This window comes from Acinonyx jubatus, chromosome D1 (genome assembly GCF_027475565.1).
Source record: "Acinonyx jubatus isolate Ajub_Pintada_27869175 chromosome D1, VMU_Ajub_asm_v1.0, whole genome shotgun sequence".
NCBI classification, from domain to species: domain Eukaryota; kingdom Metazoa; phylum Chordata; class Mammalia; order Carnivora; family Felidae; genus Acinonyx; species Acinonyx jubatus.
The window spans coordinates 47,596,696-48,664,346 of record NC_069390.1 but is presented as its reverse complement, the minus strand read 5'-3'; the positions used below and the strand labels follow the sequence as shown (position 1 = coordinate 48,664,346).

The 1,067,651-nt window shown below is 38.9% G+C and overlaps 11 protein-coding genes, 4 long non-coding RNA genes, 1 other non-coding gene and 2 pseudogenes across 38 annotated transcripts in view; 10 read left to right on the top strand and 8 right to left on the bottom strand.

Moving 5' to 3' along the window:
• Positions 1-16,182: 16,182 nt before the first annotated feature.
• TMEM41B (transmembrane protein 41B) lies at positions 16,183-41,340 on the bottom strand. Of its 2 annotated transcripts, none has more exons than XM_015084686.3 (8): positions 41,183-41,340; positions 40,936-41,058; positions 29,769-29,886; positions 27,397-27,525; positions 22,325-22,418; positions 21,662-21,766; positions 20,414-20,552; positions 16,183-18,568 (listed from the first exon to the last, which is right to left on the bottom strand). In XM_015084686.3, the coding sequence occupies exons 2-8, from the start codon at positions 41,054-41,056 to the stop codon at positions 18,399-18,401; spliced, it is 876 nt and encodes a 291-aa protein (XP_014940172.1). In that variant the 5' UTR covers positions 41,057-41,058; positions 41,183-41,340; the 3' UTR covers positions 16,183-18,398. The 2 variants fall into 2 exon arrangements, with proteins under 2 accessions (XP_014940172.1, XP_014940171.1); XM_015084685.3 differs by having other exon boundaries at positions 40,936-41,061; positions 41,183-41,338.
• Positions 41,341-47,765: 6,425 nt separating this feature from the next.
• On the bottom strand, positions 47,766-52,877 carry LOC106986494 (uncharacterized). The gene is made up of 2 exons (XR_003418718.2): positions 50,614-52,877; positions 47,766-48,443 (listed from the first exon to the last, which is right to left on the bottom strand). It is a non-coding gene; the product is annotated as an uncharacterized LOC106986494 (long non-coding RNA).
• Positions 52,878-57,802: 4,925 nt separating this feature from the next.
• Positions 57,803-75,463, bottom strand: LOC113603505 (uncharacterized). The gene is made up of 3 exons (XR_003425107.2): positions 74,801-75,463; positions 67,150-67,283; positions 57,803-61,583 (listed from the first exon to the last, which is right to left on the bottom strand). It is a non-coding gene; the product is annotated as an uncharacterized LOC113603505 (long non-coding RNA).
• A 28,758-nt stretch (positions 75,464-104,221) lies between these two features.
• Positions 104,222-150,761, top strand: IPO7 (importin 7). The gene is made up of 25 exons (XM_015077360.3): positions 104,222-104,487; positions 115,033-115,114; positions 118,700-118,853; positions 120,295-120,453; positions 123,988-124,144; positions 125,654-125,743; positions 128,486-128,580; positions 128,964-129,048; positions 131,439-131,573; positions 132,239-132,338; positions 133,811-133,887; positions 134,043-134,159; positions 136,395-136,484; positions 136,898-137,063; positions 137,216-137,376; positions 138,925-139,053; positions 140,952-141,018; positions 141,098-141,223; positions 141,652-141,749; positions 143,676-143,771; positions 144,435-144,655; positions 144,745-144,950; positions 146,119-146,325; positions 147,631-147,747; positions 148,612-150,761. The coding sequence occupies exons 1-25, from the start codon at positions 104,404-104,406 to the stop codon at positions 148,707-148,709; spliced, it is 3,117 nt and encodes a 1,038-aa protein (XP_014932846.1). The 5' UTR covers positions 104,222-104,403; the 3' UTR covers positions 148,710-150,761.
• On the top strand, positions 136,633-136,816 carry LOC113603531 (small nucleolar RNA SNORA23). Its single transcript, XR_003425126.1, has one exon. It is a non-coding gene; the product is annotated as a small nucleolar RNA SNORA23 (small nucleolar RNA).
• A 5,256-nt stretch (positions 150,762-156,017) lies between the features above and the next one.
• LOC113603482 (uncharacterized) lies at positions 156,018-158,357 on the bottom strand. Its single transcript, XR_003425085.2, has 2 exons — positions 157,222-158,357; positions 156,018-156,409 (listed from the first exon to the last, which is right to left on the bottom strand). It is a non-coding gene; the product is annotated as an uncharacterized LOC113603482 (long non-coding RNA).
• Positions 158,358-158,575: 218 nt separating this feature from the next.
• ZNF143 (zinc finger protein 143) lies at positions 158,576-213,369 on the top strand. 6 transcript variants are annotated; one of them, XM_053203490.1, is made up of 17 exons: positions 158,631-158,712; positions 171,630-171,806; positions 175,044-175,158; positions 175,473-175,565; positions 176,433-176,516; positions 177,271-177,354; positions 178,893-179,089; positions 179,659-179,733; positions 189,990-190,109; positions 191,879-191,954; positions 192,627-192,752; positions 195,444-195,623; positions 198,914-199,141; positions 202,590-202,738; positions 205,603-205,764; positions 211,009-211,155; positions 212,367-213,369. In XM_053203490.1, the coding sequence occupies exons 3-17, from the start codon at positions 175,047-175,049 to the stop codon at positions 212,448-212,450; spliced, it is 1,917 nt and encodes a 638-aa protein (XP_053059465.1). In that variant the 5' UTR covers positions 158,631-158,712; positions 171,630-171,806; positions 175,044-175,046; the 3' UTR covers positions 212,451-213,369. The 6 variants fall into 6 exon arrangements, with proteins under 6 accessions (XP_014932849.1, XP_053059465.1, XP_014932850.1 ...); XM_015077364.3 differs by having other exon boundaries at positions 175,040-175,158; XM_027073178.2 differs by lacking the exon at positions 158,631-158,712 and adding an exon at positions 166,434-166,654 and having other exon boundaries at positions 175,040-175,158.
• A 23,280-nt stretch (positions 213,370-236,649) lies between these two features.
• Positions 236,650-254,889, top strand: WEE1 (WEE1 G2 checkpoint kinase). Of its 5 annotated transcripts, XR_008290471.1 has the most exons (13): positions 236,652-237,499; positions 238,963-239,168; positions 239,669-239,732; positions 239,916-240,088; positions 240,581-240,702; positions 244,290-244,436; positions 247,778-247,873; positions 247,961-248,046; positions 248,874-249,044; positions 249,147-249,292; positions 250,400-250,488; positions 253,700-253,880; positions 254,077-254,202. XR_008290471.1 is itself a non-coding variant. In XM_053203491.1 (12 exons), the coding sequence occupies exons 1-12, from the start codon at positions 236,924-236,926 to the stop codon at positions 254,193-254,195; spliced, it is 1,995 nt and encodes a 664-aa protein (XP_053059466.1). In that variant the 5' UTR covers positions 236,650-236,923; the 3' UTR covers positions 254,196-254,889. The 5 variants fall into 5 exon arrangements, 4 of the variants coding, with proteins under 4 accessions (XP_053059466.1, XP_053059467.1, XP_053059468.1 ...); XM_053203491.1 differs by lacking the exon at positions 253,700-253,880 and having other exon boundaries at positions 236,650-237,499; positions 254,077-254,889; XM_053203492.1 differs by lacking the exon at positions 254,077-254,202 and having other exon boundaries at positions 253,700-254,070.
• Positions 254,890-296,751: 41,862 nt separating this feature from the next.
• On the top strand, positions 296,752-373,521 carry SWAP70 (switching B cell complex subunit SWAP70). 2 transcript variants are annotated; one of them, XM_027073173.2, is made up of 12 exons: positions 296,754-296,951; positions 322,165-322,305; positions 336,101-336,274; positions 350,782-351,009; positions 353,182-353,328; positions 354,467-354,575; positions 356,729-356,910; positions 362,992-363,099; positions 364,689-364,855; positions 370,691-370,889; positions 371,868-371,964; positions 372,290-373,521. In XM_027073173.2, exons 1-12 carry the CDS (start codon positions 296,853-296,855, stop codon positions 372,394-372,396), a joined length of 1,758 nt encoding a protein of 585 aa, XP_026928974.1. In that variant the 5' UTR covers positions 296,754-296,852; the 3' UTR covers positions 372,397-373,521. The 2 variants fall into 2 exon arrangements, with proteins under 2 accessions (XP_053059464.1, XP_026928974.1); XM_053203489.1 differs by lacking the exons at positions 371,868-371,964; positions 372,290-373,521 and adding an exon at positions 371,146-371,856 and having other exon boundaries at positions 296,752-296,951.
• Positions 373,522-382,765: 9,244 nt separating this feature from the next.
• LOC106979480 (60S ribosomal protein L37a-like) lies at positions 382,766-389,335 on the top strand (annotated as a pseudogene).
• Positions 389,336-392,931: 3,596 nt separating this feature from the next.
• Positions 392,932-872,577, bottom strand: SBF2 (SET binding factor 2). 2 transcript variants are annotated; one of them, XM_027073170.2, is made up of 41 exons: positions 872,352-872,577; positions 774,008-774,093; positions 658,646-658,783; positions 641,893-642,015; positions 640,030-640,140; positions 637,426-637,531; positions 605,633-605,765; positions 604,258-604,366; positions 602,013-602,126; positions 599,120-599,197; positions 597,888-598,001; positions 597,303-597,431; positions 593,876-593,974; positions 581,979-582,183; positions 575,160-575,269; positions 573,302-573,451; positions 520,057-520,125; positions 477,817-477,987; positions 469,706-469,968; positions 467,121-467,293; positions 465,995-466,068; positions 464,343-464,538; positions 454,797-454,924; positions 452,936-453,111; positions 450,848-450,993; positions 448,108-448,306; positions 440,319-440,515; positions 437,857-437,997; positions 436,878-436,973; positions 428,300-428,484; positions 424,566-424,742; positions 422,428-422,529; positions 421,546-421,731; positions 407,066-407,192; positions 404,256-404,383; positions 402,794-403,027; positions 401,621-401,725; positions 399,254-399,447; positions 398,447-398,534; positions 395,654-395,785; positions 392,932-394,671 (listed from the first exon to the last, which is right to left on the bottom strand). In XM_027073170.2, the coding sequence occupies exons 1-41, from the start codon at positions 872,404-872,406 to the stop codon at positions 394,573-394,575; spliced, it is 5,646 nt and encodes a 1,881-aa protein (XP_026928971.1). In that variant the 5' UTR covers positions 872,407-872,577; the 3' UTR covers positions 392,932-394,572. The 2 variants fall into 2 exon arrangements, with proteins under 2 accessions (XP_026928971.1, XP_026928972.1); XM_027073171.2 differs by lacking the exon at positions 436,878-436,973 and having other exon boundaries at positions 872,352-872,576.
• Positions 484,574-500,580, bottom strand: LOC128311829 (uncharacterized). The gene is made up of 2 exons (XR_008290470.1): positions 497,849-500,580; positions 484,574-497,794 (listed from the first exon to the last, which is right to left on the bottom strand). It is a non-coding gene; the product is annotated as an uncharacterized LOC128311829 (long non-coding RNA).
• Positions 590,513-591,651, top strand: LOC128311828 (mitochondrial calcium uniporter regulator 1-like; annotated as a pseudogene).
• Positions 830,461-831,008, top strand: LOC106971826 (10 kDa heat shock protein, mitochondrial-like). Its single transcript, XM_015068698.3, is given in 2 exon segments — positions 830,461-830,752; positions 830,755-831,008. Coding segments are annotated over 2 exon segments (408 nt in total). The 5' UTR covers positions 830,461-830,475; the 3' UTR covers positions 830,886-831,008.
• Positions 872,578-881,695: 9,118 nt separating the features above from the next.
• On the top strand, positions 881,696-884,043 carry ADM (adrenomedullin). 3 transcript variants are annotated; one of them, XM_027073168.2, is made up of 4 exons: positions 881,696-881,836; positions 882,308-882,426; positions 882,578-882,727; positions 882,939-884,043. In XM_027073168.2, exons 2-4 carry the CDS (start codon positions 882,329-882,331, stop codon positions 883,252-883,254), a joined length of 564 nt encoding a protein of 187 aa, XP_026928969.1. In that variant the 5' UTR covers positions 881,696-881,836; positions 882,308-882,328; the 3' UTR covers positions 883,255-884,043. The 3 variants fall into 3 exon arrangements, with proteins under 3 accessions (XP_026928969.1, XP_026928967.1, XP_026928968.1); XM_027073166.2 differs by having other exon boundaries at positions 882,936-884,043; XM_027073167.2 differs by lacking the exon at positions 881,696-881,836 and adding an exon at positions 881,960-882,099 and having other exon boundaries at positions 882,936-884,043.
• Positions 884,044-984,345: 100,302 nt separating this feature from the next.
• On the bottom strand, positions 984,346-1,010,255 carry LOC113603478 (serine/arginine repetitive matrix protein 1-like). The gene is made up of 4 exons (XM_053202531.1): positions 1,010,175-1,010,255; positions 1,009,735-1,009,837; positions 1,008,603-1,009,428; positions 984,346-996,297 (listed from the first exon to the last, which is right to left on the bottom strand). The coding sequence occupies exons 1-4, from the start codon at positions 1,010,253-1,010,255 to the stop codon at positions 996,234-996,236; spliced, it is 1,074 nt and encodes a 357-aa protein (XP_053058506.1). The 3' UTR covers positions 984,346-996,233.
• On the top strand, positions 1,008,177-1,055,436 carry AMPD3 (adenosine monophosphate deaminase 3). 8 transcript variants are annotated; one of them, XM_027073163.2, is made up of 15 exons: positions 1,008,177-1,008,298; positions 1,018,180-1,018,405; positions 1,029,451-1,029,655; positions 1,033,501-1,033,663; positions 1,035,782-1,036,001; positions 1,037,967-1,038,096; positions 1,042,352-1,042,546; positions 1,043,847-1,043,978; positions 1,044,511-1,044,674; positions 1,045,431-1,045,557; positions 1,048,261-1,048,424; positions 1,049,551-1,049,671; positions 1,050,860-1,051,033; positions 1,052,895-1,053,005; positions 1,054,045-1,055,436. In XM_027073163.2, the coding sequence occupies exons 2-15, from the start codon at positions 1,018,185-1,018,187 to the stop codon at positions 1,054,219-1,054,221; spliced, it is 2,304 nt and encodes a 767-aa protein (XP_026928964.2). In that variant the 5' UTR covers positions 1,008,177-1,008,298; positions 1,018,180-1,018,184; the 3' UTR covers positions 1,054,222-1,055,436. The 8 variants fall into 8 exon arrangements, with proteins under 8 accessions (XP_026928964.2, XP_026928963.2, XP_026928961.2 ...); XM_027073162.2 differs by lacking the exon at positions 1,008,177-1,008,298 and adding an exon at positions 1,008,459-1,008,562; XM_027073160.2 differs by lacking the exon at positions 1,008,177-1,008,298 and adding an exon at positions 1,008,803-1,008,937.
• Positions 1,055,437-1,057,592: 2,156 nt separating this feature from the next.
• The window catches only part of RNF141 (ring finger protein 141), a 27,228-nt gene continuing 17,169 nt past the window's right edge, over positions 1,057,593-1,067,651 (bottom strand). For both annotated transcript variants that reach the window (XM_015068707.3, XM_015068706.3), the window contains exons 5-6: positions 1,066,375-1,066,482; positions 1,057,593-1,061,171 (exon numbers count right to left, since the gene is read on the bottom strand). In XM_015068707.3, coding sequence (XP_014924193.1) covers positions 1,061,021-1,061,171; positions 1,066,375-1,066,482 — 259 coding nt within the window. In that variant the 3' untranslated portion in view covers positions 1,057,593-1,061,020. The remainder of the gene's footprint in view (positions 1,061,172-1,066,374; positions 1,066,483-1,067,651) is intronic.

Here is a 1,067,651-nt window from a genome sequence, read left to right as displayed (position 1 = left end):
ACTGGAGATCAGAAGCCAGGAAGGTAATATAGTATCTTGGTTACCACCATGGGCTCTAGAAATAGAATGCTCAGATTTGAATCCTGACTTTGTCATTTACTATGTGACCTTGGGCACTCTCCAGGTGCCAGCCATCATGTTTTTGTGAGGATTACATAAGATAAATGTGCAAACAGGTAAAATGGTCATAATAGTGCCTGGAACATAAAAAGCACTCCATAATTATTATAAATTATTATTATTCCAGCAAAAGGTTTGATCTGGCAGGCTGCTACTAAGAACTCTGGAAGGCAGCTGGTTTCCCCAAGGACTAACCCTGGGCTCTCTCCTGGGTTCTCTCCTGGGTACTTCTCTCAAGCATTGGTTCCCTTGGGGGGGTGGCCTGGAGGTCACAACTAACATCACTGGGAACCATAGCACCTGCCCCTCCCTGTATGTAACCTGGCTGAACTGAGGGGACAAAAAGTGGGGAGGAGAAAGTAGCTTCACAAAGTTTATTCAGGATGATATGAATAATCCTCCCCCATCCTGTATGTTGGAGACACAGAGAGTAGAGGGGGATTAGGAAGCTAAAAAATTACAAGGCATCTGGGCATCTCCCCAGGTTGGGAGATGGTCAGGGAAGGTTCCCAGAAGGAGGTATAATGTGACCTGAGTTCCAGAGGATCAAAAGGAACTTCTCAGGTAAAAAGGGAGAGAAAGAAGATGTTTCAGGAAGCATGGGCAACAACAGGGAGTGACAGATTAAAATGGTACATTCAGGCAACAGCAAGTAATTCATTTTAATGGGAAATGGAGAATTAAAGGGGGATGAAACCAGGGAAAGAGAAGAGGGACAGAGCAGGAAAGTCTTCAAATGCCAGGCTAGAGAATTTACTCTGTGAAGTGTGTGTGAAGAATGGTAACTTAGAGGAATTTAAGATGAAGAATGACAGATCTGACTGACATCTTAAAATGATTACTGAGGGCGATATGGAAAAAGAGACTTGAAAAAAAGCTTAAATGTCCTCAGTTTAAAAGTCCAGAGACTTTTGGGGCTCCTGGATGGTTCAGTTGGTTAGGAGTTGGTGAGTTGGTCAGTTTGAGCCCCGTGTCAAGCTCTGTGCTGACAGTTCAGAGCCTGGAGCCTGCTTCAGATTCTGTGTCTCCCTCTCTCTCTGCCCCTTCCCAGCTTGCGTGCTCTCTCTAGTCCAGAGACTTTTTATCCAATGCATCCAAGGCAATCAGGTGCTGGGAGATCTCTCACACCAAGTCAACTCATAAAACACAAATTCAAAACAAAACCCCAACTGTATTAATTTGCCTTGGGAAATGTAACTGCTCAGAGGCCCAGAATACTCAATTGTAAAGTGATCTCCTTCCCAGTAGGAAATATGTTTGGCAGAGTGATTGCTTCTATTGAGAGTCAGAGAGAAAACAAAGCTGGATGTTCTTTAGATTTAGTGTTTAAATCCCCACTCCTGCTTTTACTAGCTGTGTGAACTGAGGCACGTCAATTAACCTCTCTGGAGTAAGAATAATCATTCTTAACCTTTTTCACAAGATTGATTTGAAGATTATTAAATTAATTTTTAAAAATCAATGAAAAAAGGAATTTCAGATATCTGGGACATAATACATTCTTAATAAGTGGCATTCCAGGGCACCCATTTCATAATGAAGGACATTAGAGAGAGCAAGTGAACATGTAAGGGAAGGTAATTCCAGGAAAGGGCAGGAGGCAGAAGTGTGCCTGGAGTGTGCAAGGAGCTATAAGAAGCCTAAGGTGGCTGGGAAGGGTTGGGGTGGGAAGAGCGGTAGAAGACAGTAAAAGTTGTGGAGTTACCTTGTAGCTCAAAAAATCATGTTTCCCCTTAACACAGTGTGTGGCATTGTCCCTAGGAAACAACTGTCTGCTCATGGCAACATTTCCCAGTCCCACTTGCATCTAGATGTGGCCATGTGACTAGTTCTTACCAATGGAATATGTGCAGGAATTTATGTGTGTCACTGCTGGGTCAGTGTATTTAAGAAGTAAATGAGGCTTCAGTCTCTCTTGTAGGCTTTTCACCAGCTAGAAGAATTCTGAGGTTCTAAGGAAAGGTGAAACAGAAGACAGAAGGAGCCTGGATCTCTGAATCAAGCATGTAGAGGAAAGGCTCCAGAACAAAAATCAACTTGAGATGTATTAAGAAGTTATAAATGTCATGAACAAAAGTTTAAATCTTCTAAAGATAATATTAACAAATACATTTCTAACCCTGGGGAGGGACTTTGTAAACAAGTTACAGAAAGCACTATCCATAATATAAAAGATTGAGGGGCACCTGGGTGGCTCAGTCAGTTGAGTATCTGACTCCTGATTTCTACTCAGGTCATGATCCCAGAGTTGTGGGATCGAGCCCCTTGTTGGGCTCTGCACTGAGCATGGAGACTGCTTGTGATTCTCTCTCTCCCTCTGCCCCTCTCCCCCATTCGCGTTCTCTCTCCAAATAAATAAACTTTATATATATCTCCAAGGCACTGTTTTAAGCACTTTATGTATATTAACTCTGCCTAGAACTTGTCCCTGAACTCAAGATTTGTATATCTAACTGACTTCTTAACATCTCAGTTTGGAGGTCTAAAAGGCATTTCATATTCCAAATTGTATTTCTGATTTGTCTCCATGATGCTGCCCCTTCCACACTCTTTCCCCATATAAGCAAATGGAAACCCCATTCTTTCAGCTCATGCAAAAACCTTACACTCATTCTTGATTTCTCTCTCTCTCTCTCTCTCTCTCTCTCTCTCCACACACACATTAGAAAGTTCTCTTAGTTACAGAAAATAATGATTAAAGCATAGCACAATGCTTTCTAACTTATAATCCCTTTAAAATTGTCTGGCTCAGAAAATTATAAAAGGAAACTGAAAAAAGAACAAGCTACTGAAAGTGTGAAACATTTTGGTTATATTAAATCCAGAAAATTACTAAGCATATTTCAAAAAATACTTTGGAACTTTATAAGTTACCTCTACTTTTAATGAATGTTGCTAGATAATATCAATAGTGGAAAAACTGGGAAATAAAAACAAATTCACATTGAATAAAACACAATAATATATACAATGAATGTAATAAATCCCTCATTTTAATATAAAAATATACCATTTTTATTAATAAATCAGTTCTTTTTGCTTGATATATATCTATTTAATAATTTTTTTTAGGTAAGTTCTGTGCCCAATGTGGGGCTTGAACTCATGACCCCCAAATCAAGAGTCACATGCTCTACTGACTGAACTAGCCAGGCACCCCTCAACAAGTATTTTAAACTAGTTTGAAGGGTGGGAATGCAAGCTGGTGCAGCCACTCTGGAAAACAGTATGGAGGTTCCTCAAAAAACTAAAAACAGAACTACCCTACGACCCAGCGATTGCACTACTAGGCATTTATCCAAGGGATACAGGTGTGCTGTTTCGAAGGGACACAGGCACCTGCACATTTATAGCAGCACTATCAACAATAGCCAAAGTATGGAAAGATAGATGGATATTGGTTAAAGAAGATGTGGTATATATATATACACAATGGAGTACTACGAAGGAAATCTTGTCATCTGCAACTACGTGGATGGAACTGGAGGGTATTATGCTAAGTGAAATTAGTCAGTCAGAGAAAGACAAAAATCATATGACTTCACTCATATGAGGACTTTAAGAGACAAAACAGATGAACATAGGGAAGGGAAATAAAAATAATATAAAAACAGGGAGGGGGACAAAACAGAAGAGACTCATAAATATGGAGAACAAACTGAGGGTTACAGGAGGGGTTGTGGGAGGGGGGACGGGCTAAATGGGTAAGGGGCATTAAGGAATCTACTCCTGAAATCATTGTTTCACTATATGCTAACTAATATGGATGTAATTAAAAAATAAAAAAATACTTTAAAAAAAATTCTAGAAGTAAAAAATTTAAAAAAAAAGAGAATTCCTGCAAAAAAAAAAAAAAAACAGTTTGAAGGGACACCAAATTATTTGCCTTTTTATTACTCCCTTGAATGTTGGCTCTGCCCTGAAGGAATGTAGGAACAGCAGGGCTGTACCTTGTGAGCCTGTAGCCTGAAAAAGCAATAGCAAAGTAAAGGGGAAGGAGGATATGATCGCAACAGATCAGCCCAACAGCAGAGCCAAACCCTGCTTTGAAGGATGGGATGAGGTCATTGGTGTATCTTGGATCGTATATATGATGGATCATATTTAGATAGAGAGAGAGAGATAAGTAAATATATACATCATAGTATGTAGCAACAAAAACAAAACCAACGTGTAACAATCCAAATATCCAGCTACAGGGGACAAGTCAAAGAAACTAAAGTTTGTGCAAAAAATTGAAGTATTTTGTAAAACAAAAAAATAAAAAGAAGGAAAGATAAAAAAAAGGAGACACATTGTGTACTGATGTAGAAAAATATCCAAGATACACTGTTAATGTAAAAAGCAAGTGTAAAACAGTGTGTATAATAGCTAAAATGTGAAAGCAACCCAAATGTCCATCCATGAATGAATGGATAGGTGAAATGTAGTATATATACACAATGGAATATTTTTCAGCCTTAAAAAGAAGGAAAAGAAGACACGTGCTACAACATGGATGAACTTTGAGGACATTACACTAGATGAAATAATCCTGTCACAAAAAGACAAATACTATATGATTCCACTTACTTGAGTTGCCTAGACTAGTCAAAATCCTAGGGACTTGAAAGTAGAATGGTGGTTGCCAGGGGAGAAAAGAATGAGTGAGAAGTCATTATTGAATGGGTATAGAGTTCCCATTTTGCAAGATGAAAAGAGTTTTAGAGATGGACGGTGGTGATGGTTACACATTATAAATGTACTTAATACCACTGAACTGTACACTTAAACATTATTAATATGGTAAATTTTATGTTATGTACATTTATTTTGCCACAAATTTTTAAATTGAGAAAAATCCCACATTTGGAAAAATAATGCAATTTCAAGGTAACTCATCTTTATTTAGTTGTTCTGAACTTACTTCCTGGACACTAGTTTTTAAAAATGAAAAAGTAAGTGTGTCTGGGTGGCTCAGTCAGTTGAGCATCTGACTTCAGCTCCGGTCATGATCTCACAGCTCATGGGTTTGAGCCCTGTGTCGGGCTCTGTGCTGACAGCTCGGAGCCTGGGGCCTGCTTCAGATTCTGTGTCTCCCCTCTCTCTCTGACCCTTACACACTCGCGTTTATTTTTGAGAGAGAAAGAGAGACAGAGTATGAGCAGGGTAAGGGCAGAGAGAGTGGGAGACATAGAATCCAAAGCAGGCTCCAAAAGCAAGTTGTGGGACACTGTGCCAGGCAAATATGAGGACCCTCTGCTGGCCTGACATACTAGATAGGCAAGGAGGTTAGGACAACCTCCCTAACCTTTTCATCTATACATTCTTGCCTTGGTTCTATGTAGAACCTCTGAAAAGGAGGTAGGGCCAATGCTGGATTCCAAGCTAATACCAGACTAATTGTCCTCCTTCACTTATTGACCCCATTCAGGGCTGAGCTCATGCCCTGCCTCTTCTAAGGGTCCTCCACTGAGAACTCCCAGAGCCCTCCCCATCTCACCACACAGGGCCTTGATACCAGCTACTCAGTTTCCTTCCCCCAAAGCAATCAATGTTCGCAATGCTTTGTTTATCCTTCCAGAAATAGTCTATGGCCTATGCTAGCAGGAGCACTTCCTTTAGCAAGACCGGAATTAACTTGACTCCACCCAAGTAGAACCTGCCCACTCCCCAGCTCACAGCACAGTATTCAAGAAAGATCAGCTGATGAACCCACAGGTGCTCAAAATTCTCTCCAATGCTCAGTGAAGAGTTCACCATGTGCAAAATTCACCATGTGCACCATCCTATTGATGATCCAGAAAAATGTAAGCTTTACAATATGGGCTTTCTTAAGACTAGAGACACAAATTCAGCTAGATATAGACTGATACCCTCACAGCCATCTCTGGCAGCCAGCTGCTTCTGCACAGTGATCCATGTCTACAAAAGAAGTCACACAGGCTTTACTTTCCCATGCCCTATTGTCCCACCAGCCCCCAATATCTCATTCATAATGAGCATCAGGCTCGTTCTGTCTCTCAATGACACAAACTCCCTGAATTGGTTGAAAATTAGAAATCACCCTTTAGCTACCATAACCTATAGCAAGAGAGAAGCCCCAAGGAAGAGTCAGAATCAAGCAGCATCTGATGTCTTCTGGCATGGGGAAGTATGAAGTTAAACAACAGGAAGAGCAAATTGCAGACAATGTCCGCACATGTTGCAACTTTCCCAGAAGTTGTTCATGAGCACATGGATGTGCATGTCTACGTACATGTCTGAGTTTATATGTCAGTGAACATTTGTGCATAGGGTTGATCATGTATATGTATGTATTTATGTATATTAGAGATATTTTTGTGTATGTGCACATGTAAATAACTGTGTGTTGTGTGTACCTGAGGAGGTTAAGGCAGGGCAGAGTGGCAAGAACAGGTAAGTATAGGGTACCTTTGCCTCTTGACAAACCCAGGAGTGACTCACTGGTGGTCCACTCCTCCCCTCAATCCTCCTAGGTTGAGGACTCTTTTGAGAGTCTGGGTACATGGCCTTATATGTGCTGTTGCCAGCCCTCTCCCTTGGACTGTGAACACAGTGGCCTCGCTATTCCCATCAACTTGAGGGCTAAGAACTTCCTGGGAAAGGCCAGATGGTCTAGTGAGGGAAGTGAAAGGCCCTTGGACAAGATCCCAAAAGGAAGATATATTTAACTGTGGCTGAACTCTCAAAAATTTCTTTGGGGGTGATGGAATTGTAATACAACTTGATTGTGATGGAGGTTACATAATTGTTTCTATTTGTCATATCTCATGAAACCATACTAAAAAGGGTTAATTTAACTATATGTAAATGATACCTTAATAAAAAATGGGAAAACACATATAGAATTGATAATTGAATATTTTAGAACTTTTTTCCCAGCTGACTGTAAACAAAAACATACAGTTATACTATCAGTTTTCCAAGTTATATCAATCTGCTTTTAGTGTGACAGAAAAATGATACCAGAATTACTATAGAGAAAACTAATGGTATTTAATTATTGAGATGATTAAATTTACAGTAATAATATTGACAGAATTAAAACAGCACATCAAGGGGAGTCTGGGTGGCTCAGTCAGTTAAGCATCCAACTTGGGCTCAGGTCATGATCTCACAGTTCGGTTCCTGAGTTTGACCCTGTGTCAGGCTCTGTGCTGCCAGTGTGGAGCCTGATTGGGATTCTCTCTCTTGTCCTCTCTCTGTGCCCCGCCCCCAAATAAACTTAAAAAAAAAATAAACTGTAATCACAAAATGAACTGTATTTCCAAAGTTCAGAACAATATGTCCTAGACCGTATTTGGAGAACACTTTGTCTTTACCCATGCATAAGGAGACGCTCCACTTTTAAGAGTACAGTTTAATGTATTCTGTGGACAAAGAAGAGATATCATTGGTTCACTAGTAAGTGTGGAGCTTACAAAAGAATTCTTAGCCACTGTTATAAATGCAATGCAGTCACAATATCCAGTAATCTCTTGGCAAATGTTAATGAAATGGTTTGGGTTCTTTCTGAATCTGAATAAAGGTTCATGAAATTTCAGGAGGAAGAAGAAGAGAAGGAGGAGGAAGAAAGAAGCAGATGCCCACTCTTCCACTCTTGGGGATTGAAAAGGTGCCAGGCTCAGGAGCCACTTGATTCTGATGCCCAAGTCAGAATCCTAACTCTGCAGTTTACTCAGATGTTGTGACCTCAGGCAGACCCATTGCTCCCTCAAGTCTTTGGCTTACCCACATCTGTGAAGAAGGGCCTATGCATGAGCAGGGTTTCCAATAACTGCATCTTTGGGAGTCCTTTTATTGCTTTCCCACCCCAAGGGCCCTATAATTAGAAAGATCTCTGAACAAATTGCATTTATAGTCAGTTTTCCTATTTTTTATAAACAAAGGTACATTTATCTGATGTTAAGATTTTTTCATTAGCACAAGATATGTGGATCACAAAGAGTTAATGTAATTCCAGCCAAAAGCCAAAAAAAAAAAAAAAGGAAATTTTTTTAAATTTTATTTTCGCCTGTATAGTCTTGTTCTAGATAAAAAATACTATTTCCACCCACTAGGCTTTGTCAGATGTTGGAACTGGCCAAAAGCCCCCACCGTGACAATCTTCATGGGCTGCCAAGGGGCGGGACAATGTAAAAAGAGGAACAACTGGTCTTGATTCTCAATCGAATGCTTCTGAGGCTGGAATTCAGAGGTATGCCTGGGCCACCTGTAGGTCTGCCACCTCAACCCCTGCCCTCTGCCCACTGAAGTTGCCAAGCTCAGGTCGTGAGTTGTCAGCATGTATGCCTCTGGTGCCCAGGGACCCTGAAAGTAACAGGCAGGGCTGCCACTCACATTTTTACAGATTGAGCATTGCCCAAGAGACACCATTCATTGTAGTCAGCATTAATTTATAAAGTTATGACAGTTTTCCAACAGATGGCAGTAAAGTATCTTAAGAAAGGGCACCTTTTTCTAGTTCACTCAAAATCAGTAAGGTCTAACAGAGGGACTGCTTTTTTTCTACATTGCCCAAAGTGGTGCCAGTAAACAGCAGGACACAGTAAGCATACCGGGCTTCACAAAAGTAGAAAGTGGTTCACAGTCAACATCCATTCCTACCTCCTTTTGTTATGCCTAGGGCCAGCTTCATGGGTATTTCCTATGCACAGGGCTCTGTATTCAGAAGGCCCATGAACTTGGTTTAATGCTTTGCTGTTGCTGTTTTAAAATTCTTAATAACTTTATCTCTGAACATGTATTTTGTAAGTGAAGTCTGATGGGACAAAGTGGTGTGCACATGAGCAGATGCTATATAGGCAATGTGCACACCTGCTCTTCCTTGCTGCTTCATTCCCATACAGCATTTGCAATATTCCATGAGCAGACAATTCCAGTGTGCCTGTGATACCTGAGGGCTCAGCAAAGCTAGCATGTTATGGGGTGCCTGGGTGGCTCAGTCGGTTAAGCTCTGACTTTGGCTCAGGTCATGATCTCGCGGTTCGTGGGTTTGAGCCCCACTTTGGGCTCTGTGCTGACAGCTCAGATCCTGGAGCTTGGTTCGGATTCTGTGCCTCCTTCTCTCTCTGTCCCTCCCCTGCTCATGCTCTGTCTCTGTCTCTGTCCCTCTCAAAAAGAAATAAACATTAAAGAAACCCCAAAAACTAGCATGTTATATCCACAACTGCATAAGCAGGGGTGCTGACTGTCCTGACAGGACATGCTTTCCATTTAAACCAGAACTTGCTTCTTTAAAAAAAATTTTTAACTGTATTTATTTATTTTGAAAGAGAGACAGAGAGAGGGAGCAGGGGAGGGGCAGAGAAAGAGAGAGAGAGAGAGAGAGAGAATCCCAAGCAGGCTCTACACTGTCAACACAGAGCCTAATGCAGGACTCGAACTCATGAACTGTGAGATCGTGACCTGAGTAGAAACCAAGAGTCAGATGTTTAACCAACTGAGCCACCCAGGCTCTAACACAGAAAGAAGGCAATGGCATTCTAAGACACGAACGACAGAGGAATGCTACCACATTTTTATGTATGTGTCTTCCTTATAACAATCACTTGCTAAAAATGATGACATAGAAGGAAAGGGAAAAATAGGGCACCCATAGTTCCTTCTCCTTTGAGTCCTTCTTTACTCATCACTGAGTTGAAAGTAGAAGCTGTTGGTAGAATGTGCTCACATCAGAAATGAAATAAAAACAGTTGAGTTACCTTCTGCAGCATTTCTACTATTCATGTTAGAATTAAATACATATGCATGTATGAGCTTTAAAGTAGAACCGTATAATTTCAGAGATTCCACATGCAGTTAAATACTCTTAATATTTGCATTTAAGGCTGGCATGGCACAAAATAAAAATAAATGTAAATTTCAAGCTAACAAATTACAATTTTAATCTTTCTTTACTTAGAACAACATTAAATAGAAAATAAAAACACTAGGGGCACCTGGGTGGCTCAGTCATTTAAGCGGCTGGCTCTTGATCTCAGCTTGGGTCTTGATCTCAGGGTTATGAGTTCAGGCCCCGCATTGGGCTCCGTGCTGGGCATAAAGACTACTTAAAAAAAAAAAAAAAGTAAGAAAGAAAAGACAAACACCATATCCAAGTCAAGAGGAGACCCTGGAAGAAAAGAAAAATCTTTATATTTTACTACCTTTAATGGTAACTTTTTTTTCCTGCTTTTTAAATAAAGGGCTCTGCATTTTCATTTTTGCACTGAGCCCTGCAAATTATGTAGGTGGCCCTGATTATTTCTATATTGCAGAGGCTGGAAAGCTACAAACGCTAAAAACTAGAATTCTGCATGCAAAATAGTTTTCACAAATTAGATGCCCTTGCAAGAAATTTGAATGGAAAAGAAAAACAAAGGCTATTTTCCTGCTGCTTTTGGCAGTGTTCCACTGGCAGGAAGGATTGTAGAGATGCCAATGGTCCATCTCCAGCTTTGTGGATGATGTGACAAAATTTCAGTGACAAAAGTAGCAGCCTCTTTCTTCCAGGATCTAAGAAGCAGCAATGGTTGATACAGTAGCTTAGATCCTGTCCTCCTAAATTCTGAATCATAGCTATTTGGTGAATTCCTGAACACAATTACTGCCAGTTCTGGAGTTTTCTAGGAGTCATTCTTTGATCTTCAGTCTAACACCTGCTCCTCCAAACGTTTCAATAATTTCGTAAAACCTACAATTCCCTTCATTAGGTTCTCTTTTGCGTTTAAAATTTCTAGAATTTGCTCAAAATCAACTTGCTTGAAATCAACTCCCAAACATCACACGTTCTACTGGAATACACCCCTACCATACCACCATTAATAATGATGAAACTAAGCTAAAACATCTGGTCAATTAAAAAAAATACAATGCACAATTTGTAAGTATGCATTTATTCATTAAACCCTTTCTTCAAACAAACCTGGAGTAGTTTGATGACACTGATCCCTTGCTGTGATGGTCCCAACTCCCAGACTTCATGTTCAGAGCTTTTTCAACAGCACTTCTCTTTTTCCAAAGTATGAGTTGAAAAGTCCATTCTGCTCAAGATCTTCTTATGAAGCCCCAGATCTGGGCTTTGACCGTAAATAGAAAAGCTCCAGGCCCAGCTTCCACTCCCTGAAGTTGCACAACGCTGGCCCCACATCTTGTCCCTCCAACTACACTTTGTCCACACGCATACTACTTGCTCTCCCACCTCCTGAGGGTTTGTAGTTCCTTTACCCCTTCATTTCTTCAAGCAATACCAGTTGGTTGAGACCTCATCAACCTTCCCTCCCACCAGCAAAGGTCCTGTGCCCAAGGATCTCCCATGTTAAGAGAAGCAGAAGAGTAAATAAATCTAATGAGGAGGATGAGCTTTTCGAAGAGATCCTCGCCCAGCCCAGTCTGGGAACAAGCCTGCAGAGATTAGTCAGGTGATGGCCAGCTTCTTGCTGAGTTTCATCTCCTCATCCAGGAGCTGGCTCTGCAGGAAGTCACAGTGGTGGGGGTCTGTACAGGCAGAACCAAGGACATGTGGAACCAAAAGGGCTCGCAACAGGTTACCTATAAACTCTTGGTCAGAAACCCCAGTGTAGGAGGTAGTCTCCTTAGTTTATGATTGCCCAGTCCTTGATGGAGGAGCAGGGAGAGAGAAGTGATATTTACCAATTCTTCACCCCAACAGGGCTTTTGCACCATCCTGTTATTCTGGTGACATGGCAAGTCTGAGCTATCATTTAATGCAGGAAGGGAAAAACAGAACTTTAAAACTCCATTGTCTCATTGCCCTCTAGTCTTCCACCATGGCTATAGCTGCTAATATTAGTGACCACGCACATGCACACAGACACAGAGCTAACTAAAGCTTTCATTCTCCCCCCAGGGCTTTCTCATGGTTTGTTGTTGACTTCTCAGAATTGTGCTTCTCTCTTGCTTCCATCGTTTCTCTAGGGTTGATTTTGGAGAGGAAGCCAGCAGGCTATTCTAGTTCACCATTTTGATAGGTAACTTGAGTTTTGAAGAGATTGTGCTGGCTGCTGTGTAAAAACTGGAGTTTAGGAAGCAAGCTTGGGACAAGGCAGACAAATTAGGAGGTTATTGAGGTACTTCCGAACAAAGGTCATGATGGACTTGGACTAACTAGGATGCTAGCAGTAAAAATGGAAGAAGTTAGATTCAAGAGTTTTGGAGGTACAATTAATAAGTCTTGCTGATGAACTAACTGTTTTTGGATGAAGAGAGAATAAAGAATGGCTACTATTTGGCATAAAAAACTGGATGTGTGCATGGAGCCATTTTAGGATAAAGACTGACAGAGAGGCAAAATTGGGGGACTTTTACTTTTAGAGTTCTGTATTGCATATTCTTATTGCATAAACAGCAAAACCTCCAAATTGGGTGAGTTCCCAGGCAGGGTCTTCTGCCTGCCACTCTCCTCACCCTCGGAACCAGGTCTCTCTTTTGTCTCTGTCCCTTGCCAAGAACGCATATCATAGATGGACTTCCTGATGGTTTTAGGGTTTCATTTCAGAGTCTCTGTCACTGTTAGGGGAAAGGACATGGCATGGCATCTATGACCTCCAGGTTTTCTACTCGTAAGTTTCAGTCACTGCAGCTCTTTTCAAATTTCCCATTTGCTGCTTTTTAGTTACCTTGAATCCATTTTTCCTCCCTGTCTGCATTCCAACTTCTTTTTGCATTAGTCTGGTGAACTGTAATCAGGTGCCCTGGCTGAATGGTGGGCATGTGACTCCTGGAATGTGAATGCAGAGCAACTGACAACATGGTTAAGACAGTAATTTATTCATTCCATCAGCAGTAGCCTTTCATCCTGCTATGAGGTTATTCCAGTGTTTCTGGGTTCCAGCCTCCAGAGATGCTGATAAAAATCCTTTTGCTCAAGCCAGAGTCAAGTTTTGTTGCTTGCAATCAATGAAACCTAATAATAATCAGTTTATAAAGTACCAGGACATGAATGCAACCTGCCCCCCAAATGTCCAGCTTCACCACAACAGTAACAAATGGGTTAGTGTTGATCCCAACCCCTGCCCTCCCACCCCCAAGCAGCCCTTTGTTTTCTCAGAACCTTCCCCGTGTATTCTAAGGCCTCCTAGGCTTCTGTTTTGTTCATAACCATGCCTTTCCACACATTCATAGCCGAAGTAAATTGATATCCAGGGTAGCATTCAGGCAGCATTTTGACCAAACAGGAATGTGGTTATTTCCACTGCCCAGAACCTTACCCCGTGGGCCTCTGAACTCAATTCCAGCTCAAGTCTGAACTGAGGCCTCCCTTCCCAACAAGACTGGTTAGAATTACTATCTGATGACCAGTCTCTCATCCTGCTTCTCCTCCACCCAGATTACAGCCCTAAGAAAGATGATTTGACTGCTTCTCAGGTTTTTGGTGGTCTTAGTTCCTACACTTAACTCTTCACTCCTGTAAGGTTTGAGTTCAGCTAGGATTGATATTCTACGATGCATCTCCATAGCACCCTTATCACATGACTTGATGTAAAATCTCCCAAGCCTTACATAGATTCTTCTTCCTTTCTACTTTTGTGTAGCCAGAAGCTGTATGTATAAATTCTGATGATTATCCACGTTACCAAATACGTTATATGAGAAGTCATGCAAACCAGTACAGTGACATGAGCATTTATACCTTTAAGACCACATATAATTCTTGATGATAAATTGTAATGTTTTGTATCAATCACTACTCCTTCATCACTTCCAAAGCCTCTACTTATATAACATTTTGGCATGTTCTAGCCAGAAGTTCCAAGTTTCCTCTGCAATATGTATTGCTACTTCACGTCTCTAGTTAACAGTAGCTTAGAACCTTGAATTAGGGCTCTCCAGACAAACAGAACCAAGAGGAGATACATTGATACAGATACAGATATAGATATATAGATATGTAAAGAGATTTGTTAGAAGATATTGGTTAGTGTGATTATGGAGGCTGAGAGGGCCCACCATCTGCTGTCTGCAAGCTGGAGACCCAGGAAGGCCTGTGGCATAGTTGGAAGGCTTGAGAGTCAACGATGGCAGTTTCTAGTCCAGGTCTGAAGGCCTGAGATACAGGAATGGCAGGGGCAGATGATCAATGTCTCAGCTCAACAGTCAGACAGAGTGAATTCAACCATTTTGTTCTATTCTGGCCCTCAATGACTTGGGGAAGGCTATCTGCTTTACTCTGAGCAATTCAAGTGCTAATCTCTTCTGAAACACCCTCACAGACACACATAAAAAGGTTTAACGAGCTATTTGGGTATCCCTTGGCCAGACAAGTTGACACATAAAATTAACTATCACAAGCCTTGACTGGTATTCTAACAATTTAAAAGCAAGCCCAACTGCTGACCTAGTCACCAGGAAATCCTGTCTCAAAGGTCAAAGTAAAGTAGGTGTTTTGAACCCACACTCATGTCTGCCTTGGGCCTGTTAGTTTTCCAGGAAAGAACCCGTTTTCTCAAAGAAGTATCAGTTAATGCTGGACAAAATATCATCTTCCAGACTATAATTTCATGATGAAGATTCTTAGAGACTCACTCTAGAAAGTTGAGACAATGCTAAAATATGACTAGTTTGCCATCTAAAATGTACAAACTTGAACAGTATATTCCCTCCCTCCCTTGACTTCCATGTTATTATGTTGATCTGAGTAGTTTTTAAAACTCCCCTCAGACTTTGAGGTGGTGCTCCAGAACTCTCATGGTTAATATACTGGGTCAATTCTACTCCCCAGCCCTCTTTACCTAGCAGTTCAGTCATCATGACAAGAGTATCCATTTGGCACAGCTCCAGATGCTGGATGATACTGAACCTTGGATTTAGGAATTCAGTGAGTCTCCCCACCTTCTACTCTCAAAATACAGTCCCTGCTAATACTTAGTGGTCATCATAAGACTTGATATTATGGTTTCTGCTTTTCATACCAAATATTTCCAGGACAAGAAGACTTTTCTATTAGAAGAGTCCTTTTAGCCCCCTATACAATTTCCATCTTACCCTACTTTGTATTACTAGCAAAGTAAGCAAATAGAAATAGCCCTTTTGTTTTCTGAAATATTTCATTACAAATAAAATGGTTAATTTGTCTAAATGAGATAATGTACATGAAAGCACACTATAAGCTATAAAACAAGCTATAGAAGGCAAGATATGCTTAAATATTTTTATTTAGAAGGGCTTATTGGGGTGCCACCGATGGGGTTAAGCATCCAACTCTTGATTCGGGCACAGGTCATGAACGCAGGGTCAATGGGGATTGAGGCCGCATTGGTCTCTGCACTGACAAAACCTGCTTGGGATTCTCTCTCCCCTTTGCTTTCTGTCTCTCCCCCATTCATGCGTGCGGTCTCTCTCAAAACAAATGAACATTTAAAAAAGGGGCTTATTAATATTTTTCATTAATTTCAGAATTCTATCATGTCTGAGCTGTAAGGAACCTGGACCTTAGAACTCACTTGTTCCAGATGAGAAAAATGAGGCCTAGAGTTTAAACAATCCCTCCTAATGTCACCCAGCCTAGCAAGTTTTTCCCAGGTAAGGAAGAAAATATGTAAAATATTTTTGCACTAAGATCCACTTTCTAAACATCTAAACTACAAGCGGTGAATGATCATTTAAACATGAGGAAAGCTTCAGTCCTTTTGATTTATTCTAACCATTTTCAAAAGAACAAAGAATTTTTATAAAGAAATCATTAAACTAGAAACTTAGATATTTACCTGTATTTACTTACCTCTACAATTTTAATTTATTTATTTTGAGAAAGAGAGAGCGAGCAGCATAAGTGGGGGAAGGGCAAGATAGAGGGAGAAAGAATTCCAAGCAGGCTCCACTCTGTCAGCACACGGATGCATGTTTAATCAACTGAGCCATCCAGGCGCCCCACCTCTACAATTTGAAAAGTTGATTTAAGACTCTCAAAAGCCAACTATAAAAATAAAAGGTCTTCAAAATTTTCTTTGTTCTTAGAGGTGAAAATGTGCATCAGAATTGTAGGAGAATGTTACTTTTTATTCAATGCAAGTTTGTTTTAACATAAATACTTCCATGAAATAAATCCCAAGTACTACATTTAAATTTTTCAGTACAATTTATTCTTATTCTTATTACATTTTAATTTGCATTTATTAAGTATCTTGGAAATATTATATTCAAATAGAACTCCAGAGAAAGGCCATTAACTAATTATTTAGCAGTCTCAGTGGGTCAGCTACCTAGTTAGCCTATTTGCCTCTCCCAGTGTACACATAACTTGCTCTCTGGTGGTTATTATTATGTAATTGTCTTCAAGATGTGGCTGAAGCTTGAATCTGGTATCAGACCAAGTCTACATATCCATGAATATAGACCACTGACTACATTTAGGGTGCAGCCAATTACGATGAATCTAAAAAAGACTGGCTATTCTCTTGGGAGAAGAATATATACCCCACCCAAGTGGCAGCTCAGTTTTCTAAGAAACTCAGAAAAAAATAATCCGCGAAGGGATAGAATCAATGAAAAGGATAGGGATAATACTCTGAGAATAAACATAATATATACACACTGGAGTAAATAGGCTTCTCTTGAGTCCAAGCTCTTACTTTTATTTTTAAAAGTCTGATAAAAATGTACTCAATTACATTTTATACAGTAATATTAGTGAACTTTGTCCAAAAAGACTTCTGTTTTTAAGTTCATTTGTAAAAATAACAAAAGCTTTATCACTCAATCTCTGGCCAATAAGGAAGGAAGAAAAACCTTGCTAGAAATGAATACAAATAATTTCACACAAAAGGCCAGGTGACGTAAGAATAGTATATTAATTAATATATTTTCTTTGTATTTACAATAAATCCATTTGTTAATACTGTGATAGAAAAAATAATCAGTCCACATTATGTAGTAGAAACAGGCTTTGAGGATGACCATTCCTCTCACAATAAAAACATACAAGGATTTCTCCCACAGCTAAAGTACTTTTCAACATGACAGTCTTGGGTGAAGGTAAAACTGACAAAGTACCTTAGATATCAGCTATGTCCTAGAATCAGGAAATCAAGGGTATTACCATTAAGCAAGCAGCAGAAAGCTGTTTAAGCTTTTCCAGGACCATTTAAATAGAGTAGTTACCATGTAAGGATTTAATTTTACTTGGAGTTATAAAAAGTAAACACACTAAATTGGGTAACTGCATTAATCAAAAGCAGCCCCAAACAAAAAAGCTATCAAAAAAACCCAAAACAAGGCATTCTTATATCATGCATAAAAAGGATAATTATATAATACATATTTTAATGACCAGACCAATAAATAAATGAGGTAAATTTTACAGTTATTGAAACAAATAAACTATATTTAACCACTTAAGTGTTGCGCTGCCACTGCTTCCATTTCAAAATATAAAGTAATATAATTAACCTATCATCTAAAAACTGCATACTTTGAATGTTTGTTTTTGATCCCCTTTTGAGATAGTAAAAGGGGACTGTGTAACAAAATATTATCTGAATATAAATCATCAACACCAATATAATACAATTATCATGTAATTGCCATTTTTATATGCACAGTAGAAATACTGTGAAAGCTAGAAAAAAAGATGGAAAACAGACTGGCCAGAATTTTAAATTTCAGACTAACCCATGATAATCTAGAACAGGAATAAACAAAAATAAAATTTACACAACAGATACAGCTTGATATCCTTTCCAAATTCAGTAGTCCACCAGATGTACCTTCTAAACAAATCCATTACCTCAAAGTTAAAAAAGGAAGAAAACGTAAATCTCCTTTTTGAGCTTTAGTTTTCAAGTTTACGCTCTTGAAGAAGGCTAACATTACCAAGAACTGCAATACTGTTTTTACAAATCTAGAATCTTTCCTTTTGTATTTTGTATTTGCTTTCCCTATTTCAGTTATTAGTAAGGGAAAAGAGAGGAAAATATTAAATTATCAAGTCAAGAATAAATATGATAGCCAGTTCATGAAACTATGAAATTGAATCAGTTGGATCAAGAATTTCCCACTACACAGCTACTGATTATCTACAGCTACCGTTGGAGTAGTAATTTAGAAAATGTCTATCGTAACTACTGACAGTACTTTTCGTAATATATCAATTTCCACTTTTACTTTCTTCTCTCCCTTACCTCTTACATTAATTATTTTAACTGTGTGACAGGAAATTTTATTTTACAAACTCATTTTAATTACTGAAGAGGTGATTTTAACACCTAAGCCTGCCAATCCTGAGATGATGATGATGATGATGATGATGATAGGAAAACTGAAACCCAGATGATTTCTCACTCAAATTTCTGCTTTAGTTTTTTTTGGAAGATGGCTGGCAGAATAGAAAGAAGAGCCAAAATCATTAGAACAAATACTGAGTTCCAGGAAACAGCTTCCCCTGCTGTTGTAAGCTGGTACAATGTTGTTCCTGCCTTAATCGCTACAAAAGAGGGAGGTGCAACACCTAAAAGAAAAAAGAAAAACATAACCATTTTTAAAAAATAAAATTTTATAATATATTTTATATTCACAAAATTATTCAGAACTTAAAACAGCACTGACATTATTCTAACACTTTGTAATGTACTATTTTAAACTGATTCAAATAAACCCATGTTTAAATTTTAAAAAATTAAAATTTTCTGTGGGTATAAAATTTCTTACAAGAATATAGTAATCTCTGTTTTGGTACATTGTTATTTAATTTAAAGCCCCACGGGGTGCCTGGGTGGCTGAGTCGGTTAAGCATCCGACTTTGGCTCACGTCATGATCTCAGACTGTGGTTTCAAGCCCCGTGTCAGGCTCTGTGTGCTGACAGCTCAGAGCCTGGAGCCTGCTTCTGATTCTGTGTCTCCTTCTCTCTCTGCTCCTCCCCAGCTTGTGTTCTATCTCTCTCTCAAAAATAAATAAACATTAAAAATAAATTAAAAATAAATAAGGCCCCTCAAGTTTATTTCCATATAAAGAATTCAATCTTTCAACTACCTCTGGAGGATAAGGAATTTAAAAATTCAAGAAAATTTTCTAGAAAATAATTTAGAAAATTTCTTAACAGCTTTTAAAAAAAGAATGTGCTTTGATCCAGCAATTTGCACTTTAGGAAATACTAATGTACCTGAGCAAAGACCTAGGCTCAAGGATGTCCATCAAAGCATTATAAACAACAAAAAATCTGGAAACAATCTAAATGTTCAACAATAAGATTGAGTAAACGGTCATTCATCCTTGACAGAATATACTTAAAATAAAAATGAAGTGGTAGGAGATACTCAGATATGGAAAGATACTCAAAATATGAGTAAGAACAGTTTATACCACAGCATGGATGGAACAACTACATTTTATTAAAAACCAGAACAAATTGGAAAAGTCACTTTAGCCAAAGTTGAAGTTAACTAAATCTGTGGGTATTCCATCTGTAAAATTAAAGAGATGGGGACAAAATTCTCTCTTCTGATTCTGTAACATTATTTTACAAAATCCAAAATATCCCTAAGATTTTTAAGTTTCTCAATGAATTCTTTAAGAGCAGCAACAAAAAACTGATTTTGATTATTCTTTTCAAGATCTGTAAGTATTAACTTAAACTTTAACTGATACTTAATACAAGAGGCCTGTTCACTTCGTTGGTATCTAAACAACTCAAATTAAATTTGAAAGAAAAGCAGAATACTCTTACTAAAGAACCATCAGAATTCACAAAATACATAAGCATCTTTACGTCCACTAATTAATTTCAGAATTAAATGCCAGCTCCTTGAAAGCAAGAATCCTTGTTTCCCCCATACTTTTCGTAACGCCCATAATAAATACTAATGTCAATGAAAATAGAATCAACTCTATTGAAAATTAAAGTTCAGTATTTCAAAATGGGCACTTTTATTATGATTTAAAAAATATCCAATAAAGTAGTCTTCTTTAAAAGAAGTAACACAAGGGCGGCTGGGTGGCTCAGTCAGTTAAGCGTCCGACTTCGGCTCAGGACATGATCTCGCAGTTCCCGCACTCGGCTCTGTGCAGACAGCTCAGAGGCTGGAGCTTGCTTCGGATCCTGTGTCTCCCTCTCTCTGCTCCTTCCCCACTCATGCTCTGTCTCTGTCTCTCTCTCTCAAAAATAAATAAACATTAAAAAAAAAATTTAAAAGAAGGAACACTTAAATCAACACAATCTAGCAAACATTTCAGGATAGCTATTTATGTATGCCAGGCTCTGTGCTGAAATATGTGCAAAGAACATGAAATCTAGCCCAGCTGGACACTGTTAGGTATGTACACGAGTTCTAACACAGCGTGAACCAGAGGCCTTACCTAGAAAAGTGCCAATAAAAAAAACTTTCAATGGCACATTTATCACAGGGGATGTGATATTAATAAACCAATTCGGCAGAAATGGTGTTATTCTCAAAAATATAATGTAGTTAATGAGATGTTCTCTATGACGCTCAACCTGTCATAAGAAAGAAACCAGTTAGGATCAAGATAAGGCCAATATTGAGAAAAAGTTCCTTAATATACTTATTTCAAATTCTCATTCCCTGATAGTTCAGAACCTATCCAGCAGAAATGATCAACATAGGAACCTGAAAATGACAATGATCTCACTACCAAAGCTAAGTAACATGAGATGAGTTTTTTTTTTAATTGTATATATAGCTTAATGTTGCACTGTTAGATGGCTCAACAATGACCCTTTACACCTGAAAGAGCAAAATTAAATTTATAACTATACATAAGATACATATCATGTGATTAATTTTTAACTTCCTATAATGTAAAAGGCTAGTATAGCACATCAGTAAACCTAGCTTCTAATTTAATCTTTATTTTTGTGTTATGATATATATTACATAAGTGATTCATTCATTAGATAAGTGAGATTGAACAAGTATAGGGAGATATTTAGTCAATTAAATAAAAGCAGTTTATACTTCTAAATCTTGCTTTACAAATAATGATTGTGATTTGCAGCAAAATGCTTAATTTCTCATCTCCTAGTTTGTAAAACAAAAGGGTAAGGCAGAACGATTTCTGCAATTCCTTTGAGATTTAACAGGTTGTTTCTTCCAATTCTTTCTAAAAATAAGATTTTCTCAGCAACATCATATTAAACCTTTCCGTGTAGTGGTGCCTATATTTGTCATTGCATGTCTTTGTAGAAATCCTGACTAAAGAGAACAGTCATTTCTACTGATGAAATACATTCAAGGAGTTGGTTGATAAAAGTTTTTCAGTGACCCCCTGACAGTGGACTGCATCAACACAAAACAGGTGAGGTGTCCAAATATGTGAATGTCTTCACCAGAATGATGACTTACTTCTCTGCTCTGACTGAACTTACTAGGAATGAAGAATTACAATTACTGTTACAGTACAGAAACTGCATATTTGAAATGATTAACATTCATTATTTGCCTACTACTACTATAATTTACTTTGGTCAAAAATCATTTTTATTAAAGCCCTGAGTCTAGGTTAATTTATGTAGGGACTATACACTGACCTCCCAATTAGGCACAGAATGACACTAAACAACTTAAAAAAAAAATACATGTTTACCTGTTGTGACCATTTTACTGCTTTCTCTGTTAGGTATTTGTATACAACTGGCCTCCCAACTAAATAGGAGAGCATATAGCAGAATGAGGCACCGAGTCCAGAACACTAGGAAATAACAAAAAGCCATAAGCATTGTGTACTTTTCCATCTTAGTCACATGGATATAGTCACTTAAAGCAAAGCTCAACTAGTATATATTTTGGGGGGTTAAGGGAGGGTACTCTACATGACATCTCTCGTGCAGAGAACAAGAACCCATCTGATCCAGTCCCTTCTCAGACCAAATTATAACTAAAATGAGAATAACTAAAACAAACTGGCACTTATGATTAAACTTAGTGATTACATCCAAATAGTTAATAATAGCATCTAGCTAGCCTAAGAATAAAATTTAAAAGCGAATTTTTTTTCAACTGCTATGCTTGAAAATACCACCTCCAGCTCTGGACTTAAGTCTGTGATGCCCCTGTTCTAGGAAAAAAGCAAACTATAACATCTGCTTATGGGGGGACTTAAAAGATATTACTTAAACATTAATCACCTCTTAAAACTAATGAGTTTATGTTTACACAAACTAGTGGGACCAGATGCCATCCTTCTCCCTCATCATTCTATCAAAAGCTACTTTTTTTCTAGTCTCCCAAATTCATTTTATATACTTACCAAACAAACAAGAAATAAGGCTAGCGGAAAGGGATAAAGAAACCCTGAGAGTATACTGAGAAATATAGAGCCTGGAATAGCAAATGTTTGCAAGCTGTTAACTTCTAAGTTAAGGATTAAAACATAATACAATGGAATTTTTAAAAGACAAATCAAACATTTCAGAAAACAAGTATCAATACAGAAGTTATCATGTTAATAAGATTATATCTGTATCTCAGTATTAAGAAAGCAAAATTGTATCTAAAAGTTTAAAAAACCATCAGTTATGATGCCTTTAACTCTAAATTGACCATTTTCTAGCATTATTATAAATACAACGCTATTAAGAGTGTGTTACTGAAAGAAAAACCAAGACAAATATCCAATGTGTTCCAGATAAAGAACTGGGCACTTTGGCAAAAGAAACAAAAGGGAGGGGGAAAAAAAAGAGAGAGAGAGAGAGAAAGAGAGAGAACAAAGGTCTTCAGTAATCTTATATGCTTCTCTAATGCACTGCATTTACTCCTAAATGTGTTCAAGCAACATGGTTTCTGTGGAAATCTAGGGTATGATAATTACTTGTTTCTAATTTAACTTATAAACATTTACCTCAATGCACTACTCATTAAAAAAAAAGGATAGGGGTTACAGAATAAAGATCACAAACCTTACTTTTAAGAATTATGCTTTTTACTACTTCCTGTTTGCTCCCAGTTTTAGTCTGGAATCCCCCTACCCCCTTTTAAAATCCCCTAACATGATTTACTTACAAGTCAGAGTGAATTCCTTCAACGTCTATGTTCTTTTAAAATTTCTATCTTCATCCATTCTCCTACTCTATTCATGTTTTCATCTCAATCTCCTTTCTTTTTTCTGGCTTCTTTCATCTTCAGTTTCTTGCTCTTCCACAGGATCCCTGCTGTATAAACCCACTCTGATGCCTATGAACTCAAGAAAACCTAGGCTTTCCTTGACCATTGTATTCTATCCAGCTAGTGTGCCTCACCTTCACTTCCTCAGAGGAGATTCTCTCCCTGTCTCCTTGCAACCTGACTTACTCATCCACCCGTCTCACGGCCAAAAGTAATGATTTTTTCCTGTTTATTTTTTCACTCTGATTTAACTCATTTTATAATTATGTAAAATATTTACTTGGTTCTAAAGTCAAATCTACACAATAAAGTACATCTAGAGAATGACTTCCATCCCTCTGTCATCTCTCTCCCCACAGGTAAACACTGTATTGGCTTTTAAAAATACCCTTTCTTGGGACGCCTGGGTGGCTTAGTCGGTTAGGCATCCAACTTCGGCTCAGGTCATGATCAGGCTTGTGAGTTTGAGCCCCACAACTGGCTCTGCACTGACAGCTTTAAGCCTGGAACTTCCTTCAGATTCTCTCTCTTTTTGCCCCTCCCCTGCTTGTGCTCTCTCAAAAATGAATAAACATTAAAAAAAATAATTTTTCTTTTCAAAAACAGATAAATTATCTCCTTGTGTATGTGTGTACTCATATCCTCCCCTGCTTAGATAAAACATTGCATACTGACTTACTACTATTCTGCACCTTGCTCTTTTCATTTAACATTATATCCTGGAGGTAAGAATGCCTTAACCACATAGAGAGACATTTCTCATTTTTAAATAGCTAGAGTACACTCCAGTGTTTAGACTTGCCATGGCTTATGCAACCAGTTCCCTACTGACATTTGGGTACGGATACTTCTATTTGAATATTTAAAATTCTGCATGTCCTAAATCAAAGCAAATGTTATCTTCCTTTCCCAACCCTAAACAGGGTCCTCTACCTATTCCCTTTTTTCTCTAAACAGCCCAAAATACAAAGCCAAAGAAAGGTAACCACCAAGAACAAAACTGGTATAGTACTGATAACTACTGAAGCTGGATGATGGGTACACAGGAGTCCACTGTATGATTTTCTCTACTTTAGTATAGGTTTAAAATTTTCCATAATAAAAGAAATTTTTAAATTACCCTAAGATTTTAGCCTTAGGGAAATAAAAAAAGAGATGATGGTGACACATTTAATGTCATCCATAGCTCAAAAGTCTTCAGTGACTACCCAATACCACTGAATATTCTAAATTCCTCAGCCTGGTACTCAAAGTCCTCTACAGTCTGAGTGCAGTGTCTGTCCTATCTCCCTACACTTGTGTCTCTATCCTCCCCTTTTCACACCCTATAGTCCAACTAAACTGGATAACTGATCACTTGTTAACCACACCCTGTGCTTGTAAGCTCTGCTCTAGATTTGCTCAGAATGAGACTGTGCCATCTCTACCCATAATTCCTTAGTGCCCCAGATGGAAATAGTTGTTCTACCTTTGAATGCTCAAAACACTAGATTTGTACTTAGAATATAATTAGTAAATTAGAAAACTGAATATGAATAAAATAATTATAATGTAAAAAGCCATTTATATTCAAGTTTGACATTACGTAATACCAGTGAAGGTACTAATACTACACTGCTGAAGACGGTGGCCACTAGCCATATGTAACTATGGAGACACTGAAATGTACCTAGTCTGAACTCAAGTGCTATGAGTGCAAAACACACAAATTTCAAAGACTTAGTGTGAAAAAAGAATGTAAAAATACCTCAATTTTTATGCTGATTGCGTGTTAAAATGATAATATTTTGACATATTGGTTCAAGTAAAATGTATTACTTAAATTGATTTCAAGTGTTTTTTTACTTTTTCTAATGTCAACTAGAAAATTTAAAAATTACATGTTGTTCAATTATATTTCTATTAATTAACACTGTATCAGTTATATGCCCTAAGATAAAGTCTTTTCTTTTTTGTTCACTGAATTTTAAAAAGTATCTTTTTAATAAAGAGCTTAAGATTCAAAAGTGAAAATAGACAATTATAAGACAACATGAATTTAACAAGTTATGTTATAAAAATCTAAAATGAGATGTGAAATCATTACAATCACTTACATATCAAGGCAACAATAACAATATGCAATAAAACCTCCTGAATTGACAATATTAACCAATATATGTATTTTTACTATTAACCAATATTTAAAATGTAAAACTTAGGGGCTCCTGGGGTGGCTCAGTCGGTAAAGCGTCTGACTTTGGCTCAGGTCATGATCTCGCAGTCCTTGAGTTCAAGTCTGGCTCTGAGCTGTCAGCATAGAGCCTGGAGCCTGCTTCGGATTCTGTGTCTCCCTCTCTCTCTCTCTCTCTCTCTCTCTCTCTCTCTGCACCTCCCCTGCTCATACTCTCTGTCTTTCTCTCTCTCTCTCAAAAATAAACATTAAAAAATTGATAAAATTTAAAACTTCAAACCAAATGTATTTTGTAATAATAAAGCCCTTCTTATACTTTCAATTCACTTTCTATAGGACAGTTTATCCTTTTCTACTAATTTGCATATGGATATTAAGACAACTAGGCTATAACATTTATAACCCCAGAGATTGTCAAGATCCATTTATGCTAACTGGTTGACTGACCTTATGAGTGGGTATCTCCTTTATCCCTCAGACATGTTATCCCTCCCAAAGCTGAGAGGCAAAGTAGGGTAAAAAAAAAAAAAAGATGACTTTCCAAAGTAAACAAAAACTATATGCCTTGTTCACAAAAACCTTATAAATGCCAAATCAAAAAAAGGAATCAAGTTTTTATCTTACTTGAGGAAAACATTTTAATTTATGGTTAAAGTGTATAGAGGCAAAATAACCTTTAAGTCTAACACTAACACTATGGTTTTCCCAGATAGGTTCTAAAATGGAATTAGTAGGAAAGGGGAGCAGTTATGGATTTCTTAAAACAGCTTATGTATTATTAAATCACTTTACAAATAGCTGCCAAATAACCTGCTGAAAGACAGATGCATAATAATTATTCTCTAAATTTTTCCCAAATTTGGATTTTTCTCATAATAAATAAGATGACAAAGCACCTAAATAAAAATGTATTCTCACCAGGTAGATAAAGGAATAATGTTTGTATTATCAGCAAAAGTTTTTGTTAACATACTTAATAAACTGTTTATGCTAGGAATAACTGCTTCAGGGTATTTAAGAATATACTGACAACATTTATATAAGGAGGCAAATATAGAAAAACATATATATATGTTAAATACATAATATCTAGTCTAATATAAATCCAAGAAAAGAAAATGCTAATGAATTTTACAAGAAAAAGTTTTAATTGCGAAGTCCCATAAGCCAAAAGAAATTCAGGAAATAAAACAGGAAGCAAGAATATAAAGAGTTTGAGAGAATTAATAAAGTAACTAGTTTAACTTTTAAAAATAAATGTTGGTTTCAAAAGGAGAATGATTACCTTTACAGGATCAAGAGATAATGTGTTTCATTAAACGAGAAGATTTGAAAACAGGTTGGATTAAAATAAAAGATACAAAAATCAGATTGAAGTTAAAGCCCGTAACTGGAAGACTAATCACCAGTAGCATAAGCAGTTTGAAAATACGCAGGAAGAATAAAGCTATTTTCCTGACTAATTAATACAACATATATTTCTATAAAACAAAGAAATACATCCAAAAGTTATTTTAAAAATTTATATCCTTTGAATGACTAATTTTCCACTTAAGATCTTTTTACAAAGAAACCATTAAATGGAAGAAAAAAATCACAAACAGAAAGTTTTATAACACAACATGTATAAAAGCAAAAAATTAATTACAAATTATATCTTCAAACCTAACGGAGTATTTTTAAAAATTATGCTGTGGTGACTATTCAAAATAAATAAACTAAATTAAAATAATCAATTAACTAATACAATCATAAGTTAAATAGATAATTATCTTGAATAATGCAGAAGAGAGGAAAATGTTTATGATAAGTGAAATAAGCAGAATACAAAAAAACTGGTAGTAAATATTCAAAAATAATAACTGAGTTGAGGAGATAGGTTTAAAGTAAGAATTTTTTCCATTTAATTTTTCAATATTTTATTTAATGTTACATGAAATTAATAACTTTTAAAAGAAAAAATAGTTATGCATAACTAAACAGACCCTTTAAGACCTCTTTCTTGAACAAAACTAGATTAACAGTTTTTTTAGTTAAAAGGATACAAAATATATGTAGCAAAATAAGCTACAAGTACTTGTACATAAAAGGTGTCCTTATATTTGGATAAAACTTTTCCTAGAGCCTTGGCATCATCCATATCTCTGGGAACCTTCATATTCACTCTTTCTTCTCTAAAGAAATAAAATTAAAGTGAAAAATTTTAAAGCAGAAATTTGCCAAGATAATTAATATCAAAATCAAGTTCAAAACATGAAGTTTTATCCAAAATGATTTGGCGCTTTGATCTGTATTATATTAACCATAAATTCATAAGTTTTAAGTTCAAAAGTCTATAAATATTTGTTTTTAATGATTTAATATAATTTCTTGAGACATGTTATCTATGTATGAAAGTTCAGAATGACCCAAACTAAATTAGATTAAAAGCATTTGCTCCAACGCTGGTATAAATTTTGAGTTAAAAAGTGAACTACTGATGTTAGCATATTCAAAACATATTTAACATCATTTTGGGTAATCCTCATGAGAAGCTAAAATCAATAATTAATTACAACTAAAATTAAGTAAAATTTTTGATGAATTTACAGTTCACATATCTTCTGGAATATTTCGACTCAAAGTTCAGATAAAAACTTACACATTTTTCCTTTTCTATTAATCTTACTTTATATTTGGTGCCTTATTTGGAACTGAATTTCTTACTTATAAAAGGCTCAAATAATTACGTTTGTGTTTAATGTATATTGTGCCCATTTGTTTACATGATAAAATTTAACCAATCTTGCAGAACAATGATAGACTGCTGCCTAATTTCTATAAAAACAGTAGGTAAACTGTGATTTCTCATTTATAAATTTAAAAACAAAAAAACTCTTTTTAGGGGTGTGTACACACACACACACACACACACACACACACAAAGAAATAAGCGGAACATAACAGGTGTATAACAGCACACTTGTACACAAGTGATGTTATCATTCTTAGAGCAGATTGGGAGCAAAGACAACCTTTATATATTCTTGCCCTCTTTCAGTCAGCTCTTAACTGCCTCCTCCTTGATCAAAACCAGAAAGGATCTAAAATTCCATAACACTGATAGTAACCTAACAATATAACATGCTAGCCTCCCAAAGGCATTTACACTGACATAAGAAATCAAAGTATGAAAATAAAAATAAGTTTAATTACAAAAATTTCAAGCATGAGGAATTGTTATTGAAAGGAATTTAGAGGAAACGGGAACTTCCAAACACCCTGAAATCATATTTCACAGTTCTCCATTACCACACTAGTCTGGCTCTGGTTGAAAGTCTAACTACATTTTAGTAAGTCTTTTATGTAATCTATGATTAACATAGGTTGGTATTACTGTGGTTAAACAGACCTGGGATATTCTGCCTTCTTAAAGTATGTTTCAGTTCCATAATCTCTTCCCTAAAATTCAAAAAACTCTGAAAACCGAAAGTTTTTCATATTTTTGTCAGAAAAAATTGACCCACACTTAAATATCATAGTCTTTTATCATGCCCATTCCTCTGCAAAAAATATTAATAAATTTGATAATGGGATCCTTCCCCAGATCCTGCTGGAGGTACTACATAACAGACAGTATTCGTTCCATGTTATCTGTCCAAAAATGGAAAAATTCTAAATTCTGAAACACATTTCACCCCAAGGTTTTGGCTAAGGAGTTTTGGATGTATTTAAGATAATACAAGTTATTTTTTTTATAAAGTCCATTTCACTGTGAAAACTACCTATTCAGGTCATATCATTTCCATAAAACAGGGAAAAGAAAAAGAGCTAGGAGAGAGAGATGTGGTGGGGATAGAAATGAATGAATAGAAGCAGACAAACTGATCACAAGAAGGAAGGGAGAAACATAGATGGAAAGGTAGGGAAAGCAGAGAAGAAGAGCATCAATGGTTTTCAAACCACAGGTGTCTTTTATGAATTTTAAAATAAGCTTGCTTGGTCACTACTAGCATGAAAAATTAAATAAATAGAATAGTTTAGAAAATATCAGAGACCACCACCTGTTTCAGGAAACTTTAATTTTGTATGTATACATGTATGCAAGTGAGTGGGGTACAAGGGACAGGCACATGCCTGCAGGATCATGACATAAAAATCTATTTCTTAATATAGTTATATATATATTTTTAATTTGAAAGCCATTAGAAAGATGAGGCTTTAATTACAGGAGCAGTGCTAGGAAAACCCTGCACAGAAAATCAGGAGGCATGTTTGGGAAAGAGTATTTAAATAAGTGTCACTAGAGACTTGCTACAAATCATGATAGCTAATATACACTCACCATGACAGTTCTGTTGCTTCAAATTAGTTTAACTTTTAATCTACTTTATCTATAAATGTCTAGGCATTTTTCAGTTTCTTTCTGTATACTTACTCACTAAGCTGAGGAAAATTTTTATATACCAAAAACATAACAAAAGCTGCAGATAAGAAAATGGACACCAATATAAGAAGTGACATTCTTGCTGACCCAGCTTCTGCACAGGCTTTTTCTGAAAGGGAAAAAAAAAAAAAAAAAGCTATAATTAAGATATTTTTAAAAGACAGTATTCCAAGTCAGCAAATAATTTCCTTAACGACTTTCCTCCCCAATAAACTGTTCATACTTTTGCTCAGTTTTAACATAAAAATTTAACTCCTAATGTATTTGCCATTTATTAACCAGGCATATTGCTTCGGGGGGATATACCCATTTCAGAAGCATGAAAAAACAGAACACCAGAATTTGCAGCACTGATTTGCTGATAAGCCAAAGGAGAAAAGATGGCATTGCTCTAGTTACTATCACTGACTTTCAAATGTATTTATATTGGGAGTTGACAACATAGACAGAATGCCCTCTTAGGAAAAATGAGGTAAAGTGGCAATTACTTCAACTGTCACAAGAACCCAGAAACTGACTAATACAACTGGTGAATGTTAATACAGTACTTTTTACACCAAATGCTTCAGAATATAGTTGATCCTCAAATGTTTTGGGTGGCTCTCTGGGACTCCAAGAATGGCAGAATTTGTTCACATTCCCTCACAAGGTACTCTTCATGTTATCTAAAAAATTATATGCAACATAAAAGTATAGGGTACATGAGTGGCTCAGTCGGTTGAGCGTCTGACTCTTGATTCTGGCTCAGGTCATGATCCCAGCATCATGGGATTGAGCCCAGTGTCAGGCTCCTTGCTGAGTGTGGAGCTTGTTTAAGATTCTCTCTCTCTCTCCCTCTGCCCCTATCCCCCGCTCACATGCTCTCTCTCTAAAAATAAAAATAAAAATAAAAATAAATAAATAAATAAAAAGATAAAAGTATGGAATGAGATCCAGGAAAGAGCAAGTAGAAGAATGAGCAAGAATGAGCTGTTTTTATCAGGAAGTAGTCAATAGTGGGGAGGCAAGGCCAAGATACCTTAGTAGTGCTCTCTGTGGAAACAGAAGTGGTGGCATAATTTTTATTGCGCACATTTACCATTATTCCATGTACATACTTTTAACGCTCAGGGGATTAAAAAATATGTGTATACCATAAGAATTACTTTTAGTTCTCTGAGAATGAAAATACCACTATGCCCCTCCCTAACTACTGCCTGTGTAACTTTTATACATACTTTTTATGAAGTATCCTAAAACAAATGCCTGTACTCTATTCGTTCATTTGGCAAATTCTTCTTCTCAAACATTTATATAAACGTATTAGATAGGTGTCACTGCACAGTTGAGTAACACCCTCCTCCTCAGGGAAACTTTCTCATATTCCCCTTCCTCTCAAAGGGGCTAATCTCATTGGCCCTATTACAGTTTGATTCCAACACTCTACCTTCCCAAACAACAGAAGGCTAACTTGCCCAAGGTTGGACACCTGACTCAAGTAGAAACTCATTATTGGCTGACCAAATTGTCTCTTGAAAATTTGAACTAAAAGAGATACTGTTGTCAAGAGGTGGTATGTCTTGAGGCTGAAAGATCAAGCAGTGAAGGCCACAGATAATGACAAGGCAGGCCAAAGACATGTACCAGAAAATCTAAGAGTGGAGGTTAAAATAAAAACCCAGAGAGCCCAAGTGGGAGCTATAGCTAACCTACTTGTTAACTTCTAACTTTCCACTTCCCTTAAAGCCTAGCTATATTTCATTTCTTGCTCACGGATGCCAGTGAGATTGCCTCTTTAAAAAAAAAAAAGTTGGGGTGCCTGGGTGGCTCAGTCGGTTAAGCGGCTGACTTCGGCTCAGGTCATGATCTCGCGGTCCACGTGGGTTCAAGCCCCACATCGGGCTCTGTGCTGACCGCTCAGAGCCCGGAGCCTGTTTCAGATTCTGTGTCTCCCCCTCTCTCTGACCCTCCCCCATTCATGCTCTGTCTCTGTCTCAAAATTAAATAAAAAAAAAAAGTTAAAAAAAATTTAAAAAAAAAGTTTTAAACGTTTATTTTTGAGAGAGAGCATAGCAGGGGCAGAGAGAGAGGGAGACACAGAATCCAAAGCAGGCTCCAGGCTCTGAAATGTCAGCACAGAGCCCATGCAAGGCTTGAACTCACAAACTGCGATATCATGACATGAGCTGAAGTTGGACGCTTAACCAACTGAGCCACCCAGGAGCCCCAAGATTGTCTCATATATTTAGAAGAATCTCCTTTTTTATTGGTGCTAGTTTAAACTTATTTCTGCTCCTTTCAACCAAAAAGCCTTAACTAAAAGACAAACTTCATTTTTATACCTTGTCTCATTTTATTGTAGTTTTATATATTTTACAACTGAATTGGTAAGATTTTGCCCAATTCTATGTTAAACATGGAGTAATACAAACCACCTAGCTCCACGCAAGGTGTATTGTGTGAAGTACATGAATTGGTATCACCAGGAGCTTGTTAGAAATGCAGATTCAGAGGGCGCCTGGGTGGCTCAGAGTCAGTTAAGCATCCGACTCTCAGTTTCAGCTCAGGTCATGATCTCCTGGTTCTTGAGATCAAGCCCCGCATTGGGCTCTATGCTGACAGAGCAGAGCCTGCTTAAGATCCTCTCTCTCTGCCCCTCCCCTGCTAGCTCACTCTCTCTGTTTCTCAGAATAAACATTAAAAAATGCACATTCTCAGGCCAACATGCCAAAACTACTAAATCAGAATCTGTGTTTTAATAAGATACCCAGGTGATCTGCATGTACATTAAAACTTAAGAGAAAACAATATGGCCCACTTTGCCTATTTTATAGGTAAGTAAATAGAGGCCCTAAGGAGGTTGCGCTATTAAAAAAATTCCTAAGGAACCGAATGGCATAAAGTATATCCCCAAAGCCCTTTAATATCCATGTATAATCAACTCATAATTTCTGCTATAACACAAATTGCTTAGGTTTGGTGCTTTGATATACCAGATACAAATTGTTCTTATCTGTTCATTAAAGCTGACTTTCTGAAAGACAATATTAGGTTTATCAAGCTCTAGTATGTGAACACTAAAGTTAAAAAAAAAGACTTTACTTCAAACATTAAAAAAAAAAGGACTATACTTCAAAAACCAAGTTACAAATAGAAATTTACTTGCTCATATCATACTTTTTTTAAATATTATTTTTTTTTAAGTTTATTTATTTTGAGAGAGAGAGAGCATGAGCTGCAGAGGGGCAGAGAGAGGGACAGACGGAATCACAAGCAGACTTGGTTCAGAGCCCCATGTAGGGTTTGAACTCATGAACAATGAGATCATGATCTGAGCTGAAATCAAGAGTTGGATGCTTAACTGATGGAGCCACCCAGGCACTCCACTCATATCATATTTCTAAAATTTACTGCAGGAAGCAATGGGATCATAAAATACTACAAAAGATGGCTTCAATGGAGTAATAAACCAGGATGCCTGCCACTGAACACTATAGTTCATTAATCCACTAATGTATTTGTATGTTTTGCAGCACAGAAAATTGAACAGAGACCTTAAACATCTGAGGTGGGCATAATATGAAAAGATCTCTGCAGAATCTTATGATAACAAATGCCTAATTGTCCATATCTTTGCCTTGGTTATGATATCTAATTCAATGCTTCTCTTGAGAATTTAAGAAATCATATTTACTCACTCTAAAAAGAAAAGAATAATCAGCCAAAAGTGACAAAAAAAATCAGTGTGCAATAAAACCAATTCAACCAAAAATGTATTTTTTTAAATTTTTTAAATTATTTATTTATTTTTTTAAAGTTTCTTTATTTTGAGAGACAGAGAGAGCAGAGGAGGGGCAGAGAGAGAGGGAGCCTCAGGGAGCTCGGCACAGAGCCTGATGTGGGGCTTGAACTCATGAACCGTGAGATCATGACCTGAGCCAAAACCAAGAGTCAGACGCTTAACTGACTGAGCCACTCAGGCACCCCCAAAAATGTGATTTTAAATAGAAAATCTACTGAAACACAAACTTCTCACAAGGCTAAAATTTTATTTTCCTACTTTGTTAAATAAAGAGGTAATCCACAGGAAAAGAAATAAAAGTAATATATAAACATTGAGGTTTATAGCATAGTTTTCTATGGGCTGACATCAAAGCAAAGTGTATGTACACACACATACTCTGTACAATTATTCGAAAGGCCTGCTACTTCTTAAAGGCATGCTACTTTTAAATCTACCTGGAATTAACTTGCTCAGCCTTCACTTTTCACTTACTTTCCTGCTTGAATCAAGTCCAGAGTACAAAAAGGACTGATACAAGTAATTTAATATTACTGGCATCTTTTAAACTCTTCAAAACCACTGTTTTTTTTTTGTTGTTGTTGTTGTTTTTCATATGGCAGACATTTGTGCACACAAGAATTACTGGTAAGAATAAATGGCTGATATCCCCCCAACCCCCACCTCTTTCCCGGTACTTTCCTTTAGGACTTCTGCTCTGCAAGGTATGCAGTCAAATGTAGAGTTGCTTAGGATGATCTGCTGAGCATCTATTATGTACAAAATGTTTTCTTCAATCTCTGCTTCTAAGAAACTGATAGCACCATTAGCTAGATTACCAAGGAATGAATGGCACAAAGGGGTTTTGAGTATATAGGAAAGCAAGATTACTGGGCTGGAGTAATGGAGGCAAGATTCACAGAGCAGGTAGAAACATGGTTGAAGACTAAAAGATAAGAAGAATTTACAGCTTTCTAATCCATACTGTAGTTAAATATAAAAAGATTTCAACAGGTTATACAGTTCTCTTAAATTAATAATTAGGGGTGCCTGGTTGGCCCAGTCAGTAGAACAAGAGACTCTTGATCTTGGGTTGTGAGTGAGCCCCACATTGGGTATAGACATTACTTAAAAATAAAATCTTTAAAAAAAAATTAAGTAAGCAAGCTAGCTTTAAAGTTAAACTATAATATTTTCTTCCCATTATTCATTTGCCAGTCCTAAGTAAGGAGTCAGAGGGAAGAAAGGTGTCAGGCAACATTTAACTGGACTACAGAACACTACCCTGAATGCTCCCAGAGTACACATTTTCTCTGACTGCTACTTGTTGTCTTACAGTTGGATGATGAAACACATAGACATTTGAATAAAATTAACCTCCATGTTTAACTTGATACCTATTTTTTGCACTCTTTAAAATTAGGAAAATTTTGTCAAGCATTGTGTTCAACAGTAACACAGAAAACAAACTGATGAGAATGCAGAAACTAAATGACCTTCAATATTGAAGCTCTCCTTTCTTTTTAAAAAAAAATTTTTTTTTAACGTTTTATTTATTTTTGAGACAGGGAGAGACAGAGCATGAACAGGGGAGAGTCAGAGAGAGGGAGACACAGAATCTGAAACAGGCTCCAGGCTCTCAGCTGTCAGCACAGAGCCAGACGCGGGGCTCGAACTCAACAAACCGCGAGATCATGACCTGAGCCGAAGTAGGCTGCTTAACCGACTGAGCCACCCAGGCGCCCCTGAAGCTCTCCTTTCTTTCACACTAACTGGTAACTAGGGGTTGTTAGATATTATGATTCAACAATTATTCTTGAGTGTAATTCTATTAAGTCCAGAGACTAGCATGTAATTGATTTAGAGTTCTACACAAATAAAAGTTGAAAATCTTGTTTTAATAATAATTATACATCTACATGTATAGCATACATTTTTATAATGTGCCATGTCATTTAGCATTTAGAGCTACCCACAACAGTACTTTACACATTCATTAACCTTCACATCTTCCATCATACTAATTCCCAATCTGAATTATCCCCATATTCTGCTTTCCAACCTCCTCCCAGGGGAAAATCACTATTAGACTACTAGAGAAAGTCAAGATTATGTTCTCTTAGCCTACAAATTCACAATTTTTTCTATCTTCAAATAAGGTTATCACTAGCAAATAATCCTTTCACAGCACACTCCAAAAGGGCTATTTCAAGTCTCTTCAAGCCTTTAATTCTATCTTCATTAATTCTCAAACAATGACACTCCCTCCACACTTCAGTGAGCTTCCCAATCTCTACCTTAAGATCTGTTCCTCAAATTATCCTCCCTTGCTCCTTTCCCCTTATCTTTGCATTAAATGCCAACACACTTCCTTCCAGATTTTACTCAAAGAATTGTCTCTTCTCTATGCACCCAGTATCTTCAATTCTTCCTCTTAAGATCACCGTTTCTCTAACTCCTAATATGCATATATCCATTCTGAAAAGTCATAACCTTAATGGCCCTATAGTAGCTCCCTATTTTCGTTATTTTCATATCAAAATCTTTTGAGGGGCATAGGGGGGCTTAGTCAGTTGAGCACCCAACTCTTAATTTCGCCTCAGGTCATGATCCCAGGGTCATGGGATCAAGACCCGAGTCAGGTTCCACACTGATCATGGAGCCTGCTTTAGATTCTCTTTCTCTCTCTCTCTCTCCCCCCCTCTCCCGTGCTCACTCTCTCTTAAATACATACATACATACATACATACATACATACATACATACATACAAAAAAAACCTTTGAAAAGCAAAATCTTCCTAAATCTGCAAGATTTTAGGAATGACTCTACTGGTCATCAGGTCCATCAGGTCATCAGGTTCTCAACATTCAATGTTTTCTAAACTTACTTGATTCTACCATGAAGAAGCAAAAGACCCATCTCTTTACAGAAACTCTAACAAGTGTTCAAGGTCACAAGAATCTACTGCAGTATTTTTGTAAGTAAATTTTATTCCAAGGGCTTTAGAATTTTTTTTAATTTTTAAAAATAAAAAAATGGTAGCAGTATCATCAAGTATAAATGTAAACAGCTAACTATAAAATACAAATAATTGACTATTACACACACAAAACATGTTTGTAGGTAGCAGACAAAATGGCACTACCAATTTTGTACGAAAGCTCATTCTCTAAGGATTATGCCCTGCAATTGTGGTACCATTCAATCCACATACCTTCAGACTCAGTTAACCACTTTCAGATGCTTCCCACATCCATTCACCAAAGACTGAGATCAAGCTTATAATAAATTTCTTCGTAATCCTAAAAGATTCATCATCCATTTAGATGATCCACCCAGGCTCAAAAGTCTTTAAGGTTCATTTCTATTCAACTTTAGCCACCCACTTCCAGCAACACACTAAGTTCTCACATCCCGAGACTGCTCTACCTTGGACATTTTAAATTCCAACATGCTATTCCTTGATCACCTTTATTCTTTCGTGAGCTTATTCCCTCCACTTTCTCCCTTCTCTTGGGCTCCTCACTTTTCTTCCTTCCATGCCCAACCTTGATTTCATGATGTATCATCTGAAGCAACACCTTTGATTAGAATCCTTACCCTTTTCTTATATCTAATCTAACCCAATACCAGTTATAAATTCACCTTCTTCACGAAGATGGTTGAGCACAAATAGAGAAAAATCATGAGTGACCCATCACAGAGATCCATCTTTGGGAAAACTGAGTTAGCCTCATTCCTACTCCCATTTTTTTAGGTGTCAAACATGAATCAGGTTGAGCCAATCTGATAACAGTGATAGGTTCAGGGACAAGCATTTGATCTGAGACAGTCTAATCAGTGTGAATATTTAGATTTTTTATTGGCAATGCTAGGAAAAACATTACCAAAGTTATCAAGGACATATTTAGCTTACCTGGACCTTCACAAGAAATCAACCTTAAGGTAAAGCTGACATCAAAGATATGAAAGAAATCTGATCCTGATCACTGGGCTCATTGGGCCACTGGTTCCAGGCTGAAGCCAGGGAATCCCACTTAATCTATCAATTTTTTAGTTATATATATCAATCAACCTTCTTTCAGCAAGGGTTTCAATTGTATTTTCTATTGATAAGCACAAAAATCCTGATACATAATATTTTGGTTGAGACTGTCTCAACAAATTATACTAACACCTTGGTTGACATCCAGTTGCCAATTTTAGTCTTAACTCCCGGTTATCAGTAATCAGAGCTTCTTTCTTCCTCTAAGCCAGTACCTTGCTCACAGCAGATGCTCAAAGAATATTTACTGAACCAAATAAACAAGGCAGGATCTAGAACAGGCATCTGAGAGGGGTGTATTATCCAAAGTTGAACAATATTGTCTTCTAAAAGTAGTAAAATCAACTTTGAGACAATGTTTCTCAAACATTTTTGGCTGCAATCACAATAAACGGCTTTATATCATGATTAGTACACACAAAAATCTATAAAACGAAAAATAAAATTCCAAGAACACTTATGCCCTACTACATGTGAAGCACTCTATTTTCTCTTCCATTTTTTAAAATGACTCATCATTACCCATCAAACTGATCTCACAGTGCTCTTGCTGCTCACAAGGATGATGATCTATATATATTTAAAAAACACAGTCCTAGCAGTTCTCTTGAATCGAAGTGGGAAACTTCTATGACTTGCTAGTAAACAAATCAGCCAGAACAAATAACACAGAAGAAAATAAAATACCCTCATTCAGGCACTCTTGCATGTAGATTAGATCAAGAGCCTCATAAGTGCTTCTTACTTATTACTCTTCCTCATCATGCAAGAATTAGACTCTCAGTGTTATTATCTTGGTCAAGTCTTCACAGTGGTCCTCAGTCTGTAAGGCTCAGATGTTAGACTAGAGATCAGAGTCATGGCAAGGAATCCACTAAAACATACCAAACACTGCATGTAGAATGTAAAGTAGTTCAAGCATACACACAATGACAACTATTTGTCAAAGTTACCTAGATGTATTTCTCAATCAAGAGTTAACTAAAATTTGGGGCGCCTGGGTGGCTCAGTCAGTTAAGCATCCAACTCTTGATTTTGGCTCAGGTCATGACCTCACAGTTCACAACACTCAGCCAGCCCCACATCAAGCTCTTCTCCTTCTCTCTCTGCCCCTCCCCCACTTGCTCTCTCTCTCTCTCTCAAAAATAAACATTAAAAAAAAGTTATTAAAATTTTTATCTCTTCTCCAAAACCTTTAATTTTTTTGAGATGTTAAACCAGATACCATCTGCAATTAACAAAAATTGCTTTTCATAATCTGGAAAATTGGTTGCTAAGTAGTTACTAATGACACCACATCACCAGCTCATTACCATTACCATAAGCAACCAAACCCTATCATGTAAGGGATCTACAAAATCTTTTGCCCAGAGAAAGAATTCCTAACACTAATTAAAGAGAGAGACACAGAGACAGAAACTGAGAGGCAGAGAAGAAAAAGAAAACACTGGAAATCACTAATTAACAGGATGGATCAAAAAACTAACTTTGCAATGAGGCGCCGGGGTGGTTTGGTCACCTGGGTGGTTTGGTCAGTTAAGCAACCACTCTTGGTTTCAGTTCAGGTCGTGATCTCTCATGGTTTGTGAGTTTGAGCCCTACATCTGGTTCTGCGCTAGCAGTGTGGAGCCTGGTTGGGATTCTCTCTCTCCCTCTCTCTCTGCCCCTCCCCTGCTGTCTCTCTCTCAAAATAAATACATAAACATTAAAAAAAAAAAAAAACCCACTAACTTTGCACTTAAATCCCTCTGTACCAACATTATTTTGATCATGGCCAACCCAACAGAAATCCTCCATTCCTGACAAATTAATGTTAATAAGTTTGCTGACATAAAGATTCACACTAACTTTCCAGCTTAATGTTTCCTCCACCCAGAATCCCTTACCTTCTCTCTAACAATGCAAACCCTACTTCTTCCTGAAGGCATGCCTTCACATCTCCCTCTATCCTTCTATAGATGTGTAGTGCACAGGAAGTTGTTTGATAGCATCATAAAAATAATTGTGTTAATGGGTTATTCTAATGATAAAAGATAAACAATTATAAAAGCATTTTGGAGGTTTCAAGGTTTTATTTTCCAAATAGCTTTAGGTTAAAACAACAAAAATCAGTAATAAAAAAAATTGCTACTGCAAACCAAATGACAATCTTTAGAAATGATCTATCTGGAAAGGCTTCCTGAAGAAGTCTTCAGGACACACTTGGATTACTGTCACTCTCCATAACAGCATCTTCAAAACAATGTTCCTTTAATTTAGAGTGGATTTATACTTAAACAACAATTCATTTCTGGGGTTTTGAAGTTATTTGGCTCTACTGTCTATAAGATGGAGAAATACCCAAATACATAAAGCCTAAAAAGTCAAATTAGACTAAAGACATTTTAAACTAAAGTGTGCAATACATTATTGTTGTCTATACTTATGATGTTGCTAGACAGTCTTCAAAGACCCTCTCCCTACTCATCACCGGTGGTGGACCACAATGGCCATTTGTTACGATCCCTTCAAGTTTATGGGCTTTTTAAAAAATATTTAAAGAATTTAATCATTTTAACTTTTGAAAAGCAGTGAAAACCTCTATGCCAAGATGGAATCAAAGTATTTAGCTTCCAGGTATGCTTTCTTCTTAAAATAATATTTAAAGTTCAGAGAAATGCCAGAATGGTGTAATGGAAAAAAGCTTGAGAATGGGAGATCTCAGCTATGATAATAATTAACATTTATTTAGTCTCCACACAAGCCATTACACTAAATGCTTTACATCCATTATTTTTGCGTAATCCACACGGCAAGCTAAGCTATTATTACTATCACCTTTGTCATCCCCACTGTACAGTTTAGACACTGAGTTTTTAAAGATAACAAGTCCAAAGTCATAAGTGGTTGAGCAGGCCACTTGGAAGTGGCACCTGGACATAGTTAAATCCTTGCTCTTAACTACTACTTGACTAATCTTGTGACTTTATGCAAGTTCCATATCCACTCTGGGCCTCAGTTTCCTCATCAGTGAAAATAAAGCAAGAGTCTTTAAGTTCCTTCCAGCTCTGTCTAGCTTCAATATTATGAAGCTTACAACCTCTGAGCTTCAAACAAGCCAGTGTCATCACTTCTTTTAATTGAATTCAACTACAACAGCATTTACGAGCCACCTCCTAAGCGTCTGGCCTTGAGGTGGGCAGCGGCCCAAGCAAGCCCAGGTCCCTAACCCTCTCTGCTCCCACGCCCCTGGGTGCCAAGCAGGCCCCCTCGAAAATCCCTGGGACAGACCGGGGTCCTTTCTACTCCGAAGCCCCTCCGGCACACTACCGCCTCTGGGCCAACCCCAGCTCTGATTCCGGTTCTACTCACCCTTCAAGTAGTCTCCGCTGCCTGGCGTCATGAGACCGCGCGTCCCCGCTGCCCTGTCCCCCACAGGGGTCGTGTGGAGTGCCCCCGTCTGCGATCTTTCGGCGACTTTGCCTTTCGCCATGGCTGCTGCAGGGAAGGTGAAGGAAGAGAGGTGATGCTGCCCCAGCTTAACAACACCTCCGCCTCAGGCTCCTTACACCAGGGGCCGCAGCCGCAGCCACAGCCACTTCCGGGGCGACCACCTCACCTGAGACGACCTCAGCCCGGAGAGCACAGCGACGCTCGGCTGAAACCTACAGCGCCCACTCGGAGTAGGCTCCGCCCCGTGCCACCCCCGTGCCTCGCGCGCTCACGCTCGCCCAGTAACCGCGAGACAAGTCAGGGCCCTGGCCCACCCCGTTCACTGCCCCGCCCCTGCTCACGACTGTATAGAACATGCGCAGTCGCAGTCCCGGAGTTGGTAGTAGCTCGAGGACAAGAGGCATCTAATGCGCAGCTTTAATTATCCGGAAGTGCGGTCCTTGAAACTTCAAACCCTTTGTCCCGGCCGCCGGAAGTGCCCGCGAGTGATTAGTTGGCGTTTCGCAGCAAATGGTGATTCAGCTTACTGACTTCACCAATTCTTCAAGCGGCTGTCTTCAGTCGGGTCTAGATGTTTCGTCTGAAAATGTTGAAAAATACAAAGCCTGAAGCGAACCGATCGAGTTTAAGGAAAGTTAAGGATCAGAGAGGAGCTGTAACCTGTGAAGGTCACAGGATGGCAGAAAAGGGTTTAGAGGCTTTCCCATTGCCTCACCCTGTCGCCCCTCACTAGCAAACCCAGGTCACCTCATTTAGCTTTTTCTTTCACTGAGCCCAAACGTGCCGTTGTTGACTGTTAACTTTTTCCACACTTAAATCTCAGAACAGTGTTCAGCTTACTGGTGAGTGTATTGGAATTTCCTCTTGAGAGCAACTTGGCAGTCTGTATAAAATACTGTTCCTATCCAGTAATTCTATTTCTAAGAAACTATTTCATGGAAGTAAGGATACACAGGGAGTTATTCCTAACAGCATTATTTATTAGTATAATGGTAAATGTGGAAGCAACCTAAAAACCCAACGCTAAACAATAGTTGACTAAATTATGGGAGCTTATTGAAGGGAACTGTTCTATGTACACAACCTCTGCCTACTTGCATTAACACCTTAAGAGGCACCTGGGTGGCTCAGTCGGTTGAGCTTCCGACTTGGGCTCAGGTCATGATCTCACAGCTCGTGAGTTTGAGCTCTGCGTGGGACTCTGCTGACAGCTCAGAACCTGGAGCCTGCTTCTGCTTCTGTGTCTCCCTCTCTCTCTGCCCCTAACCCACACGCATTCTGTCTCTCAAAAATAAATACACGTTAAAAAAAAAAATTTTTTTTTAAAGACCTTCAGTGACCACTCTAGGAGGTAGCTCCCCATTTTATTTCCTTCATGATCGTCATTAAAAGCAATTATTATTTGGATTATTTGTTTACTTGTTCATTGTCTGCCACCTCTACAATGTAAGGGCCTTGTCTTTTTGTTCACCATTGTATCCCCCAGCAGCTGACAGAATGCCAGCATCTAAGTGGGCATTCAATAAATTCGTTGAATAAATGTTCAACCATAGAAAATTATATTTATGAAGAGATTAATAATGTGGAAAATGCTTATTCAAAAATTCAAAGAAGTGGGGCACGTGGGTTAAGCGACTGACTCTTGATTTCAGCTCAAGTCATGATCTCATGGTTGGTGGGATCAAGCCCCCAGTGCAGAGCCTGCTTGGGCTTCTCTCTTCTTCTCTCTGGCCCTGTCCTACTCGTGTGCCCACACTAGCGCACTCTTTCAAAATAAAAAAACTTTAAAAAAAAGAAAAGACAAAAATTCAAAGAAGTATAAAAAACAAAAATATGAAATACTTAAAGTAAATTTATATTTTTAGGATAAAGTATTTTTGTTTTCTGTATTTTTATTTATTTTTGTGATGTAATCTCTATGCCCAACTTGGGGCTCAAACTCATACCCCAAGATGAAAAGTTACATGCTCCACCCACTGAGCCAGCCAGGCATCCCAGGATACAGAGTCTTCAGTAAGATACAACGATTTTTTAGCATTTGATATATTTTATTACATAAAAAAGTTAAAAGTATAACAAAAGCACCAAAAGAAAAAAAACAAAACAAAACCCAGGAACAGACTGAGAAAAAATATTGCCACGTAAAAAAGAATTACTACAAATTGGGGGGGTGCCTCTCTGGCTCAATCCATGGAGCATATGACTCAATCTTGGGGTCGTGAGTTCAAGTCCCATATTAGGTGCAGAGATTAATTTAAAAAATAATTACCACAAATTAGTAACAAAAGCACAGCTCAACAGAAAAGCAAACAAAGGATATGAATAGTCAATTCTCAGAAGAAAAAGTTAAATAGCCAACAAATTAGGAAAAGATGAACAACCTCATTAATGCCGTGTGATAACACTGACTGAGAGGTACATAGAATGCACTAGCAGAAGAGGGGTAGCTAAATTAGAGTGGGTTGCAGTGAAGGTCTCCTAGGTAGAATGAATATTAAGCTGATTTAAAGGACGAATAGGAAGGGTGCCTAGGCGGCTCAGTCAGTTGAGTGTTCAACTCTTGATTTCAGCTCAAGTCATGACCTCAGGGTGCCAGATAAAACCCCTGCATGGAGTCTACTTAAGATTCTCTCTCTCCTTCTTCCCCTCTTCTCCTGCTCACAAGCTTGTTCTCTCTCTAAATACAAATATAGGATGGCTAGGAATTAGCAAAAGAAAGCAGAAGGAAACTTGCAAAAACTGGAAGCTACTACTAATCTCTGAAAAATAAGTGCAAGCAAAGAGTGGGAGAATGGAAAGAAATGAGATGAGAGAGATAAGACAAAGGACTTGTCACAAAGTGCTGGAAGTATGAACTTAATGCTCAAAGATACCTGAAGTCATTGAAGAACTTTTAACTGGAAAGGGACATATTAAGATTAGTATTTACAAATCTTATTCTGACTTCTCGGTGATAGAATTGAGGAGTGTCCCAATAGCAGCAGAAAGACAAGGTAAGAAATTATTTTTTGTTAATTATTTATTTTTAAATTTACATCCAAGTTAGTTAGCATATAGTGTAACAATGATTTCAGGAGTAGATTCCTTAATGCCCCTTTCCCATTTAGCCCATCCCCCCCCACAACCCCTCCAGTAACCCTCTGTTTGTTCTCCATATTTAAGAGTCTCTTATGTTTTGTCCCCCTCCCTGTTTTTATATTATTTTTGCTTACTTTCCCTTATGTTCATCCGTTTTGTACCTTAAAGTCCTCATATGAGTGAACTCATATGATATTTGTCTTTATCTGGCTAATTTCACTTACTGTAATACCCTCTAGTCCCATCCATGTAGTTGCAAATGGCAAGATTTCACTCTTTTTGTTTGCCCAGTAATACTCCATTGTATATAATACCACATCTTTTTTATCCATTCATCCATCGATGGAAATTTGCGCTCTTTCCATACTTTGGCTATTGTCGATAGTGCATGTGCCCCTTTGAAACAGAATACCTGTATCCTTTGGATAAATATCTAGTGGTGCAATTGCTGGGTTGTAGGGTATTTCTGTTTTTAGTTTTTTGAGGAATCTCCATACTGTTTTCCAGAGTGGCTGCACCAGTTTATATTCCCACCAGCAGTGCAAAAGAGATCCTGTTTCTCCGCATCCTCGCCAACACCTGTTGTTGCCTGACTTGTTAATTTTAGCCATTCTGACAGGTATGAGGTGTTTTCTCTTTGTGGTTTTGATTTGTATTTCCCTGAGTGATGTTGAGCATTTTTTCACGTGTTTGTTAGCCATCCGGATGTCTTCTTTGGAAAGGTGTCTATTCATGTCTTCTGCCCATTTCTTCAGTGGATTATTTGTTTTCTGGGTTTTGAGTTTGATATGTTCTTTATAGATTTTGGGTACTAACCCTTTATCTGATATGTCATTTACAGATATCTTCTCCCATCTGCCAGTTGCCTTTTAGTTTTGCTGATTGTTTCCTTCGCTGTGCAGAAGCTTTTTATTTTGGTGAGGTCCCAATAGTTCATTTTTGCTTTTGTTTCCCTTGCCTCTGGAGACACGTTGAGTAAGAAGTTGCTGCGGCCAAGGTCAAGGAGGTTTTTGCCTGCTTTCTTCTTGAGGATTTTGATGGCTTCTTGTCTTACGTTTCAGTCTTTCAACCATTTTGAGTTTATTTTTGTGTATGGTGTAAGAAAGTGGTCCAGGTTCAGTTTTCTGCGTGTCGCTGTCCAGTTTTCCCAGTACCACTTGCTGAAGAGACTGTCTTTATTCCATTGGATATTCTTTCCTGCTTTGTCAAAGATTAGTTGACCATACCTTTTGGGGTCCATTTCTGGGTTCTCTATTCTGTTCCATTGATCTGAGTGTCTGTTCTTGTGCCAGTACCATACTGTCTTGATGATTACAGCTTTGTAATACAGCTTGAAGTCCAGAATTGTTATGCCTTCTTCAGCTTTGGTTTTCTTTTTCAGGATTGCTTTGGCTCTTTGGGGTCATTTTTCTGGTTCCATACAAACTTTAGGATTGTTTGTTCTAGCTCTGTGAAGAATGCTGGTGTTATTTTGATAGGGATTGCACTGAATGTGTAGATTGCTTTGGGCAATATCAACATTTTAACAATATTTATTCTTCCTATCCAAGAGTATGTAATCTTTTTCCTTTTGTGTGTGTGTGTGTGTCTTCTTCAATTTCTTTCATAAGCTTTCTATAGTTTTCAGTGTATAGATTTGTCACCGCTTTGGTTAGATTTATATCTAGGTATTTTATGGGTTTTGGTACAATTGTAAATGGGATCAATTCCTTGATTTCTCTTTCTGTTGCTTCATTGTTGGTGTATAGGAATGCAACCGATTTCTGTGCATTGATTTTATATCCTGCAACTTTGCTGAATTCATGAATCAGTTCTAGCAGTTTTTTTGTGGAATCTTTTGGGTTCTCCATATATAGTATCTTGTCATCTGTGAAGAGTGAAAGTTTGACCTCCTCCTGGCCGGTTTGGATGCCTTTTATTTCTTTGTGCTGTCTGATTGCAGAGGTCATTAAGAAATGTAACCCATAAAACAGAACCAAATAAAAATTCTGGAACTAAAAAACACAATATCTGATATTAAAAATTCACTAGATGAATTTAACATCAGACCAGACACCATTGAACAAAAGACCAGTCAGTGACCCTGAAGACAGGGCAAAAGAATCTGTCAAACTGTAGCACAGAAAGAAAAAGGCTGAGTCTAACATAAGCCTAATTAGAACTTCAGAAAGAGAGAGGAAATAATTAAAGTATCTGAAGTACTTTAAGAAATAATGGCCAATGTTTTTACAGATTTGTTGAAAAAAAAAATAAGCCCAAAGATCAAAAAATTCATTGAACCCCAAGCAGGATAAACATAAAGAAAAACATAGTTAGGTATATCATATTGATACTGACAGTCAAAGATAAAAAGAAAATCTTTGGAACAGCCAGAGGGGACTTGGGGGAAAAGACACATTTCATTCAGGGGAACAGCAATAAAAACAAATGTGGACTTCTTATAAAACATAACACAAAGAAGAAAAAAATGGAATGACTTCTTTAAAGTGCTTAAAGAAAACAAAACTGTGAACTGAGAATTTTAAATCCAGCAGAAATATCTTAAAATATAAAGGTAAAATAAGGATATTTCAGTTTAACGAAAGATGAAAGATTTGTCATCAGCAGACTTGGAACATAAGAAATGTTGTGGGAGGGGCACCTGACCTAGCTGACCTAGCTCAGTCAGTTGAGCATCTGACTCTCAATTTTGGCTCAGGTCATGATCCCAGGGTTGTGGGATTAAGCCCTATGTCAGTTTCCCTGCTGAGCATGAAGCCTGCTTAAGATTCTCTCGCTCCCTTTGCCCCTCTCCCCTGCTCACTCTCTCTCTCAAAAATAATTATATAGGGGCGCCTGGGTGGCGCAGTCGGTTAAGCGTCCGACTTCAGCCAGGTCACGATCTCGCAGTCCGTGAGTTCGAGCCCCGCGTCGGGCTCTGGGCTGATGGCTCGGAGCCTGGAGCCTGTTTCCAATTCTCTGTCTCCCTCTCTCTCTGTCCCTCCCCCGTTCATGCTCTGTCTCTCTCTGTCCCAAAAATAAATAAACGTTGAAAAAAAAATTTTTTTAATTATATATATAAAAATATATATGTATGTATATATTTATATATGTATGTGTATATATATAATTTTCCTTCTATATAGAAGGAAATGCAGATCTACAGAGGAATGAAGAGTGCCCCAAATGCTAAAACACAGGTAACTATAAAAGAACTTTTCCTCATATAATTTTTAGAAGATAATTGGTAATCATACATTATTGGTGGGAGTTTTAAATGGTACAGCCACCACTTTGGAACAAGGTTTGGCAACTTCTTATAAAACTAAATAAACACCTACCTTATGACCCCTCAATGCCACTCTTAAGTATTCACCCATCAAGACTGAAAACAAGTGTCCACAAAAACAGTTATACACAAATATTCGTAGCAGCTATAATCACAATAGCTAAAATCACTGGAAACAAATGGTGTGAGGACAGTGTCCCTGAAGTGGGGTGGGCTGGCATAGGGTGTCAGAGTCCAGACAGAATGAGGAGGCTGGTTTGGCATAGAAGTTTAAAACCCAGGCAAGTGAAGAGAGTGTCCTTACAGAGAGGCAGCCCATTCCAAGTTTTCAGAACCCAAGCCAGGTTTGACAGAGGTCCCCAAGACTACCCCCAGGTTCAATGATTAACCAGGACCCAGCACATAGTCATACTCATGGCTAGGATTTATTACAGCAAAATGATACAAACCAAAATCAGCAAAAGGAAAGGTACATGAGGTAAAGTCCAGAGGACACTAGATACACGCTTCTGAGGGTTCTCTCTCCCAGTGGAGTCATACAGAACATGCTTAATTCCTCCAGCAACAAATTGTGACAACATGTATGAAATGTTGTCTACCAGGGAAGCCTATTAGAGACTCAGGACCCAAAGTTTTTGTTGGAAGTTGGTCATATAGGCACTCTATGCCTAGCCAGAATCCCAGATACCCACAAGGAAAGCAGTTTGTTCAGTATAAAGCATGTTATTTATACAAACAGTTGGGACACAGTGAGCCACCCTTCTCACAGGAATGCTGAAACCTTCCTGAAATCCAAGTTACCAGACGCTAGCCACAGGCCAACCTTTCAAGCAGGCTCTTCTATGGAGAGCAGTCTCAGGTCTGCTATATTAACTCTTCTCTGCTCACCAGGTGACAAGGGTATCCCTCAGAAGCAGCAGCTCAAACCAGGTTTTCAATGCCAAAGGAGGATGAAGAGAGTGTACCCACAGGAGGCAATGATGGCACAAGAAGTCAGAGGCAAAACTGGGTGAAAGTGCCTCCATGTAGGGCAACCTGGTGCAAGGTGTCTGTTGGAGTTCAAGTGGGATAAGGTGGGCATCTGCACAGGAGAGAGAGGGGTACAGGAATAAGACATTGGTTACAAACTAGTAGATCGATAAAAAATAAGTAATAGTATTAGGAATAATAGAAGCCTGGATTTTCTTACCAGTATTAGAGTTAGAAACACGGAAAGGTAGAAAAGTGGAATGAAACCCGTGATGTTGGATTGAAATTGGAGGTATCGGTGCAAAATCATAGTTTTCAGTACATGGATAGATGATAGGTAGATCAATAGATGATGGATCGATGTAGGAATGAATATAAATATAAATAAGTGTGTCTACTAAAAGGGCCTGGGGGTAGGAGTGCGTGGCTCACTCAGATGGTAGAGCATGTGATTTTTTAATTTTTAAAAAATATTTATTTATTTTTGAGAGAGACAGAGACAGATCTTGAGCAGGGGAGGGGCAGAGAGAGAGGGAGACACAGAATCCGAAGCAGGTTCCAGGCTCCAAGCTGTCAGCACAGAACCTGATGCAGGGCTCGAACCCACGGACGGTGAGATTATGACCTGAGCTGAAGTCGGACGCCCAACTGACTGAGCAACCCAGGCACCCCTAGAGCATGTGATTTTTGATCTCAGGGTCATGAGTTTGACTCCCACACTGGGCATAGAGTTTACTTAAAAATAAAATAAAATAAAAAATAAAAGAGCTTAGGGGCAATGACACCCAAAAACAATCAATATACTTAGTGTCAAGATCTTGGTTCTAAATAACATTCTCCATTTCTTGGAGAAATGGCTGATTGCAAGTTTGGGGCATGGAAAAATACAAGTGAGACTGGAACATCTTGTGCAAGAAACAAGGAAGTGCTCAAAGAATGACAGGGACATATCAAAGGGACTCGAGCAAGCTTGAAGAAGCTCTAGTGATGAAATCGCATGTAATGTGAGCTGCAAAATAAATAATGATATTTTAACAGACTATAGCCCATCAGATAAAATATGAAATTATGAATTTATATTAATAAAAAATCAGGGGCATGTAGGTGGCTCCATCAGTTGAGTGTCTTACTCTTGATTTCAGCTCATAATTCCAGGTCATAATTCCAGGGTCATAGAATTAAGCCTGACCCTGCTCTGAGCTTGGGGCCTGCTTAAGATTTCTCTCCCCCCACCCCCTCTCTCCCTGTGCTCCTCTCCCCCACTCATGTGCTTTTTCTCTCTAAAATGAAATAAAAAATAAATAAAAATTTAAAATCAATGAATAAATTAAAATTTTGATGAAAATATAATATTTACATAGTTTCAAAACACCATAAAATATGATTAATTACAAAAGGAGAAAGTAACTTTATATATCATATCAACAACTGCTGGTAACAATTATGAAAGAAATAAATGCACACATCACAATTATAGTTGAAGATTTTGCAATTCATTTCTCAGTAACTAACAAAATAAGTGATCTTCTGAATCCTGATTGTGACATTAGTTATGTAAATCTGTTTATTTGCTAAAATTCATAAAACAGCATTGCAAAAACTCAATTATACCGTAGGATAGTTAAAATAAAATAAAAGTAATACATACACATGTATATTAGAAAGAGTGGCAAAGTCAATTAACAACCTGATTTTACACCTTAAGGAACTAGAAAAAGAAGAGCAAACTGAGTCCACAGCTAGCAGTAGAAAGAGAACAATGGCGTGGAGGCAAAAACAAGAGAATAGAAAAACAACATGAAGAAAATCAACAACACCAAAAGCTGGTTCTTTAAAAAAGATCAACAAAATTGACAAATCTTTACCTAGGTTGACTGAAATATAAAGTGAGAAAAACCACATTACCAAAATCAGGAAAGAAAGTAGAACATCACTACAGATTTTACAGAAATAAAAAGAATTATAAAAGAATATTATGAACAATTCCCTTCAGGAGAAGAACCGGATGGCAGGGGAACAATGATGTTTTACTACTTGAATTTTATCCTGTGTGCACGAATAATATATTTAACCAATAACAACAAACTTCTGAGCACAAGAACAGATCAAGAAGAAAATAATAGTTAAAATATAAATTATTCTTACTGTATTCTCTAAAGTTTTTGCAATACGCTTGTGTCACTTTCATGATTAAAATAAAAATAATTTTTAAATGTTAGTAATGTCCATGTGCATACAATTTTGGCTGTCTTTCTTTAACTTACTATCATATCAAGTCTTACCTCTTCTCAGACTAGAGAAATTGAGTGAAAACAGCATCTTCTCCTTGGCTGGTGAGCGGGAACTGGAAACCCTAAGCTTTGCATTCCCAGGTGAGGAGACCTCAGTCTGAACTGGGAATGGAAGTAGTTTAAGAAACAGAAAAAGAAGAGTGGTTTCTCAGGGAGCCAAAGAAGGAGGATTGGTCCTAAAAATAGATTGGAATGTGGTGGCTGGACTCAGGCATTTAGAACTAATTTTTAAGTCCCAGTGTTCAGGCAGCTGTCAGACAGGGCAGGCCAAAAGCCAGCAGGATCAGGTCCCTGGAAACCAGCTGGTGAAGTTGGAAAGAAGCAGCAGGCAATGAATGTGGGGTAGGCAGGGTCAGTACCTTCAAATACTGGCACAGCAGTGAGTTCTGTCCCCAGACTGGGTGGGGAAAGGCCTGGGCTCCAATCAAGAGCAACTAGCCAGGTCAGACTCTCTGGACTGACATCACTCTTATGCCCAAAGAATGTAGGCAGCTCAGACTGCCTTTTCATTTATGCTGGCTGGAAAGAGTGCAGAATGAGTCCAAATGGTTCAAGGCTTTGAGGGTTGGCCCTCTGGCCCACTTCCGTCAATGCTATTTGCCCAGGCCAGTGAAGAATCCTGGTCTCCAAAGAGTCAAGAGTATCTGAACAAATCAGAATAACTCTTTTAGTTTTAAAAAGTATTTATTTTTTCCATAGGACATGTCATTGATCATAATTATATGGCATACTTGTGTGGACTATTTTGTTTTGTTTTGTGGTGCTTCTCCAGTTGGAATGGAAGTTCTGTGAGAACAGGGCACTTTTTCTGCTTCATTCATTGCTGTGTTCTCAAAGCTCAGAAGAGTGGCACAAACAGTTGCTCAGAAGACTTTTTAAAATATGTTTATTTATTTTGGAGAGAGAGAGAGAGAGAGAGGAGGAGGAGGAGGAGGGACAGAGAGAGAGGGAAACAGAGGATCTGAAGCACTGACAGTACAAAGCCCAATATGGGGCTTGAACTCACGAACTGTGAGATCATGACCTGAGCCGAAGTCCAACACTTAACCAACTAAGCCATCCAGGAACCCAGGGAAGATTTTTGTCGAGATACAAAAAAGTATCATGGCCAACAGCTTGTCACAAAAAGTTCAAATAGTAAAGTTCAAAATGAAAAATTAAGTGTCCTTCACCATGTCTCCATCTAATTCTACCCCCTTAAGATAACCATTATAACATTTTGGTGTGTACAATACTAATCCTAGAAAAATCTGTCTTGCTCATTTCTGCACATCTTAGCCAGACCACAGTCGCTGGCCCATAAGAAGTACTTGATAATAACTACTTGAAAATTCATTGAATGGGTTATAAGCAGTCTTAGGGTTGGGAAGGGGCAGCCAAAAAAGGGTTGGCCACTACAGGCTACTTCCCCAAACAAGTTAGGGTGAGTTCTTTGAATTAGGTATTCAGCTATACATCACTAGTATTGAGGAGAATGCCTGAACACTCTACCAATTATTTATTAAGCACTTAGTCAATGACCCACCCACATACTGGGTGGACAAATTTGATTCTTCAAATACTTCTGGCTTCTTTGAATAAGACTCTTTGCCCTATTAAACTGGTCCAGTGCCTTCCTACCAGAGCATGTTGGCCCCAGGACAGAACTCCCATCCCAAGGGGCTCTCTATATCTCTTGGCTGTTGGCAAAACAAAATGAGAAGACCCTCCCATAGGCCAACAGACACAGATAACCCAGGCTCATGCCCAGCATGTCTGGATGGAACACTGCCCAGTTAGAACCTCTGAGAGACAGAGATCTGTCAGCATCTCTTTGTGAGTGTGTCTCAGGGGATTTGTCTGAGTGCCAGCTTCTCTGTGGAAAATGCAATCAAAGCCAGAAAAAACCAGCAACTCAGCCACACTGAAAATACAATATTGAAGCATTAAGCTGGAATGTGGCAATTTACAGCTGTCACACCACACTCACTAAGTGAAATCACATTTTGTGCCAGATTTCCAAAGGCATAATCATATGAAAACTATTTTTATTGCCTTGATGCATGGTTAAAAGTAGTTTACCACAAATGTAAGAAAGTCTACTATGGGATCTCTGTTGAGAAGCATAAATACGGAGAGCAAAGTAGTTGTTTTCTACTTTACTTCAGGAAGCATTTAGTTATAAATAAAGTGATGCAATGAGCACAGAAGAGTGATTTAGGGTGGATTCTTTGCTAGTCAATAACATCATTGAATCAATAAAATGGAATCAAGTTGTAGAATTTACCTTCATTATAGGAAAGCTTCTTAGTAGGCCTGGACTACAATTTGGGCTTCAGTTCACCTTTATTTTCTTCTTGACTTCTGCATATTTCCCTACAGGCCTTTTAACTTCCAGAAGTTAAACACAATCTTTCAATCTCACACTGTACTTGCCATCGGGTTCTGTCAGTGAGGGTTGGGGGGAATGAAGAGAGGACTCATACTCTCAGTATCCAAAACATTAAAATTGCCAAATAATTCACAGGCCCTTGTGCCTGCTAGTTCCTTGGCTGGAGAGGCTCTTTTCCCAAATCTTTGAGTAGCTGCCTCCTTGTCATTCAGGTTTCAGTCAAATGTCGGTCCTTCCTGACTATCCTACTTGCTATTACCCTCTTCTCATCACTCTGCTTCATGACACTTAGTCTTGTTGTCCTCATATCACGTCACCTGAAATTTTATTATTCATCTGATTATTGTCCGTTTCCCTAGGTAAGACCTAAGCACCATGAAAGCAAGCACCTTGTCTCCCTTGGTGACCACAGTATTCCAGCACTGCTTGGTACACAGCAGGATTTTTATAAATATTTATTTATAATTGAATTGGTGGTGGTTCACAGATGGCAAGCAAGTGACTAAGAGAAAGAGCTTTGGAAGGGTGATTTATTTAAAGATTTAAAAAGAAAAATTTTTAATTTTCAGTGAATTATCTTCTTGCCAAAAAGAAAAAGAAATGAATTGGGATTATTGTGTCCATTGCCAACTTCTAACTGTGCTCTTGGCCCCAGTTTCTTTACATGGTATGAGTGTATAAAACACAGAGTGCTAGTTTCACCACTTGGATCTGAGATCAGAGGAAATCAAAAACCATTAGCAAATCTTAGAAACCATTATACATGTTTTCCTCATTAGCTCTTGCAAGAGTCTCCCTAAAACATACTGTTATTCAATGGAACATGCAAATTAATAATGAAAAAGTTTGCTCAACTAAGATGAAGAGATTACACATGTATGGAGAAGACACATTGTAAAACTTTTTCAAATTTACATCTGAGTTTGTTAGCATATAGTGCAATAATGATTTTAGGAGTAGAATCCAGTGATTCATTCCCTACATATAACACCCAGTGCTCATCCTCCTTAATGCCCCTTGCCCATTTAGCTCATCCCCCCACCCACAATCCCTCCAGCAACCCTCAGTTTGTTCTTTATGTTTATGTTACATTATTTCTTATGTTTTGCCCCCTCCCTGTTTTTATATTATTTTTGCTTCCCTTCCTTTATGTTCATCTGTTTTGTATCTTAAATTCCACATGAGTGAATTCATATAATTGTCTTTCTCTGACTAATTTCACTTAGCATAATACACTCTAATTCCATTCATGTTGTAAGTGGCAAGATTTCATTCTTGTTGATTGCCAAGTAATATTCCATTATACTTTGGCTATTGTCAATAGCACTGCTATAAACATTGGGGTGCATGTGCTTCAAAACAGCACACCTGTATTCTTTGGATAAATACTTAGTGGTGCAGTTGCTGGGTCATGAGGTAATTTGATTTTTAATTTTTTGAGGAAACTCTATACTGTTGATCAGAGTGGCTGCACCAGTTTGCATTCCCACCAGCAGTGCAACAGGGTTCCTCTTTTTTCCCATCCTTGCCAACATCTGTTGTTGCCTGACTTGTTAATTTTAGCCATTCTGACAGGTATGAGGTGGTTTCTCTTTGTGGTTTTGATTTGTATATCCCTGATGATAAGTGATGTTGAGCATTTTTTCATGTGTCTGTTAGCCATCTGGATGTCTTCTTTGGAAAAGTGTCTATTCATATCTTTTGCCCTTTTCTTCAGTGGATTATTTGTCTTTTGGGTATTGAGTTTGATACGTTCTTTATAGATTTTGGGTACTAACCCTTTATCTGATATGTCATTTACAGATATCTTCTCCCATCTGCCAGTTGCCTTTTAGTTTTGCTGATTGTTTCCTTCGCTGTGCAGAAGCTTTTTATTTTGGTGAGGTCCCAATAGTTCATTTTTGCTTTTGTTTCCCTTGCCTCTGGAGACACGTTGAGTAAGAAGTTGCTGCGGCCAAGGTCAAGGAGGTTTTTGCCTGCTTTCTTCTTGAGGATTTTGATGGCTTCTTGTCTTACGTTTCAGTCTTTCAACCATTTTGAGTTTATTTTTGTGTATGGTGTAAGAAAGTGGTCCAGGTTCAGTTTTCTGCGTGTCGCTGTCCAGTTTTCCCAGTACCACTTGCTGAAGAGACTGTCTTTATTCCATTGGATATTCTTTCCTGCTTTGTCAAAGATTAGTTGACCATACCTTTTGGGGTCCATTTCTGGGTTCTCTATTCTGTTCCATTGATCTGAGTGTCTGTTCTTGTGCCAGTACCATACTGTCTTGATGATTACAGCTTTGTAATACAGCTTGAAGTCCAGAATTGTTATGCCTTCTTCAGCTTTGGTTTTCTTTTTCAGGATTGCTTTGGCTCTTTGGGGTCATTTTTCTGGTTCCATACAAACTTTAGGATTGTTTGTTCTAGCTCTGTGAAGAATGCTGGTGTTATTTTGATAGGGATTGCATTGAATGTGTAGATTGCTTTGGGCAATATCAACATTTTAACAATATTTGTTCTTCCAATCCATGAGCATGGAATGTTTTTCCATTTTTTGTGTCTTCTTCAATTTCTTTCATAAGCTTTCTATAGTTTTCAGTAAAACCTTTTTTAAAGTTTATTTATTTTGAGAGAGAGAAAGAGAGAGAGAGAGAAAGAGAGAGAGAGAGAGAGGGAGTGTGTGTGGGGGGGAGGGGCAGAGAGAGAAGGAGAGAGAATCCCAAGCAGGCCCTGAGCTGTTAGTACAGAGCCTAATGCAGGGCTCAAATCCACAAACCATGAGATCACAATTTGAGCCAAAGTTGGACGTTTAACCAACTGAGCCACCCAGGCGCCCTGAGAAGACACATTTTAAAAGGATAGAAAGGGGCACCTGGGTGGCTCAGTCGGTTGGGCGGCCGACTTCAGCTCAGGTCATGATCTCGAGGTCCGTGAGTTTGAGCCCCGCCTTGGGCTCTGTGCTGACAGCTCAGAGCCTGGAGCCTGTTTCGGATTCTATGTCTCCCTCTCTCTGACCCTCCCTGTTCATACTCTGTCTCTGCCTGTCTCAAAAATAAATAAAAAAACATTAAAAAAAAATTAAAAAAAAAAAAAGGATAGAAAAAGTGCCCACCAGAAAAAAAAAGGGGGGGGGCATTGAACTAGTATGAATAAAATCATCCTTTTCTTTAGTTCTCTGTGGTGAAAAGACTATAAAGATGGATATGAACCAACAAGTGTTGGTGAGAGTGTAAAGAAAAAAGAACCCTTGTGCACTATTGGTGGGAATGCAAACTGGTGCAGCCACTGTGGAAAACAATATGAAGGTTCCTCAAAAAATTAAATGGAATTACCATATGATCCAGTCATTCCACTTACTGGGTAGTTACCCAGAGAATACAAAAACATAAATATGGAGAACAAACTGAGGGTTACTGGAGGGGTTGTGCAAGGACGGGGGATGGGCTAAATGGGTAAGGGGCACTAAGGTATCTACTCCTGAAATCATTGTTGCACTATATGCTAACTAATTTGGATGTAAATTAAAAAAAAAAAAAGACATATGTACCCCTTTTGTTTATAGCAGCATTATACAATAGCCAAGATATGGAAGCATCCCAAATGTCCATCTTTAGATGAATAAAGAAGTGATATACATATATGTATATACATATATATACATACATATGTATATACATATATGTATATATATATATGTATATATATGTATATATGTATATATGTGTATATATATATTAGAATATTACTTAGCATAAAAAAGGAATGAAATCTTGCCATTTTCAATGATGTAAATGTGATGAGGGACCATAAATCAAGCTGACACCCTGCAAAACCCTCCTCCCTCAGGTGGGGTATGTGTGATATTCCTGTCTCCATCAGTTTATAAATGTCTTTGTAAATCACCAGAAAAAAAGGCAATCTTATCAATAGTCTAGTCTCTAGAAACCTATAGACTCCGCTTCCTGGAGCCCTATCATCACCATCCCTTCCATAGTGATGTGAGGAACAAAGACAAGACGGAAATGGTAGATACAATTAAATTCCTTTATAACCTGCAGCCCATTGGCTAATACTTGAGGCAGGAGGAATATACCATTTCTCCAGAAACTCCCAACTATCTTAATGTTAATGATTGGCTAGAGGGAAAAACAACCTTAGCTTGACAATAGCTAGGCCTCCAGTATCTTATGAGTCATCTTTAGCATATCAAAGTCCTTGTGGAAATCTCCCTTTGGCCTTTACCAACTCCAAGGTATATATATAACCAGTCACTCTTCACAATCCCAGTGTAGCTCTTCCTGCCCACGGGTCCTGTCCCCATGCTTTAATAAAATCACCTTTTGCTCCAAAGATGTCTCAAGAATTCTTTCTTGGCCATAGGCTCCAGATCCCACCACCACTCCAAAACCGCATCAGATGGAGCTAGAGAGTATAATGTTAAGTGAAATGAGTCGGTCAGAGAAAGACAAATACCATAGGATTTTACTCATACGTGGAATTTAAGGAACAAAACAAATGAGCAAAGGGGAAAAAAAAGAGAGAGAGAGAGAGAGACGAACTACAGAGGACAAATTAATGGTTACCAGAGGAGAGGTGGGGATAGGCAATATAGGGGGATGTGCAATATAGGTGAAGGGGACTAAGAGCATACCTTTTGTGATGAGGACTGAGTAATGTATAGAATTGTTGAATCACTATATTGTACACCTGAAACTAACATAACACTGTATGTTTATTATACTGGAGTTTTAAATATAAATAAATAAATAAATAAATAAATAAATAAATAAGTAAATACTGAGGGAAAATACTATAAGAATGCTAAAAATTAAGATATTTTATGGCCTTTATACTTGTGATGAATTAATACCAAGTAAAGATGTATATTTGCATCATTAAAAAAATTAACATTAGCAATCACAGCTTTATCCTAAATGTCCAAAATACGACTTTGGTAATATGGCCTCTTTGAAATCTTTTTTTTTTTTTTTTAAGAGATAGAGAGACTGAGTCTGTGAGTGGAGAGGGGCAGAGGGAGAGGGAGAGAGAATCCCAAGCAGGCTCCACAGCAAGTGCAGACCCCAACTCAGGGCTCCATCTCACAAACCCTCTCACGAACAAGTGAGATCAAGAACTGAGCTGAAATCAAGAGTCAGAGGCTTAACTGAGCCACTCAAACACCTCTCCTCTCTGAAATCTTTTTGGATCAGTGTGGAAATTTTATGTAAGGAGCAAGGCCCTCAAAAATAATGGCAATTGATTTCATTCCTCTTACCTTCACTTTCCTCATCTGTAAAATAGAATTAGTAATCCTTATCATATACAATAGATAATGTATACCTAGCTTTAGGCATAAGTACCTAGCTTTAGTAGATATTCAATAAATGTTATTTTTGGGTTATCACTCTCTTTAAAGTAATTGATCCATGGGGCAACTGGACGGCTCAGTCAGTTGAGCATCCAACTTGAGCTCAGGTCATTGTCTTCTGGTTCATGAATTCGAGCCCAGGATCAGGCTTTGGATCCTCTGTCCTCCTCTCTCTCTGCCCCTCCCCCTTTCACTCTCTCTCTCTCTCTCTTTCTGTGTCAAATAAACATTTTAAAAAGCTTTAAAATAAAAATATAAAGGTACTTGAGATCCAGAAACCCTTTGAGTAGCATCTGGGCTTCTGGTCTGTGATCTGCTTCAGCCACACTGAGCTTTATTATACATCCTCCCTGGAGGCTTATTCAGCAGGCATGGTGGGAAATAAGAGTGTTCTAATTGTAAGCTGTCCCTCTTGTCAGAACAATAAAACAACAAAATCAAGCATCATTTCCAGTCTCCTCTCCAGCATCCACTGTGCTTCAGTAATCTAATGCTAAAGAGGTACCTAGGGTAAAACTAAACAGTGTGCACCCATCCAGTGGAGGCTACCATTTCATCAGAGGCCACAGCAGGAGCAGAACAAAAGAGAACCACAGCAGTGAGTTTCAGGGATGCATTCCTAACAAGAGGAAGCTAGCTATATAAGGAGAGCTCTGACTGTCTCATCTCTCTTCCTGACCCAGTCCTAAGAACTGGGAAGGGGACCCAGTGCCCCAGAACATGATCCAACGCCACCCCCCCCTCCAGGCACCCTCTAGGTCACTACAACAGGAGGATGATTGAAAAAGTCAAACAGTGTCCTCCTGCCAGTAAGTCTAGCTTGTATTGGGTCAGGCAGAGAACTTTGAACCAATCATGAGACTGATGTTTGAAACCAGATTGAACTGAATTGTAGTAGTCAAGCCATAGAATCTTCCAGGGGTGTCATTAAGGTACAGGAGACAGGGATTTGCCATCCCAGTTGAAAGTAGTAATTGAAAATAATAATAACACAGAATAATTACTGAATGCTTACCATGTGCCTAGCCTGTTCAAGAACTTTGCATACATCAATCTGTCTAACCTTCATAATAAGCTTGTGAAGTAGGTCCATTACAATCTCCACTGGATGCAAGAGGGAACTGAGGCACAGAGAAGTTAATTTGCCTAATTCAGGCTCTGGCAGTCCTGCTCCAGAGCCAAGCTTTCACTTAATATGTTCTACTGCTTCTTCTGTCCTGATAGGTTTAGATTTCGTCATAAGCCAATTAGTAATATATGTGGAGCCCACCACATATCAAAACCATATAATGTGATAATGTGTGAGTTCAGAGTTCTCTCTTCTGCTTAAACAATAAAATCTCTCAAGATATGAATTTTAAGAAATCTCAGCTTATTCAAACAAAACATTTTAAAGGGAAGGCCCACTTGGGTTTCAGGGTAAAGGCCAAATGAAAATCACCTGCTAAGAAGAGTTAAGAAGGAATCTGCCCTGTGTGCTACTGCCTGTCTCTCACTCTACTGTTATTTGTTAAGGAAGCTCTACAACCAATATGGGACTTAAGCTCACGACCGTAAGATCAAGAGTCACATGCTCTACCGATTGACACAGCCAGGTGCCCCTGTCACTCAATTTTTTTAACAGCAAAGACTTTATATAAGAGAATAGTCCTCCAAAGTATTAATGTCTTTCTTAAGCAACATTGCCTCTTATTAAAGATATCTTCATTTTTTTCAATTATTTTCTTCTCTGATTCAATTTGACAAATGTTATTGAGCATCTGAATTGTGCAGTGCACTGTTATGATGCTTCCTTCCCTCAAGAAAATCACACTCTACCAGGAGAGAAAAGAAAATACGTAACTCACAATAACTCCAAAAGGATTATAGTACTTGTTTTGGTGGTTCTGTGGGAGCCCAAAGAGGTGAATGCTTGGTTTTGACAAGGTGTGTCAGGAGGCTCCATAGAAGAATTAGCATTTGAATTGGATTTTGAAAGATGAGTAGGATTTAGATAGGTAACAGTGGGGAAACAGCGTTCCAAGGAGAAGGAAACAATAAGCAACTCATGGAAGCATAAAAATGTATGGCATGTTCTTGGAAAGCAGTAGTCAACAAAGCAAAAGGAGGAAAATGAATATTGGACAAGGCAGGATTTAGACAAGAAAGTGAGAATGGAATGGGGTAGAGGAGAAGCAGTGTTGGTGAAGGAAGCCTATAAAACTGAGCTAGAGCCTGGAAGAGAGTGTGGATTGCCAGTATTAGAGGTACTGGTAACTAAAAAAGTGTTTTGAGACTAGATTAGGGTAAGGAGAAGTTCAGTTTGGGACATATTTATAGTCTTTGCATCTTATGCAGGTGGAGGTATTCACCAGGACAGTAAAAATCAGGACCTAAAGCTCAGCAAACTTTAAGGCTATGAATAATAAATGAGGAAATGATACGTAGGAACAGCCTATGAGTGAGACAGAAAATTGTGGGAGTAAATAAAATTATTCAGCAAAGTGGGTAGAGCAAGAGGATAGGATGTCCAAGAACAAATCTCAGAGATCTGTATAGGGCAAGTGGAGAAAAGAAAAGACTGAAGGATACAGAGAGAGCTGTCAGAAAAGTAAAAGGAGAATCCATGGATGGGGGGAGTCACAGAGGCCAAAGTAGAAGAGATTCAAGAAGGCAAGGACAGATGGGGCACCTGAGTGACTCCGTTAAGCAACTGACTCTTGATTTTGGCTCGGGTCATGATCTTGTGGTCAGTGAAATTGAGCCCTGAGTTGGGCTCAGCACTGACAGCGTGGAGCTCGCTTGGGATTCTCTGTCTCCCTCTCTCTGCCCCTCCCCTGCTTGTGCTCCCTCTATCTCAAAATAAATAAATAAACAAACTTAAAAAAACAAAAAGAAGGCAAGGACAGTCAACATGGCAAAGAAGAATGGAAACTGAATGAGAATCATTGGGTTTGGAAACTAGAAATTGATGACCTTTGAGAGGTTTCCCTCTCAAAGCATAGATGTTTTCTCTACATCTTTTAGAGAGTATACAACAAAGGCTATTACTAATTTTCTCTAGTAGTTTTCTTAGTCATTGTCCTAGTCAGCTCAGGTTACCATAACAAAATACCTAGACTAGGTGGCTTAAACAACAGATGTTTATTTCTCACGGTTTTGGAAGCTGGGAAGTCCAAGACCAAGGTGCCTGCTGATTTGGCTCCTGGTGAGGATTTTCTTCCTGATTTGCAGACAGCTGCCTTCTTGTTTCCTTCTTCATCTGGCAGAGAAAGAGAATTCTAGTATCTCTTCCAATGCTTAGAAGGGCATTAACCCATCATGGGGGCTCTACCCAATCACCTCATTTAAATCTAATCATCTCTCAAAGGCCTCCCCCCTCCAAATACCATCATATTGGGGATTAAAGTCTTCAACATATGAAATTTGAGGGGACACAAATATTCAATCCATAGCAGTCATGATTCTTTGGGTTGCAACTAAGAGAAATTCACATCAAACTAGTGCAAAGAAAAGGTATTTCAGCAAAGCATCATCCCCTTACCATCTTTCTATTTCTTTCTGCACAGCTGTTTTGGCATCCTCTGCCATCAAAGACTAGCTCTCAATGTTTTGACCATGCATATGGCCAAACATGACCATTCCACAACTTCTAAGAATGTGCCTCCTCCACTCAAGCATCATGCAGGTACTGAAGTAGAATTTCTCGAATCTAATTATAATTCCCAAAGAAGTTTGTATACCTGAAACCAACTCTACCTTTGTCAAGTGTTAGAGGCATGAAACAGTAACCTTCCTTTTTTCACAGAAGATTGTCTGAATTAAGTTTCTGTTATAGCAATCGAAAGAGTTCAGAATTTTTCTTTCTTTCTTTTTCTTTCTTTCTTTCTTTCTTTCTTTCTTTCTTTCTTTCTTTCTTTCTTTCTTTCTATTTTTATTTTATTTATTTAATTAATTATTTATTTATTTTTACTTATTTATTTATTTTAGAGAGAGAGAGCACACATGAGTTAGGGAGAGGGGACAGAGGGAAAGACAGAATCTTAAGGCTCCATGCTCAGCACAGAGCCCAACTGAGGGCTCGATCCCATGACCCTCGGATCATGTCCTGAACCAAAATCAAGAGTTGGAGGTTCAAATAACTGAGCTAGCCAGGTGCTCTGAAAAAGTTCAGGATTCCTGATGGTAAAAATTGTTAAACCTCAGGATGGGTTCCAAGAAAGGCTTTCTTTCTAAGGAAATTCTCCAAGAATTGTCTAGAATGGACAATTCCTTTCTTAAAAAGGCCTCAAATCTAGATTTTTTCCCCTGTCATTTCAAAAGCAAGTGACCAAGAAGAAATCACCCAACTGCTTCATTACCTGTCTAGGGAGTCAGGAGGTGTTAATATCCCAATCTGACAAGTACACATGGGCACAAAGATCCTGAATTATTTTCCTTTTTTTAAAAATATAATTTATTGTCAAGTTGGCTAACATAAAGCGTATACAGTGTACTCTTGGTTTTGGGGGTAGATTCCTGTGATCTTAATTATTTTCTATTGTTATCTACCAGGTCAACACACCTGCTAGGAATAGAAAACCCTTTTTAGCCTCAGGAATACACTTTTTTCTTTCCAAAAGTAAACTGCAACATATCAACAGTTAACAAGAATGAAGGTAAACTTTTACAGCTTATTTATTCCACTGAAGTGAACACTAGCCACCCACTTAGCCAAGTACCCTAGATAGCTTCAGGCAAGTGAACCCTTGAGCAGGAGACATAATTGGGAATTACCTCCTTTAGCATTTAATCTTTTTCACCCAGTTATTTCTGTATAGCTTTCCTTCTCTGAATACTCTTTCATCATTTACTCTTTGGGGAATCTGAGCATTGCATTGCCTTTTGAGATCTGGTTGTAAGGCATTTCAAGTCCTTTGGTAAGAGCAGGATTTCCCACTGTGAGAAAGGTATTTTACTAGCAACAGCTGTTACCTCGGGGTGAGGGGTAAGGGGTGGATTGTGCAGGACTTTTACTTCCTAAATGAAATATTTCTGAAATGTTTGAAATGTTTACAATGAGTATCAATTGTTTTTGTAATCAGAATATAATGTGAGCTCATATTTCTTTAGCATGTTCAATGCCAAATAAGAAGGCAACCCACACAGAAGATATTTCAGCTGTGGAACTCTCCAAGGGGATGGTATTCTCTCTAGCATCTTGCACATTTTGTCCTTTTTCTCTTCTAATGATGAAATCCTATGTTTTTTCTACAAATTTTAATGTCTTAACGGAATTATGATAACTTCAGGTCTCTGCCTCCAGTCTTGGCGTTTTCAAGTAATTACCCACACTTTTACCAGATTGATCTTTTTAAAACACAAATCTGAGCATGTCACATCCCTTCTTCAAATTGTCTGAGACTCCTCTGCCCCTGCAAGCCCCAGGGACTCCATGATAACCAGGCCTACCTACCTGCTTCTGTAGCCCCATTGCCCTTTACCTCCAGCTCTGTTCTTTAAGTTTCCATAATACCAGACTGTTATAAGACACAGCATCTCAAGGTTTAAACTGAGACATCTCCTTCTCTGTGTAGGTGAGGAAGTACAAAGGCTGCTCCAAAAACTTGACTTTGATGGCGCTGGACTCAGTTGTGCTCCTGTGATTAAGACTGAAGTCATAGGGATGGAGGCAGAAGTGTTGGCACTGAAGTGGGTGGAGTGTCATCACCCTACTGATCATCTGCAAACATCTCCTCATTCCTACCTTAACAACAGTAGAATCACCAGTACATGTCTCTATCCCCCTTGATACTAGTTTTCTCTGTGGTTTTCAGTGCTTGACATAACTCTCTGGTGGCTGTCGTGATGTCTGCTAAATGGATCATCTGGTATTTCTAACCCAGAAACAACCTCAGAATGAATGTCATGTAGATCACAGGCTGCTGTGGCTTAGCCCTACTGGGCCTCTTGAGTTCCTGTTGTTGCTAAAGGATCAGGAAGTGAGGGTGGGGATGGGGGGAAGGGGACTTAAGAAGAAAGAGAGGCTACACCAGAGTAGTCCTGTGCCCCAAAAGACTGTATTATCAAAGGCCAGCTTGTTCCTTGCCTACTCTTATTGTGCAATAATTGGAAGCACTCTAAGCTTTTTCCTCTTGGTCATGAACAGTTTATTATTGAACTGTGCTATAAGAACACAAAAAGTCTGTGGTAGTGATTGCAACCGGAGCAAATACATGTGTAAGTGGTCAAGATCTGGAAAGGAAAGTACCAAAATATAATTAGTTATATGTCAGGTTGGTGGTATTATGGGTGACTTTTTCCTATGAAGTTTTTGAGTTAGTTCATCTTTTAAATACTTGTTAAGAGAAAAGGGGGGTGGGGAAGGGGATAATGCTGTACCCTTGAGACCCGAATTTCTAGCATCTAGTGTAATAGAATGTATATATACTATAATAATCTGCTCTAGTCCAGGAGTCACCATAGAGTTCAGCTGAATACACCCATGGAATTAGAAAGTCATGGAAGGTAACTTGAGGACAGTCCAGTCCAGGGGTGCTTACTGGGTTGAGTGTCCTACTGTTGATTTTGGTTCAGGTCATGATCCCAGGGTCATGGGATCGAGCCCTGCATCAGGCTCCATGCTGAGCATGGAGCCTGCTTGAGATTCTCTCTCCCTCTGCCCCTCTCCCCACTCACTTTCTCTCTCTAAAAATTAAAAAAAAATTTTTTTTTAATTTAAAAAAAGACAGTCTAATCCAATTTTTCTTTTTATAGAAAAGAAAGCTGAAACCCAGAAAGATCAAGTGGTTTTCCACACTCGCCCAGCTAATTTGTGGCACAGCTAAAAAGAAAACTCAGTCTTCCCTTTTATACAAAGGAAAGAACAATTTTATTCTTTCTTAATTTATTCTTTCTTACTACTGCCTTTCAAACTCACTCTGTCAACTCTCCCTTCCAATCCCTTTAACTTACAGTGTTTGGTCCTCCAGCCTCTGACCTAGCCCTCAGGACTGAGATAAAACATCAGTCCCTCTACCTCACAACTCTGGACACTCAGGTCAGATTGTTCCAAAAACTCTATCTCCATACACTCTGCTCTACCTCCCAGCTACCTCGGGGGCATTTCTTCCACTCAGCACACATGGCCATGAGATGTCAGTCAGTCTCCTTTCCTGGCAGATCCCTCACTTGACTAGAAAGTGAGACAAACACAGGACTCTGAAAATTGTCTTCAAAGAAATCCTTGCTTTTTAAGCCTCTTCTCCTAGGGTGCAAGAGTGGCTCAGTCATTTAAGCGTCCAACTCTTGGTTTTGTCTCAGGTCATGATCTCACGGTTTGTGAATTAAAGCCCCACCTCAGGCTCTGCGTTGACAGCTCTGAACCTGCTTAGGATTCTCTCTCTCTCCCTCCCTCTCTCTCTGCCCCTCTCCTGCCTGCACACTCTCATTCTCAAAATAAATAAACTTAAAAAAAACCCTCTTCTCCTTAATTTTCTTTTCTCAGGACAAAAGTGGGTGACAGTCTACAGGTTTTAGAACCAATTAGGGGGCTACCTCCTGAGCAAGTCATGCTTAAATAATCTGACACATCTCCTTGCAACACGGGGGCACTTGTAACCTATTATTCTAAGCTCTGAACTAAGGAAATAGGGATATCTCATTTAACATTCAATTAGAAGTGCATCTATTTCTTTCCCAGTTCTTTGTTTCTTAATACATTCCAGCTGAAATTTTTCAATTTAATTTTTACTAAGTTATGCATTCCAATGAGAGAACACATGCCTTTTATATTTTGTAATTTGTTAGACCTTGTGGTGGGGCCATCTTCTGTCTCCCTCCTTCCCCTTAGCTGAGGCCATCAATAGCACCTGTAGGCTCAGGCTTGATCTGGTCATTGGATCCCACACAGAAGGAGGAATTTATGGCACTTTAGTCCCTCACTCTAGCTAGGGTTGCTCGTCTGAACTTATACCCAAGTTCTATCAGATAGATGACCTTCAGTTTCATTAAGACTCAGCCCTGCCTTGGACTCCAGACCCAGTCCTAGTGCCTTACATCCAATCCTGATAACCCCGCAACTGGGGCATGCCTGCCTGTTCCTTTCAATTACCCACTCCTTGGGACTGGAATGTTCCCGAACTTTAGTCCAGGGACTGGGGTCCTACTACCAGCTGACCAGACTTATCTATTTGTCTGAAATCCTGAGTATCTACTATCTCAGAATTCTTCTCAGTAAGACAACACATCATTTTCTGTTTGGCTTCAGATACCAACTGCTGGCCTATGTTACAGCTTGCTATCTGTCAGTATGCCCTCCCAATGGCAGATTTGGCCTGCTCAGTGCTTCTGCAGCTGACACTGTGTCCCCTTGTGGTATTAGATACCTGTCTCTTTCACTCAGCTGGCCCAGGCCACCACAGAACTCAAGCCAGGCATGAGCCATTTCCCTTGAACAGAATGCTTTGTTATATAACTGGTCTGTAGAACAGTGCAACCCTTGAGACCAAACTAGGAAAAGCACAGCCCTGTGTAGTGACCCCTTTGAGGATAGATCAGAGAATCACCCATAGTGTCTATTCAGGCATAGGCAACCTGTATCAGAGACTGTTGAGTCCCACTAGTTCAATGGATGTGTGTGTGATGGACATCCATTTTACCTGCCCATCATCCCTTCTTTTCTGATAGCATGACTTTTGCATCCCCATTCTCAATCCATAAAGTTCTGGTTGGGCTGACCCAAACTCCAGCATTAGTCCTGGCCAACCAGAGCTACACAACACACCTCAGACACAGTGATTGTTTCAGAAATGTCCACGTGACCCAAGCTGGACCAATGACAGTCTTACCTGAGAATGATAGAGATGCTTTCTGCTAGGGTTACTAAATTGGTAGAATGTAACCTGGAGCTGCTGGTGGCCATCTTTTTTCCCACATAGGGAAAGCCTGCCTGAGAATGAAGTCAACTCAAAGGAAAGCAAACCTGAAAGAAGCAAATTGGTTACAACATTGATCCAATTCTAAAGCCAGCAATCCATCAATGGAATCCTTGGTTTATCAGACAACATATTTACTTTTAGTGTGTAAGTCAGTAGGACTTGGATTTCTATTACTTTAAAATTAATACAGTTGGGGCTGTCTGGCTCAGTCAGGATAGTGTGCAACTCTTGATCTCAGTGTTGTAAGTTCAAGTCCCACACTGGGTGTGGAGCCTACTTAAAATAAAATAAAATAAAATAAAATAAAATAAAATTAAATTAAATTAAATTAAATTAAATTAAATTAATACAGCTGACAAGACTGACTGGTATTTCCTTCTGCTTGACCAGCTGATTAAACCTCTAGGCTGAAAATAGTGAAGAAAAGCAAGTTGAAAAAAAATGCTCAAAAATGTATTCTTTTTTAAATTTAAAATTTTTTTAATTTATTTTTATTTATTTTTAGCATTTATTTATTTTTGAGAGACAGAGACAGAGCATGAGCGGAGGAGGGGCAGAGAGAGAGAAGGAGACACAGACTCTGAAGCAGGCTGCAGGCTCTGAGCAAGCTGTCAGCACAGAGCCTGATGCAGGGCTTGAACCCACAAACTGTGAGATCATGACCTGAGCCGAAGTCGGATGCTCAACCGACTGAGCCACCCAGGTGCCCCTTCTTTTTTTTAAATGTTTATTTATTTCTTTTGAGAGAGTGAGAGAGAAAGAGTGGGGGAGGGGCATAGAGAGAAGGAGAGAGAGAATCTCAAGCAGGCTCCATGCTGTTAGCACAGGGTCTGATGCAGGGTTCAATCTCATGACCATGAGATCATTACCTGAGCTGAAATCAAGGGTCAGACACTTAACCAACTGAGTCACCCTGGTGCCCCAAAAATGTATTCTTTCATTCATTCAACTATTACATAAGAATAGCAGCATAATACAATGAAAAACAACACAAGGTTCAGAGCCTATCAGATCCCTGTTCAATCTTAAATCTTCTATTTTCTAGCTGCCTATATGGGGCATGTTAATTAATATCTCTGAGCCTCTGTTTCTCCTTTTGTAAAATGGGAATAATATTACCTATGTCCTAGGGTTATTATGAGAAACAGATATAATGTATATGGTGCCTGGCACTAAAAGGTTTTCAATAAATGGTGCTTATTTTAATTACAAAACATCTTGGGGCGCCTGGGTAGCTCAGTCAGTTAAGTGACCACTCTTGGTTTTAGCTCAGGTCATGATCTTACGGTTCATGGGTGTGAGCCCTACACTAGGCTCTGTGCTGCTGGTGTGGAGCCTGCTTGGGATTCTTTCTCTCCCTCTACCTCTGTGCCTCCTCCACTTATGCTCTCTCTCTCAAAATAAATAAATAAATAAAACCTAAAAAAAAAATTAAAAAAAAATACAGAACATCTTGAGCTGCAAGGACTTTGGGCTAAGGGGTTTAAAAAATAAAAACAAGGTGCACCTGGCTGGCTCAGTCCATAGATCATCTCTTGATCTCAGGCTCATGAGTTCAAGGCCCAAATTGGGTGTGGAACCCACTTTAAAAAACAAAAAAATTAGAGAAAAAAAAAAAGCAAAAATACTTGATCACTACCTCCAGAGATTCAAATTTTAACTAAAGAAAGAAACACAATGTTAAAGACAGAGAGGCAGTGTAAGCTGTCTTGTGATTGGCAGAAGCCTCCATAACTCAAAGGAAGGAGATAATTCCTTTCTGGGGTGATCAAAAAAAGGCTTCATGGAAGAAGTCGAATCTGGGCCCTTGAATGAACAAAAGTTTTGGTAAGCAGAGATTGGGAGAAAGAGCATTCCAGTTAAAAACAAAACAAAACAAAACAAAAGGCGGGGGAACCTGGGTGGATGAGTCAGTTAAGCATCTGACTCCTGATTTTGGCTCAGGTCATGGTCTCACAGTTCATGGATTTGAGCCCCACATCAGGCTCTGTGCTGACAGCTCAGAGTCTGCTTTGGATTCTCTCTCTCCCTCTCCTCTGCCCCTCTCTTGCTCACTAACTCTCTTACTTATTTTAAATAAACTTTAAAAAAATGTTTTTTTTAAGAGGCAGGAGTGAGAAAATGGCTCTATCTGCAGGATTACAAGGCATAGCAACATGGCTGAAGTATAGAATCCACATAGAAGAGGAAGCTAAAGCTGGAGGAGTTAACTGCTGCCAATTCAGGGGTGGGGTGTGCTGAGGGGTGCAGCTTCTATCCTGTCCTCAGGGACTTAGAATCTTTCAATAGACCCAGGCGATGGGAACCTTTGAACATTTTTGGACAGCATTTATACAGGACGAAAGTTCTGATTGATCAGCAAATCACTTGAATCCTCTTCCAAACTGCACATTTCTACCAGCTGTCCCTAGAAACCCTGCCTCAATGAACCGCTGTAACTAAGGAGAGCATGTTATAACTCTCAACTGCATGTGGGGACATGAAAAATGGTTGGGAAACATCCGCCCAGAGGCAGACATGCTTTTTCAGAGAATATTGTGTGTGGTCAAAAGGGCACCAGGATCAGTAAAGCTGTGAAAAAAAGGGGGAAGGAGAAGAGACGGCCTGCATTCATCCCTCCCTTGGATTCGTACAATCATTTCCTCCTAGCTGCTCTTTCTGCCTCTGGTCCTTCTCTATTTCTTTTCTTTTCTTTTTTTTTTTTTTTTTTTAATGTTTATTTATTTTTGAGAGAGACAGAGACAGAATACAAGTGGGTTAGGGGCAGAGAGAGAGGAAGACACAGAATCCGAAGCAGGCTCCAGGCTCCAAGCTGTCAGCACAGAGCCCGATGCGGGGCTCCAACTCACAAGCTGTGAGATCATGACCTGAGCCGAAGTCGGACACTCAACCGACTGAGCTACCCAGGCGCCCCTGGTCCTTCTCTATTTCTAACTATTTTATATTTCACTATCAGATTAATCTTCCTGTTCTGATCCTGTCATGCCAACTTCAAAACCCTTAATGATAAGTCACAAGACACTCCCTACAGAATAGACTGAAATTCTTTGGTTTCCCATAGAAGGGTCCTTTTGGATGAGGCTGAAACCACCTTTTAGACCTCACTTCCTGCTACATGTTTCCAGGTATCTTCTGGTCTAGCCAATATGACTACTCAAGAGTCCCTTGCTTTCCTGTCTCCATGCCTCTTTTGTGCCACTCCTCCTGGCTGGAATACCACTCCACAGTCCCCTACTCATCTATTTCCAACTTCTCCATCCTTGAAGGCTCAGTTCACATATTCTGATCTCCTCTTTCTCCTATTCTGCCTTTGATAATGTCTTTTTTGAGCTCCCACAGAACTTTACCTGTATCTCTGTTTATGTATGCATCATTTACTTTAAAACAAACAACAAAACTTGTAGTCGTTTATTTTTTTTTAAATAAAAAATTTTTAATTTGGGGCACCTGGGTGGCTCAGCCAGTTAAGCATCGACTTTGGCTCAGGTCATGACTTCACAGCTTGTGAGTTTGAGCCCTGTGTCGGGTTCTCTGCTGTCAGCACAGAGCCTGCTTCAGATTCTCTGTCCCCTCCTCTCTCTGCCCCTCCCCTGCACTTTCTCTCAAAAATAAACATTTTTTTTTAAATTTAAAATTTGGTAATACATTTTACAAGTACAGGACAGTGTAATAAAAGTTGTTATAACCTCACCACCAAGAATTGCCAATTTTTTAAACATATTTATTTATCCATTTATTTATTTAACATGTTAAAAATGTACATACCCTTAGAGTTTCAGTTTTGCAGGATGAAAAATGCTGGAGATTTGTTGCACAACAATGTGAATGCATTTAATACTACTGAACTAACACTTGCACATGTGCATAAGTGGTGGAGGGATAGAGAGGGAGGGAGAGAGAGAACTCCAAGCAGGCTCCACACCTCTAGCGTGAAGCCTGTCTCGGTGCTTGAACCCATCAACTGCAAGATCATGACCTGAGCTGCAATCAAGAGTCAGATCCCCAACCGATTGAGCCACCAAGGCGCCCCTAAAATCACCAGTTTTTAAGCTTCATATTTGCTTCCATATTTCTAATAGAAGTGAAATATTACAGATAAAATTGTTTCTTTTAACCACATACTCTCCCACTTAGTCCCATTTCTCCTCTCAATGTCCAGTGGCAATTGCTAACATGAGTTTTGTGTGAATCCTTCCATTATAGTCTCTATAATTTTATCTGCATGCATATATGTATCCATCACCAGTGGATTATGATGTTGTGTCCTCAAATTTACATTAATGGTATCATGATGAATGTGTCATTTTGCATCTTGCTTTTATCACCCAAAGTTTTTTTGAGATTATTTCAGGTTGATTTATGAATATACTTTTATTTACCTATTACTCTTTGTTTTTTTAAGTTTGTTTATTTATTTTGAGAGAGACCAAGATAGTGCAAGTGGAGGAGGGGCAGAGAGAGGGAGAAAGAGAGAATCCCAAGAATTCATTGCTGTCAGCAAAGAGCTCAATGAAGGGCCCAAACTCATGAACCATATGAACCATGAGATCATGACCTGAGCTGAAACTTAGAGTTGGACACTTAACTGACTGAGTCATCCAGGCACTACTACCCTTACTCTTTGATAACAATTTAGGCTGCTTCCATCTTTCTGCTTTTATAAACAATGGAGCAGAGAATATCCTCATACTTGTTTCTTTGTACACATGGGTGAGAGTTTCTTTGGAATACATACCTCGAAGTATTATTACTAAGTCATAGGGTATGTACATTAAAAATTTTTTTTAGGGGGCACTTGGGTGGTTCAGTCGGTTGAGCGTCCAACTTTGCTTCAGGTCATCTGATCTCACAATTCATGAGTTTGATCCTCACATCAGGCTCACTGCTGTCAGCGCAGAGCCCGCTTTGGATCCTCTATCCCCCTCTCTCTACCCCTCCCCAGCTTGCTCTCTCCTTCTCTCTCTCTCTCAAAAATAAAAATAAAATAAAATAAAATAAAATAAAATAAAATAAAATAAAGTAAAATAAAATAAAATATTTTAAAAATAATTTTAAATATATATGACATAAAACTTACCATCTTAACCATTTTTAAGTATAAAGTTCAGTAGTGTTAAGTGCATTCACATGGTTGTGCAACTAATCTCCAGAACTCTTCATCTTGCAAAACTGAAACTCCAAGGGTATGTACATTTTTAACATATTAAGGGCATGACTTATTTCATCTACTAAACTATAAGCTTTGTAAGTGTATGATCAATATCTCATTAATTTTTACATTGAGCAAAGTGCCTAGTATAGTAGTTTAACAGGTAGAGACTTAACAAATATTTGTTGAATAAATGAAAGAACTAATCAATCAAGAGGAATAATAATATTTTCACAATTTTGGTGAGATAAGATTTTCTTATCACACAGATGAGATACTAGAACTCAGCTCTGGCAACCTTACCTACTTGGAACATAGCCTGCAAACCAGAAAGGGACAGTAATGACCTCTGACCAAAAAAGAAAAAAAAAAATCATCAATGCTTTAAAAACACATGTACTTTACCTAAGGAGATCCCTTTTGAATATTTATTTATTTGGAGTCTATTTACAATTTTCAAATTTGCATTATAAAAACATGGCATATTTGGGGCCAAAATTAGGAGATCACAGAAAAATGTCTAAAAATAGGTTTTAAAAAAAAATCACCCTTCACTGCAGTTAGAGAGATGCACTGGTCAGATTTCCCCTCAAGAAAGGACTTACTGGAGCACCTGGTAGCTCAGTAGGTTAAGCGTCTAACTCTTGATCTTAGCTCAGGTCACAATCTCATGGTTCATGGGGTCGAGACCCACATTAGGCTCTGTGTTGATGGCAATAGCATGGAGCCTGCTTGGAATTCTGTCTCTCCTTTTCTCTGCTCCTCCGCTGCTTGTGTGTGCACTGTCTCTCTCTCTCTCAAAATAAATAAATAAACTTAAAAAAAGAAAAGGTAATGTCCAGCTGCAGGCAGTGACAAAATTCAGCTGTTAACTTTTTGGTCATCCTCAGCTATCCAGCCAAGGTCAATCTGTTCTCAGAGTGGCCCCAACCAATGACTGTGGAAGGTGGTGGTACAAAGGCCTGTTTATTTCTACCCATCATAGGACACCTCCAGTTGGCAGTCTTTGCTCCAAATTTCCCTGCTGGGCTGGGAAAGATTTTATATCACATCTGCCCAATTCTACTTCCTCCCCTTTCTTTTCATTGGTGTAGCTCCCCAACAAAGTTTTTCACTAACTCCAGCTCAGCATTTGCTTCATAAAGAACCCAACTGACACAACCTTAATTCTATAATCCTAATTCCCAGAGATACACACCATAGCATTCTTTTTGTTTAGGTTTTTATTTATTTATTTTGAAAGAGAGAGAGAGAGCAGGAGCAGAGGAAGGGCAGAGAGAGAGGGAGAGAAAGAATCCCAAACAGGCTCTGCACTGTCAGCACAAACCCCACGTAGGGGCTTGGACTCATGAACTGTGAGATCATGACCTGAGCCTAATTTAACGCTTAACCAACAGAGCCACCCAGACACCCAACACACACCATAGCATTCTAAATTTTTTTTATATATAGAGAGAGTGTGTGTGTGAGAGAGCAGGGGAAAGGGGCAGGAAGGGAGAGAGAGAGAGAGAGAGAGAGAGAGAGACAGAATCCCAAGCAGGCCCCATGCTCAGTGCAGAGTCCCCATGTCAGGCTTGATCCCATGACCCTGGGATTATGACCTGAACCAAAATCAAGAGTCCAATGCTTAATGTACTGAGCCACGCAGGTGTCCCTGCGATGTTCATTTCTCAACCCAAATTTTATTTCCCATAGTACTTCTAGACCTGAAAAAAAATCAAGAAAAGGGGCTCAGTGTTGCAAGCATTCCACAACAGTAACAGTCCAGAGCACAATACAACCTCCAGGCTGTGTACCAACCAAGGTACTGCTGGATACACTATCAAGAGTGCTGGTACACTGCTCATCTGTCAAGCCAACCCCACTCCCACCCCCTTCCTCAGTGAAACCTTTCCTCTTTCCCCTCTGTAGTTGCTTCCTGTCCTGCTCATACTTAGATGGGAGCAGTTATTACCCAGTATTATAAGTATATGCTTATGTGTTTATCTTCCCTGCCCCCAGCTTCTGCAGGACAAGAATCTATGTACCACAATGTAGGATGAAGACTAAGCATAAAATATTTATGGGAGGCATGGGGCTTGTGAATGAACCAGGCTTTATGCTTTAAATACTAAGGAAAGGACAATAGGAAAAGTGTTACATTTTCTTAAGCGGGTCTTGAAGACTATAGTGTGCTCTGTAACAATGTACCAGGTCATTGTGTGAGTTGGATGGGAATGTGGCAAAACCAGTTAGAAGTCCCTGCAGTGACCCAGCACTGAGATGTAAGAAATGCAAGATGGCTGCGGTGGCATGGAGAGGAAGAACTACATCTACAAGGTATTTCAAAAGAAAAATAACAAAAACTGGGATTCGCTGAGTTCCCAAGATTTGCTAGAAGTGCCAACACCGCTAAGGTGGGTGTGGACTCACCCCCATTTCGCCCACGTGCGAAGTGAGACTTGGCTAGATGAAGTGACTCTCTGGGGGTCACACGCCATGCAAGTGGCAGTGCTGAACTTCCAACATAGGTCGTCCGGCTCTGAAGACCTAGACCTCAATTGCCCGGGTCAAGATTACCCACTCTCTGCACTGCGGGCTGAGGAATATTCCTGAGCTGAGGCCTCAACTCCTCTACTTACGGAGAAGGACCTTGCAGGGCCCAAGCACCGCACAGGGACGCTTAAACGAGCGGTCAGGACCTTGCAGGCCCGCACCTAAGGGCGGAAGAAGGCGCGTCGCGGGGGCGGCGGCGGCGGCTCAGCGCGCGGCCCGGGGCGGAAGCGGCTGAGTCACCGCAGGGCAGAAACGCAGCGCGCGAAGACAGGGCCCGGCGGCCGGCGGCTCCCGCACTGGTGAGCAGTGACGCCCGGCGTCGGCACACGCAGGGAAGCGGACGGCGGCTGGCGGCGGCCGGAAGAGCTGAGTCAGAGCGGGCACGCCCGCGGGGGCCGCGCGCCGCAGCTCCAGAGCGCCGGGGCTGCGCTCGGATCCCGGCCAGCCATCCGTACGGCCCCGCGGAGACGCGGTTGGGCGCAGGGCTTCGGCGATCGCGCCCACACGCTGGAAGCCGAGACTGAAATTTGAAGTCTTGAGATGGCCCCAAGCAGCGGATCCTGTACGCATGTTTCGGTGGAAGCTACTGACCTTGTGAAAGGAGACAAGCTTTGGGTCTAAGACGGGGCAGATTTTGAAGATCAAAAGGACTTGCCCGGGACCAAAAATGATTTGTCTGCCTCAGTTCCAAAATGCAATAAATAATAATTAAAACAACACACACACACACACACACACACACACACACAATTATTTTTTAATGCAAAAGCGAAAAATCCGGAATCCCAAGAGAGGATAAACCTTGCAATAAAGGTTTACAGAAAATAAAGTTCTCCCAGGATGGGAACATTGCACAGGGACTTTCTAGAGGTCCCTGATAAACTTGATTCATAGACCTTTCTCCAGTTTCTCCCCACTACTACGCTACTGAGGCCAGAAGCCCATTGTTTTTATTCAAGTTTTCTCTTTTTAGTCAAAAAAGATACTATAGAAATCCCGGGGGGGGGGGGGCCGGAGGGGGGAAGGAATCGTACCCAATTACATAGTCCCTGAAACTAGAAACCACAATTACTTTTGCTTCTCCCCTTACATTTTTGTTCACAATAAGTTTTTTATATAGCTGCATCAGAGGTATCATCTTCTATTTTACTGTCTTAAGGTAATGTTATATAAACATTTGCCCATGTCTCACAGATCTTCGGGATCATTATTTTAAATAACTGCATTATGCATAAACTACTAAGTAATCCTCCTGTGGTGTGCTTGTAGATTATTGACTGGAATTGCTCTTTTCTTGTTTCCGATTGTCCATGTTCGTCCTCCATCAGGAAACCTCACTGGGCAAAATGGTGGAATCTAATGTGGAAAAGTGTCTGTGGACCATTGCACTATAGGAAAGCTTATTTTCTTTTTAAGAGCTGCCATAATTTCCCCAAATATTCTTTTAATATTTTATCCCACTTGGATAATCACAGCCTTTCTTTAATGCTTTAAGGTATACATTTGAAAAGGCTAGACCTTTGCAGGAGTGTGACAGAAGTGGAATTCAGAGTTGTGTCTGAGACATTTTCAGATTTTCATCAAGCCCTTTATGCTGAAGTGCCACTGTTAATAGTCTTCTGTGTGACTTGGAACATTATTTAACCTATCTCAGTCTCCCATTTTCTCATTTGAAAAATGGGGATAATAATAACACGTCATATACTGTTGTGAGACCTAGATAAGATAACATTTGTACAGTGCTAAGAATGATGCCTGCACATAGTAGTTCAGAAGTGTTATAAATATTGTCTGCTATTAAAGACAACAATAGCTGTGTATTGAGCAGTGACAGGCACATCTACCATGGCTACCAAGGCTGAAAGAATAAAAGTATTTCCTCACAAACTCTCCCCCCCCCCGCCCCCGATTTAAAAATCACTCAAATGTGTAAACCTTTTCTATCAACTCAGTGATTTTGTTGTTAGAGATAATGGATAAAACTGAAAAGAGATAATATCACAAGATCTTTGGAACAAAGTTTATATTTAGAAACTCGGACCTATTGGAGACAGTGGGAGTGAAGGGGGGGCGGGGAGAAGGAGATCAAGAAGCTGCTACTTTTCATCTTAAACTCTCCAGTACTACATTGTAAGTATGCAAATATACTACTTATTTCTTGTTTTGTTTTGAATGTGTGGCCTGAGTCAGTAAGCTGAACAGTTCTTCAAAACTAATCTGATTCCTAGATCTGGTTCTGGTGTGATACACACTAGAATTTGCCTTTTTCATTTCTCCTTCTTAGGCACTTTTTCAACTGTTGTTATTCATTCATCTATTCAACACATATTTGTTAAGTGGCTATTATGAGCCAGACACTATGCTATGTACTGAAGATTTTTTTTTTAAATAACCAACCAAAATTTGGAACATGTGTGCCAGCTACATATAATGGATTTTTGTTAAAGACTTCTGTTATTGTGGGTCCTTGGGTTTGTTGCTAGTGAATCTTAAGATGACCTAATAGAATATAGTTTTTTGTTTTGTTTTGTTTTGTTTTGTTTTGTTTTGTTTTGTTTTGTTTTGTTTTGTTTTTGATAGACCTGGACCTAGAAATTCTGCTTCAGACTTCAGGGTCCTGCACATGGGAAATAGCTGTGGTGAGGGAGTCACTTTCACTAATACTGTCTTTCTGGAGCTCTGCCCTAAGATAATGTGATGCCAAAGGGCCCTGTGGGTACTTTGCTGGAGCAATTATTTGATTCAAATCAATTCAATTCAAAATCACATACTGAGTGAGTACTACTTATAAGCACTGGGGTAGGAGTAGGAGTTGAACCAAAGATGAAAACAGCCCAGAGCTTGAAGCTTATAGTCTTTTAGGAGTCTTAAATTTTCCTGAAGTTTGTTCTGAATCAGACACTTGTCTTTTTAAAATCTTTAATGTGTATCTTCTGCTTTCAGATTTTTTATCATCTCAAAAAACACAAATTTAACTGGACACTGTGCGAGGGGTTGATGATACCGTTTTAAAAAGCTGCATTGCTGATTGCAGTGTTGTTGATGGCATCTGAGTCACCAACACAACCAGCTTATATCAGTTCAAATTGCAACTGTAACATTTATAGTTTTGCTATGTATAGTTGTAAGCATCTGACTACTGCTTTATGACTTCTGGTATAGCCATGCACGAGCAATTACATTTTGAAGTACATATTATTTTATTATAAATAACTTTCCTTTTTGTTTTGTTTTTGTTTCTTTGGAGGGGGCTGGTAAGACAGAACATTGTTGATTTTCTTAAAAATGTGTGTATGTGTAGTTAGACTATAGTATGTATGTACCCCATTTAGGAATAGTAGAGAGAGCATTACAAAAAGGCATCTGATAGGGTTGGGAACTAATGGCCTAGTCAAATAAATCTAAGTGACTTATCCTGGCACTTATGGCCATCATTATCTTGTCCCAGGTTTATTCCTCTTTGTTATATCTAAGATCAGGCCAAGCTGTTTTACTTAATATGCCTAGTTTTTGAGCGGTGCCTTCTACTCCCACAGCTGTGAGGTCACCTTGTTCTATACCACAGGACCCTGTCACCTTTGACACATCTAATTGACCATTCTATTCATAGCCTGTCCAATTGCCTAAGGGAGTTGCTCAATACGACTGATAATAATTAACTAGATCAATAAAATTTTCTCTTGCAAAGATTGAATTTGAGACCCAGACAGTAAAGCGGTTAATAGCAGGGTCAGAAGATGAAAGGCATACAGAGAAACAGGTGTAACTAGAAGTTAGGACACAGCAGAATAAAGAATAGACAGTCTTGAGTATGTAGAAACAAAATGAGAAGTTAAATGGTGGTAGATACAGTGAGAAAATCCCCATATAGTGACAGACCATAGACAGGAATCCAGATAAAATACCTGATCCCTTGAGCTGCCTTGGATCTGGTATAACCTCTAGTTCCCAGATGGAATTCAATCTTTCGTGAGGCCTCAGTCCTGCATGAGTGACATTCCTGTCTTCTTTATTTTCCCACATAGTGTTGGAAGAAATCTTTATCACTTAAAGTAATGTGATCTTTGCAATCAAAGATCCTAACTACCACATTGTCATAAAGCATGGTCTCCTATTTCTGTGTCTTTGTCATCTCCTCTGCTTGCATTGTTCTGCCCTCAGTCTTGTTATTGCAGCTTTCAGCGCTCTGTATCCAGAGTCCAGCTCAGATGCCACCTCCTCCAGCCACGACCCCCTCTCTCCTCAGAGCCCCCATTTCTGCCTCTTTTAAGAATATTTTTCACTCCCGGGGCATCTGGCTGGCTCAGAGGAGCATGCAACTCTTGATCTTGGGGTTGTGAGTTTGAGCCCCATGTTGGGTGTAGAGATTACTTAAATAAGTAAATAAGTAAATCTTTTTTTTTAAACATCACGCCCAACTCTGTATTATATAAGAACATCGTCTCTATTAGATTATGAGCACCTCGAAGTAAATACAAAGACTATTGTATGTTTCCTTCGCAGCAGAGCTAAACATGCGCAGAGTAGATGCTTCATTATTTACTGCTCCTTCTACTGATATATTGCTTATCTTCTCCCTGTTTCATGGTGTCAACTATCCTCAAGAACATGGCATTGAACCAAAACTGGTTTGCACATAGCGGATTTTTAATATATGTCAGCTGAAAGGAAGATCTATCTTTTACTTGATACCTGGTAAGCATCACATCCTGTGCCCTGGGCATCAAAAAGATATACCCAATATTTCAAATTAATGTTTCAGTAACAAACATGTTCTTCCTACTGCAATGCTGAGCACCCTCTAAGTCACTCAGGCTTAAAAACTTTAAGTTGTCTTGGGGTTCCTGGGTGGCTCAGTTGGTTAAGTGTCAGACTCGACTTCAGCTCAGGTCATGATCTCACAGTTTGTGGGTTTGAGCCCTGAGTCAGGATTGGTGCTGACAGTGTGGAGCCTGCTTGGGATTCTCTCTCTCTCTCTCTCTCTCTCTCTCTCTCTCTCCCTCTGCCCCTCTCCAGCTCGCACACACACACTCTCTCTCTCTCAAAATAAATAAACTTAAAAAAAAAAACACAAACCTTTAAGTTGTCTTTCTACTACATCTAAAGTTCCATTGTGATAGTCTGAGTTTCCCCCAAAGTAGAACCTGAGACATAATGCCGGTAATTTATTTGGAAGTATAATTCCAGAGAGCAGGAGTGAGGACTAAAACTAGGAAGGGGAAAGAGCCAATACAAAGAAAGGCTTTTGGTTGTCTCCTACTATGGAAGACTGGCCTGTGGGACTGTGAGATTTATGAAATGCATCTCAGGACCATCTGACCAAGAGAAAAAAGAGAAGAATCAACTCTCCTTCCTCATTGGTCAAGGATTGCCTCACAGACTGTTAACTTCCCTGTGCTTCCAGGTTGCACATGCATAAGAGCCAAGCATGTTTCTGTGGGCATACTGTAAGATGGAATTACAGAAGCCCTAGGGTAGGAAGTGAGAGGCCTGGGTTCAGGCATGAGGTGAGGCCCAGCCACACAGACAGGTTGTATAGGTATATGTCAAGAGCTGTATTTACAAGCCACAGTTACAGGGATGCTGACAGAAGATCTGAGACTCCTAGGCCAGAGGCAAAGGAATTTATTACTCACTACACAGTAGGCAGCATCAGGTTGTTTTGTTTTGTTTTGTTTTTTAAAGTCGGCTTCACATCCAGTGCAGAGTCCAATGTGGGGCTTGAACTCACAACCCTGAGATCAAGAGTCAGACCCTTAACTGACTGAGCCATTCAGGTGCCCTCGGCAGCATCAGTTTTATGTTCGTATCAGTACTCCATTTCTGGACTAGTTGTCAATCTCATTAAGAACTAATTGCTGCCCCTCCAGGGTGGAAGGGATCTTATGGAATCAATCTGCTACCAAGTGTCTGGCTAGTTTCCTCAAGGGATGGAGTGATATTGAGTGCTCCGCATTAGTCTCTTCTGCTGTATAGTCTCCATCCCTGCTATTTTGGCCACTCCCTTAAGAGGCCTGTTGTTTAAGCACTGGCATGGCCAAGGAGAGTCTGGCTGGCATCCATAGGACAAGACATCCTGCCTACCTGGTTTCTGAGCGCATTTTTGTAATGTTTAGTCTCTGGTGGGCATCATAATGAGGCACAAAGATCTACACACTTTGAGCATATTTCTTTAATTCCACCCATTTACCTTTCCCCAGTTCTCTTTGTCCCATCACCCAATTTTTCTTCTTCCAGAACCCTTATTAACCAGATAAAACATTCACCACTAGAATCCATATATATCCATATCTCAGGCCACTTATCCCTCCATATAAAGTGATGAACAAGTATACTGTTCTCAACTCTGCCTGCTCGGAGACTTTTCCTTCACCACCACGGGGTTCTTTAGGACTGCACCTGAGTAGAGTTGTGGTTTAGCATAGTCCATTTTTTATTAGGACCAACATAGTAGCTGATCTTTCTGTGAACCAGGCCTAAGTTTCCTGCCCCCATCATTGAAGTGAATTGAAAGAGAGGCTTTATAGTACTACAGAGGTAAGTGACACAGGAATTTAGGTCACTTGTTAATTATAATTTACTCATGCCTTCTCATCCTGCTTAGACCCAATCCCAAATCTAGCATTTCTATTGTACAATGGAATACTTGAGCTTATTTTTTAAAATATTTTATTTTATAGAATTATCCTACGACCCAGCAATTGCACTACTAGGTATTTATCCAAGGGATATAGGTATGCGGTTTCGAAGGGACACATGCACCCCCATGTTTATAGCAGCACTATCAACAATAGCCAAAGTGTGGAAAGATGTCCATCAGTGAATGAATGGAAAAAGAAGGTGTGGGATATATATATATATATATATATATATATATATATATATATGTATACATATACATACATATACATACACACACACATGCACACACACACACACACACACACACACAATGGAGTATTACTCACCAATCAAAAAGAATGAAGTCTTGCCATTTGCAACTACATGGATGGAACTAGAGGGTATTATGTTAAGCAAAATTAGTCAGAGAAGGATAAATATCATATGATTTCACTCATATGAGGACTTTAAGGTACAAAACAGATGAACATAAGGGAAGGGAAGCAAAAATAATAAAAAACAGGGAGGGGGACAAAACATAAGAGACTCTTTAATATGGAAGACAAACAAGGGTTACTAGAGGAGTTGTGGGAGGGGGATGGGCAAAATGGGTAAGGGGCATTAAGGAACCTACTCCTGAAATTATTGTTGTACTATATGCTAACTAACTTGGATGCAAATTAAAAAATAAATTTAAAAAAATAAATATTTTTTAATATGAAATTTATTGTTATATTGGTTTCCATACAACACCCAGTGCTCATCCCAACAGGTGCCCTCCTCAATGCCCATCACCCACCCTCCCTTCCCTCCCACCCCCATCAACCCTCAGTTTATTCTTAGTTTTTAAGAGTCTCTTATGGTTTGCCTCCCTCCCTCTCTACCTTTTTTTTTCCTTCCCCTCCCCCATGGTCTTCTGTTAAGTTTCTCAGGATCCACATAAAAGTGAAAACGTATGGTATCTGTCTTTCTCTGTATGACTTATTTCACTTAGCATAACAGTCTCCAGTTCCATCCACGTTGTTACAAAAGGCCATATTTCATTCTTTCTCATTGCCAAGTAGTAATCTGTTGTGTATATAAACCATAATTTCTTTATCCATTCATCAGTTGATCGACATTTAGGCTCTTTCCATAATTTGGCTATTGTTGAAAGTGCTGCTATAAACATTGGGGTACAAGTGCCCCTATGCATCAGCACTGCTGTATCCCTTGGGTAAATTCCTAGCAGTGCTATTACTGGGTCATAGGGTAGATCTATTTTTAATTTTTTGAGGAACCTCCACACTGTTTTCCAGAGTGGCTGCACCAGTTTGCATTCCCACCAACAGTGCAAGAGGGTTCCCATTTCTCCACATCCTCTCCAGCATCTATAGTCTCCTGATTTGTTCACATCCAACGTGGGGCTCAAACTCACAACCCTGAGATCAAGAATCGCAGGCTCTACCAAGTGAGCTAACCAGATGCCCCGGAATGCTTGACCTTATGACATAGCAGATTTTGTAACATGCAGCATGTGATTGGGAACTCTGATTGCATTGTCACTCATGTCCCATGGAAAAGCAGTTGGGCTCTACTGGGTCCCAGTTACACATTGGAAACTGTTTCTCAAACAACTACTTAAAGGGTCAGGTAGTAAATATTTTACACTTTGTAGACAACATACAATTTCTGTTGCATATTCTTTTGTATAATCTCTTTAAAAATGTAAAAACCATTTTTAGCTTCTGAACTGTAAAAAACTAAACTCTAGTTTAGTATAAGCCTGGAGCAGTGAAGGGGGACAGACTTAGATCTTAAGAAGGAAGGGGTCATCTTATGAGACATCTGCCTCAGCTTAGATCTTAGCAGGATCCTCAGGTGAAGGGAGGGACCTCTCCTAGCTAGGCTTCTTCCTTCCTGCTTCTACTAGCTTGGAGGATTTAAGAGAATCCAGGGGTTCAAAATTCTCATGCTTACCCATCTAATTACCTTTATCCTAGATCTCAGAGTTCCACTTTCTATCAGGGACCGACTTTGATGTAAGAGATCTGTTGAGGCTTTGAAGCAATAGTACTCTGATGATCATAATACAGGCCTGATTTTCAGCACAGGCTACAGTTTTTTACAGGCATTGAGGGTCTCCTGAAATGCTGTCATAGAAGCCTTCACTTTCATAGCATAGAGTGGTTGATTGGCTTAGAGGAGTTTGTCCTTTTCCCTTTTTTTATTTTGATTTTGTAAATGTTTATTTGTTTTTGAGAGAGAGAGAGAGAGAGAGAGAGAGAGAGAGAGAGTATGAGGAGGGAAGGACAGAGAGAGAGAGAGGGAGAATCCAAAGTAGGCTCCAGGCTCCAGAATGCTGTTAACGCAAAGCCTGATGCATGGCTAAAACTCACGAACCATGAGATCATGACCTGAGCCAAAGTTGGACACTTAACCAATGAGCCACCCAGGTGTCCCTGTCCTTTTCCTTTTTAATTCCACTTTTCCAGTACTAATAAAAGTGAACTCCAACCATAATCTCATAGCTATCATTGTCCTATGCTCTTCAAGTGCCACAGCCATTGTATACATAACCAATACTTCCCTTTCACCAGCACCACATGCCAATCAACCACAGGTGAGATTCTTAGTAAATGTGATTCCTGGGCAGGTCAGAGGTCATCTAAGCCCTCTAACTAAACTTGTTATCAACAGCAATGAAATCCTCATTAGGTGATACAATTCTTTCCTGAGGGTCTGCTCTCTCTCTCTCTTTTTTTTTTTTAAGTTTATTTTGAGAGAGAGAGTGTGTGTGTGTGCATGCATGAGCAGGGAAAGGGCAGAGAGAGAATCGCAAACAGGCTCCATGCTGTTAGTGCAGAGCCCAGCTCAGGACTCTATCTCTTGAACATGAGGTTATGACCAGAGCCGAAATCAGACAGTGAACCCGCTGAGCCACCCAGGAACCCCCTTAGGGTCTGCTTTTTAAGACTATTTTATATAGCAATGCTCTTAGCCTGGGTTGCCAGGATAGCAGACCCTGAGACAAAGGCTTATGTGTTTATTTTATAGTGTGATTCTAGAGGGCAGAAGTAAAAGACAACCATTATATATATAAATATATAATGCTCTGGATAACTGGGTGCTAGATCCCATGAGGACATCTGAGGAATTATTTGAAATGTATCTCAGGACCGTCTACCTTAGGGAAGAGAGAGGAAACATTTTCCCATTCCTGTTTTCATTGGGTAAGGGTTGCCCCACAAAGCTTAAAACCACCTGGGCACTTGAGTTTTACACATGTACAAATACCCAAGCAGGTGCCCCGAGGATCCCAAAATGGGAAATAGAGAAGTCCTAGGGCAGAAAATGAGAGGTAAATTGCAGGCTTGAAATGAAGTGTTGTCAGGTTGCACCCTGACGTGAAGATAGATGAAAACTGCACGGAATTGGTCAGTACAGCGGTAGCTATAAGGATTTGAAGTGGTGCATAAGAGGTATATAAAATACCCATGAACTTTACTTCCTGAAATATTGCTCTCTGGCAACACTTAGATCCTTACTATCGACTGCAGCTCACTTTTATCTGGTTTACCTGCTCTTGGTCTCACTCCTTCCAAGTCAGCTCTCATAGTACTACCAGAATGCCCTTTCTAAAATATAGGTAATTCTCTGGTTTAAATAATAATCATGATGATGACAATGATGGTGATGACAAAATAATAACACTAATAATAGCTATCATGTCATTTACTATATGCCAGGTGCAGTATTTAGAGCTTCATGAGCTTCATGTGCATTTACTCATTTTTCACAACTCACTGAGATAAATATCATTATTATTTAAATGTTCATGATGAGAAACTGAGTCTCCTTGAGATTAAATAACTTGCCCCCCATCATATCCCTGCCATATGGGACAGTTCAAATTAAATTCCAAGTCTTTTTTATTTAAGTCTGAGCTTTTAAACCACTCCACAGTACTGTTTTTTTTTTTTAAGTAAGCTCCACACCCAGCATGGAGACCAATGAGGGACCTGAACCCTGAGATCAAGATCTGAGCTGAGATCAAGAGTCATTTGCTCAAACGATTGAGCCACCCAGGCACCTCCACAGTAGTGTCTTAACAAGTATTTTTATCTATAGCACAAAGTTTAATATAATACTTTAACGTTTTCACACTAACTGACCTTTCTGAACTCAACTCTCATTATTGTCCTCCCCTTTCCTCTCCAATGTGTCCTGTGCTCTCATTACTCTATGTCCTGAAACATTCTTTGTCTTAACTCCATTTGCAGAAGCATCTGTTTCTCATCCTCTAAGTTCAGAAACCATGACATACAGTCATCTGAAAAGTCCTCCTGAACACCTTAAAAATTAATAATCTTGGGGGCGTTGAGTGGTTCATTTGGTTAAGCATCTGACTCTTGATTCTGGCTCAGGTAGTGATCTCACAGTCATGGGATGGAGCCCCGCATCGGGCTCTGCATTGACAGCATGGAGCCTACTTGGGATTCTCTCTCTCCCTCCCTCTCTCTGCCTCTCCCCTGCTGGCACATGTCCTCTGTCTCTCAAAATAAATAAATAAACTTAAAAAAAATTAGCAATTTTGAACTATAGTTTGTTCTTCCATCTTTCTAGGCTTAATATTTTTTCCTTCTACCTTCCCTACCTCGCTTTCTTTCTCTGTTTCATTCTTTAATTTTTGGGTCTCAGTTGTGAAAAGTTGACTTAATTATATATAATCTCAGTTCTTAGTGCATCTCATCATCAGCCCATGTGAGACTCTTCTACTTTTCCTTTTTTCATCTCTCACATTAGCATCTCATTCCCTTCCATGGGCAAGCACTTTAATATGTTTGATATGCATCCCTAAATAATTATAGTCCTTAAAAAAATTTAATATTTATTTTTGAGAGAGAGGGAGAGACAGAGTGTGAGTGAGGGAGGGTCAGAGAGAGAGAGAGACACAGAATCTGAAGCAGGCTCCAGGCTCTGAGCTGTCAGCACAGAGCCTGACACAGAGCTCGAACTCACAAACCGCGAGATCATGACCTGAGCCAAAGTTGGACACTCAGCCAATTAAGCCACCCAGGCACCCCAATATTTATAATCCTTGTAGAATATATAATATTATTTTGTGTGAGGATAAATTTTTAAATGTCAAGTAAAATATACTTTAATGAGAAAAGTTACTGAGATAAAGAGAATTATTTCATAATAATAAAAGTTTCAGTTCAGGGTGACTGGCTGGCTCAGTTGGAAGAGCATGCAGCTTTTTTTTCTAAGTTTACTTATTTATTTTGAGAGAGACAGAGAGAGGGCGCAAGTGGGGGAGGGGAAAAGACAGAGGGGGACAGAGGATCCGAAGTGGGATCTGTGCTGACAGCAGAGATCCTGATGTGGGGCTTGAACTCACAAACGGAGAGATCTTGCCCTGAGCCAAAATCTGATGCCTAACTCACTGAGCCACCAATGCAACTCTTGATCTCAGGATTGTGAGTTCAAGTCCTACGTGGGGTGTAGTGATTACTTAAATAAATAAAACTTAAAGAGTTTCAGTTCACCAGGAAATAACATAGCCCCAAATATGTAATGTAAAAAACTTATTGACAGAATTATAAGGACAAATTTAGAAATCCACAATCAGGGCAGCTGGGTGGCTCAGTTGGTTGGGCATCTGACTTCAGCTCAGGTCATGATCTCTGAGTTTGTGAGTTTGAGCTCCACATCAGCCTTGCTGCTGTCAGCCTGTCAGTGCAGATCCTGCTTCGGATCATCTGTCCCCTCTGTCTACCCCACCCCTCCCCCACTTGCACTCTTCCCTACCCTCCTGCCACCAAAAAAAAAAAAAAAAAGAAAAGAAAAGAAATCCATAATCATAGTTGATTTTTATTTTGAAAAAAGTTTCAAAAAACTTTAAAAATAAAAATAAAAAATAAAAATAAAAAAAATTTTAAAAAACAAAGAGGATTTAGAAAAAATAAGAGGATTAGAGATGTTATGTTGCGTCCCCCTACCGAGTTCATATGTTGAAGCTCTATCAGTACCTCAGAATGTGCCTATATTTGGACCTCTTTGGGCCTTAAAAGAGGCAAAATTGAAATGAAGTCATTAGGGTGGGCCCTCATCCAATCTGACTGGTGGGTGTTCTTATAAGAAAAGGAGATTAGGACATACAAAAAGAGATGCCGGGGAAGCAGATATGCAGAGGAAACACTATGTGGGGACATGGTGAGAAGGCAACCATCTACAAGCCAAGGAGAGAAGCCTTGGGAAAAACTAGCCCTGTTGACTTTTTTTTTTCTTTAAGTAATCTCTACACCCAACCAGAGATAAAGAGTTGCATGCTCCTCCTGACCAAGCCGGCCAGGCACACTGCCCTGCTAATATCTTGATCTTGGACTTCTCGCCTCCAGAACTGTGAGAGAATAAATTTCTGTTATTTAAAAAAAATTTTTTTAAGTGACAATGTGATATATTTTTTCATTATGTTTTACTTTTGTAACTCTTTACATTGAAAGAATTTCAGACTTTACAGAAAGACTCCAATAATTCCCGTATATCCTTTACCCTGATTCTCCAAATGTTAACATTTTACCTCATTTGCTCTATCATTCTCTTTCCGTATATTTTTCAAAAAGGTTGAGATTGAGTTGCAGACATGATACACCTTTACTACTAATTTTTCCATGTGTATTTCCTAAAAGCACATTAGACATTTTTAAGGGCTTGTTTCTAGATTTTGTTAAGGTGAATCCAGTGTAGATTTTTCTTTAAGACATGGTCTTTACACCTAAGGCACTTCCTTTCTAGTGTTTCAGCTGAAGCCCAGGGGTGTTGACGAGATTTCTCCATTTTCTCAGGGCTAAAATTCCAAGGACACCCAGACTGCCTGATCTCTAGCATCTCTGTTCCATTCTTAAGCTCCTAGGAGCTTCTCTCTGGCAAGACTTCAATGGTCTCACTGTGTGTGTGTGCAGTACAACCAGCAACCGTGTTCTCATGGGAGACCACTACACAGACTTCCAGGGATCATCTCGATAAAGCTCTCTCCTCCATGAAATTTCATCCCAAAGATTCTAATAATTTCACCTGTCTTGAACTCTGATCTCTGCCTTTTCAGGTTGGCAGGATCCCTGTGTTCTATTAAAACCTAGTTCTGTGAGCTATAGGTAAGAATTATTCTTAGACAGGTAAATGGACAATCATGGGACTCACTTTGTAAGTTTCCTTACTCTCAGGGATCACAGTCCTACACTCTCTTTTTCTTTATCTTTGCCGAAAAATCAATACCTCACATACTTGGTACAGTTTTATAGCTGTTCACAGTGAGAGGGATATTCCTATAGCTATTCCATTGTGATCAGAATTGGCATGTGTATGAGTTTGTAATTTACATCAATGTCATTATGCTATAAATTTCATTGAGTTGCTTCCTTTCCAACACAACAGTGTGTTTTCAAAGATCTGTTCCTATGGCTGTAGATAGGAACATAGATACTGTTGCTTTTACTTGCAGCATGGCGTTCCATGGTGTGAATTTATTACTTTTATCTTTTCCGGTGCTTAGTGATAGATATCTGGGTTGCCTCCTACTTCCCCCTATAACAACAAAAAGCCATGAAGACTAAGTTCTGAAATATAAACCTTAGGACTGGGAGTACAGCCTTATAGTATGTAAGCACTATTTGATTTTGCAAAGCGCTAACAGATTATTTTCCAAAATAGTTGAACCAGTTTATATTCTCATGAGCAGTGCACAAGAGTGCCAATTTTCTCATATACTTGTAAATACTTGGTATCATACAACTTTATCTTTATTCTAACAGAATAAAAGTGGTATTTCATTGTTTTATGATTCACTAATTACTAGTGACCTTGATCATTTCTGTATGTCCCATTTTGTAACTCAAGCCTCCCCTTCCATGAATTGCCTTTTAATAACATTTTCTTATTTTTCTTTCGGGTTTTATTTCTACTGATTTTCAAAAACTCCACACGTATGTGACAACCCATAGTAATAGTCCTCTGTGGGTTTTAGATGTGGTAAATATCTTTACAGAGTCTGGCATCTGTCTATTGACCTTGTCTATGTCATCTTTTATTAGACAGAAGTCCTTACTTTCATGTAGACACATTTTTGGTTTTGGGTTTCAAAAACCTTTCCCTTTTTCTAAGTAAAAAAAAAAAAATCTGTTACACTTTTTCTATTAGTTAGAATTGTGCTTTTCAAAATGATGTCTTTGATCTATCTGGGATCCACTTATGTACATAGTGTGAGGGAGCCAGTTTTATTTCTTTCCTTATAAAGAACCAATTTTTTCCAAAACTACCCACTCTACAACCTGTACCTCCCTATTACTTTGGGGTGTCAACTTTGTCATTTATGAAATCCCCATTTATATAAGGATCCAGTCTATACCTTTGGTTCTGTCCCATTTTCCTATTTGTCTGTTTCTGAGCCAGTGATGTTGATGCATGTTTTTAATTACTATGGTTTTACAGAAATCAATATGGTGTTATAGTGAATCATATCTTATTTTCTGTTATCTTTTCTAATTGGTTATGGTTGACATAGGCAAATGCTATTGATTGTTTCTTTTAAAAAATTTTATTGAGATATAATATACATAATGGAGTATACAAATTGAGATTCACTTAAGAATGAAGGGTTAGGTAATTTTTGCATGTGTATATATAACAGTTATAACCACTATCTACACAAATAGAAAATATCCCAGAAGTTTTCTTGTGCCCTCTCTCTGTTAGTATCTCCTCCAGGGGTAGCTTCTATTCTTACTTCTACAACCATTGATTAGTTTTGCAGGTCTTTGAATTTAATATAGGTGGAATCATACAATATGTACTGTCTTTTGTGTGACTTTTTTCATTCAACATTGTCACGGAGATTCATCCATGTTGTGTGTATATCAATAGTTTGTCCTTTTTCATTGCGGTGTAGCATTCTATTGTATGAATTTATTTATCCATTCTATTAATGGATATTTGGGTCATTTCCAGTTTTGAGCAATTACAAAGAAAACTGCCATCAGTATTCTCATGCTGGTCTTTTGATGGACACAAACATTGATTTCTTTATGATGTATATCCAGGGTCATATGTACGCTTAGTTTTATTTATTTATTTAAAGGTTTTATTTTTAAGTAATCTTTTATACCCAACATGGCATTCAAACTCACAACCCCAAGATCAAGAATCGCATGCTGTACTGACTGAGCCAGTCAGGTATACTCTTGTATGCTTAGTTTTAGTAGTCACTGGCAAACATTTTTCCAGTGATTGTACCAAATTATACTCCACCTGAAAAGCATGAGAGTTCTAGTTGTTCCACATCTTAATCAACCCTTTGAATTGTCAGTCCTTAAATTTTAGAGGTTCTTTGGTGAGTAATGCTACCTAATGGTTGTAATTTGCATTTCTTAGATGACTAATAGTGTTGAACATCTTTTTACGTTTCTTGTCAATTTTGTTTTTCTCTTTATTGAGATGTCTATTTAATTTTTTGTGCATTTTTAAATTGAGTTGTCTGTCTTTTTTTAAAAAAAACTGATTTGTAGGAATTCTTTATTACTCTGGATATAAGTCCTACTTAGATTTAGATTTATGTATCTTATTAGCTTGCCACTATTTATTTGTTATTTTTAAATAACAGTTTTATTTTAGAAGAACTTTAGATTTGCAGAATCATTGCAAAGATAGTATAGAAAGCTCCCCTATACCCCAGACCCAGTTTCCCCTATTATTAACATTTATATTAGTATGGTACATTTGTTACAATTAATGAACCACTTCTGGTATATTATTACTAACTAAAGTCCATATTTTATTCAGATGTCTTATTTTTTCCTAGAGTCCATTTTTCCTTCTAGGATCCCACCTAGGATACTAAGTGGCATTTAACATTTATATCTACTTAGATTTCTCTTGGTTATGCTATCTATTTTTAAAAACTTTTTTTATTAGGGGCACCTGGGTGGCTCAGTCGGTTGGGCGTCCTACTTCAGCTCAGGTCATGATCTCCTGGTCCATGAGTTGGAGCCCTGTGTCGGCCTCTTTGCTGTCAGTTCAAAGCCTGGAGCTTGCTTCGGATTCTGTGTCTCCCTCTCTCTCTGCCCCTCCCCCACTCCCGCTCTATCTCTATCAAAAAATGGATAAACGTTTTAAAAAATTTTTTAAAAATGTTTGTTTATTGTGCAATTACAGATTCACAAGAGATTGTAAAGATAGTCCAGAGAAACTGTGGAAAATAATATTGAGATTCTTCAAAAAATTAAAGATAGAATTACCAGGGTATCTGGGTGGCTCAGTTGGTTAAACATCCAATTCTTGATTTTGGCCCAGGTCACGATCTCACAGTTTGTGGGATAGCCCCGAGTTGGACTCCACGCTAAGAGCATGTAACATGGTTACAATTTTCTCTCTCTCTTTCTCTCTCTCTCTCTGCCCCTCCCCTGCTGCCATGTGTGTGTGCACATGCACGTTCCCTCTGTCTCGTTCAAAATAAATAAAAATAAACTTAAAAAAATAGAATTATCATATGATCCAGTAATTCTACTACTGAGTATTTACGCAAAGAATATGAAATCACTAATTCTAGAAAATATATGCACCTCTGTGCAATAAACCTCTGTGTTTATTGCAGCATTATTTATAATAGCCAAGATACGGAAGCAACCTAAATGTCCATATAGATGAATGGTTAAAGAAGATGGATATCTATATTCATATCTACATCATCTGTATATGTATCTATATAATTCAATGGAATAGTACTCAGCCATGAAGAAGAGTTGAAATCTTGCCATTTGCAACTACATGGATGGATCTAGAAGGTATGATGCTAAGCAAAATAAGTCAAAGAAAGAGAAACACCATAAAATTTCACTCATATGTGGAATTTAAGAAACAAAACAAATGAACCAAGAAGAAAAGAGAAACAAAAAAACAGACTCTTAAATTTAGAGAACAAACTGATGGTTACCAGAGGGGAAATGGGTGGGGGAATGGATGAAATAGGTGAAGTGGATTAAGAGTACACTTATCATGATGTGCAGTGAGTAATGTGTAGAATTGTTGAATCACTATATTGTACACCTGCAACTAATATAATATTGTTAATTTAAAAAAAAAGAGTACAGAGAAATCCTGTGTACTCCTTGCCCAGTTTCCCCAATACATCTTTTTTTTAAATTTTTATTTATTTTTGAGAGAGAGAGAGAAAGAAACGGAGCATGAGTGGGGGAGGGGCAAAGAAGAGGGAGACACAGAATCAGAAGTAGGCTCCAGGCTCTGAGCTGTCAGCACAGAGCCCGATTTGTGGCTCAAACCCATGAAACATGAGATCTGATGTGAAGTTGGATGCTTAACTGACTGAGTCACCCAGGCGCCCTGCCATTACATCTTAAGTAGCACAATAGTAAAACCAAGAAATTGACATTGGTGTAATGTATGTGTGTAGTTCTGTGTTATATTATCACATGCATAGATTTGTGTAACTACCACTGCAATAAAGATATAGAACTATTTTATCACCATATCTCCATTGTGCTACCCCCTTTACAGTCACACAACTTCTTTCCCCCCTTCTCCATTACCATCTCTAACCCTTGATAACCACCAATTTGTTCTCTACTTATATAATTTTATCATTTCACCACTGTTTACTTTTGAATTGACTTTATTTTTCTCAGGGTAGTTTTAGGTTTATAGAAACAGTGAACAGAAAGTACAAAGGGTTCCATTTGTCCCTTCACTGCTCCCTACATAGTTTCTCCTTTCATTAGTATCTCTCATTAGTGTGGTACATCTGTTATAATTGATGAGCATGTATTGACATATTATTAACTAAAGTCTATGGTCTACATTAGGATTCACTCTTTGTGTTGGACATTCTATGGGTTTTGACAAATATATAAGAACATGGACCCACTATTACAGTTTCATGTGGAATAGTTTTCTACCTAAAAAATCCCTTGTGCTCCATCTGTTCTTCTCTCTTTCCATCCCTTGAGCCTCTGCCAACCATTAATCTTTTCATTTATCCCATGTTTTTGCCTTTTCCAGAATGTCATATAGTTAGGATCATACAGTGTGTAGTCTTTTCATGTTGGCTTCTTTCACTTAGCAGCATACACTTAAAGTTCCTCTTTTTGTGGTTTAATAGCTTATTACTTTTCATTGCTGAGTAATATACCATTGCATGGATGTACATCGTTTATTTATCCATTTACCTATTGAACAATATCTTAGTTGCTTCCAAGCTTGGCAATTATGAATAAATCTACAGTAAACATTCATTTACAGATTTTTGTATGGTAATATGTTTTCAGCTTATTTGGGTAAATACTAAGGAATGCAGTTGCTGGATTGTGTGGTAGCAATATGTTTAGTTTTTTAAGAAACTGCCAAACTGTCTTCCAATGTGGCTGTGCTATTTTACATTCCCACTAGCAATGAAAGATAGTTTCTGTTGCTTTACATTCTCACCAGCACTTGATGTTGTCAGTGTTTTTTATTTTAGCCATTCTGATAGGTGTATAATGCTATATCTCATTGTTTTTTTCTTTTTTAAGTTTATTTATTTTATTTTCAGAGAGAGAGAGAGAGAGAGTAAGTGTGCACAAACTGGGGAGGGGCAGAGAGAGGGAGAGAGAATCCCAAACAGGTTCCATGCTGTCAGCACAGAGCCTGACACAGGGCTCGATCTCACAAAACATGAAATCATGACCTGACCTGAGATCAAGAATTGGATGCTTAACAGACTGAGCCACCCAGGTGCCCTGGTATCTCATTGTTTTAATTTGCAATTCTTTAATGACATATGATGTTGAGCATCTTTTCATGTACTTATTTCCCATCTGTTTATCTTCTTTGGTGAGGTGTCTGTTCAAATTATCACTTGTTGAGTTTCCTGTACCTGTGCATGGCTTGTTTGGTATACATGATCTTACAATAATCTAATGATAGAACTACTATTGTTCCTATTTTACAGAATAAAACATTGAAGCATTAAGTCATGTCAAAGCTAGGAAATTGAAAAAAATTTTTTTAACATTTATTTTTTTTGAGAGAGACAGAGAGAGACAGAGAGAGAGAGAGAGCGAGAGACAGATCATGGGTGGGGAGGGGTAGAGAGAGAGGGAGACAAAGAATTCCGAGTAGGTTCCACGCTGTCAGTGCAGAGCCTGACTGACGCAGGGCTCAAACTCACAGACCACAAGATCATGACCTGAGCTGAAGGATGCTCAACTGACTGAGCCACCCAGGTACTCCAAAGCTAGGAAATTTTAGATCTCCTCCTCTCTCTGTCAATATAAATAATGGAATATTACTCAGCCATTAAAAAAATGAAATCTTGCCATTTGTGGTAACATAGATTGAGAAAGGGGTATTAGGTTAAGTAAAATAAGTCAGAAAGAGAAAGAAAAATACCATGTGATTTCACTTATATGTGTAATCTAAAAACAAAGCAAACAGACAATGTAACAGAAACAGTCTCATAAATACTGAGAACAAGCTAGTGGTTACTAAAGGGGTGGAGGTGGGTGAATGAGTTAAATACGTGAAGAGGATTAAGAGATACAAACTTCCAGGGGCACCTGGTTAACTCAGTCAGTTAAGCATCCGAATTTGGCTCAGGTCATGAACTCACGGTTCCTGAGTTTGAGCCATACATCTGGCTCTGTCCTGACAACTGGAGCCTGGAGCTGCTTTAGACTCTGGCTCCCTCACTCTCTGCCTCTCCCCCACTCTCACACTCTGTCTCTCTCTCAAAAAAATAAACATTAAAAAAATTTTTTAAAAAGAGATACAAACTTCCATTTATAAAATAAAGAAGTCATGGGGAATATAGTCAATAATACTATAATAACCCTGTAGGGTGACAGATGGTAACTACACTTTATCATGGTGAGCATTTAGGAATGTATATAATTATTAAATCACTATGTTGTACAACTAAAATTAACACAATATTATATGTAAATTATACTTCAATTTTGATAATTTTAATTTTTTAAATGCTTATTTATTTTTCAGAGAGAGTGTGTTGCAAGAGGGGCAGAGTGAGACGAAGACAGAGGAACTGAAGCAGGTTCTGCACTGACAGCAGAGAGCCCAATGCAAGGCTTGAACTCATGACCCATGAGATCATGACCTGAACTGAAGTCTGATGCTTAACCAGCCAAGCCACCCAGGCGCCCCATGCTTCAATTTTTATTTTTTTATTTTTTATTATTTATTTATTTTAATTTAAAAAATTTTATTTTAAGCAAAGTTAGTTAACATGTAGTGTAATAATGATTTCAGGAGTAGAATTTAGTGATTCATCACTTACATGTAACACCCAGTGTTCATCCCAACAAATGCCCTCCTTAATACCCATCATCCATTTAGCCCATCCCCCCACTCAACACTCCTCCAGCAACCCTCAGTTTCTTCTATATATTTAAGGGTCTCTTATGGTTTGTCTCCCTCTCTTTTCATCTTACTTTCCCTTTCCTTCCCCTATGTTCACCTGTTTTGTTTCTTAGATTCCACATGAGTGAAATCATGATATTTATCTTTCTCTGACTTATTTCACTTAGCATAATACACTCTAGTTCCATCCACATTGTTGCAAATGGCAAGATTTCGTTTTTTTGATTGCTGAGTAATATTCCATTGTATGTATATACCACATCTTTATCCATTCATCAGTCGATGAACATTTGGGCTCTTTCCACAATTTGACTGTTGTCCATAATGCTGTTATAAACATTGGGGTGCAGGTGCCCCTTCAAATCAGCATTTTTGTATCCTTTGGGTAAGTACCTAGTAGTGTAGTTGCTGGGTTGTAGGATAGTTCTATTTTTAAGATTTTGATGAACCTCCATACTGTTTTCCAGTGTCTGTACTCTATAAGATGTGACTTAATCTCTTACAATCTCTGCCAACAAGAAAAATAACCAGAAAGTTAACTGAAAATAAATGAAAATTATCTATAAATTACTCATCCTAAGAATTCCTCTAGCAGATTCAGTTTGCAATCCCACCAGCAGTGCAAAAGGGTTTCTCTTTCTCTGCATCCTCACCAACATCTGTTGTTTCCTGAGTTGTTAATTTTAGCCATTCTGACAGGTGTGAGACTCTATCTCATTGTGGTTTTGATTTGTATTTCCCTGATGATGAGTGATGTTGAGCATCTTTTCATGTCTGTTTGCCAACTGAATGTCTTCTTTGGAAAAGTGTCTGTTCATGTCTTTTGCTCATTTCTTCACTGGATTATTTGTTTTCTAGGTGTGGAGTTTAAGTTCTTCATAGATTTTGGATGCTAACCCCTTATCTGATATGTCATTTGCAAATACCTTCTCCCATTCTGTTGGTTGCCTTTTAGTTTTGTTGATTATTTCCTTTGCTGTGCAGAAGCTTTTTATATTGCTGAGGCCCCAAAAGTTCATACTTCAATTTTTAAAAGTTCATCAAAAAAAAAGTGTTAAAGAAATAACTAAAAAAATAATAACAACAGAATAAACATTTAGTGTGTTTTCCCCAAAATCTAAATAGTCTTATATCTATTAAAACTTACATTACATAATTTAAAATCTTTCCAAAAAGCAAACTCCAGGGCTCAGATAGTTTCACTGATGATTTCTACCAAATATTTAAGGAAAAAATAATGCCAGTTCTACACATATTCTTTCAGAAAACAAAAGAGGAAGGAGAACATACTCCTGATACTAAAACTAGGTAAAGACATTTAGGAAAAAAAAACAAAAAAACAAAAAAACTACTGACCAATATCCCTCATGCACATAGATGCAAATGTCTTCAAAAAAAGTAGCTAATGGAATCCAGCAATATATAAAGTTTTTTCCAATGTTAACACATTATGACCAAGTGAGGTTTAACCCAGGAATGTAGCATGTGAAAATCAATCAGTATAATTCACCACATTAAAAGAATAAAGAAAATCCATATGATGGTATCAATAGCTCTAGAAAAATATTTGACAGAATTCAACATCCTGTTCATATTAAAGACTCTAAGAAAACTGGAAATTAAAGGGAATCTTTTCAATGTGACAGAATCTGTGGAAACCTTATGGCTAAAGAATGGGAAGAAAGTAAAACCATTTTTATTTTTATTTTTTTAAATTTTTTTTAATGTTTTATTTATTTTTGAGACAGAGAGAGACAGAGCATGAGCAGGGGAGGGGCAGAGAGAGAGGGAGACACAGAATCTGAAGCAGGCTCCAGGCTCCGAGCTGTCAGCACAGAGCCTGATGCAGGGCTTGAACTCACGAACCGTGAGATCATGACCTGAGCCAAAGTTGGACACTTAACCGACTGAGCCACCCAGGTACCCCTAAAACCATTTTTATATGAAGAATACCTTATTATATGCACAATTCTAAGGAATTTAGAAAAGAAACTATTAAAATCAATAAGTTAGCTTAGCAGGGCTGTAGGATACAATGTCAAATATGAAAATCAATTGTATTTCTAGATATAAGCAAAAACAGTTGGAAATGATATTTTAAAATATCATTGACTATAACATGAAATATTTAGGGATACAGCTAAGAAAATATGTGTGAAATCTGTGTACTGAAAACTAAAAATATAGCTGAGAAAAAATTTTTAAATATTCAAATAAGTGGAGATATATACTGTGTTCAAGGATCAAAACATTCAATATTGTTAAGATGTTAATTTTACCCAAGTTGATGTGTAGTTTTTTTTTTTTAAGTAGGTCTATGCCCAACGTGGGGCATGAACTCACGACCTTGGGATTGAGAGTTGCATGCTCCACTGACCGAGCCAACCAGGCACCCCTGTAGATTTTGTTTTAAGATTTTTTAAAAATAATCTACACACTTAACATGGGGCTCTAACCCACAGTCCCAAGATCAAGAGTCACCTGCTCCACTGACTGAGCCAGCCAGGCACCCCTGATGTGGAAATTAAATGCAGTATCTATCAAAATCTCAACAGACTTTTTAAAATTGAAAATTAGCAAGCTGAATTTTCCAGATGTATTTTGAAATGCAAATAACCCAGAATAGTCTAACCAATTCTGAAAAAGAGTAACAAAGTTAGAAGATTTACACTGCTTGACTTTAAGACTTATTAGAAAGCTACATTAATTAAGACATTGAGATACGGGCATAAAGATAGATAAATAGATCAATGGAACAGAGCAGAGAATTCAAACATAGATCTACACATATTTGGTCAATTGATTTTCAAAAAAGGGCCAAGGTAATTCAGTGGTCAAGTACAAACTTTTTAACAAATTGTGCTATACTAACTAACTGGATATCCACGTGCAGAAACAAATAACTTCAACCCTTACTTTACACTGCACACACAGACACACACAGACACCTCAAACTGAACCACAGTTCAAAACATTAATGTTAAAACTACAAGATTTCTAGAAGAAAACATAGGAGAAAATCTTAACAATCTTGATGTGGGAAAGATTTCTTATATAGAATACAAAAGGCACAATTATAGAAGAATCAATATATAAATTGGACTTTATCAAAACAGGAAACTGCTTTTTGAAAGATAAGTTAAAAAAATGAAAAGACACAGACTAAAAGAAAATATTCACAATATAGAAATCTGACGAAATTGTACCCAGAGTATCTTAGAACTCAATAGCAGTAAGACAACAACTCAATTTAAAAAATGGGCAAAACAGACACTTCAAAAGATGATGCAAATGGTTAATAGCACATGAAGAGATACTCAATGTTATTAGTCATCAGAGAAATGCATATAGTGCATTGTCACATACAAAATGACATAACCACTACACATTCACTCTACTATATACACTTAAAAAGACTGAGAATTCAGGGGCACCTGGGTGGCTCAGTTGGTTAAGCCATCCAACTCTTGATTTTGGCTCAGGTCATGATCTCACAGTTCATGGGCTCGAGCCCCACATCGGGCTCTGTGCTGACAGTGTGGAGCCTGCTTGGGATTCTTTCTCTCCCTCTCTCTCACTGCCCCTCCCCCACTCGTGTTCCCTCTCTCAAAATAAATAAATAAACACTAAAATATATATATAAAAAAAGACTGAGAATTCAAACTGTTGGTGGAGATATGGAACAATGGAATGTTCATAAATTGCTTGTGGGAATGTAAAATTGTACAACCAATTTGAGAAATGATTTGGCAGTTTCTTATAAAGTTACATATACACTTAGAATACAAATCATCCATTCCAGGGATGCCTAGCTGTCAGTTGGTAAAGCATGTGACTCTTGATCTTAGGGTTGTAAGTTCGAGCCCTATGTTGGGTATAGAGATTACTTAAAAAAAAAAATCTTTAAAACAAATCAGCCATTCCACTCTTTCCTATTTACCAGAAGAATGAAAACATATATCCACACTCAGACTTGTACACAAATGTATGTATCAGCTTAATTCACAACAGCAAAAAGCTATAAATGACCCAAATGTCCACCAATAGATATATGGATAATTGTTGTATATGCAGGCAACAGACTGCCATTTAGCAACATGGAGGGAACTACTGATAACCTCAACATTATGTAAATAATCTTAAAAACACTATAGTGGGTGAAAAAAGCCAGACACAAAAACTACTTACTGAATGATTCCATGTATATAAAATTGTAGGAAAGGCAAATCTAATTGATAGTGATAGAAAGCACATCAGTGGGTGTATATGGCACAGAGCTGAACATTTAAGGATTAACTGGGAAGCACTGATGGAGATAATCTACATATATGTAGACTGTGGTACTGTGAAATAAGTGTATAACTGTATGAAAACTCATTGAATTTTATGTAAATTATACCTTGATGAAGTTGATCTTTAAAAATTTTTATATGGTTTAGGGCACAAACTTCAATTTCGTGTAGGTCAGTGTACTTAAAAGAAATACAATAAAGAAATGGTCTTCATGTGACAATTTCAGTACAACATGGTCTTTACCTTGTCTTGCACATACTAACCTTTAGACACATACATACCAAGTTGCTGAACATTCAGCATTATAGCTTCTATGAAGGATGCTCTGCAGAAAGTCCTCATTTCTTCGCTTTCTTTAACTCTCCTTCCTTACCCTCTTACTTGACTTTCTCCTCAGCCCTTTCCTTAATGCCAATAACAATTTACTTTTGTTCTGAGCTTTATAATTACAAAGTACTTCCCAGACTCATTTGATTCTCAGAATAATTTTGGGAGCCCAGGCAAGATTATTTATTCATTTCACAGGTGGAAACAAAAAATGAGGACCAGTGAGATAAACGTTTTACCCAAGGCAGCACAGTGCCTCAGAACATAATCACTCTTTTTTTAGCTTCTAGGTCTTTTTTTAGCCCCCTTCACTTTTTTTCCCATTGTGGTCCCAGGAGTGAGAAGACACCTGGGAAAGGATAAGTCACAGAAAAGCTTATTTTACTTACTTATTTTTAAAGTAAACTCTACCCCCAATACGGGGCTTGAACTCACAACTCCAAGATCAAGAGTCACATGCTCTACCACTGAGCCAGCCAACCACCCTAAACCCCTACATTTTGAATTGTTTAGAACAAAAATCTTACCAAGGTGTAAAAATGAATTCCACTCAGTTATAAGTATAATGATTACTATTAGTGAAAAAACAAAATTTCATGAAAAAGTTTGTCTAAAATATTTTTGATATCTGAAATGGGGCTAACATAGGATTATAGGATGTGGAGTTTCAGTAATTATGGGATGTCTTGACAAAATCCAGTCACCTCAGACAGATCAGTCTAGGCCTTAAGATAACTTTGGGTGCTCGGTATTTATCATCAAAGCCTTATCACAGGTGTTCACCCATGAAAGCCTCTAATGGAGGCTTATACAGGGAAAATTCATTCTTTTATTTCCTTATGTTACAGCTGTATGGTCATTTCCTGAACCCTCTTTTTCTTTCATACCTGCAGGAAAACATGGGTTGTTTTGTTTTGTTTTTCTGTTTGAACAGCGGAACCATTGTTTATAAGCTCAGATAACCAAATCACCTCTTATATTGTTCCTTACCTCTATTTTTGTCCAATTCCATTCCAGTTCAAAACCAGCTCAGAACTTTGCATTTTCTACTTTTCTGATTTCCTTAGACTAATCTTGCCCAAGAAGGCACACATATCTATATTGGCTATAGTGGCTCTGGGAATTGGGATTGAGCAGTGAGGTAAGGTTATCTATGCTTATACTGGCCTAACATAGCACTTTTTCTTTAATCTTCACACATTTGTTTATTGAGCACATGCTCACTTCTGCATTTGTAATGGGGAGATAGACATGGTCCCTGCCCTGGAGGACCTCACATCTAAATTTCCAGTCTTATTGAGTCACATTCTTTGTGTCAACAGCTGGACAAAAACAAACAAACAAACAAACAAACAAACCTATAATAAGTTGGGTGTGCTAATCACACTGCCAGCTAAGCTTCTGAAGTGTCCTGGAACAAAGCTCCTTGTGTGAATAAAGGAACTCTGGTTCCCCAGATGGTATCTAGTACCCTATGAGCTCTATTCTCTCTGAAGCATGAGACACTGCCTAGTGCTCACTTGGGCAGCACATATACTATGAATTGGAACGAGACACAGGCCCCACTCCAGCTTTGGATCTGCAAATCTTGCTGGCTCCCAATTCCCAGTACTATAGCTTAGAAACCATATTTTTCAACACCACTTCTCCCTTTCAGTTTCAGGGAAAGGAATTGATATTTTTGGAGCACTTTTTATGTGTCAGGTCTTTTACATGCATTGTGCTATGCTGTAGTTGTCACAATTTCATGATGGATAAGTCAATTCTAGAATCTAAAATAGATATGTAGTAGTGCAAAAGACTGGCTTTGGAATCATGAAAGTTGAGGTTTAGATTCTGGCTGAGCCACCACAAGTCATTACTAGTTCATCTATTCTTTTTCATTTATTAACTAAAACATTTATTGAACTCTTAATAGACATTCAAGCTTCATGGTAGGAGGTAAAGATACAAAAGTGAATAAAATATAATCCTTATCTTCAAGGCCCTCACTATCGAGGGATGGGTAGGGAGAGGAAACCTTTCCTTTTTTTCTTTTTCGGTTTATTTTTATTTTTAAGTAATGTTAAGATGTAGACCCAATGTGGGGCTTGAACACACGACCCCAAGATCAAGAGTCACATGCTCTTCCAACTGAGCCATCCAGATGCCCCAGGGAGAAGAAATTCTCAAACAGGTTGTATCAGTACACTGATGGAGCTAACAACAGGTTATATTATGGAAATTTTATGACCTTTCACAATTTAAGTAGCTTATGTGAGCCTTGATTCTTCATTTGTAAATTAGGGATAATTATGTAAACCACACTTCCAGGCACAGTGGTTGGCATATAAGGGATATTAATATTGCAAAGTCCACTATTCCAGGGAAAGACTTTTGTGCCCCCTTTTCTCCTTTTTTGCAAACTGAAAACAATAAGTGATTTTTTAACAAGTTGCATTTAAAATTTATGATTCATTTTAAGGATATATGTTTACCTAACTTTATTATAATCAAGACAGTTATGAAAGGAAATTACTCAAAATATCACCATCCTAGAAAATAACTTCATTTGCCAGCTTTATTTCCCAAGTCTTTGTCCATGTTATAAAGCCATATCCTCACATAACTGTTTCTGTGTTGTTACAAGGTATATTATGTATATATATATATATATATACATATATTTTTTTAATTTTTGTTTTCAACGTTTATTTATTTTTGAGAAAGAGAGAGACAGACTGTGAGCAGGAGAGGGACAGAGAGAGAGTCGGAGACACAGAACCCAAAGCAGGCTCCAGACTCTGAGCTGTCAGCACAGACCCTGATGCAGGAATCCACCAACTGTAAGCCAAAGTGGAACGCTTAACCAACTGAGCCACCCAGGCGTCCCAAAGTATATGATATTTGTAATTTTTAATGCCTGTGAAATATTTAACTGACTGAATTCTTTTAATTTGCTTAACAATTCCTATATCACTCGACATTTCTCTTGAAAGGCAGAGTGATTCAGTAAAGAGAATGAAATCTTTTAAAACAGAAACATCCTAGGTTTGAAATCCTGGGTGAACTTCTTACTACCTAAGTGACCTTGGGCATCTTATTTAACTTTTCTGAAACTGTTGCTTTAACTGTTTTAAAGAAGGTAGTGTTCCAATAGGGATTATGCTCTTATTCTGCATTTACAGTTGATTTATAGAAAGTTCCTACCAAAATTTGGATACTCCATAAAAACCATATTTTTAATATTTGGTAATCATAAATATGTAATGTTATAATATCTTTTACACATAAATCAGATTTAATCTTTTGTGTTATTTCCTTAAGATAAAGTCTCATTAATGGGAATAGTTGGGGCAAAGATTATGAATACTTTTATGGCATCTAGAAACACATCTCAAACTGCTTTTCAAAAGATTACCTTCAATTACAAAGCTACTAGCAATGGATTGCATCATACATTGCATTAGATTCACCTCACAATCACCAGAGGTATATTATTATGGGAAATCCTTGGGTTTGTTTTAATTTTTTTTACTGTGGAGTTTGAACATTTTCCCTTTTTGAAAAGCAAGAGTTGCCTGTAGGAGCAACAGTTCAGGGCCACGTGGGATGTGGAAAGCTCACGAGGACTACGTCTCCCAAGGTGCCCCGCGGGCGCGCCGACAGGAAGTGGCTGGAGCATCTCCCGCCTCCACGCCGAGGCGAAGAGGTTCTATCCGGGGCCTTGGCGCTTCTCTTTCCTTTCGCGCCGGTTGCCGCTGCGGAGCGCGGCAGGTCCATGTGCGCAGTGAGCGGCGCTATTCCTGGCCCAGTAGCACCCGAGCTCCGGGTTTGACCGAGTCCGCGCTGCGATGGACCCCAACACCATTATCGAGGCCCTGCGGGGCACCATGGACCCAGCCCTGCGTGAGGCCGCGGAGCGCCAGCTCAATGAAGTAAGGACGCCGGGCGGGCGGTGGACTGTGGCAGGCCGAGCCCTCCGGGCCTGGCCAGAAGCGCGGACGGCGTCGCTGAGGGGCCCAACTGGAGGGGTGGGGCGGGAACCTAACTGCGACTGCCGCGCCGGGGCGCCTCAGACTGCTGCGGTGGTGGCGGCGGCTAAGGCAGCCTTTGCGTCGGATCCTGAGCTGGGCCTCTGGCTGCGGTCAAGGCATGAGGAGCCGGCTGAGGCGAGGCGGGCGTGACGGGCTGGACACATGGCTGGCTCGGGTGGCCGGCCGCCCTCTGGCTCATACCCAGCTCGTTCCTCGCGCCCAGGAGGGGGCGAAACTCGCTGAAAGGTTTTTCAGACGTTTCCGGGAGCATTCTCGCTGGCGTCGGGTTTGGAGGGGCTCCTGGGAATGCAGAAGCTGGTCCTTTGGGGGCTGCGCCTGTCATCCTGTCACTTAAGTGGGCTGATCGGTGATCGGCACAACTTTCTTCTCTGCGACTGAGCTGTTAGGGAAAGCTTTCAGAGGCAAGCCCCCTCTTTGGCAGGGCGAGGGTAGTGCTGGATACCAGTCTGATTCACTGCTCTTTTACTCTAATAATGCCTCAGTCGGGGAGGCAGGACAATGTAGTAGAAAGTCAGGTGAAGTACACCCTTCTAGGTAGAGCTGAACCACTAATTTTCTTGACTGACCTTGGGCAAGTCGCTTAACCTTTTAATGCTGAGTATCTCCCATTCATAACATCAGGCCACAGGGTTGCCGTGACGGTCAAGTGAGACAATGTAAGGCCGAGTGCCTTGAAATGTGCCAACCTCCATATCAACTCGCTCATGACTGGTTCCTTTTTTCTCCCTTATTTTCGAGGGACCACCCTTTGGAAAACAGCTTTAATATGTGGGCATACTATTGTACTACCTTAAGTTTCATTATTTCTAAATCAATGCAAGTTTTTATATTTTAGTGAGTATTTTAAAGGCTTCTTAAAAGGACCCCTGTAATTCCTATGCCAGTTAATAATTGTCTTTTGGTATACTACTGAGTGCAAGCTTTAGTGAAGTTCAGTGTACATTTATTTTTAAACGGAAAAAGAAGTCCCTTTTTAAAGTAGAAATTCAGTTATTTTATGCTCCTCTTAACTGGTAAGTAACTTATTTAAAAACATTACTTATTATTGACTTTGCAGAAGCCACAGGAATATTCCTAACAGGACATCATCAGTGTACAATGCTATGTCAGAGATCTCTGCCCTCAAGGAACTTGTGTTTTAAGAAGACCACCCACAGAGTTTAGACAAATAAAGTGTAAAATTATTTCAAAATAAAAAAGTTAAATTTTTTTTTTAATGTTTATTTATTTTGAGAGAGAGAGAGAGAGCAAGCACGTGAGCAGGGGAAGGGCAGAGAAAGAGGGAGCCAGCACAGAGGAAGCCACACATATGGTGAGATCATGACCTGAGCGGAAATCAATAGTTGGTTGCTTAACTGACTGAGCCACCCAGGCACCCCTAAAAAAATTAAGTCTTACGTATATAAATGAGACCATCATTAGATCATACCAAGAGTGATGCTCAAGTTGTTGTTTTTTTTTTAAAGATGTTTTTAAGTATTCTCTCCACTCAAGGTGGTCCTTCAACCCACAACCCTGAGATCAAGAGTCCCGTACTTCACCCACTGAGCCAGTCATGCCCCAGTGCTCAAATTTTTAGGCTCAAAGTCACCTTGGGAGGAGCTTAGATTTCTTTTGGATATAAAATAATGCACTGAAACAAATTCCCATATTGAACCATTATGAAACTATGGAGGTAGTTATGGATCACTTTTTATTTTGATTTATTTTTGTGATAGACACAGGTTAAGATTAACATTTTGTTTATGAAGTATTAATACATGTGTAAGTTTAGGCACTCTAAAAGTTCAGTCACAGTGATTTCTACTATGACTTTATTATCCTGCCAAAACATGCTGTGTGTAATTATTAATTTTAAAAATTACTATTTGAAAAAAAAAGTTGATTCCCTAATAGAAAAATTTGAAATTCATTCATTCTTCAAGCAGTTATTAAATGTCTGGTTATATATGCTGACATTTTGCAATTGAGACCTAGGATAAATATTTCACAATCTGATTTTTGGAAGATGAATAATCAAAATAGTATTCATAGCATTTTTTACTTAACTGTTAAGCTTCTTTTAGAGTTTTGGAATACTTTGGAGTAGTGAACACTGCTTTACTGTGAAAGAAAATTTGGTGTCTAGCCTGTATTTCTGTAATTGTTAGCTGTTTACATTTTGCAAATTTCTTTCAATTATCACACCTCGATTTTTTAGTAAGTTTCCTAAGGTAACTTTTCTTTTAATTAGAATATTCTCATCTCTAGTCTTCATTCCACTTTAATGAAGTGTTCCCATTTGAATACTTTCTTGCTTTGACTTTTTTTGTGGCAGAACCTTAATTTAGGAAATAGATTCCAGATAAGTCTTGAAGAAGCTTGACTGTAGCAAGAATGAGGAAGTAACATTTTATTTCCATCAGGCTCTTCTTGATTTTGGATAAGACAGGATGAAGCAATCATTCCATACTGGTTTTTGTTTTTTTTTTCAGCAAGTTATATTTTGGTTCATTTTCATTAAAAGAAAAAGATTGACATTTGAGTGAATCTTTTCAGCTAAGTGAAGTAATCACGAACTGTAAAAATTGTAAATGTTATCAAAGTATTAATAGTGCAGATAAAACAAAAACAAAGTGCTCTTGCCTCGCAGTGATTACACTTAACTGTTTCATCTGTGTGGAACCTCTTTTACTCAGTTATCTCTCATACTTGTTTTCTTACTTCCCTCTATCATTGTTCAGCTGTCTCCATATCACTAAGGAGTTCCCCTGGCTATGACACCCCAGACACACTATACCTCCCTTAGTTTATTTTTCTCTGTAACACTGGTTTGTCATACATATTTTACTTATTCTCGCCAGTATAATTTTCAAGTTTCATGAGGTGAGGAATTTTTGTCTTTTGTCACTGCAATTCTTTGATTTGTTAGTGTTAGGCTTTACTGACTTTATTATGACAGATAACAAACAGTAAGACTTTAGCTGTTATACCATCTCTCATTAGAGAATTTTTTAGAGTATTTATATGTTTTTTATATTTCATATAGATAAAATTAAGAAATTTCCATGAGACTGCTGGAGACCACAGTAAGGAGACTGTTTTTTGGCAGATATTTTCAAGACACATTTTAGTATTCACCACTGATTTACACTGTAGCCTGGCACGAATTTTGATCCTTTTTTTTTTTTCATTGCTGTTATAATTTTGGACTACATTATCATGTCTCAATTTGAAATTTCTTCATGTAACAAACTTTGCCTCAAAGACTGGAGAAAACCATTAAAAAGTACAAGCATTCTTGGAAATATAATTGAAAACCTCCTTAGTTATTTGATTTTTTTTTTTTAAACGATGAAGCATTTTGCACTAATTGGAGGATCTTAGTTAGGAAAGTTATTTAACTTCTAAGCATCATTTTCCTTATGTACAAAATAAAAGTAGTAATAGTGTGTATATCATTGTGTCATGTGAGTTGATGCATGTAAAAAATTCAGCAAAGTGCTTGGAACCTGCTAAGTTCTCTCCAGGTTATTTGAACCACTGCATCAGTGCCAATTGATTAACCACTCTACCACACTATACATTTTATTTCTTGTCTCAGTCTAACTATAGTAGTTTCATATTTTAGTGGAAAATGGAGAAAGAATACAAGTACGTATTTGGACACTGAGATTGTTAGTAGATAGCATTATTGTATCATGAAAATTGGCACAATTATAAGCACAGTGCCTGACACTCAATGGACTCTCAGTAAATATTTTGTTGTATGCATGGAGAAATAAGAACTTGAATAATAGCCAGAAATGTCTTGTAATCTTTAAAGTAGATTTGTGTACAGGAAACTCATTTGACATGTGAATTATATACTTTGAGATTGACTTCTATAGATCTAGAAGTACAGTTCTAAAAAATTTTAGGAAATTAAAATATATGACATTTGGTATTTATTCATTCAACATTAATTATTTGTTATGTTTCCAGAGACTCCTACTTCCTACTCTTGCTCTCAGAAAAACTTGTTTCTTCCTTTATAAGATAAAGTTAAGACATTTGTGAAGGTTTTTGGCAGATTATTATAATAGACAAAGTCTCTGCCGTTCTTTCTGCTTTAGCTGCCAGTGTTCTTCAGTGGAAACCTTTCCATATAAACCTTTGCTCATGCTACTCATTCCTCCTATTAAGCTCTTATAACCTAAAAATGAAAGTTTTCCTGTTCACAAATCTCATCAATACCATCTTAAATGCCATCTTTTCCTACTCTGACCTTCTGTGGTACTTTGTAAACTCAAAACTCACCTTTTTAATACCTAGTTGTGTATATTCTTAAATTTTAACTATTTTAATTTTATTTGAACTAGATGGTTGCTGTCTTTTCTACTCTAAAAGTGCATTGACTTTGAACTTAATCTCCAATGAGAATAAAATCTGTAGATGAAGATTTTTTTTTTTTTTTAAATCTTCGGAGTATTAGTTGAGCATAGATGTTCAACAAATAATTGCTTCTGTTATTTTTAAAATATTTGGAAGAGGGCCACCTGAATGGCTTAGTCGGTTAAGCATCTGATTTTTCGTTTCAGGTCAGGTCATGATCGCATGGTTGTGGGATCCAGCCTTCCTTTCCTGCTGTCTGTCCGTCTGTCACGTGTGCGCGTGCTCGCTCGCTCTCTCTCTCTCTCTCTCTCTCTCTCTCTCTCTGTCAAAATAAATAAACTGTAAAAATATTTGAGGGGCGCCTGGGTGGCTCGGTTGTGTTAGACTTTGGCTCAGGTTATGAGTTCCAGCCCCACGTTGGGGCTCTGTGTTGCCAGTGCTGAGCCTGTTTCGGATTCTCTCTCTCCTGCTCTCTGGCCTCCCCCTCATGCTTTCTTTCAAAATAAATAAACTTAAAAAAAATTTGAGTGACTATCATGTGGCAAATCCTATCTTTAATGCTGGAGATCTGATACCATACATAAGACAAAGTCCTCACTCTCATGAAGTTTACATTTGAACTTAAGTTTTAAATGTAATGTCAGGAAAATTTTTTTGAAACGTTTATTTAGGATGACAGCTTCCAGTCTGGTGTATTTAATAGCAAATGTCTTTGTGGTAGGTACTGAGTTAAGTAGATGGAAAGATTCTTGATTCCTACCTTTCTGGAGTTTCATAGTCAACACGGCCCTCATAACACATGTGGTTGGACTTACAGTAGAGCTATGTGTAAGTTTTGGATAAAGATACTTTTAAATCTGACTTTGGTTAAGGCAGATAGAATCTAAGTATCAGTATCCCTTCCCCTCTTACACTTGCAGCAAGAAAAATTGCCATAAGTAGAATTAGAAAGCTTACCTAGGAGCATTTTAAACCTTCAATTCCTAAGCTTAATGTGCTATAAAATGGTCATGTGATAGACATCCTGTTTCTCACATTCGTTATGTGAAAAAGTAAGTGGACTTAGCTTTGATATGTTTCTTGATATTTTGTGTTTATCTTTTAAATACATAAACTACCTGAGTCACTTCTAGGGTTTTCACAGATGATTACAATTACTAGTGTAAGTGATAAATTTTTATTTATAAATGGTGAATTTGATTGTTTAATTAAAGGACTTTTGAAATGTTCAATTAATGAAAATCTTAGATCTGGAAAAGTGCAAACTGATGGCATGTTTATAGGACAATTTGGCATGTCTAGAAATTCAGCAAAATACTTATGAGAATAAAATATGTGTTTTTGGAAGACAGAGTTGTCTGTACTCTGAGCAGGTAAAATTCCTTAATTAGGAATATCTCTAAGTAGATACTCTTCTGAATTTGGGAGAGGGAAAGTCTCTGGATACTTTGGCTGTTAGATAGGAAGTTATTCAGTGACACAGCATGTTAAAGATCTGAAAGAAAGATATTGCCATATTAACGTTTATAAGAAAAATTTCTTTTTCAGATAGAGTAGATGCATATATTATTTTACTTATTGTTTGCTTCTATCAGTGGCACATTAATGATATTTGATTTAAAGTGGGTTTTTTTTTCTTTTGGTTATAAGTCCTTTATAATTAAGTTTTTTAAAACTCCTTAGTGGGAAAGCATTTATGTATTACCGCTATTTAATGAAAGGCTGGAAGACTTAGTGAAGAGCCTCAGACTGGTCCTGATTCCATCACTATGATGATGTAACCTCACTATGCCTAATATTTCAGGTAGATAAAATCGGGATATTTGTCAGATTCTCTAGTAAAACAGAAAAGTTAGAAATCCCTTTGCTCTTGAAATTATCTGGCTGTATTCATTTATGTATTCTGATGTCACAGTGCCCTTATGCCCATCTTTTTCCTTATAAATAGTGTTAAGTACAGTAGCTAATTGAAGGTCTTTCAGATTGCATTCCACTGGAGAGAAATAATAAAAAGTTACCTCTTAGAGTTAGCTTTAAAAGATATTGACATTAGGTAATTACATTGGAAAATGTAGGTCTAGAGGGGAAACTGATATTGGAGAAAACATGGCTTAAATTTTAAGTTGGGTTTGAGGAGCTGGTAAATATCAGAGAGAAAATGTGTAGCAGGCAATAGGGAATGTGGAATTGAAGGTTAGGAGAGAAAGCAACAATGGAAAGGAGACTTTTCTTGGTGAATTGAGAGGGAGGGAGTGTCATCTGGAGGTGTAGGGTGGACTGGAGGGCTTCACTTTTGGCCATTCCTATTTTTGGAACTTTGAGAAACAGAAAAAAGGAGACTGGATAATTGTATATAAAAGGAGGAAGCCAAGAAAAGGAGTTTTAAGTAAGAAGGTTGGTTGTGGGTAATTTCGTTTCCTTTTTACTTCAATGATTAGTTTTTCTACGAGTCAACACGAATTACTTATGTATTAAGTAAAAAGCTATTAGAAAAAGAAAGGGTTGTTATTTTTAAATGAGGGAGGTTAAAGCAAAATTTAGACTTTTTTGATGGAAAAAGCGTTTAAAATATTGGTAACCTTACAGAAAACAATTTTCTGAATACAGAGTTAGTGAGTAGAAAGCTAGTAAGGGGGTGGGGATAAGATTGTAGGTTAAAGGGTCTGGCGAAATTTGTTTATGTGGGTATGTGTAATCATTTTTTCCTTTTGTAAAGTTAGACTTACTTGGGGAAGTGGGGGAAGCTGCCCCTAGAGTAGAAGTTTTTCAGGCCTGTTATTACCTGTTATAATAATAGCTTTCCACCTGTGATGTTTTATATTCATTTATCCTAGAATTAAATCCTTGATACTGCTTCAAGACCTTATTATCTTCCTTATCAGGTTGTATAAAAATTTCAAAAAAAGTTCACACTTAACTAGATCTTGATGTCACAATTTATTCATTTTCATCTTTCATTATTGTCTTTCATTCTCCTAATAATCTCTTGAACATAACCCATACTTCTTTTCTTTTTAAAAATCCCACCCCCCCATCTCATCTCTATGGGTTTAAGTCCTTTTGGACCTAACTCAAAATTTTACGTCGAAATAGAATTAATACCCCAACCTACCTTATAGTGATCTTTTATCTCTGTAGTGTCTGACACATCGTAAGTACCAATAGGTGGAGTGGAGTTAAAGGAAATGGAATTCAGGTTGTGGCTTTTGAAAAATTTTGATGAAATGGGTTTAAGGGTGAATGTTGAATTGTCTGGGTTGATGACAATGAGAAGGTAAGAAGTTGTCTTGAAAGGTAATTTTGTGTTGTGGTTAGCAGCTTTTAAACTTTAGTATTAGCCGGTGTAGCTCTACCTAATGATGTATGATGACCCATTTGTTGCTTCAGTTCTTCTGGTTCTCTGATTGCTGGAAACGAGAAGCTTGAAGAAGGGCCTATAATTAGTGTCAGCATCTCTAACTCATACTCTAAAAGATTTATTGTAGCATCTTGAGGCCCATATCAATGTTTGCCAAACTGTTGAGAGTGATAACATAATTACTCAGATTTTATTATTTTTTTTAAGTTTATTTTGAGAGAGAGAGAGAGAGAGAGAGAGAGAGAGAGAGAGAGCGCGCACGCGCGCGCGCATACGCATACCCAAGGGGGGGGAGGGAGAATTCCACGCTGGCTCAATATCAGCTCAGTGCGCAATTTGGGGCTCAAACTCAACAAACTGTGAGATTGTGACCTGAGCTGAAGTCAAATGCTTAACCAATTGAACCACCCATGTACCCCAATTACTCAGATTTTAAAAGGTTTTTGTGATGAAGAATGAGGCTAGTGATTAAAAGGAGGTTTTCCTGTTTGAACAGTTAAAGTGTATCTTTATTTGATCTCTGTTTTACAGTTGTACCAATCCATGGTCTTTTTTTCCTTCATTTTAAAACTTTATTGAGGTATAATTTACATGCCATAAAATACAACTATTTTAGGTGAAACTCAGTGATTTTTATTTTTAGTAGATTTAGCAAGTTGTACAACTGTCACCACAATCTAGTTTTGGAATATTTTTGTTTTCTCAGTAAACTCCCTCCTTCCAGTTTAATCTTGTATCCCAGGTCTAGGTAATTGCTAATCTAATTTTGCTCTGGATTTTCTTGAGAATGTCATGTCTGATATTTAGTATTACTTTATGTCTATTTGTTACCTTCTTTGGGAGGATACAAGGCATTAGGTATTTCAGCTGGATGGAAATTTGTACGGGGGCAGGTATATAAATATAAATGTCCCAGGTTGAGTTTGCTTGTGCTGTTTCTGCTGTCAGAAACATCCTTTTTTTTTCTTACCACGTGGTCTAGCTCAGTTGTCTGAAAGGAACACTTTTTTTCCTCACTTGCACTTCTGAGATATGTGCTTGTGTTTCTGAAGGCAAAGTAACTTAAAGAGTAATAAAATAAGCATTTATTTTCATGGTTCAGTTTTTTTTATAACTTGAATTCAACCACTTAAAGTATCCAATTCAGTTGTTTTTAGTATATTCAGAATTATGCAACCATCACCACAAACTTTAGAACATTTTCATCACCCCAAAAAGAAACTCTGTGCCTGTTAGCAGTCACTCTCCATCTCCCTCTCTGCCCCCTGCCAACTCCCAGTCCTGGAGTATTGGCATCTTTCACACAATATATATATATATATTTTTTTTAATTTTTTTTAACGTTTATTGATTTTTGAGACAGAGAGAGAGCATGAACAGGGATGGGTCAGAGAGAGAGAGGGAGACATAGAATATGAAACAGGCTCCAGGCTCTGAGCTGTCAGCACAGAGCCTGATGCGGGGCTCGAACCCACGAACTGTGAGATCATGACCTGAGCCGAAGTCGGATGCTTAACCGACTGAGCTACCCAGGCGCCCCTCACACAATATATTTTTAAGGTTCACATATGTTGTAGCATGTATCCGTACTTCATTTTTTTTACTACCAAATATTTAATCATTATGTATGGGTAAGCCACATTTTGCTTGTCTATTCATCAGTTGGTAGACATGGGTTGTTTCCACTTGAGGGCATTATAAATAATGCTGCTGTTAATGTTCAGGTAAAGGTAGTCTTGCCTTTTTTGTAGTTTTGGTTTTTTTTAGAGAGAGAGAGAGAGAAAGGGAGAGTGGGTGCGTGGGTGAAGGGCAGAGGGAAAGAGAAAATCTTAAGCAGGCTCCATGCCTCGCATGGAGCCAGATCCCACGACACTAGGATCATGACCTGAGCTGCAATCAAGAATCGGACACTTAACCGACTGAGCCGTCCAGGTTCCCCCAGTTCTTTTTTAGAAAACCAGAAACAAATATGACAACTTTAGGAGTCTTTAACTTTTTTGTACTGTTAATGAAAGTGACCAGGGTCCATAGTATAAACTGGAAAATAGAAAATGTGTGAAGAATAGCTTCTTTATAATCCTACCACCCAAGATACAACTATAGTAGCATTTTGGATATATTTCATTATTTTCTGTGTATGTTGCACTGGAATTTCATATAAGTGTATTAAATAATCCTATAGTTTGTATACTACTTTTATCATATGTTCAAAGCTATTGATTTTTAACTTTGTATTTAAATGTAACATGCATACAGAATAGTCATAAAGGTACAGTTGATTAATTTTCACAAACTGAACACACTATGTAAAATAGCCATATTCAGAAATAAAACATTATTAGCCCCTTGTAAACCACTTTCCAGGCTGTTAATTTTTACTGATTTCGTTTGTGTGTAGCCACTTAGTAGAACATCTCTACTGGGAAATTATTACTGAATTGGGGAAATAGACATTACCGAGGATACGGTTTTTGAGCTGTTGGTGCCAGTGTAGGTTAAGAATGCTAGTTGGGATAAATGGGAAGGCAAATACAAACATCCAAAATATTTTAGGAGGTAGGTTATTAAATTTTTCTTTTAGTTCATAGTTGGTGAGTGATGGGAAATAAGGCTGGGACCAACTTCCAGGTGGGTAGCCTTTTGTGCCAAACAGTGGAATAAAGTACTGAGAATATTTATTTGCAGAAATTTAAAACCTGTTTTTTTGTTTGTAGGCACACAAGTCTCTGAATTTTGTTTCAACACTGCTTCAGATTACTATGTCGGAACAACTGGATTTACCTGTGAGACAGGCAGGCAAGTTACTAAATTATTTTCTTGGGTTTATGTAAGTCATTTATTTAAAAGGTTGATAGTTGAATAGCAGAGGTATGTTGGGATGGCCCTTCATTGATTTTCTTCCCTGAAACTTGGTTTGCCCTCTTGTGTTTACTACAAACAGCTAGTGCCTTGATACTTGGTGGCAGAAAAGAATGTGATATTTCCTTGAATTAAAAGAGAAGCTAAAAAGAGAAATTGATAAGGTTTATTAAAAGATTGTTTATTCCCTGTTTATTTGCCCAGTGGATGATTCTAAGATACAAACCTCTTTGTTTATCAGTTGTTCCTTTAATTTTTGCCTTTATTTAAATCATTTAAAAAAATACTACAGTAGCCCTCACTTATCCATGCTGGATACATTTTAAGACTCTCAGTAATTGCCTAAAACTGTGCATAGTACCAAATGCTATATATACTACATTTATTTTTATACATACATGCTTATTGATAAAGTTTAATTTGTACATTAGGCGAGTAAGAGATTAGTTACAGTAACTAATAAAAATTAGAGCAATTATAACAATATACTCTAATAAGAGGTATGTGAATGTGGTCTCTCTCAAAATACCTTCTTTTCCTGTACTTAACCCTTGTGATGGTGTGAGAAGATAAAATGCCTGTGCAATGAGATGTGGTGTGGTAGATGATGTAGGCATTTTGACATGATGCTAGGCTACTGTTGGCCTTCTGGTAATACGTCAGAAAAGATCATCTCATCTGCTTCCTGACTGTGGGTGACCGCGGATAACTGAAACCACAGAAAGTGAAACTGCAGAAGTGGGGGGGACTACTGTATTTCTTAGTTCCAGTTTCAACAAGATATTGAGCAATTCTCTCAGTACCAAATAGTGTGTGAAAATGTGGTACACTATTTCTGATATTAGCTGTTAGTATGCAAAATAATGGAATTCCCATCTTTAGGGTCCTGTTACTTAATTTATTTGCAGATGTATTAATTTTGTTATAGGAAATATAAAATACTAATAATTGCACCATTCTAGGAAAACCAGTTATATTCTGGTATTATTTCTTGCTGTTCTTTTTCCCTACATCAATTTCGTTAAATTTTTTTTTGCTTCATTTAATGTATAGTAATCATTTCCCTTTTCTTCACATAGTGTTAGTTTTAAAACTTATATTTCAGTGGCTACATAATTTACCATAATGTGCCATAGGCAGTGAACCATTTCTCAATTGTTAGCATTTAATCTTAGATTTGTTTCATTAACAATTGTATTCCCAGTACCTAAAATACTGCCTGATACACCAAAAGCAATTAAAAAATAAATGAATGCCTATAAGTTTATTATTTTTTACAATATTGGTATATAAGTAGCACAATAATAGAATATTTTTTATGTTTATAAAATATAGTGATTTCACTGGACCCTGGTCAGATGTAAATCTTTATTTTAACTGTCCTTTCTCTTTTACCAGTGAAGTTGGCATTTTCCCATTCGGTTATTCTTTTAAATAAGAATCTTTGACTTTAAAATATGAAATTTTTACTTAAGATGTTGAAAGTGGCATTTAGGGGCCTTAATATTTTGAGACATGATTATGTGCATTAACAAAATTAAATTGTGCTAGAAAGTTGTTTAGTATGTACAAAACCAGAAGCAGCCAAACTGTGGAATTAGTAAAAATTTTAAAATATAATAACTACTTTAAAAGTTGCATTCTTATAATAATTGAATGATCCTGGGGCACCTGGGTGGTTCAGTCACTTAAGCATCCGACTCTTGATTTTGGCTCAGGTCATGATGTCATGGTCCTTGAGTTCGAGTCCCATGTTGGGCTACACACTGACAGTACAGAGCCTGCTTGGGATTCTCTCTCTCTCTCTGCCCCTTCTCCATGTGCACGTTCTCCTTCTCTCTCAAAATAAATAAACTTAAAAAAAAAAATTGAATGCTACTCTTTAGTATAGGGCATATGGTGATAGCAGCTGCTAGAGTGTATCAAGTCTTAATTTTAATCTTTGTTCTGTTTTGGAAGAATCAAAATTCTGGAAATAGTAGTAATCTAAAATATGTTACATATACTGAGTCTGTGGTTTTTTTTTTAATTATTTATTATTATTATGTTTTTGAGTAGGGGAGAGGCAGAGAGAGAGGGAGAGAGGATCCCAAGCAGGCTCCACACTTAGCATGGAGCCCTAACTGGGGCTCAGTCTCATGATCTTGAGATCACAACCAAAATCCAGAGTCAGATGCATAACTGACTGAATCACCCAGGCTCCCTGAGTCAGTGTTCTTTATTGTAGATGTAGTTTGTCTTAAAACTTTTGTTGAAGGGTATTTTAATGTGTAGTATTAATCTCTTTTGCAATACTAAGGGTATTTTAATGTGTAGTCTTAATCTCTTTTGCAATACTTTTAAGGCGGGATATTATTTTAATTCCCAAGATAAACAAAGTAGAATGTAAAAATCATAGATGTATTAGTTATCCTTATTCAAATAGGTGTAAAACTCCAGGTAAGTGTTAATTACTAATCAGAGAAGAGCTGGTATTTTTTAGAATTTAGTAATTGATTAATTTTGAATAATTTCCCTTTCCTGTACATCTTATGCATTTGTGATTGAAGGTTCTCTCATGGGAAGGGGAGGACTGGATTAAAAGCACTGTTAGCAATCTAGTTCATGTTAACTAGCAATGTTCAAGATAGCAGTGTGATCGGTAACACAAAATAGGTAATCTGTAATTTTTGAACATAGCAAATTCTCCCATAAAATAAAATGAATTTGAAGTAGTACAATTGCATATTAATGAAATACTTAAATTTGTAGACTAGAGATTTTTATACTATAATTTTTCTGTGATAAAAATAACAGCCTTTGTACGTCTTAGTTTGGGCTGCTGTAACAGAATACCATAGACTGCATGACAGAAGTTTATTCCTCACAATTCTGGAAGCTGAGTAGTCTTAAGATCAAGAAGCCAGCAGATTTGGTGTCTGATGAGAACCCACTTTCTGGTTCTTAGAACCTCACATGGTGGAAGGGGAAGAACCTCTAGGGTTTCTCTTTTAAAGGCATTAATCACCTACAAAAGGCCTCACCCCTAATGCTGTCATTTAGGGGGTTAGGATTTTGACATAAACTTGAGGGGGGCCACAAACATTCAGTCTATAGTAGTGTTACTAATTGTAGAAGCTATATTGGTATGTGTATGTGGTTTTATCTTTAGAGGCTTCGTTTAGAAAATTGATAAGGTGAAATTAAATAGCTTTCCGACAGAAAACAGGATAAAAAATATTAGGAATAAATGTGATGTAAAAAGTCTTTAGCAGTTTTGTTTGTATAGTGTGTTTATTTCCAGAGTTCTCTAAGGCTATATGTTTAATAATAACTTTATGGATCATAACAGTAGCTAAGAATTAAACTTGTATTTTGATTATCAACTTTTAAAATAATAGAAGGCAGTATTTTGTTTTTAAAAAAGGATAGCTTTACTGACAGTGGTTGGTCCGAAAGAAATAAATTGAGGTGTGGACACTTATAGGGGTATTCACAATGCTTTCACAGTAAATACTGTTGTCAAATTTATCTACATTTTAGGTGTTATCTATTTGAAAAATATGATAACACAGTATTGGCCTGATCGGGAAACAGCACCAGGAGATATATCTCCTTATACTATTCCAGAAGAAGATCGACATTGTATTCGAGAAAATATTGTAGAAGCTATTATCCACTCTCCTGAGCTCATCAGGTATATGTATATTTTTAAAACTTACCCATTGTTGCAGGTATATAATTTGTGGAGTTTGGGAGGGGGTCTTTCCAGAACATAAAAACCTGTCTTTTTTTAAATTTTTTTTATTTTTTATTTTAGAGAGAGAGGGAGAGAGCGCGCGCAGAAGCAGGGAAGAGGGGCAGAGGGGGAGATAGAGAATCTCAAGCCCCTGCTTCGGGCTTGATCTCACATAACTATAAGATCATGACCTAAGCTGAAATCAAGAGTCAGGTGCTTAACTGACTGAGCCACCCAGGTGCCCCTAAAAACCTGTCATTTTTATAGCAGTAAACTTAACAAATGCTGTTACAGGCAGATTTCTTTTTATTTAATTTTCTTACTGTGATTTTTACAGTTATAAAACCTAAAGGTTTTAAACTTACTGTAAAACTTGTGAAACATAGTGTGATCAGGTGGACACAGGTAAAAGAAAACTTTAGAATGCTGTCATATACGTTATATTTTATAGTCTTGGTTGTTGGTTTTTTTTAAGTTTATTTATTTTGAGAGAGACAGAGACATGTAAGTGAGGGAGGGGCAGAGAGATGGGGAGAGAAAAATCCCAAGCCGGCTCCATGCTGCCAGCATAGAGCCCAATGTGGAGCTCAAACTCACGAAACCGCCAGATCATGACCCAAGCTGAAACCAAGAGTCGAATGCTTAACTGACTGAGCAACCCAGGTGCCCCATATTTTATAGTCTTGATATTTAAAAGCTCTTATTTTTATATGATTCTGCAGAATTTTTAATGAGAATAACTATGTTCTAAATGAAACTCGTCAGTTGATGATGGGGTGAAAAATAAAAAAATAAAATCACCTGTATTAAAAAAATTTTTTTGAAGGGGCTCCTGGGTGGCTTGGTCGGTTGGGCAGCCGGCTTTTGGCTCAGGTCATGATCTTGCAGCTCGTGAGTTTGAGCCCCGCGTCTGGCTCTGTACTGACAGCTCGGAGCCTGGAGCCTGCTTTGGATTCTGTCTCTCCCTCTGTCTCTACCCCTTCCCTGCTTGCATTCTGTCTCTCTCTGTGTCAAAGGTAAATAGACATTAAAAAAATTTTTTAAATTTTTTTATTTTTGAGACAGAGGCAGGGGAGAAAACAAGGGAGGGGGCAGAGAGAGGGGGAGCCACAGAATCCAAAGCAGGCTTCAGGCTCTGAGCTATTAGCACAGAGCCTGATGTGGAGCTTAAACCCACAAACCACAAGATCATGACCTGGACTGAAGTCAGACGCTTAACCGACTGAACCACCCAGGGGCCCCCAAATCACCTTGTAACATTTGTTGGGTTTCTTTTAAATCAGTAGGAACAGGTAGATTTTGCTCAGTGGCTTACTTTTGTCTAAACAGCAATTTTCTTGGAGCAGAATTTTATCTAGGTAGCATTTCTTCCTCTTTATTGTTTATTTTTGACTTTCAGGGTACAGCTTACTACATGCATTCACCATATCATCAAACACGATTATCCAAGCCGCTGGACTGCCATTGTGGACAAAATTGGCTTTTATCTTCAGTCTGATAACAGTGCTTGTTGGCTAGGAATTCTTCTTTGCCTTTATCAGCTTGTGAAAAATTATGAGTAAGTGTTTCTCAATTCCTACAGAGATTTGAGAAGTAGGAAAAGCTTGGAAATTTTAAGGTAGTCTGTTTGAACATCTAAAATTACATTTGGTATATAAATATTAGTGAATTATATGTTGGTTTTAATTCAGTATTTTCTTTTTGAAATAGCATTCTTATTTTAATTCTGCAATTGCTTCTGTTGATTCAACTAAGAAACTCCTTGTGCCCTTTTTTCTTGCTATGTTTCCCTATTCAAAAACTGAGTTATCTTTAATTCCTCAATATGGGCTCATCAATTTGTGCTGATTAAAGGCCTAAACTAAACATGAGCTTTTTTAAAATGTGAAGGGTAGCAGAGTACTTTGAGCATTAGAGCTCTTTATTTAACTTCTGGCTTTCTGTGAATTTTTTATCTTAATTTGGGGTCTTGATAAGATCCTTTAAGAAAGATATGTTGAAACTTCATATGATCATTTGTAATCATTGTATTTTGAGGAATCCTGTTTCAGTGTTTGCATATTTCAACAAATTATAGTTCATATAAGTAAGTAGTATCAGTAAGACACATTTTAGGTTAAGGGATCATTTTAGATTTGGGGTTAGGGATGAGAAAAAATACATAACCTTGGAAGTTGAGGCATAGCACTAAAGGTGGTAAGCCAAATGTTGAAGGGATTATCTCCAAGTGTATAGTGAAAGTAATGAAATTTTTAGGCACTTAAAAGTTTTGACACTAGAAAATTATGAGGAAGGCATGAGGAACACTTAACACCATGATGGTGGCTTTATTTCCAGTCCTAACAGCTACACAGATGCCATTGTGAGCCCTCTAATTCTGGGGCTTGTAGTTAGCCTCCAATATAAATACCCTTTTTGGGTCCCAGCTCAAAGTAGCTGATGAACTGCTGCTTTTCTTCTGAGCAGGAGAGAAATATACCATTTACAGCATTGGTACTGGTGTTTTCTTGTGTTCCCACCAGCTACCCATCTTCCTGCTAAGGAATGTTCCAGCTGTTGCTCCAACCTCTGTCAGAGTGCCAGTTGTTGTAGTTCTGGTAAGTGAGTGATTAAAATGAGAGAGAATAACAATAATCTGTTATTGTCATTGAGGAGGTTCAAGTCTCTCCTGTCCTATAATCTTAGCAGGAGAGAGCGTGACAGGGATTTTTTTTTAATGGGAGACATAGGAGGCTGCTACAGTATTGGAATTCCAGTTCATTTTCCGCCAGTGTTGGTTGTGGAGCACAAGGTGTTCACAAGGGATCTGTGTGGACTGAAGCAGTTCTAAGAAAATTCATGGAGAAATTGGAAGTTGTGGTGGTCTTCAGGAGCATAGATCCTCAGGAAATGCTTGTCAGTTGAAGGAGCACAGAAGGAGCATTTGAAGAGGAAAGCATGTCACACCATACGGAGTAGTATGAACAAAGAAAGGTACAGAGGTGGAAATGAGATACTGTCTTTAGTGGGTAGTGAGGAGACCACTAAATGGTATGGATAATTTCTGTTGAGAGGTGGGGGATAATTTTGGTCTGGTAATTGGGACCATGTTAAAGAGAGTTTTGAATGCCATGATGGAGAATTTGGATGTGATCCTTTTAGATGCTGATATACCATTGAAGATTTTTTTTGTTTGTTTTTTAAGAGAAAAGTGATGGACTAGTACTTAGGATTTCTGGTGAGCCTGGCTCACCAGATTGTCACATTGTAGCCTTGTGGTAGTCCGCTTTTATTAGTGTCATATTTTCATGCTTTCAGGAACTTTTCAGGTCTTATGGGATAGTGATTTGTTTCCTATCATAATTATTTTCACATACCAGTTAGTTTAGATTAGTAACTAATACCATCTAACTTCTAGTCCTCTCCTTGATATTGAGAGGGAGGTAGGAAAGAAGAATGTGTAATATGAAATGGGTAGTCAAACCCTCTTAATGTGAGTGATCATCTGGGTTGGATAAGTGGAGAGAAGCACCTAATATAGTTCTACCTTTATTGTTAAAAGGAAGTATTTTTTTTTAAGGAAATATTTTCTATAATTACTGTAGTTTATATAATCAGATTGGAGAGTGCAAATGGCTTCCTTTCATAAACTGTTGTGGTTTTTTTGACTCAACTGTGCAGATAATGTTTTAAAATGTATGCTACATGTAATTTCTTAGCACATTAAAATAGTACTTAAAATAACGTCAGTTTATTGTTTAATAGTCTCTGTTATTAGTGAGAACATTTGTCTTGGTGTTTTTTTATTGTGAGCAATTTACTTTGGTTCTAATTTCATCCAGTAGGGAAAAAGAATCTGGCTTTTTTACCTTTATCTTTTAAAAATGTGCTCAAATATTCAATTCTTAAATACATTTTCTTCCTTCAGGAAGGCTACCAGTAGATAAAACTGGAGTCTGGTAGGGAACACCAATTTAAAGTGGTTTAGATTAATCTGAAAAGATAAATTGTGTCTTTTAGAATAATGACTTAACAACTAGTCTGTATTTTGCAGAGCTTTTCTTCCTATTCCTTAATGAAGCTGGGGTGTCTTTCCTATATTTCTAGTCCATTAAGTTATTTAAAATTTTTTTCATTGAAGCATATTTGACAACTTTTTTAAGTTGAAGTATAGTTTAATTTTTTAAAAAACCAACAGACCTTTTTAAATAATACTGTTAAAAGGCCGAGAAATCTCTATGCGGAAATTTCTCACTTAGGTCAGCAATTCTTGACCCACATCCTTGAACAAATGTGATTCCAAATTCAAGATTTTTTGGATTTTAGAAAGGTAGCAAGGTTCACATAATACATGTTAAACACTCCTTTTGAAATTGAACCATCACTCAGTAGTCAAACACATTCTTGTTTTTTTCAAACACATTATTATATCTGCTGTGAAATGTGTGAATATCCACTCTAGATGGGATAAGTGAAGGTCATAAATAGCCTGTTGAGGTCAGTTTTGTGGCCAGATAGTTTACAAAAGACCTTCCTGTTTATAGTACTTTTAGAAGTAGAATATTTTCTGCCTTATAGATGCCATTTCTGCCTTAATGGTCTTGGTATGTAAATAACAAGGATGGTAATATACAATTGATTTTATGTCAGCTGCTAATATTTAAAAGTCAAGTCATTGTAGCTCCTCATTTGTATCAGTATTCACAAATAGAGATTGCATAGTGACATGGTTAAGAGGACAGACCTTTGATCTTGACTGATGAGGTTTATACCTCGATGAGTATACAGGGAAGGATACTTCTTTGTGCCCCAGTTTCCTCAAACCATGGAAGTAAGGATGCTAATGGAGCCTTGAAGATTATCGGCTTCATAATGAATGTTCAGAAAATTTTAAATATTTTATTATTATTTCAGGGTTTTCTTAAGTTGCTTTTGCTTGTGATTTGGTTCCATAGTTGGTTTTTCTTTTTCTTTCTAGGAATCTAAAGTTGCTTAGGAAGTATTTGTTTATATATTTATGTGAACAAACAAGCAGTTTAATTTTGTAAATCATACATATAAATAAAATTGTGAAATAAATTCTTACAGAATTAGTTTGTATTCCTACCCAAAGGTACAAGAAACCAGAGGAACGGAGTCCACTGGTAGCAGCAATGCAGCATTTTCTGCCAGTTCTAAAGGACCGTTTTATCCAGCTTCTTTCTGATCAGTCTGATCAGTCTGTCCTTATCCAGAAACAAATTTTCAAGATCTTCTATGCTCTTGTTCAGGTAATTTTTATAAAACCGTTTTTATATGTAATAAGTCTGTCTTTGCTACATTAAAAGATAAAGAATTTCCATGTCTTAATTTCATGTGAAAATCTGGATCAAGTAGATCTCTTGCTAGTCAAATATAAATCGCCAAAATTGTAAGTACATTAAAAGTCTTACCAAGCACACTTCCCTAAATACACAAACAACTCCAATAAATCTTAAATTATAACTGGTCAATCTTAAGCTCCCTTAAACCATCTAACACTATTTACAAAATCAGTAAAAAATTTTTATGCCTTTCACCTTAAGCATTCACAAAGTCTGAAAATCAATTACTGAAATTACAGTTTATATCTAGCATGAACCTGATATGCCAAATGTACCTAGATTGTCCAAGTAATTACAAAACCTATTCCTAAGCTTAACACAAAAATGCTAGCACTTTTGATTTACTTGACTGGCACACAATAATGGGCTTCATCATTTTTACATATTCTAAGTGTGCGATAAAAGATATCCACTAAGAAAGTGATTGTATGTATATTCTCAGTGGGATGTAATTATTTATATGAAACCGTTTTTGATCAGTATTAAAAGTCTGGTTCTTTTTGTGCCATGTAGCCAAAGAAGGATTCATCTCATCTACTAGGACCTTTGGTTCAATTCATGCCCTTGCTTAACTTTTAAAATATCATTTAAATAGAACTGTGACTTCCCCAAAGATTGTAACTGACTCTATTGTTTGGTTGGATTTTGCATTTCTTTGCTAAATCTGTAGATTTAATAGATTTAGACAATCTCTTACCTCCCAGTCTTAAGCAAAGGGCACTTGAAGTGATTCGGATATATACTATCTATACTGTTTTCGTTTGTTTTCTAGTTGGTAAGATTATAACTTTTTTAGATTGTTATTTTTATAAATTGTTTTAGGGCATAGGACAAAATAGTTACCTCCCCAACTAATTTTTTTGACACCAGCATACCCTGGTATCAAAATATAGCCCTGTCTCACTTGTGAAAATAGATAGATACCCTGAAATTCTAAATAGGATATTGATTTTATGAGCCCATTAAGAGGATTTATCCAAAGAACAGAGTGGATCAACAGATCAGTTTTTGTGATTAACTCATATTACATGAAAAAAAAAAAGACCTGTAATCATGTTTAAGAATATCAGAGAAAGCATTTGATCAAACTTAATAAGCTTTCCTACTTAAAACAACTCTTAAGAGTCCTGGAATAGATATTTTCTTCACTTGATAAAAGACATTCACTAGAAGTCCATAATGTCACTCCTGGGGTGAAAATAAAACATACTCCCAGTAATTTGGATGACAAGGATGCCTACTGTCATTGCCACAACTCTCCACTGTAGATAACTGACCAGATCAGCCGAATGAGAAATTTGGTTGGGTACTAAAAAATTAAATGAAATACTTTTTGTAGGTTTTGTGAAGAATTAAAGGAAGTCAGATTTTCTTTTGTAAGGATTTTTAAATAATTGATTCTTGATTTTCATTCAGTATACACTACCACTGGAACTGATAAACCAACAGAACCTGACAGAATGGATAGAAATTTTAAAGACTGTTGTGAACAGAGATGTACCTAATGTAAGTAAGTCTCCTTGTGTTCTTAACATTACTAAAATACTTAAGTATCTTTTGAAAATTTTAACTGATCTTTCCTGTAAATTTTTTAAGAGTTTATATAATTCATAATACAAATTATTCTAGATGGAGAGACCACTTTGTTTACATATGTGCATATACTAAGTAAAAAATTATAAAGGGTTATTTCATATATTATTATTTAGGTACGTATATATATATCTCTTTATCTTTATTCTTCTGTTTCTTTTCAGTTTTTATTTATTAATATTAAAAATCTTATTTAGGTTTTATTTTATTTAACTAAACTCTACACCCAGAGGTGGGGGTCAGACTCACGACTTTAAGATCAAGAGTTGCACGCTCTTCATCACCTCACATAGTTACAAAATTCTTTTCTTATGATAAGAATTTTAAAGATCTACTCTCTTAGCAACCTTCAAGTATACAGTACAGTATTGTTAACTATAGTCAGTATGCGGAACATTACATATCTAGAACTTCTTTATCTTATAATTGACAGTTTATATTTTTTGACTACCTTCTTAAATTTATCATGGTAATCATTTCACAATATATGCGTATATCAAATCATTGTGTTATACATGTTAAGTTAATACAATGTTATATATTAACTGTATAATTTTAAAAGACACTCATTGTTAGATTTTAACCTATTAATTTATCAGACACTTATGAACCAGGGGAAGAATTTGGCAAATTAGTAAAACTTTGTAGTTAGTTACATTACTTGTTTTTTTAAATAACAACTTTATAGAGATAAAGCCCACAGGTCGTAAAATTCACCTTTTCAAAGTATACGATTCAGTGATTTTTAGTACAGAAAGAATTGTCCAGCTGTGTTTTTAATTTAATCACAATTTTAAAAATAACAGCTGTATTTCTTTATAATCTAGTTCTCTAGAGAGGTAGGGGAATTCATAAGTCCCAAATACATAAAATGTTCTTAGTGTTCTTACATACCTTATTTAATCCTCAAAAAAATCCCTCTGAATTTATTTAAAAAAATTTTTTTTAATGTTTATTTTTGAGAGAGAGAGAGAGAGCGCACGCATGAACGGGAGAGGGAGAGGGAGAGGGAGAGGGAGACACAGAATCTGAAGCAGACTCCAGGCTCTGAGCTGTCAGCACTGAGCCCGATGTGGGGCTTGAACTCAACTGTGAGATCATGACCTGAGCCGAAGTAGCACACTTAACCGACTGAGCCACCCAGGCGCCCCTCTGGATTTATTTTAAATAGAGACCTAGAAGGGTTATGTAATTTATCCAAAATAATTTTATTAGTGGCGTAAGTGAGACCAACCTCGTGTTCTGTGGTTTATCGCTTAAATTTTTATCTTAAAGAAAAAAAAACCGTGTAGAAGAAATAAATAGGACATTTCTTCCACTCTGCAGGAAACTGTACACATTTAATAGGTACAACATATAATTTTGTTTATTTATTTTGAGAGAGAGAGAGCATGGGCAGAGAGATTGAGGGAGAGAGAGAGAATCCCAAGCAGGCTTCACGCTATCAGTGCAGAGCCTGAAGCAGGGCTCAGTCTCACAAACCATGAGATCATAATCTGAGCCTTAAATGAGTTAGATGCTTAACCCCTTGAGCCACCCAGGCACCCCTATAATTTTTACTTTTTATTTAATTTTTCATTTGGATTTTAGAAAGCATGAGAGGGGGAGAGAGAAAGAGAATGAGTCTTAAGCAGGCTCCACACTGAGCGTGGAGCCCGACATGGCGCTTGATCCCACAACCCTGGGATCAAGACCTAAGCTGAAATCCAAGAGTCAGTTGCTCAACCCACTGAGCCACCCAGGAGCCCCACAAAATATAATTTTAAAATTTTCATTTATATACTCTGTACTTTTTGGGTATAATTTATAAATATGCACATACTATAAATAAATATCCCAGTGAGTTAGCAGTTATATGTATCCATGTAATCACCTAAAATATTTGCTGGTAGTTAGCTTTAGTCATTCCTACCATTACCATTCTTATTTATGGCACCATAGATTAGTTTTGCCTGTACTAGAACTTAATAGAAGTAATTATTTGTATTTACCTTCTTTTGCATAATGTATTTATGGTATGTATTCATGTTGTGTGGTAATAGTTTGTTTCTTATGTATTCATGTTGTATTGTAGTAGTTTGTTCTTTTTTATTACCAAGTAATATTTTGTTGTGTGGATATACTACAATTACGTATTCATTCACAAGTTGAGGGACATCTGGGTGGTTTCAGGATTTTAGTAGTACAAATGAAGCTGCTATGAATGTGTTTACAGAAATCTTATAATCACAAATTTTCATTTTTCTTGAGTAAATAGTCTCTAAGACTACCTCCAATCTCTAGACTATTTACAACTGAATAACCATGAGTAACACTGTTCTTACTTTAGAAACATTTCATGTTACCTTTTAGAGAACTTTACCCAAATTTGACTTAAGAAAACTGAAAATTGAGGGGCACATGGGTGGCTCAGTCAGTTAAGCGTCCGACTCTTGATTTCAGCTCAAGTCATGATATTATGGTTTGTGAGTTAGAGCCCCACCCCAGGCCCGTTCTGACATCATGCAACCTGCTTGGGATTCTCTCTCTCCATTTCTCTCTCTGCTGCTCTCTCATTCTCTCAAAATAAATAAATAAACTAAAAAAAAAAAAAGACTTATTAAAAAAAAATCTATCTCGTTATTTATTTATTTTTAAATAAATATCTCTTTAAAGGAAACACTTCAAGTTGAAGAAGATGATAGACCTGAGTTACCATGGTGGAAATGTAAGAAGTGGGCTTTACATATCTTAGCAAGGCTTTTTGAAAGGTAAGTTTCTCTCAGTATATGATGATTTAAGTTTATTTTTTCAAGCATTTGGTTTTATAAGTGTTGATATATAAAGCAATATAGAGAAACAGTGTGGGGGCACCTGGGTGGCTCAGTCAGTTTAGCATCTGACTCTTGATTTCAGCTCAGTTGGTGGGATCAAGCCCTGCTCACAGTTGATGGGATCTCTATCTCACCGGTCACAGTTGGTGGGATCAAGCCCTGCTTTGGGCTCCATGCTGACAGCAGGGAGCCTGCTTGGGATTCTCTCCCTTTTTCCGCCTATCCCTGCATGCGCACATGCTCTCTCTCCCTCCCTCTCAAACATTAAAAAAAAAAAAAAAGAAAGAAAGAAACTGGGTGTTTTAATAATGTTTTTTTAGATATGGAAGCCCTGGCAATGTTTCCAAGGAGTATAATGAATTTGCTGAAGTATTTCTGAAGGCATTTGCAGTTGGTGTCCAGCAGGTAAGTCTAAGAATTTTTCTAAGTTGAAACATGGCATTATTGGGTTAATTGCTGTCTTTTCATAGTTCATTGGTATCCAAAACTGCATGAACTCTGTAGCAGTTGTCATTTTTGGTCTTAGGTGTTTACTATTCTCTTTAACTTTTTGAGAACCTCAACAAACTTCTATTTATGTGAGTTATACCTAGTGGTATTTATCATATTAGAAATTAAAATTTAAGAGTTAATTCATTTAAAAATAATAAACTTCTTATATATTAACAAACAATACATGTTTTTTTTTTAATAACTGTTCCCCAAATGAAAAGTTTTTAGCAAAAAGAAATGGCATTGTTAAACATTTTTACTAATATTTTTAATGTCTGGCTTAAGAAAAGACAGCTATATACTCATCTACCTATGTAATCAGTCTTATGTTTTGGTGGACATAACTGTGGCATGGACTCAGAGATAAGTTGGAAAAGGAAAGGCTTTTTTTTTTTTAAGTTTATGTATTTATTTTTGAGAGAGAGTATGAGCAGGGGAGAGAGAGGGAGAATGAATCCTAAACAGGCTCAGCACTGTCAGTGCAGGGCTTGAACTTAAAAACCGTGAGATCACGACCTGAGCTGAAGTCAGAGTCAGAGTTTAACCAACTGAGCCACCCAGGTACCCTGGAAAGAATGTTTTAATAGACTTTCACATAGTTGTGGAAATTCTTTGATAACCACATCAAAATTTGATAGTGGTAGTTTCTCTCTCTCTCTCTCTCAGTCTTTTTAAGTAAACTCTACACCCAACCTGGGGCTTGAACTCACGAGTCCAAGATCAAGAGTTACATGTTCTATAGACTGAGCCAGCCAGGTGTCCCAAGTGGTAGTTTCTTAAAGGTTAATTGCAGTATAATGTTTGTAAGAACAAATATTTTATATTCTGTTACATTAACACCTGTTGATCTATATTGCACTTTATTTTTTAATATATGAAATTTATTGTCAAATTGGTTTCCATACAACACCGAGTGCTCATCCCAAAAGATGCCCTCTTCAGTACCAATCACCCACCCTCCTCTCCCTCCCACCCCTATATTGCACTTTAAATGGATCTTTTATCCATACATGATTTTGTAACATACAGTCATTTGGAAAATTGAGTTAATGAAGATTTTCCAAATGTTAATACATTGCATTATTCATATTAAAAAGCAATTACAGGGACTCCTGGATGGCCCAGTTGCTTAGGCGTCTGACTTTTGATTTTCGCTCAGGTCACGATCTCATGGTTCCTGAGATCGAGCCCCTTGTCAGGCTCTGCACTGACAGCTCAGAGCCTGCTTGGGATTCTCTCTCCCCCTCATTCTGCCCCTCCCCCACTGACACGGTTTCTCTCAAAATAAATAAATAAACATTAAAGAAAAATAAAAAATCACATTAACTAATGTCACCACTGATGTTATTAGAAATATCTTTAAATATTGGAAAGCTGATTAAGTAGATCTAAGTGTTTAGGTATAAGATTTTGAGAATTCTAATTTTTGTTTGAAAGCTTAGATTTTAGCACCAGGAATGTATTTTTGGTTATTTTCCTTGAAAGGAAAAGGCACTTTCTGTTCATTTTTGAGGAAAGATACACAAGTCTAAATAACACAATTTGTCAGGTTTTCTTTCAAGTATATGGTGGTGTTTGATGGGAAAAGCTATTACTTATTTCATGTTTTCTTCCAACCCCTGTACTTTGGTATGTAGCAAAAGTGCTACACATATACTCCTCATTTAATAATATTTATATTTCTGATTCATTAAGAGTGTTCTTAAGGAGAGGTTGTTCTGCATTTAATATGGCTATAAAGAGTATGACAGCTGCTTGTACACTTTGGTGCCTGCCACTGCTTTATTCGTGTTAGGCACCAGAAGTTTTGCCACCATTGCTTTTGTACCATCGATGTAGATGTCACACAGTAAAAAGGGCAAATGAAGTCTTAGCATTGTTATGAAAATAGTTTTGACCTCATAGACCTGTGAGAGGTCTGTGGGCCAAATCTTGACAATATCAATTAGAATTAGAACTCATGGCAGACATGGTTTGAGCAAGGTTTTTCAGGGAGGTAACTAATAATATTGGGCTGTCACAAAAGATTGTGATGTGTTCAGTAAGTAACCTATGATTTTCTCTTACTATACTTAATTGGAAACTAGTCCTTTGAAATAGTATTATTTCAGTTTGTTTATAGGAATACCTTGGGATTAAATATGGTTCTCTAATACATAATTTTAAAAATTCTTTTTAAAATATGGTTATTTTATAATGATGATTTGGGTATTAAGATATGTGTGTCAGGTGTTTTGGCTGGCTTAGAAGTGGTTAAAATTTCTATTTAACTTTTGGTTTTTGCTCAAAAATTTTTTTCAAAGGTTTTATTAAAGGTATTATATCAGTACAAGGAGAAGCAATATATGGCTCCTCGAGTTTTACAGCAGACATTAAATTATATTAATCAAGGAGTTTCACATGCCCTCACCTGGAAGAATCTGAAGCCTCATATACAAGTAATAATTTTCTATCTGAAATGTTTTTCTGGAAAATATAATGGAAATAACATTAATTATCATAAATGTTGAAAAATGCATATTTTGTTGACTTATGTTAGTCTAGTTCTTTTAATTGTTTTGAGAGTATAGTAGGAATGAGACCATACCTTGACATAAACTTTTAAAACGTACTTTTTTAATATTCAGAATTTTTTTAAATTTTAATTTAAAACTATTATCTTAAAGCTTGCCTTTAAATTCTTTTTTTTTTTTTTTAACTTGCCTTTAAATGCTTTTGGTTGGCTTAAGATTATAACATTTTAATTATATAATTTGGAGTAAGCAAAGGACTGCTTCACCAGATTAGTTTTGGGGATAATTAGCTTATATACTATTTCTATGAGTAATGTATTTGCTTTATTACAGCTACAGGATTTGATGGACTAAAATTTCATATTGTATTTTTCTCAGAATATTAATTGCTACCTATATACACATAAGTCTTATTTTATAATTACTTGTTTCACAAAGGGTAATAGTTGATCTGAGAATCATTACTAAAGTTTGATATTAAGCTTAAAATACATATTATAGGGTTGGTTTTGCTTTAGCACTTAAACAAAATTCGGGGTTTAAATTTGAAGACTGACTTAAGGTTACTTTTCTTAACTTTTAAATCGCAGGGCATTATCCAAGATGTTATTTTTCCCTTGATGTGCTATACAGATGCTGATGAGGAACTTTGGCAAGAAGATCCTTATGAATATATACGCATGAAGTTTGGTAAATTTTCACTTTCTTTGAAATAAAATGTCAGTAACTAAGTTTGTATAATAAAACCTAGGGGAGTTTTAAGGCCTCATCTTTGGTATGGTACTGAAAAATCTTTATAGACCCCCACTTTTTGGGGTCTTTTCATTAGTTATGGCATGATTGTCTTTATTTATTTATTTATTTATTTATTTTAACCTTTATTTATTTTATGAGAGACAGAGCATGAGCTGGGAAGGGGACAGAGAGAGAGGGGAAGTCACAGCTTCTGAAGCAGGCTCCAGGCTCCGAGCTGTCAGCACAGAGCCCGAAGCAGGGCTTGAACCCATGAACCATGAGATCATGACCTGAGCTGAAATTGGCCACCCAACCAACTGAGCCACCCAGGCGCCCCACCCCCCCTTTTTTTTATGTTTGTTTATTTTTGAGAGAGAGGAAAGAGACAGCATGAGCAGGGAAGGGACAGAGAGAGAGGGAGACAGAATCCAAAGCAGGCTCCAGGCTCTGTGCTGTCAGCACAGAGCCCGACGCCGGGCTCAAATTCACAAACTGTGAGAACTGAGATCATGACCTGAAGCAAAGTCAGACAACTAACCACTTGAGCCACCCAGGCACCCCAATGATCTGCATTTTTAACAGACACAAATATAGTAGTGTTACTGAGTTACAGTTTGTGGATGTGTTTCTGGCATATGCCAGAATTGCTGCAAATTCAAGATTACACCTTAATACTAAGTGCCTAAACTATACTTTTGGATCTCATGTCAGTCATCATATGTGTGGGAATTGAGAAGATGCATATTGGAAGCTGTATCACATGGAGTCTCTGCATGGAACTAAGGAATTGTAATTTGGCTCATGTTGAGTATTAGTTCTTCTTCCTACCAATATCTTTTGTATTTGCAGATTATTCTTTTGTGACCATATTGTGGAAATTCTCACATTTGTAGTGTTTTGTATTAAAGAAAATAATCACTAGGAGAAATTGATGGATTAACATTTTAATTTGTACAGAAAAGACATGAAATTAAGCTGTTGCAAAATTATGTAGGAATCTGGGTTCATTTTCATACCTTGCATGTAGATTTAGACAACTTTTTTATTTACTTATATCACAGAATCTTATTTTTATTGATTTTCAACCATTTAAGAATGTGAAAAACAATTCTTATCTTATGGGCAGTAGAAAGACAGTTGATGGCCTGGATTTGGTCCAGGGCCATAGTTTGCCAACCTCATCTTGGAGATAAAGGAGATACAAAATGAGAGCGATTTGAAAGGCAGTGCTTATTTCTGCAAAGGTACTGTTGTAGCAAACTTCAAGGGACTTAAAAGTTAGCATTTAGAATAAACTTATCAGAATACCCATCTGACACCTTTTAAGGTCTGTTTTTTACAGAGCATCATTTGTAAATTTTGTGAAAATGTTTGTTGAAGAAATTGAAATTACTGGGTTTCGTATTAATTTTAAATTTATTCTTTAGATGTGTTTGAAGACTTCATTTCTCCTACTACCGCTGCCCAAACACTTTTGTTCACAGCTTGTAGCAAGAGGAAAGAGGTAGGTTGTTTAGGTTAACTTTTGCTTTAATATTTAAAATTTGTTCAGGTGTATGCTCAGCTTTTAATGTTAGCCATGTAAGTCACTTTGTCTTTTTGTTTTTGTTAAGGATTGTTTGGAAATCACTTAAGTATTACTTTTCTTTTTTAATCTAGGTACTGCAAAAGACAATGGGATTTTGCTATCAGATTCTTACAGAACCGAATGCTGATCCTCGAAAAAAAGATGGAGCCCTGCATATGATTGGATCTTTAGCTGAAATACTTCTCAAGGTATTTCTTTTGTGTGCAAGTGATTTAGTAACAGTTTTATTGAGATACAATTCACATACCATAATGTCCACCCATTAGAGTGTATAATTCAGTGGGTTTTATTCACAGAGTTGTATAACCATCATCCCCAAAAGTGTTAGCAGTCACATTCCATTTTTTTCCAGAGCTTTCAGCCCTAGGCTACCCCTAATCTACTTTTTGTCTTCTGTACAGGTTTACCTATTTTGGACGTTTCATGTAAAGGGAATGTGCTCAATTAGGAGTAGGGCTTTTTCAGTTAGCACAATATTTTCAAAGTTCATATTGTGGCCCGTGTCAGTACTTCATTCCTTTTTGTTGCCAAATAATGTTCCATTGTATTGATATACCACATTGTATTTATCCATTCATCAATGGATGGACATTTGTATTGTTTCCATTTGAAGCTGTGATCATTTATATACACGTTTTTGTGTGCATGTAATATTTTTACTTCTCTTGGGTAATACATACCTAGGATTCATATTGCTGTCATATTTTGAGAAAGTGCCAGACTGTTTTCTGAAGTGGTGTATCATTTTATATTTTTATCAGCCATGTATGAGGGTTCCAGTTTCTATGTCTTCACTGATTCTCAGCAATCTTTTTTATTATAGCCGTCCTAGTTGGTGTCAAATGATATTTCATTGTGGTTTTGATTTCCATTTCCCTGATGACTAACAACATTGAGAATCTTTTTTGATGTACATATTGGCCATTGTTTATCTTCTTTGGAGATATTTTCAAATTCTTCACCTACTTTTAACTGGATTGTCTTTTCATTGTTGAATTATTAAGAGTTCTTTGTATATTCTAAATACTAGATGGTTTTTATAATGATTTGCAGGTATTTCTGCCATTTTGTGGGTTATCACTTTACTTGATGCCCTTTGAAGTACAAGTTTTAATATGATTTTGAAATTGTGTCCAGTTAATATTTTCTTTTGCTGCTTATGCTGAAGATACTTCTTTTTGTAGGAGTTATTTTCATATTGCAAGGTAATTGTAAAATAGTGGGGTTTTCTCTTTGAAAAATTTATCTTTTAAGGAAATTTATAAACATGAATGTATCCATTTGCAACTTAGGAACATCATGCTTTTTGTGACATAAATTTTCTAGTAAGTAATGACCCTGGGTTAGATTTATGTTTAAGAACCTCAGCTTAGTTGTACACATTGTGTCTGGCTTCATAAATTTGAAATTTGTTTTTGGTTAAAAGCTAATAAATGATAACAAAGTTCAAATAAATATTTAGTCACAGAATCATCCAACTCCAAGGAACCTTGTTCCATGTCACCATTTGTAGGTATATTTTGTGTATTTTTCAGCTTTTCTATATCTGTCTATCCATCCTTCTGTTAGTTTATAAATTAAAGACAATGGTTATTTGTTGTATGGAAGGCTGGGAATCTTGAGTGAGTGATCTTGGCAAGTTCAGATTTTTCTGTCTTTTTATTTTTAGGTAATTTTACACTCACTGAAAAATTGCAAAAATAGTTCTCATTACTCTTCCCCTAATGTTACCTACCATCTTAGATAGCCATCCACAATTCTCACAACCAGGAAATTAATGTTGCTGGGATACTATTCACTAATCTTACAGACCCCTTTCATGTTTTGCAAGAATTCCCTCTAATGTCCTTTTTTCTGGTCCATGACCAGTCCAGGATCCCACATTGCATTTAGTTCCCATGTCTTAGTCTTCAGTTCTTGAAGTGTTTATTAGTTTTTAATGTTGATGTAGTATGCAATTCCAGGAACTCTTAAAAGCTTGTTACCACTTAGAAAAGACCCTAATTTAAGACTAATGAGAGTCTTTTTAGATATCCAGATTACCTTGAAAGCAAGGTCTTTTCTCAGTGTATGTTATATTCCTTTAGAACTTTTCCAGAGAGGTTTTTTTCATTGTGATAGTTATTATAAGGTAAGGAATAAAATTAACCACACTTCCATCCTTCAAACATAATTACTGTTAAGATTTGGTATAATTGTTTTCTAAGTAAATGAGGTAAAAAGATGAAAGAAAAGGTATTCTGTGTTTTTTGATGGTTACGTTTGAGAATGAGAAAATTAGATATTGATACTGAGGTACAAGGAATCAGAATAAATGTATGGTTTGACATTAGTAGTGATTTTTAACATTAGTGTATTTATTTGGTATTTAAGATGATTACATTTGGAATTCTATCAAAAATAATTGTTGTTTATATTGACAGAAAAAGATCTACAAAGATCAGATGGAATACATGTTGCAGAATCACGTATTCCCTCTCTTCAGCAGTGAACTAGGCTATATGAGAGCGAGGGTATGTGTTAAAGCTGTATTAATTTATACATTTTTGTCTTGTAATGAATAACTGCTTATGTGGACTTTTATGTGGAAACTTTTTAATGTTCACCTTAAAAGCCATGTTTCATGTTAGACTTCTGTTTCATGTAAGTATTTAAATGGCTGATATAATGTGTGCATAGTTTTCATCTGTGTCTGATAGCAGTGTCTGCCTGTGTTTTGCATTCAGATCTTGCTATCCACACAAACATCATGCAGCCAAAGAGTAAGTTGGGATCATAGTACTGGTCTAGTGTTGTCTCTTTGGACATCTCTACCACTGGCCAGCCTCCAGATTCCCACACAAAAAACTTTGGGAATAGAGGTACTGTAGCTTGTGGCAATTTAATATAGGATATCTATAGTAACTCATTGCATTTTTTTAAAAAGGCTTGCTGGGTCCTTCACTACTTTTGTGAAGTGAAGTTCAAAAGTGACCAGAATCTGCAAACGGCCTTAGAGCTGACTCGAAGATGTCTGATAGATGATAGGGAAATGCCTGTGAAAGTGGAAGCTGCCATTGCACTTCAGGTGTTGATCAGCAATCAAGAAAAGGGTAAAGGATTTTATCTCAAAAATAGTACAGTGTTTTTATACATAATTGTACAAGGCATCTTAGGAACTTGATACCTTGTGAAGGTGCCTATGTTTATTCTTTGATATATATAAGGTTTTAAGGAGTTTTGTTTCCAATTTTTTTTCTCACAGCTAAAGAATATATCACGCCATTCATCAGACCTGTAATGCAGGCTCTTCTTCATATTATAAGAGAAACAGAAAATGATGATCTTACCAATGTAATTCAGAAAATGATCTGCGAGTATAGTGAAGAAGTTACTCCTATTGCAGTAGAAATGACACAGCATTTGGTATGTTTTTTTGAACCAATCACTTATTCATTACTTACAACAAATATTTTCAGAGTGTACTGTGTATCAGGTAGTGTTCTAAGCCTCTGACATATATTTAGGCTCATTTAGTACTTTCACAGTCCTATGTGAAGAATATTCCTTTTTTTTTTTTTTTTTTTTAAGTTTATTGTGAGAAAGAGACTGCAAGCAGGGTAGGGACAGAGAGAGAAGGAGAGAGAATCCCAAGCAGGCTCTGCGGTGTCAGTGCAGAACCTGACGTGGGGCTCCAACCCATGAACCATGAGATCATGACCTGAGCTGAGATCAAGAATCTGTTCTTAACCAACTGATCCACCCAGGCGCCCCAGGAATATTCCTAACTGAGAGAAAGTGTGAACTATGAAAAGGTGAAGTAACTTGCCAAAGCTAGAACGGTGGATCTGGGATTCACCCTTCAAGTGTACACCTCCACAACACACTGGGGTGGGGTGTTTTTCTTTTTTTTTTTTTTCCAAGTCTATTTATTTTGAGAGAGAGAGAGCATGAGTTAGAGAGAGGGAGAGAGAGAATCTCCAGCAGGCTCTGCACTGGCAGTGCAGTACTTGAATACCATGGAGCTTGAACCCACAGAGCTGTGAGATCATGACCTGAGCCAAAACCAAGAGTTGGACACTCAACTAATTGAACCACCCAGGCACACCCCTCCCCCCTTTTAAAAATATTTTGGAGATTGAGAGTGTGAGTGGGGGAGAGGGGCAGAGGGAGAGAGACAATGCCAAGCAGGCTACACGTTGAGGGTGGACTCAATCCCATGACCCTGGACTCATGACCTCAGCCAAAAAGAAATCAAGAGTCAGACACTCGGGGTGCCTGGGTGGCTCAGTTGATTAGGTGTCCAACTCTTGATTTCAGCTCAGGTCATAATCTCATGGTTCGTGGGTTCAAGCCCCAGGTCAGGCTCTGTGCTGACAACATGGAGCCTGCTTGGGATTCTCCCTCCCTCTCTCTCTGCCCCTCCCATGTACATGTGCATGGTGCGCGCGTGCTCTCTCTCTCTCTCTCTTTCAAAAGTAAATAAACATTAATAAAAAGAAAAGTCAGACATTCAACAGACTGTGTCCCCTAGGCACCCTGTGCATTATTAGCTATGACTCCACCCTTTACTTCTCAGAAGTTTCTTTGAAAATGATTGAATTTTATAACAAAAAACCTTGATTAATATACCTGTATCTGGGCATTGTTGAATGTTAGCCAGTAAAATTAATAAAAATACTCATAATATTAAGCACTTTCTATGCCTTGCCTCTTTTAATCCTCACAGTTCTCTATCATAAATTTCTCAAATGCGATGTTAGGACTAACGGGTCAAGTAACTTTAAGATCACCTACTCAATGGCAGAGCCATTTGTTTGATTGTAGAGCCAGGCTCTTAATTATTATTAACCAGTTTGGTGATATTGATTGGTTTTTCTGTCCCAGTGAGAACATTTTAAAAATGAAGTTTTAGACCAAAATGTGTTTATACTGCTTTAATGGTAAGCCTAAGTTATATTCTTTTGAACGTAGGCAATGACATTTAATCAGGTAATCCAGACTGGGCCAGATGAAGAAGGAAGTGATGACAAAGCAGTTACTGCTATGGGAATCCTGAATACCATTGACACACTTCTTAGTGTAGTTGAAGATCATAAAGAGGTAAGAAAATGATCCAGTGTTACAAGGTTTTGATTCAGGTTTTAGGGAATTTAGAGCCATTCTTCAACTGTACTACTGCTTTTGTTTCTTAATTATGATATACTACACATAACATAAAATTTACCATCTTAGCCATTTTTAAGTAAATAGTTCAGTGGTTTTAAGCACACATTGTTGTGCTACCATTACCATCATCTTTCAAGTTTTCTTCTTATACAGTTGTCTTTTGGAAAGAGAATTGTAATCATGAATTTTTTTCTAATGAAATAATTTGGGGCACCTGAGTGGCTCAGTCAGTTAAGCGTCCCAACTCCTGACTCTTGACTCTTTGTCCCTGCCCAGCTCACATGCGTACTCTCTCAAATTAAATAAACTTCATATATTTTTAAAGTTTATTTATTTATTTTTGAGAGAGCAAGTGGGGGAGGTAGAGAGAAGATCCCAAAAAGGCTCCGCACTGTCAGTGCAGAGCCCAGTGTGGGCATCAAACCCATGAACTGTGAGATCATGACCTGAACCAAAATCAGGAGTCGAATATTTAACTGACTGAGCCACCCAGGCATGCCCCTCAAATTAAATAAACATTAAAAAAAAATAAAAATGAAATAATTTAAAACATAAAGGATAAAGAACAGAGAAAAACAAAACCAATAATACCCTTTAACCACCACCTATTAGATTTTAAAATTTCGTAGGATATCCTTTAAACTTTATTTCTTTTTTTTTTTTTCAACGTTTATTTATTTTTGGGACAGAGAGAGACAGAGCATGAACGGGGAAGGGACAGAGCGAGAGGGAGACACAGAATCAGAAACAGGCTCCAGGCTCTGAGCCATCAGCCCAGAGCCTGACGTGGGGCTCGAACTCACGGACCGCGAGATCGTGACCTGGCTGAAGTCGGACGCTTAACCGACTGAGCCACCCAGGCGCCCCTAAACTTTATTTCTAATAAGAAAAGCAATTTCAGATAGATGTAATCGAGGCCCTTGGGGTACCACTTCGCAATCTTATTTCCCTACTTCTTTCCCTTGGAAATAACCAGTGTCCTGAATTTGGTGTTTAGAATTCCAGTGCAGATATTTATATGCATAAATCATGTTTTCAGGTTATCTGTGAATTGCCTTTTGCAATATGAAATTTTTTGTAAGCTATTTATATTCTATATTATAATTGGAAATAGGTAGAAGCCATGAGGAATTCTGTAGCTGCCTTATGGTTAACAAATCAGTTTTCACTATATATTTGAAGAGTTGAAAATGTTGTAAGTATATGTATTTGAAATGGATGTCCTGGTTCTATACCCAATTAGTAAATTTTATTGTCTCGTCTCCCCACTTTTTAAACATTCTGATGTCTTCCAGGGATTTGGGATCTGATTGAGGACCATAATGACAATTAAAGAGCAATTTGTATTTTCAGTCTTTCTTAAATGGCTTGGGGCATGGTTCACTATATCTACTGTAATTACATAAATGGAGGTGACTTAAGCATTGGAGTGGTAGAAATAATGCCTTCTTTCAAATAATTTTGCTGTAAGCCACTGACAGTGATGTCTGGACTGTGATAATCTATATATAAACACAAAAAGGTCTGTAATCTATTTGCAAAATGATGTGGCTCCTTTATTTTCATAATTATTTACATTTTCCTAGGATATTATGTTTTCTTTTTTAGGTAAACTACACATTATTGCTCTTGTTTGTTTCGTCATAATGGTATTTCATTAAATTTAAATTCCTTATTGACCCACAATTTTATGAGTCACTTCAAAGCAAAGATTTAAAATGATTTCTTAAAATACTATATATTTCAATAAGCAGTGAATTACATTTATGTTATTTAATAATTTATTCAGTGGTGTGGGACAGTTACATACAATTTGTTTTCTCCTCTTTCAGATAACCCAGCAGCTTGAGGGCATCTGCTTACAGGTCATTGGAACTGTTTTACAACAGCATGTCTTAGGTATATACCTCAGTGTTTAAAATTTGCTGCTTTTTTACATCAGCAAGCGTTGTCCTAATGACTCCATACTCTCTTTTAGAATTCTATGAGGAGATCTTCTCTTTAGCACATAGTTTGACTTGTCAACAAGTATCTCCACAAATGTGGCAGTTACTACCTTTGGTATTTGAGGTTTTTCAGCAAGATGGGTTTGATTACTTTACAGGTAAGTCAAGTCAGTAACTCAGTAGAAATACTGAGGATTTCCCCCAATTTGATTCATTTTTAGTATATAACTTAAACATATGCTTTTGAGTATTATAAGTGCTCCATTGTTTAGATGTTATCACTAGCAGTTAATGCTCAAGGACAATAACATTGATACCCATTTTATATTTGATTTAGTTATCCTTTTAGGTTTGTTTTCTTTAACACATATTCTCACCTTCCTGCCCCCTATTAGTCTTTTTTGTATAATAATCATCTTTGTATAATACAGACCAACTATAAGGGACCAGACAGTCTCATATTTGCTTTCTTTTTCTAAGGAGATTTTTTCAGAAACAAAGCGTTTATATTAGTAAAGATATTTAAATTTTATTAATTTTTTGGTTTAATTCATTTTTAATGTTTTTATGCTTTTTATTAATACAGATATGATGCCTCTGCTTCATAATTACGTAACAGTTGATACAGACACACTTCTTTCGGATACCAAGTATCTTGAAATGATATATAGTATGTGTAAAAAGGTAGGTCATTTTTAGTAAATGTAAGGATATATTTCATCAGGCTGGTACTACAAAAAGTATGCAATTGTGAAGAATGAAGATACATGATACATTATGGCAAATATATGGGTCTGACAGAATAAGGGCTTTAAAAGCTACAAACTAAAAAAGACTGGGTTCTAGATGCCACAGTAATGCCTTTGACAAGTTTTGTCTTCTGTCTGCCCTGACATTTAATTGGAGTTACAAATTTTTTTGAATTTTAGAGTGCCTGGAACTTACTTACCTTAGCCTGGTTCTTTGCTAGGCTTTGATTCAAAAGAAGGAAAGAATCAACTGATTTGAGAGATACTTGAAAGGATCAGGAATAGTTAGAAGTGTTTATTATACAGAAAATTCTTGGAGGTTACAGGTTTATGGAGACTATACGGAAGTTATTTAGTAAATAGCAAGATTGTAAAAGCCAAGGATTTTTTTTTTTTAATGTTTGTTTATTTTTGAGTGAGAGAGAGAGAGACAGTGTGGGCAGGGGAAGGGCAGAGAGAGAGGGAGACACAGAATCCAAAGCAAAAGTCAAGGATTTATTTAAAATGAAAGTCAAATAGTACTGTGCCATTCCTTGGAAAATCACAAGTAAGTGTATGGTGAATGTAACTTTTTTTTTATGTTTATTGATTTTTGAGAGCGAGAGAGCATGAGTTGGGGAGGAACAGAGAGAGAGAATCCCGAGCATAGAACCCGATTCAGGGCTTGAACCCACAAACGGTGAGATCACGGCCTGAGCCAAAATCAGAAGTTGGACATTTAATGGACTGAGCCACCCAGGCACCCCAGTTAGTTAGTTTTATATAATGTTTTTCTTAAACAGAAGGTAGGGAATAAAATCGTTGAATTGGGGTCCTTCATTATCAGTCAATATAATTGAGTAGCATTTGCAGTTCTATCAGTGTTGAGAGGCAGCAGGGTGTTTAATACCACGCATTTAAAAAAAATGATTTTAGGGGCGCCTGGGTGGCGCAGTCGGTTAAGTGTCCGACTTCAGCCAGGTCACGATCTCGCGATCCGAGTTCAAGCCCCGTGTCAGGCTCTGGGCTGATGGCTCGGAGCCTGGAGCCTGTTTCCGATTCTGTGTCTCCCTCTCTCTCTGCCCATCCCCCGTTCATGCTCTGTCTCTCTCTGTCCCAAAAATAAAATTAAAAAAAAAAAACGTTGAAAAAAAATAAAAAAAGATTTTGTTCTATGGCATTTTTTAGATGGGCTTGTCTCGTTGATCCTTTTCTTTTTGAACATTTCATCACAAAATCATTATCTGGTATATTATTATTTATTGCCAGTTACACAGTTTATGTTACTACTCTGGGAATATTGATATCCATACCATTTATTTGCCTTTTCCAGAAGTTATCCTTAACACTTCGAGTCCTCTAACGCTAACTAGCACAAGTCCAAAAATTTTGTCTGGGAACAGCATTTGCCATCAACAGGCTGCCTTTTCTTCTCTCTCACTTCAATGACACTATTTTTTATTTTGTGAGATTTATGTAGAGAAAAGGCTTTCCTAGCAATGTTAGCTTCTTAAAATTTATTCTTTCTTTCTTTATTTTCACTTTACATAAGAGCCAGATATCCTTAAGAAAGGTATGGTGCTTTAGCTACCAGGGTTGTATGAGAAGATAGTAGTTTTCAACATGCAGTAATCCAGAATGACACTATAGGGGAAGTGATTTGATTAGACCAGGAGGTAAGAGTGCTGAAATAAGACCAACCAGTAATTCCCAAATCCTCACTGTTGTTTTAGATTATAGTCTGTGTAATAAATATTGCAATCATATATATGAATTAGAATATCTTAAGAAAAACTCCAGACACTAGACAGGGGACAGAGAAATTCCTTGATATAAAGGTTTCATGAGGCCTCATTGCAGTTTTATATTCTGTATTGATCAGGTTCTTACAGGAGTTGCAGGAGAAGATGCAGAGTGTCATGCAGCAAAATTGTTAGAGGTCATCATTCTACAGTGCAAAGGGCGTGGCATTGACCAGGTCAGTGAGGCAATGATTAATATTTCCTATCTGAGGCTTCAGAGAGATAATCTTTCCCTCCAGTTTTTTTCTTTTGGGGTATTTTTTGTATATTTTGTATGTTATTATTTATTATGACACTGTAGATAACATTTTTTTAATTGTTGGCTTAAAGTTAATATATAATGATCATATGTTTAGTATGTCTGAAAATATGACAAGTTTTATGGCTACTTGTTATCATGCAGAGTGAGATTTTTTTTTTAATAGTATGCTGTGGAGTATTGTTTGCCACATTATTACTTCGCAGTAAGAAAGATTTAGTTGTTAAATTTCCATGGTCAGTTTCAGTAGGAGTTTTTTTTCCAGCTCTATTGATACAATTCAAACATAATGTTATATAAGTTTAAGGTGTGTAATATGATGAATTGATACACATATATTGTGGAGTGATTACTACAATAAGGTTATTAGTAAGAATATTGTGAATCCACCTGGCTATTGTGGTGAGGCTCAGTGAAGATTTGTCTTCTCTAAAGGTAGATTTCTCAGTGAATCCCTCAACAATATAAACTATTGGGTCATCCAATGGGGATTAAAAAGAAGTTGGTTGAGGCAACAAGTTAATATGGGTAGGATGGTTAGATTACTATTAACAGTTTTGGAATATTTTGCTCTTTATAGTGCATTCCCTTATTTGTGGAAGCAGCTTTAGAGAGACTGACAAGAGAGGTGAAGACAAGTGAACTTCGGACAATGTGCCTGCAAGTTGCCATTGCAGCTTTGTATTATAATCCACATCTCCTTCTGAACACTTTAGAAAATCTTCGTTTCCCTAATAATGTTGAACCAGTTACAAATCATTTTATTACACAGTGGCTTAATGATGTTGATTGTTTCTTGGGGTAAGTGACATACATTGGATCTTTGTTTATTTAACTTGGTGAGAAACTCTGCTTATTAAAAAAAAGAAAATATTTTGTTTATTTTTTAGGCTTCATGACAGAAAGATGTGTGTTCTGGGCCTGTGTGCTCTTATTGATATGGAACAAATACCACAAGTTTTAAATCAGGTTTCTGGACAGATTTTGCCAGCTTTTATCCTTTTATTTAATGGATTAAAAAGAGCATATGCTTGCCATGCAGAACACGAAAATGACAGTGATGATGATGATGAAGCTGAAGATGATGATGAAACCGGTAAGGAATTTGTGGTGGAGGAAGCCAGACTTACCGACTTCGAAATATCATTGGACTTGTTTTTTAGCCTGTCTCCTAAAGAAATATGGATCATAGCCAAATGCTTTCATGTTCATTCATTCATAGAAAGACTGCCTTATCTTCCAAATAGAGTAAGGTGTATGAAGGCAGGAACTGTGGATAGATCTCCAACATGTAAAGCAGTTCTAGGCATTTATGGTTTTTAGTGTGGGCAAACATTTATCGTCTGTTAGCGCTAACACCTAAGTATACCTACGCTATAAAATTAAGTCAATTAGATGTTGGCTAATACATTTCATCTGTAGAACACTAGACTATACGAGTATAAATTGATAGAAGGTTGGGTAATGGTTTAAAAAAAAAAAAAAAACTCCCAAAAGCTACTCTATGGATATAACATAAACTGTAATTTTTTTATTGGTATTTGTTTTGGTATATACCATAAGTTCCAGAGAACAATAAGTGCTGAATCTCATATTATGTAATCCTTTTTTCAGACCTCTAGTATTAAGAATTGTGGTTGGGTTTCTTGGGATTTCTATGAGAAATTTTTTATTCTAGGGGCGCCTGGGTGGCTCATTCGGTTAAGCATCCGAGTTCAGCTCAGGTCATGATCTCACAGTCCGTGAGTTTGAGCCCCACCTCGGGCTCTGTGCTGACAGCTCAGAGCCTAGAGCCTGCTTTGGATTCTGTGTCTCCCTCTCTCTCTGGCCCTCCCCCATTCATGCTCTGTCTCTCTCTGTTTCAAAAATAAATAAACATTAAAAATAAATACATAACATTTTTAAAAAAATTTTTTATTGTATTGCTGATTTTATATATATACATATATATATAATTTGTTTCATTATTTTGAGAGAGCGTGCATGTGAGCAGGGAAAGGGCAGAGAGAGAGAATCTCAAGCAGGTTCTGCACTGTCAGCACAGAGCCTGACACAGGGCTTGGTCTCACAAACCATGAGATCATGAGCCAAAATCAAGAGTTGGACACCTAACCAAGTGCCCCTGTTGCTGAGTATTTAAACGCTACTTCCTGAAACTTGAATTTATTCAATTGTGATTTGTAATTTATTGACTGTGGTCACTGTCACTTTGTTGAGTAACAGAATACTGTTAACAAACGCACCTATTTATGACTCTGTGGTAGAGGAACTGGGGAGTGATGAAGATGATATTGATGAAGATGGGCAAGAATATTTGGAGATTTTGGCTAAGCAAGCAGGGGAGGATGGAGATGATGAAGACTGGGAAGAGGATGATGCTGAGGAGACTGCTCTGGAAGGCTATTCCACAATCATTGATGATGAAGATAACCCTGTTGATGAGTATCAGATATTTAAAGCTATATTTCAAAGTAAGTCAACTTTTATATGTAACTCAGCTAGGTCTATATGATCCATTTTCCTGAATCCATCTGTTCTTGTTTGTGTCTGTCACTTAAAGAAGGGATTTAGGTATATCAAACCCAAACTAGAATATGATTTAGGGATTGGTAGCTAAAGTATACAAAGTTACTTTATGTTACCATAAAGTTTCAGAGTATTGCCTCATTTTATTATTTTACTTTTATTTAGATTGTCACGCTGAAACATGCACATTATAAGAAAATGGTGTAGTTCAAAGTTTATACAATGACAGTTCCTCTTTCCCACTTCTGATTCCTAGCCTTTCAGCATTTTCCAGAGGTATCCACTCTTACATCTGTTTGTTGTGTGTTTGTGTATTTGTGTGTCTTTCTTTTTCCTGGCCAAAACCATAATGAACTTTGGAGAATTTGACCATTTTTAACATTAGTGGTCTTAGAATCCCTTTTCTTTTTTCCTGTAGCCCATTGTATGTGGCTTTACCATCTTTTACTTGGACTTCAACAAAATATAACATCAGTGTTCCATCCAGCTTAAGAAATTCAAATTGGCACTATATTTGAAACACCCTTTTCTCCACAGTTAATGACTATGTTGACTGTCAGTTCTATATATTATGAGAACTTTGATGTAGAATAAATTTTCTGATAACCAAGGCATTACTCTTCCAATCCCATGACAAAGCATTTTTGATACAAGGTTACAGAAACACAATAGCTTTTCAAGTTGATCATTTTCAAGTTGCTTTTAACTCTGAATCTTTTATTTTATTATTATTATTTTTTAATGTTCATTTATTTTTGAGAGAGAGCATGAGTAGGGGAAGAGCAGAGAGAGAAGCAGACACAGAATCTGAAGCAGGCTCCAAGCTCTGAGCTGATAGCACAGAGCCCAATGTGGTGCTCAAACCCACGAACTGTGAGATCATGACCTGAGCCGAAGTCAGACACTCAGCCGACTGAGCCCCCAGGCACCCCTAACTCTGAATCTTTTAAATGGTTGAGGTACTTGTAAAGTTTCCCTACTCTATTACTTAATTATATAAGACCTGGTTTCAGTTCTGATTCTTTATTTGCTTACAGATATAAATTATGAGAATGATTAGATTTTTTTGAGGCATAAGCCAAACCAGAATTTTTCCTCCCTATCACAAATAAAGTAACTTCACTTATTATTGGGAAAATATAAAGTAGATCAGAATGTCGGTATTGGAGGTGAAGTAGAAGGAACAGAATAGAAAGGAACTACCAGGCCTCTCATAATTTCCCTTTTTCCCCTTGTTTTCTTTTTGATAGCTATACAAAATCGTAATCCTGTGTGGTATCAGGCTTTGACTCATGGTCTTAATGAAGAGCAAAGAAAACAGTTACAGGATATAGCAACTCTGGCTGATCAAAGAAGAGCAGCCCATGGTATGTCAATTGACCACAACCCCTCTTTAATGCAATTAATGACTTGATAGAGCTCTAAAATCTTTACATTAAATGATATAAAATTATATAAAAGCTACAATTGTTGCAGGTGATAGGAATTCTGAAGGAAGGAAATGTGAAGGAATGAAGAAATGAATTCTGTTTTTACCCACTGATTTTAAGTGTAATTGGAGACTACTTTCAGTATACAATAGCTTTGATAAAGTTGCTCAAGCTTACGGTGATGGCTTGATAGTAGAAAGTTCTATTAAAAGTGTAAACAAGTTTTTAGGTTATGAAAACTATGCATTTTCTTAGAAATATATTAAAGGAAATCCCAGACATCATCACATCTTAGCATCTTTAAACATTTCAGTATGCATTTTAGAAAAGGACATTTTAGATAATATATAGCCTAACAATTTTCTGTAGGTTTTAATACCATTAGCCAAACTAGTTTAATATAAAAAGAAGTATCCTCCTTATAGAGAAAGCATAGCTTCTTATTAAGGTATTTTATATTTGGATTTGCCAACACTAGATTCATTGGCTGTTACTCCCTTTGAAGACTAAATCCTGATTTAGTATTTGACTCAAAAAGGTTTATTAAAAAAATTTTTTTAACATCAGAAAGTGAAAGTTGGCTAATGTCTATAGCATACAACAGTAGAGTTTATCTTCTCCATATAATGTACCCCTCTTTTATTTCTATGTAAGAGAAGGGGGAAGAGGACAACTTTGGAACTTCCTAGCTAATACTAGTGGGTTAATAAGCTTTTGTTAATGTCTGTCAGTTTCTTCTCTTCTTCAAAGTAGTAAGAAGATCAGATACTCTATTAAACTTCCACGTACTTGTTTTTTTAGAATCCAAAATGATTGAGAAGCATGGAGGATACAAATTCAGTGCTCCAGTTGTGCCAAGTTCTTTCAATTTTGGAGGCCCGGCACCAGGGATGAATTGAATTATCACTTTGTTTCCTGCTGTGTGATTGTAGTGAAGAGCTTGTGTTCCTCCTAGTAGCGGTTCCAGAACTGGTTCATGTTATCTACTCTAAACTAATTGATCAATAGATGGACAAAAAAACCCAGGAGGTGGGACCTGATCATGCAACTTGGCACTGAAAAAGAAACCAGAGGGATTTCAGCAGGGGGGAGGGGGAGGGAGGTAATTTGGGGGCTGTATTTTCTTTATTTTTTGAAGAAAGTAAGATTCTGACTGAAAGTTCAAGTGACACTGTGGAAATCTGAAACGAGGGGATGTCATGAAGGCAGCTTTTCTTTTTCTGAGGAAAAAATAGGCATGGGCTACAGGACTATTTAAAATGTCTCATTTACAGTATAAGCTCAAAGGTAGATGTAATTTTTATACCTATGAGTATTTGTCCGATTTCTGTCTCTTCCTCACCATTGGGTATCTATTCTTTATATGTAAATAAGATAAGGTAATCGATAGCCTTATTCAATCTTCATCATTTTCATTCATCAAAGATTGTTCCTATGTAGATTATTGAACATTTATTGTAGCACTACATAACTGATTAAAACAAATCTGTAAATGAATTAGCACTTTCATATTGAAACAAGCCTGCTAGCCTATGTATAAAATAGCAAAATGTTTGCTGTTTATAAAAAGAAGGGATGTAATGGGGTGGGGGGCAGGGGTAATTTCAAGTTATTAATTTAAAAATGAACTAGCAATTTTGTACCTGGTGACTTTGTGGTGCACTCACCTCTGATAGTGACTTGAATTCGGTATGTTAAAAGGGGTTAGTGATATTTCATTGCTGCTAAAAAATGGCAACTCCCTCTGTGTCCTGTTTTTTCTTAAAGCTCTCAGTGTACAAGTGGATACTTGGATACAAGACCTTACTGTATCAAATAAGAAAGGTGATATTTGAAGCATGTAAATTGGATATAAAGTTCTACTCTTAAAGAGTTGATAAGAGAGTATGGTTAAACATCTATATATGCAATCTATTAAAAGAACTTAATTCGGCTATTATGTCTTGATTTGATTGCAGTTTTTTCCTAATTATAAAACTTTTTCCTTATTGGCCTGTTTTTATCCTGTACCTGGAAACAGTGCAAAATGCACACTTCTAAAATTTAACATTTAATACCTGCCCATATCCCCCTCTCCTTATCTCTCCTGCCCCTCTTGTTGATTGTGGTATCTGATCTTAGATAGATAGGCTGAAGGCACACGGTTCCCTCCAAAAACCACTATTGATACCACTGCAAAAACAAGCCAGCAACAAAGACAATGGAGAGGTTGGCTTGCTTCCCTCTCTCCTAACTGCATGTTCAAAAATAAGCCTTTATTGATCTTGAACATCTGTCAGATGAGTCATACATTGGGTTATTTTTTTATATACATGTATACACACAATATTTCAAATTGAAAGCAACATCTCAATGGATTCAAAACTATTAAATGCTGTTGTCTATAACAGACTAGGAAATTTATAATTGTAAAAATGAAACAAATGCACATATTGATATTTAAAATGCGGAATGAAGAAAACCCATTGGTGTTGTGCTTTTCTTGTATGCCAATAATTAAGCCACTACTGTTGGCACTGTGTGGTTTTCTATTTTAACACTGAAGGAGTGAAAGTATTTCCTATATTTATGAATTTACTATGAAAATCTTGGCAAAAAAAGAAAAAAAATTGTCTGTCTAAAATGTGTGGGTGAAAACTGTTAATCAAGTGTGTTTCTACTTTTTTCCCCCAAGTTGGACACCATCTGTATACCCTAGGTTGCTTAAGGGGATTTCACTATTATATAAAAATCAATAAAATTAAAATGGAGTAGTTGTATATATGCAACATTGTGTACAGAGGGGATATATTGAATAGTATTAAACATTTTCGTCTTCCTTTACCTTTTATCCCTTAATATCTAGTCTACTTTTTTAAATTTCAGACTTCAATGCTCTTTGAATTGATAATTCCAATTTTCACATTGTTATTGGAAAACCATATCTAATAAAGGTTTTAGTTATTCCCATGCACAGTATGAAAATTCTCATTTGCTGAGCTTTTATTCCAAGAAAACGTATTGTTACGTCTTTGAGAATTTTTATTGTCTCCTCTGTCATACAATCTAATCTCCATTTACAGATTTTAATTGAAAGTAAAGACCTTAAAATTAAATTACGTGAATATTAACTAGTACTCCAGTGTTAGTTTCTAATGTATCAAATATATATATCTCAGTTATTCACAGTATTTCCTTAAATTTAACATCAAATTATAGTTGTTGTGTTTTTTTTTACAGATTATGCACCTTGGTATTTGTCAGTGCTTCTGGACAAGGTTGTAGAACTTTGGATAACTTCAAGAGTATTTACAGACTTGTAATTGGTTGCATGTAGATAGTATTTATTCAATATACAGCCTTTTCCACAGTTTTGCTAACCTATAACTTAAACTTCTTAATTTCTAGAAGTTAATTATGATTTGGTTTAGGTTTCAATTTTTGTTTTGTTTAACGGCTTTCAGCGAAAGCATAGAAACTTCACTTTTTGGTAAACTTAAACCATCTATTTTTTAAAAATATATTCATTGATCATTGTTAAAAAAAGTTAATCTGTTTCTCTCCAGGTATAAATGGTGATTACTAAGCTACACACCTTGTCAAGATAGTGATTGCTGTGCTCACCTCTGGAAAAGACCAGAGTGTAGAGCAGGGGTGGCCAAACCACAACCCTATGACTATATGCCTTTATTCAGCCCAGATGTAGGCCCTGAAGCAAGCATGAAGAAAAGGTCATTAAGAACTGTATTAATAGGACTAAACCACATCTTTGGGAAGATCTAACACAATGCCTTAAGCATAGTAGGCATTCCATAAATGTTTGTAAAATGAATGACCTAAAATTACATTAAAACCTATCCATTATAAAAATGTCAGTTTTGTTCTATATACTTTTAAGTTCTGGTGAAGATTATCTGTGAATCTTTATTAGCATGCCTAAATTCTAGATTTTTACCCTTGATGAGGTTGGCCACTCTTGGAATTGCACTTTGGTGCTTGTGGTTCTTACAAAGGGAAACTAGATACCCAGCTAGAAATCCGGGATTTTATCAGTATGTAAGGGGAAAGTATCTTTTAAGTAACTTCTTTGTGGAGTAATCCTCCCTTTCTCGGTTTTTTTAAAGCATAGGTGATCATATATACGTCTAGATTTTGCTTTCGTGTATAGATTGAAATTTGTCAGTTACACTCAATATTTGAATCCTATATTTAAATGCTTCCTATCTGAGTCTTAAAAGATTTTTTTTTTCTTTTTGAGAGGGAGTGCATGTGCGCACGCAAGCAGGGCAGAGGGAGAGGGAGAGAGAATCTTAAGTAGTCTCCGCCACAGTGCAGAGTCCAACATGGGGCTCAGTCCCTTAATTGTAAGATCATGACCTGAGTCAAAATCAAGAATCAGACAATCAACTGAGCCACTATCCAGGTGCTCTTTAAGAGTTTTTAGGGGCACCTGGGTGGCTCAATCGGTTAAGTATCCAACTTCTGCTCAGGTCATAATCTCCTGTTTCATGGTTGTTCAAGCCCTGCATTGGGCTGTGAGTTTGAGTTGACAGTTCAGAGCCTGGAGCCTGCTTCAGATTCTGTGCCTCTCTCTCTGTCCTTCCCCTACTTATGCTTGCTCTCTCAAAAATAAACATTAAAAAATAAAAGATTAAAAAAATCGTTTAATGAACTAAAGCTAGAAATACAAGGGAACTCCTCAACCTGAAAAAAGGGCATTACCAAAACTCCTTTTTTTCTTAATTTTATTTTATTTATTTATTTATTTATTTATTTATTTATTTATTTATTTATTTTTGAGAGAGAGAGAGGATGCAAGCAGGGGAGGAGCAGAGAGCGGGAGACACAGAATCCAAAGCAGGCTTCAGTCTCTGAGCTGTCAGCACAGAGCCCAATGTGGGGCTTAAATTCATGAACCATGAGATCATGACTGAGCCGAAGTCAGATGCTTAAGCTACTGAGCCACCTAGGTGCCCCTCAAAAACCTTTTTTAAAAAGCTAATTAAAGGACCTAATGATGAAAGGATAAAAACTACAATCAAGAACCAGACAAGCAAGTAACCTGTTGCCAATTCTGTTCAACATTTTACCTTGAGATTGTGTAGCCAGGGCAATTAGGCAAGAAGAAGAAATAAAAGCCTTTCAGATTGGAATGGAAGAAGTGAAACTTTGCAGATGACATGATCTTATAGAAAACTTATAGGAATCCACATATAGAAAAGAGCTAAGGGCTTAATCACAGTTGCAAGACACAAGATTAATATTCAAAAAAACCCCTTATATTCCTATACAATAGCAATGAAAATAAAATTGCATTTATAATAGCATCAAAAATTTAGCAAAGCTGAACATAAAGTCTATAAACGCTGTTGGAAAAAGACCTAAATGGAAAGACCTCTCATATTCATGAGTTGAAAGTATGATGGCAACACTCCCCAGATCTACAGATTCTGTGTAATCCCTAAAAAATCCCAGCTACTTTTTTTTTTTTTACAGGAATTGACAAAATAATTGTAAAATTGTATGGAAATGCAAGGGACTCAACCATGACAGTGGTACTGGTGTAAGAATAGACATTTTATGCTGACTGATGGAATAAAGTTGAGAATACAGAAATAAAACTAAGTTTATAGTCAACTGATTTTTGACAAGGGTGCCAAGACCATTCAATATGAAAATAATCTTTTCAAGTGATTCTGAGACAGCTGGGTATGTACCCTCACACCGTACATAAATGTGGTTAAAAGATTTACATATAAGACCTCATTCAAACTTTGAAACTCTTAGGAAAAAATGCATTAATCTTTGTGACTCTGAATTAGGCAACGGTGTCTTGGATCTAACACTAAAGCACAAGCAACAAAAGGTTAAAATAGGTGACTTGAACTTCATCAAAATTTTAAACTGCTTCAAAGTGAAAAGACAACCCAGAGGACCTTTACAACTCAACAACAAAAAAAACCCCAATTGAAAAAATGGGAATCCTGGGTTGCCTGGCTGACTCAGTTGGTAGAAGATGCGATTCTTGATCTTGGGCTCAGGAGTTCAAGCCCCATGTTAGGCACAGAGCTTATTTAAAAAAAAAAAAAAATCTTCAAAGAAATGACCTGTATCAGGAAAAGATGCTGAATGTCACTGGCCACTAGGGAAATCACAAGGAGATATTTCACACCGATTAGCATGTCTATCATCGAGAAGGTGAACAATTACAAGTTTGAAGAGGATGTAGAGAAACTGGCACACTCAAATTGCTGAGAATGCTTACCTGTTGTAGAAAAGTTTGGCAGTTCCTCAGAAGACTGAAAATAGTGGAACACAAAAATGCTCCTAGATGTACATACCCACAAGAAATGAAACACGTTTGCACAAAAACATGGACATAATTGTTCATAGCATTATAGCCAAAAGGTGAAAACCCAAATAATCATTAATTGATGGATAAACAAAATGTATAGTCACAAACAGTCGGATATTAACAATAAAAAGTAAGTACTGTTAACGTGCTACAATGTGGATGAGCCTTGAAACAGTGAAAGAAGTCAAGTCAAAATGTTCCATTTATATGAAATGTCTAGAATTGTCAAATCCAGAGACAAATTAGTGGTTGTGGGAGTGGGAAAGGGAATGAAGACTGCTAATGGATAATGAAGGTTTTCTTCTGGTGAAGATGACAATGTTTTATTTTTTCTTTAGGTTTTATTTATTTAAGTAACTCTACACCCATGTGGGGCTCAAACTCACGACCCTGAGATCAAGAACCCAACCGAGCCAGCCAGGTACCCTGATGAAAATATTTTAGGTTGCATGTCTTGTGAATATACTAAAAACTGCTCAAGTATAGTTCAAAATGGTGAGTTTCACATGAATACCCCTATTTTCATTTTTTTTTTTTCAAAATATATTATTTTTTATTTACTTTTAGAGTGATCAGGGCAGAGGTGGGGGGCGGGTGGGAGCAGGGAGAGAGAATCCCAAGCTGGCTCCATGTTGTCAGTGCGGGACTGGATTCACCAACTGTGCGATCCTGACCTGAACTGAAATCGAATCTGATGCTTAACTGACTTAGCCACCCAGGCGCCCCTCAATTTTCAGTTTTCTTAAGTCAAATTTGGGTAAAGTTCTCTAAAAAGCATGAAATGTGCCTAAAGTAAAAAGTTTTACTCATGGTTATTCAGTTGTAAATAGTCTAGAGATTGGAGTCAATCTTAGGGATTGTACTCTCATACTTTGTTTTGTTACTAGTTCGTTATTTTTTAATTTTTATTAAGTAACTGTAGGCCTAAGATAGAGCTCAAATCCAGGAGTCCAAGATCAAGAGTCACACATTCCACCAACTGAGCCAGCCAAGTGCCCCGTTCATATTTTAAATCTCATCACCCTAACAGCAGCCCTACGACCTGTAGTTTTCCATAAATGGTGTAGCTCTGCTTTATCTTCTGATGTAATATATAGTATTAAGAATTTAAGACTGAGCCAAACTTTTTTTCTCAAGAAAGTTACAGCACTTAGTGTTTTTCTGTAAAATGGTGTATCAATCATACTGCTTATTTGGAGACATGAACTTCACTTAAAAAAAATCCCACCTTGTCTCAAGAGAATGTTTTCCCAGAAAAATAAAATCATGTTAAAACCAATGGTTGCATTCTTCGACTGCTCACTATCTATTATGTATATTAATTGGTTTTCCTTTTTTCTGTAATGTTGTACTTCAGATTTAAGTAAATATAATTAGAAGCCAAAATGATAGTCAGAATGTCATGGAGATAGTTTCAGAAGGACACTTGGAATCTTAAGGAGCTTCAGAAGATTTATATTTTGTAAATTGAGGGTGTTATTTTCCCTTTAGTTTGTCACTGAAGTAAACAACACACATTAACAATTGGTAAACCCTGAAGCTCATTAATTGGGTGATCTTTTCAAATAAGGTTGACAAATTGATCCAACAATAGAGTTGGTAAAAAGAAAAAAAAATGCATTCATATTGGCATTAGAGATGAGCTTGAAATAAGGGAAATTGTGCAATTAGCCACTAACAAAACATTACTAGTTGTATCATATCTATACTTCTACATATATCCTCCCAATTACACTGTGAAATAAGTGGTTTTACCTTACCAATGAGTTAACAAATTCTGAGACTAGGACACATCTACAGCCACAACTCCCAGAGGAGAGCAAGAAACTAGTTTGGTTTTAAATTTGTTAGTGTTGAAAATAAAATCTACAAATTCATGATAAAAAAATTCAAATTTATTACAGAATTTAGTAAAGTGAACTATAACAACTTCTCCCAGAAATCATTTCTTTGTTCTTTTTAATTTTAAAAAAAATGTTTATTTTTGAGAAAGACACAGAGCCAGAGGAGGGGAGGGGCACAGAGAGAGGGAGACAAAGAACCCAAAGCAGGCTCTAGGCTCCGAGCTGTTTGCATGGGGTCTGACCTGGGGCTCGATCCCAGGAACCGCAAGGCCATGACCTGGGCTGAAGTCGAATCTTGACTGACTTGAGCCCCCAGGTGCCCGTTTTCTTTCTTTTTTTAAGCATGCTTAACACCCAGGCTGCAGTCCAACATGGGGCTTGATAGGAGAAAATAAACCAGTTCTCCAGAAAGTTTTGGGTACTGAAAGGAATGTTTTAAAAAACATGATGGGAACAGTTTTTAAAGGAGGCTGGAAACGTCAAGCCTATTTAGGAAATTGGGGAAATGGTCCAGCTTTATCTAAGAGCTTGAAATAGCACTGAGTGGAAGTGAAATATTTTTAAGCCATTAATTTGAGATGTAGTAAGATAGAAGACAGGTGATTGGGGAAAATCTGAACATTATGAATGGCGTTGAATACCACGTGTACTTCAACTCTGTTCTACAGTCACTGGTAAATACTATTAACAAAGTATCATTACCTGTGACAAAATCAGAATTAAGGTTTTTTCTCTCAATCAGGTTACAATTATAGCACCCTATCCACCACCACCAATTTTTCAACCACTCAGAAGGTTCTGGGGATATAAAGATATCCAATAATTGCAATCTACAACTAACTACAGGGTGATTTTTAAGTTATTTTTGAGGTTCTGTATTATACTGTGTTTTAATGAGTAGACTGAAGGCAAGGGACTCAGTAATAATAACTGGCTAAACTGCATAAAAGTACAGATTCTTTTAATGACACTTATGTTTATACAAGTATAACATCCGGAAGGTACTGAAAGATTAATTAAAACATCTTGTTTTTCATCTAAACTCTCCATCTCTGTGACAAAGGGAATGTATCCATTGGGCACAAATTTGTTTTGTAAGCTTATTCTTCCAGCTTCAAGTAACCTAATCTAGTTTTGTGTAACATTTTTCATCTTTACATGGGCGTAAAAAATAGTAACTACTTTAAATTCCTAAGCAATACGTATTCAAAATAAATTCAAAGTCCTATTTACCTTCTAATGGAATTTGGGCACCGATTATGCAACTGTGCCTTGGTTAGGTAACCCGGCGGGCCGGTGAGTCGGCCTCCACACCCCGCCAAAAAGAATGTAACGTTAATGTCTCAAACTAGAATCCACAGGCTAGCTACCTCTAACACTCTAACATCCTTTTGCTTTAATCCTTCAGCCATAATCACCATTTGAAATCCAAGACACTAAATGAAACACCATACAGCTCTCTCCAGTTTTTCTAAGGTCACAAAAGTGTTAAAAATCTATCAGCCACCTTATTCTCTTAGTAACCCCCTCATTCTACATCTATAATGCTCGGTTTAACACATCTTGAGTCTTCACACCATCTCATCTTTACGCAGCTTTGTCAAAGCAAATAAACACTTACTGAATACTCCTGAAAACACTAGTATTTCCAATAGTTTAGAAAAAGTCTGGGTTGAAAGCTACAAGAAACTATGACCTAAACTTCACAACTAATTTGTATCCATTCTTAACGGTTTGGGGGAGCCCAAGTCAATGTTTTTCCCACCCTTTCAACCTTCCTTTAGCAACACAGACAAAAGGGAAAGTAAAAAACGAGGGTAGCGACACCAATACAGACTTAAGATTTTTAACCTAAACAACATGAAAGCGCAAAAGCATCCGAAGGGTCTCCCAGCAGAGTCTAGGACTACCGCCCCCCCGTTCGTTGCCGAGCTCTCTCGCAGTTTCGGCAAGGGCAAGAGGCCCACTCTCCCACCGAATGATGATGCCCCGGCGACTTGAGAAGCGCAGGCAGGCCTAGCAGCCAGGGACCGGCACACAGCAGCTCTTGGAAAACAAAGCCGTCGCCCGAAACCAAAGGCCTCAACTGGCACCGAGAGCCCCCAGGGAGCGGTCAGGCGTCTTATTCTGTACTAGCCCTCCCCACAACCTCCCTCCCAACGGGGCGACACTCGGCAGTCGCTAGGCAAGGCCCAACCAGTCTCCAGAACGCGCTCCAGCAAGCCCACCGGGAGAGCCAAGGCCACCTCCTAGCCCCTGTGGGGAAAATGGCGCCTGTCACCCCTTCTCCCTCCCGGCTAGTCACAAGGACCATCCTCCCTCCCTCGCTACAAAATGGCGCCTCCCGCTGAGGCCCCAGAATCGGCATAAATCACTTGTCAACGAGGCGGTGTCGGTCTAGGATGAGCGGTTCTGCCAACCAGTCAGACACAGGAACTTTGATTCCGCACTTTGCACAAGCCACTCAGGCGCTAGCTGCAAGGCCAAACGAAACTGACGTCAAGAAAAGGAGGCGTGAATAAGGCGGTCTCCTTTCGCGTTGCTTTAATTTGAGCCAATGGCAAGCAGGAAGCGTCTTGTGAGTGACGTAATTCTCGCCCAATGGAGGCTGGGGGCGGGCCTCAGACTGACTATGCGGGTTACGGGGCCTGGGGGCCGGGCGGCTGTTTCCTGTCCTGGTGCATGGTGGTCGGACGAAGGAATTGTTGGAAAATTTTCTCGGAGGTTCGTATATAAATGTGTTTTTACCCAGTGTGCATTATTCTCCGCCCGGCCGCCGCCCTCAGCGCGGCGGCGCGGGCCCGCTTGGGCCCGGGCTCTGACTCCGGCTGCTCAGCCTTCGCCGCAGGCCCTGCCGATCCTACGGCCGGCCTCGGTAGCGGCGCCTGGGTAGAAGCGGAGTTTATTAATAACCCGCGGCCGCCACTCTAGGGCGGCGGAGCTTTTCTCGCTGAGAACGCAACCTCCCCCCCCCCCCAACCTAGTCTCTGCGCGGTGCGCCCCGCCTGTTCCCCTCAGGGGACCGCCGAGGGGGAGGGAGTGAAGGAGGGGAGGGTGGAGCCCTCGGGAGCCTGGAGGCGCTTCTCGGCTTGACCTCCGCGCGGGGCGAGTCCCCAGACGCCGCCTAGGCGAAGCTCCTCCGGCTGGGACGCCGAGGCACGGTCAGCTCCAGGCCCCAGCCCAGCCTGGCGCCGGCGGCAAGACTGGCCAAGGGCCCTCTCGGGATCCTGCCTGCGGATCGCACCCAGAATTTCGTCCCGCCCAGATCGTGCACAGATTTCTTGTTGTCTCACTTTTTTTTTTCTTCCACTTTTAGATTACTGAGGCCTAACATGGAATATTGGAAATTGTCAGTTTTCCTTGCCCTTTTTTCTCGGTTTTGGCCAGAGTTAACGAATCTTTCAGTTGCTTTGTACTATGTTACCGTGGAACGGGAACCAATTTTTATTCCCTCCGCTTTTGCTATTTTGAACATTTTAAGCGTTTTAACCGCATTAACGAAGTTAAGCAAAAAATAGGAAAGAATACCATTGCTAAACCCATTATATTTGTTTAAAATCAACTTCAGCCGTTCCTTTTAGAAGTGTCTAATCAGCTGGTATAATAATGAAGTGGGGATGTGGTGAAAAATTGTAGGTTCAAAGTTGTCCTTTGGGTGATACGTGTTTTGCTGAATTAAGAAAAATCTGCAGTTAACAGAAATCTGCAGTATTTAATACTTGCTCTTACTGAGTGTCTAGTTTAAGTTCATTGTTAAAGTGTCTAGTAAGAATAGATGATCAGATCACTAAATACGATGCATAACTAATTTCTCCAGGCGTATTTTGACTACTTAGGAAATTAATTATTTGGCCATTTACAAATACTTGATCGGCTGTTTTTTCTATAGCCCCTTTTATTTTTTAAAAATAATATCTTTATTGATATAACTTACATATCTTACACTTCACCCATTTGAAGTATGTAATTAGGTAGGTTTAATAAATTCACAGTTGTGCTACCATCACCACAATCCATTTTAAAATACGTTCATCACTTCAAAATGAAACTGTACCGGTTAAGTTACTCCTCATTTACCCATAAACCTTCCCCAACCACTAATCTACAGATTTGCTTATTCTGAACATTTTATATAAATGGAATCACGTAGTATGTGGGCTGTTGTGACTTTTTTTCACAGCATAATGTTTGCAAAGTTCATTAATGTTTTAACTTGTGTCAGTACTTCATTTCTCTTTATTGCCAAGTATTATTTCATTGCATGGACATAACTTATTCATCCATTCATCTGTTGGTGGACATTTGGGTTTTCACTTTTTGTGATGCATAATGCTGCTGTGAACATTTGTGTACAAGTGTTTGCATGAACATGTGTTTTCTATTCTCTGGTATAAGTACCAAGGAGTAGAATTTCTTGGTTGTATGGTAGCTCTGCTCAACCTTTTGAGGAACTGTCAAACTCTTCCAAATTGTCTACACCATTTTATATTCCTCTCAGCAGTGTTTGAGTGTTCCCATTATTCCATATCTTGCCAACCCTTGCTATTCTGTCTTTCTGATGGTAGCCTTCTGTGTATGAAGTGGTATCTCTTATTGACTTGAATTTCCCAGTGGCTAATGGTGTTAAGCATTTTTTTCATGTGTTGATTGGCCATTGTGTATTTTCTTTGGAAAAATGTCTATTTGGATCTTTTGTCCATTTTTAAATTGGATTGTTTATTATTGAGTTGTAAGACTTCTTTACATAAAAGTCTTTATCAAATAGATGGTTTGCAAACTGTCCATAGCCCTTTGCTATAAGTTGGGATATTGTGAAGTGAACATTCATCACATTCTTCATGGAAGGATGACCTAGCTGGATTGCAGAATTATGCCTCCAGTATTACTTTAGCTTATATTTATAAAATGTATGCAGTTTTTGATCATGTAAGGAGAACTTTATGAGGCCTGAGGTCTTCTTCATTACTTAATTTTGAAATTTTTATATAGGTTTTTTTATGTTTATTTTTGTTTTTTAAAGTTTTTATTTATTTTGAGAGAGCAAACAAGAGTGGGGGAAGGGCAGAGAGAGAGGTTGAGAGAATTCCTAGCAGGCTCTGCACTGTCAGCATAGAGCCTGATGTGGTGCTCAAACTCACATACCATGAGATCATGACCTGAGCTGAAATCATGAGTCAGATGCTTGACTGACTGAGCCATCCAGGTGCCCCAAGTTTTTGGGGTTTTTTTGTTGTTTTTTTTTTAAATCTGAGGTTTTACTTAGTTCTGAGTCTTTTTGCTCCTGGCTTGGTTTCAGGACATAATGATTTCTTAAAGACTTGGGTTGTGTTCTGTCCTTGCTCCTTCCTATGCTTAATTTGCATTTATTTTATCTTATTATTTTTAAAAATTTATTTACTTAGAGAGTGCAAGCAGGGTAGGGGCAGAGAGACAATGAGAGAGAGAATCCCAAGCAGGCTCTGCACTGCAAACACAGAGCCCAACACGGAATTGGATCTCAGAAATGTGAGATCATGACCTGAGCTGAAATCAAGAGTCAGATGCTGAACCGTCTGAGCCACCCAGGTGCCCCTAGGATAGTGTTTTAAACTTTATTGTACTATCAAAATGATTTTGCTTTTAAGATGGATTTAGACTGAGAAAGCTCCCTCTCCCTCATAAAAAAAAAAAAAAACCCAGAAAACAATAATACACTTTTATCCACAGTTTTCCATAAATCTAATCCTAATTTAAAACTATGCTGCAGTGAGAACTCTGCAGCCTGTGGGAATAACTTGTCCATTAATGTGTAGACACAGGCATATAACTCCAAACTACTTTTGTGTGTGTGTGTACCTAAAATTCCACTTTACTTAGCACTTAATTTTGGCTAGGCACTGAGTTAAGTGGTTTGTTGAGTGGCTTACAGATACACATAAAACTATTCATTATGAACCTAAGGCAAATACTAGAGTTCTCCCTGTTTTGCAGGTGAGTTAACTGAAGTTTGGAGTGACTTGTCCAATTATTACACAACAAAGCTAGGACTTGAATCAATGATTGGCTCAAGCCTAGTCTCTCAGCTGAGTTATTCAGTAACATACCAAGTACCTACCTCTTTAACTTCTTTAAATTTTAAAATATAAGATGTCTGGGGGAAAAAATAAGGTGTCTGTAGCTCTAGAATGATAAAATATTTTGAGTGCTGTACATAATCTGGCATAGCAGGGATATTATTGTGTTATTTATGCACATCTTTATTTTTTAAAAATTGTTTAATGTTTATTTTTAAGAGAGAGAGTATGAATGGGTGAGAGGCCGAGAGAGAGGGAGACACAGAATCTGAAGCAGACTCTAGGGTCTGAGCTGTCAGCACAGAGCCTGATGGAGGACTCGAACTCATGAACTGTGAGATCATGACCTGAGCCAAAGTCAGACACTCAACCGACTGAGCCACCCAGGTGTCCCGATATTTGCACAACTTTAACGATGGATGTCTTTGGCCATGTATTGAAAAATAGAGATCTTCTATATAGTGTGGATGTAATGGTCACAAGAAGTTGGAATTATTAAAATTAATTGCAGTTTACATATGCTGTATACACACCCAATACAGTAGCATATGATAAAAAGTGTGGCACCATGAAAAGAGCATTGGAATAAAAGACGATGTAGTCTTTAGTCCTCAGTTAACTAGCCATGTCCTTATACAAATTGTATTCATTTGGTCAACAAATATTTAGTAAGTGTATACTATGCGCCAGGCATTCTTATAGGCACTGAGAGTTCAGAGGTGAACAACATAGATGGAGGCCCAGCCATGATGGAACTTAGAGTTCACTTAGAAATTCTGTTAAGTACTATTGAAGGAGCTAGAGTTCTGTGGTAAAGAATAAGGGGATGGTGGTAGAATGGATATTTTAGATAGGTGACATAGTATGTGCTAAAGCAGGAAGGTCAGCATGGCTGGATGTATACAATGGAGGACATTTGTAAAGCACTGTGCAACATGAATTATGTTAAACTCATTAGTTATTTATTGAATATATAACTTTTTTTTTAAGTAGGCTTCATGCTCAGCCCAGAACCCAGTGCGGATCCTGAACTCACCACCCTGAGATCAAGACCTGAGCTAAGATTGAGTTCAATTCTTAACAGACTAAGCCACCCAGGTGCCCTGAACATATAATCTTAGGTGTCAAAATTTTAAAGACCCATAGGACACAGTACCTACCTTAGAAGACTTGTAGTCTAATTGGGCAGACTGGATGTGGAGATTAAAGTTTTGGACTTTAAAAACTTTAAAGTTTTTAAACTTTAAAGGAGGGGTGACTCTGCGGCTCAGTCGGTTTAAGCATCCAATTCTTGGTTTCGGCTCTGGTCATGATCTCAGGGTTTGTGAGTTTGAGCCCCTCTGAGCTGACAGTGCAGAGCCTGCTTCGGATTCTCTTTCTCACTCTCTTTCTGCCCCTCCCTTGCGCACTGTCTCTGTCTCTCTCAAAAAAAAAAAAAAAAAAAAAAAAGAAGAAGAAAAAAGACTGTAAGAGGAGAGAGGAGCAGTAGATAACGAAACAAGCCTTACAGTCACAAACGAGGTTCATAGACCTCACTTTCCTCACCTGTAGAAAGAAAACTGGCATGTTTTGGGGTGCCTGGGTGGCTCAGTTGGTTAAGCATCCAGCTTCAGCTCAGGTCATGACCTTGTGGCTTGTGAGTTGAAGTCCTGCATCAGGCTCTGTGTCGACAGTCAGAGCCTGGAGCCTGCTTTGGATTCTGTGTCTCCTCTGCCCCGCCCCTGCTTGTGCTGTCTCTCTCAAAAATAAAACTTTAAAAAAACAACAACAACAACACACAAAAACTGGCATATTTTAAGTACATCTGAAGTGCTAAGGGCTTTATATACATTGTTTCACTTTTTTTTTTTTAACATTATTTTACTTCTGACAACAGTCCTATCAGACGGGTATTCTCCCATTTTTTCAAAAGAGAAAATGGGAATTCAGCAGCAGGTTAATTGCCTAGGAGCTGAGCAAGGAGTCAGATGCTAGAATACCAGCAAATTATTAAGCCATATACAGTTGGAATCTATGATAATAAAAATGTGACTAGTATCCATAGTGACCTGGGCTCCAAGCCAAATAACAGCAAATACTATAGGATTCAAATGATGACTGAGATCTGGCTAGTTGGGGACAGAGGCACCATGGAAGAGCCGGTGACAATTAAAGGTCTTCCCTGTGCCTAGACTGCTCTTTCTACTTTTCCTATTCCTAGGAAATGTTTACTTATCTTTTTATGCCCAAATTTCCATGTCATCATCTTTGCATCCTGAGGAAAAGTTAGGTGCTCCTTACTCTGTTAATGCCTCTGTTTATAATAACTTTTTTAAAAGTAGTTTTATTTTTTAAAGCCATGAGAGTCATACATGGTAAATATTTTTTTAACTTATAGAATGTGTACAGTAAAAATTAAAAGTCCCTTACCCACTCCACCACATCTCCTAATCCCATTTCTGGGAGGTAACCACTTGAATTTTTAAATGTTTATACAAGCATATGCAGATGTTTATATACATTTAAAAAAATTTTTTTTAACATTTATTCATTTTTGAGAGAGAGAGAGAGCATGAGCAGAGGAGGGGCAGAGAGAGAGGGAGACACAGAATCCGAAGCAGGCTCCAGGCTCCGAGCTGTCAGCACAGAGCCTGACACAGGGCTCGAACTCACAATCTGTGAGATCATGACCTGAGCTGAAGCCGGACGCTCAACTGACTGAGCCAGCCAGGCGCCCCTATATACATTTTTAAAAACATGAACACAGTCATACCATACATAAATACTTCTGCAATTTGCTTCTCCCCCCACCCCCACTTACAATATATTTTGGACATATTTCTTACCATTTCATATCCCATTCTTTTTCATGTCTGCATGTTTCATTTATGAATGTCCTATAGTTTATTTAATTTGTCCTTTGGGTGCACTTTTAGATTGTTGACCAATTTTTGCTATTATAAATAATACTACAATGAACTTTGCACACTTAAGAGAGTGTCTGTTTAATAAGTCCCAAGAAGAATTACTTTGTTGAAAATTGCATTTAAAATATTGATAAGTAGGGATGCCTGGCTGGCTCAGTCAGGAGCTTGTGACTCTTGATCTCGAGGTCATGAGTTGAGCACCACATTGGGTATAGAGATTACTTAAATAAATTTAAAAAATAAAAAATAAAATATTGGTAAGTGGTACCAAGTTGTTCTAATTATTGTGGTCCCTCCCTTAACATTGTGTTTAATTACCTGTTTTCACTTGTCTTGCACCATGGAATGAGTTTCTTAAAGACAAGAACTTCTTTTTTACTTCTCTGTATCTCTAAAGGGTTGTGTGCACACACACACGTATACACATATACATGTGCATACACACACACACATGTACATGTATACATATACTACTCAAAATATCAGTCCTGGGTATTTATCCAACAAATGTATATATATTTTTAGTAGTTGATCATGGTAAAGGTAAAGACCTATAGGAGAATAATAGGAGATGAAATTTGAAAAATGGATAGAACCCAGACTGGAGAGTAGCCTGAATGTCAGACTAAGGAACTGGAGTTTAGTTCTATAAGTAGTACAACTATAAAAGATCATGGGGGAGAGGCGCCAGGGTGGCCCAGCCTCCAACTGGTGATTTCACAGTTCATGGGATGGAGCCCTACATCGGGCTCTGTGCTGACAGCATGGAGCCTGCTTGAGATTCTCTCTCTCCCTCTCTGCCCCTACTCCACTTGCACTTGCTCTTTCTCTCAAAATAAGAAATAAACATTAAAAAAAAATTTATTTAATTAAAAAAATAAAGTAACCCAAATTGGAATTCATCATGCTAGTGATTTTTGTAAAAAAGTTGATGCTGAATAGAGAAATCCATACACACAATTTTCAGAGAAAAAGGCCTTGCTTGGCCTTCTATCAAGACTTGGTGAATATATGTATGTTTATATATTTAAAAAGTATATATAAAGCCTTGGGCTTTTCTGAGAGTGTCAAATAATCCAGTAGCTCATGTAAGAGTTGCTGGGCCAAATCAAATGGTTAGAAGATTGACTTTGCTACTTATGTTGTGAAGTTAAGGATACTGTTTATTTTTATTTTTTTAAGTTTATTTGAGAGAGAGTGAGCAGGGGAGGGGCAGAGAGAGCAGAGGAGAGAAGAGAGAATTGGAGCCGGATGCAGGGCTTGGATTCATGAACTATGAGATCATGACCTGAGCTTTGGCTCAGGGGTCAGATGGTTAACCAACTGAGCCACCCAGGCACCTCTAAGGATACCATTTAACTTTTCTTGAGTTTCATTTTCTTCATCTGCAAAACTGGGATAAAATGGTTCTTTATTCATAGGATTGCTAGAAGAATTATTTAAAAAAAAATTTTTTTTTTTAACGTTTATTTATTTTTGAGACAGAGAGAGACAGAGCATGAACGGGGGAGGGTCAGAGAGAGGGAGACACAGAATCTGAAACAGGCTCCAGGCTCTGAGCTGTCAGCACAGAGCCCGATGCGGGGCTCGAACTCACGGACAGCGAGATCATGACCTGAGCCGAAGTCGGCCGCTTAACCGACTGAGCCACCCAGGCGCCCCAAGATTGCTAGAAGAATTAAATGAATTAGTAATGTCTCGCATATGGTAAGTTTTATGGAAGGGTTAGTTATTATCTTTATCATTTGATATTTAATATATTAGTATTATTAATATTCTTATTAATCTATTAAATAATATTAGTATCATTAAGTACTAGAATTTTCATCAATATTGGTGGGACATAAGGGTGCCTGGATGCCTCAGTCTGGTTAAGTGGCCAACTTCGGCTCAGATAATGATCTCAAGGTTTGTGGGTTCGAGCCCTGCATTGGGCTCTGTGCTGAAAACTCAGAGCCTGGAGCCTGCTTTGGATTCTGTCTCTCTCTCATGCTCTGTCTTTCAAAAATAAGTAAACATTAAAAAATTTTAAAAAATATATTGGTGGGATGTGGAATGTGAGGAGGTTATGGCTAGAACAAGACCAGAGGATAGAATGACCAACTTGTCTTGATTTGCTCAAGACTATTCCAGTTTTAAAACCAAGTCCCCCACTTAAAGTGGAAAGTCCCATATTCGCGGAAACTCCTCAGTCTTGGGCCAATTGGAATGGCTGTCCAACCTGCTGGAGAAGTTACTAGAGTCTAGATTGTGATGTTTGCACTCTGGGGAAATGGGAGAGTACTAAAGGTTTTGAGACAGAGAACTGCTATGATTGGATTTAAAAGCACTTGGACTGCTATGGAGATTACACTGAAGGAAGGTAGGAGTGGACTTCAGGAGGCTGATGTAATAATCCAAGTGGGTAATGGTAGCCTCGATTAAGACAGTCTAATAGAAGTGAATGAATTTGACAGGTATTTAGGAAATAGAGTGATAGTTCTTAGTGATTGGCTGGAGAATAAGGGAGATTTCAGCTACTGGGTTGATGATTGCATTTGTTAGAGGTAGAAATGCAACAGGAAAATTTCATGGGAAAACCTGTTGGGATGGAGGTGACTATGGACCACGGAGGTCATTGAGGCCAGTAAGCAATGAGACATATAGATAGATCAACAGCTCTTTAAGAGAAAGGACTAGATAGATTTTAGAGAGCTTGCAAGTTTCAGAGATCTTTGAAGCCATGCGAATGGATGCGATTGTTCAAGAGGAAAAGTGCATAAAATGAAAAAACAAACTAGGACAGAAACTTGAGGATCCTACATATTTAGGACCCCATAGGAGAATCTGGAAAGGGTTAGCTAGGAAGTTGGAGAAAACCAGAAGCATGTGGATGCCACAGAAGCCAAAGCAAGAGAATGTTCCAAGGAGATAAAGGTCAGTGGTATTGAATCAAGTATGATACAACTGAAAAATAGCCATTACATTTTTTAAATGTTTAACTGTTGTCATATTAGGTCCTTTTTTAAACTTCTTAAAAATCTGAGGTATAATCTTCAATATGCATTTGATGAGTTTTAGCAGTTGTATTCGCCCAGATGGTCATCACTCAAAAGAAAATCCCCCAACCTTCCAACCACAGTTTGGTTTCTATCACTGTAGATTAATTTTGTCTGTTCTTGGATATTATATTAATAGAATAATACAATATGTATTGTATCTGGCTTTTTTCCCTCAACACAATACTTTTGAGATTTATCACTGTTATTGTATGTATAGTAATTTATTCCTCGTTATTGCTAAGTAATATTCCACTGTATAAATTTATCACAACTTCTTTATCCATTCTTTAGTTGATGGACACTTAGGTTCTTTTCAGTTTGGAACTGTTATGAATAAAACTGCCACAGACAATTCTTGTACAAGTTTTTCTGCAAGATACACATACATTTTCATTGGGTGAAAGCCTAGGAATGGCCAGTGAACTTTATGTTAAATTGGAGATTCGTGACAGCCAGGGCGATTTCCTTAGAGTTAGGGACAGAAACCAGATAGATGATAATGAGAAATCAGGAGGTATTCTCAGTAACAACTGTTAAGGAAATCTAGCTAAAGTAATCTAGTCTAGATAAAAAGGAAAGAGACTGGTAGCTAAGTCAGATGTGAGATTGTTTATTTGATTTTATTTTTGTGCTTTTTAAGTTCTTGATGGGAAGGAATTAGAAGAGAGAGGGATTGTTTTCAGAAGAGGTCCCTGTGATCCCTAAGGAGGAAAGACAAATGAAATGTAGGTTGGAGGGATTAGTTTTACCTTGTAGGAAGGTAATCTGGCAGGAGAGAAGGAGGAAGCATGTGGAAATGCAGTCAAGTGATAGATTTGTTGGCAGAGAATTCCTCTATGATGATGTCTATGTTTTCTGTGAAGTTGGGGACTGATTAATTTGTTGAAAATGAGGTGTCAGGGATAAGGAATGGGGGATAACAGGAAAGGGAGTGAGGGATAGAGAGGTTTGAGGCAAATGGAAAATATTTTAGAGGGACCTGGTTGGCTCAGTCAGTAGAACATGTGACTCTTGATCTCAGGGTTGTGAGTTTGAGCCCCACGTTGAGTATCGAGATGACTTAAAAATAAAAAATCTTTGGGGCACATGGGTGGCCTAGTCTGCTAAGTATTCAACTTCAGCTCAGGTCATGATCTTGTGGTTTGTGAGTGTGAGCCCCACGTCAGGGCTGACAGCTCAGAGCCTGGAGCCTGCTTCGGATTCTGTGTCTCCCTCACTCTCTGCACCTCTGCCCTCCCTCTCTCTCTCAAAAATATATGAAAACTTAAAAAAAATTTTAAACCTTAAAACGTATTTTAAATAGTTACCATGAAGAAACAAACAGTTTGCTGGACAACTTTGGAAGTTCAGAGAAGGTTGGAAGAGCTCAAGAACTCTTATGGCGCTGAAGGCCTGTTTCATTTATTTTTATTTTTATTTTTTTTAAGATTTTATTAATCTCTACACCCAGTGTGGAGCTCAAACCTACAACCCTGAGATCAAGAGTCGTATGCTTCCCCGACTGAACCAGCCAGGCGCCCCAGGACTGTTCCATTTAACTATCAATAAGTTATTAGATCTGAAAAGTGCTTTGTAAATGTGATACCTACAGAAATAGTTATTTCTAGTTATTTCTGTCTAGAGGTATATGTTTAAACTATCCACATTTAGTGTCCTATTCAACGCCTTTTTGGACAGAGGATCTATTTTGTTTAGGAGTTGTGTGTCAGGAATGCCCTCTGTAATTTTCATAATTGTCTAACAATTATGCTTTGCTTCCCTTACCCATGTAAAAATAGCAATTTGAATAATAAAATATTAACATATACAATGTTTATCTTAGAGAAGTAAAGTGCAATTTAGCATAGTAGTTTTCAAATGACTTTCTTATGCCTTTTTTTAATGGAGCAGTGCCAGAAGTGGCTTCTAAATATGCCAGAATCTTTCTCCTGCTTCTATTCCTCAAACTCCCTAGTCTCAGTAAAAGCAAACTGGGGCATGCTTAGCAACCTGCTGCCTGCAGGTGTGCCCTTACCAACCCATGTTGTCGGTGCTAATCTATTGAGGTTTAAGAGAAATATTTTTTAAAGCTCTTTTTTATATCAATGGTTCAGTTAAGATCAAACCATCACCAAAATTGGCATTCCTGATGATTAGACCTAGCTGTTCATTTCTAAATTCTTATCTCTGCTCTCACCTCTTTTTCTCATAAGTATTTTTAGCTTTAGGCCTGGTAGACCTTATCTCAGCTACCTGCCAGTCAGTATCAAATACTCAGTTTCTGAATGGTCCTGGACTTTGGCAAAGCCTTCAAGTTTCAGCATTTCACCCATCCACTAGAATATTCTTCCCAGTTAAAATTGGTAGTATATGGGGTGGGAGGGTGGGGAGGGTGGGTGATGGGTATAGAGGAGGGCACCTTTTGGGATGAGCACTGGGTGTTGTATGGAAACCAATTTGACAATAAACTTCATATATTGAAAAAAAATTAAAAAAAATAAAATTGGTAGTATAAATTCTATCACTATATTTTACCCTCCTATGGAACCTGTGAAAACTCCCACCTCATTTGCCAGCACATTCTAACTGCCCTGTATTTAACTGAATTACATTTCATCAGTGGAACATACTTAGTCCCTGTGTATATTTAAATAAAACTGAAGAGACTTGAAAGACAGTTTTCTACAAATGCTAACCAAAGCAGTATAACTAATTCTATAAACATCAAATGTACAGGATAGCCCACTATTTTCATGTTGCTGTATACTAAGGAACTTCCTCATTCCAGGTTAGGAGATGTCCTAAAATGTAGCACAAATGCCCAGGGTTAAATGAAATAGCACTTCCTTTTTTTAAAGTTTATTTATTTTGAGAGAAAGAGAGACAGTGTGAGTAGAGGAGGGACAGAGAGAGAGAGAGAGAGAGAGAGGGAATCCCAAGCAGGCTCCTAGCTGTCAGCTCAGAGCCCCATGTGAGGCTCTGTCCCACAAACCATGAGATCACCATCTGAGGTGAAATCAAGAGTCAGATGTTTAACCAACTGGGCCACCCAAGTGGCGCACGGAGCACTTTTTATAGTAGGAAATTTTGGAATTGAGAGCAGGTAATAGAAAGACCTAGCTTCTCTGTTATGGTTAGGTGAAATTGACCTGAAGTTAGGGCCTGAGTTTGACAATTTCTGAAGGACTGGTTTGTGTGGCTCCATGCAAAGAAACATCTAAGATTTGTTAATCTAGATTTCTGTTTGTATCATTTTTTATTGTGATAAGATTACTTGCAGTTAGAGTTCTTGCTTTTATACCTGGGCCATTAGATTTATGTCTTCATAATAATTTGTGGTAACAATGGTCTCTAACAAATTAAGCTAACCTTGAAATATATAAGGGCTTCACATTTTATTTTATTTTTTAAGATTTTATTTTATTTTAACTTTATTTTGAGAGAGAGAGAGTAGGGGAAAGGCAGAGAGAGAGAATCCCAAGCAGGTTCTGCAGTGTCAGCACAGAACCTGATGTGGGGCTCAAACCCACGAACCATGGGATCATGACCTGAGCTGAAGTCAGACCCTTAACTGCTTGAGCCACCCAGCTGCCCCTAAAATTTCTTTATATATTCTGTATATAACATTTGCTACATTTCTATAGTATGTTTGTTTTTCTTAGGCTGACATGCATCATCATCATCTTCCAGAAAGGCAGGAAGTTTATATATTACACACTGTCTTCATGGAGATTCCTGTAGTGCTTCAGGACAGCCTCCTCTGTGTCTGATTTTGGCCCATGATTCATGACTAAACCACATGAAATTGACTACCTTTCATAAGGTGGCCCTTTCTAAAGGTATCGTGTCTGTCTTACATGTTCATTTCCACACAACCTGAAAATGTCAATGACAGAAATGATCAAGACATGATGATGGATATGTGAGCAACTATGGGGTGTTTGATCTCTGGCTTGTTTACTTCTTTTCTTCACTATCGTTTTTTCCCCCATGTGATCTTTTTCTAACAAAGAGCTTTGTATCCCAGAGTCTTTCTGAGTACTTTAAAAATAAGAGGGACCTGCCATCACTTATTATCTCTGGTAATTGTAGTGCCATTTGAACTCCCCTGAATGTTTTTTCCCATCACTACTTCATGTATTTGCCAGCAGTTCATGTCCAGGGAATAGTTGTCTATTCATCTTTCTATTAATGTAGTTTTTTTCTTTTTTTTCCATTAGGAATGAAACTGTAGGTGTTGAAATCTTCCTAAAGAAATTTAACAGTTGAGGCGCCTGGGTGGCTCAGTCGGTTAAGTGTCCGACTTCGGCTCGGGTCATGATCTCACTGTTCGTGAGTTCAAGCCCCGCATCGGGCTCTGTGCTGACAGCTCGGAGCCTGGAGCCTGCTTCACATTCTGTGTCTCCCTCTCTCTCTGTCCCTTTCCTGCTCATGCTCTGTCTCTCTCTGTCTCAAAAATAAATAAACATTAAAAAAAATAAAAGTAATTTAACAGTTGACCAGCTTTCAGACAAGAAATAACTTTTTTATTACAGATATTGTCAGTTACCTTTTGATGTTATATATGGTAGTTATTTGGAAATTATATATAATTGAGTGAAAATGACAACTTTAGACATTTGTTAACATCACGACCCAAAGTACCTTGTAATCTGCGTTTTAAAAATTTATTTCCTAGGTGAATACTATAAAAATCACAATGCTTACTACATCTTATAGGTGTTTTTCTTTCCATTTCCCTATCTAAATTTGTTTCTGTTATATAGTGACAGAACTTGTTTTGAAAATTAATCTGTCCCAGTCCTATTCTCATCAGGGGTCTTTTTTTTTTTTAATGTCTATTTATTTATTTTTGAGACAGAAAGCACGCACAAGCAGGGGAGGGGCAGAGAACAAGGGAGAGAAAGCTTTCCAAGCAGGCTTCTCGCTGTCAGCACATAACCTGACATGGGGCTCAATCCCACAACCCTGGGATCGTGACCTGAGCCGAAATCAGGAGTTGGAGGCTTAACCGACTCATCGCCCAGGTGCCCCCTCATCAGGGGTCTTAACAGCAGTATACCAACGTATACTTTGAGGCTTCTCTGATAGTTCTTAGAGGTAGCAAGGAAGTGTTGAAGTTTCAGCCTGCTCTATGAACAGTTATAGATAGGAATCTTTCAGGACTCCCTAAAAAGTCAGCCTTTGATTGACTTTCACCATAGCTGTGATGCTTTTCTATGAGCCTAAACCACAGTTCCCGGCTCTAATTCAAAGAAGATACAGTTGGGGCACCTGGGTGGCTCAGTCAGTTTAGCGTCTGACTTTGGCTCAGGTCACAATCTCGTGGTTTGTGAGTTTGAGCTCCGTATCAGGCTGTGTGCTGACAACTCAGAGCCTGGAGCCTGCTTCAGATTCTGTGTCTCCCTCTCTCTCTGTCCCTCCCCCACTCATGCTCTGTCTTTCTCTCAAAAATAAATAAACATTAAAAAATTATTTTAATAAAAGGATACAGTTTATAGGGGTTTTTTTTGTTTTGTTTTGTTTTGGTTTATTTTGAGAGAGAGAGATTTAGAGTGCAAGCTGGGGAGGGGCAGAGAGAGAAGGAGAGAGAATTTTAAGCAGGTTCTGCACTGTCAGCACAGAGCCAAATGCAGGGCTCAACCTCATGAACTGTGAGATCATGACCTGAGCCAAAAGAGTTGGACACTTAACTGACTGAGCCACCCAGGTGCCCCAGTTCATAGTGTTTCTAAAACAAAAATGCTTTAAGTAGTCATAAATATAATTGCAAATTATTACAATCTGCACATTTTTCTTTTAAATATTGACACTGAAATCAAATCTTTAGACTTGGAAAGTCCTCGAGAGATCCTCTGGTCCAATTCCTTGGCTCAATGCAGCTAAGTTATCCCAGCTCCTATTTGAGACAACCCAAGGCACACAGAGATAATGGGACCACGAAGTGAGAGAAGGGAGGAAAAGGGTTGTGGTGGTAATTGGTAAAAGAGCTATCATTCATCCATTTATTCAGCACCAATTGTGTGTCTACTGTGTGTCAAGTACTTTTTAGACCTGTGAGTCAGCAGTGAGCAAGCAGATAAAAATCCTGGTGTATTGTAGGTGGGTGGGTGGGGTGGGGAGGATAGATAAGAAACAAAATAAGTAAATACATGTAATATGTTATAGTGCTATGCAGAAGTATGAAAGAGGGAAGAGGGTTAGGGTGTATCATGGTTTGGAGGTGGGAGGTGCAGTTTGAGATGAGGTGAACAAGGAAGCTCTCATTGGGGTGACATTAAGCAAAGACTTGAAGAAGATCAGGGAATACCAATGAATATACGGAGAAGTATGTTTCAGGCAGAAGGACCATCAAATGTAAAGGCCCTGAGGCAACAGAACACCCACTATGGGCAAAAGCAAGGACCCCAATGTGGCTGAAATGCAATGAATGAGGTAGAGAGTAGTAGGAAATGAGGGACAAGATTATTGGCCTCATAGGGCAGCATTAAGGACTTTTGGTTTTACTCTAAGTTATCAGAAGGTTTTGACCAGAAAAGAACACTCTGACTGTTGTGTTGAGAGGAGACTGGAGAAGTCACAATGGAGGCAGGAAGACCAGTTAGGATGCTGTTGCAGTAACGTGGGCAAGAGGTGGTAATGGCTGGAATCAGGGAAGTAATGGCAAACTGAGAAGTGGCCAGATTCAGGATAGATTTCTGAAGACTGACTCAACAGGACTGTGGGAATAAGTGGGGATCTTCAACTATGTTAAACCCAAAGAACTCTGATTATGGAAACTTTAGATATGTTACAAAACTGATAGGCAAGACTTGTCAGTGTGCTCAGTAGTTTACTGATGAATATGAAAGGCGTGCTCTGGACTTTGGGTTAATACTCTTAACCCTGCATATTAAGTGAAATCTCATTGTGCTCGTTTCGGCAGCACATATACTAAAATTAAGTGAAATTTCAGCCTATTTTGAATTCTGTTTACTTCTGTAGCAAATTTTTGTGGTTGATAAATATTCTTTGTAGCTTTTATTTCATATGCATTGTTCTTTGTTCTCAAGTGCCTGTATTTTTCTTCAAGGTAGAAAATGTTGTTAGCCCAAATAAATCGAGATTCTCAGGGAATGACAGAGTTTCCTGGAGGAGGAATGGAGGCTCAACATGTTACCCTGTGCTTGACAGAGGCAGTAACGGTGGCAGGTGAGCAGTTTTGTGTGAAGGGATCATGTGGGTTTGGAAATATCATTTATCTTAAGGGAGAATGAAAACTCACAACACTGTGTTTACTTCCCTCTTCCTTGTTTAGCACACGTGACCAAAACTAAGCCTTTCTTTTCTTGCTGTGGATACTGGGTGCAATAGGGCAGGGAAATCTTTTTTATAAATGCTAGAATAAATCCCATTTGAGTCTTAAGCAATCTGCCTTATGCCTAATTTTCATTAAAAATTTTTTAACTTAAACAGCACATACATGTGATAGTTATCTAAAGAAAATAACTATTTTTTTATAATAGATGGTGACAATTTAGAAAATATGGAAGGTGTAAGCTTGCAAGCAGTAACACTTGCAGATGGTTCTACCGCTTATATACAACACAATTCTAAAGGTATGTGCCTCATATACAGCTCATGGGTTAATACCAGCAATTCATAACCTCAGAGTTTGAACACCTGGCAGCTTACCCCCCTTCCCAGTCCATCCTAAAGATGCCTCGTTGCATATTACCATTGCATATGGTAATTTTTAAATAGTTTCAGGTTAACTTAAATTTGTTTTGATAATTTGGGGACTCCCTTTGAGATTTTTGGAATACACTCTGGGGTGTGAAAATTAGAGGGAAAGTGGGGGAGTGTCCCCAACCTATTTCTAGTAAGACCTTTCTTGCTTTTTTACTTGAGGTTATTATTTATTTAATGTTTTTACAAAACATGCATAGAAGTATAGACGTGTGGTTTTGTTTATATAACATCAACTGTAAATCAGTGTCTCCTTCACCCCAAGAAATAGCCCAATTCTCAAACTCCTTGTTTTTATGGACACCTACTGAGCACATGCATACATAGTCAAGGGACTTACAGCACCCAGGAATGAGAATGACAACTGGCCTCACATACACTGACATATCTGCCAGTATTCCCAGGTTCAGCTTCTCTGTAGTCAGGGTCACTGTTCCTAAGTGGCTCCAAAAGGTAAATAGAGATTCAGCTCACATAGCTTGCTGTGATGAGCCACTCTTCCTCTTGAACTTATTTAACTGAAAATTGGAGGGGAGGAAGAATGGCTGAGGGAGGATTTTCTGCTTTCTATAGGATCACTGGATGTGTTTTTGTATTGCTTCAGAACATTGAGGGAAGAATCAAGATGAACATGATCTTAAGTAGTGTATGTTTTTATAGTTGATACCATTTTGAAATTGTATAAAGTTTAAAGTTTTTGCTTGTGCTAATTTATTGGCTTAAATCTTTTGTTCCAGATGGAAAACTCATAGATGGCCAGGTCATTCAGTTGGAGGATGGTTCTGCTGCCTATGTTCAACATGTACCCATACCTAAAAGTAGTAAGTATTTGATACTTACTTACCGTCCTGATTCTCATGCTTCAGGATTTGTTACCTCCAGCTGCCTCTTACTGCCTAAACTTGGTTCAGGTCTCTAGTCTTCCTTTTGAAAGGGGAGATCCGTATGTGTGAAAGAGAGGATCTAAAGACCATTTTGACTTCATTGAGACATTCTCTCAAAAATGATACGAAAGACTGGGACGCCTGGGTGGCTTAGTCGGTTGAGTGGCCAGCTTCAGCTCAGGTCATGATCTCACAGCTTGTGGGTTCGAGCCCCGCGTCAGGCTCTGTGCTGACAGCTCAGAGCCTGGAGCCTGGTTTGGATTCTGTGTCTCCTTCTCTGTCTGCCCCTAACCCACTCATATTCTGTGTCTGTCTCTCTCAAAAATAAATAAACGTTAAAAAAAAATGGTACGAAAGAAGTTACTGGACTACGCTCCAGAGATAAATGGACAACAGTCCTAAGTGAATCTTTCTGTCACTTGAACTAATTCCTACATGTCTCTCATTTTCTTCTTTTTTTCCCTTCTTTCAACTCTCCTAATTCTCTAGTATATTTTCCAAAACAAGTGTTCTAATATCTTTTTACTAAGCACTTACTTAGAGCAGCTTTACTGAAAATACTAAACGTTCAAGGTCTCATAAAGCACGTATAGGTTTTTATAATGTGTTTAATGGTTTATTGACTCTTGCTGCTGAGTTATCAGAATGTACTTAGAAGACATGAGATCTAAATGTAAGCATTGTTCTTGAGCAGGGGACAGTTTGCGTTTAGAGGATGGTCAAGCAGTGCAGCTAGAAGATGGAACTACAGCATTTATTCACCACACCTCCAAAGGTAAAATAACTTTGGAAATAGGAAGAGAGAAATGGGAGTGTGGGAAAAATAAGACCTGCCTTTACATGCTGAAGTGCTTTCATGTAAAAGAAGATTTGTGTTTGTTCTCTGAAATATGGAAGATTTTGGCACAGTCCAAGGAAAAACTTTCTAGCAATTTGAACTGTCAAGTAACAGGTTGGAATAGAAAACTTTTAATAGAGGCTGCTTTTCAAATATGAAATTAAGCATTTGAAAGTTATTGATTTTTTTCCTCTTAATTTTTTTTTTTTTTTTAAAGCAAAGTCCTTTGCCTGTCGTGTTGGTCTTTAAAACTAAAGAGCACCATTTGTGTGCACCTGGGTGGCTCAGTCGGTTGAGCATTCCGACTCTTGATTTTGGTGCAGGTCATGATCCCAGCGTCATGGGATTGAGCCCTCGTTGGGCTCTGTGCTGAGCATGGAGCCTCCTTAAGGTTCTCTTTCTCCCTCTCTGCCCCTCTCCCATGCTTGCATGCTCTTTCTCTAAAAATAAATAAATAAATAAATAAATACATACATACATACATACATACATACTTACATACATATATAAATGAATGAATAAATGAATAAATCTAAATAAAATCTTAAACTTTATTTGAAGCAAATAGGACAGAAGTGTTCATGCTTTATATTAATTTCGTGTAGGGAGGACCAGGGTTTTGAGGTGGAATGCATAGGAGTAATGAACACCGCTCTGCAACCAGACTATCCGGGTTCAAATCTGGGTCAGCCGTCTTTTAGCTATGTGACCTTGTTCAGATTATTTAACCTCCCTGTGCTTTAACTTCATCGTCTGTAGAATGAGTATTATTATAAGTATCCACATCATAGGGTAGTTGTGAGGACAAAATGTGTGCAAGCATTTGTAAACCACATAGAACAATATTTGTCACATAGAAAATGCTCAATAAATGTTAGCTATTATTACCTTATAAAATATTTTATAGAATGATATAACATGTTTTAGAAAGACTGTAGTTGTGAAACCAAAGGGAGGAATTTTTTAAAATTTAGGATACTTAAACTTATAAGTAAATTTGTTTAATTAAAGTTGAGAACAAGTAAACTGAATTTTTTTCTTTAGCAGTGGGACTTAATCACAGGTTCATTGTAATTGTCTAGATTCATTATTTCACAATGCTGTATATATCTTGGTGTGGCTATTTAGAAGGAAAAAAAAGCTCATGGATCTTGGGGTCATACTGACATGAGTTTAAATCCTGGTTCCTCTACATACTGATTTTGACTGTTAATTGTTAGTTTTTGAAATTTTCTGGTTCCTAAGAAAAGTGGCTTTACTTCCCCAAACCTCCAGTTTCCCTTTTATGGAATGAGAGTGGTGAATATACCCACCTCTCACAGAACTGTTGTGAGGATTAAACGAAGTCACACATGTTAGGCACGTGGACTGGTGCTCATAGAACTACTCAGTGAAAGTTCATTCCCTCCTTCCTTTAAACATATAACTCTGTCAGACTTCCTTTAATTTAATGCCATTCTCTTCCACTCCCCCAGATAGTTATGACCAGAGCGCATTACAGGCAGTTCAGCTGGAAGACGGCACCACAGCATACATCCACCACGCAGTGCAAGTCCCGCAGTCTGATACCATCTTGGCAATTCAGGCTGACGGTACAGTAGCAGGTCTGCACACCGGGGATGCCACGATTGACCCCGACACCATCAGTGCTTTGGAACAGTATGCAGCAAAGGTACAGCATTTTACAATGTCAACAACATCCCAGATACGGCTTCTTTATTTTTCATTAAAATAAAATTAAAAAGCATACTTTATCAAATAAGAAACTAGCAATTCAAAGTCAAAATCAGATAAGCCTCGAGGAGAAGATCAGCATTTATCTTAAAAGAAGTGAAGTGTAGAAAGAACTATTTGAATAAAGATAAAAGGAATGAAATAAGAATTTCTAGAAAAGAAATGGTGAGAGGTAACTCACAAAAAGATGTATATTCAAGGATGAGTGCCGCGAAAGAAAAAATAAGGTATAGATGGAACAGCTTATGAATTAAGAAACAGAAATTAGAGATTGGAAAACATGAAGGAAAGTCTCAATTACATTTTACATCAGAAGGGCTGGGTTTTTTTCCCTATATTGAACATATATCTTTCATATGACTAAAAGGGTTCCCCCCCCCGCTTTTTATAGTAGAAAATTTCAAGCATACACAAAAATAAGTGATAATGAATCCCTATGTACTTGTCACCCAACCTAAAGAAATACCAAAATGTAAAACTTCGTTAAGCTTTATTTTATTCCTACAGGTGTCCATTGATGGAAGTGAAAGTGTAGCAGGTACTGGAATAATTGGAGAGAATGAGCAAGAGAAGAAAATGCAGGTATGGAAAGCTACTTTTTTATATAAGAATCTCTTTCCCTTAGCATTTCCAGGCCCTTCTGTGGATGAAAGCAATAGCTAACTCGTTGCCTCTCTAGGAAAATCTTTCCGGAGAAAGAGTGTATGTATTAGGCAGTAGCTTTCTTGAACTACCCCAGGTTTCAGGATTCATCATGTGTGGTTGCAGAGTGGCACTAAAGAAATAGAAATATCACAGAAATCCAAATGAAGTTTATGCTCTGGAATCCAAGGCAGTTTTGGAGACCAGATGGTCTTCTGACTGCCCCCACCCATGGTTGTTTGTGGATTCTTTTTCTAGGGCTCCACCTTTTTGGGGACTCACTCACCCTCACTACTTTCTTCTTTGTGTCTTTTTGTTTCTTCCACTCCCATCTGATTCCCTGCATACCCTGTTTTTCAACTTCTGAAGAGAAGGTCCAGGCTAGCTAGTCATCATTGTTCCTACTGAGTAAAACTGTTTATGCTTTTTGTACCAGACTGCTTCCTGGGCCACGGGTTGGCTGACTTTGCTTTAGATGCTCATCCTGGGTCCAGTCATTGGTCATCTCTTATCCAGACAACAGCCCAGAGCAGCAGTGCCTCTAAAAGTTTTGTGGAAAGGTTTTTGTAGGAAGTACAAAGTAGTCACAGATGCTTCCTGGGACATCTACAAGTCAAAAATCCAAAACTTAGATTAATTAAAGCTTCTGTTTTGAATTTTGTGTTTGTGGGGGACATGTTTGGGTTGGGTGTCTTGGAGCTTGTATATAATTAGTGTAGCACATTCTTGCTTTAATACTGCTCCTTGAGAAAATATCAGCAGTTATCTCTAATATTTTGCTGATTCCTCCCCCATGGTAGTTGTTTGCATTCTTTGAGAGTTTTATCATACTTAACTCCTATTCTAAAATTATTGCTTCAGGGCCACAATTTTAACTTGAGCATTAGCATCACACTTAATAACATGGAGTGATACTTTTAGGGGTTATCAAGAAGATTTTACATTTATAATAATAGTAAATGATAAAATAACTGAAATCACTGGTAGAAATTTCATGCTTCTAAACATTGCTGAATAGCCAGTATTTCTGTTTATTCTCTGAGATGGTATCATGAAGCGGCAGTAGTATAAATACAGTTTGCAATTCACCAAGCCCATCAGCTTTGTAACTGTGTGATTCTTGGCAAATTTTTCAAGTGTTTGAATTCATAAAATGAGAACTATTTTTTGAACTGCAGGATGTCAAATCCACCTAAGACATACACTACTAAAATGCAAGCGTAGTGTAAATACATTCAAGAGATGTAGGTCAGTGCCTTAGAGTCTATCTCCTATTAGTGACTAACAATTAAGTTTTTAAATAATGGAACATTTTTAAGGAGAGACAGAGCTACACTTGTAGTAAACTAATATAGAATGGGTCTTGTAAAAAATGAGTGAATTTACCACTGGGTTGTGTAACATTATAATATACCATTATCATAAAAGTCTATCTATTGCCAGCAGTAATTAATTTCTGGATCCAAAAACATAACTAGGAACTCGGTATTGCTAAAGCAAAATGTCATAAAAAGCTCTGTTACCGCAGACATATAACCGTTTGGTGTTGGTGGTAATAGACAAAGAAACAGAAGGAAGTTGACTAGGATTTTTTGCAACTGTAGCTTTTTCTCCTTTGCTCTTTGTACCTCTCCCTTACAGACTAGATGTAGGCTGTCCAATATGGTAACCACATGTGGCTGTTGAGCACTTGAAATATGGCCACTCAGAATTAAGATGTGCTGTGAGTGTAAAATACATATACAGCACTTGAAAACTTATTATGAAAAAAAGAATATAAAATATCTCAATAATTTCTCATATTGATTACACATTGAAATGATAATATTTTAGACATACTGGGTTAAATAAAAGAATTGCTAAAATTAATTTCACCTGTTTCTTGTTACTTTTTTAAAATGTTTGTTTATTTATTTTGAGAGAGCAAGAGAGAGTGAGCAAGGGAGGCGCAGAGAGGGAGAGAAAGAAAGTATCCCATGCAGGCTCTGCACTGCCAGCACAGAGCCTGATGCGGGGCTCAAACTCATGTACTGTGAGGTCGTGACCTGAGCCAAAATCAGGGGTCAGACACTTAGCCGACTGAGCCCACCCAGGTGCCCCTCTTTTTATTTTTTAAATGTGGCTGCTAGAAAAAAAAATTTTTTTTTAGTGTTTAATTTTGAGAAAGAGAGACAGAGCGTAGTGGGGAAGGGGCAGAGAGAGTGGGTGGGAGACACAGAATCCAAAGCAGGCTCTAGGTCCCGAGCTGTCAGTACAGAGCCAGACGTGGGGCTTGAACCCACAAACTATGAGATCATGACCCGAGCCAAAGCCAGAAGCTCAACCGGCTGGGCCACCCAGATGCCCCAAGAACATTTTTAATTATATATGTGGTTTGCACTTGTGACTCATAATTTCTTTTCATCATCTTAGTGCTGGACCAGAAATTCACGAATCCTTCATCCTTTATTTTTTTTAACGTTTATTTATTTTTGAGAGAGTGTGCACAAACAAGAGGAGAGGCAGAGAAAGGGGGGTAGAGGATCTGAAGTGGGCTCCATGCTGACAGCAGTGAGTCCAATGTGGGGCTTGAACTCATGAACCTTGAGATCATGACTTGAGCTGAAGTCAGACACTCAACGGACTGAGCCACCCAAGTGCCCCCAACCCCCCTCCTTTGATATAGTTTAGTATCATATTTGAGGTTGAGAGCCCAGTACATACTATTAAAGGGTCAAAATATCCCAAAAGAACCCCTGCAAATAAACAGCACCTGTAACTTCTTGGCTTATCTCTTGGTACTCCTACTTGTGCTAGAATGCTTAAGAACTGTAACTCTGTGCCTGGCTGAACTTTAAAATAAATAATGAACAATAAAAAGTCTGTAGCTAAAGCAGATTTTTTGTAAATAGTCTTGTTTCAAAGCTCTAGACTTTTTTCATTTTGATGCTTATAGTTGAGAACTTTTTCTTCCATCTGTAATATAAACATACTAGTTGTGCTGCTGAGCTGATCTCTTACATGAAACCAAATTTCTTGTCATAAGACAAGAAAGACCTAGAGTTTGAGGTGCTGGGTGGCTCAGTCAGTTATACATCTGACTCTTGATTTCAGCTCAGGTCATGATCTCATGGTTCACGGGATTGAGCCCCAGGTTGGGGCTGTCAGCAGAGAACTCACTCGAGATTCTCTGTCTCTGCCCCCTTCCTGATCAGGCTCTCTCTCAAAATAAATAAACTTAAAAAAAAAAAAGACCTAGAGTATGTAAAGCAGCTGTGCTCATATGGAGGTAGTTTTGCCGCCCCCACCAGGAGACATTTGGCAATGTCTGGAGACAATTTGGGTTGTCACAATTGGGGGAGTATTTTTTTTTTTTTATTTTTTTTTTTTTTTAACGTTTATTTATTTTTGAGACAGAGAGAGACAGACCATGAACAGGGAAGGAGCAGAGAGAGAGGGAGACACAGAATCTGAAACAGGCTCCAGGCTCTGAGCTGTCAGCACAGAGCCCGATGCGGGGCTCGAACTCATGGACCATGAGATGATGACCTGAGCCGAAGTCGGACGCTTAACCGACCAAGCCATCCAGGCGCCCCCACAATTGGGGGAGTATTACTGGCATCTAGTGGGTATATGTCCTGTAAGACATAAAGACAGCCCCCCCCAGAAAGAATTACCCTGTTCAAAATATCAGTGGTGCCCAATTTGAAAACCTTGATCCAAAGTACTCTACTTAAGAATGCCAATGTGTTCATTTGTGAGAACCGTAAGGCTGATGGGGTTAAAGTAGCACACATGTATAATAAAAAATCCAAGTAGAGTTTCTGTTTTGCCATGTAGTAGGTGTGTGACTGAGCAAATTACGTGACTTCTCTAGATCTGAGGTTTTTGGGGTTTTTTTTGATCTGAGATTTCTTATCCGCTAAATGAAAATAACAATAATCTTGCCTTACCCATCTTATGAGATTATGAAAACCAAATAAGATTTTCATTTGATTAAGATTCTAGCTAATATATGAGAACATAATTTGTCAGCGTTATATAGCATTGTTGATGCTTTATGTATTAGAATACTAAGACTTTTTTCATGAGTGCCATTAGTTTTGACTTCATTTGAAACTAATTTTATTTATATTGGAGATCAAAGTTCTTTGGCTTGGTACTTTTAATCAGAGCTCTAATAGTTGGAAAACACAGAAAGCCAGTCAAGCCAGTTTAGGAAAAAAGAGATATATTATGAGGATACAGCAGAGCTTATAAGAAGCAGAGAACAGGAACTGCTGAACAACTGTGGGGCTTCACAGGAACCAGAATTGCAAAGAAGTCAGGACCGGAGGTTAATCCCACTCCTTTCTCTTCCTCCTCGCCTCCTCCGTGGCATCTCTGCTCCCTTCTTTTCTCTGCAGACAGGCTTCCTTTTTGTATCATTGAGTTTACATGTAGCTCATCACAGCCTTGTTGTCTCAGGCTTCCCACCCAAAGCCAACTCAAGATTTTCCTTTATTTCCTAGGTCATGTTCCAGGGAGGGAAAATTTGTGGGTTTGACTTATCAAAATTAGCTTCACTTTATAAGCTAGGCCACATAGGGCATAGACCACTGGCCATCCTTACATACACCATCTTTTCTGGTTATCAGGGTCTATGGGTGGGGTGGCAGATTCTCCCAGAAAGTAGGCTGGAGAATTACCCCCAAACCTGCCTGTGGATATAGGCAGTTTGAATGTGGATCATATTTCATATGTATTTTCTATACTTTTATCTAACTATGTGATCTTGAGGAAATGAACCTTGCTTTTCTGAGCCTCTTCTTTTCATCTCTAAAAGAAAGGTATTTAATCAGTAGTTATTAATCAGGGACAAACATGAGATTGAGCTACAGAACTTTTAAAAAATAACTCATGACTGGGACGCCTGGGTGGCTCAGTCAGTTGAGCATCCAACTTCAGCTCAGGTCATGGTCTTGTGGTTCATGGGTTCAAGCCCCACATTAGGCTCCGTGCTAATGGCTCAGAGTCTGGAGCCTGCTTCGGATTCTGTGTCTCCCTCTCTCTCTGCCCCTCGTGAACTCACGCTCTGTCTCTGTCTCTCTCTCAAAAATAAATAAACATTAAAAAAAAATTTTTTTTTTAATAATAAAATAATAACTCATGGCTGAGATCAGTTTCCAGAGATTTGATCAGTAGGTCTGAGATAGAACCCAGGAATTTTTTTTTTTAATAATATTTTTAGAGGTTTTTTTTTTTTTTTTAATTCAGAAAAATACAAAGAAAAAACCCAAAATGACCAATGAACTTACTATATAGATAGCTGCTATAGACTTGGTTTTTTAAAAAAAGGTAATCATGTTTACTTTTAGAAAATCCATTTGTGAATTATCTTCAGTTTATTTCATCAGCGTTCTATAGTTTTCAGAGTATAGGTCTTTTACCTCCTTGGTTAGGTTTATTCCAGTATTTTATTCTTTTTGGTGCAATTCTAAATGTACCTGTTTTCTTAATTTCTCTTTGTGCTTCTTTGTTATTAATGTATATAGAAACACAACCAATCTGCATAATTTTGTATCCTGCTACTTTACTGAATTCACTTATTCTAATAGTTTATTGTGGAATCTTTAGGGTTTTCTGTGTATGGTATCATGTCATCTGCAAAAAGTGAAAGTTTAACTTCTTTCTAATATGGATGCCTTTTATTTCTTTGCTTGTCTGATACCATACACAAAAGTAAACTCAAAGTGGATTAAAGACTTAAATGTGAGGCCTGAAACCATAAAATTCCTAGAAGAGAACATAGGCAGTGATTTCCTTGACTTTGGCCAGAGCAACATTTTTTGTAGACGTGTCTCCTAAGGCCAGGGAAACAAAATCAAAAATAAACTGTTGGGACTACATTAAAATGAAAAGCTTGTGCACAGCAAAGGAAGCCATCAATAAAACAAAAAAGCAACTTACTGAATGGGAGAAGATATATGCAAATGATATATCCAATCAAGGGTTAATATCCAAAATATATAAAAAACTTACACAACTCAACACCAGAAAAACAAATAATCTGATTAAAAATGGTCAGAGGGAGGCACCTGGGTGGCTCAGTCGGTTAAGCGTCCGGCTTCGGCTCAGGTCATGATCTCGCTGTCTGTGGGTTTGAGCCCCGCGTCAGGCTCTGTGATGACAGCTCAGAGCCTGGAGCCTGTTTCAGATTCTATGTCTCCCTCTTCCTCTGACCCTCCCCTGTTCATGCTCTTTCTCTCTCTGTCTCAAAAATAAATACATGTAAAAAAAAATTTTTTTAAAAATGGTCAGAGGACTTGAAAACACTAATTTGAAAACATATGTGCACCCCTGTGTTTATTACAGCATTATTTACAGTAGCCAAGATATGGAAGCAGCCCAAGTGTCCATTGATAGATGAATAAAGAAATTGTGAGATATATAAAATGGAATATTTTGCAGCCATAAAATAATGAATTCTTGCCATTTGTGACCATATGGATGGGCCTAGAGGGGATCATGCCAGGTGGAATAAGTCAGAGAAAGACAAATACCATATGGTTTCACTTATATGTGGAATCTAAAAAACAAAGCAAATAAATTAACAAACCAAAAGGAGAATCAGACTTATAAATGCAGAGAACAAACAGATGGTTGCCAGAGGAGAAAGGTGTGTGGAGGGATGGGCAAAATGGGTGGAAGAGAGGGGAGATACAGGCTTCTAGTTATGGAAATGAATACATTGAGGGAATAAAAGGCATAGCACGGGGAATATAGTCAGTGGTATTATCATAGCGTTACATGGTGACAGATGGTAGCTACGCTGTGGTAAGCATGGCATAACATATAGAGATGTTCAGTCACTGATGTACACCTAAAACTAATGTAACATTGTGTGTCAACTATACTCAAGTAAAAAAATATTACATTAAAAAAATGAGTCAAATTGTATGTACACTTGAAAAAAAAAATCCAAATGGTGTAGAGGTAAAAATAAAGAGTGAAGGGACCACTACCCCATAGTAATCATTGGTAGAAATCTCTGGAGGTGTTTTGTTTGTGTTTTAAATCTTCCTGGCAATTCTGAGGTGTCTCATGGTTCCCTAAAGATCCCTCTGTTGCCATACTTTTTTGATTAATTCCTTTCTTGAAAGAGAACATACTTTAAAAAGTTCTTCAAGTTGCTTTCATTTTATCCTTCCTCAAGAGTATAAATTATTTACATCCTAAGAGAGAAATTTACCCACATCAAATAACAAAAGTTCTGTGTGCATCAGGACTTTATAATAAATGGAATTTTAAGTCCTGAACTAGGCAGTAAAATGACCAGTTATTCTCAAACCTGCCAGGTCTCTCCCTCTCTGACTACAGAGCTCTGCCAGTTCGTTACCGCTGGGTTACTGCATCCTGAACACTGGGGGGTTAGTAGAGTGAACTCTAGAGCTAATCTGCTTCAAGTCCTATTTCCCAGCCTTGGACCTTGGGCAAGTTACATTACTTAACTACCCTGAGCCTCATTTTTCTTATTTGTAAATCACAGGAAATATTTAATTCATTGGATAGTCTTGGAGGACCAGTAAGACAGCTCATGCAAAACACCCACCACAGCGCATCACATAAAGCACCTCCTCAATAAATGGTAGTTAACCTCTTGTATTATCGAAGTCACTTTGGAATTCAGTCTCAGATCCAGTCCTTTATTTACCAGTGGGATTTGCACCTTCTCAGAACTCTAGGATATTAAAGCTAGAAGGGACTTAGCACTGTCTTCTTGTACAGCAGTTTTCAAGCTCTGATTTTTGCGGGGGTGGGATCCTAGGGTTTCTTTGAGGTCCCTCAGGGACTAGCAGAGCTATCCATGCCTGCCTGGGCCAGCAGAAGCAGGAATGTCTTTATCTGTTTTGCACAGTAGACTGCTGTGTAAGATTTCATCTGGTAAAGGAATTTTTAAAATGTTTAAAAAAGAAAAAAAAAATCACTGATTTAGTACAATGTGTTCTCTATACAGACAGGCAAACAAGCCATACATGACTTGCTCCAGGTCACGCAGTGAATTTATGGCAGAGCTAAGGTTATCTCTTAATTCTCAGAACGTACGTTAAGCAAGATAGTAATAAAGTCATTTTCTGTAGATGGTTTTAGAAGATGGTTAGTATTTCACTGGTGTTAGCTTCTCTGTTGCCTTTGAGACATTTCCCTCATGGTAATATATCAGGTTTTTTTTTCACAAAGACTATATACATCCTTTACTGAAATAACCAATACAGCCCTGAAATACCTGTTATAGCATTAGCCTATTAATTTAGCTTTTGAAATTTGGATTCTGTCCGTCTTCACCGTTAAAATAGCTGCAGAATCATCTATTGCTTTGAATTCCATGGTCATTGTCCTAGGCTGGTTTTCATCACTTTTTCCTTCCATATTCATGATCATACAAGCTTCTTTTACTCTCCTTGCCTCTTTTGTCTTTCACTGTTTCACACCATTACCAGAGTTCTCTTTCTAAAACACAGAGCTGATCGTGGTCAATCCTTTACTTTAAAAATGTTAATGCCTGGGGCACCTGGCTGGCTCAGTCAGAGAAATGCGTTGCTCCTGATCTCTGGGTCATGGGTTGTGGGTTCAGGCCCTGCACTGGGTGTGAGAGTACTTAAATAAGTAAACTTAAAGAAAACTTTTTGTTTTTCATTTTTTTTAACTTGTTTTATTTTTTATTTCTTTAAATTTATATCCAAATTAGTTAGCATATAGTGCAACAATGATTTCAGGAGTAGATTCCTTAATGCTCCTTACCCATTTAGCCCATCCCCCCCTCCCACAACCCCTCCTGTAACCCTCAGTTTGTTCTCCATATTTATGAGTCTCTTCTGTTTTTCCCTCTCCCTGTTTTTATATTATTTTTGTTTCCCTTCCCTTATGTTCATCTGTTTTGTCTCTTAAAGTCCTCATATGAGTGAAGTCATATGATTTTTGTCTTTCTCTGACTGCCTAATGTCACTTAGCATAATACCCTCCAGTTCCATGCATGTAGTTGCAAATGGCAAGGTTTCATTCTTTTTGATTGCCAAGGAGTACTCCATTGTATATATATACCACATCTTCTTTATCCATTCATCCATTGATGGACATTTGGGCTCTTTCCATACTTTGGCTATTGTTGATAGTTCTGCTATAAACATGGGGGTGCATGTGTCCCTTCGAAACAGCACACCTGTATCCCTTGGATAAATGCCTAGTAGTGCAATTGCTGGGTTGTATGGTAGTTCTATTTTTAGTTTTTTGAGGAACCTCCATACTGTTTTCCAGAATGGCTGCACCAGCTTGCATTCCCATTAAAGAAAACTCTTAATGCCTGCCTTTGCTTTCATTGTCGAGGTTTACTCTTCATAATGGCATCTAAAGCTCTTCCCAAATGTGGTCCTAATCTTCCCTTTTTCTTGTTATTCATTCTGTCATATAGGCATGACAGTCTCATAGTAAGTTTCCACTTCCTCCAGGCACCCTTCCATACTTTTGGTCATACTCTCCCTTCTGCCTGGACTGCTCACCTCCACCCCTCGTTTTCACTTCGAGACAGCTCGCACTAACCTACAGCTCTGTCACCCCAGGGCCTGCAGAGTAGAAAGTCAGTCTTCCATTTTTATGGTATCTTAATTTCTAAAATAGGTGGCTGTCTTTAAAAAGCTTCTAAAATCAGTACAATTGTTTGAAGTCTCGTGGTGTTGAGTCCCAGAAAAATGATCTTCTACTGAATAAAGGTTACGGAGTAGGATCATATAGATTGTAATGTCTCCCGCAGGGGATCCCAATGTCATAAGCCTCTCTTTTTCATTGCTTTGAAATGCTTTTGAAATTGAAAGTGCTCTTTACATTGTTTTTAGGACACATGTCCTAAATAATATATAATATATCAAGATCCCTTGAGCACATCATGGAATACCTGCATACAATGGAGATGCTACTTGGGTTGATTTTTCTAGAATGGGAATATATCTGTGAGCTCTAGCTATGCCCCCTTGTGGATCTCCTTTTGATTTCTTCCACAGCCGCTGACTTCAGTCACAGAACAGAATTAACCTAGCTGGCTCAACATGATAGAATCTTTGTAAAATGATGATCTGAGTCTGGAAACGCACATTGCAGTTTTATCTTTTTTATTCTGAAAATAATAATTTCATCTATTTTATTTCCATGTAAATAATTTCAGTCGTACTTTTTGTTTCATCTAGATTGTCTTACAAGGACATGCAACAAGAGTAACTGCTAAGTCTCAGCAGAGTGGAGAGAAGGCATTTCGATGTGAATATGATGGATGTGGGAAATTATATACAACGGCTCATCATCTTAAGGTATATATAAAGGAAATGCTGTATTTAGTTATGACAGTACCTAAGACATTAAATGCCAACATGATATAGTTGTAGTATTCAAATGCCATTGTTTTCCCTCACTTACCAAGATATAGACACACACTCATGCTCTTACACAGATCACATGAAGCCATATGCAGATTTCAGAAACTCTCAACTCTGAGCGCTTGGATTATGTGTTCTTCATCTCTGTCTCCCTAATGTCCAAAATACTACCAGGCACACGGTAGATACTCTATATATTTGAATATATTTTTGTCAAATGGGAAATTTATATAATTTTATGAGAGATGTATGTGTAATCATTCTGTTAACAGTGATTTGCTGAAATCTAGCAGAAGTTGGTGTTAATGTGTTTCATGTTTCAAATATATAGGCCAGGTATTTTGCTTGCAGCTAAACACAACATACCACAACTCCGTAGCTAACATTTATTGAATAACTTAGTGTGTCAGGAAGCAGAAGTCTTGCTTCTAGCAAGGCTAAAAACATTTAGCATATTTGGAGTCGCAGCCCTAGAGCCCATCTCCATTACTTATTGCTGTGTCACCATGACATGTTACCTTTTTCCTTATGGTAAAAGTACCGTCCTCACACAGTGCTTGTGAGAAATAAATAAGTAGATACTGTATACATACCAGTACTGAAAAGAATGACCTGGTACATGGTAAAGATTCAGTAGATGTTGGCCATTGTCATGATCATTTGTCACAGCAGCCCTCTACACTAGATATAGTTATGTCTCGGCTTTACAGAAAGGACTTTGAGGCTTAGAGAAGGCAAACACCTCATGGTGACGCCTTGCCTCCTGGCAAGGCCCCTGTAGCAGCAGCCACCACACTCTTAACCTTACATTGCGTGGCCTCTGTCTGTGCTCTGATCCTAGCTTTCACTATGTATATGTTCCATACAGACACCTTTGACCACTGTAGGAAAACTCAGACCTCTAATGCTCCTGTTCCTTATTTAAAATGAGTACTTCTTGGGGTGCCTGAGTGGCTCAGTTGGTTACATGTCCGACGTCAGCTCAGGTCATGATCTCATGGTTCGTGGGTTCGGATCCCATGTTGGACTTTGTGCTGACAGCTCAGAGCCTGGAGCCTGCTTTGGATTCTGTGTCTCTCTCTGTCTCTGCCCCTCCCCGGCTCATGCTCGCTTGCTTGCTCTCTCTCTCTCTCTCTCTCAAAAATAAACATTAAAAAAAAATTACAATGCATCCTTCATAACATTAAGCGTTTAGCATATTGAGAACTGTTGGGCTACAGTTTTTGAGCAGGGTTGTCTTTTGTTTCTCCAAAAAAACCCCATACAAACAACAAAATACGGTTCACCCTTGAACAACACAGTTTTGAACTGTGCATATCCACTTATATGTGAATTTTTTTAATAAATACAGTACAGCACTGTAAATGTATTTTCTTTTATTATCTTAACGTTTTCTGTAGTTTACTATATTGTAAGAATATAACATACGAAATAATGTGTTAATCGACTTTCTGTTATCAGCTTCTGCTCAATAGTAGGCTGTTGGTAGTTAAGTTTTTTTGGGGGGTGGTCAAGAGTTCTATGCTGGTTTTTGACTGCATAGGAGGTCGGCGGTGGGGGGTGGTCAGCATCCCTAACCCCTGCATGTTCAAAGGTCAGCTGTAATTCAACAGAGAGAAAAAAAACAACCAAGTCCATGTTGAGACCATCTACCTGAGGAATTGCCTAAAGGAAGTAGAATCATGCCTGTATTTTCATGACAGGTCCATGAGAGGTCACACACAGGAGACCGGCCTTATCAGTGTGAGCACCTAGGCTGTGGGAAAGCATTTGCAACAGGTAAAAACATGAATTTTCTTTGTTTCCTGGTCTTTCTTAGGGGGCAAGCAGAAACAGGCCAGCTGTAGGAACTGACCCCTTGCCTTTGTCTGAATCTGTGGATGCACAGTGACCAGTTTTTCAGTCTCTCCCTTAACTTCCTCTTCTCCTGCTTGTTCTATTCTCTCTCTCTGTTCTCACTTTTCTCCTCAGGCCTATTTCTGCCTACTGCGTTTGGTGTTTCATTCCACACTCAGCTTTCTTTTAGCAAAAAAGTAAAAGCTGAGCATTAGAAGCTGACACAGACTTTAACGTTAGGATAGACCTGAGGGAACCATGGGCAACTAGAACTTAGCAGGGGTTGGGGCCTGGCCTCCTGACTTCTACCTTAGTCCTCATTTAATGTCTTTATTCCATTTCAAGCTTTTGGGGTATGAGTTGTGAACATCTAATAAGATTGGAGACGTTTAAAAAAAGAAACATATAGAACCTCTTCTAGACAGAGATGAAAGTATTGCATTTCCAGCAGGACAGTCCTTAGCTGTTACACTCTTACACGTTGTTAATGGTTGTTCTGTTGTGTTTGCCTAGTATTATATCCTTGGTGTTTACTATATTTTTCAATAGTTTAATCTCAGTGGGCATGCTTAGAGGGGTCTCATATAATTAAATTTCTTTACATTTTTCTTAAAGGTTATGGATTAAAAAGTCATGTCAGAACTCATACAGGAGAAAAGCCATATCGGTGTTCAGAAGATAATTGTACTAAGTCTTTCAAAACTTCAGGAGATCTACAGAAACATATAAGAACTCATACAGGTACTGGTATAAACAAATAACTGTATGTAGGCCAGGACTTTTTTTTTTTTTTTTTTTTTTTTCAGGTCAGGAATTAATCTGCAGGGAGGGGACTTGGGGAAGGAGTCTCTGGACATTTCAGAGTTAGCTTCAAGGACTTCTCTTAAACTCCAGAAATTCTTTCCAGGAAGAGGGCTCATAATTTTTTTTAGAATCTCAAAGGGGTCCATATCCCAAAAAAAGGTGAACAATGGTCATAGACAACCAGCCCATTCAATTTGCAGGTATTATCTGAGCAGCAGGCTTATTTACCTAGGATTGCATGTCTGTGTACTAGCCCAACTGAGACCAGAACCTAAGGCACCCAGTTCCTTCTCAATTCAGCATTGTTTCTCCTATATTAAGCTATTGCTTAAGAAAATGAACTCCTAACAGCCCCACAGAAAGAAAGGCTTGTTACTTCCTTGTGATCATATCTCGTTCCCTTTAAACTTCCTTCTCTCCTTTTCCTAAAGGGTACTTTGTTTATATCTCCCCTTCCCTCCCTTTCTTGTACTTGATTATTTGTAGAATTGGAAAACCAATTATAAAGGCAATTATTTGCTTTGGATGAGAGCTGGAAAGATTTCAGAAACTGTTGATAAGAGGTACTGTTACAAGCTATTGATTAAGCATATTATATATAGCTTAATAATTTAGTTTGAAATTTTACTACAGATGGTTTAAACATAGTGTGATAACTTTGTCCCCAGGTACTACTAAGTATTCTGAAATAGTTTAGCAAATTTCCATGGAGGATTTGTCCATTCATTAAAGTTTAACTTTTAGCTCAAATTTGATCCCAGATAGGCTTTGCTTTTTAATGTTCAGGGGGCACCCGGATGGCTCAGTCAGTTAAGCATCCAATTCTTGATTTCAGCTCAAGTCATGATCTCACAGTTTGTGAGTTCGAACCCCACATCAGGCTCTGATGACAGTGTGGAGCCTGCTTGGGATTCATATTCTCTCTCTCTCTCTCTCTCTCTCTCTCTGCTCTTTCCCTGCTCACAGGCTTGCTTGTGCTCTCTCTCTCTCAAAATAAATAAATAAACTTAAAAAAAATACATGACTATACAGTGTTTACAAACAAAGCTGTAGGTCTCTGCTTCTATTTCATTCATATACTTATTTTTATCCATTGTATCAGAAGCATGTTTTTCCAAATTCCTGCAAATTCTATTTGGATTTACTGTATAATGGCAACTTGTTATGTAAAAGTTATATAAAACCATAATCTAGTTCTATTAATATTTGGTCAAAACATTGAAATTGTGATTCCTTTGATAGTATGCATTTAGCAAACTACATATTTGTGTGTCAGTTTTTAAATCGTAAGTATTTTCGTTGGTAAAAAGTTGGGTTGTGTAAGGGGGCTTTAGGGATGACTTTTACAAACAAGTGATTTCAGTGCAAAAATAAAGCAAGGTCCTATAGAGTCAGAGGAGTAGTGTAGTAGTGTATATATCACCATGGGAATTGTTAGAACTCTTGATTCCTTATCATCCCAACATGGCAGAGCCGGGAAAAGGTTAAGGTTGTCTAGATCCAGACAGGAGAAGGGACTTACCCAAGACAAAGTACTTTCTTTAAGTTAACATATTGAAAGAAAACTTTCTCTAAAGAAAGGATCAGAGATTCCTGCTCCTTTTTAAATGATTTCAGATTTGAGGGCAGAAATCTTTTGGAGTGTTTTTTTTACCAGCAGGAAAATCTTAATTTTACTTGACCAAAAGAAAAATAACACACTTTTATATGTGCGGGTAAATATCTATATCTATTTATCTATCTATACACAGAGATTTTTATATATCACAAGAGTTGTTTGCTTAATTCGAACTCATTCTAAAAAAGCATCAAAAACAAAGGCTATTATTTCATGCTTGACAGTTTAGAGGCCCTTTGGGTTCTGAGGTTGTATAAAGCAGGTATGAAGAAAAGAAATATAATTGGCAGGTTAGACTTTTTCATAAGCTTAGTTTATGAGAATAGTAATAGTAATATATTCAGCAAGTATATGTGATGCATATTATGTGCTAGACACTGGATTTTTAAAAAACATAAATTTTTCTTTGAAGTATTACATAATAAATGAAATAGGAGATAAGCTTTTGGGGATTCTGGTGTTTTTCTAACATAATTCTTATTCCTTTTTTTTTTCTTTAAATTTTTTTATGTTTATTTGTTTTTGACATGGAGAGAAACAGAGCATGAATGGGAGGAGAGGAAGAGAGAGAGGGAGACACAGAATCTGAAGGAGGATCCAGGCTCTGAGCTGTCAGCACAGAGCCCGAGACAGGGCTCGAACCCACAAACCGTGAGATCATGACCTGAGCTGAGTCGGACACTTAACCAACTGAGCCACCCAGGCACCCCTAACTCTGTTTTTCTTTTGTATTTCTTTATGATATTTCTTTCTCTGCTTTTCTCAGCTCATTTTTAATATGCCCATCTGGATGATTCCTTCTTGGAAAGTTGTGCAATGATAAGTTTTGAATAATATTCAGATTCTCCTATATAAATTTAAGCTGGGAGTAGAAGACGCTATTCATAGGGGAAAAAAACCTGAAAGGGAAGTGCAGAAGGAGTATGATCCTAGGCAGAATTGAAGGATAAGACATTTCAATTTTCTGTGTATTTTTGTACTATTTAATTTATTCCTTTTTGTATTTTCAGGAGAAAGGCCCTTTAAATGTCCCTTTGAAGGCTGCGGTCGGTCTTTTACAACATCAAATATCAGAAAAGTGCATATTAGGACACACACAGGAGAAAGACCTTATTATTGCACAGAACCAGGATGTGGGAGGGCATTTGCCAGTGCAACCAATTATAAAAATCATGTGAGGATACACACAGGTAACAGTTTCTGATTTCTTTGCCTTCCATCTTTCTTCCATAAACCCATTTCCAAGTAATTCCTTCCTTCTCTCCTTCCTACCACTTGGCATGGTGGGGAGGGATTAAGCAGCTTAAAAAAACTTCACATTAGCATGTATACCTTCATTTAGTCAGCAGACTGAGCATCTGTTGTGTGTTCCCCTGCCAGGCATCAGAGGTACAGAGACAGATAAGACATAGTCCAGAGCAGTAGAACTGGGGAGAGATGGCAGATATTTAATTGCTACAGAGTGCAGTTTCTCCCATTGCATGGACAAGATGTTATGGGAGTAGAGAGGGGGAGCAGCCATCTCTGTGGGAATGGAGAAGTATTCAAGGAAGGCTTTCCCAGGGGAAATTGACTTTTAGACTGAGTCCATCACCATGTTTCCTACATTATTAAAGTGTTCTCTAAGAAAACGGAAAAGACTGTGAAAACCCAGAGGCCTGGAAAAGAAAACCGTAGATTAGAAGAAAAATGATATTTTGCTACTATAATTTTTATTCCTTTTAGGTCTTTAAGAGATTTGATTTTTACATGTTTGTGTTGTAGAAGGAAAACAGAATTCCTGTCTGATACTTACTGTATCATTGTGTGTTACAGACATATACCCACTACTGAGTTCATTGACTGTTAAATAATTAGATAATTGGGGTTTTTTTAAGTTTATTTTTTTATTTTTGAGAGAGAGAGAGAGAGAGCACGAGTGAGGGAGAGCCAGAGAGAGACAGAGAGAATCCCAAACAAGCTACGCACTGTCAGCAAAGAGCCTGACCAAGGGCCCGAACCCACAAACCGTGAGATCATGACCTGAGCCAAAATCAAGTCACTTAACCAACTGAGCCACCCAGGCACCCCTAGATAATTGGTATTTTATCTATATTATCTTAATATTATGTAAACATTCCTAGTGGATTATAACACAGGTGCTTAAGGGCCTTTTTATGATATTTGGGGAAATTGGCTGGGATTTTTAGATGGGCTGAGAAAACATTATTTTACTCATTTAAAGCAAATGGAATATAGACTCATTACCTGAAAGTTTGCTGTTCACCTGTTTAATGGGCAAATTAGATTCCAATAAGAGGGTTGCTCACATTAAGTTTAGCTATACTGATCTTTGGAACATTTAAGAAGAGCAGTGCTTTTATTTTTAATTAATTTTTTTTAATGTTTATTTTTGAGAGAGAGAGAGTGCATGCATACAAGAGCAGAGGAAGGGCAGAGAGTGAGGGGGACAGAGAATCTGAAACAGGCTCCATACTGACAGCAGAGAGCCCAGTGTGGGGCTTGAACTCATGAACTGTGCCAAAGTCTAATGCTTAACTGACTGGCTCCCCTAGCAGTGTTCTTAAATGTGGCTGCATGTTGAATTAAATAGAATTCTCCATATTCTATCTGCACAGTTCTGACATAATTTTACTGGGATGAGGCCCAGGCATCAGTTTATATTTTTAAAAACCCAGGTCTTTCATATGTGTACATGATTGAGAATTGTTGAAGTAGAGAGGTGTAGTAGGCAGTTAGAAATGTTGGTCTGACCCAAGAGGTAGAAAAGATTGACTAGTGATCATCAGGTAGATGATATAGTAAATGCCCACATTATGCAGTAAGTGGAGTACAAAGATTCAGCCATGTAAAATTCAATCCACTCTTGCAAGGTTGGTTAGATGACCCAGTTGAGGCTATGCAGATAACCAGTAGGGAGCTCCAAAGTGCAATTCAAATCCATTTACATCTTGACTGTGGTTTGGTGCCACCTAGTGGCGGTTTCTGCTCCAGCCTAAATATCAATGGGACTGGTTTTCTGTTGGAATTGCCTGCCCTTTCCGTGCCTGGGCTTGCCCTCAGCACATGTCTCCCATGATCATCTACCAAGATAAGAGCTTTACCTTGCCTTAGTTTGAGACTATAGACTGGGCAGAGGACAGGAAGCAATTTCCCATTACTTTATATTCAAGACTTATGTTACAGATTATATTAGTGTGAGATTTTTTTTACTATTTATGGGTGGTTTTACTGTGTTTAGAACCATACAAGAAAATGCAGTTATCCAAGGAAGGTATAAAATGAGAATAAAGTAAGACATGCACTTGTATGCACACATGTGTATGCACATTTTAGAAATTATATGAATATGTCCTTTTAGATTTACTGAAGTGTTCAGACTATGTCTAGTAGACTTTCTAGACCTTTTTTATTATCCTTATAAAACCCTTAGGGAAAGCTGCATTTGTTATAGTAATCATTGCATTTATTATTGTCATTTTTAATACAGCATTAATGTTACTGGCTTGTCTAGTTATAGGTAACAATAAATTAGTTTTATCAAGGCTTAGAGTTACCCTGGGCAACATCTCTATCCTTACTTTTCTCATCCCTTGAAATGAAGGGAAGAGTTGTATTCAGGCATGAGATAAGACTTAGAATGTAGACAGCCTTTTGAACAAAGACAAAATCATAGGGAGTCTTTTTTTGTGTTCTGCCTCGTAGCAGTATAGAAAGAGATTGGACAGTTCATTGGGGCACCTGGGTGCTCATTTGGTTAAGTGTCTGACTCTTGGTTTAGACTCCAGTCATGATCTCACGGTTCGTGGATTCGATCCCCAAGTAGGGCTCCATGCTGCTGGTGCAGAGCCTGCTTGGGTTCCTCTCTCTCTCTCTCTCCTCCACTTGGACTCTCCCAAAATAAATAGATAATAAAACTTAAAAGGGGGGGGCGCCTGGGTGGCTCAGTCGGTTGAGCGTCCGACTTTGGCTCAGGTTCATGATCTTGTGGTTTGTGAGTTTGAACCCCGCGTCAGGCTCTGTGCTGGCAGCTCAGAGCCTGGAGCCTGCTTCAGATTCTGTGTCTCCCTCTCCTCTCTGCCCCTACCCCACTTGTGCTCTGTCTCTCTCTATCAAAAATAAATTGTAAAAAAAAAAAAGAGAGGGGCGCCTGGGTGGCTCAGTCAGTTAAGCGGCCGACTTTGGCCCAGGTCATGATCTCATGGTCCGTGAGTTCAAGCCCCGTGTCGGGCTCTGTGCTGACAGCTCAGAGCCTGGAGCCTGTTTCAGATTCTGTGTCTCCCTCTCTCTGGCCTTCCCCCATTCATGCTTTGTCTCTCTCTGTCTCAAAAATAAATAAACGCTAAAAAAAATAGAGATTTGACAGACATCTATTTTTGCCATTAGAGGCTTTTTTTCCCCATGGGAGGAATGGATTGATTATGCCTTCATATATGTAAAAGTTGATTTTTGTGTGTATGTGTGTATGTTCTTTACTTAGGTGAAAAGCCATATGTTTGTACAGTCCCTGGATGTGACAAAAGGTTTACAGAATATTCCAGTTTGTACAAACATCATGTTGTTCACACTCATTCCAAACCATACAACTGTAATCACTGTGGGAAGACCTACAAGCAGATCTCCACACTAGCCATGCACAAACGGACGGCCCACAATGACACTGAGCCCATCGAGGAGGAGCAGGAAGCCTTCTTTGAGCCTCCCCCAGGTAAGTGTTCTTTCCAATAAATCTCTCTCTCTGGGAATCAACAGCTACCATCATTTATGATGCATAGCATTTTCTCAGATCATAAAGTTTCATTCAAATAATCACACAAATATATAATTTACAACTGTAATAAGTGGTAGCAAAAAATGGTACTTGGTGCTGTGGGATGTATAAGAAGGGAAGTTAATCTAGCCTGGGAGGTTCTTTTTCTTTTTACCAATGTTTAGTTCTCCTCTTGTTAAAGAAACAGAAAGATGGGAATAAAATGGATTTAGGAGACCCAGCTTGAATTGCTGTTTTTCTTCTGAGAAATGGCCAGGCTGTGGTGCCCGACCTCGGTCGTGCTTACATACGTGATGAAGGGTTTTTTGCCTCTTGAATGTGGCTTCCGTTTGGCAAGAAAAGCTGTAATTATCCCTAAAGAAGCCCTGGAACCTTCCAACTTTGAGATCACATGTGTTTCAAGTGACAGTGGCCTGAGCTGCAGGAGCAGAGGACCCTGGCACACCTGGAGGCAGAGCAGGGCACGTGTTACCCACTGCCCCCCTGTTGTCTAGAGCAGTCTGGGCTTTGGTTTGAGTTGAAGTTGAGTGATGTGAGTTATTTTGCTGCTTAATAAAGTGACCCCTACGTATAATTGGATGTGAATGCAAATAGTTGCAATAAATCCCCTGCAAAAACAGTGTGAGCCTTCTGGTATTTTTAAATTCAGTACAGGTTAGCTAGACACACTTCTTACATAGGTTAAAGTAACAGCTACTACGAGAGATCTAGAGAGTGGATAGGGGTTAATTAGGTGGAGACACAGGGATTTCGCAGGGAGGGGAAATAAGGAGCAAAGGTAAGAGAGCATTCTGAATAGAGGGAATGGCAAATACAAAAAGCCCTGAGGTCGGGGAGAGCAAAGTAAATTGGAGAGACTAAAAGAAGCCTGGCCAGTGTGGCACTTCTGCCTGGGAAGGCAGTATGAAATGAGGCTGGAGAGCAAGGTAGGGGCAGCTAGGCTATTCGGGTGCCCTAAGGATGTTGATCTTAAGCATGAGAACAGCAGAGCACTCCCAAATAACTTTTAGTTGATTTATGTGCTATTAGGTATTGTTGTAAGGAGACAAAAACCTTCATTTCATAAGAATAAACTCTTGGGGAAAAAATATTTTAGAGGATCACATTCTATGATATCACGTAAGTAACTTAGCATAGGTAAATAGGTAAAGTGAGTGAGTAGGTTTTCTTAAAAAAACACACACACCCAATAAAACAAAGCCTGGGCCATCCTACTGTTTCACTGAGTACCTCCTAAACAAAGTAGACTTAAAAATTAAAAGAAATCATATTTTCTCATTCTTATATTGAAGTGTTGGAGAGTAAGGGAAAGAACAGATCATTCACTCCCTGCTGAAATGATTCCCTGTAGTTCTAATTTGTTTTTTCAGATATCTGTCATGTGATGGTGAGAAAATAACAATTCCTTCAGTCCTGAATGCTATAGTACTTTGTAGCCAAAGCACTGTAAGTGGGCATGGTTAGAAAACCCAACAACTGCTGAATCCTTGCAGTTAGAAAGCAGGCTTTTTTTTTTTTTTTAAATAGGATGGACAAGCTTAGGTTTTGAAATTCTTCCTTTCTAAAGCTTCTTTAGTCTTTTTCCTTTAGTGCTGATTTTTCAGACTGTCTGAATTTCTTGTATTTTAGAAAGTAGTCTGTAATATAATGATACAGATTTTATTTAAAAAATAATAAAGATTATTTTTCCAAGAATAGGGATGGATTTGTACTCCTTTTCTCTCATACAATTCTCTAGGTATGGTAGCCCATTGGAATAATGATATATAAATAGCTGTGAAACAGGACGAAAAGACATGAAATAATGACTGGAGATTTTACCATGATGACCATAGCCATAGGAGTGCATGCATCAGCCACTAACTTTGAGAAGTACTGTTAAATTAGCATAAGTCCTTCTTTGAAGGAAGAAAAAAACATATTTACCCTCCTTCTGGCTTCCTGGGAGGTGAAAAGTGATGAAAAAATAGATCAGCAGACTTCCTGGTTGCCAAGTATAGCACTAATGGACTGTTGAAATTGCTGTCTACTTGCTGGTTCTTCATGACCTAAGGAAGTGGATGGGTGCTCCTGTTCTGTCCCTTATTAAATGATTAACCTCTCCCCAGATAATGTGCCATTACATTGTCTTTACACAATGTGGTCATTGTGTACTGATGACTTGTGGTCAATCACTTGTGTTAAAGAGTAAGTAATTTAGTATTAGTAGGTTCTGTTTACACACCATTCTGGTTTTGCGGCTAATGTTTATGAAGATTGTGTTATCATATTTAAAAGCTTCTTAAGTGACTGCAAGAACTTAGCATACTTGCCATGTTGGAAGGGTTATTTGCCAGGCAGTCTTCCTGTTCAGTACTCCCCCTGCCCCCCAGCACACATGCACAGTATCACATAATTACTCCAATTAAGAATAAGAGTGGTCTCCCAAAATTAGAATATTTAAATTTGATGTGGAAAGGTTTGGTTTGGTCTGCTTTGATTTGGCTTGGCTTTACAAAAGTAAAGGTAGAGGAATTAAAAGGAGGTGCTAGAAGCCATGTGATTTGGACTATAACATGTATATGCTTTAATTTGTATAAATGTCTCTGTCATATTTACAGTATTCTGTTTTTGAAATGCGAATCAAAACTATAATGTGATACCACCTCACACCTGTCAGAATGGCTAAAATCAACAACACAAGAAACAACAGGTGTTGGTGAAGATATGGAGAAAAAGGAATCCTCGTGCACTGTTGGTGGGAATGCAAACTGGTGCAGCCACTCTGAAAACAATATGGAGGTTCCTCAAAAAGTTAAAAATAGAGCTATTTTTAATCCAGCAATGACACTACTGGCTATTTACCTAAAGAATACAAAAACACTAATTCAGAGTGTTATACCAGCACACTGAAATATTATTCAGTCATAAAAAAGAATGAAATCTTGCCATGTGCAATGACATGGATGGAGCTAGAGAGTATTATGCTAAGTGAAATAAGTCAGAGAAAGACAAATACCATACCATTTTACTCATATGTGAAATTTAAGAAACAAAACAAGCAAAGAGAAAGAGAGACAAATCAAGAAACAGGATCTTAACTCTGGAGACCAAACTGATGGTTACCAGAGGACAGGTGGATGGGTTGGGGGAGGGATTACATAGGTGATAGAGATTAAGGAGTGCATTTGTCATGATGAGCACCAGATGATGTATGGAATTGTTGAGTCACTGTATTGTACACCTGAAACAAATACAACACTGTGTGTTAACTGGAATTAAAGTAAAAACTTGGGAAAAAATTAAATATTCAAAGTGATAAAAAAAAAAAAAGAAAGAAAATATCCTCTGTTTTCTAAACAGCTTGCTTGGTTGGTCAAATAAATGATTCATTTGTTTTAAATAGGTCAAAGTGAAGATGTTCTTAAAGGGTCCCAGATCACGTATGTTACAGGTGTAGAAGGGGATGATGTTGTGTCTACACAAGTAGCCACAGTAACCCAGTCTGGGTTGAGTCAACAAGTTACACTCATATCCCAGGATGGGACTCAGCATGTAAGTATCCACCAAAAGCCAAACAAGTTAAATATTGTTTCTCTGAACATGGGCATGAAAGGCAGGTTGGGCCTTAATCGAGGAAAGCCTTGAATATCAGCTTGCAAGCAATGCTAGATCTCCCGAAGGCTTTCTAGTAATCTGCTGAAAGAGGCTACATACAAGAACATTAGGAGAGACAGGATGGTTGTGAGCCCAGCATTCCCATGGTGTTATTGGCGTAGCTCAAAGGTGAGGTGGTAAAGGTCAGAACCACAGTGAAATGGAGGGCTTGAAACGTAAAGGATCTGTGTGAAAATATAATTCAGAGAAAGGATAGGATTTAGTAGCTGATTAGATCCAGGAGGTGAGATTGAGAAACCAACAGAACCTTGGCTGAGGGGTTGATCATTAAAAGATCCTGGGAAGTCAGTGATGGGCAAAACTTATAAAATTTCCAAAGTGTGTCTCTCTCCCTCCCTGGACTCATGGAAGTTCACTTAACTTATCTCCCAGAATTCACAGAAAGGTATCTTGATTTCCCCAGGAAAAGCAGTATAATGGTTATTCTCTGAACGTTTCTAGATGCCACTAGCCTAAAATAATCCAGACTTGATTTTATTTTTAGGTTCCAACTAAGGTTGTCTTTAGTACCTGGTAGAAATGAGCATATGGGGTTCTTTATCCTCCTATAACTGTCTCTTGCATGGAGAACTCTCTCCTTACTTGTCTCAGAGCTTACCTCCCATGATGAATCTGCCCTTTGTGTTGATAACTGTTACCATGCTGATGCTAACTAGGAAGCAGCACATATTCAGGATTGGAAAATTAAAAGTGCTTGTACCATCCCATTCATTCCCTTCCCCCTCACTTTTGATGGCACTAATTCCTCACCCTCACAGTATTCTTTGTCCACTGATTGCTGTGCAAGATTAAACATATTTACTAACCCGGTTTTAATTTAGCATCAATCCTAAGACTTTTTCTTGAATTAGATCATCACAGACAGAGGCCCTCTGGAAGTAATGTGATGTAACCTCCCTCCCTCCCTCCCAAGAGAATTCCCCTCTCCAGGAGCCCCCAAACAGATAAGGCAGTTTCAAAAGAAGCAGCCTGTTCCATTGTTGGGTAATTCTAATGTTTATCAGACTGGAACCTCCTGCTATGTCAGCCACTCCTGGCTCCTCTCTGACCACATAAAGTGAGCCTCATCCCCCTTCATGTGTTCCAGAGCAGCTATTTTCCTTATCCCGATGTATTTTCTCCAGATGTAACCTTCCCATTTCCTTCAGGGATTAGATTTCTCTTCCATTCCTTTAGTCAGTTAAATAGCAAACATTTATGGAATGTCTACGCAATGCCAGATACTTTGGTTGGCTTAATGTGGGGAATATAGGAAGGGGGGGGGTATCATAGTCAAGGAGGAGAGAGATATTTCTAAATGAACAATAACCTCTTATGATGGGTATGTAATTGAGGAATGTGTAAAGTGCAGTGGCAGCCTGGAGGAAGGAGTAAATGATTATTCCTGAAGGAATCTTGGAGACCCTTTTAGAGAATGGCCATTTAGTTGGATCTTTTTTTTTTTTTTTAACATTTATTCATTTTTTCCGAGACAGAGAGAGACCGAGCACAAGTGGGGGAGGGGCAGAGGGAGAGGGAGTCACAGAATCTGAAGCAGGCTCCAGGCTCCAAGCTGTGAGCACAGAGCCCAATGCGGGGCTTGAACTCACGGACAGCGAGATCATGACTCAAGCTGTAGTTGGATGCTTAACTGACTGAGCCACCCGGGTGCCCCCCATTTAGTTGGATCTTGAGGAGTTTTCATGCGTTTGTCAGGCAGAGTGAAGGGAAGGGAAAAGCCAGGAAAATAGAAGAGAATATGACACTCTGGGACTGCAAATGATTAGTTGTGGCTGGAATGCCAGATGCTGGTTTAGAAGTAGTGGAAGATGAGTCTAGAGATGCTGTTAAAGGCCAGATTGCAAAAGGTCATGAATACCATGTAAAAAGTCTAAACTCTAGTGATGGGGGGCGTTGGGGATTTGAACAGGGAGCATAATGAAATTTGTTCTTTTAAAAAGGTGTCACGGTAGAGGATGGCTTAAGAAAGGGTTAGACTGGGTACCTAAAAAGAAGTTGTATTATTGTGGAAAGTCAGACAAGGAAAAAGTAAGGGTGTGAATTGGCAGTAGAGATGGAGAGGAGGAAGTGCATTTAAGAAATAGCTTTGGGGCGCCTGGGTGACTCAATCGGTTAAGCGTCCAACTCTTTTTTTTTTTTTAAGTTTATTTATTTATTTTGAGAGAGATAGAATGAGCAGGGGAAGAGCAGAGAGAGAAGGAGACAGAGAATCCCAAGCAGGCTCCATGCAGTGAGCACAAAGAGCCCCACACGGGGTTCGAATCCACGAAACCATAAGATCACGACCTGAGCCAAAATCAAGAGTCAGATGCTTAACCAGCTGAGCCATCCAGGTGCCCCAGGCATCCAACTCTTGATCTCAGCTCAGGTCTTGATCTCAGGGCCATGAGTTCAAGCCCTGTGTTAGGCTCTGCACTGGGCTGAAGTCTACTTTAAATAAAGAAAGAAAGAATCAGTTTGGGGGTACCTAACTGGCTCAGTCAGTGGGACATGCAACTCTTGATCTCTTGATCTTGGGGTTATTAGTTGGAACCCCATGTTGGACATAAAGATGACTTAAAAATAAAATCTTTAAAAAAGAAAAAGGTTTTCTGACGATCTCTTTCTAAAGAGTTTATTCCATTATAGAATTCCTATTTGCTCCACAGAGTAGACTTATTTAAGGACTAGGCCTAGTCCTTACTAAAGATTGCCAAATAGAACAAGAAACAGACTGATATGTAAAATGCATTGTGTTGCAGGTCAACATATCTCAAGCTGACATGCAAGCCATTGGCAATACCATCACGATGGTAACGCAGGATGGCACACCCATCACGGTCCCAGCTCACGACGCAGTCATCTCCTCGGCAGGAACGCACTCTGTTGCTATGGTTACTGCTGAGGGCACAGAAGGGCAGCAGGTGATTGCTATTTTTTTTATATTAATCAATACATATATCATCAAAACTATTTCATAGATATACAGGGTAGTGTGGTGGTTAATCTCACACACTTTGGATTGAATTCCAGGTTTACGGCTTATTAGCCACATGACCTTCTGAGTCTGAGGTTTTCCTGCTCTGTAAAACAGGAGTGATTGTAGCATCTACACCATGAGGTTGATATAAGGATTGAATGAGATAATACGTACGTAGTACTTAATATAAAGCCTAGGTATATATTAAGGGTTCATTAATGGTTCATACAGTGTTCACCAGATACTTAGGAAAAATTCATCGGCAAAATTTATTTAATATTTTGAATAATATAGTCACATAGTTCAAAAATCAAAAAGTATATACAGGTATGCAGTGCAAAGTCTCCCTACTACCCCTGCCTCCATCAACCTCGTTCTTGCCTCCATAGAGATAATCCACTGTTATTAGTTTCTTGTGTAGTCTTCCAGCCATTCATTAGGCATATACAAATAAATAGAAATAGTCCTCTTCTCCACTTTTGTTTTTCTTATGGTAGTAAACTATACTGTTCTTCACCTTGGGTTTTTTTTTTTTTTTAACTTAATAATACATCTAGAGAATGTTTCTATTTCATTATGTAGAGAGCTTCCTCGTTCTTTTTTAAAGCTGTCTCATATTTTACTCTATGAACACCCTAATCGAAGTCTTGTGCTGTTTCAAACATGTAACTTTGTGCTCATGTGATTTTTGCATATGGGTGAGTATGTCTGCCAGGTAAATCCTAGAGAGGAGTTGCTGGGTGAAAAGATACATGCATTTGTAATTGGGGTAAGTAGTGCCAAGCTTCCCTTCTAGCGTTGTACAGTCCACAGTACCACCAGCAGCATTCCCTTCTGTATAGTCAATACAAAGATACTAAACTTTTGGATTTTTGCCAATCTCATGTATCTCTCTGTAGTTTTAATTTTTCATTTCCCTTAAAATCCATGATATTAATACATTTTACATCTTCTTGTACTATGCTGACAGCAATGTTGAGATTCACTGCAGCTACCTTACCATGTTCAATGAAAGAGTCTGTCAAAATTAGTAGCTCTCATTCATTCATTTATAAATTCAATACCATCACAATCAAAATTCCAGTGGCTTTTTTGAAGATATTAAATAATCTCACTTTAAAATATACATGAAAATGGAAAGGACCTATGATAAGCAAAACAAGAAAAAAGAACAAGGTTGAAAGAAGGTCTTCTATACCTTGAAATACAAAACTCAGAATCATAAAGCTTCTAGGAGAGAAGTGAATACTTTTGCAAACTTGGCTAAAGATTTCCTAAAAATGCACTACCAAGGAAAGAAAAGAACATAAATTGAACTTCGTCAAAATTAACTCTGCTACCAAAAGACACCATTAAGAAAAGCCTCAAACTGGGAAAAAGATAAAATAAGCCTCTTAAGAAGAAGATAAGCCTCAAACTGAGAAAAATATATTCACGCTATATATATCAGTGGAATTGAGAATAGATAACAAACTTCTACAAATCAACAATAAAAAGATGAATAATAGGCCATAAAAAATGAGCAAAATTAACTTAAAATGTATTTTTTGAGACGGGGGGGTGCACAAGTGAGCGAGGGGCAGAGAGAGAATCCCAGGAGGTGCAGAGAGGGAGAGAGAGAGTGTGAGAGGGAGTGAAGTGGGGCTCACCCGAAGTGGGGCATGGGCTCCTGAGCTGTGAGATCATGACCTAAGCTAAAGTCAGATGCTTAACGACTGAGCCACCCAGGCACCCTAAATAAAAATTTTTTTAATGAGCAGATCATTTGACCACTCACTTGAACAGACCTCTCATAAAAGAAGACTCAAGAACGGCCAATGACACAAAAAAAGTGTTCAAATGACTAAAATAAAAAAGACTTGACTAACATTTGGTAAAGATGCGAAGCAGCTAAAATATTTGTACATGCTAGTGGGAGTGTAAAATGATACAACCACTTTGGAGAACTGTTTGGTGGTTTCTTATACTCCACGACCCAGCAATTCCACTAGAATACATATTATACGATTTCACTTACATGAAATCCAAGAACAGACCAAACAAATCCATGGTGATGGAAATCAGAAAATGCTGCTTGACTGGGGGAAGGAAATTGATGGAATGGAATATGAAGGAACTGTTCTCTATTTTGTTTTAGGTGGTGGTTCCACAGATGTATCTAACTGTCAAAACTCAACAGAACACCTAAAGATTCATGCATTTTTATTGTTTGCTAATTATGCCCGATGCAAAAACAGAAACAAACTCGAAACCCAGCCACTAGCTTTCAGGCTGTCTTACGGAATGGTCCCAGTCATTTCCATGGCTCTAGGATTCCTGGATTGGGTGTATGACACAGCTTGGGTAAATACACCTTGTACCAGTTATAGTTGCAGGTCTGTAAGAATAGTGGCCCTAAACCAAGCATTCTTTTGTAGCTTATCTGTAGCCTGGGGACTAGGAAAATTTTAGGAGAGGCGGTTTTGAGGGCTGGAATGAAGGCAGGCAGCTTTCAGCAAGCAGGGGTATCACAACAGGAGCGGGGATTTCCCTTGAGGACCAGCTGCTGCCACATCTCCTTCTGCTGCAACTGTAGGCCATTGGGCAACTGATGACTATCCACTTGGGGTGTCCAGACACCACCTTTGAATTATCTGTAACCCTTAAATTACCTATTTCTTTACATGCACAGGAAGAAAGCAGGTGGTCTTTCCCTGCCTTTTTTTTTTTTTTTTTTTTAATTAAGGTCATTGGATTTCTTAGCCTCAGTTTTCCTGGTGCCTTGAAAACCTAGTTAGCAGGTACAGACAGTATCTATTTTTGTTAATTGTTTTTGTTAATTTCAGATTATAAAAGTAATATATATTCTTAATGTAATAGAATAAAGAGTCTAGAAGTAAACCATCAAATATATAGTCCATTAAATCTCAACAATTAAAATTTGACTAGTGGGAAAGGATGGTCTTTTAAACAAATGGTGCTGGTAAAAAAAATATCCACATGAGAAAGAATGATGTTGGACCCTTACCTTATATCGTATATAAAAATTAACTTTTTGAAAGAAAACATAGATGAAAATCTTCATGATCTTGGATTGGGAAATTATTTCTTATGTATGACAGTTATTTCTTATGTATCACAGCAGAGGCAGTGAAAGAAGAAATAGATAAATTAAACTTGTTAAAAATTAAAAACTTTGTGCATTAAAGGCTACTACCAGGAGAGTGAAAAGACATTCTACATAATGAGAGAAAATATTTGCAAATTATGTTATCTGATAAGGATTAATATTTAGAATAAAGACTTCCTATAACTCAACAACAAAAAAACAAGCAATCCAATTTAAACATGAGCAAAGGACTTGAATAGACATTTCTCCAAGGAGTTTTACAGATGGCCAATTAGCATATGAAAAGATGCTCAACATCATTAGTTATTAGGGAAACACAAATCAAAACCACAGTGAGATACCACTTCACCCCCATTAGTTTAGGCTGTTATCCAAAAAACAGTACCAAGTGTTGACGAAGATGCAGAGACATCTTGTGCATTGCTCATAGGAATGTAAAACGGTGCAAGTACTGTAGAAAGCAGTATAGCAGTTCCTCAAAGAGTTGAACATAGTGAGCATCTGGCTGGCTCAGTTGGTACAGTATGCAACTCTTGATCTTGGGGTCATGAGTTCAAGCCCCACATTGGTCTTAGAGCCTACATTAAAAAAAAAAAAAAGTTGACATAGAACTACATATGATCCACTAATACCACTTACAGATATATTTCCAGAAGAATTAAAAATAGAGATGCAAACTAAAAATCAGCTATAATCTTTTGATGTTATAATAACTAGTCTCAACATTTAGGACTGCTTACTTCGTGTGTGTGTGTGTGTGTGTGTGTGTGTGTGTGTGTGTATACAGAGTTAGGGTTATAATTTTGTATGCCTGTCATCCATCTAACACTACATTCTGAGCACTTTCTCATACCAATTAAATGTTCTTGTAAAAGGATTCTTATCATTTGTAAAATAATCTATCAAATGGAACTCATTCCACAAACATAAATTGTTGTATAAGCCTTTGATTATCTTCATAGGAACAAACTCTAGCATGGAATTACTGGATTAATGATATAAAGTATTTTAAGCTGTTTGCTACATACTGCCAAATTTTCTTCCAAAAAGTTTTAACAATTGCACCATGGATCTAAAAGCTTTCTTGGTTCACTGTACTCTTCTTGCTAGCATTGAAGATTTTTAACATATTTGCATAATTCACAAGCAGAAGTTGAATTCTATTTTATTTTCATTTGATCATTAACGAGGTTGAACATGTTTTTCAGATCGACTCACAATCTATTTTTTCTTAATTGAGGTAAAATTTACAGTGAAATGTACAAATTTTAAATTTACAATTCAGTGAGTTGTTACACATACACATGCATATAACACCATCCCCAACATTTTCATCACCCCCAGAAAGTTCCCTTGTCATCCCTTCCAGTCAATCCCTAGTCTTTTCAGTTTTCCTAGTTAAATGGAAATCTAATTTTAAGTCCCAACAGGTAGGGGTGCCTGGGTGGCTGAGTTGGTTAAGCGTCCGACTCCTGATTTCACCTCAGGTCACGATCCCAGGGTTGTGGGATTGACCCCCACCTTAGGCTCTGCGCTGAGCATGGAGCCTGTTTAAGATTCTCTCTCTCCCTCTACCCCTCTCTCCTGCTCATTCTCTCTATATATAAAATTTTTTAAAAAGTTTTTTTTAATTAAAAAAAATGCATCAGGTAAACAAGAGAAAATAGTATATATTATGTTTCACTGATCCCAACTCAGGAATAAATAGACATTTGAGATATGAATTACTCTACATGTGTAACGTACCAAGCAGCCACTTAGGGTAGGAGATCCTAAGCATGGTCACGTCTGTCCTGGTTAATGAAGCCTGGTGTAGCAGACCTACCTGCCAAGTGTCCTCTACCCTGTTACGTCATTGGTTCACATAAGCTTAGATAAATGCCTTCTTTTTGAGCCTCAACTTCTTCAAACAAAAAAGAGTCTAAGATAGACAATATAGAAGTTCTCTTCCAACTTTAGGCTTCTACAAGTCTGTGGTCAGAAGGGAGTTTTTCCTTTCAAATTTCAAGACAGTCCCTTGCATTAAATGGAGTTTAATGTATTTAATCATAGCTTTATTTTGTGTATTTTTTGTTTAAGGTCGCAATTGTGGCTCAGGACTTGGCAGCATTCCATACTGCCTCATCAGAAATGGGGCATCAACAGCACAGCCATCATTTAGTAACCACAGAAACCAGACCTCTGACCTTAGTGGCAACATCCAATGGCACCCAGATTGCAGTTCAGGTGAGTTCTGTAGCAGCTGTCCTCAGTCAACAGGAAGACTACTTCCTAGCTCTCAACCTTGCACATTGTGCTTTATTCAGAACCTTTAGGGGAGGCTGGGGACAGACTAATCTGTGTCACTTAGCCACTAGAAGGAAATTGCTGTGTTTGAGGTGGTTTCAAAGAGACTGGCACCTTGTTCGCTATTATCTTTATGTTTTTTAGGGGAATTTATAGTAAGAAAAATAAAGCTTCTGGTATACATCCCAGCATGCACCCAGCCAGCTATCTTTACTTTCAAAATAAGTCTAATTAAGCAGGATTCTGTAAAGCACTTGGAAATGAACCTAGTGTAAATGTAGACCCAAATTAGTCCTCTGAGAATCACTGCACAGCCCCATTTTATGTTGGGGGAACATCAGAAGACAGAAGAAACTATTCTTGGGGAAGTCACTGGATTCAGGAAGACAGTCTAGAATACAGATTACCTTTCCTTGGGAAGAGTTGTTTTTCATGTATTTACTTGGAAAAGAGTTAGAACACACTCAGGAAAATGCCAACCATTGTTTTTAATTTAGTTTATGGTATAGAAGCTAAAGACTCAGGAAGCTCTCTGAATACCTCCATTGGAAAAGATGAGCATCTTTTGTCCATTGCATGAGTGAAGGTTTATCAAAGTCCTAAAGGAAGAGGTGCCTGGTGGCTCAGTTGGTTAAGCATCTGACTCTTGATTTCGGCTCAGGTCATGGTCTCACAGTTTGTGAGTTCGAGCCCACGTCGGGACTCTGGGCCGATGGTACGGAGCTTGCTTGGGATTCTCTCTCTCCCCTCTTCTCTGCCCCTCCCTTGCTGTCTCTCTCTCTCTCTCTCAAAATAAATATATAAGCTTAAAAGATATAAGCTTAAATAATATAAGCTTAAAAGAAAATCCTAAAGAAAGATGGAGCGCCTGGCTGACTCAGTAGGTAAAGCATGCAATTCTCAGTCTCAGGGTCATGAGGTTCAAGCCCCAGGTTGGGCACGGAGCCTACTTAAACAAAACAAAACTGCAAAATCCTAAAGTAAGAAACTACATTATTCTCCTGCAAGAATTTTTTGTGTGCTCTTAATGATTGGATCAGCAGTCGTATCTTAACGAGTCCAGGTGTCAGAATTACAGAGATTTTACTTCGGGCATATACTGTTTCTTCGGTATTATCTTGACTGTGGCTTTGTGTCTGTTCCTGTTTCAGCTTGGAGAACAGCCATCTCTGGAAGAAGCCATCAGAATAGCATCTAGGATCCAACAAGGAGAAACACCAGGGTTGGATGATTAATCCTCAGAACAGTGGAGCATCGCAGCAGGAGGAGCCTTTCACCTTCGGGCAGCAGACACCCAGGAACCCGGGCCCAGGAAAATTAGAATTTTTCCATTCCTGAAATACTGTACACGTTTTTATGCAAGAGTGGAGAACATTTTATTCTTGACACTTTTGTGTATATAACCCTTGGAATAGATTCCCAAACTGATTCATTGTGTACAAGGATGTATGAAATTAGGGCAATACAGTAAATTTTCATGTTACTCTTTTATCAGTTCACAAACTTCTAGAGTCCACATGCAAGATCAGCAAAGTCTTATGGAGTCTTATGATGGATTTTTAACTTACTGTGACAAATAAAATAAAGGCTGTATCTAAAATGTTAAAGGTTCTATACTTCAAACAATCAATTCCAGAAGCCATCATGGATAATAAAGGATGTAAAGCCTTCAAATATTTCCCCAAGTTAATAGAGTGTCTGCAGTTTTTGTTCTACTGTATACGTGTCTGGTTTTTTTTTGTACCTCACGGTTTGAAAACTATTCATTATAGTTTTCCATCCCTGTTAAAATACCAACTCTTCAAGCTGAAATGCTAATTATATTGAATTGGATCCATTACATTGGATTATGTATAAAATAACAAAGTTTGGTTATTTAAAATTAAAAAGTTAAATCCAGTGCTTTGGTTTTGTTAAAGATTTTACTTAGCGTTCAGGTTTTTTTTGTTACTGTTTTTTAAAAATAATGAACTATCAAAGTTTGACCATAGGCTGGAGCCCGGGATAATAGTGCTGTAATTGGACATGGCTTTCCTCTGAAAATTAGGTTAGTGGGTCCGTGTAAATTATTTATTTTTGCTTATGTACTTTTGTTTTAAAGCTTATTTACCCTAAAGTTTATTAATTTTGAATACAGCAATTTTTAAAATGTTACCTTTATATTTGTTTTATTAATGTGGTATGGGTGTGGGAGAGAGTGTGGTAGAAAAGAGCACAAATGCCATCAGTTATAACCCAACACACATATATTGAGAGTATATTGTTTATCAAGCACAGAGTATTTTTTCATACATTGTTATGCTCTTCTAACAATTTTGTGAGATATACGGGATTTATTACCCCCATTATCCCCATTTATAAAAGGAGAAACAGAGGGTCCAAAGAAGTTGTGTCTCCACCCAGGCCCTCCGACTATGAAGAGGCAAGGCAAGACTTGAGAACCCAGGCTTTTTTTTTTCAATGCTTATTTTGAGAGAGAGAGTGCCCACACGCATGAGTGGGGGAGGGGCAGAGAGGGACAAAGAATCCCAAGGCTCCCCACTGTCAGCATGGAGCCCAATGCAGGGCTCCAACTCACGACACTGGGAGATCATGACCTGAGCCGAAAGCAAGAGTCGGATGTTCAACCAACTGAGCCACCCAGGCACCCCAGAGAACCCAGTCTGACCCCCATGTCCAGTGTGCTTTCACCATACCACAGCTGCCTTCTCAGATGATGCTGGCGGCAAAGATTATCAAGATGAGCTCTGGTATTTTCTGATTGCCCAATGACCAGAACACTCGAAAAACCATGTCTAATGTCAGAAATTTAGCTTAGGGTCCACCAAGTTCCAAAAAAGAAAGGACGGGGAGGCCTGCCCTGCAGTAATCATTCCTTCACCGTGTTCACTGTGCTTTGTTTGCCAGAGAGCTGAAATGCTGCTCTCATGTTTCATTTCAAGCTTTATGGTAAAAAAGGAAAAAATGTACTGTTGTATTTAATACAAATGTTATCTTTGATGAGGTTCTTTGAAGTCTTGCTAAAAAAAGGGTCATGACTTACTTATCTGAAATGGGAAACCCTTCAGGGTTGGGCAGGCGACTGGTTGCTTTCCCTTCAAAGCTCTTCACAGATATTTAACATTAGAAAGGGTCTTAGTCACACACAGATCCTGTCTTCTCTCTTGCCTGAGACCTTAAAGCACACAAAGAACTCACAGCTAAGGCCTGCTAAGGCTCAGAAAGGGGCTGGTATGGGGAGGCAGAGGAAGAAGAGGATCTGCAAAGTCACAGGGTGGTGCTCTGGCCTCCCAGCCCCAGTCCTGGCTGCTGACGGGGCTCCTCTGCTGGGCCCAGCTAGGCCTGCTGTGCTTCCCAGGACCAAGCCCACGCTATCAGCCTCCCTGGGCCCCTTACTGCCTGTGCTCAGATTCCAGGCTTTCTCCCTCACCCCAGCTCCTTTGCCAGCTAGACCAGACAGGGCTGAGCTGGACTCTGCTGGCAGGCCTGTTTATCCCTCAGCTCCAAAGAAAATGCCTTCCTACCGGCACCAGAGAAAAGGGCAGAGGGACGCTGCTGGTTTGTCCCCTACCTGCCTTCCTGGGGATGGGTGGTGGCACATTTCCCCCAAGGGAAGACTCCAGCTGATGTGCAGACAGTTGCTAGTTAAGCTGGTGCAGGGTTTCTTCAGAGTGTAGGGTGCATAAAGGAGCCCTCCAAAGTTGGAAAGTCCCCAAAGACCCTTGATGAAACACAAGTACTTTACAAATGGAGCCTGTTGGAGCATAACTGCAATGGGATCCAGGCAGTTGCTCAAGGCAAAGCTTAGTCTAAGAAAACCCCTCACTCTCCCAGACACAACCTGAGGCCACTACAGAGAAAAAGAACATTGCCTACAGTCTGCAGTCATTAAGAATTTAGGAAATAGAGTAAGAGAAGAACTTGGCTTCCTCAACTCTCCAAAGGTGGCAGCTGCCCCGAAGGCCGGACAGCTCTCTGTGCCCCTCCACCTCGGGGTGGTCATTTGGGTGATATCACATGCTGCCTTTCCTGCACGGCAGCTCCAGGACTAGGTAAGTAATGTCGGGAAACCATGCATTCAGCACTAAATGGACTGGACTCCAAGGAATTTGTGTTCCAGTGTTTCCTAGCTCACATAAGACTGTAGACCAGTTGGGGTACGTGCGTGGCTCAGTCGGTTACGCATCCAACTTTGGCTCAGGTCATGATCTCACGGTTCATGAGTTCAGGCCCCACATCAGGCTCTGTGCTGACAGCTCGGAACCTGGAGCCTGCTTCGGCTTCTGTGTCTCCTTCTCTCTCTGCTCCTCCCCCAGTCACGCTCTCTCTCTCAAAAATAAATATAAAAAGATATATATATAAAAGACTATAGACCAGTCAACTATCAGTAGATCCCAACAGTAAGAAAGCAGAGGGCAAAAAGGAAAGGGGCACAGCTGGAGTCTGTTGCCAAGGAAGGAAAGGGAGCATGTGGGAAGTGCAAAAAGGCTGCCTCAGCCCCTTCCACTTAAGCACTCTCTATACTTAGGTTTCCTCAGAGATCTTACAAAGAATACTCCAGCCAAATACCCTCTTCTCTTTTGACTGAGGAACAAGGCTGGCTCATGGACTTGTGACCAGTACAGTTGACCAGACTCTGCACTTGGGATTTAATGCACTGTGGTTGCAGCCTTGGAATTCTTTTTTTTTTTTTATTTTTATTTTGTTTTTACCGTTTACTTATTTTTGAGACAGAGACAGAGCGTGAATGGGGGAGGGGCAGAGAGAGAGGGAGACACAGAATCGGAAGCAGGCTCCAGGCTCTGAGCTGTTAGCACAAAGCCTGACATGGGGCTTGAACCCACAAACCATGAGATCATGACCCGAGCCAAAGTCAGATGCTTAATCGACTGAGCCATCCAGGCGCCCCTGCAGTCTTGGAATTTTTTTTTTTTTTTAATGTTTATTTATTTTTGAGACAGAGAGAGAGCATGAACGGGGGAGGGGCAGAGAGAGAGGGAGACACAGAATCGGAAGCAGGCTCCAGGCTCTGAGCCATCAGCCCAGAGCCCGACGCGGGGCTCGAATTCACGGACCGCGAGATCGTGACCTGAGCTGAAGTCGGACGCTTAACCGACTGAGCCACCCAGGCGCCCCCAGTCTTGGAATTCTTAATAGTTTTATCTTTGTGCGTTCTTTCTTTTTTAGGTTTATTTATTTTTGAGAGAGAGAGAGAGAGAGAGAGAGAGAATGCAAGCAGGGGAGGGGCAGAGAGGGAGACAGAGGAACGGAACGAAAGAGGGCTCTGGGCTGACAGCAGTGAGCCCATTATGGGGCTTGAACTCACAAACCTCAAGACCATAACCCGAGCTGAAGTCAGTTGCCTAACCTAACTGACTGAGCCACACAGGTGCCCCTGAATGTGTGTTCTGCAGGTGAAGTCTCATGGAGCAATGCGACACAGTCCCACCTGCAGCCTCTGTGGATGGGTTCTCTGTCACTCCCCTACCTGACCTGGTCTCTCCCTCAACTTGCAATTGCCCTCTGCTTTCAACAGGTCAGTGTCAGGCACATGCCCCTGTGGAGTCAGGCGTGGTGGTGGCCATCCTCACTCCAGGCAGGCAGCAGCACAGAGCTGAGGTGGGCAGCCGACGTTAGCCAAGTCCTGACAGGGATGAGGCCTCGTGCACACCCTGTACTGAATGTGTCCCAGTTCTGAATTTTGAAGATCCCTGGGAGTAGCCTGTTTCTCGTGGGCTGGAGGAGTAGGCCTGTGGGAAGGGGGACCTGATAGCTGTCAGGCCCAGACCGGCACCACCTCAGGCACCTGTGAAGTCCCATGACCCAGAGGACTCTTTCTATAGGCTCTGCGCCTGGGGGTCCTCACTTCCTCCTTCCACCTTTCCTGAGCCTGGCTGGTGTTTGATCCTTCTAGCCAGCTTGAGGTGCCCTCTAGGAGGAGCCACAAAATTTGAATCATGTAATTTCAGTGATTTCAAATACAAATTCAACACTATGATATTTTTATTTAAAACTGGCATTACAGGGGCATCTGGGTGGTTCAGCCGTTAAGGGTCTGACTTTGGCTCAGGTCATGATCTCATGGTTTGTGAGTTCGAGCCCCACATGGGGCTCTCTGCTGTCAGCACAGACTATCTTCCTCTCTCTCTGCCTCTGCCCCTGCCCCGCTCTCTCTCTCTCTCTCCCTCTCAAAAACAAACAAAATAAAGCAAAACAAAACAAAACAAAACCCTGGCATTGCATAATATAAAGATGAAAGGTAAAATTCATGCTAAAAATTTAAGATTAATTTTTCTTTACTTAGAATGATGCTAGATAGCAAATAAAAAACACCATCACAAGTCAAGAGAGAGAGACCTCAAAATAAGGAAAAAGCTCATGCATTCCTTCAGGGGGGCGGTGGCTGTAAAATACGTATAACATAAAATTTACCATTTCAACCATTTTTGAGTGTGCAGTTCAGTGCTATTAAGCACATCCACATCATTGTGCAAACATCCCCACCATCCATCACCAGAACTTTCTCATCACAAGAACTCCCACCTCCCCCCACCCCCAGCCCCTGGCAACCACCCTTCTACTTTCACTTTCTATGAATTTGACTATTCTCAGTATGTCATATAAGTGGCATCACTATTTGTCTTTTTGTGTCTGGCTTTATACATACCTTTAACAGAACTTTTTTCCTGTTTTTTGACCAAGAGGCTCGCATTTTCTTTTTGCACTGAGTCCCACAGATTATGTAGCCTGCCCTACTGGGGAAAGCTCTTCCATCAATCCTTCTCTTTTCACTGTCACACAAGAGGTATGACTTGTGTTTTGGAAATATATTATCTGTTTCTCCTTTTAGAGTATGGGCTCCGTTAGTATAACCTGGAACTTCGGCTCCCCCATAACTCCTGGAGGCCTTGCAGAGCAGTGGGTGACCTGTAGCTGCTCCCTCCAGCTCTAAACTCACCTGGCTTGAGAGGCACAGAGAACCCTCCAGTCCCCAAGCAGGGGTTTCATTTTGCTTCATTAGGTACAACCCTGCCTAACAAAGGGTTGTGAAAAACAGCTCTAACCTGGGTTACAGACTCAGTCCCCGTGGCAGCCAGACAATTCTATGGAGAAAGCAGGGGTAAAATCTCTGCTGTGGCAAGGAGGTTGTCTTATCTTTTTAAATAGGAAAGTTTTGCTCCAAGCCAGTGGCAGGCTTTAAGCGATAAGCGTCCTGAGAGCAGCTCTTAACATTCACCAGATCTTTTACCCAGATAAACTGATCAAGCAAGCAGCCTCTCAGCTGTCTTAGGGCTTTCCTAACATCCAGAAATTGCTTAATGTTCTTTTCAACAGAAAATCAGGAACAGTAGAAAAGTGGACCATTTTTTTTTTTTTAATGCAAAAATGATCTTCGCTATTGTGAAGCTGGCTTTGCTATTGTGGGTATTTCAGAGTCAAAAAGAAAGCAACTAGTTAATGAATTAAAGGCACTATGATAAGCCTTGAAGTCAGTCTCCAGCAGGAGGTTCTATGTAGGTCCAAGGAGCAATCCACAGCTATAACACTACTTGCTTCACCACCTCCTTCTGACTCAACCAGCTGTGCCTGGGCTGGAGGTAGAGGGCGAGGTGCTCTTTTCTCTACCTGGAAGGAAATTATTTCATTCTGGGAGAAAACAGGGTGAGTGATGGGAAGAGAAGGACCCTGACTGCCTCCCTCAGGTCGCTGGGATGATACTGAGAAGGACATGCCCACATCAGACCTGGGAGACTAGTTTTACCTCCTTGCCCAATCTGACAGCCACTTTTGGCTTTATAATCATATTGACCAAATAATTTTTTTTTCATTTTTTAATGTTTATTTTTGAGAGAGAGAGACAGACATACAGACAGAGACAGAGACAGAGCATGAGTTGGGGAGGAGCAGAGAAAGAGGGAGACACAGAACCCAAAGCAGGCTCCAGGCTCTGAACTATCAGCACAGAGCCCGACAAGAGGCTCAAACTCACAAACGGCGAAATCATGACCTGAGCTAAGTCATACACTTAACCGACTGAGACATTAAGGTACCCCATATATTAAAAAGTTGATTTATTATTGGTAAGGATATAGGGAAATAGGTTTAAAGTGCACATGTCCTTTGACCCAACAATTCTACTCCTAATAATGTACCCTAAGGATACACTCACGTGTGGAGAAGTGATGTCAAGTGATGTCAAGAATACTTGAAGCAACATTGCTCATAATAGCAAAAGTTTCAAAACAGCTTAATGGAGGACCACTTAGGTAAATTATGGGAGAGTCTTGTGTCAGTCTCCTCCAAGCCTCAGCACTGAGAGGGAGGCTTCTGAGTGGGGTGCTCTGGGAGTTCCTGGGGTGGACTGGTCGTAAGATTTGGTAGGCTAAATAATGCCCCCCCATGTCCTAATCCCCAGAATCTGTGAGTGTTATTTTTTATGGCTAAAGGGACTTTGCATATGTGATTAAGGATCTTGAGATGGGGAGGCAATCTTGGATTATCTGAGTGAACCCGATGTGGTCCTTATAAGAGGAATATGGGAAGAGACAGAGGAGAAAGTCCTGTGGTGACAGAAGCAGAGATTGGAGTGATGTGACTCAAAGATGGAGAAAGAGGCCATAAACCATGGAATACAGGTGGCTACTAGAAGCTGAAAAAGGCAAGGAAAATGGATTTTTTCCCTCAGAACTTCCAAAAGGAACCAGCCCTGATGTACCCTGACTTTAACCCTGGCAACTAATTTCTGACTTCTGACCTCCAGAAACATGATAGAATAAATTTGTGTCTTTGTGAGTGTGTGTGTGTGTGTGTGTGTGTGTGTGTGTGATTTTAAACCAGAAGTTTGTGGCAATTTGTAACAGCAGCAACAGGAAACTAATACACAGGGTATTTTAGCCTTGAGAGTTCAAAGCCACTGGTGCAGCCAAACCCGGCCCAGGGACCAGGAGGGTTTCTAAGAGAAGTGCCCACTAGAGGTGAAACTCCATCCCTGTTCTGGTTCTCCATGTCCCATTCATTCTCATCTATTCATTGGCATTGGCGTTGGAGCTCCTTCAGGAGCAAGGGAGTCAACAGAGAAGTCATACCACAGATGTCCAGGCTGTGAGGAAACAGCAACCAGGATCTTCTACTCAGGATTAGTTCATAAAAAGGCATGGAAAGGCCCCCACCCACACTGGCAGCTCTCACAAGCGCAACACTATCAAGTGGCCCACTGGCATTTGTACCTTCTACAGAGATTTCCTCGGACTCCTGTTGTTTCTGGTCCCTGAGTTGAGTTCTAAAGCACATAGGTGCTCTGGCTTGATGGTCTTCCTCTCTTTGCAAGTTGAGGCACGAGAGTCCTTCCCAGCAAAGGGAGGCCACCTTCCCAGCTGGGGGACTCTGAGGATGGTCAGGTAGTGACTTCCTCCTGCAGATGTACTTTCTCCCTTGACGGTCCGGGAGTGCTGATGCCCTGGTAGGAGCCAGCACAGTGGAAAAGGCACAAAAGACCTTCCTCTGCCCTCCACTAGTGCTCTATTTTGATCATGTCATATATCTGCTCTTCTCTCTTCCCTGTCAGAGATGAAGAGAACAGGATCTATCTACCCTGTTCTCTATTTTTTGACTGGAAAACTATTGATTTTGAAAATAAAATATAAATGAGACTGTATATTAACAGTAACAGAAAGGTACATAACTCTTAATTTAAAAAAAAAATACTTTAGGGGCGCCTGGGTGGCTCAGTCGGTTAAGTGGCTGACTTCAGCTCAGGTCACGATCTCGCGGTCTGTGAGTTCAAGCCCCGCATCGGGCTCTGGGCTGACGGCTCAGAGCCTGGGCGCCTGCTTCAGATTCTGTGTCTCCCTCTCTCTCTGCCCCTCCCCCGTTCATGCTCTGTCTCTCTCTGTCTCAAAAATAAATAAAAGTTAAAAAAAATTTTTTTAAATGCTTTATTTATTTTTGAGAGACAGAGAGAGCGCAGGGGAATGATGAGAGAGGGAGACACAGGATCCAAAGAGGCTCTGTGCCAACAGCAGACAAGCCAGAGTGGTGCTTAAACTCATGAACTGTGAGATCATGACCTGAGCCGAAGTCACACACTCGACCAACTGAGCCACCCAGGCGCCCCGGATTTTTTTTTAAGTTTGTTTATTTTGAGAGAGAGAGCATGTACAAGTGGGGGAGGAGTAGAGAGAGAATTTGAAGCAGGCTCTGCATCAGTGCAGAGCCCAGTGTGGGGCTCGAAACCACAAACCCATGAGATCATAATCTGAGCCAAAATCAAGAGTTGGACACGACCAACTGAACCACCCAGGAGCCCCATAACTCTAATTTTAAAACCAAGGAGGAAAAAAAGGCCAGAGAAAAACAAAAAATGCTCTAATTTTGGAAGAACAGGATCATAAAATAGAAGTTTTATTTGCACCGTGTATTTCAGTGTGATATTTCCCATTCTGGAGCACTAGCTATGGACAGCCTTATGTCTGAGGCAAGAGAGTAGTGAGTAGAACTGAGGAAAGATGGAGAACTACAGCCACAGACCATCTGATGACATTCTCATTTTCTGAACCATGTGATAACACTGCTACCACTTGTTCTCTTGCAGGTATGTATCCTCCTGCTTCCATCTTCGTATATCTGCTATCTTCCACTGAAGGTATGTATGCTTACCCTGGGTTAGGAGTAGAACAAGACACACACACTCTCTGATCAGCCCTGGTGACAATCCGCTAAATGAAGGGTGCCTGTCCAGGACAGAGTGTTAGTAAATATGGGGAGGCCACCTGCCTTGAACTGTGCACTTATCTCAGGGAGTTCTGTAGCCATTGTAACTTAGCCGCTGTTTATCACGACCAGCCATCTTCTGTTGGGAGTGAGTAGATGCTTGCCCGTTGCCTCCCACCTATCTATTGTTCTAAGACTACCCATTTTGGGGGCGCCTGGGTGGCTCAGTTGGTTAAGCATCCGACTTCGGCTCAGGTCATGTCTCGCAGTTCATGGGTTCGAGCCCCGTGTTGGGTTCTGTGCTGTCAGCTCAGAGCCTGGAGCCTGCTTGGTATTCTGTGTCTCCCTCTTTCTCTGACCCTCCCCCATTTATACTCTGTCTCTCTCTCTCAAAAATAAATAAACATTAAAAATTAATGTTTAATTAATAAAAATTTTTTTATTTTTTTTTCAATGTTTATTCATTTTTGGGACACAGAGAGACAGAGCATGAATGGGGGAGGGGCAGAGAGAGAGGGAGACACAGAATCTGAAACAGGCTCCAGGCTCCGAGCCATCAGCCCAGAGCCTGACGCGGGGCTCGAACTCACGGACCGCGAGATCGTGACCTGGCTGAAGTCGGACGCTTAACCGACTGCACCACCCAGGCGCCCCAATAAAAATTTTTTTAAAGAAATAAAAATAAATAAAAAGACTACCCATTTTGGGGACACCTGGCTAGCTCAGCTGGAAGAGCTTATGACTCTTGATCTTGGGGTTGTGAGTTCGAACCTCATGCTGGGTGTAAAAATTACTTAAAAATAAATAATCTTTAAAAAAAGGGGGAAAAAAACTACTCATTTTGTTGAAGAGAGAAAGAGTGAAAGCAAGCAGCTCACTGGCAAAATGTTCAGGATCTCTTACATCTCACTCTCCGAATTCATGGCAGCCTTGAATGAGAAGGAGAATGGCTACTCTTTAAAAGAGAGAGAGGATCAATACCACATAAGGTTTGAAATGCTCTCCTAACACACCTTCACCATTCCAAATCCTCTCTAGTGTTGTAAAAGATCATGACGCCAGTAAATGCTAAAATGAATTCAGCTAACTTCTTCTTTCTTTCTCACTGTGTATTAGAAGAACATGAGGAGGGAATAAAGCTCACTATTTCTTATTCATACTATATATTCTATGAGTAAGGACCCACTCATTCAGAGGAAAAGAGCCTGAAACTAGGAAGTTGATCCATGGCCTAGTGTGCTCAGAGTAGAAAAGTTTTCAAGTTGTCTTAAACAATTCTTCAGTCAGTGAGAAACCAAAACTGAATTACAAAACTGAATTACATAGCTGTAACCATACACCAATGAGAATGTATAAACTTCAACTACATGTGAAAGTACGGATGATCCTCACGAACATAATACTAGGCAATAGGAGTTAGACACAGAAGAGTACAGGCAGAGCTATTCTTGCTATCTGAAGTCAGGCGGGTGGGTACCTTCGGTGGGGAGGTGAGTTAGGGATAGGAACAGAGCCCAGAGGCATGCTGGCAGGGCCAGCTTCATGAGTGTGTACACAGGGCCCTGCACTTAAAAAGATCCCACGGTGGTTGCCTCCTGGGTGGCTCAGTCGGCTAAGCGTCTGACTTCAGCTCAGATGATCTCATGGTTCGTGGATTTGAGCCCCGCATCGGGCTCTGTGCTGACAGGTGGGAGCCTGGAACCTGCTTCAGATTCTGTTGTCTCCCTCTCTCTCTGCCCCTCCCCTGCTCACACTCTGTCTCTCTTTCTCTCCCTCTCAAAAATGAATAAACGTTAAAAAAGTTTTTAAGATTTTTTTAATGTTTATTCATTTTTTGATAGAGAGAGACAGAGCGTGAGTGGGAGATGGGCAGAGAGAGAGGGAGTCACAGAATCCGAAGCAGGTTCCAGGCTCTGAACTGACAGCACAGAACCCGATGCGGGGCTTGAACTCACGAACCGTGAGATCATGACCTGAGGTGAAGTCAGATGCTTAGCCGACTGAGCCACCCAGACGCCCCTAAAAAAGTTTTTAAAAACAAAGCAAAATGAATTATTTCAAAATCAGGAAAACAACATAATTGATGAATAAATCTAAGATCTATTCTTTGGGATGGGAGGAAGCAAACAAAACTGATAAGCCACTAGCTAACATAATAAAAAAGAAAGGCAAAACATAAATATAAATATACAAATTAGGAACGAGAAAGGGTTTACAGATGGGTACAGAAGAAATGATGAGAAATACAAGGGAGGGGATTCAATCAACATTTGCCCAATCCTATGCTAATACTATTTAAAATCTGGATGAAATGGACAATACTGAAGGAAATATAAATGACCAATAGAGACTCAAAGTAAGTAGAAAATCTAAACAGATAAATAATCTTGGACAAAAGTGGTCAAAAGCTATATACCAAAAAAGAAAGAAAGAAAGAAGAAAAAAAAGCAGAACTTAGATATGTTTATGAGCAACTTCTCTCAGATTTTCAGGAAATCAATCATTTTCTTACTATTAAAGCTATTCTAAAGCACACAGAAAGAAGTAAAACATCCCAGTGTTTCACGAAGCCAAAATCTTATAAAGATTGTACAGCAATCTTCATGGACCAGTCCGATTTAAAACTACAGATGCAAAATGTCTAACTGAAACATACTAACATTATTTTGCAGGATTTGAAAACAACTTGACTAAGCACATTTATGTCAGGAAGGATAGAGTGGCATAAGGAAATCCATTAATCCAATTCGCCATATAGATAAATCAAAAGAGGAAAAAGAATAAATAAGAGAAACATTAAAAATATGATATCATTTAATATTCATTCCTCATAAATATTCTGATAAAAGGAAAAGACCTTTTTAACATAACACAGGTGTAAATCCTGTGCGTGTGCACTCACACACACACATACATTCATCAACAAGTATTACTCTTGTCTTTACTTTTTTTAATTTTAATTTTAATTATTTTCAGAGCATGAAAGCGGGGGAGAAGGGCAGAGAGAGAGACAGAAAGAGAAAGAATCTCAAGCAGACTCCACACTTGGTGCAGAGCCTGACACAGGGCTCTATTCCAACACTGGAGCCAAAATCAAGAGTCTGATGCTCAACTGACTGAGTCACCCAGGCACCCCATGTTTATTTATTTATTTATTTATTTATTTATTTATTTATTTATTTATTTATTTCGAGTAAGCTCTACACTTAGCATGGGACTTGAACTCACACCCTAGGATCAAGAGTTGCAAGCTCTATCTACTGAGCCAGCTTGACACCTAACCTACTCCCGGTATTACTCTTCATATTCCCATTAGAGTCAGGAGCAAGACAAGGCTGCTCACCACCTCTCCTATTACTAGCACCATGCTCTAACCAGCTGAGCTAACTGGCCATTGAACACCTCTTTTATTATTTAATATTGTTCTGAAAGTGCTAGTTAATGCAATTGGACAATAAAAAATAAGTCTAAATACTGGAAGAAAATTATTATAAATTATATGATTATCTACCTAGAAATCCAAGATAATTAACTAAAAAATTATCAGAAACTATGTAAGACCACAGAACACATGCACGTGAGAGTGCACGTGAGAGCAAGGGCAGAGACAGAGAGAGAAAGAGAATCCCGAGCAGGCTTCATACTGCCAGTGGGGAGCCTGAATTAGGACTCGAACCCAGGAACCGTGAGATCATGACCTGAGCTGAAGTTGGACATTTAACTGAGCCACCCAGGCACCCTGACTTCTTGAGTATTTATTTTTTACTGGGCATTTCTCTGTGCTCTTGTGTTGTTTCTAACAACTGATTGACAAGCATACAGATACACAGGGCCCCGAAGTCAGCAGAGTTTGGTAGTGGTGGATGGGAATAGGGGTGGGCATCAAACACTTACAGCTTAGCTGCTTCAAAAACCAAACCAGGTGGTTCGGTCAACACTGGTGGGAGTGTGTGTGAGCAATCCTATCCCCCGACCTGAGCCCCTGGCTTAGTTAATATTCTGAAGCTGGTAACCAAGGATGAAGCCTTTTTATTCTGCACTTAGAAGTGAGCCTATAATAAATCAGAGGGGTTCTGGAAGCCCTCTTCCTTATCAGCACCTCATCAGACTGCAGCCAGAGCATAAAGTTGCTTGTCCAGGAGGGGCAGGAAAACCAGTCCAGATGGAGTACCAGGCTAAGAAAACAGAATTGCAGGCTCCTTTCTCAAGAGCAAAACTAGAGGAGGGGGATAGGGATGTGGGGAAGCAAGGAAAAAGGAGGGTTCAGACATCAGGGACCTGAGAGGAGAGCTCCAAGTACATCAGAAAAAGCAAAGGTATGGGACTTCAGGACTAGTGTCATAATTCTGTCCACCCTATCCTGTTTCAGAGGCTTTCCTCCTGACTCTCTCTTCAGTTGGCACCTAGGCACTTTGATTTGTTCTCTCATTCAACCCATACAACCACTCGTAACAGGTTTTTAAAAAAAAATTTTTTTTAATTTTTTTGTTTAATGTTTATTTGTCCTTGAGAGAGAGAGTGAGACAGAGAGTGAGAGGGGGAGGGCCAGAGACAGGGAGACACAGAATCTGAAACAGGCTCCAGGCTCTGAGCTGTCAGCACAGAGCCCGACGCGGGGCTCAAACCAAGAACTGTGAGAACATGACCTGAGCCAAAGTCGGATGCCCAACCGACTGAGCCACCCAGGCGCCCCTAAAAAATTTTTTTAATGTTTATTTATTTTTGACAGAGAGAGAGAGAGAGAGAGAGCGAGCAGGGGAGGGGAAGACAGAGAGGGAGACACAGAATCTGAAGCTGGCTCCAGGCTCTGAGCTGTCAGCACAGAGCCTGATGTGGGGATCGAACCGTGAGATCATGACCTGAGCTGAAGTCAGACACTTAACCCACTGAGCCACCCAGGTGCCCCTCAGCAAATTATCATCCATCCCCTTCCTTCTCCAGATCCATGTCAGTGTCTGTAAAACAGGGTTAAGCAGGCTCTTTGTTTTGCTCACTCTATATTCCCCCAACTTTTGCAGAGACAACCCTACGTGTCTCGCTCCCAAGGTAATGATGACTGAGATGGACAGGTGCTCTGACCTCACTGTGCTTATTGTTTTATGAGTTTTCCAGAAGAAGGCTGCTAAGGAGCTAATAAGGATGCTTGCTGTCTGGTCTGATGGTTGTCCTGCATAGGTTGTGACCCTGTGATTCCTTGGGGACAAGAGGGAGGTCACGGAAATGGGATGGCATTCCAAAGACAGTGTGGAGTGTGGTTGTGCAGTGTTCCCCCTCCAGTGGTGTGACTCCAGCACTATCTAATCCCACTGGTTCCCTCAGGCCCAAGGCCCGAGGTCCCAGGTTGCCATACCCCCTAGTATACCTCTGCTGGCATCAGCCTGGGAAGATGCATTACACACACACACACACACACACACACACACACACACACACCTTCTAGTAGCTTCTAAATCACCTTTTTTTAAGTTTATTTATTTTCAGAGAGAAAGATCACATGCAAGCTTGGGGGTGGGGGGTGGGACAGAGAAAGAGAGAGAAAGAGAATCCCAAGCAGGCTCCCCACTGTCAGCACAGAGCCCAATACAGGGCTTGAACTCATGAGCCGAGCCATGAGATCATGACCTGAGCTGAAGTCGGAAGCTTAACTGACTGAGCCATCCAGGCACCCCTCGTAACAGGTTTTTTGGCATTTTGTGTGTTTTTCTAGATGTTTTCCCTCTGATAAATATATTTGCTTAGGCTAATTTCTTAAAAATGGAATTATTATGCAGTTTTTGCAACATTTTTTTCATTATATCTTAAATATCTTTCATTCTGTACATATAGCTCTCTTATTATTTTTCAGACTGTGATTACTTAGTATTTAACAGACATTTGGATGGCCTCCAATTTTTGTTATTATAAACAATGCTTAGAATACACTTCCTCCAGATCTCCACTTGGCTGATTCCTTCACTTCATTCAGGTTCTTGCTCAAATGTTGCCTCCTCAGAAAGGTCTTCCCAGATGACACTATTTAAAATAGCACTTCCCTCCAACCCTCTACCACTTCATAATCCCTTACCCCCTCCCCTTTTAACAGCACTTATCACTACTTGATATTTTTTTGTACATTTGTTTACTTATATGCCTTGTCTGTCTCCACCAGAGGCCTCAAAAGTTTTCTGAAAGGACTTTGTTTTGTTTCACTGTTTTGTTTCACACAGTGCCCAGAGGAATGCCAAGCCCATAGAGGACCCTCCCTAAGTATTCACTGAATGAACTGATACAGTGATAAATATTCTTTTACATATTTTTTGCAGATCTATATAAACATTTCAGTAGAACTGCTAGGTCAAAGAGTATAAATACTTAAATTATAACAGAAAACATCAAACTAATCTTTTAAAAATGGTACCAATTTACACCCACCCCCATAGTAGACAAAAATGCATTTCCCCATATCCTCTACAACATACAATAGTATCAATTTTTGTAATATTTCTTCTTGATTTTAGAATTTAAAATACATGTGGGTTTTCTATGTTAAAACAAAGAAGTAAAGGCACAAGTCTAACTCTCTTTGGATCCCACTTCCCTCATTCCCACCAGACAAGATAATGTGCCCTGCTGTCCAGACTCTAGCATCACACTACATAACTGTCTGGCCCATCAGCTGGGTCCAGCAACCTTGCTTCAACAAGTCTTCCAATTAGTTATCACTCTCACCTTACCCCATTCTTGCTGGGGTAGAAAGAGCTAATCTTTAAGCCAGTAGTAATACAGTCTCAGGAATATTAGCCCTATGGCTGTATGTGCAGACATTGAACCTATTTGGGTTTCATTTTGTTCTATAAAATGTGAGTAAAAATACCTCTCTCAAAGGGTTCCTTTAAAGATTAAATAAGTTAGAGGCACCTGGGTGACTCAGTTGGTTAAGCACCCAACTTTGGCTGAGATCTTGGGTGGGTGACTGTGGGTGACTCACAGATCTTGCAGTCTGTGAGTTTGAACTCTGCATCAGGCTCTCTGCTGTCAGCACAGAGCCAGCTTTGGATCCTGTCTCCCCCTCTCTCTGCCCTTCCCCTGCTCACACTTTCTCAAAAATAAATATTTTTTAAAAAGAGTACATAAGATAAATATGTAAAGCATCTGGCTCAGTGCCTACCATATAGCTGGCAGTATCCCTTTCCCAGCTCCTTCAAGTACCCCAGATCTTTGTAGCACGGAAGACATTTATCATATTCTGACCTTTATAAAGGTAATGGGGAGTGGGTGCTTGAACCATGGATGGTGCTTGAACACAGCAGGCATTGAAAAGATGACTGCCAAGTACAGTTGATTTCTGCATTCAGGAACTAGTTCATCTTTGCTGGTATGATTTTTCCACATTCATATTTACACCACCAATCACCTGATGGTATCACACACTACTGGGTACTCTTTACCCAATGAGCTCATCTTAATCCTGTCTGAGCTGAACATGGCCTTTTACAGAACTTTAAAAGTGACTCACTACTGAGTCATCAAAACAGCAATACCCAAACACTTCTGTTGCTACACAAAAGAGCAGCATGGGATGTCTGCCTTATCTCCTCCTTTCCCTCTCCTAATGAGACAGAACCCCTTGACTCACTGAAGAAGAGTCATCACATCTTTTGTGATGCAGTAATAAGAAGAAAGCTGGTTTAAATAATCACAGTGTGGTCAGCAAACAACTGGCAGTCCTTGTGGTCATCCAGGTCATTTCCTGAGTATGTCACTAACCCAAGAGGCAATTAATCAATTACTCAAATGTGTATTGAGCACCAGCATTCTGTTGGGCACTCATGATTTCTCCTTTTTATAACATTTCTGTGAAGTGACCTTTTCAGTTATTGAAACTCACTAAGAGCATAGAGAAAAGCAGTGCTTTGTGCCTCTGTAAAGGAAAAACAAAGCATTATTGGAGAAAATGCTGCTACTCAGTTCCATCCCAGTAGAAAGGAGTTTTAAAAATATCAAAGAGGAAGCATGATGTTTTGGCTAACTGCTTTACAGAACTATAGTTTTAAATATGTTAACTGAGAACTCCTTTCTTATCTAGGGATGATACTGTCAGTGGTCAGTATTTTCTCTCGGGAAAAGTCTTGAAGTTAGTATCATTGCCACAGGCCTGACTGATTGCAGTGGACTATCAATTCTTTCAAGATTAGGAAGCCTGTGTAAGGGCTAAAATAACTGGGAGTAGGCCAGAAGGCTGCTTTCACTAAGAAGGCTGGTTATAGGCAAGGTATTGTATACATGCAGATACAGCTTTTGAGTGCCCCAGCGTGGTCTCTCACAGCTGAAGACCCTAAGCAAAAACTGAATGAAAATCTTAGGTCCTCAAACTTTTTGTATGCAGCCGATATAATTAATATAATCCACACCTAAAGGATATAATGAAATTTACACTTGATCTACCTTATATAAATGTTAAAAGCATAAACAGAAATAGTATGTTAGTAGTCATTAATGATTAATTAGGCAGGACAAGAAATAATGTTTATTTCATTAAAATATAAGCTTTCAACTGGCCACTGTTCCTGAGCCATACTTCTCAAGTTCTTTTTATATCAATACAGTTGACCCTTGAACCACATGGATTTGAACTCTGCAGGTCTACTAATATATGGATTTTTTCTATTAATACACTATAGTACTGAAAATGTATTCTCCCTTACAATCTTCTTTTTTTTTTTTAAGTTTATTTACTTATTTATTTTGAGAGGGAGAGAGAGCACAGGAGGGGCAGAGAGAAAGGGAGAAAGAATCCCAAGCAGGCTCTGCACTGTCAGCACATAGCCTGAGGCGGGGCTCAAACCCACAAACTGTGAGAGCATGACCTGAACCAAAATCAAGTGTTGGATACATAACCAACTGAGCCACCTAGGCACCCCTTCCCTTACAATTTTCTTAACATTTTCTTTACTCTAGCTTACTTTATTGTAAGAATATAATATATAATACATATAGCATACAAAATATGTGTTAATCAACTGTTTATGTTATCAGTAAGGCTTGTGGTCAACAGTAGGCTATTAGTTACATTTTGGAGGAGTCAAAAGTTATATACTGATTTTTTTAAAAAAATTTTTTTAACGTTTATTTATTTTTGAGACAGAGAGAGACAGAGCATGAACGGAGGAGGGTCAGAGAGAGGGAGACACAGAATCTGAAACAGGCTCCAGGCTCTGAGCTGTCAGCACAGAGCCCGACACGGGGCTCGAACTCACGGACCGCGAGATCATGACCTGAGCTGAAGTCGGCCGCTTAACCGACTGAGCCACCCAGGCGCCCCTATATACTGATTTTTGACTGCAAGGGGTCAGCACCCCTAGCCTCCATGTTCTCCAAGGATCAACTGTACTATATCTGTCCTGACTTGATTTGTATATAATCTCAACTGTCTATCCATATTAAGCAAACTTATTTTGGGGACATCAGGAGTTACATGTTCCATTTACTGACCATTTATAAAGCCATTAACAAGTATGGATTAGTCTCAAACAACATTGCTATAATTAAAAGCAACACATAACATTTATTGAACACTCTTTGTATGAACATTCTTTGTAAGGGACAGCACTAGTCTCACACTTAACCCATTGAACTAAAGACAAATTAAATTAGATTATACTGTATTCTCAGGGTGAGCTAATGAACACGTGGTAACACATTCAAACAATGTTATCCATCAGAGGGTAGGAAGGCAAGTGACAAGAGTAGAGAAAGCTAACCTAGACCTGAGAAGTCAAATAGGAGCAGGGATAGGAGTACCACATTCTAGCCTGAGATCTGGACTGCCAGGGCCAACAGGCAGTTAGAGCTGGGTGGAAGTAAGGTGAAGTTTGCTGAGAGAAGCAGCGGAAGGGAAAAAGTAAAGATAACCAGGAAGATGAAGAAAAGACAGTTGGACTTTATTAGCATAGTATTTGTTCTTGTTTTGTTTTTTAAAGATTTGGTCTGGGGAGTACCTGGTTGACTCTTTCTTTTTTTTTTTTTTGAGTTGACTCCACACCCAATGTGGGGCTCAAACTCATGACCCCAAGATCAAGAGTCACATGCTCTACCAAATGAGTCAGCCAGACACGTCCCTAATATGTATTTTTAAAATTTCATTTATTTACTTTGAGAGATAGATGTAGGGGGAGGGGGGGAGGGGCAGAGAGAAAGGGAGGGAGAATCCCAGAGCCCCCAGTGCAGGGCTCAAACTCACAAACCTAGAGATTGCAACCTGAGCTGAAATCAAGTGTCAGATACTTAACTGACTGAGCCACCCAGGCACCCCCCGCAACCCTCCCACTGCCCCTGCTAGTATTTGTTAAGTGAAAAACACATTTGACCAACATGGCTTCTTTTTCAAAAAAATTAGAAATTTATCAGAATAGGCTCCTATTTAGAGAGAGTTATTATTTCTCCAGAATCAAAAGCATAAACTAGAAAAGATTCAGCTTTGGGTAAAGCCTAGCTATTCTCATGAAACACGTCTGCAGACTGTGAAAAATTAGTCTCTAAGAACTAAAGGATAGTTCATTCAAAGTGCAAGACTTATGTTAATAAGAATATGAACATATATTTATGTACTTGCATATATTAAAAGAATTTGAGGGGCAACTGGGTGGCTCAGTAGGTTAAGCATCCGACTTCAGCTCAGGTCATGATCTCATGGTTGGTGGATTCGAGCCCCAAACTGTGCTGACAGTGCAGAGCCTTCTTGGCTCTCTCTCTGCCCTCCAGGATTTGAGCTTTCTCTCTCAAAATAAATAAATAAACTTAAAAAAAAAAGTATTTGAGAGGGTGATTTAGAATCTCAATTATAAATCTTCAAGGCAGGAATCTTGCTTATCTTGCTGCTAAGGGAGGTGAATGGGCTGACAATAGTGACATTAAAGCCTTATACTTGCTAAGTCATCTGTCTAAAGGGGATAAACAGGTTGTTTGTTCTCCCAACACCTAGAGGCAAGATTTTTACTCAGTTATTACAACATTACCACAAACTTGTAGATTCTGCAAAGGTTGCCTAGCAACATTACAGTTAGGAACATTGGGTGGTGAAAGAACAGGAAATTTGAATTAGATATGCCCGGGGCAGGTGGGCATAACTCCATCCCTCCAGTACAGTGAGTGCTGTACTCAGAGAAGCATGAAATTTAAAAAATCAGGACAATAATTTAGAATTTCAGTTAGGGCATTGCTGCAGTTAAACCATAACATTGTGCCATGTTCTCAGCTAGAGGAGGTAGGGCCTTGGTTTTGTACTCATTTTGGCACTTTTGTTTTAAAGAACACCAGCTTTTTTTCAATTATTCCAGAAACATTTATTAAGTACCTTCTCAGGGGCCAAGGCACATTGCTGGTCACTGGTGCTCTAAAGACAAATAAAACTTGATCTCAGCCCTGGGTGGAAGGGAAGCCAGACCAGTGAACAAAGACTGTTAACAGAGTCCATGCCAAGTGTGGTTAGAAAACCTGGTTCCCGGAGTGTCTCTTTTACCTAGAAGTGGAGAAACTTAAGAAAAGGCTTTATAGAAGAAATCGTTCTCCCACTGAATGTTGTTTCCAACTTTTAAAGAAATTCTTTCTTTCCTTCAGTCATTCTATGGAAATTTACCTCTCCCATTCCGTGGGCAGAACTTGGTGCCAAAAATTCAAAGTACTGGCTCTGTGGACCAAGAACTCTTCCCTCCCGGTTTGGAAGCCAGGCCCTTTTGCTCTAATCTACTTCAAGGACCTCCCAGTTTAAGGAAGCAGACAGGTGGCATGGTTAAGAGTCGAAAAAAAAATGTTAAAAGAGTATTTACCTCTAAGAAGAGGTAGCTGGGGTACTTCTGTACCATTTGAATTTATATTGAGATAGAAAAGTAAGCCAATCAACAAATATTTAAATAAGGGCTCTATTATCACTCAGAAGATATTGAGCACGTAAGCCATGTTAGAATACTGCAATAAACAAAATAGGAAAGGTTCCTATATTCAGGGAACTCATTTTCTAGAAGGGGATAGTAATAAATAAACAACCAACACACTTTGAGATAGATATAAGCCTGTTAAGGAAATAACAGGGTGTTGCGAAAGAGTGAGGGGGGAGGGGAAGTGAGCTTGCATGGATAGCCTCAGAGGATACAGAATTCCTACATAGAACGGGCTTAGAAGCAACATTTTAGTTGGGGAGAAGTTATCTACTGGGCTTTAAAATTTTGGTTTTTTTTTTTTAAGTTTTTTTAAAATATTTATTTATTTTTGAGACAGACAGAGACAGAGCATGAATGGGGGAGGGTCAGAGAGAGAGGGAGATACAGAATCTGAAACAGGCTCCAGGCTCTGAGCGGTCAGCACAGAGCCCGACGTGGGGCTCGAACTCATGGACCGCAAGATCATGACCTGAGCCGAAGTCGGACGCTTAACCGACTGAGCCACCCAGGCGCCCCTTAAAGTTCTTAGGAAACACACTAGTTTTACATACAACTCATGCTAATGATCAATAAAGGGTAGTTTTCTGAAGTTACTTTTTTAATTTTTTAAAATGTTTTATTTTTGAGAAAGTACAAGCATGGGAGGTGCAGAGAGAGGGGAACAGAAGATCTGAAGCAGGCTCTGTGCTGACAGTAGAGAACCCGTTGTGGGGCTTGAACTCATGAACTGTGAGATCATGACCTGAGCCAAAGTCAAGACACTCAACCAACTGAGCCACCCAGGTGCCCCTAAAGTTATTTTTATTTACACTTACATGAAATTAAGAAAAGCAATTCAATATGGTCAACTATCCACATCAAAGGCTTATATTGCCATGAGGAGTGAAGAAGAGGCGGTGGTATTGTAGGAAGAGTGCTAAAAATCATTCCTTGGGTTTGGCCACCAGGGATCAGAGAATGCCTCCCCTTGAAACATAACAAAAGGGTAGAGTTCCAGTCTTTCAAGAGCTTAACGCTAAATTTGGATTAACATACAAAAAAGACACAAAAGCAAATATCTGGAGAAGACAGCTGTTTTCCCCTCACTGCATCTTCAAGTATGTGATATCAGGGAATTTCCCATGTGGTATTTTTTTAAATACAATTTATTGTCAAATTGGCTAACATACAATGTATACACTGTGCTCTTGGTCCATGTGGTAAGTACTAAAATGTGTTTCCATTATTAAAAATTCAGCTTGAGTTCAGTCTTTGAAAAGTGTTAGAACAACATATATGGTCAAGTGTTAATATTCATAAAGTGCTACAATAAGAAAACAGACAATAGAAATAAACATAAGTGGCCACTGGCACATGAAAACTGTCCAACCATATGAGTCAAAGCAACAAAATTAGGGGGCTTGGATGGCTGAGTCAGTTAAACCATGGACTTCGCTCAGGTCATGATATCACGGCTAGAGCTCAAGTCCAGAGTCAGGCTCTCTGCCGTCAGCACAAAGCCCACTTCAGATCCTGTCTCCCCCATCTCTCCCCCTCCCCTGCTCTCTCTCTCTCTCTCAAAAAACAAACAAGAACACATTAAAAAAAATTACATTAACAAACATTAAATATCCACTTATGTCCAGAATTCATGAGCAGGGTACACTAATCCACTGCTAGTGAGAACGTAAATTGTCTTCTTTTGGAGGTCAGTCTGGCAGTTTATATCCTTTGACCTACTAATTCTCACTTCTATGAATCTATCTTTAAAAAAAAACAACAAAAAAACCTCAAACAACACAAAGACAAAAAACCACGCGAGGAGTCAGAATATTCATCACGGGGTTATTTACAACTGAAAAATTCCAGAAACTTTCCTGTGCGACTCTAAAGGGCAGATGAGATCACAGTTTGACCGGGCACTAGTGATTTCTTCTCAAGGTGCATTTAAGTTTGCTGTGAGGTGGGCCAATCCGTTTTGCCAACACTTGCCCACGTGCTGGCAAACAAATATAAACACCGTGGCCGCGTGGCGAGCACTTGGTTTCGTGCTGGGGCCGACTGTTGGTGCCGCTGGTATTTACTCTGGACAAGTCTCGGGTGGACTGCCACAGCTTGGGGGAACTCACCTCGCTGGGGACACACCCGACCCTAACAGCCACCCTGGGGGGAAACTGAGGCTCCACAGGCCTTCCCCACAGCCGTTTCCCCGCCTCCGACTCCCGTCTGTGGGCCTTCCTGCTGATTTCTGGGTCCGGCCTAAGCAACGCGCTCAGTTCTCAAAGCTCCAGAGGCCCGAGTCACCATTTCCGGCTCAAACCTCTACCGGGGAACGTGACTGCCTACAGCCACGCCTACAACGCCCCCAGCGGCTCGCACCGAAAGGACACGGGACTGGCAGGAGAGCCACGGTGGTTTCCTGCTCGCCCCGACCCGGAGGAACCCAGAAGTGTTCCCTGGCCCCCACCTCAGACCCGAGAGCGCTGAGGTACCACGAGCAAGCCGCCTCCAGGGTGGCGTTCGGCTGGGCCTAGTCGAGCCTAGCACCCTTCGCTCCTCCCAGAGGGCCGCCTCGGCTGTCCCGTCCGGCCCCGACCGGGCGGTGCCCGGCTGAGTTCCCGGAGGTCGGACTCCCTCATAGGCCCGTGGCGCCCCGCCCGCCCAGGCCGTGCCGCCGAGTGCGGGCGGAGCCAGCGGGTTCGCGCCAAAATCGCGTAGCTGATCCCTCCCCCGCGGGCTGCGTCGCGCCCTCCTTTTTTTTCAAACCCCGGGCTGGGCGGGGATTGGTGGGCTGGGCACTCACGTGGTTAACGGTCGCGGGAAGCCGCGGAGCCCGAACCTGCGGCTGGACCTGTGGGGACACCAGCCTCGGCGCCCGGGCCGCCCCGTCTCCGCTGGACAGTCCGCGCCGCCGCTGCCGACCCCCGCCACCGCCGCCCGCAGTCCCGAGCGCTCCGGAGCCGCAGCCCGCCGCCGCGCAGGTCCGCCACCGCGGCGACCAGGCGCGCCCAGTCGCACGTGGCGGACCCGCCCCCTAGGCCGTCCCGAGTCCTCGACTCCGCGGGCTTCGGCTCTCCGGTCCTCGGCCCCGGCCCCAGGGCGAGATGAGCTTCCTAAGCCGGCAGCAGCCGCCGCCGCCCCGCCGTCCCGGGGCTTCTTGCACTTTGCGGCAGAAGCTGATCTTCTCGCCCTGTAGCGACTGTGAGGAGGAGGAGGAGGAGGAAGAGGAGGAGGGCAGCGGCCACAGCACGGGGGAGGACTCGGCCTTTCAAGAGCCTGACTCTCCATTGCCGCCCGCGCGGAGCCCCACAGAGCCCGGGCCCGAGCGCCGCCGCTCGCCCGGCCCGGCCCCCGGCAGCCCCGGGGAGCTGGAGGAGGACATGTTGCTGCGAGGCGCCTGTCCGGGCGCGGACGCGGCGGGCGGCGGGGCCGAGGGCGACTCATGGGAGGAGGAGGGCTTCGGCTCCTCATCGCCGGTCAAGTCGCCGGCAGCCGCCTACTTCCTGGGCAGCTCGTTCTCGCCGGTGCGCTGCGGCGGCTCGGGGGACGCGTCCCCGCGCGGTTGCGGGGCGCGCCGGGCTAGCGAGGGCCCCTGCTCGCCGCCGCCGGACCACCCCGGCACCCCGCCGCACAAGACCTTCCGCAAGCTGCGGCTCTTCGACACGCCGCACACGCCCAAGGTGAGAGGACGCGGGGCCCGGGCGCCCCGAGCCCGCGCCCGCCCAGCCTTTTAAAAAGGCCGCGCGGCGCCAGGAGCCGAGCGCGGCGCTCCCCGGATTCGGTTACATAACCGCCCGGCCGCACCCCCACTCGCTCCCTTGAGCCGCAACAAAAAGTTGGCAGCCCCTCTTTTTGGCCCTGCCCAGAAGTTGTCCGTTAAGATTATGTAACTGAACAATGGGCCTCTTCTGGAACTTCTTCATCTTTCAAGATCGGCGCCGTCCAGGTGGCTGACGATTTCACGCCGGTCGAGTCGGGGCCGTGCCGAGCGTGTCAGCCCGGAGTGTGGCACTGATATAACGTGGTTTGGAAAGATGTTGGAGCGGTGCTGGCGCGGCCACCTGACACTCCCGAGGGCGGCAGCCATATGGTGCCTTTTAAACGCAGTGAGGGGCCCTGTAATTTGGGCGGAACACTCAGGAGTTCGGTTAAAAAATTTTTTCATGCGCTTACCGTTTCGTGTTATGTGGCCTTAAGGGGTTAAGTTGGAGGTATGCAGGGTGACTGCGCTTCGACTTGGGAGGAAAGGCTGGCTTCCAAGCATTTCCAGTCGTAAAGATCCCTTAATTCAGGGTAGCTTTTAAGAATCTATCCGTGCATATTTATCGGGTAAGCGTTTGTTTACACCCTTGGGTTTGCAGTGCCTATGTGTGGTCAGCCTGACTAATGATTGGGGACAACCCAACTGTTAAAGCCAGCAGTGGTGGTGTTGTTTGGACCCTTGTGCTTTCAAACTGCTGATAACGTATCACAATGAAGGAGGTGTTCACCTGTTTTTGAGTGGCAAGTGAGTATGCAGATTGCCACTTGTGGAACTTGAGAAGTAACATTTTAAAATGAACCCTACCTGAAATGAAGACAAGTATCATGTTTATAAGAGTAATATGGAAAATGGACCTTGTAAGTGAGTCGGGTTCAGTGCGGTTAATCCTAGACCTTGGGAAGAAGTGTGGGTTTTTTTTGTTTTTTGTTTTTTGAGTGTTCTTGTGTATTAAGGACATGCCCAAGGCAAGATCCCTTTAGAAGCGTGGGGAGGAGTCCAGCGAAGTTGGTTTTGAAAGCCCTATTTGGATGGGGGGGGGGGGGCGGGAGGGAGCTTTTATGGGGCTCCCTGACTGCTTTGTATTTTTAGATGGATTGAAAGAGTTTAACTTTTAGACTCTAGAATAAACTTAATTTTAGTCTGCATTTCTATTCTTTCTAGTGTTAGAGGCCTATTTTATGTGGCTGTCTTTTTCAGAAAAGGTGACTGGTATCCACCTTTCACTGTTCAAGTTAAGCACTGTTTATTTTGCTTGAGATGCAGTGGATTGTGTGTTGCTTTGACCTACACTATCAGCCATGAGAAAGGCTTGTTGAAGGTTGGGTTGAGAAAGCGGTCTATAGAATTTAGATACTAAAATTTTACTTTTCCTGCCCCTAGAGTTTGCTCTCCAAAGCTCGAGGAATCGATTCCAGCTCTGTTAAACTCCGAGGTGGTTCTTTGTTCATGGATACAGAAAAATCAGGAAAAAGGGAATTTGACATGCGACAGACTCCTCAAGTGAATATTAATCCTTTTACCCCAGATTCTGTGTTACTTCATTCCTCAGGACAGTGTCGTAGAAGAAAGCGAACACATTGGAATGAGTAAGTTATTTAGTTTGGTTCCCTAACCATCCAAGGTTGATTTGTGGTACTTATCAAAATTTAATTTCATCTGAATGACATGGAAATTTATGCTCTGAAATTTTTCTGTTACTAGCACTTGCTTCCCAGGAGAGGCAGGTGGGAAGTAATCAGCTGTGGAGAAGAAGTAGTGTAAGAAAGGAAGGAATAAAAAGCCTAGATGGCTTGTAGGAAATCTGGTGTCAAAATGAAGCAGGCAGAGAGAGTTATTTATTATTTAGAAAGACTTAAATTTTGATATGTGCAGTGGTATTGGCTTGTAGTTAATCTGCATTTTTTTTCAGTAGGAACAGCATTTTAATCAGCTGAGGTATATCTTGTGATTACAAAATTAAGTGCTTTCTTGTCTGTTTTTATTCATTAAAATGCATTTTCACTGTACATCTATCAGATAAAGTTTTGGATCTCTAGTTGATGTGTCTGTCAGATCTACTGATGGAAACATACATAATGTTTTCCAGTTCTTGTGGTGAAGATATGGAAGCCAGTGATTATGAGTTTGAAGATGAAACAAGACCTGCTAAAGTAAATAGATTTTTATTTTTTTATTGTTTCTGAAATTTCATTTTCGACTTCTTAACAAGTAACCATATATACATGTTAAATACACATTCAAACAAAACGTAATGATTTTTAAATTTCACACATAGGGCTATTATTATAGCAAAAATCATTTTCATGTCTTTGTGAATATGCCCCTTATTGCAGAGAATCACAATTACTGAAAGCAATATGAAGTCACGGTATACAACAGAATTTCATGAGCTAGAGAAAATTGGCTCTGGAGAATTTGGTTCTGTGTTTAAGTGTGTGAAGAGGCTGGATGGATGCGTTTATGCCATTAAGCGATCAAAAAAGCCATTGGCTGGCTCCGTCGATGAGTACGTATTAAAATTTTTGTCTTTTACTCTTATTCCCTGTGGTGTTGCAGATGTTAAGATTTTACATAACCAAGTAGTGAAATTAATTCTCTCACTTTTGAGAAGCCATAATAATTTAATCAGATCCTTTTCATTTTGTGCCATTAATTCTTACTGAACTTGGTAAAATAATATGAGTAGTCTGATTTTGAAGGCTAACTTAAATTTCTTTTTTCTGGGAGCATCCATGAATTCACAGTAAAATGGAGTTTTGTTTTTCCCGAGTCCTAGGGCCAGCAAGGTTCCTTCTTTGTAACTAGCATTTTTCTTTAATGGAAGCCTTTAGAAAAATCTGGTACAGAGTCTTAACACCCTCCCTCTCAAGGAAGTTATTTCTTCAGCATAATGATAGATAACAAGTCAAGTTTCTTTTATGAAGTTTCAGATAAATTAATTCAGTTTAGGCTTGAATAAAAATGATGTACCATTCTATCAATGTCAAATTTCTCCTAGGCAGAACGCTTTGAGGGAAGTGTATGCCCATGCAGTGCTTGGACAACATTCTCATGTAGTTCGATATTTCTCTGCATGGGCAGAAGATGATCATATGCTTATACAGAATGAGTATTGTAATGGTGAGTAATACATTGTTCTGTTTGAAACTTGTGAGTTCAGAAAAATGAACACCGAGGAAATGCTTATTTTTATCTGAAATCCTACTTTAACTCTGTGTTTCTTTTATTTCTTTTTTTAAAAATTTTTTTAAATTAAATTTTATTAAAAATTTTTTTTAACGTTTATTTTTGAGAGAGAGAGAGAGAGAGTGCGAGCAGGGGAGAGACAGAGAGAGAGAGAGAGACAGAATCCGAAGCAGGCTCTAGGCTCTGAGCTGTCAGTACAGAGCCCGATGCGGGGCTTGAAACCCACAAACCGTGAGATTATGACCTGAGCTGAAGTCGGCCACCCAACCAACTGAGCCACCCAGGCCCTCCCCCCTTTTATTTCTTAAAATGCAAAGATCAAGGAGCCTAACATGAATTTCAAGTTCATTGCCTACCTTGACGTTAAGTAAAAATTATAAACGTTGTCCCTTTTACCTCAGTAGTAGAATTGTGCATTTTGTGTGCATGTTAGTCACACTGATTTGGAGAGGACAGTGGACTTGCCATATGTATTTTAGCATCCCTAGCATGTAGCATAGTGTATGTGGGATATAGTAGTTAATAACGCAGGTTCAATGATCTAGTCTTCCTTTTCCATTTCATTTTATGTGCTATTAAAACTGATACTGGTTTAAACCAGTGACAGTGACTCTCCATTGTTCTGACTTCAGCCATTTGTCCAAAGTATTCTATAATCTTGCCCCCATTCCCGTTTATCCAGCCTAGTGTACCACTAGAATCCACTCAGACTTTTTTTTATTATGTTAAACTCTTTTAGTTCTCTAGCTTCGTTCGCCTCTCTCCCTCATTTCCCCTCCAAACCAACAAAACAAGCATCTAGAGAAGTTCAATTTTGGACTTCTGGAGAGCTTTCGATTTCAGCAAGTCTTTCAAGGACCAACTTGGTTCCCCCTTTTTTCATTAAACCTTAGTCAAAACCCTGGTCTCAATTCTGATTCTTGTAAATACCTGTTATTAAATAGGTAAATCATTATATACACTGGATTTCCATTTCTGTATATTTGAATAGTAGAGAATTTAGAATTTAGTGAACAGTTGAGAGGTGATTAACAATGATTTATGTTTGTGTTACTTATTTTTGTTGACTTTCATTATTTTTTCCTTAAATAAGAGCAGCCATCTCATAGCTTGTGAATAAGTGGTGTAGGTAGTGGATTCAGATTTTCAGTATTTAAAAACATTGAACAAAACAGAAGTAAAAGAGCCTTTTCTCATGCCTTATTTCTTACTGAACTGTCATTTTATTCTCTACACTTGAAAGAATTAAGTGCTCAGTATACAGCATTGCTGCTAATTTGTTTCAGACATCTCTTGAAATGTTTCTATTCATATCATCAAAATATGTGTGTAGCTGTCTCTCGTGGCCTTGTGGACTCTTCCGGTTTTTAACCTTCATTTTTCAGTTATTGTACTTAATATAGGGCTGTCTGACCATGTCTTCTCTACTCCGTGTTTGCTACATGCCATCTTCTAGTTTCTTTCTCTCTCTCACTTTGATGTGGCTGGTCCTCTTAACAAGGATTTCCGTAGCAGTCCGGGATCACAAATTTGTAACAATCTACCAAATAAATAATGTGGTGGTGTAATTCAAATAATTTTGAGAAAACTCTTGGTCCTGGGGGGATAGGGAGAGGTGAGTTGTCTTGCTAACCTCTCATTATGAAGACTTTGTCCTAACAAAAACAAAACCTTGTCCTGGTATAAAGTTAAATTATAAAATAATCTTCTGAAGCAGTTTATTATTTTGGAACAGTATAAAACAAAGAATATACAGATCTTTAAAAAATAAATAGACCTGTGTGAAACAGGATTGCCTCAGTATAGTTCATTCTATGTAGATGAAAGCAAATAAGGCGATCTAGATACATTTGTAAACTCTTTTTTTGTGTCCTTTTGCCACCATTCTTCTCTCCACATAAAACTTTGAATGTCCTAATAATAGACCTGATCTTCAAATCCTTTTCCATAGTTTCACAGGGAAATGATTCTGTTATTTCATTTGTACATGGTGATTAACTGATATCCTTTACCGTGACTAAGTTTCTTTATTATCTCAAACACTCATTTGCATTTTAAGTCTTTTGTCTGGGTTTGGTGAAAGACTGAAATTTTTACCCATGGTAAACAAGTGTGGAAAAATGTTGATGGATAGGGGAAGAGAAGCTGAAATATCAGTTGAGTGTCTTGCTCTTCTCTCACCTCTCTCTTTCTTTCAGCAATGAGATAGAAGGAACTGGCCTAGCTATAGGTGCTGGACCCACTAAAAAGCAGCTGTATTCTATCTTATTAAACTTGGTCTAGGACTTCAAGCCCACTTGTCTGACAAGCTTATTGACCTCTCTTCTAAGCCCTCTTTTTCCTGAAGTTCAAAATTTGTACAAGTATGGAGAACATACTTAAGCCTAAAATATCGAGGTGTGTGATTTATTTTTATTTTTAAAACACATTGGACATTTTGCTATTTAGCCTTTCCTGACTAACAACATGTATCAGTATACCTCTCTGATTTTATTACCCTGGCTCTGATTTTATTATTCCTAACTAAGCTTTAAACAGATGTGGTTTGTTTTGGTTTTTGTTTTGTTTTGCTTTGTATAACTCCTCTTTTCCTTTGAGATAAGTTATAAATTTATAATGTTTTTAATAAAACTTGTATAAACTTACAAAGTTTTTTAAAAGTATAAACAAATTAGCTGGTTGGTTTGATTCTATAAAAGCAAGTTAAAACTATACTAAGACACTGGTTTTTACCTATAAAATTTATAGACTACTGTCAAGGGTGTGGGAAAACAAGTATTCTCATATATTAATGATGGGAGTATACATTAGTACAGATTTCTCTATGGGGGATTGTGTGTGTGTAAGTAAAATTGCCCCAGATTTGTCTTCCAAAACCCTCTTAGCTATAAAAATTTATCCTGTATATAAGATAGTATCTTTCTCTCACACACACACACACGCGTGAGCCACATACTAGTATTGTTTTATGATTATACATACTCTAAAAGCCAGTAGTTTTTTTTTCTATGAGATATATTAAATGTATGTTGTATGACCAATGTACAAAGTTATTTCTTAGACCGTAGTATATAGTAGCAAAGGAAATTATTTTAAAATGTTCCTCAGGAGATTGGTTAGTTCCTTACCATTCAGTTATACGGTGGAATTGTATAGAGACTTAGGAGAGAACAAGGTAGTCTTTGTGTATTAGTAAAGAATGGTCTTCAAGATCATGAAAATGTTACCATTTGTGTAAAAAGGAATTGAAAAAGATATATAAGAAACAAATAACATTGGTTTATTCTGGGAAAAAGAACCAGGTAGGATGCTGGGGTATCTGGATGACACAGAGACTTTATATTTTGTACCTATGTGAGTATATTACCTGTTGAAAGAGTAAGATTTTGATATCACAAACAAGGAGGAGGGAATAGGTCCTATAAAATGTCACTTTCTTTGTTGAGTTTGTGACCATTCAGTAAAGATGGAGAAAAATATTTCAGAAAGAAGAAATTGCTAATTTTTTCCATGTTTGTTAGGTGGAAGTTTAGCTGATGCCATAAGTGAAAACTATAGAAGCATGAGTTACTTTACAGAAGCAGAGTTGAAGGATCTCCTTTTGCAAGTTGGCCGGGGCTTGAGGTATATTCATTCAATGTCTTTGGTTCACATGGATATAAAGCCTAGTAAGTATTACAAATTCTCTGACCTGTGTTCTTTAGTGTTATAGAGAATAAATGATTTCATTAAAACAACATGAAAACATACACGTCCATGGGGCACCTGAGTGGCTCAATTGGTTAAGTATCTGACTCTTGATTCTGGCTCAGGTCATGATCTCATGGTTTGTCAGTTTGAGCCCCACAATCAGACTCTGCGCTGTCATCACAGAGCTTGCTTGGGATTCTCTCCCCCTCTGTGCCCTTTCCCAGCTCGCGCTCTCTCTCTCTCTCTCGCTCAAAATAAATAAACTTTATATGTATGTATGTGTATATATACATATATCTTACTGTGTTTTTTCATTGTTTTAAATTTTTTTTTTTTTTTAACGTTTATTTTTGAGACAGAGAGAGGCAGAGCATGAACGGGGGAGGGTCAGAGAGAGAGGGAGACACAGAATCGGAAGCAGTCTCCAGGCTCTGGGCCATCATCAGCCCAGAGCCCGACGTGGGGCTCGAACTCACGGACCGTGAGATCGTGACCTGAGCTGAAGTCGGACGCTTAACCGACTGAGCCACCCAGGCGCCCCGTCATTGTTAGTTTTAAAAGAACTTTGAGCCACATGTAAGTATTGTTTTATGATTTCCAGACACCTTTTCCCTTGTTATCCCAAAATATTTGAGACAATAAACTAATTTTTATTAAAAGTTGGAAAAATTTGCCACGTCTTATGGGGAACTGTATAGTCATGAACTAGGTAGTACTCTGATTGGGAGACTGAGAATCTGTTGTTTAAAGCCCTGCTCTTCTAGGGTGCCTGGGTGGCTCAGTCGGTTGAGCGTCCGACTTTGGCTCAGGTCATGATCTCGCGGTCTGTGAGTTCGAGCCGTGTGTCAGCCTCTGTCCTGACAGCTCAGAGCCTGGAGCCTGTTTCGGATTCTGTGTCTTCCTCTCTCTCTGCCCCTTTCCTGCTCATGCTCTGTCTCTCTCTCTCTGTCAAAAATAAATAAACATTAAAAAAAAAAATTAAAGACCTTCTCTTCTGCTAGGCTATGAACCATAATCCTAAAGTAATGCTGGTACTGGTAATGGGGTTGTTAGAATCAAATGAGATATGTGAACATGTTTTTGGAAACTTAAGTGCTATACAAACATGGTGGTATTTCTAGCCTATATACCATGAAAGTGTTACTGTATTATGCAGAAAACAAATGGCACATGCAGTATGATTATCTTATATTAAAAAGATGCAAGTGCATGCTACAATGGCATTTTAGTGCAAATCCCTCTCATTTTGTTAAAATAACCTCATAATGTACATACTGTTTTAAAACTTGTCATATGTCACCTCTACCTTTTTGTTTCAGTAAATTTTCGTCTCCTTTAATACCCAGATCATGCTTAAATTTTCCCCAGATGTCCCAGGTTCTTGATGGCTGATTTGTCCATACTAGTATCCATTTCAGGACTATGTGTTGCATCTGCTTCTATCCTTTTTTTTTTTTTATGTTTATTTTTGAGAGAGCGCGTGGATGGGGGAGGGCAGAGAGAGAGGGAGACACAGAATCAGAAGCCGACTCCAGGCTCTGACCTGTCAGCACAGAGCCAGATGCAGGGCCTGAACCCACAAACTGTGAAATCGTGACCTGCGCTGAAGTCAGATGCCCAACCAGCTGAGCCACCCAGGCGCCATAATTTTTTATAATTTTTTAAAGCTTATTTATTTTTGAGAGAGAGCGACAGCATGAGCGGAGGAGGGGCAGAGAGAGAGAGAGAATATCCCACGAAGACTCCACACTGTCAGCACAGAGCCAGTGCAGGGTTTGAACTCCCAAAACCATGAGATTATGACCTGAGCCAAAACCAAAAGCCAGACGCTTAACTGACTGCGTCACCCAGGTGCCCCTCCCTTGCATCATTTAGCTTATTCCTCTTTCCTCTGTATTTCCTACAAAGTGGAAGTTATAAAAGGTTGATGAATTCAAGTATGAATTTTAGGCTAGGTGTGTGTGTGTGTGTGGTTTTTTTTTTTAATGTTTATTTATTTGAAGTTTTTTTAATGTTTTTATTTTTGAGAGAGAGAGACAGAGCAGGGGAGGGGCAGAAAGAGAGGGAGACACAGAATCCAAAGCAGGCTCTAGGCTCTGAGCTGTTAGCACAGAGCCCAATGCAGGGCTTGAACTCACAGACTGTGAGATCGTGTCCCAAGCCAAAGTTGGACACTTAGCCGACTGAGCCACCCAGGCACCCCCAGTGTTTATTTATTTTTGAGAGACAGAGCACAAGTGGGAGAGAGGCAGAGAGAGAGGGAGACACGGAATCCAAGGAAGGCTCCAAGCTGTCAGCACAGAACTCATGAGCCCATGACCTGAGCTAAAGTCTGATGCTTCACTGACTGAGCCACCCAGGCACCCCATAGCTAGGTGTTTTTAAGTTGACTTTAATGAAGTTTTTTGGTTTTTGTTTTTTTGTCTGTGGAAATGTGTGATTTATGAGAAATTAAATCATTTTACACAACCTACTTTAATTCTGTAAGTTACATGAAGAATTTCTTACCTATGTGTAAACAACTCAGATTTTTATTTTCAAAAGGGAAAATATAATATTTGGACTGAAGGCAGTAAATATGAATTAGTAAGATTTAAATCACTCACACCTTGTATTAAGTGTCAGACGAACACAGTGGACCCTTATAAGTACCAAAAGTTGAAAACATTAAGGCATGTGAATTTTAAAATTTCAAATTCACAAATACCATCGTAAAGTAAGTTGTCCTATAAATAAAGTGAAGTTGGAAAGATGACTTCAGTAAATATAACATTTATGAACTCAGTATTACATTGGTAGAACTGTTAAAGTGAAAACTGTCACTGAAACTTATGTCAATCATAAACTTACTAGAATTTAAAGAAAAATATGTGTACAGCAGAAATGAACCACAGAGCTACATTGGGATGTAGATGCTGTATGGTTAGCCAAACTCAAGTTCCATTATTTGTATGTTTTGCACCAGCCTGTAGCATTAGGTTAAAATTTATAATTTTGTAGCATCACAAATTACTACATTATTACTTTTTGTATTGTTTCTAAGTAGTTAAAGCGGAAGATCAATGTGTAGATGACAAGGGTCTAATGCAGTAGTTTCCAAGTGTTCAAAGATCAGTACTAGGCAAGAAAATATGTTCCTAGAAAATACAACCCCAGTTCCTATCCCCTGAGATTCTTACTCTCATTGGCTTTTGGGGTAGAACATATGAGAATCTGTATTTGAAAGCTTTTGTGATGATTCTGTTGCACGGCCTTGTTTTTTGAGCTTTGGTTATAGTATTAATTGTTAGTGCAGCTTACATAATTAATTGTTTGACAGGTAATATTTTCATATCTCGAACCTCAATCCCAAATGCTGCCTCTGAAGAAGGAGATGAAGATGACTGGGCATCAAACAAAGTAATGTTTAAAATAGGTAAGAAAAAAAGATGACCAGATTATTACCTTAAAATAAAGTAAGAGGTTGTTTAACTCTTGACTCTATTTTTTTTAATACTTATAGGTGATCTTGGTCATGTAACAAGGATCTCTAGTCCACAAGTTGAAGAGGGTGATAGCCGTTTTCTTGCTAATGAAGTTTTGCAGGAGGTAGTTTTTTTTCTTTAATAATCCTGTTTGCTTTATAACAATGCAGACATTAAATTTTTAAGCTAATAATAGGTAAAATGGTCAAAAAAAAAAAAGCCTAAACCATTAGCTGGGTATTTAATTTAGCAAAATTCAGTAAAGGCAGAGATTTATAGTATTCAACAATGGTGGAGTTGTGGTAAAAGAGAATTTCTCATACATTACTATTAGAACTATAAAATGCCATAGCCTTTTTGGAGATCAAAGAGTTTGTATCAATGTTTTAAAATCCTGTACCCTTTGATCCAGAATTCCCATTTGGGAACAATGTAAGTAAGTGTTTAGCAGTAAGGGAACAAAAATAAATAATGACATATAGTTAATAGTACTGTTTCAAAAAGAGTGTGACCAAAAAAAAGTGACAAAATATTCCGTGGTAAGAGTTTTGAATGCAAGTGGAACATGTAGAACAAATAAATTGTACTATCCCATTGTTCTTTTTATACGTGTATGTATATTTGTAACCTGTCCATATATACGTATTTTGTGTTTTCATATGAATGCCCCCAGAAGGATAGGAGTTTCTAAGAGTTGAATCAAACCACTGAAAAAGAGAAGGCATTTACTTTTAGAAATGTATTTACCACTCCCCTCCCAAAGTATGTATTACTTTGTAATTAAAAAAAAACTCCTCAAATTTAGCTTTTTCTCTGAATAGGTCTTAAAAGTTAAATGTGGCATTGGATATTTCAATTTAGTTCTATTTCTCACTTAAGCCATCACTGTAACTTTACCTTATTTTGGGTGTTTTTATATTAAAAAAAAAATTTTTTTTTTTAATTTTACAGAACTATACCCATCTACCAAAGGCGGATATTTTTGCCCTTGCCCTCACAGTGGTATGTGCTGCTGGTGCTGAACCTCTTCCTAGAAATGGAGATCAATGGCATGAAATCAGACAGGGTAGATTACCTCGCATTCCACAAGTGCTTTCCCAAGAGTTTACAGAGTTGCTAAAAGTGAGCATTTTTTTTTTTTGTATATAAAGCACTTTTTATTGAAATGGTTTAATGTTTTATTAAATTGCCTGTCTTTACCTTAATTTTACTTATCTTTTTAAGGTTATGATTCATCCAGACCCAGAGAAAAGACCTTCAGCAATGGCACTGGTAAAACATTCAGTATTGCTATCTGCTTCTAGAAAAAGTGCAGAACAATTACGAATAGAATTGAATGCTGAAAAATTCAAAAATTCACTTTTGCAGAAGTAAGTGAGGGTTTTTTGGAATGTTTTAACTTTTCATTTTCAAATTTTAATGAGATGACTTAGGCTTTTTGTCAGTGAAGGCTCTGGTAGTCTGGTATGCTATACAGTTAAAATTTGGGGATTTCTGCCTTAGTGTTTGTGATCTATTAATTTGTATTGTTCCTCAACTTTGAAATTAGGGACTTAAGAAATTTTTTAAATTTTAATTATTTTATTTTATTTTATTTTTTGAGAGAGAGAGACAGAGTGTGAGTGGGGGAGAGGCAGAGAGAGAGGGAGACCAAATCCGAATCAGGGTCCAGGCTCTGAGGCCGATATGGGGCTCAAACTCACGAACTGTGAGATCATGACCTGAGCTGAAGTCAGATGCTTAACTGAGCCACCCAGGCACCCCTGGACTTAAAAAAATTTTTAAGACTAGCAAGTATTTGCAAGTGGTAATAATCCCCAATCCCTTTGGCAAAAGCTAAGTGAGCCTGTACAGGTTTTTTCCCCCCTAAACGCTCACCATAAATCAACATTTTCCTTCATTTTTTTCTATTTATTTTTATGAAAGGATTAAATTCATGTCAATTAGGTTAGTAAATGAGTCTCATATTTGATCTGACCTTTGATATTTTCACTAAAATGATTGGAATGTTAATTCTAATTCATTTGCTTTATTGCTGATTTTAATCTAATAAAACTGTCTTGAAATATTAAAAGGTTTATTTGCAACTAGTTTGATAGCCATCATAGTTCATACAAATAGGAAGTAGAATTTTCCTTTTATCTCTATTATATAGAGATAGTTTCACAATATGAATTAGTAGTGTTGTTTGAAATTATTTAAGATTCATTGTCCTCTTTATTAGCATCTTTATTACTTGTGTTCAAGTGTATATGATATTTTAATTTTGAAAGCACAAAATAAAATCATAAATTTAAGTTGTTTGAGCAAAAGCAAAGTTAATATTGTAGTTTTTTCCTCAGTTATATCTTTAGAATAATGATGACATGCTAAGATCTCCCAACTGACAATATAGTTATATGTTTGGCCTCCTATGATCCCTTCCTGGGATTAAAACAATAGGTGAAAAGTCTTGTTTCCTATTTTTATGTTCTTAGAGAACTCAAGAAAGCCCAGATGGCAAAAGCTGCAGCTGAGGAAAGAGCACTCTTCACTGACCGGATGACCACTAGGTCCACCACCCAGAGTAATAGAACATCTCGACTTATTGGAAAGAAAATGAACCGCTCTGTCAGCCTTACCATATACTGAACTACTCATTTCCCACCTCCCCCAAAAAACTGTGACAAGAGGAAGCTAGGTTGAAATCACTGCTAGAATCCAGTTTGCAAATTACTTTCTCAATTGGTGTCAGTAGTTTTACTGAAATACCTTTAGGACTTTTACTTGTGAATTACAGTTGAAAGCTGTATTTTGACCAGTGCTATATCAGGCTTTCGTCTAGTCTTACTAGTCTGTCTTTTGTAGGATGTCAGTCACTGTTGGATGTTACACCAGCCTTTCCAGGGTTAACCACTGTGGTGGTGTGCTGCTTATGGTTTGCTGTTGCATTGTAATAAAAGGTGACTTTCCCTGTAGTGACCTGTAAAAAGGACTCAAGGGCTTTATTACAAACATATTCTCCCTTTGAAAAGGGAAATGCTAAGAGACTCAGTACTACTCAGCCTTCAGCGTACCTGTGTGTCAATCTTATATTTCTTTTTTTTTTTTTTTAATTGTGAATTATACTTGTATATCCAACTGGGAGCACTTTGTAGGCACTGCATGAACCATGGAATGATAATTCTGTGGAAGTATTGCCTTGTGAATTTGCTGCTATTTTAGTTTTGTCCTTGCTGTAAAATTGTAGCATTAAACAATCATTGTTGTTAATAGGCTTTTTTTGGAAAACAATTATGTGAAATATGTAGCTGCTCTTGATGACAAGCAGCTATTTGCCTTTTTTTCCTTTGAACTTTGAAGCTAGTGCATTGGAGTAATGCACCTTTTTTTCCCTTTTGGATTGCTGTATTAATGTAGTATAATTATTACTGGTTTTGTAATTTTTCCTGATAATGCCCTTCCCTGACCCTTTTTAAAAATGTTCTCTCCCTCCACCCAAGTTTTGTACTTGATTGTATTGTTAGTCTGTTTTTAAATGTTTTCCCCGGTTTCTCTTCAATATTTGTGTATATAAACTAATCTTGGTGATAGTGTACATAGCTGTTTGTAATGCCAGAATGACTTCTGACTATTCCAAGCTTTTCACAAAATATATTTTATCAATGATTAGCCATTTGACTAATAATACTGGCTAACCAGACATTGCAGAAGCAAAAACAACATAGAATTTGTCTGTGGTATGTTTGCCTATTAATTTTGGTTTGAAACATGTTTGCACATGTCTGCTTGACTTGTGTTTTACTAACATTGATTGGCATATTAAAAGTCACTCTGAGCTTACCATAATTGTCTAAATCTTGTGATGCCTGTTTTCTACTATTTTATGTCTACTATCACATTTTAACATTTAGAGTATAATGTATATAAAGTACTAAAAGCAGAGGACACATTTTTGATAGAATATGAAACATTTATTGTTTAATGATGAGCTTTAGTCTACATCAGTTACATTTTGTGATTGAAGAAAAATTTGTCCATCAATCATAAATGTTTTTCATTTGTCATATTTAATATTTGTTCATCACATTGTATATTATACATTTGATTTGCTAGAAATGTAATATAATGTAGGTTAAAATAGCTTTAGATTATTAAGTGGATGTAATGACTCATAATTTTCTAATTTGAGCTGAGTCACAAAAGAGAGCTTTAAAATGAGGTTGTAACTCAGTTGAACTAGGCTGGATTTTTTAAGAATTAAGAGTGCAGATTCAAGTGATAAACAGTGCTAATTCTACGTGACATCTTTTTCTGATGTAGATTAGAACCAGAGTAAGGTCACACACACACAAAAAAAGATGTTACAAGATCCTTGTGCTTTTTGATCATGGGTAAACAATTTGATTAGGGTCTATTCCCACTATAAACATTTCTAATAACTTTATTCAGCTTTTAAGCCTATGGCATGCTCAAAAGCACATTTTAGAGGTGTGAAAGGAATTAGTGTAGGCAGGAACAGTAGAGAAGAAAGCTGATCAGTGTGGGTGACAGCCTAAAAAGCTGCAAAGACTGGAGTAGGTAACACATTTCAGTAGTCACTGACGACAAAGCTATAAAAAGTATAATTGGTGTATATTGGGATCACTCAAAGTCAAGGTGCATTTTTCAAGTGCACTAGCTTCAAAGAAAAAATCAGGTGTTTTTCATCAAGTTGATATTTGCAGTAAAATTTTCACATATTTAAGAATATTAGATTAAGTAGGAAAAAATTGGTTTTCTAAGAAGGAATTCTTACCATTTGAAAGCTGAGGAGAGTTGGGCTTATATTCATTCACCACAGGATACTTACATTGAGTGCCTTCTATGTGCTAATTAGTGGCCCAAAGACGAGTAAAAAATAGTCTTTGCCCCTTGGTACTCAGGATAAAATAGGGGAGACCCAGGTAAACATAAAATGACAATAAAATGTAGTAAGTGCTATGTTGGAGGGTTTCTACAGGTAGAGTGGTAGCTCAAAGGACAATTACATAGTTCGGGAAGATGCTGGTGGTAGAGCAGTGAGTAGATGCAGGAGATTACATGTAGACTGGTTTCACAGCTATTGTTCTGACTCAGGGTAAGAGTAAAGAGGGCCTGAACTAGGACACATGGGATGGACATGTGGATGGACACATGGGAATAGGGTTTTCATTAGCTGCAAACACTGCACACTGAACAGGTTTTGTTTGTTTCTATAACAGAATGAGAACTTGTTAGCATAACACCAGGAGGAAGCTACAACTGCTAATATTGAAGCATTGAAGAATTTTCCAGAAAAGTTAACTGGAATGCAAAGTTAAATGCCTGTTATTTTTTGAGACATATGTAACAGATAAAACTGTTTTGGAAAGCTTACTTTAGTAAGGAAGAAGCATTTTAAATATTGACTATGCAGTTGGGTAGGAGGAATCCTACATTGCAGTTGAGTGCAAATGGAATTGTTGCCTTACATTAACTTGCCACGAATCCAAGGCAGTCCCCTTTAATTAGTGAGCTAATGTCTTGAAGGGCCAATTCTGAAGCTTTGGTTTTCATTTTCACTCTGTTCCAGAGGTCAAGAAATAATGGTATTTAAAATATTGCTAACAGCTTAATGCTTTAAGCTGTCTTCTAATTCTTAAAGCAGAAGCAGCATCCTGACATTAGAGTAGTTTTCCTCCCCAGTTCATCTCCACAAAGCATCTCCCTGACTTTAGCCAACAGATCAAATAAGTCATTGCATCCTTAAGGTATATTTATTTGTGAAATTTTTAAAGGCCAATGAAAGCGGTCGACAAGGAGGATGGATCAAAAAAGAATTTGGAAAGTGTTTCGGATATTGTGAAAATCCTAAGTGAAGCCTGAAACTAGGAATTTGGAGGAACCTGCCTCATTCAGTATTTTGAAGGCATTTGTAGAACTGTAAAAAGCATCAATGAACTGATTTGACATTGCAGAGTGAGTGGATCTAGAAGTTTCTCCCGCAAACCTGGTTGTATTGTTAGAAATCTCTCAGAAGCTCAGCAAGGTAGATTTTTGTAAAACTGGAGGAGTAAGACATCATTGAAACTTACCCTTTCCCAACATTAAGCTGTTAAAAACGTTGAGAAGCATTCATCTGAACATCATTGAACTTTTTTTTTCTTTGTGGCAGATGACCCTAATTTTCAATGCAGTTCAAAGGTCTCTGGAGTAAGGAAAAATGTCTATGTATGCTCTAGGAAGATTTACCAGGAAAAGATGACATGTTCTGTCCAAACTTCATTAAACTAAGAGTCTAAGAAACCTCGGCCAGTCCAGCCTATGAAGAAAAATACCTCAAGGAACATTTATATCATAGTTCATATTGTTTAGTTTCATATGGTTAATAAATATTTTGAAGAGCATTATATTTGTTTTGAGTTTTGACATTCTTATGAAACGGGTTTCCAGGTCTGGAATTCCAATTTGTGCCTACCAATCCATTATGCCAATGGGAAATTCAGTGTACAATGCCTCCATTAGGATGATTATCCAGAGAGGGGTCACCTTTTTGCAGATGAAGAGGCTGAGGTAAGTTAAATAACTTAGGAACTCAGTTTGGTAAGTAGAAAAGACAGAATTCTGACTCAGACGTTATAGCAAAGAAGCCTGCTTTTTCAAGACATGTGGAAGTTGATAAATACTATTTAAAAGAAAGAGTGCAGGCAACAAAGAGAAAGAAGGGGCAGTCTGAATATTGGGAAAATTGGGAAGTCTGGTGTCATGGAAACTAAAAGAGAAGTTTGAAGGAGAAATTAAGTGTGACTATATACAGAAAAGATTAAGAAGTGACTTAAAGCTCCCTGAAGGCATCTAGAGTGGAGATCTTTGGTGAGCAGTTTCAGTAGAGGGGTAAACAAAAGCCAGATTACAGTGAATTGGGATATAAATGGGAGATGAGCAAATAGAGACAAGTATAAATCATTTTCAAGGATCATGGCTTGAGAGAGAAGGGCAAGGGAGGAGAGGACTATAGTTAGAGGAGAACTGGGTTTTGCTGTTTTCACTACCACTTGTTGATCATCTATTATGTGCTAAGTGTTTTACAAACATATAATTTAATCCTCATAAAAACTATGACAAAATCCCCATTTTGCACATGATATTTAGATAGGTAAAAGGAATTTCCCAGATGATATTGCTACAAAGTTTCAGGATTCAAATTTAAAGTGTTTGCCTTGGGGGGCACCTGGGTGGCTCAGTCGGTTGAGCCTCTGACTCTTGATTTCAGCTCAGGTCATGATTTCATGGTTCGTGGGATCAAGCCCCACATTGGGCTCTGTGCTAACAGCTCAGAGCCTGCTTGGGATTCTCTCTCCCTCTCTCTGCCCCTCCCCTGCTCACACTCTTTCCCTCAAAATAAATAAACATTAAAAAAATATAAAGCATCATAAAGAAAAAAATTAAGGGGTGCCTAGGTGGCCCAGTCAGTTAAGCATCTGACTGTCTCAGGTCACAATCTCATGATCTGTGAGTTTGAGCTCTGGGTCGAGCTCTGTGCTGACAGTGCAGAGCCTGCTTTGGATTCTGTCTCCCTCTCTCTCTCTCAAAAATAAATAAACATTAAAAAAAATAAAAAAGTGTTTGTCTAGGGGCACCTGGTGGCTCAGTTGGTTAAGCGTCTGACTTGATTTCGGCTCATGTCATGATCTCACAGTTCCTGAGATGGAGCCTTGTGTCAGGCCCTGTGCTGACAACTCAGAGCCTGCATGGGATTCTCTATCTCTGTCCCTCCCCCACTCTTGCACATGCACACTCTCTTTCTCAAAATAAACATTAAAGAAAAAGAAAGTAAATAAAGTGTTTGAACCACTAACCAAGTTCATAGGAAATCCTCTAAGCCTAGAGCAGATGGATGTGGATGAGACAAGTTTGAAAGTGTTTAGAGGAATGCAGGAAATGGGGGAGGGGAATTCCAGTATGATGGCTCCTTTTCTGAAAGAACTGAATCCTATGAACTGAAGTGCCTGAGAACAGAGCTCATGTATGGGAGGAATGCTGACTCACTCCCACTGCCTTCTTTCCTTCTGAATGAGGTGGTTAAAAAGTTTTCAGAGTATAGGATATGGCTCTTTAAAGCAATGTTTCAAGGAATTTTTATGATTTGGGGAAATGCATGTTAAAGTGAAAAATCAGGAAGCAAAATTATATATAAGCGATTTTTTTTAAAGCATTAAACCAAAGAACAGAAGGCTAACATTGGCTGTCATTTAAGTGGTGGAATTATGGGATATTTCCCACCCCTTTTTCCTTTCTGAACTTTTGTATTTAAAAAAAATTTTTTAATGTTTATTTTTGAGAGAGAGAGAGACAGAGTGTGAGTGGTGGAGAGGCAGAGAGAGAGAGAGAAACACAGAATCAGAAGCAGGCTCCTGGCTCCGAGCTGTCAGGACAGAACCTGACGCGGGGCTTGAACTCACAAACTGTGAGATCATGATCTGACCTGAAATCGGAACCTTAACGGACTGAGCCACCCAGGTGCCCCAGAACTTTATGGATTTTAAACACTGAGCCTTTATTTTATAATCAGAAAAAAATAAACCTAAAAATATCTGATAATGGGCAGTCAGCACAAATTGAAAAGTCACCTACCTGGCAAAGGTTCGTCCAGTGATCATCCCTGTACATTTCTGGTAATGAAGACCTCTCCCTTGAATACAGGGGCATTTATATGATCTGGGCTGGGCCAAATGCAGTTTTCCCTGGAACCTTGCAGATGCTCCAATTGCTATGTTGGTCAAGCTTTCCACTGCTTAGAAAAGGCCTATCTACAGGAGAAGAGAGTGAATCAACATGCAAATAGAACTGAGAAAGGAGGACAGTATGATCTGACAGTGTATCAAGTCATCTAAGATGGTGGCAATATTTCCCCTGAGAACTCTGAGAGCCAGGGGCTCAAGTCCTCAGTGAATATCTGGAGGTAGGTAGATGGCGGTGCCAAGGAAGAGATGGCAGTCTCAAAGAAGAGTGGTGATCCAGGAGAGGCAGTGAGGGGTGGAAGGATGCTGATCCTTGTCCCATGGAAAGTGGGCTATTGGAGTGAGTTGGGATGTCTCAAGAGGTCAGCAAGGGAAGCCATATCTTCAGCCAGATTTCAGTTAAGGCAGAAAGTAGAAGGAGCTCCTTTGTGTAGGTGAACAAAGGTTCCAGGTGATAGGCTCAGGAGGCTGGGGGTAGTGGCAGGCAGGGCAGGGAGCAGCATCAGCCCAAGAGTGGAGGAGAAGCTAGGTTACTGAACTCACTTGCATTTGGAGAGTTAGCCTGGGATGACAGGGAGGGAAGGGGCACAGTGCGACTGATTGACCAGGAACCAAAGGAGACCATGATTGAAATGACCTCCATATTGTGCTATTTAGGGATTTGTACCAGGTTCCCAAAAGAAATTTAGTGACATTATTTGGGAGCCTTTACAGGGCTTGGCCCTGGTGAAGGGATGGGTAATTAGACCCCAGTAAGAATAGAAATAGACAGTGGTATCCAGCACCTCCAGCCCTGAATGGATATGCCTTTGTTGTGGATCTTGTGGCAGATCCCTCATCCATGCCACCTTCTCCCCTCTATAGAAGAGCCACGCTTTTTAGGTAGGATTGACTTCCCCTCCAGCCCCAACAGTATGTCCTTAACCAGTTAGAGAGACCTCATTCTCCTCGCCCAGTTGACTGGTGCAGGGAAGGACCTACGCCAGCTCTGCCCTCCTCTGCCTGTTGGCTTTTCTCTGGCCACGGCAGTTGCTTTGGGATGGGCACATGACAGACATTGGCCCAAATAGATTGAAGCCCAGTAATCTGTATGGATGGTGTGGTATAAGGATGTACCACCTGAAAGAACTGCAGCCATTTCTGTACCCATAGGAAAAATAGAGTAAGGACAAGGCCAACACACAGCAGAGGGCAGAACTGAGGGAGTCTCAAGAGAGTCCAAGCTCCTGAAGATGTTGGGAATTTCTGGATCAAACCATGAGTCAAGTACTCGTTGCTTCTGAGACAATAAAGGCCTTTTAGGATTTAAACTAATTTGAGTTGAATTTTCTGTTACAAATCTTGGGCATCCCTTTGTCCCATCAGCTCTGCCACATGACCTTTCAGGGCCAATGTGTGTCTGTGGGGCAGGGCATGGTGTAGATTCTGGTGTTCTTACCCCTCAGAAGACCGTGATTCTGACGATGGAGCTGGATGTAAATAAACTAGGAGCCAGGGAGGGAGCCAATCTTTGTCAGAGAATATATGGCTCATAGCTTTTATCTTGGTGACCCAGGCATTCATTTATATTTTGTAGAATCTTTTGCACTATCAACCTGTATTCTTAAGCAGTATCCCTAAGTTACTTTTCTGTTAATGTTTCTCCTTGTCTCTTATCTTTACCACACTGTTATCTTCTTTCCCTTCCCCCCTCATTTATTCAGTGAATATTTATCAAGCACCTATCATGTGGCAAGCACTATCATGTGCCCACTTCTGGGCACTGGGGATATGTCAGTGAAAAAACAGATAGATATAGATATAGATATAGATATAGATATAGATATAGATATAGATATAGATAGATTTTTAGATTCTGATAAACTGGAAGATCCAAAGCAGGGTGTTTTTTGTATGTTTGCCTCACTGAGAAAGTTGCTTTGACTTCTGAGTAAAGATCTGAAGGAAGTGAGGCACTGATCACACAAGAGTCTGGAGGGGAAAAGCATTCCTGGTAGAGGGAACAAGTCTGAAGGGCTTGAGGTAGGCATGCGCCTGGTATGTTTGAGGAGCAGCAAGGAGGCTGGTCTGACAGATGGGAGTGATGGAAAGGCTAGTGAGTATAAGGTGAAAAGGTCAGGAAGGTGACTGGGCCTTTAGGGCATGGTGAGCACTTCAGCTTTTACATCTGATGGAGACAAGAACAGGTTTAAATAGAGGACTGACATGGCCTGACTTGATTTTAAAGGAAAGAAGAGTCAAGGATGACTCCATGTTTTTGGTCGAGCAAATGAAAGAATTAACTTGCTATTAACTGAGACGAAGACTTGAAGACTGTTAGAGTCTTCTTTGTAGTGTGTGTGTGGGAAGTATGTGTGATGGGGGGATGGAGAACAGGTGGTCAGTTTTGGACATTTCAGTGTGGCATCCATTTGGAGAGGTCAAGTGGACAGACAGATGTTTGAGTATGGAATTCAGGGCAGAGGATAAACCCATTAAAAAAAAAACAACACTTGTTTTGTTTTTACTTTGAAGAGCTTTTCCATGAACTGTGGCAATACTCATATCTTTGGATACTTCATTTAGAAAAGTGCTGAGTGTACTGAAAATGAAGGAGTAGTATCTTATGGAAGAGGATGGGGGTGAGGCAATCTTTTTGTAATGTCAGCTTCCATGGAGGCTAAGGTTTTGTTGGTTACTATATATATCATCTCAGTGTAATGAATTCATCATTGCTGTAATATGTATATAAAGTAAACCCATTTTTAAAATATTTCAAGTATTTCTGCATGATTGAAAAGGAATCAAATGGTGTCCTACCAGTCATATGCTCTTGCTTCAGGGGCTTTGTACTTTCTGTTCCCTCTAACCTGGAGCACTCTTCCCACAAATATGAACAAGATTTGTTCTTTTGCTTTGTTCACGTCTCTGTTCAAATGCTATCTTATCAGAGAAGTCTACCCTCACCAGATTCAAACAGCACGTCCCATCACTAGCAGTTTTTCTTCTTAAAGTGATCACCACCTCATGCAGTGTATGTTTCTTGTCTGTTCTCCATTACTCCTCAATAGCTATTTGCTGGATGAATGAAGATCATCATACTGCTGTTCAAAAGAACTGTATGAAGCTATCATGACTTTGTTTAATTTTACCACTTTGCTAATATTATGCATTATAGTCTTAACATCTTTGCTACTTTAGTAAATGTAAGGTACTATGTCAAGGTTGTTTTAAGTTTAAAATTTAAACTTAAAATTAAAAAAATTTAATGTTTATTTATTTTTGAGAGACAGAGAGAGAGAGAGAGAGAGAGAGAGAGACAGTGTGAGTTGGGGAGGCACAGAGAGAGAGGGTGAAACAGAACCTGAACTAGGCTCCAGGCTCTCAGCTGTCAGCACAGAGCCCAACGTGGGGCTGGCTTGAACCCATGAACTGGGGGATCATGACCTGAGCAGAAGTCGGGTGCTTAACCGACTGAGCCACCCAGGGGCCCCTTAAATGTATAATTTTTGATTGTCAAGAACCACAAACATTTCCCCATGTTCTTGGGTACTAATTCTATTTCTCCTTGTGAATTGCATTATTTACATTCTTTGTCTATTTATTGTTATCTTAATTGTTTCTACATTCAAACAAGCTTTTATACATTTTTGGCACTTTCTGATTATTATTTGGCGCAAACATTTTTTTTCTCAAGCTTTTGTCTTTTTAAAATCCAGTTTTAAGTTTGTAAACGTCAGTTTTCTTTTGAAGTTTCTTCTGTTGTTACAAAGCCTCGAGAACGCTGACGTTTAGCCACAAACTTAACTGTTTTATCCCACTTAATGTAGTGTTTTCTATGTTCTTTAAAATATTTCGCATTTTAATCCTCTTGGAGTTTATTTTGATGCATAATGTGGAGCTTAGGTCCTCCCCCCCCCCCCCAAATTTTCATTCCTTACTAAGTAATCCTTCCTTACTGCCGTGTTTGGTGGTACTGCTTTATTCTTTGTCCCATCAGGATTATGTATATACACGTTTTGTTGGCTCAGTCTCATTCTTTTCCGTTGAGCTCAGCTTCTAACTTAGATCTCAACCCCTGCGCGGAAGAAAGGAAGGAACATTTCGCCCCCTGGAGGCGGACGTTGTCCTCCAGGACCAGGGAAGCCCGAGACCGGGCAGCAAAGGGCGCTCACCACTGTGGTATCTGCCTTTCCAGCCAAGTGGAAGTGTCGCTCTGCACCCCGCGGGAAGATTTGGGGCTTCCTTCTGTTCAGGACTCCTGGCCTTGAGCTTCTCCGATCCCACGTCTTTAGTACCCAGTAGAGCCGGACCTGTACCCTGCTGTCGAGTGAGGAGTGTCACCCCTGGGCCTCTCTTCTGTGCATCTTTCCACCCCCCTGACCCCAGGACAGGCGGCCTGCTGTTCTGACCTTCCGCTCTGGAAGTCTGCCGCACCGAGGCGCAACGCCCGGACAGGTTGTGGAAGCTGACTTTCGGGCGTGCTGAGAAGCTGCTCTCTGGGCCCGCACATTTCCCTCCACGTCCCCAGCTGTTTCCTCACCCTTCTTCGCACATCACTGACTATACCCACTCCTAACAGGGAGCTCGCTGTTGGAAGTGCTGTTGAAGCAGACACGGTTCACACGTGAAAAATAAAATAATTGATTTATTCAACAGATGCACACACTTAACTGTGTGCCAGATACTGTTGTCAGATGAGCCCCGTACTGAGCCAGCCCCAGGCGCCTAGAACCAGCCCTGTTTGGTTGCCAGTGTCGAAATCACTGAACAGGGTCTTTGAACGTCTCCGGAAATGAGTGCTGAGCCGGGAGGGGTGATGGTCCTGGAGCTGGCAGCAATGGGGAATGGGCTGCGCTATGCACCCTTCTCCTGCCTCTTCCCATTAATCCGCCAGCCGCGAAGATCGAGGATGTTCAGGGAGTGCATAGCCTCGGGCCCCGCGCGGTCCAGCGCAAGGTCACGGCGAGTCTGGAGCCAGAGCTCCCAGCGCCATTGCTGCCCCGCATTGCGTGCCCCTCCGGCAAGAAGCCGGTGAACTCCCCGGGTCAGGGCCCGGCGCCCCGGTGTGCCCAGGGGAGGGAGCTCGCGGGCAGGACATGCCGCCCACGCCAGGGCCCCTAGCGGCTCACCCCGGGGTGCTCGCCCGCAGCGACCTCAGTGGCTGCACCTCGAGCTCAGGCCCACGCCCGTAACTCTTTGGATTCGGGCTGACAGTCCACGTCCGGAAAACCCGGTCATAATTGGAGAATAAAACTTAAACACATGTGAACCAACCAGCAGCTGCAGCATTTCGGTGGGACAAAAACAAAAAAAATCCCGAAAAGCCAGGGTCTGCTTTGGCAGATCCTCCAAGGTTGAGATCCGGAGTCCCACGCCCTCCAATGCCTGGGTCCTGGGGCAGGGGACCCGCTAGCAAGAGACCGTCTTTCTGCAGGATGAAGGACACCTGGGATAGGAGAACACTTTCAACATGCTCCTGGACCTACCCACTTACTGTCTCTCTGGAAAACATAACCAACAACAACTCTCTGAATCCAGTATTTCTTTTAAATGAATTTGTATTTATTCATTACAGTCCTATTAACAGTCTTGAAAAATAGCGCTCATGTTAGATACTTGTGAGACATCGTATTTACTCGGGCCCAGTAGGGGTTCTTAATCTGGGGGATAAGTAGGATTGTTTAGGATTTTGGGGAGTGGGATCAATGAAAACCCTGAAATTGTTTCAAATTTTTAGGCTGATGTACACTTTTCTGGAAGAAGCTCTGTAGCTTTTATGATTACCAAAGTTCACCAACTTAGCTTGGTTAAGCAGGGCTGGTCTAAAGTGAAGGCTCAGTGGGTTTATGAACTCAGAACCGTTTGCACTAACTTAGGAATCTAGACCCCCCCTTGAAAGAGTTTGGTTCTCTGGTGAGGGTCGCTGGAGCCTGAACTTGACTCTCCCTCCTTACAAAAGGTCTTCCCACCCCCCACCTAGCAAAAACTTCAGGGGCAAGTTTGGTTTCCTTTTAAAGTCAAGTTAGGTTCAAGGAGATTTACTTCTGCATTTTTCTGTGCTTAAATAGAAATAACTCTCTGGTGGGTTTTTTCCCTGGGTTAGTCATGCAAATACCACATGTCTCATTTACACTTGGTTTCGGCCTCTGGGGCAGCCCTCTGCACATGCTTAGCCCAGGACCTCTCCCTTCAGGCATCGGAGTCTCTGGGGGAACTTAGGTGCTGACTTCACTGGGCTGGGATTTTCCTCAGCCGATGTGCCCAGGAAGTTAAAACGTGTTCCTTTTAAGGAAAAAAAGAATGCAAGTTGTGTGTGTGTGTGAAGAAAAAAACCTGCAAAACCACTCATAATCCCACTAATAGGCTTAACAACAATAACTAATTTTGTTTTTAATATCAGCTCTTCTATGTGTACACATAGGATTATGTGATTGTAGCAGTATAGTAATTACAATAATTGTATATTAAGAACTGTTCTTACAATTTACTACTTTTCCTTAGCATACCATAAACATTTTACTGCCTTCATAATCGGTGTTTTTTATTTTTTTAAATTTGTTGTTGTTGTTGTTATTTTTGAGAAAGACAGAGTGCGAGCTGGGGAGGGGCAGAGATAGAGGGAGACACAGAATCCGAAGCAGGCTCCAGGTTCTGAGCTGTCAGCAAATGGCCAACATGGGATTCGAACTCATGAACTGGGAGATCATGACCTGAGCCAAAGCTGGCTGCTTAACCGACTGAGCCACCCAGGCGCTTCCACAATCTGTGTTTTTAATGGCTGCACGTTTTTCCACTCTATAGGCACACTTTATCATCTGCCTTTGTTGTATGAACTGCCAAACATCTCAGAAGTGAGAAAAGTGAAAAAAGAGTGAAGTGAATGGCTGGTGCTCCCCTGGCCAATACAGCTTGCTCTCTTCCTGCCCAGGAGGGCAGCAGATGTGGGCTCTGAGCTTCAAAGCTTCCCAAACAGCTCTGTAGTGCAGCTGTGTAGACTGAGAGCCTACTCAGCCTTCCCTTCCCTCCCTCACCTCCTGTGAACTGAGGTCTGTCAAGTTCTGAGACAGGACGTGCTGGCCCCTGGAGGGGGTGCTGGGAAGACCTACTAATTAGACCATTTAGAGATTCAACTGGGTTACCAGCAGGGTTTTCAAACATGCAAGTTTCAGAAAGGGGTGAGACGAATTGGAACTAGGGTTAGCACTGCCCCAGGAAAAAAATCTGCCTGCAGGGGTTATGCACAAAGCTCACTGGGCCCCGGAATCCAGAAGCAACTGGACACACAAAGGGTATAGCAGTTTCATCCTTAACCTACACTGAGCATGTGCCTGTGTGCATAACTTACTCCACATCCTTTCCTACTTGGGGTGTGTTATCATAAAAATCATCCCGTTATGTAACTGTGGTTGCAGAAGAAGGATGGTGTGGGACAAAGATGACCTTTCACTTTTTATATTTGGTGTTATTTGAATTCTTAAAATGAGCAGGACTTATTTTTGTTTTTAAAAAATTGGTGGTTGGGGCACCTGGGTGGCTCAGTTGGACTCTTGATTTCAGCTCAGGTCACGATCTAAGAGCTCCACATCAGGCTCTGTGCTGACAGCTGGGAAGCTGCTGTGGTTCTCTCTCTCTCTCTCTCTCTCTCTCTCTCTCTCTCTCTCTCTCTCTCTCTCTTTCTCTCTGCACTGCTTGCATGCATTCTCTCTCTCTCTCTCTTTCAAAAATAAATAAACTTAAGAGAAAGGAAAATATGGGTAAAAACACAGACATGGCAGATAAGCCAGTGTCAGTATTGCTGACACCTGTCTGCTGAACTCCACCCTCGATATTCCTGCCATGTTTAGCCCTCATTCTCTTTCTCCAGGCCTGTGAACTCCTGAAGGCAAGGCCATGGTTATTATTTGATGTCAGGAGCATAGTACAGCTCCCAGCACAGACTGGCCAGTCAGCCCATCAATTAATATTCAGAGTGAATGGACTATGGTAACAATTTCCTATTGGTCTCCTGCCTCTAGTCTTACCTTTGCTGCTAATTAAATTCAGCAAAGATACATTGATGCACCTATAGGCCAGATATTTCCTGCTATTGTCTTCAGCCAGCAGTCTTTGAACTTTCGAGTTTCTGTGTTCTCCAAAATCAGTTTTAGAATTTGTATTATAAGCTTGAATAATTTCAAAGGATATAATAATTTCTGGTTTATTTCATATACTGACATTTAAAATTGCTATTACAGGGGCGCCTGGGTAGCTCAGTCGGTTGGGCGGCTGACTTCGGCTCAGGTCATGATCTCACGGTCCGTGAGTTTGAGCCCGCGTCGGGTTCTGTGCTGACAGCTCAGAGCCTGTTTCCGATTCTGTGTCTCCCTCTCTCTGACCCTCCCCCGTTCATGCTCTGTCTCTCTCTGTCTCAAAAATAAATAAACGTTAAAAAAAATGTTTTAAAAAAAATAAAAAAAATAAAATTGCTATTACAGGGGTGCCTGGGTGTCTCAGTTTGTTGCACATCCTACTTTGACTCAGGTCATGATCTCACGGCTCTTGAGTTTGAGCCCTGCATCAGGCTCTGTGCTGACAGCTCAGACCCTGGAGTCTGCTTCAGATTCTGTGTCTACCTCTCTCTCTGCCCCTCCCCCACTTGCATTCTGTGACTCTCTCAAAAATAAACATTAAAAAAATTTTTTTAAATAAAATAAAATTGGTATAAAACCTTTAAAAAATGTATCTAATAGAGGAGCGCCTGGGTGGCTCAGTCAGTTAAGTGTCCAATTTCGGCTCAGGTCATGATCTCACAGTTCGTGGGTTCAAGCCCCATGTCGGGCTCTGTGCTGAGAGCTCAGAGCCTGGAGCCTGCTTCTGATTCTGTGTCTCCTTCTCTCTCTCTGCCCCTCCCCTGCTCATGCTCTGTCTCTCAAAAATAAATAAATATAAAAAAATTTTTTTTAAATAAAAAATGTATCTAATAGAAACTAAATACCATCATAAGGGTGCCTGGTTGGCTCAGTTGGCAGAGCATGTGACTCTTGATCTCAGGGTCCTGAGTTGGAGCCCTATGTTGAGCATGGAGCCTACTTAAAAAAAAAAAAAAAAAAAAAAAAAAAAGAATCTAAATACCATGGCAGCTCAGTGCCTACCATTTCCATTTTTTTAAAATAATTTTTTTAATGTTTATTTTGGGAGACAGACAGAGTGGGGGGGGGGGGGCAGAGAGAGGGAGACACAGAATCTGAAGCAGGATCCAGGCTCTGAGCTGTCAGCACAGAGCCCGACACATGGCTCAAACCCATGAAGGGTGGGATCATGACCTGGGCCAAAGTCAGATGCTCAACCGACTGAGCCACCCAGTCACCCCTACCATTATCCATTTTTTAAAAAAACAGACAAACAAGTTCTTCTTTAAAGTTGGAATTTTATCTTGTGCCATTTTTTTCTTGAGTTTGTAAAATCCATTGCCCTTCTCCCCACAATATTTTATCTTGATGTAACATATTCTTATCCTTGAAAGTCTTTTACTGATTACCTTATTATTCTTGTTTGTAATAACAAAATACATAAGATTTGAAATAAAAAAAATTTCCTATGATCATTAGGTTACAGGTGCTAAATATCTTTTGGACTGAATAGCATTATAATTATTATTAGTACACAATTGATCAAAGCAATATATTATAAATTATAAATAATTATTAACAAGAAAACAAAATTTTAGTGAAAATGTCTCTCTTGGGCCTGTGTTTTTATTAGCCCATGTATTGGTGGTTAAATATTACCTTGTTTACATAAATAAGTAAATGAGTGGTCCCTGGGTGGCTCAGTTGGTTGAGAGCATCCTACTTCAGCTCAGGTCATGATCTTGTGGTTAGTGAGTTCAAGCCCCACATCAGGCTCTGTACTGACAGCTCAGAGCCTGGAGCCTGCTTCAGATTCTTTGTCTCCCTCTCTCCCTGCCCCTCCCCTGCTTGCCCTGTCTCTCTCTCTCAAAATAAACAAAATAATAAGTAAATGAGAATGGAAAGGGTTTTATTATTGCAGTCTTTCTCGATTATTTGTGCCCCTTCTGAGTTATGTGCCAAAAATCACATGGCAACCTATTATCAAAAATTAATTTTAATAACCTATCAGCTAATAACTCAATTTTCAGTTTTGTTGAAAGCTAAGGAATTGGAAACCACCTGACTTTCAAAAGGATTTGTTACCCAGTTAAACTCATTCACTTTTCAATTTCTGGGAAACATACCAAGAAAGGCTTTACCAAGACTTAACAAATTAATGTTACTTGTATCTTTTTCTTTCATAGAGGCATCTTATTTAACCCAATATACTCAGAATTTGGAACATAAAAATATTAATTTTAATATGCATTGCCAATATAACTTGTTTTAAGTTTATTTTTATTTTGATACAGAGAGAGAGAGAGAGAGCACAGTGGAGAAGGGGCAGAGAGAGAGAGAGAGAGAGAGAATTCCAAGCAGGCTATGTTAGTACCGAGCCCGACGTGGGGCTTGATCTCATAACCCACGAGATCATGACCTGAAGTCGGCCACTTAACCCACTGAGCCACCCAGGTGCCCTGCCAATATAATTTAAAAAAATAAAATGCTCTGGGGCCCCTGGGTCGGTTAAGCATCCAACTTTGGCTCAGGTCATGATCTCCCAATTCAGGAGTTTGAGCCCCATGTCAGGCTCAGTGCTGACAGCTCAGAGCCTGGAGCCTACTTTGGATTCTGTGTCTCCCTCTCTCTCTGTCCCTCCCCTTGCTGGCGCTCTGTCTGTCTCTCTGTCTCTCAGAAATAAACATTAAAAAAATAAAAAGTAAACTGTATCTTTTTTTTTTTTTTGAGAAAGACAGAGTTTGTGTAAGCAGGGAAGAGGGGCAGAGGGAGAGAGGGAGAGAGGGAGAGAGGGAGAGAATTCCAAGCAGGCTCCACACTCAGCAAAGAGCCCAACTTGGGGCTTGATCTCATAACTCTGGGATCATGACCTGAGCCAAAATCAAGAGTCCAACGCTCAACTGAATGAGCCACCCAGGCACCCCAATGTTTATTTATTTTTGAGAGAGAGAGAGACAGAGTACAAGTTGGGGAGGTGCAGAGAGAGAAGGATACCCAGAATTCAAAGCAGGCTCTGGGCTCTGAGCTTCTAGCACAGAGCTCGATGTGGGGCTGGAACCCATGAACTGTGAGACCATGACCTGAGCTGAAGTTGGATGCTTACCTGATTGAGTCACCCAAGTGTCCCCAGGCTTTATTTTTTCGATTTCAATACACATGTGTTTCCATCAAACACATGTCACCTGAATTCTAGATCTAAATTGACTGGCTAGGTAAGGCAAGAGAGCCTTGCCCTGAGTTTGTACCCCGATGATAGAAGATGCTTCCACTCTTAGTATTTCCTACCAAACTTCTCTTTGCTTTGCTCTCACAGGATTCTGCCTCTGAAGCAGCCCATTCTTTAACAGCAGTCTGGAACGGAAAGAAGTAATAAAGTTTGTGATTATTCCTGGGACCCATTCTACATATATCTAAATTGGAACACCTCAACATGTGCCAAGTTATCCCATTTCCAATGTGGTGCTTCAAACCTAACAGAAATATGTATAGAGCAGGGGAAGACACAAAGCCTTACTATAGGTTTCCTGTTTAAAGAGATGATTTTTTAAAAATGTTTATTTTTATTTATTTTTGAGAGAGAGAAAGAGAGACAGAGCACTAGCAGGGGAGGGGCAGAGATAGAGGGAGACACGGAATCTGAAGCAGGTTCCAGGCTCTGAGCTCTCAGCACAGAGCCTGATATGGGGCTTAAACCCATGAACTGTGAGATCATGACCTGAGCCAAAATCAAGAGTCAAATGTTTAACCAACTGAGCCACCCAGGTGTCTCACCATGGCTGTTGTTTTGAGCCACTTAATTTGGGGTAATTTGCTATGGCAGCAATAGAACATAAATCCACCATATTATAATTATTTATCTTATTATATTTTAAGACATTGATGTCACCACTTTATCATTATTGATCAGCCCCCTCATGCCTTATTTTCTTTTACAATTTAGACTCTATAGCCTGCCATTATAATTATTCCCTTATAAGAATCCTTAGCTTTCTCATTCTTCTTTCCTTTTATTGCAGTGCTGATCAGCCTTGACTGGGCGTAGCATTAGAATCATCTGAAGGGCTTCTAAAAGCACAGATTGCTGAGCCCTATTGCAGAGTTTCTGAATCAGGAGGTCTGGGGTGAGGTCTGGGAATATGCATTTCTTACCAGCTTTTAATGATTCTGACACTGCTGGTCTGGGGACCATGCACTGAGAATCACTGCTTTGCTGCAGTCACCCTGACTGAAACTAACTCTGTCTTCTCTGTACCTGCAACCAAGCAGCTGGATGCAGCTTAAGAAAAATTACAAATGGGGTGACTGCTTTTGTTGAAATTCATTATTATTGACCCCAGATGAGCCCTCCATGACTGCCTGGCTGTCCCTTCACATTTCCCTAGGAAGGTCTGTGTCTCCACACTCTTCTGCCTTCTCTTCTCAAATCTCCAATCTCCCACCCACCCCTTAATTTCACCCCCCACACGTCAGTTCAAGGGAAGGAAAGATCTCTGCCCATTACGAGCCAACCTCTCCTCCTAGGCTCTGCATCCTGTTGCTTACCTCTTCAAGAACTGTTTCCCTAATCCTCTTCGTTTTCCTATGCTAATAATGTATGTGTCAATCTGGATTATTCCTTTTATCCCCATTTGTAACCCTCCCTTGACCCTACATCCTTTTCCAGTCACCATTCCATTTCTCCACTTCCATTCACAGCAAAATTCTTGAAAAAGTTGTTGATTTCGGATGCCTGGATGGCTCAGTTGGTTGAGCGACTGACTTTTGATTTTGGCTCAGGTCATGGTCTCACGGTTTGTGAGGTTGAGCCCTACATAGGACTCTGTGCTGACAGTGTGGAGCCTGCTTTGGGGTTCTCTCTCTGTCTCTCTCTCTGCACCTGCCCCTGTCTCTCCCCCACATGCTCTGTCTCTCAAAATAAATAAATAAATTTTTAAAAAAAGTAAAAAAAAAAAAGTTGTTAACTTACTATGTTTCTACCTCCTTACTTCCCATTCACTCTTTTTAAAAAAAATTTTTTTTAACGTTTATTTATTTTTGAGACAGAGAGAGACAGAGCATGAATGGGGGAGGGTCAGAGAGAGAGGGAGACACAGAATCTGAAACAGGCTCCAGGCTCTGAGCTGTCAGCACAGAGCCTGACGCGGGGCTGGAACGCACGGACCGCAAGATCGTGACCTGAGCCGAAGTGAGACTCTTAACCGACTGAGCCACCCTGGCACCCCTCCCATTCACTCTTTTAAAAGATGTGTGGGATGGGGTTCCTGGGTAGCTTTGTCAGTTAAGTGTCAGACTCTTCATTTTGGCTCAGGTCACAATCTCACACTTCCTGGGATTAAGCCCTGCGTCGGGCTCCATGCTGGCAGCGCAGAAGCCTGCTTGGGATTCTTTCTCCTTCCCTTTCTGCCCCTCCCCTGGAGCCTGCTTTGGGGTTCTCTCTCTCTCTCTCTCAAAATAAATAAACTTTAAAAAAAAGTTGTAAAAAAAAGTTGTGTGGGATGTGTATTTATTTATGGAATAAATACTACATTGGACACTTGATATTTGTTGAGCACTGCTTTGCATTTCCCACTTTTCATGGAGTTCATGGACAGACCACGACATATGGCATTTGCAGCTGGTGACAAGTGCTATGCAGAAAACAGAGGGATGTGATTGTTTTTATGACTCATAAGGACATGCAAGAAATACACATGGAGTACCCACAATGCACCAGGAATAGCTCTAGTCACTGAGAATACATCAGTGAAGAAAGCAAAGATTCCTGTCTACACATTTACATTTTAGTGGGAGAATATAGAAAATAAGCAATGCAACAAAAAGTAAAAAACACATATTCAACAGTGACCTGATATAGAGAAAAATAAAGCGGAGAGAGTTAGGGATTCAGGGGGATAGTAATTTTCAATAAGGTGGTCAGATAAGGCCTCACTGAGAAGGTGCATTCAAATAAAGACCTGAGGGAAGAGGAGTTGGACAGCTAACTGGGGGAAGAACATTCCAGACAGAGAAAAAGGCAGAGCAAAGACCTCAGGACAAGGGCGTGCCTGGCTGTTTGGAATAACTGCAAGAAACTTCAAGGAATGACCAGGTGGCCAGTCTGCCTGGAGCTAGGTGAGTGCCAGGGATGGGCGAGCAAGGGGAGGAGATGAACCCAGAGTCATCAAGGGGCCAGACTGTGCTGGGCAGAGGTTGGCAAACATTTTCTGTAACATGCCAGATAGTAAATATTTTAGGCATTGCAGGTCACACATGGTCTCTGTCGTGTATTCTTCCTCTCATTTTTTTGTTTTTTAACAGTCTGTTAAGAATGTAAAAGTCTGGGGGTGCCCAGGTGGCCAGGTGGCTCATCTGACTTCAGCTCAGGTCATGATCCGAGCCAAAATCAAGAGTGGGACCTTATCAGACTGAGCCACCCAGGCGCCCCCACATTCTCTTATTTAATGCAGGGTTCAGGGCCAGCCCAGATTTGAGGGGAGGGGCCCCTTAAGAACATGAATACAGCAGCTGTAATTTACTGGGGGCAACCACAGTGACAGTCTAATACCACTGAATTGAAAACTAATAATTGAGGCAAGATGCAATGCTGGTTTGGACCAGGTGTTGGCAATGGAGATGGTGAGAATTCACTCGTTTCTGGGTATGTTTTGAAGGTAGGATTGAGAGGATTTGCCGATAGCACTGAATGCGGGTGTGCCACAACAGAGAGTTGAGGGTAACTCTGAGGTTTTCAGATTCAGCACATGGAAAAATGACATTTATTGAGAAGCAAAGGCTGAGGGAGAGGCAGGTTTAGGGGGAATATTAGGAGTTCAGATTTGAAATGATAAGTTTGAGGTTTCTATTGGACATACCCAGGAAGATGTCAAGGAGCAGCTAACTATGCAGGTTTGGAGAGGTCTGGTGTGAATATAGAACTTGCTAGTTGTCATTATAGATGGTATTTAAAGCCCTGAGACAGGACGATATCAGCAAGACAGCTTGGGAGCAAGAAAGGGAAATCCCCAGGTGCCAGAAATCAATGAATAAAAATTGGTACTCCGTGGAGAAATTCTAGAACAGTGTGGGAAAGGAGATGTTTCCAAAACCTTTTTAGACAGAAAGAACAGTTTTCCACAAAGGCTCATGGATCAGGATGCCTCTGAATTGTCAGTTTTCTCATGGAAAACTATGAGGCAATGGGAAAATGCCTTCAAAACGCTGAGGAAAAAATAATTTCCAACTTAGATTTCTAACCCTACCAAGCTATCAAGTGAGGGTAGGAAAAAAATATTTTCGGATGTGCAAAGTCTCAAAAAATGTTATTTCCAGTGCACTGTTGGGACATAACAGGAGAATTAGCTACACCAAAACAAGGAGATAAACCAAGAGGGAGGAATAATGGGAACCAGAAGAACTGGTCTTCATCACAAGAGAGAAGAGAAGGAAACCTCAAAAATGATGTTGCGTGGAAAATCTAAGGTGACGATGATGACACAGGCTTTGAGAACAGCCGGTACGTTCTGGAGCAAGTCAGAAGCCTCCAGGGGAGACTTCTTCAAGTAGATGGAACAGATAGAGGAGGGGAATAAATTCCCTAAGGGGAATAAATATCCTGGAGAGGAGATTTGCACAGCTGATCGAATGTCCAATGGCACATTAGGATAAGTACATCGAAAACTAAGCAAATAAAAATGTAGACATTTTAAAGAGAAAACAAAACTAAGAATATAAGTTGCCGGTTGATTGTAATACACATTATGATTTTGGAGATGCTAATATATGAACAGATGTATGTGTTAGAATAAAAATCTAGTAGTTCATCTAGTAAGGCCCTGTGAGTAGCAAACATTTCTTGTTTTATTTTTTAAATTTTTTTAAATGTTTTATGTATTTTTGACAAAGAGAGAGACAGAGCATGAGCAGGGGAGGGGCAGAGAGAGAGGGAGACACAGAATCTGAAGCAGGCTCCAGCCTCCGAGCTGTCAGCACAGAGCCCAACGCGGGGCTCAAACTCACAGACCACGAGATCATGACCTGAGCGGAAGTCGGATGCTCAACCGACTGAGCCACCCAGGCGCCCCACCATTTCTTAGTTTTTATATGATGAGATTCCCCTTCCCTCAACACGTGTGAATAATAATTTGGCTGAGTGTAAATTTCTTTCATTCCTAGGGCTTTTTCTTCAATTCTGGAAAAAAAAAAAAACTCAGCAATTTTCTCTTCAAATATTGTTTTTTTTTCTGTCATTCCTCTCAATTCTCTTTCTCTGGAATTCCTATTATATACATATTTAAACCTTTAAACCATATTTAATCTATTCTCCGTATTTTGAGAGAGAGAGAGAGAGAGAGAGAGAGAGAGACAGGTAGAAGGAGAGAGACAATCTCAAGCAGGCTCCACACCCAGTGCAGAACCTGATGCAGAAGCTCGGTCTTATGACCCTGAGATCATGACCTGAGCAGAAATCGAGAGTCAGATGCTTAATCCAGGTGCCCCTATACTCCATTAAAGAAAAAAAAAAAGGTTTATTTATTTATTTTGCGGGGTGGGGGGACAGAGAGAGAGAGATAGAGAGAATCCCAAGAAGGCTCCGTGCTGTCAGCACAGAGCCCAACTCAGGGCCTGATCCTATGAACCATGAGATATGACCTGAGTCAAAATCAAGAGTCAGACTCTTAACTGACTGAGCCACCCAGGCACTCCCTTCATATTTTTAACTGTTGTTTCTTTTTGTTTATCTCAAGCTACATTCTGAGTGAGTCCCTCAGTTCTCTCTTCCAATGTTCTAATATACTCTTTGAGAGTAGATGACTCTACAATTTCTCCCATTTATGGCCTCTTAGATTTCAATTAGGGTATTTTTCTCTTCTTTTCTTATTTTATTTTTTAAGTAATCTCTACCCCCAGCGTGGGGCTCTAACTCACGACCCCAAGATCAAGAGTCACACGCTCCACTGACTGAGACAGCCAGGCACTCCTAGGGTATTTTTCATTTCAAGGATTTCTAATTGGTTATCATTTATATTTGTTTCATTTCTGCTTATTTTTGCTTCACACTTTCCTTTTTGAAATGGTGTACATTCATCTCTGAACATTTTCAACATACCATTTTAAAGTCTTTTTATACTCTTTTCCAAATTTCCAGAGAAAATTTGAGAAAATGTCTGATTGGATTGTTAATTTCAAAGTCTAGCTTCCTCACCATTAGTTCTTTCATATGTTTTAGAACTACGATTTGTAAGCTTTTGAGTGAGAAAGTATTTGTTTTTGTTTGATTTTTCTCTGTTTCTCTTACTTTCTCTCCTCCCTTCCCAGGATGCCTCCATCTGACTGTCTGGTCATCAGTCCAGAGCCAGGGCCCCTAATCATGATTTTCCACCCCTGGATATTAGGGATATGGCAGATCTAGTTATGGAGCCAGTAGACAAGACGACTTGACAGTTTCTCTTTGTTCCTTACCTCCTTGGGCTCAAATAAAGTCAGCGCCCACAAATTGACAGCTATTTTCTTCAGCTTTTTTTTTTTTTTTTTTTTTTTTTTAAATAAGCTGTGGAGCCTACATCAGCCTCTGGTCTCAAGCTGTGAGCATCAGTCTCTTACACTGAGGGGAGCCCTTTATCCCCACAGAAGCTGAACTCTTGCCCAGCTGCCACTGTCCAATTTCTAGACCTAGAATCCCTAAGCCTGAGACTTCACCCCACTCGTTGTACTGTGTTTCTATTCCATTTTTGGTTCATGGAGATATATAAGAGTTAGCTATGTCTTTTTAAAAAATAATTTTTATTTTTAATTTTAAAAATTTTTTTTACATTTTAAATGTCATTGCTATGTGAAGCAAAAGGGTTTGAAGCAAAGGGGTTTTGGAGATATAAATGTACTTCCTTGTATTGACGTCAACCTCCTCACACCTGCTTTCTGTCCTCTACCCCTCTATTGAAACCATTAAGTCAGATTCACTTATGATCTCTATGTTGCCAACCCTAATGGACATTTCTCTGTCCTAATGTTCTTGACTATTTGGCTGGTTTTGACATAAGTTACTGCCTTTTTTTTTTAAATTGTGATATAATTGATGTATAACATCATGTAAGTTTTAGGTGTGCAACATAATGATTTGACATATGTATATATTGCAAATGATTACCACAATAGTTTTAGTTAACATCCATTTCCACACATATTTACAATATTTTCCTTGTAATTAGAACCTTTAAAATCTATTATGTTAGCAACTTTCAAATATATGATACAGTATTGTTAATTAGTTATCATGCTCTATGTTGTATCGGCATGGCTTATTTATCTTATAATTGGAAGTTTGTACCTTTCTAAAAAAATTTTTTTTTAAACATTCATTTATTTTTGAGAGACAGAGAGAAACAGAGCACAAGCCAGGGAGGGGCAGACAAAGAGGGAGACACAGAATCCAAAGCAGGCTCCAGATTCTGGGCTGTCAGCACTGAGCCCAACACAGGGCTCTAACTCATGGACTGTGAGGTCATGACTTTAGCTGAAGTCAGATGCTCAACCAGCTGAGCCACCCAGATGCCCCTGGAAGTTTGTGCCTTTTGACTACTTTCACCTGCTTTGCCCACTCCTCTAACCCTCACCTTTGGAAGCCACTCTGTTCTCTGTATCTATGAGTTTTTTATTTATTTATCTTTTAGACTCCACATATAAGTGAAATTACACAGTATTTGTCTTTCTCTGCCTTATTTCACTTAGCACAATGTCCTTAATATCTATCCATGTTGTCACAAATGGCAGGTTTCCTTTTATGTGGCCGAATAATATTCCATCGTATATATATGCATGTGTGTCTGTGAATCACATTTTCTTTATCTATTTATTCACTGATGGACACTTAGGTTGTTTCCATGTCTTGGTTATGGTAAATAATGCTGCCTTACTGCCTGGTTCTTAAAACATCACTCTGCTTGATTACCTGGCACTCTCCTGATTCTCATTCTTGTTGTCTTTTGCAGCTCAATAGATTAGCAGTTTTAAGATCTCTCTTTGTCTTCTGGCAATAACTGTCTCTGATAAAAGTAGCTTACTACATTCAGTTTGCTAGTCTTTTGTAGGTACTCTTGTCTTTTTTCATAGATGATAGATTTTTGTTTCTTGTAATTGATGTTCTCCAATTTTATTATGCTATCTAAGTATGAATTTGTTTGTATATTGCTCAACATCTTGTGACCTGGACCTGATGGATAATGCACAGGACCTGATATACCTGTGAGTTCAGGTCCCATGCTAGTGCAGAAACAGCCCTGGGGTTCCAATTTTTCACAGATGATTGTTTTCTCCCTGTGACCCAGGCCAATGGCAAGTTTTCTTGCTCCTTCCCCTGGCTGGTAAACAGGTTTTTTTCTATCTTCCTATGGGGAGCATGTAGGACCTTTGTTACAAGTCTAGGACTTGCCAGGGCACAAGGCCCCATCTTCTGTTGCCACATCAATGTTAAAATCTCATCCTTAATCTGTAAGGCCTATTCTGTTCCAGCTTCAGATTCTGCTCACCATGCTAGCTTTGACTCTGATTTCTGCTTCCTGAGAATTTCCCTTTCTTGCTTTCAGTCTCAGAGAGATCTTGTCCTGGTTTCAAGCTACCATTTTGGAACTCAAAGCAAAGAGTTTGATGCTTTCTCTTCACTGGGTTCTTTTGAGTCTTCTTTCCTGGGCCAATAAACCTCATCCTCAAGATCTTGTACAACTAAGCTAGCCAAAATTGAGTTCTGGTCACTTGAAGTCAATCTTTAATACAGTGGAATTTGGAGGGGTGCCTGGGTGGCTCAATCAGTTAAGCGTACAACTTCAGCTCAGGTCATGATCTCCAAGTTCATGAGTTGGAGCTCCACGTCAGGCTCTGTGCTGAAAGTTCGAAGCCTGGAGCCTGCTTCAGATTCTGTGTTTCCCTTTCTCTCTGCCCCTTCCCCACTCATTCTCTCTCTCTCTGGTCATTTGGAAATTATTGAGCTTCAGAATAAATTACAAGTTCCCCAAACATTCTATTCATAAATATATGTTCTGTTATCTTTTCTTATACACCCCATGCATTTGAGAAATTGAAGTACTTGCTATTGTCCAGCTACCCCTGAGTTTCTCATATCCACAATCTTGCATGTAAGGCTCCTTTTACCCATAATACCTTTTCCATCAGCTCTGGTGAAATCCAACCTTTCTTTCTTTCTTTCTTTCTTTCTTTCTTTCTTTCTCTTTTTCTTTCTTCTTTCTTTCTTTCTTTCTCTTTTTCTTTCTTCTTTCTTTCTTTCTTTCTTTCTTTCTTTCTTTCTTTATGTTTTATTTATTTTTGAGAAAGAGAGCATGAGCGAGTTAGGGGGAAGAGAGAGAGGGTGACAGAGGATCTGAAGCAGGTTCTAGGCTCTGAGCTGTTAGCACAGAGCCCGATGTGGGGCTGGAACTCACTGACTGCGACATCATGACCTGAACCGAAGTCAGATGTTTAACAGATCGAGCCACCCAGGCGCCCCCACCCTGTCTTTCAAAGTCCTGCAAATTGATATCAGGACTTGTGGGCTCCAGACAGGGCTCTGCTACTTCTTAGCTGTCCCTTTTTTACATATGTGACCTTCAACTTTTCTTTTATAACATGGAGATGGAAATATTTATCTCACAGAGTTAGAACCTTTTTTATGACTCTTTGTTTGGAGTGACAGAAAACCCAAACCAAATTGCTTCTAACAAAAGTGCACTTATTGGTTTACATAGGTCTAGGGACAGAGATGGCTTCAGGCATGGGTGAATTCAAAGCTCAAATGATATCATCAGGACATTTACATTCTTGTTCTGTCAGCTCTGCCTTTTACTGCCTCCTTCAGGCTCAAGTTCAAAGAGTGACAAAACGGCTGGCAGTAGTCCCAGAATCCAGAGTCTTCCTGCTTCAACTGCAGGGGACAAGCCTGAGAACTTCTTTTGCAGAAGTTCCAACTAAATTCTCGTTGCTTTCCTTAGGTCATGTTCCTGTCTCTGAGGTGGTCACTACAGCCAGGAGAATTGGATGCTCAGATTGGCTGCGACCCAGGAGATTTGTCCTACCTCAGATATTGGGGGTTGTCCTGGCAGCAGCACACGGGATGACAGTGGGTAGATGGAGATTCTCCAGTGAGAAGTTGGGTTACATTTATCAGGACAGTGAGAGGATGCTGAACAAGAATCACTGCAGATGTCCTCCACGGGTGTGCTGAGGAACAAATGAGTTGATAGAAGGAAACGGATTTCAGAAAGTCCCATTCAAATATAAGTAATGATTATTATGTGGTTCTCGCTCTCTTGTGGCACTTAGCGTTTTCTCCCTTCTATCTACACTCATCTAAGTCGTGCTTTGTCTCCCCCCACACTCTGAGCAGCTAGAGAGCAGGGTCTGTGCTGTAGTCATCTCTGGAGTACTCACCGCTCCTAACTCAGCACCTAGAAAATAGGTGCTACTTAATAAATGATTGTGGGATAACTGAATGAACCTAAATCCAAAGCATTCCCCAGAATTCTGTTAATCCATAGGTCAAACTCTGAGAAGGCTTTGGAGAGCTTTAGCCTTCCACTGGAGTCATAGATAAGACAGCTCTGGTTTTCTCCATAGTGAGTGGAGAGTGGGGTGAGAGAAATAATTTCAGGCAGATGTGTCCTTGCATTGATTTATTGACCTGGCCAAGCTAAGACCAGTCAGAAAAAAGAAAAGTTTGTTTGTTTGTTTGTTTGTTTGTTTGTTTGTTTGTTTTCTTCTTTATTTTTCTCTCCCTGCCCTTATTACAGAGGAATGTGCTTCAGGAAAGCACAGACTGAATGAAGAAACTTCCCAAAGGCACTGACCAAAGGGTAGGTTTGGGCCTGCCTCCTGATCCTGGAGGCCTGAGTTTCCAGGAAGTTTTGAGTTTGATGAAAGGAAGTGGCTATGAGTTCTAGTCGAAAGACTGGAAGCTCAGCCCAGCGAGTCTGTTCTGTGTCTCTGTGGTTAAGCTCATTTCCTTAGATTTCCTATTTGAGCACAGAGTCTGGAGCTGCTAAGGCCAACTGGAGTTTGGGAAAACAAGCTCTTAAGAGGTACAAACTTCAGGGGCGCCTGGGTGGCTCAGTCAGTTGAGCATCCGACTTCAGCTCAGGTAATGGTCTCCCAGTTTGTGAGTTCCAGCCCTGCCTCGGGCTCTGGGCTGACAGCTCAGAGCCTGCAGCCTGCTTCGAATTCTGTGTCTCCCTCTCTCTCTGCCCCTTCCACCACTCGTGCTCTGTCTCTCTCTCTTTCTCAAAAATAAATAAACATTAAAAAAAAAAAGAGGTACAAACTTTCAGTTATAAAATAAATAAGTCACGGAGATGAAAAGTACAGCATGGGAAACACAGTCAAGAAGATTGTAATAACATTGTATGTTGACAGATGGTAGCCACACTGGTGATGAGCACTGAGGAATGTACAGAATTGTCAAATCACTATGTTGTACATCTGAAACTAATGTAACACTGTATGTTCATTATACTTCAATAGAACGAAAAAGGGACCCAGATTATCTCTTGAAAACTCTCCAGAGTTTTCTTGGAGCTGCTCTTTGGCTGATTCTACGATAGAGAAACTCTTTTCAGCCACAAGTGTTAAGTAGGAAAGGCAGTGTGGCTTAAAGTGTCATATATCGGGGTTGTAGGGGCCCACTAATTTTCAGCCTGCCCTCTCTTATGTTGTAGCAATGATGCTATTCAGGGAACCCGGGCCCTAGCAGGGCAGAAACAAAAGGGACAATGTTTTAGAGAAGGGAAGTTTCACCCTTACAGGTATTCTGAACGTGAACATAAACACCTGACTACCTTGCAGAGTCATTGTTGGAAACAGTGTTTCAGCTCCTGTACTGGTGGGTGGGACGGTGGGAATGGGAATTGTCTAAGGGTATTGTTAGCAAGTCAGGAGTCACCAAAGGAAAATTTGAGCTGGGCGGGTCAGCAGCACCCAGCCTGGTGCTTGACAGATTTGGCAACACAAGCTGGGTGTTGCTTAAAAGGAACTCCCTGTTCACTAATTCACTTCCTAGACTGTCCAAGTCAGTGCAAACTCATTTCTAGAAGGATATCCCTTGACTTCCAGGATCTGACCTTGCCTCCCCTTTGTGTCTCTGTCTCCTCCTTGGTTGGCATCTTATCTTTATTCCTGACACTGGCTTCTTCTTTGGACCTCAGCAGTGCTCTCATAACTGTTTTGGATAATATTTTCTTTGCCTGAACCTGCCTTTGGTCTCTTTTCCCCTCAGGTAGTCATAGGTGCTCTGCCAAAGGACCTGCAGCAACATAGCCTTACAGAAAGGGCCTGGGCTTGGAAGTCATGCCACAGAATTAGGTTCTAATTCTAGCCCTGCCAGGGTGAACTTCAGCAAGTTATTTCATCTCTCGAGGTTCAGCTTCCTTATCTGTAAAATGGGGATAATTTATCTTACTGAATTTCTATGAGGACTTAGGAAGATAAGGGACTTACAACAGTGAGCATGTTGACCCTTTATACATGGCAGCTCTTATTAAGAGTGAAGAGCAGGGGGGGCGCCTGGGTGGCTCAGTCGGTTAAGCATCTGACTTCAGCTCAGGTCATGATCTCATGGTTGATGGGTTTGAGCCCTGCATTGGGCTTTCTGCTGATAGCTCAGAGCCTGGAGCCTGCTTCAGATTCTGTGTCTCCCTCTCTCTCTGCCCCTCCCCTGCTGGCTCTCTCTCTCTCAAAAATAAGTAAACATTAAAAAAAAAAAAAAAGAGTTAAGAGCCGGGCGTGCTTCAGTCAGTAGAACATGTGAGTCTTGATCTCAGGGTTGTGAGTTTGAACCCCAAATTGGGTATAAAGATTACTTAAAAATAAAATCTTTACCAAAAAAAAAAAGTGAAGAGCAGACTAGAGAAGACATACCACACAAACACCACTGACTTCAGTGATAACATCTGACCAACAGAATTAGGCGTTTACCCTAGTGGAAATGTCCAGCAGAGATGGAGCCTCTACTTCCTCATTCGTAACCTGCTCTAATGTTTCAGAACCTGTTAGTCAGGAAATTGTTCTTAATATCTAACCTAAGTTCCTCCTGCTATAATGTGTCATATCACACGTATTTTAAAATAATACACAAATAGACCCATGAAAATGAGCACACTTTTCTGTGAGTCAGAGGCATTCACAGGCCTTGGGTTTATTCTAGTCTTCAAGAAACCAGAGAATATTTGTTGTGTGATCCCTGCAGACCACCGACTGTGCCGGGTGATGCTGGGAATCTCCAGAGCCCTGTGATGAGACTCCAGCTCTCCTAAGACTCCTATCTCACTGGGGCTAGCAGTCTCAGTCTCTCTCAGTTTTTCATTTGCAAGTGAATGGTTGCTCCTAGTTTAGAAAGCCTAGGAACACAGCAAAGGAGTTCAGCAGGACTGATCACATTGGTGGCTAATCCCTGTTACCCAACTTGGCTCTGGCAAGGATTGAAATGCAAATTGTGTGTCCTGTCGGTCTTCAAAATTTAAGCAGAGGACAACATTTAAACAGCCCCAAGTAAACAGATCACTCCGTAGGTGCCTTGTGTTTTGCAGGTAATTCTTCTTGCTGGGCTGTTGCTAGGAATCACATCTTTCCAGCTATGTGGCCCTGAATGTAAATGTCTAAAAAGCACCTGTGGGAGGGAAATGTTTGCTCTCCCTGGCAACACAGGGCAGATGTCTCAACTTTTTCACTTGTCTACTCTATGGACATGCTGCAAACGTATGGGGTGAGTTTGCAAACTGGCAGCCCATGGATAGCCTATAGATGTGTTCTGTTTGGCCACACAATGTCTTGTTTTTGTTTTTGAACTTGAATTGGTTGCCCTGGTCTAAAAATTCACATGATCCAGGTTTCTGGCTTTTCTTGGAAAAGGGAAGATCTGGCAACACCGAAGCTGTAGGTTTTTCTCATATTAGCATCATCAGTCTGAGTGGGGAGGTGCTCCCTGCAGATGGGATCACCATTTCCTTCTGCCTCACTTCCACTCAATTTTAGTCACGGAAATTGCCTGAACCCTAAAGGCATTTGAGTTGGGGACTCTTGGCCTGTGAAATCCTCTTTGGTCATTGATGGAGAGCATGGCTACTAGTGTTTTGTTCCTTTGGGTTTTCTATAACCTCTCTTCCTCCACCAGAAATGATACCAGAAGAAGTCAGTATCTCTGACTTCTGCTGATTATGTCTTTTCTGAGTTTATACTTAATGCTACAGTTGAATACATGTGTCATGTTACCAGCAGGTCTTCATATGAGGATCAAGGGGATGAATCCCTCTCTTAAAAAAATTTTTTTTTAATGTTTATTTTACGTATTTTGAGAGAGAAAAAGCACAAGCAGGGGAGGAGCAGAGAGAGAGGGAGAGAGAGAATCCCAAGCAGGTTCTGTGCTCAGCATGGAGCTCCACAGAGGGCTCGATTCCACAACTGTGAGACCATGACCTGAGCCGAAATCAGGAGTAAGACGCTTAACCAACTGAGCCACCCAGGTGCCCCCAGGGGATGAATCCATATTTGAAATTTATCTCTTGGCACTATTTCTAGGTTGTTTAAAGTCCAAGGGCTTCTGTGTGTGCAGAGGAACACTGCAACTTCCAGTATCAAGACAACAGATGCACAATTTATCAAATTTACAAGCTTAATAAAACTTAGAAAATAAAAATTTCTTAAATTATGTTTTTACATTTAAATCCTGATTATAACATTTATTTATTTATTTATTTATTTATTTATTTATTTATCAAGGAACTTTCTTTCTTGTTTACGTCTAGGAGTTTTATGCTTTCAGGTGTTTTATTTAACTCATTGATTTTTTTTTTTTTTAAATTTATTGTCAAGTTAGCTAACATACAGTGTATACAGTGTGCTTTCGGTTTGGGGGGTAGATTCCCATGATTCATCATTTATATACAACAGCCAGCGCTCATCCCAACAAGTGCCCTCCTCAATGTCTATCACCCATTTCCCCCTTCCCCGCCCCCCATCAATCCTCAGTTTATTCTCCACATTCAAGAGTCTCTTATGGTTTGCCTCCCTCTCTGTTTGAAACTATTTTTCCCCTTCCCTCCCCCCCACGGTCCTCTGCTAAGTTTCTCAGGTTCCACATACCAGTGAAAACATATGATGTCTGTCTTCCTCTGACTGACTTATTTCACTCAGCCTAATACCCTCCAGTTCCATCCCCGTGTTGTTGCAAATGGCAGGATTTCATTCTTTCCCATTGCCAAGTAGTATTCCATTGTATATATAAACCACATCTTCTTTATCCATTCATCAGTTGATGGACATTTGGGCTCTTTCCATAATTTGGCTATTGTTAAAAGTGCTGCGGGTCACCTGGGTGGCTCAGTCGGTTAAGCATCTGACTTCAGCTCAGGTCATGATCTAGCAGTTCGTGAGTTCGAGCTCCCTGTGTCGGGCTCTGTGCTGACAGCTCAGAGCCTGGAGCCTGCTTCAGATTCTGTGTCTCCCTCTCTCTCTGCCCCTCCCCCACTCATGCTCTGTCTCTCTCTGTCTCTTAAAAATAAATAAACATTGAAAAAAAATTAAAAAAAAAGAAAAAAAGAAAGTGCTGCTATAAACATTGGGGTACATGTGCCCCTATGAATCAGCACTCCTGTATCCTTTGGATAAATTCCTAGTAGCACTATCTCTGGGTTGCAACTTATATTTATGTGGGGTGACAATAACAGAAAACCCTAGCTCAAAGTGGCTTAAATAACAAGGAAATGTATTATCTCATACAACATGAAGCCCTGAGGTGGGGTGGGCTGTGGATGTGGTACAGCTGGGCTCCAGCTCCATTTTGTTGTGGCTCTCTTGGGTTCTGCCCTTCTCTGTGTATTGGCAGCACCCTCAGGCTTGTCACAATGTGGCTGCTGCAATGACATTATCATATCCAGACACAACAATTCAGAGAAGGAGGTGGGACTCTTTTATTTCCTCTTAGGGAGATGTGGGGGGCAGGGCACAAAACTGTGGAAACCTCTCCCAGAAATTCCTAGGTGAACTTTGACTTACAACTCATTGATCAAAGCTGTGCCACATGCCTATTCCTAGACCAATCGCTGGCAAGGAGAATGGGACTGCCATTTGGCTTTTACTAATTATCCCAGAGTGAATGAGTGCTGGGGAGTTTATCTTCATGATCACTGCAAAAATGTAATTAAATTCCCTTAAACAACTCAAATTACATTCATAAATACAATATGATCACCTCTCTGAACATTTCAAACATCCTAACACACCAAAGGGCCGACAGAAACACAAAAGTCAAATAATCACAAAGGCTAGAGCTACATTTAAATCGAATTTGAAAATTTTAAAACCACAGTTTTATTTTTTCATTATTTCTATATTTATAAGTAATATTTATTTTGATACTTTTCTAGGGTTACAGTAATTTTACTAGATCCCAAATTAAAATAATACCACTAGATCCCAAAGTAAAATAATACCACCTCATACTGGCCAAGGTTATAGGTTATTTGTGTTTGGCTATTTTAATAGGTTGGAGTTATTTATAGTTGATTCTTGACCATAGCAGGGGGCTAGTGGCACCTTCTAAATCTGAACTGGCAGACATCAGGCTGCTCCCACCTTCATAACAGCTTTATTGAGATAAAATTCACATACCATACAATTCACCATTTAAAGTGTACAATTCAATGGTTTTCAATATCTTCAGAGCTGTGCCACCATTACCACAATGTTAGAACGTTTTCATCACTCCCATAAGAAATCCATCAGCAGTCATTCTCCATTTCCCCCTCTTCCAAGCTCTACTCAACCACCAATCAACTTTCTGTCTGTATGACTTGGCCTATTCTGGACATTTCATACAAATGGAACACTATGTAGAAGCTTGACTCCTTTAAATCATTAACCTTTGGGACACCTGGGTGACTCAGTCAGTTAAGTATCTGACTCGTGATTTTGGCTCAGATCATGATCTCCTGCTTGTGAGACAGAGCCCAGCATTGGGCTTCATGCTGAGCACGAAGCCTGGTTAAGATTCTCTCTCTATCTCTCTCTTCCCCCCCCCCCTGACCCTCTTCTCCATTCTGTCTCTCTCTCTAAAATAAAATAAAATTAAAAGTTAAAAATTAAAAACTTTACTTGCTCTATCAGTGTTACTTGTCATGCCTATACCTTTCACAGGGAATTTCCTGAAATTATGTATTTTTAAAGTTTTACTTAGTATTACATTATTGGTTGTATTGCTTTTTGTTATGTATTGACCCAATTGTTTGGAATGATTGGAAATATAAACATGCCATATATATTAGTCACTCCCTCCCTTCCTTCCTTTCTCCATGTCTTCCTTCTTTTTTTTTAAATTTATTTTCATTTTTTTCATATTGATTTTTGAGAGAGAGACAGAGTACAAGTGGAGGAGGGGCAGAGGGAGAGGGAGACATAGAATAAGAGGTAGGCTCAAGGCTCTGAGCTATTAGCACAGAGCCCGATGCCAGGCTCAAACTCACGAACCATGAGATGGTGACATGAGCCGAAGGTGGATGCTTAACTGACTAGCCACCCAGACGCCCCTCCCCGTCCCTTCTTTCTTTCCCTCCTTCCACAAGTATGTGTTGAATATTTTCTCTGTATCAGATATTGTGCCAGGCACAGGGGACCTAACAATGAGCATGCAGGTAGGCCTTTCCCTCCTGGACTTCTAGTTGGGAGGAGGCCCTGACCCTTCTGCTGATGACTTGAAGGGCACTATGTTAGTATTGCTGAGTTACCATTCCAGAATTCTTCAGTGGGCCCTCAGAGTAACTTGCTCCTTCCCGTATTTCTAATTTTTCTCCATCTCTTCTACCATCTGACCCTTAACATACCATCTTCATGTGCAATTATCATCATTTATATAAACTTTTCCATACATGCTGGATTATCTTATTAGCACAATAACAAATCATGAAATATGTGTCAGTTGCTTTGTTACCAAGGTTTACTTGATTACAATACTAAACTATTCATTTATTTTATATTTATATCAAGATTCTTGCAAAAAAGGTTATTTGTTATTGTTATCATTATTATTTTTAGAGAGAGAAAGAGATAGAGGGAGCACAAGCAGGGGAGACGGGCAGAGGGAGAGACAGAGAATCTTAGGCTCCATGCTCAGCACAGAGCCTGAGGCAGGGCTCAATACCAAACCCCTGGAATTATGACCTGAGCTGAAATCAAGAGTCAGATGCTCAACTGCCTGAGCCATCCAGGTGCCTCCAAAAAGGATTAGAATTGAGGCAGAACATAGGTCATTTATAAGTAATCAGGGTATAGATAATAACAGTTAACTGGAAAACCTTTCTTACTAAATTTACTCTGGACCAAAAAAAGAATGCAAACAAATTTGCACTAATCAAGAGACTTCTGAATAGTGATAGGTGATTCAAATAAAAATTATAAAGAAGAAGAGGTTATAATTATAGATTTGGCTAGAGGTTAAAAAAGGAAGTATATGGTAAATTAAGGAAGTATATTTTTATGTTAGAACAAAAGTAATTTCCAGCTGGATAAAAATGGAAAGTTTTATTTTATTTTATTTTTTAAATGTTTTATTTTTGAGAGAGACAGAGAGAGAGAGACAGAGACAGAGAGACAGCGGGGAAGGAGCAGAGAGAGAGGGTGACAGAGTTTCCAAAGTAGGTTTTGCACTGACAGCAGAGAGCCCAATGCGGGGCTAGAACTCATAACCTGTGAGATTGTGACCTGAACCGAAGTCAGATGCTTAACCAACTGAGCCACCCCGGTGCCCCCAAAATGGAAAGTTTTAATGCAAACTGATGGATTTAAAAAGAAAAATCTTTGGGTCTGTCACCTGGAAACAACTTTACTCACTACCAAATTGATTTACACACCCAATATCCAGATTTTGGATTCTGTTCTGCTCCTAAGAAGAAACCAAGGTTTTTTGAAGCATTGTCAATTCCATGTCTTGGAGCAGGGGAAAATCAAGAGGGGCTTGTAACATCCAAGAAAAGGATGCTTCCAAAAAATTTTGAAATCATGCTGATTGGGCAACAAAGCCAATATAAGAGGGTTCCCACTGGCCATGTCGTGATTCTTTTGAGCATCAAAAAGAATAATTAGTTAATGATACATTTGTAAAAGTTCGTGAGTCAAAGTGAAAAGTTTAAAAGAACTATTTAAAAAGTAACTATAATACAAAAGGATACATATAATAAAATGCATCAAAATTTGTATTAATTTTGAAAGTAGATGTTAATATTTTTGGCCATTTTGTTTCTTCTGTTGTGTATATTTTGCATATAAAGTATAAATATGTATTTCTCTGTGTGTAACGAGGGAGGAGTGTATGCAGCGGACTGTGAGTAAGCCAAAATTTATGTAAAAAGCAGGGATTGTACTAAGAACAGGAAAGAAAATGATTAACCTCATGGTCATATAATTACCAGGTTAAAAAAAAAAAAAAGAGTCTTTGGGTGCCTGGGTAGCTCACTTGGTTAAACGTCTGATTCTTGATTTTGGCTCAGGTCATGATCTCACAGTTGTGAGCATGGAGACTGTTTGGGATTCTTTCTCTCTGCCTCTCCCCTGCTTGTACTCTCACTCACTCTCGCTCTCGCTCTCGCTCTCGCTCTCTCTCTCTCTCTCTCAAAAAAAAAAAAAAAGGTGTCTGATAATGTGTTACAAGATGGCGTATTAATTAAATGTCATAAAGAAAGAAAGTTGACTCTGCAAAATCAATCCTTCCCTTCCTGGGAGGTAAAACTTTTGGATGACTCTACTAATATATTGAAAGTTAGATGATGGAGATACGGGGAAAGATTGGAAATATGGGAAGGAGCAGAAGTGCCTACAGAGCAGTTCTGGAATGGTAACTAAGTGGCAGTGGCACCCACATAGGGCCCTTCAAGTCACCAGCCAAAGGGACAGAACTTCCTCCCAACTGTGAGGAGTCTATGAGGGGAGAGGCTATATGCATGCTCACTGTTGGATTCCCAGTGCCTGGCACAATACCTGATACAGAGAAGATGCTCAATGCTTATTTGTGGAAGGAAGAAAGAAAGAAGGAAAGGAACGCAGGCATGGAGGAAGAAAGGAAAGGAGTGAAGAATGGAAGAAAAGATGATTTGTTTGTTTTCTTTGTTCTTTTGTATATTGCTGGTTTTCTCCATATCTTTATTGAGGTATAATTGACAAATAAAATTTGTATATATATAATGTCTATGATTTGTTGTCAGGGGTGCCTGGCTGGCTCAGTCAGAAGAGTATGCAACTCTTGATCTTGGGGTCAAGGGTTCAAGCCCCACATTGAGGGTAGAGATTACTTAAATAAATAAAAATGCACTTAAAAATAATTGCCACAATCAAAGCTAATTAATATATACATCATCTCACCTTGCCACCTTTGTGTGTGTGTGTGTGTTTGTGTGTGTTGAGAGCATTTAAGATCTATTCTTTTATCAAATTTCAAGTCTACAATACAGTATTGTAAACTATATTCACAATGCTATACATTTGATCTCCAGAATTCTTTCATCTTGTAAAACTTTGTACCCCTTGACCAGCATCTCCCTATTTTTCTCTCCCCCTTTCCACCTTTCTCTCCCCCTAACCACCATTCTACTCTCTGCTTTTATGAGTTTGACTATATTAAATTCACATATAAGTGAGATCATGCAGTATTTATCTTTCTGTGTCTGGCTTATTTTACTTCATAAAATGTCTTCCAGGTTCACCCATATCGTCACGAATGTCAAGATTTCCTTCTTTGCAAAGGCTGAATAATTCATTATATATGTATTACATTTCCTTTATCCATTCACCTGTCAATGGACTTTTAGGTTGTTTCTGTATTGTGGCTGCTGTCACCAATGCTGTAGTGAACATGGATATGCAGATATCTCTCCAAGATACTGATTTCATTTCCTTTGGATATATACCCAGAGTGAGATTTATGGATCATGAGATTTCATTCTATTTTTAATTTTTTGAGGAAACTCCCAACTGTTTTTCATAATGGCTATATCAGAAGAAAAGATGTTCGATGGTATTCCCAGAGGGAGAAGATGGGCAGAGAGAGATATCCTCTTCTCTCCTACTCTCTCCATCAGTTTCCTGTGTGGCGTCTGAGGGCCTAAGTTATTTTGTCCTTGCTGAGAGGCAATAAAGGGGAAGAAGCAAGAAGGATATTCAATCTGAAACTGAACCACACCTAGGGCACCAGTGTTTGGCTTGTCTGAGTTCCCAGAATTTCTAGGTATGCCTGCCTGTCAGTTAGAGGTTTCCACCAGATTCGAGACATGGATGCTCCCCATTATGAATGGGGCATGACCATATGAGTGTCACTAAATTAAGACTTCAGAGGGGCTTCATAGCTGCTTTCAACTCTCTCCTCTGCTTCTCTCCCCCAAGCTGAAGTAAATAGCCAGCACGGCCTCAGCCAAAGTTTTTTTTGCCATTTCCAAGTAGGCTGAAAGTTTACCTATTGGAGATTAATTTACATTTAGAGGTTAACACTCAAGGACTGGCTGAAGGTAAAGAAGAAATGGTCATTGAAACTCAAATGTGGATTGCTTTAATTTAGATTGCTTTCCTATACTCAGAAGAAGAGGAGTTTTGATGGAGAGGGTGGAAGGGAAGGATCAAGAATTAACTCAAGAACAAGGAGCACTATGAAGGGAGAGTGGAGCTGAGAGAAGTAGTAGAGGCTAGGGAGGCTTTGGATCTCTCTGGCTGAACTTTCTTAGGCCTTTTCATTAACTCCTCTTCAAACCACTCCTTAAAATTTGGTGTTCCCTGAGCCCTAGATCCTTATCTCATCTTCTGCTTTCTCTAGCTGTTCTTGCCCACTCATCTACTTGTATGTCACACCTAGGCTGGACATTACCCATAAGCCCTCAGGTCACACTCTTGTCTTTGAGCACTGGAACCATGTACAAATCAAGCACTTCTTCAGGCTCTGCCTCCCACCCTTGGGTTTGGAGTTTTGGTTTGGCTGCTCTCCCTGATTTCTCTCCTTTATTTTTTTTTTTATTTTATTTTTTAAAATTTCCATCCAAATTAGTTAGCACACAGTGCAACAGTGATTTCAGGAGTAGATTCCTTAGTGCCCTTTACCCATTTAGCCCATCCCCCCTCCCACAACCCCTCCTGTAACCCTCTGTTTGTTCTCCATATTTATGAGTCTCTTATGTTTTGTCCCCCTCCCTGTTTTTATATCATTTTTGTTTCCCTTCCCTTAGGTTCATCTGGTTTGTCTCTTAAAGTCCTCATATGAGTGAAGTCATATGATATTTGTCTTTCTCTGACTAATTTCACTTAGCATAATACCCTCCAGTTCCATCCACATAGTTGCAAATGGCAAGATTTCATTCTTTTTGATTGCTGAGTAATACTCCATTGTATATATGTATATACCACATCTTCTTTATCCATTCACCCATCGGTGCACATTTGGGCTCTTTCCATACTTTGGCTATTGTTGATAGTGCTGCTATAAACGTTGGGGTGCATATGTCCCTTTGAAACAGCACACCTGTATCCTTTGGATAAATACCTAGTAGTCTGCACCACTGCTTTTGCACCAAATTCTCCTCCCCTCTGTCTAGTCTTTACCAGTAGTGAAATCTAGTAGATTTCAGCCAGGCTCTGACTGGCTTTTGGATTCAGTGCTACCTAAACAAAACCCGTGTCTTGGTCATCCTTCTGACTGCAAAGACCAAGGTGTCTTAGCCTATGATTCTGACACCAGTTCTGATGCATGGGTTTTTTTCCCTACACCAAGCAATTCTCCAACACCAGCAGGTATCAATTCTGACACGATATACCTGGAGATAGAATCAGATGCCATAGGCTAAGGGCTAAGTCCCACAAATCAGATGCCAATCACCAGTGCAAGCATGGGTTATTACCAGTGTTTCTGACAGACTAGTTAGGAATCAGAGGTTCCTATACCCCTCCTCCTTGGGTCAAATTGATTTGCTAGAGTGGCTCACAGAACTCAAGAAACCAGTTTACTTACTAGATTACTAGTATATTACAAAAGATTTAAAAAAAAATTTTTTTAACGTTTTATTTATTTTTGAGACAGAGAGAGACAGAGCATGAACGGGGGAGGGGCAGAGAGAGAGGGAGACACAGAATCGGAAGCAGGCACCAGGCTCTGAGCCATCAGCCCAGAGCCCGATGCGGGGCTCGAACTCACGGACCACGAGATGGGGACCTGAGCTGAAGTCGGACGTTTAACCGACTGAGCCACCCAGGAGCCCCATTACAAAAGATTTTAAAGAATGTCAATGAATAGCCAGATGAAGAGATACATAGGGTGAGGTCTTGCACACTGAAGCTTCTGTTTCTGTGGAGTTTGGGGCCTGGCACATGGGTGTGTTCTGGTTTACAAACCCAGAAGCTCTCTAAACCTTGTTTTTTGGGGCTTTTATGGAGGTTTCATTACATACACATGAATGATTAAATGACTGGTCACTGGTGATTGGTTATACCTCCAACCCCTCTCCCCTCCTCAGTCAAGGAGTGGGACTGAAAGTTGCAACCTTCTAATAATATGGTTGGCTCCAATGGAAACCAGCCCTCATCCTTAGGTGTTTTCCAAAAGTTGTTCATTAATGACAACAAAAGACAATTTAATCACTCTTATCACTTAGGATATTCATGGGTTTTAGGAGTTCTGTGCCAGATATTGGATAAAGGCCAAATGCAGCTTACCTTTAAACAGCACAGGCCATAGTAAGGACTTATGATTTTATTAATAACATTTTCTTTTCTCTAGCTTACTTTATTGTAAGAAAACAGTATGTAATACATATACACAATGTAGGTTGACTGCTTATGTTATCCAGTCAACAGTAGGCTGTTAGCAGTTAAGTTTTGAGGAAATCAAAAGTTATATGCAGATTTTTAGCTGTGAGGTGGTTGGTGCCCCTAATCTTTACATTGTTTAAGGGTCAACTGTATATATTTCTTATTGTGAATCACAATATCATGTAGTCAAAATACCATTTTTTTTTTAAAGTTTAGTTATTTATTTTGAGAGATAGAAATCACATGTGCAAGAACAGGGGAGGGGCAGAAAGAGAAGGAGAGAGAAAATCCCGCGGGGCCAGATCTCATGAACTGTGAGATCATGACCTGAGACGAAAGAAATCAAGAGTTGGACGCTTAACTGACTGAGCCACCCAGGCGCCCCAAGCCAAAATACCATTCTACATTCCTCTTTCTCCCTCAGCCCTTCATCTCCCGTGTGCTTTTTTTCTTTTTTTGGGGGGGAGGATTTTATACTTCTGCACATTCAGCTACCTCTTTCTAGAATGCCCTTCCTTCTCCTCTACAGCTGTTTGTAAACTTGTACTAATTTTTGTACTTTTTTTTATATTTGAAAAAAATATTTATTTTGAGAGAGAGAGAGAGAGAGAGAGGGAGGGAGAGAACATGCACACGTGCATGTGAGCAGGGGAGGAAGAGAGAGAGGGGGAGGGAGAGAATACTGAGCAGGCTCTGCACTGTCAGCACAGAACCCAATGTGGGTCTTGATCCCATGAATCATGAGATCATGACCTGAGCGGAAACCAAGAGTCGGATGCTTAACTGACTGAGCCACCCAGGTGCCCCAACTAATTTTCAAGACTCAGTGTTCACCTTAGAGAAGGCTACCCTCATCCCTATCCTCAGTGGGTAACATTGACATTGATTTTCATGCATTCTGTGAGTCAGTAGATCTGGCCTTTTTCTCAGTAGGAGATCATTAAATCAGGATATTCCATGGACTACTGGGCTCGGCTAAAACTCCAGCTAATGTTGTCTGAGAAGGCTTTCAGAATTAGCCCTGTCACACAGTTATCATTAAAAGGTCAAATTTTGCTGCTGTTGCGTCTTGAGCAAACCGCCCAGCCCTAAAGCCTCAAGAGGCTTTTGTCCTTCTTGGCATCAGAACTCTATTATTATTCTCTTCCTTCTTGTTCGTCACTATTGCCCCTCCCATTTGGACAGGCTTTAGTGATTATGTCAGCTTTCACAGATGGTATCTTATTTGTTCCTCACAATAACACCCTCATGAGGCAGAGAGGGCTGTTGTTTTTACCAGGTGAGGGGACTGCAATTTCACCTGGGTCTGAGGGTGTGGGGCAGGCCTGACTCCCTGAGGTGCTACTGAAATTCTGGGACTGGTTTATGAAATTTCCCATGGAACCAGAAGTTTCCCCGCAAAAGCTGTGGGGGTACCCCACAGGAAAGCTGTGGGGTAATGGCAGTAATGAAGATGCTATCAGCAGCTGAGTGGCCAGAGGCTGGACACCACTCCCACATCTGCAACTTCAGGCACAGTTGTTCAGCATTTCTGCTTCTTGCTGCCAGATTGTGCCACTGATTTCAGGGTATTTCAGGCCCCTGGGGAAGATAAGAGCTCTACAGACCTAACTGACAGGCCTGGCGCTCCTGGCTTATTTGGCCTCAGATCCCAGCCTCTCCAATTTCTTCTCACATCTCTCCTCTCGCCTTTGTTCTCCACACCTTCTTTCACTTGGGTTTCTTGACTAAACCGTGCTTTGTCTAGGCTGTTATTTGTCTGGTGGAAGTTTCTTCTCTCACTTTTGCCCAGTTAGCTACAACTCATCCTTCAGGACTCAGCCTCACTGTCATTCCTCATTTGCAGCCCTCCCTGTTCCCGACAGAGCAGCATATTCACCTGTGTACACCCTCATATCAACCCATACTTCCCCTTCGTAGCACTTAGCAGAAAAACACAGGATGGTCTGGAATGCAGTCCAAGGGGAGGGCATGCTGTTTGTTTGTAACACTTAGAAAGCCACGAGTATTAGCCATAACTAAGCTAGTCTTAAATGAGAGAACAAAGTCTATCTAGTCAAAACTATTTGAATGGGTTTCAACTCCTTTATCTATACCTTTCAAACACTATGGAACTATGTAGTCCTCCATGAGACCTGTTAGAATCCCCCTTTTCTCACCCACTACCTTCACACACTAGAGCTGCTTTTTCTTTCTTATCAACAACTGTCCTTTCCCCCACCAAATGTCTGCATTGTGGTCTTTCTCTCTTCCTTTCTTCCTAATTCTCCATGACAAGAAACAACTGAAGAACTAGTCTGGGAAGGTAGGACTCTCTTGGAAGGCAGGGGAGGGGAGGAATGAGCAGGCCAAGGCAGAATCTTCTTTGGTGGGCAGGGGAAGGAAATATTATCTTGGGAACATATCTTTTCACCGTTGTTCAGTTATCTAATGCTACATAACAAACCACTCAAAACTTGGTGGCATGAAAGAACTACCATTTCATTATGTTCATGCTTCAGTGGCCAGAAGTTTGGGCAGGGTACAGAAGGAATGGTTTGTTTTTGCTTCCCAATGTCTGGGACCTAAGCTGCATTGGCTAGAAAACGGCTGGAGATGTCAGGGACAGCTTGACTGGGGTCATATGTCTCACGTTTGGGTTCTTTTCCATGTAGTGTCTGCTGGACTAGAATGTCTAAGATGGCTCCTTCATTCATATATCTGGTGTCTAGGCTGGTATGATTGAAACAGCTGGGATCTGGCCAGCATTGTTCTCTCTCTTTGTGGTTTTCCATGTGTCCTTAGCTGCTCACAGCATGGCAGCAAGGTTCCAAAAGGGAGCATTCTGAGAGTAAGAATTCCAAGAAATCCAGGTTAAGGTCGAAAGGCTTTTTATGACCTGGTTTACAAGTCCCAGGCTGCTACTTCTGTCACGTTTTGTTGGCCAAACAAGCCACTTAGTCCACCTCATATCTGAGGGGAGAGGAATTAGATTTGCCTTTTGATATTTAAAAAAAAAATTTTTTTTTAACGTTTTATTTATTTTTGAGACAGGGAGAGACAGAGCATGAACAGGGGAGGGTCAGAGAGAGGGAGACACAGAATCTGAAACAGGCTCCAGGCTCTGAGCTGTCAGCACAGAGCCCGACGCGGGGCTTGAACTCATGGACCGCGAGATCATGACCTGAGCCGAAGTCGGCTGCTTAACCGACTGAGCCACCCAGGTGCCCCTTGATATTTAGAGCAGTATGGATCCATAGAGAGGGACACAGTTAATTGCTGCCATCTTGGACATTATCCACCATAGTCCTCACCTCATTCCAGACACTACAATTCATGTCCCTTTCATGGAATTGGCTTGAAGTCTAGGATCACATCAAAGTCGGGTCCAGGTGTATGAGGGTCTTTAATTAGAGCTCCTCTTCATCCGAACAACTATGAATTAAAGAGACAAATTATGTGTCCCATCCCTGTCATTGAAAAAATATGATACAATGTTTCTTTATTTTTTGAAATAACGTTTATTATTGTTTTGAGCTAAATTTAGGGTTAATTGGTTACACAGCCATAGATAACTAATATAATCTGTTAGATTCCAAAGCACAGTTCTTTTCATGACATCATTCTGCTTTTAAAATTTGTTTGGATTATGAGAATTGAGATTGTGGAAGAAATGGGAATGTGGAAGTTCAGAATGTCCTAGTCATGTGATCATTAAAAAATGCTTTGAAATATTTATTTGGTGCTAACAGATACTGAGAGAACCATCTAGTGGTTAAGCTGAACCCTGAGAATTAGGAGAGTTTATTTATTTTTTTTGTCACTACCCAGGGAAAGCTGAGTTGGCATTCAGAAATTAAAGGTTGAATCATGTGTTTTTGCTGACTGGCAGGTTTGGATTGGAATTGGGGAAGATAAATGATAGAAACAATACTGACACAGCAAGAAAAATCCTGACAAATGGTGATGAAGTAGGGTAGGGCCTCAAGAGCCCTCACAGTGAAGGACCAGCAGCCCCTTGACTTCTGCTCCTTCCCTTCACCTAGGCTACCCTTTCCTCTGCCCTGCCAAGTTTCCTTTGGGCTCAAGCTCATTGAGCAATTTCTTCCTTTTCTGCTTTTTCCAAATCCCCCTCCTTTATATGAACTTTTCCTTTTTTATAAGGTACGTATATGTGCATTTAGGAACATAAAAGAGGAAAACAAAGCCAAACTTGATCTGAGAATTATCTCTTTGAAAACTCTTGGCACTTGTTCTCTTCATAGCGTCCAGATTCAGTCTTGGATTGGAGAGGCAAGGCACTGTGCCTGGTGACTTAATCAGATTGGAGTCAGCCAGCAATCCTTATTATCCTAGGATGTGACCCTTAGAAGACCCCCCCGCCCCCCCAGAATATCTGGTACAACATGCTCATTTTTATGTGGAGAATTTGAAGCCCACAGAGCTCAGGTGATCATTGTTAACAGATATTAATTGAACATCTACAATGAGGAGGACGCTCTTATAGGCTTGGACGTGTACTTTTAAATGGTCCACCCATTCTGACTAGTGAAATGGGTGGAGTGATTTGCTGGGATGCTCTCATAACTCCTATTGTGCCAGCACAGAAACACCAGGAACAGCAGAATAACCAGGGTCAAACTCTTTCTAAGTTGTAAACTGACCCCGAACAACTGAGGATTAGAAAGAAAAGGTTGCCTGACCGCGCGGCTTCTAAACCAACCTTAAACCTCGTCTCTGGGCCCCCAGAGCCCACTACATAGTAGGCATCAGGAAACGTTTGAAAAATGAATATAAACCTTCGCTCAGACGCCCTTCCCTGCCTCCCCTCCCCCTCTACATCCTCTCTGGCTAGGAACTGCGCTAGCATTGGAGCCCCAGCTCGGGGACTTTTCCGGCTCTTGTTAGTTCTCCTCAGACAGTGGCGCGTCCGCGGGACTGGTTGGTCCAGAGCTCCCTTTTTCACTGAGCAGCACGGACTGGAGCTGAGAGGCTGCTCTCGCCGATTCTCATATTTTAACTCGGAATGCGGGTCTTGTTTAGGGGCACGCGAGCCCCGAAGGTGGCCCGAGACGGTCTGGGGAACTCGAGAGGCATGCGGGGTAGTGCTCTGCGTCTAAGCCTGCAAGAAGGCCTGTATTCCCACCCGCAGGAGTGGGAAGTCCGGTCCACCCTAACGCTCCCACCCTAGTGCGCGAGGCTGCGGGCAAGCAGCGAGTGGGCGGGGCCTGGTGGGGGCGGGGCCTGCCACGGTCAGGTGACTGCAGGGCGGGCAGCGGCGGCGGCGGTGGCTGTAGAGGGGCGTCAGACTCGCCCCAGGGTCGGCGAGGGAGGCTGGCAGTCAGGATAGACACACCGCGGCCATGGGAGGCTTGAAGGACGAGCTGCTCAAGGCCATCTGGCATGCCTTCACCGCGCTGGACCTGGACCACAGCGGCAAGGTCTCCAAGTCCCAGCTCAAGGTGGGCGCCACCCCCCCCCCCCCCCTTTCGCTTCGGTCCCCCACCCGGCCCGGACCCGGTGCGCGCTCCACTGCCCCGGCTAGTGGTGACCCCAAGGAGGGGAGGGCAGGAATGCGGCCCGGCGGCCTGCTCTGGGCAGAGGGGCCAGAGACCAGGATTTTGCTGTTCTGCTTTCCTCTTGCCTTCAGGCCGTGCCCTCGGGCCGGCTGTTAGTCTCCTCAAGGCTCTTCGTGACGGTGGGGGGATGAGGGGGGTGAGGCAGCGATGGGGTCTGGGCGAGCCGGGCTCTTGTCGGCGGGGGGGGCGATCCAGAAAATCTCCGATTCGGACAGGGCTGTGGTAAACTCCCTTAGACAACATACCCAGATTACTGCTGCACTCTGGAAGAGGAGGGACTTACCCAAGGTCACTGGGCTGAGCCTTCTGTGGAGCGCACGCTCCACACCAGGGCAGCCCTTGAAACGGCCAGCTGCACCCCAGGCATTCTGGCTGTTCGGGGGGAGGAAGAAGTTCCCAGAGCCCGGTCTCCATTGGCTTCAACTTTGGGAGCTTTGGTGGGGGGGACGGTTTCTGACTAGTGAGGAAGACCTCCTTGCCTAGCGTCCTCAGGCCAGTCACGCGTGTGCTGTGCCCCGCAGGGACCTTGGTTCTGGGTGAGGAGCACTGATCTTTCTGGCAGATCTTTATTGGGACTGCCAAAGACCCCATCACTGAGAGGGTAAGGTATAAATAAAGGAATGCTTGTAAGTTGAGTAACCCCAAGCAGGGAAAGTGGCACTTAGCCAGGAGAAATTGGCAGCTTCTTGGAAGTATAAAATATAGAAACGGACAAGAAGACGCATTCACAGGCATTTTCTAATATGCACATTTTGGATCTGAATGTCTGGTTTTCTTAGCCTCTTCTGGGAATGAATTTATGAAGATTGGGTTTGCTTTGTTTATTTTGTGCAGTAATCAGGAGGTTCTTATGAGTGTGGTTTTTAGGCCAGTAGGATTTAGCATTTGCTTTCCCTCCCCCTTCCCCATCTTCCTTTCCTCTCCTTCTCATTCATAAAATCATAGTCTGGAAGGGTTCACAGAGATCATTCTCCTAATCTTTATTTTACTTTTAAATTAAATTAACATTCAATGAAGTTGACTTTCTTGGTGTACAGTTCTATGAGTTTTAACACATGTATAAAAATTTATAACTACTACCAAAATCAGTTTTCCATCAGATCTGTCATCTCAAAAAGCTTCATGTTGCCCTTTCACCCCCAGTTGGTGAGAGGTGTATTCTTAATTGCTTAAGTTTTGTCTTTTCCACAGTGTCATGTAAATGGAGTCATTCAGTATGTAACCTTTTGATACTGGCTTCTTTTACTCAGGGTAATGCCTTAGAGATTCATCCATGTTATTGTGTGTATTAATAGTCTTTTTTATTAAGTAATCCATTGTATTGTTGTACCCAAGTTAATCCATTCACCCTTGAACATTTGTGTTATTTCCGCTTTTTGGTGATTATGTATAGAACTGTGTTTTGCTTTTTTTTTTTTAAGTTCATTTATTTGGGGGGGGGGCACGAGCAGGGGAGGAGCAGAGAGAGAAAGAGAGAGAGAGGGAGAGAGAGAAGGGAGGGAGGGGGGGAATCCCAAGCAGGCTCCATGCTGTTAGTGCAGAGCCCAATGCTGGGCTCAGTCTCACAAGCTGTGAGATCATGACCTGAGCCGAAACCAGGAGTCAGAATCTTAACCTACTGGGCCACCCAGGTGCCCCTATTGTTTTTACTTTTAATTTACCTATACCACTATATTTAAAGTGGATTTCTTCTAGATAGCATGTAGTTGGGTCTTGTGTTTTAATCCATACTGACAGTCTCTATCTTTTAATTGTGTTTAGACCATTTACATTTAATGTAATTATTGATATGGTTAGATTTAGGGCTAACCTAAATTTTATTTTTATTATTTTATTATTTGGTTTCTGTTTTCCAATTTTTTGTTTCACTGTTTCTTCTTTCCTTCTTTCTTTTAGATTACTTGAATATATATATATATATATTTTTTTTTTTAATTTTTTTTTTTTAACATTTATTTATTTTTGAGACAGAGAGAGAGAGAGCATGAACAGGGGAGGGTCAGAGAAAGCGGGAGACACAGAATCTATCTGAAGCAGGCTCCAGGCTCTGAGCTGTCAGCACAGAGTCCGATGCGGGGCTCGAACCCACGGACTGCGAGATCATGACCTAAGCCGAAGTCGGACGCTTAACTGACTGAGCCACTCAGGCGCCCCACTTGAATATATTTTAATATTTCATTTTAATAATACTGAATTTTTGACTATATTTCTTTCTGTAGTTTTTAAAATGATTACTCTAGAGATTATAATATATACCTAACTTTTCAGTCTCCTTAAAATTAATATTTTACAACTTTAAGAGGAATGTGGAAACTATATCACTATTTAGGTCCCTTTACTCTCCCTGCTTTATGTTGCAGTTGTCATATTTATTAACTTACACACATTGAAAATATTAACAATATTAAAATTTTTTGCTTTGAACCACCAATAAATTATTTAATTTAATTTTAATTTAATTTTATGTATTTTTTAATGTTTATTTATTTATTTTGAGAGACAGAGAGAGAGAGAGTGAGAGAGCAAGCATGTGCAGGGGAGAGGCAGAGAGAGGAGAGAGAGGATCCCAAGCAGGCTGACTGTGCTGACTGTGCAGAGCCTCACCTGGGGCTTGAACCTATGAACCATGAGATAATGACCTGAGCCAAAACCAAGAGTCGGATGCTTAACCGACTGAACTATCCAGGTGCCCTATTTATTTATTTTTAAATGTTTTTTCTTTTTTTTTTAATTTTTGAGAGAGTGAGGGTGCATGAGTGTGTGAGCAGGGGTAGGGCAGAGAGAGAAAGGGAGACAAGGATCTGAAGTGAACTCTGAGCTGACAGCATAGAGCCCAGTGTGGGGCTCGAACTCTTGAACCATGAGACCATGACCTGAGCGGAAAGTCAGATGCTTAACTGACTAAGCCACCTAGGCACACCTAAAGTTTTATTTATTTAAGTAATCTCTACACCCAACATGGGGCTTGAACTCATGATCCTGAGACCAAGAGTCACATGCTTCTCTGACTGAGCCATCCAGGTGCCCTCATTTTTCCTCTTTTAATTGATGACATAAATGAGATGTTTTCTGTTACTTTTGTTGTACTCCATTCAAACTTGTCCTTATGGCTGCTTATAGAAAAAGAGGATTCTTGACTGAAAGGCTTGGCAAGAAGCATTAAATACCAGTACATACCTTTCACCCATAAGATGTTGATAATGCAACTATGCAATTGTATTTTGTTTGTCCCTTGTCTACTTAATTGAGAGACTTTGGAATTGATTTAGTTCTGTCCATCTTGCCAGTGTTTCTGGAATGGAAAATATTAAAAAAAATTCTATTTAGGTCTTTCCTTTTTGTTTTGACTTTGAAGTTTGATGTTCGCTGATTTACTGGCTAGGAGTAGAGTGTTTGCCTTAATTTATTCATTCATTCGTTCAATATGATACATTCATTCATACAATAACCTTTTGTGTGTTTACTCTGTGTAAGGTACCATGTTAATTTCCTAACAAGATTAGAATTTTTAGGCTCTTAAGAGTTAATATCTCCTTGGAGGAAATATCATATAATTGGTTTTATTAAATACAGACTGAAAATTATATATCCAAAACAAGTGTTAAAATTTATCACTTTGTGAAACTGTATGGGCATTTTAAAATATTTTTGACATTTGTCTTTTCGAATTACCTTCACAATATTTGACACAGTGAATGGATATTCACTAACTATGTAATGGATAATTCATGTGTTAGATACTGTGCCCAGTGCTAAGGATGATAGTAAAGGTGGCAGGGGGGAAAGCCAAATATAAATCTTTGCCTTCAAAGAGTTTAAGTTTTTGTAGGTAAATTAAGAAAATAATCAACCATTAGAGAAGGTTGGTATTCCCTTTCTCTCTCCCTCTCTTTTTCTTTTTCTTTTTTCTTTTTCTTTTCTTCCTTTCTTTCTTGATTATATTACTCAGTTACCTTATCCTTAAGCAATGTGAAGTGTGGTGGTAGAGATAAGAAATAAGTATTATTGGATAGAGGATGTTGAGTGGATTAGAAGATAAGGGGCCATGAAATTTTAGAGGAGGAGGTGATTACTTCTTACTGGTGGGATTATTTTATGAAAAAAGCTCCTTTGAAATGAACTCCTAGGGAAGACAGGTGGGATGTGATTATATAGAAATGCAGGATTCTGTTCATTCATGTTCATTCTATTCATTCATGCATTCATTCATTCAATGAATATTTGTTGACTGCTCTTAGCCCCAAGGCATCCCTGTGAAGTATTGCAGCTGACAGGAATTAATCAGGCATTTATGGGGACCTCTGTACAATTAATTAATTAATTAATTAAAGTTTATTTATTTAGAGAGAGAGAGCGCATGAGCCCATCCATGAGTGGGGAGGAGCAGAGAGCAGGGGAGAGAGAGAATGCCAAACAGGCTGCATGCTGTCTGTACAAAGCCTGATGCGGGGCTCCATCTCGCAATTGTGAGATCATGACCTGAGCTGAAATCGAGTGGGATGTTTAACTGGCTGAACCACCCAGGCGTTTGTTCCTGTCTAATTTATTTTGATTGCAGTGTAGAATATAAGTGTGTGTGTACGTATATATAAGAGAGAGTTATTGCTGGTGATAAAGCTATAGAAATAGATTGCAGTTAATATGCATGGAAAACTGAGTACCAGGCTAGTTAGGTAGGTGCCATACAGCCTGCAAGTTTTCTGAGAGGTGATGGGCCATGATCATCAGTACACTTTAGGAAGTCACTTGGGCTGTAGCATGTGTACTAGGTTAGAGTGGATTGGGCATACTGGAATTAGGAAACTGTTGCAGTAGCCCAGATGAGAGGTAATGGAGACTGGAGGTGGTAAGGATAGACAAGTAGGGGATGGTGGGTGAAGGAATTTTGCTGTCTACTTGCCTGGGCTCATGACTGGGTATGAAGAGAAATGAAAAGGACACAGTCAGAAATGTTTCACATTTCAGCTGTGGATGACCAATGGATAGTAGTGGTTTTTAATAGAAACAGGAAAGTTATGAAAAGGAACTGCTAGAAAAGAAACGAAAGTTAACTTTGAACATGTAGGGTTTTGTTTATTTTGTTTTATTTTTGAGGTGCTTGTTGGAGGTAATGTCCTTGGCAAGGGTGGGGCTGTCTGTACAGGATCTGGTAGTTGAAGCTTGGGAAAAGGAGAGGAGAGATTAACTGACGGTCTTGGGCAATGGCTAGAGTAGGTGGTGAGAGGAAGAATAGAAGCCAAGGGACCAGAAATGAGAGCAGGAACCACTTTGGGGCAACACTGGAGCTGAAGGAGAAGAGATTTCAAGGAATACATGGTCTATTATCTTTGAGAGTTATTATTATTATACATGTATTTTGGAGATTGTAAAGTAATGAGATTGATTCTTTCTTGCCATAGCTTATGAACTACATATTTCTTCTCTAAAGAGAAGTTGTGAAGAGTTTGGAATATTGGCATCATCTTGGGAATAAATTTATTTTTGCTTTATTTATTTATTTTGAGAGAGAGGGTGCAAGTGAGTGAGGGCAGAGAGAGAGAGAGAGAGAGAGAGAGAGACAAAGAGAGGCAGGGCTCACCCGAAGTGGGGCTAGTGTTCACCCAGTGCAGGGCTTGAGCTCACCTGAAGCAGGCCTCGAACTCACGAACTGTGAGATCATGACCTATGCTTAACTGACTGAGCCACCCCAGTGCCCTTAGTTTTTACTTTTAAGGAGATTACTTTGCAGTACGGTAATCGTTGAGATAAATGTGTGTTTGAGTCACTGCTATAGCTACTAAATATTTTCATTTAGGGTCCCAAGTTTAGTACAAAAATCTTATGTTTTTATACTTAATTTTTATTAATTAATACCATATTTTTAAGTAAAACCAAAATTACTACCTCAAGAATTAAAAAAAAAATTTTTTTTAATGTTCATTTTCTGTTTTTGAGACAGAGACAGCACATGAGCCGGGGAGGGGCAGAGAGAGAGAGGGAGACACAGAATCCAAAGCAGGCTCCAGGCTCTGAGCTGTCAGCGTAGAGCCCGACGCAGGGGTTGAACTCACAGACTGCGAGATTATGACCTGAGCCGAAGTCAGACGCTTAACCGTCTGAGCCACCCAGGCGCCCCACTACTTCAAGAAATTTTGAAACTTGAAATCCAAAGAATAAATTAACAATATAATATTATAATTATATAATTATTATTTTGTTGTTGCAAACATAGACTTTCATTAAATTTATCAATAAGATAAAAATATGGAACACAGAATTTGAAAACCATCTGTGACTTGCATAAGCTACTATAGAGGCAAGATGTTAGGGTTGTTTAGTCACACTGGTGCTTCCTTGTTGAGACAACCAGGTATGAGGTCTGCATAGGTCAGTATCTTATTGATTTTCATTAATGTACTCCCCCAACCCCCTGTTCCCTGCACCCTCCAAAAAAAGGGGGGACCACTTCTGCCTCACTTTTGTTAACCTTGATTCTTTCTCCTTCTTCTGCATTCCTTGTGCCCTCCTTGGGCTTTTTCTGTGCACCCTCTGCAGGAGACCTTTTTCTCTTGGGCTCCACTTGTGGCCTTTCTGGCTCCCCACCTGAGTTGCAGCTGTACAAGTCTTTACCCCACCAACACTCGGCCTGAGTACCCCCATAGAATTCATCAGCTATATTAGTTTAATTTGCAATTGGATTGTTAGAAGGCAACTCATTTTTTAAGTTGTCGTATTGATTTGGTGTTACTCTATTTTTCAGGCCGGATACAGGAGGACATTAAACTGAATTATTTTATTTTTTTAAATGTTTATTTATTTTTGAGAGAGTGAGCAAGCGGGGTGAGCGAGAGAGAGAGGGAGACAGAGAATCCCAAGCAAGCTCCGCACTGTTAGTGCAGAACCTGATGCAGGGCTTGAACTCATGAACCATGAGATCATGATCCGAGCTGAAATCAAGAGCCAGATGCTTAACAGACTGAGCCACCCAAGTGTCCCTGAATTATTTTTGAGAGAGAGACAGAGTGTGAGCAGGGGAGGAGCAGAGAGAGAGGGAGACACAGAATCTGAAGCAGGCTCCAGGCCCTCAGCTGTCAGCACAGAGCCCAACGCAGGGCTCGAACTCACGAACGGTCATGAGATCATGACCTGAGCCGAAGTCAGACGCTCAACCGACTGAGCCACCCAGGCGCCCCCTGAATTATTATTTTAAGTTAAGCTTTTCCTATGTGTACTGATCTACTTGTTGGCTGCTGAAGTAGATATCAATAGGCTAATGGTGGGGAAAAAAATCTTCAGAAACACATTCTCACTTGCTTTTAAACTTGTATTTATGAATAGTCTTTCCTTAGAACAAACTATAAGACTATTTTTTGTTTTGAATGCAATTTTAGTATACACTATAACTGATGTGAGGTTAAAAGCTATTGAGAGATTGGGGTGCCTGGGTGGCTCAGTCATTTGAGTGTCCAACTCTTGACTTTGGTTCAGGTCACGATCTCATAGTTTGTGAATTTGAGTCCTGCATTGGGCTCTGCATACTGACAGCCCAGGGCCTGCTTGGGATTCTGTCTCCTTCTCTCTCTGCCCCTTCCCTGCTGGTGCGTGTGTCCTCTCTCTCTCTCTCTCTCTCTCAAAATTAATAAAAATAAACTTAAAAAAAATAAAAAAAGAAAACTACTGAGATTGGTGGAAATTTTCCTTTATATCTGTAGGCAGGTACTACTAGGTACATATAGATAGCTAAGTCAATATTGAGTTGAATGGTACAATTTTCTTTCCACCTATTTTGTCCTTGGTTTAGTTTTGGTGTTTATGCTCTTGTTTTGTGTGTGTGTGTGTGTGTGTGTGTGTGTGTGTGTGTGTATTTAAAATTTTATTTTTAATTAATTTCTACACCTAATGTAGGGCTTGGACTTATGACCAAGAGATCAAGAGTCACACACTCCACTGACTGAGCCAGCCAGGTGCCTGTAATATATATATTTTTAATGAGGGACATTTGTATGTGGATTCTGTATGTTATGTATATGCCATCTGAAGCAGACATTGTTACGTTTAGGTTATGATGTAAATTTGCAGAAGTCAATGGAAATAGATATAGGGCATATTATTTGAAGTAGAGGCAGTAATTATTTTCTTCTCTACTTATTTATGTTTTAAAATGATCTTCAGATTATTTAGAATTTCAGTGGTCTTGCTGTAAGATAATAAATTTCCAGTGTTACTTAGACATACATGCAATTCTGACCTGAAACCATAATAATCCTAGAAGAGAGCCCAGGCAGTAATTTCTCTGACATTGGCCATAGCAACATTTTTTAAAAAAATTTTTAATGTTTATTTATTTCTGAGACAGAGAGAGACAGCATGAGTGGAGGAAGGGCAGAGAGAGAGGGAGACACAGAATCAGAAGCAGGCTCCAGGTTCTGAGCTGTTAGCACAGAGCTCAACGCAGGGCTCGAACCCACAGACCGTGAGATCATGACCTGAGCTGAAGTTGGAAGCTCAACCGACTGAGCCACCCAGGCGCCCCGGCCATACCAACGTTTTTTAAGGTATGTTTCCTAAGGCAAGGGGAACAAACACAAAAATAAATAATTGGGACTACATCAAAGTAAAAGGTTTTTGCATAGTGAAGGAAACAACAAAAATAAAAGGCAGCCTACTAAATGGGAGAAGGTACTTGCAAATGACATATCCGATAAAGGGTCAGTATCCAAAATATATAAAGAACTTATACAGCTCAACACCCAAAACCCCAAATAAGTCAACTAAAAAGTGGGCAGAAGACATGAACAGACATTTCTCTAAAGAAGACATACAGATGACCAACAGCCAAATGAAAAGATGTTCAACATCACTCATCATCAGGGAAATGCAAATCAAAACCACAATGAGATACCACCTCACACCTGTCAGAATGGCTGAAATTAAAAACACAAAAGGGTGCCTGGCTGTCTCAGTCAGTGGAGCATACAATTCTTGATCTTGGGGTTGTAGGTTCGAGCCCTAAGTTGGGTGTAGAGATTACTTAAAAATAAAATCTCTAAGGGACACCTGGGTGGCTTGGCCGGTTAAGTGTTCAGCTCTTTATTTCGGCTCAGGTCATGATCTCACGGTTTGTGAGTTTGAGTCCTGCGCTGGGCTCTGCACTGACAGCATGGAGCCTTTTTGGGATTCTTTCTCTCCCTCTCTCTCTATTCTTCTCCTGTTCATGCTAGTGTGCACTCTCTCTCCTCAAAATAAATAAATAAGCTTAAAAAAAAAGTCTTAACAAAAAACCCTACAAGAAACAGCAAGTGTTGGCGAGGATGTGGAGAGAAAGGAACTCTTGTGTACTGTTGGTGGGAATGCAAACTGGTGCAGCCACTCTTGAAAATGGTATGGAGGTTCCTCAAAAAATTAAAAATAAAATTATCATGTGATCCAGTAATTCCACAACTGGGTATTTATGAAATATGAAATACTAATTCAAAATATATATTCACCCCTCTGTTTATTGCAGCATTATTTATAAGAGCCAAGATATGAAGGCAACCCATGTCCTTTGATAGATGAAGGATAAAGATGTGCATATATATATCTCTCTATAAATAAATATATATCTATATGTATTTGCAACAACATGGTGGGTCTAGAGCGCATAATGCTAAGTGAACTAAGTCAGTCAGAGAATGACATACCATATGATTTCACTCATATGTGGAATTTAAGAAACAACAAATGAACAAAGAAAAAAACAAAACAGACTCTTACAAATAGAGAACAAACTGGTGGTTACCAGAGGGGAGGTGGGTGAGAGGGGATGGATGAAATAAGTGAGGGGGATTAAGAGTACATGTATTGGGATGAGCACTGAGTAATGTACAGAATTGTATCACTATATTGTACACCTAAAACTAATGTAACACTGTATATTAATTTTACTGGGATTAAAATAACTTAAAAAAAATACATGTAATTCCAAGAAGGTAAGATGATGAAGCCTGTTATTTAAACACTTGCACCTTAAAGAGAAACTTTGGAATAGTTCATATATACATATGGTATACAATTCATAAAGTTCAAAGGGCATTTACAAAAGTGAAAAGTAAGTTTTTTCCCACCCCTGGCCCACACTATTTTCCTGCCCTGGAGGTAACCATTATAACTAGTTTGTTATGTTCCTTCCAGAGATCAAAATGTACCTTAAAATTAATACTCTTATTGTTATAGTAAATGTTCTTTTTTTTTTTTTTTTTTTAATGTTTATTTATTTTTTGAGAGACAGAGATACAGCGTGAGCCAGGAGGGGCAGAGAGAGAGTCACAGAATCTGAAGCAGGCTCCAGGCTCCTAGCTGTTAGCACAGAGCCCAGCACGGAGCTTGAACTCACAAAGTGTGAGATCATGACCTGAGCTGCAGTTGGACGCTTAACTAACTGAGCCACCCAGGCGCCCCAGTGTTGTTCTTTTAAATATAGCAAAGTGTAGTGATATTTTCTGCAACCTTTATTATAACTTTACTTTGCAATTATGGTTGCAGTGTGAATTACATGTCATTCCCGGAAATGTCTTGAAATAAGCTTATTGGCTGTGCACTTTTATCCTGTTTTTAGAAACAGAGTGTTTTGTTTTAAATTGTGCCCTTTTGAAGTAAAAGAGGATCTAAGTGGAAAAAAATTTTGGGGAAATAACATGGGTAGTTTGAAGAAAAAAATTTTTTTAAAGTTTATTTATTTTTGAGAGAGAGAGACACCAAGTGTGAGTTGGGGAGGGTCAGAGAGAGAGGGAGACACAGAATCTGAAGCAGGTTCCAGGCTCTCTGAGCTGTCAGCACACAGCTGGACGTGGGGCTTGAACTTATGAGCTGTGAGATCATGACCTGAGCTGAAGTTGGATGCTTAACTGACTGAGCCACCCAGGCGCCCCAACAACATGGGTAGTTTTAATCTTTATTCATTTCTCAATGATAGATTTTCAACTAAATGTATTTTTTAAATTTTTTATGTTTATTTATTATTTTTGAGAGCAAGGGAAACAGGGCATGAGTGGGGGAGGGGCAGAGAGAGAGGGAGACACAGAATCGGAAGCAGGCTCCAGGCTCTGAGCTGTCAGCACAGGGCTTGAACCCACGAACTACGAGATCATGACCTGAGCCGAAGTCAGCTGCTCAACTGACCGAGCCACCCAGGCGCCCCAACTAAATATCTTTTTAAAAATAATTTTTAAAAAATGTTTATTTTTAAATGAGCATGCAAGTGGGGGAGGGGCAGAGAGAGAGAGTGGGGACAGAGGATCCAAAGCAGGCTCTGCACGGACAGCAGCAAGCCCGATGTGGGGCTCAAACCCACAAACCATGAGGTCATGACCCGAGCCAACATTGAACACTCAACTGCCTGAGCAACCAGGCACCCCTCAACAAAATATCTTTCATTTTTTGCTTTCCAGTTGGTTTATGTATCTTATGAATAATGTCACATGTTCTGTTCCAATGTAGGCATTTAGCCTCAAAAAATGTTTAACTTTACTAGTTACAAAAGTAATTGAGCCTGGCCAATGTATCAGTTGAAAATACAGTAGTCCCCACTTATCTGCAGTTTCGATTTTTATGGTTTCAGTTACCTGCAGTGATCTGGAAGCAGTATGTGTGTATCAGAAAAAACACGTATCTAGGGTTCAGTATTATCCATGGTGTCAGGCATCAACTGGGAATCTTGGAATATCTCCTGTGCATAAGTAGGACAACTGTATAAAGGAAGCAAGTTGCAGTAAAGGGCTTTTATTTTGTGAAACACAATGTAAAAATATGGTTAATTCTTGTGAACTTGGCATGTATATTTTCTCTGTAATCTTTAGTGTTACGTTTCTATTAATCACTGTGGTAGAAGTTATTTCTGTTGAGGAACTAAAAATCTGATTACAAAATATGGGGTTAGGGGATTGGAATCGGGAGTGAGCCTATAAAAGTCTTTGTAAATATTTTTTATATTTACCAAAACAAAGCAGTAAAGACAGCTCTCCAAATAAAGAGCATGTAAGAGACATTTAGAAATCTTAAAATGGTAATAATGGATTCTGGGTGATTTCTTTCTTCATTTCTTATTTGCTAATAACTTTTCAGTGAGATAACTTGGAAATTTGGGGTTTTTTTTGAAATAACATGTAAACTTATACTTTATTAAAGATAATACACAAACTGTGAGGCACTGTGTATGCGTATGGCCCTCCATCTGAAGCGCTAGTGTGCATTTCTAATCTTATGACTCAGAGTTCTTAACCTTCTTGATCACCATTTTGTATTTCCTTTGGGGTCTCACTATAATCTTGAGGTACATAGTACCTGGAAGCTAGAGACAGAAGAGGCTTTGAATGACCTTTTCTCACTTACTCTGTGCCATCACAGAGTAGCTATGTTCTCATTCCCTCCCGACAGGAGGGTTTTTATTATCTTATCCCCTCAGTGGATAATTAGCAATTGGGACTCGAGATATTCCAACTTGCCTACACAGTCTCTCTTATGTGTGTCCCGGTTCCTTTCCTATAACATAAGTCTGAGGTAGCCCTTTGTCTCAGCTTCCTTTATCTTCCCCAAGGATTCATTTCATAAATCTATTTTTCTGCTCTGCTTTCTGCTTTATTTCCTTCATCTCATTGTACCTTCAGGTTCCTTTTTTTTTTTAATTTAAACTCTGTCTACTTGAAACTTCAATTCTCAGAATTAATTGTGGAAACGTATTTAGGAGTAAATCTGCATATAGTTGAATTTCATATATAATGAGATCTTGTGATTAGGGAGACATTGCTACAATTTTGGAAAAACTGATTTTTTCATCTTAGGATTCTTCTGTGCCTTCTATACCTTTTGCTTCTTCAGGAATAATTAGCTTTGGTAATCAACTATGTTTGATTTGGATCAGGAGAGTGGTGTATGTGAACATGGTGTACTAGCCAGAAGAAGTGATACTAGTTAGGATAAAAGTTGTTCTGGTTAGATGGACAGTATTGAAGGTATTCTACTTCATTGCATAAGCAGCTCTGGGAGGATGGAACATTATCTGTCTTGCCATATGGATGTTGGGCTACATTTTAGATATTTTTGTTCTTGGACAGAATAGATGGTTAACATACATTTGTTGGCTGACCATATTAGAACCAGTAGTTCAGACCTGATCCTGTAAAGCGGAGAAGTTACTAAAACTTTTGGGTAGATATAAAAGTGGTAGAGTTTTGAGGTTATTCTGATGATATGGGTGTGGTAATTAGAGGTGAGAGGCTGAAGATGGGGAAACCAATTGGGGAGCTCTGTAACAGTTCATGAGTAAGTTGATGAATGCCAGACTGGGATGGTGGCGGTAGGAATCAAAACAGATATGCTCCTTACCTTTATAGAACTTTTAGTCTTATGAATGATACAGACCAGTAAACTGGTAATTCAAATATAGTGAGATAAAGAAAGTACACATTTCTCCTAATGCTTGTGGAATCTATTCATGACACCGGCATATAATCAATTATTTCATTGGTGGCTGCAAGATAGTGATTTTTAAGATCAATTCTATAATTTTTGTATAACGACAGGTGTTAATTTTCCTACTCTGTTTAAACTTTCACCTAAAAAAAAAAGTGCTGGAAGCATAGAAGAGGGGAACCTACCTTGTTTACGGCGAGGATTAGAGGAGTTAGGCCAGAGAATGCTTCTAGAGGAAGAGACATTTGTCACTGACCTTAAGGGATGTGTCAAACTGGTCCATAAGAATATCCGTGATGAAAGATTTGGAAAGTAATCCCTTGGAAATGCAGGAAAAAGTTCAAAGAGAGCACTAGTTGGGGAGTCAGGAAATCTGTCTGTGCTCTGATACTTGTGTGGCCATGGGAAGTCACTTCTTGCTGGGCTTGTTTTCTCATTTGTAAAATGTGAAGTACCAGATGAGATCTTTGAAGGTTAGCCTTCTAATTTAACTATGTTAGTTTGATGTGTTTACCACAGTCATATCCTGTTGAGTGTTTGCTATGCAGCAGCTCTTTGTTGGGGTCTCAGAAGGGAGAATGGGACCTGCTGCTGGGGGCAAGGAGCCCCTGTTTCCTCAGCGTTACATGCTCTGGTTAGCCCTAAGCCGATAGAGCACCTCACTCAGTGGAGAGAGGAGCTGGCATTAGATTTAGCAGTAGGGTAAACTGTAAGTAAAAGAGGTACAAGAAGAGGAGATTCCATAATTTTGTTGTTAAAGGAACGGTAGTGCCGAAGTCAGAATCAGGGTGGGAAACCTGTTTTGGGGAGAAGGATGATGAGTCCTCCTTTGGATTTTTTGGATGTGAAGCAGATCTAGTATTAGTTAGAGATATAAATCAGAGTTCAGTTGACAGGGCAAAACTGGAAGGAGACCTGAGAATTATTAGAATAGAGGTGACTTAGCGTTGTCCAAATAAAAGCACTTTTGAAGAAGGGAATAAGGAGAAAGAAGAACGCAGGACTGAAAATTGAGCTTTGGGAAATGTCCACATTGGGAGAATGAGGGGTGAGGGAGGTAGGCACCTTTGTGGAGGAAGGAGAAGAACCAAAATAAGTCTAAGAGAAGGGGGATGATCCAGATTGCCAAGTGCCAGAGACTTGGGAGAGTGACTTGTTCAGAAGGTATCTGTCCCATGTTGGGCTCTTCAGGAAGCAGATGCTGAGACAGAGTTGGGAGTACAAAAGGGTTATTGGGGAGAAACACCAATGGAAAAAAAAAGAGGAAGCAAGATTGGGAAAAGGAACTGTCAAACAGAGATAGGGACTTGACAAAACTGGGAGCAAATGATGCCACCATCTTGCTCAGTCCATTGGCTGAGGGGGACCCTGAAAATACTAATAGCTGGAGGCTCTTAGCTAACCACAGTCCTTGTAGCTGGGTAGCAGTTCCTTTCTTGAGGGATCTGAGTAGTACATCTCTGTCTGCCACAGAATCCTTTTGAAAAAGAAATTTCATGAGATTGATAGGGATGGAAGCCATATTATGGAGACCATAAAGACAGTGGTTAGAAGAGAGGACAGCAAAGTTAAACCTCAGATTTGTGATCTTTAACATTACCTTGGGTGTACATTGTGGCTTGAGATTTTCTTTTGGAGAAGATTGTACTATATTGAACTATTGTACTAATTTTTCTCTCTTCTGTTATAGAGTTCTCTCTTAACACTTATTGAGTCATTTCCTCAAAAATCTCTACTCAAATTTTGAGGAACTGGATTGCTTTACTAGACCTCAGTCGGATGAATTATGCCTGCTAGTTCTGGTGGTGTTAATAACTAATGGAGGCATTGTTTTTTACTCTAAAGGTGATCTGAATTAGAGATTCCAATAAAACAAAAATTCTCTCTTGTGGAATATAGTTGTAGTATAGTGAAATAAATTCAAAGACCCAGAACTAGGTAAAGATGGAGAAGCAAACTAAACCAAAAAAACAAAACAAAACAAAACAAAAACAAACACCAAAAACAAAACAAAACAAAAACAAAAAAAGAGAAAGAAAAGAAAATTCTTAAGTGGGGCTCATTTAGCAAACATTTGTTGAACATCAGGTACTGTCTGATCAGGTACTTTATTAGGTTTTGATATTGCATAGATGGATAAAATATAGACCTTCCCTTTATGGAACTTACAGAGTGGTGGGACAGAGACAGACACTTATTGGAGTTAAATCTTCAAAAAAAATTTTTTTTTCCTTCTGTAGTTTATTTATGTTGAGAGAGAGAGCAAGCACAAGCAGGGGAGGGGCAGAGAGAGGGGGAGAGAGAGAGAGAGAGAGAGAGACAGAGAGACAGAGAGAGAGAGAGAGAGAGAAAATCCCAAGTAGACTGAGCCCAATTGAGCCCAATGCAGGGCTCAATCCCATGACTGTGAGATCATGACCTGAGCTGAAATGAAGAGTCTGATACTTAATTGACTGAGCCACCCAGGTGTCCCATTTTAAGTGATTGATCTTCTTCTTCTTTTTTTTTTTTAATTTTGTTAAATGTTTTTATTTATTTTTGAGACGGAGAGAGACAGAGCATGAGCAGGGGAGGGGCAGAGAGAGGGGGAAATACAGAATCTGAAGCAGGCTCCAGGCTCCGAGCTGTCAGTACAGAGCCCGGTGTGGGGCTTGACCTCACAAGCTGTGAGATCATGACCTGAACTGAAGTCGGATGCTTAACCGACTGAGCCACCCAGGCACCCCAAGTGATTGATCTTCTTAAAGACATTTGTTTATGCTGTAGTCCAGTGGGAGGCTGAAATCTAAGGAAGCTATCCTACATTGGGAGACTTTGTTGCCCATTAAGTGGCTTCTTCAAGAGACATAGCAAAGGATAGTTCTTTTGGGTGACTGAACGGAGTTAATTTTATCAAGTCTATAGTCCTATAATGATCTCTCTCTTCATATTTTGTAATTTTATTGGTATTCTCTAGCTGGAACCCCTAGACATATTTCATTTAAAAATTTTCCACAACCTACAAATTTCACTTTTTCTGACTATAAAGATAATACATAGAATATTCAGACAACACATTGAAGTATAGAGGTAAAGGTAAAATACTGAAAATTCCATGACCAAAGGCAGATGCAATTAACTTTTCAGTGAATGTCTTTCTAACATCTGTATCCCTCCTTTTTCCTCCCCTTCCTTGCTTTGTACGCATACACACATGCATATACACATACATATATATCCTTTCATATATATGGGACTATATTTCATATGCTTTTGTAATCTCTTTTCTTGAACAAGTGTTAGGGTCATCCTTTCTCTTTCTTTCTTTCTGTCTTTCTTTCTTTCTTTCTTTCTTTCTTTCTTTCTTTCTTTCTTTCTTGTTTATTTCTTGAGAGAGAGGGAGGGAGGGAGGGAGGGAGAGGGAGGGGCACATAGAGAGGGAGAGGGAATCCCAAGCAGACTCGTGCTGTCAGCGTGAATCCTGATGTGGGGCAGGGCTCAATCTCACAAAATGTGAGATCGTGGCTTGAGCCAAAATCAAGAATCTGACATTTAACTGACTGAGCCACCCTGGGTACCCCAGGGTCATCTTTCCATTATCACTGCACATAGATACAGACAACCATTCTTAATAACGGCTGTGAACTATTTCACTGTTTTGATGCATCATGTTTTATTTAACCACTTTCCTGTTCATAGATATTTGAGATGTTTGGATGCTCTCAGCCAGGGATGCTGCTAAACATCCCGTAATGCATAGGACACATCTCCCCCTGCTCCCTGAATAAAGAATTATCGGATCCAAAATGTCAGTAGTGGTGGAGGAAACCTTCTCTATTCCTTCTCCAGTGTTGAGTGGTGGCAATCCTTACTCCCTTATATATCTGTTTAAATACCAGGTATTGTTACTCAGGCAATAAATAATAGCTCTTTTAATTTGCATTGTTTTGATTACTAGTAAGGATAAGCATCTTTTCCTATTTTTATTAGTCATTAGTTTTTTTTGTGAATTTTCCATACATGTCCATTGTCCATTTTTAATTTTTTTTTAATGTTTATTTATTTTTGAGATGGAGAGAGACAGAGCATGAACGGGGGAGGGGCAGAGAGAGAGGGAGACACAGAATCGAAAGCAGGCTCCAGGCTCTGAGCCATTAGCCCAGAGCCCGACGTGGGGCTTGAACTCACAGACCGTGAGGTCGTGACCTGAGCTGAAGTCGGACGCTTAACCGACTGAGCCACCCAGGCGCCCCATGTCCATTTTTAAATAGGCTTTCATCTTTTACTTAATTTCTAAGAATAATTTGAATTTTGGAGCTATCTGCCTTTTTATGGTGTCTTTATGGTGTCTCTTTTTTTAATGTTTATTTATTTTTATTTTGAGAGAGAGAGAGAGAGAGAGAGCGAGAGAGAGAGCAGAGGAGGGGCAGAGAGAGACAGAGAGAATCCCAAGCAGGGCAGAACCTGATGCAGGGCTTGATCTCATGAACGGTGAGATCATGACATGAACTAATATCAAGAGTTGGCTGCTTAACCAACTGAGCCACCCAGGCACCCCTATGGTGTCTCTTTTTAAAGAGAAATTAAAACACTTTTTATGTGGTCAAATTTACTGATATTGTCAGTTTGATATTTGAAGAGGAATAAGTTAATGAAGTATCTGAAATAACTTATTAAAGATGGTTCATTTAGAATGCAATCCTGTAGCATTTACTGTAGGTAGTTTAGTGGCATATAGTCTCTGGACAACATCACAACAGGTGGTTTTGAGTTAGATATGCTGCCATAGTCTGTTCATAAGTGTTATGCTCTTACTAGTAGTCTCTGTGAAGGATGTGGATATAAGTGTTATGAAAGGTTCCCTCCATCACTGAGCTGCAGTTAGGTATTTGAGATACTGCTAGCATATGAAGTCATTCATTCAAATGCTGAATAGGAGTTCAGTGGACAGGAGGGCCAGTAAAGGTTTCTTAGAGTTTGCGGAGAATGACCCAGTAACTAGACAGAAGGGAATGTTCTAGCATGCTGTTATTGTGGGACAGGCGGATAGACTGGGGTTCTCATCCTTGTTTTGTTACTAATCAGTGTTTGACTTAGGCTAAGCCTCAGGCCCCAGTGTTCTTATCTGTGAAATAAGGAGATAGGAGTAGGACATTCCCTAAGATTGTTGTCATTATTAAAATAATATGGTTTTACTGTTGAAAGAATTTTTAGAAAGAATTTGTTCAGCATTTATTGAAATTTATTTCAATTTATTGAAAGACTTCTGCCTTTTGAATAGCATGTTAGGTGCTGTGGGAATGCAAGGATAGGTAAGACATGGGCCTTTCTTTCAGAAATTTACCATCTTATGGGAGAGCAAAATCATGTGTGGTAGTATAAGATAAGAGCTACAAAGTGATTGGGAGATGCAAAGTGAGGAAAGCCTATCTTGATTTTGGGTGGTGGAGGCTTCTGAAAAGGATGGCACTTATTTTAGGTAGAAATGGAGGCATAGGGGTGGTTGGAGCAAAGGCCTTGAGGGAAGGGGGCGTGGTACAGAGTTTGGGTGGGATACAGTGAGTAAACTTGTTTGGTGGGATTTGTACAGTTGGTGCATAGCAGCAGGAAAAAAAGCTAGAAAGATAAAGAGGGCCTGACTTGTCTAGTGACTTAAATACAGGGCTGAGAACTTATTTGGGTCTTGCTTCTGTAGGCTTTTGATGAATTTTAGATGAGAGGATAATGTGATGGAAGCCTTACTTTAAAATTAATTTGGTAAAAGTGTCTAGGATGGTGATTGCATTTAGGGACTGAGTCAACATTGACTTTGAGATTTCTGAGACTGAATACAATGAAGATAATTTAAGAGAAAGCAAGCAAGACTTAAAACAGTGATAAGCAGGATGAAAGGATATTGTCAGGAAAGGGAAAATGACTCTATGTGGTAAGGGGCAGGACCTCTATTAAGACAATGCTCTTAAGGCAGGGCATAATACCGGTAGGAAATTGGTCATTCTGGTTCATTGTTAGGAAGAGTTTTCTGGTAATTTGCCATTAGCATGAAATTTTATAAATCAGACAGGAATTTTCATGTTTTAAAAAAAGATTGCTTACTATGAGTTATAATTCTATGATTGTGTTAGTTCAGATAAGCTTGTTGGAATGGAGATCCCCACCCCCCTTTTCTTCAGTGTTGAAGTTTGTCCATTACGCACATCCTGTAAAGGGAAACTGTGACTTGTGTGTGTGTGGCGGGGGGCACATTTCAGAGAACCTTTATAATCTCTACATCTTTGGGAGGGAGGAGGGTAAACATTATGGACTTGTATGTTAAAACACCATTTAGTCGTTCATCATCCTTGATTTCATTTTCATGATAGTTGGAGCAAAGCACATAAAAAGGGTAAATGGCAAACCACTGAACAGGAGCAGACCAGCGAACAGGGCTCATGCAGTTAATTAGTCATCTCTTGTCAGCAAAGGCCCTGCAGAGGCAATAGTAGATGGCTATGAAAGAATGGGAGAGATGGGTTTTTGGCATGGATGTGGATCTTTTATTTTAGTGACAATAGTTTATTCTTCAAATCAGGGGAATGAGAACAAAGTTGCTTAGCAATCATGTGGGCGCTAAAAGAATGGCCTTTGGAGGAGCTGCCATTTGAAGTTGGATAAATTCAACTTTTTTGAGAAACTTGCAAACACTCTGATTAGAGTGATTCAGGGGCAGTCCTTATACAAACTGAGAACTTGCAGCCTTGTTTCCTCCCGATTGCTTTTGTTCTGATCTGCTTTCCAGCTTCCTCATCTGCAGAGGGGGCTAGTCCCTCTTGGAACTCATTCCCCCAAAGGTAGATACTAGGAGATGGGGGCCCCTTGAGAGAGAATGGTCCCAGTGTTCTGACATACATTCTTCACCAGTGGATTTAACTCGGCTCCACAAAGTAGTGGAGCCATCTTGTTGGGTCCTGGAGAGCTGACTAGGTAGGGCTGGGGGAGCAGCAGTCAGTCCATCACTGCAAATTAGCTACAACGTGCATGCACAGCTACACAGTCATAGGGCTCTCTGTTTTTCCAGAAAGAGAAGGAAAGTGGCAAATGAGAAAAGGGCATCAGAGCAGGAGACTTGGGTTCTAGTCCCAGTTTCACTGCACATAAAACTCTGTGATTTGGGCACATCTCGTAATTTCTGACTCAGCCTCTTCATCTGTAAAATAGTAGTAATACCTACTTTCTCAGGGGCAAGACTAAAACCAACTGATGGATGATATGAGTCTACTCTGAAAAGCATAATAACCTACTGGACAAGCTTATGGAGTGTTTACTTCTTGTTAGTAGTTTATACTCTGGCCTTCAAGATTCTGGTTTCTTTATACATTTTATTTTTGTTTAAAAAAGACTTGAGATACTGTCTAGGCTTTTAAAAAATTGCTCATAAATTTTTTTTTTAAGTTTAAAGATAGCACACAATGGTTTGTTTTTCTTTTAGTAACAAAACCTTTTCATCGAAGTATTATCCAGTTTGTTATTTTGTTTGAAGACTTCCCTATTCTAGGCCATATTGAAAAAAGCTGAATTTCTGATCAAATTATAGCTCTTTTTGCTAAATTCATAAAATGAGTTTGGGTTGACAGTTAAGGATTGGACTTAAAAATTTTTTTTGTTAGAAGCAAGATTAACACCTTATTCTGCAGTAAGGATGCTGACTGAGCGAATAAACAGCAAAACATTAAACCGTTATAAAACAGCAAGTGGCAAACCACTGAACAGGAACACACTGCACGAGCAGGGCTGGTGCTCAGGTCTCCTCCGGGGTCCTTGTTACTATTGAGTCCTGTCTCTCTCACTATTTGTTTAAATAAAGATAAAGGCGGTTAAGAAAATTGTTATTGAATTCTGCTATCCCTCTGTTTCACGAAAGTGCTGTTTAATTGTCCAAGGCTGAAGTCTAGAGTTCAAATCTAAATCTTTAGTGGGATCACTGATTTGAACCAAGCACCTACACATACAAAGAACGTTGTTGATTTTAGAGAACTAAAACCATGATGTTCCTTATTACTAGAGAGTGTTGGACCAGGTATTACAAAACCTGAGTTCTAGTCTCAGTTCTGCTAAATAACCCTATTTAAAAAAAAATTAATACATTTGTATCTCTTTGAGCCAGTACTCATCATCTGTCAGATGAAAAAGATGACAATATGGCATCCAAAGACCCTGCCAGGACTTTAATTGGAAGATCTGTGAAACCCAAAGGTAGAGCAAGGGAGGTGTGGGAGAGATTGGTGTCTTCTTTTTGTACCCTGAAGCATTTACATTAATCATCTACTTTTCTCATGTTATTTCCCTATCTGAAAGCCTCCAATTGCCCTTTCCTATCCAAAAAGCTCTCCTTGTTTTTTTTTTTTTTAATTTTTTTTTTTAATGTTTATTTATTTTTGAGACAGAGAGAGACAGAGCATGAACGGGGGAGGGGCAGAGAGAGAGGGAGACACAGAATCGAAGCAGGCTCCAGGCTCTGAGCCATCAGCCCAGAGCCCGACGCGGGGCTCGAACTCACGGAGCATGAGATCGTGACCTGAGCTGAAGTCGGATGCTTAACCGACTGAGCCACCCAGGTGCCCCAAGCTCTCCTTGTTTTAAGGCCTAGGTTACATTTCATGTCCTCTGTGAAGTCATCTTAGCACACATTGTTTTTCCTTTCTGAACTCATTTATTGCCCTTACTTCTCACTCATCTGTTAATCATGGTACATTGCTGTGGAATATGTCTTCCTTTTATACCTAACCTCTAGAGAATAGGTTAATGTAGAAGAAAAAAATATAGACTTCAAGGATAGATTTAGCTGTATGACCTTAGGTCAGCCACTTTTTTTTTTTTTAATTTTTTTAACGTTTTATTGATTTTTGCGACAGAGAGAGACAGAGCATGAACAGGGGAGGATCAGAGAGAGGGAGACACAGAACCTGAAACAGGCTCCAGGCTCTGAGCCGTCAGCCCAGAGCCCGACATGGGGCTCGAACTCACGGACAGTGAGATCGTGACCTGAGCTGAAGTTGGCCGCTTATCCGACTGAGCCACCCAGGCGCCCCTAGGTCAGCCACTTTTTAAAAATACCTGTGTAATTTTTAAATAGTTAGAACACTTTTGAATAGGTAAAATTTTTTTCAAACTTAAGAAAAAGAGAGGTATAGTGAAAAGTCTTCTACCCCTGGTCTACCATCAAGCTAGTCTTCCCCCTACTGTTGTTAGTTTCTTACATATCCTCTTAGAGTTTCTCATTTTTTCTTTCTTTTACATAAAAGATGGCACACTATACATAGTCTTAAGCATATTGCTTTTTTCACTTTATTTTGGATATCTTTTTGTATCCACAGGGAGCTTCCTTATTGTTATTGTTTTATGAACACACCAGAATTTAACCAGTGGTTGGGAATTTTTACTTTGATTAAAGTCCTACATGATTTCAAATTGGAATGACCTTTGAGCCTTATCTGAGAAAATTGCTTAGTTCTCTAAACTCTTACTTCTATAGTACATTACAGTTTTTAAACACTTTATATTCTTGGCACCTGGCTGGGTCGGTTAAGCCTCAACTTTGGCTCAGGTCATGATCTCACTCTTCGTGGGTTTGAGCCCTGTGTCAGGCTGTGTGCTGACCGCTTAGAGCCTGGAGCCTGCTTCGGATCTGTGTGTGTGTGTCTCTCTCTCTCCCTGTCCTTCCCCTGCTCCCACTCTGTCGCTCAAAAACAAAGAAAAGTGTTTTTAAAAAAATGTATAGGGGCGCCTGGGTGGCTCAGTCGGTTAAGCATCTGACTTCGGCTCAGGTCGTGATCTCGCGGTTCGTGAGTTCAAGCCCCGCATCAGGCTCTGTGCTGATGGCTCAGAGCCTGGAGCCTGTTTCAGATTCTGTGTCTCCCTCTCTCTCTGCCCCTCCCCCATTCATGCTCTGTCTCTCTCTGTCTCAAAAATAAATAAACGTTAAAAAAATTTAAAAAAAAAAGAAAAAAATGTATAAACACTTTATATTCTTGAAGTTGATCCTCACAGAACCTCTTTGGGAGGAGATAATTACTCCCTAGGTTTTACTAGGTAAATAGTGAAAGGAAATATCTATTTGGGTCTTTGCTGACTGTGGTGCAAGATTCTTCAGTAAAAGCTCTACCGTGTTCTTTTCATGTGCTCTACTATTGGCAAATAGAGGTTTTGCTTGAGAAACACAGCCTGCTTTGTAGGGGCTGATAAAAGTCTTCATTACTTCATTTATAACCATTTGTGAATTTACTTCCTTTACTTTACTTACTTCCTTAAAACCAGCAGAGCATGTAGAAAAGGATCTCCACATAAATGAAGCTTTGAGAAACAAAACAAATATAGAGAGAAGATATGCAAATATTCTTTTTATAGGTTAAATTTTTTTCATCTTAAAAAATCCTAACTGAAATATGTGTATGTAGAAAAAAGTGACTTGCTTAATGGCATTGAAAGTCTTCAATGAGATGAATGTGGTTCTTCAAGTGATTAAATGCATACAGCCGAGAAAATATGGAATATTTTAACATCTGATTTAACATCTGATAAGATTCTCTGTTGAAGGAAGTATAGCCTTAGCTATGTATTTTGATGTGTTTAGAGTGCACAAATGAAATGGGAGGGATTTAAGTTTTATTTTGAAATTTTCATTTAATATGAAATGAGGTTAGTACTGAGATAGCCCAAACTGCTAATTCAACTACCTGATTGTTAAAGTATGCACTTAGGTTATGCCAAGACCAGTAATGCTTTATATATGGAATGCAAATTTTCTGCAAAAGATTTCAACCATTTTGGTGACTTCTGAGATATTTTGCAATTGATTTTTCTCCTCTTTCTAAACCAGGCCCTTGATTTCTTTTCGCTTTTTATATTCATGTTCTTTTATATTTATGCTGAAAACAGCCTTGTATCGTAGAATTTTAGAGACATTTGGACACTTAGAGATTGCTAATTAATATTTGGTACATTTGTGTATTAACTTGGCCCTTTGTGTTGAACAAGTGAGAACACTGAAGCCCAGAGAAATGTGAGTGGCTCAGGTCAGTCACTTTGTCCAGAACCCTGTGCTGCAGCTGCCCAGCACCACATTCTTTCTCTTACGGTTCTGACACTGCTCTACTTGGGGAGAAGTTTAATTTTGAAAACATCCTCTTGCTCTTAACCTCCTTTTTCTTTCTAATGTGGGCCAATTAATAAAAAACTATAAGGAATATTATAGTCACAGATAAAAATTTTTGTTTTAATTTGACTAGAGTTGAAACACGATGTACATTAGTTTCAGGTGTACAAAATAGTGATTCAGCTTCTTTGTATGTTAAGCTATGCTCACCACAAGTGTAGCCACCATCTGTCGCCATACAGTGCTATTACAATATCATTGACTGTATTCCCTGTGCTGTGCCTTTTATTCCCATGTATAGTCACAGATCTTGCTTGGAGCTGGCTCATTGTCGGTATGTAACAGAGACTTGTTTGAAGTGAACCAACACTGGGGAGGGAATGAGGTAACAGCCAAGTGAGGAGCTGGCAGCCAAGAAGTACTCACCCGATACTTGCTGGCTTATTCTCCATTTTTCTCTCCCTAGGGCAGGACCAACGCACACTGAGCCATTGTGTTCAGTGAAGCTGCCATGTGCTGGGTAGTGGATGCCTTTAAACTACTTTCTTTCCCCCATAGGTCCTTTCTCATAACCTGTGCACGGTGCTGAAGGTTCCACATGACCCTGTTGCCCTTGAAGAGCACTTCAGGGATGACGATGAGGGGCCCGTCTCCAATCAGGGCTACATGCCGTATTTAAACAAGTTCATTTTGGAAAAGGTATGCTTCTAATGTCTTCCTGTTTGATTCTTCCTGTTTGATTTGCACATTTCAAGTGGGTCCTAGAGCCCCTTTTTGGTGAGTTCACTGAGGAGTTCAGGTTTGAGCCATCATGAGATAAATCAGAAAGGAAAGAAAGAATGTGAGACATTGCTTCCTATTTCTTCTTCTTCCCCTCTCTTCTAAAACTTGGTTTGATGTTTTCCAGCTTGGTTCATTGTTTTGAAATTAAGAGCTACCTGTATTTTCTATTAGTCTGTGTAACTGTCTTCTCTCAGAGTGCTGTTAACTTCTGGTTCCACATGTGTTGGCAATGATTGTTAAAGAATGGGTATGTTAGGGTAAACTGTGAATACTAAAGGTAATGTTAATTATCTTTACTAAATAGCTATTGTACAGCCAAGTTTTCATCATAGACTTTTCAGGGTACCACTCAGATGCTTCTTGTGGGGTATATTATGAGTGAAGATCTACAAAAACCTATTATATATTTGGAAGCCAAATATAACCTTTTGGCATTTGCTGCCATGTTCAATTTTTCTCTGTTTGGGTAATTAAAAACTGACACAAAAAGGGGTGCCTGGGCTGCTCAGTCAATTAAATGTCTGACTCTTGATATTGGCTCAGGTTATGATGCCACGGTCGTGAGATTTAGACCCAATCGTGAGATCGAGACCTGATTGTGAGATCGAGATGTCGGACTTGTGCTGAGTGGGCATGGAGCCTGCTTAAGATTCTCACTCTCTCCCTCTCCCTCTGCCCCTCTTTACTCTCTCTCTCTCAAAAAAGAAAATTGGCATAAGGTGTTGAATTAATGTACTTTGATTTCTATTTAGAAGAAAATACTCTAAACTGTTGGCACCTTCAAGTAATTAAAAATATTAGTGATTAAAAAATTATGAAAGGTAGCATGTTCTTATTATTAAATAGGCAGTTAATACAAAAATATGTGAAATAAAAAGTGAATGTCCCTTTACTCTTTTTAGACTCATTCTCCAGGAGTAACCACTGTTAACAGTTTGGTGAATATCTTTTAAATATATACATGCAAACACACACCTATATAAGCGATAGTGTTTTGTTTCCATATGGCTAAGATGCTATACATATAGTTCTTCAAATTATTTTTTATAATTGAACAGTGTATTAGTGTCATCTTTCCATATTGTATATATTTAGTTTAGATATGGAAGTAGTCATATATTCACATGAACAGTTGAGAAATTCCTGCTTTTGCCTATTTATAACATCGAGCCTGAAAAGTTTTGGATGTATTTTAAAAATGCCTTTTTTTAAATGTTTATTTATTTTGGAGACAGAGAGCGAGAGTGAGAGACAGCATGAGTGGAGGAGGGGCAGAGAGAGATACAGAATCTGAAGCAGGCTCCAGGCTCTGAGCTGTTAGCACAGAGCCTGACATGGGGCTCGATCTCATGAACTGTTAAATCATGACCTGACCCAAAGTCGAATGCTTAGCTCACTGAGCCACCCAGGTGCCCTTAAAAATGCCTTTCAAAAAGTGACAATGATAATACGTTTAAACTAAAAATAAAGTATGTTTAGGGGTGCCTGGCTGACTGAGAGGAATATGTGACTCTTGATCTTGGGGTCAGGGGTTAGAGCCCCACATTGGGTATAGAGATTACTTAAACAACAAACTTAAAAACATTTAAAAACTGTATTTTCCTATCACCTAAATATCACAACTATTTGCATATTTGTTTCTATGACTTCTTTGGATTTTTATTGCTGTATACATTTTTTATAGTTTAGTGTTTTTTCATAATAGTAAAGTGCAGTAATTAAAATTTATGGTAGTAAGTTGAATTAGTAGTTTGGAAAATGCTAAAATGTTGGTGAGGATTCTTTTTAAAATTACATGTTTTTCAGAAATTTTATAGCAAAGGTTGTCAAGATTACAGTGTGTTCATTTATGTAGTGTTCATTGTGCCTGTATCTGTTATTCCATATCAGCCTCACAATACAATTTTCTGCTCTTTGTTTTATGTGTATCTGTGTTACGTTTTTAAAGTATTTCTCCTGAAAAGATGGTAACATTGCTTTGATCATGCCTAGTAATTAGGAAAAAAAAGAGAGAAACACAGCATAATGAAATATAAGATTTAATCAAACTCACAAAAGCTACAAATTATGTGATTCCATTTATATCATGTGTCCAACACAGGCAAACACATGGAGATACAATGTAGATTAGTGGTTGACAGAGGCTGATGGGAGGTGGGAATGGAGAGTAACTATTAATGGGCTTGGGGTTTCTTTTTGGGATGATGAAAATGTTCCAGAGTTAGGTAGTGATGATGGTTGCAAACCTTTGTGAATATATTAAAAACTACCAAATTGCATACCTTAAAGTACAAATTTTATGGTATGTGAATTATATCTCAATAAAAAAATCCTTTAATCAAATTGTACAGAAACTGATTAAAACTTCATAGTATGATGCTGTACTATTTTCTGAAGTTTTTTCCTGGCTGCTTGCTGTTCTATTCATTGATCAGGTGGCTCATTTATGGTCTGTAGTTGTATTATAAGTAAATATGTCTTTTTAAAAAATGTTTATTTATTTTTGAGAGAGTGCAAGCAGGAGAGGGGGAGAGAGGAGGACAGAGAATCAGAAGCAGGCTTTGTGCTGACAGGCTGACAGCAGCAAGCCTGATGTGGGGCTCAAATTCACCAACTGCAAGATGGAGATCATGACCTGAACTCAATCAAGTTGGATGCTCAGCTGAGCCACCCAGGTGCCCCAGTAAATATGTCTTAAATTCTGCAAATGTTTGATGACCTGCTGTGTGCATGTGTTTAATCTTAAAAATTATGTCCGTTATTAAAATATAGAACAGGGGCGCCTGGGTGGCTAAGTCAGTTGAGTGTCCAACTCTTGATTTCGGCTCAGGTCATGATCTCTGCTTGTGCGTGCTCTCTAAAATGAAAAAATAAAATAAAAATAAATAGAACATTGGGACATTCTCAGAAATCTGAAAATTGCCTTTTCAGTGCTAGAATTTGTGTGGGGTGGGCAAATGGATAGAGAAACATGGTTTCATATCTTGAAGTGCTGTACTCTTAATACTGCATTTTTTTCTCGTTGGTGTAACTTTCTTTAAATATCTTGAATTTTAAGTTTTAAAATGTTTTTTGTTTTGGTATTTAGGTATTTTATTGACTTATTTTTGAGCTAGCAGGAGCAGGGGAGGGGCAGATGGGGAGGGAGAGTGAGAATCCTAATCTTGATCTCAGGACCATGAGATCATGACCTGAGCTGAAATTAAGAGTCAGATGCTTAACCAACTGAGCCACCCAGGCACCCATATTTAGGTTTTTTAAAGTTTTTTAACTGGGGGAGAAAATATAGCAGTATTTTAAAAGTTCAAAATTAGCCACTAGATTTGGAGAAAAACTTATTCACAAAATGAGTGAGGATGTGATGAAACAGTAAGTTCTTGTTTATTATTGCTTAGCCACCTGGAGTGGAATTTTGGCAGACCTTCAGTCCAAGTAAAGCAGCCAGGGTTTCCATGGTGTGGGTTTAAATTGAGCAAAGATTATTGCCTTGTTTTGAAAGTTTGTTGAAAAAATGCCAATAGTAACTGGAGAATGTTAACATAAAATGTAGAGATGGTCATCAGTTATGCAAAGAAGATATAAAGTAATGATCAAACATTTGCAAGATGTGATATATGTGTCTGTGTCATATACATATGTGTATGACACACACATGTATACTATCTCATTTGATCCTCATGTTAATCCTGCAATGCATAATTGGACTTATTTCCAATTAGCTCAGGAGGAAACAGAGCATAATGTTGCCTAACTGATAAGGGTTAGATTTTTTTTAAAGTTTATTTATTTATTTTGAGAGAAAGAGAGTCTTAGCAAAAGTGGGGGAGGAACAGAGAGATGGAGAGACAGAATCCCCAGCAGGCTCCGCACCATTCTCGCAGATCCCAGTGGGGGGCTCGAACACATGAACTGTGAAATCATGACCTGACAGAGATCAAGAGTCAGATGCTTAACTGACTGAACCACCCAGGAGCCCCAGGGGTTAGATAGATTTTAGACCTGAGCCATTTAATTTCTCTTAACTGAGCCACCCAGGCACCCCAATTTTATTTTATTTTTTAAGTAATCTCTACACCCAACATGGGACTTGAACTCACAACTCTGAGATGAAGAGTTGCATGTTCTACCGACGGAGGCAGCCAGGTGCTCCCTTAAGTGTTTTTAAGATGATTCTTTTCTTGTGATTAGTATCTGGTGTTCTTTAGTGTTCATTCTTCTCAGTTTTCCCCCAGGTTGTCTTAGAGGTTTTCTGCCTTTGCCTAGAATTATTCTGAAGGGGTTGGGACCAAGAGATAAATTATGTTGAAATTCACTTTCTAAAAAGTAATTTTTCCATTTGATTTCTGTATTTACTTCTTCAGAGATTATCATTCCTGTTCTTCACATTGATAGAATTGATTTTCAGCTTTTCTGAGACATCAAATGATTAATATGCTTATGTTCTTGTATCAGATATTTTGCCTTCCCTGAGTGTTGGCTTTTTAATTTTTTTGCTTGTTTGTTAAATTCCTCCTTTAGTAAAGAATGGAATTCTATAAACATCTAGGAAGAGTGTTTTTGTGAACTTTCTCCTCTTTCTTTTTGCAAAGAGACATTATACCTGGATTATCTGACAGTGAATAATTGAAGAAAGCAGTATACTGTTACCTTTTTACTACTGATCCCCAATAGACTACATCAAAAGCTAGTTTGCTTTAGCATATTTATGTGGCAACCTAATTCTTGCATGAGATTTAATAGCCTGTTAGGCTTTTGGGTTCAATCATTGTCAATTCTTTTCCCTGATTCCGCATATTAAAGGTTGATCTGCACTATTATGATTTAAACCAGTAATCCTTTGAGAAGATACCAAGTCCTTATTGGGGAATCTGCTGCTTTTCTACCATAATCCTTTTCTTTTTTGGCCTTTGGCTTTTGGGAAACATACGTACATATAAAAGAAAAACAGAAACCTTTCAGTTCAATACAATGTCCCTTCTCTAGAGGTTAGTAGCCTCTGCATTGTTTTCCTAAGCTGACATCAGATGCTTGCTGTTCATGTCAGTTACAGTTCTTCCATAAAATGAGGTTTCAGTTTTCTGTTACTTGAATGAATATACCTTCAGCAATCAAAATGTCTTCAAATGTGTGCCTAACAACTATCATTTAATAGGAAGTCGTATTGCTCTTAAAAACCCAAGACTATGTTTTTGAGCAATTCTTCTTACTGTCCTTTAGCCATGTTATTTCTTCTTTCATTGTTGCTTGAAAGTTATATAGTATTATTTTGGCACAATGGCCAAGTTGGACTCTACATTTTCATCATATTAGTGAAGTTATACAGCACTAAAAACTTCTGAGTGAATAAAGAGGTTAAATGATAAAAACTATGGATGACTTTATGCCCTTGAGTACTGTGGCCAGCAATACAAGTCTAAGAGTGATATAATTTAAATAATTTTTTTTCAAATAACCAGTCTTATTGAGTATTCGCATGCCATGCAATTTAAGTATTTAAAGTGTGCAATTCAGTGGTTCTTGGTATAGTCACATTTTTTGTGCAGCCATCATCACAGCCAATTTTACAATATTTCCCCCACCTTCCTTCAAGAAAACTGTACCCACTAGCACTCACTCTCTCCTTCCCCACACTCCTAGGAAACCACTAATCTACTTTCTGTCTCTATGGATTTACCTATTCTGGATTCGTATAATATGAGGCCTTTAGTGTCTGCCTTCTTTCATTTGGCATAATGTCTTCAAATTCATCTACATTGTAGCATGTGATGGCACTTCATTCTTTTGATGGCTGAATATTTCATTATAATTATACTACCTTTTGTTTGCACGTTTATTCGGTTATGGATCTTTGTGTTGTTTTCACTTTTTGGTTATCGTAAATTTGCTGGGAGTGTTCATGTTCAGGTTTTTGTGTGGATATACATTTTCAATTCTCTTTAAAATGGATGATGATGGTATTTAACCCAAGAGTATACTACCTAGGAATGGAATTCTTGGGTCATATGGCAACTCTATGTTTATTTTATTTATTTAAGTAAGCTTAATGCCCCTTGTGGGGCTTGAACTCATAACCCTGAGATCAAGAGTTGCATGCTCCACCAACTGAGTCAGCCAGGCCCTCCAGCAACTCTGTGTTTATCGTTTTGGGGATCTGTAAAACTGTTTTCCAAAGCAGATGCACATTTTACTTTCCTACCAGCAATGTATGAGGGTTCCAATTTCTTCATATCCTCACAGTGCTTGTTATTTTCTATCATTTTGATTTTAGCCATCCTAGTAAGTATGAAGTATGGTATCTTACTGTGTTTTGATTTGAATCTTCCTGATGATTAACGTGAAATATTATAATAAAAGCAGTTTCTTTAATTGTAAAGGAAACAGTTATTGTTAGAAATTAAGAAAAAAGAGGAATTTATTAAGAAAACATATATCACCCATAACCTTACCATGTAAAGGCAGTCACTGTTATCATTTTGATCTGTTTGCTTTAAGTCTGTTTTTTTAGCTGTCTTTGTATATATTGTTTTTCAAATTTGGATCATATTGAAGACATAAATATTGCCTTTTCCATGCCATTAAATTTTTTTAAAACCTGAATATAAAGATAAAGTGGTAACATTTATTTAGAGTTTACTATGTATCAGAAACTATGCTAAATATTTTAAACAAATGTTCTAATTAATTCTTTATATTAACTCCATGGGTTAAGTACCATCATTAATACCATTTTAAAGAAGAGACTGGGCTTTGGGTTAAAATGCTTGTCTAAGGTTACCCAGCTACTAAGTGACTATATAATCGTTTTGTACCATGACTTTATAACGATTCCCTTTTTGGTGGGCTTATATTTTATTTTTATTTTTTTCCACTTTTATAAATAATAGTGACTATCCTATGTAAATCTTTATCTGACTCTGATTCCCTTTTTGGGGTAGATTATTTGAAGTCGAATTATTGATTGAAGAGTATGAATGCTTTCTGAGAAAACATATTCTCCAACCAATGTCTAAAGCATCAAATTGGCCAATTTCCCTGTCTTCTGAGAACTGACTCTCTGCCATAGGAACTTTAGTCTTTAGCTGGTTTGGATGAAAATTCTAGTTTAGAGAACACGTGATTTTAGTTTTGTAAATACTTTCAGAACTTTGAGTCAGAATTGAAATCTATAAATAGTATTGCTATCTTGTATGGATTTTAGTGAAAAGAAATATATATGTTGAAAATAAGAACAACTCTACATATTTCTTTCTAAGATATTATCTTCCATTTGGACACCCTGAAACCATTGGCAGCCATTATTAGTTTTCCAAAAGATGTGAGACAATTTATTATGTATGATATAAACTGGGATTTTGGAGCACAGTTTGCAATCTTAGATGGGGTAGAGTATGGAATCATAGATTCCTAGATCTTTTGTAGGTAGAACAGACCTTGTGATGTTCTCAATTTATAGATCTATTTTAATTTAGCAAGCACTTGATATTGAACCTATACCCTTCAATAGTTTGCTGTTGTTTTTAGGTAAAGTGCAACATCCTTATCATGGTGTACAGGGCCATGTTTGATTTGGCCTCTGCCAACCTCTCTGCCCTCCTTTTCTTCCTCTCCCCTTATTGTCCCCTTCTCTGCAGTTGTGTTGGCCTTCTCTCTGTTCCTCATATTACCAAGACTGTTCCTGCCACAGAGCCTTCAGACATGTTGCCTCCTCTTCTGTAAGGCTTCCTCTACCCAAAACATGCATCTAACTCCTGTTCATCTTTTAGGTCTCAGCTTGATCGTCACTTCCTCAGGGAGGGTTCTCCAGGTTGCACCCTGCCCTTCCCAGAGCTAACCTGCTGCTCTGTAATGTGGTTTCCCATTGTAGCATTTAGCACATTTTCATCATATAGATGGTTGTTTTGTTGCTCTATTTTTTGATACCTGATATGCCTCTTAGAGTGTAACTTCTGGGGTAGCAAGGACTGGTTCACCATCGTACAACTCTGTTGATTGTTGTCATTGTATGCAGAAGTTTTTAAGTTTGATGTAGTTGATTCTCTATTTTTGCTTTGTTGCCTGTGGCTTTTAATGTCCTATCTAAGAGAACATTGTGTATTCCAATGTCATGAAGATCTTCCCCTAGTTTTCTTCTAGTTTTATAGTTTTAGGTCTTACATTTAGATTTTTACTCCCTTTTGCATTAATTTTTATATATGGTGTAAGGTAAGGGTCCATTTTCTTCTGCGTATGGATATTCAGTTTTCCTAGCACCATTTGTTGAAGAGACTATCTTTTCCTCAATGTGTAGTCTTGGCATCCTTGTTAAAGATCATTTGGCCACATATATAAGGGTTTATTTCTGGGCTCTCTGTTTTGTTGGTCTATATGTCTCTCTTTATGCTAAGTACCATACATACTGTTTCGATTACTGTAGCTTTGTAATATGTTTTGAAATTAGGAAGTATAAAGCCTCCAGTTTTGTTCTTCTTAAGATTATTTTGGCTATTCATGGTCCTTTGAGATTCCATATGAATTTCAGGATGATGTTTTCTGTTCCTGCAAAAAAAAAAAAAAAAAAATGCCACAGGGATTTTGATGGGGATTGAACCGAATCTGTACATTGCTTTGGGTAGTATGGACGTTTTAACAATATTAAGTCTTCCAGCCCATCAACACTGGAGGTCTTTCCATTTATTTATATCATTTTTAATTTTTTTCAGTAACATTTTATAGTTTGCAATGTACAAGTCTTTTGCCTTCTTGGTTAAGTTTATTCCTAAGTATTTAATTCTTTTTGATGCTCTACTAAATGGGATTTTAAAATTTTCTTTTTTAGATTGTTTATTGTTAGTGTATTGAAACACAACTGATTTTTGAGAATCCTGCAACTTTGCCAACTGATTTCTGAGTGTTCTGCAACTTTGCCAAATTTATTAGTTCTAAAAGGTTTTCTTTGTGGAATCTTTAGAGCTTTCTGCATAAAAGAAAGAGCATGTTATTGGCAGATAATTTTACTTTTTCCGTTCTAATTTGGATGCTTTATATTTCTTTTTTCCTTTTTTTGTCTAATTGCTCTGGCTAAGACTTCCAGTATTGTGTTGAATTGAAGTGGTGAGAGTGGGCATCCTTGCCTTGTTCTGATCTTAGAGGAAAAACTGTTTTTCACTGTTGAGTATGATGTTAGCTGTGAGCTTTTCATACATGATCTCATTTTGTACTTTTTAAAAAAGATGCAAATGCCATCATTTAGTATGCTTTTACCATTGAGCATGATTAAACTAAAGAATAGTGCCAGTATATTTTAGAGAAGGAGTAAGCCAACAGACAACTTATTAAAATTAAGTAATATACAGTGAATTTGATTAAAAAAAAAAAAGCCACTACTTATTTCCTGGGAAAATTTATGGAAAATTTGTTTGGTTTCTAATGCCATTGCAATCTGATTTTTACCCAAACTTCTTGGCTCTCTTGAAGGTAACTAGTAACCCCTAAATTAGAAAACCAGTGGTCTGTTCTTAACTCCTTTTTAATCTCTGTAGCATGACACTATTGATCAAACTTCCTTAACTGTTTCCTCACTCAATTTTCATATCTTTGTGGTTCTCCTGCCACTTTGTTCTTTCGGTCATCATAATTCCTCTTCCTCCTCTAGTTTTGTAATGTCTGTATCCCCTGATGTTCTGTTTTTTGACCCCCTCTCTTTTCTTGATTTATGTTTTCTGTCAGTGATCTCATTTGACCATCATGGCTTCAGTCATCATCAGCAGGCAGTTGACTGACAAGTCTGTCTCTCCTCATTCGCTACAGTTCCACTTCTTTGTCTTTGGACACCTCCATCTGAATGTCTTACTAGACAGGTTGAAGATGCTCATAATTGAAAACTTTATCTTTCCTTCTGTCTTGCTTTTGTCTCCCTCATCCTGTATCTGTTTCCCAGACTTGGTTGGTGTGATGTTTCTGCCATACCTTTGCTCATGCCATTTCTTTTCCTGTCTTTTGTGTTACTTATCCTCATACTCTTCAATATACTTCAAGATCCGCTTCAAATACCATCTTTTCTGCAAAGTACTAATCTGAGCAGTAGATGACCTACTCATTCTCTGCTCTAAAACCTTTCAATTGGGAGTTTCTTATGGACTGTTTCTTAAAATTATGAAGCTGTTTGTGATTTGGTCTATGTTTGCTTTTCTAGCCATAAATCTAGGCACTCCCCCTCAGGAATCCTATAATTCGTCACATAATCCACATAGAATCACTTCTTGTTCCTCAGGTAAGCCTATATGCTTTTGTGTACATGTCATTTCCCCTTAGTGTTTTTTAGGGGTGCAGGTGGATAGAGTTGATGGTGGTGGCCTGTGAAACTAGTCCTATAGAGGTGTCTTACATTATATAGATGTCCTCCATCTGTTGAGTTCTATAAGCAGTTTAGCATAGTGGAAAGAGACAGCATTTGAACCTTGATTTAAATGCTGGTTTTGATATTTACCAGCTACATGAACTTGGTATTCAATTTTTCTGAACTTCTGTTTCCTAATATTTATAAGCCATGTGAACTTGGTAAAAGTACTCAATATTTCTGCACCTCTATTTCCTGATCCGTAAAATAGGGGCACTATTTAGCCTTACAAGGCTAATATCAAGTTTAAGTAAGCAACTGCATATAAAATGCCAAGCATATGCTAAGTCCTCATAAATGGTGTTAAAAAAGAAAAAGGAAAAAAAAAAGATGCTGCAGCAGCAACTACTGCTTTCCCTTCAAGGGATCAATTGTGTATGATTGTGGTGTGAGAAATGGTGTCAGACTGAGACAGGGTACTGCAGGCAGAGCACAAAGGATATCGTCCTACTCCTGGGGAACTGGTATGCCAACCACACGTCCTAGTCAGGGATCAAGAGAAATTTCTCCGTGTAGTCAGCTAGTGACTTCTTCCTTATGGTACACATAACGCTTTATTTCTATCTCTCCAAACAGAAATGCTTTGCACATATTGTCCTGCCAGCCACTCTGCCTTCTTTAGTACATCTTACTTACTGTCCCAGAATATGGCTTTTAAAATGCAGGCTGTATATGGTGCTCCTATCCATTCTTTCAGTACAGATAAATCCTAACTCCTTAATATGGATTATAAGGCTCTTTATGATCTGGCCTTCACTTCTCTCTCTCGCCTCATCTTTAGCTGTGCTCCATGCAGGGGTCACTTATCATTTTTTGTCTGCCCAGTATCTGAACTCTTATGTTTAGGAAATTGCACAGTGCCTTGGTGGGGGAAGGACCTGTCTCACATCTCAGATATTGAAAAGTTCAGACACTCATGAGTGACACAGAGGATCAAAGTCTGGGTCAGTGGCAGCAGTGATGGCCTCTTGTTACATTGGCAGTGACGTCTGTACTATACTCTTACCATGCATAGTTTCAGCTGTGATTTGGACTGACTAGCCTACATCGGTAATGACTTAGTTTCAGAGCCTAGATTTTCCATCCCTTGTGATGGATCTTTGAGGTTACCCATTGTTTTTTCGATGAATTCTTTTTATGTTTAAAGGAACCCAGGGTGTTTTCTGTTATTTGCACTTACAAAATAGCCTTGAATCATACCACTCTTTAGCACCAAGTGCTCCATTCACATTAAACTTCTACAATACTTCTGAACTGACCATGGTTGTCTCCACCTCTGGGCTTTCTCACATTGTTCTACCTAGAACTCTCCTTACCCCATTCTTGAACTGTTTACATTTTGTTTTCCCCCAGTTTTATTGAGAAATAATTAACTTGCATCACAGAAAAACTTTAAGCCTCACAGGATGGTTTGATTTACATATATTGTGAAATAATTACCATAATAGGTTCAGCTAACATCCATCATTTCATACACATACAATAAAAAGAAAAGAAGGAAGAAAAAAATAAAGGGGAAACATTTTCTCCTTATGGTGAGAACTCTTAGGATGTATTATATCCTTAACAACTTTTCTATGTCATACAGCAGTGTTAGCTATAGTCATTATGTTGTATATTACCTCCTTTCTACTTGTTTATTTTATAACTGGAAGTTTGTATCTTTAGACCACCTTATTCCAGTTCTCCCTCCCCCCACCACCTGCTTCTGGTAACCACAAGTCTGATCTCTTTTTCTATGAGTTTTTTTTTTTTTTTAGATTCCACATACAAGTGAGATCATACAATATTTGTCTTTTTCTGACTTATTTCACTTAGCGTAGTGCCTTCAAGTTCCATCCGTGTTGTTGCAAATTGTAGGATTTCCTTATTTTTTATGGCTAAATAATATTCCATTATATATATATGTGTGTGTGTGTGTGTGTGTGTGTGTATTACAATTTCTTTATCCATTCATCTATCAATGGATACTTAGGTTGTTTCCATGTCTGGGCTATTGAGAATAATGTTGCTGTGAACATGGGAGTACAGATATTTACCTGAGTTAGTGTTTTTGTTACCATTGGATTATTATTATGTATATTATAATATATATATTATTATATTTCCAGAAGTGGAATTGCTGGATTGTATGGCAGTCCTATTTTTAATTTTTTGAGGATCCTGCATATGGTTTTCCATAGTGACTATAAACTGACTTTTAATGATCCTTTGAATTCCACTCTGTTGTCATGTTACTTTTTCTGCAAATCTTCCCCTAGTTCTTAAGATGGGTTAGTTCCTCAGTGTTCCCACAGAACACTCTGCTTATTTCTATTATAGTACTTATCACACTGTATTGTAATTGTCTTGGCATTCCTTGGAGACATGGGCTACTACTACATTAAGTATCTTTGCATTGTCTCTGGCAGATCATAATTACTATCTAAATTTTATCTTTTGAATGAGTGAAAAACTATTGAATTACACATGGTGTTATATTAGAATTTGTCTATTTGCATATCTGTTTTCCCTAATAAACTGTGAATATTTTGTGAGCAGAGACCAAGTTCTTCTTCATCTTTATATCCTTAATTTGTAACATAGTACTTGGCTTATAGTAGATCCTGAGGGAATGTTGATTGCATGATTGAATGACTGAAGGGCAGACTGTCTTTTTAGAATTTCAGTTTAAGTTTTTTCCAAAAAAAAAAATCTTCTTTGACTATATGGGTAAAGATGAGATATCAGTATGTGGCTCATACTGAGTAATTGACACTCTCCACTCCTCTGTACCAGGGTTGGTAATTTTATTTAGAAGATAGTGTGTACATGTGAAAAAATAACTATTCAACAAGCTAGTATTTTATGTGCCAAGTGAGTGATATGGGCAGATAGATATTGCTTTAGTGTCAGGCTAACTATAACATTCTTAATTGGGCCTTTGAAAGTGTGGTACACAAGCAAATGAAATTAGAAAATGTCAGGGCGCCTGGGTGGCTCAGTTGGTTAAGCGGCTGACTTCGGCTCAGGTCATGATCTCGCAGTCCGTGAGTTCTAGCCCCGCATCGGGCTCTGTGCTGACAGCTCAGAGCCTGGAGCCTGCTTCAGATAGATTCTGTGTCTCCCTCTCTCTGACCCTCCCCTGTTCATGCTGTGTCTCTCCCTGTCTCAAAAATAAATAAACGTTAAAAAAAAAAATAGAAAATGTCTATTCATTAATTGGATTATTAGTTAATTGGATTGATTAGAATGAAAGCCTGTATCTGTTTTACTTGGCTTATATTCTGCTTATTTTGGAATTTTTCCTCCTTCATTGGATATTTTTCATTGAAATTTTAACTCATTCTTTTTTAGGTCCAAGACAACTTTGACAAGATTGAGTTCAATAGGATGTGTTGGACCCTCTGTGTCAAAAAAAACCTCACCAAGAGCCCCTTGCTCATTACAGAAGAAGATGCATTTAAAGTATGGGTTATTTTCAACTTTTTATCTGAGGACAAGTATCCATTAATTATTGTGCCAGAAGAGGTAAGGTGTGGCTCTGGGAAGTTCTTACATGGCCATCATAGCATTTAATAGATCTAGCTTGGAAGTATTGTTTTAATTCAAATTGTGTAGATACAGAGGGAGATCTTGGACTAGTGTTTTTGGACCAGAGGCAAAACAGCTTGAATCCAAGAAAGTCCAAGACTTAGTGATTTGGGGTCATGTAATAACCCCTGGAGATTTGTAGATAGGGTGGGACTTTTCCTCTCCAAATTGCTATAGTTATGAATGAATCCATCCTCATATCCAAAGAATTTTTATTCAGTACAAGTCACAACATAATTTTTTGTTTCCTTACATATTGGCAAACTAGTATGGCATTTTAGGAAAGCAGGGCAAAATTGGCTGAGTGATATTATCTGGGAAACACATAGGATCCACAATGTTGTTCTCAAGGCTGTTTTTATGTGAGGAAATACTGTTCTTGTTTCAAAGTCCAGGATGGTGACTTTTTATTGTTCTTTCCAAAGTAAATGAAAAAGAATATTTTGCTTGTTCTGTTCTGACTTATTTTCCCTAGCTTCCAAAGGAAAAAAAAAATACAGGAGTAAGATTTCTGTGCTATCTTACTGCCTTAAAAAATTATATATGTAATACATGCTTATTACAGTAATAAATATAAAAAGACTAATATGAAGAATTACAATTAGCTATAGTTCTCCCCTAAAAAAAAAAACAAAAACAAAACAACAACCTGTCATTCCTTAACTTTTGACAAATTATTTAACCTCTTGAGATTTAATTTCCTATCTATAAAATAGCGCTGGGACACCTGGGTGGCTCGGTTGGTTAAGCGTCTGACTCTTGATTTTGTCTCAGGTCATGATCTCACAATTCATGATATTGAGCCCTGCATGGGGTTCTGTGCTGACAGCACAGAGCCTGCTTGGTATTCTTTCCCCCCCTCTCTCTGCCCATCCCCTGCTTTCTCTCAAAAACAAAACAAAACAAAAATTAAAAACCTTTAAAAAATAAAATAGGGCTAAATAGAGGTTCTGCATTTAAAGGACTTAGCTCAATATCTGGTATGTAATAGGTACTCAGTAAATGTGTTAACTCCTATGACCACTATTATTGCATTTTTGCACGTAAGTCTGTTTATTTCCTTAGAACAGATTTCCAACAGTGGAACTCTGAGTCCTAAAAAACACACTTAAAAAAAATTTTTTTTAATGTCTATTTTTGAGAGAGGGAGACACAAAATCCGAAGCAGGCTCTAGGCTCTGAGCTGTCAGCACAGAGCCTGATGTGAGACTCGAACTCACGAACTGCGCGATCATGACAGCCAAAGTTGGATGCTTACCCAACTGAACCACCCAGGCACCCCCAAAACACACTTTCAACGTATTTGATGAACAGGTAGAATTACCCTTTGGAAAGGTTGTACCAATTTAGATAGCTATCAGCAGTGATTGAGGCCTATTGTTACCCATCCTGCCAATACAGAGTCTAGTCTGTGATTTCTGTGATTCATATTCATGTTAGGAAAATTTGTTTAAAAGTGCACACTACAAAATTTTATTTAAAGCCAGCAAGCATTTATTGACTGCCAACAATAGGCAAGGCACCAAGAGTAATGCAAAGTGCAAAAGATTACTTCCTGCCTTCAAGGAGTTTGTAGTCTGCTCAAGGAAAAAAATAAGTCAAATGTAATTTAAAGCAAAATAGACTACCTGTTACAAGAGAGATGCAAAGGGCATACAAATACAGAGAAGGGATAGATTCATTCTAGGTTGGGGGAAGTAAGGGATCAAGGAAAGCTTTTTAACAGACAATGTAGTAGTTAAAAGTAAGGTCTTAAATTTTTTCCATAAAGGGCCAAACAATAAATATTTGAGGCTTTGTGGCCCTTTAGGCCATCCTGTCTCTGTTGCAGCTACTTAAATCTGCTGTTATGGCGTGAAAGCAGCCACAGACACTATGTTGGACTAGTGCTGGACTTTGAAATGTGAATTTTGTATGATGTTCATGGATCATGAAATTTTTTTTTTTCCTCCCAACTACTTAAATGTGCAGGAAATGTTCTTAGATCATGGATGTATACAAACATGCCATGAGCCAGATTTGGCTGCTGGGCTAGAGTTGACTTGTGGACTGACTTTTGCTGTTCCCTGGTTAAGGGCAGGGGTCTGGAGTCAGATTTCCTGGATTTGACTTCTAGCTCTATCACTGTTCACTAGCTCTATGACTTTGGGCAATATACTTCATTTGTTTTTGCTTCAGTTTCCTCAACTATAAAATAAGACTAATGCTAGTATCTACCTCTTACTCTTCTTGTGAAGATCAGATGAGGAGAATGCCTGGCCCTGAAAGTGCTCATTTAGTATTAGCTCTTAAGTTTATGGGGAAATTAGCACTTGTGCTGGGCCTTAAAAGATGGGAAGAATTTTGATTAATGGAGAAGAATTCTGGGTGGAAGAAACAGTGGGCAAAATTATATGAGTGAACAAAATTATAAAAGCAAAGGGCATGTTCTTTTTTTTTTTTAAATTTTTTAAATGTTTATTTTTGAGAGAGAGAGACAGAGTGTGAGTGGGGCAGGGGCAGAGCGAGAGGGAGACACAGAATCCAAAGCATGCTCCAGGCTCTGAGCTGTCAAGCACAGAGCCCAGTAAGGGGCTTGGACTCACAAACCGTGAGATCACGACCTAAGCCAAAGTCAGTTGCTTAACTGACTGAGCCACCCAGGCACCCCCAAAAAGGAATTTTTAAAAAGGATATTGGGTAGCTCACAGAATTGTCATGATGACTGAGACCAGGTTTGAATGCTATCATTCTGGAACTATCCTGGTCACTCCAGTGAGGAACCACAAGGAAAAGCTGCTGCCACCAGGGGGTGGGTATTGTACTTGTGCCATGGAAAACCTCTGGCCCTGCACATTTGGTGCAGCCCAGGAACTCTGATCTTCTTGCAACTGTTTTTGCTACCAGAGAGAATTATCTGTGCCCACTTTTCAGTTCATAGTCAGAGGATAACACATGTAATTGGTATGGCCTATGTCAGGTACCATGAGATAGTTGCAAAGGAGTCCTGGAAAGTTGCAAAGGAGTCCATTTGCATTTTTATTGTCTGTATTGGGAGGTAGGGAATTGCCTAGATGTAAGAAGGGGGTTCGAAGCTAGGCAGTCAAAAAGAATGACACATGCCCTGTCTAACTGGAATATGCTAGAAGGAAGAAAAATGGTGGTAGATGAGGCTAGAAGGAGTTTTGACTTTATCCTGTAGGCAATGGGGAGCTGTGAGCCACTGATGATTTTTTAAAATATTTATTTATTTATTTTGAGAGAGAGAGAGAGAGAGAGAGAGAGAGAGAGAGTGGGGCAAGGGCAGAGAGAGAGGGAGAGAGAGAACCCCAAGTGGGCTCTACAGTCAGCGCAGAGCCTGATATGGGGCTTGATCCTACAACCGTGGTGAGATCATGACCTGAGCCTAAATCATGAGTTAGATGTTTAACTGACAGAGTCACCTAGGCACCCTGAGCCACTGATGATTTTTAAGCAAGAGAGTGTCAAATAAATAGATGAAATATGGAGAGATGTGAAATGGGAAGTTGAGAGAAGGTAAGTGGCATATGGGGACTGAAGTATAGTGATGTTAGTGAGAATGGAAAAGAAGATCAGATGGGAAGGACCTAGAGGTGACAGGACTAAAAGTTCATAGTGCCTGGTGTAGGCCTATAGGCAGGTTTCAGGCCTGGGCAATCAGGAGGTAATAGAGTGTAGTTGTTTAAAGCATGATCTTTGAAATCAGACTGCCTGCTTTAAATCCTGACTGTACCACATTTTAACTATGTGACTTTGAAGAGATTAATTCATCTCTTTGTTTGGGTTTCCCCATCTGTAAAATGGGGACAGGTACTTCATTCATTGGACTCTTGTGAGGACTAAAATAGTTGATATATGTGAAGCATTTAACATAATGTCTGGCCCCATGATGAGTGCTCACTAAATAGTGTCTATGTGTGAATGACAGGATGATGAATAAGTTGGAGATACGGTGTCTGATGATGGGTTGGGTACATTGGTATTTTAAGTGGGACATACTTGTGGAGCTGTCCTGTATTCAACTGGAATTACACTTCTAGAGTTTGTGAGAAGTTAGGGCTGGAGACAGAGATGGGGAAGCTATGGGAGTAGGTTAGATCAAGGAGGAAGAAACCACTGTGGGAGAAATGAGGGCTTAGGACGGAACCTTGGGACTGTTTCTGTAACAGGAAGAGGAAGTAGTTTTGGTACAGGAAGCTGAATTGAATAGTCTATAAGGTAGGAGGAGAACTGGGAGAGTATTGAGTCATGAGTGCCATAGAAAGAAAAAGTTCTAAGAAGCAGAAAAGTAGTTACTAGCATTAGATGCTACAGAAAAATTAGAGGGTGATACGTGAGAAGTTGCCCTTGGATTTACCAATTAGGTGATCATTGGAAATCAAGTAGAACACAGTTTTATGTAGTGGTGGGAACAGTTTTTTAGTGCTGAGTAACAATAATGATGTGATAGTGTGTCAATGTTAAAGGGGATATGAAGTGGGGCGCCTGGGTGGTTCAGTCGGTTAAGTGTCTGACTTCAGCTCAGGTTACGATCTTGTGGTCCGTGAGTTCGAGCCCCGCGTCGGGCTCTGGGCTGATGGCTCAGAGCCTGGAGCCTGCTTCCGATTCTGTGTCTCCCTCTCTCTCTGCCCCTCCCCCGTTCATGCTGTTTCTCTCTCTGTCTCAAAAATAAATAAACATTAAAAAAAAAGGGGGGGCTATGAAGAATAAAATGTGTTATGGAGTCTTGTCCATGAAAATTGTCTAGCTTAATACAGAGACATATAGAAGGAGTGGAATATTGATAGGTGTTGAAAAAGATGTATTGATGGTATTTAAAAGTAAAAAAAAAATTTTTTTTTAATGTTTATTTTTGAGAGACAGAGAGAGAGAGATCATGGCAGGAGAGGGGCAGAGAGAGAGGGGGACACAGAATCCAAAGAAGTCTCTAGGTTCTGAGCTGTCAGCAGAGCCCAACGCGGGACGTGAACTCACAAACTGTGAGGTCATGACCTGAACTGAAGTTGGACGCTCAACTGACCCAGGCACCCAGGCACCCTAAAAAAAATTAAAAAAAATTTTTTTTAACATTTATTTTTTATTTTTGAGAGACAGAGAGAGACAGAGTGTGAGCAGGGGAGGGGCAGAGAGAGGGAGACACAGAATCTGAAGCAGGCTCCAGGCTCTGAGCTGTCAGCACGAGCCCGATGTGGGGCTCGAACCCACGAGCTGTGAGATCGTGACCTGAACTGAAGTCAGACGCTTCACAGACTGAGCCACCCAGAAGCCCCGAAAAAATGTTTTTGATGTTTATTTTTGAGAGAGAAAGCGACAGAATGTGAGTGGGGGAGGGACCGAGAGAGGGAGACACAGCATCTGAAGCAGGCTTCAGGCTCTGAGCTGTCATCACAAAGCCCTACACGGGCCTCGAACTCATGAACTGTGAAATCGTGACCTGAGCCGAAGTTGGATGCTTAACCAACTGGGCCACCCAGGTACCCTCTGGTGGTATTTTAAAAACCTAGCTGTTGCTTGGAAGAATTATGCTAATAAAATCTCCAGTGTTGTCTTTTAAAACATTTTGTAGTTACGCTTAGTGTTCTAAGTTTATTTGTGTTTTCTTTGGAATTGGAGGTGGAGTGGGTCTCTTACCTGTGATGTTTGGGCTCTTACCATCAGTAAAATATTCATGGTAGACTTGAAATTGATCTCGTCTTGATTTCAGCGTTAGAAATTTCCTTAGTAACTAAGGAAACTTACCTTATTCCTCACGGGGACACTTGCTTGATATGGAGGACTTGTCATTGGCTTTAAATCATTGTTGAGCCATGGGCTATGAAGGGAGCCGGTCAGCACTAGCTTCCTGATTGCTCTGCCTAAGAAACTGCTCCAGGTGGCCTGAAGAACTGGGGCCCACATGAGCCTTGAGGTGTACCATGACTATCCACTTCTGTACTCTAGAGCCCCGCCAAGGCTCTGCGGTCTGTTAGGAATGTCTTTGGTTGTGTTTCTTCTAAGCAAATTAATCTCATTCCAGAAGGGAATAGCCTCTGTTTAGAATAGCCAGGCAGCATACCTTGTCATGTTATTGTTTGGACTTCTTACTCTGTTTTGACATCTTTAACTCTCTCAGCATTTCTTCTGCTTAGATTTAGAATTAGAGTTAGTTTTATAGATCCTTTCTCTGTGGCCAGAAGTACTTATGTGGAGAAAGAATCATCAGGACAGATTTATGTGGAATTGCTTTGTCTGGCTGCTGAGCCAGCCTCCTGTTAAAATATGGCTATGTATTTATTAAGCTCTTAGCACATCTCCTGTCCTTGGATGAAGCACTGTAAACTCAAGATCACACTATTTTATGGAAAATACTAGAGTCATAATATTTCTTAAGGTGGTCATTCTCTGTTACATTTTGTTTCCTTCCTAAATACTTTAATAACATTAAAAAAAAACTCATATTTTGAACTAGTTTTAGGCTTAGAGGTTTTAGTAAAATTTAATGTAAAGATAGATAAATTTTAAAAATAAATTTTGAAGTGTAATGTCTTAATTTGTCATGAGTGCATATATGAGTTTAATTTGTAATTTTACCAACAGTTTTTAGGTTTTATAAGTTTAAGGTAATTTTTATGTTTCCAGTCATCCATCTACCATAATGATTATTTGTATTTTGTTTGAGTCCAGAATGTTTTTAACTGAGATTTTATTCTCTAGTTTTGATTAATGCTATATAAGTAACAGTGGTAGTTATATGAGTAACATAAGTGGTATAAATGTTTGATTTTGATTCAGTTTCCCATGACCCAGAAAGTAGTATCAAAAATATTAAATAAATGTTTAAGTGACTTACACCATGCATAATTCAAGAAATAGTATGTTCCCATTTAAGATGGTTCCTTAATTTTTGTCAAATGATATTCCTGGAAATGTGTGTCTGTATAGTTTTTTTCATTAGCATTCATTTTCCGCAGAGCCAAGAACAAAACAGGATGTGTCTGTTGTGGACTTATTTGGAAGAATTGCTTTGATGCAATTAAATATCAAAACTGAAATAGTTTTAAGAGATCCTTAGTGAATGAAATAAAACCTAAATTGTTATTAAACCAGTAAAGGCCCTTTTTTAATGATGACAGGGAAAGAACTTTTAACAACATGATTTTTGGAGCCAAAGGCCTTGAAAATCACATGCAGCTTGAAAGTTTATTCTTTTGTTATTTTTGGTGAAACTTGCTTGGAAGGAGGAAGTAAGCTGCTTCCTGAAACTGAATGAGCTTTTAGAATTGATGCAGGCCACTCGAGACTAACACGGCAGCATGTGATTTATTATTTAGTGTAATTGAATAGTTGAGAGTGGGAATGTTTGTCTCTTCCTGGCCCAATATAATGAATTAAGAGATCCTTAAATTATTTGGTAATGATAAGTATATGATTGTGTTGAAAGTCAGCAGGAAATAAGTCTAGATTATTTGGGACAATCACTGGGAATGCTGAGCAGTTGCTGGGTGCGGATGACAAACTCAGGAGGGTTTGGGAGTGCGCACCTTCATAAAGGTTTAGGATGAACCAAGGAAGCTGCCTCTAGAGCTGAGTTTGCTACTAACAGGTACTCTCAGTTACTAACATTATTAAAGACCATTGGATATACAAGAGAAACTGAAGCTTGGAGTGGGAGGGACTTGGGTATATTCACAGTGGATGTATATTCACAGTAGATGAAGAAAAGCTAAGGCTGTTTCCCGATTTATAGTATGAATGGTCAGTCCAATGCACCATTTTGTCATGCCTATCCACGTGACCATATGCATATGCTTCTGTTGGCCTTACTACTAACACTTCTACTTGTGCTTGTACTGCCTTTATCCCACCTTGTGATCAGACAGCATGGGCCCTTCTTTTTACTGCATTAGGGAGATTGAACTTCTGTACATGTTAATGCCTCTAAGTTATTTTACTTTGGGCAGTTATTCATCTTAATGTCCTTTTTAACTTTTTCTCTCTTGTCTCTCTTTAGTCTCTTCTTGTCTTTAATCTTTTTTCCTTTTCTTTTTTGGTACATTCTGTCCTTTTTTCCTCTTTCTCTCTCATCTTTACCATTTTCTTTCTCTCTCCTCCACTGACTATCCCTGTTACTACGTCTTTTTTTTTTTTTTTTCTTTAAAGATTTTATTTTTAAGTAATCTCAACACCCAAGTTGGGGCTTGAATTTACAACTTCAAGATTAAAAGTTACATGCTGTAATTACTGAACCAGCTAGGCACAAATGAAATTGTTTTTTTTTTTTTTAATTTTTATTTAAAGTTTATTTATTTATTTTGAGAGAGTGAGCAAGCACGTGAGAGCATGCACAAGAGCAGGGGAGGAACAGAGAGAGAGAGAGAGAGAGAGAGAGAGAGAGAGAGAGAAAGGGGAGAGAGAATCCCAAGCAGGCTCTGTGCTATCAGTGCTGAGCACTCCGAGGGGCTCAATCTCACAATCTGTGAGATCATGACCTGAGCCAGAGTTAAGCATCTGATGTTCAACCAACTGAGACACATTCATTCAGTGGAGACATGCAGGCATCCTATGTTTTTGTTTTTTAAAGTAAGCTCTATGCCCAGCATGGGGCTTGAACTCACAACCCTGATATAAGGAGTCACATGCTCTACCAGCTGAGCCAGTCAGGTGCCCTGATCCTTGTTACTTGTTCTTCTTTTTTTTTTTAATCTTTTTAATGTTTATTTATTCTTGAGAGAGAGACAGAATGCGAGCGGGGGAGGGGCAGAGAGAGAGGGAGACACAGAATCCGAAGCAGGCTCCAGGCACCAAGCTGTCAGCACAGAGCCTGACTTGGGATTTGAACTCACAAACCGTGAGATCATGACCTGAGGTAAAGTCAAACCCTTAACTGACTGAGCCACCCAGGCACCCCTGATCCTTGTTACTTCTATTTAAAAACCAAGAAAATAATAATATCTGATAAACTTAACAGTAGATGTTATATCTCCAACAAGGGAAAGGAAAGACCTAAGTGTGTTTTTCTCCAACAAGTAAATATTTGTTGACTACTTACTATATACTTGATTTAGGAGATTAGATAATTTCCATATTAGAAGACTTTATAGTGTCTCATCAGATTTAATTACTAGAACTCTTGATATTTTTTGACTTTGTGATATTTTGTGGATGTACATTTCTTTGCAAGCATGTTTTTGCTATTGTTGGCATTCTTTTTCTGCTAAAATATGTTATTTCACAAACAGCTTTATAACCAAATTAGTAGAAGTGCAAAGGAGAGAAAGAAAAATTAACTCACAATCTTATCTGTAACAAGTTAGACTTACTATTTCTGTGTTTTCCTCTAGTATTTGTCAAAATATTTACAGAGTCTTTATGCAGTGGAAATTATAGGTAAATTTAATTGAGCATTCTTTTATTTATTTTTACATTTTTATTTTTTTGGTATTATTATTTTTATTAGAGAGAGAATCTTTTTTTTTTTTAATGTTTATTTTTTTTAGAGGGGTGGGGAGGAGCAAACAGAGGGGGACAGAGGATTCAAAGCAGGTTTGGTGTTGACAGCATAGAGCCTGATTTCAGGATTCGAATTCACAAACCATGATATCATTACCTGAACTGAAGTTGGACACTTAACTGGCTGAGCCACCCAGGAATCCTGAGGGGGTGGGGGGAAGAGGATGAATGAATGAATGAATGAATCTTAAGCAGTCTCCATGCTCAGTCAGAGCCCGATGTGGGGCTTAATCCCAAGACCCTGCAATTATGACTCGAGCCAAAGCCAAGAGTTGGATGCTTAACTGACTGAGCCACCCAGGTGCCTCTCTCAAATGTAATTTTAGCAATCCCTGTCAAAATAATATCAGCATTCTTCACAGAGGTAGAACAAACAATCCTAAAATTTGTATAGAACCAGCAAAGACCCCAAATAGCCAAAGCAATCTTGAAAAAGAAAACCAAAGCTGGAGGCATCACAGTTCTGTACTTCAAGCTGTATGACAAAACTGTAATCATCAAGACAGTATAGTACTGGCACAAGAACAAACACATAGATCAAAGGAATAGAACAGAGAACCCAGAAATGGACCCACAAACATATGGCCAACTAATCTTTGACAAAGCAGGAAAGAATATCCGAAGGGAAAAAGACAGTCTCATCAACACATGGTGCTGGGAAAACTGGACAGCAACATGCAGAAGAATGAACCTGACTGCTTTCTTACACCGGACACAAAAATAAACTCAATGTATGAAAGACCTAAACATAACACAGGAAGCCATCAAAATCCTAGAGGAGAAAACAGGCAACAACTTCTTTGACTTTGGCTGCAGCAACTTCTTACCTGACATGTCTCCAAAGGCAAGAGAAACAAAAGCAAAAATTAACTATTGGGACTTCATTAAGGTAAAAAGCTTCTGCACAGCAAAGGAAACAATCAGCAAAACTAAAAGGCAACTGACAGAATGGGAGAAGATATTTGCAAATGACATTGGAGAAAGGGTTAGTATCCAAAATTTATAAAGAACTTATTGAACTCAACACCCAAAAAACCAATAATCCAGTGAAGAAATGGGCAGAAGACATGAATAGACACTTATCCAAAGTCGACATCCGGATGGCTAACAGACACATGAAAAAATGCTCAACATCACGTATCATCAGGGAAATACAAATCAAAACCACAGTGAGATTCCACCTCACACCTGTCAGAATGGCTAAAATTAGCAACTCAGGCAATGACAGATGTTGGCAAGGATGCGGAGAAAGAGGAACCCTTTTGCAGTGCTGGTGGGAATGCAAACTGGTGCAGCCGCTCTGGAAAACAATTTGGAGATTCCTCAAAAAATTAAAAATAGAACTACCCTACAACCCAGCAATTGCACTACTAGGTATTTAACCAAACGACACAGGAGTGCTGATTTGAAGGGGCACATGTACCCCAAAGTTTATAGCAGCACTATCAACAATAGCCAAAGTATGGAAAGAGCCCAAATGTCCATCGACTGATGAATGGATAAAGAAGATGTGGTATATATACACAATGGATGATTACGTGGTGATCAAAAAGAATGGAATCTTGCCATTTGCAACAATGTGGATGGAACTAGAATGTGTAAGTCAGAGAAAGACAAATACCATATGATTTCATTCATATGTGGAATTTAAGATACAAAACAGATGAACATAAGGGAAGGGAAGCAAAAATAATATAAAAACAGAGGGGGAGACAAACCATAAGAGACTCTTGAATACAGAGAACAAATTGAGGGTTGCTGGTGGGGTGTTGGCTGGTGGGGGGAGAGCTAAATGGGTGAGGGGCATTAAGGAGGATGCTTGTTGGGATGAGCACTGGGTGTTAAATGTAAGCGACGAATCACTGAATTCTATTCCTGAAATTATTATTACACTACATGTTAACTAACTTGGATTTAAATTTAAAAAAATAATAAAAAAATTAAATGTCATTTAAAATGTTTGAATAATGCACCACTGAGTACAAAAGGAAATAACATTGATGGAGTACCTACCATGTCAGACACTGTGCAAAATAATCAGTATTTGTCTCATTTTATCCCCATAGTAGTACTATATGATAAATGTTGTTATGCCCGTTTCATAGATGAGAAAATTGAGGCTTAGCTTAGTTTATTTCAGTTTAATAAATAGTAATTGAGCTTTACCACATTCTAGGTATGGTGCTGAGTTCTGGATATTCAAAGATAGGTGGGACATGGTCCCGTCTACAAGGAATTCAGAAAATGGTGGGAATCCAAATGATTAAGAGATAATTTCAGTACAATATGCTAAGTGGAGTGACATAGAAGAACAACTGACCTGGGGGTGCCTGGGTGGCTAGGTTGAGTAAGCATCTGACTCTTCATTTCAGCTCAGGTCATGATCTCACTGTTTGTGGGTTCAAGCCCCATATTGGGTTCTGTACTGACAGGATGGAGCCTGCCTGGGATTCTCTCTTTTCCTCTCTCTTTTCCCCTCCCCTGCTTGTGCTCATCCTCTGTCTCTCTCTCTCAAAATAATTTTGGGGGAAAAAAAAAAAAAAGAACACCTAACTTGGATTTGGGTTGGTCAGAGCAGTTTTGCTAGAGTAGTGCTTTCTCAAACTTTAATGCACATATGGAAGTACCTGGGTTCTTGTTAAAATGCAGATTTTGATTTTTGGGTCTTTGGTGGGGTCCAAGATTCTTCATTTCTAACAACCTAGGTGATGCTGATGCTGCTGTTCATACCTCACTTTGAATAGGAATATCCTAGACGACACAGAATTTGAACGAATACCATTTAGCTTGGTGCAGAAATGAGGAGAGGTATTCAAGACAGAGAGGACAGGGTGGGGAAAGGCATAGAAGCATAAACAAGTATGTTAAATGGGTAAACTTATAATCTATGACAGGTATTGGCAGACTATGGCTATGGCTCATTGCTGAATGTAGCCCGTAGCCTGTTTTTGTTTAGCCCATGTGCTAAGAAGAGTTTTTACATTTTTAAAGCATTGTAAAAAACAAACCCAAACAAAGAGTAACTTATAATAGAGATGCACAAAGCCTCAAATATTTACTACCTAACCCTTTACAGAAGAAGCTCGAGACCCCTGATCTGTGGTATTAGTGAAGTGTGTAAAATCTGCAGTGGGAATAGTGGAAGACATGTTAGAGATAGTAAATGGGAGGGAGGAATGGTGGTCACCAAGGGACACAGGAGAACTTGGCCTTTATCTTTGAGGTGATAGAGAACCAGGACAGGATTTAAAGAGGGAGGTGAGGGGTGCCTGGGTGGCTCAGTTGGTTAAGCATCCAGCGCTTGGTTTCAGCTCATGTCGCGATCTCACGGTTCATGAGTTTGAGCCCTGCATTGGGTTCTTGCTGACAGCACGGAGCCTGCTTAGGATTCTGTCTCTCTCTCTCTCTGTCTCTCTGTCTCTGCTCCTCCCTTGCTCACTCTCTATCTCTCTTTCTCTCTTTCTCAAAAATAAATAAATAAACAAACATTAAAAAAATATAGAGAGAGGTGATAGGCTCAGGTTATGTTTTGAAAAAATTTCTCTGGCAGAATATAGGTACAAGGGAACAATGCTGGAGGCAAGGATACCAACTGGGAGGGCTGAACAAGGTAGATGGAGTAGGAGGGGATGGGTTTGAGAATTGTCTGGGAAAAAGTTTTTCATTCTCTCTCGACTATAACCCATAGGAAGATATTACTTCATGACCAGCACACATAGGCATACCCACAACACCAAACTAACCACAAAACATTTGTCTTTATTGTGAGTAAACTCAAATATTTTTATTCAATTAAAGAAGATGCTGGTGACTATGTAATAAGTTGATTTTATATTGGGTTATAACCTACAGTTTGAAAAGCACTGATCTGGGGAAGTGAAACAGTAGGATTTTATCACTGATTTGGAATAAAGGAATAGGGAACAAGGATTGGCATGGGTGAGTGGTGTTGTTCCCAACTGAAATCAATAATAGAAGGGAAAGCCATTTGGAAGGTAGAGGTGACGCATTCATTTTTGGATGTGTTGACTTTGATAGCATTGTAGGAAACCCAGGCTTTCCAGAAGATAGCAGTTTCTCATTCAGTGAGTATTATTGCCTGTTTTGTTTACCTGCTGTTATTTGAATAGCAATATTTTCTACTGTTCCACACAAAGGTATGTTTTTCAGGATTTAATAAGCTTTTTCAGCCCAGGGTAGGAATTTGGCCATTGTTTCCAACATTGTCAATGTTATAATGGGAGGAAGCATCATAAATTTCAAATAATTGGCTTACGTGGGAAATTTATAAATTGGGGACTAAGTTGTAAATACTAATTTGAGATGCTTATTTAATTAATACTTGCATATTAATTCAGTAAGATCGATATTCTGATATATTTAAGTATTTATCCAACAGAGAGTAGTCAAACCACATCAATTAAGTGTATGTGTACAGTTTGCTTTAGTTCTGCTATAGTATACAAATATACTATACTATTAGAGGGTTATAAGTTTTTGATTCCTTCAAAAAATTTTTTTGTAATGTTTATTTTATTTTTGAGAGAGCAAGAGAGACAGAGCACGAGTAGGGGAGGGGCAGAGAGAGAGGGAGACACAGAATCTGAAGTAGGCTCCAGGCTCTGAGCTGTCAGCACAGAGCTCGACTTGGGGGTTCAAATTCAAGAACTGTGAGATCATGACTTGAGCCAAAGCTGGATGCTTAGCCAACTAAACCACCCAGGTGCCCCTCAGTTTTTGGTCCTTATTCTATAAGGTTAATACAGGACTAGTGGCATTTTATCTATACCGTTCCTCTGATAATATCATGATTTTTTAAAGATATAATTTTGAAACTAAAAAGGAACATTTCCTAAGTTGACCTTATCAGTGTAAATAACATGGATACATACCTAAGTTTAAAAGTTACTATTTTTTTACTAGGAATTAATAATTAAAATTTTTTCTTTTTATAGATTGAATACCTGCTTAAGAAACTTACAGAAGCTATGGGAGGAGGTTGGCAACAGGAACAATTTGAACATTATAAAATCAATTTTGATGACAGTAAAGATGGTCTTTCTGTGTGGGAACTGATTGAACTTATTGGAAATGGACAGTTTAGCAAAGGCATGGATCGGCAGACAGTGTCCATGGCAATTAATGAAGTCTTTAATGAGCTTATATTAGATGTATTGAAACAGGTAAGAGTCCTGGAACACTGTGTTTCTCCTTACCTTTAGACTTTGACATGTTTGAAATAAGACATTTTCATTTGAGTATAAGTCATTTATACCTTTATACTGATTTAGAACAAGAATAAAGTTTCTTATTTTCCCAGTCTTGTATTAGGCTTAAAAAAAAATTACTGATACAATTTTGAAGTATACTTAAGCATTGGGAAGTTGCTATTTTGAAAGAATTGTTTAAATGACCACATTTCCAAACTATCTTTAAAGTACTTTCATGTCACGTGTACATCCATACTTGTTGATCTGAGAGATCCTCATGGCATGTTGTTCAGAGAAAAAAAAAAAACAGGTTGTTGAACAGGAAGTATATTGTAATCCCTTTCATGTAATGTGATATATATGTGTAGGGCTATCTGGAAGGATGCTCACCAAAATTTTAAAAGTGATTACTCCTGGATTGTGGGATTCCTGTAAACTTTATTTTATTCTTTATTCCTTTCTTGTTGATTGGATTTACTACTAGATTCTATACATGAATGTATGCATATGATTACATATTTTAATTTTTTTATTATTTTTTAAAGTTTATTTCTTTATTTTGAGAGAGAGAGAGAACCAGCTGGGTAGGGGCAGAGAGAGAGGGGGACAGAGGATCTGAAGTGGGCTCTGTACTGACAGCAGAGAGCCTGATTCAGGGCTCGAACTCACAAATTGTGGGATCATGACCCCAGCTGAAGTCAGACGCTTAGCCGACTGAACCGCCCTGACACCCCTATATATTTTTATAAAATTAGAAAAATACCCTTATTTTTGGAGTAAATACCTTTATATAGCAAAGTTGCATTTATCTTGTTAGATTATGACCTACGTAGCATCTGATATAAATATGGAATGCTTAATGATTGTTAAATAGAATTTACATGGTTTTTTTTTTTTTAGTGGCTCTTTCATATTTTTTACATTATTATACTGAATAATAATTCCAATTTGGGATTTCCTTACTTTGGTCCTTTATTTGCTCAGTAGGTGAAGTTGTGTCTTTGCTCTTTTTCCCTAATTGAACCCATCAAGAAACATTAATTGAAGTTTCATTTGTATAGGTTTTTGGTGCTACAAAGAGGTGTGAGACATGGTCTGTGTCCAAAGAGGACTTCTAGGCCCACCAGGATGGCAGGATAATTGGACTACAGATGAATTTCAATATGAGATAGCTTTTGCTTAAATGTCCAAGGATGAGGAAGCTGAACAAGTAATATGATTAGAACTTGGTATAATAACCAAATGATACAGTCAAGCTAATATTATATACTGATAATGAATAGTCTGCTATAGGGTATCAGCACTTGTACATTTACTATTTAAAATTCATCTATTCTCAGACAACCCTGAAGGGCTTTGGCCTATAATTATAATTTTGCTGAAGTAAAAATATGAGTTATATACCTTTGTGACTGATTTGTGGGAAGAAAGTATAGAAGTGCAAGTGTAGAAGCCAGAATCCTAACTACTTGGTCCAGTCCTTTTTCTTTCTGCTCATCTGGAGGAGTTCATCCTCCAGAATAGTGAGAGGTCAGGTAGGAAGGGTAGGTTGGTGCCAGAAGGTGATTGGTTGAAAGATATATTTGGCCAACTTTAATATTTTCATTGATTGAGGTTTTAGTTTGCTGAGAATCACTGTTAGGGTTGTGTGTGTGTGTGTGTGTATGTGTGAATCAGAATAGACAGAATAGTATAATGAACCCCCATATACCATTCACCCAGCCCCAGTAACTACCAACACATAGTTAATCCTACCCTCCTACTTTTGCCTCTCCTGTATCTTGAAACAAATCCCAGATATTTCATTTTATCTATAAATATTTCAATAGGTATCCCTAAAAGATAAGGAATTCTAAAAAATCACAATGTTTTTAGCACCAGGAGTCCTAAGGCTACTTACTCTCTGTATGTAGCATGGGGTGGAGTTAGAGGGGTTGTCTCTGCATGCCCAGAATTCTGTGTAAACTTTTGTGTGCATGTATTAGCATGAATTTGACTGGGTATAGTGCCCCTGGCCTTCATAGATCCTCAGTGGGTTCATGATCTCCAGAGGTCAAGAACCACTGATATTCATGTATTCAGGAAGAGATATCAGCTCTTATAAGAAAAAGAACAGGTATTTATATAAAATTTAATCTTTCATAGGGTTACATGATGAAAAAAGGCCATAGACGGAAAAACTGGACTGAACGCTGGTTTGTACTAAAACCCAACATAATTTCTTATTATGTGGGTGAAGATCTGAAAGATAAGAAGGGAGACATTCTCTTGGATGAAAACTGCTGTGTGGAGGTCAGTCTACTGTTACTTCTTTCTGTTGCTGCCCCCTGCTGCCCAAGTGTTTTATATTCCTTCTAGACTTTAGAGTCTTGAAAGAATCTTAAAATTTACATTTCTAAAATAACATAGGCATACAGTTGCCATAGTTTCTGAACCAAAAACCAGAGATAGCTGACCAAAGTTTTTTGTAATGTGAATTTATCTTCTATCTTATGGAAAAAGTATAGGGATTAAATCAGATTTGTTTGTACATTTAAGGAATCATTTATTGAATAAAATGGAGTGATAAAAAAGAGCACAAAATTATTCAGTAAGACAGTGTTTGAAATCATGAATATACCATGACATCTGGGCCATTTTGAGCATAGTAAATAAAACTAATGAAAATGGGAGCATTACCTTTGAGTATTTTGGGTGACTTTCAGTACACTTTATTCCCAGATATTAATTCGGTAAAGAAGTGAAGTCTTCAAGAACAGTAATTTTGAGTTTTTAATTTATATCTAAACTATCACCATATTTGTATTTCTTGAAGAACATTTAAAATACCTAACATCTCACTCATAAATGACAGTGTATTTTGATGGATGAAATAGTATAGATATATTAATGCCTCTGGGTTTGCACTGCCCACTAAGCGGTCTTCTTAGATTCAACTACACATGGATACTCACGAGGTTATCATAGGCCATACCAGTCTACTTATAAGGATATAGGAGAGGAGCTACAGCTTGCTAGCAGTAACATCCCAGGTCAAAGAGAGTGGATCTGCATCAGGCAGATGTGGGAATCACCCTGGCTTAGAAGTCTCATAGCCCATTGGAGTCAATACGTGGGTATACCTTCCAGGGTTCCTATAAAGGATGTGCTCACGTACAAGAGTCATTGTGCTTAGGAAAGCCAAAGCATAGTGTCCCTATCAGGTATTGGTGGTTCTCCTAGTCCAGATGAAGTATGCTAATCAGGGTTATTTATTACCATAGGTAATGTTGCCTAGAGGACAGCATTTTGTAAATTAGAGATATGCTCTTATGGACTTTTTTTTATTGATGTTGAATTTCAGCAAGATTTGTGTAAATAGTTAAGATTGAACTTAATTTCAATGCTTAGAAAGAAAATTAAAAATAACTAATTTTGCTTTCTTTGTTAGTCCTTGCCTGACAAAGATGGGAAGAAATGCCTTTTTCTCATAAAATGTTTTGATAAAACCTTTGAAATCAGTGCCTCAGATAAGAAGAAGAAACAGGAGTGGATTCAGGGTAAGGCAATTTTTATTATTTGTCATGATATAACTTGAGAGCTCTGACTTTGTATTTTTAAATCTCATTTTAATCTCATGAGGCATTGTTCCCTCATTGTAGTTATTTCTACATGCAGCATAGTAACTGAAAGAAAAATAAAGTGAAAGGAAGTCCCAAATTTTTCATCAATTTCATTTGTATAATGAACTTGTGGGAAAATTATAAACTATACATTTTAGGGTTTCTTTTTTTAACTTTTATTATTTAAAGATAATGGAATTTCCCATTTTAAGGACTATGAAGAATTTTAAAGTGATCATCATGAATTTTTAATAATACAGAAAACAGGAATAATACAGTCGCTTTTGAATATTTCTAATAATTTTCAAGATTTGTTATTTTCACAAGAAATCACTAGTTTCAAATAATTATCTCAAGAACACAAACTTTTGATTTAATAACTTTTTTAAAAGCTTATTTATTTATTTTCAGAGAGAGAGAGAGCACAAGTGGGAGATGGACAGAGAGAGAGAGAGAGGGAGAGGGAGAATCCCAAGCAGGCTCCATGCTGTCAGTGTAGAGCCGGACGTGGGGCTCGAACTCACAAACTGTGAGATTATGACCTGAGCTGAAACCAAGAGTTGGATGCTTAACTGACTGAGCCCCCCAGGCCTTCCAATGAGATTTTTTTTTTTTTTTAATCATGAAAAGGGATTCCGAATATGGTATTCTTGGACATAAGTAAGATACTGTTATGCTGAAAGTTGTGGTCATTTCGATGTGGTTTAAGAGTTTGAGGCAAGCGCACCTAGGTTTAAGTCCTCTTTCCTGGGTCACTTGAGTTGAGTTAGGAATTTTGTAGCTGTTTTTCCTCTTCTGTAGAATAGGGATAATAGTACCTACCTCTCAAGGTTTTTGTGAGGGCTAATAATTAGATAATGAAGATATACTTGCACATTAAAAATGTTTTTAGAATACTTATTTATTTTTGAGAGAGAGAGAGAGTGCGAGCGGAGGAGGGGCAGAGAGAGAGAGCGGGAGACACAGAATCTGAAGCAAGCTCCAGCCTCTGAGCTCTCAGCACAGAGCCCGACGTGGGGCTCAAACTTACAAACTGTGAGATTATGACCTGAGCTAAAGTGGGATGCTTAACCGACTGAGCCACCCACGTGCCCCTATACTTGCACATTTTAGAAAAGACACATCATTGCAGAAATGTTTGTGATAGATTGCAAACAGCCTAAGTATCCATTAATTGTGAAATGGTTGAATAAATTATGGTACAGTAACACAGTGGAGTTAGGTACATTATGTTTAATGTTTGATGTACTGATAATGGAAATCTCTCCAAGATAAATTAAGTGAAAAAAACCAAGGCTCAGAAGGGTGTATTATGTCAAAGGAAGGTGGAAGGTGTATATACCTCCTTATTTGCATATGCTTAAAATATCTCTGGAAAGATGCAGAAGAAATTGTTAACATTAGTTGGTAGTGGAGAGGGGAACCCAGTACTTGGGGATAAGAATAGGAGGGAGACTTTTCCTGTAGATCTTTTTATGCTTTTGAATTTGAACGTGAGAGTATTAGCTGTTCAAAAAATTAAATTTAAATAATTCAAACAATCAGGAAAATATGTAAAAATTAGATAATGCATATAAAAGGTATACATATAGCAACTATTCAATAACTGGTAGCTATTATTACCATCTCAGGAAGGGAGTGTATAAGGAGATGGTTTCATAAGGCATAGATAAGGGGCAGACTAAACCCAGCAGGTAGCAAGTCAGATATCAGGAACTAATAATCTCAACCCTAACTGTGTCTTGTTCTTATTTGGCCTTTTGAGAAATAGAGAGAAGGGAATTAATTGAAAGTATTTGAAGTTCTTCAAATGTGTGTGATATTCCTGAATCAAGTATCTTTTTAAGCACAGATGTACAGTTACGTAATTTTAGAGCTGGAAGGGACTCTAGAAATCATCTCTTTCATTTTAGAGATGAGGAAACTGATTCTGCAGCAGGTTATGTGGCTTGCTCAAGGTCACACCATTTCTCAGTGGCAGAATCAGAATCTACACTGGGTCTCTGGTTTTCTTCCCAATGTGCCATGTTTATGTTAGGCTTACAAAGAATAAACAGTATATTCCGTTTTTTATCTTACACTTTTTATAGCCATTCACTCTACTATCCATCTGTTGAAGTTGGGCAGCCCCCCACCACATAAAGAAGCCCGCCAACGTCGGAAAGAACTCCGGAAGAAGCTGCTGGCTGAACAGGAGGAACTGGAGCGACAGATGAAGGAGCTCCAGACTGCCAACGAAAATAAGCAGCAGGAGCTGGAGACCGTGAGGAAGGTGGGAATGGGCTGAGGGAGGGCGCTCTGTTTCATTGCAGGAGCCACAGCTTCCTTACTTACAAGCTTTGGTTCTACCAAGACCAGGTTCATGAAATTTTAGAGAGATTTTTTTGTTAATTGTTTTCTTAGGAAGTGTGTCTAGGTTACTAAGTGAGATAATCTGGTTTTTCCAGCCTTGGAAGTATGAGGATCTCAGGTCAGCAAGACATTTCATTGACCAGAAAACAACAAGAATAATTGATGTTCATTGGGAAACCTTGTTGCTCAGTTATATCATGGTTCTGGGGTGGTAGTGGGTCCCCAGTGTATGGGCACTTGAGCCTGTCTGCCTTCCATCAGTGAACACCTGCTAACGACAAGATCAGAGACCCTTTTGTGTCCTCCTATGTAGCACCTATGCCCTGGAGTATGGGAGATGCTCACAGTATAAGCCCCCTCATTTCTGTGGGGGTTCTCCCTTTGCAGTCCATGGAAATGCCACACTTTGTGCTGATATCCTCTGAATAGACTCACAAAGAATTTTTTTAATACTTTTGGGGACTCCTGGGTGGCTCAGTCTGTTAAGTGTCTGACTGTTAACAGTCTGGTAAGTGTCTGAACTCATGATCTTGTGGTTCATGAGTTCAAGCCCTATGTCAGGCTCTGTGCTGACAGCTCAGAGCTTGGAGCCTGCTTTGTATTCGGATTCTGTGTGTGTCTCTCTTTCTGCCCCTCCCCTGCTCACACTCTGTCTCTCTCTCAAAAATAAACAAACATTAAAAATTTTTTTTTAAACCCTATTCAGTCACTCTGTCTTTTGATTGGAGAGTTTAGTGTGTTTACATTAATTATTGATAGGTACTTGCTGCCATTTTGTTGATTGTTCTCTGGCTGTTTTTGTAGTTCTTCTCTGTTCCTTTTTTCTCTTGCTCTCCTCTTTTATGGTTTGATGACTTCTTTTAGTGCTATGTTTATATCCTTTCTCTTTATCTTTTGCATATTTAAAATAGGTTTTTGTCTTGTGATTACCATGAAGCTTACATATAACAACTTATATTTGTAACACTATTTTAAGTTGATAACTTAAGTTTGATCCCATTCTCAAGCTCAACATTTTTATTTTCCCCTCCCCAATATTTTATTTTATGTCTCATTTCACATTTTTTAATCTTGTTTGCTAATAAGTACGATACACTACATTATAAAAATGAAAGATAAAAATCATATGATCATCTCAATAGTTGCAGAAAAGCATTTGACAAATTCAACATTGACTTATGTTAAAAACTCTCAACAAAGCAGGTGTGGGGAGAATGTATCTCAAATAATAAATGCATACAAAGCCCATACCTAACATCATAAGCTTTTCCTCTAAGCTCAGGAATAAGAGAAAGACACCTACTCTCACCACTTTCATTCAGCATAGTATTTGAAGGCCTAGCCAGAGCAATTAGACAAGAAAAAGAAGAAAAGATCTGCAAATTGGAAAGTAAGAAGTAAAATTGTCACTATTTGCAGATGACATGATATTATATATAGAAAAAACTATTAACTCCATCAAAAAACTGTTAGAACTAATAAATTCAGTAAAGTTGTAGAATAAAAAATATGCAAAATTCTGTAACGTCTATACACATTAATAATGGACTATCAGAAAGAGAAATTAAGAAAACAATGCCAGTCCCCTGTTGATGAACATTTGGGTTATTTTTACTCTTTTGATTAAATAGGCAATGCTACAGGGAATTATTTTGTACCTGTATCATTTTATACACATTCTAATAATTCAGTAAAACCTTGGTTTGTGAGCATAATTTGTTCCAGAAACATGCTTGTAATACAAAACACTTGTTTCTCAAAGTGAATTTCAAGAACCATTGACTCATTTATGATCATGTGATGTTCGGCATCACATACTACTTGTATTGCAAGACGTTGCTCATTTGTCAATAAATTTATTAGAAATGTTTGCTTGTGTTGCGGAACACTGCAGAACAAGTTACTCGCAATCCAAGGTTTTACTGTATGTGTTTAGAATAAATTCTCAGAAATGGGATTGCTGGAGCAGAGTATATACACTTACAATTATGAAATCCAGGCTGATGCAACAGCTACTATTTCAAATCTTACTAATCACTGTAACAGAGGAAAAAGTGTTCAAGGGTTTGGCAGTTAACTACCCCAGCTCAGAAGTGTCACTTCTGTTTACAGTACTTTGCCCAGAACTAGTTACGTGTTTTTGACGAGAAGTCATCTGTCAATTTTATTGATATTTTCTTGTGTGTGATGAATCATTTTTTTCCTGTTGCTTTCAGGATTTTCTTTTTTACTTTGTCTTTCTACAGTTTTATTATGATGGGTATGGTGTATATCTCTTTGTGTTTATCCTAGAATCTGTTGAATTCTTGGATGTGTCGGTTAATGTTTTCCATCAAATTGGGAAAGTTTTCGGCCATTATTTCTTTAAACATTTTTTCCTGTTCCTTTCTCTCTTCCCTCTTCTTTGGAAACTCTCATTATGTGAATGTTGGTACGCTTAATACTGTCCCACATTTCTCTGAGGCTCTGTTCATTTTTCTTCATTCCTTTTTCTCTCTGTTCTTCAAATTGCATTTCTATCAATTGATCTTTGATTCTTCTTGCAGCCCAAATATGTAAGGTGAAAACATCTAGTGAAGTTTTCATTTTAGTTATCATGCTTTTCAACTCCAGAATTTCCAGTTGGTTATTTTTATACTTTATATCTTTTTGTTGATAATCTCTATTTGATAGGGTATTGTTATTCCTTCTATTACTTCCTTAAGCTTGGTTTCCTTGAGTTCTTTGAACATAAAACTTTTATGAAATCTTTGCTAAATCCACCACCAGGGCCCCTTCTATTGCCCGCTTTTTTCCCTGGACATTTTATTTTATTATTATTTTTAATACTTATTTTAAAAAATTTATTTTTTAAGTTCCAGTATAATTAACATATAGTGTCATATTAGTTTCAAGTGTTTAGTGATTCAACAACAATTCCACACATTACTCAGTGCTCATCACAATGAGTGTACTCTTAATCCCTTCCACCTATTTCACCCCACCCACCTCCTCTCTGGTAACCATCAGTTTGTTCTCTATATTTAAGAGTCTTTTTTTCTCTCTTATTTCCATTGTTTTGTTTCTTAAATTTTTACATATAACTGAAATCATGTTATTAGTCTTTCTCTATTTTACCTACCATTGTACTAGATCCTCTAGATCCATCCACATTGCAAATGGCAAGATTTCATTCTTTTTCATGGCTGAGTAATATTCCATTGTGTGTGTATGTGTACATATACACATACCACTTCTTTATTCATCTGTTGATGGGCATTTGGGTTGTTTCCATATCTTGCTATTGTAAATAATGCTGCAATAAACAGAGATGTGCATATATATTTCTGACTTAGTGTTTTTGTATTCTTTGGGTAAATACCCAGTAGTGTGATTACTGGATCGCATGGTAATTCTGTGCTTAGGTTTCTGAGGAAGCTGCATACTCTTTTCCAAAGTGGCTGCACCAGTTTGCATTCCCACCAACAGTGCACAAGGGTTCCTTTTCCTCCACATCCTTGCCAATACTTGTTTCTTGTGTTTTTTATTTTAACCATTCTGACAGGTGTGAAGTGATGTCTCATTTTGGTTTTGATTTCATTTCCCCGATGATGAGTGATGTTGAGCATCTTTTCATGTGTCTGTTAGCCATCTGTATGTTTTCATTGGAGAAATGTCTGTTCATGTCTTCTGCCCATTTTTAATTATTTGCTTTTTTTTTTTTGATGTTGTGTCAGTTCTTTATATATTTTGGATATGAGCCACTTATCAGATATATCATTTGCAACTATCTTCTCCCATTCAGTAGGCTCTCTTTTAGTTTTGTGGATTGTTTCCTGTGCTGTGCAGAAGCTTTCTATTTTGATGTAGTCCCAATAGTTTATTTTTGCTTTTGTTTCCCTTGCTTCAGGAGACGTATCTAGAAAAATGTTGCTATGACCAGTGTCAGAGAAATTACTGTCTGTGCCCTCTCTTCCACGATTTTTATGGTCTCAGGTCTCACATTTAGGTCTTTAATCTATTGTGTGTTTATTATTGTGTTTGGTGTAAGAAAGTGGTCCAGTTTCATTCTTTGGCATATTGCTGTCCAGTTTTCCCAACACCATTTGTTGAAGAGACTGTCTTTTTCCCATTGCGTATTCTTGCCTCCTTTGTTTTAGATTAATTGACCATATAATTGTGGGTTTATTTCTGGGTTTCCTGTTCTGTTTTGTTGATCTATGTGTCTGTTTTTAATGCCAATACCATACTGTTTTGATTACTACAGCTTTGTGTGGTATATCCTGAAATCTGGGATTGTGATACCTCCAGTTTTGTTCTTCTTTTTCAAACCACTTCTTTTGTGATTCCATACAAATTTTAGCATTATTCTTGTAGTATTGTGAAAAATGCTGTTGGAATTTTGATAGGGATTACATTAAATTTGTAGATTGTTTTGGGTGGTATGGACATTTTAAACAATATTTCTTCTTCCAACCCATGAGCATGAAATATCTTTCCATTTGGAAAACTGGACATTTTAGACAATATATTGTAGCAACTCTAGATATAGATTTCTCCCCTCGCCCTGGGGCCTGTTGTTGCTTATTCATTTGTCTCCTGCTTGGCTAGGCTGTTTCAATGAGGTCTGTTTCTTCACACTGTGAAGCCTCTGACTGTCTTCTTCATCAGAGGCACAGCCTTGGGCATGTACGAGATACCCTGAGGTGACCATGATGTTAAGGTTCTCTTTGTGTGTTTCTTTCTCTAATCTCTCTGTTAAGCTGTATGCCTCTGTTGCTATCCTATCTAGCTGTTAGAGCTCTATTGTTTTCAACAAGGGCTTGGGGCCTAACTTGCTCCACAGTCTGATATTATTTAAATTCAAGCCCATATGTAGTCTTTGAGACTTATTCCTATTACATGAGGGCTCTTTACTTTCTGTAACTGGTTCTCTCTGTTAAACTTCCACCTGGTGTGTGGTTTACAGTTTGTTGGTCTCTTGGAGCTATGAGCCTCCTCTTAATTCCTTAAAATCTCCATTGTTTTCAAGAGCATCTTTAAGTTTGAACTTCCACACATCTGTTTTAAATAATGTCATTTCTTTTGGGGAGAGCTCCAGATCTCTGCCTAGGCAAACCTCTGTGCCAATGCTCTGGAGCTGGTGGCAGAAACTAGTGGTCTGCTTTTCTGGGTGTGATACCCCTGCTTTCTGAGCCCATCACCAGGTAGAGGTGGTACCCTCTGGTCTTCTAGGCTTGCCTCATTTTTTTGGATAAATCTTCTCCATTTGCTATATGCAATTGGTTTAATTTCTGGAGACTTTAAATGGTTGTTTTTCGGGGTTTTTTTGAAATTATTTTCACCAGTTATGGGTGTTTTGCTGGGAAATGGGTCCATGGAGCTCCTCACTGCCACCCTCTGGAAGTCAAGCTCTGGTAAAAGTTTTAAAGGAGTAACGTGTGAGATGACAAAACTATAGAAGGAGCTGAAGAAATAGATGTTGAACCTCATGAATGCATTTGTAAGTGAATTGAACTCCATGACTATACAAAATTTTCTTTGCAAAATGTTGTTCAGACTTAACAAGTCATTCATTTACCTAATTCATTCTGTATGTTCACTGGGAAAATTGTTGGAATGGAATTCCAGTGGATCTAAAGGTTTTTATTCTAGCTTGATTGAACATTAAGAATGTTTGGCTTTTCCCATGTACTTAGGTGTGGCCATTTCTCTTTCCTAACACACCTCCACTCTAATACTTACTGCTTTTCTTTTTTTTTTTTTTTAATTTTTTTTTTTTTTAATGTTTATTTATTTTAGAGACAGAGAGACAGAGCACAAGCAGGGTCAGGGCAGAGCGAGAGAGAGACAGAATCTGAAACAGGCTCCAGGCTCTGAGCTGTCAGTGCAGAGCCCGACACGGGGCTTGAACTCACGAACCGTGAGATCATGACCTGAGCCGAAGCTGGACGCTCAACCGACTGAGCCACCCAGGCGCCCCTACTTACTGCTTTTCTGTGGGTGGGTTTTGATTGGATAGAAACTGGAAGAAGCAGCGTCTCGTGCAGCAGAAGAAGAAAAGAAACGCCTTCAGACTCAAGTGGAACTACAGGCGAGGTTCAGCACAGAGCTGGAGCGAGAGAAGCTTGTGAGTGCTACAGCTGGGAACCTGGGAACACTGCTGCATTAGCTCACAATGGTTCTTTCTGGGTGAAGGGGGAGGGGTCAAGGCCTGGGAGACTGGAGTGAGGCCATCTTGTCAGCTGGGCTATGCTATATAGACATGCAGTGGGCTATTGGGGGAAGTTCTGTGTTTGCTCATTATGGTTTTATTGAGCACCTTCTATGTGCTAGCCATCATGCCAGGATATAAAGGTAAAAGACATAAATCTTGCTTTTAGGACCCCAGAATAGAAATTCATGAATAGGGTGATAACTACTGTGATTAGGGTGACTGTATCTCTTGGTTTGCCTGGGACAGTCCTTGCCATCCTGATATAATTATTAACAGCATCCTATTTTTCTTCTCAGAAAGGCCTGGCTTGGAAAATAAATAGCTAGGGGGAAAAGTAAGCATGGGTTTCATGACCTTTCTCTTCTGTAATGAGCAAAGTGGGGGTGGAGTGGGGTTCTGAAATCATGAGAATATAGGAATTCTGGTCTGCTGCTCTTGGCAGCTCTGATTCATCTTAGAGGTTCCCATCCCCCAAGACATCTAAGAGTCAGGTTGCCCTAGGTGGTTAGATAGTTAGAACACAGGTCTTCTTACACAGAGTTGTAATTTGTGGGAGGGTACTGAGTCCAGTGCCCATTAAATAGCTGCTCATGATGTTTTTTTAAGTAACTTTTTGTTGCTTAGAGTTGAAACAGACATGTTTGTTTTATGAGAGAAAGTGCACAAGCGGGGCAGATGTGATACGAAGGAGCTGCTGTGTGCACAGCCAGAACATCTGGGTTTTTTTCCTCTCTGCTCCTTCTTCTGAGCATTAGTTTTCTCTTCTTTAAATTGGAGGCATTGTCATGTGATCTGTCATGACTCTTAGGATGATGTGAGCAAGTGTGAATATTTTATAAACCGCAGACACATACACTAATGTGTGTGCTATTACATTTGGATGTCCTTGTCTTTCAATTTTTAAGGCAGAGATTCAAAACTTTAATACAGAAGGGAGAAACCATTGAGTTGTTAGGGCACTAACGTAGCTGCGTGAGGCCCCCCAGGACTGGAGGTGCCCTAGGGCAGGAGTGGAGGGGCCTCAAGGCAGCCAGGGAAGCACCAAGGACTCTGCAGGTCTGTCTTTCCTTTCCCCTTTATTGTAACCCTTGGGCTCTTCTGACTGGACAGAGGTTCATTCCTTTTAGAGAAGATTGTGGGTAAAGAGGTTGTGGTTTTATAACAAAAAGGAATTTAAGGAGAAATTATACAGGGGAATGATTTTTTTCTTGACTCTTGAATCTTAACATGTAGAGTGGAAGGGATAGAAACTCAGAGAGGGCAGGAACACAGCATCTGGGGTGTACTTTGCGTCCTGGACTTGAGGTGTGTGTCCTGGACTTGGGTCTTAGTGTTGGTACTGGGTGTGGTGCCCTCCTTCCTCCATCTTCAGTTCCAGGAGCGAAGGACAGGGCCCTGCCCACCCTGGCAAGCTGCAAGGTAGGCTGTGGTGTTAGGAGTGGGAGAGTTTCCCTGAGGGTGAAGTTAACCTGAGTTTAAACATGACCCTTTTATATCATCAGATCAGACAGCAGATGGAAGAACAGGTTGCTCAGAAGTCCTCTGAACTGGAACAGTATTTGCAGCGAGTACAGGAGCTGGAAGACATGTACCTAAAGCTGCAGGAGGCTCTCGAGGATGAGAGACAGGCCCGGCAAGATGAAGAGACTGTGCGGAAGCTTCAGGCCAGGTGCCAGATCAGTTTGTATACTGTGCCTTTATGTACTTTTCTAGGAATTTCTAGGAATGACTAACGTTCTGGTGAAGAGGGAGGAGTGTCTCTGCTATTTTGGAGAGACCTTGGAGGCTGGGCGGGTTGAGTTGTTTATTCTCCATCTATGGCACTGGAAGGCCCTTGCTTCTGGGGCTATCGACAGGCCTTCTGTCTATTTTAGAGCAGTCTGGTGGATCTATTTGGTGAGAATGTCCATGTCTAGAATGAGAATGTCCATGGACCCAGGAGCAGCTCTGGTGAGAACCTTCCTCAACATGTTCCAGACCAGAGACGGCCACTGTGTGGAGGCCTGTTTCAGGCCAGAGTTACAGCTACTTTCTAGGGATAATGAGGAATTAAGCAGTTTCCATCTGGTCATTCAGGATTGGTGACATTCCTTAAATAATTATTACTTGAAACCTTAGTTTTAGAAGTTTCTTATTTTGGTAAGCTCTGTGCCCAATACAGAGCTTGAACTCATGACCCTGAGATCAAGAATCCCACACTCTACTGACTGAACCAGCCAGGCACCTCAGTTTTAGAAGTTCTTGAAAGCTAGATTCTTCTCTTCCTCAGAGCTTTAAAAGTCAGGTTTATTATTTATGATAGTCATGATCTCAGGTGAGAACTCTCAATTTGTGGTCTTCATGGCAGCAGGGAGGACAAAGTAGAATAAAGACCCCAAAGGGAAAATTTGAGCTATCTTCTTCCAGTTTCTAACTTGTTTCCCCATTTGCTTTCTTTAAGATGTCTTGTCAGGGGATGTCTATTATGGTTCTTAATTTTAATGTGATGATGGATGGAGGGTCCCCCCCACTCCCAACCCCCACAACATTAGCATGGTGTCTGAGAATTCATCTCAATTCTGAGTGGGTCTCGAACCCACAAACTGTGAGATCACGACCTGAGCTGAAGTTGGATGCTCAACCCACTGAGCCACCCAGACTCCTCAAGTCTTTTTTTTTGTTTATTTTGAGAGAGAGAGAGAGAGAAAGTGAGAAAGCGAGTGAGGGAGGGGTGGAGACAGAGGGAGAGAAAGCTCTGTACTGTCAGTGCAGAGTCCAATGCGGGGCTCGAACTCATGAACCGTGAGGTCACTACCTGAGCAGAAATCAAGAGTCGGATGCTTAACCAACTGAGCCATCCAGGCGCCCCTGTTCTAGAAATTTATTAAAGTATTATTTTGAGTTTGTAGAATGAGTGATGTTTTGAGTGAGAGACAATTTTGGGTCATTGAAGCTAGTATAGTAGTTTTTAATCAGTGTCCTGGATTTGTTGAATCAAATTATCTTTGGATAGGAGCCAGGCATGGGTATTGTTATTTAAAAAGCTTGAGCTAATTATTTTGCATAATCTGATTTAAGTAAATTGCAAAATGGTTTCAACCTTTGGAATACAAATATAACCAATACATGCATCTCTGCTCCAGTAAGTTGAAATTAGAGAACTTGGTGTGCAAAGGCCATTTTGTGAATTTTACTAAATTTACTGAATTCTGAATTTGTTTTTCATCTTAGTTTTTGGAACTTGAGATGAATAAAATTTGGTCATTTTTAGGTGAGGTGGATTTGCCTCTTTCCTGAAGTCACAGAAGCTGGACCTAATTCAGAGGGACATTTTGTCAGATTGTCAGAGGGGGCTTTTCTTCTTGCTCCCACTCCTCTGGGTAGGCCTTCCTGGGTTGAAAATCAAAGGAAAGCATCATGGAGCCGAGTAATACATTTATGTCTAGCACTGCTGAACTGAATCATAATCTTAGGTGGAGGGTGTTTGTAGAGGGCTTTTTAGTTAACTTTCCTGACCTTTCTTTAAGCAATAGCAAGTCATTCTCAGAATATTTGGTATCTCATTGTTCTTCTAGAAGATAGTCATTTCTCTGTCAGTGTTTGAAGTTTCCTCAGAGATATGTTTTGTAGTAAATTGTTTAAATACAAGAACTTTGACTTAAGCCATCTAGGGCACATGATTTTTTTTTTAAGTTTATTATTTATTTTGAGAGACAGGCAGAGAGAGAGAGGAAGAGAGAGAATCCCAAGCAGGCTCTGTGCTGTCTGTGCAGAGCCTGATGTGGGGCTCTATCCCACAAACTGTGAGAACATGACCTGAGCTGAGATCAAGAGTTAGACGCTTAACTACACTGAGCCATCCAGGCACCCCATATGTATATATTTTAATTAAATTGTAGCTGTTGTTGTTATTTTGATGTGTAATATTGAAGGTTGTCTAGAGTCTTCTAAATGGGACCTCGGAAGAAAACTGTTTAATATTTGGACAACTCAATTATTGGAAAGTTCTTGAGGCTTAGCCATAATCTGCCCCATTATAACTTTTACCCACTACATTTTTAGATCTGTTAAGTTATGTCTGTATTCCCAGCAACTAATGCAGTGCGTGGCACATAGTGAGAGATCAAGGGATATTTTTTGAATGAATGAATGAATGAATGAATGAATGAATCCAAGTTCTACTAATAGAGGCTACTCTTCTATGTGATACTACTTTTTCATATATTTGAAAGCAATTAGGGACCACGCTGTGGAGTGAGGTCTGAGTTTGATTCTTAGTTCTGGTACTTTCTAGCTGTAATTTTTGAAAAGTCACTTCACCACTTTGAGCCTTCAGTTCCTTATCTATAGAATTATGGATAGTTGCCTACCTTGCAGGGTTGTTGTGAAGATTAGAGGAGGAACTGCATGCACAGTATTTAGTGTAATGTCTGGTATTTGGTAGTTACTCAGTGTGTTGGTTTCTGTTCCTTTATTTACTTTGTAGATGAGGAAGATGTATAATGTATAGAATGTCAAAAGCATTCAAAAAGATCTATTGACAGGCTGGACTGATGGTTTTAGACCAAGGAGATAGTTGAAAAAAATTTTTTTTAATGTTTATTTTTGAGAGCGAGACAGAGCGTGAGCAGGGGAGGGGCAGAGAGAGAGGGAGACACAGAATCCAAAGCAGGCTCCAGGCTCTGAGCTGTCAGCACAGAGCCCAACGCAGGGCTCGAACTCATGAACTGGGAGATAATGACCTGAGCCGAAGTCGGATGCTTAACCAACTGAGCCACCCAGGTGCCCCAGGAGATAGCTTTAAAGTAACAACAGGAGTCTTGGATCCAGGAGACTTTGAGAAGATTCATGGTATTACTTTCCTGGGATACGATTGCCAAAAACCCCATACACTCTCAGGTAGTGTTAGTGAATACGAGGTATTCGGAGCAAATGAGGTATCAGTACTACTATAATAACACAAGCTGATATTTATCCAGCACCTAGATGTGGTCGTCCGCACAGTTCCAGGTACCTTACATGCACTATCACAACTGATGCATCCACAAACCTTTGATGGTGGATGTAGTTTCTATCCCTTTTTTATAAATGAGGAAACGGAGGGACAGAGTAGTTAGTCTTTGTTCAGGGGTCTTATTTGGAAACCACAGAAACGAACTGGGGTTTCCTAGAGCAATAAAATGGTTAATTGAAAGCTTCTTGAATAGTTCACCAATTCCAAAGAAAGGCAGGTGGCCAGGCCTGAACACAGGCATGGACCAAGGGAAGCTGAGCAGCCCAAACCACAGCCCAAACCAGGCCAAGGGGAGAGTCCACCCAGGATGCCGCTGATGTCAGCATTGGCACTGTGTGTTGGGAGTCACCATTGCTTCTGCTGCATGCAACACGGGCTGTTGCCGCCACCGGCAAGATAAATTCTCCACTATCTCTGCTTTGCATCAGTTGCTTCAGGGTCAGAGCTCCAGGAAGGGCATCTGCTTAGCCAAGCCCAGCTCGGGCTTCCACTGTGCCCTGGCTGCCACAGGGCAGGAGGGCAGGGGTTGGGCCTGTGGCTTATGTAGTGGGAGGTGGGCCCTACTTCCCATCAAGATGCCTCCTGTGGCAGATTCCTTGGACACATGGAGGGGATTCCGACTGGGCAGCCTGAACACCTGCAAATGTCCATTCCCCGTTCATACTCTCACCCCTAGGATGAAGAAACAGGCCTTTCCAGTCTTGTTCACTGTTGTATCCCCAGTGTCTAGAAAAGCACACAAAGGTGCACAATGTACACACACTGAGTGAGTGAAAAAACACTGGCCAGACCACATTTGCAGTGTTGTGTTCAGTTGTGGGTATCACACTCCAGGAGACATCTAAGGAGGGAGTGGATGGTCCTGTGTAGAACTAGGGATAGTGGGTGGGAAAGCTCTTCCTAGTTGAGGTGGAACTTTCGAAGGATTGAGGGTGCCTGTTTGTGAACCCACTGTGAACTCGCCTGATTCCTGAAGCAGTGAGTGGCCCATCCCACAGAGTATTTGAGCACAGTAGGATAACCACATTGCAGGATGTTGTAGAGGGAATTCTTCAGTGGTGGGGGCCGGGGGTGGAGGAGTTGGGAGTGGTGATATAAGGGGTGTCTATTCTGTTACTTTATGGCTTCAGTCATTGGTTTTAGAAGAGCATACTGATGGTCAAGCCACTAGAGATGTGTCCTGTCCTGGGCTGGCATCTAAGTACATTGTCTATACTTTGGGTATAGGTTTGGGCTGTATGTTAGTTTTATTTAAATGCCTGTGTAGCTGGATATTCTTAGATAGGTAGCCTGTTATTCAAGATAACATTTTAGAGTCACACAGACTTTGGTTAAAATTCACTACTACCGGGGTGCCTGGGTGGCTCATTTGGTTAAGTGTCCGACTTCGGCTCAGGTCATGCTCTCGTGGTTCGTGGGTTTGAGCCCTGCATCGGGCTCTGTGCTGTCAGCTGGGAGCCTGGAGTCTGCTTCAGATTCTCTGTCTCCTCTCTCTCTGCCTCTCCCCTGCTCATGCTCTGTCTCTCTGTCTCTCAACAATAAATAAATGTTAAAAAAAAAAAAAAATTCACCACTACCTGTGCGACATACTTTTAAATACCCTGAATTTTTATTGCTTCATCTGGAGGGATGATAAATACCTTGCAGAATTGATGGGGGGTTAGCAATAATGAAGTCAGGTATCTGACATGTAGTAATTGTTCAGTAAGTGGTATCTGTTTTATTCTGCCTTTTGTTGGCTCCTTTCCCCCTCATTTTCATTATCATTAGTTTGTTACCTTTTTCCTTGGTAGTATGTTTGTACTAGATGAGAAATGTTTTTAATTTTAATTTTTTTTTTTTCATTTATTTTTGAAGAGACAGAGTGAGACAGAGCGCGAGCAGGGGAGGGGCAGAGAGAAGCAGACACAGAATCTGAAGCAGCCTCCGGGCTCTGAGCAAGTGGTCAGCACAGAGCCCGACACAGGGCTCGAACCCACGTACCGTGAGATCATGACCTGAGCCGAAGTCAGACGCTCAACCGACTGAGCCACCCAGGCACCCCCAGATGAGAAATATTTTAATGTTGTAGCAATCAGGCAAATTTCAAAACTTGGCCCTATCACCTGCCAGTCAAATGATGTGGTACAGGTCATTAAACTTTTGTGTCTCACTTTCTTCATCGTTGAAGTGTGAATGTTGATAGCACTTAAGTTTACTGTGAGGATTGATTGGGAAAATACACTTAGCTCTTGGCCCAGTTGTGGCACATTAAACCTTTCATAAATGTCATTTTATTTTATTTTATTTTTTCAAAAAAGGGTGAAACAGAGAGGAGCAGGGCAGGACACGTGGGGCACCTTGCCAGCGCTGTGAATAAGGGCCTCTGTGGCCCCTAGTTTCCAACTTGCAAAATGAGGGAGGTGGATTAGATGACATCAGGTCTTGTCTGCTGCTCTCGGTGGCTCCGTCATCTGCTGGGTCGGGCATGGGGGCCTGGGCAGGTTTGGTCCTGAGCTCCCCACCTTGCAGGTTGCTGGAGGAAGAGTCTTCCAAGAGGGCTGAACTGGAAAAGTGGCACCTGGAGCAGCAGCAGGCCATTCAGACAACTGAAGCGGAGAAACAGGAGCTGGAGAATCAGCGTGTCCTGAAAGAGCGGGCCCTTCAGGAAGCCATGGAACAGCTGGAGCAACTTGAGCTAGAGCGGAAACAAGCGCTTGAGCAGTATGAGGTAATCCAACTGATCCCTGCAAACGCCCATGTAAAATTTTAAAAACAAACATTTAAGCACCTGAAACTAACGTAACATTGTTTGTTAACTGGAATTAAAATCAAAACTTAAAAAAACATTTAGAAATAACAGTATTTGCTTAGCTGTAAGAAGTAGTTTTTACAGGTGGTGAGGTGTATCAGGTAAAGTCCAGTCAAGAGGCACACAGTAATTTGAACAGGGAAAGTTTAATATAAACAATTATTAACTATAACAGGGGATTACCTACGAAGCAGTAAAGAAGACTCTACGAATACAGGAATGGCACGTACATGAAGCAGCCCCTGCCTCTGAGACTGAGGCAGAGCACCCAGGAAGGGAACACATCTGCTCTTCGCCCCTTCTGCGCATTGCTGTGATCTAGACCTTGGAGAGGGCATGGCCTTGGCCCCACAGACAGCAGAAAAGCCGTGACTGGGAAGCTGTCCTCTGGGGACTGGGGGAAGCAGCCCACAGGGCAATGACACTAAAATCCACTGGCGTGAGCACTGTGGATGCCCCACATGTCACAGGAGCTGCTGAGAAGAGCACAGTGGGACCTGGGAGCAGAGCCCCTTCTTCCAGTGACCCTTCAGTGCCCTTTACTGACAAAACTGAAGTCGTGCCAGCTGGTGAGGAGAGTCACCCTGGTGTCATGTGCAGGACAGAGGAGGCTGGATTTGGGGCCGAGGGTGGTGAGCCGTAATGCGTACACAAGGATCTTACACATTCATGTGTAGCTGTGTCATTAGGTCCTTTGGGTGACCTTGGGCACGTTACCCAAGCTCTCTGCATCCTGGTTTCCACATCTGTAAAATGGGGGTGATTAATAGTTCTTGCCTCTTCGAGTGGCTGGATTTCATGGGATAATCCACAAGAACAGAGTAAGTGCCCAAGCATTTTTATTTGGTCTTAAACTGCCTGTGTGTTTGCATAGTTTAACATCTACCTTTGTTTCAGGGAGTTAAGAAGAAGCTGGAGATGGCAACTAGTAAGACCAAGAGCTGGAAGGACAAAGTGGCCCAGCATGAAGGATTAATTCGATTGATAGAGCCAGGTAACACGCTCTTTGAAGTAGTAAGATATTTATCCAATTTATTCTTGTTTTATTTGTGTGTTTAAATTGTGCTAAAAATCCTCTTGAGCCCAAATATACAGAAATCACACTGTTTAGGGCCCATTTCTCTTGAATAACTTGCTCTGTACTAGATAAGAAGGCTCAGTTGATTCCCTTGCATACATCTTCTAGTTGTTTTGGCTGGTGTGACATTTATGGATATTCCTCAGAGAAGAAATCAAGTAGAAAGTTACTATTTTATTTGGAAAAATGGTAATGTTCATTGAAGAATGTGAAGAATATTTAATGTGTGTTTGTTCCTTAGGTTCAAAAAACCCTCACCTGATCACTAACTGGGGCCCCGCAGCTTTCACCCAGGCAGAACTGGAAGAGAGAGAGAAGAACTGGAAAGGAAAGAAGAACACAGAGTGACCAAGTGACCCGAGCGACGAGCTGGCAGGAGTCCTGTCCATTGTGCAGATTCCGGGTGTAGCTGGAAAGCTTGATGCTAAAGACAAAGGAACTGGCTTTGCTGCTTCTAACCATTCTTTCTTCAGTGCCTTCTATCAGGCCAATATACTAAGGAAGCCTTCTTATTTATCTTCCTGAAAATAAGGGCTTACCTGAAAAAAAAAAAAAAAGTCGACACTATCAAGCTTTTTATTTACTCTTTGAAAACTTTAGCTTCTGAAAATTCCCTTTCGCTCTCTCAGGTCCTTGTGGGATTGAGGCAGCATGCAAGCCGTGCTGTGGCCGCCATCAGCTGCCGATGTTGAGGTGCATGGGGTTGTGGGGTCAGGATTACTGGATAATCAGAACCTGAGTGGGGTCATTCCTTTCCTGTGGCAGCATGTTTCCTTCTTTGAGTGCATGGCCAGTCTGCTTGCCTTGGCATGCTGGTTGCCATGGATACTTTTGACCAGCTGCTCCCACAGAGCGGTCCCTGGCCACGTGTGGATCTTGCCTCCGCTAAGAGGGCGCAGTCCATGGATGCAGTTGTGCAGAAGTTTCTGCTGAATGCAGTGCTGCTGAGTTACTTCCTGGCTTCACTGGCACTAAGCTCAAGGAGGCAAACACCTTATTAAAGAGGCTTTGGCTAAGATAGATACTTAGGAATCAGCACAGAGATGAACTCAGTAAATCCCATTTGGAATGATAATTTGATACTAACTGAATTCTTCCTAATGTTTAAAAAGGTTTTAAGGGTCAACGTGCTGCCAGACCCCTTGCTTTTTCTTTTGTAGTTACTGTACAGAAAACTTCAGGAGTATATGGAAGTTTGTCATGATTAGGCCTTTTCCTTGATAAATATGGATATGATCATTTATAGGAATTATACATGAAAAAAGTTTTAAGAATGTATTTTTATGATGTCCTATGTTGAGAGGGAACAAATATTTATAATTTTCAAACATTCTTACCTAAATGTTGTACAATGTAATATGCTGAACTTTAATTTTTTTGCTAATTTTCTAAGATATATTAAAAATGTTTTGTATGTTTGTTTTTTTTCTAGTAAAATGGACTGAGTAAGAAAATAAAAATACCAGAACAGCATGCATTTTAAACTGTCTGATTTAATAGAACAGTAGGGTACATTTGTGTATTTTCATATAACGAGATGGACTTGAGTTTAGGGATGCTTCCTGCAAACACAGTTTGGAGCTTGGACCCCCGAACCAGTGCTGTGATGACGTTAGCTATGGCTTTGTGTTTGGTGGTTGAGTCACTCATGTGGGAAACCATGGCAGATGTGTGCATTCACAGACGGGAATTTACGATGATGATTTCTCCCTCATTGTTGCTGTTACCTCTGAATCCTGTTAACTCTGCTTTCCCGAATTTTCTTTTTATGCCTTTTAGTTTTTGTTTCAGTTTTACCAGAGTAAACAGTGTGGTTTTTTGTTTTGGTCTCATATGGTTGCCAAGATTAAAATACCTAGGGTGGACTAAGGCGACCCATGCTCTTTCCCTTCTAGAGGGAGACAGCACACTGGCTGGTGTTTTTAAACATCTTTCTGTACTGTAGTGGTTCTCAACAGGGGACGATTTTGCCCACCAGGGGACATTTGGCAATATCTGATCACATTTTTGGTTGTTACAACTGGGAGTGCTACTGGCATCTAGTGGGTAGAGGCCAGAGATGCTGCCGAACATCTTACAATTCATGGGACAGTTCCCTGTAACCAAGAGTCATCTGGACAGAGATGTCTGTAGTGTCAAGGTTGAGAAAACCTGCTCAGGAAAGGCAAATTCTGTTGTCCAGAACACAATAGTAGGGGTCAGGGTTTCCCCTTACGGAGTCTCAGGAGTTGACCTCTTTGGTAGAAATGGGAGGGAAAGAGGCCACTTGCTCTGTGAACTGGCGGAGAGCGGAGGGCAGGAGCTTTGGCACAGCCTGTGTGGGGACGCTGTGCTTCAGAAATTACAAATTTGCATTTTTAAACACAGATCTAAAGGGAATTGCTTTGAATGTGTTTTAAAGTCTTTGTGAGGCAGGTTGCTGAAGTGTGAAATAGGAAGATTGTCACAACCTTGATTTTCTTTTCACAAGAGGGAGGGTCCATCAGAACCATTCAGCGGCTGCTAAGAAATGAGCATTCAGATCTACTGCCCAGCTGGTGTCACACCTTGTACTGGTGCCTGTTCCACTTGGCAGAGCCTCTTGTACCTTCAGAGGAGTGTCAGCAAAGCACAGCTGCCTCATGGAGCGAGGATGAGGTTAACATGAGGCCATGTGGACGTGAGGAAGAGGCACTGCCCAGCTTTCACCAGTTCATAGTAGGTGCTCAAAATTTATTGAAAGGGTCAGTCTTGGGAATAGTTTAAGGAATAGGTTTCTTTTTTCTTCCCTTGTATTCCCTTGTTTATTTGTATAGTCATTTTGAGACCCGTTAAAAGTCACGTCTCAACTTTGGGAGGCTGTTTGGTGAGATCTACTAAGCTAAAGACAATGTGTGCACAGCAGTTCCACCCCCACGAGAAAAGAGGCACGTTGTCCACCAAGACTCTACAAGGAGGTTCGTTCACAGCAGCTTTGCTTAGGATGGCCCCAAACGAGAAACAACCCAAATGCTCATAAGCAGGGAGTAGATTGATGAACTGTGATATAGTCAAAGGATATTACATTTTAATTAGAACACATCACTGAGAGATGCAACAACATGAATGAATCTCACAGACATCATGTTGAACAAAGAAACCAGAGAACGGTCTGTGTAATTATATTAATTTCCAGAACTGGCAAAGGTAATGTGTGGATTTCCAAGCCAGAATTATAGTGATCTAGGTAGGGGTGGTTGTTGATTGCAAAATACCATCATAAGGGATGCTGGAAATGGGAAGCTGTTATATAAGTAAAATGTACCAACTTGTACAGATAGTAACTGTAGTGCGTCTAGAACGCTAGAATTGGCTGGTCCCCAGAGGTCAGTGGGTCTAAACCCCTCACTTTGCAGAGAAGGACCTGGAAGGGGAGGAGTCAAATCCACACTGAATGCCTCTCTTCTAGGATGCAGTTCTTTACACCCCCTGCCTCCTCTTTACATTTGTACATCAATCATGTTTATCTCAATGTGCTTCTGTCATCCACCGCCCGGCCAAACTGCATGTCCGGGCTTCACCTTTCTATGGAGGGAGGGCCCTGACCACTCTTGTCCTTCTGTTGGCTTCTGTTGGCGTGAGGTTGCTGAGTCTTTGGCCCTGTGCAGAGGCTAAGCTGTGGTGGACGCTGAGTTCCAACCAGGGCTAGCCTCAGATTCCTCTTCCATCCCCACCACTCAGATGCTGCACACTGTTTCTTAGGGTCATCTGCCCACAGGAATGCAGGCCTCCCTCCCTGTTTATGTCCACCTCCTCAAGAGCAGTCCACAGAGCCCGGCTGAGAGCCAGCAAGGTGTGAAGAGTAGGGAGAGGCAAGTTTGTCTAGCAGTCCCTGAGGCTAGCAGCTGACCCTTCCTTCCCATCTGAACCCCTCATTTCCTGTCCCATGTCACCCTGCCTCTTCCCCTCGGCCGACACTGCTTGGAATGGCCACCCACACTAGGTCTTTGAGAGCAGGCCTCCCTGGACTGCACTTCGTGTGTTTTTTCCCACTCTGATCTCAGGTGCTCTGCTCTCTTGATGGGCCATCCTGGGCCAGCTCCCTGGGAAGATGCACTGTGAACCCACAGGCTAGTTTTGAGGGTGCTGGGACTGCTGTCACCTCCACACTCATCTGTAGCTTTGCTACCCTCAGAAGCCAGGCCCAGCCCTCTCCTCCTGTTTGAGAAGAGGAAGCAGCACCACTGTCCAGTGCTGCCAAACTGGGCTCTCTGTTCCCATTTGTGTCTGAAATATTTGTTTGCCAGGAACACACAGGGAATCCAAAAGAGTGTGTAGAAGCGGAAGCTTTCATCCCTGTGTCCCAAGGCCCTGTACTCCCCACAGCAGTTAGCTGTAAGACGGCTAAAGGGACAGGGTGGATGAGTTCTTTCTAGAGTGGCTGCCCTCGGTCTGAGATTACAAGTAGTCAGGGCTTGGCCTCCAAAAGTACTGGAAAGAGGCTGGATTTCAGAGTGACAACAGACCTGGGTTCTACTCATGGTTCTACCTTACTGTGTCACTTTTGAGTTAGATTCTGTATTCTCAGAGGGAGTCCTGCACAGGTAATATGTCCTTCTGAGGGTGTCATATCTGGAGGCACATGATATTCATCTGTCCTTAACTGGTGAGAGAATAAGGACCTGCTCAGATTTCTTCACATCACAGAGACGTACTGTTCTCCTGACCCCTACCCCCCGCTGTCCCGCCTGCCGTTATTTCATCCTAGTGCAGTTTCCAAAGTCATGTGATGAAGGGCTTTCCATCTTGGCTGGGCCAGGACACATAATGGGGATTTTGCTGGAGAACTGGCAAGTTCTGAGAAAATTCCGCAGGTGACTGAGGTAGGTGATCATGCAGAGCTACTGGAGAGTCTGGGGACATCTTGAGTGCTCTGCATTTTCCATGGTCAGGTGTCACTTCTGAAGTGTCCTGCAAAGGCAGGTGCTTGGCAGATGTTTGAATGGCTGAGGTCCTAGGCAAGGGCTCCTGTCCGTGAAGACCCCCTACTTCCCAGACGTACCAGCCCTCTGGAGGGCTGCAGCTAGGCTTGGAAGTGGATCTAAAGGGCCTGGGACTGCCACCTCCCAGGGCCCCCAGGACCCCCAGCCTCTGCCTTCCCCTCTGGGATCTTGTGGAAGCCAGAGCTGTTTTCCACACTCCTCCCAGGGCCTCACCCAGGAGCTACCCCTTACACTACTTCTGATGTTTTTGCTGATTCTGTCTCAATGCCTGTGGGGTGAGGCTTCCCACTGCACTCCTGCTCTTTCTTAGAGATGAGCCCAAAGCCCCTTCAGGGCAGGATGCCCCCCTCATGGCTGTATTGCCAGCACATGGCACCTAGTAGCTCCTTAGTAAAGGCTGGCTTTTTAATGACTACTTTTGGGAAGACATCCTTGTCCTCAAATATGTCCTGGATGTAGTCCCCTGGGCTCAGAGGAGACAACAGTGACTGACCTGCAAACAACTCTTTTCTACAGAATTTCTGCTCTCTTTAGAGCATTTACCCCAACCCTGTCCTGGGGCTGAGGATACGCTTAAGAGAGTTAATGCTAGCGTATGTGAAGGATGGATCATCAATCCCAGGGCCTCAAGTCCTAGTGTCCATTTCTCCCAGTGAACCATGGGAGACTTCAAGAAAATAAAGATACTAGAAAGTCAAAACTTCCAGAATTCTCTGATGGACAGGCCAATTAGGACCCTCTCTCCCTCTTTGTGTGATTTTTTTAAAATAACGTTTGCAGTATTTCACAAAGTAATACACACCCAATGTGGAAAATGGAGACAAAGCAGGTATGCAGAGAGAATAAAATACCTCGCTACGATCCCACCCTCCAGAGACAATCGATCAGGGTTGTGGCGCAATCCTCCAAGCCTAGGTTTTGGGCTTGAAGGAGGGACACACCCGCCCCATAAGAGACAACTCCCCACCCCACCATCCACCACCTCCATGGCAGGTCGTGAATTGGCCCAGACCCAGGGGCAGTGAGCTGTTCACGCCTTTGTGGAAATGAGCCCCTGCCCAGGCACTCGCAACTGAGGCTGAGCCGGGACCTTGGCGCTGGCCTCGGCGACTCCGCTGGGGGCCACCAGGTGGCAGGCGTGTGCCACGGTCGCGCTCCCGGCCACCCTGCCCGCCAGGTGTCCCACTCGCGACTTGGTCTCAGCAGGGTGGCAGGGAGTGCCAGCGGTCACAGCCGAGTCCCTCCAATGATTGAGGAAACCCATGGAAGCTAAGCATAGCGGAGCCAACCGTGGGCAATCTCATTGTGTCTTCCAAAGCCAGAAAGTGGGCTTTTTTCCTACTTTACAGATGGGGAAAACGAGACTCAGACGTTAGGCAGTTGCCCAAGGAGATGGCAGGCGCAGAGGGATGGGGGACAAAAACCAGGGGTCCTGACTCCAGAGCTTCTCCTAGCCATTGGGCATGTACCACCTGCCTGCAGGGCAGACTGCCTGGAAGCCCATTGAGGGGAGAAGGTGGGGGAGCCCCCTTCTTCCTCAGGCCGAGGTTTCCTTTTGGGGGTCTAAGGAATGCCCTGCTGGTAGCTTGAGGCATTTTGGTCATGATTCATCCCTCCTCACGCCGCAGGCACACACACGGCCTGGGCCCTGTTCCTGTAAGAGCCTAGGAAGGGGCAGCCCTCTCCCCTTTGTGTCCTCTGTGGACAGGCTTGGCAGGGGGCCACGGCTGGGATGAGAGTGGGTTAGGAGGGAGGGGGAGCAGCCAACAAGCAGGGGCCTGTTTCCTGACTGGTCTGACCCTGGCTGTCCCTGGGGAGGCCCCAGCACACGGAGCAAGGTCATCCAGGGCGAAATTCCAGTCTGAGCCCTGAGCAGTAACTTCAGTTTTCCTGATAAGGCTCAAGAAGGGACACCGAGAGGCAGCCCCACACCCCCACTCTGTCAGCACCTCCACTCCTGTGAAGCCTCCGCTGCAGACAGTCGGCCTCGGAAAGAGACAAAGATAGACCGTTGGCCAGATAAGGAGAGAGACGGCCAGGGATAGACAGGGCAAGGAGCACAGAGGAAGAAGACAGGGAGGGACCAGGCAGGGCCATAGCTGAGGCAGTGGGTCTGGAGCTCCAGAGCCTGGAAATGCTTCCGGGGTTGTGCTTGCTAAGGTTGCGACTAGGTGCAGATGGAGAAAGATGCAATCATGGCTGAAACAGGAGGGGTTTTAGGTGTGGTGGAAACATGGACGGGATGGCTGGCAGCTCTGTACCTGTGGTCCTGGTTTCAATGTGCACAAACCTGGGACTGGTGGGCGAGGGTGATGGAGGAGTCCACGTGCGGCATAGTCTCTGAGCCTCCAGGCCAGGCCAGAGAGGTTAAGATGGGGGCCCTACACCAGTGGAGGGACAGATGCAGCTGGACCCAGATTGCTTACCAGAGGCTCCTGACTTGGGACTTCATCCCTGCACACTCTGTGCAGAATATTTGCACCCAACACTGGCTGTTTGGCTTGGCAAGTGAGCAAGGTGTAAAGTCACAGCTGGGCTGTGGGCATCCAGTCACCATATGCAGCTGAGTCAGTCTCAACCACTTCCCCCACTCCTGGGGGGCAAGAGCTCGTGCCTCCATGCACAGCCCTATCTGCACAGGTACATACAGACGCCATGTGCAGCTGAGTCATAGCTGCCTCTCAGAGCACGTGCCTGCATGCACACGCACGCAGGTGCCCACAGATGCCATTTACACCTGATCCTGAGTCACTGACACTGTTGAACCCTGAGAAAGAGTACTGAAAGTATGTTCTGCCATTCCTATTTCAACATGATACCCATATGTACTCACACACATGTACATGCCCACCATACATCCATTGTGCCTGTCACACCATATTAGGGGATCAGTAACCACAGGTGAAATGAATAAATGAGTGAACGAATGAATGAATAAGCAAACAAGTAAAAATGCGAGTGACACCCACACTGTTTGGCTACTTGGTAAAATTGGTTGGGGCAGTGCTGTAGGGTGGGTCTATGTCTATGTCTGTAGGGAGTTGTCTTGCTCCAAATATAGCCTCCGTGGGCGGCAGGGAGCCAGGGCTGCCTCCCAAACTGTGACTTCACTGGGCCTAAAGCCCAGCCTCTGAGGAGTTGGAGAAAATTAACAGAGAAGAGGCCCCAGCTTTCTGCAGCCAGGGCTGAGCTCTGACACTGGAGTTGGTGGGTGACAGCGTACTCTGGAAATATCACTTGCTCAGGGGCTTGAGCTATAGGATAGAGTACTCTGTAGATGGTCGCAGAAAGAACTGCTCCTGGGCTAGGCCCCTAGGAACTGCCTGTCCTGAACTTCGGGGGCCAAGCATGCAGGAGGCAAGGCCCCAGCTGAGTGAGAGCTGGGGCAAGCACAGTGCCTGGGCTCACCTGGGGGTTGCCAAGCCAAGGCCTATTAGATGGTTCCCCATCTGGGCAGGCTGCACCCACGGCTGCTCCTCAAAGCTTCCTTTCCTTAGCCACTCTGCTTCTGCCCTGTTTCATCATCTGCAATATTGTAATCTTACCACAACTGATCTTCCTGCCTTTAGATTCCCCCCTCTAATCCATCTTGTTCACAGCTGCCAGTGTTATATTCCTAAAATGCAGATTTGATCACGCTCAAAATTCTTCCATAGTTCCCCACTATTTATCAACAGAGTCAGATTGCCTTAGCCTGGTGTTCGAGACCCTTCACGGTCTGGTCCCATGCTACCATGTGTGTTCTGAGGGGCTGATGTGTGGAGGGACAGTTGTTGGTTCTATCTATTGGGTGGATGGGTGGACTCTGGGCAGGTAGGCACTCTTGGGCATGAAGGGCCCAGTGGGCTGTTTGACTTGCAGACAGATGATTAGATGTCTAGATGGTTGGGAGGCTAGCTGTAGGGTAGAGATGTGGAAGGTAGGTGGAAGGGCAGTGCTTGAGCCAAGGCTATTTTGGTTGCAAGGAAGAGAAACCCGTATCATCAGAAAAGAGGTGGGAGGCAGTTAAGGATAAAACAGGCAACCTTGTAGACCTTACCAACATTCAGGCCCCATGCATATTGGAACTGGCAGGTCAGGAAGGGTGGCTCTTCTCTCCATCTTTGGTGGATTGCTCAGTCTGTCCTCCCTTTAGGCTTGGGCTTCCTCCTCCGGGCCCAGTGGCCATTCTCTCAGCTACTCTGGCTCCTTCCTCCCACAAGTTTTTACCAAGTGCTTATTTACGTGCGTGTCTGTGCCTCCACCATGCTTCTATGTGCTGACAGGCAGGCTGCAAACAGGAAGTTACTGCCTTCAGGAAGCCAGGGAGGCAGCTGTGTGCCAGGGGGTAATGCTGCTGACACAGCAGAGCAGGAGAGGGGTGCAGGGTGCAAGGCCAGGGCTGGGTGCTGTCAGGCACGGGATGTGCAAGGAGCATCTCTGGGGGAGAATGGAGGCAAGTGAGGGGTGAGTTCTGCCAAGTCCAGGGGAGGAGTGTCCTAGGAAGAGTGCAGGACAACTGTGGTGGGTGGCTGATGCAGGTGAGCAAACGGCCCACGGCAGGAGATGTGATGGAGGGGCAGCAGAGTGAGGGATCACCCTGGGTTTTGTAAGCCGTTGTAAGGACGTGGAGACTTCCAGTCCAAGGAAGAGGGAGCAGCACTGGAGGATGCTGGCCAGACGATGCCGATGCCGTGAGCTTACATTTATAGGGGCGCCCCCTGGGCGCTGTAAAGCAGGCAGACCCCTTAGGAGGCTCCTGCACAAACCCAGGTGGGAGACGGGCCAGGCCGGCAGTAGCGAAGGTGACAAGAGGTCCGGTTTAGGGTGTACTTTGAAGGCAGGGTCAGCTGTGGCTGAGTAGGGAACATTCCGTCAAAGACAACTCAGCCCGTGGCCAGGGCAAGCGTAAGGACGGGGTTTCTCTTTCTGAGGAGAAAAAAAAAGTTTCTTTCTAGGCCGACAGGGAGTGCAGGGAGAGGAGGTGCACCTGCCCCACACTCGGGTGCTCGTGGAGGCGTCAGCAGGCACAGCTGGGGCTCGGCAAGAGTTTTAGGCCGGACTTGCGAGGACCATACGGGACCATGCCCCAGCCATCCAGGGAGGGGGCAGGGAAGAGACCGGGTCCGGGGTGGCCGGCCAGTGCTGTCGGCTCCAGACAACAGGCAGCACGGGCGCCCTGGGCGGAGTGGCCGACAGCCTGGAGGGAAAGCACGAGACACGGGGTGAGAAAATGAAGCCAGAGGGGGACTGACAGGAGCTGCTGAGAGCTCGGGAAAGGCGAGGCGGGCGACCCCTCTTTCCCGCTCACGACCGGTGTTCCCGCGCCCGCCTCGGGTGAGGTGCCGGCTCAGACGCGCCGCGCACAGGGAGGACCACTGCGGCGACGTGGCCATCAGGCTCCGCCCTGCAGCCCAGGCGCGGGCGTGTGTCTCGCGGAGCGGGGCTTAGCGCGGGGCCGCGGGGGCCGCGGGGGCCGCGGGGCCGCGGGGCCGCAGCGGCTCTGGCTCCGGCGCTTTCCAGGCGGAGGCGAACGGCAGGCTTCACGGAAAACCTGTGAGTGGAAAACGTAGTGCAAGAGTAGCTTGCCGTCATTCAGAATGGAAGCTGGCGCTGGACGCTACCTGACTTCTCAGGAATACTTCACATTCGTGCTCTCCGACGAGGACAGAGTGCGTGACTGTCTAAGACCGTCATCTCCAATACAGACGACCGCTTTGGGGCAGAGTTTCACGCCGCGCTACCCAAGCCTCCCGTCGTACGCGTGCGTCCGTGCGTGTGCGTGTGTGTGTGCGGGCGCGCGCGCGTAAGCGGCGCGTCCTTGCCCCTCCGGCCAGCGGCGTGGAGCGTGGAGCGTGGAGCGTGGGGCAAGGAGGACAGCGGCGCGCCCGATACCGCGCTCGCGTGGTGTTCTAGCTCAGCCTTGGGGCGCAGTGGGCCTCACAAGCCCCGCGCTGGCTCCAAGCCACCTTTCTGGTGGTCATCCCTGCTTTCGCGGCTATTATGAGCCCGCTCGGTGACAGGGCCCTCCTCGGCTGCATTTAAACACGCTCGCATCTCCTTCGCCCTAAAAGCGAACAAGCCAGAGCCTGTCTTTGACTCCACAGCCCTCCATCCGCTGCCGCAGCTCCCGCCCGTGCACGGGGCAATTCCTCCCCTTGCCTCTCTGCTGCTCACCTCTCATGGCCTCCCTGCCCACTGCAGCCTGCCTTCTGGGCACCTCACTCCCCTAGAACGCGCGCCCTTAAGTCGCCTGTGACCCAGGGACACTTCAGTCTTCCTCTTCGTAGTCGTCCAGCAGCTTCCAGCAGCGGACTCTTGAACCGCCCTTCTGCGGTCCTTGCAGGCACAGCATTCTTGGGTTCTTCCTACATCACAGGCTGCTCCTTGCCGCTCCCTCCAGGTCCACCCGTCACCAGCCAGCCAGCATTCCTGTCCTTGGGCGCGGGCTGGCTCTCTCTTCTCTGAACTCTCACTGGTGGCACCGTGTCTCTGCTTGGGTTACCATCTATTTTTCTGCCTCCCTAGGGTTCATCTTCAGCTCATTCCTCTCTGTATACAGATGCTCACTAGGACATCTGAAAGTCACCTCAGCCTCCATGGTGCAAGGCCAAACTTGGGGTCAATTCTCTTCTCCCACAGCCCTGCTCAGCCCCCGGTAATCACTGCCCCCCCCCCCCCCCGCCCCCCAAGAGGCACCACCAGGCATCCCGTTGTGCAACTTAGGAACCCAGGGGGCCTCAGACACCTCTCCATGCAGCCTCCATGACCAGACCACCACCTGTTTCATCCTACGTCCTCGGTAACTTAGGACTCTGTACAGTTCTTTACATCTTTGCTGTCCCTTCCTAATCCAAACCACTGTCACTGTTTCCTGGACCACAACAGCCACTTAAGTGGTCTTTCCACATCCCCTCTCACTTGCCTCCCTCCAAGCCATGTTGTAGCCACTCTGCACAATGGGTTCTGCCTTGAGCCTCAGACATGAGGATACTACTCTCCTAGAGAGAGTAGGGCCTCCTTAGGGTCATAGCAGGGCTGCAGTTTCCAGGGCAGGAAGGCTAACCCGCATGCAGGCTGGAGGTTAGACACAGAGCTCAGCCAGGCCTCCTAGGGAATGGAGAAGAGGCTCTGAAATTTGCAGTATCAGGTTTCAGAAAACATGGGGTCAGGGTCAGCAGAGCAGCTGGTAGTGGGGAAGGCCAGGCCCAGCTAATTTCCTGTCAGAATGGCCCAGAGGCCCCAGCCCCTCTCTGGGCTGGCCACAGGGGAGGAGATGCCGGGAATGGCTCACATTCCTCTGGCTGGGGCTGCACTGAACCTCGAACCTCGGGGGACCTGTGGGGAGTGAGGAGGTGGATCTCTGAGGCCAGAGTCGGGGACTCTCTGCAGGGACCAGGCATCTGGTGTGCAACCCTTAGGCTGGAATGGGGCCAGAGACTGTAGAGCAGACACAAAAAAGAGCATCACAGCTGCTGAAGCTTTAAGAGAAACGAGCCCAACCTCACTTTCAGATGAGGAAATAGGCTCAGACAGGACCAGCTCTCATCAGGATCACATGAGCATCCCTGTTCTAAGCCCTGAACTCTGTTTCTTCTGGCCAGGCCTGCATTTCCTGGAAGGCCCTGCTTTGCTGAGCTGTGTGACAGTGGGGGGCAAGCTGGGCCAGGCCTGTGCTCCTCTTGGCAGGAACCCTTGCTTTCGGATAGAGATATATGCTTCTCAGGCGGTCTGTGGGGTGGACAGCTTGTGCTGAGAGGGTGTAAGGGTGCTGAGTCGGCTGTGGGCCCCTCTGTCCTCTCCTTGGAGGCCTTAGCTCATTCCACCAGCAGAGGAAACTTTATGTCCTGGTCCAGTCCCCAGGAGGGTGAGGTCATAGAAGTGTGCTCTTGGCCTTGAATGACCTTCTAAGTGGCCCGGCCTGGCTGGGTGGGATGTAGAGGTTTCAGGTCCCCTGTACTGTCCATTCTCTGGCCCCCAGATTGGCCTGGTTGAAGTAAGATGGCTGGGGAGGGTGAGACCAGGACTCAGTCGCTCAAGCCTGGGTCTGAACCCACCTCCATCAGACACTATCGTCTGACCGGGGCAGGTCATCTGACCTCTCCAAACCATGGAGCCTTCTTCGCCCAGCTACCTCCTTCCTGGCCTAAGACTTAGCATAAATGTCATTTATTCAGGTGTCAACCTGAAAATAGTCACGACAAGAGGCAAACGAGTGTGTATTTGGGATCAGAGAATTGCAGTTTGGGGAGCACAGATTCTGGCAGTAACCAGCGAAGCGTCTTGCCTTTAGGTGAAAGCAAGGGGTTTTATGGGAAGGAGGAAGGCTGGTAATTCCATGACTTGGTACAAACAGGCTGCACTGCTGTGTGCACTGACTATTCTGTTAACACACAGAACTATTCCTGGTACGCTTTAGTTAACTGCTCTGTCTTCAGAAAGTCCACAACCAACAGTTTTTGGCCAGGATGCCTGCTGTCCTGTTGACTCTGTGGAAAATCGCTTAACACAACTGCTGTTTTGCCCAGTTCAAACAAGGGCAGGTAAGGCCGTTTCTCCGTAGTGGCCTCCCTGACTCTATTTTGAAATGACTGCAGTCACATCAGTTTTTCATGCTGGAAAGTCTTCCCTGGATGCCCACCCAGGGCTGAACTAGGATCTCTTCCCATTTTTCTGTAGGACCCTAGCTGTCCCACCAGGTCACAGCTCTGATTATGCTAGATATCATACCTTGCAGGTACGGATAATGGCTTATTTTACTTGGGGTCCAAAGTAGCCAGAACGGGCACCAGCACATAGCAACTACTAATAAAAGCATGTTGACTGAATGAATCATGGACAGACAAATGCACAGGAAGATGGACGGTCTGATTTGGGGTGACTGGCTCATTCATAGTAGGCTCCATCCTACAGTAGGAGGTTTGAGGGGAACATGTGCATGGTCAGGCTTGCCGTGGCACCTCACATACTGAAGCCCCAGCAGAGAAATAACTCCCAGCTGCCTCCCACTGGTGACGTCTCAAGTGATAGGGTCACAGCAGGGACCCCCAGCCCCACCTGCTAAACTCAGCTGCCCCTAGGAAATGTGGATGTTGAGAGAGGATGCCAAACACTGGTGGACTCTAGGTGACAGGTGGGCTTGTGTCAGTGTGCACATAAAGTGCCTGTGACACTAGGGTGGGTACATGTGCAAGTGTACATGGTGAACATGCATGCCCTTGTCTGTTGTCTGTGTGTCAGGATGTGTTTGCATGTATGTGTGTGAGTGCCCCCAGCCCCCCAGGGTCTTGCAGTAACCCCCTGCAAGTACAGCCCCCGAAGCCCACATCTCCCATGGCACTTCAGCCCTCTGCCTCCCTCTTGCCTCTCCTTGGGCCATCCCGCATCCAGTGTCCCTGTCCTGGGCTCCTGTGCCCTGCACACACTTCTGTCGCTGCACACATCACTGTGGGGCATTTGTGTCATGCCGCATTAGTTTCCTGTTGCTGTTCTAACACATTACTACAGATTTAGTGGTTTAAAACAACAGATTTATTGCTCTCTGGGCTCGGATCTAGTTTGTGGCAACATGGTTAAATGCACCAAGAAGGTTGGAATCATTGGTAAATATGGGACCTGTTATGGTGTCTCCCTCAGGAAAATGGTGAAGAAAATAAAAAATAAGTCAGCATACCAAGGACACTTTCTCCTTCTGTGGCAAAACCAAGACGAAGAGGTGAGCTGTGGGGATCTGGCCTCGTGGTTCCTGCATGAAAATGGTAGCCAGTGGTGCCCGGCCCTACAACACCACTTCTCCTGTTACAGTAAAGTCAGCCATCAGAAGACTGAAGGAGTTGGAGGCCAGTAGAAGCTCTACCATTTGAAACATAGCTAGCCTATAATAAATGGGTTAATTTCTGTAACAAAACAAACAGATATATTATCTTACAGTTCTGAAGGTCTGAAGTCCAAATGGGTCTCAAGGTGTCAGCAGGCCTGCATTCCTTCTGGAGGCTTCAGGGGAGAATGTTTCCTTGCCTCCTCCAGCTTCCAAAGGCTGCCCACATTCCTTGGCCCATGGCCCCTTCCATCTTCAAAGCCTTCAATGATTGGCTGTGTTTCTCATGTTGCATCTCTCTGCCACTCACTTCTGCCTCCTCCTTCAACTTATAAGCACCCTTGTGATGACACTGGACCCATCCAAGATGACCTTGAGGTCAGCTGATGAGCAGCCTTAATTTCATCTGCAACCTAAATTGTCCTTTGCCATGTCACGTAGCATGTTCACAAATCCTGGGGATTTGGATGCACACGTCTTCGGGCATGGGGGGCTTTATTCTGCACACCACAGATGGTCTGTCTCTTTTGGTTGTGAGCTCTTTGGGCCTGTGCTGTATCTTACTCATCCAGAGACTTCTTGAGACTGAAAGAGTGCCCATGCCCAGGCTGTACTAGGTGTTTATTACATATTTGAGTAAATCTGATTCAATCAATGCTATGTTGAGAATCCATTTGTCCTGGGTACTTTTATCCAGGTACACGGCTTTCATCCCCATTTTATAGGTGAGGAAAATATAAGGCTCAGAGAAGTTAGGCCAAAAAAGCTACTATGTGACAGAGCCAGAAGCTTCAGTATATACTGCCCTCAGGTAGAAAACGCTGACACCTTTGTTCCTTTGGGTCTAGAGATCCAAAAGAGAAGTACCTGGACCTTGGGTGGTGGCCATCAAAATGCACCTCTCAGATTTCAGACTAGCCCCCGCGACTGTGCTCCGATAGCCATCACAGTTTTTACGCTGAGGCCCACAGGCTGCTGTCAGCCGGTGACTAAGGTGGGTTTCTTCTAGGGAGATACAAGATTTCCCTGGTGGGCAGTTTTGGCACACAGGGCTCCCCACTGGCCTTGCTATTTTTAGATCTGAACTGCAGCCCAAGACTCTTCCACCCCACCTTCCATCCTCTTGTCTCTTGTTCACAGGGGTCAAACCTACATCACTGATGTCCCTCTCACCACCCCCACCCCACCCCGCTCCCTGACCAGTGTCCTGCTCACCTACTCTCATACCTGTTCACTCTGTAAGTCTTTTGCATGCAGAGTCCTGTCTTAGTGGAAGGACCAGAACTAACATAAGCGGTCTGAGGAAACAGTGGCAAGATGGGGATCTGGGACTGTCACAGCGGATGGGGAGGAGGATGCTGTCCTGGTTGATGGGGGCCCCAGATAGTCCCTAAAGCAAGGTAGCAGCTCAAATATTTCACTGGGAATATTTCATTGGGAATTTTCCAGTTTCCTGGAGGAGAAGAATGTTGAGGTAGGTGTGATAATCCAGGCATTCGAAAAATAAGGGGGTTGGGAACAATGCTCTCAAAAAGTTGGCTGGTTACTGTGAACTCATGCTGATGTTCTGCAGAGGGATGAAGAGGGACTATGGGCCACTGACAAGCAGTTAACAGGGAGGTGTGAGAGCCGGCAGGCCTCCACGGTAGCTTACAAAGAAGTCCTTATCTCTGGCAGTGGAGAACAGATATAGCTGAGAGGCAGGCTGGAGATAAGAGTTGCACAGATAAGTCTGATTGCTCAGCCAAGGTAGTTATGTGAAGGTCAGGCCCTGGTGGGGAAAAACTGGAACCCTGAAACATGAGCTAAAGACATCAGGATGGATGCCCCTGAAGATGTTGGTGCTGCAGCCTTCCTGACCCTTGATGCTTGCAGAGATGGCCATCCCTCCTCCTAAGAGCTCCCATCTCTGCTGTGCTGAAAGATGCCACAGAGGCCTCACCCTTGCTGGGCAACAGGTACCCTCTCAGGTGCTGCCCCCACTTCCTCTCCTGGTAGCCTAGGACAGTAATTAGGGTTGAATTCCAGACTAATCCAGCTGGGGACACACTGGGCCTGATAATGGAGGAAAGAGACGCTACATGAAAGAATGGTAACTATCATGGACACTGGCAGGAGCCAGGGGAATGCTCCTGGGATTGCATTTTGGGAATGCTTAAGGGGGCTGGGTGTGAGACTGGAAAAGCAAGCATTCAGGGATTTGGGGGCACTCTATTGAGACACAGATTTAATACCCTAGATGGGCCATTAAAGGATGGGGAAGATTCTGCTGGGGTGGCTCTTAGAAGCCTGGAAAAAGCAGTGGCCAACACTCGGTGAAATGGAAATACCCGAGTTTTCCTGGCAGATGGTAAAGAAGAAATTAAAGAAGCTGGCAAAAGTGGGTGTGCTGGAATGGATACATTGTGTAAGGCCAGTAATGACAGAGGGGCAGGAAAGGGGGCTCAACCCATAGAAAGTTGCGGAGAAAGCTAACAGAGCATGGTGTCCCTAGGGGCAAACCAGGCAGCCAATAAGGCTCTGCTTAATACCTGCAATTTAAATATTTAAAAAAAATTTTTTTTTAACATTTATTTTTGAGACAGAGAGAGACAGAGTATGAATGGGGGAGGGTCAGAGAGAGGGAGACACAGAATCTGAAACAGGCTCCAGGCTCTGAGCTGTCAGCACAGAGCCCGACGCGGGGCTCGAACTCACGGACCATGAGATCATGACCCGAGCCAAAGTCAGCCGCTCAACTGAGCCACCCAGGCGCCCCAATACCTGCAATTTAAAAAGCAGACAGGAATGGAGGTGCAGGAGGCAGGTGCAAGGGAAATTCTTGGTCTCTTGCTCAGTCCCCAGACCTGAACCAATTTGCAGATATGGGACCCACTGACTGAAGAGGAGGCCAGTGTCTAGTAAGAAGGACTCCGCAAAACAGCAACAAGTATGTATAGTGATGGTTCCTGAAGTTTTTCCCCAAAGGTGGGAAATGTATTTGGGCGACTGTTCACAAAAGAAAGGGGACTAGCAGACACAGAGGTTTAGTTGACATTAACATCTGGAGACTCAAAGTGTCATCGTGGGCCCTTTTTTAGAAGGAGGCCTGTGGAGGTCAGGTAGAAAGTGGAGTTGTGGCTAAGGTCTGGCTTGCTGGGTCCACAAAGCTGCCCAGAAGGCCCTTGTACCCGACTGCTTAGTTAGAACTTACATGCTCTGGCCTGAAGGGATCCCCACCTCAGGTCACTGGCTTACTGGGTGGGAGAAATCGCAGTAGAGAAGGCCAAGTACAAATTTCTGAAATTGCCATTTCCCTGCTCCTTTGCCTTGCCCAAGATAGAAAATAAAAAAACTCACCTCATACCAGGGGATGTGACAGAAGTTAATGCCACCATTAACAATTTAAAGGATGAAGGGGTCGTGGTCCCTTACCATTTCTCCTTTTAATTTGCCCATCTGACCTCTGCATGAATCGGCTGGATCTTGGAGCAAGACTAGACAGATTGCCTCAGGTATAACCAAGTAGGAGCCCTGCTGTGTGTCAGACATGGAATCATAGCTAGAGCAGATTAATAAAGCCATAGGTATGTGGTTTGCAGTCACTTGGTCAATGTGTTCTTTTCCATTCCAATTAGAAAAGATCAGAAACAGTTCCTATTCACATGGGATGGGCAACAATATTCATTTACAGTTTTGCCTCAGGGTTGTGTAAACTGCCTTTCCCTCTGTCTTAATCCTAAGAGGTCAGGACCATGTGGACATCCCACAGAATGTCACACCAATCCATTACATCGATGACCTGGTGCTGATTAGGCAGGATGAGTAAGAGGTGTCCCTAAGCTGGAGGCCATGGTTAAGTCACATGCACTTCCAAGTACAGCGTATAAAACCTATGAAGACCTAAGGACCTGCCACTTTAGTGAACTTTTTAAGCGGTTCAGTGGTCAGTAAAAGGAAGCAAAAGTAAAGAATAAGATAAATTGTTGCATATTGTATCTCTTGCCATGGTGAAGAGAGCACAGTGCCTGGCAACCGTCTTTGGGTTAGAGGCAACATATTATTCTGGGTGACGTGTAAAGCTGCCAGCTATGGGGGGTGGGGTCCCATGACAGGAAAATGCTCTGAAAAAGGTCCAGGCATGGTAGCCTGGAAGCTGGAGGTGTTGGAAATGTCAGCAGTGGGAAGAGGAAAGATGTAATAGCATGGAGCTTATGGCAAGCCCAGTGGGAGAATCCCAAAATAGGCCTCTGGGATGCCACAGCAGGGCCACGTTATCAGTGACTGTGGATTATGCACATTTTGAGAAGCAGTTTATGGCATGTTACTAGGCTCTGGTAGAGACAGAATATTTGACCAAGTTACACCAAGAGGGACATCTGAAACTGCCCATTATGACTTGGGTTCTGTTGGATACATCAGGTCATAAAAACGGATGGGCCTGACAGCATCTATAAGATGGAAATACTACTTCTGGGACTGAGCCTGAGTGAGGCCAAGCCCAATGGGTAAACTGCATGAGGACAGAGAGTTGATAATTTTTTGTACTGATTACATGTTGAAATATTTTTGATACACTGGGTTAAATAAAATATCTTGAAAATAAGATGAAATGTTATTAAAATTAATTCCATCTACTTCTTTTTACTTCAAAAAAGATACATTATAGGGGTGCCTGGGTGGCTTGGCTGGTTAAACATCCAACTTCAGCTCAGGTCAGGATCTCTTGGCTCAAGGGTTTGAGCCCTGAGTGATCCTCTGTGCTGTTGGTGCAGAGCCTGCTTCAGATTCTCTGTCTCCCCCTTTCTCTGCCCCTCCTCTCTCAAAAATGAAATAATATTAAGAAACATACATTATATGGCTCCCAATATGTACCTATTTTGCAGTGCTGCTCTAAGCTCTAGCTCTTCAGCAATACTGTCTTATTCTTTGCTTAATTCATAGCTTCTGTTGCTGCTGCTGAAGGCATTTCCCGGCTATCAGCTTGAGACTGTTCAGAAATTCTTTATAGGATGATGGGGTTACTTAACAACTCTTAAAAGAACTTCCAATGAAATATCTAGGAATGTCCATTTCTGTTGAGAAGCAAACCTGCCATACCATTCACAGTATAAGCTCTAGCTCTGGAGGAGAGCCACTGGGAAGTGAGAATAAAGAACTCGGGCCAAAGGGTTTGGGGAGTGAGACCTGTATGAATGTGCTCCTTTTGAGATCTGCATCTTTCAAGAGCCCAGCCACGGACAGGCTCTGTCACAGGTGCCAAGGTGGGGGGCTGGTGGCGGTCAAGCCTCTGACACAGTGCCAGGCCCTAGTCCTTCTTCCTTGGAGTCCAGTGCTTTTCTCCCCTTCACAGCTAAGATCTGAGGCATGAAGGGCATCTGGATATTCTTGTGCTCAACCCCTAATCTCAGTTGTTTCCCCTGTGACTGAAACTCAGGGACACAGCAGGGGCAGAATGGCAGGTCCCAGGACCAGCCATTAAGAAGAGAGGCCTGGGACCAACCCTTGCCTGGATCACATGAGCCCTCTAGACTGAGAAGATCTGAAGGCTCAACGGGCCCTTTTTGCCTGGCTCAGAGAGGGCTCCTGGATATCAACAGACTTAGAGGTTCAGCCCCGAGATGAGAATGTGCATTCTGTTGGCTACATGTTGAGATGTAGCTAAGGTCCCCAAGGTAAACTCCAAGGGTTTAGCTAGAAGTGCTGTCCAGAACTGAAATCACTGATCCCCATTTGTGCTATTTAACAATTTCCTGAAGCAGAAAAACCAGCCACCCAACCAGAGTTCACTTCATCCTGCTTAAAATTCTCACAAACTGTCACATACCATAGGTGGCAAAACTGTGACCCAGATGATGTAAAGGACCTCACCAATTTCACACAGCTCACTAGAGCACAAACAGTGGCTTCAGGTCTCTTACCTAAACTCTGCAGCAGCACGTCCAGAACCCAGAAGCTCATGCCAGTTTGTCCAATGTCTCTGGCAACCTTCTATGCAAAGGGCAGTGATGGCATTAATAGAACCAGGGCACCACATGGGCTGTTTTACTCTTGAGCTTTTAGTCTCGTATATAAATCCTGAATGTTGCCTGCTTAGTGCTACGCACTACACGATGAGTTTTATTTCACAGTAAACGAGGGATGCTCTTTCTTAAGAAATAAATTTAATTCGGGGTGGTTAGTGCATGTAAGGCATGTAACCTTTATGAAAGTTAAAAGAATCCAGTTATAAAAGAAGCACTGTATACAGTCTCAAATTGCTGAAGGTACAATGGGCTCCGTATTTTACAAAGTACAAAAAATTATTTCATATACAAAGAAAAAATACAAATAATGTGCAAAAATCATTTTCACAGGTGGCAATTTATAAAATGAAAATGGTAGAAAAATCCTTCATTCTTATTATCCCCAATTTCTTATATATTAACACAGGTCTATTTCCTAGCGTGTAGGTAATTTTAAATTTGAAAATCTGATTTATTTTTCATCTACAAAGACAAAGTGGTTTTTTTTTTTATTTTTTAAAAAGGGAACTATTTTCATTACTGAAATCTTATGCATGAATCAGTTACTTTTATATTAAATTATAAGTAGGCTATCTGAAAAACAAGGATATAGAAATCGTATGTACATATTTTTGAAATATTAGTTTGGTATTTAACATATTAACATTTCAAAACGGCGATCTAGCTACCTCTGACTCCAGTTGGGCTTCAATGCCTGTAGCAGAGATGCTGCTGCTCCTCACAGGGAACAAACAGCATTCCTCGGATCTTTAGCTGAACAAACACAAGGTTATCAAAAGTAGAGAAAATCTACAAACAGTTCTTACTGTTCACGTGCACAAGTGCTGTTTGGGTATCTGATTGTGCCACAGACACAGCCCCTGGCACAGGTGTAATGTGCTTGTAGACAGCTGGCTTCTGTCTTTCCAACACCTTCACTTCATTAGGAATTCAGTGCAAGTGTTTGTGAGTTAGTGCATTCAGCTTTTTGCATGTTATTCTGTGTAAGGAGCTGTCAGGGAACAGAAGAATACACAGGAACACAAAGTCCTGGATCCTCAGGGCACCTGTGGCCTAGAAAATTCAGTGTTTTGAAAGTAGTATTTTCCTGCATTGGCCTTGTCATTGTTGCATCATTCCCTGGACCGTCTTTCTCCTTCAGGAGAATCCTGCATGTTCCTCGTCTGCCACTGAGCACTCATGTTCTTACTGTGATCCCCCATGGCTGAGCAGGGGTTATGGAAGCACCTTTTGGCAGCACCAGATAGCTGAGCATCTCTAAGGTCAGGCAGTAGGAGTAGGAGCTATTCTGCTGGGAAATCTGTTCTGTGCAGAACATGAGATAGTGTTGCGGGGTTTTGATTTTTGCTTGTCAGAAAGCTCTCCAAGGAAATTATGACCTTGGGGAACAAAAAGGATCTAGTTTCATCAAGAAGGACTCAAGTAAACAGAAACCATTTATCTAGGGGATGGGTGACAGTTGGCTCAGGAAGCATTCTTCTGATCCCTAACCACTAAGACCCTGTTAGAACAACCTAGTGCAAGATACAGGGAGTGCCTGGGGTTCTTGACCAGACCTCTGTGACATATTCATTCAGGCTAAGCAGACATAGCACTTGTTCAAAGAGGGCACTGGGTAAGACTGGGTAGAAGAACCTCAGGCCTGGGATGACTCCTCAGAACCAAAGAGGAAGCTGTCAGCTCCTCAAGGATTCATGCACTTTATTCTATCTGACAGCACGAGGCTTTCCTCCCTCTCTTTTGCTTGGGTTGACCATGGGCATCAGGCGTCAGAGATACAGCTCTGGATCCTGTCCATCCACTGCTGGGCACTCTGTCCATCCTGGGCACAGAAGTTATACACACGTTTGCTGGTCTTGAGCTACAAAACCAAATGAACAGAAGCAGAGATGAAGGGCAGGCCTGTTTTATGGCTTTGGGCAAGTGTGTGAATCAATCTCAGTGAACTTCCCCTCCGTACTGCTTCAAAACCTCTCTTTCCTCCGCTACCATACTGTCACTGACATTATAGTCACTTTGTTTCTTTGGTCCCCAGAGTCACAGTAGATGTTAATAGAATGACACTGGCAGAAAAAGGAGACATACTAGGAGAGCCTTACTCCTAAGGAGGAGGGTCAGGAGCCTCGGGCCTCTCCCATGCACTGCACCAGGAGCAGTGCAGTGCAGCTCCCTGGGCTCCTCAGGGAAGCCGGAAATTCACCCCCACCAAGAAGTTGTCTTTCTTGTCCTCTTTCCATCCCCTTCTCTAAAGGCTTAAGTTAGGGACACACTGGAAGCCCGGAATCAGGTAAATGGCCTCATAGCTAGAGCAGAGCCCTTGCGTGTGGCTGTGCTCTTTATGAAACCCTGCTTGGCTATGGGAACTGGATGAGAACCCTATCATGTGGCCCATCAAATGCCCCGAGGCTCACCTAAGGGCTGTTGAAGATGTTAGGACCAACAGTCATCATATACGACTAAGGACAATTTTTATGGATGGTCAAACATGAAGACCACTGGATCCAAAGGGAAGTAGTGTCTGTTCTTGAATAGGTGGTGAATAAAATAACTAACAATGTTTTTATCAAGGAATTCATCTGCTTCCATGTGTGGCTGGACACCCAGTAAAGGAGTCCGTTGTGCAAAGCAGCGCACCACAGCTTGGAGATGGACAGCTTGGAGATGTCAGGTTTGGGGATCGAGTGCTAAGTTCAAGTTCTGGAGCAATTTCCATAGCCAAGGGGTTATCATCTGTCACCACCAATTGCTCTGAGGCCCCATAATTCTTGGAGGTGGATGGATTGTAAGGAATCATGTACAGACAGAGCCAGGTTTTCTAGTGAGATGTAGTGAGATCCACTTACATCAAAGAAAGCCTTGTCACTCGTGTGCTTTGGGGCTCCCATGCTAGGGCCAGCAGGGATGACCATTTCTACTTCAGCCAGATCAATGTGGCCTTTACAGCTTGTGTCCTCACCTGAGTCATAGTATCGCAGCTGGAACCAAAAGGATACAGATGGGAAATAAGAGACACAGAAAAGGAAAATGGTATGACTTTTCAAAATGTATTTGAATACTTGCCTCTGTACCTTGCTAAACTGTGTCTGAAATAATAAGCAAGAAAATAAAAACACTGTTGATTTTCGGAACGAGGACTAGGTGGCTGACAGAAAGGAGGAAAAAGACATATTTTTCTGAAATTCGAATGAATAAAAGTATTACATGTTAAAAACTAAAACTAAATGTCAGCTAACAATTGGAAAAAATATATGTAACATATAAAAGAGGTTGTTTAGAAAAATATGCAGAATTCCTAGAAATTGATAAGAAAAAGATAAACAATTTAGTAGAAAAATGGTCAAAAAAATCTCAACAGGTAAGTCACAGAGGAAATGCAAAAGACCTATAAACATTTAAAAAGATGGGCAACCTCACTGATGAAAGAAAAGGGATGTAATCAGTAAGATTTCACTTTTCACTTAGATTAAGAAATATTCACGGTGAGGGCAAGGCACTAGGTATTCTCAAACATTGCTAGTGGAAATATAATTTGTTAGAAACTTTTTGGACAATTTGGCAATATCATCTAAAATTTAAAATGTTTATGCCTATTGATATACCCTCTCACCTCTAGAAATGTATCCTACAGAAACAATCCCACAAGCATGCAGAGATACACATAAAGAGGTTTCCTTCAGCACTGTTTTGATCAGGTAAAAACTGAAAAGATGTATCTGTCTTTCATTGGGGGTGTTGGTTAATTAAATGATGGTTGGTTAATTATATCAATGATACAGACTACTATATATAGCTTGTCAAAAATTATAAGGAAGATCTATATGAACTGGTAGGAAAGTATGTTCAAGATATACCATATAAAAAATACCAGTTGCCAAACCACATGTAAATCTAAAGTGATTTTTGAGGGGCACCACCTGGGTGGCTCACTCAGTTACATGTCTGACTCTTGATTTCAGCTCAGGTCATGATCTCATGGGTTCATGGGGTCAAGCCACACATCGGGCTCTGTGCTGACTGTATGGAGCCTGCTTGAGATTGTCTCTCTCTCTCTCTCTCTGTCCGTCTTCCCTGCTTGCACTCACACACATACACTCTCTCAATCTCTCTCTCAAAATAAATAAATAAATAAACAAACATTTAAATTGATTTTTGAAAAACAATAAATAGCTCACCATTTGACTGAGTGGTTATCATGTGCCAGGACTGGATATCACTCTCTAACTAAATGAGTCTGGATTTCACTCTCTAACTTACACAGTAGGAAAGGGTCTGATGCCTCTGTCACTGTGGTTCTGGCCTCAGACTTTTCTGTCTCTCCAGTCAGGCATGGTATAAGTAGGTCTAAATGGAAAAACTATATACCTTTCGTGTTAAATCCAAAAGATTGGTAAGAATGCAAGTATAATTTGGTGTAACTGTAAATTACAGAAAAATTATGACATTGTCCTATGTTATATTTAGTGGTTTAATGGAACTTTTCTCCACAGTGTAGGCTCTATGATTTCAGACACATTGTTATTTTAAAGTACAACCCCCTCCCCCCACCCCCCACCAAGGGCTTCCATTGCATATTTGTAAATAAATTCTCTATATTCTTCCACAGAGACTGTGTAACTTTTATGAAATTCCCTGAGCAGAGGGAAATGTGATCCCCATTTCAAATCTGTATCTGGAAAGAGTTTCCTAGGTGCACGTACGACCAGAGCACTGTATAGGGGTACTAGTTTGTATCTTTCTCAGCAGAGTCCATTTTAGAAATGAATGCACTGAGAATCAAGATGTGTACCCCTCTGCCTCAGGCTGAGCAGTCAGTTCCAAGGTAGAGTGAGGCCCACAGTCAGAATATTTGGAGGCCATGAGAATGTCACCATGGAAGGGTATGGAGGGGCTGGAGGTTTGGGTAGGGATCCCTCACCCCTGAGATTACTGGAGCAAAGATCATGATACTAAGAATTGCAGGGGTTGCTGTAGCAATAGCTAAGAACCTAACAATGGACAAAGGACTTCCCAACATGGCCAGTGAGGTCCAGGCTAGTACTTGCTCAGTGAGAATTCCCTCTTTGAGTGGGTATAGCCCCTTCGGCCTATTTCAGGGCCCCCTCTCTCCACTGTTGCTCTCATTTTGAGGGAAAATGATGCTTGCTTTAGTAACCAGTACATGATGAGCAATAAATGTTTGTCAAATAAATTAATGCCCTCAGTTTTGAATGGATGCTTTATGCTGCAAAAATGAAGGTAATCTGTATTCTGAGGACTGCTCCCAAGCACAGGCTCTATATATGCATGTGGAATGCAACCCACTGAAAAGCTCAGGTCCTCTCCTGGCCTGGGTTTTTAAGAGCAGGCAGCAGAAGATATTTGAGCATGAAAAGCAGAGTTCTAGTGCTCTTAATGCTCTGGGCCCCAGTGTCACTGCCTCTGCCTGTATACATCAGGCAGAGCTACTTTGGACCTTCCCTCGGAAGGCTACTGCCCTAACTCAGGGACATGCTGAGTCCTTGAAGAAGCCCACAGGGAGCATATGTGAGGCCTTGTCTGAACATGAGGGATGTGTCTGTCTGTTTAGAGTTGTACAACAGCCAGGGACTGAGCCTAGCTTAGAGAAAAGTGATTTCTGTAGGCTTTGACAGTATTACCTGATGTTTTGTTACATCCAACACGAACCAACGGGGCTTCCAACCTTTCAGCAGAGCCCCTCTTTTGTAAAGTGTTCCTTCGAAGGACCTAGAAGAAATGATGACAGGTCAGTTAACTTTGGTTTTCATTTAAAAAGTACTGTGAAGAGGATGTCTGTTGTTTTTGTCTGCCAAGTCTCTCTTTCTCTCAGATAGTCCCCCAAAAAGGCAATCAGAATTCTCTCCAGAATTTTTCTACTAGACTTATGGGGGAAAGACTGCCTCTTTTTGCTGGAATTACCAAATTTGTGAGGTTTGGAGCTCACGGTAGCCATCTTTTGTGCCATGTTGGGAATGATGCAACCCACAGAGGAAAGCAGAGCCAGCAAATGAACAGAAGCTTGAAGATACTATGTGAGAAACTGGCACATCCTTGGCCCTCCCAGTCTACGTGAGTAAATTCCTTTTTGCTTGAGCTAGCTAGCACGAGCTGGCCTTCTGACGTGTGCCACCACAAAAGTGCTGACTAATATACGTTCCCTCAAGAGATCTGACACACATGAGATAACGATAATCAGGACTCAACCACAAATAGCTATAACCTCTTGGCATTATTTTAGTTGTAATTTTGATTTTTCCTCTTTAAAGACCCCTTTCCTCTGTAAAGACCCCTCTTTAAAGACTCCATTTAAAATAGGAACAAAGAAAGAATCGAGGCAAACCCAGTTATGTGGCAAACCCATTTAAGTTTATAGGAGGCAGTACCGCACAGGCCTGGCTGATTGAAGGGCCTGTGGTGCAGCCGCAGGCAGGGCTCAGCGTGCCCACCTGTTCTCATCATTCTTGGTTGTGTACTGGCTGTACAGCGTGGCCGCTCTCCGGTCCACTCCATTGGATGGGGAGATGCTGGCACTCTGCTCCTCCCCCGTGCTGCTGTCTGGCAGGTGCAGCAGAGACCTCTTCTGATAGGAAGGTAGGTTGGTAGACACAATTCCTGGGGAGCCTGAAGGGTGTCTCTGGGGCTGAAAAATAACTATACTTCAGGAAAAAACACACCCCTCCACCCCCCAAAATAGAAGGTAATACATTTGCATTTTAAGTGAAAAAAAAAAAGAGCTAGGAAAGTTTTACAAAGATTTTATTGAGCAACTAATCCAATAATTTCATTTCTGAAAATTTATGTCAAAGAAAAAACTGGAGCAAAATACACAAAGTATATGTACAAAGAGGTTTATTCTGCAGTTGTTTATAAAAGAAAAAATTCAGAAACAACCTACATGTCTATCATTAGGGGACTGGTTAAAAAAATATTTCCATCAATGGAATTCTAGAAGCCATTAAAACTACCATGCTGGTTTATATACAGTGACCAATGGGAGGCTATGTATGCCTCATAGTAAGTAAAAAAGAAAGCAGGTTTGAAAATAGTATGTATAGGGGCGCCTGGGTGGCTCAGTCGGTTAAGTGGCCGACCTCGGCTAAGGTCATGATCTCGCGGTCTGTGAGTTCGAGCCCCGCATCGGGCTCTGTGCTGACAGCTCAGAGCCTGGAGCCTGTTTCAGATTCTGTGTCTCCCTCTCTCTGACCCTCCCTGTTCATGCTCTGTCTCTCCCTGTCTCAAAAATAAAACGTTAAAAAAAAAATAAAAAAAAATAGTATGTATAGGGGGTACCTGGGTGGCTCAGTAGGTTAAGTGTCTGATTCCTGGTTTCAGCTCAGGTCATGATCTCACAGTTTGTGGGATTCAGCCCTGAGTCAGGCTCTATGCTGACAGTGAAGGGCCTGCTTGGGATTCTCTCTCCCCTCTCTCCCTGCCCTTCCCCTGCTTACTCTCTCTCTCTCTCACAAAATAAATAAATTAAATAAATAAATAAATAAATAAATAAATAAATAAATAGTATGTATGGCAAATCCCTTTTATATGTATGTTTTGAATGATACAATAAGCTTAGTGGTTTATTTCTAGGTTTTAAATTGTGGGTGATTTTTGTCCTCTGTTTATAACTATTTGTGTATTGTCTTATTTAAAAGAATAAGTATATCTCACTTTCATAACCAGCAAAAATATCAAGAAAGTATTTTATTTTTCTGAGAATTAAAGCAGTAAGACAGCACCCACCTGTGGCCTGACAGCAGCTCCAGAACTGCCATTGGAAGGCTAGTGCCCAGCTAGCCCAGCTAGTGCCCAGAGGATCCCTTCTTACCATGCCAGAGGCTTTCTTCTACACCCGATTCTCCCTGCCCTGCTGTGACATCGGACCCTGCTGACCTCTCCTTCTTTCTGAAATGCTCTTTTGAACATTCACATCTGTCCTTCTGTTGCATCTGGAGCTAGTGTGATGTGGATTTGATGGTGCCTGTCCCCTCACACATCAGAAGGGACACCACTCCCTCACTGTGGGGTAAGTGGGAGGCTAAAGTGTACAGGGTGCTCAGCACAGTCTTTTGCACGTATTACATGCCTGATAAAAGTTTAAATCAGAACAGAGAGGGGGGTTGTGAAAAACAGAAAACAGAGTGTTTTTAAAATATTAAAAAATTTTAATGTTGATTTATTTATTTTGGGAGAGAGAGTACAAGCAAGGGAGGGCCAGAGAGAGAGGGAGAGAGAGAGAATCCCAAGTAGGCTCTGCACTGTCAGCACAGAGCCCGACACTGGGCTCGAACTTGAGAACTGTAAGATCATGACCTGAGCTGAAACCAAGAGTGGGACGCTTAACTAACTGAGCAACCCACGTGCCTCTGTTTTTAAAATATTTTTATGATAAATATTTCTCAATTCAGAAACAGAAAAGGGGGTGTGAGCAACAGAAAGTAGCATAATTTGTCTTTTAAAAATATTTTCTTTTCTCTGGTTATTTCTCTGAAGCAAATACGGTCCGGGTGTTCCCCTCCCCACTCGTGGTAGAAAATCAGCTGAAACCACAGAGACACAGATAGAAAAGAACCCAGTAATTTTCCGTGGATGCGGGGCCCTGAAACACAAGTATTATGTCACTGCGGTGAAGTGAGACACTCAGGAACTATTCAGTCATTTGGAACTTTCTGCCCTGGACCTCCAGGGCATGACCCCTCCCTTTCTACCCTTCTCTTTGGCCATAAACTCACCTGGGATACCTGTGGCAGCGGGCCCTACCTGACCTAGCACCCTCAAAAAGCTCAGAAGTAGCTCCTCAAAGGATTTTACCAACTCACACGGTCTGTTCTGGGCTCTTCTTTAAGGTCCACAGTTACTCTTTCCCACAGCTGCTGCCACTTCTCAGAGGTTTGGTTTAATTTATGCTCCAATCTTTCAATTTCCTGCAAAGTAATAAAAAGGAGTTTTCTGATAGTAAGTATTTCATAGAAATCAGGACGTGTCCCAGAGCCACATCTCCTCTGTACTGGGCCCCAATGGACATCATGGTCAGAGGGCAGCTGAAGTCAATGGCCTCAGAGGTCTCCCAAGCCAGGAGCAGTGGAATGAACTCTAGCTGGTATGATGCACTATGGCAAAGATGATTTATTAGGATCTGTAATCAGGCCTTTTTGTACAGAATAGCTTAAATAAAGACATAAAATATGTATCCCAAACACCTTCACCTTTGGCTAGCCCAGAGGGAATCTGATGGCCACCGCAAAAGGCCAAGCACTGGGCTGGCATCCAAACCCTAGTAGCTGAGGTAGGAGTCTGTCCTTGACAGAGGAACCCCTAACTCTGCTGATTTAAAACCAGATGTGGAAAGAATGAACCAAGAAATGCACAAAGAATGGAATTTCCTCGGGACAAGGAAGCTGGGGATCAGAGCAGCTGCCTCTGTGACGCCTTCACTGCAGCACACTCCTCCCAGTCACAAGACTGCACGAAGACTCTTCAGGAACTGCTTGGCCCATATCAGGGCTCAAACCCTTTCCTCAGGGCTGCTGCTCTCAGCAGGGTGGCTACTGCTGGGATTGTTTCAGTTCAGAATATTCTCTGTAGAGACGCTGGCAGTATTCCCATCAGGCCATCAACTACCCACACTTCTGACCAGAGGAAGTAGAGCACCCACAAAAGCCATAACCCAGGCCTGACTCAGGCTGTTGGGCAGCTAAAACAGCTGGGAAGCTGCAAATTGCTCCATTTGCTTGATTGCTTCCTCATAATGCCAGAAAACTTACTTTTTTGAGACCCTTTTCCAGTAGTTGAGCCTGGTCCCCTACTGTTGTTGGGGAGCAAATTTGGTTTTCCTCATTCTCCTGGAATGCTACGTATCACACTGGCTCAGAGTGAGGACAGCCATGTCCGGAAGTGTGCGAACCACTTTTAATTTAGCCTGGTTTCTGATGCCTCGGGTACTACCAGGGCCCCTGTTGCCCTCTGTGCATGTCTACACAGGCCTGACTTACACTGAAAAGGCTGGTGAGAGCATCGGGCTGAGCATAGCTGATATCATCATAACAGGGCCACACTGTTCTCCTCCGGCTCTGGGGGCCAGCTCCTCCAGCCACTTCAGAGTCCTCAGAGGGGAAGTGCTTGGGGGTTAGCATCATCCAGTCATATGAAGGGCCTGTGGAAAGGGTCTCCTCTGTGTAGTAATCCCACTTCTTGAGGCTGGAGACATTTACACTGGGCTTCAGGGCCTGTTCAAAGAAAATTCTGAAATATAGTTTCATCTTGACCTCAAAGTACCCCAGCTTACTGGCAGGTCAGCCCTTAACATTTGCAGGGTCCAGGGCAAGAGCATGAATGGAGATTCAAATACCATATATGTAAATATTTAGATATTATACATCAAGATAAACTATTAAATAAAATATATCTCTCCTCCTACCTTGGTAAATATAACTTCCTAATGATCTGGAAGACCAGGCTGAAACTGAGAATTCTTGGACTCCTTGGAATTCTATACCAAGGCCCAAGGTGGCACTGGGAAAGCTTGTCCCAGCTCCCAGTCCTTGGCCTAATCCCCTGCTCCTCTCACCTTGGCTCTGTCCTATATTCTGAGGTCTTTTATGAATGTGTATATATATATATATACCCTAGTCCACAAAACTAAACTTGGTCTACTACCTGCCAAACAGCTACTTCTTAGGCACCCTTGAGGCTGAAGGGAACATGCACCGGCTTGGGAGACAGACTGGAAGAAGTAGCTTTGTGAGCAACTTGGATTAGGCAAGAAATTTTGGGTACATGGTTTAGATGAAGAAAGGGTATCTAAGCACATACCCTTGTTTCTTGTGGTCTTCATTTTATGAGGAGGGGATAGTTGGAGAAAGGCCAGAATAGGGTCCTAATGCATGGGACCCAGGGCAGGGGCATTCCTGCCCCTGAGTGAGGTGATACTTCTCACTTGTCATCAAACCAGTCTGTTCCATCCCAGAGCTTACTTCACATAGATGTGCATCACAGAGCATGGTTGCCCCTGAGACGTCATTCTTTTGAGCTGGGCTCCAAACATCCGGCGTTCCATAGGGGTTCTTCCACAGCTTTGGTATAAATGGACTTAGGGAAATCTTTTCTAAAGTATTTTAGATTTTTTCAGCTTAGATAACCAGTTGAGGTTTCAAGTTTTGTTTGGTCTTTCTTCCTGGAGAAAGTTGCCTCACTTTGACTTTCTTGAAGTTATCCCTCCTAGATTTTGGGGGCCAGCTCCTAATTTTTGTGGTCAAGAATATGATGAACAGTCTGTATTCCATCATAACCCAAACCCATAGTGTATATCAAATTTTTAAATAGCTTCTGGTATTTTAAATAGCTTCCTAATCCAATGTTTATAAAAAGCTTAAACAGCTTATATATACTTAAAAGTAAGGAAAACTTTAACACTAGATACTCAGAAAGTGAAACATAAATGCCTTCTTACTGTACCTCTATTTCCATTGGTGAATATAAATAATTAAAGAAAATGGGACTCCTCTTGTGCATTCTATCAATACACTCCCAAATACAAATTCCTTTTTTGGCATGCTTGTCTCCTTTATCGTCAAACAACGTTCCTGTAAATCAACCCCCCCCCCCAAAAAAAAAATCAACAAAAGTCAAATAAATCAACAGTTTGCCTAAAACTATGATGCATGTACCAGATGAAAAGCAAAATATATCTTACAGCTCTCAGAACAGCAATGTATGTGCAGAAACCTTAGGTGGTGAACGCAAAGCTAAGGATAGGAATGAACTTCACAGCCATATGGAAACAAACCCAAATGGAAGGAAAACATCTGGTAAGGTTTTCCCAAGTATTTAGCAGTACATAGCGACTCTCTTCTAATCTATATCCTACATCTATATCTAGATTCACAGAGCTCCATGCCAGGAGTCATTCTACATATTTTTCAGGAGAAATGGGAAGGAGTTAGAGTTATGTGATGAAGTTCAGTTAAAAACATAATTTTATGTTTCTTTTTTCAGTCGTTGGCTGTTCATTATGAAGCCATTTAAAGTGTTTTCTTATTTAGTAATTTATATACTGCAAATCATGGTCATGAAGACTTTGGATGATAGAAGGGTGTGGTCTGTATCCTTGAGTGACTTAACAAAAGCCAAATGTAGTGGGTGGGGGAGGTGCTTCAGGGAGTTTCTGATCCTATCTTTGCACCCATCAAACAGTCAATGTGTCACTCACATGAGCTCACTTTTTTTTTTTTTAAATAAGCTTTAAAAACAAAAGTTTTATTATTTATTTTGAGAAAGAGACTGTGTGAGCAAGATAGAGAGGGAGAGAGAGAGAATCCCAAGCAGGCTCTGTGCTGTCAATGCAACACCCAATGCAGGGCTCGATCTCACAAACTGTGAGATCATAACCCAAGCCAAAATCAAGAGTCAGATGTTTAACAGACTGAGCCACCCAGGCACTCCTTCTTCTTCTCCTTCTTCTTCTTCTCCTTCTCCTCCTCCTCTTCCTCCTCCCCCTCCCTCTCCTTCTTCTTCTTTTTTTTTTTTTTTAAGTAGGCTTCACACCCAGTGCAGACCCTAATGCTGGGCTTAAACTCATGACCCTGAGATCAAGATTCAGATGCTCAACTGACTGAGCCACCCAGTAGCCCCAGGAGGTTATTTCTTTAAAAGGCCAGGAAGGGTGCCTTCCTTAGCAGTGCTGTCTTGCTTTGAATGAAATGACTCAGTCAAAAGTCAAGAAGCATCTTATCAGTTTATCAGAAAAGATGGTCTCAAGCCCAACTCTGCACAAAATCCTGTAAGAGGCCCCCAAGACTAATTAGTCTTTCTAGTCTACCTTTTAACTGCAGAGTCCAGTGTGGTAGTTTTCAACCCTGGCCACACATTGGAAAAATCAAGGGCTTTAAAAACCCCCAATGCTTAGGTCTTGCCTCAGACCAATTAAATCAGAATCTCTGAGGATGAGTCCAAGCAGATATTTTAAAAGTTCTCCAAGTGACTCCAATGTCTCTTGTAACCAGCTTTCCTTCGTATCTTCCCAAACCATGGGTGCTTAAGAAATTATAAAGTTTCTGATTATGACGTGTGGAACGACAATTCTGAGTCAACAAAGGTCTAGAAGTATAAATAAGAACCAGTGCTGTCTCCCTTCCCAACAGTATAAAATATCACACTAGACAATTTTAACAGCATGCACTGGAAAGCAGTATGTCCCAAGACATACTGTAAACTGTAAACTGAGAACATCAGTAAATATTTTCAGGTACTAGAAGAGTCTTCTTTATGAAAATCCAGGTACATATACTGAAAATAGTTGATTTTTTTCTTTGTTGTCTTCTTAACAAGATCCTGTACATCCTCCCTTCTCTTCTCCCTATAACAACAGAATGTAAAATCCCTGTGGGAATGTTTTCACAGGGGCCGCCTGACTTTTAAAATCTACTCTTTACAAGTATTACTGCTCTTAAAAATTATAATATTGATGGAGATGTCTAAAATTTAATGAGTTATTATTATACACTATAAACTGTGCTAAGAAGTTTACAAATATTTCCTAATGTGATCATCATGGCCCAAAGGGGTAGGTGCTATTATTGTACTCATTTTAAAGATGAGGAAACTGAAGAAACTCAGAGAGGCACCTAACATGTCCAAAGTACTCAGTTGGTACTGGGAATACTAGAATTTAATCCTGTTCTATTTCCTCCAGAGCCTTTACTGCTATGCAAAGTGCCTCCAAGGGCAGGCACCTTTCCTACCAGAGTGTACCTGGGATGGAAAAACTAGGTCAAATGTTTCTCTTCAAACGGTGATACCACTTTGAGATATTAAAATAGTAAGCAGATTTCACCTTTCAAAGGTGCTACAGGGAAGACCACTTGCAGTCCCTAAGAGCTAGTACAGCACATAATCTCAGAATCTGGGCACTCGTTCCTACCTATTCTACTTTTATAAATCCTAAAATGGCCTTGCCACACTTGGGGGTAGTTATGTTATTGGAGTTTTCAATTAAAAACACAAAAAAATGGGGCATCTGGGTGGCTCCGTTGGTTAAGCTTCTGACTTCGGCTCAGGTCATGATTGCATGGCTCATGAGTTCAAGCCCCGTGTCAGGCTCTGTGCTGACAGCTCAGAGCTGCTTCAGAGTCTGTGTCTCCCTCTCTCTCTATCTCTCCCCTGCTCATTCTCTCTCTCTCTCTCCTTCAAAAACAAACATTAAATTTTTTTTAAAAAACACACAAAAACTATCAAAAAATATGAAACAAGGGCATGCAAACACATACCATGTTCTAATCTTTCATAGTCTGAATCCAGGAGAAATGTTTTAAAGCGATTAGACACATAGTGGAAAGCCAAGAACTTCAAGTAATAGAGATTGAATTCAAACTCAGTTGGATACTGGTTGTGAACCTGAAACACACAAGGCAAAGAAAAGAGTAAGACCCAAACTTAACAAAAACTGGATGCCACGCCACTGAATGATGTCCTGATATATGCAGGAGACCATGTGGTCACTCAATCAACTGAATCCCTACCGTAAGTGGAGGTGGGAAGGGAACCAGCCTTTCTGAGCAACTACTATGTGCCAGACACCATGCAAGGGGTTTTTAGAATCATAATTTCATTTACTCTCCATAACAACACTGTATGATAGGCATCATTCTTATCTGGTTTTATTGAGATATGACTGACATATAATGTGTAAATTAAAAAAATTTTTTTTAACATTTATTTATTATTGAGAGACAGAGAGAGACAGAGCATAAGCATGGGAGGGGCAGAGAGAGGGGAGACACAGAATCCAAGGCAGGCTCCAGGCTCTGAGCCTGACGCGGGGCTCGAACTCATAAACCGTGAGATCATGACCTGAGCTGAAGTTGGACGCCTAACCGACTGAGCCACCCAAGCGCCCCATAATGTTTAAATTTAAGGTATAAAATGTGATGATTTGATACACATATTTATTATGAAATGATTACCACAATACGATTAGTTAATACCTTTATCACCTCACAAAATTACCTTCTTCCTTGGTGAGAACATTTAAGATCTAGTCTCTTCGTAACTTTCAAGTATATAATACAGCATTGTTAACTATAGTCATCATGCTGTACGTTGGATTTCCAGAACTTATTTCTCTTATAACTGGAAGTTTGTACCCTTTGACTGGTATTTCCCCATTTTCCCCAAACCCCAGCCTCTGGCAACCACCATTCTACTGTTTCTATGAGTTTGGCTTTTTTAGATTCCACATATAAATGAGATTATACTGAATTAATTTTTCTCTGACTTATTTCACTTAGCATAATGTCCTCAAGGTCCAGCCATGTTGTTGCAAATGGCAAGATTTCCTTTTTTATTTTTTTCTCATGGCTGAATAATATTCCATTGTTTATATATATAACATTTTCTTTATCCATTCATCTGTAGATGGACACTTAGGCTATTTCCATATGTTGGCTATTCAGTGAATAATGCTTCAGTGAATACAGGATTAGAGCTATCTCTTTGAGATACTGATTTCACTCCCTTGGATAAATACCCAGAAGTGGGACTGCCAGATCATAAGGTCATTCTATTTTTAGTTTTCTGAGGAACCACTTTTTCACAGTGGTTGCACCAATCTACATTCCCACCAAGTATGCACAAGGGCTCCCTTTTCTCTACATCTTAATAGGTGTGAGGTGATATCTCATTGTGGTTTGGATTTGCATTTTCCTGATATTAGTGATGCTGACCACCTTTTCATATACCTAATGGCCACTTGCATGTCTTCTTTGGAAAAATATCTATTTAGATCTTCTGAAGATAAGCATTATCATTCCCACCACCTCTTCCCCCATTTAGAAACAAAGAAGCTGAGGATGAGTAAGATTAAGTAACTTCCCAAGGTCACTAGACAGTAACCAGTGAGACCAAATTTGAATCCGGCTTGTTAGATTCCAATAGTCTGTGCCTTATTCACTGCTTTATACTGTGCTAATACTTGATAGACATAAATTATCACAAGTCATAATTTTTCCTTCAAGTGTTTGTGGTGTAATAGTGGGTAATAAAACAAGCAATTTGGCAGTGAAAGGAATGAGAGAGGAGGTGGTGGTTTAGGGGACAGCAAGAGATCTTTTCTGGACAAAAGAAATACGACGTGCCTGTCTGAGGACAATGCAAGAGAAGCCAGTAGAGAGAGAACAAGTTGTGGCAAAAGAGCTGGAAACTAAGAGAGTAAGGCTCCAGGAAAGCAAGAATGAATGAGACTAGAGGCCCAGATATAGGGAAGAGCTTTGGAAATGAGGACGGACAGATGAGTAGAAGAAAGATACGTTCAAGTGCCAAGGGAAGGGGGAAGGGCTTATGCCATTTAACCTGATTGGTCATCATGAAATTAGACTGTGAGGTCCTTGGACATAGGAATAAGGATGAAAGCATGATATGGGAGGGAGGGAGCAAGGCAGAACTTGGAACCGTCACTGAGCTATAGTGTACTTTAGACAAGCTGCATGCAGACTCTGTGGAGCCATCTTATGGTGGCAGAAGGTAGGCTGATGACCTCGTGATACTCCAATCAACCTAGCAGTTTCACCTCTCTATGACTCAATCTCTCATGGCCCGTTAGAGAATTTTGTTTGGTTGAGAGAAGTTCCAATCATAATTATACTTGCTTAAAAGCTGTTTCAAATGAACACTTTAGGCAGGCTGTCTAGAAGCCAGCTTTTCTCTCCATGTTTAATTTGGCAATGTAGACCCACACTTGGTCAGCCAAAGTGAGCAGGCATGTATGTTGATATGACAGACTAAAAGATCAGTGAGAATCTATTTTTTTTTAATGTTTTTATTTATTTTTGAGACACAGAGAGACAGAGCATGAGCAGGGGAGCGGCAGAGAGAGAGGGAGACACAGAATCCAAAGCAGGCTCCAAGCTCTGAGCTGTCAGCACAGAGCCCGATGCAGGGCTTGAACTCATGGAGTGTGAGATCATGACCTGAGCTGAAGTCGGACGCTTAACCAACTGAGCCACCCAGGCGCCCCTGAGAATCTATTTTTTTAAAAATTTTTATGTTTATTTATTTTTGAGAGAGAGAGAGAGAGAGACAGAGCGAGAGCAAGGAGGGGGAGGGGCAGAGAGAAAGGGAGACACAGAATCCGAAGCAGGCTCCAGGCTCTGAGCTGTCAGCACAGGGCCCAAGGCGGGGTTTGAGCCCACAAACTGTGAGATCATGACCCAAGCCAAAGTCAGACGCTTAACTGGCTGAGCTACCCAGGTGGCTACCACAGATCAGTGAAAATTTAAAGTCACGATCTGGATATCACTGATTTATTAAAGTTTATCATTTGGTTAGAAACCTAGTTTTCTGTGATTAAAGGTGTTTTTTCCCCTTAACATTTTCTTATTGGTTTTTTAAGTGAACTAAAAATTTACCTCATAATATGAAGTAAAATGGATTTTAAGAAAATGTTTTAAAAGGGAGTGTGACTCACACAATGGGCTTATATACTGTGGAGTTGCTTCCCTTATCTGAGCCACCTCCTGTTGCATCAGGTCTCCATAAGACAGGAGAGCTTTCCATGGAACATGGCTCTGAATAGCTAGGTAGTGTGCCCTATTCTAAGGTTTTAGAACTGCAAGCTCTTTAGACTGAGCTTCTGGTTCAGAACCAATAGCACCACCCCAATAGCCATTGTGCACATGACAGAGAGGGGGTGACTCAGGTTGTGGATGGTAGGACAGAAGCAGGGGACAAGCCCAAGATAGAACTTGGTTCCCTTCCATTTGAGTCTCAGGGAGGAGAAATATTCAATGTGCTCAGGGAGAGTGAGCTCCAAGAACAACTTTGCCCCAACAGACATTGGAATACACTTTGTTACTCACAGGGGAAGAAGAGTTCAGGGCTATTTCTACAGACCCAGTCCATAATAGATTCTAAAAACTTTAAAAAATCTTTTTATTAAACAAAGCGCCAAATAACAAAACATTTCTCTTAATAACTATTTTCCATAGAAACCACTTGCCTCATACATGTCTGTATCTTTCCTTGATTATTCTGATACTTAATATGCTTAAGTATGTAATTTTGAAGACCCACTTATGAGGTAAAGTAGGATGGAAATGATAATGAATATGACCTTACGTTGAACTTACAGGCATTTCAGGGAGATAATATGCTAGGACTAGAAGCAAAACTCTACAAGTGGAAAAATACTTTCACAGCCCACTGTACTGAGTGACTGGCCTCACCACAAATCCCAGACCCTACAATTATGTTAGAAAGGTTAGACACTTCTCAAGGACCCTGGCACTCACCCTGCTTGAACTGGAATTGGTGCTTAGATAGCATCATCGTGAGGGTGCTTGGGCCACTATGCTTGTGCCTGTATGTGCCACAAGGGCACCTGCAGTTGCTAACTGCTTGGGGTTGAAAAACAATCTGCCCCCAAACTGAGGTTAATTATCAGGTTTACTGGAAGTAGAAAAGAAGAGGTAGAACAACTTTTTTTCTTTCTCTTTTTCTTTTCCTCTTTAGCAACAGTTTAAGAAATAAGCATGTGAGGATTTCTTCAATGGAAAAAAAGATTCAGATTGACCTGAATGCTGGATTGATTAATACTTAGATAACCACATCTGGAATCTGACATTAAGAAACACAGGAAAAATGTCTATTTAGATCCTCTGTCCATGTTTTGTTTTGTTTTGTTTTTTAATCATTGAGTTATAGGAGTTCTTTATATATTGTGGATATTAACCCCTTATCAGATATATAATTTGCAAATATCATCTCCCATTCAGTAGTCTGTCGTTTCATTTTGATGGTTTGCTTCATTGTGTGGAAGCTTTTTGGTTCAGTGTAGTCCCATGTGTTTATTTTTGCTTTTGCTTCCCTTGCCTTTGGAGTCAGATCCATAAATACATCGCTAAGACTGATGTCAAGGAGTGTACTGCCCATGTTTTCTTCTAGGAATTTTATAGTTTCAGTCCTTACATTCAAGTCTTTAATCCATTTTGAGGTAATTTTTGTGTATGGTGTAAGACAGTGGTCTGGTGTCATTCTTTTGCATGTAGTTGTCCAGTTTTTCCATTTGTTGAAAACTGTCCTCTCTCCACTTTATGTTCTTGGCTGCTTTGTTGTAAATCAATTGTCCATATATGTGTGGGTTTATTTCTGGGCTCTCAATTCTCTCTTCTAAAATGTCTTTTTACCATAATAAGAAATGAAGACTTGATTATATTCACATGGCAAAATCTGGTGCTTAGATTTCCAGTAAAAAAGAAAAATTATACTTTCTCTATTTAGTCCTATCTTCCAGAGACTCAGTTTGCCCAGTTCACTGGCTTTTTTTCCCCTCCTTGTCAATGTGACATCTAGACTCTTCCACTGTAAAATTCTACAGTGGTCTCCAAAAAGCACAATCCATGTGCTTCCTTCTCTCTGTTAAGTATTGTTTTAGTAGAAGAAATAGGGTTAGGCCAAAGAGATCTCATCTAAGGACTTAAAATATGGGGAATAAGTGAGAGATTAGAGGTTTGTTAGCCAGGAGACTTTTTTTTAACAGCTTTAATGAGGTATAATTGATGTACAATAAGCTGCACATATTTAAAGTGTACAATTTGATAAGTTTTGACATATCTATACACCCTGAAATCATCAGCACAATTAAGATAATGAATATATCATTCGTAACTCCTAAAAGCTGCTTTGGGCTCCCTTTGCCTCTTCCTGGACACTTTCTTCAAGCAAACATTGATTTGCTTTTTGTCATTATAGATTAATTTACATTTACTAGAGCTTTATATAAATGGAATCATAAGTATGAACTCTTTTTTTGTCTGCCTTCTTTCACTAAGCATAATTCTTTGAGATGCAGACATGTTGGGTTATCAGTAGTTAATTTCTTTCTACAGTTAGATAGTATTCCATTGTATGGATATACCACCATTTGTTCATTCATAGCTGTGGATGGGCATTAAGTTGCTTCTGGATTTCTGGTTGTTATCTATAAAGCTGCTATGAATAGTTATGTATAAGCCTTTGGATGGGCAAAAACTCTCATTCTCTTGCATAACTGCCTAGGGATGGAATGCCGAATCACATGGTAGGTACAGGTATGTTTAACTTTTTAAAAAACGGCCAAACTATTTTCCCAAATGGTGGTACAATTCTGTATTCCCTCCAGCAGTGTTAGAGAGTTCTGGTTCCTTCACATCTTCATCTACGCTTGAGGTAGTCAGTTTAAAATTTTTTATCCATTAAAATAGGTATGTAGTGGTATTTCGCTGTGATTTTAATTTGCATTTCCTAATGACAAATGATGTCAAGTATATTCTCATGTGCTTATCTGCCATCTGTACCTCTTGGTAAAGTCATTACAAATATTTTGCCCACAAAAAAATAGGTTGGTTGTTTTCTTATTACTGAGTTTGAAGAATTTTTGAATTATTCTGGACATAAGTCCTTTAAACAGATACATAATGTGCAAATATTTTCTTTCTCTCCGATTTGTCTTTTCATTTTATTAACAGTAATTTTTGAAGAACAAAATTTTAAATTTTAACTAGGTCTAACCTTTCAATTTGTTCTTTTATAAATCATGCTTTTGGTGTTGAATGTTAAGATACCTTGCCTAACCCAAGGTCACAAAAATTCTTCCTATATTTTCTTTTAGAAATTGTATAATATTAGGTCTTACATTTAGGTCTATGACCCCTTTTGAATTAATTTTTATACTGTTACTAGGTTTGGATCAAAGTTAATTTTTTTTTTTTTTTTTTTTTGCATATGGGAATCCAATTGTCTGGCACTGTTGGCTGAAAAAACTATCCTTTCTCTACCGATTGCTTTGCACCTTCATTGAAAATCAGTTGTCTGCATATCATGTATGTGTGGGACTATTTCTAGACTCTCTTCCTTTCCATTGACCTATCTATCTTTACATCAATTATCACACAGTCTTGATTACAGTAGCTTTATAATAAAATCAGATAGTTCAAGTCTTCCAATTTTGTTCTTTTTCAAATTTGTTTTGGCTATTCTAGATTCTTTGCATTTCCATATGGATTTTAGAATGAGCTTGCCAATTTCTACAAAATAGCCTTCTGGGAGTTTGATTGTGATTGCACTGAATCTTTAGATCAATTTGTGGAGACTGACATTTCAACAATATTGAGTCTTCTGAGCAAGAGGTATCTCTTGCTTTGGTTAGGCCTTTAATTTCTCTCAGTAAGGTTTTGTAGTTTTCAGTGTCTAGGTCTTTAACATATTTTGTTAGATTTCTTTTACGTTCTTTGATACTATTGTAAAGGTAATAATTTTTACATTTCAATTTTCCAATGATTCATTGTTATCTGTGGAAATACTAGTGAGTTTTGTATATTGATCATGTGTTCTGTAGCCTTGCCAGATTCACTTATTCTACTAGCTTTTTCTTTTTTTTTTTGTAGATTCCATAGACAACTGTTGTTTGTGAAAAAAGATAATTTCACTTTTCTAATGTGGATGTCTTTATTATTATTATTATTATTATTATTATTATTATTATTATTTTCTTGCCTTATTGCATGGCTAGGATCTTTATTTAGTACAATGTTGAATAGAAGTGGTAAAGCAGACATCCACATCTTATTACTGATCTTAGGGGAAAATCATTTAGTCTTTCACTAGTAAATATGATGTTAGCTGTAGGTTTCAAAAAAAATACTATTTATAGTTTGAGAAAGTTCTCTTCTATTCCTAGTTTCCTGAACATTTTTACAGAAATGGGTTATATTTTGTCAAATGGTTGTTTGAGTGTATTGGTTTTGACCATATGGTTTTTCTATTTTAGTTTCTTAATATGGTGAATTATAGTGATTGATTTCAAATGTGAAACCAACTGTGCATTCCTGGGGTAAGTGCCACCTGGCCATGGTATATTATCTTTTATTTATTAAAAAATTTTTTTATGTTTTATTTTTTTATATTTGAGAAAGAGAGACAGAGACAGAGAACGAGCAGGGGAGAGTCAGAGAGATGGAGACAGAATCTGAAGCAGGCTCCAGGCTCCAAGCTGTCAGCACAGAGCCTGATGTGAGGCTGGAAACTTGCAGTGAGATCGTGACCTAAGCTGAAGTCGGACACTTAACCAACTGAGCCACCCAGGTGCCCCTATTATCTTTAAATATTTTGTTGGATTAGATGTGCTAAAATTTTGTTTAGAAAATTTGCATGTGTGATCATCAAGTGTGTGATCACCACAGATACTGGTCTATAGTTGGCTTTTGTTGGCTTTCTTTTGTTGACTTTGTCAGGCCAGGGTAATGCTGATCTCATAGACTGAGTTGAGAAGTATTACCTTTGTTTCAATTTTCTGGAAGAATTTTTGTAGAATTTCTATTACTTCTTCCTTAAATACTTGGTAGAATTGACCAGGGAATCCACCTGGGTCTGAAGTTTGCAGTGTGGAAAGATTTTTAACTACAATTTCAATTTTCTTAACAGACATAGACTTCTTCAAATTATGTATTCCTCCTTGAGTGAGTGTGGGAGTTTGTTTCTTTCAAGGAATCTGTCCATTTAATCTAAACTGTTTATTTTATTGGTGTAAAAATGTTCATAATATTCCTTTACCGTGCTTTTCATATCTGTAGACTCTGTAGTGATGTCATCTTTCTCATTTCTTTTAAAAAAATTTTTTTTAACATTTATTTATTTTTTAGAGAGTGAGGGCATGAGTGGGGGGAGGAGCAGGGGCGGGGTACACAGAATCCAAAGCAGGCTCCAGGCTCTGAGCTGTCAGCACAGAGCCCAACACAGGGCTTGAACTCATGGACTGCGGGATCATGACCTGAGCCAAAGTTGGACGCTCAACCAACTGAGCCACCGAGGTGCCCCTCTCATTTCTAATATTGATATTTTGTGTCTTTCTTTGATCAGTCTCACTAGAAGTTTATCAATTCTATTGATCTTTTCAAAGAACAGCATTTGGATTCAGTATTTTATTCTTTCCTGTTGGCCACAAGATTTTTGGAGCCTAAAGGCAAATCTGCTTCAAATGAATTTAGCCTTATTATAATATGCAGAATTGGAAATGATAGGCATCTCAGTCTATAAATTAATTCTATATGAGCATTTCCCCAAATATGCTGATGAGTAGAGTTTAGGCCTTTGTCAGGCATCATCTGGATTCTGTTGTCCAAAATAATTTTGTATTTATCTTGATGAAAGACAAAAATATACAGATTTAAAAGACAAAGCTATGTGAGGTATTTTAGTTTTGTTTTCCATTATGGAGTGAAACTTGCCAATTTCACTTATTTATAAGAAGAGAATCTGAAATGGAATTTGGAGAAACATGAATTTATAGGGTCTTATATTTTGCCCATGTGCCATTAAGTACTTTATAAAATTTAAAGGCCCATAAAATAAGCTATGACTCAAATCCCAGGAAAGATCAACATTTTGGGAATAAAATATAGTAGGTCAACACTGGATTTTACTTTCAAGATTTAGAAATGTTAAGCTACAAGAGACCCTATATAGGATGGTGTCAACATTGGAAAAACTGTGGGTATGGTAGATACACCCTAGAAAAACAAGCAACTAATGTTAGTTTTTGTTATTTCAAGATTAAGATTTAACAAACATTAACTGTGCAGTTTCTACTGTACAAATGATTTTACGTAAGCTTTATAATCCTTCTGGGGTGCCTGGGTGGCTCAGTCAGTTAAACGTCTGACCGGCTCAGGTCATGATCTCACAGTTTGTGGGTTCGAGTCCTGTATTGGGCTCTGTGTTAACAACTCAGAGACTGGAGCCTGCTTCAGATTCTTTGTCTCCCTCTCTCTCTGCCCCTCCCCCACTTATGCTCTGTCTCTCTCTGTCTCTCTCTCTCAAAAATAAATAAACATTAAAAAAAATGATTTGTAATCCATCTGATAGCTATGTCTATCCATGTATCTATCTAGAAACCAAAGCACAGACAGGTTGAAAAATTTGTTAAAGATCAAAAATTAGTAAGACTGATACGTAAACTCAGTTTATGGGCTCAAAATATTAACAACTTTAATACAAAATTGGCTTGTTATAAAACAGCTTGGATTGTGTCAGTTTCTGCCAGTTTTCAGATGAATGAGGAGTAGGCAGACACCAGAAACTTTGAATATGCCATTAATCCACTAACTGCAGTCATTTTGTCAATATTAATGGATAAATTTTATAGTCCTGAAACTGTTTGAGGGCAGCCTAGCTCCTTACACATGTGCTCACAAGGAAAGTTCATATCTTCAAAAGGCAAATAGTATTTTTCTTTGGAACAGGACTTGGCATAGTGCTGGCATATGGTAACTGTGAGGACAACCATCTCTTACAGCCAGACCAGAGTGAGTCAATTTACGATTTGAATAAACTTCAAAAGCAAAGTTATAACTAGTATTTGTTTTTCTCAAACAACAGGTCCTCAAACAATAAGTTCTAAGTTCTCAAAGATTTACTCTAATGTTGAAGTAGAGAAGATGCTTTCCTATACTCCATGTTTTCGTTTATATCATACAGGTTTGTTCCTTTGGTATTGTATTTTAAAAATAAATTTTAGGTAAAAATTTCATTTTTATATTTTGGATGTATTTCTTTTTGAATTTGGTTCAACTATTTTAAGAAAAGGAAGCATCCTGTAATGATATCATTTGAACTAAGCCAATTTCTTTTAGAAGCAACAAAAAATTTGCCAGATGTTGCTATTATGAAACAGTGATCTAGCATTTTAATTCATCTGACACCTGGATATACTGGCATAAACAATGGCTTTTTATATGATGAGGCAGTTCTAATTTAAGATCAGTACTTCATCTGTTTTCTTTGTAACTCTATTAGTACTAATGGACAAGTCTAGGCAAATTTCCATAGACTGCCTTTTGGCATTCAGCATGTTAGAAATGGTTAATAAGCAGTGAACACATTCCACCTGGGAGTTTCGCTTGCTGCTGCACAATTTTGCACTTTTTTTTTCTTTTAAATGTTGTTGGGCCTGGCTCTGTTTTGTGTCCCCGAGAGACTGAGGACAGCAGTAATTCGAATTGTCTGGCAAAAGCCAGAGTCATGTAAAGCATTAGTGTTCACTTGAAAGGTATTCAAAGAAGGCGTTTTCTAATGCCTAAAACTAGTATGTAGGAGATGATGAAACACTACCTTATAATTAAGTCAGCAAGAGTCAGAGCACTATTTGTTAACTATAGTCTTCTTAGTCTTCTGTTTTTGAATGAATAAACAATCCCTTTTCAGCACAAAGTAATTTGCTTCACCAAAGCTGATACCTATCATAGTCAAGCATCCTTTAAATACTGCAATTAAGGTCATATGCTCGCTTTGCCATGACTTGCCTGCACTCAGGATATTATGTGTGAGGGTACTAAGGCAAATGAGAGTTCAGGAAAATTTTTAAAAATTCATATTTTAATTAAAAACATCTTAACGTGATACAACCAGATTTGAATGAATACTAAAGGGGTCTTTAGACCCTGAACAATATTATTTTCTACAGTTTGTGAAGCATTCACCTACAAATAAGTGAACTTTCATCAAAGTTCAATTTATATAGAACATTTGAATTTTGACTCATTATTTAAAATACACCTCAAGTTGTTTTATATAACTTAACATTACATAGTTTTAGCATCTGTTATAATGTATTCTGAAGACAACAGGAATATAATTCCTACTTCATTTTAGTTTATGTTAAGTTACTTTGTTTACATCACTTAAGAGGTACTCACAAAATACAGGTTACTTTCAAACATTCTAGACTATTCACACTCCTACACACCACCAACAATAAAATATAAGCATTACATTTCAAGTAATTATTACTATACTTGGGATACAATAATGTTTTCATTTTCAAGGACAGTATGTCTTCCATGAGAACCTCTCATTTCTTACTGATTGTGAGTGGATTCTTTAGCTGACTCTAATGTTTAGGTATGCAGAGTTCTGCAAGTTGAACATGGATATTTAACATATGTAATAGTGCATTTAACTTAAGCAAATACAGCCATACAAACTCACCCCCTGCAACTCTCCCTTAATTAAAGGAAAGGAAGTTTTAAAAGGTAAAAAACTAAAAGGAGGTAGGGAGAAGGAGAGGGGAGACAGTAGCAGGTCAAGAAAATTCAACACATTTGTGAATGATGAAAACAGAAGGAAGGACAGCAGTAAATGACAGAAGATGAGAAGCTACACTGGGATGCCTGTAGGATGACAATGATTTGAGAAGGCAACAGCTTGCCCTGTAAATCCAGAAAGGCCCAGGGCTCAGAGGCCCCCAAGTGCTGAGTAACATATATAGGGGTGAGATGAGAGCCCCAAATGAGGACTAGATGTAAGTTTATAGAGGAGGTGGTGAGATCTCCAGGGTCCTTTCCTACCCCAGGCAGTCATGTGATTGTCTCCTTGAAAGCAAGAGATTAGAGGTTTGTCCTCTGGAAAAACCAAACTTGATGAGCTCTGGGCTTGGGAACAGCAGGCACAACTGGGTTGGTGACAAGGCTTGAAGTTGAAAATAACATGGAAAAAGAAAAAATCTGCACACTCACAAGGGATCTTCCTGGACCCATTTCTTGCCTATTTCTAAAAATCAGGCAGTCAGGCTTATAAGTATTCTCTGGGTACCAGACAGACAAATTTTTCTCTGGAGAAACCACATAGCTGCTGTTTTCTTTTTCTGGAACTCCAGTTAACTGAGATGTTGGACTTCCTAATTAAAATTTTGTTTCTTAGGTTCATTGAAATATAATTTACATATAACAAAATTTCCATATTTTCAGCATATAGGCTGATCGATTAATTTTGGTCACTGTACACATCTGTGTAGTCACCACCACAAATAAGACAGAATAGTTCCCTCATCCTAAAAAGTTTGCTTATGCCCTTCCATCGTTCTTGACCACTGGTCCCAAGAAACCACTGATCTGTTTTCTGTCACTGCAGTTTTGCCTTTTGTAGAATTTTCTATAAATTAAATCATATAATGTGTAGTTGCTCTTACCTGCCTCCCCATACCTCTGTCAGTTATACTGAGAAATAATTGACATACATCACTGCATAAGCTGAAGGTATACAGCCTAGTTCATTTGCTAAGTGATCTAAGAAGGCAATAAGCAAGATAATAAGAAGTGTTTTCATGAAGAACTCATATGCTTTCACCTATCTAGATGTGAGAAAAAAGATGCTTGCTCCCTCCCTTGGTCTCAGTTAAGCTTTCTGTTTCAGAGACAATGGGGCTCCAAATGTCTTCCTCATCTATCTGCCAAAAGGAGTATGAAATAAAAAGACTAATATTAAAATAGTAAACAAATATATCATTTGCTGCAAAGATTTAAAATGTAAGCTCAACCTGGTCACCAGCTTCTCCAGATGCTGCTTGGACAGAATTAATTGAAATTATTCAATAGATCTTTTCTTTAAGAAGCCGATTAGAGCAATCAAAAACAACCACCAGAGTGTGTATGTGGGGGGTAGGATCAGGGGGATGGAAAGTTGCAGGTAATGGGTATGGAGTTTTTTTCAGAGTGATAAAATGTTCTAGAATTGATTGTGGCAATTACACAAATCCGTGAATATACTAAAAACTATTGAACTATACATTTTAAATAAATGAAAAATTACGTAGTGAATTAAAAGAGCTGATCAAATTATTAATAGACTAAAAAACCAAACCAAAACAAAACCCATATACCAACTTGGCCTCTTAAAAACTGAGAATAAACTGACAGTTGATTGGGGGGGGGGGTGGGAGGAAGGGGAGGGTGGGTGATGGGCATTGAGGAGGGCACCTGTTGGGATGAGCACTGGGTGTTGTATGGAAACCAATTTGACAATAAATTTCAAATTAAGAAAAAATAATAAATGAATACAAACTAAAAAAAAAAAAAATAGAAGACTTAGTTCCAGTTTTGGCTCCTAAAAACATTTCCACCTTTCCTTCCAATAGGTACCTGAGGCCAATCATTCCAAGGAAGCTCACTGTTCTGACACATATGTTTGATATGCCAGAACCCATTCATTTTGTGGTGCAGATGAAACAAAGCTGGAAATGTCAGTCCTGCTTTTCCTAGGCCAATTTAGCAAAGCCAGTGCCAGGCAATTCTCAAGCCCAATCCTGATTAAGGCCCCATTAGGGAGTTTATATCTTATGTGCATGAGATGAAGGCAGGAGGGAGCCTAAAGCATTCACACCTCCCCCACTCCCCTGCTCCTGCTGGGTTGGACTGGATTATATACCTGTGTTTCTGTCTGGTTCTTTGATTAGCCCTGAGTAGGTCACTGAGTAGAACCGAGCCAGGGTTCTCAACCTCATAGGCTTGCCTGATTGGGCCCGGATTCTTTCTCTAGGGGTTAGGCTCTACCTTCTATATTCCCAGGCACAAGCTAAAGTCCTCTCAAACTGGGAAGACCATCTGTTGCATTTCAGGCTCTGCCATTACCTAGAGATTTTTGCTGTTCTACCATAGGTCAAACCTTTCTGGACAACAAACCCAAGTTTGCTCCTCTTCTTGGGAGATGATAATTTAGAGTGCTGGCCACTTCACATGGGGGCCAGCCTAATAGCCAACTCAGTTATCCTAATTTCAGAAACCAACTAGTTCTCTTCTTCTCTATTACCAGCAAGCCACTGCTAAGATTTCATCAGGTCCATCAGAGTCATGACATGAGGATACCTGGCACAGCACTGCAATGGCTCGATAAATGCTAGTTCTTTTCTTTCCTTCATATCAAGTCAATTTAAGCTTGCTCTACTTACCTGGTGTACACAGTCTAAGAACTGCAGGAATATGGGAGTAAAACCACTACCCTGACAGTTGAGAGTCAAGCTGCTCCGCTGGCTAAATTTATGACCAAAAGAGAGCCACTCTTTTTCGACCAACATCCGGAAGCCTTCAAGTGTCCTATAAAAGGGATCACTGAGTAACTGAACCAAGGATGTCACCTAGGGCACAAGCAGGATGGATACTTCATTACTTTCAGTCCTGAAAAAATTTTGTTAGTAAGACAAGCAAAGTCACCTCAACGGCAAATTTGTTCACTAACTGCTCCACGACAGCCAATCATATTAATTCTGCAAACTTTCCAGCAAAAACTAAAACTCAGATTCATTTTGGCTACATGTTTTCTTTCAGAAATTATGATTTTAATCTTTAGCTGGCCAGTTTGCTGACTGCAACCCTCTCCTAGGTTAATTAATAAGGCCAGAGTATCAGTTCAAACCTACATCTACTTTTTGACAGGTATAGATTAATGTCTTACTGTAGTTTATATTTATACTTTTCCTTTTCATGTGGAGTGGGTAAAGGAGGGGCTTATTGAAAGCCAGGGAAAGGGCTGATAAAACCAGTAAGGATGATCCATGTCCTACCCTCTGATCAAGTGCTCCATTTGTATGCTCACATGGTGTATCCCTCATGTGGGAGCCTGATGCCCTGAGCCGGAGCTCCAGGCTATGTTGTGCTGGGAAGCTCAGGACTCAGAGCTTTCTCATGGATACTAGGTGTTTTTAACACAGGACTTTCTCTGTCCATAATTACATTAGTCATTATACAAAAGATTCATCTGCAGAACTTAAAAACAACTGAATTTCGATACAAATATAAAACTAAGTATCTGAAAATATGTTTTAAGAGTTTACTTGTGCAGTGATGTCCCAGCCTTCCTCCAAACAGACCAAAACTGAGGAACCATTCTCAAGTACTTCTGATATAACCACAGCCAGCTGCATTATCCTGTGAAGCTAAGAGATAAGAAAGGAGGCCACAATTAGACAAGGCACTTTCTGAGCACCAAGAACACACAGACTCATTATCAACCTTAGATAACAAAAACAAGTTAGGGATAAAGTATTTGGACAAAAGAACCATGTAAGTTTTAAATGCTTTAAGTTCTTTGTCAAAATCAAGATGAAACAATGACATAATTTAAAAGCAGACACATTTAAAAATAATGTGTTCAAATGATATATCATGAAATAAACTGACCTTACATGATCTCCTCAAAGTAGAAGAGTTATATAATTCCATAGAGTGGAAAAGAGAGATTCTATAAGTGGCCCTACCAAAACAGTTACTGGATGTAAAATTTGTTTTTCTATGATGTAGTCAGTTCTATTTCAGATACTCTTAATTTTTCTGCAATTAGATAGTGAGGATGGTTGCACAACTCTGTGAATATACTAAAAAGCACTGAACTGTACACTTTACAGGGTTGAATTTTATGATAAACGAATTTTGTATTTTAAGAAAGACACTCTTGTTTGTACTGTGTATTAAATGGGAAGAAGACTCAGATTTGTGCTCAGCTTTTTAAGCCAAGCCAACTGACTCAAAGTCCCTAATGAACAATTATGCTGTGAATAGAGCATAGAGATTCAAAACCAAATGTATATTGTAGTTTAAAACTATATTTTGAGTATCACTTGATGCAATTTGTAGATGAATCCAACTTTCAACTAACACAAAACAAAATTAACTCCCCCATATTTTAAACAGAGCTAGGGTATTTTAAACCCAGGAACAAGGCACATGTCCTCTCCAGCAATGGGAAGCTCCTCACTGTTCCTGTAACATAGCCTGAATTCTCTTGGGCTTAGCATTTGCTCTAAGTTAACTTTTAAAATGCCAATATCCCAAGTGGGGCAGTATTTTCCACTGTTTTTAGTCACGAACTTCTGGTATGAATCTACTTTGGAGTAAGAAGCAGAACAAAGAATGTACCAGAAGCACAGATAGATAGGTTGAGTGGTGGGAAGTTTGGGGCTGGTGCTCATAGCTTAGGGACAGAAGGGAGTTTTGATCAGCTCCTTCCATGAGTACTGAAAGTATCTAGATTTATAGCTAATTGTATATATGGCTTTTTTTTTTTTAAATAGTTTAAGTATCTTGAGAATAGTCACTGCCCTGGGTACTCCCATCGTTTCTTGGCTTATGGAAAACAACTCTTTTTCCTCCCTAAGAGAGGCAGGAGGCTTGGAGGCAGATGGGAACAGAGATCAGAGGGGCTGGGAACTCCTACAGGGGGCAAAGGAATAATGGGTATAGCATCAATGGTTTAAAAACAAGGCTGAAGGGTATATTGCAGAGATGCTTTGGCCAAATGTCTGCGTCAGTGTCTAAAACATGCATGTCATAAATACCTTTCTTATGTGGTTTGGAAGAAATGTGGGTTATGTGTGCTGGGATACCTATTTCTCCTTAATTTCTCAATAAGAGTTTAATTAAAAACATCCCAAGTTTGACTTAGCTGAAGAAGGGATATGTGTTTTTTTTCCTAAACTTTAGGCAGACTTTGGGGCATCCAATATGACTCTGGTGGATGGTTTGAGGGTGAATCTAAAATCTACAGACAAGGAAAAGGCAGAGACACATGGAAGGTGAGAAAGTAAGAGGGAAAGGCTCTTGGAATCATCTAGAAATCAAATTGTGTTCCTGGATCCTTACTCTGCTGACAAAAGAGCAGAAGTCCTATAAATATTTGATTAAATTTGCTGCATATCAAAAAGTTTCCATCTAACAATAAAGATCTCCTCCTTAGCATCCTGTGAAGATTAAGTTTTCAATTAGAAGAGATTGAAAACCCAGGGATGAAGAATTCTATCCCCTCATCTTCTATATCACATGTTTCCTGGAACTGAAAAACCTTTATGGAGTGTGTACAATAAGGAGAGAATGTCAGGTAATAGGGGAACACAATACTTTTTTCTCAAATACCAATTCTGTATATCCACTTGAACCTCTTGCCTTGAGTTATAAGACACACTGCTCTAGACATTACCTGTGGGAACCACTCAGAATCTCCCAGGGCTTTCAGGAAGGTCACTTCTGAGTCAGTAGGGATGGTGCTTGGAACACAAGCCCTCATCAATTTTTTAAAACTGGCTTTTACTTGTCGGATGTCATGAAATTCAACAGGAACAAACTCACAATTTAAAGCAAATTCTAACTTGAAGTTCTGTGGGTGAAGATGCATAGAATTAGGCATATGAAGTGCTATAGGTAAAAGAGCACTGTTTTTAATGTCAATACTTGATGATGTACAGTTAGTTGAGGCCAAGTTGCTATAGAGGTTGCAGAGGTCAAGAAAGTCAATCCTGTGGCTAATGTGTCAGTGTTACTGGAAAGAGCCATTCAGTAAGGTCTTGTGGTTTGACTTGGCTTGCTGTCATTCTGAGAATTTGGAGAGACTACTGGTAGGCTGGAACCTGCTGGAACTTATAACACCAAATATAAGCCAATTATAAGGCCATGAACCTGGAGTCTAAAGAGGAACCAATGACACGTGGACAGCATGATTAATCCAAAACTAAGTCTTCCAAGATATACACTGTAATGAAAAGGTAATATACTGTTGAGGTTTCAGAACTCTACAAATTAAAGTTTGTGGACATACACATATTTGTTTCTTATTATGTAAGTAAAACATAGTCATTGTAAAAGTGAAAAAAAGTAGAGATAAACATTGAGAAGGCAATAAAAATCATCATCCCACTGCCCTAACACTATTAACACTGTAGTACTCTTTTAAAGTGAATATACAAAATTTTATATGTAGTAAAATCTGAAAGGCTTTCTGACTTTTAGCTTTGCGACAATATTTTTTTTCACACAATATGACACATGTATCAATATATATTTATTTGAATACTCTTATCATTTATATCTTTAATCCATATGGAATTTATCCCATGTGTGGTTGCATTTGTAATTTATAAATGCTAAATTGATGGCCCTTTGATCTATTTTGTTTTGGTAATCTTGTTGCTTAGTTCTGAGGATTTAAAAACTCTCAAACTTCTCATGCCAAAAAATGAGTTAGTTTTCTCAGACTCTTTGCACTTTCTTCACATTCTGCCCAAATAACTCTATTGTATTATTTTTCTTATTTTTTAATGTTTATTTATCTTAGAGAGAGAGAGTGCTTTTCTATTAGTTTTTTTAAAAAACTTATAATAGATAGTTTACTTTCCAGGAGAACCAGGTTCCTTTCAATTTCTCAACTATACATGAGGTAGGTATGCTTATCTTATAAACCAGAAACTATCAACCATAGTGTTGACACACATTAGGTCACAATGAACTTGTTACTAAGTATAAGGTATTAAAGTATATAAACTGAAAAAGGTAAATAAGGGCAATTCAAGTTTATTTAGAATAAGCCACTCTCTACTTCCTTGCGTTTCTATATGTCTCCTTTGTGGGGAGAAGAAAGTATCAGGTTGCAACTAGACGGCACTAGGCTATCCAGAATGTGGCACATGTCAGACAGGTAAGGACTACACTCTATAGATACAATTCAATAAATAAAAAGAAAAACTTGAATGGAATATACAAAAATCCTAATTACTACTGTGCCAGGATGGTAGAATTATGTATATATGTATGTATGCACATATATATTAAAGTTTATTTATTTTGAGAGAGAGAGAGCAAGTGGAGGAGGGACAGAGAGGGAAATAGAGGATCTGAATCAGGCTCCATGCTGACAGCAGAGAGCCCGAAGCGGGGCTCGAACTCACACACTATAAGATCATGATGCTTAACCAACTAAGCCATCCAGGTGCCCCATTGGAATCGTTTTTAAAATATAATACTTTACTGATAAAAGAAAGAGAGAAAAGGAGAGAGACAAATAGAATGATAGCAAGAAAGAAAGAGAGAAAGAAAGTAAATAAAGGCATGAAGGCAGAAAGAAAGAAAAAGAAAGAAGGAAGGAGGAAGATGGGTGGCGTGTAGGGGGAGGGAAGGGAAGAAGGGAGAAAAAGGAGCATGAGTCCCAAGGACTCAGTCTTTCTTACTCATATATACATGATCATACAGCTAAACTGAGGACTGATGTGCAAAGGCAATGGCAGAGGTGAGAACTGAGGAGACAAACCTTGGAAAGCGATTCAGGTCATGAATAAGTGCTGTGCTGAAGTGTGGAAAGTCTGTGCTCTGGGAAAGACACTGGTGCCAAAGAGGCTGTACAGGCAACCCTGGATTACTGTTGAAAAGTGTTCCAACTATTTTCTGGATATAAAGTTATCTGCTGTATCAGAAGACACATGTGCATACTTAACAATTGAGCACTATACCCAGCAGTTTCATGCCCTCTCCCCTAAAGGTTGTGACTAAGTGATTGCAGCAGTCCTGGCAGTGGGAGGGGAGCTAGCAAAGCCAGCTTGCCATAGAAGAGATGACGCAGTCATTGGCATCTTGAAAACCGAGCATGTGGGATCCTGCTCACAGCCTCTGCTCCACAGTTCAACTGAAGGTCTGTCTCTATTGCCCAGTGCTGACTGGAGCACTGGGCTAAACTTTGAGGGGATTTCTGAATTAACAAATACTTTTATTTCCCACAAACCTATCAGTAGTAATGAAATCTATTTTGTAATGTGTGAATTGCAAAAACAAACCCAAGGAAGTGCTGCTTTTAGAGGTAGAGACTATCTTTACAATTTATAGGACCTGAGCATAGTGAAGCTCTGTAGCACAATCACTTAAAAGTAAGATAGGGGCGCCTGGGTAGCTCAGTCGGTTGAGCATCCTACTTCAGCTCAGGTCACGATCTCACGATCCGGGAGTTCGAGCCCCGCGTCGGGCTCTGGGCTGATGGCTCAGAGCCTGGAGCCTGCTTCTGATTCTGTGTCTCCCTCTCTCTCTGCCCCTCCCCCGTTCATGCTCTGTCTCTCTTTGTCTCAAAAATAAATACACGTTAAAAAAAAAATTAAAAAAAAAAAGTAAGAAAAGGGGCGCCTGGGCGGCTCAGTCAGTTAAGTGTCTGAGTCTTCATTTTGGCTCAGGTCATTATTTCACGGTTCGTGAGGTTGGGCTCTAGGCTGACAGTGCAGAGCCTGCTTGGGATTCTCTCTCTCTCTCTCTCTCTCTCTCTCTCTCTCTCTGCCCCTCCCCTGCTCTCTCTCTCTCTCTCAAAATAAATAAACATTTAAAAAACCAAAGTAAGAATAAAGTTGATTAGGGCTTCTAATATTTTGAAATTTCTGACATGTCTTAGGACATGTGTGTCTGACCTTGCAAAGTTAAAAAAAAATTAACTTAGAAAACAATCCTGGCCTTCCCTTGTCTCCATATGCAGGGCCACAGCTTTCTTTTGTTCACTTTTCTACCTTCCTGTAGCTTTCTTTATCAATAGGGATCTATTTTGCCAGGGGCACAGATTTCTATGGAAGCTGAACAAGACAATGGAAAAACACAGCCCGAATAAGCCTTATTTCTTTTTTGTATGTACACTTCCTAAGCTTCCTGATGTTTATGCTGATTTTTTCGTGATTATGTGTAAGTATATTTTCGTGGCTAATAAATATGCAGATATGCATATGTATCTCGATATAAGTATATGCAGATATACATACATATGTATGAGCTAAAATTTTTTTTGAGATTGATTATTAACTCCAGATTAAGAATCTATGCTGTAAAATGAAATTTCTAGGAAAGCTGTTTGAGATAAGTTTTATAGACTGCCTTTGTGTATCCATAAAGTTTCTAAGTGAGAAAAAGAAATCTTACCCTTAGTTGCGACTTTTCACCAAATATATAAAGGGCCGTTTGGCGTTTCAAGAGCTGGTTTTGCAGGTAGGTGCTGTTACTAAAGGAGGCCGAGTGGTCCCTGCCTGCCAGCCGGGCACCAACATCAATGAAAGATGTTGGAGAGCTGATGAGGCGAGTGCTAGAGCGAAGACTTGCCCAAACACCTTCACAAAAGCCAAAATAATGGAGTGAGATAACCTGATGTGGGAATGCCACTGAATAGGGAAAAAGATGTATGCTCTGTAGGGACAATTTTAGAGGTAATAGAAAGTTAATTCACCTAAGTAATCATGGATCATATCGGTCATTTGTTGTTTACTTTTGCAAATATAAGCATTATTCAATACAGCATTTCCAAATCACACAATCTTAGGGTTGGAGGGAGCTAACAAGTCACCCAAGTCAATCCCATTTTTTGTATTTCGATGTAAAGTCAGTATTTATAAGTAAATGCTGAGATCACAAATAGAAAGAGTGCACGGACACTGGGAAACAAAAAATGCGGGCAGAAGGCAACAATGTGAAAACATGGAGTGACTCAGTTTCTCAGGGTTTCATGAAAGAAGTAAGGAACACTCTTCTGCTTTAGTCAGTCAATGCAACAAGGAATCTAGATTAAGTAATAAATTAGAACTTTACTATACCTACTAAAATCTGAGGCTGGATCTAGAATATTTGTGTGTCATGCCCAAATGACATAATTTTAAATTAGTAAAGATAGATTCTAGTCTTTTTGTCCCAGTATCCGTGAAAAATAGAAGTTATAAATTTAGTAATGCGCATTTCACTGATATGTAGGAGCCTTTATTTAAAATTTACAGTCAAAAGCAGATGTCTTCTAAGGGAAAGGCCAAAGCTAAGTTACTAGAAAAATCTCATGTTATAAATGGACCTTAATTATATTAATTAGAAAAATTGCATTTCTAATAAATATTCAATATTCAAACACAAAGGCAAATATTAAGCCTCAAACTTGACCAGCACTGTAGTACCTTCAAAATAACAGAGCCCCTTATAAATGCCCATAGACTACGGCGCTCATGCTGGTGATAGGGTCATTGGGGTATAGGACACTATCACTGCTTGTCTATAGTGGGGTTCCTTCTCTAGACTTAGAAAGACTCTTTGAGAAGCTTTAATATTTGCCAAATCAAGTCATGTTTCTAGGGGACTGAAAGTCACCATAATAATGCCTGTCTCATCTGCTTCTTTCTTTATAAGCATTTATAGGGGCAGGAGACCAGTTCCCAAGAAAAGGTTTTGTTTAATGGATTTGTTTTTCAGATATTAGCTTAACATGAATGAATCTTTCTATATAACTTATAAGCTTGTCTTAGATATTATGGCAAGTGTTTATAAATGGAATCACAGAGCAAATTCAGAATGTGGATAAAAATAAAGGACATAATTTGACAAACAAATGTGAAAAAGGTTACTTGTAACAAATATGCTTCCAGATGAAGATGGTTCAAAAGAGTGACACATTAGGACAGATAATACAGTACCTTGATTATGGATTCTTCCCTTAGTTGAAGATTTGGGGTTTGACTGAATAAAACATTTATCTCTGTACCCATGCACTGGTAAGTAAGATTAAAGACAGAAGGAGGAATGAAATGTAGATAGCAGCAAACATCAGAGCAAATTGAGTAAGAGAAGAATAGGTTATTTAATTTTTGAACTTGAGTTAACATAGGGGGAAAATGTAAATATAATAAAAGTAGAAACTGCAATTAACAAATAAAAAGCTGCACAGTCACACAAAATAGATGAACTGAGCGCCTGTTAAATGAAATTTCAGCACCTGATTATAAGTATTATAAGCACAATGAAATGGACAGCACAGCAGAGAGCCACTAACAAATTATACCAAATGGAACACGCTTTTGAAGATTGTCATTTGGCAAGAAACAAATTTATATAATAAAATTAAGGAATTTAGAAGGGGGTAAATGTTAGGAATGCATTGGCCCTAGTATTTAAGGAGGCTGATTTATTGGCAAATGCTATGTGTTGTACAACACGTTTGTTCTTTGAGCAAGGTTATCACATCAGGAATGAAGCTCCAGTAACCATTTGGAATAACTAAGGGCATATTTTTGCAGTAAAGCATCAAGCATTGCCACACTATCTTCTTTTTTTCTTGTCATTTTGAAATTACATTTATTTTTAATACAGTTATGAGAAACAAAAATTCATGATCCTGTGACAATACCTAATGCCACTAAAAAATACAGCTTGTGATGATTAAAGTCACGACTCCTCCTAAAATCCCTACTTGCACCAAAATGATAGGCAGTATTAGAGATAACACTTTTGTAATTTGAGTAATATTGTTTTTTCCCGGCAGAAAAAAAGTGCTTCGTGAATAAGGCAAACTTAGCCTGGTAGTAACAAAAGCGATGAACAGTGGGTTACAGTTAATGACATTATTTCCTGAGCAAAGGAACTGCTCAAGTCAATTAAGGAAAATGACTCTGTATTTATTTAGGATTGAAAACTTTAACAACAGTATTATTAAGCTATATATTGCAAAGCTGCATATGACATAATTTGATAATAGAAAAATCATTAGCAGCGTTACTTCATTTCTGTCTCACTTCTCTGGAAGCAGAAAATGAAGGGCAATAATGGCTTTAGTGGCCAAAGGAATTCAGAAAGCTAAGGGTTGTGAAGGTGCTGGCTGACTGCACACAGGGAATTCTATTGCAAGACAGAACAAAGACCATGGGACAACATGGTAAAAGCACAAGGCTTCCTGTGTGCTGCCCACCTGCTCTCCTTTCTGCTAAGGTTTTGAGCTTCCCGATTGGAATATGGGACACTAAATACTTATAGTGAAGTTTTAGTGGTTGGTTCCTGATTGTGAGATACTGTTCCCTGAACATATACCACTTTTACATGTTAGTCTCTCTACCTGGAACTACTTTTCACATTTCTTTACCTGACAAACTCCTTATCCCTTAAGATCCAGGAACAATGTGAATTCCTAGGAAGTGCATTCTTCACTGTCCCCAGACTTGTAGAGAGCTCTACTTGAACTGTGATCACATTGCATTGTTATTATTAGCACATTTTATTCTACTAGATTTTGCGATCCAAAGGGTAGGGCCCTAATCATATTTATTCTTGTATCCATGCTGAAAGCCTAATTTATAGGTATTAAACACATTTGTTGATTATTTTCTTTTTGAAAATTGATACATTATGAGCTGTTATGGTCCTTCTAGTATATCTTCAACTCTGATTATCTGCCCTGATTATTTGCTCTGATTAATAATATAATTATTATTATAGAGGCTCATTAATGAAAAACTGCCAAGTATTTATCACATAGCAGAAAATCAGCAATAAGAAAATGGGCTGTATGGACATGGGGCCAGCAGAGGGCTTTGAGAACTGTAATCCAATGGGGCATTATGCTAGTGCTTTGGTGGTAAGGTCTACTTAGCTTCCTGAGTGTTTCCTAGGTGTCAAATACTTGTTCTGACCATGTACTACTGGCTTGGAGTCAGGTTTTTTCCCCAAGCTGTAGGGTCCCCCTTAATGGTTTTAGTGATCACTTTACTAGGTCAAGTTGGTATTTTCAAAAAAGTGAGATTAGAATTTGAAAATACAATGTGCACTGCATGTGGTATAGATACTGTTTCATGAAACTTTTGTTTTAGTATATATACATTTTGCCCCGTGACAGTATTACCTGATATAATACTTATATACTGTAATATAATATAAAAAGTATTTTTAACTATGATCATGATCAAAAAAGTTTGTTAGGTTTTGGCCTAGACCTAGAGCATATTTACCTTCTATCTTCTTGCCCTAGGCCTATGTAGAGCAACCTGGCTTAAGGCAATTTAAATGCAAATGTAGACTTTTCTCCTATTTCAGTAGAGTATTAGGCAAGTATAACTAATAACAACAACAATAATCATGGAACTAACGTTTACTGAGTTCCTATTATGAACCAGTTACTAAGCTAAGTGCTTTACAGATATTTCACTTATTCCTCATACTCTAAAGCTAATACTATTTATTATCTGCACTTTACAGATGAGGACCCTGAGCATTAAGAGGTTTCCTAAATTGCTTAATACTACACATTAAGTGGTAGTGCTATAGTTTGAATTTGAATGTAAGTGTTTTGTCATGTAAGGAACCAAGTGGCTCTGGGGCTGTCCAGCAGGGGCTGGCTGAGGGGATTGCTTCAGGGAAGAAGTGGTGCAGTTCACCCCACTGATGGGAATGCACTGGTGTTCAAAGCACGAGTGTTTCCTGAGCACTGGTATTGTTCCTTCTACTCTGTTCAGGCCAAGGAGGGGAGGAAAGATGCTTGGGTGGGATGTGGGGATGGGTACTGAATTTATCCATGTGTATGAGGTACAAGCTATATTCAGTGAATGCTGTATTGAAATGGACTGAACCAATCCCAGTACCAGTTATGCTGTTATTTGCTACGTGATCTTGGCCAAGTCACTTCATTTCTCAGAGCCTCTTAAAACACATATCCTAGAGATTATTACAAGGATAAAATATTACATGTAGAGAAACTGAAAGGCCACAGAAATGTAAAGGATGGAAAATTAAAAGGCTGCCTCCATGTGGCTACTTCTCAAATATACTGAGCTGCTATACTTTTGTTTTTAAGAGGTAGTAGTATTGATTTCCTCATGACATTTTTGTAGTCAACAAAATAATTTATCCAAGTTGTAAGTATATGTATTTTTCCCATGGGCCTCAAAAATGATTTTAATTCTAAATGAAAAGCAATGTGTTCTATTCACATCCTCACTTTTCCTTCACTGGTTCTTGTGTAAAAAAGGTTGCTTCCCCTGACTTAGGAACTCATCAACATGCACACAGAATGCAAAGTGGTCACCCTGACTGAGAAAAGGGTAAAGGAGAAGGTAGAAGTCAGTCTGAACTCTGGCTTATCAGCAGAGTGAGAAAGGCACACAGTGAAAATAACCTAAGGAAAATACCAGTACCTAAGACTCTATCATGATGAAAGGAATGAAAAGGTAGTAAAGATACATAGAAGAGAAAAAGGAGAAGGTTAGGAGGAAAATTTAGAACTAGGAGGCTCTTTCCATACAGGGTGGATGAGGAATTTCTGGAGAAGTGGTGCCTCACTATCTGGAAAAATGAAGAGACTCTCCTTGAGGGTAGGAAAGAGGAAATGAACTATTTGCAGGGTGTGGAAACATCCACACCTAGTCTGGCCCTGGCCTATGTGAGTGTGTGTCTGCCTGTCATGGTCATGTTAACAGGGAATCTTCTAAGACTTCCCAAATTGCTTGCCCAGTCCATTCTTGGTATTCAATGTGAGGAGGAATGACCCTGTTGGAAGAGACAAAGGAAGCAGCTCTAGGGATCAGAGAAGTTGAAGACACCAGGAAACAGCAGTATCTCATCTTCCAGTTAACCACTGGGACCTTGGAAGATCTGGGAGGCTTTGGCATTGAGGAATTAGGAGATGGAATAAAAGAGTAAGATATATGTTTCTGGATCCTAGTTTAGGATACTAGAATGATGAGTATCTGGTTAGGAGCAAAAAACTATCATGAGGAAACGCAGTAAGTTCACAATGATTTTCAGAAAAAATATTTGGGAAGGGTGTCAGAAATAATAATTATGACCTCATTATGCCCAGAATGGATCAGAAATTAAATGGGAGATTTTGACCCTAAGAGGTAAATACAGCTTTTTAGGTACTTTTGAGAATAGCAAAGAATAAACTCATGATTAGAATGTAACCACAAGTGGGGATCCCCTTGTATAAAAAAGGCTGAGTCTGAGGCCAGTATTAAAAAAGAGAAGATAATGTAGGTGAAACACATTGGTGAATGTCCATGAGCCTTAGGTGCTAACATAGAAGATGAGACCATTTTGCATCTGAAATTTATATTACAAGTCATCTGGCCAAATGGAGGAATAAATAATGTGTCCTTGATGAAGTTGACAAAGGCAAAACTCAAGAGCAGAGCATGGAAAAACTGCTGATATGCCTTGCTGACCATATAAACTTGCAGATGCTAAACAAAGCAATAAGGGGAACTGCAATATTGGGCCAAATTTGGATAGGAGCTCTGGGCAACAGAAATACTAGGCAGGAATCTTAGGAGAAAGTCACTGTACTATCTTTTAGTTCAAATTCACCAAGAAAGAAATGAGAAGAACGAGGCCTATATCTTAAACTTTAAAACAATGGTATTTAAAAAATTCCAAAGAAAGCTATGTAGGACTATAATGGGTTATAAAGCTATAAAGCTATATATGACTGTGTGCCTCCACCCCAATTCATATGTTGAAGTCTTAACGCCCAGCACCTCAGAATGTTGCCTCATTTAGAAATAGGGTTATTGCAGAGGTAATTCATTAAGATGAAGTCATACTGGAGGGCGATGGAACCCTAATTCTATATGATCAGTGTCCTTATATGAAGGGAAAATTTGGAGACAGACACAGAGGGAGAACATCATGAAAAGATGAAGGCTGATACCTGGGTGATGCTTCTACAAACTAAGAAAAGCCACAGATGGCTAGTGAGCTACCAAAAACTAGAGGGGAGGCATGGGACAGATTCTGCCTCATTGTCCTTAGAGGGAACCAACCCTGACAACATCTTGATTTTGAACTTCTAGCTTCCAGAAAATGATGAGACAAATGTCATTGAAGACAACCAGTTTGTGGCACTTTGTTAAGGTAGCCCTAGAAAACTAATACAGTGACCTTTATTTCACTAATTCACAAGATGAGTGAAAAAGGCTGAAAGCTATTAGGAAATCCTGTAATTATAGAACATCCTGATGAGGTGGGAAAAAAGTATCTAAAGAACCAATATGACTGCTAGGAGATGTGCATAGTAATCTGGTTTTTCAAAAGGGAAAAAAGTGAATTTTGTAAAATAAAGCTTTCCTGTATGTTGATTCTGAACTAAATTCTAGAATGGATACTAGTGAATAATTTGTGATTACTTAGGAAAAAGCACTAATTCTTATAATGAGTCATGGTAAACTAACCATATAATCTTTTGTGATATAATTAATACTTGGAAAGACTGGAAAATACCAAATTAAAGAGATTGGCAGAGATTTAGAAATATGGGTCAGGTGAGGTTGAACTGGTATATATTAACAGATCAATCTCTTTCTTCAGGGAAGCTTCTATATTAGTTTGATGAAGACTTTTGCCCTTAGCTCTGGCTGTTTAATATTTTTAAACAACAAATTACATGACAGCAGAGATCAAACTGATGCATGAGAAGAGGCTTGGGAAAATGTCTAATACAGAGGCAGACAGAATTAGGATCCAAAGTCTAAAACAATAGTCCATGTAAAACAAGATGGAATTTTGTAGGTATAGTATGTAGTACATTTAGGTTCGAAAACCAACCCTCAAGGCTAGTACTGTATATTGTTAAGAACAATAGCACATGGGAAGAGATTTCAAGTGATATCAATCTCAGTGTGGGTCAACCTAATGATGGGGCCATCCTCATATCTGATGTAATCTTAGGCTGCATGAGTTCAAATCCGTGGAGAGTTCACTGAGTGACAAAGATGGTGAGTGGAATGCAACTGTTCCAATTAGGGATATTTGGAGTTAATGGAAGCTCTCAGAGAGAAAAGATCAGATCAGTTTTTGAATCTGAAGGGCTGGCATGTGGGAGATTAAGATTTAGAATTTTCTGACTGTAGAGGGCAGATTATGCAAAGTTACATAGGGGCAGATTTTTCGATCAATATGAGAAAGAATTTTCTAACAAATATAGAGTTGCTTACAAATGCAAGGGACTACTTTTAGGAAGAAATGAGTTTCCCATTACTGATGATGTTCAAGCAGAACTTGGATCATTCACTTGGTAAATTTTCAAGGGGATTCAGCATCGCATAGATGTGAGAGAAAAAACCCAAGATTATATAAATCCATTGTAAAATAGGAAGTTTTACAATCAAGATACTTGCTCTGTAATTACCTCTGAAAAGTAAAAGAATCTCACATAATCTCCAGATACCAAAGTGGACCTCCTTTGGGGCTAGAAGAGCAAATACAGGCCTTTCTCTATTTCCTTATGCCAAAAGCTAAAAAGCCCAGAGGGAAAAAAAGAGTAACCTGGATATCATTCTCTTCTGTTCCCTAAACTAGCATTTCAGAGAACAGGAGTAAAAATTACAGGCATTGGGGAAGCACAACTCTTGGAGTCTGGGATTACTTCTCTCTAGCTGCTTATGCTTCAGTGATCAGCCTTTCTACCCTGCAAACCTGAAGCATTGTGGAGTATTCATGGGGCTGACCACTTAGACACGCTCCCCTCACCTCCCACTGCTTCCAAAATCATCAATAGCTAAGATTTCAGCAATTATTATACATTTTGTCCCATGCAGCTAAACTCATCTGCCACAACACCAGTAACAAATTAGACCATTTATTTCGAAAAGGGTAATTAAGAACAATTTGAACCATAATTAGTTGATTTAGAGTATCACTATCTAGAGTAAAGTTTTCTAATTTTAAGGTTGTATCAGTGCTCAGTTATAAAATCAATCTTACTAACCTCCTCGAGCAAAGCTATTGGATGGGTTTACATCCAAATGTCCTGGCACTACCTGCTTAAGCACAGTGGACATTCTTGAAGTCCTCCTTTCAGTCCCTGAAAGTCAGCCAAAAAGAAGAACAAAAACCATGTCGTTCAGGTTAACATTACTCAAATGACAAAAAGTTATCTTCATGTGTAGCATGTCTAATTGCTGCCAAACATTGTACTTTTTAAGTACCCAAAGCTTTAATAGAGATAACAAGGCACTGTTACTATTTCCTCAGAGATACACACATTTGCAAGATTATAGAGAGTTAGGTTTGGCAAGTGCAATCAGAGAATTTAATGATAAATGAAGCAAGGCATGCATGGTGTTACTTTACAAGAAAAGCCACTTTCTGCTTATGTTGAGCTAATTCAAATAGCTGATTAAGCCAAGGAGACCAACTTTTCAAGTCACATGCTCCTGTGTCTAACACATTAGGGTTACCTCTACATGAACCCTTTGGGGTTCCATCACATGATAACTGAAACAGAATATTAGTACAAGTCTTAATGGCTTCATCCAAATCTAATGAAAACAAACTGTACTACAAATCATAAAAGGTTGCAGAAATTTCAGGAATTTCAAACTTATACATGATGATTTACTACATAAGCATTTAATAATCAGGTGTTCAACTTATACATTCCACTTTGTAATAATACTTCAAAGTCTATGTAAAATAGATTCTAAGAAAAAAGAGATGACTTTATTTATGTTCCCCACTCCTATTATTCTTTTAAAAAGAAAATAATTGAATCTCCACATTTGGTTACTGTTACTAGACATTAACAGTGGTATGTTGATTTTTAGGTAAAAGAAGCTAAAGTTATAGTCCCATAGGGTAAAACTTCAAGGGGTCATACTGAAGGAACAGTATAAATAACTGAAGAGACTAACCCAAGGAATGAAGCTTTCATAGTTGTCAAGAAGAAAAGTATTATCAAATCTTACCTGGAGACAGAGCAAGTGCTGGTCTGACAGTAAGGGTGTTATTGCCACTGAGTTTCTGTTGGACAGAAACTGCATTCAGTAAGGCTTGCAAGTATTTTTCTTGTTCTATGCTACTGGAAGATTCTAAAGAGGAGGTAGGAGCTATAAAAGAAAAAGATAGTGAATAAAACAAACTGTCTCTATGTTAAGACATCTACCTACCTACCTACCTATCTTATTCTTTCTGTGTATCTTCAAATTACCACACCCAAATATAGAAACCAGTCCCATTTACAGCTGTAAACTATTAAATGGCTATCCTCCTATGATACTGGTTTCACCACACCTACTTCTTGCTTGCATCATCATCAGAGATGGCTCTGCCATCCTCCCAGAAAGAGCCTAGGTCTGGAAAACCAGCACAGGGCTGTCCTTCCAAGAATTGGTGTAGTTATCCTGTCCATACCACTGTTTGAGAGCAGAGGATGGAATGGGTTCCCTAGGCATCCCAGAATGGCACCCATACCAGTAGTTTTCTTCTAATTCTGCCACAAAGGCCTAACAGGGCACATGAACTTGTAGGAGTCTGTTGCAGGAAGAGTGGAGGAAGATGGGGAGAAGGTAGCAACAGCCACTGCCAGATTCCCTAGTCCCTCTAAGAGAAGGGCAGAGAGGGAATGCCTCTGTGTATGCACGGAGGGAAACAAATGTGAGAACAATTCTGGGTTGGAGGGAGTCTGAGCTGGTTTGTGTGGAACAAAGAATCACTAAAATTGGCCCAGGCACTTTAAAGAGGCATCATGGGGGACTCATTAGAAAGACAACAGATATCAACAACTTTTTTTACATCCTGAAGAAAAAATTAGCATAATTATATTTTATAAACTTTAAGGTGCCATTATTATATTTTATGAACTTTAAGATGTCATAAATTATAAGATGCACCATTATTTTATGTACTAAGAATTAAAAACTCTTTCATTTAAAGGGTGCCTGGGTGGCTCTGTTGGTGAAGTGTCTGACTTCAGCTCAGGTCATGATCTCACAGTTCATGAGTTTGAGCCCTGCATTGGGCTCTGTGCTGACAACTAGAGAGCCTGGAGTCTGCTTTAGATTCTGTGTCTCCTTCTCTCTCTCTCTCTCTACCCCTCCCCTGCTTGTGCTCTCTGTCTCTCAAAAATAAATAAATAAACTTAAAAACAAAAACAACTCTTCCATTTAAACTATGACAACTCTCTGATCACATCAATTTTAAGATGTATCCCAATTTCAAAGACATTAAAATGTGAGCATATGTGTGAGCTCAAAAATATGGAATACAGCAAATTTATATTAGATTAAAAAATCAGAAATCAGTGAATAAAATAGTTTCAACTTTTTCCAATGAAAAAATTAACATTGTCATCAATGATCAGTGATATATCCATCAATGCTCCCGAAATGATTCCCTCACTTTATGTAACTTACATATGCTGTGTTCTGTTATACCCACTATGTGGCTTGGGAGGATTCCTCAGTGTCAAAATAGTTAAAAACAAATTGCCTTTAATTATACTAGTGTTGAGACTCCAAGACAGGCAGGATAATGATGATGATGATGATGATGATGATGTTGTGTGTGTGCTGCCCTCAGCTGAATGATCAAAGATACGCTAGCCAACTTTTAACTTTCAGGAGGGAAATGGACGAGAATAAAGAAGAGATGTCAAAAGCACATGGTTCTACTGGCTGAACCACAGAACTTGACTTACCTCATTTCCAAAGAGTTAAGAACACAGCCATCCCTAAATTGGATCTGATATGTTGGTGGTCTATTGTTTAATTTTACTGAACATTTACTATAAGCTAGAAATTATAGGAAAGGTCTGCAAAATATAGCTTCTGACTGACTTCAAGACCTCAGACATAGTACTTAAAAATATCCTCGGAAAAAGAGACAGTAGTACTATCTGCTTTCTTAAGTTGGCCTTCTTCTAGCTTTCTAAAATATTCTTTTCTTGAGAGTTTCTTTTAAGGCAGCATTTTGGTCATTGGTTTGTGGACTTGTTTGTGTGTGTGCATGTTACTTGTAGGAATGAGATAAAATATCTCATATTACATGGGTCAGAGAATCCCTACTTGCCTCTGAAGCTGTTAAATATATTTGGATGCTCCCCAGAAGGAAAGAGTAAGATTAGTATACTCTAGTTTCCATCTGTGGATAGTTTGGTTTGCTGAAATAAAAATAGCCTAGAACAAAAGGCTATTATGATAATTTATATTAAAATACAAATATAGACAGACATATTTAGCAAGATGCCAAATTCAAGGTGGAAACCCACATTGTCAAATAGTACATGTTTCATATTGCACCGTGGAGAAGTCTGTGTGCGAGAGAAGGCCTGATATAAGGGCACAATTGACACTCCCAGATATCACTTCCTTTATTTTTAGGAATTCTCTAAAGTGAAAGGATCACAACTGTGCTGTACAGAGATGCTTACCTGCCTGAGGGGAGTTCTGAGATTTGAAAAGACCAACCACTCCCTTCCCATGGAATCCTCCAGATCGGAGAAGCAGGGTACTGCTTTTTGAATTCTTCCAACATACAACAGGCAGGCGATTGTGTCGATAGCAGCGGGCGACTCTTGGTAAACTACTGTCTTGTACAGCTTGAGGTACAACCAAAAGGCCAGGATAGCTTCAGGGACATGGAAAGGAGAAAAAGAATGAATGGGGTGAGAGAGTGGGAATGGGAGAGAGAAAGGGAAAGAAATGGGGAGAGAGGGAGAGAGAGACTATAAGAACATGAGTATCATAGTATCACAGTAATTTTCTAAGACTCAGAAACATACTGGTTGAGGGGTAAGACATTTATTTTCTTTTATTTATTTTTTAAAATTTATTTATTTATTTATTTATTTATTTATTTATTTATTTATTTATTTTTTATTCATTTTTGAAAGACAGAGAGAGACACAGCACAAGCAGGGGTGGGGCAGAGAGAGAGGGGGACACAGAATCTGAAGCAGGCTCCAGGCTCTGAGCTGTCAGCACAGAGCCCGATGTGGGGCTCTGCGAGATCATGACCTGTGCTGAAGTTGACGCTTAACCAACTGAGCCACCCAGGTGCTGCTACTGTTTTTAAAGTTTATTTATTTTGAGAGAGACATGGAGAGTGCAAGTGGGGGAGGGGCAGAGACAGAGGGAGAATCTCAAGCAGACGCCACACTGTCAGTACAGAGTCCATGTGGGGCTCAAACTCACGGGACCATGACATCGTGACCTGAGCCAAAATCAAGAGCTGGATGCTTAACTGACTGAGCCACTCAGGTGCCCCAAGACATGTATTTTAAACATGGAACTTAGTTTTAACTCAGTTCTTCAGGGTTTGAGAAAAAAAGCCCTAGATAGTGAAAATAGCTAATTTATCCACTAATCCGTAGTCTCTTTTGAAATAAGCCCCCTTCAATGATACTGCAGGTGGAATAATCTAAGCCTAGAAAATAAAAATTCTGGGGTGCCTGGTTGGCTCAGTCGGGTAAGTGTTGACTTTGGCTCAGGTCGTGATGTCACGGTTCATGAGTTGGAGCCCTGCGTCCGGCTCTCTGCTCTCAGCGCAAAGCCTGCTTCGGATCCTTTGTCTCCTTTTCTCTCTACCCCTACCCCGTTCATGTGTTCTCTCTCTCAAAAATAAATAAATTAAAAAAAAAAAATAAAAATCTTGTGTTGGGCGCCTGGGTGGCTCAGTCGGTTAAGTGTCTGACTCTTGATTTCTGCTCAGGTCATTATCTCATGGTTTGTGAGATCAAGGCCTGAGTCAGGCTCTGCGCTGACAGCACAGAGCCTGCTTTGGATTTTCTGTCTCCCTCTCTGCTCCTTCTCTGCTCTCTCTCTCCCTCTCACAATACATAAACTTAAAGAAAATTAAAAAAAAAAAAAAAGAAAGAAAAATGCTATATAGAATTACTAAAAAGGCCTCTGTTAAACTAATGATATCCTTTGTCTTACACACTACTTTTTGTCAACTTGAAATATAGATTGTAAGATTAGTGGATTAATAGCAACTTTATGAGGATGACAAGTCAAATTGTCAACTCATTAGTCTGCTGCAGCAACAGCTGAGAACAGAGCACACTAACATTAGTCTGCCTGAGATGGTGAAAGAACTAAAAATCAAAACCAAATGATTTTTGGTTATGAGAACAGTATGTTCAAAGGTCAAAATAAGTTTAAATATTTTATTGACACTACATGTTGATAATTTTTAAGAAAAGATTAGCTCATAAAGTTACAGGATATGACACTGGGAAAATACAAAACAAAGTACTTTGTTTTTTAGAATAGGAAGCACAAGAAGATAGGCAGGTTTCAGAGTCATTTCCTTTAGTTTATTTAGAAATATTACACTAAAGAGATTTCATATTAATAACCTCCCAAAAGGAGGTTATTACTGTGGTATTTTCTAAGACTCAGAAATATACTTGTTGAGGGGTAAGACATTTATTTTCTTTTATTTTTTTTTAATTAAAAAATTATTTATTTATTTTTAAAGTTTATTTTGAGAGAGATAGAGAGAGGCAAGTGGGGGAGGGGCAGAGACAGAGGGAGAATCTCAAGCAGATGCCACACTGTCAGTACAGAGTCCATGTGGGGCTCAAACTCACGAGACCATGACATCATGACCTGAGCCAAAATCAAGAGCTGGATGCTTAACTGACTGAGCCACTCAGGTGCCCCAAGACATGTATTTTAAACATGGAGCTTGAAACACAAATGAATTAACACAAAAAAATCCATATCATTACTACCTGGGTCAATAAATTGACCATTACCAGAATCCAAGAAGATCCCCTGTATCTCTTTCCAATCACTATTTCTCTCTCCTCCTCAAAATTTACCACTGTCCTTGACTGCTAAAAAACTGGATGAGTTTTCTCTGTTTCTGAATTTTAGATAAAAGGAACAAATAAAATGTATTCTTTTGTATCTGGGTTCTTTTAGTCAACATTATGTTTGTGAGATCCATCCATGCTACTGCATATAGCTGTAGTTTATTTTCATTGCGTATAGTATCCCACTATGTGATTACACTATCTCTTCTTCTATTGTTGATTTTGAGTAGTTTATTGTTTTTGACTATGTGAGAAAAATGTTGCCATGAACATTCCTGTAGATGTCTTTTGGGAGCACATATACATTTCTATTGGAAATTCTGGGCAAATAACAGGTTACACATATGGTCCATAGATGTTTAGCAGATACTGCGAGACAGCTTTCCAAAGTTGTTTAACCAATTTACAGTCCCACAAGCAATAAATGAGAGTTCCACTTGCTTGACATTTTTACTAGTACTTTGTATTGTTAATCTTTTAAGTTTTAGCCATTTTTGCAGGTATAAAGTAGTCTCATTGGGACTTTAATTTATATTTGTCTAAAGACTAATAGGTTGAACATCTTTTCAGATATTTATTGGCCACCAGGATGTCTTCTTTTGTGAAGTTCCTGTTTAAGTCCCCTGCCATTTTTTATTGCTTTTTACTCTTCTAATGTTTCCTGATGTTCTTCTGATATCTACAGAAGGTCTTAATTTATCAGTCTTTTATTTTATGGATAGTGCTTTTCCTGTCCTAAGCAATCTTTTCCTACTTCAAGGTTATGAAGATATTCTTCTATCTTCTAGAAGCTTTATTATTTTCACCTTTTACATGTAGACCCATAGACCAGTGGGAATTGATTTTTGTGTATGATATAAGGCAGGAGTCAAGATTAATTTTTTTTCATATGGATATCCAGCATATTGAAAAAACATCTTTTATTGACTGCTGTTAAGTGCTAGCTTTACCTTAAATCAAGTGTCCATATATGTTGAGCTGTTTTATATTCCCTATTTTGCCCCAATGGTCTGTTTGACTATCCTTGTATCAATCCCATACTATTTTAATTACTGTAGCTTTATAAAAAGTCTAGATATCCTACAGTATTATTCTATAAGACTATCTTGACTATTCCTGACCTTCTGAAGTTTTATATAACTTTATATATTAAAGTTTATATACTCTTTATATATTAAAAGAATCATCTTTTTAATTTCCATAAACATTTTGCTGGAATTTTGATTGGGACTGCACTGAATCTATAGACCAATTTCTGGAAAAATTATACTTTTAAAGGTTTTTTTAAAATGTTTTTATTTAGTTTTTGAAACAGGGAGAAAGCATGAGTTGGGGACAGGCAGAAAGAGAGGGAAACAGGAACCAAAGTAGGCTCCATGCTGCCAGCAGAGAGCCCAATGTGGGCCTCAAACTCATGAACTGTGAGATCATGACCTGAGCCCAAGTTGGATGCTTTGCTGACTGAGCCATCCCAGGTGCCCTGAAAAATTACAGTTTTAAAGTACTGAGTATTCAAACCCAAGGACATGAAATATCTATTTATTTATATCCTTAATGGTCCTCAATATTGTTCTGACTGTTCCACATAGAGGTCTTGTATATCTTTCATTAGAGTTATTCCTAAGTAATGCTTTTTAGAGCTACTCTAAGTAGTGTCAGTACCAAAATAACATCATTTAAAATTTCATTTTTTTATTATTTACCTTTGCTATGTATATACTAATTCTTGTATAATAATTTTGTACCAGGGACCTAACTAAATTCATGTATTAATTTTAAAGGTTTATTTGTAGATTCCTTCAGATTTTCTAAGTATACAAGCAAGTCATCTGTGAGTAATGATAGTTTTCCTTCTTTTCAATCTTTATGCCTTTTATTGTTTCTTTTTCTAGTCTTTTGGCACCTTTTAGGACCTCTAGTATGACACTGAGTAGAAGTCGTGATAGTGGGCATCCTTACCTTGTCCTGATCTCAGAGTAGAAGTTTTCAATTACAATTACTTTCAAAAAGTAATTTCTGCTGTAGGATTTTTTAGACACTAGATAAGGAGCTTCCCTTATATTTCAAAGTTGATAAGAATTCTTCTTTTAAAAATCATAAATGTACATTATATTTTATAAAGTGCTTTTCTGTATATAGTGAATTTATATTTTTCTTTTTTCTTTTTTTTCTTGGAATAAAAAAAATTATCAATTTGGAAATGTTTTTGCCCCATTTTCACAGTTCACTTGTTCTGCAAGTTCTGCACTTGAGTTTGAGATCCCCCCCCAGAGGCAAATATTCAAGCTTTGCGCACGAATTTCCATAGGAGGAGGGAGGGGTGGGCTTGAGGATCACACGCCCCTACAGTTTCCCTTGCCTCTCTGGCCTAGAGGAATCTTCTGTCTGGCTGTCCCACCACGTACTGTCTCCAGGACCTTCCATCACTGCATGCTTTGGACCAGGCTCACAGTAGCCATTTCTGCTTTGATTCCCCTCCTGTAATGCAACATATTTTTTCTTTTTAATTCTTTTAAGATGGTGAATTATACTGATTGTTTTTCAATTTTCAAGTCAGTTTTGTATTCTTACAATAAACTCCACTTGGTCATAATGAATTGTCATGTGTGATTTTGTAAAAGGCAGTTTTGCACGGTGTATTTGTTCTGTACTCTTACTTTCGACTTTTCTGAATTCTTGTATATTAGATATCTCCCTTTAAAGCAGCATAAAGCTTTAACAAAATTCTGGTAATATTTTTCTTTTAATTGGAACATTTAGTCAATTGATAAGTAATGTAATTACTGATATATTTGAATTTAAATTTACCATCTTACCATTTGCTTTCTATTTGTTCCATCTGTTCTGTGTTCCCTTTTTTCTCCTTTCTGCCTTCTTTTGGATTATTTTTTATTATTCCATTCCTATCTTCCTAATATATTATTTGAGGGATATATATTATTTTATATCACTATAAACATTTTATTACAAGGGCTCTAATAAGTGGTCTGTTATTTTATTTTGTTTCTGACAGATCAAAATGAGAAATGAGGTCTGTTTTCTCACTGGCAGGCAGGATTTTGATAGCATGCTTCCCAAACAGCAGAACATTACACCTTGACACCACGACTTACACTATCTACAAAAAGAATTTAATTAGAAGGATAGAGTATCCAGGAAAATTATTGCATACTCAACAGAATCACAATCTTTCAGTACTTAATGAAAAATTTTTATTTGGCCCAAATCTCAAACTGTATTTCCCACTTGTTTCTCAAGTTTCATAATGGTATTTTTTATTATATATGTTTTTGTTTTTCTGAAAATACTTTTAATTGCCTTATTTTTGAAAAATACTTTTGTTGTGTGTACAACCTAGGTTGATGATTATTTTCTTTAGCTTACTGAAGATTTGATTCCATTGCCTTCTTACTTTGTTGATACTGAAATGTCATTCATCATTGCTATTCCTGTTTTGGTGAACTTTCTCTTTGACTGCTTGGTGTCCTCTTCTTAGATGTTCTGCGGGTTCAGTTCAATACCTCTAGATGAGGAGTTATTTGCTTTGGATTCATTTTGGCTTCCTGGACCTGAGGACTGGTTTCTCTCAGCAATTCTGAAAAATTCCCTGCAGTTAGTTCTTTAATATTGGCATTTCCTCTATTATCTCCAACAGAAGCACCAATCACATTAAACCTCTCACTCAATCCTGCATGTCTTTGGTCTTTTTCTTTTTCTTAATTTTAATTCCAGTATAGTTGAAATAATGTTCAATTAGTTTCAGGTTACAATATAGTGATTCAACAATTGTATACACCACACAGTGCTCATCAAGGTAAATGTACTCTTGATCTCTTTCACCTATTTCACCCGTCCCCCCACCCACCTTCTCTCTGGTAACCATCTGCCCTTTATAGTTAAGAGTCTGTTAGTTTGTCTCTCTCTCTCTTTTATTTTCCCTATGTTCATTTGTTTTGTTTATTAAATTCTACATATAAGTGAAATACATATTCTACACACAAGTGAAATCATATGGTATTTGTCTTTCTCTGACTGACTTATTTTACTTAGCATTATACTCTCTATATCCATCCATGTTATACTGTCTAGATCTATGCTGCAAATGGCAAGATTTCATTCCTTTTTGTGACTGAGTAATATTCCATTGTGTGCATGTGTGTGTGTGTGTGTGTGTGTGTATGTGTGTACTTCTTGATCCATTCATCAGTTGGGCTGCTTTCATAATTTGGTTATTGTAAATAGTGCTGTTATAAACATAAGGATGCATATATCCTTTTGAATTAGTGTTTTCATATTCTTTGGTTAAGTATCCAATAGTGCGATTACTAGATCATATGGTAGTTCTATTTTTAACTTTTTGAGAAACCTCTATACTGTCTTCCAGAGTGGCTGCACCAGTTTGCATTGTGGTTTTGATTTGCATTTCTCTGATGATGAGGGATGTTGAGTACCTTTTCATCTGTTGGCCAAGTATTTATAAATTTAAACTGTCATTTAAAATGAGATACCTATAGTTCTTTAAGAACAGTGGGGTTGAAACTAATAGTAACATTAAGACAACTTTCTAAAATATGTACAAAGTGCTTTCACAGCATTATTCTGTTTAATCAAAGCAAGAATTTATGAATGCAAAGGAAACAGCTTACCCAGAGATGAAAATGATTAAACTTGTACATGGCAGAATGTAGTTTTAAAAAATATAAAGCATGAAATAGGGCCTTACTGATATAGGAAACAGTGAGAGATGACAAGAATAGAAACAAGAAAACATGTTCATTTACATTCTTTAAGTACTTTCCCTTGGAAATATTCTAATTAGACAGCATAAGAAAACCCTGCCTACACTTAGGTCAACAAATTACAGCCCGTGGGCCAAAACACGCCCTGCCCATTCATTTACTTACCATCTATGGCTGCTTTTTGGCAGAGTTGAGTAGCTACAATGAGACCATATGGCCTGCAAAACTGGAAATATACAGTATCTGGCCCTTTAAAGAAAAAGTTTGTGGACCCCTAGCCTACAGCAGACCTTCATCTCTCCTATCTGCCTGGGCAAATCCTATTTTTATTTCAACTTATCTTCAGGCATAGATGCTAGAAAAGATGCAAATGGGAAGAGAAAGACAAGAAAAAATCATATAGGAGACAAAAACTTTTACCTTTCACTCTTTGATCTAATCTAGGCACTGTTCAGTAATATAATTATACTTCTGAGAATGCCAAGGAGATGCTTACTCATGCTGCATAAAAAGTACCTCTTAAACACACATTTCCCTGGAGATCTTGCTCCTAGTTTTCTGGCATTTTTCTCCCTCTGGGCTATGGAGACAAATAGCCCATTCAAGACTCAAATGGAAGAAAGGAAAGGTGTCTTTTTAGAGGCCACTAACAGACTTACCTCCGGCAGAGTGAATACATCCTGTTGGAGGCAGTGATTCGAAAATACTCTGGTTTTGAGCGAGAAGAGCTGCCACTTATGGTTCCCAAACCTAAACGCTGATAGTCTCTGAAACAAGCTTTTTCCACTAACTGTTCCATTGTAGACTTCTCTGAGGCCTTCAGAGTGGTATTTGTGGGGAGTTCACTATCATCTGAAACTGTGAATGCAGAAACAGATTTTGAAAAAATGATATAGCTCAAAGTAGAGGATTAAAAGCTTCCCTCTGAAGAGGATTCTTAAACCAAGAGAGTTTTATATTAGGGCCACAGGCACTATGTATGTCACAGTTTAAATCATATTAATTCTTTGAAGAATCATTATGTCCAAACATAAATTAAAACAGTAATGGATAGTCAAGAAATAAAATATCAGAAGCTCAAAATGTGAGGGAAATTAACTTAAAATGCCAGGGAAGGGGCGCCTAGCTGGCCCAGTTGGAAGGGCATGCAACTCTCAGTGTTGGGGTTGTGAGCTTGAGCCCTGCGTTGGGTGCAGAGCCTTCTTTCTTTCTTTTTGTTTTTAATTAAAAAACTTTTAATTAAAACAATTTTAATTATGACAATAATTTATTGTCAAATCGGCTAACATACAGTGTGTACAGCATGTTCTTGGTTTCAGGGATAGATTCCCATGGTTCTTTTTTTTTAAAATGCTTTTATTTAGTTTAGAGAGAGATGGTGAGCATGAGCAATGGAGGGGCAGAGAGAGAGTGAGACAAAGGATCTGAAGCAGGCTCTGCACTGACAGCAGAGAGCCGGATGTGGGGCTTGAATTCACAAACTGCAAGATTATGACCTGAGCCAAAGTCGGATGCTCAACTGACTGAGCCATGCAAGTGCCCCAGGTGTAGAATTGACTTAAATAAATAAATAAATAAACTTTAAAAAAATGCCAGGGAAATTAACTCAAAGTTTCTAAAAACAATATAATTTTGAATTCATTAGCCGTATTTTTCTGTTTCAATCTAGCTTGTTTACTAATGTCAAAGTATAGTGATTTCTACTTAGGACTCTAGAAAATAAACACTCAAACTCTGTCAGAAGCTAACTCATCAGTAAAATTTATCTTTAATATAATCTCTACACAAACTTCATCATCCACATTTCAGTTAACTTTTCAGAACATAAACTTTTATTAGAAATTTCTAGATTAAGCAGAAATTCACTGGTGGGAAAAGACCTTTCTTAGAGGGGTATCAAGACACTATACTTTTTTTGTGGAAAATATTTTGTCAGAGGATGTGGTACACATGGGAAACTCCCTCACAATGTTGCAATCACAGGTTACAGAATCTCTTAAGATTTTAGATGTGGAAGGATTTACCCAATAATCAAGCATTTTAGGGAGGATTTAAAAAAAACCCAACATTCCTAATTGGTACCATTATGTTCTAACTGAAAAAAAAAGTCCATGTTAAGAACTGTCCTAATTTACTTTTTTATTTATTTCTACAGTGAGAGAAACCAAATTAAAGTTTCAGAATTTTTGGATATGTACTCAAAGATATGTAACCTAAAGGGAAATAATAAGGCTCTCTTCCATTTAAAAAGAAAAAAAAAACCCTAACAGCTTATCCCTACAAATACAAGACTTTGTATTTTAGTTCGTAAACTTCACAATGCAAACATATCATCAGGTATCAGCTTTGTGTTGGCCTCTTATTTTCAGAGAAGCACAGAACATTATGTAATTTGGTGTTTTGGTGGCATTATTATCATAGAATAATAGTTTTTCTTTTGTGTAATCATTAAAACTTCAAATTAGAAGAGTCAGTAGTGATGGATAATTTTTTATGGCTTTCCATGTGACTGTAAAGAGGCCAGAATTCCAAAAAATGGTTGTTTCAGTAATACATAGTGGGTCTGTTCATTGCTCTCGGAGTATGTAGCTACCCATACTGAAATGGAGACCTTTAGCCAGTGATCTCTTAAAACATGAGGTTTCTTTCTTCAAAAGGTTCTTTGCTATTATTATTAGTAGAAGTAGTAGTGGTATAGTTACTGGTGATTGATTCTAAGATCTTGAAAAGAAAAAGGGTGCAAAGGCATCCTGCCTCCTACTAGATCAGATTATCCCTAGTGTTAATTCCATAAGCATACTCTGTAGTGGGTTAAGAAATAGAAAACAGACATTTTGTGACTGTTTTTCTGTCTCTGTTTTCCCAACCGAGAAGAATCTTAGCTTCTCAGATTCTGTTCTTTTGAATATGTAGTAGGCATTTATTTTCTTACCATCTAAGGATCCCTTCATCTTTGGTCCCTCATTTTGATTAAGAGTATCCACAATGTTCTCATTCCAAACACAAATCTTTAATTTTGAATACCCAATGTCCTTGTTTCCTTATTCTTATTGCATAATGACAAGGTACTGGGGATTACTTTATACCTAAATTCTCTATGCACTGGGGTTTCTTTCTTTCTCCCTTTGATGAGACCCATGTAACAATGGCCAACCACCTCTGTGGATTTAGTAACAGAGAAACATAATTAAACAGAATCTTAGCTGAACAATGGAATATTGGGAAAATAAAATATTTTTTTTCCAATTCTGAGAAGCTAGTAAGTGCCTCCAATCTTCTTATGAGATCTAGGTTCTTGTGAGTCAAGGTTTAAGGGAAACGACATGAGTCTCTTATTCTTACTCATATAAGAAGAAAGAATAAAACTGAGTCATGAAGGAAAAAGGACTTCTCACATACCTGATACGTCATCTTCTTCATTCCATCCAGGACGATTCACTCTCTCTTCCACAATTGTCCCTGTCCTCCTCTTCAATAAATACTGCCGCCCAATTGTCATTTTTCCTGCCCTTTTGGCACCTTTCACAATTGTTTTTGAGAAGATACTGTAAGTCATAAAACCAAAGACAACATCAATTTAATAGGAAGACACCATTTACACTTTTTGATACCTACACAGCTCAACTTATTTCTTCTCCATTCCCACAGCTACTAGTATTGTCCAGACCTTCAGCAAGTCTGTTCTTCTTAAATCATTTTTTATATGGCAGCAGACTAATTTCCTATAAAACACTGTTGTCATCAGGAGGGCTGTAGGCAACAAGTGCAAGAACCTAGAGTGGGACATAAGCTACTTTCCCAAATCTAAACTCAGTTTGGCTTTTTGGTCAAACATGCCCCTCAATGCACTCTGGTTATCCATGCCACTGCTCCCACGAGCTCCTACAAACTATGCCGGTAGCAGTCCTCCTGCATGGAAGCCAGTCTGCCCCCTTCTCTACTGATTCAAACTCTTTCTACTAACTCATAGGCTTTTCTTTGAGATCATATGATAATTATAGTTAGCACCATGTTTAAGTGTGTATGCATAGTGTCCTGCCTTCTGACCCTGTAAATGCTTACATACTCAAGACAATTCTAAGATGTTTTAAATTTTAAAATTGCTATGTCTCTGTTGCAGGTGAATAGCATAAGCCTGATACAGTAAGGTTGATTTTGTACGTGGGTATACGTGTGTGTGTGTGTGTGTGTGCGCGCGCATATATTTCCTCTCCTAGTCCATAGGTTCTCAACATAAAATGCCACACAAACTTTTGTTTCTTCCATAGAAGGCTGGGATAATAGATATCACAGGCTCCTCTGTGATTCCACAGTGCTAAGACAAGTTGCTGGCCTCACCACTGTAAATACCTAGGAAGCTGTTCATGTTTCAATGTATCATTTCTGGATCTGCATGGTCTCCTTCACTTAGCAGGTAACAGTGGCACAGGTGGTCAGCTATGCCATTTAGTAATGACACACTCTTTGGGACCTCAACTCTTCTATAATCTCTAGCATATCTTACTTTCAGGCAAAGGGAAGGGCTTTTCTCCAAAGTCTTCATGCTCTTCCCTAATATGTAATTTGTACTGGCAGATGCCCAAATTCTAGGTGATTAATGGTGAATGAACTCAACTTTTGGCTCCTATATTTTATCACTAATTGAAGATAATTTTTATGCAATTGTCATTCTGTAATAACTAAAATGTAAAAGTTTCAACATAAATTACTAAAAATTTCATCAGAAAATAAGGGTTCCTTTAAAGAAATATGACAAGTAAATGCAATGCCTGATTCTGTACTAGGCAGAAAAAAATGTAGCTATAAAGGATCATCAGCAAAATTTGAATAAGGACTCTGGGTTAGATGAAAGTTTTATACCAACTAAGTTTCCTGGTTATATACTGTGGTCTGTTCTTAGAAAATATATATTGATATATTTAAGGCTAAAAAGGTATTATACATATAACTCAAGTGGTTTAGAAAACAATATATATGAGAGAGAATGATAAAATGGAACAAAACAAACAATTGGTGAATCTTGGTAAATGGTATACAGGAATTCTTTGTATTATGTTGTAACTTTTTTGTAAATTTGAAATTGTATCAAAAGAAAAAGTTATAAAAAAAGAAAAAATAAAGGCTCCCATCTCTAGGTCAAAGAAAAACTGTCTAGTAGGCCTGGACATCAAAGAAAACTGAAGGGATTGCTCAAAGGCAGTTAGAAAGTGATTAATATGGGGAAAAGGGAAAACAGAATTTCACTCTCTAAAAATATATCATAAGCAATGGACATATTGGTTAAAACTTCTTGTAGCTTTTAGTTGCTGAAACTTGTTACATACATCAGTGCTACTGTTCTATAACTTTCTGAGCTTGGTCCAATGGGCTTGACAGAATGGCAAACAAAACGAGCAATTATGCATACACTGACCCACAGGATAGGTCACTTCCCCTGACAGTCAGCTATGAAAACGCTGAAATGAAGAAACTTGACTGTCTTCTTACCGGAAGGAGGTGTTCTTTTCCTTCTGTTTGGGTAAAATTATTTGTGGGGTAGTTTGTCCAGCAGCAAAAGCAAAGGTGGTGAAAATGGACTGAGGATAACGGAACTTCATCAGCTGTTTCTTAAAGATCTCTACTACTTCTGGACTCACTTCTTCATCAAACGCTACTTTAATCAACTAGAGACAAAAGAGATAAAATACATTAGAGGCATTAAGGATTTCCAGGTAACTTCTCCTCAAGTTACTGAAATAAAAGAAAATAATACTAAATGGCAGAAGTCCAGAGGTTGAGGGGACCTTGGATATCACGGAATATAATGTTTTATTTTTTAAAAATAGCTCAGAAAGGTTTACTTGTCATAGATGGTTTGTTGGTAAGGAAAATCATGTATCTTAAAGTTGGGTTTCTTTAAGACCATCTTTTCTATGATGGGATAGGGAAATTAACTTATAGTGGATGAAGCAGGTAACATGTCCTTCTTTTTTTCCTCAACTGTTGGTTCTAGACAGGGAATCTGGCCACAGGAAGTCTCTTCTTACCCCAAGATACCATAAGTCTAGTAAGAAAAAAGTATGTTTGACTAGAATCCTAACCAGTATAGTCAAGCAATATTCTAGTTTAAAGTCCTTTGGCAGTTGGAACAGTGAAGAAATCCCTGGAAGGCTTCTCTCCCCAGGTGATGGGAGAAGGTCTGGAGTTTAGAGGTCAGCAGCCTCACATTTCACACAATAAGCACATGGAGGTTCTAGGGGTGGCTTCCTGGCTAGAAGGAATGATGCAAGAATTGGAGCACTTAAAAATCTGAGAAGTCAGAGACAAGGCATAAAAATAGGAAGAGCAAAATATCACAGACTCAGAATTGTAAAAAGGAAAAACTAAGAAAAGATCACTCTTCCAGTGTCAGAGTTTAAAAATTTATTCTTATTTTTATTTTGAGAGAGAGAGAGAGTGAGCAAGTGAGCAGGGGAAGGGCAGAGAGAGAGGAAAAGAGAGAATCCCAAGCAGTGCAGATCCTGACGTGGGGCTGGATCTCATAAACTGTGAGATCATAATTTGAGCCGAAATCAAGAGTTGGACAGTTAGCCGACTGAGCCACCCAGGTGCCCCCAGTGTCTGTTTTGCATCAATAATTCCATAAGTTATGATATGTTCAAAAACCCCTAGAAAATTCTCTGCCTAATTAGAGGTTATTTAGTTAGTACCAATAGTACTTTACCCCTGAGTGTAATTCTTAGAGATTTATCTCTTCCACAGAAGGGCCATAGGGCACTTCCTTCTGAAAGAGATGCCAAGAGAATTGCTTTCTATCTAAAGCTTTTATCAAACACAAAGGTATGAGTTGGCAGAGAACAACAGTCAATTGTGTGTGTCAGAATTTCTGGGATCTAAATATTGACAGATAATCTTTTGGTACTCAGTTGGCCAAAGGATTCAGGAAGTGAGGGATTAAGTACAAGATGATTCATGGGTTTACTCAGTTGAAGATTACCCTCTCAGACCCTCTAATCCTCCTTATCTTCTAACTTTGGACTCCATGATCACAGAAAGTGGCCACATCATTTGTAGAAAACTTTTATCTTTATTTTATTTTATATTTTTAACGTTTATTTATTTTTGGGAGAGACAGAGAGGGAGATAGCGTGAGCGAGTGTGAGTTGGGGAGGGGCAGACAGACAGGGAGACACAGAATCTGAAGTAGGCTCCAGGCTCTGAGCTATCAGCACAAATATAGAGCTGAATATAGGGCTCAAACTCATGAGCCATGAGACCATGACCTGAGCTGAAGCCAGATGTTTAACTGACTGAGTCACTCAGGTGCCAGAGAACTTTTGAACAGAAGAATGGTTCCCTTTCTTAATACCTGAAAGGATGCTGATGTAATTTGCAGTCCCTCTTGCATGTTCTGCTGGAGCTGGTTCTGCATCGTAATCTTCTTCTCCTTGGTGATGGAGGCAATGGGAAAACTCCGCACAACTGTCTGCTCCCCAACTACAGGAAAGCAAGACACAGGCTCAGCAATAACACTTTACAGGTTATTTACAGAGTCTCTGCTCCTCATTTTATCAGCCTCTGCTAAAGAAATGTATTTGGAAAGGACAATACCTAGGAATGCAGTGAGACAAAATGCAATAATTCTAGAATCACATTCATTAATTTTATTGCATGGCAATTCACTCTTGAAACATGATTCTTTCCTGGAGTGAAGCAACTGTCACAGTCTGTCTGTCTTCATTCTTTCTATTTCCCCAACCTGCCGTGTACTACGCAAGATCACCCGGCTTAAGGCAATTTTCAAGATTCTTAATCTTAAAGACATCCATGATATTTAATGTAAGTATAAAGCAAAAAAGAAAAGGTTTTTAAGATGTGTTTCCATATGTGGTAAAAAGTGTTTTACCATGTATTTGTACCTTCAGAAGATACAGGACTAAGCTTAGGCTGAAGAGTTTTAGGAATTTAAATATTAAAGCAAGGAAGGGAAAATATAAATAATTATTTATCAACTACCCAAGGTTGCAAAGATGCGAGTCTAGAAAATAAGTAGGACACACGAAGTCTCTCTTGGAGAGTCCAAAGTTCCCCATGGGAGAGGAGATTCACATGCAGAATACAACAACATGTAATTAGCTCCCAGATTTGAGGATACAAGGCTTTATTTCAGAAAGGGAGAAGATTTCTGAATGCTAGATGACTAGAAAATGATTCCTGGAAGAAGTGAGAGGGAAGGTGAGCTTTGAAGAGAGTATAGGTTTGGACTGGCAGAGGGAAAGAGGAGGGGATGTCAGGCGGTGGTACAAGTAACAGAACAGGAGCAGTGATGGGCAAAGCACCTTGTCTAGTAAGCCAGAGGAGGTGAGAAATGAACTGGGTTTATCTGAGTTCATACATACATCCACTTTTCATCATCAGAATTTTTTTATTTACTTATTTATTTTTTAATTTACATCCAAGTTTGTTAGCATATAATTCAATAATGATTTCAGGAGTAGATTCCAGTGATTCATCCCCTATGTATAACATCCATTGTTTATCCAAATAAGTGTCTTCCTTAATGTCCCTTACCCATTTAGCCCACCCCCTACCCACAGTCCCTCCAGCAACCCTTAGTTTGTTCTCTGTATTTAAGAGTCTCTTATGTTTTGTCCCCTTCCTTGTTTTTATATTATTTTTGCTTCCCTTCCCTTATGTCCATCTGTTTTGTATCTTAAATTCCATACATGAGTGAAGTCATATGATATTTGTTTCTCTCTGACTAATTTCACTTAGCATAATACCCTCTAGTTCCATCCACGTAGTTGCAAATGGCAAGACTTCATTCTTTTTGGTGTTGCCAAGTAATACTCAATTGTGTGTGTGTGTGTGTGTGTGTGTGTGTGTGTGTGTGTGTGTGTGTATACACCACATCTTCTTTATCCATTCATCTGTCAACCGACATTTGGGCTCTTTCCATGCTTTGGCTATTGTTGATAGCACTACTATAAACATTGGGGTGCATGTGCCCCTTCGAAACAGCATACCTGTATCTCTTGTATAAATACCTAGTATCGCAACTGCTGGGTCATAAGGTAGTTCTATTTTTAATCTTTTGAAACCTCCATACTGTTTTCCATACTGGTTGCACCAGTTTGCATTCCCACCAGCTGTGCAAGAGATCCTCTTTCTCCACATCCTTGCCAACATCTGTTGCTGCCTGAGTTGTTAATTTTAGCCATTCTGACTGGTGTGAGGTGGTATCTCATTGTGGTTTTAATTTGTATTTCCCTGATTCATCATCAGAATTTCTCATTCCCTGGATCTGTCAACTCTTAACCTGGAAAATTCTGATTATTCTTTAATGTTAAGCTCATATCCAGAGGCTAAACAAAATTAGGATGTATACAGAATTTAAGTTCTAGGGAGGAGTTAAGATGGCAGAGAAGTAGGAGGACTGGAATTTCCCTTGTCCCTCAAACACAGCTGTATTGAGGTTGGAACACTTGGAACACCCAGGAATACATGCTGCAGAGTGACAGAAAAATCTCCACAGGTGGAAAGAGACAGCTTGGCGGGACAGAGGTGCGTGTATGCAAATTGGGAGAGACAAAATGGGTGGCATAGGCACGGAGAGGGGGATGTCCTTCTGTGGAGGGACAAAAGGAAGAGAAAGAGAGGCTGTGGAAGTGTGGGATTGTATTTGGATAAGAGAAAAACCTCTCTGGGCCACAGACTGGGGAACAAAAAATATGGAGAGAGCCAGTTTCTACTTTGCAAACAGGCTTACAAGTCAAAGATCAGAGTTTTCAGGGGTGTGCAACTTTCTCCAGACCTGAGCTGCTCCTGTGTGCATGTGCCTGGTGGGAGGGAGCCAGCCCCAGAGCACAGTAGGGATCTCAGGGGCGCACTGGGAGATAAGAGTCCCTTCCCTTGAGTACTGTGGGAAGAGGGTTTATTGCTCCCCCCAAGGATAAAAGACCCTGTGGGCACCAGCCAGAGGTCCTTTGTTGGCTGGGTGGACTGGCACTACTCCAGAACCAGGTTCACCTGGGGTGGGATCCTGTGAGACATCAGGTTTTGAATCCCAGCTGAGTGCCTAGGAGGCGTGAGAGACCGTGAAGCAGGGCAAGCTGACTGCCCACACAATTCTGTGAGGGCTGCCTGAATAGCATGGCTTGAGACACCCTGTCTGGGGAGGAGAGACTGGAGTATTGCCATTTTTTTGCCCATCGCTAACATGGTGGGGTTTCAGGGAACAGAATAGCAGCCCCCAGTGGAGGCAGGATCCGCTTACACCAAACCTGGCTCCTCAGTGCTAGGTAACTGCTTATCTACTGAAGTGGAACTGTCACTGAGTGAACCAGACGGCCTCTCCTCCAGACCAGCCACCAGTCCCAGGTGCCAACAGACAACAGTCCTGTGGTCTTGCATGTTACTGTTCTCCTACCCCCTCCACTTTTCTTTCCTTCTTTTAATTTTTCCTTTCTTTTTCTTTTTATTCTTCTCTCTCTCTCTCTCTCTCTCTTTTTCCTTTTTTCTTTCTTGTGGAATCAGGCTCATAGTTTCTGATTTGATTTTTGGTCAATTCCTATTATATATAAATATATCCTTTTTCTTTATTTCTCTGTTCTGGTTGTTTGTTTAATCGGGCATTTTTACTCTATTCTTTTTACACCTTTTCTGTATCTCCTTCTTCTTTATTTTCCTCTCTCTCTGGATTAAGCCTTATAGTTTCTTTGATTCTCTGCTTGATATTTTTTTTTCTTTTTTTGCCCCTTTCACTTCCTTCTTTGTGTGGGATAAGGGCTCCCCCCACCCTTTTTCTCCAGAGTTACTTCAACAAACAAATCAAAGCAAATCTGGTGGAAGGTTCAAACAATCCACCACTATGAGCAGTGGGATAGAGCAGCCAAAGCGCAACAGAGGGCATGCAACACACTCCAAAAACACTTCCTAAAGTGCCAGGCCCTGCATAGTGTATGATCCCTATCTAATACAGTAGTACTCACAGGTACAGGACATATAACAAGCTTTTAAAACACATAAAAGACAGAAACTCAGCCAAAATGACAAAATGGAAGAATTCTCCTCAAAAGAAATTCTAGGAAGAAATGACAGCCAGAGAATTGCTCAAAACAGATATAAACAATATATCTGAACAATAATTTAGAATAATAGTCATAAGACTAGTGGCTGGGCTTGAAAAAAGCATGGAAGACAGCAGAGAATCTATTGCTACAGAGATCAAGGACCTAAGAAATAGTCACGATGCTGTAAATGAGATGCAAAATAAACGAGATGCAGTGACAGCAAGGATGGAAGAAACAGAGGAGAGAATAGGTGAAATAGAAGATAAAATTATGGAAAATGATGAAGCTGAGAAAAAGAGGGAAAGGAAATTACTAGATCTTGAGAGGAGAATTAGAGACCTAAGTGATTCAACGAAACAAAGTAATATCTGTACCATAGGAGTTCCAGAAGAAGAAGAGAGAAAGAGGCAGAAGGTTTATTTGAACAAATTATAGCTGAGAACTTCCCTAATCTTGGGAAGGAAACAGACATCCAAGTCCCTTCGAAATCAACAAAAACAGGTAAACACCACAACATATAGTGAAACTGGCAAAATACAAAGATAAAGAGAGAATTCTGAAAGCAGCAGCTAGGGACAAACGGGCCTTAACCATAAGGGTAGATACATAAGGGCAGTAGCAGACCTGTCCATTGAAACTTGGCAGGCCAGAAAGGAGTGGCAGGAAATATTCTAGTGCTGAATAGGAAAAATATTCAGCCAAGAATCCTTTATCCAGCAACGCTGTCATTCAGAATATTAGGAGAGATAAAGGCTTTCCCAGACAATAAACTAAAGTTCATGACCACTAAACCAGTCCTGCAGGAGATCCTAAGGGGGACTCTGTGAGTAGAAAGCAGTAAAGACTACAAAGGACCAGAGACATCACCACAAGCATGAAATCTACAGATAACACAATGACACTAAATTTGTATCTTTCAATAATCACTCTGAATGTAAATGGACTAAATGCCCCAATCAAAAGACAAAGGGTATCAGAATGTATAAAAAAACAAAATCCATCTATATGCTGCCTAGAAGAGACTCATTTTAGACACCTTCAGACTGAAAGTGAAGGATGGAGAACCATCTATCATGCTACTGGATGTCAAAAGAGAGCCGAAGTAGCCATACTTATATCAGACAAACTAGACTTTAAAACAAAGACTGTAATCAGAGATGAAGAAGGGTATTATATCATAATTGGGGGCCTATCCATCAAGAAGAGCTAAAAATTATAAATGTTTATTCCCCCAACATGAAAGCACCCAAATATATAAATCAATTAATCACAAACATAAATAAATATACAGATAAAAATACTGTGATTGTAGGGGACTTTAATACTCCACTCACAACAATGGACATATCATCTAGACAAAAAGCAATAAGGAAACAATGGCTCTGAATGACATATTGGACCAGGTGAACTTAACAGAGATATTCAGAACTTTTCATCTAAACGCAGCAGAATACACATTCTTCTCAAGTGCACATGGAACATTCTCCAAAATAGATCACATATTGGGTCACAAAACAGCCCTCAACAAATATAAAAGGATTGAGAACAAACCATGCATGTTTTCAAACCACAACGCTATGAAATTTTAAACCAACCACAAGAAAAAATTTACAAAGCCCCCAAATACATGGAGGTTAAAGAATATCCTACTAAATAATGAATAGGTTATTAACCAGGAAAGTAAAGAATATATTAAAAAATATATGGAAGCAAATGAAAATGAAAACACAACAGTCCAAATCCTTTGGGATACAGCAAAGGCAGTCCTAACAGGAAAATACATTGCCATCCAGGCCTATCTCAAGAAGAAAGAAAGGCTAATATCATTCTCAATGGGGAAAAACTGAGAGCTTTCTACCTGAGATCAGGAACATGACAGGGATGTTCATTCTCACCACTGTTGTTTAACATAGTGTTGGAAGCCCTAGCCTCAGCAATCAGACAACAAAATGAAATAAAATACATCCAAACTGGCAAAGAAGAAGTCAACCTCTCATTCTTTGCAGATGACATGATACTCTACATGGAAAACCTGAAAGACTCCACCAAAACCCTGCTAGAACTGATACATGAATTCAGCAAAGTCACAGGATATAAAATCAGTGTACAGAAATCGGTCGCATTTTTATACACCAATAATGAAGCAACAGAAAGAGATATCAAGGAATTGGTCCCATTTACAATTGCACCAAGAACCATAAAATACCTAGGAGTAAGCCTAACCAAAGAGGTAAAAGATCTGTATGCTCAGAACTATAGAAATCTTAGGAAAGAAATTGAAAAGGACACAAGGAAATGGAAAAACACTACATCCTCATGGACTGGAAGAACAAATATTGTGAAAATGTCAATACTACTCAAAGCAATCTACACATTCAATGCAATCCCAATCAAAATAACACCAACATTCTTCACAGAGCTAGAACAAACAATTCTAAAATTGGCATGGAACCAGAAAAGACCCTGAATAGCCAAAGCAATCCCGAAAAAGAAAACCAAAGCTGGAGGCTCACAATCCTGGACTTTAGCCCGTACTACAAAGCTGTAATCATCAAGACAGTATGGTATTGGTACAAAAACAGATACACAGACCAATGGAATAGAATAGAGAACCCAGAAGTGGACCCACAAATGTATGGCCAACTAATCTTCGACAAAGCAGGAAAGAGTATCCAATGGAAAAAGGACAGTCTCTTTAGCAAATGGTGCTGGGAGAACTGGACAGCAACATGCAGAAGAATGAAACTGGACCACTTTCTTACACTATACACAAAAATAAATTCAAAATTGATGAAAGACCTAAATGTAAGACAGGGAACCATCAAAATCCTAGAGGAGAAAACAGGGAACAACCTCTTTCACCTTGGCTGCAGCAACTTCTTACTTGAGGCAAGGGAAACAAAAGCAAAAATTAACTATTGGGACCTCATCAAGATAAAAAGCTTCTGCACAGCAAAGGAAAGAATCAACAAAACTAAAAGGCAGCCAACAGAATGGGAGAAGATATTTGCAAATGACATATCTGATAAAGGGTTAGTATCAAAAATCTATAAATAACTTACCAAACTCAACAACCAAAAACAAATAATCCGGTGAAGAAATGGGCAGAAGACATGAATAGACACTTTTCCAAAGAAGGCATCCAGATGGCCAACAGACAGATGAAAAGATGCTCAACATCGGTCATCATCAGGGAAATATAAATCAAAACCACATTGAGATACTACTTCACATGATTAGAATGGCTAAAATGAACAACTCAGGAAACAACAGATATTGGTGAAGATGTGGAGAAATTGGAACCCTCTTGCACTGTTGGTGGGAATGAAAACTGGCACAGCTGCTCTGGAAAACAGTGTGGAGGTTCCTCATAAAATTAAAAATAGAATTACTCTGCAACCCAGCAATAGCAATACTAAGAATTTACCCAAAGGATACAGGAGTGCTGATTCTAAGGGGCACATCACTCCAATGTTTATAGCAGTGCTATCAACAATAGACAAAGTATGGAAAGAGCCCAAATGTCCACTGACTGATGAATGGATAAATAAGATGTGGTATATACATACAATGGAATACTATTTAGCATAAATGAAAAAGAATGAAATCTTGTCATTTGTAACAATGTGGATGGAACTGGAGAGTATTACGAGTGAAGAAAGTCAGTCAGAGAAAGACACATACCACGTTTTCACTCATATGTGGAATCTGAGAAACTTAACAGAAGACCATAGGGGAAAGGAAGGAAAAGTAAACTACAAACAAAGAGGGAGGCAAACCATAACAAGACTCTCAAATACAGAGAACTGAGGGTTAATGGGGGTTAGGGAGACAGGGAAAATGGGTGATGGGCATTGAGGAGGGCATTTGTTGTGATAGCATTGGGTGTGGTATGTTAGTGATGAATCATGGGAATCTACTCCTGAAGCGAAGACTACTCTGTATGTTAGCTAACTTGACAATAAATTATTAAAAAAAAAAAAAATTCTAGGTCAGTAGGATCACAAAGTGATGTATTTCCATTAAGGGATAATTTCATTTCTGATAACTTTGGAGCTTTTCCTAAAATGTAAGATTATTCACAATAAACTCTATAAGTGTGTAAAGAAAAAGAATTTAAGTTCTAGAATGTAGTTGTTTAATATGTAAGTTGTTTGTTTAATACATAGGTTGTTTACCTATGCTTATATAACATATTTAAAATTATCAGATTTCTGTGTGTCATTAAAGGAGATATTTTAAATTAGAAGCCTAAAAAGAGAAACAAAAGAGGCAAATAAGAAGGTTTCTCTGATAAAAATAATTTCCCTAAATTACAACATTAACCCAAAAATTGACAGGAAAAAACAAGAGAACAATACAAACTTTCACACTAAATATGTTTTCATATTTTCTTTCTTTAAAAGAAATAAATTAGAATAACTTAAGTGACCAAGTATCTCATATATATGTTCCAAATGTATGTTTGTGGCCATTGAGCTCACAACTTGTAGTACAAAAAAATACATAAGTACTGGATATTTAGTGTCTTTTAAAATGACATTTGCTTTCAAATACAAATATAATTTATGTATAGTAATATGACAGGAGAGGGCTGAAAAAAGTTGCTCATTTTCGCTTTTTCAAAATGAATATAACTATACCTAAGGGTCCATTTTGTTTACTGAATTTTATGAATTTTTTGCTTATTATATGATAAACACTCTTTTATGAACAAGATAATAAACCATCGTGATTCTATCTAAGCAAGGAATTACACAATTGTCAGATTTCAAAGAAACCGCATTTTATACATCCAAATTCCACTAACAAAATGTACAGCACATATAGTACATATTCATTAAATGTTACTGAATGAATAATTTCAGATGAAGAAGGAACTTTAAGTGACCATTTATCCCTGGTTCTCAATCCTTACTATGCATCATAATCACTTCTGGGGTTTAAAAATGCACGGATGCCTGGGTCTCCCCATTCCTAAAATCCTATTTCGGGTATTAATTCAACTGTGTAAGGGTTGGGCACAATTTGATAGTTTTTTTTTTTAGAACTTCCCAGATAATTCAAATATGTGGTCAAGGTGGAGGGAGAACCACTGAACTATCACCAATCAAGCCCAGTTCCCTACTTTTATAAAAGGGGACTTTTATAACTTTATACCTTAAGACTTAAGATATCAAGATTGGTCAACAGCAATCTAAATCTGAGCTTCTTATTTGGAGACCAACAGTTTTACCCCAAATCTTACATGCTTTCCCATCAACCACAGTTTACATAGAGATTACAGTGATTTAAAAAAGATAATTCTGACTTGATAGGGCATGCTATTCCTTTCTAATAAGAAAGACTGCACACAGTAGTGGAAAAGAGAAGTAGAGGTTGAGGGAGTTTAGTGACAGAAGTTGTTTGCCAAGAGGGAAATGTAGTTCGTTCGTTATTCATCCCTGTGATGCTTAGCATATCCTTCCACAAAAGGGATCATGTGTCTGGAAGACACAGTTAACTGTAGGACTCAGAAAAGTGGCATAAATCAGCAGGAGACATTGTGAGCAGCTACATACTATGACTCTCCTTAAGTCACAATATGCTTCCTCATGAAATTATGATTGTTTCAGTCACTGAACCATTGATGTACTGTTTAGAAGATACCCTTGGTTCTTTAAATTAGACTCTACAATCCAAATTATCATTAGCTTTGACAGACAAAAGTATTCTAAAAATACTTGGTGACAAAAGGCTTACTTTGAATCTGAAATGATCTGCAAATTACTGCACACAAATGGAATCAAAACTCAAGTAGCACATGTATATCCATGTTCTGATGGCATTAATATGAGTCATACCCAGCTGATCATGGGGAGTTCCTCTGAACAGAATTCTGTATGTGGTGAGGAATAAGGCTCCTTCTGCTGGCAGTAGCTGAGGGCCTCCAAGAAGGCCTCCAGTGGCTTCTTCTCTTCCGTCAGGGTCTAGCAGGACTCGAAGACCTTCACAGACGATTTCTTCTCCTGGCAGTAGAGCAGGTCTAAGAATCTTGGGCTAACAACAGAGAAGGTATTTTAAACACAAATCTTGGGGGGTTTCCAACACTTAGACCAAAGTTATCTTTTCAGTCACAGATCTAAAAAACCTGAGACGGACTGCTTAGGTAGCCAAAAAGAGAAAATAGATTTGGGAAGAGGCAGAATTGATGTTTTTGCATCCAAATGTGAAAAGATTTTTTGCTAATTAACACTAAAATAATTGGAAATCACTAAAATGTTTAAAATATCTATTCAATGGAAAGTTTTGCAAGCATTAAAAAAATAACATAGATCTATACATACTGGCATGGAAAGATATCAAGGATACATTATTAAATTAAAGCAAGTTGCAAACCAGTATGTATATTTTAATTCCCTTTTCTGGAAAAAGAAAAAGTTGTGAGAAAATGAACCAAACTGTTAAAGGTGGTACTATCATGGTTAAGGGCGGAGGTGAGGTGGAGTTGGAAAAACCATGAAGGACTTTCACTTTGTAGAATGTGTATTTCTCTAATGCTTCAATTTTATACAAAGAACATTGTTACTTCTGTAAATTTAAAAAACAAATACTTAGAAAAATAGATGCATCTTAAAAAGGAACTGCCCTTCTAGACCTTTACTGAAGATTAACACAATAAATGTCCAAATAATGAACATTTACACATCTTGGGAAATACACAATCACATGATACACTCCTCTGAAGATACCAGTGCTAGAAAAAAAATTCATCTCTCCTGAAGATCTAATATGCTTATTTTTTACTAAGCAATAAAAACTACATAAATCAGTACTATTCTTTTTGTTGGCTCTAGGAAACTCTGAGCTAAATGTAAAGCCAAAGTTATAATGATCACTGTGTCTCAGATTTCTGATAGAATTACCTTTCTTGTCCATCCGGCTTCTGACTTTTCCTTTGAATTTATTTTTAATAGTTCTGTTATATAGGTAAGAGGGTCCTGACTGGTTTACAGACTGGTGCCAGACTAGCTGCAAAATAATCATCTGGGAGGCTTATTAAAGTATATATTCCCAGGCCAAGTCTCAGGGAACTCCAGTTTAGGAGGCTGAGGTGGGATTCTGGGCTCTCAATTTTTAATAGACTTCCCAGATGCTTGTGACGTATGCTTGTAATGTATACAGATTCAGGAACCTGGTATTTTTATGGTAACTCCCTTAAGTCCTTTTTTTCTGGAAGTAGGCAGGGCATAAAATCTTGGCTTGGGCTTAGAAGTTCAAATGTTCATAATTTATGCCCTGCCTATAAAAACTGACTCAACAAGAGGCTATTATTGCTTCTTTGCTGAATCTCCTATTCTACTTCAGTATCTGTTTTATGAGGATCTACATGATAAAACTGGAGTTAATCTTGTAAAAGGTGAGGGGAAAGTATTTTCTGGGGCACACCAGCCTATTGTTGCTGTTTTTAAGAAGAGATGTTATACCCTGAAAACATGTAGTCTAGAATAATTACCTTCTGTATCGGTGGGAGTCTTCTACTCTCTCGATGTACTGCTTCTAGGGTCTCAATGTGCATAGCTACAATTCCTAGAACAAGTCAGAGTATTCAAAATGAAAGAGCACAAAATAAGCAGAATACAAATCCTGAATATTTTACAATTAAAAACTAATCACAGTTTGGTGGTTCTTCAAAAAGTTAAACACAGATTTACCATATGATGCAGCAATTCCACTCCTAGGTATATACCAAAAAGATAAAAAAATAAGGACTCAAACAGATACTTGTATGTGAATATTCATAGTGGCCAGAAGGCAAAAAAACCCAAATGTCCATCGACAGATGAATGGATAAACAAAATGTGGTATATCCACATGGTAGAGTATTACTCAGCCATAAAAAGGAATGACATTGTGATACCTGCTACAACGTGCATGAACCTTGAAAATATTATGCTAAGTGAAAGAAGTCAGACAAAAAAGGACTAATATTATATGGTTTAACTTATATGCAATATTTAGAAAAGGCAAATTCACAGAGATATAGAGGTTACCAGGGGCTATGGGGATGGAGAATAGGGAGTTACTGACTAATGGGTACAGAGTGTGATATGATTTGGGTGGTTAAAAAGTTTTGGTAACAGGGGCGCCTGGGTGGCTCAGTCGGTTAAGCGTCCGACTTCGGCTCAGGTCATGATCTCACGGTCGTGAGTTTGAGCCCCGCGTCGGGCTCTGTGCTGACAGCTCAGAGCCTGGAGCCTGTTTCAGATTCTGTGTCTCCCTCTCTCTGACCCTCCCCCATTCATGCTCTGTCTCTCTCTGTCTCAAAAATAAATAAACGTTATAAAAAAAAAAAGTTTTGGTAACAGTGATGATGATTGCACAACACTGTGAAAGTAATTAATATCACTGAATTTTATACTTAAAATAGTTTAAAGTGCCATATTTTATGCTACATATATTTTACCACAATTTAGAAATGTTAAAAAATTTAATTAGAACATAAATAAATATTATTGCTAAACTACATTGAAGACAAATATTGTAGGTATTATGCCAAAAAAAAGTAAACCCCTAAAAACAATTCTCACCCAATTATCTCCAATATTCTGGTTCTCTAATTTAATCTGCAAACTGATTACCTGGTATCATGCAATGAAGGCTCTTGATATGATCCTGAGTAACTCCACTTTCTGTACAAACCTTGTCAATAAATCGGGTAATGAATCGCACAACAGAATTGGCGATGTCATTATTCTCTGAATCTTCAAACCCACTTTCTGTATCATAGCTCTCAGCTACACTTCCTGCAATACTGAGAAAGTCAAGGAAAGAAATCATGGTCAGTACTCAAATGTAACAAATGACTAATCTATCACAGTCAATTTCCATAGCAATTTAAATTTGCTTTCATTATGATATTCTACTTGCCTGCATTCGAAAGCTACTGTCAGGCATTGTCCTTTGGACCCAGATTTGTTTTTATAACAAATACCTTCTGTCATTCTCCTAAAAGGGAACTCAGGAACCACAGAAACTAAAACAAAATTAGACTCCTTCATTTATTATCTGATACTTGAACCTTCTAAAAGAAAACCCATAAAAACAACAACAATAAAAAAAACAGAAAAACAAAACAAAACAAAACAAAAACGCTGTTCTCTCTTAATTACTACATAGAGCCAGACAAAGTAATATGGCTATCTTTGGCCTCTGATAACTGGGGGACATGTTCTCTGGTGGACAAAGTAAAGGAATTTTTCCCAGAATATAGCATATTTTTCCAAATGGAAGAACCAAACTGACCTATCAACCATTCTCTTGACAATATTTATCTCTTTGAGTGAACCACAACCCTTTTAGTCACTGTGAAGCCATCGATCTTCTGCAGGTGATAAAATCATGCAACAGAAGGGAATAAATTTGAAATGGAGTAGATGTAAAAGCTCCATCCCTGTCCTGGCTGCTTATTCGGTTCCCACTATTCAACAGTTACTCCTGCCTCCATGCCTTCTTTTAGACTGCTAACCATGGGAAAGACTCATTTGCCTGTTCTAACCTACTCAGTTCTCTTTCCTCCAAATTCAACCACATTAGCTGAATCAGCTTTAAAGAAAAGCTAAACAGGGAATATGGCCTCACATCATACCAAAACATTAAAGAACCTGAGTGCCTTAGCCGCTCACTAGGCAGACTTTCAAGGAGCATGGTTATCTATAGTTTGAAGTGATGAAGGCCCAGGTTACATTGTTCACATAAAATAACTCTCTGCGGGAAGAAATAAGAGATCTGTGCAGCTGACTGCATGGTGCAAAAGACTGACTTCAAAACAACAAAAAGTAGACTAGCCTGGAAGACCAGAAGCTCTCAAGTGTTCTTGACAAAAATTAATCATCTGGGATAGGGGGATTGAGAAATTGGGGTCAGAGATGTGGGCTTGTGGATGAGTTTCTAAGAGAGTATGAAGAGCCTGGAAGAGGGATTGAAAATGGAAAGAGAGGAGAAGCTGCCTGAAAGAGTCTGAGAAGGATTTATGAGAGAAGAACTACCAGGATGTTAGAGCATCACTGAAGACCTAAAAGGTTAGGTCTTTCACTACTGTTGGGTATGCAGTTCATTTATTCATTCATTTAATCACATGTTCAACCAAATATTTAGTGAATGTCTACTATATGCAAAGAGCTGGGGATACAGCAATGAATGAATCATACAATAAGCAAATATATGAAAATAAATCGTTGTAGAAAGTGTCATGAAAGAAAAAAAATGCAAGGTAGGAGAAAGAGTGATGGATATGCTACTAAGATAGGGAAGTCAGGAAGACGTCTCTAAGTAGATGACATATGACCAGAGAATTAAATGAAGTGAGGGAGTGATTGTTGTGACTATTTCAGGGAGAGTATTTCAGACTGTAGGAACAAGTACAAAGATCCTGAGGCAGTATTATGCTTAGAGTGTCTGAGGATTAGCATTAGCAGGGAGACAGTTTTACTGGCAGAAGAATGATAAGAAATAAGGTCAGAGAAGTTGTCAGGGGCCAAATCCGGTTAGGCCTTGTAGCCCATGGATTTATTCTCCGTGATACTGGAAGTCATTGTAGGGTTGGGAGCAAGGCATGGTTGAGGACACGATTATAAACAAATGCAATGCATACACTGAAAAAAGGAGGGCCGAGAAACAAATAATCACTTTGGCAAGAAGTTGATTAGTAATTTTCCAGACTGCTTTCTGTAAATTGCTATGGCAGAAAGTAACTGAAGGGCTTGATCTGTAGTGGGTGAGACATTTGAAATATCAGGTCACAAAAGAGAAGAGAATGTGGGAGATGGTTAAGAACAGTCAGATACGGGGTGTCTGGGTGGCTTGGTTGAACGTCTGACTCTTGATTTCAGCTTAGGTCATAGAATCTAGCCCCACGTGGGGCTCTGCACTCCATGTGGAACCTGCTTAAGATTCTCTCTCTCTTTCTCTCTCTCTCTCTCTCTCTCTCTCTCATTCCCACCCCCTTTCCCCTGCTCTCTCTCGCAAATTAAAAAAAAAAGAAGAATTAGATGAAGTGAAGATCTTTTAATATAGAAGAGTTGAAAAAAAAAAAAGAGTTGAGCAAGTCTGAAGGTAAGGAAAATGCTTAAATTTTTGAAACATGTACAGGAGTATTTGCCCAAAATGGTTTATATTGTCTGCTAAGACAAGAATAGAAAGGTCTCGTGTGTGCACATTTTGGTACCTGTTTGTGACAATGCTGTTGCTTCCACTCTCCCAGTCGCCTGGTGCTGATGTTCTTAGGAGCTTATTCTTACTTGTATCCAATGGAACCAGCAGGTTCACCATGAGGTTTGCAAAATGAATAGCCTGACTGAAGACAGTGCTTTCCTCACGTTGCACCAGCTCCTGTTGAGTTGATTTGCTCAGAGAAGGCCAAAGGCGTAGCTGCTCGGCTGCCAGGTCCATTGCTGTCTTTTCCTGATATTGGTCATCTGGAAGCTTATCCTAAAAAAACAATGCAAATCTGTGACATCACACAAGCTCAGAAAGCATTGAACATGTTTCAATAATCCATCTATTAAATAAATATCTATGTCTCCAAAAAAAAAAAACACATATAAACAAAACGTAACAACAAAACAAATTCTAGCCTTTTTCTTCCAGTTCCAGCCAATCTTGAGTGGAACCATGTGATAAATTCAGGGAAGCAGCAGCAAAGCATGGATGGATACATTTTGCACTGCTAACATTTCATTGCATTTATTTATCTCTATGGCTCCACCTCTTTCAAGCTGCTAATTATAACAAATTGCTAATGCAAAATACCTATAAATGAATGAATGCACTCCAGCAGCATTTACTAATACAGTAAAACCTTGGATTGCCCGTAACTTGTTCTGCAAGTGTTCCACAAGGCAAGCAAACATTTCTAATAAATTTTAACTTGATAAAAGCAATGTCTTGCAATATGAGTAGTACATGATGCTGAATGTCACATGATCACAACTGAGCCAATGGTTCTTCTCTCTCTCTCTTGCTACGGGATTGTGGGTGATCGTCTCCCAAGCTCAGATGCTTGGTCTCAGGTAGGGGTGCTTGGAAGAAATCAGTGATTTTTCAGAATGTTGGAAGTGCCCACAACTGGCACTAGCGTACTTTTTGTCACTTCAAAGCACCTATGGACAGTTCTTTGCTTTTCCATACAAGCTTAGGAATGCTTTGCTTCATTCTAGGTCATTGGATAGATTCCTTGTTAAAGTTGCATGAAAAGAAAAAATTCCATGGAGCCAATAGATAGCAGTGATTCTGTTAGTGATAGTGAAAGTCATCCCGCACAATAACCCTTCCCTTCTTATCTCCCTCACACCAGCCACAAAGGTTTTCAAAGGTAAGTGCAGGTTAATTTATTTTTCTTTATATTTTGTATTTTATTATTTTATATTACAGTATTATAATAACTTTTATATGAATATTTTTGGGTTGTAGAACAAATCATCTGTTTTTCCATTATTTGTTTGGGGGAAATTTGCTTTGATATACAAGTGCTTTGGAGTACAAGCATGCTTCCAGAATGAATTATGCTCTCAAACCAAGGTTTTACTGTACTCTGATGCGTTTCTTCTCTTCTGTTGCTGGGAGGAGACAGAATGACCAAAATCACAAAAAATAGGGCTAATTTCCTTGTAAATGTGGGAGTCAAATATTATTAGGACACAGGTATACAGGTGGTAATGAGACATTTTATTTTTTATTAAGTTTTTAATTTTAATTTCAGTTTGATTAACATACAGTGTTATAGTAATTTCAGGTGTACAATGTGGTGATTCAACAAGTACATAATACGACAAGCACTCAGTACTCATCATGATAAGTATGCTCTTTAACCCCATCACCTATTTCACCCATTCCCCCACACACCTCCCCTCTGGTAACCACCAGGTTGTTCTTCATAAAGAGTCTGTTTCTCAGTTTCTCTCTTCTTTTCCCCATGATCATTTGTTTCTTAAATTCCACATATTAGTGAAATCTTATGGTATTTGTCTTTAACTGGCTGACTTATTTTTTTTTAGCATTACACTCTTTTTTAATGTTTATTTATTTTTGAGAAAGAGAGCAAGAAAGAGCGAGAGGGAGCACAAGCAGGTGAGAGGCAGAGAGACAGAGGGAAACACAGAATCTGAAGCAGGCCCCAGGCTTTGAGCTGTCAGCACAGAGCCCGATGTGGGGCTCGAACCCACAAACCATGAGATCGTGACCTGAGCCAAAGTTGGACACTTGACTGAGTCACCAAGGCACCCCTAGCATTACATTCTTTAGCTTTGTCCATGTAGTTGCAAATGGTAAGATTTTATTCCTCTATGACTGAATAATATTTCACTGTATACATATACCACATCTCCTTTACCTATTCCTCAATCAATGGACACTTGGGCTGCTTTCATAATTTGGCTATTGTTGATAATTTGCTATAAACATCAGGGTGCATGTATCCCTTTGAATTAGTGTTTTTGGGTAAGTACCCAGTATTGTGACAGTGTGATTGCTGGATTGTAGGGTAGTTCTATTTTTAATTTTTTGAGGAACTTCCATACTGTTTTGCACCAGTGTGCATTCTAACCAACAGTGCACGAGTGTTTCCCCACATCCTTGCCAACCCTTGCTGTTTCTTATGTTTTTGATTTTAGCCATTTTGGCAGGTATGAGGTGATATCTCATTGCAGTTTTGATTTATATTTCCCTGATGGTAAGTGATGATGAACATCTTTTCATGTGTCTTTTGGCATTTGTATGTCTTCTTTGGAGAAATGTCTGTTCGTATCTTCTGCCCATTTACTAATAATTTGCTTTTGGGGTATTGAGGTTTAGAAGTTCATTATATGTTTTGGATAGTAATCCTTTATAGATCTGTCTTTTGAAAATATCTTCTCTCATTCTGTAGATTGCTTCTTAGTTTTGTTGACTATTTTCTTCACTGTGCAAAAGCTTTTTATTTTGATGTAGTCCTGATAGTTTATTTTTGCTTTTGTTTCCCTTGCTTCTGGGAACCTTTCTAGAAAAAAATTGCTATGGCTGATGTCTGAGAAATTACTGCCTGTGCTTTCTTCTAGGATTTTTATAGTTTCAGGTCTCACATTTAGGGTTTTACTCAATTTTGAGTTTACTTTTGTGTATGGTGAAAGATAGTGGTCCAGTTTCACTCTTTTGCGTTGCTGTCCAGTTTTCTCAGCACCATTTGTTGAAGAGACTATTTTTTCCTATTGGATATTCTTTTTTCTTCTGTTGAAGATTAATTGACCATATAACTGTTGGTTTCTTTGTGGGTTTTTGATCTGTTCTATTGACCTATGTATCTATTTTTGTGCCAGGGCCATACTGTTTTGATTACTATGGCTTTGTAATATGACTTGAAGTCTGGAACTGTGATGCCTCCAGCTTTGCTTTTCTTTTTCAAGATTGCTTTGGCTATTTGGGGTGTTTTGTGGTTCAATTTAAATTATATGATTGTTTATTCTGGTTCTGTGAAAAATGCATAGCATTTAGTCTATTTACAATCACAGTAATTATTGATAGATATGTATTTACTGTCATTTTATTACTTACTTGTTTGGTTGTTTCTGAAGATTCTGATCCTTTCTTGTCTTTCTCTCTTTTGTGGTTTGCTGGTTTTCTTTACTGATATATTTGGATTTGTTTCTCTTTATTCTTTGAATATTTATTAGCAGTTTTGATTTGTGGTTACCATTAGCTTTGCATATAACCTCTTCTGCATACAACAGTCTATATTAAGTTGATGGTCATTTAAGGTTGAACTCATTCTTTACTCCTGGCCTCCCCATGTTTTAGGTATATGGTGTCATATTTTACATCCTTTTATTTTGTGATTTCCTTGAGTGGTTTTTTATAGAAATATTCATTTTAACTGCTTTTGTGATTCCTACTTTCCTACTATCACTTTTGGTCTTTCTTTTCCTCTCATGGAGAGGAATTTAGTATTTCTTGCAGGGCTGGTTTAGTAGTCATGAACTCCTTTAATTACTGTTTGTCTATCAATCTCTTTATTTCTCCTCTTACTTTGAATGTTAGCTTTGCTGGATAGAGTTTTTGTGGATGCAGATTTTTCCCACTCAGCACTTTGAATATGTTATGCCACTCCTTTCTGGCTTGGGAAGTTTCTGCTAAAAAAAACCTGGTGATGGCTTTACGAAGTTTCCTTTGTATGTAACTGTCCTCTTTTGTCTTGTGTCTTTTAATATTTTTGCTTTATATCTATATTTTCCATTTTAATTACAAGATGTCTTGGTGTGGATATGCTTCTGTTAATTTTTTTTCAGGGTTCTCTATTCCTCCTGGATCTGGATGTTTCCTTCCCCAGATTAGGAAGTTTTCAGGTATCATTTCTTCAGGTAAACCCTGTGACCCTTTTCTCTCTCTTCTTCTTTTGGGACTCCTATAATATGGATTTTATTATGTTTGATGGAGTCACTGAGTTCCTTATTCTATTCTAATTTTCATGATTCTTTTTTCTCTCTTTTGTTGTTCTTGATTACTTTCCATTACTCTGTCTTCTAGGTCATTAATTCATTACTTTGTTTCCTCCATCCTGCTGTTCATTCCATCAAGCATGTTTCTCATTTCCTTTATTGAGACTTTTATCTTTGCTATATTATTCCCTATCTCTGTGTTAATCGTCTCACTGATGTCCTCCACTCTTTTCTCAAATCTAGTGAGTATCCTTATGATCATTGCTTTAAATTCTCCACTAGGTATGTTACTTAAATCTGTGTCACTTAGATCTCCAGCTGTGGCCTTGTCCTGGTTTTTCATTTGGGACAAATTCCTCTGTCTTTTCATTTTGTCTAAGTCTCTGTGCCTGTTTCTGGGTGTTAGAAAAGTTAGTTGTCTCCTGTTTTTTTAGGATAATGGCTTTATGAAGTTCTGTAGTATCCTGCAATATAGTGTCCCCTATTTTCCCAGCCCTGGTGCTTCCAGATACCTCCAGTGTGTGCTGTGTGTGGTCTGCTGTTGTGTCCTGGCTGCAGTGCATTGTAACTAGGTATGCTCTGGTCTGCTTGTGAAATGAGGCCTCTTGCTGCTGCCACCAGAACCGAGTCCTCACAAAACTTACAGATGGGGATGGTATTGGCAGGGGTTTGAGCTGGTCCTCTAGGGGAGGAGACCTACCAGGTTGGGGCTAAGAAGGCGGTTCCACTGAGTACAGGGGGTGGGGCTTGGAGTAAGAAAATTAGGTAGCTGCACTGGTTCCCACAGGTGGCTCTGTGTTTATGCTGAGGGCCAGGGAAGGGAAATGGCACCTGCCAGCTCCTTTGTTCCTGGAGGGGTCTCTGTGAATGCTGCCTCTGTGACATACTCTAAGATGAACAACTAACCTCCCCACTGTGTGTCCCAGGTTTTCTTCAGATTACTGTTTCTATGCAGTATGTCCTTGGGCTGTTTGGCCTGCTTTTTCTCCAAGAGCAGCCCCAGTGTCCTCTAGGCTCTCACTGAGCCAAGTCCACTGGCCTTAAAACTTCATGTTTTAAAGCTCTTCTGGTTGCAAGAATTCAAGAAATTGGTCCCTCTCACTTTCTAAGCCAGTTCTATGGGGATTTGTTTTCCCCATGCACGCCTGGTACGCAAGCTTGTCTCTTACTCTTCTGTGCAACTGAAGCTTCTGGGCTACCTCAGTGGCCATGATCTGTTTCTCTTCCAAGCCACATCTTACACATCCTACCTTCTTCGATGTGCCTTCTTCTCTATCTTTAGTTGTGGAGTTTGTTTTGCCATCTTCAGATTGATTTCTGAGGTTTTTAGATGATTTGATAGTTATCTAGTTGTATTTGTGGGACAATGTGAGTCTATGGTTCTCTCCCACCATCTTCTTAAAATCCTCTTTCTTTTTTCTTTTTGGTATGTCTGACAATGGGATTTTAAACAGGAGTTTCCTAGTAGGCTGAAAAGTTAAGTAGAGCTAGTATATCTAGTCTCACTTGTTTTTAAAAAAAATTTTAACATTTATTTATTTTTGAAAGACAGAGAATGAGCAGGGGAGGGAGACAGAGACACACACACACACACACACAGAATCGAAAGCAGGCTCCAGGCTCCAAGCTCCAAGCTATCAGCACAGAGCCTGATGTGGGGCTCAAACCCACAAACCGTGAAACCATGACTGGAGCCGAAGTCGGATGCTTAAACGACTGAGCCACTCAGGTGTCCCTAGTCTCACTTGTATATAATCTGTGTATCATAGAGAGACTTCTTTAGAAAAGAAGACAGAGAAGTAGTGACATGTGTTTGCTCTACAAATGCTTTTGAGATATACCTCTGGTACACTACATCTGCTTTTAAAAACTATCAAAAGCACCATGCCAGCCCAAATATTTCTGGACCATGACCTCAAACTAATTTGCATCTGCTATAGTTACCCCTTACCCAAGTACATTTGGTGTTTTGAAAGAAAAATCTGAGTTTTACATTAAATTAAGTAAACAATTCACACTAGCAGTGTAGAATAATAGTTTGGAATATGAGATGTCAGCTATTTTTTAGTAATGTTTCTGTTCTTATCATACTCAAGAATAGACAAATAATGTTTAAAATTACATGAGATATATAAATATTTGAATACTACTATGTAATTCCTGTTAGGTATCTAAATTCATTTATCTCACATAATACAAGGTCAATTTAAAATATGTGGTGATGTAAGAAACAACAAGTGTTGGCGAGGATGCAAGGAAAAAGCAACCCTTGTGCACTATTGGTGGGAATGGAAACTAGTGCAGCCACTGTGGAAAACAGAATGAAGGTTCTTCAAAAAATTTAAAATAGAGCTAATTTCCTTGTAAATGTGGGAGTCAAATATTATTAGGACACAGGTATACAGGTGGTAATGATCCAGTAATTCCACTACTGGGTATTCACCTAAAGAATAGGAAAACACTAATTTGAAAAGATACATGCATTGATATGTTGGCATTATTTATAATGCCAAATTAGGAAGCAACCCAAGTGTCCACTGACAGATGAAGAAAGATGTGGTGTGTGTGTGTGTGTGTGTGTATATGTATGTGTGTATATATATATATATATATTCAACCATAAAAAAGAATGAAATCTTGCCATTTGCAACAACATGGATGTATCTAGAGGGTATAAATGCTAAGTGAAATGAGTCAGTCAGAGAAAGACAAATACCATATGATTTCACTTATATGTGTAATTTAAGAAACAAAACAAATGAACAAAGAAAAAAAGAGACAAAAAAAAATAGGCTTTAACTATAGAGAACAATGTGGTGGTTCCAGAGGAAAGGTGAGTGGGGGGATGGGTGAAATAGGTGAAGGAGATTAAGAGTACACTTAATGTGATGAACATTGAGTAATGTATATAGAATTACTGAATCACTATATTGTACACCTGAAAATAATATAACAATGTATGTTAATTACACTGAAATTTAAAAAAAATGAAGTAAAATGGAGGGTGATGGGAAGGATCATCAGTAATGTATTAGCCCAGCATGTAGAATTAAAAATTACTCTTAATAAAAAAAAATTAAAATATTACTCTTAAAGTGAATCAACATTGACAATCAGCCTTTAATCCTGGTTTAAGTTCAATTAACAAGGTTGGTAATTTCTAATATTTATTATTTACTATGTGTCAGGCACTTTTGAGTGCCCTTTACTTGTATTATACATCAAAGTCTTACAAAAATTCTATCTACTCATTTTACCAATGTGGAAATAAGGCACAGAGAAGTAAAGTGATTGCCTAAGACCACTTAGTGAATGACACTTTAAAATTTCAGAAAATTTAAACTCCTTTTTCAAATTAAAAACAATTTTCTTGTTTTAAAATATTCTGATATTTTTCTGAAGTATAACTGATGCTGATAAAATATGTAGAAACATATAGAATATTCCTAAAAGGAGAACTAGACTTATTGCTGACATACTTTTGAGAAGAACTATTGAATTTTACATTTATTTTAGAGTCATTTAACTTTAATTTGACATTTCTTCAAAAAGTTAATTGCACAAAGACATCTGCCCAGGTCTTTTCATTTTCTTTTCTCTGTTCAACTTCCTATAATTGTTTCAAAAGGATTCTTATTTATTAAAATATAATAAAACAATTCTAATGCTAAAGAACTATATTAAGAAGTTATTATGGAAAAATGTAATATCAGAAATCCACACAGTAAAGACGGTCACGACAGGATTCCCTAAAATGAAACTTAAATGTACTGGTAGAAAGTGCTTGGGTTTCCTTTTGCCCTGGGGATATATGAATAAGCTTTCCTTGAAGCCAGATCCCAGTCCCACACCAGCACCTTTCTTCTCTTACCTTTTGCTTCAGATATGGGGCATGATTGTCTTCCTTGGCTGAGAGATACAGAGAGCGAACCTGTTCCTGCACTGCACTGTAGAAGGTTGTCTCCCAAAATTGCTGATTCGTCCAAATGGGGTGGTCCTGCACACAGGTGTAAGCAAACTGGCTGACTCCAGGGGCCAGTTTCTGTGAGAACACACAATACATATCATCACAGGGCTGACCAAGTCATGAAGGTTCAGAAAATTACAGGGGTCATGGTTGATCATAGATGTTATCAAAGTGTTTACCTAAACAATACCTTATGGCAGTACAAGCTTAGCAATCAGCAACCTATTCATTTTTCTCCTTTCTTTTTTTAAACATATTAATTTTATAGCTGGCAACTTTGGGCTTCCTATGAAATCCTTTAGGGTCTCAGTCACTTCACAGACATTTTAGCATCAGCTAGAAATCGAAGTTATTATATGAATTAGAGAATGTATGAAAAGTACCTGGCACTTTGGAGTTGGTAGCTCTTATTACAATTAGGATATGTGAATGAAATCCATCGTAACCTAAACAAAGCTTCAGATAATTGAAATTTTTTTCTACTTGGTTTTAGAGTACATTTTGCTGGGGGGGAGGCACTAATTAAAATGTGAGTGAACCCGCAGTGTGGCCTTACACACAGAATGAGGGCGTGTCATGCATTTGGGACTCAAGAAGAATTACACCCTCCCTACTGGTCACTCTAGCCCATTACCTCCCCACCAAGACTGCTGCCTGCCTCACATACTCCCTAGCAGAATGTCCTGCACTTCAATGGCATTTTCTGGTAACCAAGACTGGTCAAGGGAAGGTAATCTCAAACCAAACCTTCCTTTCCAGGACTTCCTGCTGGGCTTCAAAGTAAGAGTAAACCTTACTCTGTGATTTACAATAGAAGGAAGGAAAACTAACTCTGCAGGCACTTGAGGCACTTCATAAATATTTACATATCTCACTTAATACTAAATATAAGATGCACCTTATTATTGCCAATTTAAGGAAGAGGAAACAGAAGTTCAGGGAGGTTTAAGTGATTGCCTAAAGCCAAATAACAAATTACATAAGTAGTAAAAACGATTTTCAAGCCCAAAGTTTGTTTGGTTCCAAAGCCCCTGCTCTTTTTTGTATACCAAACTGTCTTGCAAAAAACATCATAAAAGAAGTTAAGTACTAATTAGCACTGCTGTTTTTTTCCTGTACTTCAGGGTTTTGTTTCCCAAAGTAATATTCTGCCTTGAAGGATCTGATATGATTTTAATTAACAATGTATTTTTACTTTCACATGTGATTCATATTGTCAGTTCCAGTTAATGATTTAAATAATCTTTCCATAGCTACTGGCTTTCATCTCTAAAGGTTAAAGGTATTTCAAAAAATTTTTAATCGATAATTTCTCAGCAAACAGCAGGTAATGTTCTCAATAGACAATTTTTGTTCATTTTATTTTTTGGAATTGAGTTCATCTGTTTTCAATGAGTAGGACTAAGGTTTCTGATAAGGTTTTTAAAGCAATTTAATAAGATTACTTCTCTTCTTTTGGAATGTTGGACACTGAAGATTACTATTAAGGTTATATATATAAGAGTTATGTAGCAAAAGTTGGTTCATTTCTTAGGGATGTATAACAGATGAATAAGATACCTGGTAAAAATGATATTCTAATACATGCTAATTTCCTTCTTGGTCTAGAGCAGACTAAACCTAGAACTGGAATAGGCACCATGCATACCACGAAATGTAGTACCTATTTAGTTGGAAGCGGGATGGCTGTGATTTTGCCTATGAGAGTCTATGTATTTCTGTATCACATGTGTAAGTCCCTTTCAAGCTAGGACTATGTACTGCTGCTGAGATGATTGACTATAACTCCCAAACAGGTGAGTGTAAGTTGAGATTGGCTGTAAAACAAAAATCAAGAGTTCTCCAGAACTCCCCCAGAGGGAAGCTGCATGAGGATCACTGTTGATCTTCATAATGCCTATATACTCCTTTAAAACACAGTTACCATCTACCATTGGGGAATCATGGGCAAAATGTTGTGGTTTGCCCATGGTTTGCAAATGTTGTGGTTTGCAAAGTGTGGTTTGCAAGTGTGGTTCTGCGAGTACGTAAGCAGAAGTCACAGACAATGTGAATCCCACGTTCCTCCTATACTCTGCTTGTAGATACTTGGGATGTAGGTTGCACTTTTTTTTTTTTTTTTTTGCTCTGCAGCACTCTAAGGACTAATAATGATCTCAGTAGCAGTGCACAGACCTATTTTGAAAGGGATTTTAGGGGTGCCTGGGTGGCTCAGTCAGTTAAGGGTCTGACTTCAGCTCAGGTCATGATCTCATGGTTTGTGAGTTCAAGCCCCTTGTCAGGCTCTGTGCTAACAGCTCAGAACCTGGAGCCTGCTTCGGATTCTGTGTCTCCCTCTCTCTCTGCCCCTCCCCCGCTCACGCTCTGCCTCTGTCTCAAAAATAAATAAACATTAAAAAAAAAAAAGAAAGAGATTTTAAAGGCATGAAATTCAAACAAGATAAAAGCATAATTCTCAGTTGCCTCTCCTGTAAGTATAGTCAGAAGCAGCACCATTTCTTACAAATGCAAGGTAATAAACAGCAGCTCTTAAAATTTTTAAATTTTAGAGTTCCGAAATTAATATAGATGAGCTCAGAAAAACAGAGCTCTTAGCAAATCCTTATCAGTTTCTCACATAAAGTACTTTTAGGATCATCAACTAACCAAAAAAGCTATTATTAACTTTAGATCTCTTATTACAACTTGACAGAGTTCCTTAGGGATCTGAGAGCATAATGAAGCCCTGCCTTTCCTTTTCAGAACTTTTCTTACTGATGCTGCATATTCACTTTCCTTGGCACATATGACTTATTATCTTCCTATTTATTCATAAACTAAAAATGAATATGCAAAAACTCTCCTAAATCTTCCATACAAAAGTGGCCTGTATATATTCCAAGATAGAGGGACAGTGGCTCAAAGTATCAGCACCCACAACTGTTTCCCAGGTGAGACACTGTAGCGGGGGGGAAGTGATTATAGGATACTTTTTGGTGGCAAGGCAGTCACACATGGCTATAGCATCTGATATATGCATAATAAATCATTAATTCCCAAATACTTCAACTATTATTATTTTTCCAAATATGAAACCTTCCTCCTTCCTTATGGTTTCCTGCAATGTCTTTCCAACCACAGGCAAGGGCCACTGTGTCCCTCACTGTTAGGATGGGAGGGCCAATGCACTGATGGGCAGGTGTGTTCTTAGGACCAGCAGAGGGCAGTAGCACCTTATTCTGCTTACATTCTATCAGGGCTTTAGATAGGAACTGCAAAAATGGAGCTTTGTAGTCTAGCTGGTCTTGGGTGGTAAGGTGAATGCTGCATGTCTTCACTGTGTATTTGCGAGACCCTACAAAAAAAAAAATGGATTTCCCCGAGGTCATACAGCAAGATGAGTAGAAGGGATGAGAAATAAGGTTTTCTGCTGTTCAGTATCATTTCTGTAAGATATAAAAATTGAGATATTCCACAAAACTATATTATAATTATCTGGAGAAGGATACAATGAGATTGTTTAGAGTCTCCAATTCACTATTTCTATAACAGTAGTATTTGTAAACAAAGAAAATAAGTACCTATCTATGAAACTATCTCCTGATTCTAATAACTTCTTTGAAGAGAAAACCTTCCTATGATAGTTTCTCAAATTGGCCCATATGCCATCTTCATGACCTTTTGTTTTGTACAAACATGAGACCCAATCCACACTGAGAGTGCAATGGTGGTGGTGGTGGTTATGGTAGGGAATGCTGTTGTCAAATGACAGCTCTCTTTCCCTTCAATTTTGGCAACAATATTTATTTTATATTTCCTAATATTTTTTTATGGTTCTGTCCTAAAAAAACAAGTGATATTTTGCCATGCAATTTTATGAGATGTTTAAGAATATGTTGACTTCCTTCCTTATCTAGAAAAAAACAATAGCCCTGAAGGTACTAGATTAAATAAACAATGCCATTCGTTTTCCACAAAGCATTCAAAGGAAATTCAGCATGGGATAGGGTAAGGAGAATAAAATTACCCGGCTTACCAACCAGCAGGCCAGATTCAAATCTAAATAAATGGACACAAATCATTTCAGAGATGAATTGGTCAAGGGGAAGGTTAAGATGTCAGTATGAGGGGTCGGTCTAAGGTCTGTCTGGCTAGACATGCTTGTTCTCCAGGCCCAAGGACCCAGTTAGGGGGCGTAGAGGGAAACCAGATTTCAGGAAAAAAGCTAGCTGGTAGGATTGATTCCACAAATATGTAATGGTCTTAAAGAATAATGCAGAATACAAATATTTATTGTTTAAGTTGCTGGGTATTTTGAATCTACCTCTGATACTGGAATACAAGTATACTGCATTGCACAGTTTGGGGATGGTGCCAACCAGTACTTTTATGATTTTACACTGGCCTGACAAGGATTATATTGTAGGTTTCATTTTACCCCTTACTGATGCTTCTCAAAGTATACAATTTATATTTCATTGACTTATGCAACATTTAATTAAACTACATAATTGAGAAAAAACACAACAAACTCTTTGTAAACATATAACTCAGAAGGGGCAGAAACAGAGTGGCTTATAATGAGTATATAGGACACTGTGTGCATTAGTCATTGCAATTTACAGAATGGTAAATCCAAATAGTTAAAAAAAGGGTGATTGTGAGAATCTACTATAATTTTTTCTGTTCTGCTACCTTATACTCTAAGATTGACTAGTGCAAGTAACCTCAATTCCATAATGGTCTAAACCTCTCCCAGATTACTTAGAAGATTCAGGCACACAATTTCTGCACAAGAAGTACATTCATTCACCAGTATATTCATCTGATGTGCCGATTTCAGTAGTTATAACAACAGGGTTGAAGTCCTTAACCATTTATCCTTCTTTTTTTTTTTAGTTTATTTATTTATTTATTTACTTACTTACTTTTTAATGTTTATTTTTGAGAGAGAGAGTGAGTACGAGTGGGGAAGGGGAAAAAAAGAGAGGGAGACAGAATCTGAAGCAGGCTCCAGGCTCCAAGCTGACATGTGGGGCTTGAACTCACGAGCTGTGAGATCATGACCTGAGCTGAAGTCAGACGCTTAACCGACTGAGTCACCCAGGTGTCCCTATTCATTTATTTTGAAAGACCGGGAGTATGCGTGTGAGCACGCACACACAAGCTGGGGAGGGGCAGAGAGAGAGAATCCCAAGCAGGCTCCAGGCTCCAAGCTGATATGTGGGGCTCGAACTCACGAGCCATGAGATCATGACCTGAGCTGAAGTTGGACGCTTAACTGATTGAGCCCAGGTGTCCCTATTTATTTATTTTGAAAGAGAGAGAGTGTGCGTGTGAGCATGTACACACAAACGGGGGAGGAGCAGAGAGAGAATACCAAGCAGGCTCTGTGGTATCAGTGCAGAGCCCAGTGTAGAGCTCAACCCACGAATCGTGAGATCATGACCTGAGTCAAAATCAAGGGGCTACCCAGGTGCCCCTAACCACTTATCCTTCTAAAGATTCTCTGTATTAGGTTGCTTAGTAAATACTAAGAGAAAATATTAAGAGATCAGATGTCAAATCAATTTTGACTTTGACATTTGTAGGAACAAAATACAAGCTTGTTGTCAAGTCCTTTGCCTGGGTTTGGTATTCTTAATACAAGATAGGATCCAAATCTCCTACCTCCCCCCCACCTTTTGTTTACAGGTTTTAAAACTTTATTTCTTTTTTTATTTTAAAGTTTATTTATTTTTGAGAGAGTAAGAGCGAGCACAAGTGGGGGAGGGGCAGAGAGAGAGAGAGAGAGAGAAACACTGAATCTGTAGTAGGCTCCAGGCTCTAAGCTGTCTGTCAGCACAGAGCCCAAAGTGGGGCTCAAACTCACAAGCCGTGAGATCATGACCTGAGCCGAAGTCAGATGCTTAACCAACTGAGCCACCCAGGCACACACAGGTTTTTAAACTTTATATAAATATTACCATATTATGTTTTCTTCTGCAGTTTGTTTTTTCACATATTATGATGCTAGACTTATTCAGGTAATAATAGTATATAATAATAATTATTAAAACTAATCTACACTGATCTTTCACTATGTACACTTATCAACTTACTTAGTCTTTATGCAACCTTATGATTCACTGAGATTTTTACCCCTGTTTTAAAGGTGAAAGAACTGAGGCACAGAGAGTCAAGTATCTTATCCAAAAGAAAACTGCCAGGAAGTGGTGGAACTAGAGTTGGATTCAAACCTAGACTGTTTCTTAACAGTTTCAAACCCAGAATCTGTTTTCGTAATTACTGCACAATTTAACTACGGTATGGAATTCCATTACATGAATATGTAGCATTTCCTTGCTCCTGTTAATGGACATTTGTATTGTTTTCAACTTTTTGCTATGTTAAATAATAGTGTATAAACATTATCACACATGTCAACTGTCAACTTTGATTATTGGTTTCAGTACCATTTAATAGTGCCTGGAAATACTTGAGAGGGGCCTAAGAAATATGATAATTAATTCCCACTGTTTTCTGTACAAATAAATTTTGGGGTTATTGATACATTGGCTATTTTTCCAGTGAGAAATTATTTCATGCAAATCTTTTACAAATACACTACTAAAAAATAATTCTTTAACATCAAATAGCTAGTCAGGTTTTGAATTTTTTACTACCTTATAAATGTTAAAAGTTTTTCTTTGTTTTTTTTTTTTCACAATTAGTTTGATTCAGGAAGGACCCAAATATGGTCCATATATTACTATTAGTTATATCTCTGAGTTAAGTTTTAATCTATAGGTTCCTTTACCACCTATCTCTTTCTCTCTCTTTTCTGTTTTTTTTTTTTTTTGAGAGAGACAGAGAGAGAGAGAGAGAGAGAGAGAGAGAGAAAGAGAATGAAAACAGGGGAGAGGGACTGAGGGGGAGAGAAGAAAATATTAAGCAGGCTCCATGCTCAGTGCAGAGCCTGATGCAGGGCTCGATCCCATGACTGTGAGATCCTCACTTGAGGTGAAATCAAAAGTTGGATGCTTTACTGATGAGCCACCCAGGTGCCCCTCTCTCTCTTACTTTCCCTCTCACTTGCAATCTATTTGTTGAAGAAACTGGATCATTTATTCAATAGTTTCCATTAGTCTGGTGGTTGTTGACTACATCCCAGTGGTGTCATATGACATACTCTTTTGTCCTCTGTACTTCCTGAAAAGTAGCAGTTGGATCTAGAGGCTTGATGGGATTCAGGCTTGACTGTTTGGCAAGAATACTTCATGGATGGTATTACTATATATGGTTGTTTCTTTTTTGTGATGTTAAAGGTTGTTTATGGTCAATGCTTATTCATTAATCATTAGGAATAATCAAATAGTGATATTCTCATTCTAGCATCATTTCCTCATTTATTAGAGTATTTCTGTAAAGAGAAATTTCCTATTCATCAACTGTTTGGTGACCTGAACATGTAATTTGTACCAGATAAATACAAGATTTTATCCCTTCATTTATCAGTTTTAAAAACAATGCATTATTTTCTAGCATCCATCACAGTTGACCAGTTTTTCTTTTTTTATTCATATTTTTCTGAACTCATGGATTTTTAAAGTTTATTTATTTTGAGAGAGAGAGAGAGAGAGAGAGCATGGGAAGGACAGAGAGAGAGACGGAGAGAGAGAATCTCATGCAGGTTCCACACTGTCAGCACGGAGCCTGATGTTGGGTTTGAACCAATGTACTGTGAGATCATGACCTGAGCTAAAATCAAGAGTCAGACACTTAACCGACTGAGCCATCCAGACACCCCTGAACTCATGGATTTTAAAACATATTTAAGTATTCTTAAACCTGTTTAGGAACAAAGCAAAATAATCTATCCATAAGTGTTTACTGTAAATTCGTGCTTTTCATTAACTCAATACCAAGCACTATGGGACCTCTGTCTACAAAGTGCTTATAATCTATATGGAGAGATAAGAACTCCACATGTGAAGACTGATGCACCTCATAATGTTGTTTATAACAGCACCGTAAATCAGGAAGATTAAGGGCCTGATTGGGAGAACATAGTCAGCAAAGAAGTGAGTAGATACACATCAAGGTGTTTTTTCTGAGGTGTGACTACAAAAGGAACGGAAGAAGAAAAGCATCCGTGGGTCCCAGCACAGGAAATTGAGGAATTTGGTGAGTCACAGATCTCACTATGTGTACTTGCAAATGCCCTAAAAGCTCAACAAAAATGTTTATTATGGCGTTATCTTTAATAGCTATACCCCCTCCAAAGTTAGCAGTTTTAATGCCTAACAATGGAGAAGGAAGGTTAGGTAAATGACAGAACATTATTAACACCAAAGAATATTATTCTGCCATTAAAGTAGTTATATGGTGATGCTTATATGAAAGAAGTACTTATGCTACATTTAAGAAAATCAGCCAAATATGCTATGATTGTATCCATAAGTATACAAAGAGTGGGAGGAAAAAGGCAAAATGAAAATGAAGTAAAAGTAGTAGAATTTTGACAATTTATTTTCCTTCTTCAAAAATAATTTTAAGGGCTCTTTTTATTAAATATGGCAGATTAGGGGTGCCTGGGTGGCTCAGTCAGTTAAATGTCCGACTTCAGCTCAGGTCATGATCTCACGGTTCATGGGTTTGAGCCCGACGTTGGCCTCTGTAGTGACAGCTCAGCACCTGGAACCTGCTTCATATTCTGTGTCTCCCGCTCTTCCCTGCCGCTCACCCCTGGACTCACGTTCTGTCTCTCTGTCTCTGTCTCTCTCTCAAAAATTAAAAAAAAATAGTAAGTGTGGCAGACTGAATAGTCTTTTGTTCCTCAAACCCCACTGAAATGACCACAAAAGGAAAAAAATGGCAAAACATACAAGAGCAAAGAGAATGAGAAAAAAGACAAGAGATGAGGGAGATTAATAAAATTTTAGAAGTCATGAAGTGGATTTATAAGCAGTAGCAAATTCTGAAGAACCGATAAGCTGAAACGCCACACTACTTAGAGAAGGAAAAGCCCCCTTCACACTTTAAAAAAGTGAATTTTATGGTACATGAATGATATCTTAATTAAAAAATGGAAACAACTCAAATATTCATCAGTTGATGAATAAATATGGTACAGACTTGCAATGTAATATTATGTGGCAATAAAACATATGAGATACTGATACATGCTATATACCATGGATGAAACTTGATAACATTATGCTAAGTGAAAGAAGCTGGTCATGAAAGATCACATGTTGTAAAATTTCATTCATACAAATGAAATGTCCAGAACACGCAAATCCATAGAGGCAGAAAGTAGATTAGTGATAGCACAAGGCTCGGGGAATGGTGGAATGGGTAGTGACAACTAATGGCTATGGTGTTTCTTTTTGTGGTAATGAAAATGCTTTAAAATTGATTGTGGTGTACACCTGAAACTAATAACACTGTGTGTCAACTATACTCAAATAAAAAAATTTTTTTAATTGATTGTGATGGAAGAAAGTATCTAAAAACCACTGAATTGTATAGTTTAAATGGATGAATTGTATATGGCATGTGAATTACATCTCAATAAAACATTAGAAAAAGGTTGCTGACAAGAAGAGCTGGGTGAGGATGTGTGGAAACTACCTGTTACCTTTGCAACTTTCGGTAAATGTGCAAATACTCTAAAATACAAGTTTACTTAAAAAAAAAGACAAAAATGATATAGTATGCTGACACTAGTCAAAAGAAAACTGGAGTGGCTATGTTAATAGAAGATTTAGATTTCAAAGTAAAGAATATTAGTGCAAATAAAGATAATTTTCTAATGGTAAAGAATTAATCAAGAAGACATAAAACCCAAAGTACTTATGTATTAAATAAGAAAGCTTTAGAATACATGAATGAAATCTGATAGAAAGGCAAGGAGAAATAAATACACAACTATAGTTGGAGATTTTAATCTCTCTAAATACTAGAAATGTAAGAAAAAAATAATCAGGAAGGATATACTATCAACTAACTTAACCTGATTTGATTTTTTAATAGCACAATAGCAAAATATCCATGCTTTTCAAATGCATACAAAACATTTACTAAGAAAACCTGCATGGTGGGTGATAAAATAAATCTTAAGGAGGGCACTTGTTGGGATGAGCACTGGGTGCTATATGTAAGTGATGAATCACTAAATTCTACTCCTGAAATAATTATTACAGTACATGTTAACTAACTTGGATTTAAATAAAATTAAAAAATTAAAATATACATATGTATTTTTTAAAGGGATTCAAATCACACAAAATATATTCTCTGACCAAAATGGAATTAAATTAGAAGTGTATTATGCTAAACGAAATAAACCAGGCAGAGAAAGACACGTATCATATGATTTCACTCATATGTGGAATTTAAGAAGCATAATAGATGAACATAGGGGAAGGGAAGGAAAAATAACATAAAATCAGAGGGAGGCAAATCATAAGAAACTCTTAAATACAGAGAACAAACTGGGTGTTGCTAGAGGGGAGGTGAATAGGGAGATGGGCTAACTGGGTGATGGGCATTAAGGAGGGCACCTGTTGGGATGAGCACTGGGTGTCATATGTAAGTGATGAATCACTGGATTCTACTCCCAAAACCAATACTACACTGTATGTTAACTAACTTGAATTTAAATAATAAAAAAAAAAAGAAATCAATAACAGAAAGTTAGCTAGAAAAATCTCCAAATATAGAAACTAAATAATTCATGGATCAAAGAAGAAATAAAAGGGGAAATTAGGAAGTACTTTGCACTAAATGAAAGTGAAACATATCAGAATTTGTGGGATGGCACTAACCATTTCTTTGGGGAAGATTTACAGCACTAAATGCCTGTGAGAGAAAAGAAGAATTGTCTCAAATCAATGACCTCAGCTTATACTTAGAAAAATTAGAAGAAAAAAAAAAGCAAATTAAAGTCAAAGCAAGCAAAAGAAGGGAATTAAGGTTACAGCAATCATCAGTGAAACAGAAAATAGAAAAGTAAAAAATACCAATAAAACCAAAAGCTGGTTCTTTGAGATTCATAAAATTAATAAACCTTTAGTCAGACTGATTAGAAATAAAGACAAAATTACCAATGTCACAAGTAACATTACTAAAGATTCTACAGATATTTAAAACAAATCATAAAGAAATATGAACAGCTTTATGTCAACAATATTGACTACTTAGATGAAATGGACAAACTCCTTAAGAAATAAACTACCAAACCTCACTCAAGAGGAAACATAACTTGAATAGGCCCCTATCTATTAGAGACATTGAAATTGTAGTAAAAAGTCTTCTCACAAAGAAAGCCCCCAACACAAATGGCTCCACTAAAAACTCTCTCAAACACTTAAGAAGGAACTTGCATCAATTCAACACAAACTCTTCCAAATAATTAAAGAAGACTGTATATCTCTCAACTCATTCTATGAGTGTGTTATCTCTGATTAAAAAACCAGAAGACATTACAAAATTATATCAATATGCTGCATGAATATAGATGCAAAAATTCTAAACACAATTTTAGCAAATCAAATCTAGCATATCTTAAGAGGATAATACATTATAACCAGCAAGTGGGACAGTTGCAAATTCAAAACAAGGCAATGGTGTTATGAGTGAGGGTGGAAGAGGCATGAATTAATGGTTCCAATGCCCAGGCCCTTTTGGCTTGGCAGATTCCAGAGATGAAGTGACAAATACAAAGAGGCTATATATTTACTCCAAATAGCACATGTTCTTCTTTTTTTTTTTTTTTTAATTTTTTTAACGTTTATTTATTTTTGAGACAGAGAGAGACAGAGCATGAACGGGGGAGGGTCAGAGAGAGGGAGACACAGAATCTGAAACAGGCTCCAGGCTCTGAGCTGTCAGCACAGAGCCCAACACGGGGCTTGAACTCACAGACCGTGAGATCATGACCTGAGCCGAAGTCGGCCGCTTAACCGACTGAGCCACCCAGGCGCCTCCAAATAGCACATGTTCTAAAGTAACCTTTATTTATCCATTGATGAAAATGAATATTGTTCCTAGATAAAAATAATAGGGTAGCCACTGTGAAAATAGCTCACACTTCTTGGAGTCCACTTTATCAGAGATTAAGGGAAAACTACCTTTCTAGGACTTGGGGTGTATTTTCAGTGATCTGAAGCAATCACTATAAAGCAATTTTTATAGTGTGCCACTAAGGTCTAAAGTGGGGGGATTAGTACAGTATAAAAATAATAGGACATTGGATTTGGCAATGATTTCTTGGATAGGACACTAAAGGCATAACAACAAAAGGAAAAACAGACAAATAGTACTTCATGAAAATTAAAAATTTTTGGCATCCAAAGGGGCGCCTGGTGGCTCCGTCAGTTAAGTGTCTGACTCCTGGTTTTGGCTCAGGTCATGATCTCATGGTTCATGTGTTTGAGCCCCGTGTTGGGCTCCACGCTGACAATGCAGAGCTTGCTTGAGATTCTCTCTCTCTCCCTCTCTCTCTGCCTCTCCCCTGCTTGTGCTCTCTCTCTGCCTCTCCCCTCCTTGTGCTCTCTCTCTAAGTAAGTACACTTAAAAAAAAAAAAAAGAAATAATAAAGATTTTGTGCACCCAAACACACTACTTGCAGAGTAAAAAGGCAACCCACAGAATGGGAGAAAGTATTTGCAAATCATATACATGATAAGCATATTCTGGTAAATATTATAAATCACGTATCTGATTAATATTCAGAATATACAGAGAACTTCTAAGACGAAAAATAACAAACCCCACCCTGATTCAAAAATGGACAAAGGACTTGAGTGGACATTTCTTCACAGAAGATAAACAAATGGCCAATAAGCATATGAAAAGATGCTGAACATCACTAATCATAAGGCAAATGCAAATCAAAACTACAATGAAACACCACCTCACACCCATTAGGATAGGTACTATTAAAAAAAAAAAAAGCCAGAAAATAGGGTGGGAGGGATGGGTAAAATGGGTGAAGGGGAATGGGAGATAGAGAATTCCAGTTATGGAATGAAAGTCATGGGGATAATAGATACAGCATAAGGAATATAGTCAATGGTATTGTAATAGTGTTATACGCTGACAGATGGTGGCTACGCTTGTGGTGGCACAGCATAATGTGCAGACATGCTGAATCACTGTGTGTACATCTGACACTAATGTAACATTTATTCAACCATCCTTCCATTACAAAAATTTTAAAAATGCATAAATAAAAAATCATGTTATATATCTTAAACTGATACAGTGAAATATGTCAATTATTTCTCAATAAAACTAGAAAAAAACACCAGAAAATAACAAGTGCTGGTGAGGAAATAAAGAAGAGGAAGTCTTGTGCATTGCTGGTGGGAATGTAATATGGTATAGCTACTGTGGAAAACAATATTGTGGTTTCTCAAAAACTTAGAAAAAGAATTACCATACAATCTAACACTTCTACTTCAAAAGAATTGAAAGCAGAGTCTCAAAAAGATATTTGTATACCCATGTTCATAGCGGCATTATTCATAATAGCTAAACTGTGGAAGAAACACAAGTGTCCATCGACTGGATACATGGATAAGCAAAATGTGATATAGACATACTAATGGAATATTACTCAGCCTTAAAATGGAAGGAAATTCTGCAATATGCTGTAACATGTATAAACCTTAAGGACACTATGATTAGTGAAATAAGCCAGTTACAGAAAGACAAATACTGTATGATTCCACTGACATGAGGTACTTAGAGTAGTCAAAATTGTAAAGACAAAAAGTATAATGGTAGTTGCCAGGGGCTGGGGGAAGAAGAATGGGGAATTATTGTTTAATAGGTACAGAAATTCAGTTTTACGACTTGAGAAGAGTTATGGGGATGTATGGTGACCGTGGTTGCACATCAATGTGGATGTATTTAATACCACTGGACTGTACACTTAAAAATGGTCAGGATGGTAAATTTTATGTTATGTATGTCTTACCACAGTAAAAAAGAAAAAAAAATAAGCTTAGTTATGAACGGTAGCTGTAGTCATTTACCACTGTCTGATAATTCAGAAGATACATTACGGAAGCAAAGCTAAGATTATGGTATACTGTGCTAGCTTCATTTAAGGGTAGCTCTGCCCCATGGGGGTGGCAAGATTCAATGTGTAAAACACTTAGCATAGCAACCTGACACTTCATATCTATTTAATAAAAAGCAGCAGCCAGGGGTTCAAAGACATAGTGCAGGCAGTAGCATAGTTGTACAAGGTAATAGTACAATAGCTAAAAGCCTATGTGGGAAGTCATGGATATGCTGGAAAAATTAAGCACCTGCTTGGGTAAAACAGTAAGCAGTTTTAGTGGCCTGCAGAGGCAGCAAGGCAGGCTAGGCACCTAGAAAGCTGACTATGGCCATCCAGCTCTAACATACATGTAACAGGTCACTACTGTATTAGGATAAAACTACAAAGGTGAATCCCCTGAAAGTGCACATTTCTTTCCTTGCATGATTAAACTTAACAGTTAAAACTTCTGATTAAATTTAGATATTATCTTTATTTGAGAGATTATTCTGATGAGAAAGAGAATCTAGAGGAAAAACACAATTAGCAAACTCTGATTTTTAACTTGAATTTTACTACCAATAATCTAAGAAAAATGAACTTCTTCCTTATACTATTTTCTTCTTTTTACTAGATGAAAGCAGAAACCACAGAACTATTGACTTACAATTTTGTAGTACATCTTTTCCTTTCATAGTTTCCATCTACTCAACTTTTCCAGAGAGAAAAAAAAAAAAGAAAAAAACAAAACAAAAACCCCAAACAAAAAACCACCCAAAAAACCCCACCCCCAAAAAACACACACATTAAATTATTTTGTTAGAACTATGAAAAGCAAAGTAAGCCTTGAAAGCATTTCCTATAAACAACAGAATCAACATCTTAGGGCCTAAATTTCTGAATTTTACTGAAGTTTTGACTCAAAAATTTAAGGCCTTTGTCAACGACCAAATAAAGACTCAAATTGTAGGTTGCATCCATAGAACAGTCAACAGTGGGTGAAGTAACTGCAACTGTTACTTCAGTGCCTCCATTTTCCAAGGTTTTATTTTGAAACTGTGGTCGTGAGAGAATGAGTGACGGACAGCCAGTGTGATTCATTAAGGTGGTGCCTCCGCAAAGTGGAGGCCACAGAGCAGTAAATACCGGGGTTGGACCTTGAATAGTTTCTGACTGATAGAATATTCTCAGGTGAGTCACCTAAGCTCTAGCTTAAGTTCATTATGAAGATAACACCTTCTTGACTTGGATGTGTATGTGAAAAAGGTAGACCAACCTATTTTTGAGAAGCAAAACTTATTATAAGCTGACTATATATAGTGGGGAAAGAAAATATATTTCTTGAAAAGAAATATGCTGTTGTTGAGGAAAACAATTCTTCTTCAACTTTAGTTCTCCTGCTTCTTAATTTAAGTTGTAAAGACTCATTAAAACTAAGCCTCTGCAATGAGGAACAAGCTGTTGACCTAGGAGCCGTTTCACAGAAAGAAGAATTATCTACTGAATCATACAGATTGGGTCAAAGTTATCCAAGTTTGCTCACAACTAACCTAGAATTCTAGAAAATAAGTAAATAGTAGTAATTATTTGCCTAAAAATAACCAAGACAGGTCCAGGGTTAAGAATAAATAGTTGTAAAGCTAGATTAAACTGTTCTAGGACTGAAAATGTTCTTTAAGCCCCAAGGGATCATTTTCCATTCTAAGGCTTTAAGGAACACCACAAAATCATCTCCCTATCCCTATCCCCAGGCTCTATGTCCATTTATTGTATAGAGTTTTACTGTTCATGTTTCATTCCTATAGCTTAAGGTCTAGTTCCTACTCAAAAGGAAATAACCCTATGAGTCTATGGCTTCCTTACCCAGGTGCCTACAAATGAATTGAAAGAAGGCAGAAAAGGCAGTCATGAAAGAATCAGAAGTCCAAGGCAGGGGAAAATAAAAGAGCCAATGAAATTGAAAAAGGGCATGGAACAAGGTTGGAGAAACCAAGTATTTGCTTAATTTGCCTGGTCAACTCTCCCTGGGAGGTCCATATTCTCTCCCTGGAATATGCAGAAAAAGGTTCCCAATTCATGCAGAGGTGGGAGGAGTCCAATTCAACATTGGTAAGTGGCTGCAGATTTTTCTGCCTCTCATCAAAACACTTGCAGAAGTGTGCACATCTGCTGGTGTAAGAGCACAAATATGAAAGCATATGGGCACACGCAAACACACAATACTTGTTAAACTTAAACCGCTTACTTAAAATCCAGAGGATTTTATCTTAATTGTACACAACTGAGGCTCAGTAATTTCATAAGATCACAGAACACCTCCCTCAAATGAGAAAATCTAATCCTTTATTTCACACCAAAATTTCATTTGTCTTTGTATTAAGCAAAATTTGAAATTTCCACTCTGTGTGTTCCATTGCTCAATGATGAAATAATTTAACACACCTCTGTGTATCCTAGCATGTTTGCATATTAATGTCATAAGGCAGCTATAACATTTTGAAGTTAGATCTCACAGCCTATAATAAAGTCTCAATGGTTACCTTAAAAAAAAAAAACACTTGTTCTGAAGTACAGATTTATTAAATTAAAAGAAACCCCAGAGATAATTTTTCCATTGACAAATGGCATGCTGAGACACACGTAAGTAGAGGGGAATAGCCAAAGTCACACAACTAGTTAGAGCTGTGCTGAAACCAGAAAATGATGTTTTATAAGGTACAAAATAATTTGGCCATATCCTCTTTACTTCCTGAGTACTATTCACTTGTGTAGATGTCATCCTGCAAGTGAAAGAGCTGACTCCTGTGTGCTGAATATACTCTTTGCTTCCTCATTGCCATGATACTGGTTAAACTATTTCTTCCACTTGGAATCTCTCCTTCCAATCGCTAATGGTTAAAAGCCTACCCATTCTCCAAGAACCTATTCAAATGCTACCTTTTCAAAAATGCCTTTCTGGTTGCTTCCTCTCTATTTCTTATCTGTTATGAATGGACTGTTTGTGTCCCCCTAAAATTCGTATGTTGCAGCCCTAGCTTCCACTACAGTGTATTTGAAAGAAGTAATTAAAATTAAACGGGGTCCTAAGTGGGGGTGGGTGTCCTGACATGATAGGATTAGAGTCATTCTAAGAACAGATACCAGAAAGTGCTCTCTCTTCCCCTTTCCCTCCCTCCTGCTCTTTTTCACTGTATCCATGCACTGAGGAAACATCATGTAAAGACGTAGCACGAAGGCAGCTGCAAGCCAGAAAGAAAGTCCTTAACTAGAAACTGAATTGGCCGGAACCTTGATCTTGGATATCTAGCCTCCAGAACCATTAGAAAATAAATGTCTGTGTTTCAACCACGGTCTATAGTATTTTGTTATGGCAGTCCAAGCAGACTAAGCTACTGTCTTATATGGAATTTTGTTTATACTTCTTTAATAATTATTTCATTCTATTTTTACATTTAGCTATTTTTGTTCAAGAATATGCTGAAATGAAAGGTTAGAACCTTTTAGAATTATACAGGATGGAAGAGTTTTTGACAGATTTTAGTTGCCACTATGCTTTATTTAATAGCAGTAAGGAGTGTTAGTATTTTTATTACAAAAAACAATCAAGATGCAAAGAGTTTTAAAAACAATTCTCTACTGTTTTATAAGAAAATGTATGAAATCAGTTCCTACATAGTACTATTTTTGCCTGCTCATTAACAGACGATAATAAATATTTACTAAAAGACCAACAATTTACTAGGTTTTATAAACAAGGTATCGAACAATTATTTAATTAAACATAAATAATTTAAAAATTTTGTGTACATATAGTCTCTCTCCTAATAGTCTTTGAAGGCAGAAACCATCTCTGGCACATCTTGGCATCAACTCAAATGTCTGGTTAAAGTATTTTAAATGTGAGTGTTAGAGTTAAATAGAATGATTGTTGAATTCTAAAGAAGTTAATTACATATTTTCTAGGGTTTTGCTTCTAACATTAAAATTTTTATTCTAATTTTATTAGTTGGAAATGTTACCAAGAGTATAATAAAACTATCTAGTTTCTCACAGCCATCCCAGATGGTTCTCTGACTTCTTCCTGGTAATCCCCTGCCATCAATACAAAAGCACTCCAATGACTAAAGGTCCCCCCCACCACTGCTTTCATTTCCCCAATACTTAAGTCTCCCTCGGAAAGTGGTATGTCTTTATCTTTATGTGTCTCACATCATGTAAAAATCTATCAGTGACAAACAGGAACAACTGCGAAGCTGAAGAAATTAAAAACAGACCTCATGAGTTAGGTACAACATGTTTCCTTTTGGACATAAAGGGAATTTGCTGAGTCACCGAGTCAAGTATTTATAGCACCACATAATTTATTTTGCTGTAATAACTTCTGTAATTCAGCAGCTCCTCCACAAGTCTCCATCAGATCCATGATTTCTCAAAAATGCTAACAATGCTGACTAATAGGAAGGAAACAATGCTACCTAAGCAAAATTAACCTAAACAGAGCAATCTATTTATAAAGTGCTCTTTAGGGACAAGCTGTTAACAAAATCTTGGCTTTTGCTACCCACAAAGAGAGTCATGAGTTTTGCATTTGCCATTCTTTTCTCAGTTATGTTATCAGACTGTACTTCACCAGAAATTTTCTAATTCCTATCCTTAGGTCTTTTCCTTACCATACTACACAACAAGAGTCACAGCCAGAAGAAACTAAAAGCTACAGGCTGTAAAAGCTGGCATCCTACTACTAGCTGCTTCTGGCTGTAGATGTTTTTGTTTGTTTTTTTTTTTAGCCATCTAGAATTTTTTTTTTAAATTAAGCCAACATTTACAAATGAAGAGATTCTATTTAAAGGCTAAACTTCCAACTTCTCTTGAAAAACTGAAAGATGTGGTAACAATGTTCCTGCATTCCTGCCAGGTGACAACTGATGGAGCAGAGTGGGGGCTGCCCTCATTAGACTTGTTCTTCCTTTGACCTGTTTAACTATTTGCATTATTTGTTGGCCTCTGTAGGCAATTAGTTTGTAACCCCTGCTTAAGCGAAACATGCTATAGATAACTTTCCTTGTGGATCTCTCCCTAAGTACTGTAATCAACATTTGTCTGTCATACTAGCCTACTAGGTGGCCTCTGTTCCTCCAACCTCTAAATCCTCCTGAACCTCTTCTACACCATTGTAAGTTTCTGAAACACAATCACATCACTGCCTTATTCAAGAGTATGCTATTGTATACTTCTTTGTGACTAGAAAATGATATTAGTCTAAACTCCTTAATATGACATTCTGAAACTGCTATAGAAATGTAAAGATGGATGGAAATTAAAATGGACACATTAATGCTTTAGCAAGTCTTGCCTGAACCAAACTGAACACAATTTTCTCTTCCTCATTCTTGAAACCTCTCCCTCACTTTCACTTGTTTTTCTCTAGAATCCTTTGCTCCATGAACTCCATTTCCATATTGACTTCTCACTGATTTCAATGCATACTTAATAACGAGATTCAGATGGCTCTAGTCGTGGGACCACCTTGAAGACATAACGAACAGGGTTGGCAGCACGAACCTGATTCCTATCCAAACCTCCCAGATCCTGTATTTTCCTACAAAACCCCTCAAGTCTTTTACCCAGAGCAAGTCTACAGTTTTGAAGGCATTAGCCTGCTGCAACTTCCTCTGCCTGGCAAAATAATAAAACTATCATTCCTCTTTATCTCTAAACTCTGTCTTCATGTTATATTTCGACTCCAGAGCACATGTTATGTTTTGGCTCCCAGACAACAATTCTAGGCATTTGATTCCAAATTATCTTACCCGTTACATCTTCCACATCTAATGACTAAATACAGTGACACTATCCTAAAAGGCACTGTCAAGTAGCCTGCTATGAAGTTCTGCCCTTTTCAACATTTTTATCAATGACCAGATTACAAGACTGCTATGAAGTTCTGCCCTTTTCAACATTTTTATCAATGACCAGATTACAAGAATTTTGATTTTCAAATTTAAGTAGGAGAAGGAATAGGAAATATTTGCAATTATTTACATTCATTCTATGAGATGCATGCCTTAATCTTTTTCCTACCTTTGGCAAGTGTTCACCATGAAAAATAAAAAAGATCTGGAGTCAATGGTGTTTTAAGATTATATACATGTCAATCATAAATATAAAGATACTAGTGCTTCTTTGCCTTTTATAGCACAGTAAGCATTCTTAAAGCATTTTTGGAGTAGAATCTCATTTTTCTCAAGACCCAAAAGAAAAGCAGGGTGACAGATAAAAGAAGTAAGCAATGATTAAAAAAAATTAGATTTGCATTTGGATAGAAGGCTTTGCACAGCATAGGTACCTAAGGATATATTATGCTATAACTATGAACATTTTTCAGAGCATCAAAGATGTGTTTAGCACGCTGCTGGGGGGGGGGGGCTATGATGGTAATTCTAAAATGTACTGTCATGTACAAGGTTTAAAACATTGGGATGAAGTTACTGGAATAGTATATCGTTACGGTAGGAAGAATAAGTAACTGACAATTGTGACATAACATCCCACTAACAGAGAGAGTTATGCTGTAAAAAAGTAAAGTTTATTAACTCCAAAAAAGGTAATATAGTCCAGATAATTTTGTTTTATTTAGTCCTTTGAGGGGATTCAAATTCCATTCCTGATGGACCAATCAATCTCTCATGATAACACTTTGGTATGGGGCACACCCAGATGTCAGCTACAACGCACTTCCCAGAAGTCAAGTCAGCTTCAGTTAACTTTCTTGGATGGAGATGATAACAGATTTTAGTGTTGGCCAAGTATAGTCCCTGCAATCCCCCCCAACCCCAATTAAATAAATGAATTTATTTTGTAAGAAAGACAGTAAAGCAAAATGTGTTGTTTTTCTACTGATTTCCTTATAAAACCACAGATCTTTATAACACAATGAGTCAAGCCATCAAACATGCAATTGTGAAATCAATTATTTAGTAAATAGATAAAAATTCTGGTCTAATACAAATGCCTTCTTAACTTGAGAGAGATAGCAAAAATGAAAACAGCAGACAGAGAGCCTACGGAAACAGCATTCTAGGGCTTGTCTGAGCAAAAACAAACCTCTTCGTTCTTTGTTAAACTTTGAGAATTATGAATTAGTGCTTTCATTGTTATTCCAGAGAAAATCTGCTATCAAATTTCACAGGTATTGGGATGAAGCCAGTAAAATTTTGACTTAACCACATGGAAGACCAAGAGTTATTAATGGCGACCTAATATCCTGAATCACAGAAAGTATACAATTGCATACTTCAGCAGGTATTTGCAGTATAAAGTAATTTAGCATGATGAGACCACTGATTGGCATGTCAATGTATTGTGTTTTATTTTTGTGAAACTTCCAAAACAGTTCTTAAAAATACCTTCTCTTAACAGAAGACCATGAGGGAAGGGAAGGGTAAAAATATAGTTACAGAGAGAGAGGGAGGCAAGCCATAAGAGACTCTTAAATACAGAGAACAAACTGAAGGTTGATGAGGGGATGAGAGAGAGGGGACAATGGGTGATTGGCATTGAGGAGGGCACTAGCTGGGATGAGCACTGAGTGTTGTATATAAGCGATGAACCACAGGAATCTACCCCCCAAACCAAGAGCACACTTTATACAACGTGTGTTAGCCAATTTGATAATAAATTAATATTAAAAAAAACTTCTCTTGCACTAATCAATATTTCTTTTAAGCCATATTCTACTGCAAAGTTAATAAGTATTGTTTAATTAATGTTGTTCCCCTCACCCAAGCACGTATAACAGCCCTTCACTGATCATATCTGGATGTCAAAACTTGGCATCAAAGATCTACATAATAATAACATCAAGGGGGTACCTCTGTGGCTCAAGTTGGTTAAATGTTTGACTCTTGGGTTTTGGCTCAGGTCATGATCTCATGGTTGGTGAGATCAAGTCTTGTGCACTGACAGTGCAGAGCCTGCTTGAGATTCTCTTTCCCTCTCTGACCCTTCCTGGCTCATGCATGCTCTCTCTCCCTAAATAAATAAACTTAAAAAAAATAATAACATTGATATTAGCTAATAGTTACATAGCACTTGCTATGAATCAGAATTTCTCTTATCTATTTGCTGTGTAAAAACAACAGCACAAAAGTTAGTGGCTTAAAAACAACCATTTCAGGGGCACCTGCTTGATTCAGTGGCTCAGTTGGTTAAACCTCTGACTTCAGTTCAGATCATGATCTCACAGTTCATGAGTTCAAGCCTCGTGTCAGGCTCTGACAGCTCAGAGCCTGGAGCCTGCTTCAGATTCTGTGCCTCCCTCTCTTTCTGCCCCTCCCCTACTCTCTCTCTCTCTCTCTCAAAAATAAATAAACATAAAAAAAATTTCATTATCTCTTACTACTTTATAGGTTGACTGATGGTTAAGGAGAATGGGTTCTGGACTCAGGCTACTTGTGTTTACATAACTTTGGGTAAGTTACTTAATTTTTTGTGCTTTATTTTCCTCATCTGTTAAATAAAGATAAAAGGGTTTTTAATCCCATACTTCTCAAGGTTATGATTGTGAGGATTAAATGGCATGGTACATATAAGTTGCTTCATACAGTGTCTGGTACCCAGGAAGTGTTCAATCAATGCTAGGTATTATTATTATTATTATTATTATTATTATTATTGCATTTTATAAGTTCTTTTTCCCCAAATCAATTATAATAAATCACAAGTTCCTCAAAGATAGAAGCTACATCTTCTATGGTAAGGTTCCTCACTTAGCTTACCAAAGGGTTCTGAACATAAAGATTTGAATATATACTTTTTGATTTAAATCAATAGGTGCAATGAATTCAAACAGGTAGCCTTCATTTTTCATTAACCTATCTTGCAGAATTTTAAATTTAAAGACCTGAAGAAAGGCACAAAGTTATTTTTTGGTCCCTAAAAGCACCATTCCCCTTCCCCACAAGGTCTAGAGAGTACTATCTTTATAATAATGTCTACTGGTAAAGTATGTTATTAAGCTATATGAGATATCTTCAGCATTTTCACAAAGGTAATGGCAGACTCTCTGGGTTTAGGACCCTTAAAGATTCCAACTGCGCAACTTTTAAGACACTGACATCCAGGCCTCAGTCCCAAAGACCTTGGTTTTAATTGGTTTTTGATGGGAGTTTTGTATCAGTTGTCTTTAAAATCACTCCAGGTGTCTTGCACTGTTGGTGGGAATGCACACTGGTGCAGCCACTCTGGCAAACAGTGTGGAGGTTCCTCAAAAAATTAAAAATAGATCTACCCTATGACCCAGCAGTAGCACTGCTAGGAATTTACCCAAGGGATACAGGAGTACTGATGCATAGGGGCACTTGTACCCCAATGTTTATAGCAGCACTCTCAACAATAGCCAAATTGTGGAAAGAGCCTAAATGTCCATCAACTGATGAATGGATGAAGAAATTGTGGTTTATATACACAATGGAGTACTACGTGGCAATGAGAAAGAATGAAATATGGCCCTTTGTAGCAACGTGGATGGAACTGGAGAGTGTGATGCTAAGTGAAATAAACCATACAGAGAAAGACAGATACCATATGTTTTCACTCTTATCTGGATCCTGAGAAACTTAACAGAAACCCATGGGGGAGGGGAAGGGAAAAAAAAAAAAAAGAGGTTAGAGTGGGAGAGAGCCAAAGCATAAGAGACTCTTAAAAACTGAGAACAATCTGAGGGTTGATGGGGGGTGGGAGGGAGGAGAGGGTAGGTGATGGGCATTGAAGAGGGCATCTTGTGGGATGAGCACTGGGTGTTGTATGGAAACCAATTTGACAATAATCTCATATATTTAAAAAATATAAATAAATAAATAAATAAATAAATAAATAAATAAATAAAATCACTCCAGGTGAATAATGTGCAGCAAGGATGAGTAATGTGCAATCACGGATCCAGGCCAAAGGATTAAAGCTCATATAGAGCAATGAGTTAATCTGGAATCAGAGGACTTTGGTTCTTGTACTGAACATTGGATAATCAATTCAATTCAATTCAATTCAACAAAGTTTTTGGTGACATGTTCTGGGCCATTTAAAGATGGGAGTGGGTTTATGACCTTTTTTGAAAGTGGAGTTTAAGCTTTTCTTCAAATGAAATTTTATTTGTAAATTCAATGTATATAAGAGACACACAAAGGAAGTGGGTTGTAGTTAGGATTTTGTCTATACGACATTAACTTTCCCAGTGTTCTTCTATGTAGGAAGCTGACTCTCTAACCCTGCATTTTCCTCCTATAGTTTTGGTAACGCACTTGTTTCTTACATCAAGTTGCAGATTTTACTTTTCTTGGGGCACAACTGAAATGAGGACAAGAAATTGTCACAGAGCTGTGGGTTGCACAAGAATCCTGGCCCAGGAGGGTCTCTATCTGCTTAAGCCCTGTCGGAGGCACTATACTATGTGCCCAGTTTCTGACTTCTCACCTAAGACGGTCACATGTATGTTCTGAGCTAAATTAGGAATAGCTACTTTTCTCCAGTTGTTCTCAGTAATATTAAAAGAAAACCTAACAAATACATTATGTATTCAATCATATAAACACATTCTCAACTTTTCATGGAAATACTTTAAGGCAGTAAATATAAAAGCCAAAGCTTTTTGGGACCTAGATATTCAAACAGTATAACATTTCCCATTACTACACATCATGTCAATGCTCCCAAGTGCCTCATGTACTTTTAATTGCATTATTTAAAAAATTTGAAATATTCTCTAAATAATTTAAAAATCTATAGTCTAATATTTTCTTCCAACCCTCATGTTGCCTATAAATAAAATCCTGTCTAGTCTAGGCCTGTATAATTCATAATCATCTCCCCTCCACCCTCTCCCCCAAGTTTTATAATAGGTGGGACAGTGGGTGGGAATAGCAGAGATCTTACTGGTTCTAAGCAAAATCAGAGTGGACATTAAGGCTGGCTAGTTCCTTTCTCAATTTGGGGGACAGTTTACACTGTATTCTATACATGATGACAGCAAAGTAAGAAGAGATATACTTTTTAAAATTTTGTTTTTTTAACATTTATTTATTTTTGGAAGACAGAGATAGACCACGAGTGGAGGCGGGGGAAAGAGAAAGAGGGAGACACAGAATCCGAAGCAGGCTCTAGGCTCTGAGCTGTCAGCACAGAGCCCGACGTGGGGCTCAAACTCACAGACCTCAAGATTATGACCTGAGCTGAAGTCAGACTCTTAACCGACTGAGCCACCCAGGCGCCTCAGAAGAGGTACACTTTTGAGAGAAGTCCATTTTCTCTAGAAGTTGAAAATATTCAAACAAATTTTCATGTTTTGATTAAGTTATTCTGTTGTAAAATTTTATTTTTAAATTAGTATGTCAGGAATTATTTGACTGCCCTGGAATCCTGCCACAGGATCCAGGATATTAAGTACACTAAGTCTGAGGAAGAATCAGAAACATACTTACAGAGGACCCAACTCTGCAGCCCTGTCTGACTTTTCAGCAGATGGATGCTGCCTCCCTTCAGTGCATTTTCAGTATATTTTCTCTAAAGAATATGTACTTGGAGGAGCCAACAGAATACATCAAATTCCATGCTACTGTGGAATAAATTAGAGCCTAGCTTTAGTCATAATTATATTTCCTTTCTCATTGCTTTCCTGTGAAATAAATGATTAGTTTAATCATTTATAAGTGCCATTAGTTAATGGCACTACATAACCTACTAAAAGACTGCTCAAATTAGCAACTTTCTTTTAACTTCTATTCCAAAAGTAGGGATTTAGTATTTTCTCCTAATCTCCTACATGTGAGTCTCTTAAGCTGTCTCATTCTTTGGCTTTTCTTCCTTTTCTCATTCCTCAGATTTTTTCCAAGTTTCTGACCTTTATTATTTTCTTTTCTTTCTCCTCCCAACTGGGCTTGGTACTCCTCTCTCTTTACAAGACTCTCAAATTCATATCTTTAGCTAGACCTCTAGACCTATCTTTCAGGTTAAAACTCTGCAGTTCTCATTGTTTCCTGCACAGCTCAACACAGTTTTACAGCAGTGGCTACAGACTGGCAGTTTGAATTTCTTTTGATTTGAATTTTATTATTAATAATTAGGAAAAAAATTAAAAGAAATTTTTTATTGTTTATTTATTTTTGAGAGAGAGACAGAATGTGAGTGGGAGAAGGTCAGAGAGAGAGAGAGAGGGAGATGCAGAATCTGAAGCAGGCTCCAGGCTCTGAGCTATTAGCACAGAGCCCAATGCAGGGCTTGAACTCACAAATGGTGAGATCAGACCTGAGCCAAAGTCGGATGGTTAACCAACCGAGCCACCCAGGCACCCTGTGGAAAAAAAATTTTAAAGCAGATGTCTTCTTTGAAAAGTGTGGGACCTGGTAACACTATGCCCTCATTTTTGCCTGATAAGAAATGACTGGAACTAAATACATGAAACAAGCATTCTCCAGTTCTGTACAATTTTCCCTTCAATCATTTATATTACTTGCCTGGTTTCTTTAAGCATTTGAATTTGCAATCTTATAAAAGAGGATAGGAAGAATAGATAGCAGGCTTGAATAGAACTTTTAGAATCCTTCTACTCAAGTGTCAAATGTTTAGTGACAGACTGTTTCTAAACACTAAACACTAAACATGCTTCTAAATACGTGATATGATACCATTGGGGAATTAGTCAGATATCTTGTTTGTTTTCCATTCAAGTAATCAGCATATGACCTTTTAGTAGGGAGTGTATAGGCTGATAGGTAGAGTGGGGTATGTGTGTGTGTGTGTGTGTATGGAGAGAAGGTTGTTGTTATGGAACCCTTGGACGGTTGTCCCAAAGTTCTCTTGATCTAAGAGCAATACATAAACCACATCCTTCTCTTCAACCCCACCCCTTCCCCACATTACTGATCTGTTCTTGCCATCAAAACTCAACACAGAGCCAATAAGAATTAATTGCACAGTTGGTTTGAGGGTTGATTCTTGTATTAGACAATTAGTGTGTCCAACTGTAGGACTTTTTTTTAATGTTTTATTTATTTTTGAAAGAGAGAGAGGGAGAGACAGAGTAAGCATGGGGGAGGGGCAGAGAGAGGAGACAGAATCTGACACAGGCTCCAGGCTCTGAGCTGTCAGCACAGAGCCTGACGCAGAGCTTGAACTCATGAACCGTGAGATCATGACCTGAGCTGCAGTCAGATGCTCAACCAACTGAGCCACCCAGGTGCCCCACATAGGACTTTTTAAAAATGTTTATTTATTTTTGAAAGAGAGAGATAGAGAGTACATGCATGGGACCGCACAGGACAGGGAGAAGCAGAGAGAGATGGAGACAGAGGATCCAAGGCAGGCTTTGTGCTGACAGCAGCGAACCCAATGCGGGGCTCAAACTCACTAACTGTGAGATCATGACCTGACACTTAACTAACACTGTCAGACACTTAAATGACTGAGCCATCCAGGTACCCCACCTATAGCATTTTTGATTGGCTTTCATCACATTCGTAACACTTCCTGGGATAACTGAGTTAACTTGACAAGAGGAAGGGAAGAGGAGAAAGAGGAGCAAAAGGTACAATAATAAAAAAGATGAGTAGCAGTCATTAACATTTATTGAAGGTTTACCTTCAAGTGCAGTAAGCATTTTACACGTACTATTGCATTTAATGCTCATAATAATCCAGCAAGGTAGATACTATTATCATCCTTATTTGTAATTAATGACACTGGGGCACAGAGAAGTAAAGTAACATGTCCAAGAGCTATTGAAGTCCTGTCAGTGTGACTCTGATGTCCAATTACTAGATGGCAAAATTTGTGAAGTTAGAAGGGAACTGTATTTTGGAAGCTGTGTACTCTGTAGTGGTTAAAGTGATAGACTCTGGAGTTAGCCAAAATGGAGTACGAAATCTAGTTTTAATCTTCAAAAAACAACTTTGGGCTTTGTTGATCTTTTGTACCATATTTGTTTTCACATTTTACTAATTTCCTTCAGCCATTATTAAGGACGAATTATGTACCAGATACAATCTAGGACATGAGGATATACCAGTGAACAAATGAAGCTTTTTGCTTTGCTGGAGTCTACATTCAAGTGGCAAGACACAGAAAATAAATGTAATAAACATATGTGATGCACACACACAGGGAAAGGAGAGTAGCAGTGCTGGAGAGGGATGGGTAGAATTTTAAATAGGGCTATCAGGACAGGTCTTACTGAAAGTGATATTTAGGCATAGATATGAGAAAACTAAGGGACAAAATCATGAAGTTAATTTGGGGAAGTAGTTCCGAGTAGGATAAGAGGCCACTGGAGGGTTTTGAGCAGAAGAATGACCTGATTTGACTTACATTTTAAAAGGGTAACTCTGCCAGCCATGTTGACAATGGAATGTAAGGGGCAAAGGTGAAAGCAGGGAAATCAGTAAGAGGATAATAATTCAGGGAAGAGATGACAATGGCTTAGAAACTGTTTCCTTAAATTATAAATATGTCTACAAATTTCAGTCTCTCCACCCAATACTGAAGGCTCTAGGTTCCAGGTATTGCTAAATGTCTTCAAGTTGGTTGCAGCTTAAGCCATGGCAGCAGATCACCTCAAATTCTGCTTCTTTTCCATCTTTCACTCTGTAATATTTCTCTTACTTTCTTGTGCTTAGTTATGCACTTAATAAGATACTTGTATTTATCCTAGATTTTTAGTGTTCTATTGCTGCTGCTGCTGCTGCTGCTGGTGTGGGGGGAGGGGTGTTTCAGAATTATCTAGTATGCTATATTGCCAGACTGGAAAGTCCTTAGAATTCCACCTTTTCCTATTTATTAGTTGTACGACCATGGCAAGGTTTTTAAATTTATCTAGACCCAGTTTCCTCAGATATGAAATTGAGACAATAATAGTTAGACCATGGGGGTTATTATGAAGATTATGACACAATTAACATAACGTACTTAGCCACAATGCATGGCACACAGGAAATACTAAACACATTTTTACTTTCCTATCATCCTCCTCATCACCACCCTTGCAGCATCTCATACACAGCAGGTACTCAATAAACAACTGCTGAAGTGATCTATTGAAAATGAGTTACAAACTGCAGTGTGCTTAGTGGGAAAGAGGTTCGCCTTTCCCACTGGTTTGTCTCTAAATGTATATCATGGCCACAGCCAACTACATAAAAATGTTACAAGAACTCTTGCCACCCACTCCTTTAAGAAAATGGATAGGGGTTGTACTCATACAGCTGTGATTCATTAAATGTCTTCAGTAAAATACCCATGCTGTGTTTATTGCCACCTCCCACTACTCCAGGACCAGAAGTGGAAGGGGAGGTAACAAGCCAAACATCAGACCTAACAATCTCATGCCTCCAAGAATAGTCAGTTTATGCAAACAGAGGGAAAGAATGTAGGATCTCTCCTCTGTAACTTGTGGGTCCCACTGAGATGCTAGGTCTTTTTTCCTTCCAGGAAGTGTTTTTTCAGGACGGCTGCAGCTGACTGGTGGCAGTGGGTAAGCTGTTCATTAGGTTCCCTGGAGGAGGCTCAGGGCTTCCTCTTTCCATGAAACTATTCCATTCATTAGCTATTTAAATGAGATATTATCAGACAAAAATTTAAGTGTTCTCTACCTTAAAGTGAGGATAATTAAATTTTTTTCCATAAGATATACATTATTTGAATTGCAAGTCACACACAATTTGGGCTGGTTAATGTAAGTAATTCTAGAAAAGTGGGTAAAAATTTGGTCTCACGAAGAGCAGTTGGCTTTCCACTAAGAGCAAAATTTTATTTTATAACCTGAACTAGTCATGAAGGGAATCTAGCATAAAACAACAGATGGCTCAGAGCTAACTCAATTCTTCTCTTGAAATCAGCTCTCAGTCCTTGTGGTATTTATGGTAGCTGGGTACCATCTATCATCCCACCATTCCCTACAAAGAACAGCTCAGCACATGTTCATAATATATTATTAAATATTATATCATATATATTACATATATCATATAATGTTAATATATTATTAAAATAATAAAAATATTTTCCCAAGGTTTAAGAAGTTAAAGTGGCTTTTAGTATGGCTTATTTTTTTACTCTGATAATATCTTTGTGGGTATATATTTTTTATTTCATAGTGAATTCTGTATACAAATCAGAACTATCAAGTATTAGAAAATCCATGAGGAACGCCTGGGTAGCTCAGTTGGTTGAGCATCCTACTTCAGCTCAGGTGGGGATCTCACAGTCTGTGAGTTCAAGTTCTGTGGGGCTCTCTGCTGACAGCTCAGAGCCTGGAGCCTGCCTTGGATTCTGTGTCTCCCTCTCTATGCCCCTCTCCCACTCATGCTCCGTCTGTCTGTCTGTCTCTCTCTCTCTCTCTCTCACATATAAACATTAAAAAAAAGAAAAAAGAAAATCCATGAGGGAAAAATTATTTCATGAGCTTACACTCTGTTTTCTAAAACTCAGATAACTGAGTTTTAGATAAGCCCAGATTTTAGATAAGAGGAAGTCAGACGATGTCTTAAGGAAGAATTTAAAAGTAGCATAATTATATCTAAAACATGGAATATTGGGGGTTTGGAGAGCTTCTTCTGGGTTGGTGTACACATGGAGATTTGGGGAGAGAGGTGCACCTGGAGAGAGCATGGGAGCTATGCACCCTTTCCCCATACCTGGCCTTTTCCATCTTTTCCATCTGGCCGTTCCTAAGTTATATCCTTTCATAGTAAACTGGTGATCTAGTAAGTAACATGTTTCAGAGTTCTGTCAGCTGCTCAAGCAGATTAATGGAATCCAACGAGGTGGTCAGACGCAAAGTAATTCCTCCTAGATTCTTAGGGGAAGATGATGTCAGAATAGGAGGATCTTAAACTTGCCTCATCTTATAGATACAACTAGATAACTATCAAATTATCCTAAGTACCCCCAAAATTGACATGAAGACTGGTAGCACAAACTCCACAACGTAAGGTAGAGAAGAAGCCATATCAAAGAAGGTAGTTAAGTGTGGGGACATGGTTTAGGGGAGAAATGGATCCTGGCTGCTACAGAGGGGAGGGAGAAAGCTGTGGTCATGGAGAAGGGTGAGAGAGACAGAGAGAGAGAGAGAGAGAGGAACATACAAGGAGAACATTTCCCTATGGCCACTGGCTTGGAAGGTGAGAGGGGCTGAATTTCATGAGTTCTTGCAACCAGAGAGGTTTAACACCTGAAGTTTTTAGTGTCAGCAGGCTGGGCTCTGGGAAAGTCTGGCGGCATCAGGGATGCTCTTGGAGAGAAAGCAGGCAAAGAACCTCAGGACAGATGGTGCGGAAGTAGTAATTTGAAGAGTGAAGGGCACACAGTGGGGAGATTATTTGCTCTTCATGGAGTGTGTTCCATCCAGCACTCACAGAGAGACCACTATGGCAACAAAGGAGCCAGCCAGCACAAATTTTTCATCCCTGCCCCTCAGCATAAGCATGGGCCACCTATGGGAACTAGTACAGTGCACATAGTGGCTGCCTAACTCACTTATACACTAAGATCCTGGTTAGGACTGTCTGTGATCTGGTGGGACTGCCCTTCTCAGTCATGCTTACCTTAGTCCCAGTGTGGCAGGCACCTTCATCAGAAGACCAGCACAAACCCCTGCCCACACCACGTCTCCTAACGAGGGAGTTCTGCTGGGACTCAGTTGTGGAGAAATTGGTGTCAGGTCTCATTTCACAAGTAGACTGGAGCACACCTTATTAAAACTTGCCACATTCAGGCCAGGGATCAAACACTGTCCATAATATAAAAGGAGAGACTCTGCAGATGACTGGCCTGAAGGTTAGAGTGCCCAGAACACAAGAGCAGAGCACACATAACACACACCAGAGATACTCCCTGAAGCATCAGGCCCTGGGCACTACATGACCGCTTCTTCATAAGGCCATTACTTTCAGGGGCATGAGACATAACTGGTTTTTCTAACACACAGAAGCAGGCAGAGACTTAGACAAAATGAGAAAACAGAGGAATTTATCCCCAATGAAAGAATAAGATAAGGCCATGGCCAGAGATCTAAGTGAAACAGATATAAGTAACATGCCTGATGGAGAATTTAAATCAATGATCATAAGGATACTCACTGGACTTCAGAGAAGTGTGAAAGATGCCAGTGAGACCATTAAGATAGAGATAAGGAATAACACAACAGAGATAAAGGGTTCAATAAATGAAATGACAGAAATGAAATTCCATTGATGGAATGAACAGCAGGAAAAAGCAGGGGAACAAATCAGTGACCTAGAAGACAAAGTATTGGAAAGCAATGAAGCTGAACAAAAGAAAGAAAGAAAAATTATAGAAACAAGAATAGACTTAGGGAACACAGTGACTCCATCAATTATAATAACATTTGTATTATAGGAGTCCCAGAAGAAGAGAGAAAAGAGGGCAGAAAATTTATTTGAAGAAATAATGGCTTAAAACTTCTTTAATCTGGGGAAGGAAACTGATATCCAGATCCAGAAGGCACAGAGAACCCCTAACAAAAGCAGATCCACACCAAGACATATTGTAATTAAACTGGCAAAATATAATGAGAAGGAAAAAAAAATCTTAAAATCAGCAACAAAAAAGAAAACAGTTACTTAAAAGGGAAAACCCATATGGCTATCAGCATATTTTTCAGCAGAAACCTGGCAAGCCAGAAGGGTCTGGCATGATATATTCAAAGTGCTGGGTGGGAAAGATCTGCAGCCAAGAATACTCTATCCAGCAAGGCTAACATTCAAAATACAAGGAGAAATAAAGAGATTCACAGACAAACTATAATTAAAGTTGTTCATGACCACTAAACTAGCTCTAAAGAAATACTAAAAGGGATTCTGTGAGTGGGAGAGAAAGACCAAAAGTGACAGTACAAAAGTAGGAATCACAAAAGCAGTTAAAATAAGTATTTCTATAAAAAATTCAAAGAACTTACAAAATAAAAGGATGTAAAATATGATTCTGTATACCTAAAATGTGGGGAAGACAGGAGTAAACAGTGGGTTCAACCTTAAATGGCCATCAACTTAATATAGACTGTTATGCAAAAGAAGTTATACACAAACGTAATGGCGACCACAAATCAAAAACCGTTAATAAATATTCAAAGAATAAAGAGAAAGAAATCAAAATATATCACTAGAGAAAATCAGCAAATCATGAAAGAGAAAGACAAGAAAGGATCAGAGAAATCTTCAGAAACAATCACAAAACAATAAATAAAATGGCAATACAAAACTATCAATAATTATTTTGCATATAAATGGACTAAATGATCCAATCAAAAGACAAAGGGTGACAGAATGGATAAAAAAACAAGATCCATCTATATGCTGCCTACAAGAGACTAATCTTAAACCTAAAGACATCTGCAGATTGAAAGGGAGGGGATGGAGAAACATTTATCATGCCAAGGGATGTCAAATGAAAGCCACTAGACTTTAAAACAAAGACTGTCACAAGAGACAAAGAAGGGCACTATATCATAATAAAGGGGACAATCCAACAAGATGACATAACAGTTGTTGAGGTTGAAGTTTAATTATTTGTACTAAATTATCCTTTGTGAATAAGTTTCTCTATAATATTAATAAAAGAGTCTTGATTAGTGTGGCTTTCATGTACACTAATGTTGAAGGATGCTCTAAGACTGGCAGAGTCAATAACAGAAAGAGGCTTCTGAAAAGAAGGAAAAGAGGAGAAAATGAGGAATAAGCCCAGGAAATCATGGAAAGTTGATTAGAAAACCTGATCAAGAAGCCCCCCCCCCCCCATATGAGGAAGAGAACAAAACTTACACTTATCAAGGCCTGAACCCAGAGGGAAAGGGCAAAAGGGGAAACAATTATGATGAATCACAGCGTCATTATGTTCAGGGAGAGTACCTTCACTGTTGGCACATTCTTTAGTAGAACAGTTCACTTTGTTTCCTCCTATTTGCTCACTACTAGCGATTTTCATGCCTGCCTACCCCACATGATAATCAAGTACTAGATAGCAGAAACCATGTCTTATGCATCACCACAACTCCTACAATGCCTAGTACAGGGTTTTACACAAAGGAAGCAGGTGAAATACAATTTTCTACCAGGTGGTTAATGTAACTACATTTGTAAGTAACAATGTTTCTTCAAATCTCCAAACTCCACAGTTGTCTTATATCACTAGTTTAAACAGTGAAGACAAACTAGTATTAATAAAGAATAGTAATTCCAAAGTATTATAATAATTCACAGTTTCTCAGAAGTAGGGGTTTTCCAGGACTAGGAAAAAAGGAGCAACCATCTAAAACTGGAAAGAAACAGTGGGAGAAGCAAGAAGAGGATGTGCTGAGAGGGGAGGAGGAAGGAATGCTAAATTGTCTGAAAGAATAAGAATATGAAGGGAGGAAATAAAAGCAAGACAGTATCGCTCTGGCCATTCTAAAATTCTGCTGTGCTGGAGGCATCTGCTGTAATAAGCACATTCATATCTTTTCCAGGCCAAATCTGGATTCAGCCCACTGTTGATGCCTGTCTTCACTCTCTCTGCTAATTTATTTTTAAGCTAAGTATTTTATTTTACAGCAAAAAAAAAAAAAAAAAAAAAAAAGATGAAAAAAGACCCTTTGTCACCCCCTCTCCCATTTTTTTGTCAAAAATGTAATCCTTTGAGACCTGTTGTAGGAAATTCAATGTATCCAGACCATGAAGTTTAAGAAAAAAAAAATTCTTTTCCTATTTTGTAGATTTTTAAGAACCTCTCTTGTCAAGTATTTACCAACAGAGGGGAAAAAAAGGACTGATGAAATATCTATTTTTTATATTATTATAAGATTTTTTCTAGCAATAATCTTAATACCATGAATGTGGGTTCATCTGGATTCCATCAGTTAGAATGATCTATAAGCTGTCATATCTATAGTGGGATAAGTAGGGTCCCTATTAATGATTAGTTATTCAAGTAACTTCTAAATCATCAGAGAAGTACAAAAGTGATTCTGGTATGATTTTGAGTACTTAGTATGTTTTCTATTAGAAATATGTGGAAATTAGAGATTTACATATAATGACACATGACAGTTATTTACTAACCATAGCATACAATTAATCAACATTTCCTGACTTTGCCCCCTCTAAGCCCAAGCTTAATGAAGTATCCTTGCCAGATATATGGATGACCCTGATTGGAGAAATGAGGGGACAGGAGTGATGTCAATTCAGTACCTCTAAGCAAAAAAGATGAGAAGTTCCTAGAATTATGCTTTGTAAATTGGAACTCACTTGGGGAATCTTATTGTAGTTAAGGAATATGAACTCTGGAGTCAGAATGAACTGAGTTTGAGTCCTGGCTCCTCTACTTACAAGCTAAGTGGTATAGATTCCTTCATCTTGAAATGGGAATAGTATTCATTGATCTGGATTAGGTACTGCATGTCAAATGTAGCATCTTATACTAGGTAGTCAGAATTAGCTGTTATTATTATTGCTGTCACCTTCCTCTGGATTTATGTTCTTTGCCATGTTCTATTCAATGCATAGGCTTACACAAGAAATATCAGGTATTATGCTAAGTGAAATAAGCCAGTCAGAGAAAGACAGATGTCATATGTTTTCATTCATATGTAGAATTCAAGAAACTTAACAGAAGACCATGGGGAAAGGGAAGAGGAAAAAATAGTTTCAAACAGAGAGGGAGCAAACCATAAGAAACTCTTACACAAAGAACAAACTGAGGGTTTATTGGGGGAGGGGAAAGGGGGAAATGGGTCATGGGCATTGAGGGCACTTGCTGGGATGAGCACTGGGCATTGTATGTAAGCGATGAATCACGGGAATCTACTCCCAAAGCCAAGAGCACACTATATACACTGTATGTTAGCTAACTTGACAATAAATTATATTTTAAAAAAGAAAAAGAAGAAATATTAGGTTTTGGATGCCTGGGTGGCTCAGTGCATCCTAACTCTTGATTTCGGCTCAGGTCATGGTTCCTGAGATAGAGCCCCATGTCAGGCTCTATGCTGACCATTGCAGAGCCTGCTTGGGATTCTCTCTCCCTCTCTCTCTCTCTGCCTCTCCCCTCCCATCATGAGTGCTCTCTCTCTTTCTCTTGCTCTCTCTCAGAGTAAAGAAACTTAAAAAAAATGAAATATCAGGTTTTGACACGAATGACTCAGATTTTAGTTAACTCATTTTGGGGGGCAGGGGTTGGGAGAAGAAATACTTCTATTTGGTGGCAGAAATGTCATCACTCAGGAGATGGCTCCGGCCATTCTGTGCTTCTCTGTGCTTCAACGTTCACAGTTTCTCTGACTGATTAGGTAAGCTAGGTTTACACAAGTAACTTTTTTTAGGTAGTGCTCAACAGATTTTCCTATCACATCACCCTGAATTTACCTCCCTGCCTTCAGCTTTTATATTTTGAAGTAGAAATAATACCTAGATCTCAAATTTATATATAATCAGATAAGTTAAGTGGATGTTCATTTAGAATATATAAGGAAAAGTTACAATCTATCAACAAAAAACCTAAGCAGCTATAAAATTATGTCTTACATCTCACATTTTTTCTGATGTATTTATTAAAAGAGAATTAATTTAATCATACCTTACATCTTGAATTAGATACAATTTGAAACAATACAGAAGGTGACCTAAGTACTCTGGGTATGGAGAATTCTTAATTAATAATTAACAGTCCTAAAGAAATCTTCTAACAACATGGGCAAACTTCAAATACGTTATACTCAGTAAGAGAAGCCAGACATAAAGGAACATATATGATTACGTTTATATGAAATGTACAAAAAAGACAAATTTATAGAACAGAAGGTATGTTAGTGGCTGCCTGGGAATGAGAAGTGGCTGCAAATGGACAGGAGGTTTCTTTTGAAATGATGGAAATATTCTAAAATTATATGGTGTGATAGTTGTACAAATCTGTAAATATACTAAAAATTGTTAAAATATACACTTAAAATGAGTGAATTTTATGGTATATAAGTTATACCTCAACAAACCTGTTAGTAAATATGAACCTTCCATGGGGCTGGATGCTAGGGAAGATATTCTTTACATGTTGAATGAAATAAGAATTTTAAAGAGGGCATAAATCTACTTCTATTGGGAATGAGAGACCGAATAATGCTCTTATAAAGTAAGACCTATCTTGATCAATAAGTCATACTCAAAGTGCCATCTGTATATGGGAGATCTCTGGAATTTGATAAGGCATCACTTCAGGGGGCTTGAATTTAAGATAAACAGGGTATTTCTATTCCTCCCCAGGGTAAACACAAACTACAATGAGTACCAGGGAAGAAAGCGTCAGTTCTTCTGGGAGTCATTTTGAGCATCAGTAACCAACCGATACACCTCAAAGAAGTAAAAAGAAGGGATCTGTCATGGTTTAATAGATTCTAGGGCAGTCTCTAGTTTACCTGGGTGATTAAGAACTACAATAGGGTAACTCTAAGATACATGGATCACGGAGGAGAGGGCATTACACAGTGGCTCACGATAAAGGGCTTTCACTATTGCTCACTATCAATTGGGAAAGAGTGATACAAGGGTATCCTATTTTAGTTCTACTTCTGCTCTGTTGGGTTTTAGCTTACTCTTTAATTCTTTTTATTCCAAAAAAAAAAAAAAATGACATTTAGACAGGAACCCCTGCTTCTGGTTCTTACTTTAACAATCATGATTTTTTTTAATAAAAAGGACCAAATAAGTAAACCAAGTATAGCCCAATGTTATTCAGTAACTGTGAAATGTTCCTGTGTTCATAGCTGATTAATGAATATGAACGGCCTTTAGACAATATGTTTCTTCAGGGTGAGGACCATGTGCTATTCACCTGCAATTCTGCAATAAATGCAAGCACAGGGCTTGCCACACCTACTAACTGTCTGCTGAACTGAGAATGAAAGCATCACATAAATGCTAAACATAGTACAAATGTAAATGATTACATTATTTTTCACCATTAAAGTGATCCTTAACAACTTAAACCTGGCTGTTAAAGTACCACCTTGAAGAAAGGCTTCATAAGTTAAAGAAGCATGAGTTACATACAACTCATTAAAGGTAGAGAAAAGTGAGAGAACTGTAAGGGGGAAAAAAAACCCTAAATTTGTGGTGATTGTAGCATAAAAAATTCCCAAGGATCTAAGATAATGTTACAAGTAAAACATCATGGGATATTTTTACACAAAGTAAAGCTCTAAAAGATAAACATCATATTTCATCTGAGTCAATGAAATATTTTGCTCTTATGCTTAAGGTAAATACACATACACACAATCTTTTCATTAAGAAGAAAAAATATATGTAGTCATCCCCAAATAATTAGGTAGTAGTGTTATATACCTAATTATAATTAGGTATATGGAAAGATCTCCAAGATATGTTACTAAGTGAAAAAGGCAAGGTGAGAAAACACTGAATAGTTTGATTAGTTTCAAAGAGGTAATTTTATCTGTATTCTATCTGCTGGCAATAATGCATGACTTTTTTTAACCAAGAAGTCAACTGTTAGAGGATATGGGGTAGAGGTGGGAAAGGCAGCTTTTGTTTTGCATTTTATATGTTTCTATAGTATCTGAATTTTCTAACCACAGCTATATATTTTATTTAAGGAAATGGCCATCCAGTTGATGGAACTGTGGACCAGTTTGATTTCTTGCTTATTATTTATTGTATTAGAAAGACTAATATAAACTCCTAGTGGCATGTCAATGGTTCACTCATGTGGCTGCCCATGTTGTTGCCTGCCATAGTAACTTTGTATATTGAGATGTTCAATAAACTTCTGTTGCATTGAAAAAAAAAGACTAATAAATATCATTAAAAATATTTTCAAAGTAAGTTTAAGTAAGACAAACAGCTGAGTCCATTCTCTGAAGCATGATGAACAAGGCTCAGGAGTTTATATTGGTTGAACAGTTTGAGCATGGCTCATTTGCAATCTGTGGCCAGAATAATGCAATTTATATCTATAGAATTTTCCTGAATTATGCACCAGAAATAATTTCCCATAAGTCAAAAATTTATAAAGTATCTAAGAACTGGTATGATCCACCCTCTGTGTCAGTTATCAATGCAATATCTCTTTCCTCCAAATCTACCTTTCTTTGCCCTGTTGTGTGGCATTGGCACTGGACTTGTAAACATTTCTCCTTTACCATCTGGCACAAAATTAAGTTTTGTCAGCACAGGGTGCTGAAGGGATACTGCAGTAGAAAGTAGTTTCTTTTCCTGGTTCTGGTGTGCTTTGTGCTTTAGTTCCTATGGCATGTACCTGCTATGGTGTGTGGGACACCCTGAAGCGCTTACCATGTGTGATGTTTCAGTGGTACTCCAGATGGTGGCTTCACTTCCTGTCAAGTTTCACTGGCACTCTAGTGAGAGGGATTCCCAGAAAGTCTTGCCAGAACCCCAGCAGGTAGTTTCCTGCTTACCAGCTCTGGTCTGTGGCACCTCAGTGAATTTCTATGCTATCCAGTGGCCAAATCAACACCTCTCCAACAAGGTCTGAATCACAAGTCTTGTTGGGGAGGAGCCCTCTTCCAAGTTTTCTCTTTTCTTGGGTACTCTGCCTGAGCCCAAGAGATAGTAGCTGCTCCCTATATCTGATATTCCTGTGTTGTTTAAAATTCTCTTTACTTCTTGGCAGTTAATCCCCTGTTACTACTTAATAACTTGTTAAACTTTTCCTGCTCATATTATTGGTGTGGTCACTGGCTCCTAATCCATGCCCAAACTAAAGCAAATCAAACCAAGCCAACAACAAAGAATTAAACCCATAAACCCACCCCTAAAACATAAATTTGAATTACTAAGTTTGATAACACAAACTTGATAAATAGTATGACATTTAGCCCAACTTATTAGCTAATTAAAAACTCTCACAAAACTAAAACCAGTGTGATGGTTTTGCACTGTGTAAAATAAGCTAAGCTAAGACATTTCTCAGAAATGTCTTTCTGTTCCAGGGTTAGGATTGGCCACAAGAGAAATTTCTCTAACATTTGGACAAAAATGAAGCAGCAGTCATTATACTCTGAAGGCAATATAGGATGCTATATCCTGCTACAGCTCATATACTTTGTCCCTGATCTGCTGACTCATGTTGATATGGGGAAGGGACTGAGCTCACAGTTCCTCCGTTTCCTGCCACATCTCCTTCAGCTTCTCCTAGCCTGGGGCCAGGTGCATGTGCAGCTCTATGGCCAACAGTGCTGTTTCTTTTGCAGGTCATCTGTATCGCTGAGGTTTGAAGAAGTGAGAGGTATACACAGATTCCAATTTGTCCTTGTTCTTCCCTGTGTTGTGACCTACAGAAATTTCAGGCCTATGGGCAAAGCCTAATTCAAAGTCTTCCACAAACTTTCCCTTTGTTTCTATAACAAAATAAGGGTTGGTCCCTTATAAATTCCTTAATTATATCATTCTTGGTGCTTCTGCTATCATGATCAAACCCTAATACTGCAAAATGGTTAAATAATTCTGCTTAAAAAATCATAAGCAATGGGTCATTTGAGGAATTGAGTTTCATTTGTCAATTCTTATTTTCTCTAATATTTAAGTTTAAAAATATCTTAAATGTTGAAGGTAGGAAAGATTTAAAGAGCCATTTTGTTTAAAAAATTTTTTTAATGTTTGTTTTTCTGAGAGAGAGAGTGAGCAAATGTGGGAGTGGGGGGCGGGGTGGGACACAGAGAGAGAAGGAGACACAGAATCCAAAGGAGGCTCCAGGCTCTGAGCTGTCAGCACAGAACCTGATGCAGGGCTTGAACTCACAAAGTGCAAGATCATGACCTGAGCTGAAGTCAGAAGCTCAACCAACTGAACCAGCCAGATGCCCCTAAAAATGCCATTTTCTTTAACAAATGCCATGTGAGGCCCTACATGAAGGCTAGTTAGACAGAGGACTGAATTTTCTGGCTGCTCTGAGATATAGACACACCTTTCCTAGGTAGCTTAGGATCCAGGACAGCCTGGCCTATTTTTGTAACAGTGTTCTCCATGCTAGCAGCAGAATGAGATGAAGCGTGAGGGAGTTCAGAGAAGGCTGGTATGTATTCATTGAAGGAAAACTGGAATGGGCCTGGAGGTAGGGTTAAGCTGGGGAGGGAAGACCAAAAGATGATGCTCAAGCTCCAGCCATTAGTTTCTAAACCTAAAATTCATTTGTTTGGTATTTTTGAGATTTGTCTTTGTTTCCTGAGCATGTTCAGTATGACCTGCTAGTTCTCAGAAGTGTGAACATCATAATTCCCCTTTTTGTTTTAAAAGAAGAAGGGACAATAAGTCGGAAGAAAGAGGGATATGCAGTGACACAGCAGCAGAGAAAGAGTTCCTGATTATGGAGAACCTTTAAAGGTTAAGACCTTTAACTCAGAGACTGTGGACAGACTGAAGTTAAAAAAAAAAAAACCTGGCCTTATCAATAAATATTTATAAGACAATATCCTAGCCTCATGAAATTTACTTTCTGCAGTAGGGAAAAATACTCATATGTAAACAAACAAATGCATAATATAATTTCAGGTATTTCAGGTACAAATTCAGCTATAAAGAAAAATAAAGCAGGGTTGGAATGGCGGGATTCTATCTTAGGAGATGATTTATTATTATATATTAAATTTTCTACACATAGTACAGTTGGTCCTTGAACAATGTGGGGGTTGGGGCATTGACCCCTGTGCAGTCAAAAATCCACACATAACTGTTACTCCCCCAAAACTTAGCTACTAATAGCCTAGTGTTGACTGGAAGCATTACAACACAAAGTTGATTAACACATATTTTGTATGTTATATGTATTATATACTGTATGCTTACAGTAAACTAGAGAAAATACTATTTAGAAAATCATAAGGATGAGAAAATACATTTACAGTACTGTACTGCACATGTAATCCACAAATAAGTGGACCCGTGTAGTTCAAATCTGTGTTGTTCAAGGGTCAACTGTATGCAATAAATGTTATAATAAATATTGCTACAGATATATGTTAGACATACCGGGGGACAAGATTCATGTAGTTTTATGATAAATCAAACTACATAAATTTATATGAATCATAATGAGCTTATGTATAGACCAATGAAACTTACCCTGTAGAAAGCACTGGTCAAAGGGAGTAATGCTGCAGCAATGTTATATTCTTCTAAACTTGAACAATCCTTAAACAAAACAAAGAGAAATGAGCATTATTAGGACATTTACCAGAAATCACAAATATATGGAAACAAAAATCTAGGACACATTGTTTGCTGTCTTAAGGGGTTTTTACTTTTGTTCCAAATTGTCACTAAGTCTTGCTTAGGTAAATTTGAAAAAACAAAACAAAAGAAAACAAAACTGTCCTTGAAGCACATTATTTTTATTTTATTTTATTATTATATTATATTATATTATATTATATTATATTATATTATATTATATTTTAATTTTATTATTTTATCTTATTTTATTTTATTTTATTTTTAATATATGAAATTTATTGTTAAATTGGTTTCCATACACACCCAGTGCTCATCCCAAAAGATGCCTTCTTCAATGCCCATCACCTACCCTTCCCTCCCTCCCACCCCCCCATCAACCCTCAGTTTGTTCTCAGTTTTTAAGAGTCTCTTATGCTTTGGCTCTCTCCCACTCTAACCTCTTTTTTTTTTTTTTCCTTCCCCTCCCCCATGGGTTTCTGTTAAGTTTCTCAGGATCCACATAAGAGTGAAAACATATGGTATCTGTCTTTCTCTGTATGGCTTATTTCACTTAGCATCACACTCTCCAGTTCCATCCACGTTGCTACAAAGGGCTATATTTCATTCCTTCTCATTGCCACGTAGTACTCCATTGTGTATATAAACCACAATTTCTTTATCCATTCATCAGTTGATGGACATTTAGGCTTTTTCCACAATTTGGCTACTGTTGAGAGTGCTGCTATAAACATTGGGGTACAAGTGCCCCTATGCATCAGTACTCCTGTATCCGAAGCACATTATTTTAGAAACAAGACAAAAAAAATTTGGGAAAAATTTTTTTTAAGTTTTTATTTAAATTCCATTTAGTTAATACACAGCATAATAATAGTTTCAGGTGTAGAATTTAGTGATTCATCACTTATATACAACACCCAGTGCTCATCACAAGTGCAGTCCTTAATCCCCATCACCTATTTCACCCATTCCCCCCCCCAACTACCTCCCCTCTGGTGACCATTAGTTTGTTCTCTGTAGTTTCTGTTTTTCTAAGAGTCTGTTTCTTGGTTTGCCTTCCTCTCTCTCTTTTTTTTTCCTCTTTGTTTTGTTTCTTAAATTCCACATATAAGTGATATGATATGGTATCTTTCTCTGACTTATTTCACTTAGCAGAATACTCTTTAGTTCCATTCATATCCTTGCAAATGGCAAGATTTCATTCTTTCTGATGGCTAATATTCCAATGTATATATGTACATATATACACATCACTTTCTCTTTATCCATTCATCAGTAGATTAGACCTCTGGGATCTTTCCATAGTTTGGCTATTGTAGATAATGGTATAAACATCAGGGTGAATGTATCTCTTTGAATTAGTATTTTTGTATTTTTGGGGTAAATACCTATTAGTGCAATTGCTGGATCCTAGTGTAAGTCATATTTTTAACTTTTTGAGGAAACTCCATACTGTTTTCCAGAGTGGAGGCACCAGTTTGCATTCACACCAACAGTGCAAGGGGGTTCCCCTTTCTCCACATTCTTGCCAGCACCTGTTGTTTCTTGTGGTTTTGATTTTAGCTATTGTGATAGATGTGAGGTGATATCTCATTGTAGTTTTGATTTACATTTCCCTGATGATAAGTGATATTGAGCATCTTTTCACATGTTTGTTGGTCATCTGTATGTCTTTTGGAGAAATGTCCGTTCATGTCTTCTGACCATTTTTTAGCTGGGTTATTCATTTTCTGGGTGTTGATTTTTATAAGACTTTGGTATATTTTGGATACTAACCCTTGATCCGATATGTCATTTGCAAATATCTTCTCTCATTCTGTAGCTGCCTTTTAGTTTTGTTGACTGTTTCCTTTGCTGTGCAGAAGCATTTTATTTTGATGAAGTTCCAATAGTTTATTTTTGCTTTTTGTTTCCCTTGCCTCGAGACATATCTAGTGAGAAGTTGCTACAGTTGATGTCGAAGAGGTTACTGCCTCTCTTCTTCTCTAGGAGTTTCTGGTTTCAAATCTGACGTTTAGGTTTTTAATCTGTTTTGAATATATTTTTGTGTATGATGTGAGAAAGTGGTCTAATTTCGTTCTTTTGCATGTTATTGTTTCGTTTTCCCAACTGAACAGTTTTCCCAACACTATTTGTTGAAGAGACTTTTTTTTCCATTGGATATTCTTTCACGTTTTGTCAAATGTTAACTGACTGTATAGTTGTGGGTCAACTTCCGGATTTTCTGTTCTGTTCTATTTATCTATGTGTCTATTTTTGTTCCAGTACCATATTGTTTTAATCACTACAACTTTGTACTATAGCTTGAAGTCCAGAATTCTGATGCCTCCAGCTTTGCTCTTCTTCTTTAAGGTTGCTTTGTGGTTCCATACAAATTTTAGGATTATTTGTTCTAGCTCTGTGAAAAATGCTGTTGGTATTTTGATAGGGGTTGCATTAAATGTGTAGATTGCTTTAAGTAGTATAGACTTTTTTTTTTAACGTTTATTTATTTTTGAGACAGAGCATGAATGGGGCAGGGTCAGAAAGAGAGGGAGACACAGAATCCAAAACAGGCTCCAGGCTCTGAGCTGTCAGCACAGAGTCCGAAGCGGGGCTTGAACTCACGGACCGTGAGACCATGACCTGGGCCCAAGTCAGGTGCCCAACTGACTGAGCCACCCAGGCACCCCAAGTGGTATAGACATTTTAACAATCTTTGTTCTTCCAATCCATGAACATGCAATGTTTTTCCATTTCTTCGTGTCATGTTCAACTTCTTTCATCAGTGTTTAATACTTTTCAGAGTACAGGTCTTACCTCTTTGGTTAGATTTCTTCCGAGTTATCTTACTGTTTTTGGTACAATTGCAAATGGGATTGATTCCTTGATTTCTTTTTCTGCTGCTTCATTACTCGTGTATAGAAATGCAACAGATTTCTATGTTGATTTTGCATCCTGGGACTTTATTGAATTTGTGTATCAGTTCTAGCAGTTTTTTGGTGGAAAATTTCAGGTATTTTATATAGAGTATCATGTTGTCTGCAAATAGGGAAAGTTTTTTACTTCTTCCTTGCCAGTTTGGATGCCTTTTATTTCTTTTTGTTGTCTGACTGCTATGGCTTGGACTTCTAGTACTACGTTAAATAAAAGTGATGAGAGTGGACATCCCTGTCTTGTTCCTGACCATACCGGAAAAGCTCCCAGTTTTTCCCCACTGAGGATGACATTAACTGTGGATTTTTCATATATGCCCTTCATTATGTTGAGGTATGTTCCCTCTAAACCTACTTTTTTGAGTTTTTATCATGAATGGATGTTGTAATTTGTCAAATGTTTTTTTCATCTATTGAAATGATCAAATGGTTCTTATCCTTTCTATGATTAATATTAATATCACATTTATATGCAAATATTGACTCACCCTTGCAGCCCAGGAATAAATCCCACTTGATTGTGGTGAATGATTTTTTTAATGTACTGTTAGATTCGGTTTGCTAGTATTTTATTGAGAATTTCTGCATCCATGTTCATCAGGGATATTGGCCTGTAGTTCTCTTTTTTAGTGAAGTCTTTGTCTGGTTTTAGTAATGCTGGTCTCATAGAATGAATGTAGAAGTTTTCCTTCCTCTTCTATTTTTTGGAATAGTTTGAGAAGAATAAGTATTAACTCTTCTTTTTTATTTTTTATTTTTTATAAGTTTATTTATTTTGAGAGACAGAGAGAGAACAAGCTGGGGAGGGGCAGAGAGAGAAAAACAGAGGATCAGAAGCAGGCTCTGTGCTGACAGTAGCAAGCCTGATGTGGGGCTCGAACTCACAAACGATATGTTACCATAATGCCATATGTTTGCACTCATTTGTGGAATTTAAGAAACAAAACAGATGAATATACAGGAAAGGGAAGAAAAGAAAAAAAGAGAGAGGGAAACAAACCATAAGAGACTCTTACAGACAGAGAAAAAACTGAGGGTTGATGTAGGGAGGTGGGTGGGGGATGGGTTAGATGGGTGATGGGTATTAGGAGGGCTCTTGTTATGATGGATACTGGGTGTTATATATAAGTGAGGAATTAATTTATGTGAACTAACTGGAATTTAAATAAAAATATGAAAAGAAAAAATATTATTGCCAAGGAATATAGAATGGGTTACCACTTCCAATCTAATGGAGAAAAAAAATGGAGAGGAAAAGAAACAAAAATTTTTAACTCAAAGGAAAGCAAGAAAGAGGAAAAGAACCCCCCCAAGGAGAAACAATGAGAAAATAATAAGATGGTATAAATAAATAAAATTATAATAGCAGAAATGAACCAAATATTCTGGCTAAAAGGCAAAGATTATCACTGAATAAAAAATTAGATTCCATATATTTTTTGTTTAAAAAGGATATATCTGTAACTCAAGAATACACAAAGGTTAAAAGAATGGGAAAGGATTTACCAAGCAAATACCAACAGAAAGTGAAATACCTATATTAACAATCATATAAAATAATCTTAAGGAAAAAGGCATTACAAGAAATAAAAAGAAGCATTATATAAAATAGCTCAATTTATCACAAATATATAACAATTTTAAATGTGTTTAAACTTAATTAACTTAGCCTTCAACTGAAAACATTAAAGCAAAAACTGACAGACATATAAAAAATACAGATAAATTCACAATTGCATTGAAAGATTTTAATATACCACTTCAGTATTTCATACCTCAAGCAGGTAGAAAAATCAGTATGGAAGATTTTTAAAAAGTTAGAGCTAATGGATAGAACACTATAGAACACTACTTGATCTGTTTATACTCTAACCCTGTTCAGATGGGTTTAGAAAACTTGACTTTATACTTGGCCATAAAAGAACTCTCAGTAAATTTCAAAAGATTAATAACAACATATAGATATGGTTGTCAGACCACAATGTATTTAAGTTAAAAACCAGTAATATAAGTAAAATACTTAACATTGTACCTGGCACATAGCAAATATTACACACACACACACATATTTTTTATTATCGCTGAGGTTAGGATATACTTAGCATAGCATACTATACTGTAATTATCTATTTACTTTTCTGTCTCCTTACTAAACTATTAGCTCGATAGCAGTATTATTATAGCAGTGAATAAGAAGCAGTATCAATGTCTATGGAAAGCTGATGAATGATTTATATCTTTTTCAGACACTCACAAAGCAGAAAGATCAGTAGAAACAAATTATCTTGCTAAGTCTTAGATTTCCAGAATGAGTGTTTAGAGTCGTTAGCAGGATATTCCTTGGGATAACAATTTGCATTCATTCAACAAATATTATCTACTATATGGAAGGCACTTCATAGTCAATGAACTCAGGAAACTACTCCAAAAGGGAAAACAGATGACAAATAACACATTTTATAGGGATGAGATGAATCCATGGTTGAATGGAACACATCCTTAAAATATGAGGGACAACCATATTCACACATGATGTGTCTTTGGAAATGATTGCTGGAGTTAGGTTACTGGTTGGATAGATCTTAACTTAGATCAAGTGATCTTTGGTTTTAAATTCTGGAACATGAAGTTTAGATATAAAAAGAGTGACTAATAGAGCTATTTAAGTAACATCTCTCAGGTATACTAGTAGAAAAGAGTATGTGCTAGAAAGGAGAGAGGAAGAAAAGGAAGAGAAGAGAGGAGTAAGGAGGAGAGAGAGAGAGAGACAAGGAAGGAGTAAGGGAAGGAGGGAAGAGGGGAAGAATGAGGAATACCAATCAATCAGAACTCATTTCAAAAATATTATATAATCAACTGAGAGATGATTTTGAAGGCAGTCATTACCTTGGAGGCACATTTAGGTTTTTATTTTAAGATATAGTCAGGTTGGGAAAACTAAATATCTACAGGCAGAAGAATAAAACCGGACCCCTACCTTATATTATACACAAAAATCAACTCAAAATGGATTAAAGGCTTGAACATAAGCCCTGAAACTATAAAAGTGCTAGGGAGAAAACAAGGAACTCATACAACTCAATAGCAAAACAAACAAACAAAAAACCCCCAAAAACGCTAAAAAAGCCCCGCAACCCAATTAAAAATTTGCAAAGGAACAGAATAGACATTTTTCTAAAGAAGACATCCAAATGGCCAATGGGTACATAAAAAGGTATTCAACATGGTTAATCATCAGGGAAATGCATATCAAAACCACAATGAAATATCACTTTATCCCTGTTAGAATGGCTATTATCAAAAAGACAAGTTGGACGCCTAGATGGCTCAGTCAGTTAAAATGTCCAACTCTTGATTTAGGCTCAGGCCATGACCTCATGGCTGTGGGATGGGGGCCCACGTTGGCTCTGCAGTGAGCATGGAGTCTGCTTGGGAATCTCTCTTTCTCTCTCTTTCTGCCCCTTCCCCACTCACACAGTCTTTCTCTAAATAAACAAACATTTAAAAAATAATGCTAAAAAAAGGACAAGTAATTATGGGTGCTGGTGAGTATGTGGAATATATTGGTGGGAATATAAATTGGGACAGCTACTATGGAAAACAGTAAGGAGGTTCCTCAAGAAATTAAAAATGTAAGTACCATATGATTCAGCAATCCCACTTCTGGGTATATACTTGAAAGAAATGAAATCCTTATCTTGAAAAGATTATCTGTATTCCCATGTTCACTGCAGCATTACTCACAATAACCATGGTATGCAAACAACCTAAGTGTCCACCAATGGATGACTAGATAAAGAAAATGGGGTATACATATACAATGGAATATTACTAAGCCTTAAAAAAGAAGGAAATCCTGCCATTTGTAACAATGTGGATGAATGTAGAGGGTATTATGGTAAGTGAAATAAGCCAGACAAAGAAAGACAAATACTGCATGACACTACCTATAGATGGAACTTAAAAAAAAAAGTTGAACTCAGTAACAGAGTAGAATGGGTTGTTTGTTGGGCACTGGTATGTGGGGGAAATGGACAAAGGTTACTAAAAGGGTAGAAACTTTAAACTGTAAGATGATAAGGTCTGAGAATCTAATGTAAAACATGGTGAGTATAGTTGATAGTGAGTATAGTTGTATAAATGAAATTTGCTGAGAAAACACAACTTAAGTATTCTTGCCCCCCAAAAAGGTAAATATATGAATATGTGAAGTGATAGATATGTTAATTAACTCAATTGTGGCAATCCTTTCACAACGTGTACCATATAAACTGTTGTGTTGTACGTTTTAAATATATTACAATTTTGTCAACTATACCTCAATAAAGCTGAAAAAAATATACAGTCAGGCCATGTAGGAAAATATCACACCTTTTTCCTATATGGTATCACTCACACTATGTTCTCTATCACTTCCATGGACTTTATAAAATAATCCCAGAACACAACAAAAAGTGTGAATCATCTTTTTCTTCCTTATTCCTTACCCCCTTGCTTAAGACACTGCTATGCACAAGAATGTCATCCCCTGTGTCCTAGCACATCTGAGTTTCTTTAACAGAAATGCCTTGCATGTTTCTGAAGACTGTCATGGGGCCCAAAGCAATAAAATTCAACAGACTTGAGCTGTAATCTTCTCCTAAGGAAATGGTTGGGATGCCAAGATGCCTTTTGACTTTGATTTCACAGCAGGGCTTCATTTGTAATGATGCTGTCCAAACTTTAAATGACAACAGCTGTGATATGAAGCCCCACACACTCATTTATAAAAATTTCCCACAAATTAAAAAAAATTAAACAATAGGGATTTTCAATCCATGACCAATTAGCAGGGAACAGGCAATCATAAAACATTTAGGAACTCTTTATTATCGTACAAAATGTTTACACATTGTAGTGCATGTCTCAAACCTGAGCGCCAGTCAAATGCTGATTGCAAAATATAAATATAAAATTCTTTGCAAATCACGTTAGAGACATTCTAAGTTAATTAGGCTGAAAAATGGAAAAATTTTAAAACAATAAGTCTAAAACTATTGACATAGCTAGCAATAGCATTCCGGAATAGTGCAGTTATCTGTTGGGCAATCAGTCCATAAATACACATCCTGAAGTCCCATGTGCTTTGGCCACATAATAGCAATGTAGTTGCAGACCTAACAGGCAATTTATAAACTTGCAAGGACTTGAATACTTATACATGTTTTATTCTGAAGTTTGCTATGTAGTTTACCTTTAATTTTCCTGCTACAACTGAAGAGTGAGCCCTGCAATCTTAATTTCCCATTAACTTCAATTATTTCATACTTTTAATCTGTGTACCTTTGAACTGTCATGGCCCAGCATTCCTATTTCACAAAACTTGGGAATTTCTCAAAAATAAAATATTTAAATATTAAAGGAAAAAATGAGATTGAGAGGCATAATGTCTTACAGAATTGACTTTTTTTAGAGTTGAGATTAGATAGAACTCAGAAGTTTTTTGAATTGTCCAAAACACTGAGAACACTTATTTATGTCTTCTACATAGGGACAAAAATTAAACTACCACAGACAAAATACCTTTTTATATCATATTACTCTCCTGTTCAAAAATCTCTGACCATTACAGGATAATGACCAAACTCATGAGCCAGGCTTGTAAGCCCTCCATGGTGTGGATCCATTTCCAAACCCAACTAACCAAATGGCCCTCCTACCACAAGCTGCAGCTATAGGCAGTCTGCTTTATTTACCACCTATTCCACATCATTGTAATTCTTACAGCATGTAATATCCCTAGGAATACCATCCATGCCTTGCTTTGTCATTTACACTCTTGCCCCTTGGAACTTCCATATACCTACCCCTATATGTTCTTACTCTTTCCAAGTACAGTGCTAAGCACAAAATAAGTACAAGAACTCCCATTATAGTTTCAGGTTATATTTTAATGCTAAATTAATTTACATAACAACAAAGAATATATCATAATTTTGAACCACTATGGTTATTTAATATGTACCATGACTCCCACTGGGATGGAACATGAATACTAGGCTTGACAAATAATATCAATCTTTGTTATAAGTTTTTGAGTGAATGGCCCATGTCTGCTTTAATTTTATATGCCTGGAAACTAGAACACTGCACCTGGCATATAGTAATAATAGCTAACGTTTATTGAGTGCTTACAAAGTACCAGACATGCTTTAAATCTGAATTTATACAAATTATTTCACTTAATTTTCACATCTCTAGAAGGTAGATACTATAATTTTATCCATTTTGTTGATTAAGGAACTGAGCCTCTCAAGAGGTTACAGGGCTACAAATGGCAGAACCAGAATTCAAACCCAGGTAGTCTCACTCTAGGATTTGTGCTTTAAACCTTTACGTTCTCTTGCCTCTCAAAGGCAAAAAAGTATGAAATGGAATCTAAAAATGGCATCTGTGGAAACATACAATTCAGACTAAGAAATTTTCTAGTAATTAAAATAATATCCTCAGAGTTTGAAACTATATTACATCTATAAAAAAGCAACTGAAAATTGAAAATATGCTTGCTCAAATTAAGATACAAAAGAAGGGATGGAAGATAATTTTTTGTCATGGTATCCTTTTATTCCATTTCTATCTTCAGGAATTTAAAACAATTAAGAAATACAGGGAATCATGTCAAAGTTTCTAAAATATGCCTAACAGGGTGCTATAAATAGAAAACAGAGAAAGTAGTTAGGAGAAAGTAAAATAAATAATGAAGTTATTCTTCATCTGTAAAGAGTCTGGTGAGTGCCAAATATAAGGAAAAAAAGATATTTGGAAAAATGAATAAAATGTGGTATAATATACAAAGGAATACTACATGAAAGTGAAAAAGAATGAATTATAGGTATATCCAACATCACAATGACTCTACCAAACATATTCTTTTGATCAAGACAAAAAGAATACATCACCACCACCACCATCATTACCATCATCAAATTAGTCTCCACTGAAACATACCTTCTTGGTTAATGCTGGCATCTATCTCTACTTATCCAATTAAATCACATCAGGGTAAACATGTGCCAATACAAGATAGGATGTCATGAAACCTACCATAGGGATGCCAAAGAAGTGCTTAAATCAAATCATAATAACAAAGGAAAATCCAACAAAGTCAGATCAAGTAAAAAAAAAGATAATAAGTTAGGATGATTTTATATATGCTTTAAAAGAAAACAATTTGATGTCAAAGGATTAAGGGTGTCCCTGGGGAAAAATAATGAAGGCTTTAAAAATTTTTACAAAAATCGTCCTTAGGAAAGTGCTATAAAAGCCAAACACAAAGTAAACCACCATGTGACTTTGCTAGAAAAAATATTTTAAACACTTTTCCCTCACCCAAACAAAAGTCAGATTTATACTTTAGTTCTACAACAATCAGCACATGATGAAAATTGTAACCTATATTTTTTAAATAAAATTTTATGACTTTTTAGAAAATACAATGTACCAAACAAACCCTTGTCCCCACTATTTGGTATGAAATTTTAGTCCCTATTTTAAATGGATTTATTGGTGTTGATAATGAAAATTAGTTCCCTTCTTATGAGCTAAAGGATTCAGGAGTAATGGTCTCTGTCTTATCTCTATTTAATTCTCCAGTCTGGTGTCTGCAGAAACCAGATGTAGTTATGTAACAAAGATGTGTTGCCTTTGCTACAGTAGATTATCACGGCCTCAGGTCTGTTGCATGCAACCACTGACTTGGTAAACATGTTCTTTTCTATCCCTATCAGAGAGGACAATCTGAAACAGTCTGAACTTATATGAAATGGACAATGGTAAACAGGGTTGTGTTAACTAAAACCCCTTCCATACAAATTCAGTTGTGAAGAAATGTGGACCATTCAAACGTCACATAGAACATTGTATTTGATCCACTATGTTAATGACATCATGCTACTCAGGCTGGATGAACAAGAAGTGGCTACCATACTGGAAACCTTGGTAAGGCATATGTACCCAGAGGATGGGAGATAAGCACTATGAAGGTTCTGGCATGCTGGGACATCTCACTGAAAGTAAAGGACAATTTGTTGCATCTTATATCTCCCACCATGAGGAAGGAAGCACAATTTCTGGTAGGCCTCTTTGGGTTATGGAGGCAGCATATTCCACATCTGGGACTACTGCTCTAGTTCATACCAGGTGACAGTAGATTTAAGCGGCGTCCAGAGCAATAAAAGGCTCTGTAGGAGATCCAGGAATCAAAAGCCCTGCCTGCTTCTCATCACACATAGTGACCCACTTGGAGAATTTGTACTTCCATTGATGTAACTCTGAGCTCTGCAAGGTTGGAGCTTCCAGTCCCCAAAGGAGGAACAGTTCTACCAGGGGATAAAACAAGAATCTCATTAATCTATAAACTGGAGCTGTCACCAAAGTACTTTGACTCCTAATGCCCAGGGACCAGCAGACAAGAAAAGAGTCATCGTCTTGGGAGAGAGAAGCAGATTGAGTTATCAATATAACTTGATGTTGGGGATGAGGGAGAAGGTGTCAAGGATAATGCAGGTTTTGGCTTGTGTAATTGGATCAATGGTGGTACGTTTGCCAACACTGGGAATAATAAAAAAGGGATAAGGTTTGAGAGTTGAAGGGTAGAGAAAATGGATATCATAAGTTCAGTTTGTAACTGAAGTTGAAGTGTCCTTGAGACATGAAAATGAGATATCAGGTAGTCAGCTGGATATTTGGGTGTAGAGCTCAGAGAAAAGGTCTGGAGTAGAGAAATTTGCGAGTTAAATTGTGGGTGTAGAAGAGATCATCCTTGAAGAGGATAGAGAATGAGACAAAAGAGAAACAAATTTGCGAGTTAAGTTGTGGCTGTGGAAGAGATCATCTCTGAAGAGGATAGAGAATGAGACAAAAAGGGAATAAGAGGCTTTACAAATTAAAAGCCATGTGGAGAAGGATAAGCTTTCCAAGATGGAAAAGGAATGGCCACAGAAGGAGGAGGACATGTAGGAAATATTTAATCATGGAAGCCAAGGCAAAAGAGTGCTTCAAAAAGAAATTCTAATTGATAAAATGCTTCCTCTATCTTCAAAGCAAGGCAAAGCTAGTGGATTTAATCATGAAGAGATAACATTAATAATTTATACAGTTTACATAGTTTCAAGGTACCTTTTAGACTGTATTTTTTGTTTGCTTTCCTTTGCCCCACCTCTCCCCCAAAAGAGCATATTTTAAGTAAGTTCCTGTGAGGAAAAAAGAAATTATAAATCTGCCACATTTAGAACAGCTAATAAATAAATACAACCTAAGAAAAGCCTTCCACATTAGAAAAGACTTCATGTATGTAAGTGAGGTTATAAAGAAAAATCAACAGTTCTTTTTAGTATTTTAAAGTTACCATTATGCTGCCTTTATAATATTAGCAAAAGACAAAATACTTATGCAACCAATTATCATTAATAACCAGAGATAATTTTCTACATGATCTACATTGTAAAAATAATAATAACATAAGATTAGAAAAACCTTACCTAGCTTTTGGTTTCAAGAAAAATATTCTGGAATGTGTAAGACTATAATTACTCATCAGCACTATTTATGAAAATCTTTTTGAACGTCAAAAGCAGATTCCATACATTGAATGAAATACATGAAAGTGAGACTCTATTAACTACATCTAACCATTCTTAAAGACAACTCGGCAAGGAATGATCAACTCTGTGATTAATTTTTTTTTTCTAAAGCACTGATAAGAAAGACACTCAGTAAAATGTGAAGTGTTACAGAAGGTTAGGATAGTAACATGAAAGCAGCCCTGGGAATCTTAAGAAAACAATGTACAAATTCTGCACTTTTGTCTTAATAGCAAATAAAACTAGACCCTGGCCAGAAGATCATCCCCCTTTACATTGGCTTTGGCTTTCTGAAGCCCCCACCCCCACTTTTACTGCTAATCTCTTACTTGCTAACCAAATGGATTACATTTAGACATTTAATTTAACCTCCATACCATTTGCTAAGACCAAACACATGCTTCTTCTTTTTTTGAAACTGCTTTCCTTAAGAAAAAACAAAAAACACACAAACTTCCATTTCATTATAAAAGACAGAAAATATAGGTAAGTGAAAAGAAAGAAAAACATCTTGTGACAAATCCCACAACCTTTAAACAACCAATGTAACATTTGGTGTCCATACTTCATATTTTTCTTAATCACAAATTATATGTTTATTCATACCATTTAAATTTTTTTTTTATTTTTAAAAAAAAAACTTTTTTTTCAACATTTTATTTATTTTTGGGACAGAGAGAGACAGAGCATGAACGGGGGAGGGGCAGAGAGAAAGGGAGACACAGAATCGGAAACAGGCTCCAGGCTCTGAGCCATCAGCCCAGAGCCTGACGCGGGGCTCGAACTCACAGACCGTGAGATCGTGACCTGGCTGAAGTCAGACGCTTAACCGACTGCGCCACCCAGGCGCCCCTAAATTTTTTTTAAAAAGTCACTTTATTCTTAAACTAATTTCCTTCCTTGGCCTCCATGATTCTACTTTTCCTTTTACAACTTCTGTCCTCTGACACCCATCATCCTTTTGTCTCAATATCATTTATAGATTTTTATTATTCTTCCAACCCTCTAAATGTATTTCTCAATTCTTTTTTCTTTTTATTTTTAAACTATTTATTTTAAATGTTTATTTATTTGTTTTAGAGAGAGAGAGAGAGAGAGAGAGAGCGAGCACAAGCAGGGAAGGGGCAGAGACAGACAGGGAGACACAGAATCTGAAGCAGGCTCCAGGCTCTGAGCTGTCAGCTGTGAGATCATGACCTGAAGTCAGACACTTAACTGACTGAGTCACCACCCAGGCACCCCTCTTTTTATTTTTTTTTAAATTTATTTATTTATTTTGAGAGACAGTGAGTGCGTGTCAGGGAGGGGTCGGCGGGGGGGGAGAGGGAGAATATCAAGCAGGCTCTGCACTGTCAGCATGTGGCTCGATAAGGGGCTTGAACTTACGAACGATGAGATCATGACCTGAGCCAAAATCCAGAGTTGGACGCTTAATTGACTGAGCCACCTAGGTACCCCCTCAACTCTTTTTTCATCCTTGTATCTCCTCTTGTATAGTACCTACTCTCCTTAGGCTGGCATAGCCACTTCTGTGGTGTAAGGTGCCACCGAAATTTATATTTTCAGCCTAGATAATCCTCCTCATCTCTAGCTGACAAGACACCTTCAATTTGATGTCATGCAAATACCTCAAACTCAATGTATCTTAAACTGAATTATCTCTACCCCTCACCCTCACCTTCAGGCCTGATATCATTCTATACTGACTTGGTAAAAAGGACCACCATCTATTTAGTCACCTAACCAGAAATCTATCATGTCATACTCTGACATTCAATCAGATATCAAGTTGATGCTTCCAATGCGAACTTCCTTTCATCTATCCATCCAACAAATATCTTTAGTTGAACTAGGCGCATTGTGCTGGGGGGTTGTCAATTAAACAGTTATATAATCATTGCCCTCTTGAAGCTTCATCAAATACTGTTAATTCTGTTCTCATCACGTTTGTCATCTGTCACCTCATCTTCATACTTACTACCTTTATTTGGACTTCCACCATGGCCATAATTTCTTTACTCCTACCAATTTCTGAGTTTTGGGGGGAGTTCTGTATAAACCAGAATGCTTTTCTGCTTTTTCCTCATGTTCCTAATTTCAGCTTTCTCATGCTTATTAAGTCACTTAACCACTGTCCATTTGCTTTGTCTTCCAAAATTTTGTTGCTCATCTTTCTTTTCTTTCTTTTCTTCCTTCCTTCCTTCCTTCCTTCCTTTCTTTCTTTCTTTCTTTCTTTCTTTCTTTCTTTCTTTCTTTCTTTCTCCTTCCTTCCTTCCTTCCTTCCTTCCTTCCTTCCTTCCTTCCTTCCTTCCTTCCTTCCTTCCTTCCTTCCTTCTTTCGCTAACATTTGTTTTATTTGTTCGTGTGGATTTTTGTTAATCTTTAAAAAAATCCCTCTACTATCATTTTTAGTTGTATTTTAGGAGGGGAGTGGAAGTAAATGTGTGGAGGCAAATGACTAGGACTCATAATTGGGACATTCTAGAGCTTACAATTTCTGGAATTTTCTCTAGGCCATCATTGTTTGAATATTTTAATACCTGTTCCTTCACATTTGCTAGCTACATGATTTTCTAGCAAGATTCGAAACAACTTCTCTTTCATTTCTTTTAAAAAACTAATTAGTGTCTTATATAGTCCTGTAGTCACTGACGAAATAGGAAATAAAATTCAGTAAGTAGGCAGGTGTGTTAGGTGAGTGTAGCAATCATGTATAGCTCTTTAGGCTCAACACTGTGTAAATATTAGTGACACATACCTTGGGCCTTAAATCTCAGGTAGGAACTACGTTTAATTTTTTATTTTGGAACACTAAAGTTTGTCAAATGATTGGCATGACAACCTATAAAATTCTCTTTCCAATTTTAATTAACATTTTAGAGAACTACATATGTTTTTTCCACAAAACTTCTGGAATGAACACACACACACACACACACACACACACACACGGACATGGTATTTTTGAAAGGATGTAAGAATTAACTTTGAAACTAACAATCATCAAAATACTTAATTCTTACTGCTATCTTAGGTTTAAAAAATTATAATATTGGCTGGAATTCTTTTAAAAAATCAAACTCTTTTCTTTCTGGGTATAATTTTCCTAAATAACACAGAAACACAACCTAACCATGCATCTCCCCCCCCACCCCCCTTCTTCCCTTGTCCTTTAACCTCTGCTGAACCTGAATGGCTCCCAGCCCTCTGTCCTGTGCGAGCCAGGCTACACACAAGCTGTGTAACGCCCCAAAGTTATAAAAGGCCCTCCGGAAGCTGGGCTCCTGGAATGAGTTTCATGAGTGTTTGTCTTTCGCTCTAAGCACCTAGAGGGCAAGAGGGCATGCTTCTTACTGTCCTCTGTATGTCACTGAGCTCCAGGTTTCTTCCCTCAAGAAAGAACTCACTGTTCACCCGCAAGAAGCGCAGTTAGCTGACAGCCTCTAATGAACATTCTTTGCCCCAGACGTCCATGACTTTGGGAGATCTGCCACATAGTCTGTGGCTCTCCCAGCCCAGTCCTTTTTCCTTCCCCTTCATCTTTCATAGGCCCTCCCCTACCCCCCCTCTTCCCCACAATAAACACCTTGCAATCCGGGAAAAAAAAACAACACAGAAACACAAAATAGAAGGTTTTTCGCTACACTGTAACTGTTCCAGAAAAGGCAAAAGGCCTGTAGGGACTGCAAAGGTATTGGACATGAGAAAAGAAGGCGCAAAGTTACTAGAAAAAAGAAAGGAATCCTTGTTGATAAGGGAGATCAGGAATTTTTTTTTCCATGAAAAGACAGGCAGAATTGGGAAGGAAAGGGGGCACCTGGGTGGCTCAGTCAGTTGAGTGTCTGACTTCAGCTTAGGTCACAATCTCACGGTTCATGAGTTCAAACCTCACATTGAGCTCGGGCTTGCTGCTGTCAGTGCAGAGCCTGCTTTGGATCCTCTGTCCCCTCTCTCTGCCCCTCCTCAACTTGAGCTCTCTCTCTCTCAAAAAAAAAAAAAAAAAGAATTGGGAAGGAAAAAGAGTTTATTCTAAGTTAGGTGACTAAGCTTTGGATAGGAGTAAGGGGTTGAGGGTATAGGACGGAAAGGCAAGAGCCAGGCCCAGCTCCTACAGAGAGAGAAGATACCCGTTTTGAGTGTTTATAAGACATACTATGAACACTATAAGAACCAGCTTAAGAAAACATATGGTTAATTAGCACATATATGCCTTAGTAAATAGTGTATAAAACCTAGTCTGTCATTTACAACCTAGAAGAAATGGATAAATTCCTAGAAACATAATCTCTACCAAGAATGAATGACGACAAATAGAAAATCTGAACAGACTAGTAAGAAACTGAATGAGTAATCAAAATCTCCCAACAAACAAAAGTTCAAGACAAGATGGTTTCACTGATGAATTCCACGAAACATTTAAAGAAAAATTAATAATAATCTTTCTCAAAATCTTCCAAAAAAAATAGAAGGGATAGGAATACTTCTAAAGTCATTTTACAAGGCCAGCATTATCCTGATACCAAAACTGGACAAGGACAGAACAAGAAAAGAAAATTACAGGCTACTATCCCTGATAAACACAGATGAAAAGTCCTCAACAAAGTATCAGCAAACTGTATTTGACAATACATTAAAACAATCATACACCATGATCAAGTCGGATTTATTCTAGAAATGCAAGGATGGTTCAACATTTGCAAATCAGTATGATACTCCACAGTAACAAAATAAATGATAAAAATCATATTATCATCCCAATTGATGCAAAAATACATCTGACAAAATTTAACATTCGTTTCATGATAAAAACCCTCAACAAAGTGGGTAGAGAACATACCTCGATATAATAATGTCCACGTATGAGAATACCACAGTTAACATCAAACTCAAAGGTGAAAAGCTGAAAGCTTTTCCCCTAAGATCAGGAACAAGACAAGGATGCCTACTCCTGCCATGCTTATTTAACATAGTACTGCAAGTCCTAGCCAGAGCAATTAGGCAAGAAAAAGAAGTAAAAGACATCAGAATCAGAGAGGAAGGAGCAAAACTGTGACTATTTGTAGATGACATATTACATTTTGGCAAATCCTAAAGACTCCACCAAAAACTGTTAAAACTAATTAACAAATTCAGTAAAATTCAAGGATATAAGATCGATATACAAACATTTGTTGTATTTCTATACACTAATAACAAACTACTAGGAAAAAAATAAAACAATGCCATTTACAAGTGAATGAAAAAGAATACCTAAAAATAAACTTAATGAAGGAGGTTAAACCTGTACATCACAAACTATAAGATATCAATGAAAAAACTGAAGACACAAATAAATGGAAAGATATTCTGTGCTCACTGATTGAAAGAATTAGTATTGTTAATATGTCCATATTATCCCAAAATAATCTAGATTCAGTGCAATCCCTATCAAAATTCCATTGATGCTTTTAATAGAAACAGAACAATCTTAAAATTTGTATGGAACCAAAAGAGACCCCAAATAGCTGAAGTAATCTTGATAAAGAAGAATAATGTTGACTCATTATACTTCCTGATTTCAAAGTATATTACAACACTATAGTAATCAAAACACTATGGTATTGGCATAAAAACAGAAACATAGATCAGTGGAACAGATTAGAAAGCCCAGAAATAAAGCTACACATACATGGTCAATTAATTTATGACAAAGGAGCCAAGAATACACAATGGGGAAAGGGTAGTTTCTTCAATAAATGATGCTGGGAAAACTGGACATACTCATGCAGGAGAATGAAACTGGACCACTACCTTACATCATATACCAAGATCAACTCAAAATGGGTAAAAGACTTTAATGTAAGACCTGAAACCATAAAACGCCTAGGAGAAAACATAGGTGGTATATTCTTTAACACTGGTCTAAGTGATAACTTTTAGGGCCTGAATCCAAAGATAAGGGCAACTGTGTCCATCAACTGATGAATAAATAAAGAAAATGTGGTTTATGTACACAATGGAATATTACTCAACCATAAAAAATGAAATCTTGCTATTTGCAATGACATAGATGGAAGAAGAGAGTATCATGTTAACCGAAATAAGTCAGATAAAGACAAATACTCATATATGGAATTTAGGAAACAAAACAAAGGAGCAAGGGGGGAAAAAAAGAGAGGGAGGCAAACCAAGAAACACACTCTTAATTATAGAGAACTGATGGTCACCAGAAGGGAGCTGGGTGGGGGGAATGGGTTAAATAGGTGATGGGGAGAGGCACCTGGGTAACTCAGTTGGTTAAGTATCCTACTCTTGATTTTGGCTCAAGTCATGATCTCACGGTTCATGGGTTTGAGACCCACACCAGGCTCTGTGCTGACAGTGCAGAGCCTACTTGGGATTCTCTCTCTCTCTCTCTCTCTCTCTCCTTCTCTCTCTGCCCCTCCCCAACTTGTGCTGTCTCTTTCTCTCTCTCTCAAAATAAATAAACTTTAAAAAAAAGATTCTCTCTTTCTCCCTCTGTCTCTCTCCCCTGCTCATGCTCTCTCTCTCTCTAAAAAAAATAAAAAATATATATTAAAAAAATAGGTGATGGGGATTAAGGAATGCACATGCTGTGATGAGCACTGAGTAATGTATGGAAGTGTTGAAATCACTATATTGTACACCTCAAACTAATATTATACTGTATGTCAGCTAACTGGAATTTAAATAAAAACATTAAAAAATAACCAAAACAAAACAAAAAGGCAAAGGCAACAAAAGCAAAGTAAACAAATGAGACTACATCAAATTAAAAAGCTTTTGTACAGGGAAGGAAGAAAACTATCAATAAAATGAAAGGCTACCCACTGAATGGGAGGAGGTATTTACAGATCATATACCCAGTCAGGGGTTAATATCCAAAACATAAAAAGAACTCATACAACTCAATAGCAAAAAAAAAAAAAACCCACAAAAAATCTAATTAAAAAATTCCAATCAGAGGACTGGAATAGACCTTTTTGCCAGTAACAGACAGACAGCCAAGAGCTACTTGAAAACATGCTCAACATCACTAATCATCAGAGAAATGCAAATCCAAACCACAATGACATATCATCTCACACCTGTTAGAATGCCTGTTACCAAAAAGACAAGAAATATCACGTGTCGGTGAGGATATGGAGAAAAGGGAACCCTTAGTTAGGAATGTAAATTGGCATAGCCACTATGGGAAACAGTATGGAGATTCCCCAAAACATTAAAAATAGAAGTACCCTATGATGCAGCAATTCACTTCTGGGTACTTACTCAAAGGAAATGAAAACACTAACTTGAAAAGATCTATGCATCCCATTTCCATTGCATTATTATTTACAATAGCTAAAATAGGAAAGCAACCTAAGTATCCATCAATGGATGAATGGATAAAGAAAATGTGGTGTATACACACAATGGAATATTCTTCAGCCACAAAAAAGAAGAAAGTCTTGCCATTTGTAACAACATGAATGGAACTTCTAGTATTATGTTAAGTGAAATAAGTTAGAGAAAGATAAATGCTGTATGATCTCACTTATATGCAGAATTAAACAAAAACAAAAAACAAACTCAGATACAGAGAACAGACTGGCGGCTGCCAGAGTTGGGTATGGGAGAGTTCAGTATGGATGAAAGGGGTCAAAAGATACAGATTTCTTGTTATAAAATAAGTCATGTGCTGATGGCTCAGAGCCTGGAGCCTGCTTCGAGTTCTGTGTCTCCCTCTCTCTCTGCCCCTCCCCTGCTGACGCTGTCTCTCTCTGTCTCTCTTTCTCAAAAATAAAAAACATTAAAATAAATTAAGTAAGTAAGTAAGTCAGTCATGGGATCTAATTATATAGCATGGTGATTACAGTTAAAGTTGAAAGTTTCCAAGAGAATAGATGTTAGATGTTTTACCTTAAAAAGAATCTGTAACAAGGTATGGTGATGGATGTTAATTAGACTTCTCGTGGTGATCATTTTGCAATATATACAAATATTGAATTGTTATGTTATACATCTGAAACTAATATAACATTGTATCAATTATATCTCAATAAAAAATAAAAACAAACAAAAAAGCCCTAATCTATCTTTCACAACATAAACCTAAAGGGATTTTGTAATCAGAATGAAGAATTATATTCTCCTCTCCTTGAGTAATAAAGTTTATATTTCTTTTACATGTGAAAAGAGACATCTAAAAGTTCTTTATGATTTTATCTTTTCCTCCTTAAGATTTTAGTGCTGTGTGGAAAAGTAGTCCCTCAAAGTACTGGTTTTAAAAGACAAGTTGCAGAAAGAGGCCAATTTTATGAAACAAAACTGATTGGCTGGTAAAGAATAAATCTGGTTGTGGTGCTCAGCACTTTTATTTAAGAATGTCCAGTTGTCAGGACAGTAGTACCCTAGTCAGGAAGTAGGAAATGGAGAGAGACCATGTCTTCCTAATGCTTTTTTGTTGGGTTGGGGTTTCACAACTGCTCTTATCCTTAATCTTCTGCCTTGATGTGTACATTGTTCTGACTTCCCTCTTTCTCTGCTTCAGTTTGCCTCTCTTCTTTTTTTAATCTATTTGCCTACAATAGTTCACAAAATGTTGTCCCTGGAACAGCAGCACCAGTATGATCCTAAAACCTGTTAAATATGAAAATTTTCAGCCTCCACTCCAGATCTACTGAATAAGAAATCTAGGTGTGGGGACCACCAATCTGTGTTTTAACAAGCACTCCAGTTATTCTAATGCATGCAAAACCTTGAGAATCACTGGCCTATAGTGCACCAATAATGTCCTTTCTGATATGACCTTGAATCACTCTACAAAAATTGGGCTATATCTGACTCGATTTTAGACTCATGTGACTGTGTGAAATATACTGTGTTATTCAAATTGCTCTACATTTGCTTAAAGTAACTGGCACAAAATTCTTTAGACTAAAATCTAAGTGTTCAAAAAAAAAAGTTTATCTTACTTAGTTTATACTTATGTCTTCGTTTTTTTCAACCAATAAATATGGCCTACAAAATGAAAACTTACATATGGTACCTATCATTAGAGTTAGCCTTTCTTCAAGAGGCTTACAAACTAATGGAACTAACAGGCAGGCCCAGCGTAAGCTAATGCAAATCAGTGCATTTAACATGCCATACTAGAAGTAGAAAAAGGTGTTATGGGAGCACACAAAAGGGAGTGATTCTGCCATAGCCATCAGAGAAGGGCATTTAAGCTGATCTGGATGATGAACAGACTCTTTGGATTCATTTCTCTTCTTTTACACCTCTCTCTAATTTTTTGCTCCTCTATGGCATTAGTTAATGGCTGTTAGTTTGCACATGGCATTAGTGGCAGTGTTTTAAATATAAAGTTAAACATGACAACCTATATATATATATATATTTTTTCCTGAATTGAAAATGAGGTCCACTGATTTGATTTTATCAAAAGCGTCATGTTTTGCCTCAATAGAAGTTTTCAAATTGAGCTAGTTTATGTTTATTTAAATGAATTAAAAAATGTCCTTAAATAAATTTGAATACATGTTATTATGGTTATAGATCAAATACTATTTTATTGTTTAAATATCGTGTGTAATATACTGGAAAAAAACCATATCTTTATCCATAGTATGTCACAATCTTTTCCGGGATCTTAAGTGAATCATATTACCACTGTGGACATTAGTTTCTTCACCTAGAAAAGAGTTTGGACTTAATGATTTCTAATGACTTTTATTTTTATTTCATTTTTTGCCATTTATGATTTCAACTGGTTCAATTATTAAAATATTCACCAGGAAAAGGAATGCTTCTTTTTGTGGTTACCTAGACAAATATCCTCTGCAAATTTTTTGGCTACAAGGGTAGATTCCAGAAGTTTACAGAACACAATGTTAGGCTCAAAACGTGCTCATGACAGACCACATTAGGAAAGAGTATCCTTAAAATTACATTACTTCATCTCTAACAAGAAATGCCTCATGAGGCCATGGCAGTGGTCAAACCTTGGCTGAACATCTTTCTGATGCATTACTGACAGAAACGTCATTCCTCAAACTGCAAAACTTGCTCTGAAACATACCCTAGTTGAAAATAACAGCAGCAGCAACAACAACAACAACACAGATAAGGCCAGAGTTGCATTCCACAATGGAGAGCCTGGGAAATTTAAATCACGTGGAAGAAGTTTTGCAACTGTGAGATAGATTTTAAGGGGAAATGAGACTCTCTGAAAACATGGCTAGAATATTTCAGTCCAAATCTAATTCTTAATGCACAGGATTATAATGACAACTGTTTACTATGGTTGTGAAATTTTGAACCTGCCAAAAGCTAAGTAACTTTGAAGAATGAAAAATTAGTATAAAAAGGGATACATCTTCCTGACTATAAAATAGGCTGTAAATCTTTACCATTTTTTGGTCTGGCTGCTGGCACAAGGAGGTCATGCTGTGAACTGCAGAAGGTGGAATTTAGCAGTGACCTTTTAGAATATACCACCTTACTTACTGGCCAAGTGTCTGTACCTAAATGATTTTTCTTACCCTTTCAAGACTGCATCTCTAACTCCTGGCCCCAAATGCCTGCCTCAAGTTCAGCCAAATACTGCAGTAAGATCCAAGCCATGTGGATTTTACTAAAGTGTGAAGTATGAGGCAGATACAGAGTTACATACCAGAAAGTCTGGTAGCTTGGGATGAGTTTTGTGCTAGTACCATTATTTAAAAACATCACTGAGAAATCTCTGGAAGACTTTTGTTCTCAATTATTCTTTAAGAAAATTTTTAATGTTTATTTTTTTTATATTTATTTTTTTTAACACTTATTCATTTTTGAGAGTGAGAGAGACAGAGCATGAGTGGGGGAGGGGCAGAGAGAGTAGGAGACACAGAATCAGAAGCAGGCTCCAGGCTCTGAGCTGTCAGCACAGAGCCCGATGTGGGGCTCGAACTCACAAAGTGTGAAATCATGACCTGAGTCGAAGTCGGACACTTAACCGAGTGAACCACCCAGGCGCCCCTAATGTTTATTTTTGAAGGAGAGAGAGAGAGACACAGTGTGATCAGGGGGTGGGGCAGAGAGAGAGGGAGACACAGATTCTGAAGCAGGCTCCAGGCTCTGAGCTGTCAGCACAGAGCCCGATGCGGGGCTTGAACTCACAAACTGTGAGGTGATGACCTGAGCGAAAGTTGGATGCCCAACTGACTGAGGCAACAGGCGCCCCTCAATTATTCTTTTTTAAAACCAGTCTTCTGGGGTGCCTGGGTGGCTCAGTCAGTTGGGCATCCAACTTTGGCTCAGGTCATGATCTCACAGTTGGTGGGTTCGAGCCCCACGTCGGGCTCTGTGCTGGCAGCTCGGAGCCTGATGCCTGCTTCTGATTCTGTGTCTCCCTCTCTCTCTGCCCCTCCCTTGCTTATGCTCTGTCTCTCTCTGTCTCTCATAAATAAATAAATGTAAAAAAAAAATTAAAAAAACAAAAACAAAAACAAACGAGTCTTCTATTGCCAAGGCAAAGGAAAATGAATGTGAGTAGAGTGAAACAGGACCAATGTCTTGGACTAAGGGCTGAGTGTGAGATTCTACAGCAATGTCTGACAGAAATACAATGTGAACTATGTAATTTAAAATTGTTTAGTAGTCTGATTTTAAAAAGTAAAAAGAAACAGGTAAAACTAAATGAAATAATACATTTTATCTAATCTGATATCTCTAAAGTACAATCATTTCAACTTACAATCACTATAGAAACCATGAATGAGGCATTTTACACTCCTTTTTCAAAATCTGTGTGTATTTCACATGTATAGCTCATCTCAATTTGGACTCGCTACATTTCATGTACTTGGTATCTAGTTCTAAGTGCCATCTTAATGCTGCATTAGACTATAATACCTTTAATATCTGGGTCTTATAGACCCAAAATTATGGAAACTGATTTTTCCCTCCATTTTCTTCCCACAACTGCTCCACTCTTAGGTTTTGATTGCAATTTTTGAACTATGAAAACTTATGAGAGGGAATATTAAGCCAGTGCACTAAACTCCTTCTAGAGAAACTAAAAAATGTCAGTGTCTAAAGGCTAAAGAACAGGAGATTTGGAACCGTTTTTCATAAAATCAGTCATAGATAAAACAGTCAAGAGATCAGTCTGAAACTCAAAGGGTGTGAAAGTCAAGCAGATTCAAAGAATGAGACGTGGATCTTTTCCCTTTGACCTTGTTACTGAACTGATTATCTGTGAGGCAAACTATAATTCTGCTATCTCTGGCTTATGTTGTACTTATAAAAAAGTATTTAATATTCTTTTTTTCCCTCTGTTCACAGTGAAGCTTCATCATTTCTGTGCTGAATAAGTAGAAAAATATTTTTAGGCAAATTCTGTTTGATTCTCTTGTAGCTATTAGGAACCTGTAAACCTCTTTGACGTTGGTGAACTTTCAGAATTAGAGTGTAGCCTTGAGCATCAGGAAAGTTTTCCCATTTTTTAAAAAAGCAAACTACTACTGCAAAGATCTTACATAGGGGGGAAGAAAAGGATAGCCCAACTTAAAATTTCACAGTGCTATATCTACTGAGATTGTTATATTAGAATATATATTCTTTTCAAGTGTACAAGGAATATTTACCAATATAGACAATATACTAGACCATAAAACATGTCTCAATAATTTTAAAAGGATTCAAATAATAGAATGAATGTCCTTTGATCATGAAATTAAGCGAGAAAGCATTAACATAAAAACTTCTGAAAAATCCACAAAGATAGGGTAACTATATAACACAATTCTAAATAATCCAAGAGTTCAAAAGAAATCAAAAGGGAAAAAGAAACTATTTTTAAAAAATTTTTACTATGATTTTTTTCTTTTTATTTTTTAAGTAATCTCTACACCCAATGTGTAGAGGTTCGAACTTACAACCCCAAGACCAAGAGTCACATGCTCTACCAACTGAGCCGGACAGGAGCCCGGAGAAAGTATTTTAAATTGAATGAAAATGAAAATATATTGAAACTGCTGGCTGCTGCTAAGATAGTACTTAGTGGGAAATTTATAGCATCAGATGCCTACATTAGAAAAGAAGGTATTGAATCAATCACCTCAGCTTCAACCTTAAAAAAACTGAAAAGTCAATTAAACATAAAATCAGTAGAAGAAAGCAAGTATTAAATATCAGATCAGAATTTATTATAGAAAACCAAAGCAATAGAGAAATCAATGAAACCCCAAACTGGCTCTTGGAAAACTTCTGTTTTTGTTTTGCAGTATCTTTGTTTGGTTTTCATATCAGGATAATGTTGGGCTTGCAGAATGAATTTGGAAGCTTTCCTTCCTCTTCTATTTTTTTTAGAATAGTTTGAGAAGAACAGGTATTAATATTTATTTATTTATTTATTTATTTACATACATACATTTAAATTCCAGTATAGTTAACATACAGTGTTAAATTAGTTTCAGGCATACAATAGATTGATTCAACAATTCTATGTATTGCTCAGTGCTCATCAAGATAAGTGCGCCCTTAATCTCCACCTATTTAATCTACCCCCCTACCCCACCTCTCCTCTGATAACCAACTGTTTGTTCTCTATAGTTAGAGTCTGCTTTTTGATTTATTTTTTTCCCTTTTGTTCATTGTTTCCTTTCATTCCATGTATGAATGAAATCATATGGTATTTGTCTTTCCCTGACTGGCTTATTTGCTTAGCATTATACCCTCTACCTCCAACCATGTTGTTGCAAATGGCAAGATTTCACTCCTTTTTATGGCTAAATAATATTCTATTATATATATATATATATATACTACCTCTTCTTTATCCAGTCACTATTGATTGACACATAGGCTGCTTCCATAACTTGACTATTGTAAATAATGATGTGATAAACATAGAGTGCATATAACCTTATGAATTAGGGTTTTCATATTGTTTGGGTAAATACCCAGTAGTGCGATTACTGGATCATATAGTTCTATTTTTAATTTTTTGAGGAACTTCCATGCTATTTTCTACAGTGCTTGTAGCAGTTTGAATTCCAACCAATAATGCACGAAGCTTCCTTTTCCACTATATCCTCACCAACACTTGTTTCCTCTGTATTTTATTTTAGCCATTCTGACAGGTGTGAGGTGATATAGTAGTTTTGATTTGCATTTCCCCTGATGATGAATGATGTTGAGCACTGTTTCATGTGTCTGTTGGCCATCTGTATGTCTTCTCTGGAGAAATGTCCATTCATGTCTTCTGCCCATTTTTTAATTGATTTGGTTTTTGGTGTTGAGTTGTGTAAGTTCTTTACATATTTTGGATACTAGTCCTTTTTCAGATGTCATTTGCAAATATCTTCCCCTATACAGTAGGTTGTCTTTTAGTTTTGTGGATTGTTTCCTTTGCTGTGCAGAAGCTTTTCATTTTGGTGTACTCCCAGTAGTTTATTTTTGCTTTTGTTTCCCTTGCCTCAGGAGATATATATATCCAGAAAAATGTTGTTACATCTGATGTCAGAGAAATTACTGCCTGTGCTCTCTTCTAGGATTTTTATAGTTTTAGGTCTCACATTTAGGTCCTTAATCCATTTTTAATTTTGTGTATGGTATAATAAAGTGGTCCAGTTTCATTCTTTTGCATGTAGCTGTCCAGTTTTCCCAATACCATTTGTTGGAGATAATGTTTTTTTCCCATTGCACATTCTTGCCCCCTTTTTCGTAGATTAAATGACCATATAATTGTGGGTTTATTTCTGGGCTCTATATTCTGTTCCATTGATCTATGTGTCTGCTCTTGTGCTGGTACCATATTGTTTTGACTACTACAGTTTTATAGTATAACTTGAAGCCTGGAATTATGATACTTCCAGCTTTGTTTTTCTTTTTGAAGATTACTTTGGTTATTCAAAGTCTTTTGTGCTTCTATACAAATTTTAAGTTTGTTTTTGTTAGTCCTGTGAAAAATGCTGTTTATATTTTGACAGGGATTGCAGTAAATGTGTAGATTGCTTTGGCTAGTGTGTGTGTGTGTGTGTGTGTGTGTGTGTGTGTGTGTGTATTTTGAAGTTTGTTTATTTTGAGAGAGAGTGTGAGCAGGGGAGGGGCAGAGAAAGGGAGAGAGAGAATCACAAACAGGCTTTGCACTGTCAGCAGAGAGCTCAATGTGGGGATCAGTCTCAGAAGCCATGAAATCATGACTGGAGAAGAAATCAAGAGTAGGGCACTTAACCGACTGAGCCACCCAGGTGTCCTGGGTAGTATAGACATTTTAACAATATTTGTTCTTTCAAACTATAAACATGAAATATCTTTCGAATTCTTTGTATTGTCTTCAATTTCTTTCATCAGTGTCTTACAGTTTTCAGAAGACAGCTCTTTCATCTGTTTGGTTAGGTATTCCTAGGCATTTTATTATCTTTGGTATGGTACAGTTGTAAATGGGATTGCTTTCTTAATTTCTCTTTCCACTGCCTCATTATTAGTGTATATAAATGCAATGGATTTATGTACATTGATTTTGTATCCTGAGACTTTACTGAATTAGTTTATACGTTTCTAGTAATTTTTTGGTGAAGTCTTTCAGGTTTTCTATATAGATATCATGTCATCTGCCAACAGTGAAACTTTCACTTCTTCCTTGCCAATTTTGATGCCTTTTACTCCTTTTCCTTGTCTGACTGCTGTCGCTAAAACTTCCAGTACTATGTTGAATAAAAGTGGTGAGAGAGGACAAATATCCTGACTGTAGAGACAAATATTCCTGACTGTAGAGGAAAAGTTGTTTTTCACATTGAGCATGTTAGCTGTGGGTTTTCCAGATATGGCCTTTATTATGTTGAGGTATGCTCCCTCTAAACCTACTTTGTTGAGGGTTTTTATCATGAATGGATGATGTACTCTGTTAAATGCTTTTTCTGCATCTACTGAAATGATAATATGGTTCTTATCTTTTCTGTTATTTATGTGATGTAGCATTTTGATTAACTAGTGAATACTGAATCACTCTTGCAACCCAGGAATAAATCCCACTTGATTATGGTGAATGATTTTTTAAAAATACATTGTTGGGTTCATTTGCTAATATTTTGTTGAGGATTTTCACATCTGTGTTTATCATGGGTATTAGCCTGTAGTTCTCTTATTTTTTGTAGTGTCTTTATCTGGTTTTTGTTTTCAGGGTAATGCTGGCCTCATAGAATGAATGTGGAAGTTTTTCTTCCTTTTCTATTTTTTGGAATAGTTTGAGAAGAATAGATATTCACTCTTTTTTAAATGTTTGGTAGAATTCACTTGTGAAGCTGTCTGGTCATGGACTTTGCTCATTGGGAGTTTTTATTATTATTACTGACTCAATTTCTTTGCTGGTTATTGGTCTGTTCAAATTCTCTATTTCTTCCTGGTTCAGTTTTTGAAGGTTGTTAAGTTTCTAGGAATTTATCCATTTTGTCTAGGTTGTCCAATTTGTTGGCATATAATTTTTTATAATATTCTTTTAGAATATTTCATATTTCTGTGGTATTGGTTATTTCTCCTCATTCATTTCTGATTTTATTTATTTGAGTCTTCTTTTTTTGATGAGTTTGACCAAAAGTTTATCAATTTTGTTGCTCTTTTTAAAGAACCAGCTCCTGGTTTCATTGTTCTGTTCTATTGGTTCGTGGTTTTTTTTGTTTTTCGTTTTTTGTCTTTTGTCTTTATTTCATTTGTTTCTGCTCAGATGCTTGGGGAAAGTACAACAGAGGAGCCCTGAATTGAAGGACACCAGAGTCCATTGAAAGTTGGTGTACCATACTAAAAATGAGCAAAATTAAGTAAAATATTACATAATGAATGTTAAAGATACCTAGCCCTCTTACTCTACTGGGCTAGAACTCTGACAGCCAGGTATTCACATTACAGGTAGGTGACTAGATTATTTTTTGGGAAATCTGAACAGCTCCTTGCCCTCACTTCCAAAAAGAAAAAACAAACAACCCCCCCCCCCAAAAAAACAATGAATTAAAGACATTGATATTGAGGGTTCCCAAACAAGCAGACAACCAAAGATTACCAGAAAAATGAACAAAACATCTAATATAAAAGACAAAGCATCTAATATAAAAGGATGATTCCAATTATATGAAGGTCAAACAGGAAAAACCAAACTGAATTATATTTTAAAAGTATACACACGAAGTCCCAAGGACTTCAGTGTTAATGTCGTATTTCTTGAACTGGGTGTTGGGTACATGTGTATTTATTTTATTACTATTCTTTTTTCTAAGTTTATTTATTTTGAGAGAGAGAGAGACAGAGAGAGCAGGAGCAGAGGAGGGACAGAGAGAGAAGGAGAGAGAGAATCCCAAGCAGGCTCTTCACTGTCAGTGCGAAGCCCGATGTGGGGCTCGAACTCATGAACTAAGATCATGACCTGAGCTGAAACCGAGTCAGATGCTTAACCCACTGAGCCACCCAGGCACCCCTATCCATTCTTAAAGCAACACATATGTCATAAATGCTATATATTTTACAAATAGAATTTCATGAGTCACACAATGACTACTTGAAAACAAGGTCAAGTTGAGATGCAGAATGGATCATGATTAGCAAGATTTACATACTAGCTAAGTGTTTGACTAGCACACAAAAGCATTACATGCACAGCTCAAATTTCTGCCTAGTAAAAATACAAATTACTATTTATCATGAATTGTTCTTAAATGGTCAATACACAGAATGTCAAATCCATGACTGTCAGCAGTCTGTTAAATTTCCATTAAATATCCCTTAGATATTACAGTAGACATTCAATGAAATCTGATATAAGTAGGTAAGACAGTAATTTAAATTTTATTTGTAAAAGCAGTTATGTTATTGCCCAGAATATTTGGAAATTATGGTTGGTGTTTTCTACACATTTAGAGAGATATAATGGAGATGAGTATGACACAACAAACTTACAGAAAATGAAGGGTGCTACTTAAGGATTTTCGGGACCTGTACCAATAGCTGTTTCAGAAGAAAAGAAACTTAAGGATGGAAATCTGGAATTGGTTTTTTAATCTGATGATATTCAAAAGCATTAATAATTGGAAGGGGGGATTAATAAGCAGAACACAGAGGATTTTCAGTGTAGTAAAAATACTCCATATAATACCAAAGTGATGGATACATCTCATTATACATTTGTCTAAACCCAATGAATGGACAACACCAGGAGTGAAACATAATGTAAACTACGGGCTCCAGGTGATTATGAGGTGTCAATGTATGTTCATTAATTGTAACAAATGTACCACTCAGGTGAGGAATGCTGATAATGGGGGAGGCTATGCATGTGTGAGGCAGGGGATATAGGAGAAGTCTCTATACTTTCCCCTCAATTTTGCTGTGAAACTAAAACTGTTCTAAAACAAAAGTATTAATAAAAATAGTTACTAAAACCGAAAAGCATTATTAGCCTTTTGCCAGTAGTTAATGAAAAACTGGTAGTCCATGGCACTCACTGGCAAAACAATTAAATTATCACTAATAAACAACTATAATCGAGTGCCTATAGATAACCAACTAATTGTTGCCATACATATTTTAGTTCAAATAAGGGGAACAATGAAGCTAGTCCATTGTTTCAAAATGAACTAGAGAATTTGGAGAAAGATCGTAATAAGCTCAGGGCATTGAACTTCTATCACAAGGTTCAGACAAGGGGATAGTTTCTATGATTGCTCTAAAAAATAAATAAGATCCTGTAGCTGCAGGGTTGAGATGTCTAAAACTCATAATGAAGTCTAATCCTGTAGGTGACTGAATTACAACAACTGAATTTGAGTTCACAGCCTCAAAGAGTCTCATGTTAAATTAGGGTACTGACTAGGAAGAAGACGGTAATGATGGTACTATGTCAATTTAAATAAGCTGGAACTGAGTTCACCAGAATTCCCTTCTCCAGATGGTTCTGAGCTAAGAGTTGCTAGAGACTTGGAAGGAGGAAGTGGAGCAGCACCCATGTTTCTGTTCAGAGGTCAGTGTTGTGTCACTAATCTTCTGACTTATTTTGTCATTCAGGTCTGCAGCTCCTACAGCTCTTGCTGGATTTCCTTTCAGCTTCTTTGTATTTTGAGCTAGTGTATGTGCAGCTCTGTAGTAAAGGGAATTAACTTTTTCTGCAAGTCAAGTGCATCATCAACGTTGAAGGTTTAAAGGCAGTGAGGGATATATAGGAGCTCCAATTTGTCCTTACTCTTCCCCTTTTCAAAAACAGGTAAATATATGGACTAAATAATCTATAATCATCAATTAATTACAGATATATAATAAAACCTATATTTTAATTCATGTATTAGGAAAGGACAAATCTAAACATTGTACTTTATCACATAGGATTACTAATAATTCCTTTAATATCCCTCTCCCTTCTTCTCCCTCTCCATCAATCATCTATCAAGGACTATTGCTGGGTTGGAGGGTATATACATAGTCTCCCTTTAACTAAGTACCACCTGATTGCTCTCCAAAATAACTCTACCTACCTGTGTTCTTCACCAGCTGTGCATGAAGATTCCTGTATTGCCACATCCTTACCAACACTTTGCATTATTCTTCTAATTTTTCTAAGTCTTAAGAATATAAAGAGTTATTATGTTAATTTACATAACATTATAGCTTTGTTTCAAGTTCTCTCTTTTATAAAGAGCTTGTTCATATCTTTTTTCAATTTTCATTGGGGGTGCTGTTTAACTCAATGATATAGAGAAATCTTTTCTATATTCCAAATATTATTTCCTTGTGGATTTTAGATGGTAAAACAAATATGATTTCTGGCCTGTTAATTAACATCTGTATATTAACTTCACTCATGTTGTCCTTTATGGATTAAAAAGTTTTAATAACTTAAGAAATCAATCTGGTTTTGTATTGTTTATATTTATGTTTACTTTGTATCATTGCATTCATGTTTTACATTTTAAGAATTTCTTCTCTGCTCTTTAGGCACAAAGATATTCATCTTCATTTTTTCTACTAACTTTGGAGTTCTTTCATTACACAGAGATGTAAACATCTGAAGAACATCTTTGTAATTGTTGCTCTCTAGGAATGCTTTATATCTCATCATACAGTGATCCACTCCTCCCAACAGCATTTACTAAATAAGTTCTCCTTTCTCCACTGATTTGTGACACCTATTAAGTTCCCATTAAGACTAGTATGTCTCTATGCACTCTATTTTACTGGTTTATTAGTCTACTTGATGCCACTAGTTTTATTATCATGGTTTCAAAGTTTGTATTGGTATGTTCTTCCAAATAAATTTTAGAGTATTGTCAAGTTCCTCAAAAATTCCAACTAGACTGATTTAAAAATGGCCAAAGGACTTACAGAGACATCTCTTCAAAAAAGATATACACATGGCCAATAAACACATGAAAAGATGCTCAACACCACCACCATCATTAGGTAAATGGAAATCAAAACCACAGTGAGATACCACCTCACACCCTTAGGATGGCTATTGCCAAAAGGATAAAAAATAACAAGTACTGGAGAGGATGTGGAGAGACTGGAACCCTTGTGTATTGCTGGTGGGAATGTAAAATGGTACAGTTGCTGTTGAAAACAGTATGGCAGTTCCCCCCAAATTAAAAATAGAATTACCACATGACCCACCAATTCCACTTCTGGGTACACACTCAAAAGAACTGAAAGCAGAGACTTGAAGACATATTTGTATATCTTTGTTCACTGCAGGATTATTAATAACACTAAAAGGTAGAAACAACCTAATGTGTTCACTGATGGATGAGTGGATAAGCAAAACGTGGTGTATACATACAATAGAATATTATTAAGCCTTAAAGAGGAAGAAAATTCTGCTGATACAACAGCAGATAAAACACTGAGAACATTATGCTAAATGAAATAAGCCCATCTCAGAAGGACAAATACAGCATGATTCCACTTAGAGTAGTCAAATTCATCAAGACAAAAAATAGAATGGAGGTTGCCTGGAGCCGGAGAGGAGAAATGGGAGTTAATATTTAATTGGTATAGTCTTAGTCTGAGAGATGGAAAAAGTTCTTCAGATGAATGGTGGAAATGTCTGCATAACAATGTGAATATATTTAAGGCCATTGACCTGTACATTTAAGAATGCTCAAAATGGTAAATTTTATGTTATGTATATTTTAATCCAATTAGAGTTCATTCATTCTTCGAGTACTTCTGTATCTTCTGGAATGTGAAGATAACTCCAAAACCGTTCTTATGTTTTCTTTGCCCTATTCCTGGCCCTAGCCATTTCTTCAAGGAGTCATTTCTTTCTTTCAGTGGAGATTGGTATTTAGAAACCAAGATCTGCATATTAGGTGTACTCACTGTTACTGGAGTGTCTCTATGCCAGGCCCTCTCAATGAACGAAGCTATGAACCACTCCCATTCCCCCCTGCCCCACATATATACACAGACATATACATACATTTCCACTTATATTTATTTCAGTATCAAATGTATGTTGAAAATCATGAGTTCTTATTATTAGCTCTAATTTATTCAAAACCATAACGTTCATTCTAGCTTTCTCCTTTTCTTTATTTGCACCTTCTCTACCAGTGAAAAATCTGGCTACCATTATCTTCAATATAGTTACTTATTGCTCAGTCTTCTAAATGTAAACAGTATTCTGATTCCACTGGGCCACCAACACCATTTCACTGAGATCCCATGTTTGTAAATATGGGGCTCAGCTTCTGCCTAGCTGCCATTACTGCCTTGTATGAGACTGCCTAATGGTGGTTGGACACTGGAGGAAGGAAGGGGAAATGGAGGGAGTATTTAAAACATTTTTTAACTTTTTAGTTGGTTTTTACTGGTCAAAAGAAATGCTATTGATTTTTTTAGATTGATCTTACATTCAGCAACCTAACTAAATCATTTCATTAGTTAAAATAAAATCATTGTTCAATGTGGCACCTTTTCTAGGCAGAGGATCATATCATCTGAAAATGACAGCTTTCTCTTTCTTTTCTAACTCTATGATCTCATTTTCTGTCCTCCCCTGCTTATATTTTTTAATTGAGATGTAAGTGACATATAACATTGTCTTAGCATAAGGTATACAACATAATGATTTGACAACATTGTTGACAGTGTTTTTACCTTGCTCCAATCTTAGAGGAACACATACGAAGTTTCTTCATTAAGTATCCGGTTTGTTGTAGGTCTTTGTTATGTAGTTTTGCCAAGTATGAAAGCTTTTCTCTTTTTTTTCTTTTTTTTTAAATATGAAATTTATTGTCAAATTGGTTTCCACACAACACCCAGTGCTCATCCCAAAAGGTGCCCTCCTCAATACCCATCACCCCCCCCCATCAAACCTCAGTTTGTTCTCAGTTTTTAAGAGTCTCTTATGCTTTGACTCCCTCCCTCTCTAACCTCTTTTTTTTTTCTCCCCCTCCCCCATGGACTTCTGTTAAAGTTTCTCAGGATCCACATAAGAGTGAAAACATATGGTTATCTGTCTTTCTCTGTATGTCTTGTTTCACTTAGCATAACACTCTCCACTTCCATCCACGTTGCTACAAAAGGCCATATTTCATTCTTTCTCATTGCCACGTAGTATTCCATTGTGTATAACGGTTTCCTAAGAACTTTTAAACAAACACACATTGGATTTACCAAATGCCTTTTCTGCACTGATTAATCATAATTTTTCTCCTTTAATCTAGGAGCATAATGGTGATAAGAATAAATAAACTAGGGGTGTCTGGGTGGCACAGTTGGTTAAGTGACCAACTGTTGATTTTGGCTCAGATCACGTTCTCATGGTTCATGGGTTTGAGCCCCTCATCAGGCTCCACCTGATGGTGTGAAGCCTGCTTGGGATTCTCTCTCTCTCTCCCTCTCTATGCCCCTTCCAGGATCTCTCTCTCTCTCTCTCTCTCTCTCTCTCTCTCAAAATAAATAAATATAGTTAGAAAGCAAGCAAGCAAGCAAGCAAGAAAAGGATCCTAAGATCATGGAATTCAGTGGTCAGAGGAAACTTGGGGGCATCTAGTCCAACCCTTCTGACAATGTAGGAATCCTTCTGTCAACTTTCCTGAAAATGACTAAAGAGTATTTGGTGAAATACTCTAGCAATGGGGAATATATATCTATTAAGCAATCTATTTCACTGTTAAGTTTTAAATGACACCTCTACCCCTTCTCAGACTTACCAGATCAGAATCTCTGATGATGGAACCCAGAAATGTACATTTAAACAACTTTAAAAAAAGCTTTAGAAATGACTACACTAAATAATAGGACATTAATTTTTCAACTCTAGCTACCCATCAAATTTACCTGTGGAACTTTAAAAAATACAAATTTTAAATTTCATCCTGATTCTAATGTACCAGGTATGAACATGTGAGCTATAAATACCTCAGTCACAGTACTGTCTACTGGAACAGTACTGACCACCTGTATGTGAACTTTAAGTTTTACTTTCAAGCAGAGGTCATGAAGTATTGAACTATCCATCTACATTCCCTTACCAAGATATTCCTGTACATGAGACATAAAATTGAACAGAGGCTGGTTTTGTTTGGGGATTAGATTACCAGTAGTCCCCCTCTTATCCACAGGGAATATGTTCCAAGGCCCCAATGAATGCCTGAAACTGTAGATAATACCGAACCCTATATATGCTATGTTTTTTTCCCTAAACATACATATTGATGAATAGTTTAATTTATAAGTTAGGCACTGTTAGAGATTAACAACAATAACTAATACTTTAAAGTAACTACAACAATATACTGTAATAAAAATTATGTTAATGTGGTCTCTCCCTTTCTCAAAATATTGTATTGTACTCATTCTTCTTCTTGTGATAAGATAATAAAATGCCTATGTGAGGAGACAAATTGGGGTGAATGGCACAGGTATTGTGACACAGTGTTAGGCTACTGTTAACCTACTGACCTATCTACGAATAGTCAAAAGGAGGATCATCTCTTTCTAATGATGGCTGACCACTGGTAACTGAAATGGGAAAGTGAAACTGCAGGTAAGGGGAAACCTACTGTATAACCAAAAAAGGGTAAAAGCTACAAACCTGTGTAGGGATGGAAACTGTATAAAACTCAAACTCACACTAGCTGAGGTAAGTAGCTACTTACATTACATTTAATTATTCATTTAGTCATTTATCAGATTTTTATTGAGAAACTACTTCATGTCAGACATAACAGAAAATACAGATAAGTCAAAACAGGTAGTTTCATTATTTGTAATAAGCACTATTGCAGGGTCATGTTGGACAGGATGTGGTCAGTATGACATATAGTGGAAGCACACAAAAGTAGCTACCAATCCATAATTAATGGGTTGAGGAAGGCTTCCAGTAGGAAGCAACATCTACACTGAGATTAAAGGATGAGTAGGAGTTTAGTAGGTGAAAGGGATGAATGAGGGAGTAGTGATTAGAAAGAAATAGTGTTCTGAACTAAGGCAATAAGATGTGCAAAGGCCACAAGACTGACAGCAGTGAAAGATACAGCTACAGAGGCAGACAGGGGCCAAGATATGATTAGACTTTACTCTGAAGGCAAAGGGGAAGGATTTTAAGTTAGGAAGTGATAAGATCCAGCTTGTATTATAGAAATGTCACATTGGTAAAGCAAGGAAATAGATATGGTAGGGGGGTGGGTCAGAATGGAGGGAGGGAGACCAGTTAGGTCAGTGCAGTAACAGAGGTAAGAAATGTTGGTGACCTAAGTCAGAATATTGGAATTTAAGGAGAGAGAAAAGTGAATGGAGTTGACAGAGATTTAGGAAGTAAATTTCTAGGACTCAGTGGCTGATCAGATAGGAAGATAAGGCTAAGAGAAAGACTAATTCCATGTTTTTGGTTTATTGGTGTCATTTGTTGAGGTAGGAAACTCAACAGAAGAGTTTTTGGGGTCTCAAAATAGGGATAAAAGATTATTATTCCAGTTTGTAACACAACATCTATAAATAGCTTTGGGACATTCAAGCACAGATGGACAGTAACTAGCAGGATATTCAGCTTTGAAACTGAAGAGGCAGATTTGGACTTGAGATACAAATTTGGATGGCATAAGTAAAAGATGGTAACAGGGAGGAGTAAGATTGGCTCTGAGAATCTCAGACTAGCAGAAAACCTAGAAATGAACCTAAAGATGCAAATAAACATCATCATTTGCAAGGTTGAAGGAAGAAAAGCTGTATCAAAATGACTGAAAAATTCAAAAGAAGTAGAAAGCCAGGGGAAATATTGTCATCAAAGATAAGGGAGGAAGGTTTTGTAAAGAGCATCATGAAATGCTACCAAGTGTGAAGTAAGAACTGAAAAGTTTCCACTATATTTATCAATAAGTTCTCATCAATGATCTTGGTTGAGTAGTGGTAGCCAAAGATTTGGCCCAAACCTTACAACTGTTAGAATAATTAACTTCTTGGGTGCATGAGTGACTCAGTCAGTTAAGCATCTGACTCCTGATTTCAGCTCAGGTCATGATCTCATGGTTTGTGAGATGGAGCCCCATATCAGGCTGACAGTGTGGAGCCTGCTTGGGATTGTCTCTCTCCCTCTCTCTCTGTCCTGCTCATGCTCACTGTTTCTCTCTCAAAATAGATAAAATAAACTTAAAAAAAAAATTAAATTCTCAATGAATTGTCTCCTAAATCTGAAACTCAAAATTGTTAACAACCAAGTTATTTCCTTAATAAGTAACTTGGAAAAATGGAATCTTATTTCAATCCAAGGACAATAGTGAAAAGAACAGATACCAAAGGTGCTAAATCAGAATAGCTCAGCAACCCTTGAATCTCAACCCTTGAGCCTTCACCAATCTCAGAAACCATAAAAGTGTGAGAAAATATTGGGAAGAAAAATTTATTCTTTTTGAAGACTTCTGGCTTCATTTTATGCTACTTTGGCATGGACTGTATTTATTTTCAAAATGGCTTTTGTTTCTCTTGGCAAGTTTTATTGTTTCTAATTGTGAAGCAAAATTTCTTTTCTTCACCATACTTTATGTGATAGTATTTAAAACTCATGTAAGTTATGTCAAAAAAACTGATTAAAGAAGTAATTGCACTTTCTGAGCTGATTTTTCCATCTTTTGTAATTATCTTTATTAAAAAATTGTACTTGGAAAAACACAATTATATAATCATTTACATATTCAAACACATATGAATACTTTCTATGCACCAGGTGATGTTCTGGATATTGGCTGTACAATAATGAACATAAACAAGGTCTGTTTTTATTCAGTTGAGGTTGAAGTTTTTCAATAGTAGTTGTTACTTAAAAAATGAAAATAAAGATCCACAAGTTTCCAGAATACAGGCTTCTGATCTAAACTTAAATTTAGCTGTAGAGCACCTATTGCCACTTAATGTGTTTTGAAGAACACAGCATCAGTAAGTTAAAGGCACAGCATGAATAAAAATAAAAAACAAAAAACAAAAAACAAAATTTAGATTCAGAACTCACCTCCTCAATTTATGAGCTCTGTGATTTGGGAAAACTGTTTAACTTCTTTGGGCCTATTTCCAGAGAGTGGTAGTGATTGTGGCTAACTCAGTTTCAGAGCCAAAAGAAAGCTGAGGTTGTCTGAGGCCATCAAAGTGATACCCATCCCCAAGAAGGAAAAGGACAGGGCAATTAGGAATGCTGACTAGATGGTTCTCTCACAAGGAGGAGCGGGCAGTGAAAGCAGAGTTGGGAAACAATGGTGGGGAGTAGGAACTGACTTTGTTTAATGGTCCCTCTTGCTTAGGTCATGCTCCACACAAAGTAAAGAATGACAAAATAAAAAGAATGTGTACATGGTGAAGCTTGTTGACCGAAAGCTTCATTATAGCATGACCCGGTTAAGCTCTTTGGTTGAGAAACTTCTAATCTTAGTATCTTTAGTAAAATCTTTTTCTCTCTGGCTGGTCACATTTCTCAAAGAACTGTTTTCCAATTTCCTGACTTGAGGGCAGATTGCCAGAGTTCTGGGAGCTAAACTGGTATTCTCAATATCTGTCATTCACTTAACTCCCTTGTTTGCAGCAAAACAGAATTTCCCTCAGCTAGACCTATGTCTCCCAGGCTAGTGATGTCCTTTCTCTTAAAAACAAATACACAAACAAACAAACAAACCTGTAATCTTCTACCAGGGTAAAGGAGAGGCAGCTGGCTTTTTACACAGAACTGAAACATGACCTGGGAGGGGAATCCAACTGTATCTTCTTTTTTTTTTTAATCCAAGTTACTTAACATATGGTTTAATAATGATTTCAGGAATAGAATTCAGTGACTCATCACTTACTTATAACACCCAGTGCTCATCCCAACGAGTGTCCTCCTTAATGCCCCTTGCCCATTTAATCCATCCCCCCACTCAACACCCCTCCAGCAACCATTTGTTCTGTGTCTTTAAGCTTCTTATGGTTTGTCTCCCTCTCCATTTTTATATTATTTTTGCTTCCTTCCCTTATGTTCATCTGTTTTGTATCTTAAATTCCACAGATGAGTGAAATCATATGGTATTTGTCTTTCTCTGACTGACTTATTTCGCTTAGCATAATACACTCTGGTTCCATCTACATTGTTGCAAATGGCAAGATTTCATTCTTTTTAATTGCCAACTACTACTCCATCGAATATATATACACCACATCTTTTTAAAAAAATTTCTTTAATGTTTATTTATTATTGAGAGAGAGAGAGACAGAGACAGAGCACAAGGGAGGTAGGGGCAGAGAGAGAGGGAGAAACAGAATCCCTAGCAGGCTCCAGGCTTTGAGCTGTCAGCACAGAGCCCGATGTGGGGCTCGAACTCACAAACCGTGAGATCATGACCTGAGCTGAAGTCAGACACTTAACTGACTGAGCCACCCAGACGCCCCTATACCACATCTTCTTTATCTATTCTTCTGTCGATGGACATTTGGGCTCTCTCCATACTTTGGCTCTTGTTGATGGTGCTGCTATAAACATTGGGGTACATGGGTCCCTCTGAATCAGTACTCCTGTATCCTTTGGATAAATACCTACTAGTGCAATTGCTGGGTTATAGGGTAGTTCTATTTTTAATCTTTTGAGGAACCTCCATACAGTTTTCCAGAGTGGCTGGACCAGTTTGCATTCCCACCAGCAGTGCAAAATGATTCCTCTTTCTCCGCATCCTTGCCAAGATCTATTCTTGCCTGAGTTGTTAATTTTAGCCATTCTGACAGGTATGAGGTGGTAGCTCATTGTGGTTTTGATTTGTATTTCTCTGATGATGAGTGATATTGAGCATGTTTTCATGTGTCTGTTAGTCATCTGGATGTCTTCTTTGGAAAAGTGTCTATTTATGTCTTTTGACCATTTCTTCACTGGATTGTTTTTTGGGTGTTGAGTTTGGTAAGTTCTTTATAGATTTTGGATACTAATCCTTTATCTGATATGTCATTTGCAAATATCTTCTCTTATTCCATCAGTTGCCTGTTAGTTTTGCTGATTGCTTCCTTTGCTGTAGAGAAGGTTTTTTTTTTTGTTTTGTTTTGTTTTTTTTACCTTGATGAGGTCCCAATAGTTAATTTTTGCTTTTGTTTCCCTTGCCTCCAGAGACATGTCAAGTAAGAAGTTGCTGCAGCTGAGGTCAAAGAGGTTGTTGCCTGTTTTCTCCTTTAGGATTTTGATGGCTTCCTCTCTTTTTAAAAAAAAAAAAAAATTTAATCTTTATTTATTTTTGAAAGAGAGAGTGTGAGCAGGAGAGGAGCAGAGAGAGAGGGAGACACAGAATCTGAAGCAGGCTCCAGGCTCTCAGCTGTCAGCACAGAGCCCAACGCGGGTCACAAACTGTGAGATCATGACCAGAGCTGAAGTCTGACGCTTAACCGACGGAGCCACCCAGATGCCCCTGATGGCTTCCTGTCTTATGTTTAGGTCTTTCATCCATTTTGAGTTTATTTTTGTGTATGGTGTAAGAAAGTGGTCCAGGTTCATTCTTCTGCATGTCACTGTCCAGTTTTCTCAATACCATTTGCTGAAGAGACTGTCTTTTTTTCCATTGGATATTCTTTCCTGCTTTGTCAAAGATTAGTTGGCCATACGTTTGTGGGTCCATTTCTGGGTTCTCTATTCTGTTCCATTGATCTATGTGTCTGTTTTTGTGCCAGTACCATACTGTCTTGATGATGACAGCTTTGTAATGCAGCTTGAAGGTCTGGAATTATGATGCCTCCAGCTTTGGTCTTCTTTTTCAGGATTGCTTTGGCTATTTGAGGTCTTTTCTGGTTCCATACAAATTTTAGGATTGTTTGTTCTAGCTCTGTGAAGAATGCTGGTGTTATTTTGATAGGGATTGTGGCAATCCAACTGTAACTTAAGGAGTTTCTTTTGAAATGTTTATATATTTTGAGAGAGAGTGTGTGCACAAGGAGGGGAGGGGCAGCGAGAGGGAGAGAGAGAATCCCAGGCAAGCTCCACGCTCAGTTCAGGGCCTGCCACAGGGCTCTAACCTATGACTGTGAGATAATGACCTGAGCCAAAGTCACAAGAGTAGGACACTCTACCAACTGAGCCACCCAGGCACTCCTTAAGAAGACTTTCAATCAATTCTCTTTTTAATGTTTCAGTCCCACCTTAGCTTCCTGTGTCCAGAGATTACTAGATGTCCCCAATCCCCGAGCCTTTTGCAGTTCTGCAAAGTAGGCTGCTTCAAGGCTTTTACAACTGTCAGTTAGGAAAAGGCTGTCTTGAGTCTGCTAAATAAAGTCATTAACCCATCAATTTTCCAATTTCCAAAATGTTGTTGTTCTTGTCTCCTCTCCTGTTTTGCCTGTGGGTTTCTGCATTTAAAAAAAAAATCCTTTACTTTTGTTTTACTGGGGTTTTGGGTAGTAGCTGAGGCTAAATGTATGTATTCAATCAGTTCACTTTAACCAAATGTTACCCTATCGACTTTTCTCATCTACCATCTTTCTACCCTACATTTGGCAGCATAGAAATATTTTTCAATTTTCAAAAACACAGGCCTTTTCTATACTTTTTTTTCTACTAGCAATTTCCTCTATCTGGAACATTCTCCCTTTCAATCCTTGTCTGAAAAATGCCTTCTGTGACCACGTTCTTCCCACTCAAAATCCAGTAATCTCATAATGGCGTTCATACTACTTTTTCACTTTTTCATCAGCGCATATCCCATTGTATTATATATTTACCTGTGAGGTTTTCCTTCTAGATTGTGAACTCCTTAAGAACCAGGACTTTATCTTAATCACCTCCATATGAAGTGTACCTCAGTATCTAGTACAGAGACTACTATAGAGTAGAAATCAGTAAATGGAAGAGGAGAGGAAAAAAGTAAAAAATACACCCTGATTAAGGAAGAGGGATTCTACTGATTAATAAATTCTTCATATGTTAGTCTGTTCTGGGTGTTGTAACAAAATGCCATAGACTAAGAGGTTATAAACAACAGAAATTCAGTTCTCCCAGTTCAGGAGGTTGGAAGTCCAAGATCAGGGTGCCAGCACGATCAGCTGAGGGCTTTCTTTGGGGTTGTAGACTTCCTATATCCTTATTTGGTGAAAAGGGCTAAGGGAGCCCTGTTGGCTCTTTTTTAATAAGGGTATTAATCTCACTCATGAGATTAACCACCTCCCCAAAACCCCATCACCTCAGAGGTTAAGTTTCCACCATAGGAATCTGGGAGAACACATTCAGACTACAGCACTTAACAAAATGTCCAAATTTGCTATTCAGACATAGGAGCAGGATATGAGTGTCCTTAAAAATTTCTAGATAGCCCTTTCCTCCTCTGGCTGCAGTAATGAGAGGAGCTGCTGCCATGTCTGCCACCTACAATGGATGGTGGTGGGGAACTGCTCCAGCTTCCTGATCAAAAGGAACAAGCAGACATACAGCACCGAGCCCAGTAACCTGAAGGCTTACAACTCCTTCTGCTACAATTGACTGATTCGCTACAAGAGTGTGGGCATGGAGTTGGTGGCCAAAGGCAAAGGTATAGTGGTGGTCATAAAGTGGAGATTAGGCCAGTGAAAACCCGCCACCTCCTGTGTATGGATTGCCATCAACAAGAATGCTCTGGCCATCCTAAGCAGCATCAGGCACATGATCCACAAGAACAAGTACTGTCCAGATCTCCACATGGATGCCATTCGCAGAGCCAGTGCCATCCTGCACAGCCAGAAGCCTGTGATGGTGAAGAGGACATGGGCACACTTCTCCACGAGCTCCTGAGCACCCGCCCCACCCCCTCTCCCCTGCCTCCAAACCAATATAGATGTCAACTACCTTAAAAAAAAATCTAGATTAAATCAATCTGATGTGAAAGTTTCTCATACTTTAAAACCTGTATGTGGTTTCCTATTATTATTCTGAGTCCTCAGTCAAAGAAACCCAATATAAGAATCTACTCAGCAACCAAAGAAGTTTTATGAAAACATTTTCTTGGTGTCTGGAATTCTCAGCGTTAACAAAATCTGAGACTTAGACTTTGAAGCCTCTCCTCTTTAATAAGGCAGGATTCTTGGTTACTTTAGGGGATACTGACCACTGCCCGATGAAGTCACACTAAACCCAATGTTTAGTAGCTTACTTTTTTTTCATAGTAAGACTTTCTCAATGAAGATCACTGATTTGCATTTTGGCACAAGTTTCTTATCTTGTCACAGACTACCACTTTGAACAGTATTGTATGAGACGACCTTACTATCTCCTGCCTGTATTTTCTTCTGCACTTTTTCCATTTCCTATTTCTCTCTGCTCTACTATGTGCAATTGCTTCACATGTGTATTCCAGTTCATTATAATTCTCTCTTTCACTGTGTCTAGTCTGATGTTTGACCTATCCATTGAGTTTTTGTGCATATGTATTTATTTCTTTACTCTTCTATACAAAAAAAAATATCAAAGTTGAAATAATTTTATACTGAATACCTACATATTTCCCCCCAGATTGTATCATGAACATTTTACTAGGCTTGCTTTATTATTTATCCATCTAGCTATCCATTAATCCATATTATTTTTAGTGCATTTCAAAGTAAATAGCAGACATTAATTATTATGAAATTGTTGGGTCATAGGATAGGTATATGTTTAGTTTCATAAGAATCTCTTGGACTTTTTTCCTGAATTGATTAGACTAGTTTACATTCTCAACAATAAAGTATAATTCTCGTTATTTTACAACATTGCCAACATTTGGCATCATTAGTCTTTCTAATTTTAGCATATAGGTGGGTTATATAGTACTATCTCATAGTGGTTTTAATTTGCATTTCTCTAATGACTAACGATATTGAGACCTTCATGTGGTTATTGACCATTCACACACATATCAATTTGTAAAGTATCTGTTCAAATTGCCCATTTTTAAAAATTGGTTGGTTTGGCTTCTTCTTAAGTTGTAGGAGTTCTTTATATAAACATGATACCAGTTCTTTGCCACATATATATTTTGGGAATATTTTTTCCCAATTTTTCCTATTCATTTTCATAATGGTGTGTTTTGATGAGCATAAGTTTTAATTTTAATAAAGTATAATGATAATTTTTTTCCTTTTTGGTTATCATTTTCTGTGATAAGAAACTGTTGCCCACTCCCAAGTTAGGAAACTGTTCCATGTTTTCCCCCTAAAAGCTTTATGGTTTCTTAGTTGATGTTTGGGTCTATGCTCTACCTCAAAGTTATCTTTGTGTTTGATGTGAGGTAGAAGTTAAGATTCAGTTTTTTTCCATACGAATATGTAGTTATTCCAATACTATTTGTAGGAAAAAATTTCTTCCCCCTATTGGATCACTTTGTGTTTTCATTAAAAATCCCATAAATGTAAGTCTGTTTCTGGGTACTCTTTTCCACTGATCTATTTGTTGATGCTTAGGTTAGGACCATACTGTCTTGATTATGGTGGGTTGATAACATGTCTTGAGATCAGGTAGTATAAGTCATCCAATGCTGCTCTTTTTCAAGATTGCTTTGGCCATTCTAAGTTCTCTGCATTTCCATATAAATTTTAGAGTCCACTGTGAATCTCTAGAGAAAAGTGTTGCAATTTTTATTGGGATGGCATTCAACCTGTAGATGGATTTGCTGAGAACAGACATCTTAACAATATTGAATATTCCACATCCTCTGAATTTTTACTTTTGGTAATTATATAAATTCACCTGGCCATTTTTGTTTCTCTAATTATTGGCTTATTTGTACTCAGTCTTTTCTTTAAATATTTTACTTATATATTCGAATTGGATAATTCAAAATATAGTATTTGAGCATATAAATCTGCTGTTGGTTGTTTTGTTGACACTAATTCATACTGGCTCATTTCCTTGGTATTTGGTCATTTTTAAATGGTGAGTTCATATTTTATTGAATTTAACCTATGGATATCCTGATTGCCTAAATTGGGGCTGCATTATTCCAGAAAGGATTTACAATGGATTCTTCCGGAGGTGAGGGTGAGGGGCATGTTACTGAATAGGGATTATTCCTCTTTTAGTGTCCTAGCCTAATGCAAAACTCTCAGGTTCAAACAACCCTCCTTATGGAGGCCAATGCTTAATTGTGCTCACAAATTTAGTTTTCCCTATTTGTTCTTTTTTTGAAAACAGAAGAAGGGCCTATTGAAAATTTCCTTTTCTTCTTAGAAAAAACAATGTACCAAAATCACATGGGTATTTAAAATTTTTTTTTTTTTTATAATTTTCTAAGATCTATTTCTACTATACTAGTGGGAGGGCTCCTCGTAGCATGCAGCTGTGGCTTTTATTTAAAAAAAATTTTTTTTTAATGCTTATTTATTTTTGAGAGAGAGAGACAGAATATGAGTGAGGGAGGGGCAGTGAGAGAGGGAGACACAGAATCCGAAGCAGGCTCCAGGCTCTGAGCCATCAGCACAGAGCCTGACGTGGGGCTTGAACTCATGAACTGTGAGATCATGACCTAAGCTGAAGTTGGACGCTCAACCAACTGAGCCACCTAGGTACTCCCCTCACTGGGCTTTTAAATTATAACTTATTGTTAAAAAATTTTAGCTATGATCTTGACACATATAAAGTTTTAATCATGTATCTGCTAAAATGAAGAGTTAAGGTCATGACAGTTTTGGAGAGATTTATAGTAATCTTAGTTATTAAAAAAAACCCCAAATACAATTAGTTATTTGAAATGAGATGATAAATAGAAATAATCTATAACCTTTATGAACTTTTCCTTTAAAAAATTTCCTTGGCATTGAAAGAACCTAATAAATAAAATAATCCCCTGCAGTACTCATGTTCCACTTAATTTTCCCTTGAGGAAGGGGAAAGACAGAATAACTTCAAAATCACGAAAAGCAAAAATTTAACTAAAGTTTTTGCATTGCTAGCTAAAAATTAGTTCATTTAGTTAAGGATTCTTTCTTAAAATACCGACACAGATGTCTGGCCCCTCTGCCTTGAAATTCTACGCTTTTGTCAAAAATGTTCAGAATGTCATGTTAAATCCCCACAAGTAACATTGTTGTAACAAGAATATAAATACTAATAAATCCCAAGTTAGTAATAAATAACCCATTAAAATAAGACTGTCACATGTGAGCTCATTTATATCTGAGAAGAGCCTCTATATAATGTTAAACAACAGCGTGTGCTGGAATAAGGACAGGATCTATTTTTATGTATTCATGAAATACTGAATTATAAAATAGTAAGTGCCATAGTCCCGGTGTATTTGAAAGCAGGAAAAAAAAATTGCCCATGCCTTTTTCTCCCCAGAAATGTGATTATTCAAATGAAAAAGGGAAATATTCATAGCCTGAGGGTACCTGGCTATTCTATAAATGCCTAATTGGTATATGCTAAAATTAAGTTGAAGAAAGCCTTAAAACTTAGTTCCTCAGTTAATAAGCAGCACAGAAATGGGGAAAAAGCTCTATAAAATAGTTTTTGTACTTTTATCAGCAATCATAGGGTATCAAGAGATTACCTAACTGTAGGGCTTCTAGAGACCTTCACGTATTAATCAAATTCCTTTGTTCTCTACAATGATAGTATCAAAGTAACTGCAGCAAAGTAACAAAAGATATGGCTTTTTTTAGGTCAAATTTATTGTGTTTTATTCTTTTCATAAAGGTGTTCAATGATTTCCTTCCTACCAAAATGAGAATCTTTTTTAAAATTATAAAATACATGCTTGCCATGTTTTACATAATTTAACTGTGCCTGTCTCTGTGTGTGTCTAATCCATAAGCCAGAATAATTATTGTTTGGGACTTACTACAAATATCTTTATATCTATATATGTATGTATAATATATATATACATATATTATATATATACATATATATATACATATATATATATACATATGTGTGTGTGTGTGTGTGTATACTTTTAGGTAAAAAATAGAATTATATTAACTTTATGTAATTTCCCACCTACCAACATATATATAATGGAAGGTTTTCCATATGAGCACATGTTATAGATCTACCTCTTTTTATTTAGTAGCTGATCACTATTCTAAACAGTTGTACATAATTAATCAATATCCGAATGGTAAACATTTAGGTTGCTTTTTTAAAAAATGTTTAGTTTTGAGACAGAGAGAGGCAGAGTTTGAGCAGGGGAGGGGCAGAGAAAGGGAGACACAGAATCTGAAACAGGCTCCAGCCTCTGAGCTATTAACACAGAGCCTGATGTGGGGCTCGAACTCATGAACCATGAGATCATGACCTGAGCTGAAGTCGGATGCTTAACTGACTGAGTCACCCAGGCACCCCTAGGTTGCTTTTAATTGTTGCCATTATAAACCATTATAGCTAGTCTATTATACTTTAAAGTAAGAATGTATTCCAGTAAAGATAAATTCTCTCTGATCTCATCAATTTGCTTAAATAAGCTACAAAGTGCTTGTTATAAGATTACATTTTGATGGTAAATTTTAAATTAGAATTTCTTTTTTTAAATTTTTATTTATTTTTGAAGGAGACAGAGAGAGAGAGAGAGAGAACATGAGTGGAGGAGGGACATAGAGAGAGGGAGACACAGAATTCAAAGCAGGCTCCAGGATCTGAGCTGTCAGCACAGAGCCCAACGCAGGGCTCGAACTCATGAGCTGTGAGATCATGACTTGAGCTGAAGTTGGACGCTTACCTGACTGAGCCACCCAGGCACCCCTTAAATTAGAATTTCTGAGAAAGATATCCTTTGAAATGGATTTGAAGAGAAAAATATGCCCTGTAGAAAAGCCCAATAGCAGTACCCTAAGATATTAATGTGTATAAGTTATAAGGTTATAAAGAATAATGACACAATGAACACTCATACAACTGGTTTAAGAAATAGAATATTACCTTTACCATCAAAGATCTCTATGTTCATCTGCCCTTCCTCTCTAACCTTTGAGGTAACTTTCTTCAATATTTTGTTTATTATTCCCTTGATTTCCCTTTTTCCCAGTTTTATCGAGGTATAATGGACAAATAAAATTGTAGTGTACAATGTAATGATTTGATATATATATGTATACAGCCTTGCTTTTCTTTATAGTTTTACCATATACATGTTGTATCCCTAATTTGCATATTTCTAAATAATACATTACATGCTTTGACTTTTATACTAATGGAATCATATTGTAACTGAATTGCCTTTTTATTTTTGTGCAAAATTATCTTAAGATTCGTCCACATTGTTCCTTGTAGCTACAATTCATTTTCTCTACTAAAAAATATTCTAACATAAAAAGGGGCGCCTGGCAAGCGTCAGTTAAGTGTCCGACTTTGGCTCAGCTCAAGATCTCACAGCTCATGGGTTCAAGTCCTGTGTCAGGCTCTGTGCTAACAGCTCAGATCCTGGGGCCTGCTTTGGATTCTGTGTCTTCCTCCCTTCCTGCCCCACCCCTGTTTGCATTCTGTCTCTGTCTCTCAAAAATAAATGTTAAAAAAATTTTTTTTAAAACCCCATAATTTATTTATTCATTCTACTGCTGGTTGGCATATTAGTTCCTTTGTTTTCTGCTATTTCAAACAATGCTTCTATGAACATTTTTGTGCATGCCTCTTGGTGTATATGGGTAAGAGCTCATCTGAGAGTGGAATCACTGGGTCAGAGAATATGTTCATATTCAGCTTTACACAAAAATGACAAATTATCTTATTTCCTACTATCTTATATCTTACTAAATTTTCTAAAGGAGTTTATATTCTAACCAGCAAAGTTTAAAACTTCCGTTTGTTCCATAATTTCACCAATATTTGATATGATTTTTTAATTATTCCAAAATAGTGAATGTAAAAGGCTATAGCATTATGGTTTAAATTGACACTCTCCAATTATTGACATAGGTCCTTTATTTCTAGATAATCTTTCTATACACCTACTGACCAAGTGGGTTTCCTTTTTTCTGAGATACTTTTTTTAAGTCTCTTGCCCATTAAAAATTTGTCTTTTTCTTATTGATTTGTACGAGTTTTTATTTTATTTATTTTATTTTAGAGAGAGAGTGAGCATGAGCAGGGGAGAGGGGCAGAGAGAGGGAGAGAATCTTAAGCAGGCTCCATGCTCTGCATGGAGCCCAACATGGAGCTTGATCCCATGACCCTGGGATCATGACGTGAGCCAAAATCAAGTTGGATGCTCAACCAACTGAGCCACCAAGGTGCCCCACTTGTAGAAGTTTTTATAATCTGAGCACTAATCTGTTGGCAGTTATATTCTTTGCAAACATCTCTCACCCTGAGGTATGCATTCACTCTATGGTATTTTTTGATGAAGAAAAGTTCTTAAGTTGAATGTAGTCAAATTTATCAATCTTTTATTTTAAGATCAGGATGATTTGTAACTGGCTTAACAAATCTGTTCCTACCCCAGAGTCATAAGGATATCTCTTTTAAGGATTGTTTGGAAAATTAGATAGCCTGGCTTTTCATATTTAAGTCTTTAATCCACGTGAAAGTGTTTTTAGTGCATAGTGTGGTACACATACATTAGTGAAGTTGTGTACATTTTCACCTAATTGTCCCGGCACTATTATTGAATTTTTCATCATTTGGTCACTGATCTGAAATGCCCCTTTTTTTTTTTTTGAGAGAGAGTAAAAGTGTATTTGTGAGCAGGGGTGGAGCAGTGGGAGAGGGAGAGAGAATCTTAAGCAGGCTCCAAGACAAGTGCAGAGCCTGACATGGGGCTCAATCTCACAACCCTGAGATCATGACTTGAGCCGAAATCAGGAGTCAGATGCTTAACCCACCGAGCCACACTGGCTCCCTTGAAATGCCAGTTTTGTCATAAGTCACATTTCCATATATGTGTACTTCTGTTTATTATCTGTTATCATCTGTTATGAACATTCTGTTCTAGGGGTCAATCTAACTACTATATAGTGTCTTAATTACTACAATCTTAAACTAGTCAAACATTATTTTAAGTTTTATTGAAGTATAATTGATAAATAAAATCATAAAATATTTAAAGTGTACATCATGATGACTTGATGTATACATACATCATTAAAGGACTCCCACATTTACCTGTTTTATTGTTTTTGTTTGGTGCAAATATTTAAGTTCCACTTTCTTAGCAAATTTTGAGTATGTAATACAGCTTTATCAATTACAGTCACCACATTTTACATTAGATCCTGAGGCCTTGGCCTTATAATAGCTAAAAGTTTGCACCTCTTACCAACTTCTCACTATTTTCCCCACCCCTCAGGCCCTGGCAACCACTTTTCTACTCTTTGTTTCTAAGAGTTAGACTTTTTTTTTTTTTAAGATTCTACCTATCAGAGATAACATGCAGTATTTGTTTTTGTCTGTCTGGCTTATTTCACTTATCATGATGCCTTCAATGTCTATCCATGTTATCACAAATGGCAGGATTTCCTTTTTTCTCATGGGTGAATAATTCCATTGCTTATATATAACACATCTTTTTCTATTCATCTGTTGATAGACACTTAGATTGTTTTCATATCTTGGCTATTGTTAAAAATGCTTCATTGAACATGTGGGTACAGACACTTCTTCAATATCCTGTTTTCCTTTGGACATACTCAGAAATGGGACTGTTGGATCGTATGTTTTAGTTTTAATTTTATGTTTTTCATAGTAGCTGTATCAATTTACATCCTTACCAACAGTACACAAGAGTTCCCTTTTCTCCACTTCCTCTCAACACTTGTTATCTTTTATCTTTTTTGATAATAGCATTCTAACAAATGTGAGGTGATATCTCATGGTGATTTTGATTCCTATTTCCCTGATGATTAGTGATGTTGAACACATTTTCAGGTGCCTTCTGTACATTTGTATGTCTTATTTTAATTGTTTATTTATTTAGGTATGTCTTCTTTTAAACTAATTTTTGATCTGACAGGACCAATTCTAAAGTTGTTGTTGTTTTTAGGAGTGTGTTGGTAACTGTTGTTTATTTATTTAATTTTTAGAGAGAGAAAGCACACAAGCAGGAGAGAGGGGCAGAGGGAGAGAGAGAGAGAGAGAGAGAGAGACAGAGAGACAGAGAGACAGAGAGAGAGAGAGAGGAGAGGGAGAGAAAGAGAAAGAGAAAGAGAGAGAGAGGAGAGAGAGAGAAAAATACAGAGCAGACTCCATGCTCAGCATGAAGCCCCACACAGGGCTTGATCCCTTGACTCTGGGATTATGACCTGAGCCAAAATCAAGAGAATGCTCAACTGACTAAGCCACCCAGGCGCCCCAGGGGTGTGTTGGTAATTCTTAGGTTTTTTTTCTCTTCTAGTTTGGATTCTGATAGAAATTGCATTGCCTCTATTGATTATTATGGGGAGAACTACTATCTTTATCTTCTAATCCATGGGCATGGTATATCTTCCATTTAATTAGGCCTTCTTTCATTCATAAATTTTATTATTAATTATACCTGGTAATTCTCATCTTCCAGTGTAACAGAATTTAATATCCATTTTGTTTAGTTTCTCTAGAGTCCCACAGATAGTCTTTGAATTTTAATATTTAATAACATTTTTCTCCTTGTTCAAAAAGTTTGAAAAAAGAAAGTTTGAGAAATAATTTTTGTATCACCTGTAAAGAATATAATGCCAATGTAATAAATTATCTAACAAGTGAGACAGGATGGGGTAAGCAGATTATTTGCTTCTCTTAAATTGGTATCACTATTTTGTGGGAAGTTTATTTCTGTAATATAATATATATATTTTTTGAAGCCAAATGGAAGTATGTTTTGGCTTTATATGCATAGTGTTTAGCAAATACTTTATTGAGTAATTCATTTGTAATTTGGATTATCCATCATTCATTACCCTCTACCTTAATAGCACAACCAAAACCTGACAATGGCATGAATAATTAAGTAGTAATTATTAAGTAATCTGACATTAAGTAATATAAAAATGAATGTTTTAAAGATGACTTTTCATTTTCAGAAAGCTTCCTTAGAGAACAAGTAATATAACCTACTATTTTTCAAGAGAAAATAAAAATGTTTATGCCAAGTAATAAGTGTTTCTGTCCAAAATGGTATGGATATTGGTTCTTCATCTTATTCACTGTGGAAGGCTCAAGAACTTGACATATCAGTAATTACAGAATCTCCTGGGAAAATAAAAAGTAGTCTTAAATATTAGGAATAATCTAAAAGAACTAAAAATTACCTGTAGAGTACAGTTCATCATCCTTATTATGTAGTCAAACTGTTGGTGGTCTAATATAGCCCTGTTTTGCTGGACATGCAAACCCAGCTCATCAGTGAGACACTGTCTTGCTGCCTTTCCTTTAAGGGCTCTCAATGCAGCAGGAAGGGTCTGAGGACAAGAGAGGCAGAAGTGAACAAAAGGAATCAATGCAAAAAAGTACTTTCAATCACACTAAAAATTCAAGTGCACCTTATCTATAAACCATTTAACAAAGTTATTAGAATTAAACTTCTAGCTTCTACAAGAGTTGATTTGTTATTAAGAACAACTATACATAAATATATGGGTTAACAGTTAATTTTATTTGTAAGCCAGCATGAAAAAGAAATAGAACTGATTCATGTGATAAGTTAAAAAACAAAAAACAAAAAAACATTAACTTCACCTAAAAAAAAAACAACAAAAAAACTCAACAAAACTTTGGTTACCAAAACACTCATGACACTTAGACACCTCTTTTAATAACTGGCCACATCTTCATGGCAAGAATAGAAGGAAAAATTTAATGAAAATAAACACAGGTGACTTTATACCTTTAAACTGGTTATTTAATCAGTTCTTTAATCACAAGTCAGTTTTAATTTATGACTAAAAAATTCTAAATCTCCCTTCCTCATTTCAGTATAACAAAGGACTCAGATCAACAAATAGAAATGTCCAGATTTATGTATTAAAACTCTTTCATTTCATCACCCAGAAGAATGTCTCTTCCAGTTTATGAGAGCCTAGTTAATGTATTTTATATAAAATAGTAATATTGAGAGCCTAGTTAATGTATTTTATATAAAACAGTAATAAGCTTATTTAACTTTGAAAACCTAAAAAATACAGAACAAAGGAGCAACTAAGAAGGAAGGGAAGAAGTCTGAGAGAAAGAGGGCACAGTATTATTATAGGCAGGCACAAGAAATAGGATGGAAACCTAAAGCAAGAGAAGCAAAAGGAAGTCTGTGATACTTCAAGCATAAGAGAAAATGGAAACCAAAAAAAAGTCAAAACCTAGAAAGGCTTGGGGTCATTTACTATAAGGGTAAAAATGTTACTCTTTTCACGCTTTAGCCTCCTGTAATAGATGTTCAGAGCTACAATGAGTCACTAAGAAAAGATTACGTTACATTTAGCATGTTTTATTTAAAAAGTCAAGAAAATGTGTTTTTTTAAAACACTGTTTTCAATAGCATCTCTTATGTTTATTCCAATAACATTATTATACTGGGAACACTGTAAACACTATGATTTTTTTAAGTTTATTTTTGAAAGAGAGAGAGAGAGAGAGAGAGAGACGGAGGCAGAGAGACAGGGAGACAGAATCTGAAGCAGGCTCCAGGTTTTGAGCTGTCAGCATGGAACATGACATAGGGCTTGAGCTCACAAACCATAATATCATGACCTGAGCTGAAGTCAGATGCTTAACTGACTGAGTGACCCATGAGCCTCAAGAAAATGTGCTTTAATAAGACCCATTTAAATTGAATACCACTGTTTCTATAATTCATTACTTATTCTGACTAGATTCTTTGCAATAAATAAAATTATACTTAAAATGTTAAATTTCTAAGTAAAATAGGATTTAGTGAACAATGTTTAAAAGTTTGAGGAAAAAAATGACTATTAGTATTTCTCTGGTAGCCACATAACTAGGCTTGGCTAAGATTTTAAATCTTAGACTTGATTCACTTAAAATGATCAAAACGATCAAACGACACTCAATAAAGACAAGAGATGGAATTAGAGGAGAGGTCATTTGGCAAGCTACACATGTAAATCTGAAAGGGAAATGATGAATGCTTACTTGGGAAAGATGGAATTTTATTACCTTTTCAGTCTCCAACGTTTTATTTTCAAATATGAAAGAGATGCAATTTCTAACAACTTCCAATCTCTGTGCACTGTTGAAAACTGTTGTCACCTTATCCATTATGGAGACTAATAGAGGAATATAAAGACAACACAAACAAATTAAACCTCTTTGGCAACTACAAAAGCAAGAGGAATATTAGTATTTACAGTTTATATGACTATAACTATTTACATGACCAACATTTAGAATTTATTCTTTTCCCTGGTTACATGGCATTGGAGGTATTCCATTTTATTACTCTGATTACATATTTAGGTTTTGAAGTGTCAGGCTAGTCAAAGGCTTATAGAGGATAATATCACAGGATAGCTTCCAAAGATAAACTGAACTATTATGCAAATTAATTGATACTGCACAGTACAATTGTATAAGCAAAAGTAAATATCTATTTTTTTAAGTTTATTTATTTTGAGAGCGTGCCAATGGGGGAGGGGCAGAGAGGGAGGGAGAAACAGAATCCTAGGCAGGCTCCATGCAGCCAGTGCACAGAGCCTGACACAGCAATTGAACCCACACCAAATGCCCCAATTTTTAACTTGAATTGTAAACAAACCGATAAAGTTTGGAGTACAGTATCATGAAAAAAGTAGCTAACATTTATATATGAGAGGACTACTAACAAAAAAAGAAGCTGATATTTCTAAGATATTACCAAAGGAAAACTACATATGACAAAAAAATCAGATTCTACAAATCTGGGTAGAGGGGAACTGAAAAGACACCACACAAAAAGAGAAATGATTATGGCCCAAGAATTACTATATGAACTTGGGAGTAACTTTTTACTCCTATGAACTACGTACCAGTCACCTTTACCATAAGATTGAATAATTCTAGTCTAATACACTGGAAACCATCAAAACCCCAGAGGAGAAAGCAGGGAACAACAATCTCTTTGATCTCAGCTGCAGCAATTTCTTGCTTGACACATCTCCAAATGCAAGGGGATTAAAAGCAAAAATGAACTACTGGGACCTCATCAAGATAAAAATCTTCTGCACTGCAAAGGGAACAATTGACAAAACGAAAAGGCAACTGACAGAATGGGAAAAGATATTTGCAAATAACATATTGGATAAAGGGTTAGTATCCAAAATGTATAAAGAACTTACCAAACTCAACACCTAAAAAACAAATAATCCAGTGAAGAAATGGGCAGAAGATATGAATAGACACTTTTCCAAAGAAGACATCCAGATGGCCAACAGACACATTAAAAGATGCTCAATGTCACTCATCATCAGGGAAATACAAATCAAAACCACGCTGAGATACTACCTCACGCCAGTCAGAGTGGCTAAAATGAACAACTCAGGAAACTACAGATTCTGGCGAGGATGTAGAGAAATGGGAGCCCTCTTGTACTGTTGGTGGGAATGCAAACTGGTGCAGCCACTCTGGAAAACAGTGCGGAGGTTCCTCAAAACATTAAAAATAGAACTACCCTATGACCCAGCAATAGCACTACTAGGAATTTATCCGAGGGATACAGGAGTGCTGATGCATAGGGGTACCTGTACCCCAACGTTTATAGCAGCACTATCAACAATAGCCAAATTATGGAAAGAGCCTAAATGTCCATCAACTGATGAATGGATAAAGAAGATGTGGTTTATATATACAATGGAATACCACTTGGCAATGAGAAAGAATGAAATCATGCCATTTGCAGCAATGTGGATGGAACTGGAAGGTATTATGCTGAGTAAAATAAGTCAGTCAGAGAAGGGCAGATACCATGTTTTCACTCATGTGGAACTTGAGAAACTTAACAGAAGACCGGGGAAAGGGAAGGGAGAAAAATAATTACAGAGAGGGAGGGAGGCAAACCATAAGAGACTCTTAAATACAGAGAACAAACTAAGGGTGGATTGGGGGGTTGGGGAGAGGGGAAAATGGGTTATGGACATTGAGGAGGGCATTTGTTGGGATGAGCACTGGGTGTTGTATATAAGCGATGAACCATGGGAATCTACCCCAAAAACCAAGATACTTGGTGTGTACAAGTATCTTTACACACTTTACACACTGTATGTTAACCATTTTGACAATAAATTATATTAAAAAAAATCTAGTCTAATACATAGGCTAAAATTACTTAAAATAAATTTACCTTATGAAAAGAATATTAGAAGGATATAAACCAAAGTAGTATTAGTTAAGAATGTTAATTTCACAAAGTACTGTATCATTGGTACAAATGACGTAGTAGCAATCATTCTTAAGCCAAAAAGAAAGACCCCTTATATATTTTTTCTTTTTATTTATTTGAGTGTAGTTAGTTTCCGGTGTACAATTTAGTGATTTGACAAGTTTATACATTATGCTTTGTTTCCAAGTGTAGCTACCATCTGTTCCATTACACTGCTATTACAATACCAAAGTTCCATTACACTGCTATTACAATACCAAAGTTCCTTATGCTGTGCCTCTTATTCCTGTGACTTATTCATTCCAAAACTGGAAGCCTGTATCTCCTGTTCCCATTCACCTATTTTTCCCAACTCTCCCCACTTCCCTGGCAACCATCAGTTTGTTCTCTACATTTATAGGTCTGATACGGTTTTTTGTTTAAGAGCCCTTATATTTTATGGTTGCTCTTAGAATCTAAAGGCATAATCCCTTTACTTCCCCTCATACTTAAGAAGAAAGACTATCGTATCTTACTTATTAGCATCCCTTTCATTTCATCAATACAAAATCTTTTATCTTTCAAATCATTTTTTAAACTTTTTTTTGCAATAATTTTAAGCTCACCAAAAGTTACAAAATAGTATGGAGAAGATTCATGCATTCCTCAGTCAGCTTTTCCCATTGGTGACATCTTGCCTAACTAGAATGTATTATCAGAATCAGGAAATCAATTGGCACCATATAATAGACAATAAAACTCAAATTTTACTAGTTTTTTTTCAATTCATTTTTAATCATATGACACTGATATTCTTCATGACCATGATGGTTAAATAGATTATTACACATGACTCTTCTATGAAATGCTCATTCTTAAGTGTGTGCTCTGGTGCTTCCCACACATGTAGGTCAGTGGAATAGACTGAAATAGAAATTGTTAAGTAGGAAACTTCTTAGAGTCTCCAAATAATACCACATACTTTATTGAGCAACATCTTTAAGCTGTGTTTATAAACTTTTAATTCTAAAATCTCTTCAGCAACATTTTAAATTTTCTTTAGGACAAGCCATTAAAACATCCCACGTTTTCTGATAATAAGTCTGTTACCATGTGGGAATTATTGTTTTCCTTTGAGACTATGACTTAGTTCACTCAGAGAAGAAAGCTCTTCACTTGGAGTTACTGATACTTCAGACTGGCCAAACCCCCAGTTGTGGCGTTCTAATACTAGCTTTCTAACGTCTGATAACAACTCTGGTTTGTGGGCACTTGATTCCCAGGGTTTCCTTTGTAAGGCTTTGACTTACCAATGCTAGTTCTGGCTCCCCTGAGGAATAGCTCGAAACTAATTAACCTCTCACAATGTGAATGCCTCCTAAGGTGACAGCAATTTTACACTCATGAAATGAGTATCATGTAAAATGAAACTTTCATACTGTTTAATTTTAGTACAAGGGAAATCCCGACTCTTATCAACTCAAATGAACCAGAAAGTTGGACAGAGGCCCCTGCATTCATTCATTCGTTCGTTCATTCAGATTTTACATGCAGGGCCAAATACTGAGTCATGTGTACCTCTCTCACTGATTACAGTGATATACTCCACATGCATCTAAAGAATGAATTTGATGTGGATTAAAAATGAAGAGAGTAAAGAGATCAAATGAGGATAATATTGAGACAGTTAAGGCTACAATTAAAGCAAATTAAACTTTATCAAACTTCATGTGGGTATTTAAAGAAAGAACTTGGTGTGCCTGGGTGGCTCAGTCAGTAAAGTGTCTGACTTTGGCTCAGGTCATGGTCTCACAGTGTGTGAGTTAGAGCCCTGCATCAGGCTTTCCGCTCTGAGCTCGGAGCCCACTTCCAATCCTCTGTCTCCCTCTCTCTCTGTCCCTACCCCACTTGTGCTTTTTCTTTCCCTCTCTCTCAAAAGTAAATAAACATTAAAGAAAGAACTCAACTAGCTTATGATTATTAAAATAACCTGACTAATCCCTTCAAAAGGTAATTATTCACCCTAATGTGTCTACCTTCTCCCTCTTCTTCTCTATGTGAAAGTTCAATCAACACTTGAGTAAAAGGTATTCTTAGGAAAATAATGGCAAATTAACATTACTAAATAAATAAATAATAAAAGTAGCATTAATATTACTATATATGTAATATAACATTAATGTTAACAATGTGTAATTATTAAGCTTACTATGTAAATATACAATGACTATACGGTTATTCATTGATAATAAAACCACACTTACTTCCAGGTATGATAGAACAGTCTGTAGCAAACTAAAATTCCTACAGGAACAATTATAAAAGTCAGATAAAATGCAAAACGATCTATTTAAATGTAACAGATTGCTACAGAAGCACGAGGACTAGAGGACCTAAAATTCCAGAGAAGGAGAAAAAAGTTGGAGAGGTGAGTTAACACACACATCCAAATTTTCCCTAGGCGATCTACCAATTTTGGGTACAGACAGAAGACTACTGAGAATCCAGGCTTGAATCTGGCATATGGCTAGGCTGACCAAAAGTTTCTGGTGAAAGCTGAACTGGCAAAAGTAGATGTGTGTCATGGTCTGCAGGTAAACCTCTAAAAGATCAATAAGCAAATGTATAAATAAAAAGTTAACAGAGATAAATTATGGAATAAGAAAAATAGTTTATTAATCCAAAAGAAAGCAAGAAAGCAGGGGAAACATAAAACAGGAAGATTAAACAGAAAAAAAACAACCAGTAAACTACATTAAGGCCATTACTATATCAGTAATTATATTTACATAAAGATAAATAGTATATTAAGTAATATAAGTAATATACTAAGATAGACTGGCTAAAAAAAAAAAAAAAACCCACCACATGCTGTTTACAAGACGTATACATTTTTTTTATGTTTATTTGTTTTGAGAGAGAGAGAGAGAGGGTGAGCAGGGGGAGGGTCAGAGAGAGAGAGGGAGACACAAAATCTGAAGCAGGCTCCAGGCTCTGAGCTGCCAGCACAGAACCCAACGTGGAGCTCAAACCCACAAGCTGAAGTGACCTGAGCTGAAGTCAGACACTCAACTGACTGAGCCACCCAGGTGCCCCTATAAGAGGCATATATTAAACATAAAGCCCTAGAAAATTTGAAAATAAAAGGATAAAAAAAGATAAACCATACAAACACTAAGCAAAGGAAAGCTGGCATAGCTATATAAATATCAAAGTATACTTTAAGGCAAGAAGTATTACTAGACACAAAGAGGAACATTTCATAATGATAAAGGGATCAATCACCAGGTTGCTATGATATATCAAATATATGTGGATCCAACAAATCATCTCCAAAATATATGAAGGAAAATATGGATAGAATTGAAATGAGAAATAGGTAAATTCTACTATTATCCTAGGAGACTATAACACATTTCCCTCAACAGCTGAAGAAGAAGAGATAAAAATCAGTAAAGAAAGACAACCCACAGAATGGGAAAAAATATTTGCAAATTACATATCTGATAAGGGACTTGTATACAAAATATATACAGAACTCTTATGAATCAATAATAAAGAGACCAGTAGCCCATTTAAAAATGGACAAAGGATCTAAATACACATTTCTCCAAAGAAGATATAAAGAATGGTAAATAAGTAGATGAAAAGATGCTCTATAACATCAGTGTATATAGAGAAATCAGAATGCCCCATACATTGCTAATGGGAATGTAAAATGGTGCAGCTGTTTTGGAAAACAGTCTGGCAGTTTCTAAAACTATTAAACATAGACTTACCATATGACCCAGAAATTCCACACCTAGTGATATACCTGAAAGAACTGAAAACATATATCCATACAAAAACTTACACATGAATGCTCACAGCAGCATTCTGAAAACAGTAGTCAAAAAGTAGTCAAAAGTAGGCAAAAGTAGAAACAACCCAACAACCCACCTGTTGGTGAATGGACAACAAAACATAAATATATATACTTACATATACATATAGATATACATATACATATACACACATACATGTATACATATATGTATATATCCATACGATGGAATATTATTCAGGTATAAAAAGCAATGAAGTACTGTTACATGCTACATGGATGAACCTTGAAAATATTATGCTAGATGAAGTCAGTTACAAAAGATCATATACTGTATAATTCCATTTATATAAAATGTCCAGAATAGGTAAATCTATAAAGATATAAAGATTATTGCCTAACGGTAGAGAGGAATGGTTTTGGTGGAAAATGGGGAGTGACTACTAATGGGTATGGGTATTTCTATTTGGCATAATGAAAACAATCTGATATTATGTAGTGAAAATGGTTGCACAACTCTGTGGATATGCTAAAAACCACTGAATGGTGCACTTACTGAGTTTTATGGTGTGTGAAATATAACTCAATATAGCTGTTTTTTAAAAAGAGAAGATTCTATAGTATAGCAGTTACATTAATGGTTACTGTTTGTGAGAGACAGTGAATGGAACAGTGTTTCTGGGTGTTAACAATGCTCTAATTCTGGTTATACAAGTTTGTTTACTTTGTAAAAATTCGTCAAGTGGCACACTTTCATTTTTGTGTCTTCTATCTTGATAAAAGGTTTACTTTTAAAACAAACAAAGAGACAGATACATACCAACAGGTGGACCTGCTGGCACAACACATTTCTTTTCCACTCGTGAAGCAGGAGGCGCATTCTGGTTCTTAGCAAGATTTTCCTGTATTAATTCCTGTACCCGAGTTTCATTAATTTTTGGGAAAGGCAGAATATGAACTCGCAAGTGGGATCCTTCTGTTGGGCGTGGAACTTTCTGGAATGCCATATGAGGGTTAGGATTCTCCTGCAGTATCAAACAGGTAAAATTAGTCAGAAGTTGAAATACCAATGGAAGATTGCCAGGCAGAGAGTGGGAGCTCAAAGGGACAAAAACTGAAGTCAGACAGATGAGTGATTATATATACATTCAGATACATGCCATAAAAGAGAGTACCAGAATCTTCTTAGGGGATCTATCAGCAGCATCTGATAATATAGCTGATCACTCAAACTCCTTTTCTATGAATACTTTCTCCATGTGGTTTCTAGGTCTTCTTGCTATATCTTTGTCTATTTTTTTATCTGCCTAATCTCTTAACTATGTAAAAACACCAGGGCTCAGACTTTGGGTCTCTTTTCTATCTACACTTATTTCCTTGGGGACAACTTCCATTCTCAATATTTCAACCATAAAAACACCAATGATCCATAAATTCTTTCCTCCAACTGAGCTTTCTCCTGAACGCCATATACGTATATTCAACTGCCTGCGCAGAGTATTTCCATTTGGATTTAAAATAACTTCTTGAGTCACCTGGGTGGCTCAGTCGGTTAAGCATCTGCCTTCGGCTCAGGTCATGATCTCATGGTTCGTGAGTTCAAGCCCCATATGGGGCTTTGCAATGACAGTGCAGAGCCTGCTTGGGATTCTCTCTCCCTCTCTCTCCGCCCTTCCCCTGCTTGTGCTCTCTCCCTCTCTCTCTGAGTGAATAAACTTAAAAAATTAAAAAAAAAATAACTTCTTAAATAGACGTCCAAATGGCGCAATTACTCTTCCCCTCCTCCAAATCTGCTTTCTATAGTCTTCTCCACTTCAGTAAATGGCATATTTATTTTTCCTCTCAGGTGAAATGCTTAGCTATCTGTAATGCCTTTCTCCAACACTCAATCATCCATTCCTCTGCAAACTTTTTGGACTTTGCCTTTCAAATATGTTCCTAATCTGACCATTTTTCAACAACCCTAAGGTTCAAGGCAACATCTCTATATTACCACAGAACAACAGTCTCCTGACTGGTCTCTCTGCTTCCATCCTCATTCCCTCCCTCCCTCTATTCTTAATACTGCAGACAGAGTGATCTAGTTAAAAGTATGTCAAACTATCACCTCAATACTCTGTTCATTCAAGTAGCTCTTTATTTTACTCAGAGTAAAATCCAAAGTTCCTAAAATAATTTACAAGGCCCCACAAGATCTGGCTTTCCTATAGGACTGTCCTGCTACTGTTTTCCTTCATTCTGCTCTAGCTATCCAGGCCTTCTTGTTCCAGCCTCAAGGCCTTTGCACTTAACTGTTACTTCTGCCTATCCCCCTACAATTTCAACAGCATCCTTTATTCCTTCCTGCATTTCTTTGCTCAAATGCTACCTTTCTTGCCCACCTTATCTAAAGTTATACCAATACACTCCCTATCCCTCTTATTATATTTTCCTCTTTAGCACTTACCATCTTCTCACATATTATAAATTTTATTTAACTTGCTTATTGTCTACCCTTCTCTTACTAAAATGAAGCTCCGTGAGGGCCAACATTTCAGCCAATCAGAAAAATATTCTTTGCCCTCTGCTGTATACCTGTTGCATCTAGAAACTGCCTGGCACATAGCAGGCACCCTAAACTACTTCCCACTATTTCATAATAAGTGGGACACAATGTTGAACGCATACTAGGACTGCAATAATTGAAGTAAATATATCAGCTAATATTTTCATAGATCCTTAGGGCTGGCATAAATTTTTATCTAGCCACCCAGTTAAGGAGGATTATATTTCAAACACCACAGGTAGAATGGAATTCATCTTTTAATAACGTTCTCTAGGGAAAGATGTTTTACTGCCATTCTTAGACCAATTCTAGCATTTATTATCCTTTGCAACCAGAAAATTCCCTTTTCTTCTTGAACCTGTTATTTGTGTTGTAGATTAAGCTCAATACTACCCTATACTTTCTCCAGACAGTTAAAATGGATATCTGTCATCATCTACTAGAGCTACTCCCCACAATTCTTTATGGTTATATGGTCCAGACCCAGATAAAGAAAAGGTTCAGCCATGGCAGATGACATAGGTAGCATATCTCAGCAACACAATAATAATTAATACTCTTTTAAGTGTAAAAAAGCCCGAGTTCTAGTTTTTGTTCGACTCATGTGTGACGCTGGGAAAATAACTTTGCCTGAGGGACATCTTACAAGGTTCCTGAGAAGGTGAAATTAGTTATAAAATTTGTTCTTGCCAAAGTAACCCTTATATGCACTTTGCACTTTGTGTTTTCCCTTTGCATTGTTAGCAAAGGCAGGGGAAAATATATAAATAAATTCCTATGCCAAGTCTTCATGATCACCACTTTCTAAACTATATGCTGAAAAAATTGTTCTAAAATTATGCTTGGATTAACACCAACATCACTGGTCTATAGTTTCTGCAACTGTCCTTTTCAAAAGTAGTATGCTTGTTTTTGTTTTTCTGTTTTTTAGTCACAATGTCTAAGATATCTTCTCAAAGTTACAAATATCAATTTTCTAAAACTCACTGGCAGATTTTTTTTTTCAGGCTGGAAAGGTAATTCATGTGGATTTTGAGGTCAGAATCAGAATCATTTATGTACAGTCTTCATTACTTCTGTTTCTATTTATACTTATTTTATTTATAATAAAATAAAAACTTAAAATATATTTTCCATGATGTAAATAATATTCATTGTAACAAATTTTAAAACATGGAAAAATAGAATTAAAAAATACATCTTCTTAGTTATCTTTCCTAACTATATTTTATCTTTCTCTTACTATATATTCTTTTATCTTGTTCCGAAAATGACTTAAGGTCATTTAGAAAAATAAAGATACACATATTATTTCTACTTAAAATCCTGCAATGTATAAGTTCATCCTAAACCTTATATGGAAGAATAAAGATACAAAAATAGTCAAGGCAATTCTGAAGAAGATTAAGTGGAGAAGTCAAAGTTCCAAGATCTCAAAACTTACCTAAGCCTATAATAATAAATCTAGTATGGCAACTGGTATTAGTGAAGGGTTAAAAAGGCTAATGGAATAAAGGCCCAGAAACAGGACTCTGTGTAAAAACGTGATAGAGACAGGTGACACTACGATTCACAGGGAATGGTTGGACAATTCAATGAGACAGGTAGTATAACAAAGTATTTTTAGTGCCTGGTCTGTGATGCCAGACCTTCTGGGTTAAATTCCAGCTTAGCCACTTATTGGTAGTGTGACCTGGTACGGTGTCAATTCACTCACCACTTGTGTTTTAGTTTCCTCACCTGTAATCTAGATAATGGTACAGTACCTACTTCATAAGGTTCTTGAGAGGACAAAATGAGTTGTTACAGGAAAACTTTTAGTGCCTGTGTGCACTCACGTGTGCACACACATACACACTTTCCCAGAAAATATGAAAGCTGTTTTCTAAAAATTTAGAGTACATTCATGTAAAAAATATTTATTCACTGCATATTCTATAGCATGACACCATACCTCTAAAACTCAAACCATGTCTTTCTCCCACGAATCCCATCATATCACCAGCTACTTACATTTTAACAACAACAACAAAAATCATAGTCAATAAGAGTTAAAACAGAAATAACTTATTAAAGAAAAGATATTGCTATTAGTCACCAGTAGTGTTATTCTTCTCATAAGCAATATGAAATATTATAAACCAAATCTATAGAATTAAGATTAAAAAGCATTTTTAATCATTTTAAAACAAAGCTCAAAGATGAGGCTATCCTGCAGTTGTATAGACATTATACATAAAATTCATATTATGGGATAAAGTTACAAATTATAACATATTCAATTGTGTTCAGAAGATGCAAAAAAGGCTCATGCCTGTGAATCAAAGTGCTTGTTTTTTCTGGATGCTGTGTCTGTATACTGCTGCCCTCTAACGGGCACTGTGGTAAATATAAAGAAATACATTTGCTACTTTACACCCAATTTGGTCACATAATGGCTTTCAAGAAGACAGAAGAAATGAGAGGAAATTTAAGGCTCACTGAACTCTGCATATTCTTAGAAACATCTGCTCTTACTTGGAACTTCAGCTGCATTTGGACTGTTCCCTTGAAGATTACTGAGCTCATTAAAAACCGCAGCCTAATTTTGTTGTTGAATATCCTTGTGGAAACAAGGAAATTCATTATTTTCAATAGAAGAAAGAAGCTGCCAAATTTTCATCTTTGATTGCAGAGAAATGCAAATATAAATTAATTACCAAGAATTCAGGCCACTAAACACTATGGTGAACATGGTAACAATTTTGTTCAAGGCAGCCAAGATGAACTGCCCACAAAAGCCAGCAAAATGCACTATTGTTTAGAGGGAATTTTAAAATTAGATAATGGTTTTCAAGAAATGGGCTCTGTAATCCTGCTTTGAGAATGTATGATAGTAATGGGAGGTACAATGATTTTCTCAGACTTGAAAAAATGACACACATACCATCTGGTCTGGAAACATGGATTTTTCTTTTTTTTTTTTTTGGCAAGCGAAATGAGAATATGCCTAGGGCTTATGGAAAACAAGGCTGAGAATGCACTTCGAATAAAAGCAAAGCAAGCAAAATAAAACAAAAAGCCCCAAACCCTACTGGAAATACAAAGTAGGCAACATTGGGGAAAACAATTTCTTCCTACACATTGGTCTCAGCAGTGAATGACAAATCGATGTGACCTTGTTGGTGGCTACCAAGTTTCCCATATTAATTTAGGTATTTAATAATTATTTAATGTGCACCAATTATTATAGAGCCATGTGGGAGAGCAAGTTACACAAAACCTTCCGAACACAGCTGAAATCAATACTATCACTGGACTAAATCATTAAACACTGACAAAATATAACTGGACTTTTTAGGGTTGCCTAGTTATGCATACAATATTGATGAAAGGAAACATTCTCAACTTTCCATCCTCACAGGACTTTCAATGATCACCCAGATGAATTAAAGCTGCATCCTTAACACAAATAAGTTTGGTGTATGACTTTAATAACTAATATGCTGATTCCCCTAATCCAGGGTTTCTGTACCATGGCAATTTTAACATTTTGAGCTAGATATTTCTTTGTTTGGATGGGGAAGTAGTGGGTGTCTTGTAAATTTGTAAATTGTAAGATGTTTAGAAGCATCCCTAGCATCTGCCTACCAGATGCCACTAGGACACCCTCCTCAGCTGTGACAAACAGAAATGTCTCCAGATGTTGCCAAATTTCTGGAAGGGAGGGGTTACCCCTGCTGAGAACCCCTGCTCTAATTCATAATTCTAGATGGAGGTTTCATATTCTAGGACAAGTACTCTTTTCACAAGTGCCAAGAGAGGACGCATCAACTAGGTAAGAGACCCATACTTTCGCTCACCTGCTGACATGCAAATTAAAACTATAAGATACCACCGCATACTTATGAGAATGGCTAAAAACAAAATAAGACCAAACAAACAAACAAACCTGAGGATACAAATGTTGGTAAAGATGCAGAACAAATGTAACTCATATATGTCTGGTGGGAATGCAAAATGGTATAGACTTTTGGGAAAATAGTCTGGCAGTTTATTATAAAGTTTACATTTTGTTACCATATATCCCAGCATCCTACTTCTAAATATTTACCCAAGAGAAGTGAAAATTTATGTTCACACAAAACCTGTGCAAATGTTCTAGTGGTTTTGTTCATAACTGCCACAATTGCCCTTCAGTTGGTTAATAGATAAACAGAAGTTTGAGGCATCCATGCAATGGACTACTACTCAACAATGAAAAGGAATAAACAACTGATCTATGCAGCATAAAGGAATCTGAAATGCAGTATGCTAAGTGAAAGAAACCAAATTCAAAAAGCTACATACTGACATTACAAAAAAGGCAAAAACTAAAGAGACAGAAAACAGATCAGTTATTAAGAGTTTGAGGTGGTACGAGGAAGTGATTATAACAAGGAAAGGAATTTAGGGGGGTTGTCAAAAATGTTCTGTCCTTATTGTAGTGGTGATGGATTATACAGCTTCATTCATTTGTTAATATCTACAGTACATTTTGATGTTTTTTTTAATATTTATTTTTGAGACAGAGCATGAGCAGGGGAGGGGCAGAGAGAGAGGGACACAGAATCTGAAGCAGGCTCCAGGCTCTGAGCTGTCAGCACAGAGCCCAATGCAGAGCTTGAACTCACGGACTGTGAGATCATGACCTGAGCCGAAGTTGGATGCTTAACCAACTGAGCCACCCAGGCGCCCCTAGAGTACATTTTAAAAAAGGTATATATTACTACATGTAAATTATCTCACAGTAAATGTGACTTAAAAATGAACAAATAGATCAGATAAGATAAGGGAGAAGTCTGATTTTTATGCTTTGGGGATCTCATTTCATCACAATAATCTAAGTAAGCTGTTTATGTTTTGACTTTTTAAGACTAAAGATGATCACAGTATTTTACATCCTTCCTATAACAACAACAAAATCCTTTTATTCACAGTTGGCAAAGAGATAATAACATCAGTGTAGGTTTAATTTGGATGGTAGTGAAATTAACTTTATGTTGAAATGTAAAGGGTATAGACTTTATGTGATTTATAATGGATATTCCTGTATTTGGACTTTGTTCTCCCATTAGGATTTTAATACCTAGTCACTGCAATGCTAGGCAATGAAACATCCATGAGGCACAAATAGAAATCTCATATTATTCTATAAGAAGGTCCAAGTTTTCTCATTTTTCCTTTAACTTTTAAGAAAACTATCAAACAAATTACACAGTCTAGCAAATATTTATATACCATTACAGATGCAAAACAAATTAGATAAACTGCACTATGTAAAACAGTAAAATACATATCCAACTGATACCTTGATGCCTTGGAATGGAGGTTTTCTAAATTTCTTGTCTTGGCCTATCTTAACATTCTCATTTTGTGTACAGTCAGTGGTCCTTTATTAGTATATATGAGAATCACAGAGATAGAGCCAGTAAGTAGATAAATGTGCTGTCATATAGACATGGAAGATTCTGAAAGCCAAAGTGAGCAGACCCAGATCCAGTATTATCAATTGGGAATGGAAAGAAAAGCTGTATAGTGAATGGCCAATAATCTTCATGGTATAAACCTTGCCAATGCTTAAACAATTTGTCTCTAATGGAGTTATTCCCTTCCTTCTCCTTCATGTCTCCTTCCCATTCCTGTCCTCTACGTAAGTCACCAAATTATTTCCTTAATTATTTAAGAAGCTCCAGAAAGTTAAAAGAGCACCCAAACACTGTTACAATCCATCCTACTCACGTCTCCTCATATTCTCACACACCAAAAAGCAACACAAGGGAGTAGTGAGAAGAAACAGAAATTACGGTTCGTTTTTGAGGTACTTCAAAGGGAAATGAAGCAGAGAGAGTAGGCACACATACCAGACTTCACTGCAACAAAGTATTTACAAACATCTAAGTGGAATCACCAGGTCTCAATTCTAACCCAATAATAAGGAAACAGCCAAATTATATGGTTGGTTCTTGCTGACCAAAAGAGAATTTAGAATGTGATAAAAAAAAAAAAAACTGACTAGTTAAAAATAGAACCATCTGGATTATTTTCCTTGCATTGAGACCATCCTTCCTCCCTCCCCTCAACTTCCTGCATGACCCAAGAAAGTAACTTTACCATCATACTCTGCCTTTTAACTTTGTAACATATTTACTTCAGGAATGTTGGGACCATGTGGAGTTTAGAATCTTACAACTAGACAGAATCTCAGAAAGTCTGAGGACAATCCATGGAGATATTCTGAAATTCTCACTCATCACGTAGATATATCCTCTTTCGAAGGATCTATGGGAATCGTGTACCTAGAAAATGCCTGGTGCTAGCAGACGCTTAATAAATACATACTGAAAGAATGGAATGGATAAAATTAAATGGAATAGGATTAGATTGGGGGAGAAAAGCTCAATAAGGGCTCAAGAAATGCAGAGTACATTTGAAGGGTGATTTCCATCTCTGACCTAGTCATACAAGTCCCTCATGATGATCACTTTAAAAGTACTGTTTTTAAAGGATAGGTGTTGATGTGGGGAAACAAAAGCAAAAAGAAAACAATTAAATTTCCTTACCACTAACAGCCCATTGACAAGTTCTTGAAACAGGCAGAGTGACCTTCCTCTAGGAACTCAGCTGCCTCCATGCTGACACTTTGCTAAGGGCAAAAGGCAATCTTAGCCTGACCCCTCAGGATCCTGTGAGTCTATCTCAAACATATAGAAATTCCTTTGGAAGCTTCCTTTATCTCTATCCACCAAGATGTATATTGACAAACATACTCGAAGCATAAGGCCTACTGATACACATCTGAAAGGTCTCATGACTAAGTTTTTACTAAACAGTAATAAATGACATTTTCTTAAGAATAGCTAGCCCCCAACAGGGTCCTGGAAACCTTGTTTTCAAAACTCCTTGGAGGTTTGTGCTATCCCTAACCCCCTCCCAACCTAAAAGTATATAATCAGTCACCTGTCATAACCTCAGTGCAGCTCTTTCTGTCCATGGGTCCTATTGTTCTTGTGCTTTAATAAAAACACCTTTTTGCAACAAAGATGTTTCAAAAATTCTTTCTTGGCCCTTGGCTCTGCACCCCACCACCCAAACCACATCAGCCATTGTCTGTGTTTTCCATTTACCTTTAATAATGTATAAAAATTAGCTGCTTGTGCCCACCCTGCACTGGTCCCTCGCAGACTGGGAGTGCTCCAGGATGGGGAGTACTGGTGCTGGGGCCTTACCCCCAGGGCGGCAGTGGGCAGGAGCCTGCAGCTGGAGCACTGGGAGAGATTTGGAGCACAAAAGGACAGATTTCCTCTCTTGCGGGAATAAGACGCTCTACTGGACACCCATGCCTCAATGTGTTTACTCAAAAAAAAAAAAAAAAAAAAAAAAGATGGTTTCATCACCCAGCAAGCAGAAATCACCATCTCTGCATTGGTCAAGAACATGGATGCCAACATGGATATTGTCTACAAGGATATGGTCACCAAGATGCAGCAGATCACTGTTCAGCAATATAATGTCCCAGACTTCTAATGTGAAAAAAGATATGATTATTTTGGAGAACAGTGAGTTTTCAGCCCTCAGAGCAGAATATGAGAAAATAAACCTTGAACTACATTGGTTAAAAGAACCAAGTAACGGATGAAGTGATCGAAGTCTGAACAGATAACCAAATTAGGCTTCGTTCCAGAAAAGAGCAGAGTGTAAGAAATGTGTTCGCTGAAATGAAAGGAAGCTGCTGGAAATGAGGACAGAGATGGTGACACTGCATGCCCAGCAAGATAGAGCTGTCACCAAGACAGGTAGGAAGATAGACACTGAGGTCACCAGCCTCAAAACCATGCTGGACATCGCAGAAGCTTGGTAACATTAAATATTTAGCAGGGTCTGGATTTACCTAATAGTAGCTCTGGGATTTTATTGCCTGTGGATATAATAAAGTGTCTATTTAAAGAGAAAAAAAAGAATGTATAATTATTACTTATTTTATTGCAGTTTTCAGTCTTGTGTCAGCTTAGTACAAACTATGTATCATAAAATTTAAGTTCTAGGATGGCAAGAAGGGAAATTACTTTGTTTTTGCATCAAAGTGACTTGGCACACTCCCTTACATACACACTGTGTACTCAGTCATGTAATAGAGACAAACCTGTGTCAGAACCCCAGCTCTGGTCACTTACAGGCTACAAAATTCTGCAGTTCTGGAATAGTCTTGTAAAGATCTAAGAAATAAACATTCAATTATTCAAGGGATCAGTTCCAAAATCTCAAACACTGATTTCCATTTGATGTTTTGCTATTTTTTGAAATCCATCAATAAATCACTCCTAGTAGCCAAGAAAAAAGACTTTCTACCTTTGGTTTCCCACATATCAACAACTGCCCTATTTATCTCACAGGGTCATTTCCAAGATCAAATGAGAAAGTATGTTAAAGTGCTTTAAAATGACAAAGTATAAAGTCAGTCATTGAAAATATTACTATTTTTCAAGTTGGAGATAAGCCAGTCTAATGGAGGGAAAGAAAATAGGTTTAGGGATTCGATAATTGAAAGTTTCTGAATTTAAAATCTGGATTCAATCACTTAATAGCCATATGATCCTGAGCCAATGATCCTCAGTAAAATAGGGATAATGACACCTATCTTAATATTGTTGTTATGAAGATTAGAGATGATGTATGTAAAGTGCTTAATCCCATGTCTGGTACATTGTGTTAAGCATTCAATATTTATTATTATTATTACAGTCAATCAATAGAAATTTCTCATGTGGTCATGCTCTATATTAGTTCTACACAGCCATCATAAATGGTGAACACCAACACAGAACACACATTTTTCTTCTGACAGAATTCTTTTTTTTTTTAATTTTAGCATACTAACCAAGAAATAGATTTAGTATACTGGACACAGTTATGTGTGGAGTTTAGGGTATTAGTCAAAGGGATAAATTTTAAAATAACTTCAGAAACAAAATTCATAAATAATTGAATAACATGAAACAAAGAAACACAATTTAGCATTCTTGTTTTTATCCAGTTGGGTCTCAGATTTCAAATGGGTGTGACAAAGCACTGACTAATGACCCACTGTCCAAAAACACCCATCTATTCAAGTAATTAAGTTAAACAATACTAGGATACCGATCACAAATCCTTCTTCACTGTATTTCCTGAAAAATATTATCTTCCCTCAACTCTCCCCTGGAAGACCATACTTCCCGTTTACTTTCCTTTTCTTAGTAAAAGGATTCAACTCTGCAAGGCTTCACAGGTAGGAAGAATGACTAGTAATCATTAGCCAAAATCCATTTTTCTGCATGCATGTAATGACACTGTCATCTTAGGATCTCTTTTGTTTTGGTATCCAGGCGATTACTTCACACTTTATCACATCCCACTCTTTAGAATTTATTGCATTTCTTCTATACACAGGGAATATTTCCACCCTTGAGTTTCTGTGCTCACTTGACAATTTGGTTTCTTCCTTTCAGCTTTTCACTCCCTGTCTGCTCAAAACAATACAACTCAATTTTCCTGATCCAGATGACAATCACTGGACCACACTAAGCAGAGCACATTGGTTAATTCTAGTTCTGGTCTCCAATGAGTTTAATCTTTATGTCTTAAAAATGCACAATATGCTCTTTTTTTTTTTTAATTTTTTTTCAATGTTTATTTATTTTTGGGACAGAGAGAGACACAGCATGAACGGGGGAGGGGCAGAGAGAGAGGGAGACACAGAATCGGAAACAAGCTCCAGGCCCTGAGCCATCAGCCCAGAGCCTGATGCGGGGCTCGAACTCCCGGACCGCGAGATCATGACCTGGCTGAAGTCGGACGCTTAACCGACTGCGCCACCCAGGCACCCCAAAAATGCACAATATGCTCTTAAGAAGACAGGGACCTAAATGAAAATCCAATGAGGGCACATAACAAATTGGGAAACTGTGACTGAGGTGTTTTCATAATATAGTTGGTTAACAGGAAAATCACTTTGAAAAATGAGGTCTGTTTTGATGCACATATCTTATAACTTATAATCCTAAAGGTTTTAAGTCAGAGCAAAAAGATTATTACTAGAAAGATGTAGTTTCTTTAAACAAAATAATTACATACTTTTAAAATTAATGACTGTCTAAATAAATATACTTACTTACATTTTTGAACAGTTGCTCGGCAAGTTCTCTGACATGCTTTATTATCTTCACTGGGTTATTTTCTTCAACCTTAATTCGCTCTACTTCAAAAGCTACCAACTTGGAAAAAGAATCAAATGGCAAAACATCAACTCCAAAAATGCTAAATTAGAAAACAGTATGATAATTTCATACAATTTGCAAACCAAAAAGCATCTAAAACATACGCTACTATTAAAACAAAATATTTTACATTTTACTGCATTTCACCTCTATTCTAAAGTTACAGAGTTGATTGAGTCCTTGGATGGTCTGGTGGTCTCTCCCTGATTATTCAGGGCCTTATTTCTTCTTGGGGAAGAAACTGAGAGAGACCCACTCATTCTCCAGGCCTCATTCATAAAATGCTCTCAGAGAATTTCAGACAGTCAGGAAGTCTCCAACATTTCCCTAGCTTACAAAACATGAACCAAATGTTCAAGTCAGGTCACTCAGACTTTAGTTCTAGCTCTGCTGACAGTGATTTGGAACAAGTCACTAAAACTCCCTGAGCTTCAGTCTCTTCATCTCTAAAATCAGATGGAAAAACAAAATGATCTGTGGACTCCTTCTAGTTCTTACAATATATAACTCTAATCCATTTCCCCATGAAACTAATTTACTGGGAGAACTGTGTTTTAAAAAAATTTTCTTTAATGTTTATTTTATTTTTGAGACAGAGGGAGACAGAGCATGGATGGGAGAGGGTTAGAGAGAGGGAGACACAGAATCTGAAGCAGGCTCCAGGCTCTAAGCTGTCAGCACAGAGCCCAACGCGGGGCTCGAACTCACAGACCATGAGATCATGACCTGAGCCGAAGTCAGAAGCTCAACCGACTGAGCCACCCAGGCGCCCCAAGAGAACTGTGTGAATATATCCACTTGGGAGTGGAGAAAGAGTACAAAAAGGAAAAAAATGGGAAGAAGGATAAATAGATGAATGATTTCTTTAAAAAGGGTATAAGATTTTTCCCTCTAGAAACTAACAGATTCACTGGAACAGACAACATTCAGAAAGATTGTCAAACAAAGACAAACATTCCTTTCCTTCTAACAGGCCTATTTGATTGGAGTGTGGGGACCAGACAACACACAATGCAGGCCGTCTCTCAAAGGCTCATTAAGTCTTGGGTATGGTAGGCTACCCTGGGTTCAATGAAAACAAGGATCCCTTTCCTAGGAGCAAATGCTATTTTCCTTTAAAAGCACATTCAAGCAAATGAAATGGCCCAAGAAGGGTGGAAGGAGGGGGATGCTTGGGTGGCTCAGTCAGTTGAATGTCCGACTCTTGATTTCTGCTCTGGTCATGATCCCAGGATTGTGGGCTCAAGTCCCACGTTGGGCTTCATGCTGAGCATGGAGCCTGTTTAGAGTCTCTCTCTCTCTCTCTCTCTCTCTCTCTCTCTCTCTCTCTCACTCTCTCTCTCTCTCTCTTTTTCTCTCTCCCCCTGCCTCTTTCCTCTGCTTACACAGCTCTCTCTAAAAACAAACAAACAAACAAACAACAAAAAAACAGGGGTAAGGAGAAATTACTTAGATCTGGTATCTCATTCGTTCTAGGCCTTTGACTGAAATATACGAAGAACAACTGGCTTTCAAGTAACAACATCAATTAGACACTAAAAATTGTAACTGTAGGCAGAACACAGAACTGGATGACCACTCAGGGGAGATTCAGTAGGAATCAGTCCTTGTCTTACCATTATTTCCAATGTATATAAAGGTGTATAATAAAAGGTAAGTTGCCATATAAAGTTAGAGACCTAAAATAAAGCTTAATGCAGACTAAGTGGCTCTCAAAGTCACTTATTCTAGGAAAGTTTGGAGGAGGTGGTGAGATAAGAGCAGAGTATGAGAAATGGGAGGTCATGATTAGATTGAAAAGTAGAGGGAGGATACTCTAGGCAAGGGAAGGATTTACAAAAACAGTGAGAGGCTGTGGCAAGCAAGTTTTCTGCAAGTAATCAATCTGACTTACTAGCTGTGATAATGCTGCCAGAAGGAGTTACTAAGAGAATTAGATAGAAAAAAAAAAAGGGAATATATAAACTGATGTAACTATTCAAAATGCTTCAGAGATTAATAAAATATGGGGTCTAGAAAGGATCTTAGAGAGCATCTAATTTAACTCCATAAAACATTATGTATAGATTACTTAATTCAGGATCTAACAGCTGATATACATTAGTATTAGATAGTCAATGATCCATCATATTAAATGTTGGTATTAGGGAATCAGTGATTAGTAACTGATTAGAAAGAATTGCTCACCACAGGGCAATCTCTCCTAAGTCTTCATATGCTTTGTGTTATTAACTGAAGTATTTGGTGAAGGTCTCCATACTCAGAACTATAACATGTGCCTCTTCTTTCATTCTTATCTGTGATTACTTAACTATCTTTACAGAAAATAAAAGATCACTCTCTGAACTGAGGATCTTTAACAACTTGAGTCCTATCTTCTCTATACACAATAAAATGACCTGTGGCAAAATATAATCACTATTACTATTCTCCACTATCTTGGGTGCCAGAAGTGTTTTCCTTTTATAGACTTCAAGGAACCTCTAGATTTATTGGTTCCAATACAGTGTTCTTTTAGAAAATGAAATGGGAATAATATTCATTGTTCTATCCACCAGAATGAGCTGCTATAAAAACGTAGCTAAATGATAAATGGAAAATGTACTAAAATAAACTAACACAAAATAGCATCCTTATTTTGAGTCACATTTGTCTTAATTTTCCCTTTATAAGGCCAATTCCTTGAAGACAGAGACAAAATCTGTCTTCCATACATTTAAGATCTCCTACAGGAGACAGACAAATGTTGATTATTGATTAATAAGAATGCCATTAAGCCAAGCTATGGTTCTATGACACTAATAGACTAAATGTAACTGTAGTTTGAAATCACATATCTATATATTAAACTTAGACTTTTATCTCTATGAAACTTATAAAGGAATCACTGTATTATTGCCTTTAAAAATAAGTTTTTGTGGTGCCGGGGTGGCTCAGTCATTTAAGCATCTGACTCTTGATCTAGGCTCAAGCCATCTGCCCTTCCCCCGCTTGTGTTTTTTCTTTCTCTCTCAAAATAAATACACAAACTTATAAAATAAGAGTTCTATTTATATAACCACTGTTACTTTTTCAAAAGTATTTTAATGAACTATTTAAATTCAGGTGTTCAAGATGTTTATACTTCTGTAACATCCTATATTTTTCTAATTTTCCAGTCCACATTATAAATACCAAGATTTAATAAGCATAATAATAAATAACATTTGGATTATTTGGTATTTAATTTATAATATATTTAGGATTTTGATTAAAACACTTGTCCACTTTTAACTACTGGTCCAATTTTGTCTGTAAATATGCATTCATTTGATAAGAACTATACCTCATCAAAGAGATCACAGGATCTATAGGGTGGACCTCTTTCTGAAACAAAACCTGCAAATGCCATTCCATTGAGCACTTTAGTGAGGAAATCATTCTCAACCAAACCACGCTGCCCCAAGAAAGCTGTCTGTAAAGAAAGAAAAATTGAAATGACTATCTTATCACTTAGTAATAGATGAATTGTCAAAACAAAAATAGAAAGATCAACACTTGAATAAGTATCTTTATGTATAAATGTGTTATAAGATACATTCTCTCAAAAAGGGCTTTTGATATTAGAAATACTACATGTATTGGAAAAAATAAAAATGGGTCTGTCTACAAAGCAGGAGAAACAAAAAATTAACACTCAATTTTAAAAGAAAAACCAACTTAAAATTAACAAACTCTAAAGACAAACATGTCAGTTCCATAGCGTTATTAAAAATTACCATAAAATCACACAAAGCAGAGATTGAAGAATGACCTTCGTTTAACAAACTAAGGTCAAAATACAAGGCTAGAAAAAGACAACCAAGTTGTTTCATTAAATGAGAGGCTACATTTCAGACAGATACAGCATTTTGGTACTGTATCATCTTACCTTGTGAAAATGTATTACCGGTTCTGCATGAATTCTTATAAGTTGTAGGCATGATCTATATCCTTGGAAAAGTTGTGCAAATAATCTAAGAAAAACTGCACGTACTTCTTTATCCTGAAAATATAAGACGAAACAAGTTAGGTAACTGAAATTTCTTTAAAAAAATGCAGTATCACAAAGACAAAAAGTTGAAAAGAATCTGAGAGGTTATTTAATAAATCTGTCTGTGCTTCCTACACATAAGTCTTATTTGTGGCAGCCCTGAGTGGTGGGCATCTAGCCCATTCTATTGTTGAACAAAGTAGGCTATTAAATAGTTCTTTTTACAAGTGAACCAAACAAAGCTTGCCTCCTAGTGTATCCAATTTTCCTCTTGGAAAAAAGTCACAAAGTCTAACCCTTTCACCATGTTAGAGAAAGACATATTTCCTAAGTCATTTGATTTTTACATCCATCAAAAGAATTACAGTCACAAATATAAAAGAAAATAATCTCAAAAGACTATATTTTAAAAGCTTATGAAATTCTTCCAAAGTTTATCCAATTTATAAAAATCTATTCCTATATTAATAAGGTATGACTTAAAACTATGTTTTGATAATTGAGGTTTTAATAAAATCATAGTTTTAGAACTATAAGGAAACTTACAGATTTATTTGGTCAATCCTTTATTTAATGGATGGAAATGCTAAAGAATGCTTAAGTAACTTATCAAAGGTGTCCAGTTCTATAAGGCTTCTTCTTGGCCATAAAGCTCAACTCTAAGAAATGCAATGGGCAAAATTTAAAAGGAGACTGTATTATATACTAACTCTTCCATGGCTTCTAATCGAAACTATTTTCATCCACTCACTCTTCAAACTTGATTCTCTCATTGTCAACAATATGTGTATCCATTTTTTATAAGCTTCCCCCTTTTATCCTTGCCTGACCCTTTCGATTTGATACTTGGCATAGTTTTCCAAGTCATAACCTATGTTCTGATTTTTTATCCCACACTTACTCTTGCCTCCTCAGGGCAACAGTCTCAACTCTACTCCCTCCAGGTCAATGTGCCACCCTGTGGCTCCTCAGAGAGCAGGTCACAAGATCAGTCAGTGACAGTTCTAATTCAGTACACTTTTTACAAGGCTGTCCATCTGACTCTCACTATATTCAGCTTCTTTAACAGCCATACAAATAAAAGTACAGCTCTGTTTAAAAGCATCAAATTTAAATATTAAATTTCTTACCAGCATTTTTGAATGGGATAAAGCTGTTCGTGGAGGGGGAAAAGCATGATCTGCTACTTCCAAATCTGGGTGTAGAATCTAAAGCAAAGAAATTTGATTATATACAAAATCTTAATACCAGTAAAAGCTATTAATTAACCTACTTGGAGCATTAAGATGAAAAAGTATCAGTACATGAATTACAATATATTTCCCTCTATGAAACACAATGCAATTAGCTGAGGCAGCTCTGCATGTACTATTGTGGAAAGATCTCTAAGATAAAATATTTGATGAAGAAACATATTCTAAAAAAACACACACAAGTAGGGTCTCATTTATTTGAAAAGAAAACAAACCTTAAACTGTATATACACACACTGATTAAATATACAAAATGAAAATGTAAAGTTCTGAAAGAATATATACTAAACTATAAAATATTAGTTACCTCTGGGAAGGGAACAGACTAGGGCAGAGTGATTTGTCTATATAGTTGATAATGTTAAGCAAGCATCTGTTTTTAGGTTTATTAATGTACTTAAAATTAATTAATTAACAGAAATACTGAGGGGAAAGTGAATAGTTGATGAACCTCACAGTCGAGAGGGGGTAAAAATATAATGCGACGTGCAAGTACTACAAATATATGTAGAAAAATATACGAAACATAAAGTACAATTAATTCAACCTAGAGAAAGCTCAAAACAGGGTAATATTTGAGTTAGGCTTCAGAGAAAAACAGGTTGGGGAGCAGGTAGGTAAGAAAGATCTATGAAGGACTTAACACAGAGAAAAAGATGAAATCACATTAGTAGGCAGCAAATTTTTGTCTTTACAGAATCATTTCCAAATACTCAGGTTTTGGTAGTATACTTATAATTGATGACAAGACCCATAAAAATACTTAAAAATGATGCTGAAATATTGACAATATTTATAACCAATAACCCAATCATTACTGCAGTATAATAATACAGTATAATTCATGTCTAGAAAATCATCCATGGTTATTACTCAGTTCAACTGTGTTGCCCTTTGATTACAGTTATTTACTAACCAAATGAAGCTCATATTCTTGTGTGTCAAAGCTCCCACTCAGTTAATCAAATGTGATTTTTTTGGTTCTAGCTTGACAGTACACTGTGTTCTCATGTCTTATTTATGGTACTACAGGGTACCACCCAATCCACCACTGTGCTTGACAACCACAAAAACAGGTATACACAGCTTTACCAAAAACAAGTTTTACTCACTGATCAAATTTGGTGGCACAGGTGTTGCAGGTTAAGGTATATCAGTGTGCAGCAGAATTTCTATCAGGAGCCATTGACTTAAGAACTAAAATGTTAGTATTTGTTCATTTTGGTACTTCATCCCTGAATAACTATTAATATTATTATTAAGTAATCATATATAAGATTTAGAAACTTAATTATGATTTCTAGAAACATTAAACTTTTTTTCAATCACTCAAATACTACCTTCTCATCATCTGCTCTATCCATATACCACCAATGTACTTAGTACTTTTCTTTCAATTGTCTTTAAATCAACTCACCTATTGAAATCTAGTATTTTATTGGATAATATCATCTATGAAAACATAGGTTTTATATGCTATTTTTAATACATATTATGATAAATACATAACTATTAAAATAACAAAGGTTGCCACATATGATCCCAAATCATATCCATCCTTGACTTTGGTAAACAGTCATTTAGGCATCCTGTGCATACAACATTCTCCTACAGAGACAGACCAGGAAACAGGCCTAGAGATGGAATGTGATTTGCCCAGTAGTATCAAGTGGTAAGATGCAGACTGGACTCTAAGTCTCCGGAGTCCTGCACTAGTACTCTTATTACTCTATCACATCTTGTATTCTAGATTACACTAGGAAATGTCAGTCTTCTCTAAATGTTCACATCTCACACATACCAGTTAACAATATAAGGATTAATACTAATTTGACAATATTCTAAGAATAAAATACTTCCTGGTAATCCTAGACTTCTGAGTTCCTATTTAAGGGAAATTTTATTTTAAACAGCTCAGATTGGAATATTATTCAAGAATATGAAGGCCTTAGTTCTAGTAATGGCTTGAAAGTAATGAAGAATTTCTAAGTTACAATTTTCTGATGATGAATAAATTGGCACCTAAAATTTTGTTGGTAAAATAAAATGCCATGCTTTTAAAAATCAACTAAGGGGTGCCTGGTTAGTTTAGTCCATAGAGCACACAACTCTTGAGCTCAGGATCATTGGTTCAGGCCCCCTGTTCAGCATGGAGTTTACTTTAAAAAAGTTGAAAACAAAATCAACTAAAGTAAAATAACTACAAAAACATAAATGTGTCGGTGAGAAACACCAAAGCTACAAGACTTATTAAAACTTGATTCCAAAGAATGCTGGATATTTAATCTATCAATAAGTTACATTTTTCTGTAGTAACTTGAAAATATTGGCAGGACAATATCACACTGTTTTGCAAGTAGCACATCTACCAAAGGAATGGGATGTCAATAAGGAGGCTGAAGGAAAAAGAAGTGCTATCTTCCAATTAGAGGCACTAGGGAAATCAGGGATTCTGAGGCAGAGTCTGGTCTTATTTTCACAGGTGTGTTGGTGTGTTTCCAATACCTAACACAGTATTCAGTATATACTAACTACTAAATAAATATGCCGAGTGAAACAGTGAATGTAAAACAAATGAATAGTCAGGATTTAAAGTATATTCTTCAGAAAATATCCAGTAAAGAATTCTATTCTAAATATTCTGAGGATATATTCATGTTTTAAGAACACACAACTCTTTTTAAAGTAATTACACTGCTAATGTTATCTAATTCCAATGATCTGAGTTTACATTTACATCAAAAGAAAATTACTGTTAAAAATGTCATACCAAAGAAAGAGCTGCTTGAGTCTGATGTAGAAGTGGTTCCGGGAGGGAAGAGAGATGAATACATTCAGGAATTTTAATAGTGCCTCCATCCAAATCTGCTATGATTACATCTAGCTAAAGGAGATAAAAATTAATCAATAATTAATAAAATGTATTTGTTGTTAAGGAAATTAATTTGGCCTTCATTAATTCAAAATAAGAAGAACCAGGTGTAGAAGAGACTCTTCGTTGTCCATAGGAACAGAATGTTGGGTTCATGACTTCCCAGCTACCATGTTTTCTTAGCTGCCTTTGAAATTAGGTGTGGCATGTGACTAAGTTTCTGATGATGGAATGTGAGAAGTGATGTGTACACTTCAGGCATTCAAAAGAGGGGGAGTAAGGCTCTCCTTTGCTCTTCTTTTCCTTCCTATGGCTGAAACTATGAACTGGTTAACAACCCAACCTTGAATATTCAGATTATGACAATGCTGAGGGGATTTTTGGTGTACAAACAAGAGGGAAAGAAGCTTAGAACGTGAATGAGTTCATGGAATAAGCTGGTCTGGCATAATGGAATACCACTAGGGACTGCTGCCTAAGTGTTAAGTAAAATTCCATTTTGTTTTAACCACTGTATTTTGGATGCTTTGGCATAGTAGTTTAGCCATATCCTAAATAATACAGTACTTATTACAAGAGTTAACAAACAAAACAATTGGTATACACCAAAATGGTACCATTTGGGTGCTTCAGAAAGAAACTGATTTTTACATTTTACAACAGTCTATTTTAAAATAACTTACATAAAAATGTAATAGAGAAACCAGCCAATACTGTTGAAGTTCTTATGCTGACAAGAGGCTTAAAATTCATCCTAATTTATACATTAAAAGTTAATAAATTTATTTTTGGAAATACTTGGCTTGTCCTACCTCCAGAAACTGTTTATATTTAGTGGGAAAAAATGACCTTCAACCAGATCAGTATGCTTCTAGTTAGTACTAAGTAGGTTTTACTGATTATGTTTATTGATTTACACATATTTTCATATGCTGATATCACAGCGAAATAGGAAATAGATACCAACATATAAAGAAAGGAAAAGTAATTAATATATGAATGAGGGTCCCGTTTATAATTACAGTGTTGAATAGTACTTTATCAGTTTTAATGACACCTATACTTTGACTACAATTGTAACTATATGTAAGTACCAACAGAGTTTGCATCTTTGTTGGCATTTAAAACTAAAACAAAAGTAGGATTACAAAATCTTAAGAAGCTGTGGATCATAGATATCATATAGCCCAACCTTTCAGTAAAGATATTTTTCTTAAACTCCCTGAAGTGTCATGGAATTTGTTCTTTGCACTCCACTTACTGTGCTTGAGCATACATTCCTCACGTAAGGCACCCCATTTTTCATCATTGGTCAGCTCTCATAGTTGAAAACTTTTATACTAAGGAGAAATTTCTTTTTATATCCACTATACCCATTGATTCTACTTCAGCCTTTTAGAGCTACAAAAAGTGAACCTTCCTACAACAGCCATTTAAATATTTATCTTTAGCTATCAAACAGAACCAGGATATTACCTGAGAAAATTTAATGGTCTCATAGGATATGGTTTCTATACTCTGACAATCCTGGATGTTCCTCTCCGAAGCACATTATTTTCTTATAATCCCTCTTAATTAAGTTCAGTACAGAGAAGTAAACACAATATTCCAGCACTGGCTTAAATATACAGTATTTCTTTTCTTCTTTGCTATTTCTTTTCATATGGCATTAAGAATAGAATAATTTGGTGGAGCTCATACAGAACTTGTATTCCACTAAAAGCCTTCACTCTTTTGCAAATACTTTTTGCTTTTTAGCTACTAGCCATTCAGCATTAACCCAGACCTCACTTCAAAACATGAATATATTAAAGCACTCATGACAAAGTATAAGTAAAATACTAATTAATGGATTATTTTATCTCCCTTTCTCATATGTAGGATGAAGAATACAGAAGATAAAATTAGTATGCCAAAAAGGGGCATTTTAAATATGAATAAATTCATTTTGTAGATCTTCCATACTTGCTATGAAAAAAAATTAATATTTATATTTTTCAGTGATGCTTTTTCTTCCAGCCAATCTTTTCTATTGGGAATGTAAGAGATCTGAAAACAGAAATCAGGTGAAATGTTATAGGATTCAAATAAATATGATAAGCTTTTAGTCTCATTAACTGGCAATTTAAAGATGAATACTTACAAGTTCATGGATATCAGTTTTAAAGATAGAATGTACTCCAATAATGAAAGGTGTTGGGGAACTTAGAACTTCTAGTAGCTGAGCCGGGAGAATGGGAATATAAGGATAACTGGAAATAATAAAAGAATATGTGAGATATATTTGTTTTTCTGTAATATGAACGTATTTTCTTTTATCTTTATGCAGTATGAATTTTAGATTACCTACATTATCATTAATATTCTCATGGTTATTAACATTAAATTTTTAAAAAGAAAGATTTAAACAAATTTTCATGTGAAAGAGATGATCAGGTATAACAAGATATAAAGTAAACGGAACCCAGGACAGCTTCCTTATCCCTTATCCCTCTGAGGTAAGCAGTCTTTTTAGGTTTATTCATCTTGCTTGAAAACATTTTTCCTTACATAAAAATCTGACATCAGGAGGTAACAGTGACTCCCTTATGGGCTCTCCCCCTCAATAATGATGATGATTTGTCTAAACAAAACAATCATTCAAATCCCATTTTTTGTACTTGATGTTTGAATTCAATCAGAATGGCAAAGTACAAAAATTAAGGCATAGAATGCTCTCTTATCTAGGGGTTAAGAAAGGCACATAGTAAAAAAAAAAAAAGAAAGAAAGAAAATTTTTTTAAATAAAATATGGAGGCAGTCTAAATTTTTTTCTAGTTTGTATGACTTAAGATCCTAAGTGTTATGAGTATCAAATTGATAAACAGTATATTAGAATAAAATATTTTATTCATAACACTATCAAGCATCACTGTTTAGATTGTTTTGGTTTTTACTTTTTACTATGGAAAGTTTTAACGTGTCCCCCAGAAAATAAAGAGGAAAAAAGGAAAATGAAACCCCATGTATCCAATCCAGATTTGACAATTACCAATGCATGGTTACATGTATGTTTCTACCCATTTTCATTCTCTCCCCTACTGTATTATTTGAAGCAACTCCCAGACATCATATCATTTATACATAAATACTTTAGTAGATATCTAAAAAAAGGTAAGGTATCTTTTTAAATATACATAATACCATTATAACTCCTAAAAATTAATAAGTCTTTAATATCAAATAACCAGAACTAACTTAAGACTTTTATCACCAATTGTATTCAGAGAGAATTAAATGTTGCTGACAATACTATGCAAGTTATTTTTTCCACTAAATTAATCAACATTCAGTAATGAACAACTTGGAAATTTTCCAAATTCTAGGTTAGATTTCCATCAGAATCATGTGTACAGTGTAACTTTGTAAAATATGCCCTTGTGGTTCAAAACTATTGATTGTGCTATGACATTTCAACTAATCATCAATAAGTAATGCAGAATTCAGAATAAATTAAAGTACCAAGTAGAAAACCTCACCTATATTTAAGAGGAAACATTAAAGATTCCAGGGCTCTGCAAGCATCACTAAGTCTCTGGAAACTTGCAGAATGGAAGAGAACCTTATTTTCTGTGAGAACTGCACAGAAGAGGCTGAGGACATTTTGAATTCCTGAAAACACAAGAGCAAATGCTTACCAAATGCATTTAATTTTATATGTGATGCCAACAAACAGACAAAGAATGACATGGAATGAAAAAGCCAATATTTTTTAAAGCTCTAAAGAAAACTATTTGGTTAAACTATAAACTCCTACAATCTATGGGTATTTGTTTTCCCAAACTTTCATTTTGTCTTTATTCTTCAAATCAGTGTAACACTCAGTGAACATATCAGTTGTTTGGAAATACACTATTACCTTCTTTTCAACTTCATCTCCAAGGACTGTACTTAAATCCCTGTTTTAGATTCTGGCAATGTTAAATAACTTTTTTCCCCTTTAAAGTCAATTTGTCTGATGTTAATATAACCACACCAGCTGTGTTGTTGAAATTTTCCTGGTATGTCTTTTTCCATCTTTTCATTTCAACCTTTCTCTACTTCTTGTAAATACAGTTGGCATTAAAAAAAAAATCCATTCTGACAACTTTTGTCTTTTAAAGAGATCATTTAATTGACTTATATTTATTGCAATTATTTCTATATATACATATAATATCTTATTCAATACTTTTTATTTGTTCTACCTTTTTTTACCATTTCTAAATGATTAATAGAAATGGACCTTCTTTTATCCCCTTATAAGTCCCCAGAATTTATAAGCCCTATTTTTTCTAGTGACAATGCTAGAAAATACAGCCTCAAACATACCAAATTGAAGTTAAAAAACTACATCATTTCTTATTTTCTTTTTTATTAACAAATCATCCTTAAATTAACAGTTGAACCTTAATTACATGGGCCCACTAAATCAAGAGTTACCATTAGTTTTCTAAGGTAAAATACTTCCTCTATCTCCCTTTACTACAGCTTGTCCCTTCACATGAGGCATGCAGATATCTTCTTAGCCCATTAGTAACTGCCCATTATCCTCTTTTATCACTCCCAGCTTATCCCATATGATACACCTGAACTTATAGTTCCATTTTAAATTTTATCTCATTTTGACTAATGTAAAAGTTTCATAACTAGTTTCTCTAATCCAGTCCTTATTCATTTCAAATCTATTCTCCGGCATGATGGACATAAAATACAAATCTGATTATGTCACTTTCATGCCTCAATCTCTTTGGTATCTTCCCATCCTTTTGGGTAGTGATTTTCAAGTATACTCTGTTCCACAGAAGCAATTTATTAAGAGAAGCTTTGCTTCAGTTTTATATATTAATCTCTGTGAACCTCAGTTGGTAAAATGAGGATAATTTCAAAACCTATCTTATAGGGTTGCTATGAAGAAGAAATGAGATAATACATAGAGTTCTCAGCATGGCACCATGGTAAATAATATATAGAGATATATTAGCTGAAATTATGATTATTGTTGCAATTACTATTGTAATTATTATAGTTGTTACCATTAATTTCCTTTGAAGTTAGGATTCCGATGCTAAAACTGTTTGAAGACACCTGACGTACCAGACTAGGTCTGAGCTCCATGCCAAATTGTCTTTATGGTCTTACTTCCAGATTTCCAACCCAGCTACTGCCTCCCACCTTTGTGTGATCAATATTAAACTAACCCAGCTCTCAGAACACTTCTTTCAGTTTGATATCTCTGCTTCTTATATTCATGTTCTTTTTTTTATGTTTATTTATTTTTGAGAGAAAGAGAGAGAGAGAGAGAGAGAGAGTACACAGGGGAGGGGCATAGAGAAAGGGAGATAGAGGATCTGAAGCAGGCTCTGTGAGGGCTCAAGCTCACAAACCATGAGATCATAACCTGAGCTGACGTTGGACGCTTAACCCACTGAGCCACCCAGGCGCCCCTGTTCGCTCTTTTTGCCCCTTCATTAAAATGCGAGTCCCTCAAAGATAATACTGGGCCTTATACATTGCTATACCCCTCCTGCCAAGAACTGACTATATAGCAGACACTCAAAAATGTTTCACTGAACTGACAAGCTCTCTTGGTGACTCTATGGTGACAGGAGTCACTATAAAAAGATGTTAAAACTTTCATTAGAAGATATCAGAGAATATCTTTATAAATTCAGATAGGGAAAGTGTAAAACACACGTCATAAATTAAAAGATTGATAAATTCAATAATTTTAAATTGAGAATTTCTGTCAAAAAATAACAAAAAATGAGGACAAGTCTCAGACTGAGAAAAATTACATAGGAAGTATATAAATGTGAAAAAATGTTGCCAAAAAATATGTTGCCCTTGCTGGAGGAAACAAATCCAAAAATACAGCTAAGACCAATTTCAAAGAACTTACTGCCTAATTTTTCTTCTAGGAATTTTATGGTTTCTAGTTTTACGTTTAAGTCTTTAAACTATTTGAGTTTTATCTTTGTATGTGGTATAAGAAAGTGGTTCAGTTTCATTTGTTTGGCATGCAGTTGTCCAGTTTTCCCAATATAATTTATTGAAAAGACTGTCTTTTCCCCCATTGTATATTCTTGCCTCCTTTTTTGTAGATTAACTGACCATATAAGCATGGGTTTATTTCTGGACTCTAGTCTATTACATTGTTCTACATGTTTCTGTGTCAATACCAGACTATTTTGATTGCTATAGCTTTGTAGTATAGTTTGAAATCAGAAAGTGTGATACCTCCAGTTTTGTTCTTTCTCAATACTGCTTTGCCCCCAATAATGTTCTTTAGAACTGTTTTCTCTACACTCATAATTTGTTCTGGAATCAGATATTCCAATTAGTTGTTGCGTTTCTTTAGTCTCATTCAATATGGAACATTATCACAATATTAACAAGTTTTTTTTTTTTTTACTGAGGTAGAATTCACACCATAAAATAACCATTTTAAAGAGAACAATTTATTGATTTGCTTATGTTGAAACATTACTGCATTCCAGGAATAAATCCCCTTTGACCACAGTATATGATCCTCTTAACATGTTGTTAAATTTGATTTACTAATATTTGTTGAGCATTTTTACCTCTATATTCATTGAGATTTGGCTTGTAGTTTCCTTCCTTCCTTCCTTCATTTCTCTTTTTCTCTTTCTTTACTTCCTTCCCTCTGTCTTTCTTTGCTTCCTTCTTTCCTTCCTTCTTTCTCTTTTCCTTTCTCTCCTCCTCTCCCTTTCTTTCTTTCTTTCTTTCTTTCTTTCTTTCTTTCTTTCTTTCTTTCTTTCTTTCTCTTTCCTTTTCTTCCTCCCTCCCTCCCTCCTTTCTTTCCTTCCTTCCTTCCTCCTTCCCTCCCTTCCTTCTTTCCTTCCTTCCTTCCTTCCTTCCATGTCTACATCTGGCTTTGATATCAGGGTAATTGTGGCCTCATAAAATGGGCTTGGAAATGTTTCCTCTGCTTCTACTTTTTTTGGAAGAATTTGAAATGAATAGGTATTTTATTTTTCTTTAAATGTTTGGTAGAATTCAGTAGTGAAGTCAGGTGGTCCTGAAGTTTTCTTTCTGGGATGTTTTTGATTACAGCTTCACTCTTCTTACTAGTAATTATTTGTTCAGATTTTCTATTTCTTTATGATTCAGTCTTGGTAGGTTGTATGTTTCTAGGAATTTATGTGTTCTTCCAGGTTATCTAACTGTTGGCATGTAATTATTCATAGTACTCTCTTATGGTCCTTAGCATTTCTGTGGTATCAACTGTAATGTCTTTTCTTTCATACCTGATTTTATTTGCAGCTTCTCTCTTTTTTTTCTTAGTCTTGTTAAAGATTTGTCATTTTGTTTTTCTTTTCAAAAAAAAATCAAACAAACCAGATCTTAGTATCATTGGCCTTTTTTATTGCCTTTTTAACTCTATTTCATTTAATTCTGCTCTGATCTTTGTTATTTCTTTCTAACTTTAGGATTAGTTTGCTCTTTTTCTAGTTCTTTGGAATGTAAAGTTAGCCTGCATATATTTGAGATCTTTCCTTTTTCTTAATGTAGGTATTTATTGCTATAAACTTACATCTTAGATATGTTTTTGCTGCATCCCATAAATTTTAGTATGTTGTATTTCCACTTTCATTTGTCTTATGATGTTTTTGATTTCCTTTTTGACTTTTTCATTGACCCATTGGTTGTTAAGGAGCACATTGTTTAATCTCTATATATCTTTGAATTTTCAAATTTTCTTATTAATTTCTAAGTTTTATACCATTATGGTTGGTTGGAAAGTATGCTTTACATGATTTTGATCTTCTTAAATTTATTAAGACTTGTTTTGTGACCAAACACATGATCTACCCTGGAGAATGATCCATGTGCACTTGAGAAGAATGTGTGTTCTGTTGTTGGATGAAAGGTTCTGTATACACCTACGAGGTCCATCTGGTCTAACGTGTCATCTCGGTCTTATTTTTCTTAATTGATTTTGTTTGCTTATAAACCCATTGTTGAATATGGAGTACTGAAGTCCTTTACTATTATTGTTTTGTTGTCTATTTTTCCCTTCAAATCTGCTAACATTTGCTTTATATATTCAGACACTCCAATGTTGCATACATAAACATAATTGTTATATTCACTTGATGAGTTGACCACTTTGTCATTATACAATGACCTCTTTATCTCTTATTACAGTTTTTGGCTTAAAGTCTATTATGTCTAATATATCAGTATAGCTACCCATGCTTTACTTTTATTTCTATTTGCATGGAATATATTTTTAGATACTTTGACCTTCAGTCAATGTGTGTCTTAAATGCTGAAGTGAGTCTTTTTGTTTTGGGCTCTGGTAAAGACAGCAGCGGGCACCTGAAAATGTGCTAATTAGAAGCTGAATCTCCAGACAGGTACTGGTAAAGTAGCTGGGAGAAACAGTGGGAGATGGGCATTTTTGGCAGCTCCCTCTGCAATGAGTTCTGGAGGGATAGTCGCTGTGAGTGCCCAGAACTCCATTAAAAACTGCCTGTGTGTTTACTATAGTCCTGTGAGACTCATGAACAAAAGCTCTGCTGACTTACAGAGTTAGGAATTTGGAAGACCCATCCCTTGGGCAGGAGCCTTAAAAGTTGGGGTACAAGATGTGTGATCCAAACTCCTCACTCTTCAAGTTGTAGTTGGGAGTTGAGATTTCTCTCTGTGATATATAGCATTCTGCAAGGAGTGCTGTTTATGGCAAAAATGTATCTTAATCTTTCCTACCCATTTCAATGTGTGTATTTGTCAAGGGCCCAATGTATAGGAGTTACTCAACCAGTTTCTGGATTTCTCTCAGAGAGAATTGCTCTGTGTGTAGCTGTGCATTTGATGTATCTGTGAAAGGATTGAATTTAGGAGCCTCCTCTGTTGCCTTCTTGGTCCAGAGTCTCCAGGTAGGCCTTCTAAGACTTATTTTCAGGATTTCTCTGTTAAATTTCTGGCAGGTGTGCCACTAGTCCCAAATAGGATTGTAACTTAGACAAGCAGAATTAGAGGGTTTTTTTGCCTTTCATTTCCTACTGTGTTCAATACTACTGTTACTGACAATGATGTGGATTTAAGCTTTCCGTCCTATTTGGCAGCAAAGCTGCTGGTTATATGGCCAGCTCTGCCCTGGAAGAAACTATCATTCTTACTGACAGAGCTGAAATGTGAGGGAGATGGTAGCAACTTCAGCTAAGAATGCTGCAGATTTTTACTGTTCTTACCCAAAATACAAGCGTGAATAACTGCTTCTAAATTTGTTTTCTTCTGGTCAATTTTTAGAGCTCTGAAATAGTTGTATTCAACAATTATTGTCTAGTTTCATACTGGTTCTTTGGGGAAGAGATTTGCTCATCTCTTTATACTGCTATAAGCAGACATGTGGTCCTTGGTGATGTCAGTTTTGCTTACCTAAATTTTTACTTAATGTTGTCCAATTTTTCTAATGGATATTTCACATTTTTCCTTGCAACTAACAAGCAATCTGTGGTCTGACACTTTAGGCCATGCAAGTATCTTGCTCCTCACCAAAATTTCTGCCTAGATTTATTTTTTATTATTTTTTAAAATGTTTATTTAGTTTTTAGATTGAGAGACACAGCAGGGGAGGGGCAGAAAGGGAGGGAGACAGAGGATCTGAAGTGGGCTCTGTGCTGACGGCAGAGAAGCCAATGCAGGGCTGAAACTCATGAACTGGGAGATCACGACCTGAGCCGAAATGGGACACTTATCCAACTGAGCCACCCAGATGCCCCAAATTTCTGCCTAGATTTCACATCTACTGATAATTACTGCAAAAATCAGACTTTGCTATGATGATTATAAAATGATTTTCCAAATCCAGCACTTCTTCCACATCCACCAGTTAGCACCCAACATTCTGCAATTAGTAGACTCCTCATTTATCCCTCCCTAACATGCTTATTTGTGTATCCCCTATCAGTTTGAACTCATGAATTCCTATTTTTAATCCCAACATTCTATAAAGTCATTACTAACTTAACTATTTTTTGTGCTAAACAAGTCCTAGATTTAGACAGTGGGCATGACTTTAACCTAGTTCTTGTGCCCTGTGACATGAACCCACGTTTTTTTCCTAGTTTTTTCTTACTTTCTGGCTTAACAAAACAATCCAGGCTCATATTATAACTACCTTGTCCCTGCCCTAAGGTCAGCAATTTCTCTAAGAAGTCCTGGCACTATTTTGTGAGGTATGGTATTAAAGACCAAGATCCTGAATTAGTTCCTTCACGTTTGCTATTAATTGTGTTATATATTTGGGTGCCCCCATGCTGGATGCATTAATATTTACAATTGTTATATCTTCTTGTTGGATTGTCCCCTTTGTGATTATATAATACCCTTCTTTGTCTTTTATTAAAAGTCTTTGTTTTAAAGTATTTTGTTTGATATAAGTATTGCTACTTTGGCTTTTTTTTTTTCTTGACATCCATTTGTGTGATAAATGATTCTATACCCCCTCACTTTCAATCTGCAAGTGTCTTTAGGTCTACAAAGAGTCGCTTGTAGGTAGCATATAGATAAATCTTATTGTTTTACCCATTCTGTCACCCTATGTCTTTTGGCTGGAGCATTTAATCCATTTACATTCAAAGCAACATATATATATATATATATATATATATATATATATACATATACACATATATATGTATACACACACACACACATATATATAGCCTTTTTTAAATTATTATTTTACTGATTTTGTCATTCTTTCTGGAGATTTTTGCTAATCATTCCTTATCTTTGTCACTTGTGGTCTCTACTTTGCACTTAAAGAGTCCCCTTTCATATTTTTTTGCAGGGCTGGTTTAGTGGTTACAAACTGTTAGTTTTTGTTTGGGAAACTTTATTGCTCCTTCTATTCTGAATACTGATAATAATACAATAATAGTAGGGGACTTTAACACCCCACTTACATCAATGGATAGATCATCTAAACAAAACATAAACAAGGAAATAATTTGGGTTTTTTTTGTTTTTAGTCTTTAGGTTTTTGTTTTTGTTTATTTGTTTGTTTGTGTTATTTGTTTGTGTGTTTGCATGTTTTTGTCTCCTGTTTGTCTGTTTTCCTTTACAGGGCTACTCCAAGGAACAAATCAAAGCACACCTGGTGGAGGGTACAAAATATTATTGTGAGTAAGGTAATAAAATAACCAAAGTCACAACAGAGAGCAAGTAACAATCCCCGAAAAAACACCTCCTGAGGGCCAGGCTCTAGACAGTGTATGACCCTCCTTGAATATAACAGTGCTCACAGGTGCAGAGCACACAAGCTTTTAAAACGCATAAGGGACAGAAAACTTGCGAAAATGAGGAAACGGAAGAATTTTCCTCAAAAAAAATTCCAGGAAGTAGAGACAACTAACGAATTGATCAAAACCGATTTAAGCAATATAACTGAACAAGAATTTAGAATAATAGTCATAAAATTAATTGCTGGGCTTGAAAAAAGCATAGAGGACAGCAGAGAATCTATTGCTACAGAAATCAAGGGACTAAGAAATAGTCGTGATGAATTAAAAAATGCTATAAATGAGATGCAAAATAAAATGGAGGCAGCCACAGCGTGGACTGAAGAGACAGAGGGGAGAATAGGTGAATTAGAAGATAAAATTATGGAAAAAGAGGAAGCTGAGAAAAAGAGAAATTAAAAAATCCATGAGTACAAGGGGAGGATTAGGAAACTAAGTGATGCAATCAAACAGAACAATATCCATATCATAGGAATTCAGAGGAAGAGAGAAAGGGGCTGAAGGCATACTTGAACAAATCATAGCTGAGAAATTCCCCGATCTGGGGAAGGAAACAGGCATTGAAATCCAAGAGGCAGAGAGAACTCCCTTCAGACGTAACTTGAATTGATCTTCTGCACGATTTATCATGGTCAAACTGGCAAAATACAAGGATAAAGAGAGAATTCTGAAAGCAGGTAGGGATAAACGGTCTTAACACACAAAGGTAGACACATAAGGGTAGTAGCAGACCTATCTATTGAAACTTGGCAGGCCAGGAAGGAATGGCAGGAAATCTTCAATGTGATGAACAGAAAAAATATGCAGCCAAAAATCCTTTACCCAGCAAGTCTGTCATTCAGAATAGAAGGAGAGATAAAGGTTTTCCCAAACAAAAACTGAAGGAATTCATCACCACTAAACCAGCCCTACAAGACATCCTAATGGGGGACTCTGAGTGAAATGTTGCCAAGACCACAAAATACCAGAGGCACCACTACAAGCATGAAACCTACAGATATCACAATGACTCTACCCATATCTTTCAAAATAACACTGAATGTAAATGGACTAAATACACCAACCAAAAGACATAGGGTATCAAAATGGATAAAAAAACAAGACCCATCTATTTGCTGTCTACCAGAGACTCATTTGAGACCTGAGGACACCTTCAGATTCAAAGTGAGGGGATGGAGAACTATCTGTCATGCTATTGGAGGTCAAAAGAAAGCTGGAGTAGCCATACTTAAATCAGAAAAACTAGACTTTAAATTAAAGGCTGTAACAAGAGATGAAGAGATGTCAGCTGTGCTGACAGCTCAGAGCCTGGAGCCAGCTTCGGATTCTGTGTCTCCCTCTCTCTGTCCTTCCCTGGCTCACACCTCTGTCTCTCTCTTTCTCTCAAAAGTAAATAAACATTAAAAAAAATCTGCTAGAACTGAAACACAAATTCAGTAAAGTCCCAGGATACAAAATCAGCATACAGAAATCTGTTGCATTTCTATACACCAGTAAAGCAGCAGAGAAATTAAGGAATCAATCTCATTTACAATTGCACCAAAACCAATAGGATAGCTAGGAATAAACTTAACCAGAGCATTGAAAGAGCTGTATTCTGAAAACTATAAAACACTGATGAAAGAAACTGCAGGTGACACAAAGAAATGGAAAAACATACCATGCTGCTCATGGGTTGGAAGATCAAATATTGTCAAAATGTTTACACTGCCCAAAGGAATTTATACATTTAATGCAATCCCTATCAAAATGGGAATTTTTCACACCATTTTCCACAGAGCAGTCCTAAAATATGTATGGAATGACAAAAGACCTCGAATAGCCAAAGCAACCTTGAAGAAGAAAAGCAAAGCTGGAGGCATCACAATTCCAGACTTCAGGTTATATTACAAAGCTGTAGTAATCAAAAGAGTATGGTACTGGCACAAAAATAGACACATAGATCAATTGAACAGAACAGAAAACCCAGAAGTGAAGTCAGAACTGTATGATCAATTAATGTTCGACAAAGCAGGAAAGAATATCCAGTTATCCAAGAGAAAGCCAGTCTCTTCAAAAAATGGTGTTGGGAAAACTGAACCATAGTATGCAACAGAATGAGATTGGACCACTTAATTACACCATACACAAAAGTAAATTTAAAATGGATTAGAGACCTAAATGTGAGACTTGAAACCATAAAAATCCTAGAGGAGAACAGGGGCAATAACTTCTTTGACATCCAGCTGGAGCAACTTCTTACTAGATATATCTCCTGAAGCAACGGAAACAAAAAAGCAAAAATAAACTATAGGGACTTCATCAAAATAAAAGCTTCTGCACAGCAAAGGAAACAAGCAACAAAAGTAACAGGCAACCTGCAGAATGGGGGATGATATTTGGAAATGATATATTTGATAAAAGGTTAGTATCTAAAATATATAAAGAACTTACAAAACTCAACACTCAAAAATTAATAATTCACCTAAAACATGGGCAGAAGACACGCATAGAGAAGTGAAATTAGTCAGTCAGAGAAAGACAAAAATCATATGACTTCAGTCATATGAGGACTTTAAGAGACAAAACAGATGAACATAAGGGAAGGGAAACAAAAATAACATAAAAACAGTAAGGGGGACAAAACAGAAGAGACTCATAAATATGGAGAACAAACTGAGGGTTACTGGAGGGGTTTTGGGGGGGGGATAGGCTCAATGGGTAAAGGGCATTAAGGAATCTACTCCTGAAATCATTGTTTCACTATATGCTAACTAATTTGGATGTAAATTTTAAAAAATAACGCTAAAAAAAAGAAGACACACAGATATTTTTTGAAAGAAGACATCCAGATGGCCAACAGACACATGAAAAGATGCTCAACATCACTCATCATCAGTAAAACACAAATCAAAACTACAATGAGGTATCACCCCACACCAGTCAGAATGGCTAAAATTAACATAAGAAACAACAGGTGTTGGCAAGGATGTGGAGAAACGGGAACCCTCTTACACTAGGGTGCAAACCGGTGCAGTAACTCTAGAAAAACAGTATGGAGGTTCCTTAAAAAGTTAAAAATAGAACTATCAGCAATTATATTACTAGGTATTTACCCAAAGGATACAAAAATACTAATTCAAGGGATACATGCACCCTGATGTTGATAGTAGCATTATCTATAATAGCTCAATTATGGGGAAAGCCCAATATACACTGATAAATGGATAAAGAAGATGTGGTGTGCATATCATACACACACACACACACACACACACACACACACACACACACACACACACTGGAATATTACTCAGTCATGAAAAAGAATGAAATCTTGCTGTTTGCAACAACATGGATGGAGCTAGAGAGTATTATGCTAAGTGAAATAAGTCAGAGAAGGACAGAAAGATATAATTTCATTCATATGTAGAATTTACGAACAAATGCACAAAGGGAAAAAAAGATAGAGGGAAGCAAACCAAGAAACACTCTTAACTACAGAGAACAAACTGGTGGTTACCAAAGGGCAAGTGGGTAGAGAGCTGGGTGAAATATGTGATGGGGATTAAGGAGTGTACTTGTGATGAGCACCGGGTATTGTATAGAAGTGTTGAATCACTATACTGTACATCTGAAATTAATATTACACTGTATGTTAACTAACTGGAATTTAAACAGGAACATTAAAAAAAAACAAGGACCAAGATTCTGAGTATTAGGGTAATGTTAGATCATTTTTACTGGGAGTTTTTGTTCCTGAGTCACTTCAGTAGACAAACATAAAAAATATATCCATGTACACATATATATATGCACAAATATATAAACATATATACATGCATATAGACAGATACATATACATGAAAAATCCTGTGTCCACACCATTACTTTTAATTCCAATCCATTCCTACAGGGTCTCCCCACTGACTCCAACACATATTTGTGTGTGCCTTCCACCAGTGAGAACCCTGGACAGTAATAACATACACATATTTATCCATTTGCTAAATCTTATATTACATATAAAGTAGTTGCAAAATTTCCTCAGCCATTCTAACTCAAAACACCACACCACATGATTTGTATGTAATTCTCTCCTCAAACCTGTCCAAAACTGAAGTTAATCAAAACTGTGTATGCAAGTTACTTTAATTAGTTTTTCTTTTCAGTGTGGCTAGGTTCTTCATTTGAAAGACAGTGGAGTTTGTTTCCATACACTTTCAATTTTAATATATTTTTTTTGTTTCTTCCATCATGACTGATTTAGTATTATGTTCTGAATATGTAAGACCTACATATACTTCCAGAAGTGGAATCTATATAAAAAGTCTACTCAGAGAAGTGTCACTCCTTCCCTGAATTAATAGTATTGTGCCCAAATCAATTTCCTCGTTGTTATAATGTACTATAACTACATAAAATATTATTTGGGGAAATATGAATGATGTATACATGAGGCTTTTCTGCACCACTTTACTGCATCTGTTCTGAGTCAAAGTATTTAAAGACAAAAAATCGGAGTGCCTGGGTGGCTCAGTTGGTCACGTGTCCAACTTTGGCTCAGGTCATGATCTCACAGTTTGTGAGTTCAAGCCCTGCAATGGGCTCTGTGCTGACATCTCAGAGCCTAGAGCCTGCTTTGGATTCTGTGTCTCCCTCTCTCTACCCCTTCCCTGCTCGTGCTCTCTCTCTCTCTCTCAAAAATAAACATACATACAAACATACATAAATACAAACAAAAATTTTTGTTAAAAAAACTCTGTGGTCGTATCAGTTTTCAATGGTTGCTGTAACAAATTACCACAAACTTAATGGCTTAGAACAACACATATTATCTTTTATATTCTATTTTTTTATGTATAATAAGTCACTGTCATTAAGTGGTTGTCACTTTGACATGGAGGAAGTCCACATTACATGCTGTTCTTTTCTAGTAACAGGATATTCCTTACTAGTTTTGTCTTGTTTATGGCACCTAAACTTTTCAGAGTTTATCTGGCAAAAGGAAACATTCCCATTTTTTCCAGGAGACATTTCTGAAATCTTACTTAAGCACATTGTCAGTTTTATTACGAAGATGTTTCATATTTTAGCCAAATATTTTTATAGTAAGAATTCAGAATTATTTTAATCATTAAAATGGTTTTATAATATGGCATATGTCTCCTACTTAACAGATGTTTATTGTATAGCAAACTGAATGTCATGACATTTTATAAGGCTCTCATTGTCAAAACCTTTAATAAAGTGAAAAGGTACTAAATGCTCTTTTCCTTGATACCATTGCATCTGTCTACATTTCATGATTAAATGAATGCTTTGCAAAAATATTAGTCTCTGTACTGTAAATAAAACAGGGGTGAGGATGGTGCAGGGGAGGCTGTTTCTTAAAATAATTTCTTTATGTTAAGTCAGTGCTTAAGAGGGGGGCTGTCAAGTACTTAGTCATCCTTCTTATGGTATTAGGTAATACAGCTTTTCAGAAAGCTTAGATCTGAATTTGTTATGAATAAAAATACTAACAGATACTTTATATCTGTGGGAACAATTTCAACCAACTCCTGCTCACTTTTCAAGAAAAACTCTTTGAAGCATATTAACCATTAAATGTATAATACTTATTAGCTCAGTTTTTCTTGGTTTATGGAAACATTTATATAAATGTGAAAATAAGTAATTTAGAATTATGATTAAAGTATGCATTTGCTTAAAAAACACAAACATATTACTATGAAGTTCAGCAGGTCTTAATGTTCAGAAGTCCTATTTTGGGGTTTTCCAGTTTCTAGCAAATGCCCACATTCCTTGGCTCATGGCCTCCTTCCATCTTTAAAGCTGACAAAAGCCAGTCAAGCATTTCTCATTTATGTGATATCAGAATGTACCACTCTAACACTGGCTCTTTTATCTTCCTCTTTCATCTTTCACAGATATCTATGATTTATACTGGGCTCACCAAAGGAACCGATCCTTGAGCTGGATTTTGAAGAATAAGCAGAAGTTAGTTAGGGAGACAGGAGAAACAGGCTTTCAAAGCTGACAGAAAACCATGTGCAAATAAACAGGGCTGAGGAGGAAAAGACAATAAGACCAATAAGTAGTTCTCTCAAGGGCATGTTCAAAAAGAATCTGAATACCATGAGAAGGAATCCGGCTTTCTTTCCTGAAGACTCTGGGGAAGAACTTTTGCCTCTCCACTCCTATCTGAACTCTCTGCAATGTTCCCCCCATCTCCCACAAAAAGAATCCGTTCTGATCATCAGAAAATAAAATTCATAGTCAGCATCATTTAGTACTAGATAAATCGTGAAGAAAGCAGGTATTCAGTTTTTAAGGGACTTTAACCACTTATATCAGTAAAAACAACCAGTTTAGGACACCAAGGAGGAAATATTACACTATACTTACTAACACAAGATTTATATTAGGATTTACATTAAAAATGAGTTAGGGACAATACTCTAGTACTTAAAGGGGAAGTTTTCCATTATCCAGAAAATAATATTGTGTATATGTACAAATAATTTACCCATCCCTAACTGAAGTATTACTTAAATTTTGTATTCTTGGGGCATCTGAGTGGCTCAGCTGGTCAAGCGGCCAACTATGACCTAGGTCATGATCTCCCAGTCTGCCATGCATCGGGCTTGCTCCTCTCAGCATGGAGCCCGCTTCGGATTAATTACTCTCTCTGCCCTCCCCAGCTCATGTGCTTTCTCACTCTCTCTCTCTCAAGAAATAAAACATTAAAAATTTTTTTTTGTATTCTTGAATATCACATGCTTTCTTAAATTCAGATAATTAACAATCTCAAATATTTTAAGAAATTGTTTTTAATCCTAACTAGCAATGTTTGTTGCTGTGTTTATAGCTGTGTAATTATTTAGAAATTCAAATTTCTTTGAACTACAAGTCATAACCAGTTTGCTACATAGTCTTGAATTGATTCCTCGTCTTTAGTAGTTAATGTCCATCTAAAGCTGCACAATAACAGTAGAGAAGACAAACAAATATTCTAGTGATAATTACTACTGATTTCAGTACAATGGTTCACATACATCCTGTTGATTATTCAAATAGTAAAACATTCTGAAAAATTACTTCCTGTTCTTAACTTTTCTTTAGGGGTTGAAGTTCTAGAATTCATAGCATCAAACATTAACAAATCTATTTGTTTCCTGTTTTGAAGAAAACACCAAAAAATTTTCTCCAGAAATTATCCCCTTCTCTGAATAATAATATGTTGCATAGGTAGAACACTATGTCTCAGCTTTCAAATGGCATATTGAGGAACTGAAGGCTGTGGTTTAAGACAGAATATATTTCAGGAAACCTTAAACAATTTATTACAGTTCTTTTATATAAATCCACAACGGAGAAGACAATATAATAATGATCCTGACTTAATAAAAGTCAAGGAAAGGAGATTTCTCATTTATTTGATCAATATTTGTCAAGAATCTACCATGTTCCAGGCACTGGGAATATAGCAGTAAAGAAAAACAAAACTGCTACCTTCACAAATTAACTAAAGTTGTATATAGGTTCATATATGTTAGTTTATAACTATCACTGAGAGGCAATGTTTAATACATTACAAATAGTACATTATTTCCAAATATGTTAGAAATGAAAATCTTCTAAGTAAAAAATGGTTTAAAAATGTAACTGAATTGGGCAACCATACATGGGACATGGGTATATTTTTAGTGGTTATGAACATAGGATTACTCCCTTAAGTGTGACATGAATTAAATATACTTTACAGGCTTATAAATAGAGCTTAGCAATGTGGTAATCTTTAAATATAAGAAGTGAATTAATAAATACATATGACCACAAATAATTCAATTCTAAAACTGTGAATATCCCAAGTAACAATACATAAATGACCATTTCAACCAAAACTGTAAAAAGGTACAGCACATTTCTTTTCTTTATAACCCTATAATTGATTCTGAGACTGGGGTAATCACGTCAGATTACTCCAATCCCAAGTGGCCCAGATTCCCAGTCTGTGCCTGTTCTGATAGATCAAGTTTTAAAATCTTTTTAACGTCTAAATTTAAGAAGCAGGAAGCAAAAGGTGTCTTGGGAATAGAATAGCAAACAAAGGGGAAGGATAATATATTGAGTAATTGCAGAACAAAATAAAGCAAGGATCAAGCAGGAAGGAATTGCCTTGGCAGAAATAACTCTTTTAATTAAAACTTCTTCCTTTCTTCTCCTTTTTCCTTCTTTCCTCCACTATTAAGCCTTTATCAAGCTGCTGAGATATATAAGAAATTGCAAACTCTAGGGATGGACAAAGAAATTTGAGGCAGGCTGAAACAGGGGTTCACAGTTCAGTGAAGATGGTAAGTAAATAATTAAAAGTAACAGAATATAGATATGTACAAAGTGCTACAGAGCACAAAAGAGAGGGTAATTTATCCTGCCATCATTCGTAAATTGCATACTTAAATGCTGGAGTAGCCAAAGAATATTAAATCTCTGAGTGCTAAAAGAGTAAAATGAAATTTTAGACAAGAGAACTTCATGACAATGAAGGATAACTCTTAGTGGCTATCTTGCCTCAAAACATTTACACTCATTAAAGGATAACTAAATACAAAGATAGAGATTACTATTTAATATAGCATTTAAACACCATAAAAGGAAAATGGAGAAGACATTTTTGAACCAGGATTCTTCTGAACTGTCCTCAAATTATATCATGTAGCCACCACATGCTTTATTTATGTGTAATTCCAGCAAGGGTAGTACACTAGTCAACAAGCACTCCATTGATCACTGACTATCAGTCTTTGGTAACCTAAAAATGGCTTCCTTTACAAAACTAGCATAAATTTAATCTTTAACTTTCAAAAGAAAAGCAATCAATTTCCTGATTAGAATCTATTTCCTACAACCCTATACTCAAACTTCATCAAACCTCTTACTATTTCATGAAGACATTTTATGGCTCTATACCATTGCTTATGTTCTTCCTTCTACCTGGAATGTCCTTCATCCTCTTGTCTAGCTAGTAAGGTATCTCTCTAGGTATCTCTCTTAGTTCTTGGTATTCCTATTATTGCATTAATTATACTGTAATACAGTTTTTAAAATATGTATGTTTCTCCATTAGGTTAAAAGTATATCTAGGTAAGGGCTATGACTTTTTTCATCTTTATATCACTTGTGACTAGCACAGAACCTGGCATATGTTACTGACTTTGTAAATATTTAATTAAAAAAAAAATACTCCTGGGGCACCTGGGTGGCTCAGTCAGTTAAGCATCTAACTTCAGTTCTGGTCATGATCTCGCAGTTTGTGAATTCAAGCCCCCTGATGGGCTCTGTGCTGACAGCTCAGAGCCTGTAACCTGCTTCAGATTCTCTTTCTCCCTCTCTCTCTGCCCCTCCCCTGCTCACACTTTGTCTCCCTCTCTCAAAAGTAAATAAACATTAAAAAAATTAAAAACAAATACTCCTGCAGGTAAGCATTATAGGGACTTTATTCTTTGTGCTATTTATTACAAAAAATTAAATTTGAACTGTTTTCCCGAAAGATCCTAAGGCCTCTGGAATAGACTACACATGGTAAGTAGTTCCTTCAAAAAACTGCTCCAGAACAGATCAGTGAGAAGATTTAATTTGTTTCAAATCCCCATGGAAAGGAGTTGATATTCAAACTGTCAAAAAATGATTAGTCATAGATCTAATAAAACATTAGATCTCCTAATTCCTCCTTTTCCATATATAGAGCACAATATGCCATTCACAGTAATGGTCTAAACTCTTGTGTGTTCAAATTCTCCAACTATTCTTTTTAACTACATATATTGAGAAAGAAAATGACTACTTAACTTCTTGCCATTATAATTAAGAAGACAAAAAACAAGTAATAATGTTACATGAATAAACTGAAAAAAATGAGTGAAAACAGAAACATAATCCAAGGTACTATATTTCAATCACTTAAGGTAAAAAGACAAAAATCATTCCACAGTTGATGCATAAAATATATGGTTTGTAAATTAACCAATCAACATATTCTTTTTATTTAAAATTCTTAAAATGTTTATTTACTTTTGAGAGAAACAGAGTACAGGCAGGGGAGGGGCAGAGAAAGAGGGAGACACAGGATCTGAACAGGCTCCAGGCTCTGAGCTGTCTGCACAGAGCTCAATGCAGGGCTTGAACTCACAAACCACGAGATCATGACCTGAGCTGAAGTTGGATGCTTAACTGACTGAGCCACCCAGGTGCCCCTCAACATATTCTTAAAGGTATTAATGTAAAAATAATATTTTGTACAATCTAAACTTTCATTATTTCCTCTGGCATTTCATCTTTCTATTTCAGGAACATAAATTATTTTTGATATTCTTGTAAAAGTTAATGTCACTTCAGGAATAATTATATAGCATTATAGACAGAAGCTTTTCCAGGGGAAGACAAAAGAGAATACCAAAATTTTCCCATTAAAGTATTTAAAAATAGGGGCGCCTGGGTGGCTCAGTCGGTTAAGCGTCCGACTTTGGCTCAGGTCATGATCTCACGGTCCGTGAGTTTGAGCCCTGCGTCGGGCTCTGTGCTGACAGCTCGGAGCCTGGAGCCTGTTTCAGATTCTGTGTCTCCCTCTCTCTCTGACCCTCCCCTGTTCATGCTCTGTCTCTGTCTCAAAAATAAATAAATGTTAAAAAAAAAATTTAAAAATAGAAGTAACTTTCTGAACCAAAAGTTACAGCTATAATCAAAATTTTAAGGATGTGTATATACAAAGTAAAAATAATGTTTATAAGATAAACTGAAGAAAAAACTCTGGCTATTTTAATAATTTTTTAATAATGTCGATATTTAGTATTAGAGACAATCAACATAAAAACTGACCTAATAATAGTTAATGAAAAACTGGCTGAGGTTAATTTGGGTAAGCAAAAAGAAACTATGCATATAAAAAAGCTTATACCAAGGCTGACTCAGGAGGAAATAGAAATTTCAAACAGACCAATAATACGTAAGGAGATGGAAACAGTAATCAAAACTTCCCAACAAAGAAAAGTCTAGGACTACATGGTTTCACTAGTAAATTCTACCAAACATTTAAATAAGAATCAATACTAATTCCTCTCAAATTTCTAAAAAATTAAAGAGGAAGGAACACTCCCAAACTAATAAAGGCCAGCATTATCCTGATAACAAAGTCAGATAAGGACACTATTTGAAAAGAAAACTACAGGCCAATATCCCTGATGAATGGATGCAAAAACTCTCAATAAAACATCTGCAAACTGAATTCAGCATCACACTAAAAGGACCACACACAATCATCAAGTGAGATTTAATCCTGCATGTAAGGATGGCTCAACATACACAAATCAATGTGATACACCACATTAATAGAATGAAAGATTTAAAAATCATGACTGGGGCAGCTGGGTGGCTTGGTCAGTTGGGCGTCCAATTTCGGTTCAGGTCATGATCTCATGGTTCATGGGTTTCGGCCCCACATTGGGCTCTGTGCTGACAGCTCAGAGCCTGGAGCTTGTTTTGGATTCTGTGTCTCCCTCTCTCCCCTCTCCCCCACTCATGCTCTGTCTCTCTCTCTTTCTAAAATAAATGAAAATTTAAAAAATAAAAATAAATAAAAATCATACGATCATCTCAATAGAAGCAGAAAAAAGCATTTGACAAAATTCAATATTATTTCATGATAAAAATTCTCAACGAATTGGGTATAGATGGAATGTACCTCAACATAATAAACACCACATATGACAATCCCACAGCTAACTTCTTACTCGATGGTAAAAGGTTGAAAACTTTCCTAGTAAGATCAGGAATAAAACAAAGGTACCCATTCTCACCACTCTATTCAACAGAGTACTAGAAACCCTCATCAGAGCAATTAGGCAAGAAGAAATAAAAGGCACCCACATAAGAAAAGAAGTAAAACTGTATCTTTTGGCAGATGATATGATCTTATATAGAGAGAATCCTAAAGACCCTACCACAAAGCTATTAGAACTAATAAACTAATTCAGTAAAGACGCAGATACAAAGTCAACAGTAATCAAAAATCAGTTGCATTTTTATATACTAACAAGAAACTATCTAAAAAAGAAATAAAGGGGGCGCCTGGGTGGCTCAGTCGGTTAAGCGTCTGACTTCGGCTCAGGTCATGATCTCGCGGTCTGTGAGTTCGAGCCCCACATCAGGCTCTGTGCTGACCGCTCAGAGCCTGGAGCCTGTTTCAGATTCTGTGTCTCCCTCTCTCTCTGACCCTCCCCCGTTCGTGCTCTGTCTCTCTCTGTCTCAAAAATAAATAAATGTTAAAAAATTTTTAAAAAATAAAAATAAAAAAGAAATAAAGAAAACAATCCCACTTACAACAGCATTCAAAAATAATTTCAAACTCAGGGATAAATTTAACCAAGACATGAAAGATCTATATGTTAAAACCCACAAGACTGATGAAAGGAACTAAAGAAGACACAAATAAATGGAACGATATCCTGTGTTCATGAATCAGAAGAATTAATATTGTTAAAATGTTACTACCCAAAACCATCTATGGATTCAATGCTATCTCTATCAAAATTCTAATGAAATTTTTCACAGAAACAGAAAAAAATCCTAAAATTTATATGGAACCATAAAAGATCCCAAACAGTCAAAGCAATCCTGACAAAAAACAAAGCTAGAAGCATCATAATTCTTGATTTAAATCTATATTACAAAGCTATAGTAATAAAAATAGTGTGGTACTAGCATAAAAAACACACAGATCAAGGAAAGATAATTGAGATCACAGAAATAAACTCATAAGGTCAACAAATATTTCATAAAGGAGCCAGGAATATTCAATGAGGAAAAGATAATCTCTTCAATAAACAGTGCTCGAAAAACTGGATACTCACATGCAAAAGAATGAAATTGGACCCCTAAGTCACATCACTTAAAAAACAAACAAACTCAAAATGGATTAAATATGTAAACATAAGAACCCAAACTATAAAACTACTAGAGGAAAACATAGGGGAAAGCTCCTTGACATTGGTTTTGCAATGATTTTTTGAATGTGACACCAAAAGAAAAAATAAACAAGTGGGACAATATCAAACTAAAAAGTTTCTGCCTAGCAAAAGAAATAAGTCAGCAAAATGAAAAGGCAACCTACAAAAGAGGAGAAAATATATGCAAACCATCTATCTGATAAGGGATTAATATCTAAAATATATAAGGAACACATATAACTTCATAGCCAAGAAAAAAGACCTATCTGATTAAAAATTGGACAAAGGACTTGAATAGACATTTTTCCAAAAACATACAAATGCCATGTAGAGTATATGAAAAGATGCTTAACATCACTAACCATCAGGGAAATGCAAATCAAAGCCATAGTAAGTTATCATCTTACATTTGTTAGAATGTTTATCAAAAAGATAAGAGATAACAAGTATTGGCAAGGTTATGGAGAAATGGTATCCATTGTGCACTCTTGGTGGAAATGTAGATTGGCGCAGCCATTTTGGAAAACAACGTGGAAGTACTTCAGAAAATTAAAAATAGAACTACCATATGATCCAGCAATTCCACCTCTGATTATATATCCAAAAGAAATGAAATCCCTATCTTGAAGAGTTATCTACACTCCTATGTTCATGACATTATTCACAACAGCCAAGACATGGAAACAACCTAAGTGTCCTTCTATAGATGAATGAATAAAGAAAATAATTGTAATACAATGGAATATTTTTCATCCATAAAAAAGAAAGAAATCCTGCCTTTTGTAGCAACATAGATAGACCTTTAAGGCATTATATTAAGTTAAACAAATTAGAAAGAGAAAGACACTCTATGTTCTCACTTACATGTGGAATCAAAAAAAGCTGAACTCACAGAAATAGAGAGTAGAATGGTGGTTGCCAGGGGCTAACGGGTGTGAGAAATGGGGAGACGCTGGTCAAAGGGCACAAACTCTAAGTATAAGATGAATAAATTCAGGGGATCTAATGTACAGCGTGGTGACTGTAATAATACTGTATTATATACGTGAAAGTTCTTAAGACAGTAGATCTTAAATATTATCAGCACACACATAAAAATTTAGAATTATGTGAAAGGACAGAGGTATTAGCTAATCTTACTGTAGTAATCATTTCACAATATATATCTGCATCAAGTCATCACATTGTAAACCTTGAACTTACATAAGCTATGCGTCAATAATACATCGGTAAAGCTGTGATAGAAGTATAAGCACGGATGATATAAGACTATTGTAGTTTAACTATGGAAATTGACAATAGGTGAGGGTCCAAGTTCATTTTAGTACGCAACTTAAAAAATGTAGTATACATTTTTAAGTATACTTTAAAATAGGATACTGTAAAAACTGGGGAATAAGTATTCTAAAATTAGCGTATTTGCAGTTAAAATCCAAATTATAACTAAACAGATGGCAAAACATGTCATGAAAATTTCACAAAATTATTTGGGTTAAAGAGGGACATGTGAGTTAAACAGCTATGGATTAAACAAACAAACAAAAAAATCAGATGGGCTATAAAAACCAGTCCTGTGAATATAGTCTTACTAACATTAAAAAAACAAAACATCTACAGTTTTCCACAAATCTGCAGGTAAACAAAAATAGTTCAGATAGGCTACAAGGAACAAATAAATAATACAGGAAGTAAGAGACGAAGGTGATTAACAGGAAATTATGGGGAATGAGGTGGGTGATGGTAGAAGTCCACATAATTATTTCAGGCAATGGCAGAGACCTTTCAAACTGTGAAAAACAAATTCATTATCGTAACAATCCATGGAGAGAAGAACCAAGGAAATGCTATCATTACATTTAGACCTTCCACAGGAAAACTGGTCAAGGCTACAAAAGAATCTTACAGTCTTATCTGCTTCCTGTCTATGCTTTATAAAATCCACCACCACCATCTCACCCCCAACCCAGGTAGTGAACTCTGATAATGGCCTTCAACAACAGTCCAACCAAAATGACTGGTGATAAGAACATGCCTTTAGACAGAATTATCAGTGCCGCATGCTCTGGAAACTACAACTCTGCACACAGCACTTAGAAGCATCCTTCTCTCTCCTTCCCTTTCTTATCTTTTCCTTATTTTTTCCCTGAAAAATTAAATTTTGAATATGTAAGCAAAAGATAATTCAGCTGAAAATACTAGAGAGTAAAATAATGAAATCTGATCTTCAAATGACTAATTGTCATACATTCCGACACACTTCATCCACACATAGAACATCATCTAATAAAATAATGATTGCCGTTTTCTTCACGGCTAATGTATTCATTCATGTATTCAACAAATATTAATGTTTTTTGAGCCTAAGGTACTATGCCAAATACAGAGGACACACAGAATAAGAAGAAGTTCTTAAAGCTCACAGTCTTGTAAGGGAAAAACCCCTTATTAATAAGTAAGGAAAAACTATGGAGTAGAATTTCCATACCATCCCTGAAGACAATCGTGAGTCAACACATCAGCTCTGTACTGCCTACCTCTAGACTTTGTTATCTGAGAATAAAATCTCTAATGTGTTGAAGTACTATATATTTTTAAATAAAATATATACATGTAAAGAGTTAGTTTTATAAGTTTTTTAAAAATATTTTTATTGAAAGATTAAACACAAATATAGAAAACCATACAAGTAAAATGGGTGGCTTAGTGAATTATCCTAAAGAATTAAGGAACACTACCTAGGCTGAGAAAGAGAACTTTGCCAGCAACCCTAAAGGCCCCTTCCCTGTGCCTCCAATCAGAATTCTCTCTCTACTGCCATAAGTAACCATTATCTTGATTTTATTCTATCAATCATTTTCCTTTTTTTCTATAGTTTCATTGCCAAAATGTGCATTCCTAGACACTATAGTTCAATCTCACTCTATTAAAAATAGGGTATGTTATAAATCTCTTTTAACCTTGAAGTTATTCCTCCATTCCTTTCCTTTCATTAAAATTTATTTGTTAAAGAACCTGGGACAGGGGCACATGGGTGGCTTGGTCAGTTAAGCGTCTGACTTCGGCTCAGGTCATGATCTCACAGTCTGTAAGTTTGATCCCTGTGTTGGGCTCCGTGCTGACGCATGGTGCCTGGAGCCTGCTTTGGATTCTGTGTCTTCCTCTCTCTCTGCTCCTCCCTTGCTTGTGCTCTGTCTGTCTCTCTCAAAAATAAATAAACATTAAAAATAGTAAAAAAAAAAAAAAAAAAAAAGAACCTGGGACATTTGACCAATGATTTTCTGTGAACCCAGACTTTTTAAAAGTTTACTTTAATTCCAGTATAGTTAACATACAGTGTTATATCAGTTTCAGTTGTACAATACAGTGATTCAACAATACTATATATTACTCAGTGCTCATTATGATAAGTGTACTCTTAATTCCCTTCACCTATTTCACCCATCCCCCCACCTACCACCCCTCTGGTAACCATTAGTTTGTGCTCTATAGTTAAGAGTCTATTTCTTGGTTACTCTCTTTTTTTTCTTGTGCTCATTTGTTTCATTTCTTAAATTTCACATATAAGGGAAATAGTATGGTATTTGTCTTTATCTGACTTATTTTGCTTAGCATTACACTCTCTAGCTCCATCCATGTTATTATAAATGGTAAGATTCCATTCTTTTTTATGGCTGAATAATATTCCATTATGTGTGTGTGTGTGTGTGTGTGTGTGTGTATAACACACACACACACACATTATATACATACATACATATATATACACACACCACATCTTCTGAGAGCCTAGATTTTGACAACTGCCATCTTTTGGTGCATTTCAATGTGTTCCCCTGTCTTCTGTATTTCCTGAAATCAGACTCAGATTAATCCCTCTGACCAAACTACAGGTAGTGTGTGTGGCAAGGCTAGATATATAATACCTGCTTTTTTCCTTCTTATAATAACACTTATTGATTATCAGATCTTCATTTACTAAAGACTGTAAAATGATGATGTTCTGTTACTATAATTTTTTCATTTATTGATAGAATACTTTTATTTATTATTTTTATTTTTTTAAGTTTACTTATAATTTTGAAAGAGAGAGAGAGACAGAGAGAGAGAGCAGGGGAGGGGCAGAGAGAGAGAGAATCCCAATCAGGCTCTGCACTGTCAGCACAGAGCCCGATGCAGGGCTCAAACTCACAAACCATGAGATCATGATGTGAGCCGAAACCAAGAGCAGGATGCTTAACCGACTGAGCCCCCAGGTGCACCTTGACAGAATACTTTTAAACAGACACAATTCTCCTCATCTACTATTGGGTTGTCCTGTATTATATAGGCATATAAACAAGGCAGAATAAATGCTAGATTCTTTTCCTTTATTTAAAAAACTATTTTTTTTAATGTTTATTTTTGAGAGACAGAGTGTGAGCGGGGGAGGGGCAGAGAGAGAGAGAGAAAGACACAGAATCCGAAGAGGATCCAGCGCAGAGCCGGACACAGGGCTCAAACTCACAAGCCGTGAGATCATGACCTGAGCCGAAGTCGGACGCTTAACCGACTGAGCCACCCAGGCGCCCCTCTTTTCCTTTACTGATAAGTTTTCAAGATAACAAATTAGTTCCATTATGTTCTAAGGTAATAATTTTTCATTTAATATTATTATGAATTCATGGATTTAAAAATATTTGCTGGGTTTCAATCAATTGCAATTACCATCATTTATGAAGCTCAAATTATACCATCAGATCAGTTGCAAGCCTCTTCAAGATGGCTTCTGAATTCTTCTGACAAGAAGTTTTTCCTTTATTGAGATATAATTCATATACCATAAACTTGCCCTTATAATGAATACAATTCAGTGGTTTTTAGAATAGGCTTAGGTTGTAAAACCATCACCAGTCTCTAACTCAATTTCATGACCTGAAGAGAAATCCCATTCTCCTTATCAGTCACTCCACTGTCCCCTCCCCCACCAGTTCCTGGCAACCTTTAATCTACTTCCTGTCTCTATGGATTTGCCTGTTGTACACATTTCATATAAATGGGATCATACAATATAAGACCTTTTGAGTCTTGCTTCTTTCACTTCACATAATGTTTTCAAGATTTGTCCATTTGTAGCACATATCAAAAATTCATTCCTTATTATGGCTCAATAATAATCCATTTATATAAATATACCAAAATTTGTTTATCCATTTATGAGTTGATGGACCTTTGGGTTGTTTCCATTTTTTTGGCTATTATGAATAATGCTGCTATGAAAATTCATGTATAAGCTCTTGTATGAATATATATTTTTAATTCACTTGTAGAATTTGATATACTTTGACATATATATGCATACCTGTAAAACCATCACCACAATCAAGATAATGAACACAACATTCCAAAGTTTCCTCATACTTGGGGTACCTTGGTGGCTCTGTTGGTTAAGCATCCAACTTCGGCTCAGGTCATGATCTCATGGTTTGTGAGTTCAAGCCCCACGTCAGGCTCTGTGCTGACAGCTCAGAGCCTGGAGCGTGCTTCAGATTCTGTGTTTCCCTCTCTCTCTGCTCCTCCCCTGCTTGCGCTCTGTCTCTATCTCTCTCTCAAAAATAAATAAACATTAAAAAAAAAGTTTCCTTATATCTCTTTGTAATCCTTCTTTTCTCACCCCCAAAGCAACTATTCTATTACCACAGAGACTGCATTTTCTAGAACTTTATAGAAACCAAATCATACAGTATAAATTCTTTTTTGTATGACTTTTTAAATTCAGCATAATTATTTTCAGATTAATCTATGCTATACCATGTCTCAATAATTCATTATATAGCTTAGTAGTACTGCATTGTATGGATATACCAGATTATTTATGTATTATCATCACCATTAACCACTGCCACTGATCCAGACTGAGCTTGTTCCTAGTTTTTAAAATATCCATAAAAATATGGAAATGAACATTCATGTACAAATATTTTATGGACAATGTTACCATTTTCCTTAGGTAAATGGAGTAGAAGGTTTAAGAGTAGAATGGCTAGATTATTTGGTTTATTTAACTTTTTAGTAAATCAAACTGTGCTCCAATTCACATTCTCATCAGCAGTGAATTAAAGTTACAATTCCTCTACAACTTTGTCAATATTCAGGCAGCTCTCTGAAAAGTTAGACTGCTGTTTTTCCTCTTCCTCCTTCCCATGGGATATACCCCAAGTTGTGCTTCTTCTCCACCTGTGACAAGCAATGATGGTACAGAAAGCTACCCTTTACTCTTCTTTGTTCTCAGTGGCATCGAAACCATGCCAATCCTGTCAGTGCTCCAAAAGAGGTAAGACAGGGACCAGTCTCACCCTCAGGCAGCCCTCCAAAAAGCTGGAAAATTGAATACATACTCTACTCTTCTCCTTCCCTCTCCCCCAAGGAGCTGCAAGCTGGGGCGTCCTCTCCCTGTGCTGAGCTGCGCAAGCTTGGGGGAGAGGCTGACAAGAAAAAGTGACGCTGGTCTCCTTACCCATTTTAACGTGTCTGTCTGTACTCAGCTGTGTGCTCACTGCAAATTCTTAGCTGGATTGCATTTTGAACGGTACATCATTGTTAAAGCAATGTTTCTGTGGAAGAAGGACTAGGACTTCTTGTTCTAACATCTTGCTGATGCCACTCCCCAAATTCTCACTCTTGACTGTTTATCTCCTTCAATATTTAAGCACAGTTATTTTAATATGTGAATCTGGTAACTATTTTCTAGGTGCCCCTGTCTATGGTTTCTTCTGTATTTCTTTCATATAGGATTAGTCCTCTGTGTTTCTGGCTAGTTTTGGTTGAGTGTTGGGAATATTTATATATAAAATTTTACAGGTATACTTAAGGCTTAGAATGCAGTTATCTTGCTCCAGAGAGGATTTTCTTTTACTGGTACTATATAGCTATATACTATAGTAGCATCAAGGATCAGTAGAATCCATTTTAAGGAACTAAAATGATCTCAAGTTCCACTTCAGTTCCTCAAGGGACCTTATGTAGACCTTGACTCATTCCTCAGCTGTGGTCCTTTGTAGTCTCAACTCAAAGGATGACAGCTTTTAAAGAAATGTCCCTTGGTAAACCTGAACTCAATTTCCCCCATCCCTACGGGATATCGATAGTGTGTGGACAGCTTTTCAGTTACTTCTTCCAAAATCAACTGATGCTCTGGGAAAAACTGGTCCCAAATGTCTGGCTCACTTCTCTAGGTTTCCTTCTTTTCTTGGACCATGGTTTAGTCACCTTTACTGCTTCTGATACTTTCAAGAAGATGATGCTTATATTTACATAGCTTTTCTAGTAGTTATTGCTAAGAGGGTTAGTCTAAGTTACACAGACCACCATTACCTGAAGAGAGATACAGGTTTTATAAATTTATACTTTATTGTAGTTTTTCTCAGTGGGAGTGCTACCAGTGTTTTTGAAGTAAAAACTCTTCTGGTGCACATACATCATGCATGAGGGATGTTTAATATCCCTGGTCGTGGGCACTGAATGTCAGTAACATCCTTCTCCTCCCCTCATCAAATCATTGTAAAAACTCAAAAACATGCGAGGCTTGTAAGGCACTCATTAAGATAAAAGGTAGCATTTGGGAATGTGATATTATTATATTTGTGTCATTATTATTCTATTCCTCTTCATGGTAAATCTTTGCTTTGATTGACCCTTTAGAGGTATACAGCCTCTTCTAAAAGTAAAAAAGTCACAGGAATAGTGTTTGGCTAAAATCAACTAAGTCAATGGTTAGGAGGGACCATGGACAGGCTGCAGGTAGTCCATGAAGCCCCTAAAATATTTTCTAAAAGTATATGGCAGGAGGATTTAATAAATAAGATATTCTTTAGGGAAGTAAGTGCCACCAGTGAGAGATTATATATTTCATACACTTAAAAAAAAAAAGGTTTAATTAAATTAGGACTTCACTGAAATGACTGAGTAGAATCTTTCAGAGGGGAGAGAAAAAGAGATAGGTGATTTTTTAGTGTTTGAACTTCTGAAAGGAAATAGATGTAATGGGAGAAAAACTACTACTTGGGGATTGGTATCACCATTCATCTTTATTAGGATACTATAAAACTCCGCATATATTTTTACATTAATTTCTTCTGAGGCTTTCTAAATTTGACAATTGAAGTCACAGCAGAAGAATAAGGATGGGGCCATTCATGAAAAAGAAGGGATAAGTTATAGAGCTGAGCAAGCAGCAAAATTCAGCATGATATAGAAAGGAAACAAGAGGGCAGGAGTTTTGTATAAGGAATAATTCCATGGGGATGCAGAATATGAGCCCTAAGGAAGGGAAGGTTCCAGTGTAACTAAAAAAAGACCCAAAGACAGATGGAGAACACTGACAAAGACTGAATCAAGGAGAATGGGACACTCATATGTAGGCACATATAAAGGACAAGTAAGAGGTAAACAGGAATCTCAGGCAGCCGTGATCAGAAACATCCTCACTTTCAAGTTATACTATCTACAACTATATGGTCAACTAATCTTCAATGAAGCAGGAAAGAAGAGACTCTTAAATACGGAGAACAAACTGAGGGTTGATGGTGGGGGCGGGGGTTAAATGGGTGACAGACACTAAGGGGGGCACTTTTTGGGATGAGCACTGGGTGTCATGTGTAAGAGATGAATCACTGGGTTCTACTCCTGAAGACAAGACTGAACTGTATGTTAACTAACTTGAGAATAATAATAAAAAAAAGAATATCCAGTAGGAAAAAGACAGTCTCTTCAACAAATCATGCTGGGAAAACTGGACAGCAAGAGAAGAATGAAACTGGACCACTTTCTTACACCATACACAAAAATAAATTCAAAATGGATCAAAGACCTAAATGTGAGACAGGAAACTATCAAAATCCTAGAGAAGAAGAAGAAAAAAAAATCCTAGAGAAGAAAGGTAACAACCTCTTTGGCCTGGTCCAGAGCAATTTGTTGCTAGATATGTCACCGGAGGTAAGGGAAACAAAAGCAAAAATGAACTATTGGGACTTCATCAAGACAAAAAGCTTCTGCACAGGGAGGGAACCAATCAACAAAACCAAAATGCAGCCTATGGAACAGGATAAGATACTTGCAAATGACATATCTGATAAAGTGTTAGTATCCAAAATCTATAAGGAACTTATCAAACTCAACATCCAAAAAACCCCCAAATAATGCACTTAAAAAATGGGCAGAAGACATGAAGGCACATTTTTCCAAAGAAGACATCCAGATGACTAACAGACATATGAAAAGACACTCAACATCACTCATCATCAGGGAAATACAAATCAAAATCACAATGAGATACCATCTCACACCTGTCAGAATGGCTAAAATTAACAACATAAATAGTAAGTGTTAGCAAGGATGCAGAGAAAGGGGAATGCTCTTGCACTGTTGGTGGGAATGCAAACTGGCGCAGCCACTCTGGAAAATAGTATGCAGATTCCTCAAAAGTGAAAAATAGAACTACCCTACAATCCAGCAATTGTATTACTAGGTTATTTACCCAAAGGACACAAAAATACAGATCTGAAGGGGTACATGTATCCCAATGTTTATATAGCAGCATTATCAATAATAGCCAAACTATGGAAAGAGCCCAAGTGTCCAATGACTAATGAATGGATAAAGAAGAGGTGATATATATACACAATGGACTACTACTCAGTCATCTAAAGGAATGAAATCTTGCCTTTTGCAATGACATGGCTAGAGCTAGAGAGTATTATGCTAAGCAAAATAAGTCAGAGAAAGACAAATGCCATGAGATTTCTCTCATGCGTGCAATTTAAGAAACGAATATATGGAAAGGGGGAAAAAAAGAGACGGAAACAAACCATAAGAGACTCTATTAAAAAAAATTTAATGTTTATTTATTTTTGAGAAAGAGACAGAGCATAAGCAGGTAAGGGGCAGAGAGAGAGGGAGACAATCTGAAGCAGGCTCCAGGCTCCAAGCTGTCCGCACAGAGCCAGACGCAGGGCTCAAACTCACGAGCTGAGATCATGACCTGAGTTGGACGCCCAATCAACTGAGCCACCCAGGCATCCCAAATCATAAGAGACTTAATGATAGAGAACAAACTGAGGGTTGATGGAGGGAGGGGGGTGGGGGATTGGCTAGATGAGTGATAGGCATTAAGGTAGGCACTTGTGTTGAGCACTGGGCGTTGTATGTAAGTGATGAATCACTAAATTCGGCTCCTGAAAACAATACTACACTATATGTCAACTAACTAGAATTTAAATGAATTTTTGGAAAAAAAAATTAGGATGTCTGAGTGGCTCAGTTGGTTAAATGTCTGACTTCTGCTCAGGTCATGATCTTGCGGTTCATGAGTTCATGCCCCCATCAGGCTCTATGCTGACAGCTTGGAGCCTGGAGCCTGCTTCAGATTCTGTGACTCCCTCTCTTTCTGCCCCTCCCCTCCCCTGCTCATGCTCTGTCTGTCGGTCTGTCTGTCTCTCTCTCAAAAATAAATAATGAACATTAAAAAAAAAAGAAAAAAAATTTTGAAAAAAATTTTTATACTACTCCCTAAATGAAGTACAAGGTATCCAATGGATAGAGGGTACTTTTTGTGATGTCCTCCCCACAATTCTTCAGCCTTGCCATTGCTAGAAAATTGAAGATAAAGTCCTGATCCAGGTGATAGATTAGAAGAATGGGACTTTTAGTGCCATCTGACAAGGATTGTACAAAACTAATTCATCTAAGGAAAAGCAAACTATACTATCTATTCATTTTTGAAAGCATAAAGAAAATCTGCCTATCTTCTAAAAGTCGAATTGACTCCAGAGCAAAAGAGGCCAGGGTTAAAACTTAAAAAAAAAAAAAAAAAAAAAAGAAAGTAAAGAATGAATACCATTTAAGATTAAGACCCATAAAATTATATATTTTATATATCAGGTATTTAATCATTAGCTTTTTATTTTCTTGATTTATGTCAGGTGACATGAGTTTCAGATAAATCTTTTTTTCATAGGCTTCTACAAGAGGACACTGACAATGGGAGAAAAGACATACCCAACTGCTGGAACAGGAGAGCCACACTAGTGCCTGTGACAGGAAGACTGTCATGCAAAGGAGTCTGGATCAGCTGTCTGTCTCCTGCACCCAAGGAGAACAGCTTCTGCAGAATGGGTGAAAAACACACATACACAAACATAAATGATTTCTCTCATTTTCTTAAAACAAAAAAAATCCTTTGAAAGTTCAAATTTATTTAAAAAAATGTTTTTTGGGGGGAAGCCTGGGTGGCTCAGTTTTGTTAAGCATCTGACTCTCAACTTCGGCTCAGGTCATGATCTCGAGGTTTGTGAGTTTGAGACCCATATGGGGCTCTGTGCTAGCAGTGCAGAGCCTGCTTGGGATTCTATCTCCCTCTCTCTCTGTCCCTTCTCCACTTGCTCGCTCTCTCTCAAAATAAAATTAAAAAAAAACTTTTTGGGGGGGTGCCTGGGTGGCTCAGTCGGTTAAGTGTCCAACTTTGGCTCAGGTCATGATCTCACGGGTCCATGGGTTCAGGCCACGCATCGGGCTCTGTGCTGACAGCTCAGGGCCTGGAGCCTGCTTCGGATTCTGTGTCTCACTCTCTCTCTGCCCCTCCCCCACTTGTGCTCTGTCTCTCTCTCTCTCTCTCTCTCTCTCTCTCAAAAATAAAAAATATGGGGCACCTGGGTGGCTCAGTTGGTTGAGTGCCCAACTTCGGCTCAGGTCATGATCTCACAGTTCCTGAGTTTGAGCCCCGCATCGGGCTCTGTGCTGACGCTCTGCCCTTCCCCCACTTGTGCTCTGTCTCTGTCTCTCAAAAATGAATAAACGTTAAAAAATTTTTTTAAATAAAATAAATAAATAAAAAATGTAAAAAAAAAAACAACTTTTTTTTGAAGTCCAAATTTAGAGTAATGATGAGCCTATAAGATCCAATTAATAGATGCAAGAGTAACGATGAAACCAAAAATATTCAAATTACATTGTGCCCAAATGAATATGGTATGAGAAAATTCAGTAATTAGAAAGCTGAAAATTTAATAACAATGGAGAAACAAAAATTAGTGACAATCATACTTAACTAAAAAATAAGAAAATATTAAAGTCAACATTTTTATGCCAATTATATGTCAATAAAACTTGGAAAACAAAAAATATGTAACATGAACCACATATGTAATACTTTAAAACGTCTAGCAGCCACAATAAAAAGTTTTTTAAATTAAAAAATAAATTAACATAATAAAGTCAAAATAAATCCCACATGAGAAAGTTCCATAAAATAATTCCACAGCTTTAAAGTTTAGGTTCATTTGTAACCAAACTTACATCTTCTATTCTGCCTTTGTAGTAAGGGAAGAAGAATGAGGGAGGAGGGAATAGGAGGAAGACAAGAAGATAAAAACTTAAGAGTAACAGGACACCAGGTAAGACCAAAGAGTTAAAAGAGAAAGAACTGAGGGTTGATGGGGGGGGTGGGAGAGAGAGGAAAGTGGGTGATGAGCATCGAGGAGGGCACCTGTTGGGATGAGCACTGGGTGTTGTATGGAAACAAATTTGATAATAAATTTAGTATTAAAAAAAAGACAAAAGGGGGCGCCTAGGTGGCGCAGTCGGTTAAGCATCCGACTTCAGCCAGGTCACGATCTCGCGGTCTGTGAGTTCGAGCCCCGCGTCAGGCTCTGGGCTGATGGCTCGGAGCCTGGAGCCTGTTTCCGATTCTGTGTCTCCCTCTCTCTGCCCCTCCCCTGTTCATGCTCTGTCTCTCTCTGTCCCAAAAATAAATAAAGAAAAAAAAAAAAACGTTGAAAAAAAGACAAAGGGCAAGGGAAAAAAATGTCAGTTTCATAGCAAGTATCGTCTCTGTCAGACTGAGGAGGATAAAAAATGTAATTTTTAGAGGGCTGTCCTCTTCCACAACATTACACAAGAATAAGCAAAATAAGTGAAGGAAGTCTTTTTTTTTTTTTTAACTATGGTGCCCTGGAAACATTGAGGCATAAAAGCTCAGGTTCTTATTTTTCGACTGCAGAGATGAAAATTAAAATCTTAAGACAAACAAGATGACTACTCTGAGAAATTTTTATGTCAGTAAAAGAATTTAATGTCCTCATATGAGGCTCAAATATGACAAAAACCTTGGGAAATTTTAAGGGATAGCTTATACTTTCCGGAAAAGATTTGTGATTTTGGATGGTCATCAACATTAATATTTCTAAAGGTAGTTTAGAGTTTTTCTAATTTTTATCACTAAAAAACATTTTGATATAAGTTAATGAAATGAGCCACAGCTGTATAGAGGAGTAATAAAGGTAGAAAGGAGACATTTTAAATGTTCAGCTTAAAACGAATATTTCCAAGAAAACGTAAACTAGAGTTCAAGTTACACAAAATATGACTTCTAATTATGCTATGTGAAAGGTGAGCCCTGTGTTAAAACTAACCTTATGACCTAAGAAGAGAATGGAATCTTGGGTCTCTAGAAGGCAGACCATAGGGACAATGCTTAACTAAGATCTTCTTTAAAATGAAAATATTTAAGGAATTCCATTTTTTTCTGTTCTTCAAAAATTAAATTAACTGGAGCAGAGGAGAAGAGGAACAGGCCCTCTTCATCTCCCTTTTTATTCTATTTACCTGAGACCCTCCAGCCGCTGGGACAAGGCACGCACACAGGTTTGCAATGAGACTTTCCAAGGAGACATTCAAACTATCCACATATACAGTGTAGATCAAACCTAGGCAAGCCTACAAAGAGAAGATGAAAGAAGAGATTACTTTTTCATGGAAAAAATAAGCATTAAAAAATAAATTGCTGTGACATCTGCTCTTAAGGAAATTTCTTTTTGAAACCAGTAAAGTATATTCCACAGTGACCATGGAATAAGTTTTAAGCAGCAAATGTTATTAAGTTTATTAAATTTTCCTCCTCGACCAGAAGCTCTAAATGAGCTTTTGCGATGAGTTTATAAAAAGCAGAAACATAATTTGTAAAACAGGTGTTTGTGCTGAGATAAACACTCTAGCAAATTTGTAGGGCTTAAAACTGTTGTGGTCTCAGCCTACTTTGCAAAAAGTCAAACTTCAAGATAAAAATTTCAAAATGTTATTGCTTTGTGATTCTTATAAATTCAGAATATTTGTTCTACAGAAAAAAATTTTGTAAATTATCAGAGGTTAGCAAAATAGAGACAAGATATAATTAACACTGTAAGCTCAGAAGAAGGTAGGTGGTAAAATGGAAGATAAAATGCAATCTTTATGAATCTTTCAGTTTATTAAAATTTGTGACTATGAAAAATTAGTAGGGATGCCTGGGTGGTTTGGTCTGTTAAGCGTCCAACTTCAGCTCAGGTCATTATTGTGGTCCATGAGTTTGAGCCCCGCATCGAACTCTGTGCTGACAGCACAGAGCCTGGAGCCTGCTTCAGAATCTGTGACTCTCTCTCTGCCCCTCCCCTACTTGTACTCTGTATTTGTCTCTCTCTTTCCCAAAAATAAACATTAAAAAAAAAAAAGAAAAATTAGTATTTGTTAGAAGTTACCCATTGTCATTGAAATCTTGACACTAAGTTAATTCTTCTAGAATATATATAATCTCAAGAATATGGAAAAGTTTTCCAGAAATTATGTATTAATTTCCCAAGTCCTTCAGAAATTTTAAGGTATATTTTTAAATTTTTAAAAACCTTTATTTATTTTTGAGAGAGACCGTGCGAGTAGGGGAGAAACAGAGAGAGACACACACAGAATCCAAAGCAGGCTCGAGGCCCTGAGCTGTCAGCACAGTACCCGGCGTGGGGCTCAAACTCACGAACCGTGAAATCATACCTGAGCCAAAGTCGGACACTTAACTGACTGAGCCACCCAGGCGCCGCAGAAATTTTAAGGTATATTTTATATATTTTCCAAAGACATCTGTGATTTCGGACAATAATCAACATTACTATTACTAAAGGTAGCAACTGAAATAAGAAAAGTAAGCCCTCTTCTTTCAAAGCTTAAATGTATAAAAAATTTTTTTTGCATTTAAAAATTCTGAGTGTCTCAAAGAGACAATATCTGGAAGTAAACAATATTTTAAAGCTATGTTGGAGACCAAAACTATTTGAGATTTAGATATTCAATCTATTTACTGAGCCTGGTCTCCTCAAAAGAAGGTAAATAAAAACACAAAGTTGTTATACTGCTAATACATTTTAAATTTGCTACAGGCAATCAAATGATTTCTTTTAGATTCATAAATTTTGGAGTCAGTAGCCATGGGATCTATTTAAAAATAAACACTACATCCTTATAAGTTTAAATAGTTACATTAATCTAGGTATGTATTTCATCCAACATGAATACATTTTTTTCTATTAACACTACATTTATTTTATTGATGAACCTCTAAATCAATTCAAAGATATTTTAAATACAAAATCTTGTTACCATGATTCACTCAAAGCAGATTCACACAATAATACAAATCAATAGTGACAACTATGAGTTCTTTACCCTAAAAATTTCTGGATAATCTAATCTGGATACCAACACCAGGCTTTTGGGAGCAAATACTTCTGCGGGCTGAATTAAACCAGACCCTTCCACTTCACCTTCAATCTCTTCCTTCTTTGCTCCCTAGAAAAAGATGCACTGAAATGAACAGACAGAATTTCTAGATTTATAATTCACAAAAGATAGACATATCACACATTTTCATGTAATTTACAAAATCCAAAATTATTTATAAAATATAATTTATAATATAATTTACAAAACTCAAACTAAAAATAAAGATACATACTTTAACAGGAATCTAAGAAGCAAGTAAGTAGACAAAGAAATTATAAAGGAAGCCATGCTTATTTCAATTTTGAAAAGCTCCTTATGCTCCAGATATATACCACAACTTTATGTGAGCATTTGGTTTCTATGTGAGATCGGGAATCAAAGGTAAAGAAGACACATTAACATTATTTTAGATAGTGACCCAAACAACTAAAAATGATACTCACTTAAATGGAGAGTCAGTTTTTAAGAAAAGATCTATTTTAGAAGGCACTAATTTTAATTCTTGTTTTTCTACTTGTACCAATCTTTCAAACAAAAGTGATGCTCATTTAGGATTCTAAGGCTTACAGAATGCTCAGTGCTCTTAGAAGTGAAACCCAATCAGCTCTAAATTCCTTCTGCTCATAAGCAACTATGTTGACTTTTTTGAGAAGAGAAAATATCTTTCTACACAAAACTAAGTTTCAGAATGTACTTACTGCCATGGAAATGTACACTTAATAATGGTTAAAATGGCAAATCTATGTCATGTACATTTTAGCACAATAAAAACATCTATAATAAAAAAATACCCTACATTACAATGACTAAAAATACTGGTTAATGAAATAAACTTTGAAAACTTTTGTTCTCATTATGTGTCAACAAGTATTTCCTGTGCACCTACTGTTCCATTATACTATATGATGCACTATAAAACTTATAAATAAAATTTAAAAAAAGACAAGGTAGTAAAGCATTCAGATTAATTTCTAGATGATATTCTAAGATGCCAGGACATTTTCCCTAACTAGAATGTTCTTTCTTTTCCATTAATCAAATTTGCAGCTCAAAAATCTGTCTTGCTTCCTGAAGCCTTGCCTTTACTTATTTTTCTTTTAATTCTTAGCACAGTTCACCGATATATCACACATCCTCCAACTCATTTCTCCCACCAACCTCTCCCCAAAATGCCAAATCCAATTGCCTGCTTGACCTGTCCACTTAGATGACTAACAGGTATCTTAAACATGTCCAAACCATAGCTCCAATCTTTCTCCTCAAACTCCATTCCTCCTACAGTATTGAGTCTCAGTTAATGGAAATCCTACCTGTCCATTTGGCAAATCAAAACTCTGGATTCCTCTCCCTTCATGCCCCATATCCAAACTGTCAGCAAATCCTGAATGCTCACCACCTCCACTCCTACCACAGTATTATGAGCCACCATCATTGCTTGTCTGGATTATTTTAACAATCTCCTTCAGTCTCTCCTATTCCTCCTTAGCCCCAGTTTGCTTCCTTGTTGCTCTTCAAACATGCTGGGCATGCTCCCAACTAAGGCTCTTAAGCACTGTCTGTTATTCCTTTTCCTGAAATACTCTTCCCACAGATACTCTAATGATGAATTCCCTCATCTCCATTAGGTCTTCGTTCAAGTGACTTCTCATCTGTTAAGACTTTGCTGGCACCCTAATTAAAATCCCAATTCACTAACATTCTCTATTTTCTTTCCTTGCTTTATTTTTCTCCTTGGCACTTGTTACCATCCAACATATTAACCTATTTCACTTATCTTGTTTTTTTTTTAATTTTTTTTAATGTTTATTTTTGAGAGAGAGTGCGAGTGCAAGTGGGGAACAGGCAGAGAGAGAGGAAGACACAGAATCCGAGGTAGGCTCCAGGCTCTGAGCCCGAAGTGGGGCTTGAACTCACAAACTGGGAGATCATGACCTGAGCCAAAGTTGGATGCTTAACCGACTGAGCCACTCAGGTGCCCCACGCTTATCTTGTTTTTTGTTTGTCTCCTCCACTAAAATATGCTTAATGAAGCCCAGGATTTCTGTCTTGTTCACTAGTAATTTCCCAGTTCCTAAAACAAGAGCTGGGCACATGGCTGATACTTTATTAATTTTTGTTCACTGCATACATGCAGGAATGAATTTTCTTGGGATAACTTTCTGGCTAGTTCACCAAGGAAAGTCTCTCCCCCGCCCCCCTCACTTATAGAGGCCAAAAACTATATTTTCTATCTCCGTTGGAGCTCGTATATTTTCTAGTACAGTGAAATATAATCAAGTATTAGATGTCTATGGAATGCACATATCCAAAGGGAACTATCTGTTTACTTTTTATATGTGTCATAAGGTCCCTATGCTCTTGAAAGATTTTCATCTGTTATAAAGCAAAAGCTAAAAGGTTGGCTGGTTTCTAAAATCCTTAGAAATAATAAAAATGTGATGAATATGAATTTACCAAATATTTCCACACATAATGAATCATATTCTTCATGGATTACTAACAAATTTGAAATGACAAAAGAACGACTAAAATTCCTCAAAAAGATAAAGCTATCCATTTTATGAGATTGTGATAAATGCCCTAGAGTACCATTAGAAGTCAGCTTGACTAAGTAGATAACCATTTCAAATAAATAACCATTAACTTTGGTACTTTGACCAAAACACAAAATAGAATGCATTGGTCTTTTCTTAAAGCTATTCTTTAACTAAACATTCACTAAATGGAATAGTTATTAACAAAAAAGAAAAAAAGCGCCAGTATAGTGTAAATCTGTATTAAGTAAAAACAATTCCATTTTTATTTATATCACTTTTTATTACAGAGGTTGGCTTTTACTTCATAACTGTATTATAAATCATAAGATGTTGTTATTCTTAATTCTAACAGCTCTCCTATAAGTATACAATGTCACAAGTTTAGAAAAAATTCATACTCCACTTTTCAAAGCAAAATGCAGTACTATGGTTAAAAAAAATTTTTTTTAATATACTAAAAAGACTAAATTGCACACTTTAAAAGGATGGATTTTATGGCATGGTAATTAGATCTCAACTCAAAAAGTAATGCAGGGTATTGAGGAGGGCACCTTTTGGGATGAGCACTGGGTGTTGTATGGAAATCAATTTGACAATAAACTTCATATATTGAAAAATAAAATAAAAAAAAAAGAAATGTCCAAAAAACGTAATGCAAAATACTAAGGGCAATTAACATCCATATTATGTAATAATTTTATCTTTTTAATCAGAGATTTTGCAATATATTAAGATTTTCTGATTTCTGGTTGAAGTAAATAAGCACCAAATTCTAATTTTAGTTTGGTTATACTTTTTGCTTATAGATTACCTGGCAATATTTACCTGAGGATATATATCTAGTATATCTTATGTCATCATTAAGATATACTTTAGAATAAAAACAACAACAAAAACCCAAAACCCAAAAGTGAAATTATATACAAACTTTACTCCTTATATATTTTAATAAAAGATGAATCCCAAGGAAATAAAATATGATGAAGCTCTACTACTTATGATCATAACTTTGAGTTTACTATAATACACTGATATACTATCCCTCTTAGTGATTTTATACTATAATAATACACCAGGTTTTCATGCTTAATTTCAAAGACTGTTTTGTGTGTGTGTGTGTGTGTGTGTGTGTGTGTGTGTGTGTGTTTGTGTTCCTTAAATCTAGCTTTCATCATCCTTTTAAAATACTGAATTCTCCAAATCTCTGTTGGAAGACTGGAATTATTTTTAATATTTATTGCTTAATTGTTTTTATTAAGTCAAATTATGAATTAAATATCAAAATTCTTATTAAAATACTTCATTATAATTAATAAACAATGTTTCTACAAAAAAAGAGAATATAATGTCACAAGTTTAGAGAAAATTCATACTCCTCTTTTCAAAGCAAAATGTAGTACTAAAAATGTAGTACTAAAAAAACTTAAACCCCAAAACTGCTGGTTAAAATAAGGTTTGTTCCAAGAGACAGTAATGTGGTAGTTTTGATAAAATTTTTCTATAAATAATTTATCATTTAAGGGAATACTGTTTATTCATTACAGCAGCTAGAATATCTTTTGTGTAACAATTACGTATTTCACATGCTGAAAAGATGTGAGAAATCTAAAAATAAGCAGGAAATTTAAAACAGGCTATGAGTGTAACAGATGTTATAATAATGCTTTGAAATTTTATATTTTATAGTAGAAAACATTTTCACATATTTTATCTCACTGAACAGTACTTGCAAGCCTTTTTCTAACCTAAGATTATTCCTAATTCTAGTAGATGCCATTAAAGATACAAATTTATCTTAAACACTAAGTTTACTGAATTGTCTCACAATGACTTGCAGGGTCACCTTATCTCTTATACACACCATAAGCACATGCTACAACTTGCCCACTTATAGATTTTTTTCCTACTTATTTTTACCATGGACTACATGTGCCAGTGGGATTCCCAGCTTCTACGTAATTTACGTTCTATGTAGGTCACAGTCTCTGTGCTTCAATAACATGGGATAAATTAGTACTTACCATATCAATTTTCCCCAAAAGCACTATTGCTTTTTAAATGTATCCTGAGACAAAAATGCTAAAAATTATTAGATTACTGATTTTATGGGATGACTCCATACTCAAAATATTTAGGAAGTTCATCTTTTCACTCAGGTTGAATATGTCAGCCTCATCTTTGTGCACTCTTGATGCTTGATTCCTGTCTCTTCTACCTTGAAAAGACTTGTATCCAATATCCAAAATGTGCCAAGCTCATTTTCAACAATAGTATTTCACACTAAAACTCTTCCTACAGTATTTCTTTAAATATTCTGCTTAAAAAAGGATAAAAGGAGGAGCACCTGGGTGGCTCAGTCAGGTAAGCATCCAACTCTTGATTTCGGCGCTGGTCATTAGATCAAGACCAACAACTGGTTCTGCAATGACAGTGCAGAGCCTACTTGGGATTCTCTCACTCATTCTCTCTCTCTCTCTCTCTCACTCTCGCTCTCTCCCTCCCTCCCTCCCTCTCTCTCTCTTTTTCTCTCCCCTGCTCACTCTCACCCTCTCTCTCTCAAAATAAATAAACTTTAAAAAAGTAGTATACAGTGTGTTTGTGTGTGTGTGTGTGTGTGTGTGTGTGTGTGTGTGTATTTTGTGTTAAATACGTTTACATTTTTAATATGGAGGAGAAAAGGCCTGGAAGGTTATATACCAAAAGACTAGCATTTGTCTTAGCATTTGTCTCTGGGTCATGGGATTACGGTTTTCACATACCATATAAAAATATGTGCATATCCAGAGAAAAATAATTTGCTAAAATGTTTACTCTTGCATTATCTTTATAACAAAAAGTTTAAAGTTTTAAAAAGTAAATAGTAATGTATCAGTATGTGTTTATTTATTAAACATTTACTAAGTGGCTGGACACATAGCATGTGTCACAGAAGGATAAGGTGCAGTTCTTTGTGTCAGGAAATTTATAATCTAGCTTAAGTGCTAAAACCAACACAGGTGAAATAACAGTAATAAGTGCAAAACAAAATTGTAACATTTTGAAGTTCATATTTACAGTGTTGAGAAACTCTGAGAAGGGAAATCAGTGAGGTCCACAATAGTGAGCTGGAACTTAATAAATAGGACAGTCAGAGGGAAAGGGAAAGGGAAAAGAAGAAATCCAACAATGAGACAAGTCAAAGCATCCAAAGAAAATGCCTTAGAAAAAGGCAGTATTCTGGGGTGCCTGGGCAGCTCAGTCGATTAAGCGTCTGACTTCGGCTCAGGTCATGATCTCGCAGTTTGTGAGTTCAAGCTCCGCGTCGGGTCTGTGCTGACAGCTCAGAGCCTGGAGCTTGCTTCAGATTCTGTGTCTGCCCCTCCCATGCTCATGCTTTCTCTCTCTCAATAATAAATAAATGTTAAAAAAAAAAAGGCAGTATACTATGTACATACCAGCTTGAATTGTAGTATTTATCTATCCTGCCTATTTCATTTTCCTAATTTTAGTTCTTATATAACCTTTAAAAATATGAGCTAACCACTAAATTTTTAAGCTAGGCATACTTAACTAAAATTCATTTCCTATGTTCACACTATTAGTTGGTAACATAATTTATAATATACTTTTTAATATAAGAAACATGAGAATGATAATTTATTGAAGTTTTACCTTTTGGCATCTTTTATTTCAGTAATTCTTATTGCATATCTTCTTTAAAACACCTTTTACCCTCCAGTTAATATATAGTGAATAAATCACAGTTAATAAATTAATCATCATAAACTGAAGAATATGGTCACTGGCACTGAAATATGTTCATCTTTTATCCCCAAGACATAATTAACTCAAATCAACTGTTAGATAGTACTCAAGAATTCTCTGGTGTATCTTATAAAATGACTAAGAACATCTAGGACTGACTTACAATATCAACATTATGAGAAATACTATTAAGCTAAACCTTATCTCTGAAGAAAATGAGATAATGAGTACAAACTTCTGTATGAAGTGGGGAAACTACAGATAAGCTTCTTGTTTGTTTCCTTTCTAATAGGTTAACCAACTCAAAATTACGTTCTCATAAATTCAAGAAAATTATTTTGTGAACCACCAAAGTCAATGGTTCTTTTCAAAGTCCTTTCCCACTATGTGAAAATTGACGAAAAAGATTAGAAATGATAAAATATCATTTTTAGATGAAAAATTATATTAATATTATTTGGTGAGTTATATGATCATAGAAATTAAGCTTACAATTTCATAGGTTAAATAAAATGTACTTCCATGGAATCCCTAATTTAGAAGTTTATATGGTGAGCACAAAGACTCAAGATTTCAGCTTTATTTTCTCAAAGAACACATGTTGAAACCTTAATGATCATGTAACATGGCATACTGAAACATTCCATAAAGATATAGGACATATGGTTATATTGAACATAGTGGTCTAAAAAGTATGCCTTATTCAGATGACTAAGAATAGTATCCTGTGGATCATAATTTGGGTAGAAACTTTGTATCTACTATGAGAAAAATTAAAATGTATCTTTAAAATCAGATGTGCCTGGAGCGCTTGGGTGGCTTAGTCAGTTAAGCATCTGACTTCGGCTCAGGTCATGATCTCACAGTTCATCGGTTCAAGCCCTGCATCAGGCTCTGTGCTGACAGCTCAGAGCCTGAAGCCTGCTTCAGATTCTGTGTCTCCCTCTCTTTCTGCCTCTCCCCCACTTGCACTCTGTCTCTCAAAACTAAATAAACATTAAAAAAAATTAATATAAAAAATAAAATAAAATCAGATGTAGTTATTAATATGATAGAATAATAAAAACACTATAGTACTAGAAGGTATCTACTTTATTTTACAAACAAGCAATCTCATGCCCAGAGACATGAAATTACTTGCCATGATCATACAGCTCATTAAAGGTACAATGAGAATTAATAAGTCAAGTCTTATAACTCTTGGGCTAGTTTTCTCTTTCCAATGTCTTGTACTCATATACAACCTTTAAAAGAAATAGGTGCTAGTTTAAAGAAACTGTTTAGAACAGATGACATACAAAAAGTTAAACTGTAAATTTGGAAAGACGTTCACACTATTTTCCATTAAGTATATTTGCATGTAATAATCCTTATGTTAAACTGAAATAGCAATAACAGTTCTTGCTGCAGCCTTTCCTAGTGTAAAACTGTCAAAATTTAAGAAAAGGGATTTAATGTTGAAGGACTTTAGGAGCCTGTTCTCAAAAGCTTCTCCTGTTGTTTTAATGTCTCATACTATTTTAAGCATATAACACCAATCAATCATATCTAATTAAGTGAAATGTTTTCCCTACAGAATGTATCTGCGATGGATGTCAGGGAGACTGTTAAGATTCAGCATTCTGTCCATTAAGCAATTCTCATTTTAAAAGGGGGGGGGGGCGCCTGGGTGGCGCAGTCAGTTAAGCGTCCGACTTCAACCAGGTCACGATCTCGCGGTCCGGGAGTTCGAGCCCCGCATCAGGCTCTGGGCTGATGGCTGATGGCTCAGAGCCTGGAGCCTGTTTCTGATTCTGTGTCTCCCTCTCTCTCTCTGCCCTTCCCCCGTTCATGCTCTGTCTCTGTCCCAAAAATAAACGTTGGAAAAAAAAAATAAAATAAAAGGGGGAAAGGATGGAGATAGGACCCTTTCACAAAAGGCATAATCTCCACCATTCCTACTATATCAAGAATCCTATGTGGATAATTGCATATGCTGCAAATTATCAAACAAACATTAGAAACTCAGGATGTATGTCCCTCAATTTTGATCACTGTCTGAATTGTTACTTATGCTACTTTTCACTAGACTCTCTTTGTTGAATGAGGTCTGAGGATTAGTCTCTAGATACTATCAAGTATAATGCTGACTGTATTACTAGCAAACCCACTTCTCACTTTCTCTATTTGTAATTTCTAATTCAGTGAGATAGATAATCACGGACAAACCCTCCTTGGCAGAATCAAGATTATTCCAAAGAGATATTCATCACAGTGTTATTCATGATATTGACAAAAGGGGAACTAAATGCCTATTAGGAGATGGATCAAGTATACTACATCCATATGGTCAATTAATGTGTAGACATTAATTAGATCTACATAGAGTTTTAGTTTTTAAAAAACCCTTAATATTGAAACAAAATATATCAAACTGTAATTTTTTTTCTGTTGTCTTACTTTTCTCCCAATATGTTCTAAATTTTCTACAATAAGCACAATTTAGTAGCTTGATAACCAGGAAAGGGAAAAGAGAAAAAAAGAAAAAATGACTAGTCTATTCTTCAGATAAATCTATTGAATGTTTTATGTGATTTCCCCTACTGCTCCAAGTTTTGCCAATAAGAGATCAGTTTAGAAATCCATTTTTATTACTTCATTTTTCCAAATAAATTACTCAATCATTTGGAATTGTATTTTACTATGAGCATTTCAATTTATTTTTTTCTCACAAAGTTCAATAACTATTTAAATAACACTTGTTAAAATGTACAAACTCCATTCATTTGTAATGAATGTTTCCATAGTCATATATTGATAATAAATAATAAGACCAGTTCTGGTCTTATTCTTGACAATTCTTCTTGAACCAATAACACACTGATATAATTTTTGCAGCCTTGTAATAGATGCTTTAGTATTTGATATTGGTATTTGGTCTTTGGAGACAGACAGATTCAAGCTTTTTGACTTAGTACTTTAATGTCCCTGGGTAAGTCTTTTAGCCTCATCCATAAAATTGGAACGTTAAAACTTACCAAGTGCTGTTCTTGTAAGAATAAAATAAACTACATGTGAATTAAATAAAATGGAATAAAAGTGCTATAAAACTTTTAGCATAGTTCCTGGAACATGATAAGCCCTTCAATGTATCATAAACACTATAATCTTTTTTCCTATCCATAAGCTTTTTGCCTGGACTGCTCCATTTCCTTTACTCTAAGCTTTCCTTAGCTCTTGTTTTCTAAAAGGCCACTGAATCCTTGAAACTCGGTAAGACTTATTTCCACTGCCCTGTCTTTAATTATTAAGTCTATCATTGAATCAGTGCTTAACATAGGTACTTTGGAGTATCTTTATATTTAAATTTTGATTTTGCCTCACACTAGATTGTTAAGCCAATTGAGATGAAGAAACAAATCCTATTCCTTCTATGTACTCCTTCTTTATTCCTCATCTTACTTCTCCAGTGTACCCTCAATCATTTCCCCCTCCCTTTCTTTGATGACAATTTATTTGCTGACATGCCAAATGTCTTTACTGTAAATTGCATCATTATTATTGGTTCATAAACACATTTTTCAACCCACTAAAAATACTTTAAAATGATACAACTAAATAAAAAATTTAGACAGGTCTATCATTTTTTAGAGAAGTAATATAAAGCAACCTTACATCTGTTGTATTTTACTCATCCCTGAAAAAAATCTACAATTATATTTAGTCAAATAATTTTGGGAACCCATTTTCGAAAGTTTAATGAAAAGGTTTTGCTTGTGATTACTGATAGTATTACTGTATCTTGGAAAGATAAGAGCCAACATTTTTAAAGTTGCACAATTATACTTTGGATGATGTGTCCCTAAGTTCCTCCTCTTCAGGTTTCCAAATAATGTGTCATAGTATATTTGGTCTGAAGTAATTCAGACCAAATGAGAATTAAAAAGATCTATTTTTGAACTGATGATATGATCCAGTAACAGAAGAAAAACACATTTTTAAAAAAGAACATAGTTAACTTCACACCAAAAATGGGAAAAACATTAATGATGACCTAAAAGGAACATCATCTGAGTTTTAATATTATTTTTAAAAATCCTACCTCATTGTCCATGCCATTTTTTTAGACCAATTCCAAAAAACATTAACTTTCTTTGGTGAGCACAGAAAAGCTGTCATACAATTCTGGCTAATACCTAACTACCTAAGTGTAATTCTATAGGAGCCAGAACTCTTACAACTTATTTTTATTTTCAGAATCTTGGGAAAACTCATAAGAAGCAGAATCTAACCTTCTGTAAGTTGACTATAAAACTAAATAAATTATAATATTTCATTCACTTAAAATGGAAAATGAAAAAATATCTGAACTTAAAAAGAAAAAAAACTTTTTAAACACTGATTCCAAATACATAAGAACCTACATCTTGATTTCTAATGTTATTCTCTACTCAAATTAGCCAGGGATCCTTGGGAAAATGGCTGATTTCAAGGCCAAGGGCAGGGAAGAATATGATGAGCCTGGATCAGCTTGTTACGATAAAGAGTTAAAAAAAAAATGCCTTAAAAAATGCTGGGGCCTTATCAAAAGAATACAGGAACCAACCTGAAGGGTACAAATCTATGACAATTTGTGCAATAAGACAATGAAAACCATTAATTAAATAGTATTGAAGAAAAAAGAAAGTGGAGTAAGTGAGTCTCTAGCTCAGATAGACAAGACAGGAAAGCTCTTGCTTAGTGCAAAATGTCAACTACCAACTGGTAAAGGTAGAGGGTGTGTGGGGGTAAGAATCATTTTGCAGCCATCAAAATAAAAATTGGAACAGGCAAGAATCATCACTAATGCTAAATCTAGGGGTGGGCATGATTAATGAGTAATAGAATATTTGCATAGTCTCAAAGTATCTTCCCACAGATGGCATTTTAGTTGCAAGACAAAAGACAACAACTAGACAATGGAAATATCTGACAATCACCTGACCAAGTTACCAAAATTAACATGGACACCAATGGAAACCAATATAAGGAACACACAGTATTTCAATTGTTGGCAATAATCCAACTGCTGATGTATAACCTGAATCTAAAGATGAGAGACATCAGAAAAAACACACAATAATGGACAGCCTATTAAAAGAGGCCATGGGACCTGCATTATTCAAAAATGTCAATGTCACAAGGCAAAGAAAGGGTGATCAACTATTCCAGATAAAAAGAAACAAAGAGAAATGATAATTAAAAGCTGTATGTGATTGTGAACTGCATCCTATACTGGAGGACAAAAAAGGTAGATCCGTAAAGAACACAAGCAAATATTATATTTACTTAGCTGCTCTGCTGTTGGGTATATAAATATTTACAATTGTTATATCCTCTTGATGAGTTGACTACTTTATCATTATATAATCACCTTCTTTGTCTATTATGAGAGTTTTTAGATTAAAGTCTATTCTGTCTGACAAGTATAGCTACTGTAGCTTTCCTTTGGTTTCCATTTGCAGGAGATATTTTCTTCTACCCCTTCACTTTCAGTCTGTGTCTATCCTTAAAGCTAAAGTCTCTGGTGGGTAGCATTTAGTTGGGTCTTATTTTTTAAATCCTTTTAGCCACTCTAAGTCTCTGGATTGGAGAATTTAATTTGTCTATATTTAAAGTAATTAGTGATCAGTTTATATTTACTAATGCCATTTTGTTCCTTGTTTTATGGATATTTTGTAATCTGTTGTTTCCTCCTTCCTCTCTTACTCTCTTCCTTTGTGATTTCATGTTTTCTGTAGTGGTATGCTTAGATTCCTTTATCTTCATTTTTAGTGTATCTACTATAGGTTTTTGCTTGTGGTTACCATGAGGTTTACATAAAACAATTTATAACAGTCTATTTTAAGTTGATAACAGTTTACATTAGAATATATTCTATGCTCTACATTTTATATCTCCCTCACCTAATCTAAGTTTTTGATGCCATAATTTATATCTTTTTGATCATGTGTATCCATTAACAAATTTTTGTAGTTACAGTTATTTTTACTACTTTTGTCTTTTGGTCCCTTCATACTAAGCTTTATAAGTGATTAACCCACCATCTTTTACAACATTAGATATTTTTTACAAGTAAGATTTATACTTTAATATGTTTTCCTGTTACTAATTAGTACCTTTCATTTAGGCTTAAAGAACTCTTTTTAATATTTCTTATAAAGCCAGTCTAGTGGTGATGAACCCCTTTAGCTTTTGCTTGTATGGAAAACTGTTTATTTCTCTTTCAATTCTGAAGGACATTTTTGTCAGGTGGAATATGTTAGATTGACTGTATCTTGACACTCCCTAGTATCCCACAAAGTTTCTGCTGAGAAATCTGCTCATAAGTATGGGGGTTTCCTTTTATGAACAAGTTGCTTTTCTCTTGTCCTCACCTCTTGACACTTCAATTATAATGTATCTTGGTGCTAGTCTCTTTGAGTTCATCTTTATTAGAACTCTATGGGCTTTAAGGATCTGTGTGTCTGTTTCCTTCCCCATGTTAGGAAAGGTTTTAGCCATTACTTCTTCAAATAAGTTTTCTTCCTCTTTCTCTCTCTCTTCTCTTTCTGGAATACCTAAATCACGAACATCGGCCTACTTAATGTGTCATTTAAATGCTTAAAGCTATGTTTACTCTTTTTCATTCTTTTTTCATTTTTGCTTTTTTGATTGGGTGATTTCCACTGCCCTGTCCTCAAGTTCACTGATCCCTTTTTCTCCTTCATCTAGTCTGCTGTTAAATCCCATTATGGTACATTTCAATGCAGTTATTATATGCTTCAGCTCTGACTTTTATTGGTTCTTTCTTAAGTTTTGTTTGTTAAAATTCTACCCTTGTTCATTCATTCTTCTCCTGAGCTAAGAGCTAAGTGAGCATCTTTATGATCATTATTTTGAACTCTTGATCAGATAAATCTCTTATCTCCATTTCTCCTTTTTCTGAGTTTTATCTTGTTCTTTAGTTTGGAACATATTCTTCTGTCTCTCCACTTTCTTGACTCTCTTTGTTAGTTTCTATGTATTCAATTAAACAGCCACCTCTCCTAGTCTTGAAGAAGTGGCCTCTTGTAGGAGGATGAATCTTATCATTTAATCTTGCCGTAGCTCTTGGCTGTCTCTCAAATCTTTGTAATTGTCCACAAACAGCCTACCTTATTCTTAGTGCTTCCTGTAGTTGAGGGTGTGCCAAGACCTTTCATTGTCCCAAAGAGAAGGACCTCAGCAACTAGATTCAGACTGACTGAAAGCCAGACTCTCAGGAAGCAACCTTAATGTATGCAAATATACCTCTTCCATTGAAAGACTTGGAGATGGGTGTTTCTCTCTGCTCCTTCTCACTGACTCCTGGGTGGAGATGGCCAGTTAAGAACTTTCTTTCTTTGCTACAGTCCTGTAGGAGTTGACAGCTTTAAGCTCTGCTGACCACCAGAGCCAGGAGATTAAAAGGGTGCATTCCTTGGGCAGCAACTGCAAATCTGAAGTTCCAGACATGTGCATAAGTTCTTTCCAGAGAGAAACTGGTAAAGTAAAGTGGGCCAGAGAGACAACACAGAGATGGTACCTGCTAGCTTCCTTGGTCTCCAGTACGGCCCCTAGAAATATGCTAAATTAGAGACCTGACCCTAAGGCAGCTTTTAAAGTATGCAAACAGGACTCTTTCAAGGAAAGACCGAGAGGTGGGCATTTCTCCCTGTTCTTTCCATGCTGAGTCGTAGGGGCACAGACACAGTGAATTCTTATGAACCTGTTAAGAACTCTTTCTTTGTTTGCTATAGTTGATGGGTCTCAGGGACATAAGACCCATTATTTTCCAAAGTTAGGTGTTTTGGGTGTCCATCCCTCAGTACTAGTCTTTAAAGTTGAGGCTAGATATTGGGTCCAAATCCTTTACGACTCAGGAAAATGCTAATAGTTGTAAATTCCTTCCCAATCTCATGTTGCTATGCCAGGGGTAGGGTTTATGGTGAGAGTTTGTCTCAGATTTTCCTACTTATTTCAGTATGGGTATTTTCTTGTTTGCAAAATGTGAGTTGCTAAACTCATTTCTAGATTTCTTTCAGAGGGAATCACTCCATGTAGCTGTAGATGCGGGAGGAACTGATTTCAGGAGTTTGCTATGTCACCATAGACAGTGCAGGACCCCCCTACACTGTCTTAATGTATTACTTTTCTGTCAGTTATTTTGGGGCAAGAAGGGTTTGTAATGAAGGAGCAAGGAGGAAGACTTAAATAATCAGTTTCATTGGACAATTCTAGGGAGTTGTAAAGAGGTACTGTCAAGAATACGGAAATAAAATAAAATACTGCTACTGCATTCTCAGAACCAACTTAAATTCCAAAGATCAACATAAAAATGAAAGGTCACCTAAAAGACATAGGTAAGCTCTTGGCTGGAGAATACTTTTAAACTGAATTGATCAAAAATGGGAATATGATTAGTTATCTGTCAACAACATCCACTCAAACACTATCCAAAACAGAAATGGCTATTGTCATCAACTTCTAAGTTTTCTGTCCCCATTGACAACATAGAAACAATGGGCTAATTTCAAATAGAAACAATGGGTTATGTTAGTCTAGCAAGCATTAAATATTTGACATGGGGTGCCCAGGTGGCTCAGTCAATAAGCGTCCTACTTCAGCTCAGGATATGATCTCACGGTTTGTGAGTTCGAGCCCCGCATCGGGCTCTGTGCTGACAGCTCAGAGTCTGGAGCCTGCTTCAGATTCTGTGTCTCCCTCTTTTTCTGCTCCTCCCCTGCTCACACTCTGTCTCTCTATCAAAAATAAATAAACATTAAAAAAAATTTTTTTTAAATATTTGGCATAAAGTATTCCTTAGTTTGATTCCACGCCAAAATGCTTCAGATTTTGATATGGCTTCCCACAATGATCTGACAACAAAGAAAGAATGTATTGATAATATGTGATGCATATTTTGTTCTATGTAATCTTTTAATTTATCACTGTAACTTAATAAACTAGCAAGCTGGTTTTAATACATCAGTCTAATGAATGTGGATAATGTGAGTCTGTGTCAGGAAAGATGATTTATCTTCTCTTGTACTGCAAAATCAGATTTCTGCATCTAGAAAAGTCAGATATTAGGGTTTAATTAAAGTAACCCAAATGACAAATGCTCTTTTGTGAGGCCATTTTAGAAAAGCCAGTCCTTTTCCATGGCAGTGATACTCATTCACCTGCATGTAGCAGAAAGTACTGCAGATAATGCTGACTGGCTCCGTCAATATCCTCTGAACCTTTTTATAGTTTCCTTCTTGTACTATAGAGCTTTGAAATCAAAATAAACAAACACATAACAACAAAGAGTTTTTCTGATTCCTTTGCAGGGGGGTGGGATCTGTATGCAACTTGATGTCCACAAGGAAACAACACATATGAGAAAGCAGAAGTCACCAGTGTAAGATAGTGAAACAAGCTGTACATGACATTAGATTTTTAGGGTAACATATAAAGGTTATATTGTCTAGTACCCAACATTGTAAGTGACAAGTGGTCAATGGGAGAAAAAGTATCTACTAAAATAGACTCAAACCAGGAAATTCCTAGTATCCAAAGTTGGTTCCCTGTTTATTTCTTACCCATGAAATTACATAACCTCTGCAATTCATTGTCATAAATCCTTTTATGCATAGAGAAAGTAGGTCCAGTTGTCTGAAAGTAAGAACCCCAACAAATACTTTTTGAGAAACCTAGTATTTCTTGTTTCAATGGTCTAGCCTATGAATTTCAGTCATGTTGATACTCCCGCCATTAACAATAATGAGTTGACATTTACTTGGGTGTTTAAAAAATAATATCAAGCATTGTGATAGGTGATTTATGAACATTCTGATTAAATGCTTTACATTCTGTGAAAGATTGCTCAGGAAAAGGAGAGAAAAAATCACACCTTCTACATGAGGGGATATACATCTTCTTAATACACCAATTCATGAATATGCTATTATTAGAAATATTCAGATTCTGATCAATATTTTAAAGGAAAACAATTAAGGGGAGCCTGGGTGGCTCAGTCAGTTAAGCATCTGACGTCAGCTCAGGTCATGATCTCACAGTTCGTGAGTTCAAGCCCTGCATAGGGCTCTGTGCTGACAGCTCAGAGCCTAGAGCCTGCTTCAGATTCTGTGTCTCCCTCTCTTTGCCCCTCCCATGCTCACACTCTGTGTCTCTGTCTTTCAAAAATAAATAAACATTTAAAAAAATGATTAAAAAAAATAAAAGAAAACAAAGTATACTTTCTTTCTCTCTTCTCCAACAGTTTAGTACCTCAGTCTTTTTAAAGTAGCCCAAAGAACTTAAACTTACAGTTTAACAAAAACAAATATGGCATTAAAAAAAAGATTCTTAAATGTTGTTCATTTGTAGTTTGCCTAGAAGAGTGGTTGTACCTGTAGATTGATTTCTGCCTCATAGAAGGTTAGGCATGAGCAGTAATGTCGATCTGAGTCAATATCTGTCAGGACCACCACAAAAAATGTTGGCTGCTTCCTCTCTCTGGACAGCTGCCACCCACCAGGTTGACAAAACTAAAGGGAATAGAAAAAAATTGTCACATTTTAAAAGCATAATGAAAATTTATTATTTATAAATCTTTCTGAAATGTTACATATCACCCCATTGTAAAAAAATTTCCAGCTAATGTGATATGTTATCTCAGCCACTGTATTTTTAAAAGTAGATTTATAACGTAGAACACTTTATCTAATGTACATATACATTTTATGAGGACAGCCCCTAGATTTTCCACAGATGCCCCTCGTTCTGAGACATAGATTAGCATATGTAGGAACAAATCACATAAATGAAAAACTTGCCCACTTCAGAACAAATCATGAAATGAGTTGAAGATAAAGAGCTAAGTATCTATTGCTGGTAGGAAACAGAATTATTTCAAAATTCCTTCATCAATCTAAGAGTCTTCAATTCAATTCAATGAAAAAGATATCTTATTCATCAAGATAAGCCACATTATAGGCTATTTACATGTATTTAAAAGAATAGAAATCATACAATGTATGCTCTTAGACCACAACAGAACTGAACTCGTAACAGAAAGATAGCTGAAAAATTCCCCCAAAATTTGAAGATTAAACAACACACTTCTAAATAACACACGGGTCAAAGACAAAATCTCAAAAGAAATTAAAAAATATTTTTAAATCAATGAAAATGAAAATACATCTTAGCAACATTTTTCGAGATTCAGCAAAAGCAGTGCTTAGAGGAAAATTTATAGCATTGTATGTATATATTACAAAAGAAGAAATATCTAAAATCAATAATCTAAGCTTCTATCTTAGGAAACTATAAAAAAAAGAGCAAATTAAATTCAAAGTAAGCAGGTGAAAAGAAATAATAGATTAGAGTAGAAATCAATTAAATTGAAAACAAAATTCAATAGAGAAAATCAACAAAACATAGCTGGTTTTTTGAAAAAAAAATTATTAAAATCAACAACCCTCTAGCCAGCTAACTAAGAAAAAAAAAAGTTACAAATTACTAACATTGGAAATTAAAGAGGCAACAGTACTACAGATCCCATGGACATTAAAAGATAATAAAGAAAGGTCTGGGGGAAGATGGCGGTGTAGGAGGACGCTGGTCTCACCGCGTCCTGCTGATCACTTAGATTCCACCCATATCTGCCTAAATAACCTAGAAAACCGCCAGAAGACTAGCAGAATGGATTCTCTGGAGCCAAGAGTAGATAAGAAGCCCATGGAAGAGGGCAGGAAGGGCAGAGAGGCCTTGCGTGCTACACAGACTGGCGGGAGGAAGCTGGGACAGTGGAAGGGCAGCCCACCGGGCAAGGCAGAGACCCCAAGTCTGGCTTGCAAAAGTGGAGCGGCCGGTCGGAGTGTGTTCTGACAGCCAGAGGGACTTAACATCTGGAATGTTATAAGTCAACAGCTCTGCTCGGAGAGTGGGAGGGCCAGAAATCAACGGGAGAGGGGTTGAGACCCGGAGGACAGAGCTCAGCTTGGCAGGGAACAAAGGCACTGGCCAGCGTCATCTCCCTCACCCATCCCGCAGCCAAAATCCCAAAGGGAACCACTTCCCCTCATGGAACTTGCTTAACCGCAAACACCCAATGCTGTGCTTCTGTGGATCCATCCCTCTGACCTCCCTCCCGGTGCCACAGGGCCCCTCCCGAAGCAGGCCACCAAAGGCAAAGTGACCTGAGTCTGCCCCTCCCACCCCTGTGCACCTTGCCGACCCACCCGGCTAATACGCAGGTTCCCATCAAAGCAGCACCACAAGCCTGGCAGTGTACAAGTAGCCCGGACAGGGGCCACACCACTCCACAGTGAGTCCTGCCCCTGGGAGAGGGGAAGAGAAGGTACACACCAGTATGACTGTGGCCCCAGCGGTGGGCTGGGGGCAGACATCAGGTCTGACTGTGCCTCCGCCCACCAACGCATGCTAAGTCATACAGAGAAAGACAGATACCATATGTTTTCACTCTTATGTGGATCCTGAGAAACTTAACAGAAGTCCACGGGGGAGGGGAAGGAAAAAAAAAAAGCAGAGGTTAGAGAGGGAGAGAGCCAAAGCATAAGAGACTCTTAAAAACTGTGAACTGAGGATTGATGGGGGGTGGGAGGGAGGGGAGGATGGGTGATGGGTATTGAAGAGGGCATCTTTTGGGATGAGCATTGGGTGTTGTATGGAAACCAATCTGACAATAAATTTCATATATTAAAAAATATATAATAAATAATTAAAATATTTATTGTTCATCAAGGGCATTTTAAACTGAAACTGGCTTTTTTTTAGAAAAAAACCGCAAATGTGCAGCTATGAAGAATACAATGACTACAAGTATAGTTTGGGGCTTGCTGCATTCGTTTCTATTAAGGTGCCAGCAGTTTTACCCACCATTACTTTTGCACCATCAATGTAAATGTCAACAAAGTGAAAGAAACCACTAATTATTAGTATTATTATTATGAAAATAGTTTTGACCTCTGGAACTCTATGATTCTGTGTAACACACTTTGAGGGCTGCTGTTCTGGAATATGAAATCCTTTTGATGGCCACAAGAAAGCTTACGACATATGGTCATGGAATTTGGATAGATGGACTGATGAAGAGAAATATACACATAAAGAAAATTACAAGCCAACTTTTCTGTACCAAATTGGTAGAGTAGATGATAAGTTCTAGGTAAATAGATAAGAAGAGATAATTAATTTATTAATTATTATTTTTTAAATGTATAAAATGGCTTTGGAACACAGTAGAGAAACTTCATGATTCTTGGGTCTGTAGGGTTCTGGATATACTGGGAAGTTAAAGAGAAGTCTTCATAGAATAAATGCTATTCAAGTACTCAGTAAATATTTGTTGGATTAATTACTATTTTGAAATAAAAATGTAAAGAAAAATGTTTTCACTTATTTGCTTATTAGTGTGTTTTTAAGTTTGTCATGCTATTCCTATGACATCTGCTTATGGAAATGAGTCTGGTAGAATTTTTCCTTTGGTAGAAAAGCTCTGAACACGATGACTGTCTCTGTCCAAATGTAAGAAACTATCCAGATCTCTTTTTTTGATGTCTCTTTAGACTCAGTCAGGGAGGCAATGAGGCAATGGGGCAATGTAAGGAGAGGCAACATTAAAAAAAGGGGTGGGGGGAGCCTGGGTGGCTCATTCAGTTGAGCATCTGACTTCAGCACAGGTCATGATCTTGCAGTCTGAGTTCGAGCCCCACATCAGGCTCTGCTGACAGCTTGGAGCTTGGAGCCTGGAGCCTGCTTCAATTCTGTGTCTCCCCCTTTCTCTGCCCCTCCCTGCTCACACTCTGTCTCTCTCTCTCTCTCTTCTCTCTGTCAGAAAAATACCTAAACATTAAAAAAAAAAAAGAAAGAAGAAAGGAGGGGCAGGTTTTGGAAGAAATTGATACAGAGGAGAAAGAAACTGTTGTAGATATGATGACAGAAATAGGTTAGATCCCAGTGGGTTAAATTCACAAGAAGTAATGTTTACTTCACTGAATTATATGGCAAGGGCTATTCTGAGCACATTGCATGTGTTAACTCATGTAGACTTCTCAAGAAAACTAGCAGGTAGGTACTAATAGTCTACCTTTTACAGATGAGGAAACTGAGGCACTGAGAAGTTAAATAAATTGCTCAAGATTACACTTATTAAGCAGAATAACAGAAGGTAATCTGGCACAGAAAGCTGCTATATTGGTGAGCTCATTTCTGTTTTTTTTCCATCTCTTGAATAATACTGCTAATCAACATATATACTTTTTCAGATTTTTGAAAATGGACTTTAATTTTTAAAGCAGTTTTAGATTCACAGCAAAATTGAGCAGAAGGTACTAAGAATTCCTATATATTCCCTGTTCCCAAAACCAGCCCCTCACACTATCAATATCCCCAACCACCATGGTGCATTTGTTAAATTGATGAACCTATATTGATTGACACATCATTATCACCCAAAGTCCACAATGTACATTAGCATTCACTCTTGGTGTTATACATTCTGTAGGTTTTGACAAAAGTATAATAGCATGTATCCACCAATATAGTATTATACAGTATCATATGTATATAGTATTATATAGTATTATAGAATTATACATACATTTTCATGCAGTATTATACAGGTTCAATGTCCTTAAAATCCTCTGTATTCTGCCTATTCATGTCTACAATGCCTTCAGTTTCAGGTAAACTATCTTTTTTGCTGCCTCCACAGTTTTGCATTTATCAGAATGCCATGTAGTTGGAATCATACCATATTGTAGCCCTTTTGGAAAGTGGTCTCTCACTTAGTAATACACATTTAAGGTTCCTACATGCCTTTTCAAGGTTTAATAGTTCATTTCTTTTTAGCACTAAAGAATATTCTATTGTCTTGGATATCCCACAGTTTATTTATCCATTCACCTACTGAAGGACATCTTGGTTGCTTTCAAATTTTGGCAGTTATGAATAAAGCTGCAATAAACATTCATGTGTAAGTTTTTGTGTGAACATATATTTTTAACTCCTTTGGGTAAATACCAAGGAGCACAATTGCTGGATTTTATGCTAAGAATATGCTTAGTTTTGTAAGAAAGTATCATACCATCTTCCAGAGTGGTTGTCCATTTGGCATTCCTACCAGCAATGAATGAGAGTTCTGTTGCTCTACATCCTTGTTAGCATTTGGCATTATCAGTATTTTGGATTTTAACCATTATGATAGATAGGTAGTAATATCTCATTGTTATTTTAATTTGCAATTCTTTAGTGACATAGGACGTTGAATTTCTTTTCATATGTTTTTTTTTCTTGTGTATCTTTAGTGAGGTATCTGTTCAGGTCTTTTGCCTATTTTTTGAGTTGTTCATTTTCTTATTGTTGACTTTTTAAGATTTCTTTGTATATTTTATTTTATTGTTTTGAATTATTTTATTTTTTATTTTAGAGAGGGAGAGGGAGAAAAATGTTTTTTTTTTAATTTTTTAAATGTTTATTTATTATTGAGAGACAGAGCATGAGCAGGGGAGGGGAAGAGAGAGAGGGAGACACAGAATCTGAAGCAGGTTCCAGGCTCTGAGCTGCCAGCACAGAGCCCGACGTGGGGCTGGAACTCACACACTGCAAGGTTATAACCTGAGCCGAAGTCGGACACTTAACTGATAGATTGAGCCACCCAGGTGGCCCGAAAGAGAGAGAATCTTAAGAAGGTTCCACACTCAGCACAGAGCCCAACGTGGGGCTCAATCCCACTAACCTAGGGTCATGACCTGAGCCAAAATCAAGAGTCAGATTCCTAACCAGCTGAGCCACCCAGATGCCCCAAGATTTCTTTGTATATTTTAGATACATTATTTAGTATGTCTTTTGCAAACTTTTCTCCCAGTCTTAGGTTTGTCTTTTCATTTTCTTGACAGTGCCCTTTACACAGCAAATGGTTTTAATTTTAATGAAGTCTAGCTTATCAATTATTTATTCCATAGTTCATTGGTTTGGTGTTCTATCTAAAAAGTTATTGCCAAAACCAGAAGTCATCTAGAGTTTTTCCTATATTCTGGGAGTTTTATAGTTTTTTATTTTAACATTTAGGTGTATGATCAACTTTGAGCTAATTTTTTATGAAGAGTGAAAGGTCTGTCAATGTCTAGATTCATTTTACGGTTATCTGGTTATTTCAGCATCACTTGTTGAAAAGACTATCTTTTTTCCACTGCATTACCTTTGGTCCTTTGTCAAAGTTGACTTTGTGTATACTATTTCTGGTCTCTCAATTCTATTTGATTGATCTATTTGTCTTTTCTTTCACGGATCTCACACTGTATTGATTAGTTAGCTTTATCGTAAGTCTTTAAGTCAGATAGTGACTTTGGTCTTTGGCTTTATTCTTATCCAGTATCATATTGGCTATTCTGGATCTTTTGTCTCTCCATATAAACTTTAAAATCAGTTTGTCATATCTACAAAATAACTTGCTGTGATGTTGACTGGAATTGCATTTTACTATTGATCAAGTTTGGAAGAACTGATACTTGGAATTATTGAGTCTTCCTATCTATGAACATGGAATATCTCTTTCTTTAGTTCTTTTTGAGTACTTTTATTAAAGTTTTTATAGTTTTCCTCATGTAAATCTTATATGTGTTTTGTTAAATTTAACTTAAGTTAATTTGGGGGCAGTGGTAATGTAAATGGTAATGTATTTTTAATTTCAAACAGAACTTGGTCATTGTTGGCATGTAGGAAGGCAGTTGACTTTTGTATATACACTTTGTATCCTGGAATTTTGCTGTAATTGTTTATCACATTCAAGAGTCTTTTTGTTGATCCTTTCAGATTTTTTGTATGGGCAATCATGTCATGTGAACAGACAGTTGTATTTCTTCCTCCCCAATCTGTGTACCTTTTATTCCTCCCCACCCTTTTTTTTTTTTTTTTTTTTTGGTCTAATTGCATTAGTTAGGACTTCCAATACAATTTTGAAAAGATGCGGTGATAAGAGACATTCTTGCCTTGTTATTAGTGAGAAAGCTTCTAGCTTTTTACCATTAAGTATGATGTTAGCTGTAGGGTTTTGGTAAATGTTCTATATTGAATTAAGGAAATTCCACTCTATTTTTAGTTTGCTGAAGTTTTTATCATGAATGGCTACTGGATTTTTTAAAATGCTTTTTCTGCATCTATTGATATGGTCATGTCATTTTTTTTTCTTATCTGTCTTCTTGATGTGTTTATTAACAAATGTTAAAACAGCCTCATAACTGAAATCAATTTTATCTGGTTGTAGTTTATACTTCTTTTCATACATTGTTGCATTCAATTTGTAAATATTTTGTTGAGGGTTTATGCATCTATGTTCATGAGGGGAAGTGAACTGTAGTTTTCTTATGATTTTTTTTTTCTGTTTTTGCATTTGGATAATATTGGCTTCATAGAATGAACCAGGAAGAATTACCTTTGATTCTATCTTCTGGAAGAGATTGTAGAAATTCTTCCTTAAATGTTTAGTATTTTCACCAGTGAACACATTTAGGCCTAACGCTTTCTGGTTTGGAAAGTTATTAGTTATTGATTCAATTTATTTAATGGATATAGACCTATTGAGATAGTTTATTTCTTCTTGTGTGAGTTTTATCAGATTGTGTCTTTCAAGGAATTGATACATTTCATCTAGCCTGTCAGATTTGTAGGCATAGAGATGTTTGAGGTATTTCTTTGTTATCTTTTTTTTCTATATCAGACAAACTAGACTTTTTTTTTAATGTGAAATTTATTGTCAAATTGGTTTCCATACAACACCCAATGCTCATCCCAAAAGATGCCCTCCTCAATACCCATCACCCATCCACCCCTCCCTCCCACCCCCCATCAATCCTCAGTTTGTTCACAGTTTTTAAGAGTCTCTTATGCTTTGGCTCTCTCCCTCTCTAACCTCTACTTTTTTTTTTTTTTTCCTTCTCCTCCCCCGTGGACTTCTGTTAAGTTTCTCAGGATCCACATAAGAGTGAAAACATATGGTATCTGTCTTTCTCTGTATGACTTATTCCCCTTAGCATAACACTCTCCAGTTCCATCCACGTTGCTACAAAGGGCCATATTTCATTCTTTCTCACTGCCACATAGTACTCCATTGTGTATATAAAACCACATTTTTTTTATCCATTCGTCAGTTGAGGGACATTTAGGCTCTTTCCATAATTTGGCTATTGTTGAGAGTGCTGCTATAAACATTGGGGTACAAGTGCCCCTATGTATCAGCACTCCTGAATCCCTTGGGTAAATTCCTAGCAGTGCTATTGCTGGGTCATAGGGTAGGTCTATTTTCAATTTTTTGAGGAACCTGCACGCTGTTTTCCAGAGCGGCTGCACCAGTTTGCATTCCCACCAATAGTGCAAGAGGGTTCCCGTTTCTCCACATCCTGGCCAGCATCTATAGTCTCCTGATTTGTTCATTTTAGCCACTCTGACTGGTGTGAGGTGATATCTGAGTGTGGTTTTGATTTGTATTTCCCTGAAGAGGAGCGACGTTGAGCATCTTTTCATGTGCCTATTGGACATCTGGATGTCTTCTTTAGAGAAGTGTCTATTCATGTTTTCTGCCCATTTCTTCACTGGATTATTTGTTTTTCTGATGTGAAGTTTGGTGAGCTCTTTATAGATTTTGGATACTAGCCCTTTGTTGGATATGTCATTTGCAAATATCGTTTCCCATTCCGTTGGTTGCCTTTTAGTTTTGTTGATTGTTTCCTTTGCTGTGCAGAAGCTTTTTATCTTCATGAGGTCCCAATAGTTCATTTTTGCTTTTAATTCCCTTGCCTTTGGGGATGTGTCAAGGAAGAAATTGCTGCGGCTGAGGTCAGAGAGGTTTTTTTCCTGCTTTCTCCTCTACGGTTTTGATGGTTTCCTGTCTCACATTCAGGTCCTTTATCCATTTTGAGTTTGTTTTTGTGAATGGTGTGAGAAAGTGGTCTAGTTTCAACCTTCTGCATGTTGCTGTCCAGTTCTCCCAGCACCATTTGTTAAAGAGACTGTCTTTTTTCCATTGGATATTCTTTCCTGCTTTGTCAAAGATTAGTTGGCCATATTTTTGTGGGTCTAGTTGTGGGGTTTCTGTTCTATTCCATTAGTCTGTGTGTCTGTTTTTGTGCCAATACCATGCTGTCTTGATGATTACAGCTTTGTAGTAGAGGCTAAAGTGTGGGATTGTGATGCCTCTGGCTTTGGTCTTCTTCTTCAAAATTACTTTGGCTATTCGGGGCCTTTTGTGGTTCCATATGAATTTTAGGACTGCCTGTTCTAGCTTCGAGAAGAATGCTGGTGCAATTTTGATTGGGATTGCATTGAATGTGTAGATAGCTTTGGGTAGTATTGACGTTTTGACAATATTTATTCTTCCAATCCATCAGCAGGGAATGTCTTTCCATTTCTTTATATCTTCTTCAATTTCCTTCATAAGCTTTCTATAGTTTTCAGCAGACAGATCTTTTACATCTTTGGTTACATTTATTCCTAGGTATTTTATGCTTCTTGGTGCAATTGTGAATGCGATCAGTTTCTTTATTTGCCTTTCTGTTGCTTCATTATTGGTGTATAGAAATGCAACTGATTTCTGTACATTAATTTTGTATCCTGCAACTTTGCTGAATTCATGTATCAGTTCTAGCAGACTTTTGGTGGAGTCTATCGGATTTTCCATGCATAATATCATGTCATCTGGAAAAAGTGAAAGCTTGACTTCATCTTTGCCAATTTTGATGCCTTTGGTTTCCTTTTGTTGTCTGATTGCTGATGCTAGAACTTCCAACACTATGCTAAACAACAGCGGTGAGAGTGGACATCCCTGTTGTGTTCCTGATCTCAGGGAAAAAGGTCTCAGTTTTTCCCCACTGAGGATGATGTTAGCTGTGGGCTTTTCATAAATGGCTTTTATGATCTTTAAGTATGTTCCTTCTATCCCAACTTTCTCGAGGGTTTTTATTAAGAAAGGATGCTGAATTTTGTCAAATGCTTTTTCTGCATCGATTGACAGGATCATATGGTTCTTATCTTTTCTTTTATTAATGTGATGTATCACATTGATTGATTTGCGAATGTTGAACCAGCCTTGCATCCCAGGAATGAATCCCACTTGATCATGGTGAATAATTCTTTTTGTATGCTGTTGAATTCGATTTGCTAGTATCTTATTGAGAATTTCTGCATCCATCTTCATCAGAGATATTGGCCTGTAGTTCTCTTTTTATACTGGGTCTCTGTCTGGTTTAGGAATCAAAGTAATACTGGCTTCATAGAATGAGTCTGGAAGTTTTCCTTCCCTTTCTATTTTTTGGAACAGCTTGAGAAGGATAGGTATTATTTCTGCTTTAAATGTCTGGTAGAATTCCCCTGCAAGCCATCTGGCCCTGGACTCTTATTTGTTGGGAGATTTTTGATAACTGATTCAATTTCTTCGCTGGTTATGGGTCTGTTCAAGTTTTCTGTTTCTTCCTGTTTGAGTTTTGGAAGTGTGTGGGTGTTTAGGAATTTGTCCATTTCTTCCAGGTTGTCCAGTTTGTTGGCATATAATTTTTCATAGTATTCCCTGATAATTGCTTGTGTTTCTGAGGGATTGGTTGTAATAATTCCATTTTCATTCATGATTTTATCTATTTGGGTCATCTCCCTTTTCTTTTTGAGAAGCCTGGCTAGAGGGTTATCAATTTTGTTTATTTTTTCAAAAAACCAACTCTTGGTTTCAGTGATCTCTTCTACACTTTTTTTAGATTCTATATTGTTTATTTCTGCTCTGATCTTTATTATTTCTCTTCTTCTGCTGGGTTTGGGGTGTCTTTGCTGTTCTGCTTCTGTTTCCTTTAGGTGTGCTGTTAGATTTTGTATTTGGGATTTTTCTTGTTTCTTGAGATAGGCCTGGATTGCAATGTATTTTCCTCTCAGGACTGCCCTTGCCTTGCTGCATCCCAAAGCGTTTGGATTGTTGTATTTTCATTTTCGTTTGTTTCCATATATTTTTAAATTTCTTCTCTAATTGCCTGGTTGACCCATTCATTCTTTAGTAGGGTGTTCTTTAACCTCCTTGCTTTTGGAGGTTTTCCAGACTTTTTTCTGTGGTTGATTTCAAGCTTCATAGCATTGTGGTCTGAAAGTATGCATGGTGTGATCTCAATTCTTGTATACTTATGAAGGGCTGTTTTGTGACCCGGTATGTGATCTGTCTTGAAGAATGTTCCATGTGCACGCGAGAAGAAAGTATATTCTGTTGCTTTGGGATGCAGAGTTCTAAATAGATCTGTCAAGTCCATCTGATCCAATGTATCATTCAGGGCCCTTGTTTCTTTATTGACCGTGTGTCTAGATGATCTATCCATTGTTGTAAGTGGGGTGTTAAAGTCCCCTACAATTACCACATTCTTATCAATAAGATTGCTTATGTTTGTGAGTAATTGTTTTATATATTTGGGGGCTCCTGTATTCGGTGCATAGACATTTTTATAATTGTTAGCTCTTCCTGATGGATAGACCCTGTGATTATTATATAATGCCCTTCTTCATCTCTTGTTACAGCCTTTAATTTAAAGTCTAGTTTGTCTGATAGAAGTATGGCTACTCCAGCTCTCTTTTGACTTCCAGTAGCATGATAGATAGTTCTCCATCCCCTCACTTTCAATCTGAAGGTGTCTTCAGGTCTAAAATGAGTCTTTTGTAGACAGCAAATAGATGGGTCTTGTTTTTTTATCCATTCTGATACCCTATGTCTTTTGGTTGGCGCATGTAGTCCATTTACATTCAGTGTTACGATAGAAAGATATGGGTTTAGAGTCATTGTGATGTCTGTAGGTTTCATGCTTGTAGCGATGTCTCTGGTACTTTGTCTCACAGAATCCCCCTTAGGATCTCTTTTAGGGCTGGTTTAGTAGTGACGAATTCCTTCAGTTTTTGTTTGTTTGGGATGACCTTTATATCTCCCTCTATTCTAAATTACAGACTTGCTGGATAAAGGATTCTCGGCTGCATATTTTTTCTGTTCATCACATTGAAGATCTCCTGCCATTCCTTTCTGGCCTGCCAAGTTTCAGTAGAGAGATCAGTCACGAGTCTTATAGGTCTCCCTTTGTATGTTAGAGCACGTTTATCCCTAGCTGCTTTCAGAATTTTCTCTTTATCCTTGTGTTTTGCCAGTTTCACTATGATATGTCATGCAGAAGATCGATTCAAGTTACGTCTGAATGGAGCTCTCTGTGCCTCTTGGATTTCAATGCCTTTTTCCTTCCCCAGATCAGGGAAGTTCTCAGCTATGATTTCTTCAAGTACACCTTCAGCACCTTTCCCTCTCTCTTCCTCCTCTGGAATACCAATTATGCGTAGATTATTTCTCTTTAGTGCATCACTTAGTTCTCTAATTCTCCCCCCATACTCCTGGATTTTTTTATCTCTCTTTTTCTATAACTTGATCTTTTAATTCACCTATTCTCTCCTCTGCCTCTTCAATCCGAGTGGTGGTCGCCTCCATTTTATTTTGCAGCTCATTAATAGCATTTTTAGCTCCTCCTGGCTGTTCCTTAGTCCCTTGATCTCTGTAGCAATAGATTCTCTGCTGTCCTCTATACTGTTTTCAAGCCCAGCGATTAATTTTATGACTATTATTTTAAATTCACTTTCTGTTATATTGTTTAAATCGATTTTGATCATTTTGTTAGCTGTCACTATTTCCTGGAGATTCTTTTGAGGGGAATTCTTCCGTTTCGTCATTTTGGATAGTCCCTGGAGTGGTGCGGAACTGCAGGGCACTTCCCCTGTGCTGTCCTGAATAACTTGCGTTGGTGGGCAGGGCCGCAGTCAGACCTGATGTCTGCCCCCAGCCCACCACTGGGGCCACAGTCAGACTGGTGTGTACCTTCTCTTCCCCTCTCCCTGGGGCGGGACTCACTGTGGGGTGGGGTGGCCCGTCTGGGCTACTTGCACACTGCCAGGCTTGTGGTGCTGGGGATCTGGCGTATTAGCTGGGGTGGATCAACAAGGTGCACAGGGACGGGAGGGGCAGGCTCAGCTTGCTTTTCCTTTGGTGATCCGATTCCGGAGGGGCCCCTCTTCCGTGGGCCTCTTGTCTACGCTTGGCTCTGGAGAATCCGTTTTGCTAGTCTTCTGGTGGTTTTCTGGGTTATTTAGGCAGGTGTGGGTGGAATCTAAGTGATCAGCAGGACATGGTGAGCCCAGCGTCCTCCTAAGCCACCATCTTTCTCTCGCTTAACAGACTGTAAGATGCCAGTCCCCTGCTCAGTTTCAATTTTGCAATTATCACAGTCAATATTTTGGACTTTTACACAGCCAGACCCTGATGACTTGGCATTCAAATCTCATCCACAGGCCAGTCTCACCACCAGCCAGTCAACTTGACTACTATGCCTACTCAAGTCAAAGGGGGTCGTTTGAGAGGATTTGTTGAAGCAAGAGCAAGACTGCTCACTTTCTCTGGCAATTTAAACCTCAATCGCACACGCCTCACAGCAAGTTGAAATTTCAAAGCTCTAAGTATCCTATTTTAATTTAATTATAACTTGACCCTTGAGTATACAACTTTTTAAATATCCTGTGTTTCAAATAGTATATATAAAGAACTTTTGCTGCATAAAGAAGTATGATAGTTGTTTAGAGAAAAACTACTTGTGTAACTGTTTAAGTTGTGAGCTGAACTAGCTGCCTTTTTTTTTTTCAAGAACACCCTTTTTTACTGGAAAGAATAACTGACAGACGAATATGCTTATACAGATTTATGTATTTGGCAGACATTTTCTCAAAACAAATGAAGTGGGTGGGCCTGTCATTTTAAGAGAAAGATCTGAAACTATGTGTTACCAATGATAAATGAGCTTTTAAGCACTGTCATGAGTCTCCTAGCTTTTGCACTTCTGATGAATGTGACAGTAATATTAAATAATGTAATATTTAAAATATTATATATTAATACGTGTCAATATTTGGAAGATCTGCGTAACTCACTGATTTCATATCACTGTAAAATGACCAAGGTATAATATTACAAAATCATGCATGGTTAAAAGACCCATTCAAAGTGCTAGTCAGACCAGCAGACTGTTTTTATTTTTTTACTTATATATAGAGAGAGATACTGCACACATGCGAGCGGAAGACATGGGCAGAGGGAAAGCGAGAATCTTAAGGCTCAATGCTAAGCACAGAGCCCGATGCAGGATTCAATCCCACAACCCTGAGATCATAACCTGGGCTGAAATCAAGAGTCAACCAAATGACGCACCCGGCACCCCTCAACAGATTTTAAGGTAACACTATGAAAGGTTCATTGATGTGTTTACACATTTCACACTGCATCTAATTTAAAAAAATTACTATTGGTTGAGCTTTGGTATAGTATTCAAGTAAGAGTTTCCAAAATTATATGAAAAGGCTATTAAAATATTCCTCCTTTTTCCAACTACATATCTGTAAAAAACCTGACTTTCTTACTATACTTTACCAAAACAACATATTGTAAGAGCTTGAATGCACAAGCAGGCATGAGAATCCAGCTGTCTTTTAGAGCCAATATCAATGATATGATATTGACAAAAATATAAAACAATACTACTCTTTTCTCTATTTTTTATTATGGAAAGTATAGTTATTTTTCCATAAAAATATGCTATTTAATATGTGATGGCTTATTATGATTTTAAATGATTAAATTGTTTAAAATTTTCTAGTTATAATTTTTTTTAATGTTCATTTTTTTAAATGTTTATTTATTTTTGAGAGAGAAAGAGACAGAGCATGAACAGGGGAGAGGCAGAGAGAGGGAGACACAGAATCTAAAGCAGGCTCTAGGCTCTGAGCTGTCAGAGCCTGATGTAGGGCTTGAACTCATGAACTGTGAAATCATGACCTGAGCCAAGGTTGGACACTTAACCAACTGAGACACCCAGGTGCCCAGAAACTAACGTTTCTTTATTTTGAGAGAGAGAGAGAGAGAGAGAGAGAGAGAGAGACACCTGGGGAGGAGCAGAGAGAGAGAATCCCAAGCAGGCTCCAAAATGTTATCACAGAACCTGATGCTGGGCTTGAGATCTCACAATGGTGAGACCATGACGTAAGCTGAGGCAAAGAGTTGGATGCTTAACCAACTGTGCCACCCCGGCGCTCCTCTAGTTATAATTTCCAATACATAAATGAATAGATAAAAACTACGTAAATAAAACTTTTTGGGGATACTCAATAATCTATAAGAGTATAAAGTGTGAGGCCCAAAATTGTGAAACCTCCTATTTTAGTGAAATGGGTATTAACATGTAACTAACCTTGGCTGAAGCTATTTGGATAGCAGAAAAGTATACTCCTTGGTGGAACTAGGGAGTCTTCTCAGGTTACAACAAAACTCAGAGGTGTCTTTCAAAATCTTCTTGCTCTTTCTCATCAAACTTCTTTTCAGAATTAGGTACATCATGTTCTCTTTTTTTTTTTTTTAATGTTCATTTTTGAGAGAGAGAGAGAGAGAGAGAGAGCAAGCTGGGAGGGGCAGAGAGAGAGGGAGGCAGAGGATCCAAAGCAGGCTCTGCACTGACTGCAGACAGCCTGATGTGGGGCTTGAACCCATGACCTGTGAAATCATGACCTGAGCCCAAGTTGGACACTTAATCAGCTGAGCCACCCAGGTGCCCCTAGGTACATCATTTTCTAAAGTGAGTTTCACAGTCAAGAAAGAAATGTCTGAGCCTGGGTGATAAAATAATATCAGGATACTGCCTGAATTATCAATTCCACTTGCTCAACAAACAACTCTTCTGACACAAAGTGAATATGTTCTGTGAATTAATAACAAATAGAACCATTATCTTAGAGGTCAGTAATTCATTATCATTAGCTGCTCATTAGGCTTGGTAAATGACATTAAATGCCATTCACTACAGAATGACTACATATTTTCACAAAACTTAAATGAAATTATAGGTTTCCAGTGAGGATTAAGCATAATCTCTTTATGTTATTTTTAACTCTATCACATATACTGACTTTTCAATTCAAAGGTACCAGTCATAGAGCACAGTTCACAAATAACTTTCATAAGCAAGCAGGTCTATTACTTAAATGAACAAATATTTGCTGCTTAAAACTAGAAGCAATTCTTAACATACCCACTTTTCTCAAGTACTTTATATAAACACAGAATATAATGAAAATATTATAGAATAACCCAAAATGTCCATAGTACTATTTTGATTAATCTGACTGATCTCTCGAAGGTGAAATATTATAGAAGGTTCTTTGGAGAAAAGTTACCCTTAACATTTCACAAGACCTTCATCCAAATCTAAAATTTATAGCTCACTGAGACACAGTTTTCTGTGTAAACTTTAATTTAAAAACTTAAGTGGTGTCCCTTTAAAACATAAAATCTGTAAGAAAATTTCTTCTTCTAACAGAAATAATAAATATAAAACATCCAGAAGGAGCATATGAAAGCTTGGATAGTAAGACCTCCTTAGGTACTTAAATGGCCTCATTGTTTACATTATAAAGGGCATTCTGTTAAATTCTGATGAGAAAAAAGGTATTAATGATAAAACTTCTGGGAAATTCCAAGGATCAGTTTTCAGATTCAATAAGTACTTCTACAAAACTAACTTAATGTGACCACAATTAAGATAGTAATGGTAAGTCATGGCAGGCCTGGTCAGATATTTTTTACTAAATTTTGCACAAAGATGCTGTCAAGATAGACACTGGTTATATCTGAGATCTCCTATTTCACATATATAATTACAGCAATAAAGGAATTATTTTATATTATGCATTTAAAAATATGAGTAGAATAATCTTGATAGGAAATTTTGATGCTGTATTCTTGAACAAAATGAATATAAAAATATTCAGAAAATAAGCAAGAGCTCACACAACTGAGTTTATAGAAATGTTTTTTCAAAGGATTTAAAATTTCAAGAATGTTAAAGGTTTTTGGAGGTTTCAATTTTCAAAGGATTTTAAATTCAAAGGAAATTTAACCTCCAGTTAAAATGTCTACTTTTTGGGGCGCCTGGGTGGCTCAGTTAGTTAAACGTCCGACTTCTGCTCGGGTCATGATCTCACGGTTCGTGAGTTCCAGCCCCGTGTTGGGCTCTGTGCTGACAGCTCAGAGCCTGCATCCTGCTTTGGATTCTGTGTCTCCCTCTCTCTCTGCCCCACTCCTGTTTGCACTGTCTCTCTCTGTCTCTCAAAAATGAATAAACATTAAAAAAAAATGTCTACTTTCCAAATTCCACTGTATCATAAGATTAAGCAATAACAGAATTTGGGGTATAAGAGATGATCCTGTTATTTAATGAGAAGTATTACTCATAGGATTTGAATTAAAATATAATAATACTAGCTGGTTCACCTACTTCAAATCTTACTAAAAGTATGCTGAGGAAGTAATAAGCAATGAGGGAGTGGACACTACAATTCTTGAACCTGAGCTCAAGTCACATTTCTGACAGGAATGTGAGAAAATGTTTAGACAGCTGGAAACAGAACAGTCACTAAAAGACAGTAAGCAAAATGATAAGCATTGAACAAACAGGATAAAATCAGGAGTTTTCTTTCCCCAGTGTCTTTATTGGCAAACAGAAAAAAAAAAATGCTATCACAGGTGCAAAATCTAAACTGTTTAGAATTGACTGTCATAACCAACTGGCCTATATTTTGCCCTCCTTTTTCAAGTCACTAAGGAAACACATCTATTTAGGGTGATACTATCAATGAACACACTATGTAAGTTGACAAATAATATTTTCATACATATATGACTATATTTGCAGCAGCTTGTTTTTGACTATATGTTTTGACTATAAACACCTGACCCCTCATCATTTCACACAGATCATGCTCATACAAATTTTGCAACATACAAGAGGCAAAACAGATGAACATAAGGGAAGGGAAGCAAAAATAATATAAAAACAGAGAGGGGAACAAAACATAAGAGACTCTTAAATACAGAGAACAAACTGAGGGTTGCTGGAGGGGTTATGGGAGGGGGGGATGGGGTAAATGGGTAAGGGGCATTAAGGAATCTACTCCTAAAATCACTGTTGTACCATATGTAACTAACTTGGATGTAAATTTAAAAAATAATTAATTTTAAAAAAGACAATCCAAAACAATTTGCTTTGCTTTAAATGAAGCTTAATTTAAAATAGGTCACTTAAATAGTTTTTAGTAGAAATTTACATTCAGATATTTTATTACTACTACACATTACACTGTCCTCACCAGTATAATAAAATTTCTTACTATGCGTAAAAAAATATGATTGTCTTCTTGGAGAATCCAAGAAAATTGACTACACATTGTTGGAATTAACAAGAGTTTAGTTACATAGGGAGATATAAGAACACATAAAAATCAATAGTTTTCTCTGATACCAGCAATAAGTAATTAGAAAAAAGATCCTATTTATAGTCTTAATGTGTTGTCGAAGCCACATGATGAACTAACCTAACCTCTCAAGTTTTAAATAATTTGTCATGTCACTCTCATAAAAATACCTACATATTAAGTCTTTATACACAAAAATTTCAAGAAGCAAACACCAAAGAGAAAATGAACACTTGGAATAGCTTCTAACTTTCAAGTTTTGAGAAACTACAACTGTATGATTTACCAATTTGAAACAATTCCAAGATGAAGAGCACAAAAGAAATGTTATTAATGACTTCTGGTTAAGCATGGCAGATTAAATAAATGTGTTTACTTCTAACACCTCCTGAAAATCCTCTAAAATTGTAATTAAAAAAAAAACAGCAAAGTAAAGTGAAAGGAGACAACACGTTTAAAATGTTGACAAGAATTTGGAAGCTAGTAAACTGGTTTACAATTTCCTGGAAAAGATAACGAATGGGAGGTATCAGGTATGTATGAATGTCACCAAATATGGAAGACAAAAACAAACAAAGGGAACTCAGTGGCCATAAAGACAATGCAAAGAGATGCAGAAAATTTCAAACAGAGGAGAATGAAGAAGAGATAAAAATATTAAGAAGAGGAATTTATATATCAGAGAACATTTACAAAGCTAGAGGAATATAATAAAATTTTAAAATAAAGAAACTAGAACATTGTCCCAGTAGGTATCCAAAAGGGACAAATGGAAAAGGAAAGAAAAGGAAATTAGATCACTGTAGGAGTTCTAATTTTTAGGTAATAGGAAAATAAAAAAATTAATCCAAAGGAAAAATTTACAAAAAAACCCAAGGGGAGCCTGGGTGGCTCAGTCAGTTAAGCTTTCAGCTCAGGTCATGGTCTCCTGGTTTGGTTAGTGGGATCAAGCCCCTCATTGGACTCTGTGCTGACAGCATGGACCCTGCTTGGGATTCTTCCTCTCCCTCTCTCTCTCTCTCTCAAAATAAATAAACATTAAAAAAAAAAACAAAACCCCAAACCAAAAAGCCACTACAGCCCTCTCCCCCACAAAAAGGCCCAGAACCTTAGGAGAGAATTACATTTCCATATGCCTAGCATAATTAGTTAATGTTTCTTAAAATCCATTAACTTTAGCACATGATTACAAAATTTAAGTAAATGAAAGATAAAGAAAAGATCCTAAAGGAAAAACAATGAAAAAGATTTAAAAAAAAACCAGGTTTATGTATTCTACAATAGGTTAAAAATAAAAATAGTAACAGAATCTATTAATATAATTAATCACATCAATAGATATAATCAGAAAAGTAATAAAATCAACTGCATAATTTAAAAAATAGGACAGGGGAACCTGGACAGTTCAGTCAGTTAAGTGTCAGACTCTTGATTTTAGCTCAGGTCATGATCTCATGGTTCATGAGATCAAGCCCTATATCAGGCTCTGAGCTGTCATTAAAAAACATAAACAAATAAAAACTAAGACATAATTCAATATAACATCCATTCTTTTTAAGTTTATTTATTTTGGGGCACCTAGGTGGCTCAGTCAGTTTAGCGCCTGACTTCAGCTCAGGTCATGATCTCACGGTTGGTGAGCCCCATGTCGGGCTCTGTGCTGATAACTCAGAACGTGAAGCCTGCTTTGGATTCTGTGTCTCCCTCTCTGCTCCTCCTCTGCTCAGGCTCTGTCTCTCTTTCTCTCAAAAATAAAAAAAATAAACATAAAAAATTAAAAAATTAATTAATTAAAAAAAAGTTTATTTATTTTGAAAGAGAGAGAGAGGGAGTGCATAAGCACATGGGTGGAGGATGGGCAGAGAGAGAGGGAGGAGGAAAGAATCCCAAGCAGGCCCAGCACTGTTAGCATGGAGGCTGACATGGGGCTCGATCTCAGGAACCTTCATACCATGACCTGAGCCGAAAGCAAGAGTTGATGCTTAACCGACTGAGCTACCCAAGAACCCCCATAACACCCATTCTTAAATAAATTATATATTGAGGGTCGCCTGGGTGGTTCAGTCAATTAAGCATCCAACTTCAGGTCAGGTCATGATCTCACTGCTCATGAGTTCGAGCCCAACATCAGGCTCTGTGCTGACAGCTCAGAGCCTGAAGCCTGCTTCCAATTCTGTGTCTCCCTCTCTCTCTGTCCCTCTCCCACTCCCACTCTGTTTCTTTCTCTCAAAAATAAATAAATGTTAAAAAAATTTTTTTAAATAAATTATTTACTGAGTTCCATTATCATTGATATCATTTACTGGACACATTAGCTGAAACACTCACACCGAAGACAGAACTTAAAGATAAAAAAATTGGAAGGAAAAATTGTTATCTCCCAATGACATGATAGTATAACCTGGAAAATTGAAGAGGATCAACTAAAAAAACTACTATAACAATAAGAGAATACAGTAAGGTAATTCAATATAAAATTGATAGAGAGAGATGACTTTCACTTTGTGCCAAGATTTATCCTAAAAATACCATAAAAAGCTGCACAAAATGTATGAAATAATGGTTTGCAAGATACTAGATATAAGGCAATGAAGGACAAAGATCCCTGAAAGGAGGAAACAATGTGAGCTCCACTACTGGCCCTGCTTTCTGCCTTGAGAGAGTTTACAGGCTATGGTGTAGGGAGGAGGAAATGAATGCAGAGTTGAGAGGACTCCGCATATGAGGAGGCAGAGCAGAAACTCCTCGAAGAAAACCAGAAAGGACGGAGCTACACAGAGAAACAATGTGGGAGATCTGCAGAGGGTTCCTCTCAAGAATTCAGCAAGGTAGTGATCAGTGCACGTGTGTGAAGAAACCACCTGAGGCTGGCAGAAGAGCCATCTGCAAAGTTTAGAAAAAACAGTGCCCATTGCTTAGGCATGGCTGGGAGAAATACCCACTCCCATTATCCAGACTGGAAAAATTCATAGTTCTCCAAAGCTTGGATACAGTACACAGAAAGGTCTTGCCTCAGCAGTGGATGTAATTAGTCCTAAACTGGATCTGCTCAGAACCCACATAACAAATCATAAAAGCAAGACCCAAAAAGATCAAACTGTTTACAAGTAACTGCATCTCAGAACCTCAAGAAGATTTATAGGAATACAAAATATCTACCACCCAACAAGATAAAATTCATGATGTCAGACATCCTACTAAACATTAACAGGTAAGAGGCACCTGGGGGGCTCAGTTGGTTAAGTGCCTTACTCTTATTTTCGGCTTAGGTCATGATCTCACTGTTGGTGAGTTCAAGCCTTGCATCAGGCTCTGTGCTGACAGTACACAGCCTACTTGGGTTTCTTTCTCTCTCTCTGCCCCTCCCCTGCTTGCTCTCTCTCTCTCTCTCTCTCTCTCTCTCTCTCTCTCAAAATAAATAAATAAACTTAAGAAAAAAAACATTAACAGGTATCCAAAGAGATAGGGAAACACAAACCCTAATGAGAATAATCAAACAATACTGATCTGGAACTGACAGAGATATTAGAATGAGCAGAAAAGACACAGAGAGAGGTGTTATAACTGATTTTCATATGTTGAAAAAATTAAATGGAGGCATGGAAAATCTAAAAGACTCAAATCAAACATCTAAAAGGAAAACTACAATGTATGAGATAAAAAATACACTGGATGGGATTTACAACATATTAAATGTTACAGAAAAAAGATTAGTAAACTTGAATCCATACCAATAAAATTCTCTAAAATGAAATAGAGGGGGTGCCTGGCTGTCTCAGTTGTAAGAGCATGCAACTTATGATCTCAGGGTCATGAGTTCAAGCCCCATGTTGGGTATGGAGATTACGAAGAAAAAAGAGAAAGAAAAAGGTAAAGAAAAGAAATACAGAGAGAGAGAAGAACCCTCCAAAATGAAATGAGCAACAGTGAGCTCTAGGACAACCCGAAGCAGCCTACCATATGAGTAATAAGAATCAAGGAAGTGAAAAGGGGGAACAGAAAAAAATCATCTGAAGAAATAATGGCCAAAAATAATACCAGATGAAAATATGGATCTGTACAAAACAATGAACAACACCAGAAGTAGTAAGTATATGGGTAAATACAAAAGATTTTTTGTATTATTGAAATCTCTTTTAAAGATAATTGACTATATAACAAAATAACACTGCAGCATGGAGTTTAAAGCATACATAAATGTAAAATGCGGGGGGGGGGGGTGGTGAGCACTGGATAGCTCAGTCAGTTATACATACAACTCTTGATTTGGGCTCAGGTCATGATCTTGTGGTTCATGTGATTGAGCCCCATGTAGGGCTCTAAGCTGACTGCAGACAGCCTGCTTGGGATTCTCTTTCTCCCTCTTTCTCTGCCCTTCCCCTCCTTGCGCACTCTCCTGTGTGCATGCTCTCTCTCTCTCTCTCTCTCTCTCTCTCTCAAAATAAATAAATAAACATTGTTTTAAAAAGGAGGGGTACTTGGGTGGTTCAGTTGGGTGGTTGTCCAACTCTTGATTTCAGCTTGGGTCATGATCTTGCAGCTTCGTGAGTGCTGTGTCAGGCTCTGCGCTGACAACGTGGAGCCTACTTGGGAGTCTCTCTCTCTCTCTCTCTCTCTCTCTCTCTGCACCTCCCCTGCTCGCACACACTCTCTCTCTTAAAATAAATAAACTTTTAAAAAATAAATACATAAATGAAATATTTTTTTGAAAAAAAGTAACATGGATGTCAACAATTGCTCAAGTCAGGAGAGGAAAATGGAAGAGTACAGTAGTACAGTATGGTTCACACATTACAGGAAAAGTGGCATAGTGACACTTGAAGCTAGAGTGTATTAAGTTAAACACACCATAAGCTAAAGATATATAAGCCCCAAAAAATGACAAAACAAAGAGTTAAAACTAATAATCCAACAAAATAAATAAAATGCAATGACCAAGAAAAATAATCAAACTAAAACAAAGCAGAAAACAAAGATGGAAGATCAATGAAATAGAAAACAAGTAATAATATACTCAAGCCAAAATATTTAATAATTACATTAAATGGCAGAGATATCAAGTGTGGATAAAAAAGCAATACTCAACTGCAAGCTACCTATAAAAAAACACTTTAATTACAATGTTCCAAAGAAGTCAAAAGAAAAAGGATTGAGAAAACATATTTTACGTCAACATTAACCAAAAGAAAGCTGGAGTAGCTACATTAATGTCAATGTAGATTGCAAAGAATATTAACACAAACAAAAAAGGCCTTTTACATAGGGACATAAATTCCTAAATGTTCGTACCCCTGATAAAAATCTTCAAAATACATGAAACAAATCTAGCAGAACTGCAAAAACTAAGTAAACAAGCAAATAAGTAAGATAAATTCCTCTAGTCAAAGACTTCAAAATTCCCCTCTCAATAATTGACAAAAAAATATTAATAATGTAGGAGAATTGAATAATACCATCAGCCAACTTGACCTAACTGATATTTATAGAACACTCCATACAACAGCAGCAGAATACACATTCTTTTCAAGCATACTTGGAACATTTGCCAAAATAGAGCATATCCTGGGCCATAAAAGAAGTTGCAATAAATTTAAAAGGATTCAAATCATAAAAAGTATCTTCTCATAGCACACAGGAATTAAATTAGAAATCAAAACCAGACCTCTGGAAAATCTACAATACATGGAAACTAAATGACACATTTCTAAACAACTCATGGGTTGAAGAAGAATCAAAAGGGAAATCAGAAGGTATTTGGAACTAAATGAGAATGAAAAGACAACCTTTCAGAATTTGTAGGATGCTACTAAAGCAGGACTTAAGGGGAAAGTTCTAGCACTAAACACTTAAAATGGAAAATAAAAGAGGTCTCAATGACCTTAGCATCTACTTAACTAGATAAAAAAGAGAAAACTGAATTCAAAGTAAACAGAAAAAAGGAAATAATAGGGATCAAAACAAAAATCAATGAAATAGACAATAAACATAATAGAAAAAGATAATGATCAAAAAACTTGATAAACTTCTAGTCAGATTTATCATGAAAAAAGAGAAGGCACAAATTGCCAATATCGAGAATGAGAGAGATATGTCACTAGAGATTATAGATATCAAAAGGATTATAAGGAAATATTATGAATAACTTTTTGCAAATAAACTTGACCATGACATGAAATAGACAAGTCCTCCAAATAACACAAACTACCTAAGCTCACTCATGAAGAAACAAATAAATAGCTCTATAATTCAACAAAGAAATTAAAATTATAGGTAAAAATCTTTCCATGAAGAAAACTACAGTCCAAAATGATTTTACTGCTGAATTCTACTAAACATTTAAGGAATCAATAATAAGAATTCTACACAAAATCTTCCAAAAATTAAAAAGGACTGAATACTTCCCAACTTCATTCTGTGAGGCTAGTATTACCAATACCAAAACCTGGCAAGGATATTGAACACATAAACACAGTTGCAAAAATTCTTTCTTAAATTTTTTTTCATGTTTATTTTTGAGAGAGCGAAACAGAGAATGAGTGGGGGAGGGACAGAGAGAGGAGACACAGACTCTGAAGCAGGCTCTAGGCTCTGAGCCATCAGCACAGAGCCTGATGCGGATCTCAAATTCCTGAATGAGGAGATCATGACGTGAGCTGAAGTTGGATGTTCAACCAACTGAGCCACCTGGGCGCCCCTCAAAAATTCTTTTTAAAATGTTTTTTAGCAAACTGAATTCAACAGTGTAGTAAAAGGCTAATAATATATCATGACCAAGAGGAATTTACCCCAGGAATACGAGATTTGTTTACATTTGAAAAGCAACTGATGTATTTCATCATTTTAACACCTTTACATAAGAAAATAAAACAAACTAAAAAAGAAAAATGATATGATCTTTTTTAAAAAATGTTTATTTTTGAGAGAGAGACAGAGCACGCATGTGGGAGGGGCAAAGAGAGAGGGAGACACAGAATCTGAAGCAGGCTTCAGGCTCTGACACGTCAGCACAGAGCCTGACACAGGGCTCAAACCCATGAACCATGAGATCATGACCTGAGCCAAAGTTGGACGCTTAACCGACTGAGCCACCCAGGCACTCTTACTTTTAAATTTTTTAAATAAATACTTAATGAATTTGTTTTTGTTGTTAAAAATCCAAATAATACAAATGTTTGGAGAAAAAAAGTTCAAATTCTTGCTGCCTACCCAGTGAGATGGACAGTCTACCCTTCACCTCCAGCCGTTACTCATTATTAATACAGAAGTACCCCCTTATCCACAGGGCACATTTTCCAAGACTCAGGCGATGCCTAAAACCACAGATATTAGCAAACCCTAGGTATACTATGTTTTTTCCTATAGTACATGCCTATGATAAAGTGTACTTATAAATTAGGCACAGTAACAGATTAACAATAATTAACAATAAAACAATTATAACAATACACTGTAATAAGTGTTATATGAATGTAGTGTCTCTCAAAACATTTTATTATACTGTAGTCACTCTTCTTGTGATGATGTGATATGATAAAATGCCTATGTGATAAAATGAAGTGAGGTGAATGATGAAGGCACTGTGATGTAGCATTAGGCTACTATTGACTAATGATCTGTCAGAAGGAGGATCATCTGCTTCCAGACTACAAAGGACCACAGGTAACTGAAATTGCAGGACAGAATCCCATTGAAGGGCAGGGGGGTTGGAGGGGGAGCACGTTGCTGGAGAGACTACTATAGTTCTATATGCTTCCTTCCTAATATTGTTGCACCATTTATATACACATGTATGTGTATATATAAATATTCAGGTTTAATTCAATTAGTGCAATCAAACCCATCCATCCTTATCCAGATTCACTGCTAATATTTCACCACAAATATTTAGTTTTGCTTTTTAACATAAGCATTTATCTAACCTCTGAAGTAGAACTTATTAAGACTATAGTTACTAAAGTTGAAATTTTATCAATACTTCTAAGAGAAGATCATTCATATATATTTTTTGTTTCATATATATTTTATGGGAAATAAGATTCTTGTCAGTACTGAAAGTTGATATCTCAAAACCTTTTAGGCTCAACAAATCTGCTTACTTCTGGAAACTCACTGCCTTTAAGAGTCAGAAACACTCAGGTATAATGCCCCATGAAAACAGTAATAGATACACCTTTCACTGAAAAAGAAAATTAACAAGTAAGAATTCCTTGAGTTTTTTTTAGAAAAAATTCAAACTCGAGGTGCCTGGGTGGCTCAGTCAGTTAAGCGTCCGACTTTGGCTCAGGTCATGGTCTTGCAGTTTGTGAGTTAGAGCCCCATGTCAGGCTCTGTGCTGACAGCTCAGGGCCTGGAACCTGCTTCGGATTCTGTGTCTCCCTCTCTCTCTGCCCCTCCCCTGCTCATGCTTTGTCTCTATCTCAAAAATAAATTAAAAAAAAAAACATTAAAAAAAAAGAAAAGAAAAAATTCAAAATCTAGTGTTTAAATAGAGGAAATAAGGTGAGTTCTGTTTCAGTTCCTCTTCCTTTCCAGTTTATAAACATTGTTTATAAACATTGGAATTTTACTAATTTCCTGGATAACAAATGGAAGTAATGCTCTCATTTGGGGCTTTTCCACTTATAATTCCATCATCATGATCTCAAAAACAAAGACCCGGTGGAATCTTGATTTCAACGGACTCCTTCAAAAGGCTTACACGTAATGTGGTTGATATTACATGAAATTTAAACTTCAGAAATTACACCATGTGTGAAATATTCATTTGCATTCTTGTCCTTTCAAGTGATTCATAACAATCCAAGGAAGAAGATAAACTTGAGAATTACCAGTTTTCTACTTAAAGAAAACAGAATTCAAGGGCCTGCCTCTAACACAACCTCATCTAAAGAACAAAAAGAAATGCAAGGTGCCAGACATATTATTTTTAAGGGAAAAGTTTAACAAAACAAAAGGAAAAAGCAGATATCACCTGCCTCCAAGGAAAAATGACTTACTTATTAGCAGGTCTGAACAGGGAAAAATTGCCCAAGGTGAAATCTTTCATAAAATAAAATTGCATAGTGTATATTAAGCTGACTATACTAAAAAACTGGCTTCAAAATAAAGTACACACAAAAAAGCTCAACAAAATATTAGCAAATGGAATCCTGCAGTGTATTAAAAAGAATAATAAATGCAAACAAGTGTAAGAATAATAAACGTAAACAAGTGTAGTTTATCTAGGCAACTTGAGGCTGATTCAATATTCAAAAACAAATCAATATTATCTATCATATAAGAAAAATCACAATATAACATCAATAGAACAGAAAAAGTATTTACCAAAATTTCAACACCCATCAGGATGAAAATTCTCAGCAACCTAGTAATAGAAGGGTACTTCTTTAACCTGATAAAGGGTATGTGTAATTAACCTGTACCTATCATAGTAAATGGTGAAAGGTAGAATACTTTCCAACTATGAATAGGAACAACACAATGATATCTACATTCACTGTTCTGACAAGAAAAGATATATAGACTAGAGAGGTGCCTGCATGGCTCAGTCAGTTAAGCATCCGACTTTGGTACAGGTCATGATCTCACAGTTCGTGCGTTTTAGCCCTACGCTGGGCTCTGTGCTGACAGCTCAGAGCCTGGAGCCTGCTTTGGGTTCTGTGTCTCCCTCTCTCTCTGCCCCTCCTCCACTCATGCTCTCTCAAAAATAAATAAATGTTAAAAAAAAAATTAGAAAAGATATATAGACTAGAAAAGAAGGAGTAAAACTGTACCAATTTGCAGATGCAAGAATGTCTATGTAGAAAATCCCAGGGAATCTACAAAAAAACACTTATAGAACTAATATGAATAAAACTTCAGGTTACAAGGTCAACAAACAAAAATCACTTAAATTTCTATATACTAGAAACACATAATATGAAATAAAAAATTTAAGTTTCACTTATAATAGCTCCTACAAAATGGAAATAGTTAGGTATAAATCTAACATATCATAGCAAGGATGAAAAAAACCAAAGAGTACTTAAATACATAGAGGGACACACAGTGTCAGAAGATTCAACATATTAAAGATGTCAATTTTCACTAAAATGATGTATAGATTTAATGCAATATCAAAATCCATGCAAGGCTTTTTTTTTCTTTTTTTAAGATATAGGTAAATTCATTCTTAAATATTATATGGTAGGACAAAAGTACCAGAATAGCTAAAAGAATTTTTACAAAAGAAAATAAGTTGAAGGAATCACACTACTAAATTTTATGACTTACTATAATGCTACTGTAATAAAGACAGTATCATACCAGCTAAGAAATATAAAATACTAGTGAAGGCAATGAAACAGAATAGACAGTCCAAAGTTAGACTCATACAAATATGGCCTAAGGTGTAAAAGCAATTCAACTAAGACTAGACTTTTTTCAACAAGTGATGTTGGAACAAGAGGTCATCTATATGCATACAAAAAGAAAAATTAACCTCAAACTAAACTCTTTATCTTACACAAAGATTAACTCCAAATGGATCATAGATCTAAATATGAAACACAAAACCATGAAACTTATAGAAGAAAATGTAACAGAAAATCTTTATGACCTAGGGTTAGATGAAGAGTTCCAAAAGCAAAATCCATTTAAAAAATTAGTAAATCAGACTACATCAAACTTTAAAACTTTGAATCTAAGAAAATTCAGTTTTAAAAAAACAAAAAGCCAAGTCTCAAGAATATATAAAGAACTCTGAAAACACAAAAGTAAAAAACAATCTCATTAGGCAATGGGCAAACATTTTAGTAGATATTTCTTCAAAGAATGGCCAGAACACATGAGGAGATGCGCAACATCATTAGTCATTAGGGAAATGCAAATAAAATACACAAGATAACACTTCATACCCATTAGGGATGGGTATAATCAAAAAGACTGATAAAACTGTTGATCTGGATATGGAGCAATTGGAACCCTCATACATTTGCTGGTGGGAATGTAAAATGATGCAGTTATCTTTTGAAAAACAGTCTGGCAGTTCAGTACAAGATGAAACATAGAGCTACCATATGACCCAGGAATTCCACTACCAGTATATACGCAAGCGAAATGGAAACGTGTCCACACAAAAACCTGTACATGAATGTTCATAGCACATTGTTCATAACAGCCCCAAACCAGAAACAGCCCCAAACCTGCCCTTCTACAGGTGAATAATCAAAATACAGTATACCCATATAATGTAATACTAAGTAATAAAAAGGAACAAGCTGTTGATAAGGCAACAACTTAGATGAGTCTCAAATATTTTATGCTAATTGAAAGAACTGAGGACCCAAAGGTTATAAACCGTATGATTCCATTTATAAGTCATTCTCAAAAAGATAAAGCCGTAATAATGGAAAACATAACAGTGGTTGTCAAGGGTTATAAGTGGCAGAAGTGTGACAACAAAGGGACAGCATGAGGAAGTTTGTTGGAGTGATAAAACTGCCCTGTATCCTGATGGTGGTGGTGGTTACTCGGATCTAAACATGTGTTAAAATGTATAAAGCTCTACACTAAACAAACAAAAAGGTCAATTTAATCGTATAATAACTTAAACAATAAAATTTTTTCAAAGAATAACAGACAAAATTCTACTAATCCCAGAAGCTTCCTATGAGAAGTAAAAAAATAAACTTGGCCAAATTGGAGTGTTTAGGGCCAAGTAAATAGGATTTTTTTTTTTTCTGGAGGTCTCTGATTACTTAGAATTAAAAAAAGGTGGTTGTTGAGCGTTTCATAATTTATGTTATAGTTTCCCTAAAAGCAGACCCTGAATAAGAATTTCAGTGCAAGTAGTTTATTTGGGAGATAATCCTAAGAAACTGTGGTAGGTAGAGGAGTAGGGGAGAGAAGGCAGCCATGGTGCACATTAATGAGAAGGCTACAGCTGTGGGCAAGTGGAGCTCAGCCATGCCTAGGAATTCTGAGAGACAGTCAGTGCAGTGCATGCATCAGAGTTAGCTCACTCAAAGGGTAAGGGAGCTAGAAGCTTTTCTCTCAATTTCTGTAAGTCATCAGTTGAAGGATACTCCTGAAGTAGCAGGCATGAATATCCCATAACTTCTAGCCTGCCCATGTTCAGGGGCAGAGCCGGCTCCAAGGGACAAAGCCCTCAAGCTAAAAGTCATAGGTGCTGGCAATCAGATGTTGAGACAATGTACAAAGAATTGCAAGGTGCTGAGGAAAAATGGGCAGGGTGCTGAAAGCATTTGCTCCAATGGGTAAACATGGATAGTTGGACATTAATAGAATTATCTCTGAAATAAAACCCAAGAAACTGTCTCTAGAAAAGACATTTCACTTTTTATCCTTTTTGAATTTTCCACCATGAACATAAATATTACCTTTTCCAGGCTACTGTAATTATTTAAGAGAAAGATGATGGCAGCTAGGATTGTGCTCATGGTGTTGGGGATGGTGAAAAATTAATGAATTATTTTAAAGGTGCAGTTAATAGGATGAATGTTTTATGTGAGGGAAAGATGAGAACCTAAAATGAGATTTAGGTTTGGGGTCTGAGCAATTGCAGGTACTGTAAAGTGAGGTCAACAATAGTCTCTTCGTCATAGGGCTGTTGTGAGTATGAAAGTGGGTTTGAATAGTGTCTACCATGCTCAGTACTACCCAATAAAAGTTACATAAAAAAAAGTATGCTTTTACATACACTGAGTTATATTTATAGGTTTCCCATATTCCTAATGAAACTGGAACAAGATTATTAAGATTATTTTAATTTTTAATTATTTTAATTTTTAATTAAAATTATTAAATTCCTTACTAAGTTGAAATTAAGAGACAGCACTGTCTTTAACAAATGACTTGCAAGGAAGAAGAAACCAACAATTAAAAGCAATATGTGGACCCTGTCTGGATGCAAATTCAAGCAAACCAAAAGACAATGAAAGAGCAATACACATACATAAACAAATGAAGAAATATGAAGATTGTTGGATATTTGGTGATATTTTAAAAAAAAATTTTTTTTAACGTTTATTTATTTTTGTGAGAGAGAGAGACACAGCATGAACAGGGGAGGGTCAGAGAGAGAGGGAGACACAGAATCTGAAACAGGCTCCAGGCTCTGAGCCATCAGCACAGAGCCTGACACGGGGCTTGAACTCACGAACCGCGAGATCATGACCTGAGCCGAAGTCGGACGCTTAACCAACTGAGCCACCCAGGCGCCCCGGATATTTGGTGATACTAAGAATTTATTGTTATTTTTTTGGGTATGAGAATGATACTGAAGTTGTGTTAATAAACAAAAAGAGGTCTTATATTTTAGAAATACACACTGAAATATTTATGAATGAAATGATAACTAAGTTGAACCATATGCAATCATTTTGTAGGTTGAAATTGGATGGATATATACAATTTCATATGGTCCAATTAATATAATTATCTGTGTTTTTTTCAAAATAATCTAGCTGGAAAAGTGTGAGGCTGGTGAGTGGATAAGGCTTATAGCTGAAAAAAGAATGGCCTAGTGGCAATGGTGGTTGTAGCTGAATGAGTGAACAGGAGTTCACTATTCTCTATTTTGATGTTTTAATTTTTTCTGTTTTGAATGAAAAAAAAAAACTGAGGACAAAACCCCGCCTTAAACTGTGCCTTGCCCAATGCTTATTAGCACTCTATATGACACATAGTAAATATAAAAAACATGGATGTTGAAATGATGTCTAGATTGCTAGTCTTCTTAGAAAGGCCCATGTGTAAGAAATGAAGGGCTAACAAAAACACAGCTACCTGTGTAACTGACAAACTAGAGAGGGACTAAAAACAGTATAAACAAACTGGTTAGACTAACCAAGGAAGACAAATAGAAAAACAAAAATTAGAAAGAAAACGTTCTTCAAATTTTGTCAAACTCTCATGTGACTTATTTTGCAACACTTCTTTCTGCATTTTACTATCACTTAAAAGTTATGACAGCTATACATTCCTTACATTACAATCCCTTTTACCTACTTTTAATTAGTGTTTTAATGATTTCATTTAGGCTAATTAAAAAACATTTGCTCTGAATTCCATTACCTATCTCTGTTTCTTAGATACGGATGTAAATATAAACTAGATGAAGGACACAGAAAGTTTTAAATATGTCTAAAAGCTCTCTAGAGTCTTTTATCACATACACACACTAAAAGAGATTTCCTGCTTACCTATATTTATATATATATATATATATTTAAATTTGTATATATATATTTGTGTGTGTGTGTGTGTGTGTGTATATATATATATATATTTAAATTTGTATTTATTTAGGTAATCTCTATACCCAATGTGGGGCTTGAATTTACCACTCCAAGATCAAGAGTCACATGCTTTTCTGAATGCGCCAGTCAGGCACCCTCCTACATGTTTTAAATACAATTTGCTAAATATAGCCAATGTTAGTAAGAATAGACCCATTCTATCTTAGATGTCTCTAGAAAAGTTTACTGACATAATAAGTTTAAATTACAAACATCATATTTCTTTAATATTATGAAAACATTTTAATAATTACAGCTGTCAAACAATGAAATTAATTATCTCCTAGAGAATAAGAACCACTTACTAGACGTATTAAACCAGAAGCTAGATGGCAATTTATCAGACATAGTGAAAAACAGATTCATAAAGAAAGCTGAACTTGATAATCTCATGGCCTTTGGCACCAGATAGAAAGGAACTGAATCCTGAGTCTGGCCCTAATTTAGGTTATGGTTTTGGTGAATTTCTCTGAACCTCAGTTTTTCTTGAGCATAAAACAACTTATTATTTTGCTGGTAAGATTAAGTGATATAATGCATGTGATTATTCAGCATAGTACCTGGAGATAGAAAATGATTAATAAACCCTATCATAGAACCACTGGCCTGTCACAAGCTGGTACTCAGACATACTAGCAATAAATATCATTTTCATTATTACTGCTATTGCTATCATTGTAAAAGGGGAAGGTCACTGATGACTGGAAGAGAGTAAACCTTTTACCTGAGACCTAAAAAGTAGGATAAAAGAGGGAAGAAAAAACCATTGTTGGGGGATAGGATTCAGGTCCTATATATCAGTAATTACTATAAGCAATAGGAGGAGTGATGGTGACTCTGAAGCGGATGGTAATTAATTCAACTAGTTTACTGAACAACAACTTTGTGCCAAGCAATGAAAATATAATAAAAAAGATAAAATCCATGTGGGAGTTTACTTGCTAGTGTTTCTGGTGATTCTGATGATGCACTGCTACTTAAACATAAAGTAATTCAAGACAACACCTAAACCAAAATATGTATATAATAACTGTCTCCTTAGTCAAGAGGACTTAGTCAAGAGGGCTAGAAATAGTTACATCTCTTAAAAGCTTTGCAAAGGAATGACACTTCAAATTACAGCGGTATCTAATACAGAAGCCACCAAATATTAGTTACATAAACCTCACAAAACACCTGTAATGAAATCTTTTGGCAGCCAAGGACCAAATAAAAGTATGTTCCCAAGTATCAATTCAATCCATGGCTGAGATTTCCACGACAAAAACAAGCCAAATTTTACTGTAAATGGTGACTGACTGGAACACTGCACAAGAGCTATCATTCTTCAAAACACAGGATACAGTATAACTTGTGATTTGGAAATAAACCAAAACATACATCAAAAGAAGCTAATGAAATATGATTGAAGCAATTCAAAATTTGTTAGTTTTAGTTCTCATGAGCTTTATAAAAATATGTTTGGTATGAAATGCTAACACTGTTTTTGATAAGACCTGTCTAAACAAGATGAGTACTATTTACCAAAACAGAAAAACAATGTTTTAGCCTGATATGAGTGGTTGGCTAGCTTTGAATTCTATCATCTATCAGTCACCAACAATATTTACTGCTTGTTTACTTAATGCAGCCTTTCTGAGAAAGGCACTTACAGAATATTCACTAGCTGCTAAATATTATTGTTAGAAGCAGCAACCAGAGATGGTTATCTATTTAAGCTGTTTATCTTTGTCCCTTAAAAAATTATAGCAAATAGAACAAAATGTTCTACTGCAAAAGTTGAGTCTAAATGTATCTGGATAATAGCAAAGTGTTTCCTTGGAACTTCAGAGGTAACAATCTCTGAAAAAGCAGCCTGGAGGGAAAATTTTCTTTTCAATTATTGCATTATCAAAAAATAAAGCCTATAAAGAGAAAATTGTTCTTTTGAAAAAGCATCATCTAAATCAGTATTCACAGAAGAGAGAAAGATTGGCTGTAATACCACAAGAGTATGCCTCATCCCAACCATCATGACAAATAAGAATGAAGATTTAATAGCAAGGGCAAACCTACATAACAAACAAAAAAGATAAAGAAGAAATGGCTTAGTGGTCTCCAATCAGATTAGCTCATGGAAAAATATTTGGCATATAAAATAATAGCATTGTCATGTTTACATAGCACCTTGGCATTTTTAAAGCCCGATGGCTTTAAATCAAAGATCAGCCCTCAGTAAAGTTTTTGCTCACTTCCTGAAGCCTAAGTTGCATCTTTCTTTAGGTCGTCTTAAATTGTTGTTTAATATCTGTATTTAAGCATTTATCACAGACTATGCTGTATTATAACTGGTTATAAAACAAGCTGTATGTCCCACTGTATTATAAATAGCCATAGGACTGTGTTTTATTCAATTTCCTTAGAACCTAACTATATGTCTTTCTCCAAACAGGTGCTAAGTAAAACCTTGTTGAATTGAACTCTATCATCTTTTATAATGTTCACAACTATCCCATGAGATAGGGAAAGCAGATATTAATTATACTTGTTTCATAAGGGAAGAAGCAAATATGGAAAGGTTAAATAATGTTCCCAAATTAATCCAGATAGGTTCCAGGATCTCAAGCTTCTAAGCTAACGATGTCTCTTTGTATGACAGTGTTTAGAAGACTTGGGCAGCAGAAATTCGTGGAGAAGTAACTCACAGAATTTAGAATGAAACTAAGTAATACAAGTAACCAATGCTCTATAAAGAAACCACTTCTGTATTATCTATTGCAGAGGACCAAAAGAAGAATAACATTTGATTTATAATCCTGAGTTTTTCTTGTCTTTTCTTATTCACTGAGAATCTAGAAGAGTTAAGCCAGGTATATTTATTCTGAAATCTCCTAACCGGGAAATGTGACTTCAAATCAGAATAGCATAATGGTAAACTTTGATCATTAATTGCACACCAAAAACATGGCCAGGATACATAAAATATATGAAAAGATAACACAAAACACATAGGTTCAAAAACAAGATAAAAATTTCTAGCAGCCAGGGCGCCTGGGTGGCTCAGTAGGTTGAGTGTTTGACTCTTGATTTTGGGTCAGATCATGATCTCATGGTTCATGAGTTCGAGCCCTGTGTCAGGCTCCATGCTGACAGTGCAGACTCCTTGGGATTTTCTCTCTCTCCCTCTCTCGCCATCCCTCCCACGTATGTGCTCTCTTTCTCAAAATAAATACATAAACTTAAAAAAATTTCTAGCATCCTGGGGTGCCTGGGTGGTTAAGTCAGTTAAGCTTCCAACTTTGGCTCAGGTCATCATCTCGCGGTTTGTGAGTTCGAGCCCCACCTTGGGCTCTGTACTGACAGCTCAGAGCCTGGAGGAACCTGCTTTGGATTCTGTGTCTCCCTCTCTCTCTGCCTCTCTCTCTCTCAAAAGTAAATAAACATTAAAAAAGAATTTTAAAAAAATTCTAGCAGCCAGTAGTAAAACAGAAATGGTTAATAAAAAGTAAAGCTGGCTAAAAGCTCAGGCCTTTGATTACAGACCTTAAAAAGGAGTGGCAGTGTTCAGTACCATACCAGCCCTTGCCCTCCAAAACCAAGCTAGTTCAAGAAAGAAGGCTAGGAAACACACACACACACACACACACACACACACACACACACCAACCTCCAGTGAGGGCTTTTATTTTACTTCATTAAAAATTTTTTTTGTCAATGTTTATTTATTTTTGAGAGAGAGACAGAGTACGAATAGCGAAGGGCAGAGACAGAGGGAGACACAGAATCCAAAGCAGGCTCCAGGCTCTGAGCCGTCAGCACAGAGCCCAACACAGGGCTCGAACCCACGAACCGCAAGATCATATCTGAGCCGAAGTTGGACACTTAACCGAAGCCACCTAGGCCTTTTAGGAAAATGTCTGAGGGAGAGGGTGCTGGCATAATCTATTAACATGTTACCAGAAACTGAAGCAAAGTACCAAATATTTCTATCTTATCTCCAATATAACTTATGACAAAAATCAATGAAATTCTGGAATAAGACTTAGTTCTAGATTGAGGACAAGGAGGGTTTAACTGCAAATTAACTGAATACCTAGAAACAGGTATGAGCACACTGGAAAGAAGGGGAGAGAAAAACAACAGCAGAAAAATAACTCCCACCCAAAATGAGCCAGCACACCAATATTCAGAATCATATGGAGAAATCTAATGCTAAAAATTACAGTCAGAAAAATCAATAATCACTACATGAATTTATTCAATATGAAAATAATTTTAAGGAAATAAATATTTAAAACATTAAAAGTAAATTCATACAGAATTTTCACAGGGATACATGAGGGCAAAACTTCAGGTTAAAATGAACAAGAAATAATGAAAACAAAAGAAAGGGGGAAAATGTAGGTATGAAAAGAACCCAATTAGAAAATGTGAAAATATGGGTGCCTGGATGGCTCAGTTGGTTAAGTGTCCAACTTTAGCTTAGGTCATAATCTTGCTTCTGATCCTCAATCTCCCTCTCTCACTTTCTCTCTCTCCCTCAAAAATAAAAATAAACATTAGAAAACAGAAAATGTGAAAATAAAAACTTCGGTCATTGATATAAAAAATCAATAGATGAAACAGACTTTTCTCTAGATACACTGAAGGCAGATGTCTTGAATTAGAAGATAGTCCTGATGCATTCACTGAGAACTCAGCAGAGTCAGAAAAAAATTTTAATTGAAACTACAGCTAAAATTTTTTAATTTTATTTATTTAAGCAAGTGGGGTAGAGGCAGAGAGAGAGAGAGAGAGAGAGAGAGAATCCCAAACAGGCTCCACACTGTCAGCATAGAGCCCGATGCGATGCTTAAACCCCCAAACCATCAGATCATGACTTGAGCTGAGATCAAGAGTTGGACGTTTAACCAACTGAGCCACCCAAGTGCCCCTGAAACTAGAGTTAAAAGACATATAAGGTGGATTGAGAGGCTCCAAAGGGACTGAAAGAATGGTTGAAGAAACAATAACTGCTGAAAAATTGAGAACATGAGAAAAATCAATCTTCAGATTAATAGTGAAACTGAATATTTGGAGTCAGCATCCAGAAAAGACTCCTTGAGATTATTTTTTAGCCTATGATTTTCCTATAGATTTCTCCCCTTCTCAACATCCTACTAGTCTATCAAATTACAATTCTTGTGAAAACTAAGGTTAAGGGGGCCAGTTGGATCAGATGATGTCTGACGGGGTTTTAGGGGTAGTTCTAGTAACCCAACTATAAGCACTAGAGTTAACAGATGGGAGTGGAATATAGAAATTCTACTATCAGGGCTCCAAAGTGAGTTCACTTGACAAGCAGGGAAAATGCAGTCAGATGGTGCCTTTACTCTTCTGCTTTATCTCCCTCTTCCATCCAGTTCAAGTAAACTCAAGTAATAAGTCAAATTTGCAAAAAGCACTTATGGAGTACAAGGTCCTGTACTACATACTATGTAGGGTACAAAAGCTGTCTTCTCTTCAAGACTTTGCCATTTAGATAAGATAAAAATTGAAAAGTAAATGATGGGCCAAGATGCAATAACAGGGAACTAGACTTAATCTCCTGCCAAAACCAATTAAAAAAAAAACTGGACAAAATATATGACTTAACAGTTTTCAAAACACTAGACATCAGTTAATAAAGTACAATGATCTACGAGAGATGAGGGGACCCCTATGATTGCCCCAGTTACCCACACTGAGCTTCCAGGCAAAGACACGGCAGATATCCAGAAAGACTAAGAAGCTAGAGTTTGCAGAGCAGAGTATCACAGAAGAGAGAAATGTTCTGAGATAAAACTCCAGAGATTTGGAGAGAATTCCCCTCAAATATCCAAGAGTATAGATCATAAGCAGAAGAAGATAAATAATAAAGATCAGAGGGATTTTTTTTAAACAGGATATAGAAAGACAATGGAGAAAAATCCATGAAACCGAAAGCTGGTTCTCTGAAAAGCTCAAAAAAACTTATAAAACTCTAGCCAAACTGACCAAAGAAAAAAAGAGAAGACACAAATTATAACAGGAATTAAAAAAAAATTACCACAGATCCAACATTAATATTATAATAAAGGAGTACTTCAAAAAACTTCATGCTCTTAAACTCAACAACTCACATGAAAAAGGTAAAATCTTAAAAAGACACAAAAGAAATAGGTTTCTTGAATAGTCCTGTCTCTGAACTTCTAATCTTCCAACAACAACAAAAAAGTCCTGGGCCTTATTGGTTCACTGGCAATCCAGTTAAACATTTCAATAAAATACAATATTAATTCTCCATAAAAATTTCTTGAAAATAGAAAAGAAAGATTTCCAAACCTACTTTTTGAGACAAGTGCTACACTGAGACCAAAACCAGACAAAGTCATAACAGGAAAACTACAAATATCCCTTGGACAAATATCCCTCGTGAACACAAATGAAAAATCCCCCCAAAATGTTAGCAAATTGTATCCAGTGATATGCAAAAAGAATACATCTAAGTGAAGTTGATCCTGGTAATTTAAGGCTAATCCAATATTTGCAAATTGATTGGTGCAATTCAACGTATCAAGAGACTGAAAAAAACCTCCATATGATCGACTTGATAGAGGAAAAAGCACTTGACAAATTGTGACATCCATTTATGATTTAAAACTTGCAGCAAACTAGGAATAGAAGAAAATTGCCCTGCCTGAAAAAGGTTATCAGGCCCAAACTTAAAGCTAATATCATATATAATGGTGAAACACTGGTTTTTGCCCTCATATATGGAGCAGATAAGGATACTTGTCATCACCACTACTACTTAACACTGTAGTGGATGTGCAACAAGTGCAACAAGATAAGGAAGAGAGGCACACAGATTAGAAGGGAAAAAACAAAACTTTCTTCTTTGCTTGTGACATAACTATCTATGAACAAGTCTAAAATAATCTACAAAAGCTACTAGAACTAGTAAGTGAGTTTAGCAAGGGAATAAAACACAAGAGCTATATTTTTAAGTACCATTTACAAGTGCATCAGAAAACATGAACTACTTAGACATAAATTCAACAAAATATATACAGGATCTATATGTAAAAAACTACAAAACAATAATGAAAGAAATAAAAAAATCTCTCGACAAACTCTAATTCCAAGAGATATATGTACTCCTATGTTTACTGCAGCATTATTTACCAGAGCCAAATTATGGAAGCAGCCCAAGTGTTTTTCGATAATGGATGAATAAGACAAAGAGCACGTGTACACACACGCACACACACACACACACACACACATATATATCTATGTACACACACACACACACATATGTACACAACAGAGTATTATCCAGCCCAAAAAAATGAAATCTTGCCATTTGCAACAACATGGATGGATCTAGAGAGTATAATGCTAAACCAGTCAGAGAAAGAAATAAGCTAGTCAGAGAAAGAAAAATACCACATGATTTCACACAACTTGTATGATTTAAGAAACAAAACAAATGAACAAAGGGGAAAAAAAGAAACAAACAAGAAAACAAACACTTACTACAGAAAACAGATGGTTACCAGAGGGGAGGTGGGGGGGGGGGGGCATGAGTAAAACAGTTGAAAGGGATTAAAAGTACACTTATCTTTTTTTTTAATCTTGATTTTTAAACGAGAGAGAGAGAGCATGTGCATGAAAGGGGGAGGGGCAGAAAGAGAGGGGGACAGAGGATCTGAAGTGAGCTCTGTGCTGACAGCAGAGAGCCAGATGCAGGGCTTGAATCCACAAACCATGAGATCATGACCTGAGACAAAGTCAGATGCTAAACCAACTGAGCCACCCATATGCCCCTAAAAGTATACTTATCCTGATGAACACAGAGTAACACATTGGAATTGTTCCATCACTATATTGTACATCTGAAATTAATATAACTACATTGGAATTAAAATTAAAAAAACAAAACAAAACAGGGCGCCTGGGTGGCTCAGTCAGTTAAGCGTCCGACTTCAGCTCAGGTCATGATCTCACAGTTCATGGGTTTGGGCCCCGCGTTGGGCTCTGCGCTGGCAGCTCAGAGCCTGGAGCCTGCTTTGGATTCTGTGTCTCCTCTCTCTGTTCCTCCCCTGTTCATGCTCTGTTTCTCTCTCTCGTTCTCTCAAAAATAAAGATTAAAAAAATTTTTTTAATAAAATAAAAAAAATAAAGAACTACCATGCTAACAGATTGGGAAATTTAATTTAGTTAATATGTTACTTCTCTCCAAACTGATATATAAATTGAACACAAGCCCAGTCAATTGTAGTAGGATTGTTTTTTATACAATCGTTTCTCGGCCTTTTGGCTGAGATCAAGTGTAGGATTGTTCTTTATACATATCTACAACCTGACTCTAAAGTTTATGTGGAAATGCAAAGGGAGTAGAATAGCCAAAATAATTCTGAAAAGAAGAAAAAGACTAAAAACCTCATAGTACTAGGTTTCATGACCTAATATAAAGGAAGCTACAGTAATTAAGAAAGGATGATAAATATCAATGGAACAGAATGGACAATGTCCAAAAATAGGTGCATACATACGTAAAAACTTGATTTTTACAAAGGCAATTCTACAGAAAAAAGAATATTTTCTCCAAAATGGCACTGGAACAATTAGACATCCCTGCCCACAAAAATAATCTTTGAACCATAACTTGTACAAAATATAAAAATTAACTTAAAATGAGTTGTAGAACTAAATGGAAAGGATACTAATATAAAACTACTAGAAGAGGGGTACCTGGGTGGCTCAGTGGGTTTAGCATCAGACTCTTGATTTCAGCTCAGGTCATGATCCCAGCATCATGGGATTAAGCCCTCTATCAGGCTCTGCACTGAGCATAGAGACTGCTTAAGATCTTTTCCCTCCCTCTGCCCCTCTTCCCAGCTCATGCTCTCTCTCTACAATACAATACAATACAATACAATACAATACAATACAATACAATACAATACAATACCTACTAGAAGAAAACATAAAAGAAAATCTTCGTTGATCTCAGGTTAGGCAAAGCTTAGATATGATGCCAAAAAAAGAGAGAAAATTTATAAAGCAGATTTCACCAAAACAAAAAACTTCTGCACTTCAAAAGACATTGTCCTAAAAATGAAAACATAAACTACAGATTGGGAAAAACATTTGCAAAACATATACACGTATAGAGAGCATATGAAAAGCATTCTCTTATAATTCAATAAGGAAACAACTCAATTTTAAAAATAGGTAAACATTTGAATAGACATTTTACCAAAGAACAAATTTCAGATGACAAATAACCACAATAAATACCAATACACACTTATAGAATGGCTAAAATTAAAAAGATTGAAATCTACCAAGGGTTGTCTAGGAGGAAGAAGAACTAGGAAGTCTTATGCACTGCTTGTAAGAATGCAAATTGATAAAATGTGTTTGGAAAACAGTTTAGCAGTTTTCTTAAAAACGTAAACATATACCTAACATATGATCCAGTCATTTAGCTTTTAGGAATTTACCCAAGAGAAATGAAATCATGTGTAAACATAAAGACTTTACATGAATTCTCTTTCACAGCTTTATTCATAACAGCCAACAACTGGAAACAACCAAATGTCCATTAGCAGGCAAATGGATAAAACTGTGGTACACACATACAATGAAATACTATTACTCAGCAATAAAAAGACACAATTTATTGATATATGCAACAACAAATATGAATCTCAATAATGTTGAGTGAAAGAAGCTAAATCAAAAATGTTGCATGATTCTATTTATATTAAATATTCTGGAAAATGCAAAATGATCTACAGTGACAGAAGGTCTAGGAATGTAAAAGAGGGAAAGAGAAAGGTAACTTGGTAAATGATACATATACATTCATTTTCTTGATTGTGTTAAAGATTTTATGGGAGTACACATATATCACTCAAACTGTATCTTAAATATGTATGATTATACTTCATTGAAAAAACATATGTAAATAAATAATTCCAGAACTCTGAGAACTTGAAATATTTGATTTTCTTAAAGAGTGAAAGTAAAGAGGTGCCTGGGTGGCTCAGTCAGTTAAGTGTCTGACTTCGACTCAGGTCCTGATCTCATAGGTCGTGAGCTTGAACCCCGTGTCGGGTTCTGTGCTTGACAGCTCAGAGCCTAAAGCCTGCTTCAGATTCTGTGTCCACCTCTCTCCTTGCCCCTCCCCCACTCATGTTGTCTCTCTCTCATTCTCAAAAATAAATAAACATTAAAAAATATTTATAATAAAATAAACAGTGAAATTAAATGGCCCCATGATTTTGTATATGTTAAGTACCTAACAAATTTTTGTATTTTTTTGAATATTTATTTTGAGAGAGAGAGAGAAAGCACGAGTAGTAGAATGGCATAGAGAGAGGGAGAGAGAGAATCCCAAGCAGGTTCCACACTGTCAGCACAGAGCTCAATGCAGGGCTCAATCTCACAAACCATGAGATCATGACCTAAGCCGAAATCAAGAGTCAAACACTTAACCAACTGAGCTACCCAGGCACACCAACCTAACCAATTTTTAATGTCTTTCCCCCAATTAAATTTTAATCCACACTCCATCAAAATCATTATAATAGCTTCTCTTGAAAAATAATGAACTAGCTGGTCTATTTCCTGTTCATCTGAAAATTTAACCCACAAATCTTTTAAGAAATTAAGCTACAGAAAATTTATAGGAAAAAAACATCTACTTATAAGATTAAGGCCCTTAAAAGTAAAATTGTAATTTACTAATCTATTAATCATCAGAGCCTAGAATACTACCTGAGACAGAGTAAATTAAATGCCTATTCAATTAATGAATTAATATGCTCAAATCACTTTCTGCCCCTTCTCTTTCTCAATTACTCAACTGGCAAGGTCTAATGCTAAGACTCATTATAAAATGTAATTATTCCACTGCTAAAATATCAAATTCTGACCTTTTCCTCTTCCCAGCCCCCACATTCTCATCTTCTCACAATCTATTACTTTCCCCAAAACTATAAAAGCCACTTCATAGTATCTGCTAGTCTTTAGTCACTCTTTATCTCACAGACCTAACTACTCATCCTAGATCCCAAAGGGATCTCTAGGTCCCTAGATCCTAGATTTATTTCTGAATAAAAGAAACCAAATTCTGTTGTTCAATACTCAGACTTTCTTATTCCTCATTCCTTCATTGCTCCTTATTCCTTCTTTATTTCTAAACAACCCATGTGCTAATAAAACTCCCACTGCTTCCAAACATATCTGGGACTTCCCTGATTCTGTATCTTTCAAAACGTTCCTTCTTTAAATGCCTGTCTCATCCTCCAACTATTCATCAAGGTACTACAAATCTTTCGAGCCTTAGTTCAATCTCACTTCCTCTATAAACGTATTTCTGATTTACTTTAATTAAATTAATTCTATTGTCTCCATGGGTGCCCAGAGTACTTTATGTCTTGGAAGCAAATATTATGTATACAGAGGGCAGTAAGACACCCAAAAAACCTGGAATTAAGAGAAATAAGACTGTTTTCTAAGTTAAAATTTAAAGAATCAATACATTTTAATAGAATAAAGTCACCTTTTAAAGAGATCCAGGTCCACAGGCCAGATCAAGATCCAACTAATGGCATTTTGAGTTATTTAAAGACATCATCTCAAAAGAATTGTATTAACTAGAAAAGAGGTAGGGAGAAATGTGAAATACATGAACACTCAAATAAAAACTTAGTACACCAATGTTCATGGCAGTATTATTCACAATCTAAAAAGCCAACCAAAATGTCTATCAATGCATGAACGGATAAATAAAATGTAGTATATACATATAATGGAATATTGCTTAGCTTTCAAAAAGAATGAAAATCTGATACATGCTATAACATGGATGAAGTTTGAAGACACTATGTTAAGTGAAATAAGCCAGACACAACGGACAAATATTATATGATTTCACTTACATGCAATATCTAGAAAAATAAAATTCATAGAGACAAAAAGTAGGATAGTGGTTACCAAGGGCTGGGGGAAGCAGAGGAATGAGGAGTTATTATTTAATGAGTACAGAGTTTCTGTAAGAGATGATGACAAAGTTGTAGAAATGGATGGTAACAGTGACTGCACAGCAGTGTGAATATATTTAAATGCCACTGAACTGTATACTTAAAAATGGATAAAATTATAAGTTTTATGTTATATATATTTTGTCACAATTAGATATATAAATTGGTGAAAGAAGAAGTGACAGGTCTCATTCAAACACTGATTCAAGTAGAAGGGACCATGTCCACCTAATAGATACACATTACTATGAAGAATAAACACACACACACACACACACACACACACACACACACACACACATAAAAATAAACAAACTATCAGAACTTGATATAATTATAACCCACAAACAACTTCCTGTTTCCTAAGTCTCAAATATTAGGCAGATATGCTAAATCATTCACCTGCTTTTTTTCTCCCCCCTTCTTGAACTTCCAGCTCCGGAAGCTATGAAAAAGGAGCTTCTATGAAGAAACCTAACTTTTATGTTATCGCTGTTCTCCTGCAGGAAAATGCAAGAATGTTGTATCTGAGAAATAAGTACTGGAAATTCATCAACATCCCTTCTAGAGACGATATAACTATGAAATATCACTGAGTACCAACTATATGCAAGATATGCTACAATTAAGTATAATGAAATATAGCACTATCTTCACTTTCCAGGAAGTGAATATAATCTAGTGTGGAACTAGACAGGTAAGTGTTAAAAGGTAAACACAATGAAAAGTAACATGCACGTGGTGCCAAATGAGTGGCACAAACAATAGATCCTTAAGGAGCTAAGAAAGGAAGAAATTTCCAGGTCAGACATAACACTTATCTATAAACATGTCCAGGGCTTTCAAGAAGTGCCAGTTCTCTACTTGGTTACTACCCTCCTGTGGATAGATGAAGTCTTCCCTAATTATTTTAGCTTCTCTGTATCATTTACTATACTACATGTCATATTCTGTACTCAATTTCTTATAAGCATGATTGTCACCCCAACAGTTATATGTCAACAGAAAATATCCATATTGCTTAGCATAATCTATACATAGAGATAATGCTCCATAAAGACTTGAACTGAAATGAATGTTTCCGAATAAGTTAAGCACATAGGAATAATGCCCAGTATACAAAAAAAGCAAAAAATTATTATTTTATGTTTGCAACACAGATAACCTTGGGGATGCGGAAGGTAGAGGGCCTTTATCTCACAATTTCTCCCTCCAGAAAGTATTAGCACTATGAAAACGTAAAACATTCAACAGTTGCTTTCATTTCAGGATAATTCTATACTTTATAGGTGAACCAGTGCATATTTTTGTGGTTTGTTGCAGAAGGAGATACATTTAATGAAGCATGAAATGATCTAAAAAACAAGAAAAATGTCAATTTTGTTGAAGTTTCAGTTCCCAATAGATTTCTAGGGAGTTTTTGGGTTTTGCTTCCATGTTTCTCTTGGAAGAAGTCCAGAGGGAATTAGCCTATTTTGAAATGCTAAAGTAAAAGTTTAATTCAATTTAGGGGTACCTGGGTGGCTCAGTTGGTTAAGCATCCGACTCATGACTTCAGCTCAGGTGATGATCTCATAGTTTGTGGGATCAAGACCCGTGTCAAGCTCTGCACTGACAGCGCAGAGCCTGCTTGGGATTTTCTCTCCCTCTCTTTCTGATCCTTCCCTCCTCATATGAATGCATGCACATGCCCTCCCTCTCTCTCTCCCTCCCTCTCTCTCTCTCTCCTCTCTCAAAATAAATAAATAAACTTCTCTTTAAAAAGTTTAATTCAATTTATGTGTACTGTAATCACCCTTAACTATTTGAAAGAAATTTAAAATAAAAAACTTTAAGACTACCAAATACACACTCAACTATAGTGGAAAAATTACAACAAACATGATCTGAAGAAAATATCTAAGGAAAGTAAAGCAACGAAGTTAGTAATTTCAAGAAACAAAAAAATTAAAATAATAAGTCTCAAGAGAACCATAAGAGTCTAGGAGCCTATAACTACCCATAATTTTTTATACCAAAATTATAGCCAATATCCTACTTTTTCCCTCAGAGATAATGTGTACTAAGTGATTTTATTTACTCCTAGAAAAGAGATAATTTTTATTGCTATATTTAGTTTTAAAATGTCTTATTCTAAAAAGTAGATATTCATGAGTACAGGGCCTAAGTTGCCATTTTTGTAACCTATGTACAGTTGTGATTAGCTGAAGTACACTATAAGTGAAAAAGTGTGGCCTACCCTAAAACAGAACCTAACTTTCTCACACAAACATAAGAAAGAGGTATATTATACCTCATCAGCAGCACTACCATGTAATCATATAACTCTATTATTTATCACAGATCTGCTTTCTCTAATGTACTAGGACTAGAAAATTAATTCTGTCAATTTAACTTTCTATCTGTACCAAAGTCATAATTTCTGCAACAGGTATGAAAGAGGGTATGAGTTAGAAGCAAATAACAATTTAAGATTAGAATAAGTGGATGGCACATACACATGCATTTAAATTCAAGAATTAAAGGAGCTTAAAAAAAAAAGCTAAACGAAATGAGCTTAGCCAACGTGTGTGTGTGTGTGTGTGTGTGTGTGTGTGTGTGTGTGTGTGTAAAAGAGACAGAGACAGAGATGAGAAAGAAAATATAGCATGAATGCAGTGTGGAAAATTCTACCTAATATTCCACTCAGTGATATTATACCCTAGAATATGCATAAAATGAGAAACAAAACCTGTTTTCTACATAGCTGAATTCAATTCAGGAAGGCCTTTTAGGGAAAAAAAAAATTGTATTGTGTATGATTCAAGTAATTAAGCCACAATTCATAACTGTCAATCAACACAAACCAAAAATACACTAAGAACTTCATCCAGTGCTCAGCTGGAAAAAAATCAATTTCTTCCCACACTGAAAGAACCAGCTGCTTTAGATGCAAGACTTAGTTTTATATTACCTCTGAACTGTACATATTTATCAAATTTTAAAAGATCATTTTGGCAACACAAGATTTTTGTCTTTTATACTAACTTTAGAATCTAACTTTCACATATGTAGTCATACTACATATAATTAACATGCTATATTCTTCTAGTGTTATTTTTAAGACCAATAAATAATGGATGTATAACTTCTATTCTCTTAACAAATTAGAACTGTTTAATCATTTGAAAAACAATTTTTGAGTATTTTTTTCTAAACAAAAAATCACCCCAAATACTTGTGAGTAGTCAATAAATGCTAACTTGTGATATTTTGAACAGAGCCAGGTAGAATCTCAGAGAGAGGAAAAACAGTATGTGCTACGGTAAGAAGTACATGTCTGAAAAAAAAGAAAATGTTATCATGTCAATTTGTCATTTCTTAAGTTACTTTAAATAGTTCAAAATATTTTAAAATTTTCTTGAGATTTCTTTTTAAATCATGTGTTATTTAGAACTGCTGCTGAATCTCCCAAGTACATTGGGATTTTCGAACTATTATTGATTTCTAGCTTAATTCCATTGTGGCCTGAGAACAGACTGTATGATCTCCATACTTCTAAGTTTGTTAAGGTATGCTATGAGGCCTAGAATGTGGTCTATCTTGGTGAGCATATCTTGAAAAGAACATGCATTCTGCTGTTGCTAGATGAAGTAGTGTATAGATGTCCATTACATTGAGTTGACTGACAGTGTTAAGTTAACTAACCTATGTCCTTATTAGTTTTCTGCCTACTGGATCTGAATGAACATTTCTGATACAGGGATGTTGAAGTCTCCGACCATAATAGTGGATTCATCTATTTCTCCTTATAGATCTATCCATTTTTGCCTCACATATTTTAACACTATGTCTTTAGATGCCTACACATTAGGGGTCACTATGCCTTCTTGGAAAACTGACACCTTTATCACTACATAATGCCCCTTCTTATCCTGGATGACTTTACTTACTCTGAAGAGTTACCTGCCTGAAATTAATACAACTATTTCTACTTTCTCTTGATTAGTATTAGCATAGTATATCTTTCTCCACCAATTTGTTTTTAATCTCTATATATCTTTATATTTAAAGTGAGCTTCTTGTAGACAACATATCATTGGGTATTGCTCTTCGATCCACTCTGACAATATGTGTCTTCTAATTGGTGCATTTAGACCGCTGCTATTTAATTATTGGTATAGTTGGATTACTATCTACCATATGTTACAGTTTTCTATTTGTTGCCCTTTTTCTTTGTTTCTATTTTTATCTTCCACTCTTTTTTTCTGCTTTTAGTGGTTTTAAACTGAGCATATTATATGATTCTATTTTCTCTTTCTTAGCCTATTAGTTACACTTTTTAAAATTCTTTCCAAGTTTTTATTTAAATTCCAGTTAACATGTAGTGTAATATTAGTTTCAGGTGTAGAATTTAGTGATTCAACACTTACATACAACACCCAGTGCTCATCACAACAAATGCCCTCCTTAATACTCATCACCTATTTAACCCATCTCCCCCATCTACCTCCCCTCTGGTAACCATCAGTTTGTTCTCTATAGTTGAGAGTCTGTTTCTTGGTTTTCTCTCTTTTCTCCCCACTATATTCATTTGTTTTGTTTCTTAAATTACACATGAGTGAAATCATATGGTATTTGTCTTTCTCTGACTTATTTTGCTTAGCATAATACTCTCTAGCTCCATCGACATCAGTGTAAATGGAAAAATTTCATTCTTTTTTATGGCTGATAATAATCCATTATATATACATCTTTATCCATTAATCTGTTGATGGACATTTGGCCTCTTTGCATAGCTGGCTAGTGTTGATAATGCTCCTACAAATATCAGATTATTTTTGTATCCTTTGGATAAATACCTAGTAGTACAATTGCTGAATTGTAGGGTTGTTCTATTTTTAACTTTTCGAGAAACCCCCATACTGTTTTCCATAGTGGCTGCACCAGTTGGCTTTATCAACATCAGTGCAAGAGGGTTCCCCTTTCTCTCCATCCTTGCCAATAATTTGTTTTTTTGTGTTGTTAATTTTAGCTATTCTGATTGGTATGAGGTGACAGCTCATTGTACTTTTGATTTGCATTTCCCTGATTATGAGTGATGTTGAGCATCTTTTCATGTGTCCGTTGGCCATCTGGATGTCTTCTTTGGAAAAATGTCTATTTATGTTTTCTGTCCATTTTTTAATTGGATTATTTGTTTTTAGGTGTTGGGTTATGGAAGTTTGTTATATATTTTGGATACTAACCCTTTATCTGATATGTCATTTGCAAATATCTTCTCCCATTCTGTAGTTGCCTTCTAGTTTTGTTGATTGTTTCCTTCACTGTGCAAAGATTTTTTTATTTTGATGTAGTCCCAATGTTTACTTTTGCTTTGTTTCCCTTGCCTCAGAAGACAGATCTAGTAAGAAATTACCAGTTATACTTAAAAAAAAATTTTAGGGGCTTCTGGTTGGCTCAGTCAGTTAAGCATCCATCCAAATCTTGATTTCACATTGTCAGCGCAGAGACTGCTTGGGATTCTCTTTCTCTCCCTCTCTCTCTACCCCTCCCCTGCTTGTGCACACCTCTCTCTCTCTCTCTCTCTCTCAAAATAAAAAAATAAAAATTTTAGTGGTTCCCCTAGAGTTTGCAATATGTACTTACAACTAATCCAGTCTATTTTCTTTTTTTGTTTTGTTTTTAAGGTTTTACTTTTTTATGTAATCTCCACACCCAATGTGGGGCTTAAACTCACAACCCCAAGATCAATAGGTGCATGCACTACTGACTGAGCCAGACAGGCACCCTTAATCCAGTCTACTTTCAAACAACACTCTATTGCATCATAGGTACTGCAAGTATTTTACGACTACAAAATAATCCTAATTCTTCCTTCCATCACTTGTATTATTGCTGGCATTCAGATTCTGCATAAGCACATATAAGCACACACACACAGCATACATAGTTAAATACAGTGTTGCTATTATTATTCTGAACAAACGGTTATTAGTTAGATCAACTGAGAATAAGAAAAATAGGCGCAGCTGAGTGGCTCAATCGGTTAAGCATCTGACTCGATTTCAGCTCAGGTCATGATCTCATGGTTGGTAGGATCTAACCCCATATCCGGTTCTGCACTGATGGCACGGAGCCTGCTTGGAATTCTCTTTCTCCCTCTCTCTGCCCCTTCCCTGCTCGTGCACGCTCTCTCTCTCTCAAAATAAACTTAAAAAAAAAAGAATAAGAAAAATAAACGTTTTTATTTTGCTTTCACTTATTCCTCCCCCAATGCTCTTCTTTTCTTTATGTAGATTTGAGTTTCTGACCTTTATAATTTTCCTTCTCTCTAAAGAACTTCTTTTAATGTTTCTTGCAAGGCAGGTCTACTGGCAACTAATTCCCTCAATTTTTCTTTGCCTAAGAAAGGCTATTTCTACTTCACTTTTGAAGGATAATTTCACAGGATTCTATGCTTGTGGGCTTTTTTCTCTTAATACTTTGAATATTTCATTGAGCTCTCTTCTTGCTTGCATGGTTTCTGAGGAGAAGTCAGACGTTAATTCTTATCTTTGCTCCTCTATAGGTAAGGCTTTTTTCCCCTCTGGTTTCTTTCAGGATTTTTTTTTTAAGTTTTTGCAGTTTGAAAATGATATGCCTAGGTAGAGTTTTTGTCATTTATTCTGCTTTTGTGTTCTCCGAGCTTCCTGGATCTGTGGTGTCTGACATTAATTTAGAGATATTCTCTGTCACTGTTGTTTCAAATATTTCTTTTGTTCCTTTCTCTATTTCTTCTTCTGGCATTTCTGTTACATGTACATTATACCTTTTGTAGTTGCCTCACAGTCCTTGGATATTCTGTTCTGCTTTTGTTTTCCAGTATTTTTTTTTCTCTTTGCTTTTCAGTTTTAGAGTTTTCTACTGAGATATTCTCAAGCTCAAGAGATTTCCTGAGCCTTGTCCAGTCTACTAACAAGCTCATCAAAGGCATTCTTCATTTTTGTTAGCACTTTTTATCTGTAGCACTTTTTTATTCTTTCTTAAAATTTCTCTGTTTACACTGACCATGTGTTCTTACATGCTACTTTACCTATTAGAGCCCCTAGAATATGGTTTTAAATTCCAGGTCTGATAATTCCAACATCCCTACAATATGTGAATCTGATTCTGTTGTTTGTTTCATCTCTTCTGTGTTTTTTCGCACTTTAGTATGTCTTGTAATTTTTTGTTATAGGCAGGCACAGTGTACTAGATAAAAAGAACTGCTGTAGACAGGCTTTAGTAATGTGTTGGTGAGGTGGGAGGAAGGGAGGAGAAGCATTGTATAGCCCTGTGAATAGGTCTCAGTCTACTAATAAGCCCATGCCCCAGACTGTGAACTTCACAAGTATTTCTCAGCTCCCCACCCCCTGTGGCACAAGACAGCTAGAGTGGGCTGCACAGTTGGGTATTTCCCTCTTCCATGTGAAAAGCTAGTGTCAATTGGGGTTGGGTATTTTCCTTCCCTCAGGTCAGTTAGGCTCTGATAAAACCCCAGTCATTTAGGTTCTTAAACAGATTCTCCTGAGAGCAGACCTTGTTAAGAACAGAATGCCCTGGCATATTCCAAAATGGTTCCTTTTTCCTTTCCCTTGTGAGAATCACAGAGGATTTTTCTCTAATATTCATTGTGAGAACTTAGTAGAGATGCAAGAGGTAAAACTCACAAAAATGTGAAGGATGTCCTGCTAGACTTTTTATCTCTCGGATTTACCTGTATTGAGCCTCTAGCAATTCACCAATGAACAGCTCACATTTCCCTCCCTGACACCATTCCTGTGGAAGTTGCTGCTCTGGTAAGTTGTGACTTTCTGTACTGGATGGACCTTTTAGTCTCTGCAATTTGGGGGGCAGCAGTTTGCTCTGTGAAGAACTACGGACCAAATAAGAGTCGTTGATTTTTCAATGTGTTCAGCTTTTTACCTGTTAGGCTGGATTGGTGACTTCCAAGTTCTTTAAATGCCAGACCAAAACCTGGAAGTCCAAACTACATTAATAGTGAACTATTTCAAAAGTAAACTGAACCAGGAGCCACAGAATGCCCTACCATCTAATAGTTGCATATAAACTATGTCATACTGATTGAACAACAAGGAGGACTTTCATAGACCAATCTGTCTCTATTTTTAAGAATTTGGCTAAATAGATGCCATAGGTTTTAAAAACCAGAAAATTATATCTTCTAAATATGCCAGCTAATTTATCACTGTGTAAGATACAGTCTGTAACCAAAGGTTTAAAACCAAAATTACTTACATAGTAATAAAAAATACCAAGTGAGTAAAATTTTGCCTTTTAATATGTAAGATTTAGTATATAATAAAATAAATATTTTCCCCTGGAAATACATATTTTCAACTATTTATTTTGAATAACCTTATAAGTCAAGGTTCTGTTAAGAGAACAATGGAGGGGCACCTGGGTGGCTCATTTGGTTAAGCACCCGGCTCTTGATTTCAGCTCAGGTCATGATCTCATGGTTGGTGGGATCTAGCCCCAGATGGGGCTCCGTGCTGCAATGTGGAGCCTGCTTGGGATTCTCTCTCTTCCTCTCCCTCTGCCCCACCCCCACGTTTAAGTGCTTGCACATGCTCTCTCAAAATAAATAAAATATAAACATTAAAAAAAACAGCAATGGAATTAGCAAAATGTCTTCATTATATCCTTTATCAAGAGGGTAATCTTGGAAATGTCATCAGCAATCAGTTATTTATACCTAAATTACTTGCCCTCTTCTCCACAAGGCATTTCAAAATAATAATAAAATAGCATTTCTCACGAGCTTTATGATACGTAAGGGAAAGTCATTATCCAAATACAAATAATGGAACTGTGGGTGGTCTGGGACATAAGTCCTTTCAAAGTATTGCCTTTGCACTAGAGTTGAAAGGCAGCTCAGTTGTGCATTGCTGACAGTCATGCTAAACTACTTCATCACCTGTCAATGTGGATCAATGCTTCAGAGAAAAAATTAATTTATAAAGTGCAAAGCAACTTGCTTTCCAAAATGCAGAATTTATGACTATTTTTTTCTGGACTATATTATAGGCAGCAGCAATAGAAACTGGGGCAAAATGGGACATCTAAATAAAAGAAGACTATAGAATAAAGAAAAAAGAAATAAACCAACACATTTACAGCATTCAGTCACCCTCTAGGACCCTAGGTCCCTCTAGCTCCCTCTAGGAACCACTATTGTAATCCAATTTTGTTCTACATTAAATGATTAAACATCAGGCTGTGAAATGGTATTACTTTCCAGGCAAGTGCCTGTTCATTAAGGCTGAGACCACAAAACAAAATAAAGAAACTAAAAAATCTCCTAAACCCATGAAAGAAGAAATTAGTGAAAAAGAAATCCTCACGGGGCACCTGACTAGCTCAGTCAGAAGCACATGCAACTCTTGGCCTCAAGGTTGTAAGTTCAAGCACCACATGGTGTGCAAAGATTACTTAAATAAATAAAAACTTAAAAAAAAGAAATCCTTACAAATTTTTCTGGTAAAGAAATTAAGAATTACAGAATGTAACTTGCCCAAATATGAACAGCATGCAAAGTCCAATATATCTGACTCTCCCATCTTTAATTTCTCTCTCAGCAATATTTAACAGGATTTACCACTTCTCCAGTTTTGCTTAATACCACACTACCTGGGCTTCTGCATATCTCACTGTCAGTTCCATCTCGGCCTTTTCTACCAAAACTCTAAATGTTAAAGTTCACTAGAACTGGATAAGTTCAAAGCCCTCTAAATGTTAAAGTTCACTAGAACTGGATAAGTTCAAAGCCCTCTAATCATCTGTAGGAATACTACAGAAATCATCTAGCTCCAAGACTTGAAGATTATATTTATATATACAGTGGAGATTCTGAAATACATATATCTACTACCACACTCATAAATTCAATTATCTATTTAACATCTGCACTTGGAAGTCTACTAGGCAATTTCAGTGTGGCCCAAACAAAATGATTGATTTTTCCCTTCAACCATGTACCCAGGTCCAAAAACCTAGGAGTCACCAAAGAGTCCTGTTTCTCTCAAATGTGACATCAACTACAGCAGGCAAGTGTTATTGGTTCTATTTTCGTAAAATAAAAGTCTAAACTCATCTCAGCATCTATAACTGCTGGCAAAATATTTTTATAGTATATGTCTTTTGATGTAAAGTGCACACATTTCTGTTCGTATATATGAAGGAGTAAAATTGTTGGGACATAGAGTATGCATACATTTACCCTTAGTAGTCCCTGCTGGTTTTTAAAGTGGTTTATGGGTTGTTCCCATTAGCAGGGTACAACTATTCCATTTGCTTCATTTTTGCCGAATGCATTATTTGTGTAACTTTTGACCCCAAAGTCCAGCTTCAAACAACAAACATTTATTATATCACAGTTTCTTTGGGTCCGAAATCCAAGGGCTTAGCAGCTGGGTAGCTCTGGCTCAGTCTCTCCCAACCCTGTAGTTAATCTGTCAGCCAGGTTGATCTGCTTCCAAGTTCACTCACATAGCTTATGACAGGCCTCGGTTTCTTCCCAGAAGGGCCTCCCCATAGGTTGTCTGATGGTCCTCATGATATGGCAGTTGGCTTCCCCCAGATCCAGTTATGTAAAAGAGAGGTAGAATGAAAAAGCACACCCAAGATGGAAGCTGCAGTCTTTTTAAAACCTAACTCAGAAGTGACAGTCATGTAGACCATTGTTTTGACATTTCAGGTACACATCCTTTGTCAGATATACATTTTGTAAATATATTGTAAATAATTTTGGCCTAATCTGTCATTTGCCTTTTTATTTTCTTAACAGTGGCTGTTGATGAGGAAAATCGTTTAACTTTAAAGAAGTCTAATTTATCAGTTTGCTCTTTTATAAGTATTGCTTGCTCTATCCTACTTATTTGCCTACTCCAAGGTGGTGAAGATATTCTTCTAAACATCTTACAAAAACCTTTATAATTCTAACTTTCAAATTTAAATCTATAATCCATCTAAAATTAATTATTGTTTCTGGCAATCTAGCCTCATTTGTTAAAAAAGATATTCCTTTCCCTATCTGCATTGCTTTGTCACCTTAAAATCAACTGATCTTTCAAGTGTGGGCTTTTTTTCTGGAGTTTTACTCTGTTCCACTAACCTACAGTATTTGCAAATTTTATGCAATACAACGCTGTCTTGAGTACTACAGCTTTATAATAAATCCTGAAATTGCAGAATGTAAGTGTGTCATCGTTTTTCTCCTTCGAGACTTTTCGGTTGTTCTAAGTCCTTTGAATTTCTATATAAATTATAGAATCATCTTGATAACTATTACCAAAAAATTCTGTAGGCATTATGTTTAGGATCATATTCAAACAATAGATTATTATAGGAAAAATAGTGACAATTCTATGAATCCAATCCATGAATATGACTTACCTATTCCTTTATTTTATCTTCTTTAATTTATCGCAACAATGTTTTGGAGTTTCCAATTAGAGGTCTTGTGTGTTTTTTTCTTAAATTAATCCAAAAAGCATTTCGTGTGTTTTCAAACTATTAAATTTGAGATTTACTTAATGCCATCTCCACATAAGGCCACCAGACTACAGAAAGAAAATTTATAATACTAGTCATGTATACTGAGACCTTACTAATTCTACTAGTTCTAGTAATTGTTTTGTAGATTACTTACAAGTTTTTACATAAACACATCATTTGCAAATAAAGATGGTTTACTTCTCCCTTTCTAACCATTGTGTCTTTATCTCCCTCACCTTATTGAACAACACAGCAATGCCGAATGTAAGTGGTGAGAGTGGGTATATTTGTTACATTCCCAGTCTTAGGGGAAAATTGTTTCAGTATTATTCCATTAAGTGGAATGTTAACTGTAGGTTTTTTCAAGACCATTTTTATCAGATTGGGGAAGTTTATCCAATTTTTTTTTATAATAAAAATTTTTTATTATAAATGGGTGTTCAATTATTTCCATTTTTTCCTGCCTTTATTGAAACAACCATGTATGTAGTTGCTTTGTCTTTTATTGTGTTTATATAAAACACAATAAAATTCAAACCAATCGTGCATTTGAATCTTGCATTCATAGCTAAATCTCCACTTGATTATGATGAATCAGGATGTATTAAACTTTTCATATATTGCTACAGATTTCATGTGCAACTATTTGGGTAAGGATTTGTATATCTGCATTCATAACATAGTGGTCCATGTTTTTATTTTTATTTTTTTTTTAAGTAATCACTATACCCAGCATGTGGCTCAGGCTCACAACCCCGAGATCAAGAGTCACATGCCCCTCCAACTGACCCAGCCAGGCACACCTAGTTTTCTTTTATCATCCTCATCTAGTTTTTTTTTTTTTAAATGATTTATTTTGAGAGAGAGAAAGAGAAAGAGAACATGCGAGCATGAGTGGGGTAGGTGCAGAGAGAGAGGGAGACAGAATTCCAAACAGCTTTGAGCTGACACAGCAATGCAGGGCCTGAACTCATGAACTGTGAGATCATGACCTGAGCCGAAATCAAGAATTGGACGCTTAACTGACTGAGCCATCCAGGTGCCCCGATCCTCATCTAGTTTAGGTGTGAGAGTTATGCTAACCTAAAAGAGTAAGTTGGGAATTTTTACCTCATCCTCCTCCCCCATTTTCTGAAACAGTTTGTGTAAAATTAGTATTACTTCTTCTATGTGTATGAAAGAATTCATCACTGACATCATCTGGATGTGAAGATTTCCCTGTGGAAAGGGTTTTGATAATGAATTCAATGTCTATAATAGATACTGGACTAATCAGATTTCTCTTTCAGTTTATATTTTTGTAAGTTGTATTTTTAAAATTTGTTTCTTACATGTCACTTGTCAAATTCATGGGCAGAAAGTTGTTCATAACATTCCTTTGTTTTCTCCTGAATATCAGAATGTATGGTGATATACGCTCTTTCATTCCTAATACCAACAATTTTTGTGTATGTGTGTGTTCTATTAGTCTTGGAAACAACTTCAATTTTTTGTGGTTATTTTTTCTTACCTTTGTCAATTTTCTATTTTATTGATTTCTATTTTTATCTTTATTAATTACTTCCTTCTATATATACCTTTGATTTAATTTGATTGTCATTTTATATTTTCAGGTAAAAAACTTGAATCCTTAATTTTAAGTCTTTCAGCTTATTACATAATTATCTAAAGGTAAAATTTTTGCTCAAATTTTCCTCTAAGCACAGCTTTCACTGAATCCCAAGTTTTTTAAAAGTTGGTTTTAATGAAATATAATTCCATAAACAAAATGTACTCATTTGAAGTATACATATATACTCATGAGTTCTGAAATTTTTATATACCCATGAAGCAATCTCAATTAATATCAGACATGCCAATCACTTCAAAAAATTCCCTCCTGCCTTGTTGCAGTCAGTTCCTTCTACCCATCCCTGGCCCCTGACAACCACTAATCTACTTAGTGTCACTATAGTTTCCATTTTATTGAGAATTTCATATAAAACCATACAGAATATAGTCCTTTACATCTCATTACTATCATTCTGAATAATGACCTTGAGATTCACTCATGTTGTTTTGGGTATCAATTACACTTCTCTTTTAATAATAGCGTTATTTAGGTAAAATGTACATGCATTAAAACATAATAATTTCAGGTATATAGTTATATGAATATTGCTAAGTAAAGAGTCATGTAAGATGTTTCTTTGTACTCTTTGCAGTTGAATGTCTTTCTTGCCCATAGCCCTAGAAACCACTGATATGATTTCTGTCTCCACAACTTTGCCTTTTAAAGAATTTCACGTAGACAGAATCATACAGTCTCTGGCTTGTAGCTTTGTGTTCTTCCACTGAGTATAAGATTTTTGAGATTCATCATTATTCTAAAATGTATTAACTCTGTTGTATAAATGTACCATATTTTTTTTACCCATAACCTGTTGACAAAAATACATGCTTAAAATACTGACAATTATTCAAAGTGATTGTACCATTTTACATTACCAATAAGAATGTATGAGAGTTTCAGCTACTCCACATGTCCAGGGACATTTGTACTTACATGTATTTTCAATTTTAGACATTCTATTGTATGTGGAAAGATATCTCACTATAGTCTTAATATGTAAATCTCTAATGACCAAGTACTTTGAACACACTGATCATTCGTACACCTTATTTCCTGAAGTGTTGGTACAAGTCATTGCCCATTTTCTAGTTGGATTGGTATTTCTGAGTTGTAAGAATTCTTTATATTCTGGATAAAAGTTCCTTAATCATGTATGTATTTGCAAATATCTTCTGCTAAACTGTGCCTTGTGGTTTCATATTATTAGCATATTGAGGAGCAGAAGCATTTAACTGTAATGAAGTATTATTTATCAACTTTTTCTCTTATGGTTTCTGCTTCTTGTACTCTAAGACATCTTTGCCTAAACCATAATCTCAAAGAATTTATCCTATGCCTTCCTCTAGAAGTTTTATATCTTTAGCTCAAATGATCCTTTTCAACTTAATTTTCGCATATGAGATACTGGTTGTGATTCCTTTTTGTCCTATGAATTTCTGGCTGTTCCAGCACAATTTGTCAAAAAGATTATCTTTTCCCCCCAATGAATTGCCTACGTAGCTTTATCAAAAGTCAGTGGACTCTTTGGAGATATACTTTCTGATTCTCTTTTCTGGTTCTATTGATGTCAATCTTCATGCTGATATCACATTTCTTGATTAATGTACCTTTTTATTAAAGTTAAGTTGGGTAGGTTCTTCTTCTTCTCCTCCTTCTCCTCCTCCTCCTTCTTCTCCTTCTCCTTCTTCTCCTTCTTCTCCTTCATCTTCTCCTTCTTCTCCTTCTCCTTCTTCTCCTTCTCCTTCTTCTCCTTCTCCTTCTTCTCCTTCTTCTCCTTCTTCTTTTTTTACAAATGGATTGGCTAATCTAGTATCCACTGCATTTCCAAATGAATTTTAGAATTAGCTTTTAGCTTGTAAGGTCCTTTACAAAACACACATGCACACACGCACACACACACACAAACACACACACACACCACCTGCTATCATTTAAATATTTAAGTAAGACTGGGTTGAATATTCAAATCAATTTGGGGAGAATGCTCACCTTAAAAATACCAAATGCATAAACATGATATAGCCTACTTCATACCTGCCAGAATGGCTAAAATCAACAACACTGGAAGCAACAGATGTTGGTGAGGATGTGGAGAAATGGAGCCCTCTTGCACTGTCAGTGGGAATGCAAACTGGTGCAGCCACACTAGAAAACAGTACAGAGGTTCCTCAAGAAGTTAAAAATAGAACTATCCTACAACCTAGCAATTGCACTACTGGGTTTATCCAAAGGATACAAAAATACTGATTTGAAGGGGTACATGTACTCCAATGTTTATAGCAGTATTATTAACAATAGCCAAACTATGGAAAGAGCTCAAGTGCCCAATGACTGATGAATGGATACAGAAGATGTGGGATATATATACAATGGAATATTACTCAGCCATTAAAAAGAATGAAATCTTGCTATTTGTAATGACATAGAAGGAACTACAGTGTATTATGCTAAGCAAAATAAGTCACAGAAAGACAAATACCGTATGATTTCACTCATATGTGGAATTTAGGAAACAAAAAAACATAAACATATAGGAAGGGAAAAAGAAAAAAAAGAGAGACACAGAAGTAAATCATAGAAGACTCTTAATAGAGAACTGAGGGTGGACAGAAGGCAGTAGGTGGGGGATGGGCTAAATGGGTGATGGGTATGAAGGAGGGCACTTGTTATAATGAGCACTGGGTATTATATTTAAGTGATGAATCATTAAATTCTACTCTTGAAATCAATACTATACTGTATGTTAACTAACTAGAATTTAAATTAAAACTTGGAAGAAAAAAGCCCATCTTCATTTTTTTAAGACCTTTAAATTAAAACTTCTCTCAGCAATTATCTTATTTTCCCAATATGTTTCTTTATAGATAATTTCTATTTGATGAGACATGGTTATCTTCATTTACTTCTTAAAGCATGATTTCCCATTGTCCTTTGAACTTATTTATAATAGTTGCTTTGACATATTTGTCACTTAAGTCTGTCATCTGAACACCTACACAGGCAGTTTCCATTGCCTGCTTTTTTCCTCCCTGTGTACAGGTCATACTTTCCTGCTTATTTGCCTGTCCCATAATTTTTGGTTTAAAACTGTACATTTTAGATAATATCTTTATTAACTCTGGATAGTGCTCTCTCATCCATCTGTGGATTATTGTAGTTTGCTTTTTTTAATTTCTTTAATGACTTGGCTGGACCATTTTAGTGAAGTCTGTCTCCCTCACAGTGTGAAGCCTCTGATGATATTCCTTAGAGGGCACAGCCTGGGGCATGCACAAAGATACTCTGGGATGACAGTAGTTTGGACAGGGCTCTCTCCTTGTCTTTTTCCCCCCATTTCTGTGTTGTCTGCTTCTGTTGTTATCACACCCAACTGTTAGCTTCCCCTAACTGCCAGTTCATTGCACTGTGGTTTTCAACAGTGCTGCCAGGCATAAATTGCTCTACAGTCTCATTCAGTTAAATCCTGTCCTCTTTGTAGAGGGTGGTCTTTCAAGCCAGTATTTTGAGTTTTGTTCCAAGCCCAAGAGGGCTAGTCTTAACTGTCTCTTTCCCTGGTTTTACCTGGTAAACTTCTAGCTGGTCTAAAACTTATCTTGTTGTGCTCAAGGAACCATCAGCCTTCTCTTAACTGCCTACCACAGTCTGTAAGCATACCTTTAGGTCTGAACTCTCCCACACTTGGTTTCAATAAGGCAATTCCTTTGGGGAGAGCTTCAGAGCTCTCCGCTCTTATGGCCTACCTCCTCCCCACCCTCAAGCAAAACTTTGTATCACTACTCTAGAGCTAGAGACCTAAACAGAATCCAGCTTCTCTCAGGGTGACACCCTTGCTTTGAGTAGGGTGCTGGTTAGGTACAGTCACTCCTAGTCCTCTCATCTTGCCCCTCCCAGTGGGAAACCTCCCTTCAACTAATGAGCTCAGCTAAGGGCGAGTGAAGACCTAGAATTCTCAGCCAACTGTCCCTGGAACAGTGCTTCCTTCCTCCTACTGGGGGGAGGAAGCAGAGGGTCTGGGTAGAGGAAGAGACTCCTAGCCCTCTTACTTGGTCTTGCCTGGAACAGAGCTTCTCCAACATGGATGTACAAAGGAAAGGGGACAAGAAATGCTAGTAGCTTGCCCCATCTGGGGAAAAAAACATCGTCCTAGACTGGGAGCTAAGGGGGTATACTGGGGGAAGGAGCCCCATATGCTTGTCTGAACCCTCTGGGGCAAGGCTGTTGGGAAAGTGAAAAGGGCAGGTCATGACTCAAATGTCACGACTTTCAAGTTTCTCAACTAAGATTTAGTAGATTTTCTTTATTTTTTTTCATTTTCTATTCACATTTTTAATTTATTTTTTTAATATGAAATTTATTGTCACATTGGTTTCCATATAACACCCCATGTTCATCCCAACTAGTAGATTTTCTTAAATGTGTCTTCATTTGCCATATGTCCTTAGGACCATTTCCAGAGACTTTAAATGGCTGGCTGAATTTTATTTATTTGTTTTAACTGTTACTAATTACACTAGTTTTGCTAGGAAGAGGATCTGTGGAACATCTCATGCCACCATTTCAGAAGTCATCTCTGACCAGTTTTTCTTTTGTTGAGTGTTAAACAATCATTGCATTCCTGGGATAAAGCCCATTTAGTCATAGTACATGATCCATTTTATGTATTACTAGATTCAAATTGCTAATATTTTGTTAAGGATATTTATTATCTACTTTTCTATAGATATTGGCTGTTGTTTTCTTTTCCTGTAACATCTTGGCCTAGTTTTAAGATCAGGATAATGCTGGCCTCATGATAAGTATTTCCTCTGCCTCTATTTGCTGGAGGATTTTGTGGATGATTGGAAATAAGTAAATGCTGTTGGCATTCAAAAGAACAAAGAAAACACTGTGTCCCAGTATTGATATGGGTGGAGAATTTGAGATTAGCCTATGAAAGATGGTCTTAGGAGAGAGAAGTGAAAAAAATGGCATAATTAAAGCCACAAATTTGGAAAATTTCAAAACAAACTTAGGGAATAAGTAGCCCCTTTACTAGAACTCAGCAACTTTTGGCATCTTGATAACGAGCCACTAAAACATGATGACAGAAAGAAACATTTTATACAAGGAATTTATATCTCCAACTTTCAGTTCCTTCATGAAGAATCATCACACTGCTACAATCTTATTGAAGAAAATGGGTTGTGCTAGTCTTTGTACAACACGAACATGGTATCACTACATGATAAATACCTTCTGAATGATGGAAGCAGTAAGCATTTGATATTCTTTTAGCCTGCAAAAAATCTGAACTTCCTTCTTATATTTAAGGGAATAACCAACTTATGAGGCCAGACCACTAACATAAGCTGAAAATGCCAAATATTTTCTCTCAGTCTCCACTGAAGCCACAGGAAGGCACATGACCCAACCTCTACTAACCAGTCATCACCCAGTAATACAAAAAATCAAGAATGGGTGACTGGAAAACAACATATACATCCAGTTTTCAGGAACATATTCTATAACTAATATCATACATAATGATGCAAGATTGAATATTGTCACCTTAAAATCAGCAACAAGACAGGACATCTGTTGTCACCACTTCTATTCATTATTATACTAGAAGATCTAACCAGTGCAATCAGGCAAGAAAAGGAAATAAAAGATGCCAGGTTAGAAAGAAAATGATCTTTACTAGTGGACTACATGATCATCTAGGTCACAGGTCAGCACATTTTTTCTTTAAAGGAACAGATAATAAATATTTTAGATTTGTGGGCCATATGATCTCTATCACAACTTTTCCTTTGTATACTAAAAGCATCCATAGACTATACAATAACAAATGGGCATGAGTTTCAAAAAAACTTTATTTACAAAAAAAAAAAAAAGTGCCTGATACATGGGCCTAGCTTTGAGGAAAAGCAGTCTAGCTTGAAAATATGATGAAAACATGAAAAAAGAAGGATAAAAAACAAAATATGATGAAATCTACCAAATTAACCTAACAGAAAGTGACTTTTAAAAGGTTGGAAGAGCTTCTCCAAGGAAGACACCCAGATGGCCAACCAACACATGAAACAATGCTCAACATCACTCATCATCAGGGAAATACAAATCAAAACCACAATGAGATACCACCTTACACCTGTCAGAAGGGCTAACATTAACAACTCAGGCAACAACAGATGTTGGCGAGGATGCGGAGAAAGAGGATCTCTTTTGCATTGTTGGTGGCAATGCAAGCTGGTGCAGCCACTCTGGAAAACAGTATGGAGGTTCCTCAAAAAACTGAAAATAAAACTACCCTACAACCCACCAACTGCACTACTAGGCATTTATCCACAGGATACAGGTGTGCTGTTTCGAAGGGACACATGCACCCCCATGTTTATAGCAGCACTTTCAACAATAGCCAAAGTATGGAAAGAGCCCAAATGTCCATCGATGGATGAATGGATAAAGAAGATGTGTGTGTGTGTGTGTGTGTGTGTGTATACACACACACATACACAGTGGAGTATTACTCAGCAATCAAAAAGAATGAAATCTTGCCATTTGCAACTACGTGAATGGAACTGGAGGGTGTTGTGCTAAGTGAAATTAGTCAGAGAAAGACAAAAATCATATGACTTCATTCATATGAGGACTTTAAGAGACAAAAGAGATGAACATAAGGGAAGGAAAACAAAAATAATATAAAAACGGGGAGAGGGACAAAACAGAAGAGACTCATAAATATGGAGAACAAACTGAGGGTTATTGGAGGGGGTGTGGGAGGGGGGATGGGCTAAATGGGTAAGGGGCATTAAGGAATCTACTCCTGAAATCATTGTTGCACTGTATGCTAACTAATTTGGATATAAATTTTAAAAAATAAAAAATTAAATTAAAAATACCATATGATTTCACTCCTATGTGAAATTTAAGAAATACAAGTGAACAAAGTAAAAAGACCAACTACAACAAAAACCAGACTCTTAAATACAAAAACCAAACTGGTGACTGCCCGAGGAAGTAGGTGAGGAGATGAGCGAAATAAAGGGGAGTAAGGGTATACCTATAAAGGGGCACCTGGGTGGCTCAGTAGTTAAGCGTCACACTTGGGCTAACGTCATGATCTCATGGCCCCATGTCGGGCTCTGTGCTGGAGCCTGCTTCAGATTCTGTGTCTCCCTCTCTCTCTGCCCCCCCCCCCGCTCATACTTTGTTTCTTTCTCTCTCTCTCAAAAATAAACATTAAAACATTAAAAAAAAGAGTATAGCTATAGTGATCAGTAATGTACAGAGTGTATAGAACTGTTGAATCATTATATTATACACCTGAAACTTATGTAACATTGTATTTTAATTATACTTCAATTTAAAAAAATAAAATAAAAAATAATTCCAGCAGGTTTTATTTTTAAAAACTGAAACGCAGATTAGAAAATTTATGTGGAAATGCAAAGGACTTAGAACAGCCAAAACGACTCTGAAAAAAAATGGGGGGGGGGGGCAAAGTCCAGATTTCAAGACCCATTATAAAAAACAATATTCAAAATAGGGTACTACTGACATCAAGACAGACAAACAGGATAGAGAGTGCAGACACAGATCCACAAATATATAGACAATTGATTTTTCTAACAGAAGTGCAAAGGCAAATTCACTGGAGCAAAAAAACTAGTCTTTTCAACAGTCTGGAACAACTGGATTTCCAGGCAAAAAAGTGAACTTTGCTCTGTACCTTTCACTAAATGCAAAAATCAACTAAAAATGGGTCATAGATTTCATTTAAAAAAATCTAACTATAAAAAATTCTTGGAAGAAATAAGAGAAAAATCTTGGTCACTACTTTGGATTAGGCAATGATTCTTAGATAAAACAAAAAAGAATCCATAAAAGAAAAAGGTTTCATGAAATGGACATTATTAAAACTTAAAAACTCTACTCTTCAAAAATAGAATGCCTACCATTAGGAAAATGAAAATACACAGCATTAAAATTTTTTTGCAAATCATATGATAAAGGATTTGTATTCATTATATAAAAGACCACTTAAAACTCAAAAACAGGAAAACAACTCAATTACAATATTTCAAAATTTGTGAATATACACTTCACCAAAGAAGACATCCAGACGGCAAATAACAACATGAAAATATGTTCAACATCATTAGTCATTAAACAAACGCAATTAAAATCATTTGATCCCACTACTTATCTGTTAGGATGGCTAAAATTAAAAAGATGGACCATGCTAACTGTTGATGAGAATGCAAAGGAACTAAATTTCACATACACTGATGGTGAAAATGTAAAATGATATAACCACTTCGGAAAAAAGGTTTAGACATTTGTTTAGAAAATTAAACATACACCTACCATCCAATCCAGCCATTCCATTACTGAATTTTTATTCAAGAGTAAAGAAAGCATATGTCCAAAGAATTCATATCATAAATGCCCATAGCAGCTTTATTTGTAATAGCCCAAAACTGGAAATAATCCAAAGATCCACCAACAGGTAACTAACTAAACATATAGTAGTATATCTATACAATGGAATGTTAGAAGGAAAAAAAGGGGGAATGGATTACTGATACATGATAAAACACAGATGAACTTCAAAATAATTGTGCCGACTGAAATAAGCCAGGCAGAAGAGAGTACATAATAGAATTCTAATTTATATAAAACTCTAGTAATTGTAATCTAATCCACAGTGACAGAAAGCAAAGTGAATGCCTGGCAGAAGGGGATGGATAGGGAAAAATTCGACAGAGAGATTACAAATGAGCAATAGGAAACTATCATGGATGATGAATACATTTGTTATCTTCGCTGTGGTGATTTCATGGCGGTTTTCAAATGTTTTTTTTAATATGTATAGTTTATTCTACATAAACAACACCTCAGTAAACCTGTTGAAATAAAAAAAATAAGAAAACATTTTTTTACATTGATTAGACAACAATCTCTGAGATACAACATGCAAAAAAAATAGTTAATAAAAATTTATACTTATAAAGGAATTAAAAGACCTGTCACAGAGGAGGAAAAATATTTATAAATCATATACCTGCTTAAAGGAATTTTTATCCAGATGGCTTTTTTAAATCTTTAAGTTCAATAAGAAAAAAATCTTTTTTAATCGGATGAAGATTTGACCACATAGCTTCACAAATAACATAAGCAGATGGAAAATGACCACATGAAAAATTGCTCAATATTACACTTCATTAGGGAAATGAAAATTAAAACCATAATGAAATGCCACCGTATAATAGTCCAATAGCTAAAATTAAAAAGACTGACTCTACCAAGAGTTGGCCAACATATAGGGGAACTGGAGCCTTTATATGGTACTTGAAGGAATGTACAATGCTTTCAAAAAAACCTTGGCAGTTTATTTAAAAAGTTAAATATACTCAATCATTCAACTTCTAGGAATTTATCCAAGAAAAATGAAATCATATGTCCACACAAAGACTTGACACAACTGTTCATAGCAACTTTATTTATAATAGCAAGAAACTGGAAATAACCAAATGTTCACCAACAAGTGAACAGATAAACAAACTGTGATATATACATTGGAATATTACTCAGCAATAAAAAGTTAAATTTTAATACATGCAATAACAAAGATGGATCTCAAAATAAATATACGGAGTCGAAGAATCCAGATAAGAAAGACTACATGCCATAAACTCTCTATAAAATTCTAGAAATTAAAAACAAATTATCACAAACTTGGTGGCTTAAGACAACAGAAATTTATTCTGTCTGGGTTCTGAAGGCTAGAAGTCCAAAATCAAGGTGTTGGTAGGGTTAGTTCCTTCAGTAGCTTCTGAGGAAGAATCTATTTTATGTCTCTTCCCTAGCTTTTGGTGGCTGCCAGCAACACTTGACAGTCCTTGGCCTGTGCATCACTGCAATTTCAACTTCCATTAATCACCTTCTCCTCCCTGTCTTCTTTCTCTTACAAGGACATTTGTCATTGGATTTGGGGCCCACCCTAAACCAGGATGAGGTCATCTCCAGACCCTTAATTACATCTTCCAAATAAGGTCATATTCACAAGTTCCAAGTGGTGGTGGGGAGCCACCATTCAACCACTACAAATTTACAGTGACAGAAAGCAAATTAGTGGTTGTCTGGAGATGAGAAGGAATAATTATCAAGGGGCATGAAAAAGCTTTTAAAGGTGATAGATATGTTCATAATCTTGACTGTGGTAATGGCTTCACGGATGTACGCAGATGTTAAAAGTTATTAAAGTACATCCTTTACAATAACACCATTATTTCTGATGTCTGAGTTCAAAATACAACCATCAATGGTACAAAATAAAACCATAAAATTCAAAGTAAAATAAAGAGAAAATTATTAGAAAGGATATGGAATTGAGAAAGAATAGTAGAATAAACTGAGCTGTAAATTACGAATGACAGAGGCCAAGAAGGAGTTCCACTTCCTGAAAGGGAAGAAAGGTAAATCAGACAGCTTAAAATTAGTGCCCTGAACACTGCCTGCTATACAGACCCTCAAGAAATACTTTTAAAATACTTTTAAAATACTTTAAAAGTGTGTGTGTGTGTGTGTATACACACACACAGATATACAAATATACATACACACACACATATATACACACACACATATATATACGCACACATAGATATACACACGCATACATATATATGTATACACACACACACGTACATGCATACACATAGGAAAAGAGCCAATGTACCAAAGAAGTATTCATTCAGAGTTCTCTGTGGTAACTGTAAGATAATATTCATAGACCCACAAAACAAAAAATAGGGACTACAGAACAGAAGGTTGCAAAAGGAAATGGTATTAGATCACTTTTTAAGGTGACTGTATGTACCAATACAGCAAACAGATTTTCTAACAGTAAAAATTGTATAAATATGATAAAAAATTAATGTTTCCACCTTAATTCTCATTTGCCAAGAACAAAATTTTATGTGCCAATGACTACAGTGGGAGAAAAATTGAAAATAGAAGTAAAAGAGGAAAGTAGAAGCTCTCAAGGACTGGCTCCTTACAAGACTCTAATAATACCTACAATTTGATGATGCACTGGAAAATCTGCTGAAACACAAAAATTCTTCCCATATTGTTTAGAAATCACTAAATTAGACACATATGCAAAACACATTTTTCTATTCCACAGAAAGTTCGAAGTTAAAAAACATATAGAAAAGCAAACAGGTATAGATTTATCTACATTTTATTATGTTATTATATGGAAAATATATCACATGTTAAAGGGTGAAAAAGAATCCTTGAAAAAATCAAACATCCTCTTTAATGAGCAACATCCATTTGTTCTAGTGTTATCAAGTTCAATTCACATGACTAGCAGCCTGGTTTGGCAGCCTCAATGCATAAGACAAATAATTCATAAATGTTTGACAATATTATTTTTAGTTCACATGCTTCTTGGATTGAGCCCACAAATGCTTCTACTTTATGCTACTCCAGGGACTCCATTCAGACACAAATACATTCGTTAGCCATTGAGGGAAGACTGAAGGAAGAACTGAGTACATACACCATTATATTTCAAACGTATAGATTGCATTTAGGCAGACATTTAGAGTAATTTAAAAATGGTTGTTGCTGCTTCTATTTTAAATAGAGTCAATGAAGTGTGACAGCATAATTGAGGCTACACTATGCTATGTACAAGAAGTACGTTTCTAATAACAGGGTCACCAGTGATCATGACCTGATAATTTTAACAATTTAATTGATCTCTCTTTCACAAAACAATGTTTGAGAATGGTCCTACAAAATAATCTTGTTAAATGTAAACAGTGTTTACAAGTGCCTTGATATTACGAATCACAAAACATTTGTACTTTTAATAAGGGAGAAATATATCTAAAATTAGAACTTAACACAAACATCTGAATCAATTGTTTCCCCAAATACTTCCAAACAAAATATTTCAAATTCCGTACAAGATTCTGCAAACCCATGAGTACAAACTCTAATCTTGACACTGAATTTGGATAATCTCCATGGAGGAAATCCATGAACCAGATGTGAATTTATTCTTCCAGATGTATTTTATATGTTTGAGGAAAAATAAAACATTTCTCACTGCCTTTTCTGAGGCTACAAAAATACACAAACGTAGAGACAGCAAAAAGAAAATTCTGTAACTCTTGAGTTTTCCACTACTCTAAAGCAGTCTTTCATTATTAATAAATTACCAAAGTACAGGGACAGTTAATACTAATCAAGGGGTATTAACTAGTAATTCAGAATCAATTTAACACTTACAATCCACCAATTTTTCTGTGTTTAGAAGCCATACTAATTACAATATATAAACTGTTCTTTGCGACTCTTGTTTTGACATTACATGGAAGTTACAGAGAAAAATATACCTTTGGCTTTAACTAAAATGTCATGACTTCAACATCTGAGATAAATTTCTACACACAAAAAAATGAAACACAGCAAAATTTAATAAAATTAGTAATATACCAATCTAATTACTAATTATTTAATTACTAATAAAATTAGTAATACACACAATCCAATTGCATGGTCTCAAAGTTTTAAACTATTTTATAATACCAATGGACACAAGTCCAAAAATCAAAAAATCTAATATCACAAAAACCAACCTCCATCATATTAAGATCTCAACTAACTAGAAACAAAAATGGATCCTCTAACACATACATTTCCTTTGTCCTCCACTAGAGATCCTTTAAAAACTGAACAGCTTCTATTTAAGTACTTAACAACAACAAAAAAAGTCTAATTGGGAAAATTAATGATCTTGTTGAAATGCTTAATTCCATCCAGGAAAATATGTGTACACATAATAATTTGTTATGATAGTTGTGCGTGGGTGTAACTTTAATACTTACTTTATATGAAATATAAATATAAACACAAATTAAGCAATACACTAAATAGCAGCTTAATACTAAATAGCAGCTAACCATGTGTAAATCCACATTTTAGAAGTATAAATACATACACAAGCACATGAAACCAACTTAATTACTGTCCACTTTATGGTTTTTTTTTGTTTGTTTATTTTGAGAGAAAGAGAAAGAGAGAGTGGGGAAAGGAGGGGGAGAGAGAGAGAGACAGAGAGAGAAAATCCCAAGCAGGCTCTGCGTTGTCAGCATGGACCCTGATGTGGGGCTCGAACTCACGAACTCGAGATCATGACCTGAGCTAAAGTCAGACACTTAACCAACTGAGCTACCCAGATGCCCCCATCACCTTATGTTTTCAATGATCTAATAAAAAAGTTAAATTTATGTTATCCTGGCATAAAATGAATTAAACTTCATAACTCATTTTAATATACTATAATACAATTTCAGAAGATTTCACGGAAACACTTTATGGTTATCCCAAGAACTTAAATTCTAAGATAAAAGAAGATACTTTTCCAAGTAGGAAACATTACTTAATAATTAGTTTTTAATCTAAAGGGTGGAGATGATTTCCTATATGTGTTAGAAACAAATGTGAAGTAACAGACAAGAATACACGCTGTGGTAAGGTACAAAAAAACTGATTTACTATGTTGTGTACCTGAAACTAATGTAACATTGTATGCCAACTATACTCAAATTAAAAAATTAATTCAAAACAAAACAAAAAAAATAAATACTTAATCACAGACCTTTTTCAGAATAAACTACTTTTCAGTGAATTTTGGAGAATATAAAAAGAAAATAAATATTTTAAAACTATTTAACAACAACAACAAAAATATATGGTATGGGCTTCAGTAAAACTGTGCAATAACTCAAATCTGATAAAGTATTTCTTTTCTAAAACTATAAAGTACCAGAAACGAACCACCCACACATATTTATTTAACACGCAATTTTGGTGTTGTGCCAATAACTCTTAACTTCACTAAGATTTCCTCTTTGGAAGTAACTAACTGTGGTTACATTTTAAATACAAATAAATTAAGAACAAAAATTTAACTTAAGTGCTGTTACAGATGTTTTCTTTTCACTATTAAAAAAAATCTATCAAGCGCAAAAACTCCTATTCACTTAAGAAACCAGTTACAAGTTTTATTTAATTTTCACATTTGAATTTAAATGACATCAAAAGTTACTCTGAATCGCAGAAAGATGAAAAATCTCTGATTTCAAGGAATAAAAGAAGAATGACACTAGCCATGAACAAAAATGTCACATTCCATACCTGGCAAGATTGAATCCTTGATTTCTAAAGTATATCTGGCTTTTCCTTTATTTAAACTCATGAAAGAAAAGCAAAAAACCTGAGAGTAAATCTGGCATTTATCATCAGATAAATCTTTAATAAGATTTATTGGGGCACCTGGGTGGCTCAGTCAGTTGAGCATCCGACTTCAGCTCAGGTCATGATCTCACAGTTTGTGAATTCGAGCCCCACGTCGGGCTCTGTGCTGACAGCTCAGAGCCTGGAGCCTGCTTCAGATTCTGTGTCTCCCTCTCTCTCTGCCCCTCCCCTTCTCACGCTCTGTCTCTCTCAAAAATAAATAAATATTTAAGAAAATTTTTAAAGATTTATTCATCTTTAATAAGTCCTTTGGCAAACATATCTTTGGAGAAAATAGGGTGCAAGAAGTAGAATATACAAGCAAAAGGAATAAAAAGAAGAGGTAAGAGGAGGGAAATCAAATCATTTAAATCTGACATACCTCTTTAAATAATAAAATGCATGAAAGAAAAGAATATATGAAAATATTCCTGTTAAGACAAAACCTTACTAAGTATGCTGAAAACAGGATGAAGGACAAATAGGGAAAAATATATCAAAAATAAAATTTTATACTTATGACGGAGAACAAAAAAGGGGATTTCTTTTGTTATTTCCTTCATTAAATCATTTTTTAAAGTATTGAAGAATTGTTATATCTCACAAACATCATTCTCTAATAATAAACACATTTTAATGATGTGCTTTTTTAAAATTTTTGGCTGGCATTTTCACCAGCTTTATTGAAATATATTTGACTAATAAAATTGTAAGATACTTAAGTATACAAGATGATGATTTGATATATGCATACATCATGAAAAGATTCCCCCCATTAACTTACTTAATGCATCTAAAATGATATACTTTAGGGGCGCCTGGGTGGCACAGTCGGTTAAGCGTCCGACTTCAGCCAGGTCACGATCTCGCGGTCCGTGGGTTCGAGCCCCGCGTCAGGCTCTGGGCTGATGGCTCAGAGCCTGGAGCCTGTTTCCGATTCTGTGTCTCCCTCTCTCTCTGCCCCTCCCCCGTTCATGCTCTGTCTCTCTCTGTCCCAAAAATAAATAAACGTTGAAAAAAAAATAAAAAAAATAAATAAAATGATATACTTTAAAACTCTTATGTATTTTTGTTAAAACCTCATAAGATAAATTTTATAAAGAATAAATCATAAAATATAAAAACATAAGCTTGTTTCATATACAACTTTTCTATAGGAATTATGATAGTTCAAATAAAGAGAATACAATTAAATATTTATAAATATTGTTAAAACAATATTTAATATATTACTTTTCAGTCACGCATTTACTGAGACCTACCAAATGACAGGTAGTTTACTGAATGCTAAAGATGCAGTAGACACACAAGCAAGGCATGATCCTTGCCCTCATAAAGGTTACTTTCTAGTGGGCCAGTGAGACATGTTAGAGATGTGATGAGTGCTACTCAGGAAAATTATTCAACTTTTCATTTCTGGAACATCTCATATAAGACACAGGTAACCTACTAATACAAATTCTGGTAAAATTCACAAATGAAATAACTGAGACTGGTGTTTCTCTTATGTGCACTTTTTAAAAATGGAATCAATTTTTAATGGCTAGATTTCTTTTTAGGTTTTCTATTTCCTTTAGTCAACTTTGGTAATTTACATTTTTCTAGAAAACTAGAAATTATATATTTTATTAAAATTTTTCATATTTTTAGAATAAACCTACTAAAAATTGCTATTATAATTTTTAAATCTCAACATGTACCCTTTATATTACTAACATTATTAGTGTCTACTTCTATTCTTTCTTCATCAATGTTGTCAAGGGAATTCAACCAGTTCAAATTCTGGCACCCACATTTACAAGCTATGTGACTTTTAACTTCCCTGAGCTCAGTTTCTTCAAATTTTAAATACGAATAAAAATAGCAATTTTCCCAAAGGATTGTTGAAAAAATTAAGTAAAATAATGCATGTAAAGTACTTAGAACATGCTTGGTAAATAATAAGTATTTAATCAAGCACTGCTGTTTTGTTTTTTGTTTTTGTTTTTTTTTTTTTTCATTTCTAAGCATTATTTGTTCTGTTTCAAACCTTCCTGTTCCTCTTTCATAATGCGCAAGTTTTCCATTATGGTTCCTATTCCTCTTTTAACCTCTAATCATTTTAAACAAACTTGTTTTATAGTCTTTTTGAGGTTTTTCTATTACCTACAGTTCTTGTTGTATTTACTCTCTTGTTTGTTATGTCTACTTATTCTCTACATGGAAGTTTGTTTCCTCCTATAGAAATAATGTCTACAACCTTCAGCAGAGGTTGCTTTATTCTGTGGAACGCGTGTTTGCCCTGAGCTATATATATAAAAAGACACCTAAAGGACAGGTACATTTTGTTCATTTGTTTTACCAGGCCCCAAGGAATTTCACTGGTCCCTGACTAGAGAGATGGGAAAGAAGTTCATCTGCACACTTGAGTTTGTATGAACTATTTACATATACATATCTTTGTGTGTGTTTTCTATTATTCTTTTAATTATGATATAGATGACTTCACCATTGTTACAGAAATTCCTGGCCTCAGTGAGCAAATAAATATAACATTCTTTTAGATTATTTTTTCTGAAATACTAATACATTCAAATCATACCAGAAATGAATATTCCTATCCCAAGTACCGCAAGTTCTAATCTTTTTATAAAATCACCTTTTAAATAAAGAACTGTAATATACTGCTGTGTATTTTTAGAAATAATAGTGGTAATAATGATAATAAATACATTTGGGCAGCATGTTAAGCGTTTATATAATTCTTTAAGCAAATTTAAAACACAGTGTCTTTCAGTTTGTTCCTCACAACCAACCACACAAGATAGGACAGGATTTACCAATCCCCACCCCCCACTTTAGAAATTAAAATCTGAGGTCCAAAGCCGTTCATATATACACATAGAAGTATACTAAATTCTCACTTACTATTCATTCATAGTACACATATCTGATTTTCTATTATCGGTAACTATTCTTTTTGTCTCCTGCTAATTCTGGATAATTAAATCCTACAATACTCCCTACCTATTTTATTGCTTCAATTATTAGTATATAATACTAATTGAGCCTCCAAATCTCCTAGAGACATATTATAAAAACTTCATATAGTCTCAATTCTAAGATATATCTTTCACATTTAATGTTTTTACAGTCAGGATGGATCTTCCAATTTTCCAAATGTCAAAAGAAACCTGCTGGTGATCATGAAGAAAATCCAGTTATGACACAACTGTGCACATAAAATATCTAACTGCTCATCTGAACATCACTTTGGTTGAGGTATTTAGATTGATAGCACCAAATGTCATTGAATTTTAATTCAAATTTGAATTAAGGTTTTTTTGTCCATTAAGGTTTTTTTTTTCTTGTTGTTATTATTGTTGTTTGTAGTAATTGCTATACCTAACATGGGCTCAAACTCACGACCCTGAGATCAAGAGTCTCATTATCTACCAACTGAGCCAGCCAGGTGCCCCTCTGTTAAGTTTGTTTGTTTGTTTGTTTTTTAAGATAATACTGAGATGCTGCTCTGAAACAGAAAGTAAAAATACATATAAAGTTGATTTTCACATACCAGGTAAAATAATTAAATACAGTAGAAAAGTGTTAACTGTTTAAGAATTGATGGCCAAATTCCAATGCCAGGACAGAATTTATGCATCAGGGAAAACTGTGCTATTCTCTTCTAAACATTCCAATGAAGCACTGCTGATAGAGTAATTTTTTAAAACACTGCTTTTTATCATGTTACTTTCCTGTTCAAGATTCTGCAATGGCTTCTTAGTGCCTCCTCTAATTCAAATACACATTTCTATGCAGACTTCATCCATTATTTGGCTTCATAAATCTATGAAATTTTCATTTTCATTTTTCCCCCACCTCTACCTACCTGAGTCTTTGCATCAGGGGGGTCAGTCTCTTATAGGATGTCTCCACCTTTCTTCAAATTCTGCCTTGATCCGTTCACTAACACCCTCCCCCCATCCTTTTCTTCCTAGCAGATAAAACACTACTCACCCTTTCATCACATTTCAAGTTTTAATCTACTTAAATCTGAGCTCCTGTTGTAGCTAGAGACATTATAAGTTACCAATGGCACTTATCTATTTATTTGTTTCTTAACTGTTCCTTTTTCCTAACTTAGATCTTAAGAGGCTTGGGAATATAGAAAACATCATCCAGCCTTTCTCTTTTCCATTAGAGGAGAGAAATTCTATTAGAAAGAAAAGGAGGGCTCATAACATACAGAGTTGTTGAATTAAGAAAGAAAAGGAAAAAGAAGGGAAGGAAGGGAGGAAGGCAGGAAGGAAGACACGAAGGAAATTAAGAGATAGGAAACTAAATCTCAGAGAAATTAAATAAAGTGTCCAGAACAGAGTTAAATAGTTCAACCTTGTCAAAAACCCAGTTTAGTGATTTTTCTCTTCAACACAGTATTGACATACATGAAGTAAGTAGCAAAACAAAAGGTATGTGTTAAAGCCAGGTCCTATTTGGCTTTTCAGCTTAATATTAAAAAATAAAATAAAATCACAAGCAAAGCCCATACTATACTTCAGCTTCTTGCATGTTAACCCACTGACATTCTCTTTCCCAATTAGACTGAAAGTTTGTGAACTTTCATTAAAGTTCCAATACAAATTAGGTGTGATTATTGGGAGGAGAGAAAAGAGAAAAGATTAGGTATAGACTGCTTAGAGACACAAAGTTGTACTTAAAGTTGGTAAAGCAGCTTTGAGAGTCTCTCTTGGGTGCTATTTACAAAATTTTCTTTTCTGATTACAATCATGCAATATGATTCCATTTGGGATTTCGAGTAAAGCTGGAATGCTTTATTCCCTAAAGAACGAAAAATGTTTAGTTGAAAAAAAAAAAGGAATGTGATACTTCTGGTCAAAAGTTCTGTTTCTGGAATTCATGATAAATGAAAAGAATTTTGGCAGTTCCTATGTCATTCTACATCTCACAAGCAACGTGCAATTCCTCATGTCACTAAAACTTGGTTATGCACTGAAACAACTGATCTTATTACAAAACAAGTTAAAGAAACAAACAAAGCCTCCTTCAGTTCCTGCCTTGATTCATTATTAGAATTCACCTTTCCTTTTACCTCACCCACAATCCCTGATATTGAATGCCAAATGTTGGTCTCACTGAAAGACAGGACATTAGACACTTTAAACATCAGCGAAATAGAATTCAGCTATCCTTAGTCACTGACTAATGACTCTATTCCTATTTGTACATTTTTTAAGTAATACTATGTCCTTCCCGGAAGTGCTTTTTGCATTCCAGATTACGACAGGGACTGAAGTACAACAAAGGAAAAATGCAAAAAGTCAAGTGTCAGGATCAGAGTTGGAAGCATATACACATATGTAGGTAAGTCTAGGTCAAATTCCTGTTCAGTAGGATATTAATCTTTATAAAATATTTTAAAGAAATACTACCTAATTTAGCCTAAAGAAAATTATGCCTAAGTATAAAATTTAAAATGTGACCAGAAAGTATATATATTCTAACATGCGTAAGGGGAAAGTATTAACAAAATATTTTTTAAATTCTGTAATAAGTATTTGATTGCACCATACATCCGATTTTTCTAATGTCATGTGATAATCGAATATAAGAAATGTTGTCACCAATTTTTCACCTCCCATTTTAGAACAGAAACTAAATATATCTGCCCTTCCCCCACCTCCAAAATCAGAGATCATAGTATCAAATTAGTTAAAATTTATTTCTAAAATTTACCCCAAGGAGTTTCAAAAAACAATTTTATAAGAACACTAGAAATCACCAATCTTTAAACAGTTGTACACACAGTATACCTAAATTGACTAGAGTTCATTTAACAAATGACTACTGCCTTCACTTCTACTTCTGATTACCTGCTAGAGCACCACAAACCCCTCCCCCCAAAAAAAACAGAAAACAAAAACAACACATCTTCCTCTGTTAAAGTCACATCTGCAGGAAAAAGGCTACTAAAAAAAGAACAGTCTGCTGTTCCAAGTTAATATCCTGCCAGTAGATATTTTGCAATGCTCAGGACTGGAAAATGTTTTCAAAGAAATAATTTTATTTTTAAGTATTCTCATTTACTTAAGGCAGAAATTCTAGACTTAGAAAATTAAAATGTTAGTTGTATTATTATTATATTTTACTAAATAAATCTGCCATCGTTGTCTGAGTCTCCCATTTTCTGAAACCCTATAGAAAAAAAAGATGGTCTCAGTCAGTATTCTCTGTTCCTCTTTGCCTTTTGCATCAAATACATCTACCGTTTATGATTCATGTGTACATACTAGCAAGTATCAGTAACAAACTGAAGACAAAATTAACTTTTTCAAAACCCAGAAAATGAAAATTTGTATATATGTACAGGAAAAACAATGTCGGGAGGTATAAATAATAACCACAATTCTAGTTAAACTGCACTTAATCCTTCACATAAAGCAAAAGTTTAGGTTAAATAAACATTTAACTGTATGTATGCCATTGCAAAGATGAAAGTAGATTTAAAAACCAAGTGATGTGCTAGTATCTTATAGACATTGGTGAAAACCATTCATAAGACAATTTGATTCATTTGTTTTCACAAATCTCTTCAATATACTATTAAAAGGGTTCTCTGATTTCAACTCTAACGGCCGAATTAATAAATGATTGCTTAGTAAATCAGAATTTATAGTATGTGAACCAAAGAATATTTAATGTCCTAGAATAAAATTATTTATAACATATGATATTATCTACCTAGTAGATATTAACTACCTAGTAGTTTGTCTTACAATCCTTATGTTTTTATCCTTATTTCAGTGGTTCTAAACCTGACTAAGCAGTGGAATCATCCAGGAGGCTTCTAAAACTTTTCTGTGCCAGGCACGCATTGTAAACCATATACATTGGAGTATCTCAGCAGTTAGGCCTCAGTATCAATAGTTTTTTATTTTTGACCATGGTAAAAACACATAAAGTTTACTATTGTAATTATTTTTAAATGTACAGTTCAATAATGTTAACTACATTCACATTGATGTGCAACAGATCTCTAGAACTTTATTATCCTGCATGGACGAAACTCTATACCGACTGAACAACTTCTTACCATTACCCTCCCCTACAGCTCTTGGCAAACATCATTCTACTTTTTGTTTCTAAAAGTTTGACTACCTCAAAGATTTCATGTATGTGAACCTCAAGGTTCATCCATGTTGTATCATGGGACAGGATTTCCTTCTCTCTTAAGGCCAATATTCCATTGTATACATGTGCCACATTTTCTTTATCCATTCATCAGGGAATGAACACTTGGGTTGCTTCCACGTTTTAGCTATTATGAATAATGCTGCTTTGAACACAGATGTACAAATATCTCTTTGAGACTCTGCTTTCAATTCTTCTGAATACGTATCCAGAAGTGGATTGCTCGGTCATATGATATTTCTATTTTTAATTTTTTCAGGAACCACTGTACAGCAGCTGCACCATTTTACATTCCCATCAACAGTGCACAAGGGTTCCAAATTCTCTACATCTTGCTATCACTTGTTATTTTACAGGTTTTTTTTTTTAACAGTACTCACCCTAGTCAGTGTGACATGGTCTCACTGTGGTTTCAATTTGCATTTGCCTATTAGTGATGATTGCCAACTGATGTGAAAAACAAAGGCAAAAGAGAAAACTTAAATTTCCTTAGAACTTGGAGTCCACTGACAAGTCCTTGAGACAGGCAGAGTGATCTTCCTCTAGGAACTCAACTGCCTTGATGTTAATAATTTGCTAAGGGTGAAGGCAATCTTAGCTTAACATTACCCCGACCTCTAGGACACTGTCAGTCTCTTTTAATACATAAAAATTTCTTTGGAAACTTCCATTATCTCTACCTCCCAAGACATATGTTAGCAATCATTCTCTGAATATATGGCCCACTGATATACATCTGAAGGATCTCATAACTAAGATTTCATTAAACAGTAATAAATGACGTTTTCCGAACAATAGCTAGCCCCCTCAAGGTCCTGGAAACCTTGCCTCCAAAATTCCTTAGAGACTTAGGCTATCCCTAACCCCATCTCTACTTGAAAGTATAAATTCAGCCAACCCTCACAACCCAATGCAGCTCTTTCAGCCCTTGAGTCCTGTCCCCAAGCTTTAATAAAACCACCCTTTTGCACTGAAGATATCTCAAGAATTCTTTCTTGACCATTTGCTCCAAATCCCAACATTTCCACATCACCAACCTTCAATAACTGGAGATTATTCTCCAAAGAAATGGAATTGACATTCAGAAGAGAAAATATGCACAGAGAGGTAATGGTTAAAATACACTTAGATAATAGACAAAACTTTCAAGTAAGACTGGTTTGCTTCTTTCATCCCATCTAGCCTGCTTCCTTCCTTGAACCTCTCCCATCTCTTCTTTTCCAACAGAATATTCTGTCTTTCAATCCAATTCTGTTGCTAAGAAAGAATTTAATATGAATTTGGGAATATTCCTAATTTCTCCCCAAGACATTTACATATAAAGTCTTAACATTATTTAGATAGGGAAAGATTTTTTTCACATGGTAAAAAGGAACTTTAAGCCACAACTTCAAAGCAGAGATACTCAGGGCTGGTATTCTCACAAGCCAGTTTTAAAGATGACTATCCAGTAGTTGATCACCCACATCTCTCCAAGATGAAGAGTCACATGCTCCACTGACTGAGCCATCCAGGTGCCCCAATAATACTTTTTTTTAAGTATTCTCTATGTCCAATGTGGGGCTTGAACTCATGACCCTGAGATCAAGAGTCACATGCTCTACTGACTGAGCCAGTCAAAAAACCCTGATGTTTTTTAGAAACAAAACCAACCACCATCGATATAAGAATATACGCTGGTACACACCATGCATTTACTTGAACACTGTAGAATAAACTGTATATTTCTTATGTATTTTAGAGTGTACAGCAAGAACTTAAAGCAGGTCCTGAAAATCTGCTTCAAAGCTGAATCATAAGAATTTTCCAACATCTCATTTGTTCAACACCCTCAATCATTCAGAATACAAACAAGATCCTAAAAATAGGCCAAACAACCAGTTATGGAGTGAAATTAGATCAAAAATCTTTGTTAGAAAGCACTTGGTTTTCCTCATAACTCTCACAGAGTTATTGGATACTATCAGTTTACACTGAATTTTAGCAAATTTAATTATATTATTTTCCAAACAGTAACAAGTACATTTACATTGGAAGTGAAGATGGAGACATGGAAATCTGAACAAGGACATTCATATAGGTTGACCCTTCCACCTACATACTGCATTCTACTTGCAAGTATCTCTTATAGCAGCATATTACAAGAATTGAGTAGCCTTATGTGTCACATATTAAATTACATTAATATGTAACCTTGGGTGCATAGCTGGTAAGGTATATACCTTTGCAGCTGTGGTGCATGTGCACACACGCGCGCACACACACACACACCCCTTGTCTACACCTTTCTTCTCCTTTGCCAGCAGCTCCTCAAACCTTGATTCCTTCATGAGTCACCACATAAGTAGCTCATGACTTTGGTTTTATCCCTCCCTCCCTAGTCTCACCATTCCAAACACCTGACTCAACTGGAGGAAACCCTCCCCTCCCCGTCAGTTTCCCTATTGAAAGCATTCATTGGGATTAGAGTGTCACAAAATACTATAAAATGGAATCCAAGAATGCTCACCTCTGAAAGAGAAAGGCAGGGAGGAAGAGTACTGAGGAAAAGAAATAGGAATAAGAAGTAAGACATGATGGGTTTTTTCCTGGTTTGACTTTTGAGATTTTCTTATTTTTTTAAAGTCTGCAAGAGGATTGTTTTCGATCCATCTGTTCTTGTGTGTCTACCACGTATGCAACCTGTGCTGGTCACTCTGGGGAGTCAGAGATGTATCACAGGAGTTCTCAGAGGGCTTGACAGGTTATTGTCATGGGTACCAGAGACACCAACCAAAACACACACACACACACACACACACACACACACACACACACACGCGCGCGCGCGAAAAGAGAAGAAGACATGAGGCCCAGCTCACAAATACTTGTAATTTATTTGAATAAAAATATTCATTCCCCCACTCTTAGTAGTTCATTTATGACAGACACTTTGGAGTATTACATATTACTAATACTTGTTCTGCTTTCTCCCTCTTTAATATCAATAGGAAAAACTGAAGGCTTTCCCTATTAACTGGGTAGTTTTATAAAATGCCACAACAGGGTATCTCCCAAAGAATGTGATTATTTCAATTTGTGTACTTATATGAAGAATATTCTTTAAAAAATACAATCAAAATCACCTACTCCTACTTGAAAAACAAGTAAAATATTTTATGCCACTAGAATAAATATTCCTATATTTCTTCAGACGTAGCTATAAAGATATACATGTAACAGTTTTTCAAATAAAAATTTGTTATCTATCCACATCTCCTTTTTCTCACTTAATGGTATCATGAACAGCTTTCCAGACAAATCTACCTAATTCTTTTCCATAAATCTGAAACTTGGTCTATATACCTAACCACACACCTACTGAGAAGGTTTTCTGTATTGTGCTCTTTTAAGAAATACCAAAGAACATGCTTGTTGGAACAAATAAAAACCTGATCATTAATGTGTAATATGCCTACACAGTTACCAACTTACAGACCTTTTATAATTTGGCCAATCTGACTGCCAAACTCTTCATTCACTGTTATTTTAATTTGCCCTTTAAAATTATGACTGAGAGTCAGAGTGGCCAAAATGAACAAATCAGGAGACTATAGATGCTGGAGAGGATGTGGAGAAACGGGAACCCTCCTGCACTGTTGGTGGGAATGCAAACTGGTGCAGCCACTCTGGAAAACAGTGTGGAGGTTCCTCAGAAAATTAAAAATAGATCTACCCTATGACCCAGCAATAGCACTGCTAGGAATTTACCCAAGGGATACAGGAGTACTGATGCATAGGGGCACTTGTACCCCAATGTTTATAGCAGCACTCTCAACAATAGCCAAATTATGGAAAGAGCCAAATTATGTCCATCAACTGACGAATGGATAAAGAAATTGTGGTTTATATATACAATGGAGTACTACATGGCAATGAGAAAGAACGAAATATGGCCCCTTGTAGTAATGTGGATGGAACTGGAGAGTGTGATGCTAAGTGAAATAAGTCATACAGAGAAAGACAGATACCATATGTTTTCACTCTTATGCGGATCCTGAGAAACTTAACAGAAACCCATGGGGGAGGGGAAGGAAAAAAAAAAAAAAAAGAGGTTAGAGTGGGAGAGAGCCAAAGCATAAGAGACTCTTAAAAACTGAGAACAAACTGAGGGTTGATGGGGGGTGGGAGGGAGGGGAGGGTGGGTGATGGGTATTGAGGAGGGCACCTTTTGGGATGAGCACTGGGTGTTGTATGGAAACCAATCTGACAATAAATTTCATATATTGAAAAAAAAATTAAAAAATAAAAAATAAAAAATAAATAAAAAAAATAAAATAAAATAATGACTGAGATTAGAGGTAGCTTCTCATGGTTGCCGGCAAAGTAAATTTCTTTTTCAACAAAAAGACAGTTTGTATTCTATTTTTTTGTTGCTGGGTTTTATTATTCATTTCTAGGTGCTCATTGGTTAAGGATATCAACATTTTTGTCTTTTAATTTGGTTTACAACGTCTACCACAGTATGCAGTGCTAAGAAATTTTATCTAAAACTTGGAAATGAAAAAAGAATACAGCACATCTTTTCATTGTCATACTGGAGCACAGTTTTAATAAGCCCACCAAAGGATTATTTAAACTTTTGAGAATATACCTGTAATGGACTTTCTAATTTACTTTAAAAAAATTTTTTTAATGTTTATTTACTTATGGGGGCGCCTAGGTGGCTCAGTAGGTTAAGCATCCAACTTTGGCTTGGGTCATAATCTCGCAATTCCTGAGTTCAAGCCCCCGGTCAGGCTGTGTGCTGACAGCTCAGAGCCTGAAGCCTGCTTCAAATTGTGTCTCCCTCTCTCTCTGACCCTCCCTCCCTCCCCACTATGTCTCTCTTTCTTAAAATAAATAAACATTAAAAAAAAATTAACAAATTTTTGAGAGAGTGGGCACACATCAGGGGAGAGGCAAAAAGAGAGAGAGAGAGAGAGAGAGAGAAGAGAGGGAGAATTCCAAGCAGGCTCAATGCTGTCAGTGCACAGTGCATAGGCCAATGCGGGGTTCAATCCCACAAACTGTGAAGTCATGACCTGAGCCGAAACCAAAAGTCAGACGCTCAACTGGTTAAGCCACCCAGGTGCCCCTCTAATTTACTATTTGATTAAAGCATCTATCAGAATATGGAAGAAGCAATACTGCACACAAATTTGGCAATCAAATAATTCCTGAATAAATTAATGAGAGAACTAATATTTTATAAAGTCCAAAGAGTTTACACAGATACTTGTATCATTAACCACAACCCCTCTTCCATTAAAAAAATTGATTCAAACCTCCTGAAAATTAAAAGGAAAAGTTACATTTGGGAAAGGATCACCACAAAAATATCAACCTATCTGAATCCCAACCCATCTTACAACATGTTCTAATACCAAAAACAGAGAGCCAGATAAAGAATCTATAGTGGTATATCATTGGTTAAAGACTTTGAGGACTGTGGGATTAGATGAAAGTATAGTTACTGAGCTTCAAATTAAAAAAAAAAAAAAACCTACTGTTGTTTGGATTGAAAATGAGAAATAATAGATTTTGTCTGTTTTAAACACAATTTATAGGAAAAAATGCTCAACAAAATAAAAGGTAGTAAATTTATAGAGTTGTAAACCTTTCATCAGTTTTAAACAGATAGGGGAAATAGCTGTGTTTTCTTTCAAACTATATTTTCTAATTATTTTATATTAATAAGTTTATTTTTTATTGTTTTCTTATCTAGTTTAATTCAGCTATCAACACAGGAATTTCCCTCCACCTGGACCAATGCAGATACTATCCAAACAAGCTGACCACAAGCTCAGAGTTCTGTTTCCCATGTACAACTATTTCTTGCTCCTTTGCTTTTATTTCCTTGGTGGTAATAAGCCTTGAGAAAATGGTTTTGTGTTATCTACATGCAATTTCTCTCTTCTCAAAGGAATCAATAGCTATTTATTAAACAGAGAGCCACGGACTGTGCTTAAGTATTGAGAAAACTAAGAAATTAACAGCTGACCCTTGACCAACAAGGGTTTGAACTGCGCAAGTCTGCTTATATGTGGATTTTTGTATTTGAGAAACACAGTACAGCACTGTAAGTGTATTTTCTCTTCCTTGTGATTTTCTTAATAACATTTTTTCTCTAGTTTACTTTATTGTAAGAATATAGTTTCTAATACATATAACATAGAAAATATGTGTTAATCAGCTGCTTATGTTATTGGCAAGGCTTCCAGTCAACAGCAGGCTATTAGTAGTTAAGTTTTGGGGGAACCAAGTCATACACAGATTTTTGACTACATAGGAAAGGGAATATGTGGGCACCCAGTTAAAGGGTCAACTGTATATGAATTTTTGCCTGTAAAAAGAGATCAAAGAAAGGCATAACAGTTGGAAATTTGCTGACCCTCATGATGGAATCCCATGTGAAACAATCTGCAATAAAAGATACTGACAAAATCTTTTGGAATCCAAACTTACAGAAAATGATAAGTAATAAGCAAATATAAGATAGATAAAAACAAAGAAGAAGCAAAACATTTTCTTAGTTTGTGCACAAAATATTTTGATTAAAAAAAAATTTTAAGGCCATATTGACCGAGATAGCACAACTGCAAATGTGTTATTATGATGTGAAAGTTTAAGAATATTTTCTAAATAAATATAATCAAAAATAAAAGTACTCAAAAAATTGAACATAAACTCATAGATGACTTTAGCAAGGTTGCAGGATAACTACAAATCACTGATGAAGGAAACTACAGAACAGCTAAATAAATGGAGAGAAATTATGGGTTCATAGATTGGTTGATCAATATTGTTAAGATATCAATTCTCCCTAAGGGGCGCCTGGGTGGCTCAGTCGGTTAAGCATCTGACTTCAGCTGAGGTCATGATCTCGTGGTTCATGAGTTCGAGCCCCACGTCAGACTCTGTGCTGACAGCTCAGAGCCTGGAGCCTGCTTCAATTCTGTGTCTCCCTTTCTCTCTGCCCCTCTCCTGCTCATGCTCTGTCTCTGTCTCTATCTGTCTCTCTCTCTCAAAAATAAACAAACATTAAATTAAAAATATATATATATCAATTCTTCCTAAATTGATCTATAGATTCAGCGCAATCCCCATCAAATTCCAGCAGGCTTTTTCCTAGATATCAACAAGTGAGTTTTAACAAATCCATAGAAATGTGTATCCCCACTAAATATTTTCTGATCTTGATTTAACCTTCAAGTCTTTTCCACCAAAATCATGTCCTGAATTATCACTGTAACTACTTATTGTATACACATAGCCATGAAAATTTTTAGTGCCCTGCTTATAGATATAAAAAACATTATGGCTTTCTTACTAGATCCTTGTTCTGACTCTATATAATTTCATAAAAACAAATAAATAAGGCTTAATATTAAAAAAATCAAAACTATGATCCTGGCCAAAAGTAGAAGTGTGACAAATGTTTGCTGAGTAAACATATAAGCATAAATGAACTCAAGCCACATTCCAAGATTTTGGAACAACGTAAGACAGAAAGTTCCATGGTCATTTTCTATGATCTTCTATACTCAAAAAATCTTTATGTTCCCATTGCACATACAAAAAAGTTTAAACCCATTAATGAAGTGTTAAAAGCCACAAACAATTGGCTCCTACTATCTTTGCAGCTTTCTCTTCTGTTATGAACATCCCTCCAAATCCAAAATAAATACTAAGCTTCAGACAATTTAACATCCTATCTCAAGACTTTTGCAAACACAGTACAAATGCCTTGATGGCCAACAGGCACATGAAAAGATGCTCAACGTCACCCCTCATCAGGGAAATACAAATCAAAACCACAATGAGATACCACCTCATGCCAGTCAGAGTGGCTAAAATGAACAAATCAGGGGACTATAGATGCTGGAGAGGATGTGGAGAAACGGGAACCCTCTTGCACTGTTGGTGGGAATGCAAACTGGTACAGCCACTCTGGAAAACAGTATGGAAGTTCCTCAAAAAATTAAAAATAGATCTACCCTATGACCCAGCAATGGCATTACTACAAGTGCCTTTTTCTTTAGCATATTCAAGTTCCACTTATCTTTCAGTTACTCTTGCTGTATAATAAACTATCCCAAAACATAGTTGTCTAAATTAAGCACCATTTTATTATGTTCATGGAGTCCATGAAACAGGAATTCAGACAGTGCAGGGACACAACACTATTCTCATGCTCTAAAGAAATATCAGCATATAATATTAAGATCAACAGACAAAAATTAGTTACTTCTCGAGAAGAACATTAGTGATGGAAGAGGGGATATTTTAATGTAAATTTAATAACTTAACATTTACATTTATTTTAAGTTGACTGACATGGCTTAAAATGTTTCAAAAAATAAAAATTTAAGTTTTAGCTACAGTGATTTGTTTCGTTTAAATAGTAAATATATTGGGGTGGCTCCGTCGGTTTAAGCATCTGACTCCAGCTCAGGTCATGATCTCACACTCCGTGAGTTTGAGCCCACTGTCGGGCACTGTGCTGACAGCTCAGCTCAGAGCCTGGAACCTGCTTCCGATTCTGTGTCTCCCTCTCTCTGCTCCTCCCCTACTCACACTCTGTCTCTCTCTCAAAAATAAATAAATATGAAAAAAATTTAAATAGTAAATATATTTTATTGAATGAAACTATCCAGACTAAAAAACCTGTTTTCTAAGCAGTGTAACTGCAAATGCTTCACCTTAAAAATAACTGATCATCTCTTTTAATTCTACTTTAACACAAATGTCCCACATTTTGCACCTGAGTAAAACAGATCAGACTTAACAAACACTTCAAAAAAACATTTATAAATATGGCAGGTATGAAATGGAGGGATTTCGTTCTTGATGTTTCTCCCCCGCCCCCAAGTTTGTGTAAAAAGGTCAACTACTAAGTAAAAACAAGAACAGGCATGACTGGGAGGATAAATAACCAAATAAGGATAAAGACAGAACTGGAGTAATTACCTAATGTATTAAATTCATAATCACATATGACTTATACCTTCTGGAATTGCGGTGAAATCATTATAGAAATACTAGTCAGCATTTCTTGTAAGATTCCTAGATAACTAAAGTGTTCCTCCCAACTTTCTATGTTAAAGGTTGACATGCATCTATCTCCCTTGGAGGAGAACACATTTATACATTATCATCAAATTTTAGATTCTTATATACTTGATCTCACCTTCAAAAGATTCAATAATATTTGAAAATGTCTATATTCAGCTATGCATACACACCACATACTTAATACCTCTAAAAATGTCTACAATCTAGTCCAAATAATCCAGTTTTAAAGAGGTACTGTAATGGTGACAAGAAAACCCCCGGCATACCTTTGCTCACCTAGCTCTGTCTCCTCTGTATCCTTCCACTGACTAGAAAGAAAGACCACAAGATTCCATACACCCACTGATTCCTTTCACTAGGATTCCTTTCCTCCCAAGAAATAGCACACCTGAAAGAGCTTTGAAAAGAGTAAAGCCTATTCAAATGTTATTACTGCACAGAGCTTATTTTCTTGGCTATAAGAACAACTCCCATTCACACAATTCTTTATAGATCACAAGTATACAGCAGGTAATTAGCTCATCAAACAAATTAGTGAAAGAAAGGAATCATAATAAATGATAAATACCTCTGAATTTTTATTTTAACTTGAAACATAAATGTACATCATTTTATTGCAAGGAGAAATTTTTAGGTTGTTTAGAAGAAATATTATTTGAAGGATGTTCATTCTATTGCTTTATGATAACTTAAACTAAGTTTTGAAAATAATATGAAATTATAGATTGAAACAGCTTTGGCTACCACAGAAGGAATTTCTAGCTTTGGAGGTAACTTCAACTCCTCCTCCTCTTCATATTTAGATCCACCTATTTCTGTCACTATGGGTATGATATCTACATCATTCATAATTTTATTTTCCAACTAATCATCAACATTAACTACTACATATCACCTTTACTAAACCATAGGAACATATCATTTTATAGATGTGCAGAATTAAGGATATTATTTTATTAATTTTTTTAAAACCTTTAAATATTGTCTTAATTTCCTCACTATTGAGATCCGAAGAAACACTGAGTAAATACATAAATATGGCACCCATTAAGATATACATAAACAATGAACCAAAGACATAGTAGATTCTGGCTGAAAAAAGCAGAGAAAATACCATAGGTGAGCAGAATTAGCATGAACGTTAAATATAAATTAAGAAGGGAAGAGAAAGGGAATTACAGGGGAAAGGAATAGCCTGATTAAACGTATAGATGTAGGAAATGCCCTCCATAAAGCATTATTGGAAAAGAAAATCGGTTTAACATGAATTGGAATACAGAATGTTTGAAAAGGGGCAGAAAAGGATGACAGTACTAGATAAGGCTTTCTTAGAATAACTTGTGGTCTGATAATGAAAGACCTTGTCTCCCCCCAATAAAGAGAACAAATTTCATTCTGTAGATAATGGGATATCACCAGAGCTTTTGGAAAAACAAACAGATTGGTGTTTAAGAATTATAACTCTAGGGCGCCGAGGTGGCTCAGTCGGTTATGTGTCTGACTTCACCTCAGGTGGTGATCTCATGGTTTGTGAGTTCAAATGTTACATCAGGCTCTGTGCTAAAAGCTCAGAGCCTGGAGCCTGCTTCAGATTGTGTCTCCCTCTCTCTGCCCCTCCCCCACTCATGCTCTGTCTCTCTCTCTCTCTCAAAAATAAACAAACATTAAAAAAAAAAAGCTTCCCATGTAAAAAAAAATGGTAACTCTAACAACAGTGAAATGTAAGCAATGATAATAGAAGTAAGACTGGATGGAAAATTTTTGCAATTACCGAGCATAAAGATTTAAGAACCTCAAACATAAATAGTAGAAGCCAAGACAGACCATATTCTGGGCCATGAAAAAGGCATTCACTAAATTGAAAATTATTTGAGTCACACAAACCACATTCTCTGACCACAATGGAATTAAATTAAAAACCAATAAAAGAGAGATTATCAACTAAGTCCCAAAATAGTAAGAAACACATTCTAAATAACCCATGGGTCAAAGAATAATTTAAAAAGGAAGTTAAAAAATAATTTGAACTCAATAAAAATGAAATATAATTTATTAAAGTTTGTGGGATGCAGTGAAGGCAATACTTGGGGATTCATTTATAGTACTAAACATTTTTTATTAGAAGAGAATAAAAGTCTCAAATCAATGACTTCAGCTTCCACCAATAAGAAATCAAAGCAGAAGAACAAACTCATTGAAAAGACCAACAAAATTAATAAAATTAACAGACTAATCAGCAAAATAAAAGTTTTAGTTTTATATTTTACATAAATGATGCATTTGGAGTTCTGGAGATGTGAAAAGAAGTTCATTTGTTAATACAGTTATGTAATTGTTTCAGCATCATTTGTTGAAAAGATTATCCTTTTTTCCACTGAATTATTTAATTCTGCTAAAAAATCAGTTGTGTATATGTATGTGTGTATATGTGTATGCAAATCTATGTTTGGATTCTCTCTTCTGTTCTACTGATGGAATTAATATTGTTCCAGTATCTATCATGACTCCAATATTAAACTATTTTGGCAACTCTTGATTTCAGCTCAGGTCATGATCTCATGGTTCATGAGACTGAGCCCCACATTGTCAGCACAGAGCCTGCTTAGTATTCTCTCTCTCCTTCTCTCTCTGCCCCTCCCCACTTGCCCTCCCTCAAAATAAATAAGCATTTTTTTAAAAACCATTTTGATCACAGTAGCTTAATAACATGCCTTCAAGTCAATTAGTTTGTCTTCCAACTTTGCTCATACTTGTCAAAGTTGTTTTCCTATTCTATTCCTTCACATTTCCATATGAATTTGAATTCCAATAGTCCATTGCTAATAAACACAAAAACAATTTTTGTATATTGATCTTATATTTTATAACTTCCCAGAATTCAGTTATTAGTTGTGCTAGTGTTTGGAGATTCCTTAAGATATTTTATACATTGGTTCATTTTATCTACTCATTTCTGTACTTTTCATCTTTTTTTCCTGACCATGCAATAGTTTGAAAGACAGTTGCTGACCTATCTTCCAGTTTATTAATTCTCTCTTCAGCAATGCTTAGCTTGCTATTAAGTCAATCTTCTCATTGCTTATTTCAGCTATTGTATTTTTTCAGTTCTTGAATTTGATTTAGTTCTTTTATTAGTTTCAAACACTCTGACAAAATGCCAAATCTTTTATTTTCTTTAAACATTAAGCACAGTTTTGACTGACAGCATTATTTGAATCCCTTGTATGTAAGTCTGTCTCTGTTGTCTATTGTATCTTAGTTTTTTGTCACACTGTCTTGTCCCCTTGAATGTCTGATTACTTCCAACTTAATGCTTGATATCACGTGTTAAAAAAAAAAGGTTGAAATAATTTGAGACTCTGCATGGTGTTATCTTCCTCCAAAGTGAATTTATGTTTCCTTTTAGCAAGCAGCTAGTCTAAAAGCCCTAGAAATAGCAGATAACCTTAATCTAATCAACAGTTAAAATAATTCAAGGCTTGGTTTCAGTCCCAAACTGAACGATCTATTTCTAATTCACCCATATGTCTACAATGTAGCCTATTATAACACTTAGTAATAAACCCAGAAGCTGATTTAAGTCAAAAAGAATGGAAGTTATCCAGGTTCTGACTCCAACAAAATCACAAAATTCTAAATTCTATTTTATTATTGAAAGCTCTGTGAATAACTGAATGTTCTTTCTCTATAGAGCTACATTTGGTGTTAAACTTTATCCAGACTTACTTAAAAAAAATTTTTTTTAACGTTTATTTTTGAGGGGGGGCGGGCAGAGAGAGAGGTAGACACAGAATCTGAAGCAGGCTCCAGGCTCTGAGCTGTCAGCACAGAGCCGGACACGGGGCTCAAACTCACAAACTGGGAGATCATGACCTGAGATGAAGTCAGATGCTCAACCGACTAAACCACCCAGGTGCCCCTCCAGACTTACAGATACCTACAATGTTGGTCACATGGAAAATAAATGCCAGTCAACTTTATTTTTGCTAATAGTTATAACTCAGTAATTGTTTCACTATCACTAAGAGAATTGTTTTATACATTGGTCACATTTAATCCACAATTTATTTTCTCTCAAAATGGAATATTCAACTGTTCGAAAATGTAAAAGTCATTTCTAGAATCATGAAGTTTTGTAACACCATTGCCATGTTCTGATGACACATACATTAAACAAAGTTGAAATAAATAAACTTACAGAGTTTGAAAATGTATAAAGTGTTCTTGGTTCAACATAAGCTGCAATATCATGCTAAAATATATACTGTCCCCATACATTTGAATTTTTCAAAGGAAGATATAAAATGAAACTTTGGGGCAAAGCCAAAAATTATATGTATCTCTATAATCTAGAAATTCTGTATGTCCTTTTGTTAAAATTTCATTTTATTTCTACTTCATTAGAATTGTGATAGAGATTTTAAAAGGTCAAATACCCTTTGTATTTCTGACAATTTTCAACTCCATCTTATCTTAAAATAGAGTAACTTTTTAAATGTCTTCATAATTTTATTTTTCTAGTCATGCCAGTGTTTTCACATTACAGCAACAGTTACAAATAGGGAAAATTGCCAAGCACTTTAAACTGTTTATATCTTTAATAAGATCCAACTTGTCATGCTATCAGATCATTTACTTTACGGAAAGTAACTGAATACCAGAGTTGGCTAGATAATATCTATTTCTATATTGAGTTGACCTTTCAAATCATCAAAGCTTAAAAAAAAAAAAAAGCCAAACCTTTTGGTGATTGGAAAGTAGGCTTTTTTAACGTTAAAAAACTCCTTCTTGCAAAACAACAGTATTTCCTTATATTCATCTAAATATTTTTAGATATAGCCTATCTAAATTTTACTAACATATAAATGCAGGTTCTTGAGGTAACTGCAAACCACCAACCATCCGTAAGCAAACTCCTACACTCCAATTCTAAATATAAACAACTTTTTTAAAGCCCCCCCCAAATTTTTTGTCTGATCTAATTTACTGCTGCTTATAAGCAAAACTGATTTAAATGACCTCACATCCTCTGTTTTGACTTTCCCTTTTTAATACATGGCACTCTTAGATATACATAAGTTAATTCTGTGATACACATCCACCGTCCAAGAGCATTCAGAAGTAGGAAGGAACACTGGGGAAAGATTATACGTATTTTTGCTTTTTCTAGAAATTTCCTTTGCTCTTTGACTCCTTCCCTAATGACAAGGAAAAGTAAAATGGCTGGGTAGAATAGAATTACAAAATTTAGGTACCATATAAGGTTCTCATTTTGGTTTAAAAAAAAAATCAGTTGTTTAAGTATATCATGGGGAAGGTTATCTTGGTAAGCTTTTCTGTAAATAAAACCCAAGGGGAGCAGAAGGTGTGGGATTGTGATCACAAAGTCAATATGCATGTTGGGGCAAGGTAGAATAGATGGTATAAGGAAAAGGAAAAAAAAGGCAATAATGCAACCAAAGCATTAATAGAAGTAGCACGTATCCCAAAAGGGGGAAATACAGTCATAGCTCTGCATTACAACCTCAACATCTAGTTATGTAAGGCACAATTTTAAAAGGAATAGTGCCAAAATAGAGATGCCCAGAGAAAAGCAACCAGAAAACAAGGCACACTCACTACCATCACAGAATATATGACTGAAGACATTGGAAAAACTAACTCTCATGACTTTAATATCCTCCTATGTGACATTCCCCAAATTATATCGCCAGTCCTGACCTATTCCCGGACTTCAATTGCATAACCACATGTCTGCTGAATATACTTACTTGACTGTTTCATACACATTTCAGCCTCAACCTGAAAGTACAGTGGAAAAAGCATGAATGCCGGAGCCAGACCACCATAATTTAAATTTACAGTTACAGCTAATGTAAACCTTGAACAAATTGTGTGACCTCTGTATGCCTCAACTTCCTCATCTATAAAATGGAAATAGTAATACTTACTTTGTAAGGTTGTCATGATATTTAAATATGTAATGTTTGAAAGTTCTTAAAACAGAACTGGACACATACTAAGTGCTATAGGTGTGTATGAAATTTTTGTAAAAACATACCTAATAACCAAATTCAAACTCCCCATCCCCAAATCTATGCCTCATTTATAACATTTATTTCAGAAAATGACTCCAAGACAAAACTGCCTCTTTCTATACCTTAACCTATTTTTTCAGTGAGTTCTTCACTTACTTGCCATATGGGCCAATAAGATCTGACCAGAGAAGGGGAAAAGAGAAAAGAAGAAACAGAAAAGAAGGAAAAGGGAAAAGGAGGGAAGACAGAAGGGAGAGACACTGAGGAATTATGGCAGTATATATACCAAAATTTTAAGAGTAGTTATATCTCTAGTTGAAGAGAATACAAGTAATCATATTCTTTGTATACCTTTCTGTATTTCTGAGATCTTCTAAAAGATAAGAATATACTTCCCTTTTTGTTAGAGAGAAAAAAAAGCCATTTTGAAAACATCTTTAGTGTTATTCTGGATAAAATCTAAGTTCTCTATTAGTTGGTTCCTATACCTCTTGCCACTCCCTACGTGCCTTGTATCCTCTCATATCTGTTCCCCTGCACAAGCAGATATTCTCTATCCAGAATACAATCCCCATTCACCTTCCTCTGGCTAATTCTTGCCAACATAGCTACCATCTTCTCTGCAAAGTTTTCTTGGATCAAATCCTGCTCTCTTCAAACTCACTGTTCCAACCTAGGTTAACCCACTAGGATCTACCTTTAGAACCTAGTGTATACATACAGCATATATCACAGTAGTTCAATAATTAAACTATTTATAAGCTTGTCTCCCTCTTTCCTAGAGATAAGGGAACACACTTATTTGTTTTCCTACTCCAGTATTTAAAACAGTACCTGACACACAAGTAGTGGATCAAAAAGTTTGTTGTGCTAATTACTCCAAAGTCATACTATTTCTAGTCTATTATGTTGCCTCTCTAGAGCAGTATAAAAGTTGAAAAGGTGAATTCCTAAAATACCAGATTCCCAGTCTGGGAGTATTCAAAGTGTGAAACAGAATGCCACCATTCTTGTTCCTTCAGTCAGTTATTTATTCACCAAATATTTATTTACCACCTCATATATACTTGGCAGTGGAGACATAAGGATGAGCAAAAACAATGGGCTTCTCTTAAAATACTTTGAGGTGGGGAGAGGAGAGAGTAAATAATGGCTAAATATGCAAAGCTACTAAAAATAAACACTAGTGAACTGGCCTTGAAATTAAGAAATACATTTCTAATATAACATATAATGAAAGACATCAGCATATTTGGAAAGATCAAAGATTCTTAATTAGAAATGAGATCAGGTTACTTTAAAACAACAGTTTGAAATCTTTTTTTCTGACTGCCACATACATGGATATATCTAGAGTTATGCATTCTTTCAACAAACTAAATAACTCTATTCCTAATGAAGCCTCATAGTGCTTGCCAGTTATATCACCCCTTCTTTAAAAAACAAACTAAAGCCAGGGCACCTGGCTGGCTCAATTGTAGAGCATACAACTCTTGATGTTGGGGTCCTGAGTTTGAGCCCCACGTTGGGGAGAGAATTTACTTAAAAAACAAAAACAAAAAAAAACCCAAAGCAGTTCTTTATGACTTGCAAAGCCAAGAACTTCAAGAGAAAACAATTTTAATTTCCTGGCCACAAATAATTAGTCCAGGGGTGTCTGCTGAAGGATGCCCTATAAGGAGTCTATATTGGAGGATACGGCAGAGATGACTAGCTGCCCACTCAATATCTATTTTTTCTTTCTACCTTATTAGGAGATTTTATTGGGAATGGCAATATGCTCAGCTTAAAAACAAACAAACAAACAAACAAACAAGCGAACCCACCAAAATTTTCTGCCTCTCTTGTAGTTAGGTATGGTTACATACTAGTTCTGGCCAAGGAGATGTAAGTAGAAATCACTGAGCACACTTCTGGGAAAGCTCCTCTTAGGAGGAGGAAGACTCAGCCACATTTTTAATCCTTTTCCCCTTTTTCCCTTCTTTCTGCCTAGAATAAGAACATGAAGATAAGGGTAACATCCCATAAAGGGAGAAATAAAAAATTAAAGCCTGAGTCTTTAATAAAATCACAAAATTGCTATAGTAGCACCAAACCATCTTCCTCTAAACTTATTTTATTTTACAGGGTAGAAAAATACATCTCCACCTCATTTAAGCCACTACTGTTTGGGTTTTCTGTTATTTGAGATTGAATCTAAGTCTAATAAGTGCTGATGATAACTAATGGAACTAAATTAAACTTCTGTCCTTGGGAGCAGTGGAAGAATATAATTCACAAAGACACGTACAGCCAAGAATGAAAAGACACACCCAAATGCTGAACACTCAAAGCATAGTTGCCTGAAATAAGAACTTAGGGTTTAAGCTATCTGAGCAAATTTCTTCCTTGCAACTAGACAGAGCATTAACTAAAATGGCATTGCTTTCTCTTCTGGTCAAGGATACTAGAATGCAGCTAAGAACAATATTATTTTTTAAATGTCCTTAAATAAACTCTTTAAGAATTAAATAAATAAATCAGTCACAAGTTTTGATACATGAATTATCAGTATCAAATTGCTAGGCACATTCCATATTTGTACACATTTATCTGGCATGCAATTAAACAGACAGGCTCATTAAACATTTATCAGAAATGGGTAGGCATAGCTTATTTAAAGGTGATGGGTAGGGGCGCCTGGGTGGCTCAGTCAGTTAAGCATCCGATTTCGGCTCAGGTCACGATCTCGCGGTCCGTGAGTTTGAGCCCCGCGTCGGGCTCTGTGCTGACCGCTCAGAGCCTGGAGCCTGTTTCAGATTCTGTGTCTCCCTCTCTCTCTGACCCTCCTCCGTTCATGCTCTGTCTCTCTCTGTCTCAAAAATAAATAAACGTTAAAAAAAAAAATTTTAAGGTGATGGGTAGAGGGAAATCACAGAGAAGGAAATCCAAACTATATGAATTCCACAGATCCAAGAATAACCAGGGACAGTCCTGTTTACTTGCCAGTCTTCCTCCAATCTGATAACTTTCCTTAGACTGTCCCTTTCATCTGTAATTTCTGAAAAACAGCTTTTCCAGATAAGCCTTTAGGCTAGTTTAAGTTCCTCTGAGAGAGCAAATTGCTTCCTGTAGGTTCCCTGAAAATACTAGGAAGTGTATAAAAACAGAGGTTAGCAAAAACAGTGCAGGATAGTCTAAAAAAGCAGATAAGTTCATTGAAGGACAAAGCTAATGTCACGGAGTAGGGTCTAGCAGAGAAAATGAAATCTGACATCCAAGCTTTGGATTTAACTGAGCTAATACATAGTGTCCAGATGAAAGTGAAAAAGCAGGAAATAAACATCTTCCATATGGCCTTTTAAGAGAATCAAAAGGAACTGTAATTACAGTGACAAAACATTTTCAAACACTTTTTCCAACTCCCACTTCCCTAAAGTACATAATAAGACTAACATGATTTAATAATTAAAATTGCACAATTAATTTTCTATACCTTGGTTCTACAAATGTGAGAGAAAAAGAAAGGAAGGAGAATTAAGTCTCCTGGGATTGCTCCAAGAGAAATAAATCCTTTTTATATCACTAACTTTTATCCCAAAATCACAGTATTATTTTGGAAAACATACCCTAATAATGACAACAGTAGTAACAGCTTAACACATAATGATTACTATGAACCACACACTGTTCTAAGCACTTTATGTATATTAATTCATTTGAACCTCATAATGATCCTATGAGGTAAATACTATTTTTATTCCGATTAGAATGATGGGAAAAAGGCACAGTCTTTAAGTAATTTGCAGTCAAATTCTAGAGTCCATGCTCTTAATCACTCTACCACATTGTCTCCAGGTGTTACAACACCTAAATTCATTTGCAGTCAAACTGGACAGACCTGAAATTATTTCTTCTTTTGCACTATCTTGTCAAGGTACTTCTGTTCTCCCAATCACCCAAATTTGAATCTGTGAGATGAGTGTTGGCACTTAGTGCATTCCATATTCAATTGGTCATCCAACTAAACCCTGTCAATTAAATACCACTCCATTTCCATTCTGAAATCTCAATATGATCTATTGCAAAGCTAGTAAAAAATATTGTCCAAAGATATACCAGAATTGGAATTTTTTTTTTTTGAAAAGCAGAAGGCAACTTAAGATCCTAAGCTTACACTGACACAATATAACATTCAGGATTACATGGAACAACATTCCCATCTTAGTCATGTCAATTAGATTATGTGTCTGAAGTCTCACTCACAGTATAATGTAACTGAATAGGATGATAAGATTCAACATTCTGCCCGTATGAGTGTAAGAAAATCCAATTTATTAGAATAAAAATCCTATAGTATTTGTTCTTTTCTTGTTTGTCTTTAAATAATCTCTACACCCAACTTGCAGCTTGAACCTATAACCCCAAGATCAAGAGTCACATGTTCCACCAACTGAGCCAGCCAGGTGTCCCGAGTCCTACAGTAATTGTAATTTTATAACACATCCAAACATTTTAGAACCTCCAATTTTCAAAAAAGAAATGTGAATATGTATTTAACACAAGTTTAAAGAACAGACTTTTGAGAAAGAAAAAACACAGTATTTCCAAGTACAGTGACAAAAACTGGAATATTAACCTGAATAGGTCAGGTTAATGCTATAAATGTATGGAAAAGAACAAGACCCTTTAAGAAGATACGTATAAGATGATTAAGCTGAATATATATACAAGAGGAAGTTCACCATCACTATAAAAATGCTACTTGTCTGAACATGAAGGCACAGGCCACATCTGTCTTATTTACCGTTGTATTCCCAGCACCTAACAAATTATTCAGCACATAGCAGGCACTAAGAAATTACTTACAAATAAATCAATGGAAGTATTCAATATAAGCTAAAGCCAAATGACCACCTGGCAAGAGTTCTATATACAAACTGATTTAACCATCAAAATGGAGTTTGGAATTGGAATTTGATGAGGAAAACAAAAACTGGAATTTGATGAGGAAAACTTTAAGGATTCCACAATATTTTCATCATTATCCCAGATTTTAAATGAGGTCACACTCTAATAGGAAGAACTTGTAGAGAAATGTCTACCAATAACCAGAGGCAGCCTCATAACCTACCAGTCAGTCTCTTTCTGCAAATGTTTGCCAAGCAGGAAAAAAAGAAAGAAGGGAAAGGGAATCACTAAACATTAGTGGTATCAAAGGACAAATTAACCATCTATCTATCTATATATATACATACACACATACACACACACACAAATATATATATATATATATACACACATATATATATACTAGATAATTATATTAATCTAAAAAAATGACCAAGCCTATGAATTGTATTAAAAGAATAAATACTTATGTGCTGTATTATGTATATTAACAAATAATTAGTAGCAGTAAACTCCCTGGTATGGTATCAAAAGTACATAGAATCATTTTTCTTCCTTACAAGTCCCAAAATGAAAAGTCCCATATCAGTTAAACAACTGCTCAGTTAATTCAGAAAAGCAGAATTTTTATATTTGTACTTACCTTGCTTTAATAATAAATTGTAAATGTGTGACTATCTCTTTACCCTTTTCTTGGCACTTGTAGTAAATACAAATATTTTAGAAAATTTTGTATCATATACAAATAGGTTGTACATTGGGGCACCTGGGTGGCTCAGTTGGTTAGGCGTCCCACTTCAGCTCAGGTCATGATCTCACAGTTCGTGAGTTCAAGCCCCATGTCGGGCTCTGTGCTGGCAGCTCAGAGCCTGAAGCCTGCTTCGGATTCTGTCTGTCTGTCTGTCTGTCTGTCTCTCTCTCTCTCTATCCCTACCCCACTTGTGTTCTCTCTCTCTTAGAAATAATAAATGAATAAACTTGAAAAAAATAATTTAAAAACAAAACAAATAGGTTGCACATTAAGTGTATAACCTATTTGATCACAGAAAATTATAATCATGATCATGTACAACTCACATGTCTGAATAATTCTTGGCTACTTAAAGCCAACAAACTAAAGTCCATCACTATTTCATATTAAAGATATTTTCTTTAATAATTTGGTAAGGTTAAAAGTATACAGTTAAAATTTCCTTGGTAATATCTAAATTCTAAAAGCATTTAACCTGGCTTGTTTGCTTTCGCTAGACTATTTCAGCAACAGGTTGCCTTGGTTATTTACAAACTAAGGAGCGATCACTCTTCCTGTCACTGCCTTTTTATTTTTTAATAGTGCTTATCATCTCTCACATATTTTATGATTTACCTATTCATTATGGTACCAGTTTCTCTCCCTCGAGAGACTTAATTTCTAAAAAGACAAGGATTTTATCTGGTTCACTGCTGTATTTTCAACACTCATCTCAAGGCTTGACACCTAGTAAGTGCTCAATAAATAGTTAAATGAGTGAAATGGAATCCAATTGTAGCCAAATTTTCAAAATATCTATACATTTTAAGGCAGAATTCCAGAGAAATGTGCAAACTACTCAAAAATGTTTTTCCTAAGAATTCATAAGACTGCTCTTTAATGATCTTTTTTTTTAAAAAAAATCACCAGTGTTACTAGAACTGATACACAAATTCAGTAAAGTTACAGAATTAATGTACAGAAGTCTGTTGCATTTCTATACACCAATAATGAAGCAGCAGAAAGAGAAACAAGGAATCTATCCCACTTACAATTGCACCAAAAACCATAAGATACCTAGGAATAAACTTAACTAAAGAGGTAAAAGATTTATATTCTGAAAACTATAGAAAACTTATGAAGGATAGTGAAGATGACAAAAAGAAATGGAAAAACATTCCATGCTTATGGATTGGAAGAGCAAACATTGTTAAAATGTCTATACTACCCCAAATAATCTACGGACTTAATGCAATCCCTATCAAAATAACACCAGCATTATTCACAGAACTATTAACAAACATTCCTAAAATTTGTACTGAGCCACAAAAGACCCTGAATAGCCAAAGCAATCCTGAAAAAGAAAAGCAAAGCTGGAGGCATCATGATTCTGAACTTCAAGCTTTACTACAAAGCTATAGTCATCAAGACAGTATGGTACTGGCACAATGGACACATAAACCAATGGAACAGAAGAGAAATCCCAGAAATGGACCCACAACTACAAGGTCACTAATCTTTGACAAGCCAGGAAGAGTATCCAATAGAAAAAAGACTTTTCAACAAATGGTACTGGGAAAATTGGACAGCAACATGCAGAAGAATGAAATTGGACCACTTTCTTATACCATACACAAGAATAAATTCAAAATGGAAGAAAGACCTAAGTGTGAAACAGGAAACCATCAAAATTCTAGAGGAGAATAAAGGCAGCAACCTCTCTAACCTTATCTAGAGCAACTTCTTACTAGTCACATCTCCCGAGGCAAGGGAACCAAAAGCAAAAATAAAATATTGGGACTTTATCAAGATAAAAAGCTTCTGCACAGCAAAGGAAACAATCAACAAAACTAAAAGGCAACCTTCAGAATGGGAAAAGATGTTTGCAAATGACATATCTGATAAAGAAAGGGTTAGTATCCAAAGTCTATAAAGAACTTCTAAAACTCAACACCTCCCCCCAAAAATAATACAGTTAAAAAATGGGCAGAAGACATGAATAGACATTTTTCCAAAGAAGACATACAGATGGTCAACAGACACATGAAAAGATGCTCAACATTACTCATCATCAAGGAAATACAAATCAAAAATACAATGAGATATCACCTTGAACCTGTCAGAATGATTAAAATTGACAATACAGATTGGGTTGCCGAGCTGGCTCAGTCAGTGGAACACATGACTCTTGATCTCGGAGTTGTAAGTTTGAGCCTCATGCTGGGTGTGGAGATTACTTAAAAATAAAATCTTAAAAAACAACAAACAAACAAACAAATATAGGAAACAACAGGTGTTGGCCAGGATGTGGATAAAGGGGAACACTCTTACACTGTTGGTGGGAATGCAAACTAGTACAGTCGCTCTGGAAAATAGTATGGAGGTTCCTCAAAAAGTTAAAAATAGAACTACCTTACAATCCAGCAATTGCACTACTAGGTATTTACCCAAAGAATACAAAAATACTGATTCAAAGGGATCAGTACATTGGATACATACATCCCAATGTTTATAGCAGCACTATCAACAATATCCAAATTATGGAAAGAGCCCAAATGTCCACTGACTGATGAATGGCTAAGGAAGATGTGGTATATATAGACAATGGAATATTACTCAGCCATCAAAAAGAATGAAATCTTGCCATTTACACTGATGTGTATGGAGCTAAAGAGTATTATGCTAAGCAAAATAAGTCAGAGAAAAACAAATACCACATGATTTCACTCATGTGGAACTTAAGAAACAAAACAAATGAACATGGGGGGTGGAAAGGCAAATCAAAACCCAGACTCTTAGCTATAGAGAACAAACTGAGGGTTGCTGGAGGGGAGGTGGGCAGGGGGATGGGTTAAATGGGTGACAGGTACTGTGGCAGGCATTTGTTGTGAGTAACACTGGGTGTTAAATTTAAGTGATACACCACTTGATTCTACACTTGAAACTAATGTTACACTGTATGCTAACAACGAGAATGTAAGTAAAAACTTGAGGAAAAAATCACCTGGAACCTATATTTAAGGTATTAGTTTCTGGACTCCACCCTTTATTCTTTTTTCATGTTTAGAAAATGGTTCTTCACTTTTAGGACTAGCAGAATCACATCATTCTATTTAAAGTAGTCACTGTCACCATTAGGCAACAAGTTGTTCTGTGAAATAAAATTACACATTCTACCTTGGCAGAACAATATTAATATAAGCAAATATACAATGTAAAATTAAAAAGCATCTTCCAGAAATTTTAAAGAGGCCATATTTAGCTTAAAAGAATCTCTGGTTGATGGAATGAGTGCAAAATATTACTTATGAACAGGGACCTTCCTGTGCCTCTTTTCAATTCAGAACATGTCTCTTCCTCTACTCCTCTGGCCTGTAAGGAAGTAAAACATTTAAAACCAGAATCTAGGACTCTACTTTATCTTATGTATCAGTACTGAGAAGTCTCAGGAAAAGCTGTCTCTGCCCAGGAAAGAGCCCAGTGTGCCTCAAACAATAGAAATTACAATTAATTCAGGGGCGCCTGGGTGGCTCAGTTGGTTAGGTGTCTGACATCAGCTCAGGTCATGATCTCACAGTCCGTGAGTTCAAGCCCCACGTCGGGCTCTGTGCTGCCAGCTCAGAGCCTGGAGCCTGCTTCGGATTCTGTGTCTCCCTCTCTCTCTGACCCTCCCCTGCTCATGCTCTGTCTCTCTCTGTCTCAAAAATAAATAAAAACATTAAAAAATTCATTCAAGAAATTACAATTCATAAATTGATAGCACATCTCATACAAGTTTTATATCTGTTTATTTCTCTTTCCAACGTACATACCACTGAATTTGAGGAAAGTACTGAAGATATTACTATACCCTAATGAAATCTTTCAGTCAGTTATGCGCCCAGTAGTGGAATCCAACTTTTTCATTAGATTTCACATAATCAAAATGATTTCCAAATTCACATATACTATAGGCATTTCTTATAAATACGAGTCTATCTTTGGAGGAAATAAAAACTGCTAACTCCTTAATTAAAACAGATTTGTTGTAACATTAGACTATTCTGATTTCAATGTTAAAACACTTTTCATGTCTTTCTAATGCCAGGTAATCCTTCCTAATTAGAATAAGGCTTATCCTGTTAACTTCTTCATTAAAAAAACAAAACAACCAACCAACACAAAGAATATTTTATTTGTTTTCAAAAAGTTTTAGTAGAGAGTCAAAGAACCAGGATTTTAGTATTATCTCAACCAACAGTTAGGAGCTTTATGACCCTGGGCAAGTTATTAAATCTCTGGATTTCATCATCTTATTTTTAGCATGAATACAGATTAATTTCAGCACTTAAAAAAGTTAACCTACCTAAAACTGTCAGTTTTCTCTTTACCTTTCCAAATCTTGAATTTATATAAATTTTCCCAAATTCTGAAATGATCTGTCTAAATTTCTACATATATTTCAGATTCTGGATATCTGGATAATTCTGGGCTGAACTTGAAATATTTTTAAGTCAGCCAGAATTTGCTGTTTAAAGAAATAGACATTAAGGACTGATCATCTTTATGATTAATTTATGAAATAATGATCCTATTATTTAAGGAGATGTCAGAATCATTCTTACCATCCCCCTTCATTTACACATCTCAGTACAATCTAAATAGTACATTATTGCTGACCAAAGTACAAGCTACATAGAAATACTTCCAAATAAGATACATGTATATAATTTCAAGGCATATGTGAAAAGTAAAGCAAATCTAGTAATGATAAAATTTGCTATAAATTAGTAGAGACAGTCACATCACTGATAGATTTATAAGTGATTAATACGATTTTAGTTCTCAAAGATCAAAAACTTTTCCTAGATAAATCTACTTATATGTGTTTTGTCACCGTATTAATTCTTTCTCCCTAAAATTTTGTATATTGGTGGTATTAGTGATTTTTTATAGACACATGAGTACCACTAGAGGCCACCAAATACTTCACTTTTTAAAAGTGGCACATTTGTAACTATAATTATAAAGAGATGACTGTGCACAGTAATATTCATAACCGAAAGTTCCACAGGAATACCCAAAGCACAAGAGAAACTCAAGCAAAAAATATCTGAACATATTTCATATGATAAATAAGATGTCTGGATCATAGAAGAACTTAATTAGACCCAGAGCTGAGGGTTGGGGAGATGGATAATACCAAATTACTGTTCCTTAAATACCTTTGAAAATAGATTATATGACCTAGGAAATGGATGCTCTCTCTAAATAGCTATTGTCATATATATACATATATATATATATATATATATATATATATATATATATATATATAAAATCACATATGTATATACATGTATATAGGTATATAATACTAACACAGATAAATAAATCCCCAGAGTTCTGTACTCTTTCTTCCATACCATAAAATCTTTCACATATAATAATGTTTGTATATCTGAAGTTTTATATCTAAATTTGGCTACCATCCATAGCAATTAAAACTTTAATAAAGAAGTTCTATTGTCAAAGTCACCCCACATATTTGAATATACCCAAAATTCTGACTTGAAGAAGAAACCCTGGCTTAGAAGCATAGATAACACCTGGGAAAACTCTTGAGTTTCTAGGTGAATTGCTGCATGTCCCCTTATTTCTTTCAGGGTCCTCCTCTTCACTACAGGTAAATAGAAAAAATAGAAGGCTCAAGTAGCAACCAGGTTCTGTAGTTCCAAATAAAATTTATGAAACAAAATGAGAATTCTTGCTATTTGAAGATCTACCTTTTTTGCATACTGATACATTCTTTTTCAAAGGTTTTCGGGTACTCCACTCATGCTTTTGGTGTTCTATCTAAAGTCTTTCCTTAAACTAAAAGTTGCAAAGATGTTCTCTTAAATTTTCTTTTTAAAACCTTTATAGTTTCAGGGTGCCTGGGTGGCTCAGTAGGTTAAGCATCCAATTCTAGATCTGGACTCAGTTCATGATCTCACAGTTTGTGAGTTCAAGCCCTGCATCAGGCCCCACACTGGCAGTGTGGAGCCTGTTTGGGTTTCTCTCTCTCTGCCCCTCCCCAGCTCGCCCTCTCTCTCTTTCAAAGTAAAAAACAAAAACAAACAAACAAACAAAAAAACTTTTACAGTTTCAGCTTATATTTAGTCTATAATCCATTTCAGGTTAATATTTTTGTGTGGCGTGAGGTATGACTAGGATTCAAGTACAGAAGACTGACAGAATAGTAATACCACCACTTCCCAGAGAAAATAAAACACGGAAGGAAGGAAGGAAGGAAGGAAGGAAGGAAGGAAGGAAGGAAGGAAGGAAGGAAGGAAGGAAGGGGTAATAGTAATCAAAGCAGTATGGTACTAGCAAGAAAAGAGACTCATAGACCAATGGAACAGAATAGAGAGCCCAGAAATAAATAAACCCATGCTTATATGGTCAATTAATCTGTGACAAAGGAGGCAAAAATACACAATGGAGAAAAGACAGTCTCTTCAACAAATGGAGTTGGGAAAACTGGACAGCACAAGAATGAAACTGGACCACTTTCTTTACTTATAGTATGTACAATATGACCACTTTCATATACTATGTACTTGTACTATGAACAAAATGAATTAGATTTGAACGTAGGAGCTGAAACCATAAAACTCCTTGAAGAAAACAGGTGGTAAACTCTTTGACATCAGTCCTAGCAATGTTTTGGAGGGACCAGTCTTCTCAGGCAAGAGCAACAATGCTGAAATAAACAAATAGGATTACATCAAACTAAAAAGCTTTGCACAGTGAAGAAAACCATCAACAAAACTAAGAGGCAACCTACTGAATGGGAGAATATTTGCAAATCATATATCTGATTAGAAGTTAATATCCAAAATACTTAAAGAACTTACACAACTTAATACCAAAAAATGGCAGAGTACTTGAACATTTTTTCAAAGGAGACATACAGATTGGCAACAGACCAATGAAAAGATGCTCAACATCACTGATCATCAGGGAAATGCAAAACCACAATGAAATATCACCCCACACCTATCAGATTAGCTATTATGAAAAAGACAAAAAAAAATAACCTTGGGGAGGGTGTGGAGAAATGGAACCCTTGTGCACTGTGGTGGGAATGTAAACTGGTGTAGCATTTGTGGAAAACAGTATGGAGGTTCCTCAAAATATTAAAACTAGAACTATCATATAATCTAGAAATTCTACTTCTGGGTTTTATCCAAAGAAAACAAAAACACCAATTTGTTTTCAAATTCAAAAAGTTATATGTACCCCTGTGTTCACTGCATTATTATTTACAGTAGCCAAAATATGGAAGCAGCCTAAGTATCCATCAATGATCAACGGATGAATAAAGAAAATGTGATATATAAATATATATATATATATATATATGAGATATATATACATGATATTATATATATGTAAATGTGAGATATATTTATCTCAAACCTACGGGTTTGTTCATCAAACTAGCACGACGAAGACTATGTTGCATCTTCTCTGACACCAAAGGTATGTTTTTATTTTTCCAACACCAACTAGGTGTCCAACAATTCAATTCAATTCTGACACTACCCAGAGTTAGTACAGACGCCACAGGTCAGTCAAGGACTCAGGGCTCAGCTTCAGAAGACTGTCCTCACTTCAGATACTAGCTGTAAACTGGTATCTAATCTTATCCACACTTCTGAATGCAGGGGCTTACACTACCACCCACCTGAGGTTCGAGAATTTGCTAGAAAAACAGAACTCAGGAAAATCATTTTACTTATGTTTACCAGTTTATTATAAAGGATACAACTCAGGAACAACCAAACAGAAGAAGAATACAAGGCAAAGTATGGAGAAGGGGGACCAACAAAGCCTCCATACCTTCTCTAAACACACTACCTTCCCACCACATCAATGTGTTCACCAATTCAGAAGATCTCTGAACCCTTTGGTTTAGGTGTTTTTATAGTAACTTTCATTATGTAGGCGTGACTGATTAATTAAATCATTGGCTGTTGGTTATTGAACTCAGTCTCCAGCCTTTCTCCTCTCCCCAGTGGGGCTGAAATTTCCAACCCTCTAATTACAAGATTGGTTCCTCTCATAGACCAGCCCCTTCCTGAAGCAATCTAGGGTCCACTAAACCAATCAGCTATCTCATTAGCATACAAAGGCAATAAATTCCAAGGATTTCAGGAGCTCTGTGCCAGGAACTGAGACAAAGACTAAATATTTACTTTTTATTATACCACAAACACTGAATTAGTGATGTCCAAAATAAAATGGTCACAGAGAATTAAGATAAGGGAAAAGATGTTCGAATTCAGCAAGAATGCTATGGCAGAGAAAAGCTAGTTGTTCACTAAATCTGTTTCACTTTTCCCCTTGGCATACATCTAGGCTTTATTTGCCAAACTCCCATTATAGTTAACTGGGGCCATATAACTGACTTCCGTTAAGTAAAATGAAGTGATATATACTGCCTCCCAGGCCTATCCAATACAATCCAGCCTTACTATCTTCCATGCTTTGTCTTACTACTCTGTCAACTGAATGGTGATACCTAAGATGACCCTGAGAACCACACTCTGAAGATAGCCCACACTCCCATCTATCCCACTGCAATTAATTAGACTTTATGCAAGCAAGAAGAGAAAAAAATTCTACCATGCTATCCACTAAAATCTCAAGGTTTATCTATCATAACAACTAGTATGAATTAAGGAATATATTCATGAATTAAGAAATATATTTGTGAATCAAGAAAATGTTAAAAACTTCAATTGTGATTTCAGAATGGAGAAGACATACACTATACTTCAGAATAAATCCTTGAGATGTGGGTAAGACTGGTATATGAGTTGAGAGTGGATGGTAAGAAATCATAATATTATAATAATTATAATATGTCATATTATAGTTTATTGAAGTATTAATAGACAACCACCTGATAACATCCCTGTAGGAAAAATATTATTATCAGAAAGGGTAAATTCACTTTGCTCAAGGTTTTAAAATTCTTGATACTATATTATTTCCATTGTACCACACGTCTCTTAGAAAAATGGAGACAGCAAATGAAGGAGAATCATTTCAAACATTTTATGATGAAGAAGAAACAGGATAAAAGCCAAAAGAGATGAAGTAAAGTTTTTTTTGTTAGTACTAACCATACTTGAGATCAATGGAAACAGAAGAGTAGAAAAAGGAACTGGAAATTAAGAAGAGTAGAGTAACCCACAGGGTGATACAACAATACATGACAGATGAGTAGCAGTATTCCTTGTAGTAATAAGGTCCAGGCTATTTGCAAACAATGTGAATTTGTAGTAGGTTAGGCCTGTGTAGATCCACATCTTCCTCAGGAAGTTCTCTATGGTCTCAAAGCATCAAGTATGGGAGAACTTGAGCATGGCAAGAAAACCTTGTCCTATGGTGGTTCTGAGAGTAGTACTCTAATAGCAGACCATACAGACTGGGTCAGTGAAAGATTCTTTACCATAACTGAGATTACCAATACATTAGTAAAATAAAGAGAATTATAAGTAAATGAAAGTCTAGTACTATTATGGGATAATAAACCACTTAAGTGAGCATGGAGGAATGTGAGAATAACATTAAGACTGAATATCCTCTGTTTCAGAGATGTTGAGAGAATCTAACAGCAGATGCATGCTCTACACTACATCATGTTCCAACCTGAAATATGGTTTTATTACTTCAAAGAGACAACTGTCTGGGAATAGGAAACAAAATGTGAGTTCAAACCACCACTTACCAGCTTAACTTCCATTTATATCTACTTGCTTTGTCATGAACTAACTTTAAAAGTCCTGTTTGTAGTCCTTAGCATGTTTTAAAAGCCATATATATCTTCAGAGGTGCCTGGCTGGCTCAGTTGGTTAAGCATGTGCCTCTTGATTTCAGCCTGGGTCATGATATTGCAATTGGTGGGACAAGCCCCGCATCAGCAGATGCGCTGGCTGCGCAGAGCCCACTTGGGATTCTCTCTCTCCCTCTCTGCCTCTCCCCAACTTGCACTTGCTCTCTCTTGTGGGAAATCAAATAGCTATGTCCTGGGTTAGAAGGTTATAGGAAACGCATTGAAAGCAGAACACTGCTTTCTGGCTTTGCTGAAAACAACGAGGCAGTATCTAGTTAATGTGTATACACAGGTTGGGTCCTGCCTGTGCTCATGAATCCCTTAGACCGTGTTATGTTATCTATGGAATATCTTATCTTGTTCTCCACCCTGCTTTCTGCACTGCTCTTTTGTAGTCTTGGCAATGCCTTTTCTGCACACTTACTATATGTTCTTACTGGCATGTAGCCCACTGATGCATTGTGCAATGTTTCCCTGAATGTATACTTAATAAATACCAAAGTTTGAGAGCAGCTTGGGAGACTTCCCTTAGCCTCCTTCTCACCTCTCTTGACTTGCATGAAGTCTTGAGTAATCCTTTCTGCTGTCCTCAGCTTTGGTAGACAAAGCCAAAAGCCGAACCCACACTACCTCTCAAAATAAATAAAACTTTTTAAAAAGCCATGTCTTTATACTGCACAGCAGTATTTTTATGTTTTCGGCATCAACTCTACACAAAATCAAAAATCCTTCCACATATTCTGGATACCACCTTTCAACTGAATTCATCACCAAGCGCTCTATGTCAGCACAGTGGCTTGGGACACTACCCATAGTATCTTTCATAAGTATTGTTTACAATTGTGTGTGTGTGTGTGTGTGTATATATATATATATATATATATATATATATATTTTTTTTTTTTTTTTTTTTTTTTTTAAAGCTGCCTTTGTGTATTTCTCAAATCTCTCTGGCTGGAAAATCATCCTGCCCTTCTTTATTCTAAATCATTATACAGCCGGCTTTTTATACTTACATGCAGAAACCTACATTTTTTCCTATTGTCCCAGATTTCATCTTCTTAGCTAATAGCCTATAATTCCAGTGCTTTAAAATCTTCATGAGCCCTGGAGTACCTGTCTAGCTCAGTCGGTGGAGCATGCAACTCTTGATCTCAGGGTCATCAGTTCAAACCCCATGTTGGGTGCAGAGATTATTTAAAAAGGACTAAATAAAATAAAATATTTGTGAGCCCTGATTCCATAGTCCAATATGTACACTACCTTTCTCATTTTCCTTTCATGCATACTCCTCTACAAAGGAGGGAGAATATTCTCTTCTTTCTACACTCAGTTCCCTGACTACACAGTATTTATATCTAGGTCAAATGGACAACTACTATCCTGTATGTTGTGTTCAGTGCATTCTAAACAGCTTAAAGAATTAAAGCATTACATGGTACTTATACCTACTTCTCTGACCACAAATAGCATCCTATACTAAGGTTAATTCTCCTATGTTAAAACTGCAGATTGTTGCATACACAACAATCCTCTTCTCTCCAATCTATACTTACAATTACAGAAAACTAGATTCATATTGAAGGTAGTCAAATCACTAGTCTATATTTTAATAACTGAACTAATTTTTTTTACCAATATGAAACTTAAAATTCTAACTAAATATCTATTACTCTTTTACTCAAGCCACATTTTTCTATCACAGTACTTTATTCTTCTAAAAAAATTAGATAGCTCAGGTGCCTGGGTGGCTCAGTTGGTTAAGCATCCAACTTCGGCTTGGGTCATGATCTCACAGTTCATGGGTTTGAGCCCCATGTCAGGCTCTGTGCTGACAGCTCGGAGCCTGGAGCCTGCTTCAGATTCTGTGTCTCCCTCTCTCTCTGCCTCTTCCCAGCTCGGGCTTTGTCTCTCTGTCTCACTCTCAAAAATAAATAAACATTAAAAAAATTTTTTTTAATTAGATAGCTCTACAAATGCCTTGGTGCAGGCATTCCCTAGTAAAGAATATGACAAATTTTGTGAATAATAGTACAAAAGGATTCACTTCTGAGACAGGACATCTTTAAAAAGATGTAGTGCCAAAAACAATACTATTTTGCTGATGTCCAAACCCTAGCCAATAAAAACATTTGTTCCCATAATCAGAAATAGATCGTTGGCCATAGAATGCCTCTGCAAAACAATTCTTAAATTTTCTTTGAAATACTGTTACTAAAATTAACTGAAATTTTATTTATATGACTGTCTGTGGTTTCCATGTATGCCTAAAAAGCACAAGAAAAAGATAAAAATATCCCAGAACTGGAAAAGCAGTCATTATGCTTGGTTTAGCTTATTTTCATATTTTTATTTTTAAAATCCATTCAAATTAGAGTCCAGCATTTCTCAATAGAAGAAAAGGGGGAAAAAAGGGCAAATTCTTTACATAAAAACAGAAAGAACAAATTCAGTATCCTCTAAATTAAATTTAGGTTTTGACTTATTAGTGAATGGATATCTAAAATCCTTTCCCACAGTCATAAAGTTTAGTCTTCAGGTAAACACAATAATTTGTCATTTAGATTTATATACAACAAATATATGCTGTCTGGAGAGGAGAGGTAGTAATAGAAAATAATTTCAGTATAATGTTATGCTCTGAACCCAGACTTGTCCTCCGGCAAAATAAATATGTAAAGTTGGTTTCTATCCAACACAGCATTCTTTTAACATTTCTGAACCTCAGTTCTTCAAAATTATAGAACCCTGTTTTCAGATCCTGCATTTACACTAAAATACAAATGTTAACCACAGTCTAAAGCGTCACTCTCAGAATATTCTCAGATTTTGGCCGAGACTGAGTCAGTATTTCATGTGGTAATGGACTTACAGCCTAGCTCTGCTGCATTTTAGCTGTTAGAGCCTAGGGAAACTGTTTAAACTTCCTAATCCTCAGTTTACTTATCTTTAAATTAGATATACTACCATCAATCATCCAATTTATGTGAGTTAACCATAGTCTATCAATCCTATACAACTGTAGATATTAACATTAATGTTACATGCTAAAAGTTGTTCCATTACTTTGGAAGGGCTAACATTTTTGGAAAAGGGTCACTATCACCCTGAAATCAACTAACCACTTAGGGACTGAGCCAGATCATTTTCAATTGGAAAAAATTTTATCAGACCTATATGTGGTCTTGATGCTACAGGAGTTACATTAGATTACACAGTATTTCAGTTATTCAAGTTATTGCTATTTAGATGCAGAATGTCTCTAATACATCAAGCATAGCAAAAAGCAATAAATAATAAAAGGACAAGAAAAATTTAAGTTAACAATTCTGTTTTTAAAATGGGCTTTAACAGATGTTAGGTAAACAAATTTATTTTGTACCTGACAAAGCACAATAGACATTAGAGTATTGGAATTTCTATCAATGATGAAAAAATTAAAAAGGAAAAAAAATTTCCAGTGTAATTCAACAGATCAAATATTCTTTAACTATTAACCCATCAAAAAAAGATCTTGAAATGCTTTGCTAAGAATCAGCCAAGATGTCATCTGGGAAACTGTTAGGTAAGGAAAAGATCTAACTCTTAGCACCTCTACTTCACCAGTCAGCAGCACATGATTCTACTTATTATTAGAGATACACTGGTAGCACTTGAACATGGGAGTGTCTGTCACACAAAGGAAAAATACCATTTACTAGGTAATGAACTCAGTATGTGTCTCTCCCTCACTACTGGAAAAACATCAGAAACATCACAGTATCCATTTCCCTGGCTTTCAGAACACAAAAACAATCCCGTCCCAGTCATAGCTAATAGCTCCCATAATATCTGTTGTTCTTGAAACTTATGATGGTGGTTTACTGTTCACACTGTCAAACTGATATAACTGATATAGTTTATATCCGTCCACACTTTGATGTGAGGAATGGTAAGAACTCACATAAGAGTTCTCGATGGTCCCTAGCACTAAAATTTTCCAGTTTCAGTCACCACTAAAAGGAATGCTGAAGCAGAGCTTAAAGGTTTTAATAGTGCAAATACCTGGCTATTCACACCACAAGGCCAGTTACAAGTATTTGTAGGCATGTGGAGGAGAAGAGAAAGGAATACAAGGGCCTCTCCAAAAAGTTACTTTTCCTTAGATCCTCACATTCTTTACCCATTTTTTCAATACAAAACTTCAAGACTTGACCTTTCTGTGTGTCTACAGAACCTGCAGCCCTCTTTGTATAGCTGTAAAAATCAAAATTAAACACTCAGCAATGTATCTTTTATCCTCTATAAACAGAAATGGACAGCCATTAGCTAGAATGAGAAAATGCACAATTTTCAACATCAGTTTTATTCCTAATGGATATTTCTGACTCATGATAGTAAGAGAATGAACAATTCTGCTGAGGGAGTTAGGGGAGGAAGAGGAGATGCTGTAAGATGGCAAACAAACGTTAACAATGATGACAACAACAATCATCACCGTCATTATCAATAAGCTACTTCATTTACTAAGTAAGCTACTTCCACTTACTTTATGGAAGCCATTGTTCTCAACATTTTGTATATTTTTCCCATTTTATCTTTACAACACCCTAGGAGATTAGTATTGCATTATCCTCATTTTATAGATGAAGATGCTGCTGCTCAAAGAAATGAAGTAACTCGTCTAAAGTCACACCATACACCTGGGGATTTCAACCTAGGTAGTCTCCTCCAGAGCCTTCACTCTTCACTATCAAATCATACCAAATGTTCTCTCAACAAGAACTACTTTAAAAAAGAATACTTCTTGGGGCACCTGGGTGGCTCAGTCAGTTAAGCATCCAACTTTGGCTCAGGACATGATCTGATGACACGTGGGTTCGAGCCCTGTGTCGGGCTCTGTGCTGACAGTTGAGCGCCCGGAGCCTGCTTCAGATTCTGTGTCTCCCTTGCTTTCTGCTCCTCCCCTGCTCATGTTCTCTCTCTCTGTCTCTCTCTCTCTGTCTCTCTCTCTCTCTCAAAAATAAATAAAAATAAATAAATAAAACATTTTAAAAAAAGAACACTTCTCATATGTGTGTATGTATATGTATTCAATCACACAATATAGATATATACATACATACACCTACACATACATCCACACTCCACTATGTCTGACAACAAAACTTTATAGCCATATTGCCAAATACTTTAGTGGTCATCTTTCTAGTCCCTCATTTACCACCATAGATACATCATCAGATAGAATGTCCTGGCCATCAAAATTATGCTCAATTATTAAATCCCTTTAAAATAGCTGACAAAAATAAAGATATTGAATTGCACTACTATAAAGCAATCTGCAGACTGTGTAGCTAAAAAGAATTCAGATTTGTGATTTCAAGAGCAAACTAAACATGACTGGTGATCATTAAACCAATCTTTGGGGTGGGGGTGTGGGGAGTTCTGTTTTTGTTTAGTTTTCACCAAAACAATAACCTGAAATTTTTCAGACAAAAATATAATAAGTATTTGTTTAGTGCCACACTCACTGAAGCTACTAGGCTAAAATTTTGACTAAAGAAGCAGAGGAATTTTTCAGCTTCCATGTACATAAAGATCATTAATTTCATCTTTAATATTAGAGAGAAGTTTACATGGAAAAGAATAGCAAAACAGGTATTTCAGAATCAATATATTCAAAAGTTACTGGACTTGAAGGCATGGGGATTATTTCTAGTAATATGTTACAGTTAAATCACCAAATTATTTAACAGTAACTATAACATAAATATAACCATAAATGTAACATAAAAAGAAAAGTATCATTATAAAAGTACAATAAAGCAACACCAACTTACCAATTCAATTCCCTGTGGAAAAGGAGTATCATCCCAGTCCTTCTGTGGAAATCTTTGGATTATTTTCCCCAGACCTGCTCCTGACCCTATTAATAAAATCAAAGTGAATTAGCTACATGGTACCAAAAAATCTTAATACTCATTATATTAATCCTTATTTCTAAATGAATATTTGTTGAATAAATCGATATATTAAATGTTCTCAAGTTTTACACGGTATAAAAGTATTTACCTTCTAAACATAATACTGAAATAACAAGCAATCCCTGTCCCATAGATTCTCAAAAGAGTGACATATATGAAAAGCTAAGAAAAATAAACAGAGATATTGGAATCTAGTAGAGCCTCTACTATACTATGGGAGAACTATCCCTGTTCCCAGTAAGGAAAGCAATCTTAATAGTATCTCTAAAAACACAAAAAAAAAACAAAAAAAACAAAAAACACAAAAAACTCTTCTAGGGAGACAAAGTAATCTTAAGCAACAAATGAAATGGTACTGTTAGCACTAAGTTTCAGTTATGGGATATATAAATATAAACACTATTACAGGTAAAATAAAGATTTTTTTTGAGTGGGCTGAGAACTTGCAAATGTCTAAGCAGGGTTTCTCAACATCAGCACTATTGACATTTTGGGCCGGATAATCCTTTGTTGTGTGTTGGGGGCAGGGAAGGCCTGTCCTGTGTACTGTAGGATATTTAGTTTACCAGCATCCTTAGTCTCAAATCACTATCACCACCATCACCATCAAGTCATTACAACCAAAAACATCTCAAGACATTGCCAAATGTCTTGGGGGGAGGAGGCAAAATTATGTTGAAAACCACCCACCTATAAGATCATTGTTGTTACACAATTATCCTATGATTCTAAATAATGGATCAACTTATAGTTCAACACTGGAGATATAATCTGTGAGTAACTTAGGGAGAGAAAGTACACATTAGATCTAAATTGCTTTTTGCTCTACTTTTTAAAGATCTTCAGGTGCTTGCATATTTTACATGTTGTCCCAGTTCACTGTGAAGTAAAAGTAACATTCTGATTATTTATACACCTAACTTAAGGGAGCCTTTAATACCTGATTCAATTTGTTATTTTTTTAAACAATTATCTACTATCATCTCTCACCCTCTCCCAGTGAACTCAAGTTTCCCCTTGGCCCTCACCCAGAGAGTTCAATCGCTCCATGGCCAAATTTTTTATCTTTAAGAGATAAATAAAAGTTAAATTCATTTAACTGAACAGCTTAGTACTGTGTTCTAAAAACGAGGTCACATTTGAAAAAGGCAAAATGAAAACATTCTCAATTAAATAAACAACTGCTGCAGTACAGTAACTCCTCATATATCCATCATTATAGGGGAATGAAGTATTTCATGAAAGGTAAACTAAATTAAAAGTGGTTTATCACAAGCACTCATTTTTTCAAAATCCACCTCAAACATGACCACTTCTGACATCGCAAGCAGACCTAATTCACCAAATTGTTAAGTCCTGGAGATACACATATGAAAAAGACATGGTCCCTATCCTCAAGACACTCATAATTAATAGGAGAAACAGGCAAATAAACTGATAATGAGTATAGCGTGGTAAGTACGAGGACAGGAGGGAACCTAACTCACTGTAGCAGAGAACACTATGGAAAACTTTCTAGAAGAAAGGAGAGCAAGCTTTTTCTTTCTTTCAGGACCATCTTTGTATCCCCAAGCACAGAGTATATTGAATGCCTGGCACTTAGTTCATACTGAGTTAAATGTTTATTTTAATAAATTTGTTAATATTGACAACTGTTTTAAGCTCATATCTCCCTGTCTTTTCAAAGAGAAATAAATGCATGTTATATGTCTAATCATATTTAACAAGGTGTACATACACTGTTTATTCAGTTCTGAGAGTGATAGCTAATGTACATTAGGCTCAAGAAATATTTTATCATACTAATTTTTACTAATTATAAAAATAAAAAATGGTAACTGCAGAAAAATTTTTAAACACATAAAAATATAAAGCACCCATTCCCACAGGTGGAAATAATTACTGTTAATATTTTAGACTATTTTATCTCAGATTATTTTAGACACGTGTATTTTTTTCTACAGAATTGGGATCTTACTAAAACCTAGCTTTACCTATTCATTTATTACTTGATATTTTACAATGAGCCTTTGATGTTAAACATATTTTCCACTTTCCTGTTATTATAAATAATGCTATAAAAAGCAGTTTTCTATATAAAACTTTACCCTCATCTCCCTTTTCCCCAGAAAAATTCTTAGATATACAACTACTGGGTCAAAGAGAATGAAAAATTTTCAAACTAACACAAAGCCATAGGGCCCACCAGAAAGATATTCAACAGTCTTTTTACACTCGGTAAATTCTTTTTTTTTAACTTAATTTTATTTTTTTTATTTAAGAGAGAGTGAGAGAGCACAAGCAGGGGAGAGGGGCACAGGCAGAGAGAGAGAGAGAGAGAGAAAGAGAGAGAGAGAGAATCTTAAGCAGGCTCTACGCTCAGCACAGAGCCCAGCACAGGGCTCAGTCCCACAACCCTGGGATCATGACCTGAGTCGAAATCAAGAGTCGGATGCCCAACCAACTAAGCCTCTCAGGTGCCTCCATTCTGTAAATTCTTGAGGAATAAGACTGGCATTTTCACTACATTCTTAGCAACAATTGTTATTTTAAAAATTTGTTTTAATTACTGCCAATTTGAGAGATTAAAAGTTCTTCTTTGGGGGTACCTGGGTGGCTCAGTCAGTTAAGCATCCAACTTCAGCTCAGGTCATGATCTCATGGCTCATGAGTTCAAGCCCCACATCAGGCTCTGCACTGACAGCTTAGAGCCCGGAGCCTGCTTCGGATTCTGTTGTCTCCCTCTCTCTCTGCCCCTCCCCCACTCATGCTTCATCTCTCTGTCTCTCAAAAATAAACATTAAAAAAATTTTAATAAAAAATAAACAAGAAAAAAGTTCTTGTCAGCAGCATAACTTTCAAAAGTTCTCCAAAAGCAACATTATTTACTGATTTTATTTTTTTATAATGTTTATTTTTGAGGGAGAGAGACAGAGAGTGAGTGGGGGAGGGGCAGAGAGAGAGAGGGAGACACAGAATGCGAAGCAGGCTCCAGGCTCTGAGCTGTCAGCACAGAGCCCGATGCAGGGGCTCAAACTCACAGACTGAAAGATCATGACCTGATCCCAAGTCAGATGCGCAAACAACTGAGCCACCCAGGGGCCCCTATTTACTGATTTTAAAATTATGTGCATGATATAACATGAAAGCTTAGTTTGAAATACTGATATAACATTTCTAAATGCACACAGAAATATGACTTGTGAGTGCAATAACTTTCAGTTATATGGTAATGTTATTTGAACTGGAAATTAGGTTAGAAAATGACAATAAAAATGGTAAAATAGGGGCCCCTGGGTGGCTCAGTCGGTTAAGCGTCTGACTTCGGCTCAGGTCATGATCTCAAGGTTTGTGGATTGGGCTCTGTGCTGACAGCTCAGAGCTTGGAGCCTGCTTTGGATTCTATGTGTCCCTCTATCTCTCTCTCTCTCACTCTTTCTCTCTCTCTCTGCCCCTCCCCCATGCCATGTGTGTGCACACGCTCTCTCTCTCAAAAATGAATAAACATTTTTAAAATTTTTAAAAGAAAATGGTAAAATAATATTTCACTATAAATAAAATGTGGAACGAGCTATGATAATTTGGTTTCCAAATATCACATATATAAATTGCTGCAACGACCAGCTTTTGAGGAACTTATGAAAGTACCATACCAAAAGTAAATAAACATTTTCTGAATCTTGTTTCTTGATTTTTAAGCATTTAGTCTGAATATTTAAACTCCTTTTCTATACATATTTTATCTGACACTTATTCTTTTAGGCAATACTAATTATATTTAAGAATGCTGAGAAGATGGCATTTTACACTGAAGAATAAGCCATAGTGAGGGAAGAGTGTTCTAGAGTAGATGTCCACTGTGGATTGATCCTTATGTCCAGAAGTGAAGTATGCCGTATCAATCAGAGTCATTGTGGAAGCAGCTCTTATTTGCACTGTGTATTAAATGGCAGACAAAATTGTGACTGTCCACTGCATTGTCCACTGCTAAACCGGCAAAGGAGAGGGAAGTTATTAATCAGTGTCTTCATGTTTTCTTCCCAGTCCCTACTCTCCTACTCTATCATAAAATTAAGAATTATGATGACTAGGGGCACCTGGATGGCTCAGCCGGGTAAGTGTCCAATTCTTTATTTCAGCTCAGGTCATGACCCCACAGTCGTGAGATCGAGCCCCACATCAGGTTCACGCTAGGTGTGGAGCCTGCTTAGGATTCTCTCTCCCTCTGCCCTTCCCCTGCTCACATGCATAACCTCTCTCTCTCGCTCTCTCTCTCAAAAAAAAAAAAAAAAAAAAAAAAGAAGAAGAAGAAGAATTATGATGATAAATGTAGTTACTATATTAAAAAGGGGACACCAGCACATTTGGAAATGTGTTTCTTTGAAAAAAGTATATATGCTACACAAACTGCCCAAAACAAATTTAGGAAGTGTGAGGAAATACTGGTGTGGTCAGGAATACTTTTCTCCTCCTTATATTTGGTAACCCACTTTCCCCTGGGTCCTGGTAGAGCTTTCAGGCTACCCAGCTCAGCCACAGGATTTGCAAATGACCCAGGATAATCCAACCATCCATCACCCCCCTAACAAAGTGACTCTCCTAGCTTTGGCCATGACTCCAGAGGAGCCCACCAGTATTCTCTGGGATTGCTAACTAGAATACTCTAGATGTGACATTGCCAGTAGCTATAAGGAACAACTATATCTGCCAAACTATTGTTTGAGTAGGGATCAATTAAGTGGAAAAATGTAATACACTGCTCTAGACAAAACAGGATGTTTGATATTCGTTGTAACAACTGACAAAAATTAGTTGAGTGCCTTCTGTGTGTGCTTATAGATGTACACAGTATATATCGCTGGGTTTAATACAGGCTTTGAACTTTGAGAGATGCTACTCTAATATATAATTCACTAAATCATTTCCTATGATATGTTTATCAAAACTAGATCAGAGATTATCTACACTACTTGTTTTATGATACCCATGTGCTCACATGCTTTTCTATAAAAAATGGAATCACTCACTGTTCAAGGAAGGGCAGCAGTCACATTCAAGAGCATACGATCCTGCCACTCCTCTCACCAGCCAGAAAATTACTAAATCCTTTACTTGTTTTTACCTACTGTTACTTGTCTGTATCATCTCTCTAAAATGAAAACAGTGGTTTTTGGTTTGCTTTGTTTACCGATGTATCCTAGGTACTTAGGATAATTCCTGGTATTTGTTAGAGAATTAATAAAATACTTGTTGAATAAATGAATAGGACTAGTAAGTGGGCAAGGGCATCTATAAACTGGCAAGCAACTTACGACCAGAATAACCTGGCCATAAAAAGTATGCCAGACAAATCAAATTCTTCTGCTAGGGAATTTTGAATAGAAAAAAATGAGAGACTAAAGCAGTCAAAAAAAAAAAGTACGAAGACTTACTATGATCTAGAGAAAGGTTGGGAAACCACAGGGGTCATGTGTAAAACTAAAGTTACAGGGGCCCCTGGATGGCTTAGTCACTTAAGCATCCGACTTTGGCTCAGATCATAATCTCACAGCTTGTGAGTTTGAGCTCCACAGCCTGCAGCCTGCTTTGGATTCTGTGCCTCCCTCTCTTTCTCTGCCCCTCCCCGCACTCATACTCTGTGTCTCTTTCTCTCTCTCTCCCTCTCTTTCTCAAGGAAAAATTTTTTAAATTTTTTAAATAAATTAAAAAAAGACTAAAGTTACAGAAAAACAGAAACTCTAGTCAGACTTGCCAGTAGAAAAAACAAATTAAGAGTATACACAAATGTAGAAAGAAGCAGAGATGCCACAGAGAAAGGCTGTACAGCTAAGTTCTACCTGTAGTAAATTATGGCAGCACTGTACTGCCTGTCACCAAACTTCTGAGGTATTTTTACAATCTCCTTCCCTCTTAGGCTAGAATACACCTGCATTACTTGTCACAAAGAATCCAAACTAGAATACACTGTAAGAAACACCATGATAGATCAACTTCTTTCAAACTGGTAAAAGGTGTAGAAACAATTACATTAAAGGAGTTAGTAAGAAAACTTAAAAAGGAAAGTAGGTGCACATGTGAGAATATTGTGCTCCAAATATCTGAAGAGCTATTACATGAAAGAAAATAGAATAGAATAGAGCCAAAGATATAATTCAAAGGACTTATCTTTGAGTCAACATAAAGGAAGAATCTTCTAAGAATGACACCTATTCAAAAAAAAAACAACAACAGAATAATTTGCACAGAAAGTAGTGATAATACCTGTGGACAAGCTACCAATTTTTCTGGTCTGGAAAACCACACAGAATGGTGAGAGGCCAAATCCAGAAAAGCTGGCAAGTAGACTATTACAGAAATTCATTTATTCAACAATAACACTATGCAAGGCCTTGTGTTAGGTGCTAAGGAGAAAAGGATAAAACTTGCTGTGAGAATATTTAGGACTTGAGGTTTTTGAAATGCAAATAAAAGGCACAGTATAATGACATTTGAGTAAAGATTAGGAAAGAAAATGGAATTGTTTAGAAATCAGGTCATGAGTCTAATGAAATCAGAGACAGACTAAAAAGTTCCAACCTGAAAAATTCCAAATTTTGGAACAGAGATATTTCTTACTTCTTTTTTGATATACTAGCAGCTTAAGTCCAAAGATGAGAAATACAAGCTTTCAAGAATCCAAATTTAAAAAATAAGTAAGGGAGTATCCAAAAGAACAATCTTAAAAGTGGACATTCCTTCATGGCTTAAAAAGCAATTCAAAATTGTCTAAAAGTGCAGGATGCATGCATAAAGACTTCTCACAATAACTTTTTTTTGATGATTTATACACCTAGCAAACTTTATAATTAGTCCACTTAATACTGCAAAGATATTCATGAAAAACTATGGTAATTTAAGTATGGACTCTCTGACTGGCTAATACATTGCAAAGTAAATTTATTATTATTTACATTCAAAGACAAAAGTATCTTTAAATCTACTAATAATGAAGGGTATTTGTCTTTCTCTGTCTGGCTTTTTCACTTAGCATTATACTGGGAGGTAGGGGAAAATAGGGAGATATTGGTAAACGGGTACAAACTTTATAGTACAAATTGAATAAGGTCCTTTCAACAACCATTTATGATAAAAATGTTGATAAAAATCAACAACGTGGGTATAGAGGGAACGTACCTCAACATAATAAATCCCACAGCTAACAGCATACTCAATCCCACAGCTAACAGCATACTCAACAGTGAAAAGCTGAAAGCTTTCTTCCAAGATCACAAACAAGACAAAGATGCCCACTCTTGCCACTTTCACTCAACATAGTATTGGAAGTACTAGCCAGAGAAATTAGGCAAAAAAAAAAAAAAAAAAAAAAAAAAAGAGCGAGCATCAAAATTGGTAAAGAAGAAGTAAAACTGTTACTATTTGCAAATGACATGATGTTATATATAGAAAATTCTAAAGAGTCCACCAAAAAATGTTAGAACTAATCAACAAATTCAGGGACACTTGAATGGCTCAGTAGGTTATGCTTCCAACTCTTGATTTTTGGCTCAGGTCATGAACTCACTGTCGTAAGATTGATCCCCGCGCCAGGATCAGTGCTGGGCATGAAGCCTGCTTAAGATTCTCTCCCTTTCCCTCTGCCCCTTCCCCACTCACTCACTCCTGCACACATGCTCGCTCTCTCTTTCTCTCAAAATAAAGAACTAATCAAATTCAGTAAAGTTACATGATGCAAAAACAATACATAAAAATAAACTGCATTTCTATACACTAATTTAAAAAAACCACTGGAAAGAGAAATGAGGGAAATAATGCCATTTATAATTACATCAAAAAGAATAAAACATCTAAGGATAAATTTAATCAGGGGGATAAAAGACCTGTATACTGAAAAGTACAAGACATTGATGAAAGAAGTTAAAGAAGACACAAATAAATAGAAATACAGTCCATACTAATTGGAGGAATTAATATTGTTGTAATGTCCATACTACCCAAAGTAATCCACAGATTCAATCAATCCCTATCAAAATTCCAATGGCATTTTCCACAGAAATAGAACAAACAATCCTAAAATTTGTATGAAACCACAAAAGACCTCAAATAGGCAAAGTAATCATTATAAAGAACAAAGCTGGAGGCATCACACTCCCTGATTTCAAACTATATTACAAAGCTATAGTAATCAAAGCAAAATGGTATTGGCATAAAAACAGACATATAGATCAATGAAACAGAACAGAATAAAGAACCCCAAAATAAACCTATGCATACATGGTCAATTAATTTCCAACAAAGGAGCCAAGAATATACCAAGGGAAAAGGACACTCTCTTCAATAAATCATGCTGGGAAAATTGGACAGCTACATGCAAAAACAACGAAACTGGGTCACATCTTACACTATACATAAAAATCCACTCAAAATGGATTGAAGCCTTAAACATAACACCTAAAAAACATAAAACTCCTGGAAGAAAATACATACAGAAAGCTCCTTGACATCAGTCTTGGTAATGACTTGTTTTAGATTTGACACCAAAAGCCAAGGCAACAAAAATAAATAACTGGGACTACATCAAATTAAAAAGCTTCTGCACAGCAAAGGAAACCATCAAGAAAATGAAAAAGGGAGAAAATATTTCCAAATCATATGTTTGGTGAGGGGTTAATATCTAAAATATATAAAAAATCATGCAACTCAACAGAAAATAAAATAATATGATTTAAAAATGGGCAGAGGATTGGAACAGACATTTTTGCAAAGACATACAGATGGCCAAAAGGTACATGAAAAGGTGCTCAACATCACTAATCATCAGGAAAATGCAAATCAAAACTATAACAAGAATCACATCACACTTGTCAGAATGGCTATCATCAAAAAGACAAAAATAACAAGAAACGGCAAGGATACAGAGAAAAGAGAAATGTTGTGTACTGTTGGTGGAAATGTAAACTGGTGCAGCCACTATAGAAAACAGTATGGAGTTTCTTCAAAAATTAAAAATAGAACTACCCTATGACCCAGCAATCCCATTTCAGGGCATTTATCTGAAAAACATAAAAACACTAACTCAAAAAGATATATGCACCCCCAAGTTCACTGCAACATTATTTACAATGGACAATATATGGAAACAACCTGAGTATCCACCAGCAGATAAATGGATAAAGAAAATGGTGTGTGTGTGTGTGTGTGTGTATGTGTGTGTGTGTGTGTGTAATGGAATATTACTCAGCCATAAAAAGAAAGAAATCTTGCCATTTGCAATAAGATGGAGAGACCTTGAGGGTATTATAAGTAAAATAAGTCAGAGAAAAACAAGTACCATGTGACCTTAATTATGTTTAGAATTTTAAAAAATAAACCAAGGTCATAGATACACAGATTGGATTATTTGCCAGAGGCTGGGGGGTGAAAGGGAGGAATGGGTAAAGGGGGTCAAAAGATACAAACTTCCAGTTATAAAATAAATAAATCATGAAGATGTAATGTACAGCATGGTGACTACAGTTAATAATACTATATTAAATATTTGAAAGTTGCTTAGACAGCTAATCTTAAAAATTCTCACAAGAAATAGACTTATTGTGGTGATCATGTCACAATGAATGCAAATACTGGGGCATCTGGGTGGCTCAGTCGATTAAGCATCTGACTCTTGGTTTTGGCTCACGTCATAATCTCACAGTTTCGTGAGTTTGAGCTCTGCGTCAGGCTCTGCACTGTCAGTGTGCATTGGGATTCTCTGTTTCCCTCTCTCTCTGTCCCTCCCCAACTCACACTGTCTCTGTCTCTCTCAAAATAAATAAATAAACTTAAAAAAAAGATTCTCTTCAAAAAATAATGAATATAAATATTGAATCATTATGTTGTACATCTAAAACTAATACAATGTTATATATCAATTATTCCTCAATGATTAATTAATTATAACAGGCAGCATAAAAATAGTACAACTGAACTGGCATGAAAACAGATATAAAGACCAATGAAACAGAATAGAGAGCCCTCATGTATAAATCAAATGATCTCTGGGGCGCCTGGCTGGCTTAGTCGTTTGGGCATCCAACTTCAACTCAGGCCATGATCTCGCTGTTGATGAGTTCAACACCTGTGTCAGGCTCTGTGCTGACAGCTCAGAGCCTGTAGCCTGCTTCAGAGTCTGTGTCTCCCTCTCTCTCTGCCTCTTCCCTGCTCATGCTCTGTCTCTGTCTCAAAAATAAAGATAAACGTTAAAAAAAAAATTTTTTTAAGATCTTTAACAAAGCTAAGGTGGAAAGAATAGGCTCTTCAGCAAATGCTACTGGGAAAACTGAAATATCCACCTGTGATAGAATGAAGATGGACTCTTATTTTATGCTATATACAAAATTTAACTCAAAATGGATTAAAGACCTACTTTACGACCTGAAACTATAAAACTCCTAAGAAGAAAGCATAGAGGAAAAGCTTCATGACACTGAATTTGGCAATGATATCTCAGATATGACATCAAAAGCACAGACAACAAAAGCAAAAACAGTCATCAAAACTAAAAACTCCTGTGCAACAAGGGAAGCAATCAACACAAGGAAATGTATCCTGCAGAATGGGAGAAAATATCTGCACATGTTAAAGGGTTAATGTCTGAAATAGATAAAGAATTCTTACAGCTTAACAACAATAACAAAAACCAAATAACCCAATAAAAAAAAAGACATTTCTGCAAAAAAGAGATACAAATGGCCAACACCATACAAAAAGATGCTCAGCATCACTAATCATTGGAAAAATGCAAAACCAAACCACAATGAGATATCACTTCACAGAAATTAGGATGGCCACTATCAAAATTCCAGAACATAAAAAGCATTAGTGAGGATGCAGAGAAAATGGAACCCTTGGGCATTGTTGGCTAGAACGTAAAATTGTACAGCCCTTATGGAAGTTCCACAAAAACAAACAAACAAACAAACAAACAAAATAGAACTACCATATGATTCAGAAATCCTACACCCAGGTATGCATTCAAAAGAATTGAATACAGGATCTCAAAGAGATATTTGCACACCCATGTTCACTGCAGCATTATTCACAATTGCCAAGAGGTGGAAGCAACCAAAATAACCATTAACAGATGAATGGATACAGAAAATGTGGTATATACATGCAATGGAATACTATCCAGCCTTAAAAAAGAAGGAAATCTTGTCATACGCTACAACATGGATGAGCTTTGAGGACATTAGTCTAAGTAATATAAGTCAGTTACAAAACCACAAATACTGCATGATACCATTTATAATGCCGTATGTATAGTAGTCAAGCTCTTAGAAACAGAAGTAAAAGGTAGTGGCCAGGGGCTGGGGGCAGGCGTGATAAGGAGAGTTGTTGTTAAGTTGGTAAAGAGATTCAGTTTGGCAAGATGAAAAAGTTCTAGGGATATGTTGCAAAATAATGTGCTATAGTATACATATAGTAGTTAACACTACCGTACCATACACTTAAAAATATTTTGGATGGTGGGGCGCCTGGGTGGCGCAGTCGGTTAAGCGTCCGACTTCAGCCAGGTCACGATCTTGCGGTCCGTGAGTTCGAGCCCTGCATCAGGCTCTGGGCTGATGGCTCAGAGCCTGGAGCCTGTTTCCGATTCTGTGTCTCCCTCTCTCTCTGCCCCTCCCCCATTCATGCTCTGTCTCTCTCTGTCCCCAAAATAAATAAAAAACGTTGAAAAAAAATTTAAAAAAATATTTTGGATGGTAAATTTTATGTTATGTTTTTAATCACAATTAAAAAAAAAAAGATAGCACAACCCAATCTCATGGACAACATTTATAACAAAACTAGGTGAAAAGGTGTCTCCAAAAATAGTGCATTTGGAGGAAAACTACTAACATCCGCAAAGTCTGCAAAGTATCAGCATCTGTGCAGAAGTCAGAAGGAAGCAACTATAATGGTTTAAGAACAGCAGACACGAAAACAAGAGAAACCCAACATAGCCCACAAGCTGAATGGCCAATTTGAAAAGAGCAGCTGAAGATAGAAGAGCAAGGACAATACTTCTGCAACAAAGACTAAAATTGTTGGAGTAATCTAGGCCCCCACACTGAAGAAACTGCAGGGAGTGGAATCAAATTGAGCAGAAGAGGACTTATACTTCCTGGCTCAAAGACATAAAAAAGCTATAGAAATCAAGAAAATGTGGTACTATCATTAAAATAAATAAATAAATCATATTAACAGACAATAAAAGGAAAGCTTTATAACTGTCTCAATAAATGCAGAAAAGGACTGGATAAGATATAATATGCATTCATGATTTAAAAAAAACTCAGTGAAGCACAAATACAACTTCTTCTATGATAAATAATATTTATAAAAAGCCTATGGCTAACATCATACTTAATGATTAAAGCCTCGATGTTTACCTACTAAAATTCAAAAAAAGGATATCCATTACCATGACTGCTATTCAATATTGTACTGAAGTTCTAAGTAGTACAATGAAATTAAAATACTATCTTTATTTGTAAACAACTCAAAGAATCCTCAGAAATTTTTTAAAAAGGCACTAGAATAAATGAGTTTAGCAAGATGTCAAAAAGTAGTAGTATAAAATATTGATTACATTTCTATATGCTAGGAATAAAAATTAAAATAAAAATACCATATGCCATAGCATCAAAAACCATGAATATTTAGGGTCATTAACAGGTAAATGAATAATAAACTGCAGTATATCCACACAATGGAATATTATTCAGCACTAAATGGGAAAAAAATTGCTGATATATGCAAGAGCATAGACAAATCTCTATTATTTTGAGCAAAAGAAGCAAACACAGAAGCACCTGGGTGGCTCAGTCAGTTAAGCATCTGACTCTTCATTTCAGCTCAGGTCATGAACTCACAAATCATGAGTTGGAGCCCCACACTGGGCTCTGTGCTGACAGAGCAGAGCCTGCTTAGGATTCTCTGTCTCTGTCACTCTCTGTCCCTCCCTGCTTGAACACTCGCTCTCAAAATAAATAAATAACCATGAAAAATTAAAAAATAAGCAAACACAAATAACTATATATCACAGAATTCCATTCCTATGAAATTGCAGAAGACTAATCTATAGTGATAGAAAGGAGATCAGTGCTTGCACAGGGCTAGGAATGGGTATCAAGGGTTGATTTGAATGAAAAGCATGCTAGAGACCTTTTTAGAGTGATGAAAATTTTATTTTTATCGCCATGGTGTTTATATCCTTCTGTTATCAGAGTTAAGACAATCGGGAGAACTATATCTTCTTTAAATTCTGCCTAGAGGGAGGAGTTAAGATGGTGGAGAAGCAGGGAGACCAGGATTTCCCTCATCCCTCAAACACCGCTATATTGAGTTGGGGACACTAAGAACACCCAGGAAATTAGTCTGCAGAGTGACAGAAAAATCTCCACAGGTAGATGGAGACAGCTTGGCAGGATCAAGGTGTGTGTATGTGAAGTGGGGCAGATAAAACTGCAAGGCAGGGAAGGGAGGGAACCTTCCCTTTGGAAGGGAGAGACAAAAGGGAGAGAAAGACAGAGAAGCTGTGAAATTGCACTATTGAGTTAGCACAAGAGGAAAACGTCTCTGGACCACAAACTGGGGAATGAGAAATACAGAGAGTGACAGTTGCTATTTTGCAAACAGCCTTAGAGCTAAAGCTCAGAGATTTCAAAAGTGTGTGACTTTCTCCAGAATGGAGCCACTGCCATGTGTGCCTACTTGGGGGGAGGGAGATGGTAGGCATCTCAGGGCGCACTGAGAGACAACAGTCCCTTCCCTGAGTACTATGGGAAGAGGGCTTATTGCCTCCCACCTCAAGGACAAAAGACCTTGCAGGTGCCAGCCAGAGGCCCGTTGTCAGCTGGGCAGAGTGGAGCTACCCCAGAACTGGGTCGCCTGGAGCAGGATACTTTAAGGCATTGGGGTTTGAATCCCAGCCAAGTGCCTGGGAGGCACGGGAGACTATGGGGCAGGACAAGCTACCATACCCGCTACTCTGTGAGGGCTGCTTGAACACCATGGTTTGAGACACTGGTCAGGGGAGGAGATATTAGGGTGTGGCCTTTTTTCTGCCCATCACCAACATGGTAGGGCTTCAGAGAACAGGACAGCGGCCCCCAGTGAAGGTGGGACCCACTTACACCAAACCCCACCCCACTGTGGCTGGCAACTGCTTATCTATTAGAGGAGGACTGACACTGAGTGAACCAGATGGCCTCTCCTCCACACCAGCACAGTCAGAAAATCAACAAGGAAACAACAGTTCTGAATGACACTTTGGACCAGACGGACCTAACAGCTATATTCAGAACTTTTCATCCTAAAGTAAAATATACATTCTTCTGGAGTACACATGGAACATTCTCCAAAACAGATTATATACTGGGTCACAAAACAGCCCTCAACAAATATAAAAGGATTGAAATCATACCATGCATACTTTCAGATCACAACGCTATGAAACTTGAAATCAAACACAAGAAAACATTTGGAAAGCCCCCAAATACATGGAGGTTAAAGAACATCCTGCTAAAGAATGAATGGGTCAACCAGGAAATTTAAAAAAATTTAAAAAATATATGGAAGCAAATGAAAATGAAACCACGACAGTCCAAACCCTTTGGGATACAGCAAAAGCAGTCCTAAGAGGAAAATACATTGCAATTCAGGCCTATCACAAGAAGCAAGAAAGGTCCCAAATACACAACTTAACCTCACACCTAAAAGAATTAGAAAGGCAGTAGCAAAGAAAGCCCAAAGCCAGTAGAAGAGAAAAAATAAAGATTACAGCAGAATTAAACAATATAGAATCCAAAACAAACAAACAAAACAGTAGAACAGATCAATGAATGTAAGAGCTGGTTTTTTGAAAGAATAAACAAATTGATAAACCCCTAGCCAGACTTCTCAAAAAGGAAAGAGAGAGGACCCAATTGATAAAATCACAAATGAAAAAAGAAGAGATCACAACCAATACCATGGAAATACAAACAATTATTAGAGAATACTATGAAAAATTATATGCCAACAAAATGGACAACCTAGAAGAAATGGAGGACAAATTCCTAGAGACATCACACACTACCAAAATTCGAAAGGGAAGAAACAGAAAATTTGAACAGATCCATAACCAGAGAAGAAACTGAATCAGTTATCAAAAATCTCCCAACAAATAGGAATCCTGGGCTAGATGGCTTCCTAGGGGAATTCTACCAGACATTTAAAGCAAAGTTAATACCTATTCTTCTCAAGCTGTTCCAAAAAGTAGAAACAGAAGAAAAGCTTCCAGAATCATTCTATGAAGCCAGCATTACCTTGATTCCCAAACCACACAAAAGCCCCACTAAAAAGGAGAATTACAGGCCAATATCCCTGATGAACATGGATGCAAAAATTCTCAACAAGATACTAGCAAATCGAATTCAACAGTATATTGAAAGAATTATTCACCATGATCATTCCTGGGCTACCAAGCTGGTTTAATATTCACAATCAATCAATGTGATACACTGCATTAATTGAAGAAAGGAGAAGAACTATATGCTCCTGTCAATAGATGCAGAAAAAGCATTTGACAAAATACAGTATATTTCTTAATAAAAACCCTCAAGAAAGTCTGCATAGAAGGAACATACCTTAACATCATAAAAGCCACCCGTGAAAGGACCACAGTTAATATCATCCTTAATGGGGAAAAACTGAGAGCTTTCCACCTGAGATCAGGAACACAACAGAGACGTCCCCTCTCACCACTGTTGTTTGGCATAGTGTTGGAAGCCCTAGCCTCAGCAATCAGACAACAAAATGAAATAAAAGACACCCAAACTGGCAAAGAAGTCAAACCCTCACTCTTTGCAGATGACATGATACTCTACATGGAAAACCTGAAAGACTCCACCAAAAACCTGCTAGAATTGATACATGAATTCAGCAAAGTCGCAGGATATAAAATCAATGTACAGAAATCGGTTGTGCTCCTATACACCAATAATGAAACAACAGAAAGAGATATCAAGGAATCGATCCCATTTACAACTGTACCAAGAACCATAAAATACCTAGGAATAAATCTAACCAAAGAGGTGAAAAATCTAGACACTGAAAACTATAGAAAGCTTATGAAAGAAATTGAAGAAGACACAAAGAAATGGAAACACATCCCATATTAATGGATTGGAAGAACAAATATTGTTAAAATGTCAATACACCCAAAGCAGTCTACACATTCAATGAAATCCCAATCAAACTAGCACCAACATTCTTCATAGAGCTACGACAATCCTAAAATTTGTATGGAACCACAAAAGACTCCAAATAGCCAAAGTTATCTTGAAAAAGAAAAACCAAAGCTGGAGGCATACCATCCCAGACTTTAGCCTGTATTACAAGGCTGTAATCACCAAGACAGTATGATATTGACACAAAAACAGACAAATAGACCAATGGAATAGAATAGAGAACCCAAAAATGGACCCACAAAAATATTGCCAAATAATCTTCGACAAAGCAAGAAAGAGTATCCAATGGAAAAAAAGGGTCTCTTTAGCAAATGGTGCTAGGAGAACTGGACAGCAACATGCAGAAGAATGAAACTGGACCACTGTCTTATACCATACATAAAAATAAATTCAAAAGGGATAAAAGACCTAAATGTGAGACAGGAAACCATCAAAATCCTAAAGGAGAAACAGGCAGCAACCTCTTCGACCTCAGCCACAGCAACTTCTTCTTGACCCGTCTCCAAAGGCAGACATGTATATATATATGTGTATATATACATACACACACACACACACACACACACACACACACACACACACACACACAATGGAATACTACTCTGCAATGAAAAAGAATGAAATCTTGCCATTTCCAGCAATGTGGATGATGGAATTGGAGGGTATTACTAAGTGAAATAAGTCAGTCAGAGAAAGATAGATATCATATGATTCCACTCATATGTGGAATTTGAGAAACTTAATGGAAGACCATAGGAGAAGGGAAGGAAAAATAAGATATAATCAGAGAGGGAGGTAAACCATAAGAGATTCTTAAATATAGAGAACAAGTTGAGCAATGATGGTGGTGGGAGTTTAGGGAATGGGGAAAATGGGTAATGAGCACTGAGGAGGGCACTTGTTGGGATGAGCACTGGATGTTGTATGTAAGTGATGAATCACGAGAATCTACTCCTGAAGCCAAGACTACACTATATGTTAGCTAACTTGACAATTAAAAAAATTTTTTTTGCTTATACTCAATGGAATCTATCATAATCTATGGAAGGATGAAAGAGTCCTAGCATAACTCTTCTATAGTGTATACATTCCTCCTGTAATAGTTTTCTCTATATTTCCCCTATATTTCTCTATTTGCCCTTCTAGTCTGTGTTTGTATAGGTATTGTGACACAAATGTGCAATATCTCAAGGCAGCCTATCTTATCTTTGGATGATTATCATAGCAGAAGATCTTTCTGAGAAACTGATATATAAAATATTTAATTATGCTATTTATATTATCATAATCAATCTATCACATTCTTTTATTTCAAAAATGACACTAAATATAATACGTGAATTAAAACTGAGAAGATAATTGTGTCTGTTTAAATCTAAGAATAGTTATTTTTCTCTCTCTTTTCTGGTTCTCTCTATATGTAACTTTTGGTTTTTCAACACAAAATAGATATCTTTAGATGAATTTGAATAATTTAAAACTCTTTCTAAGAATGAAATATGGCCCTTTGTAGCAATGTGGATGGAACTGGAGAGTGTGATGCTAAGTGAAATAAGCCATACAGAGGAAGACAGATACCATATGTTTTCACTCTTATGTGGATCCTGAGAAACTTAACAGAAACCCATGGGGGAGGGGAAGGAAAAAAAAAGAGGTTAGAGTGGGAGACAGCCAAAGCATAAGAGACTCTTAAAAACTGAGAACTGAGGGTTGATGGGGGGTGGGAGGGAGGGGAGTGTAGGTGATGGGCATTAAAGAGGGCATCTTTTGGGATGAGCACTGAGTGTTGTATGGAAACCAATTTGACAATAAATTTCATATATTAAAAATAAATAAATAAATAAATAAATAAATAGTATTTTGAAATGCCAAAAAAAAATAAATAAAATAAAATAAAATAAAACTCTTTCTAAACCCCCAGAAGACAAGAAATGTATTGAGTTTTTAGGTTTACCAGGTTAAATACTGTATCCCAAAGATTCATGTCTACCTGAAACCTGAGGATGAAACCTTATTTGGAAATACAGTCTTAGACGATACAATTAGTTAAGATGAGGTCATACTGGATTAGGGTAGGCCCTAACCCAATGACAAGTGTCCCGGTAATAATAAACGGAGACATAGATAAACACACAGGGAAAACACCATGTGAAGACACAAGCAGAGACTATAGAGTTGCAGGTGTTAGTCAAAGAATGCCAAGGATTGCAGGCAACCACCAACCTTGCCTACACCTTCATTTCAGTCTTCTCGTCTCAAGAACAGTAAAAGAATAAATTTCTGTTGTTTTAAGGTACCTCTAATTTGTAGTACTTTGTTATAGCACCCCTAGAAAACTGAAACATTTGGTAATAAATACTTCATTATATTAACAGGTATTTGATTTGCTGACATGAAAGAAAACTTGAGAAAAAATCTGTTTTGCTAGAATAGCTACCTGTTGGTCACAGTCAACATTCTTGGGATACAGGATAAATTCAGTCCCATTTCTACTTGACAGTCTTTCAAATCTTTGAATAGAGCTAACAAAACTCTTGTCCCCTGCCTCCTTCTCTATGCCTCTCTCCATTGGCCCAATCTTCTTTATCAACTCTAAATATTTCCAATTTATCCCATGGATCCCAATTTGATATTATTTTACATGGTTAAGAACATGGATTCAGGGGGCACCTGGATGGCTTAGTCAGTTAAGCATCTAACTCTTGATTTCAGCTCAGGTCATGATCCCAGGGTCATGCGACCAAACCCCACGTTGGGTTCCATGCTGGGCATGTAGCCTGCTTAAGATTCTCTATCTCCCTCTCCCTCTGCCCCTCCCTGTCTCACACATGCTCATATTCTCTCTCTCTCTCCCTCTCAAAATAAACTTTAAAAAAAAAAAAGAAAGAAAAGAACACGGACTCAGGATCTACACTACCTGCATCCTAATCTAGTTCCAAATTTACTTGCTATGTGGCCCTGGGAAAATCACATTACCTGTCCGTGCTTCATTTTTTCCCCATCATTAAAAAGTGATACTATTACCTATGTCTTAGAGTTCTTGTGAAAAAAAAAAAAAGAAATTAATAAATATGTAATGTATGTCAACAAGTGTTTGGCAGATGGTAAACGCTATATGTAAATGTTGTTGATGATGATGATAACCATGATGATTATAACAAAATGAGTATGTGCCAGTTTGTCTGAGTAGTACTCCAAGCTGAATATAATATTTGAGATTGGGCTGATCTAATTGATACATTGTAGAGAATGGCTTCTCTTGATAACTGGACCACTAACAGTGAAGCTTCGTATTGGTCTTCTGGTGACCGCAGGACTCTTGATTTATTGAAGTTACTTTTGAATAAAACATGTAAATCTTTTTTTTTAATTTTTTAAGCTTATTTATTTATTTGTGGGAGAGGGGGGAGGGTGAGAAAGAGAGGGAAAGAGAATCCCAAGCAGGTTCTGCACCATCAGTGCAGAGCCCGATGTGGGGCTCAGACTCACAAACCACGAGATCATGACCTGAGCCAAAATCAAAAGTCAGATACTTAACCAACTGAGCCATCCAGGTGCCCCAAAATACATAAATCTTTTTTTAAAACAATATTTGATACTAGCACATATCTGTACAAAGGTATTTCAGACTCAAGCTTCATCTCTGTGAAATTTCTTTAGTCAGCACAGCACATTCACTTTCTACATCCTACCTCTATTACCCACTGTATATCACTTTTTTTGTTTTTGTATTTTAGTTAGGATATATTATTATGTCATATCATAAAATATAAGTATCATATCACATATATACATATCATAAAATGTGACTATCTTAAGTTAATTTAATGGGTATTAACAAATTCTCAATAAAAACAATTTCAGTAAAAAAACACCAAAAATTGAAAAATGAAAATTATTTGTGTTATACTAAAAAATTGTTCAAGAAGTTTCTTCAGAAAATATTTTCCAAAAAACTTCATTAATATTGGCATAGGTCTGATTAATCTACCTATGGAGTAGGTTTTAATCTACCAACTGGAGTCAAAATTTCTACTTGGAAAACATCTCAGTCAAAACATGCTATATACACATTACTGACATTGGTAACAGTCGTAATGCATTCTATCCCAAAACAATCTGCCTGGAACTTCAGCATTGTGCCACCACCTGTTCTCTCCTTCACTGAGAATATCATCTCAGGGTAAATGACAAAAGCAAAAGCACAATGCCAGAAAATCAGAAATTCTGACCTTCCAAGTATATATAATTGAATTACTCATCTTTAATAGGGTAGAAGCTAACCAACAGAAACTTAATTTACCTGTTAATAGGTAAAATTAATATGAGGGTCATATTCAACTTGTAGGTCTCAAACTTCCCATCCCTGAATTACAAAATATGCTTTTTAGCAAATGAAAATTGTTAAATGTTATTTACTTATTCACCAGAAGACTTGTGTTATAATGCTAAAATAATCAACTAGAAAATTGAAACTCATCAAAATAAGTAGATCTATTTGTGTCAGTAAAGACCAATTTTCAAAGGATAAGGAAAAGGAATACTGTTCATTAACTGAAATGAAAGCATGCAGGAAATCATCCACAAAAAGCTTTCATATTTGATCCATTTAGTATTTAATCAAAGAAGTCTGTTTATTTCAACTGAAACAAGCCTTTTGTGGTTATTCAAAAATTTAGGTAGGAATGTAATGTGATTTTCTGATTTTTCCAGTATAATCTCCTATTATTCAATAGGTTTATTTAGAACACACAAACTATTTTTTTTCCAGAGTTAAACTTAGCCAAGAGCCCTGGGGCTTTTACAGAAGTGAAAAAGAATGCATTTAAAACTGAACAGAATACATAGAGAACAAAGTATACCATTAAAAATAATAAATCGACAATAGCCACACAACCTCAGTCTCCATTAAACTCAAAATTCATTGATAATGTATAAATTCAATGATTTAGAGAATAAATGTCAAGATTAAGAAAAATAGAAGATTTTGTCAGAGAAAGACAAATATCATATGATTTCACTCATATGTGGAATTTAAGATACAAAACAAATGAACATAAGGGAAGGGAAGCAAAAATAATACAAAAACAGGAAGGGCAGGGCGCCCGGGTGGCTCAGTCAGTTGAGCGACCGACTCTGGCTCAGGTCATGATCTCACAGTTTGTGAGTTCGAGCCCCGTGTCGGGCTCTGTGCTGACAGCTCAGAGCCTGGAGCCTGCTTCTGATTCTGTGTCTCCCTCTCTCTCTGCCCCTCCCCCACTCATGCTCTGTCTCTCTCTGTCTCAGAAATAAACATTAAAAAAATTTTTTTTTGATAAATAAAAACAAGGTGGGGGGGACAAAACATAAGAGATTCTTAAATATAGAGAACAAACTGAGGACTGCTGGAGGGGTTGTGAGTGGGGGTGGGCTAAATGGGCAAGGGGCATTAGGGAGAACACTTGTTGGGATGAGCATTGGGTGTTATATGTAGGAGATGAATCACTGGATTCTATTCCTGAAATCATTATTGCACTATATGCCAACTAACTTGGGTGTAAATTTTAAAAAAATAAAAATCAAAGATAGAAGAGTACAAACTGAAATCAAAACTAAACATATGATTTGCATTTTGTAAAGCTCTTGAGATTGCATCTTCTTACTGAATAAAATGTCTTCTCTAATAGCAATGAATAAAGAACTACAGGCAGTCTGAAATACTGTACAAACTATATGGGTGCAAATCACTATTTTTAAAAGAAAGTCTTCTCAAGTCTGTATCTCCAAATACCTACCAAATGTGCCCTCTCACCAGCATCACTCACAATCACCCAAGGAGTTCACACTCTCACCATCTTTCATCTGGATGACAGCAGCAGGCTCATCACCTCCCTGATTCCTGTTTCTCTTCACTCCAACATGTTCAAGCATCTGGCAGTATGGAAATAGGCTCTGCAAAGTCAAAGGTCATCATGCTAACCCTCTCGATCAAAATTATTAAATGATTCTTCCACTGGCTACATAACAAAATTGTCTAAATCACTGATTTAGGGATTTCCACATCATCCAAAATGTGAATAACAAAGACTGAATTAACCCACCAACCTGCAACAACTAAAAACCAGACAAAAATATGTGAAACAATGGTTTTTAGACACTGACATCAGGCACTAAAGGACACTGAACCCTGAGAGAAAGTAAACAAATTAAGTGGACCCGACAATTGCTATAGCTTATTCCTTAGTGAGCATTTCCAGACTGCAGGAAGGAGGAATCCAAGCAGAGTCCAGCGGTCTCCCTGAGCTGAAGCAATAGAGAGTTGAAAGCCAAGAAAAGACAAGAAGGCTGGAGTTCACAGGGCACAGTACCAATGAGAAGAGAGACTAATAGGAAGAAAGAAGTCCAGAGATCCACAGAGGACCTCCCTGAGTCTTCCCCTAAATACTTGATTAGTACCACCTGAGGCCAGGGAACAAACCACATAAAAGGAACAGAGAGAGTGATTCTCCAGAGCTCACAAAAGGCAGGAACAATTTGTGTTCTCAACAGCCAAGGGTTGGGAAGTGGGGGGGGGGGGGGGGGGGGGGCGGCGGCAGGGGGGAGGGGAGGTGCAAGTAACCGTCTTAATTCCTTGGGCTTTAGGAAGAAATTTCAGAAGGGTATTACCTCAGTAGTATGGAAAAATTAGTCCTAGACTAAATGCTGCTATGGACCCACCTTAAAAAAAATGAAAAACAACACTTAAAACGATCAGCCATGTCCAAGTGATTTAATTACATCTCAGAAAAATTCAAGATTATGTACAAGAACATAAAAATATTCACCACTCAACAGAGTAAAATTCACAATGTCTAACATCTAGCCAAAGACCACCAGGCATGAAAAGAAGCAGAAAAATATGAGCCATAATGAAAAGAAAAGTCAACCAAAACAAACTTCAAATCAACACAGATGAAATTAGTAGATAAGGACATTCAAAGTTATTATGACTATGATGCATATTTTTAGGAATTGATATGAAGAATACCCTGGATAAAATTAATAAATTAGACACTACAGAAAAAAAAAGATCAGTGAACAAGTTACAGCAATAGAAACTCTCCAAAATGAAACACAAGACAGACTGAAAAAAAAATATGAACAGAGCATCAATGAGCTGTGGAATAATTTTCATTGGCCTAATATGCATGTAACAGGAGTCCCCAAAGGGGAAAGGAAATGAAAAAGATTTGAGGTAATAACAGCCTAATCTGATGAAATTTTATTTTTCTAAATTTGATGAAAACTATAAATCCAGGGATCAAAGCTCAACAAACTCCAAATACAATAATAATAATAATAATAATAATAAATAAAATTATACCAAGGCATGTCAAATTACTTTAAAGTTAAATTACTTTAAAAAGATATAAAGCAAAAATCTTAAAAACCAAATAAAAAAGACACATTCTATACAGAGTAACAAAAATAAGAATGACAGCAGACTTCTTATAAACAATGCAAGCCAGAAGACAGTAGAATCACATCTTTAAGATACTGAAAGAAGAAAAAAAAAATCAACTCAACATTTTAGGCCCTGTGGGGAGATTAATCTCCCCAACCAAGAAACATCAAACATCCTAGCCTGTGAAACACTTTTGCCATGGCAGGCAGCACCAGTATGAACCAGTATGGAGAACCACATAAACCAAAAAGACCAAAATAACACTGCAAAAGCTCTGAAAATTAAACTGCCACTAGAATAACAACTCACAAAATTAGACTATGTTCCATGTGCTAAATCTAAATAGAATGACTAATTAAATGGCCAAAATGTCCAGGATATAATTTTAAAAAATCACCCATCATATAAGGAACCAGGAAAATCAAAACCTGAATGACAAAAGACAATCAACTGATGTCAACACAGACATGAATCAGACACTAGAATATCTAACAAGGATTTTAAAGCACTGTCAAAAAATTCATCAACAATCAATCACAAATTCTCTTGGAATATGAAAAACTAGAAAATATCAGCAAAGAAAGAGAAGTCATAAATCAAAAGGAAATTCTAAAACCAAAAAATAAAATACCCCACCAAAATAAATAAATAATCCCTAAATAACCCTAAATGACCAAAATAAAAATCTCAATGGATGGGGATGGGGTCAATAGTACACTAGATATTGCACAGGTTAGAATTACTGAAATTTAGGATAAATCAGTAGACTTTACCCAATCTGAACTAGACAAAATAAACTAAAACATAAAGAACAGAGTCTCAGGGGACCCATGGGACCATAACAAAATATTTAGTGTTCACAACACTGGAGTGTTGGAAGGAGAAGAGAGGGTGGAACTGAAAGTGTATTCAGAGATAATAATGGCTGAAACATTCCCAAATCTGGCAAAGCCAACAAAAAATTCAAGGAGATGAGTGAACCTCAAACAGGATAAACTCAAAAGAAATTTACACCAAGACCCCTCATAATTAAACTTCTGGAAACTAAAAAGAAAAAGTTCTTAAAAGAAGCCAGGAGAGAAAGACTACATTGCCACTAGAATAACACCAATAACAATAAAAGAATGACAGCACATTTTTCACCAGAAATCATGGAGGTCAGAAGGAAGTGGCATAATACTTTTCAAGAGCTGAAAGAAAAAACTGTCAACTATGAATTCAACTTCCATCAAAACTATCCTTCAGGAATGAAGGGAAAATCCTGATGTTTTCACATTAAAAAAAAACTAAAACAGTTTGGCACTAGCAGACTTACCCTTAAACATCAGCTAAAGGAATTATTCAAAGAGAAAGGAAGGGCTAAAAGAAGCAATACTGAGGCATCAGGCTGAAAGAATAATAGAGTAAAAATATAAGTACATGCAGTAAACTGTCATTTTCTTTTTTTTTTTAATTTTTTTTAACATTTTATTCATTTTTGAGAGACAGAGAGCGAGCAGGGGAGGGGCAGAGAGAGAGGGAGACACAGAATCTGAAGTAGGCTCCAGGCTCTGATCTGTCAGCACAGAGCCCCATGCAGGGCTTGAACCCATGAACCATGAGATCGTGACCTGAGCCGAAGTTGGACCCTTAACCAACTGAGCCACCCAAGTGCCCCTAGTAAACTGTCATTCTCCTTATGAGTTTCATAAATCATATGATTAAATTAAATTATAACAATTCAATGTTTGAATACTTTCTATAATAATCCCGAATAGTTGTTAATCCTCTGCCTTAAACATCTCTAAGTGAAAACAAAATCACTACTTCCCACATTATTAGAAAGTTCTTTCTTATGTGGAAATAGTTGTTCAAAATCCCAGTCTCCCTAGAACAGTGGTTTTGTTTTTGCTCAGGTCAGTCACCCTCAGATCCAGATCCAACTAACATTTAAGTGCAGTTACTATACATGAGGCATTTAATCCTACCTACCTATGAAATCAAAATACTAATCTCCACTTTACACATAACGAAATAAACTTACATTTCAGGTAATATTTCCAAAGTCACACTGCATAAATGAGTGGCAGACCACAAATGTGAATCCCAGTCATCCTAAATCTAATACTCAAATGCTTCTCAACCAATGGCTGGTGTCCTGATATCAACTGGCTCCAAACCTCTTCTCAGGGCACTATCATCCACTCTGTAGCCTTCTTCTAACAAACGTTGGGATCACTTAAAATTTCTCTGTCCTTGAAGCTTACTGCTTGCCTGACAGGGTGGATGAACGGGAACTGCCAGAACCAACTCTTCTTTCAACATAGAACGATGCTGAGCCTAGTATATGACCCTAGTAAATCTATGCAGTTCTAGGGCACTGGCTCTCTCCTGTTCCCTACTGAAAGAACTAGCCTATCCCAGGGTTAGCCCAGAGACACAATCATTAATATTTTCTGTACTAAATGTAACAAGATAAATATAAGTTCAACCATCTCCCACAAGTAATCCTTCAACTACTGTGTCTTCTCAAAGATAAATATGTTTTCCATTTCCTTTCTGTGTCAGTCACTCTTTTAAGTCCAAAACACTTTCTTATCTCAAAACACTAGTACATTAAAGATATCAACAGTAATATGAATAAACAGGAAAAAACCCAAAATATAAATATCTTCCCACAATAAATAATCTTAGAAAGTCCTCACAAATATACACCATTAAGTTTTGTTAAAAAAAAAAAGATTATCAAGAGATCTCAGGCCTGTCTTAGCTTTATCTCTAACTAGCAACCTTAAGCAAATTCTCTAATTTCTCTGAACCTTGGTCTACCACCAAAAAATGATCTTAGGTCTCTTCTGGCTCTAAAATTCTATCCATGATGAACAAATATCAGAAAATGTGAAATATACACATGTTACCACTAGAGGGCATAAAACCATGCTTGTAGACAAAAAAGTCTCTTCCAGATAGATTACCTTCCTAGGAAAACTATACTCATTTCAACTATATGAATTTAAACTAAACCTCAATAATTTGTCTTCTGGCAAAGAACTCCAGACTACTGCCTATTGTTATTTTGTATGATATGGAATAAAAGACCTTTATGCACTGGTTAAAGTTATCTTAAACAAAACTCAAGATTACAAAGACATGCTTATTTTGTAATACTGAGAAAATAGCAACCTGGCAAATGAAAGAGAGGTGGAAGAAGAAAGAACTTCTTTCTTCTGTAGAGGGAAATAGGGGGAAGAAAAAAAGAAGCAACTTTTAAAAAAAATTCTGCAGTATAATTGTATATCTGTGCCTTTCAAAGTATTTTAGAAATGTATTACCATTATATACAGAATATTTAGCCTCTGTTCATAGTACAGCAGAAAAAAATACTCCCACATGAGAATTCCAAATTTCTTAGAAACAGCTTAACAACACATATTAGTTAGCAGAATCTAAAACATATTAACCCTTTTAGAATGAAAAGAGAATAGCAAATTTAACACAATTCTTCTCTACTATGACTTGCTGTATCACTTTGTGCTTTTTAAATTTCCCTCCTATTGAAAACAAGATTACTATATGACAGGTACTTAGTTTTAGTATAAGAATTTTTAAATAGAACATTTTTAAACTAGGGAGAAAAGTTACTGATCGAACAACAGCAAAGGTCACCGTGTTCAACATTCTCAAAATAGATATTCCTATTTGTTGCACAATGTAACCAAGCATGATACACCTTTCTGATTACAACTCTTTCAACATGTCCCTATCAATGGCTTCCCTAACCCTAAGTCAACAAAAGAGAAGGCAGAAAAATATGCATGTTTTAAATTATCTCTAGCCACCTGTGCCTTACAAATCAACCAGGCCTTTCAACAAATACAGATACCAGATATCTTCTTCCCAAATATATTAAACATGTCCCTCACCTACAATGGTCTCCCCTTCACAAATCCATATTCTTTTGCATCTCTTAACTTCCAACTCCAAGCTCACCTTTGAGCAGAACTACAGCATAGATAATTCAAGCCTTATATTTTCTGCTCAACTCTTCTTAAAAATCAGACTTCCTGTCCTGCAAAACAAAAACCAAATTCTAAGACTGGATACAATATACTTTACTGCAGGTTGTTTTGCTTGAGACTCTCCTGAAAACAAACACTGCCTTCTCCTACGATAAAAGAGCACCTTTCTCAAGCTCCCAGTGTCATCCATCTATACTCCTTATTGAGCACTTCTACAGGCAGAGCAAATTAATCAAGACCCAAATGGGATTTTCTATCTTTTCTGTAAAACCTGTATCCTCTCCTCCATTCCCTGTCTCAAAGAGCGGCACCTTATCCATCCAGGCATTCAGTGTCTCAGTTACAATTAGGTTCACTAGCACATGACAGAAAAAATACAATATCAGCGATTTAAATAAGATAGAGGACTCCTTCATTTCATATAACAGAACTCTAAAAGGGGCACCTGGGTGGCTCAGTCAATTAAGCATCCGACACTTGATTTCAGCTCAGGCCATGATCTTGTGGTTGTGAGATCAAGCCCTGCATTGGGCTCTGTGCTGACAGCTCAGAGCCTGCTTCAGATTCTCTCTCTCCCTCTCTCTCTGCCCCTCCTCTGCTCGCACTCTCTCCCTCAAAATAAATAAATAAACATTAAAAAAAAAAAAAGAACTCTAGAAGTAGGAATCCAGGACTGACAGATCTATGATCTCAGGAATCCAGCTTCTTTTGGTTCACCACTCTACCGTCTACAGGGTTTGCCCTTCACTGCCATAGTTTAGTATGTCTGTTAGAGCTCCAAATAACACATCCATGCTTCAAGTAGAAATTGAGAAGAAAGAAAGGCACAGATTAAGGAGAATTCCTAGAAGAATAATATCACTTATATTATCACTGGCTAAACCCTAGTCGCATAGTCATGCCCAACCAAAAGGGAGTCTTCGTTATTATACTTAGTTAAGTAATTATACTGCTAAAAAAATTAAAAATGAAAATGAAAAAACACAGTTTTGTTTCTGAAGAAAGAAAAAAATAGGAAGTAACCGGTAGTTTCTACTAGTCTGCCCATGAGTCAGTCAGTCAAAGTGCCAACACATTATACAGAACCATCTGTCAACCAGGCATATGGGGAACTCCCCAGGGATGAAACCATGGGTGTAGGGTTATGAGAGGCTGCAGTACATAAAGAGCCTTTTGCTTGTGTGACATACATGTGCTTTCAGTACCCGCATCTTGCCCAATCCTAGATATACCACTTCTTTTGATGATGGAATGCTGTTTGCTAGACATGCCCTGCGTATATGTAGTTCATGTCACTGATAACCAGTATTTGGATATTCGTTCCCTGTCAGAAAAAACAGCAAGCCTTTTTCCAAAGTAGAATATTTGCTTGCCAAAGGAGATGTAGCTTAGCTCCAAAATCAAAGGGCCCTTACTGTGATTCTCCTTTCAGAGCTTACAACAAGCTCCATATAGCAACCAAACAACAGTTTTACAAATTACTCAATAAAGGGGTTATAACAGTATACTTATATGTAGTACATTCTGACTCCAAATCCAAAGAGACCCACCAGTTACTGCAATCCTTTTGGTATCAGGGAATATAAGATGTAGTAACTTTTCTTCTATTTCAGAAGGGACATCTCAACATATCCCAAAACACTATAATCTCAGAAACTTCATGAAGGTGTCAGATCCTAAAAATTTCTATGTATTTCATATACCCATCATCTGGGTCCTTTACAAAGGATCTAGGGTGTCTGCTGGTTTTCTATCACAAAGTACTGTCAAATAGCATGATATTATCACTGTATAGTACCAGTGGAACGTACTCTGAGATTGTGAGATAAACAAAATCCCTATACACTAAACTATGGCACAGAGCTAAAAAGCTGATGTAACCATGGAGGCAATATGGTGACACTGTACTACATTGTTGGCTATTTCTAATATTTTCTGTTATGAGAGAGGAAGAGACAGTGTGTGTGTGCGTGTGTATATGATGAAAGGCCTTTGACAGAGCAATACTTAATCACCAGGTGTCAGGATCTGTTTCTAATAAACAGATCACATATGGAGAACCAAATACCACTAGAGTGGTGGAAGCAGCTTATGATCACACACCATCATTCTCCAGGATCTGTCTTCCACACAGGCAAAACAAGTATTAAATGCAGCCTGAACCTTTCCACTCCTGAATCTTTCAAGTCTTTAATGTGGCACAATCTCTGTAATTCGGGATGTGAGACTGCTTTTGGCTTATTATCTTGGTAGAAAGAGAGAGCTCCAGGGGGTTAAAGTTGGCTCTTCCTACAATGGGTAGGCTCTTAACCCGTGGACATGGAAGCCAATTTGGGAATCCTCCCAGCTGTCAAACACATTTATTCCAGATATGTACTAAGAAACAAGATATAACCACAGGATGAATTCATAAGACTCACCAGGCCTACTATGAAATAGTTTCACACCAAAGCTTCATTCCATTTCTAATTTCCATAAAGCTCCCACTCTGCCTGGTGAGACAGGGTGGTATCCTGAATCACTAGGAATTAGCTTTAGCTCAGGTTCCAATAACCCCTGAAAGGTTTGAGTATTTTCCCCTTCCTGGTCCACAGTTATACTCATAAGTGGCCAAAGTCTCTTTCTTTAGGGAAAGCTATGAAGAAAATTAACTATACCTACTTGTGATATCACTCCCCCCCACCCCCAAAAAAGAAAAGTTCTGCCTCAATGGGAGGTACTTCAGTGAGCCATCTCTACATGGCAGTCTTAGGGACTCCTTGATCAATTTGTCTACAATGATAACCATGCCCACCTTGCCTATGATGGTTAAGTTGTCACTTGCCTCTGCCATTCCAGGATCCCACTGAATTCAGAGGGCCCATCTTATAACAGCATCTCTCATGTTCATACCAAGGCTAGACAAAATAGCCACTACAGCACTTTCTAAGGATGTGACATTCCCTTCATCACTTTAATTTCTTAAAGATAGTAGAGAATATCCACCTTGGGGGACAAAATTAGAGATTAAGGAAGCCAGCTAAACATAATAAATTCACCCCACATTCCTGATTCCCCAACTCTGGCATCTCAACTCTATTCAGTGTAGGTTGCTACTGAATCAAGGTTTTAGTCAGCCAAACAAGCAATTAGAACCAGTCCTCGCTGCCTGAGCAATCACCAAATCTGAAATCTCTCATTAAGTGAACCTACATTAATAAATTCAACTCAAACTAAAATTAGATTCCTCCTTTCCTCGTCTAGCACCCTCAAAATCCAAATTTATATCTATTTCCTAGGTTTTTGCTAATATAAATGAGTAAAATATTGGCAATTCTTTTGATGCATAAAACTTGTCTTTAAGTTTGAAATTGGCCCCTTGGACTTTCTGGGATCTGACTCTAGCAATAGGTCCAGAGACTGTGAGATGGTTGGGATAGGAATGAGAACAGCCTTGGCTCTACAAGGTATAGTCAAGGAAAGAGAGGTTGCTTCTGCTGGCAAGGGAGGCTCAGTAAAAATTACAGATTAAGAATACCTAAACAAAACAAAAAACCTGAAGTCAATCCAAATACTCAAAGTGTCACCATTCCAATTCTTGGAATCTCACTCTATCCCAAACAATGCCCCCAATTTACACCTAAGAAGCCTGATTAAGCTGTGGATTCAACCTATACTGTAAGTTCAACAGCCTGTTGGATCAGACCCTCCACCTGATTTTGGCTCTGACAGCCCTGGAGTCATAAGATGTAAAAGGTTCTTTTAAGCCAATCACAAAACTCTTTTGTTCTCTAACCATAACTTCAGCCAAGACTTTAAAACTCTGCCACCCATGCCATTTGCCTTAAATCAGAGTTTCTTGAGCTCAGCACTATTGACATTGTGGGCCAGATAACGTTGTTGTTTTGGTGGAGAGGAGGAAGTCCTGGACAGCAGCATCCCTAGTCTCCACCCACTAAATACCAACAGCACCCTCCTCCCCCAGTTGTAATAATCCAAAATGTCTCCACACATTGCTAAATAGTCCCTGGAGGGCAAAATCATCATAGGTTGAGAACCACTGCTTTAAAGTCTGTAGAGGAGTTAAAAATAGCCAATCCTCCCACAATCTTTATATTTCTTTGTCTCCTAGAATACAATCACCACTCAGTCCACCAAAGCTCTGCCTTCATTCAGGTGACTGCTGGTGAAAACAAGTAATTTTTACCACTACGCACCAAGGAGTGATTACAAATGATCCTCCCCCGCCACCCCATATTTCTTGAGGATCTGTTGCCTGTAACATTTTTGGTACCAATTACTGTATTGGTCAAGGATCAGAATCCCATTCTAAGTAGTTTAAGCAAAAAGGGATTTAATACATGAATCATATGGAGAACAAAATCACTGGAAAAAATGGAAAGGCAGGCTCTATCTAGAGTGAATGAGCTCCCAGAAACAACTCCTAGCCTACAGAACTATTCTACCTCAGCCACAATCAGGAAAGCTGTCACCATCACTGCAGGAAGCTGGCAAACAAGGAAGCTGCTACAGAAATAGAAAGCCACCCACTTAATTATGTAGCTACTACACAAACTGTTAGCTGGGAACCATTCTATCTCACAATCCATGCCAACAAAATTCAAACCCACTCCTACCTCTATCTCAGCTTGGTTCAGTTCCAAATCAAAGTGTATCTGAAGGGTAGAACCTAAATCATGTCTAGAAACAAAGTAGCCAATAGACAAAGACTATACTGGTCAGGAAGACTATTAAATACTCTCACTCTGAAAGTCACATTTCTCACTGCCATTTTAAAAATATATTTTCCAAGAGACATACTGAGTTTTGACCTATTAATAATGCAGTTTCCTGCACCTGCCTTACTGAAAAGTAGATTCCAAACTAAGGTAAATACCATCTTGTAGGAATCTCTTTATGTATCATCTGGCCTGCAATAAAAAAGAAGGCATCATTGTTAACTGCATCAGTAACAAAACCATGTACCTCTTAGGATTTTGAAAGTCAATATTCTCCCATGCCTACTACAATGGTTTTGTTTTGGGTCCTCCTTGTTTCTTGCATGGACTAATGTAATAACTTCTTAGCTGTTCTCCCTGACTTCACTCCAAATTATTTTCCTCAATCCTGCCAGAATTTGTCCAGTTAACTGACTTCTCATCACAGTCAGGATAATGATCAAATTCCTAATGATCTGAATCTCACTTAACTCTCATCCATACCCTTCCTTACGAGCACTCTAGTTTCAACAACCTATGTATAGCATCCCAAATGAGTAGGTCCATTCAAATTCATCTATCTGCCTTTGAATATATTATCCCTTCTGCCAGAAATGCCTCTTCAATTCTATCTCCTTTTCTCACATCATCAAGTTAATTCTTTTTTTTTATTTTTTTTAACGTTTATTCATCTTTGAGAGACAGGGAGAGACAGAGCATGAGCGGGGAAGGGGCAGAGAGAAGGAGACACAGAATTGGAAGTAGGCTCTGGGCTTCGAGCTGTCAGCACAGAGCCCAATGCAGGGCTTGAACTCACAAACTGCGAGATCATGACCTGCGCCGAAGTCGGCCACTCAACCAACTGAGCCACCCAGGCGCCCCTAGTTAATCCTTACATATTTTACAAGATTAACTTCAAGTGTCATCTCTTTAGAAATGTTTCCTGACACTTGTGTCCCAAGACTAAGTGTTCCTTTTCTGTACTTCCATAATATCTTATTCCAAATTTTTAAGGGAGAAAAGTCCAACAGTTGGTGTAATCTCCAGCAGTATTTGGCTGTTTTAAAACATAAGAGAACCAAAGAATTGTTAGGTTCATTCAATGCTGGGAGTATTCGATTGAGACAATAAGGAGAATAAGGCACCTGAGAGTAGATAAGAACAAAAGTTACAATAAATAGCTATGGAATTCTAACTAGAAAAGGGAAAAAAGATGCTAAAAGGGGTTGAGAGATTTCATTCTATTGTTGAAAATATCCAAATTATCTTAAAACTTTGTTTTTCATTACAATGAGTCAAAATCTTCTCCAAGTATTCTCACCAGTTGATGTCACCTTTAATTACAAAGAATAAGTCTATTCCTTCCTTAATATATAAAAAGCTGTATGAAGACCATAATCATGATTCTCCCATCCTCCCCTCCTATTTCTTCTAATGGAACGGAGAAATCGTCCCATTATAGATTGTTCTAATCCTTATTACATAGTGTGATTAGAGTTATACAACTTAAGGAATGTGGAAAAATAGACTCAAAATAAGAACTTAAAATTTTTTTTAATGTTTATTTATTTTTGAGAGACAGAGACAGAAAGCAAGTGGGGGAGGAGCAGAGAGAGAGGGAGACACAGAATCCAAAGCAGGCTCCAGGCTCTGAGCTGTCAGCACAGAGCCCGACAGCAGGACTTGAACCCATGAACTGTGAGATCATGACCTGAGCCAAAGTTGGCCACTTAACTGACTGAACCACCCAGGCACCCCAAAATAAGAACTTTTTAAAGGATTAGAAAGTAGAAAGCTAAGAGATAAGAAAGAAAATTTATCTTAGGAAAAAGCTAACATTTAAATTTGTAAGCAAACTAATGTCTAAATGAGTAGTCTAAAAGTCACAACAGATAGTTCAGGAGTTAAAGATAGGTACAACTTACTCTAATTTCTTAGATTCTTCCATAGTAAGTAATCAGCAGACACTATACTTTTGATAATTCAAAAAACTTAAGTTTAATAACATTATGTAAATAAATTAGATTAAGAATATTAACATAGCAAACATATCAGGAAGTAAAGGGAGAAGTTAGTTATTAAGTTTACTAAATTGCCCATTTTCCATATTGGAGAACCAATCGATGCTATCTAAATTTATTCAATATATTCATTCCTCCATTATGTGTCCACCAACAAAACAAAAACAAAACAAAACTAAAAGACATTTCAGTTTAAGAAAACAGGAATGAGAGTGGGCATGGTAAAAGAGACTTTTCACTTTATATTTTTCTATTTCCTAAATGTTTTCTTTACAAAAAAAAACAAGGAGCACTACATGGCTCAATCGGTTAAGCGTCAAACTCTTGATATCAGCTCAAGTCATGATCTCACAGTTCGTAAGATCGAACCCCACATCAGGCTCTGCGCTGACAGCACGGAGCCTGCTTGGGATTCTCTCTTTCTCACTCTCTCTCTCTTTCTCACTCTCTCTCTCTCTCTCCCTGCCTTTACCCTGCTCAGCACTTTCTCTCTCAAAATAAATATTTTAAAAACTTTTTAATTAAAAAAACAGCTAACAATAAGTTATTAATACATATGAGAAAAAATTAGTAAAATTCGTGATTATATACTTAAAATAACAAGCAAATGAAACAACTACTGACAAGTTTATATGGTTTCTTCTATTTATAAATTTTTTTTTTAACATTTATTTATTTTTGAGACAGAGAGAGACAGAGCATGAATGGGGGAGGGTCAGAGAGAGGGAGACACAGAATCGGAAACAGGCTCCAGGCTCTGAGCTTTCAGCACAGAGCCTGACGCGGGGCTCGAACCCACGGACCGTGAGATCATGACCTGAGCCGAAGTCGGCCGCTTAACCGACTGAGCCACCCAGGCGCCCCTCTTCTATTTATAACTCTGAAAGTAACATCACTGTAAAACAACAAAATGCTCACTGCTACAAGTCAGAAACAGTGATGCCTCTACCAGAGGCCAACATATATCACTGCTTCCTGATAATATTTATAAGGGGAAAAAACTGAGCCAAGAGAGATGTTACCGTATTTTATAATATTCTCTAAGAGTAAAGATAACTGGTAATCATTCCAGACTTCTCCTTATCCTTTAACACAACACACACAACAAATCTGTTACCAAAACCCACTGTTTCTTCTCCTAAGTTCTCACTTGAATTCATTCCCTCCTCTTTACTACCACTCTCTTAGCTTTCATAATTTCTTGCCTTAATTTGTATCCATACCCCCAACTTTCCCCCTTCTGTGCACAAATGCCAAAATAATCATTATAAAACATGTAAATTTGATGATGTCACATCCACATTTAAAACATGTCAATGGCCTCCCACTGCCTATAAAGTCCAAAGTCCTTGGCATGACATTCAAGGCCCTTCAAGATCTGGCTCCAGCCCAATCTCACTGGCTTTGTATTTTGCCACATCCTTATATTACTCCATAACTGAAGCCATACCAAAACCACCTGCAATTCTTCTAAAAGTTATTCATTTTAGGCCCCCACATATTTACCTATGCTCTTTCTTCTTCCTAGGAAGTCACTTATTCCATTTTTCAACTAGAACACCCTGATTTCTTATAGATACAACACAGAAATCCTATCCTCTAAAAAGCCTTCTGTGTCTCCTCTCCTCACTACCGGATCAGGTTAGGGTTCCCTTTCTCTGTGCTCTTCCTAGTATCCTGTTTATGCCTCTATCATGTCTCCTTTCACTTATTTTCTGTTTACCTGATTATCTTCTCCATTAGAATTTTAAGATTTCCATTTTAAGATCAGGAAGTGTGACTTTTCTCTTTGAATCAGGAAATTTATAAAAACAATATTCAAAATGGCAATGACTTAACTAATTAATTAGCACATGATATGTCCAAAACCTGATATCTACAGTAGGGAACTTAATACTGAAAGGACTTTCCCAATACAAAAAGGAACAAGGCAAAGTTCAGCTTCTGGTACAGCTAGGTAAGCACCTACCAGATCAATCCTCACACAAATAACTATAAATTGTAAACAAAATACAAAAGTCAACTACCTAAAGACACTGAAGAGTGACCAAAAGAAGGCAAATACTGGAGGCAAGTCAATAGCTGGAAGAGAGTAGTATTGGGTGAATTTCTCATTTAGAGCTTTTTCCTAAGGGCAGGTCCAGTTAGCACCACAGGGGGTACCTAAAACTTCATATAAAAACTTCACAACCTCATCGTCTTCAAGAACTAGAGCACAGAGTTCAGGGAGACCACAGATGTTGAAAAGAGGAATCTCAGAAAGAAGACAGCTAGAGAAGGAAAAACATAAAATCCAGGTACAAACTCTACAATTTTCTGGCTCACTTCTGAAGCACATATGCAAGGAGTAAACTGTAAGAAGCCTAACTAAGGATAAAAAAACTGAATTAAGACTACCACCCAAGAGACAGAGCTTAGAATTTGAGTCCAATCAGGTTAATTAATTGCCTGCTAAACACATGTATTAATACTTTTTGAAGGAATATAACAGAATTCAGAGACCCCACAACTTCATATTCACAATGTCCAGGATGCAATCCAAAATTCTTTGACAGACAAAAAAAATCCAGAAAGGAGGACTAAGTACATATTGCTCATATGTTAAAATTAGTAGATAAAGACTTTCAAGCAAGTATTAGGACTCTGCTCAATGATACAGAAAAATATAAAAACATAACAAATAAAAAGAAACCTTAATAGAGCAATGGAAACTTTAAAAATAACCAAATAGAAATCTAAGCCTGAAAAATAAAATATCTAAAATTTAAAAATCAATGGATGGGCTTAACAGCAAATGAACATGAATGAGTAAAAAAATTCAATGCCCTTGAAAATAGACCAATAAAATTATGGAATCTGGACAAACAGAAAGGAAAATAAAAGATTCGGGGGGGGGGGGGCGGAAAGGGTAACAACAAAAACAACAAAAGGAACAAAGCCTTAGGCCAGCAGACCTGCACACAAAATGCTAAAACAATTTCTTTGGGCTGACGAAAAATGATACTAAAGGGAAACTCAGATTTTCAGAAAGAATAAAGAGCATTGGGAATGTCTCGAAATATATTCATTAATTCAACAAATACTTAATAAGTACCTAGGATAAACAATGTCTTTTAAGTAACAAATGTGTTTCATTAACCTTGTAAGTAGATCATTTTGAGGGTGCCTGGATGGCTCCGTCAGTTAAGCATCTGACTTTGGCTCAGGTCATGATTTCATGGGTTCGTGAGTTCAAGCCCCACACTGGGCTCTCTACTGTCAGTGTGGAGCCCACTTTGGATCTTCTGTCCCCCTCTCTCTCTGACCCTCCCCAACTTGCGCGTGTGCACGTGCTCTCTCAAAATAAACGTTAGAATAAAGCATTTTTATTAATTTATTCCATATTTTCAGGGATGTTTTATCAGTTCTCTACATTCCAGCCATAAGTCTCTATACATTTTCCTACAGACTGAATGTTCGTACTTCACAAAATTCATGGTTCAAATCCTAACCCCCAATGTGATTGGTATTAGGAGGTGAACCTTTGAGAGGTGATTAGGTCATGGGGATGGAGCACTCATGAAGAGGTACTGCCCTTACAAAAGAGACCACAGAGAGCTCCTTTGGCCCTTCTGACTTGTGAGCACACAGCAAGAAGATGGCTGTCTATAAACAAGGAAACAAGTCCTCATCAGACATTGAATCTGCCAGCACCTTGATTTTGAACTTTCTAGCCTTCATAATGATAAGAAACAAATGACTGCCATTTATAAGCTTCCCAGTCTATGGTATTTTTGTTACAGGAAACCAAATGGACTAAAACTCCTCTCCTAAATTGTGTATTTGAAAGTCTTGTTCATTTTATGAAACCAAGAATACAAATAAAAAGTAACATGGTAGGCACACACTGCTTTACTTACTGACTGTAAAACCTAACAAGTTAGAAATATGGACATCAATTATGTTTCCTCTCTGTCCCATGTCCAGTTCCTCAATATGTCCTGTCATCTCTGTCACCTAAATATATCTTGAATCCATCCAATCTTTATTGCCTCTACTCAAGACATCATGATTTCTTACCTAGATTACTATTTCCCATCTCCCCATACATTATTCACACAACAGACAAAAATTGGATCATCTCAGGGTGCCTGGGTGGCCCAGTGGGTTAACAGTCTGACTCTTGGTTTATGCTCAGGTCACGATCTCACAGTTCATGGGATCCAGCTCCACATCGGGCTCTGCGCTGACAGTGCAGAGGCTGCTTGGGATTCTCTCTCCCACTCTCTCCCTGTCCCTCCCCCACTAACACACGTGCACATGCTCTCTCTCAAAATAAATGAATAAACATTTTTAAAAAATTAGATCATGTCACTGTTCCTAACTGCCTACTCATTGCACTTTGAATAAAAATCCCTTGCACTATGAATAAAAAATAAATTACTTACTAAGCTTACAAGATGTGTGTGATCAGGCCCCTACTTCCACAACCTCATAAAACCCAGTCTAGTCTCAACTTCACCCATTATATTTCAACTATAGAGTCCCTCTTCTCAATTCCTTGAACATGCCAAGATGTTTTATACCTAAAGTTCTTTTTATAGACTGTTTCCTCAAACTGCCTTAATTCTCCTACCCTGTCCATCCTCTAGTACAGTGGACTGAATGATTCCCCCACAAATTCATTCGTTGAAATCCTAACCCACAATGTGATAGCATTGGAGGTAGGGATAGATAGGAGCCAGGGTTTTCAGAAGGTCATGAAGGTAGAGTACTCACAAATGGGATTAATGTCCTTATAAAGAAATTGCCAGAAAGCTCTCTTGCTCTGTTTGCACCATGTAAGGATACAACAAGAAGATGGCAATCTGCAACTTAGAAGAAGGCCTCACACCAGAACCCAACAATGCTGACTTCCTAATCTCAGACTTACTGCCCCCAAAACAGTGAGACATAAATTTCTGTTGTTTATAAGCCATCCAGCCTGTGGCCTGAACTAAGACACCTAGCTATTCTCACAGCAGACTCCTTCTAATCCTTTACATGTTTGTTTCTATGTCACTGCTTCAGAGTGCTTATCCTGACCATCTTGTCAAAAGTTGGTCTCCTCATTATTCTCTAATGTTCCACTATTTTTCCCTTTATAACACCTGTCATGAATTCTAAGTATGGTGTTTTTGTTTTCTTTTGCTTTTTTATTCTCTGAGACCCCTATAAGACTATAAATCTATGAAAATAAAGACTATGTCTGCACGATTTACCAGGATGCCCAGTAGCCAATGCAACAAATATACTGAGAGTGCTTAGTAATTTTTATTAATCTTATTAAGTAAAAACCAAAAATAGTCTTAAATAGTCACACACCTCAAATACTGTTTCATTTTTAATGGTTTATTTGACATCTCAGTTTACCATACCGGGAGTAGGAAGGTGTGAGGAGACTGACTTGACAAATAAATGTTCATGCAAAAATTTTATTAAAAGTAAAGAGAACATAAAATATTTCTTTTACTGTCCCTGAGAATCTGTGTTACTCAGAATTACTTAAGTTATATAAATAAAAAACAAAAACAAAAACAAATCACTGGCAATCTTCTAATCTGACCCACATCAGAAGTATGTCTTAAAATACAACTTGAGAATATTATCAAAAATATTTAACTATTTCAATTAACAGAAATAAAAACATTCCTACTTGCATTAAAAAAAGACTTGAATGGAACATTAAATTCTACCAGAAACATGAAAAGGATCTTTTAAACAGACACAGCATTTTGAAAACTCAATTTCCTATCAAGAAAGCAGTTGTCTAAGTGGTATAAGAATGTTCTTTAAAAAATAGTAAACATCTAAATCCTAGACAAAGAGTACTCTCTGTCTCTAAAAAACTAGTTGTAGAGGCTGTATTTGTGCTATTAAAAATAGAGGTTTATTTCCTAATAATTGTTCTATATTTATTTCCTTTATTATCTCTACAGGAGAACAAGATGATAATGATGACATCAGTTTTTTTAAAAAGTGAGAGAGAGCTGTTTTTTGCTTTTGTTTTTGTTTGCTTTCATTTCTTTAATTGTATTAACAGCAATCTTCAATTCATCCATTCTGGCATGGCATGGAAGTTCTTAAAATAACATTCTGTGCAGTTTTCTTCAAACTATCCCAAGGGAAACTATTTTTACTAGTACCCAGGAACATTGCATCATTCTAGTCTCAAACATTTGTAGCAGTTGTAGTAAATTAAAATATGATGCCATTTATTATCTATCAGATAGGCAAAAGTTAAACTGATAATACCAAGAGCTGATAATGGGATTTAAAACAAAAACAAAAAACAGCAGTCATATACCTTACTGGTAGAAGAGTAAATTGATCAAATTTAGAGGTCAATTAGTAATATGTTTCAGAAATTTTTTAAATGTGCATGTTTTTAAAACAACATTTTCATTCCAAAAATTTTATCCAACAGAAATAAGTACTCAGGTGACATACATAAGCCTATTTACTACAACACTGTTGGGTAACACTAAAAAAATTTAAATTACTTCTGTATCATTTGGATATCTGAAATGGGTAATAGGTTAAGTGAATTATAATACAGTCACATATCACAGTCCAGTCATAATAAGCACAATCCATTTTTTCAAGTAACAGTATATAACTATTCAAAATAACATATACCTTTATTTATTAGTACAGAAAGATATCCAAAACATAGTAAATGGGGGTAAAACTCACAAAACAGCATGATAGTATGAGCCAATATTTAAGAAACAAAACATATTTTGTGTGTACAGATCACACGCATTTTTAAGCAGTACATAAACCAAACTATTAACAAAATTACAACTTTTTATTGTCTGTTTTTTTTAAATATGAAATTTATTGTCAAATTGGTTTCCATACAACACCCAGTGCTCATCCCAACAGGTGCCCTCCTCAATACCACTCACCCACCCTCCCTTCCCTCCCATCCCCCCCCCCCATCAAACCTCAGTTTTTTTAAAAGTCTCTTATGTTTTGGCTCCCTCTCTCTCTAACCTTTTTTTTTTCCCCTTCCCCTTCCCCTCCCCACCATGGTCTTCTGTTAAGTTTCTCAGGATCCACAGAGGAATGAAAACATATGGTATCTGTCTTTCTCTGTATAACTTATTTCACTTAGCATCACACTCTCCAGTTCCGTCCACATTGCTACAAAAGGCCATATTTCATTCCTTCTCATTGCCAAGTAGTATTCCATTGTGTATATAAACCACAATTTCTTTATCCATTCGTCAGTTGATGGACATTTAGGCTCTTTCCATACTTTGGCTATTGTTGAAAGTGCTGCTATAAACATTGGGGTACAAGTGCCCCTATGTATCAGCACTCCTGTATCCCTTGGGTAAATTCCTAGCAGTGCTATTGCTGGGTCATAGGGTAGGTCTATTTTCAATTTTTTGAGGAAACTCCACACTGTTTTCCAGAGCGGCTGCACCAGTTTGCATGCCCACCAACAGTGCAAGAGGGTTCCCGTTTCTTCACATCCTCGCCAGCAGCTATAGTCTCCTGATTCGTTCATTTTGGCCACTCTGATTAATGTGAGGTGGTATCTGAGTGTGGTTTTGATTTGTATTTCCCTGATGAGGAGCGACGTTCAGCATCTTTTCATGTGCCTGTTGGCCATCTGGATGTCTTCTTTAGAGAAGTGTCTATTCATGTTTTCTGCCCTTTTCTTCACTGGATTATTTGTTTTTCGGGTGTGGAGTTTGGTGAGTTCTTTATAGATTTTGGATACTAGCCCTTTGTCTGGTATGTCATTTGCAAATATCTTTTCCCATTCCATTGGTTGCCTTTTAGTTTTGTTGATTGTTTCCTTGTCAGTGCAGAAACTTTTTATCTTCATGAGGTCCCAATAATTCATTTTTGCTTTTAATTCCCTTGCCTTTGGGGATGTGTTGAGTAAGAAATTGCTGCGGCTGAGGTCAGAGTGGTTTTTCCCTGCTTTCTCCTCTAGGGTTTTGATGGTTTCCTGTCTCACATTCAGGTCCTTTATCCACTTTGAGTTTATATTCGTGAATGATGTAAGAAAGTGGTCTAGTTTCATTCTTCTGCATGTTGCTGTCCAGTCCTCCCAGCACCATTTGTTAAAGAGACTTTTTTCCATTGGATATTCCTTCCTGCTTTGTCAAAGATTAGTTGGCCATACTTTTGTGGATCTAATTCTGGGGTTTCTATTCTATTCCATTGGTTTATGTGTCTGTTCTTGTGCCAATACCATGCTGTCTTGATGATTACAACTTTGAAGTAGAGGCTAAAGTCTGGGATTGTGATGCCTCCGGCTTTGGTCTTCTTCTTCAAAATTACTTTGGCTATTCAGGGTCTTTTGTGGTTCCATACAAATTTTAGGATTGCTTGTTCTAGCTTCAAGAAGAATGCTGGTGCAATTTTGATTGGGAATGCATTGAATGTGTAGATAGCGTTGGGTAGTATCGATATTTTAACAATATTTATTCTTCCAATCCATGAGCATGGAATGCTTTTCCATTTCTTTATATCTTCTTCAATTTCCTTCATAAGCTTTCTATAGTTCTCAGCATACAGATCTTTTACATCTTTGGTTAGGTTTATTCCCAGGTATTTTATGCTTCTTGGTGCAATTGTGAATGGGATCAGTTTCTTTATTTGTCTTTCTGTTGCTTCATTATTAGTGTATTAGAATGAAACTGATTTCTGTACATTAATTTTGTATCCTGCAACTTTGCTGAATTCATGTATCAGTTCTAGCAGACTTTTGGTGGAGTCTATCGGATTTTCCATGCATAATATCATGTCATCTGGAAAAAGTGAAAGCTTGACTTCATCTTTGCCAATTTTGATGCCTTTGGTTTCCTTTTGTTGTCTGATTGCTGATGCCAGTACTTCCAACACTATGTTATTTTTTTTAAAGAAGTTTTTTTTTTTCAACGTTTATTTATTTTTGGGACAGAGAGAGACAGAGCATGAACGTGGGAGGGGCAGAGAGAGAGGGAGACACAGAATCAGAAACAGGCTCCAGGCTCTGAGCCATCAGCCCAGAGCCCGACGCGGGGCTCGAACTCACGGACCGTGAGATGGTGACCTGGCTGAAGTCGGACGCTTAACCGACTGCGCCACCCAGGCGCCCCCCCAACACTATGTTAAACAACAGCGGTGAGAGTGGCCATCCCTGTCGTCTTCCTAATCTCAGGGAGAAAGCTCTCAGTTTTTCCCCATTGAGGATGATATTAGCTGTGGGCTTCTCATAAATGGCCTTTATGATGTTTAAGTATGTTCCTTCTATCCCAACTTTCTCGAGGGTTTTTATTAAGAATGCTGAATTTTGTCAAATGCTTTTTCTGCATCGATTGGCAGGATCATATAGTTCTTATCTTTTCTTTCATTAATGTGATGTATCACATCGATTGATTTGCAAATGTTGAACCAGCCCTGCAGCCCAGGAATGAATCCCACTTCATCATGGTGAATAATTCTTTTTATATGCTGTTGAATTTGATTTGCTAGTATCTTACTGAGAATTTTTGCATCCATATTCATCAGGGATATTGGCCTGTAGTTCTGTTTTTTTGCTGGGTCTCTGTCTGGTTTGGGAATCAAAGTAATGCTGGCTTCATAGAATGAGTCTGGAAGTTTTCCTTCCCTATTTTTTGGAACAGCCTAAGAAGGATAGGTATTATCTCTGCTTTAAACGTCTGGTAGAATTCCCCTGGGAAGGTATCTGGTCCTGGACTCTTATTTGTTGGGAGATTTTTGATAACTGATTCCATTTCTTTCCTGGTTATGGGTCTGTTCAAGTTTTCTATTTCTTCCTGTTTGAGTTTTGGAAGTGTGTGGGTGCTTAGGAATTTGTCCATTTCTTCCAGGTTGTCCTCTTTGTTGGCATATGTTTGTTGGCATATTTAAGTATGTTCCTTCTATCTCGACTTTCTCGAGGAGGGGAGGCGCAGAGAGAAAGATGAAAGAGAATTCTAAGCATGATCTGCACTGTTAGTGCAGAGCCCAATGTGGGGCTCAAACTCAGAAATGGTGAGATCATGGCCTGACCCAAAATCAAGAGTCAGATGCTCAATGGACTGAGTCACCCAGCCCCCCCTCCCCAAGAAGATCTGTTATTTAAAAAAAACTTTTTTAATGTTTATTTATTTTTGAGAGAGAGACAGACAGACAGAGCATGGGGTGCGGGGAGAGAGAGAGGGAGACACAGAATCCAAAGCAGGCTCCAGGCTCTAAGCTGTCAGCACAGAGCTCACCACAGGGTTCAAACCCACAAACTGTGAGATCATGACCTGACCTGAAGTTGGATGCTTAACTAAGCCACCCAGACGCCCCCATATGGTATTTTTTTTAAGATTTTATTTTAAAGTAACCTCTAAACCCAATGCAGAGCTCGAAATCAAAACCCCAAGATCAAGAGTCACACACTCCACCTACTGGGCCAGCTAGGCACCCCTCTATGGTATTTCTATTTTTTTATTATTATTATTTTTTTAAATTTACATCCAAGTTAGTTAGCACATAGTGCAATAATGATTTCAGGAGTAAAATCCAGTGATTCATCCTACATATTAACACCCAGCACTCATCCCAACAAGTATCTTCCTTAATGCCCCTTACCCATTTAGCCCATCTCCCCACCCACAATTCCTCCAGTAACCCTTAGTTTGTTCTCTGTATTTAAGAGTCTCTTGTGTTTTGACCTCCTTCCTGTTTTTATATTATTTTTGCTTTGCCTCCCTTATGTTCACCTGTTTTGTATCTTAAATTCCACGAGTTAAGTCATATCATATTTGCCTTTCTCTGACAGACTAATTTCACTTAGCATTATATACTCTAGTTCCATCCACATTGTTGTAAATGGTATGGTTTCATTATTTTTCATTGCCAAGTAATACTCCATTCTATATATATCACATCTTCTTTATCCATTCATCCATCGATGGACATTTGGGATCTTTCTGTATTTTGGCTATTGTCGACAGCATTGCTATAAACATTAGGGTGCATGTGCCCCTTCAAAACAGCACACCTGTTTCCCTTGGATAAATACCTAGTAGTACAATTGCTGGGTTGTAGAGTAGTTCCATTTTTAAGTTTTTGAGGAACCTCCGTACTGTTTTCCAGAGTGGCTGTACCAGTTTGCATTCCCACCAACGGTGCAAGAGGGTTCCTCTTTCTCCACATCCTCGCCAACATCTGTCATTACCTGAGTTGTTAATTTTAGCCATTTGACTGCTGTGAGGTGCCATCTCATTGTGGTTTTGACTTGTATTTCCCTGATGATGAGTGATGTTGAGAATTTTTTCATGTGTCTGTTAGCCATCTGGATGTCTTCTTTAGAAAAGTGCCTATTCATGTCTTTTGCCCATTTCTTCACTGGATTATGATCTTCTCCCATTCCATCGGTTGCTTTTTAGTTTTGCCGATTGTCTCCTTCACCATGCAGAAGTTTTTTATCTTGATGAGGTCCCAAGAGTTCATTTTTGCTTTTGTTTCCCTTGACTCCAGAGACATGTTGAGTAGGAAGTTGCTGCGACCAAGGTCAAAGAGGTTTTTGCCTGCTTTCTCCTTGACGATTTTGATGGCTTCCTGTCTTATGCTTAAATATTTCATCCATTTTGAGTTTATTTTTGTGTATGGTGTAAGAAACTGGCCCAGGTTCATTCTTCTGCATGTTGCTGTCCAGTTTTCCTAACACCATTTGCTGAAGAGACTGTCTTTATTCCATTGGATATTCTTTCCTGCTTTGTCAAAGACTAGTTGGCCATATGTTTGTGGGTCCATTTCAGGGTTCTCTATTCTGTTCCACTGATCTGAGTGTCTGTTTTTGTGCCAATACCATACTGTCTTGATGATTATAGCTTTATAACACATTTTGAAGTCTGGAATTTTGATGCCTCCAGCTTTGGTTTTCTTTTTCAGGATTGCTTTGGCTATTTGAGGTCTTTTGTGGTTCCATACAAATTTTAGGATTGTTTGTTCTACCTCTGTGAAGAATGCTGTTGTTATTTTGATTGGAATTGCATTGAATATGTATGATTGCTTTGGGTAGTATCAACATTTTAATATTTGTTCTTCCAATCCATGAGCATGGATTATATTTCTATTTTTTTGTATCTTCAATTTCTTTCATAAACTTTCTATAGTTTTCAGTCTACAGATTTTATACTTCTTTGGTTAGGTTTATTCCTAGGTATTTTATTGGTTTTGATGCAATTGTAAATAGGATCAACTCCTTGATTTCTCTTTTTGCTGCTTCATTATTGGTGTATAAAAATGCAACCGATTTCTGTGCATTGATTTTATACTGCAACTTTGCTGAATTCATGGATCAGTTCTAGCAGTTTTCTGGTAGAATCTTTTGGGGTTTCCACACAGAGTATCATGTCATCTGTGAAGAGGGAAAGTTTGACTTCCTCCTGGCCAATGTGGATGCTTTTTATTTCTTTGTGTTGTCTGACTGCTGAGGCTAGGACTTCCAGTGCTATGATGAATTAACAGTGGTGACAGTGGACATCCTTGTTGTGTGGTATTTCTCTTTTTAACTTTTTGAAAGACCTCCATACTTTTTCACAAATGTTAGCACCCACCAACAGTGCACAACGATTCCCTTTTCTCCATATCTTCAACACCTGTTATTTCTTGTCCTTTTGATACCAGCCATTCTGACTGGTATGAGGTGATATTTCATTGTGGTTTTGATTTGCATTTCCCTGATGATTAATGATATTGAGCATCTTTTCATGTGTCTGTTGATCATCTGTATGTCTTCTTTCAAAAAAAATGTCTATTGAGGTCCTCTGCCCATTTTTTAATTGGATTTTTTGTTTTTTTGGTGTTGAGTTGTATAAATTTTTTGTGTATTTTTTTGATACTAAACTTTATTGGATATATTATTTGCAAATATCTCCCTCCATTCACTACCTTGCCTTTTTGTTTTGTTGATGGTTTCCTTTGCTATACAAAAGCTTTTTATTTTGGTGTAATCCAATAGCATATTGTCACTTTTGTTTGTCTTGACTGAGGAGACAGATCCATAAATATGTTGCTAAGGCCAATGTCCAAAAGAATATTGCTTATGTTTTCTTTTTGGAGTTTTATAGTTTCAGGTCTCACATTTAGGTCTTTAATCCATTTTGAGTTTATTTTTATGTAAGGTGTAAGAAAGTGGTCCAGTTTGATTCTTTTGCATGTAGCTGTCCAGTTTTCCCAATGCCATTTATTGAAGAGACTATCTTTTCCCCATTGTATAGTCTTACCTCATTTATCATAGATTAATTTACCATACATGTATGGGTTTACTTCTGAGCTCTCTATCCTGTTCCAATGATCTATGTTTCTATTTTTGTACCAGTACCATACTGTTTTAATTACTATAGCTTTGTAGTATAACTTGAAATCTGGAATGATACCTCCAGTTTTGTTCTTCATTCTCAAGACTGTTTTGTATATTTGATGTCTTTCATAGTTCCATGCAAATTTTAGTATTATTTTTTCTCATTCTGTGAAAAATGCTATTGGCATTTTGATAGGGATTGCACTGAATCTGTAGGTTGCTTTGGGTAGTATAAATATTTTAAGAATATTATCTGAACCCAAGAAGATGGTATATCTTTCTATTACTTTGTGTTATCTTCAATTTTGTTCATCAATGTCTTACAGGTTTCAGAGTATAGGTCTTTCACCTCCTTAATTAAATATATTCCTATGTATTTTACTATTTATGGTGCAGTTGTAAGTGGGAGTGTTTTCTCTTTCATTATTTCATTATTAGTGTATAGAGATGCAACAAATATCTTGTATTAATCTTGTATCCACAACTTTACTTAATTCATTTATCAGTTCTAATAGTTTTTTCATGAAGTCTTTAGGGTTTTCTACATTAAGTATCATGTCATCTGCAAATAATGAGTTTTACTTCTTCCTTACCAGTCTGGATGTGTTTTCTTTCTTTTTCTTGTCTAATTGCTGCAGTCACGACTTCCAGTACTAGGCTGAATAAAAGTGGTGAGAGGTCATCCTTGTCTTGTCCCTGATCTTAGACTAAAAGCTTTCAGTTTTTCACCCTTGAGATATGTTCCCTCTAAAACCCACTTTGTTGTAAGCTGTTATCATGAACAAATACTGTATTTTGTCAAATGCTTTTTCTGCATCTATTGAAATAAGCGTATGGTTTTTCCTCTTGTTAATGTGAAGTATTGGATTAATTTGTGAATACTGAACCACCCACTGTACCTCTGGAATAAATTCCACTTGATCATGAATGAATTTTTAAATGTATCCATGAATTTGGTTTGTTAATAATTTTTTGAGGATTTTTGCATCTGTGTTCATCAGAAATATTGGCCTCTCTTTTTTTGTAGTGTCTTTGACCAGTTTTGCTATTAGGGTAATGCTGGCCTCATAGAATGAATTGGGAAGTTTTCCTTTCTCTTCTATTTTTTGGAACCTGTTGAGGAGAACAGGTATTAAGTCATCTTTAAATGTTGGGTAGAGTTTGCCTGTAAAGCAATCTGATCCTGGACTTTCCTTTGTTGGAAGTTCTTTTATTACTGATTCAATTTCATTACTAGTAATCAATCTGTTCAGATTTTCTCTCTCTTCCTGATTCCATTTTAGAAGATTGTATGCTAGGAATTTATCCATTTATTCTAGGTTGTCCAATTTGTTGACACATAACTTTTCATAATACTCTCATAATTCTTTGTATTTCTGTGGTGTCAATTGTCATTCCTCCACCTTCAATTCTGATTTTATTTATCTTTTTTTCTTCATGAGTCTGACCAAAGGTTTACCAACTTGTCTCAAAGAAAAGATTGGTGTCATTGAGCTTTTCTTTTTATTTATTTATTTATTTATTTATTTATCTATCTATCTATTTATCTATTTCCACTCTAATCTTTATTATTTCCTTCCCTCTACTATTTTTGAGCTCTGTTTGTTCTTTTTTCTAGCTCCTTTAGGTTGTTAGAGATTTTTTCTTTTTCTTGAGGTAGGCCTATATCACTATAAACACATTTTAGAACTGCTTTTGCTGCATCCCAAAGATTTTGAACCATTTGTTTTCATTTTCATTTGTCTCCATGTATTTTTAATTTCCTCTTTGACTTCTTTGTTGACCCATTCGCTGTTTAGCAGCATATTATTTGACCTATACATGTTTTTTTTACAATTTTCTTTTAACTGATTTCTAATTTCATGCTATTGTTGTCAAAAAGATGCCTGACACAATTTCAATCTTCTTAAATTTACTGAGATTTGTTTTGTGGCCTAACATGTGATCTATCCTGAAGAATGTTGCACATGCACTTGAATGTGTATTTTGCTGTTTGGGCATAGAATGTTCTGTATATATAGATATGTTAGGTCTATTGGTCAAATGTGTCATTCAAAGCCACTGTTTTCATTAATTTTCTGTCTGGGTGATGTATCCATTGATGTAAGTGAGGTGTTAAGCTCCCCTTCTATCATTGTATTACTGTCTATTTCTTCCCTTATGCCTATTTAATACTGCTTTACGAATTCAGGTGCTCCTATGTTGAGTGCATAGATATTTACAATTACTATATCCTGTTTGATTGGTCCTTTTATCATTACGTAGTGTCTTTGTCTCTTGCTACAGTCTTTGTTTTAAAGTCTATTTTGTCTGACTACCCATCATCAGGGAAATATAAATCAAAACCACAATGAGATATCACCTCACACCTGTCAGAATGACTAAAATTAACAACTCAGGAAACAACAGATGTTGGTGAGGATACAGAGAAAAGGGAACACTTTTGCACTGTTGGTAGGAATGCAAACTGGTGCAGCCACTATGGAAAATATGAAGGTTCCTCAAAAAATTAAAAGCAGAATGGCCCTATGACCCAGCAATTGCACTTCTGGGTATTTATCCAAAGGATACAAAAATGCTGATTCGAAGGGGAACGTGCACCCCAATGTTTATAGCAGCACTATTGACAACAGCCAAAGTATGGAAAGAGCCCAAATGTCCACTGACTGATGAATGGATAAAGAAGATGTGGGGTGTGTGTATACATACACACACACACACACACACACACACACACACTGAATATTACCTGGCAATCAAAAAATGAAATCTTGCCATTTGCAACAATGTAGATGAAACTACAAAGTAAGTCAGTGAAAGAAACACAAATAATATGGTTTCACGCATATGTGGAATTTAAGAAACAAAACAGATGAGCATAGAGGGAGGGAAGGAAAAATAAGATAAAAACAGAGAGGGAGGCAAACCATAAGAGGCTCTTAAATCAGAACAAACTGAAAGTTGCTGGAGGGGAGTTAGTGGGGGGGGATGGGCTGAGTGACAGGAATTAAGTTGGGATGAGCACTGGGTGTTTATGTAAGTGATAAATCACTAAATTCCACTCCTGAAACAATTACTACACTATACATTAACTAACTGGGATTTAAATTAAAACCAAATAAATAAGGGGGTGCCTGGGTGGTTCAGTGGGTTGAGCATCTGACAGTTCATGAGTTCAAGCTCTGCATCAGGCTATCTGCTGTCAGCATGGAGTCTGCTTCAGATCCTCTGTCCCTCTCTCTGCACCTCTCCCACTCAAGCTCTCCCCTCTCAAAAACAAACATTTAAAAGGAAGGAAGGAAGGAAGGAAGGAAGGAAGGAAGGAAGCCAGCCTATTTTGTCTGATAAGCATTGCTACCCTGGCCTTTTTTTCCCCCCACTTCCATTTGCATGGTATATGTTTTTCCATCCCTTTACTTTCATTCTGTATGTGTCTTTCAGTCTGAAATTAGTCTCTTGTAGGCAACATCTAGATGGGTCTTGTTTTTTTATCCATTTGGTCACCCTATGTCTTTTGAGTGTAACACTAATCCATTTACATTTAAAGTAATTATTTATAGTTATGTACTTACTACCATTTTATTAGTTGTTCTTTGGTTGTTTTTGTAGTTCTTCCGTATTCCTTTCTTCTTCTCTTGCTCTCTCACCTTATGGTTTTATGGCTTTCTCTAGTGTTATGCTTGGATTCCATTCTCTCTCTCTCTCTCTCTCTTTTTTTTTTTAATTAAACTCTCCCCAAAGTAGGGCTTGAACTTGTGACTCCAAACTCACAACCCTGAGATCAAGAGTCATGCTCCACTAACTAAGCCAGCCAAGCGCCCTTCCATTCTCTTTATTTTTTGTGTATGTATTACAAGTTTTTGATTTTGGTTACCACTTGGTTAGTATACAACATCTTAAGTGCACAGTGGTCTCTATTTAGTTGACTGTCACTTACATTTGAACACATCCTAAAAGCACTAAATTATTACTCTCTTCTCCAATGTTTTATGTAGATGATGTCATATTTTTCATCTTTTTATTTTGTGTATCCCTTGGGTAATTTTTGTGGACATAACTGATTTTACTACTTTTGTGTTTTAACCACCATACTGGCTTTATAAGTAATTAATTTACTACCTTTAATACAATTGCTTTTACCTGTGACATTTTTTCCTTTTGTAATTTTCTTCCTTCTTATGGCCTTTTCTTTACACTTAAAGAATTCCCTTTAACATTTCCTGAAAGGCTGATTTAGTGATGATAAATTTCTTTAACTTTTGTTTGGGAAATTCTTTATCTCTCCTTCTATTCTGAAGGATAATCTTGCTGAGCAGAGTGTTCTTGCTTGTAGGTTTTTTCCCTTTCAGCACTCTGAATATATCATGCCACTCCCTTCTGGCCTGAAAAGTTTCTGCTGAAAAATCAACTGGCAGACTTATGCAGTTTCTCTTGTATCATCCTGTAATCATCTCAGTACTTAAAACTGAATTAAAGTGATACAGAATCACTAGTGTCTCTAGTCGCCTGCTAGAAGCAACCATAAATGTCTACACTTAAACCTTAAGTTATCTCTATAACTTTTCTATTCATAACATTCAATATAAGTCAAATATGACTAGGCATAAAAGGAAAGAGTTTTTAGTTGTTTTTTTGATGTTTATTTTTTATTTTTGAGAGAGAGAGAGACAGTGCGAGCAGGGAGCAGGGAAAGGGCAAAGAGACAAGGAGACAGAATCCGAAGCAGACTCTAGGCTCTGAACTGTCAAAACAGAGACCGATGTGGGGCTCAGACTCACAAACCGTGAGATTATGACCTAAGCCGAAGTCAGATGCTTAACCAATTGAGCCACCCAGGCTCAGAAAGATCTGAGAAAGATCCAGAAAGATCTTTTTTTAAAGCAACAATAGATTCCCCGACAGGGATCCAGAAAATACAGTTATCAGAAACAGACTAAAAAATATCCATGCCTTATGCCCATGCATAGACCTCTATAAGAATGTTCCTTAGCACCTTTATTTATTGTAATAGCCAAAAACCAGAAACAACCGAAATGTCCTTCAATAGATAAATGGATCAACAAACTTAGATACATACATACAACAGAATACTCAGCAATAAAAAGAAACTATTTAATACACACAGCCACATGGATGAGTCTCAAAATAATTATTCAAAGTGAAAGAAGTTCCCCAAAAAGTACATACTGTACATTTCCAAAAATACAAGTAATTTGTAGCAACAGAAAGCAGATCAGTGGTTACTTAGGGACAGGGAATAGCAGGGGTGAAAGCAATAGGAAGCAAGAATTATAAAGACACATGAAGAAACTTACAGGAGTAATGATTATGATTATGTTGATTGTGGTGATGATCATACATATCAAAACTCATCACACTGCACATTTTAAAGATGTGCAGTTTATTTTACATCCATTGTATCTCAATAAACCTGAAAAAAAAACATGCTAAATGTGTTCAAGGAAATAAAAGGCATAAGTGACAAAATCATCAAAGAACCAAATAAATAATCTAATACTGGAGCATACAATTAACCAAAATTAAGAATTCCATGGGTGGGATTAACAGCAGCTCAGAATATAGATCAAAAGAAAATATACAGAATAAAACACAAAGAGACAAAAGGATAAAATATAACAAAAACAAAAGGAAGGGTGCAAGAGACAGAGGAGGGTATAGTGGGAAAATCAAAAATTCCAAAAGGAGGAAGAAAATGGGACAGAAGAACATGCAAAGTGATAATGGCTTAAAATTCTTAAAAAATGATTTTAATCATCATGATAGAGATACAAGAAGCCCAATGAAATTCAAGCAAATAAGTACAAAGAAAATCATACTACGTTCAAAGACAAAGACAAAGGGAAAAAATGCTTAAAGCAACTAGAGGAAGGAAACAGATTACCTTCATGGAAAAAAAATTAGACTGTCTGCTCCCTTCAATAATAGAAACCAAAACACAACAGAAACACATCCTCAAACTGCTGAATGATAATAACTAATAGAATTCTATTCCCTGAAAAAAATATCTTTCAAGCATAATGTGAAATAAACACTTTCAAACAAGAACAGAGCATTCTTAGAATTCCCACAAAGAGGGGCGCCTGGGTGGCTCAGTTGGTTAAGCATCCAACTTCAGTTCAGGTCATGATCTCACACTCCGTGAGTTCGAGCCCCGTGTCGGGCTCTGTGCGGACTGCTCGGAGCCTGGAGCCTGCTTCAGATTCTGTGTCTCCCTCTCTCTCTGCCCCTCCCCTGCTCATGCTCTGTCTCTGTCTCAAAAATAAATAAAAACATTAAAAAAAAAAATTCCCACAAAGAAAACTCAGTATAATTATTTTGAGACTCTTTTATGTGATTGTGTATAACAATAGTTTGTTCCTTTTGGAGGCAACTAAGAGGCTCAGTTGCTTAAGCATCCAACTTCAGCTCAGGTCATGATCTCATGGTTCTTGGGTTTGAGCCTTGCTTCGGGCTCTCTACTGTCAGCACAGAGCCCACTTCAGATCCTCAGTCTCCCTCTCTCTCTCCCCCTCCCCTACTCATGCATGCATGCATTCTCTCTCTCTCTCTCTCTCAATAATAAACATTAAAAACAAATAGAAGTTAAAAAATAAAATAAAATAAAATAAAATAAAATAAAATAAAATAAAATAAAATAAAATAAAATAAAATAAAATGTTTGTGGGGCACCTGGGTGGCTCAGTCGGTTAAGTGTCTGACTTTTAATTTTGGCTCATCACTAGGTCATGATCTCATGTTTCATGAAATCAAGCCCCACATTGGGCTCTGTGCTGACAGTGCAGAGCCTGTTTGGGACTCTCTCTCTCTCTCTCTCTCTCTCTCTCTCTCTCTCTGCTCCTCCCCCACTCGTTCTCTCCCCCCACCCTCGAAAATAAAGTTTAAAAAAAATTTTTAATAAAAATAATAAAAATAGTTTGTTCCTTTTTATTGCTGAGTAGTATTCGACTGTATATATGGATATACCTCAATTTGTTTATACATTCATCTGATTAAAGACATTTGGCTTGCTCCTACTTTGGCACTATTACAAATAAAGTTTGCTTCAAGCAGAAGAAAATTTATGCCAGATGAAGTCTTTAGAGAAGCAGGAAGGGGGGAAAAAAAAAAGGAGTAACAGAAAGAATAAATTGTAAGTAAACCTAAATGAATACTGACTGTTCTATATGGCTTAAATCTTTTTTTAATCTTTTAAAATTTTATTTTATTTTGGAGTGGGGAGGGAAGGGGGTAGAGGGAGAGAGAGAAAGAATCTAAAGCATTCCCCAAGCTCAGAGCAGAGCCTGATGCAGAGCTCAATCCCACAACCCTGGGACTGTGACCTGAGCCAAAATCAAGAGTCAGATATTCAACCGACTGAGCCATCCACGCACCCCTACAGGATTTAAATTTTAAACAAAACTAAACTATAGTAGCAGCATACAAGTCAGGAGGGATAAATGGTGTTAAAGTATTCCAAGGTCTTTGCACTAGCAGGAAGAAGATAAAAGTATATTACTAACATTTTATAACTTGGAGAACATTCAGTAGTAATCATAAAGAAATGTGAGACATTTCATTCTTAAATTCAATAAACACTTATTGAATGCCTTTTATCTGCCAGGCACAAAACTATGTGCACTATGTATGTATAGTGGTAAACAGAATAAACTACAAATAACTCAAAGTCTATCAATAGTAGAATGGATAAATGCATTGTGGTTTGTTCATAAACTGGAATACTACACAACAATAAAAAACCACAACTGCATACAACATAGATGAACCTCAAAATATAATGTTGAGTGACAGAAGAAACAAAAGAATATTTACCATATTCATATTTACTATATTCATATACATATGAAGTACAAACACAGGCTAGAGTAATCTATGGAATTAGAAATCAGAACAGTGTATCTCTGGAGAGGAGGAAGGGTTAATGATTGGAAAAGAGCATAATTAGGGCTTCTAGGGTACTAATAATGGTCTATTTCTTAAATTGAATGGTGTTTATATGAGTATATTCATTTTGAAGATTATTTACTGAGCTGTGCAGTTTGCATACTCTCGTGCATACATGCTGTAATTTTTTTTTAATTTTTTTTTTAACGTTTATTTATTTTTGAGACAGAGAGAGACAGAGCATGAACGGGGGAGGAGCAGAGAGAGAGGGAGACACAGAATCGGAAGCAGGCTCCAGGCTCTGGGCCATCAGCCCAGAGCCCGATGCGGGGCTCGAACTCACGGACCGTGAGATCGTGACCTGAGCTGAAGTCGGATGCTCAACCGACTGATCCACCCAGGCGCCCCAATACATGCTGTAATTTAATAAAAGCTTTTTAAAAGATGGTGCAGTCTCCATTTACCAACATGGAAAACTTTAGAACATATTCTGAGGAAATTAACTTCTGAGAAAAAGAAGAAACTACTGAATAGCAGTTTCATCCCTTTTTTATAAAAAATATGCTGCATATATATACATTATGCTCAAGAGAATTCTGGGAGGGTGCACAAGAAAATATCAGTAATAGTTATACCTGAGTGGCATAAATATGGGTGGTGTGTTTCTTCCCATACAGGTCTGTCTTTTAAATTTACAATAAACATGGAGCTTTTCCCACGTTCACGTGGCCCGGGGGTCAGACTGCGGGTCTCACTGCAGCCGCGGCAACTCCAGAGCAGAGTAGGAACTGCAGCGGCCAGAGTCATGGCAGGACAAGCGTTTAGGAAGTTTCTTCCCCTCTTTGACAGAGTTTTAGTTGAAAGGAGTGCAGCTGAAACTGTAACCAAAGGAGGCATTATGCTTCCAGAAAAATCTCAAGGAAAAGTTTTGCAAGCAACAGTAGTAGCTGTTGGATCAGGCTCTAAAGGAAAGGGTGGAGAGATCAACCAGTCAGTGTGAAAGTTGGAGGTAAAGTTCTTCTCCCAGAATACGGAGGCACCAAAGTAGTTCTAGATGACAAGGATTATTTCTTATTTAGAGATGGTGACATTCTTGGAAGGTATGTAGACTGAAATAAATCATTACTGAAATGGCATGAAGTGAAGCTGCCCATTCCAGTGAAGTTGTGAAATCTTTCATCATGTAAATAATTCTCATGTCTCTCTTTTATAATAAACTAATAGTATCCCCCAAAATTTTTTTTAATAAATTTACAATAAACATGGAAATCTTACATAATAAATATATTTGATAAGTAACTATAAAAGAACAATAGCCCTTTTATCCTCTTTATTATAAAAATAATTCTCCTTCAGGGTGCCAGGGTGGCTCAGTCAGTTAAGCGTCTGACTCTTGATTTCAGCTCAGGTCATGATCTTGTGGTTTGTGAGTTCAAGCCCTGCATTGGGCTTTGTGCTGACAGTACAGAGTCTGCTTGGGATTCTCTCTCTCTCCCTCTCTCTCTACCCCTCTCTGCTCTGCTCTCACTCCCACTCTCAAAATAAATAAATTTTAAAAATTACAAAAAAATAAAATAAAAATAATTCTCCTTCAAACCGATGATTGCCAGAGGAAAAGCAGGTGGGGTTATGGGCAAAATGAGTGAAGAGGAGGAAGAGGTAGAGGCTTCCAGTAATGGAATTAACAGGTCATGAAAATAAAAGGTACAGTTTAGGGAATATACTCACTTGTACTGTAATAGCATTGTATGGTGACAGATGGTAGCTACACTTGTGGTGGGCACAGCATAACTATAAACTTGTTGAATCACTGCATTGTACATCTGAAACTAATGTAACATTGTATGTCAACTATATTCAAATAAAAATAAAAACAGAAAATAATTCTCCTTTAAATAAAAGATCAAAGCCAAATGGGAACAGAAATGCTCTGCTTTCGCTGACAATTTACTAACATAACACTACAGTCCAAACAGCAGGACTATTCTTTCTGTCTTTGTTGTTATTGCTATTAAAATAATTTTAAAAGCTTTTTATGGACTTAAGCATTTGTCACAAGCTTCATTCCAAGCTTTGGCCTTCTCCACACTATTTTTACACTCTGGTGTCTCTCTTTTATAGTCATCTCTATTTATATGGCTGCCCTTCCCTTTCCTATGTCCTTTCAATATCTTCATTCATCAGCCCTCGCATCTTGGGGCACCTGACTGGCTCATTTGGTAGCCTGCAACTCTTGATCTCAGGGTCGTGACTTTGGGCCCCACATTGGACATGGAGCCTACTTAAGAAAAGAAAAAGGAAAAAAAAAGATGCACTCTCATCTTATTTTACCTTCTTTTCTTCTCACAGGCAATACCCCATGATTTTTTAAGAATATTTTTTTCTTCAAAGAGCCAGAAACCAGAAGATTAAAATTTCACCAATTCTGCCATATCCAAACATCACATTCAGATGTCTCCTAGCTCTCCTGATCACTAAAAGATATAACTTTTATAGCTAACTATAAAACACTGCAAACCCTTACAATGCAGTTACCCAATATTCAACACTTTATGTGCTTCATTTTGGGGTTTTCCTAAAAGTGCTTTGACCAAACCTTTAAACAGTAAAATAAAATGCACAAATATTTACCATAAAAATTTATTATTATTTAATTTTACATGTATTACATAAAATTTGTAAAATGAGAAAAAAATGCACATGTCATTCTACCACTCTAATAAAACTTATTTTGGTGTACTTCCTCATTTCATCTATTTTCATTTGTTTTTTTGTTTCAGAACTGTAATTACTTTGCATGCATGATTTTGGTATTTGGCTTTTTACCCCCAACTATACCATAATCATCTCTCCATGTTTCTATATGGCCCTACTATACATCATTTTTCATTATAATTGTTCCACTGTTGCTAAACATTATGGTGGTCTCCACTACTTAGCTACTATAAATAATGCTACAACAAACATCATTAGATACTAAGTTTTGCATATTTTGTACCATATTCTTAGGTTAGATTCAAAGTCTTCCTTAAGGTATCATGAAAAGGTAGTACTTGAATTAAAGGATAGAAGATTTTTGAATAGAGAGGAGAAAGACAGAACAAACAAGGCCCTGAATCTGACCTCTGTGGGAAATACAGAATGGTTCAGTTTGGCTGATGTATTATATATCATCTATAAAGGAAAACAATAACAATAAAAATTGGAAATGTGTTCAAGAGAGATAATGAAAGAATTTTATTAAGTAGACAACAGAGTGGGGGATGCCTGGCTGGCTCAGTCAATAAAGCATGCTACTCTTGATCTTAAGGTTGTGAGTTTGAGCCCCATGTTGAATATAGAGATTAAAATCTTAAAAAAAAAAAAAGTTGACAATGGAGAGTAACTAAAGTGTTTTTCTTTTTAAAATAATATACAGGTTAATGCAACTGATATGTATTTCACAAAATTAATAAAAATCTTAAGTGATGCTGAATGTGTAAGTAGTACTTCCAAATTTTTTATCTGAAGACCTCTCTTTTGTTTTTGTTTTTGTTTTAGAGAGAGAGCGAGCGAGAGAGAGAGAGAGAGAGAGAGTGGAGGAGAGGGACAAAGGGAGAAAGAGAGAATTCCAAGCAGGCTCCAAGCCCAGTGTGGAGCCCAACATGGGGCTCAATCCCAAGACACTGGGATCATGACCTACGGGGAAATTGAGTCAGATGCTAAACCAACTGAATCAGCCAGGTGTCCCTGGAGATCTATCTTAAATCATAAAATTATAGGGCTGCCTGGGTGGCTCAGTTGGCTAAGCATCTGATTTTGGCTCAGGACATGATCTCACAGTTTGTGGGTTGGAGCACTGTGTCAGGCTCTGTGCTGACAGCTCGGAGCCTGGAGCCTGCTTTGGATTCTGGGTCTCCCTCACTCTCTCTGCCCTTCCCCTGCTTGTGCTCTGTCTCTCTCTCTCTCTCTCTCTCTCAAAAAATAAACATTAAAAAAAATTTTAATCATAAAATTATAAACCATTCTCTGTATCAGAACTTTCGTTACCCTTCAATCTTTTTCAGAAACCCCTTCTAAAAAGTGAGTTAATTCAAGAGAATGAGAAGACAAGCCACAGACTGGGAAATAAATATCCATAAGCAATATATCTGATAAATGACTGTTACCAAAAATATGCAAAGGGGTGCCTGGATGGCTGAGTTGGCTAAGGGTCCAATTCTTGGTTTCAGCTCAGGTCATGATCTCACATGGAAGATGGAGCCCCAGCATCAGGCTCTGGAATCGAGCTCAGTTCATAGAATCGAGCCCCAGCATCAGGCTCTGAGCTGACAGCATGGAGCCTGCTTGGGATCCTCTCTCTCCCTCTCTTCCTGCCCCTCCCCTGCTTGTGCTCTCCCCCTCCAAAATAAATAATTAAACTTAAATATATATATATACATATATATGTATATATATATATATGTATATATATACATATATATAGATATAGATAGATACATATATATAGATATAGATAGATACACAAAGAACTCTTAAAATTCAACAATAAGAAAATGGACAACCCAGTAATTTTTAAATGGGCAAAAGACTTGAAGAGATACCTCACCAAAGATGATATGCAGATGCAGCAATAAGCATATAAAAAACGTTCAACACCATATTTCATTAGAAAAGTGCAAATTAAAGCAATAAGATACTACTATACATCTATTAGAATGGCCAAAATCCAAAACACTGACAACATCAAATGTAGCTAAGAATATGAAACAAGAACTCTCACTCATTGATGGAGGGAATGCAAAATGGTACAGCCACTTTGGAAGACCCTTCGGTAGTTTCTCACAAAACTAAACACAATCTTCCTATACAATCCAGCAACTGTGCTCCATGGTATTTACTCAAAGGAGTTGAAAACGTATGTCCACACAAAAACCTGCACATGGATGTTTAGAGTGGCTTGATTCATAATTGCCAAAATTTGGAAGCAACCAAGATGTCCTTGTAGGTGACTTGATTAATAAACTGTGGAACATGCAGACAATGAAATATTATTCATAGCTAAAAAGAAATGAGCTATCAAGCCATGGAGAGACATACAGGGACCCTAAATACATATTACTAAGTGAAAGACACCGATTTGAAAAAGGTCACATATGGCATGATATCAACTATATGACATTCTGGAAAAGGCAGAACTATGGAGACCGTAAAAAGATCATTGTTTGCCGGGGGTTAGGAAAAAGGGAGAGATGAATACATAGAACACAGAGGATTTTTAGGACAGTGAAACTATTCTATATTTTGTATGGACTTTGAGTGATTATGATGTGTGAATTTAGGTTCATCAACTGTAACAAATGTCCTGCTCTGGTGCAAGATGTTGATAGTGGGGGAGGCTATGCATGTGGGAGTAGAGGGTGTATGGGAACTCTGTACTTTCCCTTTAATTTTGCTATGAACCTAAAACGTCTCTAAAAAATAAAGTTTCTTTTAAAGTAGTTGATATCTCAAAGCACCTATGAGTCCTATATACAATAAAGCAGTGGTTCATTAATGCTTTATTAAATCCTAGCATGATCACAGAATTAGAAACATCAAAATAAGCATGACAGAAGCCTGTCCAAGTTAAGCATCAGGTCTTGATTGGGATTTACATTACAAGTGTGTATTCATTTGTTAAAGCTCAAATTGTATGCTGATGATCTATGCATTTTATGCTATATAAATTTCACTTCAATTTTTTTTAAATTACAAAATAAAAGATAAAATCTAATTTTAAAAATAAAAAGCATCAGGGGCACTTTGGTGGCTCAGACAGTCAAGCATCCAACTTTTGATTTGGGCTCATGTCATGATCTCACAGTAGTGAGATAGAGCACCGCATCGGGCTCCATGCTAACAGTACAGAGCCTGTTTGGAATCCTCTCTTTCACTCTTTCTCCACCCACCCACCCCCAAATAAAATAAAATAAAATAAAATAAAATAAAATAAAATAAAACAAAAGCATCAGAGAAACAGGTCTTTAGAACAGCAGCCATGTGTGTAAAAAAGGAGGAGGTAAGTGGAGAATTTAAATATATAATTACTTCTATATGTACAGAATATCTAAGGAGGGATATGCAAGAAATGGTTGTCCAAAGGGAAACTGTGTAGCTAGGAGGCAAGAACAGGTCAGTTTTTGGTATCTTTTTAATTCATGACACTTCGTTTTCAATTCAAAACAATTTAAAAATGTACATATATAGTCATGACCGGTTTTAAAATAAAAATCAACCGAAAACTTCTTGTTGATATTGAGCTATCTCAGTTTCGGTGAGTAAAGTCTGAATTGATGATTATAACCTTGACACTCAAAAGTGTGGTCCCTCAAACCAGCAGTATTTGCATTACCTGGAACTTGTTAAAACCGCTGTCTTTAGGGTGGTTGTAACAATAGGATAGATAGAGACAGAGATAGAGATAGAGATAGATATGTCAAAAGTTGTTAACATATATACCTAAAATGTGTGAATTTTATCACATGTAACTCAAACCTTAAAAAGGATATTTTTTTAAGAAAGAAATGCAGTATCTCAGGCCTCAACTCAGACTTACTGAATCACAATCTACATTTGTAACAAATCTCCAGTAGATTCATATGCACATTAAAATTGAGATGCACACTGTTTTGGAGTATTTGTAAACATTAACATAGTCTGACATTGTAGATAACAGTCATTTAAGACTTTTTTTTAATGTCTGTCAAACTGAGTATAAACTCCGTAAGAGCAGGGACCACATTCATTTTATGCATTACTGGCACATAATAGGTATTCAATAAATATTTGCCAAATGAAAAAAAAAAGTCTCACATTTATGATTATTGCTACATTTTCTCTTACTATTTTTACCAGAACCCCCTTCTCTTCTGGTTTAATATCTGTCTTAGCCAACAAGTAGAGCTGAGAGCTTACAGAGGAAAGATTCACAGCATATCATTTTTTATGACTATAATGGAAAAGGAAGAAAAACAGAATAAGCCCTAGCCAATAAAGCAGACACATGTACATATTTTTCAGTTGTATTCTTTTTGTCAGAAATGTTATCTTAATCTGAAAACACTTTTTTAAGAGTTGACATCTCATTGTAAAAACACAAACAAAATCTTGCAAAATAACATCCAGGAAATTCTGAAAATTTAAAATGATTTTGCAGAAACCTGACTGGGTATTAGTCAATAAGCAAATAAAATTACTAGAAGTTTTTTTCTGGTGTTTCAGAAGTTTTAAAATAAAGGAGAGGTGCTAGCAAAGAAACAATAATTAGCAATGCAACCACAAAGAAAAAGGAAAAAACAAGAGAGGATAAAATTTAAGCTGAAAAGTTAAAAAGCAGGGGGCACCTGGCTGGCTTATCTGTAGAGCATGCAACTCTCAATCTCAGGGGCCTGAGTTCAAGCATCTTGGGGATGGAGCCTACTAAAAAATAAATAAATAAAAGTTAAAAAGCAGCCAGATAAATTTAGCTGAATTAGCTCACCTCAGAACATTAAATCTTATGCCATCACAAGGGATGACAAGAAGCTACCTGATTTATACTTCAAAACCCCCAACAAGCTCTGTAGTTGGCAGTACCAAATACTTCTAGAAGTGAAATGTGAGTAGAACTATTTAAAAGCATAGTTAAGAAACTGGTAGATCCCCAAATAGTCTCTATGTACATGGGTGACTGTCCTTGTTCCATCCCAGCAGAAGAGTGGAGATTTACCATCAGGAAAAGATTTAAAAGACAGAAACTCACCTATGGGAATATTTATTTTTTTTTATTTTTTATTTTTATTATATGAAATTTATTGTCAAATTAGTTTCCATAACCTATGGGAATATTTAGCCTTTGAGCTGAAAAGAGAGGGAATTATGTAAAAGTTTACATAGTGAATTCTGCAATCTCAAATATTCCCCTACCTGGCTCACCAAATTCTGGCAACCAAATCTATACTTCCCAGGCAGGAAATGGAAAGATCCTACTCTGGAAAATCTGACAAATAAAAGGTTTAAAAAAAAAAAAAAAAACACAGGGCGCCTGGGTAGCTCAGTCGGTTGAGCATTCAACTTCGGCTCAGGTCATGATCTCGCTCGCAATTTGTGAGTTCGAGCCCCGCATCAGGCTCTGTGCTGACAGCTCGGAGCCTGGAGCCTGCTTTGGATTCTGTGTCTCCTTCTCCCTCTGCCCCTCCCCAACTTGTGCTCTGTCTCTCTCTATCAAAAATAAATAAAATATTTTTTAAAAATTAAAAAAAAAAAACTGGGGAGGTTATCAAACCCAATCCCAGCACAATCACCCAATAGTGAAGCCAATAGTCCAAAACCTCACAATGAGTACAAGATTAGGAGAAAGCTAAGGAAAGCCTCTAACATGGAAGATCAAAACAAGGGGAGGGGGAGGGAGGGCACAGAGGCTTAGAAGAAAAAGACATATTCAAGAAAACAAAAACATTTTTTCAAATCAGTACTATCTTGGGGTGCCTGGGTGGCTCAGTCAGTTAAGAATCTGACTCTTGATTTCAGTTCAGATCATGCTATCACGGATCATGGCATGGAGCCCCCACATCAGGCTCTGCACTGATAGAGTCTCTGTCTCCCTCTCTCTCTGCCCCTACCCTGCTCATGCTCTCTCTCTCTCTCTCAAAAATAAACATTTAAATAAATAAATAAATAAATAAATAAATAAATAAAGTCAATAATACATTTAGAGACATAAGAGAAGACATTGCAACCATTAAAAAAAAAACAAGAAGGAAATGTTATGAAAAGGAGTATTCAGCAATAAAAAAAGCTGTTGAAATATTTTTAATGACAGTATAAATGAAAAGGAGATGGAAGAAAAAGGGAAGAAACAGAACAGCAAAAAAGAAAACAAAAACCAAAGAGATGAAAATTGGGGCTCCAAAAAGAGAACAGAAACAGTGGAGAATGGAAGGACTTAAATTCACAAGTTACCAATTTGGAAGAGCTACTGAACATCTATAATAATGAATACAAAAAGACCCACTACAAGACATGAAGTTTTTGGGCATGTGGGTGGCTCAGTCAGTTAAGCGTCCAACCTCAGCTCAGGTCATGATCTCACGGCTTATGAGTTTGAGCCCCATGTTGGACTCTGTGCTAACAGCTCAGAGTCTGGACCCTACTTCGGATTCTGTGTCTCCCTTTCTCTCTACCTGTCTCCCCCACTCATGCTCTTTCAAAAATAAATGATCATTAAAACAATTTAAAGAAGTGAAGTTTCAAAAAATAAGAATATATATAAGATCCCAAAAGTTCTGTGGGAGGGAAAATTGAACACCACACAAAAGACTGGGACGCTTAACTGACTGAGCCACCCAGGCACCCCTAGAATTTCCCATTTCTTAACACAAATCCAGACTACACCTCTATGTTTAGGAATAGAGGCCTGCCATAAGAGACTGGATTATACACCTTTGCAACAAATGTTTTCTGATTCTATAAATTATACATAGAAGCATAAAGAAGGCAAACTGTCAAAAAATATATACTTCTTTTTACAAAGCTTCTTTTTGTTCCTGGCTATGTTCCCAATTCTATGGAGAAACAGAAAATTATAACAAAGAATCTCTAAATTACAGCATCTACCAATACTTAAATATTAATCTATCAATATTAAGAGTACAATGACTACTTTGGGGGTAGTCTTCAATTGTTTTTGCTAAAGGGCACTTTTTCTCATAAGAGGTAAGAAAGACTCCTGACCTAATATTACTAACGGTGAATCATAGTATAATTTAGTTTGGCGAACTTTAAGATCAAGATTCTCCAACAAAAAAAAGCATTTGGTCTTTTGCCCCACTTATCAGGTTGATTCTGGATAAAAAGCTTGGAAAGCACTGCATTAAAAGCAAATCTGTTTGTCAAATTCTTAGAGGAAATGGTTATAAATATTTGAAATACAATAAAGAGCAAAAACAAACACACTGTAACAAAAGTAGACAAGTTAATGTCGCACTTATGAAGATATATTACCCCCCCATCATTCCTTTTTCACAAATAAAAGAGTAGAATAATGTTGAGTACTATTAGACTTTACTAGTTAAGCTGCACCAATATTTTAATGTTTAATTGATACTATTTCCTCTCATTTTTCATATCTATTGCTATCTCTAACCATTTCTAAATGCTGTGAACAATGCTTTTTGCTAAAAAGCTTCTTTTCTGGGGGGAAAACAATTTGACTAATTCAAATTGTAGAAAGAAAACTCTGGCCCATGAAATTAAGAGTGTTATCTAAGATCATACATAGTTAGGGGCCCCTAGATGGCTTAGTCAGTTAAGCATCCAATTTCGGCTCAGGTCATGATCTTGCGGTTTGTGAGCTCAAGCCCCACATCAGGCTCTGATGGGCCACATCAGGTGCTGACAGCATGGAGCCTGCTTCAGATCCTCAGTCTCCCTCTCTCTCTGCCCCTCTCCAGCTTGTGTGCTCTCACTCACTCTCTCTCAAAAATAAATAAACATTAAAAAAAAAAAAAAGATCATACATAGCTAATAGGTGGCAGAGCCATTAACCCAGGTTTCTTCACTCTAATACTGAGGCAACTATGTCAAAAAAGGGAAGCACAACCTCTATTACCTTCCCTGGTCAGTAATGCCAGAGGCAAAGTCCCTGTTACTCCCACCCAGCTAATCAATTAATCCCATTTACATCAACTAAGTGGATTATTGTGCTTTAAAGGATGTAGCTGGTAGTAGTAAGCAAGATGGGCTCTTTCCAATTGCCAAAACTATATGCAAGTTCACTTAAGTTACTTCACAAATGCAAGTTTAGTGCAAGAATATGTGACGTAGTACAGAAGCACAAGAAAAGTCTCCACAATTAGGCTTCACTGAAAACTGAAACACTAGTCAGCATAAAGACTAGTATCCAATAAGAACTCTAAACATTGTCATAACTGTTTCCTGATTCTGCCTCTACTATGACAGTGGTTATGTTTTACTCTCCACTATGACTACTTTCTCTACTACAGTGTTTCTAATGTCCTAAGCTTCTGCTTACTGCTTTCTTTGCTATCTCATAGTCAAATTCTGTAAGGAAGAGGATTACATTGAGTTAATTCACCACTTTGTAAGAAAGAATACTGTACAGCTCTTGGATCAGGCTAGTTTATAAGCCAATGGCCTACATATATATCACTGATACCAATCTGTTGTCCAATTAATTGTGGCAAAATGGAGGGGACTCATGACACAAAGTTTAACAACTGATGCAAGCCCTTGCAGCTGTTTTTTCTTTTTTTGTTTTGTTTTTTTTCAGAATTGGGCTGTGGCTGTCATTCACACTTGGAGCATTATGTTTATCCATATGCATTGGGCTTTTAAATCAAAACATCATTAGGTAAATTCACACTTAAAAATCTAACCCACCCTCTCCAAAGTATGATCTCCTACCATACTGTCACCCCCTACACCTTCACACTCCTATAGAGCTGATATTAAACAGTAACCCTCCCCCCTTAACCCACCCCAATATTTTCTACTCCCAGGTGTGGAAGATTTAATAGCCTCTCTCCCAACAATATCTTTTCTCTGAATTGAGATTCTCTTTTGAACCCACATATATTCCATATTTATCTAAAATGAAGTCTAACACATGAATTATGCTGGATAAAACTATTCAGATATAAGATAATTTCCTACTATAGAAGAATGATTGCCCTAACTGGTGCACCCAAACATTTTCTAGTAGAAACACAGGTAGTTTTACATGTCACAACTTATAAAGTATTTACCATGTCAGACACTGGACTAAGCACCCAACAGGAAATATCACAGATTAACAAACTGAGGCCCATAAAGATTAAGTTCTTATACAAAATCACATATAATGATAGTGCTGAAATTAAAATCCTGTCTATGTAAGCCAAAGCTCATGTTTTTAACAACGATCCTCTACTGTCAATGACTGCCAAGTAGAATTACCAATAGTATTCTATAACACTAATCCTTAAACACACACACACACACACACAAAACAAAATAAACAAAAACTCTTACCTTACTCTAATGCAGAGCTTCCCAAAGCACTGCTCAGTGAGGTAACTATCATACATTAACAGTTCTGTGACCAAATATGTGTGGGAAATGTTATATTAAAAAGACATCATCAAATTTCCATATTGCAGGTATTCTAAGAATTTTTAATATGCTAATCCACACTGTGAATCTCCAAGAAGTAAATCCATTAAGCAGAATTTTCCATATATATTTAGCCAAAGTTACCACTGTTCATAGGCCATTGCCTAGAACTGTTTTGTGGAATGCACCTTAGAAAATATTTATTTAGGGATGCCTGGGTGGCTCAGTTGATTGGGCATCCGACTTCGGCTCAGGTTTTGACCTCGTAGTCTGTTGGTTCAAGCCCCCACATCAGACTCTGCTGACAGCTCAGAGCCTGGAGCCTGCTTCGGATTCTGTGTCTCCCTCTCTCTCTGCCCCTCCCCCACTCATGTTCTCTCTCTCTCTCTCTCTCTCTCTCTCTCTCTCTCTCACTCTCTGTCTCTCTCTCTCTCAATTACAGAAATAAATATTTAATAAAACTAAAATGAAAAAAGAAAATTTTCATCGAGTAAAAAATTTCACATGACCATCCTTTTCTTTGATAAATCACCTAAGCTAGGTCTAATCAGTAAATCTTATGATACCTGCTGACTCATACCCCACTTCTCAGTGAAAATGTCATGGCCATGTTGAGGGTCAATGACCAGGTTTGGGATCATGTGACTTTACCTCTGTTCAGAAATGACTGGACAGAATAGGTACCCAGAGGACAGCCCATTCACTTATGTGGTCTGCCTCAAAAAGGTGAGAAAGGCCAATATGATTTATCCCAAGAAATGGGATAAACAAAGCAGACAGGCCGGCAGAGTTATAGAGGGGCAGTAGGACAGCTAGAGGAAATTAGAAAAGGAACAGGAAACCCTAGGGAGCAAAGGAACTGACCAACAGGGAAAAAAAAGGGGAGTTGAACAGAGAAGTCCTGTAGAGATGAGCAACAGACAGGCTACATGCTGCATTTGAGAGTTATTGCTAGCTCTTATGAACTGAGCCTTTGGATTTCTAGATCGTTTCTGTACCCTTTATAATAACCTCTCTTTTGACTAAACTAGCTTGAGTAACTCTTTTCCTTGCAACCAATCTTATTTAAATTCAAATGAGGAAATTTTAATTTATTTCACTGAAATGAAACTGTACAGTTCAGGTGTTAAAAGAGGATGGACTATAGAAAGAATGCTTGGGATTGAATCCCAGGTCCTCTACTCTAAGATGCATAACTCTAGACTGGTTACCTACAGCCTCCAATTCCCATCTGTAAAATGGAAATAGAGTAAGGCTATGAGGATTAAATGAGATGTTTGTAACGTGTTTTGTGTACATAGCAAGAGCTGAATAAATGTTAGCTGATACTATTAATCTGCATGCACTTCTTTCCTTTCATTGAACATAAAAATCTTGTTCTTAGACCATAACTAAGAAGGAAGAAATAAATCTTATTTCTGGATGTAAAAATCTGGTAAACAGTGTTTTTTTAAATTTACTAGACCACTGTAGCCACAAAATGCCTTAACTCTAGGGAATCTCTCACCCTTTGTACAATTTGCATATAATACCAAATACTCTGAAAATACCTTTGATCTTAATGAAATGATTTTTCCATAACAGGGTAAAAATGTTACATCAATATGAGATATACCTTATCTAAAGGATCAACATTTTAAAAAATATTCCAAAACATAACAACTTTTAAAGTTGACAACAAAAGAAACCCATTTTATAAAATAATAAATTATTTCTTTTATTCTAAGGTTATCATATCTGGAATCAATTTGCAGACTTACTAAAATAACAAGAAACACAAAGAGAACAAATACACAGTAGCTCCTATTCAGGACTTTTAATAACAAAAAATGCCAAATCCAAAGACAAGTGATCTCATTACCATTTACTGTGTTTTTAACCATACTAATGCCTGGATCATATTAGATAAACTTCATATATTAAAATAGTTATATACTTTCTAGGAATAACTCATAGTTATTTTAATAAGTATTTATCATTCTCCTCTGATTTGGATAGTTGGGTTCTCCTGTTTGATAGCAAGGAAATTGGTTAGATCAACCTTAAAAATTATATCAAAATTTTATTTTTTAGTTTATTTTTAATTTTTTGAGAGAGAGAGCGAGAGAGCAAGCAGGGGAGGGGCAGAAAGAGAGGGAGAGAGAAAATCCCAAGCAGGCTTTGCATAGTCAGTGCAGAGCCCTGCATGGGGCTCAATCTCATGAAACGTGAGATCATAACCTGAGCCAAAATCAAGAGTCAGACGCTTAATCAACTGAGCCAACCAGGTTGGGGCACTTTCTTATAAAATGAAACACATGCCCACCTATGACCCAAAAATTCAACTGCTAAATATTTACCCAAGAGAAATGAACATATTTCATTTTCACAAAAAGACTCATAAGAGTATTCATAGCAGTTTTATTCATTATGGCCAAAAACTAAATAGTCCAGGTATCCATCAAAAGAAGGGATAAACTGCTATGTATTACTAACAGTTAACAAAAACAAAAAAACAAAAAAACAGAAGAGGGGCACCTGCTTCTTTCTCTGCCCCTCCCCTGCTTGCGCGCTCACAAGCATGTGCTCTTTCTCAAAAATAAACAAACTTAAAAAAAAAAAAAGGAAGAAACTTTTGATAGATATAACAATGTGGATGCATCTCAAAAACATGCTGAGTGAGGGGCACCTGGGTGGCTCAGTCAGTTAAGCCTCTGACTGGCTCAGATCATGATCTCGCAGTCCATGAGTTAAAGCCCCACACTGGGCTCTGTGCTGACAGCTCAGAGCCTGGAGCCTGCTTCGAATTCTGTGTCTCCCTCTCTCTGCCCCTCCCCCGCTTATGCTCTCGCGCTCTCTCTCTCTTTCTTTCAAAAATAAACATTAAAAAAAATTAAAAAATAAAAATAAATTTTAAAAACCATGCTGAGTGAAAGAAGACTTACATAAAAGAGTATACACGCTGTATGATTCCATTTACATGAAGTTCTGGAATGGAAAAATTAATCTATGGTGAAAAAAAAGAACAGTGACAGTGATTGCCTCTAGGAGGTTAGGGGCAAGAATGGACTGGGAACAGGCATAAAGGAACATTTTGAGGTAATGGTACTATACTGTATCTTTTTCTTAATGTTTATTTATTTTTGAGAGAGAGAGAAAGAGAACGTGAGTTGGGGAGAGGCAGAGAGAGAGGGAGACACAGAATCTGAACAAGGCTCCAGGCTCCAAGCTGTCAGTGCAGAGCCCAACACAGGGCTCAAACCCTTGAACCATGAGATCATGACCTGAGCTGAAGTCAGACGCTTAACTGACTGTGCCCCTACTATATCTTGATAAGAGGCTGGGTTATGCAGTGCATAAAATTCCCAGAAACGTAAACTTAAGATTTGTGTATCTCATTATATGTAAATTTTACATCAAAAGAAAAAAAAAAAGAATATTTCATTTTAGAATGTTGATAATATGCATGCTAAGTTTAATAATTAAGCATAATGATATCAACAATTTACTTTGAAACACATCCAAAAGCAGATGAATAAATGGATGACAGAGGAATTAAACAGATAGATTAATATGTAATAAAATATAGTAAAATGTAAATTGTACAAAATAGTATGCATGCAGTGTTCACTGTAAACTTCCTTCAACTTCACAGCTTTGAAATTTTTCATAATCATATGTAGAGAAAAAATATATATCTAATCCCTCAAGTTTCAAGTTTTTATTTAAGATTTTATTTTGGGGGCCCCAGGCTGGCTCAGTCAGAAGAGCATGAGACTCTTGATCTCAGGGAGTCATGAGTTCAAGCCCCACATTGGGTGCAGAGATTACTTAAAATTAAGTTTCTTTATTTAAGTAATCTCTGCACCTAACGTGGGGCTCAAACATACCACCCCAAGATCAAGAGTTGCATGCTCCAACACCTGAGCCAGCCAGGCGCCTCACCCTCAAGTTTCAATTTAAAATCAATTATTTCCACTACCCTTTCTTGTCACCCTCAGCCTTCTGAACCCTCAGTCTTCCTGCTATAGCACTCACCTGGCAATTTTATGTTAGTTATCTTTTCACACACTGTCTTGTATTTATAAAACAGAGTGTAAGCCTCTTGGGAGCTGCCTCTTGATAGAACACAAAAGACAGTAGTGATGTTGATCATACTTTCTATGTAAGTATAAATTCTTTTATGAGACATAATTTCCAAAAGACAACTAACCTGTCACTCAACTAAAATATAAATACATACATGTATCTGCATACACAACACACACACGGTGAAAACTAAAGTAAAAACCATGATAACTTTTAGCCAAGTTGCCCTTGGTTTTGTTGTTTTGTTCTGAGTTCTTGGCTACTGAATTCACCAGTGCAAAATGAACTGTTGATGCTTTCTCAAAATATTCTGTGAAGACCTCTGACACCAGAGGTCTCAGATCTTTATCTTAGGACAAAGGTTTCCCTGGGAAGTTATGTGTAAACTAATTTTATGACCATGTAAGTCAGAAAAATCACATAAAAAGTGATGACATTCTTTAAAATTGATCAACATCTTCTCATTGTCCAATACAACATTTAATTAATCCTAAAGAAGGGTTACTACTTTCCTGCTGCAAAAATTATACACAATACACATTTAGGATCTTAAAATCTCCTATCACTTTATAGATACCTTCTGTCTATATCTGTTAAAGGCCAATAATAAAACATATAAGACTCTTCTGTAATCCTCCTTTAAACAAAAAATACCACCATAAGAAATCAACATTTAGGTATGGACAAAAGGAAATAAGCACATATATCATTCATATTTTATAGTAATTTTAATGATTCCACATTTTTATCCCCAAAAGATATGAAGCTAGTACTCAAACAAGTTGGTTATTTTTATAAATTTTATTTTTTATTATTTTTTTATTTTAGAGATAAAGCACATGAGTGAGGGAGAGGGCAGAGGAAGAAAGAGAGAGAATCTCAAGCAGGCTTCATGCTTAGCACAGAGCATGACACAGGGCTCGATACCATGACCCCAGGATCATGACCTGAACCAAAATCAAGAGTTGGATGCTCAACCAACTAAGCCACCCAGGTGCCCCTGATGTATTTATAATTAACTTTTTGAGGAACTTCCACACTGTTTCCCAACAGTGTACAAAGGCTCTCTTTTTCCATATCCTCTCTAACACTTATCTCTTAACTTTTTCACAACAGCCATTCTAACAGGTGAGAGGTGATATCTCATTGTGGCTTTGATTTGCATTTCCCTAGTAATTAGTGACATTAAACATCTTTTCATGTGCCTACTGGCTATCTATATGTCTTCTTTGGAAACACATCAATTCAGATCCTCTGCCCCATTTTTTTTTTTAAATAGGCTTCGTGCCCAGCACAGAGCCCAACATGAGGCCTGAACCCATGACTCCAAGACCAAGACCTGAGCCAAGATCAAGAGTCAGACACTTAACCAACTGAGCCACCCAGGCATTCTTCCACTGCCCTTCTCTAATCAGATTTGTTTTTTATTGTTGAGTTGTATGAGTTCTTTTTTTTTTAAAGCAATCTCTGCACCCAATGTGGAGCTCAAATTTATGACCCTGAGATCAAGAGTCATATGCTCCACTGACTGAGCCAACTAGGGAGTTGTAGGAGTTCTTCACATATTTTGGATACTAAGGTCTTTGCAGATATATGATTTGCAAATAACTTCTCCCATTCATTGGGATGCCCTCTCATTTTGATGGCTTCCTTTAATACGCAGAAGCTTTTTGGTTTGATGCAGTACCATTTGTTTATTTTTGCTTTCCTTACCCTTGCCTTTGGCATCAGATCCACAACATATCACTAAAAGTTATGTCGAGACTGCCACCTATGTTTTCTTCAAGGAATTTTATGATTTCAGGTCTTACATTCAAGTCTTTAATCCATTCTGAGTTAATTTTTATGTATGGTGTAAGATAATGGTTTAGTTTCATTCTTTTGCATTCAGTTGACTAGTTTTCCAACACATTTTATTGAAGAAACTGTCCTCCTTCCATTGTATGTTTTTGGCTCCCTTGTCATAAATTTTTTTTAAGTTTGTTTATTTTGAGAGTGCATGTGCGAGAGCAGGGGAAGGGCAGAGAGAAAGAGGGCGAGAGAGAGAATCCCACACTGTCAGTGCAGAGCCCAAAGTGGAACTTCACATGGGGCTCAAACTCACAAACCATGAGATCACAACCTGAGCCAAGATCAGGAGTCAGATGCTCAACTGACTGAGGTACCCAAGCATCTCTCCCTTGTCATAATTAATTGTCCATATATGTGTGGGCTTATTTCTGGGTTCTCAATTCTGTTCCACTGATTTGTGTCTATTCTTAAAATTTTTTTTAATTTTTATTTATTTTTGAGGGTGGGGGTGCAGACACAGAGGGAGACACAGAATCTGAAGTAGGCTCCACGCTCTGAGCTGTCAGCACAGAGCCCAATGCAGGGTTTGAACTCATGAACCGCAAGATCATAACCTGAGCCAAAGTTGGACACTTAACCGACTGAGCCACCCAGGCGCCCCTGTGTGACATTATTGTAAGGCCAATATCATACTGTTGGATTACTATAGCTTTGTAGTAGAGTTTGAAATCAAGAAGCGTGATACCTCCAGCTTTGTTCTTCCTTCTCAAGACAGCTTTGGCTATTTGGGATCTTTTATGGTTCTGAACAAATTTTAGAATTATTTGTTCTAGTTCTGTGAAAAATGCCAAGGAAATTTTGATAAAGATTGCATTGAATCTATAGATTGCTTTGGATAGTATGGACAGTTTTAACAATACTAACTCTTCCAAACCATGAGCACAAAATATCTTTCCATTTATTTGTGTCTTTTCCATTTTCTTTCATCAGTGTCATAGTTTTCAGTATACAGATGTTTTACCTCCTTGGTTAAATTTACTCCTAGGTATTTTATTCTTTTTGATGCAGTTGTAAATGGGATTGCTTTCTTATTTCTTTTTGATAGTTCGTTATTAGTATAGAGAAAAGCAATAGACTTCTGTATACTGATTTTGTATCTTGCAACTTTACTGAATTCGTTTATTAGTTCTAACACTTTTTTTGGTGCAGAGTTTAGGATTTTTTATGAATGGGTATCATGTCATCTGCAAATACTGACAGTTTTACTTCTTACTTTCTAATGTCAATGCCTTTTATTTCTTTTTCTTGCTTTATTGCTATGGCTAGGACATCCAATAATGTGCTGAATAAAACTGGCATTCCCGTCTTGTTCCTGATCTTAGAGAAAAAGCTTTCAGGGTTTGTTTGTTTTTTAAGATTTTATTTTTAAGTAATCTCTACACCCAATGTGGGGCTCAAACTTGCAATCTCAAGATCAAGAGTTGCATGTTGTACTGACTGAGACAGCCAAGCTCCCCTCAGGGTTCCTTTCAAAATATAAGCTCTGTTCCCAAAATGGGGTTTACACTCCCAACCCAAGATCAACAGTCACATGCTTTACCAACTGAGCCAGTCAGGCACCCCAAGCCTTCAGTTTGTCACCACTGAGTATGATGTTAGCTCTGAGTTTGTCATACATGGGCTTTAGTATGCTGAGGTACACTTCTCTATACACACTTCGTTGAGAGTTTTTATCATAAATGGATGTTGAGTTTTGTCAAATCTGTTTTTCTGCACCTATTGAGTTGATACTATTTTTCTCTTTCATTTTGTTAAACTACCTTTACTACGTAAAAAAGAGGAATATGCCATATCAAATGGAAAACTTATCCTGGCTGAAATTAAGGTATCTGGAACACATTCAACATATTCAAAAATTCTTATAGGATATGTAAGGGAATACTTGAACACTCTGTTATCCCTAAAAAGCAAAAACGTAGTTAACATTAAAAAATAATATAACTCTGAGGCACCTGGGTGGCTCAGTCGGTTAAGCGTCAGACTTCAGCTCAGGTCATGATCTCGTGGTTCGTAAGCTTGAGCCCTACATCAGGCTCTGTGCAGACAGCTCAGAGTCTGGAGCCTGCTTCAGATTCCGTGTCTTCCTCTCCCTCTGCCCCTCCCCCACTCACACTCCATCTCCCTCTCTGTAACACAAATAAACATTAAAAAATAAATAAAAATAATATAACTCAAGCACTATGTGAGAAAAGATGCCCAAATAAGTCTTTGTATTAATTTATGAAATTAATATAAAAAATAATAACTACAAGATAATTCAAGGTGTTTGTATAACTGTGCTTCCATCTTAGGTAAAGCCTACTAAGGGACATTTGTAAATAGCAGACAGCTTGAAGATCATAACAGTCAATAGATTCCAAAACAGTTCTGTTGCCACACTCCTCTCTTCGTGGCTCCAGAGTAGTCCTTATAATGAGGAAGGGATGGCCAGCAGCCATAATTTACCCCTCCCCCCATAGATAATTTGTACAGTGACTCAGTCTCCCTTATCTCTAAGTCTAATAATCAAAGTATTTCAGGAAAATTAAACTTAGCCTATCAGAAAAAAAAGCTGAGCATAAATGATTTAGCGGTTGTATAAAGACCTGATCTATTTATACTAAAAATTCTCTTTTTAGGTAAAGTACCTATTTAAAGACATGGAGGGAGCAGAAAAGGATAGCATTTAGGTTGCCATCCCACGTAAGTAAATTGTTCATTCAAAATTCATTTCACACATATTTATTAGGGATCTCTTAGGTGCCACGTACTTTACTAGGGACTAGGAATTTTTAAAAAATGAGTAGGATACAATTCCTATCTTAAAAGAGCTCATAGATAGATAGACAAGTCAGCAAAATAATCAGCATAAAAAGTAAAAAAAAATAAATAAATAAAGCTGGAAGCAGCCTATACAAACCCAAAACTGTCTAGACCCAGACCTTTATGTGAAAGAGAAATAAATTTCTATATTGTTGAAGACATTTATGTTAGGTCTCTACTATAGGCAGCCAAACCTATGTCCAAACAGAGTGCTTTTTATACTAATGGAAAAAGACCCTTCCATTTTCCCTTCCAGGAAAAGAAAGGCATTGACTATAGGAACAGACAGAAAGAAGAATGTGAGAAAAATTTAAGAAGAAAAATTAAACACTTTCAAGTGAAAATGAGGGAGAAAAGAAAAAGTGCAGCAAGTTTCTGACTTGGGTGAATGACCAAGGTGAAAAAGTTTGGAAGAGCCAGGTATGTTCATTTGACAATACTGAATTTCCAAGTCCTAGAAGACATTTAGGTGGATTTTTTTTTCTGTAGGCAGTTCCACCTCCTAGTCCCCATCTATATACCCTTGCTAGTATCCTCTTGATGCCTTGTGGCTGTCCAAAACTACCCAATGATTACAAATTTAGTTTTCATACTGATAAGGATGTGAGTCTTTTAAAGGAAGAATTTTCCATTTCTTTGCTAATGAGACTGATCAAGCTTAACAAAATTATAAATTCCTTAAGAACAAAGTCAATATCCCCCTCCCCAAATACCAACCAATCACTCAATTATTGACACTTGACTGAATGGCTTAAATCCATTTGGCACTTCACTTATGAAAGGCTGCTAATCTTTTTCTAAAGAAGAGTCTAGCTTTTTCCTAAATTCTCTACTCCTATTAATAGAACTTGTAAAAGGGAACCTTCAGTATCTGGCTTGTTTTTTGTTGCAGCGTGACGCCTGGCAGCTAATAGCCAATAGAGACTTTTCAAATAAACAAATAACTAAATAATGTATTTACCTGGGGATACCCCAATTTCAACAGAGGCTTTGTTCACTGTGTATGAACAAGAGCCTTGAACTCAAACAAACACACACACCAGGATTCAGATACTGATGCCTCAAGTTCCAGCTATGTAACCCTGAGCAAATTACTTAATGTCTCCAAATCTCAGTAACTTCATCTACCTTATATATTTAAGAGAAATTAACGAAACCAGATAATGTTTGACATATGGTATTTGATAAGTGGCAGTCATATTAATAGAAACTATGCATCCCATCTTTCAAAAAATTTTAAAAGGCCAGAGAATATTATCCTATCATCTCCTGAAACATATTGTGGTGACTTTATCAAATGCTATAGTGTTTTCAAATATCCTTCATTCTTCTACAATCACATTCTTCAAACACACAATCTGAACAATAGCAGTAAAAGAAAATTTGGGGGAGGTAGAAGGGTAATGTAGTTAACTTGTATTTTCAAAAACCTTCAGTTTTTCACCATCCTAAATCAATCTTTATTGTTGTTCCCTCTCATTTCTTTCCTCCTTTAAAAAAAATGATATTATTAATCTAATCCTGTGTGGATCTTGGTTTACTCAGGCTAAAATTATTTGGTAAAACATCTGTCTCAAAAGAAAAACAAGTAACATTCTTTTCAAATTCCATACAACCGCGTGGGACAATTATATAAAGCATTTGTAAAATTCACTCCAGTCCCAACTGCCACTTTCCATTGCAAATTAATTTTCGTACTATTATTTTCCAAGCTTGTTCTGATACTTGATTTCTTTCTCTAAATGTAACTAGACTTAGCTTAATCTGGAAAAAACAAAGCACGTATTTTTACCTACAAGCAGATGTCCTTAACTATAAACAGATTTTTTTCACTTAAAAACTTGTCCCAAAACTAGTCATTTTCTTTAAACAAGAATCTTTGAGGCGCCTGGGTGATTCAGTCTGTTAAACATCCCACTCCTGATTTCAGCTCAGGTCATGATTCTCACGGTGAGATTGAGCCACTTGTTGGGTACATATCCCTGCTGTAAGAATGTGCACACTCACTCTCTCAAAACATAAAAAAAATCTTTAATTTCAAGTTTTCAAGTCTTATATTTTACATAAAATATAATGACAGAATATTTGCTTAAAGGAGAAAATACCTTGAGATGTCAAGTTCCCAAACAAGTTGTTTTCTTAAAATCATGGTACTGACCTTATAAATTAATAAAATATATAAAAGAGCTACAAAGGCTCAAGGGAAAAGAAGTTATCTACAGAAGGGTCTCACCAATGGAAAATGAGCCTTTCCAAGGAAGATAAAAATTCTTTCTCCAAACTCAGTCTATTAGGGAAATCACCAAAAAAGAAAGTTCTACAACTCTGTCTACTTGATAAATATTAAGTAAGTAAGTATTCACCATCCATTAGATAGTAGTCTGCTAAAATAATAGAAGTATCTCTGCTGAAAGGACTTTTTTCCAGTTTTAAAGATTTTTCTGTTCATAGGATATTGCCCTCAAGGGAAGACCTTGTAATTTTCAGAACTAAGATCACTGGTTTTAAATATGTTTAGGACATGATAAAGGCCAAAGACAAGTAACAACTTGTAACACTGCAGAGACATAATTTGAATTAGGTATAAGGTCTCATATCCCTGCTCCAGTTCCTTAGCATTCTCACCTTCATGAGACTTTGCAGTTTCCTCTGTTGTTGCTTAAGCAATGAATCTTATTAAGTGATTTTTTTCTAATTAAAATCCCCCTGAAGGAAATGAGAGTAAAAATTAACACAATCCTTCCGGAAGAGAATTGAGCAATATACCTCAAAAGTATTTTTTTAATGTTCTTTTGGCTTTCAAGAATGGCTGGAACCAGAAGTTTAAATGATCTTTTCAAAGCTCGCACTCTCTCCCTCATGTTTTGACTATCTTTGACTCTGTTCAATATTCAGCCAGACTCTCTAAACACAGGAGGGAAAAAACACATTGGCACCCCCAACTTGGTCATGGTCTCCAACCTTAGTTATCCTTGTAGAAAGAAAGAGATTTCCTTGTTTCTTCCAGAAGAAAAGACCCAGAGATGGCTCTATTTAGCCCAGTTTAAGATAGGGGGTGGGAGTAACTAGGACTAGCATTTTCTCTGGGACTACAGGAAACAGACAACAGCTTCCCACAGGAAAGGATGCTGAGGAGAAAATTAACACATAAATATACTTATAAGTATAAACATAAATATACCTATCCTTTGACCTAGCAATTCTACTGTTAGAAATTAAAACTTAACACTGTGTGCCAGACACTGTTTAAATAATTTGTAGAAATTAACTCATAAAATCTTTTTTTTTAATTTTTGTTTATTTTTGAGAGAGACAGAGCATGAGCAGGGGAAGGGCAGAGAGAGAGGGAGACACAGACAGAATCTGAAGCAAGCTCCAGGCTCTGAGCTGTCAGCACAGAGACCGACATGGGGCTCAAACTCATGAACTGTGAGATCATGACCTGAGCCGAAGTCAGATGCTTAGCTGACTGAGCCACCCAGGCACCTGACTCATTTAATCTTCAAAACAACTCTATGAGGTGATACTATTTATTATTATACCATTTTATAGATACAGAAACTCACACGCAGAAAAATTACATAGCTTGTCTAAGGCCAGAACTACTAAGAGGAATCAACCAGGAATCAAACTCAGATCATCTGGCTCAATCCCTTGCTTTTAACTACTAAACTTTACTGGCCTCTTTTTTATCCCAAGAAATTAAAGATGAATGCAAAGATTTAGCTAGGAGGATTCTTCACAGGCAACTATTTTTAACAGCAAAAATTTAGAAATAACCAAAATGTCTAATCATAAGAGATTAATTGGTAAAATGACTATATGGACAATAAATTATATGTTAAAATAATAAACATAATTTTTAGCTAATAAAAGTTAGTGCTATCATATAATATATATTTAGAATATGGAAAGCTGCCAGTAATAAGCAGTTAAGTTTTAAAAATACGGATTGCATAAGAAAATAGATGCTACAAACTTCTTTTGTAACAAGTAAAATAAAAATGATAACATATACCATAGGGAACATAGTCAATAATACAGTAATGTTTGTTCATTTATTTTGACAGAGTGAGCAGTGTCTATATCTAGACTTACAGTGGGGATCATTTCATAATGTATAAAAATATCAAATCACTATATCTAAAACGTAAGATACAGTATGTCAATTATACTTCAATTAAAGGAAAAAAAGATGGAGTACCTGGGTGGCTCAGTTGGTTAAACATCCAACTCTTGATTTCAGCTCAGGTCATGATCTCACAGTTCATGACATTGAGCCCTATGTCAGGCTCTATGATGACAGCATGGAGCCTGCTTGGAATTCTACCTCTCCCTCTCTCTCTTTCTCAAAATAAATAAACAAACATTAAAAAAAACAAAAGAAATCACACTGGAAAAAAAAATGATACCTATAAATGCACACAAAAACTTCCAGAAAAACATGTTAAAATGTCAGCAGTACATCACTTCACACCCAGTTAGGATGGCATCTTGGCAAAATGGTGATTTCACCATACCATTTCTCCAAAATTGTCCATTAAAAATACATAATCCCTAGTGAGCCATAACATGTGCATAAAACACCAGTTATGCTGGTTTAGTTTGATATTTTAATCGGATGCTTTGGTAACTAGTTATTGTTTAATCATTAGTAGAAAAACTAGACTCATTCTACAAAAGAGTAAAAAAAAAGTGGTAAGAGGTCCCTCAACACTCCCTCAATGCTCTCCTAACCACCTGTTCTGAGCCCAGTGCCCAGCCATGGCATGTCACCTGATCAGGGCTTTGGCCTCCTCATGGCCATCTTCCATAAGTACTCAGGGAGGGAAGGTTTCAAGAACACCCTGACCAAGAAGGAGCGGAAGAAGCCAATCCAGAAAGAGCTCACCACTGGCCCAAAGCTGTAGGATGCCAACACTGCAAAGGTGATGGAGGACCTGGACCAGGATGAGGACTATGTGGTCAATTCCCAGGAATATGTCACCTTCCTGAGGGCCTTTGCATTAATCTACAATGATGCCTTGAAGGGCTGAAAATAAATCAAGAAGGTAGATAACACTCTCTATAGGATCTAAGTCAAATCCAGTGGTAGGTAAATGTACAAAAAAAATTTTTTTTGGTCAAAAACAAAAGTGGTAGGACAGCTTTCAGAAAACATTATTTCAATTTGAATGTACAAATTAAATCAGCCCAGGATTTAGATGTTTGGAGACTCAAACTATTGTTTTTTAAAAACTGCTTCAACTAACATTCATGCTTACTGAGTAATGAAAATGGTATCATTATTTGTTCAGATTAAAATCAAACAGGAAAGATTACAAAGCATTAATTAAAAACAAATATGAACACATAGTTCTACAGAATTTATTTTTCTTTTAAAAGTAACTAAGAATGTGATGCTTGTTTAGCTGCACTTTGATTTGTACATGAATATTATGACCGTGTTTCCAGGTAACATCAAAGTTTTGTCAATGCTGAGACCATGGGTGGAAAACAGGTACAAAAAGATGTTCTCTTCCCACATTTCTGTATGTGGTACATTCTTCTTTTCCTGTCTGAATTCTAATATAGCAGTCCAGTTTATCCCACAGTTTAAGGACCATGGTTAAGGAATGAAATATCTCCTGAAGCACAGTCTTGGTATAATCATCCGGAAGAGACAGATCCCTGGACAGGAAACTAGAACCAGGAAAGTGTACCTTAGATAGATCTAACAGGAATGGACTGTTTGACCCCCATCGAAAGGCCTAGACTTAAGGAAACATGTCGACAGGAAAAATGACCTCCATCATATGACAGGAGGCCATAAGCTAGCTAGGACAGTATCTCTTTCAGAGACCACAGATCAAACAGGCCTAAACTATACCTCACAAACCAGATGACTGACTTGAAAGTTACTCTCTAGCTTCATTATCCTTGTTTTGTTTTCAGCCTTTAGAAAAGTCTTATTTCAGGGTTGTCTGGTTGGCTCACTCGGTAGAGTGTGCCACCAGAGTGGCCATAAGAGTGCCACTAGAGTGGCACATTTTACCGACTGAGCCAGCCAGTCACACCTCCTTAAAAAAAATAAAATCTTAAAAAAAAAAAAAAAAGAGTCTTATTTCAGCTGTATCTCAACAAATAAAAGGGAAATGACTGGGTGGGGAGAGAGTTATTTAGGCCAGAATGTTAAGAAAAAAGTAGCATTCTATAAAAACACTAGAGAAACAGAAGAGGTGGGGAGCTCTGAGGTCAAGTCAACCTGTCCCATGTGGTGGCTTTCCTTCCATTGCCAACATTGGAAGACTGGGGTTCTATTAAAAAAAAAAAATATATATATATATATATATATACGTACACACACATATATATATGTGTGTGTGTGTGTGTGTGTGTATATATATATATATATATATATATATATATATAATGGAATATTACTTAGCCATAAAAAAGAATGAGATCTGTCATTTGCAAAAATATAGATGGAATTAGAGAATATAATGCTAAGAAAGTTACTCAGAGAAAGATGAATACCATATGATTTCACTCATATATATAATTTAAGAAATAAAACAAATGAACAAAGGAAAAAAAGAGACAAAGAATGGACTCTTAAATGCAGGTTAACAAAGTGGTGGTTGCCAGAGGGGAGGTGAGGGGGCCAGACTGGTGAACTAGACAAAAAGGATTAAGAGTATACTTATCGTGATGAGCACTAATGTAGAGAATTGTTGAATCATTATATTGTACAACTGAAACTAACATAACACTGTATTTTAACTATACTTCAATTAAAAAAATAATAGTAAATAAAAAAGAACTAAAAATTTCTGTGAAAGTACCTAGAATCTAACTGTGACAAGATCTGATGAGATGGGTACTACAGCCAAGATTCAGCAACCTCTGTAATGTTTGAAATGTTTATAACAAGAATGTATTACTACAATAAATAAAATATAAAACAATTTTAGCAATAGACAGGTAAGTGAAAGCAGGAAGGTGCTGATATACTAGAACCATGACAGTATAAGTCAAAACTGGGTAGAAAAATAGATGAGCAGAATTTCTAATCATCTGGACAAAAAAAGAATTTAAGAGCCAAGCAGAAAAAGATCAGTCAGAAACTAGATCTCCCAAGTAGGAAAAGTCAAGAGGAGTAAAACAAGATGCACAGATTGTAAAAAAAGGAGAGCAGACCACCAGTTTAAAATCAAAGGCAATTACTCTGCTTCTTATGAAAGCAAGTTCTCCTACAGAAATACTTTTGAACATTCTTATGTAACAGGTTTTTAAATTTTGTTTTCCAAAGTATCAAGAATTTCAACTCAAGAGATAAAGTGCAGAAGGACGAGAAAAAAATGCAATGAAAAGTAACTAGCCTATGAAAACAGTTGGGGGGGAAAAGTCCTAACTACTCTAATATAATCTTCATTTATTACTTACAAGTTTTCTGTTCAAGTCCCAATATTATAACTTATCAGTTCTCTTCCAGTCCTAATATTTCAGCCAAATTGAGAATCTACTCATTGTTTATCACTTCAGTACATCTGCTACTACTACTGTCCCCTAACCTAAAAAACCCTCCCTATTCCTCTCCCTCAATCTTCTCCACTCCCCAGTCCCTACAATGTATTTATTAAGAAAAGTTTTGATTTAAAGTTAGAAAATCATCTGAGTACCATTTAATCCCACTTAATTCAATTTAAAATCAGTATGAAAGTGAGCAAATTATTTAACTTTGATAGACCCCACAGGGTAACTCACTGTATTTCTATCAAGAGTCCGTAATATACATGAAAATGCTCACTATTTTTAAATGAACTGAAGATCCAATCTGATAGTCTCTCCTATAAAGAAAATGCCTGAATAAATGTAAGCTGTGTGACACATCTAAAGAAAATATCGATTGGCTTTCCCAACACAACAATACGGAGAGAACCGGTGGCACAAGTAAAAAAAAAAAATAAAAAAAAAAAATTTAAAGTAGCCTCCATGCCCATCGTGAGGCTTGAACTAAGTACCCTGAGATCAAGAGTCACATGCTCTACCAACTGAGCCCGCCAGACACCCCAGCACAAGTAAAATTTACAACAAAGAACATACATAGATCTAGGAGCACCTGGGTGGCTCAGTCAGTTAAGCATCTGACTCTTGGTTTCAGCTCAGGTCATGATCTCACAGCTTCATCAATTCAAGCCCTGCATTGGGATTTGCGCTGGCAGTGTGGAGCCTGCTCGGGATTCTCTCTCTCTCCCCCTCCCCCACTCACGTTGTCTCTCTCAAAATAAATAAACTTTTAAAAAACTTTTAAAAAAGAACACACATAGATCTAAACCTTTTTAAAAGCTATGTGCAAAACTGTGTGTGTATGTGTGTATGTGTGTGTGTGTGTGTGTGTGTGTGTGTGTGTGTATTCCAAGGAATTCTGACTTTTCCATAGTATATTATTCACCCAAATATTTACACTGAGTGTTGTTTTAACTTGTAACGTTATGAGAATGGTTTTTTTTAAATATATTTGCCTTTTGAAAGTACAACCTATTACAAAATTATTACAAAATTATTTTTTAATTAAGTCTTATATTTTGTACTATTCTGTCCAGATAAATTTCCTAATACGTACAAACAGCAAGCATTATAAAAACTTCATGAGCCACTATGTTTATAGTAAGTTGAACAGTGTCACCCCCAAAATTCCACCAGAACTCCAGAATGTGACCTTATTTGGAAATAGGGTCTTTGTTGACGTAATTAGTTAAGGATCTCAAGATGAAATCATCCTAGATTTAGGGTGTCCCCTAAATCCAATGATTATTGTCTTCATAAGAGAAAGGAGGAGATTTGGACACAGAGACACAAAAGAAAGCCATGTAAAAATGCAGAGATCAGAGTGATTGCTGTCACAAACCAAGGAAGCCTAGAGCCACCAGAAACTAAAAGAAGGAAGGATACTTCCTTAGAGTATTCAGAGGAAGCAGTGCCCTCCCAGCACCTTGATTTCAGACTTACAGTCTCCAGAACTGTGAGAAAATAAGTGTTTTTATAAGCCACCAAATTTGCAAGATGTGTTATGGCAGTGCTGGAGAGCTCATAAGTGCTGGAGAGCTAAACTGTAGCTATCATACAATACACTGTAGTATTGTTAAAACATCTTGAAAAGTAAAGATTATTTCTCTGGTATTTTCCTATAATAATGTGAAGGTCCCCTTAAAATACAAGCTTTTTTTTTCTTTTCTTAATCTTTTTGTTCCTATACTCTAGAATAATCGATATCTGTAAAACTGTACATAAATTTTGTTTTAAATCTAGCCTGTCTCAAATTCATTTAAACTTAAGCAGCAGTTGTATGAAATATTTCCATAGGCAAAACTTTCATTCATTTTTTTCAGTAAACAATGAAACACAGATATAACTAAAAAATAAAAATAAATAAAAGCTCTAATGAAAAATTCTAAAATGAAGACATAAGTATAAGAAAAAGTTAAATAATTATGGAACTATAAGTTATCTTTTCCTTTAAAAGGTAGATTACAGAAATGAGAATTTTAAATGAACAGCCTTTACTTTGTAAATAATTTCATAACCCAAGTCATTACTCAAGTTCAGCAATAATTAAGTAACTGGGCATTAAATCTTGTTAATACCTAATGATCTCAGTTTTGACAACAGCAATGTTTTAAAATTAACAAATACTAAGGGCGCCTGGGTGGTTCAGTCAGTTAAGCATCCGATTCTTGATTTCAGTTCAGATCATGATCTCACAGTTCGTGGCATCAAGCTCCACACTGGGCTCTGCGCTGACAGCAAGGAGCCTACTTGGGATTCTCTCTCTCCTTCTCTCTCTGCCCTCCCCAGTTCCCACTCTCTCTCTCTCAAAATAAATAAATATTTAAAATAAATAAACACTAGTCTACTACCAACACAGTGATTTAGTCAGTGTCTTCATTTTTATAACAGTTTTTAATGAAGATGATCATCATGTCAGGCACATAATATATAACATAAATTAACCTACAACTGGGAAATAAAATTGCTGCTCAAAAAATTATTTTGAGAGGTTAGGTTTCTTAGGAATTCATTATTTTGATAGTTGTATCTAAAATTTAAAAGCTTACCCTGAACCTTTCTCAACACACTTTACCACTATCTTTTCCCAATACCCAAAACTGTATTTCCCTATCCACTAATGCTAAGTTTACCTGTATATTTCTGGTTCTATCAAATGCCTATGTTACTTGTCACCTCCCACAAAATCCCCACAGGTGATCAGTGACATGTTTTTACGTACACCATTATAAAATATCTCCAAGACTAATCAAATGGCAATTTTATTTTCCAAAATACACACTCTTTAGAAGGGAGGAGTCAGAACCCACTGATACACTTGTATTCTGTACACAGAATGTGTTTGAGACCCCAAGTCCTAAGGAACTTTCTTCCCATGCTTATCCACCCTCTCCAGCATCAATTGCTCTAACTCCATCCATTTCCACTCATTGTTCTGCCTTCATTTACGTTCAAATCTGTCCTATACATTTTTTTAAACTCTCATTGGACCTATTTCTTCAATTTAATTCAAACATATCTAACTAAGCACCAATCAACCAGACAACTCAGATAAAAAAAATGACATCCTTAAAAACAGTAACAATAATAAAGCCTTTATCCTTAAGATAAAGTGTTCAAAGTTTTCCAACCAGATACTCTTTTTTTTTTTTTAAGTAATCTCTACACCCAATGTGGGGCTCAAACTCACAACACCAATATCAAGAGATATTGATATGCTCCTCTGACTGAACCATCCAGGCAGCCCTCCAACCAGATATTCTTACCTCTCAAAATCAGATGACTCAAACAAATGGTCTTAATCTGCTGTTTCAACTTACTATCCTTTCTCCTGCTTTAAGTTTTGCAATTTGGTTTACAACACAAGATTCCAGCTGTAACAATTCTGGGGTAAGACTATCCTTGAATAAATTCTCAAATCAGAACATGGTATACAGGAGTACAGGCTTAGGTAACTTCTAGCCCAGTATTTGCCACCCAACAGTGGTGTAACCATTCACAAGAGGAGGTGGGTGGGTGGTGCAACCAGGTGCATCAGTTTCTTTCTGAAAAGAAGAAAGTAGACTCCACATCCAGCATGAAACCCAACATGGAACCCAACATGGGGCTTAAACTTACAACCCCAATATCTAGACCTGAACTGAGATCAAGAGTTGGATGCTTAACAGACTTAGCCACCCAGGCACCCCAGTGTATCAGTTTCATATCCACAAAGTGGACTGAATTAAACAATCTATACAGTTAACTTATAACTCTAACATTTTATGAAATGGAAAGATCTTGATTAACTCCACGTGTCACTGATCATTCTGCCATACCGGACACTGAGAAATATTCCCTCACTTTCTATGACTCACTTTTCATGACTCTTGATTTCCGGCACAGAAAACTCTAATTTATAATGGTTTAACCATATGAGGTTATAATCTTTCATGTAAAAAATAAAACTTCAGAGGGCAGTTATGACAATCTCACTATAAATCATTAGGACCCAGGTTCTTTCTAGGGTTTAAGTCCTTAACTACATGGCCATAGCTCTATCCTAATGACTGTCAAGTCTCTGTGTCCAGCCTCTACTTGTCCCCTTTTCTGAAGTCTCGATTTGGATGGCTATGAAATAAAACTCACCATCTTCCAAGTTCACAAAGACAAATTTTAACAGAAAAATATTTTCAACCACCTATTTAAGTCATGATATCACAAGTATCCCAGAGTTTCATGTTTGGAATTTTACATCACTTCTGACTCCTCTTTCACTTCCCACAGCTATGGGAAGTTCACACCATCATGAGCTCTAAAGAGAAAATAAATTGGATTCGGTGAGGCTTATACAGCACATGACTTAGGACGCGCATTTATCAAATTGGCTTTGGCCCCCCAACAACTCTAATGTTCTAAAGTCACTATCCATATTAACAAGTCCATGAGCCTATTTGTCCTTATTATCAAGTCCATGAGCCTATAGTAAGACTATTTGTGTCACCCCAAAACTCATATGTTGAGACCTAACTCCCAATGTGATAGCATTTGAAGGTGGAGCCAAAGTGATGATATTTGGAGGTGACTAGGCCATGAGGGCTCTGTCCTCATGAATGAGATGAGTGCCCTTATAAAAGAGGCTCCAGAGACTTCTCTTGTCCCTTCCACCATGCAAAGACATGATGAGAAGACCACTACCCATGAACCAGGAAGCCAGGCCTCACAGGAAGACCCTGAATCAGCTTGGGCTTTGATTTTGGAATTCACAGCCTCCAGAACTGTGAGAAATATATGTTTGTTGTTTAAGCCACTCAGTCAATGAGTGTTACAGCAATGAGTGTTACAGTTGTTACAGCAGCTCAAATGGACTAAGACACTACTGATAGTCCTCATTATACATTACATATTCAGAGCTTTTGATATTTATTCATCATTTCCTCCTCCTCAAAATTCTCTACACCCAAGGTTTCCATGATATCACACAATCTCGGTTCTCTTGCAATACCTCTGACCACTCCTAATTATTACTGCTCCATCTCCTTCTTAAATATTGAATTTTCTCTGGGTTCATTTCTTAGGCTACTTATTTTTTCACCCTATACACATTTCCTCAACAACCTCATTTTTTTTTGTTATATCTGACAATCAGTTGGTTATTGGTAATTGCCAAATTAAATCTCTAATTTTCAATTCTCTTCTTACATCCTGATCCATATATCTAACAACACCTAAATGGCATCTCTACCTTGATTATAGGCAAGCACCTTTAATTTAACATATCCAAAACTGAGCTCAGCATTTCTTTCCTGCATCCAAATTTATTTCTTCTCCTGAATTCCCTATTTGCATTCATAGCATCATTACCTGCCCAATTAACTAGCTAGAGACTTTGTTACCCTCAACTACTCTTTCTCCTTTACCCCTCACATCCATTTCACTACTAAATTTCACTAATTTGAGCTTTCAAATTTCTCTGGACTCCATACCTTCCTTTCCATTCCCTGTAAAAGTTCCTGAGTTTTCTCACACTGGTCTTTCTTCCTCTAGTCCATTGCCATTTGAGTCATATTTCTATGTTGTTTCTTGTTTTTCAAGACCCCCATTTTTCAACAGACCCCACTGTCTACAGAGTCAAGGCTAAATTCCATAGCCTATACAGAACTTTTCATAATCTTATCTGAACCCACTCCAGCAAAGCTCACGTCAATTCCCATCTACACTATACTTTTCTCCACTCCTGGAACAAGACAGTCACATATTTACATTTTTTTCTCCCTGGCTATAATCTCCTTTACCCTCTTATCCCCATGGCAATGCTTATTCATCTTACATAACTTGTCTCTTGATTTTGGCTCAGGTCATGATCCCAGGGTCGTGGGATCAGGCCCTGCACTGAGCATGGAATGCTCTCTTTCCCCTCTCCCCGGCTTGTGAGAGAAAAGAAAGAAAGGATGAAAGAAAGAAGAATGGGGAATGGGGGAAGGAACCCAGGCTGACTATGAATTACAATGGTTCCATAATAACCAATAATCAGTTTTTAAAGTGTCTCAACCTATATGGACAGGTATTGTGCATAAGTTTACCTCTTAGCTTACCTCACTTATACTGCCTAAATAAAACTGATGAAACACCTAAGAAGTATTTCAAATCTTTTGCTAATATACTTAGGTGAGTTGATATGAAAGAATACGAGAACCTCAAATAATTATGATACTTGACTCCAGGTTAAATATATCTAGATAAATCGGTTAAATTCTAAATGTATTAATGGACAGCAAAAGTAAACAAAAAGAGGAGTGCCCAGCTGGTTCAGTCAGTATAGCAAGCAACTCTTAATCTCAGGGTCATGAGTTCAAGTTCCATGTTGGGTATGAAGCCTACTTAAAAAAAAAAAAAAAATTAACTTAAAAAGAAAAGTAAACAACAAAAAAAGTCATTAAGGGATTTAACCCATGTGGTCATTATCAATTTTTCTTGGACAAATTTCAGTAAAGTAGAAGAAACAATAAGAAAAATAAACAGTTTTGGTTAAATAAGCTCACCTGTTAGAAACATGATATTTCCTAATTTCCTAAATATTGTGCCAGAGTCATATGCAAAGTCAGGAAAATAAAGTCTTAATTTCAAATTATCAAAATCAATCTGTCATAAAAATCAGTGGTTTTCAAGTTATATTCTCCTTAGCATGACAGTATATTATAAGAGCACAAAACTGGAAACATATTAAATATCCAATAATAAAGTGAAATGATGAAGTCAAATTAATATACCCATAAGATATAATAATAACACCTACTGAAGATGTTTTCCTGGAGTTTTATAGAATAATCTTTCCTTATGTCACCAACATTAAGGAAAAAGTAAGAATACTATGAGTATCTTTTTATCTACTTTATTTTATAACTTTATTTTATTAAATAAAATAGCTTTATTTTGTAACTTTTTTGAATTATTTTTTTTAATTTTGAGATAGTTGTAATAATAAATAACACAGAAACCCCATTTCTCCTTACCCAGTTTGTCCCAATGGTAACACCCTATAAAATTATAGTACAATATCAACACCAGCAAACTGACACTAATACAATCCAATTTCTTATTCAGAGTCCCCAGTTTTACTATATTTATTCACATTGGTGTGTGTGTGTGTTTCACTTCCATATGATTTATCATATATGTAGGTTCATGTATCCACCACCTAGTCAAGATACAAAATAGTTCTATTGCATGGACAATAGCCAAACTATGGAGAGAGCCCAAATGTCCATCAATTGATGAATGGATAAAGATGTGATGTATATGTACATATATATACATATACATATATATAATGGAACATTACTCAGCCACCAAGAAGAACGAAATCTTGCCACTTACAATGACGTGGATGGAGCTAGAATGTATTATGTTAAGTGAAATAAGTCATTCAGAGAAAGACAAACACTGTATGACTTCACTCATATGCGGAATATAAGAAACAAAACAGATGAACATATGGGGTAGGGAAAAGAAAGGGAAACAAACCATAAGAGACTCTCAATGACAGAGAACAAACCATAGGTTGATGGAGGGAGGTGGGTAGGAGATGGGCTAGATGAATGATGGGTACTAAGGAGGGCACTTGTGATGAGCACTGGGTACTATATATAAGTGATAAAAACCATGGAATTCTACTCCTAAAACTAATATTGCACTGTATGCTAACTATAATTTAAATTTAAAAAAAAAAAAAAAAGGAAAGAAAAAAACCCCAAGAAACAAAATAGTTCTACCAACATAAAAATTCCTCCTGTTACCCTTTTAAAAATTCATTTATGTTTTATTATTTTGAGAGAGAGCATGTGGGTGGGGGAGAGAGAGGGGCAGGGGGGCAGAGAGATAGAATCTTAAGCAGACTCCATGCTCAACTCGGAACCTGATGCAGGGCTGGAATGTCACAACTGTGAGATCATGCCCTGAGCCAAAATCAAGAATCAGATACTTACCCAACTGCGCCACCCAAGCACTCCCTTCCTGTTACTCTTTTATAACCACACTCTTTCTTTATAGCTTTTTGTATTTTCCATATTTTCAGCAATTGTGTGTTCATTCAGTACATCATTACCAAACATCTACTATGTGTCTGCTACCATTGTTTTGGATACAATTCAAATTGCATTAATTATTTTTAACAGTTTGTAAAAGCAATTTTTCAAAAGACAAGGTTGTCTTTCAACCCAATTTTAATGCAGATATATGAAAAAATTTAACTAAGAAGTATTACTAAAAAAAAGTGTTACTAAATGAAAAGTAACTTTAGGAACATATATAGAGGGCACTGATTAAATGAAGGAAAACTGTGGTATTAAGTATACAATATTTCAGTGTCATATTATCATAATCTGATTAGCTTTTAGAGACAGGTAATAAAATCATAGTAATTCCCAAAGAAAACTTCATAATAAAGATTTACAGAATGAACTAGGTTTGTTCTTCACTTACAATTCAAACAAGTACACAGATTTAGTGGATTTTCTTCCAATAAGTTTCAACAGAGGGCTTCACATAAAAAGGACTATTCAAAGGAGACCACTCAAGACATAAGAGTGTTCAAATGTCTTCAAAGTGATCGCAAACTAAAACATCTGCTCTTCAAAAGACACTGTAAAAAAATGAAAAGGCAAACCACAGATTGAAAGAAACTATTTACAAAACACCTGATAAGGACTTGTATTGGAAAGTGAAAAACAAACAGACAAAAAACCTTTAAAATAAGCCAAGCAATTCAATAGAAAAGAACAAAAATTTGATCTGAAAGTTTACAAAAAAATATTCAAATACAGTAAGCACATGAAAAGGTGACTAACATCATTAGTCACCAGGAAAATGCAAATTGAAACCACAATGAAATATGATTACATATCCACTAGAATCGCTAAAAAAAGTTTCAATTTTAGAAAGTAAAAATAAATAAAATAAAAAGATCAGCTGGAACTTTTATACATTTCTGGAAAGAATGCAAAATGGCACAGCCAATTTGGAAAATAGTTTGGCAGTTTCACACAAAGTTAAACAGACACTTACTATATGACCCAGCAATTCTTCTCCCATGTATTTATCCAAAAGAAATGAAACCATATGAACACTCAAAGATCTGTATGCAAACATTCAGAATAACTTTGTTCATAATAGCCAAAAACTGGAAACTCAAATGTCCGCCAAATGGTGAATGAATAAATTCTATCATATTCAGCAATAAAAAGGAGCAACTGACAATAAATACAAAATGGATAAATCTCAAACATGTTTTTAAGTGAAAAAAAGTCAGACATTAAAAACACTATATAATTCCAGGGGCTCCTGGGTGGCTCAGTAAGTTAAACACCCAACTTCGGCTCAGGTCATGATCTCAGGGTTCAACAAGTTCAAGCCCCACAATGGGCTCAGAGCCTGGAGCCTGCTTCAGATTCTGTGTCTCCCTCTCTCTCTGCCCCTTCCCCACTCGTGATAGCGCGCTCTCTCTCTCTCTCAAAAATAAACATTAAAAAAAAATTTTTTAAACACTATATAATTCCATTTAGATGTTATTCTAAGAAAAGACAAAAAAGGACAGAAAACAAATCAATGATTGCCAGAGGCTAGGGAGGGAACTGACAGCACAGGGGAAGAGAGAATTTTCTGTAGGGACAGAAATGTTCTATATCTATATCGTGATTGTGGTAGTGGCTACATTTATGTATACACCTGTCAAAACTCTTTAAACTGTTCAGTTAAAAAAGTGATCTTATTATATGTAAATTACACTTTGATAAACATGACTAAAGAAAAATTATCCCAAGTAAAGAAATTATAATAAAGTCATACATTTTACTATCCAAATTCTATAGTTTATAAAAGCTTCTGGATTCTGTTAATTAAAAAAATAATCTTCCCTAGGGTGCCTGGCTGGTTCAGCCTATAGAGCATGAGACTCTTGACCTCGAGGTTGTGAGTTCGAGCCCCACATGTGGCAGAGAGTTTACTTAAAAAAAAAAAAAACAAAAAATAAAAAATAATCTTCCTTTTCTCTGCTGTGGGATGGTGAGTAGTCATGACAGCCCTGGGTGGGGTGCGGGTTGTCAGAGCCCAAGTGAACCAAGGAAGGAGTCCATGTGGGAAGGGTCGTTCAAAAATGTTCTCAGCTCAAGTACTGGAAGAAGGATGTCAATGCAGAAGGGCAACCTGGCATGGGACACTAGGGTGAACAGAGCGAAGAGGATGTATTCACATGAAAGTAGCCCAGTGTGGGGTATCAGCGCCTAAGTGGGGTGAGAAATATATCCACAAACAATGGGGAAGCTGATATGGGGAGTCAGAGTAGGTTGAGGAAGGTGTCGCTTTATCAGGATATCCTGGTATAGGCTGTTAGATCCTGAGAAGGGTAGTGGAGTGGGAGGGATAGAAGGAAGAATCAGCAGAGAAAGAAAGGCATCCAAGAGAGGAGGAGGAGGTAGCAAATATGAAAGATTGGTCAAATACAGGAGGATTGAATAAATATATTAAGGATAATGGAAACGAGATTTCTATCAAAGAAGAGTATTACAAATATGAAAAAGAAAAAAAAAAAAAAAAAACTAGAATGGACCCTGGAGTGTCGTACTGAAATTGGAGGTATTAGTGTAAACTCATCATTTTCACTATATACAGATAAATAAAAATATATGTAAATGTGTTTGTGTACATACATCTATGTATTCCCCAACTTCATCCATTAAGAGGGTCTGAGAGCACTAACAACCGAACAGCAATAAAAATACTAGCACTGAAATCTTAGCTTCAAAATGTCATTCTCAGGGGCCCCTGGGTGGCTCAGTCAGTTAAGCATCCAACTTCAGCTCAGGTCATGATCTCACAGTTTGTGAGTTCAAGCCCCACGTCAGGCTCTGCACTGACAGCTCAGAGCCTGGAGCCTGAAGAGCCTGCTTCGGATTCTGTGTCTCCCTCTCTCTCTGACCCTTCCCAACTCATGCTTTGTCTGTCTGTCTGTTTCTCTCTCTCTCTCTCTCTCTCTCTCTCTCTCTCTCTCAAAAATAAATAAACATTGAAAACAATTCAAAACATCATTCTTAGGGCGCCTGGGTTGCTCAGTCAGTTGAGTGTCTGACTCTTAGGCTCAGGTCATGGTCTCATAGTCATAAGATCGAGCCTGGCATCCAGCTCTGCACTGACAGTGTGGAGCTTGCTTGGGATTCTTCCTTTTCCTCTCTCTCTCTCTGCCCCTCCCCCACTCTCTCTCTTCCTCAAAAATAAACAAACTTAAAAAAAAAAATCATTCTCCACTAAAAGGATTCAGGGACCCTAGAGAAATGGCCAATTGCAGGACTAAGGCAGATATAGTATAGGATAAACTTTCTCATGCCAAAAAGTAAAGACATGCTCAAAGAATGATGGGATATGTCATAAAGACACAGAAGCCAGGTTGAATGGGCTCTCATTGGCCAAATAAGAAACAACCTAAACATCAAAATAAATAGTAACAGAATATAATCCACTTAAAAAAAAAAAATCATACAGGGGTTCCTGGGTGGCTCAGTCAGTTTAAGAGTCTGACATCTGATTTCAGCTCAGGTCATGATCTTTCAGTTTAAGCCCCATGTGGGGCTCTGTGCTAACAGCTCAGAGCCTGCAGCCTGCTTCGGATTCTGTGTCTCCCCCTCTCTCTGCCCCTCCCCGGCTCTCTCTCTCTGTCTCTCAAAAATAAATAAACATTTAAAAAGAAAAGCTTGATGAGGAACAAGATATTTACAGAGCTTCAAAGTACTCCTCACAAAACTATTTATTAACAATTACATATTAACTTTATAACGAAGAAGCCTGGCAGGGATTGCTTATATCAAGTAATCAAAGTGAAAATCATCAATAATGGGATAAACTGAAATTGTGTACCACCTGATAGGCTGCAATGAGCATCACTTTTTGTGATATTTCTACACAAAGTACATAACCTGTATGTATCTAATCACTGGAGAACAGATAACCCCAAACTGAGGGGCATTCTACAAAATAACTGCCCTATAATCTTCATAAGTGTCAAGGTTATGAAAAGCAAGAGAAGATGAAGGAATTGTTCCAGACTGAAGAATAAAGAGACATGACTAATAAAAGCAACATATAATTCTGAATGGGATCCTTTTGCCAGTAGAAAGATTAATAGCACTATCAACAACGCTTAAAACTAGATGGAGTACTATATCAACATAAATTTCCTGATTTTGATAATTGTATTGTGATTAAAGGAGAATATCCTTTTTTGTAAAAACATGCACACTAAAGCATTCTGGAATGACGGCATCAGGTCAGCAGCTTCCTCTCAAATGGTTCAGGGAAAAAAGTTCTTCCTACCTTATTTGCAAGTTTCTGCAAGTTTGTGATTGTTTCAATTTTCTTAAGTGAGAAAAAACAATGTTGCTAAAAATGAAATAATGTTAAAAATAAACTGTGATTTGGGGGCGCCTGGGTGGCTCAGCCGGAGAAGCCACCCACTTTGGCTCAGGTCATGATCTCAGGGTTTGTAACTTTGAGTCCCACATGGGCTCTCTGCTGTTAGTGTGGAGCCTGCTTCGGATCCTCTGTCCCCCTCTTTGTCCCTACCGACTTGTGTGCTCTCTCTCAAAAATAAATATTAAAAAAAATAAATAAACTGTGATTCTCCATATTGTTGGTAAGAGACTGCAGAATGCAAAATTACTAGGAAATAAGAAAATGTTGGAGCCAGAAGATACTTTAAATACAGCCCAACCCCTTCTCTTAACAATTGACCTCCATTAGGTCATGAGTAGTGACAGATTAAAAAATGTAAGTTTCCCACTGGGGCACCTGGGTGGCTCAGCCGGTTAAGCGACAACTTCTGCTCAGGTCACCCTCTTGAGGCTTGTGAGTTTCAACCCTGCATTGGGGTCTGAGTTGAAAGCTCAGAGCCTGGAGCCTGCTTTGGATTCTGTGTCTCCCTCTCTCTCTGCCCCGCCCCTGCTCACGCTCTTTCTCTCTCTCAAATACGAGTAAACATTAAAAAAAAAAAATGTTTTTAAATAAAAATTTCCCACTGAAGGAAATTAGAAGAGTAATAGTGAAAGGAGGAGTTGACAGAGAATGGGTAGCACAATGACATTCTGATGCTACAGATGACTGTAACCATCAGCAAAACACAATCTCAGCATCTCCTCTGAAAGATGTAGGGACTACCAGCTGCTGTATAAAATTCCTTGCAAATGTGCAACTGGAATTAACCTGAAATACATGTGCTTTCTAGTTCAATTTATTACATTATGCTTACCTACAGAATACAAAGAAATGCAAATACAAAAATAAACGTGCATGAACCCTGAATTTTCTTAAGTTGCAGAAGTCCAATGATGAAATTAAAATTCAATGCATTTGCCAAACTGTTCCTTATGAAGAAAATTTTGCGATGAATTAGAAGATTAGAACATGCATTAAACACTGTGTGTCAATTATACTCAAAAAAGACTTTTTTAATCCAAAAAGTTTTTTAGTCACACATTAAGACCTTCAGCGGTTGGATGACTGTCCTTACTTAAAAGATAGTGCTCAGACACTCTGAAATGACTATCATATCTTGTCCTGAAAGAACAGGGAGCATTTCCTAGAAACGTGTAAAACTGCAAGGACCCCCTCCCCCAGTACCATGGGTTCACTGGGGCGGTGACTAGACAGGCCTCCGACAAGGAAGGGGTGAGGTAGCACTGGACTCTCTCAGCATTTCCTTTTGGAGAGGACAGCCCCCTGCGTCACTCGTTACTCACTCAGGATGCAGGGCAGAAGTTTATCCCCGAGGAACTTAACACAGTTGGCTCCTGCCCTCCTAGCCCTGAGATCCTGGCCCAATCCCGCGGGCACCAGGGCGCTGCCCCTGGTACCCGGCCTCCTCCGGAGCGAGGGTCGCAACACCCGGACTCGCCCCCAGCTAGCTCAGCTGGGCCTCCCTGGGCCCCCGCGGACACGGCCTCTTCCCCTTCTTCTCCCCTCCCCCTCCCCTCGTGCCAGTCCCTCACGCCTACCGTGAGGCTCAGCCCAGCCACGAAGGCCGGACACCGACCTCCCGCTCCGCCGCGGCCGGCCCGGCCCTCCCCGCCTCCCTGCTGCGACGCCCAGCCCCGCAGAGCCCACTGGACAGCAGCCGGGGAGGGGGGGGGACGGGGGCGGGGAGGCCCGGGGGCGGCGCCCGCCCCACACCCTTACCTGGCTTCTCGTGGTCGTAGCCTACTACGATGAAGTAGTCGGCCAGCCGGGCCATGGCCGCCGCCGCAGCGCCCGGGAAGCAGGTGCCCGTCGCCGCCCTTGCCGCCGCCGCCCACCGGGCCCGGGAGGGCTCAGCATTTTCCCTGCAGCAGCAGTAGCGGCAGCGGCGGCACTTCAGCCATGTTTGACAACCAAGGCGCGCTGTGCGCCTGCGCTAAGCCGAGCGCCTGCTCCTCCCCCGCCCCCACCCGCGCAGACTCCCGGACCCGTGGCCAGGGGTGAGCCCACCCCGCAGCTCCCCGGGTCGCTCGGACTGCTGGCTTAGTAGAGTGGGCTGCTGGACGTATTCCCGCCACCGCAGCCGCTCCTGGTGGTTCACTTGGAAGCCTGGTTGCCCTTTCGTGGCCCACCACCCCCCGCCCCCTCCCCTTTTTTTCCTAAGCGGGGAGTCCTTTCCTTCCGCCTTCTCTATTCTTTCTTTCTGGATCTGGGAAGAAGAGACAAGGATCGTTGAGGGGTCTCCTGAAAAGTTTGGCTCTTCCCCTCCCCCCACTACTCCCCTACCAAAGACGAGATTCTCCCGCCCTCGACTGCAGCATGGAATTTGCACTGCCAGGGCTTTTGCTGCACGTTTCCTGTTTATGTTGTGCAGATGGGAATTTTAGGAACATGCCACCGAGCAGGCGGGGGAGGGAGGGGCTTTTGCGCAATCTTGAGGCGCCTCGTGCTTCAGTGCTGGGTGGACTGGGGGCGGTTGGCCTGGGCTTCCCCCGGAGTGCCCGGTGGGGGTGGCTGGATTCCACCAAAGAACGCGGCATCCCCGGGATCCTCCTGAACTGGCCGGGTCCAATAGAGTGTGAGGGAGGAGGCTTTGTCTCTCCCAAGGGAGCCCCTCCCGCCTAGGTTTTCTGCCCTTGCCGCGGTCCCAGGGCTCTTGTAGCAGGAGCAGGTGGTGGCTTCCAACATACCCACTCAAGCACGCAATACAAAGAATTAGTGGGTCTCACTAGAGATTCTCTAGGTCACTTTCTTTTTGGCTGCTAGTATTGATCATTTCAAATTTGGCTGGTGAAACACCCAGATGAGTTTGTTTTGTCATTTGTTAGTATCTGAGGAAGTTTTAGTAGTCGGATAAGTTACAGGGGGTAGGCTGAAGTTTTGGGAATCTCCATGGTTTGCAAATGTGATCATCTTCGTGGTTGCTTATCGCTACTCTTTACTAATTGAGGACTTGACCCATACCATTTACATCTGTCTGGTATACAGTTGGTGCTTAACAAATATATTTAAAGAGTGAATGTACAATTTCCCCTCAACTACCAACAGGAAGTTGCTATAGCTTGAACTCTGAACTCAGAGTCCAGAGAGTTGGAGTTTCAATTCTGAAAGTATAATTGATCATTTCCTCTTTCTGTGCCATACTTTATTCATCCTAAAATTGAGAGGGTTGGGCTACACTAAAACTAAAATTCCCAGGAAGGAATACCTTAACTCTAGGAATTTGTATGCAAATTGCTTGTGGTCAAACTTAATCAGTCTAGTTACAGGGGTGGAAAGAAGATAACAGATTGAACTTGAAAATAATTAAACCAAAAAAGCCTCAGTCACACCTCATGTAAGAATCCTCTCTATAACTTCCCTGAAGAGCTCATCATCCAACTTGATCACTTTCAGTAAGAAGTAACCTTACTTCCTTGGGAGGCCGCACATTCCACTGTTTAAAAGCCCTATTAGAAAGGTCTTACTCATTATGTTACAGTTGTTCTGTAACTTCCCCTATTCTCTCTGGAACTACCCAGAAATAAAAATCTATCTTTTAGTTAGACTTTCAGATTTTTAAGGCAACTGTCATGTTCCTTCCCCATTTTATGTGTCTTTAAATTAAGGCAAAGGGGTGCCTGGCTGGCTCAGAAAAGCATACAACTCTTGATCTTACAGTGTTGAGTTCCAGCCCCATGTTGGGTATAATGATTACTTAAATAAAACTTTAAATAATATATTAATGTGGAATTCATATAACATAAAATTAACCCTTTCAAAGTACAATTCAGTGGTATTCAGTAGATTCACAATCTACCACTTCTATCTAGTTCCAAAATAATTTCTATCATACTCAGTAAGCAGCCACTCCCTTTTCTCCTCCCCCAGCCCCTGGTAACCACCATTTGCTTGCTCTCTATGGATTTACCTATTATGGATATTTGATGTAAATGGAATCATACAATATGTGACCTTTTGTGGGTTCTTTCATTTAGTATAATGTTTTCAAGCTTCATCCATTCCATAGCATGTATCAGGACTTCATTTTGTTATGGCTGAATAGTATTCCATTGTATGTATATACTATATAAAATATAATGTATCTATTTTTTCTTTTGTTTTCTGGGCTTTTGGTGTCATATCTAAAAATCCATTGCCAAATCCAAGGTCATAAAAATTTGCTCCTGTTTTCTTCTAAGAGTTTCATAGTTTTAGCTTGTATTTAGGCCATTTTGTGTTAATTTTTGTATATAGCATGACATAGGAGTCCCATTTTACTTTTTAAATATGTTGAGCTTTATTTTATTAACAAGTGTGGGTTTAAATTATTTTAACTTTTTAGGGGCTCCTGGGTGGTTCAGTTGGTTAAGTGGCTGACTTTGGCTCAGATCATGATCTCACAGTTTGTGAGTTCAAGCCTCACGTCGGGCTCTCTGCTGCCAGCTCAGAGCCTGGAGCCTGCTTCAGATTCTGTGTCTCCCTCTCTCTCTCTCTGCCCCTCCCCTGCTCACACTCTGTCTCTCTCAAAAATAAATAAACATTAAAAAATTTGTTTAAATAAATGAATAATTTTAACTTACTTTTTTTTTTAATTGAAGCTTAGTTGTTTTCAAAGCCTAGAATTAAACATTGTGTGCTGTTAGGCATATTCCATCTGCTGAGTCATAGGGGGGCTGCCATTCCATTTGCAAACGGGTGTTTTGTAGCATAGGGATTTTGACATATCCCAGGTATATGTATAAAGGCACCATGTGTTTATATACACATGTGAACATATTTAGCATACACTGGCGCTGTGCTTTGCTTCTCAGCCAACAACTGCCAATCTGCTGAAACTGATAAGCCCTAACAAGGCACCTGATTACTGAGGTTGGCTGAAGGCCAGACCATCCCCTTGAGATAACCACCATCACCTTTCACCAAAGAGTGAGGGAGTAAAACCCAGATTTGTTTTACTGAAGGCAGGCGGGAGCAGGAAGGGAAGAAGAATATGCAACATAGCATATGCCTTTCATCTATGCTTTAGAAGTCAAAAATGCAGCCAGTTACTAGTGAGCAAGAATTATCAGCCCTCTGCTCCTACAGTTGGCTGTTGCGGAGTGAGTGGTTGATCTGTACAGTCATTTCAAGTGCTTCCTGTGGTTAGCCGCTACAGTTCAGAGAGGCAATATGAGAGTTAGACTTAACCAAATGTCCACAAGCAGGGCTTGGACTTCTTAAAATGGTCTTTACAGTAGCAAAGGACACGATTTAGAAAATTGCCTGATCCATTGCCATATCCCCATCCTTTCAGATGCCTAGGTAAAAATCTTAATGATTGTTACCTTCGACACATGCCCCTCTCTCAGCCCCCCATTCATCACTCAGTCCTATTGATCCCACTTCCCAAATATGTATACTCCTCTTGACCCCCATTGTCACCCCACTATCTGAGCCACTACCACCTTCCACCTTAACTATTGCTATGACTTCCTAACTGATGTCCCTCCTTCATTGGTGGTTCTAGATCTTCCACGTAGATAAAAAAAACTTAAGGACGGTAAGCGGGCAGTGAACCTTATCTTCAAATTAAATTGTATAGCAAACACACTGTTTCTGCCTTGGGTGTATGTTTGGGGTACAGGAAGGAGGCTTCACTGATGGCTGATGGAAATTGTCCAGTAGTTGCTTTCACACATGTTGATTATATGAATAGTTGAATCCTGACACATATTAAGTACCCCTGACATTAGCAGCTATAGTGTAAGCAGGTGCTGTGAGAGTTTGCAGGCTGCTTTTACTTAGCTTGCATGTTTTTTTGATGAGTAGGACTGGCTACATCATTTGTAGAGCCCAATATAAAATGAAAACGTAGGATCCTCTGTTAAAAAATTATTAAGAATCTCAAAACAGTGACAAACAGAGCATTAAACCAACTGTGGGACCCTGTGTGACAGAACATGGTGCATGTCCACAAAGCCGGCCCTATTGGTGAAGCTTAGAGTGGAATGTGTGCATGTGTGTGTATGTCTGTGTAGGGGTAAATTAATAGAGATTATGTGTGGACTACGCCCTCACCAGTCTCTCCAGAGTACCATCACTGCCACTGTTTCCCTTCTTGCTCTTCCTTCGTCCAGGCCACATTAAATAGCCAAAATGATCTTTTAAATAAATGTATATCAGATCATGTCTCTCTCAACTTTACACCTGTTGATAGATTCCCACATCATCATGAATAAAGTACAAAATCTTCATCATGTCCCAAAGGGTCCTACTTACTCTAATCCTGATGACCTCTTTGATCTTATTTCATGCCACTCTTCTTCCTCACTCAACGTGTTTCAACCATACCAGCCTCTCTCTAATATACCAAGTGCTTTCTCACCTCTAAGGCTTTGTATATGCTGTTTCCTCCATTTGGAACATGGTCCCCCTAGTTTTGCGTTTCCTTCAGATCACTTACCATAGTTTATAATCATGTATTTATTCTTTTGAAGATGTATTTACATCTGGCTACCCACCATGCTGTAAGCTCATTGAGAACAAGATGTTTGCATTAATCATTACTGTATGCCCAACATTCAGCACAGAGCTATGCATGTAATATGTGTTCAGTAAATAGTTGTTAAAGGAACAAATGCACTTTCAAATCACATAGCCCCATGCATAAGAATTGCTTCATTAAAGTGGTTCTAATCTGATAGCATAGGATCCCCACCTGGAGGCAGGCAGCATAATGGTTGCTCCTGTTAACACTTTTGGCTACAGATGACACCCAAATGGTCTAATCATCTCTTTTATAATCCATTTATTAATACCAATCATTGGGTCATCAGTAATAAATTTCTCTTGAAGTCATTTCATCTTATTCTGTTATAGCTGTTAGTATAACAAGCTTCTATATGTTTACCATCTTTTCTGTATTCTCTTTCATCTGTCTATAGCAACTTATATTCTTTAAGCTTCAAGGAGGCTTGTCACATATAAGGACTGATTTTTTACTATATTTTTAAAGTTTGTTTATTTATTTTGAGAGAGAGAGAACACCCACATGAGCAAGGGAGAGGGGCAGAGACAGAGGGAAAAACAGAATCGCAAGGAGGCTCCTCGCTGCCAGCACAGAGCCCAACGCAGGGCTCAGTCTAACAGTGAGACCATGACCTGAGCTGAAATCAAGAGTTGGACACCTAACCAGCTAAGCCACCCAGGTGCCCCAAGGACTGATTTATATATATACAATTGGTTTAGTAAACTCTACAACCCAATATGGGGCTCAAACTCCCCACTCTGAGATCAAGAGTTGTGTGCTCTACCAACTAAGCCAACCAGGTACCCCAGGACTGATTGTTTCTGCACAAAAATGAGGCAGCAAATTGTATGCCTATTTTATACTTAAACTGGTTTATTTACATGTGCATTTTTCTGGAAAGGATCTATATTTTATTAGCTCCTAGGACAGGTCAGAGCTTCCAAAGAAGTGCCAAGTTTTGAATCCTGCTTTATTTTTCCCTGTGAGTGATCAAATCTGTAAAACTGATTGTGTCCTTTCTCTAAACCACTTTGTGTTTAGAAACTTCCAGGAAGTTTCTTAAACCTTGTTTTCAAGTGGGCTTTGTAAACAAGCCCTTAGCTTAGCAGCATGGTTTTGAAACATGAATAACACATGCATTATGAACTTTCCTGTTTGAAAAAAGAGGCATCTGAGATAATTATGCAATGCACTGAGCTCCTCAGTTTTATTCTTCTTACTATCATTAATATAATATATTGCTTCTCATTATTTTTCTGCATGAGCTGAGTGTGGTCAAACTGGCTTTAGGCAATGTGTCCATATATTAGCTGAGAAACCACCACAGTTTTTTTAAACTCCAAACATCACTAACAATAAGGCTTGGATTGAGGGCCTAAAAATAATTCAGTTGGAATGTAAAGAAGACACCAATTGAGACACCAGTATAACAAACATTCAGCATATTTGTGTGTCTTTACGTATGATTTCAGGATGCATACATTTATTACCCTGCTTTGGGGTTTATTTACAATCCGACCCGTTAAGAATTCTTGGGCACAAAAAAAGTGGGCCATCATTTACTAGAATTTCTTTCTTTTTTTGTCTTTCTCTTTTCTTGACAGTGAGATTTTAAAGATGTTTCTTCCTTCCCTTCCTTCCTTCTACTCAATATGAATCCAATCACTGCAGCTTGTTTGAAACTTCACGTTAACAAATTACCAGAAGCAGAACTCCTGTGAGGTTTTCTTCTAGATCCCACCGTGTAACTGAAAACACATTCGTGTGTGCGTGTGTGTGTGTGTTTCTTCTGAGATGATTAAGCGAACCAAAGTAGAATGGGAGAAAAAGATGCCAACATCTGGCAAATTTTGTATAATTTTATATATTTTTACAACGTATACCCTATGACCCCCCCAACGGAACGCTCGGGCTCTTGTCGCTCGCTTACGCAAACGCGCGCGCGCGCAGACACACGCACACACTTTCGAAGATACGGTGTTCTAGCAAGATCCCGAGCTGCCAATTCAGTACTTAAAAAAATGGGGGGGAAATGATTGGCGGGGGGTTTCAAGCGTCAGATCTCTAAGCGCTAGAGCGCCAAGGGTCACCTGGGCTGATAAGAATTGTGCCAAGGCTCTCTCAGGTGGGAATTCCTGGTATCGCTGCTAAGTCGCTGGTGTAGCCACTGGAGCCAGGCGGAGCGGAGCCCAGTCTCCCCTCCAGGGTTTGCTTTGCTTGTTGAAGCAGCCCGTAGCTCAAAGCGAAGTTTGCATCTAGAGCACGCTTCGCGATCCTGCAGAGGAACTAAAGCCAATTCCCCCCCACCCCCAACTCTCCACCCACTCCCACGGAATCATAGGCTCTCCAAAAAGACACAGAGAGGAGGCAACGAGGGACAGCACAGAGTCCTCTGCAGACCGACCGCCCAGGGCTGGTGGGAACTGGAAGGAACGAGTCCAGACCACGGGACCTACCCTGGCTGTGGGCCGGCGCCCAGCTGTCCTTGACCTTTACAGAAGTCGAGACTCGCGCGCCAGGGAAATGAAAGTAAAACCTGTCTTGGCGCGGACCCAACTGGAAGCTGGCGACAAGTAACTCGCATCCTCAGACAAAACTGACAGCCAGCCTGTCTTGGACAAGGTTGGTGCGGAGAGCCTGAGGAAGAGATGGGAAGTGGGAGAGAAGCAGAATAGTTTGGCTGGGGGAGGCTCCTGGAAACAGCAGGCGCACAGTAATATCCACTGTCTGAGGTACCAACGGAAGAGCCGCCTGCTGCAGTGACAGCCCTGCAGCCCTCCAGGCGGCTGGAACCCAGCCACTATGCTGCGCTGCACCCCTCTGACCCCATCCCTTGCGAGAGTCAGTGCCACAGCCAGAGTCAGGAATCTGCCCCCCAACCCTCAGCCGGAACTCAGGTCCATTCAGGTGATTCCCTTGGGGGAAGAGTCCTCAGAATAAATAACATCGGCGGCAGCCATTCCTTCCTGGGGTAAAATGTCCATGGTTCAGTCCTGAGAATGAAAAGGCCGCTGAACCAGCAGTATGTGGCCCAGACCAGGCCATTCCCTGCCACCTAGCGCCCAGTCTTCTTTGCAATGGGTCTCAGGACCAATTTGGCAGAGCAGGTAGGAAGCGTAGAAATCTGCAGAAGACATGTCATAGATGGGGAAACTTAATTTGCCCACGTTTACACAGCCTCGGGGTGGGGACTGGAAGCTGGTCGGCAGAGTCCCAATGGTCCCGGGACCACAGCCTCTTGGTCTAGGCACCAGGCTTCAGGACTTGCGAGTGGGGCAGTGGGTGGTGATAGGATACCAGAAGCCGGAATCCAAGAACTAGGAAGCCCCGCGGGGCTGAGTTCCCTTCCAGTTTGGCCCTCAGAAAAGAAGAAAATGAAGTCAAGAAGAGGTGAGGGAAGAACACAAAAGGGTGACAAACGTGCTTGGGGGTGACTCATCATGAACAGGCATAAATCCTTGGGCGGGGGCTAGGATTCTCCTCTCCCCCCTGACGGCATGATGACCCCAGCCTAGAAATATCCATGCCGCGCCCCGGTCTGCGGTGTTTGCTTCCCTGGCCGAGTTAGGACTTTATTGCTCCCTACCTTTGGTGTGACTTTGGTCAAATACCTCCTCTCTCTGAACTTCAATTTTCTCCTTGGGAAATGAGAACAGTAATGTTAACTTAACTCGCTTAACTCAAGGGTGGGTGTCTGGATCAAAGATCAGGATGTGACTGTTTTGTAAACTCTAAAGCGATTAACATAGGTGAAGCATTAGTGTGCTCCCAGGCTGTAAATCCACACGTTTACAATGGGTGAATGAAGTCTCCGAAGGTAGCCAGGCAAACTCTCAGGTTGTACCCTTGTAAGGAATAATTGGATTACAAGGGGAAGGAAACGAAACGGTGTCGTCCGTCCTAATTTTAGTTATTCCCATATTTCCAAATAGGCAACTAAATTCTGAAGCTTCAGATAATTCCCCCCCTCCAAATCCCAATTCTCAAATCAGCCTTCCCGAGCCTTGCCCTTATTGCGAAATCTTTCTAGCCCATCCCAGAACCTTGGAGTCTCATCCTCTCGGGGGGTGCTGGCGAGCCCCACTCCTCCAGTCTCTGCTCTGTGTCCTGCCCCTGCGGCTCTGCAGGAGTCTGGGGTCGCGGTCAGGTCAGGCGCCGAGCCGGCAGGGGGCGCGGTCCACTCGAGGCCACCACTCCCGAGGTCCGGGGCTCGGGCCATACGCGTGGTACCTCCCGCTGACTGCTGCAGTTCCGTGCCAGTAGGCCTCACACTCTGGGTTGCATAGGTCCTGAGTAAGGACCCCAAGAGGTTGTACCGGCCCTGCTTCTCCCTGGTTTATGTTCTGAAGATTTAGGCTTGTGGTAGTTCCTGAACCAATCTCTGGAGCTCATCTCTGAGCCCTCTGGGCATGAGGGACCCTCACCGCAATCCCACATCCTCGGGCTGCAATGCGCGCGCCCGAATGCAGAGGCCCGCGCGCGCCCGAGGGAAGAATGGGAGGGCGCGAGGGCAGCCCAAGCCCCGCCCCCTCTGCTCTTATAAAGCTGAGGCACCGGAGCCGGACACTCAGTGGTTTCTTGGTGACACTAGCCGGAACAGCTCGAGCCTTGCCACCTCTGGTTTCTCACCGCGGCTTGGACGGTGGGGTTTTGCCAGTGCCAGAGCGACGTCTCAGACTTTCACCTCCCAGACCTTGGCAGATCACCCCCTCAGCAGGTAGGCGCCACAGGCGGGGCGGGTTAGCAGGGGTGGGGGGGGGGGGTGGGAGAGCGGGTAGTGGGGGGAGGGACTTTAGAGTGCTGGAAACTGGGAGTGCTGGGTGGGGGGTACAACCCATTTTGTAAGGTCCTTCGCGGGTTGCGTCCTATATCCTGGGTCCAGCCGTGCACACAGCTGGAACTGCAGAGACCCACTCCCTTCTACTCCGCCAGCCAAATAACGAGAAGTTGGGCAGGGAACCTCTGGGAGCCTGGCGCTGGGTAAAGGCCTCCTCTGAGGGGCCCGTCACCCGCCCGGCGGGTGCAAATGCAGCTGGCGCCTCTCTGCGCCCGGGCGAGATAAGCGTCTGAGCCAGGCAGAGCGCGGGCTGAGCCTGCCCGAGCGGGGGGCCCCCACACGTCCTCCGTGCCCCGCCCGGGCCGTGCTACAGGCGGGGTGCTCACGCTCGGCCCCTCTCTCTCCTTCCAGGGTTTGCACATCGCCGCCGGCATGAAGCTGGTTCCCGTCGCCCTCATGTACCTGGGCTCCCTGGCCTTCTTGGGCGCGGACACTGCACGGCTCGACGTGGCGTCAGAGTTCCGAAAGAAGTGAGTCGCAAGCAGCTCCTTCCTCAGTCCTTGTACCTGGGAGACAAGGGAAACTGGCTGTCGGTCCCGAGGGGTTAGAAGTGAACGGGAGCCCGTCTGGACCGGGACCTCGCCTGGACGCACGCGAATCGAGTCTATTTGTGTTTTCTAGATGGAATAAGTGGGCTCTAAGTCGTGGCAAGAGGGAACTTCGGGTGTCCAGCAGCTACCCCACAGGGCTCACTTACGTGAAGGCCGGGCCAACCCAGACTCTCATTCGGCCCCAGGACGTGAAGGTCGCCACTCACAACCCCCAGGCCAGGTAACTATGCCCTGCGCCGAAGCGGGGTGGGCAAGGGGGAACTCTCCTCCACTACCCTGGCCCTGGGGATCTTCAGGGCTGTCTGGCAGTTCAGAGCGCGGTAGCAGTTTCCAGTTCCCTCTGGTCCTTGAATGGCTCGGATTCCTGGTGGCTGAGGCCAAAGCCCTGCTTGATGGGGGTCTCATGTTACCTTCCTTCCCTTCCCCAGCAGTCCGGACGCCGCCCGCGTCCGAGTCAAGCGCTACCGCCAGAGCATGAACAACTTCCAGGGCCTGCGGAGCTTCGGCTGCCGCTTCGGAACGTGCACGGTGCAGAAACTGGCGCACCAAATCTACCAGTTCACGGACAAGGACAAGGACGGCGTCGCCCCCAGGAGCAAGATTAGCCCCCAGGGCTACGGCCGCCGGCGCCGGCGCTCCCTGCCCGAGACTGGCCCCAACTGGACTCTGTCCCTGGAGCCACAGGCACGCGCGGTTCCGGCCTCCTCCCGGGTGCATCAGGTGCTCGACACCCTCCTTAAGATTTAGGCGCCTGTGGCAGCAGCGAACAGGCGCGCGTATGCATCCCGCTGGCTTCCCCTGGGGGCTGAGGGTTTCCCAGAGCCGAGCTCCTCAGCCGACGGAGACCGGGCTGAGACAGCCCTGCAGAGACCGGGAGTCCGGTAGGCATCGTCCAGCGGCGAGCCCTGGCTCTGCAGGAGTCCCTTCTCCTCGGAGGCACCGTTCCCTTCCTCCCAATCGGGCCCAGGTGCCCCGTGGGGGCAGAAGAATGTGAGGCAGTGTCTGCCAGACTCACGGAGAGGAGAAAAATTGAGATACAGATGCTTGAGACTCCCCCCCCCCACCCCCGCCCCACCCAGGGGCAGGGGTCTGAGTCCCTGCCGTGCCTACCCACAAACTGATTTCTCACGGGGGACTGTCACCCCACCGGGGCGCAAGCCCCACTATTACTTGAACTTTCCAAAACCTAGCGAGGAAAAGTGCAATGCGTGTTGTATATATAGAGGTAACTATCAGTATTTAAGTTCGTTGCTGTCAAGATTTTTTTTGTAACTTCAAATATAGAGATATTTTTGTACGTTATATATTGTATTAAGGGCATTTTAAAGCAATTGCATTGCCCCCCCTCCCCACTTATTTTAATACGTGAATGTCTGAGCGAGATGGAACATTGCTGCGTGGAATGTGTGAGAGCGTGTGCGTGCAAGACTGATTACCTCTTGTGGAAGAAGGAAGCACCGTGTCTCTGTATATCTATTACATAAAATGGGTGATATGCGAAATAGCAAATCAATAAACTATCTCGATGCTGATTAATTCTCGGCTCACGAGTCTTGGGAGAGATGTTTCCCTTGGTCCTGGCGCGTCCGGGAGCCGCCTAGAGTGGGAAGGTGGCACGGCTGCTCCAGCGCGAGCCGGCCGTGTCCGCGCGCGGGCGGAGCTGTCCCGTGCGCTGCTCTCCTTGTGCTGCGCGCAGAGCGCCTGTCCTGCGAGCGGGTCCGGGCTTCGCGAAGGCTGCTCAAGTCGCAGCCTCGCGTGGCGGTCGGGCCGGGTTGGGTAGGGTGAGCCCTAGCGCAGAGGGGAGACTCGACTCTGCGTTGCGCAACAGAGTCCCAGATTTTATGGAGTTTCTCGCGGAACCCCGTGCGAAAAAGAAAACGCACCTCGGAGAGTTAGGGTGGTCTCCGAGGTCTTCTAAGTGAGGAGTTGTCCCGGGCTGCCGCGGTGTAAAAGTTAGAAGCTACTCCAGCAAAATGTTCGCACTGCTCCGGGAATCCGGCAGCCACGCCAGTAACCCCAATCTTCTGCCGGCCTGGTGCCCCAGCCAGCCGGCGGGCTCATCAGCGAGGCTGTGGCGCCCCCAGCCGGCAGCCGGGGAACGACCCGAGGGCCGTCAGGCGGTACGTGCGGTTTAATAAGTCCTCCTACGTGGGAGTCAGCACACAGCCCTAATGAGAGAGGAAAGAAAAAAACAGTTTGCAGATGCCAACCAGGGCCGGCCCCCCCAGACCTGCACGGCGGCTCCCTGTTCTGGGACCGTGACTCAGCGCCCACACGCTGCGCAGCGTGCAGCTGCTGGCCGGAGGCGGGCGGGACGGACGTGCCGCCGGAATCGTGCGCCTCTGACGGCCTGAGACCTTCATTGTTCCACCTTCTCTTGCCGCTCTCCTCTTCCTTCCTCCTCCCCAAGTTTTTTCATTTTTTTCTCCACTTCTCTCCAGGCTGCCTTTTGCTCCCTCCTTCCTTCCTCCGCCTAGCTTTATCATCTTAGAAGGTTGACCCGCGTTCCGGTGATAGAAGGTGGACACTAAGCCTCAGTGAGTGACTAGAAGTTCAGAGGACCTGGGAACAAGACAGAAGGGGAGGATAAGAGGAAGCACCCCTGATTTTGATTTCCCTGCCCCATTTGTCTCACCCGACGTGCTGGGAACCCAGGATGGAGATCAACTGCTTGTCCTTTTCAGCAAGTGTCCCTAGCCTTTCCACTTCAAAGCATGGCTGAAATGTTGGTGTTTGTAGGTGATCTCAGAAACCTTCCTGGTGGAGAAAAATCTGAGTTTGGAGAATGGAAATGTTTCCAGCAGCCTGCCTTTTCCTGGACCTTTTGCACCCTTTTCTTTCTTTTCTTTCTTTCTTTCTTTTTTTTTCCTTCTTCTTCCTGGTTTTTTTTTTCTTTTTTGGTTTGTTGTTTCAATTTTTTATTTAAATTCCAGTTAGTTAACATACAGTGTAATATTGGTTTCAGGAGTAGAATTTAGTGTTTCATCACTTACATATAACACCCAGTGCTCATCATAGCAAGTGCCTGCCTTAATGCCCATCACTCATTTAGCCCATCCCCCACACCTGCTACCCTGGGGGCCAGGGATAGTTACTTTCAGAAAAAAACCTGTATATACAGTAGCAAAAGAGATCAGTCCTAGGTCTGGGGTCCATATTAATAGTGTCAGTATTCATACAGGTCATTGTCCTACTTGATCTTAATTTTGTGAGGTTCATCAAAATTGAGAAGGTTACAAATGCAGCAACTGACCATCCTTGTCATCAAGGGTCTTTTAATAAAAATTCAGAGAGAACTCTGTGCCAGTCATTGTAAAAGGTACAGGGCATGTATGAATGAAGGAGTGACTAAAAATTCCAGCCATGGAATTTCTGTGTCAGTGAGTGGTTCTGGGTGGTCTGAAGGGGCTATAGAAGCTGCAGAGAGTAGCAAACACTTCGGCCTCGCAGACAGTGGCTCAGGATTAAATACCCTTTTCCTTGAACCAAGGTTTGTCCTACAGCCACAGAACCCTCCAGCCAAACCTCACCCTGGCAGGACTTCAGGCAGGAGACAAAGCTGCCAAAGGCAGGTTGGACACTAGCTTAGGGCTGTTCTGAGCAGGGAATGAGCATCTAGCCTTTAGCCCAAGGAGTCTTATGACTCCCTTCAGGGAATCCAAGGCAATGAAGGAGATGGTTCAGCTCAGAGACGAACGAGGCAGCTGCTCAGCTGGAGTCCTTCCCTACTGAAAACTTTGTGACTGGAGATGTGTCTGAACAGACAGAAGCCCCTCCTATGACCAGTGTGGTACAAGTTCAGAATTGACTGAAGGTCACCATCAAACCCTGGGACCTTCTCTGTGAGCCATTCAATCTACCTTCTGGATTTTTTTCATAAGGTGTTGAAGCTTGTCAGGATAAGGCCTCCTAATGCCAAGAACACATCATTTATCAACAGTGATGAGTCATTTGTGAGCTGATTCGACATGTCCTCAGCTGAGTAGTCACAACTTTTATCTTTAGCTACTGTTGCTGGCTGTGGGAATGGTACCATCCACTTGTAATCAGATGAAGGATACTGGGCAATTTCTTGAGAAGCCAAACACCTTGGCTGAACAGGAGTGGAAGGGAGTTATGGGGGAGGATAGAAACGGATTCTTTTCTTAGCACCCGCTTTGTATCATATATTCTCCTAGCCACTTTGTCCACCTGATCTCATTTAAGTCTTTTTTTTAAAATATTTTTTTAAAGGTTTATTTATTTTAGAGAGAGAGAGAGAGAGCACGAGCAGTGAAGGGACAGAGAAAGAGGGGTACAGAGGATCCAAAGTGGGCTCTTTGCTGACTGCAGACAGTCCGATGCAGTGCTCAAACTCACAAACCATGAGATTGTGACCTGAGCCAAAGTTGGATGCTTAACCGACTGAGCTACCCAGGCACCCCTATCTCATTTAATTCTTAGAGCAGCTTTCTAAAATAGGTGTTATTATCTCTACTTGTAGATAAGAGAATTAAACCTCAGAGACACAAAGGAATTTAGCTACGGTCACACAGTGAGTAGTAAGTGCTAGAGTCTGAATTTGCACCCAAGTGCTATAGTCTATTTTAATGCTACAAATACATGGAGAGTAAGTGGGATAATTTTAACATTTGGATTTTCGGGCCAGGTGTCCCCAAATGTCCTCTAATATGAAGATGGCTTGGGTAGGTGATTTACACCTGTGGTTCTGGAAGGTTTACATGAGGCTGGTAGGACTGGAAGGGAAAACGTCTTTAGTGGTATGCTCAGTGAGTGCAAAATAAATAAATGAAGTGAGTTTTAAAATTCTTGGTCCTAGTTTGAAGCAGGGGATATAAATCAGGAATAGCTTTCCCCCCCCTGAGCTAAGCCACTGACCTCTTTGGTTTTCATTGCCAAATATAGTTAGAACATACCCTGAAGGCCTCAAGAGCTGGCTTCTGAGGGGAAGGCCTTCTGAGCTATTCCTGGCCAAACACAGTCCCACTCTGTAGGTCTTTAGTCGCCTGTAAGAACACCTGTGTCTACAAAGCTACAAATAGAGTTTCCACTCTTGAGGTGGAACCTTTTGTCTTTGGCAATTGTTGCCCAAGGCAGCTTTTCAGAGGCTGTTGTAAGCTGACTGCTGTAAGTTGAAGGCTGCCCCTCCTTTCCTCAGCCAAGGAGAAGGCCTTGTTATCCTGGGTCCTACGGAGATTTCTGCCAAAGCTGGGTTGGAGGCTTGATCTCCATTTGCATGGGACGAAGGGTGAGGCTAGATAGCTATCTGGTGGTCCCACTGGTCTTATTCCAGAGCTATTTTGGAACATTCTGGAAAAACAATAAAAATGACTGTGATCACACAGGTGGCTGAATTTAGTAGATTATTGTGCATTTATCCAATAGCAGGAAAGTACTTCTGAGTATTAAGATGAGTTTTTGGAACATAAAAAAAAAAAATGCCTTTTCCTTATTATACGATATTTATTCAGTGAAGAAAAAAGATTCACCTTTCATACCACTCCTAGAGATAGCTACTATTAATATCTTAGTATATACCCTTTTGGACATTTATATATATAATACATATACATTTATATACAAATTGAACTCAAGTGCAGAAAGCTGAATTAAACATATTCCTCAATTTTAAGCAAACTGTCATTACCAGTCTATTCTGGGCTTCTCTCTTGTTTTATTTTAATTATTTAATTTTTTCTCCTTTAATATCCATACCCCTTTCCATTTCCTTCATAGGAACCCTCTTTAACATATCTTTATGATGATTTATATTCCCTCTCTCTTTCTCCATATATGTATGTATATATATATTCTTTAAAAAAATTTTTTTTAACATTTATTTATTTTTGAGAGACAGAGAGAGACAGAGCATGAGCAGGGGAGGGGGAGAGAGAGAGAGAGGGAGACGTAGAATCCAAAGCAGGCTCCAGGCTCTGAGCTGTTAGCACAGACCTTGACACGGGACTACAACTCACGAACTGCGAAACCATGACCTGAGCCGAAGTCGGACACTCGACCGACTGAGCCATCCAGGCACCCCTGTATATACATATATATATTCTTGATCCTTTTATTCTGTTGGAGTGTTTGTTTTTTCCTGTTGACTTGAAATACTACCTAATGATTAAGAATATTAAAGTCCATCATGTTCGCACATTCCTTTTTTTCCTTTTTGTGGAGTGTGCTTTTTTTGCCATACAAAACTTATAGATATTTATGTAATCAAAGTTACCAATCTTTCCCTTTATAATTTCTGTCTTTTAAAAAATGTTTATTTACTTTTGAGAGAGAGAGAGAGAGCACAAGTGGGGAAGGGGCAGAGAGAGAGGGAGACAAAGAATCTCAAGCAGGCTCCAGGCTCTGAGCTGTCAGCACAGAGCCCAACACGGGGCTCAAATCCATGAGATCATGACCTGAACAGAAGTCAGATGCTTAAGTGACTGAGCCACCCAGGCACCCCTATAATTTCTGTCTTTCTTGGTTTCCTTAGGGTCTTTCTGTGTATTTTAGAATATTTGCCTATTTTTCTTTTAACACTTTTTAAAAATGTATTTATTTTTATTTTTTTAGAGAGAGCATGAGCTTTCTTTTATTTTTAATTATTTTAATTTAATTTAATTAAAAAAATTTTTTTAAATGTTTATTTATTTTTGAGAGAGACAGAGTGTGAACGGGGGAGGGGCAGAGAGAGAGGGAGACACAGAATCTAAAGCAGGCTCCAGGCTCTAAGCTGTCAGTACAGAGCCCGATGTGGGGCTCGAACCCAGGACTACAGGATCATAACCTGAGCTGAAGCTGGTCACTTAACTGACAGAACCACCCAGTCACGCCTATTTTATTTTAGATAGAGCATGTGGCGCAAATCAGGGAAAGGGGCAGAGGGAGAGAGAAAGAATCTTAAGCAGGCTCCATGCTGAGTGTAGACCTTAACACAGGGCTTGATCCCGCCCATGACGCTGGGATCATGGACCTGAACCAAAATCAAGAGTAGGGTGCCCAACCGACTGAGCCACCCAGATGCCTCTCTTCTAACACTTTTGTAATTTCATTTTGTATATTTAATATTTTTATGCAACTGGAATTTATTTTGGTGTATGATGTGAGGTAGGGATTTAACTCGATTTCTTTTCTCCCAAATCGTTGGCCAGTTGCCTAGTACATATACTAAGTAGTACACATTTTCTGCAGGATTTAAGAGGTTTCCTTTATCATATACTACAGAGGTTTTCAAGCTGTGTTCTATAGAGCCACAGGATTTTCCTGAGTTATTTCTGTAGATTCCTGGGGAGACAAAGAGGAAGCAAAAGGGCCAGATTCCTACTGCAGCTTCAGATGGAGCAGTCCTATTCTTTTTTTGTTTTATATGTTGGGGCTCTATGTCAGATTTTATTTGAAGAGAGTTCATCTGCCTGCAAATCAGTAATATAATAAATTCTTTTTTTTGTTTGTTTTAGTTTTCATTTTAATTCCAGTTAGTTAACACAGTGTTCTATTAGTTTCAGGTGTACAGTATAGTGGTTCAACAATTCCACACATCATCCTGTGCTCATCACAAGTGCACTTCTTAATCCCCATCACCTATTTAACCAATCCCCCCACTCCCTAAATTCTTAAACACTAAATACTTGAATTTGCTTCTGGTCCTTTTATTCTCTTCTATTGCTCAGTCCATCTCTCCTGTATTAGTTTTACAATTAAAAAAATTATTATGCAATTTTTCAAGCATACACAAAAAATAGAGATAATAACATGAACTTCCATATGCCTATTGTCAAAATCTAATACTTATCAGGGGCACCTGGATGGTTGGGTTAGTGGAGCATACAACTCTTGATCTTGGGGTGGTGAGTTCAAACCCCACACTGGGTGTAGAGTTTACTTAAAAATAAAATAAAAATTGGGGCTCCTAAGTGCTCAGTCGGTTGAACGTCTGACTCTTAATTTTGACTCGGGTTGTGATCCCAGGTTCGTGGGATCAAGCTGTGCATCAGGCTTTGCACTGAGCATGAAACCTGCTTAAGATTCTTTCTGTCTCCCTCTGCCACTCTCTCCAGCTTGCACACACTCTCTCTCTCTCTCTCTTTTTCTATCTCTTTAAAATAAAATAAACATATAAACTAACACTTATCAAGAATTTGCCATGCTTAATTCATCTATCCCAATTTTGTTTTGTTTTTTGTTTCTTGCCAAAGAACCTGGTTTTCTTTTCCTTCCTTCCATCCTTCCTTCTTTACTCTCCTGTCTACTGTCCAGACACTATATCATTTCACCCCCACACACACTTCTATATACATCTGTTTTAAAAAAAAATCTTTCTTACATAACCAAATGCTATTGTCGCACTTAACATTAACAGTAATTTTGTGGTATCATCTCATACCCATTCCATAATCAAATTTGCCTTATTGCCTCAAAAATGTCTTTTGACAGTGGTTATTTCAAAACAGACTCCAAATAAGAATGTTGTATCTCTAAAGTTTCTTTTAATCTTGAGCAACCCCTCTCCCTTTTGTTTTCATGCCATCGACTTGTTGAAGAAAACAATGTTTTGATAATTCACATTTAGAACTTTTATTATTAAGGGGTGCCTGGGTGGTTCAGTCGGTTAAGCATCTGACTTTGGCTCAGATGATCTCATGGCTTGTGAGTTCAAGCCCTGGGTTGGTCTCTGTGCTGACATCTCAGAGCCTGGAGCCTGCTTCAGATTCTTCGTCTCCCTCTCTCTCCCCCTCCCCCACTCACGCTCTGTCTCTCTCTCTCAAAAATAAATACACATTTAAAAATTAAAAAAAAAAAAGAACTTTTATTATCAAGATAAATCTTGATTCTCCATTTCCCTGTGCTTGTGTAAACTCAGCCAGAACATCCTGGCCTGCTCACTTGTCAGGGTCGGGTGGGGCCCTGGAGTGGTCAATGTTGTAGTATTTCTTACAGAGACAGAGTATCTTGAACTGTTAATCTTTGTGCTTTTCTTTGCTACACTTTTTCCACTTGACCTTTTCCCTAGTAAATCAGAGGCATTGCCTGAAGAGAATTAGGATTGGTACAACCGGAATGCAAAGAGAAAGAAACAGTCAGAATAAAACAGTCAATGTTCAGTTTTCTGACTTTTAAAATAGCCTCTTGAAGCCCACATCGTGAACAATAGTTTTGAAAGCCAAAGCCTTTAATTTGCAGAGAACCAGGTTTTGTTGAGAGAAGAAAAAGCCCTTGAGAATCAAAAGGAAGGCCCGGAAGCCTGAGGGATTGGGTTTTGCCCTAAGGACATATTGGAAACAGTCTAGAGAGAGTGCCAGACTAAGCCCTTTCACCCAAGCATCCTCTGGCCTGGAGGAGGGCTGGTACCTAGGAGGCTGGAGGGAGGCCTGGGGAAAAGCCCCACCATGAAGAGGACAGCACCCTCCAGAGACTGCCGCCAGTCAGCCACAGGAAGCCTGTGGAGGCTGATCAATGCCTGGAGCTCATCTGCCATTTGAGTGAGTCCCACTGTTGCTGAGCTGAAGAGCCTCATTAGCTGTGTTTTTGTTTGGTTGGTTGGGTTTATTTTGTTTTTTGTTTTTGTTTTGTTTTTTTTACCACTGCAGGGCAGGTGCAGGTGGGGGTGTGGGGGGAGAAGTATCTTTCATCATCAGCCACACTCAGGTGGCCCAGCAGAAGTGATGCTTGCCTGTGCCTGCAGTCATTGTGGAGCCCCATCTTGGTTGCTCTGTGTGGTAGAAGACATTATGAAGTCACCCCCAGCTTCTTAGACCAAAGTGTGGGCACTTTACACCAAATGGGTGGTGGAGATACAGGGTGAGTCACCCATCTCTGTATTTGGGTGGGGCCGGACACTGAAAGACTCAGTGCATTATATTCGCAAGTCACACGTGGGACAGGATCTCCTAGCCTACTTTCACTCTTGTGCTCTAGTTTTTGTCTGAATTGGATGGGTTTGTTTCTCCAGTTAAAGCAGTGATCTTTAACCTCTTCTGCCCGTTAAAATCACCTGGAGGAGGGGTGCCTGGCTGGCTCAGTTGGTGGAGAGTTGATGACTCTTGGTCTCAGGGTTGTGAGTTTGAGCCCCATGTTGGGTGTAGAAATTACTTAAAAATAAAATATTTAAAAATAAATTGAAATAAAATAAAATAAAATCACTTGGAAGAGGTAAAAAAAAAAAAAAATACTGACCCCTGACCCCAAGCCCTGATGAGGGACTAGAAGGCAAGCTGAGGGCCAAGCACAAGCTAGCAACCCCCCACCTTGCCCACCCCCACCACCAAGGTAGGATATGTATAATATTCTCAGGGGCTCCTGGCTGCCCAAGAACAAAGGAAAGAACAGAAAACAAATGGTTAAACTGATACGATTACCAAAAAAAGGGCAATCTTATCAATAGCCTAAAGTCCAGGAACTCTCTACTGTCTTTTCTGTTTGTTTGTTTGTTTGTTTGTTTATTATTTATTTTTGAGAGTGAGAGAGACAAAGCATGAGCGGGGGTGGGGGGGGTGGGGGTGGGGGGGTGGGGGGGGTGGGCAGAGAGAGAGGGAGAGACAGAACCCGAAGCAGTCTCCAGCTCTGTGCTGTCAGCACAGGGTCCTATGCAGGGTTCAAACCCACAAACTGTGATATCATGACCTGAGCCAAAGTCTGATGCTTAACCAACTGAGCCACCCAGGTGCCCCATCCCTACTGTCTTAATGTTAATGCTCTGCTAGAGGGAAAAGCAACCTTAGCTTAACAATAGTTAGGCCTCCAGTAATCTGTAAATTCTCTTTAGCATATGGAAATTCCTTTAAGAAACATCTTCTTGACTTTACCTCCCCCAACTCCTTAGTATGTAACCAGTCACTCTTCACAACCCCAGTGCAGCTCTTTCTGGCCATGGGTCCCGTCCCCCCGTGCTTTAATAAAATCACCAAAGATGACTTTTTGCACCAAAGATGACTTCAATAATTCTTTCTTGGCCATTGGCTCCAAACCCCACCATCACCCCGAAACTTCATCAGGCCCCATCCCAAACCAGTTGAACTAGGTTCCCTGTGGGGCATAATGCCATTGTGTGATTTTGAGTAAAATTTTATTTTTGTGAGACCACTTAACTTTATTCAGCCCAGACGTTATTGCTCTTAAGCTATTTCAAAAATGTACCCCAGTGATCATAACAGACTGAGACCAATAGTTAGTTTGCTTATTTAGTTTTTTAGTTGTTAGTTTTAGATTTAGGGTTGTATTCAGTAACACAGCCAGAAATAGAAGGGTTAACTGCAGCCATCAGGGACAGGTGTTTGGCAAGAACACCAGCCGCAGGTGACGGGAAGAAGGCCAGCCCAGGACGAGGTAACAGACAACAGATGGTTTTGCTATAAGGAACTGGCATCAAGGAGGAACAGTAGGAAGTAACAAGGCATCATGAATGGCAGAGAACACAGCAATAGGCATTATAGGAGCAGAAGATAGGCAGGCCTCAGGGATGTCCAACTATAGAAGACAGAGAGAGGACAATGCTTGTGACAGCTTGTCATGGGCTGGATTGTGTTTCCCCTCCCCAAATGCATATGTTGTAGTCTTACCCTTCAGAACCTTAGGATGTGACTGTAATTTGGAGATAAGGCCTTTATTTATTTTTTTATTAAAAAAAATTTTTTTTTTTTAAACGTTTATTTATTTTTGAGACAGAGAGAGACAGGGCATGAGGAGGGGCAGAGAGAGAGGGAGACACAGAACCTGAAACAGGCTCCAGGCTCTGAGCTGTCAGCACAGAGCCCGACGCGGGGCTTGAACTCATGGACCGTGAGATCATGACCTGAGCCGAAGTCGGATGCTTAACCGACCGAGCCACCCAGGCGCCCCGGAGATAAGGCCTTTAAAGAGATAATTAAAGAAAAATGAGGTCTTGTGTGTGGGCCTTAATCGAGTATGACTGGTGTCCTTATACAAAAAGGAGATTAGGACACAGACAACAAGTAGACTGAAGGATGACCATGTGAGGGCACAGTGAGAAGGCAGCCATCTGCAAGCCAAGAGGAAGGCCTCAGAAGAAACCAAACTAGTTTACACCTTGATCTTGGACTTACAGCCTCCAGGACTGTGAGAGAAAACATCAATTGTTTAAGCCACCCAATTTATGGCATTTTTGTTACGGCAGCTCTAACTATTGTCAGAGGGATCAGCGAGAACAGGGCAGGGCTTTAGTCCTGGAGATAGGATATCATGTCTGATACCAGGCATACAACAAGGGTCAAGGAACCAGCACTGGGTCACTGATTAAAGGCAAGCAGGATGTCATTCAATCAATCAGCCAGCAATCTTTTTTTAAGCTCCTACTCTGTTGTGGGCCCTGTTCCAGGCACTGGATATACTGCTGTCGCAGTGGTCCAGATGAGACATGATGTTGACTTGGATTAGGAGGGTAGCAGTGAATGAGCAAATTGGACACTGAAACAATCCCAACATGGAAGTGATGCTCCTTTAAGACTTCCTGAGCAGGCATGTACCTACCTACAGAGGGTTTTAAATGACTTCATTTTCAGAGAGAAGGAGCTGTGGGAGCAGGGAAGAGGCAGGTTACTTATAACTAATCCAAGTAAATGATTTGTCTCATTGGGAGAAAGTAAAGTTTCAGTTTACATGAAGTTTTCACTGGCACCTAGGTTAACAAATGTGGACATTTCCCCTGAATGTCTCCATCCCATGTTCCTTAGTCTAACACATGACTTTCCAACTTTATCTTAATTTTATTAGTTTTCCTAAAACATCAAAGTTTCTTTCCCAGCCCATGTTTCAGTGGAAAACTCAAGCGTTTCCAGGCAATAACTCCATCATCTGTGCCACTGTAGACAATCATCAGATAAACTTCCGTAATTCATACCACATCTGCTCTCCCAGCTCTGTATGACCTGGAGCATAAAAAACAATCCTCCAAATAATTTTTTTTTCCCAAAATAAGCATTCATTCTGAATTTCCCCCACCAATTTTCTATTAAATGAGAGAAAAATTGTCAACACTGAATCATCCAACTTTTATTAAAAGCTGGGAAGTCTTTCAAAGCTTTCGGAGTAAACTGTTCTGTTAAACATGACAAGTAGATAATGGGAAATAGTTGCATCTATATGGTTCTTGTTGATATCTTTGCAAATTCTGGTAACTGGGGACCGCCTGAATATAGGCATTCTTCTCTACTTTATCACTGTGGAGGACTCTTTCCTCACCCCATTATTTGAAAAATTAAAGTGATGTGAGAGCCCAAACTGATTTGTACTCTGGCCTTGTTTCATTCAGCAGGCAGCATGGGGGAAGAATAAAGGACATAGGCTTTGAAGTCAGGCAGCCTTGAGTTTGTACATGGATTCTTCCTCCACCTAGCCCTGTAATTTTGGGAAAATCCCTTAACCTGAGTCTCCATTTCATTAGCTATAAAGTGGGGATAATAATATTTACCTTATAGGCTTGTTGTGAGGACAACGTATATGACAGCTTCAACTCTGTGCCTGGCAGTGTAGTAAATGCTCATTAAATGGCAGCTGTTTTTAATAGTAACAACCAAGGATGCTCTGATTAAAAAAAAACAAAAACAAAAACAAAAAAACACCTGCTCTTTCCCCATGCTACAACCCAAAGCTGAAACAATGGTTGTACCACTTCACCTTGGATTAATAATCATCTTTAAAATGAGGAGATGAAATCAATGACATCTCAGTTTCCTCCCTTACACAACATTCTAAGATCTTATACTCAGTGAGAAATGAGCAGTGAAGAGCAGAAGGAATTAAACTATCTTCTCTGATCAGTTGCTCTGGAGGGTCAAGCTTTGCTTCACTAGTACATCCGGTTACAAAGCTTATAGGATTATGTCTTTTCAAGAGAGCTTGGAGGAGGAGGCCTGGGTGGAGAGTACCAGCTAACTTCAAGGCTGCAAAAACAATTCTTTCTTCAGGGTAATAGAATTAGAGCAAAGGGATGTTTGACCTTTTCAAGATGTTTTTTAATGCAAAATACAAGGTATGCACATAATCTTGTTTTCTGACCAATCCTTTAAAAAATCTGGCATATTAATGACTTTACTTAAAAGCATGAAGATGGGAGCCAGAAGGAAACTTTTCTTTCTGAACAATGACTGAGAAGGGAATTCTAATGAATATTTTGGCATACAGATCTCATTTTCTGGCTGCTGCAGGACCCAAGAGCCAGTAGGTCATAATTAAAGCCAATAATGGCAACTCCAGACAGTTATCCAAATATTTTCCTGGTGCTGTCAATTCTCTGCATTAAATGATTTAACATCATATTTGGGGAGTGTAGAACATACATGCAGAGAGGGAATTACATGTTGATAGGAATTCTGGAACATTTGCTGCAAGTTGCCCCAAAAGATATTGTTTATTACATTCAAAGGAATTATAGAATGTTTTCCTTGGTAGATAATTTTGAAGGACCCTTTCAGTGCAGAGAGCTGTGAAGTATGTCCTTAAATCCTCAGAACAAGATCACATTTTCTGCAGGAAAGAAGAAAATTACGTGCTTGGGGCTGAAGCCCCATGTTATGTAAATAAATGAACTTGTCCTACCTCTACTACACCTTTCAGGAATGTTCTCTTTGATCACCAGGAGCTGCTAATGCTGCAGATGTAATTATGTAACTTACAAAAAGCCAAAGCTACTCACTTTTCTGTCAATTGCACTTCCAAAAAGAAAACCCATAAATATATCTGTTTGTAAAATCTGTCTAGGAGGGGCGCCTGGGTTGCTCAGTCGGCTGAGTGTACGACTCTTGATTTCGGCTCAGATCATGATCTCACAGTTCGTGTGTTCAAGCCCTGCATTGGGTTCTGTGCTGACAGCGTGGAGCCTGCTTGGGATTCTCTCTCTGCCTCTCCCACTGCCCCCCTCCCCCTCAAAATAAACAAAATAACTTTTTAAAAAAAGTCTGTTTAGGTTCTTGGAACAAGGTCTTGAATTTTGTCTTTTTTTTCTGTAACAAGTTTTGTAACTTTAAAAATAGTGACTCCACAAAATCCTTCAGCCCCATCTCCACCCTCCTCCATCTCTCCTTTAAATGATAAAAAAGTTTCCCCCTGGATGGAATTTAAGCAGCTCAATCTAAAGTGGGGCTGAGAGAGCACAAAGCACCATTGGGGGATGAAATAAACTGGCCTGTTACTTCTTAAAGACAAAGCTGGATTTACTCTGCAAAACAGTTCAGCAAAAATTTGGGTTCCAAACTCTAGTGCTGTGCTGTGGCAATGGAAACTTTCCAGCCACAATTTGAAGTTAGGAGCCAAGCACAAAACTGAGGCAAGGAAGACATTTGAGGCCAAACCAGACAGTGATCTTGGCACTGCCTGCTCCTGAGCCCAGAGCTACAGTGGCTGTGAGGTGGTAAGGTCCTTAAATCTCTAGGTGCACCAGAGACCAGATTTGAAAACTCCTTGAATCCCCTATCTTTCTCTACCCACACGTTTCACCCCATGTTTTATATTGTAAGAGATGGTGAAAATGCTGTGAGGTGAATAGACAATTCTTAGGGCTATTTCCACTTAATCATACTTGGGTTTCTCTGCGGCCTCCCCACCAAGTGTGAGCAACTCCTTGACATTGGGCAAGAGAACATGAGACTCACAGCCACAGCCTCTGCCTCTGTGATCTGGCCACTCTGTGGCGGTCACTGTCCTATCTGACCTACAGAACCAGGCAGGCATCTGGCTTGAGGGTGGGGGGCGGGGGACTTTTTTTGAGTTCTTTTGTCAAAATGCACAGAGTCCACTCGAGAAGACTATATTCTCCACATTACAAGATGGCAGTGTGCCAGTTTCTGGGCCAGCTGGCTGACTCAGAGATGAGGAGACTATTCCATGACACTTTGTTTTCATTCCAGCCCAAAGGGTAAAAAATGTGAAACTTTGCTGCCACCTGCTGCTTCCTTAGAAATAAATTCTTGAAATGATTCTAGGATGGTTATGCATTGGTTTATTTTAGCAAAAAGCCTTGAAGAATTTGGGGGATTTCAGAATATATGTTTATGTATTTGGATACCATCTGGTCTGTCACTTCCTAGGATGGATTGTTGGGCCACACACGTGGCTTCCTTCTTTTTGGCCATTAATTCCTGTCTGCCTATCCTTTGGTATAAGCTAGGTAGGGGGCAGGAGGGAAGGGCAGATTCCCTGACTGACCCCAGACAACCTTCCAAGGGAGTTCATACAGAGCTCTTGGCCAATGAGATTTAGGTTTGGAAGTCCTTTCTTCACAGGCTCATGAAGTCCTAGAAGTCAAGACTGAAGGCAAATTCCTCAAGCACTGGCTGTTCTCCCAGGGGTGTGCCAGTGAGTAGTATTCCTCAGAAATACCTGTTGGGAAGTAGTTTCCTCAGCAGAGGTGGCTGTAAACCTTGGGATGAGGTTCCTTTGTAATGTCTCCAAATGTTTTCTTGAGGAAACAGAAGCAGATTAAGGAAGAGGGCCCCCTAGGAAAATGAAGGTAACCCGATTTTATTCACTTCCAGGTGAGAATTCTTGAGCTCAGGTTAGATCAACAGAGGGAAAAGCACAGTGAAGAGCATGGGAAGAGTTAGTAGTCATATGCTTAGATGGGCCTGATAAGGGTCCTTAGTCATCTTAGTAGAGGCACCCAGAGCACAGAGATGTCCTAGTCTTGACTATATTAGTAGTTGTTGCTGCTCCAAATCCGAAAGTGGGATTTTCCTCTGCATTCTCCAGGAAGATCCATTTGTATGTAAATGAGTTCCTTTCCATTGTCTTCTAAGAATTCGTTTGACCAAGAGCTTTTTATTGGCAGAGATTAATGAATCTATTAAGTGTGTTTTTGTATAATTCTAAGTGCCTATTCTTCCTCTTAAAAAAAAAAAAGTAAGATCCGGGACTTCGTAGATGGAAGGAAATGACGCTTGATCTTTCTCCTATCAAAGAGAATGTTACTAATAGGCATGGAAAGTATGTGATTGCCTATTGCTCAGTGTCTGGAATGATAGTTGGCATGTGGTAGCACGTTCATTGAATAAATGATCAAACTTATCATCCATTGTTCTTTCCAGTAGGTCTGTGAGTCCTGTTGAGAAGGAATGGGTGGGGGTAGAAAGGAACAGAAGAAAGACTCTCAGAGCTAATAAGGTGAAAAGTCGGTGGGTAGAGAAACTACCCATAGCAACTAGGATGCTATGGTAGGACCCAAACTAATACCATATAAGCTTCAAAATGTATGTGTATTACTCACAAATTAAATAAAATTCTTGTGGAAAAAATCAAACAAGAAGGTTAGAATGTACAAAATTCCTCCTTCCGTGTCTCATTTCCTAAAGCATTACCACTGTTAATGTTTTGCACAAGCCTGACTGTTTATGCTTCACATATTTTCTTGTTTATGCCCCTGTTGTTCCCTCTTAGAATCTGGTAAAGCCTTTGGAAAAGTTCTGGTCTGTCTCAGCTGTATAAATCAGAGTTCAGGGAAGAGACTTGGGTACTACTAAAGAGATAGTAGAATCTCCCCAAGGGGGCTCATGTTCTGATGGTAATGGAACGTGAAGTGGAGACCCAAAGCAGAAAGGAAAACTCCAGAGGACCAGGTCAAAGTAGTGATTTCAACTTCTCCTCCCCTCTTGGAGATTCTCTCTTTTTTAGGTTTCCTTTTTTTTTTCTTCCTTCCCCCCAGCTTTATTTATTTATTGAGGCATAAATGACAAATAAAATTATATATATTTAAAGTATACAGTGTGATGATTGAACATGTGTTATATTGTGACATGATAACCACAGTTAAGTTAATGAACACATCCATCACCTCACCTAGTTACCTCTCGGGTCTGCGTGTGTGGTAAGTGTTCTTCAGGTTTACTGTTTGGGCAAGTTTCAAGTATATAACACAGTATTGGTGACGATAGTCCTCATGGCTGTACATTCAATCTCCAGAGTTATTCATCTTATAACTGGAAGTTTATACCCTTTGACTAAAACCTATCATTTTCTCAGCCTCCCCACAGCCCCTGGCTACTACCATTCTACTCTCTGTTTCTACGAGTTCAATTTTTTCTTTTTCTTTTTTTAGGATTCACATATGCGTAAGATCATATGGTAGTATACAGTATTTGTCTTCTGGAGATTATCTTTTTAAAAAAATGTTTATTTTATTTATTTTGAGAGAGAGCACACACACATGTGGGAAGGGGCAGAGAAAGAGAGGGAGAGAGAGTATCCCAAGCAGGCTCCTCACTACCAGCACAGAGCCTGATGCAGGGCTTGATCTCAGGAACCTTGAGATCATGACCTGAGCCAAAATCAAGAATGGGATGCTTAACCAACTGAGCCACTAGTGCCCCTGGAGATTATCTTGATAGTGTTCAGGGCACAGATGTTTTTTCAGGAAGGGAATCAACTTCTCAGGAGAATAATGAGTTTGGTGCTTACCTGTGTGCTTGATTTGAGTAGCATAGGAGCCTTTTGTCCTGTGTACCTATTGAACCCTTGCTTCCCCTAGAAACCTGGTCCAGCCCAAGTGTCAGAGCTAGAAACCCTAATCTGGTCTACACTTTGGAGTGGGGAAGAGGGTATAGTAATTGCCAGGAGAACTGAAGACAACCATAAGGTAGGACAGATGCCTGGTGAACTCTTTCCTTCATGAGGCTACTGGACCCTTATCCTGACAGATGTTATTTTGCAAGGGTGTTTATGAGGCTCCCTCGTGACCAGATGAACAAGACCATTGCTATTTCAGCAAACCTGTTTTCCGATGAACATACACTCCTGCTGGATGGTGTCAGGACGTGGTGGCTTGAGTGTTTTATAATTTTTTTTAATGTTTACTTATTTTTGTGACAGAGAGAGACAGAGCATGAGTGGAGGAGGGCAGAGAGACACACACACACACATAGAATCCAAAGCAGGCTCCAGGCTCCAAGCTATCAGCACAGAGCCTGACACAGGGCTCGAACTCACCAGCTGTGAGATCATGACCTGAACTGAAGTCAGACACCCAACCAACTGACTGAGCCACCCAGGTGCCCCAGTTTAAGTGTTTTAGATACCATCTTTGCCCCTCCTGTTGTGTTTGGTGACTAGCATGCTGTCAAGAAAATACAGCAGGGCTTCTATGAACTTAAAAAGAGCATTTCAAAACACTATATTAGCTTTTTGTCCCTTCAGTCTGTTTTTCCTAGAACAAATGTAATCTCAGTCTCTACACATTTTGTTTAAAATAGTTCTTCTGGTGAGTCACCTAAAGTTAAGCTGCAGATATGGTATTGCTTTAGTCATGTCAAGCTTGAAATGTTAGCCAAGTTCTAGTAACTACTCATGGGGGGAGCTCGTTGTATGCTCTTGTATGTGTTTTGGGGAAAGATCCAAGAATATCCAGAGACAAAGATAGGCCTGAGATGAGCCAGTCAGTATTATGCATCTCAGAATGGGCTGCAAGAGCTTCTGAAGCATAAGGAATGGTTTCAACTGGCTCAGAAACTCCTCATGGCCCAAGACACATGAAGGTTCTGCCCATCATCCACTAGTCCCCACCCCAACAAGTGGACAGAAACTTGGGGAAATCACCAAGAGACCATGCAGAGGGGTCAGAGGACTTTGCAGATGCTCTGAGGAAGAAAGTAAAGCTTTAAAGAGAACAACATGCTATGACTTTAAAGGTCATTATCTAGTTCACACTTACATCAGACTCTAAATATTGTCAGAAAATGGATAAGTTTGCCAGGACCAGGAACAGAAAAATCACTCAAAAGAGACCACAGAACTCTTTAAGGTTAGTGCAGCCGCCGCAGGCCACGATCCTCAAACCTGATGCTGCCTTGTGAGAGACTTCAACAGGAAGGAGAAACATCAGCTGCTTAAAGGAAAATTTATGCTTGCTGACCCTCAAAACTTGTAAAAGGCTTTCAAGCCACATGAGTGCATGCAACCTTGTCTATCCTTCTTCCACCAAGTGGAAGTGGGGTTGGAAGGGGAGACTTGCACTCCTTACATAAAGTCCCTGTCAGACACCAGCTGTACTATGGCCTATGAATGCTCTGCCCTTCTCCCTTCCCAGGGTACAGATTGGTGTCCAGTTAGCACTGAGCAGTAGCTATCAGCTTTACCCTCCTGCTGGCCCCACCCTCTGTTGGCCAAATCCAGGTCACCTCCTGCCAGGCAGCTGCTGGGTGAAAGTCCAGAACAGCTTTCCCGAATAAACAAGTCAAAGAAAGGCAGTTCCCAGCAGTGGTTGGGGCTGTGCTCCAGAAGTCTATTTGCAAATCTGTCCTTTGGAACTTGGAAGATATTTGCAGGAGGAGCAATGTTATGCATTGTGGCAGGGTTTCCAGGCTAGACCACAGCCTCGTTTAACCAGGTTAAATGGATTTAACCCAGAATGGACTTGGAAGGCAGTGCTCTAGAACTTTTCATCATGGGCAATAGATTTGCAATCTGTCTTCAGTTTATAGATGTTTGATAAGCTAGGCATAGTACCAGCTGATGTCCCCACATTCAAAGCTGCCTCAGATTTGTGGGGTAGGTTGATTCAGTGACTCCTGAGTGCCAACACAGTGGCTGAGATCTTTACAATCTCATGAAGCCCCTGCTCCCCTTTCCCACCTCTATGCTTAAGGCTGAAGGTGAAGGATGACTATTCCAGTTTTTCATTAGTTTCATCCCTCAAGGTATCCTGGTGTTGGGCCAGACAGGGATGGGTGAGAATCTTGGCTCCCTTACTTACAAAGTTCCATAGGTTCTCTGAGGTTCAGTTTCTTCTTAGCAAAACTGATGTAGTGTGTACCTATGAGAGCCTTGGGGTTGCTTCTCCAGTATCTGTTCTGCTTCTCTTGGTAACTACCATGACTTTTGTTAGGGTATTCACATCTCTGCCCAACAGACTACTCCATTATTGAAGGCTCAGGCCTAATACACTTCCATTTTGCAGCTGTAATGGTGAGTGCGGCCTAATTCAGGCCAATGAGCTTGCCAAAGTTTACTGGTTACTTCCAGGAGAAAAATAAATAACGTTCCCTGTCTCCCGCTAGATAAGAGTGGGGGATATATGTGGTTCCAGTAGCAACAGAAAGCCACTCTGAGACTGCAACAGGGGCCAGCCCTAAATGGAAGCTCTTATTGCGGCTGGTAGAGTGGAAAGATATTTTTGTTATTGTTGTTGTTTTAAATTTGTTTATTTATTTTGAGAGAGAGAGAGAGAGAGAGAGCAGGGGAGGGGCAAAGAGAGAGAATCCCAAGCAGGCTCTACACTGTCAGCACAGAGCCTGATGTGGGGCTGGAACCCAGGAACTGTGAAATCATGACTTGAGCCAACTAAGAGTCAGACATTTAACCGACTGAGCCACCAAGAAGCTCCTGGAGTGGAGAGATGCTAAACAGGACTACTGAAAGAAGTTGCTGAACTCCTAAATCAACCCACCCTGAAGTCTGTTCCACTTCTATTGTTTCTAGTGTGTAAACCAATAATCCCTATCACCTGATGCCATTTTGAGTAGAGCTTTCTGTTCTTGCAGTTGGAAGATATGTTAACCAAGACATCACAGCATAGTTGTTTTTTTTTTTTTTTACCACAGATATTAAATGAGATAAAGCATTCACAGTGTTGAACACAAAGTCTGACTTATAGATGTGATACGCACACCTCTAGCCCAAGGGCATTAGTTGGATAGACCATAGTTTCTCAGGCCTTTGTTGAGGGTAAGGAAGAAGAAGTTCTGGCTCAGCAGATCCTCGGCATCTTGCCTGGACTGGGAGGTGGCCCTGCTGGACTGGTTCTAGTTATAGGATCAACTCTTTTGGAGGGAGTAGGTTCTGTAAGCCTGGGATTCCCTCAGCCCCTGGGCAGGTATGTGCACTGAAGAGGGTTTTGGGACAAAGAGAAAAGAAAAGAAAGAACCATGATTTGTTGGAGCAATAGCAAAAAAGACCCATCTTTGGGGTCAGGGTTAATCTCTTTACTTCTTTCTCTCCTCCTTTTCCTACTTACCTCCTTACACTTTTGCACACTCCCAATTCTCAGGCCTGGAGAACATGGGAAGCCAGAGTTGGGAGGGATTGCTGGTAAGGGAGGGGAGGCATTTATAGAGAGTAGCAGGGATCTCAATTTTCAAACTAAATGGTGGATTTAGACTCCTATAGGAGTTTGGCAAGGTTGGTGCCTTAGGGTCTTTACAGGAAGAATAAGAATCTAGGCAGGGCAGCTGGTTCAAGGACAAAGGTTGTGTTGTGACTGTAGTAGGAGGGAGGAGTCATTTGGAGCACACATTGTGGTTGTAAGTCAGATTTCTGGTCATTTCATCATCCCCAGATTTAGGCCTGAGTCCCTACGGAGAGGAGGCTGCAATAAACGAATAAGTCAACACAAAGCTGGCATGACTGAAATCTGTGTAAGAAACCTGGTTCATGTGACATCAGTGCTTTGTAACCTTGCTACGTCAGAAGAGTAGACCTCATTATCCCATTTTAGCACACTGCTTTTGGGGGGTGTGAGAACCCAGGATGGAACAGGAATATGAGAAAATACTTCTTCACAAAAATGGGTTAAGGATGCCTTGTTCCAACAGTGAAATGAGTGCCTACAAGTGAAAATAGACTCCAGTGTGATCTGACTAGAACAGGATTGACCTGTCAGCCTCTTATCTGCACACTAGATTTATGACTGTGGTCAAGAATTGCCCTGGCCTCTGTTTTTATCAGCCACATTCCATTAATGCCTCATAATGAATCCGTGGTCAATAAAAAACCCAGTTGTTTTTTTTTTTTTTACATGAATTACCGCCAAGACAAGAATCCCCATGAATTTGTACTGTTGGTGTTTTGAAACTAAATACAAAACTTAGCAATGATTCTTGTTGAACTTCACGCTGTTCAGATTATTTTGCATCATGCTTCTTTTAGCTCTTAGCTATTACTCTGAATTTTGTGCTTATCTTCTTCACTGAAGTCATAGATAAAAATGTTGACGAGGGCAGGGTATATGAAGAGTAACTGTGACTTTGCATGGGAAACTTCCTGCTGGTGGACAACCAGTTATTTATCAACCTGCTGTGTATATGGCTATTCAAGCAGCTGCAAAGCCGTGTCACAACACTGTTACACCACTCACCTTCCCGCTCTTATCCATCACTGGATCGTGAAACACTCTGTCTAATGTCTAATACCTTGCGCGTGGTAGGCCCTCCACAAATGTTTGTTGAATTAAATGGAATTCCCTGAATTATCAGCATAATAACCATATAAAAACAGGGAAAAAAAAAAACAGAGAAAAGAGGTATGATTAATTGAGGAGACATTTGGCTTCCTAGGGTCCTATATAATCCTTTTCATTGTCTTAAATCAGAATAGAAAAATGTCACACACGATAGAAAAATAAAATGCAGACTATCATGGACAATAATCATTGTGCCAGTTATTACCATTATTAATACATATTATTTTTTTTTCTTTAAAAAACATAATCACATGAAACTTCATTTTCATTAATCTATTCTGGCCACCTTTCTATATCTGAGTAATAGAACTCTGTTATATGGCTCTCACTCCATTTTTTTAGTAGTTTAACAAATTCTCCAAGTTCTTTAGGTTCTGATTTCACAGTCATTTGTTTTTAAATTGTGGAGTTAATCCATTCTTCCTAAAGTATATTGAGCACCTACCATATGCCTGACCTTGGGTCAGAACTGTGAAGACTTAAAAAGAAAAATGGGCAAGGTCCTGGCCCTTCAGAGGAACGAGGTCCTATGTATTAAGGTATTAAGGGCTGCTTCAGAGGAGCATGCTGGGTCCTCTGGGGCCTTGTTGAAATGCAAAGAACTGTAACTGTCTCTGTGGGGGTTCCTTTGAGATTGGAATAGCAACCAGGAGACATTCAGGCAGCTCAGGGTCTCATCACAGCCTGAATTCTTCTGCCACTCTTAGACCTAGGACAGCCAAGACAGATGGGCTCTCTGCCTTCAGACAGCTCCTGTGCAGGAGTGTATGCTAAAAGAGGTACTTGCTCTGATTGAGGGCCCCATGCCCCTTTCCTATATTTGTGGTTGTTGGATAGGCTCAGGTTCCTAATCACAGAGACCCTAACAGAGGGAAGAAAGCAGAAATGAATTGTGGCAGGCTCTTAAGATGACCTCTATGAACTTTGCTTCTGGCATTCCCACCTTTGTGTAATCCCCTTTTTCTGAGCGTGGATGTAGCCTGTGACTTCTTTCTAACCAAGAGAATACAGCAAAAGTCGTGGAATGTACATGACTATTGATTATGTTGCATATGGTTTTCGTACATCTTGCTAACTGCTCTCTTGGCTTTGAGGAAGCAAATGGCCATGTTGGCCACACTCCGTGTGCCAAGAACCTGTGAGCAGCCTTTAAGAGCTAAGGTGGCCACTGGCTGACAAGCAGCATGAAACTGAAGCCTGGAATCCTACAGCCACAAGGAACTGAATTCTGCCAACTGAATTCTGAGTGAGTTTGGAGTAGATTGTTCTCTAGGCTAGCCTCAGATGAGAACAGAGCCCTGGCTGATGCTTAATTGCAGCTTTCTGAAGCCCTGAGCAGAGGGTCCAGTTAAGTCATGTCTGGTTTTTTGAACCATAGAAACTATGAGATAATAAGTATGTATTGTATTAAGCAGTTAAATTTGTGGTAATATTGGTAAGTAGCAACAGGTAGCTAATAAAGAAGGTCTCTTCTGCCTTCCTTAAGAACTGCAGGATAAAAAATGGCCAGAAGGTAGAGAGGTTGGAAAGGAAATTTAGTAACATTTACAAAGAGAAGAAAGTGACTTAATGATGAACTTTTACTGTGAAGCCCTGCCATGTTTATTTGTTCATTCGTTTGTTAAAGGATGTTAAATTGGAAGTATAGACAGACACATTGAGATACCTATATCTATATCTATCTATCTATCTATCTATCTATCTATCTATATTAGTCAGGTTTCAGGGAAGGATAGTGTTATAGACTAAATTGTGTCTCCCCCCAAATTCACATATCAAAACTCTAGACACAGTCACTACCTCAGAATGTGACAGTTTGGAGAGAGGGTCTTTAAAGAGACAGTTAAGTTAAAATGAGGATGATAGGGTGAGCCCCAATAAAATCTGACTGGTTTCCTTATAATAAGAGGAAATTAGGGGACAAAGAGAGACACCACGGGTGTATATGCAGAGAGGGGTGAGCATGTGAAGGGGCAGCAAGATATTGGCCACCTGCAGGCCAAGGAGAGAGGTTTCAGGAGACACTAACCCTGCTAACACCTTGATTTTGGACTTTCAGCATCCAGAATTGTGAGCAAATGTTTCTGTTTTTAAGCCACCCGGTTGTGGTATTTTGTTACAGTAGCCTGAGCAGACTAATATAGATACAGAAACTAGTCTAGATATTTTAAGCATGCAAGGATTTAGTGTAGGGAGTTAGGTGCTTTCCAAATCATTGGAAGAGCTGGCGTAGCTAGAGTTAGGGACTACCATCAGAACTAATGTGTTCAAGAATGGACGGCTGTGGCTGTGAGCTGGGATCACAGAGCTGATGCCTCTTCTGTCAACTCTGCCATGAGCATCACAGCTGCCTCTTAATACCCAGGAAAGTGGCAAGCAGCCACTGAAAAGCTGAGATCAGCTGTCCCTCTAGCTTTCTATACTCAGGTGCTAATGACCTTGATTGCCAAGACAAAATGGCAGTGGGGTGATGCTCTCCATCCTATTCATGTCTTCTTAGTCTCATTGGAGGACTCTTAATTGAACTTAGTATCCTGGCTGCAGGGGAACTGTTGTTTTAACTTTCTAGCCTCTGAGCATGGGAAGGCAGAAAGAAGGATGTGGGAAGGAATGTTGAAGCCTGGAGGCATATCCAGCACTATATGCTAGAGGTCAGAAGAGCAAAGCAAGTCCCAAGACAAATCAACCTATAGATATTCAAAGAAGAATATCTGAAGAAGAATACCTGAAACTGATAACAGAATTCATTGGGTTGCTCACCTACGTCAAAGGTATAAAATGCATGGAAAAGAGAGGATGTTTGTAAAGAGGATTTCTTTGGAAAAGCTATGCAGTTTGATCTCCACCTAATCTGTGTAACAGAACTGAATGCTTCTCCAGTCACTTCACATGGAAGGAAAGGAAGTCAACAGGACCACCCTGAGAGCTTGATATGGATCTCCTGCGGTTGTGGGCATGGGAGGGTTCATACTGTGCTTTGGTCTGCCTTGGAAAATGTAAACGGTGGAAATGGCCTGGGGAGCTGCTCAGACCATGATGGTAAAGGAGAGATGGTTGATCTGGACAGCTTGTTCTTCTAGAGTTTGTTGTGGCAGAGAATGTGTCATGTTTCAAGAGCTATGGAATGTCACAGGACAAATGAATTGGAAGAATTAGGGGAAACACTTGAGTCAAATCACTGAAGAGTTAGCTAAGCTGAGATCGGCAGAGTATGGCATTCCAGGCAGAGTGAACAGCATGTGCAAAGACTCAGAGGCACAGAAGGGCCTGGGATGTCAGTGGAAAAGTTAAATGTTCATTGTAGCTATGGTGTAATTTGGGTGTGTGTGCAAAGGAATACGAAAAATTGGCTTGGAAAAATGCCCTAAGCACATGTTGTGCTTCTGGGTTTAGCCTTTGTCCTTTAGGAACTAAGGAATTACTATAGAGTTTTTTCCTTTTAAATTAACATACTTTATTTTTTAGAACATTTTAGGTACACAGAAAAACTGAGCAGATACTACAGAGAGTTCCTGCATAGATCCACATAGTTTCCCTTATTATTAACATCTTACATTTAGCATAATATGTGTGTATGCATATTTTTTAAAAATTTATTTTTTAAACATTTTTTAAATGTTTATTTATTTATTTTGAGAGAGAGGGAGAGAGAAGGCACGAGCAGAAGAGAGACAGAGAGAGAGGGAGAGAGAATTCTAAGCAGGCTCTGTGCTGAGTGCAGAGCCTGACATGGGGCTTGATCTCACGAACCGTGTGATCATGACCTCAGCTGAAATCAAGAGTCAGACACTTAACAGACTGAGCCACCCAGGCGCCCCTAATTTATTTTTTTTAAGTAGTCTATAACCCAGACCGAAACTAGAACTCAAAACCCTGAGATCAAAAATTGCATGCTCTAATTACTGAGCCAGCCAGGCTCCCTAGCATGATATATTTATTACAATGAACTAATCTATACTGATACATTATTATTATTTTTAAAAAATTAAAAAAAATTTCTTATGTTTATTTTTTTTTGAGAGAGACAGAGTGTGAGCAGGGCAGGGGCAGAGAGAGAGGGAGACACAGAATCTGGAGCAGGCTCCAGGCTCTGAGCTGTCAGCACAGAGCTTGACACAGGACTCGAACTCTCGAGCCATGAGATCATGACCTGAGCTGAAGTCGGATGCTCAACGAACTGAGCCACCCAGGCACCCCATACTGATACCTTATTATTAATTAAAGTTCCTAGTTTATCAAGTTTGTTTAGTTTTTGCTTAGTGCCCGTCTTCTGTTCCAGGATCTCACATTACATTCAATCGACGTTTCCTTAGGCTTCTCTTGGCTATGACAATTTCTCAGATTTTCCTCTTCTTAATAACCTCAACAGTTTTGAGGAGTATGGTCAAGAATATTGTAGGATGCCCCCTACTGGAATTTGCCTGATGTTTTTCTCATGATCAGACTGGGATTATGGGTACAATGGGTTTTCAGTGTAATTTGATGTACGTTTTACCAAAGTGGTTTGAGGCCAGTATGAAGAGCGAATGACATAGAGTGTATTGAGTTGGTACACGTTCATTAGCAAGCCCTACAACGGCTTTCCATCACAATTATATATATTAGCATGTCTTACTCTTGAATATAACTTATACAGGATTCGGACCCAGCCTGCCTTTCTGACCTCATCTCCTGACACTCTCCTTGTGTTTATTCTGCAACCCCACTGGCTTTTGTTTCCATTTCTTGAAGTCACAATATTTGCTACCCTCAGGACATTGGAATGATTTGAATGACATTTGGTTTATAATCCAGATAGAAGGTGAGTTGGGTGTGAATTAGAGAAGAGAAAGATTGGAAAGCATGTATGGAAATAAGAGATAAAGAAAAGAGAAGATATGAGCATAGTTCTGAGATCTGTAGTTTGAACAACTTGATCACTAGACTTGACTAATCACTGAGATGGGGAATGCAGCAGTTTGGGGGGAACATCATGAGATCATGGTGACATACCAAGGTTGATTTGCTCGTGGGACATTGAGATGTTCTTATCCAGCAGGCAGTTGGAAATCATGAGTTTTAAATTCAGGAGGGAGGTTGGAATGAGAGTAACTGCCAAACAAGAGATCGTGGTGGGGGCTCTGATTATTAATTCAACTGGGATAAACCCAAGGGACATATTTGCAGTAATTCAAACCCTTGGCAACAAACAGTTTAATGTGAACATCAGGTCAGCAGAGAAATTAACTTTATTTTGGAGACTATCAAGCAAAAGAAGGCCAGGACTTTGGGGAGAATTTTGTGGTCATTCCACTCACCAGGCTTAGCCTAATGATTGCTTCTTTTCTACTGGAATAAAACTTTGGGTTTGAAAATGTTGCTGTATTAACTAATTAACATAGCCTCAGAAAAAGCAGCAGAGAGGTTTGGGGTTTGGATGGACTTCTATGAGTGTAAAATAGTGTGGTAGACAGGTCAGGTTATGATGAAATTTCTCCCAGGTATGTTATTTCCTTACAGTCTTTATACTACTATATTTACATTAAAAAATACAAAAGTAGTACATTCATGTTTTGTAGACATTGTAGGTTGGCTCACCCAATAACAATCTTAACTACCTTCTCCCTTGTCTTCTACCATAGAACCTTGAAAGCAATGCACACAAATTCCAAGACCTCATTACAACCTGAGATGGCCTTGAAATACAGTTTGGGTTAATGAGAAGTTCCCAGAAGTCCCTGAGGTAGACTTTCATTTCTCTTTTTATTCTATTTTTTAAACATTTTTATTCATTTTTTGAGAGACAGAGAGAAACAGAGCATGAGCAGAGGAGGTGCAGAAAGAGAGGGAGACACAGAATCCAAATCAGGCCTCAGGCTCTGAGCTGTCAGCACAGAGCCTGATGCAGAGCTCAAATTCATGAACCATGAGATCATGACCTGAACCGAAGTCAGACACTCAGCCGACTAAGCCACCCAGGTGCCCCTGTTTCAGTAATTTTTTAAACTCCCTGGGTGATTCCAATGTGTAGCTAAATTTGAAAACCAATGGTTAAAATCACTGTTTGTTAAAAATTAATTGTTTAATTAATTAATTTCATCATGATAAGTGTACTCTTTAATCTTCATCACCTCTTTCACCCATCCCCCCACAACCTCTTCTCTGGTGACCATCAGTTTGTTCTCTATAATTAAGAGTCTGTTTCTTGGTTTCCCTCTCTCTCTTTTTCCCTTTGCTCATTTGTTTTGTTTCTTAAATTCCACATGAGTGAAATCATATGGTATTTGTCTTTCTCTGACTGACTTGTTTTACTCAGCATTATACTCTCTAGCTCCATCCATGTCAGTATAAATGGCAAGATTTCATTCCTTTTAAGGGCTGAATAGCATTCTTCATACATCTATATCTATATCTGTATCTATATCTATATCTATATCTATATCATCTATATCTATATATCACATCTTCTTTATCCATTCATCTATTAATGGACACTTGGGCTGCTTCCATAGTTTGGCTATTGTTAATAATGCTGCAATAAACAAAGGGGTACATGTATCCTTTTGAATTAGTGTTTTTGTATTTTTTGGGTAAATACCCAGTAGTGCAAATACTGAATAGTAGAATAGTTCTTTTTTTTTTTTTTTAATTTTTTTTAACGTTTATTTTTGAGACAGAGAGAGACAGAGCATGAACGGGGGAGGGTCAGAGAGAGAGGGAGACACAGAATCTCAAACAGGCTCCAGGCTCTGAGCAGTCAGCACAGAGCCCGACGCGGGGCTCGAACTAAGGACCACGAGATCGTGACCTGACCCAAAGTCGGTCACTTAACCGAGGGAGCCACCCAGGCGCCCCAGAATAGTTCTATTTTTAACTTTTTGAGAAAACTCCGTACTGTTTTTCACAGTGGTTGCACCAGTTTGCATTCCCATCAACAGTCCATGAAGGTTCCTTTTTTCTCACATCCTTGATAACACTTTAGTCATTCTGATAGGTGTGAGGTGATAGCCCATTGTGATTTTGATTTGTATTTCCCTGATAAGTGATGTTGAGCATTTTCTCATGTGTATGTTGGCCATTTGTATGTCTTCTTTGGAAATATGTCTATTCATGTCTTCTGTCCATTTCTTTTTTTTTTTTTATTTTTTTTTAACATTTTTATTTATTTTTGAGACAGAGAGAGACAGAGCATGAACAGGGGAGGGGCAGAGAGAGAGGGAGACACAGAATCAGAAGCAGGCTCCAGGCTCTGAGCCATCAGCCCAGAGCCCGAAGCGGGGCTCGAACTCACGGACCGCGAGATCGTGACCTGAGCTGAAGTCGGACGCCCAACCGACTGAGCCACCCAGGCACCCCAGTTCTGTCCATTTCTTAATTGGACTATTTGGGACTTTTTTGGTGTTAAGCTGTATAAATTCTTTATATATTTTGGGTACTAACCCTTTACCAGATATAACATTTGTAAATATCTTCTCCGATTCTACAGGTTGCCTTTTAGTTTTGTTGTTTCTTTCACTGTGAGAGACTTTTTATTTTGATGAAGTCCTAATGGTTTATTTTTGCTTTTATTTCCCTTGCCTCAGGAGACGTATCTAGAAATGTCAGAGAAATTACTGCCTGCGCTCTCCTCAAGGATTTTTATGGTTTTAGGTTTTACGTTTAGGTTTTTAATCCATTTTGAGTTTATTTTTGTGTATGGTGTTAGAAAGTGGTCCAATTTCATTCTTTAAAAATATTTTTTTAATGTTTATTTTTAAGACAGAGAGAGAGAGAGAGCAGGGGAAAGGCAGATACAGAATCCAAAGCAGGCTGCAGGCTCTGAGCTGCTCTGTCAACACAGAGCCCGATGCAGGGCTTGAACATGTGAGCCATGGAAATCATGACCTGAGCTGACGTCAGACACTTAACCAACTGAGCCACCCAGATGTCCCGGTCCAATTTCATTCTTCATGCATGTAGTTGTCCAGTTTTCCCCAAAACCATTTGTTGAAGAGTCTGTCTTTTTCCCATTGTATAGTCATTCCTCCTTTGTTGAAGATTAACTGACCATATAATTGTGGGTTTATATCTAGGTTTTATGTTCTAGTCCATTGATCTGTCTATTTTTATGCCACTACCATACTGTTTTAATTACCACCACTTTGTAATATAACTTGCAATCTGGAGTTGTGATACCTCTAGGTTTGCTTTTCTTTTTCAAGATTGCTTGGCTATTGAAGGTGGAAATCACAGCTTTTTGTTTTTGCTTTGTCATTGTTGTTGTTATTCCCAGGGTTGACACTATTGTTACATGTGTCAAAACTGTATTTAAACAATAGAAGCCTATAACGTCACCCATCTCCAATTTGCTCCATCTCTGCTACCCTCCAGAAGAATCACAATTCTCAGAGTGCTGTGCCACTCTTTCAAAATTTCCTCTCCAGTCCATGAAGGTTCATATACAAATATATGTTAGTTTTCTATCGCAAAAGTCCTTCCAGAGCCTGTTCAAGTGGGGCATGAGGAGTGACATCTCCACATAGCCTGGAAAAGTCAAGACAATACTGCTGATTTCACATTTCCTATTTTCATTGACTACTAGACTACTGAGAAATGTCAATCTTTCAGCATCTAAACTACGTCTCCCAGTCGGCCTTTTGCATTCTGAAATAGCAGAAAAAGTCTTTCATTGATACAGTCTAATCTTCTCCTTCAGATGTTCTAAAAGTTGCATACAACTTGTCTACGATTAATTATTTAACTATGAGACACAGAAGAGTTGACACAGACTTTCAGTGGACCTGGATTTCTTATTCTCCCACCGCCCCCCCCCCCCAATTTCTATTGAATTACTTGTCAGGATTTCACCATTAATATCCTGTCTTCCTCTTCTAACTCTACATTCTTCCTCAGCTCTAGTTATCATCATATGCTGTATGGTTACCACAGCTGAAACTCAGTTGAAATTTTTTTTGACATAACTGTCAAACAGCCGATCAGTTGTGTCTCCAGCCTACCCATTTCTGCCATTCCCTTTGTCACAACCCGAGTTTGGGCCATTGTCTTTAATCTCAACTACTGCAGTAGCTTCCCATTCTCCAGCCTTCACTCTGTAGCTTTAGTAATATTTCTAAAGTGCGTAACTGTCATGGTATCCCCTGCTTAAATCTCTTCAATGACTCTATTATCTTCAAGGTAAAATACAAACTCCTTAAGTTCATTCGTGATCTGGCCCATGTGTAGTCTTCCAGCCTCATCTCTTGTTTTTACCTTCCTCACACTCTGCGGTCCAGACTTGCTGAATGAATCCACTGTGCTGTTTGTCATTTCAAGGCTTTGGCACTTGCCGTTTCCTGTACTCGTTTCTATTCCTTGCCCCCACCCTTTGCCCTGCCCTACTTCGTCTGCCTAACTCCTACTGATCCTATACATCTCAGTTCAAGTATCACTTCCTCTGAGAAAAATTTCCTTGACTCCCATACTTGGGTTAAGGTACTTCCTATGTGTTCTTACAAGACCCATTCTTATCATTACACTTATTCACACTATGTTGTAAGCTCCCATTTATTTATCTGTATTACCTACTACAGGGAGATACAAATAAAGCTTGATAAGGACAAGGTTTATATAATCAATATTTATTAGACACTTCCTTTGTATCTTCTGGGAACAGTATATCTTTTCTGATAACTCATTCTCTTGTTTCTGGAGGGTTTGATAGATCTTTACATGACTTAGATCAAAGGTCCAAATGGGAAAAATCATGGTTTAAAGGCTGTGGTAGGATAATGATAAAGCATAATGGATGCTGGATTCAAATCCAGAGTCTTACCCTTCATAGTGTGTGAACTTTTTTTGTGGTTTGCCTTTTCATCTGTAAATTGTAAAATAATACCTACCTTGTGATAGATTCATCTTGAAGCATGAATTATTGTAAATTGAATCAGGTGGTGGTTACAGATGTAATTTTATTGTTGGAATAGTTCAACACACCTGGCATGCAGCTGTTGATCTGAATCCTCCCCCGCCCCCACCTTCTTTGTTAGTAAAACGGCCAGAAGCAGATTGCTTTCAATTGGTAGGGGCAGCAATATACCGTCACTATCCTACCTCAGGTGTGTATCAACTCTTCAGGCCTATGACATTATCTTGTTCCAAGGGACCTTAATTGCCCTTCCATTTTGAATCACCCTGGTTTAGTAGATTGATGATATCATGCTGATGATATCATGCTTCCTGATAAGCAGGAAGCAACAGCTATGCTAGATACATTAGAAAGATAGATGCATACAGAGGTTGGGAAATAGATTCCCGAAGAATTCAGGGGCTTGCCACCTTTGTAAAATTTCTAGAGGCCCAGTGGTCTGGGGCCTAGTGAGAGATCTCTTCCAAAGTGAAGATAAAGTTGTTGCATCTGGCCCTTCCCACCACTAAGCTAGAGATACCATACTGATTGGGCTTCTTTAGGTTTTTGAGGCAACATACAACTCATTTGGACATGTAACTCTCACTAACTTGTTGAGAAACCTAAGAGACTGCCAGTTTTGAATGAGACACCAAACAAGAGAAGGCTCTGCATCTGGTCCAGGATGCCATACAAACAGCTCTACCACTTGGTCTGTATAATGAAGCATATTCAATGATACTTGAAGTGCCTCTGGCAGATAGGGACTCTGTGTGGCAACTTTAGCAGGCTCCTGTAGGTGAATCACAGCCCAGACACTTAGGATTTGGAGGCAAAGCTTTACTATCCTCTGTAGACAAGTATTCTTTGAAGAAACAGTTTCTAAGTTGTAGAAACTTTAGTAGAAGGTTTACTAAGGTTTTCTACTAAGGTTGGGCCTTAGTAGAAACTGAATGATTGACCATGAGTCACCAAGTTACTATGCAACATAAGTTGCCCATCATGAACTGGATGTTGTCTAATCCTCCAAGCCATAAAATTGGTCATTTGCTGGAATGAAATATGTTGTTTCATCATTAAATGGAAGTGGTATATATGAGATCAGGCTCAAGCAAGTCCAGAAGGTGCAAATAAGTTACAGAAGTAAATGGCACATGTTCCCACAGTCCATGCTCCTACCACATTGCCTTTTCCCTCTTAACCTGAATCTGTGGTCTCCTGGGGAGTTCCCTATAACAAGTTGGCTGAGGAGGAAAAATTCCAGGCCTGGCTTAAAGATGGGTCTGTATAGTATGCTGGTGCTACCCCAAAGTAGATGGTTATAGAACTGCAGGCCTGCTAACATGGGTGGCTTTGAAGGGTAAGAGAGGAGAAAAATCCTCCCAGTTGGCAGAAGTCTGGATCTGTTTTGACACGTGGGTAGTGGCTAATAGTTTTGCTGGGTAGTCAAGACTGAGAAGGGTCATGGCTGAAAAATTGGGATAAGAAGGTCTGTGAGTAGAAATCTCTAATATAATCAGAGTGTTAAGATATTGTGTCCCATGTGAATGCTCACCAAACAGAAATCTCTTCAGAAGAGGGTATAAATACGCAGATGGATGAGGTGACCTGTCTGTGGACATCTTTTAATCTCTTTTCTCAGCCAGCCCTATCTTAGTCCAGTGGAAACCAAATGAAATGCTCCATGGAGGTTATTTATTAATGGGCTCAGCAACATGTACTTCCAATCATCACTGCTGAATGTCCAGCCTGCCGACAGCAGAGACCAACACTGAGCATTCAATATGGCACCATTCTCTGGGAGCACTAGAAAGCCACCTGGTGGAAGGTTGATTACAAAGGATCATGTCCATCATGGAAGGGACAGAACTTTTTCTCAGTGAAATAAACACTTATTCTGAATACAAATTTACCTTCCCTATTCACCATGTTTCTACCAGAACCACCATCCTGAGACTTACAGAATGTTTTATTCACATGGTATTTCACAGAACATTGCTTCTGATCAGGGAATGCACTGAAACTGAAGTGTGGTAATGGGCTCATACTCATGCAATTTGCTGGTCTTGTAATGTTGCCCATCACCTTGAAGCAACTCACCTGAGAAAGTGGTGGTATGACCTTTAGTAATAGTAAAACCTTTTTAGACTTAGTTATGGTACCAGCTGGGTGGAAACACTTTGTAGAGCTGGGGCAAAGTCTTCCAGGATATAATATGTGCTTTAAATCAGTGACCAATATATGTTGCTATTTTGCTAATAGTTTTTAATAGATCTAGGCATCAAGGGGTGGAGATGGGAGTGGTTCCTCTTACAGTTCCTTTTAGTTGTCCACTAGCAAAATTTTTGTTTCCCATCTCTACTATTTTAGGCTCTGGTAGTCTAGAAGTCTTATTTCACAAGGAAGGACTGTTTCTGCCATGGAACACCTCAATGGTACCATTAATCTGGAAGTAAAGACTACCACTTGGCCATGCTGACCTCCTCATGCCAATAAATCAACAGGAAAAGAAGAGGGTTATTAAACTGACTGGGAATAATTAATCCTGACTATTAAGGGATGTCCTTAGAGAGGAGCCCTTAGAGGCCTGTGCACCCCATGTATCAAGGCCAAGTTTGCTGGATTAGACCTGTATGTAGTTAGGACTCTTACTAATTGCAAAGAATAAAATCCCAAATCAAAGCAGTGTGGGGAAAAACAAGGAATTTACTTATAGAGTTTTCTCCTGGAAGTCAAGGACAAAACTGCAGTTGGCCCTGATGAATGAAGTAGAACCAGGCACTCAAATGATGGCTTAGCTTTCCATATCCCATTTCTGCTTCTCTCTGCACATCAATTTCATTCTTTGTTCTTATTGTAGACTGGTCTTCTCTGCTCCTCAGTTCATGTGGCTGAAAACATGGCTGCTAGCATTAGCAGCTTTAGCTACCTGGAGATTGATATCTCTTTCCTGTTCCAGATGCAAACTTCCTGGGAGAAAAATTCTGATTAGTGCAGCTGGGTTCAATGTTTGGGAGACAAGGGTCATATTGTACTAACACGGTGGCTTCTATGAAGATGTCATGGATAGAGTTGGTTGGTTAGGAGGTTGATAATGGGTGAGGAGCTGATTGTGAGAAAGTCTGTTCCCAGAAGAAAAAGAGGGATACTAGGTTGATAAGTTATGAGTTTCTACTACCAAGTAGTCCAATTTTTCTGCCTAATAATAGCAAAAAAATGAATAAATAAATAATAATTGATATTTATAGGGATTATTATGTGCTAGACACCAAATATATATGTTATCTAGCACAACATAAGGCTGTTGTGAGGGTTTCATGAGTGTGTATATCTCTTACCTATATTCCTATATATCTATATGTCTATCTACATATCTTTATATTTATATCACAGTCTATAAGGTAAGTTCAAATTTTATCCCCATTTTACAAACGAGAAAAAGGAGACTTAAAGAGTTAAGTAACTAGTGTCAGTAAATAGCTGAGCTGGTGCTTGAACCCAGACTTACTTGTTTCCAAGGGCTCATTTTGTGGCACGACTTCCACAGCTAGTTCTCCAAGTTCTAGGCACCCAGTCTCACTACAAACCTCAGGGTGCTGGCTGGACCTTTGAAACGCTGCATAGATCTTGCTAGTTACTTTTTATGGCCTAAATTTTGGCCTTGGACTCCATGTGTCTGACTCTGTGGGATCATTTGACCTTGAACTTCAGTTTTCTTAGATGTAAAAATGGGTCCTGATAGGATTATGGAAGCTACATGAAGGCAAACATTTTTGTCTATTATGTTCACTGTTAGCAGTGAAAACAGTGCTGGGCACTTGGTAACTATTTGTTAAATGAATGAATGAGACAAAGTGAGACCCACAAGAGTCCTGTTTGAGGAATATTAGGACATTCTTGTCTTTTGTGTCTGTCTATTAGGCTTTTTGTGTGGGGTTAGGCAAGTGACAGGGAAAGGTGTGGAGGGGATTAAGAAGCTGTGTATGGAGAGGGAGAGAAAAGGAGAGAAAGGGGAGAGGAACTCTGCCTCAGGAGAGTCAGAGAGATGGAGGAGGGAGAGGAGGGAGAAGATGACGGAAGTGTCAGACTCAGATTTATTAGTGGTCCGCAATGTAAATGTTCCCTTTCTGTCCCCATTGGAATCTGGGGTAAAATCTGTACTACTCACCAGTGCTGTAGTGAGTGGATTTGCCAAGTGGTGGCCTCAAGGTGGGGGTAATGACATGGGGCTGAGGGCACACAGGTTCCCATTCAATGAGTAAAGTAAGTGAAATCTCTGGCCCAGCACCTGGCTCATGGCAGTCAGTCACTCAGTGGATGTTTCTTTCCCTGGGAGCCCATGACCTTGGCTAACCTCCTGCATCTATCTCCCTGAACGCAGCACAGGACTTGGCATGCAGAGACTTCTCAGAATGTCTGCCTCCCTGCCAAGCAGGTTTGCCAAGGGCTCTGCTGGACAACATGACAAAGCACTGAGATATGGAGACTTTTGTGCCATTTCACTCTATGTGGAGTTCCTGCATGCCCACGAGGCAGGAGCACGGCTGACACACGCACACTCAGGAAAGAAAACACTCGTTAGCCTGGCTGGGAGACCCCTGGGTAAGCACTGATGTAATCTGTTTTCACAAAAACCATAACAGGCTTCTGAGTTAAGCTTTTGCTCAGCTGGCCTTTGCCAAAAATGACAGTTGCTTTGTGTCATTGCCTGTTGACAATAGTCGTAGTCACACATTGTACCTCAAAAGGCCAAAACACTCCAGGGTAAAACGATTACGAGGGTGATGAGCTGCTCCAGAGGTCTGGAAGGATCCTGTTGGGTGCCCAGCCAGGGCTGGCCCAGGGATTCTACTCCAGGTAGGGAAAGAAAATGACAAGTTCAGACCCCAGCTGTCCTTGGGTGCAAATGCTCTCAGGGTTGCCATGGATATTTTAATCGGGATGAAGCTTTCATTTGAATCAGAGGAATACAAGCTCAGTATTTATCTGCTTGCCTTTTCTGCCAGATCAGGATGCCTAAAAATGGGCAGGAACTCTGACTTTTCCTTGTTCTATGCCTGTTGCTTAGCTTATATAAAGCCAGGCACAAAGGACACATTTGACAAAAATTTGTGGGATGAAAAGTTGGATATAGTGTCCTCCTTGGAGTCCTCTATTTTCAGGCTCTTCTTTATGCCCTTTCTTTGGCATGGGTCCTTGCTCACTGCAGGTGTCTCCTAAGAGCTTGTGTCCCCATGTTTCCTTTTCATCCTGGAAACGGAAGTTCATTTTGAAGGCTGCTCTATTGTTTGTACTGCTTGTAATCCCAAACTGAATGGGACCAATTTGTTGCACGCTTGGCTGGTCATCACACAGCATGTTTTTGTGATACGTAACATTTCCTTTGAGACCAAGTGTGGCCTGGTATAGTGGCAAGAACCAGAGCACTTGGTGCTATTAGTATTCCAAATTTCAGCTTTCCCACTTTCTTTCTAATTGTGTAATTCAGACAAATTATTGGATTTCATGGAACCTCAGTTTCCTCTGCCCATAAAGTGGGCACAAGAAGGTGAACTTGGCTGAGATCGAACCTGAAGATTTTTTGATTCCTTGATACGTAGGGAGTGCAAAAGAGCTGTCATTTACAATTCACAAGGAGGGTCATGCCTCTAAAACTAGAACTATCTAGGAAAAAGCTTCCTATGGGTCTTTCGCAAATGTGGATCAAGATTCTTACTCTGAAATGGGTGGATTTGATATTCTGTGGCTCCAAGAAACTAAAATGGCTGGCAAAATTGTATAATATTTTGTCATTATTGGGACCCCTGTGTAGCTCAGTCTGCTGAGCATCTGACTCTTCATTTCGGCTCAGGTCATAATCCCAGGGTCACTGATCGAGCCCCGCATTGGGCTTCATGCTGAGCATGGAGCCTGCTTGGTATTTCTCTCTCTCTCTCTCTCTCTCTCTCCTTCTGCCCCTCTCCCTGTCTCGTGCCCACTCTCTCTCAAATAAATAAAATAAAAAAAAATTTTTTTTAAATGTCATTATATTAGGCAGCCTTACTCTCTCCACATGGTTTCTTTTTGAGCAGTGTTTATTTGCTAAGTATGGATTTAGACTGCCACCTGTCTATTTATTATTGCTTTTAGAAAATGGATGAGCCATTTTTCAACTAGTCAGTCACAGACCTGAGACACTGAAGATGCCTGGAAGACTATTACCTGGTCATAAACTCATGTCAGAAGAGAGAATGTGAAAAGGATCTTAGCTGGGCTTTATGGGGCTCAGGCTTGGCTGGGCTGCAGTATCATATGCATGGTGTTCTATGGCCAGAATGCTTGCTCTGATATTGTTTCAGAGTTGGAGTCTTCTCTGAAACGGACACTTCAGTTGTCTGGTGTCTTGGAAAAAGATCAATCCTAAAGCAGGAAATAAGGACAAAGGAGATGGGCTTTAGATTGAAGTGTGGGGAAATAACAACCTCCTTTATCTGGACCTATTTGGGAAATCAAGAGTATTCCCACTGTGGGAGGCAGGCTGGCCCTTGCCCCACGGCAGCAGCAGAAGGGAGTGTAAAAGTCAAACCCAGGGCCTGGGAAATTGGAACAGTAATATTGGGTTTTAAGTTTCTCTCTGTTGTAATCCTTTTCTCTTCTCTCCCAATCTGTGGTATCACAATGGGAAAATGGGGAAAGGGTCTGCACAGTTCATGCTGGGGCTGAGCAGCATGACCTTAGGAATGTCATGCCCTAAGGGAAGCAGATTTCAGACCTACAAGTCCTGCATGTAGAACCAGGCACCTGGCTAAGGTAGAAAGTACGGAAGAAATGGAGCATCTGGGTGACTCAGTCTGTTGAGCATCCGACTTCTACTCAGGTCATGATCTTGCGGTTTGTGAGGTCAAGCCCCACATCTGGCTTGCTGCTGTCAGCCTGTCAGCTCAGACCCTGCTTCAGATCGTCTGTCCTCCGCTCTCTGCCCCTCTGCCACTTGTGCTTTCCCCCAAATAAATAAATATTAAAAAAAAAAGTACATAAGAAACAGGTGGTCTGTGTAGGTATGCCCCAGGGGAACTTGGTAAAAACCTAGATTTTTTTGAAGACTCAAGCTAAAATAATTGGGGCATTAAAGTAGAAACCTGAGTTTACAAACTGGCAGTCTGACGTAGTATTGAGTTACATCAGGATACTGACGTCTACTTCATTCATCTGTAAAGGGCTTGCTGCTGTAGCTGGGTTTTACTAAATGTAGCTACTGTCATTGCTAGTATAAGTTGAATTGATCAGTCTCTGAGATGTCTTCTCACTCAGAAATTCTAAGAGTCTAAGGCATGCTGGAATCATCACTGGAGCCCAGCCTGGCTTGAGTGTCCATCTGTTCTTCCCACCACATCCTCCTCGCTCATTGTTCTGTTTCTGTTCAACCTGCATGGAGTGTGGGGCAATGCTGGAATGTTTCAGAACATGTAGCCGGGGCAATGTCGTAATTCATGAGGAGTCATTCTTAAGTGGAGAGAATCTTGTGCTTCAGATAGTCAGTCACATTCTTGGAAATTATGGTTCTGAAGTCTCCCTGGTTGTAGGAAGGCCAATTCCCATTTATCTTGTGACATACTGAGATATTATTTGAGCGTTTCTTAAAAGCAGAAGAGACATTTCAGGAGGAGCATAAAACAAAACCTTAATTTCAAAATAGCAAAACAATATAAATCTTTCTTAAAATTTACACATGATCAGATCAGGCCATGCTATGGGACAAGGCCAAAGAGCCATGTGGCAGACTGTATTTTCCAAAGATGGCCACACCACCATCTGTCCTCCCACATGTTGTTCTATGATGATACTTTGACATACCTTCTTTGGAGAGATGGGATCTATGTTCCATCTCCCTGAGTCTGGGCAGGTTTGTGAGTTTGGGTAAGTAATGCTATGTAATGGAACGTAGGTCATAAAAAAATGACACATTTTCTGCATGGTTCTTATGGAATGCATGCTCTTGGAACCTATAATAGATACCTATTGCTATATAACAAATCACCCCCAAACTTACCAATATACAACAACACACATATGCTATCTCAGTTTCTCTGAGTTAGGAATTTGACCATGGCTTGGTTTGCTCCTCTGCTGCAGGATCTCTCATAGGCTACAATCAAGGTTTTGACCAGAGCTGGGATCTCTTCCTTCCTGGCTATTGGCCAGGGTAACCTTCAATTTCTTGTCATGGGGGTCTCTCCAACACAGCAGCTTGCTTCGTCAAAGCCAGCAAAAGAGAGAAAGTCTGTTAATAAGACGGAAGTCACAATATTCATAAGCTAATCATGAAAGAAATATCCCCTCAGGGGCACCTGGGTGGCTCAGTCAGTTAAGTGTCTGACTTCAGCTCAGGTCATGATCTCACGGTTCATGAGTTCGAGTCCCTCATTGGACTCTCTGATGTCAGCCCAGAGCCTGCTTCTGGATCCTTATCCCACCCCCCTCTCTCTGCCCCTTCCCCACTGATTCTCTCTCTCTCTCAAAATAAATAAATAAACTAAAAAAAAGAAGAAATATCCGTTCAATGTTACCATGTTTTATTGGTTAAAACCTAGTTACTCAAGGGGATAGGATTACATAAGACTGTGAATACCAAGAGGTAGGGATCAGGGACATCTTAGAGGCCTCTTACCACAGAACCTAACCACCATACTATGAGAAAGCCCAGGTGGTGGGGAGACCACATGTAGATGTTCCAGCATTAAATACATGAGTGGAAGGGACTTAAGATATTTCCAGTACTCAGCCATTGAGTAACCCTCAGCCTTTCAGACTTCTCAGCTGAGGTTCCAGACATTGTGGGACAGATACAAACTGTGCTTACTATGCTGTTTCTGAATTCCTGACCCATATAATCCTTGAGAATAATAAATTGGTTGTTGTTTTATACCCCCTAGGTAGTAACTAGAACAAGTCACATATGTTGAAGCTTCATTGATCACCTGGTCACCTGGTTTGACCATATGAAACATCCACTGCACAATTTTTGCAACTAAATTGAACATCTTTTCTGTAGCAGCAGTTTATAAAATACCTTCAAGAAGCATAGATAAACTCAGTTTTCCCAGGATTTTTCAGATTCAACTGAGCCTTCATGGCCAAGGGCACTCTTCTGAATCAGACAGGATGTTCTAAACCTTCTTTTCAGTCCATTTTGAATAGGACAATTATAGTGCTTCGTCTGGCATGAACTATGCATCAGAATAATTCTGCATACTTTTGTTTACACATGGCTATTCAGGTGGAAAACGTTTTGAATTACTTTAATATCTGGTACTAGAATTCCTTTATAGGAGGGAAGTATGTTTGTTTGAAAAAAGAGTTTGGTAAAGAAGCAGTAGGGGTATAAGAATGTGCCCCAACCTCACCTCCTGCTCCAGGCTTTCTGTGTTGAGATGAGGAAAGGAATTTGTTTCTGACTTTGGAGACATGGTAGGGGAGAGGAAAGAACAGAAGATAGAGAAGGGAGAAGGAAAACAGAGGAACCAGAAGAGTAGGTGAGGGTGGGTACAGTAAAGTGTAGTGTTGGGCCAATAGAGGAAACCATCATAAGGGGCTGGCTAACAAAGACTGACAATAGCAGGAATGTATTGTGAGGATTTCTAGGCTGTCCGTTGTACAGTGAGTGCTGGGACTCCTTCCCTGTGACACCCCCAACATTTTCAGCAAAGTTTAGTAATCTCATACATGGTGTGTTTAAAAATCTTTTTCCATGAAAAGGCTAAATTTTGTGGTTGAATTGATATGGAGCTGAACAAAGATTGTCTTCAAAGAACATTACCTCTGAGAGACCAGGATGTAAGAATATCTGTGTCATGTGCATTTACAAAAATCCTATCCCTCAAAAAACTAAAAATAGAACTACCCTACAACCCAGCAATTGTACTACTAGGCATTTTTCCACAGGATAGAAGTGTGCTGATTCGAAGGGACACAGGCACCCCATGTTTATAGCAACACTATCAACAATAGCCGAAGTATGGAAAGAGCCCAAATGTCCATCGATGGATGAATGGATAAAGAATATGTGGTGTGTGTGTGTGTGTGTGTGTATATATATATATATATATATATATATATATATGGAGTATCACTTGGCAATCAAAAAGAATGAAATCTTGCCATTTGTAACTACGTGGATGGAACTGGAAGGTGTTGTGCTAAGTGAAATTAGTCAGAGAAAGACAAAAATCATATGACTTCACTCATGTGAGGACTTTAAGAGACAAAACAGATGAACATAAGGGAAGGGAAACAAAAATAATAAAAAAACAGGGAGAGGGACAAAACAGAAGAGACTCATAAATATGAAGAACAAACTGAGGGTTACTGGAGGGGTTGTGGGAGTGGGGAGGGGCTAAGTGGTTAAGGGGCATTAAGGAATCTATTCCTGAAATCATTGTTGCACTATATGCTAACGAATTTGGATGTAAATTAAAAAAACAAAAAACAAAAACAAAAAACAAAACAAAAACAAAAACAAAAATCTTAGAGAAAGTTTAGAATTTCCATAGGGCATGGTGATGTGTATTTGGAGCAAATGTTGCCTTACCCTCATGATGCAGAGAGGTTCCAGCTGACATGTGAGCTACCTGAGCATCTACATGTGTCAGGCCCAACCTGGTTTCTGGCCTCTATGTCCTTCCTCAGTTTTCTATTCTTTCTTTTCCCTTGGCCTATATATGTGACCCCCTAGCCTGCATGCATAGGCCCAGCCATGTTCCAGGTCCCTGGGACATTCTGGAGATGCAAGAGGCATTTAATAGATCCAACCTGATGGTCTCGTTCTCCACATAATGTAACTCTGCTGCTCATACCTCCTGACTTTATGCTCCTGTCTTGAAAACCGGAACCTATCTTATTCTCAAATCCTTCCCCACTCCAGGGGGACTCAGGACTTATAACTGGACTCCTGTTTTCGAATCTACTCCTAAATTTCTTCTCTGGTATTCCACCCACTGGTTTGCTTTTAGGAATGAGAAACTTTGAGCTTTAGGGCTACATCTGACACAAACTTGCTATTTCGGTTTGCAAAGTCACTTTTACTCTCCGGCACTTGATTCCTCACCTGTAAAACATTGTGGTTGGAAAGATGATTATTAACTCAGCAAGCTTGAACACGAGTTATGCAAGCTCCTAAGCAACATGGACTAGATGGGATGGGCCCCAGGAGTTAAATGGTCCTGGCAGGGGCTATAAAGATGTGGTGAATTCTAGTCAGGTTGGGGCAAGGCTTGTGATTGCAGGGCTCCATTCAGTGTTAGGGTGCAGCTGTGGAGCATGAAGTAGAGACAGAATCTTGGTTTTCAATACTCAGGCCATTGAACACACAAACTCAGCCAGTGACTGAGAATTGTAGAAAAGGTCTGGTCCCATTGTAGGAGGGTGCTGGACAGGGCAGACAAGGACTTGTAACCATAACAAGTACCCAAGGCAAGAGGACTTGGGCTTAGGGCAGCGCTCAGTTTTCAGGAAGCCATGGAAAGACAGGGGGACTGAGGTTGAAAGTTAGGTATATGTAAGAATCAACATAGCTGACAGGTTGAAATTAGGAGACCATGGGTGTTATTTCTAGCTTACCAGTTTTGGGGGGATAAAAATAAGATTATTTCTGGGCAGCTATACCAGTGCATTGAGATTGCTTAGGTCCTCCCTTTTCTATTCAAGTCCACCCTAGAATAGGGCTAAGCCTGCCTGTGGATTGCTGATAGCAGATCTCTCCAGGCCAAATATTCTAGGGTCCTTTGAACAGTCTCAGATATGTCTGCAGGGGTCAGATGAGGACAGCCCAAAGCATTCTTTATGCTCACAGAGAATCTAGGCCAGTGCACATTTAGATTGGGCCCCTTTGTATCATATGTATTGGATCAGTCCTTGAGCAGAACACCACACATACTTGTGGGGTTCACCCTCGTGTGGGGGAGGGAAATCACAGTGTCTGACACATGGTAGGCCATCAACGTATGTTGGTTAAGTGAATGAAAAATAGAAGTTGAGAAAAATGAACAGGAAAGACTGATAGCTGGGAGAAAAGCTAAAATAGCAATGATCCTTAATAAATATTCCTATTTCCCTCATGTGATCCTTACTATCAACAACTGAGTCTTAACCTTTCCCCTATTATAAGAAAAATAATTCTCAAAACACATTTTCAGATTATAGATTGCCAGACCCAGGGAGATGTTCCTACCCTTGACCCAGTAATCCTACTCTTGGGATTCCATCATAAGGAAATAATTCAACAAAAACAGAAAACTAAGTGCACAAAGGTATTTATGACAACATCATCTGAGACAGCAGAAAAAATGGAAACAATTCACATGACCAATGATAAAGGACAGGCTGAGTAAATTTTGGTACCTCTACTCAATGGAATATTCTGAAACCATTAAAAAGATCACTGTGAAGATTATGTATGAAACACATAATAAATAACTTTATAAAAAAGAAGTATACAAAATGCTACATAGTGTACTTCCTGTGTCAATCAATTTATTTTGTCCAAGTTTCTGTTGGTGTGGTTAAATTCCAAAAGGAATGTAAGAGGTACTTCAGAATATCTAATGTTTCCCACCTTTCCTCTGATTTAAAGAATGCTTCATGTTGGAATTCTAGGAAGATGGCAGGAGTGGGGCAGCATAGATTTGAATCTTCTTGAATTATCATATGAAAACAGACAGAGCAACTAGCTAACAAAATTAAAGACCTAAGGACAACATTTACAACAAAACTACGTGACAAAATACAAGCACTACCACCAACAATGTGTTTGGGCATCTGTGTAAGAGAGAGCAGAGGGAAGCAACAGGGCATCTGATGGACTTGAACAATTATGAGAGAGCATCAGACATGATACAAGGCACAAAAGGTCATTTTGAGAGCAGCTGCTAAAACTGAAAGGAATTTTCCTACTCCAAAGAAGGATGGGAACAAAGGGCTTTAAGGTAAGGCCTAATGGAACAGGGCACTTTAGCCTATTTGAACATGAATGGTTGAAACTGAGTAAACTGTGTGCCACTTAAAGACAGGACCCTGCACTTTGGAAAATTTCAAGCAGAGAAATAAAAATTGATAAGGTAGAGTAAAAAAAAAAAAAAACCCACAAAAACTAAAAAGAGAACATGCAGCTAAAAGTGGGAAAGGCAAAAAGAATCAGGAAATCTCAGAAAGAAAGCTATTTTAAAAAATAAACTTTTTTTTGAGAGAGAGCGAGAGTACACATGTGTGGGAGAGGGGCAGAGGAAGAGGGAGAGAGATAATCTCAAGCAGGTTCCACACCCAGCACAGAACCTGATGGGGGCTTGATCTCACAACTGTGAGATCATGACCTGAGCCAATATCAAGAGTTGGATGCTTCACTACACAAAAGAAAGCAGAGAAAATGGCAAATATATGAATATTTATAAAATAATTTTACCTCATTTTAACATTTTATTAAAAGATAATTCACTGTTTAAAAATGATAATCATGTTTCATGGTGCTTATAACGTATGTAGAAATAAAATATGTCACCACAATTACACAAGTGATGGGATGGGGAAATAGAAGCATACTATTGTAAGACAGATGCTTTACATGAAGCAGTATATTATTTGAAGGTAGACCATGATAGGATAAATATATATATATAAAATGTTAAGCAACCACTTAAAACCAGAGAAATAAAAAGGCAAAAACCAAACAACCCCCCCAAATAAGTGTAGCTTAGAAACTCTAAGTAAGTAGAGATAAAATGGAATACTGAAAAAGCTATCAAGTAATCAAAAAAATGTCAGGAAAAGAAACAAAAAAGGGGACAAAAAAAGAACAAACAGGACAAGTAGAGAACAAATAACAAGATGATAAACTTAAATCCATCCACATAGAATTAATCACTGATGGTTCAGATACTCCAGTCAAAAATAGAAGAAGATATACCTTGCAAACACTTATCATAAGAAAACTGGAGTGGCTATATAAATATCAAACAAAGTAGCCTTCAGGCCAAGAACTATTACTATGGATAACAAAGGACGTTTCCTAGTGATGAAATCGTCATTTTATCAAGAACATGTAACTCTAAATATGTATATACCCAATAAGAGAGCTTCAAAATATATGACATAAAAACTGACAAAAATGAAAGGAGAAATGGACAAATACGTAATTACAGTTGGAGATATCAACGCTCCATTGCCAGTAGTTCATATAATAGATAATTACTAAGAATAAAGAAAACTCGAGGGACACCTGGGTGGCTCAGTGGGTTAAGCTTCTGAGTCTTGGTGTTGGTTCAGGTCATGAGCTCACGGTTCGAGGGTTCAAGCCCCACGTCAGGTTCTGCATTGCTAGTGTGGAGTCTGCATGGGATTCTGTCTCTTTCCCTCTCTCTCTGCCCTAACCCCACTCTCTCTCTCTCTTTCTCAAAATAAATAAATAAACAAACAAAAAAAAAAAGATAAAACTTGAATACTATCTACATATTTGTCTTACTGGACATTTATAAAACATTAACATCCCATAATGACAGACACACATTCTTTGCAAGTGCATGTGGAATTGTATATTATATATATAATTCCAAAGTTAGAACACATCATGGGTCATAAAATGAGCCTCAATAAATTTAAAAGACCTGAAATCACAGACAGTACATTCTCTAAAAATGAATTAAATTAAAAATCAATAACAAAAAGGTAGCTGGAAATCCACAAATATTTGGAAATTAAATGGCACTCTTCTAAATAATCCACAGGTCAAAGAAAGGAAATATAAAATATTTATATATAAATATAAGATATATATAAAATATAAGATATTTTGAATTGAATGATAATGAAAACAAAACAAATTAAAATTGGTGATATGTAACTGAAAAAGTGCTTTCAAACACACTTTAGCTTTAAATGTTGAGATTAGAGGATAAAGGTTTAAAAATCAATGATCTAAGCTTCCATCATAAAAAAAAAACTAGAAAAAGAGAGCAAATTGATTACAAAACAAGTAGAAAGAAATAATTGAGAATTATTCATTGCAGAAACTAATGAAATAGAGCACAGAAAAATAATAGTAAATAAAATTGAAAGCTTGTTATTTGAAAAGAGCAGTGAAATTGATAAACTTCTAACCCGATTAATGAGACAGATACAAATTGACAGCATTAGGAATGAAAGAGGAGGTATCATTATAGATCCTATAGATTAAAAAAAAATAATCTTATAAACAACTTTATGCTTAATTGAGTGAATCCTATCATATATTTAGAATGAAATAATATTAATTATTTTTATAAGATCATTTTAAAAAGAGGAGGAAAACTACCTGACTCATTTTAGACAAAGATTATTTGATGTACTTCTTGCAGGCTTCTTGTGTGAAGCCAATTCCTGCAAGTGGTAATATTCATGGTTGATACCGAAACCAATTATTACTGTGCTTTGAGTACCTTCGCCCTGGGGGCCTTTGGTGGAGGCATTTCCACCAATGAGTGATTCATCAAAGTTACTCTCTGTCCTACACCCCCAGGCACAGCCCGTCAGTGATCTCCTGGATCTTGTAGATGTTGGAGAACATCTCATCATGGCTGATGAGGTCCAAGTAGATGATTGTGACAGAGGCTGGAGAGACGACAGCGGCGCTAGCTTAGCAGGAGCCAGGAGCTCTGAACCAGCGCCTTGCTGCTGGAGCGGCATTCGGTGGGGTGGGGGAAGAGGGCAGAAATGCTCCCCATTAATTTCTGATGTTTCCTATATCATGTCTTAAGTTACTAATTTGCATGTTTGTCAGTACTTTTGCCATTACCATAGTTTTGTGATGTTTAACAATAGTAGTTTAAATATATTTTCTAGGGCGCCTGGGTGGCTCAGTAGGTTAAACCTCTGACTTCGGCTCAGGTCATGACCTCATGGTTAGTGAGTTCAAGCCTTGCCTGGGGCTCTGTGCTGACAGTTCAGAGCCTGGAACCTGCTTCTGATTCTGTGTCTCCCTCTCTTTCTGCCCCTCCCCTGCTCCTGCTATGTCTCTGTCTTTGTCTCTCTCATAGTAAATAGAGATTAAAAAAATAAGTATATATTCTCTCTAGCAAAACAAAGAACCTTCAAAACTCTTCTTGCAAACATTTTTTCCAGCTCTTCCTTTTTTTTTTTTTTTGTCTCCACACTGCCCCCTCCCCCCTCAACTCTTCTTTCTTAAGATTAAACGTATTAATAAACAGGTAATATATTTACTTGGCTTAAAACTCAAATCACAGAAAAGGGTGTACAGATACAATAAATGTTGCTAGTTTGTTGTGCATTTATTCATAGATATTTTACACATAGATTGGTAAATACATAAGTATAATTTTTCCTGTTAAAAAATATATACACACAATTGGCTGTAAACTATGTGTAGTCTTATGTACTTGCATTTTCTTTTCTTTTTTTTTTTTAATTTTTTTTTAATGTTTATTTATTTTTGAGACAGAGCGTGAACAGGGGAGGGTCAGAGAGAGAGGGAGACACAGAATCGGAAACAAGCTCCAGGCTCTGAGCTTTCAGCACAGAGCCCAATGCGGGGCTCGAACCCATGGACTGCGAGACCATGACCTGAGCTGAACTCGGACCCTTAACCGACTGAGCCACCCAGGCGCCCCTATACTTGCATTTTCACTTAACATCATACCTTGGAATTCATTCCACTCAGTACATAAAAATCTTCCTCACCATTTTTTACAACTGCATAATATGCCATTGAGGAGATACAACAATTTATTGAACAATTTCCTATTGATACATAGTTGTTTCCATTTTCTTACATAATAACAATAAAGGGGCTCCTGGGTGGCTCAGTCAGTTAAGTGTCAGACTCTTGGTTTCGGCTCAGGTCATGATCTCTCAGTTTGCGTGTTTGAGCCCCGAGTTGGGCTCTGTGCTGACAGGGATAGCCTGCTTAGGGTTCTCTCTCTCCCTCTCTCTTCTTCTTTTCCCCTGTTTGCTTACACATGGTCTCTCTCTCTCTCTCTCTCCAATTACATAAACAAAAAAAAAAAAAATTAAAAGAAAATAAAAGTGAGGCACCGTTGTTTCTTTTTGGGTATATGCTGTTTTTGACAGGTTTTGTTATCAGGGTTATGATGACCTCATAAAATGAACCAGGCAGCCTTTCTTCTTTGCTTTTTTGTCTAAATTCCTCTCTGCTCTCCTGGCTGGTGAGAACAGGGCTGGCTCACATTTAGAGCTACTCCAGGACTCTGGCGACCTCTAGCATGTTCCGGGCCCTCTTTCTTGACTCTCATTGCTGTTGTCTCTGGCATCTTTCTGCTTCCCCTTCTCCTTCAGGCTGACTTCCCAGTGCGCTCCCCTAACATCTGAGCTTCAACCTGAGCTGCCCTCTGTGTGAACCTAGAGGAGGGGATTTCCTTGGCAGATGGTGGTTCTCCATGGGCCCCTCCCACTTCCTCCAGGAGGTCTCTCCCAGCTGCACTCATAGCTCTCTCCTGAGCTTCTGCTGCCAGCTCTCTGCTGCCCTCGCCTGCCCTCTGGCCACCATGTCTGCCTTTGTCATGTTTCCCTGCAGCCAGAGGCGTGGAGAAAGGGACTCACTTCCACAGGTTCAGTGTTCACTGTCCCTAGAGACAGATGTGGCTCAGGAGGTGTCTATGACTTACATCTCTACACCCCCTTGTTCTCTATGCTGTTTCCCTGTCCTTTCCTGTCACCTGAGACAATTTGTATGTCCAGCCTTTCTGTTCAGCTGTCAGCTGTGAATGACAACAGATGGTGAGACCTGAGCTATGCAGTGAATTGTCTGGCTCAGACTGACACTTTTCTTGCCAATCACCCCTGATGCCATCCAAGGCCAAAGCCATGGGGAGGCACTTTTGTAAGTATGTTGTTTGTCACTATTTAACCTCACCTAGTGGTTAAGAGTATTGCATCTATTGTCTGGTAGATTTGGTTTGAATCCTGGGTATGTCACTTACTAGCTGTGTGATCTTGGGCAAGTAATGTGACTTCCCTGAGCCAGCGTTCCTCATCTTTAAAATGGGAAAATAACAGATATACTTGTTAGGTTATTGTGAGATAATAATGTATACGAAGCATTTGGCCTAATGCTTAACCTAGTAAATATTCTGTATATGTTACTCAAGCTGCTTCTTTATTCTTTTTTCTTTTCAATTTTTAAAAAAAGTTTACCTATTTAAAATCTCTACACCCAATGTGGGGCTTAAACTCATGACCCAGAGATCAAGGGTCACATGCTCACATGCTCTACTGACTAAGCCAAACAGGAACCTCTATTCTGATATGCTGATTAGGAATGGCTTAAGGGAGGGGGTAAGAGGCTGGAGCAGAGTGCCATGGATGTTTCCTAATCTGTCAGTGAATGAATGGAGTCCTTAAGCCTGGCCAATGACTAAATCAGCTCTAACCTAAGATGTTTTTGGAAGTGAGAATGTAAAAACAAACAAACAAACAAGCATGAGGAAGTCATATGGAGTCTGTCAGGGTAGTAAGCTATGGCCACCCCCAGGTCCCTTTGTGAAAGGCCTGCTGGAGAGGTGGGACTTTTGCCTGTGTTGGGTGGGCAGGGCTGGCTAGTGTGGGTGAGAACTTGAGCTTCTAGTCAAAAGGCAGAGAAGTGAGGCCTAGGCAGGAAAGGATCTCACTTCTCCAGGGACCTCTCAGGTCTGATGGGAGCTTGTTCTAGATCTGTCTGCCAGAAGCCATGGTTAGGTAGTGCGGCTAGGGCTAGGTATACTCATCTCTAGGAAGTGCGTGGGATGCTGTCTCCAGAGATCCCAGGGGTGTGACCATGCTTTGGAGCATGAAATTTGGTGGATGTGTAACCTGGTGTGTAGGCATCCTCCCCCTGGATCAAAGGGCTGAGTGCAGTGTAAAGGGAAGGCCAGGGAATGACCTGGGCCTAACACAGAGGACTCAAGAGACACTTGCCCCTCTGGATTGCTGTGTGAGGCAGCAAAGGATGAGCTGAGCCCAGGGGTGATGGAGTAACTGGCAGAGAGTCTGTTGGAACACAGCTTTGGAAAAGACTCATTTTACCATATTCCAGGTTAGGCCCTAGGATCTACTCTCAGCCCTTCCCTGACTTTCTCTTTGAAAAGTTTGCTCTGCCCTTAGACCCTGAGGAATGAGTGCCATTTACCAACTATTTCCAGTTCTTCTCTATTCTAAGCACACGGTGAGGTTGTACTTCCAGGCATCATTGTAGTTGGCTGGAGCTGAAGTGACCATTTATGGCCAATGGGCTGCAAATAGAAGGGACATGCATCACTTCTGGTTCAGAGCATCTCCTTGCCAATACAAGACCCTTCAGAGCTCTCTTTCTGCCAGTAGTTTAGGCAATGTTCAAGAAGATGGCTGATCTATCGGCCTGAGTTCCCAAGTAAGGAGATGTGGAGCACAGCCTCCAGTCATGGACAGATAGCAAAGGGGGAAATAAACCTCTGTTGTTTTAAACCACTTATTTCTATCAATCTTACCTCATTGAAGATCCAGTTGTCCTGTCTATTCCCAGTTGTCCTGTCCCACAATATTGCAAGACCTCCTTTCCTTTTTTTCCCTCAAGACTCTGTACTCCTTGATTTACTTCTGTCCTCCTCCATCCTGCTCTCTCTTTTTCTAGTTCCTATTCTTTGCAAATATATCCCTGGATCCCAGTGCTACCTTGTCACTGCTTAGCTCATGCTCGGGGTCCCTAAAGTACCCTCTTTGACCATGAAGAAAGAGAGGCTATCCTCAGGCAGGATTGTAGAGCTGGAGCAGGAGCAGGAGCAGGCAGAGGGTGTGTGGTAACCAGCTTCCAGGATGGTCCTGGTGATACCCATCTCCTGGTATTCATACCCTTGAGTAGTCTTCTTCCACCTGCTACCAGTGTAGATCTGTATGATCAATAGAATGTGACAGAAATAGCAGTATGTCACTTCCAAGATTGGGTTATAAACAATTGTGGTATCAGTCTTGGTTACTTTCTCTTTTGATAATTCATTCCATGGAAGGCCTGTCATGAAATCTCTGGAGACATCCATGTGACAAGGAACAAAAGCCTCCTGCTGATAGCCTGTGAGTAAGCTTGATGCTCTAGTCCTGATCAAGCCTCAATGACTACAGCCCTGGCTGACACCTTGACTGCAATCTCACAAAAGACCTTGAGCTAGAACCACCTTGCTAAGCCTCTCCCAAATTCTTGATTCCATAATAAGAGTTTATTGTTTTAAGCTAGTAAGTTTGGAATAACTCATTATGCAGCAATAAATAACTAATACAGGGCAGGTGCTAGGGACGTTGTGTTTTGGATATCAAAGCACAGTATGATAATGATGATAGATCTGTGCTTGGCCTGGTTGTGTCCCTTGCTCTGGGACAGATTTGGCTCTTGTGCATGAGTGCTCTCAGGACAGCACTCAACCCAGGGGAGGAGGGGGCAGGAAATATGAACACAATTTGGTGTTTATCGCCTAGACCCAGTCCTAAGAGACTCACTCAGGCCTGTCTTGTGATTAACAGGGAGTTCTACATAAACACTGAAGCCATTTCACAAAGAATGTAAAATGTAAAATTGGCGTACCAGCCACATTCCTTTAGAACACCTTTGCTTACCATGTAGAGAGCTGGTATAACACTGTGAGGAGCCCAATACACCTGTCGTGGTGCTGGGTGTGAGGAGTAGCATAAGAAACTAGAGCCCTGTGGAATAAGGGGTGTCAGAGATAGGTGAGCAAAGATACCCCCTGGGGCACATTCCATAAGTGTGAGGGCCTGAGTTATCCAGGGGGAGCAGTGAACTGGTGAAATAAGAACTATTGCTGTTAAAAGAAGACATCCAGATGGCTAACAGACACATGGAAAGATGCTCAACATCACTCATCATCAGGGAAATACAAATCAAAACCACAATGAGATACCACCTCACACCAGTCAGAATGGCTAAAATGAATAACTCAAGAAAAATGGATATTAGCAGGATGTGGAGAAAGAGGAACTCTCTTGCACTGTTGGTGGGAATGCAAACTGGTGCAGCCACTCTGGAAAGCAGTATGGAGGTTCCTCAAAAAATTAAAAATAAAACTACCCTACGACCCAATAATTGCACTACTAGGTATTTATCCAAAGGACACAAAAATGCTGATTTGAAGGGGCACATGCACCTCAATTTCTATAGCAGCATTATCAACAATAGCCAAAGTATGGAAAGAGCCCAAATGTCCATCAACTGATGAATGGATAAAGATGTGGTACACACACACACACACACACACACACACACACACACTGGAATACTACTTGGAGATCAAAAAGAATGAAATCTTGCCATTTGCAACAAAGTGGATAGAACTAGAGTGTATTATGAAATAAGTGAAATAAGTCAAGCAGGGAAAGACAAATATCATGTGGTTTCACTCATATGTGGAATTTAAGAAACACAACAGATGAACCTAGGGGAAGGGAATGAAAATAAAAGGCAGAGAGGGAGGCAAACTGTAAGAGACTCTTAAATACAGAGAACAAACTGAGGATTGCTGGTGGGGATGTGGGTGGGGGGATGTGCTAAATAGATGATGGGCATTAAGGAGGGCCCTTGTTGGGATGAATACTGGGTGTTATATATAAGTGATGAATCATTAGGTTTTACTCCCGAAACCAATAGTATATTGTATGTTAACTAACTTGAATTAAAAAATAAAAAGAGCTATTGCTGTTAAAGCATCTTCACTTAGGCTTTTATCCTTCTAGGGCTTGAGGAATTTGGGGTTCAATAATAATAACAAATACTGTTCTTCCTCTTATTAAGCACTTGTTATGTCTAACTTCACAGTAAATAGTTCACGTACATCATAATTTTGAAGCACTGAAATAATCTATAAAATAGATGTTATTCCCATTTTACAGAATAAGAAACTCACATTACATAACTTGCTTCCTCCAGGTGCTTTCTCCAAAAATCAAAGCAGGGACCGCATAGGCAGGCACCTTCCTTTCTTAAAGACAGAGTCCTCTTGTCCCCCTGACTGGAAGACTCAATTCCAGCTGTAGATCTGGTCCCTTTGTGAGACTGGGTTCTCTGGACGAAAGCTCATGCCACAGCCTGGCCTAAGGCTGCAGGGACTGACCTGCTTTTATCCATGGAATCAGCAAAATGTGCAGATAACTTATAACAGCTGTTGGCAGAGTGCATTTAAGGTGAAGTATGTGCTTCCTACATTTCAGCTCTACACACACTGCAGTCTCTACAAATAGGTGTCAATCCCTGGAAGCAATGCAGTTACAATGAGTGAGGCCTGTCACTTCAAGACTGAATTCCAGGTAATGACAAAAGGAGATATGGGAACAGCAATGTGAAATATGCTTTATACCAATGAAAGTACCATGAAAATGGTTAAGATGGTAAATTTTATGTTATGTGGGTTTTTTTTTACCACAATTAAAAATGAAAATAAAAAAAGAAATATGGGAATCATAATCAGTAAGTGGAATCTGATAGAAGGAAGTGACTAATCTAGTGAGGTTTAGTGTGAGTCTGTGTGGGATGTGGATCAGCAGGTGGACAGGTGAGTGAGAGGTAACATTTTGTCAGGTCATGGCAAGAAGACCAGGACAGAAATTCCACCTGGATCCAGTACTGGTGAGGAGGGATCTATAGTTAATCTTGAACCTCCAATGGGGGTGACTGCTGTACTTCAGTATAAACACACACACGTACACACACACGCACAAACACACACACACACACACACATTAGATATAGTGTAATATGTATTGCATTATGTAAATGTAAGTTGTCTAATATATATGTGTAATATGTATACATGTATTTTAAATATATAAAATAAACAGTAATACATGGTTGATGACATAGGATGGGTACAGGTCTTTCAAATGATCCTTTTGTAACCTTTACAAAGTCCTGGATCACAGAGCCCTTTCAGGTTTGCCCCAGAGGGGGGGCCTGCATGAGTGGACCCACAGCACTGTAGTCAACATTCCAGGACTGGGGGCAAGTCCCAGATGAGCTGTTCTCCATTCCTATCTGTCTGGGCTACATGTTAGACCCACAGCAGAGCATGGAAAGCCAGCAAGACAGAAACAGCCTTGTTCCTGATAATCTAGTGGGAAAATACAGCCTCTTTCCTAATCCTGCAGGCCCCCTGAGAGGTGGGACCCTGATCTGGCTCTCAGAGAGAAGCCCTGTGGGAAATGAGGTAAGTGACAAGTCTGGGAACAGGTTTGGGAATCTTGGCTTCTTCTGAGAGGTTATGAGGCCTTGATGCCAGAGGTGGGCAGTTGGAAGGGGAAGTGTGGCTCCTTTTTGGCTCCTTAAGAAATGGCCCTCCTTTAGAGAAACGGCTTCACTGAGGTGTGAAACTGAGACACCTCACTGACACTGATGTCAGTGACATCTGATTCCCAGAGCTTCGGAGTTCTCTCCTCTTTGCCAAGACTCTGGGATGGTTTTCAAGAGTATCCCTTGTACCTAGCCAGCTTTGCTACCCTCCCCACCTCTTCTGACCAGAGAGGACATCTGCCTTTGACCATGCCATACCTAGCACAGGATTTAAGGGTGGCTCCAAACCCCCTTCCTTCCTCTCTTGGCTCAGTCTATAGCTGTTTCTTACCCTAGATTACAATTCCTATGAGGGCAGACACCATATCTTATTCATTTTAGGACCTTCTGGAGCTTCTCTTTCCCTCTGTGTCTCCTGTGCCTTGCATATAATATAAAATAGAAGATCACAGTGACCATTAGTTAAAAACCCCTGTCCCCAGATGCTCCTCTTGGCTGTACTCTCTTTTCCTCTTTGCCCTACAAACCAAATGCTGTGGTTTTATAACTTTACACTGAAAGCCAGAGGTTTTAAACTGCACTTTATCTTAGTTTGTGGTCTCTAGATTCTTGCTTGATTCCTCTCTCTGGAAATCTCCCAGATAAATCACAGTCATATCCGTACTGCACCTCTCCCCAAAATAGCCAGCACAAGGGCAGAGTTAGAAGAGCCTTGGGAGAATATCCAGGAAGCCTTACATTAAAGATGAGAAAACAAAACCCCTGAGGGGAAAAGGGACTTGCCCAATATCACAGTTTTGAGTCTGGGCCAGAAGTCAGCTTTCCTGTCCTAGGAGTTCCATGGCTCAGAATCCTGGCCTGGTGGCCTCCTACTTCATGCTACCTGATGTTTTGAAAGGGCCTTTCTCTGACCCTCACCTTTCAGGCATCACAGCTGGAGAGGCAGATTGATAGCTTGGCCAGGTCAAGAATGTCTACTCCATAGCCCGAGAGAAAAGAGCTGGCCTGAGGGAGTAGAGACGGTAACCAGTGGCACTCTTGTCATTCTCTCCATGCAATGACTTCTGTCAAATAGTAGTCTGACAATGAACCCAAAGAACAAGTAGTGTCTTGCTCAAATTCATCATGAGCATGAACTTAGTAAAGCGTTCATGGCCATCGGAACTCCCTGCCTATCCCATCTAACTGCCCTCTGGCAGGAGGACTGTTTTGTTTTTGTGGCCTCGTGGTAATGTTTTTCTCATCAGCAGAGGCTGATTCCTGCCTGAGTCCTGACCAAGGCCACAGGCTGCATGCCATACTGAGTTCAGGAGGAGAAGAAGGCGGTATTGCTGCTTAATAAAGCTCTTTTCCAGGCACTGCTCACTTGATCCCCAGTGAATCCCTGGGTAACAGGCAGGGAAATCCTTATTAGTCTTTAGTTTATAGAAGGCATTCTGGCCCAGAGAGGAGGAGTGATTAGCCGAAGGCCACACAGCCAGTGAGCTACCATTTGGGGAAATGTGTAATGCTCAAATTCCAGCTCTACTGTTTACTAAAAAAATCATTTGAATCTAGGCTCCCTGCTCACTAGTTGTGGAATCCCAAGCATTACTTAACCACTCTGCCTCAGTTTCCTCACTTTTTAAATAAAGGAGATAGCATGTCTCTCACTGATATATTGGGGGATTAAATGAACCAATATATATAAAGTACTTATGCGCTGCCTGGTGGTAAGTGATGAGCAATGTTAGAAATTATTGTTACTGTCAAGTCTGGCTCTGCTTAGAGACAGGACAAGTGTCCTCTGAGCTCTGGGAAAAAGTCACAGTGCTGCAAAAGCCTTAGAGATAATCTGCTTTGTTCATTGACTTAATTTTATTATTATTTTAAAAACCTGACATTTGAAGATAATCACATAAAATTACTCTTGTGATGTATAGTAATTAGGAATACAAGATTAGTGGTTCACACAAATGGTTGAAATTATTATGTTTCTGTAGCCAAACAAAATTTTAAGTTTTTCTTTTTTTATTATTCTTTGGTGTCTGTAATAGATGTCCAGGTCATCACATTTCTCCTTTACATGCACTAGTTAGTACTGATTATATGCACTGATAATGACTCATGTTAAGAGACAAAAATAGAAAAAAAAATATTACTCATAATATTCGGGAAGTGGGGGAGGGGAAATGGGAGGAAGTGTAAGGGTGTTAATTTCCTTATCTTTCATAGCAGCCAGTCAATTGATAGATACTTAAGTTGAAGAATGTTTTAAAAAAAACCATAGTGATTCCAGTCTCTTAATATTTTTTTATAATATATTTTCTTAACCTTAGAGGTATCTTTCAGGAATAACATCTCTCGTGGAGAATAAAGGAAATCAAGGAAATCCATTAGCTTTTCTTTGGTTCATTGTCTTTTGTTACATTCAAGGAAAACTAAATTTTATACCTTTTTAAAAGTGTTTACTTATTTATTTTGAGAAAGAGAGAAAGAGAGAGGAGCAGAGAGAGAGGGAGTGAGAAAATCCCAAGCAGACTCCACACTGTCAGCACAGAGCCCTATGTGGGGCTGGATCCTAGGAACCTCGATCACGAACCTCGAGCTCATGGCCTGAGCCAAAACCGAGAGTTGGACACTTAACTGACTGAACCACCCAGGCACCTCATTAATTTTTATTTTTAAATTTTTTTAACGTTTATTTATTTTTGAGACAGAGAGAGACAGAGCATGAACGGGGGAGGGTCAGAGAGAGGGAGACACAGAATCCGAAACAGGCTCCAGGCTCTGAGCTGTCAGCACAGAGCCTGACGCAGGGCTTGAACTCACGGACCGCGAGATCATGACCTGAGCCAAAGTCAACCGCTCAACTGACTGAGCCACCCAGGCGCCCCTAATTTTTATTTTTTAAGTAATCACTACATCCACCATGTGATTCTAACTCATGACCTGAGATCAAGAGTCATGTGCTCTACTGGCTGAGCCAGTCAGGTGTCCCTCCTTTTATTAAATAGTATATGAAGTGTGATCCCTTTTTAATCAACTATTTCTTTATATTCATCCATCAGTGCATCTGTCCATCCACCCATCCTTTCATCCACTCTCCCTTATTAGTTACCCGACTACCTATCCTCTCTGTATATAGAAAGAGAGAACTATCTGCAATGACGTTCACTTGTGCTGGGCATGACTATTTTGAAGTGGTGGGATTTTGAAGATTTTTAAATATCTTTTTGTGCTCTTCAGCATTGTGCAAATTCTTTATAATATGTATCATTTTTATAAAAATAAAGTCTTATCTTTAAAAAAAGAGAAGAAGACAATGATTTAAGCTTTCCCCAACATTTGGAGTTTCCTTTCTCTTGCCACTCCCTCCCACCCCCACTTTATACTCCAAAACAAAGGGTTTCAGGCTTTACCCACAATATTGTTTCAGACAGTACCCACAGTGGTCACACCCCAGGCTCTTATTCCCAGAGTTAACATCAGGGTCCTTAGTGCTGGAGAACCTGAGTGGCAGAAACCTTTTGCAAAAAGGCTGTGAATAGCCTGGTTGGGACACATATAACTGAGGGAAGATGGCCAAGGACAGGGATACAGGAGAAGGGCTCTGATTCCCTGGCATTTCTTCCTCTTACACATGATGAGACCAAGCCTAGAGAAGAAGAGTGACTTGTTCAGAGTCAGCCAGCCTGTCGCACACATACATACAAGACAATTAATTGTCTCTTCAATGGCAATCAATCCTTTTCTCCAAGCTATACAAGTAAGGAGAAGTGGTAGGGCTTCAGGTCCTTATTCTTGGAGCGGACAATGGAGAAAGAAGGGGAATTTTAGGGTGTAGCCCCCCTGTAGCAGCTAGTCCTGTTTCTGTATTAAGTCTACCATAGTTAGCATCTGTAGGGACTGAAAGACCCCCTGGAGACATCCATAGCAGCTACTGCACTGAATGTTTATAATCAAAGGAAAGGTGTCTTAGGCAGGTATGTGTGGACTCATGTGGAGAAGATTCAGAAGACTCTGGCAACTGATTATTGTCTTCCCTACTCCAACCAGGAGACATTGGCCTGTTTACCTACCTTCTCATAGTCCTTTATATTTCTTTGGGGATGGGATGGTCGTAGGGGTGTGGAGGGTTTTTTTTTCCACAACTCTTGAGGAGGGCAGCCAGCCCCTGTCCAATACTAGGATATTGTCAGCACCTCCCTGGTGGACAGCTCCACAACAACCACCAGAATCTCGTCTCAATGGGGCCACTGGGCCACTGGTGTTCTCTGAATGCTGACTTGTCTTTTTCTTGTTATTTTTCTCCTTTCTTTCTTAAGAAAAATTACTTCGTTGTAAGGGGACTTCAATCAAGTGTTTTTATTATTTAAAATACACAAGACAATGTATAAAAAGGAATATCAAGTTGTCCTGAATAAAGGATTCCTTTGGCTAAATATAACAGTCTGAGTGATTGAGCTAGAAACAGCTCAGGCATGTGTTTGTGTGTCATCGCTTAGGAATCTTTTGTAACAGGACTTTCAGATCCAAATCAACACCAAGAACACATCATCTTACAAAAATTGTTTTGGGCTAGTTCCCAGTGTTAATGCAATATGGGAGAGGTTAGTTAGACACTGAAACCTTAGAATTTCAAGGATTTTTAAATATCTTAAGGCTAACGCTTAAATATTTGAAATCTGGGCTGTCTCAGAAAACCCAGAATTATGATTATCATGCCCATAATCAGAAATCTAGAATGACTCATGTAGAAGAGAGAAGTCTAACTGGAAATGGAGGTCTTAGAATTACGAACACCCTGGGGGAAAAATTTTGATGATGTACGGAGATTTCTCTGCTAAGAGTGAACAGTAAGCTTTGAAAAAGTTTGATTTCATCTATCGCTTCACTTAGTAGAAGTAGAACATTGCCACTGAAGCCTGTAGGAAAGTATGTGGCCAGGTTAGGTGATAGCAGGAGAGGCTGGTTGGCTTTCATTAGGCTCCTCATAAAGCTGCATTTACCTGGGAAAGTCACCTTGGCCCAGAGTCTGGTTCCCAGACTACAGGCTTGAAAATGCCATTTTGTCAATACTGAGAGTGGCTCTATTACACTCAAAATAAGGTTTCACTGTCTAAGCTTGCAACAGCTCACTTTGTAAACTATTTGCCAGGTGTTCATTGGCACTGAAAATATAGAACTCCTTGGGGACTGAACATTCGCTTCTAGTCAGTAGTCCCTCTTTTTCTGTAGAAAAACCATCAGCCAGGTTATAATCAGAAGGTTGCTTGGTGAGCTTGGAGTCAGGATAAGGGGAAGCTGATTTATGATGGTGGGGTTTGATGGCAACAGATCTGATCCTCTCCTGTCCAGGATGGAGGAAGACCTGCCACTGAAGCTGGATAGGTTATGGAGCTGACTCTCCTTTGGGTGCCTCCAAAAGCAGACACTGAAAGAGGATTTGAGTGCTAGTAGTTTATTTGGGAGGTGGTTCCAAGAAACAATGGTAGCAGAATAGGGAGATGAAACAGAGAAGAGAAGGAAGTCAATACAGGTGTGTTACCAAACAAGTTATAATGATGGGCAACTGGAATTTAACCTTCACTGGGGATGCAGAGAGAGAGCATACAATTTGCACCTCAGTATTAACTTACCCTAGGGTAAGAGATCTGGGTTCTTTACCCACCAGCTTTCATAAGTCATTGGTTGAGTGACGATCCTGACCACAGGGTTGGGTTGAATAGTTAATTTGCCAACATATCCATCCCACTGCATATGTAGACAGAATGAACTCTAGCAGCCAGAAAAAGTCCTCAAGTCAAGATACACAGGTATGCCAGTTAAAAGATAGTCTGGTGGGAACCAAAATGAATAGGGCTGAGGGGATAGAATTGGAGGCACAGGTAGCATATGTTACATCTTCTGTCCATCCTCATATTGTAGATACTGTCTCTGCTTCCTTTCATGTTCACACTTTTTGACTGTACTGACCAATACCCTTTAGGATTGTTTCATTCTTTTTATTTTTAAAAAATGTTTATTTTTGAGGGAGAAAGAGAGAGAGAGAGAGAGAGAGAGAACACACGGGTGCATAAGCGGGGGAGGGATGGGGGTGGGGGGCAGAAGATCTGAAGTGGTCTCTGCACTTACAGCAGAGAGCCCTATGGTGGGGCTTGAACCTACCAATTATGAGATCATGACCTGACCCAAAGTTGGACACCTAACCGACTGAGCCACCCAGGCGCCCCTCATTCTATTTTTAAAATAAGTTTGTTAAATCTAATAAAGTGGATTCTGGTCTTCCTACTTCTGACCCCAGGAATAGTCTAGGATAATTGATTTTTACAAGTTTCTACTTATATTTAGAATGTAGGAGTTTTAACAATTTAATTAAATTTTTGTGTCTTGCTGATGACCATATGAACTGCTTCCAGGAGGTGGAGGTGGGGTTGAGGAGAAACACATCAGTAATCAGACACAGAGGAACACTTAGAAACACATTATTTGATGTGTTCTGAACTTTTTATGGAACTTGACCGCTGATTCTTGAGTTCATCTGGAAGAGAAAGGACATAAACCTAGCCAAGAACATTTTGAAAAAGAACAGTGGTGAAAAATTTGCTCTATCAAATATCAAAATATACTATAAAGCTACAGCGATTAAAACATTGTGGTTTGGAGGTGTCTAGGTGGTTCAGTCAGTTAAGCATCCAACTTCAGCTCAGATCATGATCTCATGGTTTGTGGGTTCAAGCCCTGCATTGGGCTTGATGCTGACAGCTCAGAGTCTGAAGCTTGCTTCAGATTCTGTGTTTCCCTCTCTTTCTCTTCCCCTCCCCCACTCATACTCTGTCTCTCTGTCTCAATAAATAAATGTTAAAAAAAAGTTTATGAAAAAAGACCACCACCACCACCAACAAAACATTGTGGTTTGGGCACAGGAATATACAATTCAGTGGAACAGAATAGAGTCCAGAAACAGAGTCATCTCTATGTGGGAGTTTAGTATATGATGAATATGGTATTTCACATGAGAGGGTAAAGAGAAGGGAATAAGCGTGAATTATAAAATGGCATTATTCGATATCCATTTGGAAAAGAATTAAGCCAGATTCCTATTCCACACATATACAAAAATAAAGCTCAAATGGATATAATAGTAAAGAACAAACTAAAAACATTTTAGAATAAAATATATGAGAGTATTTTTTAATCTTGTAGGGGAAAGGGCATTTTAAGTAAGACAAAAACCTAGAAGTCTGGAAGAGACAGATTTGACTACCAAATACTTTTGTGCAAATTAAAGCATCATCAATGAGTTACAAACACAAAAGAAGCTCTCTGAAATTCTGTCTCCCTCTCTCTAGTTTTTGTCTTTCTACTCTTCCCAGTCCCCAGCCACTTCTAAGCCCCTCGCTCTCCCTGTCTGAGTCTCTGATTCTTTTTCTTTGGATTTCTCCTCTCTGGTCTCTGAGTTTGTCTTACAGTCTGTCTCCTCGAGAGAAAAACCAACAGGTGCCAGACAGACAAACAGTAAAGCATAGACTGAGGAAGCAATAAGAAAAAAAAAATAGAGTGAGAGGAAAGATTTGCAGTAAATATGTAACAAATATATATAACAAAATATTAAGATTCACAAAGTATATATGGCAATAATAAGTCTATTAAAAAGGCTAAGTTGTTATTAGAAAATTCATATATAAAATAAAGGATTGGGGCACCTGGGTGGCTCAGTTGGTTAAGCATCCGACTCCTGGTCTCAGCATAGTTCTTGATCTCGGGGTTATGGGTTCAAGTCCCATGTTGGGCTCCACGCTGGGCATGGAGCCTACTTTAAAAAAAGAAAGTATTTCTTGGAGTACCTGGGTGGCTCAGTCTGTTGAGTGTGACTCTTGATGCTGGCTCAGGTCATGATCCCACAGTTCGTGGGTTCAAGCCCCACACTGGGCTCTGTGCTGACAGCAGAGCCTGCTTGGGATTTTCTCTTGCTCCTTCTCTCTCTACCCCTCCCCTGCTTGTGTATGCACACACACTCTCTCTCTCTCTCAAAATAAATAAATAAACTTTAAAAAATATATTAAAAAAATAAAGGATCTACACACACAATTCAAAGATGTTAAAATGTAAGTGGCTTAGTGGATGCTCTGATGCACTTCTGATCCCCTCCTTCAGAGTGGGTCACCCAGCTCCCCGCTTCCAAGAGTCTCAGCGCCTCATGAACTGAGGTCCCCTACAGGAATTGTTATTTGTTTAGAACAAAAAGAAATTCTGTGATTCCTAAGAAAGCAGTCACACAAAAGCCTGACTTACACTAAAAATGGTGTCGTTGCCTGTCATTTATAAATAAAAGTGGCCTTCACAACTGCCACCATAATCATTGATTTCCTAAACGTAACCTCAGCCTTTTTAATTTAAGGATTTAATTCTCTTCCAATAGAAAAATGTGAAGGACCTAATTTGACTTTATATAGATTACATTTTATTGTCTAAATCAAGCCTGTTTTGGTATTTTCTTGCTTTTAGTTCAGTCTGTGGGGTTACTGGGAAATCTGCCCTGCCTTCCCTATTCTCTTGGAAGACCTGACCTCTGTCCTGGTCACCCTGCTGTCATACCCATCTGTACCTGAGGGTCAGGAGAGGGGGCAGCAGCTGAATGCTTCTCTGGGATCTGACTGTCCTCAGAACACAGAAGCACCATGTGGTCTGGAGCGGAACTGCAGTTATGTGAGTTGGTCAAAGGGAAGTGTCCCTGACAACAACAACAGCTGGGGTTGTAATTGTGATTCCTCTGGCAGCTCTTCGAATTCATGTGCTCATCCTCCCACATGGCCTTCCCCAAATCGCAATGTGATAGGATGTTTACAGCCCACCTTGAGCAGTTGAGTTCCAGAAGGCCAAGAGTATCAGCAAGGAGGACAACAGGAGGGCTTGAACCCAAATGTCAGACTACACATATTCCTAAACGAGGGCATGGCTCCCCTAAAAAGTCCTCCCTTCCTCCCTTCCTCCCTAAAAAGCCCTTGTACATTCCCAGTTATTTCAGATTGAAAGTATCTTGTAACTTTTGGACTATTCCTATAACACATGGGTAGATATGAGGTGGTTACAATCTACTATCAGACATACTTCTTACTGTCAGGGTTCATGTACACCTGTAAAGTCCAGAGGACATAGCAAAAGATTTATTAATTTTTTCTTCAAATAATTCATGGGTCCATACAGAAATAGCCTTAGATATTCCACTTCTTAGCCTCCTCCCAGGGTCTACACTCCATTCTAGAACTTTTGGAATCATACCCTGGGATCTTCAGGTTTTAATGTCTTTCAAAATCATCAGATAGCAGCATCCATAAGACAAGTAATCCTCTTTCTAATATTGATTGTCTTCCATAGCCTGGGGTTTTTATGCTAACAGTTTCTGTCACTTTACTATGACTATCTAGACACGAAACTTCCCTACAGAAGATGGTGGGGTTATGTGTAGGTAAGAAGCAGATGATGGGGAAAGAAAACCTCACGCTGTTACTATATCTCCTGGGTTCGTCTCCTTACCACCTGGTGGGCTCCTTGAAAGCAGGGGTGTGCCACAATCCCTCCTACTCTGCGCTAAGCACAGAGTCTTCTTCAAAGTAAAAAGGTCAATGAACATTGGATGACTGAAAACACCAGGCTAAGAGAAGCAGACCCCAACAGCATTCCAGAAACCCATACCACCTCCACATCCATTCAGCAACATTAACAGCTACCTTTGCCAGCTCTTGGGCAGAGAGAACAAGGCTCCATTCCTCACCTCAAGGAACTTCCAAGCTATTCTGGAGGAACCAGGCAAGCCAAACAATCATAGCACTATCTTTTTATTACTAGGACTGGGGTTGACATGAGAGACATGGTGGGAGCTCAGAGGAAGGGCACCCTTCCAGATGGGGGAATTGGGGAAGGCTTGAAATTCTTTCTAGAAGCTAAGATCCTGGCCGGAGATGGGGAGAGGGCGAGGGGAGCCAGCAGAGAGGGAGCTGGCCTGCAATGGGGCCAGCAAAAAACTTGGCTAGGCCATGAAGGGGAGTGAGAAGCTTCAAATGTAGCTTTGACACTGTTTTTCTTTCTTCTGGAGAGCTGCCACGTGCCGCCACAGAGAGCATTTCACGGGTAGATGCATATTATTGCAATGTGTTTATCTAGGAAACCAGAGCCCAGCTCCAGCATCTGGTTTTCAGCACAATCCTGAATGAAGTCCAATTTTCCAGTTGGGTTAATGAAAATAAAACTTGGGAAGTTGTGGGCTGGATACATCAGGGGTTGAGTCCTGGGCTCACGCAGGGTCACAGATTGCAGGGCCGGAAGGGCTTGGGCAGGTCATGGATTCATTGTGGGCTGGCCATGAGGCCGGCACCAAAGACAACCTTGCACAGGGAGGGAGAGCTGCCTGGACCAGTCCTGAGGAACACGCCTCGTGCAGGAATGGGTGTTTTTGGGTTCTATCTGTCTCAACCCGACAAAAGTTGACCGAGCACCTAATGTGGCCAATGAAATGGGCTGGGTGGTGCGGTGGGGGTGAGATGCAGATGTGAGCCCGAGCCTGTCTCTAGTCTGCTGGAGCACAGATCAGTGGTAGAGAGCCCTGACCAAACAAGCTGACTGATGAGCAGATCTGATAACAGCCTCCATCAGCACTCACCTCTTTGAAGCTGTCAGGAGGCTTGGGATCAGAGAGGAACCCATTTTTAAAAGCCAGTTTAAGAAAAGATACAGCCAGGTTTCAGAGACACCTGGAACCCACAACAAAACGTCCATGGGCCCTCCTTTTACGTCATGTCTGCCATCTTGCATATTTGTTTCATTCTCCTCTTTCATTGTAGGCTGGGTTTCTCTGCTCTCCAGACTGTATGGCAAGAAAACACGATTTCCCCATAGCTTCTGAGTTCCCATGAGCCTCTTGCTCTCTTGATCTCTCTTCCTTCCCCAGTTTCAAATTCCTTGGGAAAAAGTTTTAATTGGCCCTGGTGGTGACAGGCTCATTCTTGGTAAAATCAGCTATGGCTAGGGATCAGAGTTACATTTGTAAATGCTGCTAAGGGGAGTCTATCCTGAGATCCCATGCCCAAGGCTCTTTTTCATGCCAAAGTATTTACAGTAAGATGCAAATCACAAATAGTTTCTCCTTTGACCCCAACTCTACCTCTGTGAGGGAGACGGGGCAGGGAAATCAAAGCTTGCCTGTTAGTTTCAGAAACAGGGCTGGACTCAGAGCTCCTAACTCCCAGCCCAGTGCTCTTTCCACTACACACTGTTCCTTTGGTCCTGACGTGAAGCCAGCAATTGTGAAATACACTCTCCCTATGCAGTTTCCCCTCGGGAACAACAGCAGAATGAACAGTGTTGATTAGAGAGAATTTTGTTGGCGGGCTTTGGAGGGAGCTGGGAGCCAAATACCAGTGGTGTGGCTTGTTGTGACCCAGAAGGTGTGTGTCATAGGTTCCTGATAGGGTGACCTCACACAGGGGTATGAGGATCCTGGGGGAAGGATGGTTCCTTACTCTTATCTTCTTTACCTGGAGACTACTTCTTAAGACAGAATGTAGGAAAGGCCAGGGCAAGGCAAGAATGAGATGCCTCTTTCTCCTGAGTCCTGGCTCAAACTAGGGAATCAGAGAGTTACAAAATGGCCTTTGGTGGAGAAGCCTTTTCCTGAGGCTTCAGAGGAGAGTCCTCATGTCAAGCCAGAGAGCTAGCTCCTCCTAAAGGACTCCAAGGGGAAGGAAATTTGGTGTCTCCTGGTCATCCTTCAAATTTCCTGGCAATGACATCTTTCTTTCATTCTACCTCTCGGTGTGGGAAGCAATGCTAAGGTTCTCAAGGATGCTGTCAGTTTTGCATACACTTTGCTGTTCCTGCTTCGGTCTCTCTACTACATCATGGTTGCAACAATTGATATTACCATTTCCAGGCCTGAGTTCATCCCAGAGCCTAAGCCAATATTGATGGTTGCCTCAGTCTTCATTCTCTGGAGCTTGAAATCATTTTCCTATCAGTAGACTTGGTCTGGAAAACACCAGGCTTGGCCCCTGGTTGGGCTCTTCCAGCCTTAAAGTTGGTATATCCATAGACTGGGCTCCCACCTTGGTCCCTTCTTCTTAGTTCACTTGGTTATACTTTCCTGAGCCAAAAATGTCTGGGGCTCTGCACCCAGTTACAAACTTTGAACTTGCTGTCCATTCCTCCAGCCACTGATGAATGGAACTCTGCGCACCATTGATGCAGCTGTACCTGGTTCTACATTGCCTCCCATCTCTGACATTTCTGCCTACTGGACAGGCTGTTTTTAATACTAATGCAAAGCAGAAATGCCCTCTGAACTTTACACCTGCCCATTTTTTAGCTGGGTTGGAATCCCTACCTCAGTGTTAATGAGGAGGTTCTCTCTTTTCTCTTTTTCCTCCCACTGGCCCTGCATACTTCTCCTGTGTGCCCATTCTAGTGACACTTGGCTATGCTTCCTCTCCCTCTGGATCCTGCACTGGAGTCTTCTCTCCTTTCCATTTGTGTCTCTTCTGTTGGTTGCAGTGGTTGTTGGGAGTCAATGGACAACAGGTCTTCCCCTAGGAGACAGATCTCCTGCTGCACCAAGAATCAAGACTGTCAGGTAAATGTCCCAGAGTATCATGGATCATCCTACAACCAATAGGATTAACTTAATACAAGCAGCTCTGCCCAAGATGAAGGAGAAAAGCAGACTATATTCTTTATTCTTTTGATTTTAATTCTTTTTGCCTTCATTCATGCAGGTATCACCTGAGTACACGCAAGGTTGTGTGTACTTTCCTAGCCTTTTTCTTAATCCATGTACTGAAATGACATTGTTTACATCTTTGAACTTGGGTCTATTTAAGTTTCCTGTAGGTGCAGAGTCTGTTCTGTCTAATCACCTCCCCTTCCTTAAACATGGTTTCTATAGCTTTTGCCCAAGGCTGAAATTCCCTCATTCACCTACCTACCTACCCGCCCAACAATCCATTCATCCAGTCATTCAATAAGTGCTTCTGCCAGATTCTGTGCTAGGCAATGAGAACACAGCAATAAACAATCCATGGTTTCTTCTCTCAAGAATCTTCGTGTCCGCCTCTGTCTCCCCACCACTTCTCAGCTTGAGACACTGGTGTGTCTTCCTTTAGGCCTGGGCTCATTATTGTGGGGATGACAGACAAAAGTGGGGGAGACTGATGATAAGCATGTAAACATATAATTAACTGCTAATTGGTGAAATGTTATATAGGAAATAAATGGGACAGCCAAAGAGAATACCAAGGAACTAGAGGGAAGACCTATTTAGAAAGGATGTTGGGGACAGGCTCTGAGGAAGTGACCTTTAAGCTGAGATCTGAAGGATACGGTAGAGGGATAAAAATGCACAGGCAGCGGGAAATAAAAAATGTTAGGGCCCTGAGGTGGGAAAGAAAATGTGTTTCAGGAATGGAAAGGCAGTGTGGCTTAAGTAGTGCAGCAAATGAGAAAGTGGCATGAAATGAGATCAGGGAGGCAGGCAGGAGACATATTCATGCACAACTTTTTGGCCACGATGAGCAAGGTGGAAAGGGAATGGCTTAAACGAGGGTTGGTGTGATCTGGTTTATATTTTTATATAAAATTTTATATATAAAATTGCAAAATATGAATATAAAATATAAATTATATACATTAAAATATAAAATTTTAATATAAATTATTCTAACTGCTATGTGGAAAATGATTGGAAAGGGGCCACATGGATGCAAGAGACTAAGTAGAAACAACTGCAGTCTTTGAGCTGAGAGGTGATGGTTGCTTGATCCGATGTCATGGCATGGAAGACACATTTCAGATGCAGAACAAGAAGATCATATGTGTTAGGTGAGGGAGACTCCACATATGGCTCCCATGTATCTGGTTTCAGAAACTGGGTGAATAGTGGTGCCATTAACTGGGAGAGATGGAGACAGCAAGGAGAGAAGCTTCAGAGTTTGGGGGAGGAAATCCAGAGTTCAGACTTGGGCATGTTAAGATCTCCATTAGACATCCAAGTGGGTCAAGTAGGTAGTTGGATAAATGAGACTTCACTCAGAAAAGAGGTTTGGGCAGGAGTTAAATAGATCGGACATGTCAGCACATAGAAAATAGACAAGACAGGAGGGACACCTTCTCATCTGTTGCCCTGGGAGCTTTGCATCAGAGCTAATATCTTTCATGCTGTCTTGAGGAAAGAGGCCAGGGGTGGGGGGTCCCAAAACACCCTTCTAATAGAAGTGAGAGATCTTGGGTTCCTGCAGGGCCAGGACTATGCAACAATAAGGATTCAATTGTGGCAGGAGAATTTTCTCTTCTCCACTGGGACCAGGCTTTCCTAGGATTGTTCTAAATTCCATTGACTATTTTTTGCTTTGCCCTGGAAACAACTACTTTTTATGTAAGCCCTCTCAGAACATAACAAATCATGGAAACATTCTCTTGAATTTGGATTCAGCAAAGGCAGAGATGGCACATCTTGCTTTGTGGTGTGGAGGACATCCCGAGGATGCACCACAGGCAAAAGAGCTGGGAAATGGATGCAGGTGGTCAGGCTGAGTCACTGCAATTCTTCACCCCTGAGAAACCCATGCATAGATTCACACAATGTGGATGGGGGGCGGGGAAGGGAGGCCTCGGACATGTCTGATATTGAAGTCAGAAAGGAAAGAATTGGAAAGGGAGGAGAGAATGTCATTTCTGTGAGACAGAAGGACATGGTGTTCTACTCTGGCTTTCAGGAGGAATGTTTATTGCCTGGGGCTCTGGTCTATCCCTATGGCTGAGCCCTCTGGGTTAGAAGACTATGCCTGGACCTCAGAGACTCTCCAGTAGAGGTGCCTGATGCCATCATTCTTAACTTTAGAGGACACATTTGTGGGGCACCTGGATGGCTCAGTCGGTTAAGCTTCCAATTCCTGATTTCAGCTCAGGTCATGTTCTCATGGTTTGTGAGATCGAGCCCCATGTTGGGCTCCATGCTGACAGTGCAGAGCCTGCTTAGGATTCTGTCTATTCCTCTCCCTTCTTCTTACCCACTCATGCTCACTCTTTCTCTCAAAATAAATACGTTTAAAAAAGAATAGAGAACACATTTGGGAAAGCAGAGTCCTTTCCCTACTCCCCACATGCAGAGGTTCCTGAGCTACCTCTTCAGGAGTGAAGTGCCTTAACTCTACCCTGATGCTCTTGCTCCTAATTTCTTTGATTTATTTCTCCCCTTCTCTCTGTTTCTTGTCCCTTCTCATATCTTTATTTTCTGACTCTCCACTTCATAATGGAATGAAGTAGTGTGTAGGGGGTGATAGGGTTGGCCATAGCTGTAGAATACTGATGGTGGGAACAGAAAGTGAGGAAGGAACAGAGAAGTTTCTGTGTTCCCTGACCCCAGAAGGTACTTCTTCAAGCCACAAGTCTGTGATACTCAGTAATCAAGAAGGAGGTGCAGGGTGGGGATGAACACTCTAGTGGGTAAGGAGAAGGGGAGCAGCTGTATCCATGAGCACATTTGCTAGAAGACAGTCTTCAAGGTGGAAGGTTGACACAAAAGCTAAGATGATAATGAAGAAAGTTAGTGGAAGCAATGTTGAAAGCATAAACATAAACTTGTAAAGATGGTAGTCAAAGTGCGGCTGCCTGGTGGTCCTTCTCCCTCACTACACTTCTCCAATTGGCAGGTGATTTTCCCTGTGGTTAAACCCTGTCCCATCTCTGAGGTAAGACAATGTAACCGGAGGTAAAGCAATGGCTGTTGAGAATTCAGTCACAAAGGTGTCCAGGAGATGCTGACACAGAAGTTCTGGATGGTAAAACCACCCACCCCCTTTCCTTTATTCTCCACCTCTTATGAGTTTTATGGAGCCAATACATCAACCCTGGACAGAGTCCAGGCTTCTTCATCTTTCTCACAGTAAAGTAGTAAAAGGCTTCTGATTTGGTCTCTCACTACTTCTCCTATACTCTCTATTGTTCACTTTACTGCAGCCATACTGGCCTTCTTACTGTTCAAACATGCTGGCACATCAGGCCTCAAGGTCTTCTCATTTGCTGCTCCCTCTGCTTGAAACCTCTTCTCTCAAAGACCTGAGTGGCTCACTCTCTCACTTCCTTCAGCCATCTGTTCAAATGCTACCCTAACAAAAAGACTTTCTCCAGGCATTCTACATAAATAAGACACCTCACTCCTTTGCTTCTCCACTATCCATCCCCTTGCCATGCTTAATTTTTCTTCTTAGTTCTTTACCATTCTATAAAATATTATATCTATCTGTTTCTTGTCTGTTTCTATGCTTGAATTTTTTTTTTTTTTTTTTTTTTTTTTTTTTTTTTTTTTGCTCACTACTGCATTCCCAAAGCCTAAAATAGTGGCTGGAATGTGTAGAGATTTAATAAATATTTGTTGAGTGAGTGAATGAGTGACTAAATCTGATGAGAATAGAGGTTTTGGTGACTCTTTAACATTGATATGTAATCTGCAGAGTGAATGTTTGTTACGCTTATCAACATTTTCTTTAAATTAAACCCATTTTCTCATAATCTTGTCTCATCAGTACAAGGGACCTCCTCAGTGTTGGGTCATGAGCCAATCTATTCCTGGAAGGATTGCAAGAACAGGACAGTCCAGCCGGGTGATGCTCAAGTTGGATCCTTGATGCCTGAGAAGAGGGCCACGGCATTGTCAGGACTTCCACAATGATCTCAAACTTATTTGAATTCCCCCAGAAAGAAGCCTGGGCTATGTCTCTGTGGATGAACTGGAGAGAAGGGTTCTATTAGGGAAATAGAATAGAATAGGTTCTAGAGAGAAAATAGAACCAATAGGATACACACACACACACACACACACACACACACATATCCATATGAGTCTATCTATCTATCTATCTATCATCTGTCCATCTATATCAGAAAGCTGGGTGAAGTGTGGACAGGACATAGGTAAGACTGGAGAGGGGGAGTCAGGAGGATAGAATGGGAGATGAGAGAGGTACAGATTTGGAGGAAGAGAAATTGAGGGAGTGTCAGCGGAATGACGACTGGGTCAGTAGAGTAGATGGAGAGGCTATTCTGAAAATACTGAGGTTGGCAAAGGTTGCTTTGGGGCTTTGAGGGGAGAAGAGAAGGGCAACTTGTTGGCTAGAAAAGTGGAGAGACCCCTGGGTTGAATGAGGGTCTTCAGGAAGGCTCCCTGGTAGATGGAGATCATGACTCTGTAGTGGGGCCAAACCTTTGTAAGTGACCCTCCTGTGGTCCTCACTCCTCATTGGCAAAGGGTCTGGGGATTAGGGAAGAGGGGACCAGAAGCCAGGAGGCCAGAGTATGCATGGCTGACCTGCACCTGGAGAACTGTGAGAAGTCAATCCGGAGACTCGAGAGGAAGCTAGGTAGAGACAGGGAAGTAAGATGTAGGGCTGGAGGCTGTGCTCTTAAAGGGGGACCTCAGAGCTAAAAGAGATGGCAGTTTTCCTCATGGTAACTGTGTCCCCATACCTTGTATGTGCTCTTTCCTGGGGTTAAAACAGCCCTGCCTCTGGCATATCCCGGCAGTGGCAACTCCAGGCTCCCCTTCTTCCCTAAACTCTCAAGTGGAGACATCATCTCCTCTGTGCCTCCAGTTGAATGGACTTGCCTCTTCAGGGCACGTTTCAGGCTGGATGGAAGGTGACCCTGTCTGTCTACTCCTCCTATTCCTCATGCCTTCAATCCATGAGATTGTGAGTTCTTGGGGGACAGGCTTGGGTCTTGCTCATCTGTGGGGCTCCTGAGCCTGCACAGCTGGTCCCACACAGCCCATTGTGGATGCTAAGTAACTATGCCCAGAAATGGGGCTTTGTGACAGTCGATATTCAAAGGGGCCCTGTCAAGGCCTAGGGCTCCCTGACCGACGGAGGCTGAGGGGAGGGGACATGTGAGGGTTGGGTGTCTCTTCCTTGCCGTCTGCTCTCCCTTTTCTTTCCTTCCTGCCTTCCTGGTCTGGCTCTTCCACTCTCTGTTCTAGGGGAAGTTGACAGAAACATCCAGACCAGATGGTGGCCTCAGCCTTGCCAGGGCCCGAGCAGTCCCCGACACTCAGCACTGTGGCACGTTCAAGCTGGACTGGCCCGTAGCGAGGGCACAGAGGCTCCTCCAGGCGGCGCGCGGAGCTCGGGAGGAGGCGGTGGAGAGCGGGCACTGCGGCACTGGGCACCGTGGCCCAAGGGACAGCAGGGGGCGCCTCCACCCCAGGAGGTCCGGGACTGTGTTTAGAGACCGCAGCACCGCAGATGGGGAACAGACCCCAGAAGGCAAACAAAGCTGCCTGTGGTCGCGAAGCCAGTACATGGGTTGAGAAGAGCCCCCCGGGGCCTTGCGCTGCCACTTCTTGGCTGTGCGGTCGCATCTATAAAATGGGGATAATAATAGGGTGATTGAATGTGAAAATGTTCTGAAAGTGGTTTTTCACATCTGTCACTGATAGAGTCTGTGCTGTCCCTGGGACTTAAATTTCCTGATTTCCAGTCTAGTACCTTTTGTATCCATCAAACATGTTTGGCAGAGCTAAGGTGATGTGTTCTACTTGGGGTGGGCTACCACTCTGAGGACGGTAAGTTCTCACTTAACCACTGTAAATGGTGTAGACTTGATTCCTGCCGGAATTTTTATTACCTGGTGGGGGCACAGTAGAGAGGGGATTGTGGACATAAGCAGAGTGCAAATTTGCTTCCCCCAAACCTTACTGAGTCCATGATTTATTCACTAAATATTTATTGAGCATCTATTATGTGTTCCAGGCTCTATTCCAGGCACTGGGGAATACCATGGTGAGCCAGATGCAAAGTTCTTGCACATATGGAAATTCTGGACCTTTTTTCACCTTTGAAATCCTGATTTATCTTGCCTTAGTTTCAGGCTCTGGTAAACCAGGGGCAGAAGGCTCTTCCCCTCCACCTTCAATCCCTGTCCCTGGCCTCTGTGAACGACAGCTTGGCAGAGCTCTGTGCCTGGTGCAAAAGGCCAGGCTCAGCAGGAGAAGTGCCTGCCCCCATGTCTCCTGAAGCTTCCTCAGAAGTTGCACCTCCATAAGGGGTGGTGAAGTCTGGGTTTCCTCAGCATGCACTATTCTCAGAGTCTGGCTGGACTCACCCAGAACAAAATGCAGCTGGGCTTTGGGCCAATTCTCCATCCTTCCTCTACTTCACTCCCAGAGAATTCACTCACTCAGATTCTCTAGCCTCAGCATCAGGTGCCAGCTTGCATCTTCCTGAAGCTTCCTGGTTGCTGGTTCTCACCAACTGTGTCTAGGTTTCTAATCCCTAGACACCTGCTTTCTCTCGAAGCTCAGGATCCCAAGTCCAGAAATAAAACTAACGGCTGATAATCTTCACGTTCCCCAAAAGTCCGCTTGGGGTGGAGGCAGCGTGGGCCCTAGGACAGGCAAAGGGAGGCCTGGAGTTTGGTCTTGCTGCTCCTACTTGTTTGCTGTGTGATGTAGGGCAAGTCACTTTACATCTCTGGGTCCAGGTTACTTGTTTGTCCATCCATTCATTTATCCATTCAATAAGCCTTTTGACTATTCTCCATCTGCTAGGACTGTTGGATAAAGTCTCAGCCCCTCAGCATGGCGTTTGAAACCCTTCACAGTCTGAGCCATCCAGGAGGGAGCTGGATGCTTCCTGAACTGGTCTTACTTTGCTCTGACTTCCCAGTCCTTCACGTACCACACCTGGAGCTGCAGCTGGTCTTCTGTGCCAGGCAGGCTGGCAGGCTGGCAGGGGCATACTCAGGGCACCTGAGTATGGAGAAGCTCTGTTTTCCCCCCAATTTCCTGGGAATTCTGGATGCCTGCTGCTAAAAGACCCAAGTGTTTTGGAACTCCCAGTCCCTGAGTTCAGGCCTAAACTTGGGGGTGGGGGAGGGGGCACAGAGAAGTAGGTTATGAGAACCAGCTGACCTGGAGAGGCTCAGTGGGGTAGGCCCCTCAGTGGATAGCCCGGGGAAGAGAAGGAAAGATAGGAGGACAAAGAATTCTGTAGAAATGAGGTTTTGACCCATGGAAGTGGTCATGGGCAGGTTGTCTTGACTCAGGAATGAAGACTTGAGTTTGTTGCTGCCTTGGGAGCCGGACTTTAGGGGGAGGGGGACACAGTCTGGACATACTGAGCATGTGCTCTGTTCAATCACTCGACTACAGAACTCAGTTCAGGGATTGGTGCATGGCTGAAGAGCTGTCTAGCAGAGTGATTTCCAGGAATGGAGCAGGAATTTGGGGGAAGATGCTTCTTTTCTCACCGGCCTTTTACCCAGGAAGATGAAGGCCTGAAGTTGCTTGTAGTCATTTTCCCTTAGATGTGAAATCTGAGATTGAAGTCAGCAAGGAGAACAGAGTAGAGGCAGAGGTAGACTGGAAAATGTCATCATTTGAGCCCCATAAGATGCTTTGCCTGAAGTCAGCCATCCCTGAGACTTTTCAGAAAGGTGTGTGTGTGTGTGTGTGTGTGTGTGTGTGTTTAATCATTGGCAAAAAGTCCTATCCAAAATAGAGCCTGTGATAAAATTTGTGTTCAGAAAGAACAATGTGATGGGAAGATTCCTCAAGAGATCATCAGAATTCAGTCCCAAGGTGACTCAGTGGGACCCATCTGCTGATCACTGCCATCCTGTGCAAGGTCTAGTGGGGCCCTGGCTGATCAGATACTGGCTGCCTGGGGGGCTCCGGAGAGCTGCTTTATGGCTTCAAGTGAGGCATGCCCAGAGCCTGCCCACCTGGACACCACTGTACCTGCCTTGTGCCATCTGTCTCTGTGACTAGGAAGAGGTTGGGCTGATTACCATCAACTTCTGCAGCCCAAGGTAAGTCCTCTCACAAAGTCTAGGGCAAAGGGAATTATTAGACACCTAAACTTGGACTTAACCTCATGGCAGGTGCACTCGGATAGGAGGTGTGTGCTTCTGAAGGTCCCACTTAGAAGCAAAGGCTGGGAGAGAAATCCTATGTCCTTCTGATACCCTTCATCACAGCAGTCATGAAATTATCACTCCGCCATTATGACAACCTTCTGACAATTCTTCCCAAAACGGACTCCTGGGTCTCAGCCTGGTAAAATGAGGTCCAGACAAGGGGTCAGGGCCTCTGGCCTTCAGAGGTCTCTAAATGGATGAGAGGCTAGAGATAGCTCCAAAGATGAAGATGGGATAGAACTGAATACCAGTATGTGTTATATAGAATTCGTACTTTGCTGGATTTGTACTCAGAACATAACTGAAATTACCTCAGGAGTAAATGGTAGTTCTCATTTCAGATGAACTCCATTGTCCTCAACAAAGTTTCTGCTAGGAGCGCCTGGGTGGCTCAGTCTGTTGAGCATGATTTCGGGATTTGTGAGTTCCCAGTTTGTGAGTTCGAGCCCCACATCCAGGCTTTTTGCTGTCAGCACAGAGCCGCTTCAGATCTTCTGTCTCTTTCTCTCTCTGCCCCTCCCCTGCATGGATGCTCTCTCTTTCTCTCAAAAATAAAATAAAAACATGCAAATAAAAAAACCCACCAAAGTTTTTGCTGCCCGCGTTAAGTTAGCCTCAACTTTTATATGTTCTAATTTCATATAACTTTTATGTAACTATACATTGATATTTTAAAACTGGTACTTTATCAGTTGACGGATGATGATTTTGTGTTTTCTCTTGGTGGTCTCTTGGTACCCGCTGCTGCTAGTTGATAAAAGGCTAGGTCTCCACCTAGGTGATCAGGTGGGTGTACAGGAAGTGTTTATGGTGGAACTGGCCCCTTTTCCCTCAATGTGCCAGGCAGGGTGGGGCGGGCTGCGAATCCCCTGGATACCTGAGGCCTGGAGCTTGCTCGTTGATGTCCGATGGCTGGACAGAACAGATGCTTTCATCTCTCTCTTTTCCTGTGGTCTTTGCATCTGGGGGTTGGGGAAGGGGTTCAGATGCGGGTGGTTTTAGGTGATGGTCTTCTGGCCAGGGATGGTAGAGCTTTTCCCCATGCTATGGTAGTGGAGAAGATGAAGGCAGAAGGGAGTGGCAGAATCATGGCATATGAGCCACAGTCTTGACCTTTCCAGGCCCCATGGAGCAACAGGGGAACGCCCATGAAGGCTTTCACCTGCCAGGACCCAGAGCAGGCATAACGCCTACATAATAGGGAAGATATTTTTGCAAATGTAAAACTGATATATTTAATAACCCCTTACATCACTGTTTTCCTGTGGAGACCCAGCCACAAAGATCATCACTAGAGGGCAGGAGAGACTTCTTTAGCAAAACAACAGGCTTCCGGCCCAGGCCACTGCTTCTCCCCTAGTCAGGGGTTGTGCTGCCTAATCTTTCCCTGTCACAGCACACATAGAAAATAAGAGTATGTGTATGGCATACTGGGGTAAACTGAAGGGGACTTGGGGACACATATGTGGGGCTTAGTGAAGATATAACATTTCTTCATGTTATATAACTATACTAAGATACAAAGTAAAGGAAAATATTAATATTAAATTTGTATAAAAGTCTAAATAATATCATTTCAAACATTTTATTGTTAAACATGAACTTGATTTCATTAATGTACGTTTTTATAACCAATTTCATGCTGAAGTGGCAACAATAAACTTTTGGTCAAGATTTTTAATGATTTCTTCAAATTCTTGATAATCATCATTGACAAGAAATTTTGTTTGTACAAGTTGGTGATGAAAGTTAAAAAAGAAAACTTTATGACCACTCAAACATTTATAGTAGTTGAAGATCATATATGTAAAGAATATAAGCTTTGTCTTTTTTTCCATCGACACCAGCAGTGCTGAAGTCTCTTGTGATAAGGCACTGGATTTAACATCCATCAGACCTTTTTGATTTGAGTATACTGAAATAATGATGAAGCTTTAATCTGCGGAATACACATGGATTTTTAGAACAGTCACCCTGCAGTCAGCTTAACTTGACTAAAAAAGCCCAGCTTCTCCAAAGGATACAAATTGCCCACATGCATAGAGCGACCATTGTCCTGATTTGTCCTGAAGGTTCTGACTTACGCCCACTTATGACCTGACATGACTATTCATAGCATCTTTCACACACACACACAAAAAAAAAAAGAAAAAAAGAAAAAAAAAGGACATCAGTTTGGTGTTGACATATAACATGGATGAATCTGAAAAACATTATCCTGAGTGAAAGAAGCCAGACACAAAGAGTACATGCTGTGTGATTGATTTCATTTATTTGAAATTCTAGAACAGACACAACTAATTTGTAGTTATGGAAAGCAGATGAGTAGTTGTCTGGGAGAGCAGTGGGACTAAGGGTGGGGGGTGACTACAAAAGGGTACATAGTAACTTTGGGGGGTAATGGCAAGGCTTTCTATCTTGGTTGTAGCAGTAGTTACACTGGTAGATCAGTCACTCATAGTACCATACATTTAAAATGGGTACATTTTACTCTATTAAAGTTGATCTGAAAAGAAGAAAATGTACTGATTTGGACAATAGATTAAATGGTTCTGTACATGTGCACGAAAGGAGCGATTCAGGGCTGCCATCTGATGCTGTGTCCACCAGGAGCTCCCTCCTGCTCTCCTTGCCCTGCTTAACCCCTCGTGGCCCGTGCTCTGTGCTCCTTGGGCACACAGGACACACACGCCTTTGTCCACAATGGGAAGCAGCACAGCTGGCTGCTGGGGGAAGATTATTGTCCTTGCTGCCAGAGGGGGCCCGCTTGAGAGGGCCACCTTCCAAGGAGATGTAGGTGAGGTTCTTCCACAGGAGTGACCAGCCCACATTGCTGCATAGCCGTGGCCCATTGGAGGCATACCCACAAGAAAGCTCTGGCCTTGGGAGGGTTCCTATGCCTGTCCCCAGAGCTTACTCATGAGGCTGGAGTCAGAAAGGCGGAAGATCTTACGTAAAGGAAATGGATAGCATCCACTTCTCTGGGCCCACCCAGTTGTAGGAGGAAGGAGAGGGAGAGGGAGAGGGGAAATGAGGAGGGGAGGAAGGAGAGGGGGAGAGAAGTGAGAACATTCAGACACAAGGGTCATAAATTTCTTTCCTGGACTTCGGTCTGCAGCAAGTATTGGCACACCTTTCTGTAAAGGGCCAGAGAAGAAACATTTTAGGCTTTCAGGTTGTCTCTCTCTATTGCAACTACTTAACTCTGCACTGTAGTGTGACAAGGGCCATGGAAAACACAAATGAATGAATGTGGTTGAATTCTGATACAATTTTATTCATAGATGCTGCAATTTGAACTCATGTAATTTGTAAGTGTCAGAAAATATAGTTCTTTTGTTTTTGCTTTTTTCCTAACAACTTAAAATGTAAAAACCACTCTTAGCTCACAGGCCTTACAAAACAGGGCTGGATTTGGCTGGCTGGGCATAGCTGGCTGCTGTTCTAGAGATGGGTGTTTAGTATGAGGGATCCTGAGGATGCAGGACTTCTGGAAAGGGATGCCCCATGGGTTTCTGAGTTCCCACATAATTAAAGAAACCATGACCTTTAGCTTTACTGAGATGTTCTTAGTTTCTGTTTGTTTTACATGCAACCAGAAGTACCCCCAGTCCTTGAAGGAGCTAATATATTTTAACTTTCTGAGTACAACCCTCATCCATAATATACAAATGTATTATTTGACTTTCCGTCACTTGAATTTGACTTTAAAATAAGGTTTCAGCCATCATTCAGCATGACATCAAATAAAATAATGAATGAAGGTCACACGTTGATTTAAAAAATGTGGTAATAAGAGCCAGAGGTTATGAGTAACCAAATTCTATGTTTTTGAGGTCTATAAAAAGGTGTGTGCGAAGTGACTACCTGAGGAAAGTCCAGGGTGGGAGCCCCTTTGGATGCCATTGTAGGGAGCTAATTTGACCCCGGATCGGAAGTCCATTGCAGCCATTCCCATGGTACACAGAGCAGGCTGGCCAGGTAAGCAGCATCCCCCATGGGCAGGGCTGAGCAAGCCTCTTTCTGGGCCTGTGTGATGCTTAGCACCTGCATACCTGTAGCTGAGACTGCGTTCACAGAAACCCACAGCCAACTCTGCCTTTTGCTTCCTGCCCGTCTCTCACCCTCTGCAACCCCGCATCCTTTCCCTGTTCTCTTTTTCCTCCTCCTTGTCACAATGCACAGTCTTTTGGTTTTGCTCCCGGGGGTTTGGCTGAAATCAGGAATTGGTGCTTCAGGATGGAACTGTTGCATAGCTTTTTGCCCTCCCCCCTCCTCCCTGGGACTTGGGGGACTCTCCTGGGCCTACCATTTGCAAACTGAGCCAGGAAAATGGCAGTTTCACATGGGAATAGTGAACCTGCATAATCTCCCTGGCTCCCTTCATTTGCCCCCCTGTTGGGAACCAGCCTTCAGAGTCCTGATCCTGGGATGGGGTGGCAACCCTGATTTCTTCCTTGCTCCCTTCCCTTGCTTCCTATGCCCTTCCCACTCATTAGGTGTCTTCTCTGTCTAGTCAACAGATTGTAACTGGGGGTTCTTAGGCCTGTCTCCCCTCAGGGGCTGGGCTGGGCTATGTGTGTCCCTCCAGGACCTAGAACAGGGCTGGGCCCTGAGTGGGCCTTGATAATGTCTGTTGGCTGGAATTGAGTTAACGGTTCACTAGTGGGACGTGCAGCCTGGCTGGAAACTGGGAGTTCTAGCCAGCCCCTGCTGCTACATCCTCAAGGGCCCTTGGCCACCGAGGATGCCTGCAGGTCACTGTACTCTAGAACACTCTGTGGTGCTTACTAACAGGACATTCAGGGGTGGGGAGGCATGGGGATCAAGGAGCGAGCCCTGTAACAGCCCAGGGAAGAGAAGGATGGAGGCAGAGACAAGGACAGTTAGGGTTACAGAAAGGGACTTTGGCAGGAACACTGACATAGGATAGGGACAGAAAGAGCAGGAAGCAGAGTGAAGGGGGAATGAGATCTGTGCCCCAGCCTTGGCCCTGGGCTTCCTGCCAGAGACCTGCCCTGTCAGGGAGAGAAGCTAGCTGCCTCTCCTAGGACAACATGCTTAGCCAGCAGGAATGTGCGAGTTCCTTCAGCATCCCTGGGGCCTAATTACAGAGGCCCAGAAACCCAGGCTCTTCCCTCCCCTGGGTCCTGAGAAGAGAGAAGAGAGTTCAGCTCCCAGGGGTTTCCTGCTGGGGCTCCAGTGGATAACTGCAGTGGGAAAGGGCAATTTTGGGTGGCAAGAAGGGGGTTTCTCTAAGGCCTAGTATTCTGTGGCTTGAGGGAAGCACCTGTGAGGCCTTGGAAAATTGGTGGTGGAACCATACAGCTTGGCCTTCCGTGTCTCTGGCCTGAGTCGTTGCTGCTGCTTCCCTCTTTGACATGTGTGTTCCTTCCTTCACAAGGGCCATGCAGGGGAGATCTTCTAGAATCAGAACTGTGTCAGGCGCATATAGAAAGCTCAGTCTAGAGAGAGTGGAGGGGATGGGCAAGAAAGCAGATGACTTGTCAGGTGACTTATGCTTCAACAGGGAGGGGCTTGGGAGGGAGTGTCCAATTCTGCCTGGAGGTGAGGCTCTTGAGGACACTATCCCAGAGCAAACGGCACTTTTGCAGATGCAGCGTGGGGAGGCAGGAAGATGGTAATTTCGAGTAAAGGAAACAGCATTTGTAAAGGCATGGAGGTGAGGGAGAGTTCTAGTCCATCCCTTTGGGCAGTCAGGAAGCTTTGACACCAGTATTTGGGAAAGTAACCCAGGCTGAACTCTCTCCCAACAGATATGCGCGCGCGCATGCGCACACACACGGACATATGCATACCTCTGTTTAAGAACTCCCAAGGGGCCCACCATGTGGGGTAGGGTCAGCATTGTTGGGGAGTCTGAAAATGTTAAATACTATGACTTCTGCTGGAGCCTCCAGGAAAGGAGATTGTTGGCTGTCTGTCATGCCCTGGGCATTGCAGTCCAGAGGGACTCTGCATTCCCTTCCCCCACCTCTACAACTCCTCCACCCCGGCTGCACCCCCTGGACAAAGCCTTGGAGTATGAGAAGCTCAAAACAAGGCTCCTGGGTATGACAGTCATGGTAATGGCTGTCACCAATATTAGATTGTGGTCGTCGCTTGGGTACAGATCAGTCTGGAGAAATATGGGGCCAGCTTCCATTTAACACCTGTGTCTGCTCTGGTCTCACAGTTTCTAAGGCAGTACAGCTTCCTGGCCACAGCTCCGGTGTTGAAGGAGCTTAATAGCATCAAGGCTTGACTTCTGTTCTAGGCATGGATGGTTTGGGGATGTTGGCTCCCACGGTGGCAGAATGGAGATGGCACTTGTTGAAGTTCACAACATTTTAAAGAATTTTAAGAGCTGACAATTCTCTTGGCATTCTTATCCTGGACTTTTCAAATTGGAATAAGTAATGCTATGCCATGAAGATATGGACTATCTTCCTGAAGCATCAATTTGATGTGAATTATTTATGGGGAACACCACTCCCACCCATATTTATGTTAAAAAAAAGATGTATAGAAACAGAATCCAAAATTCGCATCAATGTTTAAGTGAATTGGGAACCCTGACAGAAATCTCGAGTGTCAGAAGCATATTCAGGCTATCCTCTCAGGCCCTTCGGATTTGCATTCTTTCCTCTGCTCCTAGGACTGCCACTCTCTCCACATTTTACACATGAGGAAATATGTTCAGAGACCTGCCTAAGTGATGGCACAGAATAAGAGGCAGGGGTGGGACTAGAACCCACATCACTGGACTCCGCATGCAGCATGTTGTCTACCACACAATGGTGAACCTAAAGTTTCATGTTTTAGGGATTCGGTTTCGGTAGTGTCATGGAAGTAAGGAAAATCCACCTGTCAAAGTAGTCTTTGAGCATGATGAGAGGGAAAGAAGTGGGGCAGTACAAAGAGTCAGGGCCTGAAGGTCAGGAGACTACGTTTTATCCCCAAGCACTTCTTTCAATAATTAAACTCTGGGGGGTGCCTGGGTGGCGCAGTCGGTTAAGCGTCCGACTTCAGCCAGGTCACGATCTCGCGGTCCGTGAGTTCGAGCCCCGCGTCAGGCTCTGGGCTGATGGCTCGGAGCCTGGAGCCTGTTTCCGATTCTGTGTCTCCCTCTCTCTGCCCCTCCCCCGTTCATGCTCTGTCTCTCTCTGTCCCCAAAATAAATAAAAAACGTTGAAAAAAAATAATTAAACTCTGGGACTTCAGGCAAATTGTTTAACTCCCCCCGTGCTTTACCTTCGTTGTCTGTAAAATGTGGTGATTACACAAATATTGTTTAAGAACTTGGCCTTTTATGAAGTGGAAACACTGCTTGCCCTCCCAGAATCTCTAGACCTGTGTTGGGCGGTTCCTGGCAATAAGTCCCTGAGCGAAGGGCACCTGGAGCTTAGTGGGCCATCTCTGCATAATAGTGAGACTATTATAGGAAGACTGCAAATGGGGCTTGCACAGGGTGGGGAAGATCAGCCTTTCATAGGTTGCCTCTTGCCCTGGTTGGGGATCATCTGGCTACAAGGTGGAGGACAGAGCCACTCAAGTTGTTCCAGTAAAGGTGTTTGTTGGGAGGATACACTGGGGGATCTCACAGCCTGGGATAGTAAGAACTGCCTGGTCCCGGCCTGAGGCTGAAACTAAAAACTGTCTGCATTTCCCAGGGACATCTTTCATCTCTGCTGATTTCTTCTCTCATCTTGACCAGCTTCTTCTGCTTGCACACAGCCAACCTGACTACCAGCCTGGAGTGGGTGTAGCCCACAGCTGCTTAGCTGGCTACAGAGAGAGAGAGAGAGAGAGCTATGAGCTCGGCTGGCTGGTGAGCTGGGGAGGGTGATAGGAGTCTCACCACTTAGTATGTAAATTTTACTTACTTTCCCTGCTTTCAGTATAGTGCCTCACCCCTACATCCCCTGTGCTCACCCCTACATCCCCCTATCTCTTATTCTTTTTTTTTTAAGTTTATTGATGTATTTTGAGAGACAGAGAGAAAGAGAGAGAAAATGAGTGAGAGCACGAATGGGGGAAGGGCACAAAGAGAGAGGGAGAGAGAGGGAGAGAGAGAGAATCCCAAGCAGATTCTGCACTGCCAGCACAGAGCCCAAGGTGGGGCTCCAACTCATGAAACCATGAGATCATGAACTGAGCTGAAATCGAGAGCTGAACACTTAACTGACTGAGCCACCCAGGCGCCCAGGTATGTCTTATTTTGAAGTCTCTCTGGATTAATTTCTGCAGAGACTATTTCCATTTATTTCCCACCAGGATAGTTCCCTGGCAGTGCAAGGATAAGGAGGAGCTCTGGAGGAGTCAACACTTCCTTATAAATACTTTCTATCTATCCTCCTGTTTTCAACCCCATTTCTTACCTTGGCTCAAAGCCACGAGCCTTTCTGGACTTCAGTGATTGGAACCAGCTTGCCTCTTATTGGCACCCTCCTTCCTTTTGCAGGATCTTTGTTTCCAGCGTTCTCTGCTTTGCTAAGTTAGTTACCATTATCCAGCTTCTCACCTCTTCCAAGCATTTATTAACTTCTCTTGACCTCTGTCACCTTTATGTCATTCTCATTGTTCTTGTGGTCTCATTCTTTTGTATTTCATCACCTTGACTTTAATGAGTGCTGGGAGGGAATGGAGGTACACCTGTGCTTAAACCTCCATGCTTAACTGGAAGTCCCAGTCACCATTCCAATTTCCTCTCCATCAGTTCTTTGAAGCTCTTCTTGTCAAGGACATACATTATTTTCATGTCACCAAATCTAAAGATTTTATTACTCCTCACAATACTGTCTCTCTTCATACTCGATCATGGCCTTCTTCAGCAACTTGCTTCTTTGACCTTTATGGTAACCCATTCTTCTGATTTGTCCACTTCATCTGTTGGCTAATTCTGGAAGTTCCTGTAGGCTCCTTTCTTCACCCTCTTTTGCTAACTGTGGAAATTCCTGTGGGCTCCTTTCTTGGGCCTTTTATCTTCTCTATCTATACACCACAGTCGATCTGAATTAGTGCTGGGGCTTTAACTACCTCCTAAATGCCTATGACCCCCACATATCCAGCCCTGATATTTTCCCTGAATTCCAACTTACTGGGTATCTCCATTTGGATACCTGAAAGACATCTCAAACTTAACACAGATAAACCAGAACTCTTGATTTCCCCCTGAACCTCTTCCTTCCCAGTTTTTGACATCAAAATAAATGGCATGCCTATATATGCAGTTGTTCAAGACCAAACCCAAAATCATGCTTCTCTCTATTCTGTCCTTCTCTGTTCCCATTTACCATATCAGGCTACCATCAGGTCTTGCTTAGACTATGCCAGTCACCTCCTGATTGATTTCCCTGCTTCCACCATTACTCCACATATCCCATGATCCACTTTCCACACTATAACCAAAATAATCCCATTAAAAATGTCTAGCAGGCATTTACCAATCTACCAATTCACCAGGCATCTACCAATTCACTTAAAACAGAAGTCAGGAAACCACAGCCCCCTGCCTAAATCTGGCCTGCTACCTGTTGTTATATTAACCATAAGCCAAGAATGGTGTTTACATTTTGGAAAAAAAATAAAAGAAGAAGAATATTTCTTATCACATGAAAATTATATTAAATTCAAATTTCAGTGTTTATAAATAAAGTTGTATCAAAATACAACTATAAGCAATTGTTTATGTATTGCCTATGGCTGCTTTCACACTACAATGGCAGAGTTAAGAGGTTGACAGAGAGCATATAGCCTCAAAGTCTGAAATATTTACTATCTAGATCTTTATTGACCCCTGACCTAATCACAAATATTGCTCAACACTATGATTATTTAAAGTTTGGTGACAGGAGTATATGGTTAGCATGTATTTTCCTTATGAGAATTAAGGAATTCTCCAAAATGTTTGTCTCACTGGGAGAAACTCTAGACTGGGGCTAAGTCTACCATCATTCTAAATAAAAAAAGAAAACAGGTTCTTTTATCTCAGTGAAGTCTAAGAGCCAGGATGCATGAATTATCAAAAGTAATTTAAAAGTTCAGTCAAACCCAGACTTACTAATGGATTAGAGTGAGTAAACCTAACCTTTCTTGTGAGCATCTTCTTAATTTAGAAATATGTGTAGATTAGCAAATAAAATATGAGAATTTGTATTAAAAATGTATATTGGGTTATGCCATTCCCTTTTTAAAATTCTCCAGTGATTTCCTGTTGCCTTTAAAGTTAAAACTTAATCGCTTTTAGGAGCCAAGATGGCGGAACTTCATGGAAGTTTCTTGTGTGTCTCACATCCATGAAGTACAGCCAGATCAACACTAAACCATCCTGCACACCTAGAAAACTGATATGAGGGTTAACACAGCAATCTGCACAACCTGAACCATAGAATTCAGCAGGTACATGGCATGGAGAGGTGAACTGGGGGAGAGAGAAGGCGTGGAGGGCAGGGAGTGCTTTTGTGTGCAGAGAGAGGATGGAGTCAGGGCGGGGGGGGAGGGGTGGGTGGCGAATATGGGAAGAGCACCCCCCCAAAAAGCAGCTGGAGAGAAAGTGGAAAAGTGGAAACAGCTGCAGGGACTGAACTAAAAAGGGAGAAAGGAGAAAGGAGAGGGTTTAAATTCCATTAAGACTATAAACGGGAGCATAGAGTCTGAAACTCTGCAGCTTGATACCTGACGGTGCTCTGGTGGGAAGGGCAAATCTCCAGGAGCAGTGTGAAGTCCAGGGTCTTCAGGTCACATGGAGAGAAGCAGTTCCCCTGCTGGGAGGACATGTGGTAGAAGCTGTGAGGGCTCCCCAAAGGCAAAGACCCCAGTGGACCCAAGAGAACAACCATATTCACTGATGCTGGAACAAGGGCGCTGGAGGTGAAGCCTGGTGCCAGATTGTGTTGTGATTTTCCGAAATCCCTGAAACCCTGCTGCGACACTATCTCGCAAACTTTTTCTAGGGTGGGCTGGCACCCGGGCACAGTCTCTGGGCATCAGCAGTAGCACAGTCCCGCAAATGTTACTGGGTGTGGCTGGCACCTGGCCATTGCTCAGTGAGACCCTCCTGCAGAGGGGCAGAACAGGTCAAAGCCACAGTCCCTCAGAAGTAAGGGGCTGGGAAAAACAGCCGCATCTGAGATGAAACTCAGGAGGGAGGTGCTGCATGGGACTTGGTCATGGGCTGTGTAAAAGTGGGGAGTGGACAGAAGCCGAAGACAAAGGACAGGTGCACAATTGCTGATTGGGGAAAACAGAGTCCAGATACTAGACACTGAGTAGCTGGGTGACGCCATTTTCACCACTCCTGTGCATGTGCATATGCACCTACAAGCACCACAACAATCCACCCCAGTAAGCTAAGCAGTGCCTTCTAGTGGAGAATGGAGCCGTTACACTGAGCCCCACCCACCTGGGCCCATCTTGCTCTTCAGGAACACAAGTCTCACTGCCTACTTAGTTTATGGACTATAAAGTACTTCATAGTTTGACTTCTAGGGGAAAACGAAGTAATTTCAGTCATATTACAGTCTGTTCACTGGCCCATCTATTCAATTTTCTCTCTCTCTTTTTTTCTTTTTTCTATTTTTAATTTCTTTTTCTTGAATACAGAAAGAGAAAAAAATCATTTTTGTTTTCAATTTTTATTAAAAACATTTTTTTAAATTTTTTCTACTGTATTTTTTACTTTTGTGTAAATTTTTTCAAATTCTATTTTACTTCCATTATTTCATTTTAGTCTACTTTGGTGTATTCATTTTTTCAAATTTTCAAACAATTTCCTTATTTTTTCTTTCCCCTTTTTTCTCTAATCATCAAGCCCCATTCAACACCCAGACCAAAACACACCTAGGATCTAACATCATTTATTCAATTTTTGTGTGTGTGTTTGTTTTTAATTTTTTGATTTTAATATTTTTTTAATTTTAATATTTTTTAATTTAATTTTTTTTACCTCATTAATTCCTTTTCTCCCTTCAAAATGACAAAACAAAGGAATGCACCCCAAAAGAAAGAGCAGGAAGAAATGACAGCCAGGGACTTAAGCAAGATGTCTGAACCAGAATTTAGAATCATGATAATAAGAATACTAGCTGCAGTCAAAAATAGATTTAAAAATGTTATAACTGAGCTGCAATCTCAAATGGAGGCCATGGTGGCAAGGATGGATGAGGCAGAACAGAGAATCAGTGATATAGAGGACAAACTTATGGAGAATAATGAAGCAGAAAAAAAGAGGGAGATTAAGGCAAAGAGCATGATTTAAGAATTAGAAAAATCAGTGACTCATTAAAAAGGAACAACATCAGAATCATAGGGGTCCCAGAAGAAGAAGAGAGAGAAATAGGGCTAGAGGGTTATGTGAGCAAATCATAGTGGAAAATTTTCCTAACCTGGGGAGAGACACAGACATCAAAATTCAGGAAGCACAGAGGACTCCCATTAGATTCAACAAAATCTGACCATCAACAAGGCATATCATAGTCAAATTCACAAAATACTCAGGCAAGGAGAGAATCATGAAAGCAGCAAGGGAAAAAAAAGCCCTTAACCTACAAGAGAAGACAGACCTATCCACAGAAACTTGGCAGGCCAGAAAGGAGTGGCAGGATATACTCAGTGTGCTGAATCAGAAAAATATGTAGCCAAGAATTCTTTATCCAGCAGGCGGTCATTCAAAATAGAAGGAGAGATAAAAAGTTTCCCAGACAAACAAAAATTAAAGGAGTTTGTGACCACTAAACCAGCGCTGCAAGAAATTTTAAGGGGAACTCACTGAGGGGAGAAAAGATGGAAAAAATAAACAAATAAATAAAGACCAAAAGCAACAAAGACTAGAAAGGACCAGAGAACACCACTGGAAACTCCAACTCTACAAGCAACATAATGGCAATAAATTCATATCTTTCAGTACTCACTCTAAAGGTCAATGGACTCAATGCTCCAATCAAAAGACATTGGGTAACAGAATGGATAAGAAAATAAGATCCATCTATATGCTGTTTACAAGAGATCCACTTTAGACCTAAAGACACCTTTAGATTGAAAGTAAGTGGGTGGAGAACCATCTATCATGCTAATGGTCAACAAAAGAAAGCCAGAGTAGCCATACTTATATCAGAAAATCTAGACTTTGAAATAAAGACTGTATCAAGAGATGCAGAAGGGCATTATATCATAATTAAGGGGTCTATCCACCAAGAAGACCTAACAATTGTAAACATTTATGCGCCAATTGTGAAAGCACCCAAATATATAAATCAATTAATCACAAACATAAAGAAACTCATTGATAGTAATACCATAACAGTAGGGGACTTCAACACCCCACTTACAACAATGGATAGATCATCTAATCAAAAAATCAACAAGAAAGCAATGGCTTTGAATGACACACTGGACCAGATGGACTTAGCAGATATATTCAGAACATTTCATCCTAAAGCAGCAGAATATACATTCTTCTCCAGTGCAAATGGAACATTCTCCAGAATAGACCATATACTGGGACACAAATCAGCCCTCAACAAGTACAAAAAGATTGAGATTACACTGTGCATATTTTCAGACCACAATGCTATGAAACTTGAAATCAACCACAAGAAAAAATGTGGAAAAGTAACAAATACTTGGAGACTAAAGAACATCTTACTCAAGAATGAATGGGCTAACCAAGAAGTTAAAGAGGAAATTAAAAAGTTCATGGAAGCCAATGAAAATGATAACATCACAAATCTCTGGGTTGCAGGAAAGGCGGTCATAAGAGGAAAGTATATAACAATCCAGACCTTCCTAAAGAAGGAAAAAAGATCTCAGATACACAACCTAACCTTACACCTTAAAGAGCTGGAAAAAGAATAACAAAACCCCAAACCAGCAGAAGACAGGAAATAATAAAGATTAGAGCAGAAATTAATGCTATTGAAACCCTCCCCCAAAAAACCAGTAGAACAGATCAATGAAACCAGAAGCTGGTTCTTTGAAAGAATTAACAAAATTGATAAACCACAAGCCAGTTTGATCAGAAAGAAAAAGGAAAGGACCCAAATAAATAAAATCAGGAATGAAAGAGGAGAGATCACAACCAACACAGCAGAAATAAAAACAATAATAAGAGAATATTATAAGCAATATTTGACCAATGTTATGACCAATAAAATGGGCAATCTGGAAGAAATGGACAAATTCCTAGAAACATATACACTACCAAAACTGAAACAGGAAGAAATAGAAAATTTGAATAGACCCATAACCAGTAAAAAATCAAATTAGTAATAAAAAATCTCCTAAAAAGCAAGAGTCCAGGGCCAAATTGCTTTCCAGGGGGATTCTACCCAACATTTAAGGAAGAGTTAACACCTATTCTCTTGAAACTGTTCCAAAAAATAGAAATGGAAGGAAAACTTCCAAACTCTTTCTATGAAGCCAGCATTACCTTGATTCCAAAACTAGACAGAGACCACACTAAAAAGGAGAACTATAGACCAATTTCCCTGATGGACATGGATGCAAAAATCCTCAACAATATATTGGCCAACCGGATCCAATAATACATTAAAAAAATTATTCACCACAACCAAGTGGGATTTATATCTGGGACGCATGGCTGGTTCAATATCCGCAAAATAATCAATGTGATTCATCACATCAATAAAAGAAAGGACAAGAACCATATGGTCCTCTCAATAGATACAGAGAAAGCATTTGACAAAATACAACATCCTTTCTTGATAAAAACCCCTAAGAAAGTAGGGACATAAGGATCATACCTCGAGATCATAAAAGCCATGTATGAAACACCCAACGCTAATATCATCCTCAATGGGGAAAAACTGAGAGCTTTCCCCCTAAGGTCAGGAACAAGACAGGGATGTCCACTCTCACCACTGTTATTCAACATAGTATTGGAAGTCTTAGCTTCTGCAATCAGACAGCACGAAGAAATAAAAGGCATCCAAACTGGCCAGGAGGAAGTCAAATTCTCACTCTTCGCAGATGACATGATACTCTATATGGAAAACCCAAAAGATTCTACCAAAAAACTTCTAGAATTGATTCATGAATTCAGCAAAGTTGCAGGATATAAAATCAATGCGCAGAAATTGGTTGCATTCCTATACACCAACAATGAAGCAACAGAAAGAGAAATCAAAGAATCAATCCCATTTACAGTTGCACAAAACCCCATAAAATACCTAGGAATAAATATAACCAAAGAGGTGAAAAATCTATACACTGAAAAATATAGAAAGCTTATGAAAGAAATTGAAGAAGACACAAAAAAATGGAAAAAGATTCCATGCTCCTGGATAGGAAGAACAAATATTGTTATAATGCCGATACTACCCAAAGCAAGATACATATTTAATGCAATCCCTATCAAAATAACACCAACATTCCTCATAGAGCTAGAACAAATAATCCTAAAATTTGTATGGAACCAGAAAAGACCCCAAGTAGCAAAAGCAATCTTGAAAAAGAAAACCAAAGCAGGAGGCATCACAATCCCGGACTTCAAGCTATACTACAAAGCTGTAATCATCAAGACAGTTTGGTACTGGCACAAAAACAGACACTCAGATCAATGGAACAGAACAGAGAACCCAGGAATGGACTCACAAATAGTCTTTGATGAAGCAGGAAAGAGTATCCAATGGGATAAAGAGAGTCTCTTCAGCAAGTGGTGCTGGGGAAACTGGACAGCAACATGCAGAAGAATGAACCTGGACCACTTTCTTACGCCGTACACAAAAATAAACTCAAAATGGATGAAAGACCTAAATGTAAGACAGGAAGCCATCAAAATTCTTGAGGAGAAAGCAGGCAAAAATCTCTTTGATCTTGGCCACAGCAACTTCTTACTCTACACATCTCCAGAGGCAAGGGAAACAAAAGCAAAAATGAACTATTGGGACCTCAGCAAGATAAAAAACTTCTGCACGGTGAAGGAAACAATCAGCAAAACTAAAAGACAACTGATGGAATGGGAGAAGATATTTGCAAACGACATATCAGATAAAGGGTTAGTATCCAAAATCTATAAAGAACTTATCAAACTCAACACCCAAAAAACAAATAATCCAGTGATGAGATGGGCAAAAGACATGAATAGATACTTCTGCAAAGAAGACATCCAGATGGTCAACCAACACATGAAAAATGCTCAACATCACTCATCATCAGGGAAATACAAATCAAAACCACAATGAGATACCATCTTACACCTATCAGAATACCACCTTACACGTTAACAACTCAGGCAACAACAGATGCTGGCAAGGATGCAGAGAGAGAGGATCTCTTTTGCATTGTTGGTGGGAATGCAAGCTGGTGTAGCCACTTTGGAAAATAGTATGGATGTTCCTCAAAAAATTAAAAATAGAACTACCCTATGACCCAGCAATTTTACTACTAGGTATTTATCCAAGGGATACAGATATGCTGTTTTGAAGGGACACATGCACCCCAACAATAGCCAAAGTATGGAAAGAGCCCAAATGTCCACTGATGGATGAATGGATAAAGAAGATGTGATACACACACACACACACACACACACACACACACACACACACACAATGGAGTATTACTCAGCAATCAAAAAGAACTAAATTTTGCCATTTGCAACTATGTGGATAGAACTAGAGGGTATTATGTTAAGCGAAATTAGTTAGTCAGAGAAAGACAAATATCATATGACTTCACTCATATGAGGACTTTAAGACACAGAAAAGATGAACATAAGGGAAGGGAAGCAAAAATCATATAAAAACAGGGAAGGGGACAAAACATTACAGACTCTTAAATATGGAGAGCAAACATAGGGTTACTGGAGGGGTTGTGGAGGGGGAATGAGCTAAATGGGTAAGGGGCATTAAGGAATCTACTCCTGAAATCATTGTTGCACTATATGCTAACTAACTTGGATGTAAATTAAAAAAATAAAGTAAAACTCAGTCTTCTTACCAAAGCCTCTGTTCTTCTGCAAACTCTCTTTACCACCCTCCTTTCTTATATAGGCTTCAGCCACATTGGCTTTTCTGTTTCCTTCCCATTTCTACCCCAAGACCTTTACACCTGTTCTTTCTTTTGTCCACAATTTTCACTGTGGCCAAAACTCTTCCTGACTCATGTGTAAGCTCATTTTTAACTCTTCAGAGAGGTTTTCCTAGTCTATTTTATCTAGAGTAGGCAGCCCTTCTCCAAATCACTCTCTAGAACATCACTTCATTTTGTGTTTTAAAAATTCATAGCAAGCATTTTTACCCCAAATTATGTTCTTCATTTATTTATTTACTTGCATATCACCTAACTCTCCCTACTAAAAAGTTAACTCTGTAAGGTTGGGCCTGTCTGTTTTGCTCATTTTTTGTATCTCCACTTACCACACTCTTGGGATATAGTAAGTGGTCAATAAATATCTATGCAATAAATGAATGAATGACCAGCTAGACTGAAGGGACTAGGAGCAGGGACAGTTCCAAGAGACAGGGAGGTAGGCAGAACAGGTACCTCTAACCGTGTCTCTTAAAATTTTGTTTCCCTTCCTCATTGTAGGCCAGTGTATTACATGATGCCAGCAATTATAAAGGGTCAGTGAGCCAAGATGGAAGAGTAAAGGTGAAGATGGAGGTGGGGGAAGCTCAGTGGCATGGCTCTGCAAAGATTTTGCTCTGGTCCTCTGCCCTGCTAAACAGGAGTTTTCCACTGTGATGTTCTGTAACTTTCCTTGCAAGTTTCTTTCACAGATTTTTTTGGGTAATTTTCCACGTGGTCAGTCAGCTCCATCAAGTGCAATGGCGAGGAGTGGCGTTGAGAATGACTGGAAGGCTCTGAGTCTGTCAGAGGTAGCAGAAGATGTGTTGTTTGCACCTGGTACGGATTCCTAGCTCTCTTTTCTGTAGAAGAGTCCCGGAGTGTTGCATGCAGGATGCTCCTCTGTAGCTCTTTTTAAACAGAATGGTTAAAAGAAGCCCATTCTGCTTCCAATTTATTTTATTTTTATTTTTAAAGTTTATTTATTTTGAGAGAGAGAGAGAGTGTGTGCGCGCACACACACATGCACTTGCACAAGTGGGGGAGGGACAGAGAGAAGGAGAGACAGAATCCCAAGCAGGATCCCTGCCATCAGCACAGAGCCTGTTACGGGGCTGGAACTCAGGACCTGTGAGATCATGACCTGAGCAGAGAGCAAGAGTTGGGCGCTTAACCAACTGAGCCACCAGGCGTCCCTGCCTCCAATTTAAAACTGAGATCTGTGGTCTGCAGCTCAGGGCAGATGTTAAGACACAGACTCTTTCTAGGAGTTTGGGCTGTAGTCTAGGAAGTGACTGTATATCACAATTTCCTCATCTTTATGTTTCTAGTGGCTATTAAAGTTTTTGGTTTGAAGAAAAACAAAAATAAAAACAGAAACAAACACACTTATTTAAAAAAGAGAGAGCGAGAGAGCGAGGGAGAGAGGAAGAGATAAAATTTTACTTGTTTGAAGGAGGCAAAGAGAGAAGCCAGGCACCTGAGCACATTGACTTTATGAGTTATTGAGGCTCTAGAAGGGACCCAGCGCTCCTACAGAATTTTTACAGAACCAGGGAAGGCTGGAGTGGGCCACGTTGACATCCTCCCCCACTGCTCTCAACCCAGGCCAGGCTGTCCGTGAAGGTGAACTGAAGGAGCCTTGGCTACCTCGGAGGGCACCGCCCATCAGGGCTTCCCAATCTCCGCCCAGTGTGAGGACTTCCACCTCCCCTCTCACCGTGCCCGCAGGCCTGTGCTGTGAAGGTCATTCCTTCAGCAATGCAGCAAAAAGCAGCAAGAGGCAGCACGACAAAAGGCTCAGTCATATTGCAGAGACCGAGCATCTCCCAGCAACACGTTCTTACTGACTTAACAGCACAGCTGCCTGGCAAGTTCTTGTGTCATGTTCTCAGTTATCTGAGTACTTGTTGTTTCTTGGGCCCCTTCTTGTCTGACCCAGTTCAGACCTTGCTTCTTAATTAATCCATGTGCTTATGTAATATGTGGCACACCCGCATAGTACTAGGCCTGTTGAGGCCTTGTTCTCTAATGTTCTGGCTTGTTCTGTAGTTTCAAAGGAGGTGAGGGGGAGAGTGGTTACCTCATCTTCTCAATTTGGGCACTAGGATCTAAGCAGTGACTGTTGGAACCTACCTGTCCAAGGTGTCTTTCCATAAAGGCAGGTGTCTTCTATTACCATAAGAGACATCTTGCTCTCAGAACTCTATAAAGGCAATGAGAACTCAAAGTCTAGTCTAGAATGGCTGAGCTCACAGTGGGGGATGAAAACTATACAAGCAGACTGAAGCAAATGCACTTATACAAGTAACCACAAATGAAGATAAAATGTTGTTCGTTTCTTGATGCAATTCACTTTTTGCTAGGGGACTGTGACAACTCCAGCCAGGTATGGCAGAGGACATCATCTGTGTCCTGCTTTGGTTGGCATCCTCTTCATTTGTTGTCTTACCTTAGCCTGGCTCTTTCTTTCTTTCTTTCTTTCTTTCTTTCTTTCTTTCTTTCTTTCTTTCTTTCATTTATTTTTGAGAGAGAGAGAGAGAGTAGGAGAAGGGCAGAGAGAGAGGGAGAGAGCCAAGCAGGCACCATGCTAACAGTGCAGAGCCTGACTTGGGGGCTCAAACTCATGAACCATGAGATCATGACCTGAGCTGGGATCAAGAGTCAGATGCTTAAAAGACTTAGCCACCCAGGTGCCCCTAGCCTGGTTTTATTTCTTAATCCTCTTCTGTACCTCAAGCTGTCTGCATACTACATTTCTACATTGAACCGATTTACTTCCTTAAAGTGGGGTCTTAATATCAACAGTGGAGAATTCCCAGTCTCTCCAACAACAGTTGTTCAAAGTTTACAGTAAAGGAGTAAATCTTCAGTGACTACGTTTTTGAGAGGGTTTAATTTCATCCAGTATGTCTGACTTTGCACAAAATCTTACAGATACCAGGGACTGCCTTTGGGCCATGGGGTCAGCACATTATAACAGGCCCCTAAAACATGCCTTCTAGTTCATGGCTTTGTGTGTGATCCTCTTCTGACAGCTCCACACAGTGTGTTCTTTTTTTTTTTTTTTTTAATTTTTTTAATGTTTATTTATTTTGAGAGAGAGAGAGAGACAGATTGTAAGTTGGGGAGGGGCAGAGAAAGAAGGAGACACAGAATCCAAAGCAGGCTCCAGGCTCCAAGCTGTCAGCACAGAGCCCTACATGGAGCTTGACCTGAGCTGAAGTCGGATGGTTAACCAACTGAGCCACCCAGGCACCCCACCACATAGTGTTCCTGATCCCTCCTGTTCCTGATCCCTCCTGTTCCTGACCTGTCATTTCTTTGTCTTTGACCTCACTTTACCTTTTTGCACTTGACATTTGATCTATGCTTTTGGCTTCACCCTGCCTATGGCCACCTGGGTAAAAACTCTCTTTCAGCCTTGTCCCAAAACTACTCCCTGGCCCACATGTCTCTTCATGACTTCTGCCAGCCTTGTCCAGTTGAAGAGCAGGACTAGACTCAACTGAGTGTATGTCAGCTTTCCTCTGTGCCCAAGGTTGCTTCTCCTTGGCAGTGCCTCATGCTGGTCCATGCCATGAACACAGGGCCCAGTGACAGAGCCCAGTGACTTGCAAAAGGCTCCTTACTGTCAAAAGCCATTGATTCCCCATCCTTCGGTCTCTTACCATTAAGCCTCTCCTATTTGTAGCCACTTGGGGTTTTGGTGTTTAACCATTTCATGATCATATATGTGGGCTACACATTTGCATTACCCTCCTGAGAGCACCCTTTTATAATTAATAGTTCTTACATTTGTTCAGTGACTTATGGTCAACAGAATACCTAGTATATTCACATATATTATCTCATATTTCTTTCTATTTTCTTTTGCAAACAAGGCTTAGGGTCGTCTTACCCATTTGGCTCATTAGGGCCAAATGTTTTGGTTTCTTTTAAAAAGAACAAAAAAAGCGTGCCTGGCTGGCTCAGTTGGTGGAGCATGGGACTCTTGCTCTCAGGGTTGTGAGTTTGAGCCCCACATTGGTGTAGAGATTACTTAAAAATAAAATCTTAAAAAAAAAAAACAGAAAAAAAATAATATATAAAAATGAAGCCAGTCTGGATTGTGTTATCCCAGTGCATTCATAAAATGCAATTTCAAATATCATTTTATGGAAGAAGTTGCTCATGAAGACAAAAGTGTCTGGAACTCATGAAAGGTCATAATGTGGCCCTAGTGGGACTGGTATTCTACACTTGGAACCATGTAAATTTGTAAATATTTGCTATGTAAATTTGAAAATATTTCTTAACATATTAGTTTTTTCCCCCCAGAAAAATGAAAAGAAAAATTTCTGTACCCATTATTTCCCAGGACTTTTATTAAGACAAAGGAAATAATTCTGTTTTTATTATTTATTTATTTAAAGTTTATTTATTTATTTTGAGAGAGATAGAGTGCAAGCAGGGGAGGGGCAGAGAGAGAAGGAGATTGGGATTCGAAGTGGGCTCTGTGCCGATAGCAAACAGCCCGACGTAGAGCTCAAACTCATGAACCATGAAATCATGACCTGAGCCGAAGTCAGACGCTCAACTGACTGAGCCACCCAGGCACCCCATATTTTTATTTTTTTAAGACAAAGGAAATAATTCTGAAAGTATCTAACATTTTTAGAAGAAACGTTTATATAATTATAGGACTGTCTCAGCTGCAAATAACAGGTATCCATCTCTAATCAGCATAGGCAAAAAGAGAATGTATTGGCTTTCATAAAGGAAAACTCCAGGTTTTAGCTTCAGGCATAGCTGGATCAAGGAACCCCCAAATTTGCCAGGAATCCATTTCTCTATTTTCCTCTATCTTTTGGGATGGCTTCCTTCTATGTTGGAGTTCTTTTCTAGCACACTGTTCCCATATGTTGAAACAATCTCAGAGACTTCAGGATTTAATTATCCTTAAGTTTGTGATCTTAAAAGAAGAGAGACAACTCCTAGTAATTCAACTAATTTCACAGAAAAACTCTAATTGGTCATTGTTTAGGTGTCTCAGTTTCCCTGTGTGTAGGAGCTGGAGTGGTCTCTTTGGCCCACTTAATCATTTGCCTCCCCAGGATTTGATTGATTGACCATCTCACAAGACTCCTTTGGGAGAGGGAGAGAACAGTTTACAAATGAGGAAACTCAAACAGACCAAATAACATGTCCACTGCTGGACTGTGTCAGTCTGTGGCATTGTTTTTTTTTTTAATTTATTTTTTAAAATTCAAGTTAGTTAACATACAGTGTAGTATTGGTTTTAGGAATACAACCCTGTGATTCGTCACTTACATATAGCACCCAGTGCTCATTCCAACAAGTGCCCTCCTTAATGCCCATCACCCATGTAGCCCATCCCCCCACCCACCTACCCCCTAGCAACCCTCAGTTTGTTCTCTGTATTTAAGAGTCTCTTAGAGTTTGCTTTCCTCTCTGTTTTTATTTTATTTTTCCTTCTCTTCCCCCATGTTCATCTGTTGTGTTTCTTAAATTCCACAGATGAGTGAAATAATTTGATACTTGTCTATCTCTGCCTGCCTTATTTTGCTTAGCATAATACACTCTAGCTGCATTCACGTTGTTGCAAATGGCAAGATTTCATTCTTTTTGATTGCTGAGTAGTATTCTGGTGTGTGTGTGTGTGTGTGTACACACACACCGCATCTTCTTTATCCATTCATCAGTCAGTGGACATCTTGTGGCATTGTTAATATTATCTCTCTTGTAGGACATTAGAACTAATTGAGATTTGCCTAGATTAACTCTCCAAAACTGAGTCCTATGGGAGCTCATCAGAGTTTAGTAGAGACGATATGGATTCATTAATTTTCACAAAATATGTGAGGGAATTATTAGCTCCACCTTTTTTCCAATTAAAAAAAATTAGTAAACTTCATTTTTTAGAGAACTTTTAGGTTCACAGCAAAATGAGTGGAAACCATAGAGAATTCTTATACCTCCTACCCCCACCCCCATTTCTTCCCCTATCAACACGCCCCCACCCCCACCACCAGCAGAGTGGTTCATTTGTTACAATTGATGAACCTACACTGACACATCATCATCACGCAAAGTCCATAGTTTAGGGTTCACTCTTGGTGTTGTTCTTTCTATGGGTTTTGACAAGTGTATAAATGACATGTATTCAGCATTATAGTATCATGCAGAGTAGCTTCACTGCCCTAAAATTCCTCTATGTTCTGACTGTCCATACCTCCCTCTTCCCACCACCTGGCAACCACTAATTTTTTTGTCTCCACAATTTTGTCTTTTCCAGAATGTCAGGTAGTTGGAATCATATAGTATATATATAGCTTTTTTAGACTGGCATCTTCATTTAATAATATGCATTTGAAAAAATATGCATTTTTTTTTCCTTCATGGCTTTTTATGGCTCAATAGCTCATTTCTTTTAAGAGTTGAATAATATTCCATTCTCTGGGTTTGCCACAGTTTATTTCTATGTCCACCTTCTGAAGGAGACCTTCGTTGCTTTCTAGTTTTGGCAATTATGAACAAAGCTGCTATAAATGTTCAGGTTTTTGTGTAGGTTTCTGTGTAGACATACGTTTTCAACTCATGTGGGAAAATACCCATAACTACTGGATTGTATAATACAAGCATGTTTAATTTTGTAAAAAACTGCAAACTGCCTTCCAAAGTGGCGGTACCATTTTGCATTCTCACCAGCAATGAATGAGAGTTCCAGTTGCTCCACATCATTGTCAGCATTTACTGTTGTCAGTGTTTGGGTTTTGGCCATTCTAATAGATGTGTAGTGGTATCTCATTGTTTTAATTTATAATTCCTTAATGAAATGTGATGTCGAACATTTTTTATATGCTTTTTTCCATCTGTATTTGGTGAGGTATTTGTTATTGTCTTTTACTATTTATTTATTTATTCATTTAGGTGCAAAAACGTGATTTTATTAAACAATGGGACAGGACCCATAGGCAGAAAGATCTGCACTGGGGTTGTGAAGAGTGGTTATATACCGTAGAGTTGGGGAAGATAAAGTCAAATTTCTTAAAGGGATTTCCATATGCTAAAGAAGACTCACTGATTACTGGAGACCTAGCTATTGTGAAGCTAAGGATGTTTTCCTCTTTAGCAAAACATTATCATTAAGACAGTAGGGAGTTTCTGGAGATTAGGCTATTGATGAAATATTTGTAAACTGATGAAGACTCTATCAGTTTAACCTTTGGTTTTCTTTCCCTTTCCTTTGTCTGTGAACAGCTAGGAGTGCCTGAGGAATACCACACATATCCCACCTGGGGGGAGGGGGGAGGGGCAGTGTGCTAGCTTGTGCTTGACCATCAGCTTGTCATAAGGTCCCTCATCATATCCCCCCTGAACAATTTTGACCCTTAAATCTTTAAGGTTTTGAAGGTGGAAGATCTCATCTCTGTAGCTTCTTCCCGCTGAGTAGGGGTGTGATGTACCTACCTAATGGTCAACAATGGTCAGTCAGGGAACATACAGGGGAATTACAAAAGGCAGAAGCAGCTGAATCCAACATGGTGGTAAGGTAAGGATCATCTGCCATGGTGATGGAGTCTCAGCACCAAGCAGAGAGACATTGAAAAAGGCAACATATTAGGATTAGCATGGCTAGAACTATGAGAATTCCAACAGAGAGACCCTTAATAGGTGATTGAAATCCTCCAGTCTAGATGTTTAACCAATCATTAAAGGAAAGAGAGGGATTGTTTAAAAGCGCCAATTTGAATATTCATGTCAGTTAGAAATCCAGAAATATTTTTGTGGTAATTTGGAATGCACACACAGCACTGTTTTTGAGAGCACAAGTTACACCTTGTGCAACAGTTAAAACATTTAATGCCATTCTATTTTGTAGAACTGCTTTATGCATTTGAGTTATTTTAGTATTTAATAATATAATCTTATTTTGAGAGTTACTGAGGCCATAACTGTGTAACAGGTGGTGTTTAGCCATCATATAGACTCTGTTCTGTTTAGTAAGCAATTAGGTAATTAATAAGAGGTACTTTTACAGACACAAGAAAAATACAGGTTAATGGTTAGAGCAAATTACAAACCCAGTGTCTGCCAATGCTGCCAGCAAGATTTTTAGATATCAGGCTTGAAGCATCCTCGGATGGGAATGGGAACAGACAGCAGGAATAGATGGGTTTTTCTGCTTTGTAATTAAAATGTCTGTGGTGATCCTCTTGAATGGCCCACTGTAAGGAGGAATTGTTAGTATAAATTGGGGAAAGGAGAGTGAAAAATGTACAACCATAATAAGAAGTTTGAGGTCTTCTACAGGTTCACAGGAATGAGAAGGCCCTTTGGTTTCCTGTGAAGGGAGTATAGATTTTATTTTATATATAGGAGCCCATGAAGAGTGCCCCTCTAACTTTACTGCAGTGGGAGTACATAATATGACCCCATATGGACCCTTCCATTTTGGAGTTAAGTCTCCTGTTGTATTGGACTTTTAATCCTTTAATTGGGTTAATTTTCTTATTGTTGAATTTTAAGAGTTCTTTGTCTAATTTGGATAACAGTTCTTTTCAGATGTGTCTTTATGAATATTTTCTCCCAGTTTGTGGCTTGTCTTCTCATTCTCTTATTAGTTCCACTGTTATAAACAATAAATGCTACAAATTATTGGGAGCTTACCATACATCAAACATTGTGCTAACTACCCTGTATATATTATCTCATAAAATTCTATGAGGTACTGTATTCATTGACATTCTTTGGAATGTATGCAGCAGAAACCAACTCTGGCTAGTTAAAGAAGAAGAAATGTATTGAAAGGATAATAGGGTATCTCACGGAACAGGAGGAAGGGTTGAATAATCAAAACTTGGAAATATAGGAACCCACTCTTGCCTGCTTTTGTAGACTCTTTACAAGGTGGATTTGGAGATAAACCTGGTGCAGTCCTACTGGCTTCTCTTTGTTCCAAATATCACATTTCTATGAGGGAGAATCTGATTGGCCTACCTTGGGTCAGGTATCTATCCTTGAACCAATCAGGTTGAAGGGACATGTAGTACAGGGATGGCCACCTTTGTATAAGGATGGTTCTCAGAGAAAAGGAGTCACTGTGAACCAGTTAGCCACCCAAAGGTGTATCTACTGTAAGCATGTAGTTGTATTAGTCAAGGTCCTGGCACTCAAAAGTGGGTAATTGAAGAGCACTTAATGAGGGGATTAAGTGGGAAGAGTTTAGGGAAAGAAACAAGGGATGTTAGAGTATGTTGGAGCTAGTGATAGTGGGGAACCGTTACTATGCCAGGCCTGAAAAGGAAAGAGGAGGTAGTGGTTTTAGGAACCTGTGGAAAAAAGCTATAATGAAAAGTAGCTGTGGTCTTTGGGAGAGGGTCACAACCAACCTGCAGCAACCCAGCAGAGTGGGATCTAGGGAAATAAATACCAAGATTTCACTCTCGTCCCATGTGCTAAATTCTTGGACACAACCAGATGCCAGAGAGCAACGGAGTCCCTTGATTCCATTCTTATAGGCCAGTATCCTGGGACATAAATCAGGGTGTGCACGGAGGGAGGAAAAGTGGATATGGAAGGGCAAATAGAGGACAACAAACACAGTAATATAAATCCCAGCTAATTGATAAAAACTGGTAGGTTTGGAGGAGTTAATGACTAGCTTAGATTCACACAGTTAGTTCAGGGTCAGAGTTGGGGTTTGAACACAGTCAGTTTGACTCCAGAATCTGTGCTTTTAGCCACTGTGCCCTATCACCTCTCAGATAAAGACCCTGAATTCAAACACTGGATTGACCACACTCAGCTCAGATGAGTACTTTATTTCTCTGGGCTCCTTGCAAATTCATCTCTTAGCTGTAGCAGGAACAAGAGCCTGCTCAGCCCCCTCAGAGTGAAAGCTGATAGATTCACACTTGCTGGGCTCCTCTTGATCCTTCATCCTGAGCTTGGCAGAGCCATATGGTTTGGAATATCAGAAGCAGTCGAAGTCAAGACCAAGCTTCTTGCCACTGTGCTGGCGACTTTGTTCTTTGTGTAGGGTTGTGATGAGATTTAAATTGCACTCCAATTAAGCCTCTCCTCTTTAAGTTCTCAGGGAGCATTCTTAAGCTTGGACCACTGCACTTGTAAGAGCTAATGCCATTATCAGACGCCTGTTCATCTCATATAAATAAGCCCATTAGCGCCTCATCTGTCTGGCCACTTACTTTCCTGCCACTGCTTGGAGCCCCCAGACAAACACATTTCCAATCAGGCACGCAGAGGAAAATATTTACAGCAATAACATTCACTGTATGGTTTTATTTCCTGTCTCACTATTTTCCAGCTTTTTAACTAATAATAGGTAACATCTATTACATACTTACTATGTGCAAGGTATTTTCTCTGTTTTACAGAGATTGGCTCATTTCACCTTGACAACGCATCTAAAAGGTAGGTACGATTTAATCGCCACTTTACAGACAAGCAAACTAAAGCCTATAGAGGTTAATTTGGTGTCTTAGTTGACACAATTATTAAATAGTAGACTTAAGGTTTGAACACAGACAGCCTGACTCTGGAGCCCATACCACTTAACCATGATACCTCTTCCAGTTCTGGATGGCTTGTATTTATAAACTAGTGGACTCTGACCACCCTTCTCCTCTTTCAAAGGTGAAATTCTGATATGTTTAGGGAATAGGGGTATGGTGGAGACTACTAGTGATCATCAAATATTAATGTGTTTCTGAAGATTTTCATCTCTGTTGCAGTTGAGTCACATGCAGTTAAATGTGAGTATATCTGGCCCATTAGGTGTGAGCCAAAGTGATATGTGCTATTTTCGAGCCTGGCAATAACCCCCGTGCACTATCAGCCACTCTCTGTCTCTCCTGTCTATGATTTCAGAAAGTGAAGAACTCAGAGATGGCAAAATAGCTACAAGTAAGTGGTATGTTGCTGCTTAGAGACAGCCATGTGGACAGTTACCTGACCTGCATTGGATGGTAACATGAGTGAGAAATAAACCTTGTTAGGTTAGACCAGTTAGATTTTTGAGTTTATTTATTATCATACTATATCGTTTTCATACTCTTGACTGATATAAATATTATACCAGGGATTCCTGTCTTACAATGGTTCAACTTACAATTTTTTGACTTTATCATGGTGCAAAAGTGATACCATGCTTTGAATTTTGATCTTTTCCCAGTGTAGCAATGCATTGTACAGTACTCTCTTGTGATGCTGGGCAGTGGTAATGAACTGTAGCTCCCAGTCAGCCATGAAATCAGGAGGGTAAACAACTGATAACACTTATAACCATTCTGCACCTATACAACCATTCTGTTTTTCACTTTCAGTATAGTGCTGAATAAACTACATGAGATATGCAATACTTAATTATAAAATAGGCTTTGCATTAGATGATTTTGTCCAACTGTATGCTAATGTAAGTGTTCTGAGCACACTGAAGGTAGGATAGGCTAAGCTATGATGTTCAGTAGGTTAGGTGTAGTGCAAGCATTTTTGACTGTTGATGTTTTCAACCTATAATGGGTTTATTGGTACATAGCCCCATTATAAGTTGAGGAAGATCTGTACAAATATGCAAATTGCTATCTTGAAGTAGGGCACTGCTCTAACAGCTTAATGGTCTGGTGGCATGCTGAGAGGAAAACTAATGTTGGAGACTGGAAATGTCTCAATGCATGTTCTGTGGTGCTGAGACTTTATCAATTGATCTAACTTTGCGGGCAGAACCGATGTTTACTTATATGACATCTGTAGGAGGAGAAGTGGAATAACAGAACATTAGTAGTGCACATTGGCTACTATTGGTTGCAACTGACAAGGTGTCACAAGAAAAAGATGAGCTCAGAATAAAATTGGCCAGAGACTGACAGAATGGGTAAAAAGAAAGCAAGCAAGCAAACAAATAAACGCCCATGATACACTATATACCATCTACGAGACATGTATATTAGATTTAAAGACAGAAATAGGTTGAAAGTAAAAGGATGGAAAAATATACACCATGCATATAGTAGCTAAGAAAAAAAAATTGGAATGACTATACTAATACCAGAAAAAAACAAAAACCTTTAAGACAAAAATTGTTACTAGAGACAAAGAATAGCTTAAGTCTTTTTTTAATTACAAAAGAATCAATTCATCAAGAAGATGTAAAATTTTTAAACATATGTATCTAAAAACAGAGCCCCAAAATATACAAAACAAAAACTAACAGAATTGAGAGATAAAGAGACAGTTCTACAATAAGAGTTGAAGACTTCAATACCCCACTTTCAATAATGGATAGAATAACTACGTGGACTTACAAGATCAAGAAGAATATAGAGACTTAAACAAGAATATAAACAAACTAGACCTGATAGACAGCAATAAAACCTTCCACTCAACAACAGAATATATTTTCTTTTCAAGTGTTCATGGAACATTCTCTATAATGGACCATATGTCAAACCCAAAACAAGTTTCAATAAATTTAAAAGGTTTAGAATAATGTAGTTCTGTGACCACAATAGAATGAGATTAGAAATAAGTAACAGAAGGAAATTCACAAACATGTGGAAATGAAACATATTTCTTCTGAATGGGCCAAAGAAGAATTCACAAGGGAAATTAGAAAATACTTTGAGGTGAATCAAAATGAAAACATAATATACTAAAGCTTATGGGATATAATAAAGCAGTGCAAGGGAAATTTATAGCTGTAAACACCTGTATTGAAAGAGAAAAAAAGATGTCAAATCAATAACCTAAACTTTCATCTTTAGGAACTAGAAAAAGAAGAGCAAGCTAAACCCAAAGCAAGCAGAAAGAAGGAAATAATAAAGATTGGATCAGAAATAAATAAAATACAAATAGAAAAACAATAGAGAAAATCAACAGAACTAGAAGGTTTTTTTCTTATTTTTATTTTTATTTTTTAATTTAAATTCAAGTTAGTTAACATGCAGTGTAGCCTTGTTTCGGGAGTAGAACCCAGTGATTCATCACTTGGCATATCACACCCAGTGCTCATACCAAAAAGCGCCCTCCTATCAGCACTGGGTGTTTGTTATATGTAAGTGATGAATCATGGTAATCTACCCCCAAAACCAAGCACACACTGTATACACTGTACATTAGCCAACTTGACAATAAATTATGTTTAAAAAAAAAAGGTGCCCTCCTTAATGCCCACCATCCGCTTAATCCATCCCCTACCCACTTCCCCTTCAGCAGCCTTCAGCTTGTTCTCTGTATTTGTTGTTGTTGTTTTTGTTGTTGCTGTTGTTGTTTTTAAAGATCAATTACATTGACAAACCTTTACCTGGAATGACCAAGAAAAAAAAAAGAGAAGACTCAAATTACTAAAGTCAGGAATAAAAGAGAAGACATAACTACTGATCTTACCAAAATAAAAAGGAATATAAGGGAATGCTATGAACACTGATATGCCAAAAAATTAAATAGCCTAGATGAAATGAACAGATTTCTAGAAAGACATAAAACATGGAAACTGACTCAAGAAGAAATAGAAAACTATAACAGACCTCAAACAAATAGATTGGATTAGTAATCAAAAACTTTCCTCAAAGAAAAACAGAACAGGTGGCTTCAATGTTAAATTCTACCAAATGTTTAAAGAAGAGTTAACCTCAATACTTCACAAATACTTCCAAAAAATATGAGAGGAGGCCAGGGGGAGTTAAGATGGCAGAGAAATAGGGGGCCTGGGATTTCTCATGTCCCTCAAGCTATATTGAGGTCACATCACTTGGAACACTCAGGAAATCAATGTGCGGAGTGGCACAAGGATCTCCACGGGTGGAGGGAGACAGCTTGGTAGGATCAAGGTGTGTGTATGCCAGTTGGGGGAGATAAAAAGGTGTAGGCATAGAGGGGAAGGAACCCCTTCTGTGGAGAGACAAAAGGGAGAGAAAGAGGGGCTGTGAGATTGCGGTATTGAGTTAGCACAAGAGGAAAACCTCTCCTGACAATGGACTGGGGAATGAGAAATATGGAGAGTGCCAGTTTCTGTCTTGCAAACAGCCTTAGGTGCTGAAACTCCAGGTTTTCAAAAGTGCGTGACTTTCTCTGACCAGAGCTGCTTCTGGGTACGAAGCACCTGGTGGGTAGGGGAGCCAGCCTTAGGGTGGATGTAGCAATCTCAGGGATGCACTGGGAGAGAACAGTCCCCTCCCTTGAGTACTGTAGGAAGAAGGTGTATTGCCCCACCCCAAGGACAAAAGACCCTGCAGGTGCCAGCTCAAGGCCTTTTATCACCTGGGCGGAGTGTCCCTTTTCCAGAACCAGGTCCCCAGGGTGTGGGATCCTTTAAGATACTGGGTTTTGAATCTCAGCCCAGTGCCTAGGAGGCGCCAGAGACTGTGGAGCAGTCCAAGCCAGCCTGCCCGTACTACTCTGTGAGGGCTGCTTAACAGTGGTTTGAGACACTGGTTGGGGGAGGAGAGATTGAGGTGTTGCGATTTTCCCCCTCCAACATGAACAAGGTGGGGTTTCAGGGAACAGAACAGTGGTCCCTAGTGGAGGCGGGACCCGCTTACAACAAACCCTGCCCTGTGCCCCTGGCAACTGCTTATCTACAGGAGTGAGATTGACAATGAACGAACCAGATGGCCTCTCCTCCAAACCAGCACAGCCACAGGTCTCAGGCACTGTTGTTTTTGTCTGTTAGTCTGTTTGTCTATCTGTCTGCCAGTTTTACCTATTTGTTCTTCTCTTCTCTGTGTCTCACCACTCTCTTCTTTTTATTGTCTTTTTCTTTTAGAATAACAAATATAAAAGGATTGAGATCATACCATGCATATTTTCAGAATCACAACACTATGAAACTTGAAATCAAATACAAGAAAAAATTTGGAAAGCTCCCAAATACATGGAGGCTAAAGAACATCCTACTAAAGAATGAATGGGTTAACCAGGAAATTAAAGAAGATATTAAAAAATATATGGAAGCAAATGAAAATGAAACCATGATAGTCCAAACCCTTTGGGATGCAGCAAAGGCAGTACTAACAGGAAAATACACTGCAATTCAGGCCTATCTTAAGAAGCAAGAAAGGTCCCAAATATACAACCTAACCTCACACTTAAAGGAAATAGAAAGGCAGCAGTGAAGAAAACCCAAAGCCAACAGAAGAATAGAAATAATAAAGATTAGAGCAGAAATAAACAATATAGAATCCAAAAAAAGAAAAAAACCCACAACAACAACAGTAGAACAAATAAATGAATCTAAGAGCTGGTTTACAAAATTGATAACCCCCTAGCCAGACTTCTCAAAGAGAAAAGAGAGAGGACCCAAATAGATAAAATCACAAATGAAAGAGGAGAGATCACAACCAACACCACAGAAATACAAACAATTATTAGAGAATACTACGAAAATATCATATGCCAACAAACTGGACAATCTGGAAGAAATGGACAAATTCCTAGACACTCACACACTACCAAAACTCAAACGGGAAAAAATAGAAAATTTGAACAGACCCATAACCAGCAAAGAAACGGAATGTCTACCAGACATTTAAAGCAGAGTTAATACCTATTCTTCTCAAACTGTTCCAAAAAAGAGAAATGGAAGGAAAGATTCCAAATCAATTATATTAAGGCAGAATTACCTTGATTCCAAAACCAGACAAAGATCCCATTAAAAAGGAGAATTACAGGCCAATATTCCTGATGAACATGATGCAAAAATTCTCAACAAAGATACTAGCAAATCGAATTCAACAGTCATTAAACAATTATTCACCATGATCAAGTGGGATTCATTCCTGGGCTGCAGGGCTGGTCAATATTTGCAAATCAATCAATGTGGTACACCACATTAATAGAAGAAAGGAAAAGAACCATATGTTCCTGTCAATTGATGCAGAAAAAGCATTTGACATAATACAACATCCTTTCTTAATAAAAACCCTCAAAGAAGTCGGGATAGAAGAAACATACCTTAGCATCATAAAAGCCATATATGAAAGGCCCACAGCTAATATCATTCTCAATGGGGAAAAACTGAGAACTTTTTCCTTAAGATCAGGAACACAAAAGAGATGTTCACTCTCACCACTGTTGTTCGCCATAGTATTGGAAGTCCTAGCTTCAGCAAGATGAAATAAACAAAATGAAATGGACAAAATGAAATAAAAGACATCCAAATTGGCAAAGAAGACAAACTCTTACTTTTCTCAGATGACATGATACTCTACATGGAAAACCTGAAAGACTCCACCAAAAACCTTCTAGAACTCATACATGAATTCAGCAAAATCGCAGGATATAAAATCAATGTACAGAAATCGGTTGCATTTCTATACACCAATAATGAAGCAACAGAAAGAGATATCAAGTAATCTATTCATTTACAATTGCACCAAAACCCATAAAATACCTAGGAATAACCTACCCAAAGAGGTAAAAGATCTGTACACCGAAAACTATAGAAAGCTTGTGAAAGAAATTGAAGACACAAAGAAATGGAAAAACATTCCATTCTCATGGATTGGAAGAAGAAATATTGTTAAAATGTCAATACTACCCAAAACAGTCTACACATTTAATGAAATCCTTATCAAAATAACACCAGTATTCTTCACAGAACTAGAACAAACAATCCTAAAATTTGTATGGAACCACAAAAGACCCTGAATAGCCAAAGTAATGTTGAAAAAGAAAATCAAAGCTGGAAGCATCACAATTCTGGACTTTAGCCTGTATTACAAAACTGTAATCATCAAGACAGTATGGTATTGGCACAAAAGCAGACACATAGATCAATGTAATAGAATAGAGAACCCAGAAATGGACCCACAAATGTATGGCCAAATAAGCTTTGACAAAGCAGGAAGGAGTGTTCAATGGAAAAAAGACAGTCTCTTTAGCAAATGGTGCTGGGAGAACTGGACAGCAACATGCAGCAGAAATAAACTGGACCACTTTCTTATACCATACACAAAAATGAATTCAAAATGGATGAAAGACCTAAATGTGGGACAGGAAACCATCAAAATCCTAGAGGAGAAAACAGGCAGCAACCTCTTTGACCTCAGCTGCAGCAACTTCTTACTTGATGTGTCTCCACGTCAAGTGGAGGCAAGGGAAATAAAAACAAAAATGAACTACTGGGACCTCATAAAGATAAAAAGCTTCTGTACAGCAAAGGAAACAATGAACAAAACTAAAAGGCAACTGATGGAATGGGAGAAGATATTTGCTAATGACATCGGATAAAGGGTTAGTATCCAAAAGCTATAGAGAACTTACCAAACTCAACACCCAAAAACCAAATAATCCAGTGAAGAAATGGGCAGAAGACATGAATAGACACTTTTCCAAAGAAGACATCCAGATGACAAACAAACAAACACATGAAAAGATGCTCAACATCACTCATCATCAGGGAAATACAAATGAAAACGACAATGAGATACTACCTCACACCTGTCAGAATGGCTAATATTAACAACTCAGCAAACAACAGATGTTGGCGAGGATGTGGAGAAAGGGGAACCCTTTTGCACTGTTGGTAGGAATGCAAACTGGTGCAGCCACTCTGGAAAACAGTATGGTGGAGGTTCTTCAAAAAATTAAAAATAAAGCTACCCTACAACACAGCAATTGCACTACTAGGAATTTATCCAAAGTATCCAAAAAATGCTGATTCAAAGGGGCACATGAACCCCAATGTTTATAGCAGTGCTATAAACAATAGCCAAATTATACAGAGAGCTCAAATATCCATCAACTGATGAATGGATTAAGAAGATGTGGTATATACACACAATGGAATACTACTTGGTGATGAAAAAGAATGAAATCTTGCCATTTGCAACAATGTGGATGAACTGGAGGGTATTATGCTAACTGAAATGAGCCAATCAGAGAAAGACAGACACCATATGATTTCACTCGTATGTGGAGTTTGAGAAACCCAACAGATGAACATAGGAGAAGAGGAGGAAAAATAAGATAAAAACAGAGAGGGAGACAAACCATAAAAGACTCTTAAATACAGAGAACAAACTGAGGGTTTTTGGAAGGGGGTGCTTGGGGGGAGGGTAGGTTAAATGGATGATGGGCATTAAGGAGGGATGAGCACTGCGTATCATATGTAAGAGATGAATCACTGGGTTCTACTGAAGCCAAGAGTGCACTATATGTTAACTAACTTGAAAATAGATTAAAAGAATAAAATTAAAAAAAAAGAATATATTTGGTTGTTTTGTCAGTAGAAATTAAATGGTATAGACAAAAGCCTGGAATACTGAGGCCAGCAGACTTAGAAAAGCTGACTGCTTCTGGCTCCTAAACAGTAAGAGATGGAAGTTTAAAACACTGCGTGACAAACGCTCAAGATGTTTCAGTTGATTATAGTGAATCATGGAAAATATCTGATTAAATGTGTGTTCCTTTGTTCCAGTCAGCTTCAAGGAAATCACTATCACATTGAAAGAGAGAGCATGGGGGCAAGGAGGCAGAAGATTATGTCTTACCAAAGCAATTGTAAGACTGTATCTTACAAGAAAATTCGAAGACTGTCTTACAAAAGAACACTGAGTAGGAATGCTGGCAAATGAAACAGTCTGGGTGCCAATAGATTAGAGTTTACCAATGTTTTGAGGAAACCGTATTGTCAAAGAAACCACAAGCTTGTGTAAAAAGCCTAAGTTCGTTAGTTAAGCCATAAAACAACCTCTGGCAGGAAGTTGCATTGCCCCTAGGAAGAGCAGTCTCCCCAGCTCCCTCTTTACATGTAGCCAAGGAGAATAAGGGTCCAGAAAGAAGCCCTCCAGAGGATGATGCAGAGGATCACAAAGGATAATAATGGTGAGAGAGTCGCTGCTCCAGGCTAGGCAACCCTGATGTTGAAGCATTGTAATACCAGTGTATCTGTGGAACGGTGACTACGGGGGGTCTCTCAGTCTTGCCTTTCTGAAGGGTTGTGCTTATTTGTTTACTGAAGTTATCTTTTGCCTGATCCACTTTGCACATTTGTAGGTTGGCATGGGCATGAGATGGACAACTTGCTTTTTTAGTTCACAGGTCTTCAAGTCTAAGAGAAGTTTTATCTGTTCTTGATGGAGAGGACTATGCAATACAATGGTAGACTGAACCACATTCACAGGCTGGACCCTTTCCCATAGGTTCCTACATCCCTCTGCCAATAGACTGCTGCCTGCCCCACTCCCTACAACTGCTCCAGACATACCCAGATGCATCTGAATCTGGCAGTCCTGGTTCTCAGGACACCAGGCTGTCCCACCAGAACCATGGCTCTGTTACAGTTTGGTTAAGTGACAGGTTTGTCCAAGCAGTGACTCCGCAGATTTTCTGAATATCCTCCTTTCTGTTCAGCTGTCAGTGCCGAAGTCATGCAGCCCAATTTGTTAAATGTTTTCTGTCCGGTGATTGGGATTTCAGGGATTTCACCAATGCAATGGTAGATTGGACTTTGCATTGTCTTCCTTGAGGATCAGTTGAAGGCGTTTTCTTGTGGGAAGAGGGAACAAACAAGTTTTTAATGACCAGAAGAGTATACTTTGGTGGAGATTGTTACCGCTCACCATATGGGCTCACCATGGACTCCTCTAAAAAATTTTTTTGTTTATTTTTTTGAGAGAGAGGGGGGTAGAGTGGGAGCAGGAGAAGGGCAGAGAGAGAGAGAGAGACAGAATCTGAAGCAGGCTCCAGGCTCCGAGCTGTCAGCACAGAGCCCAACGTGGGGCTCAGACTCACAAACCATGAGATCATGACCCGAGCCGAAGTCGGATGCTTAGCTGACTGAGTCACCCAGGTGCCCCACCATGGACTCCTCCAAATTTCCCAGCTTGCAGTGTTGGTCAGTAATTTTCTCTTCTTAATGTCTTTCCAATATCAAGGTATCAAGTTTTGCAAGCTTTATAAAAATGAGTTTGGATGTTTCTCTTCCTCTGTTCTCTGGATGCATTTATTTAGATCAGCATTATTTGTACTTTAAATTTTTGTGAAGCTATTTTGGGCTGTAGTTTTCTCTGTGGGAAGAGTTTTAATTTCAGATTCACTTTCTTTGATATTGGTATTGGTATTTTAAAATTTCTTCTTTTGGTAAATTGTATTCTAGGGAACCTGTATATTTCACTTTAATCTTCCAATTTATTGGCATAAATGTGGGCACATAGAGTGCCAATTTGTTTACATAAGTTGTTTATTATATCCTCTCATTATCCTATTAATGTATATAAGATCCATAGTGATATCCCATTTTACTGCTAATTTTTTTAATGTTTTTAATGTTTATTTATTTTTGAGAGAGAGAGTGAGCAAAGGAGTGTGAGTGGGGGGGACAGAGTGGGGGCAGAGGATCTGAAGCAGGCTCTGTGCTGACAGTAGAGAGCCTGATGCGGGGCTTGAACCCACAAAACAGTGAGATCATGACCTGATCCAAAGTTGGATGCTTAACCAACTGAGCCACACAGATGCCCCATGATATCCCATTTTAAATATTTGATTTTGGTATCTGTGTTCTCTCTTTGCCTCTTTTTCCTCCCCTCTAGATTTTCTTTTTGCTAGGGGGTTATTAATTATATTAATCTGTTAAAGATTAAGATTTTGACTGTTGATTTACTGTTGTGTGTATTTTTAAAAAAATGATTTCTGCTCCTATCTTTTTGCCTCTGTTCTCCTTTTTGGGGGGGGGTTAATTTGCTGTTCTTTTTCTAGCTTTTGAGTTGGAATCTTAGATCATTGGTTTTCAACCTTTCTTATTTTTTAATATAAAAATGTAAAGGTATATCTTTTCTTCTAGGTACTGCTTTAGTAGTGTTTCTGGCCACACCACCTCCCTTCTCCCACACATCAAGTAGTGAGAGACTCCTAATGGTGGAAATGTAGGATTGAACCTGCCTGAATCTCTGAGTCATTGTTTGGAGGAAAGCCATGCAGGAGAGCTACCTGGCCTGCACTGGCTTGTGATATAAGCAAGAAGTCTAGCTTTGATGTGTTTAGCTACTGGGTTTTCTATATGGTTTGTTTATTTGTTTGTTTTGTATATGTTTGCTATAGCCTAGCCTATCTTGTCTGATACAGGAGGACTTGTCTTATATCAGTTCCTGTGTTGGTTTGCATGACAGTTTGCTATGATCTCTATTCTTTTATACTCCCAAATATCAATATTATGAGATTATTGTTATAAAACATTTTCACTGAAGATGTGGGGAGATTGTGAAGGGGTATTACAGCACAGAAGACAATCAGAGACAACATTACATGTAATATGCCTTCCCCTCCCTCCCATAGGGAATTTTTCATTGTCTTTGCAGTCTGGCGTTGCCCTGTTGCCAAGATTTGGGGTTCTCTTCTCTGTTTAGACTCTTCTCTCCTGGTTCATATTCTCTCTTCTTCACATACCTTCTATTCCAGAGCACCCCAAACTCTCCAACTTCTACATACAGCTTTTCCTTACTTTGGATAAAACAAAATTCCTGGTCATAGTGTCTTTTCTACTGATCAGAGCACATCCAGAGGTCTGTAGCAGAGAGGTGGCTGTGGGCAGCCTGATGGATGGTCAGAGTAGGGACTCTGAGTGGAGAAGATTTTCCCCCAGGACCTAGAGTTGTATTTTAAAAAGTCTTCTTACTACTTTCTTTATATGTCCACATTTTTGCTTCTTTTATTTCATTTGTTTTATTTTTCACATAGTTGAAATCCTGCTCTGCACCCTCCTTTTATGACTTAATTTTCTATCATGAGTATTTACTATATTCATATGTGATCTTGGTAAACATTACTGTACATTCACATTTTTTTTCCTCTTTAAAAACTCAATGATCAGTCCTAAGGGGTATAAGAAGGACACGCAAATTCCTGAAATCCCAAGCACCAGACAGAAAACATTGAACAAATCAGGCTGCATGACTTCAGCACTGACAGCTAAACAGAAAGGAGGATATTCAGAAAATCTGCGGAGTCACTGCTTGGACAAACCTGTCACTTAACCAAACTGTAACAGAGCCATGGTTCTGATGGGACAGCCTGGTGTCCTGAGAACCAGGACTGCCAGATTCAGATGCATCTGGGTATGTCTGGAGCAGTTGTAGGGAGTGGGGCAGGCAGCAGTCTATTGGCAGAAGGATGTAGGAACCCATGGGAAAGGGTACAGCCTACGAATGTGGTTCACATCATCCTGGCCCCACCTCAGAGGGAGGGCCTACAATGGAAAGGGGGTAAAAGCATGGCAAGTTCACTGAAATTTCTGTGGGAGTATCAAGCCATCTTCCTTTGTGTTCTCTGCAACAGTGGCCCACAGAGGACAGGGAAGGGATGGTGGAAAGATCTTCCCTCCCTCCTCCCCAATGGTGGATAACCCTGGAAACAGATTGGACACAGTTGCCTGAGTAACTGAACCGGGCAGCTGAACCAAACTATGTTTGTCTGGAAAAGAGGGTCTAAAGAGTTGCCATAAGAACTGGCCATGACTTCAGTGTTAGCCTGATCGAGTACCAGTCACCAGCTAACCAAAATGCAAGAGAGGTCAGAGGGCCAAAGTGGTAACTCAGCACTGTTTCCAGATCCTTGTTTCAGAGCAGAGCCTACAGGGGCAGGTGGGCTCAGCCAGGTGTCTGCAGCCATCAGGTTCATAGGAAGGCCTTCAGGCCAGGTTAGAGACAGGAAAACCCTATGCTGAAGAGTAACCCCTACATAGGGGCTTAGCGAGGGGTCTGCATACATAGATAAGGCTGTGAGGAAGAAGACTGGCAGGACTAAAGAAGTTGACCTTGTAATGAGACAATTAAGATCACCAAGAGTCTGGCTTTATTGGAAGCCTACCATGTAAATAGTGCTGCTGCTCCTTCAACTTGCCCTTTCAGGCCCAGGAAGATAACACCTTGATGTTATGAGTCCTTGAATGTTGTACAAATCCTCATATCTTCATACACCTCATATCTTCATAAATTGCCCTTCTTTAAATTATCTGTTATATCAATTATCTCGATATGAATATACCATCCGTTTGCTGCTAGGACATTACCAACACAGTGCTATTCTGTTGATGGCTCTGGGGAAGTCCCCTGGGACCCTGGCTCTCAGCAACCAGCTCTGGAGATAGAGGATGAGGATGAGGTTTAAATGGTGGACCCCTGAAGGGAGGTGTGTGAGGAAGGCACAACAGGTAAGGGCAGAGACTGTGATTTCATCGTCCTACTTCAGAGGTCCCTGGTGGGAATGGAATCTGGCCATGCATTTAGACCTGAAATGTTGGGATGGATAGAGATTAGATAGATCTGATTCCATGCAGGGTGGGGTGGCTCTACTAGGAGGCAGAAAGGGTAAATAAAGACCATAGCCCAGGACCATGAATCACCCAGATCTAATTCCACTTGCTCTGTGGAGCAGAATCAGGAGGGCAGACTCAGGGAGGATGAGTATTAAGTTTTGAGCCCATGAGGAAGGAGTAGGGTGCGTACCTGGTTGGAGTGCCTGCACAGGGTCTAACACCAGTGAGCCCCTCTACAAATTTGGTGGAAGAAATGAATATGCTTACAAAACAGCATAGGGAGGACATTCTTCTCCACTGACTTTCAGAATATACTCACATGGAAGGAATGTTTGAGAGAGGCAGTACTGGAATTATTCAGAAAACACAAAGAGTTGGGGAGGGTGAGCATGAGGAATTTTGTAACAGGTTTGTTATAAATTTAATAAATACTGGAAAAGTGACAGGCGTTAGGAAAGTTGATTAAACAAAACACCACCCTAGAACACTAAATCTGGTTTTATTTACCCAGGTCATGTGGTACTTCCCTTAGTAAACTAAGGAATTTATGGACATTGGAAATTGAGTTTTACTGTGTAAATTTAGAATGTGCAATCATGAATACAGGACAGAAATAAAGTGGAGGGGAAATGGCTTAGGTATTGTTCCCCTAAATTCTCTAGGGCCTTTGCAAATGCTGTTTCCAATGTCTGGAAACTTCTTCTCCTTCCTCATACCTGGAAGAAGGTCAGGTTTTCTTGTTATGCTCTGATATAACTCTTGTACTGTTCCTTCACAGATAGTATAAGCATGTAAATTGTGCTTTCATGTGGTCATTTGATCAATGTCCTGTCTTGCTTCTTAGCTGATAACCTCCATGAAGGCAAGGGCTGTGTTCTGATCACCATTGTTTCTCTAAAACCCAGTGCCTGACACCTGCCAGATGCTCAACAGGTATTTCATAGGTGACTGCCTGAAGAACTTTTAAAGCACGCCACGTTAAGACTGGCTTCCCAAGGAAGAGGAAGTGAAGCATAACATAATTCTGGTAACTTTGGGCCTATATTTCCTGCATTTCTCTCTGTAAAGACATTCTTTTGACACCACACTAATGGAGTGGGAGCATGAAACACCAGCATGATAACTGCTGACATCAATTCTTGATAAGGAAGTGTAGTGAAGACTTTAATCAGGTAGAATCCTGCCCTCATAGCATGAGAGAAAAATAACTCCTTTGATTCCCCCAAAATTGCCAAAAGGATCTCACTTAACTCAGAGGTCTTGGATCTTGGAGTGACTCCTACAACTAAGCAAATATCATGGTGCACGGAGATTGATCTGGAGAAGTTCTGAGGTGGTGAGGATATCTAACTGCGCTGTGTTGATATTTTTCTCTGCTTTCTTTGATGTGATGTTTTAAGCCTGTTACAATCAAGTTAAGCATGAAAATCAATGGCAGTTGTATTTGGAAAGGAAGGCTATGCCTTGGCAGAGTTATATATGAGAAAAGAAATACCAATGTCATTGGTCAGTGATGCTACAGGGTTGCTCAGTGTGGTCAATGGGGGATAAGTGGAAGTGTGATATGGTGGCTTCATTAAAAGATATTTGCTACATACCCTCTGACTTTTAGTTTTCATTCCTTCCATTTCCTTCTTTCCTTCCTTCCTTCCTTCCTTCCTTCCTTCCTTCCTTCCTTCCTTCCTTCCTTCCTTCCTTCTTCCTTCCTTCCATTCAGAACATTCAACATGAGATCTACTGTCTTAACAGATTTTTAAGTCTACACCACAGTATTGTTATCTATAGGCATCATGTTGAACAGCAAGATCTCTAGAGTTTTTCTATCATGCATAACTGAAATTTTATACATGTTGATTAGCAACTTCCCATTTCCTCCTCCCCAGCCCCTGGCAACCCCCATTATATTCTCTGCTTCTATGAGTTTGACTATTTTAGATAACTCTTATAAGTGGAATTATGAAGCATTTGTCCTTCTGTGACTGGCTTATTTTACTTAGCATAATTCCCTAAGATTCATTCATTTTGCCACATATTGCAGAATTTCCTTCATTTTAAAGGCTGAATAACATTCTATGCTATATATATTTCACATCTTCTTTATCCATTCATTCATCAATGGGCATTTAGGTTTTACCCACATGTTGGCTATTAAGAATACTGCTGCAATGAACATGGGAGTGCCAATATCTCTTGAGATCCTGATTTCAATTATTTTGGATAAATATGCAGAAGTGAGATTGCTGGATCATATGGCAATACAACTCAATAGCAAAAAAAAAAAAAAAAAAAAAAAACAAAAACAAAAACCACAAAACCCTAATAACCTGATTTTAAAAAGGGCTAAAGACTTGAATAGACATTTCTCCAAAGAAGAGAATGTTTAGGTCTCTTGTAATCAAGTTAATTGTAGCATTGTTGTCAAAGGTCAACAGGTGTATGAAGATGTTCAACATCACTAATCATCAGGGAAATACAAATCAAAATCACAATATCAACTTACACATGTCAGGATGGCTAGTCTCAAGAAAACAAAAGACAACAAGGGTGGGTGGGGATGTGGAGAAGTTAAAACCCTTGCGCACTGTTGTGGGAATGCAAAATGATGCACCACTATGGAAAACAGTATGAAGGTTGATCAAAAACTAAAAATAGAATTACCATATGATCTTTCCTCATTTATTGCTCCATGAAACATGTATGTAACGGCTGAAGATCTAGCTATAGGCTCTTAGCAAAGGAAGGGGGATGGTTAATTCCCACAAGGATGAGGGCCACACTTGAGGGATGGTAGGGTGGTGGCTGGAAGAAGTCCAAGGATTCGTGAAGTGTCCATAATTCCCAACTCTGAGCTATTTAGTGAAAGAAAGAAACTTTTATTTATCTCATTGCTAGTTTAGGAATCTGTTACCCTTACCCTCAGCTGAACCTAATTCCAATTAATTTGAGAATACTAAATTATTGGTAAGCCACAAGCTTTGGCTATGTTTATTTAGAAAGGATTTGAGCTTTGCCATAGGTCATGGGAATTGATTGGCTCAAATGGGGATTATCTGGAATGTGATGTAGACATGAAATATGCAGATGGACCAGTGACTGGGGCTTACCTTTTGGGAACAGTTGACATGCAAGTGGTTTACTTCTCTTTCTCAAAGGCTCAGTCTTTAGAAAAATCGTGAGTGATGGGAACTTCTGTCCACCTTGAGCTGTTTGGGGCTTATCCAGCCTTCTCTCCAAGATTTCTGAAGATTCCTGGGAGGAACTTCTGTGTAATAGTAACCTTTGGGTATTCTTTCCTCTTTTTTTTTTTTTTTTTTTCTGGGAACTGCCCTTCCTTTTTTGTCCTGGGTCCTTCTAGCATGGAACATGACTTTTCTTTCTTTGGTCCCTCAGACCATCTCTTAAACCACTTTTCCTGAAGGTTTATGGATATTTGGATAGTTGATAAAGAGCCATTTTCCCTGTTCTCACTTAATGATGCAAAGAAACAGTGGAGCTGTGAAGTAACAGGTTTTTAAAAAATTTAATTTTTGATATTTTTTGTTCTTTCAACAATTTTTTTATTGTAGTAAAACATATAGAACATAATACTTGCCATTTTAACGTGTACAATTTTACATGAACATTTTACATGTACAATTCAGTGGCATTAATTATGTTCACAATGTTGTGCAGCCATCACAATTTTTAAAATATTGATTTTCCGAATCAAATTCTTATGCAGAGTCATCCTCCCTCACCCAGAGGTGTTATTATCCTTAGTGAGATCAGAGTTAGGCTCATTCAAATAACAGGAATTCAGGAACTGGAAAAATCCCTATGCTTCCCTCTGATACAATTTAAGCTGTTCCCATTTCTCCAGATGTCCCTGGTAGAACCCACTGAGCTGAGGATGGATTGGGTGTTGATGGTACAGTTGGGAGTCTAATACTCAACTGGGAAGCAGATACTGAGGGATAGGACAGCTATATACTCTTGCTCCTGGCTCAGCCTTTAACCCTATCACTCACTGAATGGTTGGGCAGGCAGTTCTGAACTAACAGGGATCAGGAAGAGGACAACCTGGGTTGGAGGAATGCTAGAAGCTTCAGCCAGGAGGGATCTTGGGAATGAGTATGACCTAAGGGGAACGTGTGTGTGTGTGTGTGTGTGTGTGTGTGTGTGTGTGTATGTGTGTGCTATGCAATGGGGTTGCATATCTGGGAGATGGAAATCACAGCCTCTCTGTGAGCTCTACTCTGCCCACCACCTTCTCCCCCCTCCCAATTCTAGAGGGCCATAGTCATGCTAGAATTTGACATCTGAATTTCAAGTTATAATGTAAAATATGAAGGGAGTTGAAGGCAGATGATTTGGGGAGTTCAGACAATGGGTTGAATGAGCAAGGCTGTCTGAGGCTGTGACTTCCATTGTACAAGTCCAGCTGCACAGTCTCGCAAGAATGGTGTAATGGCTGATGGTGGAGTTTTGGAGAGTATGAAAGACACACAGACATGGGAATGAGCTAATGGTAAACTGGAGAAATAGCCTAGAATAATCTTGTGCAGAGTCCTAGAGGGAAGGCAGAGACAACAGGCCATTCTTAGATGGGGAAGGGGACTGCTAATTGCTAAACTTCAAGTTAACTGCAGAGACCATGTGCCTATGAGCACACGGGCTTGTCCTGGGGAGTGTCACCCTCCTGCCTACTGAAAGAGAGAGTGTTCTGTGCTCATATGCTGCTGGCCCAAGGTTCAAATACTCACTCACTGACCCTTCTGCACTATGCAGACAGGAATGACTGAGGGGCTTTGAGCCCAAGGTCTCTAGCCACCCCAAGACTCAATGGAGTCCTACTCCTCAGCTCTCCCCTCTCCCTCTGCTTCCTGTTACAACAGCGTCATTTCTGGCCCCAAGTGCATATGCTGTGGGTCTAGGTCCCAGCTCTAATTCACACTAATTTTCAAATTGCTCGGGGTCGACTCCCTCCTTTCTAAAAACCCATTTCAGAAAGAAGGAAACAGCTATTAACTGTAAGGGCACTTTTCTGCCCACTGCCCATCTCCAGCTTACTGAGGGCTGATTGATGACCTGAGACATAAATTCCTGGGGGAAGGATTTGAACCTCAAATTGGAGTGAGAGACAGGTGGGGGGAAGGTGTCCTCCCATTATGCCACAGCATCAGCAGGGGCCACAATGCCCTTCCGTGTCCAGAGCCAGGAGCACTGCCCTGGGCAATCTTCTTCCAGCCACCATGTACTCTTCCGAGAGACCTATTTCTGCCTGTTGTCAGACCATATGCCATGAATTCAGTCCACTCAATTAGAAGGCTCTAGGGCATTTTGGTTTGAAAACTAGATGTATTTGATGAGGTTCTGCTAAAGCAGTCAGAAGCAGAGCCCCTTTCTTATTGTCTCCTGGGAGGAAGATTTTGGCTTCTATAGCCCCGGAGACTGTAAAAGGAGAAAGAGAAGTTGGGTATTTGGAGGCTGCCATACCCATCTTGGATGTATGTGTACAATGTCACCCAGAGGAGAGCATTAGTGGGGTTGGAGGGTGGAGTAAAGATCCCAAACACTTCTGGGCTGCCAGAAATGTTCAAATAACACCCACACCCAGTGGTATTAGGAGTCAGAGCACTGCTGGAGGTAACCCACAGCTCTGATCCCAGTGCTCTCCAGGATGTTCAAGTCTGAATGACTGGAGCATGGGGCAGATGAGAGGAGAGGACTCAGGATGTCTACCACTGGTGGTGAAAGCATGGAGAAGAGGCTGGTTGATGCTGCTGGGGGTGTCTGGAGGTTGGCTATATGGTTGGATGCAAGTTGCAGACATGTTTCCCTTTACATCTTTGCCATAATTTTCAACGATGGCATTCATAAAGAAATGCTTCTTGTGACCTACTAAAGGAGAGACATTGTTTACAATGTGAATGGCTTATAACATGCTGCAGTTTTTATGTGTAAAAGTAACCACTGATGGAATGGCTGCCCTGACTGAAATACAAAACTGGGAGTTGGGAGCAGGGAGGGGTGAAACTCATCAATTGTATCATTCATTTACAAATTATAATTTCTTTATTGTAATTGAAGTTAGAAGAGCACAAAACACTATATGATGCCCATAGTATGACTGATTTGAAACAAAGTCTTAAAATACAGTAGAATCTTTACAATACTTTGTAATGAAATGTGGAATGAGACTGTGAAATCTTTGTTTACTGATTATCTCAAGGCAGAGAATTTAAAAGCTATGGAATTTAAAGATGAGTTTAACAAAAGGACAAGTATTCCAAATTTGCTGACCTCTGATGTGCTGGCTTGTGATTGTCACAGATGCCTGCAGACATACGTGCATGTGCGGCGCACACACACACACACACACACACACGCACACATACAATGTATCCCTTCAGATAAAGGTGATATTTTCCCAATGAATATAATTGTGTTTTAAAAGAACCATGTTAAAGGGAAAGACTTTTGAAAACCGATGTTTGGAACTGTTTCCATTTTCATGTGATTTTAATGCCAAAATGAAATGTCATTGTCATGTATATGGACTGTGCTAACCATAGTCTTCAAAATTAAGAAATACACTTTTAAATACATTTTATAATCTTCCAGATGAAGAGTTGTTAAAAATATTCACACAAATAACTGATGACAACATCATAGAGAATGTGGGCTTCATGGAGAAAGAAGAATCTTCTGGTGGAATTTCACATTTGTGAAATTGGTAGATGGGATTTAAACAGAGAATTGTGATTTAGTAAGTGTAGTCAAAGAATTTTTCTATTTGGGTCTATTTATCTTTGTGAGATATCTTTTTGGCAGGGGGCAACAACAACCATTAGGACTAAGTATTGACACTACCTGAACTTAAAAAGCATACTTTGTAGTCTCATAAAATACTAAACTAAGATTTATTAAAACCATTTTTAATCCTGTTACTCTCCCTCAACAGGTTTTTGCAAATAACTTTATTTAAAAATTTTTAATGTTTATTTATATTGAGAGATTGTGTAAGCAGGGGAGGGGGGGGGAGAGAGAGACAGAGAGACAGCCGGACAGAGAGAGAGAGAGAGAGAGAGAGAGAGAGAGAGAGAGAGAGAGAGAGAGAATCCAAAGCAGACTCCACAGTGCTGGCGCAGAACTCCACTCATGCTTTAACTCACCAATCGTGAGACCATGCCCTGAGCTGATATCAAGAATCAGACATTTAATCAACTGAGCCACCCAGGCACCCCACAAATAACTTTAAAGTGAAAGGAAAAAGATATATTTCACCATTCATTAAAAATTAAGTATCTTTGGGGCACCTGGGGGGCACAGTCCGTTAAGCATCCGACTTGGGCTCAGGTTGTGATCTCATGGTTCCTGAGTTGAAGCCCCCACCCCTCCCCCCAACCCTCACCGTAGGTCTCTGTGCTGACAGCATTGAATGCTTGGGATCTTCTGTCTCCCTCTTTCTGTGCCCCTTCCCCACTCATGCTTTCTCCCTTTCTGTCTCAAAAATAAATAAACTTTATTTTTAAAAAATGAAGTATCTTCATCTTTACCACATCCTTTGGCAGTTTTAGGTGTGCTTTATAATACATAATATATTAATACAGTTGCATGTTTGTATCATTTATAAATAAGTAAATTGTAAATATCAGGCTGCCAGTTAGAAGGAATAAAACCTGGTACTTCGATGAGGCAGCCATGTGACAACAGTTGGCACAGTGAGGACACAGTGGGTGCTCACTAATGACTAGTTCCATTTCCTCCTTTGGTGACAAATTTGATGTGCGAGATGAAAAGGAGAAAGAGTCAAGGATGGCCCCCGCAGTACAGCCTGGGGAGTGGGAGGTGGTGCTATCACTAAGACAGGAAACACGGGAGCAGAGGCAGGTTCTGGCATGTTCTTGGGAGGAAATTAGGAGTTTGAGTTTGGGCCTACAAACCTCTAGTGGAGATGGACCCCAGGAAACTGATGTGCTATCCGCAGCTCTAGGACTTCCTGGGCTGGAGATGAGGTTCAAAAGTCGTTAGCAGTCGGGAGGTTGTTAAAACCGGAGGACTGGATGGGCCCGCAGAAGGACAGAGGAGACAGGCAGCTGTGGGACCGGGGGCGGGGGGGTGGGGGGACACCACAAGGAAAAGCCAAGCCTTGGAGGCCAAGAAGCTGCAGTCACCAAGCTAAGTAGAAAATTTGGAGAGAAAGCGGCAAGCGCCAACTCTGGAAACTTTTGTACGCCTAGCGCTCCAGGGAGGAAGGTGTGGTCAGCAGGTTCAAATGCAGGGGAGGGGGGGAAGAAGGGGCTACACGGCACGCATTGGATTTAGCAACTAGGAGGTCGGTCGGGACTTGGAAGGGCGGGTGTGTAAGCTGGAGAGTGTTGGAGGAGTATGTGAGTGTGTGTATGTGCGTACGTGTGTGTGTGTGTGTGTGTGTGTGCGCGCGCGTGCTGGGAGGGGCAGGAAGGTGATCAAGGGACCAGACGGAAAGCCGATGCTTTCAGGTCCGCTCAGCTACAGGGAGTAAGTCACCTGTCTGGGGGCCGTGGCCCCAGACTCTTACCTTGAGAAACGTCCTGGCCGGGGAGGAGGTTCGGGCGAGTCCGAACACTGCGGGGAGCGCTCTCGGGGCCCGGCGGGTGGCAGGGGAGGCGAGGTCGGAGGAGCCCGGCTGGAGCCTGACCCCGGGCTGCGGCGGGCGCGTTTCCGGCCGGCGGACAGGGCGGCCGCCGCGCCCCTGGCGCTCTCAAGTTTCCTGTTGGCAGCGCCAACCCGGCGCCTCAGGTAGCGGCGGGCAGGCCTGGTTGGCAGGCGGCTGGCAGGCGGACCTGCGCGGCGGCGGCGGCTCGCCCCTTGCCCCTCTGCTGCCCGCTCGTCGCCCCTCCGCTCCGCGCCCAGGTAGGGCACCGACGGGGGTGGCGCGCGGCTGGCGGGCTTCTTCCGCGAGGAGGCGGCTCTCCTTCTCCCGCCCGGCCGGCGCGGGGCCTCGGAGGTACGGCAGCGCGGGCGCTTGAGCCCCGCGGCGCCGCGGCCGCAGAACGCTCGGTCCACGCCCCTGCCGCGGGGCTGCACCGCGGGCTCCGGTGAGCAGGCGGGGGGCGCGGCCTGGCCCGGGCCCGGCCCCAGCCCGCGGCGGTGCCGGGCAGCCCCTCCGCGGCGCTCGCCGTGTGCCCTGCTCAGTGCCGCCACCTGCGCTCCAGCCCTGCGGGCCGCCCCCTGCGGGCCCACGGCAGGGCCCTGGCACCCGAACCGGATGAGTGCGCGCGATGCTGCGCTGCTGACCTTGGGCCCAAGGCCCCTGCTGCCCAGGACGCGAGTCGGAGTGCCCCGAGGTCGGAATCTCGGCTCTGGGCTTCCCAGCCTTCTCTGGCGACGGCGCTGACCCCGGACTCAGCCCTGCCTGGGTTCTTGCCTGTATTCCTGCCTCTCTCTCTGCAGTGGCCTGGGCGCCAGAGACCTCAGGTGAGCCAGCCTCATCTCAGCTCCCTGGCGGCCTACATTCGATTCGCAAGGTTTAGAGAAATTAAGGGACATGCCGCCACTTAAGCTCCCGGACAAGTTTCTAGGTGCTTGAGGACTGGCCAGATGCCCACTTCTGGGGTGGACTTCCACCTAAAGGCAGGGGAATGGACAGAATGGCAGGGTGATGGGTTCAGTTGAGGCCTTCATCCTTACCTCTTTTGGCTGCCTCCCACCATGGGACATGTACTGGCCTCTGAAAGTCTGCTTTCTGCCCTTGCACTTCCTGGTAGCTGCTTTGCCAGTGGAGCTCCCACGCTCTTCTTGGCTGGCAGAGGCCTGGGGTGAATTTCGAGGGACTGTGGAATAGAAGAGGCTTGCTAACTACAGTGTCATTTCCTCAAATTTTTAGGTCTCTGTGTGTATCTGGAAGCTTGGGGGTGACAAATTAGCAAAGAAGCCAGGTGAAAGCTGCGAGGAAGGAATTTTAGCGTGGTCCTGAGCCCATGTTGGCTATCCCCCTTGACGTGGTGGCTAACAATTGGCCAGCTTCAGGGAAGAGCTGTCAGCAGCTGGAGCTCTCATGGGAGAAATTCCTCCCCTGGCTGTGAAGCATCAATGCTGAGTGGTAGTTGAGCTACTGAGCCAGTCAGACAGAGCCCCTATCAGCTCTCACCTCTCCAAGTGTTGACAGCAGGTTTGGAGTAATGAGCTTGGCCTGGTTATAATTCTGGGTGAAACTCTGAGGGTCTGGCATGCTGTGAAGATGATGGTACCCCGCTGCCCTAAGAATCATGGAGTTTGCATCAATGGGTTGCTAGGAGACTCTTGGACCTTTTAGCCCCTTCCTCAGCATACCCTCAATCCTTCTGAGATCCTAGATAAGGGATGAGTAGCTTTCAGCTAGGTCAAAAAGTTCTTTTAGAGATGAGGCCTATTTTTCTTGTCCTTACACTAGGCGAATCACTCTTCAAATGGCCTCAAAATCAATCCCAGATATTGAAAATATCATGGGCAGATAAAATATAGCCTTAGGATTAAGCAAGGAGATACCTATACTCTCCTAAAGCTACTCATGGCCGTCCTGGTTCTTTCCTTGAATATATTAATCTCTTAGATCTTCTGAGTGCTGGCTGTGTATCAAGGAGAGCAGACCATATCTTTGGGCTTTGATATACAAGGGGCTAAGGCATAGGAAGATGGGCTCATGGCTGGAGCACTAGCCATACAAAGTCAGCAAGAAGTATCAATCCTAGAGGAGGAAGCTATTTCTCCTGATCTGGTTTCACATTTAAACGTGGTTTCCTTCTCATTGCTCCCAAATAGGAGCTTGAGAGAGTGCCTGGCACACAACAGTGCTCAATAAATAATGTTGAATAAAAGGACTCAGTGTCTGGATGAAACTTCATGTTTTGTTTTCCCAGTTGGACTCTGTCTTGTACCGGATACCATGATGACGATGATGTTGATAAATAACTTTATGATATAAAGCACATACTATGTGCCAGGCACTATTCTAAGCGTATTTACATATGCTAACTAAGTTATTCTAGCGTATTTACATATGCTAACTAAGTTAATTGCCTTGACAACCTATGAGGTTGGTGCTCATAGGGAATAAAACTAAGCCAGAGAAATTGAGTAACTTGCTCAAGGTCATGCAATTAAGTTGTGGAACAGGATTCAAACCCTAGGTAGTCTGGCTTGAGTCCATATACTTAACCATATACTGCACTGACTCTTGACATCCCCATAGATGGATTAATCACTTAGCTTATTCACTCATTCATTATTTTATGCATGCATTCATTCATTCAAGAAATATTTATTGATACCCACTATATTCTAGGCATGGGGATACAATAGTGAATGAGATGAACAAGATCTGTCATGGAACTGATTTTTAGCAGGTGGAACCCTTTTGTCCAACTGCCGTGTGAGTCATGCACACCTCAGGAAGACAAAGAAGGAAAATCAACTCCTATCAGAAAGCTCAAAGCATCATTTCAGAAAAAGGGAGAGTAATATATTCCTTGGTGAGACATAATTTGATTCTAGCCTTTCCTGTCTTGGAGTTTGTGAGGGGCACTTAAGTGATAAAAGTGATGCAGTCTGGTCTCCTGGGAAGGAGATACAGGCCCTGAACCCGGTTGTCATAGATTGTCTTAATTTTTATTCAAAAAGGAAATAAGTCTTTGAGCTTGAGACCAGTACTCCTTAGTCCAGGGAGACTTCTGGGCCACAAGGAGCAGTGACATATTAAGCTCAAGATGGATTTGTGAGGTAATGACCAAAGTTTGCCCTCCCAAGACAAGCCACATTTTCCTCGTAAACTGCCACTGTTCTGGAGGGTCCTCTATCTCTTTGGCACTAGCAGGACCCTTGGCCATTGTCCCCACCTACGTTACCTTCGCTGGGCTGCTGCCCATCTCTGTCCAGACCTTATGGAGTGAGTCTCACACCCCTACCTGGGCCTCAGGAAGGCAGTTTTCTCTATGTTGGAAAATGAAGGCTCAAAGTGGAAGGCATTTTCCAAAGCCTAAGCCACGGATATTAATAGGTGTTTTTTCCTATGGTGGTTATGGTCAGAGGGTCAAATAGGTGTGTTGGGCTAAACAAAGTTGAACAGCTTTCTTTACTATGGGACTCTCTGCTAGTAGAGATTGTGCATGAATCCCCGTAAGGGATTATTGTGTGCAGCATTTTCCAAGCCTTATGTCCTTTTTTTTTAATTGTTTTTAATGTTTATTTGTTTTTGAGAGAGAGAGACAGAGCATGAGTGGGAGAGGGGCATCAAGAAAGAGAGAGAGAGAGAGAGAGAGAGAGAGAGAGAGAGAGAGAAAAGAGACACAGAATCTGAAGCAGGCTCCAGGCTCTGAGCTATCAGCACAGAGCCGGACGTGGGGCTGAAACCCACAAACCATGAGATCATGACCTGAGCTGAAGGCAGATGCTTAACCGACTCAGCCACCCAGGCACCCCATCTTCTGTCCTTTTATGTTCTATAGACTACACTTTGGAAAATGCTTGTTTAGACTGAGGCTATCTATGGTCTGGTTACAGGTGCAGAATAGAATTCCCTGAACTGGATCCAGGTAGGTTCTCAGATGCATGGGCTAGGATGCTCCCACTACAGCCCCAATTGAACCTCCTCCTCCCCCAAAAGGAAGGAATCACTTGCCCCACCTCCCCTCTGACAGAGCAGTACTAAGGGCTTGGACCTTTTCCCCCTATGCTTTAAGTTCATTCAATTATTTAATGAATAAATATCCCCCTCCCCCTAGGTTGCTTGTAGCTTGCTGATCGCAGTGTTTATGAAACAGCTGTGAGGACAGGTGGGTCATAATCTCTGGGTAGCTAAAGCCCAGCAACAGCCCGAGGATCATGTGTCAACCCTGTAATCCTGCTCTGCACACACAGGAATCATTATGTGGGCTTAGGAAGGCACAATCTCACAATTGGACATGAGGAGGTGACTCAGGCCCAAGTCAGGGCTGGAGCTAGCCTCCTGGTAAACAACTGACCCATCCTTTCTGGGCTCTTGTCCCCAGGATTTCAACAGCACCACAGAAATAGCCATTTTGCTCACGGTTATTTCCCAGACCCGTACCATTTGTCTAAGTCACTGTGTGGGTTCTGAGGCTTGCTTTTAGAGAACTGATCCTGTGGGTCACTTGAGGCAGCTCTACTATTCCCAGGGAGAGCAGCAGCTGCTGGTGGCAGGGTGGCCGAGTGCAGCCAGTGCCCAGGAGGCTAGTCAGAGCTGGAGGCCCTCGTGGGAGCAGACAGCGGCAGTAAGAGGGGAGGACGGGGCAGGTGGGCTCAGGGGGGTCAAGAGGGACATGCTTCTTTTCCGTGTGTGTGTGTGTGTATGTGTGTGTGTGTGCACGCGCACGCATATGCTCATGTACTCGGGATCTGGTAGAGCCTGTCCAGGCTGCCCAGTCACCTGTGATGTCAGATTCCTTCAGGGAAGAAAGGAAGGAGTGGGACAAGGCATGGCAGCTTTTCATCCTAGCCTGCTCCTATACTAAGGAGTCTCCTCTCCTAGAGTCACTGTCCCTTTCCTGGGAAAGGAGGGAGCTGTTCAAAGCCCTTGCTCTTTTAGAGGAGGAGGGAGAGGAGGAGCTCTATTGATAACTGGGCTCAGCGCCACTCCTGTCAGTGCTGGGGTGCCTTCAGGGAGGTTGCTTTGGGGGGCCTTGTGAGGGAAGGCAGGCCAGGTTGTGCCGTAGACAATCCCCTTGGTAGAATGAACCTGGTCACCAGGCCAGGCCTGAGGAAGCAGCAAGGGTGATGGTGTGGCACGTTCCTGCTTGGCTTTCAGAGGTCTGGGCATTAGAGGGAGGCTGTGGCTTGTCTTCTGTGCTCGGTCAGGTCAGAAAGGCTGAATGAACTGTTGTGTTGGGGCAGCGGCTTTGTGTCTTGCTCTGGAGAGGGCTGAGAACAGGGCCAGGACACCGCGTTCAGCACGCAGCAGCTATGGATAGCTGGCATTACCTGGGCCCTTTAGGAGTCTTGGAAATTTTCCACTTACATTTCATATTCATGGAAGAATTTCCAGCCCAGGCACTTCCTGCTCTTGCTCACAGCAGCTCACAGATATGCAAAACAGAGACCTCCCACCCCAGCAGCAGCAGACAGGACCCAGCCAGCTGCACTCACAGGGACTCAGCTCAGCCTTCCGGGCATACACGGCCCATGGCCTGAGGGCCTCGCCTGTGTGGCATGCTCAGGATCAGCCATGGAGACTCCAGCCCCAGGCTCAGGTCTGTGTCATGGGTTCTGACAGTGGGAGCCTGGCAAGAGCAAGAAACAGCTTCATTTGTGTAAGGAGGGGATTTGAGTGGTACTGTGCTTACATTCTGGAGGGGCTATGGTGCCATGAAAAGTAACTGTTGGTTGAAATGGTGGCATTTTATAGCTTTCTAACTTTGTGACACTTCTTTAAGCTCGTCACAGGGTGTCGTTTGTAATAGTGAGATAAGCTGTATCCCTAGCTGATTGAATTTATGGTTAAGCCTCCCAAGCCTGCCGGCTTCAGCTGACAAACGGTTGACAAACGGGTAAAAGCCAGGCTTAAAGAAGCAGCTGGAGCTGAAACTGCTTGGCATCTACAGAGCAGGCAAGCCTTGCATAAGCAGGAAAGGCAAGCAGGAAAGCCTTGCATAAGCCTGCCCTGCCAGGTGTCTCTAGGTCTCAGAAGAGAGCCGGGCTGTGGAGGGAGGGTTGGCAGGAGGGAGCTGTCTGGAAGACAGATGTATAATGGGCTCCTAAGGCTCACTGACTTAGCCCAGCACCCCAGCTGGGTTACTTGATCTATACTAAGGAATGGAGTGAAGTCTTCACCACTTATTGAAGACACTGGTAATAATTCTGCAAGAGATTGATATGGCTTCTGCAACGAAAGGAATCTATCTCTATGGGGAAATGTTGCTATATGATCCTATCCTCGGGTCATTGATGTGCCTTGGGAATCTGGGGTGAGGAACTGTGGGATATAGCATCTTCCTGATAACTGACCACAGGACCTGTTTCACCAGCAACAAGTGTTGACCTTTCATGGAACCATGGTGGGAAAAGGCTGGTTTAAACTATTTAAAGAGAAAAGAAGATCTTTTGTAGAAAGATGCATCCCAAAATGTATGTTTAGTTGACTTCAGCGAGGTGAAAATGCTTCATGGAAAGACATGGCAGTCTGTCATAAGAGCCCTCAGGCACAAAGGACCCTCTACCCCATGCCCACTTCTGAGGAGGCCTGGTGGGCTGTGTCAGGCCTGGGTGTGTTTGTAGGGGAAAGGGCTATGGGGTAGGAAGGTGGTGGGGGACAGTTTCTGTCCAGGGCAAGAGCTAATGCAGAGATGGATCTCAATGCTGTTAATTCCCTTAGCTGGCCAGTGTCTGATGTGGATTAGGTGGGAGAGGACCCTAATTACCAAAACCTGGGATGTAGAAGTTTGATTTTCTTCCTAGTTTCCTTTCATTAAAAAAACCTCTTCAGTCTATTTATTTTCTGGGGCACTTAGGTGGCTCAGTTGGTTGAGCGTCCAACTTCGGTTCAGGTCATGATCTCGCGTTTGGTGGGTTCGAGCCCCACATTGGGCTCTGTGCTAACAGCTCAGAGCCTAGAGCCTGCTTCGGATTCTGTGTCTCCCTCTCTCTGCCCTTCGCCTGCTCACACTTTGTCTCTCTTTCTCTCTCTCTCAAAGATGAATAAACATTAAGAAATATTTATGTTCTTTCTATCTTCTTTGTGTTTGTTAAAATGACATTATAACAGCATCAGTGATCAAAGTCAGATACTGCCTCACACATGCAGTCCTGTTATCTGGTCATCCGAGTATGTGTCTCTCTTCCAGCCCTTGTCTTTAAGGGAATGCATTTTCATCTCACTGCAACAAAAGCATGGGTACAGTTTTATGTATTAATTTTTTCATTTACTGTTATTTCACAATATTTTTTATGTGATTACACTGTCCTCATAATTATAATTTTGGTTGCTTGACTTTTTTCTTCAAGTGAATGTGCTCTTATTTGGACACTTTAAAGCTTTTTATATAAATAGTGCAGGTAAACATCTTTGTGCTTTTTCCTTCAGATTCTTTTCTTAGAAGCAATTTCTGGAACTGGGTTTATTCTGTCAAATGGTATGGATGCTTTATGGCATTTGCTGCCCCTTGCCCGAGCCCTGTTTGATGTCTACTTCTGAGATGCCCTGTGAGGTTGTAGAATGCTGCACTTGACCCGCAGCCTTAGAGTGGGGAGAGGGGTTGATGGGGTCCAGCTTCCTTTTCACCTAACAGCTCCCCCTGGCTCTAGTTCTGTGTCTTCCTCTCCATTTCTCTCTCTGTCACCTTTTTCCCCAAGCCCCGTTCTGATGATTTCCAGCTTCCCCTTCTGTGTGCTATCAGGATGTGGACGTCTCCACAGACAGCTCTGTCTCTTCCTCTTTGCAGGTCTGGCCTTCACTGTCTTGCTCTCTGCTGCTACAGATCAGCACAGTTACGTGCCAACTTCCTCCCTCCACAGCAGCTCCCTCCCACTCAATCACTTGGAGGGGAGAGGCCCAGGAAAGCTATCATCCTGGGTGTGGAGGGAAGGAGGAAATTGGATTCACAGTCAACGGGCTCACAGATGTACTTTGACTGGTGTTTGAACTGCTTTCTTCCTTCCTGTCTGTGTCATGAATTAGGCCCATGAGAACACCAGAGCAGCAAGCCTCCCTGAGCACCAGAAAGCTCTCTGGTATCTAGAAATTACAGCACTTAGAACTGAGAGCGCCTTGGAGACTGCCTAGTCTCATCCCTTTATCTCACAGAGGAGAAAACTATGAGGCACAGAGAGTGACTGTCCCAAGGCTGCTCAGTGAACCTCTCCTCCCCTGTAATTGCTTCCTTTCCTGGCCACACGGAAACGGGGCTCCTGTCTTACCTTCATCCTCGTCTCCCGGCTGACTAAACCACCTCTCTCTTTAAACCTTGCTCAAAGAAACTGTGGTAATAGGTAGACAGGACACCCTTCTTCCAGAGCTGCTCTAGTGAAGGTAGCTTGTTGATAGGATGCAGTATTCATTCATTCCGTAGGAGTGATGCTGGGCACAGCCAGGGAACCTACCCTGACACCTAGCTGGACAAAGAGAAGCACTACAATGTAGTGGTTAAGAAGACAGGCATGGGGACCAGGTGCCTGGGTTCAAACCTCTGAACAGAGGCTCAGAGAGGAAAGGGGCAGAGGGCCAAAGGCTGAGAACAGCGCAAGTCTCTGCTCATTTAGTAAAAGTGTGACCCCGGGCAAGTTAGCTCTCTGTGCCTTTATTTTCTCATCTGTAAAATGTGAATAATAGGATTCACTGAGTTAATAAGTAGAAAGGGCTTGGCAGAGTGTACCTATTAATAAGTCCTATATAAATGTTAAAAGAAAGACAGACAGGTAGAAAGAAAGAAAAGAAAGGAAGAAACCAGGTAATTTAGGCCACCTAGGGATAATAAGGAGCCAGTGTGAGGAGAGATAGGCCAAGCTTTGAGGAAGTAAGTTTTCAGCGGGGCTGTGAAAGGTAGAGTATCTCTGTCTCTAAACCTTTATTTTATTTGCTGTGTCTTGTTCAGAGTTCCAGAAAACTTGGGAAATGGTAGAACCGTCATGGTAGATTCTTTCTTTTCAGCAAAAGAGCGTGTTTTGTGTGATGAAGAATGTGGCTTTGGATCGCCCAGAGCACTGCGGCCATCTCATGGGACCTTAGGCTAATCATTAAGAACTTTGGGCTCTCATCTTCCCTTTATGCAGTGGGGAGTGAGGTTTGGTCATTGCTGTACCCAGACGGACCCCTGATAGTCTGCAGGAGAGGGGACTGAACTCTCCTATCCCTTCCCCATCATGGAAACAAAGCCAGGAGAGGTTTGTGGGTCCCCTGTGTTCGGGACAATAGAAACACACGTTAGTTCGGTCATTCTTTGACTTCTGAACATTTGCTTTCTCATGAAAGGTGAGTGGTGCTATACCCTTCACATCCAATGACTTATGGAGCTAGTTTCTGAAGCTGGTGCACTGGGTTTGGTCTGGGGAATTCCGGAGTAAGACAGCTGACCCCAAGGACCCTTGTTTTAGTAGCTTCTCCTCCCCCACCCCACTGACTCGGGCCATCTGGGAATTCCAGAGGCTAACCCTTGCTCTTTTTCTGCTAGCCGAGATGCCACGCCAGTTTCCCAAGCTGAACATCTCCGAGGTGGACGAGCAAGTCCGGCTCCTGGCAGAGAAAGTGTTTGCTAAAGTGCTCCGAGAAGAGGACAGCAAAGATGCCCTGTCCCTCTTCACTGTCCCCGAGGACTGCCCCATTGGGCAGAAGGAGGCCAAGGAGAGGGAGCTGCAGAAGGAGCTGGCGGAGCAGAAGTCCGTGGAGACGGCAAAAAGGTTTGTCCCCACAAGCCAGAGCACATGTGCACAGTGGTGCAGACCCAGGCAGGCTGTGGGCATGTGTCTGAGATAGGGGGCCTGTCCCTGGGAGATGAGTTTATTCCTTAACCAAGACCCCTTAATTCACCACTTCTTTCTTGAAGGCCGTTTCCAGGCCTGTGTTTGGCAGAAAAGGTAAAAAAACACCTTTTCTCTGCTGCTGTTTGAACAACAAATCATGTGCATAAATACGCACCATTTGCAAATGACAGTTCTATGATCCTTTTGGAAATTTGAAGATTTCTTGGGAAACATCAATTTTACTTCTTTTCATCGCTTGACAATTACTTTGCATTATTAAATAAGTCAGTTCACTATGTGCCAGGTGCTATACTGAGCACAGAGGATGCACTGATGAACAAGATATTTCCAGTCCCTGCCCTGTTGAGCTTACAGGTAGTTGGTCTAGACAACAATTAAGTAATGGGACAAATTAAATTAAAAAAATGACAAGTAATGATAAGTGATGTATCAGTGAGGGTCTAACCAGAAAAAACAGAAATCACTTAAATACTGGAAGGAGGATTTAAAATTCTTCTTTTTTTAAAGCTTATTTATTTTTGAGAGAGAGACAGAGCATGAGTGTGGCAGGGGAGGGAGGGGCAGAGAGAGGAAGACACAGAATGCAAAGCAGGTTCCAGGCTCTGAGCTGTCAGCGCAGAGCCTGACATGGGGCTGAACCCATGAACCATGAGATCATGACCTGAGCTGCAGTCGGATGCTTAACCAACTGAGCCACCCGGGCAGCCCTGGAAGGAGGATTTTAATGCAGGGAATGGTTGCTGAGGTGGCGGAGACCTGAGAAGACAAGCAGAGGGCAGGGAGGCAGGCCGGAGACTCAAAGCAGTAGGAAGCAGCTACCACTTGAGGCCGCAGGGATGATGGAAAGAGGCGGTGCTGCTGGAGCCCAGGGGGGAGAAGTTGGAACTGTGGTGGCCTTTTCGATGGAAAAGGAGCCAAGGAGGAGAGGCAGCAGCTGCAGAGATGCTTCCAAGGCAGAGATAGAAGCAGGAGATACCTAGCTGCAATCCTTCTGGCACCTTCCAGTTTCTCCCAGTGGTTGCCATTGGCCAAACCTAGCCAGAAGCCAGCTAACACAAAGCAGGAAACACAGGGGGGCAGAGGGGGAGCTTGAGAAGTGGATCTGAGGACAAGCAGGCCGAGCATGGGTGCTATGAAGTAGATGAATAAAGTGTTGAAGGAGAGAGAGAGAGAGAGAGAGAGAGAGAGAGAGACCTCAGGCTGGAGGGATAGTCAGGGCTCAGGTCAGACTGGTCTTGTGCTCCCTGATGAGAAGTTTGGATCTTAAATCCAAGTACAATGTGAAGCCCTCCTCCTTTCAGTTGATCTCACCCAGGAGAGTGGAATTAAAGAATAAAAGAACTTTGAGAAAAAGTCTAGTGGGGCTTTAGCTGGGTTCTTGGACCACCAACATACTGCAGACCTCAGAGCTAACATGGTGGAATGTGAGCCCTGACTGTGACCTGGTCAGCAATCAGGTCCTTCCTACGATATCTCCTTATTTTTAAAGTCACGCCCTCTGCTTTCTTGGTAGTATAGAATTTCAGTATTTCCTTCACTTTTTGGGAAAGAAGTAAAAAGGCAAGTACTGGTATAAAGGCTTCGCCATCCATAAAATAAGTGAGGGGCTCTGGGCCCACGGAGGGAAGGGGTAGTGGGTGCCGTTAGCCGGCTGTGAGTGCCAGCCTGTGTTAGGTGAGGTGGGGTGGCTGGAGGTCCAACAGTGTGTTCACCCCTGGAGGGTCAAGAAGAGGGGCGCCTGGGTAGCTCAGTCGGTTAAGCGTCTGACTTCAGCTCAGGTCACGATCTCGCGGTCCGTGAGTTCGAGCCCCGCGTCGGGCTCTGGGCTGATGGCTCAGAGCCTGGAGCCTGCTTCCGATTCTGTGTCTCCCTCTCTCTCTGCCCCTCCCCCATTCATGCTTTGTCTCTCTCTGTCTCAAAAATAAATAAACTTTAAAAAAAATTAAAAAAAAAAAAAGAAGAGCATGACTGTAGAGGCCCCTCATCCACACTGCACTGGCTTAACAGAGGGCTGGCTTTGTGGACTGAATGGTGTGCAGAACCTGCTGTGTCTTATGAATTGAGCATTTTCGACCCTTAATAATTGGAAGAGAAGAAGTCCTGGTATTTTTTATTATCGGGAATAGTGGGGTTCTGAGGCCAGTTTCATTACAGGGTGACACCGTGCCTCACATCTGCAAAAAGAGAGTGTACTCTTCTTATCAATGCCCAGGCTAACAGCAAAATGGAAACTTTCTTACTCTACGTCCAAATGGTGCCTCATGATTTCCAGAAATTCTTCCATAGGCTGGCTCCTCTCCAGGAATTATGTTCTGTCCCTGCTCGTTAGGATGTGGTGGTCTTGGTTCGCATCTATATGCTCCCTAACACTGGAAGCTTCCTGAGTTCTGTATCTGGATCCCCAGGGTCCAGCCTAGGACTTAGGCCATGTTGGTGAGCAGTGGATGTGTGACAGAGAAAAGCTGTAGTATCTTCACAGATAGCACTTCAGGGTGGCTACAGCTCTCTGGACCATTGTGTTCTGTCACTCTCTAGTATGTTCTATGACCTTAGAAAATTAGGAAACATCTCTGTGCCCTACTTTCTTCCTCATCTATAAAGTGGGGATGGTAACAGTAGCTACTTTTGTGGGGTGTTGTGAGGAATGAGGGAATTGACATGGAAAGGGCCTAGAACAGTGTCACAATAAGCCCTCTGTTAACTATTCACTGTTTGCCCGACTTCCTCCTGGAGAGACAGCATCAGCTACTGCTTACTGTGGGCTCAGTGCTGGGCTGTGTGGTTTGCTTTCATTCTTTAATCCCCACATCAAGCTTATTAATTGGATATTCTTATGGACTTCATTTTGCAGATGAGGAAACTAAGGCACAGAGAGGTTAAATTAACTTGCATGAGAACGCGGAGTGAGTAAGTGACAGAGCAGGGAGTAGAATCCACGACTTTTTTTTTTAATGTTCATTTTTGAGAGAGAGAGAGAGAGAGAGAGAACACATGTGTGTGGGGAGGGGCAGACAGAGATGGGGACGGAGTATCCGAAGCAAGCTCTGTGTTAACAGCACAGAGTCCCATGTGGGGCCTGAACCCACACTGTGAGATCATGACCTAAGCAGAAGTCGGACACTTAACCAAGTCGGACGTTTAACTGACTGAGCCACTCAGGTGCCCCAAAGAACCCATGTCTTTTGAATCTAGAACCCCACACCTTGATCATGAGGCTATTCCATCTCCAGCCAGGGGTGGAGTCTTTGGTTCCACCCGTAGATGCTGGAATGACACCGGGTGCTGCTCCCCAGGGTATTATTGCCGGCTTTTGAATGAAATGAAGGAAGCTGGGCCAGAGCTTCCCAAAAGAAAAGCTTCTCTTCTGCCAAAGGATGGACGGATCCGCAGACTACCTGTCAGAAGTCCCAGTGTTCTCCAGAGCGGTACATCCCTAATTTTCTTTCAGCCTCACTGCTCAGTAGAGGCACCATTATGCAAACATTCAGACGTGGACAGTCCCTGGAGGAACCCTCTCCCCAGCTTCCTCTTTGTCTCTGGCTCCTCCTTGACGCTCTGGAATGTAAGTGGTGATGTGAGGCATCCTGCAAGGAGCCCACAGGCCTAGAGCCTGCAGCACATCTCCAGATACCCAGAGTCTGTGGGTTTGTGTTTCAAACTGTGACATAAGAAGGGACATCGTTTGGAAAAAGCCCTTCCTCACCCTGGCTCTTCTGAGAAGCCTGAATATTCCTGGCACTTGGAGAAAGCCTTTCTTTACAACCATTGCCTTTTTCTCTTTTACGAAGCAAGCAAGCAAGCAAAGACTATTGGAGGTCTAATGTAAAGGCACAAACTAAAATCAGGAAATAAAACAGTTTATTCCAAAAAGAAGAAAAACTGGATTGTGAATAAGAAAGATGAGCACCTAAAACATGGAGGCTGGCTCCAGGAAGCCAGCAGCTGTAAGAGCTGAGCTGGGTTCAGACACAGCCCTTCTAGGATTGGGGGCTCTTTCCAGGGAGCCAGTGATTCAGCCTGCTCAGAGAAGCACTTGTTTTGCAGAGGCTGGGACCTCTGGTCTCCATCACTGCTCCCCCAGGCTGGGTGAGGAGGCCAGCAGGGACAGCTTGCTACTGGGCTCTACTTCCTTAGGAAGATGGCATTAGCTAAGACTCTGTTGGGACATGGGGGTGGGTCAGGGGGTGGGTCCAAGAGGGGTGGACCATCTATGGAATCAAAGTTAGGGGGCAGAGAAAAGAAGACAGGAAAACCTAAGAAGTACCCAGAAGCTCTCTTTTGTTCACTCCTCCTTTTTTTTGCCTTTGCCCACTTTGAATTTATCATCCTACCTAGCCAGAGCGCATCTACCCTACTAAAGTACAAAGTTGGAACTTAGCCAACACTGATGGTGACATGAAAAATGTCTGTGCAACCAAAATGTACATTAGTGCTCCCCAGCTCTCCCATTTCTTCTTTTTGAGCAGCTTTATTGAGATACAATCCGCATACCATACAACCCACCCATTTAACCTGTACAAGTCAGTGGTTTTTATTATACTTGCAAAGTTATGCAACCATCACCACAATCAGTTTTAGAACATTTTTATCATTCCCCAAAGAAACCCTAGTAGCTTTCAGCTGTCATGTCCCCAGTACTCTCGTCCGATCTCCTATTTATTCTTACTTCATATAATAAGCTTGGTGATCTTGTTTCTTATCCTGTGACAGATTTAAGGAAGGAGACTAGAAGTGGGGAGAGGAATTTCTACAGGCAGGGTCATTGTGGTGACTGTAAGCTCAGGCGTGGGAGTCAAGGCCACTGAGTTCAAATGACGCCCATGTGTTAGTACTGAGTGCACTTGGGCGAGGTCTTCACTGCAGGAGCCTATTTCCTGATCTGCACAATGAGGGTAATAAAACACCTACCTTGGGAGAACTAAGTGAGCTAATATGCATGACTACTTAGGACAGCACTTGGAACATCATTAGTGTTCTTGTTTCTGTCATTATTATTTGACAGTCACCAGTGAGGGAGGAAACTATGAAAAGCAGACACAAGAATTTGAAGTCTTGGGACAAAATGCCTTTAAGCTCATGACTGGGTAACACGGTGATGTCTCTGAGTCATCGAGAGAACTTGCAATTATGTTCGGCACGCTCTGATTAAGATATAGGAATTATGAATTTCATTTTAAAAAGCCACATCATAGTTGTTGTTGTTGTTTTTTAAATTAGGGTATAAAGGGGACAGACTTTGTCTGAAAAATGTAGCTTTCTAGAACAGCTGCTTTCCCAAGTAAAACAGATAAACAGATAGTTGTTATGAGTTGAGCATAGTACAGCTACAATGTTATTAAATCATTTTGTTTAATGAAATTTCTTTTTTTTTTTAAGTATTTTTTGGGAGAGCACAAGTGGAGGAAGGGCACAGACAGGGGGACAGAGGATCTGAAGCGGGCTCTGCACTGAGAAGCTGACAGGCTGACAAGGCTGACAGCCATGAGCCCCATGTGGGACTGGAACTCAGGAACTGTGAGATCACGACCTGAGCCAAAGTTGGACACTCAACCAACTGAGCCATCCAGATACCCCTGTTTAATAAAATTTCTTAAATTAGGGCTATGCAACTTTTAAAATTCAGGGCCATTAACAAAGCAGCTTCATTTAAACCCGTTTGATTCATCTGCTTTTAAAGTTAAGAACAAAAAGCTGGGGCCTTTGGGGAAGAAGGGCAATGGGAAGGGAGTTGGTGGGCAGTGGAGTCCTATGCTTGGTCAGGAGAGAGCAGAGGGGGATAGTGACAAGGGAGGGCGGGTTATCAGAGGGAAGTGAAGGAAGAAACAAGGGTTGAGGTTGTGAATTTTTACACCTGATAGGCTTCAAGTGTGCAATTCAAAGCCACACCCCCCCCGCCCCGCCCCGAGCAGGCCACTGGTCACTTGGTGGGCACATGGAGTAAGTGCTCTCCACAGGGCCCAAGCGCCTGGCATTCCTTCTCCTAGTGTCTGCCCATCACGGAAGTGCACCATAGTCAGCTGTATCTGCTTTCTTCCTTCTGGATTGGCTGGGACCTTTGGTCTCAGTCACTGCTCCCCATTCTCACATGAATCACTGCGGTGACAGTGGAAGCAAGAGCAACAGCTGAGCCTCTGGAGGTGGGGAATGCCTGCCCCACCTAATGGCATTCCAATTAAAACTGTGAATAAATCTCTATGCTGGTTTGTGGCTCTTGCCCCAAACCTTTATTTAAAAAAAATTTTTTTTAATGTTTATTTATTTATCTTTGAGAGAGAGAGAGAGTGAGGGAGAGGGGAAGAGAGAGAGAGGGGACAGAAGATCTGACAGAAGCGGGCTCTGCACTGACAGCAGACAGCCTGATGCGGGGCTTGAACCCACAAAGCTTGAACCCACAAGCTGTGAGGTCATGACCTGAGCCGAAGTCAGATGCTTAACTGACTGAGCCACACAGCGACCCCTCTTGCCCCAAACCTTTAAAGTGGTAGTTCTCATCTGGAAGGGTAGCGGCTACCAGAATGATCTGAGTATGTGAGAGGGAGGTTTTCAAACAAGCCTGCTCATTCTGAAGCGTTTTCCTCTCCCTTTGAGAATGATGCAGGGAGACATCTCTGATCCTGCTGCTTCACTGCTCCCACCCTCAGTGTGATTAGGTGTCTCCTCTGGGATCCCAAAATATCCAGAGCCTCTCACACACCAACGACATTGTGTGGTGACAGTCTGCTGAGTTGTCTGGCCATCTATGCCATCATCAGTCAGTCAGTCCCTGGAGTCCAAGGTGTATTTTCTATCTGTCTAGCCCTGGGGGCTGGCACTTGGTACTTTATTGAATAAAATGACTTGTTGTACACATTTGAGGGCCTCTGGTGAAAGGTTTGGTCTGGTGACTTTCCCAGCCTTCAAGTCCTCTGGACAGACTACATAAGGGCAGTGGGCTTGTGAAGGTCCCTGGGAAGATGCTGGCTATTCTCTAGAAGATTGAAGAGGGTCTTGGGGTTCTTAACTTGGGTTTAACACATGAATCAAATGTTATTACAGGAAGGCTTTGGGGTGCCCAGATGTTGAGGAGGGTTGGGAAATGGAGCAGGGTAATGATGGGGACATAGTGAATGGCAGGGGCAGCTGAGGGCCATAGAGTTGGGCGGGAGGGGCACCAGACAGGTGCTAAGAGATACCATAATAACAGCCCATGTGACCAGTTCATGTCCTTGTATTAAGGACCTGTTTGGGCAAGAAGGTTCTTGTGACCCAGAAGTGCCATCCATTTCAGAGAGGACAAAGCTGCTCCTGGCCCCTTGGGCCCTTAGGCTTGGCCTGGAGCTGGTATCCTCACAGCCCCACACCCTGCCAGCTCTTTGGTAGGAGTGAGTTTCTGCCAGGTGGATGTGTGGGTGGGGGAAAGAGGGGGCGTGCCAGCTGTGGCAGAGAGAGCTGGCTTATTCTGATGCCCCAAGGGCTAGCACGAGGTAGAACAGGTGGGACTGTGGACAGACAGATCTTGGCCCATCATAAGGAAATGCTTTCTAACAGTGGCAACAGATCATGTTTTGTTCACCTTGTTTGTGTGCTTAGCACTGGCCTGGCCCAGAGTAAGTGCTTGGTAAGTGTTTCTTGAACAAATGATTGATTGCTGATGTCTTATCCAGAAATGTAATGAGCTGTCTGTCAGTGGAGGTATTCAAGCAGAGGCAGTGTTAATGAGAGGACTGGGGTGTGTAGTGTTTAAAATCCTTTCCAGCTAGGACACTCCCTTGTTCTATAATTCAGATAAAGCTTACTTTAAGCTTATTAAAAGACAACTTCTTTTATTGCTGTTACACATGCGGGGCTTCAGACAGCCTTGAGAGGGAAAGAAAGACAGGTGTGTGGACACACGCGCATATTCAGTCACTCAGTTGCTGCTTTCCACCTTTGTTGGCTGAGCCTTGGTTGAATAGAATGGATACTAGATATGCGCCTATAGTAGACAGAATTTCTAAAATGCCCTCCCCAAAGATGGCCCTCCCTAATCTCCAGACTTTCTGAATATGATGAGACATCACTCAGCGATTATACTGTCATATGTAGCACAGTAGCAGACTTGAAGATAAGGAGGCTACAGAGGTGGACTTGATCTAATGACACACATATAAAGAGTAGGGGGCTCTCTCTGGCTGGTAGGAGAAGGGAAGTCAGAGAGGTTTGGAGCACAGAGGCAGCTATGCCTGGCTTTGAAGATGGAGGGGGCTGTGTGCAAGAATCAGAGAGCAACCCCTGCCCAGTAGCCAACCAGGAACAGGAACCTTAGTCTTATGGCCATGTGGAACTGGATTCCGCCAACAGCCTGGATGAGCATGCAAGTGGATTCTTTCCCAGAGTCTCCAGGTAAGAGCTCAGTGAAGCCAGCATCTTGATTTTGGCCTTTTGATACCTGGAGCATAGAGCCCAGCCAAGCCTACCCAGACTTCTCACCTACAGAACTGTGAGCCAATAAATGGGTGTGGTTTTTAAGTCACCAAGCTTGTGGCAATATGTTATGTGCCCCAATAGAAACAATACAGGGCCCTCTCCTTGGGCTCCAGTTAGCTTTTCCAATGTTCTGAGATATAAGCTTAATGGTTAGCTCTTGTTACTCCAAACCCTTGCCCAAGGTGAGCAAGCCCTGAGGAGTTGCCCCATCTGTTGTTTAACCTATCCCTGTGCCTGCAAAATCTGAGCTCCTAGCCCACAGATGTTCACATGTGACAGTCTGGTGCTCACTTGAAGACCAAGACAGGAGACATAATGGATGCCTTCAAGAAGAACTCTTTGGGCACCTGCTGATGGGTACTGGCTTTCTCACTGAGGCAGAGGAATATGGACATTCCTAGGACAAGCCTGGTGGGTTCTTGGCTTAGGCAGCCTTCCAGCTTCCTGATTATACTGGGCTTTATTACCTTTCTTACCTGTTGCTCACCTTAGATGTTACCTTGCTTCTCCCTGGTGAGACTGGCCCTCAGGCAGCATTGGCTGAAGCATGGGGGTGAAGTTGGCAAAGAGACAAAACAGTGAGCTGGCAGGCATGTGAATGACACAAATGCCAGAGTCTTATGGGACCCAGCTGAACCGGTCAGAATGTTAGAGGGAGCCCAAAGTAATAGCTCTTCCTGTAGGTGTGAATAACCAAAAGATGCCAAAGTGAGAACTGTATTGGTCAAGGTAAATCTGCCTTTGAGGAATGATTGACTGGCATGAGTTGACATCTTCCTTGGGGGCATGTTGCTTAGCTTAGCTCTGTGGAAAGGATGGATGGCAGGCTGGAGAGAGCCTGGGTTGTAGGTTCCTGGAGTTCAGCCTGCCTTTCCTGAACAACTCAGTGCATCTGTTATGCAAGGCCCAAGGTCAGGGCAAAGTCAAACTCTTGAAAAGGGGCTGCCTCTACTTTCCAGGTGTAAACAGCCTTGCCCCAAAGAGGTGATAACACAAGTGGGCAGATAAAGACTGAGAGCCATGGCAAGCATTGGGTGTATAGACAGAAGAGGTAAATGTGGTTCCTGAAAAATTAGCAACGGGCCTGTAAGGAGACCTGGTCAAGTGTCAGGAGGAAGGTAACCTCTTCCAGGTGACACATAAGGCCTGTTTGGAGATCAACCAATTTTTCCACCCCTTCTAGGTATCATGGCACCTAGAGGAGAGAGGGGTTCTGTGGGTCTGTGGGCCACTGAGGCCTTTGCTGGTGACTATAGGCCTTGGATATCCTGCTGAGTCCTCAGCTGGTTTCTGGCATTGGGCACTGCTGGGTGGCTATGCTGGGGGCCTGGGGTCATTAAAGTCAGAACTCCTCCCAGGAGAGGGGAGTGCTCATGGCTTTACCTCATTACTGGTTAACTCCCTTCCTGGAGATCCTAGGACTTGGGGTGGTGAGTGTTCACAAATCACTGTAAATAAGCATGAGCTTGTGGCACTTTAAAACCAACCTATGCCCACTTCCCTGAGAGTTTGTAAAATCATCTTTTGGTGCTAAGTGACCAAAGGGACCTGAGATTGATGCTGACTGATCTCTTTCTCGTAACAGAGATACAGATCTGCACCTGCCCAGCAGTAGCAGCAGCCAGGATGGCACAGATTAGGCACAGGAAGGAGCAGAGGAGGTGACGGGGTGGATAAGTTCCCAGAGAGGCGGTAGGCTATGGGCTAACTGCCACCCTGCCCTGTGACTTTGTACAAGCCCTCTTCCATCTCTGGGCCCCTGACTCCTTCATGAAAAAAAGAGGTGGGACTAGTTAGTCATCATGAGCTCTTCTGGCTCCAGTGCCCCAAATTTTGAATGCTTTGAAATACAAGGTGGTTATCTGTCTGTGACCCTGTTCATTGTCCTTCTGAGGCTGTTCAGATGCTGGGACTCGGAGTTTGGGTGACTTAATATGGTCCTCACTCCTGCCTTTGGTGTTAGACCCCTGCAGTATGGTCTGCTCTCTGTCTCCGAAGACAGTTGCCTTCTCTAATGTTCTGTGTGCCCTGCACAGGCCACAACCATTCTTAGTGACCACAGGGAGGGGTATCTGAGGGCTGTTCTGTACCTCAGGCAGAGAGATGTGTGCAAGAGGAAGGCATAATTGGCAACTTCTTTTTTTTTTAATTTTTAAATGTTTATTTTTGAGAGAGAAAGAGAGAGACAGAGACTGGGGGGGGGGGAGGGGGGCAGGGAGGGGCAGAGAGAGACGGAGACACAGAACTTGAAGCAGGCTCCAGACTCTGAGCTGTCAGCACAGAGCCCAGTGCGGGGCTCAAACTTATGGACCACGATATCATGATCTGAGCTGCGGTCAGAAGCTTAACTGACTGAGCCACCCAGGCGCCCATAATTGGCTACTTATTAATGGTAGGGCCAGTACCAGTGATTAATCAGAGGGAAATTCTCCTGCCATGTACATAACAAAGACTCTTTATCACTTGCCCCAATTAGTGACTGATGCTTCCCACTTTTCCTTGTCCTTGGCTTTTAGAAAGAAAAGTTTCAAGATGATTCGGTCCCAGTCCCTGTCTCTGCAAATGCCTACGCAGCAAGATTGGAAGGGCGCCCCGACAGCCAGTCCGGTCCTGTCTCCCACTACCCCTGTGTTCCCTGGAGCCACTTGCCAGCCCACGCCAGGGCCCTATGCCATTCCCGAGTTCCAGCGGGTCATCATCAGTGGAGATTACTGTGCCGGGGTAAGATGTCTCCCACTCCCCATTCTCTACCCACTCCCCTGGGGGTTGTATGAAGGCTGATGGCCTTGTGCAGAGGCCAGGGTCCCCTGGGCCACTGGGGACTATGCCCAGCCCTGAAGCCTGGTATCGTCTGTGGGTATCTAGGAGGTGGCCGGCAGGAGGCACAGAAGTCTGAAGAGAAGGAGAGTCTTAGTAGAGGTTGTGGGGTATGGGTATGTCTAGGGTGCTGCTCATCCCCGTGAGGGGGGCCTAGGGTTGCAGGCTAGCACAGTGGGCTGTGGCTGTGGCCTGCAAGTTCCATGCATTCCCTGGGTCCAGAATGCTTCTCTCTGTCCCTGCAGCCCACTAAGGAAGATGCTAGCTCGGACCCCTCAGTGTTTCCAAGTGTTGAGTGGACTTGAAGTCCAGGTTTGCGTGAAATCAGTTATTGCTTGTTCAGCTTCTCCTATGTGATTAGGCTCAGTATCCTTAAATACAGGCCAAACTCTCCCAACCAGGAAGAGGGGGTTTGAGGAGAAAATGAACAAGCTTGGTTTATACCAAGTCGGTTAATACAGTCACCAAAAATGTGCTGATTTTCTTGGTTGGATGATGCATTTTTATTGCTTACTTCTTTCCTTTTTTTTTCCCCAATTTTTTAATGTTTATTTATTTTTGAGAGACAGAGAGAGACAGAGCACAAGCAGGTGAGAGACAGAGAGAAGGAGACAGAATCTGAAGCAGGCTCCAGGCTCTGAGCTGTCAGCACAGAGCCTGACGTGGGGCTCGAACCCACGGACTGAGAGATCATGACCTGAGCTGAAGTAGGACACTCAACCGACTGAGCCACCCAGGTGCCCCTACTTCTTGAAGAGAAATATCAGTTAGTGCCAGGGTTAAGTTTGATTCTATCTCCCTGGCCCTCAACCAGCTACCTGTTGACCTCAGTTGACCTTGTTGTTCTCTCTTCTTTTTAACAGTGGTTTTAGAATATATGATATATCTGAGAAAGCAAAGTAGCTACTACTTTTCTTATACATTACCCTGTAGTTTTAAAAAATATGTTATTTGTTTGAGGCAACCCTTGTGTGTTTTCACACAAATAACCTATGTACCTACAATTAATTAGGCACATATAATTTGTTTATTTTTACACAAATGGTAGTTTACACATTATACTGAGTCTAGCTTTTTACACTTTACGGTACATCTTAGAGATAATGCCTCTCAATAGATAAAGAACTTCCTTGTTCTTTTTTTTTAATATTAATTTGTTTTCAACGTTTTTATTTATTTTTGGGACAGAGAGAGACAGAGCATGAACGGGGGAGGGGCAGAGAGAGGGAGACACAGAATTGGAAACAGGCTCCAGGCTCCGAGCCATCAGCCCAGAGCCTGACGCGGGGCTCGAACTCATGGACCGTGAGATCGTGACCTGGCTGAAGTCGGACCCTTCACCGACTGCGCCACCCAGGCGCCCCTGTTCTTTTTTTTTAAATATGTATATAAGTGCATAATATTCCACTGTGTGGATGTACCACACTTTAAGTTCTTGTGGATGGGAATTTTGTTGGATTGGAAACAATGCAGTCCTTCCCCAAAGAAGCAGTATCCTGACCAGGAGTCCTTGGTGTCTACCTGGCCTCTGACATGTGGGCAGAACAGGAATAGGGGGAGTTGAAGTAGATTGAAAGCCAGCTGAATGGGAGGATGTTGGCCTGGTTCAGTAGCTAGCTTCTTTCCATTGATTTCCTGGCACAGAGCCCCCTGAGCTGGGCGGTTGGTCCCCAGAGAACTATGAGTCCATGAGAAACAGGCTGACCTTGCAGATCACCTTGGCCCCCACTGTCGGCATGGGGCCTGCAGTATCTATAAGTGGGCCGATGGCTGGTCGTTCCCTGGGATCCCAAGTACCCTCTCTAGCCATGGCCTGAGCCCCTTGCCAGGCTGAGTCCATTGGCTCTGCAAGGTGTTTGGCTTTGTCATTGGCAGGGACATATTTTTGTCTAAGGTTCTAAGGTGTTTGTGTCTTCTCACCTATTCCTGCTACTCTCAGAAGCCATCCACTGGAAGGTGTAAAATGGAATTAACACATTCTTATGGGGACATTTGGAATCAGGAAAGGAGAAGTTACTTTCTTAACCAAAGTGAGGAGCAACATTTAGTGAAAGTATAAAAACATGCATGGAAAAGATATATACCAACTTCCTTCCTCTGAGGCTGGAGTAGGGTGAAGGAACAAGGAGGGTAGAGTTTTAGCTATATCTATGATGATTTATTTATTCATGTATATAAGAGATCTGGAACAGTAATGAAAAACATTAAAAGTTTAGCTCTGGAAGGTAAACACATGAGTGTCTGTCATATTATCTTCAGTGCTGTCTTTATGTTTAAAGTATTTTAAAACTAAAAATGATTTAAAAAATTTTTAATGTTTATTTATTTTGAGAGAGAGTGAAGGAGAGTGAGTCGGGGGGGAGGGGAGCAGAGAGAGAGGGAGAGAGAGAATCCCAAGCAGGCTCTACACTGTCAGCACAGAGCCCGATGCGGGGCTTGAACTCATGAACCATGAGATCATGACCTGAGCCGAAATCAAGAGTCAGACGCTTAACGGACTGAGCCACCCAGGTGCACCAAAACTAAAAATGATTTTTAATTAAAGCAGGGAGGAAAAGTTCCAGGAACACCCCTGCCACCCTCCCCACCCCGGCGCCCCATGCTCCACCAGCATCTTGTACCTCCCTCTGCTGTGTCACTTACCTCCTGTTACGACTGTCTGGTTACGGCTTGTCTCCCCAGACACATTCATGTTTCTGCCACACACATCCTTGCCAAATGCACAGAGGTAAATGAGCCCAGTGGAAGGTGGGAATTTATCTTGTCTGTCTTTGAGTACGAGGCAGCTCTGGGAAAGCAGAACATGCTTAGGCTTTGGGACCCAGTCAGATCAGAATCCGAAGTTTGACTTTGTAACTTCTGGGCCTCTCTGGGCTGTGGTTTCCCCATTTGTAAAATGGGTTGCCGTAAGGACCAAAATGAAATCTAATACTTGTCAACAAGCGCTTGTTGCCTGGGTGAATTGAATGATTAACACACGAATCAGAAGCCAAAGCAAAGCAGCAGACAGAGCATGCAGAGTTTTTATTTTTCCCTCTGAGGGACTCAGGTGAGTCCCTCATGTGAAAGCGATGATACTCACCCTCTGATCAGACATATGTTCTGGCCTTGCCTCTTCATGTTCAGGATGCAACAGCAGGCTTGTGGTTTAATCAGCAGGACTTGGGGCTGGCCTTGGGGGTGCAGGCTAGAGTACCTGCCTCTTCCCTAGTCTCTGGCAGCCGTAACTCTCCTCCTGTGCCAAGGGTCCCCAAGACCACCCCTGGGCTCAGTGATTCACTAAGAGGACGTCTAGGACCGAGCACACAGTTATACTCAGGACTAGGATTTATTATAGCAAATGGATGCAGAGCGAAGTCAGCACCGGGAAAAGGTACAGGGGGTGGAGTATGGAGAGGCCAGACTCCTCTCCCCGTGGAGTCACCAGAACATACTTAATTCTATCAGCATTGATTTATGACAAGTTTGAAGTGTCGTCTACCATGGAAGCTCATTAGAGACTCAGCACCTAAGGTTAATAAAAACGTTGTCTCCCAGACTCCCCGAGGAAATCAGGTGCTCGACATAAACCGAGCATAAACTGTATAGTTTAGGCTGGGTGAGCTGCTCGTATGAGTCAGTGGGAGGAATGCCCCCTGAAGCCCAAGTTCCCAGCCACCAGCCGAAAGCCAACTTTACAGTAGATCTTGTTAAGGACAGTGGTCTCAGGCCTATGATGCGGACTCTTCTCTGCACACCTCCTTCTGCAGATCACCGTGGAGGACTATGAGCAGGCTGCCAAAAGCCTAGCCAAGGCCCTGATGATACGGGAGAAGTATGCCAGACTTGCCTACCATCGCTTCCCACGGACCACGGCCCGGTACCTGGGTGATCGGAGGGTAGACACTGCACCTCCAGAGGAGGGCCTCCCAGGTGGGTGCATGTGGGTCCCAAGTGGGGCACGGCCCAAGAATTGGTACTGGCTGGATGTATTCTCTTTGTTCTGGCTGGATGTATTTCTCCCACATGGTGTTTTAAGGGCAAGGCTCTGGTATTGGCTTCCTACACCCACGTTTGCTGGTTTCCCCAATGTCTGATTCTGTGCGCACTGTGTACCCGACTCTGGGCAGAGCTGAGCTATAGAAGTTAAGAGAGAGGCAAAAGATAGTCCCTGAGCTAGAGAATCCTCCAGAGACATAGGCAATCTCATTCTGGGTGTTTAACACAACACCATCAGACAGTAAAGTTGAATTGCTGGTGGGTTGGGGTAGTGTGGGGATAGATGCAGAGTGCATGTTCTGGGGGTAGGGAAAGTAGGCTTTGACATCAAACACACCTGCATTCTGGTCTCAGCTCCACCACATTCTTGGGCAAGGTATTTCGCCAGACCTCAGTTTCTCAATATGTAAAATGGGAATAATACCTATGCCTTGGGCCTGTTCTGCAGCGTTTGGGGAAGAGGAGGTCAGAGATGGGAGGATGATTTCTGGTGGAGACTGGCCTGTGAAGGACATAGGAGCAGTAGAGGCTGTAAGTTAGGTAACGTGAATGAATACAACAAGAAACCACTATCTGTGAAGGTGGTGGTGGGGGATCAGATGAGGGCCTGGTGGTCTGTGCCAGTGCCCAAGGACCTGGCTGCCTGCTGGGTGTAACTGCTGTCGACAGGTCTTCTCCTGTCTGGGTTTTCCTTGCAGCTCTGAGACCTGGGCTTTGGGCATCTGTTGCTACCTGGGACCCTGGGTGTATCTCAACACTTCGGGGCCCATTTCCCTATCTGTCTGAGGCAAGTTGATGCCATCTGCCCCAGTTTGGGCAAGGGCAGACAGGAATGACTGTCAAATGTGTACTCTATACAAAGCAGAGTACCCCGGGGGCTGGAAATGAGCGTGGTAAGACAGAGGCTGTGGCTTCTTGCAGGCCTTGGTCCTGCCTGCATCTCACAGGCCCCTGGCACACTTTAGGGACTCCTGAGCTAGCCTGGGGCTGTGCTGCTTCAGCCCCTGTGATGCCTCACTCCTGCTCTGGGACAGTCTGTTCTGAGCACTGAATGGGGGACACTGCCTTGGTTGCTTTCTTTGATGAAGATTCCAGGGAGTGTCCCTAGCTCTCGCTGGCATCTGAGAAGGTGGGCTCTATGTGGGTTGGTTGATGTGCAGAGTTGAAGCCCCCAGTTTTACTGCTATTTAGTAGAACCCGTTCCCTGGCCAGAGACAGAGCTTATCAAGAGTTAGGAATACTCATTATAAGAGTAATGAGAATAATGTCCTCTAATTTATGGGTTAGGCGTTACTGTTACAAAGCATTTCTTATGCCCACTTTTGCAGCCTTCACCACAGCCCGTTAAGGCAGGTTGTGTTATTCTCAGATGAGCAGACAGGATCAGAGAGCTGAAGTGGTTTGTTCGGTCTCATAGCTGGGAAATAGCCAAGAGGTGTTTTCTGCCTCCTGTGGGCTAACAGCTGTGGGGACAGATAGCTCTGTCGTTGCCATTCCCTGCTCTGTGGGAGATAAGCTGCCTGTTCTGTGCTCACTTTGGGGAGGAGGAGGCTTTTCCATGCAGCTTCTTGGCTGCCCTCGGCTCAGGAAGATGTGGGAGGACAGGGACAATTATTCCCATTGGGCAGTCCCAAGTGCTGCCTGTTCTTTTATTAGGAGAGGACACAGCTGCCCTTTTTAATGGGCCTGGCATCCCTGTCATGCCCAGGAGGCTGGGGTTCATTTCAGTTAAATTAAAAATATTTACTGAAGTGCTAGCCATGTGCCAGGGTCTGTTCTAGGAAATGGGGATACAGTAGTAAACAAACCAAACATATACTACCTAGGATAAGTAAGTGAAATTATTTTACATAGTGGCAAATGCTAAGGAAACAAAATAAAGCAGGGAAGGAGATATATGATGTCAGGGTAGGTGGGGGTGGGTGGGGTGGTTAGGTTTTAGATAAGATGATGGGGATATCCCTCATTAGAGGGCTAAGGAATGTGACTTTTGAGCTCCTGTGAGCTCAAGAGGTCAAGGGCACTTTACCATCACTCAATCCTGTTTTGCAGACTTCCACCCTCCCCCTCCACCCCAGGAAGACCCTTACTGTCTGGATGATGCTCCCCCCAACCTGGGCTACCTGGTCTGCATGCAGGGGGGCATCCTCTTCGTGTATGATAATAAGAAGATGCTGGAGCGCCAGGAGCCCCACAGCCTACCCTACCCCGACCTGGAGACCTACACAGTGGACATGAGCCACATCTTGGCTCTTATCACGGATGGTCCCACGTAAGCCAGCTTTCCCCGGGTCTGCCTCTCTTTGCATGGGGGTTGTTCTGTAGGAAGGGGCTGGGAAAGGTCAGCTCACCCTTTAACTCTGGGCTTGCCTGCACTTCAATCATACCAGAAAGAGAGTACTTGTCCCCTTCCCCAGTGCTTTGTGGGTTCCTGCAATGATTTTCCATCATAGGCTGGCATGTTCTTAGGGTGGTACTACCTGTCCCTTCTGCATCCTAGATGTGGAGCTTCTGTTTGCTGGTGGCCACCTGTGTACCTGAGAGTGGCTGCTCTCGCTCTCCCCAGGCAGGGCAGTGGCCTTGTGGAGATAGCGCCCAGGGCATTACCACAGGTGGTAGGGGAGAGGTGAAGGCTGTTGCCGCAGGCATTGGTTTTCCCATGTTTCTGGAGGGGAGAGTGCAGGGAGCCTGGGGACTTTGTGCCATGACCCCCAGGATGCTCATGGGCTTGGCTGAGCTAACGTGTCAGGCGGTCAGTCGTCTCCCTGCATTGGGCCCCTCCCTCCTTGGTGAGCACTGCAGCTCATCAGCAGAGGAGGGCCGGTCCCTGAACCCTCAAGTGGCTGTGCTGTGAGTGTCCAGCCAGGACTGGAAAGCTGGGGGAGGGAAAGAGTGCTGGTCATTGCCGAGGGACCTCTCTTGCACTGCCTTTAGGTTTTTTCTGGGAATGGTGTGATGCCAGTTCCCAAGACAGGGAGTGGACCCCTGGGGGGTGGGCAGAGTAGTTCTCTGTCCTCACTGATCTGAAGACAGATCTGGGAGGGGGAAAAAGCAGTTCCCAGCAGGCTTGCCTCTGCCTTGTGAGGAGGAACTTTGAGGGGGAGCCTTGGGAGGGAGGGTAGGGGGAGGACCCTGGCTGTTCCGGGAGTTTTGTAAACAGTGGCTGTCCTGTCCAGGAGGCTATCCAGGTGAGACCTGCTGGGGAAAAGATTGGGTGGAGATGGCTTTTGAAATCCCTCGTGACTCAGACTCTTCATGCATCCTCTGTGCCGCTCTGGGGCTTGCCTCGGCTGACATGGTGACGTTCCAGGGTCGACAGCTGGTCCTTAAGAATGTCCGAGTGATTGCATGCCATGAGAGCTGCTGTTTATTTGGGGGCCACAAGGAAGCAGGGTGGCGTGACTTGTGGTTGAAGGTTCCGTGTGGCTTGAGCACAGGCACATGGCCAGACCCCTGGGTTGGTTGTGGGCTGGCAGTTGGCCAGGAGCAGTGAGTTCCCACCCCTGGGGGCCTTTGCTGGCTGGTGGGAGCATCAGTCCATGCAGAGATTTCTGTGCTACTAAACATCCCTACATTCCTAATCTGCCCATGATACAAAACATCCTCTGCTTGTCTTGAGACCTTAGAGTTGAAGGGTCTTCAGGTCTTGGGATTTGGGGAATGTCATTAGATTACAGGATGCTTCCTCTCTATGCCAAAGGTAGGCAGGTCTTGCCTTATAGTTTGACTGCACTCCTGATCTTCTGGGGAGAAGTGAAACTCTTTAAAGAAGTAAAGGTGGCTGAGGATCAATGGGAAGACATAAGGAAGGAAGGAAGGAAGGGATGAGGAGGGAGACTTTTATTGAGCATCCACTCTGCTCAGAGTTAGGCCCTTCACACACATGAGCCAATTTAACCTCCAGTGCAGTCCTGGGCATTGCCATCTCTGTAGTTGCTCATGGGAAACAGAGGCTTGGGATGAATTACTTAAGCACATAAAGCTAGAAGTCAGAGCACCTGTGTGAGTTTGCAAAGTCAGCTTTCCACTGCCCTGAACTGACTCTCTGCTCATTTCGTGGAATATGTGGAAGTGGTTACACAGGTCAGCTGGGTCTGCAGAAAGCTGGGACCACCACATCCATCCCTGCTGCATCCTGACCTTGCACCTGAGGGTTGGTCCCCACAGCCACTGGAGGTCTCCAAACTGGAGAGCTTGATGCCACTTCTCCTTAACTGTGGTTTCTCCCCACTTGCAGGAAAACATACTGTCACCGGCGACTAAACTTTCTGGAATCCAAGTTCAGTCTTCATGAGATGTTGAATGAAATGTCTGAGTTCAAAGAGTTGAAGAGTAACCCTCACCGAGACTTCTATAATGTGAGAAAGGTGTGTCAGTGGGCCACTGTTGAGAGCCACCCCTCCCGGTCCCCTTTCCAAACCACTGGGATACCCTGGGTGAGTCTGGGGCTGGACCCCTGTGTGGTCTTCCTTGGCCAGAGGAGTGTGATGTGTACATGCAGAAGGAAGACTGGTGAGTTGCCTTCCTTCTCTCAGGCCATGCCTGAGATCATGCTGGGTATGATTCTGGGTGGAAATCTTTGTCCATATCATGTATCTCTTGGAATGTGCCCTCTTCCTTAGAAAATAGGGTATGGTCTGTCTGTTAATTGTCATAAGACTTGAGGTCAGGCTACTTTTAAGGTAGAGGATGTATTACATTCATCACAGAGAGAAAAGGCTGTTATGAACTCTTTGGGCTTGGGAGTTTGTGGTTTTGCTTCCTTCTGGATCAGGTGTATTTATGGAAAAGATCTGATGTGCTCCTGTCTCTGCCACTCCCCTAGGGTGGAGGGGGAGGCTTAGCCTGGGCTCAGGTTCCTGTGGCCTGCAGGGGCTGCAGCTGGGGCAGGTGTGTAGGTTAAATGATCATGGATTCCAGCTTTTCCATTTTCTTCCATTCATGAATATCAGTGCTAAGCATGGGGTGTTTGATGTTGAGCAGCAGTCGCTGCCCATCCCCAAGGAGTTCCTAGCCTAGTCCTCTCAGTGTGGTGTTGTGGCAGGGGTGGCTTTCAGGAAGAGGCCAGAACTGAGCTGACTTAAAGAGTGAGTAGGAGTCAGCCTGGAGGGGGGTGGGGTTGGGGGCAAAGGAATGAAAGGGATGGCGTTCCAGGCAGAGGGCACAGCATATGCAAAGACCAAGAGGGAGAGGGTGCTATGAGAGAAGAGACTACGACCAGTGTATGCCACGACAGCAGGTGGTGTGGTGTGACAGGAGCTCAGGTGCTGGGGGAGAGCGTGGTGCTGGGCTGTGGGGAGAGTGTGTTGGCAGAGGTGTATGAGGTTCTGGACCATGCAGGGCCCCTGGGGTTCGCAGAGGAAGCTGGGAAGGGGGAGGGGGCATGGTAGTACTCTGGGACAGGAGCTCATAGGGGAAGGGTGGGGATTAGGCTTTGCCTCATGGCCAAACCTGAGCTGAGTCACAGTGGGGTCCTCATCTCCATTGGGGCCTCTGTCCTAGATGTGACCCCTGAGGACTGCCCCTCTCTGGGGCAAGCTTTGATAAGGGAACCTTGGCTGGAGGTACAGGGAAGATGTGGCTCCTCTGTGGAGCCCAAGCCTCCCTGACCTGATTGGGAACACTCAGCTGTGATGGTTGGAAGGCCTCCTCCAGAGAGGTCCCAAGGTCACTTCTGTTAAGTGAGTTCCCATCCCTGGGGGCCTCCTCTAGGGGGTTCTAAGGTCACTTCTTGCGGTCTGGCATGGACTCCCCTTGGATGGGACCATCCATCCAAGTCTCTTCTCAAGGAAGAGCCTTGAGAATGAGAGGTGACTTCAGCTCATGAGCTGTGAGGCTTATGGAAGTGTCTCAGGGGGTTCTAGGTAGAGGTGACAGCATATGTGAGAAATCACCTACCTGGTACCCTTACCTTTGAGCACTATTTGCTCCTTCTCTAAGAGCCTCAGGTGCTCAGACAGGTAGATGCTGAGGCACCATGCCAGCCCCTCTCAGTCCTGCCTAAATGCACTACACGTACCCAGATGGGTGTCTGAGGAAGCTTCTTGCCCAGCCCAGTGCAGTCCTACCCTCCACATGAGTGCTCTGGGCCTACTTCCTGCTGCCTGGGGCTAAGGTGTCCTTGGTGATTTTACTGGCTGGGACACTGCTTCTGAGGTAGGGCCCCAATGGGTGGGCTCCTGAGCCAACCAGCTGCTCTCTGGCTGTGATGTGGAAGAGGGTCCTAGAGGGGGCCATGGTTACCTAACCCTAGGGGTCCCCCTCTCAGTCTGAGGCTAAACGTGCTCTCTGGATAGAGATGGCCTTAACCCCTGTGCCGTAATGCAGTGGCCTGTTTTCTGGCACCACAGCAGTCCATAAACATGGGCCCAGATCTGCTCCAAGTCAGGCCTCTGCTTGCCCCTCCCTGCCTCCTGGGTGCTGACTGCTCTATCTTACCTTGGAAACCTCTTCTGTGAGAGAACTGGCTTTCTGAAACCCAGGGTGGCCTGGGAGGGTGGCCTCCATATTTCTAAGGTAGCTATCAGTGTTGTGAGGGCAAACCAGGGCTGTGCTCTGAGGCAGAAGCTGTGCATGGCCATTGGGTCTGTGTGGGTGGTGTTTGTGAAAGTATCTGCAACATCACAACAGGTCATGTGTCATGACACCACGGGGCCCAAACAGCAGGACTGTGTAACTGAGACATTTGTTGTTTGCTCAGAGTTAAGAACCAGGGCCGAGTGTGTTTACTGCTTAGGAGTTGGGTAAGATTAGTCCTCAATCCACTTTGGTTTACGTGCCATATCAGGCATAGCAAATAGGCTTCATCTTCTGTGCCAGACTTGACCATTTGGCAGTGGCTACTCCCAAAGCATAGTGAAAGTGCTGCAATCAATTAGTGATGTCTGATATGCATGTGGAAATGGCCAGTGTTGGCCAGCCCTGTGTGTAAACTGTACTGTTTGCTTACACCTGGATCTTAGGTGAAAACAAGAACATGCTGGTGTCTCCTCGTGAATTGAAAACACTGACATCCAATGACAGGCTCTTTTACTTGTTTCTAAAATAATCACCTTGGACATTCCGAAGTTTGGATTGGATGCTTCCTGGATTGTCCAGTTGTTTTCTTCCTTCATCTTGTGACTCGTGGGGATAAGGACAGACTGCACCCCCTGCAGTGTGTCATTGGTATGCTAGAGGACACAAGCAGAAAGCCCAGAATGTGCTCTGTCATGCTGAGGTAGTGGAGTCCAGCTGCGTCCTGCTGAGCTAAGCCAGGCTGACCTCTTGTGCATCCCACATGAGCCCAGCCTATCCCTGAGATGACTGAGCCTTTACAGTGTGCTTTGGGCGATGTTTTAGCTTTTGGTGCTTTGAATTGTTTTATTTCTTTGATGTCTAGTGGTCTTTCTGGTTGGAAGTGGCAAGATTAATGGCAAGAAGGGCCCGGATGAGTCAGTGATGCTGTCAGTGACACGGGCTGGCTCAGACAATATTCACAGAAATTCAACAGATCAAATGTCTGGTTTGGCCTGACTTGGAGATGCCTGGCCAGCTGTGGACAGCATTCCCTGGCCAGAGGTCAGCCGCCTCCTCATCCTGGCCCTGGCAGAGTACCCAGCCGGCTACAGCAGTAACTGCAGAGCCCATGAGACTGCTGCCTCTCTCCCTGGGGACCTCCCTGAGGCCCCTTGGGCTCGTGCAAGGGGCATCAGGATGCCCACTGTGACTTCAGCCATCCCCCGGATTAGCCAGGTCTCTGTTTCCTCAGGGCTGGTGGCTGATGGGAATATTCCAAGAGAAGTCAGTGGGAAGAATGGTACCTTGTGGGGCATTTGGCGGGCCCTTAGGGTTATTTGAGGATGTGGATATCATCATTTGTTCATCCATCCATCCATTGACTCAACAAATGCATCATATTAGGCTCTGGGTGGGCACTGGAGACTTAGATGCATAAGATGAGGTCTCTGTCCTTGAGCACTGTGCTCCCAGTCTAGTGACAGAGTAGATGGGGAATTTGTAGAGTGAACAGCAGAGACATGTACACTAATGGGAGTGTCCATGCTAGCTTTCCTGGTTGGGCAAGGGAAAAACTGGTCAGTGTGCTGAGGGGATCAGGATTGGTTTCCAGGAGGAGGAGGTTGTTAGAAATTCCCTGTAGGTGGATGAGATTGGTGAGGAGGAAGGAAGACATGCCAGGCAGAGGAGACACATGGGCAAAGTGATGTGGTGCAGAATAGCACAATGCCTCAGGTGCCTGTAAGTGGTATGTCATGGCTGGAGCATAGAGCAGGCAGTGGTAAGGTGGGAATTAAGGGTGGAAGTAAGCCTTGAATCCCAGGGTAAGGAGTTTGAGCTTTATTTTGAAGACTTGGGGGCCATTGATGGTTTTGTTAGCTGGGGAATGGCCAGACACATTTTAAAAAGATCTTTGGATGCTATAATGAGGTGAATTGAGCAGCAAAACTAGAGGGAGGACCAGTTTCAAAGCCTAGAGGAGAAACTGGGGGGAGGGGTGTAGATTCAGGCATTGGTAGGGCCATGGATACTGAGGTTTTGCCGTCTACTTTGAGGCTTGGACACCCCAATTCTTGTGGCCAGGGGAGGTGGCCTGGCTCATGGCTTGTGGGCACCATGTTGCAGGTGGACACACACATCCACGCAGCTGCCTGCATGAACCAGAAGCACTTGCTGCGCTTTATCAAGCACACGTACAAGACAGAGCCTGACAGGACTGTGGCCGAGAAGCGGGGCCGGAAGATCACCCTGCGGCAGGTGTTCGACAGCTTGCACATGGACCCATATGATCTCACTGTCGATTCACTGGATGTCCATGCGGTGAGTGAGGTTCTGCCCTAGTGCCTCAACCCATCCTGGTTGGGGACTCAACCTGCTGGAAGGAAGCCATGGTTGTGCCTGGAGAGAGGCTGGCGGTGTAAGCAGCTCTTTCTCTTCTAGCCATAGGAGATATAAGAGGTAGTTTGGCCTCAGGGAATAGCAGGGCCATGGGGTCGGAAAAAAGAGTGTGACTGGAGTCAGACAGGTCCCCCTTCTAATTCTCCTTCTGCCAGTTAGGAGTTGTGTGCCCTTAAGCAGGTCACTTAAGCTTTCATTTCCTTGTTTATGAAATGGTGAATGCCATGTGCCTTGTTGATATTACGAAGTTATTAAAATTCTAAATGATGGTGCAGCTGCTATAGAAGACAGTGTGGAGTTTCCTCAAAAAGTTAAATGCAGAATTACTATTATATTCCAGCAATTCCACTTCTAGGAATATACCCAAAAGAATTGAAAGCAGGGACTAAAACAGATACTTGCACACCAGAGCTTATATAGCAGCACTATTCACAACAACCAGTAGGTGGAAATGACCCAAGTGTCCATCAGTAGATGAATGGATAAACAAGATGTGGTAGATACACACAATGGAATATTCTGCAGTCCTAAAAAGGAATGAAGTACCGATACCTGCTACAACACGGGTGAACCTCGAAAACATGCTAAGTCAGAAAAGCCAGACACAAAAGGACAGTGGGTATATGATTTATTCATATGAGGTATGTGGAATAGGCAAATTCATAGAGAGAGAGGGGTGGTTACCAGGGGCAACCAGGAGGAAGGGGTCATGGGGAGTTATTGTTTAATGGGTATAAAGTTTTAGTTTTACAAGATAGAGAGTTGAACTGCACACTTAAAAAACGGTTAAGATGATAAGTTTTGTGTTATGTATATTTTACCACAATAAAAAAATCTTAGTAAAACAAATAAAACACTGAATGAAGTAATGTGGAGAAAGTGCCTGATGAAGTCGAAGCAGTAATAGACACCCTTTATTACTGATTGGTTAGTAGTCTGTGTTTTCTGCTCACTCAGCCAGTGATGCTCCTAGCCATGGTTTCTTGGAGCACGAGATGCCTTGATCCTTCACAGAGGGCCTCAGTACAGGACCCCGGGGCTGACTGAGTGAGGAGACACATCCTGGCCCCAGGACTTTCCAAGATTTCATGCAAGAGCTGACATAGAAGATAGCCATCAGCATGGTTACACATAAGACCCCCTTGTAAAGGCCTGGAGAGAGAAATGTGTATGGTGGCTACAGAACAATGTGGTGATCTGCCTGGTGGTCTCCTCTCTCCAGGGCCGGCAGACATTCCATCGCTTTGACAAGTTCAACTCCAAATACAACCCTGTGGGGGCCAGTGAGCTGCGCGACCTATATTTGAAAACTGAAAACTACCTGGGAGGAGAGTACTTTGCTCGGATGGTCAAGGCGAGTGAGCCCTGGGCCTCTCCAAGCCCTCTTCCGATACCTGACAGCATCTACCTGCAGAGGGTGGGGGCGCTGCATAGCCTTCTGTTTTCCCCTCCCCGAATCCCCATCAGTCCACCATCCAGCTCAGGCAAGGCACAGGCACCCAGGAGCCCTGTGCGGTGGCCCAGGCTGCCAGCTCCCGAGCATGGGCACACTGGTGCTGCAGGTGCTGAATGCATGCCAGAGGAAGGGAGGGTATCCACCAGTGCTCACAGCAGCCAGGCTCACTGCCCTGTCTGCAGTCTGGATTTGGGGCAGCGTAGCTCCATTTGGAGGGGCTTCTGCTGCCTGGCCTGGTTAGACATGTGACTGTGCAGACCACAGCCTTCCCCTCCCCCAGGAAGGAGCCTCTACTGAGGTGGAGGAGTAGTTACATGGCAGCGAGAGGATGTAGATTAGGCCTTCCCAGCCTGGGAGCAGGTGGTGAGGGAGCTGCAGGATCCAGCAGCTGGGGTGCTCTTGGGCTGACCTGAGCTCTTCTTGGTGCTAGGAGGTGGCCAGGGAGCTGGAGGAGAGCAAGTACCAGTACTCAGAGCCACGGCTGTCCATCTATGGCCGCAATCCCAAGGAGTGGCCCAAACTGGCCCGCTGGTTCATCCAGCACAAGGTCTACTCACCCAACATGCGCTGGATCATCCAGGTGCCCCGGATCTAGTAAGTGAGGTGGCCCGCTGTCTGCCCATGCCCTCTGGGGACACAGCCTGTCCCTCATGGGCTGCTGAGTCTGTACTATTGCTGGTGGGGCCGGTTCTGGTGCCAGCTTGGGCCTCTCCTCCCTAGGGATTTTCCCATAGTGCGGGGGTGGTTGGCAAAGTTATCCTTGTGACGCTTAAACTCATTCTTTGAAGAACAAGCCTGTGCAAAACCTAGCAGGAACTACTACCCATCTTCTCAATGGGGTTTGAGGGTGGATTATCCTTTTGCATGAGCCCCTGGGTATGAGTAACTTGATGGTGGCATTGCTGGCACTGGATTTCCATGGCTAGGACTCAGATGACCACTGTCCTCTTCCATCTGGCCAATGTGGGGCTCATGGTCCCTGCGTGGGCCGGGATATGTGGTTTAAGGGAACTCAACTCAGTGGAGGAGAAATTTGAGAACCAAGAAATTTGAGAACTCATCTCTCAGACCTTTGGTCAGCCTGAGTCCCAGCACCCCACTCCAGCATGGCCTCTAGCTTGGAAAAGCTCTCTGATGGGCATGGGTGGGCGTTGACCAATGCCTAGCATTGCAGAACTTGCTGGGAGTTGGAGAGGAGGGGAAGGACCTGTGTTCAAGCCACATCTCTGACTCTACTCCAGGTGTTTAGATGGAAACACAAGTGGCCTGAGGAAGCGATGGGGTTGCTCTCCCACAGATCAACAGGGCTGGTAGGTTCACTTTAATCAGCAAGTCTCTGCTTCCCCCCAGTGACATATTTAGGTCAAAGAAGCTGCTGCCAAGCTTTGGGAAGATGCTGGAGAATATCTTCCTGCCCCTTTTTGAGGCCACAATCAACCCCCAGGATCACCGAGAGCTTCATCTTTTCCTCAAATATGTAAGTGTGGGTGGTGCTTCAGGTGATGTGCCCAGTGGTGAAGGGAAGAGAAACTTCCAAGTGGGTTGGGTCAGGCTTCCCTTCTCAGATCCTGTCACTCTGTGCCCCAGGCAGGGGTGGCCGATCCCAAGAAACTGAATTTCCAAAATAATGAGTTTGCTCCGGGTAGGGGAAGTCCCCTTCTCCTCAGGGGCAGCCCTGGGATGTGGATGGGGTGCCAGGAAGACAGCAGTGGGGAAAGACTGAAGAGTCGGTTCCTGGCTGGGTGGTGCTGGAAAGACTGGATTCTGTCCCCAGAAGCGCCCAGCAGCACCCCCAGGTCTTTAGAAATGTAGACAATCAGTGCTCTTGCTTTTACCTCATAACAATGGTCCTCACGTCTTGTCTGGTTGAGTACACAAGCCCGACAACATGCATTTATCTAGTTGGCTAGTTATGGGAGAGGGGAAGAAGGGATAGAGGAGAAGTTAACCAGAAAGGGTATAAGTGGGGCAGGCCCTGATCCCTCCCTCTGGGTTCCCAGAATGGAGATGGCTGTAGACAGTGAGAAGCAAGTTCAGTACCCCATGGAGGTTCTGGGGGTCTGACAGGGAGGGAGGCAGAGAAGGTTCTGGAGAGCTGGGGGTGTGGGAAGGGGTGATGGGGTCTCTGTGTGTGTGTATAGGGGGCTGCTAGGAAATGTTTGGGCAGGCTGAAGGACGTCATTGAATTTATGTTTTAGACAAACACCATGCTGGCTGTTGTATGGAGAAAGGCCGGGAACAGACGGTAGCTAAAGGTGGGGGGAAAGGGGCAAGATGAGAGCCAGGGGGCCTGCTCCAGCAGTAGAGACAGATGCCGGGGACTTGCACCAGCAGAACAGCTCACAGTTATGAGTGTTTGCTGCCTGCCCAGTGATCCACACCATGACATGGTTTTGCTTCAGCTTCATGATTACCTGACTCCACGTCATTTTGTTGGTGTTCATGCTGGGCAGAATTATTACATGCTTGCTGTATGAAGCACTGTTAATGCTTCCACGGATTGTCTCATTTAATTCAGCCCAGTGAAGCTACTTGCTCCAATCTACATATGAGGAAATCACATGAGGCTCAAAAGTGGTAGAACTGGAATTCATATCCAGGTGTCTGATTCCCCAGCAGGTGTTATTACCCTCATGCTGTAGTGCCTCCCAAGTAGGAAAAGTGAGGCATATGCAGATGGCAGGCCAGGGCTTCTGGGCAAGCGGTGGGCATGGTTGCAGCATCGACAGGACCTGGGCAAAGCCTGAAGGTGAGCCCGGAGGAAGAATCTAGGGTGCCTCCCCAGTGCCCGGCTTTGTGGGAGAGTGGACCCTGTGCCTTCAGAGGTCACTAGAAGTGGGGGAAAAGCACGCTTGGGGAGGAGGAGGAGTTGGGGATTGGACATATTTTGTGCTTGAGGCCCTCCATCTGTTGAATACAAAGCTGAGAAGAGGGACTGTTGTTACCTCCATGTCAGGCCCTGGAGAGTTCAGGTAAGGCACGGGGCTAGTGAGTACAGAGCAGGGCTCAAGGGCCTCCCTGGCCCCCAGACCCATCCAGGCCATGCTGGGAGCTGTGGTGGCAGCCATGTCATTGCTTTTGACACGTGTTTCTATGACAGGGAAGATTCCGCAAGGACCCTCATGGTCCCTTGCTCCTCTGGGCACCTACTGCCCATATAGGAATGGCAGAGGCTGGCAGACCTGGCCAGGACTCCCCAGTTTGGGCCAGTTGTGGAGCAAGGTGGAGTCATTCAGAGGCTCCTTCCAAAGTGCTGTTGCGGCTGAGTAAAAGTGGGGGAGATGCGAGCAGAACTACTCCTTTGTGCTGGCCGCGAGGCTGTATCTTCTGTAGGTACATGTTTGGTCAGGGACTGGGAGCAGGTGACCAGGCAGCCAGTGACCAGGGTGGTGCCCCCAGGGGCAAAATTTGGGTCTCAGCTGAGGTGCAGCTACTGTGGAAAGACAGGAAGCTCAGAGGGAAGTTCCCAGGGAGGAGTTGGGGGGCAGAGCACTTCCCTCCTGGGAACCACAGCTCACCCTCCAGGGGCCCTCCTGGATGGGGCCCACCTTGACCTGTTTGTGAGGCACTGAGACTGGTTTCCTGTGGCCTCACCTGGTACATCCCAGGGGCATCCTCCACTCACAGCCCCAGAGACCAGACCCAGAGTCCATTTAGGTTCAGAGACTGGTTGTCTTGCGTGGGCAAGCTCCCTAAGCGTTTTGGGTCTGGTTTGTTCATAGTCAAGCCCTCCCTCACAGGATGGCTCTGAGTGTTATATTAGCTGATGTGTGGTAAGTGCATAGGGCCTGCCGTATAGTTGGCCTGTCCCATTCCCCCTCACAGCTGTTGTCACTGCTGCTGATGGCAATTTCTGCTAGCTACCCTGCAGTGTTGGCCTTCTCCTTGGCACAGCAGAGGGATGGGTTGTGGGTGTGGCTGGTCCAGTCTGAGTTTCCCCTCTTACCATCACCACTACCACACTAGGGCTTCGCACTCTCCAGTCTGGCCTTCTGGCTACTTTTAGAAGCCACAGAGGGACAGGTTATGGCATCGTCCCCACTTCCGATCCCTGGGAGGAATGTGGCCTCAGTTAGGCTATGGGGTCCCCAGCTGACGGATGAACCTGGGAGGCTTGGCCCCCAAGGCCTTTGGCAGCTCATCTGCCTCAGCTTGATGCAGGACCCCTCCTCCTGCCCAGGTGACAGGGTTTGACAGCGTGGATGATGAATCCAAGCACAGCGACCACATGTTCTCAGACAAGAGCCCCAACCCAGACATCTGGACCAGTGAGCAGAACCCGCCCTACAGCTACTACCTGTACTACATGTATGCCAACATCATGGTGCTCAACAACCTCCGCAGGTGGGTGAGCCCAGCCCCTGCACACACGTCTGTGTGCCCTCACACCTCACACCCGGGGTCATGCCCCAGCACACAACACAGGTCACAGTATTCACAGAGCCATGCACACATGCAGGCATGCTGCTATGCCGCAGACATGATCGTACAACACAGCCAGACTTTATGCCCGTACACACATGTGTGCATACATATACCCACCAAGAGCTATGCGTGTATCTGTTCATCCCTGATATGATACAGACATGGGACATGCCAACACACACGCATGTTCTTTCCACCGCACCAACAGTGTGCACACATGCATCTATCCATGCAACCGATTATTGTATGTGACAGGCACTGTCCCAGGCACTAGACATCTAACAGAGAACAAAGTAGACTAAATCCACGCCATCGTGGAGCTCACATCACTATCTTATCTGCACAGGCTCCCACCAGTGCTCACACACACAGGGCACGTAAGGCGGGAGTTGGGTGCCCAGAGCAGCAGACACTGAGCTGTTCATCCCCACCCCCTTGCAGGTGTAGCCTCCCTCCTGCCCCTGCTGGGCCATGGGGCCTCTCTAGCTCAGCCTAAGCCAGTGCAGCCTGTGGAGGTTTCGGATGGACCATGATTGAGAGGAGATGGCCTGATGTTGGGGTGGGGCAGTCCAGGCTGAGCTGCTGGAGGGAGGGGCTTAAGTTCTAGCTCTAGCTGACCTGCCCAGGGGTTTTGAATGCCTGACTCCACCCTCTGGGTTTACCCATATTTATGACAAAGTGGTTGGACTCCATGGTTTCACATGGCCTTTGCTGCTCTGAAGGTCTGTGAGTCTAGGCTACAAGACGTGGTAAAGAGGGGAAGGTCAGTAGTGGACACAGCAAGTTCTCTTTGTACCACTAGGTCCCCTTTCTGTTCCCCAGAGATGGCATCTTTTGGTTCTGAAGATCACTGGACCTGGCTCTCTGTATTTTGCAGGGTGGGGTGGTAGTTTCCAGAGTGCCCTGTGTCAGCTGTGTTGACTCTCCCATGGGTGACTGTCTTCCCTGGAGTAGGTCCTGAGCTAGGAGTACACGCCCCAGGCCTGTGCGGCCCTACGTACAGTGGACTAGGGGTCCTTACTGACTAAGAGCCTCACTTCTGCAGGGAACGAGGCCTGAGCACTTTCTTGTTCCGGCCTCACTGTGGAGAGTCTGGCTCCATCACCCACCTGGTGTCTGCGTTCCTGACTGCTGACAACATTTCCCATGGGCTACTCCTCAAGAAGGTAACCAGACCACTCACGGAAACCTGCCCTGCAATGATGGTCCTGCCATGGGCTCCCCTGGGGAGGAGTGGGATCGCTTGGTTTCCTGTCTGCCCTCTGGGAGGCTCTGGCCAGTGACGTTAAAAGGCTGGAGTCTTTTTCTGGGTTGGGCTGTCTGTAGTCATCTTGGTTTCATATTTATCATATTTAATTATGAAAAGAATATAATCAAACATATTGCAATTTGGATCTTCCAAAAGATGGAGAAATGGAAAAAACAAACATTATTGCTATTACTTTAAAAGAAATAGCCATTATTAGCTTTTTCGGATTTCTAATTCTCATCTTTTTTTTTTTTTTTTTTTTACCAGAGCAGATTTCTAATGTGCTTATTATGAGCACAGATTTTTTTTGTTTTGTTTTGGTTCTACTTTGTCCTTTAACTTTATATAACAAGCATTTTTCTGTGCTGCAGCATTTATGCTCCTCATCCTAAAGGCTGTTGGAAGGATGGCCCACCACTTGGATGGTCTATAATTGATTCAGCTAGTCTCTGATTATTCGACAGAGTCTATCAAATTTTTGCTTGTGTAAATAACCACGAACTCTGCCCATTTGGTCTTCTCCATATTTTGGATCACTTCCATAAGAAAGATGTTTGCTCAAGCTCCTCTGGTGCCTCTTGTGTCCTGGGGAGGTCTAATTGTGTGTCACAATTCCGTGGGCGGAGGGTGTTACATCAGAAAACCACTCTAGCCCAGTCAGGTCGGCCCCTTCCCAGGCCCCTTCCCATCTCCGAGGAGCCAGAGCGTTTACAGACTCATCCTGGGTGTTTGTGGTCAAAGCAACATCACAAAAGCCCAGCATCTCCTGTGCTGACCCACTGGGGGCAGTACCTGGGGGAGGGGAGCAGAGTATGTAGCCTGGGGTCAGTTTGGAGCCTTGCAGCTGCCTTCTTGCCCTGAGCTGTGCCTTGTCTGGAGCCAAGAAGGCGAGCTCCCAACAGTAGGTGGAGGGCAGCCCAGGAGGAGAGGGGCATGTGATGTATCAGATGAACATAGAGGTGGGGAAGGGGAGGTGGGGATCTGGGTCTGTTGGCTTCAGGGCGCTCTGTTACACAGACACTAGCCGGACCTGGTTTCCACTGATGAATGCTCCTTCCCTCCCTTCTCTGGCGCTTGTCACCTGAGTTTGGTGGTTCTTTTGCAGAGTCCGGTGTTGCAGTATCTCTACTACCTTGCTCAGATCCCCATTGCCATGTCTCCTCTTAGCAACAACAGTCTGTTCCTTGAATATTCCAAAAACCCTCTGAGGGAATTCCTGCACAAAGGACTCCATGTTTCTCTCTCCACTGATGACCCCATGCAGTTCCACTATACAAAGGTGAGGATGTTAGGTGCCCCAGCCAGCCCTGGTCTGCCCTCCCAACTGCACACACCAGAGAACACACTCAGTTCTGCTTTTGGGGTGGGGTTGGTGCCCAGTGAAGGCAAGAGATAAGCTCCTGGGGGGCAAAAAGTGTTTCTTCCAGGAGCCCTGTCTTTGGAGTCCTTGAACCCACGAAGGCACAATTTTATTTTTTTGCCTTCTCCATTTTCCCTTTCTTTGGCATTTACTATCTCCATGATGTTGGTAAAGTTACTTGATCTCTATCTTATTCCTCTTCATCTGTAAAATAGGGATGAAATTGTCTCTATGTCTACCTCTGCTTTATTGTGAGGATCCATTAAGATAATGAACCAGAGTCTAACAGAGTGTCTGAATATAGCATGTATTCAAAATGTTAGTTAACATTTTAATACTATTATTATTATTATTAATTATTATTATTCTACTCTGGATCTGTAGGGCCAGGAAAGAGGAAGGGAAAGGCAATATCATGCATGGGGACCAGCCATTGATTAGTAAAAACATAAGTGCCTGTCGTCTAGGACAGGCTCTCCAAGTTTTTGGTCTCAGGACCCCTTTATAAGCTTTAAGAATTAAAGGCCCTCAGAAAGCTGTTGATTACATAAGCTATATCTAGTTATATTTAAGTGTGTTAGAAACTAATTTGAAATTGAAAAATATTAACTCATTTAAAACTAACATTAACAAGGTTGTGTGTGTCTGGGGGTAGCTCAGTTGGTTAAGCATCTAACTCTTGATTTCAGCTCAGACCATGGTCTCACCATTCGTGGGATTGAGCCCTGCATTGGGCTCTGCACAGACAGTGTGGAGCCTGCTTGGGATTCTCTCTCTCTCTCTCTCTCTCTCTCTCTCTCTCTGCCCCTCCCCTGCTCATTCTCCATCTCCCAAAATAAATACATACTTAAAAAGTAACATTAACAAACCTACCAAATGTTAACATAAATAGCCATTTTTATGGAAACTAGTCATATTGTCCAAAAGCAAAAAAAAAAAAAAAAAAAAAAAAGGCATCAAGAATGGCATTATTTTACATTTTTGCAAATCCCCTTAATGTCTGGTTTAATAGAAGACAGCAGGATTCTTACATCTGCATCTGCATTCAATCGGTTGTGATGCCTTGTTTTTTTATCAAAGTATATGAAGAAAATCTTGCCTCACAAAGGTACATAGTTGGAAGAGGGATGACCTTTCAAAAGGCCTTCAGGACCTTGGATCACATTTTGAGAACTGCTGCTCTAGGTTACAGAGGCAGTGGGGGTGTCCGAGCAGTAATGGGAGAGCTTATGATCAATGGTAGACATTTCACATCCTAGGAGATAAGGCAGAAAGCACAGCTCAAACCCAAATCCCTTTGGGATTACTGTCTCACTACTTGGTCATTTCTCATTCTTATTTAATGTTCCAGCTTTGCTCTTAATACTTTATTCAGATTCACTTTTATTTTGGGGCAATCTTAAGAAAGTGATGTGAAATAAAAAGCAAAGCTACAGAGCAGGTACTAAACATGTACACGCCCAGGGTGATTGTCGCAGTGGAACAGAGGCTGGCATCCACATGACTTGACACAGGGCTTCCAACAGGTGCCGGCCAACAAATCAACGTGTAGGGGTTCTTTGACACCTCTCTCTTTGGAAACCTGAGAATTCACCAAAGATGATCTTACGAGTTCATAATTTAAGGGGGTGGGAATGTTGTTTGGTTTTCCAGGTGGCAGACATTAAAGAAAAATTAGATCTGCAATGTCTGTTGATGTTTCTAGCTTTGGGAATATGTGAACGATTGAAATGGATATCCTACCATCTCATATATTTGCTTTTTGGGGGGGCGGATCTAGGAAGCACTTATGGAAGAATATGCAATTGCCGCTCAAGTGTGGAAGCTGAGCACGTGTGACCTGTGTGAAATCGCCAGGAACAGCGTGCTGCAGAGTGGCCTCTCCCATCAGGTATGGTGTGTGATGGCACTGCCTTCTGTCCCTCTTGTCCCTTCAACACACATACAATGGGTGCCTGCTGCATGTTAGGCACTTTCTAGGCTCTGAGATCCGTGAGGATGACAAGCAGGGTGAACGCTGAAACTCTCTAGGGGAGACCCCTGAATTTTCAAGGCTGCTCTTTCACCCTTTCACACCTCAAACGTGACCTCCTCCGAGAGGCCCTCCCTGATCACCATTCTACCACAGCCACACACTTGCCATCATTCTCCAGCCCTTTAATCTGTTTTTCTTCATAACATTTATTACTACTGACATTGTAATATGTAGTTATGTGTTTTCCCGTCTTTCCTTCCAGAATGTAAGTTCCATTAGACGGTTTTGTTCAGCATTATATCCCTAGGGCGTAGAATAGTCCCTGGCACATAGTAGGCACTCAGTATTTTTTGGATAGTGAATAGTACTTACACTGAATAAAACATTGTAGGGATGGGACCTGGACATCGGTAATTTTTTTTCTAGTTCCCTAGGTGATTCTGATGTGGAGACAGGGTTGAGAACCATTTCTCTACGTGGTGTCTTAGGCTCCTGGGTACCTCCCTGGGGTGGTGTCACTGGTACAGGAAGAAGCCGCATCGGTGCTGCTCTTATTGGATGCTGATGCAGAGAAGAGCTAAATGTTCACGATTCAATTGTGCAGACCCGCTTCCTAAGACTGTTTGCCCCTGTCAGCTCTCAGGAGGGACTGAGAGTCTTCATGCCTTCATCTTGCCTTCTTCATTGCCAGCAGCTCCTGGAGGTCTTATCTTTTTCTTGTGGTCAAGGAAAGCATAGTCAGAAATGAAGGGAATGAATGTGGGCATCAGGGTGACATGCTCGAGCACATGGGCCAGCAGGAATTTTTAAGAACCCTGTGGGGAACGACGTCTTGGTGAAGGACCAGCTTCAGGGGACTGGTTTGATTTGGTGTGGCTAATGTCAAAGCTGCCGTGAGGATATAGAAAATAAACCTAAGGTATATGGTTTCATTTGTACTTCTCTGGTTCCACAGGAGAAGCAAAAGTTTCTGGGACAAAATTATTATAAAGAAGGACCTGAAGGAAATGATATCCGAAAGACAAATGTTGCTCAGATCCGGATGGCGTTCCGATACGAGACCTTATGCAATGAGCTCAGCTTCCTGTCTGATGCCATGAAATCAGAAGAGATCACAGCTCTGACCAAATAGGTCCAGCAGTGGACAATGCATTTTAACTTTCTGGTTTAATTTCAAGTTTGCTGCGATTAACAGTGGTCAAGATATCAAACTAGGACCGTCCTCCATGTAGAGGATGCCTCTGACTAGTGATTTTGGTTGTACTGTTCACTTTAAGATCTAACATGCCCACTTCTGTTAGTATTTCTGAGTAGTAGATGGTGACTCCTCCTTGGGGATCTGGGAGCTGGACACTTGTCTGTACTCATTCCTAATTTTCCAAATATGTCTCTTGAAACAGCTAGTGCTTGCATTGTTGGGGCCAGGATCTTGCAAGGTCCAGTGCCTACTGACATGAGGTCTGTGTGGTTTTCTGCCAAAATCCTCTATAGACCCTGCAGGCTAGTTGGTAGTTTTTCATTTCAGCCTCTGGCTGGCTGCCTTAAACAAAATCAATTTCAAAGCTCCCTTTCATAAAGGAACTACTTTGAGAGAATCAAAATAGAAAATTTCCTTCTTGACAATTTGCATTTTTTATGAATTTCTTAAAATGTTTTACTTAGCCCTCCTATTTAGGAAGCCACATATGCACACTGAACCAATCGCTTCTGTTCTGTGTCTTGGTTTTCTCATCTGAAAAGTACGGGTTTGGACTAGATGAGTAGTTCTCAAATGTTCTGTGAATGCCCCCCGTCCTGGACCACTTCAGGAGGAGGGGGAGGGCAGGGGGAGTGAGGTTCTGGATGCCGCTTTCTTCAAAGCAACTCTTTCATCACTTTTACACTGGGGCTTCTACATATTTTCATTTGAACTACAGACTTTGGAAAACATAGGATTAGATGATCCCTGTTCCTTTTGGTTCTAATATTTGGACTATAGCCCAATTACCATTTTACTTATGAAAAGTTAGGGCCAGAGAGGTGAAATTTGCTTAAGGTCACACAGCTAATAAGTAATAGGACCAGAACTACTTTCCCTACTCCTCCTAATCCAGTCCTTTTCCCCACTGTTCCATTAGGCCTCACAGATGTTAAATTTTACCAGTGTAACCTGTGCATTTTTTTAAGGTGAAATTTCTCCTTTACCTAACATGCAGAATTCTTTAGAAGATATAAGTGGTCCCAGGGGCCAGATAGAAATTGTTTTTAAGACCAAACTGAATTTAAGCTTTACCAATGTACTCTTCATCTGTGTTACTAGTGCCTGGTACATAGTAGGTGCTCAATAAATGTACATTGAATAACTGAATGAATTTCTCTTTTGGCAATTTTTTAAGGATATGTGCTCCAAGTATGCAACAAGCTGCTCAAGGACCTTTCTATTTCTGTGGGCAAATGCAGATGATGACAAGCCTTTCTAAATTATTATAGACTTAGAAGAACTCTATTTTTGCCTGTGAAGATGCTTATTTGACTTTAGATGGTCTTGTCCTGTGACTTTATAATGCTTATCCCCTCTACCGATTAACTCAGCATATGGAACAATAAATGTAGTCTTTTTATTAGACAGACATGTATGCTATCTTCCAGCTAATGATGAAACTAACTGAAAACCCAGTATTTATCTTACACATTCATTATTTTTGAAAAGGCCCCATTTGTATACATTTGTCCTAACTCAGCAATTATTGTACAGTTTTTAATTGTCATTTTATCTGTACCAAGTATTTGTTTTTAATTATTAAATAAATGTCTCAATAATTTAAAACTATCTCATGTTAATACTATTTAAAGCAAAACAAATGAAGAAACAAAAAGCAGAATCAGACCTATAAACAGAGAACAAACTGATGGTTGCCAGAGGGAATGGGGTGGGAGCATGGGTAACACAGGAAGAGGAGTGGTAGACACAAGCTTCCAGTTATGGAATAAGTCACAGGAATAAAATGCACAGCATCGGAAATAAGTCAATGATATTGTAATAGCACTGTACGGTAACAGATGGTAGTTACACGTGTGGTGAGCACAGCATAACATACAGAGAAGTTGAATCACTATGTTGTACACCCAAAACTAATGTAGCCTTGTGTGTCAACTGTACTGAAATAAAAACAATTTTAAAAAAAGATTGGGCATCATGAAAAGTTATAAGTAACAACTACCAATTTATCTTTTACTAAGACTCAGACATAGATGACGTTTATAATGAATACTCAAAAATTTTAAACTGAAGCTCACTAGACCCAGAAGGTGGACCTTTGCTATCTTTTTTCTCTAACTTCTGGCCTGTTACAGTTCCTGAGTAAAACCACACGTGTTCCCTCTGCCTGGATATTACTTTAGTCTGTTCAGCCACCATGTATTCGATTTTACCTGTCCTGCAAACTTTTCAGACACCTTTTTCGGTAGCGCTTTGCTCTTTTATCTCATCACTGTACCTAATTGGCTTTGGCCTTTTGCAGGGGCGTGGGGTGGGTGGGGGATGAATCCCTACTTTCTTTTGTGTTCACAGGTGGAATCAAAGGCTATTGTATACTAGCCCATGTTTGTAAAAGAACAAATTTCGAAGCAGGTTATCCCTTACTATAAAAGCCTCAAGTTCATGTATGTGTCACTCCAAACTGCATTGTTGAGATGATCAATAACATTGCTCTTTGCCACATGAAAACCAATCACAGCTCCTGGGTTGGTATGTACCAAGGTGAGTCCTGGGCCTTTACTTCCTTTTATCTTGGATTAAAGCAGAGTTGAAAGCACATCTCTCTGGCTTTCTCTTTACTTGTTTCTGAGTCCTCCACTGGAATATTCATCTTTTTTTGGATTTATACACATGATTGAAGGAGATATATTGGTAATACACCTAAGCACACAATACCTGAACTATGACTGTTATAAAGAACAAGGGTAACTAACTACAATGAAAGGAATACTAATCAGAAAAACATAGTTGCTTGGAAATTTAAAAATCCTCAACCTTTAAATAAGTATTTTATCAGAAAGATCGAGGATGCCAGAGAGTAAGACTATAAACAGTTGCAAGATTATCAAAATGTATCTCTGAGGAGGCTTATGTCTTTTGGTACCAAAATGTGTACTTTTCCAGGATGCTGTACATCAGTAAATTGAAATATAAACTGCCATTCCTTCTTATAAATGGCTTTCCTCTTCTCAGCACTAAGATTCTAACATGCTTTTCTAATTATACTCTTTAACTTTGGAAATGATTTTACAAGAACCACAAAAAAAACACTGTAGTATTTTCTTTTTTCTGTCCAACAGGGTAAATAAGACATGAGAACAAATGAAAATCTGTTGTCAGCTATGTATATTATATTGTCATTGTGCTGCCCATCATAAATGGGAGTGATCAGCTGACTTCCCTAATCTCCAAGCAGTTTTCTTATTCCTCGATAGACAAAGTAAGCTTCACTTAAGAAAGAAAAAAAAAACAGTTAAAAATACAAATTCTTTGGACTGCCTTTTAATGAATCCAACTTTCCACTGTTAATCACAGAAATAAAAGATAATTTCAAGCAGCCTTATTACCCAGATATAGATTAGGTATAAGGAAGTTGAGTTCAATTTGAAATGACTTTTAAAACATAGGACGCAAACACCACAACTCCCCAGAGCACAATACAAAATAGTCCTCTAAGGAATATAAACATTTAGTATAGAAGAATGTGAAACTACGTAAGAAAAGAGTCTCTTCAGTTAGCTAAAATTTACTTGCTAAAGATTATTTATTGCACAATATATCAGTTTGTCCTAAGAATAAAGCAGACACTATTATTCTCAACTTCTAAATTCAGTACGTAGTCAAATACATTTTCTCAAACTAAAGTTCTACAGCATCACAATATGAGTAAACTCTTTGTTACTGAGTTAGGATAGGGAAAACATTTTAACTTCTAAAACAAATTCCTTAGAGTTCATGAAAACATTTCACAAATCCTAGAAGGCACACATTATATTTCCTATCATAGTAAGTGCATTTAAGTACTTCATATTTAAAAAAGACAAAGCTGTACAGAATACAAAAAGTGTACATTTTATCCATGAAACAAATTTACAACTTTTATGATTAGTTATAATAGTAGAACCTACCTAACATTCACATCTAAAGAATTATCACCCAGTTAATGCAGTAGGCAAAAACCTGTGCTCACTGATTTAATAAGACTAACAAAAACTAAGAACTTTCTACTTCACAGTAGATCAGTTAGTGTCTTGGAGCTCATATTGGAAAGTAAAAAGGTTTGGGCAATATCAGGTCGTTGAGCTTACTGTTAAATAATTCCTTGAAAGGTGAAGGATTCTGGGGGATAAGATCATTGGCTATACCTGGAAAGATCCAAAAACATGTAAAGCAACTTTGTTCATTTTCAGAAACATTCTTCAATTAGGCAATCTGAGTTAGACTCAGCAAGTCTAATCCAAAAGGACAATTTAAAATCTTAGAGCTGGAAAAGATCTCAGAGATCATCCATCCCAAGGTTTTCAAAATCTGTCCCATGGGATACTAAGACTTTGGGGAGGAGATTCAGCGTTCTACAAATCTGACTTGAATTAAAAAATTTTTGGTGGGGGTGGGGGGGGGGGACCCTGGGTGGCTCAGTCGGTTAAGTGTCTGATTTCGGCTCAGGTCATGATCTCATGGTTTGTGAGTTTGAGCCCCACGTCGGGTTCTGTGCTGACAGCTCAAAGCCTGGAACCTGCTTCAGATTCTGTGTCTCCCTCTCTCTCTGCCCCTCCCCTGCTCGCATTGTGTCTCTCTCTCCCTCAAAAATAAACAAACATTAAAAAAAAATTCATTTAAAAAATAACTCCCATCATACAACTACATTACTAAATAAATTCGACTATCCTGGATACCACCAATGCATTAATACATGTTTTTATTGGTTGACTTTATAATATTTATTGTGGTATATAGTTATATAAGGAAATTTATATTAATAAAATATGACCTTTATATAGAGGGGTAGTGTGTGTGGGTATATAGCATGTATGTGTAGGGGTTCTGAGTAAGATTTTACCTGGGGGGGGGGAAAGTTCTACTGCTAAAATAAAGTGTAAAAAGCACAGATAACATCTCAGTTTCTAACGCAGGAACCTACAAACCAGCAGCAGGGACTTTCTCAAGGTCACACAAACCATCAAGCACATTGCCAGGTGGATATGATAGAGCCCCTCGTGCTCCACAGTGGTGTTTAGCTATTTGGTCCTGGACTGTCTCCATCATGAATGTCAACCAATTAGTTATCAATATTTTGGGGGTAAAATCAAGCTATCTTTGGTCAGACATTTTTGGGAGGGAAATGAATTATTTAATTTGCATGCCTATTAAAATCCTGATATCCAGGGGCACCCAGGTGGTTCAGTTGGTTAAGTGTCTGACTCTTGATCTTGGCTCAGGTCATGATCTTGCGGTTTGTGGGTTTGGGCCTGTGTCAGGCTCTGTACTGACAGCACAGAGCCTGTTTGGGATTCTGTCTGTCTGTCTGTCTGTCTCTCTCTCTCTCTCTTTGCCCCTCCCCTGCTTGCTCTCTCTCTCAAAGTAAATAAATAAACTTTAAAAAATAGTTTAAAAAATCCCAACATCCAAAAATTCTGCCATCATTACGCAGCAACTTAAATTGTGTACTTTGGTATTTTGGAAAATAGTAATATTTGCAATTATACATAATAAGTCAAAAAAGTTACATGGAATGTTAACATATCTTTTAAAGGAGACATCAGGTTCTAGTTTTATTATATGCTAATATGTTAATGCTTAACATAAAACAAAAATTTTACTTTATAAGCAAAATTTTTGAAAAATGAAGTGTCACTAAAAATCATAATTCCATTATGACTATACTCTCTGAGTATTTCAAAGGAAGTACAGTGAAACAGTAGAAAGCCAAATTATCTCCTGATTTTCAGAGGTGTTCATGGTACACGTTTAAAAGGCTGTACCCTATGTTCTTCTCACTTAATGACATAAGAAATTTAAAGACTTTGAGACTTCAGAAAGATGCCTTCAAGTTAAGAAAATAAAGGCACCATGAACCAATATTGAATGATTTACCATAATTTGGAAATACAAAATTCAGGATCTGTGAAGAAGAAAAATTTCCTTCTGAAACTCCAAGATGCAAGAGCATTATCAAAAGCTATTTAGAACAGTTTTCCAACTATGGGAAAGCATTTCCCGATCAGCCAAGAAGATTCCCCAGCAGAAATCCATTTACAAAGCGAAGTCACGCCCAGCTTTATAGTCCTCACCCAAATTATACAGCATGGAAAAAAAAAAAAAAGACTTTTAAGTAAAAAACATGTAGTTCCAAAACACATTGCTACAGTTATGAAATAATTGTGGATCGTTTCAAGTAAAATTAAAGGAGCAATAATTAACCACAAGGGGGCATACACACTCCTTAGATTCCAGCAGAAAGACTAAAGTAGTAACCTGCACTTTGATATACTCTACATTTTCAGTCACTTCAAATTTTCTCTCAGATGGCTACACTTTTTAACATTCAAAGTTTATTTTAAACCTAACTAAATAGATCCCAGAATACTCCTGCCCTGAAAAATAGTGTTTCAGAAGTCTCTGGAAATGTTGCTGTTACCTCAGCAAAGGATTCAAGAGCAATTAGTTCTAATATATATTAGAACAGATAAATAATAGAAAAATATGGTCTAAAACAGTAGCAAATTTTAGTTTACTATAAATGGAAGACATAGCAAGTTTATCAAAAGAAATGGGACAAACTGTCAGAACAGCGAAAATAAGAGGGTAGGGAAAATTGATATCTCTGCGTCTGTGCCACAATATCCCTGCATTCTTCCCCCATGACCAAAGTGTTTGCAGCTTGTAATAGCAACAGAAGACCTTCACCCCAAGGTCATGGTATAAGGGGCTGGCCTGCCTCATCAGCCATGTTAAGAATATAGTTAGCCATATCATCTTCAGTGGGTGCATCTGACACCACCCAAGATTCATTTGCTCCAGTCATCTGTAGGCGACAAATAGGGCAATTCCTGTGTCGATCACTCCTATCAGAGAAGTCAAATAAAGAACAGTTTGTTTTTAATTCTTTAAAAAAAAATAGGTGTGTTTGAAAAGTAATCCATGTACATGGTTTAAAAAAAGTAAACAGCATAAAAGTATACCGTAAAAAATAAATCTCTCCTTCCTACTCCAATCTTTAATTCTTATCCTCAGGGGCAACTACTGTTACCAGTTTCTTATATATTCTTCTAGAGATAGACTACACATGATTAAGCTCGTGTGTATATATACATTACTGCTTTTTTTACTTGTCAATATATCTTTTTTTTTTTTTTTTTTTTTTACTTGTCAATATATCTTATAGGCCATTATGTGTTAGTACATGTTAGAGCTGTCTGTTCTTTTTAAACATACACTGTGTGGACAGGCCATAATTCACTTAACTCATCTCCCACAGAAGGACATTTAAGTTTTCCCCTATCTTTTACAGCTACAAAGTGTAAAAGATACAGTTAGGGGAATGGAAGCATTCAAGGTTTAAAACAGAAGATGAAACTTACATGTAGAATAATTTTTCTGACAGGGAAAAAACATATATGATCACTTAAATGAGATTATGTTTTCCACAGGGATTTTTCTGCCTTGACAAATATTATTTTGGAAATTTCAAAAATACCACATTTGAGCCAGAAACATGTCATGCAGGGAAAATGTTTTTCTCTTCATTTCTCAGTGAAATCTGAGACCAAAGTAATTAAATTATATCAATTGCTCTTTGGCTTTTGTGCAAAAATTTAGAAATCTGTTCCAAAAACTAAATGTGAAAGCTAGAGCTGGCATATATTATTCAGATTCATTTCTGGTTCCTCAGAGATATTTTATAAGATAATAATGTGTTCTCTTCTGTGCACAAAAAGTCTCAATTTTAAGAGTCAACTTCTGTTTCTGGCCAATAGGGACCAGATTTATCTTCCCACTTAAAACAATGAAAACACTGGAAAAATACATGAAACAAGGCTTTCAACACTGGACATCATCAGATAACACAGGACAATAATCCCTGGGGATGAGAAGCAAAGAAGGTGAGCCCTATAATTGCCCCAGCTTATTGTCTTGAGAGCCTTCAGGCTGTAGAGCAAGCAGGAGAAACCCAGATGGAGCCTGGCAGACTCTCTGAGTTGAAGAGACACAGCTGAGACTCTTGGGAGGCCAAGGCAGCTAGAGTTCACAGGGCAGAGTACTGAAGTACTTAACTGCAGAAAGTTACACAAAGGGAGAATTCTGGAATCTACTGAAGGTCTCCTTAGAATATATTCAGCAGAGTTATGATCAGTGTGTGCATGTGAGGCTCAGGAATCACCCAAAAGAATGTGAAGGAACACTATCCAAAACTCACACAGGGCCTGGGATATTGCCTGCTTTCACCAGACAGACTGGAAAACCTTGTAACTCATGGAGCATTGAGCAGAGTACTCTGAAGGGTCCTCTGAAGGCCTCATTAGTGGGACATAATTAGCTCTCAACTAAACACTGCTCTGGTCCTGCCTAACAAATCATAAAAGCAAGACCCAAAAGGATCAAACTGTTCTAAGTAACTATATTCCAGAACAAAGCTCAAGGATATTTATAGGAATACAAAAATATCCCGTACCCAAAAAGGTAAAAATCACAGTGTCTGGCACCCAGTCAAGAACTACCAGGCATAAAAAGAAGCAGAAAAATACAACCCCAAATGAAGAGGAAAAATCAATCAAAACCAATCCAGAGCAGACACAGATGTTAGAATTAGCAGGGAAAGAAAATTAATGGTTATAACGATCATATTCTATGTATTAAAAACACTAGAGGAAAGACCAAACATTTGAAGTGGAGATATAGAAGATATTAAAAACATTTTTTAATGTTTATTTATTTTTGACAGAGAGAGAGAGACAGAGCATGAGCAAGGTGGGGGGGTTGGTGCGGAAAGAGAGAGGGAGACCCAGAATTCTGAGCTGGGTTCAGCACAGAACCCGATGTGGGGCCCGACATCACGGAGAGTGAGATCATGACCTGAGCCGAAGTTGGACGCTCAACTGACTGTGCCACCCAGGCGCCCCAAGATATGGAAGATATTTTAAAAACTCAAACTTCTTGACATGAAAACTATAATGTCTGCAATAAAAAATACACTGGATGGGATTACTGACAAACTAGACATTGCCAAAAAAAAAGGTTGACAAATTTGAAAAGATCTAGCAATGTTAAATCTCCAAAATGAAAACATAGAGAAAATGATTTTTAAAAGGAAAAGAGCAACAGTGAGCTGTGGGACAACTTTAAGTGGTCTAATATATGTGTAACTTGAGTCCTAGGAGAAGAGTGAGAACAAAAATATATTTAAGAAAATAATGACTGAAAATTTTCCAAAATTGATGATGCAATAAGCCTACAAATCCAAGGAATTCAGTGAACACTAAGCACAAGGAACGTGAAGAAAACTACTAGAAGGCATATCATAATCAAACTTCTCAGAATCAATGATAAAAAAAAAAACAAAACAAAAAAACAAACCCTTAAAAGCAGCCAGAGGAAAAAAAGGCATATTATCTACAGAGGAAAAAAAGATAAGAGTGATAGCATATTTCTCATAGGAAACAATGCAAGAAAAATGAGGGTGGAGTGAGAGCAACATCATTAAAGTCCTGAAAGAAAAAATAGTATTAGTCTAGAATTCTATACCCAGAAAAAATATCTTTGAAAAACGATGTTCAGACACTCAAGAACGTTCTATGGAATCTACAAAAAAGCTATCAGAACTAATAAATGGGTTTAGTAAGGTTGTAGAATAAAGGATTAATACACAAAAATCTATTGTAGTTTTATATACTAGCAACAAATGATCAGAAATTGAAATAAAAAATACTCTTAAAATAGCCTAAAATACAAAATAATTAGAGATAAATCTATCAAAGATTTGTAATACTGAAAACTACAAAAATTGATGAGACAAGTGAAGGAGCTGAATAAATGGAGAAATACACTGTGATTGTGGACTAGAAGACTTAATGTTGTTAAGAAGTCAACACTTGCCAAATCAGTCTATTTATTTAATGCAATTTTAACCAAAATCCTTATAGCTTTTTTGAAGAAATTGACAGCTGACTCTAAAACTCATTTTGAAATGCAAAAGAACTAGAATAGGCAAAACAACTTTGACAAAGAAGAACAAAGTTGGAGGACTAACATTCCCTGATTTTAAGACTCAAAGCTACATTAATCAAGGTAGTGTGGTATTGTTATGAAATAAACAGATCAATAGAACAGAAGAGAATCCAGAAATAGACCCATGTGTATTTAAACAAATGATTTACAATAAAGGTGAAGCGGCAATTAGTGAAGGAAAGATAGTCTTTTCAGTAAAATGTGCTGAAGCTACTAGATAGCCATAGGCAAAAAAAGAATTTTGATCAATACCTCACATCATATACAAAAAATTAACTCAAAACGGATCATAGATATAAATGTAAAACCTAAAATTATAGAGCTTCCAAAAGAACAGAGGAAAATCCTTGTCACCTTAGGTTAGACAGATTTCTTAGATATGACACTAAAATCACTATGCTTAAATCACAAACTGATAATTGGACCTCATCAAAATTAAAAACTTCTACTCTATCAAAGACATTCTTAAGAGAATGAAAAGGCAAATCACAAAGTGGGAGAAAATATTTTCAAGTCAAATATCTGATATGTATTCATAATATAGAAAGAACTCTAAAACTTAATACCAAAACAACCCAATAAAGAAGTAGGCAAAAGATGTGTGTGGGCACTTCACCAAAGAAGACAGACAGGTGGTAAATCAACATATAGAAAGATGCTCAACATCATCAATCAGTAGGGAAATGCAAACTAAAACTGCAATGAGATACCACTACACATCTGTTAGAATGGCTAAAATGAAAGGACTGACCGTACTTACCAGAGGGGAGGAGAGTAGGGGATGGGTAAAACAGGTGAAGGGGATTAAAAATACACTTCTCTTGATGAGCACTATGTAATATATGGAACTGCTGAATCACTATATTATACAGCTGAAACTAATATAACACTGATGTTGACACTGGAATTAAAAAAACAAAAAAAACAAAAAACAAAAACAAAAACAAAACTGACCATACTAAGTACTGGCAAGGTTGTGGAGCAACTAGAATTGTCATATACTGCTGATGGCAGTTCAAAATGGTACAACCACTTTTGGAAAACAGGAGGCAGTTTCTTTAAAAGGTTAAACATATACCCACCATATGATCTAGCTATTCTACTTCTAGGTATTTAACCAAGAGACACCCAAAATACATGTCCATAAAAAGACTTGTCTACAAATATATATATAGCAGCTTCATTTGCAATACCTAAAAACTGGAAACAATCCAATGTCCATAATGGGTGAATAGATAAGTAAATTGTGGTATACCATACAATGAACACTACTCAGAAAAAAAGTGGGGGGGGGGACTACTGATAGCTGATAGCATGCTATAACATGAATAAATCTGAAAATAATTCTATTGAATGAAAAAAAAAGAGTGCATGTTATATAATTTCATTTAAAAAGATTCTAGAAAATCCAAATTATTTTATAATGACTAAAAGCAGATTAGTGGTTGTCTGGGGACTGGAAGTGTTGGGAAGGAGACTTTCCAGTGGGGCACAAAATAACTTTTGCGGTGATTTGGGGAGGATAAATTTTTTCATTGTGATGACATTTTTTAGGGGTGTATATATGTCAAAACACCAAACTGAACTTTAAATATATGTAGTTTATTGTACGTCAGTTATAAAGTCACCTAAATGCTTGATTTTTATTTTGTAAAATAATGCGCTTGACTAGCTGATCTCTAAAGTTCCCTCCAGGTCCAATAATCTAATATTCAAGGATTCATATTATGCCTTTTAATAATATATAGAGGCAAAATACAGAAATGAAGACAAAAATGAAGAAAAAGGGAAGCTTGCGATTCTAGACTCAAGTCAGGCACAAATCTTACAGCAAAAGTAAAATGCCAAAATTAAGATATACTGCCACATTTCATAAAGTATAAAAATGTTTTTAACCAGAAGAGGAAGCATGTTATACAATCCAAAGTACTAAAGAACAAAATCTTTTACACTTAACTACACTATTTTTGTATCCTTTGAAGTTTATTCATGTACTTTTCCATTTGATCTGTGCCCATCCCTTGAAGGCAGCAGATAACTTACCATTTATCAATGCACTTCTGACAAAAGCTGTGAGCACAAGGCAGGATGAGGTCAGCTCGACCATCCATACAGATACAACACTCCTCCTCGTCAGTCAGCTGCTTCACCCTGCAGTGTGAAAACGGAGCTAGAGCAACAATATTCTCTGCTGTCATTGTGCTTTAAACTTTGTCTCCAGTGCCTTAGAACGCATTATCAGCATCTGTGTGCCCTCAGCATGAAGCAAAACATGACTCAGGCAAAATAAGACTAAATTAACATCACTTTTAGGGACAGCAAACATTAGGGAAGAAGTACTAAGAGGGACAAATTTCATAAAGACTGGATAATAGATGAACACTGTGATGATCAAAAAGAATACATAAACTAAAACTGGAAATACTCAGGTCTTTCTGAAAATAATAGGCCCTTTTGTTTTTAAATTTTTTTTAATGTTTATTTTTGAGACAGAGCGCGCGTGCGTGCGCTCGTGCACATGAGGGGGGGAGGGGCATAGAGAGAGGGAGACACAGAATCTGAAGCAGTCTCCAGGTTCCATGCTGTCAGCTCAGAGCCCAATGTGGGGTTAGGGCTCAAACTTATGAACTGGAAGATTCATAAGTTATGACTCGTGACCTGAGTCAAGGTTGGACTGAGCCATACAGGCGCCCCCATATTAGGTCCTTTCAATTATATCACATTTACATAAATGAATTCGACCGAAAGAAGATTTATTTGCCATGTAGGATACAAAGCTCTTTAAATTATGGACCTTGTTGGGATGCCTGGGTGGCTCAGTCAGTTAAGTATCTGACTATTTCAGCTCAGGTCATGATCTCACAGTTCATGGGATTGAGCCCCGTGTCAGGCTCCTGCCAGCTCAGAACCTGCTTGGGATTCTCTCTCTCTCCCCTTGTCTTTGCCTCTTCCCTGCTCACTCATTTTCTGTGTCTCTCTCTCCCAAAATGAATAAACATTAAAACAACAACAGCAAGAACAAAATACAGAAAAGCCTAAACATTGCCAGTCATGCTCTAAAATTCACTTGGCATTTCAGTAATGTTTGTACAGCCCAAACCTAGAAAACCAAACAATCCTATAAACAACAAATGACAAAAGGAAATAACAATTTTACTACAATATAGTATTTGGAAACCAGTTGGTTAAGAACAGACCAGAAAATGCAACTGTAAAAGAAGCAATAAAAGAGAAATTCTTGCTAAACATACTCTTAATTTTAAGGTAAAAGACACTGTCAATACAGATTTTCGCTGTCTATTCAGTATGACAATAAGACA

Coding starts and splice junctions, on each gene's coding strand:
- ZNF143 (XM_027073176.2), top strand. CDS start 158,671: ATGGTGGTCGGACGAAGGAATTGTTGGAAAATTTTCTCGGAG. Junction 176,517..177,270: donor TGTACCCATACCTAAAAGTA/GTAAGTATTTGA, acceptor ATTGTTCTTGAG/CAGGGGACAGTTTGCGTTTA. Junction 205,765..211,008: donor AGGGCACAGAAGGGCAGCAG/GTGATTGCTATT, acceptor TTTTTGTTTAAG/GTCGCAATTGTGGCTCAGGA.
- LOC113603478 (XM_053202531.1), bottom strand. CDS start 1,010,255: ATGCCAGACCCTCAGAGTTTCACCCAGAATTATAACCAGGCCAAGCTC. Junction 1,009,838..1,010,174: donor TGCTGTCAACACTTGGAGAG/GTGAGAGCTGAT, acceptor AATTCACCCCAG/GCCTCTGCCAGCCAAGAAGA. Junction 1,009,429..1,009,734: donor AGGCCAGTACATGTCCCATG/GTGGGAGGCAGC, acceptor GGCAGGGCTGAG/TCCGGGGTCAGCGCCGTCGC.
- IPO7 (XM_015077360.3), top strand. CDS start 104,404: ATGGACCCCAACACCATTATCGAGGCCCTGCGGGGCACCATGGACCCA. Junction 115,115..118,699: donor TTTACCTGTGAGACAGGCAG/GCAAGTTACTAA, acceptor TCTACATTTTAG/GTGTTATCTATTTGAAAAAT. Junction 134,160..136,394: donor TAGCTGAAATACTTCTCAAG/GTATTTCTTTTG, acceptor TTATATTGACAG/AAAAAGATCTACAAAGATCA.
- ADM (XM_027073166.2), top strand. CDS start 882,329: ATGAAGCTGGTTCCCGTCGCCCTCATGTACCTGGGCTCCCTGGCCTTC. Junction 882,427..882,577: donor GCGTCAGAGTTCCGAAAGAA/GTGAGTCGCAAG, acceptor TGTGTTTTCTAG/ATGGAATAAGTGGGCTCTAA. Junction 882,728..882,935: donor ACTCACAACCCCCAGGCCAG/GTAACTATGCCC, acceptor TCCCTTCCCCAG/CAGTCCGGACGCCGCCCGCG.
- SBF2 (XM_027073170.2), bottom strand. CDS start 872,406: ATGGCCCGGCTGGCCGACTACTTCATCGTAGTAGGCTACGACCACGAG. Junction 575,270..581,978: donor GCCAGCAGGTCCACCTGTTG/GTATGTATCTGT, acceptor TTCCTCTATTAG/TCTCCATAATGGATAAGGTG. Junction 394,672..395,653: donor GTGACAAGGCTTTCTTTGAT/GTAAGTGGATCT, acceptor TTGGTTTTGTAG/CTCAAGACCAGCAAACGTGT.
- AMPD3 (XM_027073157.2), top strand. CDS start 1,014,243: ATGGAGACTCCAGCCCCAGGCTCAG. Junction 1,018,406..1,029,450: donor TCCGTGGAGACGGCAAAAAG/GTTTGTCCCCAC, acceptor CTTGGCTTTTAG/AAAGAAAAGTTTCAAGATGA. Junction 1,049,672..1,050,859: donor ATGGGCTACTCCTCAAGAAG/GTAACCAGACCA, acceptor GTTCTTTTGCAG/AGTCCGGTGTTGCAGTATCT.
- SWAP70 (XM_027073173.2), top strand. CDS start 296,853: ATGGGAGGCTTGAAGGACGAGCTGCTCAAGGCCATCTGGCATGCCTTC. Junction 351,010..353,181: donor TATTAGATGTATTGAAACAG/GTAAGAGTCCTG, acceptor AATCTTTCATAG/GGTTACATGATGAAAAAAGG. Junction 364,856..370,690: donor GTGCGGAAGCTTCAGGCCAG/GTGCCAGATCAG, acceptor CCCACCTTGCAG/GTTGCTGGAGGAAGAGTCTT.
- WEE1 (XM_053203491.1), top strand. CDS start 236,924: ATGAGCTTCCTAAGCCGGCAGCAGCCGCCGCCGCCCCGCCGTCCCGGG. Junction 239,733..239,915: donor ATGAAACAAGACCTGCTAAA/GTAAATAGATTT, acceptor CCCTTATTGCAG/AGAATCACAATTACTGAAAG. Junction 240,089..240,580: donor TTGGCTGGCTCCGTCGATGA/GTACGTATTAAA, acceptor AATTTCTCCTAG/GCAGAACGCTTTGAGGGAAG.
- TMEM41B (XM_015084686.3), bottom strand. CDS start 41,056: ATGGCGAAAGGCAAAGTCGCCGAAAGATCGCAGACGGGGGCACTCCAC. Junction 27,526..29,768: donor AATTTTCCTCAGCTTAGTGA/GTAAGTATACAG, acceptor TTATTTCTTTAG/AGAAGAAAGAGTGAATATGA. Junction 18,569..20,413: donor TTTTATTGGCACTTTTCTAG/GTAAGGCCTCTG, acceptor TTTTTCTTTTAG/GTGTTGCACCTCCCTCTTTT.